At 47.7% G+C, this 1,153,433-nt stretch overlaps 5 protein-coding genes, 2 long non-coding RNA genes and 1 other non-coding gene across 30 annotated transcripts; 5 read left to right on the top strand and 3 right to left on the bottom strand.

Moving 5' to 3' along the window:
• Positions 1-20,114: 20,114 nt before the first annotated feature.
• Positions 20,115-22,987, bottom strand: LOC140386438 (bcl-2-related protein A1-like). Its single transcript, XM_072468789.1, has 2 exons — positions 22,562-22,987; positions 20,115-20,491 (listed from the first exon to the last, which is right to left on the bottom strand). The coding sequence occupies exons 1-2, from the start codon at positions 22,985-22,987 to the stop codon at positions 20,345-20,347; spliced, it is 573 nt and encodes a 190-aa protein (XP_072324890.1). The 3' UTR covers positions 20,115-20,344.
• A 190-nt stretch (positions 22,988-23,177) lies between these two features.
• Positions 23,178-74,157, top strand: LOC140386439 (uncharacterized). The gene is made up of 2 exons (XR_011933617.1): positions 23,178-23,334; positions 73,688-74,157. It is a non-coding gene; the product is annotated as an uncharacterized lncRNA (long non-coding RNA).
• Positions 67,552-113,570, bottom strand: LOC140386440 (uncharacterized). Of its 2 annotated transcripts, none has more exons than XR_011933618.1 (3): positions 113,521-113,570; positions 78,032-78,155; positions 67,552-69,027 (listed from the first exon to the last, which is right to left on the bottom strand). It is a non-coding gene; the product is annotated as an uncharacterized lncRNA (long non-coding RNA). The 2 variants fall into 2 exon arrangements; XR_011933619.1 differs by lacking the exon at positions 113,521-113,570 and adding an exon at positions 78,286-78,402.
• zfand6 (zinc finger, AN1-type domain 6) lies at positions 113,230-203,275 on the top strand. 12 transcript variants are annotated; one of them, XM_072468782.1, is made up of 9 exons: positions 113,230-113,376; positions 117,072-117,162; positions 133,380-133,542; positions 136,622-136,733; positions 144,669-144,764; positions 173,478-173,608; positions 174,812-175,039; positions 175,184-175,300; positions 199,372-203,275. In XM_072468782.1, exons 3-9 carry the CDS (start codon positions 133,395-133,397, stop codon positions 199,518-199,520), a joined length of 981 nt encoding a protein of 326 aa, XP_072324883.1. In that variant the 5' UTR covers positions 113,230-113,376; positions 117,072-117,162; positions 133,380-133,394; the 3' UTR covers positions 199,521-203,275. The 12 variants fall into 12 exon arrangements, with proteins under 12 accessions (XP_072324883.1, XP_072324880.1, XP_072324882.1 ...); XM_072468779.1 differs by having other exon boundaries at positions 117,072-117,284; XM_072468783.1 differs by lacking the exon at positions 113,230-113,376 and adding an exon at positions 113,848-114,135.
• A 10,623-nt stretch (positions 203,276-213,898) lies between these two features.
• fah (fumarylacetoacetate hydrolase (fumarylacetoacetase)) lies at positions 213,899-308,421 on the top strand. 4 transcript variants are annotated; one of them, XR_011933616.1, is made up of 15 exons: positions 213,899-214,058; positions 221,797-221,907; positions 236,293-236,414; positions 246,077-246,126; positions 250,447-250,537; positions 255,488-255,585; positions 260,134-260,186; positions 265,351-265,450; positions 267,989-268,119; positions 275,402-275,477; positions 288,214-288,260; positions 290,019-290,120; positions 295,148-295,265; positions 303,877-305,252; positions 305,689-308,421. XR_011933616.1 is itself a non-coding variant. In XM_072468772.1 (14 exons), exons 1-14 carry the CDS (start codon positions 213,978-213,980, stop codon positions 303,951-303,953), a joined length of 1,257 nt encoding a protein of 418 aa, XP_072324873.1. In that variant the 5' UTR covers positions 213,899-213,977; the 3' UTR covers positions 303,954-308,421. The 4 variants fall into 4 exon arrangements, 3 of the variants coding, with proteins under 3 accessions (XP_072324873.1, XP_072324875.1, XP_072324876.1); XM_072468772.1 differs by having other exon boundaries at positions 303,877-308,421; XM_072468775.1 differs by lacking the exon at positions 213,899-214,058 and adding an exon at positions 217,400-217,524 and having other exon boundaries at positions 303,877-308,421.
• Positions 308,422-357,625: 49,204 nt separating this feature from the next.
• Positions 357,626-468,351, bottom strand: LOC140387187 (cortexin domain-containing 1 protein). The gene is made up of 2 exons (XM_072470169.1): positions 467,894-468,351; positions 357,626-358,748 (listed from the first exon to the last, which is right to left on the bottom strand). Exon 2 carries the CDS (start codon positions 358,692-358,694, stop codon positions 358,515-358,517), a length of 180 nt encoding a protein of 59 aa, XP_072326270.1. The 5' UTR covers positions 358,695-358,748; positions 467,894-468,351; the 3' UTR covers positions 357,626-358,514.
• Positions 384,003-384,104, top strand: LOC140387578 (U6 spliceosomal RNA). Its single transcript, XR_011933913.1, has one exon. It is a non-coding gene; the product is annotated as a U6 spliceosomal RNA (small nuclear RNA).
• A 151,098-nt stretch (positions 468,352-619,449) lies between the features above and the next one.
• arnt2 (aryl-hydrocarbon receptor nuclear translocator 2) lies at positions 619,450-1,123,256 on the top strand. 8 transcript variants are annotated; one of them, XM_072468764.1, is made up of 20 exons: positions 619,450-619,604; positions 684,352-684,399; positions 687,096-687,137; positions 688,813-688,830; positions 689,834-690,047; positions 703,393-703,606; positions 832,765-832,867; positions 850,353-850,418; positions 850,576-850,661; positions 918,177-918,253; positions 941,052-941,186; positions 946,702-946,776; positions 974,088-974,239; positions 989,258-989,333; positions 989,552-989,675; positions 1,026,620-1,026,719; positions 1,028,241-1,028,382; positions 1,061,757-1,061,925; positions 1,109,948-1,110,093; positions 1,115,100-1,123,256. In XM_072468764.1, exons 1-20 carry the CDS (start codon positions 619,471-619,473, stop codon positions 1,115,196-1,115,198), a joined length of 2,220 nt encoding a protein of 739 aa, XP_072324865.1. In that variant the 5' UTR covers positions 619,450-619,470; the 3' UTR covers positions 1,115,199-1,123,256. The 8 variants fall into 8 exon arrangements, with proteins under 8 accessions (XP_072324865.1, XP_072324867.1, XP_072324866.1 ...); XM_072468770.1 differs by having other exon boundaries at positions 619,452-619,554; XM_072468766.1 differs by lacking the exon at positions 687,096-687,137.
• Positions 1,123,257-1,153,433: the final 30,177 nt, after the last annotated feature.

The raw sequence follows: 1,153,433 nt of genomic DNA, 5'->3' as shown, positions 1-1,153,433 counted from the left end.
CTCTTATTAGCCTTAGTTTTATTAGCTCTAATTCTGTCACCTTTGCTCACGAGTCGCCAGGTATCTTTCTGATACCGCCACGTGGTCCAAGCTCAAGTAATGATTAATAATACAGCACACTGCTTAGTAAACGTAAATCAACGATCATTTATTATATACAGCAATAAATACTTATACAATAATACTACCTCTAGACTATTACCTACCACTAAAGGTCAATACTTAACTTTGGTGATGGCCTACCAGGTCAGGGAAACGAATGGCTTATCGAATTGGGTCTGGCCTGCGGGATTCAAAAAGACTGGTACGAGTCGATAGTCTGGAACACCTATCTGGTAGCGATTGCTGGAGTAAGACTTACTTGTTCTTTCGTCGAAGGGACTCGAAGGTTGCGAGTAGGAGAAAAAGGGTTGATCTGAACTTGGCCCCTATCTTTATAGTTCCCAGGGGCTTCCCGCCTCTCGGGGCGGACCTTGACTCTGGTCCCAGGTGATTGGACTTGGTCCCAATCACTGGGTTCGATATGCTCCAATAATGGGGCGATTCCTTGATCGGGGGGTGGTCGTTCACCTTTCTTTGTCTCGGCCACTGCTGGCGCCGAGAGGTCTGGATCGGCTTTCAATTGTTAATTTGTAGCAATTGTTCCCGGGGATCGTCTATTAAACTGCAGATGGCTGGGTTGATGTGCTGTTAATGGTTGCAGGTATCGGTCTGGGCCGACTTCCCCAGAGCCGAATACACTGTTCTGTCTGCAGCTGTCCGTTTGTGTCCGGTTGGCTGATTTTCCCATCAGCCTTTTCAGTTCGCCATTTTACATCGGAGTTTGGCCAAATTAATCGTGAATCAGCCATTTTAAGTGGCTACATGACAACCAGAATTTAACACTATATTCCAAGTGTGGCTTAACTAAGGTTCTATACAGATGCAGCATGACTAACAATTTTTATACTCAATGCCGTATGCCTTCTTGACTACCTTCTCTACCTGTGTTGGATGTCCCACAGCTCACAGCTACAAAGTGAAAATGTTTTATTGATTGTTATGCAAAAGGACAAGGATGGGCCTGAAAATCAAAGTTCTAAACTGGGGGAAGGCCGATTTAGGGGCTGGTTTAGCATAGGTCTAAATAGTTGGCTTTTAAAGCAGACCAAGGCAGGCCAGCAGCATGGTTCAATTCCCGTACCAGCTTCCCCGAACAGGCACCGGAATGTGATTCGAGGCTTTTCACAGTAACTTCATTTGAAGCCTACTTTTGGCAATAAGCGATTTTCATTTCATTTCATTAATAAGGTCAGATTTGATATGGCCAGAGTGGACTTGGAGCAGACAGATTTAGGTAACTCTGTGACAAACAATGGGCCTCATTCAAGAAGGAAGTAGGGAGAATACAGGTCCAACATGTTCCAATCAAGAAAATGGGTGGGACCAATAAATCCAGTGAACCTTAGGTATGGAGGAGTATACAGCATTAGATCAGGGGTAAAAGGGAGGCTTATGGCAAATTCCAAGGGCTCAACACAGCAGAAGCCCTAGAGGTGTATCGAATGTGCAAAAGGGAACTTTAAAGGAAATTAGGAGAGCAAAAACGGTATATGAAAGAATACTGGCAGATAAAATCAAGGAAAATCCTAAGATTTCATAAATATATTAAGGATAAATAGGGAAAGAGTAGGGCCCATTAAGCACCAAGTGGTAATTTGTGTGTGGAACCAGAGGACGTAGGTAGGATTCTAAATTAATACTTTGTGTCTGTGTTCATTTGTGACAGTGTGGGTATAGAAATCGGAGAAGGACTATGATAAATTAAAGAGATTAACATAGACAGAGAGGGGGTTCTGGGTGGTCTGTCAGGCTTAAAAATCTCCAGGGACAGATTAAATGTATCCCAGACTGTTGAGTGAGTCAAGGGAGGAAATTACACTGGCAATAATTTTCAATTCCTCTCTGGCCACAGGAGAGGTGTTGGAGGACTGGAGGATATTTCAATGTGGTATCATTATTCAAGAAGGAAGGAAGGGATATACCACAAAACTACAGGCCAGTCAGCCTAACTTCAGTGGCGAGGAAAATATTGGAAGCAATTCTGAGAGACATGTATTTGGCGATGCAGGGATTAATCAAGAACAGTCAGCATGGTTTTGTTGAGGGGAGGTCATGTCTGACCAACTTGATAGAAGTTTTCAAAGAGGTGACCAGGAGTGTAGATGAAGGCAATGCATTTGACATAGTCTACTTGGACTTCAGCAAGACTTTGATAAGGTCCCACATGGGAGACTGATGATGAAGGTAAGAGCCCATAGGATTCAAGGAAATTTGGCAAATTGGATCCAGAATTGGCTGAGTGGCAGAAAGCAGAAGGTAATGGTCGAGGGAAATTTTTCTGACTGGAGCATGTCTCCAGTGGGGTCGCGCAGAGATCAGTGTTGGAGCCCTTGCTCTTTGTGGTTCATATAAATGATTTATACATGATTGTAGGAGGGTTGATCAGTAAGTTTGTGGATAATGCGAAAATTGGCGGGTTGGTAAATAGTGAGGATGGCCTTAGATTACAGGAAGATATAGACGAGCTGGTCAGGTGTGCTGATCAGTGGCACATGGAATTCAATCCGGATTAGTGTGAGGTGATGCACATGGAAAGGCTAACAAGGCAAGAGAATACATGAGAAACGGAAGGACCCTGGGAAGCACCGAGGATCAGAGGGACCTTGGATGTATATGTTCACTGATCCCTTAAGGTAGCAGAGCAGGTGGATACAGTAATTAAGAAGGCATATGGTATACTTGCCTTTATTAGCTGATATAGAGTTTAAGAGCAGGGAGGTTATGCTAGAACCGTATAAAACGTTGGTTAGGCCACAGCTAGAGTATTGTAAGCAATTCTGGAATCCACATTTTAGGAGGGATGTGTTAGCACTGAAAAGGGTGCAGATGAAATTTACCAGGATGTTGCCGAGGTGGAAATTATTTGCTATGAAGGGAGATTGGATACACTGGGCTTGTTTTCTTTGGAGCAGAGGAGACTGAGGGTGGACATGATTGAGATGTATAAAATAATGAGGAGTCTAGATAGGGTAGACAGGAATAAACGTTTCCCATTTGTGGAGGGATCAATGAACAGGCGGTCATAGATTTAAGGTAAGCAGCAGGAGGTTTAGAGGGGATGTGAGGAAAAGTATTTTCACACAGAGGGTGGTGGGTATCTGGAACTCACTGCCAGAAAGGGTGGTGGAGGCAGAGTAACATTTAAGATGTTATGCACTTGTGATCCTAAGGTATATAAGGTTATGGGCCTTGTGATGGAAAATGGGATTAGAATAGTTAGGTGGTTGTTTTTGACTAGTGCAGTTTTCGACTATCGCTTATGAGTCCATTTTTTTCCAAATGGGTGTTAATCCTGTCCCTGAGAATTCTCTCCAATAATTTATCGACTACCGATGTGAGGCTCACCGGCCTATAGTTTCCAGGATTATCCCTGCTACCTTTCTTAAACAGTGGTACCACTTTAGCTATTCTCCAGTCCTCTGGGATCTCACCTATCGCCAATGAGGATACAAAGATGTCAGTCAAGGCCCCAGCATTTTCCTCCCCTGCTTCCCTCCCTCAGTATTCTGGGGTAAATCCCATCCGGCCCTGGAGATTTATCTACCTTAATATCTTTTAAAAGACCCAATACCTCCTCCTTTCCGATGTTAACTTCATCCAGACTGTCCACACACCCTACCCAAGAATCATCTTCCACAAAGTCCCTTTCTTTGGTGAACACTGATGCAAAGTACTCATTTAGTCCCTCGCCCATTTCCTCTGGCTCAACATATAGATTCCCCCCACTGTCCTTAAGTGGTCCAATCCTTTCCCTGTTTGCTTTTTACCCTATTGCTTTTTACATATGAATAAAAAACTTTGGATTCACCTTAATCCTACTTGCCAAGGACTTTTCATGACCCCTCCTAATTTCCTGCTTAAGTACCTTCCTACTTTCTTTATACCCCTCAAGGGTTTCAACTGTCTCCATTCTTCTAGACCATACAAAAGCCTCCTTTTTCTTTTTGACAAGGTTCACAATATTGGATTGGATTGGAGTTGTTTATTGTCACGTGTATCGAGGTACAGTGAAAAGTATTTTTCTGCGAGCAGCTCAACAGATCATTAAGTACAGAGAAGAAAAGGGAATAAAAGAAAATACATAATAGGGCAACACAACATATACAATGTAACTACAAAAGCACTGGCATCGGATGAAGCATACAGGGTGTAGTGTTAATGAAATCAGCCCATAAGAGGGTCAATTAGGAGTCTGGTGACAGTGGGGAAGAAGCTGTTTTTGAGTCTGTTCGTGCGTGTTCTCAGACTTCTGTATCTCCTGCCCGATGGAAGCAGTTGGAAGAGTGAGTAAGCCGGGTGGGAGGGATCTTTGATTATACTGCCCGCTTTCTCTAGGCAGCGGGAGGTGTAGATGGAGTCAATGGATGGGAGGCAGGTTCGTGTGATGGACTGGGCGGTGTTCACGACTCTCTGAAGTTTCTTGCGGTCCTGGGCCAAGCAGTTGCCATACCAGGCTATGATGCAGCCCGATAGGATGCTTTCTATGGTGCATCTGTAAAAGTTGGTAAGAGTCAATGTGGACATGCCGAATTTCCTTAGTTTCCTGAGGAAGTATAGGCGCTGTTGTGCTTTCTTGGTGGTAGCGTCGACGTGGGTGGACCAGGACAGATTTTTGGAGATGTGCACCCCTAGGAATTTGAAACTGCTAACCATCTCCACCTCGGCCCCGTTGATGCTGACAGGGGTGTGTACAGTACTTTGCTTCCTGAAGTCAATTACCAGCTCTTTAGTTTTGCTGGCATTGAGGGAGAGATTGTTGTCGCTACACCACTCCACTAGGTTCTCTATCTCCCTCCTGTATTCGGACTCATCGTTATTCGAGATCCGGCCTACTATGGTCGTATCGTCAGCAAACTTGTAGATGGAGTTGGAACCATGTTTTGCCACGCAGTCGTGTGTGTACAGGGAGTAGAGTAGGGGGCTAATTTTTTTGGATTTCGGCGGCAGCGGTGCGCAGGTGCCTTCTTGGAGGTGAGTAGTGTATTTAAAAGCCTTACCTTTACAGGAGCAGCCCTTTGGATTTCGGCGGCAGCGGTGCGCAGGGGCCTTCTGGGAGGTGAGTAGTGTATTTAAAAGCCTTACCTTTACAGGAGCAGCCCTTTGGATTTCGGTGGCAGCGGTGCGCAGGGGCCTTCTTGGAGGTGAGTAGTGTATTTAAAAGCCTTACCTTTACAGGAGCAGCCCTTTGGATTTCGGCGGCAGCGGTGCGAAGGGGCCTTCTTGGAGGTGAGTAGTGAGTTTAAAAGCTCTTACCTTCACAGGAGCAGCCCTTTGGATTTCGGCGGCAGCGGTGCGCAGGGGTCTTCTGGGAGGTGAGTAGTGAGTTTAAAAGCTCTTACCTTTACAGGAGCAGCCCTTTGGATTTCGGCGGCAGCGGTGCGCAGGGGCCTTCTGGGAGGTGAGTAGTGAGTTTAAAAGCCTTACCTTTACAGGAGCAGCCCTTTGGATTTCGGCGGCAGCGGTGCGCAGGGGCCTTCTGGGAGGTGAGTAGTGTATTTAAAAGCCTTACCTGGTCCCGTGTCTGTTCTTCTTTTCTGTTTTATTTGTTTTTATATAAGGCGGGAACCGGAAGTTCGACCCGCGGACCTCTGGCAAGTCCCCCCCCCCCCCCCCCCCCCCAACCAATAAATTCTGGTGGAGTGGAAACCCGAGACACTACACGTGTAGTGTCTCCCACCCGCCCTCCTCCTCTAACCTAATAATAAGACCCATTGGTGTAAGGTAAGTGCCATATTATATTATTATTATATTATTAGCATTGTGCAGGTCAAGGTTCGGAGGTGGAGGAGCAGTCTCTGTCAGCGAGAGAACCTGAGAACATCTAAGACACTCAGAAGGTAAGAAGGTAAGTAAGTTATTTTTACTTTTATACCTTTTTTCAAATTGTGTGTGTCGGGGGGAAACTAAAGTGACATCACAGAAAAGCTGTGGCCAGAGTGGCTGGTTGGGATTCTAACCTAAATTTTAAAAAAATTTGAGTATTTGGGAACTAATTAAACATAATAACTTAATTATAATTTAGAGGATATCTAAGCCAGAGATCGGAGAGTATTATAGTTAGCTATCGCATTTCTATTAGAAATCTAGTGCTAGGAAACAGATAGTTGACAGTAACTTTGAAATTTTTTTAAAAAGTATTTAAAAAAAAAAAAGACAAATTTTAATTAATTGACGCAATGTCAGTTAGAGGGGTGCTGTGCTCTGACTGTGAGATGTGGCAGGTCCGGGAGGCTTCCAGCGTCCCGGATGGCTTCATCTGCAGAAAGTGCTCCGAACTGGAGCTCCTCACAGACCGCATGGTTCGGTTGGAGCAGCAATTGGATGCACTTAGGAGCATGCAGGTGGCGGAAGGCGTCATAGATCGCAGTTATGTAAATGTGGTCACACCCAAGGTGCAGGCAGAGAAATGGGTGACCACCAGAAAGGGCAGGCAATCAGTGCAGGAATCCCCTGTGGTTGTCCCCCTCTCGAACAGATATACCCCTTTGGATACTGTCGGGGGGGATAGCCTATCTGGGGAAAACAGCAGCAGCCAGAGCAGTGGCACCACGGCTGGCTCTGATGTTCAGAAGGGAGGGTCAAAGCGCAGAAGAGTAATAGTAATAGGGGACTCTATAGTCAGGGGCACAGATAGGCGCTTCTGTGGACGTGAAAGAGACTCCAGGATGGTATGTTGCCTCCCTGGTGCCAGGGTCCAGGATGTCTCCGAACGGGTAGAGGGAATCCTGAAGGGGGAGGGCAAACAGGCAGAGGTCGTTGTACATATTGGTACTAACGACATAAGCAGGAAGGGGCATGAGGTCCTGCAGCAGGAGTTCAGGGAGCTAGGCAGAAAGTTAAAAGACAGGACCTCGAGGGTTGTAATCTCGGGATTACTCCCTGTGCCACGTGCCAGTGAGGCTAGAAATAGGAAGATAGAGCAGATAAACATGTGGCTAAACAGCTGGTGTAGGAGGGAGGGTTTCCATTATCTGGACCACTGGGAGCTCTTCCGGGGCAGGTGTGACCTGTATAAGAAGGACGGGTTGCATCTAAACCGGAGAGGCATAAATATCCTGGCCGCGAGGTTTGCTAGTGTCACACGGGAGGGTTTAAACTAGTATGGCAGGGGGGTGGGCACGGGAGCAATAGGTCAGAAGGTGAGAGCATTGAGGGAGAACTAGGGAATAGGGACAGTGTGGCTCTGAGGCAGAGCAGACGGGGAGAAGTTGCTGAACACAGCGGGTCTGGTGGCCTGAAGTGCATATGTTTTAATGCAAGGAGCATTACGGGTAAGGCAGATGAACTTAGAGCTTGGATTACTACTTGGAACTATGATGTTGTTGCCATTACAGAGACCTGGTTGAGGGAAGGGCAGGATTGGCAGCTAAACGTTCCAGGATTTAGATGTTTCAGGCGGGATAGAGAGGGATGTAAAAGGGGAGGTGGAGTTGCGCTACTTGTTCGGGAGAATATCACAGCTATACTGCGAGAGGACACCTCAGAGGGCAGTGAGGCTATATGGGTAGAGATCAGGAATAAGAAAGGTGCAGTCACAATGTTGGGGGTATACTACAGGCCTCCCAACAGCCAGCGGGAGATAGAGGAGCAGATAGGTAGACAGATTTTGGAAAAGAGTAAAAACAACAGGGTTGTGGTGATGGGAGACTTCAACTTCCCCAATATTGACTGGGACTCACTTAGTGCCAGGGGCTTAGACGGGGCGGAGTTTGTAAGGAGCATCCAGGAGGGCTTCTTAAAACAATATGTAAACAGTCCAACTAGGGAAGGGGCGGTACTGGACCTGGTATTGGGGAATGAGCCCGGCCAGGTGGTAGATGTTTCAGTAGGGGAGCATTTCGGTAACAGTGACCACAATTCAGTAAGTTTTAAAGTACTGGTGGACAAGGATAAGAGTGGTCCGAGGATGAATGTGCTAAATTGGGGGAAGGCTAATTATAACAATATTAGGCGGGAACTGAAGAACATAGATTGGGGGCGGATGTTTGAGGGCAAATCAACATCTGACATGTGGGAGGCTTTCAAGTGTCAGTTGAAAGGAATACAGGACCGGCATGTTCCTGTGAGGAAGAAAGATAAATACGGCAATTTTCGGGAACCCTGGATGACGAGTGATATTGTAGGCCTCGTCAAAAAGAAAAAGGAGGCATTTGTCAGGGCTAAGAGGCTGGGAACAGACGAAGCCTGTGTGGCATATAAGGAAAGTAGGAAGGAACTTAAGCAAGGAGTCAGGAGGGCTAGAAGGGGTCACGAAAAGTCATTAGCAAATAGGGTTAAGGAAAATCCCAAGGCTTTTTACACGTACATAAAAAGCAAGAGGGTAGCCAGGGAAAGGGTTGGCCCACTGAAGGATAGGCAAGGGAATCTATGTGTGGAGCCAGAGGAAATGGGCGAGGTACTAAATGAATACTTTGCATCAGTATTCACCAAAGAGAAGGAATTGGTAGATGTTGAGTCTGGAGAAGGGGGTGTAGATAGCCTGGGTCACATTGTGATCCAAAAAGACGAGGTGTTGGGTGTCTTAAAAAATATTAAGGTAGATAAGTCCCCAGGGCCTGATGGGATCTACCCCAGAATACTGAAGGAGGCTGGAGAGGAAATTGCTGAGGCCTTGACAGAAATCTTTGGATCCTCGCTGTCTTCAGGGGATGTCCCGGAGGACTGGAGAATAGCCAATGTTGTTCCTCTGTTTAAGAAGGGTAGCAAGGATAATCCCGGGAACTACAGGCCGGTGAGCCTTACTTCAGTGGTAGGGAAATTACTGGAGAGAATTCTTAGAGACAGGATCTACTCCCATTTGGAAGCAAATGGACGTATTAGTGAGAGGCAGCACGGTTTTGTGAAGGGGAGGTCGTGTCTCACTAACTTGATAGAATTTTTCGAGGAGGTCACTAAGATGATTGATGCAGGTAGGGCAGTAGATGTTGTCTATATGGACTTCAGTAAGGCCTTTGACAAGGTCCCTCATGGTAGACTAGTACAAAAGGTGAAGTCACACGGGATCAGGGGTGAGCTGGCAAGGTGGATACAGAACTGGCTAGGCCATAGAAGGCAGAGGGTAGCAATGGAGGGATGCTTTTCTAATTGGAGGACTGTGACCAGTGGTGTTCCACAGGGATCAGTGCTGGGACCTTTGCTCTTTGTAGTATATATAAATGATTTGGAGGAAAATGTAACTGGTCTGATTAGTAAGTTTGCAGATGACACAAAGGTTGGTGGAATTGCGGATAGCGATGAGGACTGTCTGAGGATACAGCAGGATTTAGATTGTCTGGAGACTTGGGCGGAGAGATGGCAGATGGAGTTTAATCCGGACAAATGTGAGGTAATGCATTTTGGAAGGTCTAATGCAGAAAGGGAATATACAGTGAATGGTAGAACCCTCAAGAGTATTGAAAGTCAAAGAGATCTAGGAGTACAGGTCCACAGGTCATTGAAAGGGGCAACACAGGTGGAGAAGGTAGTCAAGAAGGCATACGGCATGCTTGCCTTCATTGGCCGGGGCATTGAGTATAAGAATTGGCAAGTCATGTTGCAGCTGTATAGAACCTTAGTTAGGCCACACTTGGAGTATAGTGTTCAATTCTGGTCGCCACACTACCAGAAGGATGTGGAGGCTTTAGAGAGGGTGCAGAAGAGATTTACCAGAATGTTGCCTGGTATGGAGGGCATAAGCTATGAGGAGCGATTGAATAAACTCGGTTTGTTCTCACTGGAACGAAGGAGGTTGAGGGGCGACCTGATAGAGGTATACAAAATTATGAGGGGCATAGACAGAGTGGATAGTCAGAGGCTTTTCCCCAGGGTAGAGGGGTCAATTACTAGGGGGCATAGGTTTAAGGTGAGAGGGGCAAGGTTTAGAGTAGATGTACGAGGCAAGTTTTTTACGCAGAGGGTAGTGGGTACCTGGAACTCGCTACCGGAGGAGGTAGTGGAAGCAGGGACGATAGGGACATTTAAGGGGCATCTTGACAAATATATGAAAAGGATGGGAAGAAGGATACGGACCCAGGAAGTGTAGAAGATTGTAGTTTAGTCGGGCAGTATGGTCGGCACGGGCTTGGAGGGCCGAAGGGCCTGTTCCTGTGCTGTACATTTCTTTGTTCTTTGTTCTTTGTAGGTACGCAGCCTTGCGGGGCGCCGGTGTTGAGGACTATTGTGGAGGAGGTGTTGTAGTTCATTCTTACTGATTGTGGTCTGTTGGTCAGAAAATCGAGGATCCAGTTGCAGAGTGGGGAGCCAAGTCCTAGGTTTTGGAGCTTTGATATGAGCTTGGCTGGGATTATGGTGTTGAAGGCAGAGCTGTAGTCAATAAATAGGAGTCTAATGTAGGAGTCCTTGTTTTCGAGATGCTCTAGGGATGAGTGCAGGGCCAGGGAAATGGTGTCTGATGTGGACCGGTTGCAGCGGTATGCGAATTGCAGTGAATCAAGGTGTTCTGGGAGTATGGAGGTGATCCGCTTCATGATCTCTCGAAGCACTTCATTACGACTGAAGTCAGTGCCACTGGTCGATAGTCATTGAGGCACGTTGCTTGGTTCTTCTTTGGTACCGGTATGATGGTGGTCTTCTTGAAGCAGGTGGGGACCTCGGAGTGGAGTAGGGACAGGTTAAAGATGTCCGTGAATACCTCTGCCAGCTGGTCCGCGCAGGCTCTGAGTGCACGACCAGGGATCCTGTCCGGGCCCGTCGCCTTCCGAGGGTTCACTTTCAGGAAGGCCAATCTGACTTCGGAAGCTGTGATGGTGGGTATGGGTGAATTATGGGCTGCTGGGGCACTCGCCAGCGGATTGTTGGTTACCTGCTCGAACCGAGCATAGAATGCATTGAGTTCATCGGGGAGGGGTGCGCTGCTGCCAGAGATACTGTTCGGCTTCACTTTGTAGCCCGTTATGTTGTTTATTCCTTGCCACAACTGCCAAGAGTCTGTCTGTGACTCTAGCTTGGTTTGATATTCTCTCTTGGCATTCCGGATGGCTTTGCGGAGGTCGTACCTGGATTTCTTGTATAGGTCAGGGTCGCCTGCCTTGAACGCCTCAGATCTCATGAGCATGGTATGCATTCTGGATGGGGGACTTTAATGTCAATACCAAGAGTGGTTCAGTAACACCACTCCTTACAGAGCTGACAAAGACCTAAAGCTGCTAGACTGGGCCTGCGGCATGTGGGGAGGGAATCAACAAGAAAGAATAATCTACTTGACCTCGTGCTCACTAATCTACCTGTCGCAGATGAATCTGTCCATGACAGTGTCAGACGGAGTAACCACTGCAGAGTCTTTGTGGAGACTAAGTCCAGCCTTCACGTTGAAGATACCCTCGATCGTGTTGTACGGCAGTACCACCGTGCTGGATGACATACACGTCGAACAGATCTAGCAACTCAAAATTGGGCATCCATGAGGTGCTGTGGGCCATCAGCAACAACAGAAGTTTACTCACAGTATGAAAACTGTGGGCGGCACGGTGGCACAGTGGTTAGCACTGCTGTCTTGCAGCACCAGGGACCCGGGTTCAATTCCGTTCTTGCGTGAGTGTCTGTGTGGAGTTTGGTGTTCTCCCCATGTCTGCGTGGGTTTCTTCCAGGTGCTCCAGTTTCCTCCCACAGTCCAAACGTGTAGGTCAGGTGGATTGGCCACGATACATTGTCCGATAGTGTTCAAAGATGTGCAGGTTACATGGAGTTACAGGGTTAGAGCGGAGAAGTGGGTCTAGGTGGGGTGCTGTTTCAGAGGGTCGATGCAGGCTCAATGGGCCGAAAGGCCTCCTTCTGCACTGCAGGGATTCTACAACATCTAATGGCCCAGCAAATCCTCCACTCTACCATTACCATCAAGCGACAGGATCAACCCTGGTTCAATGAGAGTGCAGGAGGACATGTCAGGAGCAGCACCAGGTATACCTGAAAGTGAGGGGTCAACCTGGTGAAACTACAACACAGGACTACATTAATGCCAAACGGCATAAACAGCAAGTAATTGACAGAGCTAAGCGATTCCACAACCAGAAGATGAAATCTAAACTCTGCAGTCCAGCCACATCCAGTTGTGAATGGTGGAAGACAATTAAACAGCTCACTGGATGAGGTGCCACAAATATCCCCACCCTCAATGATGGGGGAACCTAGTGTCGTGTTATGTACTCTGGGATAACACAGGCTGCAACTGGATGCAGCTTTAACCAAAAGGTACTCAGACCTTGAAGTTAGTTCAATCTGATTTATTGAACCAGTAGCACAGTTAGCGCAGTTCTCTATGAGTTCGACTCTCTGCTAACCTAAGTGAGGTTACTCTGTCTGACTGAACCAGACTAGCGCTTAGCCACGTGCTGGAGGTGTGATACTGTCCATACACCCTGACTCACTCTGTAGATGTTCATCAGTGGAAAGAGGCGGGGTGTGAGTGCCTCGTGCCTTTTATAGTGAGATATCAACCCTGAGTGTCCTGCCTGCTCATTGGTCATGTCCTGTTCTCTGTGTTCATTAGCTGCCTGTCTGTATATCATTATCTGCATATCTGCATATCAAGACATTTCCCCCCCTTTTTTTAAATGTTTTGTTGGCACATGGGAACATACTTACATGTGGTGGCATATATTAACATATTTACAAGCGGTGGCATATGTGAACGTATTTACATGTGAAGACAGCTGTCTAATGTGAGAAAACAGAACATAGCAAACAAAACAAATCTTCATAAGTCCAGTCTCTGGGGCTTGCATCTGATCCTTGTCGACCGCCGGAGAGGTGGTGGTGGGGACGACAGCACCTTGATGGGCGGGATTGAAGCCTGACTGGTGGCCTCGTAGTTCGAGGTATCAGGAGGTGGCAAAACAACAGGAGGAAACGGAGAAGAAAGCGGTTGCGGGCAGGCAACTTTGCGCAGTGCCCGTCTGTTTCGTCGCACAACAGAACTATCAGCCAGACGAGCGGGGAGTAGCCTGTCGAACAACGACAGCTGGAGCAGACCAGCCACCATCCGGTATCTTGATCCTGACTGTGTCTGCTGGGGATAACACGGGCAAATCGGTGGCATGAGTATCATAGCCCTGCTTTTGCTGGTTTTCGGAGCTGCTGCACCTTCTGCAGCACCGGGAGATGATCCAGGTTGGGCAGGTGTATGGCTGGAAGTGTTGTCCGCAGGTCCCTGTTCATCAGGAGTTGAGCCGGCGACATGCCAGTGGACAGTGGGGTTGCCCTGTACGCAAGTAGCGTGAGGTAGATGTCAGAAGCTGAATCCGTGGCCTTGCAGATGAGCTGTTTCACAATGTGCACCCCTTTTTCAACCTTCCCATTGGACTATGGATTGTGTGGGCTAGAAGTGACATGTTTAAAATGGTATGACTTGGCAAACATAGACCACTCGTGGCTGTTGAAGCACGGGCCATTGTCACTCATGATAGTGAGTGGGATACCATGCCTGGAGAACGTCTCCTTACAGCCTTGATGACGGTCCGAGATGTGAGGTCTGAGAGCTTCACGACTTTAGGGTAATTGGAGAAATAGTCAATAATCAACACGGAGTCACGACCATTCGCACGAAAGACGATGCCAACCTTGGACCACGGGGTCGTCTCGATTTCTGCTGCTGGCGCGTCTCCTTGCTGTGCGCTGGCTGTAAGTGTTGACAGGTCGCACAGTTGAGGACCATGTTCGAGATGTCCTGGCTAATCGGGCCAGTAGACAGCCTGCCTGGCTCTGCGTCTGTACTTCTCGACGCCCAGGTGTCCCTCATGGATTTGGCGGAGCACCAAGCTCTGGAGACTGAGTGGAATGACAATCCGGTCTAGCATGAGGAGGATACCATCAATCACCGTCAGGTCGTCCTTTACATTGTAAAATTGAGGGCACTGCCCTTTCTGCCAGCCATTGGCGAGGTGGTGCATGACACGCTGCAAGAGGGGGTCTTTGGCTGTCACCTCGTGGATACGAACCACCTTCTCATCAGACGCCGGGAGGATGCTAGCACACAGCTGCACCTGTGATTCAATCTGCCGGATGATTTCCAGCGGTTCACTGGGCAATGTGATGGAGCGGGACAATGCATCAGCGATGATGAGCTCCTTGCCAGGCATGTACACTAAGTCAAAGTCATACCTTCTGAGTTTGAGGAGGATGCGCTGCAACCGAGGCGTCATGTCGTTCAGATCCTTGTGGATAATGTGGACCAGAGGCCTATGATCCGTCTCGACAGTGAATGTCGACAGGCCGTAGACATAGTCGTGAAACATGAGAATACCAGTGAGAAGACCCAGGCATTCCTTCTCTATTTGCGCATACCTTGTTTCGGTGGGCATCATGGCCCTCGATGCATAGACTACCGGTGCCCAGGATGAAGTATCATCGCGTTGAAGCAGCACCGCACCGATGCCATCCTGGCTCGCATCTGTCGAGATCTTCGTCTCCCTGTCTGGGTCGAAAATGCCAAGACGGGTGCAGTGATGAGCTTGGCTTTCAGCTCCAACCACTCTGCCTGATGTGCTGCCTCCCACTCAAGGCAGTGGGCTTTTTTACCAGGTTTCGTAGGGCCATGGTGTGTGAGGCCAGGTTTGGGATGAACTTGCCCAGAAAATTGACCATGCCCAGGAAGCGAAACACCACCTTCTTGTCTTCAGGGGCCTTCATGGCTGCGATGGCCTTGACCTTGTCTGTGTCCGGGCGCACGCCCTGCTGAGAGATCTGGTCACCTAGGAACTTGAGTGTCGACATGCCAAAGCAACATTTGGATCTGTTCAGCTTCAGGCCATTGGCATGGACACGGCGGAATACCTGTTGGAGACGGGAAACATGCTCTTCAGGGGCGTGGACCATATGATGTTGTCGTCCACATGCACACAAACCCCTTCAATGCCCTCCATCATCTGCTCCATGATGCGATCAGGAAGATCTCTGATGCCGAGGCAATGCCAACGGCATGCGATTATAGCAGTATCTGACAAACGGTGTGTTGAAGGTGCAGAGCCTTCTGCTGAACTCATCCAGCTGGATTTGCCAAAATCCATGTGACGCATCTAACTTGGTGAAAAAACGTGCGTGTCATCTCACTGGTGAGTTCCTCCAGCTTCGGGATGGGGTAGTGTTCACGCATTATATTCTTATTGAGATCCTTGGGAAAAATGCAGATGCGCAGGTCTCCCGAAGGCTTTCTAACACATACCATCAAGCTGACCCAGTCAGCCGGTTTGGTTACCCTGGAAATGATGCCCTGTTGCTGAAGGCCCTTCTGTGCCTTCAAGCGCTCTCTCATCGGAGCTGGGACCCGGCGTGGTGCGTGGACCACTGGCTTGGCATCAGGTCGTAGCAGAATCTTGTATCGAAATGGCAACGTGCCCATCCCGTCGAACACATCTGGATACTGAGCGAGAATGGCGTTAATGCCGGCCTGAAGATCCACATTGGAGGATGTTGTTGTGTAAACCCGCTGCACGAGGTTCAGCTGCTTGCAGACCTGCGCGCCAAGTAGGGATGCCCTGTCTGGCTTGACAATTTCAAAACGTAACCGTGCATGGGTGCTCCAGTTGGATACGAGTAGATGGCAGGATCCCAGTGTCGTGATGGCATTTCCGTTGTAGTCCAGAAGCCTGCAAGCTGCTGGAAGGACCTGGGGGGGGGGGGCTTCTTGATGCGTTTGAAATCTGCCTGTGAGAGGAGGTGGGCAGAAGCACCTGTGTCCAGCTTAAACTGGATGGAGCAGTGGTTGACCTGCATCACCGCACGCCATTCGTCCGCAGAATCCACAGCGAGGATGGATTGAATTTGTGATGAGTTGGAGTGGCATATTCACATTTGGTAATGATGCCCACACAGTAGGCGGAGTCCAGGCATTCTTTCTCTGGATCCGTTGTGCTGCCAGGATCAGAATCCTGTAATCGTTGTTGCACACTCTGAACGCGCCGTTGTCAGAATTGGGAGCGCTGGCCCCTGACTGGGGGTGCAGACCTGCACAAGGCTGCATAGCGTCCAGGCTTCCCGCAGTTTAAACATCGCCTGCCTCTTGCAGGGCAGTGTTTCTTTAAGTGGGCGTTGCCGCAGTTCGAGCACGTCATGATGCTCCGCGCGTCGTCGCACATGCGCAGTGCGGGTGTCGGCCGCTTTGTTATCCCGTTCGCATCGCGCATGCGTGTGGCCCCGGGAAAAGCGTGCGAAATGGCCGCTTTCATCAATGCTGAGACGCTGCATCCGGGAGATGGCCTGCACACTCTCTGCCTCGTGGGAGGCAAGTTTCTCATTTTCAGCCGATTTGTACTGGACATAGCGATTTTTGGCGTGCTCATGCACTGTGCATGTTTCAATCGCGACTGGCAGGGTCATATGCTTGATTTTCAGTAGCTGCTCTCTGAGAGGATCAGAGTGAACTCCAAAAATGATTTGGTCTCTGATCATGGAGTCAGCAATATTACCAAAGTTGCAGGACAGCGTTAACAGGCGGAGGTTAGTTAAGGAGTTGAAAGATTCATCTTTACCTTGTAGACGCTGTTTGAATATATAGCGCTCGAAGATTTCATTGGTGTCCACTTCACAGTGACTGTCAAACTTGTCCAGGATGGTCTGAAACTTTGTCTTGTCCTGGCCTTCGGTGACGTGAAAAGAGTTGAAGAGTTCGATGGCTTGATCACCCGCTGTTGAGAGGAGAAGCGCGATCTTCCTTGCATCAGACGCACCCACGAGGTCTGAAGCTTCGATGTACAGCAGAAACTTTTGCTTGAATGTCCGCCAGTTGGCACTGCGATTGCCGGAGGTCCTGTGCTGGTGAGGAGCCTGAATCTTCTCCATGGTGCCGGGATACATTCGCTGGTCGTCACGGAACGGACTGAGGTAAACCACCTAGATTAAGCTGTCTCCTGGTAGCATGTCGTGTTATGTACTCTGGGATAACACAGGCTGCAACTGGATGCAGCTTTAACCAAAAGATACTCCAGACCATGAAGTTAGTTCAATCTGATTTATTGAACCAGTATCACAGTTCTCGGAGTTCGACTCTCTGCTAACCTAAGTGTGGTTACTCTGTCTGACGGAACCAGACTAGCTCTTAGCCACGTGTTGGAGGTGTGATAATGTGCATACACCCTGACTCACTCTGTAGATGCTCATCAGTGGAAAGAGGCGGAGTGTGAGTGCCTCGTGCCTTTTATAGTGAGATCATAGAATCATAGAATTTACAGTGCAGAAGGAGGCCATCGAGTCTGCACCGGCTCTTTGAAAGAGCACCCTGCCCAAGCCCACACCTCCACCCAATCACCATAACCCAGTAACCCCACCCAACACTAAGGGCAATTTTGGATACTAAGGGCAATTTAGCCTGGCCAATCCACCTAACCTGCACATCTTTGGACTGTGGGAGGAAACCGGAGCACCCGGAGGAAACCCACGCACACACAGGGAGAACGTGCAGACTCCGCACAGATAGTGACCCAAGTCGGGAATCGAACCTGGGACCCTGGAGCTGTGAAGCAATTGTGCTAACGACCATGCTGCCCTGCATGGTAACACCCGAGTGTCCTGCCTGCTCATTGGTCATGTCCTGTTCTCTGTGTTCATTAGCTGCCTGTCTGTGCCTGTCTGTATATCATTATCTGCATGTTTGCATATCATGACACCTAGCACAATGCAAAAGACATTTATAACCATCGTTCGCGAGAAGTGCCGAGTGGACGATGCATCTCGGCCTCCTCAGAGATCCTCAGCATCACAGATGTTAGCTTTCAGCCAATTCGATTCACTCCACTTCATATCAACAAACAGCTCACGTTGATGCAACAGTCCAGAAAGCCCAGCAACGTCTCAACTTCCTACGGAAGCTAAAGAAATTTGGCATGTCTGCATCGACACTCACAAACTTCTACAGATGTGCGATAGAGAGCATCCTATCTGGCCGCATCACGGCAACTGCTCGGTCCAAGATCGCAAGAAACTGCAGAGTGTGGTGAACTCAGCCCAATGTATCACACAAGGTTGCCACCCCCATATTGATTCTGTCTACACCTCCCGCTGCCTCAGGAAGGCAGACAGCATTGTCAGAGAACCCTCCCACCCAGGCATTGCCTTTTTCCAGACCCTTCCATCAGGCAGAAGGTACAGAAGTCTGAAGACCCACACATCCAGAGATAGGAACAGGGTCTTCCCCACAGGTACAAGACTCCTGAATGACTCCCCCTCGGACTGATCTGTTCCCTGTAAGAACACTATTCACGGTGCCCTGTGCTGCTCTTGCTCCTGTATTTCCTTTGTTTGGCCCCTTGTTCCGCACTGTAACCAATCACCGTTTGTCAATGTTCTCTGTTGATTATTCTTTTTGTCTTCTATGTACGTACTGTATATGTTTCCTCGGCCGCAGAAAAATACTTTTTTTTTTTTTAATTTAGATTACCCAATTATTTTTTCCAATTAAGGGGCAATTTAGTGTGGCCAATCCACCTACTCTGCACATTTTTGGGTTGTGGGGGCGAAACCCACGCAGACACGGGGAGAATGGGCAAACTCCACACGGACAGTGACCCAGAGCCGGGATCGAACTTGGGACCTCAGCGCCGTGAGGCAGTTGTGCTAACCACAAGGCCACCGTGCTGCCCAGAAAAATACTTTTTACTGTACTTCGGAACATGTGACAATAAATCAAATCATCAATCATGAAAATGGGTCCTGACAACATTCCAGCCATAATGTGCCTCAGACCAAGTCATACCCCTAGCCAAGCTGTTCCAGTACAGCTACAACACTGGCATCTACCCAGCAAAGTGGAACATTTCCCAGTTAGGTCTTGTCCACAAAAAGCAGGACAAATCCAACCAGGCCAATTACCACCTTACCAGTCTATTCTTGATTATCAACAAAGTGATGGGAGGGGTTGCCGTCAGTGCTAACAAGTGGCATTTATTTAGCAATAACCTGCTCACTGACACTCAGTTTTGGTTCCACCAAGGTCATTCAGTCCTTCGCTACAACCTTAGTCCAAGCAAAAGACAAAAGAGCTGAACTCAAGACTGCCCTTGATAATCAAGGCAGCAAATGTGGCATCAAGGAGCCTGATCAAAACTGGTCAATGGGAATCAGAGGGGAAACTGTAACCTCCACTGAGCAGAAATGAAGTGGACTCAGCATATAAATACTGTAGCTACAAGAGCAGGTCAGAGGCTAGGACTCCTGTGGTGAGTAACTCACCTCCTGACTGACCAAAGCCTGTCCACCATCTACAAAGCACAAGTCAGGAGTGTAATGGAATACTCTCCACTTGCTTGGATTGGTGTGACTCCAAAGATTCTCAAGAGGCTCGATACAAACCAGGACAAAGAAGCTCACCTGTTCAGCGTCTCATCCATCACCTCAAATATTCATTTTCCACCACTGACACACAGTAGCAGCAGTGTGTACCATCTGCAAGATGTACTGCAGAAACTTGCCAAGGCTCCTTTGACAGTGCCTTCCAAAACCAGGACCCCTACCACTTAGAAGGACATGAGCAGCAAGCATATGGGAACGGCACCAACTGCAAATTCCCCTCAAAGCCACACATCATCCTGACTTGGAAATATATCACCATTACTTTACAGCTACTGGATCAAAATCCAGTAACTCCTTACCCAGCAGCACCTTGGGTTTACCTGCACCAGGCGGACTGCCAAGTGTTCAAGGTGGCAATTCACCACCATCTTCTGAAGGGCAGTTCAGGATGGGCAACAAATGCTGGCATTGTTGCCAGTGATAGTAATATCCCATGGAAGATTTTTTTTAAACTTACTATTTCCTATCAGTGCTATTTGTCCCTCCCAGTGTCTCAGCTGAGAGTTTACTCTGAGGCCTTAGCTTCTCTCTCATGCAGATACAAATGATCACAAAGCTCTATTATGGCAAGGGTGTTCAAGCCAAGAATTATCCCTCAGCCAATATTACTAAAACAGTTTGTCTAGCTATTATCACATTGCTGTTTGTGAAACCTTCCTACATTAAAAACAGTGAATATACATCAGCAGTCAGCATTCAATGTAAAGTGTTTTCAGACATCCAGAAATTGGGAAAGATTGTGTATAAATTCAGATCTTTCTGACTGAAATATTTATTTAAATAAAGAATGTATACTCTATTCATTGTATAATTCAGAGTTTACTGTGTCTCAGCTTTTTGTATTTGCTGTGATTCAACCATCCACAGATGGTTAATTAGATAAAGTCCAGTAACGAGATTCTCGCTCCAAGGTTCAATGTTCATGTGCTAGTCTGGCTCCCTGTTCACTATTCACAGCTCACTATTTTCAGTGCTGGTACATAACAAAGGAAAATGCAGCAACAATCCCTGTGATAGCAGCTATCTTTGCGTAAGAAAATCGGGGGCTTTCCTGCTGGACGTAATCCACAAACCCGGGGCTGTTCGGCTGGAAGTATTCCACAAATCCTTTCTCCTGTTTAAAAAAAAGAGTAAAATTAATTCATGAATGATATTTCTTCCTGTTTTCTTCCAGGACGTTCTTGCATGTACACAGTAGGGTCAGTTTTATAATTGAGTGCTACTAGTCAGTTTGACATGACGGCCGTGGAGTGTTAAGAATTTGGGCATGGAGGCTAACACACAAATGTTTCGCTGGCCATGAATTTCCAGCCATTTATTTATTTGATGGAAAGTCATGTAGGCTGTGAACAAGTTGTGTGCGTGTGAGAGCAGCATGGCCACAATCCCCATATGTGCACCTGCTTCTTGTTGGAAGCACTAAATTAATTTTCAATTAAATTACATTTTTTCCCCACTCAATGTTTTTGATGTAATTGTGGATTTGCTTTTCTGTATGCAATGATCAATGTGAACATTGCACAGAGCTATGCAGACAAAAATAAATCACTTTTCGCATATGTTAGACTTAATTCCTCATAATTCCATTTTGAACTAATGGAATAGGAAAAGGGGCAATTATGAGTAAGTACCATCACTGAGAGGGACTCACAGACTCCCTGCCAGGCCTCAGCTTTCCGTCATTTCTGGTCTCTGCACAATGCCCTTTTAACGACTTGCATTGAGGGCAGTAAACTGTGAGTCGCAGCATCAGAGCAACTCGCCTTGAAGCGAAGGATCTGATATACTGGCCGAGTAATTGTATGTAAATTGCTGCATTTCTCTGCTGGAGGAGATGTTCAAGGAAAAGATAGTATCCCTGCATTAATTGTTACTCTTTTGTGACAATTGCAGGTGTTCAACCATCTGTTGAAGATACAATCACACTCATCTCTCATGTCAAATGGTCAGTTAGAGCACTGACACACTATCAAGGGTCACACAGCTGTTTGATGGAAGGTGCACAGTGTCTACAGAACTCTGTCGCAGTGGGAGGGTAAAGGAAGAAGCTGACAAGAATATTTTGCCTATTGCTTTGGGCAATGTGTACATGCATCCCTGCATGTATCAGCTCAATTTGTTGCTGCCACATCACTGCACAGATTCCCATTAGGAATAGAGTGAGGACTGTCAGTAAACTACACATTATTGCCTAGGCAACAAAAAGCAGTGTAACATGCTCTTGAAGCAAGAAAGAAATAGCAGAACCGGAGCAAATTTTAGAGCATGGTGAATTTTTGTTAATTGTCCAGTTGACTGACGGGCAAAAACCTATCACCGTGTCTAACAGCCCCTTGAGTAGAGCAACTGTTTGCCTGAATAGAGTGCCCTCACTTCCCACAGCAGTGTATTCCAATTATCCAATCCCAGAGAACCTATCTGAAGGAGAGTAAGATTTAAAACTCACTGGGTGGCCATCTTGTGTAGATGCATCACTGGAGTTCAATCAGCTAAACCTACTGATCTACATAGAGCATTAATAAGAATAGGAACTCAACAATGTTTCCAGTTACAATTTGCAGCTTCCCCTTGCATTGGTGGGAGCTGATGCTGGATGACCTCACAGTGCTGCTTTGATGTATTTCATTTGTTCATTTCACGAAGATTGCTAGTTATAATATGGATTTTAAATTCATTGAATTCCTACAGTGCAGGGGAGGCCATTCGGCCCATCAGGTCTTCACTGACCCTCCGAAAGAGGACCCTACCCAGACCCATTCGCCGTAATCGCCATCTAACCTTTGGACACTAGGGGGCAATTGATCATGGCCAATCCACCTAACCCGCACATCTTTGGACTGTGGGAGGAAACCAGAGCACCCGGAGGTAACCCACGTAGACACGGAGAGAATGTGCAAACTCCACAGTCACCCAAGGTTGGAATCGAACCCGGGCCACCGGGCCAGATATACTAACCATATACCATTTGAGTGAGTAACTCATCGAGGACTACCCATGACAAATTAAATTCCACAGTTAATCCTATATAATTATTTTGCAAATCTTTCCCAAATGTATGGAAACCTAAATGGGGATGAGTGATCTCCTTCAAGACCACATTGGTTCATCCGCAAACTTTCATGCAACCTGCACAGAATGGCAGTAAAAGTGGCCTGCTTTTGGTAAAAAGTTTAAATTGCCTTACCCAGCCACCGTTCTCCTTGATCCAGGCAGCTTTGTGGGTCCAAGTGTGCTGGGCTACACACTGAGCTATCCCCTCCACCAGCTCCTCCTCCGCAATGTCTTTGCTTCTCAGGTGCCTGGCTAACACTCCACAGAAAGCGTACACAGTCACCAGTCTGCCCCAGTTGTCAGTGCCGTCCGAGTACACCTCGCCGATGAGGACGGGCAGCGCTCGCCGCGCCTGCTCCACCGAAGCCACGTTGAGCTTCTCGATGCAGTGTTGCAATTCCTGCTTCCGGGATCCCTGGACCAGGGCGCACGCCTTGCGCAGCGTCTCGGCCACGCTGTTAGCGGCGGGCACCGAGCCCGACTCTCTCAGGGCGAACGTTAAATAATCCCGAATCAAAACGTAGACGAATCTCTTGGAGTGTGAATCTTCCTGGCCCATAGCGAGTCTTTCCTCTGGCTGCCTTCTCTCTGTCTCTCGGAACAGCTTTTGAAATGTCCCCACCAGCCGCTTGGGGTTTTATTAGAAACTCCATTACGCACCAAAACTGAAAGGAGGAAGTACTCCATTTGAATAAACTCGGATTTTCCATGCGATATTGTGGGCGGCCCGCTGACTTCCCCCAGTTGCGGTTGAAGGTGTTTATCCGGAAGAAGTCCAATTTCAGTCTCCTCTCCGGCTCAATGGAAAGTGGAAATTCACCTTGCCTGAACGACAGAGAAGAAATGAGAAGTTCACTTGATCACCTAAATGCTCTGCCTGCGGGTTGTCACTACTTTCCTCCCGATGTAGGTATTATCCATTACAAATTATGTACTGATAGAAGATCAAGCTTCACAGGAGGATATTTTGGGTGGGAAAAGGGTTGATTTGCCTTGGTGCTTTTCCCCAATGGCAGGACATTCCAAAAGGGTTAGAAATCCCCTTGAAATGCCGTCACTTTCCAATGCGGGAAAGGAGATTGTTAATTTGAGCACAGCAAGGTCCCACAAACAGCAAGGCCGAAGGGTTGTCATTGACGAGAACCCCCCCCCCCCCCAAATTTCATAGATTTCATAGAATTTACAGTGCAGAAGGAGGCCATTCGGCCCAGCGAGTCTGCACCGGCTCTTGGAAAGAGCACCCTACCCAAGGTCAACACCTCCACCCTATCCCCATAACCCAGTAACCCCACCCAACACTAAGGGCAATTTTGGACACTAAGGGCGATTTATCATGGCCAATCCACCTAACCTGCACATCTTTGGACTGTGGGAGGAAACCGGAGCACCCGGAAGAAACCCACGCACACACGGGGAGAACGTGCAGACTCCGCACAGACAATGACCCAACCGGGAATCGAACCTGGGACCCTGGAGCTGTGAAGCAATTGCGCCAACCACTATGCTACCGTGCTGCCCTAGCGGTCTCAGTTTAGCTTCCCTTCCAAAATCTAGGTCAACACCGAACCCACGCTGTCGCCCCTTTGTGTAGGGATTGTTGCTTAATCTACCAGTTCAGATGGAGCTTTTTGAAGAACAGTCGTCCTGGTGCTGGAAATAATATTTGGATATAATATTTCCCTCATCCAACATCACCAAAAACAGACTCTCTTATCTCAGTGCTGCTTGCTGTGTGTGCACCAATTGTATTTTCCAACAGTGATTACAATTGGTGGACATGCAGTGCTTTGATATACTATGAGGGTGCAGAAGGTACTATTTAAATGCAAAGCTTTCTCTTTTGAATGTCAACTGTGGTTAGCACTGCTGTCTCACAGCGCCAGGGACCCGGGTTCAATTCCGACCTTGAGTCACTGTGTTGAGTTTGCACGTTCTCCCCGTGTCTGTGCGGGTTTCCTCCAGTTTCCACCCACAGTTCAAAGAGGCGCAGGTTAGGTGAGGTTATGGGGATAGGACAAGGGAGTGTGCCTGGGTGGGGTGCTGTTTCGCAGTGTCTGCAGACCCGATGGGCAGAATGGACTCCTTCTACGCTGTAGGAATTCTATGAATGTCCGTTTCCAGTTTTTCATTGTCCATTATGTCGTAAGTGTTGAAAATTGGTTCAATTGTGCACTGGGTGGAAAACGTTAAAAAAAAGATTCTTTTTGTGATAAAAACAGGTTACTTATGTACAGGAATTTCATCATGGGTCAGATTTTAAATTACGGTAATCGAAAAGGTCAGAACTTAAACACTTCCGACGCGTTAGAACTACCCAGCCCACACACTCAATGCATTCTCATACAGAATAATTTTCGTAACCCATTTACTGTATGTGGAATTAAAATAGGCACAGAATAAATTTTAAAATAAACAAGCTGTGAAATGACTTGGTCTCTTTGTACCCTGGGAAAGCACGTTATTGCTTTTGAAAGATGAAGCTTAAAACTGTGCAGTAAATTGTAGAGTTACACCTGTACTCTGTACTGCCAAGGCGTCAGCAATAGATCTTTTGTAGGTCAGGAACGTGAACATGAGGAGTCCTTAACTCCAACATTTTTCCTAAAACATCAGAAAAATTTGTGGTGAGCATTTTCTGTCCCAATAAAAAGATTCCTAGTCTCCTTGGGGTACTTAAGTGCACAGAGCAGTGAGTCTGATGGACCTATCATGTGAGGGAGGTATTAGGAAATTGGCTCCAGAAATGAGATCTCAATGTAGCAGGCAATCCAGGGATTAAACAGACTGAGGGGGGAAAAACCTGCTCGTACAGAATCAGCGCGATTCAAGTAAATGGGAACAAAGCCCCATAACAAGCGTGTTTAGCCGCGTGTTTCCCAGCACTCACAGCGGCGAGAAACACGTGGCTATAAAACACCACTCACGCTAAATGAGGGGCCTCAGCGGGGAACGCACAGTCGAGGCTACACAATGCCCTGTTTTTTTACACCTTGGAGCTCCACTGGCCAGAACACCTCAGTGTAGCAAATGGCAACTCGATCTCCAAGGCCCCCAACATGACAGCTGACCCCCCCCCCCCCCCCCCAAGCCTATAGGAAGGTCTCCAGGCCCCCTCCCACGCATACCTCCCGGCCCAATCGTCAGCATACAAAAAATGCCAGATCGGCACCTTGACAGGGCCCTGCCAGCTGGCAGTGCCACCCAGGCACCTTAGCAGTGCCAGGCTGCCAGTGCCAAGATGCCCAGGTGGCACCAGCAGTGCCAGAATACCACCCTGCCCAAAGGGCATGCACCTGGGAGACCCCCACAAGTATCGTTCTGCCTGGTCCCAGCTTGTGGAGACCAATACTGAAAGGCGCTCACCTGAGGGCTCTGAGGCAAAGGAGATAGATCCCAATGCCTCTGGTGTCTCGAAAAACTGCACATTAAAGTGAGACTAGCTGTCTCACTCTAATATGCAGATTTACTAAAAAGTAATCCGCCTGCAACATCTCGTGGGATCTCGTGAGGCATTGCGAGCCGGGTAGATCCCGAGAGCGGGGTCTCCCGACTTTTACTAGCCATGATGCACCACTGCGAGCTGCTGTTCGGGCGCAGTGTGGCCGTTGAATCGCACCCGCTGTTTTGAACAGTTACCGGAGAAGGGTTTGGAAATCAGCCCAGAATGTCATGAATTTACCACCAAGGCAGGCTTTGCTAAGCGGGTTCAGAATGAAATCTGTACCAGAAGAAAATTGCTTCGCAAATGCAACTATTGCCTTTGTCTACCTGTGAAAGTGGCAGGAGAGCTGCTTGTTCAGTTACAGTGCTGTTTAATGGGAACTAGTGCGTTAAGGTTAAGAAACTACATATAATCTGTTAAGAGTTGAAGTTTAAAAGCTTAAATATTATTTTCTTTTCTTTTGCTTTCATAAAGTTTGTTTATTAAATAACTACGCCCTATTTCTTATATTATCTCTCCTGGAAAAAATCGATCTTTCTGCACCGTCTTTAAAAACTTAAAAAAGCTATGGTCCTGGTCTAGTCTCTTAGCCACTGTTGAGAGCTGACCAGGCATCCGTAACAGCACGGTAGCACAAGTGGATAGCACTGTGGCTTCACAGCGCCAGGGTCCCAGGTTTGATTCCCCGCTGGGTAACTGTCTGTGCGGAGTCTGCACGTTCTCCCCGTGTCTGCGTAGGTTTCCTCCGGGTGCTCCAGTTTCCTCCCACAGCCCAAAGATGTGCAGGTTAGGTGGATTGGCCATGATAAATTGCCCTTAGTGTCCAAAAAGGTTAGGAGAGATTATTGGATTACGGGGATAGGGTGGAAGTGAGGGCTTAAGTGGGTTGGTGCAGACTTGATGGGCCAAATGGCCTTCTTCTGCACTGTATGTTCTATGTTAACAGGTCACATCAAGAATGCTCCCCATAATTTGCACAGATTTGGGAACTGCTAACTTATCTTGGTGGTCAGGTATGGGATTTTCCCACCTAAGAGAGCACAGGACCAAGATAGGCTTTTCCAAATTATGAAATTCAATCAGGGAAAAGAAAGCAAATAAAACATCAAAGTACCAAAAATAATAAGCCAAAATATGTTATTAAAGTGCAAACAAACAGAACCTTTTGGCAAAGGAGAGGCATGGCATGAGTTATGAATCATCCCAAATTGTCCGAGTGGGGCAATCGGAGTGGGTGATGAGCAAGAGGCCTGAGTTCAAAATATACAGAGTTCTCAGAGAGAGAAGTAGCTTTTGAGAAGTTTAGAGAGATAGAGCCAATACCCTATGATTTAAACACAGGGAGGAGAATTTTAAATGAGAGTTGCCAATCTAAGCCAGTGAGCGTGGAGAGATGGGTGAGTGGAACCTGGAGCAGGAGTACACAGGCAGCAGAGCTTTGGATGAGCTGAGGTTTATGGAGGCTGGATGATGGGAACTGTGCAATGAAATAATCTAGTCTGGAGGTTTCAGCAAACAGACAGAGGCAGGGATAGAGACAAGTATTGTTACAGAGGGAAAGGTATATTTATTCTTTGTAATGGAGAAATTATGGGATTAGAAGTTCACTTCTGTTCTTTGCAGGAATAACATTTCCCTCTGTGTAAATGTATCATTTTTATGCATGACATCTTTTAGATTACATTTAATGGTTAGCTTATTTTTTAATTCTTTCATGGCACATGGGCATCGCAGGCTGCAACAACATTTATTGTCCATCCCTAATTGCCCTTGAGGGGGCAGTTAAGAGTCAACCACGATGGCTGGCCGGCTGGTTTGTGATAAAGAGCGATGCCAACAGCCTGGGTTCCATTCCTGTACTGGCTGAGGTTACCATGGAGGCCCCACCTTCTCAACCTTGTCCCTTGCCTGAGGTGTGGTGACCCTCACGTTAAATCACCACCAGTCGCTCTCAAAGAGGCAGCCAATGGTCCTCTGGGATGATGGTGACTTTCGTAATTCAGCATTCTACTTGTGTTGTTTTGGCCACTCCACAGTGCTTTGATGGGCTACATGACAAGAACTACCATAACATCCCTTTCCCTTCCCTATGATCTGTATCTATAACCGATTCATGATATTCTTGTTACATTTGTTCCCAATCCTGCCACTGTGAAATACCTTGTCATTGTGTACCTCATCCATCTCCAACAGCTCTTCCTTCTTTCGTATTACCTGTGACCTTGATCAGTTTGCTTTCATGACCACAGATCGAAAACAGAAGGGATTCCAGCACCATTTCTACAGCCACTTCCTTATCCAAATACCAGTTTTCCCCACAGCTTGCAGTTTCAGTAACAGACTGATAATCTTCACCAGTTACAACTTTCTCAAAGTCAAGTTCAGACTTAACGCTATGCTGACTGTTATTTATTTGAATGTCCTTGTGCGCAGAATCAGTAGGTGACACGCCTGGTTATTGATTCCACTATTTTACTAAGTATTGTTAAGTTGCATGGCTCCCTTAGTCATTTGGGGGCAGGTATTTGGTTGTTCTGAGCCCTCTAAGCCTAATTAGAACCATTGGGCGGTTGATGATGAGGTTTTTTAAGCCTGTATTGATTACTCTCATCTCAGGAGGATGTTGCCGGAGGTTTTGTAATGAATAGTCCAAGTACGCTTGCATTGTGTTGCAAGTATTCTCTTATCATTAGCTCCCGTTAAGGTTTTCACGCCTTCCCTGACCACCTTCTTAATGTTATTGTAGTGGAATAATTTCTTGCTGTTATGTTGTACCTTAAATTTGGGTAAACTAGCGTTATGGATAAAGTACACAAACTCTCAAATTCCCATCAGGCTACAGTCCCCCACCCTTTGATCCGTTGAGCGTTTGTGAATTAGTTCATAACTATACCTCCATAGCAGGTAAGGCAGGGATGTCCCAGGGATCCGGCATTTGGAGGGATGGAGCCCAGGAACTTGGTTGAGCCCCTCGTCAATGACATTGCTTGGGTCTGGACATCCCTGCAAAGCCAGAGTTACCAGAGTCAGGAAGGGATGACAGCATTCCCCCCTCAGTCTAATAGGCCGACTGGAGGTGTCCAATCACCTTCTGTCTGAGGAGATGGTGCCGTCACTCAAATGCATCGAGGCCAAAACTTCGAGGGTGGCATCCGCAGGTGGTGCACTTCATGGCAAGGGATGTCCTTTCCAAGGCTGAAGGCATGACCTCCATGTCTGACGGGTTCAACCGCATGGTGCAGGCACTGGTGGGAATCCACGAGTGTCAGTGGCAGAGGACAACAGGGCTTCTGGATCTCACTCCAGCTGTCCCTCTATCACATGCTTGTGTATAGCGGCCCCGGGCACCAGGTGGGAAGAGGATTGGCAGGAACGTGGCCCGGTGTACTCCACCCAGCCAAGTGCGAGGGTACCCCGCCAATCTGACACCCCTCTCGCTGTGAGCAACTCACTTTCAGTCCCGCACACCGAGGAGGGCAGCACTGCAACACCAGTGCTGCTCAAATGTATGCCCGGACCCTCGAGGTCCAGTGCCCTAGGGGACGGCCGCCAAAGTCATCTTAGGCAACAAGGCATGGAAGGCAACTGACACCTCAACCTCAGCTGTGGATCCTGGGTATACACCTAGATGTCGTGTGAGGGTGAGGAAGAGTAGGAAACTGTGGCACCCAGTAGGCATGGGTGATCACAGGCACTGGTTACTATGGGGCACCACTGTAATACAGCACCTGTACTGAATTTTATTTTGCTCACCACCAGATCCTCCACCCTGTCATTTCGTGAGGCCAAGATCCACAAACCCCAATGAACACTAGGTGGGTCATCCCTGTGCGGTGAGGGGGGCAGCGTTACGTCTCCCACCTCCCACACTGATGACTCATTGAAGACACACTGCCGCTGCACAACCCCCCCCCCTCACAAGCAACGCTCGGGCCTCTCATTGCAGCTATTCTTCTCCAGTGATGACGATGCCACTAGCTGACAAGGTGCTGAGAGGCTGATCACCCGGAGGTTAGTTGGAGGAACACACCAGGACCCCGAACATCGAAGGGGGCAGAAGCAGATGAGAGCATATGCTGTGAAGCTTATGATAAGCCCATTCCTTGGCAGGACACGATCAACTCTATGTCAGGCAGGAGTCAGACTATATCTCTGAGGGTGAGAGGAACCCTCTGTCCTCAATGCAGGTTATCATCAATCTCCTGCAGATCCTGGCCAATGGATTTAGTGCCCCGGCTCATGGAATCTTGCACCACATTAATGCTGAGATAGCAGTCCCCTCATATGGAGATTTCTTCACTCCCTAGTCCTGCTCATCCCCAACCTAGAGGCTATGTGGGCGTCCCTAGCCTGAGGTCCTTCCTCCTCCTCCTCCCCGGGTTTCCCTCACCATGTTCCTCAACCACCTCGTCATCTGAGAAAATGTGGTGCTCCTCCATCTCCTCCAGGTCCAGATGGTTTCTCCTCTGCAGCGGCAAGTTGAGGAGAGCACAGCAGACCACAACAATGTGGAACACCCCGTGCAGGCTGTACTGAAGGTCACCCCCCGACCGCTGCAAGCACCAGAACCGCATCTTCAACTGTCCAATTGCCTGCTCCAAAAGCATGTGCGTTGAAACATGAGCCTCATTGTAGCAACTCTCCACCTCAGTTTGTGGCCCCCACACTGGTGTCATCAGCCATCTGCTTATTTGGTACCCCTTGTCCCCGAGAGTCATCCCTCCAGACGTTACTCTCCCTTAAAGATGTCTCATCAAGTCAGGTGTGATGAGGTCATTAAATTGCGCTCTATATACATGTGGGCCCTTGCAGAGAGGGCATCTGTACCTCCCTAATGCATCTGTAAGTGGCTGACTGGGAGATGCCACACATATCACTGGTACTGCCCTGAAATAAGCCACTAGCTTAGATGTTCAGAGCGATGGTGACTTCAAGGGCCACTGATGTCCTCCCATCCCATTTGGTGCCAGCTCTTGCAGGACTTGGCAAAGGTGAACCACTGTACTGCGGGACAGGCACAGTCTTCTCTGGCACGTTAGCTCCAACATCTGTAGGTAGGCAGACCGGCATCAGAAGACTCTTGGCCAATACAGGCTCAAACGGAGCTGCTCCCTCTGGCTGCTCCCTGTACAGCTATAGGCCCAGGCTCCCTTTCCTCAGCAGGGCGCTGGTCCTGGCCACGTGCAGGGCATGTCGCTGTCACTGCTGCTGCTATATCGCTATAAATAGTAACGCCATCTCAACAGGCTCCATGATTCTCCAGAATCATGCACCGAAAAGAGAAGGAAACTAAGGTGAGTGGTGAGGATTCGAGAGAAAGCCCTGCCCCTCAGCCTTCTATTCCTCTGGGACCTCCACCATGTGTTTCCCCCTTAGTGAGTGCCTCTCCACTAAGCCTCACACCCTCCCCTCGCACACCGGCACATCCCCACACCTGTCCTTCTCAGGTCCACTATGTCATTTATAATATGGAAAGATGTGTCATTTGAAACATGGAAGTCTGGCAATATCTGGTCTGAGAGAAACATGAGAGGATACAAGTAAAGATCCCACAAAGGGTTAACATCAACTGCAAAGAGCAGGATTGTAAAATGCAGATAGCCTTGGTCGAGCAGGCTTAGCAAACAAGACAAACAGGATTTTGAATGAAGCCAAAAACAATGGCTCACACCTTCATGGAAAGTAACTATCTTAGTGAGCAGCTGGAAAGGAAAGGATGAGGTTCAGTTGAATTTGGTGACAATTCTAGGTGTGAAATGTTGCTAATACCAGGAAAATTAAAGAAAACTGGAGACTATCAGGCTACGAGAAACATAATTTAAAGCCAAAATCAAAGTCAAAATTATGAGCTGAGGACACAATTGGAAAATAAAACTATAGAAATGACAGGAATTAAAAGTAACACCTCTTAAAACAAAAGCATTTTTGAATATCACAAAGGAACTTTGAATATCACAAAGGACACAATGTAATCAGATCTATGAGGTGAGGTTATGTCAAAATGAATACTTAGTTGGATTAGAATGTTTAGATCAAAGATACTTTTTACAATCAAATTGATAAGAGTTACTTTACAATAAAGTCATAAAAACCTAATAACTGTTAGAAAGAGAATATAAACCTAGAGACCAGAACAGGAATTACCAGAACCAGAACTCAGAGAGAGAGAGAGAGAGAGAGAGAGAGGGGAGAAGCAGAGAAGGAACAAGCAGCTCAGAGTCAGATTACAGTCAGCTCGGCCATGGGAAAGGGACAGGACATCGCAGCCGAGCTAAAATAGCTATTACATCTAAGGAAGACTAGAATTTAAAGAGTAGGCAGAGTCAGCTCAGAGTCAGCTCAGAGACAGCCAGCAGAGTCAGCTCTCACAGCTCGATACATGGGAAAGATAGGACACAGCAACCAAGCTCATCAGCGAATACATTTAAAGAAGACCAGATTTTAAAAAGATTGATTGTCAAGTTGGGCCTGAAGGTCCCTTCAACCAACCAGAAGGATCCAGAAGCAAGATCTTTTTCCTTTCTGTAAAAAAAATAATTGCAGCTTTTAAAAGAAAAAATATAATAATAAAATAACTTAATTTAACCTGAAACAGTGGTTATTCCAAAGTCTACTTTACTTACTTAGCAATGCGGGACCCAGGATCGATGCTACTAAGTGGTAAGTAGATGAAATCTTCCGTGAAGGTATGGGTTATACCGGGGGATAACTTGAAAATATAGTTTGACCTGAATAGCACCCACTGAAGCCTGCATCGGAGTCAGGGAGTGAGAATCCCTGTTCACCATTTAGAATGTCGGCCCTTTTTGGTATAGGGGGACTTCTAAGAATAGTGGTGAGTTTTCAAAAACGAGGATAATCTCCCTGGCTCTTGTTCCTTGGCCATTCCCCAACCCCAAGCCAAAGCAGAAGGCCAAACCTCCCCCCACCTTGCACTGGGTGACAGGGCTATTGAGTGGATGCACGGGACCTTCATCCTCATGGGACACCTCAAAGAAGTCCCTGTCATGGCAGGTGATGGGGTGAGTGATTATAGACTGAACCATGTAGCCTTGCTTTGGGGTCACTTCAGTGTATCCTATGTGATTTAAACTCTTGATTGAGCATTGAGGTTCATCGGTTGGAACTGAACTATTTTGTGTGAAACCAATTAAACTAAACTGAGGGACAAAGTGAAAGGGGACAGCCCTTGAAAGGAATGCTGCCATGAACAAAAACAAATCACAAATGAAACTTAAAACATCAAACTAATATGTGATTAAAGGGGTCAATCAGGCATCCAGTCCCAATGGGCACGGAAGGCCTCACTGGTGCCAGTGGACACTGTGTGCTCCCTCTCCAGGGACACCCGTCCGTAAGTGTAGCCGCGGTAGAGTGGCAGGCCCAAGAGCAGGCTCACAAGAAGGTCCTCCTTCTTCCCGCCCCTCTCCGCACTGGGTGCCCATAGGTCAGGAAGGAGCGTGAAGCTGAAGTGCAAACAAAACTAACCAAGGGTTTTTAAAATAACTACAAGGGGTTGCCGTCTAAAGCAATGGTTGGGGCTGAAATCACTGGCATTTCTCTTCAGCTTTGCACATTTCATTGACACTGCTGAGTTGCCAATGAAGGGAGAAATTGCATTCCAATCAATTGAATGCCTGCTGTGACAGACGAGACACAGCTCATGAGAGTAATGAGTGATGCACGATCAATTACACAAAGACGAGAGTTGGATGCAATCGAGGCTTTATTACACTAAGATGTATGGCCTCCTACAGCAGCTGGTGAAATGGCTGCTGTATGGGGAGCACACATATTGATACTCTGCCTACTGGGTGGAGCCAGCAGGCAGGGAACTACCCCCGTACCTGTAGTACAGGGGCTTAGCACAAATCACCTAAAATTGAGTCCGGCGGGGTTGGTGGAGAACTATATACAAGTACATCTTTTAACTACAGAGAAAAATGGAGTCCCGATCAAGTTACAGGTTCAGTCGGTCCGAAGCCTTGATCTGCCGTTGGGAGCGCCGCAGTGGTGGCGGCGATTCCAGTGTCGGTCTGGTCCTCGGTGACTCTGGGAGCGTGCCGAAATCCTCGTCAGCCTCGGGCATGGGCAGGGGGAGGACGGATTGTCCTGGGGCGGGGCGGGGGCTGCGGTGGGGTGCGCCGGGGAAGGGGAGGGTGGCGCTTGGTCGGAGGGGCGTGTGTGTGTGGAACCAGCTGGTGCCAGGTCTCTGAGGGAGACAATATCTTGGCGGCCGTCAGGGTACGCTACGTAGGCGTACTGCGGGTTGGCGTGGAGTAGCTGTACCCTTTCAACCAACGGGGCCGCCTTGTGGAGTCGTACGTGCTTACGGAGGAGAACGGGTCCTGGAGCTGCAAGCCAAGTCGGGAGCGGCACCCCGGAGGTGGACTTCCTGGGGAAGGCAAAGAGACGTTCATGGAGTGTGTCATAGGAGCGACCAAATGGAGTGCAGTGCGTCGGGGAGGACCTCCTGCCAGCGGGAGGCCAGGAGATTTCTGGACCATAGGGCCAGCTGGATGGCCCTCCAGACCATCCCATTCTCCCTCTCCACCTGCCCGTTTCCCCAGGGGTTATAGCTGGTCGTTTTGCTCGAGGCGATACCTTTGTTGAGCAGGAACTGGCGCAGCTCATCGCTCATGAATGAGGATCCCCTGTCGCTGTGGACGTAGGCGGGGAAGCCGAACAGAGCGAAGATGGTGTTGAGGGCTTTGATGACGGTGGCAGACGTCATATCAGGGCATGGGATGGTGAAGGGGAATCTGGAGTACTCATCGACCACACTGAGGAAGTACGTGTTACGGTCGGTGAAGGGGAGGAGCCCTTTGAAGTCCACGCTGAGGCGTTCAAAGGGGCGGGAGGCCTTCACCAGGCGCGCATGGTCTGGCTGGTAGAAGTGCGGTTTGCACTCATCACAGACCTGGCAGTCTCTGGTGATTGCCCTGACTTCCTCGACGGAGTAGGGCAGATTGCGGGCCTTGATGAAGTGGTACAAACGTGTGACTCCTGGGTGACAAAGGTTGTCGTGCAGAGTCCGGAGTCGGCCCATCTGTGCGTTGGCACATGTACCTCGGGATAGGGAATCAGGAGGCTCGTTGAGCTTCCCGGGGCGATACAAAATCTCGTAGTTGTAGGTGGAGAGCTCGATCGTCCAACTCAAGATTTTATCGTTTTTGATCTTGCCCCGCTGTGTGTTGTTAAACATGAAAGCTACAGACCGTTGGTCAGTGAGGAGAGTGAATCTCCTGTCGGCCAGGTAATGCCTCCAATGCCGCACAGCTTCAACGATGGCTTGGGCCTCTTTTTCGACGGAGGAGTGCCGAATTTCGGAGGCATGAAAGGTGCGGGAAAAGAATGCCACGGGCCTGCCTGCCTGATTGAGGGTGGTGGCCAGAGCGCCGACTGATGCATCGCTCTCGACTTGGAAGGTGAGCGTCTCATCGACTGCGTGCATTGCGGCCTTGGCGATGTCGGCCTTACTACGGTTGAAGGCCTGGTGAGCCTCGGCCGTTAGGGGAAAAAGAGTGGATTGGATGAGTGGACTGGCCTTGTCCGCATAATTTGGGACTCACTGGGCGTAGTAAGAAAAGAACCCCAGGCAACCTTTGAGGGCCTTGGGGCAGTGAGGAAGGGGGAGTTCCATGAGGGGGCGCATGCGGTCGGGGTCGGGCCCCAGAACTCCGTTCTGGACCACATAGCCGAGAATGGCTAAGCCATTCGTGCTGAACACACACTTCTCCTTGTTGTAAATGAGGTTGAGGAGAGTGGCGGTGCGGAGAAATTTGGCAAGGTTGGCGTCATGGTCCTGCCGATCGTGGCTGCAGATGGTGACATTGTCAAGGTACGGGATAGTGGCCCGCAGCCCGTACTGGTCGGCCATTCGGTCCATTTCCCGTTGGAAAACTGAGACCCCGTTGGTGACGCCGAAAGGAACCCTGAGAAAGTGGTAAAGGCAGCCATCTGCCTCAAAGGCAGTGTATGGGCGGTCCGCCTTACGGATGGGGAGCTGGTGGTATGCGGATTTAAGGTCCACAGTTGAGAAGACCCGGTACTGTGCAATCTGATTGACCATATCAGATATGCGTGGGAGGGGGCACGCGTGGAGCTTTGTGTACCGATTGATGGTCTGGCTGTAGTCCATGACCATTGTGTGTTTCTCCCCAGTTTTCACCACTACCACTTGGGCTCTCCAGGGGCTGTTGCTGGCCTCAATGATGCCTTCCTGAAGCAGTCGCTGGACTTCGGACCTGATGAAGGTCCTGTCCTGGGCGCTGTACCGTCTGCTCCTGGTGGCGACGGGTTTGCAATCTGGGGTTAAGTTTGCAAATCGGGAAGGTGGGTCGACCTTTAGGGTCGCGAGGCCGCACACAGTAAGGGGTGGTATGGGCCCGCCGAATTTCAATGTTATGCTCTGGAGGTTGCACTGGAAGTCCAGGCCGAATAGTAAGGCAGCGCAGAGGTTCGGGAGGATGTAGAGGTGGAAGCCGGTAAACTCCATGCACTGGACAGTGAGAGTGGCTATGCAGTACCCCCGGATTGCCACGGAGTGGGACCCAGAGGCCAGGGAGATTCTCTGATTGGCGGGGTGTTTCCGAGGGAGCAGCGCCTTACCGTATCGGGATAAATGAAGCTCTCGGTGCTCCTGGAGTCCAGCAGGCAGGAGATCTCGTGCCCATCGGTTTTGTGGGCGAGACTGGTCAATCGTGACCGAGGCGAGATGCGGCTGATCGTCGATGGTGGCAGACAGTGGGGTGCCCGGGAGGCATGGTAAGATGGCGGCGGCCATGGGCCGCACGTGCCATGGGGGAGACAAGATGGCGGCGCTTGATGTTCCTGGAGAGGACAAAATGGTGGCACCCACGGGCCGCACGTGGTGGGGGTTGAACAAAGAGGTGGCTGCCCCTCTTTCTGCTGCTTATGCTGATACAGAGTTAGCCTTTTTAACCATCAGGCTTTGCTGGTGTCTTCACTTGCTGCTGCTTTTATGAATATCGATCAGGCTACAGCTATGTTAGCATCTGCTGCTTTATTTATTTCCAGTTCCCTTTGATGACTCTTTTGAAGTGCTTACAAAATTTTCGTCATCAACCAAGAGCCCGTTCCCCTACCAACTCCTTCCTGTCAGCTTTTAGCAATTTTTCTTCCTCATTTCACATCTGATTTTCTGAATGAGCCATCTGTGTCATGCTAATTTAATTTAGTTTAATTTCACCTACGTATATGTGATGCCCTTTTCTGTAGTTTTCTCTGTGGTTTCCCTATTGTCACTGACAGACTGGATCATGCGAGTTCATGCATTGCTAATTCTGACTCTAAACCACTTCCTAGTTTATACTCGGTTGATTGAAATGCCCCATTAATATCATCTTTTTGCTTTAACATACTCTCCTTCTCGTTCCAGAAAGTAGTCTGTCCTTCCTCGAATTGGGGAGCTGATGGTCAATAACAAACCCTAATTATTTTTGTCTCCTTGCATTCGAAACCGAAACCGGATTTTTATCTTTTCTCCAGGGTTTACTTCCTATACCACCTGGGAATGATAGAAAACTACATAATTCTCCACACCCCACTTCACCATCTATTCTATCCTTCCTGAGCAGTCCATACCCTTTCTTTCACCCCCATCCTTGCCACCATGTTGAGGTAGAAATTACCACTCAAGTCTGCAAGCTTCGAGTAAAAGAGGACTTCATTTACAATCATATGCTGCGAGGACATAGCCTGATTCGACAGGAAAGGATGCTTAACATATTTATATCTTTTAGAATCCATCGAATCCCTACAGTGCAGAAGGAGGCCGTTTGGCCCATCGAGTCTGCACTGACCCTCTGAAAGAGCAATCTAACTAGGCCAAGTCCCCTGCCCCAAACGGGCAACCCTGTGCATTGATCATGGCTAATCTACTTGACCTGCACATCTTTGCACTGTGGGAGGAAATCGGAGCACCTGGAGGAAACCCACACAGACACGGGGAAAACATGCAAACTCCACACAGGTGGTCACCCAAGGCCAGAATCAAACCCAGGTCCCTGGCATTGTGAGGCAGCAGTGCTAACCACTGTGCCACCATGCCACATTTCACTATACTGCCCAGAACAACCTCCAGTTACATAACGAAAGAGCAGAATAATTCAGGCTGCAGATGTCGTTTGTTATCTCACTATGAGACTGGGAAACCTCTCTGATCTAACCTCCCCCGCCCAGTCTGTACTCTTATCATCCAAACATTAGTATACCCATCCTGTGAAGGCCATTAAGTTTTATGATCTGTGATTGTTGGTTGGGTTCCCACAGTACTGGCTATATACCTTCATGCCTATGTTTTGCCAATATTTCCCATCATATAAAGATCTCTCTCATTGCATTTGTCTATTCTAAAGCTATTAATACACCTCCTATCAGTTGTCCCACTTCAGTCCCTCCTTTTGGACCTTGTTCAGGCTTCACCCGGCCCAGACGAGACACTCCCAAGACCCTCTGCCAATTAGTAGCTCTAGAGATCTTAGCAGAATCCAGTGGGCTTTGGTCTGCTCCCTTACTGTTCTCTTCCAGCTTTGCCGAAGTCCTAATGACCTAAGCTAGGCAGTGGCAGACCTACATTTTTGGGGCCCTGAAGCTTGAACTGTTATGGGGGCCCCTTCGCAACCAGCAACAAGGTCTGGGTAACCACTGTTATCTTCTTCAATGGGGTTATTGCACGACAGATCACCACAAATCTTTTAAAAATGTAACCACTACATCTCAGATTTTGATTAAAATTGCTGTACTGGATTATCTCACATGTCAAAGTCACTGGTATGAATAAAAATTTCCTATGCCTTAGAATTTTCGAGTTATGGGGGGATGAAAATTAGGGAAATGCATGCATGATGCATCATAGAATGATGAAATAAAACATAGAAAAGACCACAGTCAATATAATGTTTTATTTTAGACACCTTTGAGAATACATACTACATGAAGCACATTTCACAAAATACTCTTAATACAGCTTAAGCGCAGTAGTAATATTGGGGAACACTTCAATTAGGTGTTGCTCACAAATAAGCTGAAGAACCTCTGCGCATTGCATTTTAGATGGCGTGTTTTCTTCTGTGTTCTGGGATTTCCTACGGTGCAAATATTCTTTGAACTGATAACACTCGTTTACTAATTTGTCGTCAATATCATCTTTGTAATACGATATTATAAATTTAATACTGTCCTCATCAATTTCAGAATTGTAACAATTCTGAGAGGAACTTGAAACTTTTCGCAATCTGCTCATGTGGGTCAATCCTCTGGCGTAACTCGATTATCAAGCAGTCATAGAGTTGATATAGAACGTCTATCCTAAATTTGTCAGCTCCTCTCAAAGAAGCAATACCACTTGTTCCATCTGAAAATGTCCTTGTAACAATGCGTTTGGCAGCATCAGAATAACGTGAGGTGATATCTTCACACAAACCTTTTGCTTCTGATTCATAGTGTGCAATCCTATCGGCTGAATTTTCTCTGAGTTCTTTAACAAACGAAAGTAAAGATGATAGCAGAAGATAACCTTCAAATACATCAAAACCAGGGATTTGGAGTTTCTTACTTGTTTTCTTGAAACACTCCAGCATTTCTTCCCAAACGACTGTTAAAATAGCATACTCCAGCTTTACCAACTTGTGGTATAAATTCTTTGCATCTCGTTTACATTCAGGCTTCTCTTCTGAGTCTTCAAAAATATGTTTGAGAGTTTGTAAAAGACCCATATATCCATTTTTAATTGCCCAGACTGCTTCATAGTGTGCAGACCATCTAGTTACACTTAAGCTCTTTAGAGAAAAATGTAGATTGCCCTGTGTGTTTAAAATCCCCCATCTTCGTGGAGATCCAGAAAAGAAAACATACAGCTCCTGCAAAATGCCAAAATAGTCAACAACTTGAGGTACAGTAGACACTGCCTTTTCTCCAACAAGGTTAAGTGAATGGGCTGCACATGGTACATAGTCTACGTACCTGTTATGTTTTTAAAGAGTGCTTGCAGCCCTTTCTCCGAGCCCTTCATGTTAGATGCATTATCGTAGGACTGACCACGGATATTTTCAAGTGAAAGCTTATGTTCACCCAGGACTTGTTGTATTTTGTTGAACAAGGTCGTGGATGAATGGTTTTCTATCGGTAAAAATGTTAAAAATCTCTCACAGGGTTTTCCACTATAGCAGTATCGAACCACAATTATAATAAAGATTTATAATAAATAAGCTAAATAGGCTAAACTAGGCTATGTTCAAGCTAGCCTACGCTAGGCTAGACTAAATTAGGCAAGACTAGGCCACCAAAACCTTTAACACAAATTCACCCTTTTATTACTTTTTCATAAATACTCGTAATATAGTATTAGCCTAGGCTATGCGGTCGTAGCCTACCTTCCGTTCACCCCTTATAAAAATAATAGGCTTAGGCTAATCTAACACTATTTCACCTTTATTACTTACCTTACTTTTCTAAATATAACATTTATATTTGAGTAGGGGTAATGAAAATATTGTATCCTTATGAACACTTTATTGAAAAAGTTCTTGTCAAGATCGCTATCACGAGTGCTATCACGTTGAAAATTCACGTTAGCATTGTGATTGCCTTTTCAACGGCTCCCCTTTTTTGTTACGATACGTCATCTACTGTTTGTATTTCTGTCATAAATGTTAATAGTGTTTTAAATTATTTATAATTATTTTATATTAAATATATTTAGAATGAAACATCCTTAATTTGAACGTTTTTACGTTTACGGCTTGCCTACATGATACTTTAGTAACCTTTTAATTTTTATTTTAACTATTATTTTGTATTGAATGACACTATCTTATTAATATTATTATTTTTTAAAAGCCCCTTCTCATACAATAGACCCAAAAATTTTAAACGATGTGGACTTAAGTCGCTTCTGGGGCCCCTCTGGGATTAAGGGCCCTGAAGCTTAAGCTTCATTAGTTTCATAGTAGATCCACCCCTGAAGCTAGGCCCGGAACCATCATTTTCCAATTTTTGTATTCCCTGGGAGGACAGTTTCAGTTGCAGCGGATACCGGGCTGTATTCTTTATTAGGCAGCATTACCATCTAAAATGCTTGGGAAACCATCAGTCACTGATAACAGAATATACAGAGAAACTATTAAGACTATAATAGATGTAACTGGCTTTGCCATCCTCCCTACTTCCCTCCAGTTATACTGCATTCTTGCCATCTTGGCTCGATTACTCGGCAAATCCTCCAATTTCCTAGACTTTCCTGTAGCTAGGTTCACCTGCACCCTTTCCCATGCGATTGCTTGACAGATTTGTTCCATACACCTCCTGGTAGTGGTCAGGACCATCTGCACTGCTACCCAAGTCATCTGACCCAGGCTTCCATTGATATTTAACAGGCGGCAGTGTAGCACAGTGGTTAGCAGGTTCGATTCTTGGCTTGGGTCACTGTCTGTGCAGAGTCTGCACGTTCTCCCTGTGTCTGAGTGGGTTTTCTCCGGGTGCTCCGGTTTCCTCCCACAAGCCCCGAAAGATGTGCTATTAGGTAATTTGGACATTCTGAATTCTCCCTCTGTGTACCCAAACAGGCGCTGGAATGTGGCAACTGGGGGCTTTTCACAGTAACTTCATTGCAGTGTTAATGTAAGCCTACTTGTGACAATAAAGATTATTATTAATAAGGTGGCTCTGTACAATAAAGTAAATTAGCACGGGTAAGAAAAATGTGATGTATATATAGAACTATTTATAAATATGAGAAATGCCAATAAAAAGTTTTTTAAAAAATTATTAATAAGGTGGTTTTATTGATGTTGACGGTGGGTGCCTCCCCTGCTGCAGTTATTGTTCAGGGGGTGATTACTGCTGCTGTTGTCCTCCAGATTTCCCAAACTCTGAGGATTTGTCAGAAACAAAATAGAGCTGCTTTCCTGTTGACAGAGCCAGGCTGTGAGAAGGTTTCATCTGTGACCAATGCTCCCAAACGTACACATGTTTTATCATTATCCAGCAAGTTCCTTGCCACTGTGGGGTAAAACAACTAAGCTATAATTATGGTATACTATTGAAGATCTTCACATAAATGGTTGGATTCTTAAAGCTTCTGTAAATTTTGTTACATTTGCCGATACAAGTCTATTCTGCTGGAGATGGAATGGGTTAATTACGCAGCCTTTAGTGTCCAAAGGTTTGGTAGGGTTACAGTTATGAGGCAGGGGAGTGGACCTGGGTAGAGTGCTCTTTCAGAGGGTCAAACATAAGCAATAACGAAATGCCTTGAAATTCCATTAGACTAAAAACTCTGTTTGACATTTCATTTTCCCATCAAGCTCTATTCTAGCTCCAGACTAAAAACTCTGTTTGACATTCTATTGCTTGAGCCATATTCTCATTCCCCCCTTTATTATTTCATGATCACTTCTAATCTATAGCCAATCGTCTCAGTCTCTCCCATTCTATCTGTACTTCTATCATTTTCTTACGTTCCTCTGCATTTTCTTTCACATCCATTAACTCTTCAAGGCGCACTTCATGTTGCTGCATTAACTGTTGAGAAATTACTGCTGCACTGACACTTTTACACAAGCATTTCATTAGGAAGCTAAGCATAATTATTACAAGTATTACAGCTACCAGGATTATTAATCCATGCACCAGGTAAGACCCCCATGATCCGGCAAATAACCAATCTAACCACCCATCCCTTGATAGTTCATGCAGTTTCTTAACCTCTTTGCGGATATGATCCACGAGGTGGGTGATGTTCTCCGAACTATCGGGGATGTAGGTGCAACATTCCGAACCGATCACGGCACAAGTCCCACCTTTGTTTGCAAGGAGGTAATCGAGGGCCATTCTGTTTTGTAGGGCTACGGTTCTTATTGCCACCATTTCATTATTTATCTCAGTCAATGGTTCAGTGGTGTCGTTTGCTACCTCCTCCAGGATTTTTGCTATCTTCCTATTTCCTTCATTGCAAAAGCTACCCCGATAGGGGGAAGCAGGATCCTAAAGTATCGTTGCGTTTCGGTTATTGCTCTCTTTTGTCGCTTCATCATTTGGTAATGGTCGCCTAAATTGGCGAGATGGTGTATAAAGGGGACTACATACCCCAGATAACAGGATCCCGTCCAATTCTCTGGCAACCAGGGATATGCCTTGTGGCCACAAATAAAGTACGTCCCATTGTACGAAGTGAGTTTGTCCACATCAAACCCTTCAGCAATTAAGGAGTACTTGAAGGTACCTGTCCCATTTGCGTATGGGACGTCCAGTGTACACCCATAAAACTGAGGAGACGTATATACGGGATAGACCTCAGATTCCCGTACCAGCCTCCCCGAATAGGCGCCGGAATGTGGCGACTAGGGGCTTTTCACAGTAACTTCATTTGAAGCCTACTTGTGACAATAAGTGATTTTCATTTCATATGTTGGCCACCACAAATCTGTGCTCGCATTGACTCGCACCTACAAATATCCCTTTAATCACATTCCTTACTAAACATATTATTCCCAGTGGTCTTTCCATGTTGGTGGTATTAGTGAGGGTAAGAAACGGAGGCTGGTGAGATTTGTTATAACTTGGTTGGTACCCGATCTCAAAGGTGTTCATTGGATAGCCCCCCTCTTTCCAAGGTCTTGGGGATATGGGGAGAAACGATAAACTAGAAGCTGCCCCGCCGTCTGGGTGTCTTACCATAGATGCAATTCTTACAGTCCTGGGGGATTGACGAGTACCATTCTGGTAAATATACAGGTTAAGCGGAACAGGTCTGAGGGGGATCCCTCCCTTAGCATGGGTCGGGATATGTGTACATACCCAGCAACCAGAAGCATTCATGTCCTTTGTGTACACATATGACATATACAGATACGTGTTTACATGTAATTCCCTTTTTTTTCGCAGCCTTACCCTCCCTTGGTCAATGCATCCCAAGGGTAAAGTTTTTTGTTTCTGCAGCTATAGTCCCATTTACTGTTGACCTGATGACAGGGTAGGTTGCCCTTAGTCACTCCACTGATGAGTATGGTCCGATTGCATCGTACGTAGGCCGAACATCCGTCTGCAGGGGTCACGTTCCAAGGTCCTTCTCCTGAGCCTTGACTGGTGCATTGTAAGGTGTCTCCTCGACAGAGGTGATGAATCCGTCTTCCCTTGGGGCCACAGGTTCTTCGCTTGGCCTCTCCTCCCGTTTCCAAAAGTCTCAGCAGGGTTACGATAATAAGTGTGTCCTTCATCCTTGAAATGATGCTGAAGTTATTACCTAGGGCTCGAAACAGAGGGTTATTTTCTATTGCATTTTCACAACCTTACAATGGTGGAGGTGGATCCAGCCATTTCTGCCTTCCACTTTTACAGCAGTGGGAGTAGTGAGTAGGACCTGGTGTGGTCCTTCCCATCGGGGTTCTAATCCTTTCCTAACCCAATTACGAATCAGAACATACTCCCCCGGATTAATAGTGACAGAACTGGACAAGGGAGGTATCTCCTCATAAGCAGCTCGTACCCATGAATGGAGGCCTTTTAGTACTTTAGTCAAGGCTATCACATAGTTGGCCATTTCAGTGGTCATATGGTGAAACTGTACTTCCTTATGTTTCCCTAGATCCCAAGGAGTATGCAAGGGTCTTCCGTATAAAATTTCGACGGGACTCAGTCGTGTCTTTCCAGCTGGGGTTGCACATATTTGGAAGAGGGCAATAGGCAATAATTTGAGCCAAGTGGCTCCAGTCTCTGCCTGTAGTTTTGCCAGTTTTGTTTTTAATGTCTGATTAGCCCTTTCTACCATTCCCGCTGCTTGGGGTCGGTATGCGCAATGTAATTGTTGTTTTATTCCCAGCTGAGTACAAAATTCCTCATTGATCTGTCCCACAAAATTAGGTCCATTATCAGAGCTTAATCGATATGGAATCCCAAATCTAGGAACAATTTTTCGCATTAAAACTTTTGCTACCGTGGAAGTTTTGTTATCTACAGTGGGGTAAGCTTCTATCCATTTACTAAATACATCAACAATAACCAATACATGTTTATAACATTGGCATCTTTCCAACTCAATGTAATCCATCTGGAGTGTCTCAAAGGGACCTTCCGGTAGCGGGGTTTTACCCATTTCACAGGGTATTGCTTTTCCAGGATTATACTGCTGACGTACTAGGCAACGACTGCTAATGTTTTGTGCTATGTCCTGCAGTCTTGGATGCCACCAAGCCTTGAGCAATACATCACCCGTAGCTCGCGCACCACAATGAGTTGCAAAGTGAACACATTCGGTGACCCAGGCTGCTAATGCATCGGGCATACAAGTTTGCCCTGCCGGGGTGACCCACAATTTGTTTACAGAATCATAACAACATCCCAATTCTTCCCATAGTCTTTTTACACAACAGGAGCGTCCTCCTGTAACTGAATGACGTCAGTGATGGTCCGCATTGGTTTTTCAGAGGGAGACTGACCCTTAGAGCTTTTAGTCTGGCTCATCATTTTTGGTACCACCATGTCTTTTAAGCGAGAAGCCTCTTTGGCTTGGTGGTCCGCCTGCCGATTACCCGTGTCCACCAGGGTTTTGCCTGTCGTATGCGCAGCGCACTTTATTACGGCTATTTGTTTAGGGAGCATTAAAGCCTGTAGTAATTGTGAAACTAACTGCTTGTGGGATATCTGAGTGCCTGCAGATGTAAGAAATCCCCTGTTCTTCCATAATTGACCGAAGTCGTGTGTGACTCCAAATGCGTATCTGGAGTCTGTGTAAATGTTTATTTTCTTATTCTCTCCTAACATGCACGCTCGGATAAGTGCAAATAGCTCGGCTTGTTGGGCGGAGAACGGCGTTTCAAATGCTGCTGCTTCCAGGGTTTCGCCCTGCTGATTAACTACAGCGTACCCTGATAATGTATCCCCCCTTTCGCCGATGGAAGCACTGCCATCGGTGAAAACAGTCAAGTCTACACCGGGCAGGGGAGTATCAGTGAGATCATCGCGCACGGAGGCTTCCTCTCTGAGGAGCGTCAGGCAATCATGGCCCGGCTGTGAGCATTCCGAGGGTGGTTCGGAGAGAAAACTTGCTGGATTGATAGTGGTGCAGTGTCGAAATTGGAGCTTGGGATTATTCAGGAGATAAATCTCGTATTTGTTCTGCCGAGCCATGGTTAAATGTTGGGTTTGGAGCTGTCCGAGCAGTGCCGTGACAGAGTGGGAACTGTAAACCACAATGTCCTGCTGGAGGGTAAGGTTAGCTGCCGACTGGAGGCTGTTGTAAATAGAAGCAAGGATCTGAGTGCAGGCGGGATAGCCGAGTGCCACAGGGTCCAGCCTCGAGGAATAATAGGCGACGGGACGATGACGATCTCCGTGTTTCTGGGTGAGGACAGCCGTCGCACAGCCAGAAAGTACAGTACAGTAGAGCTGGAAGGGGCGATCGTACAAGGGCCGCCCCAGAGCCGGCGCCTGCATCAGGGCATGCTTGAGCCTTTTAAAAGACCCTAGAGCCTCTGGGCTTAGCTGAAAGGGTCCCGGGTGGTTAGTGAATGGAGTTAAAAGGCGGGTATCGAGAGGAATATTGGGGATCCACTGGCGACAATAATTGACCATGCCCAGCCATCGGCGAACGTCCTTAGCAGTAGAAGGGTCTGGAAAATGATAAATGGGCTGCACACGGCTAGGCGCCAGTGGTCGTGCATCTGCAGAAAGGAGGATGCCCAAGAATTTTACTTCTGATTGGGCAATCAATACTTCTGCAGGCGAAACTACGTACCCAAGGGCCGAGAGGTGGTTCAACAGTTGGGCAGAATCTTCTTTACAACTTTGTTCTGATGGACTAGCAACTAACAGGTCGTCAACGTACTGAACTAGCATGGAGCCGTTCCATAGTTCCAGCTGCCGGAGTTGTTGCTGGAGGCAGCGGGAGAAGAGGGTAGGTGAATGAACAAAGCCCTGTGGCAGAGGGGTCCATGTATATTGTTGGTGCTGATAGGTAAAGGCAAAGAGGTACTGGCTAGCAGGGTGAAGGGGGAGCGCGAAAAACGCATGTTGAAGATCTACAAGGGAGAAAAATATGGCATTAACCGGGACCTGGGCCAAGATGTGAGCTGGATTAGGGACCAGGGCATGAAGGGGCTGCACAATGGCATTAATAGATCGGAGGTCTTGAACAAGGCGGTACTGGTCAGGCTTGCCGGGTTTAGGAACGGCTAGAATCGGAGTGTTGCAGGGTGACTGACACGGAATTAGTATGTGCTGCTGGATAAGGTGTTTAATAAGGGCTTCCAAGGACGGCAAGGCTTGGGGTTTTAAGGGGTATGACAAATGGAGGGTAGTGTGACATTTGTTTTTAGCAGAACTTGAATGGGTTCAATGTTAACGGAACCAGCCTGATATTGATCTTCAACCCATAACCGAGTATCTACACAGTTTAGGGGCCTAGCATGGTGATGACGGAGTATAGTGGCGGCGTAACGAGCGTCCGAGTAGAATTGGAGCTGTAAGCGTCCTGGCAGAATTTGGATATCCGTAGAAGTTTGATGTGCAGAATCAAGGGCCATTTGCACCATGGGGCCTCGGTCTTTCGTGTGATATGGAAAATTGACTTTCTTAGTGACATGAGGAGTCGTATACCCAGTCTGTTGCCATAAATGTTCTGGGACTATGACGGCTTCGGCTTCCCCTTCAGGTCCTGTTACAAAAGCGACTAATTGAATGTCGAAACTGACTCCCAAAAGTGGTGCGTAAAAGTTTTCTAGATGCTTATCCTCGCCTGATCTATCGTAAGCCAGTGTAACGTGCATGAGTCGTTCGTAGTCCAAATGTAACGCCCACCATTGGGGATTAGAGGTGGTGTAGTATTGGGCCGGGATTATAGGCCATCGGACAACAATACCTTCATCTCCGCACTCTATCTGCAAGCCGAAGGCACATATCAAGTCCCGAGCCATAAGGTTGCAGTTAAGACCTGTAGTAATAATAAATTGATGTTGGATCTGTTCCCCATGGAAAGTTACCGCAACGGGTTCGGAGATGGGGTACTGGCAAACCTGGCCTTGAAAGCCGGAGAGTCTCTGTGTTTTCTCAGAGAGTGGGAGCGAGAGAGAAGATTGGACAGAGGACATAGTCGCCCCTGTGTCTACTAAAGAGGGGTGAGCGTGGCCATGAATGGTGAGGGAAAGGAGAGGCTCTTTTTCGGAGGCCGGCTCACGGCAGACCAAGATTCGGGGACAGTACTGAAAGGGATTATTCTGTGTAAAGTTGGTGTAACCTCTTCCTCTACCTCTTCCTCCCCTGCGACCGCGTTGTCCTCCTTGATCTCCCCTAGGGTTGTAGTAACAATCCCTTCTCCAGTGTCCCTGGCGTCCGCAAGTGTAACAGACATTGATGGATGGGGCGGGTGCCCCCCCCCCCACCCACCACCCCCTCCCTCTTGCGCGTATTCCAGTTGTTGTGGAGGCTGTGAACCGGGGAACGGGGCATAAGGGTAGGACGGAGTCATGGGTCCGTTAGGATGTGTCACGTATCCCTCACCACTAGCCGTAACCCACCCTGGTACACAAAACTGAGGTTCCATCTGATATCCCACCGGATCCGGTGGTGCCTCGTCATTTTTCTTTGTAACATATTCCGTTTTTATTTTGGATTGAGTTTTTGTGGGTTCGCAGCCTGATCCGTCTTGCCAGTAATATTTTACCGCGCGAGCCATCTGAGTAGGGGTATTATTGGACCAATCCATATTGTTAGTTTTGATAGCGTCCGAGACTTGAGTGGGCAAACAACTTAACAACATAGCGCAATATTGGGGAGAGTTACCGCCTTCCTGATAGTTAGTGTTTCCAGCTTGGTTTTTATATATTTCTTCGAATCGCTCTAAAAATTCTTCGGCCCCTTCGTTCTTTTTTGGTTTAGTCTCCATTACTTTAGAGATATCGACGGGTTTCTGCAGAGTAGTGGTGAGGGCGTTATATACGGCAATTTGTTGAGCCGTATCTTGGGCAACAATTGCCTGAAGGGCTGCTAAAGTGGGCGCATTCGCACCTGTTTGCCGGACCACGTTGTTGAGAAACCTATTGTGTTCCTCGGGTCGTAAGGCCTGACGGACTAGTGCCCAAAGGTCCCTTATTTCAGCACTATAAACTTGAACCATGGTGCGGAGGAAGTCTATAAAAGCCGCCGGCGATTGTTTTCGGTCCGGGACTCTGGTCAGGATTGCCATTATCTCGTTGGACTTCCAAGGCTGATATATACTGATTTGTGCCTGGTTGTTGGGCCCCGGGGGGTTGGCAGGGTTGTATGCTATATTGGGAACTTGCTGGACGGGGAACTGACACTGCGGTTGATAATCGTCTGGGTAATCAGGGAAATCCACCTCTAGTGCCCCCTCTTTTCCCAGGACTAACTCTTGATTCATCTGTGGGAATTGATTAGCATGGGTTTTAGAACGAGTGCGAGTCGCTGGACCTCCTTGCGATGGTGGAGGTGGTGGTAGTGGCGTTGGGAGCGGTGGATAAAGGGCTTGAATGTAAGGTGGAGGCGGTCGTAGTGCGGTGTAACGATCGGTTGTCCCCTATATTGCCAATTTTCAGGGTCATCCTCAGCATCTCTCTCGGTCAAGGCAAGGCCGGCCATTTGACCCTACGGTCCTGATTTTGAAATGGGGGGTTTTACAGACTTAGGTCTTTTTCTATGGTGGGCACATTCCTTTCTCAAAACCTCCGCAGTCTTAACAATTCCCCCTTCTGTTAATTCAATACCCAATTTTAAAGCGTTAGCCTGCCAACTAGCCAATAAAGATATATCTTTTAATTTTTTGGCAGTACTCCCGCCATAACTCAATCAATTTCTTAGCCGTGGAGCTACGGTTATGTTGCCAAATAATCTGCTGTGCCTCTATAACCGTAGGCAAATCTTTTGATCCTCCCAGGGGCCATTTCCCCTTTCCCAAATTCTTATGCAATTCCCCCGACAACTGCCGCAGCTGCTGAGAATGTTCCGGATACTGTTCACAAAGAGTCTGAAGCGCGCTTCCACTATCAGAGGTGCTATCCAGAGTATTACCCATTGTCTCCTATCCTCGGATGATCCTTGTGGTTACCTATTTAATTTTGGTAGCGATCCTAAATCGCCTATTCAATCAAGAATTTAAACGGGTTTATCCTGCCCCGTTACCCAATCAGGAGGCTGAGGCAATTGTTCAAAAGTAACTTTTAGAAGGTCAAAGTCTGGAAATGAAACATGAAAAGAGAGAGAGAGCTAATCTTTAGCTAAACTCAGACTCAAAGTCAAAAAACATTACATCACTACAAAGACAGACTGACTTAAACAGATTGACAGACTCAGGGAATCAAAGACAGAACAACAGAGACAGACTGACAGACTAACAGACAAACAGATTCAGAGAATTAAAGACAGAACTAACAGATTTAAGAAATTGTTCGAGTGTTCCGACAGGGTATGCAACGGTGAAACCCTGTTTATTGTGGAGTTTAAGGCGTCACCCGCACCTAATGAGAAGTACTATAATTTAGACAGAGTTATCCGTTCTACGCTGTAGCCAATAGTCAACCTATTGTCGAACAAGTCAAGACACTGGTTGAGACAATCACTTGTTTTAAGGGCAACCTTTTATCGCGAAGGTATCAAGCAACCAGAAGGATCATCAACAGCCAAGCACCTTTCTAATGCGAAGAGGACTCTAGCCTCTTACGGGCCTCTAATCCAGAATTCGAAGAGGACTCTAACCTCTTACGGGACTCCAACCCAGAATTCGAAGAGGGCTCTAACCTCTTACAGGACTCCAACCCAGAATTTGAAGAGGACTCTAACCTCTTACGGGACTCCACCCAGAATTTGAAGAGGACTCTAACCTCTTACGGGACTCCAACCCTTCCCGGGCCTCTAACCCGGACTGTAACGGGTTCGCCGGACTGACCTGATCTCGTAAGAGTCTCTCCAGAAACAGACGGTAGGACCAGGTCGCGCTCGGTACAGCGGAGGGGGAAACCAAAGTGGTAACAAGGGTACTCGCATTTGGGGGCCCGATCCCTCCTTCGCCTCCGGACACGATCTGTCAGTTACACCGTCTGCTCCTGGCAAGTCTCCGTGAGAACCATCCTCTGCGACCAAATGTGAATTTTCGTTTCCCTTCAGTCCGGATGAAATGATCAATCGAACACCAAGTTACTTCAACAAACGTACGTTTATTCATGGCCAGGACTTGAGCACTGTAGAACAGAGAGTCTACAGTTGCAAATCGAAGTTAATACAGCAGATAATTACTTATATAATTAAATGACAATGTTTCCTTCCTAAGGACAGCCCCTTTAGAGGAGGCCTGAGAATTACAGCATTCTGTGGCTCTCAGCTAAAATATAGTTATCTGTAGAATTAGAAACGATTCCCAAGGCCGTGTTTTGTTACTGCAAACTGTCTAGCGCAAAAACATAAGCGATAACAAAATGCCTTGAAATTCCATTAGACTAAAAACTCTGTTTGACATTTCATTTTCCCATCAAGCTCTATTCTAGCTCCAGACTAAAAACTCTGTTTGCCATTCTATAGCTTGAGCCATATTCTCAAGAGCAGACACGACAGGCCGAGTGACCTCCTTCTGTACTGTGGGTATTCTATTTTACTGGTTGAATATGGCAATGCAGTCTCCAGGTGAATCGGTCACTGACCTCTTGACCCGCCTAAGGCGTCCAGCTCTCCGAAATGTTGAGGGACAGGCTAGTGTGTAGCATAAACAATACAACCACTCAGAGGAAGCTGTTGATGGTGCCTTCCTTGGATTTTAAACAGGCCGGGAGCACGCGGGAGAAAGGAGTGCAGGAGCTGCAGGGGTCCATGGACTATGGCGTCCACAGTTTGGCCCACCCTCCATTTCGAACCCCCAATGCATCACAGGGCAATGCCAGTCTGGCCAGATCCCCTCCAAAAGGGCCGCCCCAGAGACAATTCCGCAGCTGGGTCAGGCTCCCAGGGGCTAATGCTGACCGGCGGGACACCTCCCTCCAGGATGAAGGGGGAGCCAGCCACATTGCCAAATATGTGAACGGAGAACCCTTGATGGTTAGAGTCGCAAATTTTGATGCAGAGCACGCCATCCATGGTAGTCGCCGAGATCACCGCGAACCAGAGCCTTGCACGTGGGCCCCCTGGATAAAGAGGACTGTTTGATGCACCTGAACTCTGTCACGACCCCGAAGGTAGCACCGATCATGGTCACGTTACAAGTCAGTGGTCACCCCGTGATGGTGAACAGGGTTCATGCTGCTGACATTACGTGATACCAAAGTGAGGTTGGTGACCTATACCAGCACGTCTTCAAACACTAAAGCACAGTGGTTAGCAATGTTGCTTCACAGCTCCTGGGTCCAAGGTTCGATTCCCGGCTTGGGTAACTGTCTATGTGGAGTCTGCACATTCTCCTTGTGTCTGCGTGGATTTCCTCCGGGTGCTCCGCTTTCCTCCCACAGTCCAAAGATATGCAGATTAGGTGGATTGGCCATGCTAAATTGCCCTTACTGCCCAATAAGGTTAGGTGGGGTTTATGGGTTACGGGGATAGGGTGGAGGTGTGGGCTTAAATGGGGCACTGTTTCCAAGGACCGGTGCAGACTCGATGGGTCAAATGGCCTCCTTCTGCATTGTAAATTCTACGATTCTATGAACCCCCCCATATCGCCTCCCCCGCCCCCACCCCAACACCCCCTACCTAGGAAAGATTGGAAAATTTTGCCAACTATCTTGACCCCACCCCCCACTCCCCTTAGTCACCTGGGATGCAAGTTATCTGGACCAGGGTGACTTAACCACCTGGGTATCGCTAGCCTTCCCAATACATCCTTCCTACCAATTTTCACCCGATCTATTACCTCAACCACCTCCACTCTACAGATATTTTGCCAGCTTCCTCTTTCTCAGTAAGCCTTGATGCAAATACTCATTAAATATTGTAGCCTGCACTTCCAGGCAAATAGCACCCTCTTTCACTCTAATGAGCGCTACCCAACAGTTTACTATTTACATGCCAGTGGAAGATTTTAATGTTCCCTTTTTATGTTAACTGCCATTATATTCTCTCTTTGCCGGTCTTATCTTCCCCTTCACTTCCTCTCAACTTACTGGAGAATTCTGCTGACCACTTGCTTTCTTTTGTTTTACCATACCCTCTAACTCCTTCGTCATCCAAGGAGCTCTGTCTTTGGTTTCCCTGTCTTTCTCTCTTGTTAGAATGTCACTATCCCTTAAAAATCACCCATTGCTCTATTATAGCTTTTCCTGTCAGTCTTTGGCTCCATTTTACCTTGGGTTAAATCCCTTTTCAATCCATTGCCATTCAGCCTATTCCAATTTGGAAGTTCTACTTCAGCTTGTTCTTGCCCATCTCCATGACTAATCAAAACTTTGTGATATGATTACATAGGATATAGGGCACAGAAACAGGCCATTGAGCCCAGGCTAACATTTATGCTTCACTTGAGTATCCACCCTTTCTCATTTTAATATGTCACCACATCCTCCTATTCCCTTCGCCCTCATATGCTTCTCTAGTTCCCCATTAAATGCACCCCTATTCGTCTCAACCAGTCCTTTGGGTCGCAAGTTCCATTCTCACCAATGTATATGCAAAGAAATTTCTTCTGAATTCACTATTGGAATGTTGTGTTATGTTGATCACCTCTAGTTAAGCTCTTTCCGCAAATGGTAACGCTCTGTCCACTCTATCAAAAGTTTTAATAATTGTAAAGACCTTGATACGAATGCTATGTCAATCCCCATATCAATAACAACAATCTCATCCTCCCACCAAACCCACAAGCAACATCCCGCATGTTAACACAAACAAATAACAAAAAGGAATCAGGAATCACCCAGAGTCACATAATCAGTCGCCCTCCCTCCAACCCCCCCACCCACCCTTAGCTTCCTTTTTCAATAGAACAGGGACCTGCCAGTTCTTTCCTGACGCATCAACCCACACATTTCCGGTATGATCCTCATAAAAAAACTCCCCAGTCGTGTATTCTCCAACCAAATAGAGTATGGAGTTAAGTTCTTGAGTTAATGATACAGGAGAATATTTGAGATGTTCTAAAATATGGGAATGTTTATTGAAGAACTGAATGTGCAATTCAAAGACTTGGTGGAAAGAGTAAACTGCGACATTCGATAGGTTTTAGAAAAAGAGATGGTTCAATCTTATTTCATGCAGAAAATCCAGTTTTAAATTTCAATTGTTAGATTAAAAATATTTGAAGTGCGATATCCATCAAATATTAAAGTAATGTAATGTTTACCTTAATCCCACAAGTGAGACTTGCCCAAACTGGTTCAGAAAATCTATCTTCCTGTTTGCTCCAGTGTAGTTCTGACATTGTCTTGGGCTGCATAATTAATTTCTTAGGTATAGGGGTGGTTTCTCAATTGTAATGAGGTTCCTCCTATTTATGCGCCAAATTTAGGTTAGATTATTCTTAATTCCCAGAAAGACAACCCAATTTAATTTAATTTTTTTTAGAAAATATTTTTTTAACATATTTTAACAATTTTAAACATGAAATTTCAACAAAAACAAAATCACAATAATATAACCAACAAACCCCCCCCCCCCCCCCCCCCCCACACCGGGCACAAACCCCAGCCAACATTTAAATCATAGAATTTACAGTGCAGAAGTAGGCCATTTGGCCCATCGAGTCTGCACTAACCTGCACATCTTTGGACTGTGGGAGGAAACCTGAGCACTCGGAGGAAACCCACGCACACACGGGGAGGATGTGCAGACTCCGCACAGACATGGCTTACACAAACAATGCAACCTTCCCCAACCACCCCTCCATTGGTTCTATCCTTACTCCCCTCTCCTACTCCTGTTCTCGACACCACCTTATCTTGTAGCCCCTGGGGCAGCAGGTACGGGAAGGACAAAACCTGCCTCCGCACAAAAGCCCTCACCTGCAGATACCGGAACCCATTCCCCGCTGGCAACTCAAACTCCTCCTCCAGTTCTTCCAGGCTCGGGAAACCCTAATCAATAGAGATCTCCAAATCTCTCGATCCCTGCCCGCAGCCACCTCCAAAACCCCCCGTCCAGACCCCGCCTCCTGGAGCAAACCAGTGGTTGTCACATATCGGTGCCCACACCGATGCCGCCATGTGCTGCCTCCACTGTCCCCACACCCTCAGGGCTGCCACTGCTACCGGACTTGTGGAATACCAAGCCAGTGAGAACGGCAGAGGTGCCGTTAACAATGCCCCCAAACTTGTGTCCTTAAATGAAGCAGCCTCCACTCATTCCCATACCTCCCCCTCCCCCACTACCCACTTCCTGACCATCGCAATGTTCGCCACCCAGTAGTAGTTAATAAAATTCAGATGGGCCAGCCCTACCCATGCCCCCGCTCCAACAGAATCTTTTTCACCCATGGGGTTTTACCCGCCCAAACAAATCCCGAGATCTCTGCATTGAACTTTTTGAAGAACGCCTTGGGAATAAAAATTGTGAGACTCTGGAAAACAAACAAAAACCTCTGGAGGACCGTCATTTTGAGTGTCTGTACCCGTCCCGCCAATGACAACGGGAGCGCATCCCGCCTCCGAAAGTCCCCCCTCATCTGTTCAACCGGCCGCAAATTCAGTTTATGCAGCTGCTGCCACTCCTGCGCCACCTGGATACCCAAATATTGAAAGCTCCCTCCCACCACTTTGAACGGCAACTCACCCAGTCTCTTCTCCTGCCCCTCGCCTGGATCGCAAAGACCTCACTCTTACCATATTCAATTTGTATTCTGAAAACCGGCCGAATTCCTCGAATATCCCCATAATCCCTCCAATTCCGCCCAGCGGGCCCGATATGTACAGCAGCAGATCGTCCGCGTAGAGCGAGACCCTGTGTTCCAACCCGCCCCCCCACCATTCTATCCCCTGCCAGACCCTCAACGCTCTCAATGCCAATGCCAACGGTTCTATAGCTAAGGGAAACAACTGGGGAAAGTGGACATGCCTTTAACAGCCCTTCTTGCATTCCAGACTGTCACAATCCTCTGGGTAAAAAGGTTTTATCTTAAATCCCTCCCAAACCTCCTGACCCTTACCTTGAGCGCGTAACGGACCCTTCAACTAAGGGGAACAGCTGCTCCCTATCCACCCTGTCCATGCCCCTCATAATCGTGTACACCTCGATCTGCTGTCTAACCATCCCGTCCCCGTGGAAGAGAACCGAATCCTGCCGAGGCATGATGAGAAACCAATAACCATCAATTAAAGCCAATCTCCATACCGTAAACGGGAATGATCCCCTATCTAATGGTCTCCCGTGATATAAGCCTCCCCATTAAGCTGTCTCGCGAATGCCGATTAGTATATCTTTTTTTAAAACGGTGGAATGGCTCCTGTGGGAATCCAAGGAGGTGAGTAGCAACCTTCGATCCCGAGCAGTGAGCCCGGGGGCACTGGGGTTGCTGCCTCAGTGCTCGGTAGGGGGGATGGGCCCCCGTGGGGGATGACCTCGGTCAGGAGGGGTGGGGGCTGCCATCGGTGAGGGGGCCCGCCCCTGGGCTGGGGGTGTCTCAGCGCCCGTGGGTCCACCATGGCACCCCTGAATCGTATGTACCCACAACGGGGGCAACTCCAGCCAGCTCTTGCCTGTCTGTCCCATCAATCACCCAAAACTCCCACTGACCGTGGCAGCCTCTGGGCACACGACTAAAGGCTATTGCTAATAGGGTAATCTTAGTAAAGTGACCACTTCACAGCTTCACCCGTGGGTAGGTGTGTCATGCTGGGGGTTATTGGCTAGCATCCCAGTAAGACCGTGCGGCCTGGACATTTTGCCTGAATACTTTGCCTGAACACCATGGCTATAGCAGTCGACATCTGAACACCCAGGGTCTGGGCCTCAGCACCGGGGACATTTCCGTGACCAGAGGGTGGGTGTGTGCACCGGTGAAGGAACTAGCGCCCTGTCCAGGTAACGTTACGAGCGGGTATCTGGGGTACAGGGTCTGGGGTCCGGTGTCCAGAGGCCTCCGCTGTGGCTGGAAGTGCGTGGGCAGGACGAGTTGGATGGCACGCTGAGGGATGGCAGGGTGTGAGGGGGCGGAGGTGGGGGAGGCATGGGGGACTGTAGGGTACCGGGGTGGAAGACACCATTGGTTGTCAGTCTCTCACCTTCTCCAATTTCTTACAAATATTGCACGAGATGGATGATATCTTGGACCCCGTGGAAGCTGCCCTTGCAATTCAGGTCCGGGGAGGTGGTGGGGACATTGCAGCTTCCTGGAGATGGCCTCCCGGTCGCAGAATGGGGGCCAGGATTCCAAGCAGGCTTAGTGGTCCTTCCTGCCTTTGTCCATCATCTCACCAATTCCCTCCTGCTTCCCCCCTCACCCACCCATCACCCTCCCCCCCCCCCCCCCCACCCATTCTCCCCTCCCAACCACCCTACATCACTCCAGGGTGATGGGCATGTGTCAGCGGGTGAGTGTTGAAGGCAGGGCAGTGATGATAACCGGCTGTGAGCTGAGCACTGGTGCTCCTCAATCTATTCCATAATCTGACTCCTGCCTGTCTGCTGAGTGCGGGCGCATACCCATCACCTGCATGTTGTATACCCTGAGGGGAGGGGTAAAATTCCGGACCACCATGCCCGGGGGTACTGGGGCAGGGGCTTGGAGGTCGGTCACATTGCAGAATAATGTGCCAGGTGTGTCATATTTGTCAGATGCAATGTGTTTTAATGCTGTACATTTGTGACCCCAACTGCTCCTAGCTCTCCCTTCCACTCCCTTTCCATATGACCATAAGACATAGGAGCAGAATTAGGCCACTTGGCCCATCGAGTCTGCTCCACCATTCAATCATGGCTGATATTTTCTCATCCCCATTATCCTGCCTTCTCCCCATAACCCCTGATCCCCTCCCTCCAACACCACTTACCCCTCCGTCCCCCTTCCTCACCAGTGCACTCTCAGTGATCTTCGACCTGCCTTACATGCTCTACCGCTGCATCTAGGTGTATCCCCAGGATGCACATTAGTGATGGAGGGAGCCTGCTGTTTACCGCATCCCGTGGCCTTTGGTGCCCCTGGCAGGCATCCTCTGGTTGCCCCGGGGCCGGAGGGCCCTGGCTCACTTGCTCACGGCACATGTCTCGCCGTGCCACCCAGTTTCAGAGGCTGATTCCGAGACACGCTGTTGTCAGGTGGGGGAGAGGTACTCGGAGGATTGTAGCCGGCATCAGAACCCTGTAGGGTGGTTCCGGGTTGGCATCCAGTGCCCCCTCCTCCCAGTCAGTGCCTGTAGGACCCTGGGGGTCACCTCAGGATGGAGGGGCAGCTGGATTGAGCTCTGCATTCCCGTGTCTGGCTCTACCAGACCTGTCGGCTCCCCAGTGTCTGCACTATGGTGTTAACGCCCTCGGTGATGCTCCTCAGTGACTGGAACATGCTCTGGAGAGCCCCGGCAAGGTCCACCTGAGACGAAAACACGTCTCCCAGTGACTGGGACATGCTCTGGTGTGCCCCAGCAATGTCCACCTGATCCTGGGTTATGCTCCGCAGAGCCTCGGAAAGGTTCACCTGGGACTGGGACTTGCCCCCCCCAGCGATTTGGACATGCTGTTGAGGCACTGACTGAGCCACACCCTCGACACCTCCACTCATGCTGCCAACGTCATGCACCAGGCTCTCCACTGCGGCCAGCAGTGTTGGCCTCGGTGCCACGCATTGTCGCCGCCATCTCCTGTGCCGTAGCCTTTGGACTCCTCCAATCAGCTATGGACCTGCTGGAGTGTCGCTGACATCTCCCTCTGAATATCACGGCCGCACCTTATCGACTGCAGCAGCTCTGGGTAAACCTGGTCCAGAGGCTCAGCATTGTTCATCGCGGGTGGGGGGAATTGGGAGGGGGGGCTCAGGCGTGGGCAGTACTGCTGGATATAGGTGGACTAGGGAACGGTGTGGTGCTGGGCGGTGCCAGGTGCATAGTCGTTAGGAGGGAGGAGGCGGGTGGCAGGCGGGGCGGTGCCCCTTGCGGTCCTGTGGAAGTAATAGATCTTCTTACGACACTGGGTGCCAGTCCTCCTGAGCTGAGGGCCGCTGCCACTTCCTCCCAGGCGGCACTGGCTGCCCTGTGGCTGACCCTCCTAGCCCCTCGGGGGAACAGGGCATCCTGTCTGGACTCGACCGCAACCAACATTCTGGTTAGGTTGGCACACCCGAATCGTGAGGCTGGTCTCCTCGGTGGTATGGCTGTGCGGGGTTTGCTCTGCGGGATCGGTTTAAGTGCTGCTCCCCTTGTAAGTGGGGAGCTGGTGTCGTGGTCTCGGCGAATCAGCCGGCAGGACCATCATTTGCAGCGTGAAGCCTGTAGGGCCTCGTTAAGTTGACTAATTAACATTTGATACCAGTGACGGTCATGCCGGCTCAAGCGTCAGGAAGCTCGCGGCAGTTCCTGCTCGCTACCACACTTCGAAACATTTCCATGAAATCGCGCCCGTAGCCTTTGGTTCTCAAGTTTGGGAATTACCGCCAATTTTTGTTTAAAACACTGGAATCAGCCCTTTCAAAATTACCAGTATCACAGAAATTAATCAGGAAAGTAGTAGGAAATAAAACACTGAAATACAAAAGAAAAGTCGAGAATTTCCCGGGTAAAGCGAGTTTAATTTCCGTAGCATTATTCAGATGTAAAAGAAACCATCGACAAGGAAGAGGCAATAATAATAATAATGATCATTATTAGTGTCACAAGTAGGCTTTCATTAACACTGCAATGAAGTTACTGTGAAAAGCCCCTAGTCGCCACAACCCGGCGCCTGTTCGGGTACACTGAGGGAGAATTCAGAATGTCCAATTCGCCGAACAGCGCTTCTTTTGGGACTTGTGAGAGGAAACCGGAGGAAATCCAAGCAGACACGAGGAAAACATGCAGACTCCGCACAGACAGTGACCCAAGCCAGGAATCGAACCTGGGACCCTGGCGCTGTGAAGCAACAGTGCTAACCACTGTGCTACCGTGTAGGTCATGATTTGCCTATCAGCAGTAGTTGGGGAGGCATTAGTGGATGATGAACAATAGAATTCAATAAATGTTAAGATTGAGGGAAAGTTGTTAGGTTTGAGCTTGTTACAGTAATGCAGTTAAGGTCATGGTTTAAAACAGAAGGATAAAAAATTTACATTTCAGATGCTCATCTAAGCCAGCGAGGATGAGATGATGATTGATGGAAGTGCAGCAGGATAAGACATGCACAGAAGAGTTTTGGATGAGCTGAAGATTATGGGGGCTGGAGGGATACGAACAAAGGATTGAAACAGACTAGTCTGGAGGTTTTAAAAGATAGACTGAGGCAGGGGTAGCCACAGGTAATTTTGTGGAGGTAAAAACAGACTTTCTATCTAGACAGGTTGTGGGTTGAAAGGTCAGTTTTGCTCCATGCAGGAGTACCTTTTTCCTCTTTGTGCAAGTATTCCATTTTCTACCATGATATCGCTTTGATTATATTCAATTTACCTTGCATTTGAATGCAGCATTCTATTTGTTGTTAATGGTTTCCCTATAAATGGGTTACAGGATCAAGCTACTTTAACAACCCAGTCCCTTTCTCCTTCACCATGAGTTATCTATCTATATCCATCCATGCATGTCCCATCTCATCTGTGGCATTCTTCTGCTATTTGTTTTCTCCTGTTCCCGCCCCCCCCCCCCCCCCCCCCATCCTATTGTGAAGTACCTTACATTTGCCTGGATTGAATTTAATCTGTTAGTGACTGTAGTGATCTCTGTTTGTGCATGTACATAAGGGGTTAATGTGTAATCAGTAGCACCACATGGTCACTAGAAGGCAGGACCAACAGGAATATAAAAGAAACCACCTTAGGTCTCTCTCTCTCTCTCTCTTTTGGGTGTACTGTGACCAGGGCAGTATCAGATTAGTTCAGATGGTTAGTGGAGTTACGTATAGTTACTGTAGTTAGATCTTGTTAACCTTATCACTGGTATCAATGTTAAAGTAAAGAAATCATGCAATTATTGTTATAGTTACTCAATAAACCTTTTGTTACTACTGGACGAGTTTGAGTCTTCTTCATCGAGCTTCAGAAGACCTCATCAGTAACCGAGGTTTGAGTAACACATATTACACTCCGTAGTATATCAAGATAATACGGGAGCGTAATAAAAGATAGTACCAGGCATGTTGGCTTTAAAAGAACTAGTTAGATTAGGTTAGACAAAAAGAGAAGAAAATTCAAACCGGATATTCGACTGTGGAAGACTTCGCAGCATATGGATCCTCGACGCCTAATTATTCTATGAAACTCGTTGGAGCTCCGTGGCAGCTGGAAACAACCGGTAATTTAAGTTCTAACTGGAAAATGTTTGAACAGATGTTCCAAATATCTATCGCAGCTAATGATTTGAGCACGGCCTCTGACGCAATGAAAATAGCACTGCTACTCTCAACAGAATGGCATGAAGCTAGAGAAAGCTACAATTGCTTTAATTACTTAGACAGTGAAGACAACACCAAATTAGAAGTAATACTCAAAAAAATTAATGAACATTGTAAAAGTCAGGTGAGATGCTGGAAATATTTAACTTTTGTCATAGATACCAGAGAAATGGAGAGCCCATCACTGATTTTATTACAGACCTCAAGTTAATAGCACAAGGCTGTAATTATGCTGATTTCAGAGACACTATGATAATGGATCAATTAATTTATGGACTATCTGATAAAAATTTGAGGGAAGAACTTTCACAAAATAAGTATCTAACTCGAGAAATCGCTATACAAAAATGACTTGCTTATGAACAAAAACAAAATCAATACTTTGAGTCTTTACACACAAACAATCAGTATCTTGAAAACGTAATCCGTACAAATGGCGCGAATACTCACTATGAGTCAGAGACAGGGTTGAAACAGAAGACGGAAGTTCTGAGCGGCAGCCAGCTTGCGCGTGTGCAGTCTGACCAGTCCGGACATGCGCACTACCCTAAAAGACACAAACCGGCAAAACAGTGGTTTGCGTATGTGCGAGAAGCCGCACATGCGCAGTTTCAAAAAGAACGTACAGTAAAAGACACTCGGGTTGCGCATGCGCAATCGAGTCCTACGCATGACATCACGAGCGTCATGACATCAGACGACCTGGACCACGCCCACTTAAAGAGGAAATGCCCGAAAATTGAAAAAAAGACTTTCAAAGCTACAGAACCCAATTTTATTACTTCAAAAGACAGAACAATGCCTGAACTTCTCCCAGCAGTTGAAAATAATCTCCACAGTACCCTGAAACAAGCAGTGTGCACCACCCAAAGTGAAGAGCACAATGACAAATCTGAAACCAAAGAAGATGATTTGTTCATTGAACATGAAGAGCAAATGGCAGGGTTCATTAAATTGGAGAGGGTGAAATTCGCCTTGAGAGGGTCGGTACAAGGGTTCTTTAGGCGGTGGCAACCGTTCTTAGACTTTCTGGCAGAACGCTAGACATTGGTCAATGGCAGCAGCAGCTCGGGGGGTTGGGGGGGGGTTTACTTTATTTTTGTTTATGTTATTTACACTGGAAGGGTCTGCGGGGGTGTATATACCTGTTGTCTTAAGTCGGGGTGTTAATGTTAATTTATTATTTAGGTACGGGGGGGAGGAGTTTGGGGGGTTGCTTTTTTAGATTGTGTTTTGTACTTAACCCTGTTGGGTTCTTTTTTCTTTCTCATTTTGTTATTGATATTTTATGAAAACCTTTAATAAAAAATTTTTTTTTTTTAAAAAGAACATGAAGAGCACAATAACAAATCCGAAACAAAAAGAGATGATTTGTATATTGAAGAATACTACTCAGACATGGCTGAGTTCTTCGGATATGATGATCATAGCATCAGCAACACAATTGAAAAGCTCAATACGAATCTACTCATGAAATGAATGAAATGAAATGAAATGAAATGAAAATCGCTTATTGTCACAAGTAGGCTTCAAATGAAGTTACTGTGAAAACCCCTAGTCGCCACATTCCGGCGCCTGTTCGGGGAGGCTGTTACGGGAATCAAAACTGTGCTGCTGGTCTGCCTTGGTCTGCTTTCAAAACCAGCGATTTAGCCCAGTACTAAACAGCCCCTGGTAGATGAATCCAATACCATGATGCAATGGCAGACCATTGAAACATTGGATGACAGCAACCTGTCAATCAGCCACGAAGAAAACAACGCCACACAGAGAGCACAGAACGGCTCTGTTGAGAGAGCACAGATCAACTCCAAAGAGAGAACACTACATGACTCCACACAGAGAGCAATGAAAGACTCCACAGAGAGAGCGACGCAAGCCTCCACAGAGAGCTCGTTGACAGACTCCAGAATGGAAGCAATTAAAGATTCCAGAGCGACAACCGTGCACGAAGAAGACTATGAAGGTCTATCCACCTTATCTGAGCAACCAGCAGCAGACTATGAAAGTCTACCCAGCTTATTTGAGCCACCAGAAGAAGACTATGAAAGTCTACCAAGCTCATTTAACCAACAAGAAGACACTGAATGTCTACCCACTGTATGTGAGAATAGTGACAATGTGATCACGTTCGACATACAAGATGTGCAAGATCACAGCGAGACTGATAGATCTCAGCTCGTATGTACAGAAGCACTCAACATTCAAAGTGAAACTACTCTTGAGTCCAGCGAGACCACGTCAATTAAAACCTCATCTACTCTAAACTACCCACAAGAAAATGAAATCTTGAAGATTTTGACTCCAGAAGAGGAGCACCAAGAAACCAAAGATGATTCAAATGAACCTGAAATGACTCCAAAAGAGGAGCACCAAGAAATCAATGATGATTCAAGTGAACCAGAAATGACTCCAGAAGAGGAGCACTAAGGAATCAAAGAGGAATCACATCAACCACAAAGGAGTGATGTCACCAAGATCAATGCAACATCAGATCATTCTCACAATCCTCAAGAAGAAACGCTCAATGAAACATCAGATACCACAAAGGACACTGACACAAATAACATTGAAAATGACTCGAATTATCCACGCGGAACAGTCATTGAGCGCAACAAGAACAACAAAAACCACAAGAAGCACAACAGAAACAAGAACAACAACAGCAACAACAAAAAGCACAACAAGAACAACAACAAAAACTACAAGTACAACAAAAACTACAAGCACAACAACAAAAACTACAAGCACACCAACAAAAACTACAAGAACAACAAAATCAACAACAAGAAGCATAACAAAGACAACAAGCACACAAAAACAACAAGAACAACAACGAAAGCAACAAAAACAGAAACAAGCACGACATAAACAACAACAAGAACAACAACGGAAACAACAAAGACAGAAACGACAAAAACAGCAACAATGAAACAACAACTTGTACGACATGGTACAAATCTGCACATGAAGGAAAATGTAACAACACAGCTCAAAACAATGGCAAGAGTACAAACATACCATGGCATGACAACGAATCTCACAAATTCACATTTGCTCCACGACAAACAAGCAAACCAGCTTTCAAGGCAGATGACATACAGAATCAATACCGCAAACACAGGAAAAAGTCCAGGTCAGACAACAAAGATGACATACAGAATCAATACCGCAAGCACAGGAAAAAGTCCAGGTCAGACAACAAAGATGTAACACAAAATCGCTACCACAAGCATAGAAAAAAAAGTCTAAATCAGACAACAAAGTGATTCGACCATTCGAACACCTCATGATGACTTGTTGGTTACTTAAACACAAGAACACTGACAACGTTCACAAAGAAATGACGCCATTAACATCACCACTTCAACAACAGAAGACGAAAGCAACACAACCGAACAAATTCATAAAGTTTGGACTCATAAATTGTTTTATTAAGATTGAACTCATAAATATTAATTGGCTTTGTATAATCATCAATATCATCACAACTTGTACATAACATCATTTATCTACCTGTTTCAAGCAAACGAGAAAAAAACCTAAGAGACTAAATGTATTAACATTTGACTGATTAACTCATTGATTTTATGTAATGCATTTGCAAACTGCATCCATTATGTCTGTTCAATTTTCTTTGCAACATACGGAAAAAATGTAACACAAGAAAAAAAAGGGGATGTAGTGATCTCTGTATGTGCATGTACATAAGGGGTTAATGTGTAATCAGTAGCACCACATGATCACTAGAGGGCCGGACCAACAGGGGTATAAAAGAAACCACATTGGGTCTCTCTCTCTCTCTTTTGGGTGTACTGTGACCAGGGCAGTATCAGATTAGTTCAGATGGTTAGTGGAGTTACGTATAGTTACTGTAGTTAGATCTTGTTAACCTTATCACTAGTATCAATGTTAAAGGAAATAATTCATGCATTTATTGTTATAGTTACTCAATAAACCTTTTGTTACTACTGGACGAGTTCGAGTCTTCTTCATCGAGCTTCAGAAGACCTCATCAGTAACCGAGGTTTGAGTAACACATATTACACTCTGTAGTATATCAAGATAATACAGGAGCGTAATAAAAGAGTGACATACCAAATTAAGCTTTTATCAAATTCCTGTTGTCAGTCTCTCTGTGCTTCATCCACCACTACAGCTCTCACTAGTTTAGTGTCATCTGTGGGCATGACCAGTTTGCATTGGTTTCATGAGACAGATCGAAAACAGAAGAGGTTTCATCCCCATTCCCTGGGACACTCCACTCGGTAGCATCACTCCAAGTTATCTTTTCTTCAGTCACTTCCTTATTCACGTACCAGTTTTCTCCCTGCTTTCAGTTCCAGTCACAGCATTATAAACTGCACCACTGACAACTTTCTCAAGAAAAACAAGTCAGTTAGACAGAATTTCCCGTTACATCTACGTTGACAGCACTCTAGCACAAGTGGCTAGCACTGTGGCTTCACAGCACAAGGGTCCCAGGTTCGATTCCCCGCTGGGCCACTGTCTGTGCCGAATCTGCACGTTCTCCCCGTGTCTGCATGGGTTTCCTCCGGGTGCTCCGGTTTCCTCCCACAGTCCAAAGATGTGCAGGTTAGGTGGATTTGCCATACGAAGTTGCCTTTAGTGACCAAAAAGGTTGGAGGGATTATTTGGGTTACGGGGATAGGGTGGAAGTGAGAGCTTAAGTGGGTCGGTGCAGACTCGATGGACCGAATGGCCTCCTTCTGCACTGTATGTTCTATGACTGCTATTTATTAGATTTCCGTCATGAAGACCTCAGTAGGTTCAGTCTGGGTTGTTATTTTCCAGAAAAACGGGTGGCAAAGGTTAGTATTGGAGCCTGTCTTTACTTTTATAAACATTTATTTACAGCAATACATACTACTCACATGGGCCTTCTCATCCAACAACCTTTTTATACATGGAGGAGTTGTGAACGGGCTTGGGGGTGGCGGTTCAGAGGGAGGCATCTGTGGTGTCAACTGATGAGTCCTGGGGAGGGACAAAGTAAGGGAATTGGTGCTAAGAAGAGGTGCTGAGGGTTAACGAGGCTGTGGGAGTCGATGGAGTTGGAGGTGAGGGTCCCGCGATGATGGGTTCTTGGAGGAGATACAGAAATAAAAGTGGATTCTGGAAGTAGGTATTCTGGTGCTGCAGCGGAGGTGGACAGAGCAGTAGGTCATCTCAACTTGACAACTGACGGGGAACCCCAGTGTGTAGTACTTACAGTGCTAGGGCATTGGAGCAGAGGAGTGTGTGAAGAGCAAAGTTTCAGCATGTGCGATAGACGTCTTGCACATGGCTCACAAGGGCCCCGGCTAATACTTTTGCTCCCTGCACATGCATGATTGTGGGTGACCCTTTGAAGATGATAGGGGAGGCATGGGTGCACGCACAGGGCTACGAATTGCAAATAAACCACATCAGACTTCATTGAAGTGCAAGTGTCTCTTCTCATAGGCAGTTCCTTGGAGTCGAGAATGTCACACTAAAAATAAGTTCTTAGGTCTGAAGAGTCCAATGCCCTGGAGACTTCCAGTCTTTGTCACAGGTGGGGCTGACGGTGGTTGGAGGAGCAGGTGATTGGGGTGCCCACGTTGCCATGCGCTCTTTCTGTTGTCGACGCTTAGCTTCAGCTTGCTCTTGGTGATGAAACTTGAAGTATTCAGCTATTTCATGGAGGTTTTTCCTCCACTTTGGATGGTCTTGGGCCAGGGATTCCCAGATGTCGGTGGGGATGTTGCATGTTTTCAAGGAGGCTTTCATGGTATCCTTGAAGTGTTTCCTCTGCCCTCCTGGGGCTCATTTGCCATGTTGAAGCTCCAAGAAGAGCGTTTATGTTGGGAGTCTTGTGTCAGGCAGGTGGATGATGAGGCCCACCCAGCAGAGCTGATTGAGCATGGTCTATGATTCGATGCTGGTGATGTTGGCCTGTGCAAGAACACTGACAATGGTGTACCTAATCTGCCAATCAGGATCTTGCGCAGGCAGCACTGATGGTATTTCTCCAGGGTTTTGAGGTGCCTTCTGTACAATGTCCACGTCGCTGAGCCATATAAGAGGGTGGGTATCACTACTGCTCTGTATATTGTTGCCCTTTTTAATAATGAGGCTCTATTTATAATATGATGTTAAGACCCAACAGCATCGCCAATACTGTGGGTATTTCTATTTATCTCGGTGAACCACAAGTCTTTCCCTTATATCGGTCAAGTGACCACACAACCAGTTAATCAGTTCAAAAGGTGATTTATTTATACACACAAGGATTACTTCGACATGCAAACACAATATCTACTACGAGTTAAACTACACCTATCAGCTACAATAACCTATACTTAACTTCAAGGTGACCGGCACTGTGCAGATGGATAAGGCCTTTATCTTGATCTCACATGGCTGGTTTGAAGAGGTGGCTCTGTCTCTGCTGGGCTCATCCATCAGGTACCGATCGTTGGTCTTGAACTTGGCTGTCTGGTCGTTATACTGCAGTTGGTGTGAGCACAGGCCGATCCCAAAAGAGGCTGGCAGAGGCTGGGTCCAAAAGAGTCAGAATACATGGCTGTACTCCCTTTTATCCCCCTGGGATTTCACGCTCTTTGGGGCGGTCCTTAACTTTGGAACTAATAGTTCGACAGGGCTCTGATCACTCCCTTTGATTTCGGCCAATAAAGGGGCAGGTGCCTTGGTAGCTGGGTGGGTCCTTCGTGGTCATTGACCTTGGAAGTTGGGCTCTCTGAGTAAAGGGAGTGGCGCCGTCCAGTCTGTGGCTGTATCGGTTTCTTGAGTGGAGTCCTATTGTTCCGGGGAAATGGGCCATTAGAATGCAAACAAGCGGGGATTTCGATCAGGTCTAGCTACCTGTGTTTCAAATACACACAAGCTCTGTATCTGTCTGAGTCCTGGGTTGGCCATAATTCCCATGGTCCTTTGCAGGTGGCCATCTCAGATGGCGACATCCCGTCCTCTTGATCCTGAATGCGAAACGTGGTGGATCACACTATTGATCCCTGTTCATCCTTGGTGGGCCGGTCACCCTTGGTCAAGGCAAGGTTCTACTCTACTCTGTCCTATGTTTTGGGGCATTTACCTAATTTTATTGACACATCATAAATTCATTAATCTCTAACGGGTCACTATTAAACATTTAACTTATCCATACAGTTGATTTTTAGCTAACACTATCTAAGCTACTCTCATGCTGCTGGCGAATATCAAAAAGAACTTATGTACAGTCCAAAATTTTTAAAACAGCAGCATTACATTCCTACTTAATTCTGGTAACATTACAGAGGTACATGATTTTAATTCTTAGCACCAGTTAATACATTTGTTCAGTTTTGTTGAATTCCAAAGAAGGGGGATCGGACTGTATATAATGGGGAGCAGGAGGCTTTGGCTCGCCATTTACAGATACGAAGTGTCTGAATGACACTGCAGAATATTGCAATTACTAGAAGGGCCTCTACTGTGTATGAAAGGGGGTTCCATTTGGCAATGTTTTCGCACCAAGTGGGGCTTTCGGTGTATGTCTTTATGTGTGGTGTGGTGTCTGGGCTAGGGGTGTCATGTTGTGTGGTAGTGTTCAGGCCTGGTGTGGGGTTTGTAACAAACGTGTGTTGCGCGTGCAGTTGCAGAAGTCCAGCGATGATCCAAACGCATGTCAGCAGTCCTTGCTTTATCCTGTATTTTCTGTTTTCCGTGTAATCCTGGGGGTGCAAGCATAGTATCTGTTATTATCTTTGGTTAATATCTTGTTTTATTAGTCTTTCTCTCCTTACTCCAATTACCCATTATGATTGTCACCATGTGTGTCTCCCTCATTTTTTCTTTTCGAAATACCATTTTGAGAGACAAGAAATGCAAATTTTTAAAGTACAGAAACTCTTGCAGCTTGTGGTCAATGCGGGGAGTGGTATGACAATTTCCTTGCCCAGTCTTTTCCTAAATCACAACCATGGGAAGTTGATGCTTATCTTAACCAGCTGAATTTCAGGGCGGCCAGTTTTATATATTTGTTAGCCGCAATCATATTTGGCCTGGGGTGTAACTAGCATATGGAGTCGGTGTAGTGTGACCGAAGAAGAGAGGAAGCAGGAGAGAAACAAAAATGAAGTTGCATTGCTGAGGTGTCCCTGCCATGAGAAGTGGCGGGAAAGCGCTCACAGTTTGCATGGGGTAGCTGGAACCTTATAGCTGCTGTGGGTGGTGTTCTCTTTCATATCTGGGGGCTAGTCCAGCTGGTGGTGGGGGTCTCCTGCAATCTTGGGCGAAGTGTCCTGACTGCCCACAATTGTAACATGACCCCCGGGGCACGTAAGGTGGAGCAGGCCCTCTGGTGTATTGCTCCCTTGGGTATGGTTCCCTGGGATATTGGACTTCTCCCCTACCCTTGTTTATCCATGTGGGTCCCTGACTAGTCCTAACTGGGTGCATGTTTGCTCCTATATCATCCTGATCTGTCTGCCAGTGTAGGGATTGTTCCCATGCTCTAGAGAGTTGTTTCAAAACCCAAACTTCATTGTGTGTGTGGTCCACGGGGTCGTACTTTACACAAGACTTTTGACCTGCTTCTGTGGCATGCGAGACAAAGGTGCGGGACCATTTAGTGGTGTTGTCCTCATTTAGGTATGCGCGGTTCAATTGTGCGTAGACTGCCATAAAATGAATCCAAAGGCGACCAGCAAATGCGGTCGGATGCTCTCCTTTCTTTTGCCTGCAGTGATTTAAACCCTCGACTGGATCTCCTCTCAGACCTCCTAAAGAAAGGAGCCCCCTGGGAATGGCTTCCGCAGCATACGGATGCTGTGGACTCTTTAAAACAGGCACTCATAGCAGCCCCCGCACTACAAGTTCCAGACCCGCTTTCCCCTTACGCTATGGAGGTAGCAACCACAGACCGCACCCTTTCGGCCATGCTCCTCCAGGAACGGCACGAACAGTTAACACCCGTAGTTTACGCCTCCAGAATTTTAGATGCTGTGGAGCAGGGATTTTCAGCCTGTGAGAGGCACCTGCTGGCAGTATTTAGGGCAGTTCAGTATTTTTCGTATATTGCCGGACTGAACCCCATCACAATTCTCACCGAATACACCCCCACCCAACTTTTACTGGACGACTCAAGGACTGTACAGTAAGCCAGATTAGAGCAGCTGGATGGACCCTTCTCTTGCAGGGACGGGACATCACTGTTAAACGGACAAAGACGCACACCTTTTTAGCCGACAACCTACAGTACCCCGGAACCTCCCATGAATGTGAAATTATCTCTCCACACCACAACACAGGCCCCTTTATTGCAAAAACACCCCCCAGAAAGATAGGTAGTTCAACCCAGAGCCCCAAGCACACAGACACTTGCGAACCCATTAGGATATATGTGGATGGATCTTCCACAATATTAGAAGGGACGCGCATAACAGGATGCGGCATTGATGTCAAGGCTGCGCAGGGACGCGCCCTAGAAGAAATCGCAATAAAGCTTCCAGGACACTTAGGCGCGCAGGCAGCAGAGCTTGCGGCCATCGCATATATAGTGGAACACCCAGATTCCTTTCTCAGCCCAGCAGACATATACTCGGACAGCCTCTATGTCTGCAACAGCCTTATGGAATTCCTGCCCCTGTGGAAAGCAAGAGGATTTGTTTCCACAGGCGGAAAACCCCTCCCCTCAGCCCCATTGCTCCATCACATCTTAGAGAGAGCACAGAACAGGACCTTTGGGATAGTCAAAGTTCGAAGTCACCATCGTTCCTCCCCCCCTGGAAATGTGAAAGCCGACGCACTGGCCAAAGCAGGTTCCAGACACGGATATTTTTGGACCCCCCCCCCCCAAAGTGCACCAGTGAATGCAGTTCAGGTCTCGCAGACAAAGATCGAGGATCTAGTGGAGGCCCAGAAGCAGGACAGCAATCTCAGGGAGATTGTAAAAGGAAACTATCCAGCACCCTATGAGAGGTTTAAAAATGCTCTGACCACACATGACGGTGTGGTGTTAAAAGACTCCCTTTATGTGGTTCCTGAACAGGACAGGTATCAATTGATTTGTTTATTCCATGACGGTCATAGACATCAGGGAATCGATCCCACTACAGCCCACCTCAAGCAGCTTTGTTGGTGGCCGAATTTAAAGGACAATGTAAATCACTATATCGAGAATTGTCTTATCTGTGCCCAGAACAACCCAGACAGATATGCCAAAATGGCTCAACTCAGCCACACCCGACCCGTTAATGGCCCCTGGACTAACCTCCAGATTGATTTTATAGGACCTTTGCCCCCTTGCAGGAATGGTTATAAATATGTATTCGTGGTGATAGACACGTTTACGAAATGGGTGGAAGCATTCCCAGCCAGAACAAACACTGCAAAAACCACAGCCAAGATTTTGACCCACCACATCTTTACAAGATGGGGACTCCCCCGCAGTATTGAATCTGACCAAGGTTCCCATTTTACGGGACGTGTCATGCAGAACGTCCTCACGATATTTGGCATCACCCAAAGATTCCACATAGCATACCACCCACAGTCGAGTGGTATCGTGGAGCGCATGAATCACACCCTAAAATCCACCCTCAGAAAAATGGTCCAGCAAAACAACACCACTTGGGACTCAGTCCTCCCTTTTGCGCTGATGTTTTTGCGTAATACAATTTTAACTTCCACAGGTTACACCCCACACACTCTCATGACCGGACGCCCCATGAAAGGCACAGAATTTTTATTAGGTTTAGACTTGTCCAGCCCCGAGGTGACGGCCCTCACACACGAGAAAGCAGTAGAGCAATTAGTGGAAAATGTTAAAACGGCTCAGTTAGCAGCCGCACTGAAATTGGGCACAAGGAAGAAACAGAGCAAGGTTTGTTTCGACAAGACAGTGCATGCGACTGAGTTCAGTATAGGACAGCAAGTCATGCTCTCCGCATACAACGCTAGCACATTCCTGTCACCAAAGTACTCGGGTCCGTACTCCACTGCGGACAAAGTAAGTCCTTCCGATTACAAGATAAAGTATCCCAACGGAAAGACTGCGTGGTTCCATATCAACCAGCTGAAGGCATATGGAACGCAGTCTAACCACTCACACCACGTCATGCTCGACGCAGCACACCACACCCCGCCCACAGCCAACGTAACCCTACCATCCCCCAATACGTCCAGCCCAGCCACGGACTCGACCTCGACGCCACCCCCAAAATATACACTCCGCCCCGGAACGCCCACAGACTGCAGCAGCAGAGACAGCGACTGTGACTCGGACGATAGCCACAGCACGCCTCCCTACTATCCTCATGCAACAGGACCCACACCCAGCGAATCTGACCACGATTCGAGTGATACCTTCATGATCACTTTCCTAAACAAACCCCACCACCAACCACCGACCTACCATGGCGACCCCGATTCCGTCCCCACACAACTAGACACCACCTATTGGCACAGAGACAACTCAGACAGACTCGTCCGAAACGACGAGAGTGACCCCAAATCACACCATGCAGCCCTATCAACCTTAATACATTCAAGAGTTTGGCATCTGGGAGAAGATGACGACCTTGAGTCTGACTCCCAAAACGAGAACCCCTTTGCGACCCTGTTCGCAACCGATAACTGAGGTGTCCAGATGATGTTTTAAAAGGAACCGCTTGGGAGAAAACGGTGTCCTTTCTGATGGAACCTGCAACATATTTTATGTTATTTGTAGTGTTTTGTTAAATGTTGTATGTCAGACCGGAAAAAAAAAAATTTCCACCGCCCCTTCGGCCGAAACCTCTGAGAACGTGTCCGCACACTCATCAGCAGAAACCTCTGAGAACTTGCCCACAGAGACTTGTTAAGGTCCCAAACACCAGTTCAGCGGAACTCGTCTGTCAACAGACACCCGTTCGTAACTGCCGTTCTGGTTCGAGGGATGAACCACTACGGCAGCCCCCCACGATGACTATATTTCTTGCCCGTTCTTGTCGGTTGCTCAGGCAGTGGAGAAACGGCTTCGGACCCGGGGTAGCCATCCTACCCGGGGACTCCATCCAACTCTTACTCGTCGTGACCCATACGCACCTCATTTTGGAAAGTTTTAGTTCAAAAAGTTTTGTTTTGTTTCAGGTAAACCCTTAGGTTGCCTACCATATGCTATTTACATCCTGAAACATTTGGATGCTAAACCGCACAGTCTGCGAAACGGCTCGCACTGGTTCATTATTTGAAAGTGTGTCTTGTCCTAAAATTCGGTTTTTGGAGAAAAAAAAATGAGGGAGTCACATTAGTGACCAATTATAAAGAGAGTAATTGGCACTAAAGGACAGACAGACTATCATACGAGATGTTAAACCAAGATAGTTACAGACACTATGCTTGTTTCCACAGAACTCCAGAAGCTCCAGGACCGGAGAAGAGAAGGGAAGAGAAGAGAAGAGAAGTAAAAGAAGACGCACCATGAGGACATCCTCCGGACTGTGCATCGTGATAATGGACATTTGGTTGCGCGTGAACGCGAACCCCATGACCTCAAGCCCCCCAGCCGTTAATGATTCACTTCCCCACAGTACCCAGAGCCCAGTCACCAGCGACACCACATCATCTTGGTGTGCCAGGTTTATAACCTGGTACTCCCTGTCCTACGTAATAGAATCCTTATTGGTATTGGCGATACTCTGCTGCATCGTGCAGACTATGTGTCTGAGAAAATGGAGAAGGAGAGCCTACCGCACTCGCACCCCGGTATATAGGATCAGATCCCCTATTTTCGGATATGACCAGACCCCCGACCCCCGCGATCTATAATAAAGAGCATTCATTTCCGTTTTTGTTGTAAATAAAGAAATGTTCATGAGCAATTGTACGATCCTGAGCTTGACTGCCAAGCCAAGAAAAATGTGTATAAACTGCTATGATTTTGTTTGTATGGTTGAGGAAGTTAGAGTGATGAAATGTTTAAGTAAGTGTAGTGTATTAAGAATAGGTAGAGGTTCCCATTTTCTTGTTTTGTAATGCATGTCCCTGTTTGACATGGCGCCCCTTAGAATTGTCAGTTAAAAATCTTTTGCATAGTTATGGTCAGTGTAGGCCATGAAAGAAGTGCTCACCGGGTCAGGGAATGAAAACAACGTAGTTCTGTGATCCTTTACGCTTCGCGTTAGGATCACAAGGAATGAATGTAGCCACCTAAATTGGCCAGCCCCCGATTTAAAATGGCGAACGGCAAAGGCTGATGGGAAAGTCAGCCAACAAGATAGAAACCGGCAGGTGCAGGTTTGCTGTGTAATAAAACTCTGCAAAAGGCCAGACAACATCGATACCAGCGACCATCACCATAACAATGTAGCAGCCATCTGCATACTGATGAGCAATCCCCGGGAACAATAAGTAACATTTGGGACACACAAAGCAAAGCCAGACTCCCCGGCGCCAGCAGGAGCCAACACAAAGGAGGTGAATGAGCACCTCAAGACCGCCCATCGATCAGGGAACCGCTCCAGTATTGGAGAAATCGAACCAAGCGATTGGGACAAAGTCCAATCACTTGGGACCAGGTACAGGGTCCGCCCTGACAGGCGGGAAGCCCCTGGGGACGAGAAGAGTTAAGCCCCAAGTTCAAATCGCTCTCTCTTCACCTCTTCGTCCTGCCCGGGTCACCCAGCAACACGAACCAACATTGACCGTGACCGGTGCAGTGACCACCGAACGAAGTAAGTCTTAATTCAACGCTCGCTATGAGATAGGCGCTCTAAGCTACCAATCTGTACCAACTTCGAATCCCGCAGACTCAGAACCCGAACGAAAGGCCATTTGTTCCCCTGACATGCTGGGCCAGTCCGAAGTTAAGTATAGGCCTGTTAGTTGTAGAAGTAGCTTAGACGTAGAATTTGTGCATGAGTAGCGATTACTGTGTATAATAAATGTGCTTTGATTTGAATCTTACTAATCGGTGTATTGGGTTATTGATCATTACTCGGACTTGAACCTCGTGGCGGTATCATAAAGATACCTGGTGACTCAAGAGCAAAGGTAATAAAACAGAGCAATTGAACCAAGGAGAAAGTTAGCAACACCAGTCCCCCTCACACCCTCCATTTGCCCGCAATGCAACATTCCCCCTCTCTTCACCCCCTCCCTTCATCCCCACCTCTCTTCACCCCTGAACCCTCCCTTCACACCCCTTCCCTTCACCCCCAAATTTCCTTCACACCACTACCCCCCAACCCCCACCACTGTGAATCACACATGTGGCTAATGATGCCCTCTCTCTGTCTCCGCAGGAGAAGCTGTCCCACAATCGCCGGGAGTGGGCCCAGTCTGGCGGAGGATTGCCAGACATAAGAATCCTGCCTTTGAGGAATGGGCCCTGGAGGTTAAGGGATTGCCGAGGACAGAGCTGTCACCAATGGGGAAGTCAGCGCACGCCGCAGAGGTGAGGATCCACCGGGTCCTACCCGGAGGACTTGTCAAATGTTAGTTGTTGATGCCATACAGACTGACTCATCCCTCCCACTGACCAAGTGTTCATTCTCCCGCAGGTCCTCCAGCCGATGGCGCCAGCCCATCCGTGGTGGCCCCTTCCCCTACCTCCCATGAGACCATCTCGGTGGAGAGCTTCGAGGATGCAAGCATTGATGCGTCACAGCTGTCATCCTTATCTTCCACCAGCGCAGGGACTCACACCTCGGTGGGCAACGTTAGTGGTCAGGCTTCTGGGGCGCAATCTGGTGAGCACCACACAGTCGCTGATGTACATCAGGTGGAGGCAGGAATGCCCAGGCGAGACAGCAGTCGGTGGGCTGCTGGTCCCAGGACCCAGCTGGGTCCCAGCCAGATGTTGAACCTATGGACCAGGTTATCCCGGAGCTGATGGAGACATTAGGATGCGGTCAGGACATTCAGAGAGGGATGTCAGCGACACTCCAGCAGGTCCATAGCCGATTGGAGGAATCCCAGAGGCTACGAGCGCAGGGGATGTCGCCGACAATGTGTGGCGCCAAGGCCAATACTGTTAGTGTGGAGGCCATAGTGGAGAGCTTGGTGCACGACGTCAGCAGCATTAGTGGAGGCGTCCAAGGCGAGGGTCAGTCGGTGACGGCCATGGCTGAGGGCCTTGGTAGACTGTTCGAATCACTGGGGACATGACCCAGTACCAAACTGACCTTGATGAGGTGCTGAGGGACATATCCTGGTCTCAGGTGGGAATTTCCGAGACACTGTGGGGCTTGTCCCAGTCGCAGGTGAGGGGTCTTTGTGGAGGGAGGAGGGGGAGGGAGGAGTGTACCAGGGCTGGGGGGAGTAGTGGGGGGTGGCCAGGAGGTGGGCTGTGGGGTTGGGGTGGACGGGCATGCAACACCATTACCGCAGCCGCCAAGGCAGCCATGCAGCAGCGCATGCCGCTGACAGCCCGCTGTAAACCTGGTGCCCTGGGTTGTATCGGTGACTCCCCGGGTGCCCTCTGGCCCCAGTTGACCCATCAGCTGTATGTGCACTCCAGCACAACCTGTCCCATCTTTTCGGCCCCTATCAGTGTGTGTGTGGGGGGTGTATTGTTTAAGCGCGGCTGCAGCTTGTCAGCCGTGTGGGTGTCCATCACGGACCCAGCGATTCCCCCACCGTTTTTCATGGGTTTCGAGGGTGCTCGACGCGGCGCCGGTGCTAGCTGCTCACCGGAAGCAGAATCGGTGCAGGTGTGGCCCCGATTTTTCTGACGTGCAAGTCCACGGATTCGCCGTTGGCGTCAACACCTAGACTCAGAAACAGAGAATCCGGCCCTTGGTTTCTCTGGAAATCAAAGGACAGGCAGGAAAGTGGATCATACTGAATGATGGGGTGAACAATTTACTCCTGTTCCTACTTCTTGTGTTTTTGTTCAAACTATGTCAGCTTGTTTTGATATTAATGGGACCTCCTCCAATTCAATGACTACCTCATGATGATTATGAGCTCTTCATAACTGTTATCACGTGCTTCCATTAATCCCCCGGGTTAGGTAGGGGGTTTGGTTATTTATCCTGGCTAGAACCTCCACGTGATCAATGATGAGATCTTTAAATCTTCACAGGAGGGAGTTGCCAAAATCTTTGGAATGATTTGTCCAAATAAACCTTCATCAAGTGTTACAAATATTTTTATCCTCATTTTCATTGACTTCCTTTAAGGTTTGTATCCTTTCTCTGACCACCTTCATTAATGCTATTGTATGGAGGACTCTTCCTGTTATGTTTAGTATCTGCAGCTTCATTCACTTCCAGTTCCCTTTAATTACTCTTTTGAAGTGCTTATGAAATTTCCGTCATCAATTAAGAGCCCGTTCCCCCACCTAAGGATTCTGCCACCAATTTTTCTTCCTCATTTCACTTCTGATTTTCTCAATGAACTATGTGTCATGCTATTTGAATATCTAATTTGAGCGATGTATGTGTGATGCATCTTCTTTGTCGTTTCTCGGTAACTTCCTTATTCTTGACACACTGGGTCATGAGTTTCCATGCATAACACGCATTCATTCTGACTTAAAACCACTTCCTGATTTATGGTTAGTTGATTGAAATGTCCCATTAATATCACCTTTTTTTTTTACATATTCACAGAAAATATTCTGTTCTTCCTCGAATTTGGCCCTGATGGTCAGTGATAAACCGAGTGTTATTTTAATGCTGTTGCATCAGCAATCTCCAGGCAGACCATTTCACTGAGCGTTTTTCATTCCTCAAGGTCTCATTTCTTTACCTTCAGTCCACTCTGAGGGAGTCCTGCACTGCCAGAACTGTCTTTCAGATGATTTGAGGCTCCAATGGGCTTTGCAGGCGAATGGAAAAGATCCCATGGCACAATTTCCAAAACCGGCACTATTCTGAAATTATGAAAGGCACTATATAAATACAAGTTTATATCTTCCATTTTCTCAAGTGCCTTTAACATTTACAACTCTATCACCCTCTTCTCTATTTGATCTCCCCTGAGCGGTCTGTCTTCTCTCTTACCCAGAATGTGTTGAACCAATCTCCACTTTGAAGGGTAAGCCAAGCCTTGGGCGGAACTTTCCGGTCAGAAAAGTGGAAGGTAGCCGGCCAGGGGCGTAGCTGGGTTTCCCCATCGTACATTTTAACACTTTGAAAAAAAAAGTGAAGAGGCGGGTCCCACGAAGTCACGCTGGTGGGACGGGCTCATTCTGTCAACACTTCAGCTCCAGATAGATCAAGGCACCCCGATCTAAAATGAGGCCAGTGAATAGCGAGGGAGGTCGAAAACAAGAACCGTGCCAGGTGCCAAACAGTTTGCGATGCAAGCAGCCTGCTCACCAAGACAAATTCAAGATCTTGCCATAGCGTGGCGAGAAACCAATTATCACCACCTGAGCCACTTTTTTGTCCGAGACACATTTTTGCCAACCGGCCAACCTTCGCGACCCACACCGGCCGAGCTTTGTGACCCATACTGGCTGAACTATGCGACCTATGCCAGTTGACCTTTGTGACCCATCATTTTCACTTCCCTTTAATGTGAAGATGAGCCTGCTCGGTCCTCATGATATCACTTGCTTTGTTATTCAATGTTACATTTCTGATAATCACTTCCACTGATGATTTAAGATCAGAGAGATTTGTCCTCGAACTCGTCATGTATAATCTTCAAATGTCTTGAAGTTTTGAGGGTTTTAAACTTTCATTTGCATCTCTGCATATAACACATATGAACTTTGAATCCTGATTTGCAGTGAAACAATTAATGACCCATAACTCAAGTAACCATTTTTAGGCTGCTTTCTTCCTGTTCTCAGCTTTTTATAATCATAGAATTTACAGTGCAGAAAGAGGCCATTCGGCCCATCGAGTCTGCACCGGCCCTTGGAAAGAGCACCCTACCCATCTTCTTCATGCATTGTTCACACCAGCACTGCCGGCAGCTGCAAAATGGAGGAATCTCTCTTGCGCCCAGAATAAGTGACGTCAGCATACGGGGCACATGACCTGCACTCTGCCGCTGTTTACTGTGGGAGGACTCCCTTGATTACTGAAAAAACTGGCCCTGGTCAGTGCACTGACATCAGGAGGAGATATTCCACCCACCCCCCTGGGCTCCCGGCCTGCGCACTGCTTGGTGCAGCAAGCATGCGCGGGATGGCCGGTAATCCCAAAAGTCCATCACTATCAGCATTTTTTAAAGCCGGTCGCAGCAGTTAGGCGTTCCACCCGCGATTGGGAACGCCACGACCCGTGGGTCGCGACCCTGAGTTTGAGAACCCCTGACCTAAGCCCTATTTCCATACAATTAACGGGAGCGACCTCATATCCAATCATAGCCTCCCATGATTCATCAGCCTCCCCAGCAAGTGGTCACGCCGGCGCCAATTAGTACTCCTTTTTAAGACTTCCGGTGACGGCGGGCGGGAGGCGGCCGCACAATGGAGGGCTCCCGTTCGGGAACGGCATTTTCGGGGCTTTAAGCCCGGTCCCAGGGTCCACGGAGGCGGCAGAAGAAGGGAGAAGGCACAGTGAAGACACAGGAGGAAAAAAAAAACAAAGAAAAATGTCGAGGGTGAGCAAAAAAACGGCCGGAAAAAAAACAGCTGAAGGTCTATCGGGGAGTGGAAAAGTCACTGCGGGGTCACCAAGGAAAATGGAGGCTGGAGCACCAGGGAAGGCCGCACTGCTCACGGCTGAAGAAATAACTAAGGTGATGGCTGCGGAATTTGAAAAGCAGTTGGCGCAGATTGCGAAATGCATGGAGACGGTGAGGAAGGAGATGAGGGAGGTTTTGAGTGCGCTGGTGGAGGAGGCGGTTTCCCCGGTGAGGATGGAGGTGGCGAGCGCAGTGGCGGAGGTGCGAGAGCAAGGGGAGGCGCTGAAGGAAGTGGAGGAGACGTTATTGCAGCACGGTGATCAACTTGCCTCGATGGGGAAAGAGATGCGGAAGGTGATGGACACTAACAAGGATCTGCGAGGAAAAATGGAAGACCTGGAAAACAGATCCAGGCGACAGAATTTGAGGATTGTGGGGCTGCCCAAAGGAGTTGAAGGACCGAAGCCGACTGAGTATTTTGCCGCGATGCTGGCAAAACTATTGAGGGAGGGGGAGGATCCCTCCTGATATGAACTGGATCGGGCTCATCGGTCGTGGAGGCCTGTACCAAAGGCGAGTGAGCCGCCAAGGGCAGTGACTCTGTGCTTCCGTAGGTACAGTGTGAAGGAGAAGGTCCTGAGCTGGGCCAAACAGAAGCGGGTGGTGCAGTGGGCTGGAGCTGGTATACGTGTATACCAGGACTTTACGGTGGAGCTGGCAAGGAGGCAGGCTGCCTTCAACCGGGTGAAGAGGGCACTGTACTTTAGCAAGGTGCAGTGCGGTATTGTATATCCAGCGAAGCTGAGGGTGACTTACAAGCTCAGGGACTTTTATTTTGGAACAGCGGAAGCAGCGGAGGAGTTTGCAAAAGCAGAAGGACTGTGGCAGAACTGACAAATTGAGGAATGGCCATGTGCCGATGTAACCTCATGACTGTATTTTCTTTTTTGTATCACTGCGTGCGGGTGTAGAGACTAAAGGAGCCAATGTGGTATATATTTGGACAAGGGAAGGGACGGGACTTTCACTCGAAATGAGGGTTCTTTGGGGTGTAGGTGGATATGCGGGGTTTGTGTGCTAAAAGGGGATCTTTGGGCTTTCCTAGGGCCAGGCAAGGGGGAAAGGGACCCGGGCGGGGGCCTCCACGCTGGCCGGTTTGTGCCGGCCAGTGAACGGGAGTGAGGTGGGTGGAGGGGCTGCGGCCATCGGAGCCTGGCAGAACAGGGTCCGAGTGGTCTAGCCGGGGTGGAAAGTTGGGGGGATGGAACCGAGGTTGGGAGGAGTTTTACAAGAGGCAGTGGACGGGAGGAGCTGGAGACCTGGGGGGGGGGGGGGGGGGGGGGCAGCTGTGTAAGATTAAGGGTGACTACGGGTAATCCCTGATTCCTTTTTGTTATTTGTTTATGTCAACATGCGGGTTGAGGTTTGGGGGTTGGTGGGTCGATTGGATCGTTGTTATTATGGGGACTGACATATCTTGCTGATTATTGTTTATTGTTGATGGATGTAAATGTGGGAGAAAATGTGAAAAAGGAGAATAAAAAAACTTTTTTTTAAAAAGTACTCCTTTTTAAAAAGGTGAACCTGGTGGTAGGGTGTCTGTGGGGAGCCGAGGAGGTGAGTAGCCATCTTTTCTCACAGGCAAACAGCCTGGGGGCACTGGGCTTTCCACCCCAGTGCTCATTGGGGGGTGAGGGACCCTCGGCTGAAGGGGGGAGCCCTCTGCAGGGGCAGGCAGCCATGGGAAGGTGGGGGGGGAGGTCAACCGCACTTGGCACCAGCATGCCAACCCCTGGATCGTGTGCATCCATTCGGGAGGCAACCCTTGTCCCTGCCCTTCTGCCCCATCGACCATCAACTGCAGAGGCCTCTGGCCGTATGGCTGAAGGCTATTGCTCCTAGGGAATTGCAATCGTGTTTAAGCGAGCACTTCACACATCCCAAGTGGATTCCTGTGGGTGGACGGGCCATGTAGCATGTGGGAGTCATTGCCTATCATCCCAATCAGACTGTGATGCCTGGACACTGTTGCTGAACACTGGGAGGCAACACCACACACGCAGCAGCTAACATCTGAATACCTAGGGTCTGTGTCACATCACTCCAGAATGCTGGGAATGTGTCGGTACTGTCTGCGGGTCACTATCAAGGGCAGGGGGGTGATGATAACCCACAGAGAGCTTAGCGCCAGTGCTCCTCAATCCATGTCATCGTCTGACCCCTGCCTGCTGAGTGCTCACCTGCATGAGGTGTCCCAGGGGCGAGGGTGAGATGACTGGATAGATGGACCAAGGGTTCGGAGGTCGGCCCACATTGCGGAGAAAGTGACAGAGGCATCATACTGGGTGTGCTCAAGTGTGTTTTACAATTCCCCACTCTCCTGATGGTGCCAACCCTCCTCCCCCTCACCCCCTACTTACGCCCCTCTCCCGGTGCCCTCAGTGATCCTCAATGTGCTTGGCCTTCCGAGCTCTATCACTACGTCTAGGTGTCTCCCTCCCAGGATGCACATCAGAGGTGGAGGCAGCCAACTGCCTACCTCGTGCTATGGCCTTTGTGGTGAATGTATAGGTCAAATAATTCACCAGTGCATTTGTATCATGTTTTGCTGTTGTGTTACGTTGTTAACCCTGTGGGCTCCACCTATGGGCCATTGTGTGGATTCACCCACAGGGGGATATGTTGGGAACTGTACGGGCTCTGTCCATGGCTCCTCCCCTTAATAGGAAGTATAAAGAGCAGCTGACCTGCAGGCAGTTCCCAGTATTGTACCAGTTGCAGGCTGGCACCGTTCTAAGCTGATTAAAACCACGGTTTACTTCTCCTCATGTCTTTGAGTGAATTGATGGTCGCATCAACTTAATCAGCTTAAATACAACTATGGAATCAGCCCTCAAACCTGACAGACTGGAACTCGATCTGCAGGCCGTGGATGCGAAATAAATTTTTTCGCACTGCCTTCGATGCTTCAAGGCCTACCTCGTTGCGTCGTCCACGCCATCCATCGCTGATGAACAGAAGCTTAGCCTCCTCCACGCACGGGTGAGCTGTCGCATTTCTGTCCAGTTCGACGAGGCCGGCTCCTATACAGATGCCCTTGCGCTGCTCGAACACCTCTACATACGGCCTCTAAACGAGATCTACGCGCGACACGTCTTCACCACTTGATGATAGCGCCCCGGGGAGTCGCTAGATGACTACCTACGCGACCTCAAAGCCCTCGCACGCAACTGTAATTACCAGGCCGTTACGGCCACTCAGCACATGGAGCTCGCCGTCCGAGACATCTACGTGGCGGGAGTCCGGTCGAACTATGTGAGACAGCGCCTGCTCGAAAAAGGGGCCCAGGACCTGGATGACATGGTAAAGTTAGCCACCTCTCCGGAGGTTGCTTTTCAGAGCCTTAATGGGTTCCCGGCCGACCACGCGACCCCCTCGTGAACCCCCAACCAGAGACTACCCCAGGCCTGTGCCGCGCGGCCGCCCGCACATCATGGGGGGCTACCCTGCTATTTTTGCAGCCAGTCTCAACACCCCCGGCAGCACTGCCACGGTCCGCAACGCGAACTGCAGCAGTTGCGGGTGAAAAGGACACTTCGCCAAGGTCTGCCTGGCCAGGTCTAAGAACTCTAACTCACAGACCCTATCCTCAGAGTCACAGGCCCGCAGACCCCGCAATGTGGCAGCGTGTCTGCCGACTCCGCCCCCTCACAACACGTGCAACTCACGGGGGCCGCCATTTTGGCCATCCTTCCCCACGCAGTAGGCCACGTGCGATCCATGGAGGTTGCCATCTTGGACGCCATCTTCCTCACCGCCCGCCACGCTCGACCAACGGGGGCCGCAACCTTGGCCGCCATCTGCTACGCCGCTCAACGCGTATGATCTACACGGACAGTCATCGCGGGGCCGCCCCAGCATCTCCGATCACGCCGTTGGCTACATGCAACTCAGTGCGGTCACCCTGGACCAGTCGCGACCCAAGCACCTCCGGAGCTCCATGATGGCCGTCCGGATTAACGGGCACGAGACGCCCTGCCTTTTTGACTCCGGGAGCACAGAGAGCTTCATTCACCCGGACATGGTAAGACGCTGCTCGCTCCCAATTTTCCCAACGCAACAAATCATCTCCCTCGCCTCTGGGTCGGTGCACTCGGTGCAAATCCAAGGGTGCACTACTGCAACCCTAGCGATACAGGGCACTGAGTACGCTAATTTTAAACTATATGTGCTCCCAGACCCCTGCACTCCTCTCCCATTGGGACTTGACTTCCAATGTAACCTCAGGAGCCTTACTCTTAAGTTCGGGGGGCCCTACCCCCACTCACCATATGCAGCCTCACGACCCTAAAAGTCGACCCTCCCCCTCTCTTCACAAACCTCACCGCCGACGGCAGGCCAGTCGCCACAGAAGCAGGCGGTATAGCATGCAGGACAGGAAGTTCATTAGGTCCGAGGTCCAGCGTCTCTTGCGGGAGGGAGTCATCGAGGCCAGCAATAGCCCCTGGAGAGCTCAGGTGGTGGTCGTAAAGACCGGGGAAAAGTTCCGGATGGTAATTGATTACAGCCAAACCATTAACCGGTATACGCAACTCGATGCGTACCCCCTTCCCCGGATTGCAGACGTGGTAAATCAGATCGCACACTACCGCGTGTTCTCCACGGTGGATCTGAAGTCTGCATACCACCAGCTCCCAATCCGCCCGGAGGACCGCCACTAGACGGCTTTTGAGGCAGACGGCCGCCTTTTCCATTTCCTCCGGGTCCCCTTTGACGTCACAAATGGGGTTTTGGTGTTCCAAAGAGCAATGGACCGAATGGTGGACCAGTACGGGCTGCGGGCCACATTTCCGTACTTGGACAATGTCACCATCTGCGGCCATGATCAGCAGGACCACGATGCCAACCTCCACCGATTTCTCCAAACCGCCCAAAAACTCAACCTCACCTACAACAAGGAGAAATGCGTTTTCCGCACAACCAGACTAGCCATCCTCGGCTAAGTCATGGAGAAAGGGGTCCTAGGGCCCGGCCCTGATCGTATGCGCCCCCTCCTGCAACTCCCTCTCCCTCACTGTCCCAAGGCCCTGAAGAGATGCCTTGGATTCTTCTCCGATTATGCCCAGTGGGTCCCCCAGTATGCGGATAAAGCCCGCCCACTAATTAAGGCCACCACTTTTCCACTGGCAACTGAGGCCCGCCAGGCCTTCAGCTGCATCAGGGTGGATATCGCCAAAGCCATGACGCGTGCGGTGGACGAGTCCGTCACCTTCCAGGTGGAAAGCGGCGCATCGGATGTCGCTCTCGCCGCCACCCTCAACCAAGCAGGCAGACCGGTAGTGTTCTTTTCACGCACCCTCACCACCTCTGAAATACGACACTCCTCGGTCGAAAAAGAAACCCAAGCCATTGTGGAAGCCGTGCGGCACTGGAGGCACTACCTCGCTGGTAGGAGGTTTACCCTCGTCACCGACCAACGATCGGTAGCCTTCATGTTCGACAATACGCAGTAGGGCAAAATCAAGAACGATAAGATCTTGAGGTGGAGGGTCGAACTCTCCACCTATAACTACGATATAGTATATCGCCCTGGGAAGCTCAACGAGCCCCCAGATGCCCTGTCCCGCGGCACATGCGCCAGCGCGCAAGATGACCGACTACAGGCTATCCACGATGACCTCTGCCACCCGGCTTGCCCATTATATCAAGGTCCGCAACCTGCCCTACTCCACTGAGGAGGGCAGAGCCATGACCAGGGACTGCCAGATCTGTGCGGAGTGTAAACCGCACTTCTATCGACCAGATAAGGCTCACCTGGTAAAGGCACCCCCGGCCCTTTGAACGCCTTAGTATCGATTTCAAAGTGCCCCTCCCCTCCAATAACTGCAATACATACTTTCTCAACATCATAGATGAGTTCTCCCGCTTCCCATTTGCCATCCCCTGCCCCGATATGACCACTCCCACTGTCATTAAAGCCCTACATAGTGTCTTCACCCTGTTTGCTTTCCCCAATTATGTCCACAGTGACCGGGGTTTGTCATTCATGAGCGGCGAACTGCGTCAGTACCTGCTCAGTAAGGGCATCGCCTCGAGCAGGACGACCAGTTATAACCCCTGGGGAAATGGGCAGGTGGAGAGGGAGAACGCAACGGTCTGGAAGACCGTCCTACTGACCCTGCGGTCCAGGAATCTCCCAGTTTCTCACTGGTAGGAGGTCCTCCCCGATGCGCTCCACTCTATCAGGTCCCTCCTTTGCACGGCCACAAACCAGACTCCTCATGACCGCTTGTTTGTTTTCCCTAGGGGAGCTACCTCAGGGGCCTCACTTCCGTCCTGGCTGAAGACACCGGAACCAGTTCTCCGAAAACACGTTTGGAGCCATAAGACCGACCCCTGGTAGAGAGCGTCCAGCTCCTACACTCCAACCCACAATATGCTGATGTTGAACACCCCGATGGCCGACAAGATACCGTCTCTCTCCGGGACCTGGCGCCCGCAGGCTCCACCACCACCACCACCACCACCGCAGCCCCCACACTATATCCCGTCCAACCTACCAGGTCCAGCACCCCCACCCCAAAAGGCTCCCGCGCTCCCTCCCACCCGCCACACCGGTCCACAGGAATGAAGCTCCAGAAAAGCTCCCGGAGTCCACGCCTGTGCCCGCACCGGACCCACTTCCACAGCCACCCGGACCGGCTGAAACACCAGTGCTTCGGCGATCGCTGCGCACGATCCGTGCGCCAGACCAGCTGAACCTATGAGCCCATCACCCCCGCCGGACTTCGTTTTTTAACAGGCTGTGAATGTGGTGAATGTATACTGCCAATAATTCACCAGTGCATTTGTATCATGTTCTGCTGTTGTGTTATGTTGTTAACCCTGTGGGCTCCACCTATGGGCCATTGTGTGGCTTCACCCACAGGGGGATATGTTGGGGCATGAAAGGGCTCTGCCCATGGCTCCTCCCCTTAAGAGGAAGTATAAAGAGCAGCTGACCTGCAGGCACTTCCCAGTATTGTACCAGTTGCAGGCAGGCACTGTTCTAAGCTGATTAAAACCACGGTTTACTTCTCCTCGTGTCTTTGAGTGAATTGATGGTCGCATCAGCCTTCGCTACCCCTGGCGGGAGTCCTCTGGGGGCTGTGGGTCCGGAGGGCCCTGGCACACTTGTCCATGGCACACACAGTTGTGCTGTCCTGTCCTGTGTGCTGACTGTGAAACACATCCTCCAGAAGGGTGGAACTCAGGAGAGCTGGTGGCCACTGTCGCCACTCCATGGGAGGGGTCCTGGGTTGGCACCCAAAGTCCTCTCCTCCCAGTCGGAGCCCATAGGGCCCTGGAGTTCATCTTGGGTCAGAGGGGTGGCTGTTTCGAGCCATGGCTGCCCCTGCATCATCTGCTCTGCCATCCTTTCTGGCTCCCCGATGCCTGCACCATTGTGCCGATGCTCTCAGCGGTGCTCCTCAGTGACTGGGACTTGCTTTGCAGCGCCTCGGCAATGCTCACCTGTGATCTGTGATGGAGACAAGCTCCGCAGCACCTCAGACATTCCTATCTGAGAGTGGGACATGTCCCACAGACCCTCATCAAGGTCAGCCTGGTACTGGGTAACATCCACCAGCGAGTTGGACATTCTGCTGAGACCCTCAGCCATGGCCGTCATGAACTGCGCGACCCCTTGTACACCTCCACTAATAGTGCCGACGTCATGCAACAGGCTCCCCACTGTGGTCGCCACCCTAGCAATGTTGGCCTCGATGCCACGCATTGCCAGCAACATCTCCTGTGCCTGTAGCCTCTGGGATTCCTCCATGAGGCTGTGGATCTGCTGACATCTCCCTCTGAATGCCCCGACCACGCCTTATCGTCTCCATCTTCCACGGGCTCAGCATCAAGCTGGAACCCAGCTGCGTCCTGGGATCCAGCAGCCTGCCGACTGATGTCTCACCGGAGGATTTCTGCCTCCACGAGATGTACACCAGCAGCTGTGTGGTGCTCACCAGATTGTGCTCCAGAAGCCTGACCACTAATGCTTCCCACCAAGGTGCGTGTATCTGCACTGGCGGAGGGGGGTGATTACAGTTATGACACCTTGATTGTGTCTTCCTTGGAGCTCTCCTTCGAGGTGGTCTCCTGGGAGATTGGAGAGGGGGCGATCCAGGATGGGCTGGCGCCGCCGGCTGGAGGACCTGCAGGAAAATGGACTTGTGGTTAGTGGGAGGGATGGGTCAACCAGTAAGGCAATAACGACTCATGTTTGACAGGTCCACCGGGTGGAGCCCAATGGTTCCTCACCTTTGCGCCTTCCGCCAACCTTCGTCTGGGTGACCGGTCTGTCCTTGGCCACCCCAGTCACCTCCAGGGCCCGCTCCTCGAAGGAGGTGAGGATTCTTATGTCTGGCATGCTTCTGCCTGTCTGGGCCCTCTCCCAACGGTTGTGGGAATGCTTTTCCTGAGGAGACACATAGAGGGCATCATTAGCCACACATGTGGTTCACAGTGGTGTGAGGGGGAGGGGTTGTGAAGGAAGGGTTGAAGGGGGGGGGGAGAGTGAAGGGAAGGTTGGGGACCGCATGGAGAGTTGGGGGTGGATGGGAGCGGAAATGTCTCGGGGGAGGGGGGGAGGCATTGGTGTCCATTCACTCATGCTGCCCGGTGTAGGTCATTGATCTTGTTCGACACTGGAGGCCAGTCCTCTTGGTCACACTTCCGGAGGAGCTTACAGCCACCGCCACCTCATCCCAGACAGCATTGGCTATCCTGAAGCTCACCCTCCAGGACCCTCAGGGGAACAGGACATCTCTCCTGGCCTCAACTGCATCTAGGAGCCCCTTCAGGTCCGCATCGCCATATCCTTGGCCGGTCGCCTCAGAGCCATTGTTGAGAGCTGACTGGGATTGACTGAGCAAGTGCTGCTTAAGTACTGCTCAACCTTGTTAGCGGGGGCTGGCAAGTGCGGTACTGGCAAATCGACTGGCGAGCCTTCATTTGCGGCAAGAAGCCCGCGGGGCCTCGTTAAGTGGACCAATTAACGTTGAATAGCTGGTCTTGCTGGGTCGAGCGCCGGGAAGCTCGCAGCGGTTCCTGCTCGCTACCACATTTCAAAAGCTTTTGGGAAAATCGCACCTTTCATACTTATGTGTACGCCATAATAAACCTGTCGTTCATTACTACCCTACCATGTGGCGTCTCTCCCATTTGAGTTCTGCACTGATGACAAGGGTGAAGTGGAGCTGTTGTGTGTTCTACCGCCGGCCCATTTCGTTCACGCCCACGGGGGCCACGACTCTGGATAGGGAGATGCCACACATCGGGAAACGTGACCAGTTTGACGCAGGTACCAATGACTAGACCCAATACATAGAACAGGTGCAATTTGTTTTTGGCCGAAAGGAATTGTTAGGGATGAAAGGCATACCGTTATCCTGCTGGCGGCATTCAGGGGACTTACTTGTCAAGAGCCTCGCACATCCGGACTCCAAGCCTTTCGCCACGTTGGTGGCCCTGGTCGATGCACACCTTAACCCACAGCCCCTGATACTGGTCCACTGGTTCCAGTTCCAAATGGCCTCCCAGGCCCAAGAAAAATCAAATGGCGACTTTTAGGCGCGCTTGAGGACGCTCGCCACTGCATGTGGGTTTGGGTCTGCACTGTCCGAATCCTTGCGGGCCTGTTTCGTCTGTAGGTTCCGGGGTGCCCATACCATTGACGACTCCTTGCAAAGACCGACTTAACCCTCCAGAGGGCGTTGATCATCGCCATGTCCCGAAGATTGAAAAAAGTAGGTTGAAAAACGTGCTGAATAATTCATTTTTTTATCAGAGTTGACTTCACATGAGGTGACAGGAATGCAGAGGTGAATCAGTCCTGTAGGTGATGGTACAAAGGTTCCAGTAGAAACAGTGTAGATGGGGCCAGGTATTGAATTTGGGACGAGCCCCTTTATTTGTAATGTTAAAATGGCAGACTAACATTTTTTCAGTAGATCAAGGCAGTATTACTGGTTATACAAGCAAGAGGATTCCCTATCATATGACTCCCATGTCTTCACAGTGGCTGGATTTTATGCTCCCGTTTTCATTGGTCAACTTTGGCGATGGGAGTAGAAAGTCTCGTCAGATGTCCAAATCACATTTCACATCGACATAAATGTGTGACATGATTGTCCCTCCAATGCCCTCCTCCCCTGCCAGTGATGAAATTTTGAACATCGGGAATATAATTTCTATATATTTGCCTCCACGCCTGAATCAATCCCCCCCCCCCCCCCTCACCACCATATGAAGGTCCATTCATCGGTGTGAGGGCAGACCGGGGTGAAATCCAGCTGGTCTCCCAATACGTGCACCTGGTGAGCAGACCTCCCAGAGGAGCTCAGGTGAATGCATCACATGGAGGAGAGAGGGTCATGCTTGGGCAAACCCAAGGGGGGGGGGGTTCCATGGGGTGGAGGTGTGTGTGGAGGGAGAGAGGGGATTTCCTGGTGAACTATTGTGCACTGGGACAGCCTTTAAAAAGTGTGCCCCCCCCAATCTTCAAAAACAAAGTTGCTAACGGGCTGGGCTCGAGCCCCGCGTGACATCATGGGGCCAGTGTCTTTTACAAAGGATGTGTATCCCCCATCTGGATTCTCAAGATGGCTGAATGTTCCAAACATTCAAACTTGAAAGGAAGGTTGTGTGGTCCTTTGTCCTAGCTGATGGATCGGTTCCGCTTGGCCAGGCCTGCCTTATGAAAAGAAGACGGCATTTGCATAATTCTCTTTTAATTTGGCCTCTTCAGCCCACCGTAGCCATTGGTGTCTCTTTAGAGTGGGAGGTGAAAATTTCTGAGATTATATTAGCTCCTATTGTTCGAGGGTCACAGATAGTATGGCTTCAGCTATGGATCCTTGTCCATATTTAAAATTTTAGAAATTAGCCATGGGACACATGGTGGCACAGCGGTTTAACCGCTGCCTCACAGCTCCCGGGGCCCAGGTTCTTTGCCTCAGGTGACTGTGTGTGTGGAGTTTGCACTTTCTCCCTGTGTCTATGTCGGTTTCCTCTGGGTGCTCCTGTTTTGTCCCACAGTCTGAAGATGTGCAGGTTAGGTGAATTGGCCATGCTAAATTGCCCATGGTGTCCAAAAGATTAGGTAGGGGTTACAGGGATAGGGTGAAGGCGTGGGCTTAAGTAGGGTGCTCTTACTATGGGCCGGATGGGATGAATGGCCTCCTCCTGCACTGTAAATTCTATGATTCTAAAATAGAAAATGTAAAATGTGAGGTCTTAGTTCCCTGACAGATTGTTTTAAATGCAGTCGGCAGCCCTGTCAAGTTGCCTCGCAGTTCTGCATTTCAGAACTCTACCTGTCCAATTCTGATTTATTGTCCTCCTAAAAGGTCTGGGAGCTTTTCAGAATGGTTAGCACTTTCGGGGTGAATGCTGGTCAAGCCGCTCTGGCCTATCCACAGGGGGATACTGAGCGTCTCACTCTGTGAATGCAAGGCCCTTGAATCATAGGGATGAGCTTTTCTTGTCCAGCTTATCTTCTCCCTGTCCACCTTGGTAACCTGTGGGTTTTGCAGTACAAACCAGCCACTGTGGTTAGGCTGATTGACAGAAATTGGAATGTTTTAATGGTATGGTTTTAATAGCACAGTGGCACAGTGGTTAGCACTGTTGCTTCACAGCTCCAGGGTCCCAGGTTCGATTTCTGGCTTGGGTCACTGTCTGTGTGGAGTCTGCACGTTCTCTCTGTGTCTGCGTGGGTTTCTTCTGGGTGCTGCGGTTGGACATTCTGAATTCTCCCTGTGTACCCGAACAGGCGCTGTAATGTGGCGATTAGGGGCTTTCCACAGTAACTTCATTGCAGTGTTAATGTAAGCCTACTTGTGACAATAAAGACTATTAAATTAATTAATTGAATTTGAATTTTGGCCTCTTTAGGATATTCCATTAGTGTTCAATTCAGGCACGAGCACAACTGGGGTGTTCCAGTGTCTGTTTTTTTTAAAAATTTATAAATATATTTTATTTAAGTTTTTCGATCAAACAAAAATTTCCCATTTGACAACTTTGTAATAATATATACATTGATCGTTTAAAAAAAAATAATAATATGCTAACTAACGGCAACTGCCAACAACAAAATAAGAAACAACAGAAATAGTAACTAAAATAGTAACTTCGTAACATCTAATATAAATAACTAATATAAAACCCCTGAGAACCCAAATGAGCCCCCCCCACCCTGGGTTGCTGCTGCTACCTTTCCTATTTTCCCTTATCGCTCTGCGAGATAGTCGAGGAACGGTTGCCACCGCCTGGTGAACCCTTGAGCCGAACCTCTTAGTGCGTACTTTATCCGCTCCAATTTTATGAACCCTGCCATGTCATTGATCCAGGCTTCCACACCCGGGGGCTTAGCTTCTTTCCACATAAGTAGAATCCTTCGCCGGGCTACTAGGGACGCAAAGGCCAAAACATCAGCCTCTCTCGCCTCCTGCACTCCCGGCTCATCTGCAACCCCAAGTATAGCCAACCCCCAGCCTGGTTCGACCCGGACCCCCACCACCTTTGAAATCACTTTTGCCACACCCACCCAGAACCCATGCAATACCGGACATGACCAAAACATGTGGGTGTGGTTTGCCGGGCTTTCCGCGCATCTCCCGCACCTATCCTCCACTCCAAAAAATCTACTCAGCCTTGCTCCAGTCATATGCGCCCTGTGTAGAACCTTGAATTGTATCAGGCTGAGCCTGGCACACGAGGACAAAGAGTTTAACCTACTTAGGGCATCTGCCCACAGCCCCTCCTCAATCTCTTCCCCCAGCTCCTCCTCCCATTTTCCCTTCAGCTCCTCTACCATCGTCTCCCCCTCGTCTCTCATTTCCCTATATATATCTGACACCCTACCATCACCCACCCATGCCCCCGAAATCACTCTGTCCTGGATCTCTTGCGCCGGGAGCTGCGGAAATTCCCTCACCTGTTGCCTCACAAATGCCCTCACTTGCATATAGCGAAATGCATTCCCAGGTGGCAACCCATATTTTTCAGTCAGTGCTCCCAGACTCGCGAACGTCCCGTCTAAGAACAAGTCCTTCAATTTCACAATTCCTACTCGCTGCCAAGATTTAAATCCCCCACCTATCCTTCCCGGGACGAACCTATGGTTGTTCCTTATCAGGGACCACACTGAGGCACCCGTCACTCCCTTATGTCGTCTCCACTGCCCCCAAATTTTCAGAGTTGCCACCACCACTGGGTTTGTGGTATATTTTTTCGGAGAGAACGGTAACGGCGCCGTCGCCAGTGCTTTCAGACTAGTTCCCCGACAGGACGCCATCTCCAATCTTTTCCACGCCGCTCCTTCCCCTTCCCTCATCCACTTACATATCATTGACACGTTGGCGGCCCAATAATAATCACTTAGACTCAGCGGTGCCAGTCCCCCTCTGTCCCTACTGCGCTGCAGGAACCCCCTTTTTACTCTTGGGGTCTTTCCAGCCCACACAAAGCTCATAATACTCTTGTCCACCTTCTTAAAAAAGGCCTTTGTAATCAGTACAGGGAGGCACTGGAACACAAAAAGAAACCTCGGAAGGACTACCATTTTAACCGCCTGCACCCTGCCTGCCAATGACAGGGGCGCCATGTTCCACCTCCTAAAGTCCTCTTCCATCTGCTCTACCAGTCGTGCCAAGTTAAGCTTATGCAAGGTTCCCCAGTTCCTGGCCACCTGGATCCCTAAATACCGGAAATCCCTTGTTACCCTCCTCAACGGTAAATCGTCTATTCCCCTGCCCTGTTCCCCAGGGTGCATCACAAACAGTTCACTCTTCCCCATATTCAATTTATATCCTGAAAATTCTCCAAACTCCCTGAGTGTCTGCATTATCTCAGGCATCCCCTCCACTGGGTCCGCGACATACAACAACAAATCATCCGCGTATAATGACACCCGATGCTCTTCTCCTCCTCTAAGTACCCCCCTCCACTTCCTAAAGCCCCTCAGCGCTATGGCCAGTGGCTCAATTGCCAACGCAAACAGTAACGGGGACAGGGGACATCCCTGTCTTGTACCCCTACATAGTCGGAAGTGGTCAGATCGTTGCCTATTTGTAATCACACTTGCTACCGGGGCCCTGTACAGGAGCTGAACCCATCTAATGAACCCCTCTCCAAATCCAAATCTCCTCAGTACTTCCCACAGGTAGTCCCACTCCACTCTATCAAATGCTTTCTCTGCATCCATCGCCACCACTATCTCCGCCTCCCCCTCCGATGGGGGCATCATCATCACCCCCAGCAGCCTCCGTATATTAGCATTCAATTAGCCTCCCTTTAACAAACCCCGTTTGATCATCATGCACCACCCCAGGGACACAGTCCTCTATCCTCGTCGCCATCACCTTGGCCAAAAGCTTGGCATCTACATTCAAGAGGGTAATAGGCCTGTATGACCCGCACTGCAGCGGGTCCTTGTCTCTTTTCAGGATCAGCGATATCGTCGCCTCCGACATCGTCGGGGGTAGTGTCCCCCTTTCTCTAGCCTCATTAAAGGTTCTCGTCAGAAGTGGGGCCAGCAGGTCCACGTATTTCCTATAGAACTCCACTGGGAACCCATCCGGTCCCGGGGCCTTCCCTGCCTGCAGGTTCCCAATTCCTTTTACCACCTCCTCCACCTCAATCTGCGCTCCCAGTCCTGTCATCTCCTGTTCCTCAACCTTCGGGAACTCCAGCTGGTCTAGGAAATGCATCATTCCCTCTTTCCCTTCCGGGGGTTGAGCCTTATATAGCCTCTCGTAAAATACCTTAAACACCCCGTTCACCCTCTCCGCTCCCCGTTCCATCTTTCCCTCCTCGTCTCTAACCCCTCCGATCTCTCTCGCTGCCCCCCTCTTCCTAAGTTGTTGGGCCAGCAGCCGGCTCGCCTTCTCTCCATATTCATACTGCACTCCCTGTGCCTTCCTCTGTTGTGCCTCCGCCTTACCCGTGGTCAACAAGTCAAAGTCCGTGTGCAATCTCCGTCTTTCCCCGTATAGCCCTTCATCTGGAGCCTCCGCATATTGCCTATCCACCCTCAAATTCTCCCCCAACAATCTCTCCCTTTCTTTACCCTCTTGTTTCCCCTTATGGGCCCTTATGGAGATCAGCTCCCCTCTAACCACCGCCTTCAGCGCCTCCCAGACCAATCCTACCTGGACCTCTCCGTCATCATTAATCTCTAGGTACCTTTCAATACATCCCCTCACCCTTACACATACCCCCTTGCCGCCAACAGTCCCATATCTAATCTCCAGAGTGGGCGCTGTTCCTTTTCCTCTCCTACTTCCAGATCTACCCAATGTGGGGCATGATCTGAAATGGCTATAGCCGAATACTCCGTTCTTGCCACCTTCGGGATCAGCGCCCTTCCCAGGACAAAGAAGTCTATCCGGGAGTACGCTTTGTGGACATGGGAGAAGAAGGAAAACTCTTTACTCCTTGGCCTAGTAAATCTCCAGGGATCCACTCCTCCCATCTGCTCCATAAAGCCCTTAAGCACCTTGGCCGCTGCCGGCCTCCTCCCGGTCCTAGATCTGGACCGGTCCAGCCCTGGGTCTAGCACCGTGTTGAAGTCCCCCCCCATTACCAACTTTCCCATCTCCAGGTCCGGGATGCGCCCCAACATACGCTTTATAAAGTTCACGTCATCCCAGTTCGGGGCATATACATTCACCAGCACCACCGCCTCACCTTGCAGTCTGCCACTCACCATCACGTATCTACCCCCACTGTCCGCCACTATGTTCTTCGCCTGAAACAATACCCGTTTCCCCACCAGTATTGCCACCCCTCTATTTTTCGCATCCAAGCCCGAATGGAATACCTGTCCCACCCATCCTTTTCTTAATCTGACCTGATCCGCCAGTTTCAGGTGCGTCTCCTGAAGCAGGACCACGTCTGCCTTTAGCTTCTTTAGGTGCGCAAATACCCTTGCCCTCTTAATCGGCCCAGCCAACCCTCTCACGTTCCACGTGATCAACCGGGTTGGGGGGCTCTTTACCCCCCCCCCCCCCCCTCGTCGACTAGCCATCCCCTTTTTTAGACCAGCTCCTCACCCGGTTCCCACGCACCCGCTTATCCCCCCGACGGCGCCCTCCCATCCCTCCCATCCCATCCCGTAACAGCTCCCCCTTCCCCTTAGCAGCAGCAACCCAGTTAACACACACCCCCCCCCCCCCCCCCCCCCCGCTAGATCCCTCTCTAGCTTAGTTGCTCCCCCCATATTGCTTCCGGAAGTCAGCAAACTCTGGCTGACCTCGGCTTCCCCCGTTTATCCTTAGCCTCCCATTATGTGAGGCCCCCTCCTTCCTGCGCCCCCTTTTCCCGCCACAATTTCCATAGCGCGGGAACAAAGCCCGCGCTTCCCTCTCGGCCCCGCCCCTGATGGCGCAGCTCCCTCTCTCCTTCCCCCTCCCCTTCCCCACCGGCGCCCACATTTCTTCGTGTCCCCCCCCCTTCGAGGGGAAAGAAAATTTTCCCCCATCTGATTCACAGTCCCTTACCACCACCTCACTACTTCATTTCAAACACTCTTTCTCCAATCTAGTCCAACTTCTCCTCTTCAATAAATGTCCACGCCTCTTCTGCCGTCTCGAAGTAGTGGTGTTTACCCTGGTATGTAACCCACAGTCTTGCCGGCTGCAACATTCCGAACTTCACTTTCCTCTTGTGGAGCACCGCCTTGGCCCGATTGAAACTCGCCCTCCTTCTCGCCACCTCCGCATTCCAATCCTGATACACGCGGATCACCGCGTTCACCCACCTGCTGTTCCGTGTCTTTTTCGCCCATCTCAGGACCATCTCCCTGTCCTTGTAGCGGTGGAACCTCATCACTATTGCTCGAGGTATTTCTCCTGCCTTTGGTCTTCTCACGAGAACTCGATACGCTCCCTCCACATCCAGGGGGCCCGTCGGGGCCTCAGCTCCCATTAAGGTATGAAGCATCGTGCTCACATACGCCCCAACGTCGGCTCCCTCTGTCCCTTCGGGAAGACCCAAGATTCTTAAGTTCTTCCTCCTCGAGCTATTTTCCAGGGCTTCCAGTCTCTCCATACACCTCTTATGCAGTGCCTCGTGCGTCTCCGTCTTCACCACCAAGCCCTGTATCTCGTCCTCATTCTCGGCAGCTTTTGCCTTCACTCCACGGAGCTCCATCTCTTGGGTCTTCTGCGCCTCCTTTAACCCCTCAATCGCCTGCAGCATCGGCGCCAGCACCTCCTTCTTGAGCTCCTCCACACATCGCCGGAGGAACTCCTGCTGTTCCAGGACCCATACCAACTGGCCTCCCTCCACCGCCATCTTGCTTCTCACTTCCCTTCTTTGCCGCTGCTTCAGAGGATCCTCCACAATCTGGCCACTATTATCTCTTCTGTCCATTCACATCTGGGGGGACTCCCTTCTATGTCGCCTCACAGTGGGTTTAGCCTTCGAAAATTGCCGTTGGGGCTCCGGATAAGAGCCCAAAAGTCCGTTAAAACGGGAGGTGCCGAAACGTGCGACTTAGCTAGTCATCGCCGCACCCGGAAGTCGCTCGTTCCAGTGTCTGTTGATAGGCGCTTTAGATTGGCACAGCAATGGACACGTTGTTATGGATTATTTTAAATGCAGTGGGCAGCTCTGTCAAGTTGCCTTGCGATTCTGCATTAAAGTAGGTAAGTATGGGATCCAATCTGGTCTGGATCCCCTGCTGTCAGCTGGGCAGTAGGCTCTTGTGTCACTTGGAATACCACTGTCCTTTGGTGGAATGTCAGCCCTTGTAACTCCTGCTGACTTTTTAAACTAAATGAGGCATCACCCTTCCTCTTTCTGGGCCAATTTGGGAACTGTCCTCGTCCCCATTCAAAATTGTCGTAAAGCTGTCAGCTAAACCAATCATTTGCTTCCCCACTGGAGTCTTTGGTTTTTCAGGGGGTGCTCTGCTAACTTGTTCTCTGTCTCCTAGAACACTGTTCTCCGGTGGGCGTGCAGATCCACCTACACTCCTCTCTGGCTTTTCAACTGGGTGAGGCATCTCACTCCCTATCTGAAACTTCTCTAGTTCCTGTTTAATTCTGGGATACCTGTGAGTCAATTTTAAATTCAATTGGCCCTGCCTGTTACTTGACTAGTCTGTGGGGAAGCTCTCCCAGTTTTGACATAAGCCATCAGATATTAGAAAGAACCTTGCAGGGTCGACAGGGCTGGTTGTAATTTCAGGTAACTAGGTAGTGCTGGTTGGTTCATCTGGTTTCATTCCTTTTAAACTTCATAGCAGTTTAATACAACGGAGAGGCTAGCGTGACCATTTCAAAGGGCTTTTAAGAGTCAAACCACATTGCTGTGGGTCTGGAGTCACATGTAGGCCAGATCAGGTGTGGGTGGCAGATTTATTTCTCTAAAGGGCATTAGTGAACCAGATGAAGCTTTACAACAATCCATGATAGTTTCATGGTCACCATGACTGACACTAGCTTTTAATAACAGATTTATAAATTGAATTTAAATTTAAATTCTACTCACCTGTGTCCCCACATTAGCTTGTGCCACCTCCTTCCCCAACAAGGGGAATTGACACAGAACAGACACTGCCAGAAAGCTGATGTGGTTATCAGGATAGTTGCAGAACATTTGATGCAAAAGAAAGATTTGCATTCCATCCACTAATGCAAGCCAAGAAATTACTTTTTGAAGTGTGGTCAATGTTGTAATCTTGGAAACAGGAAGCCAATATGCACACAGAACCATTCCACAGACAGCAATACGATAATAATAATACTCTTTATTATTGTCACAAGTAGGCTTACATTAAAACTGCAATGAAATTATTGCGAAAAGCCCCTATAGGCCACATTCCAGCGCATGTTCGGGGACACAGGGAGAAATCAGAAAGTCCAAATTACCCAACAGCACGTCTTTCGGGACTTGTGAGAGGAAACCGGAGCACCCGGAGAAAACCCACGCAGACTCGGGGAGAACGTGCAGATTCCGCACACAGTAACCCAAGCCGGGAACCGAACCTGAGACCCTGGCGCTGTGAAGCAACAGTGCTAACCACTGTGCTACCGTGATAATAACCAGATCACTTTAGTGTTGCAACTTGTGAAATAGAGAAATAGATATTGCCCAACAAGACACTGGGAAAACCAATCCCCCGCTCTACTCTGGCCTTCTTTAAAACAGTGGGAGGGGTCTGTCACTTCCAACTGAAAGGGCAGAGAAGGTCTTATCCAAAAGACTATAATGTAACAGTCCCTCAGTAGTGCACTGGAGTGGGAGCTGAGATTTTGGCGCCGAAGTGTAATACTTGAACCCAACACTTTTCTAGTTCAAAGTCATGAATGCTTCCCCGTGAAATGTGTAGAGTACTGGAACATCTGTGATTTTTGTTACCAAAAACATCTGTTACTGTGAATCACGATGTAGGCTAGTCTTCGGAAGTTGGATGCCCTGCCAGATGTATAAAGATTGTTTGGCAATTATACATTGATGTAATGGTGCAAGTAATATATTAAGCTTAACTGTCATCTGTAGTCACAAATGGAGTGAGGCCAGGTTAAGCTTTTGCCCTAACCCAGTGTTTTTCAAACTTTTTTCCGGGGACCCATTTTTACCAACCGGTCAACCTTCGGGACACAGTCCAGCCGACCTTCGCAACCCACGCCGGCCGAGCTTCACGACCCACACAGGTCGACCTTCGCGACCCACACCGGCCGAGCTTCACGACCCACGCAGGTCGACCTTCGCGACCCACACCGGCCGAGCTTCACGACCCACGCAGGTCGACCTTCGCGACCCACACCGGCCGACCTTTGCAGCCCACACCGGCCGACCTGCACGGCCCACCATTTTCTCTTACCTTGTTTGTTGCTGACAAAAATGGAGGAAATGGTTTTGGGTCCCTTTGGCCCCAATGGTCCCTTTGGCCCCCCGAACTTAAAAAAAAAAAGGCTGCGACCATATAAAAAAAACTCGATCGGGGGTGCCGCGACGGACGTCTCCATGACTCTCCCGACAGCCGCCTGCGACCCATCCATGGGTCGCGCCCCTGAGTTTGACAATGCCTGCCCTAACCCTTTAAGCAGACTATTTGCTGGGATACTGCTCAAGGCATGTTAGGACTATGATCATAGAATCCCTACAGTGCAGAATGAGGCCAATCGGCCCATCGACAGATCACCCTACCTGGGCCCAATCCCCCACCCATTCCCCGTAACCCCACCCAACCTTTTAACAGTAAGGGGAACTTTAGCATGCCCAGTCCACTTAACCTGCACATCTTTAGACTGTGGTAGGAATCCAGAGCACCCAGTCGAAATCAACACAGATATGGGGAGAACGTGCAAACTACACCCAGGTCAGAATAGAATCTGGGTCCCTGGCACTGTGAGGCAGAGGTGCTAACCACTGTGCCACCGTGCCACCCTAATAGGGGAATCTATATTCAGTAGCACGCAGACAGTGGCATCTTCAACAACTGCGTGCAAAACCAAAAGTAACACAATCTTGAGGCTTGTAAGAGCTTTTATATGTATATAAAAACGAGGAGATTATTTAAAGTGAAGCATTGGACTTTTAGAGGAAGAGACTGAAGAAATTTTCAATAGGGAATAAGGAAATGGCAGAGACGTTGAATTTTGTATCTATCTTCACAGCAGAAACAGCAGCAGTGATGACCTGCCCAAGGTCAGGTTCACTGCTTATTTCTCTACACCTCTTGGTCCTGCATTTTCCCCTTCTGCTGTTCATAACTGTCTCCTATTTTCAATTTCAATGGCTCAAGAAAAGAATACATGAGGTAGTTTCCCGATGCCTTCCCCATGTGTGCTGCTACGTAAAAACAAATCCTCTTTCTGAAGGATCCTCTACCTGTAAGCAGTCGTTGTCCCTCAAGGCTCCAGCTCTTCTATCATCATCACTGAAAATTTGCTGCCCTGCCCCATTGACCATGGCCCTTGTGGGCCAAAAACCTGGAATTCTCTTTCTAACACTATTGCAGGTGTACCGACACCACTGTACTGCAGAGATTCAAGAAGGCATCACAGTAGCACCGTCTTCAGGGCAATTCGGGATGGCAGCAAAAGTTGCCTTGCAAGTAGTGCCACGTTCTATGAATGAATTAAACAAAATAGTACAGCAAACAATTAGGAGAGCGGATAGCATATTGTATTTTATTACAAGGAATCTTGACTACAAGAACAAGAAATGTGGGAGTCTTTTAAGGAAAGGTTGATTAGAGTGCAGGACAGACATGTCCCTGTGAAAATGAGAGATAGAAATGGCAAGATTAGGGAACCATGGAATTGTGAGACTAGCTAAGATGAAAAAGGAAGCATACATAAGATCTAGGCGACTTAAAACTGATGAAACTTTGGAGTAATATCAGGAAAGTAGGACAAATCTCAAACGCGCAATAAAGAGGGCTAAAAGGGGTCATGAAATATCTTTGGCTAACAGGGTTAAGGAAAATCCCAAAGCCTTTTATTTGTATATAAGGAGCAAGAGGGTAACTAGAGAAAGGATTGGCCCACTCAAAGTCAAAAGAGGGAATTTATGCGTGGAGTCAGAGGGAATGGGTGAGATTCTTAATGAGTACTTTGCATCGGTATTCACCAAGGAGAGGGACATGACGGATGTTGAGGCTAGGGATGGATGTTTAAATACTCTAGGTCAGGTCGGCATAAGGAAGGGGGAAGTTTGGGGTATTCTAAAAGGCATTAAGGTGGACAAGTCCCCAGGTCCAGATGGGATCTATCCCAGGTTACTGAGGCAAGCGAGGGACGAAATAGCTGGGACCTTAACAGATATCTTTGCAGCATCCTTGAGCACAGGTGAGGTCCCGGAGGACTGGAGAATTGCTAATGCTGTCCCTTTGTTTAAGAAGGGTAGCAGGGATAATCCAGGGAATTATAGACCTGTGAGCTTGACGTCAGTGGTAGGCAAACTGTTGGAGAAGATACTGAAGGATAGGATCTATTCACATTTGGAAGTACATAGCCTTATCAGTGATAGGCAGCATGGTTTTGTGCAGGGAAGGTTATGTCTTACAAACCTAATAGAATTCTTTGAGGAAGTGACAAAGTTAATTGATGAGGGAAGAGCTGTAGGTGTCATATACATGGACTTCAGTAAGGTGTTTGATAAAGTTCCCCATGACAGGTTGATGGAAAAAGTGAAGTGGTATGGGGTTCAGGGTGTACTAGCTAGATGGATAAAAAACTGGCTGGGCAACAGGAGACAGAGAGTAGTGGTGGAAGGGAGTGTCTCAAAATGGAGTAAGGTGACTAGTCGTGTTCCACAGGGATCTGTGCTCGGACCACTGTTGTTTGTGATATACATAAATGACCTGGACAAAGGTACAGGTGGTCTAATTAGCAAGTTTGCAGATGATACTAAGATTGGTGGAGTTGCAGATAGCGAGGAGGACTGTCAGAGAATACAGCAAAATATAGATAGATTGGAGAGTTGGGCAGAGAAATGGCAGATGGAGTTCAATCCAGGCAAATGCGAAATGATGCATTTTGGAAGATCTAATTCAAGAGCGGACTATACGGTCAATGTAAAAGTCCTGGGGAAAATTGATGTACAGAGAGATCTGGGAGTTCAAGTCCATTGTACTCTGAAGGGGGCAACGCAGGTCGATAAGAGTGGTCAAGAAGGCATACAGCATGTTTGCCTTCATCGGACGGGGTACTGAGTACAAGATTCGGCAGGTCATGTTACAGTTGTATAGGACTTTGGTTAGGCCATATTTAGAATACTGCGTGCAGTTCTGGTTGCCACATTACCAGAAGGATGTGGATGCTTTGGAGAGGGTGCAGAGGAGGTTCATCAGGATGTTGCCTGGTATGGAGGGTACTAGCTATGAAGAAAGGTTGAGTAGATTAGGATTGTTTTCGATGGAAAGACGGAGGTTGAGGGGGGACCTGATTGAGGTCTACAAAATTATGAGAAGTATGGACAGGGTGGATAGCAACAAGGGTTTTCCATCAGTAATTTTCTTGATGTGGAGATGCCGGCGTTGGACTGGGGTGAGCACAGTAAGAAGTCTTACAACACCAGGTTAAAGTCCAACAGGTTTGTTTCGATGTCACTAGCTTTCACAACCCTGCCATGGCAATCTCTGCAAGACGTGCCAGATCATCGACATGGATACCACCATTACACGTGAGAACACCACCCACCAGGTACGTAATACATACTCGTGCGACTCGGCCAACGTTGTCTACCACATACGCTGCAGGAAAGGATGTCCCGAAGTGTGGTACATTGGCGAGACCATCCAGACGCTGCGACAACGAATGAACGGACATCGCGCGACAATCACCAGGCAGGAATGTTCCCTTCCAGTCGGGGAACACTTCAGCAGTTAAGGGCATTCAGCCTCTGATCTCCGGGTAAGCGTTCTCCAAGGCGGCCTTCAGGACGCGCGACAACGCAGAATCGCCGAGCAGAAGCTTATAGCCAAGTTCCGCACACATGAGTGCGGCCTCAACCAGGACCTGGGATTCATGTCGCATTACATTCACCCCCCACCATCTGGCCTGCGAAATCCTACCAACAGTCCTGGCTTTACACAAGTCACACCTCTTTAACCTGGGGTTACCCCATCTCTGGATCTATTAGATTTAATCACCTGCTAATGCTCGCATTCCAAGCATTGTCTGGCATATTTGAATCTGTCTATATATATGGTTCTGGAATATACCTCTCCATTCACCTGAGGAAGGAGCAGCGCTCCGAAAGCTAGTGACATCAAAACAAACCTGTTGGACTTTAACCTGGTGTTGTAAGACTTCTTACTGTAATTTTCTTTGTTCTTTGCTTCAATTGTACAGGGCTTTGGTGAGACTACACCTGGAGTAGTGTGCAAGTTTTGGTCTTCATATTCAAGGAAGGATATATTTGCCTTGGAGGTAATACAGTGAAGGCAACTAGAGGACAGGCTATTCCAGATCTTGTACTGTCATGAAAAGAGGCTAATTAATAATATTTTTGTAAAAGAACCTTGTTGACCACAATATGATAGAATTTGAAATAATGCTTGAAAGTGAAGTTCAATCTGAAGTCAGGGTGTTAAAGTTAATAAAGGAAATTATGAAGGTACGAGGGACAAATTGGTTGAGGTGGATTGGGAAAATACATTAAAAGGTCATCGGCAATGGATAGTCTTCAAAAACCATTAAATAGCTGACAGCACCTTTCCATTCCTTCAGGGTGCAAAACCCCCCAAAAGCCAGTCAACCAAGGCTGACAAAGGAAGTTAGGATTGTGTGAGATTAAAAGAAAAGGTTTATAAAGTTTCCAGATATAGTCGGCATCCTGAGGATTTGGAATACAGCAAAGACCAAGAAACTGATAAAAGAAGAATAGAATATAAATGCAATCTTGCAAAAAACATAAAAACGGAGTGTAAAAGCTTCTATAGGTTTGTAAAAGGAAATGTTTGGCAAAGACAAATGTGGGTCCTTTACAGGCAGAGTCAGAATTCATAATGGGGAAATGGCAGAGAAGCTAAATGATTACTTAGTGTCTGTTTTCACTGATGAAGATACAGGAAATCTCCCAGATGTAGAGTTCCGAGGGACAAGGACAATGAGGAGTTGGAAGGAATTAGTATAACTAAGAAAGTTGTATTGGGGAAATTAATGGGCCTGAAAGTTGATAAGTCCCTGGAACCTGATATTATGCATCCTGAGTCCCTGGGACCCTATATTAGAAAGAGGTTGCTGTAGAGATAGTGGATATATTCGTGATTACTCTATAGATTCTGGAATGGTTCCTAAAGAGGACCAAAGACTGCTGAAAACGAAGATGAAATACAGGGCCTGGTGGTGAAGGCAGAAACGCACGAGGCACAGCACAAAAGGTGTGTGGAGAGGTTGGAAGTACTGGAGAATAATTCGAGGAGGAAGAATTTAAGAATCCTGGGTCTTCCCGAAGGCGCAGAAGGGGCGGACGTCGGGACATATGTGAGCACGATGCTTCACTCGCTAATGGGATCGGAGGCCCCGACGGGCCCTTTGGAGGTGGAGGGAGCTTATCGAGTTCTGGCGGGAAGACCAAAGGCTGGAGAAATACCTCGAGCTATAGTGGTGAGGTTTCTCCGCTACAATGACAGAGAGACGGTCCTCAGATGGGCGAAGAAAACTCGGAGCTGTAGGTGGGAGAACGCGGTGATCCGCGTATACCAGGATTGGAGTGCGGAGGTGGCGAGAAGGAGGGCAAGTTTCAATCAGGCTAAGGCGGTGCTTCACAAAAAGGTCCAGTTTGAAATGTTGCAACCGGCGAGATTGTGGGTCACACACCAAGGGAAGCACCACTACTTTGAGACGGCAGAAGAGGCGTGGACATTCATTGTGGACGAAACTTTGGTAAGGCCACATTTGGAGTACTGTGTACAGTTCTGGTCGCCTCATTTTAGGAAGGATGTGGAAGCTCTGGAAAAGGTGCAAAGAAGATTTACCAGGATGTTGCCTGGAATGGAGAGTAGATCTTACGAGGAAAGGTTGAGGGTGCTAGGCCTTTTCTCATTAGAACGGAGAAGGATGAGGGGCGACTTGATAGAGGTTTATAAGATGATCAGGGGAATAGATAGAGTAGACAGTCAGAGACTTTTTCCCCAGGTGGAACACACCATTACAAGGGGACATAAATTTAAGGTGAAAGGTGGAAGATATAGGAGGGATATCAGAGGTAGGTTCTTTACCCAGAGAGTAGTGGGGGCATGGAATGCACTGCCTGTGGAAGTAGTTGAGTCGGAAACATTAGTGACCTTCAAGCAGCTGTTGGATAGGTACATGGATTACGGGAAAATGATATAGTGTAGATTTATTTGTTAAGGGCAGCACGGTAGCATTGTGGATAGCACAATTGCTTCACAGATCCATGGTCCCAGGTTCGATTTCGGCTTGGGTCATTGTCTGTGCGGAGTCTGCACGTCCTCCCCGTGTCTGCGTGGGTTTCCTCCGGGTGCTCCGGTTTCCTCCCACAGTCCAAAGATGTGCGGGTTAGGTGAATTGGCCAATGATAAATTGCCCTTAATGTCCAAATTGCCCTTGGTGTTGGGTGGAGGTGTTGAGTTTGGGTAGGGTGCTCTTTCCAAGAGCTGGTGCAGACTCAGGGGGCCGAATGGCCTCCTTCTGCACTGTAGATTCAATGGTAATCTATGATTAATCTAGGACAAAGGTTCGGCACAAAATCGTGGGCCGAAGGGCCTGTTCTGTGCTGTATTTTCTATGTTCTATGTTCTATGACGAGAAGCTGGAATAGTCTAGCGAGAGAAAGAGCTTTTGGGACAAAGTGGTAGGGTGATTATGTGGGGCGAGGAAGGAGAAGGGGAAGGGGGGGGATGATTTTTCAATTTGTTAATTTTGTGATCCTGTAACTTTTCTCTCTCCCCCATGTTGGGGGGGGGGGGGGGGGAGTATAAGGAACTGTGGGCGCCGGCCATTAGGTGCGGGGCCGAGTGGGAAACGCGGGCTTTGTTCCCGCGCTTTGGTAATTATGGCGGGAACGGGGACGCAGGAAGGAGGGGGCCTCGCACAGTGGGGGCCGAGGACAAGGGGGGAAGCCGAGGTCAGCCAGAGTTCGCTGACTTCTGGGAGCAACATGGGGGGTGCAACTACGCTAGAGGGGGATCTAGCGGAGGGGGGGGGTTAACTGGGTTGCTGCTGCTAAGGAGAAGGGGGAGCTGTTATGGGATGGGGTGGTCGAGGCGGGAGGGCACCGTCGGGGGGATATACGGGTACGTGGGAACCGGGTGAGGAGCTGGGTTAAAAAAGGGGATGGCTAGTCGACAAGGGAGGGGGGGGGGTAAAGAGCCCCCCAACCCGTCTGATCACGTGGAACGTGAGAGGGCTGAACGGGCCGATTAAAAGGTCACGGGTACTCGCACACCTAAAGAAATTAAAGGCAGATGTGGTTATGTTGCAGGAGACGCATCTGAAACTGATAGACCAGGTCAGAATACGTAAAGGATGGGTGGGGCAGGTGTTTCATTCGGGTTTAGATGCGAAGAATAGGGGGGTGGCTATCTTAGTGGGGAAACGGGTACTGTTTGAGGCAATGACCATAGTGGCGGATAGTGGGGGTAGATATGTGATGGTGAGTGGCAGATTGCAAGGGGAGGCGGTGGTTCTGGTGAACGTATACGCCCCGAACTGGGATGATGCAAATTTTATGAGGCGTATGTTGGGACGTTACCCGGACCTGGAGGCGGGAAAGTTGGTAATGGGGGGAGACTTCAATACGGTGCTTGATCCAGGGCTGGAACGGTCGAGGTCCAGGACCGGGAGGAGGCCGGCAGCGGCCAGGTTGCTCAAGGACTTCATGGAGCAGATGGGAGGGGTAGACCCCTGGAGATTTAGTAGGCCTAGGAGTAAGGAGTTCTCATTTTTCTCCCATGTTCACAAAGTATACTCACGGATAGACTTTTTTATCTTGGGAAGGGCACTGATTCCGAAGGTGACAGGGATGGAGTATACGGCCATAGCCATTTCGGACCACGCTCCACATTGGGTAGACCTGGAGGTAGGAGAGGAAAAAGAACAGCACTCACTCTGGAGAATGGATATGGGCTTATTGGCGGATGAAGGGGTATGTTTAAGGGTGAGGGGGTGTATCGAAAGGTACTTGGAGCTTAATGACAATGGAGAGGTTCAGGTGGGAGTGGTCTGGGAGGCGTTGAAGGCGGTGGTCAGAGGGGAACTGATATCCATAAGGGCACATAAAGGGAAGCAAGAGGGTAAAGAAAGGGAGCGACTGTTGAAAGAACTTTTGAGGGTGGACAGGCAATATGCGGGGGCACCGGAGGAGGGAATGTACAGGGAAAGACAAAGGCTACATGTGGAATTTGACTTGCTGACCACGGGTAAGGCAGAGGCACAGTGGAGGAGGGCACAGGGTGTACAGTATGAGTATGGAGAGAAGGCGAGTCGGCTACTGGCCCACCAATTGAGGAAGAGGGGAGCAGCGAGGGAGATAGGTGGGGTGAGAGATGAGGAGGGAGAGATGGAACGGGGAGCAGAGAGAGTGAACGGGGTGTTCAAGGCATTCTATGAGAGGTTATATAAGGCTCAGCCCCCGGAAGGGAAGGAGGGAATGATGTGTTTCTTGGATCAGCTGGAATTCCCGAAGGTGGAGGAGCAGGAGAGGGCGGGACTGGGAGCACAGATTGAGATGGAGGAGGTGGTAAAAGGGATTGGGAGCATGCAGGCGGAGAAGGCCCCGGGACTGGACGGATTCCCGGTGGAATTTTATAGGAAATATATGGACCTACTGGCCCCGCTTTTGACGAGAACCTTTAATGAGGCCAGGGAAAGGGGGCAGTTGCCCCCGACTATGTCGGAGGCGACGATATCGCTCCTTTTGAAGAAGGAAAAAGACCCGCTGCAGTGTGGGTCCTACAGGCCCATTTCCCTTTTAAATGTAGATGCTAAGCTCCTGGCCAAGGTGATGGCGACGAGGATGGAGGACTGTGTCCCGGGGGTGGTCCACGAGGGTCAAACTGGGTTCGTTAAGGGGAGACAGCTGAACACGAACATACGAAGGTTGCTAGGGGTGATGATGATGCACCCACCAGAGGGGGAGGCGGAGATAGTGGTGGCGATGGACGCCGAGAAGGCATTCGACAGAGTGGAGTGGGATTATCTGTGGGAGGTGCTGAGGAGATTTGGTTTTGGAGAAGGGTTTATTGGATGGGTACAGCTGCTGTATAGGGCCCCGGTGGCGAGTGTGGTCACGAACAGGCAGAGGTCTGACTACTTCCGTCTTCATAGAGGGACGAGGCAGGGGTGTCCCCTGTCTCCGTTACTGTTTGCATTGGCGATTGAGCCCCTGGCCATAGCACTGAGGGGCTCCAGGAAGTGGAGGGGAGTACTCAGGGGAGGAGAAGAACACCGGGTATCTTTGTATGCAGATGATTTATTGCTGTATGTTGCGGACCCAGTGGAGGGGATGCATGAGATAATGCAGACACTCAGGGAGTTTGGGGAATTTTCGGGGTACAAATTGAATATGGGGAAGAGTGAGTTGTTTGTGGTGCATCCGGGGGAGCAGAGCAGGGGAATAGATGATTTACCGCTGAGGAAGGTAACAAGAGATTTCAGGTACTTAGGGATTCAGATAGCCAGGAGTTGGGGGAACCTTACATAGGCTTAATTTAACAAGACTGGTGGAACAGATGGAGGAGGATTTTAAGAGATGGGACATGGTGCCCCTGTCATTGGTGGGTAGGGTGCAGGCGGTCAAAATGGTAGTCCTCCCGAGATTCCTTTTTGTGTTTCAGTGCCTTCCGGTGATGGTCACGAAGGCTTTTTTTAAGAAAATTGAGAAAAGTGTCATGAGTTTTGTGTGGGCCGCGAAGACCCCGAGAGTGAGGAGGGGGTTCTTGCAGCATAGCAGGGATAGGGGGGGGGCTGGCACTACCGAGCCTAAGTGAATACTATTGGGCCGCCAATATCTCAATGATGTGTAAGTGGATGGGAGAAGGGGAGGGAGTGGCGTGGAAGAGATTGTAGATGGCGTCCTGCAAAGGAACCAGCCTACAAGCACTGGTGACGGCGCCGTTGCCGTTCTCCCCAAAGAAATACACCACAAGTCCAGTGGTGGTGGCAACGCTAAAAATTTGGGGGCAGTGGAGACGACATAGGGGAAGGACGGGAGCCTCGGTGCGGTCCCCGATAAGAAATAATCATAGGTTTGTCCCGGGGAGAATAGATGGTGGATTTGGAGCATGGCAGAGAGCTGGGGTTGTGCAACTGAGAGATCTGTTCGTAGACGGGACGTTTGCGAGTCTGGGAGCACTGACGGAGAAATATGGGTTGCCCCAAGGGAATGCATTTCGGTACATGCAACTGAGGGCTTTTGCGAGGCAACAGGTGAGGGAATTCCCGCAGCTCCCGACGCAGGAGATTCAAGATAGAGTGATCTCAGGGACATGGGTGGGGGATGGTAGGGTGTCGGATATATACAGGGAAATGAGGGACGAGGGGGAGATCATGGTGGATGAGCTGAAGGGGAAATGGGAAGAAGAGCTGGGGGAAGAGATTGAGGAGGGGCTGTGGGCTGATGCCCTACGTAGGGTAAACTCGTCGTCCTCATGCGTCAGGCTACGCCTGATACAATTCAAGGTTTTGCACAGGGCGCATATGACCGGAGCAAGGCTCAGTAAATTTTTCGGGGTAGAGGATAGGTGTGGGAGATGCTCGAGAAGCCCAGCAAACCACACCCACATGTTTTGGTCATGCTCGTCACTGCAGGGGTTCTGGGTGGGGGTGGCAAAGGTGCTTTTGAAGGTGGTGGGGGTCCGGGTCGAGCCAGGCTGGGGGTTGGCTATATTCGGGGTTGCAGAAGAGCCGGGAGTGCAGGAGGCGAAAGAGGCCGATGTCTTGGCCTTTGCGTCCCTAGTAGCCCGACGAAGGATATTGCTTATGTGGAAGGAAGCCAAACCCCCGGGCGTGGAGACCTGGATAAATGACATGGCAGGGTTTATAAAACTAGAACGGATAAAGTTCGCACTAAGGGGTTCGGCTCAAGGGTTCGCCAGGCGGTGGCAACCGTTCATTGACTACCTCGCAGAACGATAAAGGAAATGGGAAGGTAACAGCAGCAACCCAGGGGGGAGGGGGGAGGGCTCGGGTGGGTCCTCGGGGGTGTTTTTGTATAGATATTTGGACTAGGTTATGTATATTGGATTGTTTGATTTTATTTTTGGAGAGTTATTATTTTTGTTATGGCAGTTGCCATTTAGTTAGTTTATATATTATTTATTTATTTGTTAAAACGGCCAGTTATTTATATTGTTTTATTGTTGTAAAAAGGAAAACCTTTGTATTGTTTTGTTTGGCCGAAAAATTTGAATAAAATATATATATTTTAAAAAAGATTGGCAAGTGGCAAATGAGAGAGAAAACAGGAAACTACAGACCTGTTAACCTTACATCAATGGTAAGGAAAATGCCGGAATCGAAAATAAAGGATGTGGTAAACAGACACTTGGATAATCAGGATCTGATTGGGCATAGTCAGCATGGATTTACAAATGGGAAATCATGTTTAATGAACTTGTTGGTGTTTTTGAGAATGTTACTAACAAAATTGACAAAGGAAAGCCGATGGATATAGTATATTTGGATTTTCAGAATGTTTTTGATAAAGTATCACACAGGAGGTTGATTAGCAAAATAAAAGCACTTGGAATAGAAGGCATTATGCTGGTATGCATTAAGGATTGGCTAACAGGCAGGAAAACAGAGAGTAGGAATAAATGGGTCATTCTCATGTTGGCAGGCTGTGGCTAGTGGGGTATTGCAAGGATCAGTACTTGGGCTGTTCACTATATCAATGATTTGGATGTAGGGAGCAAATGTAATATTTCCAAGTTCATAGATGATACAAAGCTATGCGGAAATGTGTGTTGTGAGGAAGATGTAAAGGGGCTACAGAAGGATTTGTGCAGACTCAGTAAGTGGGTAAGAAGGAACAGATGTGCAGAGTATTTCCAAAATGGTAAGAATTCGAAAGTGTAAATGTACAAAGGGACTTGGGTGTCCTTGCCCATAAATCACTGAATGCCAACATGCAGGTGCAGCATGCTATTAGGAAAGCTAATGGAATGTTAGCCTTCAGAGTCATAGAGTTTTACAGCACTGAAAGAGGTCCTTTAGCCCATCGTGTCTGTGCCGGCCATCAAACACCTTTCCATTCTAACTCCATTTTCCAGCACTTGGTCCATAGCCTTGTACGCAAGAGGATTTGAGTACGGTGTAGTGAAGACTTGTTTCAATATAGAAGCTTAGTTGGATTGCACCTGCAGTACTGTGTGCAGTTTTGGTCCCCTTACCTCAGAAAGAGTATCATTGCCATAGAGGCAGTTCGACGAAGTTCACCAGACTTGTTCCGAGGCATGTTACTACAGCAACTTGGACTCCCTGAGTGAACTGTACATTATCACCACACTTAAAATTGTTTCTTTAAATGTAAGAAACTTGGAGGGAAGGTCTTTTCATGGTCACATTTACAATTGATCTCACTGGACTGTATCGTCGGTCACTAAGGGCATTCATATATACGTACAGAATTCAGTTCAGAAACAGGCCATTCAGGCCAACTTGTCTATTTAAAATAAGTAGTCACCATAGTCCCAGATGACCGTAGGCTGCTTTCCCCTTCGAGGGGGAGAGCTGACTGGTGGTGATTTAACCTGAGGATCACCACACCTCAGGCGAGGAACAAGGTTGAGAAGGCGGGCATTGATGAATGGCCTCAACTGGTACGGGAATTGAACTCGTGCTGTTGGCTTCACTCTGCATCACGAAACAGCTGTCCAGTGAACTAAGCTAAACGTGTCTATTAATACTCCACATGAGTCCCCTCCATTCCATTGACCTCATCTCAGCCTTTCAACAATTGTTTATTGCTTTTGATCTCATATACTGATGTGGTTTCCTTTAGAAAACATCAAAGATGTTTGTTTCCACCATTTCCTGTGATAGGAAAATCTGAAACAGTCCCTTAGTTTCCTATTATATTATTAGTAAACATCTAGTATTTCTGGATGTAGTTTTGGATTGCCCCACAAGTAGCAAAAATGCTTATCGCTTCTGAACAAAGCAGAAAAATTCAATTTCATCACAATGCTGTATATTTTAATTGAGAGAATAGAATATTACATTCCTGTGAGCTCTGACCAGCCATAGAATATTTAGGGATGGCAACAATGATTAAAAGCATTCCTGGAGGTTTAATTATATGCCCCCATGTTCCAGCCACTGGTCGGCCAACACATCCATCCTTATGACACACTGCCTTCCTTCACCCTTGAGAAAGCAAAAAGACTCCTTCCTCAATTGAATGATGCTTCACTGACAGGTGTTTCTTCCCATTTACAATATTTTTATATTTTAATGTTAAAAAATAAAAACTATCTTTTTCTCCAGGATTGCACACCGCACTGTCCATGGAGATTGATCTTCAATTCCTGGAGACACCAGGCCAACCTGGAGGGTTGGGACAGACACACAAATCACAGAATTATTACAGGCAGAGGCCATTCAGCCCATCGTTTTTTCACTGGCTCTTCAAACAAGCATCTGGGCTCAGTGCCATTCCCTTGCCTTTTCCTTGTCCCAATGCAGATCGTTCCTATTCAAGTAATCATCTAATGCTCTCTTAAATGCCTCGATTGAACCTGCCTCCACACTTATCCTTTCATGTGTTTGCATGGCAGCCTTGCACTGACAGGGGTCAACACCCCCATCACACACACACACTTTGATTGACAGGGGCAAAGATTCCACGTGCCGGCGGTGACGTAGCGCCTGCCCCCGGCAGCCAATGAGAGGGACCGCTGCCGTGTGTGACGTCAGGGGTAGGCTGAGCGGGGCCGCTTTGTCCCGGTAAACAGGGCCGGGAGCGCGAGCGGGCCGGCGGACACAGGCCGCTCACTCTTCCCTCCCCATTTCTTTTTTTCCGTTATTTTAATTTCAGAGGTAGGTCACTGCCGCCGCGGGATTTAAGGCGGGTTCTTCCCACCCACCCCGAGTCTGTATAAGTAATGTGGAGGTGGAGCGGTGGTGGCTGGAGGGATTTGATTCTGCTTCCTCCTACCTGCTCGTTATGTTTATTTTAATTACCGTTCGGGGTCCCTGTCACTCAGGCCTCGCACCCTCCTCTTCACCCCAACTTGACAGGGCGTGCCAACATGGGAGGGCGGGGCCCACTCTGATCTGATTGACATCGTTACCGGCCAATAGGGAGCTTGCTAAGATCTGATTGACATCGCTGTCGGTCAATAACAGGCGGCTGCCTTCCGTTGGATGGCCGACGATAACAGCGTCACGGGAATGCTGTGACCAATCAACGTGGTGAGGTCAGGGGCATGGGGCGGGATTTCCAGTTGACAGGTCAGGGGCTGTGGGTGGGGAGGGTCCAGGCTCTAACGGAACAAAGCCCCGGGGGATTTATTTTTCCAGTCAGACGGAGCGGGGTTTACCCTCGGGGATATCCGGCCCATTCCGCCCATGATATGCGAGCCTTTGCAATGTGATCTGGGGAAACCCGCTTGGGGCGGGCGTTGCCATGGTGAGCGCGTGCGTGCGTCGGTGGGTGGGACTAAAGCCCCCGCCCCCCGGAAGCTGCGGCTGGAGATGATGTCATGCAGAACACCTAAAGTACAAGCGCTGAGCTTTGCCATTAGTACATTGTGACTAAAGATATTCGGATGTTTTTTTAAATAAAGGATAAAGCAGGTACAGTGGCTTTACTTTCAAAAATACTAAAGATAGTATATGACCCTAGCTGCATTTAAGCAATGACTTACTGTAAGAAGAACAAGTTGGCTTTGTACATACAATTTGACTCCTGTGTTATGTCGTTCAAGAGTCTAATTTCTGTAATCAGCTGATGTAGTTATTTTTTCTAAAATGACCCTAGATTTGCCATTAATTTGGTTCTCTGCATTAGTTTTAAATGTCTCTTCCTGTATGTTATGATTATTTAATTACCTTTCCTTACCGCCAAGCCATAAAAAGCTACTTTTTCACTTGCAAAGCATAATAGTGATGGAAAGACTGGAAGTGTGGTGTAGAGCCATTAAAGGGCAGTAATAATCAAACCAGATGGATTGCCTAAGGTTCAGACATGACACAGGCACGGGCGCGGCCTAGTCAACCCTACAAAGTTCTCATTATTAACATTTGGGAAAAGTTGTGCCAGAATTGGGAAAGTTGTTCCACAAACTGATCAAACCACAGCCCAGTGTAGTCATACTGAATCATACCTTGCAGCCTATGTCCCAGACTATCCTCTGCCATTCCTGGATATGTCCAGTAGCACAGTGGAATCCAGTCATGTGTGAGTGGTGTTGGGAGTCCTCAACATTGGCATTGGTCCCAAATGATATCTCAAGGTCAAATGTGGGCAAGGAAACCTAGAATATAAACAAACTGCTTAAGTCATATAGCATATGTGGATTTGGAAAAAAATGGTAATGTATCAAGCGGGTGATATTTTGTTAGAACTGGAAGAAATTAGAGGTGTAACAAGTTTTGAGAAGGAAAAGGGGATAGGAAGAGAAATCAATAGGAATACTTGTGTGGAAGGGAGGAATAATGAATAGCAAAATCATTACCAGCATTTGCTGTCTGAACTAAAGGGAACATTGGTACTGATGTGAAATTGTTGAACTTGATGTCAAGTTTCTAAAGTTGTTGTAAAGTGTCTAATAACCGAAAGATGCGGTACTGTTCCTTGCGCTTCATTACGGCAGAGTAGGAAGCCAGGGTCAAAGTAGGAGTTGAGCAGAGAATTAAAACGGTAAGCACTGAAACATAGAAAATAGGATCAGGATAAGGCCATTTGGTGCATAGAGCATGATGTGCCATTCAATATGATCACAGCTGATCCTCTATCTCCCCATACCCGAGCCTAGAAAACTTATCTATTTATTTCTTTAATATATTCAGTGACTTGGCAGTTTTCCACCCTTTGACTGAAGACCGATCTCCTCATCTCAGTCCTAAATGGCCTGCCCTGTATCCTGAGATTGTAAGCCCTTGTTCTAAACCCCCAGCCAAGGGGAACATCATCCCTGCATCAAGTCTGTCCAGCCCCGTCTGAAATGAGATCCCCTCTCATTCTTTTAAATTCCAGTGAATACAGGCTCAGTCGACCCAACCTGTCCTCGTGTGACAATCCTGCCATCCCAGGAATTAGTATGGTGAGCCTTCGCTGCACTCCCTCTATGGCAACTATATCAATCAATAGCTTAGTCAAGCTTGTGCTCTGATCGTAGATAATCAGCGAAGCAATCACTGAATCTACCTTCCCAGTGTAGAAAAGACTGCATGAAATCCCTGGAAGGAGTGTTTGAGGTTCTGGAGGATGAGCAGGAGATGGAAGGGGATCTGTGTTCACCTGAGTCGGAGCCATGAGAAGAAAAGTGGGTATTGGAGTGATGGAACAGTGAGCAGAGTACCACAGGCAGCAGTGCCTTCGGAATACTGAAAAGGGTGCGGAAATATGTGGCATTTTGCTGGAAGTGGCTGGCCCATTGAATGTGGTGACTGGTGACGTAGTGGTGATGTCACTGCACTTGTCCGTATCACTCGTAATCCAGAGGACCAGGCTAATGCTGTCAGTACATGGGTTCAAATCCCACTAAAGTGGCTGAGGAAAATCAAAACAAAATTCAATTAATAAAATCTGAAATTGAAAGCTAACCCCAGCAATGATTACCATGAAACTATTAGATTGTTGTAAAAACCCATCTGATTCACTTCTGTCCTTTAGAGATTTGCCATCCTTACCTGGTCTGGCCTACATAGAACTCCAGACCCACAGCAATGTGGTTGACTCTTAACTGTCCTCTGAAATGGCCTAGTAAGCTACTCCATTCATGAACAACAGATGTTGATCGTGTCAGTGATGCCCATATCCCATGAAAGGATAAAGAAAATAATGATAGGGGAGAAGGTGAGTGAGGGGAAAGGTAGAGAGCCAAAGTTTGGGGGAAAAGATCAGTTAAGGTCAAGGGCCATATGTACTCTGGAGGGGCATACTTATTGAGGAAAAAGGAAGACATTTCAAAAACACTGATGCGGTAGGTCAGAACAAACTTGGCGGAGAAACTGGAAGAATAGAGCATTGGGAAAGTGTTACGGATGTAGTCAGGCGAGACGAGATCAAGGAAGAAAAATTAGTCACGATAGGAAGAAATCAATTCTCTAGGTTTACCATGGCAGCAGAATAGAATGTAATTCCTGGAATGCATACACAATGGTTTTCTAGAACAATCTGCTGAGGAACCAACTAGAGAACAGGCTATTTTAGATACAGATCGTACAATGAGAAAGGACTAAGTAATAGGAATGCATACTTAATGGTTTTCCAGAACAATCTGCTGAGGAACCAACTCGAGAACAGGCTAATTTAGATATAGTATCAATGAGAAAGGACTAAGTAATAATCTCGTAAAGGAGCGTTTAGGGAAGAGTGACTATAATATGATAGAATTTTGCATGAAGTTTGAAAGTGATGTTCAATCTGAAACTAGGGCCTTTAAACAAAGGAAACAGTTAAGGTATGAAGGACACAATCGGGGAACCATAATTCAAGGTATGACAGTAAATAGGCAATCGCTAGCACTTAAAGAATTAATACATGGTTTCCAACAAATTCTTTTAAGGTACAAAACGCCAGTCGGAAAAGCGATCCAACCATGGCTAACAAGAGAAGTCAAGGATTCTATCAGATCAAAGGAAGAGCCATATAAAGTAGTAAGCAAGAAGATTGGCAACATTTTAAATTTCAACAAAAGAGAATTGCGAAAATAGGATATGACATTAAACTGGCGAGGAACATAAAGACTATAAAAGCTAGAAGTATGTAAAAAGAAAAAGTAAGTAAAGACAAACGTGGGCTCATTTCAGGCTGAGAATGGAGAATAAAGAATGGCAGGGAAACTCAACAACTACTTTGTTTACTCGGTCTTCACGGAGGAAGATACAAAAAAGTTCCTTGGAAATATTAGGGTGCCAAGGGACTAGTGAGATTGAGGATCTGAAAGAAATTAGTATTAAAAAAGAGTGCTGGAGAAATGAATGGGGCTGAAAATTGATAAATCCCTTGGACCTGATATTTTACATCCCAGGAGTTGGCTGTAGATGCATGGGTGGTCATCTTTCAAAATTCAATAGATTCTGGAATGGTGCTGGCGGATTGGAAGGTAGCAAATGTGTCTCCATTATTTTAGAAAGGTGGGAGAGAGAAAACGGGGAACTACAGACGTATTCGCCTGACATTGGTAGTAAAAATGCTAGAATCTATTCTAAAGGATATAAAGGAAATAACTGGGTATTTAGAAAATAAAGGTGAGATTGGGCATGAATTTGTGAAGGGGAAATCATGTTTGACAAGTCTGTTGTGTTTTTTGAGATTGTAACTAGCAGAATAAATAAGGGAGAGCCAGTGGGTGTGGTGTATTTGGATTTTCAGAAGGCTTTTGATAAGTTCCTACACAGGAGGTTAGTAAACAAAATTGGAGCGCATGGGGACTAAGTGAGTGGACTAGAACGTGGCAGATGGAATATATTGTGCTACTTAAAATGATGAGATATTGGGAAATGATGATGTCCAAAGAGACTTGGGTGTCCTTGTTCATAAGTCACTGAAAGCCCACATGCACATGCAACAAGCAATTAGATAGGCAAATGGTACATTCACCTTTATTGCAAGAGGATTCACGTGCAGGAATAAGGAAGTGTTGCTACGGTTGTACAGAGCCTTGGCGAGACCACACCTGGAATATTATGTGCAGTTTTGATCTTGCCTAAGAAAGGATATGCTGGGCATAAAGGGAATGCAACAAAGGCTCATCAACTAATCCTGGGGATGGTGGGATTGACCTGTGAGGAGAGAGATAGACGAGACTGAGCCTGTGTTCTGTAGAGTGTTGATGACACCGTGGAGGAGGTGTCATTGTTTATTCTTACTGATTGTGGTCTCTGGGTCAGAAATCAAAAAATGGCTGAGTGTACTAGATACAGCAAACCCCAACAACCCCGCAGCTGCCATGTTGTCTTGGGAGATACACAGCTCATTTTGTGCTTTTCAGTTCCTAGAACTAGAAAGTGACAATCTGGTCATCAGTGGGGTAGGAATATGTAACTGGTAATCCCCTGGCTGACTGTTCTGTTGTGTTGTAAAATAAAAATGTTGTAAATATTGTTGCAGTAGCAGTGACAAGCCTTTATCGCGTTCGTTTACATTGTAAAATGCCCCAAGGTACTTCACAGCAGCATTATCAAAGAAAATTTGACATTGAGCCATTTGAGAGGTTAGGACATGTGGCTGGTTTTAAAGAGTAATTTAGATCGTAGAGTGTTTTGGGAGGGAATTCCAGATAATCAGGCAGTTGAAAGCACTGCCACCAATGGTGACACAAATTAGCGATGTGTAAGAGACCAGAATTTGAACTGGTCTGATGTCTAGCACCCCTTCTGCCACCAGCCCCTCCAGCATCTTCGAGACGTACCTCGTGGCACTCACACCTTCCACTCCTTCAGGCAGGCCCACTATTCGCAGGTTCTGCCTTCTCGAGGTATTCTCCTGCTCCTCAACCTTTGCCCTCAGCGTTTTACAAAGGTCTCCTGGGAGCCCCACCTCTGCCTCCAGAGCCACCACACGATCGCTGTGATCCGAGATCACTCCTTCAATCTCCCGAATCTGTGACCCCTGCACCTCCAAACACCTCTCCATCCGCTCCAAAGTACTCTTCAGGGGTGCCACAGCTTCTGCAATGGCCTTTGCATGATCCTCATGCATTTCTTTCCTCTGTTTATGGAATTCCTCCTTGATAAAAGTCATCAGTTCCTGTATCTGGGGCCTTACAGCTTGCCCTCCCCCACCTGCATGCTGGAAGAGACTGTCTGTGAAGGACAAGACTGTTTCAACTTTCCAGCCAAACCTCTCACTGTTTTCTGCTGGGTCCGGTGATCAGAAGACATACCATTCCAGGGGTAAACTACTCCTCCAACATTCACCTATGCCTTTTCATCAAAATTCCACCCAGATCTGGGTAAAAAGAGCCCTTTTCTGTGACTTTGAACAGGAACAGCCCTTTATGTGACCAATCACTCCATGGTCACAAGCGGAAGTCCCAACCCGCCCATTCCTGGTATTTAGTAAAACTTCCATGAACCGCTAAGGCATTTACATCTTACCTTAAATAAAGAGACCAATACTGTACACACTGCTCCAAATGTGGTCTCACCAATTTCCTGTACAACAAGTATAACCTCCCTACTTTTGTAATTGATTTCCCCTCACAATAAACAATAACATATTTGATTTCCGAATTGCTTGATGTACCTGTATACTAGTCTTTTGTGATTCATGCACTTGGACGTTCAGATCCCTCTGCACCTCCGAGCTCTGCAATCTCCCACCATTTGGACAATGAGCTTTTTAATTCTTCCTGCCAAAGTGGACAAATTTCACATTTCCCCACATTATATGCTGCTTGCCACATTTGTGCCCACTCGACCTATCCATATCCCTCTGTAACCTCTTTGTGTCCACTTCCTCTTACTTTCCTACCTATCTTTGTGTCGTCAGTACATTTAGTAACCATACCTCCAGTCCCTTCAAGTCATTTATATATAAATTGTAAAACGTTGAAGCCCCAGTACTAATCCCTATGGCGCACCACTCGTCACATTCTGCAAACCAGAAAAAACATGTACTTCATTCTGAAATACATGGGCTGGCTGTGGTAGCAGCAATGGTATGAACCTCTCCTAGCCCTTGTGGGAAGCGCTGCCTGAGAAACTAGGCTATGCTGCAGATTAGTTGTTGGACAGCCGCACCACTGTCAGTAAATTGTTAATTCAAAGGATTTCATGGCATATATGGCACAAAAACACGTAATTCTGCCCAAGCATTTAATGTTGGTGTTTATCCTCCGCATACAATTATAGAACTTACAGCGCAGAAGGAGGCCTTTCGGACCATCGAGTCTGCACCGGCCCCACTCAAGCCCGCACCTCCACCTTATCCCCATAACCCAGTAACCCCACCTAAACCTTTTGGACACTAAGGGCAATTTAGCATGGCCAATCCACCTAACCTGCACATCTTTGGACTGTGTGAGGAAACCGGAGCACCCGGAGGAAACTTACACAGACACAGGGAGAATGTACAGACTCCACACAGACAGTGATCCAAGCCAGGAATCAAACCTGGGACCCTGGAGCTGTGAAGCAACAGTGCTAACCATTGTGCTACCGTGTCGCCCCCTCATCATTTCTCCTCTAAACCTGCCATTGTAATCCTCTATTTCTTTCCCTCGGATGCTTATCTAGCTTCTCTTTAAAAGCATCTGTACTATTTGTTTCAATCACTCCCTGTGGCAGCAAGTTACACATTCTTACCACTCTTTGTTAAAGAAGTTTCTTCTGAATTCTCTATTGCTGACTTTTATATTGATGGCCAAAGTTGTGCTCTTTCCCCAAAAGAGAAATCTATCTCTCTCTACCCACTCTATCTAAACCTTTCAGAATTTTAAAGGTCTCTCTGAGATTAGCCCTGCTTTTTTTCAAGAGGCCCAGCCTGTCAATTCTTAATCTTTCCTGCACTCTCTCCAGCAGCTCTAGCCACAAGAACTATGAGGCCTAACCAAGGTTCGATCCAGGTTTTTGCATAGCTTCCCTACATTTATTCCTTTATAAATAAAGCCCAGTATTAAGGGTTTGCTTTTTCTATAGCCTTGCTAACCTTTTAATGCAACTTTTAATAATTGCTGTATTTGTACTTCTTTAGGTAAAGAAACAAAGGAACCCTTTGTTCCTTTACCCCTCATAGACTATGACAAGGTCATAGAATAGAAGTCTTGAAGGGTCAGGTCAAGACCTTTGCTTATAACGTTTCATTTAATTTAAAAGCCTATCCATTTGACTCAATTCAAGTTTTTACTTGTAATCAAATTGCAATCTGATTTTAGTGCACAGGTTATGATGGCTAAACCTTGAAAATTCAGATAGGTGTGGTCTGAAACTGCTGTATGTGTTCTTCGAATATTCTGCTTAAGACACAATTAATCTTGTAATTTTCCTCTATTCAATTTGGCTTTCAGGTCCTCAGAAGCCATTTTAGTTCATTATTCATTATTCCATTGCTACCAGCCTAGTCATTGCAGGGCGGCACGATGGTACAGTGGTTAGCAATGCTGCCTCTCAGCGCCAGGGACCCGGGTTCAATTTCAACCTTGGGTGACTGTGTGGAGTTTGCACATTCTGTCTGTGTTTGCGTGGGTTTCCTCTGGGTGTTCCAGTTTCCTCCCACAGTCCAAAGAACAAAGAAATGTACAGCACAGGAACAGGCCCTTCGGCCCTCCAAGCCCGTGCCGACCATACTGCCCGACTAAACTACAATCTTCTACACTTCCTGGGTCCGTATCCTTCTATTCCCATCCTATTTATATATTTGTCAAGATGCCCCTTAAATGTCCCTATCGTCCCTGCTTCCACTACCTCCTCCGGTAGTGAGTTCCAGGCACCCACTACCCTCTGCGTAAAAAACCTGCAGGTTAGGTGGATTGGACATGCTAAATTCTCCCTCTGTGTACCCGAACAGGTGCCAGAATGTGGCGACTCAAAGCTTTTCACAGTAACTTCATTGCAGTGTTAATGTATGCCTACTTGTGACAATAAAGATTATTATTGAAAAATTGTCCAATGGTTAGGTGGGGTTACAGGGAAGTGGGTCGAGGTAGGGTGCTTTTTCAGGGGTCTGTGAAGACTCGAGGGGCCGATTGGCCTCCTCCTGCACTGTAGGGATTCTATGATTCTGATTCTATGAACAACCAGTTATACTCCTGAAAGTTTTTTAAAATAGTCATTTTAAAATTCCAATTCTGCCCATTTTGAAATGCCCCGTACGCAACTGTCCTCGGAGACATGATTGCCCCTTGAACACCACAATCTTTCTAATAAGCTAATTTCAGTAAGGTGAATATAAGGTGTATGTATAAATATTGCAGCAAGTCTCTGAAGGATAGTGTTGGACGTAATCTAAACCTTGATGTTAAGTTTAGGACGTGAGCGCAAAGTTGTAAATTGATAGTTTTGAGTCACTTTGAGATCAGAATTTCAGTTTACGCTCTTCGGTCCATCCCTGAAATGGATGCAGCCCTAACTTTATTCCTAGGTTGCTGCTTAGCATCCTCCTTTTTCTACTTTCACTCGCCTCCATCCACAACATGGTCGATAATGTGAATATTCATTTAGTACCATGAAAAATACAGAGAAGTATGTTCCTGTGAATTGAGCCCACTGGGGCTTAATTGTCCCATTTGTCACTTTCTTCTCCCAGTCTGTCTCTGGATGGTATGGTTAACAGTGTCAAGGGTTGTAGAGAGACTAATAAGCTCATATGCATTATGACCACAATCATTGAGGATGTAATTTGTGATTCAAAACAGTCCAAATCAATGAAGGGTGGAAACAAAGCTGTGGTAAAGATGGACATGGATCTGGTAGATGACAAGTTCAAGGAGTATGGAGAAGGAAGGGAATTTGGAGATGGGGCAGCAGTTTATAAGACTGGGTAAGGGGTGGTTGTTGAGAGTTCTAAGAAGGCAGATTTTGACGGTGGTGTTGAAAATGTGGGAGGCAGCACATTAAAAGAGGAAACTAATTGCAAAGTTAACAAGCATGTGGCCAGGAAGGGCGGGGGGGGGGCATTGGTCAGTAGATTAAGGAAATTGGGTCAAGTGCGCCTTGGGTCTCGTGGCCAAAACGAAAATGGTATAAGTGGGTGAAGCTAGAGAAAGGCATTGGTTCAGAGGGAAGTTGGGAGAGGGCAGGGGGAGATTTTGCTTTCGGGAAGGGAGGGAGCAAGACACCCAACTGAACAGGTGACCTTCTTCCTGCTGACAAACACATTGTCCTTCCATATTGGTAATGTTTATGGTTTGTGCTGACTTATTAAAGAGATGCTTGATAGTGCAGGGAAGAGATCGTGGATAGTCTTTCATCAGCAGATTGAACAGTGGAATGTGAGGCCTGATGTGGCGTGATAGATGGCGGAACCAATTATGCATGGGGTACACTCCAATCTATGCACCTTGAAATTGAGGGAGTGGAATTGGAGGTCATACTAGCATTGGCAGCTGAGATAGCAATATTAGTTTTCCTTAAGGCCAGGGTATCACCTGTAGAGGTAAGACGATGGGAGAGCATATTGTCAATTTTTGGTATTTTTTGTTATTTACAGCACAGAAGGAGCCATTCGGCCCATTGTGTCTGCACCGGCTCCCAAAAGAGCAACCAAGCTAGTCCCATTCCCCAGTCCTATCTCCGAGCCCTCTAAATTCATCTATTTCAAATATATATCCAGCTCTCTTTTGAAACCTCCTATGGAATCCACCTCCACCACTCTCCCAGGCAGCGCATTCCAAGCCCAGCAACTATCTAAGTAAAGAGGTTCCTCCTCATCTCACTCCCCGCTCTCTTGCTGGCCATCTTGAAATTGTTACCCCCTAGGAACTGACATATTAACTAATGGAAACAGAATATCCTTCTTTACCCTGTCAAAATTGTTCAGAATTTTGTACACCTCAATTTGGTCACCTTTTTAATCTTCTTTGCTCCAAGAACAAGCCCAATTTCTGCAATCTTTCCTTGTATGTAAAATTACTCATTCCTGGTATCATTCTTAAATCTCTCCAGGCTTTAACATCCTTCCTTAAATAAGGTGCCCAAAACTGAACGCAATACTCCAAATGTGGTCTGACCAATGATTTGTGGAGGTGTAACATCACTTCATTGCTTTTACACTCTATGCCTCTATTTATAACCCCAAGGATGCTATAAGCCAATCTTTTTTTTAATAAATCTTTTTATTGGTATTTCTCATTTATAAACAGTTGTATATATACACATCACATTTTTCTCGCCTGCGCTAACTTCCTTTATTATACAGAGGTTTAGTTTGTCCTTCGTTTAACTGACCCTACGTGCCTTTCATTGCCTTCTGGATCGGTCTATGGTTCCTCCCCTTCCCCTGTTCAACCCCCCCCCCCCCCCCAGGTGGAGAAATTCCGAGAGGTCAGCGACCCAGTCTGCGGCTGTGGGTGGTGCTACCGATCGCCAGCCGAGCAGGATTCTCCGGCGTGCGATTAGGGAAGCGAAAGCAAAGGCATTGGCCCCCATGTGTAACTCTGGCTGCTCCGATACCCCGAAGATTGCCACTATTGGGCATGGCTTCACCCTCACCCCCACAACTTTGGACATTGCCTCGGAGAAGGCTGTCCAGAACCCAGCAAGCTTGGGGCAAGCCCAAAACATGTGGGTGTGGTTGGCCGAGCCCCTCTGGCACCGCTCACATTTGTCCTCCACCTCCGGGAAGAACCTGCTCATTCGGGTTCTGGTCAGGTGCGCTCTGTGCACCACTTTGGGCTGCATTAGGCTTAGCCTTGCACAGGATGAGGTGAAGTTCACCCTGCTCAGTGCTTCGCTCCAGAGTCCCCATCCTACCTCTGTCCCCAGTTCGTCCTCCCATTTTTGTCTGATCTCGTCCAGTGGAGTCCGGGCTCTGTCCAGTAGCTGTCCGTATATTTTCCCACATAGCCCACCTTCTCGCTGCTTGTGCCCCTTCTCGCTGCTTGTGCCTATCAGGTCCTCTAGTAGTGAGCTTTCTGGGGCCCAGGGTACCCCACTGTCTCTTTGCGGAGGAAGTGTTTTATTTGGAGGTGTCTCATTTCCTGTCCTTTTGCTAGCCTCCACTTCCTCGTCAGTTGGTCTAGTGTCGCCAGTCTGTGCCCTACGTAGAAGTCCCCGACCGTCAATGTGCCCCCGTCCCATCTCCATCTTTTGAAGGTGGTAGCTATAAGCCAATCTTGACTGTTTCAACTTGCCTGGCCATCTTCAGAGAATTATGCACTTGAAGCCCAAGGTCCCTCTGCTCCTGTACCTTCCTCAAGTTGTACCGTTGAGCCTGTTTGTCTCCCCATGTTTCTTCTACCAAAATTCATTGTCACATTTTGCTTCATTGATGTTCATCTGCCATGTGTCAATGTCCCTCTGAAGTCGCTCAGCGTCATCCTCACAATTAACTATTCTCCCTAACTTAGTAAAATCTGCATGTTTGAAATGATATGAAATGAAAATCGCTTATTGTCACAAGTAGGCTTCAAATGAAGTTATTGTGAAAAGCCCCTAGTCGCCATATTCCGGCGCCTGTTCGGGGAGGCTGGTACGGGAATTGAACCATGCTGCCGGCCTGCCTTGGTCTGCTTTAAAAGCCAGCTCTTTAGCCCGGTGCTAAACCAGCCCCTTATTAGAGATTTTGCCCTCAACACCCCCTTCTAATCAGAAAAAGCAAGGTTCCTAACACTGAGCCCTGGGTCACCACTTCCAACTCGTCTCCGGTCTGAGAAATGTCCATTTATACCTACCCCCTGTTTCCTATCTCTGAGCCAACTTCTAATCCATGCTGCTAAGGACCCATCAATCCCAAACATTTTAAATTTGCTAACCAACCTGCCATGTGGCACTGTATCACTGTGGGAATATGGTGGATAGAGGACAAAGGCTTGTAGTTGGCAGCAGAGAAGTGCAGTTTTAAATAACTTTTTGTCCGGGACAGACTTTGAATGAAGTTTGATTGGAGAAATTAGGAGGATAAGGGTGGTAAGTAATACAAGGATGTGATTGGTCTTATTCATTATCAGATGGTCACATGAGATGACAGTGGTGAGGGGGTGGTTTTGCAAGGGTAGAATTCATGCTTTAAAAAAAATCTCATGCTTTAAGAAAAATTGTGTCTGTTTTATTCCCTGCATGGCATCCAAGGATAATGCATGCTGCAGTTAGGAAGTCTGACAGATGGATTTTATTTTATTTCTTTTTTACAGGTTTTGCTCTTGTATTTTTTCTTGTTTTTGACTATTCTGTCATTCGCACCTTCTCTAGGCACATCTTTTGTCCCCTTATTTGTCCAATTGTCGCTCACTTTGGACCTACACCACCAACGTTTATCATTTAATCCCTCCTACCTTTCTATTTCAGGCCTTCCCTTTTGGTTTTTTTCATCCTTCACTTGCACAAAACCTATTAAATTTCTAACTTTTCCCAGCTCTGATGAACGGTTATTGACCTGATGTGCCAATTCTGTTTTACTTCTGCTGCTGCATATTTCTAGCATTTTCTGTTTTTATTTCTGCTCTTTCTTCCATCTGCAATATTTTGCTTTTGAAGCAGCTGTGTGGCTGTAGTCAGTGACCCTCCAGATGAAGTAAATCAGCTTGTCGGAAATTATGTCCAAAGTAGTTAATTAGCTGTGTTTCTGGTACTTTCACTGTTTTTACCTACATTGGGTAAGGTGCTGTAGTGAGTGGGTGGGACTTGCTGTAATGACATCACATTGACTGACAGCTAATCTTGTGCTTACTAAACAATAAGTATTTTGGTAAACCTGGGGGAGGGGAAAACCTGCATCCAGTCAGAGATACAAATTATGCAAAAATCAAGAAATTGAGGTATATGCTGGGAATCGGGATTTTTGAACAACTTTTAATTAGCGGGTTGTTTGGTAGAAAATGTTCAGGTTTGTAATCCCAAGGATGATTTTCTAGTACATGAAATCCTGCTACAGTCTGCTCGAATTAATCCAGCGTACTTGAATCTTCAGTTAATTGAGTAATTTGTTTTCTTCTATTTCTTTGAGTGTATTCAACATTGTACTATTGTACAGTGATTTTAGTAGGTGACTCAAGATTCATCTCAAGCAATTTTCCTCAGATGTAGCAGTTGACTGAATTTTAAAGTATTGAATTACAACAATAAGTGCTATCCTTCAAAAGCAGTTCTTTTTATGTGAAGTGTTTTGGGATGTTTGTGGAGGTGTGACTGCCTAATCTAAACTCCAACCAGTAGGACTAAAATTCATATATTGGACCAAACAGGATTTATTTAATGGTTATATTTTCTATCAATTGATTGCCTCTATGTGAGATGTGTAATCATCCTTATGTTTTATTTGTACTTTATCACATTTAAATCTGTACTTGGGGGATTGCAGCTTGGTGACATTTGGATTCTGCTGAATTAGATGCCAACAGTGACCAAGATAGACACTTCTGCAAATGTTTTTTATACATATGTAGTTACAGAAATAGGCTTGCACTGGCCCCGACTAGACTGTTCAGAAGACCAAAGTGCACTTCATTGCTCTCTTAATTAAGAATTTTTTTTTTTTTTTTTAAAGTAACTTTCAATCTTCCAGGTTTCAATTTCTATAAGTTTGTTCTAACTGCAGAGCCGTACTTGGTGGAAACCTGTCTGTTTGAATGTAGGGTAAAATACATTTATTTCAATTTAAAATGCTTGTTTATCATTGAACCATAGAACTTACAGTGCAGAAGGAGGCTATTCAGCCCATCGAATCTGCACTGGCCCTTGGAAAGAGCACCCGACTTAATCCCACGCCTCCACCCTATCCTTGTAACTCAGCCTAACCTTTTGGACACTAAGGGCAATTTAACGCGGGCAATCCACTTAACCTGCACATCTGTGCTCTGTGGGAGAAAACCGGAGCACCCGGAGGAAACCCACGCAGACACTGGGAGAAAGTACAAACTCCACACAGTCACTCGAGGCCGCAATTGAACCCAGGTCCCTGGAGCTGAGCCCCCATGCGGTTGAATTTTGTTCAGAAAATAGTATGTGCATACATATGTTAGTTACCAGTGCCTGGTTTAGCTCAGTTGGCTGGACAGCTGGTTCATGATGCAGATCAAGGCCAGCAGCACAGGTTCAATTCCTGTCCCGGCTGAGGCCCTGCCTTCTCAATCTTGCCCTTGCCTTGGGTGTGGTGATCCTCAGGTTAAATCACCACCAATCAGCTCTCCCCCTCAAAAGGGGAAAGCAGCTAATGGTAATTTGACATATGGCAATTTTTACTTTATATCTTAGTTTTTTTTCTTTTTTAAAATAAATTTAGTGTACTAAATCATTTTTTCCAATTAAGGGGCAATTTAAAGTGACCAATCCACCTACCCTGCACACCTTTGGGTTGTGGGGGTGAATGTGCAAATTCCACTCGGACAGTGACCCAGAGCCGGGATCGAACCTGGGACCTCGGTGCCATGAGGCTGCAGGGCTAACCCACTGCACCACCGTGCTGCCCACTTTATATCTTAGTTGAATTGAGTTTAGAAAATGATTACGGCTGATGTAAAATAAAAAATGCAGATTTGCAAATAACATTGCTTGCTGTCTGTATATTTGTGGGAATGTATTATTGGATTTTAATTAGGAAATTGACCTGTCATGTTGCTGTGTCTGGCCACAATCTGGCTGACAGCACCAGGTGTAAGAGAGCTGTTCTTCCTGTAACCAGTGCTGGTTTGAGACTAAATATGTCAGATTGAGACACGGCTATGCAACTTCTAGCTACCACCTAGAAAGACCAGGGCAGCAGATGCATGGGGACACCACCACCTGCAAGTTCCCTTCCAAATCACTCACCATCCTGACTTGAAACTATATCTCTGTTCCTTCGCTGTTGCTGGTGCATGGTGGCACAGTGGTTAGCATGCTGCCTTTCAGATCCAGGGTCCCAAGTTCAATTCCAGCCTCGGGTGACTGTGTGGAGTTTACACTTTCTCCCCGTGTCTTTGTGGGTTTCCTCTGGGTGCTCCGGTTTCCTCCCAAGGTCCAAAGATGTGCAGGTTAGGTGGATTGGCCATGATAAATTGCTCTTTAGTGTCTTAAAAAAGAATAGGGGGTTACAGGGATAGGGTAGCAGCGTATTAGGGTGCTTTTTCCAAGGGCCGGTGCAGACTCGATGGGCTGAATGGCCTCCTGCACTGTAAGTTCTATGATATTTTATGAAAATCCTGGATTCCCTCCCTAACCCCGCTCCATTGTAGGAACATGTCAAATGTTATAGTAGCCTTAATGGTGTTATGCCCTGTATTTTACACTTTCTGTCAATACTTTTAAAAATTGTACATGCAGATACTGTTACTGTTGGCTGCTGCAAATGTGACTTGTGGCATTTAGACCACAGATGGTATCAAGTCCAGTCTGTAGCGCATACCAAATTAAACATGGACATGGGTGAGGATACTTCTATCATTTGTGGAATTCGTGCATCTTCTTGTTTAAGGCTGAGCCAACAGCTAAAGACCATGGAGTTTCCAGATGGTCGATCTCCATCTTTCATACTGGACAAAAGAAGATCAAAACTCAATGACCACCATCAACTTCCCATTGTATCATGATGGCCTCCCTCCATCCAAACCAAACTGGGTGGGCTTCAGAAGCATTAACCCAGTGGCCATGTGGTCAAAACTGATTTTGGGGACTGCACCCTCACTACCCAGAACCTAGCAGAACCAAAATAGTTCAAGGTTCACCTGAGAACCAAGCTCCTGGATATTTTATTACAAGAAATTTCAACCTACTCTCAACCTGTTCGCTTTACAAGGTCCTCACTTCAACTTTAAATCATCAAATTCATTTAAGCAACTTGGCCTGTCTCGTGGGAGATCAGAAATCATAAATCAGAGACTGAATTAACAGTTATCTCTAAAAGTCTAGAATCTTTATATGTATCCAGTTTTTGTGTATGCGCGTGAATAGGACTGAAGACGGGATTTTCTGCATGCAGTGGTGTGTTTTATGGTGACGGAGTCTGCGTGACATGTTTATTTGATAAGTGTGTGAGAATACATAATTTTCTATTTTAAACTCTCAATCTTGCTACTGAATTATTTAATTGGAATGCACACTCCAAAGGTAAGAAAAGACTCACCTGTCTCCATATAAAAATATACAGATTATGACCGTAAAAGAACACAATCCTGTCTGTGACAATGGAAAGTAAGTTTTTTTTCCCTAAAATTTCTGATTTCTTGGGAATGTCATATGTAATTCCATGCTGATTTCAAGAAAACCTTGGTAAGCACACAAACCATTTTAAACTAGCATTCTAGATGAATATAACTCCCAAAAGCTGGATATATGATCAATTATTTTAACAAGCTGTATGTGTGCTAAGTTAGTTTACTGTACTGAACTTTGACATGAATTTTCCTCAGCAAGTTCCAAATGCACGCTCCCCAGCCCCATTGGTCAGGATTCCTGATGAGTGCCTGGAAAATGTGGAAGACATCTGGTGCCTTGGAAGTTATCTTTCACAAAAGGCTGACATTGACGAAGAAATCCATCACCTGAAATCTACTGGTGCAGCCTTTGGCTACCTGAGGAAGTGTATTTTTGAAGATCACAACATCAAAACTGAAACCAAGCTCATAAGATGTACCATGCGGTAGTTATCCTTTCCTTACTGTATGGAGCTTAAACATGGACAACGTATAAGAAGTAACTTAAAAGTCGTGCCATTCATGTTGTCTTACAGGCAGGCACCACACATATTGAGGCTATGACCATCCGCCATCAGCTTCATTGGGTTAGTCATATAGTTCAATTGTCCGGATAATAAGCTCTCAAGCAGGTTGACTTCTCCCAGCTCAGTCAGGGCAGACACGCCAGAGGACCACCGACTAAGAGCTCCAAGCGTGTGCCGAAAGCCAACATGAAGAAATGTAACATTGACATCAGCTCCTGGGAGACCATTGCCTTTGATTGAACCAAATAGCGGCTGTATGTGGGAAGAGACCCAACAATGACAGTGAAGAGACACGAGCAGCAAAAAAAGCATGCATGACATGGACTGATAACACACACGACTGGATATCCCACTTGACACGATGCTCTATGTGCCATAAATAATAACTCTGCAGGTCCCAAATTGGCCTCATCAGCCATCTTTAGACTCCAGGAAGATGATCACCCTTGCTATCAAGGATTAGCCAATATTTTAAAAATCCACGGTGACCTGAGAAGAAGCAGACCTGTGAACGTCCTATTTAAATGAAAGATGTGAAGCTGCAATGATTAGAAAATGTGAAACCAGTCTTGGCTATTTAATTTCAAATCATATTTTGGTGATAATAGCAATCTGGCATTTGGTTCTGCAATACTTTGAAGCAAATTAGTTTGGTTAAACTTTTAACCAGGGACGCTGATGCAGACATGATGAGCCAAAGGGCCTTTTATGTGCTGTAGACCTCTATGATTTAAATCCAATTGTATTGGCTGATGCTTATTTTAATGTTTTCTATGGTTTTGTGATTGAACATTTCTGCAAGATTTTATGAGGAAAATCTTGCGCCTCTTTGGAAATTGAACTACTTTTGATGTCTTTTAATCTGCTCATATAGAATATACCTTTTTATGGCAGTGATTTAACAAATTCACTTTCCAACCTAAGTTTTAAATCTTTCCCTGTGTGGACTTATTTGTTTAACTTCCTCCTTAACTCACCTCTACACTTACATTCCCCTTATTATTTTGGTAATTTGATAAGTAACGGCGTTCCAATTGCATCATTTCATTTTTATTCCTCCTTTTTAAATCCCCATTTTAAAAAAATTTACAGTGATGCTTATTTCAGGGTTTTCTTGGAGCAATCAACAAATTGTCAGAGGCTGTAGTGTTTAGTTCTTAAAGCTTTAAAGTCTAGAAATGCAGACCAAACTAATAGATATGAGTAAGCTGTCTTAATATTGAAACTGAAAAGATGTCCAATTAATTCAGTTGTCAGTTTACATATTCTAGTTATACTGTTTACCGAATGATTGTACAACTGGTGTAATCACTTTGAATGTTTTTCTGTACTCATTGCAACCGTAAATGTCTCCAACCTCCCAACACTGGCAGTAGAAATGAAGCCTGAAGTGGCTAAAAAGCAGGGTGTTTTAAAAAATGTGGTTATTGAATTCTCCCTCTTGTCTGTTTTAGGTAGTTGAAGCATTATTAGTAAATTGGTAACTCACCATGACGGTAGCATGTAGCTTTTTTACTGTCTTGCTCTTTCCCTCTCCCACTTGCATACTCTTTTTCCTCTTTTTTTTTTTTCCCAGCCCCCCCCAAACCAAAACCAAATGTGCCTGTTGCTATGTCACTGTTCTCTTGACCTTTCATCTTTCTCAATTGTGTTGTTTGCAATAAGATTTATTTTCTAAATGCATATTTCCCCTCTCCCACTTGCATACTCTTTTTCCTCTTTTTTTTTCAGCCCCCCCCCAAAGCAAAACCAAATGTGCCTGTTGCTGTGTCACTGTTCTCTTGACCTTTCATCTTTCTCAATTGTGTTGTTTGCAATAAGATTTATTTTTTAAATGTATGTTTTATAGAAGCAATCATGAACTTTAGGCAATAATTTATGGTTCCTGAATTTTCAGCCCAATTGTTCAGCATAGCTAAACTATGCAGGCCAGAAAGGGCCAATGTTTGATTCCCTTCTGTGTGAGATTAGCTGAAATGTCCAGTAGAAATCACTGACTAGGCACAGCTTGGATATACGAATGCTGTTTTAACCACATACAGTAATTTTAGTAGAAAACATTTTGGATACATGCAATACAGCTCAATGTAACACACACACACACACACACACACACATATATATAATTATATATATATATATAACATCTACCCATGCGGTCACCACAGAAGTATAGTACTCTGATAAAAGCAATGACACACTTTCTTTTGTGTCTCCATTTTACCAACAAATACACAAAATCAAAACACGTGACAGAACACCATGCGATGAGTTTTGTGAGCACGTGCCCACAATCATGTCTGTTACTCAGTTGACTCACCAGAAATGCAATTAGCTATGTCTACAATATCAGTTTGCCACAAGTGACGAGTGCCCAGCAAAGAGTTAAGGCCTTGGGAAGGCGAAGGACATTGTAATTGTATAGTAGTATGTTCTGCAAACAGCTTTTTTTTCTAGTTTTCTTTTCATGTTGCAATTTGCACAGAGGTTAGTGCAAACTAACAACAGTGCATTTCTGACTTTATCTGTCGTATCTTGTGGCCATGACTCTTAACACTTTCTATCTTTATTTTGCAAGGTCTGTTGGAGGAACATGGCTCAAGAAACCAATCAGACTCAAGTGCCTATGCTGTGTACCACTGGCTGTGGATTTTATGGGAACCCGCGAACGAATGGCATGTGTTCTGTTTGCTATAAGGATTTTCTTCAAAGGCAAAACAATAATGGCAGAATCAGTCCTGGTAAATAAGTTCTTGCTAAACAAAAATCTAACCTTAAGTGCAGTTAATTTTTAAGCAGTCTACACTGAATTTGTTTAATTTCTGAAGTGTATAGCTTAGGTTAGAATCGTTTAAAGCCACACGAGGGCTGAAGGAGAGATTTCATTCCAAGTTTGAAAAACAGCCACTTTGTTGAATCCAGTATCCTCCCAAGGTGCTGGCTATTGATTTTCAGTCTCTTATGAATTGTGATATGCCCTGCTATGAAGTAGTCATGTTAATCTTTCTTCAGAGTCTCAATTTTATTTGATTGTTGCAAGTAATCCCTTTTTGGGGAGTGATTTACATCATTTAATAACACTGAATGTTTTCAAGGGATGGCATCGCCTGGCTCCGGTGATAAGCGGTCTGATTTAGCACAGACTGTAACTCGTTTCTTACTAATTAGTCTTGGCAAGGATCATATTATACCTTTGCCAGCAGGAAACAACAGCCCTAACCCCTCTATCCATGAAACTGGAATAATTTCAAGTTTTTAATCTCTCTTCAGGCAATGATTATAAATAAACTTTAGCTCCCCAGTTGATATTTGCATGAGTTGACTAGATTGTCTTACTGTTCAGGCTATTAAGTGAAGCATACTCAGTTGGTAGGTACTGAAGAGCTGTTGACGCCTATGGAATTCCCCTTTTCCATGGGTGATTTCCTTCATGAGAGAGTGTTAGGAAGTGGAGAGTTTTCTTGGGATGAAAGGTGGCATATTTTTGCCCGTTTCCTTGAACCCTTTGTCTCTCCATACCTTTGCTTAAGTTTATTTAAACAAGATGAATGTCCTTAAGTATCCTGTGTATCAAAACATAAAATTGTATTTGCGTCCTTTTATATAATCCATAATGAGAGTTGTCTGTTATTGACCTAGATAAATTTTCCATTTTCATAAATCCATGCTTTCTTTGCAGTACTTAAGTAGGACTTCTTGTATAAAAACAAGTGTGGATGCTGGAAATCGTAGAATTTACAGTGCATAAGGAGACCATTCAGCCCGTTGAATCTGCACCGGCCCTGGGAAAGAGCACCCCATTTAAGCCCCCACTTCCACCCTATCCCCGTAACCCCACCTAACCTTTTTTTAAGGACACTAAGGGCAATTTAGCATGGCCAATCCACCTAACCTGCACACCTTTTAGACTGTGGGAGGAAACCGGAGCACCCAGCGGAAACCCACGCAGACGTGGGGAGAATGTGCAGACCCCGCACGGACAGTGACCCAAGCCGGGAATTGAACCTGGGACACTGGAGCTGTAATGCAACTGTGCTAACCACTATGCTACCTGCTGCCTATTTTCTTAAATCTGAAATGAAAAGCTGAAAACACTGGTCTGGCAATATCTGTGATTTCTTGTATGTTCAGTTATTCATCATGTGGTGATACCGTAAAGGACATTGTTGTTATCGGGTTTCTTCCAGCCAGCATAGTTCAGGGCTTTCACTTGTGCCACATTAACTGTACGGCTCATTCTGTTAAGTAACACTTCAATGTTGTCATGACATCATATTCTGGGTCTGCCTTATAACTTCCGTGTTTCTGATGGCTTGGTGGTTCTGACCGGGTCAGACTTGATGCGGAGAAGGTAACAACAATCGGTCAGCTAGGGTGGTGGTGGTTGATTAGTCAGCTTGTGTATAGCTCCATTTCAGATTTTGTCCTGAGGCTTAAGTGTTCTGCAATTGAATCCATTGATACACCTGTTCATTACTTTGGTTGTGTTTAGTTAAGACTTCTTAATCTCTTTATGGAGGGGATGGGTTGCTTTGTACCGATGAGTGAGTCAATTTTGCATTTTTGGCTCTGTTGATGAGTTCCTAATGGTGAAACTGAATGTGAATGCAAGCAACTCATGGCTCTGATTGGTTATTGCAACAGGTCAGCAGGGCTTCATTGACAACTTGAGGGCTGGGCTTTTTTTTCTGCAGCCTCTTCACTATTTTGGACAATGTTTGGTTTTAGTTGTCTGTTATTTCAGCTTCTGGAGCTCAAGCCGAGTAGGCCTGCCTACTCTGTCTCTTTCTCTGTCTTAGCTTGTTAATCTGTGGTTGCTGATTGAGTTTCGCCTTGATACAAAGCTCAACTGGGTTGATGCCCCATGACTGATTCACCTGGATCAACTTTCAGACCCAATCTGGCTCCACATCAACTGCCTCTGCCAGCATTCAGAAACAATTGTTTAACTTTGAAATTAGATTTACTGACGGTATCTTGGGCTTCAGTTAAAGGGCTGAGCCTCTGGGTTGAAATAATTATTTTTAATTTGAGCTACATGTGCCACAGGAGTGCAAATGCTCAGAGACACCTTTAAAATGAGTCTTGAACATCCGAGTCAAAAAGTGCCATGCGCTGACTAGAAGTTGTGAAAAGAAGCAGAATGTGTGCCCACATATTTTCTACCCAGCCCCATCAAAATACATACATTTACACTATTTGAACTGGGAACGGAATAGTTCTATAGACTATATAAAATGTATTTGCTCACTAGTAAGAATCAACGTAGTACCCAATTATATTTCTTCCAATTTTAGGGGCAATTTCGTGTGGCCAATCCACCTAACCAGCACGTCTTTGGGTTGTGGGGGTGAAACCCACGCAGAAATGGGGAGAATGTGCAAACTCCACACGGACAGTGACCTAGGGCCGGGATTTGAACCCGGGTCCTCAGCGCCGCAGTCCCAGTGCTAACCACTGCGCCACATGCCACCCTCAGAATCAGCGTATATTTAAAGAAAAATAAATTAAATTTATAAATTACATTTTGCAAATTCAGGATGCCCCAAAGCTCTTCACAGAGATCAATATTAACCAGGATATTGGGAAAAATCCCGACTATTCTTGTAAAAGATCCCATGGCCCTATTCAATGTTCCTGAGAGGGAAGACAGCTTTCTGAATCGGAGGCGAGTGTGCGACAACTGGATCATGGCTGACATTGCAATTTGGCTGACCTTACTCATAATTAGTATGAAGAATAGAAGCTGTCGTAGCAGTACTAAATTAACTGCACGTTAGGTACTACATTTCATAATTTATTTATCTGTTCCTCGTGCAGCATCTCCCAATTTGAGCAGTTTAACGGAAATATATCCTGTTCAATGCACAGAAGAAAATCTCCCAGAAATACCATCATCTTTCTCCTCCTCCTCCACATCTGGCCAATCAAGGTAAGTAAACGACTTGGCTCCTGGTAAATTTGTGAAACTTAAAGCACCGTTTTAGTCACAATAAGGAATGTGAGGGACTGAGTTTTTCACCTAAATAAAAATGTAATAATGAAGCATTTAATTTATCACTAAGCAATAATACATTTTCATAATTAGCAAGTGTACCTGTTAATCTTGCTATGTCAGTTTGTTCTAAAATTTAGCAAAGATTTAATTTCCTGACTGTTAAAAAGGGAGATGTGCACAATTACTGGTTTCTATTGGTCCCATTCTGTTCTTGTACTGTTGAGTAGAGCCAGACATTGTAGTTGATTTTACATTTGGTCACGGACTACAATGGCTATGTGCCAGCCACCTTATCCAGAATGCAAAATAATCAGTACATGTTGTGCTATCACTAATATTACACCTACCCACTTTTCTCTTTTGCTTTCACTTTCTCCCTCTCCCTCTCTTCTCTCTCTTCTCTCTTTCTCTCATCTCTCTTTCTCTTCTTTCTTTCTTCTTTCTCTTTCTTTCTGTTTCTCTTCCGTGCTCGCTCTCACTCTCTCTCCCCCCTCACTCCTTTCTCCTCCCCCGCCCCCCCCCCCCCCAACACCAAATAATTTCTTCATTAAATCTTTTCACCTTGCTACTTCTCGCTGGCACTTAAGGAATTCCTCAACCATGACATGTCATTGTTCTTATTCTTCTATTTCTATTCAGTGTCTGCTCTATTATAAAAACACCTTCAGACAATTTTATTACATTAAGAGTACTATTTAAAATGAATGCTTCTGTCTGAAAACAATTTATGTGAATAAGATCTTTACTCTGGTTATCGGGGTTCAATCTCTTTCCAAAGAATTATGACTACTTTTGTTGACTAGTTTTGTGCTTTAACTTTTTACCATCCCAAAATATCTCCCAGAAAGATTTTAACTTAATCTTCAGGTGTCCTTCTGTGATGAATTCTGCTTTTGCTCAATTGAGTAAGCTTTAATTAAATATCATTGTTACGGAACCTAAAAGTAAGAAGTTTATAACAAAATTAACACACATACTGAGCACCTGTATTTCTGCTTGGTGATGCTGAATTTGGCTTTAAATGAGATGTTTCATAAGACCATAAGACACATGAGCAGAATTAGGCCATTGAGCCCATTGAGTCTGCTCCGCATTCCAATCATACTGATATTTTTCTCAACCCTATTCTCCTGCCTTCTCATAATCCCTGATCCCCTTATTAATCAAGAACCTATCAGTCTCTGTCTTAAAGACACTCCGTGATTTGGCCTCCACAACCCTCTGCGGTAAAGTGTTCCACAGATTCACCACCCTCTGGCTGAAGAAATTCCCCCTTAATTCAGTTTTAAAGGATCCTTCCCCCCCCCCCCCCCCCCCCCCCCCCCCCGCTCATCCTTCTAAACTCTAACGAGTACAGACCCAGGGTCCTCAACCGCTACTCATATATGGCAAGCTCTTCATTCCAGGGATCATTGATCTGATGCAGAGGCCCCAGGTCTGATCACTGTTCTGTACTGAATTAGATGATTTGAACCAGGGCAGAGGGAAGGTTGCTACAGCAGTCCTATATCCCAAGCTTGAGAGCTGGAAGGGGGAAAAATCAGCTCAGTTGCTATCCATTCACCCCTTCCTTGCACATGTTGATGGCCAAAGATGCGATCAGGTTGAGTCACCCACCAGACTCTCTATACCTTGCATGTTTTGTGCAGTGTGTGGAGCTGTAAGCTCTTATCTAGTATGTACACAACCAAATTTTCACTGCTCTATGATTTACAGATTATTCTTGCAAAATGTAGGGCCAAGATATTCAATTGACCGGTGTGACAGAAGGGTTTATGGCAGCCTTACAAATGATAAGTTATTGTGATAATACAGCCTGTTAAGTTCCAGACAGAATTCACGTGAATTGAAGCATTTTTGCACCTGAATTGAGTGTTTTTGAACAGGTGCCATTAGCTGGATTAGCGCCCTCTGTTTAGAAATCATATTTTAATAATGCAGATGTATAATAATGCATACGGTTTTAAATGCAATTTCAATCCGTGTAAAGATTATTACATGTCTGAATGATGGCACACATTTTTTCTGCGGATGTGCCTGAAATGATCTTGATCAAAAGTGGAAAGCCAAGCGAATATCTCTTCTGTTTTTATGCTATTGATGTCATCTTTTAAATTTCAGTGTTCAAGTTTAATATGAAAATCTTTTCAAATATGCCATCACTGAATGTTGTGCCACAGATTAGCAAGGCAATTTATTTTTAAAAAAGAAAACCAAGCACGAGGTTGTGTTTCTAGAGGGATGGGACTGAAAAGTAGGAAAGTTATGCCAAACCTGTATCAAGCCTTGTTAGACTAAGCATTTAGAGCAGTGCTGGCAGTTCTCATCACCATATTGTAAAAGGGACATAAAGATAGTACCAGAAATGCAAGGCTAGGGCAGCAAGATGGTGCAGTGGGTAGCACTGCTGCTTCACGGCGCCGAGGTCCCAGGTTCGATGCCAGCTCTGGGTCACTGTTCGTGTGGAGTTTGCACATTCTCCCCGTGTTTGCGTGGGTTTCGCCCCCACAACCCAAAGATGTGCAGGGTAGGTGGATTGGCCATGCTAAATTGCCCCTTAATTGGAAAAGGTGAATTGGGTACTTTGGTGTTGACTTGGGGGTTCTTTTAAGTCCAACTCCAACTCTAAAAAAATAATTAATAAATAAGAAAAAGAAATGCAAGGCTCGATATATTGGGAAAGGATGAACAGGCTTTGTCTCTGAAAAATGAAGACAGAGGGATAACTTAATAGAGGTGTTTAAAATTATAAAAGGTTTTGATAGAGTGGATACAGAGAGAATGTTTCCTCTTGTGGGGGAGAACATAACTAGAGGCCATCAATGCAAGATAGTCACCAAGGAATTCCAGAATAAACTTCTTTATCCAAAGAGTGGTAAGAATGTGGAACTCTGTCTACCATGGAGTGATTGAAGTGAATAGTATCGATGCATTTAAGGAAAAGCTGAATAAGCAAATAGAAGCTTATGAATGATTTAGATGAGGAAAAATAGGAAGAGGGTCGAATGAAGCATAAACACCGGCATGGACTGGGTGGGCTGAATGGCCTCTTTTTATCTTATGCACGTTATGTCATCCTATGGATTAATAACTGAGTGGTGCGACTGTCCAACCCAACTAATCTGTAACCAAGCCAAGTTAGCCAGGGCATATAAACTATGTAATCCTCGGTAATTGTTTTTTTTTTTACTGAACATTTTATTGAGGTATTTTTGGTATAGTAACAACAACAAAATAAATAATATACATGAAACCATAAACATAGTGCAAAAGCCATTTACCTCTCGTACAGGTCCCACCCTTATTAACCCCCTACTCTAATCTAAACTACTCTCTTTCCCCCCCCACGTCTGCTGACGATTAATTTCCCGCAAAGAAGTCGACGAACGGTTGCCACCTCCGGGTGAACCCTAACAGTGACCCTCAAGGCGAACTTGATATTTGATTTTCTCCAAACGGAGAAAGCTAGCCATGTCCGATAGCCAGGTCTCCGACTTCGGGGGCTTTGAGTCCCTCCATGCTAATAGTGTCCGTCTCCGGGCTACCAGGGAATCAAAGGCCAGAACGTCTGCCTCTTTCTCCTCTTGGATTCCCGGGTCTTTTGACCCCCCGGAAATCGCCACCTCTGGATTCAGCGCCACCCTTGTTTTTAACACCGTGGTCATGACGTCCGCAAACCCCTGCCAAAATCCCCTAAACTTTGAACATGTCCAAAACATGTGGACATGGTTCGCCGGTCCTCCCGCACATTTTGCGCACCTCTCCTCCACCCCAAAGAATCTGCTCATCCCGGCCACTGTCATGTGAGCCCGGTGAACAACCTTAAATTGTATCAGGCTGAGCCTGGCACATGTTGCGGACGTGTTGACTCTACTCAATACGTCTGCCCATAGACCATCCTCTATCTCACCTCCCAGCTCCTCCTCCCACTTGCGCTTCAGCTCCTCGGTCTGCATCTCCTCCGACCGCATAAGCTTCTTATAAATGTCCGAGACGCTCCCTTCTCCTACCCACCCTCTGGAAACTACTCTGTCCTGAATCCCCCTTAGCGGTAGGAGCGGGAAGGTTGACACCTGTTTACGAAGGAAGTCCTGCATCTGCAGATACCTGAATTTGTTTCCCCTCGCCAACCCAAACATTTCCTCCAACGCCTCCATACTCGGAAAGCTCTCCTCTATGAACATATCCCCCACCCTCTCAATCCCCGCTCTCTGCCATAACCGGAATCCCCCCCCCCCCCCCTGTCCATACTCCCCGGGGCAAACCGGTGAATATCACAGATTGGGGCCCAGACCGATGCTCCCACATGCCACCTCCACTGGCCCCAAACTCTCAGGACCGCCACCACCACTGGACTGGTGGAGTACCGTGCCGGTGGGAATGGCAGAGGTGCAGTTACCAACGCCCCCAATCTGGTGCCCTTACATGAAGCCATCTGCATACGCACCCATGCCGACCCCTCCCCCACCACCTACTTCCTGATCATGGCTATATTAGCCGCCCAGTAATAGTTGCTAAAATTTGGCAGCGCCAGCCCGCCCTCTCCCCAACTCCACTGAAGCATTACCTTCCTTACTCGCGGGGCCTTGCCCGCCCAGGCGAAGCCCGTGATCACTCTGTTGACCCGCTTAAAAAAGGACCGCGGAATAAAGATGGGGAATCCTCTGTAATTGTTACTAATGTGCCTAGCACCATTGGGTTAAAATCATAGCACCTTCTGGCCAACCAAAGAATTCAGAAAATTACAAAGGAAAGCAGCAAGACCACTCTTTTCACAAACTGCAATGGAAAATAAAGCTGAAGGCGTATAGTACCTTCATAGTAGTACCTTGGGGATAGATCAGATTATGTTAAAACAAGTGATATCTGGTCTGGAGCTGGGGCAATCTCTGAAGATCATATATTTGGGAAGTTCATTCTGTCCTTGTGTCCAGTAAGGAATGCTAACAATGTGCTTCTGACTTTTTTATGCAGTATGTCCTTGCATACATTGAACAGCCAGACACTCTTGCATATGTTATTTTCTTAGGTTTTACCTTTGGTTCAACACTGCCTCAAAAGTTTAGGAACAGGAGTAGCCATTCAACCAGTCATCCTGCTCCACTATTCAATGCAATTATGCTGATCGGACACTTCAGTGCTTTTTACGCGCATAACTCCATTAACAATGGAGGGATGTGTGTCCTCCACTGCTGTATATTGGTAAAATAGAAGATTATACAAATGCTCTTGAATTAAATCCTGAGAGATGTCATTTCTCAGCCATATCTGTTTGAGTGGGGCAGTTGATTGTTACTGGACTAGTAGTAATTCAGAAGCCTGGACTAGAAAACCATTGATTTCAAATACCTCCATTGCAGATTGTGATATTGAATATTTTTTTTATATCATCTCTCTGTTCACTATGTGCATCTGTTTGCTGTGTATTCCCCTCGTCCACCACCTGTATCTTGCGCTCAGTTTAAGTGGTCATGCAGCTGTCAGATTGTAAAGTTCCATCTGCTAACCAATGTCCTTTAAGGGAAGAAATCTGCCACACTTACACAGTCTGACCTAATGGTGACTCCAACCCATTGTGATTGACTCAGCTGCCTTTTGAACTGACCATTCAGCCGATATCAATCTACCACCAAAAAAAAGGGTATGCATAGAACTAGATCAACTACTCTGGCTTGGAGACAGAGATGGTACACCAGCCCAGTGGACCCTACAAAGTAATCCTCACTAATATTTGGAGACCAATGCCAAGGTCATGGAGCTGTCCCACAGACTCCTAAAGCAAAAGTCTGATATACTCTCAAAGTTCCAGATTCTGCCATCACTGTTCCTCGGTATGTTTTACTGTACCCGAGGATGGGTAATTAATGCTGTACTTCCTAGCGATGCCCAGAATTATGTTTTCTAAAATTGGTCCAAATCTTCTGAGCAGCAGCAATGGCCATCCGATTGCTGCTTCACTCGTAAATTCCTCCAAACTAACTGCTCTGCATTTCCGGAACCTTCCAGGCGCAGCATTCCCAGAAATGCACAGCGCAGCGCCCTTTGGGGAATTTTGTCACATTGGGGTCGGGGGGGGGGGAAAAGAGAGTCAGTTGTGTAGTTATCCATATATTAGGTTAGGTTTTAACCTGTTTAACATTTCCTGGATAACTACGCAGGTACGTGCTGCAGAACTGTCCCTGACCAACTCCCATTGAAAGTTGTAGCCTTCCCAGGCAATTCCCGCAGAGGTCTGCATGTCAGGGTTTCCACAGGGTCCCTTCGGTCATACTTCCAAATTTATTGAAATATGTTGTGTAACTGCTTATTGAGTGTCTGGAACAATCTCATTTTGTACACTTTTAAGTACCCAAGTATGACTTAATACCATTAAGATTGAAGGTAATGCTGTACAGTAATGAGAACAGAAAATACTCATCAGGTCTGCCAGTACCTGTGGAGAGAAAAACTTAGTTAATGTTTTGGATCAGAAATGAAAAGGCATCCATCTAAAGCATTAACTCTTTTTCAAATTTCCAGCATCCGCATTATTTTGTATTGAAGCGACAAAGTACTTGGGTTTAAATACATGGGGAGGAATGTTCAATGTTCAATTCAAAATGAATGTGTGGATTCACCAACTATGCTATGGGAAGAGTCGGCAAATAGAAACCAGTAATGCTTTTTTCCAGTTGAGTCCAGGTCTCAAATATAAAAAGGGGTTGGAACCTGTAACTGTGGTGCCCAAGGATAACTTGGAAAAAAACTTTCCCCAAGGAGCAATATGTGCTGTAAATAATCATAAACTTCTGAAGTTAACCATTGACTAAAATTAACAGTACCACTACAGTGATTTACTTTCATTTCTAGCCTCTGTCCTTGAAAGTCATGGTGCCTTTTACTTTGTTCCATCTTGCTGTTGAATTAGGATTTTAAAAAGCATACCCGTTGGCACTCTATTACAGAAAGTTGCTACTGGGTTAGAGCTTGATCTTTAATGATAGAATACAGTTTCTCATATCCAATCCTCCACTCGTTTAATGTCAGTTCTACCACAATTGCCCCTTATTCTGGATTTCCATTCCTGATCACCTTTGGTTGCAGGAAGTTCAAAAGTAAAATCTAATAAAATAACAGGTGCACAATTTTGCCTCTTTATGACATCGCTTCAGGAGCATAATGTATTCTGTTATCCAATATTTTTCACTAGTTAATAACTTGAGTTTCTGATTTTCCTTGGTTCTATGTGTCCTTATCTGTGGTTCTTATCAAGTTAAAAATCCTAAATTAGATCCCTGAAATCCTCGCATACAAATGTTTTAACATGCTGGTTGAAATTCTTTACTCTATATTTTGGTAGACTTGTTAGATCTGTTTAAATGTGTCATCACTTGTTTTTTAAAAAAAAAAAAATGCAGAGTAAAGCATTTCTCGTCAACATGTTCACAGGTTAGTGTCTCTGGGTGTCTCACTTTATGACCACTTGAATTGGTTGCAATTTCCCAGACTATTAATTAGAACCACGTGATGTGACTGGTCAATCTGACCACATGCCAGTTGCTAAAACACGAAGTTGGAAAATCTATAATTGACCACCACCACCTTGCACTCTCCCAAAAAAAACTTATCAAATACAATACATAGCAAGTAAAGAGAATTAAAGGGATCCTACTCGTGTGAAAATCCCAGTTCTAGGACATTATTTTAAACTCATTGTTTTAACTCATTTATAGATAAGAGCTATTATAACTTGTAATGTGGAGTACGGTAGTTGTAGTATTTTGCTGTTGCATTTTTATTAATCTGATTTTAAAATAAAGTTAATATAGTAAGGTAGTAAATGGATGGAGAAAGAATCTATGAACTGTTATATGTTTACTCAACCTTCAGTCCACAACCAATAATGGGAAGAGGGAAAAGGGGAAGAAAGCAAAGAGAGAAGAAGGGAAGATCTATTAAAAAAGAGGGAAGAAAGGGAAGGAAGAGGTAAGAAAAAAGGCTAGAAGGGAAAATAAACTAAAGGAGGATTAAGGAAAATGTAGACGAAAGTTAGAAACTGTTAAGATTTGGGCCTGTGATGAACTGGGTATTGTGTGCGCAGTGAAACCAGTTAGTAAACTTTGTTAGTGACTCGGCTTCTCACCATTAAGATGTATGCTGATCTTTTCCACAGTAAGAAGTCAACCCCTGTGATTATTTGTGAGGTTTTAACACCAGAACTGTAGTAATGATAAGGAATTTTTTATGAAGACAATTATGCTTGTCTTTGGCATTTTTGGGCCATTGTCCTGAATGGAGTATGCAATATCAGTTGCTTTTCTTTGGGAGAAAGAACCCTTCATTTGAAATGTGTAACTTCATTAAATCAATTTAAGTATAATCTTTAAACAGATGGTTGTTGACCTTTTAAGTTTTGAAATTTTGATTATAGTAATTAACCAATGTATGAAATAGCCTTGAGTAAGAATATTTCCACAAAGAAAATCTTTATTAAATGTATGCTTATACAAAACTGGTTAAAAAAAAAAAAAAAAAAAAAAAAATTAATTGGTGGTAAGATTTTAGCAGCTTGAGACTCCTGCTCACCTTTAGAGGGAAATATACAAGAAGAGTCAAGCGCTTGATACATAATAATTAATAATTTATAATAATTATCGCTTATTGTCACAAGTAGGCTTCAATGAAGTTACTGTGAAAAGCCCCTAGTCGCCACATTCCGGCGCCTGTTCGGGGAGGCCGGTACGGGAATTGAACCCGCGCTGCTGGCCTTGTTCTGCATTACAAGCCAGCTGTTCAGCCCACTGTGCTAAACCAGCCCCTAAATAATTGACCTAACTTTAAAGAAATTAGGAAAATCTGTTTGCAAGTTCAGAAATGTTTCTCATTTAGAATTGACATGCTTACATGAGCTCCTTGGTTAAGTTAGTTATCCAAAAGTAGAAGCTTTTTTTTTTTGTAACATCTCATTAGCGCATATAATAGAAGAAGTTGATGAAACAAAATTGCTGTCGGAAAATGTTTTAAATTTAGTTGTGGGAAGTAAGGTCTCGGTATGAATTATAGGAATCATGACCCATTTGGTTTCATTCTGTGGGCTGCAGATTGGAATTGACTTCTTTTGTCTTTTGGTTTGTCTAAATGTGTCAAAGCAGGGAAATGTTTTAAATTACGCGGATGGGGAAAGAAGCCAGGGAAATGGATTTTGTAAAGTTCAAAGTGGAGAACAATGGAAATTAAAATCAGCTGTTTTGACTACTTTGATGGCTTCTCACATCCCAATGGTTCAATCTCTCTACCAGAGACTACTGTCCACAGGAATCACAAAGCTGCATTTCTGACCAGCGCACTGCAGAATTCCCCGAGCTTCTCCAAACTCCAGTCTCCTGGCTGTACCAAGCTGCTAATGACTCTCTTGAGATTGAGCCCTAATTGCCTGGCAGGAAACCCGTGATCTTCCTTCACCTTCTCTACTCCCCAGGACTTCTCCTGAGCCCAAACTGCCTGCAGCCTGTCCACAGCAACACAGTTTTGGTATGGCCTCTTCCCCTGCTGCAGGACACTGCAATAAATTAAAACCAGCAAACTTTCTTAACTCCATCCTTTTCCATGATGATATCATCTTTCACAGTTCACGGCTTAAAACTAATTTAGCTCTAACTGCCAAAACAGAACAGCTCTTTGAGCTACTCTTCTTTGCAAGCAGTGTAGATGTCTCTCCAGTTAAGTAAGCCCACCTGTTTTATGACTCCCATCACTTTTACTCTGACACTGTTAAATATCAGGTATGGCCTTCTGACTTTCCATTTTCTTTTAGTTGTTCTGGCAATCTCTTAAGAGCTCAGCATTTTAGTTACCTTATCTTCACAACAACCATCTTCCTATAACTAAACATTACCTCTGAAATTAAAACCCGAAAATGCTGTAAAAATGCAGCAGGTCTGGCAGCATCTGTGGAGAGAAAATAAGAATTAACGTTTTGAGTCTGTATCACTTTTCGTCAGTAAGAATCTTAAAACACCAGGTTAAAGTCCAACAGGTTTGTTTCAAATTGCTAGCTTTCGGAGCACTGCTCCTTCCTCAGGTGAATGAAGAGGTAGGTTCCAGAAACATGTATATAGACAAAGTCAAAGATGCAAGACAATGCTATGAATGCAAGCATTTGCAGGTAATTCAGTCTTTACAGGTCTAGAGAGAGGGGTAACCCCAGGTTAAAAAGGTATGAATTGTCTCAAGCCAGGACAATTTGTAGGGGGTGAATGTAATGCGACATGAATCCAAGGTCCCGGTTGAGGCCGTACTCTTGTGTGCGGAACTTGGCTATAAGTTTCTGTTCAGCGATTCTGCGTTCTCGCGCGTCCTGAAGGCCGCCTTGGGGAACGCTTACCCGGAGATCAAAGGCTGAATGCCCTTGACTGCTGAAGTGTTCCCCGACTGGAAGGGAACATTCCTGCCTGGAGATTGTCGCGCGATGCCCGTTCATCCGTTGTCGCAGCGTCTGCATGGTCTCACCAATGTACCACGCTTCGGGACATTCTTTCCTGCAGCGTATGAGGCAGACAACGTTGGCCGAGTCGCACGAGTATGTACCGCATACCTGGTGGGTGGTGTTCTCACGTATAATGGTGGTACCCATAACGATGATCTGGCACGTCTTGCAGAGATTGCCATGGCAGGGTTGTGTGGTGTCGTGGTCACTGTTCTGAAGGCTGGGTAGCTTGCAGCAAACAATGGTTTGTTTGAGGTTGCGCGGTTGTTTGAAGGCAAGTAGTGGGGGTGTGGGGATGACGTTGGCAAGATGTTAGTCTTCATCAATGACGTGGTGAAGGCTGCGAAGAAGATGTCGTAGTTTCTCCGCTCCAGGGAAATACTGGACAACGAAGGGTACTCTGTCGGTTGTGACCCGTGTTTGTCTTCTGAGGAGGTCGGTGCGGTTTTTTGCTGTGGCGGTTGGAACTGTCGATCGATGAGTCGAGCGCCATATCCCGTTCGTGCGAGGGCATCTTTCAGCGTCTGTCGATGTCTGTTACGCTCTTCATTGTCTGAGCAGATCCTGTGTATACGGAGGGTTTGGCCATAGGGGATGGCTTCTTTAATGTGTTTAGGGTGGAAGCTGGAGAAGTGGAGCATCTCGTGGTTACCCGTGGGCTTACGGTAAAACAAAGTGATGGAGATGAGTGTGTCCAAGAATGCAACTGATTTTGGAGAGTAGTCCATGGTGAGTTTGATGGTGGGATGGAACTAATTGATGTCATCGTGTAGTCATTTCAGTGATTCTTCGGCATGGGTCCAAAGGAAAAAAATGTCATCGATGTATCTGGTGTATACCGGCGGTTGAAGGTCCTGTGCGGTGAGGAGGTCTTGTTCAAACTTGTGCATGAAGATGTTGGCATATTGAGGTGCAAATTTGGTCCCCATGGCTGTTCCGCGTGTATGGATGAAGAACTTGTTGTTGAAGGTGAAGACATTGTGATCCAGAATGAAGCGGATGAGTTGTAGAGTTGCGTCTGGAGATTGGCAGTTGTCTGTGTTGAGTACTGAGGCTATTGCAGCAATGCCGTCGTCATGGGGATGCAGGTGTAGAGTGCCGAGACGTCCATTGTGACGAGGAATGTTCCCGGTTCAACTGGTCCATGGGCGCTGAGTTTCTGTAAGAAGTCTGTCATGTTGCGACAGAAGCTGGGCGTACCTTGTACGATGAGTTTCAAGGTGCCCTTGATGTAGCCAGAGAGGTTATCACCCACGGTCCCATTTCCTGATATGAGAGGCCGGCCTGGTGTGTTGGCCTTAGTGTGATTTCCTACGTGGGATGAGAGCGCGTAGGGTGCTCTGAAGGTCTGGATCCACGGTCTTGATCAGTCTGTTGAGTTGTCGGGTGTGTTCCTTGGTCGGATCTGCAGGTAACTGTCTCTAGTGTTCCTGGTTGTTGAGCTGTCAGTGCACTTCTTTGCAGTAGTCCGTTCTGTTCAGTATGACGGTGGCCCCTCCTTTGCTACTTTTCTTCAGAGCATTGCAGAGGAGTCATGTGGGCATCAAACATTAATTCTATTTTCTCTCTCCTCAGATGCTCCCAGACCTGCTGAGTTTTTTTACAGCGTTTTCTGTTTTTGTTTCAAATTCCAGCATCCAAAGTATTTTGCTTTTCCTACCTCTAAAATGTTGGCATGAACTGTGAACTCGATATTCGTTACACAGTTAACAAAATGTCAACCCACTGTATTTATGTAGCCTTCCATCCCATTGTGGGGACTTTATGTTTTTACTTGAAGTTGGAGTCAACAAATTAATTGAAGATTTTTCATTTTATTTAAAAAATATTAACTGCCACTTACCTCTCACCTATTTTCTGTACAGCTGAATCCCTTTGGCAAAATGCTTGAGAATTTGGGATTACTGTTTTCTCCCCTTATTTAATTGAGTACTTTCCCCTATTTCCATCTGCCTTACCTTGCCTCTCAATTAGATTGTACCATTTTCTCACCTACCTGCTGCCTATGAACGGTTTGTGTCAGCTCCTAGTCTACAGTGGGCTGAGGATTCTGTGAACTGCTGTCCCGAATAGTAGAGAAACTGAAGCTCAGGGCTAAGGTGCTTGTTGTGACTCAATGAAATTGTTTCATCCTGACGTGATGAAGAGAAGTTATCCGGGGGAATACTTGGGGATGCTCCACACGCCACACTTGAGTTGTGTTTCAAATTATTTGTTCTTTACAGGGCAAGCACCCAAAGCTGAAGTAATTCAGTTGTCTGCGTCGCCATTCCAAAAAGAGATTAATTGGGTGGTGGAGCAGCATTTAAACACAAACCCAACTTCGCGTTTATGGAGGCAGGCAAGGCTAGCCAAACAAAAAAACTTTGCTTCCAGTGGTGAAGAAAAGATGGCACACACCAAATATTCAATTAAATGAGGAAAAAGAATGGGGAGTGAAGGATGAGGGAGAGAAGAGGAAAACAAAGGTATAAGAATTAAGAGTAGTAATAGAGGACAGGAACAGACAACAGAGGGAAAAGGGCTCAAATAGACGGGCACTAATTTAATGCATGTAGAGAATAAAATTGGATGATGAGAAGTTTCCATGTGGGATGGGGGTGGGCGGTGGGGGTTGGTTGGTGGAAAAACGTTTAAATATTTTTTTAACTCAATCTTTATTTCCTTCATTACCAGGCAACAATATAGAAATCAACGGCACAAAAAGGGATAGGTTGTAGCAATACTTGTTGTGAAAGAGTTTTCAGCATTCGAAAATAAATACATTTAACATGATGTCCATCTAAATTTTGAGACTTCACAGATTCTCAGTTTATTAGGAAGACTAAAGCAGACACTTGAGAGTAGAAATGCGACAATAACAATAGAGTATTTCAATCATCCTTGGGTGAAGGAACTTTTAAAAATAAATTTAAAGCACCCAACCCACTTTTTTTTTCCAAATTAAGGGCCAATTTAGCGTGGCCAATTCTCCTACCCTGCACATCTTTTTGGGTTGTGGGGGTGAGACCCACGCAGACACGGGACGAATGTGCAAACTCCACACAGACAGTGACCCAGGGCCAGGATCGAACCCGAATCCTTGGCGCAGTCAAGCAGCAGTGCTAACCACCGTGCCGCCGTGCTGCCCCCCTTGGGTGAAAGAACGGCTGAGGCAAAAAATGGGTGAAAAGGCATTTAAGACTGTTCTGTATCAGTACACGACCAGTCAAGAAGCAAACAGTATTTAGTTCTGAATGGAAAACTGGGGCAAGTCAGCATCAGGAAAGGTGTTGGGGGTGGGTGTTGTGTGGAAAACTGCTGTAGGGGAGGCAATTAGACAACTGATCACATATTTCATGAAGTTAAGAGGGCCCCTCCTTACTCCGGTAACTGGCTCAGTTACCACACCATAATGCCACTCATTGGGGCGGGTGTGGTTACATTGCCTGCCAAGTCCCTGCAGCTGCACATCACTTTTAGAGAGGCTGCCAGGCTCCCCTAGAATTCTCACCAGTGCACTTGTATGCTTGTAGACATCAATTGTGCGAGAACCAAAGGGTGCCTCCATGAAGATAAATCCAAATAGCAAATGGTCTGCTATTACAATATTGGCAGAGAACCAAAGGACAAACTTATACTCCAAATTTCTGTTGGCTGTCCAGAGTGGGTGTATCCCAGTAGCACTCAGATCCCAGCCCCAACAGGAAGCGCCATCCCAGATTGGAGGAGGATCAGAGTGGCAGAGTCCTGTCACAGAGCAAAGGTTAGACCACAAGACGTAGGAGCAGAATTAGGCCAATCAGGTCACAGAGTCGACTCTGCCATTCAATGAGATCATGACTCATCTGATGCGATGATCCTCAACTCCACTTTCCTGCCATATCACCATAACCCTTGATTCTCTTACTGACTGATTAAAAATCTGTCTAGCTCTGCCTTGAACATACTTAACAATCCCGCCTCTAAAGATCTGTGGTAAAGAATACCACAGATTCACTACCATTTAAGGGAAGAAATTCCTCCTTCTCTCTGCCTTAAATGGGCGACCCCTTAGTCTGTGATTATGTCCTCTTGTCCTAGACTCACCACAAATGGAAGCAACCACTTGGCACCTGCCCGGTCAAGTCTCCTGAGAATCTTGTGTGTCTCAGTAAGATCTTCTCTCATTCTTCTAAGCTCTAATGAATACAGGCCCAACCGACTTAACCTCTCACCAGCCCCATCCCGGGGGGGGGGGGGGGGGTCCTTTTCCTGGTGCATTGGCTGTTTGTACTCAAAATAATCGATTCATGAATAGAGCAGGTTATCTCTTGAAGGATGATTGATTTATTCAACCATGTGAATAGAGCTAATTGTCTCTTGATGGGTGGTTTATAGGGCAGGTCCAGACATGTCCTGGCACCTTGTCTGAGTTTGTGTATTCGAAGTTTGGACAAGTTTGAATTCTAATCAGCCTTTCGGGGGTTGACCGCAGTTTGATTTAAAATGTCCAATTCTTAATTTAAAGTGTCCAGTTCTTTCGGGCCTAAAATCCATGCGTGTCGGATTACTACAGTCCCTGCTCTTGATCCAGTGAGCGTCAGCGAACCGGATCACACAACATCAAGTCACCGGATGGGCAAATATCAGAATCTTGGGCTAATAATCCTACCCCTTAACCTAGCACACATTTTCCACAAAAGTCATAAATACAAAATTCGAAAATACTAAAAAAAATACACAAAAATAAATAAATCAAACTAGTCCTTAATAACATTGTTTTTCAGCGTCGAATTGCGGTTTCTATAGCCAGGCACTGCAAGTTCTTTCTTCCATCGGGCAAGCTTGATGGTTAGGTAGACAGCCATGAGCAGGATGCCTATTACAGCCAGGTGTGACAGGAGGAGGACCCATGGATGAATTTTGATGTTGGAGCCCCAATCCTAAATATTATCCCACCAAGTTATTTTGTTTGTTTGACTCCCATTCCCTAACCCCAAATGGAAGAATCCGACCATCTGTTGCAGCTTCATTGACACTGCCCAAATTTAACATTATCTTCCCACTTGTGGATCACCTCACTCATGAACACGTAACAGCCCTTATCCTTTTACAGAAAATAATTCATTTCTAAACTTTTTGTTTAAAATCCTTAAACTGTACGTTAAATACACAGAATTAAAACAACGGCTTTTACATGTTTTAAAAAAAAAATGTATTTTATTACAAACCTGCATCAAAATAGGTTACAACCCTGGGAAACATACTTTCCAGAAATCAACTATACGGCCTGTACCAAACATCTCCCAGCCCCCCGCGGCGAACAGCTCCTCAAACACGGTCACAAACATCCTCCACCTTTTCTCAAACCCCTCAGCACAGAACCCCTTGACTCATTTACATTTTACATGTTCATGTATTCATTACCTGAGTTAGTATTTACTCAGAACTCGTAACACAAAAACAAATATTATCTTTATAAATTATCTCAAATTCAAATGGTGACATCGTAAGATGCAAATGTTTAATTTCTTTTGAATATCGAAAGGGTTTTGAAACTCAAAAACCCATGCAGACTAACTCCTATTGTCCTTTATTTGTCAAAAATTAAAATTTATTTATTATCCTCTCGAGTTATTACTTTCACTTAATTGCTATTTAATCAATTGGATTTTGAGAGCAATTATATTCCAGCGTGGTTGTTTTAAGATAAGTCAAATCATCAGGCGTGCAATTAGTGTGGAAGTTAAGTTTAACTAATCACACACTTTACTTCAAAGGGCAACTGTGAAATCTGAATGAGTTAACCCTGTCCACAAAAGGAAAAGCCTTTAGGTGCCCACTTGGAATATTGTGAGCCATTTTGCGTCCTGTATCTAAGGAAGGATGTGCTGGCCTTGGAAAGGGTCCAGAGGGCATTCACAAGGATGATCTCTGGAATGAAGAGCTTGTCGAATGAGGAACGGTTGGGGACTCTGGGTCTGTACTCGTTGGAGTTTAGAAGAATGAGGGGGGATCTTATTGAAACTTGCAGGATACTGCGAGGCCTAGATAAAGTGGACGTGGAGAGGATGTTTCCACTTGTAGGAAAAACTAGAACCAGGGGACACAATCTCAGACTAAAGGGACGATCCTTTAAAACAGATGAGGAGGAATGTCTTCAGCCAGAGGGTGGTGAATCTGTGGAACTCTTTGCTGCAGAAGGCTGTGGAGGCCAAATCACTGAGTGTCTTTGAGACCGAGATAGATAGGTTCTTGATTAATAAGGGGATCGGGGAATATGGGGAGAAGGCAGGAGAATGGGGATGAGAAAAATATCAGCCATGATTGAATAGCGGAGCAGACTCAATGGGCCATGTGGCCTAATTCTGCTCCTATGTTTTATGGTCACTTGTGTTGTGACAGAGCAATCTTGGAAAAAAATTTTAAAAATAAATATAGAGTATCCAATTAATTTTTCCCAATTATGGGGCAATTTTGCATGGCCTCTCCACCTACCCGGCACATCTTTTGGGATGTGGGGGCGAGACCCACTCAAACACGGGGAGAATGTGCAAACTCTACACGGACAGTGACTCAGAGCCGGGATCGAACCTGGGACCTCAGCGCCCTGAGGCAGTTGTGCTAACCACTGCGCCGCCGTGCTGCCCTATTCCATTACATGCCTGATTTGTGCCTTGTCGATGATTGACAGTCTCTGGGGGGGTCAGGAGGTGAGTTGCTCACCATAGAATTCCTAGCCTTTGACCTGCCCTGGTACTCACAATATTAATGTGGCTAGTTCAGTTCGTGTCTGATCAATGGTAACCCCAGGATGTTGATTGTGGGGGATTCTGCGATGGTAATGCCATTGAATGTCAAGGGATAATGGTTAGATCCTCTCTTGTAGGAGATGGTCATTGCCTCACACTTGTGTGGCACGAATGTAACTTGTCAGCCCAAGCCTGGATATTGTCCTGCTCTTGCTGCATTTGGACACTGACTGCTTCATTATCTGAGGAGTCGCGAATGGTGCTGAACATTGTATAGTCATCTGCAAACATCCCCACTTCTGACCTTATGATGGAAGGCAGGTCATTGATGAAGCAGCTGAAGATGGTTAGGCCTCGGGCACTACCCTGAGGAACTCCTGCAGTGATGTCCTGAAGCTGTGATGATTGACCTCCAACCACCACAACTATCTCCCTTTGTGCCACGTATGACTCCAACCAGAGGAGAGTTTTCCCCTTGATTCCCATTGACTCCATAAACTAGGGCTCCTTGATGCCATTATCAGTCAAATGCTGCCTTGATGACAAGGACAGTCACTCTCGCCTCACCTCTGGCATTCTGTTCTTTAGTCCATGTTTGAACCAAGGCTGTAATGAGGTCAGGAGCTAAGTGAACCTGGCGGAACCCAAACTGAGCATCTGTGAGCAGGTTATTGCCGAGTAAGTGCCACTTGATAGCATTTGATGATTCCTTCCATCATTTTGCTGATGATGGAGAGTAGACTGATAGGACGATAATTGGCTGAATTGGATTTTTACTCTTTCTTGCGAACTGGACAACCCAGGGAAGGGTGGGAATCAGAACAGTAAGCCAGCAAGTGTAGAGACTAGGGATGCGCATGGTACCAGGGCCAGGCTGGCTAAGAGGAAGGGCAGGCTGGAGAGGTCGAACTCAGTGGGCCTGGAGGTCTAGAGTGTGTCTGCCTTCTATGCACAGAGTATAACGGGTAAGACAGATGAACTTCGAGCCTTGATTCATTAGTGGAATTAGGATGTGGTTGCTGTAACGGAGACTTGGTTGAAAAAAGGGACAGGGCTGGCAGCTAAATATTCCAGGATATAGGTGTTTTGGGCGAGACCGGGGGGAAGGTAGAAGAGGTGGGGGAGTTGCAATACTGGTTAGAGAACATATTACAGCTGTACAAAGGGAGGACACCTTGGAGGAATCAAGTAACGAGGCACTGTGGGTAGAGCTCAGAAACCGGAAGGGGCAGTCACTGTGATGGGGGTGTGCTACAGGCCTCTCACCAGCCCACAGGAAGTTGAAGAACAGATATGTAAGCAGATTCTGGATAGATGTAGCAATAATAGGGTTGTTGTAGTGGGAGACTTTAATTTTCTTCATATTGACTGGAAATCCTTTGGGGTGTGGATGGTGAGGAATTTGTTAAGTGTGTCCAGGAAGGTGTTTTTGGGACAATATATGGATATTCCGACTAGAGGGGGGGCTATACTGGACCTAGTACTAGGGAACGAGCCGGCCAGGTCATCAAAGTTGCAGTGGGGGAACATGTAGCGAACAGTGACCACAATTCCGCAAGCTTTCGGATACTTGTGGAAAAGGACGAGTGTTTTCCTAGGGTTGAGGTACTAAATTGGGGGAAGGCTAAATTGAAGGATTTGGAGGCTGTTGTTTGGGAGAGACTGTTGAGCGTAAATCCACATTTGGCACGCGGGAGTCTTTTAAGGAGCAGTTGACGGGAAGTGCAGTACAGGCATGTGCCGGTGAAAAGAAAAGACAGGAAAGGCAGGATTCGGGATCTGTGAAAATTGCGAGTCCAGTCAAAAAGTAAAGGGATGCATACGTGACATGGGGTCAGGGGTGAACTAGCTAGATGGATTCAGAACTGGCTTGACCATAGAAGACAGAGGGTAGCAGTGGAAGAATGTTTTCCGAATGGAGGTCTGTAACTAGTGGTGTTCCGCAAGGATCACTGCTGGGACCTCTGCTGTTTGTAATATATATAAATGACTTGGAAGAAATGTAGCTGGTCCGATTAGCAAGTTTGAGGATGATACTAAGATTGCATGAGTTGTGGATTGTGATGAAGATTGTCAGAGAATTGGGCAGCACGGTGGTGCAGTGGTTAGCAATGCTGCCTCATGGCGCCGAGGTCCCAGGTTCGATCCTGGCTCTGGGTCACTGTCCGTGTAGAATTTGCACATTCTCCCCGTGTTTGCGTGGGTTTCGCCTCCACAACCCAAAGATGTGCAGGGTAGGTGGATTGGCCACTCTAAATTGGCCCTTAAATGTAAGAAATTAATTGGGCACTCTAAATTTTTTTTTTAAAGATTGTCAGAGAATACAGCAGGATATAGATAGGCTGCAAAATTGGGTGGAAAAATGGCAGATGGAATTTAACCGGACAAATGCGAGGTGATGCATTTTGGTAGATCCAATTCTGCTGTGAACTATAAAATCAATGGCAGGAGCACAGGCACACGCAGATCTGGGCGTGCAGCTCCACAGATCCTTAAAAGTGAAGCACAGATGGAAATGATAAAGAAAACATATGGCATGCTTGCCTTCATAAGACGGGGTATCGAGTATAAAAGCACACAAATTATGTTAGTTATATAGAATGTTGGTTAGGCCACATTTGGAATACTGGGGACGATTCTCCGAGCCCCGCGCTGGGCCAGAGAATCGCCGCAACCCCCTGTTGCTCTTTTTAACCTTAGTCTATTTGCTCTGATTACGTCACCTTTGCTCATGAGTCGCCAGGTATCTTTATGATACCGCCACGTGGTTCAAGTTCAGGTTATGATTAATAATACAGCACACTGCTTAGTAAGGATTAAAACAACGGTCATTTATTATATACAACAAGCAATATTAATACCCTAATGCTACTTTTTTTTAAAAAAATATATTTTATTCAAATTTTTCGGCCAAACAAAACAATACCAAGGTTTTCCCTTTTTACAATAAAACAATATAAAACAGTGACCGTTTTAACAAGTAAATAAATAATATATAAACTAAATGGCAACTGCCATAACAAAAATAATATCTCTCCAGATAATAAAATCAAACAATCCAATATACATAACCAAGTACAAATATCTATACAAAAACCACCCCTGAGGACCCCCCCCGAGCTCTTTCCCCCCCCCTCCCCCCTGGGTTGCTGCTGTCACCTTCCCATTATCGTTCTGCGAGGTAGTCAATGAACGGTTGCCACCGCCTGGTGAACCCTTGAGCCGAACCCCTTAGCGCGAACTTTATCCGTTCTAGTTTTATAAACCCTGCCATGTCATTTATCCAGGTTTGGCTTCCTTCCACATAAGCAATATCCTTCGCCGGGCTACTAGGGACGCAAAGGCCAAAACATCAGCCTCTCTCGCCTCCTGCACTCCCGGCTCTTCTGCAACTCCAAATATAGCCAACCCCCAGCCTGGCTCGACCCGGACCCCCACCACCTTCGAAAGCACCTTTGCCACCCCCACCTAGAACCCCTGCAGTGCCGGGCATGACCAAAACATGTGGGTGTGGTTTGCTGGGCTTCTCGAGCATCTCCCACACCTATCCTCTACCCCGAAAAATTTACTGAGCCTTGCTCCGGTCATATGCGCCCTGTGCAAAACCTTGAATTGTATCAGGCTTAGCCTGGTGCACGAGGACGACGTGTTTACCCTATGTAGGGCATCAGCCCACAGCCCCTCCTCAATCTCTTCCCCCAGCTCTTCTTCCCATTTCCCCTTCAGCTCATCCACTATGATCTCCCCCTCGTCCCTCATTTCCCTGTATATATCCGACACCCTACCATCCCCCACCCATGTCCCTGAGATCACTCTATCTTGAATCTCCTGCGTCGGGAGCTGCGGGAATTCCCTCACCTGTTGCCTCGCAAAAGCCCTCAGTTGCATGTACCGAAATGCATTCCCTTGGGGCAACCCATATTTTTCCGTCAGTGCTCCCAGACTCTCAAACGTCCCGTCTACGAACAGATCTCTCAGTTGCACAACCCCAGCTCTCTGCCATGCTCCAAATCCCCCATCTATTCACCCCGGGACAAACCTATGATTATTTCTTATCGGGGACCGCACCGAGGCTCCCATCCTTCCCCTATGCCGTGTCCACTGCCCCCAAATTTTCAGTGTTGCCACCACCACTGGACTTGTGGTGTATTTCTTCGGGGAGAACGGCAACGGCGCCGTCGCCAGTGCTTGTAGGCTGGTTCCTTTGCAGGACGTCATCTCCAATCTCTTCCACGCCGCTCCCTCCCCTTCTCCCATCCACTTACACACCATTGAGATATTGGCGGCCCAGTAGTATTCACTTAGGCTCGGTAGTGCCAGCCCCCCCCCCCCCCCCATCCCTGCTACGCTGCAAGAACCCCCTCCTCACTCTCGGGGTCTTCCCGGCCCACACAAAACTCATGACACTTTTCTCGATTTTCTTGAAAAAAGCCTTCGTGATCATCACCGGAAGGCACTGAAACACAAAAAGGAATCTCGGGAGGACTACCATTTTGACCGCCTGCACCCTACCCACCAGTGACCGGGGCACCATGTCCCATCTCTTAAAATCCTCCTCCATCTGTTCCACCAATCGTGTTAAAGTAAGCCTATATAAGGTTCCCCAACTCCTGGCTATCTGAATCCCTAAGTACCGGAAATCTCTTGTTACCTTCCTCAGCGGTAAATCATCTATTCCCCTGCTCTGCTCCCCCGGATGCACCACAAACAACTCGCTCTTCCCCGTATTCAATTTGTACCCCGAGAATTCCCCAAACTCCCTGAGTGTCTGCATTATCTCAGGCATCCCCTCCACTGGGTCCGCAACATACAGCAATAAATCATCTGCATACAATGATACCCGGTGTTCTTCTCCTCCCCTGAGTACTCCCTCCACTTCCTGGAGCCCCTCAGTGCTATGGCCGGGGGCTCAATCGCCAATGCAAACAGTAGCGGAGACAGGGGACACCCCTGCCTCGTCCCTCTATAAAGACGGAAGTAGTCAGACCTCTGCCTGTTCGTGACCACACTCGCCACCGGGGCCCTATATAGCAGCTGTACCCATCCAATAAACCCCTCTCCAAAACCAAATCTCTTCAACACTTCCCATAGGTAGTCCCACTCCACTCTGTCGAATGCTTTCTCGGCGTCCATCGCCACCACTATCTCCGCCTCCCCCTCTGGTGGGAGCATCATCATCGTCCCTAGCAGCCTCCGTATGTTCGTGTTCAGCTGACTCCCCTTAACGAACCCAGTTTGATCCTCGTGGACCACCCCCGGGACGCAGTCCTTTATCCTCGTCGCCATCACCTTGGCCAGGAGCTTGGCATCTACGTTTAAAAGGGAAATGGGCCTGTAGGACCCACACTGCAGCGGGTCTTTTTCCTTCTTCAAAAGGAGCGATATCGTCGCCTCTAACATAGTCGGGGGCAACTTCCCCCTTTCCCTGGCCTCACTAAAGGTTCTCGTCAAAAGCGGGGCCAGTAGGTCCATATATTTCCTATAAAATTCCACCGGGAATCCATCCGGTCCCGGGGCCTTCCCCGCCTGCATGCTCCCAATCCCTTTTACCACCTCCTCCATCTCAATCTGTGCTCCCAGTCCCGCTCTCTCCTGCTCCTCCACCTTCGGGAATTCCAGCTGATCCAGGAAACACATCATTCCCTCCTTCCCTTTCGAGGGCTGAGCCTTATATAACCTCTCGTAGAATGCCTTGAACTCTCTCCGCTCTCCGTTCCATCTCTCCCTCCTCATCTCTCACCCCACCTATCTCCCTCGCTGCTCCCCTCTTCCTCAATTGGTGGGCCAATAGCCGACTCGCCTTCTCTCCATGCTCATACTGTACACCCTGTGCCCTCCACTGTGCCTCTGCCTTACCCGTGGTCAGCAGGTCAAATTCCACATGTAACCTTTGTCTTTCCCTGTACAGTCCCTCCTCCGATGCTTCTGCATATTGCCTGTCCACCCTCCGAAGTTCTTTCAACAATCGCTCCCTTTCTTTACCCTCTTGCTTCCCTTTGTGTGCCCTTATGGATATCAGTTCCCCTCTGACCACCGCCTTCAACGCCTCCCAGACCACTCCCACCTGAACCTCTCCGTTGTCATTAAGCTCCAAGTACCTTTCGATACACCCCCTCACCCTTAGACATACCCCTTCATCCGCCAATAAGCCCATATCCATTCTCCAGAGTGGGTGCTGTTCTTTTTCCTCTCCTACCTCCAGGTCTACCCAATGTGGAGCATGGTCCGAAATGGCTATGGCCGTATACTCCGTCCCTGTCACCTTCGGAATCAGTGCCCATCCCAAGACAAAAAAGTCTATCCGTGAGTATACTTTGTGAACATGGGAGAAAAATGAGAACTCTTTACTCCTAGGCCTACTAAATCTCCAGGGATCTACTCCTCCCATCTGCTCCATGAAGTCCTTGAGCACCCTGGCCGCTGCCGGCCTCCTCCCGGTCCTGGACCTCAACCGGTCCAGCCCTGGATCAAGCACTGTATTGAAGTCTCCCCCCATTACCAACTTTCCCGCCTCCAGGTCCGGGATACGTCCCAACATACGCCTCATAAAATTTGCATCATCCCAGTTCGGGGCGTAGATGTTCACCAGAACCACCGCCTCCCCTTGCAATCTGCCACTCACCATCACATATCTACCCCCACTATCCGCCACTATGGTCTTTGCCTCAAACAGTACCCGTTCCCCACTAAGATAGCCACCCCCCTATTCTTCGCATCTAAACCCGAATGAAACACCTGCCCCACCCATTCTTTACGTAGTCTGACCTGGTCTATCAGTTTCAGGTGCGTCTCCTGCAACATAACCACATCTGCCCTTAATTTCTTTAGGTGTGCGAGTACCCGTGCCCTTTTAATCGGCCCGTTCAGCCCTCTCATGTTCCATGTGATCAGCCGGGTTGGGGGGCTCTTTCCTCCCACCCCCCCCCCCCCCTTGTCGACTCGCCATCCCCTTTTTTAACCCAGCTCCTCACCCGGTTCCCACGTTCCCGTATATCCCACCGACGGTGCCCTCCCGCCTCGATCACCCCATCCCATAACAGCTCCCCCTTCTCCTTAGCAGCAGCAACCCAGTTAACCCCCCCCCCCTCTCCGCTAGATCCCCCTCTAGCGTAGTTGCACCCCCCCCATGTTGCTCCCAGAAGTCAGCGAACTCTGGCTGACCTCGGCTTCCCCTCTTGTTCTCGGCCCCCACTGTGCGAGGCCCCCTCCTTCCTGCGTCCCCGTTCCCGCCACAATTACCATAGCGCGGGAGCGTTTTCCACTCGGCCCCGCCCCTAATGGCGCATTTCCCTTCACCTTCCCCTTTCCGTCCCACCGGCGCCCACAGTTCCACATACTCCTCTCTCCCCCCCCCCCCCCCCCCCCCCCCCCCAAACATGGGGAAGAGAGAAAAGTTACAGGATCACAGAATTAACAAATTGAAAAATCCTCCCCCCCTTCCTCGCCCCACATAATCACCCAACCACTTTGTCCCAGAAGCTCTTTCTCTCGCCAGACTATTCCAGCTTCTCGTCCACAATGAATGTCCACGCCTCTTCTGCTGTCTCAAAGTAGTGGTGCGTCCCTTGGTGTGTGACCCACAGTCTCGCCGGTTGCAACATTCCAAATTGAACCTTCTTTTTGTGAAGCACCGCCTTAGCCCGATTGAAACTTGCCCTCCTTCTCGCCACCTCCGCACTCCAATCCTGGTATACGCGGATCACCGCGTTCTCCCACCTACAGCTCCGAGTTTTCTTCGCCCATCTGAGGACTGTTTCTCTGTCATTGTAGCGGAGAAACCTCACCACTATAGCTCGAGGTATTTCTCCAGCCTTTGGTCTTCGCGCCAGAACTCGATAGGCTCCCTCCACTTCCAAAGGGCCCGTCGGGGCCTCCGATCCCATTAGCGAGTGAAGCATCATGCTCACATATGCCCCGACGTCCGCCCCTTCCACGCCTTTGGGAAGACCCAGGATTCTTAAATTCTTCCTCCTCGAGGTATTCTCCAGTGCTTCCAACCTCTCCACACACCTTTTGTGCTGTGCCTCGTGCGTTTCTGCCTTCACCACCAGGCCCTGTATTTCATCCTCGTTTTCAGCAGTCTTTGCCTTCACGACCCGAAGCTCCAGCTCTTGGGTCCTCTGCTCCTTTAGCTCTTCAATCGCCTGTAATATCGGGGCCAACACTTCCTTCTTCAACTCCTTCTTCAGCTCTTCCACACCGCCGCAGGAACTCTTGTTGCTCCGGGCCCCATAACAAACGGCCACCTTCCGACACCATCTTGCTTTGAGCTTCCCTTCCTTGCCGCTGCTCCAGAGGATCCTCCGTAATCTGGCCGCTATCCTCTCCCTTTTCCATGCGTGTCCGGGGGGATTCCCTTCTGGTTTACCGCACTGTGTTTTTAGCCGTTTAAATTGCCGTTGGGGCTCCTATTAAGAGCCCAAAAGTCCGTTCCAACGGGAGATGCCGAAACGTGCGAGTCAGCTGGTCATTGCCGCACCCGGAAGTCCTAATACTACTTTCTATATAATAAACCTATCACTACTGGCCAATACTTAACTTAGGAAGAGCCCACCAGGTCAGGGAATCGGATGGCTTGTCCAATCAGATCTGGCCTGCGGGATTCAAAAGGCTGCTACAGGTCGGTGGCTAGGTGTCTCTACCGGATTGCGATCGCTGGATTCAAACTTACAGTTGCCGGTTGCTGTTCTTGCGAAGGTCTCGAGCAGGCGAAGAGGAGAGAGAGAGATCTGAACTTGGACCCTCACTTTTATAGGGCCCAGGGGCTTCCCGCCTCCCGGGGCGGCCCTTGACCCTGAGTCCCAAGTGATTGGATCTGTCCCCAATCTCTGGGGTCGATGTGTCCAATGGTGAGGCGATTCCTCGATCGGGGGGTGGTCGTTCACCTGTCTTTGTTTCGGCCACTGCAGGCGCCGACAGGTCTGGCCCGGTATTCAATTGCTAATATGTTGCAATTGTTCCCGCGGATAGCCGATTTAACTGTGGATGTCTGAGTAGATTAGGTGTTAACAGTCCTGAATGCAACTGCAAATACCTGGGTTGATGGGCTGTTGATAGCCCTGAGTATCGATCTGGGCTAACTTCCCAGAGCCGAATATGCAATACTGTCTGCAGCTGCCTGCTTGTGTCTTCTTAGCTGTTTTTCCCAGCAGTCTTTCGGGTTAGCCATTTTAAACTGGGTTTTGGCCAGATTAATCGGAACGCAGCCATTTTATGTGACTCCCCCCCGCCCCGGGCCTACTTTCCGGTGCGGCCGGCCCCTGAACACCGACCCCATGGTGCGCATAAGAAGTTCCCCGCACATGCGCAGGATGGCGCGGCCCAACTGCACATGCGCAGGATTGAGCTGGCCCAACTGCGCATGCACAGGTTGGCGCGGTGCCCATTTGGCGCTGCGAAAGGAGGCTGGAGCGGCATGACCCAGAATCGTACGTAACCGGGCCCGGTTCGCACCGTTGTGACACGCGACGGCGTTCACGACGGCGCGAACGCTTGGGCCCAATATTGGCGTATTGCCCCCACTGTGTCCAATTCTGGTCACCGCACTACCAGAAGGACGTGGAGGCTTTGGAGAGAGTAGAGAAAAGGTTTAACAGGATGTTGCCTGGTAATGAGGGTATCGGCTATGAAGAGAGATTGTATAAACTGGGATTGTTCTCCCTAGAGAGACGAGGCTTCTATCAGGGTGACCTGATAGAAGTTTATAAAATTATTAGGGGTATGGATGGGGTGTTTCTCTGGTTGGCAATCAGTAGCTAGTGGTGTCCCTCAGGGATCAGCGTTGGGGCCACAATTGTTCATAATTTACATAGATGATTTGGAGTTGGGAACCAAGGGCAATATGTCCAAGTTTGCAGAGACACTAAGATGAGTGGTAAAGCAAAAAGTGCAGAGGGTACTGGAAGTCTGCAGAGGGATTTGGATAGGTTAAGTGAATGGGCTAGGGTCTGGCAGATGGAATACAATGTTGACAAATGTGAGGTTATACATTTTGGTAGGAATAACAGCAAAAGGGATTATTATTTAAATAAAATATTAAAACATGCTGCTGTGCAGAGGGACCTGGGTGTCCTAGTGCATGAGTCGTAAAACGTTGGTTTACAGGTGCAACAGGTGATTAAGAAGGCAAATGGAATTTTGTCCTTCATTGCTAGAGGGATGGAGTTTAAGACGAGGGAGGTTATGCTGCAACTGAATAAGGTGTTAGTGAGGCCACACCTGGAGTATTATGTTCAGTTTTGGTCTCCTTACCTGAGAAAGGACGTACTGGTGCTGGAGGGCGTGCAGCGGAGATTCATTAGGTTAATCCCAGAGTTGAGGGGGTTGGATTATGAGGAGAGGTTGAGTAGACTGGGACTGTACTCGTTGGAAGGATGCGAGGGAATCTTATAGAAACATATAAAATTATGAAGGGAATAGCTAGGATAGATACGGGCAGGTTGTTTCCACTGGTGGGTGAAAGCAGAACTAGGGGGCATAACCTCAAAATAAGGGAAAGTAGATTTAGGACTGAGTTTAGGAGAACTTCTTCACCCAAAGGGTTGTGAATCTATGTAATTCATGCCCAGTGAAGCAGTTGCGGCTCCTTCATTAACATAGATTAACATAGAATTTACAGTGCAGAAGGAGGCCATTTGGCCCATCGAGACTGCACCGGCTCTTGGAAAGAGCACCCTACCCAAGGTCAACACCTCCACCCGATCCCCATAACCCAGTAACCCCACCCAACACTAAGGGCAATTTTGGACACTAAGGGCAATTTATCATGGCAATTGTGCTAACCACAATGCTACCATGCTGCCCATTAAATGTTTTCAAGATAAAGATATATCGTTTTTTGAACAATAAAGGAATAAAGAATTATGGTGTTGGGCGGGAAAGTGGAGCTGAGTCCACAAAACATTAGTCATGATCTCATTGAATGGCGGAGCAGGCTCGAGGGGCCAGATGGCCTACTCCTGCTCCTCGTTCTTATGTTCTTATTTATGTTTGTATGTTCTCCACGCTGGCCCCTTCTCCAGAACCCGTCCACCCAATGGAGCACATGATCCGATATCATGATCATTGAGTATTCCGCCGCCTTTACCCCAGCTAGCAGCGCCTTTCCTCCTACAAAAAAGACAATCCTCGAAGACACTTTGTGCACTGAGGAAAAAAAGAATACTCCCTGTGCTCTGGGTGCAAAACCTCCATGGGTCCACCCTTCCCATCTTTAAACCCCCCCCCCCCTATTTTATGACAAACTTGTATCAAAACAGGTTACGGCAAATAAACACCCCAGGAAACATACTTCCCAGCAATCAACTATACAGTCTGTACAGATTTTCCCCCTTTTTCGCCCTCGCCCTGCGACAAACAGCTCCTCAAACACAGTCACAAACATCCCCCACCTTTTCTCAAACGCCCTGCAGAGCTCCTTAACTCCTACTTTATCTTCTCCAACCGCAGGAAGTCGTGCAGGTCACCCAACCAAGCTGCTGCCCCTGATGGCGATACCGACCGCCTCTCCAGTAAAATTTACCGCCATGCAATCAGAGAGGTGAAGGTCACGACATCGACCTTCCTCCCCTCCTTGAGCTCCGGCATCTCTAAAACCCCATCGCCACCAAAGGGTCCGGCTCCATCTCCTCCTCCACTATCCTGGCTAAGACTGCGAACATTCTGCCCAGAATCTTCACAATTTTTCGCAACCCCAAAACATGTGCGTGTGATTCGCTTGCCCACGCCCACACCTCTCTCACTCATCTGCTACCCCCTGAAAGAACCCACTCATTCTCGCCCGAAGCATATGCACCCTGTGCACCACCTTAAACTGTATCCGGCTCATCCTTGCACAAGAGGAGGTCCCGTTTACCCTATGCAGTGCCTCACTCCTTTCTCCCTAATTGATCTCCCCTCCCAAATCCGCTTCTCATTTCTTCTTGATCTTCACCACCCATCCACGACCCTGCTCCCCCAGCCACTTTCATCTCTCCCTGATTCTTCCCTCTCCTTCTACATCCGGAAGCAGCAGTCGCTCCAGCAGGGTGTATCCCGGCAACCTAGGGAACCCCCTCCAGACCTTTCGCGCAAAGTCCCTAACCTGCAGATACCTGAATTCACTCTCCCTTGGCAGCTCTACTCTCTCTGTTAGCTCCTCCAGACTGGTGAACCCTTCCTCCAAATATAGATGCCTCACCTTGACCAGCCCCACTTCCCTCCACCTCCTGTATACACTATCCATATCCCCCCCCCCGCCCTCCCCCCACCACCCGGTTCACACCCACAGACATCACTTCCACCCTAAAATGCCTCCTCAACTGATTCCATATCTTCACACTGGACTGCACCACCGGGCTCCCTGAATACCTACTCAGAGCCATTGGCAACACTGCCAGCACCATAGCCCTCAAAGTAGACCCCTTACAAGTTTCCACCTCCATCCTAACCCACTCTACCCCTTCTACGTCCCACCATCGGCGCATATTGTCCACATTCACCGCCCAATAATAGTGAAGCAGGTTTGGCAACGCCAACCCCCCCTGCTGCCTCTGCCTCAGTAGCACTTTCCTCCGATCGTGTCCAATTTCCGAAAAAAGGCCTTTGGTTTAAACAAAAATAAACTAAACCTTGAACAAGTATCTCCACTCCACCTGATCAAATGCCTTCTCCACGTCCATGGACACCACCACCTCCGGTACCAAAGCCCCCGACGGATTCATCACTACATTCAACAGCCGTCTTGTACTACTTGCAAGCTGCCTGCCCTTCACGAAGCCTGTTTGATCTTCTGCAACCACCCCCGGGACACCATCATCCATCATCCCCGCCAACAACTTAGCCGATATTTTCACATCTGTGTTCAATAGTGATATGGCCCACATTCCACCGGGTCCTTCCCCTTTCTCGGGATTAGTGTGATTACTGCCTGCGTCATCATCTCCAGCAGCTCCCCCTTCTCCAGCGCTTCATTAAACGCCCCCAATCGGTGTGGTGCCAGGTGCGTCGCAAGTTCCTTATATAATTCCGCCAGGTACCCATCCGGCCCTGGGGCCTTCCATGACTTCATACCCCTGATACTATCCAGCACCTCCCTCGGCCCCAGTGGTTCCTCCAATGCCTGTCTCTTTGCTTCGTCCACCTGGGGAAATTCCAGCTCACCCAGAAAGCGCCCCATGATCCCCTCCTCTCCCTGATAGTACTCCCTAAACGCCTCTTTTATCTTGCCCGGCTCCGACACCACATCCCCAGCCACAGTCCGTATCTTAAGTATTTCCCTGGACGCGGCCTGCCTCCGCAGCTGGTGCACCAGCATGCGGCTCGCCTTCTCTCCAAACTTATATTGCACCCCTCTTGACAGACGCAGTTGCTCTACCACCTTCCCTGTTGTCAACCTGTCGAACTGCCCCTGCACCTCGCCAATTCCTCCACGGTGGGCACCCTTGAATACTTCCTGTCCACTTCCACTATCTCACTCACCAGATGGGCCTGTTCCTCCTTTCCCTATCCGCACAAGCCTTAAACAAAATAATTTCCCTCTGGACCACTGCCTTCAGTGCTTCCCCAAAAATGGCCGTTGACACCTCCCCATTCTGATTCAATTCCACATATTCCTTAATCGCTGCCCGCACCTTATTACAAAAACCTCCATCCGCCAACAACCCCGAATCAATCCTCCATCCCAGACTCTGCTCTCGTCCTGATCTAAATTGAATCTCCAGCCAGTGGGGCGCATGGTCTGAGATAACTATCCCCGCATACTCTGCCCCCTCCACCCGAACCAACATCTCCTGACTCATTACAAAGTAGTCAATCCTCGAATACACCTTAAAAACGTGTGGGGAAAAAAAGGAATACTGCCGGCACTATCAGTTACCCCCCCCCCCTCCCCTTGATGCACCACCACCGTCTCCATTTGGAATTCAACCGTTTACCCACCAGTGTAGTCAACTCCCGCGCCCTGCAATCAAAGCCAGAATGGAATACCTGGCTCACGCAGCCCTTCCTCAGCTTGATCTGGTCCTTTACCCTCGGGTAGGTCACCTGTAACAGCACCAAGTCCGCCTTCAAGCCCGTCAGATGTGAGAACACTCCCCCTCCCCCATTCTTCTTGCCCATCATGACCATCCTTCCAGGCCCTGCCCCACAAGCAGAGCCCTGCCCTAGCTCTAGTCACTGCCAGCCCCCCCGAAACCCCCCAGCAACCCATCCGTCGCTTCCTCTTAAAAACACCTCACCCAGCATTGACCCCATCCCCTACATTCACCTCCCAGGCCCATCAAAACCTGCCCTTACAGGTTCAGACAGCTGTGGCCCCTCTGCCACCCATGCAAGACAAAGAACCCAGCTTTGGAAAAAGAAAAAGGGGGAAACAAACACAACCTCAACCACCAAAATTCCAATTTCAGACTGTTCCAGGCCGCCTGTCTTCACAAGCACCCCCGCCGCCGTCTCAAAGTAATAATCTCTGCCATTGCACGTATCCCTCAGCTTCACTGGGGGTAGACCACACCAAACCGCACATTGCGTTTAGAAAATGCTGCCTCAGCCTATCCGAAGGCCGCTCACCTCCTTGCCAACTCCATCATCAAGTCCTGGTATTTCCAAATACCCTTTCATTCCCATTCCACCTCGCGCCTCTGCATTGCCCATCTCAACACTCCTTCACCTGGAAATTGTGGAAACAGACAATCACTGCCCTCGGTGGCTCATTCATCCTCTGTGTCGGCCGGAGCAACTGGTAGGCACTGTCCAACTTGTACTGGGAGGGCTGCTCCCTCCCCCATCGGCTTCACTATCAAACCAGTGAAATATTCTCTATGTCTCTGGTCCTCCTCCCCTTCAGACACACCCACAATCCTGTTCTTCAGGTCTTCAACCTTGGTTCTCAGCCCTCTGTTAATCTCCGCGATCCTCCGCAGCTCCTCATCCACTGAAATGAAATGGTCACCATGCCATGACGAGGCCTCCTCCATCTCTTTCATTTTCTTCCCCTGCTCCCGCACCGTCATTGAAGTTCTCACCAACTCCCATCTCACTGGGTCCAGGGTCTCTCCTACCCACGCTTTAAGTGAGGCCTTCATCCCCATTTTTGAAATGCTTCGAGAACAACCATTCGAACTCACCAGCCGTCGGCTCCATCATCTTCTCTACTATAATTGGCACTGCCCCACCTGATGGGCTCTCTTCCGCCATCTTTCCTCCTGTTGCGCCCCTCGGCAGTCGGTGCCGAACTTTCGCTTCTTCCCAATATTCTTCTTACTGGCTTTTGCCATTCTATAAGTGCCCTAAGACACCCCACAACTCCTCACAAACAAATCTTCACTGGAAACTGGGCAACAAAGACCATAAAAGACAGCTCTGGAAGGAGCTCCCAAACATGGAACCTCCACCTACATGCCGCAACCGGAAGTCCCATTTTGTCATGTAGTTGATAGTGAAGAGGATAGCTATTGTCTCCACAATATCAATGCTTTGGTTGAGTGAGTGGAAAAGTGGCGAATGGAATTCAATCCAGAAAAATGTGAGGTAATGCATTTGGGGAGGACAAACATAACATGGGAACATTTAATAATCAGCTGGAGATAATTAGCAAGAGAGAGACCTTGGAGAGCATGTCCCTGAATCATAAAATTTACAGTGCAGAAGGAGGCCATTCGAGCCATCGAGTCTGCACCGGCTCTTGGAAAGAACACCCTATTTAAGCCCACGCCTCCACCCTATCCCGTAACCCAGTATCCCCAACTAACCTAAGGGCAATTTAACATGGCCAATCCACCTAACCTGCACATCTTTGGACTGTGGGAGGAAACCGGAACACCCGTAGGAAACCCACGCAGACACGGGGAGAACGTGCAGACTCTGCACAGACAGTGACCCAAACCGGGAATCTAACCTGGAGCTGTGAAACAACTGAGCTACCGTGCTGCCTGGTGGCAGGACACGTGGATAAGATGGTAAAGAAAGCATGTGGAATGCTTTCCTTTATTGGGTGAGGTATTGAATATAAAGGCAAAGGGCAACACAATGGCATCGTGGTTAGCACTGCTGCCTCACAGCTATAGGGTCCCAGGTTCAATTCCCGCCTCGGGTGACTGTGTGGAGTTTGCACTTTTTCCCCATGTCTGCGCGAGTTTCCTCCCACAGTCCAAAGATCTACAGGTGAGGTGGATTGGCCACGCTAAATTGTCCCTTAGATAGGTCGGGTTACTGAGGTTATGGGGATAGGGTGGAAGCCTGGGCTTAAGTAGGGTGATCTTTCCAAGGGCCAGTGCAGACCTGATGGGCCGAATGGGTTCTGGTTGTCGGCGGGGACCGGCTGTCCAGACATGGCGGACAGCATGGCGACATGGCGGAGCCACACAGCGGGCCCGCGCGGAGTAAGGTAGGTCCCCACAGATCCGATAGCCCACCAGTCAGTGGCTCCCGATCAAGGGCCTGCCCACCATTGAGGCCCCCCCCCCCCCGGAGTCAGATACCCCCCCGCCCCCCACCAGGACCGCGGTCGCGGGTCTGAGCTCCCACCGGGTGGTACCAGATGTAATCCACGCCAGTGGGAGTTCGGCCGGTCGACCAGGGAGAATCGCCGCGGGGGCCTATTCCAACTGCCCCCGGCCAGTGCTGCGTTGACTGCGCGCACGACTGGGGGTCTGCGGAGAATCGCGGTCGCGCCGGATTTCCGGCATGCACGGCTATTCTCCCCCCCCCCCTTGATTCTGGATTCAAGTCGTACTCCAGAATCGATAGTAGTTATGTTCTTATGTGGCCAGACAGGTTGATTGTCAACCTGCAAATCCTTCCAACCCACCTATGGCAGGCATTAAGAGTGGGCGAAGCCCCTTGTCAGCCATGCTTGATGCAGAGTGGTGCTCCTTAGGCCCCTCGAGCCTTTGACTTTGGGCCACAGACGTAAACAAGAGCTTTGTCTGCCTCATGCATCTCCAGACACTGGAAGTCCTCCCAAGTTTAATAGATACTGTATGTTAGGAAATGAGTGTCTTGAGGAATAGTTTGGTATTTGTAGTATGGAGGTAGGTAAAAGGCAACTAATAGTTCAGTTAATAAAGAAATGAGGGCTGAGATCAGTGAAGTTCATGTCTCAAACACCATATAATAATCATAGGGTAATGAGGAAGTAGTGGAGACGTCATCCATGATCTTTCAGAATCTATTAGATGCACTGGAGGAGAACAAATTTTATTCGTAACGAGGTAAACCGAGCATTACTGACCGGCTGGCCTTGTTTTTCAGTAGTAACGGGAATAATTACAGATGAATAAATCCATACTTAACTGAGCTGATTAGGCATTTGTAAAGGGAGGTCGTGTTTGACTCGCCCGATACAATAGCAAAGTATGGACAGGGGGATGCAGTAGATTTAAAAGAGATAAGTAAGTGATTTGATAGAGAATTAGGGCCTGTAGCATGAAATGGAAGTTAGTAGCGCAGGTTGAGGTGGTTGAAAGGAATACAGGAAAGGGTTACCATGGGTGGGAGAGATACTGGATAGTAAGTAGCAAATGGAGTTTAATCAAAAGCATGTGGGAACAAGAACATAAATTATTCTTTGATTTCTGTGTGCAGATGCAGAAATTCCTAAATGGGGCTGAATAACATTATTTTAAGACTGGACAACTGGGAATTGGGAGTTTGGAGTGAGGATGTTTGCTGCGATTCCAAAACTACGGTTACGCCATTTGAAACCTGTGCAATTTAAGGCTCCTCATGAAAGAACTGTGACTGCCATCTACTCCATACAATGTCAATTTATCAGATGATTGAGGGGAAATTTGACAGATTTGATATTTCTTTTCATGTGTAAATAGAAGATGACTGTCTTTTTTAAAAAAAAATATTTTTATTAAGGTTTTTTAACAACACAATTTTTTCCCCTTACAAACAATAACCCCCCCCCCCCCCGTAACAAAATAACGCAAATTCTCCCTGAGCAAGATATATACAAGGCAAGATGGTATATTTACGTAGCTTTATACACTGGCTCTTGACCGCGCGTACCATTCCCCCCCCTCCATGCTATCTCCCGCTCGTCCATCCCCTCAGACAGTCTCTCGTCCCCCCCCCCCCAGGGTTGCTGCTGCTGCTGATCGACCTTCTTCTAACGCTCCGCGAGATAATCTAGGAACGGTTGCCACCGCCTGTAAAACCCCTGTGCAGACCCCCTCAAAGCAAACTTAATTCTCTCCAATTTCATGAACCCCGCCATGTCATTAATCCAGGCCTCCAGGCTAGGGGGCTTCGCCTCCTTCCACAATAGCAAGACCCTTCGCAGGGCTACTAGGGACGCAAAGGCCAGAATTCCGGCCTCTTTCACCTCCTGCACTCCCGGCTCATCCACGACTCCAAATATTGCTAGCCTCCAGCTTGGCTTGACCCGGACTTTCACCACCTGGGATATTACTCCCGCCACTCCTCTCCAGAACCCCTCCAATGCCGGGCATGACCAAAACATATGGACATGGTCCGCCAGGCTCCCTGAACATCTTTCACATCTATCCTCTACCCCAAAGAACCTGCTCAGCCTCGCCCTCATCAAATGCGCTCTGTGAACCACCTTAAATTGTATCAGACTGAGCCTGGCACACGAGGAAGAGGTATTAACCCTACCCAGGGCGTCGGCCCATAGCCCTTCCTCAATCTCCTCCCCCAGCTCCTCCTCCCATTTACCTTTCAGTTCTTCTACTAGCGCTTCCCCCTCTTCTTTCATCTCTTGGTATATTTCCGATACCTTGCCCTCCCCGACCCATAGAAGATGACTGTCTTGATGTGATCTCAGAATAAATGATTTCTCGTAATCTTCACCTTTAATAAAAACCAAGATAGATTTGTCTTTCAGGGGGCATCATAGAAAGGTTACTGTGCAGAAGGACGCCATTCAATCCATCGTGTCTGTGCCAGTCAAAAAAAACAGGAGAAGAAAAAAAGTAACGTCCCATTTTAATCCCACTTTCCAGCACCTGGTCCGTAGCCTTGCAGTTATCTGCTGTGCACTGCACGTGTCGGAGGACAGGAGCAGTTTGCCTCTCCAGTGGTTGCCTGATCAGGAATCTAAACTGGGTCGCCAGAATAACCTCTAATTCCATCCACTATCTCATTAAATGATAACATTGAGCTTGCATCTACTGTAGTGTGCTGGTGGTGCAATGGGGAAAGGTACCTGATCTACCTGCTCTCTCACTGCCATTTCCCTCTGAGCTGTGCCTGTGAGTTTTGCATTGCCCAGGGGGAATAATAGGGAAATTCTACTCTGTTCTCGAGCGGTGCCATGTGTGCTGATTAGTGCTAAACTCGTTACAGAATTCAAAGGGGTACTGGATAATACAAACCAGTGGGGGAGCAAATACTGTAAATTACAGCGAAAGCAGAAAATGGAGCTGTGTACAATTAGCCACTGGTGTATTCCGGGATGCTTAGAATGCCTTTGTCACTTGTGTGTTATAGAAGGCTAAACTCTACGTTTATATTTTTGAAACATGCTGAATTTTCTTCCTCTTTTTTTTACAGTTTTTGTACTTCCTTTTACAGATCAGTGTCCAATCAGTTGCTGCTACTGTCCCATGAATCAGTAACAAATCCCCAAAGTGATGGGGACCATACAGAAGATAACCAAGAAATGACTAGAAAAGAGTTGCAGGGTAATTCTCCTTTCAGATATCGTTTCTGTACCATATGATAAAAGCACAAAAAATAACAACATGCCCAATACTCATTAGATGGGAGCCATCCTAAACCCAATATTGTAGGAGACATGATGTGATTGAAGGCATTTTTAGAAGGGGAATAAATAGTGTAGTGTAGGGTGCCTAATGTGTCCGAGCAGTTCCTCCGTGTGTGGAGCATTTGTAATGTGATAACTTTTAATCGGGCAGAATTTCAATCTCCACCTCCAATTTAAAATCTGTTCCGGGCTGCTCAAATTCATGTAAGATCAATTATCTCTCCTTTTGGAGGGACGGTGGCACAGTGGTTAGCACTGCTGCTTCACGGCGCCAAGGACCTGGGTTTGACCCCGGTCCCGGGTCACTGCCCGTGTGGAGTTTGCACCTTCTCCCCGTGTCTGCTTAGGTCTCACTCCCACACCCCAAAGATGGGCAGGGTAGATGAATTGACCACTCTAAATTGCCCCTTAATTGGAAGAAAAAAAAATTAGGTACTCTAAATTTTTTTAAATCTCTCCTTTTTATCCCACCCTCTCTCTCTCTCTCTCTCTCTCTCTCTCTCTCTCTCTCTCTCTCTCTCTCTCTCTCTCTCTCTCTCTCTCTCTCTCTCTCTCTCTATCTCCTTTCCACTCACCTTTGCTTTCTGTTTCCCCTATTCATTCTCCTCACTTCTTCTCTCTTCTACCTCCCCTTGCCCTGATATGCATGTGGAACATAAATTATGTATCTGGTGCCCAACTCTTTATGTTGACTTTTGCAGGCACTCAGCTACCATAGTTGGCTAGTTGCACTGAGGAAAATCATCCAGAATTCCTGCCCCTGTGTAAAGTCAGTTTGCATCTATAGGATTGTATCCCTGTATGCATGTGAAGCGGACACTGGGTCAGTCAGGTTTGGCTGTGATGCCCTCTATGGCACAATAGCCTCCTGATAACCAGGCTCACACGAAGATTAGCCATTTGGGCAAGTTAAAGAGCTGGCATCTTAAGCAGGGGAATAAAATAAAGCAGAAATTCGTTTTTTGAACTTTTAGGTTAACTGCATGAGAATTACATTTGGCCAAAATTTAGTTTTCACACATGCTGATAATAGTAAAATCCCATTTATAAAAAAATTGGTAGTAGAATCCGAGAAATGAAAAAGTGCTTCAAATTTCAACTGGTCTGATTCTTGTGGCAGATTTGGGTGGGAATCAACAGTTAGAGAGAGCAACGCTGGACAGTTGTGACAGATCATTAGTGGGGAATAATGGCGAAGACTGTTCAGATTACTCCAGCTCGTCCAAGAACACAGACACAGGGTACAGCTATGATGCTAGCACAGAGAGTGAGGCAGAGGACTACATTCCGCTGGAGGAGGTTTCACGGAGGACTAAGAGAAAAATAGAGGAGGCATACAGAGACCTAGGTAAAACTTTCTTCTTGGGATGTATACTGTAAATACTGTGGCGGTTCTCCCTTCCCCTCTTCCACCTTTCCCCACAGGGATGCAGCATGTGGTCCATGTAAAGGTTTTTGATGTTTAATCAAGTTCATTATTATCTGTTTAAAGCTTCCACATCTGAAGAAATTGCACAGACTTCTTCTGATGGACAGGATAAGTCCCCTGACAAACCCAAGCAGAAGAAGAATCGTTGTTTCACCTGCCGGAAAAAAGTGGGACTTACAGGTCAGTATGGTCTGCTGGGCAGAAATTCAGGCCTAGACCATCTATGTATAGAGGCAGACACCCTGAGAGACCGACTGGGCAGGAATTCGGGTCTAGGCCATCTATGTATAGAGGCAGACACCCGGAGAGATCAACTGGGCAGGAATTAGGGTCTAGGCCATGTATGTATAGGGGCAGGCACCCGAGAGACCAGCTAGGAAGGAATTCAGATTTAAGGCATTTATGTTTGGAGGCAGGCACCCTGAGAGACCGACTGATTATATCTTTGTGCTGGAATACACAGGTGATGATGATTATTTTACTGATAACTTTAATTTTTCACCTGTCTAATTCACCTTATTAACTTCCTTTTGTACGTCTACTTAAATTGGGATAAAAATCACAAACCCCTTGCTTGTATTTTGACTAGACTTTTTAACTTTTGTCATGGGGTTTTCTTTTGAGCTACCTGTGCCCTGGCCAGTGGAACAAGAGAGTGATTTGTTGCCTTGTTAATGCTGCTATTAGCATTTGACAATGTTGTAGAGTAACCTGATGATCCCCCGCACCCCCACTGACACTAGTCTGAACCTTGCCCCAGGTTAAAAACTTGGGATTCACGCAGATGATGCATTTGCTCATCAATCCATGACCAACTTGTTGGTGTGGTAATGCTGCCTGATGCATTACAGCTTTTAGGTTACAGAACAATTTTATAAGCTGTGTATGTGGATATGTATGCTGCAAGTTTACATGAATATATTACTAACGTATAAAAAAATTATTTAATTCACTTCTCCCTGTTTGGCTTTTTTACCCAGCACATCTTTGGGTTGTGGGGGTGAGACCCACGCAGATACGAGGCGAATGTGCAAACTCCACATGGACAGTGACCTGGGGCCTGGATCGAACTTGGGTTCTCAGCACCGTGAGGCGGCAGTGCTAACCACTGCGCTACTGTGCCGCCTGTCCCTCAATTAACCCCACAAGAAAACCAACAATCTTATTTCCTGTTTGTGGAATCTTGCTCTGTACAAATTAGTTGTCACATTTTGTCATGTAAATCACTGCCCTTCAGAAGTCATTTACTGGATATGAGACCTGAACTTATTAAAGGGTATTTGACATTTAAGAAGGTCAGGAGAAAAGGAAAAATGAAGTGATACCTCTGCTAATAATGAGATCAGCACAATAGTGTGGAATGATCTTGATTCAGAAAATCAAGATATAGGATCAGTTTGGGTGGAGATAAATAACAGGAGAAAGGGCAGCATGGTGGTGCAGTCGTTAGCACTGCAGCCTCACAGCGCCGAGGTCCCAGGTTCAATCCCGGCCCTGGGTCACTGGAGTTTGCACATTCTCTCCATGTTTGCATGGGATTTGCCCCCACAATCTAATGATGTGTAGTGTAGGTGGATTGGCCAAGCTAAACTGCCCCTTGGAGACTCTAAATTTATATTTAAAAAAATAACAGAATAAAAAGAAGTCACTGGTGGGAGTAGTTTATAGGCCCTCTAACTGTAGTAATGCATAGAACATAACAGCGCAGTTCAGGCCCTTCGGCCCTCGATGTTGTGCCGACCTGTGAAACCAATCTAAAGCCCATCTACACTATTCCCTTATCATCCATATGTTTATCCAATGACCATTTAAATGCCCTTAATGTTGGCGAGTCCACTACTGTTGCAGGCAGGGTTTTCCACGCCCTTAATACTCTCTGAGTAAAGAACCTACCTCTGACATCTGTCCTATATCTATCTCCCCTCAATTTAAAGCTTTGTCCCCTCATGCTAGCCATCACCATCCGAGGAAAAAGGCTCTCACTGTCCACCCTATCTAATCCTCTGATCATCTTGTATGCCTCAATTAAATCACCTCTTAACCTTCTTCTCTCTAACGAAAACAGCCTTAAGTCCCTCAGCCTTTCCTCATAAGATCTTTCCTCCATACCAGACAACATCCTAGTAAATCTCCTCTGCACCCTTTCCAATGCTTCCACATCCTTCATATAATGCGGCGACCAGAACTGCACACACTACTCCAAATGCGGTAGGTTCTTTACGCAAAGAGTGGTGAGGCCGTGGAATGCCCTACCGGCAACAGTAGTGAACTCGCCAACATTGAGGGCATTTAAAAGTTTATTGGATAAGCATATGGATGATAATGGCATAGTGTAGGTTAGATGGCTTTTGTTTCGGTGCAACATCGTGGGCCGAAGGGCCTGTACTGCGCTGTATCGTTCTATGTTCAATGCGGTCACACCAGAGTTTTGTACAGCTGCAACATGACCTCATGGCTCCGAAACTCAATCCCTCTACCAATAAAAGCTAACACACTGTATGCCTTCTTAACAACCCTATCAACCTGGGTGGCAACTTTCAGGGATGCATGTACATGGATACCAAGATCTCACTGCTCATCCACACTATCAAGAATCTTACCATTAGCCCAGTACTCTGTATTCCTGTTATTCCTTCCAAAATGAATCCCCTCACTCTTCTGCATTAAACTCCATTTGCCACCTTTCAGCCCAGCTCTGCAGCTTATCTATGTCCCTCTGTAACCTGCACTGTCCACAACTCCACCGACTTTAGTGTCATCTGCAAATTTACTCGCCCATCCTTCTACGCCCTCCTCCAGGTCATTTATAAAAATGACGAACAGCAGTAGCCCCAAAACAGTTCCTTGTGGTACACCACTAGTAACTGAACTCCAGGCTGAACATTTCCCATCAACCACCACTCTGTCTTCTTACAGTAGCCAATTTCTGATCCAAACTGCTAAATCATCCTGAATCCCATGCCTCCGTATTTTCTGCAATAGCCTACCGTGGGGAACCTTATCAAACACTTTACTGAAATCTATATACACCACATCAACTGCTTTGCCCTCGTCCACCTGTTTGGTCACCTTCTCAAAGAACTCAATAAGGTTTGTGAGGCACGACCTACCCTTCACAAAACCGTGTTGACTATCCCTAATCAAATTATTCCTTTCTAGATGATTATAAATCCTGTCTCTTGTAAACCTTTCCAAGACTTTTGCCCACAACAGAAGTAAGGCTCTCTGGTCTGTAGTTACCGGGGTTGTCTCTACTACTGCAATAATCGTTTGTGACTTTAATCATCACATTGATTGGATAAATCAAACTGGCAAAGGTAGCCTGCAGCATGAGTTTATTGAATGTATTCCGGACAGTTTCTTAAAGCAACATGTTCTGCAACCTACCAAGGAGCAGACTATTTTGGACCTTGTGTTATGGGTCAGAGTTTAGAGAACCCCAGAGTGTAGCATGGAGTTCAACTGACCCACAACTTTTAGTAGATTGTGGTGTGGGGAGCACATGGCGCACTCTACAGGTGTGATACAGCAGAAATGAACAAGTGTTTTTTAAAACAAAACAATATTCTATCAACTCAAGTTAACCTTTTAAAACAACCATTGAATATCTTAACACCCATTAATGCAAAGATAACCCCCAAAGACTAAGTAATTGTTTCAGCTGTCCTTTTAACATCCAAAAGATTGAACCAACCTTCAAACAGGAGCACATTAGGTTACATTATAGTGATAAAGGGTTCAACCGTGCTGCTGCTTTTGGTTACTTCAGCTACACCCACTTTGTTTTCTTCATGCAGCTCACTGGAAACACACAGACACACCCAAGCTGCTCTCTCAAACTGAAACTCAAAAATCAGAAGTGAGCTCCGCTCCCCCCACCCTCTGACATCACTTCAGTAATATGATCAGCTCCATTTCTTAAAGGTACATTGCTTAAAGGTACTCTCACATGACATCTCCCCCCAAGAAAAAAATAAATAAACCATCAACTTCAAATGGTTTCATTTTTCACCTTTGCACCATCAATTAAGAAATGCACACAGTAAAAATACTTTATCAGTTCAAAATAAAACAATACATGCAAACAGGTATAATAATATAGTCCATTTTTTTCGGTCCTTCCTCCAACCAAAATCTTTCTGTTCATCACATTCGTGACAAAGCATCGGCTATCACGTCTTCCCGTCCTGCCACATGTACTATTTTTAAATGAAATGGCTGTAACAATAAGCTCCAGTGAAACAGCCTTGCATTGTTATTCCGGAACCGCTCCAAAAACATCAACGGATTATGATCAGTGTATATAATGGTGTCAGACGGATTGCTGGTCACATAAATGTGAAAATGTTGCAAAGCCAGCACCAAACTCAAAGTTTCCTTCTCAATTGTCGAATACCTTTTCTGGTGAGAATTCAATTTCTTTGAAAAATAACCAACAGGCCGCTCTAGCCCTTCATCATCGCCTTGTAGAAGCACCGCACCTACGCCCACATCGCTCGCATCAACAGCCACTTTGAAGGGTTTGGTATAATCTGGGATGACTAACACAGGAGCAGTGGTTAACACGGCCTTCAGGCTGTCAAATGCCTGTTGACACTCCGCTGTCCACTGGAATTTGTTACGCTTCTTGAGCAAGTCTGTCAGTGGAGCGACCACACTGCTAAAGTTTGGTACAAATTTCCGGTAAAATCCACTCATACCCAAGAAATCGCATTATTTCCCGTCGTGTCAAGGGTATCGGAAACTCCCCAATAACTTTCGGTTTCCCATCCCGTGGGACCATTCGACCCTGTCCGATTGTATGACCAAGGAAAGTGACTTGGGCTTTTCCAAATTCACTTTTGGTTAGGTTTATCGCCAAACCCGCCTCCTGAAGTCGATCGAACAACTCCATCAGATGTCTTCGATGTTCTTTCCATGTCTGGCTGAAAACTACCAGATCGTTGATGCATACCGCACAATTGGGTAATCCTGAAACAACTGTATTAGTTAACCGTTGAAATGTGGTTGGGGCATTTTTCATGCCAAATGGCATAACTTTGAACTGGTATATACCATCTGGAGTCACAAAAGCTGAAATCTCCTTCGCCCTTTCGGATAAAGGTATCTGCCAGTAACCTTTTAAGTAAATCCAATTTGGAAATAAAAGCGGATTGTCCCACTTTCTCAATGCAATCCTCCAAACGTGGGAAAGGATAAGAGTCCGTTCTTGTAACTGCATTCACCTTTCTGTAGGCCACACAAAACCGTTGGGTACCGTCTGGTTTAGGTACCATCACTATGGGTGAGCTCCATTGGCTGCAACCCACTTTAATTATGCCATTTTTAAGCATACTCTCAATCTCTTTGTTAACCTGTGCCAATTTTAACGGATTAGGTTGTTGCTAACTTTTGGTTGGTTCAATTGGCTCTGTTTTATAACCTTTGCTCTTGAGTCGCCAGGTATCTTTATGATACCGCCACGAGGTTCAAGTTCAAGTAATGATCAATAACTCAACACCAATTAGTAAGATTCAAATCAACACACATTTATTATACACAGTAAATCGCTACTCATGCATAAACTCTACTTTCTAGGCTATTTCTATCACTAACAGGCCTATAACTTAGCTTCGGACTGGCCCACCAGGTCAGGGGAACAAATGGCCTTTCGTTCAGGTCCTGAGGGTCTGCAGGATTCAAAAGCTGATATGGACTGGTAGCTAGGAGCGCCTATCTCGTAGCGAGCATTGACTTGAGACTTGTTTGGAGGCCGCTGGACAGTTCACTCTCCGGGGTTGCTTCGCGTTGCTGAGTGACCCTGTCAAGAAGGACGATTTGAACTTGGGGGCTTTGCTTTATAGTCCCCAGGGGCTTCCCGCCTTTCGGGGCGGACCCCGTACCTGGTTTCAAGTGATTGGACTTTGTTCCAAACACTTGGTTCGATTTCTCCAATGCTGGAGCAGTTCCCTGATTGTTGGGCGGTCTTTAAGTGTCCGTTAACCTCTTTTGTGTTGGCTCCTGCTGGCAGCGAGGAGTCTGGCTTGGCCTTATTTACCTTAAAATGTTTTGATTGTTCCCGGAGATCGCTCATTACTATGTAGATGGCTGCTACATTACTATGCAGATGGCTGCTCGTATCAATGCTGTCTGGGTTTCTGCAGAGTCTAATACAGTGTAAACTTTGCACCTGCTAGTTTTTGCCTGTGTTGGCTGAATTTCCCTTCCGCCTTTGCGGTTCTCCATTTTAAGTCGGGAAGTGGGCAACTCAGGTGGCTACACCGTGAAGGATCACATAACTGCGTTGTCTTCATTCCCTGACCTGGCGAGCACTCTTCTATGGCCTCTACACTGAACATAACTATGCAAGAAAAATTTTGACTAACATTCTAAGTGGCAAGCCAAGGTTGGACAGATCACGGCCGCGCTCGCTGGTCCCATCAGGGGGGGCGAAGTCGCTGGCTGGGCTAATGGTGGAAATGGGAGGTTCCTGCACCCAAGGGAACGGGAGTATTCGTTTTTCTCAGCGGTCCATAAGGTATACTCGCGGATCAACTTTTTTGTGGTGGGGAAGGCTTTGCTGGCTGGAGTCAAGGGGTCGGAATACTCTGCAATTGCAGTGTCAGATCACGCTCCACATTGGGTGGATATGGTGCTAGAGAAGGGGGCAGCGCAGAGACCGGGGTGGAAACTGGATGTGGGGCTTTTGGGGAACCAAGTTTTCTGTGAGAAAATTGAAACGGTAATTAAGGAATATGTAGGTTTCAATTGTATGGGTGAGGTGTCGAAGGCAGTCGTCTGGGAGGCTCTAAAGGCGGTGGTGAGAGGTGAGGTAATTTTGTTTAAGGCCAGGGTGGATAAGGAGGAGAGGTTGGAGTGGCAGAGGGTAATAGATGAGATGTTGGAGGTAGATAGGGGGTATGCAGAGGATGGGGACCCGGCGAAGCTGGAAAAGAGGAAGGAACTACAGGCAAGCTTCGACCGACTGTCCACCAGGAAGGCGGTGCGCCAACTGAGACGAGCAAGGGGTGCAGTTTATGAACATGGAGATAAGGTGGGGTGTATGTTAGCAGGTCAGCTCCGGAGGGAGGCAGCGGCAAGGGAAATGCTTCAGGTGAAGGATAGGGCAGGGAAGTTGGTGGTGGCTCCAGTGCTGATTAATAAGGTTTTTGAGGAGTTTTATGAGAGGTTGTACAAGTCAGAGCCACTCGGAGGAGACCGTGAGATGCAGGAATGTCTCGATGGGTTGGAGTACCCGAGGCTAGGGGAGGGGGACAGGGCTACATTAGAAGGAGCAATAGTGGAGCAGGAGATAAAGGATGCGATTGGGAGGATGCAGTCGGGGTAGGTGGCAGGGCCGGATGGGTTTCCGGTGGAATATTATAAAAAATTTAAGGATAGGTTGGCACCCCTGATGGTGGGGACGTTTGAGGAGGCGATAGGGACGGGGGTGTTGCCGCAAACATTGGGGCAGGCATCGATTTCCCTGTTAGTAAAAAAAGATAAGGATCCGACGGAGTGTGGGTCGTATCGGCCCATATCACTTCTGAATGTGGACGTAAAAGTGTTGGCGAAGGTACTGGCGGGTAGGCTGGAGGAGTGCCTCCCGAAGGTAATAGGGGAGGATCAGACGGGGTTCGTGAAAGGGAGGTAGCTGTTTTCGAACATTAGGAGGGTTTTGAACGTTATGGCACCGGCGGAAAGAAAGGAAACAGAGGTAGTTGTGGCATTGGACGCCGAGAAGGCGTTTGATCGGGTAGAATGGGGGTACCTGATGGCAGTGCTGGAGCGGTTTGGGATTGGACCAAGGTTTGTGAACTGGGTAAAACTATTATATAAGGAACCAAAGGCGAGTGTCTGCATAAATAATATCAGTTTGAGATATTTCTCTCTCCACCGTAGGACGCGACAGGGATGTCCTATGTCCCCCCTGCTGTTTGCACTTGCGATTGAGCCGTTGGCCATCGCATTGAGACGTTCGGGAGCATGGAAAGGAATAGTGCGGGGGGGGATAGAGCATAGGGTGTCCTTATATGCCACCGACTTGCTGCTGTATGTGTCGGAGCCGAGTGCGTCGATAGGAGGAATATTGGAGCTACTGCGGGTATTTGGGTCTTTCTCGGGGTACAAGTTGAACCTGGACAAGAGTGAGTACTTTGTGTTGTCTCGGCCGGTATCTGGGGGTGCAGGTTGCCCGGGAGTGGGGGAGGCTTCGCAGGTACAACATCACTAATTTGGTGGGGAGAGTGAAAGCCGATCTGGCAAGGTGGGACGGCCTTCCTCTGTCACTGGCAGGTCGGGTACAGGCGGTTAAAATGAATGTGTTGCCGCGATTCTGGTTTATTTTTCAATGCCTACCGACTTTCCTGCCAAAGTCTTTTTTCAGGGAGATTGAGGGAAGGATTACCTCATTCATATGGGGAGGGAAGGTGGCCAGAGTGAGAAAGGTGCTGCTACAGAGGGGAAGGCAGGCAGGGGGTTTGGGTCTCCCGAACTTGTTGTACTACTACTGGGCGGCGAATGTGGAGAAAGTGCGGAGATGGGTCAGAGGGGTGGATTCTCAGTGGGTCAGAATGGAGGAGAGTTTGTGCAGGGGGTCGGGGCTGAAGGCACTTGCAACGGCGCCGCTCCCGATAGCTCCGGGGAAATATTCAGGGAGTCCGGTAATAATAGCTTCATTGAAAATCTGGAGGCAGTTTCGCCAACACTTCGGGTTGGGTTTAGGGTCAAGGGAAATGCCGATTCAGGGGAACCACAGATTTGAGCCAGAGAGGTGGGATGGAAGTTTTCGGAAATGGGAAGAGAAGGGGATTAAGACGCTAAAAGATTTGTTTCTTCGGGGTCGGTTTGCAGGATTGAGGGAGCTGGAAGCGAAGTATGGGCTGGAGCATGGAGAAGGGCTTAGGTACATGCAGGTTCGGGATTTTGCCAGGAAGGAGATACAGAGCTTCCCAGAGGAACCGGCCTCCACATTGCTGGAGGAGGTGTTGACGACAAGGGGACTGGAGAAGGGGGCGGTGTCAGTGGTGTACGGAGCTATTCTGGAAGAGGATAAGGCACCACTGGAAGGGATCAAAGCAAAGTGGGAGGAAGAGTTGGGAGAGGTTATAGAGGACGGGGTCTGGTGTGAGGTACTCCGGAGAGTGAATGCCTCCACCTCATGTGTGAGGTTGGGGCTGATACAGCTGAAGGTGGTATATAGAGCGTACCTCACGAGGGCGAGGTTGAGCCGATTTTATGAAGGAGTAGAGGATGTGTGTGAGCGTTGCGGGGGGGGGGGGGGGGGGAGGAGAGGAGATATCATAGCCTTCGCCTCGTTGATCGCCCGAAGGCGGATCCTGCTGGGATGGAGAGCAGCCTCTCCACCCAGTGCCCTGGCGTGGCGGGGGGACCTGTTGGAATACTTGACCCTTGAGAAGGTTAAGTTCGAACTGAGGGGAAGCTCGGATGGGTTCTACAAGTCATGGGCACTATTTACTATGCACTTTCAAGAACTGGATAACATCGAACATTAGTTGGGGGAGTGGGGGGGGGGCTGTGTATATTAAGGGTGACTATGGGTAATCCCGGATTCCTTTTTGTCATTTGTTTATGTAAACATGTGGGCTGAGGTTTGGGGGTTGGTGGGTGGATGGGATCGTTGTTATTATGGGGATTGACATATCTTGCTGACTATTGTTTATTGTTGATGGGTGTAAATGTGGGAGAAAATGTGAAAAAGGAGGAGAATAAAATAAATTAAAATAAAATAAAACATTCTAAGTGGCGCTATGTCAAAACAGGGACATGCATTACAAAATAAGAAAAATGGTACCTCTAATTGTCTTCAATAAACTACACTCACTGAAACATTCAGTCATACTAACTTCCTTAATGACACAAACAAAATCATAGCAGCATTATTCGCATTTTTCCTGGCTTGGCAGTCAAGCTCAGGATTGTACAATCACTCATGTAACACATTTCTTTATTCACAAAAAGAACGCAAACGAATGTCCTTTATTATAGATCCTGGGGGTCGGGGGTCTGTTCATAACCGAAAATAAGGGATCTTATCCTATATACTGGGGTGTGAGCGTGGTAGGCTCTCCTTCGCCATTTCCTCAGGCGAATAGTCTGCAGAGCATCGCCAACACTAATAGGGATTCTATTAAGTAGGCCAGGGAGTACCAGGTTATAAACCTGTCACACCAAGATGGTGTGGTTTCGCTTGTGACTGGGCTCTGGGTGCTATGGGGAAGTGAATCATTAACGGCTGGGGGGGAGGTTGGGGTCAGGGGGTTCGCGCGCAACCAAATGTTCATTAGGGTGATGAGCAACACGGAGGATGTCCTCATGGTTCTTTTTTTTTTCTCTTCGCTGGAGCTTCTGGAGTTCTGTGGGATCAAGCATAGTGTCTGTTACTATCTTAGTTTAATATCTCGTCTGTTAGTATGTCTGTCCTTCAGTGCCAATTCTCCCTTTATGATTTGTCATCCATGTGTGACTCCCTCTTTTTTTTTTTTTAAATCGAATATTTAGGACAAGACACACTTAACAAATACTGAACCAGTGCGAGCCGTCTCGGAGGTTGTGCAATTTGCCATCCAAATGTTTGAGGATGTAAATAGTATAGGGTTGGCAACCTAAGGGCCGCCTAAAACAAAATAAAACTTTTTGAACCAAAAGTTGCCGAAATGAGGTGCGTATGGGCCGCGATGGGTAAGATTTGGATGGAATCACCGGGAAGGACGACGACCAATGCAGTGTGTGCTCTACCCGAGCATAGCTGACCAGAGTGGGGCTTCCCAGGCAGGGTGGGTCCCAATGCCGTTTCTCCACTGCCTGAGCAACCGACAAGAACGGGCAAGAAATGTAGTCATCGTGGGGGTTGCCGTAAAGGTTCTTCCTTGGAACCAGAAGGGCAGTTACAAACGGGGGTCTGGCAAGCTCTGAGGTTTCTGCTGATGAGCGTGCTGACAAGTTCTGAGAGGTTTCGGCCGAAAAATAAGGCGTGGGGCCGTGGAAAAAAATTTCCGTTCTTACAAACAACATTAAACAACATGCTGCAGGTTCCATCAGAAAGGACACCGTTTTCTCCCAAGCGGTTCCTTTTTAAAACATCATCTGGACACCTCAGTTATCGGTTGCGAAAAGGGGTTCTCGCTTTGGGAGTCAGACTCAAAGTCGTCATCTTCTCCCGGATGCCAAACTCTCGAGTGTATAAGGGTGGATAGGGCTGCATGGTGCAATTTCGGATCCATCTCGTCGTTCCGGACGAGCCTGAATGAGTTGTCGCGGTGCCAAAAGGTGGTGTCCAGGTCTGTGGGGACGGAATCAGGGTCGTAATCGTAGGGCGGTGGTCTTTGGTGGGGTTTATTGAGGAACGTGATGAGGAAGGGATCACTCGAATCGTGGTCAGATTCGCTGGGTGTGGGTCCTGTCGCATGGGGATAGCAGGGAGGCGTGCTGTGGCTATTGTCAGTGTCACAGTCGCTGTCGCTACTGCTGCAGTCTGTGGGCGTTCCGGGGCGGAGTGTATAGCTCGTGGGTGTGGTCGAGGTTGAGTCTGTGGCTGGGCTGGATGTGTTTGGGGAGGGTAGGGTTACGTTGGGTGTGGGGGGGCGTGGTCTGCTGCGTCGAGCATGACGTGGTGTGTGTGGTTAGACTGTGGTCCATATGCCTTCAGCTGGTTGATATGGAACCACGCAGTCTTTCCATTGGGGTACTTTATTTTGTAGACGGACGGGCTTACATTGTCCGCATTGGAGTACGGACCCGAGTACTTTGGTGACAGGAATGTGCTGGGGTTGTATATGGAGAGCATAACTTGCTATCCTACACTGAACTCAGTCGCATGTACTGTCTTATCGAAACAGGCCTTGCTCTGTTTCTTTTGTGTGCCTAATCGTACCGTGGCTGCTAGCTGAGCCGTTTTAACATTCTCTACCAGTTGTTCTACTGCTTTCTCGTGTGTGAGGGCCGTCACTTCGGGGCTGGTCAAATCTAATCCCAATAAAAATTCTGTGCCTTTCATGGGGCGTCCGGTCATGAGGGTGTGTGGGGTGTAACCTGTAGATGTTGAAACCGTATTTCTCAAAAACATCAGCGCAAAAGGGAGGACTGAATCCCAAGTGGTGTTGTTTTGCTGGACCATTTTTCAGAGGGCAGCTTTTAGGGTCCGATTCATGCGCTCCACGATACCACTCGACTGGGGGTGGTATGCAATGTGAAATCTTTGGGTAATGCCAAATATTGTGAGGACGTTCTTCATGACATGTCCCGTAAAATGGGAACCTTGGTCGGATTCAATGCTGCGGGGGAGTCCCCATCTCGTAAAGATGTGGGTTAAAATCTTGGCTGTGGTCTTTGCCGTGTTCGTTCTGGATGGGAATGCTTCTACCCATTTTGTATTCGTGTCTATCACAACAAGTACATACTTATAACCGTTCCTGCAAGGGGGCAATGGTCCTATAAAATCGATTTGAAGGTTAGTCCAGGGGCCATTAACGGGGCTAGGGTGTGGCTAAGTTGAGCTTTCTTGGCGTATCTGTCCGGATTGTTTTGGGCACAGATAAGGCAATTCCCAACGTAGTGCGTTACGTCTTCTTTTAAACTTGGCCACCAACAGAGCTGCCTGCGGTGGGCTGTAGTGGGATCAATTCCCTGATGTCCATGACTGTCATGGAACAAACAAATGAGCTGATTCCTGTCCTTTTCAGGAACCACATAAAGGGTGTCTTTTAACACCACACCGTCATGTGTGGTTAGTGCATTTCTAAACCTATCGTAAGGTGCCGTAAATTTTCCTTTCAAAATCTCCCTGAGATTGCTGTCCTGCTTCTGGGCCTACACTAAATCCTCGATATGAGTCTGCGAGACCTGAACTGCATTCGCTGGTGCGCTCGGGGGGTGTCCAAAAATATCCGTGCCTGGAACGCTGCTTTTGCCAGTGCGTCGGCTTTTACATTTCCAGGGGGGGAGGAACGATGGTGACTTCGAACTTTTAACTATTCCAAAAGTCCTGCCCTGTGCTTTTTCTAAAATGTGACGGAGCAATGGGGCTGAGGGGAGGGGTTTTCTGTCTGCGGAAACAAATCCTCTTGCTTTCCACAGGGGTAGGAACTCTGTAAGGCTGTTGCAGACATAGAGGCTGTCCGAGTATATGTCTGCTGGGCTGGGGAAGGAATCTGGGTGTTCTACAATGTACGCCACGGCTGCTAGTTCTGCCGCCTGCGCGCCTAAGTGTCCGGGAAGTTTTATTGCGATCTCTTCTAGGGCGCATCCCTGCCCTTGACATAAATGCCGTTTCCTCTTATGCGCTTCCCTTCTAATATTGTGGAAGGTCCATCCACCTATATTCTTATGGGTTTGCACGTGTCTGTGTGCTTGGGGCTCTGTGTTGGACTACCTATCTTTCTGGGGGGGGGGGGGGTTCGCAATAAAGGGGCCTGTGTTGTGGTGTGGTGAGATGATTTCACATTCATGGGGGGTGCCTGGGTACTGTAGGTTATCTGCTAAGAAAGTGTGGGTCTTGGTCCTTTTAACAGTGATGTCCCGTCCCTGCAAAAGAAGGGTCCATCTGGCTGCTCTTATTTGACTGACTGTACCGTCCTTAAGTCGTCCGTCCAGTAAAAGTTGGGTGGGGGTGTGTTCCCTCAGGATTGTGATGGGGTTCAGTCCGGTTATGTATGAAAAATATTGTACTGCCCAAAAAGCTGCGAGCAGGTGCCTTTCACAGGCTGAAAATCCCTGCTCCACAGCATCTAAGTCTCTGGAGGCGTAAGCCACGGGTCTTAATTGTTTGTGCCGTTCCTGGAGGAGCACGGCCGAAAGGGTCTGTGCTTGCTATCTCTATAGCGTAAGGGGAAAGTGGGTCTGGAACTTGTAGTGCGGGGGCTGCAATGAGGGCTCTTTTCAAAGCATCCACAGCTTCTGTAGGCTGCGGAAGCCATTCCCAAGGGACTCCTTTCTTTAGGAGTTCCGAGAGGGGTGCTGCCTTGCTGGCGAAACCGTCAATGTGGTTTCGGCAATAGCCAACCAGTCCTAAAAACGACCGGAGAGCTGAAACATTCTGGGGAAGGGGCAATTTGGCAATCGAGTCAATTCTTTTGTGCTCGATCTCGCGTTTACCATGTGTGATAATTGTACCCAAATATATCACCTTGTTTTCCAAAATCTGGGCCTTTTTGGGGTTTACTTTACAACCAATTTTCTGTAGGAGTTCCAGGAGTTCGGCCAGAAGCTCGATGTGCTCTGCCTTGGTGTCTGTCTGCAGTAATAGGTCATCCACATACTGGACCAGACATTCGGGGCGAGAAAATTTTGACAAACCATTTGCCAACTGTCGGTGGAAAATGGAGGGGGAGTTGTGGATTCCTTGTGTAAGGCATGTCCACGTGTACTGCTGATTTCTAAAAGTGAAGGCAAGTTTGTATTGGCACGTTTTTGCCAATGGAATGGACCAGAATCCATTACTGACGTCCAAAATCGTAAAGTATTGTGAGTTGAGTCCCTGTTTGAGCACGGTCTTGGGACTTGTGGCTACCGTGGGGGCCACTGCGGGGGTGACTTTGTTGAGTTCCCGGTAATCGATGGTCAGTCGCCATGATCCATCGGGCTTTCTCACTGGCCAAATCGGGCATTATTAGTAGAGGCTACTGATCTGAGTATGCCCTGCTCTAATAAGCTGTCGATAGCTTTTGCGATTTCTCCCTCTGCCTCTTGGGGAAATCCGTATTGCTTTTGGGGTCTAGGGTCAGGTCCTGTGATTTGAACGGAACCAGTCATCCGGTCACAGTCGTGTTTGTGGGTCGCAAATGTTGTCCTGTGCTTCTGCAGAACTGCCCTAACCTGTTTATCTGTGCTAATTGTGGTCGGGTCAAACCAAAATTCGACGACTGCGCTATCTTGTTTGCATATTCTCCTATTGTGAGCGTTGCGGGGGCTCTTGCGGATTTTGCCATTCTCCAAACACACTGGTTGACTGGATCGAAGGACAGATTGTGTGAATTCATAAAATCAATGCCTAAAATGTGTTCTGCTGTGTGGGGTAGATCGACTAAAACTATGGGGTGCTTGGTGGTGATGTTGCCGATTTGAATGGGTACAGGGGCTGTGATGTGTCCCTGCTGTGAGTGGCCTGTAAAGCCGCTGAGGGTGATAGTGGCTGTAGTGGGCCACGTGTCCTTTTGAAACATGGTGGAGGAATTGATTGTGGTGCGGGACCCTCCTGTGTCTCAGAGAAACTCGATGGGCTGTCCCCGTCTCTTTGCTGCAACTACTGGTCAGCCGGACCTATCCCAAAGGGTGTCGCAGACCCAACTGGGGGAGCCCGAACACAGTCTGTCCGTTCCGTTCAGGTCCGTCTGATCTGAACGGGTGCTAACGCTATGTATGGGCTCTGTCCTATTCTTATTCAGAGTGCCTGCCTGCTGGGCTCTCTGTGGCTTTCGTGGGGCATTGCATTCTCTTGCAAAGTGTCCTAACTGTCCACAGTTGTAACACTCCTGTGGCTGTTGTGGGGGGCTGTTCTTGCCTTCATTTACCCATGCGGGGTTCTGGTGTGCCTTAACTGTGTGTATGTCTGCTTCTGCCTGCTATTCTTCAGGATTTTTGTTCGTGGGTTTGTTTTGAACAGATTGTTCCCAGGTGTGGGACAATCTTTTTACAACCCATTTCTCATTATGAGCCTCCTCTGAGGGATCATAATTGGCACAAGCTTTTTGTCCTGTTTCTGTGGCATGGGAGATAAGGGTGCAGGTCCATTTGGCCATACTGTCTTGGGACAAATGGGCGCGGTCTAAGTCTCCGAAAACTGCTGCGAAATGGATCCACAAGCATTCAGCAAACGCTGTGGGGTGCTCGGTTTTCTTTTGCCTGCACTTATTGAGGCTATCTACGGGGTCACCCCTATTATACCCGATCGCGGTATGCATTTCTGCAAGGGTGCCTCCTCCTACATTCTGTGGGTCGGGAAGGGCTGCTACGACCGAAGGGTCTAAACTCAAAACTGTGAGCTTTACTTGCTCTCGTTCATCCAGGCCGTACATGGTAGCCTGCTGTTTTACTCTGGCAAAGAAGTGGTGGGAGTCTGAGGTGGGTAGGAACGGTTTGATTTTATCGCACGCATCCCGTAATTGGGTCACTGTTAAGGGGATGGTGTACAGAAATTCCGTGTTGTCCGATGTAGCTGTGCGGTGGGTGGTGACTGGGTTCATTGGAGCCTGAACTATCTGTTCGGTGGGGGGTTGGGGAGCTTTTCTCTTCTGGGGCTTTCGGTGCGCACATGTTCCCTGAACATATCTCTGCGCTGTCTCACTCAATTCTTCCCAATCAAGGCCGTCTTCCTCATCTAACTGTGATCCAAAGGTTTCCTGGAATCCTTTTTGAACTGAAAGCAGAGATTGCAGTTCTGCAATCTGCTTCTGGCACTTTGCATGGTCTAATGAGCTTTGTCTTTGCTCCGTGGTGGTAGTATGGAGAGCTCTTAACGCTGCCTTCAGGTCACTACACTGCCTCTGCAATGCCTCTACCTGCTTCTCTGTTTCCTCTCGTACCAGGACTGCAGGTTGCGTGTCCTGATAGGCCTTTTCGTACTGGGATTGGAAGCTGCTTGGGTGCGCCAGACAAGACTGGTGTGCCCACTTGGCATCATCCACCTCTCCGTCCTTTGCTGCTAACTTCCTCCTTAACTCTAGGTTCACTTTCTCTATCTCGCTCACATCGACCTTACTCATTCGATGTACTCCTATCTCTTTACGGAGTGTCCGAACGACCTCCTCTGTGCCTCGCAATTGTGCCAAACAGGACACGATTGCCATCAGCTTGCGAGCTTTTCCCAAGCTTTTCTTATGGACTTCGCTCAGGTTCTCCCACCAAGTATGTCCTATACTCCCGGGACCTGTTTCCTCATTTTCACAGAATTCGCTCCAAAGGGGCCATCCTTTCCCTTTGAGGTACTTTCTGATTTCCTCTTCCCAAACGGGACACTGTCCTACTCTACTGCTGGTCGCTGCGACCACAAATTCTTCGGGGTTCATGAGGCGTTGCATTGCCTGCATTGCCATCTTTCCTCTCTGAATACTTCTCTTAAAATTCAGAACAAGGTGTATTAAGGCGGTGCTGTAATTACGGGTACAGATTTCGTTATTTTCCGGAATACAAACTCCCGACAGTTTTGTCGCAACAAAAATCTATCAGTTTACCTTATAGCCCTGTTAGTTACGCATGCATTAACACACTTCCGAATTATGAGGATTGATCAGAACTGCTTGAACACTTGTGGTTTTCCTGTTCCCAATTGGATTTCGAATTCAAATATTTGGGTTCTCCCTGAGTGGTTAAGCCACTTCTAGATCGGGTCCCGTCAGGATGTCGCCAGTAATATGTTACTAACTTTTGGTTGGTTCAATTGGCTCTGTTTTATAACCTTTGCTCTAGAGTCGCCAGGTATCTTTATGATACCGCCACGAGGTTCAAGTTCAAGTAATGATCAATAACTCGACACACCAATTAGTAAGATTCAAATCAATACACATTTATTATACACAGTAAATCGCTACTCATGCATAAACTCTACTTTCTAGGCTATTTCTATCACTAACAGGCCTATACTTAGCTTCGGACTGGCCCACCAGGTCAGGGGAACAAATGGCCTTTCGTTCAGGCCCTGAGTCTGCAGGATTCAAAAGCTGATATGGACTGGTAGCTAGGAGAGCCTATCTCGTAGCGAGCGTTGACTTGAGACTTACTTGTTTGGAGGCCGCTGGACAGTTCACTCTCCGGGGTTGCTTCGCGTTGCTGAGTGACCCTGTCAAGAAGGACGATTTGAACTTGGGGGCTTTGCTTTATAGTCCCCAGGGGCTTCCCACCCTTCGGGGCAGACCCCGTACCTGGTTTCAAGTGATTGGACTTTGTTCCAATCACTTGGTTCGATTTCTCCAATGCTGGAGCGGTTCCCTGATCGTTGGGCGGTCTTTAAGTGTCCGTTAACCTCTTTTGTGTTGGCTCCTGCTGGTGCCGAGGAGTCTGGCTTGACCTTCTTTACCTTAAAATGTTTTGTTTGTTCCCGGGGATCGCTCATTACTATGTAGATGGCTGCTACATTACTATGCAGATGACTGCTCGTATCGATGCTGTCTGGGTTTCTGCAGCATCTAATACACAGTAAACTGTGCACCTGCTAGTTTTTGCCTGTGTTGGCTGAATTTCCCTTCAGCCTTTGCGGTTCTCCATTTTAAGCCGGGAGTGACCAACTCGGGTGGCTACAAAGTCTATATGGATGTTGTTTGATCGGAACAGCATTTCCCACATCTACATCATGTATAGCCATTTTAGTACTTCCCAATTTATCTCTACAAACTTGCCCATGTGATATCAATAACTCTTTCAGGTCAGTTTGTTTTTCCTCTGGAAGGTAACTTAACAATTTATCCCAATTTTTAAGAACATCCTAATTTTCCAATTTAATTTGAGGTATGTCAAATTCACAGTCATCTGGATTTGGTTCATCACTTTGAGTTAGAATCATTAAAACCTCCTTTTTCTCTCCTTCCCTTTCAAAGTACCTTTTAAGCATATTCACTTGACACACTTGGTGAGTCTTCCTTCTATCTGGTGTTTTTACCACATAATTCACCTCACTTAATTTCATTTCAATCTGATAAGGTCCACAAAACCTAGCTTTTAAAGGCTCACCTACCACTGGTAACCACTAAAACTTTATCTCCACTGGCAAAACTACGAACTTTGGATTTCTTATTCGCTACCCGTTTCATCACATTTTGTGCAACTTTCAAATGTTGTCTAGCCAATTCACCTACTCTTTAATTGTTCCCTAAAATTTGACACTTAATCCAATAATGTAATTTCCGATTTCTCACCCACCAATTTTTCCTTAATCAATTTAAGTGGTCCTCTTACCTCATGACCAAAAATTAGTTCAAAGGGACTAAATTTGGTTGACTCATTAGGTGCATCCCTTATTGCAAACAGTACGAATGGAATTCCTTTATCCCAATCCTCTGGATAATCTTGACAATCAGCCCTTAACATTGTCTTTAATGTCTGATGCCACCTTTCTAACGCTCCCTGCGATTCTGGATGGTACGCAGTTGATTTGAATTGTTTTATTCCTAAGCTATCCATAACTTCTTTGAATAACCTGGAGGTAAAATTTGATCCTTGATCCGATTGTATTTCTATGGTAATCCATATCTAGTAAAGAATTTAAGTAACTCCTCCACAATCTTTTTAGCTGTAATATTACATACTGGAACGTCCTCTGGAAACCTAGTAGACACATCCATTATAGTCAAAAGATATTGATTCCCACTTTTTGTTTTAGGAAGCGGTCCTACGCAATCAATTAGGACCCTTGTGAAAGGTTCCTCAAATGCTGGAATGGGTATTAAGGGTTCTGGTTTTATCACTGCTTGAGGTTTCCCTATCACTTGACATGTGTGACATGATTGACAAAATGTAACTACATCTTTCTGTAGTCCAGGCCAATAAAAATGTTTTTGGATTTTAGCTTGAGTTTTCCTTATTCCCAAATGACCTCCCACTGATACCTCATGTGCAACTTGCAACACCTCCTTTCTACACCCTACCGGCAATACTACTTAATGAACTTCTGCCCACTTTTCATCCGCCAGCATATATAAAGATCTCCATTTTATCATCAAGACATCATTTTTACGGTAATAACACTCTGGTATACACTCAGATTCCTCTTCTGTGTATGCTTTCTGATACATCCGTTTTATTTCTATATCTTTCTGTTGTAACTCCGCCAATCTTCCTGAACTAAAAATATCCGCCTCATCCTCCATCTGTTCTTGTTCTTTTTCAACCATCTGATCAAAAATCATTTCTGATAATTGTACTTCAACTTCATCTTCACTCTTTAATTTCTCCTCTTGTCTTAACCTGTGACTTTGCGACCTTGTTACTACACAATCCGGAAAAGTCCCAGGATATTCGTCCTTCAACACTTCAGTTGTCTGATTTTCTACTGGCTTATCAACCACAGCAGGCATCACTCCCACTTGCCATCCAGCTATATCATTACTCAAGATAAACTGTATTCCTGGACAAGATAGTTTATCTATTACTCCTACTACCACTTCACCACTCTTCACTGGACTTTCCAACCTTGCCTTATATAATGGAACGCTACTCCTCTCGCCCTGAATTCTACATATCACCACCTTTTCTGGCAACATTCTTCCTAAACTACATAATTCCTCATCTCTTACCATTAAAGATTGACAAGCTCCCATATCTCTTAAAATTGTGACTTCTTTACTTGCTCCTCCTGATACACATGAGTAAACTTTACCCACACAAGTAAATTCTTTAAAGAGATCTGATGCCTTATCAATCACCTCTTGATCAGGCTGTACAATCTTTTGCACCTCCTTTGCTTCCCTTGGGCTTTCCTTTACCACTTTAACAAAGCCCACGGTCCTATCCTGTTTTCCACATCAGCCTTCCCTGTGCTTTTCTTCAACCACCAACACTGTGACTTTACATGTCCTAGTTTATTACAGTGAAAACATTTGAAACTTTTCATTTCTCTTCCACGCTCCTGGATTTCTGTTTTAATCTGAGGTACACTCTCCTTATTATCTCCCATCAGATCACCTTTACCTTTACCACTTGAGTATTCCTCATGTCCCCAGTTTCTATCCCTCACAGGCTGAAACTGATGTTGGAAACCAAGCTTTGATTTATGAACTAATTCATAATCATCTGCCATTTCTGCTGCTAATCTCGCAGTTTTAACCCTCTGCTCTTCCACATGAGTTCTCACTACATCAGGAATTGAATTTTTAAACTCCTCCAAAAGTATAATTTCTCTGAGAGCTTCATATGTTTCGTCTATTTTCAAAGTCCTTATCCACCTCTCAAAATTACTCTGTTTGAGCCTTTCAAACTCCATGTATGTTTGACCAAATTCTTTCCTTAAATTTCTAAACCTTTGTCTGTAAGCTTCAGGCACTAGTTCATATGCACCGAAGATGGATTTTTTCACCTCTTCATACGTTTCAGATACCTCCTCCGGTAGTGATGCAAAACACTTCACTAGCTCTAACTACCAGCTTTGTTTGAATCAGTCATACCCACATGTCCTGTGGCCATTTCATTTGTTTAGCTACCTTCTCAAATGAAAAGAAAAAGGCTTCTACCTCCTTCTCGTCAAACCTTGGCAATGCTTGGACATATTTAAATAGATCCCCACCACGCCTTCGACTATGACGCTCTGTCTCACTATCCTCATCAATCTCATCCAACTGTACGTTTCCCTTTACGTCTGCCAATTTTAACTGACTGTCATGTTTCATGGCCATTTTCCGAAGTTCAAGCTCTCTTTCTTTATCATTTTCCCTGATCTGTATGTCCCTTTCTATTTCTTTTTGTTCTGCTAGGGCTATTCTTTCTTCTTTTTGTTCTGCCAGGGCTATTCTATCTTTTTTTTCTCATTGCATATTCAAGTTGCTTTAATTCTTTTTCATGTTCAAGTTGCTTAATCTGCAACTGGAGCTTTGTCATTTCTAATGAGTCAGAATGTATCTCGGGCAACTGTAAATGCGCAGCTACCGCGGTAAGTACCTCATCTTTTTGCATTTTGCCAGGCAATGTTAACTGAAATGTTTTTGCCAAATCTAACAGTCTGCTTTTAGTCTCTGTCCGTAAGGTACTGCGTGTTACCGTGTCTACCCCCAAAAATTTCTGAGCCTCTGAAATAGCCATTGTCCACAACACACTCCCCACGTAAACTAAAATACCACACCTGAAAAGCAACCACACTGTATGCTCACCCCTCACTGTCTTTAAGTTCACTAAGCCAATCCAATAGATAAGCTTTTATCCCCCTCGAGCCCCCAATTGTTATGGGTCAGAGTTTAGAGAACCCCAAAGTGTAGCATGGAGTTCAACTGACCCACAACTTTTAGGATATTGTGGTGTGGGGAGCACACGGCGCACTCTACAGGTGTGATACAGCAGAAATGGACAAGTGTTTTTTAAAACAAAACAACGTTTATTCTATCAACTCAAGTTAACCTTTTTAAAACAACCATTGAATATCTTAACACCCATTAATTCAAAGATAACCCCCAAAGACTAAGTAATCATTTCAGCTGTCCTTTTAACATCCAAAAGACTTAACCAACCTGCAAACATGAGCACATTAGGTTACATTCAATATATATAGTCAGAAAGGTTCAACTGTGTTGCTGCTTTTGGTTACTTCAGCTACAGCCCCTTTGTTTTCTTCATGCAACTCACTGGAAACACACAGACACACCCAAGCTGCTCTCTCAAACTGAAACTCAAAAAGCAGAAGTGAGCTCAGCTTCCCCCCCCCCCCCTCCACCCTCTGACATCACTTCAATAATATGATCAGCTCCATTTCTTAAAGGTACATTGCTTAAACATCCATTTCTTAAAGGTACTCTCACATGACACTTGTAATGTACAATGAGATTGAGGTTGTTAATTAATTCTTGGTAAAGGATTCTCTAGACAAGAGTGATCATAAACTGATGATGGAATTTCATATACAATTTGAGTGAGAAATGTGGGCCCATAACTAGTGCCTTAAACGTAAAGACAATTATAAAAGTATGAAGGCAGAGTTGGCTGAAGTGGACTAGTTAAATAGGTTAAAAGGAAAGACTGTAGAGAAGCATTTGAGGAGATATTTCATAACACTCAACAAAGATATCTTCTATTGAAGAAGAAAGATTCCTCCAGAAGAATGCACCACCCGTGGCTGCCTAGAAATTGAAGTATGCAAGAAATATAAAAGCACATCGTAAAAGCTTCTACCAGTATATGTAAAAAGGAAAGTAGCTGAAGTGTGCATTGGCCCCTTGGAGGAAGAGACTGTGGAAATAATGGGAAACTAGGAAGTGAGACTTAAACGTCCTGATAATCGGAGAAAATCAAGAGGCACAAGAGGGAGGAACTTAAAAACAATACCATCACCAGAGAAAATGTAATAGGAAAACTAGTGGACCTTGAGGCTGACAAGTCTGAACCTGATGGCCTGGATCCTAGGGTCTGGGGAAAAAATGGCAGCATGGAGTATAGATAGAATGGTTTGAATCTTGGGTAATTCCCTGGATTCTGGGAAAGTCTGGAAATGTAACAAAAGGAGGGAGGCAGCAAGAAACTAAATGTCAGTTAGCCTAACATTTGTTATTTTAAAATGTTGGGACCACTTTTTTTTTTTTTTTTAAAGGTGGCAGGATATCTAAAAAATAGTTTTGCAAAAAGGAGATGGTGTTTGACAAATTTATTTGAATATTATGTAGCAAGCAGTGTATATCAAGAGGAACCTGCTGGCGCAGTCTAGTTTAAATTTTCAAAAAACATTCCATTGACGGGACTGACTATCGTAGCCGAGCTTTCTACGAAATGAAGGGAGACAGCAAAGCAAGTTAGGAGGATGCAAAGAGTCTGGAAGAGGGACTGGACAGAAAATTGATAAATGAAGTATCATGTGGGAAAATGAGGTTGTCTACTTTGGCAGGAAGAATATTATTTAAATGGACTGCAGAATGCTTCAGTATAGAGGAGGCTTGTACATGAATCACAAAATAAATCATACGAGCAGGCACAGCATGTAATTAGGAAGGGGAATAAAGTTTGTTGCAAGGGAGGATGGAGTATAAAAATCATTTCAAAAAATTTGCTACACTTGTACAGGGAATTGCTAAGATCACACACAATATTTTGTACAGCTTTGGTCACCTTGCGTAAGGAGGGACATACTTTTATTGGAAGCAGGTCAGAGGAACCTCAATCGGCGATTCCTGTGATGAAGGGTTTGTTTTATGAGGAACAGTTGAACAGCTTGGGCCATGTACATGGAGGAATGGGAGGTGATTTTATTGACACGTGCATGAGATTCTGAGTAGGCATCACAGGGTAGATGCTGAGAGGTTGCTTCCTCTCATGGGGGAGTTTATACGTTCTCCCGTGTCTGCATGGGTTTCCTCCCACAGTCAAAAGATATGCAGGTTAGGTAGATTGGTTACACTAAATTGCTCCGCCAAAAGGTTAGGTGGGGTTACCAGGAAAGGGCAGGGGCCTCGGTGGGGTGCTCTTCTGTGGGGTCAGTGCAGACTCGATGGCTGAATGGCCTCCTTCTGCACTGTAGGGATTATATGAAAATAATCTTGTTGAAAGCAAGTAACAGTGAGTTATACGTGACAGTATTTGTCTTTCAACCCAAGTCTAAAGCTGTGGATTCATGTTCTAACTCTTTTTGTTTACAGGATTTGATTGCAGATGTGGAAACTTGTTCTGTGGATTACATCGTTATTCTGATAAGCACAGTTGTCCTTACGATTACAAAGCTGACGCTGCTGAAAAAATAAGGAAAGAAAATCCTGTTGTAGTTGGAGAGAAGATCCAGAAGATTTGAACTGCTACTTACATTAAATTTTTTCTTTTAAACCACGTGAACCTAATTAAACAGCGGAGAGGATAAGCTGAGCTTTGTAGTTTATTCTGGGAGTTTGGAGCATTGTACTTAGCTTGCATAGATCCTTAAATCATGCATGCCACGAACAATAGAATTTGAGAACAGACTGAAAGTTCTTTCACTTTTTTTTTTGAATGTTCTGTGATTGAGAAAGTACATCATATTTAGGCACAAGTCTATTTTGCAGCCATTTTAATCTTCGTTAAATGTTGGGCTGTTTTTTTTTTTAAAGTAGAAGCATTGGAGGACAGCATTTTTCCAATATTATGTGCATGTCTCAAATTTTGCATTTCTTCCTTTGTTTATGAGGCCTTTCTCTGCAGCCTGACATTCTAACAAGGCAGTGCCACATACAGGCCTCTCAATAACTCTACTCTGATCACTGCTTTGTTCCATTCATGACAAGGCCCAATGGCTTGTTTGCTTCATCTCCGTAATTATTTATGTACTTAAACAAGTGTATGTAGTTTGATTTTTATAGTATATATTCTGAGTGCGAAAGCCTATATGCACATCAATGCTGACTACAAGTTTAATCAGAAAATACAGTAATGCTTAATCCTGAGCATATGTGAAACAGAAGATAGTAATAGTGCTGTATTTATGTTAGTTTATTCACTGTCTTAATTTTGATTGAATAAAGTTATAAAGGAAAACTACTGATTGTTTAAAAAAAATTATAGTAGAGAACTCCTATCTGTGCCTTGAAATAAAATGGGACTGCCGCTTGGTGTAGTGCAGAGCTTGGATATTGCTGAAAAGTGACGTGTTGTTGAAACTTTTCCATCTAGTGCCCTTCAGGCCAAACACAAGGATGCCATTTTTCAAATAATCAACAACCATGTGGCCCATTTATGCTTGCCAGAAGATTTATGCTTGCCAGAAAGGTTCTTTGCAAAAAAAAAAGGAATATGTTCAAGGCTTCTGCATTTTTTGAATTGTCCATGGGGCACCTGGAGTCCTCCCTTGCTTTCTCCCCTCCATGGCAACGCTTTGGCCAATCAGTCAACTTGCCAACCAATCAGTAACTTTTCTCCTGTAATATAAATTGTTGTTATCATTTACAATTTTGTGTTCTTGAGTTTGTCCTGATGAGTGCAAGATGAGAATCTTCAGCAACATGTGTCTCTTTTCAGCAATATTCAAATATGGGACTCTTGTCCAAATATTCTCTCCTCACCCCTGCTGCCCTTAAGGTATTTCTAATTGCTTTTTTATGTGTGTACACTTCACTGGGTGCAAAAAATTGCTGCTTGTATACACTGTAGGCGCCATATATAGTTTTTCATCTCGTGACACTACATTTTGCAAACGTGATGCAGTAGGTAATGGCACAACTGAAATGCATTTCATGTGGATACATATTTAAAGATGATTGTATTTTTAAGTGATAGTTTCTCCGAAACAATATTCTTTGCCAAAATTTGTTCTTTGCTATATGGTATTCGCAGAGCAATTCAGTTTTAACTACAGTTTTCCCTCACTAATCCTTTGCAGTGCACTTTTTTTAATGACTTGTTACTGAATCTTCGAACAATTATGGGCAAAAGTGTAGCTTTTCTCCTGGTGTTCTTCTCAGAAATGTTGTCTTTATGCACTCGAGCTTTTGGCTGCTCAATATCTGTTTCCAGAGAACCAAAAGCAAAATGTGAAACAAACATGTGCAATGTTGGAAGGAAGTAATGACAGTCAAGTTTTTTTCCCCCAGGTGGTAATGTTGACTTGGAGCTGCAGCAATGATTCAAACAAACTTGAACAGCAAGTTGAAAGCAGAGGGAGCATTTCTACTCCCGCCCCGGTTGTGTTGATACTCATGTCTAAAGGTGTAGTCAGTAATAGTTACCTGGTGTCTTTGTCTCATAACCCTGGAGCAGTAGATGCGGTGAGCTTTTGAGTGCAGTAGCCATAACAGCTAAGTCAGTTCTTGCACTGCATCCACTTGTGCACTTTGTAGCTGAAACATAATGAGTGCCTAGGCCCGCACTTCTCCAAGCTTCAGACACTTATTCTAATTCTAGTATCGCTACAGATGACTATGGGATAGGGAAAATTGGCGATTGAACGTACGTCATCCTAAAGCAAAGAAAACCTTTTGAACCAAATATTTGCTTGTGACAGTTTGTACCATCAGGGTAACCTTTGGGACAGTGCAAGGCAGCACGGTGGTGCAGTGGTTAGCACTGCAGACTCATGGTGCCGAGGTCCCAGGTTCGATCCCTGCTCTGGGTCACTGTCCGTTTGGAGTTTGCACATTCTCCCTGCATTTGCATGGGTTTTGCCCCCATAACCCAAAGATGTGCAGGCCAGGTGAATTGGCCACGCTAAATTGCCTGTTAATTGGAAAAAATGAATTGGGTACTCTAAATTATAAAACAAAAACCTTTGGGATCGTGTATTGGTTTCTAGAAAATGTATCATGAAGTCATTCAAACATTTTGCTGCAGCATAGGAAATTGGGCCTCAGATCAGTACATGGTGAAATGTCGTCTCTGGCCATTTGTTCCTGCTGCCTGCTTATAAATCCAGCTCTGAAGGCAAGAAGAGCATCATTGTATATGCTCGCATCCTAGTCAGCAAATTTTTTAATGCACCAATAGAGTTCAGGTTCTCAAAGGTTCCTTGAAATTTGTTCTGTTTTGTTCAGTGTTCAGATCTGAGAACACCCCTTGTCCAAGCACATCATGTGCTTGATACAAACATTGAAACATAGGTCTGACTCAGTTAAGGTTGTGTCATGTGTCAAGTGATAATACAACTGCCATCCAGCAAGAAACAACTCATTTTTTTGTTTTATTAAATGTACTTTCTTGCATACCAAATGGTGCTTCCACAAATAAAGATAACTACATTTCATGGAAATTAACGTGTTTTGTTTCAGTTGGGATCTAATTCGATCTGAATATCAATAACTTGTATGAGTTTTGAAAGATCTTTATTGTCTAAACAGCTATCTTCCATAATTATTGAATGTGTCCGATTATTCTGCAGGCAGTTTCAACTGGAACGTGGGCATGAGCGTGAATTATGTATTTTGTAAACTTTCACTTTCTAAGAATGTGACTATCTGACTATTTCTGTATTATATTTTTATATGACTGTAGATAGGGTTAACTTATTTTAGAAATTACTGTTATAGTCACAGTCTTCCTATTAAAATTGGAGCTCAGCTACTTCCAGAATACAGAAACTTGGGTTTAGCAGCTAATGAAAATATTTCTCCTATTAAAGGACGATAGGTATCTGCCAATGTTTGGAATTAATGTTCCAATCTGAGGAATAGTTTCCATTGCTGGCAAATATATAAATTTACACTTTGTTCTCCAAATGGTTGTACCATTAAGGGAGCTTTGTTCTAAGAGAACGAAGAATATCAAAAGTAAATTGGACCATCTGATGGTTAGAGGTCTACTGTTCACATCTTATTTGCCTACAAGTTACAAATGGTCCATATCAGTTCATCAATGACGAATCAGTAAAGTCAAACATTGCCTCAACCAGAGGAGGTGATTCGTAAGCTTTGTGTGATTATCACTTTTCCCATTACTTCAGTTGAAAGCCTCTAAAACGAACTACAAGGGATTTGGACGTTGCAAGCATTTATGTATTGTGTAAGATAAGTATTGTACTAGTTTCTTGCGCTGTCTTTCTGCTTCTGTATGATACTTGTAAATAAATTTGATTTAGTTTTAGCCTTACTTTTGATCTGGCATTGTGGATTTACTGGCTTTCACAATAGACAATATTTTATGCTCTCCTACATGGTCTCTCTCCAACATACCAAAGCTTCAGGAGAGCCAGATAGTCAGTTCTGTGTCATGCTATCCCACTTGCAGCACAAGCTGCAGCTTTTGCTCCGCGGAGAGACTTGTGGAAATTGTTGTTTTACTGTGAGCAAATAAAATCCACTTTTTCCCTATGTGTAGAGATTTTGAAGAGCAGTGTACGCCTTTTCCTGTCCTGCCCTCAACCGGCTTCGCTGAGTAAAAAAACGTTCTCTGATTTAGATATTCTTAGGTTTACAAAGCAGATTTTGTGTGTGTGTGTGTCCTCATCCGTCTACATCATAACAGAAACCGCGTTTCCAAAGTACTTAATTGACTAAATGTGCATCTGCGCCTGACGTGGAAGAGATGCCTGACCGGATACAAGGAGAATTGTAAACCTGAGCTCATCAAAACTCTGCTACCTGTGTCTTAACTCGCAGTGCAAGTCCTGTTCCTTTGTCACACCTTGTTTTGTAATGTTCCTGTGAATTGCCTTGGGCTGTTTAATTGTTAAAGGTGCCAAATAAACTAAAGTTGTTTTTGTCACTGATTCCATTCTTGAGCATGAGGTGGATGTGACAAACAGGTGCATACCAGGATAAATACTTTGCTACCATCTACAATAATAGAGAAGCATAGTGGTAATGTTACTGGACTAGTAATCCAGAGGCCTGGGTCAATCCTCCAGAGCCACGAGCACGAGTAGAATTTAAGTTCAGTTACTTAAATCAGGAATCATATCTAATAATGATCATGAAGCTACTAGATTGTTGTATAAACCCATCTGGTTTGTTAATACCCTTCCGGGAAGGAATTTGCCAACCTTACAAAGGCCTACATGTGGCTTGAGATCCACAGAATGTAGTTGACTTTTAACGATCCTCTTCAATGACCTAGCAAGTGCCTCAGTTGTATCATACAAATACACTGCTGCATGCTGAAAATATGCAATATAAGATTGTGCATTATCTAGCTAAGATTATTAGTCCAAGAAAATTAATAAATCAAATTCCCAAACTTGCAATGTGCAACTTTGTGATTCTGCTAGTAAATTACAAGTGTACCAAGTAGAATTTCCAGCGTGAGTTTTTAAAGGCTCATTCTACCATGCCTATGTAAGGTCAGACTGAATATATGAGGCACTATCTCATTTAAAAGTCTATGAAAGTGGTCCATAGTAAATCAGTTAACACTGTAGGGGAGCTTACATCAGCTATAATATGCGACACAGTAGCACAGTGCTGAGCACTGTTGCTTCAAAGCTCCAGGGTCGCAGGTTTGATTCCCGGTTTGGGTCACTGTCAGTGCGGAGTGTGCAGGTTCTCCCTGTGTCTGCGTGGGATTCCTCCGGGTGCTCCGAGTTCCCTCCCACAAGTCCTGAAGGATGTGCTGTTAGGTCATTTGGACATTCTGAATTATCCCTCTGTGTACCCAATCTTGTGCTGGAATGTGGCGACTAGGGGCCTTTTCGCAGTAACTTCATTGCAGCGTTAATATAACCTCTACTCCACCTGCTGTACTGTAGCATGTGTGTGGTGCGTAGCAGTTTGTGCCCCAGGAGCCTCTTCACTAAAGTGCCCAACTGAGATGAATGTCTCTTGGATGGTGGAGGGTGTTGGAGACAGCTGTCTCTGAAAGTCAGAGACGTTCCTGGATTTGGTGCTCCAGGGTGTCTCGGGCTGTGGGTCGAGGGCTCCCATCGATGTCTGTTTCCTCTCCTCCTGGGGTTGTGGTGGTGGTTGGGGGCACAAGAGCCTGCCTCATCGCCAAGTGATCCTGCAAGACCGAAGACAAGATGCATGATTGGACCGTGGGTTGAGTTGGCGGAGGGAGCTTGTGGGGGTGTTGAGTGAGGGGGCAGTATGGGGGGAATATTGTGGGAGTGGTGGAGGAGTGGGGTTGAGGGTTGTGATAGATCCTATCCCTCAGTATCTTCTCCAACAGCTTGCCTCCCACTGACATCAAGTTCACAGGTCTATAATTCCCTGGATTATCCCTGCTACCCTTAAACAAAGGGACAACATTAGCAATTCTCCAGTCCTCCGGGACCTCACCCGTGCTCAAGGATGCTGCAAAGACATCTGTTAAGGCCCCAGCTATTTCGTCCCTCGCTTCCCTCAGTAACCTGGGATAGATCCCATCCGGACCTGGGGACTTGTCCACCTTAATGCCTTTTAGAATACCCAAAACATCCCCCTTCCTTATGCCGACTTGACCTAGATTATTTAAACATCCATCCCTAGCCTCAACATCCGTCATGTCCCTCTCCTTGGTGAATACCGATGCAAAGTACTCATTAAGAATCTCACCCATTTCCTCTGACTCCACGCATAAATTCCCTCTTTTGTCTTTGAGTGGGCCAATCCTTTCTCTAGTTACCCTCTTGCTCCTTATATACAAATAAAAGGCTTTGGGATTTTCCTTAGCCCTGTTAGCCAAAGATATTTCATGACCCCTTTTAGCCTTCTTTATTGTGCGTTTGAGATTTGTCCTACTTTCCGATATTCCTCCAAAGCTTCATCAGTTTTAAGTCATCTAAATCTTATGTATGCTTTCTTTTTCATCTTAGCTAGTCTCACAATTTCACCCGTCATCCATGGTTCCCTAATCTTGCCATTTCTATCCCTCATTTTCACAGGGACATGTCTGTCCTGCACTCTAATCAACCTTTCCTTAAAAGACTCCCACATTTCAAATGTGGATTTACCCTTAAACAGCTGCTCCCAATCCACATTCCCTCGCTCCTGCCGAATTTTGTTATACTTGGCCTGTCCCCAATTTAGCATTCTTCCTTTAGGACCACTCTCGTCTTTGTCCATGAGTATTCTAAAATGTACGGAATTGTGATCGCTATTCCCAAAGTAATCATCGACTGAAACTTCAACCAGCTACCCGGGATCATTCCCCAATACCAGGTCCAGTATGGCCCCTTCCCGAGTTGGACTATTTGCATACTGCTCTAAAAAACTCTCCTGGATGCTCCTTACAAATTCTGCTCCATCTACGCCTCCAACACTACATGAGTCCCATTCAACGTTGGGGAAGTTAAAATCTCCCATCACGACTACCCTATTGCTCCTACATTTTTCTATAATCTGTCTACATATTTGTACCTCTACTTCACGCTCGCTTTTGGGAGGCCTGTAGTAAAGTCCTAACAATGTTACTGCACCCTTCCTATTTCTTAGCTCTACCCATATTGCCTCAGTGCTCGAATACTCCATCGTGCCCTCCTTAATCACAGCTGTGATATCGTCTCTGACCCGTAATCCAACTCCTCCACCCCTTTTACCTCCCTCTCTATCCCTCCTGAAGCATCTATACCCTGGGCTATTTAGTTGCCAGTCTTGCCCTTCCCTCAACCAAGTCTCAGTAATACCAATAGCATCATATTCCCAGGTACTAATCCAAGCCCTAAATTCATCTGCCTTACCTGCCACACCTCTCACATTGAAACAAATGCACCTCAGACCACCTGTCTCTTTGCGTTCATCATCTCTTCCCTGTCTACTCTTCCCCTTAGTCACATTGAGTTTATTATCTAGTACCTTCCTGGCTTTAGTTGCTGCCTCTTTACTGACCTCTCACTTCCTAATCTGGTTCCCAAACCCCTGCCACATTAGTTTAAAATCTCCCCAACAGTGTTAGCAAAAGCACCCCCTAGAACATTGGTTCCAGTCCTGCCCAGGTGTAGACCATCCGATTTGTAATGGTCCCACCGCCCCCAGAGCCGGTTCCTATGTCCCATAAATCTGAGCCCCTCCCTCCTGCACCATCTCTCAAGCCACGTATTCATTCTGACTATTCTTGAATTTCTACTCTGACTGTCTCGTGGCACTGGTATCAATCCTGAGATTACTACCTTTGAGTCCTACTTTTTAACTTATCTCCTAACTCCCTAAATTCTGATTGTAGGACCTCATCCTGTTTTTTACCTATATCGTTGGTGCCTATATACACCACGACAACTGGCTGTTCACCCTCCCCCTTCAGTATGTCCTGCAGCCGATCTGAGACATCCCTGACCCGTGCACCCGGGAGGCAACAAAACATTCGGGAGTCTCGTTTTCGACCACAGAAACGCCTGTCTACTCCCCTTATGATTGAATCCCCTATGACTATAGCCCTGCCAGTCTTTTTCCCGCCCTTCTGTGCAGCAGAGCCAGCCACGGTGCCATGAGCCTGGCTACTACTGCCTTCCCCTGGTGAGTCATCTCCCCCAACAGTATCCAAAACGGTACACCTATTTTGGAGGGAGATGACCGCAGGGGACACCTGCACTGCCTTCCTGCTCTTTCTCTGCCTTTTGGTCACCCAATCCCTGTCTCCCTTACCAATCCTAATCTGCGGTGTGACCAACTCACTGAACGTGCTATCCACGACCTCCTCAGCATCGCGGATGCTCCAAAATGAGTCCATCCGCAGCGCCAGAGCAGTCATGCTGTCTAACAGGAGCACCAGCTGGACACACTTCCCGCACATGAAGGAGTCAGGGGCATTGGCCGCGTCCCTGAACTCCAACATTGAGCAAGAGGAGCATAACACGGGTCTGGGATCTCCTGCCATTTTTACACTCCCAACAGTAAGTTTAAAAAAGAAAATGTACTCCCCTTCTCAGCAAGCACTCACTCAGCAACCACTGCAACCAGTGTTGCTAACTTTCTCCTTGGTTCAATTGCTCTGTTTTATTACCTTTGCTCTCGAGTCGCCAGGTATCTTTATGATACCGCCACGAGGTTCAAGTCCGAGTAATGATCAATAACCCAGTACACCGATTAGTAAGATTCAAATCGAAGCACATTTATTATACACGGTAATCACTACTCATGCACAAATTCTACGTCTAAGCTACTTCTATAACTAACAGGCCGATACTTAACTTCGGACTGGTCCACCAGGTCAGGGGAACAAATGGCCTTTCGTTCGGGTTCTGAGTCTGCGGGATTCGAAGTTGGTACGGATTGGTAGCTTAGAGCGCCTATCTCGTAGCGAGCATTGAATTAAGTCTTACTTCTGTCGGGGGTCACTGCACCGGTCACGGTCAATGTTGGTTCGTGTTGCTGGGTGACCCGGGCAGGACGCAGAGGTGAAGAGAGCTGAAGAGAGCCCGATTTGAACTTGGGGCTTAACTCTTATAGTCCCCAGGGGCTTCTCGCCTTTCAGGGCGGACCCTGTACCTGATCCCAAGTAATTGGACTTTGTCCCAATCGCTTGGTTCGATTTCTCCAATACTGAAGCGGTTCCCTGATCGATGGGCGATCTTGAGGTGCTCGTTCACCTCCTTTATGTTGGCTCCTGCTGGCGCCGAGGAGTCTGGCTTTGCTTTGAGTGTCCAAAATGTTACTTATTGTTCCCGGGGATTGCTCTTCAGTATGCAGATGGCTGCTACTTTGTTATGCTGATGGTCGCTGGTATCGATGTTGTCTGGCCTTTGCAGAGGTAAATACACAGCAAACCTGCAGCTGCTGGTTTCTGTCTATGTTGGCTGACTTTCCCATCAGCCTTTGCTGTTCGCCATTTTAAATCGGGAGTTGGCCAATTTAGGTGGCTACACCAGTCACAGCCAATCACTTACCTGCAGGCTATGATGTCACAGTTCTACTTCTTTCTACTTCTACCTGCCCTCGAGTCTCCCTCTTGATCTTTACTCGGCTGGGATCCTTACAGTGATTGTCTTTTTTTTTTGGTTAGAGGAGGAGATAGGGAGGGAAACACTGAAGAAGTGTTTCAGGTTTAACTGTCACTTAAACAGCTCCTCCACAAATCACCTTTTGGAAGCAGTGACCGCAATGCATGGATGCAAATTTTCCCCGCAACAGCCAATCAGCATCTCTGCTCTACTGCCCTCTGCTGGACGGTCTGTGGTCTGCTTCTTCTCCTCTGCGTCTCGTGGGGTCTCCAGTTCTGTGTCTGTGAACCACCCTGCTGCCATCTTGTTGGCTGGGGTGTGTGGAGGGAGTAGGGTGCTTATATGCAGCTGCAGCTTGTCAGCTATCCGAGTGTTAAATCCGACCCCGGCGAATCAAACACCGTTTTTCATTGGAATCGGTAGTGCTCTATGTGGCGCCAGTGCTGGACCATTAACAGTTGATGAATTGTTCTGGGAACGGCCCCCATTTTCCTGTTGGGTAACACCACCAATTTAGTCGCAGCGTCAACACTTAGAGCGGGATTCTCCGTTAGCCAACGCCGAAATCGCATTCGCGATCGGGGGAGAATCCTTTTGGATGCCGAAATCAGGGCAGCGCATGTTTTCAGATGCTTCGCCCCCTCCAAAACGCTGTCATTGGTGAGACGCCACACGCCATTGGGGCGGCCTCAGGACGTCACCTGAAGGCCCACCCCCGATGCTCCGCCCCGATGGGCCGACTTCCCGATGGCGTGGATCACTTGTGGTCTGAGTTTTCGTCAACTTCTCGTGGCAGCTGCGGACTGTGTCCAGCGCTGCCACAGTCAGGAGGGGGGGGGGATTCCGCTGACCGGGGGGGGGGGCGGCTTCAGCGAGAGCTGGGGAGACTGGTTGGGGTTACGGGGGGCACACTCTACCATGCCCGGTCCGTGAGTGGACTGCGCCATGGTGGATGGCGTGACTGCTGCAGGTCGACGCCGTGCACAGCCATGGATCTGGCAATTCTTCGTCCGTTTCTGCCGGGAACGCCACGGGTTTTACGTGGTGCAGCTGCTAGCCCCCTACCAGGCGGCGCATCGGTGAGGGGGCGGTGCCGACTCTTTCACCGTAACACGAGACACATGCTCCGGACATAGCCTCAAGATCGGAGAATCCAGCTCTGAGTCTGTGAAATGGAGATTGCCGCCGCTGGAGTATGGCCCTCATTATAAACCCGGCTGATTGTAACTATACCTATCACCAACATGGAAGCCTTCATGCTTAAATCATCACAAGATTTAATTTCTCAAATCTCTACCTTGCCAGCCTCCTGTCCTCCATAAACCATAATTTGTTTAAAATCCATAATCTATTCCATACAGCGACAGATTCCACCCACCTATCACCCCCCATGTCATTGAATACTTTCATTCATCTTCAGATTCCCTCACACATTACTGCATTGCCTATCCTCTACCCGGAGGAAACCCATGCAAACATGAGGAGAATTGCAAACTCCACACAGCCACCCAAGGCCGTAATTGAGCCCGGGTCCCTGGCACTGTGAGGCACTGAGCCACTGTGCCACCCTATAGTGCTTCCTAATTTTCTGATCCAGTTCTGACTGTCACACATTTTCTACACGGTTTCAGGCGGCATGGCAGCACAGTGGTTAGCATTGTTGCTTCACAGCTCCAGGGTCCCAGGTTCGATTCTTGCTTGGGTCACTATCTGTGCAGAGTCTGCATGTTCTCCCCGTGTCTGCGTGGGTTTACTCCAGTTCGACCATATGACCATAAGACATAGAAGCAGAATTAGGCCACTCGGCCCATCGAGTTTGCTCCGCCATTCAATCATGGCTGATATTTTTCCTCATCCCCATTTTCCTGACTTCTCCTCATAACTCCTGATCCCCTTATTAATCAAGAACCTATCTATCTCTGTCTTAAAGACACGCAGTGATTTGGCCTCCACAGCCTTCTGCGGCAGAGTTCCACAGATTCACCACTCTCTGGCTGAAGAAATTCCTCCTCATCTCTGTTTTAACGGATCGTCGCTTTAGTCTGAGATTGTGTCCTCTGGTTCTAGTTTTTCCTGCAAGTGGAAACATCCTCTCCACGTCCACTCCAGGCCTGGCAGTATCCTGTAAGTTTCAATAAGATCCCCCTTCATCCTTCTCAACTCCAATGAGTACAGACCCAGAATCCTCAACCGTTTCTCATACAACAAGCTCTTCATTCCAAGGATCATTCTTGTGAAACTCCGCTGGACGCTTTCCAAGGTCAGCACATCTTTTCTTAGATACGGGACCCAAAACTGCTCACAATACTCCAAATGGGGTATTATACAGCTTTATAGAGCCTTATACAGCCTAAGGAGAACATCCCTGGTCTTGTATTCTAGCCCTCTTGACAGAAATGCTAACATTGCATTTGCCTTCCTAACTATCGACTGAACCTGCACGTTAACCTTAAGAGAATCGTGAACAAGGAATCCCAGGTCCCTTTATGCTTCTGATTTCCTAAGCATTTCCCCATTTAGAAAATAGTCTATGCCTACATTCCTCCTTCCAAAGTGCATAACCTCACACTTTTTCACAATGTATTTTATCTGCCACTTCATTGCCCACTCTCCTAGCCTGTCCAAATCCTTCTGCAGCCCCCTTGCTTCCTCAATACTACCTGTCCCTCTACGGATCTTTGTATCATCTGCAAACTTAGCAAGAGTGCCTTCAGTTCCTTCTTCCAGATCATTAATGTATATTGTGAAACGTTGTGGACTCAGCACAGATCCCTGAGGCACACCACTAGTCACCAGCAGCCATCCTGAAAAAGACCCCTTTATCCCCACTCTCTGCCTTCTGCCAGTCAGCCAATCCTCTACCCATGCCAGGATCTTGCCCTTAACACCATGGGCTCTTAACGTATTTAACAGTCTCCTTTGCAGCACCTTGTCAAAGGCCTTCTGGAAATCTAAATAAATTACGTCCACTGGTTCTCCTTTGTTTAACTTCCTTGTTACATCTTCAGGGCTGGTTTAGCACAGTGGGCCACATAGCTGGCTTGCAATGCAGAACAATGCCAGCAGCGCGGGTTCAATTCCTGTACCGGCCTCCCCGAACAGGCACGGAATGTGGCGACTAGGGGCTTTTCACAGTAACTTCATTGAAGCCTACTTGTGACAATGAGCGATTATTGGGGGGGGGCAGCACGGTAGCATTGTGGATAGCACAATTGCTTCACAGCTCCAGGGTCCCAGGTTCGATTCCGGCTTGGGTCACTGTCTGTGCGGAGTCTGCACATCCTCCCCGTGTGTGCGTGGGTTTCCTCCGGGTGCTCCGGTTTCCTCGCACAGTCCAAAGATGTGCAGGTTATGAAAATGAAAATGAAATGAAATGAAAATCGCTTATTGTCACAAGTACGCTTCAATGAAGTTACTGTGAAAAGCCCCTAGTCGCCACATTCCGGCACCTGTTCGGGGAGACTGGTACGGGAATTGAACCATGCTGCTGGCCTGCCTTGGTCTTCTTTCAAAGCCAGTGATTTAGCCCAGTGAGCTAAACCAGCCCCTGTAGGTTAGGTGGATTGGCCATGATAAATTGCCCTTAGTGTCCAAAATTGCCCTTAGTGTTGGGTGGGGTTACTGCGTTATGGGGATAGGGTGGAGGTGTTGACCTTGGGTGGGGTGCTCTTTCCAAGAGCTGGTGCAGACTCGATGGGCCAAATGGCCTCTTTCTGCACTGTAAATTCTATGATAATTCTATGATTAAGAACTCCAACAGATTTGTCAGACATGACCTCCCTTTGACAAAGCCAGCTCTCTCTGCTGGCAGTGCAGCTCGGCAGGAATGTTCCCTTCCAGTCGGGGAACACTTCAGCAGTCAAGGGCATTCAGCCTCTGATCTTCGGGTAAGCGTTCTCCAAGGTGGCCTTCATGACATACGACAACACACAATCGCCGAGCAGGAACTGATCGCCAAGTTCCGCACACATGAGTACGGTCTCAACCGGGACCTTGGATTCATGTCTCATTACATTCACTCCCCCTCAGCATCTGGCATGGGCTTGCAAAATCTTACCAACTGTCCTTGCTTGAGACAATTCACACCTCTTTAGCCTGTGCTTATCCCTCTCTCCAGTTGATCCGGTTGGACCTGTAGAGACTTAATTACCTGCAAAGACTTACATTCAAAGTATTGTCTTGTATCATTGACTTTGTCTATATGTGTGTTTCTGGAACCCACCTCTTCATTCACCTGATGAAGGAACTGCGCTCCAAAAACTAGTGATTCGAAACAAACCTGTTGACTTTAACCTGGTGTTGGAGGACTTCACCACCCCAGTCCAACGCTCGCATCTCCACATCATTAATATATGTAGTCACCCAATAAACCCAAATGTATGAGAAACTGAATTGTGAGATGCTGAGATTGTCCAGCATTTTCTGCTTTTGTTGCAAGAGAAACTTCTTCACCCAGAGAGTGATAATAACCCCGAGGAACTGCTGAAGTGACTGGCATGGGTGTGTTGACGGGGAAGCTAAATCAAACACATGCTTGGGAGGGGGGCAAAGTCCTGCCAATAGCCAGAGACGAGCACAGACACGGAGCAGATGGGCCGAGTGGCCTGATTCGGCGCTGTAACGCTGTTTTAACTATTGTAAAAGTTAAAGTACACTGCACATGTCACGCATGAAGACTGATGGAAGATGATTTTACGCCCAAAATGTTTGGATTCTCCCATTTATGTTTGAAGAATAACCTTGATTAAGAACATTAGTGTGCGGTTCAGAGCTCGGCGGGGGTGCCCTTCAACCTGGCCGCACTTTGTACTTTTTCGAGCTGAATAATATTAAATGCGGGTCAAACACATTGAGCAAAGCTGGAGAGAGAGTCTGGGCGGTCAGTCCTGGGGGGGTGGGGGGGGGGGAGTTTGGGGGCGTTTCTCACCAGACTGGTTCACTGTTGAAACTTTGTCAAAGGCAGAGAGGACAAGAGGCCATTCGCGTCGTTTCTCAGCTGCAAACATGTCCTTCGTGAAAGTAGCAGAGCACTCGGATTTCCCGCTCCAGAACCTGCCTTTCGGAGTTTTTTCCACCGGGGACAATGTAAGTGAAGGGAGTGTATTTCAGGCCAAGGGGGGGCGGGAGTTGGTGTTTCAGTCAGCGTGGCTGAAATGGACAAACTTTTAATTGGGCTTTTCAACAACTCAGCACCAGTGTGGCACTGGAGACAAGCCAGAAGATTTTATAACCTCCTCTCCATGTTACTGACACATGAATAACAATTCTCAGCTGATGTGGAAATGCAACAATTCACACCTCTTTAACCTGTGATTATCCCTCTCCCCAGTTGCTCCGTTTGGACCTGTAAAGATGTAATTACCTGCAAAGACTCACATTCAAAGTATTGCCTTGCATCTTTGACTTTGTCAATATATATGTTTCTGGAACCTCCCTCTTCATTCACCTGAGGAAGGAGCAGTGCTCCGAAAGCTAGTGATTCAAAACAAACCTGTTGGACTTTAACCTCGTGTTGTAAGACTTATTCCAATCCTCAGATGGGGTTTGAAAGCTCCTGGATGCTGATACACACTCCATGCAGTGTGATAAGTTTGTTTTGTTTAGTTTAGGTGGTGGGGGGGGGGGGACATGTTTTTTAAAAAGTGCCCAGTTCCTGTACAATGTCCGCCCACTATTGAACATTAGACCTTGAATTTATACAGCATTTTCACACCTTCAGGACATCCCAAAGGGAAGTATTTCACAGTTGTAATAATACAGGCCGCCCGCCTACTTAAGCAATCACAAGAGGTTCCCAGAAACAGCGATGAGACAAATGATTGTCCGTTTTGAGTGATAAATATTGGCCAGAACACCAGGAAGAATTTATCTGTCCTTCTCGCAACACTGGATGTCTGCCTGAGAGGGCATATGGAGCCTTGGTTTGACATTACATTGAATAGGAGGCCCCTCTAACAGTCTCCCTCAATATTGTGCAGGGGGTGTGAGACTAGGTGAGTGGCCACTATCAGCTCTACCTGGTCGAGAGCTTCTGTAGGATCTTCAGATTCCCTACCAGTGTCGCCATTCCAATGGCCTCACCACATGGGAGTGAGCGCAGAAGAGGTTTACAAGATTGGTTCCAAGGATGAGAAGCTTCAGTGATGGGGATAGACTGGAGAGGTCGGGACTGTTCTCATTGGAGAGAAGAAGGCTGAGAGGGGATTTGATAGAGATTTTCAAAATCATGAGGGGACAGGACAGAGTAGATATGGAGAAATTGGTCCTGCTCATAAAAGGATCGAGAACAAGAGGACACAGATTTAAAGTGATTTGCAAAAGAAGCAAATGGGATGTGAGGAAAAACTTTTTCACACAGCGGGTGGTTGGGGTCTGGAATGCAGGGTCTGGAAGTGTAATGGAGGCAGGTTTATATAATAATCTTTATTGTCACAAGTAGGCTTACATTAACACTGCAATGAAGCTACTGTGAAAATACCCTAGTCGCCACATTCCGGCACCTGTTCGGGTACACAGAGGTAGAATTCACAATGTCCAAATTACCTAATAGCACGTCTTTCGGGACTTGTGGGAGGAAACTGGAGCAACCGGAGGAAACCCATGCAGACATGGGGAGAATGTGTAGACTCCGCACAGACAGTGACCCACACCGGGAATCGAACCTGGGACCCTGGCTCTGTAAAGCCATAGTGCTAACCACTATGCTACCGTGCTGCCTGCATGGTTTATTCAAGGCATTCAAGAGGATATCAGATGATTATTTAAATAGAAACAATGTGCAGGGGTACAGGGAAGATGCAGGGGAATGGCACAAAGTCATGATGTTCATTTGGGGAGCTGGTGCAGACACGACGGGCCGAATGACCTCCTTCTGCACTGTAACGATTCTGTGAAGTTACACAGAGAGGGTTAAGCCAAGGTAAGGCTGGGTAGTGCAGCGGGGGAGAGCATGCACTCTGGTATAAAGACACATAGCATGCTGATTATCACTGTCCAGTTTAGAATGTCTTAGATGGAGCGACGAGACATTCGGGACATCTCTGGTGATTATTTTCGAGAAAGTGTGCGGTGTAGATCTAGCTGCAGGCGGTCAACTGTTCAAAATGCAACAGCAACACGAAAAATTTGAGATGTCACAAGATTTTGCGTACCCCCACAACCAGTATCAGAAACATGTTGCGAAAAAGCCTTTCGCAATGTGGTCGCGAGAGAGCATTGAAATAAATTTACATTTATTGTATCGATGAGTGGATCCATTTGCAGGCTAAGTACGGGGCTTCCACAGTCAAAGGGCATTGTGAAACTCGCAGTGTCACTGTCAACAGTGTGTTGATCCTCACGGATATTGGCCCAAGACTTGTGCCAATTGAATGATGATGTCCTTAGATTGCTATCAGGGACTGGACCCCATCAGTAATCATTGTCAGAACAGTCAACAGGATCTTAAAAATGATTGGGAATAAAGGTTATTGCAGAAAAGAGGTTAATGATTTACAACATGAAACACAGCTTAAACCAAGGCAGGCATGGCAGCTACACATTCTGGCTACATTGCTTTTAAAACATGATAGATATTTTAAAAAGGGGTGGGATGGGGGAGGAGGGTGCGTGGACGCAGTATTGGTTAAAGTTGCGGCTTTGAGGAGGGATAACAGACGAGAAGGAGCATGATTTCATATGGGTTGAACTGAGGAACAAAAGGGGAAGTCGCACTGCTGGGTTTGCAAAATTGATTTCCAAACAGTCAGAGGGAGATAGAAAAGCAAATATGTGTAAACTGCTGTGAAGCACCGATATAACCGGGCCGTAATAGTCGAGGATTTCAGCTAGCCAAATACTAACAGGGATAAATTGAGCACAAAAGGTATAGAGGGTAAAGATTTTTTAAAATTCATTCAGAATGTTTATTTTGCCAGAAGGTAGCACGCCCAACAAAAAAAGGGTCACTTCAGGGCTTATTTTCAGGAAATGAGAGAGGTATCAGTGAGAGAGCAAGCTAGTGATCACAATTTGGTTACATTTAGAGCGGTTAAGGGAAAGGCTGCAATAGACCAAGAGCAATTTTACTAAAGTGGATGTGATGTATGAAGAAGTGGTGGTGTAGTGATGTTGTCAGTGGACTAGTATCACATTAAAGGGAAGTGAAAATGATGGGTCATGAAGTACGGGCGGCGGCGATCACAAAGGTCAGCTGCCGTGGGTTGCGACGGTCAGCCAGCGTGGGTCGCGAAGGATGGCCGGTTGGTAAAAATGAGTCCCAGGCAAAAAAGTTTGCCAAACACTGGAGAAGTGTATTCTCTGCACCTTGGGATGTGAGTGTCACTGGGAAGGCCAGCATTTATTATCTATCCCTAAATTGCCTTGAGAACATGGTGGTTGATTCTTGATTCTTCTTGAACCCCTGCAGTCAATGTGGTGTAGGTACACCCCCAGTACTGTTAGGAAGAGTTCCAGGATTTTAACCCAGCCACAGTGAAGGAACGACGAAAGAGCTTCAAGTGTCTCCTAGGATGGTGTACCTATATACTTATTGCCCTGGACCTTCTACGTGGTAGGGAATTTGGAAGGTGCAGCTGAAGAACTCTTGGTCACTTGCTGCAGTGCATCTTGTATTTTTTAAAAATAAATTTAAAGTACCCAATTCCTTTTTTCCAATTAAGGGCAATTTAGCGTGACCAATCCACCTACCCTGCACATATTTGGGTTGTGGGTGTGAGACCCATCCAGACACGAATGTGCAAACTCCACACGGATAGTGACCCAGGGCTGGGATCGAACCCGGATGCTCCGCGGCGTGAGGCAACATTGCTAACCACTGCGCCACTGTGCCGCCCCGCAGTGCATCTTGTAGACAGCACACATGGCTGCGACTGTGTACTAGTGGTTGAAGGGGTGAATGTTTAAGGTAGAAGATGGGGGGTGGGGGGGGCACCAAAAAAATGGGCCACTTTGTCCTGGATGGTTTTGAGCCTCATGAGTGCATTCATCCAGGCAAGTGGAGAGCATTCCATTAAATTCCTGACTTGTGCCTTGTAGATGGTGGACAGGAATTAGGGAGTCAGGAGCTGAGTTACTCGCTGTAGAATTCCCAGCCACTGACTTGATTTTGCAACCACGTATTTATGCAGCTGGTCCAGCTAAGTTTCTGGTTAATGGCAATCCTCAGGATGTTGGTGCATGTGACTACGTCTATACCATTCCATTTTTCACACTCCACCTTCTTAATACAGCATCATTTCTATATTTTTCCTGAATCCAAATCTTTCACTTCTTGGTCTCTCATTGGCCATCTTCTTTCCCTAATTGACCTCTTGCTCATTCTGTGAATATAAAACATTTTTTGGTTTACCTGCCAATGATTCTTTGCTTTCTGAATTTTGTTTAAATTTCACCCTGTATTTTTATACTCCTCGAGGCTTCCCACTGTTCAGTCAGCTTTAGTAATTCAATCATGTGCTCTCCTTCAAACCCAGGTCCTGGATTGATTAATGATTGATTAATTTATTCATTAATTAGTATATCCTGGTTTAGATGTTTAATATTGCCTCAATAATATTGGTGAAATTGCATAACTTTACTCGGGGCCCCTTCAGAACACTTTACAATATCAGATCAATACAGACGAGAGGATCATTTCACCTCTCATGGTTCCACTATCTAGAAAGATCATATCATCCAAATGTTTGCAAGGTTTTATATTTCCAAGTGTAATTCCAAACTTGTATTAACAAAAATCACTCTGACAGAAGGACTTTTTGCCAGTTTGAACTTGTGCTCCCCATACATGCAGCCACACCCTTCCAGCTTTTATTTAATGGCTATTGGTAAATATGAGCTATTGGTAACAGTAACTAAGTAACGCTCATTGGTCATTCCCTGGGTGCTTTGGGCCTATTGAGACACCAGTGTAAAATCACACATAGACCAGTCCTCTTGGCTTGTCACTGCCTCACTGGTGCCACCTGCCAACTGATAACAAATATCTTAATTCCACAGGGTAAGGCAGTCCTACCACTTCTACTTTTCTCCAATGCCATATCACTCCTGTATGTCAGGACTGCACAGTGACTAGCAATGATGCTTCACAGCGCCAGGGTCCCAGGTTCGATTCCCGGCTTGGGTCACTGTGTGGAGTCTGCACGTTCTCCCTGTGGCTTTGTGGGCTTCCTCCGGGTGCTCTGGTTTCCTCCCACAAGTCCTGAAAGACGTGCTTGTTAGGTAATTTGGACATTCTGAATTCTCCCTCAGTGTACCTGAACAGGCGCCAGAATGTGACGACTAGGGGCTTTTCACAGTAACTTCATTGAAATTTTAATGTCAGTCTACTTTTGACAATAAAGATTATTATTATTATTTTAAAAATAAATTTAGAGTACCCAATTCATTTTTTCCAATTAAGGGGCAATTTAGTGTGGCCAATCCACCTACTCTGCACATCTTTGGTTTGTGGGGGCGAAACCCACGCAAACACGGGGACAATGTGCAAACTCTTTTTTTAAATATAAATTTAGAGTACCCAATTCATTTTTTCCAATTAAGGGGCAATTTAGCATGGCCAATCCACCTAGCTTGCACATTTTTGGGTTGTGGGGGCAAAACCCATGCAAACACAGGGAGAATGTGCAAACTCCACATGGAGAGTGACCCAGAGCCAGGATCGAACCTGGGCGCCGTGAGGCCGCAGTGCTAACCCACTGCGCCACCATGCTAGAATGTGCAAACTCAACACGGACAGTGACCCAGAGCCGGAAGCGAACTTGGGACCTCAGTGCCGTGAGGCAGCTGTGCTAATCACTGTGCCACAGTGCTGCCCAAGATTATTATTATTAACAGCCTTTAAGGTGCATTCAATCTCCCCAGATTTTTATTACTGTCACAATATGTGGATATTGTAGAGTACACAAAGGGTTCATGTAATGTTACTACTCGAGTCACTAGATGGTGATATAGAGCAACCATATCAATATCACACGCCTCCTTGACTTCTGGTAGAGAGTGAGAGAGAGCAGGACACAGCAAGAGAAGGAGAGACAGTGGGGGCGATTCTCCAATATTGGGCCCAAGAGTTCGCGCCATCGTGAATGCCGTTGCGTTTCACGACAGCACGAACCGGGCCCAGTTACATACGATTCTGGCCCTCACAGGGGGCCAGCACTGCGCTGGAGTGGTTCACGCCGCTCCAGCCTCCTTTCGCGGCGCCAAATGGGTGCCGTGCCAACCCACGCATGTGCAGTTGGGCCGCGCCATCCTGCGCATGCGCGGGGGACTTCTTTAGCGCGCTGGCCCCGACTCAAGATGGAGTCGGTGTTCAGGGGCCGGCCGCGCCAGAAAGTAGGCCCGGGGGGGAGAGGCCCGCCCGCCTGCCGATCGGTGGGCCCCGATCACGAGCCAGACCTCATCGGAGGCCCCCCCCCAGTTAAGGAGCCCCCCCACAGGCCGTCCCCTGACCGTTCCCGCAGTGTTCCCTCTGGCAGTGACCAGGGGTGAACGGCGCCGGCGTGACGCTGTTGCATCGGCGCGGCCGCTCGGCCCATCCGGACCGGAGAATCGGCGACCCCACCGATTCCAGCGGCCCGCGGACAGCGCCGCACCAAACGCGCCGGAGCAAATGGCAGCGACTCTCCCCACCTCGGAGAATCGCGCGCCTGCGTTGTGGTGCGGTTGCGGCCCGGAGCGGGGCTCAGAGAATCGGCCCCAGTAGGTGTGAGATAGATTAACTGATAGCATAGTTTAGTATTGTAGATGTGTAGCGTAATGTGTATTTAACTAATTCCTCAGTAATATGTTCGAATCTAATTCAGTGAAGTGTAATAAATTAGCTTTGTTTGTTAAACACTGCTTGCTGTTCTTTGTTGACACTACAACCTTCACCATCCTGAGAGAACAAAAACAAAGAACACAATTGCCTCTCCCCTGAAGTCCTCACTGATGTCGGTCATAGTCTCACTGCTGGTAGCGCCAATCTGCTACCTGATTTGTTTTTGTATCTAAACCCAGTTAATGAAAGTAGCGGGTTGCCATGACCACCTGGCACATTACAATCCAGCCCAGTTCAGTGAAGTCCTGCTTAGCTCAGTTCTGTTCTCTCCAGGCCAGGCCAGGCCAGGCCAGCAGAGAACTTGTCAAGCCTTGTGCTGCCCAGCTTGGTCTAGCCCTGTCAGCGGTTTGAGCCCAATCCCATGCTGCCCAGCCCAGTTTGACCCTCTCCAGTCCAGTCCAGTCTTGTCGAGCCTTTAAGCTTGTACTTTTGAGCAGGGTCAGTGGGTTGTGATCACATGTTCTGGGTCCCATTCTCTTTTTAATTTATTGTGGGGAACATTAGAAATATGTCTGCTTGTGACTAATTCAGCACAGGCTATGCATGGGCCTTCTTGTACTGAATGGCAGAGGGGTCTTCAAGTGAACATGTAAAATGTTCCACAGCAGAAACGTGTATAATAGAGAAAGTAAGTAAAGATAAATTGGCCATAGCCCCAGATGACGATAGGCTGCTTTCCCCTTTGAGGGGGAGAGCTGACTGTTGGTGATTTAACCTGAGGATCACCACACCTCAGGCGAGGGGCAAGGTTGAGAAGGCGGGGCCTTCATGAATAACCTCAGCTGGGAATTGAACTCATGCTGTTAGCCTCGTTGTACGTCACAAACCAGCCGTCCAGCCAACTGAGCTAAACCGGCTGAAGAACAGTGTGAATTATGATACAGAAAGTGGCAGGTACTGTACCTGTCCCAGGGTTAGCCCTCAAACAAGAATTCCCAAACCTCCCTGTCAGTTCTTATCGAGGTCCATTTTTCATTGACCTGTGCTTCATTTTTCTCCTTCCAGCCTACCCATAGAATTGGCGTTGCCATTGGAGATCAGATCTTAGACCTCAGCATTGTTAAACATCTCTTCACTGGATCGGCCCTCTCCAAACATCAGGATGTATTTGCCCAGGTAACCTGCACCAGTTTCTGGGATTAGTGGCTGTTTGTTTCTGACTGTGAAGCCGTTTCTAGACCCTCTGAACCCATTTAAAACCTTGGTAATTATGGAGCTACTCCTTTTTTTGTAAATTTAGAGTACCCAATTAATTTTTCCAATTAAGGGGTAATTTAGCGTGGCCAATCCACCTAGCCTGCACATCTTTTGGGTTGTGGGGGTGAAACCCACGCAAACGCAGGGAGAACGTGCAAACTCCACACTGACAGTGACCCAGAGCCGGGCTCGAACCTGGGACCTCGGCGCAGTGAGGCAGCAGGGCTAACCCACTGCGCCACCGTGCCGCCCAGATTACTGAGCTACTCCTAACTGAAAGAAAGTACTTGCATTCATATAGCTCCTTTCACAATCTCAGGATGCCTCGAAGTGTGGTCACAGTTGTAATATAAAACTGTACGGCAGCAGCAAGGGGCGATGAACACCCGACCTGCGTTAGTGACATTTATGAGAATAAATATTGGGCAGGGCCCTGGCGGAGAACAAAGAACAAAGAAAAATTACAGCACAGGAACAGGCCCTTCGGCCCTCCAAGCTTGTGCCGAAGTTTGAATCTTTTCAAGGTGTCGGATAGCTCCTCACTTTGAAGGTCTCAGCTGAAAGACACTCCATCAGTACCGGGATCGGCAAATTGGATTTTGTGTTCAAGCCTGGAGAAAGAGATAATTTCCACCAAGGTGAAAATGCCACTCATGTCATGGCCAACACCTTAGAAAGCATAAATATTATATATACTGATTTAGAGCATTACCGAGTATAATGTAACGCAGGCTAACAAATGGAGAGTTATCTTCAGGTAATTTATCATTTATTTCATTAACAAGTATCTAAGGTTGGAGAGAAAGACGCAAGGAGCTGATCTCAGTGTGATGGGGGTCAGTGTTTGAGGTCACACTATCTGGTGTGGGAGCCTCATCTTCCAGCCTGACACAGACGGTTGGTGAGTTGGTCAAAACCAGCATCTGTCCAAATGTTTTAAATGAATTCAGGCTATTCATGGCTGACAACACGACCTTCGTTGCTTGAATTACTTGCTGTCATATCATGCTGGGGCAAGTCGCCACATTTCACTCGGCCCTTCAGTGACCTATGATCTTCAGCTACACCCAGTTAGGAGACACTGATCAGACTCCCGGTCAAAGACTCAACATTGCTCAATGCTGGAGACCTGACGCGGTTAGACAATGCTGAATCAGTGCGTGTAGAGATTGCGGTTGAAGATGTATTTATGTTCCGGAGGTGGCATAGTGTTACAGTGGTTAGCACTGCTGCCTCACAGCGCCTGGGACCCGGGTTCAATTCCGGCCTTAGGTCACTGTCTGTGTCGAGTTTGTACATTCTCCCAGTGTCTGCATGGGTTTCCTCCGGGTGCTCCGGTTTCCTCCCACAGTCCAAAGATGTACGGGTTAGGTGGATTGGCCTTGATAAATTGCCCCAGGCATGTGCTGGTTAGGTTATGGGGATAGGGCTGGGTGGATGGGTGAGTGGACATGGGTAGCGTGCTCTTTCGAAGGGTTTTATGCTGACTCGAAGGGCCGAATGGCCTCCTTCTGCACTATAGGAATTCTGTGACAATTCCTTGGCACTATTCTGCACTGAGAGTGTTGGCACCAAAGGACTGTCAGCATCTACCACAATTGACTATTTCCGTAAGCCAAGGGCAAGTTAGGCCCAATGCCTCCCTGGAGAAAACTATCAGTCTAACTACAGCAGCATTATCCCGAGCTGCTTCTCGGGGGGATTTCTGAAGAGAATCGACAGTCACAGAAAAGGATAGGAGGACAAATGACCAAAATGTTGGTCAAAGCTGGGCATTGCAAGGGAGATTTTAAAGGAGGAGATAGCTATGGATGGATATGGTGTGAGACAGCCGAGTATGACAGCATCCCCAGTCTATAGGCCCAAAGCTTGCTCCATCTTGCCCGGCCCCCACTCCCCAAATATAATGTGGCCCATGAGGCGGAGTCCCTATCGCATAACCAGAGGGCAGACAATGGTCTGTTATGTAAAAGTCAGGAGTCAGACTTTGTCACACAATGGGGAGCACCAGAGCTCATCTCACAGCGAGTCATCATCATCTTCCATCCTGTGGACAAGACCTGTTGATACTGCCAACCCAGGGCCAACAACCTGCGGTGATGCTTGTGGTGTTCGGTGCTCTGGTGCACAGATGAGCCAACACAGTTGTATGTGGTACAACTCTATTTTATTTTAACTCTTATCTACAGTTCGTTCTGGATACTCTGCACGTGCTGTCTCCCTGAGTGTGTCGTGTAGCAGGTCTGTCCTGGTCCTCCTCTCCAGCTAATACTGACCACCAGGTGTCGTGTTTGTGCTTTTATATCTTTCTGTGATTGGTTGTGGTGGTGTGTGTTCTGATTTGTCTGTTGGTGTGTCTATCATGACATCCCCCCTTTTTACAAAGGTATGTGCCTACGTGGTTATAAATATAATTGTGTCGTGAGTGCATCGAAGAGTGTGTGCGTGTGTTGTGTACAGCGTGTGTATATGACGTAACTATTTACATGGGGCGATGTCGGGTGCGTCACACTAACAAGGTTGTACCATAACAAAACATGAATGCGAGAAAAAAAACAACTTGAACAGTGGTCCGGTCAGACGATATCTGGAACGATAAACAACAACAGGTTATAATACAGAAGTGTTTGACTTTTTGAACGTATGAACAGCGTTATAAGTCCAGTCTAATGGGTGACCGCCTCAAGAATAGGCTGGTCCTCAAGCCGGTTCAGCTGTGGAGATTTGGGTTCACACTGGTTCACCTTGGACTGTTGGAGGTGATGCTGTTGCCGAAGTCTCTACTTTTCCATTTGTTGTACTTCGTGCAGTGCTTGGTTTTTCATTCGTGCAAATATAACATTCAACATCTTTGTTAGTGTTGCCTTGGCTGTGGTTTGGTTCTGGTGGCGATGGAAGGGGCATGATCCGTGGCATCTCCACGAAGTCATCCTTGGGAACCAGTGGAGGATCCGGCGTGTGCGTACGGTTCAGTTGCGAGCGTGGAAGGCGGCGCAAAGCTCGCTGATTGCGCCTACGCACCAATCCATCCGCCCTGCATACCAGGAACAAGGTGGAGTCTTTTTTCTTTTTATGTTTGTGGTGGACGGCATCTTGTAGCCGATGGGTCGTTGCCATCGAAGTAGCACCATCACTAATATCATGCAAGGCGATGACTGTGCCAGATGTGGAAGTTGGCCGAGACCGTGCACGCTGGTTCCGGCCACCTGCTGTGCCGGAAGGGCGACTCCGCAGAGAAACGTCGAAGCATGTCGCCTTGGAGAGAGAATTGTTGCTCGCATCAACGTCTGGCGATGGCGCGAATTGGTGTGTCCGTCTTGGACCGCCGGTGCTGGTCGCCACTGCCGACCCAGTGGGACTGCCACGCGATCCATTCCCTGTCGCCGTGGCATCCGCCGTCACCCTGAGCGTGCCATCACCGAGGCCGCGACACCGCCCGTCCGGAGCAAGGTCTGGCGTGCGCGAATCAGAGTCGGCGCTTGGCTGCTCCCCATCTGGAGTCTGGTCTGCCTTCCGTCGATGCTCCCCGTCCGGAGTCCCAACAGGTTCACTGGAGGCAGCCGAGATTCCCTGAAGCTGCACTTCTGGAGTCGGAACATGCAGGAATGCACCAACCAGTGGAGAGGCTCGAGCCATCGAGGGTGGAAGCGGTGCGCCGCCACCGCAGTCGTCAGTGGTCCCACCGTGATCGTCGAGTGCCTCGGTACGCACTAGGCGAGGTCTGTCACCTTGCACCTTTTGCATGGGAAGTGGGATGCTGTCGTCACTCGTCTCACATTCCGTGGATAGATCCTCATTAGCAGCTTGCTGTTCACTAGGGTTGGGTAAATTGTCAGAGTTTTCATCTGGTGGTGCACACCATGTCGCTGGACTGTCATTGTCTTGCCGTTGTCCTTCATTTGGGCTTTTCTTCTTTGGAATTTTAAATCTTCCCCCAGACATTGCAGAACCTTGTTTATTACCCCCAAATTCTCCCATATGTATGGTCTCGAATATAGGATCCAATGTTTCTATTGACATTGTACTATTTTCCAAAGAACATTCCGTATCACTTTTCTTCTCAGGTACCTCATATGTATCTTTGTCTAATGTACATGCCTTCATGGTCTCTGGGTCTGATTTTGCTGGGACTGGCATGGTCACAGTCTCGCTTTTACTGTTCTCAATTGCCCACATTATACTCCCCATACATAACTGCTTAATCACTGGGGTTAGTGTGGTACAATGGATAATCGGGTCGACCTTATCTGCATCTTCACCATTAGTGGAAAGCACACTTGGTTCACTTGAAACTGCTGCAGGTTTTAAATTCGTTATCTGGCTACTCGATGTCGGTGTCCTCAGGATTCTTGCTCCAATGTTCTGCTCATTTATCAGTGGAGTGTGTATAGGTTCAATGCAATTAATGTTCCCCTCAAGGTTTGAAGAGTCATTACTGACTAACTGCTGGTCTCCGAAGTTGGGACTTTGTGGCGTTGTGTTGAAGGGAGACATTTGTCCCTGCTGTAGATATGATTCAGGTTGTGTTATTTCCATTACCTGAGGATCAATGTCTTGTCCATTTTTTCGATCCGTACTAAAACACTGGCAATTCTCAGTCTGCTCCTTGCAAGTTAAACATTCAATTAATTTTTTTAGCAAATCCTCAGCATCCTTCTGTGACCGTGCAGCATTATTAATCTCTGTTCGGCTATAATGATCCTGAAGGTCAGCGCATAAACCTTTTTTCTTCGGGCTTGGAAGAGGCGATTCCTTTGGCTTGTCTTCAGTTGGGCTTGAACAGTCTTCAGCGCTGTGCCCTTCATTGTAGCATGAGAGACCGTCATGGTCATGCTGCTGTGTAGTGGAGCATGGTAGGCTGTTACAGCCTTCTTGCTGTTCACGTGAGCATGGCAGACTTGCATCATCTGCCGCTGGTTGGTCAGGAGAGGTTGCTAGACCCTCATGGTCTTGTTCCTGCAAGGACCGCACATTGGAGTCTTGCGTTGCTTCTATCGTGGAGGCTGTCCACGAGCTCTCTGTGGAGGCTTGTGACACTGGAGTCACTTCTTGTTCGTGCAAGGACTGCGCTCTGGAGTCTTGCGTTGCTTCTATCGTGGAGGCTGTCCACGAGCTCCCTGTGGAGGCTTGTGACTCTGGAGTCACTTCTTGTTCATGCAAGGACTGCGCTCTGGAGTCTTGCGTTGCTTCTATCGTGGAGGCTGTCCACGAGCTCTCTGTGGAGGCTTGTGACACTGGAGTCACTTCTTGTTCGTGCAAGGACTGCGCTCTGGAGTCTTGCGTTTCTGCAATTGTGGAGTCTGTCCACGAGCTTGCTGTGGAGGCTTGTGACACTGGAGTCACTTCTGGTTCATGCGAGGACTGCGCTCTGGAGTCTTGCATGTCTTCTTTCATAGAGTCGGGAACGTTGAGCGGGACGTGGACCACGCTCTGTGTGGCAGCAGGGCGCTCTCCGTGTGCTTGCACCGCTCCCTGTCTGTTAATGTCAGGCTGCAGCATCATCCGGTACTGATAAGTTGGGACGTCATATCTGCTGGATTGAAGATCCTCAAATCCGAAAAATGAATCCGCATCTGCGTCGGATTCAATGTGGGGGCCGCCAATGTGCAACACGAAAGGTTCGTCCGAGTCATAGTCGTATAGGACCACGGAGCTATCATTGGGCTCGCGAGGTCCGGAAACACTGTAAAGATCGTCAGCGAAGTATTCGAGGTCGGAATCATTGACTTGTGCGTAGGTAACTGCTTGTCGGAGGGTTCTTCGGAGGTCAAATTCATCTCCTGGGTCAATTTGCGGCAATGTGCTGTCATTCCAGGTGAGGGAAGGTTGTTTTACAGCTTTAACAGATTTTTGTTTTTTTGATTTGGGACGTTTCCCTTTTAAATTGGATTTGGGACGTTTCCCCTTTAAATTGGTGCGGTCTGGGGCCTCTGACATCCTGACGCTCGGTATGTAGCACGTAGGAAGCGACTGCGCATGCTCAGATCGCTGTTCCTTTACCGATGGCCGTTTTCTTGACTGCGCATGCACAGCATCTCGCGCATGCGCAAACGAAACTTCCGGTTCTGCGCACTGCTCGCGCAACTGTGCTAGCGTGATACTTTTAGCAAGATGGCCGCCGACCTCGACCCAGCCCTCTCTCAGGCCCGGGATTTCGGCCTCTGGGAATTCGGGCTCCGGGATCCCAGCCACGAGGTGAGTACTGCCGCTTTTCTTACCTTTACTTGCCGATTGGATTGCGTTTTCTTCACAGTACTTGGAGAATTTGTCCAGGACTGCCTGGTAATCGTACCTTTGCTGCCTCCTGAAGAACCTGAACCTTGTGAATATTTCTCTTGCCCTTGCACCGGCGATGGTGAGGAGAAATTCAATTTTTTCGCTATCATCCAGGTCTTGGAGTTCAGCTGCCACCAGGAACAATTCGAACACTTGCCGGAATCGCCGCCAGTTTTCGCGGAGATCGCCGTAGCACTGGAGCGGCTGCGGAACCGGGAGCTCTATCATTTTGCCTGGGCACTGCTGGTTGTCTGTGTACACTGAGGTATGCCGGCAGGTATCGATCCACTCCTGTACCATGTGGTGTTGGGTGCTCTGGTGCACAGATGAGCCAACACAGTTGTATGTGGTACAACTCTATTTTATTTTAACTCTTATCTACAGTTCGTTCTGGATACTCTGCACGTGCTGTCTCCCTGAGTGTGTCGTGTAGCAGGTCTGTCCTGGTCCTCCTCTCCAGCTAATACTGACCACCAGGTGTCGTGTTTGTGCTTTTATATCTTTCTGTGATTGGTTGTGGTGGTGTGTGTTCTGATTTGTCTGTTGGTGTATCTATCATGATGTGTGTGTTTGAATATCATGACAATGCTGATGTGGCCCTCAGTGGGGGGAGGGGAACTGTGGTTGTGGGAAGGAGTTAAAGGCTAAGGGAAAAGTGGAGGGAGGCTATGTGACAGAAGGGACTGAGGGCAGAGGGGGCGGTGATGGGGCTGTCAGTCTTCTGACCTTTAAGTCAGCGATCAGGAGATAATCAGGTTCCCCTGGTTCTACGGCCTTGAAGGACTTGTTCCGTGGCCAGCTCCGGGTCCAGACCTGGCTCATCCTGGACACATCCTCATCAGATGAAGCCTGCAGTTCTGCCCCCTCCTCCAGCATGTCGCCCCATTGCAGCGCGATGTTATGCAGGATGCAGCAGGCCACTATGATTTGCCGAACTTGGATGGAACTTTATTAGATAGCCCCACCAGAGCAGTCCAGGCAGCGGAAATGCACCTTTGGGAGCCCGATGCACTGCTCGATAATGTTCCCGGTGGCTGTGTGAGCGTCGTAATAACACCCCTCCACCTGGGTCTGGGGCCTCTGCACAGGCGTTATCAGCCATAATCTAAGCGGGTAGGCCTTGTTGACCAATAGCCAAACCCTCACCCGAGGGTGCACCTCAAAGGTACTGGGAACCTCCGAGTGGGCCAGGATGTATGCGTCGTGCACATTGCCTGGATATCGGGTGTAGGTGTGCATCATGTGCAGCTGGTGATCGCACAGCAATTGCATGTTCAGGGAGTGCAAACCCTTCCTGTTAATGAAGGGCACTTGCTGTCCAGCTGATGCTCTGAGGTTGACATGGGTGCCATTAATAACCTCCTAGACCTGGGCATTCCAGCGATAACAGCAAATCCAGCAGCCCAGACATCCTGGTGGGCCTGGTCCAGATTAAAGTGGATGCAAGTAGCTGCCCGGGCGTAGGGCATCTGTGACATCTCGGATGTACCTGTGCATGGACGTTGGCAAAATCCTGCACTTGTCCCCTCTTGAGCTTTGGAAGGAGCCAGAGGCATTGATGTTGAGGGCAGTCGTCAACTTGACGGTCACCAGGAGGGGGCGTACTCTTCTTAGCCCTCGTGGTATCAGCTCCACCACTATCTGGTACAGGTGGTGCACGGTCTCCTTGGTAAGGCAGAGTCGATGGTGGCGTATGCGATCCGCCAGCTCCTCAAAGGGTGAGCACTGACGGGAGAAATATGGCCTGATGTGGCGCCTCCTTCGTACCTCCTCCTCGACCTGGTGGACGGCCATCACTTGAGCCTCACCAGCTGGCTCCTGCTGTTCTGGGGCAGGTTCTTGCCATGCAGGATCTTCCCTGGGCTGGCCCTGGCACTCTGCCAACATGCATCAGCGACGGCAGCAGCGGCCAGGTAGGCAGTTGGCGTAGCAAGCTGAGTCCCAAATTCTATTTCGGTGTGGGGGGAACAGGGAGTGACAGAGCCTTCACCAAGGTGAGGCTTCTCTTGATGCTGAATTTGACTGCTCAGCTATCATCACCATTCCCCCTGCCCAGCCCCTTCTACATCATGTACTTGACACTGCCGCCCTGTACCCATCAGTGACTTGCACTAACCCTTGATGTGGAAAGCCCGTATTCTCACCACTCTTCTCTGCCAAATGGGGTATCAGTGGCTGCCACAACAGGTGTTAGCGATGGGCTCTTGCCCTTGTCCTGGTCCTCCCAGTGGGGTCCACTGTGATGTCCTTATTCAGTGAGCCTTGTATCTTCCTGCCAGAACAGTGGCAGCTGGTTGTGTGGTGGAGATGTTCATACAGTGATAGCATGTGGCTCTATGCCAAGAGACTGGTGTGCGGGCACATCCTACAGATGGGGGGGGGGGGGGGGGGGGGGGGGGTCACTGCGGGGTGTGCACCTTGGCTGGGAGCTTGGCTGCAGTGTGATGTGGAGCCTGGGTTTAACACAGAGATTGTGACAGGGAGCTGGTCAGGTTTCTTGGGCGTGTCCGGGATGCTTGGGCGGTTGACCTGAAGGGCCCGGAGAAATCGCCTGATCCTTAGAAGTGGGTGAGCTGATAGTCTCACTAGTGAGGCTGTTACTCTGAGAGGGGCTGTGTGCCCGGGTGGGTTCCAGCAGCCATCGCTGCATGTGTCCTTTGTGTGGGGTTAGCTCTGTTAATCCCCTGCTTCCTCTGCTTTGGAGTTGTGCATCTGAGGAGAACAATGAGGAGTCCCAACACTGGGTGGCCCGCTGATTGTTCATGGTCGCGCCCATCCCATTGATTATGCTGCTGATTTTTTAAGAATGTATTTACGGGATGTGTGCATCGCTCATTAGGCAGCATTTATTGTCCATTCCTAGTTGCCCTTCAAAAGATGGTGGTGAGCTGCCTTCTTGAACCGCTGCAGTCCCTGAGGTGTAAGTACACCCACAGTGCTGTTAGGGAGCGAGTTCCAGGATTTTGACTGTGAAGGAACGGAGACATATTTTCAAGTCAGGATGGTGAGTGACTTGGAGGGGAACCTCGAGATGTTGGGGTTCCCAGGTATCTGCTGTTCTTGTCCTTCTAGATGGTAGTGGTCATGGGCTTGGAAGATGCTGCCTAAGGAACCTTGGCGAGTTACTGCAGTGCATTTTGTAGATGGTACACATGGCTGCCACTGTTCATCAATGGTGGAGGGTTTGAACGTTTGTGGAAGGGGGAGCAATCAAGCGGGCTGCTTTGTTCTGGATGGTGTCGAGCGTCTTAAGTGTTGTTGGAGCTGCACTCATCCAGGCAGGTGGAGAGTATTCCATTGCACTCCTGACTTGTGCCTTGTTGATGGCGGATAGGCTTTGGAAGGTCAAGTTACTCGACATAGGATACCTGGCCTTTGACCTGCCCTGGTAGCCACAGTATTAATGTGGCTAGTCCAGTTCAGTTTCTGATCATTGTTAACCCCGAGGATGTTGATTGTGGGGGATTCAGCGATGGTAATATCATGGAGCGATAGGTAGATCCTTCCATGTTGGAGATGGTCATTGCCTGGTACTTGTGTGAAGTGAATGTAACTTGCCACTTATCAGCCCAAGCCTGGATATTGTCCAGGTTTTGATGCATTTGGACATGAACTGCTTCATTAACTGAGGAGTCGCAAATGGTGCTAAACATCGTGCAGTCATCTGCGAACATCACCAGTCCTGGCCTTATGTTGGAAGGGACGTCATTGATGAAACAGCTGAAGATGGTCGGTCGTAGGATATTACCCTGAGGAACTCCTGCAGTGTTGTCCTGGAGCTGAGATGATTGACCTCCAACCATCACAACCATCTTCCTTTGTGCCAGGTATGACTCAAACCAGAAGAGAGATTTCCGTGATTCCCATTGACTCCAGTTTAGCTCGGGTTCCTCAATGCAGTGTTTTTCAAACTTCTTTTCCGGTGACCTATTTTTACCAACCGGCCAACCTTCGGGATCCAACCTGGCCGACCTTCGCGACCCATGCCAGCTGACCTGCGCGACCCATGCCAGCTGACCTGCGCGACCCACCATTTTCTCTTACCTTGTTTGTTGCTGACAAAAAAGGAGAAAATGGTTTTGGGTCCTTTTGGCCCCAATGGTCCCTTTGGCCCCCCCGAACTTGAAACAAAAAGGCTGCGACCATATTTTTAAAAATGCGGCCGCACTGCGCATGCGTTCCCGATCATCGGTGCGCATAGTTTTGCGCATGCGCACCGATGACCGGGCACTCATGCGCAGTGCGGCTGAATTTTTAAAATCTGTTCCTGGCCATTTTGAAGGCTGCTCGCAGCCGGCATTATTAAAAGCCGGCTGCTGTGGCTGTTGCGCGTGGATTTGCGCGACTGGAACGCCGCAACGGACGGCTCCGCGACCCTCCCGACAGCCGCCCGCGACCCACCTGCGGGTCACGCCCCCGTGTTTGACAATGCCTGCCTTAATGCCATACTTGGTCAAATGCTGCCTTGATGTCAAGGGCGGTCACTCTCACCTCACCTCTAGCATTAAGCTCTTTTGTCCATGTTTGAACCAAGGCTGCAAAAAGACCAGGAGCTGTGGCCTAATCAACGTTTTATACAGTTCCCGCATAACTTCCCTGCTCTTAAACTCTATGCCTCTGATAATAAAGGCAAGTATACTGTATGCCTGTATCCACCTGCCCTGCTACCTTAAAGGACCAGTGTACATGCACACCAAGGTCTCTCTGATCCTCGGTGCCTCCCAGGGTCCTGCCGTTTTGGTCCGTTGTGGGGGCAGGGAGCACCTCAAGTGATCTATCGGCCCTGCCCCTATTTATGCCTGAAGCCATCATGTGGCTGCCACATTGTTGACTGGGAATCCCAGTCAGCGCAACAATAAGATTTTAATAGACCCCCTAATTAACACTAGGTGGCTTCAATTGGCATCAGAACCATACATCGTACATGATGCTGATGTGATAACAATGTTGGATCACATGATTGAGAAGTAAGATCTGGGTGGAGGAGAGGCTTCAATCTCGTGAAGAGGCCCAAATGTGTAAATAAAGAGAAATAGGTTTTTTTAAAATGTTTTTATTGGGTTTTATACAAGGTACACACAGAGAAACTAAAAAGAAATTTAAAAAACCCTAAAAACTAAACACAAAATGAGATTTAAAAAAAAACAGAGCAAGTATTTATACAAAGAAGCAAGAAAAATGTCATTACACATGTGAGTAAGGGGGGGTGGGGCTTTCACCCGCTCATCTTTTCTTTTTTTTATCCAAAACAAGCAAAACAAAACCGGGTGGAAGGGGCACCTATGTTGCATGTATCTCTTGGTCGGTTTTCTTTTTCGTTTTTGTGCATTTGCCTCAGCTTCAGCCATCTGTCGTTCCTCCTTCCTGCTCTTCCTTTCTCTCTTTCCCCTTGCTGTGCTTGTTGTGGTCGTTGTCGTTTCCTGCGCTCTCTCCCCAGTTTGTGTTCCCTCCTCTTTCCTCCCTTCTGGCTCCCCTCTGTTATTCTCCTTTCCTTGACCTCCCTCCCTGCAACCCCGCCCCCATCCCACCCCTTCCCTACCCCCCTTCTCCACCCCTCCTCCCCTCCCCTCCCCTCCCTCCCCTCTCTTTTCTGCTACTACCTGATGCGACCATCAATTCACACGAGACAAGAGAGTTGAAGTGAACAGTGTCTTTAATCAACTAGAACAGTGCCTGTTTGCGACTGCTCTGCAAGTGAGGGCCGCCTACAGGGCAGCTGCTCTTTATACCTCCCCTCAAGGGGGGCGGAGCCAGGGGCGGAGCCCACAAGGGCACCGACATGATACAATCAGTGTAGTATAGTACAATGGTCCACAGGTGGAGATCACATGGGGAACAGCGTGATACAATGTAGTACAGTGGTGAATGGTTACCATAATACGTTCACCACACTCCCCTTTCTTTTCTGCTGTTTTTGGCTACTCCCACTTACTCCGCCCCTCCTCCCGGTCCTCCCCCCTTCCCTCTCTTCTATCATGTCTTGTCTACTTTCCCCTGGCTCTTGGCTACTTGTTTATTTGTTTGTTTGTTTGTTGGCCACAACTAGGCCCTGGAACAGCTGGGTGAATGGCTCCCACGTTCTGAGGAAGCCATTTTCCGACCCCCGGATGGCGAATTTGATTTTCTCCATTTGGAGAAATTCCGATAGGTCGGACAGCCTGTCTGCAGCTTTAAGTGGTGCTGCTGGCCGCCAGCCGAGCAGGATTCTACAGTGGGCGATCTGGGAGGCAAAGGCAAGGGCATCCGCCCTCTTCCCAATGAAGAGATCTGGCTGGTCTGATACCCTGAAGACCGCCACTTTCGGGCACGGCTCCACCCTCATCCCCACCACCTTGGACATTGCCTCGTAGAAGGCTGTCCAGTACCCCGCAAGTCCAGGGCAAGACCAGAACATGTGGGCATGGTTGGCGGGCCTCCTTGGCACCGTTCACATCTGCCCTCCAATCCGGGAAGAACGTACTCAATGGGGTTCTTGTTAAGTGGGCTCTTTGTTCCACCTTTAGTTGCGTTAGGTAAAGAGAAATAATTTGAGACAGACTCAAGTAGCATACTTTCGAGCAATACACGATCTGTGTCATCCACGGACTCGAGCTCCGGGATGTGCTGGGATTCGGGTTGATGGCTCGTGCCCGTGTCTGTATCATCCTACGGTCAGCACATGGGGTTCTAGCTGTAGCTGGGGTCGGGTGTGGGGGACACATCACCAGTAGCTCCTACAAAACACAAGACGCATGATTAGACCGTGAACCGGGGGGAGTGGGGGTGCTGGGGGTGGGTTGGGGAGGGGGGAGTAGGGGTGGTGGTGGTGGTGGAGCGGGTGTGTGGGGGCGGTGTGGGTGTGAGGGTGGCGTGGGGATGGTGGGTGTGAGGCTGGTGTGGGTGTATATTGGGGGGGGGATAGTGACACAGGTGTCATGGGGAACTGCAATTCAGCCGGTTCTCACTTCCTCGCCCGATTCCAACCTCCACTTTGGCGACTGCCCTTTCTTCGGGCCCGCCGACCACGTTCAGGGCCCTCTGCTCTGCTGCGGTGAGGGGCCGCAGGTCCGACAGTCCCCCTCCAGCCTTCTCCCGCTCTAGGCAGACGGATGCATGCAGGCCAGGGGGTGGCAGCTGGTGGCATCAGTAGTCAGTGGCCAGAGCACCTGGCCATGGCTGCTGGTGTAGGTGCCGGCATGTAGTGCAAGGTGGGGGTTCGATCGCCCTGCAGATTAGAGTGGGGTGTGGTGTTGGATGTGTGGGACGGGGGTTTGTGTCAGGGGCACAGTGCTGCTTACTCACCCTGGCCGCCCTGAGGAGGTCATGTAGTTTCTTCCTGTACTGCTGGTCCGGACGGAGTTGCTTACGGCGCTGACTACCTCTGCCGCCTGCATCCAGGCACGGCGACGGCTGGCAGCCTCCTTCCCGGGCCGGGGTACAGGGTCGCCCGCCTCTCCTCCATGGCATCTAGCAGGGTCGTGTGCTCGGCGTCCGTGAAACGGGGTGTCGCTCTCCTCGCTGCCATCTTGTTCGCTGGGATGGTGTGTGTGGTGAGTGAAGTGTGTAAATGCGGCTGCCGCTTGTCAGTCCTCCTGCGTGCCAATCGCAAATCCGGCGAATACCGCACCGTTTCCCATTGGAATTGATTGTGTTCCACGTGGCGCTTGCTAGCCCCTTAACGGTCATTGAATCGATCCAGGTGTGGCATCAGTTTTGCTGTCGTAGAAGTCCACGAATCCTGCCCTGGCGTCAACACTTAGTCTCAGAAACAGAGAATCCGGCCCCCTGTCTAGACCGCAATGAAACATCCAGCACACACGAGATCTGCCATTTGGTTCCCAAGGTTTGTAAAAATGGAAAGACTGCTTCTGTATAACTAGAAAAATGTAACTGAATGAGTTACTTGCAACGAAAATGTGAGTTAGAGTCAAAGACTGATGCATGCCAGATGTAGGCTATTCTGCCAATCTTGTGTATGCCATGTACTGCGAGTTACCGCACTTCTGTGAAACTAATGGTTTTCAAAATTTGCCACTGTGTGTCTTGCAGCCGACCCTTAACTCCTTCATGGCCCTTGGTCGCAAGGCCTGGAAGGAAGCTCGAGCCTTTCTCCAGCAATTCCTGTCAGCTGATGAATCAACGCTACGGGATAACAAAGAACTGAGGAAAAAGTAAGAACTTTTGCTCGGAAATGTTGAAATGAATATTTTTAATTTAGGGTTGAGTCAGCTGCATGAGTATTAATTGACAAGAATATGCACTTTGCTGAAGGGCATACTGATTGGTCGGTTACTCCAGGGCAATGTATCAATTCAGAAGAAAAGCACTCCCAACATCAATCCTTACAACAACAACTTGTCTTTAGATAGTGCCTTTAACGTAGCAAAATATCAAAGGAACATTGTCACACAAAAGTTTACACTATGGAGGGCATGAGGACAGTTGACCAAAACCTTGGTCAAAGCGGTAGGTTAGAATGGGCCTTCACAGAATTGTTACAGGTGCAGAAGGAGGCCATTTGGCCCAATGTGTCTGCACCAGCTCTCCACGCGAGCATCATGACTCAGTGCCATTCCCCTGTCTTCTCCCCGTACTTCTGCATATTGTTTCTGTTCAAGTAATTATCTAATTCCCTCTTGAATGCCTTGACTTAACCTGCCTCCACCACACTTCCCAAACAGATAGCCGCAAACGCAACTCCAGCATGGTATGTTGCCCCCCTGGTGCTCGGGTCAAAGATGTCTCGGAGCAGTTATAGGACATTGTGGAGGAGGAGGGTGAACAGCTAGTGGTCGTGGTGCACATTGGTACGAATGACAGAGTTAAAAAAGGATGAGGTCCTTAAAACAGAATATACGGAGTTGGGAAGTAAGTTGAATAGTAGGACCTCATGATAGTGTTTTCAGGATTACTACCAGTGCCAAGTGCTAGTCAGAGCAGAAATAGCAGCATATGTCAGGGCATGATTCTCTGTTTTGGAGACAATGGGCTGGATTCTCCGGTTTTGAGGCTATGTCCAGAGGAAATGTCTGGTTTTACGACAAAAAAGTTGGTGCCGCCCCCGCACCGATGCTCCGACCGATGAGGGGCGAGCAGCCGCGCCATGGCCTTGCCGATATAAATGGCAGGAGAATTGCCGGGTCCGTGGCTGCCGCACGGTGACGACCCGCAGCGGTCGCGCCGCACAACATGGCGCCGGCTGCGCGCGGACCCGTACCTGCCAGATAGTCCCTCCCCTGGACACCCCCTCCCCACCCCCGGGCCAACCCCCACCAGTCCCCCCAGCCCTCGCCAAAGCCCTCCCGGACCACCAGCACGGCTCCCCTCCGACTGTGGCGGCGCTGGACACAGTCCGCAGCCGCCACACCAGGTTTCACGAAAACTGAGAGCGCACATCCCTCGTGCTGTCGGGAACTCGGCCCATCGGGGGCGGAGTATCAGGAGAGGACCTCGGGTGATGTCCTGATGCCGTCCCAACGGCGGGCGGAGTACTCCCCAATGACACCGTTTTGGAGGGGGCGGAGCATCCAAAAACAGGCGATTCGGTCGTAAACAGAGATTCTCCGTCCGATTGCCGATTATGATATCGGCGTGGGGCAACGGAGATTCCTGCCCTAAGTATTCCCGCTGGAACTGAATAGCGTGTGATCGGGGGGCATTTTTCATTCCACAATTCAGGACATGCAAATGGGCCAGGACTCTGCCGGTGAGAATTGGAAGCAATTCCTGACCCAGCAGGCGGTGTAATCGCTGGGGCCGGAATTAGCGCGAAGGAGCCTGACAGTTGGAGCTGTTTTAAGTGTTCCACTTGCCGCATTCCCTCACTGCAACCACAAAGATGACTTAGAGAAGATCTGTCCCCCGATTTCAGGAGTCTGCAGTGGACTCGATGCCGATGAGGGAGACCCTTTTCCCCAGGTTGGCAACAGACTCAAGCCCACCCTCCTGAACACCTGCTGGGAGGTGGTGGGAGAGGCAGTCAGTGCTGCCAGTCTCACCAGGAAGAGACAGCTTATGATCCCGAGGGTTGGGGGCTACTGGTGAGGCCTCTGCCATGAGAGGGGCACTGTACCAGGGAGGGTTCCAAAGGCCATGGTGCAGATGCCCTTTGTTTGGGGTGAGCTCTGCTAATCCGCTGCTTCCTCTCTTAAGGGGCAGCGCTTCTGAGGGGTGCCAAAAACCTGGTGGCCTACTGATCGAGCTTGGCCACGCCCATCCCTTGATGATACAGCTGGGGCTTGAGGGTTTCCAGAGGGGCCTCCTGGGTGGGCTCCCGCATCACCAGAGGCTCTCTGAGCATTCACAGGATACAGTGAGCTCTCAGCAATGCGAACAGCCAGGAGCCTATAAGTATCACCAAAGGGGTGCGTTTAAAACACAGACTGCAGCAATGGTGGTCTGAGCCAGGCCAGCTCGATCCCGAAGGGGACAGCCTGAGTCCACGGACCTAGCACCAAGTCACTCCCCGCTACATCCTCCTGCCAAGGCAGCCACCCCCCACGAGCCTGACCATGATTGAGGGTATGTTTAGCCACTTTCTCCCCCTCAAGAGCTACGCCGCCCAGGCCACGTTTGGAAATACTTGCACCAATTCGGGTCTGTGCGACTTATGCCGAAGAGGAGTGGAACATGGCAGAGGGGTTAAGCATGAAGTGCCCAACTTGCTAATGAGATTTGAATCAAAGCAAATGACGGTTTCGCATGGTCCCGCTGGCGGGGGCGCAAACCTCAATAACGGCGCCAGTGGGGGGGGGGGGGGGGGGGGGGGCGTTGGAATCGGCACTGGACGATTTTTCCATTGCGCACCATTCTCAGCCCCATCGCACATTCTCGCTGCCGGAGGCGGGAACCGAGGAGTTCAGCCCAGATGAATACCTGGCTGAAGAGATGGTGTGAGGGGGAGGGTTTCTGATTCCTGGGGCATTGGGGCCAGTTCTGGGGGAGGTGGGACCAGTACAAACTGGACGGGTGACACATGGGCAGGACCGGGACTGATGTCCGAGGCGGAGTATTTGCTAAACTGGTTGAGGAGGGTTTGAACTAAAATGGTAGGGGATGGGAATCCATGCAAGGAGTCAGAGGAGAGGGAAACAGCGAAAAAACAAAAGACAGAAAGGGGAATAAGAGAAAGGGAATAGGCAGATAAATCAAGGGCCCAAATCAAACAAGGCTACAGTGAAAAATAATGGGAGCAGGTCAAAAAATGTTAAAAAGACAAGCCGTATTCCCCCCATGTCTGCGTGGGTTTCACCCCCACAACCCAAAGATGTGCTGGTTAGGTGGATTGGCCATGTTAAATTGCCCCTTAATTGGAAAAAGAAAAATAATTGGCTACTCTAAATTTATTTAAGAAAAGATAAGCCTCAAGGCTTTGTGCCCTAATCATTATCATAGAATTTACAGTGCAGAAGGAGGCCATTCGGCCCATCGAGTCTGCACCGGCTCTTGGAATGAGCACCCCACCCAAGGTCAACACCTCCACCCTATCCCTATAACCCAGTAACCCCACCCAACACTAAGGGCAATTTTGGACACTAAGGGCAATTTATCATGGCCAATCCACCTAACCTGCCCATCTTTGGACTGTGGGAGGAAACCGGAGGACCCGGAGGAAACCCACGCGCACACGGGGAGGATGTGCAGACTCCGCACAGACAGCGACCCAAGCCGGGAATCGAACCTGGGACCCTGGAGCTGTGAAACAATTGTGCTAACCTCAATGCTACCGTGCTGCCCAAATGTGTGGTGTATTTGCAATAAAGTGGATGAATTAATCATGCAAATAGATGTAAATGGGTAAGATATAGTCGGCATTGTGGAGACATGGCTGCAGGGTGACCATGGATGGGAACTGAACATCCAGGGGTATTCAGTGTTTAGGAAGGACAGACAAAAAGGAAAAGGCGGTGGAGTTGCTTTGCTGGTTAAAGAGAAAATTAACGCAATAGTGCGGACGGATATTGGGGGCGACTCTGCCAAAAAATGACAAAGTGTCATTTAGGGCGAGTTTGACAGGGTGTTTCCTGTTGGCTTTTTGGTGAGATCCAGACCTGGATTCACCCACACTTAAGTCGGTTTTTGGGTGCGTTCACCGGCACTTAGTGCCAATAATGTGCCCAGACAATATTCTCAACATTACTGGCTCCCTCGCTATCTGATTTGCCCAACATGCACCTCAGCTGTTTGCCGTTAACAAGAGGGTGCTGCTTTTAAAAACGTCCTCACCCCTCACTCCCAGTCGACACCCAAGCATGGCAGCGTGCAGACCTGCTCCTCGCTTTGGCAATGCCTACCTCACCAGGCTTCTCGACGCTGTGGATGAAAAGCGGGACATCCTGTTCCCCCGAGAAGGTTGGAGCGCCAACAGCAGGGTCAGCAGGCAGTGGCACCTGCTTTCAGTGCAGGCAGCAGGACCGGCCATCCAGGAGGACCGCCACCCAATGTCGGAAGAAGACGAATGACCTCCAACGAGCTGCAAGGGTAAGTTACCACCTCTCACCTGGCATCAGTTCCGGCTGCCACCCCTCAAATTCCCAACCACCCCCTCTCCTCATCAAACTGACTGGCACCTTGTACCCCCAACTTCACATCCATCTTCACGTTTGTACCTCAGAACCCCCTTGCCTCCACCATTAAAACCTCTTCATGTTCAGGTGTGGTGCCCACACATGCCACCTGCTATAGACTCCCTGACCCATCAAGTGTGCAGCTCACAATGTCCTCTCTCTGTCCCGGCAGGAGAAGATAGTCCATAATAAGCTGGAATGGGCAAAGACGGTGGGAGGTGTTCCAGAGAACTGAGTCCTCGCCCCCTATGAGGAATGGGCCCTGGAGATTGCAGGGCTGCCCGAGGGGAGAGCAGTGACCAACCCCTCCACGCCCGCTGACACAGGTGCAGATCAAGGGCAGCGGGAAGAATACGGTGGCTCTCAGGCTCCAGGCCCTCCAGAGGACGTCCGCCAAGGGCATCAAAAGACACAGGGCACGGAAAGCAGCAAGCTGCCATCACCTCTGATGTTCATCCTGGAGACACACCTAGACCTAGCACAAAAGATCAAGAAGATTGAAGAGCACTGACTGGGCACTGGGGAGGTCACTATCTGTAGCCAGGGGGAATGGAAGTCTGTCACAATCAATTGTTCACCATTAATCCATGTCACACCTGAAACATGGTGATGCTTCTGTCACGTTAATCTTCACAACGGGCCTGCCGGCACCCCCAACCCCTGCCTCCCACCACCCCTCCCGGATACCATGGCCCAAGATCAAACCCCCCCCCCCCCAAAGCAGACCCCGTCCAGAGGATGGGCGTGAGCGCGCTGTCAGCAGGAAGACAGGAGTCAGACTTCAGCAGAAACCGAGGAGAACCAGCGCTTACCTCACAGCGAGTCGTCATCACTGACAGGGTCAACACAGCCCATCATCCTGGGGTGATGTTACACAGACACCTAGCGGGTGGAACAGGGTGGTCAGGGAGGGGATGGTGTGATAGGGGAGGAGAATGTGATGGGGAGGGAAATTGGAGGGGAGGGAAATGATGGGAAGGGGTGAGGGGAATGGGGGGAGAATGGGAAATGGGAAGGGGGAGGGAAATTGTATGTGGGGGGCACAGCAGACCATCACAAAGCCGCAGGCCCTCTAAGATGATGTACTGCAGGGCACCGCCAGAACGGTCCAGTCACTGGAGCCACATCTTGAGTAGCCCGATGCACCGCTCAATGACTGTACGGGTGGAAACGTGGGCCTCATTATATCAGTTCTCCGCCTCGGTCTCAGGCTTCCGCACCATTGTCATCTGCCACGTCCTCAGTAGGTATCCCTTGTTCCCCATGAGCCAACCCATCATCCTGGGATGGTCCTCGAAGACACCGGGGATCTCTGAGTGCCCCTGGAGGGAGCTGTCATGCACGGTTCCAGGGTGATGGGCACACACGTACATGATTCTGAGGTGGTGGTCACACGCGATATAAACATTAAGGGAGTGGGACCCCTTCCTGTTAATGCAGGGCACTCCCTGATGCTTTGTGTGCATCGATCGCCCCCTGGATCTGGGGCATCCCAGCGATGGCAGCAAAACCTGCAGCCCGGGCATCTTGGTGGGCCTGGTCCAGCTTGAAAGTAAAATAGTCTGATGCCCGGGCATACAGAGCATCCGTCACCTGCCGGTTGAACCTGTGGGCTGATGACACAAGCGAGTTTGGCAAGATTGGATGGTATTTATTTTAATGCAAGGCGTCTGACGAACAAAGCAGATGAGTTGAGGGCACAAATTAAAACATGGGGGTATGATGTCATTGCTGTCACAGACATGGTTAAGAGGCACGTAGCACAGTGATTAGCACTGCTGTTTCCCAGCTCCAGGGTCTCAGGTTCGATTCCCGGCTTGGGTCACTGTCTGTGCGGAGTTTGCACGTTCTCCCCGTGTCTGCGTGGGTTTCTTCCAAGTGTTCTGGTTTCCTCCCACAGTCCAAAGATGTGCAGATTAGGTAGATTGGTCATGCTAAATTGCCCTTAGTGTCCAAAACGGTTGTGTGGGGTTGCGGGGATAGGGTGGAGGTGTGGGCTTAAGTAGGGTGCACTTTCCAGGGCTGGTGCAGACTCGATGGGCTGAAGGGCCTCCTTCTGCACTGCAAATTCTATGATGAGAGAGGGGCAGGATTGGCAGATCAATATTCCAGGATATGGGATCTTCAGGCGAGACAGAAAGGGAGGTTAAAAGAGGAGGGGGTGATGTGATTTTGATCAGGGAATTAATTGCAGCAGTAAGGAGGGACGACATCTCAGAAGGTTCTTCAAATGAAGCCTTATGGGTAAACAAAAAGAAGCAGTCACATTGCTGGGAATATTCTACAGGCCCCCTAACAGTCCGAGAGAAATAGAAGAGCAGATACGTAGGCACATTTAGAGAAGTGTAAACATAATAGAGTAGTGATAGTGGAGGATTTCAACTTCCCCAACATTAACTGGGGTAGTCATAGTGTGAAAGGTTTAGAGGGAGCAGAATTCTTAAAATTCACCATGAGAACTTTTGAAACCAGTACGTAGAAGGTCCTACAAGGGCGGGGGCAGTCCTGGATTTAATTGCAGCTAACAAAACCAGGTAAGTGGTTGAAGTATCAGTGGGGAGCATTTTACAGATAGTGATCATAACACCATTAGATTCAAGATTGTTATGGAAAAGGACAAGGATGGGCCTGATGTCCAAGTTCTAAACTGGGGGAAGGCCGATTTTAATAAGATCAGATATGTTTTAGCCAGGGGAGACTGGGAGCAGACACTTTTAGGTAAATCTGTGACAGAATAGTGGGACTCATTCAAGAAGGAAATGGAGAATGCAGGTCAACATGTTCCAATCAAGAAAAAGGGTGGGACCAACAAATCCAGTGAACCCTGGATTGTGCAATGAGAAAGGAAGCACTGGCTATCTAGCTGTGCGAGGCCCTTTGGGGATGAGCGACCAGAATATGTTAGAATTCTTCAGCGAGATGGAAAGTGACAAAATTCACTCTGAGGCTGGAGTCCTGAATCCAAATAAAGGAAACTATGATGATATTGAACCAGAGTTAGCTCTGATGGATTGGGGACTGTTGCTTAAAGGGATGACAGGGGATAGGCAAAGGCAAACATTCAAAGTGTGCATGGGTGAAGTGAAACAATTGTTCATTCCTATGTCGTGCAAAAGTGAAATGGGAAAAATTCAGGTAAGAGGCATACAAATTGGCCAGAGGAAAAAACCTGAGGATTGGGAGTAGTTTCGAATTCAGCAAAGGAGGTCAAAGGGTTTGATTAAGAAGGGGAGTCTGAGAATAAGCTCGTGGGGAACATAAAAGTTTCAATAGGTATGTGAAGAGAAAAAGATTGGCGGAGACAAATATCCCTTACAGGAAACAGAGGAATTTATAGTAGGGACCAAAAAAATGGCTGACCAACTAAACACATACTTTGTATCTGCCTTCACAAATGAGGACACAAATAACATGGCAGAAATGTTGGGGAACGCAGGGTTTAGTGAGAAGGAGGAACTGAAGGAAATCAATATTCGCAGGGAAATGGTGTTGGGGAGAATGTTGGGATTGAAGGCCAAAATATCCCCAGGGCCTGGTATTCTACATGCCAGAGTACTTAATGAAGTGGCCCTAGAAATAGTGGATGCATTGGTGGTCATCTTCCAAGATTCTGTAGACTCTGGAACAGTTCCTATAGATTGGGGGATAGCTAATGTAATCTCATTATTTAAAAAGGGAGGTAGAGAGAAAACAGGGAATTATTGACCAGTCAGCCTGATGTCAGTGGGGGAAATGTTAGAGTCCATTGTAAAGATTTTATAGCACAGCACTTGGAAAACAGTGGCAGGATCAGATAGAGTCAGCATGGATTTATAAAAGGGAAATCATGCTTGACAAATTACTGGAATTCTTCGAGGATGTAACTGGTAAAGTTGATGAAGAACAGCCAGTGGATGTGGTTTATTTGGACTTTCAGAAGGCTTTCGATAAGTTCCGACACAGGAGGTTAGTAAACAAAATTAGAACACCTGGGGCGGGATTCTCCCCTACCCGGCGGGGCGGGGGTTCCGGTGTAATGGAGTGGCGGGAACCACTCCGGCGTTGGGCCGCACCTTTAGGGGCCAAGTCTCCGCACCTTTAGGGGCCAAGCCCTCATCTTGAGGGGCTAGGCCCGCGCGTGAGTGGTTTGCGCTCCATCGGCTGGCGGGAAAGGCCTTTGGCGCCACGCCAGCCAGGGCCGAAGGGTCTTCGCTGGGCGACGCATGCGCAGGGGAGGGTGTCTCTTCTGCCTCTGCCATAGTGAAGACCATGGCGAAGGCGGAAGAAAAAGAGTGCCCCCACGGCACAGGCCCGCCCGCGGATCAGTGGGTCCCGATTGCGGGCCAGGCCACCGTGGGGCACCCCCCTGGGCCAGATCACCCAGGACCTCGGAGCGTGCCCGCGCCGCCTTGTCCCGCCGTTCAAAAGGTGGTTTAATCCACGCTGGCGGGACAGTCATTCCAGCAGCATGACTTTGGCCCATTGCGGGCCGGAGAATTGGCGGGGGTGGGCCCGCCGACTGGCGCGGCGCGATTCCCACCCCCGCCGACCGGCGCGGCGCAATTCCCACTCCCGCCGAATCTCTGGTGGCGGAGACTTCGGGACACGGCGGGGGCGGGATTCACGCCAGCCCCCGGCGTTTCTCCGACCCGGCGTGGAGTGGAGTCGGAGAATCCCGCCCCTGGGGTTGAAGGAAATATACTGGCATGGATTGAGTATTGGTTAACGGAGAGAAAACAAAGAGGAGGAATAAACGGATCATTCTCAGGTTGCCAGGCTATGACTACTGGAGCATTGCAAGCGTCGGTGCTTGTTCCCCAGCTAAGTGCCACATAAGAGATTAGTGTGTAAAATTAAAAAGCATGGGATTGAGGGTAGTATATTGAGATGGATAGAAAATTGTTTGGCAGACAGGAAACAAAGAGGAGGAAAGTGTCTTTTTCCAAGTGGCAGGTAGTGACTAGTGGGGTACCGCAGGGTTCAGTGCTGGGACCCCAACTATTCACAATGTATATTAATGATTTAGATGAGGGGACTAAATGTAATATCTCCAAATTTGCAAAATCTGAGAAGACAAGAGCTGTCAAGTGGATCCCAGGGAAGTATTTCTCGAGTCCTCCAGACTGAGAGAAGATGGCACCTCCAATCGTCATCATGTTATTTATACATGTCAGCTTTCACTTGAATGTAGGGCAGTATTTGTGAAACAAATGTACTGAGATTCTGACTCTGAGAGCAATGAAACTGGCCAAAATTGTACAATTCTATAAACTCTCTCTTTTTTGCAGAGCATTTGTGGCCCAGTCTTCAGCCAGCATGCATCTCCCTGCACATATTGGTATGTTGGATCTCTAACTACAATTCAATTGACAGTGAGGCAGCTCGTGAGGCTTGCAGAAGCCATCATTGACCTGATGGGCCAAATGGCCTATTTCTCTGTCCTAGATTCGATGTGATGCATCTACAAGATGAACTTACAAAATGCAGTTTAAAAAAATAGTTCATCAGGCCTGTCCCCTGCAGTTACCTGCCTGGATTTCCCTCCAACCGGTTCTGCTTTCTTCTGCAACTCAGCCAAAATGGAGATAACCATAAAAGATTGCGGAATTTTAATCACAAATTGCGCTCAGCTGCAACTTGAGCTTCTGATATCCGTTCCACTAGTTTCCAAAAACATCGGAAGAAGCTGGCCCGTCCACCAAACGGGTGTGCCCCTGAGTGAATTGTACTCGTTCTCAGGACTTCAAACAGTTTCCAAAAATGAAGCCATCTTTCGGGCACAGGAACCTGAGTAAGGTACATTTTAAAAAGGTTTCGAATGCAATTTTGGTTTTCGTTCACCAGGAAAACTGGAAATGCGTACATAGATTCGTAAAGTAATTTGACATCAGGTTCATTACAGGTGGTGCACTGATGCTATGCTTAAAAATGCTTATTTTTTTGTGTTGGACCCATTTTCACTTGAACTAATAAAGATTCCTCCAGTCACCACTATTAAGCCCTTATATTCAGACCCAGCTATAAAATTTGGCAATCGACTCTATGCCTCTCCCTGTCTGAGATTGAACGGGACTGTGCCACTGTTGACTTTGGGATGAGTGTTGGCCTACTGGCTGCTGTAAGCCTCCTGGTTTCATCCACCTCGCCCCTCCTCCACACATTTGTTTTCTGCTGTTTAACGATATCCGCCCCCCCCCCCCCCCCCCCGCCCCCGGCGAAATTCAGGGAATAAGCAATGTGTGAAAAAAACAGGAGTTCACTCTCCTGGTCGCTTAGTTACATTGTAATTCCCATGCATTTAGTGCCAACTTACTTCAGCAGCTAGAGACAAGTCTCAGCAATTGAGGAGGCTTCTTTTCTTAGCATCAAAGTGAGTTTTGATAAAGCAATCTTTCAATTAATCTAATCCGAGAAATGTTCAAATCCGTGGACTCAGCAATCCAGCCTTCTCATTGTGGAGCCTCAGTCAATAGACTAGAGACAGGCACAGCACAGTCCCTCTCCACAGTGCATTGACACATAGCACAATGTCGCTTGCTCCCCACAGGAACATATTGGCTCCTGCTGCCCTGTGCTAAGTATTTCTGAGGCTCACCAACCCCCATGCACCCCTGAAAATGAATACCATCCAACCACCATTCCTCAGTATTTAGCAGCACCATCGCTCCTCTCCTCCCCACCACTCAATCTCTGCTCCACCACTCCTCTCCAGCACCCTCCACTCTCCCCTCCCCTTCTCCCTGCCCCTCCTATTCACACCCACCCCTCCCCACCACCCACCCTTTCTCTCCCCTCCCTCTTCCCCAACCCTCCCTACTGCCCTCGCTCCCCATCCCTCCTCCATGGCCCCTCCCTTTCTCTCCCCTTCCCCAACCCTTCACTCCCTGCTTCACCCTCCCACTCTCCTCCCCTTTGCCCCCTCCCTCCCCTCCCCACCCCTCTTCCCTGCCACTCACTTTCCCTCCCTCTCCCCTCATCGCCACCACTTCTCTCCCCCCCCACTCCTCTCCTCCCCACCTCTCACTCGCCCTCCCTATCCCCTCATCTCCACCGCTTCTCTCCCCTCCCACTCCCCTCCTCCCCACCCCTTCCTCTCCACTCCTGATTCTCCCCGCTGCTCTCACTACTCCCTCTCCTCCTCCATGCCCCTTCCCTCCCTCTCCCATCTTTCTCTATATTCATTCATGGTATGTGGACCTCACTGGCTAGGCCAGGGTTTCTTACCTACATCATCCTGGTATTGAAGAAAATTCGAGCCATTCAGTCAATTCTGAGCAGGCAGATTCAGAACTTGACCATAAACCACGCTCTAGGTTAAAGTGTTAAATGTGACTAATGTCGTCACAGGCACAGTAAATGCTATACATTCATTTCTTACCTAGTTATTCAATTAATTTTTATTCACAGAACATAGAATCCCTACAGTACAGTCCATCGAGTCCGCACCAACCCTGTGCAAGAGCACTCTACTCAATCCCTCTTAACACTGTAACCCACCTAACTGCACATCCCTGGACACTAAGGGCAATTTTGTTTTATCTTGTCCGATTCATCTAACCTGCACATCTTTGGACTGTGGGAGGAAACCGGAGCAGCTGACGGAATCCCACGTGGACACGGGGAGAACACGCAGACTCCGCACCGACAGTCACCCAAGGCTGGAATTGAACCCAGGCCCCTGGCGCAGTGAGGCAGCAGTGCTAACCACTGTGCCATGCCCCCTCATTCATGAAATGTGGGATTCGTTGACCAAGCCAGTATTTGTTGCCCATCCTGAATTACCCTTGAGAAGTTGCTGGTGAGCTGCGTTTTTGAACCACTGCAGTCTCTGTGGCGTAGATACATGCACAGTGCTGATAGGGAGGGAGTTCCAGGATTGTGACCCAGCGATAGTGAAGAAATGGCCGATATAATTCCAAGTCAGGTAGGCGAGTGACTTGGAGGGGAACCTCCAGGTGGTGGTGTGCTGCTTTTCTTTCCTCATTCCCGCCCTTTCCGTCCCACCCTCCTTTCCCAATCCATCTCCCCTCAGTCATTGCTTCTCCTCTTTTCTCCTCTTCCCCTCCATCTTCCCCTCTCCTTCCTTCCTACCTCCCACTTTGCTCCATTCGCTTTTTTTTACTACCCCCTTACCCTTCCCTCTTCCATAACCGTGCTCCCCCTCCTCCACCCGATGATGGATGTGCCCCACTGCCCAATTGGGAGGGTAAATGTAGGGAATTAGTTCTTTACAACCCTCCTGCCCCCCCCCCCACCTACATTCCCACTTAGATGTGAGGTTTAGACAACCCACCCCACCCCCACACTCAGTACCCTTCGCATTGTGTCAACCCCATCACCTCAGATTGAGCTTCATTTTGATCTTTGCTCCCCACACCAGCAGCCCTGCCCTATTCCCCGCCCAGAGACCCTCGCCCACAGTGTGCACATCCTTGAGACGGACCAAGGCTCCACCTCTCATCCCACCCACACCCCCTGAAATCAACCTCCATGAGAAGAGGAAGTTCAGGGTTAAAAGACTATTCCGTTGCAATTAAACTTCTCACACACATGGGGCGCGATTCTCCGACCCCCCACTGGGTCGGAGAATCGCCGGGGGGCTGGCGTGAATCTCGCCCCTGCCGTGTCCCAAATTCTCCGCCACCAGAGATTTGGCAGGGGCGGGAATCGTGCCGGTCGGCGGGCCCACCCCCGGCGATTCGAAGTCCCGCCGCTGTCAACCCTCTTCCGCCGGCGTGGATTAAACCACCTTTTGAACAGCGGGACAAGGCGGCGGGAGCGGGCTCTGGGGTCCTAGGGGGGGCGCAGGGCAATCTGGCCCCGGGGGGTGCCCCCACGGTGGCCTGGCCCACGATCGGGGCCCACCGATCCGCGGGCGGGCCTGTGCCATGGGGGCACTCTTTTTCCTCCGCCTTCGCCATGGTCTTCACTATGGCGGAGGCGGAAGAGACCCCCTCCCCTGCGCATGTGCAAGGATGACGTCAGCAGCCGCTGACGCTCCCGCGCATGCGTTGCCCGGCGAAGTCCTTTCGCCGCCGGTTGGCATGGCGCCAAAGGCCTTTCCTGCCAGCCGGCGGAGCGGAAACCGCTCCGGCGCGGGCCTAGCCCCTCAAGGTGAGGGCTTGGCCCCTAAAGATGCGGAGACATCCGCACCTTTGGGGCGGCCCAACGCCGGAGTGGTTCCCGCCACTCCATTACACCGGAACCCCCAACCCCGCCGGGTATAGGAGAATCCCGCCCAAGGTGTTCCTTGTGCTTCCGTCAGGTGAACCTTAATAGCACTAAGTTTACAAGTAGTTCAAGTGTTTTCCTGTTGTTGGAACTTGCTGTATTGCCCAGGTTTTTGTCAGTGAAGCTTCCTCCTGCAGCGAGTGTGCCTTTGGAAGTTGCTTTGCTCATTTGTACAGTGAGGGGGCAACAGAGAGCAATGAGCAGGCTGTCTCTGCACAAGAATCTCGGTGATCCCAAAGTTGTGACAGGATTTGCTATGAAGTGTATTCTGGGCTAATCTGCTAACGTGGCAGCGTACAACTTGTGCTATCAGGGGAAATAAAGATTCATAGAGGCACCTTTTCTTATTATACGGTAACAGAGACTGGAAATGGTTCCAAATGTCGATAAAGTAAACGGTGCTGCATTTTATGTTTTTTACTTCCAGGGGATTACACGGATTTCTATTCGTCACGTCAGCATGCCACCAATGTTGGAATTATGTTTCGAGGAAAGGAGAATGCCCTCATGCCAAACTGGTCAGTGCTGACGCTATAATCCTGCCTAGAAATATTTCAGCTTTTTAAAAACTCATTTACAGGATGTGGGCATCGCTGGTGAGTCGAAACCTCCACCTGGCTTCAAATGGCTGCCCCTTCCTGGTTGGGTCGAGTGGTCACCCTCCCACAATTCTAGCTTGTGGCTGACGTGGGTTCAATCCTACTGGGTGATGCACGATCAATGACCACTAAAGCGAGGTTGTAGTCCAACTGAAGGCTTTGATAAGCTAGATGTTTCCCCCAGCAGCTCAGGTACAGAATGAAGGCTGCTGGGGTGGCACAGGCTCTTATACCCCGCCCAGCAGGCGGAGCTACCATACATCCTAAGCAATAGAAAGCATACAGTTTCCACCAATGGTGCTCCAGCCTATCAGGTACCGTAATACCTCTAATACCACATTCACAACCTGTTAAAAAAAAGGTCCGGCGGGGATGGTGGTCTGATACTACAAACATGGCAACGTGGTAGAATTAGTTATGGAGCTACCGTAATACCTCCGTACAGCGTTTTGTAACTATTTACAATTCTGATAGCTATTTACAATTTGTGATTTAAATTTATAGTTTACAGTTTAAAATGAAGCAATCAGTCGATCGGGGGCCCTGGTCGTCCTCTGTGATCGTCAGAGCTTCGGTGGTGACTCCGGTGGAGGCTCGGATGTCTGTGACTCCGGGAGCGTGGCTTCGATCTCCATGGCAGCTTCGGCACCCCTAGACGGTGCTGGTTGGGAAAACGGTTGACTTGGGGAGGGAGCGCTTGCGGGGGGCATCGTTGGGTGTGGGGGGCCTAGACAGGGCTGGCGGGAGGACCGATCCTCCTGTAAGGTGCCCTGGTGGAGGGGAGGGTGGGACTGGTGGCTGGGGTGTGCATGGGGCACTGGCGGGCGCCATGCCTCGTAGGGAGACCGTATCTTGTCGGCCGTCATGGTACGCCACGTAGGCGTACTGGGGGTTAGCATGGAGCAGATGGACCCTCTCGACCAACGGGTCCGACTTGTGCGCCCGCACGTGTTTTCAGAGCAGGATGGGTCCGGGTGCTGCCAGCCAGGTCGGGAGCAAGGTCCCAGAGGAGGACTTCCTGGGGAAGGCAAGGAGACGTTCGTGAGGTGTCTGGTTGGTTGTGGTACAAAGCAGTGACCGGATGGAGTGGAGGGCATCCGGGAGGACTTCCTGCCAGCGGGAGACTGGGAGGTTCCTGGACCGTAGGGCCAGTAGGATGGTCTTCCAGACCGTTCCGTTCTCCCTCTCTATCTGTCCGTTACCCTGGGGGTTGTAACTGGTCGTCCTGCTCAAGGCGATGCCCTTGCTGAGCAGGAATTGACGCAGTTCGTCGCTCATAAAGGAGGACCCCTATCACTGTGTATGTAAGCGGGGAACCCGAACAGTGCAAAGATGCTATGGAGGGCCTTGATGGCAGTGGTTGCGGTCATGTTGGGGCAGGGGATGGCGAATGGGAACCGGGAGTACTCATCAATCACGTTCAGGAAGTACGTTTTGCAGTCAGTGGAGGGGAGGGGGCCTTTGAAGTCCATGCTGAGGTGTTCAAAGGGACGGGAAGCCTTTATCAGGTGCGCTCTCTCTGGCCGGCAGGAGTACGGTTTGCACTCCGCGCAGATTTGGCAGTCCCTGGTGGCTGTCCTGACCTCCTCGATGGAATAGGGCAGGTTGCGGGTCTTGACAAAATGGAAAAAGCGAGTGACCCCCAGGTAGCAGAGGTCCTCGTGGAGGGCTCGGAGGCGGTCCACTTGTGCGGTGGCACATGTGCCGCAGGACAGGGCGTCAGGAGGCTCGTTTAGCTTCCCGGGACGATACAAGATCTCGTAGTTGTAGGTGGAGAGTTCGATCCTGCACCGCAAGATCTTGTCGTTTTTTATCTTGGCCCGCTGCGCATTATCGAACATGAAAGCAACCGACCGTTGGTCAGTGAGGAGATTGAATCTCCTGCCGGCCAGGTAATGCCTCCAATGTCGCACAGCTTCAGGAGCCTGGGCCTCCTTTTCGACTGAGGAGTGGCGGATTTCGGAAGCATGGAGGGTACGTGAGAAGAAGGCCACTGGTCTGCCCGCTTGGTTGAGGGTGGCCGCCAGAGCTACATCAGACGGATCGCTCTCGACCAGGAAGGGGAGGGACTCGTCGATGGCGTGCATCGTGGCCTTTGGCAATGTCTGCTTTGATGCGGCTGAAGGCCTGGCGGGCCTCTATCGACAGGGGAAAAGTTGTAGATTGGATCAGGGGACGTGCCTTGTCCGCATAGCTGGGGACCCACTGGGCGTAGTAACTGAAAAAACCTAGGCAGCGCTTCAGGGCCTTGGAGCAGTGAGGGAGGGGGAACTCCATAAGGGGGCGCATGCGTTCAGGGTCGGGGCCTATAACTCCATTTCGCACTACGTAGCCGAGGATGGCTAGGCGGCCGGTGCTAAACGCGCATTTATCCTTGTTGTATGTAAGGTTAAGGATTTTTGCGGTCTGGAGGAATTTTCGGAGGTTGGTGTCGAGCTCCTGCTGGTCGTGGCCGCAGATGGTGACATTATTGAGATACGGGAATGTTGCCCGTAAAACGTACCGGTCAACCATTCGGTCCATCTCGCGCTGGAAGACCGAGACCCCGTTGGTGACGCCGGAGGGAACCCTTAATAAGTGATTGAGCCGCCCATCTGCCTCGAAGGCAGTGTATTTGTGGTCACTAGTGCGGATGGGGAGCTGGTGGTAGGCGGACTTGAGATCCACCGTGGTGAAGACCTTATAATGCGCGATCCTGTTTACCAGGTCGGATATGCGGGGGAGAGGATACGCGTCCAGCTGCATAAACCTGTTGATGGTCTGACAGTAGTCGATGACCATCCTAAGCTTCTCCCCGGTCCTTACCACCACTACTTGAGCTCTCCAGGGGCTGTTACTGGCTTCAATGACCCCGTCCCTCAGTAGCCTTTGGACCTCTGACCTGATGAAGATCCTGTCCTGGGCACTGTACCGTCTGCTCCTGGTGGCGACGGGTTTGCAATCCGGGGTGAGGTTCGCAAACGGGGAAGGCGGGTTGACCTTAAGGGTCGCGAGGCCGCAAACAGTAAAGGGGGGTATAGGGCCGCCGAATTTGAAGGTTAGACTCTGGCGGTTACACTGGAAGTTTAAACCCAGGAGTGTAGCCACGCAGAGGTGGGAAAGGACGTAGAGGTGGAAATTTTTGAACTCCCTTCCCTGGACTGTGAGGTTTGCTACACAAAACCCCTTTATCTCCACTGAGTGTGACCCGGAAGCCAGTGAGATTTTTTGGTTAATGGGGTGGATGAGGAGAGAACAGCGCCTTACCGTGTCGGGGTGGATGAAGCTCTCCGTGCTCCCAGAATCGATTAGGCAGGACGTCTCGTGCCCGTTGAAGAATAATGTTGTTGTAGCAGTTGAGAGTGTTCGAGGCCGGGACTGATCCAGAGTCACCGACGCTAATCGCAGCAGTTGAGAGTTCTCTTCGGGCAGTGCATGGTCAGCCGAGCTGGGGTCCTGGGGGTTCATCCAAGATGGCGGCTCCCATTGGTCGCACATGGCTGGAGGTGCACAAAATGGCGGCGCCCATCCCTCCAACGTGGCGTCCGCGGAACAAGATTGCGGCACCCGGGGTCCGCACGTGGCCCTGGAATAAGAAGATGACGGCGACTGCTGGCCGCACAGGGACCATGGAAAGGTTTGTGGTTGCGGTCCGCATTCGCCGCCAGAGACCGCGGCAACCGCACGGGCCTGACATACCCCCACAAAATGGCCCTTTTTGCCGCATCCCTTGCAGGTGGATGCGCGGGCCGGGCAGCGCTGGCGGGGGTGCTTGACCTGCCCGCAAAAGTAGCAGCGGGGCCCCCCGGGGTTGCCAAGCTGCCTTGTAGCGCAGGCCTGTGGGGGGATGGGGGAAATCTCGGGGTCGGCCGCGGAGGGGTTCCACGCTACCCAGGGGGCTGCCGCACGGTCGGGAATGTAAGCGCGAGCGTTCCTGGAGGCCACGTCCAGGAGGCCTGCAAGGGCCCATGCCTCCTTGAGACCCAGAGTGTCTTTTTCTAACAGTTGCTGGCGGATTTGTGAGGAATAGCATACCTGCCACGAAAGCGTCCCGGAGCAAGAGTTCAGTGTGTTCGCTCGCCGAAACTTGCGGGCAGCTGCAGTTTCTCACCAACACCAGGAGTGCACGGTAGAATTCTTCCAGCGATTCCCCAGGGGTTTGTCGCCTTGTTGCAAGCAGGTGCCGGGCATAGACCTGGTTTACTGGGCGAATATAATGTTCTTTGAGCAGCTCTATTGCTGCATCAAAGTCTTCCGCTTCCTCGATTAGGGTGTAAATCTCCGCGCTCACCCTTGAGTGCAGGACTTGCAGTTTCTGCTCTCCCGTAGGTGTGTTTTCGGCCGTCCCAAAATACCCTTTAAAGCATGCCAGCCAGTGCTTGAAGATTGCCGCTGAGTTCGCCACGTGGCCCTAATTAATCTTATACCTGAGTTCGCCACCCAGGGCTGAGTGGCAGACACTCCGGCTTGATTCGGAGCTCCATCCTTTCTTCTTACAAAAACTAGGTTATTAAATTGATGCACGATCAATGACCACTAAAGCGAGGTTGTAGTCCAACTGAAGGCTTTAATAAGCTAGATGTTCCCCCCAGCAGCTCAGGTACAGAATGAAGGCTGCTGGGGCAGCACGGGCTCTAATACCCCGCCCAGCAGGGCAGAGCTACCATACATCCTAACCAATAGAAAGCATACAGTTTCAACCAATGGTGCTCCAGCCTATCAGGTACCGTAATACCTCTAATACCACACTGGGGAAATGCCCATGTCCGCGGTCAGTTCAGATGAATAGAGCACGGTCCAGCTCCTCTTGGTGTGTGTGACTGCAAAGTAAAGTTAGGCGATGCAGAGATAGCCCGGAGTTTAAACCATTTCTCTGTGTGCCACTCCCAGGTTGCACTTACCCGTTGCTTACAATGGCCGCGCGTCATCTGTCATCGTGTCAGGGACCCCCGTCAGAAGACCCATGGGACAGACCAGACCAGATGAGAGTAAGTATGAGGCTGCGGGGTTGCAATTTTGACTTCAGCGCTGAGCAACAAAAAATATTTTTGCACCCTGCAGGTTAGTCCAGAGAAATTGGGCGGGATTTTTGGCTGCGCCCACCCGGCGACCGTAAATTCCCAACCGAGGTTAACGGACCTGTTACATGTTCCCCGTCCTGCCCGTGGCGATCTTGCGCTGGGCACAGCTGAAAAATCCAGTCCATTGTTTATCTCGAAAACCTCTTAAAATCTACCGTGACATTTTGATTCCTCAATAATTCCTTAAAGTATTGACTCGCACAAGCTCAGCTTGAAATCTTGTATCTCTTGATGTCACAGTTCAGAGATCCGGGTGATATTGTCGTATTGATTTGGTGTTTGGAATGCCCTTCAGCAGCTAATGAGGTTATAGGATAGAGGCCTTACACCGCTTATAGAAATTTATTTTAATGATCCTGAACAGTTGATGAGGGAGGTTTTTACAAGGAGCAACAAAAGGAGTCCAAATCGACTGTAGGGAAAAACAAAACTTACTTTTATTTAACATGTCACCTGTTATATACAGCTCCAGTCGATCTCTACAGGACTCTATTTATACAAAAGTGCATGAGTTGTGTTAAAGGTACCCTGCCCCCTTATCGGGGGAGCTCGTATTCTGCAAGCTCCACGAGGTATGGATTATCCCTACCCCGTGAGACACGTGCGGGTTATAACAGGGGTAACATTCTTCAGCAGGGACCGTGTGTTAAATGGTGAAATCTTTCCTTTACTGCATAATAATAACAATCTTTATTATTGTCACAAGTTGGCTAACATCAACACTGCAATGAAGTTACTGTGAAAATCCCCTAGTTTAGAAAAAATAAATTTAGAGTACTGTTATGGACCAGGGTTTAGAGAACCCCAAAGTGTATCATGGAGTTCACCTCACCCACAACTTTTAATAGATTGTGGTATGGGGAGCACACGGCCCACTCTACAGGTGTGGTACAACAGAAATGGAAAAGTAATTTTTAAAGCAAAACAATGTTTATTCTATGAACTCAAGTTAACCTTTTTAAAACATACAGTGAACATCTTAGCAACCATCAATTCAAATACAACCCCCAAAGAATACAACACTAAGTAATCCTTAATAACTTCCCAAACAACATCCAGAAGACAAACACCTTTTAACAGAAGCACATTAGGTTTACATTCACTACGGAGAACATTTATAATTCTGAATTCACCAAATGATCAAGAGATAGTCTTTTCATGGCAGAAAGATCAACAGCACACCTGCTTTGGCTGGCTTCAGCTCCAACACGGAAAACACACCCTGCAGCAATCAGCCTAAAACAAAAGTAAAAAAGCTGACAAGACAGCCAAGCTCCACCCAAGCTCTGACATCACCACCCATTTCTTAAAGGTACATTTCTTAAACACCATTTCTTAAAGGTACTCTCACATGACAGTAACCAATTATTTATTTTACAATTAAGGGGCAATTTTTGCGTGGCCAATCTACCTAATCTGCATATCTTTGGGTTGTGGGGATGAAACCCACACAGACACTGGGAGAATGTGCAAACTCCACACAGACAGTGACCCAGGACTGGGATTGAACGTGCGTCCTCAGCGCCGTAGGCAGCAGTGCTAACCACTGCGCCACCATGTGTCACCCATCCCGAAAATCCCCTAGTTATAGCACTACGGCGCCTGTCCGGATACACTGAGGGAGAATTCAGAATGTCCAATTCACCCAACTTGCACGTAATTAGGGAGTTGTAGGAGGAAACCGGAGCACCCGGAGGAAACTCACGCAGACACAGGGTGAATGTGCAGACTCCATCCGCACAGACAGTGACCCAAGCCGGGAATTGAACCTGGGTCCCTGGCACTGTGAAGCAATAGTGCTAACCACTGTGCTACCGTGCCACCCATTTGGAGCATATAATAATAATAATCGCCTATTGACACAAGTAGGCTTCAATGAAGTTACTGTGAAAAACCCCTAGTCGCCACATTGCAGCGCCTGTTCGGGGAGGCCGGTACGGGAAATTAACCCGTGCTGCTGGCCTTGTTCTGCATTACAAGCCAGCTGTTTAGCTCACTGTGCTAAACCAGCCCCTTACAAAACAGAAATATACAAAAACAACTTGAAGCTAAATACCACCTCAAATGTAATAAAACATCCCGAAATATTCCACAGCAGCATTCTCAAACAGAATTGGCAGGGTCAAAGCAGAGTTTAAATCAGGTGACTAAAGGTAGATGAGTAAGGCGGGCTGAGAGAGCGAGCGAGTGTGAGAGTGAGATTTAGGGAGGAAATTCCAGAGCTTGGGTCCCTGGCAACTAAAAGCACAACCTGGAGAGATTAGAATCGGGGATGCTCAAGAGGACAGAATTGGAGGAGAGCACAAGGGTTGTAGGCCTGGAGGAGGGCACAGCGATAGAAAGGAGTGAAGGCGTGACAATTATGGGAATGCTAAAATTGAGGCGCTGCTGGACTGGGAGACACCGGAGCAATGGGTGATTGAAACCGTGTGTGTTGGGAAGCAGATAGCAAGAGATTTTGGATGGGCTCAGGTTTATAGAGGATAGAAGGCGGGGAAGCCAGCCACGATAACATTGGAATAATCAGGCTTACAGGTAACAGTTAGTTAAAGTTTCAGTATTAGATGAACTGAGACAGGAGCGGAGCTCGTGATGTTATTTTGGAAGAAGTAGGTACTCTTGGTGCTGGAACAGATATAGCATTGGAAGCTCACCTCGGGATTAAACAGAACAGCAAAGGTGGAATCTTGTGCCCTCTCACATAGTGAGTTTGATAGTGGGGAGCACATGTAATCAGCTGGGAGCATGGCACCTTCCCGCCTGCACCTTAATCACGTCCATGGTGCATGGGCGGCCTTCCTGCCCTGGCACCCAATTGGCACCCGTAGGTAGGCAATTAATGTCCACTTAAGGGCCTCATCCCACCACCGCTGGTATTAACCCATGGCAAGCGGGGTGCAGGGAATACGACAAGCATGTGTGGGTCAGCTTGCGGGCTCTTGCAGGGGCTTCCCTCATTCAAAGGCATTGAGTGCCTGATTGTGAGACCCTACATCGGGAAGAACGGGAGCCACTGCGAGAGACACTCCCCTGCAATTTGCTGACGATCCCTACCACCCTCGCAACCCCCACCTCGCAACCCACCCCCCCGTCTTCACTCACCTGTGGCCCGGAATGCAGCAACGTCCTTGGTGGTGTCGTATTGACAATGTTGCTGTTCAACAGAGCTGCTGGCCTCTGTTTCTTCCCCAGGGGCGCTAAGTGTCAAAGTGGCACCCAATTCAGCAGGTCCTCCCTAATAAGAGGCACCAGCCAGTGGGTGGGATCCCTCATTGCTTAAATTAAATCCAGCCTCAGGATTGTAAACAGTTTGGCTCAGCCACAGACAGTAACCTGGGGAAATGATCTTGTATCGTGCTAGGTAGTGTAACCGGAATAAGATATGGGAGGGGAAACTACAAGGGATTTTCCAGCTTTTTATTTTCAAATTGGTCTCTGGCAAACGCATTGCTGCTGTTTGCGCTGTCAACTCTGGAGCAGGATTATACAGAATGTGGAACTTTGCTCAGTGGGCGTTCCGAGGCTGCGTACACAGAGGGAGCCTGTACACAGCTATCTAATGCAGGTCGGCAGCCCATTTCACACCTCTTCCAAGTTGGATTTTATCTGAAGTTCATGCATACAAAAATAAGGAGATGTGTAAAATGGAGGAAGAATTCATTATTGCCCATTTTATATTCTCTCACAAAGTCACGTTGGACCAAATCCCTTCCCTTGCTGGTCACGTGTGGGGTTGTGTACAACTTTTCTGGATTTTGAGAGCTGTCAGTTTTGGTGAATGAAGCGTGCTTTTAATTTTGACGAGTTGCAGAACCCCATCCCCTCTATCTAACCCTAATAACGAGCCTTCACCTCAATCAAGCCTCAGTCAGAGCCTCAATCAAGCCAGGCTTCCAGTCCCGCTCTGCTTATTCTTATGCCTCGGAGGAAAAGACTCCTAATTTGTGGGGAGATATCTTATCTGTGAGTCACAGCCTCTCGGAGCTTGTGTACGACTGTACAATCTGATTATATGTTCGATTATTTGAGGGTCGGTGCTCGGAGGTTATTTCAATGCGGAGTTGCTGTCCATTTAGTTTTTATTTTCCACTCCATGCACTAGTACTGGATGGAAAATCAAGTGTGCTCTGAATCGCTGAAAAGCCATACTTGCTCTTCCCTCAGGCAAAGCTCTTTACTGATATGGTGATTTCATAAAGCATAGCCCAGATAGTCCTCACTGATGATTGTGTTGGCCCCATCATGTCCTGGCTGAATTGGATCACAGTGAAATATTTAAAGTATGAGGTTTGGTCTTTCGTGTTGTTTTGTAATTTTGCGACAGGAAGCACACTCAACGTGTCTGAGTATTTATTACACTTTAATATCAGAAAATTCAAAGCTACGATATGGAATATATTGCGTGTGGTTGCCATGGTAATGTTTAACCGGTGAATATAAATATTCTGATTACAGCAAAGCCGCCTGTATTTGGAGCCTGCAAACTTCTGGATATTGAATTGGAAATGGTATGTTTATTTTATTCAAACTTGCGAAATGGCACCACTAACAAGGGCAGCAGTCATTCATGTCTTTCGACACCAGTCTGTCAACCAATAAGTTAGAGGCAGAGTAGGTCTTACGTAAGGATTCACAACAGTCTATTTTGCAGAAAGCAAAAAATATTTACTCTAAGCAGCAAAGCAAACAATCTATTCAAACAGTGCACTGCTATAGTCTTAGGAGAGTATTTAAAAGGAGAATCTACAAACTACAACAAACAGACCTCATATAACTACCACCGATCCAGAAGCTACCACAGCTTATCCTAATAATAAAAGCAATGTGATTTCTGTAGCAAAATATAGCGAGTAGAGGATAGTCACACATTACCAATGATGTTCGAAAGTCGATCGCAATCACTTCCAGCAGTGTGGGTCCCAGGTATGATTGACTGGGGCATTTACCAACCATCACTATTCCCAGTCTGAATAGTGAGGCCACTATGTACAGCCATTATTTATTCCCCTTGAGAAGGTGGTGGTGAATTTTGAACTGCAGCAGCCCATGTGGTGTAGATACACCCACAGTGCTGTGAGGGAGGGAGTTCCAGTATTTTGACCCTGCGACAGTGAAGGAATGGCGATATACTTCCAAGTCAAGATGGTGAGTGACTTGAAGCAGATCCTGAGAGATGATTTTCCCGCATGCCTGCTGCACATTACAAAATGGCCAATATTTCTGGATCTGATGGTGGTCTGTCTGAGGCAGGAGGAATTCAAGTCAATGAGAGCAATGTACAACCAATGCCTTCCCAAAAGAACAGGGGCCTCCCGAGATACTCAAGGCCCACCCAATCTGATTGTGCTGCAGGCCTACATCCCCCAATGAAATGGAGGGATGAGGTGTACTATGCAAATCAGGGTCTGACAATAGGTGTAATTTTCAGGCACAAGTGGGTGATGTGTTCATCATGCACTCTGACCTTTTCTATCAGGCACTGAGGACCACGCACTCTGACCTTTTCTGTCAGGTACTGAGCACTATGCACTCTGACCTTTTCTGTCAGGTACTGAGCATTACGCACTCTGACCTTTTCTGTCAGGTACTGAGAACCACGCACTCTGACCTTTTCTGTCAGGTACTGAGCACCACGCACTCTGACCTTTTCTGTCAGGTACTGAGCACCACGCACTCTGACCTTTTCTATCAGGCACTGAGCACCACGCACTCTGACCTTTTCTGTCTGGCACTGAGCACCACGCACTCTGACCTTTAAGTCAGGTACTGAGCACTATGCACTCTGACCTTTTATGTCAGGCACTGAACACTACTGATACACCATCAATAACACATACCGAGTGATGAACGTAACTGAGGCTATAATACACTAAACAGCAAGCCTCCTGCCTCTGGACCCGAACTGGGTCGGGGGCGGAGACTTGCCACCTTTATACATAAGCCCGAGGGGAGGAGCCACAGGCGGAGCCAGCCTGGACAAGCCTAGGCATGCACAATACAATACAATGCAATACCATGGAATACCACATTCACCCCCTGTTTAAATAAAAGTTCAGCGGGGGTGAAGTGCTCATAAAGGTCAAGTCTGTCGGGGGCCTTGACCTTCCGCCGTGATCGCCACAGTCCCGGCTGTGGTGTTGGCGCCGGTGTCAAGACCTGCGTGTCCGGGAGCGTGTTTTCTTCTTCTTCACCCGGATGTTGAGTCGGCGAAGGAGGGGGCAGTGTATGGGCGGAGATGGTGGTGCTTGTCGCCAGTGGGCCTGCGGTGTTAGTTCGTGAGGGAGGTGGGCAGTGGTGGGGAAGTCGGTGTAGGGTCGGGGGTGATGGTGATGGTCGCTGGGGAACCTGCAGGTGCCAAATCCCGAAGGAGACCGTGTCCTGCCGCCCGTCCTGGTGTGCCACGTAAGCATATTGTGGATTGGCATGGAGGAGCAGGACCTTCTTGATGAGGGGGTCAGTTTTATGGCTCCTCGCATGCTTCCGGAGGAGGACGGGCCCTGGGACTGTCAAGCAGGACAGAAGCGGGACCCCGGAGGTGGATTTCCTGGGGAAGGCAAACATACGTTCATGAGGAGTCTCATTGGTGGCTGTACACAGGAGCGACCGGATGGAGTGGAGCGCGTCGGAGAGGACCTCCTGCCAGCGGGAGACTGGGAGACTTCTAGACCGTAGGGTCGCGGGTAGGATTGGGAGGGAACAGCGCCTTACCGTATCTGGGTGTATGAAGCTGTCTGTGCTCCCGGAGTCGAAAAGACAGGCAGTCTCGCCCCCGTTGCTCCGGACAGTCACCGTGGACTTTGTGAGATGATGCGGCCGGGACTGGTCGAGCGTGATGGAGGCGAGCTTCGGAAGGCGGTTGGTAGGCTGGTCGGAGGTAGCAGTGGCCAGCGCACTGTCGGGTGAGCTGGGCTCCCGGGAGTATGCGGAGAGGTCCCAAGGTGGCGGCTCCCATGAGTTGCGCGTGGCAGGTGGCATTGCCGATAGCGTCCAAGATGGCGGCCCCCATGGGTCACGCGTGGCGGGTGGCAGCAACGATGGTGTCCAAGATGGCGGCCCCCATGGGTCGCATGTGGCGGCCAAACTTTAATATGGCGGCGAAGATGGTGGCGCCCACGGGTTGCACATGGTGGGTGGTGCGGCAGCTGGGGGTGGAGCCGACAAGCAGCAGGCAACGCTGCTGGGCCTAGAAGTCTTAGGGGGAGATCGGGCCTGGCAGGCTTTTGCAAAGTGGCCCTTCCTCCCACACCCGTTACAAGTTGCGTTCCATGCCAGGCAGTGTTGTCTGGGATGATTACCCTGGCCGCAGAAGTAGCACCTCGGGCCTCCGGCATTGGCGGGCTGCTGCGCGGTGCAGGCTTGTGTCGCACCCGGGTCGGTTGATGGCTGCGCCCACAAGGGTGCCGCGCGGTTGGAGGTGTAGCCCCCATGTTCTGGGATGCCACCTCCAGCGAGTTGGAGAGTTGTACTGTCTCTGGGAGGCCAAGTGTCCCCCCTCCTAGTAGTCGCTGGCTGACATAGTTAGAGTTCATGCCCGCGACATAAGCATCCCTGATGAGCAGCTCCGCGTGCTGGGTAGCTGATATCGCCCGACAGTCACAGTTCCGGCAGAGTATGCACAAGGCACGCAGGAATTTTGCAAGTGAGTCCCCAGAGCGTTGCCGTCTCGTGGCGAGGAGGTGCCTCGCATACACCTCGTTATTGACTCCGCGTTAGAGGGGCGTCCCTGATGAGGGGAAAGGCTCTTGGGCTCACCCGTACGTGGAGGATCTGCTTCATCTGGAGGTCTGTGAAGTCTTCGGTGAAGGATGTGAGGTACGCTTCGAATCAGCTTAGCCAGTGTTCAAACGTTTCTGTAGCGTCGGCTGCCTGTGGGTCCAGCTCCAAGCGATCAGGCTTGAGTGATGAGTTCATCTTTAGGAGTTAGTGTATTAAACTGATACACCATCAATAACACACGACGAGTGATGAACGTAACTGAGGCTTTAATACGTTAAACTGCAAGCCTCCTGTCTCTGGACCCGAACTGGGTCGGAGGCGGAGACTTGCCACCTTTATACATAAGCCCGAGGGGAGGAGCCACAGGTGGAGCCAGCCTGGACAAGCCCAGGCATGCACAATACAATATAATGCAATCCCGTGGTTTACCACTACGCAGTCTGACCTATTCTGTCAAGCACTGAGCACCACGCACTATGACCTTTTCTGTCAGACAGGAAGTGGCCTAATCAAAGATTCTAAAATAGATTGCCACAAAATAGTCTGGAACATTTCCCAATACAGTTTGGAGATCGACCCTTTGCTGACCTCTGTCTCTTTAGTTTGAATTTTGAGCAGCCAGTTCTTCTATTTTGTAACACTCAGGTCAGGATGAAGGTCAGGGAAGGGTTGAAGTTCAGATTTGGTCCTCTTGACACCAGTCCCGCAAAACAGCAAAACGATTACAATTAGGAATCTGAGGGCAGCACGGTGGCACAGTGGTTAGCACTGCTGCCTCACGGCGCCGAGGTCCCAGGTTCTATTCCGGCTCTGGGTCACTGTCCGTGTGGAGTTTGCACATTCTCCCCGTGTTTGCGTGGGTTTCGCCCCCACAACCCAAAGATGTGCAGGCTAGGTGGATTGGCCACGCTAAATTGCCCCTTAATTGGAAAAAACTAATTGGGTGTTCTAAATCTTTAAAAAATTAGGAATCTAAACGTTTTTTTAATTTTTATTTTTAAAAATTTAGTGTATCCAATTATGTTTTTCCCAATTAGGAACAATTTAGCATGGCCAATTCAGCTACTAGGCACATCTTTGGTTTCTGGGCGTGAGATCCACACAGATATGGGGAGAATGTGCAAACTCCACCCGACAGTAAGCTGGGGCCAGGATCGAACCTGGGTCCTCAGCCCGTGAGGCAGCAGTGCTAAACCCCCCCACACACACCCCGCAATACATTCACCCCTCTTGCTCTTTAAAATGGCACTCTGATCTCAAAGGTGCGGGACCTGTCCGCTAGATTCGATCCCGCCCCTCTCAGTTGCAGCGTGGATCCCGGCGTCTTTTCCAAGTGCTGTGGACTGGCATGCCGGGGCGCTATTAGTGCTAGCATAGACCTGCTCTGATTCGCCGCTGGCGGGAATACTTAGCCTCCGGAATGGAGGAACCCAGCCCAGCTGTTGGAGAGTTAGTGAATCCTGTGGTATGCCAACCAATGTAATGATATGTATAACCTAAGGAGAGTAAAGGGTTAACAAGATGATGTTCATGTATCTCAACACTAGATGGCATCACTGAGTAGCCTAATAAAAGGCTGCATCTCTCAGCATTCTGGGAGAAGTTTATGGAGAAGGTTAGTGTTAGGTTGAGATAGAGTGTTGGTTGTAATAGAGAGACATAATAGATTACGGTAACATAGATTCAATACTGGTATTTTGTTAGCTATTACTCAGTAGAGTATGCGAACCGTTAAAGTAGTATGAAATAAACTAGCTTTGTTTTAAATACATAGCTTGATGTTCTTTGTAAACACCACAACTTTTAGCTATCTTGGAGAACTATACAAGGAACATCACAACCAATACTAGCTGTGCTTCCCATTCAGCATCTAGAGGAGCTGTACCACCTAGAAAGCTCTTGCGTTCTGAAAGAAAATGTACTCCAATTTTTACTGTACCTTTCCTCTTAAATTAGGCTTTCTTCATTGGACCAGGCACCAAGTTAGGAGAGACGATTGATATATCCCAGGCTCATGAACATATCTTTGGGATGGTTCTAATGAACGACTGGAGTGGTAAGACTGTGTGTTTGTGAATCATTTTTCCACTGGCCAAGTTTACTGCCACTGGAAGAAAGGTCCGTGTAGGATAGCACAGCGGGGGCGGCATGGTAGCACAGTGGTTAGCATAGTTGCTTCACAACGCCAGGGTCCCAGGTTCGATTCCCGGCTTGGGTCACTGTGTGTGCGGAGTCTGCACGTTCTCTCTGTGTCTGCGTGGGTTTCCTCCGGGTGCTCCTCCCACAGTCCAAAGATATGCAGGTTAGGTTCATTGGTCATGCTAAATTGCCCCATAGTGTCCCAAAAGGTTAGGTGGGGTTATGGGGATAGGGTGAAGGTGTGGGCTTAGTTAGGGTGCTCTTTCCAAGGGCCAGTGCAGACTGGATGGGCCTTCGGCACTGTAAATTCTATGATTCTATGATAAAGAATTATACTCAAACACTCCAACTGAATTTTCAATGGCAGGAGGAGATGAGCAAGGTATGGGGGGTTGTAATTTAAACGGGGCTTTCCTGGTGAAAACTGGGCTCTCAGCAAAGCCTCACATATGCTTGGCTGACAGTCCTGTGCATCCTATTAAAAACATTGTTTGATTAATGTTAAAGAATCCCTACAGCGCTGAAGGAGGCCATTTGTTTCATCGAGCCTGCACCAACTGTCCGAAAGAGCACCCTATCAAGTCCCACTCCTTTGCCTTATCACCACTTAACCTGCATATCTTTGGACACTAAGGGACAATTTATCATGGCCAATCCACCTAACATGCACATCTTTAGACTGTGGGAAGAAACTGGAGTACCTGGAGGAAACCCATGCAGACACACGGAGAAAATGCAAACTCCACACAGTCACTCAAGGCCAAAATTGAACCTGGTCGCTGGTACAGTGAGGCAGCAGTGCTAACCACCATGCCACCATACCCACCTGATTATATATTATAACCAATGTTCTTCTGTGTAGTATGTCAATTGATAGGTGGTGACATCATCAGAGACACTTGGGGGATTTTCCCTCTTTTTTACCCAGGATTGTTATCAAGAAACACCGCTGAAATAAAGTCTGACAACTGTAACGGTGTGGCAACCTGGTTATCTTTTGTCTCTACTGTCAAGTAAAAGCAAAACCCCTTAAAACATAACAATTGACAGCTCTGGCTCTCTGTCCTCTACAGTCAATTTCACAAAGTGTATTTACACAAGGTTAAATGGTTTCAAAGGTTTGTGGTTTTAGTTGTTGACACTTTGAAGGGCTGGGCGATTGATACTTTTATTGCCTTGTAGTGAAATTATGTTTTAACATAATGGAAAGTAACAAATAAATTAATGTCTTTATTTTTTTTGTATACATCCTACTGTCATCATAAGGTTAATTTGCTCTATACAATGTGAAGTTCCTTTAATGTGGAGTCCAATATTACACATTGTACTCTAACTGGGATCTTATTATCATTTGATAATGGGCTTAGTGGTGGCTCTTGGCTTTTATATTCTATACCTTGTGGGATAATCTGCAATTTCGTTTCACAGTCTTATCAGTCTGGGATCCTGTCTTTAAGATCTTCTGAACCTGTCTCTCCCACCTCCCCAAGCCCTCTGATTTCCCCCGAATACCAAACCTACCTCCATTCAGAGCGTCATTACTGTTTCCATTTCCCGAGTAAATCCATGACCGTACACTTCCTATAGCAGTGAGCTTTGTCTGCTTTTTGAATCAATTTCCTTAACTTATTAATATCCCTTTAAATCTTCCTTTGGGTCTTCTACGAAAGGTATTTTTCCTCCTATTTTGGTACAACCTGTAAACCACTCTCTCAAATCCTATTTTCAAATCACCGACATACAATGAGAGCAGAAGTGGTCTCTGAAGTGAATCCTGTGTGACACTGCTATCCTCTCCCAGTCACATTGAAAACCTAGCCTTAACTCTTTTCCCTTCTAACTTCATCCTCCCATTAATTCCGTATCCCTTAATCTCCTCTAGTGACCTCCTTTGTGATGTCTTGTCAAAGTGCATGGACAGGTACATCCACTGTATTTCCCCCATCTAGAATGTCTGTTAGCTCTTTAATGATTCTATAACCCTGTGAGATTTGTGTATCATGATTTTTCCCCTTTTGAAATAGATGCTGGCTTCTTCTAACTATTTTCTCATAATACTGGGGAAATCTCATCCTCTTCTGCGACAAGTGCTAAGGGTAATTGACCTAATAATTACCTGGGTTGACTCTGTCCCTTTCTATAAATGGGCACTACATAGGCCACTCTTCAGTCTCTGGCACACTCAATACACCTCTGGGCGACATTACCCCCTTATACAACTGGCCCAATACTTGCCCATTTTACCCATCAGTCTCCTTCCTCAACTGAGGAAGGCTCCAGTTTCAGAGTAACATATCTTGTTGTGAAAGGTTTCAATGTTCTAGCTAACATATCCAATAGAATAGAAGCCTGGTGTGGGATGGAGTGGTGTTTGTGATAAGCTCTGTCTGGATTTACCATTGAGGTAAGCATTGCCAAGCAGGCTTCACACTGACATCAGTTTGATGTTTTTCAGCTCGCGATATTCAGAAATGGGAATATGTTCCACTGGGACCGTTCCTAGGGAAGAGTTTTGGAACTACCATTTCACCCTGGGTTGTATCGATGGAAGCGTTACAGCCATTTATTGTGGCCAATCCTACACAGGTAAATTGGCAGGTGACAAGGTTACTTGGCATGTCTCATATGAATTTAAATTTCAAGATTAAATAATTGGACAGAATATAATGTGGAGATGGTGGTCCCACAAACCGTGGCTGGAAAATCAGGGGTGCCTGTGCCAACTCTGAATGCCATGACTATTTGACATTGCCTGAAGTTGTGGTGCTTGATCCTCTGAGTAAAGGGTCTCCTGCCTCCAAGAGCTGCTGGCCATTCAGAGTGCCGGTAACTCTTTGTTGTAGCCTAGCCTTGGCATCTGTGGGTCCAGAAGATTTGCTGGGATTGCAGCCGTTTCTGGAGGTGAAGCATCAATGGAGGCCAAAAAGGCAAATGGACAATGGACTTGTTGGGGCCAGTCAGGCAGGCCCTGGCAAGGGATTGAGGGGAAGATTGAGAAACCAAGGGGTTAGTGTGGGTGGGATCCTTTCAACAGGAATGACCCTTGGAGTGATGGGAAGGGACATTTAAGTGCTCATTAACTGCCCCTGAAGCTGAGGCTGACAGATCTGTTCATCTGAGGCATTTAGCACAAGGGTACAAATGAGGCTTCTCATACCTATAGATGAGAGAGAGAGAGAGAAAGAGAGAGAGGGAGACAGTGCCATAGATGCTTTGACTTGACAAAGAATGTGGTGGCTCACATCTGTTATGTTCTGCAGGAGGAACTAACACCACAGGGACTGTAAGGCCATCCATTGTTGCTGACTCTGAAACTGCTGCTCTGAACCTTTGTGCAAGTGGCTCATTCCAGGGCTCCACTAGGGATCTCTGTGGTATTTCCCCAGCATCTGCGAAGAGGTGCATCTGGGAGGATATGGACACCCTCTTTAGGAAGGTGCACAATTATGCCCAGTTCTCCCTAGATGAAACCAATCAGGCTGCCAGGGCAGTGGGATTTGCAGTGATCTCTGGATTCTCACAGGTGCAGAGTGCCATCGACTACACTCATGTGGCTTTATAAGCTCCCTGGGAACAGCCCCTACAATTTCTCAACAGCAAGTGGTTGCACTCAATGTGCAGCTGGTCTGAAACCACCAGAAGCAGATTATGCAGGTCTGTGCAAGATACCCTGGAAGCTCCCATGACTCCTACACTTCGGGTCACTCACAGATGGCACACATCCACGGGGCTCTCAGCGCAGCCAGCGCTGACTCCTCAGCGACCAGGGCTACCCACAAGAGATAACTCTGATGAGATACAACGCCGCTCATTCTGCAATACACTTATTGGTTGAGGAGACAATTGACATAATGAAGATACGTTTCGATCTCTGGACAGGTCAGGTGCCACTCTCCATGCTCTTCCCAGAGGGTCTCCCACATCATTGTGGCTCTTCACCATCTGGGACTTCAAAGTAGGGATGACTTATATATAATTTACAGTGCAGAAGGAGGCCATTCGGCCCGTCAAGTCTGCACTGGCTCTTGGAAAGAGCACCCTACCAAGCCCACACCTCCACCCTATCCTCATAACCCAGTAACCCCACCCGACACTAAGGGCAATTTTGGATACTAAGGGCAATTTAGCATGGCCAGTCCACCTAACCTGCACATCTTTTGATTGTGGAAGGAAACCAGAGCACCCGGAGGAAACCCACGCACACGCGGGGAGAACGTGCAGACTCTGCACAGACAGTGACCTAAGCCGGGAATCGAACCTGGGACCCTGGAGCTGTGAAGCAATTGTGCTAACCACTATGCTACCGTGCTGCCCGTGACTTGGCAGAATGAGATATGGAGGAGCTGCAGGTCTCCCCCAATGTGGAGGATGACGAGAGGGCTAAGCCCAGTGAGGCTGAGGAAGCGGAGGCTCCAGTGGAAGAGGCCATAGCATGTGCTGGACGAGGCTGGTGTGGACGTATGATGCTTTTAGCCACCAACTTCCATCAGGAATATGATGACGACACGCTCATGTGAGCCTTTTTTAGCAGTGCCCTCCATGCTGGGTCCACTGCAACACATTCATTACAATCCTCATCGTCTCAACACAGCACATCAACCTCTGAATGAGTAGTTGCACTCTTGATGTCCTCTTCTGTGGAACGTGAGGAACCTCTGGAGCATGTAGCCTTTCTGTTATGGGATAATTACTCCAGCAGCTCATTTGGTGAGCAGAGTTGATATGCTGCAGACTCTTCAAGCATCTCAGCCCCCAGAAAATAGAAATCTGTCAAGAAGCGCCCCCCCCAGAAATGTTGAACTTGTCAGGAAGCGCCCAAAAAAGAGAAAGCTGTCAGGAATGCCCCCAGAAGAGAGACCCCTGTCTGGAAGCTAGAGAGCAGTCCAGACGGAGGCAGCGAAAAGGATTACTGTTGTAACACTCACCTGGGTAATACACCTGCTCGTTCAAACAGAGGAAGCAGCACTTGTCAATTCCTGGAAAGAGAAAACCAGTGACCTGTGTTTAAACCCCTCAGATCCTTCAGCTGCAAGTCATTCATTAATTTCCCTTAGTGGACTGTGATTGACAGCTTGTACATGAACACAGCTGTCAGCCTTGCTTCATTCACATTCCTTCATGGTTGAGTAACTCTGAAGTGATCTAACCACAAAGTTTTTAAAGAGAGTTGCATGCATTCTAATCACCCCCTTCACACTTGAATGATTTTGAAGTGCTCACCTGGGAAATTGACAGCATAATGGGCCCTGGCTGGGCAGCTTTTCAAATCTATTGAGTGGCCTGAGGGATGATCTATTCCTACATAATGAAGATGGACAGAATGTGAGGCAGGATGGATGCCATAGCCAATGATATAGCCATCTGTGGGTGCTGCATGGACCTCTGTGAGGGGTGTGGACGTGAGCTGTTCAGGATGTGAGAAGTGATGAAGATGTTAAAGTATGTGCGAGAGAGTCCTTGATGGTGCCTCTTGTGCTGGTAGTGTGTGAGATTCCTGTGGACTGTAACCCTGCAAGTGCCTGATGGACTTGTGAGATTGTGAGTTGAGAGTAAGCAGAAGTTTGACTTACCCTGGTGGAGCAGGTGAGATCATTCATCCTGTTCCTGCACTGGATGGTGGTCCTCTTCTCAGGACCATTGGTGCTGATCACCTTGGTGACCTGCTGCCAAACCGGCATGGTGAGGATGGAGGACCTCCAGCTCCCACCACAGGGGAAAAGTATGTCCTGCCAATCCTCCACTGCCTGGAGGTGTACATCCCATTTGTTGTCACTAAACTTTGGAGTTGTGTGCCTGGTTCTCTTGAGGAGCTATTCTACTGGTTAGCATGACCAGCCATGGGCTGCAGAGAGTGATGTGCGCATGGATGCATTTTAAATATGGCGCCCATAAAGATGAGCCCATGAGGTAACGGTGGGGGCAGACCAATCTCAGCCCGCCTGCCACGAGATATAACGTGCGTCACATTCATGCATATTTAATGCAGTTGTATTTTTAGACCAGCATTTTTTGCCCATCCCTAGTTGCCTTTGAGAAGGTGGTGGTGAACTGCCTTCTTGAACCGCTATAGTCCATGTGGTGTTGTTACACCCACTCTGCTGTGAGGGAGGGAGGTCCAAGATTTTGACCCAGCGACAGTGAAGGAACGGCCGACACATTTCCAAGTCAGAATGATGAGCGACTTGGAAAAGAACCTCCAGGTGGCGGTGTTCCTACCATGAGACTATTCCATGAAGCCATCCTTATAACAAGGTTCCAAAATGGCGCTCCCTCTAAAAGCGCAGTACAGAGCTGGTGGGTGTTGTGTTATTCACCCTGGGGTAACACGGACTGCAACAGGATGCAGATGAACTGTAAAGCAGACACCAAACGTAGGCATTGGTTCAATACGATTTATTGAACTTCTGTAACAATGCACACAGCTGGATGTGGGTTGACACTCTACTACTCTAAGTGTACTAACTCTAACTTACTAGACCAGGCTAGCTCTGATCCACGTGTAGAAGGTGCTGACTGATATATACACCCTGACTGTCACTACAGTTGTCACCAGTGGAAAGAGGCGGAGTGCTGATGCCTCGTGTGTTTTATAGTTGGAAGCCCCCCTCTGGTGTTCTGTCTGATGATTGGTTGTGTTCTGTCCTTTATGTTGATTGGCTAATCTGGGTGTCTGTCACTGCGTGTTTTTACCTCATGATGTGCATGGGGGCATATTATGACATCCCCCCCCCTTTTTAAAAAAAGAATTGTCGGTTGCTTAGAGCATATACGACATATTTACAGATATAACTATTTACAGCAAATGTACATGTAAGGTGTCTAGCGTGCAGATACAGAACAATATGTACAAAGGAAATATTTATCTAATCTCTGGGGCTGGCATCGGATCCTTGTCCTTCATCGATGCTAAGGCGCCGCATTTGGGTGATGGCCTGTACACCCTCTGCCTCGTGGGAGGCAAGTTGGTCCTGTTCTGCCGATTTTGGGGCAGCACGGTAGCATTGTGGATAGCACAATTGCTTCACAGCTCCAGGGTCCCAGGTTCGATTCCGGCTTGGGTCACTGTCTGTGCGGAGTCTACACATCCTCCCCGTGTGTGCGTGGGTTTCCTCCGGGTGCTCCGGTTTCCTCCCATAGTCCAAAGATGTGCAGGTTAGGTGGATTGGCCATGATAAATTGCCCTTAGTGTCCAAAATTGTCCTTAGTGTTGGGTTGGGCTACAGGGTTGTGGGGATAGGGTGGAGGTGTTGACCTTGGGTAGGGTGCTCTTTCCAAGAGCCGGTGCAGACTCGATGGGCCGAATGGCCTCCTTCTGCACTGTAAATTCTATGTATGTCGACCGCCTGAGAGGTGGAGGTGGGGACGACGGGGATTTGACAGGTGGGATTGCAGCCAGATTGGTGGCCTCGTGGAGCGAGCTGTCCGGAAAAGGCATAACGGCAGCTGGGGGCATGAGATCCGGTGGTGGGCAGGCAAGTTTGCATAGTGCCCATTGCCTGACAATGGATCCATCAGCCATGCGAACCACGAACGATCTGGGAGCAGCCTGTCGAACAACAACAGCTGGAGCTGACCAGCCTCCACCAGGCAACTTGATGCGAACAGCATCTTCCGGAGAGAGCACAGGCAAATCAGTAGCATGAGCATCGTACGTCAGCTTTTGCCGGTTTCTGAGTTGCTGCACCTTTTGCAGCACTGGGAGGTGATCCAGGTCTGGTAAATGAATGGCCGGAACGGTCGTCCTCTGGATCCGTGGTGTTACCAGGTTCTGAATCCAGCAGCTCTTGCTGCACACTTCGAACGCGTTTGCATTGGAACTGGGATCGCTGGCCCACGATCAGAAGTGCAGACATGCAAAAGGCTGCATAATGGCCAGGCTTCCCACAATTTAAACATCGCCTGCCTCTTGCAGGGCATTGCCGCTTTAAGTGGGCGGTGCCGCAGTTCGGGCATGTCATGACGTTGACGTCGTAACGCTCCATGCGTCGTCGCACAGCGCAGTGTGGTCTTCGGCCGCTTCGTTCTCCCGTCCGTGGTGCGCATGCGTGGGACCCTGGGAAAAGCGAGCAAAATGGCCGCCTTCATCGATGCTCAGGCGCCGCATTCGGGCGATGGCCTGTACACTCTCTGCCTCGTGGGAGGCAAGTTGGTCCTGTTCTGCCGATTTAAGGCGACTTTTCGCCTGTTCATGCACTTTACACGTCTTGATGGCTACTGGCAGGGTCATGTTTTTTATTTTTAGGAGCTGCTCCTGCAGGGCGTCGGAGTGGATCCCAAACACGGTCTGATGAGGGAATCAGAGGTGTCACCGTATTTGCAGGATTGTGCTAATATGCGGAGATGAGTTAGAAAGGATTGGAAAGGTTTATCCTTACCCTGAAGGCGTTTCTGGAAGACATAGCGCTCAAAGCTCTCGTTCGTTTCGACTTCACAGTGACTGTTGAATTTGGTTAACACGGCTTGGAACTTGGTCTTGTCCTCGTCGTCGGCAAAAGTGAGCGAATTGAAGATTTGGATGGCCTGGTCCCCCGCAGTCGATAGGAGCAGCGCGATTTTTCTGGCATTGGACGCATCCTCAAGGCCCGAGGCCCCAATGTATGGACTGAATTTCTGCTTGAAGACCCGCCAGTTGGCGCCGAGATTTCTGGAGATCCGGAGCTGTGGAGGGGCCTGGATCTTCTCCATGCTGCTGGAAGGCACTTGCTGGTCGTCACTGAATTATTCAAAGTAAATTATTTAGATGAAGTAGACTCCTGGTATCATGTTGTGTTATTCACCCTGGGGTAACACGGACTGCAACACGATGGAGATGAATGGTAAAGCATACACCAAACGTAGGCATTGGTTCAATACGATTTATTGAACATCTGAAACAATGCACACAGCTGGCTGTGGGTTGACACTCTACTACTCTAAGTGTACTAACTCTAACTTACTAGACCAGGCTAGCTCTGATCCACGTGTAGAAGGTGTTGAATGATTTGTACACCCTGACTGTCACTACAGTTGTCACCAGTGGAAAGAGGCGGAGTGCTGATGCCTCGTGTGTTTTATAGTTGGAAGCCCCCCTCTGGTGTTCTGTCTGGTGATTGGTTGTATTCTGTCCTGTATGTTGATTGGCTAACCTGGGTGTCTGTCACTGCCTGTTTTTACCTCATGATGTGCATGGGTGCGTATTATGACAGTGGGAGGGATTGTTTGATCTGTTCGGGTGAGGTGCTGATGACTGCTGGCACTTGGTGGATACTCGGCTGCAGTCTCCTGCTCCTCGGCAGCTGCTGCCACTGTCTGACCCAGATAGCTCGGTGCCATTGTGACAGCTACTGGCTGAGAGAGTGGGAAGGGGCAGATGCGTTGATAGCTGCTGTTCCCCACATCTGCCCAAGTTAAAATCAGGGGCTATAGTTCCAGCATTGGGCATTTTGCCCAAGGTCTGATTGACCATGGCCAGCCAAACCAGACACCACAACTGTCTCCAGCATTCAGTTCATTTGATTACATTTCAATCTGCTCAAAGCATTGTTTTCTCAAAAATTGAACTAAGTTTCATTTTAATGCCATTGATTGAAAACTGATTCTGATCTGTTATCTACATTAAAATATCTTTATCTTTGTTTTTTTTTAAGAAGATGTGCTGAGATGGAGGGGGAGGGTAGTGCTCTTTACAATTCTGTGCCCTCCCAGCTCGACTGGGTTAGGTCATTTCCTAATTTGGGGGGAGATAGAGTTACACAAAATACATCTGGTTGGTCTGTGGGGCATATCAATGATTGTGGAAGAGTTAACGTTGAGTTTTGAATATGGATGGTAATGTGGATTGTCAAATGTCTCCAGTGACACTGTGTTCTGTGATCTTTTGATGGTGCAGGATCCCAAGCCTTTGCCCTATCTGTGCAGTGATGATCCGTACACTTTTGACATCAATCTTTTTGTTTCGATTAAAGGTGAGTTACCCACGGAGACTTGCAGCATGTTTAAGTCAAGAACAAACATTTTTAAAGGTGATTAACATGTATTTGTCATTTTTATATACACAAATATTCAGTGCCTTGTGTGACCGAGGTCCCTGATGAAATGGGTTTGTTTTCAATTCTCATTTTCACAATGGCTCTGAATTTCTCCGATTTCTTCTGCTCTATGGATGTGACTGACGCAAAATCGAAGTAACTCCGGTGAAGCTATCGAAACCCTCCTCTTTGTTCACTGGGCTAATGTTGGAAATCCATGTGCAGAGCTAGTTGCTGCACATTTGCATGTACTGTGTAGGTAATTTGCATTCTCCTCAGACAGAGTGCCTGAAGGTACCAGAGAGGAAGGCATTTGATTTGGGCGGTACATTAGCGCAGTGGTTAACACTGTTGCTTCACAGTGGCAGGGCCCCAGGTTCGATTCCCGGCTTGGGTCACTGTCTGTGCTGAATCGGCACATTCTCCCTGTGTCTATGTGGGTTTCTTTAACTTAGAACATACAGTGCAGAAGGAGGCCATTCGGCCCATCGAGTCTGCACCAACCCACTTAAGCCCTCACTTCCAACCTAGCCCCCTAACTCAATAACACCTCCTAACCTATTTTTTGGACACTAAGGGCAATTTAGCGTGGCCAATCCACCTAACCTGCACGTCTTTGGACTGTGGGAGAAAACTGGAGCACCCGGAGGAAACCCACGCAGACACGGGGAGAACGTGCAGACTCCTCACAGACAGTGACCCAGCGGGGAATCGAACCTGTACCCTGACACTGTGAAGCCACAGTGCTAATCACTATGCTAAAGTGCTGCCCGGGTGCTCCGGTTTTCTCCCACAAGTCCCGAAAGACATGGGCGGGATTCTCCACTCCCGCGCCGAAGTGCCCACGCCGTTGTGAACGCCGTTGAGGTTCACGACGGCGTGGAACGGCCCCTGTCCCGACCGATTCATGGCCCGATAATGGGCTAGAGCGGGGCCACGTCATTTACACGCGCCAGGCCTTGTCGCCGCGTAAAGGCGGCGGCGCATACATGATGCGGCCGGCGCCGCATAACTGGCGTCACCCGCGCATGCGTGGTTGCCGTCCTCTCTGAGTCCGCCCCGCAAGAAGATGGCAGACGGGTCTTGCGGGGCTGTGGAAGAAAGGAGGTCCTCCTTCAGAGAGGACGGCCCAACGATCGGTGGGCACCGATTGCGGGCCAGACCACATTTGAGGTACCCCCCGGTGCAGGATCGCCGCCCCCCCCAGCGTTCCCACGCTGTTCCCGACGGCAGCGACCAGGGGTGGACGGTGCCTGGGGGAACCCGCCGTTTTGGCCTGGCCGCTCGGCCCATCCGGGCCTGAGAATAGCAGGGGTGCCGGAGAATCGCCTTTTGGGTGTCTCAGGCGATTCTCCGGCCTGCACCACGCGGAACTCGACGGGGCCGTTCCCGCCGCTTGGGAGAATCGCGGGAGTGCGTCGGACCGGCGTGGCGGGAAAATTTGGCGGCCCAGGCGATTCTCCCAACCGGCGCGGGAGTGGAGAATTGCGCCCATGCTGTTAGGTGAATTGGACATTCTGAATTCTCCCTCCATGTACCCGAACAGGCGCCGGAATGTGGCGACTAGGGGATTTTCACAGTAACTGCATTGCAGTGTGTTTTTGAAAACTCACCACTATTCTTAGAAGTCCCCCTATACCAAAAAGGGCCGACATTCTAAATGGTGATCAGGGATTCTCACTCCCCGACTCAAATGCAAGCTTCAGTGGGTGCTATTCAGGTCAAACTATATTTTCAAGTTATCCCCCGGTATAACCCATACCTTCACCAAAGATTTCATCTACTTACCACTTAGTAGCATCGATCCTAGGTCCCGCATTGCTAAGTAAGTAAAGTAGACTTTGGAATAACCACAGTTTCAGGTTAAAACTTTTAAGTTATTCTATTATTATATTTTTTTTCTCTTTTTAAAAGATGCAATCACTGTCTTTACAGAAAGTAAAAAGATCTTGCTTCTGGATCCTTCTGGTTGGTTGAAGGGACCTTCAGGCCCAACTTGACAATCAATCTTCTTTAAAGTCTGGTCTTCTTTAGATGTATCAGCTATTTTAGCTCGGCTGCTCTGACCTGTCCATTTCCCATGGCCGAGCTGATTGTAATCTGAGTCTAGCTGCTTGTTCCTTATCTGCTTCTCTCTCTCTCCCTCTGAGCTCTGCTTCTCGTTCTGGTTCTGATAGTTCCTGCCCTGGTCTCGAGATTTATATTTGCTTTCTAACAATTACGTTTTTTGATGATTTTGTAAAGTAACTCTTATTTTCTTTGATTGTAAAAAGGAACTTTGATCTAAAACAGTCTAATCCAACGAAGTATTCATTTTGACATGACTTCATCTCATGGATCTGATTACATTGTGTCCTTTGTGGTGTTCAAAATGCTTTGACTTTAATAGAGGTGTTACTTTTAATTCCTGTCATTTCTATAGTTTTATTTTCCAATTGTGTCCTCAGCTCAATTTTGACTTTGATTTTGGCTTTGAATTATGTTTCTCGTAGACTGATAAACCTGGTATTATCAAATTTTCACACTTCGAATTATCACAAAATTCAACTGAACTCATCCATTCTTTTCCAGACGCTTACTAAGATAGTTACTTTCAATGAAGGTGTGAGCCATTGTTTTTGGCTTCATTCAAAATCTTGTTTGTCTTGTTTGCTCAGCCTGCTTGACCAAGGATATCTGCATTTTACAATCCTTCCCTGGCAGCTGCTGTTAACCCTTTGTGGGATCTTTCCCTACATTCTCTCATGTTTCTCTCAGACCAGATATTGCCAGACTTCCATGTTTCAAATGACACATTTGTCCATATTTTCAATAACAAGTGTTAATGTAAGCCTACCTGTGACAATAATAAAGATTATTATGATTATTATGCTCAGAAACTGAGAGGACTGGCTCTCCTTTTCCCCTCTGGATTTTAACCCCATCTCTCAGATGTTGGTGGAGTGGGCAATAAAGTGGCAGATGGAATTTAACACAGAAAAGTGTGAGGTCATGCATTTAGGGAGTTCACAAAGTTGTAGGTAGGCAGTACACAATAAATGGGAATATACTAAGAGGGGTAGATGAAGTGAAAGATCTTGGTGTACAAGTACACAGGTCCCGAAAGGCAGCAGTTCAAGTAGACAAGGTTGTAAAGAAAGCATATGGAATGCTCTCCTTAATTGGCCGAGGCATAGAATATAAAAGTAAGGATATAATGTTGGAACTGTATAAAACACTGGTGAGACCAAAACTGAAGTATTGTGTAAAATTCTGGTGACCACATTACAGGAAGGATGTCATTGGTCTGGAGAGAATGCAGAGGAGGTTCACAAGAATGTTGCCAGGGCTAGAAAAGTGTAGCTACGAGGATAGATTGGATAGGTTGGCGTAATTATCCTTGGAACAAAGAAGGCTGAGGGGTCCATAGCCCTGAGGGGTGACTTAATTTTCCCAGTAATTCTTTGCAGTGTTAATGTAAGCCTACTTGTGACATTAATAAAGCTTATTATTATTATTATTAATTGGGGTGTTCAAAATTATATGGGGAAGAGATAGAGTAGACAGGATAAAATTGTTTCCCTTGGTGAAGAATTCTAGAACCAGGGGACATAGATTCAAGATAAGTGGCAGAAGGTGTAGACGGGACATGAGGAAGAACTTTTTTACGCAGAGCATAGTGGGAGCCTGGAATTCACTGCCCGAGTTGATGGTGGAGGCAGAGACCCTGAACTCTTTTTAAAAATACCTGGATCTGCACCTTAAATGCTGTCAGCTACAGGGCTATGGACTGGGTGCAGGAAGGTGTGATTAGAAAGGCCAACTGGGTGTCCTCGGGCTGGCATGGACAAGATGGGCCGAATGGCGTCCTTCCATGCTGTAACTTTTCTATGGTTCTATGATTTTAAAAAAGTACTTTAGACTACCCAATTATTTTTTTCCAATTAAGGAGCAATTTAGCATGGCCAATCCACCTAACCTGCACATGTTTGGGTTGTGGGAGTGAAACCCACACAGACACGGGGAGAATGTGCAAACTCCACACAGACAGTGACCCGGGGACAGGATTGAACCCGGGTCTTTAGCGCCATAGGTAGCAGTGCTAACCATTGGGCCACCAAGCTGCCCTGGTTCTATGATTTCGAAAGGATATTATTGCCACAGAGGAAGTGCAATGAACGTTCTCCAGACTTGTTCTCAGATTGACGGGATTGTTCAATGAAGAGAGATTGGGGAAACTGGGCCTGTAATCTCTAGAGTTTCGAAGAGTGAGAGGTGATCTCATTGAAACCTACAAAATACTTAAATGAATAGACAGGGCAGATGCAGATATTTCTCTTGGTTGGGGAGTCTAGAACCAGGGAGCACAATTTCAAAATAAGGGGAAGCCACTTAGGACCGAGATGAGGAGAAACTTCTTTAGTCAGAAGGTTGTGAATTTTTGGAATTCTCTATCCCAGAGGGCTGTGGACACTCAGTCACTGAGTATGTTTACGGTAGAGATTGATAGATTTCTTTTTTTTGATAAACTTAGATACCCAATTATTTTTTTTTCCAATTAAGAGGCAATTTAGCTTGGCCAATCCACCTAACCTACACATCTTTTGGGTTGTGGGGGTGAAACCCACGCAGACATGGGGAGAATGTGCAAACTCCACACGGACAGTGACCCAGGGCTGGGATTCGAACCCGGGTCCTCAGCGCCGCAGTCCCAGTGCTAACCACTGCGCCACATGCCACCCGAGATTGATAGATTTCTGATGAACAATAACGGAAAGGACGATGGGGATAATGTGGATGAATTGGGGTGGCATGGTGGCACAGTAGTTAGCACTGCTGCCTCACATTGCCAGGGACCCGGGTTCAATTCCAGCCTAGGATGACTGTCCCAGGTGCTCTGGTTTCCTCCCACAGTCCAAAGATGTGTGTGTTAGGTGGATTGGCCATTCTAAATTGCCCCTTAGTGACCTGGGATAGGGTTATGGGGTTGCAAGGGATAGGTTGGGGGTCAGAGTAGGGTGCTCTATCACAGGGTCAGTGTAGACTCGATTGTCTGAATGGCCTCCTTCTGTATGGCAAGGATTCTATGATTTTTAAAGGCACTGAAGTGTCCTATTGGCCATGTTCGTATTGAATGGCAGAACAGGCTTGACGGGCTGAATGACCTACTCCTGTTCATATGTGTTGTGTTTGGTCCTTTGTACTTCACGAAGGACCTCACCAAACACTTCGACTTGCCCAAACCAGAATCTTTTATTGAGTCTCGTATAGTAAGATAACAATCTGATACAGAGCACGTTATCATGGAGTCTGCTAACTACTCCTCTGGAACTTGCACCTAGCACTGATCATTCACATGTACGTATCAATCGTCTTCTCAAGATGGCCAGATGTGTCTCCCTTTATATCGGAGTCCCAGGTCACATGACCTTAGTCTAGAGACCGCATGGTGTGTCTGTACCGCCACCTGCTGCTTTGCAGTGGCACACTTTCCAACTATGAAATAGCCGATAGGCATATCACCACACTATGTTGCTGTGTTAATGGTGGGAAATTACAGCTATTTTCTGGTGTACACCAGTTAGTTAGGCATATCACTATTTGTAAACAAAAGATCCTTTGAATACTTTACTGGGATTGTCACAGAGTGACTTAGTCTCAGGATTATCAGTAGATAAATTAAGGGAAATGTTAGAAGAAATGTTTTCATATACAGAGAGGCTCTGGAAATAGTGGACGCATTGGTGGTCATCTTCCGGGATTCTATAGACTCTGGAACAGTCCCTGCAGATTGGAGGGTAGCTCATGTCACTCCAATATTCAAAAAGGGAGGTAGAGAGAAAGCAGGGAATTATAGACCAGTAAGCCTAACATCATTAGTGTGGAAAATTATTGAATCCATTATCAAGGACATTTAGAAAGCAGTGGCAGGATCAGTCAGAGTCAGTATGGATTTATGAAGGGGAAATCATGCTTGACAAATCTGTTGGAATTCTTTGAGGATGTAACCAATATAATTGGCAAGGGGGAGCCAGTCGATGTGGTATATTTAGACTTTCAGAAGGCGTTTGACAAAGTCCCACATCAGAGATATTGTGCAAAATTAAAGCGCATGGGATTGGGGGAAGTGTATTGAGGTGGATAGAAAACTGGTTGGCAGAGAAGAAACAAAGAGTAGGAATTAATGGGTCCTTTTCAAATTGGCAGGCAGTGACTAGTGGGGTGCCACAGGGATCGGTGCTGGGACCCCAGCTATTCACAATATAGATTAATATATTTGGATTTGGATGAGGGAACAAAATGTAACATCTCAAAGTTTGCAGATGATACCAAGTTGGGTGGGAGGGTGAATTGTGACGAGGATACAGGGATCCTACAGCATGATCTGGACAGGTTGGGCGAGTGGGAAAATCAGTGGCAGATGCAGTATAATTTGGATAAGTGTGAGGTTATTCACTTTGGAAGTAAAAACAAGAAGGCAGATTACGACCTGAATGGTTGTAAGTTGGGAGAGGGGAGTGTGCAGCGGGACCTGGGTGTCCTTGTGCACTAGTGGCTGAAGGTAAGAATGCGGGTCCAGCAGGCGGTAAAGAAGGCTAATGGTATGTTGGCCTTCATTGCGAGAGGTTTGAGTACAGAAACAGGGATGTGTTGCTGCAATTATTCTGGGCCTTGATGTGGCCACCTAGAATATTGTATGCAGCTTTGGTCTCCTTTTCTGAGGAAGGATGTTCTTGCTCTCGAGGGAGTGCAGCGAAGGTTTACCAGACTGATTCCAGGGATGGCGGGACTGTCATATGAGGAGAGATTGACTAGGTTGGGTTTGTTCTCGCTGGAGTTCAGAAGAATGAGAGGGGATCTCAAAGAGACTTATAAAATTCTAACAGGACTAGACAGGGTAGATGCAGGGAAGATGTTCCCGATGGTGGGGGTGTCCAGAACCAGGGGCGAAATTCTCCTACCCGCCCCGCCACATTTCTGCCCCGACCGGCTGGCGGGAGTCTCCGTAACACCGGCCGGTCAATGGGGTTTCTCATTGTGGGGCAGCCCCACGCCGTCGGGAAACCCCCGGGCGCCGGCAAAACGGAGACTCCCGCCGGCGGAGAATGACGCCCCAGGGGTCAGTCTGAGGATTCAGGGTAAACCATTTCGGACAGAGATGAGGAGACATTTCTTCACCCAAAGAGTGGTGAGCCTGTGGAATTCATTACCACAGGAAATAGTTGATGCTAAAACGTTGAATATATTCAAGAGGCGGCTAGATATAGCACTTGGGACGAATGGGATCAAAGGCTATGGGGAGAAAGCAGGATTAGGCTATTGAGTTGGATGATCAGCCACGATCGTGATAAATGACCTCCTACTCTCCTATCTTCTATGTATCTATTTACTACATGGGGCTATAGAAACTTGGACATTAAGTATTTGAAAAAGAAGAAAGGACAGGGAAATGGGATTTGAGTAGATAGACTCAGTCCTTGCCCAAGATTAGAAAGACTAAAAAACAGCTGGAAATTAAAAAAAAAAAAAATTAAAAACTAATTAAATAAAATAGAGATGCAGGGTCAAGTGATTTGTTGTAGCTGGATGATGTGGGAGTTGGTGGATCTCATTGTGGTTCCCAGTGACCACGTTTGTATCAAGTGTTGGTTGCTTGAGGAACTTCGGTTCAGAGTTGATGAGCTGGAGGGTGAGCTTCGGACGCTGCGGCACATTTGGGAGGGGAAGAGTTACCTGGACACTGTGGGCGCGATTCTCCGAAATGGAGACAGAGTGTTCGCACGACGGCGCGAAACGGGCGCAGGGACTACCGATTCTGGCCCCTATAGGGGGCCAGCAGCCCACTGGAGCGGTTCACGCCGCTCCAGCCTCCTTTCCCGGCGCCAAATGGGCACCATGCCAACCTGCGCATGCGCAGTTGGGCCGCGCCAACCCGCACATGCGCGGGGGACATCTTCTGCGCGCCGGCCCCGACGCAACATGGCGTGGGGGTTCAGGGGTCGGCCGCGCAACAAAGTAGGCCCAGGGGGGGGGGGGGGTGGCCGGCCCGCCGATCGGTGGGCCCGCCAATCGGTGGGCCCCGATCGTGGGCCAGACAACATTGGAGGCCCCCCCAGGGACAGAGCCCCCTCCACCCCCCACAGGCCGCCCCCCGACCCTTCACGCAGAGTTCCCGCCGTCAGCGACCAGGTGTGGTCGGCACCGGCGGGACTCTGCTTTTTCCGCGCGGCCGCTCGGCCCATCCAGGCCAGAGAATCGGCAGCCCCGCCGAGTACAGCAGCCCGCGACCGGCGCCGCATCAAATGCGCTGGCGCAATTGGCGCCGATTCTCTGCACCTTGGAGAATCGCGCGCCTGCGTTGGGGCGGCGTGGCATGGTTGCGGCGATTCTCCGGCCCGGCGCGGGGCTCAGAGAATCGCGCCCCAAGTTTCAGGAGGAAGTCACACCCCTTCGATTAACTATCTTGAATTCAGACAGTGGTCAGGGACAGGAGGGTGTGGCTGCGAGTGAGGCAGATAAAGGGATCCAGGAGGTAGGGTTGCAGGAGCCTCAGCGGTTGTCCTTATCCAATAGGTTTGACATTCTTGCTCCCTGTGTGGATGAGAGCGGGCATCTGGGGAGGATGAGCAAACTGACCACAGCACCGTGGTACAGGGCGCCATTTAAGTGAGGGAGAGAAAAGAAAAGTAGTCGTAATTGGGGACAGTGTAGTTAGGGGCATTGACACTGTTCTGTGTGACCAGAATCAAGAATCCCGAAGGTTGTATTGCTGACCTGGTCCTCGGGTTCGGGATATCTCACGTGGGCTGCAGAGGAACTTTGAGTGGGAGGGGCAAGATCCAGTTGTCGTGGTCCACGTAGGTACCAATGACATAGGTAGAATCAGGATAAAGATTCTCATGAAAGAATATGAGCAGTTCAGGACTAAATTAAAAAGCAGAACCAAAAAGGTAATAATCTCTGGATTACTACCTGAGCCACAAGCTAATTGGCACCGGGTAAATAAGATTTAAAAGGTTAAATGTGTGGCTCAAGGTTTGGTGGGAGAAACGGGTTTAAATTCATGGGACATTGGCACCAGTACTGGGGAAGGTTGAGCTGGTCCGATGGGACGGTCTTCACCTGGATGAAGCTTGGACTAGAGTCCCGGCGAATCGCATAGATAGGGCTGTAGATTGGGCTTTGACCTAAATAGTTGGGGTGGGGAAGAGTGTTCGAAACAAAGCAAATTAGCTTGTAGCGCACATTGAAATTGGTGGGTACAATGTTGTGGGCATCACAAGGCTTCAAGGAGATCAGGGCTGGGATCTAAATATCTAAGTGTGGTGTTCTTTTTGGTTCAGATCCTAGGATGGTTGGCATAGCGTTCACAAAGACCACAACTAGCTTTTGTATTAAACAAAGCTAAAGATTTATTTACACTACTTAATTGAATTTGACTCTTACTTCTGTATAATAAACATTTTTTTAAAATTTAGAGTACCCAATTCTATTTTTTTCCAATTAAGGAGCAATTTAGTGTGGCCAATTCACCTACTCTCCACATCTTTGGGTTGTGGGGGTGAGATCCACGCAAACACGGAGAGAACGTGCAAACTCCACACGGTCAGTGACCCGGGACCGGGATCGAACCTGGGTCCTCAGTGCTGTGAGGCAGCAGTGCTAACCACTGCGCTGCCGTGCTGCCCTTATATAATAAACAATTGACAATAAATATACAATCTACACTCATCTACCACTAATCTCTACACGGATACAATAACTGTGATCTGCTCTCACTCACACTAGCTTTCCTACAGTCTTTCTTCTCGCCTTCTCCTCAACACTCTCCCAGAAGGCTTAGCATCGATGCTTTATGTAGTTTTGCATCTAGCTCCCTCTAGTAGTTGATTCGGGCATAACATTAACCCTTACAGGTCTGTACATTTCTCATAGTGTCACATCAAGGATATGAGACCTATTGAAAGAACAGGCAGATGGGCAGAGGAGTTGCCTTGTTTATAAGAAATGGAATTAAATCAATAGCAAGAAGTGATACAGGGTCAGAAGATGTAGAATATGTGTGGGAGGAGTTGAGGAACCACAAAGGAAAAATGACCCTGATGGGAGTTATGTACAGTCCCCCTAACAGTAGTCAGGATGTGGGCAGAAAATAAATCAGGAGTTGGAAAAAGTATCTAAGAAAGGTTATATGACAATAATCATGGGGGACTTCAAAGTGCAGGTAGACTGGGAAAATCAGGTTGGTAGTGGATCCCAAGGAAAGGAATTTATGGAATGTTCACGAGAAGGTTTTTTGGAGCAGTTTGTGATAGAGCCCACGAGAGAGCAGGCAATTCTGGATTTGGTGGAGGCATTGGTGGTGATCTTTCAGGAACCATCGGAGGCAGGGAGGCTCCCAGAGGCCTGGAAAGTGGCTAATGTAACACCACTGTTTAAGAAGGGAGGGAGGCAGAAGACGGGAAATTATAGGCGGGTTAGCCTGACTTCGGTCGTTGGTAAGATATTAGACTCTATTATTAAGGACGAGATTGCGGGGGCAGCACGGTGGCACAGTGGGTTCGTACTGCAGCCTCACGGTGCCGAGGACCCGGGTTCGAATCCCGGCCCTGGCTCACTGTCCGTGTGGAGTTTGCACATTCTCCCTGTGTCTGCGTGCGTCTCACCCCTACAACCCAAAGATGTGCAAGCTAGGTGGATTGGCCATGCTAAATTGCCCCTTAATTGGGAAAAAAATTAATTGGGTACACTAAATTTTTTAAAAACAAGGACGAGATTGCAGAATACTTGGAAGTGCATGGTAAAATAGGACTGAGTCAGCACGGCTTCATCAAGGGAGGTAACAAGGAAGTTAGACAAAGGATAACCAGTGGACAAGATCTATTTGGATTTCCAGAAGGCCTTTGACAAGGCCCCAGCAGTAGGCTGCTAAATAAGAAAAGAACCCATGGTGTTAGGGGCATGGTGCTGGCATGGATAGAGGATTGGCTGACTGGCAGAAGGCAGAGAGTGGGGATAAAGGGATCCTTTTCAGGATGGCAGCCGGCGACTAGTGGTGTTCTGCAGGGGTCTGTGCTGGGACGACAGCTATTCACGATATACATTAATGATCTGAAAGAAGGAACTGAGGGCATTGTTGCTAACTTTGCAGATGATACAAAGATATGTAGAGGGACAGGTCATGTTGAATTGGGAAGACTGCAGAATGACTTTGACAGGCTAGGAGAGCGGGCAAAGAAGTGGCAGATGGAATACAACATGGAAAAGTGTAAGGCTATGAACTTTGGTGGGAAGAATATAGGCACAGACTATTTTCTACATGGGGAAGGCTTCAGAAATGTAAAGCACAAGGGAACTAGTTCAGGATTCTCTTAAGGTTAACGTGCAGGTTCATTTGACCGTTAGGAAGGTAAATGCAATTTTAGCATTCATGTCGAGAGGGCTAGAATACAAGAGCAGGGATGTACTGCTGAGGCTCTGGTCAGATCCCATTTAGAGTATTGTGAGTACTTTGGACCCCCTTTCTAAGGAAGGATGTGCTGGCCTTGGAAAGGGTCCAGAGGAGGTTCACAAGAATGACCCCTGGAATGAAGAACTTGTCATGTGAGGAGCAGTTAAGGATTCTGGGTCTGTTCTCGATGAAGTTTAGAAGCATGGGGGGGGGGGGGGGGATCTCATTGAAACTTACAGAATACTGAGAAGCCTAGATAGAGTGGAAGTGGAGAGGATGTTTCCACTAGTAGGAAAAACTAGAACCTGAGGGCACAGCCTTAGACTGAAGGGACGATCCTTTAAGACTGAGATGAGAAGCAGCACGGTGGCGCAGTGGGTTAGCCCTGTTGCCTCACGGCGCCAAGGTCCCAGGTTCGATCCCGTCTCTGGGTCACTGTCCGTGTGGAATTTGCACATTCTCCCCGTGTTTGCGTGGGTTTCGCCCCCACAACCCAAAGATGTGCAGGGTAGGTGGATTGGCCACGCTAAATTGCCCCTTAATTGGAAAAAATGAATTGGGTACTCTAAATTTATTTTTAAAAACTGAGGTGAGGAGGAATCTCTTCAGCCAGAGGGTGGTGAATCTGTGGAACTCTTTGCTGCAGAAAGCTGTGGAGGCCAAATCACTGAGTGTCTTTAACAAGGGGACCAGAGGTTACGGGAAGAAGGCAGGAGAATGGGGACGAGAAGCAAAACTGCCATGATCGAATGGCGCAGCAGACTCAATGGACTGATTGGCTTAATTTTGCTCCTAGAGTTTATGATCTTATGGTCTAAGCTAAATGGCCTCCTGTGTTATAATTTGTATGATTCTTGAGAACCCATTTATGTTCACTTGATGTCCAGCAGCGCTTGGACCTCATTGGAGAGTGTTAACCTAGAAGTGGGTTCTTGTTTCGTTGTATGTTCTTGGTGAGATGGGAACAGAAGTATAACATCAATCAGATGTTTAATGGAACACTGTACTCCTTTAACAACAGCAAAACTGACTTGTTTAGTGAACTGGCAATTAATTCAGTTGAATTTGATGCTCAGCCCACTGGTATACTGAATTCTGTTCAAAATTAAACAAAACTAAGGGTGAATACAGTTGAACGAATGGTGGTTTTTATTTCATTGTATATTTTAACCTCATTTTGCAATTGCTTAAAATGTTGATCTTTCCCTGGTTTAAAAAGTTTCTCTGTGTGTTTGATGGCAGGTGAAGCAATGCCTGAAAAGGCCACTGTCTGTCGGTCTAACTTCAAGGTGAGCTCTGTAACCCGTGGCTACCATTTTGTCATATGAGTTACAATCATCGGATTTTACAGCACAAATGGAGACCCTTCAGTCGATCGTCTCTGCCACAGCTCTTTGCGAGAGCAACCCATTTATCCAACTTCCCTGTTCTTCCCACTGAGCCCCTTAAAAACTTTCACTGAACCCGAGTCCCTGGCGCTGTGAGGCAGCAGTGCTAACCACTGTGCCGCCCTCTTGTTAACCTTCTCTGCTCTAAGAAGAACAATCCCAGTTCCCCCAGGTAATTGAAGTCCTTCATCCCCAATACCATTGTCCTCTGCACCCTCTCTAAGGTCCTGCTGTATTACAGCTTGTGCCATTCATCTTACTTTAAGTACTTTAAATGTTGTGCAACAGCACAGGATTCTAGGGTGAAAGAAATGGTTTCTCAATCATCAGGTTAGAGAAATGAGCTCTAAGATTTTGCATGGCTGCTCCTGACCACACAATGTAGCTCCTGCCAGGAAGCTTGTAGATCTCCAAACAAACAGCAGAAACCAGGGGCCGGATTATCATCTTGGAGGCGAGAAACTAATCCTGCCGTTGTCGACCCACCTCCTTCCCCAGGAGCTTGATGGTTAACTGGCCTGGAGACAGGCCTCGTACTAAAAGTGGATTGATTCAGAAAGGACAGGGTAAAAAGCCCTCCTCCATTCACAAATCACATTGGCCAATAAATGGCAAAGTTGAGCCCCAGCTCCACAGCTGTCATCTCCTCCAGCTCGGCATTCCTCTGAGATATCTGTAGTTCTCCAATTCTGGTCTCTTCGGCATCCCCGAATTTCATCACAAAACTGGGTAGGCCTTAAACTCTGGAATTGCTTCCTTACCCCTCTCCAACTTCTCGCCTCTCCCCCCCCCCCTTAAGTTAAGCCTTAAAACCTACCCTCTTTTACCATCATTATATTTATTTCTTGGGCCAGTTTAGCTCAGTTGGCTGAGCAGCTGGTTCGTCATGCAGTACAAGGCCGATAGCGTGGGTTTAATTCCTGTAACAGCTGCCTCATAGCGCCACGGACCCAGGTTCAATTCCGGCCTTGAATGACTGTGTGGAGTTTGCACTTTCTCCCAGTGTCTGCGTAGGTTTCCTCCGGGTGCTCTGGTTTCCTCCCACAGTCCAAAGATATGCAGGTTAGGTGGATTGGCCATGCTAAATTGCCCCTTAGTGTCCAATGGTTAGGTGGGGTTACGGAGACAGGGCAGGAGTGTGGGCCTTAGTAGGGTGCTCTTTCAGAGGTTCGGTGCAGACTCGATGGGCCTGCACTATAGGAATATATCCATCTAATCCATACCAGCTGAGGTTGCACATGAAGGCCCCGCTTCCTCGACCTTGTCCCTCGCCTGAGGTGTGGTGATTCTCAGGTTAAATCACCTCCAGTCCGCTCTCCCCCTCAAAGGGGAAAACAGCTATGGTCACTGGGTCTATGGTGACTTTAACTTACCTTTATTTCTTTATATGACCTAAGGTGACATTTTCTGGCCCCTCCCACTGCAGGGTTTTCCGCTCCTGCCAAAGTGAATGGATTATTGAATGGCTCACTGCATTTTCTGCCCCCACCCCACCCCCATCCCCACCACCGTACGATTCCGCCCTTGGTGTGAAGTTCTGAAATTGTTATTACAAAGTGCCTAACCTCTGTCAAAGACAATTGACAAAAGCAAGTTGTGTTGGATGTGTTTTTACAACAAGCAAACCTTCATTCACTGTGCCTGTGGCCTTCCCTTCAGCACATGTACTGGACCCTGAGGCAGCAGCTGGCTCACCATACTGTTAATGGGTGCAACGTCAGACCTGGAGACTTGCTCGCCTCTGGAACTATCAGCGGCCCTGTGAGTAGCAGCGATCGTTTTCATTTAGTTGCTTGGTAGAGGTGAATTATATCAATCTTGGCATCTTTTAAATAACAATCATTTTACTTTTGAGATTAATTTATTTCTGTGTTTAAAATTTGAGTTTACATTCAAGTATGTTTGTTTAATACATATCTAATGTATCCTTGATAAACAGCACATGCTTAACCAATTTAATAGTTATGTGCTTGTCAGTGGCAATGTCAGACTAACATTATCTGACTCGTTAACGTCAATGGTATCCAGCCTAACATTATAGGCCGGATCTTTGTCCAAGAAAACTCCTGATCCCACACGACTGTCTCCGTTAAAAAGTCTCCATCACGCTATGCTTTAATTCCAGAGATGGAGTCGGATTACTCTTAACCCTTGGTTGGGAAATAGTTCAATAGTGGTAATGTCACTCGACCAGTATTCCAGAGGCCTGGGTGGGGACGTGAGTTCAAATCCCTCCCCTCCACATGGCAGTGCAACAATTAATTTTGAGGAAAAACTGCAATTGAAAGCTAGTCTGAGTAATGGTGACCGTGAAGCTACTGTGATACTGAAATAAATGCGAAATGCTGCAAATCTGAAATTAAGAACAGAAAATGCTGGATAAACTCAGCAAGTCTGGTCAGTCTATCTCCCTACTATCCATTAGGGAAGGAAATCTGTCACCCTTACCTGGTCTGGCCGACATGTGACTCCAGATCCACAGCGATGTGATTGACTCTTAACTGCCCCCTGAAATGGCCGAGCAAATCACTCAGTTCTAGGTAATTTGGGGATGGACAACAAATGCTGGCCCAGCCAGCAACTCTCATATCCCCAAAGAATAAAAACATTTGTAAAAATTGGGATAATTGAATTGTTTCAAAGCCCTGCACTGATGGTGCTTTCTCTGCACTCTTGGCCGTGGTAGGCTGATCGATGTATGTTCAAGAGTGAAGCAGCTGTCCCAGGGACCAGCACTCACGAGCGACTGTGTGACCAAGGCCTGCTCCCCTTTCTCTGGGTGACAGAGGGAGCAGGTGCAGAGGTAGCTCCAGGAATGAGGCTGGCAGGGTCGGTAGATATCTTGAACAGGCAAAATGGAGTTCCAGAGATAGGACCATAGTCATCTCTTACATAGGAACATAGAAAATAGGAGCAGGAGGAGGCCATTCGGCCCTTCGAGCCTGCTCCGCCATTCATTATGATTTTGGCTGATCATCCAACTCAATAGCCTAACCCTGCATTCCCCCCCTTCCCCCCCACAATATCCTTTGATCCCCTTCACCCAGAGTGCTCTCTCTAACTGCTTCTTGGAAACGTACATTTATGTAAATTTGTAGTAACCCTACTGGATTGGTGATATGGTCAATGTAGAATTACTTTAAAAATAAGATTTGAAGTGGAAGGCAAACATACACCCAAAGTCAAAAAAGGGACTGTGTTAAGAAAATGCTACGGTAGACTATGTACAAAGATAAATAAGATGCAGATAAGAATTTCCCATTTAAGATGGAGATAGAACATACAGTGCAGAAGGAGGCCATTCGGCCCACCGAGTCTGCACCGACCCACTTAAGCCCTCACTTCCACCCTATCCCCGTAACCCAATAACCCCTCCTAACCTTTTTTGGTCACTAAGGCCAATTTATCATGGCCAATCCACCTAACCTGCACGTCTTTGGACTGTGGGAGGAAACCGGAGCACCCGGAGGAAACCCATGCAGACGCGGGGACAACATGCAGACTCCGCACAGACAGGGAATCGAACCTGGGACCATGGCGCTGTGAAGCCACAGTGCTAATCACTTGTGCTACCGTGCTGCCCAAGATGAGGGGGAATTATTTTTAACTCTGAGGTTTGTTAGTGTTTAAAATTCCCCTCCCAAGAGAGCAGTGGAGGCTGTGTCACTGAATATATACAAAGCTGCAATAGGCAGATTCTTTTATGACAAAAGGGCAGCACAGCGGCACAATGGTTAGCACTGTTGCCTCACAGCGCCAGGGACTTGGGTTCGATTCCGACCTTGGGTGACTGTGTAGAGTTTGCACGTTCTTCCCATGTCTGCGTGGGTTTCGTCTGGGTGCTCCAGTTTCCTCCCACGGTCCAAAGATGTGCAGGTGGACTGGCCGTGCTGAATTGCCCCTCAGGGTCTAAAGTTTAAGTGGGATTCCAGGGATAGGGCAGGGGAGTGGGTCTAGGTAGGGTGCTCTTTAGGACGGTCGGTGCAAATCCGACGGGCTGAATAGCCTCCTTCTGCACTGTAGGGATTCCAAGAAAAAGGGTCAAGGGTTAAGCGGGGCGGGGGGGGGAAATTAAAAAAGAAAAGTGGAGTTAAGGCCATAATCAGATCTATCAAAGATTGTATTAAACCATCGAAATATGGTGAAGGACAATCACAAAGGATTCATTGGATAATGCTGAAAGTGTTAAATCAGTACTTTGTATCGGTCTTCAGTCTTGCCAATTAGACTGTGAAAGCAAATTGGCCGCGATCTGCCGAATGAGTTCCAAGTGCTGCCATCATGGGAAAATCGGTGCTGGGCCTGGCAGTGCGCTAATCAGGTGCTATACAAAGTCACTTGGAAATTATTTTGGAGAGGGGCGGGTTTTGCATTAGCCTTGAGAGGGGCAGGGCCTAAACACTCTGACAGGTCCCGCTCCTCAGGAGATCAGAGCTCCCTATCTCAGAATAATACTACAGCATCCACCTCCCCTCCCCATATCGCTGGCAAAGCCCACCACCCTCCCCAAGTGAGTGGAACCCAAATATGGGCTTGCCAAATGCTGCGCGCCTTCAGGCTGAGGTCAGAACAAAGAAACAGCCTCTTTTAAAAAACTGCAGTTTGCAACACCTGCTCAAAAGAGGAGGCACTTTAAATTTAATGGACTGTGAAGAACTAAAAATACAAAATTTATCCCTCCTATGGAACATCCTGGGCGGGATTCTCTCAGCCCGGGGCCGGCCGGGGAATCGCCACGACCGGCGCGAATCGCGCCACAACGTGATTCTCTGCAGAGCGGAGAATTGGCGCCGGCCGGGGGCCGCTCTATGGGGCCCCCCCCGGCGATTCTCCGCCCGGGATTGGCCGAACGGCCGTACCAAAAAACCCGAGTCCCGCCAGCGCCGTTCTAACCTGGTCTTCCCCGGCAGGACCTCGGCGTCGAAGGATCCGGGGACGGCCCCGTGGGGGGGGGTGGGGGGGGGGGGGGGGGTGGGGGGAGGGGGAAGGGGGGTCCGACCCCAGGGGGGGCCTCCGCTGTGGCCTGGCCCGCGATCGGGGCCCACCGATCGGCGGGCCAGCCTCTCGGGCTGGGGGCCTCCTTTCCTTCACGCAGGCCCCTGTAGCCCTGCGCCATGTTGCGTTGGGGCCGGCGCGAAGAAGAGATACACCGCGCATGCGCGGAAATCGCGCAGGTCCCACCGCACATGCGCGGACCGGTGGCGCTCATCTGGCGCCGGGATCGGCAGCTGGAGTGGCGTGGGTCGCTCCAGTGCCGTGCTGGCCCCCTGTAGGGGCCAGAATTGCTGATCGTGAGGCCATGTTGATGCCGTCGGGGAACGCGACGGTGTTTACGACGGTGTCAACACTTACCTCAGGATCAGAGAACCCGCCCCCTGGACCTGTCAATCAAAAGGCATGTAAAAGGTAATGGACCATGAAATTGGATGTAAACAATACTGTTCAAAGCTTTTAGGCTTCTCAGCATTCCCAGAAGCTTGAAAAAGTTAAAGAGAAATTAAATTGTGAGAAAATGAATAGGAATTAATTTGGATCAGGTTCTTGCTCTCTCTGAGTGGGAACCTGATCTCGTCAAGGAGAGTGAGCCGGGGTAATTTACCAGGGAATATAGATTTAAGGTGGTTGGTAGAAGAATTGGATGGCGCATGAAGAAAGAGCTTCACCAGAGGGTGCTGGACATCTGGAACTCACTGTCTAAGTTGGTGGTTGAGGCTGAAACACTCAACCAATTTAAAAGATACCTGGATCTAAAGTTCTGTAACCTGGGAGGCTGCAGACCAGTTGCTGGAAAGGGATTAAAAAGAGCAGCTGGTTTCTTTTTTTTCTCTTTTATGGCCAGCACAGACATGATGGGTTGAATGGCCTTTTTCTGTGCTGTAACTTTTTTATGGTTCTATGATTTTTAATTTGGAAAAGCACAGTGTTGTGAGGTTGAATGTTTAACGTACAGACATCCTTCAAGGAAAAGCATTGAAGAAGTTGGAAAAAGAAAGAAATCTGTTCCCAGATCTCTAAAGATTCGTGAGCAATGCTGTGACGTGCTATCGAGAGCAAATGGGGTGTAGAGGTGCTTTCAAAAGACAGCTGATTACAAGATGAGAGATCTGTACAAGACCCAGTTGGGCCCAGTTGGGCCCAGTTCCCAGTGGGAAGGGAACATTTCCTGGTTTGGCATGACCACTCGGGCGAAAGTATCTGCAAAGGTGATATTTTTGTTTGGTGGGGAGGGGGGGGGATTGGATGGGAACAGGAGTCAGCTCCCCCCCCACCCCACCCCCCTCCCCGGTCATCTCCGGAAAAATTTTTGAGGCAGTCACAGAGACTTTTAGCCTTTAATCCTCGTCCCATCTCCCCCCCCCCCCCCCCAATGTCGTACACCCCAATGCCAACCTATGCCCATCCAACCACCCTCCATGGTCTCTCACGGCCTCTATGCCAATATGCTGCCCAAGAAGGTGTACAAAACATGGCATTTTCAGAAGCTACATCAAAGAGAGTAAAACACCGGGATGTAACTTGTGCAGTTGCTCAGGGATCGTTGCTACGCGGATAGTTGGTACAAATGCATCAATAGAAGATTGATGAAAATGTAAATGTTCCTAAAATTCTACAGTAAGTGTTTAATTCAATTATCGATTATGAGAACTATTGTATAGAAAGTGTCATTGGCATATTTTCAGTGTTAATATTTTCTAATCTTTGATGATCATAGTTTTTTGCTGACTGATTTCTTGTGTAGGTTGGGGTGTACTGTGTAATGGAATAATTGTGGTTATTATGCTTTCCAGGCAGTGGAGAGTTTTGGCTCAATGTTGGAACTGTCATGGAAGGGAACGAAAGCCATTGACCTCGGCAATGGACAAACACGCAAATTCCTCCAAGATGGTGATGAAGTCACCTTGACTGGTGAGGCCACTTATAATTAAATCAAATCTTCGGAATCCCATTTCCCAGCCACAATGGTGCTGGCATAGAGACTGCTATTCGTAAATTGTACACTCTTCAATGAAAAGTTTGGATCTTCAGGCTTTAAAATTGGAAGAAGGATCTTGAGGATGGTAACTAAACGTCAGAACATACAACACTGGAAACATGGGCCAGGCAGTCTGTGTGGAGAGGAAGACTGGCAATATTTCAGCAGTCGACTCTTCATTAGATTGTTTCTTTGCTGCTCACCTGTAAGCACAGGAAGGGTAGAAATGGGAATAAAATAAACAACACTGGAAAATAGATAAAATGACGTGCACTGTGCTTGGAAATACTCAGTATGAGGTGATTAACTGGCAAGAGTGATATACTCTTCATCAGTATAAAAACAAAAAGTGCTGGAAGTACCCAGCAGGTCAGGCAGCATCTTTGGAGATAAACAGAGTTAACGTTTTGGGAATGTCACTTCCCACTTTCTGCCTGCAAGTGGGGGTGGGAGGGGGTGGTGGAGTGTGTCTGTTACCTTGGCCTACCACCAACCCATCTCCACCCCTGAAACTCACATCCCCATAGCCCCTCATACCCCCATTGCCAACCTGTGCCTCTCTACACATACTTTGCCCCTTTATAGCCCCTATGCTGACTTAATGGCAACTCATGTCTACCCTTTGCTCTTACACCCTTCATGCCAATTTACCCAGTATCCACCATGGGCATGATCTCAGGACACATGCTGAAAATAAATTAAGTTTTTAAGTGTCTATTGATGAATTCACTATTTACAAACAAAGCTCATTGTTTAAAAAAAATTACTATATTTAAGTTCCTTTACCCTCTTCTAAAAGCAAGCATTTATATTCATAGTCCTACTTCAAAGACTTGATAAGCACTTGGAGCCGGTTTAGCTCACTTGGCTAGACAGCTGGTTTGTGATACAGAGCAACGCCAACAGCACGGTTTCAATTCCTGTACCAGCTGAGATTGTTCATGAAGGCCCTGCGTTCTGAACCTTGCCCCTTGCCTGAATTGTGGTGATCCTCAGGTTAAATCACCAGCAGTCAGCTCTCCGCCTCAAAAGGGAAAACAGTCTAGGGTAATCTGGGACTATGGCAACTTCACTACAGTTGAGGCTTATCATAGAATTTACAGTGCAGAAGGAGGCCATTCGGCCCATCGAGTCTGCACCGGCTCTTGGAAAGAGCATCCTACCCAAGGTCAACACCTCCACCCTATCCCCATAACCCAGTAACCCCACCCAACACTAAGGGCAATTTTGGACACTAAGGGCAATTTATCATAGCCAATCCACCTAACCTGCACATCTTTGGCTTATTGTTACATCACCCTGGGCTAATGCACGGTCAATTCCAGCCCCACATGCCCTGGAGTCACACCACAAGTGAATTAACCAATAATTCTTACAAAAATTCCCGAAATCTTTGGCCTTTACAATGATTACATTTATCAGATTTGTAAGTAGAAACACAATTACTGTTTATTCACAGCAAGGATAATGATGAAATTTGCAGTAAATGTAACTGAATAACAACAAGCTAACTTACTACCCTCTTTAACTGTCCCACCGTCTACCCACACACAAACATAGAGGGTGGGGGAGGGGAAGGGGTGAAAATAATAAGGGTGAAGGTCAGAATAGTGGTTCTGTAGCAGGCTTTCCTCACAGCACGCTGGTTGATCAAAGCCTCTGGTTTACAGATGGTGATGGTCTCCTTTGCAGAGTCATTCATTCAGTATGGTACATGCAGGCAGCAGGCCTTCTGGAAAGTCCCTTTAGTTCTTATCAAAATCAAATTGGGCCTTCACCTTGAGGCTCACACTCAGGCCTATTTCTTTCTTGAGACATTATCTCACATCAAACCCTGATTGCCGTTTGTTGTTTTGGAGAGAGTTTAGCTGGCTCTTTTGGGACAGAATTAGTTGGAATCCTCCACCCTCATTGCAGAATCAAAGTGAAATGAAAAACTCAACTCTTAAAGCTCTGAAACATTTCAGAGGGATCAGATCCAATCACCACCTACAACTGGGCAGCTAACCGCCTTTTGAGTCAATTAATTGGCCATCAGCCACGTTAATCAAACCGAGTCATCACTGAGGCCAGTCAATCTCCAATCACCAGTCTAAAACAGCACAGCCTTCTGGATCCTGCAGTTTGACCAGATTTAAAGGGAAAATGGCCGACTCCAGCACCACTTTCTGAGGGAGGATGGGAGGGAACATATCGATGCAGCATCTTCAAGATTTGCATTTATGTAGCATCTTTCATGACCACACAATGTCGCAAAGTGCTTTGCAGTCAATGGCGTACTTTTGAAGACTAATCACTATTGTAGTCTAGCAAATATAGCAGCCAATCTGTGCACAGCAAGCTCCCACAAAGAGCAATGTCATAATTGTCATGATATTCAAACACACACATCATGATGGACACACTAACAGGCAAATCAGAGTACACAACACCACAACCAATCACAGACAAGAACACCAACCACATAAAAAGCACGAGCACGACACCTGGAGGTCAGTAGGTCTGGGGAGAAGGAAGCATGAAAGAGCTGTTGAAACACCACAAGCAGGGAGCCCCCCACGTGCAGAGTGCAAAGACCAAGTTGTAAATAGCAAGTTTAAATAAACAAGTGTTGTACCATATGCAACTGTGTTGGCTCTTCTGTGTGTTAGAACACCCAACACCACATGGTACAGGAGTGGATCGATACCTGCCTACTAACCTGCCATTCTGGACATGGACCACACCGGCAAACCGCAGCCGATGCAAGTCACGGGGAACCTAGGCACCAACTGGAAGCTCTACAGGCAGCGATTTGACCTGTACATCCGTGCCACCGAAAAACAGAATGTCTCGGATGATTCGAAGATTGCAATGCTCCTCTTCTACGCAGGCCCCCACCCAAATGATGTCTTTAATTCACTGGTGTTCGAGGAAGGCGAAAACCAGGCCAAATATGACACGGTCATCCTCAAAATGGACCAGCACTTTCAAACTGAAGTAAACGAAACTTTCGAAAGATACATCTTTCAGCAACGCCTGCAAGGTAAGGAGGAGCTTTTTCAACCCTTTTTGACGCACCTCCGGATTCTAGCGCAGTCCTGCGGTTACGGCACCACCACAGAGTCCATGATCAGGGACCAGATTGTTTTTGGCGTTGCCTCCAGTGGCCTACGCCAGCAGCTTCTTAAAATAAAGAGCCTCACCTTAGCGTCTGCTGTGGAAGCCTGTGTCCTCCATGAAAATGCGACCTGCCGTTTTGCCCGATTTCAGGCGTCCGAGTTGGCACGGAGGGGGTCCCCAGCCGTCGAATCGGCAAGCCAGGCCGCCCACGACGTTGAACGCATCCAGGCCGTCGATTTCTTCCCGCCCCACGGCCCGGACGACAGCGGCCGCTTCCCGCGCTTTTCGCGGTCTCCCGCGCAGGTGCGCGCCAAGAATAACGGCCACAACGAGGGACGCACTGCGCAGGCGCGCCCACCGCAAGATCGCACTGCGCATGCGCAGTGGCGCAACGAACGCCGTGACGTCATGACGTGCAGCAAGTGTGGAGGTCTACACTTAAAAGGGCAATGTCCTGCAAAATACCAACAGTGCAACAGATGTGCCATGATAGGCCACTACGCAGCCCGCTGTCGTGCGGCTCAACCCATGGATCCGGCGCATCCTCGACAACCTCGCACACGAGTCAGGACCGTCCAGCCCACGCATCAAGACTTCCAGTTAAGTGATGCAGATGACCAGGATGACTTCAGAGTTGCCGTCATTGATGTCAATAAGGTCAATGCCATCAATCCAGACGATGAGTGGTGTGCCACCCTGACGGTCAACCGATCGCGCGTCGCCTTCCGTCTGGACACCGGCGCATCCGCCAACCTGATTGCTTACTCTGCAGTCCAGGCCATGAAGGTCAAACCACTCATCACACCATCCCGGCTTAAGATGGTTGACTATAACGGGAACGTTATCCCGTCCGTAGGATCTTGCCAGCTACAGGTGACTCACAAGAGGTACACGGCCACACTCCCCTTCGAAGTTGTGGGCTCATCAAAGGACTCGTTACTGGGCGCACAAGCGTGTAAGGTCCTTCACCTGGTACAGCGCATCATGTCTCTCTCTCCAGATGAGATATCCGACTTCCCGGATGCTGAGTTCCACGCGAATCTCCATTCCCTCCTCGCTCACAACCAGGAGGTTTTTGAAGGCATGGGGACATTGCCACACACGTACAAGATTCGACTCAGACCGGACGCCATCCCTGTCGTTCACGCACCTCGCAGGGTTCCTGCGCCTCTCAAAGACCGCCTCAAGGCACAACTGCAGATTCTTCAGGACCAAGGGGTCCTATCCAAGGTCACGGAGCCCACGCCATGGGTCAGCTCCATGGTCTGTGTAAAGAAGCCCTCTGGCGAGCTCCGTATATGTATAGATCCAAAAGATCTGAACAACAACATCATGCGGGAACACTATCCCATCCCAAAACGAGAAGACCTCACCAGCGAGATGGCGCGAGCCAACATATTCACTAAATTGGATGCGTCCAAAGGATTCTGGCAGATCCAACTGGACCCGGCCAGCCGAAGACTATGCACATTCAACACCCCTTTTGGCAGATTCTGCTACAACCGGATGCCATTCGGCATCATTTCGGCATCTGAAGTATTCCACCGCATTATGGAGCAGATGATGGAAGGCATCGAAGGGGTACGTGTATATGTGGACGATATCATCATTTGGTCCACCACTCCGCAGGAACACATGCATCGTCTTCGACGTGTCTTCACCCGCATACGGCAAAATGGCCTGCGTCTCAACCGTGCGAAGTGTGCTTTCGGCCAGACGGAGCTGAAATTCCTCGGGGACCACATCTCAAGGTCCGGGGTCCGTCCCGATGCAGACAAGGTTAGCGCCATCACAGCCATGCCACGACCGGCTGACAAGAAGGCTGTCTTAAGATTCCTGGGCATGGTCAACTTCCTTGGGAAGTTCATTCCCAACCTGGCTTCTCATACAACAAACATGCGCCATCTCGTAAAAAAATCGACGGAATTCAACTGGCACCAGTCGCATCAGCAGGAATGGGAGGAGCTCAAGCACAAACTGGTCACGGCACCAGTGCTGGCCTTCTTTGACGCGACTCGCCCTACAAAGATCTCAACAGACGCCAGCCAATCTGGTATTGGAGCGGTACTCCTGCAAAAAGACAGCACGTCATCATGGGCCCCGGTTGCGTATGCCTCACGAGCCATGACCCCTACCGAACAGCGCTACGCGCAAATCGAAAAAGAATGCCTGGGCTTGTTAACTGGACTGGACAAGTTCCACGACTATGTGTATGGCCTGCCACGATTCACGGTCGAAACTGACCACCGCCCCCTGGTCAACATCATTAACAAAGACCTGAACGACATGACTCCTCGCCTCCAGCGCATCTTACTCAAACTCAGGAGGTACGATTTTGAACTGATCTACACTCCGGGGAAGGAACTCATAGTGGCGGACACTCTTTCCCGAGCAGTGAGCACACCACCAGATGCGGAGGGGTTCGTGCGTCAAATTGAGGCACACGTGACTCTGACAGCAGCAAATATGCCAGCTGATGATCCTTGTCTGGCCCACATACGCGCAGAGACGGCGACTGACCCTCTGCTGCAGCGAGTGATGCGCCACATGACGGAAGGGTGGCTAAAAGGGCAGTGCCCCCAGTTTTACAATGTGCGAGATGATCTCACCAATATAGACGGGGTCCTTATGAAATCGCATAGGATCGTCATTCCACACAGTGTGCGCCAGATGATTCTTCGTCAACTACACGAAGGCCACTTGGGTGTCGAAAAATGCAGACGAAGGGCCCGGGCGGCGGTATATTGGCCGGGTATTAATGAAGACATAGCCAACATGGTGCTCAACTGCACAACCTGTCAGAGGTTTCAGCCGGCGCAACCTCCGGAAACACTTCTACCACACGAGATGGTGACGTCCCCCTGGGCGAAGGTGGGTGTTGACCTATTTCACGCGCTCGGCAGAGATTACATTGTTATTATAGACTACTTCTCAAACTACCCGGAAGTCATGCCTCTCCATGATCTGACGTCGTCCGCAGTCATTGGGGCCTGCAAGGAAACGTTTGCTCGCCATGGCATTCCAAGGACTGTCATGTCAGACAATGGACCTTGTTTTGCCAGCCGTGAATGGTCGTCCTTTGCCGCAGCATATGGTTTCACTCATGTGACATCCAGCCCTCTGCATCCACAATCGAACGGGAAGGCTGAAAAGGGTGTCCACATCGCAAAGCGGCTCCTGTGCAAGGCGGCTGATGCCGGATCGGACTTTAACCTTGCCTTGCTGGCCTATCGATCGGCCCCGTTATCCACGGGCCTCTCGCCAGCGCAGCTACTAATGGGTCGCTCCCTCAGGACGACGGTACCTTCCGTCCTGGCACCGACAACAGACCATGAGGCGGTTCTTCGGGACATGCAACTGCAGCGTGATCGCCAGAAAGGTCGGTACGACACACGAGCGACGGACCTGCCCCCCCTGTCCTCCGGAGACAAAGTACGCGTCCATCAACCGTATGGTGGCTGGTCAGCACCGGCCGAAGTCCTCCGACAAGTGGCTCCCCGCTCGTTCCTGGTTCGCATGCCGGATGGTTCCGTGCGTCGCCGCAATCGGCGCGCCCTTCGCCGACTTCCACGTTCACAGCCACACAACACGCCAGATCCTCAACAGGCTTCCGAGGATGACTTTGTGGAGCTGCCGCACATCACGCCCTTTCCATCGCCACCCATGGCCATGCCTGCACAGCAGCCGGTGGTTCTTGATCCACCCTTAAGGCGGTCAACCCGAATTCGTCGCAAACCCATTAGAATGGACTTATAATACAGTTCATATGTTTAATAAGTTGGACAATTTTACATGATAACCTGTTGTTGTTTATCGTTCCAGATGTCGTCTAACTGGACAACTGTTCAAAATTTTTTTTCTTCTTCTCTCGTTCGCATTTCTGTTATGTTATGGTACAACTGGATTCATGTGACGCACTCGACATCGCCCCATGTACATAGTTCCGTCATAGACACATGCTGCACACGACACACACACACTCTTAGATGCACTCACGTCACGATCATATTTATTACCACGTAGGCACATATCTTTGTAAAAAGGGGGGATGTCATGATATTCAAACACACACATCATGATGGACACACTAACAGGCAAATCAGAGTACACAACACCACAACCAATCACAGACAAGAACACCAACCACATAAAAAGCACGAGCACGACACCTGGAGGTCAGTAGGTCTGGGGAGAAGGAAGCATGAAAGAGCTGTTGAAACACCACAAGCAGGGAGCCCCCCACGTGCAGAGTGCAAAGACCAAGTTGTAAATAGCAAGTTTAAATAAACAAGTGTTGTACCATATGCAACTGTGTTGGCTCTTCTGTGTGTTAGAACACCCAACACCACAATAATGACGAGATAGTCTCTCTCTTGTTGTTTATTAAGGGATAACTATTGGCCAGGACACTGGGGAGGCCTTTATTTTTTTAAATACTATCATAGGATCTCTTACATCCAAATGAAAAGGCAGACTCATTGGACGGGATTTTCTGGCTGTTTCCGGCAGCAGGATTGTCCGGTCCCACTGACAGAGAGCCCCTGCCTTGGGTTCCCTGACAGCGGAGGGTGCAAACAATACAAAACCCTGTTGAAAGCAGCAGGACTGGAAGACCCCACCTGCCGGCAAATGCCGCGGAGTGGGGGGAGAAGGGGGGGTGGAATCCTGACCATTATGTCTCATGGGAAAGTCGGCACCTCCGAGCGTGCAGCACTCCCTCGCAACCGTCAGCAATTCCCGAAGCAATTCTAACTCCCATGAAAATGCTGCTCATTTGTGTCAACTTCATTTACAAGTAGGTAACTGGCTTCTCTGTACCTGCGCTCTGTCCTTTTATCTTGGCTAACTGACAGAATCAGTTTCTGATGCTGAGATTTGGCAAGATGAAATATTAGAAATACTACGAGCAGGCAAAGTGTCTTGATCATGCAGAGTAGAAGTGGAGCCACCCTACTGAAGCTATGGAGCTGGACTCTCTGTCGGCGGGATCGTCCGTTTCGCCGACAGCGGGTTTTCCGACGGCTTGGGGGTGCCCACAATGGGAAATCCCATTGGCCGCTGCCAGGATGGAGAATCCCGCTGCCGGCGGGGGTGCGCGGCACCAGAAAATGGGTGGGCGGGACAGAGAATGCCGCCCATGGTGTTTTCACTATCAATAGGACGCTGCAGATGAGTTAGCTCAATTTTGCCCTCAATGGAGAGTGAGGGAATGAGTGATGCTCAGTAACTGGTGTCAGCTCTGTGTCCAAGGAGGAAGAACAGAGATGGGGAGGGTAAACTGGGCAGGGTGAGGGGGGTGGGGGGGGGGGACAATTGAATGGCAACAAGGCACACTTGTTATATGAGTGGGCTTTACCGCAAGCTATGATCTAAAGAATGTTTGATTTTTAACAGTATTTTACACCTAAAAACAATACTAATGTTATTTTATGTTTATTTTAGGTTATTGCCAGGGTAACGGCTATCGAATAGGCTTTGGGGAATGTACTGGAAAAGTACTCCCAGCAATTCAGATGTAACGCACTGAGCGTGTTCGCAATGGGGAATAAGGAATGCTATCCAGTTCCTTCTATAATAATTACTCAGTGGAACGGATTAGAATTAAATGTCCCCTTGGTCAGAATGTCCAATTATAAAGTGAACTGTAATGGCACAGTTCATCTCATTAATCACTGTGGCACCTTTTATTGCCTTTTTGAACATAACTCCGTCTTAATTGTCGTATTGTGGTAACGTTAATTTGCTTGCTGCTGGGCTCTCTGTAAAACATTCAAAGACCTCTTTCAGAATTGACTGCTATGCAAAACATAAAGTTTCGATAAGGGTTACCTTGAAAAGCTCAGTCACCTGCTCATGTGCTTGGAGTCCACATCAGGAGTGAATAATAATAACAAAAGAACTGCATTTCTATAGCACCTTGAAAGACCTCGAGCAATGCCAAAACATTATACAGTCTCCAAAATACTTTTGTAGATCAATCACTGGTGTAGGAACAGCATCATCCAAGTTATGCAGAGCAAGCTCCCATGAATATTAATGACCAGATACATTTTTAGTGAGATTGGTTATGGGCTGAATATTGGCCAAGACACTTGAGGAAGCTCCCCTACCCAGCCTCAGTTTAACGCCTCTTCCAAAATCTGTAAATAAGTCAAATTGTGCTGAAGTTCGTTAATCATGGAATCTGCACCCAGAATTTTCATATGTTTTTAAAATTATTTTCAAAGGATCTCTCTTTCACATGAAGGCATCTGTAACACAGCAACCTTTCCAAAAACATGCCAGCTAAAAGCGAGACCAAGAGTGCCAACTTGGCTTGGTTCAAAGTGGTCTTCCTGCTGAGGGGTGAGGTTGGGCTGATAAACCCCACTGCTGGAGTTGAACTTGTTCATCAAGGCTGGCACTAGGCAGATGTAATCCTGCTCTTCAGGAAGTGAAGACAGGAAACTGCAAACTAGTGGTCAGTTAGCCTGACGTCAGCAGTAGGGAAAATGCTAGAATTGATCAGTAGGGACCTGGTATCAGGACATTTGGGGAATTAGGATATGATTAGACAGAATCAACAAAGTTTTATGGAAGAAAAATAGTCTGTCATAAATCTATTCGATATTTTCAAGGGTATAATTAGTAGGGTTAGATAAAGTAAACCATTTGATGTAATATATTTGAATTCACACAAAGCATTCAATAAGGTGCCACACAGGAGATTGTTGCAAGATTAGAAATTATGGATTTGGGGTTAATATATTAGCATAGATTAAGGATTGGCTAACAGACGGAAAATAGGAATAAATGAGTCATCTTCAGGATGGCAGAATGTAAATAGTGCTTCATGGATCACTCCCTGGGCCTCAGCTATTTGCAATCTATATCAATGATAACTGAAGGGTGCGAGTGTAACATATCCAGTTTGCTGACGGTGTGAAGCTAGATGGGACAGTGAGCTGTGAGGAGGACACAAAAAGACTGAAAATGGTTAAATAAATAGCTTAAATGAATGTACTTGCACATTCTGGCTCAATGTGAGACCCATTTTTACATTCAGTCAAAGCATTTCATTCTTAAGTACTTTTTGAAGCATAATTGATATTGTAATGTAGGAAACACAGCAGTCAATTTGCACACAGCAAAGTGATCATGACTAGATAATCTGTTTTTTATGATTGGCCAGGGATAATTCCCCTGCTCTTCATCAAATAGATATGGGATCTTTTACATCCACCCAAACAGGCAAATGGTTTAGCATCTACTAAGGAAAGACCTCCAACAGTGCATCACTCCCTCAAAACTGCACTGAAGTGTCAGTGTAGCTTTTTCCACTCAAGCCCTGAAGTGGAACTTGAACCTGCAACTTTGCGAATTTGAGGCAAGTGTGCTACCAACTGAGCCATGGCTAACATTATAAAGCTGGCTATACTCGTCTCTGAGGGGGTTACAACCAAGGCTCACTAGATTGAGTCTCACCTCTATAATGGACTGTACCCAATTTTCCCAGCCCAAAGAGTCAAAGAACCCTCTTTATATTTCATAAAGAAAAAAATAGCTCCACATTAATATGATCGGTGCTCTTGAGAAAATTCATCTCCTCCGTGCACTCGCCTGTTACACTCTTCCAGCCTCATCCTCACCACATTGTTATCATCTCCTAATTGAACCAATTTTTAAATTGGAACATCAACCTTCTTCCTCTTAACCTCCCTCGTTCTTTCAATCTTCTTACAATTTACAGATTCTTAAAATTAAAATTTCATCTCAAGTAATCATTCTCATTTTCTTTCTCTTTCCCAACCTTTGATGGTGTCTGAACTGAGATTAATGCCCTTCACCTGGATTTCTCAATACAATAAAACAATCCAGGCTGCTTTGTCTTGGAGGCTGTCTAAACCATTTCATATCCCGAGGGAATGTTCTGTAAATGATGTTCTGTTCACCTCATGGTAAATCCATTAAAACCCCCAAGTGATTTTATCTTGCTAACTGACCTATGTTATTTATATTTACCAGCTGCAGACTGCATATTGCTTCCTGGTAGCATTGAGCCAAGTTTTTGCCTTGAGCTTTTGGGCACAAAACATTAGTAGGGCGAGAGGCGGGAGAAGTTGCGGTGGAGGTTCATTTGGGAAAGTCGAATATGAATGATTGTACCTCCAAAACACGGCACACCCAAGTTTATATCCATTAAAATAAATGAACAACACAATGGGGTTATGAAAAACCCCAGGCCTTTACTCAATGAAATTCAGAGGAATGCAAGGTGAATGGTGCTGGACAGGGTTGGTGCTGAGAGGATGTTTCCTCTTGTGAGGGAATCTAGAACAAGGGAGCACACTTTCAAAATGATGGGCGGGATTCTCCCAGCCCTGGGCCAGGCCGGAGGATCCCCGCGACCGGGCCACGCTGCTCTGACGTCGGCACGCGATTCCCTGCAGAGCGGAGAATCGGCGCCATTTGTGCCGGCGTGGTTGGCGCGGCAGCGGTCGGGGGCTGCGCTACGCAGCCGGCCTGCCGATTCTCCGGCCCGGGTCAGATGGGCCAGGTGGCCACAGTTACAACGCTAAGTCCCACCGGCGCTATCCACACTTGCTCGCAGCCGGCGGGAACTCTGCGTGCAAGGGTCGGTTGGCGGCCTTTTGGGGGACAGAGAGGTGCTCCGACCCCGGGGGGGGGCCTCCGATGCAGCCTGGCCCGCGATCGGGGCCCATCGATCGGCGGACCACCTCTCTGTCCCCCGGCCTGTTTTCCTACGCGCCGGCCCCTGTAGTCCTGCGCCATGTTGCGTCAGGGCAGGCGCGTTGAAGGAGGCCACTGCGCATGCACGCATTGAAGGAGGCCAGCAAGATCCCACAAAGAGCAGTGGAATAAATCACCAGGTGATCCATTTTATGTGATGGTTGAAGGATAAATGGTGGCTGGGACACTGACAGAACTCACTGTTATTTTCAAGTAGGGTTATGGAATCTTTCACCAAAAATAATAGACTGGGACTCTATTTAATGTTTCATCTGAAAGACACCATCTCTGACAATGCTGCACTCCCTTGGTACAATACTGCAATATCAGCCTTGACACATGCACAGGTCCCACATGACGATTTTAGACTACTACCTGCTGATTCAGAGTAAGAATGCTACCCACTGATCCAAAACTGATACAAGAGCAAATCCCCACAAACAAGTCAAGGGGAAAGGGTAATATTGCTGAATCACTCCCTGAGATGCAGATGCATCAGATTGTTTTCTGTATTGGAATACATTCATGGAATGTTATTGTAAAGTCTCAGGCAAGCAACCACTTAGAAGCGGCGACTGTAAAGAAGTTCCAATTTATTCTCCTCACTATTTACTTAAAAAAAATGTTTTTAAGTGCCATATTCTTTTGTTTCCTTATTAAGGGGCCATTTGACAGGGCCAGTTCACATATCAGGCACATCTTTGCGTTGTGGGGCGTGAGACCCACGCAGACACGGGATTAATGTGCAAACTCCACAGACAGTGACCCGGGGCCGGGATCGAACGCGGGTCCTCGGCCATGAGGCAGCAGTGCTAACCACTGCACCATCGTGCCGCCTCTCCTTACTATTTATACCTCCTACTCCCCAAAGGGTCTCTCGCATCTGGGCTGGGGTATTTGTGTTTGGATGGGTTGGAGAGCTGCTGGCCAATCGGATGGGGCCAATTGACTGCCAATCAACGCTCAATTGAGCATAAAAGGGCATCGGGCCTGTCAGAGTCGACAGGGTCGTGCTGACTTTCAGAGTGAAAATTCAGGCCTCTGTTTTAGTGCATGACCATGTTTCCATCCCTTAATTGTTTTTAGGCGCTCATGTGGATCTTGTAGTATTAATTACATGTTCAAATCAAATAATTGATTACTTGCTGGTAAAACGTATCTTGGTTAACATGATATTTAATGGAAGACGTGTCCCACACTGTGTAAACTCTAATGTAATTAAATTATTCTGATAAGGCAATAAAGATTAAAACATAATTTGTTTGACTTTCTGTAATTGAAGCAGTAAAATTAATAGTCCTTCCAGAGCAGATTTTACTTGACGCTCGCATTGAGAACACAACAGGATGTGGGATTCATTGCTGCTGATTTTTCTCCTGCATGGACGCACCGGAGATGTGACCCTGAAGGAAAACAGGCCAAGCCCAGCGAGAAATCAAAAATCCAAAGATTTTTCTTTTTCCAATTAAGGGGCAATTTAGCATGGCCAATCCACCTACACTGCACATCTTTGGGTTGTGGGGGCAAAACCCATGAAAGCACGGAGAGAATGTGCAAACTCCCCACGGACAGTGACTCAGAGCCAGGATCGAACCTGGGACCTCGGCGCCGTGAGGCATCATGGCTAACCCACTGCGCCACCGTGCTGCCCTAAAAATCCCAAGATGTAGTGAAAAGAATAATTGATGCCAAGGGCAGTCACTCTCACCACCTTTTCGGTCCATGTTTGAACCAAGGCTGTAATGAGGTCAGGAGCTGAGTGGTTTTGGTGGAACCTGTGGTGTTCTTTGTGGTGCTAAATTCAGGATGGTTGGCGTAGTGTTCACAAAGACCACAAAATAGCTTTAACTTGAATAAAGCAATATATTTATTAACACTAATTTGGATTCGACAGGTACTCCTAAAGAATACACAATTTATTATTGACATATAAACTACACTCATCTACATCTAATCTCTATACTGCTATAAACTATAGTAAGAAGTCTTACAACACCAGGTTAAAGTCCAACAGGGTTGTTTCAAATCACTAGCTTTCAGAGCACTGCTCCTTCTTCAGGTGAATGAAGAGGTATGTTCCAGAAAATTCCATAGAGGTATGCCTCACTTGTCCAGCTTCCACCCTAAACACATTAAAGAAGCCATCCCCTATGGACAAGTCCTCCGTATACACAGGATCTGCTCAGACGAGGAAGAGCATAACAGACAACTACAGATGCTGAAAGATGCCCTCGTACGAATGGGATATGGCGCTCGACTCATCAATCGACAGTTCCAACGCACCACAGCAAAAAACCCGCACCGACCTCCTCAGAAGACAAACACGGGACACAACCGACAGAATACCCTTCGTCGTCCAGTATTTCCCCGGAGCAGAGAAACTACGTCATCTTCTTCACAGCCTTCAACACGTCATCGATGAAGATGAACATCTTGCCAAGGTCATTCCCACACCCCCACTACTTGCCTTCAAACAACCGCGCAACCTCAAACAAACCATTGTTTGCAGCAAACTACCCAGTCTTCAGAACGGTGACCACAACACCACACAACCCTGCCATGGCAATCTCTGCGAGATGTGCCAGATCATCGACTGGGTACCACCATTACACGTGAGAACACCATCCACCAGGTATGCGTGCGACTCGGCCAACATTGTCTACCTCATATGCCGCAGGAAAGGATATTTCGAAGCGTGGTACATTGGAGAGACCATGCAGACGCTGCGACAATGGACGAATGGACATTGCGCAACAATCGCCAGGCAGGAATGTTCCCTTCCAGTCGGGGAACACTTCAGCAGTCAAGGGCATTCAGCCTCTGATCTCCGGGTAAGCGTTCTCCAAGGCGGCCTTCAGGACATGCGACAACGCAAAATCGCCGAGCAGAAACTTATAGCCAAGTTCTGCACACATGAGTATGGCCTCAACCGGGACCTTGGATTCATGTCACATTACATTCATCCCTCACCATCTGGCCTGGACTTGCGAAATCCTACCAAATGTCTTGGCTTGAGACAATTCACACCTCTTTAGCCTGGGGTTACCCCTATCTCTGGATCTGTAAAGACTTAATTACCTGCAAATGCTCGCATTCAAAGCATTGTCTTGCATCTTTGACTTTGTCTATATATATATTTCTGGAACATACATATTCATTCACCTGAGGAAGGAGCAGTGCTCTGAAAGCTAGTGATTTGAAACAAACCTGTTGGAATTTAACCTGGTGTTGTGAGACTTCTTACTGTGCTCACCCCAGCCCAATGCCAGCATCTCCACATCATGGCTATAAACTATGATCTGTTCTTATACTATCTTTATTTCTGTTTGTCTCTAGCTAAGGTCTGCACTGATCTCTCCCCACAAGGCTTGGCATCAATGCCTTATATACTTGTAACTGTAGCTCCCTCTAGTGGCTATTCTAGACATTTCATTAACCCTTGCCACTTACATTTATGCTAATACCACATCCCCCTTTCTTTGTAAAAGAAAATTATTATAAACTTTGGTTGTGATATTTTTCTTTGAACATTACATTTCATGTGCGAACCTTACTATTAGCTAGTATTGATCATAAACTTGTTATCAGTTTGTACATTAATTTGTAAATAACGGTTACATCACAGTTGATGAAATGATTAATTATACTGTCATCACAAATTAAGTCTTTCAGGCGGTCTTGTTCTTGTTGATCTTCTTAACGGTGTCTTCAAGATATTCAATTGCTCTGCCATATCATCTTGCTGTATTGGTGTCAAGTAAGGATTGAGAAGGTCAATGTCCTTGAAGATGTTATCTGGATCAATAACATTCTGAGGTTGAGACTTAACATGGTGTTTGATGCACAACAGTGCTCTTCTGTTTCATCTGAACAGATAACCTTGTTCAGTCTGAACTAAGCATGACCTTGGTGTGACTTGTCTTAGAACTTTTGCAAGGTGTTGCCATCCTCCATCAGGATTCTCAATACGTACAAAGTTACCTTCCTTTAATTCAGGTAGAAGTTTGGTTCGTTTATCATAGTCCTCTTTTGGCTTATCTTTTCTGGATCTGATACGGTTGTGTATCACTTGATGATCCACATCTGGAATAGTTATCTCAAGTAATGTGGTGCGAAGTCGTCTACCCATTAGCATCTGAGCAGGTGATAATCCAGTTGACAGTGGTGTTGCTGTGCTCATCAACAATGCCAACGATGCCTGTGCAATTTTCCACTTTGCCAGTTAGATGCCAGTGTTGTAACTGGATTGGAATAGTTTGGCTATGTTAGACGTTTTACTTGCTGTGAAATGAAGAGTCTAAAGTTCTTGTTCCTTTTCACCAAACACCATTTATTTCACTTCCACAGCCTCTGCACAAAACTCTTAACAACACACCACCTGACAGAGGCCACCTGAAGCCCCTTTACATATCATTGTCAATTAATGGATACTTAACATAAATGAGAAAACTAATTGCAATGTCTCTTAACCCATTACTTAACAGTCTCTCCTTCCTTGGAGAAAAAAAAATAATTAGGTGAAAACAAAATTTCAAGAAACTCAAAAACACACACATGATGCCCCCCCTCTTTTTTTTTGTTTGGACGAGAAAGAAGAAAAAAAAACAGTCACAGAAACAAGCACCCTTCATTAACAATATCCAAAAGTTTCTGTGAACTCGCCCCTCTTTTCGTAAAACAGTCTGACAGTTGATAGCTCCTGTCGACCCATTTCATTTTTGTTATTTCCCCTCTGTCCAACATCTGCTTCAAAATTGCGATGTCTACCCGTAACCTCTTTTCATTGACACTTTTTGTAGAGTGCACATTTTCCCACAGGGATTTATTGTCAATGTGACAATCAATAGGTATATGACCCAAATCCCCTAATCCCAAAATTTCTGTCAATATCATACTTATATAAAAAGCCATATCCACCGCCTCTACAAGGCTTAACGTCTCAGCAGCCAAAGTGCTTTTTACCACTCTCCTTATTTTCTTTGTTTCCCACACAAGTAGGCAACATTTACCATTGTTCCCTAAAAGGAAAATTATAAAACCTCCTGCGCTTGAAACCCCATCACATAAATTTGCGTAGGACACATCACTATAAACTATGAGTTTCAAGTGCTTAAGGTCACCTAAAACCAGGAACTTCAAAACACACTCCTGCATTTTTAGTTTGGCCAACGCTTTATTTGCTCTTATTATGTCTTCCACTTTGGGATTATTCATTTTTGTACTCAACTCTAAGACATAAAAACTCACGTCCGGTCTAGTCTGTCTACCTAACCAGTTCAGATGCCCAATTAAACTTCGCAGTTGCTCTTTTTCTATCTTTGAAACCATTGCGTCTTTTTGTGAAATTCAGCCACGACTAATTGCTATTGGGATGATGCTTTCCAAATAAGACAGAAATCTTTGGATCCTCGCTGTCTTCATTGACAGAAATCTTTGGATCCTCGCTGTCTTCAGGGGATGTCCCGGAGGACTGGAGAATAGCCAATGTTGTTCCTCTGTTTAAGAAGGGTAGCAAGGATAATCCCGGGAACTACAGGCCGGTGAGCCTTACTTCAGTGGTAGGGAAATTACTGGAGAGAATTCTTCGAGACAGGATCTACTCCCATTTGGAAGCAAATGGACGTATTAGTGAGAGGCAGCACGGTTTTGTGAAGGGGAGGTCGTGTCGCACTAACTTGATAGAGTTTTTCCCGGAGGACTGGAGAATAGCCAATGTTGTTCCTCTGTTTAAGAAGGGTAGCAAGGATAATCCCGGGAACTACAGGCCGGTGAGCCTTACTTCAGTGGTAGGGAAATTACTGGAGAGAATTCTTCGAGACAGGATCTACTCCCATTTGGAAGCAAATGGACGTATTAGTGAGAGGCAGCACGGTTTTGTGAAGGGGAGGTCGTGTCGCACTAACTTGATAGAGTTTTTCGAGGAGGTCACTAAGATGATTGATGCAGGTAGGGCAGTAGATGTTGTCTATATGGACTTCAGTAAGGCCTTTGACAAGGTCCCTCATGGTAGACTAGTACAAAAGGTGAAGTCACACGGGATCAGGGGTGAGCTGGCAAGGTGGATACAGAACTGGCTAGGCCATAGAAGGCAGAGAGTAGCAATGGAGGGATGCTTTTCTAATTGGAGGGCTGTGACCAGTGGTGTTCCACAGGGATCAGTGCTGGGACCTTAGCTGTTTGTAGTATATATAAATGATTTGGAGGAAAATGTAACTGGTCTGATTAGTAAGTTTGCAGATGACACAAAGGTTGGTGGAATTGCGGATAGCGATGAGGACTGTCGGAGGATACAGCAGGACTTAGATTGTCTGGAGACTTGGGCGGAGAGATGGCAGATGGAGTTTAATCCGGACAAATGTGAGGTAATGCATTTTGGAAGGTCTAATGCAGGTAGGGAATATACAGTGAATGGTAGAACCCTCAAGAGTATTGAAAGTCAAAGAGATCTAGGAGTACAGGTCCACAGGTCATTGAAAGGGGCAACACAGGTGGAGAAGGTAGTCAAGAAGGCATACGCCATGCTTGCCTTCATTGGCCGGGGCATTGAGTATAAGAATTGGCAAGTCATGTTGCAGCTCTATAGAACCTTAGTTAGGCCACACTTGGAGTATAGTGTTCAATTCTGGTCGCCACACTACCAGAAGGATGTGGAGGCTTTAGAGAGGGTGCAGAAGAGATTTACCAGAATGTTGCCTGGTATGGAGGGCATTAGCTATGAGGAGCGATTGAATAAACTCGGTTTGTTCTCACTGGAACGAAGGAGGTTGAGGGGAGACCTGATAGAGGTATACAAAATTATGAGGGGCATAGACAGAGTGGATAGTCAGAGGCTTTTCCCAGGGTAGAGGGGTCAATTACTAGGGGGCATAGGTTTAAGGTGAGAGGGGCAAGGTTTAGAGTAGATGTACGAGGCAAGTTTTTTACGCAGAGGGTAGTGGGTGCCTGGAACCCGCTACCGGAGGAGGTAGTGGAAGCAGGGACAATAGGGACATTTAAGGGGCATCTTGACAAATATATGAATAGGATGGGAATAGAAGGATACGGACCCAGGAAGTGTAGAAGATTGTAGTTTAGTCGGGCAGCATGGTCGGCACGGGCTTGGAGAGCCGAAGGGCCTGTTCCTGTGCTGTACATTTCTTTGTTCTTTGTTCTTTGTTCTAAGATTGCTGACGTAAAGTTGCCCCTAACTTAGTCTGTCCAATTTCCAGTCCAATATATTTAAATGCACTGGAAGCCTGACTTCCAACCCTGAATTCTTTCCTCAAACCAGGGATTACAATAGCTTCAAAATCACTAGTCCCACCCCACAAAAAATCATCGACATGCATCATAAAAATGCCAGAAAGATTTCCTTTATAGTGCCAGTAAAACATTGCAGGATCTACTTTCAACTGGCAACAGCCTAACTTTAACAAAACTGACCTTACCGAAAAATACCAGACTCTAGATGCATCATTTAATCCATATACACATTTGTTCAACTTCCAGAGTACCCCTTCTGTGTTAGCTGCTTCTTTAGGAGGACGGAGAAAAATGTCTCTCTGGAGCTGATGCCCCTGCAAAAAGGCAGCTTTTATATCTATAGATTTGCATTCCCATGTCTTTGTGGCTAATAGAGCCAAGAAGATCTTTAAAATAACCTTTCCTGCTGTAGGTGAATCTACCCTTAAATCCTGATCTTCTAAGTTTTCTTCAAATCCCCTTGCCACGAGCTTGGCCTTTGCCTTATAAATTCCATCCGGAAGAACCTTTTCCGTGCAAATCCATCTGTGGGGTAGAGCGCTTTGTCCCCTATCCGGTACTTCCGTGTATACCCCAAATTCACTCCAACTATGCAGTTCTTGCTGTTTAGCTTCTTTAATAACTTTTTCATCTAATTTATTTGAAGCCACCAAAATCTCATGTGCATGTGGGCTTCTACTCCTATTAGTATTCGTAGTCTTACTCATGTTCCGAGATCTTGACAAACTACGTCCCCTCTCCCGCCTGGTATCTCGTTCTGTACTGCTACTGCTTGACCTTTCCCTTCTGCTGTGGGATGTCCTTTCAATAGTTCTCAACCTTTTCCTGAGGACCCGTTCACTATCCGATGGTAGCCATCACAAAGGAGAAAGTGCTAGAGAAACTAAGAGGTCTAAAAATTGATAAATCTCCGGGCCCAGATGGGCTACATCCTAGAGTTCTAAAGGAGATAGCTGAAGAAATAGTGGAGGCGTTAGTTATGATCTTTCAAAAGTCACTGGAGTCAGGGAAAGTCCCAGAGGATTGGAAAATCACTGTTGTAACCCCCCTGTTCAAGAAGGGAACAAGGAAAAAGATGGAAAATTATACGCCAATTAGCCTAACCTCGGTTGTTGGCAAGATTCTAGAATCCATTGTTAAGGATGAGATTTGTAAATTCTTGGAAGTGCAGGGTCGGATTAGGACAAGTCAGCATGGATTTAGTAAGGGGAGGTCGTGCCTGACAACCCTGTTAGAGTTCTTTGAAGAGATAACAAATAGGTTAGACCAAGGAGAGCCAATGGACATTATCTATCTTGACTTCCAAAAGGCTTTTGATAAGGTGCTGAGTAAAATAAGCTGAGTAAAATAAGGACCCATGGATTGACGATTGGCTGTCAGGCAGAAGGCAGAGAGTTGGGATAAAAGGTTCTTTTTCGGAATGGCAACCGGTGACGAGTGGTGTCCCGCAGGGTTCAGTGTTGGGGCCACAGCTGTTCTCTTTATATATTAATGATCTAGCTGATGGGACTGGGGGCATTCTGGCTAAGTTTGCCGATGATACAAAGATAGGTGGAGGGGCAGGTAGTATGGAGGAGGTGGGGAGGCTGCAGAAAGATTTAGACAGTTTAGGAGAGTGGTCCAAAAAATGGCTGATGAAATTCAACGTGGGCAAGTGCGAGATCTTGCACTTTGGAAAAAAGAATAGAGGCATGGACTATTTTCTAAACGGTGACAAAATTCATAATGCTGAAGTGCAAAGGGACTTGGGAGTCCTTGTCCAGGATTCTCTAAAGGTAAACTTGCAGGTTGAGTCCGTAATTAAGAAAGCAAATGCAATGTTGTCATTTATCTCAAGAGGCTTGGAATATAAAAGCAGGGATGTACTTCTGAAGCTTTATAAAGCATTAGTTAGGCCCCATTTAGAATACTGTGCGCAATTTTGGGCCCCACACCTCAGGAAGGACATACTGGCACTGTAGCGGGTCCAGCGGAAAATCACACGGATGATCCGAGGAATGGTAGGCCTAACATACGATGAACGTCTGAGGATCCTGGGATTATATTCATTGAAGTTTAGGAGGCTATGGGGAGATCTAATAGAAACTTACAAGATAATGAATGGCTTAGATAGGGTGGACGTAGGGAAGTTGTTTCCATTAGCGGGGGAGACTAGGACCCGGGGGCACAGCCTTAGAATAAAAGGGAGTCACTTTAGAACGGAGATGAGGAGAAATTTCTTCAGCCAGAGAGTGGTGGGTCTGTGGAATTCATTGCCACAGAGGGCGGTGGAGGCCAGGACGTTGAGTGTCTTTAAGACAGAAGTTGATAAATTCTTGATTTCTCGAGGAATTAAGGGCTATGGAGAGAGAGCGGGTAAATGGAGTTGAAATCAGCCATGATTGAATGGTTGAGTGGACTCGATGGGCCGAATGGCCTTACTTCCGCTCCTATGTCTTATGGTCTTATGGTCTTATACTATCTGAACAGGCACTGCGTTTCTGTGCCCTCCATTTTTGAACTTCGTTTTCCCAATCCATTGTCTTGACTCCTTCCCATGAATGCTGTACATTCAACCAATGTTTATACTTTCCAGTGGCCTTTCCTGCTCTACTAATAACAGTTGCATCCTTCCATTGACTAGACCCTTCAGGCAAGTATGTCATTTTTGTACCAACTTTTGGCAGTTGCCCTTTCGGAAAAATGGCCTGTTTTAATTCACCAGAAGTGTTGTGTTCCTCCACAGAAACCCTGTCCAAATCAGTTAATTGGTCCTCATAGTTCTGTAACACATGCGTACCAGATGACTCTGGTTCCTCGTCATGTCTGTCTGCTCTCTCTAAATTTGAAAATTTGTAATCTGTACCCATTATCCTTGATGAATGGACCCTAACAGTTTGATTACCATGTTGCTAAATAATTGTTTTGCCATCTATGCCTATGATCTTCCCTGGGCCTTTCCATTCATTAGAATTGTCTCTCTTATAGTATACCATGTCTCCTTGCTGAAAAACGGCATCTGATGGCCGTACATTATGTCTTAAAGCTCTGCGAATTCTTTCAGAGACTTCTGCTTCCAAAAAAGCTTTTCTACTGCTACGTAATACATTTAAATGTTCAGCAAAACCAGAGCTAATTGTACTCCCCTCCCAAGCTGGAGGCTGGTCATCCAAAATGGTCGGAATTTTAGGATTTCTACCAAACACTAATTGATAAGGACTATAGCCCCCAACCATCTGCAATGAATTCTTTGCAAGTACTTCCCATGCTAAAGCTGAATTTAGCCTGCAATTTGGTCAATCTGCCAAAATTTTCCGAAGCATGTCATCAATGACAGCATGATTTCTTTCACAGACACCATTACAAAATGGGCTTTCTGCAGCCGTATTCATAACTCTGATATTCATGTTTTCACACATATCCCTAAACTCATCATTAGCAAATTCTCCCCCATTGTCCGTAAGGAATTTTGCCGGTGGACCCATTCCTGTCCCTATCCATTTTTCCACGATTTGATCCAGAATTACTCTCTTTACTTTACTTCGTACAATTGTTGATTGACTAAATCTGGTTGCTAAATCTACAAAATGCAAAATAAATATATTATTTGCTTTATCCCAGATCTTAAGGTCCATGGCCACAATGTTGTTAAAATCCCTGGCCAAAGGTAGGGTTACTATCGGTCATGCTGGTGTCCTTCTGTACTGCCTACAAACTTCACAGCGGTCACTAACCTGTTCTATCAGTTTAGTATAGTCGTTATCCCTTACCCCTGCATCCTTTAATAAATTTTTCAGCCTCCGAGGAGACGGATGTGCAAATTACCTATGCAGTTTTAATCCCACAAGCTTTTTATCAGCTAAAGTCCCATTTTCAACTGCCATTAACACATCCTTAACCACTCTACTTGAAAAATTATTTGTCAGTAATGGAATACAATAATGTCCCGACTGTGTAAATTGTAAGTCCATCCACTCGACACTTCTGGCTGGAAATGGCTGCAAATGCTCCAGTCTTGTCTATTGTACTCACAAACTGGAATTTCCCCCAACATTGAGGATGGGGATATTTGTGGATCTTCCTCCTCTGGTTAATTGTTTATTTATCCAGCACCTTCCATATGGCAGATCTATGGCAGAAATTTGATCTGACCAGTTGATTGTAGGATCACGTTGCCCCATCTATTGCAAGCTGATTACACTATTTAGCATTCATGTAGTCCTGTGTTGTCACTTCCCCGTGTTGGCACCTCATTTTTAAGTGGTGTGGGTGAGTGCGGGGTGTAGTGTAATGGGTGATTTCTAACTGTTTAATCATATATCTTATACATCATCACAGGAGGTGATGCAGCATCACGTGATTTGATCTCTCTTCTACAGCCTTGTGGAAGGTGCGAGCCTGCAGTGTGATCTGTTCTCATGGGAGCTTGTGCTTTACATAGCTCTGCAGACTTATATTCTGTAGTGGTCAAACAATCCCAGGAATATTAAAACTGGCAGGTTTGCTGCCTGCGAGGCACTTAATTTAGTCAGGCCTCCCCCCTTAATTTAGTCAGGCCACCCCCCCCCCCCTTAACCCCTCAACGGAAGTGATGCAGGGTTTTCCTTGGTTCTCCAACCATTGGGACAGGCCGCCATCGCCCACATTAATTCTCAGCTACAGTCTCCAAGCAGGTTGGTATATTGCTCTTGCTCTAACAAGCCACCAGCTTGACTTTATCAGATCTAAATTCGAGTTTTGAACTCGCAAAGAGCCAATCAAACATTCCCTGTCTCACCAAGAGTGGATTCTGCCTGTCAATTGTTTTTGAAAACTCACCACTATTCTTAGAAGGCCCCTATACCAAAAAGGGCCGCCATTCTAAATGGTGAAACAGGGATTTTCACTCCCCGACTCCGATGCAAGCTTCAGTGGGTGCTATTCAGGTCAAACTATGTTTTCAAGTTATCCCCCGATATAACCCATACCTTTACCGAAGATTTCATCTACTTACCACACTTAGTAGCATCGATCCTGGGTCCCGCATTGCTAAGTAAGTAAAGTAGACTTTGGAATAACCATTATTTCAGGTTAAATTAAGTTATTTTATTATTATATTTTTTCTTTTAAAAGCTGCAAATACTTTCTTTACAGAAAGGAAAAAGATCTTGCTTCTGGATCCTTCTGGTTGGTTGAAGGGACCTTCAGGCCCACCTTGACAATCAATCTTCTTTTTAAAGTCTGGTCTTCTTTAGATGTATTTGCTGGTTAGCTCGGTTGCTGTGTCCTATCTTTCCCATGTACAGAGCTGTGAGAGCTGACTCTGCTGGCTGTCTCTGAGCTGACTCTTTAAATTCTAGACTTCCTTAGATGTATTAGCTGTTTTAGCTCGGCTGCTCTGCCCTGTCCATTTCCCATGACCGAGCTGAGAGTAATCTGACTCTGAATTGCTTGTTCCTTCTCTGCTTCTCCCCTCTCTCCCTCTGAGTTCTGGTTCCAGTAGTTCCTGCTCTGGTCTCCAGGTTTACATATTTTTCTAACAGTTATCTAGTTTTTATGACTTTATTGAAAGTAACTTTTTTCACTTTGATTGTAAAAAGTATCTTTGATCTAAACATTCTAATCCAACTAAGTACGCCATTTTGACTTGACTTCATCTCATAGATCTGATTACATTGTGTCCTTTGTGATGTTCAAAATGCTTTGACTTCAAGAGGTGTTACTTTTAATTCCTGTCATTTCTATAGTTTTATTTTCCAATTGTGTCCTCAGCTCATAATTTTGACTTTGATTTTGGCTTTGAATTATGTTTCTTGTAGACTGATAGTCTCCAGTTTCCTTTAATTTACCTGGTATTAGCAAAATTTTCACACCTAGAATTCTCACCAAATTCAACTGAACCTCATCCATTCTTTTCCAGCTGCTCACTAAGATAGTTACTTTCAATGAAGGTGTGAGCCATTGTTTTTGGCTTCATTCAAAATCTTGTTTGCTCAGCCTGCTTGACCAAGGCTATCTGCATTTTACAATCCTGCTCTGGCAGCTGCTGTTAACCCTTTGTGGGATCTTTCCCTGTATCCTCTCATGTTTCTCTCAGACCAGATATTGCCAGGCTTCCATGTTTCAAATGACACATCTTTCCATATTTTCAATAACACACTGGATCTCTGCAAGAAGCTAATGGACAGACTTACAGAAATTAAAATTAACTCAGATTCGCATGATCACTTCTCAATGTTAGGAGTGAAACAGAATCCACTGCAGATGCAAACAGTTTAGTTAGTAGCACAGTTGCCAAGATTTCATGCATTACAGGTCCTAACTTTTTTAATCATTGGTTTGTCTTCAGCCGAAAAATCAGGCTGAGCACGGATTTCAAAGCCTGGGAGAGTGTGTGGAAGAAATTTGCAAGTATTGTACCAGGAACGAGGGACTTCAGTTATGCAGAGACCATAAGACCATAAGGTGGAGGAGCAAAAGTAGGCCATTCGGCCCATCAAGTCTGCTCGGCGTTCAATGAGGTCGCGACTGGTATGAGAAATTGGAGAAGCCGGCATTCTCCTCCTTGGAGCAGGGAATGTTACGAGGAGATTAGGCAGAGGTGTTCATGAATGATTTTCATCAGAGTAAATAAAGAGAAAACAATTTCCAGTGGCAAACATGTCGTCAACCAGAGGAAACAGATTTCAGATTATTGGCAAGAAGAACTAGCAGCGAGATGAGGAGAGATGGTTTAACACGATGGATTATTATAATCTGGAATGCACTTCCTGTGATAGTGGTGGAAGCAGTTACAGTCATAACTCTCAAAAATCAGAATTACAGAAAATACATGCAGAAGAGGCCCTTCAGTCCATTGAGTCTGCACCGATGCACGAAAAATCTGCCTACCTGATCCTATTCGCCTGCATTTGGTCCATAGCCTTGAATGCTACGACGTGCCAAGTACTCATCCAGATACTTTTTAAAGGATGTGAGGCAACCTGCCTCTCCCACCCTCTCAGGCAGTACATTCCAGACCGTCACAGCACTCTGGGTAAAAAAGTCTTTCCTCAAATTCTCCCTAAACCTCCCGCCCATCACCTTGAACTTGTATCCCTTCGTATCTGGTCCTTCAACTAAGGGGAACAGCTGCTCCCTATCCAACCTGCCCATGCTCCTCATAATCTTGTGCACCCCGATCAGGTTGCTCCCTCAGCCTTCTCTGCTCCAGCAAAAACCAACCAAGCCTATCCAACCTCTCTTCATAACTTAAATGTTCCATCCCAGGCAACATCCTGGTGAAAAGCCTCTGCACCTGCTCCAGTGCAATCACATCCTTCCTGTAATGTGGTGACCAGAAATGCACACAGTATTCCAGCTGTGGCCTCACCAAAGTTCTATACAACTCCAACATGACCTCCCCGCTTTTGTAATCTATGCCTTGATTGATAAAGGCAAGTGCCTTTTTCACCATCCTATTAACCTGCCCTTCTGCCTTCAGAGATCGATGGACAAACACACCAAGGTCTCTTCCCAGTGTCAGGCCATTCATTGAACACTTCCTTGTCACGTTACTCCTTCCAAAATGTATCAGCTCACACTTTTCAAAAGGGAATTGGTTAAATATTTGAAATGGAAAATCTTCATGGATATGTGGATAAGGAACGAGGGAGTGGGACTAACTGAATAGCACTTGCAGTAAACCAGCAGAAGTACAATGGGCTAATTGGCTTCCTTCTAGTCAATATGATTCTAAGATTCTATAGATTCCTTTTAAGCTGCTCCTTCAAAGACCTAGCCATGCATTTGAATGAAAGTTTACACCTACAGCAGTGACATTTATTCCAATTACTGACAAGCACCAGGGGATAGTTATGTGCTACTAGAGCTGGTGGAGAAGGGTACTGCACAAGGTTTCATTGCCCATTGGAAAGTGTGTGAATTGAGAGGGGATGATGTATACAACGTAACTTTCTAGAACAAGCTCTGAGCCACCCTGTTTTACGTTGTGACATTCTGGAGTTCTGTGTTGTGTTCGGATATACACACCCTCACTGCAACTTGGGGACAATCACAAAACATCTGTCTAGACACATTGCTAACCCTTCCCTGCAATGTTGATCTTCCTCCAGCAACATAACGGCCTCCTGTCAGCGTCAAAATCCATTTGGGCCAAATTGGAGATAAAGACCAGGAGAACGAATAACTGTGTCCAGCATCTGAGGTCCAAGCAGATGACAGACTTTGCTCATTCCTGATTATATATGCAACGTGTGTGGATCTAGCACACTGAATGACGTTACTACTTGAGACTGTGCTTAAAATGAACATATTCCCTGAACCACTGCCTCTTGCAGGTGGTTTCATTTTTCATCCAATATGCACCTGCAAAGTGTTGGATTTGTTTGGCTTTAATTTCTATTTGGTATCACGGTCTTCCATTTGTGAACTCATAGAGGTGAGGTTGGCGGGTAGGGTGGTGGGGAGCACGATGGCACGGTGGCACAGTGGTTAGTGCTGCTGCCTCACAGCGCCAGGGACCCGGCTTCTATTCCAACCTCAGGTGACTGTCTGTGTGGCGTTTGGACATATGTCTGTGTGGGTTTCCTTCGGGTGCTCCCGTTTCCTCCCACAGTACAAAGATGTGCAGGTCAGGTGGATGGGCCATGCTAACTTGCCCCAAAGGTTAGGTGGGGTCACAGGTATAAGACAGGAGGATTGGGCCTAGGTAGAGTGCTCTTTCGGAGGATTGTTGCAGACTCAATGGGCCGAATGGCCTCCTTCTGCACTGTAGGGATTCTATGGTACTCCATCTTTTTTTAAATATTTGTTAATGGGACATTGGCATCACTGGCTAGGCCAGCATTTATTGCCCACCACTGATTGCCCTTGATAATAATAATAATAGCTTATTGTCACAAGTAGGCTTCAATGAAGTTACTGTGAAAAGCCCCTAGTCGCCACATTCCGGCACCTGTTCGGGGAGGCCGGTACAGGAATTGAACCCGTGCTGCTGGCCTTGTTCTGCACTACACTGTACCCACTGTGCTAAACCAGCCCCTGCTAAAGGGTGAGAGGGTGGTGGTGAGCAGCCTTCATGAACCGCTGCAGTCCATGAGGTGTAGTAGGTACACCCACAGTGCTGTTAGGGAGGAAATTCCAGGATTTTGACCCAGCATCAGGATAGTGTGTGACGAGGTGGGGAACTTGCAGGTGACCACATTCCCATGGATAATTCGTGTCACTTACTCAACCTATCATTATCCCTTTGTGGACTCTTTGGGCGCAATTCTTCAGAAACATTTCCAAGTGTTGTAGCGAGCGGGAATTGCTGCGAGTTTCCCTCCGCTCGGCCCAGCGAGGCCGGCAACGCAAGTCAACATTAATTGGTCCACTTAATGAGGCCTCTTGGGCTTCTCACCGCACATAACGCCTCGCCAGCCGATTCGCCGGGACCGTGCTTGCCAGTTCCCCCACGCTAACAAGGTCGAGCAGCCTTTAAACTGCACTTGCTCAGCCAACCCCAGCCAGCTCGCAACAATGGCATCGAGGAGCCCAGCTCCAAGATTCGGGGACGCTGACCTGGGGAGGCTCCTGGACGCGGTGGAGGCCAGGAGGGGTGTCCTGTCCCCCCGGGGGTCCCAAAGGGTGAGCACAAGGCAGCCAGTGCTGCCTGGGATGAGGTGGCGGCAGCCGTTAGTTCCTGCAGTGTGACCAAGAGGGTTAGCCAGCTGTGCAGGAAGAAGGTCAACGACCTACACCGGGCAGCACAAGTGAGTAGACACCCCTCCCACCACCCCAAGGGAGGCATCTGACAAATTCCAAATGTCTTTACCCGTCAGTCTGGCCTCAATAAAAGTTGAGATGGATTTGCAGGTACAGCATTAGTTATTTTATTTGATTTGCAAGTCTTTCTCGGTTCACAGCAAGTACAAAGCACGTCTTGCTTCGTACACTTCTGGAATCAAGTGAGTCTGTAGGACAAAGAGATCTCTACTAATAACACAAATGGCATCAAGTTTCACATACACGATTCCCATAGGTCATCCGATACCCCTCCTGACCGAGCCATACACTCTAATTGGCTCACTTCCAATCCCTTCCTCTGGCCCCTATTACCCAGCATCCTTTTCCCCTCCGTAGCTGGACACACCTCTTCCTTGCTTTGCCATGTGGTCTGAAATCCTTTGTCTGTGAACTCACCAGAATGAGACTGGCCAATCTCTACATTACAGCAACTAATATCTCTAAAGTAACTATTTTATATCACATTTGTCATTCCCTCCTTTTATCATTCCATGATAACCGAACTATCCAATCCATAGCTACGGTCCCTCATCTAAAAGGATTCGTCACTGCATTTCCAATTCCTGGCATAGCCCCCCCTCATCTGCTGCACCCTCATGGATTTTGACAGCCAAGATTTTAGGGGCGTTGATCTGTTCCAGTGTACCCCGCATTCTACCCATCACACATTTAAGGATGGCTAGGCCCACAAAGATGCAGCCGAAAGCCACCACTAAATACATGGCCATATTTATCAACCAGTCCTTCCAACCTCCAAATCCCCAGTTACCCCAAGAGCCAGGAACCTGCATTCCGTCCAGGTGATCCCGTATGTGATCTATAAATTTAGTGATGTTAGCGGTCACGTCCTGAACTCCCATGATACACTTGCCCTGTACTATGGCGCATACCCCACCCTCACGGGCCAAAAGATAGTCAAGAGCATACCGGTTCTGCATTGCAAACAACCGCAGCTGAGACAATTCCTTGGTTATTGCCCCGAGGGCTCCCAAGGTTTCATTTCCCAAGATGGTAAGGCCACAAATAAAATAATTCCTATTGCTGACAGCCAAGGAACCCCCCACGCCTCCCAGTGTCAAGACGCTCAGAATCCCCCACCCGGCTGAGTGCCCACGGTTGGGTGCGAGAACCTGAGGTTTTTTCCAGTTCTCGCAAAATTCAGCTGAGACTGCCCGGCGTGCTAACTGATTATGCAGCATCCACGCCGAAGGGCAGGGGACTGTGGTAGGGACTAGAGTCCCAATAGCAATTTGGCGGGGAAATGGGGGTGACAAAACATTGGTCGCTGTGCCATTAAATAAAAAGTAGTATCCTTGCTCTGTGTGCAGGCTAGCATCACAATCAGTATATCGGTTGCGTAAGGATCCCCCAGTAGCCCAGTTTATCCAGCTTCGAAACGCCCATTCAGGCCGCCTAGCAATGCGGAAAGCCCTAGTCCCAACAGTGATATGAGAGACATTCGCCCAGCCACAAAGGAGCTGGAGGCCGGCGTTCAATGGAACGCAAGTGGTGTTGTAACAAACGCATTGGCCAGACGCCTGGGTGATATGGCACCTCCTGTCCGTACAGGTGGGGAACAGACATGTTATATTCGTTTCCACCTCTACCAGCAAACAGCCGTATCCTTCACTGCTGAAACAATTCTCGTATGACCAGGAATCCCTATTGGGAGTGAAGGGGCTAGGTATATACGCCCTCCACCGTTGCAGCCTATCATACTGTGAGTGGGAATTATCCCGAGGAAGGGGAAAGCAAATAGCCGGTGGTGCTGAACCCGGATCGTAAGGAAGAGTGACTTGCTCAGGTGGTGGCTCGGAACGCTGACAATGAACCACCGTTTGGGGAGTGCCCCAAAGCGGTGAAACAGAAAATAACCTAGACACCGCTGCGGGGTTCGGGTAGCAGACAACCCGTCCGTGGCCATACAAGCGGTGGTAAATCTGGTAGAAGAGATTCAGACTACCCGGGTTTTCCTCAGTTTGACCTTTAACTAAATTAAGTGTATCTCCTGATAACCTACATTCTAGCTGTACTTCCCTTCTCACACGCCCCGTCCTCTCTCTAGTCGCCCTCTCTCTCTCACAGCCTCTTCCTACGCTCTCCTGATGGCCTGACTGTGGTAGTATGCATTAGGGGTCATGTGGGACTGTGAAGCCGTGATGTCATTGGCTGACAGATCCCGGGTCCTGGTTGGCTGTTGATCTCTAGCTCCGCCCTGAAGGCGGAGTATAAGAACCAGGAGTTCTCCCCCGCAGGCCAGTCTGTTGCTGAACTGCGGGGAACAAGTCACGCTTAATAAAGCCTCATCGACTTCATCTCTATTCGTCTCTCGTGAGTCTTTGTGCGCTACAATTTATTAAGCGTGCTTAAAGGACTATGGAGCTCAGGATCATCCCGGAATGCCTGAGGATCAGCCCCCACGCAGTGAACTCAGCAGCAGTTTTTAAACACTGGCAGACTTCTTTCGAAGCATACCTCCGAACGGCCCCCGGCCGGGTCACAGAAGACCAGAAACTACAGGTCCTGCACTCGAGGGTAAGTCCGGAAATTTTCCCTCTCATAGAAGACGCAGAGGATTTCCAGACGGCGTTCACAGCACTAAAGAGCATCTATGTTCGCCCAGTGAACCAGATCTACGCACGCTACCAACTCGCGACGAGACGGCAAAGTCCCGGAGAATCGCTAGACGAATTCGACGCCGCGCTGCTAATTTTGGGACGGGCCTGCAGCTGCCCGCCGGTAAACGCGATTGAACACACGGACATGTTAATTCGCGATGCGTTCGTGGCTGGTATGAACTCTCCCCAAATCCGCCAAAGACTTTTAGAAAAAGAGTCGCTAGGACTCTCAGAGGCACGGGCCCTTGCAGCCTCACTAGATGTGGCCGCGCGAAACGCCCGCGCGTACGGCCCCGACCGCGCGGCAGCCCCTTGGGCTCCGTGGACCCCCGTCGCGACAAACCCCCCCCCACCCCACAGGCTTGCGCGGTTCAGACGCCAAGTCATCCCGGGGGAGCCCGCTGCTATTTCTGCGGCCAGGCGAAACACCCCCGGCAGCGATGCCCGTCCCGTGCAGCGATTTGCAAGAGCTGCGGGGAAAAGGGCCATTTCGCGGCTGTGTGCCGGTCCCGGGAGGTCGCCGCTGTCCCCGGAGAAGAAGGAGTCCTGCGCGTTTCTAACGCTCCCCAACCCCCCCAGCGCCCCATGTACGACCCGCAGGCGCAGACATTTTGGGTCCCGGTCGCCGCTGTCCCCGGAGAAGAAGGAGTCCTGCGCGTTTCAAACGCTCCCCAACCCCCCCAGCGCCCCATGTGCGACCCGCAGGCGCCGCCATTTTGGGTCCCGGCCACCATGAGGGGAGGAGGGGCGCCGCCATCTTGGGACTCCCCCAGCCCTGTGCGACGCATGGGGGTGGCCATTTTGTCCACCCCCGCCGCATCTTGTGACCCCCCCAGCCATGTGCGATGCATGGGGGCGGCCATTATGTTCACCCCCGCCGCCATCTTGGACGGCAACAATGGACCCCAGCATCGACGGCTCCACGGGGTTCGAGGAAGACGCTGAAGCACTACGACCACGTCTGGCCTCAATGATGCTGGACCAAGCACGGCCCCGGCCGCTCCAGACGACGACAACAACGGTGCTGATCAACGGGCATGAGACACCATGCCTGGTCGACTCCGGGAGCACAGAAAGCTTCATCCACCCCGACACGGTAAGACGCTGTTTTTTGACCATCCGTCCCAGTGCGCAAAAGATTTCCCTAGCTGCAGGATCCCACTCCGTACAGATCAAAGGCTTCTGCATAGTGACCCTAACGGTGCAAGGGAGGGAGTTTAAAAACTACAGGCTCTACGTCCTTCCCTAACTCTGCGCGCCCACATTACTGGGATTAGACTTCCAGTGCAATCTGCAGAGCCTAACCTTCCAATTCGGCGGCCCAATACCCCCACTCACTATCTGCGGCCTCGCAACCCTCAAGGTTGAGCCCCCATCCTTATTTGCAAACCTCACCCCGGATTGCAAACCCGTCGCCACTAGGAGCAGACGGTACAGCGCCCAGGACCGGACCTTCATTCGGTCCGAAGTCCAGCGGCTACTGAAGGAAGGCATAATCCAGGCCAGCAATAGTCCCTGGAGAGCACAGGTGGTAGTAGTAAAGACAGGGGAGAAGCAAAGGATGGTCATAGACTATAGCCAGACCATCAACAGGTACACACAGCTAGATGCGTACCCTCTCCCCCGCATATCCGACATGGTCAATCGGATTGCCCAATATAAGGTCTTCTCCACCGTGGACCTCAAGTCCGCCTACCATCAGCTCCCCATCCGCCCAAGTGACCGCAAGTACACAGCCTTCGAGGCAGACGGGCGATTATACCACTTCCTAAGGGTCCCATTTGGCGTCACAAACGGGGTCTCGGTCTTCCAACGAGAGATGGACCGAATGGTTTATCAACACGGGTTGCAGGCCACATTCCCGTATCTCAACAACGTAACTATCTGCGGCCACGATCAGCAGGACCACGACGCCAACCTCCAAAAATTCCTCCAGACCGCTAAAGCCTTGAACCTCACATACAACGAGGACAAGTGCGTTTTTAGCACAAACCGGCTAGCCATCTTGGGATATGTAGTGCGCAATGGGATAATAGGCCCCGACCCCGAACGTATGCGCGCCCTCATGGAATTTCCCCTCCCTCACTGCTCAAAAGCCCTAAAAAGCTGCCTGGGGTTCTTTTCATATTACGCCCAGTGGGTCCCCCAGTACGCAGACAAGGCCCGCCCCCTAATACAGACCACGACCTTCCCTCTGTCGACAGAGGCTTGCCAGGCCTTCAGCCGCATCAAAGCGGATATCGCAAAGGCCACGATGCGCGCCATCGACGAGTCCCTCCCCTTCCAGGTCGAGAGCGACGCCTCCGATGTAGCTCTAGCGGCCACCCTTAACCAAGCGGGCAGACCCGTGGCCTTTTTCTCCCGAACCCTCCACGCCTCAGAAATCCGCCACTCCTCAGTGGAAAAGGAAGCCCAAGCCAGAGTGGAAGCTGTGCGACATTGGAGGCATTACCTGGCCGGCAGGAGATTCACTCTCCTCACTGACCAACGGTCAGTAGCTTTCATGTTCGATAATGCAGAGCGGGGTAAAATTAAAAATGACAAGATCTTAAGGTGGAGGATCGAGCTCTCCACCTTCAACTATGAGATCTTGTACCGTCCCGGAAAGCTGAACGAGCCGTCCGATGCCCTATCCCGCGGCACATGTGCCAATGCACAAATTAACCGTCTCCAAACCCTCCACGAGGACCTCTGCCACCCGGGGGTCACTCGGTTCTACCATTTTATAAAGTCCCGCAACCTTCCCTACTCCGTGGAGGAGGTCCGTGCAGTCACAAGGAACTGCCACATCTGCGCAGAGTGCAAACCGCATTTTTTCAGGCCGGATAGTGCGCACCTGATCAAGGCCTCCCGTCCCTTTGAACGCCTCCGTCTGGATTTCAAAGGGCCCCTCCCCTCCACCGACCGCAATACATACTTCCTGAACGTGGTGAACGAGTACTCCCGTTTCCCCTTCGCCATCCCCTGCCCTGACATGACAGCGGCCACAGTCATTAAAGCCCTTAACACCATATTCACACTGTTCGGTTGCCCCGCATACGTCCATAGCGACAGGGGGTCCTCCTTCATGAGTGACGAGCTGCGCCAGTTCCTGCTCAGCAAGGGTATAGCCTCGAGCAGGACGACCAGCTACAACCCCCGGGGGAACGGGCAAGTAGAGAGGGAGAACGGCACGGTCTGGAAGACCGTCCTACTGGCCCTACGGTCCAGGGATCTCCCAGTTTCACGGTGGCAGGAGGTCCTCCCGGACGCCCTCCACTCCATCCGGTCGCTACTGTGTACCACCACTAACCAAACGCCTCATGAGCGCCTCCTTGTCTTCCCCAGGAAGTCCTCCTCTGGAACGTCGCTGCCGAACTGGCTGGCGGCCCCAGGACCCATCTTGCTCCGGAAACATGTGCGGGCGCACAAGTCGGACCCGTTGGTCGAGAGGGTTCACCTCCTCCACGCGAACCCGCAGTACGCCTACGTGGAGTACCCCGATGGCCGACAGGGCACGGTCTCCCTGCGAGATCTGGCGCCCGCCGGCAACACGCACACCCCCTCGACACCAATCATCCCCTCCCTGCCACCGCCGCACCCCGCGACAGCCCCCTTCCCGGGAGGATCGGTCCTCCTCCCAGGTCCGACCAGAAGTGAAGCTGAAGCAGAAACCGTAAAGCTCCCGGAGACGACAACACTGGAACAAGCACCACCACCACCGGGGCTGAGGCGATCGACAAGGACGACCAGACCGCCCGACCGACTTGTGGCATCGGTGTAACACTAGAATGTTGTGGACTTTAAAGAGAATTTTTTCCCTTTTTCCCTCTTACGAATACTGTAAATAGTTCAAAACAAAAAAACCCTGTACATAGCCCAGTGTAGGGCACTGTGATGACATGCAAAAGTTTTTTTCCTCCCAGGACCAGCCTTGTAAACCCCTACCACCATGCGAAGCACCACCCCGCCGGGTTCATTTTTAACAAGTAGGGAATGTGGTAGTATGCATTAGGGGTCATGTGGGACTGTGAAGCCGTGATGTCATTGGCTGACAGATCCCGGGTCCTGGTTGGCTGTTGATCTCTAGCCCCGCCCTGAAGGCGGAGTATAAGAACCAGGAGTTCTCCCCCGCAGGCCAGTCTGTTGCTGAACTGCGGGGAACAAGTCACACTTAATAAAGCCTCATCTACTTCATCTCTATTCGTCTCTCGTGAGTCTTTGTGCGCTACACTGACGTTACCTTTATCGCACCAATCTTAACACATCCAAAATCAAATTTACATGTACTCCAAAAACAAGGCAATGTCCATATAATGTTCCCTTCCCATCGCCGGGACCAGTGGAATTGCTTCATGAGTCCTGCATTCTCCTTAACTTTGACGACCTTCCATGAGTCGATACCATGTCCTCGTATATGGGGGCAGCGAAGAACATCACCTTTGCATAAATGAAATGTCCTTGTAGATTGGTTGGGGTTACAAATGTAGATAATATTCCCCTTTTCCATGTCCGTCGCCAATAACACTCCAAGCGAGGTGAGGCCGTAGATCACACAGGCGGTGCGTAGCCACCCCATCATATTCCACACCTGTAAAATGGCACTGGAGAAGGGAGGCAGGTTAGTAACCGACCTTTTACAGTAGTGGAGATGGACCCAATTTACAGTGATGGAGGTGGACCCAAGCACTTCGCCCCTCCACTTTAACTGCTGTGGGGGTGGTATAGAGAACTTGGAAGGGCCCGTCCCATTGCGGCTCCGACCCCTTCCTAGTCCAATTTTTGACCATGACATAACTGCCGGGCTGCACTGAAAGTGAGCTAGGCACTGGGGGTTATGGCTGGTGAGCCGCGCGGACCTGGCCATGGAGCTCCTTGAGCACCTGTGTGAGGGCTAGAACATAGGTGGTCATCTCTTCAGTCATATGGTGAAACTGAACCAGTCTGGGAACCTGCAGGCTCCAGGGAGTTCTAAGAGGCCTGCCATAAAGAATCTTGGCGGGAGAGAGCCGGGCCGGTCCCGCAGGTGTAACCCGCAGCTGGAAGAGGGCAACGGGGAGCAACTTAAGCCATGTCAGTCTCGTGTCTGCTCTTAATTTAGCCAATTTAGTTTTGAGGGTCTGATTGTGTCTTTCAACCAACCCGGCCGCCTGCGGTCTGTACACACAGTGTAACTGCAGGCATATGCCCAACTGGGAGCAAAACTGCTTGTTAATTTGTCCAATAAAATGAGGCCCATTATCAGAACTTAACTGAGCTGGTATACCGTACTGGGGAATGATTTCCCGCATCAAAACTTTAACCACAGTAGCAGCTTTATTATCGATAGTCGGATACGCCTCGACCCATCTGCTGAACACATCCACAATTACCAAAACATATTTATAACATTGACACCTTTCCAACTCAATGTAATCCATTTGGAGCGTCTCAAAGGGACCACTGGGCAACGGGGTTTGCCCCATCCCACAAGGGATACCTTTTCCGGTGTTATATTGCTGACAAATCAAACACCGATTACTGATACTCTGGGCTAACCCCTGCATTTTAGGGTGCCACCAAGTGTCCAGCAACAAATCACTAGTCCCCCGAGCTCCACAATGAGTTGCAAAATGTACACATTCGATGACCCATAAAGCCAGTACATCAGACATACAAGTCTGATGTGCTGGCGTGGTCCATAAAGAGGAAACAGAATCATATGTACAACCTAACCGTTTCCACATTTGTTTATCATTCTCAGGAGCGTCCTCCTGTAACCTTATGACGTCTTGGATGGTTGGCATTGACTTGTCAGAAGCAGACATATTTATAGTAGATCGTTTAGTCTGACTTAACATTTTAGGCACTATCACTTGCTGAATTTGCGCGGCTGTCCGCGCTGCACAATCTGCTTGTTCATTTCCAACGTCAACTGGGGTCTTACCATTTGTGTGGGCAGCGCATTTAATAACGGAAATCTGTGCGGGCATAAGAAGGGCCTGCAGTAGGTCATTAACTAAACCCCGGTGGGATATTTCCGTGCCTGCCGAGGTAAGGAATCCCCTATTCTTCCAGAGTTGTCCGAAGTCATGAACTACCCCGAAAGCGTATCGGGAGTCAGTGTAAATATTTACCCGACGATCTACCCCAAGTATACATGCACGGGTGAGGGCAAAAAGTTTGGCTTGTTGGGCTGAATAAGGGGTCTGGAAAGCTGCCGCTTCTAGGATCAGACCATCCTGATCTACGATTGCATAACCGGACAATCTCCGGCCAGTGGGGCTTATTAATGCACTGCCATCAACATACATAATCATGTTGGGTTGTTCTAACGGAATATCACTCAGATCGTCCCTTATTGTGGTAGTTTCCTGAATCAAGGCTAAACAGTCGTGACCAGGTGCGTCCTCATGGACAGGGGGACCGCTAAGAAAACAGGCTGGATTGATAGTGGTACAGTATTTAAATGTCAGACGTGGATTGTTCAAAAGGTATATCTCATACCTATTCTGACGAGCTGCGGTAAGATGTTGAGTTTGAAGTTGCCCCAATGCTGCGATTACCGAGTGGGAGCTATATACCGTAATATCCTGTTGGAGAGTGATGTTGGCAGCAGCTTGCAAACTATTGTATATCACTGCCAAGATCTGGGTGCAAACAGGGTGGCCCAACGCCACTGGGTCGAGTTTGGAAGAGTAATATGCTACGGGCCGGTGCTTGTCCCCATGTTGCTGGGTGAGTACCGCTGTTGAACATCCTTCCAGAACAGAACAGTATATCTGGAATGGTCGGTCGCACAAGGGCCTCCCGAGGGCCGGTGCTTGTAACAAGGCCTGCTTCAGGCAACGGAAGGCCTCGAGTGCCTCGGTGGTGAGAGTAAAGTTCCCCCCTTCACTAGTGTAAGGCGTCAGCAGCTTTGTATAGACAGCGATGTTTGGTATCCACTGCCGACAATAATTCACCATACCCAGCCAATGACGAACCTCCTTGGCTATTGTAGGGGCGGGGAATTGGCATATTGGTTCAATCCTACTGGGTTTGAGACTTCTTTCTGTGGCTGTAAGTAAAACTCCTAAGAACTTAACCTTTCTCTGAGCCACCAAGACCTAACCCAACATAACCCAACGAGGATAGGTGGTTTAATAATTGGATCACATCATCCCTATTACTGGGCTCGTCAGGACTTGCTACCAATATGTCATCTACATACTGCACTAGAGTGGAACCATGCTCCAATGTCAAGGCCTGGAGTTGGGTCTGCAGACATCTGGAGAAGAGTGTAGGTGAGTTGACGAACCCCTGTGGCAGTCGGGTCCAGGTATACTGCTGTCCATTGTAAGTGAAGGCAAACAAATATTGGCTTTCAGTTGCAAGTGGGAGGGCAAAGAAGGCGTGCTGAAGGTCAATTATGGCGAAGACCCGGGCTTGAGCTGGAATTTGAGCCAGTATGTGGGCAGGGTTAGGGACGAGAGCATGTAACGGCTGTGCGATGTCATTGATTGAACGTAAATCCTGTACTAATCGGTACTGGTCTGGTTTGGCTGGTTTAGGCACAGCAAGTATGGGGTGTTACATTCTGATTGGCAAGGGACCAAAATACCCTGTTTCAACAGCTCTCGGATTAATTTGTCTATAGACGGGGCAGCTTGGGATTTCAGGGGGTATTGCCGAATGGAAGGCAGCTTTACATGATCCTTAATCATTACCTTAATAGGTGTAACATTTGTCTTTCCCACTTGTGATGGGTATTCCGCCCAGACCTGTGGATTGACATATTCCAAAACATCACGTCCCCAGTGATGCTGCAGTCGAGTGTTAATCGTTTCAGGGACCTCAAAATATTTTATGGCAGTGCCGTCCGGCGTGACTTGAAGTGCGTACTCTGTTGGATCCAAATGATCCACTGCCCTCCTTACCATAGGCCCCAGATTCCTGGCATAGTACTGGTCGTGGACCTGACGTGTAACATGAGGGCTTACCGAAGCTGACTGTGGCCATAAATGTGGTGGTATTGTCACAAAATCGGCTGTACCTTCTTTTCCCGTGACTGTGGCTGTAACCTTGACTGGCCATTCGGTCCCAATTAATGGCCGGTATTTGTCCTCCAACTCCCTGTTTTGTCCGGTTCTGTCATAGGCCAGGGTAACGTGATGCAGTGAATGTTCAATGTCTAACGTCCACTACTGGGGGGTGATAGAAATATAGCACTGTTGTCTCATCCTCCATGATTTAACCATTACCCCCTCGTCTCCGCACTCTAGCTGTAGCTGGAAGATACACAGTAAATCTCGGGCCAACAAGTTACAGTCCAATCCAGTAGTCACTACAAACTGATGATCTGCAGACTTATTTTCGTAAGTGACTGTCACAGGTTCAGAAATAGGATACTCACACACCTGTCCTTGGAACCCCGACAATTGCTGCGTGTGGTCGGATAATGGTAGTCGAAGTTCTGATTGCACAGAAGACATGGCTGCTCCAGTGTCGATTACAAATGAGTGATGTTGATCTCCTATCTGCAGAGAAATAATAGGTTCCTTGTCCGATTGGAGAGTCCTTATGACTAAATTAGCTAGTCAATCCTGTGTTGGGAAAGGGTTTGCCTGGGAGAAGTCAGTGTATCTCGTCTGTCCTACCCTTGGTGGGTACCCCCTCCTTTGGGTCGGATAATCTCCTTCTGCTGCCTGTCTTTTAAAGGGGCATTCCTGTTGCCAGTGATCTGCACGGCCGCAATTAAAACATGCATTGCTCCCTCTATATCTGCCCCGTCCTCTTCTCCCAGTAGACCAATGGCCCAGAGGTCCCTAGAATCAGCGTGATAAATTGAGATGGTAGTTCTCAGGGAATCCACGAAAGCAGCAGGAGATTTGTTTCCATCTGGGATTGTAGCCATAATAGCCATCATCTCACTGGGTGTCCATGGGAAGTAAACGTCTATCGTGGGTTGGGCCCCGGCAGTCACCGCGTCAGGGTTTGGTATCTTCCTAATCAGCAACTGTCTCCGAGTCTCACCAGGGGGCACTCTAGCTATTTCCTCTGGTTCTTCCAAGACTTCGACGTCCCTCCCTGTCACTAGAGGGAGTTCTTTCTCTTCAGAATCATCCCTGGCATCTCCTTTTGTTCTCGAAATTTGCGGTTTCCCCTTGGTCTGAAGGGATTTAGGTGGTATGCTTAATTGTTTCTGGTTAGGATCAAGCCCTTCTCTCGCTGTCCGAGATCGGGTCCTAGAGCTAACTGGGCTTGTGGAACAGAGCTCCTCTTCCCCTACTGATCGTGAAGATGGTAAATCGGGACCCACGCTATCAACCAAAAGGGCTGGAGTTACTGGCATGATTGGAATCTGAGGAGCAGTGACTGGATATAAATTATTATACTCTGGTGGTTCTGGAATTAGTGCAGACAATGCTACAGGTGCAGTCAGAACTTTTGCTGACATTTTAAAATCATCGAATTGATCATTTTCTGTCAATTCAAGGCCAGCCATTGAACTACGTAGCCCATCTTTTGTTTGACCCGAGCCTTTCCTGTCTTTACTTGCGCGTTTTTTGAATGCACATTCCTTTTTAAAGACCTGTAATGTTTTTTGGTTACCCTGTTCACTAATTGGAATTCCCATTTTAAGGGCATTGTCCTGCCAACTTGATAACATGATCTTATCTCTTTCCTCTTGACAATATTGTCTCCATAATCCAATTAATTCTTTTGCTTTCATACTTTGACTCTTTTTCCAGATGGGTCCCTGAATTTTCTTAATAATCTCTAGGTCTTTGGTGCCCCCTAGTGGCCATTCATCACCCATTTTACTCCTTAAAGTTGCTGACATTTTCCTGAAATCTTTTGCTTTATCCGGATACATATCGCATAATATTTGCAATGGCATGCCTGGATTATTTGTGCTATCCAAGGAATTCCCCATAATCTCAACTAGTCCTCAGAACTGCGTTTTTCGCCACTACAGTCCAAGGGTACAATTTTAGCTTAATCAACTATAGATTTAAAACACTCACACATGGAATTGAATCATCTTCAGATTTAAAAACACTCATTGAACTGAACCTTCATCTGCTGAAGTCCCATCAGTCTTTAAAACACTTACTTAACTGAACCTTCATCTGCTGAAGTCACATCAGTCTTAAAAACACTTACTTAACTGAACCTTCATCTGCTGAAGTCACATTAGTCTTAAAAACACTTACTTAACTGAACCTTCATCTGCTGAAGTCACATCAGTCTTAAAAACACTTATACATGGAATTGAATCATCGTTTTAGATGTTACATCAACCCAAAACCTAACCCAAGCCGAATCAACAATATGAAATCCCATCAATTAAATTTCTAATCCCCAGACTGACCTTTGATTTCGTTGAGATGATCTTTCCGTACCAACCGCTAGTGACCAGACTAATCAGACGATAAGAAGAGGGGAAAAATCAATGCGCGGTCATTTTCCAGCTGTACATTGTGGGCCCTTTTTCCCCATCCTCCTGTTCAAAATCAGTCTAATTCTGATTTCGCAGTTGGTCAGAACCGTCTTGAGAAATCCCGGGTTTCCGGCACCAAATGACAAATTCCAAATTTCTTTACCCGTCAGTCTGGCCTCAATAAAAGTCGAGATGGATTTGCAGGTACAGCATTAGTTATTTTATTTGACTTGCAAGTCTTTCTCAATTCACAGCAAGTACAAAGCACATCTTGCTTCGTACACCTCTGGAATCAAGTGAGTCTGTAGGACAAAGAGATCTCGACTAATAACACAAATGGCATCAAGTTTTACATACACGATTCCCATAGGTCATCCGATACCCCTCCTGACCTAGCCATACACTCTAATTGGCTCACTTCCAATCCCTTCCTCTGGCCCCTATTACCCAGCAACCTTTTCCCCTCCGTAGCTGGACACACCTCTTCCTTGCTTTGCCATGCGGTCTGAAATCCTTTGTCTGTGAACTCACCAGGATGAGACTGGCCAATCTCTACATTACAGTAACTAATATCTCTAAAGTAACTATTTTATATCACATTCATCACATCCAGCCCCCATCTCTCCAAGTGACCCCCCAGCCCTCTCTCCCCCTTCCCCCCAACCCCACCTTCACACACCTTCTCTCACCACTGAACCACATATGTGGCTAACGATGTCTCCTCTGTGTCCCCTCAGGAAAAACTCTCCCACAATCAGCGGGAGAGGGCCCAGACTGGAGGTGGGGTACCGGACTTGAGAATCCTCACCTCCTTCGAGGAGTGGGCCCTGGAGGTAACTGGGATGATCGATGACAGGTCGGTCACCAGCACAGAAGCTAGCGGACACCACAGAAGTGAGGAACCACCAGGCTCCACCCAGAGGACCTGTCAAACATGAGTAGTGATGGCCTTACTGACTGACCCATCCCTCCCACTGACCACATGCCCATTCTCCCACAGGTTCTCCAGCCGATGGCGCCGGCCCACCCTGGGTGACTCCGAGGAGAACACCTGGGAGGAGAGTTCCGAGTATGCCACCGTGGTCGCAGCACATCTGTCTTGTCCACCCTCCACCAGCACAGATACACGTACCTCGTGGGAAATGTTAGTGGTCAGGCTCCAGGGGCACAATCTGGTGAGCACCACATTGCTGCTAATGGACATCAGGTTGGAGGCAGGAACTCCCCAGGCGAGACAGCAGAGGAGGGCTGCTGGATTCCAGGACTCAGCTAGGTCCCAGCCTGATGCTGATCCTCTGGAACAGGGTTACCCGGAGCTGATATAGACAATAGGGCGCTCCCGAGATGTTCAGAGGGAGATGCCAGCATCACTCCAGCAGACCCATAGCCGCGTGCAGAAGTCGGCACTATCGGGAATGGGGCATTGTACAACACATTAAACAACTTTTTGCACAACCATTATGATGCCTCTGTCATTTTCTTCCACAATGCAGGCTGACCCCCAGACCCATTGCCCATCTCCTCAGGCAACCCCCACCCCTCCGGGGCGCTCACCCAGCCTCCGGTCATGAACATGTCCCGTGACACATCCCCTGGGTGTTTTGGATATTGTCTGCTGCGAGTCTGGTGTTGCCTCTCGCAATGTTCAGGCACAGTGTCCAGGCATCGAGGTGCGATTGGAATGCTCGGCAATGACTCCCACATGCTACATGGCCCGCCCACCCACGGGAACCCACTTGGGGTGATCGTTGGGGCAGATGGGAAGCGACAAGGGTTGTCCCTGGAATGGGGTTGGGATCCAGGGGTGGGCTTGGTGGTTCTGCGAGCAATTGCCCCCCCGGTTGCCCCCATATAACAGCACAAAGGGAATCGCCTAACTATATTCACAAGGAAAATGAATTAATCAAGGGAGATTAGAAACCAATGGATCTCATAGACACAGATTCGCTGTGACCAGTAGCTTGGGGGAAAAAAGGCGTGGCAGTAAATATTTGCACCGTGGAACATCTTGTAAACATTTTAGCTGCCTTTTAATAGAAATTCCCAGAACCAGATGTGCAATGTGTCTTCGCTTGTTGGTCTTTAGCGAAACAAATGTGCCTGTCTTGTGATGAATGTTTGGTTAATTGCGAATGTGTGGAATAAATTTAATAATCACTTAAATATTCAGCTTTGCTGTGATTGATTCTCGAGGGTTTCCAGGAGTAATTTTGCAAAGCGACAGATTTCTGGCATTGGATTAATTCCCAATCCACTGGGACTCTGGTTTCAGCTACACTCGTTTTGGATTTTTCGCAGTGGAAGGTTTAGCAATGGGGGAATCTTAACAAGCAAGTATTGGTCATTACAATAGTTTATGGCTCCTTTACTAATTATTATTACTTTTTTTTTGGAGGCTCAATTGGATATAATGAATGAGGATTCACGCCGTGCTCATGTTGTCTGTCACAAACTAATATATATATATGGGAATCTGCTACGGGTTCCTGCTGGGTGGTGGGGTGAGTAAACACGCGTGATTGTGGACTGTTTAGCTCATTATTTATGCATATGCGAGGAACACAGCGAATGGTATGGATTGACGGGCAGGGTCGGGGAGGGCTCAGCTGCGACAGTAGACAAGCATGCTGCTGAACTGCTCTTCCACCCAATGGGACCACAATCCGTCTTTCTGCAGGACAAGAACAGCCATAGGCTGATTCCTCGGACGGCGGGACAGTCATATGAGGAGAGACTTAGGATCATAGGATCATATTCATTCAAGTTTAGAAGATTGAGAGGGAATCTCATAGGAACTGATAACATTCTAACAGGAGGTGACTTCCGGGTGCGGCGATGACCAGCTAAGTCGCATGTTTCGGCAGCTCCCGGTGGAACGGACTTTTGGGCTCTTAAAAGGAGCCCCAACGGCAATTTAAACGGCCAAAAACACTGTGCGGTAAACTAGAAGGGAATCCCCCCGGACACGCATGGATAAAGGAGAGGATAGCAGCCGGATTCCGGAGGATCCTCTGGAGCAGCGGCAAGGAAGGCAAGCTCAAAGCAAGATGGCGTCGGAAGGTGGCCGTTTGTTATGGGGCCCAGACCAACAAGAGTTCCTGCGGCGCTGTGTGGAAGAGCTGAAAAAGGAATTGAAGAAGGAGTTGTTGGCCCCGATATTACAGGCGATTGAAGGGCTAAAGGAGGAGCAGAAGACTCAAGAGCAGGAGCTTCGGGTCATGAAGGCAAAGGCTGCTGAAAACGAAGATGAAATACAGGGCCTGGTGGTGAAGACAGAGACGCACGGGGCAGCACAAAAGGTGTGTGGAAAGGCGGGAAGTACTGGAGAATAATTCGAGGAGGAAGAATTTAATGGTTCTGGGTCTTCCCGAAGGCGTAGAAGGGGCGGACGTCGGGACATATGTGAGCACAATGCTTCACTCGCTAATGGGATCGGAGGCCCCGACGGGCCCTTTGGAGGTGGAGGGAGCTTATCGAGTTATGGCGCGAAGACCAAGGGCAGGAGAAATACCTCGAGCCATAGTGGTGAGGTTTCACCGCTATAATGACAGAGAGATGGTCCTAAGATGGGCGAAGAAAACTCGGAGCTGCAGGTGGGAGAACGCGGTGATCCGCATATACCAGGATTGGAGTGCGGAGGTGGCGAGAAGGAGGGCAAGTTTTAATCGGGCTAAGGCGGTGCTTCACAAAAATAAGATCCAGTTTAGAATGTTACAACCGGCGAGATTGTGGGTCACACACCAAGGGAAGCACCACTACTTTGAGACGGCAGAAGAGGCGTGGACATTCATTGTGGACGAGGAGCTGGAATAGTCTGGCGAGAGAAAGAACTTTTGGGACAAAGTGGTGGTGTGATTATGTGGGGCGAGGAAAAAAAAAAGGGGGGGATGATTTTTCAGTTTGTTAATCTTGCGATCCTGTAACTTTTCTCTCTTCCCCATGATGGGGGGGGGGGAGTATGAGGAACTATGGGCGCCGGTCACTAGGGGCGGGGCCGAGAGGGAAACGCGGGCTTTGTTCCCGCGCTATGGTAATTATGGCGGGAACAGGGACGCAGGAAGGAGGGGGCCTCACACAGTGGGGACCGAGGACAAGGGGGGAAGCCGAGGTCAGCCAGAGTTCGCTGACTTCTGGGAGCAACATGGGGGGTGCAATTACGCTAGGAAGGGATCTAGCGGAGGGGGAGGGGGGGGATTAACTGGGTTGCTGCTGCTAAGGACAAGGGGGAGCTGTTATGGGATGGGGTGGCCGAGGCGGGAGGGCGCCGTCGGGGGGATACATGGGTACGTGGGAACCGGGTGAGGAGCTGGGTTAAAAAAGGGGATGGCTAGTCGACAAGGGGGGGGTAAAGAGCCCCCCAACCCGGTTGATCACGTGGAACGTGAGAGGGCTGAACGGGCCGATTAAAAGGGCACGGGTACTCGCACACCTAAAGAAATTAAAGGCAGATGTAGTTATGTTGCAGGAGACACATCTGAAACTGATAGACCAGGTCAGACTACGTAAAGGATGGGTGGGGCAGGTGTTTCATTCGGGTTTGGATGCGAAGAACAGGGGGGTGGCTATCTTGGTGGGGAAACGGGTACTGTTTGAGGCAAAGACCATAGGGGCGGATAGTGGGGGTAGATATGTGATGGTGAGTGGCAGATTGCAAGGGGAGGCGGTGGTTCTGGTGAACGTATATGCCCCGAACTGGGATGATGCAAATTTTATGAGGCGTATGTTGGGACGTATCCCGGACCTGGAGGCGGGAAAGCTGGTAATGGGGGGGAGATTTCAATACGGTGCTTGATCCAGGGCTGGAACGGTCGAGGTCCAGGACCGGGAGGAGGCCGGCAGCGGCCAGGGTGCTCAAGGACTTCATGGAGCAGATGGGAGAGGTAGACCCCTGGAGATTTAGTAGGCCTAGGAATAAGGAGTTCTCATTTTTCTCCCATGTCCACAAAGTATATTCACGGATAGACTTTTTTGTCTTGGGAAGGGCACTGATTCCGAAGGTGACAGGGACGGAATATACGGCCATAGCTATTTCGGACCATGCTCCACATTGGGTAGACCTGGAGGCAGGAGAGGAAAAAGAACAGCACCCACTCTGGAGAATGGATATGGGCTTATTGGCGGATGAGGGGGTATGTTTAAGGTTGAGGGGGTGCATCGAAAGGTACTTGGAGCTTAATGACAATGGAGAGGTTCAGGTGGGAGTGGTCTGGGAGGCGTTGAAGGCGGTGGTTAGAGGGGAACAGACATCCATAAGGGCACATAAAGGGAAACAAGAGGGTAAAGAAAGGGAGCGATTGCTGAAAGAACTTTTGAGGGTGGACAGGCAATATGCGGAGGCACCGGAGGAGGGACTGTACAGGGAAAGACAAAGGCTACATGTGGAGTTTGACCTGCTGACCACGGGTAAGGCAGAGGCACAGTGGAGGAGGGCACAGGGTGTACAGTATGAGTATGGAGAGAAGGCGAGTCGGCTACTGGCCCACCAATTGAGGAAGAGGGGAGCAGCAAGGGAGATACGTGGGGTGAGAGATGAGGAGGGAGAGATGGAACGGGGAGCGGAGAGAGTGAACGGGGTGTTCAAGGCATTTTATGAGAGGTTATATAAGGCTCAGCCCCCGGAAGGGAAGGAGGGAATGATGTGTTTCTTGGATCAGCTGGAATTCCCTAAGGTGGAGGAGCAGGAGAAGGCGGGACTGGGAGCACAGATTGAGATGGAGGAGGTGGTAAAAGGGATTGGGAGCATGCAGGCGGGGAAGGCCCCGGGACCGGATGGGTTCCCGGTGGAATTTTATAGGAAGTATATGGACTTACTGGCCCCGCTTCTGACGAGAACCTTTAATGAGGCTAGGGAAAGGGGGCAGCTGCCCCCGACTATGTCGGAGGCAACGATATCGCTCCTTTTGAAGAAGGAAAAAGACCCGCTGCAGTGTGGGTCCTACAGGCCCATTTCCCTTTTAAATGTAGATGCTAAGCTCTTGGCCAAGGTGATGGCGATGAGGATAGAGGACTGTGTCCCCGGGGTGGTCCACGAGGATCAAACTGGGTTCGTTAAGGGGAGACAGCTGAACACGAACATACGGAGGCTGCTAGGGGTAATGATGATGCCCCACCAGAGGGGGAGGCGGAGATAGTGGTGGCGATGGACGCCGAGAAAGCATTCGACAGAGTGGAGTGGGATTATCTGTGGGAGGTGCTGAGGAGATTTGGTTTTGGAGAAGGGTATATCGGATGGGTACAGCTGCTGTATAGGGCCCCGGTGGCGAGCGTGGTCACGAACAGACAGAGGTCTGATTACTTCCGTCTTCATAGAGGGACGAGGCAGGGGTGTCCCCTGTCTCCGTTACTGTTTGCATTGGCGATTGAGCCCCTGGCCATAGCACTGAGGGGCTCCAGGAAGTGGAGGGGAGTGCTCAGGGGAGGAGAAGCACACCGGGTATCCCTGTATGCAGATGATTTATTGCTGTATGTTGCGGACCCAGTGGAGGGGATGCCTGAGATAATGCAGACACTCAGGGAGTTTGGGGAATTTTCGGGGTACAAATTGAATATGGGTAAGAGTGAGCTGTTTGTGGTGCATCCGGGGGAGCAGAGTAGGGGAATAGATGATTTACCGCTGAGGAAGGTGACAAGAGATTTCCGGTACTTAGGGATTCAAATAGCCAGGAGTTGGGTAACCTTATACCGGCTTAATCTAACAAGATTGGTGGAAAAGATGGAGGAGGATTTTAAGAGATGGGACATGGTGCCCCTGTCATTGGTGGGTAGGGTTCAGGTGGTTAAAATGGTAGTCCTCCCGAGATTCCTCTTTGTGTTTCAGTGCCTCCCGGTGATGGTCACGAAGGCTTTTTTCAAGAAAATCGAGAAAAGTGTCATGAGTTTTGTGTGGGCCGGGAAGACCCCGAGAGTGAGGAGGGGGTTCTTGCAGCGTAGCAGGGATAGGGGGGGGCTGGCACTACCGAGCCTAAGTGAATACTACTGGGCCGCCAATATCTCAATGGTGTGTAAGTGGATGGGAGAAGGGGAGGGAGCGGCGTGGAAGAGATTGGAGATGGCGTCCTGCAAGGGAACCAGCCTACAAGCAATGGTGATGGCGCCGTTGCCGTTCTCCCCGAAGAAATACACCACAAGTCCAGTGGTGGTGGCAACATTAAAAATTTGGGGGCAGTGGAGATGACATAGGGGAAGGATGGGAGCCTCGGTGCGGTCCCCGATAAGAAATAACCATAGGTTTGTCCCGGGGAGAATGGATGGGGGATTTGGAGCATGGCAAAGAGCTGGGGTTGTGCAACTGAGAGATCTGTTCGTAGACGGGACGTTTGCGAGTCTGGGAGCGCTGACGGAAAAATATGGGTTGCCCCAAGGGAATGCATTTCGGTACATGCAACTGAGGGCTTTTGCGAGGCAACAGGTGAGGGAAATCCCGCAGCTCCCGACGCAGGAGGTCCAGGATAGAGTGATCTCGGGGACATGGGTGGGGGATGGTAGGGTGTCGGATATATACATGGAAATGAGGGACGAGGGGGAGATCATGGTGGATGAGTTGAAGGGGAAATGGGAAGAAGAGCTGGGGGAAGAGATTGAGGAGGGGCTGTGGGCTGATGCCCTACGTAGGGTAAACTCGTCGTCCTCGTGCGCCAGGCTAAGCCTGATACAATTCAAGGTTTTACACAGGGCGCATATGACCGGAGCACGGCTCAGTAAATTTTCCGGGGTAGAGGATAGGTGTGGGAGATGCTCGAGAAGCCCAGGAAACCACACCCACATGTTTTGGTCATGCCCGGCACTACAGGGGTTCTGGGTGGGGGTGGCAAAGGTGCTTTCGAAGGTGGTGGGGGTCCGGGTCGAGCCAGGCTGGGGCTCCCTAGCCCGGCGAAGGATATTGCTTATGTGGAAGGAAGCCAAACCCCCGGGCGTGGAGACCTGGATAAATGACATGGCAGGGTTTATAAAACTAGAACGGATAAAGTTTGCACTAAGGGGTTCGGCTCAAGGGTTCACCAGGCGGTGGCAACCGTTCATTGACTACCTCGCAGAACGATAAAGGAAATGGGAAGGTAACAGCAGCAACCCAGGGGGGAGGGGGGCGGGGGGAGGGCCCGGGTGGGTCCACAGGGGTGTTTTTGTATAAATATTTGTACTAGGCTATGTATATTGGACTGTTTGATTTTATTTTGGAGAGTTATTATTTTTGATAGGGCAGTTACCATTTAGTTTATATATTATTTATTTATTTGTTAAAAAAGGCCACTGTTATTTATACTGTTTTACTGTTGTAAAAAGGAAAACCTTTGTATTGTTTTGTTTGGCCAAAAAAATCTGAATAAAATATATTTAAAAAAAACCAAAAAAAACCATTCTAACAGGATCAGACTAGGCAGATTCAGAAAGAATGTTCCCAAAGGTGGGGAGTCCAGAGCACAGAGTCATACTTTGAGGATAAGGCTGAGGTGAGGAGAAATGTCTTCACCTGGAGAGTGGTGAATCTGTGGAATTCACTATCACGGAAAGTAGTTGAGGCCAAAATGTTGTGTAATTTCAAGAAGGAATTAGATATAGCTCTTGGGATGTAAGGGTCCTTCCTGTTTGTTCCTGTTTATTCCAGGGATTTTGCCTTTTGTCATGTGAGAGTACCTTTAAGAAATGGATGTTTAAGCAATGTACCTTTAAGAAATGCAGTGATGTCAGAGTGTGGGTGGAGCTTGGTTTTAGTTCAGCCATTTTGCAGTTTAGTTTCAGTTTGAAAAGAGCTTGGGGTGTGTCTGTGTTTGCAGTGAGCTGGATCTGCTGTGATCTCTGCCATGAAAGACTATCTCTGGATCATTTGGGTGATTTAAACTCATAATAGTAAAGCCTTTAACCTGATGTGTTTCTGTTTAAAGGTGTTAAGTCTCATGGATGTTGAAAGGAATAACTGAAGGATTATTTAGTGTTGTAATATTTTCAGGGTTATCTTTGAAGTAAGGGGTGTTAATAGATCCAATGTTTATTTAAGAGGTTAAGTTGAGTTCATGGAATAAACATTGTTTTGTGTTTAAAAAATCCACGTGTCCCTAATTGTAATCCCACACCTAGGGAACAAGCCGTGTGCTCGGAAAAGCAACAATAGCATTAAAGGGGGAGGTTGGTTGAACTCCATGATACATTTTGGGGTTCTGAAAACACCTCACCTATAAGAATTGTGGGCTCGAGGGGGATAAAAGTCTATCTATTGGATTGGCTTTTGTGAACTTAAAGATAGTGAAGGGGCTAGTGATAGTTGCTTTTCCGGTGTGGTATTTTAGTTTAAGTGGGGAGTGTGTTGTGGACAATGGCTCTTTCAGAGGCTCAGAAGCTTTTGGGGGTGGAGACTGTCACACGCAGCACCTTATGGACAGAGACTAAACGCAGATTGTTGGGTCTGGCAAACACATTGCAGTTAACATTACCTGACAAAATGCGAAAAGATGAGGTAATTATGGCAGTGGTTAAGCATTTAAAGTTGCCTGAGATACCGTTTGACTCATTGGAAATGGCAAAAATTCAGTTGCAAATTAAACAAATGGAACATGAGAAAGAATTAAAGTGGCTTGAATACGAGGGAGAGAGAGAGCGGAAAAAGAAAGAGAAAGAGAGAGAGGAAAAAGAAAAGGAGAGAGAAGAAAGGATAAAAGAAAGAATAGCTCTAGCAGAACAAAATGAAAAAGAAAGGGAGATACAGATCAGAGAAAAAGATAAAGAGAGGGAGTTTGAACTTCAGAAAATGGCCATGAAACATGAAAGTCAGTTAAAATTGGCAGACGTAAAGGGAAACCTACAGTTGGAGGATAGTGATGAGGATAGTGAGAATGAGCGTCATAGTTGAAGGCTTGGTGGGAATCTATTTAAATATGTACAATTATTGCCAAGGTTTGACGAGAAGGAAGTGGAAGCCTTTTTCATTTCATTCGAGAAGGTGGCTAAACAACTGAAATGGCCACAGGACATGTGGGTATTACTGATTCAAACAAAGCTGGTAGGTAGAGCTAGTGAAGTGTTTGCATCACTACCGGAGGAGGTATCTGGAACGTATGAGGAGGTGAAGAAATCCATCTTAAGTGCATATGAGCTAGTGCCTGAAGCTTACAGACAAAGGTTTAGAAATTTAAGGAAAGAGTTTGGTCAAACATACATGGAGTTTGAAAGGCTCAAACAGAGTAATTTTGATAGGTGGATAAGGGCTTTGAAAATAGACCAAACGTATGAAGCTCTCCGAGAAATTATACTTCTGGAGGAGTTTAAAAATTCAATTCCTGATGTAGTGCTAACTCATGTAGAAGAACAGAGGGTTAAAACTGCGAGATTAGCAGCAGAAATGGCAGATGATTATGAATTAGTTCATAAATCAAAGATTGGTTTCCGACATCAGTTTCAGCCAGTGAGGGATAGAAACTGGGGACATGAGAAATACTCAAGTGGTAAAGGCAAAGGTGATCTAATGGGAGACAATAAAGAGAATGTACCTCAGATTAAAAAATAAATTCAGGAGGGTCGAAAAGAAATGAAAAGTTTCAAATGTTTTCTCTGTAATAAACTAGGCCATGTAAAGTCACAGTGTTGGTGATTGAAGAAAAGCACGGGAAAGGCTGATGTGGTAAAACAGGATAAGACAGTGGGATTTGTTAGAGTGGTAAAGGAAAGGTCAAGGGAAGCAAAAGAGGTGCAAACGATTGTACAGCCTGTTCAAGAAGTAATTGTTAAGAAGGTGCCAGATGTCTTTAAAAAATTTACTTGTGTGGGTAAGGTTTACTCATGTGTATCAGGAGGAGCAGGTAAAGAAGTCACAATTTTAAGAGATACACGGGCTAGTCAATTTTAATGGTAAGAGGTGAGGAATTATGTAGTTTGGGAAGAATGTTGCCAGAAAAGGTGGACTTCAGGGTGAGAGGAGTAGCGTTCCATTATATTAGGTAAGGTTGGAAAGTCCAGTGAAGAGTGGTGAAGTGGTAGTAGGAGTAATAGATAAACTATCTTGTCCAGGAATACAGTTTATCTTGGGTAATGATATAGCTGGATCGCAGGTGGGAGTGATGCCTACTGTGGTTGATAAGCCAGTAGAAAATCAGTCAACTGAAGTGTTGAAGGACGAATATTCTGGGATTTTTCCGGATTGTGTAGTAACAAGGTCGCAAAGTCACAGGTTAAGACAAGAGGAGAAATCAAAGAGTGAAGATGAAGTTGAAGTGCAATTATCAGAAACGATTTTTGATCAGATTGTTGAAAAAGAACAAGAACAGGTGGAGGATGAGGTGGATATTTTTAGTTCAGGAAGATTGGCGGAGTTACAACAGAAAGATGTAGAAATAAAACGGATATATCAGAAAGCATATACGGAAGAGGAATCTGAGAGTATACCAGAGTGTTATTACCGTAAAAGTGATGTCTTGATGAGAAAATGGAGACCTGTACATATGCAGGCAGATGAAAAGTGGGCAGAAGTTCATCAAGTAGTATTGCCGGTAGGGTATAGAAAAGGAGGTGTTGCGAGTTGCACATGAGGTACCAGTGGGAGGTCATTTGGAAATAAGGAAAACTCAAGCTAAAATCCAGAAACATTTTTATTGGCCTGGACTACATAAAGATGTAGTTCAATTTTGTCAATCATGTCACGTGATAGGGAAACCTCAAGCACTGATAAAACCAGCGCCCTTAATACCCATTCCAGCATTTGAGGAACCTTGAGTGTGTCAAGTGAATATGCTTAAAAGGTACTTGGAAAGGGAAGGAGAGAAAAAGGAGGTTTTAATGATTCTAAGTCAAAGTGAAGAACCAAATCCAGATGACTGTGAATTTGACATACCTCAAATTAAATTGGAAAATGAGGATGTTCTTAAAAATTGGGATGAATTGTCAAGTTACCTTCCAGAGGAAAAACGAACTGACCTGAAAGAGTTATTGATATCACATGGGCAAGTTTGTAGAGATAAATTGGGAAGTGCTAAAATGGCTGTATCTGATGTAGATGTGGGAAATGCTGTTCCTACCAAACAACATCCATATAGACTTAATCCTTTAAAATTGGCACAGGTTAACAGAGAGATTGAGAGTATGCTTAAAAATGGCATAATTGATGTGGGTTGCAGCCAATGGAGCTCACCCATAGTGATGGCACCTGAACCAGACGGTACCCAATGGTTGTGTGTGGACTATCGAAAGGTGAATGCAGTTACAAGAACGGAGTCTTATCTTATCCCGCGTTTGAAGGATTGCATTGAGAAATTGGGACAATTGCTTTTATTTCCGACTTCCAGACATGGAAAGAACATTTTAAACACGTATGGAGTTCTTTGATCGACTTCAGGAGGAGGGTTTGCTGATAAACCTAGCAGAAAGTGAATTTGGAGAAGCCCGAATCACTTTCCTTGCGGAGTTTCCGATACCTTCAAGACAAACCAAAATAATGCAATCTCTTAGCATGAATGAATTTGATCGAACAGTTGTGCAAAAGATTTGTAGCGTAGTTGCTCCACTGATGGACTTGCTAATGAAACGTCAAAAATTTCAATGGACAGCGGACTTTCAACAAGCATTTGACTGCCTGAACTCTGTGGTAACCAATGTTCCTATATTGGAGAATTGCAAGGGACTCTGTGGTCAGATTGTACTAAATTATCTGATTCTGCAGAGAAATGCCGAGGAGTAGAGGAATGGATGGATCGTGCAGAGAGTTTGTTCAAAGAGACTGTCAATCGAGAAGGATTTCGGTTGGAGGAAGAAGAACAAAGAAAAATGGACTATATTATTAATCCTGTTTGCGTGTGTTGTTTTTTTGTGAAACAAAAAAGTATTTTTGCTGTGTGCATTTCTTAGTGGATGGTGCAAAAGTGAAAAATGAAACCATCTTGAAGTTGATGGTTTTTTTTTTTCTTGGGGGAAGGTGACATGTGAGAGTACCTTTAAGAAATGGATGTTTAAGAAATGTACCTTTAAGAAATGCAGTGATGTCAGAGTGTGGAGCTTGGTTTTAGTTCAGCCATTTTGCAGTTTAGTTTCAGTTTGAAAAGAGCTTGGGTATGTCTGTGTTTGCAGTGAGCTGGATCTGCTGTGATCTCTGCCATGAAAGACTATCTCTGGATCATTTGGGTGATTTAAACTCATAATAGTAAAGCTTTTAACCTGATGTGTTTCTGTTTAAAGGTGTTAAGTCTCATGGATGTTGAAAGGAATAACTGAAGGATTATTTAGTGTTGTAATATTTTCGGGGCTGACTTCCGGTTGCAGCGATGCACTGCTAAGCCGCACGTTTCGGCAGCTCCCGTTCTAACGGACTTTTGGGCTCTTTTCGGGAGCCCCAACGGAATATTTTTTTGGACCAAACCCAGTGTGGGGTGACGAAGGAAGGAGTCCCCCTGGGTGTGTATGGAAAGGATCGGAGGTAGTGGCCAGATTGCGAAGGATCCTTTGGAGCAGCGGCAGAGAAGAGAAGGAAGAAGCAAGATGGCGGCGGAGGGAGCCCAGACGACATGGGGCCCGGACCAGCAGGAATTCCTCCGACGGTGTGTGGAGGAATTAAAGAAGGAGGTGCTGGCGCCGATGTGATTGGCAATCGAAGGGCTAAAAGAAACGCAAAAGGCCCAGGCGATAGAGCTCCGTGGGGTGAAGGCGAAGGCATCCGAAAACGAGGATGAGATTCTGGGCCTAGTGGTAAAAATGGAGACGCACGAGGCGCTACATAAGAGGTGTATCGAAAGGCTCGAAGTCCTGGAGAACAGCTCGAGGAGAAAGAACCTCCGGATTCTGGGTCTCCCCGAGGGAGTGGAGGGAGCTGACGTTGGGGCTTATGTGAGCACGATGATCCATTCGCTAATGGGAGCTGAGGCCCCCTCGGGCCCCCTGGAAGTGGAAGGGGCTCACCGGGTCCTTGTGAGGAGACCAAAGGCTGGAGAACCACCAAGGGCGATAGTGGTGAGATTTCACCGCTTCACCGACAGAGCAGCCGTTTTGAGCTGGGCCAAGAAGGTACGGAGTAGCAGGTGGGAGAATGCGGTGATACAAGTGTATCAGGACTGGAGCGCGGAGGTGGCGAGAAGGAGGGCGAGCTTTAATCGGGCCAAGGCAGTGCTTCACAAGAAGAAAATAAAGTTTGGGATGCTGCAGCCGGCGCGATTGTGGGTCACGCACCAAGGCAAACATTACTACTTTGAAACGTCAGATGAGGCATGGACCTTCATCCAAGAAGAGAAACTGGACCAGAACTGAGGGACTGATGCTGTGGGAGAGACGACGGTGTCGATGTATAGAAATGTAAATTGGGGAATGGGAGGTTCACTGTATCGAGACGGTAGACAGGGTTTTTTCTCTTCTTGACGGGGGGACACAGAAATGTGGGTGCTGGTGGAAAAAGGGACTGAGTGGGGGGATGGGGAATGGGGGAGCTGCGCCTTGGGGGGCGGGGCCGATCCAGGAAAGCGGGGTTTTTTTCCCGCGCTAGGGAGATGATAGCGGGAAGATAGGCGCAAGAAGGATGAGAGGTCCACACACGGGGGGGGGGGGGGTCAAGGAGAGAGCGGGGGAAGCCGGGGTCAGTTGGAGTCAGCTGACTTTCGGAAGCATCATGGGGGGAGTAACCATGCTAGATGGGGATCTAGCGCGGGGTGGGGGGGGGCGTCAACTGGGTTGCTGCTGCTGGGAGCGAGAGGGAGCTGGCAAGGGAAGAGGTGGTCGGGACGGGAGGGCGCAGCATGGGGGACGGGTGGGTGCGCGGGACCTGGACGGGGGACTGGCCTAGAATAGGGGATGGCTAATCGGCGGGGGGGGGGGGGGCGGGCGGCCCCCCAATCCGGCTGATCACGTGGAATGTGAGAGGCCTAAATGGGCCGATTAAGAGGGCCCGAGTGTTCGCGCACTTAAAAGGACTGAAGGCAGACGTGGTCATGCTTCAGGAGACGCATCTGAAGGTGGCGGATCAGGTTAGGTTAAGGAAAGGATGGGTGGGACAGGTGTTCCACTCAGGGTTGGACGCGAAAAATAGAGGGGTGGCGATATTGGTGGGGAAACGGGTGTCGTTCGAGGCTAGGAATATAGTGGTGGACAACGGGGGTAGATATGTGATGGTGAGTGGTAGATTGCAGGGAAAGGAGGTTGTGCTGGTAAATGTATATGCCCCCGAACTGGGACGACGCGGGATTTATGAAGCGGATGCTGGGGGATTTCAATACTGTGCTGGATCCAGGGTTAGATCGGTCTAGATCCAGGACCGGAAGAAGGCCGGCAGCGGCCAAGGTGCTCAGGGGGTTCATGGAGCAAATGGGGGAAGTGGATCCGTGGAGATTTGCCAGGCCGTTGGCCAAAGAGTTCTCCTTTTTCTCCCATGTCCATAAGGTATACTCCCGTATAGATTTCTTTGTTTTGAGCAGGGCACTGATTTCGAAGGTGGCAGGAACGAAGTATTCGGCCATAGCCGTTTCAGACCATGCCCGGCACTGGGTGGATCTGGAACTGGGAGAGGAAAGGGAACAGCGCCCACTCTGGCGACTGGATGTGGGACTATTGGCGGATGAGGGGGCCTGTGGAAGGGTGCGGGGATGTATTGAGAGGTACCTGGAGGCCAATGATGACGGTGAGATCCAGGTGGGGGTAGTATGGGAAGCGCTGAAGGCGGTGGTTAGGGGAGAGTTGATCTCCATTAGGGCTTACAAGGAGAAAAAAGAGGGCAAAGAAAGAGAGTAGTGGGGGAGATTTTGAGTGTGGATAAAAGATATGCGGAGGCCCCGGACGAAGGACTATATAGAGAGAGGCGAAGACTTCAGACGGAGTTTGACCTGCTGACCACAGGGAAGGCAGAGGCACAGTGGAGGAAGGCACAGGGGATGAGATACGAATATGGGGAAAAGGCAAGCCAGCTGCTGGCCCACCAGCTTTGTAAGAGGATAGCGGCGAGGGAAATTGGGGGAGTCAGGGATGAAACGGGAACTACGGAGCGGAGAGCAGGGAAGGTAAATGAGGTGTTTAAGACCTTTTATGAGAGGCTATATAGGTCCCAACCTCCGGAGGGAAAAGTGGGGATGCAACAGTTTCTGGACCAACTAAGGTTCCCGAGGGTGGAGGAGCAGGAGGTGGCAGGTCTGGGGGTGCCAATTGAGGTGGATGAGGTGACTAAAGGGCTGGGGAACATGCAGGCAGGGAAGGACCAGACGGGTTCCCGGTGGAATTTTACAGGAAATAGGTGGACTTGTTGGCCCCGCTGCTGGCGAGAACCTTTAACGAGGCCAGAGAAGGGGGGGACTCTACCCCCGACAATGTCGGAGGCGACGATATCACTAATCTTGAAGCGGGATAAAGATCCGCTGCAATGCGAGTCATATAGGCCTATCTCGCTCCTGAATGTAGACGCCAAGTTGCTGGCAAAAGGGCTGGCGACGAGGATCGAGGATTGTGTCCCAGGGGTGGTGCATGAAGACCAGACAGGGTTTGTAAAGGGGAGACAACTGAATGTCAACGTGCGACGGCTGTTGGGGGTGATAATGATGCCCCCAGCGGAGGAGGAGGCAGAGATAGTGGTAGCGATGGATGCAGAGAAGGCATTCGATAGGGTAGAGTGGGAGTATCTATGGGAGGTGTTGAGGAGGTTTGGGTTCGAGGAGGGGTTTGTTAGTTGGGTCAAACTCCTATATGGGGCCCCAGTGGCAAGTGTCGTCACAAATCGGCAGAGATCGGAGTATTTTCGGTTACATAGGGAAACAAGGCAGGGGTGCCCCCTGTCCCCATTACTGTTCGCGCTGGCAATTGAACCACTGGCCATGGCGTTGAGAAACTCTAGGAAATGGAGGGGGGTGGTTAGAGGGGGAGAGGAACATCGAGTGTCACTCTACGCAGATGACCTACTGCTATATGTGGTGGATCCTGTAGAGGGGATGACTGGAGGTTATGCAGATATTGAGGGAGTTTGGAGATTTTTCGGGATACAGGCTAAATATGGGGAAGAGTGAGCTTTTCGTAGTACACCCCGGGGATCAGGGAAGAGGGATAGACGCCCTGCCGTTAAGGAGAGTGGAAAGGAGCTTCCGATATTTGGGGATTCAGGTAGCCAAGAGCTGGGGAACTCTACACAAACTCAATCTGACGCAGCTGGTGGAGCAGATGGAGGAGGATTTCAAGAGGTGGGATATGCTGCCGCTCTCACTGGCGGGCAAAATCAGGCGGTAAAAATGATGGTCCTCCCAAGGTTTCTTTTTGTGTTTCAATGTCTGCCCATTTTGATCACTAAGGCCTTTTTCAAGAAAATAGACAGGAGTGTTATGAGTTTCGTGTGGGCAGGAAAGACCCCGAGGGTAAGGAGGGGGTTCCTGCAGCGCAGCAGGGACAGAGGGGGACTGGCGTTGCCGAATCTGGACGACTACTACTGGGCCGCCAATGTGGCGATGGTTTGCAAGTGGATGAGGGAGGGAGAGGGGACGGCGTGGAAGAGGCTGGAGATGACGTCCTGTAAAGGAACGAGCCTAAAGGCGCTGGTGACGGCGCCGCTACCGCTTTCCCCGAAAAGGTATACCACAAACCCAGTGGTGGTGGCAACCTTAAGGATCTGGGGGCAATGGAGGCGACACAGGGGGGTGACGGGTGCCTCGGTGTGGTCCCCGATCAGGAATAACCATAGGTTTGTCCCAGGAAGGATGGACATGGGGTTCCAGACCTGGCTTCGGGCAGGAATTAGGAGATTGAGAGGCTTGTTTATTGATGGGGAGTTTGTGAGCCTGGGAGCGCTGGAGGAAAAGTATGAGTTGCCGCCGGGGAATATCTTTAGATATATGCAAGTGAGGGCGTTTACGAGGCAACAGGTGAGGGAATTTCCGCTGCTCCCGACACAGGGGATCCAGGATAGAGTGATTTCGGGGGTATGGGTCGGGGAGGGCAAAGTGTCCGAAATATATCAGATGAGAGGGGGAGGCGCAGGTAGAGGAGCTGAAAGGAAAATGGGACGAAGAGCTGGGGGAGGAGATTGAGGAGGGGCTGTGGGCTGATGCCCTAAGTAGGGTAAATTCCTCTTCCTCGTGTGTCAGGCTTAGCCTGATACAATTCAAGGTTCTACACAGAGCACACATGATGGGAGCAAGACTGAGCAGGTTCTTCGGAGTGGAGGACAGGTGCGGCAGGTGCTTGGGAAGCCCGGCGAACCACACACATATGTTCTGGTCATGTCCGGCACTGGATGAGTACTGGAGGGGAGTGGCAAGGGTGATTTCAAAGGTGGTGAAGGTCCGGGTCAAGCCAGGCTGGGGGTTAGCTATATTTGGGGTAGCGGAAGAGCCGGGAGTGCAGGAGGCGAAAGAGGCCGATATTCTGGCCTTTGCGTCCCTGGTAGCCCGGCGAAGGATCTTACTTATGTGGAAGGAAGCGAAACCCCCCGGCGTGGAGGCCTGGATAAACGATATGGCAGGGTTCATAAAACTGGAACGGATGAAGTTTGCGTTGAGAGGATCGGTTCAGGGGTTCTCCAGGCAGTGGCAACCGTTCCTTGACTATCTTGCGGAACGTTAAGGGAAAATAGATCGTCAGCAGCAGCAGCCCAGAGGGGGGGGGGGAGAGGGGGTGGGGAGGGCAGGGGGAGCACTATTTCTTGTTACGTTGCTAGTTCACTATTTTATTTAAATAATGTTACTTATTAATTATTGTGTTATTTTTTTATGTTGATTTGTAAAGTGGAAAAATTGTGTTTGAAAACTTTAATAAAATATATATATATATTTTCGGGGTTATCTTTGAAGTAAGGGGTGTTAAGAGATCCAATGTTTATTTAAAAGGTTAAGTTTTCATGGAATAAACATTGTTTTGTGTTTAAAAAACCCACGTGTCCATAATTGTAGTCCCACTCCTGGAGAACAAGCCGTGTGCTCGGAAAAGCAACAATAGCATTAAAGGGGGAGGTTGGTTGAACTCCAGGATACATTTTGGGGTTCTGAAAATGCCTCGCCCATAACACTTTCTTTTATTTTTTCCATTATGCTTTTTATCCATGGGTGTTTAATAGACCTGTGACTTTAAGGTAAATCAGCATGTAAACATCCTGTGCCTTTAATTCAAACAGAAGTTTCAGGAAGGCTGTGCTGTTTTAGGCTGGTGACAGAGGTTGGCCATCATCAGTGATGACTCGGTTTGATTGATTTGGCTGATGGCCAGTAAATTGGTCCAAAATGTTGTGCTCTTTCTGGTAACAGGTAGTGATTGGATCTGATCCCACTGAAATGGTTCAGAGACCTAAGGGGCGTTCAGTTTTGTTTTGGCAACACCGGCGTAAGGATTCCAGCTGAATCCTCTCCAGAAAGCTGCTGCTAACTCTCTCCAAAAAAAATATCTAACTAATCCTCTTCAGAAAAGCTGTGTGTTTGAACTGGCAGGGAATCTGGATGAATCTATGTATAGGTGAACCACCACAGGCTCTGCAAGCAGGGGGGAACTGATCAACTACCTATACAGAAAAGGCAGAGGCCTAGAAATTAACCATAAACTGAAAGCAGAGTTTGATATGAAGAAAAGGGGCCGCTCCAGGAAAAGCTGTAATACATTTCTAAACTACAGAGAAGGTCATTACAGGCTGAAAACAAAGGGCTTTAATCAGCCTGTAAGCGGAGAGCAAGTGTGCTACAAAACCACCATTGGAAATAAAAACTCTTTCACCTTAATCCTTATTATTTCCACCCCTTTCACCCCTCTGTGTTTGTTTGTCTTGTGTGTGAGGGTAGAGGGTGGGACAATTAAAGGGGGCAGTTAGGTAGCATGTCATTATTCAGTTGTATTTACTAGATAAGTTAACCAGCTGTCTTGACTGAATATTTCTTCATCTTTCATGTTTTAAAGAAACTGCAATTGTGTTTCAACTTCCAAACCTGGTGACTGTAATTATTCAGCAGCTGAGGGCCAAAGATTTTAGTTATTTTTTTAATAAGAATTACTGGTCAATTCATTTGTGTTTTGACTCCGGGGTATGTGGGGTTGGAATTGACCGCACACTTGCCCAGGATGGTGTAATGGGCCTAAAGGGGTCGAGGGATCTGGGGTAAAGAGGGATAAGGGGTATTGAAATTGATGATTAGCCATGATCAAAATGAATGGCGGAGCCGGCTTGAAGGACCGAATGGCCGCCTCCTGCTTTGATTTTCTATGTATGTTTCTACGTATAGCAAATGCGAGTGGATCACAACTGAGGTGAAATTTGCTTGTTCACCACCTGTGATGAGTAGACCACTGAGATAGCCGAGGAGGAGAGTGACCATGGAAGACAAGGTCGTTCCCCAGGAACTCAGTGAGGATGCAGCCAGTCTCCATCTTCAATAACAGGCCTTGACTTCAATAACAGACGGAGCAGGGGTTGATTAAAAGTAAATGATAAATGCAAGAACAAGCCCACTGAAATCACTGGATTCCCGGAAATAAATACAATCGGTATTCCCGGCCTGTTATCACAGAATAAATTAGCCATGGCGAGGTTTTTAAAAATGAAACTTTATTTTTAAGTCTGTCATATATAGATATGGCCATTAGCTCCTCTTCCTTAGTCTTACCATTAGCTATAAGCTGTTATGGGGGTCAGGAGACAGAAACCTTGCAGTTCCGACATTATGGCTGAGAATGCATAGCTGATTATTGTTTACACGCAACCGATGTTTAATTAGTTGTGTATTATCCTCCATTTATGTGGTTTGGTCCAGGGCGTGAATAAACGATGATCGTACCATCAACGATCAATTCAATTGGGCCAACCTTTAGAAAACATTGGGTGTGTCACTGTGGAATGGATCATTCAACCACTCATGTGACAAGATATTCACAGTGTAAACACAAAGCATTATTTTTTGAAAGTACATTACTGATTGAGGCCGTAATGAGAGATTGCAAGGTTACAGGTTAATGAAAGCACCAGCAATTGTAAACAATTTTCAAGAACAGACCAAGATTCCCGTCACACTCCTGTCGCAAGATAAGTACATCTCCTGCAATGCTTCCAGATGTCATTGCTATATATTGCCTATAGAAGAACTGGGAAATTTGTAACACAGGATTTAGCAGGCAGAGTCTAAGGCTTCGTTATATGTCTTTATTTTTATTAGCAGATAATTGATTCGTATTTATCCTACGTTACCCTAACACCACAATCGCTATGTGTAAGATATACAGTTCTATTGTTCCAGTGCATTGTACGATATAAACATGAAAGGTCTTTTAAGACAAACATAATCTTCGCTGAGGCACTTATACACATGCAATTTTCAGTAAACACTTTCACAGAGTTGTACTAATAGGTTCAGTATTTGTAATGAGTCCTATTTGTTCAAGCAGACCAGGCAGCTCAGTGTCTTTATGATGTCGCAGCTGGAGGAATCTCTCTACTTTCCTCTGCCCCGACATGGCGTTCAATCGTCGAGGTGCTGCTCCTCCCAGGTAGATGTAGGGATGGCACTGTAGGGGTCCATGATCACCTTGGCACAACGGATAATCATCAGAATCAGGAAGAGGCACAGAAGGACAAAGCAGGCTAACGTCAATCCTTTGTCCACATCAATGTACATTGGTTCAGGGGTGGCATTCTCCATTGCTTTGGACTTCCTTCATCAGCCTTTCCCATCACTGCTACCATCGTGAAATTCCTGCAAAAAATAGGTTGATTTATTCAGGATTATTAAAGGATACAAAGGTATATTTGTACAGCGACTTTCATGACCGTAAGATGTCCCAAAGTTGAAGCACTTTTTGTTTGAAGTGTAAGCACTGTTGCCATGTAAGACCAACGGAAGCCAACGTTAGCATAGAAAGGTTCCACAAGCAGCAAAATGATAATGAGCAGAGAATTTGTTTCAACATTTTTTTTTTAAAGAGTACCCAATTCATTTTGTCCAATTTGTAGGGGCAATTTAGCGTGGCCAATCCACCTACCCGGCACATCTTTGGGTTGTGGGGGCAGAACCCACGCAAACACGGGGAGAATGTGCGTACTCCACACGGACAGTGACCCAGAGCCGGGATCGAACCCCGGCGCCGTGAGGCAGCAATGCTAACCACTGTGCCACCGTGTTGCCCGAGAATCTGTTTTTGTAACATTGATTGAGGGTTAATCGTTTGTCAGAACAGCAGGGCAAACTCTCTTGCTTGTCTTTGAAACATTGCCCTATCAGGTGCGCTAAGGGGCCAGATGGGACCTCGGTCTAATTCAGTAATGGGCAACCTCGGCTAGTGAGTGTGGTGTTGGGTGCTCTGGTGCACAGATGAGCCAACACAGTTGTATGTGGTACAACTCTATTTTATTTTAACTCTTATAATACAGTTCGTTCTGGATACTCTGCACGTGCTGTCTCCCTGAGTGTGTTTGGTAGCAGATCTGTCCTGGTCCTCCTCTGCAGCTAATACTGACCACCGGGGGTCGTGTCTGTGCTTTTATATCTTTCTGTCATTGGTTGTGGTGTTGTGTGTTCTGATTTGTCTGTTGGTGTGTCTATCATGATGTATGTGTTTGAATATCATGACATCCCCCCTTTTTACAAAGATATGTGCCTACGTGGTGATAAATATAATTGTGTCGTGAGTGCATCTAAGAGTGTGTGTGTGTGTTGTGTACAGCGTGTGTATATGACGTAACTATTTACATGGGGCGATGTCGGGTGCGTCACACTAACAAGGTTGTACCATAACAAAACTTGGATGCGAGAGAAAAAAAAAAACTTGAACATTGGTCCGGTCAGACGATATCTGGAACAATAAACAACAACAGGTTATAATACAGAAGTGTTTGACTTTTTGAACGTATGAACAGCGTTATAAGTCCAGTCTAATGGGTGACCGCCTCAAGAATGGGCTGGTCCTCAAGCCGGTTCAGCTGTGGAGATTTGGGGTCACACTGGTTCACCTTGGACTGTTGGAGGTGATGCTGTTGCCGAAGTCTCTACTTTACCATTTGTTGTACTTCGTGCAGTGCTTGGTTTTTTCATTCGTGCAAATATAACATTCAACATCTTTGTTAGTGGTGCCTTGGCTGTGGTTTGGTTCTGGTGGCGATGGAAGGGGCATGATCCGTGGCATCTCCACGAAGTCATCCTTGGGAACCAGTGGAGGATCCGGCGTGTGCGTACGGTTCAGTTGCGAGCGTGGAAGGCGGCGCAAAGCTCGCTGATTGCGCCTACGCACCAATCCATCCGCCCTGCATGCCAGGAACAAGGTGGAGTCTTTTTTCTTTTTATGTTTGTGGTGGACGGCATCTTGTAGCCGATGGGTCGTTGCCATTGAAGTAGCACCATCACTAATATCATGCAAGGCGATGACTGTGCCAGATGTGGAAGTTGGCCGAGACCGTGCACGCTGGTTCCGGCCACCTGCTGTGCCGGAAGGGCGACTCCGCAGAGAAACATCGAAGCATGTCGCCTTGGAGAGAGAATTGTTGCTCGCATCAACGTCTGGCGATGGCGCGAATTGGTGTGTCCATCTTGGACCGCCGGTGCTGGTTGCCACTGCCGACCCAGTGGGACTGCCACGCGATCCATTCCCTGTCGCCGTGGCATCCGCCGTCACCCTGAGCGTGCCATCACCGAGGCCGCGACACCGCCCGTCCGGAGCAAGGTCTGGCGTGCGCAAATCAGAGTCGGCGCTTGGCTGCTCCCCATCTGGAGTCCGGTCTGCCTTCCGTCGATGCCCCCCGTCCGGAGTCCCAACAGGTTCACTGGAGGCAGCCGAGATTCCCTGAAGCTGCACTTCTGGAGTCGGAACATGCAGGAATGCACCAACCAGTGGAGAGGGTCGAGCCATCGAGGGTGGAAGCGGTGCGCCGCCACCGCAGTCGTCAGTGGTCCCACCGTGATCGTCGAGTGCCTCGGTACGCACTAGGCGAGGTCTGTCACCTTGCACCTTTTGCATGGGAAGTGGGATGCTGTCGTCACTCGTCTCACATCCCGTGGATAGATCCTCATTAGCAGCTTGCTGTTCACTAGGGTTGGGTAAATTGTCAGAGTTTTCATCTGGTGGTGCACACCATGTCGGTGGACTGTCATTGTCTTGCCGTTGTCCTTCATTTGGGCTTTTCTTCTTTGGAATTTTAAATCTTCCCCCAGACATTGCAGAACCTTGTTTATTACCCCCAAATTCTCCCATATGTATGGTCTCGAATATAGGATCCAATGTTTCTATCGACATTGTACTATTTTCCAAAGAACATTCCGTTTCACTTTTCTTCTCAGGTACCTCATATGTATCTTTGTCTAATGTACATGCCTTCATGGTCTCTGGGTCTGATTTTGCTGGGACTGGCATGGTCACAGTCTCTCTTTTACTGTTCTCAATTGCCCACATTATACTCCCCATACATAACTGCTTAATCACTGGGGTTAGTGTGGTACAATGGATAATCGGGTCGACCTTATCTGCATCTTCACCATTAGTGGAAAGCACACTTGGTTCACTTGAAACTGCTGCAGGTTTTAAATTCGTTATCTGGCTACTCGATGTCGGTGTCCTCAGGATTCTTGCTCCAATGTTCTGCTCATTTATCAGTGGAGTGTGTATAGGTTCAATGCAATTAATGTTCCCCTCAAGGTTTGAAGAGTCATTACTGACTAACTGCTGGTCTCCGAAGTTGGGATTTTGCGGCGTTGTGTTGAAGGGAGACATTTGTCCCTGCTGTAGATATGATTCAGGTTGTGTTATTTCCATTACCTGAGGATCACTGTCTTGTCCATTTTTTCGATCCGTACTAAAACACTGGCAATTCTCAGTCTGCTTCTTGCAAGTTAAACATTCAATTAATTTTGTTAGCAAATCCTCAGCATCCTTCTGTGGCCGTGCAGCATTGTTAATCTCTGTTCGGCTATAATGATCCTGAAGGTCAGCGCATAAACCTTTTTTCTTCGGGCTTGGATGAGGCGATTCCTGTGGCTTGTCTTCAGTTGGGCTTGAACAGTCTTCAGCGCTGTGCCCTTCATTGTAGCATGAGAGACCGTCATGGTCATGCTGCTGTGTAGTGGAGCATGGTAGGCTGTTATAGCCTTCTTGCTGTTCACGTGAGCATGGCAGACTTGCATCGTCTGCCGCTGGTTGGTCAGGAGAGGTTGCTAGACCCTCATGGTCTTGTTCCTGCAAGGACTGCACATTGGAGTCTTGCGTTGCTTCTATCGTGGAGGCTGTCCACGAGCTCTCTGTGGAGGCTTGTGACACTGGAGTCACTTCTTGTTCGTGCAAGGACTGCGCTCTGGAGTCTTGCGTTGCTTCTATCGTGGAGGCTGTCCACGAGCTCTCTGTGGAGGCTTGTGACACTGGAGTCACTTCTTGTTCGTGCAAGGACTGCGCTCTGGAGTCTTGCGTTGCTTCTATCGTGGAGGCTGTCCACGAGCTCTCTGTGGAGGCTTGTGACACTGGAGTCACTTCTTGTCCGTGCAAGGACTGCGCTCTGGAGTCTTGCATTTCTGCAATTGTGGAGTCTGTCCACGAGCTTGCTGTGGAAGCTTGTGACACTGGAGTCACTTCTGGTTCATGCGAGGACTGCGCTCTGGAGTCTTGCATGTCTTCTTTCATAGAGTCGGGAACGTTGAGCGGGACGTGGACCACGCTCTGTGTGGCAGCAGGGCGCTCTCCGTGTGCTTGCACCGCTCCCTGTCTGTTAATGTCAGGCTGCAGCATCATCCGGTACTGATAAGTTGGAACGTCATATCTGCTGGATTGAAGATCCTCAAATCCGAAAAATGAATCCGCATCTGCGTCGGATTCAATGTGGGGGCCGCCAATGTGCAATACGAAAGGTTCGTCCGAGTCATAGTCGTATAGGACCACGGAGCTATCATTGGGCTCGCGAGGTCCGAAAACACTGTAAAGATCGTCATCGAAGTATTCGAGGTCGGAATCATCGGCTTGTGCGTAGGTAACTGCTTGTCGGAGGGTTCTTCGGAGGTCAAATTCATCTCCTGGGTCAATTTGCGGCAATGTGCTGTCATTCCAGGTGAGGGAAGGTTGTTTTACAGCTTTAACAGATTTTTGTTTTTTTGATTTGGGACGTTTCCCTTTTAAATTGGATTTGGGACATTTCCCCTTTAAATTGGTGCAGTCTGGGGCCTCTGACATCCTGACGCTCGGTATGTAGCACGTAGGAAGCGACTGCGCATGCTCAGATCGCTGTTCCTTTACCGATGGCCGTTTTCTTGACTGCGCATGCGCAGCATCTCGCGCATGCGCAAACGAAACTTCCCGTTCTGCGCACTGCTCGCGCAACTGTGCTAGCGTGATACCTTTAGCAAGATGGCCGCCAACCTCGACCCAGCCCTCTCTCAGGCCCGGGATTTCGGCCTCTGGGAATTCGGGCTCCGGGATCCCGGCCACGAGGTGAGTACTGCAGCTTTTCTTACCTTTACTTGCCGATTGGATTGCGTTTTCTTCACAGTACTTGGAGAATTTGTCCAGGACTGCCTGGTAATCGTACCTTTGCTGCCTCCTGAAGAACCTGAACCTTGTGAATATTTCTCTTGCCCTTGCACCGGCGATGGTGAGGAGAAATTCAATTTTTTTGCTATCATCCAGGTCTTGGAGTTCAGCTGCCACCAGGAACAATTCGAACCATTGCCGGAATCGCCGCCAGTTTTCGCGGAGATCGCCGTAGCACTGGAGCGGCTGCGGAACCGGGAGCTCTATCATTTTGCCTGGGCACTGCTGGTTGTCGCTGTACACTGAGGTATGCCGGCAGGTATCGATCCACTCCTGTACCATGTGGTGTTGGGTGCTCTGGTGCACAGATGAGCCAACACAGTTGTATGTGGTACAACTCTATTTTATTTTAACTCTTATAATACAGTTCGTTCTGGATACTCTGCACGTGCTGTCTCCCTGAGTGTGTTTGGTAGCAGATCTGTCCTGGTCCTCCTCTGCAGCTAATACTGACCACCGGGGGTCGTGTCTGTGCTTTTATATCTTTCTGTCATTGGTTGTGGTGTGTGTTCTGATTTGTCTGTTGGTGTGTCTATCATGATGTATGTGTTTGAATATCATGACAGTGAGGTGGGCCGCAAGATTGAAACCAGGTTTGTTCACTCACCATGTAACCATGAATAAGATTAAATACATTTAGTACACGCTGAATATTATATAATGAGCTATGCAAATGTTTAATTATTTATATATTTCTGAAACTATCAACTTCAAATGGTAAAAACAAAATAAATATTTACACTTTGGACACAGAGGGAGCGCACGACTCTCGCAGTCAATGTTGTGAGCAATCAGCACACACCTCACTTCACTTTCCCTTGCTTTACGTGCAAATCACTTCAGTCATGCCGGTAGGAAAAAAACTACACGGACGGAAATCAGTGGAATGTGACACCCCTGCGCATGGGCAATGGTTACAAAGTGTCTCGCAGGCCCAGATGGGCCACATGGGGTCCCCGGCCGCAGGTTGCCCACTCCTGATCTAATGTGTGATCTGAGAGATGACACCTTCTGCAGTGGAACACCAAAGTGTTTGTTTAGATTAAAAGCTGAAGTCTTTGGCGTGGGTCTTAAACCCGCAACCATTAATTTCTTGGCCTTTTAGCTAAGATCACGTGCAGGATCAAGCACAAAATCAGGTGCAATGCCTGTTCTTGTCAGCTTGGATCTAGTATGTCTCTGTTCTGGGGACCATGAATTGGGTTAAATTTGAATTTGAATTGGTCTTTGGAGCCAGCAAGGAGATGGATTAAGGGCTTGCCCCGTCCACTCCGCGCATTGGCTTCGTAACTTTGAAAAAGGGATGAAATTTTAATAAAACCCATAACCTTCTGACCCAGGCAAGACTGAGATCTACTGAGCCATGGCTGCTAATGCTCTTCTCTTATTTCTCACGTGTCCTACAATCCTTTCCCAGTTGGGAAGAGAGATTAAACTGACAGCTGGAACTCCTAAACGTTTCCAGGATTTGGCTGCTCCGTGAAACAATTCCCTCTTACTGTGTCTCCACTCCCTCCCCAGTATGTTGAAAGGTGGCTTCCCGTTGTTGGAGAGACTTGGCAGCATGATAGCACAGTGGGTAGCACTGTTGCTTCACAGCTTCAGGGTCCCAGGTTCGATTCCCGTCTTGGGTCACTGTCTGTGTGGAGTCTGCACGTTCTCCCTGCGTCTGTGCCTGCGTGGGTTTCCTCCGGATGCTCCGATTTCCTCCCACAAGTCCCAGAAGATGTGCTGTTAGGTAATGTGGACATTCTGAATTCTCCCTCTGTGTACCCGAACAGGCTCCGGCATATGGTACTTGGGGCTTTTCACAGTAACTTCATTGCAGTGTTAATGTCAGCCGACTTGCGACAATAAAGATGATTAATTAATTAATTAGAACGAGGGGACGCCATTTAAAAATAAGGGGTCTGCCATTTAAGATGGAGATGCGGAGAATTTCTCTCTCTCAGAGGGTCGGGAGTCTGTGGAACTCTCCAGAGGATGGTAGAGGCAGAGTCAGGTGATGAAACCATTAGGAACACACCCAACTAGAGTTATTAAACCAACTTTAATGGTCGAAAACTGGAGGGAATGCGCCAGGAAGTGACTGATTGGCAAGCCGGTGGGCGCGGTCAGAGGTCCATGAAGGGATGGACGAGCCTGGGACCAGGGAGGCATACACAAATTACCTGTGGGCCCACAGAGGTACTCTTGCACCTGCAGTTGGCACAAAGGAACGTTTTAAACATATTTGGAAAGGCCTCTTCGGTTTGGCCGCATCTTGACAACTTAGATATTTGAAAATTTGAGAACAGAGTATTTCACACACCCCATTTTACCAGAAAATCTTGGATCTCCCTGCCTAACAGCACAGTGGGAGTACCTTCACTACACAGACTGCCGCAGGTCACCAATGTTTTCTCAGAGATGAATAATAAATGTCAGTGATTCCAATATTGGACGAATTAATGAAGTAAGTTAAAAAAGACTGCCTGCTCAACAGGATTCCTGAGGCTGGCACTCATGATCTCACACAATTCTTCTTGCTTCAGCTCTCCCTGACTCCACTGGCACGATTTAATAAAAGGTTTCTAAGTGTGGTGGCGAGCAGGAACTGCCCCGAGCTTCCCGACACTTGACCCGGCGAGACCATCACCGGTATCAAATGTTAATTAGTCCACTTAATGAGGCCTCACGGGCTTCACGCCGCAAATGATGGTCCCGCTGGCTCATTCGTCGGCTCCCCGCCAACGAGATGGGACCTTAATCGGTCCCACAGAGCAAACCCCACACAGCCCGCAGCCATGCCATCGAGGAAGCCAGCCCCACGATTCGGGGATGCCAACCTGGCCAGATTGTTGGACACGGTCGAGTCCAGACCGAACGCCCTGTTTCCCCAAGGTCTACCACAGGGCAGCCAATGTCGCCAGGGAGGACATGGCAGCGACCGTCAGCTCGGGGAACGTCACCAAGAGGACCGGCACCCAATGCTATAAGAAGAACATTGACCGCCACCGGGCCGCAAGGGTGGGTTGGCACCGGCCCACTGGCACCGGCCCTGCCAACCCTGCCCGCCCCCCCCGCCCCCCATAGAGGCTGACGTATGGCGCAGAGGTGAGGATCTTCCAGCAGCCACACAGATGACCTGTGACACGTGAGTTGTTACTACCATTCAGAATGATCCATCTGTTCCACTGACTACATGTCTATTAATAATGAAAATAATCTTTATTATTGCCACAAATAGGCTTACATCAACACTGCAAATGAAATTACTGTGAAAACTATTATCCTGCAGGATCTCCATTCGACGGTGCCGGCCCATTTGCGGTGGTCCCCCGTACTTCCCATGAGAACACCTCGGAGGGGAGCTCCGAGCAGACCACCATATTCGCGACATTGCTGTCATCCCCACCCTCCACCAGCGCAGAGTCAAACACCTCAGTGGGCAACAGTAGTGGTCAGGCTTCTGGTGAGTACCACACAGTTGCTGATGCACATCAAATGGAGGCAGGAACCCCCAGGTGAGACAGCAGTCAGAGGTCTGCTGGATCCCAGGACCCACCTGGGCCCAATCAGATGCTGAGACTCTGGACCAAGTTTACCAAAGCTGATACAATCGATAGGGTGCGTGATTTTCAGAGGGGGATGCAGCCATACCCCAGCAGGTCCATAGCCGATTGGAGGAGTCCCAGAGGCTACAGGCACAGGAGATAGCGCCGCAATATGTGGCACCGAGGCCAACACTGCTAGTCACCACTGTTGTATTATATTGTATATACTGCACTGCATACGAGGTATTATGGTAAGGCTCCCGTACTACAGGTACGGGGGTAGATCCCTGCCTGCTGGCTCCGCCCAGTAGGCAGAGTATAAATATGTGTGCCCTCTGAACTGCAGCGATTTCGGCGGCAGCTGTAGGAGGCCACACATCTCTGTGTAATAAAGCCTCGATTACTCTCTACTCTCGTCTCGTTGTAATTGATAGTGCATCAATTTATTACACAGAGATTTTACAAAGATGGTTCTCCGTATCAAGCCCGATCGCCTGCAGCTGCATCCTCAAGCAGACAACACCAAAAAAGGACTTCGCACATTGGCTAGCTTGCTTTGAAGCATACATCGGATCTGCAACAGACCCAATCCCAGAAGCACAGAAGCTCCAGATTCTGTACACGCGGCTGAGCTCCGATGTCTTTCCCCTCATCCAGGACGCGCCTACCTACGCAGAGGCCATGGCGCTACTGAAGGAGAACTACGCTCAGCAGACCAACAAGATCTACGCCAGGCACCTCCTGTCCACACAGCACCAAATTCCCGGTGAGTCTGTGGAAGGTTTCTGGCGTGCCCTGCTCACCCTGGTGAGAGACTGTGATTGCCAGGCCGTTTTGACCACTGAACATTCTACCTGCTAATGAGAGACACGTTCATTACGGGCATAGAGTCAGCCTACATCCGCCAGCGCCTCTTAGAAGGGGCTACGCTTGACCTCGCAGCGACCAAGAAACTAGCGCTCTCGCTCACAGTCGCCCCACGCAACGTACAGACGTATGTCCCCGACCCCACGGCCCACCCCTCCTGGGCATCATGGACCCTGCCAGCGCCCACCCCATCGTGGAACCCAGCAGCGACCGCCCCAGCCAACCCCACGCCTGCGCCGCGCGGCAGCCAACCAACCCCGGGGGACCCAAGTGCTACTTCTGCGGACAGACAAAACACCCTCAGCAGCGCTGCCCGGCGCGGAGCGCGCTTTGCAAGGCCTGCAGCAAGAAAGGACATTTTGCTGCAGTGTGCCAGGCCCGCTCAATCGCCGCTATTGTCCCTGCAACCCCCGCGTGCGGCCAGTGGGCACCGCCACCTTCCTCTCCTCAGACCACGTGCGGCCCGTGTGCGCCGCCATCTTGCCTGCCCCAGGACACGTGCGGGCCGAGGGTGCCGCCATCTTGCCTGCCTCAGGACACGTGCGGCCCATGGGCGCCGCCATCTTCCCTGCCTCAGGACCCTGCCCGTCGGGCCCTTCATCGGGCCGCTCATCGCCTGCAACCGCCGACGACCAGCCGCGTCTTGCCTCTGTCACGATTGACCACTCCCGAACTTCGCGACCGCGTCAACAAAGGTGAAGGTCGACGGGCATGAGATATCCTGCCTTCTGGACTCCGGGAGCACTGAGAGCTTCGTCCACCCTGATACGGTAAGGCGCTGCTCCCTCGCGGTACACCCCATTAACCAAAGAATCTCCCTGGCCTTCGGAACCCACTCCGTGGCGATCCGGGGGTACTGCATCGCCACCCTCACCATCCAGGTCGTAGAGTTCAGCGTCCTCCCAAACCTCTGCGCTGCCTTGCTAGTCGGCCTGGACTTCCAGTGCAACCTCCAGAGCCTAACCCTGAAATTTGGCGGGCCCCTACCACCCCTTACTGTATGCGGCCTCACAACCCTTAAGGTCGACCCGCCTTCTCTGTTTGCAAACCTCACCCCGGATTGCAAACCCGTTGCCACCAGGAGCAGACGGTACAGCGCCCAGGACAGGACCTTCATCAGGTCTGAGGTCCATCAGCTGCTGCGGGAAGGTATCATTGAGGCCAGCAACAGCCCCTGGAGAGCCCAAGTGGTAGTGGTGAAAACGGCGGAGAAAAACAGGATGGCCGTTGACTACAGTCAGACCATCAATCGGTACACGCAGCTCGACGCGTACCCCCTCCCACGCATATCTGATATGGTCAATCGCATTGCACAGTACCGGGTCTTCTCAACAGTGGACCTGAAATCTGCCTACCACCAGCTCCCCATTCGCAAGGCGACCGCCCGTACACCGCGGTTGAAGCGGACGGCCGCCTTTACCATTTCCTTAGGGTTCCCTTCGGCATCACTAACGGGGTCTCGGTCTTCCAACGGGAGATGGACCGAATGGTTGACCGGTACGGACTGCGGGCCACATTCCCGTACCTGGATAACGTCACCATCTGCGGCCACAACCAGCAGGACCACGACGCTAACCTTTCCAAATTTCTCCACACCGCCAAACTCCTCAACCTAACCTACAACAAGGAGAAGTGTGTGTTCAGCACGAACCGACTAGCCATTCTCGGCTATGTGGTTCAGAACGGAGTTCTAGGGCCCGGCCCCGATCGCATGCGCCCCCTCATGGATCTCCCCCTTCCCCACTTCCCCAAGGCCCTCAAACGATGCCTGGGGTTCTTTTCGTACTACGCCCAGTGGGTCCCTAACTATGTGGACAAGGCCCGCCCACTCATCCACTCCACCGGTTTCCCACTGACGGCCGAGGCTCACCAGGCCTTCAACCGTATCAAGGCCGACATCGCCAAGGCCGCGATGCACGTGGTCGACGAGACGCTCCCCTTCCAAGTCGAGAGCGATGCATCAGACGTCACTCTGGCTGCCACCCTCAACCAGGCAGGCAGACCCGTGGCATTCTTTTCCCGCACCCTCCATGCCTTCGAAATTCGGCACTCCTCGGTCGAAAAGGAGGCTGTGGTGGTATGTATTAGGGGTCATGTGGGACTGTGAAGCCGTGATGCTATTGGCTGACAGATCCCGGGTCCTGGTTGGCTGCTGACTCCTGGCTCCGCCCTGAAGGCGGAATATAAGAAGCCGAGCTTCTCCCCGCCGCTTCATTCTGTTGCTGAACTGCTGGGGACAAGTCTCGCTTAATAAAGCCTGAATCGACTTCATCACTTCTCGTCTCTCTCGTAAGTCATTGTGTGCTACAATTTATTAAGCGAGCTTAAAAGACTATGGAGCTCCGGATCGCCCCGGAATGCCTGCGGATCAGCCCCCACGCAGCGAACTCGGCAGCAGTATTTAAACACTGGCAAGCATGTTTTGAAGGCTACCTCCGAACGGCCCCCGGCCGGATCACAGAAGACCAGAAAATGCAGGTCCTGCATTCGAGGGTAAGCTCGGAAATTTACCCTCTCATAGAAGACGCAGAGGATTTCCCGACGGCGCTCGCATTACTGAAGGGCATCTACGTTCGGCCCGTTAACCAAGTCTACGCGCGCCACCAACTCGCAACGAGACGGCAAAGTCCCGGAGAATCGTCAGAGGAATTCTACGCCGCGCTGATAATTTTGGGACGGGGCTGCAGCTGCCCGCCGGTGAACGCGATCGAACACACGGACATGCTAATTCGCTATGCTTTTGTGGCAGGTATGAACCACAAAATCCCCAAATCCGCCAAAGACTTTTAGAAAGAGAGTCGTTAGGACTCTCAGAGGCACGGGCCCTTGCAGCTTCCCTAGATGTGGCCTCGCAAAACGCCCGCGCCTACGGCCCCGACCGCGCGGCAGCCCCTTGGGCTCCGTGGACCCCCGTCGCGACAAACCACCCCCCCCCCCTCGCAGGCTTGCGCGGATAAAGCGCCAGACCATCCCGGGGGGGCCCGCTGCTATTTCTGCGGGCAAGCGAAACACCCCCGGCAGCACTGCCCGGCCCGCGCAGCTATTTGTAAAAGCTGCGGCAAGAAGGGCCATTACGCGGCAGTGTGCCGGTCCCGGGGGGGTCGCCGCAATCCCCAGAGAAGAACGAGCCCAGCATATCCCAAACGCTCCCCAACCCCCCCAGTGCCCCATGTGCGACCCGCGGGTGCCGCCATTTTGGGTCCCGGGCACCACGAGGGGAGGATGGGCGCCGCCATCTTGTGACTCCCCAGCCACATGCGATTCATGGGGGCGGCCATTTTGTCCACCCCGGCCGCGTGCGATTCATGGACGCCACCATCTTGGTTGACAGCAAAGGACCCCAGCATCCACGGCTCCACGGGGTCCGAAGAAGACGCCGCGACAATACTACCACGACTGGCTTCGGTGACACTGGATCAATCACGGCCCCGGACGCTCCAGACGACGACAACAACGGTGCTGATCAACGGACACCAGCGCACCCCACCACAGCTCCCGCTCCAGGACAATCCGTCCTCCCATCGGTCCCACCCGGGGATGAAGAGGATGTTGACACGCCCCCGGAGTCACCGATGACCGAGCCAACGCCTGACTCGCCACCAGCACTGCGGAGCTCTCAACGACCGATCAAGGCGCCCAACCGTTTAAATTTATAACCTTCTCAAAATTTTAATGACAACCTGTGTGTAAATAGTTTTCCACCGCCCCCGCTGGACTCATTTTAACAGGGGGTAATGTGGTAGTCACCACTGTTGTATTATATTGTATATACTGCACTGCATACGAGGGTATTACAGTAAGGCCCCTGTACTACAGGTACGGGGGTAGATCCCTGCTGGCTGGCTCCGCCCAGTAGGCGGAGTATAAAGGTGTGTGCTCTCCGAACTGCAGCCATTTCGGCGGCAGCTGTAAGAGGCCACAGATCTCTGTGTAATAGAGCCTCGATTACTCTCTACTCTCGTCTCGTCGTAATTGATAGTACATCAGGAACCCCAGTGCACGGCGTTAGCAGCATGAGCGGAGGTGCCAAAGGCATGGCTCAGTCAGTGGCGGCCATGGCTGAGCACCTCAACATAATGTCAAACTCGCTTGGGAATGTGTCCCAATCCCAGGTGGACCTTTATGAAGCACTGCGGAGCATGTCCCAGCCTCAGGTGGGCCTTGACGAGGCACTCCAGAGCATACCCCTGTCGCAGGTGGGCATTCCCAGGGCGTTCCAGAGCATGTCCGAGTCACTGAGGAGCATCGCCGAGGGCGTCGACACCAGCTCCAACTGTAGCATTGGCCATTCGAAGGAAAGTGGCTTTAAGATACATTCTGTCGTGTGCAGAGTGCTGCAGCAGAACAACACGGTGCACTTTGTGGAGTCTGGAACCTGGCTGGCCTGCTTCGTTCAGCTCCACAGAGGACCACAAAGTGAATCCTTGTCTTCTCAGCTCAGGGAAGGACTTCAGCAGGGAGCTTTGCTCGAAATACTCCAAACACACAAAAAGTAACTGCACAGATACACTTGATTGTTTCCTTGGAAATTGCTTTGGCTCTATCTTATGACAAACATTCTTTTCAGTGTCAATTCCTCCCATCAGTTGGGAAGCAAGGCAGGGACCATTTTGATTTTCAAAACAGATTGTTCATAGACTGTTTTCTGAAAAAGAGAGACAGACAGGTGCAGGTATATTGGGCTGGATTCTCCGATTTTGAGGCTATGTCCCCACGCCGGCGTGGGAACGGTGACGTTTTACAACAGAACAAATGGCATAAAACGGCCACCGATCCTCCATTTGGCTCGGGGCTAGCTCAAAGGCAGCGTAGAGCACCTGGCTCTTGCTGCCCATACAGCCCGGAGAATTGCTGGTTCCGTGGCCACGCATGCGCACGGCAGCGGCCCGCAGCAGCTGCGCCATGCAACATGGCGCCGGCCACTGAACCACCACCGGACCAGCCCAGCCCTGAACTGTGCCCCAGCCCCTGGCATGGTCGCCCCTGCCTGTCGATCAGCCCTCCCCGACTACGGCGGCGCTGGACAGAGTGCGCAGCCACCACGCCGAATTCCCGACGGATAAGACCACACGCAAACGAAACTCGGTCGGTCGGGGGCGGAGCATCGGGGGGGGTGGGCCTCAGGCAATGTCCTGAGGCTGTCGATAGGGCACGTGGCATACTCTCCGAGTACAATGCTTTGGAGGGGGCATAGCATCGCGAAAGCGGCGCCGCCCTCCAATTCGGTTGTGAATGGGGATTCTCCGGCCGATCGCCGAACGGGAACAGAGAATCCCGCCCCTGATCTTCTAGTATTCCAAATGTAACCATTTATTGCAAATAGAGGGTTTGGTATTCCAACATTAATCCTGCATTAAGGAATGGCCCCATTTCAGGACTGTCAGCGAATTATTAATATAATAATAATAATCTTTGTTAGTGTCACAAGTAGCCTTACTGCAATGAAGTTACTGTGAAAATCCCCGTGTCACCACATTCCGCACCTGCTCAGGTACACGGAGGGAGAATTCAGAATATCCAATTCACCTAACAGGCACGTCTTTCAGGACTGTGGGAGGAAACCGGAACACCCGGAGGAAACCCACGCAGACACGGGGATAACGTGCAGGCTCCGCACAGTGACCCAAGCCGGGAATCGACCCCGGGTCCCTGGTGCTGTGAAGCAACAGTGTTTTTAAAAAATATATATTTTATTCAAGATTTTTGGCCAAACATAACAGTACGTAGTGTTTCTTTTACACAACGATAAAGCAATATAAATAACAGTGGCCAGTTTTAAACAAATAAATAAATAATATATAAACAAAAACAAGAACAAAACTGAATGGCAACTGCCTTGTCCAAAATAAATACTCTCCAAAAATACAATCCAGCAATCCAATATACAATTACCTATAACAACTACCTATACATATTATACATATAAAATAACATCTCTGAGAGTCCGTTCAATTCCTCCTCCCCCACCCCCCCCCTCCCCCCTGGGTTGCTGCTGTTGTCTATTTCTTTTCCATTCCCTCTATCTTTCTGTGAGGTAATCGACGAACGGTTGCCACCGCCTGGTGAACCCCTGAGCCGAACCCCTTAACACGAACTTAATCCGTTCTAACTTTATAAACCCTGCCATGTCGTTTATCCAGGTCTCCACACCCGGGGGTTTGGCTTCCTTCCACATTAACAATATCCTGCGCCGGGCTACTAGGGACGCAAAGGCCAGCACGTCAGCCTCTCTCGCCTCCTGCACTCCCGGCTCTTCTACAACCCCAAATATAGCCAACCCCCAGCTTGGTTCGACCCGGACCCCCACCACCTTCGAAAGCACCCTTGCCACCCCCACCCAGAACCCCTGTAGTGCCGGACATGACCAAAACATGTGGGTGTGATTCGCTGGGCCTCTCGAGCATCTCGCACACCTATCCTCTACCCAAAAAAATTTACTGAGCCGTGCTCCTGTCATATGCGCCCTGTGTAACACCTTAAATTGTATCAGGCTTAACCTGGCACACGAGGACGATGAGTTTACCCTACGTAGGGCATCAGCCCACAGCCCCTCCTCAATCTCCTCCCCCAGCTCCCCTTCCCACTTCCCTTTCAGCTCATCCACCATGATCTCCCCCTCGTCCCTCATTTCCCTGTATATGTCCGACACCCTACCATCCCCCACCCATGTCTCTGAGATCACTCTATCCTGCACCTCCTGCGTCGGGCGCTGCGGGAATTCCCTCACCTGTTGCCTCGCAAAAGCCCTCAATTGCATGTACCGAAATGCATTCCCTTGGGCCAACCCATATTTTTCCGTCAGCGCTCCCAGACTCGCAAACGTCCCATCTACAAACAGATCTCTCAGTTGTGCTACCCCAGCTCTTTGCCATGCTCCAAATCCCCCATCCATTCTCCCCCGGACGATCCTATGATTGTTTCTTATCGGGGACCGCACCGAAGCTCCCGTCCTTCCCCCATGCTGTTTCCACTGCCCCCAAATTTTCAATGTAGCCACCACCACCGGGCTTGTGGTGTATTTCTTTGGTGAGAATGGCAACGGTGCCGTCACCATTGCTTGTAGGCTAGTCCCCCTGCAGGCGCCCTCTCCAATCTCTTCCACGCCGCTCCCTCCCCTTCTCCCATCCACTTACACATCATTGAAACATTGGCGGCCCAGTAGTACTTACTTAGGCTCGGTAGTGCCAGCCCCCCCCCCCCCCCCCCCCCCCCCCCCGTCCCTACTACGCTGCAAGAATCCCCTCCTCACTCTCGGGGTCTTCCCAGCCCACACAAAACTCATAATACTCTTCTCGATTCTTTTGAAAAAAGCCTTCGTGATCACCACCAGGAGGCACTGAAACACAAAAGGGAATCTCGGGAGGACCACCATTTTAACCGCCTGCACCCTACCTGCCAATGACAGGGACACCGTGTCCCATCTCTTAAAGTCCTCCTCCATCTGTTCCACCAACCGTGTTAAATTAAGCCTGTGTAATGTACCCCAATTCTTGGCTATCTGGATCCCCAAGTACCGGAAGTCCCTTGTTACCTTCCTCAACGGTAAATCCTCTATCTCTCTGCTCTGCTCTCCTGGATGCACCACAAACACCTCACTTTTCCCCATGTTCAGTTTGTACCCTGAAAAATCCCCAAACTCCCCAAGTATCCGCATTATCTCTGGCATCCCCTCCGCCAGGTCCGCCACATATAGCAACAAATCATCCGCATACAGAGATACCCGGTGTTCTTCTCCCCCCTGAGTACTCCCCTCCACTTCCTGGAACCCCTCAGTGCCATGGCCAGGGGTTCAATCGCCAGTGCAAACAATAACGGGGACAGAGGACATCCCTGCCTCGTCCCTCTATGGAGCCGAAAATAGTCAGACCCCCGTCCATTCGTGACCACGCTCGCCATCGGGGCCCTATACAGCAACTGTACCCACCTGATATACCCATCCCCAAAACAAATCTCCTCAGCACCTCCCACAAATAATCCCACTTCACTCTATCAAATGCTTTCTCGGCATCCATCGCCACCACTATCTCCGCTTCCCCCTCTGGTGGCAGCATCATCATTACCCCTAGCAGCCTCCGTATATTTGTATTCAGCTGTCTCCCCTTCACAAACCCAGTTTGGTCCTCGTGAACCACCCCCGGGACACAATCCTCTATCCTCATTGCCATTACCTTGGCCAGAATCTTAGCATCCACATTCAGGAGGGAAATTGGCCGATATGACCCGCATTGTAGCGGGTCTTTTTCCTTCTTTAGGAGGAGCGATATCGTTGCCTCTGACATAGTTGGGGGCAGCTGCCCCCTTTCCCTCGCCTCATTAAAGGTTCTCATCAGTAGCGGGGCCAGCAAGTCCATATATTTCCTATAGAATTCAACTGGGAATCCGTCTGGTCCCGGGGCCTTCCCCGCCTGCATACTCCCAATCCCTTTCACCACTTCCTCCGTCTCAATCTGTGCTCCCAGTCCCACCCTCTCCTGCTCCTCCACCTTGGGAAATTCCAGCTGATCCAGAAAGCACATCATTCTCTCCTTCCCATCCGGGGGCTGAGCTTCATATAATCTTTCGTAAAATGCCTTGAACACTCCATTCACTCTCTCCGCTCCCCGCTCCATCTCTCCCTCCTCATCTCTCACCCCCCCTATCTCCCTCGCTGCTCCCCTTTTCCTCAGTTGGTGGGCCAGCAACCTGCTCGTCTTCTCCCCGTATTCGTACTGTACACCCTGTGCCTTCCTCCATTGTGCCTCTGCCTTACCCGTAGTCAACAAGTCAAATTCTACATGTAGCCTTTGCCTTTCCCTGTACAGTCCCTCCTCCGGTGCCTCCGCATATTGTCTGTCCACCCTCAGAAGTTCTTTCAACAACCGCTGCCTTTCCCTATCCTCCTGCTTTCCTTTATGTGCCCTAATAGATATCAGCTCCCCTCTAACCACTGCCTTCAGCGCCTCCCAGACCACTCCCACCTGTACCTCCCCATTATCATTGAGTTCCAAGTACCTTTCAATACACCCCCTCACCCTTAAGCACACCCCCTCATCTGCCAATAATCCCATGTCCATTCTCCAGGGTGGACGCTGTTGTTTTCCTTCCCCTATCTCCAGGTCCACCCAGTGTGGAGCATGATCCGAAATGGCTATAGCCGTGTACTCCGTCCCCGTCACCTTTAGGATCAGTGCCCTTCCCAGAACAAAAAAATCTATCCGTGAATAAACTTTGTGGACATAGGAGAGAAACGAAAACTCCTTACTCCTAGGTCTACCAAATCTCCAGGGGTCTACTCCTCCCATCTGCTCCATAAAGTCCTTAAGCACCCTAGCTGCAGCCGGCCTCCTTCCGGTCCTGGACCTCGATCTGTCCAGCCCTGGGTCCAGCACCGTATTAAAATCTCCACCCATTATCAACTTCCCCACTTCTAGGTCCGGGATTCGTCCTAACATACGCCTCATAAAGTTGGCATCATCCCATTCGGGGCATACACGTTCACTAATACCACCGCCTCCCCTTGCAATTTGCCAGTCACCATCACGTATCTGCCCCCACTATCCGCCACTATAGTCTTTGCCTCAAACCTTCCCCGCTTCCCCACTAGTATGGCCACCCCCCTGTTTTTTGCGTCTAGACTCGAATGAAACACCTGCCCCACCCATCCTTTGCGTAGTCTGACCTGGTCTATCAGCTTCAGATACGTCTCCTGAAGCATAACCACATCTGCCTTAAGTTTCTTTAGGTGTGCGAGTACCCGTGCCCTCTTAATCGGCCCATTCAGCCCTCACACATTCCACGTGATCAACCGGGTTGGGGGGCTCTTTACCCCCACCCCCTTGACGACTAGCCATCTCCTTTTCCAATCCAGCTCCTCACCCGGTTCCCACGTAGCCGTATCTCCCCCAAGCGGCGCACCCCCGCCCCGACCACCCCCCCCATACCAGCTCCCCCTTCTCCCCAGCAGCAGCAACCCAGTTAACCCCCCCCCCCGCTAGATCCCAAACTAGCGTAATTGCACCCCCCATGTTGCTCCCAGAAGTCAGCAAACTCTGGCCAATCTCGGCTTCCCCCCGTGACCTCGGCTCACACTGTGCAAGGCCCCCTCCTTCCTGCTTCCCTGTTCCCGCCGTGATTACCATAGCGCGGGAACAAAGCCCGCGCTTCCCTTTTGGCCCCGCCCCCAATGGCCGGCGCCCACAATTCCTCATCCTTCCCCCCCCCCTCCCCCACGACATGGGGAAGAGAGAAAAGTTACAGGGTCGCAGGATTAACAACTTGGGAAGTCATCTCTTCCCTCTTTTCCCCCCCTTCATCCCACATATTCACCCCCCCACTTTGTCCCAAACGTTCTTTTTATGGCCCGCTCACTCCAGTTTCTCCTCGACAATAAATGTCCACGCCTCATCTGCCGTTTCGAAGTAGTGGTGTTTCCCTTGATGTGTGACCCACAGTCTTGCCGGTTGCAGCATTCGAAATTTAATCTTCCGCTTGTGCAGCACCGCCTTGGCCCGATTAAAGCTTGCCCTCCTTCTCGCCACCTCCGCACTCCAATCTTGATATACGCGGATCACCGCGTTCTCCCACCTACTGCTCCGAGTTTTCTTTGCCCATCTGAGGACCATCTCTCTGTCCTTATATCGGAGAAATCTCACCACTATGGCTCGAGGAATTTCTCCAGCCCTCGTTCTTCGCGCCATAACTCGATAGGCTCCCTCCACCTCCAGCGAACCCGTCGGGGCCTCCGATCCCATTAACGAGTGCAGCATCGTGCTCACATATGCCCCGACGTCCGCCCCTTCTACACCTTCGGGAAGACCAAGAATCCTTAAATTCTTCCTCCTCGCATTATTCTCCAGCACCTCCAGCCTTTCCACACACCTTTTGTGTTGTGCCTCGTGCATCTCCGTTTTCACCACCAGGCCATGTATGTTGTCCTCATTCTCAGCAGCCTTTGCCTTCACGACCCGAAGCTCCTGTTCCTGGGTCTTTTGCTCCTCCTTTAGCCCCTCAATCGCTTGTAATATCGGGGCCAACATCTCCTTCTTCATCTCCTTTTTGAGTTCTTCCACGCAACGCCGCAGGAACTCTTGTTGGTCAGGGCCCCATAGTAAACTGCCTCCTTCCGACGCCATCTTGCTTTGTGCCTGCCTTCCTGGCCGCTGCTCTAGAGGATCCACCGCAATCCGGCCACCTTCCTCTCTTTTTTCCATCCGTGTCCAGGGGGGATTCCCTTCTGGATTACAGCACAGTGTTTTTTGCCGTTAAAATTGCCGTTGGGGCTCCTATTAAGAGCCCAAAAGTCCGTTCCACCGGGTGCTGCCGAAACGTGCAACTTAACTGGTCATCGCCGCACCCGGAACGTGAAGCAACAGTGTTAACCACTATTGAGCTTTTGCTGACTTGAACCCAAGATGCAGAAGTAAATTCTCAAGGTTTTTTTAAAAAATGTAGCTAGCGCTAACATTTTCCGTGGTGTATCCCTTTGTCCATCTGCAGAAGGCTGAGGTTTTTGTTCATTTGGGCAGCAGCTAAAACCAGTGCTTCAATAATCCTAACTACGCCAAATACTGTCACAGGTCACAAAGCTCAAAGAGGCTTATTCAAACGCTTTGGCCTGGAGGCAATGTCATAATTACATTTTTATGATACATTTGAATGTCCTTGGGAAAAGATTTTGGAACATTATTCCATAAAAACACATTCTATTGTGACCTCAAACCAATTCAATCATTGAGACCCATGTGCCTGGCGATAGTTCTGAGAAAATTATATTTTCCAAAGACTGCAGGCATCATTGCTTGAAGCAATGGATTGAAATTAACATCCAGTATTCAAGACCTTTGTCGAACTGATACAGGTCAACTTGGAGACTCCCTGATTTGATTTTATTCACAAAGTTAAAATACTTTCAACCCTAAAAGGAACTTCGCTCTGGTTTTCAATGGAAGGTGTATTTAACCAGCACAAATATATGAACATCATAACATTGTTATGGTGCTCTTTTATATCGGATTTGGAAAAATTCATCCAGAGGTCTTCTTGAACTGTGCTTGATTAAGACTCTGACCCCAGATACTTGTTCTCAGGTGGGGTGAGATGGGGGAATTTCAGCCTCTGTGAAGCCAACCTTTAAAAATGGCCCCCACAGTTTTGACTTTTATGTTGCAAGTCAGGCTTACTTCCCCCCATAATGAGAGCGGGATGGGTGTGAAGGCCTGCCTCTGTGCTCAGCATCCAATTAAATTTTTAAAATTATTACAATAAAAATAGCCCTACACCCCTCACCCAACACTCCCCATGCCCCTAACATGTCAACCTATACATCCCATACCCCTTACCCACACCTATGGCCCCTCATACCCCCATGTCAACCTTGTTCACTAGTGTCCTTTAGGGAATCAAATGTGCCATCCTTGCCCGGTCTGGCTTACATGTGACTTCAGACCCACAGCAACGTGATTGACTCTTATCTGTCCTCTGAAATGACGGGCAAGCCATTCAGTTTGAGGGCAATTAGGGATGGGAAACACATGCTGGTCTAGCCAGCAATGCCCACATCCCATGAAAGAATTTTTTAAAAGAACAAAACCCACTCTCATGAGCCCTCATACCCCCTGTGTCAACCATTGTCCCACTACACACCCCCATGGCCCTTTATAGCCCCCTGTCAACTTAGGGCCAACTCATGCTCCAACCCACCACTTTTGCCTTACCCCCTCCATGTCAACTCACCTAGTATCTGCTATGTGCAAATCTTAGGAACTGTGGTCACATAGTCATCGTCATAGAGGTTTACAGCATAGAAAAGGCCCTTTCTGCTCACCTAAATATTTAATCCCATTTTCCAGCCTTTGCCTTGTATGCCTTGACATAAAATAAATGTATGTGTCTATTCATAGGGTGGCATGGTAGCAGGGCAGCATGGTAGCGCAGTGGTTAGCACTGTTGTTTCACAGCGCCAGGATCCCAGGTTCAATTCCCGCTTGGGCCACTGTCTGTGGATTCTACATGTTCTCCCCCTGTCTGCGTGGGTTTCCTCCGGGTGCTCTGGTTTCCTCCCACAAGTCCCGATGGATGCGCTGTTAGGTAATTTGAACATTCTGAATTCTCCCTCTGTGTACCCAAACAGGCGCCGGTATGTGGCGACGAGGGGCTTTTCACAGTAACTTCATTGCAGTGTTAATGTAAGCCTACTTGTGACAATAAAGATTATTATTACGTCACTATTTAAAATTTTAAAACATGGCCATTGATAAAAAGCGTTCAGTACATAGAAATTCCTTCAATTCATCTCTTATGAAAACAAATATTTCTATTACAAACACTTGCAGCTGTCAATCAAATTGTTCACTTCACGGGCATCTCACTGCGATAATGTTAGTTTGTAAAATCAGTCTTTGCAGCACAAATCCCAGGGCCTGGTTGAGCACAGTGGGCTAAACAGCTGGCTTGTAATGCAGAACAGTGCCAGCAGCGCGGGTTCAATTCCCGTACCGGCCACCCCGAACAGGCGCCGGAATGTGGCGACTAGGGGCTTTTCACAGTAACTTCATTGAAGCCTACTTGTGACAATAAGCGATTATTATTATTGTTATTAATAATAACCTTCAGGCTTATATCAACAGAGAGAATGAAATATCAAGCGGTAATTTTGTTTTTAACTCCAGATTTTTATTAAAATTTAAAGGCCAGTAGAGTTAAATCCATTGACAGCTTTATCAGTTCCAATGAGTCTTGACAGTTATTTGGCAGCTTTGACAGTTCCTCGACTGTTTGACAGGTATTTGACAGTTCCAGTGAGTTTACGCAATTTTTACACACAATCGTGTTTACTTATAACAATCACAAAGTGTGCCTTACCTCACGTAAAGGATGCTTTACTGACCCTTAATGGTGTCTTACCTCTCCTCGCAAAGGTGCCCCAGGATCACAGCCAAAGGGGTACTTTTTCTTTCCAAAGGAGTACATAGCTATTCAAACAAAACCACCAAGTTCAGGCCAGCTCTTACCTGGTCTAATCTACACACTCTGGGTTTCACACTCCTGGCGGGGGCAGCTCATTATTTAAATGGCCAGTTGCCTCTGACAAACACATATACATGAATCCCAACCCATTTATAGTCCCGTTCCCACTATAATAGGAAATGACGTGACCAGGGGTGGGACTTATTTTCCACCACTATTTTCACCATTATGGAAAGCCGCTCCATTATCGCAAAATTTGAGCCTTGGTATCTGATTCAAATGATCAAAAGTGTATGTTCCACTCCAGACACGAATATATAGTGACACTTGAAGGAAAGCTGCAGTCTCAGAGATGCTGGGCTGAATTCTCCGCCGCCGGGATGCTTCATTTAGCCAGCGAAACGGAGAATCCCGGTGCGGTGGGACGGAGAAACCCACCCGCTGTCTTTTGAGTGAGACACTAAACCACTCAAGTGGATTTGAAAAAAAATTGGAGAATTTTCATGATGTCTTTATCTTTATTTATTCATCAACCACCATCAGTAACAGCTGGTTTCAGATTGATCATGTTTGGAAAATAAATGTCCAGGACACACAAGACTTCAAAAAGACAGACAGAAGGGAGACAGAGAAGTAGCCCTGATAATAAAGTATGACATGAGTGTGGTAGTGAGAAAGGATCTTGGCTCAGAACATTAGGAAGCACAATCAGTATAGGACAGAATCAGAGATTGGGGAGAGGAGGGAGGACGGTCAGTAAACACTTGTGGGAGCAATTTGTAGGCCTCCCTACAGTAGTTCATCATTGGACAGAGCGAGCATTAATTAAGAAATAATTGGAGCTTATATCAAAGGCATTGTCGAAGGTTATGTTGAAAGAGCTTTGGTGAAATGCTGAAGTGCCTCAGTGGTGGAAGGAATGAATATTTAAAGTGATGAATAGAGTGTCGATCAAGTGGGCTGCATTATCCTGAATGGCGTTGAGCTTCTTGAGTGTTGATAGAGCCATATTAACGCAGGCAAGTGGAGAGCATTCCATTATACTTCTGACTTGTGGAATGTAGATGGTGGACAGGTTTGGAAGTCAGGGAGGGCGTTACTCACTGCACAATTCCCAGACTCTGACCTATTGTTGTAGCTACAAATTTATATGGCTGGTACAGGTAAGATTCTGGTCATTCTTGTGCTCGCTTCGGCAGCACATATTGTAGCCACTTAAATTGGCCAACTCCCGATTTAAAATGGCGAACGGCAAAGGCTGATGGGAAAGTCAGCCAACAAGACAGAAACCAGCAGCTGCAGGTTTGCTGTGTATTTACCTCTGCAAAAACCAGACAACATCGATACCAGCGACCATCAGCATAACAAAGTAACAGCCATCTGCATACTGATGAGCAATCCCCGGGAACAATAAGTAACATTTTGACACACAAAGCCAAGCCAGACTCCTCGGCGCCAGCAGGAGCCAAAACAAAGGAGGTGAACGAGCACCTCAAGACCGCCCATCGATCAGGGAACCGCTCCAGTATTGGAGAAAATCGAACCAAGCGATTGGGACAAAGTCCAATCACTTGGGACCAGGAACAGGGTCCGCCCCGAAAGGCGGGAAGCCCCTGGGGACGATAAGAATTGAGCCCCAAGTTCAAATCGCTCTCTTCACTCTCTTCACCGTTCTCTTCTTCCTGCCCGGGTCACCCAGAAAAAGGGACCAACATTGACCATGACCGGCGCAGTGACTCCAGTGGTCATCGAAACTGTAAGTCTTAAATCAACGCTCGCTACGAGATAGGTGCTCCTAGCTACCAATCCGTACCAATTTCGAATCCCGCAGACTCAGAACCCGAACAAAAGGCCATTTGTTCCCCTGACCTGGTGGGCCAGTTCAAAGTTAAGTATAGGCCTGTTAGTTGTAGAAGTAGCTTACACGTAGAATTTGTGCATGAGTACCGATTACTGTGTATAATAAATGTGCTTTGATTTAAATCTTACTAATCGGTGTATTGGATTATTGATCATTACTTGGACTTGAACCTCGTGGCGGTATCATAAAGATACCTGGTGACTCGAGAGCAAAGGTTATAAAACAGAGCAATTGAACCAAGGAGAAAATTAGCAACAATATACTAACATTGGAACGATACGGAGAAGATAGCGTGGCCCCTGCGCAAGGATGAGACGCAAATTCGGGAAGCGTTCCATATTTTAAAAAAAACTTCTGATCATTCCCTTTACCTGGCAGAGAGGCAGCTGTTTTCAACTTGTGAGGCATGAATATTACTTGCCAATTATCAATTCAAGACTGGATATTGTCCAGGTCTTGCTGTAAGTGGGCCACTTCAGTATCTGAAGAGTCGCGAATGGTGCTGAACATTGTGCAAATCAGTGAACATCCCCACTTCTGACCTTATGATGGAAGGAAGGCCATGGATGAAGCAGCTGAAGACGGTTGGGCCTAGGACCCTACCGCAAGGAATTCCTGGAGATGAGGTGATTGACTCCAAACAGTCACAACCAATTTGCTTTGCACCAGGTATGACTCAGTCGAGTTTCCCCCCTGATTCCCATTAACTTCAATTTTGTTAATGTTGAAAATGTGAGACTTTATAAGACAGTTATGTTTTAAAAATGTTTTTAGCAATTTAAGGTAAAACAGAATGTTAGGGAGAGGGGGTGCTAATCATTTTGAACTCTGCCTGGAGACAGATCCATGTGTTTTAGTTGTCCTGTGGATAAAGACACGGGTCAAAACCCATAGAAACTCAAGTGTTAGTTTTCACACGTTGCCAAATCTGCGCTATGCAAGTTCCAGGCAATGACCAACCAACCAGGAGAGAATCTAACTATCTCCCCTTGACATTCAGTGGCATTGCCATTGCTGAATCTCCCACCATAACCATCCTGGGGATTACCATTGATCAGAAATTAAAGTGGACACAGAAGAGGAGCATCTGGTCTTATGGGACAGAAACTCAAATGGACAGAGAGAGCAAAAGATGAAATTCGAAAACAGGGAATGACTTTTTTGTGTTAATGCTGGTGGGAAGAGATTCCCCGTTTGAAGAGACAGAACTTGTAGCGATTTAAAGACCAAGTAGTGACCAGTAGTGATGGCCTTACTGCCACAAGTCAGTTCGATGATGCTCAGGAGATTGAGTGAAGAACTTTGCAGGAGGCGCTGGATACATGGCGAGGATAAGGGAACCTGCTGGAAATGCCAGCAGGGAATTGGACTTGAGTCTACAAGGTTTCGTATCTGCAGTGAGTGTGGCATACGTGACATCTGAATGTGGCGAAGGGCTTTCAGTTGTGTTAATTTGTTAATTTCTTGATTTGTGGAGTGAATCGAATTGGCTGAAGACTGGCATGTTGGGGAGGAAGCTAAGATGGATCTTGCACTCAGCACTTTAAGCTTTTCCCGGATGTGCTGGGCTCCCCCATCATTGAGGATGGGAATATTTGTGGAGCCTCTTCCTTCAGTTAGCTGTTTAACGGTTCACCACCATTCAGGACTGGATGAGGCAGGACTGGAGAGATTTGACCTAATCCTTTGATTGTGGGATTGCTTAGCTCTGTCTATTGCTTTCTGATTTCATTGCTTGGTACGCAAGTAGTCCTGTGTTGTAGCTTCACCAGGTTGGCAGCTCATCTTACGCTATACCTGGTGTTGCTCCTGGCATGCCCTCCCGCATTCCTCATTGAACCTTGTGATTCCTTGACTTATCTGACAATGGTAGAGTGTCGGATATGCCGGGCCATGAGGTTCCAGATTGTGGCACTCGCTGCCGATGGCCCACAACGCCTCATGGGTGACAGTTTTATTTCGACACTCTCTACTCCATGACGGCTCGAGACAAGCAACAAATACCAGGCTTGCCAGTGATGTCTGGGAACGAACATTATAAAAGTTGTGCGAAGATTGAATCGACATGAAGTGCCCATACCTACGGAAACAGTGTAATGTTGTGGTAGAAATAGTGCATTATCAATAATGAGATGCTTATTTATAAGAGATAATTATTTAAAACGTTGCACGCGAGCATTCCAAAGCCCCAATGTTACTGTACGAATTACCCACACCGGGAAGTGGGGTGGGAGGAGGAATCCTAAGTTTGCCCCTACACAGGAATTGCACTCAGACTAGTGGGTAAGGCTGCGTGCAACCCCCCCCCCCCCCACCCCCGCAGCACACGGCCATAAAAGGTGCCATCGTTTTCTGCCAACCGTCAGCGCCAACCAGCTTCAGAATGATCAATAATGTAACCTATCAAATTCTCCACCACACGACAGCAGGGCTTCACATCAAAAGGATGTCTCGTGCCAGGTTCCAGATTGTTGCGGCGTCATTATCTCAACTGCATTGGATCATTACTGGCAGAAATGCCAAGTATAACAGCGTAAATCAGAGCACTTTGATCTCTTGCTATAATATCCAGGTTTCTCTATGAAGCAAAGCAATTTTAATTAAATGTATTTTAGTACATTCAGAAGCTTTTATTGATTCATAATCAGTTTTTAAAACTCTCTGTTCCCATTGATGGCCACTGATATAAAGCAATAATCTTATACTGATTTGTTGTTCTTATTACTGCCAGCTTTAAGCTATTGTCACATTCTCCGGCTACCTTGTTCCCCGAACTCCCCCCCCCCCTCCCCCTCTATCCAGCCCACCTTATTTTGTAGGTTTTCCTGTTGATTATGTGAATGCTGTAGGCCATGTGTACTATATGAGAGGCACATTTACGGCAATGTTGAAGGCAAAAGTCAGACTGGAATGTCTGAATGACCATTATATGTGTGTGATCCTTTCTGCCCTGTTTCCTCTCTCTGTCTGTCCCAGGCGACAGCTGATATCCAGGTAGTAAAGGGGAGAACCCTCTCGGGTCTGCCTCCTCTCTGGCTACATGGCGGATGGCGAAATTAAGAAAAAGGTCAGTGTTAGTCACGCTCTTGCACCTCTCCCAAAATAGCATCAAATGAGGCGCAAATTCCCAGAAACATCAACTATCATCAAGATCCAATTAAAGCTCGATCCTCTTCAATGAGCAGATCCCATTGCTCCGCTACTGCGTCACCACACTCCCAGCACAAACAGGCGCAAAGGTCCGACTACATTGTCGTACTGAGGACACTCAGATCCTTCATGCCAACTGAACAGTCAGCAGGATGTGCTGAATGATGCTTAAATAATACTTCAGTTAGCCTGAAATCAGTGGACCTTTAAAATCAGCGAGCAGAATGGATTAAGTAAAGCAATCGCTCTTTTCAGAAGGGCAAAGAGCTCAATGCATTGTCTGAAGGCCCATTCACAATGTCGCGAGAGGCTCCTTTGTAATTACTTTCATTTGTGATGGCAAACCGCTATCAATAACCGATTAGTATAGGCACTGCAGCAGTGGATCCTATAACTGGTCAAACAATTCTACCTTAAAACAGTCAAAATCTTTTCTTCCTCTTTACATCATCAAATTTCCATAGCTCGCATCTATTTCTTGCTGCAAAAGACAATTCAAAATTATGAAAAAGTGCAAGCGTGCTGGGGAGCAGTTGTTGCAGAATTCCAAATTGTTGGCCCTGCAGGGAGGAGAATTTAGCAGCGGTAACATACGATATTAGTTTGAACCCATTGGCCGAACTTTTCTGGCCGTTCCCACCGGCAGGAATGTCCATTGACAGAGGTAGGCCCGAAAGATCCTGCTGGTGGCCACCTCTGCTGTCCCGAAAGGCACTGCGAAGGGTGTGGAAAGTCCCACCCATTGTCTAATAACAAGGATTTCTTAAGGGCTCTTCATTGTGATTGGTGACATTTGCCATTGCAACAGGCTTTGCGCCTGGTCCTATTGAACGGATGCGGAATCATTGCATCCCAAAGACTGACGAGCAATGCAACAACAACTAGCATTTACATAACACCGTTAATGTAAAACATCCCACAGTGCTTCACGGAGCTTTATTCCACAAAACTGACACTGAGCTACAACAGGGGATGGTTACAGCAGATGACCAAAAGCTTGGTAGAAGAGGTGGGCTTTGAGCAGCATCTTAAAAAAGGAGTGAAATGTTGAGGTGTGGAGAGGGATTTCCAGAACTTAGGACCTATACAAGAGGAGGCCAATGGTGGGTGAAGACAAACAGGAATTGACAGAAGGCCAGAACTGGAAGAGTACAGTTATCCCAGAGGATTGTAGGAGGGGAGAGGACATGAAAGGATTTGAGCACAAGGATGACAATTTTAAATTCAAGATACATGGGATTTGAGCTGATGAAAGGTCACAAATCTGAAACATATTTCCCTTTCTACAGATATAATCATAGAGTTTTGCAGCACAAAAAAGAGGCCATTCGGCCCATCGTGTTTGCGCCGGCCATCAAGCGCCTAACTATTCTAATCCCATTTTCTAAGTCTTTTCTCCTCGCTATTTATCACACCACCAATTTTTGTGTCATCTGTGAATTTACTGATCATACCTCCTACTTTCATGTCAAGATCATTAATGTACACTACAAATAGAAAGGGGTCCAGCACCACTGGGCACAGGCTTCCAGTCACAAAAACAATCTTCGACTATCGCTCTTCTCCCTCCTGCCACTAAGCCAGTTTTAGATCCAATTTGCCGAATTGCCCTGGATCCCATGAGTTCTTACCTTCTTGATCAGTTTCCCACACTGGTCTTGTCAAAAGCCTTACTGAAGTCCTATCTATGTCCCTCTATGTAGACTACATCAATCATACTGCCTTCATCTAGGCACCTAGTCACCTCCTCGAAAAATTCAATCAAATTTGTTTGACATGATCTTCCCCCTGACAAAGCCATGCTGACTATCCTTGAATAATCCCTGCCTCTCCAAGTGGAGATTAATTCTGTCCCTCAGAGTTAATCGGCTAACTAGCCATGATCACATTGCAGTAACTGAGCTAAACGGTTAACTCGCCATGATCACACTACAGTAACAGAGCTGTCACTGGCTACACAGCAAGAGCTTGCTGAAGTAAAACAGTTTCTCCAGAGTATAACGTTCAAGGAAAAACACAGAACACTTCTAAAAGAAGAAACAAAACAAATTCAACTCAGACGGTTCACAAGGTGAAAGGAAGCAAGATTAACAACAAAGAGAACACAGCACATGGTTCTGATGAGGAACTGAAATTGAACGTACAATCAGTGCAAGGTGAATCACATCAGTTCCGGGTAATTCTAAAACTGAATGGACAACCTGTAAAAATGGAGGTGGCTACTGCCATCTGCTTAATTCCTGAGACCATTAATGAACAGAAATGGAATCATCTACCACTGAAGCCAGTAGGTGCCAGCCTGAGAAGCTACACTGAGGAGATAGTGCCTTTAAGAGGACACATGATAGACAAAGTAGGCCATCCTTACTTTAATTGGGCAAACTGCGGAGCTGCCACTCCATGTGGTGCGAGTTTTTCCAGCTGCCTTTGGCCGCTCTTGACTGGATATGATTCTATTAAAATGGAGTGCAGCAAACTGCTTAGTTGATTCAAAAACTGATTTACAAACCATCCTAGAAAAATACAGCAGTGTATTAGAGTACACAATGGGGTCCATGAAAGGAGTACAAGTGTTGTTAAAGATCAAGCAAAATGGCCAGCCAAAGTGTCTCAAGGCTAGAGTAGTATCCAAGCTACATGTCCAAAGGTAGAATCTGAACTAATGGAACTTTTGGATACAAGCGTCTTAGAACCTGTCACTTACCAGTGACTGGGCAACTCCTATTGTTCCTGTAATGAAGCAAGATGGAACAATTTGCACCTGTGGAAATTATAAAACAACCATCAATCCACTTCTAAGCGTAGATCAATACCTGCTACCATTGATTGAGAATTTATTTGCCAGCCTAACAGGAGGACAGAAACTCAGCAAGATCGACCTATCACAGGCTTACCTGGAAATGAATGTTGCCGCTGAATCTCAACACCTGCTCACCATCATTACTCACAAATGCATGTTCCGCTACAGGAGATTGCAAGTGTGCATAAACACGCAACTGTTTAACTGGCCCATTCAACCCTCTCACGTTCCAAGTAACCAGCCTGGTTGTTGGGCTCCCTGCTCCCCTCCCCTGTCAATCAGCTACAACCCTCCTTTAGCCAGCTCCCCCAAGTCCACGTCTCACACTTTTCCAGGCCCGCCCCAAGATGTCCACCGCCATCACTCCTTAACAAACTGCGCCACACCAACCCCACCCATGTCAGCATCTCACCCCCACACCGCCACTCCCCCCTAACCAAACAAAAAAACAACCTATTTCCCAACCTTCCCCCCCCCCCCCCCCCCCCAGCCCTCCTCCTGGCAAGTCCCCATTTCACTCCTGTAAACTAGCCCAACCAGCTAGCATGGTGGCCCCTGCCTGGGGTCTCTGACTACCCCTCATCCCCCATCACTCCAACCCACAAATATAAATACAAGGAAAAACAAAGGCACACTCGCCCTCAATGCTCCCCCCGTCGTAAACTTCGCCAATCCACCCATCCTGTCTGCCTAAATTTCACACAAATCTCCATTCCAAAGTTCAATGTCCTCATACTCCTCCCAGTCCACAGTCCCTCGTGATGTCCATCGCCTCCTCCGGCGAGTCAAAATAAAACTCTTGCTTTTGGTGTGTAACTCACAAGTGAGCAGAGAAGAGAACCCCAAACTTCACCCCCGTCTTGATCCGGTTATACCCGGCCTTCTGCTTGGCCAACTCCACTCCGAGGTCCTGATATATTCCCAGCTCGCTTTCCCCCCCCCCCCCCCCCCCCCCCCCAAGTGCACTTCTTGGTCTGCCTGGCCCAACTCAAGATCTTCTCGTCAAGGGAATGATGCAGCCTCACCAACATCACCTTCGGCGGTTCCCCCGCCTGCGGCCTCCTCCTCAGTGCCCAGTGCGCTCGATGCACCTCAAGAGGATAGTCAAATAACCCCACCATCAGCCACTCCAGCACGCTCGCTACATACTTGGCAACCTTCAATGCCTTCAGTCATTCTCATGATCTGCAGGTTTTGCCTCCGGGAGCGGCTCACGAGATCCTCTAGCTTCTCCCTCAGCCTTTTCTGGCTGCTCGCCCCCATCCCCATCTCAGCCTCCAGTGAGGTCAACCGATCTTCATGCTCCCCCACTGACTCCTCCAGCTTTTGGATCGCCAGGCCCTGGGTCTCCAGCCCCTGTCCCATACGCTCGATTAGCACCCTAAGCAGTTCCACCAACTTAGACATGTCCTCTAAGGCCTCCTTCCTTTGCTGCTGGAACTTGTTGTTGAGGAATTTCACCAGCTTCTCCGTAGACCACTGGGCAGGCAGCACTGCCCCCCCCCCCTCCCCCCCCCGCCACTCTCCGCCAAATTCCCCTGCGTCGCACACAAATACTCTCTTGCTCAAGTTACTGTCTCTTTCTCGTTGCACTTCTCGTCCGATGAGCCATAAACTGGTCCCACCAGAGGAGTTTACATTCCCTCAGTACTCATGTACCTTCTGCCATCCATCACCACACAATTCGGATGGGGAAGGACAGAAAAAATCCACCCCTAAATCAGTGCTCCCTAGTTCTGGACTCACGCACAAGAGTAAATATATTTTCCACATCCCCCTAGTCAAGACCGTTCAGGATCACATATACTTCAATCAAACCATCCCTCACTCTTCTAAACTCCAGTGGAAACTTGCTCAGCCTGTCTGACCTTTCCTCAGGCGACAACCCATCATTCCAGATTTCAATCTAGTAAACTTTCTCTGAATCGCCTCCTACACATTTACATTGTTCCTTAAATATGAGACCAAAACTGCACCCAATAAAGTAATCTTTATTAGTGTCACGCGTAGGCTTACATTAGCACGGCAATGAAGTTAATGTGATACTCCCCCAGTCGCCACACTCTGGTGCCTGTTCGGGTACACTAAGGGAGAATTCAGAATGTCCAATTCACCTAACAGCATGTCTTTCGGGACTTTGTGGGAGGAAACCGGAGCACCCGGAGGAAACCCAGGCAAACACGGGGAGAACATGCAGACTCCGCACAGACAGTGACCCAAACCGGGAATCGAACCTGGGTAACAGTGCTGACCACTGTGCTACCATGCCGCCCATTATTCGAAATGTGGTCTCACCGATGTCGTGTACAACTGAAACATAACATCCTTACTTTAATGCTCAATTCCTCTCACAATAATGAATAACAGTCAATTAGCCTTCTTGATTACTTGCTGCACCTGTATAGTAACCTTTTATGACTCATACACTGGAGCACCTAAATCCCTCCATATCCCCGACCTCTGCAGTCATCCTCCGTTTAAATAATACTGATTTTTTATTCTCCCTGCCAAGGTGAACAACTTCGCATTTTCCCACATTATACTCCATCTGCGAGATTTTTGCCCACTCACTTAACCTATCTATATCCGTCTGCACTTCCTTATGTCTTCTTCACAACATACTATCGAACCTAGTAACCAGTCATTCTCTGCTATTCTTTTTATTCTGACCAGCCACTCACCTTTACACAGTTATAAACATTTTCCTTAGGTTTGATGTTTTCCTAACTCCGTTAGTTTGTTACAGTACCCAGACCAGACCCCAATTTATATGAGGAAAATGGACGATAAACCCTGACAATTTCTCTATTTGTAAACTGTGACGAAACGATACTTTGCTCCAGGAGTGATTCCAATGACAAATAGGAGATGTTATATTAAAACAAACTTTATTATTAACACAGGAGTAACCACATTAACATCACAGAAAATAGCTACTCACTTAACAGTTAAACAATTCATAAAATAAAAGAAACACTTCAAGGACTAACATATACCTTCTCTATCCCCAATTAAGCAAAGCCCATTATCGGTCAGAAGCCATTTATAAAAAAAATTTAAAAACACATGGGTTACTTGCCATACACTTGTATAGAGATTTCTTGGAAACGTTGCTTGGAGAGAGAGGTCTGTTCAGGAAACAGCTTGTTGATCCTTCTGTCTTTGACTACTGCTCAATGTTAAAGCATTTGGCAAAAATACTGTTCAACTTAAAAACTCCTAACAGACTGCCAAACGTATATCAAACTGCAAAACTACAGGCAGACCTGGCTCCTCCCATTAATTGCATCATCTTTAACTCAGTCGGGTCACATGGCCTGCTTACATAAGTTTAAACACACTCCCACACACACTCACACACTCTTACACACACTCCCACAATCACTCACACTCATGTAATCAAATGATATACATGAACTAAACTCATTGCAGATACTTAGGACGAGTAAACTCATTAATGCCTCGACTATCTTGTTCCCAGCGTCTAGACATAGAATCCCTACAGTGCGGAAAGAGGCCATTTGGTCCATTACGTCTGCACTAACCCTCTGAAAGCACACCCCACCTAGATCCAATTGCCCACCCTATCCCCGTAAACTCACCTAGGGGCAATTTAGCATAGCCAATTCACCTAACCTGCACATTGTTGGACTGTGGGAGGAAACCAGAACACCCAGAGGAAATCCACGCTGACACAGGAAGAATGTGAAAACAGACAGTCACCAAGGTCGGAATTGAACCCGGGTCCCTGGCACTGTGAGGCAGCAGTGCTAACAACTGTGCCACTGTGCTGCCCACTAGTGGTAGCAATAGATACAATCCAACTGGACCAATGGTTTTGTTCTCTCAAAGTTTGATTAGGAACCCCCAAGGGGATGGATAATCAGAGGGCAGCCTGACCAAGCATTTAGTTAGCTAGCTGTTGCATTTTGTTTTTAGCTGATAAGAGTCTTTGAATGCGTTATTACTTTAATGCGCTATTTAAATGCACCTGCTCTGAATTCCAATCTGCTCCTTTAGCTATGAGCTGTTCAACATCTGATTGGCTTTATTGATTGCTTCCCTGAATGGACATGTTTAGCATCAAATCTACTCTTTAACCTTTTTCAGCTTCCATCCTTAGCAACCGAAGAACTGCTGATCAAATTTATCTGCTGTCTGTTTTTCCTTTTGAGTGAAGGATTTTACAATTTTCTCCATTGAATTTCACAAGTCATAGTTCTGTCCACCTCGACTCCCCTTGGTAAAGTATTCTCTGCTCCAGTGAATCTCTCCATAAAAAAATACCTCTTTCATCCTTCTGTCATGTGAGAGTACCTTAAGAAATGGATGTTTAAGCAATGTACCTTTAAGAAATGGAGCTGATCATATTACTGAAGTGATGTCAGAGGGTGGGGGGAGCTGAGCTCACTTCTGCCTTTTTGAGTTTCAGTTTGAGAAAGCAGCTTGGGTGTGTCTGTGTGTTTCTAGTGAGCTGCATGAAGAAAACAAAGGGGGTGTAGCTGAAGTAACCAAAAGTAGCAGCACGGTTGAACCCTTTCTCACTATATATATTGAATGTAACCTAATGTGCTCCTGTTTTGAAGGTTGGTTAAGTCTTTTGGATGTTAAAAGGACAGCTGAAACGATTACTTAGTCTTTGGGGGTTATCTTTGAATTAATGGGTATTAAGATATTCAATGGTTGTTTTAAAAAGGTTAACTTGAGTTGATAGAATAAACATTGTTTTGTTTTGAAAAACACTTGTCCATTTATGCTGTCTCACACCTGTAACGTGCGCCTTGTGCTCTCCACAACACAATCTATTAAACGTTGCGGGTCAGTTGAACTCCATGCTACACTTTGGGGTTCTCTAAACTCTGACCCATAACATTTCTTAATGACAACTTTGAATTAACGACCACTTCCCTCCGCTTAACCACCCAGAGGAAATAGGCTGTTAACCTTATCAAAGATGCGGAGATGCCGACGTTGGACTGGGGTGAGCACAGTAAGCAGTCTAACAACACCAGGTTCAAGTCCAACACGTTTGTTTCGAATCACTAGCTTTCGGAGCACAGATCCTTCCTCAGGTGAATGAAGAGGTGGGTTCCAGAAACATATATATATAGACAAAGTCAATGATACAAGACGATATTTTGAATGCATGTCCTTATCAAATGCCTTTTAAAACCTCAATTAAATCCTCTCTTAGACATCTCTGCTCCAGCAAAGTCGATTGCCTTAGAAAGTCCAATCTGTTACATCTCTTGAGTGAATCGATGTTGAACATTGTATGGCTTTAACATCCTTTATATAATGGGCTGTCCAAAAGTAGCGCAGTCTGCCAACAGAAGACTTTCATTTCTTTCATCGATCCGGCTTTCCCTCACCATTGTACCCCCATCCCACCCCACTTGGGCCATCAGTTCCCTGTTCTAGGTTGCCCTTTGACAGACTGCTCACCTTTGTTCTGCCATTACCACATTCTGATCTCTTAATGTGTCACTATCAGCACCCTCCTTAGTCATTATTACGACCATTTACATTCCCTTTGTCCTTTAGTCCACGCCATCGTTGTCAATCTCCACCTATCGCTGGCCCACTATCCAGCCCCCCTGCTCCATCTCCCCCCCCCCCACAATGGTATAAATCTGACTGTATTTCCAGTTCTCTCCAGCTTGTACAAAGAGGCATCCAGACTCAAAACGTAGCTCCCTCTCTCGCCACAGATGCTGTCAGACCTGCTGAGATTGTCCAGCATTTTCTGTTTTTGTTCCAGCAGAATCCCCAGGGCGCATATGATGGGCTGAATGGTGGAACGAGACTGCCTCTGATTCTGAAATTGGGAACTGATTGAGGCATTTAGTGAAAAGCTGAGCAACAAGTGATTACTTTTGCAGAACCTTCACATTTAAAATTGACTGGCGTGCTGCACTGTGGCACCGTGGTTCGTACTGCTGCCACAAGGCGCCGAGGTCCCAGATTCGATCCCGGCTCTGGGTCATCGTCTCTTGGGTTTCGCCTCCACAACCCAAAGATGCGCAGTGTAGGTGGATTGGGCACGATAAATTGCCCCTTTATTGGAAAAAATGAATTGGCCACTCTAAAAATTTTTTTAAATTACTAGCGAATTCCAATTGGGTAATCGAAGATTTTATCTTCAGCTATCAGATGGAGACAGATAAAAGCAAATGACTGTGGATGCTGGAGTCTGAAACTAAAACAGAAAATGCTGGGCAATTTCAGCAGGTCGGACAGCATCTGTGGAGTGAGAGGGGAGCTAATGTTTCCAGTCTGAATGAATCTTTGTCAAAGCAAGGAGACAGAGTTGGGAGAGGGGACTTCAGAAGTAATCCCCAGTCAGCGCGTGACAGGGAATACAGCTTACAAAGTGACAGCTGGCAAAGGAACGTTGAATGGGAAATGTTGCCAGAACGATTATCAAAGTTGATTGATACACACAACCGAAAATCATGAGAAATTAATTTTTTGAGTCAGAAAGTATACTTCCTATCTGAGATTTATAGATCGTTTTAGCTAGTGGTCCACTTTCTGGGTGATGGAGGGATGCTAATCAAAACTTTCGGGTTTTAATTTCACTTAGTTAATACACTCACACAAAATTAATGCAGTTGTTGTCTATTTATTTAAAGGTAGCAGGCAAAAAGAATCTTACGCTAACATGCCATATCGCAACGTCATCCTTTCCCATCAGGAGTTGTGCCTTTTGGAGGAAGAAGATTATACGGGTATGCTTGTGAACTCATGCTGGCACTCGGAACAAATATTGAGTGCATCTCTGTATTTTATGCATGGGCAGTTCTGTAACAGGTTCCCTGTGTGCTAAATCCTTTTATTGCTCATTTGTGACAATGAATAATGGTTGGAAATGAAGGCTTTCAGGCCATTAAAGATACATTATAGCTTTTAAAGCTATTCTGAGTTGGCCATTACTTTATTTCATTGCACAATCGGGGTAGATTTTACCAGATTGTATTGTCGGTACAGAGTTTCACATGTGTAATCTCCTGCAGCTCCTCTCAAACTCATATCCTCCACCAACCAGGAGGACAAGGGCAATAGGTGCATGGTAACCCCACCTCCTGAATGTCACACACCGTCCAGAGTGAGACATATAATCACGGTTTCAAAGGATCGATAGAATCCCTTCAGTGCAAAAGGAGGCCATTCAGCCATCAAGTCTGCACCAACCCTTCAAATGAGCATTCTACCCATGGCCAATCCGCCCTATCCTCATAAACCCATAACCTAACCTGCACATCCCTGGACACTAAGGGACAATTTAGCATGACCAATCCACCTAATCTGCGCATCTTTGGACTGTGGGAGAAAATGGGAGCACCCGGAAGAAACGCACGCAGAAACAGGGAGAAAGTGCCAACTCCACACAGACAGTGACCCAAGGCCGGAATTGAACCCGGGGACCTGGTGCTGTGAGGTAGCAGTGCTAACCACTGTGCCACCGTGCTGTGGTGATCTTTGTGAGGTTGTCTTCAGGATGTTCACAAAGAGACTTGAAGCTACATCCATCAACAAAGGTAAATGTATTTACTCTACTTAAATCAAAGTTTGACACTTATTCCTATAGCAAACAAATATATTATATTAAACTACACTCACTAACACTATCTCTGTACTTAACTGTAACTATATTCTATCCTCTCTAGCTCTACTATGAACTTCACGCCAGGCTCCTCTCCTGTAGTCCATTCTCTCCAAGAAGCCTAAGAGTCAGGCCCTTTTATAGTACTGTCCCTAGCTCCAACTAGTGGCTAATTGTAACATTACATTAACTCTTCATATGCTGTACATTTCTATAATGTCACACGTGCCATCCCTGAGAATGACACTAAGCTAGCAATGTAAATAAACTCATATTTCTTCACAGGAAGATCATAGATCATAGAATTTACGGTGCAGAAGGAGGCCATTCAGCCCATCGAGTCTGCACCGGCTCTTGGAAAGAGCACCCTACCCAAGGTCAACACCTCCACCCTATCCCCATAACCCAGTAACCCCAACCAACACTAAGGGCAATTTATCATGGCCAATCCACCTAACCTGCACATCTTTGGACTGTGGGAGGAAACCGGAGAACCCGGAGGAAACCCACGCACACACGGGGAGGATGTGCAGACTCCGCACAGACAGTGACCCAAGCCGGAATCGAACCTGGGACCCTGGAGCTGTGAAGCAATTGTGCTATCCACAATGCTACCGTGCTGCCCTGCTCTGTGTAAAACAGAAGCTGCGAATGAGCATCCAAAATACAGACATGGATTTACAAATATCTATTTGAATGACCCAATTGTTTAGATTTGCCCAGTTCTGTCTTGCACACCAAACTGATGCTCCAGGGAACCACTCCTGAAAATGTTGCTCATATCAGCAGTTTGATAAGGCTCTGAGTAGATCAAACCCACAAGGTGTTCTCTCTCAAATTCTATCCTCCTCAAGTTTGTGATGTCCCTGGCTGTTAGTTTATAGCTGTGGGAATAATTGGAATGCTATTGTGGTCTCCTAGAGATTGTAGCCACGACAACATCATTAGCATTTTAATGGGAAATTTGACACACAGTGGCCATCATTAGGCAAAATGGTTCTGAAGGCTTGTGTCGCTGTGACATGTATATGCACAGACGTCATAATAATGTTTAAATGATAATTTGGAAAAGTCAAGGCTCGCTTATTTCTTAAAGATGCTAAATTAAATGGTCTAATAATATAAACTGCAATGACCTGTATTCTTACCTTGTTCAGTCTCTTGCTGATCTAAGGTTGAGGTTTATAGTCAGTCTACTTTCAGGATAGTAAGCCGGATTTTCCTGCCGCAGAACAATTGGAGAAGTTCACCAAAATCTTTGCTGATCCGACTTTTCAAAGCTTATAGTTGGCATTTACTTGCATTTCTAATTAAAATACACTGCAACAGAGAACTGGAAGTGACAGAACAATAACAGAGAGGTATCTCACCACATGTACTTTGGTGTCAAGACCAATATCTATTTGAGAGGAACTGCCCCAGAATTTGCTGAAGATAGTGCCTGTTAGAAATGTTTCCGCACTCTTCAGCAGACAATCTTTGGCTCACAAATTGCGAGTAGATAATAATGCATCATGGACAATGGGGCACCTTGGGCTGTTACTTTTTAAAATAAATTTATGGTATGTGGACGTCGCTGGTTTGACCAGCATTTATTGCCAATCCCCGTTTCCCTTCAGAAGTTGGTGGTGAGCTGCCCTCTTGAACCGCTGCAGTCTCTGAGGTGTAGGTACACCCACTGTGCCATTAGGGAGGAAGTTCCAGGATTTTGACCCAGCGACTGTGAAGGAATGGCGATATGTTTCCAACAATGGTGAGGGACTTGGAGGGGAACCTCCAAGTGGTGGGGCCCCCCAAGTATTTGTTGGCCTTGTCCTTCTAGATTGTAGAGGTCATGGGTTTGGAAGACGCAGCCGGAGAAACTCTGGTGAGTCCCCGCAGTGCATCTTGTAGATGATACACTGCCACTGTCGACGGTGGAGGGTTTGAATGTGTGTGGAAAGGGTGCCAATCAAGCGGCTGCTTTGTCCTGGATGGTGTTGAGCTCCTTGAGTGTTGTTGAAGCTACACTCATCCAGGCAAGTGGAGAGTATTCCGTTATACTCCTGACTTGTGCTTTGTAGATGGTGGACAGGGCTTTGGGGAGTCAGGAGGTGAGTTACTCACCGCAGGATTCCTAGCCTCTGACCTGCTCCTGCAGCCACTAGTCCAGTTCAATTTCTCGTCAATGGTTACTCCCAGGATGTTGATAGTGGGGGGGGGATTCATTGATGGTAATGCCATTAAATGTCAAGGAGCAAGGTTAGATTATCTCTTGTTGGAGATGGGCATTGCCGGGCACGTGTGGGGCACAAACGTAACTTACCACTTGTAAGCTCAAGGGACTAACAGTCCGTCTCTTTAATGAGATTTAAGAATTGAAAAAGAAATAGAGAATGACAGAGAAGGAAGATGGACCAGAGTTAAATCAGGTACAGCTTTGAGAATTAATTGAGAAAGAATTAAAAGAGTGAGTTAAAAGAGAAAAAAGATAAAGGGAAAGAAAGTAAAAATTCAATTTACGAAATCCTCCAGTAAGAATTTAGTACCTGCAAGAGTGAGACTCTGGTTTCAATAGGTTGCTTTCAGGTGATGTGATATTGCAACGTAACTCAGTTCATTAATAGGGTCTTTAAAAAGTGAAGTAGCAGCCTTTAAAATCTGCAGAGAGATGAATTCCGAATTATGGTGTAAGGCCAGCAATTTCTCGATGCCCTCAGGAAGGTTGATGCTGAGCTCCAGTTCGTGCGATGCCCAATCGGAAATCCTGCAGTTATTCATGGTGCTCTACACGTCGTAGGGGTATCACTAAAATAACGTTAAACACATCACTACTTTTCCAAAAATGTCTGTGCTCGTATTTCTCTGGACTTCTGATTGGCTTAGGATGCAGCAGCAAATAACTGCTAAAGATTTGTTCCCGCGGCGAATGTGGACCAGGATTACACATCAGACACACTTTGTGTCAAGGATCAGTCCCTGTTATAGAGAGGGAAGGTCGCCCATACCCAGTCACTGTGGGAGCCACAAAATGCTTCAATTACTTTGGGTTTGAAATGTCCCAGCACAGAAGAAAGCACAGCAATATAAAACACTCAGTGTTAAGGACAAGGAATTCTTTCTGCCAAAGGCCGGTTTAGCCATGTCGTGAGGCAATATTTTGCCAGATGGCAGAATCTGCCGGTTCCGCCGAAGGCGACCCCTCACAGCAGGCCCCCTGGTGGCAAAGCAGGTGAGCCACACAAAACACCATTGGCATTGACGAGACTAGAATATCCCACCAGCAGCCAATGAGCCGCCTAAAAGGCCAGAAAACACACGCAGGGTGAGGAGGGGGATCCCGTCAAATGTGTTTTCTTGGTAGGTGATCCAGGGTCAGTGGTCAGTGCAAAGCAGGAGTAAGCATGGACCCTGCAGGAAAAGAAACCACTTTGAGTTGTTGCTCTTATTAGCCTTAGTTTTATTAGCTCTAATTCTGTCACCTTTGCTCACGAGTCGCCAGGTATCTTTCTGATACCGCCACGTGGTTCAAGCTCAAGTAATGATTAATAATGCAGCACACCGCTTAGTAAGAGTAAAATCAACGGTCATTTATTATATACAGCAATAAATACTTATACAATAATCCTACTTTCTAGACTACTACCTACCACTACTGGCCAATACTTAACTTTTGGGAATGGCCCACCAGGTCAGGGAAATGAATGGCTTATCGAATTGGGTCTGGCCTGCGGGATTCAAAGGCTGATACAAGTCGATGGCTAGGAGTCTCTATCGGGTAGCGATCGCTGGAGTCAAACTTACGGTTGCTGGTCGATGGTTCTTGCGAAGGTTGCGAGCAGGAGAAGAAGGGAGAGAAGGGTTGATCTGAACTTGGCCCCTATCTTTTATAGTTTCCGGGGGCTTCCCGCCTCTCGGGGCGGACCTTGACCCTGGTCCCAAGTGATTGGACTTGTTCCCAATCACTGGGTTCGATATGCTCCAATAATGGGGCGATTCCTTGATTGGGGGGTGGTCGTTCACCTGTCTTTGTCTCGGCCACTGCTGGCGCCGAGAGGTCTGGATCGGCATTCAATTGCTAATATGTTGCAATTGTTCCCGGGGATCGCCGATTAAACTGCAGATGGCTGGGTTGATGTGCTGCTAATGGTCGCAGGTATCGATCTGGGCCGACTTCCCCAGAGCCGAATACGCTGTTCTGTCTGCAGCTGTCCGTTTGTGCCCTGTTGGCTGCTTTTCCCATCAGCCTTTTCGGTTAGCCATTTTACATCGGGTTTTGGCCAAATTAATCGGGACTCAGCCATTTTAGGTGGCTACAGTGTAACTTGGCCTGTTCATCTATTCCTGCCAGAATACCAGGTGCGTTCCATCCATTTTGGGGAGTGGGGGGGGGGAGTGGGATTGATTGGCAGGACTCCTCCAACCACATTGACACATTGATCATCTCTTTATCCCCAATGAAGAAAGAAAATCACCAAAACAGTGGACTAAGTCCCGTAGCAGGGGTGAGGACATGGATGGGGAGTGTCTTTGGTGTCCACAGTGTTGAACCAAAAGCAGAGAAATGTCTGCCAGGTCATCGGCTAGCCCTGCTCTGAGGTTCAGGGACATCACCCTTCTGGGCCACGTGGAAATGTGCTGCAAAAGTAAAATAAGTAACGTCGCCATAGTCCCAGTTGACCATAGGCTGCTTTCCTCTTTGAGGGAGAGAGCTGACTGGTGGTGATTTAATAATAAACTTTGTTATTGTCACGAGTAGGCTTACATTAACACTGAAGTTACTGTGAAAATCCCCTAGTCGCCACATTCCAGTGCCTGTTCGGATACACAGAGGGAGAATTCAGAATGTCCAATTCACCTAACAGCACGTCTTTCAGGACTTGTGGGAGGAAACCGGAGCACCCGGAGGAAACCCACGCAGACACGGGGAGAACGTGCAGACTCCACACAGACAGTGACCCAAGCCCAGAATCGAATGCTGTGATGCAACATTGCTAACCACTGTTACCGTGCCGCCCATTAATCGGAGGATAATCACACCTCAGGCGAGGGGCAGAGTTGAGAAGACGGGCCTTCATGAGAGGAGGAAAAGGCCTAGCAGGGAATCCAACACTGCATGGGCGCAGGTGGCCATCAGTCCTCATGAGGTTCACAAGAGGTTGGCAACACAGTGCTTGAAGAGGACGAAAGACTTTATTCACTCTGCCAGAGTAAGCCTGGCACATTATCCACAAGGACTCCAATATATCAGAGTCCAAGGCCCAGTGGCAACGGCATGTCCTGCCTAACAGTCCCACTGCACACCCACACTGCGATGGAGTGACCTCTGTACCTCCTCCACCCTTCAGCAAACATGGGTCACTGCATTGAGCGGGGTGGGTGTGTATGTAGGAGGGGGGTTGAATGGGGATTGCCGGGCGGAGGTGCAAGAGGAACCAGCAATCTCCGCCAATCACATACCAACCTGAGCCTTCCCCTCGCATGTGGATGTGCTCCAGCGCTGTGGAGGGAGCTGCTCCACAACCTTTCTGTCCAATTCAAACCAGAGATGACTTTCCACATAGAAGTCTTATGAGGGGAGGAATGGTGAATGAGCCAAATTTCAATGCTCCAATCGAAGTAACATATAATTCCTCTCAAATATCTTCTCTCTTTAAGCAGGAGACGGTCTGTCACAATCATGCCGGACATGAGAAGCTGGGGGGAGGGGTGGGTGCAGCCAGTCCCCTGAAGGCTCTGACTGAATTTGAGAAGAGGGCATCTGAGTTTGTGAGAGTGGAGCAGGACAGAGCCATTGATGGTGGGGAGCTAGGCCATAGCCATTCACCTAGTAAAGGCTCATCCATTCAAAGCAAACCCAAGGGTCAGATATGCCTCCATGCACTTTTGCACTCTCTTATCTCACTTACAGGTGCCTCCAGGAATAAACCTAGGCCCAAGGAGGAGGGGGAGGGGGAGGAGGATGAGGAGGAAGGGGAGGAGGGGAAGGAGGAGGAAGGGGAGGAAGAGGAGGAGATGGGGAAGAGGAAGAGGAGGAGGGTAGGGGAGGAGGAGGAGAGGGAGGAGGAAGATGAGGATGGGATAAGGAGGATGGGGAAGAAGATGAGGAGACGCCATTGTCATGTGAGAGTACCATTAAGAAATGGGTGTTTATTACTGCAGTGATGTCAGAGAGTGGGTGGAGCTGGGCTATCTGTCAGCTTTTTACTTTCGCTTTAGGCTTTTTGCTGCAGGGTGGGTTTGGTTTCATTTTAGTTTTGGAGAAGCTGCAATCACATCAGAATGTGTGTGAATCTCTACGAGCTTATGAATGTCCGTTAACTGATTTCAACATGGTAACTGTTCTCAGTAGTGAATTTAAACCTGAGGTGCTTCTGTTAAAGGTTTTGTTTTTAAGTCTTATGGATGTTAAAAGGAAAACTTAAAGGATTGATGCACGATCAATTACACTCAAGACAAAGTGATTTCATAACTGAAGGCTTTAATCGACTAGAACTTGTTCCCCAGCAGCTTCAGTACAGAAAGTGAAGGCTGCTGGGACGGCACTGGTTCTTATACTCAACATGTCAGGGCGGAGCTACGTATCACCAGCCAATGGTAAACTCCTATGTTTAACCAATGGTCATCAGCCTCTTAGGTACAGCAATACCTGATAATACCACATTCACCCCCTGTTAAAAAAGAGTCCGGCGGGGGTGGTGGCCGGTGGTAACAGTCGCCTTCAACATGGTATGATCAGATATGGAGGTATCGTGATACCTCCTTACACGGCTGTCGAGAATATTTACAAAGTGTTCATTCACGGTTAAAGTCACGGTGAAGCAATCAGTCGATCGGGTGGCCTGGTCGTCCTTCTGTATCGTCTGGGCTTCGGTGGTGATTTTGGTGGGGGTCCAGGTGGTTGCGACTCCGGGAGCGTGGTTTCGGCCTCCCTGGCAGCTTCGTCACCCCTAGGTGGCGCTGTTGGGGCAAACGGTTGACACGGGGGGGGGGGGGACGCCTGGAGGGGGCGTCGGTGGGTGGGCGGGCCTAGGCAGGAGTGGTGGGAGTGCTGACCCTCCAGTGAGGTGCTGTGGGGGGGGTGGGGGGGTGGGGGGGGGGGGGGTGGGGGGGTGGCGGTAATGGTTCAGGTGCGCGTGGGGTTCCGGCGGGCCAGGTCCCGAAGGGAGACTGTATCTTGCCGGCTGTCAGGGAACGCCACGTAGGCGTACTGGGGGTTAGCGTGCAGCAGGTGGACCCTCTTGACCAACGGGTCTGACTTGTGCGCCTGCACGTGCTTCCGAAGCAGGATGGGTCCGGGTGTCGCTAGCCAGGTTGGGAGCGAGGTCCCGGAGGAGGACTTCCTGGGGAAAACAAGGAGACATTCATGAGGTATCTGATTGGTAGTTGTACAGAGCAGCGACCGGATGGCGTGGAGGGCCACCGGTAGGGCATCTTGCCAATGGGAGACTGGGAGATTCCTGGACCGTAGGGCCAGTCGAACAGTCTTCCAGCCCGTTCCGTTCTCCCTCTCCACCTGTCCGTTTCCCCAGGGGTTGTAACTGGTCGTAGTGTAGCCACCTAAATTGGCCAACTCCCGATTCAAAATGGTGAAAGGCAAAGGCCGATGGGAAGGTCAGCCAACAAGACAAAAACCAGCAGCTGCAGGCTCGCTGTTTATTTACCTCTGCAAAAACCAGACAACATCGATACCAGCGACCATCAGCATAACAAAGTAGCAGCCATCTGCATACTGATGTGCAATCCCCGGGAACAATAAGTATCATTTTGGACACACAAAGCAAAGCCAGACTCCTCGGCGCCAGCAGGAGCCAACACAAAGGAGGTGAACGAGCACCTCAAGACCGCACAACGATCAGGGAACCGCTCCAATATTGGAGAAATCGAACCAAGTGATTGGGACAAAGTCCAATCACTTGGGACCAGGTACAGGGTCCACCCCGAAAGGCGGGAAGCCCCTGGGGACTTTAAGAGTTGAGCCCCATGTTCAAATCGCTATCTTCACTCCGCTCTTCACTCCGCTCTTCACTCTTCAGCAGCTCTCTCTTCACCTCTCTCTTCTTCCTGCCCGGGTCACCCAGCAACACGAACCAACATTGACCGTGACCGGTGCAGTGAAGACCGACAATCGTATGTCTTAATTCAACGCTCGCTATGAGATAGGCGCTCCTAGCTACCAATCCGTACCAACTTCGAATCCCGCAGGTTCAGAACCCGAACGAAAGGCCATTTGTTCCCCTGTCCTGGAGGGCCAGTCCAAAGTTAAGTATCGGCCTGTTAGTTGTAGAAGTAGCTTAGACGTAGAATTTGTGCATGCGTAGCGATTACTGTGTATAATAAATGTGCTTTGATTTAAATCTTACTAATCGGTGTATTGGGTTATTGATCATTACTCGGACTTGAACCTCGTGGCGGTATCATAAAGATACCTGGCGACTCGAGAGCAAAAGTAATAAAACAGAGCAATTGAACCAAGGAGAAAATCAGCAACATTATTTGGTGACATCCTGACGGGACCCGATCTAGAAGTGGAAAACCACTCCGGGAGAACCCAGAATTTGAATTAGAGATCCAATTGGAAACAGAAAACCACAAGGGTTCAAGCAGTTCTGATCAATACTCATAAATTCGGAAGTATGTGTATGCATGCGTAACTAACAGGGCTATAAGGTAAAACTGATAGATTTTTTGTTGCGACAAAACTGTCGGAAGTTTGTATATCGGAAAGTAGCGAAAGCCGTACCCGTATTTACAGCACCGCCTTAATACCCCTGTCCCAAATTTGAAGAGCAGCATTCGGATAGGAAAGATGGCAATGCAGGCAATGCAGCGCCTCATGAACCCAGAGGAATTTGCGGTCGCAGCGACCAGCAGCAGTAGAGTGGGACAATGTCCCATTTGGGAGGAAGAAATCAGGAAATATCTCAAAGGGAAAGGATGGCCCCTTTGGAATGAAATCTGTGACAACGAGGAATCAGGCCCCGGGAGTATAGGACATACTTGGTTAGAGAACCTGAGCGAGATCCACAAAAAGAGCTGAGGGAAAGCTCGCAAGCCGATGGCAATCGTGTCCTGCTTGGCACAATTGCGAGGCACAGAGGAGGTCGTTAGGACGCTCCGGAAAGAAGTTGAGGGCATACATCGAATGAGTAAGGTCGATGTAAGCGAGGTAGAAAAGGAGAATTTGGAATTGAGAAGGAAGCTGGCAGCAAAAGATGGAGAGGTGGAGGATGCCAAAAGGGCACACCAGTCTTGTCTGGCGCACTTAAGCAGCTTCCAGTCGCAATACGAAAAGGCCTATCAGGACACGCAACGTGCAGTCCTGGTACGTGAAGAAACAGAAAAGCAGGTAGAGGCATTACAGAGACAGTATAGTGACCTAAAGGCAGCATTAAGAGCACTCCATGCTGCCACCACAGAACAAACGCAAAGCACATTAGATCACGCAAAGTGCCGGAAGCAGATTGCAGAGCTGCAATCGCTGCTTTCTGTTCAGAAAGGTTTCCAGGAAAACTTTGGAGAAAAATTAGATCAGGAAGTCGGCCCTCATTGGGAAGAATTGAATGAAACAGCGCAGAGATATGTTCAGGGAACATGTGCGCAGAACACGCCACAAAAGAGGAAAGCACCCCAACCCCCCACACAGCAGACAGTTCAAGCTCCACTGAACCCAGTCATCACCCACCGCACAGCCACATCGGACGATGTGGAATTTCTATACTCCACCCCCTTAACAGTTACCCAATTACGGAACGCGTGCGAGAAGATCGCACCGTTCCTCCCCATCGCAGACCCCCACTATTTCTTTGCCACAGTTAAGCATCAGGCGACCATGTATGGCCTGGATGAGCGAGAGCATGTAAAGCTCACAGTTTTAAGTTTAGATCCTTCAGTAGCAGCAGCCCTTCCCGACCCACAGAATGTAGGAGGAGGCACCCTTGCAGAAATGGATACCGCGATCCTGGATGCGATTGGGTATAACCGGGGTGACCCCATAGGTGGCCTCAACAAATGTAGGCAAAAGAAAGCCGAGCACCCCACAGCGTTTGCTGGACGCCTGTGGATCCACTTTGCAGCAGTCTTTGGAGACGTAGACCGTGCCCATTTGTCTCCAGATAACATGGCCAAATGGACCCGCACCCTTATCTCCCATGCCACAGAAACAGGACAGAAAGCCTGCGCGAGTTATGATCCCTTAGAGGAGGCCCATAACGAGAAGTGGGTAGTGAAAGGATTGTCCCGCGCTTGGGAGCAATCTATACAAAGTAAACCCGCAGTCAAAAATCCCGAGGAAAAGGAGGCCGGCGCAGATATACAGGCAGTAAAAACACACAAGGACCCCGCATGGGTGAATGAGGAAAAGAACAGCCCCCCACCCAAGTCACAGGAGTGATACAACTGCGGACAGTTGGGACACTTCGCAAGAGAGTGCAATGCCCCTAAAAAGCCACAGAGAGCCCAGCAGACGGGCACTCTGAGTAAGAAAAAGACAGAGCCCATTCATAGCGTTAGCGCCCGTTCAGATCAGACGGACCTGACCGGAACGGACTGACGGTGTACGGGCTCCCGCAGTTGGGTCTGCGACACCCTTTGGGATAGGTCCGGACGACCGGTAGTTGCAGCAAAAGTTCGGGGACAGCCCATCGAATTTCTCTGGGACACAGGAGGGTCCCGCACCACAATAAATTCCTCCACCCTGTTTCAAAAAGACACGTGGCCCACTACAGCCACCATCACCCTCAGCGGCTTTACAGGCCACTCACAGCAGGGACACATCACAGCCCCTGTACCCATTCAAATCGGTACCATCACCAACAAGCACCCCGTAGTTTTAGTTGACCTGCCCCACACAGCAGAACACATTCTGGGAATCGATTTCATGAATTCCCATAATCTTTCATTTGATCGAGTCAACCAGTGTGTCTGGAAGATGGCAAAATCCGCAAGAGCCCCCGCAACGCTCCACATCGGAGAGTACACGGACAAAATTAGCGCAGTAGGCGAATTTTGGTTCAACCCGACCACGCTTAGTATGGACAAGCAGGTTAGGGCAGTTCTGCAAAAGAACACGGCAGCATTCGCGACCCACAAGCACGACTGTGGACGGATGACTGGCTCTGTACAGATACAGGACCTGACCCTAGACCCCAAAAACAGTATGGATTTCCCCAAGAGGCAGAGGGAGAAATCTCAAAGGTAATAGAAAGCTTATTAGAGCAGGGCGTACTTAGATTAGTAGCCTCCACTAATAATGCCCCGATTTGGCCAGTGAGAAAGCCCGATGGATCATGGCGACTGACCATCGATTACCGGGAACTCAACAAAGTCACCCCCGCAGCAACCCCCACAGTAGCAACTAGTCCCGAGACCATGCTCAAGCAGGGACTGAATTCCCGATTCTTTACGGTTCTGGACATCAGTAATGGATTCTGGTCCATTCCATTGGCAAAGGCGTGCCAGTACAAATTTGCCTTCACCTTTAAAGCACAGCAGTACACGTGGACATGCCTGCCACAAGGATTCCACAACTCCCCCTCCATTTTCCACCGACACCTGACAAATGGTTTAGCCAAATTCTCTCGCCCCGAATGTCTGGTCCAGTACGTAGACAACCTACTTACTACTGCAGACAGACACCAAGGAAGAGCACATTGAGCTGCTGTCCGAACTCCTGGAACTCTTACACTCAATTGGTTGTAAAGTCAACCCAAAAAGGCCCAGATTTTGGAAGATAAGGTGATGTATTTGGGAACAATTGTCACACAACGCGAGATCGAGGATAAAAGGATTGACTCGATTGCTAAATTGCCCCTTCCCCAGAACGTTTCAGCCCTCCGGTCATTTCTAGGACTGGTTGGCTACTGCCGAAACCACATTGACGGTTTTGCCAGCAAGGCAGCACCCCTCTCAGACCTCCTAAAGGGAGCCCCCTGGGAATGGCATCCATATGGATGCTGTGGATGCGTTGAAGCAAGCACTCATAGCTGGCCCCGCACTACAAGTTCCAGACCCGCTTTCGCCTTTCGCCATAGAGGTAGTGACCACAGACCGCACCCTTTCGGCCGTGCTCCTCCAGGAACGGCACGACCAGTTAAGGCCCGTAGCTTACGCCTCCAGAATTTTAGATGCTGTGGAGCAGGGATTTTCAGCCTGTGAGAGGCACCTGCTCGCAGTATTTTGGGCACTGCAGTATTTTTCATATATTACTGGACTGAACCCCATTACAATTCTCACCGAACACACCCCCACCCAACGTTTACTGGACGGACGACTCAAGGACGGTACAGTAAGCCAGATTAGAGCAGCTAGATGGACCCTTCTCTTGCAGGGACGGGACATCACTGTTGAAAGGACAAAGACGCACACCTATTTAGCCGACAACTTACAGAACCCTGGAACCCCCCATGAATGTGAAATTATCTCTCCACACCACAACACAGGCCCCTTTATTGCTAAAACACCCCCCCGAAAGATAGGTAGTTCAACCCAGAGCCCTCAGCACACGGACACATGTGAGCCCATAAAGATCTATGTGGATGGATCTTCCACAGTATTGGATGGGAAGCGTATAACAGGTTGCGGTATCTATGTCGAGGACGTGCAGGGACGCGCCCTCGAGGAAATATCGATAAAACTGCCAGGCCACTTAAGCGCGCAGGCAGCAGAGCTCGCAGCTATCGCACATACAGTGGAACACCCAGATTCCTTCCCCAGCCCAGCAGACATATACTCGGACAGCCTCTATGTCTGCAACAGCCTCACGGGATTTCTGCCCCTGTGGAAAGCAAGAGGATTTGTTTCTGCAGATGGAAAACCCCTCCCCTCAGCCCCATTGCTCCGTCATATTTTACAGAGAGCCCAGAACAGGGCTTTTGGGATAATCAAAGTCCGCAGTCACCATCGTTCCTCCCCCCCTGGAAATGTGAAAGCTGACGCACTGGCTAAGGCAGGTTCCAGGCATGGATATTTTTGGACACCCTCCTAAAGCGTACCAGTGAGTGCAGTTCAGGTCTCACAGACAAAGATCGAGGATCTAGTGGAGGCCCAGAAGCAGGACAGCAATCTTAGGGAGATTGTAAAAGGAAAATATCCAGCTCCCTATGAGAGGTTCAAAATGCACTGACCACACATGACGGTGTGGTGTTAAAAGACACCCTTTATAGACTTCCGGTTGCGGCGATGCGGAGCTAAGCCGTACATTTCGGCGGCTCCCGCTAGAATGGACTTTTCGGCTCTCTAGAGGAGCCCCAACGGAAATTTTTCGACCACTTCCCGTGTGGGAAGGCGAGAGCAAGGTCCCCCTTCCATAGTGTATGGAGGGGACCAGAAGTGGAGCGGGAAAAAAAGCGGCTTTGGAGCAGCGACAGAAACGAGGGAGAAAAAACAAGATGGCGGAGGGCGGAGATCGAGCAGCATGGGGGCCGGAGCAGCAGGAGTTTCTCAGGCGCTGCGTGGAGGAGCTTAAAAAAGGTGCTGGCGCCACTGCTGACGGCGATCGAGGGGCTAAAGGAGACCCAGGAAGAAGGGATCCGAGAGGTGAGGGAAAAAACCACCGAGAACGAGGACGAGATCTTGGGCCTGGCGGTGAAGATGGAGGTGCACGAGGCGCTGCACAAGAGGTGGGCCGAAAGATTAGAGGACCTGGAGAACAGGTCGAGGAGAAAGAATCTTCGGATTCTGGGTCTCCCTGAAGGGGTGGAGGGGGCCGATGCCGGGGCGTATGTGAGCACGATGCTCCATTCGCTGATGGGTGCGGAGGCCTCTCCGAGTCCCCTGGAGCTAGATGGGGCTCACCAGGTCCTGGCGAGGAGACGCAAGGCCAACGAACTGCCAAGGGCGATAATGGTGAGGTTTCATTGTTTCGTGGACAGAGAGTGTGTCCTGAGATAGGCCAAGAAAGAGCGGAGCAGCAGGTGGGAGAATGCGGTGATCCAAGTCTACCAGGACTGGAGCTTGGAGGTGGCAAAGAGGAGAGCTGGTTTTAATCGGGCCAATGCGGTGCTGCATAAGAAGAGGGTGAGATTCGGAATGCTGCAGCCAGCGCGATTGTGGGTCACATTTCAGGATCGACACCACTACTTTGAAACGCCTGAAGAGGCTTGGACCTTTATCCAAACGGAAAAATTGGACTCAAACTGAGGGTCTGTGGGTGTGGGGGGGGGGGGGGGGGGGGGGGGGGGTCGATTGTATACAGGGTTTTAACTATGCGTAAGGAATGTTCCACGGGTGGGGCGATGGATGGGGATAGGGGAAGAGATCTGATGGGGAGACTATGGGGAATGTGGGCGCCGGTGCTGGAGGGAGGGGAGGCCCGGGGATGGGGGAATTGCGATCAGGCCGCAACAGGAGCTGCGCCACTGGGGGCGGGGCTGGCTCAGGAAAGCGCGGGCTTTTTCTCGCGTTAGGGAAGGGCGGAAGGGGGGGATGGAGGAGCGCAAGTAGGAGGGGGGATTTCCACACGGGGGGGTCAACGGGAAGGCGGGGGAAGCCGGTTCAGCAGGTGTCAACTGACTTATGGAAGTGTTATGGGGGGAGCAAAAGAGCTAGATTTGGAGGGGGGGAGAGGGGGGGAAAATAGGGTTGCTGCTGCATTGGCCGAGGGGGAACTGAAAACGGAAGAGGTGGTCGGGGCGGGGTTTCCCCGTCTGGGGGACTGGAGGGTGTGGGAGGCACGGGCACGGGACTGGCCTAAAACAGGAGATGGCTAGTTGGCGGGGGGAGGGGGGGGGGGAGGGGGGAGCCCCCCAATCCGGCTGATAATGTGGAATGTGAGGGGCCTGAATGGGCCAGTTAAGAGGGCCCGAGTGTTCGCGCACTTAAAGGGACTGAAGGCAGACGTGGTCATGCTTCAGGAGACACATTTGAAGGTGGCAGACCAGGTCAGGTTAAGAAAGGGATGGGTAGGACAGGTATTCCATTCGGGGCTGGATGCGAAGAATAGAGGGGTGGCAATACTGGTGGGGAAGCGGGTGTCGTTTGAGGCCAAGAACATAGTAGTGGACAATGGAGGTCGGTACATGATAGTGAGCGGTAGGCTGCAGGGGCCGTGGGTGGTATTGGTAAATGTATACGCCCCGAACTGGGACGATGCTGGATTTATGAAGCGGATGTTGGGGCGCATTCCGGACCTGGAGGTAGGAAGCTTGATATTGGGGGGGATTTTAACACTGTGTTGGACCCAGCATTAGATCGTTCCAGATCTAGGACTGGAAGGAGGCCGGTTGCGGCCAAGGTGCTTAGGGGGTTTATGGACCAGATGGGGGGAGTGGATCCATGAGATTTGCCAGGCCTCTGGCCAGAGAATTTTCTTTTTTCTCCCACGTACACAAACCCTACTCCCGGATAGATTTTTTTGTTCTGAGCAGGGCGCTGATCCCGAAAGTGGAGGGAACGGAGTAGTCGGCCATAGCCATTTCAGACCACGCCCCGCACTGGGTGGAACTGGAGTTGGGAGAGGAGAGGGACCAGCGCCCATTGTAGCGTTTGGATGTGGGACTACTGGCAGATGAGGAGGTGTGCGGGAGGGTGCGGGGGTGCATTGATAGGTATTTGGAGGCCAACGACAACGGGGAGGTGCAGGTGGGGGTAGTATGGGAGGCGCTGAAGGCGGTGGTCAGGGGAGAGTTAATCTCCATTTGGGCTCACAGGGAGAAGAGAGAGGGCAGGGAAAGGGAGAGGTTAGTGGGGGAGATTTCAAAGGTGGACAGGAGATATGCAGAGGCCCCTGAAGAGGGACTACTCAGGGAGAGGCGATGCGACGTTTTTTTGACCAACTGAGGTTCCCGTGGGTGGAGGAGCAGGAGGTGGCTGGTTTGGCGCGCCAATTGGGCTGGAGGAGCTGATTAAAGGACTAGGGAGCATGCAGGCGGGGAAGGCCCCGGGACCGGATGGGTTCCTGGTTGAGTTCTGTAGGAAGTACGTAGACCTGTTAGCCCCGTTGCTGGTGAGGACTTTCAATGAGGCAAGGGAGGGAGGGACCCTGCCCACGACAATGTCTGAGGCGATGATCTCTTTGATCCTGAAGCGGGATAAGGACCCACTGCAATGTGGATCGTATCGGCCGATTTCGCTCCTTAACGTGGATGCTAAGTTGCTGGCAAAAGTGCTGGCTACGAGGATCGAGGACTGTGTCCCGGGGGTGATTCACGAGGACCAGACGGGATTTGTAAAGGGCAAGCAGCTAAACACCAATGTGCGAAGGCTCCTAAACGTGATAATGATGCCATCGGTGGAGGGAGAGGCGGAGATAGTGGCAGCTATGGACGCGGAGAAGGCCTTTGACCGAGTAGAGTGGGAGTATGTCTGGGAAGTGATGCGGAGGTTTAGGTTTGGAGAGGGGTTTATCAGTTGGGTTAAGCTCCTATATAGAGCCCCGGTGGCGAGTGTGGTTATGAATCGGCGGAGGTCGGCGTATTTTCGGCTGTATCGAGGGACGAGGCAGGGGTGCCCCCTGTTGTTTGCATTAGCAATTGAACCTTTGGCCATGGCATTAAGGGAGTCCAGGAAATGGAGGGGGGTGGTCCGAGGGGGAGAGGAGCATCGAGTGTCGCTGTATGCAGCCGACCTGTTGCTGTATGTGGCGGATCCAGTGGAGGGGATGGTGGAGGTCATGCAGATCCTAAGGGAGTTTGAGGACTTCTCGGGCTATGAACTCAATGTAGGGAAAAGTGAGCTCTTCGTGGTGCATCCAGGGGACCAGGGAAGAGGGATAGACGATCTACCGTTGAGGTGGGCGGAAAGGAGCTTTCGGTACTTGGGGATCCATGTAGCTAGGAGTTGGGGGGCCCTGCATAAACTTAATTTGACGCGGCTGGTGGAGCAGATGGAGGAGGACTTCAAACGATGGGACATGTTGCCACTCTCGCTAGCGGACAGAGTACAGTCGATTAAAATGATGGTCCTCCCGAGGTTTCTTTTTGTGTTCCAGTGCCTTCCAATTGTGATCACCAGGGCCTTTTTTATGGGTTTTGTGTGGGCGAGCAAGACCCCGAGGGTAAGGAGGGGGTTTCTGGAGCGTAGTAGAGATAGAGGAGGGCTGGCGTTGCCGAATCTGGGTGGCTACTACTGGGCAGCCAACGTGGCGATGATCCGTAAATGTGTGATGGAGGGAGAGGGGGCAGCATGGAAGAGGTTGGAGATGGCGTCTTGCAAAGGAATGAGCCTGGGGGCGCTGGTGACAGCACCGCTACCGCTCTCGCCGACAAGGTACACCACGAGTCCGGTGGTGGCGGCAACGCTAAAGATCTGGGGGCAGTGGAGATGACTCAGGGGTGCGATGGGAGCCTCAGTGTGGTCCCCGATCAGAGATAACCATTGGTTTGTCACAGGAAGGATGGACGGGGGGTTTCAGAGCTGGCATCGGGCAGGGATTAGAAGAATGGGGGACCTGTTCATCGATGGGACGTTTGCGAGCCTAGGGGCACTGGAGGAGACGTTTGGGCTACCCCCGGGAAACGCTTTCAGGTACATGCAAGTGAGGGCGTTTGTGAGGCGACACGTGACGGAATTCCCGTTGCTCCCGGCACAGGGGATTCAGGACAGGGTGATTTCGGGTGTATGGGTTGGAGAGGGCAAGGTGTCGGCGATAGACCAGGAGATGAAAGAAGAGGAGGAGGCTTTGGTAGAGGAGCTGAAGAGCAAATGGGAGGAGGAGTTGGGGGAGGAGGTTGAAGAGGGTCTGTGGGCTGAGGCCCTAAGTAGGGTTAATTCCTCTTCCTCGTGTGCCAGGCTTAGCCTGATACAGTTTAAGGTGATTCACAGAGCGCATATGACAGGGGCGAGGCTGAGTAGGTTCTTTGGGGTGGAGGACAGATGTGGGAGGTGCTCAGGAAGCCCAGCGAACCACGCCCATATGTTCTGGTCGTGCCCGGCACTGGATGGGTTCTGGAGGGGTGTTGCGAGAACTATATCTAAGGTGGTGAAAGTCCAGGTCAAGTCAAGTTGGGGGTTGGCACTATTTGGAGTGACGGACGAGCTGGGAGTGCAGGAGGCGAAAGAGACCGGTATCCTGGCCTTTGCGTCCCTGGTAGCCCGGCGGAGAATCTTGCTATTGTGGAAAGACGCAAAGCCCCCAGTGTGGAAGCCTGGATAAATGACATGGCAGGGTTCATCAAGCTGGAGAGGATAAAGTTTGCCTTGAGAGGGTCTGCGCAGGGGTTCTTCAGGCGGTGGCAACCGTTCCTAGACTATCTCGCGGAGCGTTAGATGGAGGTCGGTCAGCAGCAGCAGCAACCCGGCCGGGGGGGGACGGAGGGACGTTTCTTTCGGGGGGGGGGGGGGGGTAGAAGGGTGGGCGGGGAAGGTTTTTTTTCCTAGGGGCACTTGAGTAAGGAAATACATAAACATACGGGAAAGTCGATATGTGCGGGAGGAAGCCTTTGTGCAAAGTTCTGTATTATGTTGAATTGATATGTTTATGCCTTGCTATGCGACTTTTCTTTTCTTTTTTTTTGTTACGGGGGGGGGAGGGGTTCTGAATGAATGGTTGAACATTTTTGTTGAAAAATTCTGAATAAACATATTTTTTTTAAAAAAGACACCCTTTATGTGGCTCCTGAACAGGACAGGAATCAACTGATTTGTTTGTTGCATGACTGTCATGGACATCAGGGAATCGATCCCACTACAGCCCATCTCAAGCAGCTTTGTTGGTGGCTGAATTTAAAGGATGATGTAAATCACTACATCGAGAATTGTCTTTTCTGTGCCCAGAATAATCTGGACAGATATGCCAAAAAGGCTCAATTCAGCCACACCCGACCCGTTAATGGCCCCTGGACTAACCTCCAGATTGATTTTATAGGACCATTGCCCCCTTGCAGGAATGGCTATAAATATGTTCTTGTGGTGATTGACACATTTACAAAATGGGTGGAAGCATTTCCAGAACAAACACTGCAAAAACCGCAGCCAAGATTTTGACCCACCACATCTTCACAAGATGGGGACTCCCCCGCAGCACTGAATCAGACCAAGGTTCCCATTTTACGGGATGTGTCATGCAGAACGTCCTCACGATATTTGGCATCACCCAGAAATTCCACTTAGCATACCACCCACAGTCGAGTGGTATCGTGGAGCGCATGAATCGGACCCTAAAATCCACCCTCAGAAAAATGGTCCAGCAGAACAACACCACTTGGGACTCAGTCCTCCCTTTTACGCTGATGTTTTTGCGTAATACAATTTCTACTTCCACAGATTACACCCCACACACCCTCATGACCGGACGCCCCATGAAAGGCACAGAATTTTTATTAGGTTTAGACTTGACCAGCCCCGAAGTGACGGCCCTCACACACGAGAAAGCAGTAGAGCAATTAGTGGAAAATGTAAAAACGGCTCAGCTAGCAGCCGCAGTAAAATTGGGCACCAGAAAGAAACAGAGCAAGGCTTGTTTCGACAAGACAGTGCATGCGACTGAGTACAGTATAGGACAGCAAGTCATGCTCTCCGTATATAACCCCAGCACATTCCTGTCACCAAAATACTCGGGTCCGTACTCCATTGCAGACAAAGTAAGCCCCTCCGTATATAAAATAAAGTATCCCATCGGTAAGACTGCGTGGTTCCATATCAACCAGCTGAAGGCATATGGAACACAGTCTAACCACACACACCACGTCATGCTCGACGCAGCACACCACACCCCGCCCATAGCCAACGTAACCCTACCATCCCCCAACACGTCCAGCCCAGCCACGGACTCGACCTCGACTCCACCCCCGAAATATACACTCCGCCCCGGAACGCCCACAGACTGCAGCAGCAGAGACAGTGTCTGTGACTCGGACGATAGCCACAGCATGCCTCCCTACTATCCCCATGCAACAGGCCCCACACCCAGTGAATCCGACTACGATCTGAGTGATCCCTTCATGATCACTTTCCTGAACAAACCCCACCACCGACCACCGAACTACACTGACGACCCCGATTCCGTTCCCACACAGCTAGACACCCACTATTGGCACCGAGACAACTCGTTCCGACTCATCCGCAACGACGTGAGCGGCCCCACCTCACACCATGCAGCCCTTTCAGCCCTGATACACTTAAGAGTTTGGCACCCGGGAGAAGATCATAGAATTTATCATAGAATTTACAGTGCAGAAGGAGGCCATTCGGCCCATCAAGTCTGCACCGGCTCTTGGAAAGAGCATCTTACCCAAGGTCAGCACCTCCACCCCATCCCCATAACCTATCCTCCTAACCTGCACATCTTTGCACTGTGGGAGGAAACTGGAGCACCCGGAGGAAACCCACGCACACACGGGGAGGATGTGCAGACTCCGCAGTCAGTGACCCAAGCTGGAATCGAACCTGGGACCCTGGAGCTGTGAAGCAATTGTGCTATCCACAATGCTACCGTGCTGCCCCAAGATGGCGACCTTGGGTCTGACTCCCACACCGAGAAACCCTTTGCGACCCTGTTCGCAACCGAGGTGTCCAGTTGATGTTTTAAAAGGAACCGCTTGGGAGAAGTGGTGTCCTTTCTGATGGAACCTGCCGCATGTTTGATGTTGTTTGTAAGTTTGTTAAATGTTGTTTGTCAGACCGAAAAAAAATAATTCTCGGCCCCACGCCTTTTCAGCCAAAACCTCTGAGGTCTTGCCCACAGAGACTCACTATTGCCAGACATTTGTTCAGCGGAGCTAGTTTGTCTGCAGAGACTTGTAAAGGTCCCAGACGCCAGTTCAGTGGGACTCGTCTGTCGATGGAAACCAGACCCCGTTCATAACTGCCCTTCTGGTTCGAGGGAAGAACCACTACGGCAGCCCCCCCACGACGACTACATTTCTTGCCCGTTCTTGTCGGTTGCTCAGGCAGTGGAGAAACGGTTTGGGACCGGCCCTGCCTGGGAACACCCCTCTGGTCAGCTACGCTCGGGTAGGGGAGACACGGCATTGGTAGCCGTCGTACCTGGGGACTCCATCCAACTCTTACCCGTCGCGGCCCATACGCACCTCATTTTGGAAATTTTAGTTCAAAACGTTTTGTTTTGTTTCAGGTAACCCTTAGGTTGCCAACCACATGCTATTTACATCCTGAGACATTTGGATGGTAAATTGCACAGCCTGCGAGACGGCTCGCACTGGTTCATTATTGGGAAGTGTGTCTTCTCCTAAAATTCGGTTTTGGGAAAAACAAAATGAGGGAGTCACACATAGTGACCAATTATAAAGGGAGTAATTGGCACTAAAGGACAGACAGACTATCGTACGAGATGTTAAACCAAGATAGTTACAGACACTATGCTTGTTCCCACAGAACTCCAGAAGCTCCAGGACCGGAGAAGAAAAGAAAAGAAAAGAGAAGAGCCATGAGGACTTCCTTCACATGGGTCATCACCATAATAATGGACATTTGGTTGCGAGTGAACGCGAACCCCATGACCTCAAGCCACCCAGCCGTTAATGTTTCACTTCCCCGCAGTACCCAGAGCCCAGTCACCAGCGACACCACATCATCTTGGTGTGCCAGGTTTATAACCTGGTACTCTCTGTCATATGTGATAGAAACCTTACTGGTATTGGCGATACTCTGCTGCATCGTGCAGACTATGCGTCTAAGAAAATGGAGAAGGAGAGCCTCGAACCCCGGTACATAGGATCAGATCCCCTATTTTCGGATACGACCAGACTCCCGACCCCCGCGATCTATAATAAAGAGCATTCGTTTGAGGTTTATTGTAAATAAAGAAATGTAAAGAACTGTTCATGAGCAAATTGTACGATCCTGAGCTTGACTGCCAAGCCAGGAAAACTGTATATAAACTGCTATGATTTTGTTGTATGGTTGAGGAAGGTAGAATGATGAAATGTTTAAGTGTGTGTAGTGTATTTAGAATAGTTAGAGGTTCCCATTTTTATTGTTTTGTAATGCATGTCCCTGTTTGACATAGCCACCTTAGAACTGTCAGTTAAAATGTTTTTGCATAGTTATGGTCAGTGTAGAGGCCATGAAAGAAGTGCCCCCCAGGTCAGGGAATGTAAAGCAACATAGTTATGTGATCTTTCACGCTTCGCATTAGGATCACAAGGAGGATATGTAGCCACCTAAATTGGCCAACTCCCAATTCAAAATGGCGAACGGCAAAAGCTGATGGGAAAGTCAGCCAACAAGACAAAAACCAGCAGCTGCAGGTTCGCTGTGTATTTACCTCTGCAAAAACCAGACAACATCGATACCAGCGACCATCAGCATAACAAAGTAACAGCCATCTGCATACTGATGAGCAATCCCCGGGAACAATAAGTAACATTTTGGACACACTAAGCAAAGCCAGACTCCTCGGCGCCAGCAGGAGCCAACACAAAGGAGGTGAACGAGCACCTCAAGACCGCCCATCGATCAGGGAACCGCTCCAGTATTGGAGAAAATCGAACCAAGCGATTGGGACAAAGTCCAATCACTTGGGACCAGGTACAGGGTCCGCCCCGAAAGGCGGGAAGCCCCTGGGGACTATAAGAGTTGAGCCCCAAGTTCAAATCGCTCTCTTCACTCCGCTCTTCACTCCTCTCTTCACTTTTCAGCAGCTCTCTCTTTACCTCTCTCTTCTTCCTGCCCGGGTCACCCAGCAACACGAACCAACATTGACCGTGACCGGTGCAGTGAAGACCAACAATCGTAAGTCTTAATTCAACGCTCGCTACGAGACAGGCGCTCCTAGCTACCAATCCGTATCAACTTTGAATCCCGCAGGCTCAGAACCCGAACGAAAGGCCATTTGTTCCCCTGACCCGTTGGGCCAGTCCAAAGTTAAGTATCGGCCTGTTAGTTGTAGAAGTAGCTTAGACGTAGAATTTATGCATGAGTACCGATTACTGTGTATAATGAATGTGCTTTGATTTAAATCTTACTAATCGGTGTATTGGGTTATTGATCATTACTCGGACTTGAACCTCGTGGCGGTATCATAAAGATACCTGGCGACTCGAGAGCAAAGGAAATAAACAGAGCAATTGAACCAAGGAGAAAATCAGCAACAGTAGTAACTGAAAAACACTAGGCAGCGCTTCAGGGCCTAGGGGCTGTGAGGGAGCGGGAACTCCATAAGGGGGCGCATGCACTCAGGGTCGGGGCCTATAACTCCATTTCGCACTACGTAGCCTAGAATGGCTAGACGGTCGGTGCTAAATACGCATTTATCCTTATTGTACGTTAAGTTAAGGATTTTCGCGGTCTGGAGAAATTTGCAGAGGTTGGTGTCGTGGTCCTGCTGGTCATGGCCGTAGATGGTGACGTTATCCAGATACGGGAACGTTGCGCGTAAGCCGTACCGGTCAACCATTCGGTCCATCTCTCGCTGGAAGACCGAGACCCCATTAGTGACACCAAAGGGAACTCTTAAAAATTGATAGAGCCGCCCATCTGCTTCGAAGGCAGTGTACTTGCGGTCACTATTACGGAGGGGTAGCTGGTGGTAGGCGGACTTGAGATCCACCGTGGAGAAGACCTTGTATTGCGCGATCCTGTTTACCAGGTCGGATATACGGGGGAGAGGGTACGCGTCGAGCTGCATAAACCTGTTGATGGTCTGACTGTAGTCAATGACCATCCTATGTTTCTCCCCGGTCTTTACCACCACTCCTTGAGCCCTCCAGGGACTGTTGCTCGCTTTGATGACCCCTTCCCTCAGCAGCCTTTGGACCTCTGACCTGATGACGGTCCGGTCCTGGGCACTGTACCGTCTGCTCCTGGTGGCGATGGGTTTGCAATCCGGGGTGAGGTTCGCAAACAGGGAAGGCGGGTCGACCTTAAGGGTCGCGAGGCCGCAGACAGTAAGGGGGGGTATAGGGCCGCCAAATTTAAAGGTCAGGCTTTGCAAGGTACATTGGAAGTCCAACCCCGGGAGTGTAGCCGCGCAGAGGTGCGGCAGGACATACAGGCGGAAATTGTTGAATCTCCTGCCTTGGACAGTGAGGTTCGCTAGGCAGAACCCCTTTATCTCCACCGAGTGTGACCCGGAGGCCAGGGAGATCCTTTGGTTTACAGGGTGGGTTACAAGTGAACAGCGCCTTACCGTGTCGGGGTGAACAAAGCTTTCCGTGCTCCCAGAGTCAATCAGGCAAGACGTCTCGTGGCCGTTGATGAAGACTACCGTTGTTGCTGTTGCGAGTGTCCGAGATCGACTTTGGTCCAGTGTCACCGAGGCCAGATGAAGCAGATGCGCGTTCTGATTGGGCAGCATGTAGTTGGCCGTGTTGGGGGCCTGGGGCCCCATCCAAGATGGCATCTCCCATGGGTCGCACATGGTGGCCGGGGATGGACAAGATGGCGGCGGGGATGGACAAAACGGCGGCGCCCACCCGTCCAGCGTGGTGTCCGGGGGGCAAGATGGCCTCGCCCGTGGATCGCACGTGGCCGTAGGTTAGGGGGATGACGGTGAGCGCTGGCCGGTCGGGGCCTGAAGGGGGGGTAGCCGCGGCGGTCCGGGGTCGCGAGAGACCGCGGCCACGGTGCGGGCCTGGCAGATCCGCACAAAGTGGCCCTTCTTGCCGCACCCTTTGAAGGTGGCGTGCGGGCCGGGCAGCGCGGGTGGGGATGATTCACCTGCCCGCAGAAGAAACGGCGGGGCCCGGCGGCGTTAGCGTGCCATCTCACAGCGCAGGCCTGCGGGGTCAGGGTGAAGGTCTGTGGGGCTGTCGCTGCGGGGTGCCACACAGCCCAGGGGGCCGCCGTGCGATCGGGTGCAAAGGACTGCGCGTTTTGGGAGGCTACGTCCATGGACCCTGCCAGGGCCGTGCCTCTCTAAGTCCCATGGTGTCCTTTTCTAGGAGTCTTCGGCGGATCTCTGAGGAGTTCATACCTGCTACGAAGGCATCCCTAATTAAAAGTTCCGTGTGCTCCCTCCCCGAAACTTGCGGGCATCCACAGTTTCGGCCCAGCACCAGTAGCGCCTGGTAGAAATCCTCCAACAATACCCCGGGGCTTTGCCGTCTAGTTGCAAGCAGGTGACGTGCGTAGACCTGATTTACAGGGCAGATATATTGTCCTTTTAACAGTTCGATCGCGGCGTAATAGTCCTCCGCCTCCTCGATAAGGGTGTAGATCCCAGGGCTTTCCCTTGAGCGCAGGAGATGCATTTTCTGTTCTTCTGAGGGGGTGCCTCCGGCCGACTTGAGGTAGCAAAGAACAAAGAAATGTACAGCACAGGAACAGGCCCTTCGGCCCTCCAAGCCCGTGCCGACCATGCTGCCCGACTAAACTACAATCTTCTACACTTCCTGGGTCCGTATCCCTCTATTCCCATCCTATTCATGTATTTGTCAAGATGCCCCTTAAATGTCACTATCGTCCCTGCTTCCACCACCTCCTCCGGTAGCGAGTTCCAGGCACCCACTACCCTCTGCGTAAAAAACTTGCCTCGTACATCTACTCTAAACCTTGCCCCTCTCACCTTAAACCTATGCCCCCTAGTAATTGACCCCTCTACCCTGGGGAAAAGCCTCTGACTATCCACTCTGTCTATGCCCCTCATAATTTTGTATACCTCTATCAGGTCTCCCCTCAACCTCCTTCGTTCCAGTGAGAACAAACCGAGTTTATTCAACTGCTCCTCATAGCTAATGCCCTCCAGACCAGGCAACATTCTGGTAAATCTCTTCTGCACCCTCTCTAAAGCCTCCACATCCTTCTGGTAGTGTGGCGACCAGAATTGAACACTATACTCCAAGTGTGGCCTAACTAAGGTTCTATACAGCTGCAACATGACTTGCCAATTTTTATACTCAATGCCCCGGCCAATGAAGGCAAGCATGCCGTATGCCTTCTTGACTACCTTCTCCACCTGTGTTGCCCCTTTCAATGACCTGTGGACCTGTACTCCTAGATCTCTTTGACTTTCAATACTCTTGAGGGTTCTACCATTCACTGTATATTCCCTACCTGCATTAGACCTTCCAAAATGCATTACCACACATTTGTCCGGATTAAACTCCATCTGCCATCTCTCCGCCCAAGTCTCCAAACAATCTAAATCCTGCTGTATCCTCCGACAGTCCTCATCGCTATCCGCAATTCCACCAACCTTTGTGTCGTCTGCAAACTTACTAATCAGACCAGTTACATTTTCCTCCAAATCATTTATATATACTACAAAGAGCAAAGGTCCCAGCACTGATCCCTGTGGAACACCACTGGTCACAGCCCTCCAATTAGAAAAGCATCCTTCCATTGCTACTCTCTGCCTTCTATGGCCTAGCCAGTTCTGTATCCACCTTGCCAGCTCACCCCTGATCCTGTGTGACTTCACCTTTTGTACTAGTCTACCATGAGGGACCTTGTCAAAGGCCTTACTGAAGTCCATATAGACAACATCCACTGCCCTACCTGCATCAATCATCTTAGTGACCTCCTCGAAAAACTCTATCAAGTTAGTGAGGCACGACCTCCCCTTCACAAAACCGTGCTGCCTCTCACTAATACGTCCATTTGCTTCCAAATGGGAGTAGATCCTGTCTCGAAGAATTCTCTCCAGTAATTTCCCTACCACTGAAGTAAGGCTCACCGGCCTGTAGTTCCCGGGATTATCCTTGCTACCCTTCTTAAACAGAGGAACAACATTGGCTATTCTCCAGTCCTCCGGGACATCACCTGAAGACAGTGAGGATACAAAGATTTCTGTCAAGGCCTCAGCAATTTCCTCTCCAGCCTCCTTCAGTATTCTGGGGTAGATCCCATCAGGCCCTGGGGACTTATCTACCTTAATATTTTTTAAGACACCCAACACCTCGTCTTTTTGGATCTCAATGTGACCCAGGCTATCTACACACCCTTCTCCAGACTCACCATCTACCAATTTCTTCTCTTTGGTGAATACTGATGCAAAGTATTCATTTAGTACCTCGCCCATTTCCTCTGGCTCCACACATAGATTCCCTTGCCTATCCTTCAGTGGGCCAACCCTTTCCCTGGCTACCCTCTTGCTTTTTATGTACGTGTAAAAAGCCTTGGGATTTTCCTTAACCCTATTTGCCAATGACTTTTCGTGACCCCTTCTAGCCCTCCTGACTCCTTGCTTAAGTTCCTTCCTACTTTCCTTATATTCCACGCAGGCTTCGTCTGTTCCCAGCCTTTTAGCCCTGACAAATGCCTCCTTTTTCTTTTTGACGAGGCCTACAATATCTCTCGTCATCCAAGATTCCCGAAAATTGCCGTATTTATCCTTCTTCCTCACAGGAACATGCCGGTCCTGAATTCCTTTCAACTGCCACTTGAAAGCCTCCCACATGTCAGATGTTGATTTGCCCTCAAACATCCGCCCCCAATCTATGTTCTTCAGTTCCCACCTAATATTGTTATAATTAGCCTTCCCCTAATTTAGCACATTCATCCTCGGACCACTCTTATCCTTGTCCACCAGTACTTTAAAACTTACTGAATTGTGGTCACTGTTACCGAAATGCTCCCCTACTGAAACATCTACCACCTGGTCGGGCTCATTCCACAATACCAGGTCCAGTACCGCCCCTTCCCTAGTTGGACTGTCTACATATTGTTTTAAGAAGCCCTCCTGGATGCTCCTTACAAACTCCGCCCCGTCTAAGCCCCTGGCACTAAGTGAGTCCCAGTCAATATTGGGGAAGTTGAAGTCTCCCATCACCACAACCCTGTTGTTTTTACTCTTTTCCAAAATCTGTCTACCTATCTGCTCCTCTATCTCCCGCTGGCTGTTGGGAGGCCTGTAGTAAACCCCCAACATTGTGACTGCACCCTTCTTATTCCTGATCTCTACCCATATAGCCTCACTGCCCTCTGAGGTGTCCTCCCGCAGTACAGCTGTGATATTCTCCCGAACCAGTAGCGCAACTCCGCCTCTCCTTTTACATCCCCCTCTATCCCGCCTGAAACATCTAAATCCTGGAACGTTTAGCTGCCAATCCTGCCCTTCCCTCAACCAGGTCTCTGTAATGGCAACAACATCATAGTTCCAAGTACTAATCCAAGCTCTAAGTTCATCTGCCTTACCCGTAATACTTCTTGCATTAAAACATATGCACTTCAGGCAACCAGACCCGCTGTGTTCAGCAACTTCTCCCTGTCTGCTCTGCCTCAGAGCCACACTGTCCCTATTCCCTAGTTCTCCCTCAATGCTCTCACCTTCTGACCTATTGCTCCCGTGCCCACCCCCCTGCCATACTAGTTTAAATCCTCCCGTGTGACACTAGGAAACCTCGCGGCCAGGATATTTATGCCTCTCCGGTTTAGATGCAACCCGTCCTTCTTATACAGGTCACACCTGCCCCGGAAGAGCTCCCAGTGGTCCAGATAATGGAAACCCTCCCTCCTACACCAGCTGTTTAGCCACGTGTTTAGCTGCACTATCTTCCTATTTCTAGCCTCACTGGCACGTGGCACAGGGAGTAATCACGAGATTACAACCCTCGAGGTCCTGTCTTTTAACTTTCTGCCTAGCTCCCTGAACTCCTGCTGCAGGACCTCATGACCCTTCCTGCCTATGTCGTTAGTACCAATATGTACAACGACCTCTGCCTGTTTGCCCTCCCCCTTCAGGATGCCCTCTACCCGTTCGGAGACATCCTGGACCCTGGCACCAGGGAGGCAACATACCATCCTGGAGTCTCTTTCACGTCCACAGAAGCGCCTATCTGTGCCCCTGACTATAGAGTCCCCTATTACTATTACTCTTCTGCGCTTTGACCCTCCCTTCTGAACATCAGAGCCAGCCGTGGTGCCACTGCTCTGGCTGCTGCTGTTTTCCCCTGATAGGCTATCCCCCCCGACAGGATCCAAAGGGGTATACCTGTTCGAGAGGGGGACAACCACAGGGGATTCCTGCACTGACTGCCTGCCCTTTCTGGTGGTCACCCATTTCTCTGCCTGCACCTTGGGTGTGACCACATTTACATAACTGCGATCTATGACGCTTTCCGCCACCTGCATGCTCCTAAGTGCATCCAATTGCTGCTCCAACCGAACCATGCGGCCTGTGAGGAGCTCCAGTTGGGTGCACTTTCTGCAGATGAAGCCATCCGGGACGCTGGAAGCCTCCCGGACCTGCCACATCTCACAGTCAGAGCACTGCACCCCTCTAACTGACATTGCGTCAATTAATTAAAATTTAAATTAAATTTTTTTTAATTTTTTTTTAAATTTTAAAGTTACTGTTAACTATCTGTTTCCTAGCACTAGATTTCTAATAGAAATGCGAAAGCTAAATATAGTACTCTCCGATCTCTGGCTTAGATATCCCTCTAAATTATAATTAAGTAATTGTTTAATTAGTTACCGATGCTTAATTTTTTAAATTTAGTGTAGATTCCCAACCAGCCAGCGCTGTTTTCAAAGTCCTGGCTCACTCTCCTCTCGCGCTGTTTTCAGAGTCCCGGCTCCCTCAGCTCCCGCGCTGTTTTCAAAGTCCCGGCTCACTCTCCTCTCGCGCTGTTTTCACTGTCCCGGCTCACTCAGCTCCCGCGCTGTTTTCACTGTCCCGGCTCACTCAGCTCCCGCGCTATTTGCACTGTCCCGGCTCACTCTCCTCTCGCGCTGTTTTCAAAGTCCCGGCTCCCTCAGCTCCCGCGCTGTTTTCACTGTCCCGGCTCACTCACCTCCCGCACTGTTTTCAATGTCCCGGCTCACTCAGCTCTCGCGCTGTTTTCACTGTCCCGGCTCACTCTCCTCCCGCGCTGTTTTCAAAGTCCCGGCTCCCTCAGCTCCCGCGCTGTTTTCAAAGTCCCGGCTCACTCTCCTCTCGCGCTGTTTTCAAAGTCCCGGCTCCCTCAGCTCCCGCGCTGTTTTCACTGTCCCGGCTCACTCACCTCCCGCGCTGTTTTCAATGTCCCGGCTCACTCAGCTCTCGCGCTGTTTTCACTGTCCCGGCTCACTCTCCTCCCGCGCTGTTTTCAAAGTCCCGGCTCACTCAGCTCTCGCTCTGTTTTCACTGTCCCGGCTCCCTCAGCTCCCGCGCTGTTTTCAGAGTCCCGGCTCACTCTCCTCCCGCGCTGTTTTCACTGTCCCGGCTCACTCTCCTCTCGCGCTGTTTTCACTGTCCCGCCTCACTCAGCTCCCGCGCTGTTTTCAGAGTCCCGGCCCTCTCTCCTCCCGCGCTGTTTTCACTGTCCCGGCTCACTCAGCTCTCGCTCTGTTTTCACTGTCCCGCCTCACTCAGCTCCCGCGCTGTTTTCACTGTCCCGGCTCACTCTCCTCTCGCGCTGTTTTCACTGTCCCGGCTCCCTCAGCTCCCGCGCTGTTTTCAATGTCCCGGCTCACTCAGCTCTCGCGCTGTTTTCACTGTCCCGCCTCACTCTCCTCTCGCGCTGTTTTCAAAGTCCCGGCTCTCTCTCCTCCCGCGCTGTTTTCACTGTCCCGGCTCACTCAGCTCCCGCGCTGTTTTCACTGTCCCGGCTCACTCACCTCCCGCGCTGTTTTCAGAGTCCCGGCTCACTCACCTCCCGCGCTGTTTTCACTGTCCCGGCTCACTCACCTCCCGCGCTGTTTTCAGAGTCCCGGCTCACTCACCTCCCGCGCTGTTTTCACTGTCCCGGCTCACTCTCCTCTCGCGCTGTTTTCAATGTCCCGGCTCACTCAGCTCCCGCGCTGTTTTCACTGTCCCGGCTCACTCACCTCCTGCGCTGTTTTCAATGTCCCGGCTCACTCAGCTGCCGCGCTGTTTTCACTGTCCCGGCTCTCTCTCCTCTCGCGCTGTTTTCAATGTCCCGGCCCACTCAGCTCCCGCGCTGTTTTCACTGTCCCGGCTCACTCACCTCTCGCGCTGTTTTCACTGTCCTGGCTGTCTCTCCTCTCGCGCTGTTTTCACTATCCTGGCTGTCTCTCCTCTCGCGCTGTTTTCACTGTCCCGGCTCACTCACCTCTCGCGCTGTTTTCACTGTCCCGGCTCACTCACCTCTCGCGCAGTTTTCACTGTCCCGGCTCACTCAGCTCTCGCGCTGTTTTCACTGTCCCGGCGCACTCAGCTCCCGCGCTGTTTTCAGAGTCCCGGCTCACTCACCTCTCGCGCTATTTTCACTGTCCCGGCTCACTCAGCTCTCGCGCTGTTTTCACGGTCCCGGCTCACTCAGCTCCCGCGCTGTTTTCACTGTCCCGGCTCACTCAGCTCTCGCGCTATTTTCACTGTCCCGGCTCACTCAGCTCCCGCGCTGTTTTCAGAGTCCCGGCTCACTCAGCTCCCGCGCTGTTTTCACTGTCCCGGCTCACTCACCTCCCGCACTGTTTTCACTGTCCCGGCTCACTCAGCTCCCGCGCTGTTTTCACTGTCCCGGCTCACTCAGCTCTCGCGCTATTTTCACTGTCCCGGCTCACTTAGCTCCCGCGCATGTTTTCACTGTCCCGGCTCACTCACCTCTCGCGCTGTTTTCAATGTCCCGGCTCACTCAGCTCCCGCGCTGTTTTCACTGTCCCGGCTCACTCAGCTCTCGCGCTGTTTTCACTGTCCCGGCTCCCTCACCTCCCGCGCTGTTTTCACTGTCCCGGCTCACTCACCTCCCGCGCTGTTTTCAATGTCCCGGCTCACTCAGCTCCCGCGCTGTTTTCACTGTCCCGGCTCACTCAGCTCCCGCGCTGTTTTCACTGTCCCGGCTCACTCAGCTCTCGCTCTGTTTTCACTGTCCCGGCTCACTCAGCTCCCGCGCTGTTTTCACTGTCCCGGCTCACTCAGCTCTCGCGCTGTTTTCGCTGTCCCGGCTCTCTCTCCTCCTGCGCTGTTTTCACTGTCCCGGCTCACTCACCTCTCGCGCTATTTTCACTGTCCCGGCTCACTCAGCCCCCGCGCTGTTTTCACTTTCCCAGCTCACTCACCTCCCGCGCTGTTTTCACTGTCCCGGCTCACTCACCTCCCGCGCTGTTTTCACTGTCCCAGCTCTCTCTCCTCCCGCGCTGTTTTCACTGTCCCGGCTCACTCAGCTCCCGCGCTGTTTTCACTGTCCCGGCTCACTCACCTCCCGCTCTGTTTTCACTGTCCTGGCTCACTCAGCTCCCGCTCTGTTTTCACTGTCCTGGCTCACTCACCTCCCGCTCTGTTTTCACTGTCCCGCCTCACTCAGCTCCCGCGCTGTTTTCACTGTCCCGGCTCTCTCTCCTCCCGCGCTGTTTTCACTGTCCCGGCTCTCTCAGCTTCCGCACTGTTTTCACTGTTCCGGCTCCCTCAGCTCCTGCGCTGTTTTCACTGTCCCGGCTCACTCAGCTCCCGCGCTGTTTTCACTGTCCCGGCTCACTCAGCTCCCGCGCTGTTTTCACTGTCCCGGCTCACTCACCTCCCGCGCTGTTTTCAATGTCCCGGCTCACTCACCTCCCGCGCTGTTTTCAATGTCCCGGCTCACTCAGCCCCCGCGCTGTTTTCACTGTCCCGGCTCACTCAGCTCCCGCGCTGTTTTCACTGTCCCGCCTCACTCAGCTCCCGCGCTGTTTTCACTGTCCCGGCTCTCTCTCCTCCCGCGCTGTTTTCACTGTCCCGGCTCACTCAGCTCTCGCTCTGTTTTCACTGTCCCGGGTCACTCAGCTCTCACGTTGTTTTTGCTGTCCCGGCTCTCTCTCCTCCCGCGCTGTTTTCACTGTCCCGGCTCACTCACCTCTCGCGCTGTTTTCACTGTCCCAGCTCACTTACCTCTCGCGCTGTTTTCAATGTCCCGGCTCACTCAGCTCCCGCGCTGTTTTCACTGTCCCGGCTCACTCAGCTCTCGCGCTGTTTTCACTGTCCCGGCTCCCTCACCTCCCGCGCTGTTTTCACTGTCCCGGCTCACTCACCTCCCGCGCTGTTTTCAATGTCCCGGCTCACTCAGCTCCCGCGCTGTTTTCACTGTCCCGGCTCACTCAGCTCCCGCGCTGTTTTCACTGTCCCGGCTCACTCAGCTCCCGTGCTGTTTTCACTGTCCCGGCTCACTCAGCTCTCGCGCTGTTTTCGCTGTCCCGGCTCTCTCTCCTCCCGCGCTGTTTTCAAAGTCCCGGCTCACTCTCCTCTCGCGCTGTTTTCACTGTCCCGGCTCACTCAGCTCCCGCGCTGTTTTCACTGTCCCGTCTCACTCAGCTCCCGCGCTATTTGCACTGTCCCGGCTCACTCTCCTCTCGCGCTGTTTTCAAAGTCCCGGCTCCCTCAGCTCCCGCGCTGTTTTCACTGTCCCGGCTCACTCACCTCCCGCACTGTTTTCAATGTCCCGGCTCACTCAGCTCTCGCGCTGTTTTCACTGTCCCGGCTCACTCTCCTCCCGCGCTGTTTTCAAAGTCCCGGCTCCCTCAGCTCCCGCGCTGTTTTCAAAGTCCCGGCTCACTCTCCTCTCGCGCTGTTTTCACTGTCCCGGCTCACTCAGCTCCCGCGCTGTTTTCACTGTCCCGGCTCACTCACCTCCCGCGCTGTTTTCAATGTCCCGGCTCACTCAGCTCTCGCGCTGTTTTCACTGTCCCGGCTCACTCTCCTCCCGCGCTGTTTTCAAAGTCCCGGCTCACTCAGCTCTCGCTCTGTTTTCACTGTCCCGGCTCCCTCAGCTCCCGCGCTGTTTTCAGAGTCCCGGCTCACTCTCCTCCCGCGCTGTTTTCACTGTCCCGGCTCACTCTCCTCTCGCGCTGTTTTCACTGTCCCGCCTCACTCAGCTCCCGCGCTGTTTTCAGAGTCCCGGCCCTCTCTCCTCCCGCGCTGTTTTCACTGTCCCGGCTCACTCAGCTCTCGCTCTGTTTTCACTGTCCCGCCTCACTCAGCTCCCGCGCTGTTTTCACTGTCCCGGCTCACTCTCCTCTCGCGCTGTTTTCACTGTCCCGGCTCCCTCAGCTCCCGCGCTGTTTTCAATGTCCCGGCTCACTCAGCTCTCGCGCTGTTTTCACTGTCCCGCCTCACTCTCCTCTCGCGCTGTTTTCAAAGTCCCGGCTCTCTCTCCTCCCGCGCTGTTTTCACTGTCCCGGCTCACTCAGCTCCCGCGCTGTTTTCACTGTCCCGGCTCACTCACCTCCCGCGCTGTTTTCAGAGTCCCGGCTCACTCACCTCCCGCGCTGTTTTCACTGTCCCGGCTCACTCACCTCCCGCGCTGTTTTCAGAGTCCCGGCTCACTCACCTCCCGCGCTGTTTTCACTGTCCCGGCTCACTCTCCTCTCGCGCTGTTTTCAATGTCCCGGCTCACTCAGCTCCCGCGCTGTTTTCACTGTCCCGGCTCACTCACCTCCTGCGCTGTTTTCAATGTCCCGGCTCACTCAGCTCCCGCGCTGTTTTCACTGTCCCGGCTCTCTCTCCTCTCGCGCTGTTTTCAATGTCCCGGCCCACTCAGCTCCCGCGCTGTTTTCACTGTCCCGGCTCACTCACCTCTCGCGCTGTTTTCACTGTCCTGGCTGTCTCTCCTCTCGCGCTGTTTTCACTATCCTGGCTGTCTCTCCTCTCGCGCTGTTTTCACTGTCCCGGCTCACTCACCTCTCGCGCTGTTTTCACTGTCCCGGCTCACTCACCTCTCGCGCAGTTTTCACTGTCCCGGCTCACTCAGCTCTCGCGCTGTTTTCACTGTCCCGGCGCACTCAGCTCCCGCGCTGTTTTCAGAGTCCCGGCTCACTCACCTCTCGCGCTATTTTCACTGTCCCGGCTCACTCAGCTCTCGCGCTGTTTTCACGGTCCCGGCTCACTCAGCTCCCGCGCTGTTTTCACTGTCCCGGCTCACTCAGCTCTCGCGCTATTTTCACTGTCCCGGCTCCCTCAGCTCCCGCGCTGTTTTCAAAGTCCCGGCTCACTCTCCTCTCGCGCTGTTTTCACTGTCCCGGCTCACTCAGCTCCCGCGCTGTTTTCACTGTCCCGGCTCACTCAGCTCCCGCGCTATTTGCACTGTCCCGGCTCACTCTCCTCTCGCGCTGTTTTCAAAGTCCCGGCTCCCTCAGCTCCCGCGCTGTTTTCACTGTCCCGGCTCACTCACCTCCCGCACTGTTTTCAATGTCCCGGCTCACTCAGCTCTCGCGCTGTTTTCACTGTCCCGGCTCACTCTCCTCCCGCGCTGTTTTCAAAGTCCCGGCTCCCTCAGCTCCCGCGCTGTTTTCAAAGTCCCGGCTCACTCTCCTCTCGCGCTGTTTTCAAAGTCCCGGCTCCCTCAGCTCCCGCGCTGTTTTCACTGTCCCGGCTCACTCACCTCCCGCGCTGTTTTCAATGTCCCGGCTCACTCAGCTCTCGCGCTGTTTTCACTGTCCCGGCTCACTCTCCTCCCGCGCTGTTTTCAAAGTCCCGGCTCACTCAGCTCTCGCTCTGTTTTCACTGTCCCGGCTCCCTCAGCTCCCGCGCTGTTTTCAGAGTCCCGGCTCACTCTCCTCCCGCGCTGTTTTCACTGTCCCGGCTCACTCAGCTCCCGCGCTGTTTTCACTGTCCCGGCTCACTCAGCTCTCGCGCTATTTTCACTGTCCCGGCTCACTTAGCTCCCGCGCATGTTTTCACTGTCCCGGCTCACTCACCTCTCGCGCTGTTTTCAATGTCCCGGCTCACTCAGCTCCCGCGCTGTTTTCACTGTCCCGGCTCACTCAGCTCTCGCGCTGTTTTCACTGTCCCGGCTCCCTCACCTCCCGCGCTGTTTTCACTGTCCCGGCTCACTCACCTCCCGCGCTGTTTTCAATGTCCCGGCTCACTCAGCTCCCGCGCTGTTTTCACTGTCCCGGCTCACTCAGCTCCCGCGCTGTTTTCACTGTCCCGGCTCACTCAGCTCTCGCTCTGTTTTCACTGTCCCGGCTCACTCAGCTCCCGCGCTGTTTTCACTGTCCCGGCTCACTCAGCTCTCGCGCTGTTTTCGCTGTCCCGGCTCTCTCTCCTCCTGCGCTGTTTTCACTGTCCCGGCTCACTCACCTCTCGCGCTATTTTCACTGTCCCGGCTCACTCAGCCCCCGCGCTGTTTTCACTTTCCCAGCTCACTCACCTCCCGCGCTGTTTTCACTGTCCCGGCTCACTCACCTCCCGCGCTGTTTTCACTGTCCCAGCTCTCTCTCCTCCCGCGCTGTTTTCACTGTCCCGGCTCACTCAGCTCCCGCGCTGTTTTCACTGTCCCGGCTCACTCACCTCCCGCTCTGTTTTCACTGTCCTGGCTCACTCAGCTCCCGCTCTGTTTTCACTGTCCTGGCTCACTCACCTCCCGCTCTGTTTTCACTGTCCCGCCTCACTCAGCTCCCGCGCTGTTTTCACTGTCCCGGCTCTCTCTCCTCCCGCGCTGTTTTCACTGTCCCGGCTCTCTCAGCTTCCGCACTGTTTTCACTGTTCCGGCTCCCTCAGCTCCTGCGCTGTTTTCACTGTCCCGGCTCACTCAGCTCCCGCGCTGTTTTCACTGTCCCGGCTCACTCAGCTCCCGCGCTGTTTTCACTGTCCCGGCTCACTCACCTCCCGCGCTGTTTTCAATGTCCCGGCTCACTCACCTCCCGCGCTGTTTTCAATGTCCCGGCTCACTCAGCCCCCGCGCTGTTTTCACTGTCCCGGCTCACTCAGCTCCCGCGCTGTTTTCACTGTCCCGCCTCACTCAGCTCCCGCGCTGTTTTCACTGTCCCGGCTCTCTCTCCTCCCGCGCTGTTTTCACTGTCCCGGCTCACTCAGCTCTCGCTCTGTTTTCACTGTCCCGGGTCACTCAGCTCTCACGTTGTTTTTGCTGTCCCGGCTCTCTCTCCTCCCGCGCTGTTTTCACTGTCCCGGCTCACTCACCTCTCGCGCTGTTTTCACTGTCCCAGCTCACTTACCTCTCGCGCTGTTTTCAATGTCCCGGCTCACTCAGCTCCCGCGCTGTTTTCACTGTCCCGGCTCACTCAGCTCTCGCGCTGTTTTCACTGTCCCGGCTCCCTCACCTCCCGCGCTGTTTTCACTGTCCCGGCTCACTCACCTCCCGCGCTGTTTTCAATGTCCCGGCTCACTCAGCTCCCGCGCTGTTTTCACTGTCCCGGCTCACTCAGCTCCCGCGCTGTTTTCACTGTCCCGGCTCACTCAGCTCCCGTGCTGTTTTCACTGTCCCGGCTCACTCAGCTCTCGCGCTGTTTTCGCTGTCCCGGCTCTCTCTCCTCCCGCGCTGTTTTCAAAGTCCCGGCTCACTCTCCTCTCGCGCTGTTTTCACTGTCCCGGCTCACTCAGCTCCCGCGCTGTTTTCACTGTCCCGTCTCACTCAGCTCCCGCGCTATTTGCACTGTCCCGGCTCACTCTCCTCTCGCGCTGTTTTCAAAGTCCCGGCTCCCTCAGCTCCCGCGCTGTTTTCACTGTCCCGGCTCACTCACCTCCCGCACTGTTTTCAATGTCCCGGCTCACTCAGCTCTCGCGCTGTTTTCACTGTCCCGGCTCACTCTCCTCCCGCGCTGTTTTCAAAGTCCCGGCTCCCTCAGCTCCCGCGCTGTTTTCAAAGTCCCGGCTCACTCTCCTCTCGCGCTGTTTTCACTGTCCCGGCTCACTCAGCTCCCGCGCTGTTTTCACTGTCCCGGCTCACTCACCTCCCGCGCTGTTTTCAATGTCCCGGCTCACTCAGCTCTCGCGCTGTTTTCACTGTCCCGGCTCACTCTCCTCCCGCGCTGTTTTCAAAGTCCCGGCTCACTCAGCTCTCGCTCTGTTTTCACTGTCCCGGCTCCCTCAGCTCCCGCGCTGTTTTCAGAGTCCTGGCTCACTCTCCTCCCGCGCTGTTTTCACTGTCCCGGCTCACTCTCCTCTCGCGCTGTTTTCACTGTCCCGCCTCACTCAGCTCCCGCGCTGTTTTCAGAGTCCCGGCCCTCTCTCCTCCCGCGCTGTTTTCACTGTCCCGGCTCACTCAGCTCTCGCTCTGTTTTCACTGTCCCGCCTCACTCAGCTCCCGCGCTGTTTTCACTGTCCCGGCTCACTCTCCTCTCGCGCTGTTTTCACTGTCCCGGCTCCCTCAGCTCCCGCGCTGTTTTCAATGTCCCGGCTCACTCAGCTCTCGCGCTGTTTTCACTGTCCCGCCTCACTCTCCTCTCGCGCTGTTTTCAAAGTCCCGGCTCTCTCTCCTCCCGCGCTGTTTTCACTGTCCCGGCTCACTCAGCTCCCGCGCTGTTTTCACTGTCCCGGCTCACTCACCTCCCGCGCTGTTTTCAGAGTCCCGGCTCACTCACCTCCCGCGCTGTTTTCACTGTCCCGGCTCACTCACCTCCCGCGCTGTTTTCAGAGTCCCGGCTCACTCACCTCCCGCGCTGTTTTCACTGTCCCGGCTCACTCTCCTCTCGCGCTGTTTTCAATGTCCCGGCTCACTCAGCTCCCGCGCTGTTTTCACTGTCCCGGCTCACTCACCTCCTGCGCTGTTTTCAATGTCCCGGCTCACTCAGCTCCCGCGCTGTTTTCCCTGTCCCGGCTCTCTCTCCTCTCGCGCTGTTTTCAATGTCCCGGCCCACTCAGCTCCCGCGCTGTTTTCACTGTCCCGGCTCACTCACCTCTCGCGCTGTTTTCACTGTCCTGGCTGTCTCTCCTCTCGCGCTGTTTTCACTATCCTGGCTGTCTCTCCTCTCGCGCTGTTTTCACTGTCCCGGCTCACTCACCTCTCGCGCTGTTTTCACTGTCCCGGCTCACTCACCTCTCGCGCAGTTTTCACTGTCCCGGCTCACTCAGCTCTCGCGCTGTTTTCACTGTCCCGGCGCACTCAGCTCCCGCGCTGTTTTCAGAGTCCCGGCTCACTCACCTCTCGCGCTATTTTCACTGTCCCGGCTCACTCAGCTCTCGCGCTGTTTTCACGGTCCCGGCTCACTCAGCTCCCGCGCTGTTTTCACTGTCCCGGCTCACTCAGCTCTCGCGCTATTTTCACTGTCCCGGCTCCCTCAGCTCCCGCGCTGTTTTCAAAGTCCCGGCTCACTCTCCTCTCGCGCTGTTTTCACTGTCCCGGCTCACTCAGCTCCCGCGCTGTTTTCACTGTCCCGGCTCACTCAGCTCCCGCGCTATTTGCACTGTCCCGGCTCACTCTCCTCTCGCGCTGTTTTCAAAGTCCCGGCTCCCTCAGCTCCCGCGCTGTTTTCACTGTCCCGGCTCACTCACCTCCCGCACTGTTTTCAATGTCCCGGCTCACTCAGCTCTCGCGCTGTTTTCACTGTCCCGGCTCACTCTCCTCCCGCGCTGTTTTCAAAGTCCCGGCTCCCTCAGCTCCCGCGCTGTTTTCAAAGTCCCGGCTCACTCTCCTCTCGCGCTGTTTTCAAAGTCCCGGCTCCCTCAGCTCCCGCGCTGTTTTCACTGTCCCGGCTCACTCACCTCCCGCGCTGTTTTCAATGTCCCGGCTCACTCAGCTCTCGCGCTGTTTTCACTGTCCCGGCTCACTCTCCTCCCGCGCTGTTTTCAAAGTCCCGGCTCACTCAGCTCTCGCTCTGTTTTCACTGTCCCGGCTCCCTCAGCTCCCGCGCTGTTTTCAGAGTCCCGGCTCACTCTCCTCCCGCGCTGTTTTCACTGTCCCGGCTCACTCTCCTCTCGCGCTGTTTTCACTGTCCCGCCTCACTCAGCTCCCGCGCTGTTTTCAGAGTCCCGGCCCTCTCTCCTCCCGCGCTGTTTTCACTGTCCCGGCTCACTCAGCTCTCGCTCTGTTTTCACTGTCCCGCCTCACTCAGCTCCCGCGCTGTTTTCACTGTCCCGGCTCACTCTCCTCTCGCGCTGTTTTCACTGTCCCGGCTCCCTCAGCTCCCGCGCTGTTTTCAATGTCCCGGCTCACTCAGCTCTCGCGCTGTTTTCACTGTCCCGCCTCACTCTCCTCTCGCGCTGTTTTCAAAGTCCCGGCTCTCTCTCCTCCCGCGCTGTTTTCACTGTCCCGGCTCACTCAGCTCCCGCGCTGTTTTCACTGTCCCGGCTCACTCACCTCCCGCGCTGTTTTCAGAGTCCCGGCTCACTCACCTCCCGCGCTGTTTTCACTGTCCCGGCTCACTCACCTCCCGCGCTGTTTTCAGAGTCCCGGCTCACTCACCTCCCGCGCTGTTTTCACTGTCCCGGCTCACTCTCCTCTCGCGCTGTTTTCAATGTCCCGGCTCACTCAGCTCCCGCGCTGTTTTCACTGTCCCGGCTCACTCACCTCCTGCGCTGTTTTCAATGTCCCGGCTCACTCAGCTGCCGCGCTGTTTTCACTGTCCCGGCTCTCTCTCCTCTCGCGCTGTTTTCAATGTCCCGGCCCACTCAGCTCCCGCGCTGTTTTCACTGTCCCGGCTCACTCACCTCTCGCGCTGTTTTCACTGTCCTGGCTGTCTCTCCTCTCGCGCTGTTTTCACTATCCTGGCTGTCTCTCCTCTCGCGCTGTTTTCACTGTCCCGGCTCACTCACCTCTCGCGCTGTTTTCACTGTCCCGGCTCACTCACCTCTCGCGCAGTTTTCACTGTCCCGGCTCACTCAGCTCTCGCGCTGTTTTCACTGTCCCGGCGCACTCAGCTCCCGCGCTGTTTTCAGAGTCCCGGCTCACTCACCTCTCGCGCTATTTTCACTGTCCCGGCTCACTCAGCTCTCGCGCTGTTTTCACGGTCCCGGCTCACTCAGCTCCCGCGCTGTTTTCACTGTCCCGGCTCACTCAGCTCTCGCGCTATTTTCACTGTCCCGGCTCACTCAGCTCCCGCGCTGTTTTCAGAGTCCCGGCTCACTCAGCTCCCGCGCTGTTTTCACTGTCCCGGCTCACTCACCTCCCGCACTGTTTTCACTGTCCTGGCTCACTCAGCTCCCGCGCTGTTTTCACTGTCCCGGCTCACTCAGCTCTCGCGCTATTTTCACTGTCCCGGCTCACTTAGCTCCCGCGCATGTTTTCACTGTCCCGGCTCACTCACCTCTCGCGCTGTTTTCAATGTCCCGGCTCACTCAGCTCCCGCGCTGTTTTCACTGTCCCGGCTCACTCAGCTCTCGCGCTGTTTTCACTGTCCCGGCTCCCTCACCTCCCGCGCTGTTTTCACTGTCCCGGCTCACTCACCTCCCGCGCTGTTTTCAATGTCCCGGCTCACTCAGCTCCCGCGCTGTTTTCACTGTCCCGGCTCACTCAGCTCCCGCGCTGTTTTCACTGTCCCGGCTCACTCAGCTCTCGCTCTGTTTTCACTGTCCCGGCTCACTCAGCTCCCGCGCTGTTTTCACTGTCCCGGCTCACTCAGCTCTCGCGCTGTTTTCGCTGTCCCGGCTCTCTCTCCTCCTGCGCTGTTTTCACTGTCCCGGCTCACTCACCTCTCGCGCTATTTTCACTGTCCCGGCTCACTCAGCCCCCGCGCTGTTTTCACTTTCCCAGCTCACTCACCTCCCGCGCTGTTTTCACTGTCCCGGCTCACTCACCTCCCGCGCTGTTTTCACTGTCCCAGCTCTCTCTCCTCCCGCGCTGTTTTCACTGTCCCGGCTCACTCAGCTCCCGCGCTGTTTTCACTGTCCCGGCTCACTCACCTCCCGCTCTGTTTTCACTGTCCTGGCTCACTCAGCTCCCGCTCTGTTTTCACTGTCCTGGCTCACTCACCTCCCGCTCTGTTTTCACTGTCCCGCCTCACTCAGCTCCCGCGCTGTTTTCACTGTCCCGGCTCTCTCTCCTCCCGCGCTGTTTTCACTGTCCCGGCTCTCTCAGCTTCCGCACTGTTTTCACTGTTCCGGCTCCCTCAGCTCCTGCGCTGTTTTCACTGTCCCGGCTCACTCAGCTCCCGCGCTGTTTTCACTGTCCCGGCTCACTCAGCTCCCGCGCTGTTTTCACTGTCCCGGCTCACTCACCTCCCGCGCTGTTTTCAATGTCCCGGCTCACTCACCTCCCGCGCTGTTTTCAATGTCCCGGCTCACTCAGCCCCCGCGCTGTTTTCACTGTCCCGGCTCACTCAGCTCCCGCGCTGTTTTCACTGTCCCGCCTCACTCAGCTCCCGCGCTGTTTTCACTGTCCCGGCTCTCTCTCCTCCCGCGCTGTTTTCACTGTCCCGGCTCACTCAGCTCTCGCTCTGTTTTCACTGTCCCGGGTCACTCAGCTCTCACGTTGTTTTTGCTGTCCCGGCTCTCTCTCCTCCCGCGCTGTTTTCACTGTCCCGGCTCACTCACCTCTCGCGCTGTTTTCACTGTCCCAGCTCACTTACCTCTCGCGCTGTTTTCAATGTCCCGGCTCACTCAGCTCCCGCGCTGTTTTCACTGTCCCGGCTCACTCAGCTCTCGCGCTGTTTTCACTGTCCCGGCTCCCTCACCTCCCGCGCTGTTTTCACTGTCCCGGCTCACTCACCTCCCGCGCTGTTTTCAATGTCCCGGCTCACTCAGCTCCCGCGCTGTTTTCACTGTCCCGGCTCACTCAGCTCCCGCGCTGTTTTCACTGTCCCGGCTCACTCAGCTCTCGCTCTGTTTTCACTGTCCCGGCTCACTCAGCTCCCGTGCTGTTTTCACTGTCCCGGCTCACTCAGCTCTCGCGCTGTTTTCGCTGTCCCGGCTCTCTCTCCTCCCGCGCTGTTTTCAAAGTCCCGGCTCACTCTCCTCTCGCGCTGTTTTCACTGTCCCGGCTCACTCAGCTCCCGCGCTGTTTTCACTGTCCCGTCTCACTCAGCTCCCGCGCTATTTGCACTGTCCCGGCTCACTCTCCTCTCGCGCTGTTTTCAAAGTCCCGGCTCCCTCAGCTCCCGCGCTGTTTTCACTGTCCCGGCTCACTCACCTCCCGCACTGTTTTCAATGTCCCGGCTCACTCAGCTCTCGCGCTGTTTTCACTGTCCCGGCTCACTCTCCTCCCGCGCTGTTTTCAAAGTCCCGGCTCCCTCAGCTCCCGCGCTGTTTTCAAAGTCCCGGCTCACTCTCCTCTCGCGCTGTTTTCACTGTCCCGGCTCACTCAGCTCCCGCGCTGTTTTCACTGTCCCGGCTCACTCACCTCCCGCGCTGTTTTCAATGTCCCGGCTCACTCAGCTCTCGCGCTGTTTTCACTGTCCCGGCTCACTCTCCTCCCGCGCTGTTTTCAAAGTCCCGGCTCACTCAGCTCTCGCTCTGTTTTCACTGTCCCGGCTCCCTCAGCTCCCGCGCTGTTTTCAGAGTCCCGGCTCACTCTCCTCCCGCGCTGTTTTCACTGTCCCGGCTCACTCTCCTCTCGCGCTGTTTTCACTGTCCCGCCTCACTCAGCTCCCGCGCTGTTTTCAGAGTCCCGGCCCTCTCTCCTCCCGCGCTGTTTTCACTGTCCCGGCTTACTCAGCTCTCGCTCTGTTTTCACTGTCCCGCCTCACTCAGCTCCCGCGCTGTTTTCACTGTCCCGGCTCACTCTCCTCTCGCGCTGTTTTCACTGTCCCGGCTCCCTCAGCTCCCGCGCTGTTTTCAATGTCCCGGCTCACTCAGCTCTCGCGCTGTTTTCACTGTCCCGCCTCACTCTCCTCTCGCGCTGTTTTCAAAGTCCCGGCTCTCTCTCCTCCCGCGCTGTTTTCACTGTCCCGGCTCACTCAGCTCCCGCGCTGTTTTCACTGTCCCGGCTCACTCACCTCCCGCGCTGTTTTCAGAGTCCCGGCTCACTCACCTCCCGCGCTGTTTTCACTGTCCCGGCTCACTCACCTCCCGCGCTGTTTTCAGAGTCCCGGCTCACTCACCTCCCGCGCTGTTTTCACTGTCCCGGCTCACTCTCCTCTCGCGCTGTTTTCAATGTCCCGGCTCACTCAGCTCCCGCGCTGTTTTCACTGTCCCGGCTCACTCACCTCCTGCGCTGTTTTCAATGTCCCGGCTCACTCAGCTCCCGCGCTGTTTTCACTGTCCCGGCTCTCTCTCCTCTCGCGCTGTTTTCAATGTCCCGGCCCACTCAGCTCCCGCGCTGTTTTCACTGTCCCGGCTCACTCACCTCTCGCGCTGTTTTCACTGTCCTGGCTGTCTCTCCTCTCGCGCTGTTTTCACTATCCTGGCTGTCTCTCCTCTCGCGCTGTTTTCACTGTCCCGGCTCACTCACCTCTCGCGCTGTTTTCACTGTCCCGGCTCACTCACCTCTCGCGCAGTTTTCACTGTCCCGGCTCACTCAGCTCTCGCGCTGTTTTCACTGTCCCGGCGCACTCAGCTCCCGCGCTGTTTTCAGAGTCCCGGCTCACTCACCTCTCGCGCTATTTTCACTGTCCCGGCTCACTCAGCTCTCGCGCTGTTTTCACGGTCCCGGCTCACTCAGCTCCCGCGCTGTTTTCACTGTCCCGGCTCACTCAGCTCTCGCGCTATTTTCACTGTCCCGGCTCACTCAGCTCCCGCGCTGTTTTCAGAGTCCCGGCTCACTCAGCTCCCGCGCTGTTTTCACTGTCCCGGCTCACTCACCTCCCGCACTGTTTTCACTGTCCCGGCTCACTCAGCTCCCGCGCTGTTTTCACTGTCCCGGCTCACTCAGCTCTCGCGCTATTTTCACTGTCCCGGCTCACTTAGCTCCCGCGCATGTTTTCACTGTCCCGGCTCACTCACCTCTCGCGCTGTTTTCAATGTCCCGGCTCACTCAGCTCCCGCGCTGTTTTCACTGTCCCGGCTCACTCAGCTCTCGCGCTGTTTTCACTGTCCCGGCTCCCTCACCTCCCGCGCTGTTTTCACTGTCCCGGCTCACTCACCTCCCGCGCTGTTTTCAATGTCCCGGCTCACTCAGCTCCCGCGCTGTTTTCACTGTCCCGGCTCACTCAGCTCCCGCGCTGTTTTCACTGTCCCGGCTCACTCAGCTCTCGCTCTGTTTTCACTGTCCCGGCTCACTCAGCTCCCGCGCTGTTTTCACTGTCCCGGCTCACTCAGCTCTCGCGCTGTTTTCGCTGTCCCGGCTCTCTCTCCTCCTGCGCTGTTTTCACTGTCCCGGCTCACTCACCTCTCGCGCTATTTTCACTGTCCCGGCTCACTCAGCCCCCGCGCTGTTTTCACTTTCCCAGCTCACTCACCTCCCGCGCTGTTTTCACTGTCCCGGCTCACTCACCTCCCGCGCTGTTTTCACTGTCCCAGCTCTCTCTCCTCCCGCGCTGTTTTCACTGTCCCGGCTCACTCAGCTCCCGCGCTGTTTTCACTGTCCCGGCTCACTCACCTCCCGCTCTGTTTTCACTGTCCTGGCTCACTCAGCTCCCGCTCTGTTTTCACTGTCCTGGCTCACTCACCTCCCGCTCTGTTTTCACTGTCCCGCCTCACTCAGCTCCCGCGCTGTTTTCACTGTCCCGGCTCTCTCTCCTCCCGCGCTGTTTTCACTGTCCCGGCTCTCTCAGCTTCCGCACTGTTTTCACTGTTCCGGCTCCCTCAGCTCCTGCGCTGTTTTCACTGTCCCGGCTCACTCAGCTCCCGCGCTGTTTTCACTGTCCCGGCTCACTCAGCTCCCGCGCTGTTTTCACTGTCCCGGCTCACTCACCTCCCGCGCTGTTTTCAATGTCCCGGCTCACTCACCTCCCGCGCTGTTTTCAATGTCCCGGCTCACTCAGCCCCCGCGCTGTTTTCACTGTCCCGGCTCACTCAGCTCCCGCGCTGTTTTCACTGTCCCGCCTCACTCAGCTCCCGCGCTGTTTTCACTGTCCCGGCTCTCTCTCCTCCCGCGCTGTTTTCACTGTCCCGGCTCACTCAGCTCTCGCTCTGTTTTCACTGTCCCGGGTCACTCAGCTCTCACGTTGTTTTTGCTGTCCCGGCTCTCTCTCCTCCCGCGCTGTTTTCACTGTCCCGGCTCACTCACCTCTCGCGCTGTTTTCACTGTCCCAGCTCACTCACCTCTCGCGCTGTTTTCAATGTCCCGGCTCACTCAGCTCCCGCGCTGTTTTCACTGTCCCGGCTCACTCAGCTCTCGCGCTGTTTTCACTGTCCCGGCTCCCTCACCTCCCGCGCTGTTTTCACTGTCCCGGCTCACTCACCTCCCGCGCTGTTTTCAATGTCCCGGCTCACTCAGCTCCCGCGCTGTTTTCACTGTCCCGGCTCACTCAGCTCCCGCGCTGTTTTCACTGTCCCGGCTCACTCAGCTCTCGCTCTGTTTTCACTGTCCCGGCTCACTCAGCTCCCGTGCTGTTTTCACTGTCCCGGCTCACTCAGCTCTCGCGCTGTTTTCGCTGTCCCGGCTCTCTCTCCTCCCGCGCTGTTTTCACTGTCCCGGCTCACTCACCTCCCGCGCTGTTTTCACTGTCCCGGCTCACTCAGCTCCCGCGCTGTTTTCACTGTCCCGGCTCACTCAGCCCCCGCGCTGTTTTCACTGTCCCGGCTCACTCACCTCCCGCGCTGTTTTCACTGTCCCGGCTCACTCACCTCCCGCGCTGTTTTCACTGTCCCAGCTCTCTCTCCTCCCGCGCTGTTTTCACTGTCCCGGCTCACTCAGCCCCCGCGCTGTTTTCACTGTCCCGGCTCACTCACCTCCCGCGCTGTTTTCACTGTCCCGGCTCACTCACCTCCCGCGCATGTTTTCACTGTCCCAGCTCTCTCTCCTCCCGCGCTGTTTTCACTGTCCCGGCTCACTCAGCTCCCGCGCTGTTTTCACTGTCCCGGCTCACTCACCTCCCGCGCTGTTTTCACTGTCCCGGCTCACTCACCTCCCGCGCTGTTTTCAATGTCCCGGCTCACTCAGCCCCCGCGCTGTTTTCACTGTCCCGGCTCACTCAGCTCCCGCGCTGTTTTCACTGTCCCGCCTCACTCAGCTCCCGCGCTGTTTTCACTGTCCCGGCTCTCTCTCCTCCCGCGCTGTTTTCACTGTCCCGGCTCACTCAGCTCTTGCTCTGTTTTCACTGTCCCGGGTCACTCAGCTCTCGCGCTGTTTTCGCTGTCCCGGCTCTCTCTCCTCCCGCGCTGTTTTCACTGTCCCGGCTCACTCACCTCTCACGCTGTTTTCACTGTCCCGGCTCACCCACCTCCCGCGCTGTTTTCACTGTCCCAGCTCTCTCTCCTCCCGCGCTGTTTTCACTGTCCCGGCTCTCTCAGCTCCCGCGCTGTTTTCACTGTTCCGGCTCACTCACCTCTCGCGCTGTTTTCACTGTTCCGGCTCCCTCAGCTCCTGCGCTGTTTTCACTGTCCCGGCTCACTCACCTCCCGCGCTGTTTTCAATGTCCCGGCTCACTCACCTCCCGCGCTGTTTTCAATGTCCCGGCTCACTCAGCCCCCGCGCTGTTTTCACTGTGCCGGCTCACTCAGCTCCCGCGCTGTTTTCAATGTCCCGGCTCACTCAGCTCCCGCGCTGTTTTCACTGTCCCGGCTCACTCAGCCCCCGCGCTGTTTTCACTGTCCTGGCTCACTCTCCTCCCGCGCTGTTTTCACTGTCCCGGCTCACTCAGCTCCCGCGCTATTTTCACTGTCCTGGCTCACTCTCCTCCCGCGCTGTTTTCACTGTCCCGGCTCACTCAGCTCCCGCGCTGTTTTCACTGTCCCGGCTCACTCAGCTCCCGCGCTATTTTAACTGTCCCGGCTCACTCAGCTCCCGCGCTGTTTTCACTGTCCCGGCTCACTCAGCTCCCGCGCTGTTTTCACTGTCCCGGCTCACTCACCTCCCGCACTGTTTTCACAGCCTTTAAAGAACGCCAGCCAGTGTTTAAATATTGCAGCCGAGTTCTCCGCGTGGGGGCTGAGTTGTAGGCACTGCGGTTTGATTCGGAGATCCATCCTTCCAGCTTAAGTCTAGTCAATTAAATTGATGCACGATCAATTACACTCAAGACAAAGTGATTTCATAACTGAAAGCTTTAATCGACTAGAACTTGTTCCCCAGCAGCTTCGGTACAGAAAGTGAAGGCTGCTGGGACGGCACCGGTTCTTATACTCTGCCTGTCAGGGCGGAGCTACGTATCAACAGCCAATGGTAAACTCCTTGGTTTAACCAATGGTCATCAGCCTCTTAGGTACAGCAATACCTGATAATACCACAAGGATTACTTAGTGTTGTATTCTTTGGGGTTGTATTTGAATTAATGGTTGCTACGATGTTCACTGTATGTTTTAAAATGGTTAACTTGAGTTCATAGAATAAAAATTTTTTTGCTTTAAAAAATACTTTTCCATTTCTGCTGTATCACACCTGTAGAGTGGGCAGTGTGATCCCCATACCACAATCTATTAAAAGTTGTGGGTCAGGTGAACTCCATGATACACTTTGGGGTTCTCTAAACACTGGTCCATAACACCATGGTGACCCCGGTTTCTGCGGAGATGTGCACCGTCCTGCACGCCAACGCCATTGCCATGGGTGAGTTCATTAAGTGACAATGCGAGAGGGGGGCCGGTCATCACAACATCCCTCCAGGTGCCCCTTCCTCTCAAGGAATCAGGCTGGGGGCCCTTTGGGACCCAAAGGGAGGAACAGCAGCAGCTGGACAGCCTTGGATCATCCACTCAGGTCTCCCAGAGGTGGTCCGCTCCCTTCATATCCACTTGGCCTATGACCCCTTCAATCTCATCCTGTGTCAACACAGAGGGAGTAGTTGGCCCACAGGGGGGCAGTTAAAGTCTGCCGGGGCCCTCCAGGCCTCTGCTCTCCAGAGGTCAGCCGCCAAGGTCAGCACAGCAGCAGGGCCGACAACCCAACAGGCTGCTTCCTGCCTGCTGCGGGGGGCAGGGTAGCACCGAGAAGAAGCAGTCGACCATGTAAAGCCAAGAACGTATGACCACAAGTGGTTGCATTGATGGACACTGTCACTAAATAATATGCCTCACGTTGTCTTTCACCGTCATTGTGTAAGCTTTGCGAGACAATGATCGTCATCTGCTTTTTCGTGAGCGTCCCCCACATTTCCCCCCTCCCAGTCACCCATGTCCTTTTCCCCATCACTGTGGACTACCTGGCATCACCTGCCACCTCCCCATCATCAGCCTACAGCCAGAACCCTTCTCCTTCAGGAATGTCCAGGTGAAAGTGCACCATCCCCACCTGCCTGAAGACCCCATCCACACTGACCTCCCTGACCTCTCCCTTCCCACACCTCCCCATGTCAGTGTTTACCTCCATGTCCCCACCAATCACCCTCACCGCCCCTTCTACCCTATACCACTGCATTCTCACCCTCCCACCCTACCGGTTCCCTCTACCCCTTCTCACACTCATCTTTCCATCCTACCACACCCACCCTCGCTCCCCAGAAGGCTGTCATTGACTCCACAAATGCCTCCCTTGCACGGTCACCTGGGCATTCCATCCCCACTTACTCCTTCCTTCCCCTTATGTCTTCCCCCCCCCCCACCCCCGAACTTCCCCTTCCCCCGTTACATTTTTCTTTCTTCAATGCCCTCCCTTACCCCTTCCTCCGCCACGCTGCCACCCTGGCAACTGTTGCTCTTCCAAACCCCCTCCCCCACCCCCAGCTTCACCTCACTGACATCGTCATCATCTCCCCCATCAAACTTCACTCCACCCCCTGAAAATTGTCTTCTCCCAATTTCCTGTTGGGACATATTCTGGACTGGCGTGTTTTCCCGCTGGGATTGCTGCAAATTGGGGGAAAGATTTTGCTCAGGCCTTCAACTGCATTGTTGGAGTATTTTGTCCAGTTTTGGTCTCCATGTTCAAGGAAGGATGTGGTGGCAACGGAGGCAGTTTAGAGGAAGTTCACATATTGATTCGGGGATGAAGAGGTTTACGTATGAGGCGAGATTAAACAGTTTGGGCTTATATTTGCTGCAGTTTAAAAGGATGTGTTATATCACTGGGTTTAGTAATATGTATCGTTACTAGTTGCTGTATATCCAGAAGGTCTGATGGTGTGATTCTGAAGAAACTACGAGTCTGCAACTTTAAGCAAAGTAATTTATCAAGTAACAACTAATTATAATTGAGTTTGACACTCTACAGAACTATCACTAGTAATCAAGTAATTAAATATTAATGTATTCAAAACTATACATGCTAACTATGTTGTGATCTATCTTTCACACACTACTGCTGTCTAGTCACTCCTGGGTTGAAAGAGACCAAGATCCTCTGGGAACTGATACTTATAGTGCACTCGAGTGGTGCCCTCCATTGGTAGTGTTACAGCTAGGTGTTATAATTAACCCTTTAGTATCTATATGTATACATATCATTACAGGATGAGAGGGGAATTGATCGAGGTATTTAAAATACTAAAATGGATTGACAAAGTAAACGTAGACCAAATGTTACCCCTTGTGGGGCAATCTAGAATGAGAGGTCACATATATAAGTTGCGAGGCAGTAGATTTAGAACTTAGATGAGGAGAAACTACTTCTCGCAGAGGGTGGTGAATTTGTGGGATTCCATGCCCCATATTGCGGTGGTATTTGAATCATTAAATGGTTTCAAGGCGATATATTTCGGACAAAAAGAAGGGTTAAAGGGATATGGGGAACAGGTAGGGGGATGGTTTTGAGACCAGCAAGAGATCAGCCATGATCTGATTGAATGGCAGAGCAGACTCGAAGGACTGAATTGCCTACTTCTACCCTTAATTCCTATGTACCTATGCATCACATCAGAGGGAGGCAGATTGGCTTCACACCGGCTTCCAGTGTGATTCCCGATCCGCCAGAGCAGGCATCAGCGGAAGATCCAGCAGGACATTACTGTCGGCATGAAACCGATTTTTGGGCCTTCCACCAAATCCTCCTCTCCTCCCACCCGCTGTTGATCCCACTGGCTTCAGCATGGGAGAGATTCCACCCAGTGTTTTAAATAATACTTATGGTGCAGGGCTTCAGGCTCCATCGTTAACTCAGTATAATGGTCACTAACAAAGCAACTGCTCCTAGTCGAGGGACAGAAAGGATAGCAAAAGACTTGACAAGTCCCCATCTTCCTATTGCCATCTTTTCATTATTTGTCTCATTTAAGGCAGAGAAAAGTTCCACCTGTCTATTTTGGCCTGAGGTGAGGAACGGTGATGCGAAGTAAGGTGAGGTGAGGCAAGGTGAGGTGAGGTGGAGTAAGATGAGGCAAGGTGAGGTGAGGCAAGGTGAGGTGAGGCGAGGTGAGACAAGTGAGATGAAGCGAGGTGAGGTGGGTGGGGGAACGTACATTGAGTCGCCAATGGCTGCAGTTCAAACAGGGATTTCAGGGAAACTATGGCCTTCAGTGTTTTACTTCTCATCCATCCCCCAATCACTAGTTCTTCCCTAATCCTTTGCTCGACTTACCCAGCATTCCCACTGTTCATTTACCACCCTCACTCCTATTGTTATCCTTCAACTACCCTGTGAACTACGTGCTCAACTCCTTTGCTCCACTGTCACTTGCTTCACCCTTAACCCTGCAGTCAAGCTCCCCATTCACAACTTTCAATGGCAGGTGATGAGAGGCGAGAGGCCCATCACTTTCAATTCATTTTTCTCCTCTCTCCCTTAATCCCTTGAAGAAACGTTGTTTGCGTTCAAAATTCAATTTGCTTTATTGAAAAGAAGGAAATTAAATTTGTATGAGGAAAGAAACGGCCTGTGTTTTTATACCATACACTTCTGCCTCTCTCTGACTCATAGGAATTAGAAATGAGAATCTCAGACCTAGAAATTCAGTCGCATTCATTTAACCCCAGTGTGCTTCAAAACCCAATATATCTTGAAGCAACCGTTTCCAAGTTTACACTTTCATTAAACAGTTTCCTGTTCAATTTGGACTTGATTGATGTTACAGATTTTTGCCAAGTGAAGAGACTTTTCATGATTTCGGAAGGTTCTAAATCACTTCAATGAAACGTTCGAAGTGTATCTCCTCTTGTGATGTAGGGAAACATGGCTGTCAGCTTGCACAGAGCAAGATCCCACGAACAGCAATGAGGGACAAGTTCAGCCTTGCAAAGGCTGTGCCTCCTGCAGCACAGTGCACCCTCATAATAGTTTACCAGCTCAAAGCAGTTTGCAAGCATTTGTTTCTTTGGGTCAATGAAAGATTAAATTTCTCATTATTCTGTATTTCTGTCAATCTCCTGCAGGATGTTTGCGAACACACGAGTTACAATCAGGAAAATCCACCACAATTTATCATTCGATAGGGTCAAGATCAACAGCCTAGGGCCAATTATTTCTGTCTGAAATATTACATTAGTTTCCCCATTTCAGATGTGATTCTCCTTATTATACAGAGTTTGGGACAATAGCATTGAAGATAATTTATAAAATAATAGCCAAAGGAGGTCGTAACTGTCTGAATTACATATTGGGCAAAGTTAAACCTCTACTTTACAGAATTATAGAATCATAGATATTCTACAGTGCAAAAGGAGGCCATTTGGCCCATCTCGTCTGCACCGATCCTCTGAAAGAGAATCTACCCAGGCCCACTCTCCCGCCCTATCCTCGTAACTCCACCTAATCTGCACAGCTTTGGACACTTAAGGGACAATTTAGCACAGCATGGTCTGTGGCCATTTCATTGGCAAAATCACTTAGCTATTTGCTTAAATGATATCTAATTCTTGTCGTTGTTAGCCTTGGGCGTGAGGAATCAAAAAGGTCACTGTTTGCCAACTGCAGTTAAATTTACCACATAATGAAATTTTGGCAAGAGCTAGAAAAAGAATCAATGCCTAAAACATTTGCTCAAAAAACAGTGGAAGGGTTAGGCCCAGAGCTGGCAGGGGTGGGGGCAGCGGCCCCAGCACCGGGGATTTGTTCGGGAGGCAGGACCTCCCGCATGATTTTGCCACATGGAGATAGTCGGGAAGGGATGGCAGCCCCAATTAAGGGTGGTGGGTGGGGCTTCCACACTGCTGATCCAATCAGAGGGGTGGCAGCTCTGCAGCGCCACCAAGAGAGGTGGCCACCGCTGGTTGAGGCAGCAAGGGAAGCTGGAGGGCACCTCCATTTTGAGGCGTTCAGCTCAGGACTGGCAGGTAGGAGTCAAACAGGAAGGCCCTGGTGATCAGAGGGGAAATCACTCCAGCAGCGGTGGCATCAGTGCCTCAGGGGTGGGTTTTGCCGTTGTTGACCTTTTCTTTGGACCTGGGAATCTCTGGCTTTGATGGTGTCTCCCCCTCCCCGCCCTGGGAAAGAGCCTCCTCCTTACAGTCAATCAAACAGCTGGGGGCAGACCCACTGTTAGCAGATGGAGAAAATGGCCTTTAATTCGACCTTTCACTTTCTAAGTTGGCCACCTGCCTCCTGTTGAGAGTGTGGGGGCGGGGGGAGCTCCCCCTCGGCAAGGCTGTCCAGCATAAGACCATAAGATATAGGAGCGGAAGTAAGGCCATTCGGCCCATCGAGTCCACTCCACCATTCAATCATGGCTGATTTCAACTCCATTTACCCGCTCTCTCTCCATAGCCTTTAATTCCTCGAGAAATCAAGAATTTATCAACTTCTGTCTTAAAGACACTCAACGTCCCGGCCTCCACCGCCCTCTGTGGCAATGAATTCCACAGACCCACCACTCTCTGGCTGAAGAAATTTCTCCTCATCTCTGTTCTAAAGTGACTCCCTTTTATTCTAAGGCTGTGCCCTCGGGTCCTAGTCTCCCCTGCTAATGGAAACAACTTCCCTACATCCACCCTATCTAAGCCATTCATTTTCTTGTAAGTTTCTATTAGATCTCCCCTCAACCTCCTAAACTCCAATGAATATAATCCCAGGATCCTCAGACGTTCATCGTATTTAGGCCTACCATTCCTGGGATCATCCGTGTGAATCTCCGCTGGACCCGCTCCAGTGCCAGTATATCCTTCCTGAGGTGTGGGGCCCAAAATTGCTCACAGTTTACCCCATTTCCTATATGTAAAATGAGAAATAATGAATTGCAACTTCCCAGTCTCACAGCTTTGGCAGCAAACTCACCGGTAATAAAAACCTGGCCCACATCAGCCTTATCCTGGGCAGGAGATTGCTGGCTAGTATTTGTGATCTGTCTCTCCAAAATCCATTAGTCTTGCAAGTTTGTTTCTGTTCTCATTACCATCTACTTAATGTCATCCATACGTTAGGAAAATGTGATCAGAACTCAGAAGCTTCTAAAGCATTCTGAAAATGCTCATCTGAATTTCAAACACACTCTGCATTAATCAAACAGCATCTGGAAGTGCCGCCGATCAGCGTGGACTAAAAGGCTTTTGATTTACATTTTTACTTCTGGGTCAGATTAAAGTGTCCTCTGTTCTCAGCCTGTTAGAGCAACTTCAGACATGTACACTATCCAGGGCCTGGAAAAAAGCCTTGCATTTGGCTAGCACCTTTCCTGACCACTGGACGAGTGAAGCGGTACTTTATAGCAATGAAGTACTTTTGACGTGTCATCGAAGGTAATGTGGGCGGAGAGAAAAGAACTTAGAAGTCCAAAAGAAAGACAAGAAATAAATAGCACAAAGGGTGCTTTATGAAAACTTTCATACCCTTCCCGCATTGACTTTGGGAGCAAATTTAGACCAGATGTGCCCCGGTCCAATTCCTGTTAAGTTCATCTCACCCTGATTGAGCATGTTGTGGGGAGGCAAATGATTAGGCTTTACTAACAACAATCGATTAGGGAAATCAACAATTATTCCTAGGGGGTTTTGAATTTATTTTCTACTAAAGCAGTAGAGGATCATTTTACACGATGTCAACTAAAAGATGATGTGGCACCAACTACACTAATAAAAATTAGGGTCAAGCAACATGCTTCCAGTTTAACTGGCTCTCAGTGACCTTAACAACTTCTTCTTAAGCCATAATCTACAAGTAGTCAGGATGAAGGTTAACGACGGCTGAAAATCTCCGGCCATCAGAATTTTCTTTTCCCGCCAGTAGCGCACCCTCCGCCCACGCTTTTCCCGGCGGCGTGTGGTAGCTTCAATGTGAAATCCCATTGACAAATGGCGGGAGTAGAGAATCCCACCACCAGCGAATGGCACACCGCCGAGACACACACGGCTGGGGGACCAGAAAATCCTGCCCAACATGTTTTCCTAACTTGACCTAAGGACCAGACACATCTTTGGGCCTAACACCAAGAAAGGAGGTTGGGGAGGAATCCATAAGGTGAAGGGTCGATAACACTCACTCTGCCTGGGCGCACAATGCAACTTGTTTAACGTGAAGTTTGAACCTGATATTGCTCAAATGTGAACAATATCTATGCTTACGTCTCATGCGCTGTAGAAATGTTACCTGATTTCATGTATTGGGCAGAGTCAGTTCCAGGACCTCTTCTCGGAAGTTTCTTTTTTAATAAATTTAGAGTACCCAATTAATTTTTTCCAATTAAGGGGCAATTTAGCATGGCCAATCCACCTAGCCTGCACATCTTTTGGGTTGTGGGGGCGAAACCCACGCAGACATGGGGAGAATGTGCAAACTCCACACGGACAGTGACCCAGAGCCGGGATTGAACCTGGGACCTCGGCGTCGTGAGGCAGCAGGGCTAACCCACTGCGCCACCGTGCTGCCCTCTCTTCTCTGAAGTTACGCTCTCCCAACATATTGGCCAATAAACAATCGTTCTGTGCCTGAGGCTCCACCGATTATTTTGTAGAAAAGAGAAAAACTAAAACAAACAGAAGGAAAACCAACAAAACTAGCTTGCTCTCCACCAACCACAGTTGGAAAGGCCACATGTCTGGATGCCGGGTGAGGACAATTTATGCTGACTCCCATCTTTGAATAGGTTGTCCGTGTTGACACTTGAGTGAGGTAGCAGAGGCGTGTAGAGCCAGACCACAGCTGGAGTCAGTATCTTCAGGAAAGGCAGAAGACAAAAAAATAAAACTGCAACAAAACAATTCACCTGATCATAGATTTGTACTGCCTTACAGTGTAGAAGGAGGCCATTCGTCCCATCATGCCTCTACCAGCCCTTTGAACGAGCTATCCAATTAATTCAGCTTCTCTCCTGTTTCCTACCAGCCCTGAAAGCTGTCCATTTCATGCACAACACCCATTTCTTTTCGGAAGTTATCACTGAATCTGATCCACTGCCTCATTCCAGACAATATACCAGATCATAACAATTCAGAGTGAAAACAATTCTTCTTTCCCCTCCCTGTTCCTTTAAAGCTCAATTCTGCACCTTCTTTGTACATATCCTCCTCGTCGTCAGAACGATCTCCCCTTATTTTCTCTACCAAAGCAAAATGACATGAAGTTGCAGATTGGTAAAAGTTTCTGTGCTCAGCTATTGGGGTTAGATTAGATTTGAAGGTTGTGATATTTCCTTTATTAAAAGCCACGTCCTTTATCGGATAGAGAACACTGTGCTGAGTTAGAGATTTCCATACCATAGCATTACCTCCTGAAACATTGCGTCTGCTATGCCCTCAACCTGTCCGAACATTAATTGGAATTGTGACCATTTGTCTGCTCACAGATTTGCTTCATCGCATTAATAACAGCTGCTTATCTCTGACGTTGAGACTGGACCTGCTTTTCTTTCCCTAAGTTCCTTATTGGTCCATAGCCTCTGGGTAGACCTTGAAAAACTGCTGGAAATTGACTGCAGGATCCAGGTATGATGAGGGCTCGTAGTTGGTGGAATATTCTGCTGGCATTTTTGCGCATTTCCAGATGGGTTCAGATGTACATAAGTACACAAGGAGCATGAGTAGGACGTTCGACCCCTCGAACCTGGGCTCCACCATTTGATAAGATCATGACTGATCTGATTGAGGCCGCAACTCTACCTTCCTGCCCACCCCCAATAAGTTTTGACTGTAGGAGGCCCATTTACCAATTTCATCTCTTCCTTTCAGGCTATCAAACTTCATATTTACAAGTGACGTGGACAATTAAAGAGTAGGCAGCAAGGCTATGACTTAATGCCACCTTTGTTAATACAGGCCCCCCTCAGTACTGGAATGTTTCCCGTTCACCAGTTAGGTAAATAACAACTTCAATGGTTAATCACATATAACTACAATGCAGAGGCATTCAGCCTCATGGCTATGAGTCAGATTCCAGGACGAACTGAGAGAAACCCGCTCTCGCTAGTGTGATCCTCACCCTTATTCTTGATTAATTACCCAGGCCACGTGACCCTCTTGGCAGATCACCCCTTAAAGGAGACAACACCACATCCCTCCCCCTGTAAATTCTTTTATGGATCGATAATAGTTAAGTCACTTAGTTCCCAATAATTATAACATTAAACACATGCAATTAATTGATCATAAATTGAGTCTTTCAGGTGGTTTCCGATTTCTAGAGGAGTGGGGTAATTCCTCTGTCAGGGGTGTCCCGCTGGGGATCTTTCTGCAGAAACCACCATATCCGGAATCTCCTCGGGTACTGGTAACTCAGCTTCATCCGTCTCCATGGGGACGACAAACTCGCCTGTCACAGGCTGGCTCGGTATTTCACTGATTGGAAAGTCAACAACGTTTCCTGTTGGCAACGTGTTTTCAGGTAGCAGCACTGGCTGCTGAGTAATCTCTCGTCCTCGTAAATGGTCTACATGCTTCCGGATGATTCCCCCTTGTACATCCACTTCATAAGACAAAGGCCCTGTTTTTGCTACAACACGTCTTGGGACCCGACTCGAGCCGTTTCCAAGATTTCTGACACACACGGCTTCCTGCACTGAAAACGGCCTTGTTGATTTGCCTGAATCATGATTTTTCTTCTCACTGCACTGACTGGCCTCTATCCTCCCCGGCAAATTCGGAAACACCGGGCTTAATCTGGTCCAAAGACACCAGCCCATCAACAACTCTGCCGGCGACACTCCCACTGGGGAGTGCGGAGTGTTTCTATATCCCAGAAGGAGTTGTAAGATTCTGGTCTCCAGGGTGGGGGATCACAACGATTGCTTCTTAAGGCCCATCGACAAGGTTTAGACTGCTCTTTCAGCCAGTCTGTTGGATTCTGGGTGGTAAGGCCCAAACCTGCTGTGCTTGATACCAAGGAGGTGAAATTCTGAAATTCAGCAGCCATGAAGGCTGTTCCATTATCCATCACAATGACTTCAGGTATCTCGTGGGTCGAAAAACACTGACTTAATTTCTCAATTATGGAGTGCGACGCTGTGGTCTTAATCTCAAACTCTTCCATCCACTTTGAATGAGCATCAACAAGGAGCAAAAACATTGTGCCCGAGAACGCCCCCACATAATCAATATGAATACGTACCCATGACCAGCCCGGGTGCAGTGGGGCTGTATGTAGCAGGCAACGTTTGTTATATTGGTGGTGTTCACAGTGCTTCACCAGACACTCAATGTCGAGGTCAATGCCAGGCCACCATACATAATTCTTGGCTAGCATCTTCATCTTAGATATACCTGGATGGGCCCAGGGCAATTTGGCTAGGAGCAACTCTTTTTCTGGTACTACTCTGGCTCCCCAAAGTATGAAGCCATCTCCGCAACTTAATTCATCCTTTTGTAAAGAGTATAGTTTCATCTCTTCAGAAGCTGACTCACTGGTCCAACATTTTGGTAACCTGTGCCGCACTTTGGACAACAGTGGATCCCTGCTGGTCCGATACTTGACTTGCTGTGCCAAAACTGGAAATGAGTATAAGAAATTCAATGCCATAACAATTTCCTGCGGTACTGGGGGAGGTGCTGCACTCGCTGTTAAAGGCAGGAGACTAAGTGCATCCGCATTCGCGATATGTGTTCCAGGCTAATGCAGACAGAATTAATGCCCAATGCTGAATTCTTGCCAATGTGATTGATGGAATAGCCTTATCTCCTTTAAATAGATTCAAGAATGGTAAATTACCTCCCATATATATACTGGTGGAGCTCCTTTACCCCATATACTAGTAACAAGCCATTTTTTTCAATCTGTTAATAGCCTTTTTCAGCCTCTGTGAGGGGTGTCAAGACATACTCTATAGGTCTTTCAGATCTATCATTCACCTTATGGATCAACACTGCATCAATGCCATATGGAGAGGCATCACAGGTTATCACCAATTCCTTAGAAGGGTTGAAATCCACCAATAAACCTGATGAATGTAGCAATTGCTTTACTCTGTTAAAACCTTCTATCTGGTGCATCTTCCAAACGTTCTTTAGTAGCAGGGCAAAGGGGCCAATAATGTCAACAGGTTTGGTAGAAAACACCCACCATAATTTACCATTCCGCCGAATGACTTGAGCTCAGATGTGTTTCTGGGGGCCGGTACCTCCTTTATTGCTCTAACCCTGTCTTCCATGAGGGTGTAATCCTTGTGCATCTATGCGATACTCCAGATAGGCGATCTCAGTGGATTGAAAAGTACTCCAGCCTCGTGAAATTAATTTAGGACCTCCTCTAAGTTAACTAGGTGCTCAGCTTCTGATGATCCAGTCATTAAAATACATCCAGGTATACTACGACTCATGGAAGACCTTGCGATAGACTTTCCATTTTTCTCTGGAAAATAGCAAATGTTCATGACACACCAAAGGGTAGGCACATCTACTGAAATAAATCTTTGTGCTTGTTTATCATAACATAACCCTGGAAGCCTCATCAAACTCAAGTTGCTGATATGTGTGTCTCATATGTAGCTTTGTATTAGACTGAGAACATTTATTTTACCTAACTCGTCGCAAAAGACGTTCTCATTCTTCTTCATTCACTCGGGCAGCCCCTCTTCCTGTACTTGGAAGGCTTCCATCCAGTTTAACTTGATTACCTTGAGTCAATCACCTCCCAAATGACTTGGCCCTTGGCCTGGCACTATTAATATTGGCAGCTGAGGGAACTGCTGCTTAGAGATTCCAGGTCCTGTGGTAATTCCTTCTATCTTGACGGCTTCTCCTGTGTAAGTTGTTAGTTTTGCTGAGGTACCCCTCAAACTCAATGACTAGACTCCTCCTTGTAAATATTGAAAAGCATGTGCTCCTATCACCATGGCAGAGGCTCCTGTGTTAATTTTCATTTTGAAGGGCCTCCCATTTATCAAAAGCATCACAGTATGGCAGTATGGGGGCTACTCTGCAGGCTTCAGGGGAGTGATTACCCCCCCCCCCCCCCCCCCCAACGATAACACTACTTCAATCGTAGGCAATTGATTGGCTCTTTTAAATCTTCGTGTGGCTGCACTTGCTTCCCGTTTTAAAATCACATCTGCATTTTGGTGCTACTGTTGACTGTAGCTTCCCATCCTAACTGGCGGATGGTGCTATTTTGCGCACTCTCAAGTTGATGTGCGCCCTTCTCAGCACTCTCCATTGTCAACGCTATCTCCAGCGCCTTCTTAAAATTTATATCTGCCTCTGCTAAAAGCTTCCTTTGGATGGCCTCATTATTTACCCCGCAGACTAAACAGTCCCGCAGCATTTCAGTGAGAGTAGCTCCAAAGTCACTGTGCTCTGCTATCTGTCTGAACTTGGTAATATACATTGCAATAGTTTCCCCAGGAGCTTTCCCGGTTGAGTTAAACTTAAATCACTGCAATATTACCGATGGCTTCGAGTGGTAGTGTGATTTCACCAATTCAACTATCTCAGTGAATGACTTGGAGTCGGTCATGCTTGGGGATGTAAGGCTACAAATTAAATTGTAGACCTGGATCCCACACGCTCTCAGAAGGCTTGCCTTTCTCCTCTGTTTTGTTGGCTTGAAAAAAGTAGACCAAACGTTCAATGTATTGTGTCCAATCCTCCACAGAGGCGTCAAAAGGATCTGTCCATCCGAATAAGGGCATATCTACAAACACTCTGCTGTTTCTCAACTTGGACTGAACTGCAACGTGACATGATACGCACAACCTTGGGCCAATTTTTTAAGTATCCTCATCGCCAATGTAATGATTCACATTCACCAGTTAGGTAAATAACAACTGCAATGTTTATTAATACAGAGGCTTCCAGCCTCGTGGCTGCAAGTCAGCTTCCCGAATCAACCTGATACAGAAACCCACACTTGCCAAGGTGATCCCCCACCCTGGTCCCTGATTGGTTACCAGGAACACGTGACCCTCTCAGCAGAACGTCCCACAAAGGGGACAAACACCACAAGCATCTTATGCACTCAAAGACCAGAGTGGGCTTTGAACCTCTTGACTGAGCAGAAGAAACGAACCCTGTACAAGGTAAGGCCAATCTACTTGTTCTCTGGGTTTTTCTCAGCCAGTAGCGTACAAACATTAGTAACAGCCATCACACTGTTTCTATTTAAATCAGGAATGTCCTCAGACCTGAATGAGTACAATAAATATTAATTCCACTCGCCAGTCACAAAATTACATTTATCAACAGCTGACTGCACTTCAGTGGGTGTTGAAACTCCTGAAATATTTGCCACCTTCAGAAGAAGGAATGAAAATAGAATCACAGAGTACAGCACAAAAACAGACTCTGTGCCTCATGAGCCGTCTCCTGTATAATGTAACCCCAGTCTTTTAGACACTCCAAATAACTTTCAATGTCACACTTTTAAACAAAACATATTCCCTTCCAAAAGAAATTCTAATGGCCTCTGCCACAAGAATAGCTTATTTGGAAAGTTTAACATTCCAACCCTTTCATAATCTTGAAGATATTTAATTTTCAACTCTCGCAAAAAAAAGGTCCCATTTCTCAAATCCCCCTTCACAACTTTTACACTTTTAAGTATTGTCATCGGGTTAAAAAATCATTCAAGAAAAACATTCAGCAAAGCTCAAGCTGTGGCACATGGGCAGACCTCTCGCCTGTCAGACGTTTGTGGGTTCAAGCACCATTCCAAAGTTCTCAGTATTTAATCCAAATTGACGCCCAGTGTGGACTGAGGGAATGCTGCACCATTGGCGGTGCTGTCATTCTCACAAAGCATTCACCCTATCTGCCTACTAAAGTCAACATAAAATAGCTCAACGCACGATTAAAAACGAGCAGTACAATTGCCCTTGAGTACAAATATCCCTCAACCAACATCACTAATATGGGTTAACGTGTCATGCTTGTGAGATCTTGCTGCGCACACGTGACTGCTGTATTACCAACATTACCACAGTGAGAACACAGGAAGATACGCAGGCACATCTGGTGAAGGTGCAAGGCATTGTGTAAATGCAGCTTCTCTCTCGTAGAATAGTTGATTCCAACGTTTCACAATCAGCTCAAACTGAGTTCTCCTGAATCACATTTCTACCAACTTTAAAAAAAGTTCATTTACGGGATGTGGGCATTGCTGGCTACGCCAGCATTTATTGCCCATCCCTAATTTCCCTTGAGTAAGTGGTGGTGAATTGTCTTCTTGAATCGTAGCGGTCCATGTGGTGTAGATACACCAACATTGCTGTTGCGGAGGGAGTTCCAGGATTTTGACCCAGTGACAGTAAAGGAACAGTGAAATATTTCCAAGTAAGGATGCTGTGCGGCTTGGAGGGGAACTTCCAGATGGTGGTGTTCACATGTGCCTGCTGCCCTTGCCCTTCTAGGTGGTAATGGTCATGGGTTTGGAAGGTGCTGCCTAAGGAAACTTGCTGAGTTCCTGCAGCGCATCTTGAACATGGTACACACTATTGGCACTGTGTGTCAGTGGTAGAGGAAGCAAATGCTATTGGATGGGGTGCCAGTCAATTGGACTGCTTTGTCCTGAATGGTGTCGAGCTCCTTGAAAGTTGTTGGGGCTGCACTCATCCAGGCAAGTGGAGAGTATTCCATTACACTCCCGACTTGGGTCCTGTACATGGTGGACAGGCTTTAGGGAGTCAGGAGGTGGGTTGCTCGCCACGGGATTCCTAGCCTCTGACCTGCTCTTGTCGTCACAGTATTTATATGGCTAGTCCAGTTCAGTTTCTGGTCAATGGTAATCCCAAGATGTTGATAGTTGGGGATTCAATGATGGTAATCCATTCAATGTTAAGGTGCAATGGTTAAATTCTCTCTTCTTGGAGATGGTCATTGCCTGGCAGTTGTGTGGCGCAAATGTTACTTACCACTTGTCAGCCCAAATCTGGATATTATCCAGGGCTTGCTGCATTTGGACATGGACTGCTTCATTATCTGAGGAGTCGCAAATGCTGCTGAACATCATGCAGACATCTGCGAACATCCCCACTTCTGACCTTATGATGGAAGGAAGGGTGGTCATTGATGAAGCAGCTGAAAATGGTTGGGCCTAGGATACTATCCTGAGGAACTCCTGCTGTGAAGTCCTGAAAGTGAGATGATTGACCTCCAACAACCACAAACATCTTCCTTTGTGACTTCAACCAGCAGAAGGTCGCCCCCTCCCTGATTCCCATTGACTCCAGGTGCTAGGGCTCCTTGATGCCACACTTGGTCAAATGCTGCCTTGATGGCAAGGGTAGTCACTCTCACCTCACTTCGATGGGCCATTCGGCCCATCCAATCTGCACAGACCCTCTAAAAGCGCACCCTATCTAGGTCCACTGCTCTACCATATCCCTGTAACCACACCTAACCTGCACATCTTTGGACTGTGGGAGGAACAGGAGAACCTGGAGGAAAAGCAGACACGGGGAGACCGTCAAACTCCACGCAGTCACCCAAGGCCGGAATTGAACCCGGGTCTCTGGTTCTGTGAGGCTGAAGTGCTAACCACTGTACCACCGTACCGCCCACACTGAGTGTCAATGAACAGGTCACTGCTGACAAGTGCCACTTGATTGCATTGTATTTTTTTAAATTTTGAAATATTTATATTAAAGTTTTTACATTCTATACACTGTACACTCCTTCAAGAAAGGTGCGACGATTACAATTTACAAGTTGTTCTTTTTCGGTGTGTGTGTCCCCCACCTCTTCCCCATATGGGGTACGTTGTCGTCTCCTTGCGGAGAAAGTTTTGACCTGCAAATGTCAGAGTTCGTTCCCGTTTGGTAGTTCCAGTCTCTCCGTCGGCTCCTCTCAGGTCGCTAGTCTGTCTCCCATGTAAAAGTCCTGAACCAGTGCCCCCCGTCCTGTCTCCACCTCTTAAAGATGGCGTTGAGCATGGCCGGCCATGGTAGATACCTCGGTCAGACCAAAGTGCTGCCTCATTTGGTTCCAGGTTCTCAGGGTTGCTACCACCACTGGGCTTGTTGAGTTTTTTGTTGGCGGAGGTGGGAGTGCTGCCATGGTGAGGGACCATGAGGATTACCACACCTCAGGCGAGGGGCAAGGTTGAGAAGGTGGGGCCTTAATGAATAATCTCAGCCGGTATGGGAATTGAATCCACGTTGCTGGCCTTGCTCTGCATCACAAACCATTCCACGACACTCTCTGCTGGACAGCCTTCTGACCGCGGGCAAACTAGGGGACAATAACTGCACCAACATGTACGCACGACTACTGTAGGAAATAAGGTCACCACTGGATGAGACAAGGGAAAAATGGGGGGAAGAACTGGACGTAGAAATGGGGGATGATTCTGGATCGAGGCGCTGCACAGAGTAAGCCTCACCGCCTCATGCGCAGGGCTGAATGTAGTTTACAGGGAGCACTTGACCAGAACATGCATGTATGGGCTCTTCCCGGAGGTGGAGGACATATGCGAATGGTGCTAGGGAGGCCCGTCTAACCATGCCCATATGTTCTGGTCATGTCCCAGACTTGTCAGGTACTGGACCGCCTTTTCCGAATCCATATCCAAGGTGAGGATGGAGCCATGCCCAAATGTGGCGGTCTTCAGGGTCTCAGAACAGCCAGAGCTCTTCACAGGTAGAGTGGCAGATGCCCTAGCCTTTGCCTCCCTGATTGCCTGCCGCAGAATCTGGATTGGATTTTGATTTTGTTTATTTTCACTGTACCTCTGTACACGTGACAAGTATTTTTCTGTGAGCAGCTCAACAGATCATTAAGTACATGAAAAGAAAAGAAAATACATAATAGGGCAACACAAAGTACACAATGTAACTACATAACACCGGCATCGGGTGAAGCATACAGGGGTATAGTGTTAATCAGGTCAGTCCATAAGAGGGTCATTTAGGAGTCTGGTAACAGCGGGGAAGAAGCTATTTTTGAGTCTGTTTGTGCGTGTTCTCAGACTTTTGTGTCTCCTGCCCGATGGAAGGAGTTGGAAGACTGAGTAAGCCGGGTGGGAGGGGTCTTTGATTCTGCTGTCTGCTTTCCCCAGGCAGTGGGAGGTGTAGATGAAGTCAATGGATGGGAGGCAGGTTCATATGATGGACTGGGCTGTGTTCACAACTCTCTGAAGTTTCTTGTGGTCTTGGGCCGAGCAGTTGCCATACCAGGCTGTGATGCAGCCCGATAGGATGCTTTCTATGGTGCATCTGTAAAAGTTGGTAAGAGTTAATGTGGACATGCCGAATTTCCTTAGTTTCCTGAGGAAGTATAGGTGCTGTTGTGCTTTCTTGGTGGTAGCGTCGACGTGGGTGGATCAGGACAGATTTTTGGAGATGTGTACCCCAGGAATTTGAAGCTGCTAACCATCTCCACCTCGGCCCCGTTGATGCTGACAAGGGTGTGTACAGTACTTTGCTTCCTGAAGTCAATGACCAGCTCTTTAGTTTTGCTGGCATTGAGGGAGAGATTGTTGTCGCTGCACCACTCCACTAGATTCTCTATCTCCCTCCTGTATTCTGACTTCGTTATTCGAGATCCGGCCCACTATGGTTGTCTCATCAGCAAATTTGTAGATGAATCCTGCTCAGCTGGAGATCAGCAGGGTCACCTAAGACTCCGGACTGGCTTTCTGACCGAGTTGAATCCCTCAAATTGGAAAAATAAAATTCAGCATCAGGGGATTGGAAGAGGGCTTCCAAAATACCTGGAAGCAATTCACCGACCAGTTCAGTGACCTGTTCATAGCCAGCAACCAATAGAGGAAGAAGGGGAGACTGAAACAGACCAAGAAGGAAAAGTATAGAGAGGGGGGAGGGGGGGGGGGGGGGGAGTAGAGTGAGAGGAGGAACAGGGGGGAGCAAGTGGGGGGGGGGGGTAAACGTGGCGTGGGGGGGGGGGGGGGGGAGAGAAGAAAGTGGGAAGGGAGGAAAAAGAACCAGAGAAAGAGGACCGGAGGAAACAACTCAATACAGAGGGAAACAGGCTGGAGGACCAAAAGAGCATCGGAGAGAGGAGAAAAGCCCAGGAAAGATTTTCCAAAACAATAACTAGGAGCACACGTGGGTCACCACCAACAAGCCCCTGGAATGTTTTAATACCAGGGAGCCACACATAAACAGCCGAACAGGGCGATCGGGTGCTGGAACACCGGAGGCCTAAAGCAAAAAGGTCCCCCAAATATGTATTTTTGATCTCAATTCACATTTTACTCTGCATGGTACATTCTCAATGGACCCCTTGCATTTTGTACTTTATATTTCCTATTCTTGCTTCAGGTGTGGGTAAATACTGGTGTAACAAGCTTGTTACCAATAAAATGTAAATAACTAATAAAAAATATTGTTAATAAAAGTAGTGTGTACTAAAGTTGTCTTTTGATGTTATCAGCATTCAATAACAAAGCCTAAAATCCAACTTGTAGGGAGCGCAGACCACTCAGCGTTTCATGTGCCAAGTTCATGAGGAGCTGTATTGGAAGAGTGTAGGAAACCAAAGATTGAGATGTTAGAGTGGCATGGGAGATAAAATGGCGAGTGACAGGGCACTCAGTGTTGCAATTTGCTTAATAAATTTACAGTAGGCATATGGTCGTACAAAACCTGAGTGTTGCTGAAATAACGGACATATTTGTCAAAGTTTTTCATCTTGCACTCATCAGGACACTGGCGAGAATACCAGGTAAGGTAAATCAGTAAATTTTGATTGTTTGAGAAGAGAATGTTAATTGGTTGGCGAGTGGACTCTGATTGCTAGAGGCATTACCCTGGATAATGCACCAGTTGTTGATGATCGAATAGTTAACTGCCGAGCATTGTTTGAAATTTAAAACAGGTGGCTTGATTCTGATTGGTCAAGACATTATCCTGTGGAATAAGGAATGGCTATACTTATTTTGTTTAGCTGCAACAGGTGCAATGTGTGTACATGTTATTTCTGTCTGCCAGGACCAGGAACCTGTGTATTAATACATGTAGCTTCCAGCACATACAAATGCACCACACTGCAAGCCCGACTGTCAATCTTAAATTGGTCAACGGGGTATTTTTTTAGCACACTGAGGATTATTTAGCAAATGTTGTCCAATTGTGAAATCACATCTAATGTCTGACAGTGCATTTTGTGTTTTGGAGGCACGAGCTGGTGGTCTGTATTTGCCCATTGCGAACAGTGGAAGGGAAATTATGCTTGATGTGATCCGTCAGTTTTGGGGATGCATGGACTACATACCTAACATCACACAGGCTCACAATGTGGTGCAGATCCCTAACCCAACTGGGCTGATCAACAGAGTAAACAATCAACACAGTCAGAATGACCTTTTGTGTTGGACTTTCCTATGATTCTATAACAGAGACCAAAAGGAAGATTCATTTTTTAAATGTATTCATGGCACTGATAGCAAGCCCAGCATTTCTTGCCCACTTGAAATGGTCCTTGAGAAGATGCTGGCAAGTCACCAGGTGGAAGCATTGCAATCCAATGGTGTTATCCATATCGATTGGAATTGGAGAGGTACTGCTATAGGCTCACGGTATCCGACTCAGGAAATAGGCCAGGAGGCAGTGTACTAACTTAACACATTTGCCTGAGAATTGTACATGGAAGTAGGCACATCATGAGACAGTGAGAGAAATGAATTTGTGATAAATGCGATTTGACAGCCTTGTTAATATTTTGTCATACGTTTAGGATTAAATATTCCATAGGTCAATAAAATTGAGCACAGACTGTTTATGCAATCGTTAAGCCTGCAACATCTTCTCAAGTCTAACAAGGTTGGATTCACTGTTTGCAGAGGGGCCAATGATGGTGCACCAGTGAAGGTGGCCCGTTCTTTGTAACTCTGGCTTGGTAATAATTATGGAGAAGACAGACCTCAGGCTGGACAACATTTTCCACCATCAGAGTCAGGAATAACGAAGGGCTCTTCTGAAACCTTTACAAGTCACTTGGGGGAAAGGGCAGAAGGAATTTCTCAGTTTGGTGGGCAGCATCAATTCAGTATTGACATTTCAAAGACTCAGCTGGACCTTGAAGGTGGCTCTCCCCTTTTATCCAAATCCACTTGGATTTTCTAACTTGGGAATGAGGGATTACCGCCGTCCGGAACGATTTGCCAATCTGGATTTTTGGAGGTGAAAACTAGCCAACAGCTCGCAAAACTTAGGAGCACAAAGTATCCCATTAAAATAACTGACCAAGAATTCAGTTGTTTCCCAATTCTAGAGTTGGCCTCCCATCTCTTCAACTTTAAATAATGATGCTTCCGGTGACGGCGGGCGGGAGGCAGCCGCGCGTTGGAGGGCTCCCGTTCGGGAACGGCATTGTCGGGGAGTAACGCCCGGTCCTAGGGCCAGCGACGGCAGTAAAAGTCGGGAGACAGCGCACAGAGAAGAAGGATGTCAAAAATCAGCAAAAAAACGGCCGTGAAAAAAGCGGCTGAAAGTCCGTTGGGGAGTGGAAAGGTCACCGCGAGGTCAGCAAAGAAAATGGAGGCTGGAGCACCAGGGGAGGCCGCACTGCTTACGGCTGAAGAAATAACTAAGGTGATGGCTGCGGAATTCCAAAAGCCGTTGGCGCAGATTGCGAAATGCATAGAGACGGTGAGGAAGGAGATGAGGGAGGTTTTGAGTGCGCTGGTGGAGGAGGCGGTTTCCCCGGTGATGACGGCGGTGGCGAGCGCAGTGGCGGAGGTACGAGAGCAAGGGGAGGCGCTGAAGGAAGTGGAGGAGACGTTATTGCAGCACGGTGATCAACTTGCCTCGATGGGGAAGGAGATGCGGAAGGTGATGGACACTAAAAAGGATCTGCGAGGAAAAATTGAAGACCTGGAAAACAAATCCAGGCGACAGAATTTGAGGATTGTGGGGCTGCCCGAAGGATTTGAAGTACCGAAGCCGACTGAGAATTTTGCCGCGATGCTGGCAAAACTATTTGGGGAGGGGGAAGGATCCCTCCCGATATGAGCTGGATCGGGCTCATCGGTCGTGGAGACCTGTACCAAAGGCGAGTGAGCCGCCAAGGGCAGTGACTCTGTGCTTCCGTAGGTACAGTGTGAAGGAGAAGGTCCTGAGCTGGGCCAAGCAGAAGCGGGTGGTGCAGTGGGCTGGAGCTGGTATCCGTGTATACCAGGACTTTACGGTGGAGCTGGCGAGGAGGCGGGCTGCCTTCAACCGGGTGAAGAGGGCACTGTACGTTAGCAAGTTGCAGTGTGGCATTTTATTTTGGAACGGCGGAAGCAGCGGAGGAGTTTGCGAAGGCAGAAGGACTGTGGCAGAACTGACAAATTGAGGAATGGCCATGTGCCGATGTAACTTCATGACTGTATTTTCTTCTTTTTTGTTTCACTGCGCGCGGGTGTAGAGGCTAAAGGAGCCAATGTTGTATATATTTGGACAAGGGAAGGGACGGGACTTTCACTCAAAATGAGGGCTCTTTGGGGTGTAGGTGGATATGCGGGGTTTGTGTGCTAAAAGGGGATCTTTGGGCTTTCCTAGGGCCGGGCAAGGGGGAAAGGGACCCGGGCGGGGGCCTCCACGCAGGCCGGTTTAAGCCGGCCAGTAAACGGGAGTGAGGTGGGGGGAGGGGCTGCGGCCATCGGAGCCTGGCAGAACAGGGTCCGAGTGGTCTAGCCGGGGTGGAAAGTTGGGGGGAAGGAACTGAGGTTGGGAGGAGGAGTTTTGCAAGAGGCAGTGGACGGGAGGAGCTGGAGACTTGGGGAGGGGTACAAATCTGGGGTATCATGGACGGTACTCTCTCAGAGGCTGGGCGGCGTTGGTTGGGGGGGTGGGTGGGGGTGTGTGGGGGTGGGGAGCTGTGTAGATTAAGGGTGACTACGGGTAATCCCTGATTCCTTTTTGTCATTTGTTTATGTAAACAACCGGGTTGAGTTTTGGAGGTTGGTGGGCGGATGGGATCGTTGTATTATGGGGATTGACATATCTTGTTGATTATTGTTTATGGGTGTAAATGTGGGAGAAAATGTGAAAAAGGAGAATTTTTTAAAAAAAATTTAAAACAATTTTTTAAAAAATATTGATTACTCACCTCCCATTTGCCAATTGGAAATGAAAATATTCAATGCAGACTATGCTGGAAAACAAGATTCATTTTGGGGTTGTTTCTCACTTGATTCCTGAAGTTTATGTTTAAACCACTGGAGAACCAGTCTGAAATCATTCCTGCCTGGTCTGTTTCCCTTCTGAGTTCCATTATAAAACCCACAACATCTCCCATCCACCACTTAATAAATATGTTCTTATTACTTCTTTACAGGCCAATTATCCCGTTGCCCTCTAGCCCTCTGCTAAATAAAAATCGATGGTCAGATAATGAGGAGCACAGAAATGTCTGTTGGGTGTGGTGTGTCGTGTCGAAGGTCCATTCGGGTGCCATTGGTCTCTCTCTCTCTCCCGCTGTCTTGGAGAATGTCAGGAGAGACAGAAATCCTCCAACATGCTGGGGCTCTTCATCAAGCTTTGGGGAAGGTCAAACCTTTACCGCTCTCCTTTTGAATTCTTTGTTAAACGACGCATGTTGCGTGAGGACAAACACAGAGCCAGATTTCAAACGGATAGTGACGGCTTTCAATTCTTACCAATAACTTGCAGGAGAGAATGGGGGGAATTCAGAGCTCCACGCTTTACCGGGACAACTTTAAAACTCTGCAACATGACAAGTCAAGAAACTATCATCACTGCGGTAGATCGGGCAAAACAAAAACAGCGGAACAATCTAGGATGCACCCGAAATATTAATTATTCATAAATTCCGCCGCCTCAATTGGAAAATACGTCCCAATTGGAAAAAAAAACCCAGAAATTGGAATATAAAAGTTTATCTGTGACTGCAAATATGAGAATCAAATAATCAGTGCACCCTTAAATGATTCATCTTCAATGCACACACACACAGAGTAGACAGGGGCTGCTCATTCTCGGGGGGGGGGGGGGGCGGGGGAGGTGGTACTGACCAGGTTAAACCTTGACCACGGGAACTGGGTTAAACTTGCTCGTTATTTCCCATTGCCACTTACTGCATTGCCTCCTGTGTGCACTGCGCACCGACCCTCCTTTCCAGCGCCTCATGCTGCGTCCAAAGCGACGGTGTTCGCTCATTCATTCAGGCACCTGGCACCTCTCTTGCTGTCTGCTCGGCTGCAGTTCCACATCGACCTATCCATGTCTGTATCTGCTGGGGTAAGCACGGGGAGCGGGAGCGGCTTCCAACATTGTGTCAACGCTCACTGCCTACAGGTCAGAGAATACCCTCCTCATCGGCTCTTCCTGGAATAAGACAAGGAGCAGCATTCTGAGAGTGTCACTAAGAGCAGGACATTAACGTTGTTGCTGTCTTACCAGAAGTAAATAGTCCACACACACACACAATAAAACCCACAGTCAGTTCAAAAAGCTTGGACAGATTCTCATTTCCTGGATGTCTAAATGAATAAGGTGCATCCCACTGGCAGCTGGCCAAGCCATCAGCTCGACTTTTCCTTTGGCGCCAACCTTCCAGTGACTGGTGTCAGTTTGCGAGCACCGGGGAAAATGCTCCACTGATTTAAACTGCGGTTGGACGCCCGCGGCCTCGCTTCGCCGTGGCAAAGGGGCGAGTTCAGGAGTAGGAGGGCTCGTTTTCAAACACGAGGTGGAGTTTTGGTCACAACCGCGGAGGGAGGCAGAGTGGCACAGTGGCATTGTCACTGGACTGGTAACCCCCAGAGCAGCCTCTGGGTACCCGTGTGAACTGGCTGTGGAGGGTCCACTTGTGGGGCGGAATTCTCCCGAAACGGCGCGATGTCCGCCGACTGGCGCCCAAAACGGTGCCAATCAGACGGGCATCGCGCCGCCCCAAAGGTGCGGAATGCTCCGCATCTTTGGGGGCCGAGCCCCAACATTGAGGGGCTAGGCCGACGCCGGAGGAATTTCCGCCCCGCCAGCTGGCGGAAATGGCCTTTGTTGCCCCGCCAGCTGGCGCGGAAATAACATCTCGGGGCGGCGCATGCGCGGGAGCGTCAGCGGCCGCTGACAGTTTCCCACGCATGCGCAATGGAGGGAGTCTTTTCCGCCTCCGCCATGGTGGAGACTGTGGCGGAGGCGGAAGGGAAAGAGTGCCCCCACGGCACAGGCCCACCCGCGGATCGGTGGGCCCCGATCGCGGGCCAGGCCACCGTGGGGGCACCCCCCGGGGCCAGATTGCCCTGCGCCCCCCCAGGACCCTGGAGCCCGCCCACGCCGTCTTGTCCCGCCGTTCAAAAGGTGGTTTAATCCACGCCGGCGGGACAGGCAATTTATCGGCGGGGACTTCGGCCCATCCGGGCCGGAGAATCGCGGGGGGTGGCCCGCCAACCGGCGCGCCGCGATTCCCGCCCCCGCCGAATATCCGGTGCCGGTGTCTTCGGCAACCGGCGGGGGCGGGATTCACACCAGCCCCCGGCGATTCTCCGACCCGGCGGGGGGTCGGAGAATGACGCCCGTGGTTCCTGCCTGGGACGATGCAAACGCAGCAGCCAAGACTTTCCCAGTTTATGCCTGTTGTCAGTAGTCATGAACCTGGGAACAATCCTGCACACGTCTTCCATTCTCCACATGGAATAATGCAGCGTCAATATATATATATATTTGCAAAAGTTTACTTTATTCATAAAATACCCTTAAAGAACGTTGCAGACGTTTCAAAATGACCATCACATAGTGCAATAATATTCAAGTTGTCTAGAAAATCCTGTTGCACTCCGAGGAGCTTCAATAGAGTCAAAGAAACTTAACAGACATTTCAGAATGGTCATTACAAATGGTGCAAATATATTTAAGTAGGCTATGTAGATCATGCTGCACACTGAAGTGCTTCAATACAATTGTGATAGATGTAACATTCACTGTATACAGCCCAAAGGGGTTCTCTGTACAGTTCCAGTCCCCTCAGTGCCCCTTTCAGCCTTTGGCAGTGACCTTCCCCCATTGCGCCTCTGCGGTGACTGCCCGAAGCTTTAGTGCATCCCTCAGCACATAGTGCTGGATCTTGGAATGTAAAATATAACATCCCATGAGGAGAATGTGATGGGAAGTGTGAATGACGAGGGGCCTTAATCTCTGCAGTTAACCCCATTCACAGGATCCAAACATTGCCCCGGCTTAGAACTATCAAACCATAGAATTCCTCCAGTGCAGAAGGAGGCCATTCAGCCCATCGGGTCTGTCCAGACCTTCTGAAAGAGCACCATACCTAAGCCCACTTCGCTCCTTCCCCCCACCCCCCACCCCCACCCCCCCATCCCACCTTGTCCACATAACCCAACCTAACCTATACATCTTTGGACACTCAGGGCCAATTTAGAATGGTTAATCCATCAAACCTGCACATCTTTGGACGGTGGGAGGAAACCAGAGCACCCGGAGGAAACCCACGCAGACACGGGGAGGAAGTGCAAACTCCAAAGTCACCCGAGGCTGTAAATTGAACCTGGGTCCCTGATGCTTTGAGGCAGCAGTGCTAACCACTGCGCCAGCGCGCTGCTTATGCTGCTTAAACTTAGCCAACCTGATGTGCAGGGTTAGCATTGAAGGGTAACAAAAGTACTGATAACCTGGCCGGCCAAGTCTCACCTTCCTCCACTATTCCTGATGTAAAAGAGATACTTTGACTCACGTTCACTGGTTCTTCAATAATGTACAGAGATGCCAAGGAGCATTTTCTGATTTCAATGGTGGACAAAGATTTTTGCTTCAGGAAACACTGGAACCAGAATTTCCATGATGTAATTCTGCCTTTATGCAGGTCACCGCTGAGCCAGCACCTGGAGTTCTGAGCCCAGTTTTGGTGGATCTGATATAGTGACATTGGAAACTGAGAGAGCTAAAATAATGATTCTTATTTGCTCAGAAAGGCTTGAAGAACTTGATCCATGTAAACTTGGGCAGATAGACTGATTTATAACATTTAGAGATGAATAGTGTACCTATTGATTGAGTATTTCCATTTGACAGACTGGGGAGTAGTATAAGGTACCTGGCACATGAAGGGTTAATATGGGACTGACTGCGGCACTGCCCAGACTGTGATGTAAGAGACCAATTGACTTGTACCTAGGGGTCAGTGTGGTGTTGGACAGAACTGAGTGTCGAAGCAAGCATGGGGACAGCTGCTAGCTTTGACCTTTACTGTATCTATGTATATCGTATATATTAGTTAATAAATTCTTCTTGTTAAACAACCTAAGATAATAAATATCTTCAAAGAACTACTGAACTATGTGCAACATTTAACAGCATGATGCAGTGAATGGAATACTTCACTTCCGGTTGCGGCTACGCGGAGCTAAGTCGCACATTCGGCGGCTCCCGCAAAAAAGGACTTTTGGGCTCTTTTCAGGGCCCCCAACGGCACCTTTTCGACGTTTCCCGGTGTGGGAAGGAGTCTATAACAGCTTCCCGTCAGTATATGGCTTCAACTAGGAGCGGGGCGACAAAAAGGTGGTGGTGGACCCGAAGAAGATGCGAGGGAAGAAGGACAAAATGGCAGTGGACGGAGACCAGGCAGCGTGGATGCAGTGGGCGGAGGAGCAGCAGGATGATATCCAGTGCTGCTTCAGAGAGATTAAAACGGACTTGCTAGAGCCGATGAAGGTGTCTATTGATAAGCTGCTGGAGACACAGACGGCCCAGGGAGTGGTGATCCGCGAGGCTCGACAAAAGATCTCCGACAACGAGGACGAGATCTTAGGCCTGGCGGTGAAGGTGGAGGCGCACGAGGCGCTACACAAGAAATGGCAGGAGCGGTTCGAGGAGATGGAGAATCGGCCGAGGAGGAAGAATCAGCGGATTCTGGGCCTCCCGGAGGGGCTGGAGGGGCCGGACGTGGGGGCCTATGTGGTCACCATGTTGAACTCGCTGATGGGAGCGGGGTCCTTCCAGGGGCCCCTGGAGCTGGAAGGGGCCCATCGAGTGCTGGCGAGGAGGCCCAAGGCTAACGAGCCTCCGCGGGCGGTGCTGGTGAGGTTCCATCGGTTCGCTGATCGGGCGTGTGTGCTCAGGTGGGCCAAGAAGGAGAGGAGCAGCAGGTGGGAGAATGCGGAGGTTCGAATATACCAGGACTGGAGTGAGGAGGTGGCGAAGAGGAGGGCCGGGTACAATCGAGCGAAGACTGTGCTGCACAGGAATGGGGTGAAGTTTGGCATGTTGCAGCCAGCGCGACTGTGAGTTACCTACAAAGACCGGCACCATTATTTTGAGTCTCCGGAGGAGGCGTGGGCCTTTGTTCAGGCCGAGAAGTTGGACACAGATTGAGGATGGGCGATTGGGGACTGCGGTTTATATGTTATGTTAATTTTTTTTTTCTCGAGTTGGGGGGGGGGGGGGGGGGGCTTTGTATTGCTCCGGGTTTCTTTTTCTCTGTGTTTTTCTCTTTCGGGTTGGTGAGGGTGGCTGGGGCAGGTTGGACAATGTTTTGGTTGGGTTGGTCGCGGAGGCTCTCGGAGGGGGCTAGGTAAATGGAAAAGGGGGTGGTGGACGGCGGTGAGATGGGGCCCCACGGGGGAGGGGAGGCCCGAGTCGGGGGCGAGGGGACCGGGCCTGCAAAAGGAGCTGCGTCAGAGGTGGCGGGGCCTGGTTGGTGGAAAGCGCGGGCTTTTTCCCGCGCGGAAGACTGGAGGGGGCGGGGAAGCGATGGTTGTTTCCCGCGCTTAGAACGGAAGGGGGAGGGGGGAGAGCCTATGGATGGGGAATGGGAGAGGAGGGTGTGCCACACAATGGGAGGAGTCGAAGAAGAGGCGGGAGTGACCGGGGTCAGCAGGAGTCAGCTGACTTGCGGAAGTGCAATGGGGGTGTAAATCAGCTAGGATGAGTCCTAGCCCGGGGGGGGGGGGGGGGGGGGGGGATCGAGTTGCTGCTGCTATGGTCAAGGAGGAGCTGGAGCGAGTGGAGGGGGTCGAGACCGGGGTATGCCGCTGTGGGGAACGGGCCGGGTGTGGGGTGCGGGCGCGTGGCTGGCCGAGGAGGGGTCATGGCTAGTCGGCGGGGGGGGAGGGGGGGGGGGAGCGGGTAACCCCCTGATGCGGCTGATAACCTGGAATGTAAGGGGACTGAATGGGCTGGTTAAGCGGGCCCGCGTGTTCGCGCACCTGAAGGGGCTCAAGGCGGATGTGGTTATGCTCCAGGAGACACACCTGAAGGTGGCAGACCAGGTAAGATTGAGGAAAGGGTGCGTAGGTCAGATGTTTCACTCGGGGCTAGATGCCAAAAATCGAGGGGTGACGATCTTGGTGGGAAAGAAGGTGTCATTCAAGGCGTCGAGCATTGTGGCAGATAATGGCGGTAGGTACATAATGGTAAGTTGCAGGGAGAGAGGGTGGTACTGGTCAATGTGTATGCTCCGAACTGGGACGATGCGGGTTTTATGCGGCGTATGTTGGGTCGGATCCCAGACTTGGAAGTGGGGGGCCTGATAACGGGGGGAGACTTTAACACGGTGCTGGATCCGGCACTGGATCGCTCCAGGTCTAGGACGGGTAGGAAGCCGGCGGCGGCTAGACTGCTGAGGGGGTTTATGGACCAGATGGGAGGGGTGGACCCTTGGAGATTTGCAAGGCCGGGGGCTAGGGAATTTTCATTCTTCTCACATGTCCATAAGGCTTATTCCCGAATCGACTTTTTCATTTTGAGTAGGGCGCTGATAGTGAGAGTAGAGGATACTGAGTATTCAGCAATAGCCATTTTGGACCACGCCCTGCATTGGGTGGTCTTAGAGATGGGGAGGAGAGGGACCAGTGCCCGCTGTGGCGCTTGGAGGTGGGGCTATTGGCGGACGAGGAGGTGAGCGAGCGAGTCCGAGGAAGTATAGAGAGGCACTTGGAGTCCAACGACAACGGGGAGGTCCGAGTGGGGATGGTATGGGAGGCACTGAAGGCGGTGGTGAGGGGAGAGCTGACCTCCATTAGGCCCCACAAGGAGCGGAGGGAGCGGGGGGGAGAGGGAGAGGCTGGTGGGGGAGATGGTGAGGGTAGACAGGAGGTATGCGGAGGAGCCCGAGGAAGGATTGTTGAGGAAGAGGCGTAGCCTCCAGGTTGAATTCGACCTGGTGACCACCAGGAAGGCAGAGGTGCAGTGGAGGAAGGCCCAGGGGGCGATTTACGAGTATGGGGAAAAGGCAAGCCGGATGCTGGCGCATCAGCTTCGGAAGCGGGACGCAGCTAGGGAGATCGGGGGAGTTAAGGACAGGGGAGGGAGCGTGGTGCGGAGTGGGGTTAGCATCAATGGGGTCTTCAGGGACTTTTACGAGGAATTGTACTGATCCGAGCCCCCACGGGCGGAGGGAGGGATGGGCCGCTTCCTGGACCAATTCAGGTTTCCAAAGGTGGAAGAGGGACTGGTGGCGGGATTGGGGGCCCCGATTGGGCTGGAGGAGCTGATCAAAGGGATAGGAAGCATGCTGGCGGGGAAGGCACCGGGGCCGGACGGTTTCCCGGTCAAATTCTATAAAAAATATATGGACCTGTTGGGCCCACTGTTAGTCAGGACCTTTAATGAGGCAAGGGAGGGGGGGGGGCTTCGCCCCCGACGATGTCCCGGGCACTGATCTCCTTGATTCTGAAGCGGGACAAGGATCCCCTGCGATGTGGGTCTTACAGACCTATTTCCTTGCTAAATGTAGATGCCAAGGTGCTGGCGAAGGTCTTAGCCACGAGGATTGAGGATTGTGTGCCGCAGATCATCCATGAAGACCAGACGAGGTTTGTGACGGGGAGACAGTTGAATGCGAATGTGCGGAGGCTTTTGAACATTATCATGATGCCGGCGAGGGAGGGGGAGGCGGAGATAGTGGTGGCGATGGATGCTGAGAAAGCCTTCGATAGGGTGGAGTGGGAGTACCTGTGGGAGGTGCTGAAGAGGTTCGGGTTTGGGGAGGGGTTTGTCAGGTGGGTTAGGCTGTTGTATGAGGTCCCGATGGCGAGTGTGGCCACAAACAGGAGGAGGTCCGAGTACTTTCGGTTGCACCGAGGGACGAGACATGGGTGTCCCTTGTCCCCCCTGCTCTTCGCACTGGCGATTAAACCCCTGGCTATGGCACTGAGGGAGTGAAGGAACTGGAGGGGGTTGGTGCGGGGTGGGGAGGAGCATAGGGTGTCACTTTATGCGGACGACCTGCTGCTGTATGTGGCGGACCCGGTGGGAGGAATGCCGGAGGTACTGAGGATTCTTAGGGAATTCGGGGACTTTTCGGTGTACTAGCTCAACATGGGGAAGAGTGAGCTGTTCGTAGTTCATCCAGTGGACCAGGAGAGGGGGATTGGCGAGCTCCCACTAAAAAGGGCGGAGAGGAGCTTCAGGTATTTGGGGGTCCAGGTGGCCAGGAGCTGGGGGGCCCTGCATAGGCTTAATTTTACAAGGCTGGTGGAGCAAATGGAGGAGGAATTCAAGAGGTGGGACGCGTTGCTGCTGTCCTTGGCGGGTAGAGTGCAGTCAATCAAAATGATGATGCTCCTAAGGTTTGTGGTAATACCAGGTATTGCAATACCTGAGAGGTGGATGACCATTGGCTGGACCTAGGAATCTACCATTGGCTAACGTACATAGCTCCGCCCTGAGAGGCGGGGTATAAGAACCAATGCCGTCCCAGCAGCCTTCACTTTCTGCATCGAAGATGCTGGGTACAGTTCTAGCTGATTAAAGCCTATTAGTTATGACTCACCTTGTCTCGAGAGTAATTGATTGTGCATCAATTTAATCAGCTATTACTTCTGAAAGGATGGATCTCCGCATCAAGCCGGAGTGCCTTCAGCTCAGCCCCCACGCAGACAACTCCGCTGCTATTTTCAAGTATTGGCTGGCGTGTTTTAAGGGCTACCTCGACACGGCCGCCGACACCCCCACGGAAAGGCAGAAAATGCACCTTCTACGCTCGCGGGTCAGCCCTGCGATCTATCCTCTGATCGAAGAGGCGGCGAACTATGCTGCAGCTATGGAGCTGCTAGAAGGACATTACATCCGTCCGCTGAACCAGGTCTACGCCCATCACCTGCTGGCAACGAGAAGGCAGAGCCCAGAAGAAACACTGGAAGACTTCTATCGGGCACTGCTAGTGCTGGGCCGAAACTGTGGCTGCCCATCAGTTACGGGGAACGAGCACACGGAACTTTTAATTCGGGATGCTTTTGTGGCAGGTATGACTTCCCCCGACATCCGCAGAAGACTCCTTGAAATGGACACACAGGGCCTCACTGAGGCACGGGCCCTGGCAGGGTCCATGGACGTTGCGTACAAAAACGCACTGGCTTTTGCTCCCGGACGCACGGCGCCCCCCTGGGCTGCGTGGCACCCCATCGCGGCAGCCCCCCAGACTTTCCCGCTAACCCCGCAGGCCTGCGGGGCAAGACGGCCCATTTTCACCGCTGGCCAACGTTGCTTCGTCTGCGGCCAGACGAATCAACCCCGCGCGCGCTGCCCGGCTCGCACCGCCACCTGCAAAGGGTGCGGCAAGAAAGGCCACTTTGTGGCGGTCTGCCAGGCCCGCGCCGTGGCAGCGGTCTCCAGCGACCATCGGCAGCCTTTTTTTCAGGTCCCAGCCGTCCAAGGCCCACCGCTGCCCATCTATCCCCAGGCAACGTGCGACCCACGGCCGCGGCCATTTTGCCCCCCGGCCACCACGCTGGATGGGTGGGCGCCGCCATTTTGTCCCTCGCCGCCGCCATCTTCGGCATCCCCGGACTCCATGTGCGACCTGTGGCTGACGCCATCTTGGATGGGGCCTCAAGCCCCCAGCACAGCCGACTCCACGCTGCCCGACCAGGACTCCCCCTTGCTGCAGCTGGCCTCCGTTACGCTGGACCAGAATCAGCCCCAGACGCTAGCGAAAGCCACCACAATGATCGGCATCAACGGCCACGTGACGTCGTGCCTGATCGACTCCGGGAGCACGGAAAGCTTTTTCCACCCCGACACGGTAAGGCGCTGTTCTCTTGTCACCCATCCCGTAAACCAACGGATCTCCCTGGCCTCCAGGTCACACGCAGTGGAGATAAAGGGGTTCTGCCAAGCGAACCTCACTGTCCAAGGCAGGGAATTCCGGAATTTCCGCCTGTACGTTCTGCCGCACCTCTGCGCAGCCACCCTTCTTGGGCTGGATTTCCAGTGCCACCTACAAAGCCTGGCCTTTAAATTTGGCAGCCCGATCCCCCCCACCCCACCCCTTACTGTCTGCGACCTCGCGACCCTTAAGGTCGACCCGCCTTCCCTGTCTGCGAACCTCACCCCGGATTGCAAACCCGTCGCCACCAGGAGCAGACGGTACAGTGCCCAGGACCGGACCTTCATCAGGTCCGAGGTCCAAAGGCTGCTGAAGGATGGGGTCATCAAAGCAAGCAACAGCCCCTGGAGGGCTCAAGTAGTGGTGGTAAAGACCGGGGAGAAACATAGGATGGTCATCGACTATAGCCAGACCATCAACAGGTTTACGCAACTGGATGCGTACCCTCTCCCCCGTATAGCCGACCTGGTAAACAGGATTGCGCAGTACAAGGTTTTCTCCACGGTGGATCTCAAGTCTGCCTACCACCAGCTGCCCCTCCGTCATGGTGACCGCCAGTACACTGCCTTCGAAGCAGATGGGCAGCTCTATCACTTTTTAAGGGTTCTCTTCGGTGTCACGAACGAGGTCTCGGTCTTCCAACGTGAGATGGACCGAATGGTTGACCGGTACGGTTTACGCGCAACGTTCCCGTATCTGGATAACATCACCATCTGCGGCCATGACCAGCAGGACCATGACACCAACCTCCGAAAATTTCTCCAGACTGCGAATATCCTTAATCTGACCTACAATAAGGATAAATGTGTGTTTCGCACCGACCGTCTAGCCATCCTAGGCTACATAGTGCGAAGTGGAGTCATAGGCCCTGACCCTGAACGCATGCACCCCCTCATGGAGTTCCCCCTCCCTCACTGCCCCAAGGCCCTAAAGCGCTGCCTCGGCTTCTTTAGCTATTATGCACAATGGGTCCCTAATTACGCAGACAAGTCTCGACCCCTGATCCAGACCGCAACCTTCCCCCTGTCGACGGAGGCCCGCCAGGCCTTCTGCCGCATCAAAGCGGACATCGCAAAAGCCACGATGCGCGCCATCGACGAGTCCCTCCCCTTCCAGGTCGAGAGCGATGCGTCCGACGTAGCTCTGGCGGCCACCCTCAACCAAGCGGGCAGGCCTGTGGCTTTCTTCTCCCGTACTCGCCATGCTTCCGAAATTCGCCACTCCTCGGTCGAAAAGGAGGCCCAGGCCATAGTAGAAGCTGTGCGACACTGGAGGCATTACCTGGCCGGCAGGAGATTCACTCTCCTCACGTTCCAACGGTCGGTGGCCTTCATGTCCGATAATGCACAGCGGGGCAAGATTAAGAACAACAAGATCTTGCGGTGGAGAACAGAACTCTCCACCTACAATTACGAGATCTTGTACCATCCCAGGAAGCTGAACGAGCCTCCTGATGCCCTGTCCCGCGGCACTTGTGCCTCCGAGCCCTCCACGAGGACCTCTGCCACCCGGGGGTCACTCGTTTCTTTCATTTCATTAAGACCCGCAACCTGCCCTACTCCATCGAGGAGGTCAGGACAGTCACCAGGGACTGCCGAATCTGCGCGGAGTGCAAACCGTACTTCTACCGGCCAGAGAAAGCGCATCTGATAAAGGCTTCCCGTCCCTTTGAACGCCTCAGCATGGATTTCAAGGGCCCCCTCCCCTCCACCGACCGCAACACGTACTTCCTGAATGTGATTGACGAATACTCCCGGTTCCCATTCGCCATCCTCAGCCCAGACATGACCACGACCACCATCATCAAGGCCCTCCAGTGGCCTTTGCGTCCCTAGTAGCCCGGCGAAGGATCTTGTTAATGTGGAAAGGGGCGAAGCCCCCCAACGTGGAGGCCTGGATAAATGATATGGCTGGGTTTATCAAGTTGGAGAGGATTAAGTTTGCCTTGAGAGGGTCTGCGCAGGGGTTCTACAGGCGGTGGCAACCGTTCCTAGACTATCTCGCGGAGCGTTAGATGAAGGTCGGACAGCAGCAGCAACCCAGGGGGGGAGAAGGGGGGGGGGGTGGGAAGGGGGGATATCTTTCTTGTGGGGGGGGGGGGAGGGGGAAGGGGGGGTTTTCTGGGGGGCATTTGAGCAAGAAAATACATGAATGATCCGGAAAACTGAAATGTACAGGAGGAATCCAATGTACAAAGTTCTGTATCATATTGACTTGCCAAGTTCATGTCTTGCGACGCAAACTTTCTTTCTTTTGTGTTACGGGGGGGGGGGGGTGGGTTTGTTTGTAAGGTTGAAAATTTTGTTTAAAAATTCTTAATAAATATATATTTTTAAAAAGAAATCAAGGCCCTCCAGAGTATTTTTACACTGTTCGGTTTCCCCGCATACATTCACAGTGATAGGGGGTGCTCCTTCGGTCCAGGAATTTCACAGTCTCCCGATGGCAAGAAGTCCTCCCAGTGGCCCTTCATTCCATCCGGTCGCTGCTCTGTACTACCACAAATCAGACACCTCATGAACGTCTCCTTGTCTTCCCCAGGAAGTCCTCGCTCCCAACCTGGCTAGCAACACCCGGACCCGTCCTGCTGCGGAAACATGTGAGGGCGCACAAGTCGGACCCGTTGGTCGAGAGGGTCCACCTGCTGCATGCCAACCCCCAGTACGCCTACGTAGCGTTCCCCAACGGCCGCCAAGACACGGTCTCCCTTCGGGACCTGGCACCCGCCGGAGCCCGACATGCACCCGCACCATTGCCCCCACCCCCACCCTCCCCGCAGCACCTGACCGGAGGGTCAGTACTGCCGCCGCCCCTACCCAGCGCCAAACAGGCACCGACGCCCCCTACAGGCCTCCCTCCCCCTGCCCACTTTTCGCCCCAACAGTAGAGATAGGGGGGGACTGGCGCTGCCCAACCTCTGTGGGTACTACTGGGCCGCCAATGCGATGATGATGCGCAAGTGGGTGATGGAGGGGGAGGGGGCTGCAAGGAAGAGGCTGGAGATGGCGTCTTGTGTGGGTACGGGTCTGGGGGCGCTGGCAACGGCGCCGCTGCCGCTCCCTCCAAGGAGGTATACCACGAGCCCGGTGGTGGTGGCTGCCCTCAAACTTTGGGGGCAGTGGAGGCGGCACAGGGGGGAAGTTGGGGCCTCGGCGTGGACCCCATTACGGGGAAACCACCAGTTCGCCCCAGGAAGAGCAGGTGGAGGGTTTGCGGGGTGGCATAGGGCAGGAATACGAAAGTTGGGGGACCTGTTTGTGGACAGGAAGTTCGCAAGCCTGGGTGAGCTGGAGGAGAAGTACGGGCTCCCCCCCCGGGGAACACCTTCAGGTACTTACAGGTAATGGCGTTTGCCAGACGGCAGGTGGTGGAATTCCCGCGGCTATTGCCACACACAGTACAGGGTGCTCTCGGGGGGGTGGATGAGAGTGAGGAAGATCTCGGAAACGTACCTGGTGATGCAGGAGGAGGAGGAGGCCTCGGTGGTGGAGGTAAAAGGTAAGTGGGAGGAGGAGTTGGGAGAGGAAATTGAGGAAGGGACGTGGGCAGATGCCCTGGGGAGGGTGAACTTTTCCTCATCGTGCGCGAGGCTCAGCCTCCTACAGTTTAAGGTGCTGCACAGGGCACACATGACCGGGACAAGGATGAGCAGGTTCTTTGGGGGTGAGGACAGGTGTGTTAGGTGCTCAGGAAGCCCAGCAAATCACACCCATATGTTCTGGGCATGCCCAGCGCTGGAGGAATTTTGGAAGGGCGTAGCGAGGACGGTGTCAAGGGTGGTAGGATCCAGGGTCAAACCGGGCTGGGGGCTCGCAATATTTGGGGTGGCAGAGGAGCCGGGAGTGCAGGAGGTGAAAGAGGCCGGAATTCTGCCCTTTGCGTCCCTGGTAGCCCGGCGAAGGATTCTCCTTCAGTGGAAAGATGCGAGGGCCCCAAGTGTGGAATCCTGGATCAGTGATATGGCAGGGTTCATTAAATTAGAGAGGGTGAAATTTGCCTTGAGAGGGTCGGTACAAGTCTTCTTTAGGCGGTGGCAACCGTTCTTAGACTTCCTGGCAGAACGATAGACATTGGTCAATGGCAGCAGCAGCTCGGGGGGTGGGGTTACTTTATTTTTGTTTATGTTATTTACACTGAAGGGTCTGAGGGGGTGTATACACCTGTTGTGTTAAGTCGGGGTGTTAATGTTAATTTATTATTTATGTACGGGGCGGGGTGTATGGGGGGTTGCTTTTCTGGATTGTGTTTTGTACTTAACCCTGTTGGGTTCTTTTTTTCATTTTGTTATTGATATTTTATGAAAACCTTTAATAAAAATTATTTTTTTTAAAAGTGAATGGAATACTTCAAAATATCGCACAGAAAATTAAAATTCTGGAAAACTGAAGCAAAAAATTTCAAAGGAGTAGTCTGACCTGAAGAAAGGCTCAAGAAGTGAAGGGTTGTTGGAGGCCTCTTAAAGCTGAACCTTCAATTTAACAATTTTGACCATGGATCAGAAATCCACTCTTCCAGGTCAATTTGGACATAGCCAAAGCCCAGATCAATCACAAAATTAGGGACTTTGGAGAAAAGGATTCCTTAGATACATGACTGTTCCAGGGAGCTTGAGCGGTGCTTGGCTGAGGCAGGAATTGCTTCACATATGACTGGTTTCATCGCCTGAAAAGAGTCTGAGATGAATCTCCCAAGTACCTAGTCATGATGTTCTGGCCAGCATGAGTGCAGGGCAAGCTTGATGGTTCTTTTCCTACTCATCATTTTCGTCTGTTGCTATCTCTATTAACATTCATCAAAGACAGTAAGTTTGTAGATGACCCAAAGATTGGCTGGATGGTGAACAGTGAGGTCGAGTGTCTTGGGTTACAGGAAGATATGGACGGGATGGTCAAATGGACAGTAAAGTGTCAGATGGAATTTAACTCTGAAAAGTGCGAAGTGATACACTTTGGGGGGAGTCATTTAACATGGAAATATTCAATGGATGGCCTGACACTGAGAAGTTCTGAGGAACAAAATGGCCTTGGCGTGTTTGTCCATAGATCTAGAACGTAGAACATACAGTGCAGAAGGAGGCCATTCGGCCCATCGAGTCTGCATCGACCCACTTAAGCCCTCACTTCCACCCTATCCCCGTAACCCAATAACCTCTCCTAACCTTTATGGTCACTAAGGGCAATTTACTCCACCTAACCTGCACGTCTTTAGACTGTGGGAGGAAACCGGAGCACCCGGAAGAAACCCACGCAGACACGGGGAGAATGTGTAGACTCCGCACAGACAGTGACCCAGCAGGGAATCGAACCTGGGACCCTGGCGCTGTGAAGCCATAGTGCTATCCACTTGTGCTACCATGTGAAGGCAGAAGGGCAGGTTAATAGGGTGGTGAAAAAAGCATATGTAATACTTGCCTTTATTAATCAAAGCAAAGATTACAAAAGCAGGGAGGTCATGTTGGAGGTGTATAGAACTTTGGTGAGGCCACAGCTGGTGTACTGTGTGCAATTTTGTTTGCCACATTATAGGAAGGATGTAATTGCACTGGAGGGGGTGCAGAGACTATGTCGAGATTGATCCCACCCACCCTCTCCACAGTAACATCTAATTGGCTTTGTGAATGATTCTATGAATTTTGCCTCTGCTAAACTATCCGTACATTTACTTCACCTGCCAACCTCATCTTATATGAAGAATTTCCCGAACTAATCAATTTATTTCGTAGTTTGAACCTGTAGTTCCTAATTCAATTTCTGCAGTTTAAGTGAAAGTTAGATTCCTCTTTGCCTTTCTTCTTTTTTGATGTCTCTTCCAATTATAGGACTTTCCTCCATCCGCTTGAGTCTTCACTTGCTCAAAGACATAAAGGAGTTGGTCAGACAAGATTTTGAATCTGTGCCGACTGCTGTTACAGATACTCTTCCAGCAGCTGTCCTCTGTCCAACTCGAGGGCAAGAAATTACTGTTAAGGCAAATTTGGGGTCCGCCAACATGTAGACACCAGCAAGTCCAGTGAACATCTAAGTGTTGGTGGCATTAATGTTTGAACCAGATGCTGCAATGGGCACACATTCAAAAGTGTAGCTCAAAGAGTGGACCACCACCAAGGTTTTGGCAAGTGAAGTATGACGTTTTGATCTTATTAATTCACCCCATTGTTGTGTTTTGCGGCCAACAACAGGGGGAGGAGAGAATGAGGAATGTCAGTCTCCATCATCAGGCCACTCCAACGGATCACCGGGTCAACCCCACTTTATCTTCAATAGTGTATAATAGTCTTCACTTGTACCGCCTCTCTGGTTTGGAAATCGCGCATGTTTACCAAACTTTGGGTGAAGCAGTAAGCTCTTAACAGTGTGTCCTTCTTTTCTCATCTGAGTACAAATCCATATCCCATGGTTTGATGGATCGTCTCAATGCTGGATGACTCAATGGGCCAAATGGCCTCCTTCTGCATTGTGTGTTATTCAGTGACCCAGTATGTCAATACCCTAAGGAAGGTTTGGTGCAATTTATCTTCTGAATATCAAATTTAACTTCACATTGCTACTGAGAAAAAGTGCTGGACCTTTTCTACCATGTTTACAAAATAATCATTCTAGCTAAAGTTGTTCCTTCCAGACTGAAACCCTGACCTCATTAGGGACAAGAAGGTGCAAATCACTACTGAGGACATGATCAAATCAACAATGAAAAAAAAATTATTTAGCACCTTTCCTGACCTCAGGGATCCCTAACACAACAACCAATTGAATGTTTTTAAACGTACTGTGTAGGAAGCGTGAAAGCCAATGTGTGCACAGCAAGATCTCACAAACTGTGATGGGATAATGAGCAGAAAGTCTGTTTTTAAGTGTTGACTGTTGGATAAATAATTGACCAGAATACCAGAGAGAATTCCTCTGTTCTTTGACAAGTGCCGTAGGAACCTTTAATATCCAACGGAGAGGCTGAAGGTGACGCCTCCAATTTGTTATTTGCTATGAATGGTGCACATTGCATTTCATGAGTGTGGAAGGGAAGTTAATGAGTTACCAATTTAGAAGCATGCTGAGAATATTGACTATATTTTAACACTGCTTTTGAGCAAAAATAAGTAGGTCAAGTAATGTAAACTAAATACTGCTTAGTATTTTGTACTCTGCATTATTATGATAATAAGCTGTTCTTCCGAAGGACAACAAAAGGCGTACTCAAATTGTTCTTAAACCAAGGGCAAAACATTCATATTTCCTCTTGCGTATGTTCCCAAGCTTTATCTTTTCAAAGTTGTTTATTTCACACTATAAATATGATGGTTTTTGACTGCATAACTCAGAGTGCAGTGCCTTGGCTTTGCAGCTGAAACACTCTCTCTCCACAAGTATAATTGTGTAAATAAATTTCCTTAAATCGAACTTCGAGGAATTTGTCTTTATTATGATTTCCACGACAAATTGGCGTAGTCGTTGCAGTTTCACTAATTTAAGGGGAAGTGAACCCCAAAACGAATCTCTAAACAGGACTCTCAGCTGAAAGGGAGAGAGCCATAGCGCGACCCCAGCTGAAAGGGGGGTCTGCGGCTCAGCAGCCTTAATTACTGGCCAGTGATTCATGATAGGAGAGCTATCTTAATTAATAAATTAATGATAGCTGCATGGGAAGAAAAAGGTGCCTTAGAGACTAAAATTAAAAAAACAAGACTTTGAGGTTTGTGAAAGGATAAACACTGGTGTGCGCTCCCTGTAGAATTTGTAAATGATTTCCGCGGTCGTTGTTATTGTTATAGATATGTTCTAAAGTATTTTGCAGAAGGAACGATGAGCACTAAACTCGACGCCCCCTCACAGATCGTCCCGAAGTCTCGGCAAAGATATCCGGAGCGAGAAAGAAGGTGAACTCCTTAAAGAGGACAAATAAGGGAGTCAAAATGAGTAAGAAAATGAAAAGAAACAACCGTAAAGCAATGGAATGAGGTAGGAAAACCTATATGTCCCGCATAGGAATCTAATGAAGCTGACCCGCTCTCGGAAAAAAAAACAGGGGAGTAAAAGTAAATAGAAGATTAAGGTAAAAGCGTAACAGATGAGTTCCTGGAGAGAAAGGGAATTCAGATTTTCTGTAGCCGTGAGATAAGGCGAACGGTTAACTGTGATATTTGTGAGCTGTGAGAATCTGTGTGTTTTGTTTAACCAATTAATTTTAGTCATAACATGAAGTGGGTTGTATTTTTTATCGTCTGTCTTTGTGAGTCAGAGATTATAACTTAAGTGATTTTTGTTGAAATTTCTCTAATGAACCGAAACATTGGAAATTACGATCAGTTTAAAAGAAAGAAAGTGCCTTTACGAATAAAAGTAATTGAATATGAATAAGTTTTTAGATTACGTGAAAAAACATAAATGACATCATGCCAAGTTCTCCGCCCCTTAGATTCTGCAGGAAACATTCACCATTTCAGCAGACAGTTGATCTTTTCTGAATTGACAAAGAAAAAATATACGTCTCGAAGAATAGCTAATGCTTATCAAATCAATCATTGGAAATTTACTTAAATGTGCGCTATTCATAGCCCCCTCCCAGGGGATGCTTTGCTGCTTCTAAAATACTCTTATGGTGCATCTTTGCTTTGAAGGATGGGATCCCACCCGGCATAAATGAGGGCTGGGTTCCCAATAATGATAATCATTTGAATGAAGGAAATGAGTCCCTTGAACACTGATTAGCAAATAGAGGGAAAGAGGCTATCATGCAAGGGGCCAAGAAGCATTTAACCCCCAGGAAGGATGTACCGCAACTAGTGACACCTTCCCCTATTAGGCAGGCAGACACTGCAAATTAGGAGCGGTAATACATCGCATTGATAATGGAATGTTTATAGAACTGTCTCAAATACGAGCTCACCAGTTGCAAAATTTAATAACTTCTGAGCCTACGCCCGATTGCTCTGTGTCTGTGTCCTATACTGGTAGCTGAACGTTAACCCTTTCAGTACCACTGTTAAAAAAATAAAAAATTTTAACTGCAGGAAGTCTTAAAAAGATTAATGACCCTTGGGCACAGCTATTAAAACACCTGATAGAGTCCAGATAAGAGAATATAGTGACCCATTGCACTGCTTGGTATGCTCGTGAGGATGAGCACTCATACAATTTACAAGCGTAATGTCACTTAGGACAGCAGACATCATTGCATGTCACTCCTTTTTATTTTTCGGTGTTGTGGGATTAGGAATGTTAGTACAGTTGACCCATAGTCAGAGGGACCTTTTTAGGATGGGTTTAACTTCAGAACCCCATTTAACATTGGCTGTAAGACATCCCGCTAAGGCAAAGCAAATAGGAGAACATGATCAAAGAGGCCAGAGGAAAAAAGTAATACATGGGATTTATATTGAAAGGGACGGATAAAATTGCCCGATAGAATTTTATGGCAAACAGGAGGGCAAAGTGACCTGGAAAGAGGAGCAATGGCCCGCTACATTTGAAAGACAACAACCTCCCCGAGAGAGCCATCATTTACTCCCTTCAATCCTGGCCCAGGTACTGCCACATCTATGGGCCCAACATAAAAATCATGTTGGAAAAGTACATTCTGCCCCAGCGCATAGGGTGCAGTTACAGAAGAATGTGGTGTTGTAAGACTTCTTACTAAAACTATACAGGTTGGCACCGGAAGCAGAAAAAGTGATAGAGGGAGTGATCAATGCACTATTACAGCAAGGGGTGCTGAAGAGAACACAAAGCCCCTGTAACACCCCTATACTCCCCATTCCAAAGGTAGGAAGACCCAACGAGTGGTGGTTTGTGCAAGATCTTAGAGCTTTCCAATGTTTCCAAGATCTTAGAGCCATCAATAACATAGTTATTACAATTGCTCCATTGGTGCCAGACACAAATGTCATTTTGTCAACCACCAACAATGGACACTTTCTCAGCCTTTTTCTCCATACCATTGCACCCAGAAAGTCAATATCTATTTGTCTTTACATATTGGAATTAACAGCATTAAAAGAGACTTGGGCGAGTGCCAGTTGTCTGTAGGCTCAACATTCCCTCAATATGATGACAATTTATTGATAGCCTCAGAGGGAGGGCTAGTTTGTCAACAGAATACCCTTTTGTTATTGTCACATCTGGCAGAAAGAGGGCATAGGGTCGCAATGGACAAGCTGCAATTCTGTCAGGAGACAGTTCAGTATTTGGGATTTCAGCTGCAGCAAGGACAGCGGAGGCTTGAGTCTGAAAGAATACAGGCTGTAGCAAGGATTCCAACTCCACGCACGAAAAAGAAAACTTTTACCTTCCTCAGAATGGCGGGCTATTGCAGGCAGTGGATACCGGACTATAGAGAGATGGACGCAGTACTGCACAAGGCAACCCTACAGGATGCCCCTTCAGTTATTACCAGAGAGGGAGCAAGCATTTCGTAATTTGAAACACGCCATGATTAGCGCCCGTGCCTTGGGACTTCCTAATTCCAGCAAGCCCTTTACTTTTTATGTGAATGAAGCAGGGAGATTTGCAACAGGGGTCCTGGTGCAAGAGCATTGAGGAGGGAAAAGACCCCTTGCCTATTACCCGGTGTGGTAAACGGTACGCCAAATTGCTTAAGAGCAGTAGCAGCCACAGCGGCCATAGTAGAAAAAAAAATCATCAGTTTTGCTGCTGCTTAATTCATCCGCAATGCAACATTTTACTGCGGCTCGACACAATGGGTATGAAGTAATTCTCTCTAAAACCAACTTTACCTACAAGCGAGCGCCAGCTGTCAACCCTGCAACACACTTGCCCACGCCCTTGGAAGCAGAACATATGTATGATCATGACTGTTTACAACTGGTTGAAGCCACCACAACCCCTCGACCTGATTCACCCACGAGAAAATCCAGACATCATCTTTTTCACCAATGGGTCAGCAAACCGACCAAATGATATGACGCTCCTGGCCAGTGATGCAGTAGTAACTCCATTCAAGATAGTGGAAGCTTTTGCTCTGCCTTCGGGAACATTTGCTCAAGCGGCCGAATAGTTTGCCCTTACTAAAGCATGTATTCTAGCTAAAAATAAAACAGTCAATATTTATACTGATTCCCGATCCGCTTTTGGGGCAGTACATGATTTTGGCCAATTATGGAAAAACAGGGGATTCATAACTTCCTCCGGCCAACCTATAAACATGCTAAATTGGTTTTAAATTTACTAGATGCTGTTCAGCTGCCCAGTAAGATAGCCGTTTTAAAGTGTGAAGCGCATACTACCGCAGACGATGAAGTCTCATGCGGCAAAAGATTTGCTAACAAAATAGCAAAGGAATTGGCTCTCAAACAGCAGCCACAAATGCAAGCAGCTGCAGTTGAACATCCGTCCACCATAACAGAACCAAAGTTAAAACAGGCACAGGAGCATGCCTCTCTGCATGAGCATCGCTCTTGGCTAAAAGCAGGTTGCTATCAAGACAATTTTGATAGGTGGATTGTGGTGTTGGGTGTTCTGACACACAGATGAGCCAACACGGTTGTATATGGTACAACGCTATTTTATTTAAACTTACTATGTACAGTTTTGTCTTTGCACTCTGCACGTGGGGGTTCCCTGCTTGTGATGTTTTAACAGCTCTTTCTTGTTTCTTTGTCCCCAGACCTACTGACCACCAGGTGTCGTGCTCGTGCTTTTTATGTGGTTGGTGTTCTTGTCTGTGATTGGTTGTGGTGTTGTGTGCTCTGATTTGCCTGTTGGTGTGTCCATCATGATGTGTGTGTTTGAATATCATGACATCCCCCCTTTTTACAAAGATATGTGCCTACGTGGTAATAAATATGATCGTGTCGTGAGTGCATCTAAGAGTGTGTGTGTGTCGTGTGCAGCATGTGCATATGACGGAACTATGTACATGGGGCGATGTCGGGTGCGTCACATGAACCAAGTTGTACCATAACATAACATAAATGCGAGCGAGAGAAGAAGGAAAAAAAAACTTGAACAGTTGTCCAGTCAGACGACATCTGGAACGATAAACAACAACAGGTTATCATGTAAAATTGTGCAACTTGTTAAACATATGAACGGTATTATAAGTCCAGTCTAATGGGCTTGCGACGAGTTCGGGTTGATCGCCTCAAGGGTGGATCAAGAACCACCGGCTGCTGCGCAGGCATGGCCATGGGTGGCGATGGAAAGGGCGTGATGTGCGGCAGCTCCACAAAGTCATCCCCGGAAGCCTGCTGAGGATCTGGCGTGTGCGTACTGTGTGGCTGTGAGCGTGGAAGTCGGCGAAGGGCGCGCCGATTGCGGCGACGCACGGAACCATCCGGCATGCGAACCAGGAACGAGCGGGGAGCCACTTGTCGGAGGACTTCGGCCGGTGCTGACCAGCCACCATACGGTTGATGGACGCGTACTTTGTCTCCGGAGGACAGGGGGGGCAGGTCCGTCGCTCGTGTGTCGTACCGACTTTTCTGGCGATCACGCTGCAGTTGCATGTTCCGAAGAACCACCTCATGGTCTGTTGTTGGTGCCAGGATGGAAGGTACCGTCGTCCTGAGGGAGCGACCCATTAGTAGCTGCGCTGGCGAGAGACCCGTGGATAGCGGGGCCGATCGATAGGCCAGCAAGGCAAGGTTAAAGTCCGATCCGGCAGCAGCCGCCTTGCACAGGAGCCGCTTGGCGATGTGGACACCCTTTTCAGCCTTCCCGTTCGATTGTGGATGCAGAGGGCTGGATGTCACATGAGTGAAACCATATGCTGCGGCAAAGGACGACCATTCACGGCTGGCGAAACAGGGTCCATTGTCTGACATGACAGTCCTTGGAATGCCATAGCGAGCAAATGTTTCCTTGCAGGCCCCAATGACTGCGGACGACGTCAGATCATGGAGAGGCATGACTTCCGGGTAGTTTGAGAAGTAGTCTATAATAACGATGTAATCTCTGCCGAGCGCGTGAAATAGGTCAACACCCACCTTCGCCCAGGGGGACGTCACCATCTCGTGTGGTAGAAGTGTTTCCGGAGGTTGCGCCGGCTGAAACCTCTGACAGGTTGTGCAGTTGAGCACCATGTTGGCTATGTCTTCATTAATACCCGGCCAATATACCGCCTCCTTGGCCCTTCGTCTGCATTTTTCGACGCCCAAGTGGCCTTCGTGTAGTTGATGAAGAATCATCTGGCGCACGCTGTGCGGAATAACGATCCTGTGTGATTTCATAAGGACCCCGTCTATGTTGGTAAGATCATCTCGCACATTATAAAACTGGGGGCACTGCCCTTTGAGCCACCCTTCCGTCATGTGGCGCATCACTCGCTGCAGAAGGGGGTCAGTCGCCGTCTCTGCGCGTATGTGGGCCAGACTAGGATCATCAGCTGGCAGATTTGCTGCTGTCAGAGTTACGTGTGCCTCAATTTGACGCACGAACCCCTCCGCATCTGGTGGTGTGCTCACTGCTCGGGAAAGAGTGTCCGCCACGATGAGCTCCTTCCCCGGAGTGTAGATCAGTTCGAAATCGTACCTCCTGAGTTTAAGTAAGATGCGCTGGAGGCGAGGAGTCATGTCGTTCAGGTCTTTGTTAATGATGTTGACCAGGGGGCGGTGGTCAGTTTCGACCGTAAATCGTGGCAGGCCATACACATAGTCGTGGAACTTGTCCAGTCCAGTTAACAAGCCCAGGCATTCTTTTTCGATTTGCGCGTAGCGCTGTTCGGTAGGGGTCATGGCTCGTGAGGCATATGCAACCGGGGCCCATGACGACGTGCTGTCTTTTTGCAGGAGTACCGCTCCAATACCAGATTGGCTGGCGTCTGTTGAGATCTTTGTAGGGCGAGTCGTGTCAAAGAAGGCCAGCACTGGTGCCGTGACCAGTTTGTGCTTGAGCTCCTCCCATTCCAGCTGATACGATTGGTGCCAGTTGAATTCTGTCGATTTTTTTACGAGATGGCGCATATTTGTTGTATGAGAAGCCAGGTTGGGAATGAACTTCCCAAGGAAGTTGACCATGCCCAGGAATCTTAAGACAGCCTTCTTGTCAGCCGGCAGTGGCATGGTTGTGATGGCGCTAACCTTGTCTGCATCGGGACGGACCCCTGACCTTGAGATGTGGTCCCCGAGGAATTTCAGCTCCGTCTGGCCGAAGGCACACTTCGCACGGTTGAGACGCAGGCCATTTTGTCGTATGCGGGTGAAGACACGTCGTAGACGATGCATGTGTTCCTGCGGAGTGGTGGACCAAATGATGATATCGTCCACATATACACGTACTCCTTCGATGCCTTCCATCATCTGCTCCATAATGCGGTGGAAAACTTCAGATGCTGAAATGATGCCGAATGGCATCCGGTTGTAGCAGAATCTGCCAAAAGGGGTGTTGAATGTGCATAGTCTTCGGCTGGCCGGGTCCAGTTGGATCTGCCAGAATCCTTTGGACGCATCCAATTTGGTGAATATTTTGGCTCGCGCCATCTCGCTGGTGAGGTCCTCTCGTTTCGGGATGGGATAGTGTTCCCGCATGATGTTGTTATTCAGATCTTTAGGATCTATACATATACGGAGCTCGCCAGAGGGCTTCTTTACACAGACCATGGAGCTGACCCATGGCGTGGGCTCCGTGACCCTGGATAGGACCCCTTGGTCCTGAAGAATCTGCAGTTGTGCCTTGAGGCGGTCTTTGAGTGGCGCAGGAACCCTGCGAGGTGCGTGAACGACAGGGATGGCGTCCGGTGTGAGTCGAATCTTGTACGTGTATGGCAATGTCCCCATGCCTTCAAAAACCTCCTGGTTGTGAGCAAGGAGGGAATGGAGATTTGCGTGGAACTCAGCATCCGGGAAGTCGGATATCTCATCTGGAGAGAGAGACATAATGCGCTGTACCAGGTGAAGGACCTTACACGCTTGTGCGCCCAGTAACGAGTCCTTTGATGAGCCGACAACTTCGAAGGGGAGTGTGGCCGTGTACATCTTGTGGGTCACCTGTAGCTGGCAAGATCCTATGGACGGGATGACGTTCCCGTTATAGTCAACCATCTTGAGCCGGGATGGCGTGATGGGTGGTTTGACCTTCATGGCCTGGACTGCAGAATATGCAATCAGGTTGGCAGATGCGCCGGTGTCCAGACGGAAGGCGACGCGCGATCGGTTGACCGTCAGGGTTGCACACCACTCATCGGCTGGATTGATGGCATTGACCTTGTTGACATCGATGACGGAAACGCGGAAGGCATCCTGGTCATCTGCATCACTTAACTGGAAGTCTTGATGCGTGGGCTGGACGGTCCTGACTTGTCTGCGAGATTGTCGAGGATGCGCCGGATCCATGGGTTGAGCCGAACGACAGTGGGCTGCGTAGTGGCCCATCTTGCCACATCTGAGGCACTGTCGGTTTTTTGCAGGACATTGCCCTTTTAAATGTAGAGCTCCACAATTGCCGCACGTCATGACGTCACGGCGTTCGTTGCGCCACTGCGCATGCGCAGTGCGATCTTGCGGTGGGCGCGCCTGCGCAGTGCGTCTCTCGTTGTGGCCGTTATTTTTGGCGCGCACCTGCGCGGGAGACCGCGAAAAGCGCGGGAAGCGGCCGCTGTCGTCCGGGCCGTGGGTCGGGAAGTAATCGACGGCCTGGATGCGTTCGACGTCGTGGGCGGCCTGGCTTGCCGATTCGACGGCTGGGGACCCCCTCCGTGTCAACTCGGACGCCTGAAATTGGGTAAAACGGCAGGTAGCATTTTCGTGGAGGACACAGGCTTCCACAGCAGACGCTAAGGTGAGGCTTTTAATTTTAAGAAGCTGCTGGCGTAGGCCACTAGAGGCAACGCCAAAAACAATCTGGTCCCTGATCATGGACTCTGTGATGGTGCCGTAACCGCAGGACTGCGCTAGAATCCGGAGGTGCGTCAAGAAGGGTTGAAAAAGCTCCTCCTTACCTTGCAGGCGTTGCTGGAAGAGGTATCTTTCAAAACTTTCATTTACTTCAACTTGAAAGTGCTGGTCCAGCTTGAGGATGACCGTGTCATATTTGGATTGGTTTTCGCCTTCTTCGAACACCAGTGAGTTGAAGACGTTGGTGGCGTGCTGACCTGCGTAGAAGAGGAGCATTGCAATCTTCGTGTCATCCGAAGCACTCTGTTTTTCGGTGGCACGGATGTACAGGTCAAATCGCTGCCTGTAGAGCTTCCAATTGGTACCTAGGTTCCCCGCGACTTGCATCGGCTGCGGTCCGTCGGTGTGGTCCATGTCCAGAATGGCAGGTTAGTAGGCAGGTATCGATCCACTCCTGTACCATGTGGTGTTGGGTGTTCTGACACACAGATGAGCCAACACGGTTGTATATGGTACAACGCTATTTTATTTAAACTTACTATGTACAGTTTTGTCTTTGCACTCTGCACGTGGGGGTTCCCTGCTTGTGATGTTTTAACAGCTCTTTCTTGTTTCTTTGTCCCCAGACCTACTGACCACCAGGTGTCGTGCTCGTGCTTTTTATGTGGTTGGTGTTCTTGTCTGTGATTGGTTGTGGTGTTGTGTGCTCTGATTTGCCTGTTGGTGTGTCCATCATGATGTGTGTGTTTGAATATCATGACATGGATAAGGGCTTTGAAAATAAACCAAACGTATGAAGCTCTCAGAGAAATTATACTTTTGGAGGAGTTTAAAAAATCAATTCCTGATGTAGTGAGAACTCATGTGGAAGAACAGAGGGTTAAAACTGCAGAAATGGCAGATGATTATGAATTGGTTCATAAATCAAAGTTTGGTTTCCGACATCAGTTTCAGCCTGTGAGGGATAGAAACTGGGGACATGAGAAATACACAAATGGTAAAGGTAAAGGTGATCTGATGGGAGATAATAAGGAGAGTGTCAAAAGTTTCAAATGTTTTCACTGTAATAAACTAGGCCATGTAAAGTCACAGTGTTGGTGGTTGAAGAAAAATACTGGGAAGGCTGATGTGGGGTTTGTTAAAGTGGTAAAGGAAAACCCAGGTGAAGCGAAGGGGGTGCAAAAGATTGTACAGCCTGATCAAGGGGTGATTGATAAGAAGGTGCCAGATCTTTTTAAAGAATTTACTTGTGTGGGTAAAGTTTACTCATGTGTATCAGGTGGAGCAGGTAAAAAAGTCACAATTTTTAAGGGATACGGGAGCTAGTCAATCTTTGATGGTAGGAGATGAGGAGTTATGTCGTCCGGGAAGAATGTTGCCGGAAAAGGTGGTAATATTTGGAATTCAGGGTGAGAGGAGTAGTGTTCCATTATATAAGGTAAGGTTGGAAAGCCCAGTGAAGAGTGGTGAAGTGGTAGTAGGAGTTATAGAGAAACTATCTTGTCCAGGAATACAGTTTGTCTTGGGTAATGATATAGCTGGATCACAGGTGGGAGTGATGCCTACTGTGGTTGATAAGTCAGTGGCAAATCAGACAACTGAAGTGTTGAAGGACGAATATCCTGGGATTTTTCCGGATTGTGTAGTAACAAGGTCGCAAAGTCACAGGTTAAGACAAGAGGAGAAATCAAAGAGTGAAGATGAAGTTGAAGTGCATGTATGATTTGTCACAGGAATAATCAGTGATAGTGGACATGTTTTCACGGTGGGTGGAGGCTTTTCCAACCAAAAGCGATGATGCTAGAACAATGGTAAATATTCTGGTAGCAGAGAATGGTTAAAGGAAATAATACCTAGGTTTGGGATACCAATGGGTATTAACAGTGACAGGGGAACTCATTTCACTAGCAAATTGACCAAAGCCCTAACAAAAGCCATGGGATTTGATTGGAAATTGCATATACCATATCAGCAACAATCCTCAGGAATGGTGGAAAGGGTGGACGGAATAATTAAAACTGCAGTTACAAAAGTGTGTCAACAAAATGGGCTGCTATGGCCAGGTGCCATACCCATAGTAATGTGTGCACTGCAAAATCAGAGAAATCATAATACGGGTTTAACCCCGTATGAGATATTAATGGAACGTCCCATGACAACTGGAACTAAACCCCCAATGACTCCAGCGGCAGTAGCCTTAATATGGGCAGATGAGGCATCACTAAAATATGCCCAGGCCATGTGTGAAACCGCTGAAAAAAAACAAAGAAAAAAAAACATGAAAAGGTGCAACAGGCTCAGATGCATCCAAAAGAGGGAAATACACACCCATTAAACCTGGAGATCAAGTGTATGTGAAAGCACTAAACAAAGATTATATTTCTCCTAGGTGGAGTGGACCCTACCAAGTGCTGCTGACAACCCGAACAGCCGTTAAAGTAAAAGAAAAGCCAGATGGGATCCACGCAACTCGTGTAAACTACATCATACGGAACTTTGAGAGTACTAGTGAGGCGCTAACCTGAAGAGAATAACGGCGTTGGTGTTTTTATATTATCATATTAATCCAACATCATGTAGAGGGTAAACTGCATACTAACACCTTAATATACATGTCTCACTCATACGCGGAGAGGGTAAATAAATTCAGTTGTTGGGTTTGTACACAAATTCCCAGATGCTTGGAGGAGGGTTTCCCTGTGCGACCTATCCCATTCGCCAGTAAAGAGATAGCAGAATGGGCTCTAAGACAAAATAGTACAGGACGTGGTGAAGATACGCAGAATATGTTCGATTGGGAGATTAGCTGGATACGATATGAATAGGTTTGAGGAATGGTGGGGACCTAGGTTTAATGCAACACGTCAAACGCCCTGTTTGATCCTTCCCAATTACACTGGAGTCCCAAAGGGTAGCATATGCTTTAGGAAACATAAAACATATGGGACCTACCCAGTCAGCACAAGTCAGTGTGATCAGACCTTGAATTGGCAACCCCCTTTGTTCCACCTTACTGCTGAAGGACTATTCATCTTTGATTGGTCAGGAGTTGAAAATCAAACTAGTGGAGGCTCCTGGGAAGGAGATCGATTAGACTAATGATGACTGATAGTAAAGGAAACCTGACCACATATAACGGCACTATTTTATCTGTGGCCGCACCAGATAATTGAGAAGGCTCCTGCTATTTTGGATACGTAGTCCCTTATGTGCATCACATTCAGCAACTGCAGGACCATCCCCATCACAGGACGACACAAAGTGTTATGACATGGGCACAAATGCTGGGAATAATGATACCACCATTAGGAATAGCCACTAATGCATACAAACTACGCGAACTACGAGACATCCTTGGGCAGGTAGCTAATGACACTGCAGAAGCTGTTCACCAGATAGAAACTGAAATGGTCGCTATAAGAGCGGTTGCCCTGCAGAATAGAATGGCTCCTGATTTCTTGTAAGCTGGAAAGGGAGGTACTTGTGCCCTGATTGGAAGTGACTGTTGCACATACATCCCTGATAACTCAGAAAAATTGATAATCTGGTGGATCACATTCGTAGAGAGGTAACAAGATTACATGAAAATGAGGGATGGGACTTTCGCTTTGGATGGTAGGATCGTCAGAACAGAGGATTGTGTTCTGGATTATAATCGCCATTGTAATCTTGATTGTCGTATGGTTACTGTTTTAATATTGCGCAAGATATTTTTATTATTCTAACACGGGAGAACAGCCCTATCCACCTTGCCTCCTTGGTACCAGCTCATAACACGCAGGGAACTGTCATACATCCGTTCCCCTTACATTATAAACCACCCTTCTCTACGGAGAACATGATAATTTACTCAAAGGTGTTGATCAAAAGATCAACAAGGAGGGAATTGTGGAAGGGAAGTTAATGAGTTACCAATTTAGAAGCATGCTGGAAATATTGACTATATTTTAACACTGCTTTTGAGTGAAAATAAGTAGGTCAAGTAATGTAAACTAAATACTGCTTAGTATTTTGTACTCTGCATTATTATGATAATAAGATGTTCTTCCGAAGGACAACAACATGCGTACTCGAATTTTAAACCAAGGGCAAAACATTCATATTTCCTCTTGCGTATGTTCCCAAGCTTTATCTTTTCAAAGTTGTTTATTTCACACTATAAATATAATGGTTTTTGACTGTATAACTCAGAGTGCAGTGCCTTGGCTTTGCAGCTGAAACACTCTCTCTCCACAAGTATATTTGTGTAAATAAATTTCCTTAAATCGAACCTCGAGGAATTTGTCTTTATTATGATTTCTACGACAATGAGTGATATTTACAGTGACTGGTAGTTATCATTGGTTTAATATCACCTACAAACAATAATTTCATTTAACTGTGCAAGTCTCTGGAATGGGACTTGAACCCTAACCTTATGACACAGAAGCGAGAGTCCAACGACCCAAACAGGCACATGTCCGAAGACACAGCCACACAATCTGAATATATGGGCCAGCATTCTCCGGCAGTTCACTAGGGGCGGGATTATTGGTCACACTGGCAGTGCACCCCCACCCACCGGTTTCCTGGCGGCATGGGGTGGCTTGAATGGGAATTCCCATTGACAGTGGCAGGAGCAGAGAGTCCTGCTGCCAGCGAACGGCACGTCGGCTCCCGCCGCTGAGAAACACGCCCCTTAATTAACATCATTGACCATATGATCAGCAAATATATGCAAGGTTACCCAAAGGTTACAGATCAAGATGAACATTCCTAATATGTTATTAAAGGTGCACAGGTAATTATTTTTATATTCATTCTCAAGATTTGAGCATTGCTGACCTGACCAACATTTAGTGCCCATCCCTAATTACCCTTGAGAAGATGTTGGTGGGCTACCTCCTTAAATCTCTGCTAGATATATGGTGCCAGTGTTCGCGAAGTGCTGTTAAGTAGGAAGTTCTAAGATTTTAACACAGTGATGTTGAAGGAAAGGCCAGTATACGAGAAATCTGAAAAATGTATGACTTGGAGAGGAACTGAAGGTGATGGTATTCCCACCCACTGCGGCCCTTGTCCTTCTTATATGCTGATATGTAGTTAAGTTCAGGGCAAGTCCATTGCAAAGTAAAATCGGCATTGGAAGGATGATAGAAAATAAAGCTATAGTCACTATACTCAAGTTGCACTAAGGTTATCTGCACCTACAGATTACGGAAGAATGCAGTGAATACAGATTCCCCACAGTTCTTGAGCAGGATCATTTAGACTCTTGTTATGGGCCAGGGTTTAGAGAACCCCAGAGTGTATCATGGAGTTCACCTGACCCACAACTTTTAATAGATTGTGGTTATGGGGAGCACACGGGCCTACTTTACAGGTGTGATGCAACAGAGTTAAAGTACTTTTAAATTAAAACAATGTTTATTTATGAAACCATTTATAAACCCACAGTAAACATCTTAACAACTATCAACATCAATCATCCCCACAGATACAATATTCTATGAGTAACCCTTTTTCTTTCCTTGCAACATCCATGAGACAAAAGACCCTTTTTAAACACAGAGATCAGGTTTAAATTCTCTACTGAGAGCAGTTATCACTTTTAAATTAGCAAGTGATCTGAAGGCATTCTTTTCATACAGAGAGAGGTCAGAATCACACCTTGTCTTGCTGGATGCAGCTCCAAATCTGCAAAACAAAACTAAACACACCCTGTAGCTCCCTGCTAAAAGTGAAAGTGAAAGAAAGACAGCCCAGCTTCACCCACACTCTGACATCACTGCAGCTATTCGATAAACACCAATTTCTTAAAGGTACATCTACTATAGCTATTTGATAAACACCCAGTTCTTAAAGGTTCTCTCACATGACATTCTGTTTCTCTCTCCACAGATGCTGCTAGGCCTGTTGAGTTGATCCAGTAGTTTCTGTTTTTATTTTACATTCTCCACAGTCCTTCTAAAATGAGTTGGAGATTTTCCTGACAGAGGAGGACACTTTTGGTTATAGAGCTCAAATTGTGGGCTTCGAAGGTGTTCTGCTCGAAGACCTTAGGGAATGGAAGAATAATATTGGGATTTTTGTTGTCCATTTCATTTCCTCTTTTTTTTGTGATGTAACACGTGATTGCATGATTAGCGGATTGAACCCACGTGGCTGCAACATGTCTGGCTTGTTGGACCAGTCCAGATCCATTGTTATCTCGTGTGCTTGGATACCAATGATTTGCGGATTTGTTTTCTCAATGGCCTTATTCACTTGTTGCGGTTTTTACTGACCAGGTTTCTGCACACCAAGGTCCCTCCATTGTATTTTAAGTCTGGCCATCATCCTTTCACTATTCTTACTTCCAAACTATATTGCTTCCTATTCTACATTGAACTGCATTGGCCACCTGCTTGCCCATCCTGCCAGCTGATCGATGCCAATCTGCTGTCTTTCGCAATCGTTGCCAAAATTAGCATTCCCTCAATTTGTTGTCATCAGCACATCTCAGTAACATCGCCTCAATGCCAAAATCCAGATGATGTATATATGTAGCAAATGAGAGTGTGACCAATATGGGCTCCTGCAGAACAACACTCATTACATTCTTCCAGTCCAGGAATGTTCGATTTACTTTACTTTACTGTTCTTTGACCATCTCTCTATTACTCGTATTTCCATTTCTCTTAATTCCATCTGCCGCAATCTTTCTTGTGTGTGATTCTCTTACACGGTAACTTATTTCACCTTCAGGCAATCAGGTTTGAGCATGAAAGCTATACATCACAGGCTTGAGAAAAGCAAATATCTTATCCTACCCAGCAAATGGGCCATATCTCAAAATTCCGAACTTCAAATGCACAGATGCGAAATTGTGTGCCAATTCATGCTACATTTTTCCTGTGGGCTCACATCCATTAGCAGCTGGTATGAGAGAGCCCAAACTACATTTTACTTGGGAAAGTTCCAACGAGCAGAAGGAGGAGACTTTTGTCCTATGTATATCAGTTCAAAAAATAAGCTTCATCTACGAAAAAGAGTATTCTTCCCCACTGTGCTACCCTGTTCCTTGCCATCTGTTTTACTTCTAATAATAAATTACCTTGTACACATTGGTATTTTGCACCAGAACCCCTGGGATGAACAATTCGGATCAATAATTCGGTTCAGCTTCATTCCAGAGGTTATCCTGCGGACAATCTTTGCATTCTGAAACAGGGTCCATGCTGATCATCATCAATTACATGAACATTTAAATTGTGGGAGCTGCTTGTGACAATGATTGACTATTAGACTGTAACATGATGAGAGCAGCCCTTGTCCAGCTGGTGAAAAGACATTTGATTGATTAATTTCCTTTAACTAGCTCTGTGCCACGATTGTTGCTGACTCTATTTCAGCTCCAACCAGATGGCAAGAACGGGAGTTCAACAGCAGCGTCCTCTCCCAAGTCAACTTGCCCACCATCGAGGCCCATCACACACGATCAACTCCAGTGGGCAAGACAAGTTGTTTGTATACTTCATACCAGATGCCTGAAGCAATGGCTCTACCCAGAACTTAGTGGCGAAAGATGAACTGTGGAAATGCTTTAAGAGTGCAGGAGGCGAAAGAGGCCGGCATTCTGGCCTTTGCGTTCCTAGTAGCCCGGCGAAGGATCTTGCTAATGTGGAAGGAGGCGAAGCCCCCCAGCCTGGAGGCCTGGATAAATGATATGGCTGGGTTCATAAAGTTGGAGAGGATTAAGTTCGCCTTGAGAGGGTCTGCGCAGGGGTTCTACAGGCGATGGCAACCGTTCCTAGACTATCTCGCGGAGCGTTAGAGGAAGGTCGGTCAGCAGCAGCAGCAACCTTGGGGGGATGGGGGGGGTGGAGGGGACGTCCTGGGAGGGAGGGGGATGGGGGGGAAGGGGGGACTGCCTGGGAGGGTGGATGAGCAAGAGATAACATGAAGGGTTGGGGAAACTGGCACGTACGGGTGAGGGCCAGTGTACAAAGCTGTGTAAATATATCATTTTGCCATGTATATATCTTGCTCTGCGCGATTTCTCTTTTTTTTTTGTTACGGGGGGGGGGGGGTTATTGTTTGTAAGGGAGAAAAATTGTGTTAAAAAACTTTAATAAATATATTTTTTTTAAAAAGGAAATGCTTTAAGGATGGTCCTCAAAGCATTCCTGAAGGGGTCAACCATCTCCACAGACTCTGGGCTGTGACCAGCCTAAATGGAAAAAGGCTCATTCAGGAATGTTGCCCCTCCTGGGACAACTGACAGGTCACACAAACTACTTACATAAATATTCTTGAATCAAGTTTACTTTATTCGGATTAAATGCGTCACAATCGACTCTTATTTTTTAAAATTCATTCACAGATCCTTTAATAGGTGGGTACAAGCACTGGGAGTTGAAACTACGTATGATGCTCTGAGAGAGGTTATTCTCTTAGAAGAACTTTTTTTCATTATTAATTTATGGGATGTGGCTGCCGTTGGTCAGACCAGCATTTATTGTCCACCCTTAGTTGCCCTTCAGAAGATGGTGGTGAGTTGCCTTCTTGAACTGTTGCAGTCGCTGGGGTGTTTGTACACCCACTGTGCATTCCAGGGCATTCCAGGATTTTGACCCAGCGACAGTGAAGGAACGGCGATATTTTTCCAAGTCAGGGTGGTGAGTGACTTGGAGGGGAAACTCCAGAGGGTAGGCTTCCCAGGTATCTGTTGCTCTTGTCTTTCTAGATGGTAGTGGTGTTAGGTTTGGAAGGTGCTGCCTAAGGAACCTTGGTGAGTTACGCAGTGCACCTTGTAAATGGTACACATGGCTGCCACTGTTCGTCGGTGGTGGAAGGGATTGAATGTTTGTGGAAAGGGTAGCAATCAAGCGGGCTGCTTTGTCCTGGATGGTGTTGCGCTCCTTGAGTGTTGTTGGAGCTATACTCAGCCAGGCAAGTGGAGAGTATCCCAATACTCTCCTGACTTGTGCCCTGTAGATGATGGACAAACCTTGGGGGGTCAGGAGGTGAGTTACTCACCGTAGGATTCCTAGGCTTTGACCTGCTCTGGTAGCCACAGTATTAATATGGGATCAATGGTAACTACCTGGATGTTAATTGCGGGGGATTCAGCGATGATAATGCCATTGAATGTCAAAAGATGATGATTAGATCCATTCTTGTAGAGATGGTCATTGCCTGGCATTTGTGTGGCACAAATGTAACTTGCCACTTGTCAGCTCAAGACTGGATATTGTCCGGGTCTTGCTGCATTTGGACATGGGCTGCTTCATTACCTGAAAAGTCGTGACTGGTGCTGAACATTGTGCAGTCACCCTTGAATATCCCCACTTCTGACCTTATGATGGAAGGGAAGTCGGTGATGAAGCAGCTGAAGGTGGTTGGGCTGAGGACGTTACCCTGAGGAACTCTTGCAGTGATGTCCTGGAGTTGAGATGATTGACCTCCAACCACCACAACCATCTTCCTATGTGCTCGGTATGACTCCAACCAGCAGAGTGTTTCCCCCCTGATTCCCATTGACTCCAGTTTTGCTAGGGCTCCATAATGCCATACCCGGGTCAAATGCTGCCTTGATGTCAAGGGCAGTCACTCTCACCTCATCTCTGGCATTCAGCTCTCTTGTCCATGTTTGAACCAAGGCTGTAAAGAGATCAGGAGCTGAGTTACCCTGGTGGAATGCAAACTGAATGTCCCTCAGCATGTTATTGCTGAGTAAGTGCCGCTTGATAGCACTTTTGATGACTCCTTCCATCACTTTACTGATGATGGAGAGTAGACTGATAGGGTGGCAATTGGCTTGGTTGGATTTGCCCTGTTTCATTTGTAGAGGACATGCCTGGGAAATTTCCACATAGCTGGGTAGATGCCAGTGTTGTAGCTGTACTGGAACAGCTTGGCTATGGGTTTGGCAAGTTCGGGAGCACAAGTCTTCAGTCCTATTGCCAGAATATTGTCAGGGCCCATAGCCTTTGCAGCCTCCAGTGCTTTCAGCTGTTTCTTGATATCATATGGAGTGAATCGTATTGGGTGAAGTCTGACACCTGTGATGTTGGGAACCTCTGGTGGAGATCGAGATGGATCATCCACTCGGCACTTCTGGCTGAAGATTGTTCCGAATGTTTCAGCCTTCTCTTTTCCATAGATGTGCTGGACTCGTTCAAAATTGAGGATGGGGATATTTGTTGAGCCTCCTCATCCATTGAGTTGGTTAAGTGTCCACCACCATTCGCGGCTGGATGTGCAGGACTATAGAGCTTAGATCTGATGCATTTATTGTGCAATTGCTTCGCTCTGTCTATTACTTGCTGCTTATGCTATTTGGCACACAAGTCGTCCTGTGGTGCAGCTTCACCAGTTTGAAACCTCATTTTAGGTATGCCTGATGGTGCTCCTGGCATGCTCTCCTGCACTCGTCATTGAACCAGGGTTGATCCTCTGGCTTGGTGGTAATGGTAGAGTGGGGGATATGTGGTTAGCACTGCTGCCTCACAGCGCCAGGGACCCGCGGACAATTCCAACCTCAGGTAACTGTCTGTGTGGAGTCTGCACATTCTCTCCCCCTGTCTATGTGGGTTTCCTCCGGGTGCTCCGGTTTCTTTCCACAGTCCAAAGATGTGCAGGTTAGGCGGTTTGGCATGCTAAATTTCCCCTTAGGGTGGGGTTGCAGGAATAGGACGGGGGATTGGGCCAAGGTAGTGTGGTCGTTCAAAGGGTCTGTGCAGACTCGATGGGCCGAATAGCCTCCTTCTGCACTGTAGGGTTTCTATGGCAGCAGCAGGATCGGATGATCCTACTGCCATGCGATGGCAGGCAACCTCCGCTGCTGCAATACACGCTAGGGGGTTGTGTGGGAGGGGGTGGGGAGAGAATCCTGCTCTTGATGTCCAGCTTATTTAAGGTGCAACTCAAAGATCAACTTCAAAGCATAAGTTCTTCAGTTGTTATTCAGAAAACCCTGTGGCCGTCAAGAAGAGGCCAAATTCTGACCTTAAAACTATTGTCACGAAGCGCACTGATGTTATCTGCGACGGTGTCCCAACTTGGAACATCAGTTCATGGGAGTGTATAGTTTCATTTTGTTTTGGTGTGAGGAGACAGGTGAAACCCAAGCGAGAATAAACAGCCCTTATTAAAACAAAGAGAGGACAAATACGCACAAACAGACGACTCTGCTCATGCAATTAAGATGGATGAATATGAATTGTTAAACATTATCTACTGTAAGACTTCCCCTGTTTCCCTACAACATCCAAATTGAATAACTAGCTGTAGATACCACACATCACAGGGATGATGCTGAAATCTAGCACCCTCTTTTTCCTGGCGCAGCAGGAAAAATGTAAAACTACTGTTACGAAGGTTTTCCATACGGCCTTGGCTTTGAGACGTAGAAGCTTGTTTGCTGTAAACTTGGCCTTCAGGCATGGTGACTGGAAACTGGCCGGTCTGTTTTCTGCAACTGCTGGGTGGTAACTGCCTCTCCTGGCTTCTCAGCGTCTGGGCAATTATACCTTTGTTGTTCTTTGATTATGCCTTCTGTGTATTCAGCTGTCTGCCCCCATCAACTTCCTTGGCTATACATTAACATATGTATGTCTCAGGGACCATCCCAACCATCTATAATCACACACTATTCACACTTGCTTATATCTAAACCGTTGTTCTAAACTTGTTACCAGGAGATGAATACCAATTGAGACCCCTTTCAATACTGTCTACAGGAAGGTTTTGACACTATGGACTGATGTTGCTATTGTCTATTGTGCCAAAGCTCACAGACTCAAGCTGCTGAAATCACTCAATGCACGGCGGCACAGTGGTTAGCACTTCTGCCTCACAGCGCCAGGGACCCGGGTTCGATTCCAGCCTTAGATGACTGTCTGCGTGGAGTTTGCACATTCTCCCTGTGTCTGCGTGGGTTTCCTCCAAGTGCTGCGGTTTCCTCCCACCTCCAAAGGTGCACAGGTTAGGTAGATTGGCCATGATCAATTGCCCTAGAGTGAACAAAGAGGTGCAGGTTCGGTGGGGTTACGGGGATAGGGCGGGGAGTGGGCCTAGGTCGGGATGTTCTTTCAGAGGGTCAGTGCAGACTTGATGGGCCGAATGGCCTCCTTCTGCACTGTAGGGATTCTATGATAACAACATGCTCACCAGTTACTGGTGCCGTTTCAAGATAAGTGAGAAAAATACTGGTGAGCCTCTTGATATCATCATCCAGAAAAGAACTCTTTCTGTCAGTGGGCAGTGTGTTAGATTCGCAAATGCCTGACTCTCGGAGAAACTTGAGTAAACGTCAGAATCCTGGCATTCTGCCCATGGATAAGAGTTTTTATTAACTTGGTGAATGGGTGCAACCTGTTCAAATGATAGAAGCTGCTGGTTTTACAGGAATTAATAAAGTCCTCATGGCATCAGGCATGGCAGTGTAAACCAGGAAACAGAACAAATGCACAGTTTTACATGTAAATCTTAAGATACAGACATAAACTCTTATTAGCCAGCCACTTGCTCAAAGCTCTTGGGGTTGGACAGGAGTTGGTTTGATTTCTAGGACGCCTGCTTCATGACCAACTTAGTATCATCACCGAGGCTTTCAACTACAGCAACGTGAACAGCATCGGTGAAGGTCAGAGTTTATGCTTCAGCCAATCTGTTGCACTGTCACCCCTGTCTGGAATTTAAAGTGTATTTCAGCATCTGACAACCTAGGCTGACAGTCCAGTGCTGTGACATCAGAGTGCTGCATTGTCGTAGGTTCTGTTCTTCAGATAAGATCATAAACTGGAGAACGTCAGATGATCATTTTAAGAGGTTCTATTTGACTTTTCCACTACTTTCGTTGGAGGCTAAAGATTCCCTGATCTTGAATATCCTCGGTGCTGCTTCCATTCCGCGCACTGTAACACCTCCAAGTGATCTGCATGTGAGTGAGCTTTACGATGTACTGACAAAGGTATCTCAGAGTAGGATCAACTCTGAGGAAGTTCTGAGTTTAAATTGAAGAAGAGCAGTCACGTTCATTCTTTGACCAATACCATCAAAAGCTGACACTATACAGTTGTCATATTTGCTTCAGTGCTAGATTTGCCAATTTATAGCAAACTTTCTCTGTGGCCAAAATTCTCCCCCCGGCAGGCTCTGAGGTGGGGTGGGAGGCAGAGTGTAAAATGTCACGGACAGGATTCCCTCCAGGATCACGCCCACCCTGACCCAAATGCAATTTCACGGTGGGGCGGGTAGGGCCTCAGATGGGAAGCCCGCCATTGCCCCTATTAAGGCCCTTAAGTGGCAACTTAATGGCCATTTGAGGACCTTTTTCCACCCAGCCTCAATTTTAGGCTGACCAGCACTTGGAGCAGGGTTCCAAATAGAAAAAGTTATCAATCTCAATCTCGTGCGGGAAGGGGGAGGTTCTCAATCTGAAGCGTGGTGCCAGGGCTGAGCCTAGAGGGACGGGAGAGCTGTCCGCCAAACTGATGGGCTGAGCTCTCCAAGGCAAGACTTCCATCCAAGGGTGGATGGTAGCCCCACCATGATCTTATGGTAGTTGCCAATCAGCACTCAATTGAGCGTAAAATGGCATCGGTACTGTCAGAGTATGTGGGGATGCATTCAGGCTTATGCTTACTGCCACCGCAAAGGGTTGTTAGTCCAGTGGCTCTATCTTTATTTATGATCAGTACACAATATTCTTTCTATAATACTAAGTTTTTTAATGTTGACTGGTAATGGGTTTGCACAGCATGTTAAATGGCATAGCGTCATGCAAATAACACAGCCTGGGCCCCAGTCTCTAACTACCTTGAGGGCATGCTTTGACCCAAGAAAAGAACACGTCCTATTCCCAAGTTGTAGATCAATGAGCTCCAGGCACTCCATTTGAATGTGGGCTGCTAATCCTCCCAGGCATGCTCTGCTTTAAAGAGCAAATAGGTTCTTTTCTCCAACTCGAATAAAACCTTGGCCTCTGCCAATGGATTACAAAGTTTGCACTTTCCTGTACTTCTGGCTGAGGTCACATTGGAGGTGTTTCCCAACTTATGAACGTTTCAGCTTAGCCTGTGTTCTACCAGTATTGTTTAGAATACATAATGAGTAGGCCAATCTTTGTCGTAGAACATGGTATCTGGTGTCTTAGCAACTCGTCACTTATCAGGATATGAGCCATTTACTCAATCTAACTGTTTAAATTTTCGGTTCCTGCATTTCCAAACTGTTAGTTATTCACACATAGAGACAAGTTTAGGATATTCCTTTTGTTTCGCTATTCCTAGAAAACGATTATAAAACTATTATAATACGGTGTTATGGAACTATAACACTATTAAACTAAGCAAAAAGGATGCTGAGATAGGTTGACTATTTTAATCAGCTTAAGATATTCTAACACCTAGGTAACAGAGCCTTTTAATGTTTGTGAAGCACGATGAAACATTTAGATATGAAAGAAAAGATATAAATGCAAAGTGCTTCTTTCATTCTGCATTGATGTTATTTTGGGAACAGCAGCCTGCTCCATTGCTTTGTTGAGGTTGCACAGCTGCAGAGTAATCATTCAACAGAAAATACTTAATGGACCTGGACAGTTTCCTGTAGTTGTGCATCTGAATAGTAAACAGCATGGAGCTGACTGCCTGACTCTATCACTGGTTTAGGGAAGGAAGACTGTGTGTAACAGCGGGCTCCGTGATTAGAACGTGTGTGCACGAACACAAGTTCATCGCACAGATATCTATATAAAGACTTCCATTCCAGTTCTCATCCCGTTTCTATTAGGCAGACTTTTATCTGTTTCCTGATGCACTAAGCGTCAAGAACCACAAAGACATGTGAGACTTTAACTAAGGCTTTAATACACTACATAGGAAGCTTACCCGACACAGACGGCCCCAGACAAAATGGGTCCGGTCTCAGAAGTTGGGTCTTATACTTAACTCCCGGGGGAGTGGCTAAGGCGGAGCTCTCCGTGGCCAGGTCAGGTTACATACAGGTGACTGAACCTCTACAGAGCTACAGTACAATACACAGTACCATACACAGGATTACAGGGCCACGTTACACACAACTATTATATAACTATGTACAATGCTAGGGAAGTACAGTGGTGTATCACCACATTCACCCCTTGTTTAGAAGGAAGTCCGGGGTGAAAATATGGAGTAGCAAACACAGTGAACAAATAGGGAGTAACGAACAGAGTCCATCAGGAGGTTCCGTGTCATCAGAGGTCGAGACGAACAATGGGTTTGGTCGATCTCTTTGAACGTCGGAGCTGCGGCGCTGAGGTAGTGTCCGGTGGTATCCGTGCGGTCGGTGGTGCTGGGTCGCGAGGCGGCATGACGTCCCCCATCGCTTCGGCTGGCTCGAGGCGAAACTGCGGGATGACAGCGGTTGGCACGGAGTAGTAACAGGCCGAGGGATCGACGGGAGCAGAGAGGGAGTGGGGTGGAGGTTGCGGGGCGGGGGCGGCAGGGGCCCCAGAGGGGGCCAGGTCCTTGATGGAGACGGTCTCCTCACGCCCGTCGGGGTACGCTATGTACACGTACTGTGGGTTGGCGTGGAGGAGACGGACTCTCTCCACCAGGGGCTCCGCCTTAGAGGTCCACACGTGCTTGCGGAGCAGGAGCTCTCCCGGGGACAGGAGCCAGGACGGAAGCGATGTCACGGATGCCGATCTCGTGGAGAAGAGAAACATCCGCTCATGAGGGTAGCATTCGTTGCAGTACACAAAAGGGACCGGATGGAGTGGAGTGCGGCAGGGAGGGCCTCCTGCCAACGGGAGACAGGTAGGCCTTTGGACTTGAGGGCTAGCAGCACGGCCTTCCAAACTGTTGCGTTCTCCCTCTCCACCTGTCCGTTCCCCCGGGGGTTGTAACTGGTCGTCCTGCTCGAGGCAACGCCCCTGGCGAGCAGGTACCGATGCAGCTCCTCACTCATGAAGGAGGAGCCCCGGTCACTGTGAATGTAATTGGGATAACCGAACAGCATGAAGAGGTCGTGCAACGCTTTGATGACGGTGGCGGAGGTCGTGTCGGGGCAGGGAATGGCGAAGGGGAACCGCGAGTACTCGTCGATGACATTGAGGAAGTACGTGTTGCGGTTGTGGGTGGGGAGGGGCCCTTTGAAGTCAATGCTGAGGCGTTCAAAGGGGCGGGTAGCCTTGATTAGGTGCACCTTGTCTGGCGTGTAGAATTGCGGCTTGCACTCCGCACAGACTTGGCAGTCCCTAGTCATGGCCTTGACCTCCTCGACTGAGAAGGGCAGGTTGTGGCCCCTGATGTAGTGGTAGAGCCGCCTGACGCCCGGGTGACAGAGGTCATTATGTAGTGCCCGCAGTCGGTCATCCTGTGCGTTGGCACAAGTACTACAGGACAAGGCATCAGGAGGATCATTGAGCTTACCTGGCCGGTATAAGATAGTATAATTGTAGGTGAAGAGTTCGATCCTCCACCGTAATACCTTATCATTTTTGATTTTACCTCGTTGTTTGTTGTCGAACATGAACGCAACTGATCGTTGGTCAGTAACGAGAGTAAATGGTTTTCCTGCCAGGTAGTGCCTCCAGTGTCGGACGGCTTCTACTATGGCTTGTGCCTCCTTCTCAACAGAGGAGTGGCGGATCTCGGGGCCTTGGAGTGTGCGGGAAAAGAAGGCGATGGGCCTGCCCGCCTGGTTGAGGGTGGCACCCAGGGCAAAGTCGGAGGCATCTCTCTCGACTTGGAATGGTGCAGACTCGTCTACCGCATGCATGGCGGCTTTGGCGATAGCGGTTTTTAGGAGGTGGAAGGCCTGGCAGGCCTCGGGCGGGAGGGGGAATGAGGGGGAACGGAGGAGGGGTCAGGCCTTGTCAGCGTACTCGGGCACCCACTGGGCATAGTAGGCAAAGAACCCGAGGCATCGCCTCAGTTCTTTGGGGCAGGTGGGAATGGGGAGTTCGAGAAGGGGGCGCAGACGGTCGGTATCGGGGCCGAGGACACCGTTCTCCACCACATAGCCGAGTATGGCGAGGCCGGTGGTGCCGAAAACACATTTTGCCTCGTTGTACGTGAGATTGAGGCGTTTGGCAGTTTGGAGGAATTTATTGAGGTTGACCTCATGGTCCTGCTGGTTGTGGCCACAGATGGTGACGTTGTCCAGATACGGGAAGGTAGCCCGCAGTCTGTTCTGGTCCTCCATTCGGTCCATCTCCCGTTGGAAGACCGAGACTCCATTGGTGACGCCAAAGGGTACCCTAAGAAAGTGGTAGAGGCGGCCGTCCGCCTCGAAGGCCGTGAAGTTACGGTCCTCTGGGCGGATAGGGAGCTGGTGGTAGGCGGATTTCAAGTCTATGGTGGAGAACACCCGGTACTGTGCAATCTGGTTGACCATGTCAGATATGCGGGGCAGGGGATACGCATCAAGCAGCGTATACCGGTTGATGGTCTGACTGTAGTCAATGACCATGCAGTGTTTCTCGCTAGACTTGACTACTACCACTTGGGCTCGCCAGGGGCTGGTGCTGTGAGCAATGATCTTTTCCGAGAGAAGGCGCTTAATCTCCGCTCGAATGAATTGGCGGTCCCCGAAACTGTAACGCCGACTTTTAGTCGCCACGGGCTTGCAGTCGGGGGTGAGATTAGCAAACAGTGAAGGGGGGGGGGGGATCCTGAGCGTGGAGAGACTACAGGTGGGACCCGGGGGGGGATCAGGGAAGAACTGGGGGTTGGAGACCGTGAGGGGGGGGAGGGGGCCGTTAAAATGCAAGGTGAGGCTGCACAGGTGGCATTGGAAGTCCAGGCCGAGGATCGCGGCGGCGCAGAGGTGAGGGAGGACCATGAATTTGAAATCCTGGAACACCGCGCCGTTCACTGAGAGGGTGACGCGCAGTAGCCCGAAACCTCGGCCGACTGGGAGTTGGAGGCCATGGAAATATGCCTGCGCGTGGGTAGTACCTTGAGGGAGCAGCGGCGCACGGTGTCCGGGTGGAGGAAGCTCTCCGTGCTGCCGCTGTCGAATGGGCAGGTAACAGTGAAACGATTTACCTGAACCTCCATGGTGGATCTGGCGAGCTGATGCAGTCGGTCCTGGTCGAGGACAATGGATGCGATGGTGGAGCTGTTGGAGAAGGGTGCCGGATCCGGGGAGCGGCCTGCGGAAGAAAGTGGCGGCGCCCAGGCGTCGTAGGCTGCTGTTGGAGGCCAGGTTGCTGTCGGTGGCTGCATCTCAGTTGTTTGCAGCATTTTGGTCGAGTGCGCAGGACCGGAAGTGACGTAGGTCGGGGTTCCAGGCGGCGCCCATGCAGACCACGTGGAGGGGGGGCCAGAGGTCGAGTGCGCAGGACCGGAAGTGACGATCGGCGGCGGGGCGGACCCGGAAGCGACGATCGGCGGCGGACCGGAAGTGACGTGAAGCGGACCGGAAATGACATGCGGTGGACCGGAAGTGACGGGTGCCGGGCCGGGGATAATCAAAGATGGCGGCGCCCCTGCGTCGCACATGTTGAATAGCGAGCCGGGAACGGAGGATGGCGGCACCCCGGAGTAGCAGGCCGCGGTGTTGGACCCCGAGGCAGCAGTGGAGCGGCAGACGTTTGCAAAATGGCCTTTCTTGCCACAGGCTGAACAGGTAGCATCTCTAGCAGGGCAGCGTTTCCTGGGGTGTTTTGCCTGGCCACAAAAGTAGCACTGGGGCCCAGGCATTATTTTTACTGCTGGTGTGGCTGGGTGGGCCGTGACTTGCAGGGGTTGTTGCCGGGCGGGCGGCAGGGAGGTAGCGGCCACGTAGGGAACGTGGGCAGGCGTATAGGAAGTTTGTGCAGGCGTGTAGGACGCATTATTGTCATAGGCTGCCTGTTGGGCCTCTGCCATAGTGACTGCTGTGTCCAGATTCAGGGTAGTTTATGCCAGTAGGAGTTGGCGAATTGGGATGGAAGAGATGCCAGCTACAAAGGCATCGAGCGCCAGGGCCTCAGTGTTCTGCTCAGCGGAGACTGCTGGCGCATTGCAGGTGAGCGCGAGGGCACGGAGGTCCCGAACGAACACGGATAGGGGTTCACCCGGCTGCTGGTGCTGGGAGGCGAGGCGGTGGTGGGCGTAAATAGAATTAACAGTTTGTGCATACCGGCTTTTGAGCTTCACGATGGCGTCGGCGTAGGTCGTAGTTCCCGTGATGAGGTCGAAAATGCCGTAGTCGAGCCGTGAGCACAGGAGGTTGAGTCGGTCAGCGTCCGTTTTGGCGAAGGCGGAGGATGCTTCCAGGTAGGCCTCGAAACACCGGAGCCAGCAGGTGAAAAGGTGATCCACGCGTGGAGCGTGGGGGTCGAGCGAGAGCTTGTGGGGTTTCAGAGCAGCCTCCATTATAACTGTAGTGTATTAAATTGATGCACTAAGCGTCAAGAACCACAAAGACATGTGAGACTTTAACTAAGGCTTTAATACACTACATAGGAAGCTTACCCGACACAGGCGACCCCAGACAAAATGGGTCCGGTCTCAGAAGTTGGGTCTTATACTTAACTCCCGGGGGAGTGGCTAAGGCGGAGCTCTCCGTGGCCAGGTCAGGTTACATACAGGTGACCGAACCTCTACAGAGCTACAGTACAATACACAGTGCCATACACAGGATTACAGGGCCACGTTACACACAACTATTATATAACTATGTACAATGCTAGGGAAGTACAGTGGTGTATCACCACATTTCCATAGCTGGTAATTCCGGAACTGGTCGCTAGTCTATCGCCAGAGGTTTACAGCTTGACGGGCATCACTCCACACCAGGCACAGTTGTTCAGGGGTCTCTCCCTCGATTATTGCCAGCCATTGGCCTGTTGGAAGAATTTATAGGGTGACACACTTAACCTGTTTGGCCATTTATGTGAGGGCCATGAAGAATCCAGCACGAGTGTGCAGAGTCAAACAGAAAGTAACATTATTTACAAGAATATGTACACAGGGCCAATAGTTCACGACTGATTCCCTCTCTAGCCGGTACCACAATGACCAGCTCTATTGATACAGCTGCACTGCTAATGATTGTTCCCCCCCCTCCATGCCCTCATTATATTCCTCAAGGAACATGGGGTAACTAGCCTTCCGTGCTCGGTTGGACTGTTTTATCGACCCCAGTTTTCACATTTTGATTTAATGTTTTTAAGTTTCCGTTCCTTTTTGGGCTGTGCTCCGTTTGTCTTTTAGGAGTGGCCCCTTTTAATTTAGCCCTCAGTTAATTTCTGTTCTTCTATTTAGTTGATTGGGCCCTAAAATACAACATGGGTAACCAATAGGACCCAGGCAGGTTGTAACAGCTGCATTGGCATGGGTTGGCATGGAGGGTATGAGAGGCCATGGGAGTTGGTGGAGGGGCATAGCTTGGCATAGAAGGTATGAGGGTACCATGGGAATGGCTGGAAAAGCATAGCGTTGCATAGCGTAGAACATTGGGCCCAGTATGCTGAGCGCATGCACTAATTTGTTTGTGCCAATGGCATTGAAGTGGATGAGACAAAAGGTAATCCTCCTAACATCATGCAGGCCTCAGATGTTTAGTGGCTTAACCAATCCAGCAGCTAAAATGATTGACCTGTGGGAAACCGTTACAACTCAAAGCCATCCTTAATCCTCCAACCTAACCGTTTTAACACAGCTGGGAAGTCGCTGAAAGGAACCCATTTCGGAATTTGTGCTAGATTGCATAAATTGGTAGGGTACTGTGAATTTGGCCCGTCCCTGATTGAGATGCTACAAAGAACAACAAAGAACAAAGAAATGTACAACACAGGAACAGGCCCTTCGGCCCTCGAAGCCCGTGCCGACCATACTGCCCGACTAAACTACAATCTTCTACACTTCCTGGGTCCGTATCCTTCTATTCCCATCCTATTCATATATTTGTCAAGATGCCCCTTAAATGTCACTATCGTCCCTGCTTCCACCATCTCCTCCGGTAGCGAGTTCCAAGCACCCACTACCCTCTGTGTAAAAAACTTGCTACGTAACAGGCCAGTGTGTGGGATTAATAAGGTTACAACCCAGAAAAAGCTACTGGTGGAGCCCAAACTAGACCTCAAAATGGTTATAGAAATAGCTTTGTCCCTGGAGAATGCTGAGAAAGGGCGCAAGAACTTCAAGGGATGATGGATAGCCACATCCTTAGGTTGGGGCGGGAAAGTCTTCACGTAGAGAAACCAACGTATCCGGGAAGGCACCCACATGCCTCGCCCACCATCAAACCAACATTCTGGAAGGACATCCTGACGTTTTAGAAGATGGCCAGATGACCCCAGAGGTACCCAGGAAACCTCCCCGGAGGGTCACAATGTCAGCAATGTGGCTCAATGACTATCGTCCGGTGGCCTTGACATTGATCGCAAGGAGGTGTTTTGAGAGGCTGGTCATGAGGCACATCAACTCCATACTCCCAGAATGCCTAGATCCACTCCAGTTCGCATACTGCTTCAACCGGTCCACAACAGACGCCATCTCCCTGGCCCTACACTCACCCTGGAGCATCTTGACAACAAGGACTCCTACATGAGACTCCTATTTATTGACTACAGCTCCACCTTCAGCACCATAATCCCAGCCAAGCTCATATCAAAGCTCCAAAACCTAGGACTTGGCTCCTCACTCTGCAACTGGATCCTCGACTTTCTGACCCATAGACCACAATCAGTAAGAATAAACAACAATACCTCCTCCACGATAGTTCTCAACACCAGGGCCCCACAAGGCTGCGTATTTAGCCCTCTACTATGCACCTTCCTTGGCCATCAAGTCCTGGGATGGGACTCAAAACCGGAGCTTTTGGTTCAGAGGCAGGGATGCTACCCACTGCAGCACAAGACCTCCTACATAAAGACTTAAAGGGTTGGATTTTCATGAGTTGGGTAGACTTCATGAAGGTAAACTAAATGGCAGTCAGGACCTGAGTCCAGGATTCTGGACTCCATTCTCAGCACCCCCAATGTGGGTTAAGGGTGTGGACTGGTTCGGGTTGTGATCCTGCACCCTGCACTCTAGACCTGGCTGGCTCCAGAGCAGGGATAGTAATTTGAGAGTCCCCTGCAATTTTCATAGAACCGGGTTAGCTTTTAAAGGACTTGTGTCTCACTGCCCCGCAGAGTTCTGAATGATGAACTGCATGAGGGAACCTTTGGAAAGGTTCCCTTGCCACACTATGCCTCTCCAGCCATTCCCATGGTACTCTCATACCTTCTATGCCAAGCTATGCCCCTCCACCTATTCCCATGGCCTCTCATACCCTCCATGCCCCTCCATCCACCACCTCACAATCCCTTGTACCCTCTATGCCAATCTATGGCACTTCTATGTCCACTCTTCAACTATACATTCTGTACAGAACCAATTAATCCTGTAGTAACAATAGGATGTGTGAAAAAGCTTTAAAACAGTATCCATTTAGAACTCCTTTTTTGACAGTCATATAAAAGTGTTACTCACCCATGCCCTTTAAAGCAACAATGGCAGAAACTATAATTACTTGACACCTCCTTATCTTGTGTAAACAAACATTGTGCAATTTACAGAATGGATCTCAGAGCAAGAACAGGGAATGTTTCCTGGCGCAGCTGTTTCAATAGTCTAATGGATGTCTAGGCTCCCAGCCAAGCCTCACTATGCATTTTTGGAATCTGGATAGAAGGGCATAGCTTGGCACGGAGTGTTTGAGGGGTCATGTAATGGCATGATTTGGCATGAATGGGCATGGGGTGTGTTTGCAGGTGAGAAGTGATGGCTACAGGGCTGTTCTTTGTTTTGCTGTTGTTATTACATCTGGGACCATGTCCCAGAGCATCGAAACAGGCCTTTTAAGCAGTCTGCCTCGGCACCAGGCAGGGGGTCCAACTCCCAAATCCATCCAAACTGCTGAATCGAAAGTTCCACCTTTGCTGGCATTTTCCCCAGAGGTGGACCCATTGAACAAGGAAGTTTCCTAACCCCCACTATCCAACTCTGGGATGAAAATCCAGCCCAGAAAAGTGAGCATGACATCAAACTGAGGTCAGAGCTGAAATGTAGTGATGTTCCCGACAATTTAATCCAATTGTAAGAATTCTAATTCAATTAATTAAACCTGGAATGAAAGCAAACTTTGGGATTGTCATAAAAACCCACCTGCTTCAGTAATGCTCTTCAGGGAAGGAAATCTGCTGTCCTTATCAAATCTGGCCGATAAGTCACTCGAGACGTTCAGCAATGTGGCTGACTTTTAACTGCCCTCTGAAATCGCATAACAAGCCACTCAGTTATATCAACCTGTGACAGAAAAGTCAATTAAGAATAAAACTGAACAGACCATCTGAAATTGACCGAGGCACCAGAAATGGCAATGGCACAACTTTCCCAGTCAACCCTGCAAAGTTGTCTATCCACACTACTGTCTGGCATCCTGTGCCAGAACTTTAAGTTCCGTCTCAGAGACTAGTCAAGGAATAACCCGACAGAGTCATACTTACCAAATCGTACCTCACAACCAATGTCCCAGACTCCTCCACCACAATCCATGCACTATTGGCAAGACAGACCCAGCAGAGGTGGGGACACAGTGGTGTACATTCGGGAGAGATTTTCCCTGGGCGTCCTCAATATTGACTCTGGACGCCATGGAGTCTCATGGCATCAGGTCAAACATGGGCAAGGAAACCTCCTGCTGATTACCACCAGGTTATTGCTGGCTTCTTTAATGAATGCACACTTGTCCAAGCGACAGTTAATTTTGTTGCAGATTATTACTTAGCACCACGGTTAAACGGGCTGACCTGTAGTTGCTGGGTTTATCCTTACACCTTTTTTTGAAGAAGGGCAGAACATCTGCCATTCTCCACTTGCCGGCATCGTCCTTGTATCAAAGGAAGATTAAAAGATTATGGCCAATGCCTCTACAGTTTTCACCCTCACTTCCCTCAGCAGTCTCAGATGCATCCCCACTGATCCCAGTGACTTGTGAACTTCAAGTACAGCCAGCCTTTCTGAAACCTCCTCTTTATCAACATTAATCCATCCACTGTCTCATCTATGGGTGGCACGGTAACACAGTGGTTGGCACTGTTGCTTCACAGCGCCAGGGTCCCGGGTTCGATTCCCGGCTTGGGTCACTGTCTGTGCGGAGTCTGCACGTTCTCCCCGTGGCTGCGTGGGTATCTTCCAGGTGCTCCAGTTTCCTCCCACAAGTCCTGAAAGATGTGCTTGTTAGGTGAATTGGACATTCTGAATTCTCCCTCACTGTACCCAAACAGGTGCCGTAGTGTGGCGACTAGGGGCTTTTCACAGTAATTTCATTGCAGTGTTAATGTAAGCCTATTTGTGACACTAATAAAAATAACTATTATTGTTACATACCCTCTTTCACAATAACTGTGAAAATTTCCTCCCTTGATATAGACAGATGCAAAGTATTCATTTAGGACCTCAGTCATGTCCTCTGCCTTCATGGATCAATCCCCTTTTGGTGCTTAGTTGACCTCACCTCTCCTTTTCTCCCAGTGAGCCAGAGAAGACACAGCCAGAGTGAGACAGCAAAGAGTGAGTTTGGGAATTTTAAGCTAGGTGGGAATTCAAAGCTGGGTAGGGAGGGGGTGCTTTGTAACCTTGGTAAGTGACTGGTAAGTAGTTTTTGTTTTCATTGTCTAATTTATTTATTTATTTTTTCTTTCGTTTTTTGGAATTGTGGTTGTATAAGTTAACCTAAGGTTTAAGGCTGCTACATTATTATGCTGATGGTCGCTGGTATCGATGCTGCCTGGGCTTTTGCAGAGTTAAATACACAGCAAACCTGCACCTGCTGGTTTCTGCCTGTGATGGCTGAATTTCCCTTCAGCCTTTGCCGTTCGCCATTTTAAATCGGTACTTGGCCAACTCAGGTGGCTACACGCCTTCCTTGTGATCCTAACGCGAAGCGTGAAGGATCACATAACTGCGTTGCTTTCCATTCCCTGACCTGGCGAGCACTCTTCTATGGCCTCTACACTGACCATAACTATGCAAAAAATTTTGAACTAACAATTCTGAGGGGCGCTATGTCTAACAGGGACATGCATTAAAAACAAGAAAATGGGAACCTCTAACTATCCTTAATAAACTACACTCACTTAAACATTTCATCTCTCTAACTTCCTCAACCATACAAACAAAATCATAGCAGTTTTATACACATTTTCCTGGCTTGGCAGTCAAGCTCAGGACTGTACAATTGCTCATGAACATTTCTTTATTTACAACAAATCGCAAATGAATGCTCTTTATTATAGATCGTGGGGGTCGGGGGTCTGGTCATATCCAAAAATAGGGGATCTGATCCTATGTACCGGGGTGCGAGTGCGGTAGGCTCTCCTTCTCCATTTTCTCAGACGAATAGTCTGCACGATGCAGCAGAGTATCGCCAATACCAATAAGGATTCTATCACGTAGGACAGGGAATACCAGGTTATAAACCTGTCACACCAAGATGGTGTGGTGTCGCTTGTGACTGGGCTCTGGGTACAGTGGGGACGTGAATCATTAATGGCTGGGGGGGGGGGGGGGTTGAGGTCAGGGGGTTCGCGTTCACGCGCAACTAAATGTCCATTATAACGATGAGCCACGCGGAAGATGTCCTCATGGTTCTTCTTCTTTCACTTCTCTTCTCTTCTCCTCTTCTCTGGAGCTTCTGGAGTTCTGTGGGATCAAGCATAGTGTCTGTAACTATCTTGGTTTAACATCTCGTACGATAGCCTGTCTGTCCTTTAGTGCCAATTACTCCCTTTATAATTGGTCACGATGTGTGACTCCCTCATTTTTTTTTTCAAAAACCGAATTTCTGGACAAGACACACTTACAAATACTGAACCTGTGCGAGCCGTCTCGCAGACTGTGCGGTTTACCATCCAAATGTTTGAGGATGTAAATAGCAGAGGGTTGGCAACCTAAGGGTTGAACCTTCCTTGTGCCTGAAAAAAAAAAAAACTTTTTGAACCAAACTTTCTGAAATGAGGTGCATGTGGGCCGCGACGGGTAAGATTTGGATGGAGTCCCCGGGTAGGATGGCGACCAATGCCGTGTGTGCCCTACCCAAGCGTAGCTGACCAGAGGGGGGTTCCCAGGCAGGGCGGGTCCCAAGCCGTTTCTCCACTGCCCGAGCAACCGACAAGAACGGGCAAGAAATGTAGTCATCGCGGGGGGTTGCCGTATTGGTTCTACCTTCGAACCAGAAGGGCCGTTACAAACGGGCGTCTGTGTTTCTGTCAACAGACGAGTTCCGCTGAACTGGCGTCTGGGACATTTACAAGCCTCTGCGGACAAACTAGTTCCTCTGAACTAGCGTCTGGCCAAACCAGTTTCTCTGACTGCCAGTGTGCGTCAGAGGGGTGGTGTCGTGGGGCCGTGGAAAAAAAATGTTCCGGTCTGACATACAACATTTAACAAATACTACAAACAACATAAAACATGCTGCAGGCTCCATCAGAAAGGACACCATTTCTCCCAAGCAGTTCTTTTTAAAACATCATCTGGACACCTCAGTTATCGGTTGCGAACAGGCTCGCAAAGGGTTCTCGTTTTGGGAGTCAGACTCAAGGTCGTCATCTTCTCCCGGATGCCAAACTCTAGAGTGTATCAGGGCTGAAAGGGCTGCTTAGTATGATTTTGGATCGCTCTCGTCATTCCGGACGAGTCTGTATGAATTATCTCTGTGCCAGTAGGTGGTGTCTAGTTGAGTGGGGACGGAATCGGGGTCATCATTGTAGGACGGTGGTCGGTGGTGGGGTTTGTTTAGGAAAGTGATCGTGAAGGGATCACTCGAATCGTGGTCAGATTCGCTGGGTGTGGGTTCTGTTGCATGGGGATAGTAGGGAGGTGTGCTGTGGCTATTGTCTGAGTCACAGTCGCTGTCTCTGCTGCTGCAGTCTGTGGGCGTTCCGGGGCGGTGTGTATATTTTGGGGGTGGAGTCGAGGTTGAGTCCGTGGCTGGGCTGGACGTGTTGGGGGATGGTAGGGTTACGTTGACTGTGGGCGGGGTGTGGTGTGCTGCATCGAGCATGACGTGGTGTGCGTGGTTAGACTGTGTTCCATATGCCTTCAGCTGGTTGATATGGAACCACGCAGTCTTTCCATTGGGGTACTTTATTTTGTAGACGGAAGGACTTACTTTGTCCACAATGGAGTACGGACCCGAGTACTTTGGTGACAGGAGTGTGCTGGGGTTGTATACGGAGAGCATGACTTGCTGTCCTACACTGAACTCAGTCGGATGCACTGTCTTATCGAAACAGGCCTTGCTCTGTTTCTTCCTTGTGCCCAATTTCACTGCGGCTGCTAGCTGAGCCGTTTTTACATTTTCCACTAATTGTTTGGCTGCGTTCTCGGGTGTGAGGGCCGTCACTTCGGGGCTGGTCAAGTCTAAACCTAATAAAAATTCTGTGCCTTTCATGGGGCGTCCGGTCATGAGGGTGTGTGGGGTGTAACCTGTAGAAGCTGAAACTGTATTTCGCAGAAACATCAGCGCAAAAGGGAGGACTGAGTCTGTCAACAGACGAGTTCCGCTGAACCTCTGTTTTGCTGGACCATTTTTCTGAGGGTTGATTTTAGGGTCCGATTCATGCGCTCCACGATACCACTCGACTGGGGGTGGTATGCAATGTGGAATTTTTGGGTAATGCCAAATATTGTGAGGACGTTCTTCATGACACGTCCCGTAAAATGGGAACCTTGGTCGGATTCAATGCTGCAGGGTAGTCCCCATCTCGTAAAGATGTGGTGGGTTAAAATCTTGGCTGTGGTCTTTGCCGTGTTAGTTCTGGATGGGAATGCTTCCACCCATTTGGTAAACGTGTCTATCACCACGAGTACATATTTATAACCATTCCTACAAGGGTGCAATGGTCCTATAAAATCAATCTGGAGGTTAGTCCAGGGGCCATTAACGGGTTGGGTGTGACTGAGTTGGGCCTTTTTGGCATATCTGTCCGGATTATTCTGGGCACAGATAAGACAATTTTCGATGTAGTGAGTAACATCTTCTTTTAAACTCGGCCACCAGCAGAGCTGCCTAAGGTGGGCTGTAGTGGAATCGATTCCCTGATGTCCATGACTGTCATGGAATAAGCAAATCCGTTGATTCCTGTCCTGTTCAGGAACCACATAAAGGGTGTCTTTTAACACCACACCGTCATGTGTGGTCAGTGTATTCTTAAACATCTCGTAGGGTGCTGAATAGTTTCCTTTTAAAATCTCCTTAAGATTGCTGTCCTGCTTCTGGGCCTGCACTAAATCCTCGATATTAGTCTGCGAGACCTGAACTGCATTCACTGGTGCGCTTTCGGGGGGTGTCCACAAATATCCGTGCCTGGAACCTGCTTTAGCCAGTGCGTCGGCTTTTACACTATCCCAAAAGTCCTGTTCTGTGCTCTCTCTAAAATGTGACGGAGTAATGGAGCTGAGGGGAGGGGTTTTCCGTCTGCGGAAACAAATCCTCTTGCTTTCCACAGGGGCAGGAATCCCGTAAGGCTGTTGCAAACATAGAGGCTGTCCGAGTATATTTCTGATGTGCTGGGGAAGGAATCTGGGTGTTCCACTATGTATGCGATGGCCGCAAGCTCTGCTGCCTGCGCGCCTAAGTGTCCTGGAAGTTTTATCACTATTTCTTCTCGGGCGCGTCCTTGCGCGTCCTCGACATAAATACCGCAACCTGTTATGCGCTTCCCTTCCAATGTCGTGGAAGATTCATCCACATATATCTTTATGGGTTCACACGTGTCTGTGTGCTTGGGGCTCTGGGTTGAACTACCTATCTTTCTGGGGGGTGTTTTAGCAATAAAGGGGCCTGTGTTGTGGTGTGGAGAGATAATTTCACATTCATGGGGGGTTCCGGGGTACTGTTGGTTGTCGGCTAAAAAGGTGTGGGTCTTTGTCCTTTTAACAGTGATGTCCCGCCCATGCAAAAGAAGGGTCCATCTGGCTGCTCTAATCTGACTGACTGTACCGTCCTTGAGTCGTCCGTCCAGTAAAAGTTGGGTGGGGGTGTGTTCCGTGAGGATTGTGATGGGGTTCAGTCTGGTAATGTACGAAAAGTACTGTACTGCCCAGAATACTGCGAGCAGGGGCCTCTCACAGGCTGAAAATCCCTGCTCCACAGCATCTAAAACTCTGGAGGTGTAAGCCACGGGCCTTAACTGTTCGTGCCGTTCCTGAAGGAGCACGGCCGAAAGGGTGCGGTCTGTGCTTGCTACCTCTATAGCGTAAGGGGAAAGTGGGTCTGGAACTTGTAGTGCGGGGGCTGCTATGAGTGCTTGTTTCAAAGAGTCCACAGCATCCGTATGCTGCGGCAGCCATTCCCAGGGGGCTCCTTCCTTTAGGAGGTCTGAGAGGGGCGCTGCCTTGCAGGCGAAACTGTCAATGTGGTTTCGGCAGTAGCCAACCAGTCCTAAAAACGACCGGAGGGCTGAAACGTTCTGGGGAAGGGGCAATTTAGCAATCGAGTCAATCCTTTTATGCTCGATCTCGCGTTTACCATGTGTGATAATTGTTCCCAAATATATCACCTTATCTTCCAAAATCTGGGCTTTTTTGGGGTTAACTTTACACCCAATTGAATGTAAAAGTTCCAGGCGTTTGGACAGAAGCTCAATGTGCTCTTCCTTGGTGTCTGTCTGCAGTAGTAGGTCGTCTACGTGCTGGACCAGACATTTGGGGCGAGAGAATTTGGCTAAACCATTTGCCAGCTGTCGGTGGAAAATGGAGGAGGAGTTGTGGAAGCCTTGTGGCAGGCATGTCCACATGTACTGTTGGTTTTTAAAGGTGAAGGCAAATTTGTACTGGCGCACCTTTGCCAATGGAATGGATCAGAATCCATTACTGATGTCCAAAACTGTAAAGTATCGGGAATTGAGTCCCTGCTTGAGTATGGTCTCGGGACTTGTGGCTATGGTGGGGGCTGCTGTGGGGGTGATTTTGTTGAGTTCCCGGTAATCGATGGTTAGTCGCCATGATCCATCGGGCTTTCTCACTGGCCAAATTGGGGTATTATTAGTGGAGGCTACTGATCTAAGCACGCCCTGCTCTAATAAGCCGTCTATTACCTTTGAGATTTCTCCCTCTGCCTCTTGGGGAAATCCATACTGTTTTTGGGGTCTAGGGTCAGGTCCTGTTATCTGTACGGAGCCAGTCATCCGTCCACAGTCGTGCTTGTGGGTCGCGAATGCTGTCCTGTTCTTTTGCAGAACTGCCCTAACCTGCTTGTCCGTGCTAAGCGTGGTCGGGTTGAACCAAAATTCGCCTACTGCGCTAATTTTGTTCGCGTATTCACCTATGTTGAGCTATGCGGGGGCTCTTGCGGATTTTGCCATTTTCCAGACACACTGGTTGACTGGATCAAATGATAGGTTGTGGGAATTCATAAAATCGATTCCCAGAATGTGATCTGCTGTGTGGGGCAGATCGACTAAGACTACGGGGTGCTTGGTGGTGATGGTGCCGATTTGAATGGGTACAGGGGCTGTGCTGTGTCCCTGCTGTGAGTGGCCTGTAAAGCCGCTGAGGGTGATAGTGGCTGTAGTGGGCCACGTGTCCTTCTGGAACATGGTGGAGGAATTTATTGTGGTGCAGGACCCTCCTGTGTCCCAGAGAAGCTCGATGGGCTGTCCCCGAATTTCTGCTGCAACTACCGGTCGTCCGGACCTATCCCAAAGGGTGTCGCAGACCCAACTGGGGGAGCCCGTACACCGTCAGTCCGTTCCGGTCAGGTCCGTCTGATCTGAACGGGTGCTAACACTATGAATGGGCTTTGTCTTCTTCTTACTTAGAGTGCCCGTCTGCTGGGCTCTCTGTGGCTTTCGTGGGGCATTGCATTCCTTTGCAAAGTGTCCCAACTGTCCATAGTTGTAACACTCCTGTGACTTTTGTGGGGGGCTGTTTTTCCCTTCATTTACCCATGCGGGGTTCTGGTGTGTTTTAAAGGCTTGTATGTCTGCTTCTGCCTGCTTTTCTTCGGGATTTTTAACTGCGGGTTTACTTTGTATAGACTGCTTCCAAGCGCGGGCCAATCTTTTTACGACCCATTTCTCGTTATGAGCCTCCTCTGAGGGATCATAATTCGCATAAACGTTTTGTCCTGTTTCTATGGCATGGCAGATAAGGGTGCGGGTCCATTTGGCCATGTTGTCTGGGGACAAATGGGCGGGGTCTAAGTCTCCGAAAACTGCTGCAAAATGGATCCACAGGCGTCCAGCAAACGCTGTGGGGTGCTCGGTTTTCTTTTGCCTGCACTTATTGAGGCCATCTATGGGGTCACCCCGGTTATACCCGATCGCATCTAGGACCGCGGTATGCATTTCTGCAAGGGTGCCTCCTCCTACATTCTGTGCGTTGGGAAGGGCTGCTACGACCGAAGGGTCTAAACTCAAAACTGTGAGCTTTACATGCTCTCGCTCATCCAGGCCGTACATGGTCGCCTGCTGATTTACTCTGGCAAAGAAGTGGTGGGGGTCTGAGGTGGGGAGGAACGGTGTGATTTTATCGCACGCATCCCGTAATTGGGTCACTGTTAAGGGGGTGGTATACAAAAATTCTGTGTCGTCTGCTGTGGCTGTGCGGTGGGTGTTTACTGGGTTCATTGGAGCCGGAACTATCTGCTCTGTGGGGTTTGGGGCGCTTTCCTCTTTTGTGGCTTTCCCTGCGCACATGTTCCCTGAACATATCTCTGCGCTGTCTCGTTTAATTCTTCCCAATCAGGGCCGTCTTCCTCATCTAATTTTGCTCCAAAGGTTTCCTGGAATCCTTTCTGAACTGAAAGCAGGGATTGCAGTTCTGCAATCTGCTTCCAGCACTTTGCGTGGTCTAGTGAGCTTTGTCTTTGCTCCGTGGTGGCAGCATGGAGTGCTCTTAACGCTGCCTTCAGATCACTACACTGCCTCTGCAATGTCTCTACCTGCTTCTCGGTTTCTTCTCGTACCAGGACTGCACGTTGCGTGTACTGATAGGCCTTTTCATACTGGGACTGGAAGCTGCTTAAGTGCGCCAGACAAGACTGGTGAGCCCACTTGGCATCATCCACCTCTCCGTCTTTTGCTGCCAACTTCTTCCTTAACTCTACATTCTCTCTTTCTACCTCACTAACATCGACCTTAATCATTCGATGTATGCCTTCTATCTCTTTCCAGAGCGTCCTAATAACCTCCTCTGTGTCTCGCAACTGTGCCAAGCAGGACACGATTGCCATCGGCTTGCGAGCTTTCCCGAAGCTCCTCTTGTGAATCTCGCTCAGGTTCTCCCACCAAGTATGTCCTATACTCCCGGGATCTGTTTTCTCATTGTTACAGAATTCGCTCCAAAGGGGCCATCCTTTCCCTTTGAGTTACTTCCTGATTTCTTCCTCCCATACGGGACCGCAAATTCCTCTGGGTTCATGAGGCGCTGCATTGCCTGCATTGCCATCTTTCCTATCCGAATGCTTCTTTTAAATTTGGAACAGGAGGACTAAGGCGGTGCTGTAATTACGGGTACGGCTTTCGCTAATTTACGAAATACAAACTCCCGACAGTTTTGTCGCAACAAAAATCTATCAGTATTACCTTATAGCCCTGTTAGTTACGCATGCATACACACACTTCCGAATTATGAGGATTGATCAGAACTGCTTGAACACTTTTTTTTTTCTGTTCCCAATTGGATCTCTAATTCAAATTTTTGGGTTCTCCCGGAGTGGTGAAGCCACTTCTAGTTCGGGTTCCGTCAGATGTCACCAGTAATATGTTGCTAACTTTTGGTTGGTTCACTTGGCTCTGTTTTATAACCTTTGCTCTCGAGTCGCCAGGTAGCTTTATGATACCGCCACGAGGTTCAAGTTCAAGTAATGATCAATAACTCAACACACCAATTAGTAAGATTCAAATCAAAGCACATTTATTATACACAGTAATCGCTACTCATGCACAAATTCTACGTCTAAGCTACTTCTACAATTAACAGGCCTATACTTAGCTTCGGACTGGCCCACCAGGTCAGGGGAACAAATGGCCTTTCGTTCGGAATCTGAAACTGCGGGATTCAAAGCCAGTATGGACTGGTAGCTAGGAGCGCCTATCTCGTAGCGAGCGTCGACTTGAGACTTACTTCAGGGATACGGCAGCTTGGACCGTTCACTCTCAGGGGTTGCTTCGCGTTGCTGAGTGACCCGGTCAAGGAGAACGATTTGAACTTGGGGCTTAACTTTTATAGTCCCCAGGGGCTTCCCGCCTTTCGGGGCGGACCCTGTACCTGGTTCTCGGTGATTGGACTTCGTTCCAATCGCTTGGTTCGATTTCTCCAATACTGGAGCGGTTCCCTGATCAATGGGCGGTCTTGAGGTGCTCGTTCACCTCCTTTGTGTTGGCTCCTGCTGGCGCCGGGGAGTCTGGCTTAGTTTTGTGTGTCCCAAATGTTGCTATTGTTTCCGGGGATTGCTCATTAGTATGTAGATGGCTGCTACATTATTATGCTGATGGTCGCTGGTATCGATGCTGCCTGGGCTTTTGCAGAGTTAAATACACAGCAAACCTGCACCTGCTGGTTTCTGCCTGTGTTGGCTGAATTTCCCTTCAGCCTTTGTCGTTCGCAATTTTAAATCAGGACTTGGCCAACTCAGGTGGCTACAAGACACAGGGAGAACGTGCAGACTCTGCACAGACAGTGACCCAAGCCAGGAATTGAACCTGGAACCCTGGCGCTGTGAAGCAACAGTGCTAACCATGGTGCTACCGTGCCGCCTAACTAAGAGCTCAAATTATGACGCCAGTTAAGCGGCATTATCCCATGTCGACAGAACTCTCCGTGTCGGGTGTGACCCCCCTTCTGAGTACAAAGCCCAGCTACAGCATGGAGGCTGACTATCAGTGGCAGGACAAAAGGTCATCAGGTCCTCTTCAGAAACACCCAATGGTGGAGCCGCATCCACAATCATTCTTGTGGAGGGGCTTTTTCCTCCACACTGATGTCCCTGAAAACTCTGGGCCTTTTCATCAAACACATGGGGCGGGGTTCTTTCAGCCCGGGGCCGGGCCGGAGAATCCGCGCCACCAGCGCGAATCGTGCCACGCCGCCGGCACGCGATGCTCCATTCGCCGCAGAGCGGTCGGGGGCCGCTCTACACAGCCGGCCCGCCGATTCTCGGCCTGGGATGGGCCGAGCGCCCGTCGTAAAAACGCCGAGCCCGCCGGCGTCATCCACACCTGCTCTAAGCCGGCGGGAACCCGGCGTGGAAGGGTCGAGGGGCGGCTTGTGGGGGGGTCCGATCCCCGGGGGGGGGGGGGAGCCCTCCAATGTGGCCTGCCCCGCGATCAGGGCCCACCGATCGGCGGGCCGGCCTCTCTGTCTGGGGGCCTCGTTTCTTCTGCGCCGGCCCCTGTAGTCCTGCGCCATGTTGCGTCGGGGCCGGCGCGTTGAAGGAAGCCACTGCGCATGCGCGCGTTGGCGCCGGTGCCACTGCACATGTGCGGACCCCGCGGCACCCATTTGACGTTGGGATCAGCAGCTGGAGCGGCGTGAACCACTCCAGTGCCAAGCTGGCCCCCTGTAGGGGCCAGAATTGCTGATCCTGAGGCTATGTTGCCGCCGTCAGAAAACGCGACGGCGTTTCCGACGGCGTCAACACTCAGCCTCAGGATCACAGAATCCCGCCCATGTTTAGCAGACATCGGAGTTCACCTTCATTGTTAGGTGCATTCGCGCTCAACCATGTTCCTTGGCAGTGCCCACTTCTCCCGCTGGGGCTGCCAAACATGAAATTGGCTATTTGCAGACAGCCTCGCGTAAAGCTACTCCGACATGCGTGCTGAGGCCTTATGCATGTTTGACACCCTCATGTGGTCCCAATGTCAGGGTCCTAATGCCCATGGGAAAATGGAGCCCTTTTAGGTGTACGACATGACATATCACAAAGGTGCTGAAATCAATAAAGGATGACTGAGGTGATGGCTGTGGAGCTGGAGAAGCAGTTTGCGAGGCACATGGAGGCGTTGAGGAAGGAGATGGCGGTCGCACTGAGATCATTGGTGGCAGAGGCAATCGCCCCGGTGAGGGTGGATGTGGCAAAGGCATCAGCCGAGGTGAGAGAACAGGGTGAAACGACGAAGGAAGTGGAGGAGGCCATGTTGCAGCACAGCGACCAGCTCACCTCGATGGGAGACAAACTACAGAGAGTGGTGGGCGTCAATAGAGGACTCCGAGCAAAGCTTGAGGACTTGGAGAAACGCTCGTGGCGGCATGATCTGAGAATTGTGGGCTTGCCTGAAGGGGCAGAGAGCTCAAGCCCAACTGAGTACTTTGCTAAGAAACTGGTGAAGTTGATGGGGGAGGATGAAGACCCTTCCTGGTATGAACTGCACCGAGCTCATTGGTCGTTAAGGATGAAACCCAAAGTCAATGAGCCGCCGAGAGCAGTAATTATCTGCTTCCATAAATATCACATGAAGGAGAAGGTGTTAAATTGGGTGAAACAGAAGCAGGAGGTGCAGTGGGATGGTGCTGGTGTTCGGATTTTCCAGGACTTGACAGGAGAGTTGGCAAAGAGACGAGCGGCGTTCAACCAAGTGAAGGCGGCACTGTACAACAAGGGACTGCAGTTTGGTATGGTATACCCGACAAAGCTGAAGGTGACGTACAATGCCAAAGATTTTTAATTTGAAACAGTGGAGGCGGCTGAGGCGTTCATGAAGGCAGAAGGCTTGGGACAGAAGTGAGGAGAGTGTATTATTCCTTGTGTCTGAATAAAGCTCGTAGTCTTACAATTGAAGTAGATGCTTTATTGTTTGAGTTTGTTCTCTCTCCAATGCTTTTACTGTGCGTTTCATCTGAGCTGCCTGTCTGTGTCCTGTTCACCAGCTGCCGTTCCTGTGAAGAGAGCCCCTTGACTTCCTGTTTGTGTATTATATACATCTCTGGTGCTCCCTCTAGTGGTTACTTAGTTATGGTGTATTTACATTACCCCCTTGTGTATATACAGTGATGCATATCACTACATCCCCCCTTTTTTCTTTTTACATATTTTTGGTACTTTGAGAAAGAAAATTGTACAAAACATGTAGATAAATGATGATGTGTACGAGTTGTGATGAAATTGATGATTATACAAAGCCAATTAATATTTATGAGTCCAATCTTAATTAAAAAATGTATGAGTCCAACTTTATGAATTTATTCGGTTAAGTTTTTTTGTCTTCTTCTGTTGTTGACGTGGTGATGTTGATATTGTAATTTCTATGTGAATGTCGTCAGTGTTCTTGTGTTTAAATAACCAACAAGTCATCATGAGGTGTTCGAATGGTCGAACCATTGATGTTGACGGACGTGGACTTTTTTCTGTGCTTGCGGTATCGATTTGGTGTGTCATCTGCCTTGAAAGCTGGCGTGCTTGTTTGTTCTGGAGCAAATGTGAATTAGTCAGATTCGTTGTCATGCCATGGTATGTTTGTACTCTTGTCATTGTTTTGGAGTGTGCTGTTGCATTATCCTTCATGTGCAGAGTTGTACCATGTTGTACATTGTTGTTGTTTCTGTTGTTTCTGTCTTTGTTGTTTTCGTTGTTCTTGTTGTTTTTGGCATGCTTGTTGTTGCTGTTGTTGACTGTGTTATGCTTGTTGTTGTTGTGTTTGTTGTTGTTCTTGTAGTTTTGTTGTTGTGCTTGTAGATTTTGTTGTTGTTTTTGTGTTTCTTGTTGTTTTTATTGTTGTTCTTGTTTCTGTTGTGCTTCCTGTGGATTTTGTTGTTCTTGTTATGCTTAATGACTGTTCCGTGTGGATAATCTGAGTCATTCTCAAAGTTATTGGTGTTAGTGTCCTTTGTGGTATCTGATGTTTCATTGAGCGTTTCTTCTTGAGTATTGTGAGAATGATCTGATGTTGCATTGATCTTGTTGACATCAGTCATTTGTGGTGGATTTGACTCCTCTTTTGCTCCTTGGTGCTCCTCTTCTGGAGTCATTTTTGGTTGATCTGCTTCATCTGTGACCTCTTGGTACTCCTCTTCTGGAGTCAACGTCGTCAAGGTTTCAGTTTCTTGTAGGTGGTCAAGAGTAGATGAGATTTTAATTGATGCAGTCTCACTAGAATCATGAGTGGTTGTGCTTTGATTGTCAAGTTATTTTGTACAGATGAGCTGAGATCTGTCAGCTTCGCTGTGATCTTGTGTATCTTGTCTGGGAATTGTGATTTCTTCATCACTTGTCTCACAAACAGTGGGTGGACTTACATGGTCTTTTTGTTGTTCACTTGAGCTTGGTAGACAATCATAGTCTGCTTTTGGTTGAATAAGGTTGATAGACCTTCATGGTCTTGTTCATGCATGGATTTCACTCTGGAGTCTTTAGTTGCTTCCAGTTTGGAGTCTGTCAACGAGCTCTCTGTGGAGGCTTGCGTCGCTCTCTGTGTGGAGTCTTTCATCGCTCTCTGTGTGGAGTCGTGCAGTGTTCTCTCTGTGGAGTCGATCTGTGCTCTCTCAACGAGTCAGTCAGTACTTGCTGTGTGGCATTGTTTTCTTCTTGGGTATTTGATAGGTTGCTGTCATCCAATGTATCCACGATCTGCCATTGCAAAACGGTATTGGATTCATCTACCATGAGTAGAGTCGTGTTGAGCTTTTCAACAGTGTCGCTGATGCTTTTATGATCATCATATCCGAATAACTCAGCCATGTCCGAGTAGTATTTTTCGATAAACAAATCGTCTTTTTTTGTTTCGGATTTGTTATTGCGCTCTTCATGTTCAGTGAACAAATCTTCTTCTTTGGTTTCAGATTTGTCATTGTGCTCTTCACTTTGGGTGGTGCAAACTGATTGTTCCAGGGTGCTGCAGAAGTTATTTTCAACTGCTGGTAGAAGTTCAGGCATTTCTGTGCCTTTTGAGGTTGAAGTTTTTGTTTTTGTGCCTTTAAGAGTCTTTTTTGTGATTTTCGGGCATTTCCCCTTTAAGTGGACATGGTCTGAGTCTTCTGACGTCATGACGCTCGTGATGTAAAGCATAGGAATCAATTGCACATGCGCACATCGATTTTCCTTTACTGTGCAATTTTTAAAAACTGCGTGCACAAGCACAGATCCATCTTCGGATAATGTCCGATCTTCTTCTGATTGCACATGCGTGACTTGCGCATGCGCAGAACGATCTGAGTCCAAAACTGCTATTTTCAACTGTGCATGCGCGGCTGTGGTTACCTGCACATGTGCAGACCCAGATTTGTTTCTTTTGTTCCCCGGGCAGTTGAAAATGTGCTCAGATGCCATTTTAACTTCTTCAGATCCATGGAGAAGAACTTTATCGCCGTTTTTTTCTTGTTAAAAACTTTAAGTTATTTTTTTCTTGCGATCTGCACTTTTCAATTGCGATTTCCAGCGTTAAACCTTTCTGTTCTGATAATGATTGTTTGAGTTTCGCATCCCTCATTCCCTGTGCAATTTGGTCTCCGAGCATTGAATGTCTCAAAGCAGCATTGTTACTGGTGTTAAAGTGATCTTCAAATTTTTTCAGGTTTACTTCTAATTTGGTGTTAGAACAAGAACAAAGAACAAAGAAATGTACAGCACAGGAACAGGCCCTTCGGCCCTCCAAGCCCGTGCCGACCATGCTGCCCGACTAAACTACAATCTTCTACACTTCCTGGGTCCGTATCCCTCTAGTCCCATCCTATTCATGTATTTGTCAAGATGCCCCTTAAATGTCACTATCGTCCCTGCTTCCACCACCTCCTCCGGTAGCGAGTTCCAAGCACCCACTACCCTCTGTGTAAAAAACTTGCCTCGTACATCTACTCTAAACCTTGCCCCTCTCACCTTAAACCTATGCCCCCTAGTAATTGACCCCTCTACCCCGGGGAAAAGCCTCTGACTATCCACTCTGTCTATGCCCCTCATAATTTTGTAGACCTCTATCAGGTCGCCCCTCAACCTCCTTCGTTCCAGTGAGAACAAACCAAGTTTATTCAACCGCTCCTCATAGCTAATGCCCTCCATACCAGGCAACGTTCTGGTAAATCTCTTCTGCACCCTCTCTAAAGCCTCCACATCCTTCTGGTAGTGTGGCGACCAGAATTGAACACTATACTCCAAGTGTGGCCTAACTAAGGTTCTATATAGCTGCAACATGACTTGCCAATTCTTATACTCAATGCCCCGGCCAATGAAGGCAAGCATGCCGTATGCCTTCTTGACTACCTTCTCCACCTGTGTTGCCCCTTTCAGTGACCTGTGGACCTGTACTCCTAGATCTCTTTGACTTTCAATACTCTTGAGGGTTCTACCATTCACTGTATATTCCCTACCTGCATTAGACCTTCCAAAATGCATTACCTCACATTTGTATGGATTAAACTCCATCTGCCATCTCTCCGCCCAAGTCTCCAAACAATCTAAATCCTGCTGTATCCTCCGACAGTCCTCATCGCTATCCGCAATTCCACCAACCTTTGTGTCGTCTGCAAACTTACTAATCAGACCAGTTACATTTTCCTCCAAATCATTTATATATACTACAAAGAGCAAAGGTCCCAGCACTGATCCCTGTGGAACACCACTGGTCACAGCCCTCCAATTAGAAAAGCATCCTTCCATTGCTACTCTCTGCCTTCTATGGCCTAGCCAGTTCTGTATCCACCTTGCCAGCTCACCCCTGATCCCGTGTGACTTCACCTTTTGTACTAGTCTACCATGAGGGACCTTGTCAAAGGCCTTACTGAAGTCCATATAGACAACATCCACTGCCCTACCTGCATCAATCATCTTTGTGACCTCCTCGAAAAACTCTATCAAGTTAGTGAGACACGACCTCCCCTTCACAAAACCATGCTGCCTCTCACTAATACGTCCATTTGCTTCCAAATGGGAGTAGATCCTGACTCTAAGAATTCTCTCCAGTAATTTCCCTACCACTGAAGTAAGGCTCACCGGCCTGTAGTTCCCTGGATTATCCTTGCTACCCTTCTTAAACAGAGGAACAACATTGGCTATTCTCCAGTCCTCCGGGACATCACCTGAAGACAGTGAGGATCCAAAGATTTCTGTCAAGGCCTCAGCAATTTCCTCTCCAGCCTCCTTCAGTATTCTGGGGTAGATCCCATCAGGCCCTGGGGACTTATCTACCTTAATATTTTTTAAGACACCCAACACCTCGTCTTTTTGGATCTCAATGTGACCCAGGCTATCTACACACCCTTCCTCAGACTCAACATCTACCAATTTCTTCTCTTTGGTGAATACTGATGCAAAGTATTCATTTAGTACCTCACCCATTTCCTCTGGCTCCACACATAGATTCCCTTGCCTATCCTTCAGTGGGCCAACCCTTTCCCTGGCTACCCTCTTGCTTTTTATGTACGTGTAAAAAGCCTTGGGATTTTCCTTAACCCTATTTGCCAATGACTTTTCGTGACCCCCTTCTAGCCCTCCTGACTCCTTGCTTAAGTTCCTTCCTACTTTCCTTATATTCCACACAGGCTTCGTCTGTTCCCAGCCTTTTAGCCCTGACAAATGCCTCCTTTTTCTTTTTGACGAGGCCTACAATATCTCTCGTTATCCAAGGTTCCCGAAAATTGCCGTATTTATCCTTCTTCCTCACAGGAACATGCCGGTCCTGAATTCCTTTCAACTGACACTTGAAAGCCTCCCACCTGTCAGATGTTGATTTGCCCTCAAACATCCGCCCTCAATCTATGTTCTTCAGTTCCCGCCTAATATTGTTATAATTAGCCGTCCCCCAATTTAGCACATTCATCCTAGGACCACTCTTATCCTTGTCCACCAGCACTTTAAAACTTACTGAATTGTGGTCACTGTTCCCGAAATGCTCCCCTACTGAAACATCCACCACCTGGCCGGGCTCATTCCCCAATACCAGGTCCAGTACCGCCCCTTCCCTAGTTGGACTGTCTACATATTGTTTTAAGAAGCCCTCCTGGATGCTCCTTACAAACTCCGCCCCGTCTAAGGCCCTGGCACTAAGTGAGTCCCAGTCAATATTGGGGAAGTTGAAGTCTCCCATCACCACAACCCTGTTGATTTTACTCTTTTCCAAAATCTGTCTACCTATCTGCTCCTCTATCTCCTGCTGGCTGTTGGGAGGCCTGTAGTAATCCCCCAACATTGTGACTGCACCCTTCTTATTCCTGATCTCTACCCATATAGCCTCACTGCCCTCTGAGGTGTCCTCCCGCAGTACAGCTGTGATATTCTCCCTAACCAGTAGCGCAACTCCGCCACCCCTTTTACATCCCCCTCTATCCCGCCTGAAACATCTAAATCCTGGAACGTTTAGCTGCCAATCCTGCCCTTCCCTCAACCAGGTCTCTGTAATGGCAACAACATCATAGTTCCAAGTACTAATCCAAGCTCTAAGTTCATCTACCTTACCCGTAATACTTCTTGCATTAAAACATATGCACTTCAGGCCACCAGACCCGCTGTGTTCAGCAACTTCTCCCTGTCTGCTCTGCCTCAGAGCCCCACTGTCCCTATTCCCTAGTTCTCCCTCAATGCTCTCACCTTCTGACCTATTGCTCCCGTGCCCACCCCCCTGCCATACTAATTTAAACCCTCCCGTGTGTCACTAGCAAACCTCACGGCCAGGAAATTTTTGCCTCTCCAGTTTAGATGCAACCCGTCCTTCTTATATAGGTCACACCTGCCCCGGAAGAGCTCCCAGTTGTCCAGATAACGGAAACCCTCCCTCCTACACCAGCTGTTTGGCCACGTGTTTAGCTGCTCTATCTTCCTATTTCTAGCCTCACTGGCACGTGGCACAGGGAGTAATCCCGAGATTACAACCCTGGAGGTCCTGTCTTTTAACTTTCTGCCTAGCTCCCTGAACTCCTGCTGCAGGACTTCATGCCCCTTCCTGCCTATGTCGTTAGTACCAATATGTACAAAGACCTCTGCCTGTTTGCCCTCCCCCTTCAGGATGCCCTCTTCCCGTTCGGAGACATCCTGGACCCTGGCACCAGGGAGGCAACATACCATCCTGGAGTCTCTTTCACATCCACAGAAGCGCCTATCTGTGCCCCTGACTATAGAGTCCCCTATTACTATTGCTCTTCTGCGCTTTGACCCTCCCTTCTGAACATCAGAGCCAGCCGTGGTGCCACTGCTCTGGCTGCTGCTGTTTTCCCCTGATAGGCTATCCCCCTCGACAGTATCCAAAGGGGTATACCTGTTCGAGAGGGGGACAACCACAGGGGATTCCTGCACTGACTGCCTGCCCTTTCTGGTGGTCACCCATTTCTCTGCCTGCACCTTGGGTGTGACCACATTTATATAACTGCGATCTATGACGCTTTCCGCCACCTGCATGCTCCTAAGTGCATCCAATTGCTGCTCCAACCGATCCATGCGGTCTGTGAGGAGCTCCAGTTGGGTGCACGTTCCGCAGATGAAGCCATCCGGGACGCTGGAAGCCTCCCGGACCTGCCACATCTCACAGTCAGAGCACTGACATTGCGTCAATTAATTAAAATAAAAATAAAATATTTTTTATTTTTTTAAACTTACTGTTAACTATCTGTTTCCTGGCACTAGAATTCTAATATAAATGCGAAAGCTAAATATAGTACTCTCCGATCTATGGCTTAGATACCCCTCTAAATTATAATTAAGTAATTATGTTTAATTAGTTACCAATGCTTAATTTTTTTAATTTAGTGTAGATTCCCAACCAGCCACTCAGGCCACAGCTTTTCTGTGATGTCACTTCAGTTTCCCCCCGCCCCCGACACACACAATTTGAAAAAGGTATAAAAGTAAAAACGAGTAAAAATCACTTACTTACCTTCTTACCTTATGAGTGTCTTAGATGTTCTCAGGTTCTCTCCCTGACAAAGACTGCTCCCCCTCCACCTCCGAACGGCTCCCGAAACTAGGCCGCGATCTTTTTAAATCTCCGCTCTGACCCGCAGCTCCTGCCTTCACCTTTCAAGTAATTACAGCAGTTATAGATTTCTCTAGCTTCATGTCCTGCTAGGAGCAGTGCTATTTTCGTTTCTTCTGAGGCCATGCTCAAATCATTAGGTACGATATATAGTTCGAACGTTTGTTTAAGAATTTTTCATCTATGACTTAAATTACCGGTTGTTTTCAGCTGCGGTGGATTATAGGGAGGATGTGGAAGCATTGGAAAGGGTGCAGAGGAGATTTACCAGAATGTTGCCTGGTATGGAGGGAAGATCTTATGAGGAAAGGCTGATGGACTTGAGGCTGTTTTCGTTAGAGAGAAGAAGGTTAAGAGGTGACTTAATTGAGGCATACAAGATGATCAGAGGATTGGATAGGGTGGACAGTGAGAGCCTTTTTCCTCGGATGGTGATGTCTAGCACGAGGGGACATAGCTTTAAATTGGGGGGAGATAGATATAAGACAGATGTCAGAGGTAGGTTCTTTACTCAGAGAGTAGTAAGAGCGTGGAAATCCCTGACTGCAACAGTGGTGGACTCGCCAACACTAAGGGCATTCAACTGGTCATTGGATAGATATATGGACGACAAGGGAATAGTGTAGATGGGCTTTAGAGTGGTTTCACAGGTCGGCGCAACATCGAGGGCCGAAGGGCCTGTACTGTGCTGTAATGGTCTATGTTCTATGTTCTATGTTCTATGCTCTATGTTCTATGTTCTATGTTCTATGTTCTATGCTCTATGTTCTATCCACTCAGCGAAGTCTCCCCACGTATGAGTTTTCTTCTGTTTTCGAGCTTTCGTTGTCTGCATCTTGTGTAATCTTCCAGTAAGTGTTCTGAAGAGTCCTGCTACCATGTATTATTCCTTGTGTCTGAATAAAGCTTGTAGTCTTACAATTGAAGTAGATGCTTTATTGTGTGAGTTCGTTCTCTCTCCAGCGCTTATACTATACGTTACATCTGAGCTGCCTGTCTGTGTCCTGCTCACCAGTTGCCGTTCCTGTGAAGAGTGCCCCTTGATTTCCTGTTTGTGTATTATATACATCTCTGGTGCTCCTTCTAGTGGTTACTTAGTTGTGGTGTATTTACATGAACCCCTTGTGTATATACAGTGATGCATATCACTACAGAATGGAGCTGGAAGAGAGATTGTGGACTGTGATTGGGGAGCTGTAAAATGAACAAATGTGATCACTTTCTTTTCACTGATCTGTATGTAACTTACTTGACTTCACGTTGTTATAGAGTTTAAGTTTTTGTTTGGTTTGATTGGCATTTTTGCTCCTTTTTGTTTGTTGCAATGGTTATATGTTATTTCATTGAATTGCATGGGTTAGATTGTTTTTCCTTTTCTTCTGGGACTCGATGGGAGGGGATCACTGGGTGGTTTTGGGGGAGAGGGGGACCACCCGTGCTCGCTAACTAAAGTTGGCTAGTGAACGGTGGTGAGGAGAGAGGAGGGCTGCGAGCATTGGAGCGTGTGTGGCAGGTTTCGATGGGCCTACGAGTTGAGCAAGTTGGGCGGGGAGGATCGATACTGGGTGAGATTTTTTCGAGGGGAAGTGCAGGGGGGGGGATTCTCGGAGAGGGTTCGATGTTAATAATGGAAAGGGACGGATCAGGCTCATGGGGCAGGGCCGGTGGTATGATGATGATGGATAAGAAGGGGGGGGTGAGACCCCAGTTAGGATAGTCACGTGGAACGTGAGGGGGCTGGGAGGCCCAGTCAAAAGGTCAAGGGTGCTTGCGCATCTTAAACGTTTGAAGGCCGATGTAGAAATGCTGCAGGAGACTCACCTGAGGGTGAAGGACCAGGTGAGACTTAAAAAGGGCTGGGTTAGTCAGGTGTTTCATTCTGGATTTGACGGAAGGGCTCGAGGGGTAGCGGTAATGGTCAGCAAAAGGGTACGGTTCCAGATGGAGAATGGGGTTGCAGATCAGGGGGGTAGGTAGGTGATTGTGACAGGGGCGCTGGAGGGGAGGCTAGTGGCGCTGGTAAGTGTATATGGTCCAAACTGATAGTGGGGGGTCTGGAACTTCATGCAGGAACCAAAATTGGACAGGTCACGGCCGCGCTTGCTGGCCCCGTCAGGGGGGGCGAAGGCGCTGGCTGGGCTAATGGTGGAAATGGGGGGTGGTTCTTGGAGGTTTCTGCACCCGAGTGAGCAGGAGTACCCGTTTTTCTCAGCGGTCCATAAGGTGTATTCGCGGATTGACTTTTTCATGGCGGGGAAGGCGCTGCTGGCTGGGGTAAAAGGGTCGGAGTACTCGGCAATTGCAATATCAGATCATGCTCTGCATTGGGTGGATATGGTACTGGAGAAGGGAATGGTACTGAGACCAGGGTGGAAGTTAGATGTGGGACTGTTGGGGAACAGAGGGTTCTGTGACAAAATTGAAAAAGTAATCGAGGAATATGTAGGTTTTAACTGCACGGGTGACGTGTCAAAGGCGGTTGTCTGGGAGGCTTTAAATGTGGTGGTAAGGGGTGAGGTGATCTCATTCAAGGCTCGGCTAGACAAAGAGGAGAGGTTGGAATGTCAGAGGGTAATAGATGAGATGCTGGAGGTAGACAGGAGGTATGCAGAAGATAGGGACCCCAGCGCAGTTGGAAAAGAGGAAGGAATTCCAGGCGAGCTTTGACCGACTATCTACCAGGAAAGCGCTACGCCAATTGAGGCGAGCAAGGGGGACAGTTTACGAGCATGGAGAGAAGGTGGGCCGTATGTTTGCGGGTCAGCTCCGTAGGGAGGCTGCGGCAAAGGAAATTGTCTAGGTGCGGGACAGGGCAGGGAGGTTGGTGGTAGCTCCAGATCAGATTAACAATATCTTTAAGGAATTCTATGAGAGGTTGTACAGGTCAGAGCCACCTGGGGGAGGCCGGGTGATGCAGGAATTTCTAGATGGGCTGGAGTACCCTAGGTTAGGGGATGGGGGCAGGGCCGGATGGATTTCCAGTGGAATATTATTAAAAATTCAAAACTAAGCTGTTACTGCTGATGGTGGGGATGTTTGAGGAGGCAATAGGGAAGGGGGTGTTACCACAAACTTTGGGGCAGGCAACGATTTCGCTGTTACTTAAGAAAGATAAGGATCCGACGGAGTGTGGGTCGTATAGGCCCATATCACTTTTAAACGTGGCGCAAAGATATTGGCGAAGGTACTGGCAGGTCGGCTAGAGGAGTGCCTCCGAAGGTGATAGGTGAAGATCAGACGGCGTTTGTGAGAGGGAGGCAGCTCTTTTCGAACATTAGGAGGGTATTGAACGTGGTTATGGTACCGGAGGAGGGGAAAGAAACAGAGGTGGTTGTGGCATTGGACGCCGAGAAAGGGTTTGACCCGGTAGAATGGAAGTACTTGAAATGAAATGAAATGAAAATCGCTTATTATCACGAGTAGGCTTCAATGAAGTTACTGTGAAAAGCCCCTAGTCGCCACATTCCATGGCAGTTCTAGAGCGGTTTGGAATCGGACTCAGATTTGTGGACTGGGTAAAGCTATTATATAAGGAGCCGAGGGCCAGTGTCCGCACAAACAACATCAACTCAGAATACTTTCCTTTCCACCGTGGGACGAGATAGGGATGTCCTATGGCCCCCCTGCTGTTTGCACTCGCGATTGAGCCATTGGCCATCGCATTAAGAGGTTCGGGGGTATGGAAAGCGATAGTCGGGGGGGGGTATAGAGCATAGGGTGTCCTTATATGCCGATGGCTTGTTATTATACGTCTCGTTTGTCAATAGGGGGAATACTGGAGCTGCTTCTGGTGTTTGGCTCTTTCTCAGGGTACAAATTAAATCTAGACAAGAGTGAATATTTTGTGGTGTCTCGGCCAGGTTGGGGGGGGGGGGGGGGGTGCCGATCCACAAGGCACGGACTCACTTTAAATACCTGGAGGTGCAGGTTGCTCAAGATTGGGGGGGGGCTCCATAGGTACAACATTTCTAGTTTGGTGGGGAGGGTGAAAGCTGATCTGGCAAGGTGGGATGGACTCCCTCTGTCACTGGCGGGTCGGGTACCGGCGGTTAAAATGAACGTGCTGCCACAATTGCTGTTTATTTTTCAATGCCTGCCAATTTTCATGCCAAAGGTATTTTTTAGAGAGATTGAAGGGATGTTTACCTCGTTCATATGGGGAGGTTAGGTGGCCAGAATTAAAAAGGGGCTACTACAGAGAGGAAGGCAGACAGGGAGTTTGGGTCTTCCGAACCTGATGTATTATTACTGGGCGGCGAATGTGGAGAAGGTACGGAGCTGGGTCAGAGGGGTTGACTCCCAATGGGTCAGAATGGAGGAGAGTTTGGGTAGGGGGTCGGGATTGAAACGCTAGCAACAGCGCCGCTCCTGACGGCCCCGGGGAGATACTCGGGGAGTCCGGTAGTAATAGCTTTGTTGATAATTTGGAGGCAGTTTCGACAGCACTTTGAGCCAGGGAAGTGGGATGGAAATTTTTGGACATGGGAGGAGAAAGTAATTGTTTCTTGGGGGCCGTTTCGCAGGATTGAAGGAGCTGGGAGCGAAGTATGGGCTGGAGCAGGAGGAAATATTTAGATACATGCAGGTTCGGGACTTTGCCAGAAAGGAGATACAGAGCTTCCCAGTAGAGCCGGCTTTCACATTGCTGGAGGAGGTGCTGACGACAGGGGGACTGGAGAAGGGGGTAGTATCGGCGGTTTACGGGGCTATTTTGGAGGAGGAGAAGGCGCCGCTAGAAGAGATCAAGGCAAAGTGTGAGGAAGAGTTGGGAGAGGGTATGGAGGAGGGGTTCTGGTGTGAGGTGCTCCGGAGGGTGAACGCCTCCACCTCGTGTGCGAGGTTGGGGCTGATACAGCTGAAGGTGGTGTATGGAGCGCACCTTACAAGGGCGAGGATGAGCCGGCTCTTTGAGGGGGTAGAAGATGTGTGTTAACGTTGCGGGGGAGGCCCCGCAAACCATGTTCGTATGTTTTGGTCCTGTCCAAAACTGGAGGATTATTGGAAGGAGGAGTTTAGGGTAATCTCTAAAGTGGTGCACGAGAAACTGGACCAGAGCCCTCAGGAGTCCATATTCGGGGTGTCGGACCAGCCGGGGTTCTAAACGGGTACGGAGGCAGATGTTGTAGCCTTCGCCTCGTTGATCGCCCGAAGCCAGATCCTGTTAGGGTGGCGATCAACCTCTCCACCCTGTGCCCTGGCGTGGCGGGGGGACCAGCTGGAATTCTTGACGCTTGAAAAGGTCAAATTTGAACTGAGCGGAAGGATGGAGGGATTCTACAATTCCTGGACGTTATTCGTTATGCACTTTTGAGAATTGGATCACATCGAACATTAGGGGGGTTGGGGGCTGGGAGGGTTGGGGAAGGGAGACTGTCTGTGTTAATGGTGACTATGGGTGATTCCTGATTCCTCTTTGTCATTTGTTTATGTTAACAAGCGGGCTAATGTTTGGGGGTTTGGTGGGAGGATGGGATCGTTGTTATTGAAATGGGGATTGACATTACATTCGTTATTGATTATTGTTTATTGTTGGGGGTAAGTTTGGGAGAAAATGTGAAAAAGGAGAATAAAAAGATATTTTTAAAAAAGAAATTGCCTCGCAAGCCACTCAGCTCAAGGGCAATTAGGGATGAATAGTAGATCATGGCCTTGCTGTGAGGCTAATGTGCCATCAAAGAATTGTTAAAAATATTTTCAATTAACTGAATGCTATTAGCATTCCTACCTACTGCCTATTGTGTCTCCAAATCCTGGTCATTCTGCAACAACAAATTTGTGATTGTTGAAGTGAAGCTAATAAATGCACTGACACCAAAGAACATCTATCTCTTTCAAAAACTGGCTGGGCTGAATCCTGAAAAAATTAAATGCTTGGGCATGTTCCAGAAAGTTCCTTTGTTGAAAACGAAGCATGAATCTTTCAACAGCTCAAACCCATTACATAAAAAGGACTTCTTTGGACAAAGACTTGGATTCTTAGAGCACATCTAATGTGGTAAAACATCCCAAGATGCTTCTCGGGAATGTTATCAAACAAAATTCAGCACTGAACCATCTAAAGATCGTAGAGGCAGCTGACCAAAAGCTTGGTCAAAGAGGCAGATTTTTAAAGGAATGCCTTAAAGAAGGGCCAGATGGCATCTATCCCAGATTACTGAGGGAAACAAGAGATGAAATCGCTGGGCCTCTAATAGAAACCTTTATTTCCTCGTTGGCCATAGGTGAGATCCCAGAGGACTGGAGGATAGCCAATGTTGTCCCGTTATTTAAGAAGGGAAGCAAGGTTAACCCGGGAAATTATAGGCCAGTGATAGTGAAATTGTTGGAAAAGATTCTCAGAGATCGGGGGCTGGATTCTCTGCAGCTCTGCGCCAAAATTGCGTTTGGCGCAGGAGTGGAGAATCCATTTTCGTGCCAAGATCGGGCACGGCACCGATCAGGCAATTCTCCGGGGCCCGAGAATCAGTGGTTCCGCAAATTACTCCACCAGGCGATCCTCCGCTCCTGACCGGTCGATTTCCCATCGGCGTGGCATTGACATGGTATTGCCGGTCGGGGTGCTCGCGTGGTGGCTGCGGACTCAGTCCACGGCCGCCCTAGTGGGGGTCGGGGGGATCGGGCACCGGGGAGGGCCTTATAGGCGGCCAGGGGAGAGGTCGGGCCGGATGGATCCTCGGGCGCACGGCCGATTGGGGGGCCCACATCTTCCGGATGCCTCCGCGGTCCGAGTCGGCCAAGGCGCTCGGCTTGGCCGCTGGACGCCACCACCGTGCGAATGCGCGGATTCGAAATTGGAAGTGTGGGGGCCCGTATCCGCAGCCAAAGCTGCGTGAAGCACTCCGGGTCCCTGCTAGCCCCCTGAAGGTAAGTGAATCAGCTTGAATTTGTTTGAGGAAACTCGGGAGTGCAACGCCAGTGCTTTTACGCTGGCGTGGGGACATAGCCCCATATTGGGAGAAGCCAGCCCAGGATCTATGCACATTTGGAAGTGAATGGTCTTATTAGCGACAGACACATGGTTTTGTATGAGGGAGGTCAAGTCTCACAAATTTAATTGAGTTTTTTGAAAAGGTGACAAAAATGATTGACGAGGGAAGGGCTGTGGATGTTGTCTACATGGACTTTAGTAAAGCATTTGATAAGGTCCCTCATGGCAGGCTGGTGCAAAAGATCAAAACAAATGGGGTCTGGGGTGAATTAGCTAGATGGATGCAGAACTGGCTTTGCCATAGAAGACAGAGGGTAGTAGTGGAAGGGTGTTTTTCCGAATGGAGGTCTGTAACTAGTGGTGTTCTGCAGGGATCAGTACTGGGAACTCTGCTCTTTGTAATATATATAAATGACTTGGAAGAAAACGTAGCTGGTCTGATTAGCAGGTTTGCGGATGGTACTAAGATTGCAGGAGTTGCAGATAGTGATGAAGATTGTCAGAGAATATAGCAGGATATAGATAGGCTGCAAAATTGGGCGGAGAAATGACAGATGGAATTGAACCCGGACAACTGCGAGGTGATGCATTTTGATAGATCCAATTCAGGTGGGAGCTATAAAATAAATGGCAGAACCATCAGGAGCATAGAGACACAGAGAGATCTGGGCGTGCAGGTCCACAGACCCTTAAAAATGGCAGCACAGGTGGAAATGGTGGTAAAGAAAGCATACGGCATGCTTGCCTTCATCGGACGGGGTATCGAGTATAAAAACTAGCAAATTATGTTACAGACATATCGAACGTTGGTTAGGCCACATTTGGAATACTGTGTCCAATTCTGGTCACCACATTACCAGAAGAGGCTTTGGAGAGAGTACAGAAAAGGTTTACCAGGATGTTGCATGGTATGGAGGATATTAGCTATGAGGAGAGATTGAATAAACTGGGATTGTTCTCCCTGGAGAGACAAAGGCTGAGGGGTGACCTGATAGAAGTTTATAAAATTATTAGGGGTATAGATAGGGTGAACAGTTGGAGGCTTTTTCCCAGGGCAGAAATGACAATTACAAGGGGGCACAAGTTCAAGGTCAGGGGGGGACAAGTTCAGTGGAGATGTGCGGGAGAAGCTTTTTTACACAGAGGGTGTGGGGGCCTGGAAACCAGGATTGGATGAACGCAGAGCTCTTGGATGATTGTAGGGCTGAGGACTTTACAAAGGTGGGAAGGGCAAGACTATGGATGAATTTTTTAAATTGAATTGGTCCGGGCGCAGAAGCCAATATGGGCCAACAAACATAGGGGCGATGGACGAGTGTGAGTTTGGTGTGAGTTGGAATACAAGCAGCAGACCTTTGGATGAATACAAGGTTTCAAAGGGTGCAAGGTGAGAGGCTTGGTGAAAGGTGAAAATGATGGAGACGACAAGTAATAAAGGCTTGGGTGAGGGTTTCAGCAGCAGATCAGCAGAGACAGAGTTGGGCAATATTAAGGCAGAGAAAGTAGACAGACTTGTTCATGGAGAGAATACGCAGCTGGAAGCTCAGTTTCCGACCCAATAGGATTCTGAGTTTGCGAATACCTGGTTGATCCTCAGACAAGTTAAGAAATGATGTCTCAGCAATGGAGTTTGCACAGGGGCTGAAGACAGCATCGCAGAACTGTTACGATGCAGAGAATGGCTCCGATGTTGCAAATATTTAATTGGAAAAGGTTTCTGCCCATCCAACACAGGAAAGTAGCTTGATCATCACTAAATAAATACACTTCCAACCATGACTTTCAGAAACCATCAGCTCACCTTGAAATTTAGGTTCAAGCAACGGTGAGAAAAAGTAACATCTGAATGCTTCGGAAAGATTCCAGCCGGCTCTGCCAACCGATCTGACCCAAGTGGCTGCTAACTTTCAGCCTCTATGGTACATGTACCCACCATAAATAATCAGATGTTGCCCCTCCCCTTGGCCTACATGGTCCAGCTGCTTCAGCGGTGGCAGGTCCTGTGAGGATGCAACCCCACGGATATTCAGGGCTGGTCTTACCCACTGGGCTACCATTGACCCAGTTCCTTAGCTGCCAATCCGGAATGTTCCAGTTGGCAACCCAGATTCTCTGAGATTGAACAATTCATTCTCCTCACCCTCTTTAAAAATTGGTCTTTACATTGACAAGTGAAATATCAACACTATGGCCAAAGAAACTCTTCCCTCTGCACCGCCCCCAACACCAAGAGGAAGATGAATCACAAGCGAAGGTTCAGGGCTTGAAGACAACCATAGAATGAATCAATTTTATTGTCTTTTAATTACAGTTATTCTTGGCCACATAGTGATTCATTTATATCGTATTGGCACAGGACACAGAGAGCTTGGTTCAGTGAACAGGATACAGAGGGAGAAGGGATGAATAAACATTGAGGCTTACACACAGCCCAGGGGGTGTCTCTACTGAGAACTGGAAAGTCGCAGTGACTGATGGCGGTTATATTGATAATTGCTTGTTCCTGTTTGGCTGTGTTGCCGTCGGGTTGTGATTCTCACGGAAAGATGATGATTTAATAGCCACATATGCAAAATGTCTCAGCCGCTGATATTTTGACCTTTATCAATACAGTGGACACTGCAGTTCCAGGTTGCAATGAGTGTGCATTTCTATCCACCAAACTGAAGGATTAGGACGCTGTTAAGTGCCAAAAAATGGGAGTTGCAAAGCAAAATTTCTCGACAAATATAAGCAATTACATTTGTATATAAAATCAGATTATATCTATAGTTGCAGATGAAAGTAGAAGGGTAAAAGGGGAAGAAGACAGTCATGCCAGTTAAAGGAATAAAATATTTGAAACTGTAGCTTTGAACTAACTTTGTTTTGTTTACTATATTATATAGTTTTGTGCATTTTGGGGGTGTTCTGATTGGGCTCAATTGGGCCGGAATGTGTCCTGGCAAGTGACTACCCCTGGTCAAAGAAGAGCAGGTACCAGGAGTGGTACCAGGGGCTCATGGTTGTATTTAATAGCGCCAGCTTCATCAACATTCAGCTTGCCCACTCCCTGACCAAAATCCAGAAAGGCAGCATGGAGTTCCTGTCCAGTTGTTAAATCAAGCAACAGAGGGTGGCTATACAGAGCCCAGAACATGTCCCTGTTACAAAGTTAACAATCTGGTTAAAATAGCAGATTGAGCCTGGATGACATCAGGGGTGGCACAATAGCACAGTGGTTAGCACTGTTGCTTCACAGCTCCAGGGTCCCAGGTTCGATTCCCGTCATGGGTACCTGTCTGTGCAGTCTGCACGTTCTCTCTGTGTGTGCGTGGGTTTCCTCCGGGTGCATCGGTTTCCTCCGACAGTCCAAAGATGTGCAGGTTAGGTGGATTGGACATGCTAAATTGCCCTTAGTGTCCAAACAGGTTAGGTGGGGGTTACTGGGTTACGGGGATAGGGTGGAATTATGGGCTTAAGTAGAGTGCCCTTTCCAAGGGCCGGTGCAGACTCGATGGGCTGAATGGACTCCTTCTGCACGGTAAATTCTATGAGAGCTCGACTTGAACATTTAAAGAGGGTTCCACCAGCTTGGGGCAGGTATCCTTACCATATGAAATTTAAAATAGTTCTCAGACAGATTGGGGCATGAAAGTAGTGGTTAATTTATCCTGCTCTAGGGGGCGGCATGGTCAGCATCGCTGCCTCACGGCGTCGAGGTCCCGGGTTCAATCCCGGCCGCTGGTCACTGTCCATGTGGAGTTTGCACATTCTCCCCAAGTCTGCGTGAGTCTCACCCCCACAACCCAAAGATGTGCAGGGTAGGTACACTGTCCCTTAATTGAGAAAAAAAATTGGGTGCTTTAAATTTACCCTGTTCGATCTTGACTGCCCCCCACCCACCCCACACAACCACCATGTCTGATTGATTATTGCCAGTTAGGTCAGGAGATGAAATCAAGCTCATGAATGACAAGAGCTTAAGATTTCTTTGTTAAGTAGCAATCGGTTAAAAGCAGTAGCAACTTAATCACAAACAGCTTTCGAACCCACTCATGGGGAAACTGCTGATCTCCGCCAAAGCAATTTTTAGACTGTGCATGACCAGTATTGATCATCAAGTCAGTCATTCATGTCACAGAGTATTGGACTAGAACCTTTCTATATTCATTACGACCACAGTGACTCAAGCTAATTCCCTTGGTTAGAAATATCCCTGTGTTATGTTTGATGTTAATTAAAATCTGACAGCTGAAAATGGATGACCAGAACGATAAGGGCATTGAATTTAGAAAAAAAAGAAATAAAAATGAATAGAGCATTTCATCCAACCCTCCGGCTGTCTCGAAATGATTTATACCTCATGGATTTTTTGAGAAGAGTCACATACACAGATATAACAGCCAACTTGTCTGAAGCCAAACTCAACAGAAAGCAAATAAAATAAATGACCAATTAATCTATTTTGGTACAGACACACAGAGCAACCTGAACACAGGGAGGACTATGCAGATCTACTTTGTATAGAGCCAGGGGATATCATACTTCCATTTCCGTTTAAGGGCAGCACAGTAGCATTGTGGATAGCACAATTGCTTCACAGCTCCAGGGTCCCAGGTTCGATTCCCGGCTTGGGTCGCTGTCTGTGCGGAGTCTGCACATCCTCCCCGTGTGTGCGTGGGTTTCCTCCGGGTGCTCCGGTTTCCTCCCACAGTCCAAAGATGTGTAGGTTAGGTGGATTGGCCTGATAAATTTCCCTTAGTGTCCAAAATTGCCCTTAGTGTTGGGTGGGGTTACTGGGTTATGGGGATAGGGTGGAGTTGTGGACCTTGGGTAGGGTGCTCTTTCCAAGAGCTGGTGCAGACTCGATGGGCCGAATGGCTTCCTTCTGCACTGTAAAGTCTATGAAAATTGCACTTCCAACAATGCAGCATTCATTTAGTACTGCACATCAATGTCGCTCTGAATCATGTGCTCAGGCCTTGCATTAGAGTTTGAAGGTCTCTAGTCCCAATCTCTGACCCCCTCCACAAGATCATCCACGTGAATTGCTGACTCGGTTTCTCTCTCCACAGATGCTGCCAGGCCTGCTGAGTGTTTGCAGCACTTTCCGTTATTTACAACCACAAGCCTAGCACAGGTTGGATGACACTGGATCACAGCCGGGTACACCCCAGGGCCTAGATGTTCTACACCCCTGCTTTTGTTGTTGGTTGTGTTCAGTGTCTCCTTGTCTTTGAAGTTTGGCAAATTAACAAACAAGCGATCATTCAGGTTTTAACTACTGAATGCAACTTACAACAAAATAGAATCATAATGTGACATTTTGTTTTTACAGGGGTGTAATTCCACCATCGCCACTTGAGAGGTCAAAGGATGGACTGAATCATCTTGGGCTTTTACAATTAAAACATTTACGCCCTTCAAGTGAAAAGGTCATTAAACCAATTAACTTGAACTCAACTGAAAGAATGATGAATAAACAGTTTGAATATGTGATATCAATGTATCACATTATTAATAAGTGACAAATCACCTTATCATTACGCTGGTATGAAATCATTGGCCTAGATTTTCCATTTTGATTAATTGCGTTGAGTCCGTAGGCCCTCCGCTCTTTATTGCCCCCCCCCCCCCCCCCTCTCACTAGAATACAGATACCAGGAATACAACAGCATTCTCGAATTCCAACAATACAAAGACATTGAGGGTGGAAAATATATTGATTAATACATTCCCATCATGCCTACTCAGTGTTCTCCATCTTTTCTGGTGTATCCTGCCTGCTTCATGTATAAGGTCAGCAGTGACAGTCTTTATTGAACTGACTTAAAATGGAAGCTTTCAGGTAGCCTGCCTCACAGCAGAGTCACATGACTATGGCAAGCCAGTATTACACTGGTAGTGCACTTAGTAAGATTGCATTTCCAAAACCCAAACTACACCCTTTCCATATCAAAAGATACAAACATTCTCTTTTTGCGAGCGAGCAAAAGATATATTTGCATGCGCAATCCTGTGTGACTGTGTAACCCAAGTTTTTAAAAAATAAATTAGAGTACCCAATTCATTTTTTCCAATTAAGGGGCAATTTAGCGTGGCCAATCCACCTACCCTGCACATCTTTGGGTTGTGGGGGTGAAACCCATGCAGACACGGGGAGAATGTGCAAACTCCACATAGACAGTGACCCAGAGCCGGGATCGAACCCGGTTCCGAGGCGCCGTGAGGCAGCAGTGCTAACCACTGTGCCACCGTGCTGCCCTCCTGTCTAACCCAAGTTACCCACTATACATGCGCTGTTCTCAGACATTGCCAACTAGTTTGTCCCATAAGTCAGTTTCTGCACTTGCTCATATAATGTGCAGGTCTCCTGATGGAACGCATGTGCGTTGACATTGGCTGTCCGTTTGGACGAGGTTCCTTGCCCGGAGAATGCTGTTCCCGTGCCCGCTGATGCCTTAGTGACCGCTGTTGATCTATTAGGGTTGTTGGGGACATGTGGATCTGAGGGATTGAGGGTAGTTCTGTACTCAGTACAGCTAGAGGGATCCCTTCTCCCTAACCGGCCAATCACTGTGAATGAGTCGCTTTGCACTGTAAAAGGACAGTTTCACTAGCTGTTCTGATATGCCTGCAGTTGCGCCGGCACATTTGGTTATTCATTTCCATTGCGTACAATCAAGGTGACAATTTCTCTACACATTTGCCAAGTTTCCATATGGGCTGACTCCTGAGCATGTTGGAGGTTTGCATCATGATTGGCACTCCAATGCTCAGCTCTGATAATAGTTTGGCATTTTCGACAAACTGAAATTTGACTTTGTCGTTTCACCTTGATCTTTTCACTCTAGCCTGTTACTACTTCTGGTTTCAGCTTCCTTTTTATTATTGGAAGTGTAGCTTACGGTTGGCATGGCATTAGTCTCTGGACAGGATTGCTTCCCTGTCGAACTGCTTCATTCACCTTCAGCTTATACATTTCATTGCACAGACATGGTCAGCAAACATCTTGAGCTTTATTTGAATATTGTCTCCCTCGGAGGTCTTCTGACTCCCTTGCTCTGGAGACTTTTGTTACCATTTCTCTTTTGGCACATTCAGGGTTACCAGCCCAAGCTTTTGACTTGCCCCAGCTGAGATGAGTGGCCTTTGCATCCCATCTATGATCCGGAACTCAAAATCTTCCTTCCTGCCATTGCATTGAGATCTCAGACTAGTTTGTCTTCTCGGTGTGAATCTTGTGCTATCAAATTGCCTCAATTTTACTTTGAAGAGTTTTCATTTTTGGATCTGCATGTTGAACCACTTTGCACAAATCTGTGACGGTCATTATTTTGTATGACGCACCATTGTCTATCTGACATTTCTTATTCACTTGACATTCTCCCTCTGACATCACCATGTTAGCAGTCACAAACCATTTGTCTCCTGCCAACTTGTCAGAACTAACCTGTTGTATCGTGTATAGTATTACGATCCCAGACCAGATCCCAACAGTGGCTAGGAGACTGGGCAGAAACCCCAATATTTTATTTTAATTTTGTAAGACTGTGAGGAAAGGATACCTCACTCAAGAGTGATTTCATGCAAATTAGGGAAGTGGTATATTAAAACAAACTTTATTACCAATGCAGCATTAAAATCTTGAACACTACACCAGAAAATGACTTACAATTACCCCTTAAACAATACTACTCAATGCAGTGAACACAATACCCATAATTGCTATCTTTATTCCCACTTAAACACCAAGAAATTAAACCATCTCAGCTCTCAAACCACTTTAAATACCAATGGTACAGAGGAATACTTGCTTTACAGAGATAATATTTGAGAAAGACATCTTTTGACACTACTTTAAAGAAAGTATCTAACTCCAGTCAGACCCATGCAAAAATTCTGGCTGTACGGCTTTAAAAGCTTTAAGTTTGATAACAAAAGTTGCTTGTTCCGCCTTTTCAGCAGTTTTCCAAATGAGGACCAGGAGACGAATCTAACTTCATAACTGCATTGATGTTTCTGTAGTCCACACACAATTGTTGTGTTCCATTCGGTTTTTGTACCATCACAATAGGTGAGCTCCAATCGCTGCAACTTATTTAAATGACATCATTCCTAGGCATGCTGTCAAACCCCTTATGTAACTTTTCTAACTTTGATGGATTAAGCCTGTATGGATGTTGTTTAATTGGAATAGCATTTCCTACATATACATCATGCATAATTACTTTTGTACTTCCCAATTTAGTCCCACGTATAGCTCTATGTGACTGTAATGACTCTTTTGGGTCATTTTGATTTTCCTCCAGAAGGTAATTCAATAATTTAGCCCAACTTCATATTACTTCCTCATTGTCCAATCTAATTTGAGGAATGTCCAATTCAGAATCATCTGGATTTATCTCTTTTTCCTGAGTTACAATGACTAAGACCTCTTCCTTCTTTCCTTCTCTATCAAAATACCTTTTGGGCATATAAACATGATACACGCTGTGAGTTTTCCTTCTACCTGGCATTATTACCAAATAATTCACGTCATTCAATTTGATATGGCCAACTAAACCCTACTTTTAATGATTTACCTACCACTGGTAACAATATTAACACTTTCTCCCCACCAACAAAACTACAAATTTTTGATTTCTTATCCGTGTCTTTTTTCATCACATGTTGTGACAATTTTAAATATTTTCTAGACAACTTACCAGCCCCAGTAAACTCTCCCTAAAGTTTGACACATAATCCAACAGCATAGTCTCCGAACAGAGACCCACCAATTTCTCTTTGATCGGTTGAAGTGTCATCTTACCTCATGACCAAAAATCTCTTCAAATGAACTAAATTTAGTTGATTCATTAGGTGCATCCCAAATTGAATATTGTACAAATGGAATTCTGTTATCCCAATCCTCTGGATAATCCTGACTATCGGCTCTCAACATGGTCTTTAAAGTTTGATGCCACCTTTCGAACGCCCTTTGTGGTTCTGAATAATACGCAGTTGCATCTCTTCTTTGAACAACTTTGACATAAAATTGGATCCCTGATCTGATTAAATGTATTTCGGTCATACCTAGTAAAACAAAATGGTTAACTCCTCTTCAATCCTCTTGTTGTAATGTTTATTAATGGAAAGTCTAGTAGACATATCCATTAAGGTCAACAGATACTGATTCCACTTTTGGTTTTAGGAAGAGGTCCCATGCAATCAATTAGCATGCAAGTAAAACGTTCCTCAAATCTGAAATGGGTATTAAAGGTGCTGGTATGATTACTGCTTGAGGTTTCCCTATTACCTGACATGTGAAATGTATGACAAAATTCAACCACACCCCTATGTTGTCCAGGCCAATAAAAATGTTTTTGTATTTTTGCTTGAGTTTTCCTTGCTCCTAAATGACCCCCTACTGGCACCTCATGCGCCTACCCACAAAACCTATTTTCTATAACCCACCGGAATACCATTTGACGAAGTACTGCCCATTTTTCAATTGCTTAAATATATACAGATCTCCATTTTCTCATTAATACATGATTTCTAATGTAATAATACTCTGGTATACACTCAGATTCTATTTCCGTATATGCTTTCTGATACAGCTGCTTTATCTTTGAATCTTTCTGTTGTAACTCAACTAACTTCCTTGAACTAAAGATATCTGCTTCATCTGCCATTTGCTCTTGTTCTTTACCCACCATCTGATCAAACATGGTTTCCGACAACTGAACCTCTGAACTGAACTGGTACTTCTCAAATTCTCTTCCACCTTTCTCAACCTGTGGTCTTGTGATCTTGTCGCCGCACAATCAGGAAAGACCCCAAGATATGCTTTTTGCAGCACTCAGTTTTTTGACTTTCCACTGTTTTTTCAATCACAGTAGGCATCACTCCCACCTGTGATCCAGCTATATCATTACCTAGGATAAATTGCACACCTGATAAAGGTAATTTTTTCATTACTCCTACCACCACTTCACCACTTTTTGCCGGACTCTCTAACCTTCCCTTACATAGTGGCACACTCCTCCTCTCACCACTAATTCCACATCTTACCACCTTTTCTGGCAATATTCCTTTCAAACTATATATCTCCTTAAGTCTTACAAGGCTGGCTTGTGGCTGTATCCCTTAACATCTTAATCTCTTTACTTACTCCACTTTGTATGCATTAGCAAAACTTACCCACACAACAAAAATCCTTAAGATGTCCTGGCACCTGCTTATCCACCAATCTCTGAACAGTTTGTACACTCTGTTGCATCTCTTCCACTGGGACAATGTTTTTTTCCCACTTTAATAAACTCCACTGACTTATCTTGTTTTTCTGGGTCTGTCTTTCCAGTACTTTTCTCAAGCCATCAACACTGTGACTTTGTGTATCCAAACTTACTGCAATGAAAACACTTATGTTTTCTTATCTCTTTTCTACTATCATAAGTTTCCTTTTCAACCTGAGGCAAACTCTCCTTATTATCTCCATCCAGACCTCCTCTGCCTTAACTATTTATGACTTTCTCATTTTTCCAGTTTCTGTCCTTCACAGATTAAAACTGATGTCGAAAACCAAACTTTGCTTTGTGAACAAATTCAAAATCAGCTGCCATTTCTGCTGCCAGTCTGGCAGTTTTAACTTTTTGCTCTTCCACATGAGTTCTCACTACTGAGGGAAATTAATCTTTAAATTCTTCCAAAATAATCATTTTCCTATGAGCGTCTTGCGTTTTGTCTATTTTTAATGCTCTTATCCACCTGTAAAAATTATTTTGCTTCATTCTTTCAAATTCTATATATGCCTGACTTGGTTCTTTCCTTAGATTTCTAAACTTTTGTCTGTAGGCTTCTGGCACTAGTACATGTGCACTTAATATGGTTTTCTCACCTCATTATAATTCTGAGATACCTCCTCTGATAATGATGCAAACACTTCACTCGCTCTACCAACCAACTTTGTTTGAACCAACACTATCCACATGGTCCTTGACCAATTCAATTATTTAGCCACCTTCTCAAATGAGACGAAAAAGTGTCCACATCAAACCTTAAGCAGTGCTTGAATATATTTAAACATATCCCAACTAAGCTTTTGACTAGGAAGTATTTATCCTTCCTCTCGACCTTCCTCAGCTTCTGTCTTTAACTCCAACATTTTCCCTTGATGTTCTCTTCGCATTTCCAGTTTCCGAAGTTCAAATTCTCTCTCCTTTTCCTCTGGCTTTGTCACTGCCAAACACTTTCTTTCCTTATCCCTCTCTTCCTGTGCTAATCTTTCCATTTCTCCTTTCCAGTTCCTTTGAAAAGTCCTCTCTTTTTCCTTTTCTGCCCTCTTGCTTTCCACTTCCACTTCCAATTTTTCAGTTCTATTCCTTTCTATCTTTTTCCTGCATTTCTTTTTTTTTTGATGACTGAAGAGGTTATTTAATTTCAGCCAAAACATGAGCGATGATCACTTCATGAACCAGTGTCCAATTTTCAGAGGGCTCAGTAGGGATCCTGCTGTTCAAGCTTCAGCAAAAGTGGGTGATCCTCGTGTGGACAGATGTTTTTGTTTTTAAAATTTTTTTAAATCCTCCTCCTTTTTCACACTTTCTCCCAAATTTACACCCAACAATAAACAACAATCAGTTACGAATGCAATGTCAATCCCCATATCAATAACAACGATCCCATCCTCCCACCAAACTCCAGACATTGGCTCACATGTTAACATAAACAAATGACAAAAAGGAATCAGGAATCACCCATAGTCACCATTAACACACACAGTCCCCCTCCCCCCAACTCTCCCAGCCACCCCCCTCCCTAATGTTGGATGTGATCCAATTCTCGAAAGTGCATAATGAATAACGCCCATGAATTGTAGAACCCCTCCATCCTTCCCCTCAGTTCAAATTTGACCTTTTCAAGCGTTACGAATTCCAGGAGGTTCCCCGCCACGCCAGAGCACAGGGTGGAGAGGTTGATCTCCACCCTAACAGGATCCGCCTTCGGGCGATCAACGAGGCGAAGGCTACATCATCTGCCTCCGTGCACGTTTCCAACCCCGGCTGGTCCAACACCCCAAATATGGCCTCCCAAGGGGCCGGGTCCAGTTTCACATGCACCACTTTAGAGATTACTCTAAACACCTCTTTCCAGTAATCCTCCAGCTTTGAACAGGACGAAAACATATGAACGTGGTTTTCGGGGCTTCCCCCGCAACGTTCACATGCATCTTCTACCCCCTCAAAGAGCTGGCTCATCCTCGCCCTTGTAAGGTGCGCTCTGTACACCACCTTCAGCTGTATCAGCCCCAACCTCGCACACGAGGTGGTAGCGTTCACCCTCCGGAGCATCTCACACCAGAACCCCTCCTCCATATCCTCTCCCAACTCTTCCTCCCACTTTGCCTTGATCCCTTCTTGTGACGCCTTCTCCTCCTCCAAAATAGCCCTGTGAACAGCTGATACTACCCCCTCTCCAGTTCCCCTGTTGTCAGCACCTCCTCCAGCAATGTGGAAGCCGGCTCTACTGAGAAGCTCTGTATCTCCTTTCTGACAAAGTCTTGAACCTGCATGTATCTAAATATTTCTCCCTGCTCCAGCCCATACTTCGCTTCCAGCTCCTTCAAACCCGCAAAACGACCCCCAAGAAATAAATCTTTTAGTGTTCGAATTCCTTTCTCCTCCCATCTCCGAAAATCTCCATCCCGCTTCCCTGGCTCAAATTTATGATTCCCCCGAATCGGCTTTTCCCTTGACCCTGCCTCCAACCCGAAATGCTGTCGAAACCGCCTCCAAATTCTCAACAAAACCATTACGACTGGACTCCCTGAGTATCTCCCTGGGGTCATCGGGACCCCCTACACAAACTCTCCTCCATTCTGACCCATTGGGAGCCAACCCCTCTGACCCAGCTCCGTACCTTCTCCACATTCGCTGTCCAGTAATAATACATCAGGTTCGGAATTCCCAAACCCCCTGCCTGCCTTCCTCGCTGTAGTAGCACCTTTTTAATTCTGGCCACCTTCCATCCCCATATGAATGAGGTAATCATCCCTTCAATCTCTCTAAAAATGCCTTTGGTAGTAAAATCGGCAGGCATTGAAAAATAAACAGGAATCACGGCAGAACATTCATTTTAACCGCCTGTACCCGGCCCACCAATGACCATCCCACCTTGCCAGATCAGCTTTCACTCTCCCCACCAAACTAGAAATATTGTACCTACGGAGCCCCCCCTCAATCTCGGGCAACCTGCACCTCCAGGTATCTAAAGTGAGTCCCTGCCTTACGGAATGGCAGCCCCCCGACCCCTGCCCCCACCCCCTGCCGAGACACCACAAAATATTCACTCTTGTCTCGATTTAATTTGTACCCTGAGAAAGACCCAAACACCAGAAGCAGCTCCAGTATTCCCCCTATTGACATACTTGGTTCCGACACGTATAATAACAAGTCTTCGGCATATAAGGACACCCTATGCTCTATCCCCCGCCGCACTATCGCTTTCCATACCCCCAAACATCTTAATGCGATGGCCAATGGCTCAATCGCAAGTGCAAACAGCAGGGGGGACATCGGACATCCCTGCCTAGTCCCACGGTGGAGAGGAAAGTATTCTGAGCTGATGTTATTTGTGCCCTCGGCTCCTTATATAATAGCTTTACCCAGTCCACAAATCTGGGTCCAATTCCAAACCTCTCTAGAACTGCCATCAAGTACCCCCATTCTACCCGGTCAAACGCTGTCGCGACGGCCAATGCCACAACCACCTCTGTTTCCTTCCCCTCTGCTGGTGCCATAACCACGTTCAATACCCTTCTAATGTTCGAAAAGAGCTGCCTCCCTCTCACAAACCCTGTCTGATCTTCACCTATCACCTTCGGGAGGCACTCCTCCAGCCTACCCACCAGTACCTTCGCCAATATCTTTGCGTCCACATTTAAAAGTGATATGGGCCTATACGACCCACACTCCGTCGGATCCTTATCTTCCTTAAGTAACAGGGAAATCGATGCCTGCCCCAAGGTTTGTGGTAACACCCCCTTGTAGCCACGTAAAATGGCTGCTTCCCGATTAAATTGGCCAAAACCCGATTTAAAATGGCTAACCGGAAAGGCTGCTGGGAAAAGCAGGTAACAAGACAGAAACGGACAGCTGCAGACAGAATAGCATATTCGGCTCTGGGGAAGTTGGCCCAGATCGATACTCAGGGCTATTAACAGCCCATCCACCCAGACATCTGCAGTGTAATCAGCTATCCCCGGGAACAATTGCAACATATTAGCAATTGAATACCGGGCCAGACCTGTCGGCGCCTGCAGTGGCCGAAACAAAGGCAGGTGAACGACCACCCCCCGATCGGGGAATCGCCCCGCAATGGGACGTATCGACCCCAGTGATTGGGAACAGGTCCAATCACTTGGGACTCAGGGTCAAGGGCCGCCCCGGGAGGCGGGAAGCCCCTGGGCCCTATAAAGTGAGGGGCCAAGTTCAGATCGCTCTCTCTCCCTTCTTCGCCTGCTCGAGATCGCCGCAAGAACAGCAACCGGCAACCGTAAGTTTGAGTCCAGCGATCGCTATCTGATAAAGACTCCTAGCCATCGACCTGTAGCAGCCTTTTGAATCCCGCGGGCCAGATACGATTGGATAAGCCATTCGTTTCCCTGACCTGGTGGGCTCTTCCTAAAGTTAAGTATTGGCCAGTAGTGATAGGTTTATTATATAGATAGTAGGATTATTGTGTAAACATTACTTGTTGTATATAATAAATGACCGTTGATTTCAATCTTACTAAGCGGTGTGCTGACTTATTAATCATAACTTGTACAACCTCTCATAGAATTCCGTAAAGACCTTGTTTATCTGATCTGGAGCTATCACCAACTTCCCTGCCCTGTCCCGCACCTGGACGATTTCCCTTGCCGCAGCCTCTCTACGGAGCTGACCCGCAAACATACTCTTCTCTCCATGCTTGTAAACTGCACCCCTTGCTCACCTCAATTGGCGTACCGCTTTCCTGGTAGATAGTCGGTCAAAGCTCGCCTGGAGTTCCTTCCTCTTTTGCAACTGCGCTGGGTCCCTATCTTCTGCATATCTCCTGTCTACCTCCAGCATCTCATCTATTACCCTCTGACATCCCAACCTCTCCTCTTTGTCTAGCCTTGAACAAATCACCTCACCCGTCACCACCGCCTTTAAAGCCTCCCAGACAACCGCCTTTGACACCTCACCCATGTAGTTAAAACGTACATATTTCTCGATTGCTTTTTCAATTTTGTCACAAAACCCTCGGACCCCCAACAGTCCCGCATCTAACTTCCACCCTGATCTCTGTACCATCCCCTTCTCCAGTACCACATCCACCCAATGCGGAGCATGATCTGATATTGCAATTGCCGAGTACTCCGACCCTTTTACCCCAGCCAGCAGCGCCTTCCCCACCATGAAAAAGTTAATCCGCGAGTACACCTTACGGACCGCTGAGAAAAACAAGTACTCCTGCTCCCTCGGGTGCAGAAACCTCCAAGGGTGCACTCCTCCCATTTCCACCATTAGCCCAGCCAGCGCCTTCGCCCTCCCCCCCCCCGCCCCCCCCCCTGACAAGGCCAGTGAGCATGGCCGTGACCTGTCCAGTTTTGGCTCCTGCACCAAGTTCCAGTCCCTCCCCACTATCAATTTGTGTGTGCCTAAGACACGGATGGCCCCACACACCTTCTTCGCGAATCCCACATCGCCCCAATTGGGACCATATACCAGCCTCCCCTCCAGCGCCCCTGTCACAATCACCTACCTACCCCCCTGATCTGCAACCACTTTCTCCATCTGGAACTGTACCCTTTTGCTGACCATTACCGCTACCCCTCGAGCTCTTCCGTCAAATCCAGAATGAAACACCTGACTAACCCAGCCCTTTTTAAGTCTCACTTGGTCCTTCACCGTCAGGTGAGTCTCCTGCAGCATTTCTACATCGGCCTTCAAACGTTTAAGATGCGCCAGCACCCTTGACCTCTTGACTGGGCCTCCCAGCCCCCTCACGTTCCACGTGACTAATCTAACTGGGGGTCTCTCACCCCACCACTTCTTATCCGTCATCATCATACCACCGGGCCCTGCCCCATGAGCCTGACCCTGCCCTTTCCATTATTAACATCGAACCCCCTCCCCGAGTCGTCCCCTGCACTTCCCCTAGAGAAAATCTCCCCCAGTATCAATCCTCCCCCCCTCACCTGCTCGTGTCATAGGCCCATCAAAACCTGCTACCCAGGCTCCAATGTCCGCAGCCCTCCTCTCTCCTCACCTCCGTTCACTCGCCGACTTTAGTTAGCTAGCGCGGGTGGTCCCCCTCTCCCCCAAAAAGGAGTACTGTCCCCTCCCACCCAGTCCCAGAAGAAAAAGAAAAACAATCTAACCCCTACAATTCAATGAAATAACATATAACCATTGCAACAAAAAAAAAGGAGCAAAAATGCCAATCAAGCCAAACAAAATCTTAAACTCTATAACAATGTGAAGTCAATTAAGTTACAATACAGGTCAGAGAAAAGAAAGTTATCACATTTATACATTTTCTAGCTTCCCAATCACAGTCCATGATCTCTCTTCCAGCTCCACTCCTCACTTCTGTCCCAAGCCTTCTGCCTTCATGAATGCCTCAGCCGCCTCCACCATTTCAAAATAAAAATCTTTGGTGTTGTACGTCACCCTCAGCTTTGTCGGGTATACCATACCAAATCGCAGTCCTTTGTTGTACAGTGCCGCCTTCACTCGGCTGAACGCCGCTCGTCTCTTCGCCAACTCCACCGTCAAGTCCTGGTAAATCCGAACTCTAGCACCATCCCACTGCACCTCCCGCCTCTGCTTTGCCCAGTTTAACACCTTCTCCTTCATGTGGTATTTATGGGAGCAGATAATTACTGCTCTCGGCGGCTCGTTTACTTTGGGTTTCGGCCTTAACAACCGATGAGCTCGGTCCAGTTCATACCGGGAGGGGTCTTCACACTCCCCCATCAACTCCGCCAGCATCGCAGCAAAGTACTCTGTTGGCCTTGGGCCCTCTGCCCCTTCAGGTAAGCCCACAATTCTCAGATTTTGCCGCCTCGAGCGGTTCTCCAAGTCCTCGAGCTTTGCTCGGAGTCCTCTGTTGATCTCAACCACCCTCTGTAGTTCGTCTCCCATCAAGGTGAGCTGGTTGCTGTGCTGCGACATGGCCTCCTCCACTTCCTTCGTCGTTTCACCCTGTTCTCTCACCTCGGCTGATGCCTTTGCCACATCCACCCTCACCGGGGCGATTGCGTCTTCCACCAATGATCTCAGTGCAACCGCCATCTCCTTCCTCAGCACCTCCATGTGCCTCGCAAACTGCTTCTCCAGCTCCACAGCCATCACCTCGGTCACCCTTTCCACTGTAAGTAGTGCGGCCCCACCACGTGGTCCGGCATCTGCCATCTTGTCAGCTCTTTTACTGGTCTTCTCCGTTGGCGGCGAACCTGTGTTTCCTCCCTTCTTCACAGCTGCTTTTGGCATCTCTTAACCACTTAATATTTTTCTTCTTCTTTCTTCAACAGCGAGATAAATAATAAAATAATGTTTTTCTTTTCTTCTTTCTTCAATCTCGAGATAGATAATAAAATAAATAATTTTTTAAAAAAAAAATATTAATTGAAAAATTACATTAAAAAAACATTTTCACTTTTTTTAGAAAACAAAAACAAAAATTTAAATTATAAAAATCAAAGTTCAAAACTTCTCTTCTCCTGGGACCGGACTTCAAACTTCCCAAACATGCATTTTCAGCGGGGGGTCACCCAGTGTGCGCTGCTCCCTCTCTACATTTGTGCTGGAATCAGGCCTTGCCTCAGGCCACGCTCCTCCCCTGCTGCTTGCTTCGAGCTCGATGCCCCTGCTCCTCCGATCACGGGGGTCCCCACCGGCTCCAAACAGGCCCGACCGGGGGCCCGTCCCCCAGGCCCCAACGGCCGAAGAAATCCCCACCGGCAAAACCACGGGGAAACCCCCGGAAAACACCGAAATGCCGCCGACCGGCGGGAGCCTCTCTCCAGCGCGACGGCTCCGCTCGCACGCGCCACCGGAAGTCGTGTGGACAGGTGTTAATGTGCACATACAGGCTGCTCGGATTAGAGTTAATTGACCCTGGGGGAAAATGCAAATACATTTCACTGATTTCAACAAAAGTGGCAACGATTTCCACCTTTGTGTGCACTATCATCATTTGCTGTGTCTTTAGGTTAGTAACATGTAATGTATGCAAATAATTTTGCTACCATTTCTGCACACTGGGAGTCCATGCCCAACATTTCAACTCTAACGGTTCAAAACTGTGTTGGGAACAAACTTTCTTCCACAGAAAGCATGCATGCAGTTTCTTTTTGTGAACCGGTTGGGTTATTTATTGACCTAATTATACAATTCAGTGATTGTTTTATTCAGGTTCCTGCAGTATATGAGCCAGCAGGGCTCTGGCAGTAACTTCTTAAAATGCTTTCAGAAAACACAAAATATATTATTTCATAAAACAAGGAATTTTTGATTTCCTTATTTGTTGTTTACCCATTGATTGCAATATGAGAATTGATTTGAAATCAAGCTGGCCCGGGACAATTAACAATCATTGATCCACGTTTTCTTGCATTTCTTATCGTTTGATTTGTAATTGAATTCTAGTTAATTCTAATGATTCAGACTGTGTCTCTGGTAAATTTAAATGCTGAGCTATAGTTTTCTTTTAAAATATTTTATTGAAGGTATTTTTATATAAACAAGCAAAAGCAGAAGAAAAATCAGACAACATTATAAATGACCAGCACTCACACCCCGCCGCTCCCCCAATAGCACCCCCTTCTCCCATCCTGCCTTCCCCATTTTAACCCCCTTACCTCCCCTCCCCCACCCCTCCTTGCTGACTTCCCAGTCTTCCTCAAAGAAATCAATTCACCTCCGAGTGAACCCATCGATCAATCCCCTCAGGATGAACTTGACCTTCTCCAGCCTCAGGACGCTCACACTCATCCCCGCGCATCACCCACACGTGCCCTCTATCCCCTCAAAAAGCCTACTCATCCATGCTACCGTCATATGTGCCCTCTGAAGTATTTTAAAGTTAATAATGCTTAGCCTCGCAAACGATGAGGACGCATTCACCCTCCACAGGGCCTCAGCCCACATCCTGGCCTCATCCTCCCCACCCAGCTCATCCTTCCACTTTCGCTTTATATTCCCCACCGGGGCCCCCCTCCCAATCCATCAGCTCCTTATAGAACTCAGGCACCTTCCCCTCCCCTATCTCCTCCTTCGCAGCACCTTGTCTTGCAATCCCAAGGGCGATAACAAAGGAAAGGACGGAACTTCTCTCCTCACAAAATCTCAAACTTGCAGGTACCTGAAACCGCTCCCCCTGGAAAGCTCATACTCTTTCTCCAGGTCCTCCAATTTCACAAAACTGCCCCTACAAACAGGTCACCCAATCGCTCAATCCCTGCCTGCCACTACCCCTGAAACCTCGCATCGAATACCTCGCACTTTCCCATGTTCAACTTATACCCAGAGAACCAGCCAAAGTCCTACAAAATCCCCATAATGCTCCCAATGCCACCCAGTGAGTCTGAAATATATAACAACAGGTCGTGCGCATACAGTGAAACCCTGTGCTCGACGCCCCCTCCCCCTCTGCACAATCCCTTTCCACTCCCTCGACGCTCTAAGTGCCTTTGCCAGTGGTTCTGTAGCCAAGGCAAAGAGTAACGGGGAGAGCGGGCACGCCTCATCCTGCGATGCAGCCCGAAATATCCTGCGTTCACCTGGCTCATCCGCACACTTGTGACCAGTGCCTTGTACAGCAATCGGATCCAGTCCATAAAACCACTGCCTGAACCCGAACAGCCCCAGCACTTCCCACAAATATTCCTGCTCTACGCAGTCGAAAGCCTTCGCCACGTCCATCGCCACTGCCACCTCCACTTCCTGCCCTTCCAGGGCACCATAATCACTTTGAGCAGCCTTCTCACATTTGCCGACAATTGTCTCCCTTTCACAACCCACGTTTGGTCCAAGCCTATCACCCCGGGGATGCAGACCTCAATTTGCAAAGCCAACATCTTCGCCAGCAACTTACAAACCATTCATAAAACTCCGCTGTGAACTCATCCACGCCCGGTGCCCTCCCTGCCTGCATCACCCCCATACTCTCCATCGCTTCACTCAACTCGATTGGGCCCCCCCAATCCCTGCACCTTCGGGCATCCCAACAATCCTCAAATTTTGCCTTCATGAGCGGTTCTCCAGATCCTCCACCTTTTCCTTCAGCCTCTTCTGGGTTTCCTGTATCACCCCCACCTTGTGCTCCCCCACCATCTCCTCCACTTTCTGGATCGCCTGGTCCTGGGACTCCAGCCCCGGTTCCACTCTCTCGATTCCTGCTTTAATCGGCTCCACCACTTTGGCCAGGTCCTCTAGGGCTTCCTTCCTCTGCTGGCTGAACCTAGCGTTCAGGAATTCCACTAACTGCTCCGTTGACCACTAGGCGGGCAAAACAGCCCCTTTTCCCTCCGCCATCTTAACCTGTGGCACACCTCGAAGACTGGCCTCTTCCAACAGCTCCTTTCTTCGCGCCCCACTCCGAGTTCATGGATCCATCCACCGGCCGCACCAGAGGAGTTGTACCTTCTCCAGGCACTCCTACACCGTTGCAAAAACCTCGCCTTTCATACGGGGAAAATTACTGACTTAAATTGTTGAAATCCATGTTGAGTCCAGAAAGCTGTAATGTGTCTAATTTACCCATTTCTCCTTTGGCCAGATCTATCCCTGGTTTGATTCTGTCCCACCTCCTCCGTCCCTTTCCATCTAGAGAATTCATACATTCTTCCCTGGCTTCAGTTCTGTAGAAGGGTCATTTAGATCCAAAATATTAACCCTGTTTCGCTCCACAAATGCTGCCGATCCTGCTGAACTTACCCAGCATATTTTGTTGTTATTTCAGATTTCCAGCATCTGCAGAATTTTGCTTTAATTGGACTCTGAGGACTGAATGGTTGACCGGTACGGCTTATGCGCAACGTTCCCGTATCTTGATAACGTCACCATCTGCGGCCATGACCAGCTAGCTCACAACACCAACCTCCGAAAATGTCTCCAGACCGCGAATATTCTTAATCTGACCTACAAAAAGGAGAAATGCGTGTTTAGCACCGACCGTCTAGCCATCCTAGGCTACGTAGTGCGAAATGGAGTCATAGGCCCCGACCCTGAACGCATGCGCCCCCTCATGGAGTTCCCCCTCCCTCACTGCCCCAAGGCCCTAAAGCGCTGCCTCGGCTTCTTTAGCTATTATGCACAATGGGTCCCTAATTACGCAGACAAGGCTCGACCCCTGATCCAGACCGCAACCTTCCCCCTGTCGACGGAGGCCCGCCAGGCCTTCTGCCGCATCAAAGCGGACATCGCAAAAGCCACGATGCGCACAATCGACGAGTCCCTCCCCTTCCAGGTCGAGAGCGATGCGTCCGACGTAGCTCTGGCGGCCACCCTCAACCAAGCGGGCAGGCCTGTGGCTTTCTTCTCCCGTACTCGCCATGCTTCCGAAATTCGCCACTCCTCGGTCGAAAAGGAGGCCCAGGCCATAGTAGAAGCTGTGCGACACTGGAGGCATTACCTGGCTGGCAGGAGATTCACTCTCCTCACGTTCCAACGGTCGGTGGCCTTCATGTTCGACAATGCACAGCGGGGCAAGATTAAGAACAACAAGATCTTGCGGTGGAGAACAGAACTCTCCACCTACAATTACGAGATCTTGTACCATCCCAGGAAGCTGAACGAGCCTCCTGATGCCCTGTCCCGCGGCACTTGTGCCTCCAAGCCCTCCACGAGGACCTCTGCCACCCGGGGGTCACTCATTTCTTTCATTTCATTAAGACCCGCAACTTGCCCTACTCCATCGAGGAGGTCAGTACAGTCACCAGGGACTGCCGAATCTGTGCGGAGTGCAAACCGCACTTCTACCGGCCAGAGAGAGCGCATCTGATAAAGGCTTCCTGTCCCTTTGAACGCCTCAGCATGGATTTCAAGGGCCCCCTCGCCTCCACTGACCGCAACACGTACTTCCTGAACGTGATTGACGAATACTCCCGGTTCCCATTCGCAATCGACTGCCCGGACATGACCACAACCACCGTCATAAAGGCCCTCCAGGGTATTTTTACACTGTTCGGTTTCCCCGCATACATACACAGACAAACTGTGTCAATTCCTGCTCAGCAAAGGCATCGCCTCCAGCAGGACGACCAGTTACAACCCCCGGGGAAACGGGCAGGTAGAAAGGGAGAACGGAACGGTCTGGAAGACCGCCCTGCTGGCCCTTCGGTCCAGGAATCTCCCAGTCTCCCGCTGGCAAGAGGTCCTCCCAGTGGCCCTTCACTCCATCCGGTCCCTGCATTGTACTACCACAAACCAGACACCTAAGGAACGTCTCCTTGTTTTCCCCAGGAAGTCCTCCTCCGGGACCTCGCTCCCAACCTGGCTAGCGACACCCGGACCCGTCCTGCTGCGGAAACATGTGAGGGCGCACAAGTCGGACCCGTTGGTCCATAAGACCATAAGACATAGGAGCGGAAGTAAGGCCATTCGGCCCATCGAGTCCACTCCACCATTCAATCATGGCTGATTTCAACTCCATTTACCCGCTCTCTCTCCATAGCCCTTAATTCCTCGAGAAATCAAGAATTTATCAACTTCTGTCTTAAAGACACTCAACGTCCTGGCCTCCACTGCCCTCTGTGGCAATGAATTCCACAGACCCACCATTCTCTGGCTGAAGAAATTTCTCCTCATCTCTGTTCTAAAGTGACTCCCTTTTATTCTAAGGCTGTGCCCCCGGGTCCTAGTCTCCCCTGCTAATGGAAACAACTTCCCTACATCCACCTTATCTAAGCCATTCATTATCTTGTAAGTTTCTATTAGATCTCCCCTCTGTGGTAGTATGCATTAGGGGTCATGTGGGACTGTGAAGCCGTGATGTCATTGGCGGACAGATCCCGGGTCCTGGTTGGCTGTTGATCTCTAGCTCCGCCCTGAAGGCGGAGTATAAGAACCAGGAGTTCTCCCCCGCAGGCCAGTCTGTTACTGAACTGCGGGGAACAAGTCACACTTAATAAAGCCTCATCAACTTCATCTCTATTCGTCTCTCGTGAGTCTTTGTGCGCTACAATTTATTAAGCGTGCTTAAAGGACTATGGAGCTCAGGATCATCCCGGAATGCCTGAGGATCAGCCCCCACGCAGTGAACTCAGCAGCAGTTTTTAAACACTGGCAGACTTGTTTCGAGGCCTACCTCAGAACGGCCCCCGGCCGGATCACAGAAGACCAGAAACTACAGGTCCTGCACTCGAGGGTAAGCCCGGAAATGTTCCCTCTCATAGAAGACGCAGAGGATTTCCAGATGGCGTTCACAGCACTAAAGAGCATCTATGTTCGCCCAGTGAACCAGATCTACGCACGCTACCAACTCGCAACGAGACGGCAAAGTCCCGGAGAATCGCTAGAAGAATTCTACGCCGCGCTGCTAATTTTGGGACGGACCTGCAGCTGCCCGCCGGTAAACGCGATTGAACACACGGACATGTTAATTCGCGATGCGTTTGTGGCAGGTATGAACTCTCCCCAAATCCGCCAAAGACTTTTAGAAAAAGAGTCGCTAGGACTCTCAGAGGCACGGGCCCTTGCAGCCTCCCTGGATGTGGCCGCGCGAAACGCCCGCGCCTACGGCCCCAACCGCGCGGCAGCCCCTTGGGCTCCGTGGACCCCCGTCGTGACAAACCCCCCCCCCCACAGGCTTGCGCGGTTCAGACGCCAAGTCGTCCCGGGGGGGCCTGCTGCTATTTCTGCGACCAGACGAAACACCCCCGGCAGCGCTGCCCGGCCCGCGCAGCGATTTGCAAGAGCTGCGGGAAAAAGGGCCATTTCGCGGCTGTGTGCCGGTCCCGGGGGGTCGCCGCTTTCCCCGGAGAAGAAGGAGCCCTGTGCGTTTCAAACGCTCCCCAATCCCCCCAGCGCCCCATGTGCGACCCGCAGGCGCCGCCATTTTGGGTCCCGGCCACCGCTGTCCCCGGAGAAGAAGGAGTCCTGCGCGTTTTGAACGCTCCCCAACCCCCCCAGCGCCCCATGTGCGACCCGCAGGCGCAGCCATTTTGGGTCCCGGCCACCACGAGGGGAGGAGGGGCGCCGCCATCTTGGGACCCCCCAGCCATGTGCGATGCATGGGGGCGGCCATTTTGTTCACCCCCACCGACATCTTGGACGGCAACAATAGACCCCAGCATTGACGGCTCCACGGGGTTCGAGGAAGACGCTAAAGCACTACGATCACGTCTGGCCTTAATGACGCTGGACCAAGCACGGCCCCGGACGCTCCAGACGACGACAACAACGGTGCTGATCAACGGGCATGAGACACCATGCCTGGTCGACTCCGGGAGCACAGAAAGCTTCATCCACCCCGACACGGTAAGACGCTGTTTTTTGACCATCCGTCCCAGTGCGCAAAAGATTTCCCTAGCTGCAGGATCCCACTCCGTACAGATCAAAGGCTTCTGCATAGTGACCCTAACGGTGCAAGGGAGGGAGTTTAAAAACTACAAGCTCTACGTCCTTCCCCAACTCTGCGCGCCCACATTACTGGGATTAGACTTCCAGTGCAATCTGCAGAGCCTAACCTTCCAATTCGGCGGCCCCATACCCCCACTCACTATCTGCGGCCTCGCAACCCTCAAGGTTGAGCCCCCATCCTTGTTTGCAAACCTCACCCCGGATTGCAAACCCGTCGCCACTAGGAGCAGACGGTACAGCGCCCAGGACCGGACATTCATTTGGTCCGAAGTCCAGAGGCTACTGAAGGAAGGCATAATCCAGGCCAGCAATAGTCCCTGGAGAGCACAGGCGGTAGTAGTAAAGACAGGGGAGAAGCAAAGGATGGTCATAGACTATAGCCAGACCATCAATAGGTACACACAGCTAGATGCGTACCCTCTCCCCCGCATATCCGACATGGTCAATCGGATTGCCCAATATAAGGTCTTCTCCACCGTGGACCTCAAGTCCGCCTACCATCAGCTCCCCTTCCGCCCAAGTGACCGCAAGTACACAGCCTTCGAGGCAGACGGGCGATTATACCACTTCCTAAGGGTTCCATTCGGCGTCACAAACGGGGTCTCGGTCTTCCAACGAGAGATGGACCGAATGGTTGATCAACACGGGTTGCAGGCCACGTTCCCGTATCTCGACAACGTAACCATCTGCGGCCACGATCAGCAGGACCACGACGCCAACCTCCAAAAATTCCTCCAGACCGCTAAAGCCTTGAACCTCACATACAACGAGGACAAGTGCGTTTTTAGCACAAACCGGCTAGCCATCTTGGGATATGTAGTGCGCAATGGGATAATAGGCCCCGACCCCGAACGTATGCGCCCCCTCATGGAATTTCCCCTCCGTCTCTGCTCCAAAGCCCTAAAACGCTGCCTGGGGTTCTTTTCATATTACGCCCAGTGGGTCCCCCAGTACGCAGACAAGGCCCGCCCCCTAATACAGACCACGACCTTCCCTCTGTCGACAGAGGCTTGCCAGGCCTTCAGCCGCATCAAAGCGGATGTCGCAAAGGCCATGATGCATGCCATCGACGAGTCCCTCCCCTTCCAGGTCAAGAGCGACGCCTCCGATGTAGCTCTAGCAGCCACCCTTAACCAAGCGGGCAGACCCGTGGCCTTTTTCTCCCGAACCCTCCACGCCTCAGAAATCCGCCACTCCTCAGTGGAAAAGGAAGCCCAAGCCATAGTGGAAGCTGTGCGACATTGGAGGCATTACCTGGCCGGCAGGAGATTCACTCTCCTCACTGACCAACGGTCAGTAGCTTTCATGTTCGATAATGCACAGCGGGGCAAAATTAAAAATGACAAGATCTTAAGGTGGAGGATCGAGCTCTCCACCTTCAACTATGAGATCTTGTACCGTCCCGGAAAGCTGAATGAGCCGTCCGATGCCCTATCCCGCGGCACATGTGCCAACGCACAAATTAACCGCCTCCAAACCCTCCACGAGGACCTCTGCCACCCGGGGGTCACTCGGTTCTACCATTTTATAAAGTCCCGCAACATCCCCTACTCCGTGGAGGAGGTCCGTACAGTCACAAGGAACTGCCACATCTGCGCAGAGTGCAAACCGCATTTTTTCAGGCCGGATAGTGCGCACCTGATCAAGGCCTCCCGTCCCTTTGAACGCCTCAGTCTGGACTTCAAAGGGCCCCTCCCCTCCACCGACCGCAACACATACTTCCTGAACGTGGTGGACGAGTACTCCCGTTTCCCCTTCGCCATCCCCTGCCCTGACATGACAGCGGCCACAGTCATTAAAGCCCTTAGCACCATATTCACACTGTTCGGTTGCCCCGCATACGTCCATAGCGACAGGGGGTCCTCCTTCATGAGTGACGAGCTGCGCCAGTTCCTGCTCAGCAAGGGTATAGCCTCGAGCAGGACGACCAGCTACAACCCCCGGGGGAACTGGCAAGTAGAGAGGGAGAACGGCACGGTCTGGAAGACCGTCCTACTGGCCCTACGGTCCAGGGATCTCCCAGTTTCACGGTGGCAGGAGGTCCTCCCGGACGCCCTCCACTCCATCCGGTCGCTACTGTGTACCACCACAAACCAGACGTCTCATGAGCGCCTCCTTGTCTTCCCCAGGAAGTCCTCCTCTGGAACGTCGCTGCCGACCTGGCTGGCGGCCCCAGGACCCATCTTGCTCCGGAAACATGTGCGGGCGCACAAGTCGGACCCGCAGTACGCCTACGATGAGTACCCCGACGGCCAACAGGACACGGTCTCCCTGCGAGATCTGGCGCCCGCCGGCAACACGCACACCCCCTCGACACCAATCACCCCCTCCCTGCCACCGGCGCACCCCGCGACCGCCCCCTTCCCGGGAGGATCGGTCCTCCTCCCAGGTCCGACCAGAAGTGAAGCTGAAGCAGAAACCGTAAAGCTCCCGGAGACGACAACACTGGAACAAGCACCACCACCACCGGGGCTGAGGCGATCGACAAGGACGACCAGACCGCCCGACCGACTCGTGGCATCGGCGTAACACTAGAATGTTGTGGACTTTAACTAGAACTTTTTTTCCCTTTTCCCTCTTACGAATACTGTAAATAGTTCAAAACAAAAAAACCCTGTACATAGCCCAGTGTAGGGCACTGTGATGACATGCAAAAGTTTTTTTTCCTCCCAGGACCAGCCTTGTAAACCCCTACCACCATGCGAAGCACCACCCCGCCGGGTTCATTTTTAACAAGGGGTGAATGTGGTAGTATGCATTCGGGGTCATGTGGGACTGTGAAGCTGTGATGTCATTGGCGGACAGATCCCGGGTCCTGGTTGGCTGTTGATCTCTAGCTCCGCCCTGAAGGCGGAGTATAAGAACCAGGAGTTCTCCCCCGCAGGCCAGTCTGTTACTGAACTGCGGGGAACAAGTCACGCTTAATAAAGCCTCATCGACTTCATCTCTATTCGTCTCTCGTGAGTCTTTGTGCGCTACATTTAGTTCCTCAGCTATTTCCTTGTCTCCCATCACAAAATTACCAGCGTCATTTTGGAGCGGCCCAATGTCAACTTTTGCCTCCCGTTTGTTTTTAATGTATTTAAAGAAACTTTTACGGTCATTCCTAATGTTACTGGCTAGCCTACCTTCATATTTGATCCTCTCTTTCCTTATTTCTCTCTTTGTTATCCTCTGTTTTTGTAGCCTTCCCAATCTTCTGACTTCCCACTACTCTTTGCCACATTATAGGCTTTCTCTTTTGCTTTGATGCATTCCCTAACTTCCTTTGTCAGCCATGGCTGCCTAATCCCCCCTCTGATAACCTTTCTTTTCTTTGGGATGAACCTCTGTACTGTGTCCTCAATTACTCCCAGAAACTCCTGCCATTGCTGTTCTACTGTCTTTCCCACTAGGCTCTGCTCCCAGTCGATTTTCGTCAGTTCCTCCCTCATGCCCCTGTAGTTACCTTTATTTAACTGTAACACCTTTACATCTGATTCTACCTCCTTTCTTTCAAATTGGAGATTGAATTCTACCATATTATGATCACTGCCTCCTCAGTGCTCCCTTACTTTAAGATCTTTAATCAAGTCTGGCTCATTACATAACACTAAGTCCAGAATGGCCTGTTCCCTCGTGGGCTCCATCACAAGCTGTTCCAAAAAGCCCTCCTGTAAACATTCAATGAATTCCCTTTCCTTGGGTCCACTGGCAGCATTATTTACCCAGTCCACCTGCATATTGAAGTCCCCCATGATCACTGTGACCTTGCCTTTCTGACATGCACTTTCTATTTCGTGGTGCATTTTGTGGCCCCCGGTCCTGGCCACTGTTAGGAGGCCTGTATATAACTCCCATTATGGTTTTTCTGCCTTTGTGGTTCCTCAACTCTACCCACACAGACTCCACATCATCTGACCCTATGTCATTTAGTGCTATTGATTTAATTTCATTCCTAATTAACAAGGCAACCCTGCCCCCTCTGCCCACCTCCCTGTCTTTTCGATAGGTTGTGAATCCCTGGATGTTTAAATGCCAGTCCTGAACCCCCTGCAACCATGTCTCTGTGATGCCTACCACATCATACCTGCCAGTCACAATCTGGGCCACAAGCTCATCTACCTTGTTCCGTACACTGCGCGCATTTAAATATAGCACCTTTAATTCTCTATTGACCGTCCCTTTTTGTTTTCTTAGTGTGGTGGACCTTGGTTTACTGAGCCTTTCCATACACTGTGTCATATTTTGTGGGATGGGGACTATCGTAACCTCTCCTGAGTTTTGTCTTTTCGTGCTTTTTTGTATACCTAAGCAGCTACGCTTCCCACTGATTACTTCACCTCTTGGTTCCCTGACTTTCCCTTCCCCCCCAATCTTTAGTTTAAAGTCCTATTGACCACCCTATTTATTCTTTTCGCCAGAACACTGGTCCCAGCTCGGTTCAGGTGGAGACCATCCCAACGGTATAGGTCCCCCCTGTCCCAAAACTGATGCCAGTGTCCCATGAAAAGAAACCCCTCTTTCCCACACCACTCTTTCAGCCACGTGTTAACTTCCCTGATTCTTGCCTCCCTATGCCAATTTGCACGTGGCTCGGGCAGTAATCCGGAGATTATGACCCTTGAGCACCTGTTTTTTAATTTGAATCCTAGCTCTTTATAATCTCTAAACAGGTCCTCTTTCCTAGACTTGCCTATGTTGTTGGTACCGACATGGACCACAACAACTGGATCCTCCCCCTCCCTCTCCAGTATCCTTTCAAGCCGGTCAGAGATGTCCCGCACCCTAGCACCGGGCAGGCAACATACCATGCGGGACTCTTTATCCTGCTCACAAAGGATACTATCTATCCCCCTGATAATAGAATCCCCTACAACTACAACTTGCCTATTTATTCCCTCCCCTTGAATGGCCTGCTGAACCATGGTGCCTTGGTCAGCTGACTCATCCTTCCTGCAGCCCTGTTCGCCATCCACACAGGGAGCAAGTGCCTCATACCTGTTGGACAGAGTCAAGGGCTGAGGCTCCTGAGTTCCTGACTGCTGGTTCCCTTTACCTGCCTGACTTGCAGTCACACCCTGCTGTCCCTGGCCACTGGCAGGATTTAAACTACTTACTCTGACAGGTGTGACTGCCTCCTGAAACACAGTGTCCAGGTAAGTCTCCCCCTCCCGGATGTGCCATGTTTGAAGCTCAGACTCCAGCTCATCAACTCTGAGCCGGAGCTCTTCGAGCAGCCAACACTTACTGCAGATGTGGTCGCTGCAGCTCGCAATGGGATCTGCCAGCTCCCACATCAAGCAGCTCAAGCACATCACCTGACCAGCCATCACTAATTAATTAATTAGTTTAATTTAAGTTTATGAGTTTAGCTGTGTTTTTTTTTAAATTTGGGGCAGATTTGCTACCAACCACTCAGATCACAGCTTCCCTCTGACGTCACTTTTGGAAAAAAAAACAACTGGAAAACAGGAAGTTACCGTTAGGTTTTTATACTCATAGAGACTGCTCCTCCTCCTCCGAACGGCTCCCGAACTTAGGCCCGAAGAAAGAGAGAGAACAAAACAGTAGGGAAAAAGCACCTTTTCCCACTCTTCACCGAATTACCTCACTGCACCAAATTACCAAATTCTCACTCGGTCTGTATCTCTCTCACTCAGGCTGTGACTCCTTGACCTGCGCAATGCTTACTAATGTGCGCTTTCTGTCTGTCTTTTATACAGACTTTAGGATGACTCACACTAAAACTTCAAAGAGAAGAAAACAATGTGTACCTTTGTGCCCCTTATCAGGCCTCAGGTGATTGCCAGGTAACTGCCTCTCAGCAATTAGGGTGGGGGCAGCTTCAGCCAATCAGACACTAACCTACACTGCACTTTTAACTGAAAAACAGCAAAATTAGATTAACCACTTACCTTTCCTGGTTACCTCACTGCACCAAATTACCAAATTCTCACTCGGTCTGTATCTCTCTCACTCAGGCTGTGACTCCTTGACCTGCACAATGGTCGAGAGGGTCCACCTGCTGCATGCCAACCCTCAGTACGCCTACGTAGCGTTCCCTGACGGCCGCCAAGATGCGGTCTCCCTTCTGGACCTGGCGCCCGCCGGAGCGCCACGTGCACCCGCACCATTGCCCCCACCCCCACCCTCCCTGCAGCACCTGACCGGAGGGTCAGTACTGCCGCCGCCCCTACCCAGCGGCGAACAGGCACCGATGCCCCCTACAGGCGCCCCCCCGCCCACTTTTCGCCCCAACAGCGCCGCCTAGGGGTGACAAAGCTGCCTGGGAGGAAGACACCACGTTCCCGGAGCCACAACCGCCGGGGCCCCCACCAGGATCATTGCCGTAGCCCAGACGCTCCAGAAGGATGACCAGGCCACCTGATCGTCTGATTGCTGCACCATAAAACAAAAAAAACTTTCTCTGTTACCCTCGACATCACGGTACCTCCATACCTGGTCCTACCATGCAAAAGGCGACAGTAACGCTGGCCATCACCCCGCTGGGTTCTTTATTAACAGGGGGTGAATGTGGTAATACCAGGTATTGCAGTACCTGAGAGGTGGATGCCCATTGGCTAGACCTCGGCGTCTACCATTGGCTAACGTACATAGCTCCCCCCTGAGAGGCGGGGTATAAGAACCAATGCCATCCCAGCAGCCTTCACTTTCTGTATCGAAGCTGCTGGGTACAGTTCTAGCTGATTAAAGCCTATTAGTTATGACTCACCTTGTCTCGAGAGTAATTGATTGTGCATCACGAACATATAGGCGACTGACCGTTGGTCAGTGACGAGGGTAAACCTCCTACGGGCGAGGTAGTGTCTCCAGCGCCGCACAGCCTCCACAATGGCTTGTGCCTCCTTTTCGACTGCAGAGTGTCGAACCTCGGAGGCGGTGAGGGTTCGGGAGAAGAACGCTACTGGTCTGCCTGCCTGATTGAGGGTAACAGCCAGGGCGATGTCTGATGCATCGCTCTCTACCTGGAAAGAAATGATTTTGTCCACCGCGTGATGTCGGCCTTGATGCGGTTGAAGGCCAATTGAGCCTCAGCCGAGAGGGGAAAAATGGTGGTCTTTATGAGTGGGCGGGCTTTGTCCGCATACTTGGGGACCCACTGGGCGTAATAAGAGAAAAGCCCCAAGCACCGTTTGAGGGCCTTGAGGCTGCGGGGGAGAGGGAGTTCCTTAAGGGGGCGCATGCGGTCGGGGGTCGGGACCTAGGACCCCGTCTTCCATGACATAACCGAGGATGGCTAGCCGGGTGGTGTGGAAAACGCATTTTTCCTCGTTATAGGTCAGGTTAAGGGCTCGGGCGGCCTGGAGGAACTTTTCGAGGTTTGCGTCATGGTCCTGCTGGTCATGGCCGCAGATGGTGACATTGTCCAAGTACGGGTATGTAGCCCGCAAACCATACTGGTCCACCATTTGGTCCATCGCCCTTTGAAAGACGGTGACCCCATTTGTGACACCGAAGGGGACCCTGAGGAAGTGTAAGAGCCGGCCGGCTGCTTCGAAGGCAGTATAGGCGCGGTCTTTTGGTCGGATGGGGAGCTGGTGGTAGGCGGATTTGAGGTCGACCATGGAAAAGACTCGGTATTGGGCGATCTGGTTTACCATTTCCGCGATGCGAGGAAGGGGGTACGCATCAAGCTGCGTGAATCGGTTTATGGTCTGGCTATAATCCCCGGCTATCCGTTTCTTCTCCCTGGACCGGACTACCACCACTTGCGCTCTCCAAGGGCTGTTGTTCGCCTCGATGACCCCCTCTCCCAGTAAACGCTGGACCTCTGACTTGATAAAAGTCGTATCTTGGGCACTGTAGCGCCGACTCCTGGTGGCGACTGGCTTACAGTCGGGAGTGAAGTTTGCGAATAGCGAGGTGGGTGCGACTTTCAGTGTCGCAAGGCAGCATACCGTGAGGGGGGGCAAGGGTCCGCCGAACTTCAGTGTCAGACTTCGGTGGCTGCACTGGAAATCCAGTCCGAGCAGCAGGGGGGCACAGAGGTGAGGGAGGATATAAAATTTGAAACGGGCCTATTTGGCGCCCTGGATCGAGAGATCCGCAATACAGTACCCCTTGATTTGTACCGAGTGGGACCCGGATGCGAGGGCTATGGTTTGGGATGCGGGATGGGTGCGTAGGGAGCAGCGCCTTACCGTTTCAGGGTGGATAAAGCTCTCCGTGCTCCCGGAGTCGAAAAGCATGCAGTGTCGCGCCAGTTGACCTGGACCTGCATCATAGAGTTCTGCAGGTGTTTTGGCCGAGTTTGGTCGAGGGTGATCGCACCCACTCACGGGTAGTCCGAGTCCTCAGCCGAGTCGGACTCGTAAAATGGCCGCCGCCGTCGGTCGCACGTGTTGGGTTAGAAGATGGCCGCCAACAAGATGGGCGCTCCCATGATTCACACGAGGCTGATGACATGTCAGAAGGGGGCGTGTCGGGTCGGTGCGCAGCCGCATTGCGAGGCCTGCGGGCCTGAGAGCCTGATTTTCGAGCCGGATCTTCTTTGTTTTTCTGGCCCCTGGGTCTGGCCAGGCAGACCCTCGCAAAATGCCCCTTCTTCCCGCAGTCGCTGCAGATCACGGAGCGGGCTGGGCAGCGTGGGCGTGGATGCTGGCCCTGTCCGCAGAAGTAGCACGGTGTGCTCCCAAGGTGAGCGGGTCGCCGCGTGGCGCAGGCCTGAAATACGGCTGAGTCTGAGGAAGTCCGAGGGGGGCTTGCAGAGTCCGCGGGGTACGTACCCAAGTTATGTCGGGCCACCTCCAGCGAGGAGGCGAGCGTTAGCGTGTCCTGGAGGTCTTTTGCCCCGTTTTCGAGCAGCCGCTGCCGGATGTAGGTCGAGCGGATGCCGGACATGAAAGCGTCTCTGATGTGCAGGTTCATATGGACTTCCCCTGTCACATCCTGATGGTCACAGTCCCTAGCAAGCGCGGTGTTTTTCTCGACGAATTCGTCTAGCGATTGCCCCGAGCGCTGCCCGCAGGTAGAGAGCAGATGCCTTGTGTGTACCTCGTTGATGGGTTTGACAAACCGCTTGCGGAGTAACTCGACCGCCTCTTCATAAGTCGTCGCCTTTTCAAGTGTGGCGGAGATTCTGTGACTCACCCGGGCGTGGAGTAGGCTCAGCTTGCGAGGCCCCATGATGGGAATCTCTGAGGAGTCCAGGTAGGCCTCGAAGCACCGCAGCCAGCATTTAAAAATTTCCTTTGCCTCCGGTGTCCGTGCTTCCAGGTTGAGCTTCTCTGGTTTTAGGCCTGCGTCCATCCTGATCTAGTTTAGTCTATTAAATTGTGGTACCCTCAATAACGACGCTTAGAGTGTAAACGGTAAAGAAGGCTTTAATAGACTAAGAACTATGCTAGAGCCGAGACGTGTGCTAACTGCTGCACAGCCCACAAGGCAGCCCCTTATATATGGCTCACAGATGGGCGGAGCCAGAGGCAGAGTCCCCAGGGTTCCAAGCCCGGTCTTAAAGGGGACATCACCTTACATGATGACAAGGCAGTAACCGTTCATCACAGAACCGTAAAATGCAGTATGTGTGTGCTTTCTGTTGCATATGCATATGCATTTTGGGTGTTGACAAAATAAATGTTTGCTCTTTTTATTTAAACCTACAAGAAAATAAGTCTATAATAATAATCACTTATTGTTATGAGTAGTCTTCAATGAAGTTAATGTGAAAAGCCCTAGTCGCCACATTCCGGCGCCTGTTCGGGGAGGCCGGTACAAGAATTGAACCTATGCTGCTGGCCTTATTCTGCATTACAAGCCAGCTGTTTATCCCACTGTCCTAAACCAGCCCCATCACCTTGCAGTTATTTGAGAGGTGGGCAGAAGGGGAATTAGTCCACCATCTCTTCCCTGTCCAGAACAATCAAAATTCCTGGGCAGCTGGTTTGATAATACACTGTAACCTCTCCAGTCAGGAATGTTTGCAATCAAGTCATTTCTCAATTTGGGAATTTTCTTGATTATGGAATGCCGAACCAAAATTGTGTGAACCAGAAAACACCATAGATATAAATGTTTACCTGAAGCATAAAACAGTAATAAGCATTGGGCGGGATTCTCTCAGCCCAAGCCGGGCCGGAGAATCACCGGGACGAGCGCGAATCGCGCGACGCCGCCTCGATGCTGGTCGCCGCCAATGGCGCTGGTCGGGGGCCGCTCTGCGCCCCCCCACCGACGATTCTCGCCCCAAGATGGGCCGAGCGGCCGTACAAAAAAACCCGAGTCCAGCCGGCGCCGTTCTAACCTGGTCTTACCTGGCGGGACTTCGGCGTGAATGGATCCGGGGGCAGCCTGGTTGGGGGGGGGGGACCGACCCCGTGGGAGGCCTCCACTGTGGCCTGGCCCATGATCGAGGCCTACCAATCGGCGGGCAGCCCCTGTAGCCCTACGCCATGTCGCGTCGGGGCCGGCGCGAAGAAGGGAGCCACCGCGCATGCGCGGCAATCGCGCCGGTCCCACTGCCCATGCGTGCGTTGGCACCGGTCCCACTGCGCGTGCACAGACCCGCGCCGCCCATCTTACGCCGGCATCGGCAGCTGGAGCAGCGTGGGCCACTCCAGTGCCATGCTGGCCCCCTGTAAGCGTCAGAATCGCTGTTCCTGAGGCCATGTTGACGCCGTCGAGAAACGCAACGGTGTTTACGACAGCGTCAACACTTAGCCTCAGGATCAGAGAATCCCACCCAGCATCACAGGCAGTAATCACGGGCAGTAATAATACCCATCATTCTTTCACTTCCAAAGTAATGTTCTAAAATAATGCCTCCATTGTTGTTTGGGTTTGCTCCAAGGTTTTCCAGATAACTAGTATTTCTGAACAATAGATTTCCGACTGGAGTGGTTACAGCATATTTCTAATGGGTGAGAAAGTCTAACGGAATCGCAGCTGTCATAAAATAGATAAGTTAAAGATCCTATTGAAAATAACCAGCCAGGGAGAAGATGAATGTCTAAGGTCAATTAATGATATTTGGTAATGATCCAGAGAAGCGGTGTATTCAAATTGGTTCTAGTTTGAGGGAGAGAAAGAACAGAGGGATATTAGGATTCATATATACACATCTTTACAGGTTGATAAGGCATTTTATGAAACACCGATTAAGCCTCAACTGGAGTATTGTGTTCTGTTCTGGCACAGCATTAAGAAACATATTAACACCTGGAGTATTGTGTGCAGTTTTGGTGTGCTTATCTGAGGAAAGATGTTGTTGCTATGGAGGGAGTGCAGCAAAAGTTTGCCAGGCTGATTCCTGGGATGGAGGGACTGTCATATGAGGAGAGACTAAGTCGATTAGGATTATATTCATTGGAGCTTAGAAGAGTGAAAGGGAATCGCATAGAAACTTACAAAATCCTTACAGGATTAGACAGGTAAATTCAGAAAGAATGTTCCTGATGGTGGGGAGTCCAGAACTAGGGGTCATAGTTTGAGGATAAAGGGTAAACCTTGAAGGACTAAGTGAGGAGAAATGTCTTCACCCAGAGAGTGGTGAATCTGTGGAATTTGCGACCACAGAAAGTAGTTGAGGCCAAAATGTTGTGCAATTTCAAGAAGGAATTAGATATAGCTCTTGGGCCTAAAGGGATCAAGGGATATGGGGGGGGGGGGGGAGGGGGGGGGGCAGGGGGGAGGCAGGATCAGGGTATGGAACTTGATGATCAGCCATGATTACAATGAATGGGGGACCCCACAGCTGTCAATACAATTTCCTTCCAGCAGATTCGTCGAATTATTGAGGTGCCACCCCAGGAGACTGGCATTGGTTCCATGGAACACAAACATGCCTCAGGATGACAATCTTCCCTGTCCCACCACCCAGTACCATTGCTGTTGTCTGTCAAACAGCCAACGCAGACTGCTGCTGCACATCCCAAAATGGTGCCATCTGAAGCTGGGCACTCCAGGCTCAAAGCCGCTCAATTTTCTTTTTCAAAAATATACTTTATTCATAAAGTTTGTGAAGGCCCATTCCAAATATAGTTAAAATTTGATGCACAAAGTACAATATAGATTGATTTCGTTCAACACCATTTTTGGGAGTCTGAGATTTCTCCTCACATTTAGGGCAGAATTTTACCTTCCCCCATGAAGGGATGTAGGCTAAGGGTGAGTGGGTTCCTGCCCATCCTAACCTCTCTGTAAGTCTAAGCTGGGATGGGCAAGGCCTGCCTCCCCACACTTGCCCCAGTTGAGGACATTAAGTGGCCAATTATTGACGACAAGTGCCGTTTCCCACCAGCCTCAGCTTTCAGGCTGGCAGCAAGAGTTCAGTGGTCTGAGGTGCGGGGGAGGGCTGAAAATTATTCCTGTTCAGACCTGAGGCAGGAAAGAGGGGTGCCAGGGTCGGGCAGGGTGTGCGAGGGCTTCATCGGCAGTCTTTGTTTAACATTGGGCACAGCCCCCAAAATGTCTCCACTTTCCTGTCTGTGCCTCCCCATAACCTTTGAATCCCTTGTGTATCAAAAATCTAACTAACGCAGTCTGGCATAAATTTAATGACCCAGCTTTCATTGCTTGCTTTTTTCTATTCATTTCTGGGATATGAGCATCACTAGCTAGGCCAGCATTTATTGGCCATTCCTAAGTGCCCTTGAGAAGATGGGGGTTGTCATGTTCTTCTGCTGGGCCGGTGTGAATGATGCACAGAAGAACATCTAGTTCTTGAATAGTTAAAGTAATTTATTATAAAACAAATGCGTGGTAAAGATAACTTGAAGAAATATATGACAAACTACTAACACTAACAAATTAACCTCAAGCTACTGCAAGTATGACTGTCCAAACACGACTAACTCCCAACTCCCCAAGGCACAGAGCCACATGGTAGGTTTACACTGCCACCTGCTAGTTGGAGGCCATGTACATTGTTACATACAAAATTGCTTATGCATATCATCACATCCCCTTTTCTTTGGAAATGTAGTTATTTACATTAATGTCTCAATTTTTACAATGCAATATGGTATGCATAAATCTGTAGAACATTTAACTATTTACAGTCCATCACAAATTCAGTCTCTCAGATCTACGTCTTAGCCTTCCTGATCTTCTGAGTAGTGGTTGAATTTGTAACTTTGTTTCAATTTTCGAAAGATCGGTTTCCTCTCTTCGAGTAACTGACTCTTTTTGGCGTGTACAGGCTTTTACCATTGCTTTAATGTTGCGGCTGATGCCCAGCCAATAGACTGTGTCCTCTGCTCTTCTCTTGCACTTCCCTCTGTTTTGAAAGATCAACAGATCTTTCTTTTTCCTTTTTTTCTTAACTTTGGTGCCACCATCCTCGAACTTGGTACGGTCCACACTCACATCCACCTGTGCGTCTTTAGCAACATTCTCGCTGCTGGTCTCGGCCAAGGAATTAGCTGTTTGTCGCTGGAGTGAAGGGGTTTGGTTGATCCATGGTGCTTGCGTTCGAGAGCTGTACTATGTGTCCATGAACTGGTGAGGCATCTAATGTCAGCGGATGCTTGGACGCTTTTGAAGTTGAAGGCAAGTTTATGATTTCAGGAATGATCTGTAAACCCTCCGTGCTTCTGTAACTTGGACAGGTCAATGTCCTCCAAATGGCGATTATTCCTTCAATTTCCAACTAGTTGTTCTCAGCTGATTTCTCACTTAATTTGTCTTTTGCTGCAAGCTCACTTTCAGTCTCTGCACACCCCATCTTAGAGCTTTCTCCTGCACTTATTCATTTTTTAATGCAAACATTTTATGAAGGCATTTATGGTTTTATAACAACAAAAGATACAAATACAAATGTAAACATAATTCAGTGCGTAACACCCGCCTCCATCTCTCACTGTTCCCACCTAAGCTAAACAAAACGAACCAAACTCCCCCTGCCCCCCTTACTCCTAAACCCCCCCCCCCCCACACACACACACACACACCCCCTGCCTTATTGAATCTGCTAACAGTATGTGTTGGACAATGTCAGGGGCTAGGCTCCTCCATCACTCCAGGCTGGGTTCCCTTGATTCACAGTATTTGAGCTATTCCAGCTCCTAATTCGTATGTTGCACATCTAGCATGTTGGTACCAGCCCTTTGAAAGAGCTATCCAGTTAGTTCCACTCCTTTATTCTTTCCCCATTCCATGGTTATTTTTTCCCTTTCAGTATTGAATTTTACTATTGAATCTGTTCCCACTACCTAGTCAGGCAATGTGTTCTGGATCACAACAGCACGTTACATTAAATGATTCTCTTCCACCCTCCTCGTGTTCTTTAGCCAACTATTTTAAATCTGTGACCTCTGGTTATTGAGTCTCCCTTTAATTATTCTCATCAAAACCTTTCATCATTTTGAATTTCTCTGTTAAATCTCCCTTAACCTTCCATGCTCTAAAGAGAACAATCCAAACTTGTTTTTTCACTCACCCTGCTGTGAAATGCCTGACACAAAATTACACACAATATTCCACATGATAAAAGTCACCAATTGACTCCCCTTTGAGGGGGAGAGCTGATGGGTGGTGATTTGAACTGAGGATCACCACACATCAGGCAAGGAGAAAGTTTGAGCCTAAATGAATAACCCCAGCCAGTACAAGAATTGAACCCATGCCGTTAGCCTGCGTCTGCATCACAAACCAGCTAGCCAGTCAACTCAGCTAACCCATTCCATATGAGATGGAATTTTGTAATTCTCAATTTCATCACCTTGGTTAGTGTTCTGGCAGAAAGGATCACCTGTCTATTCTTGAACCTACCCAATTCTCATCTCAATGATCAATTACCCCCAATGCCACGCCAACCAGTCACATTTTTACTTTTAGGCTAATATGGCATTTGTAATGAACAGGTTTCAGTCGGTGAGAAATTTAGGGCGGGATTCTCCGGCCGCGTTCGCCCGGCAACCAGAGAATCCCGCCCGAGGTCAATGGATTTTTCCATTGTCTGTGTCTCACCCGTGGCGTTCTTACGGCGGACGGGGAAGAAGAATCCAGCCCTTAGAGTGAAGGATTATACCGAATCACTTTCTCCCCTTCATTTTTTCTCAACAAAGCACCATCATGTGCATCTCTTTCCTATTTCCTATTCCAGTGATTGCTTCAAATTAAATCCACACCTCCATTATACACCGACTTACATCTGGTTTTATACACAGAGATTGGGAGATTGTCATTCCCCACCTTCTGGGCTGAGAAATGGTGCACACCTTAGAGGATGTTGAAGGGAGGAAACTAGAAAGGTTAGATAATAAAAGGGTCCATACCATAAATGCCCTGCATTCGAATTTGCCTTTTATGTTCTTATCTTTGTCAAATTGAATTTGTTGGCTGTGTAATTTTAATGTCAAATGCAAATTAGATTTTTTTTCAGAAAAGAACATTTTGAAATACAATACATCAATAATTTAAGATAAGCCCAATGTTAATTTTAACATGCTTAGGAAAAGGAGACTTTGGACCTATGTGTTCTACTGCTGACAGTTTTCTTTGTTGCATGTCTGGGTCTCATTGATAAAGATTGATCATCGTGATTAGTCAACAATTCATTATTGTTGTATCATGTGACGAGCAGGATGGTAGAAGGTGAAGTGGAGGACTCTCTGTTTAATAGTTCCTTTGGTTACTATGTATGATTTTAAAAAGTCAGCAAATCTCCACGGGTTACATTTTCTACACTTGCCTGCGGTGGTATCTGAGGTGAACTCTGTTATGCATGGTCAGTATTTCAATAGATACCCATTAACCGTGACTGTGTTTTTGTTCTTAAATTAATAATCAGTAACGTGTTGCTTTGTTTCCTCGGATCTGATTCTTCGCAGCACGCTCAGTGACTAACCAAGCAAGGGCAGCTTGGAGGTCCAGACTCATCTAAATGTTAATTAATGTAAAGGATTGAACGAACTGCTCAATTTTCATCTTGCCCATGCTTGCTGGGAGAGTGCAATCCCCCTTGCACAATTAAGTAATAGCTATGACACTTTGCTCTGAGTCAGACGACTTTAATTGAAGTCCTGCTCCAGAGGCCTAACCACAAAATCTAGGCCTGGCACTCTAGTGTAGTGTTGAGAGAATACTGTGCTGTCAGAGGCAGCACCTTTCCAATGAGATGTTAAACTGAGGACCCTGTTTGCCACCTCAGGTTCCTCCTGGTGTCCTGCATAATATTTATTCTTTGACCTATGCTTAGATTCTCAGAGGAGAAATTCCTCCTCTTCTCTGACTTAAATGGGCAACCCCTTACTCTGAGATTATACGCTGTGGTCCTAGACTCTCCCACAAAGGGAAACAACTTTTCAACATCTACCCTGTCAATCTCCCTGAGAATCCTATATGCCTCAATAAGTTTGCTAAACTCCAGTGAGTACAGGCTCAACTTCTCCTCACAAGAAAATCCCTCCATTCTGAAGTTCAACCTTCTCTGGACAGCCTCCAATGCCAGTCGATCTTTCCTTAGGTAAAGGGACCAAAACTCTCCACCGTATTCCAGGTGTGGTCCAACTAGTGCATTGTATCGTTCTAGCAACACTTCTCTATTTTTATACTCTATTCCCTTTGAAATAAAGGCCAACATTCTTTTTGCCTTCCTTATTATCTGCTGAACTTACATGCTAGCTTTTTGTGATTTATGCATAAGGACCCCTAAATCCCTCTCTGCTGCACTTTTCTGCTGTCTTTCTCCATTTAAATAATAATCAGCTCCTTTATTATTCCTACCAATGTGCATAACTTCACATTTTTTTACATTAAATTCCATCTGCCAATTTTTTGCCCACTCACTTAACCTGCCTATATCCTCTGCAGACCATTTGTGTCATCCTCACCATTATCCTTCCCACCGATTTTTGTGTGATCTGCAAACTTGCCAATACTGCATTCACTCCCCTTGTCCAAGTCATGAATATATATTGTAAATAATTGTGGCCCAAGCACTGATTCCTGTGGCACTCCATTAGTTCATAGAATCATAGAATTTACAGTGCAGAAAGAGGCCATTTGGCCCATCAAGTATACACCGGCCCCTAAAAGAGCGCCATATCTAAGTCCACACCTCCACCCTATCCCCGTAACCAGTGACCCCCCCTAGCTTTTGGACACCACGGGGCAATTTAGCGTGACCAATCCACCTAACCCGCACATCTTTGGACTGTGGGAGGAAACCGGAGCACCCGGAGGAAACCCACGCAGACACGGCGAGAACGTGCAGACTCCGCTCAGACAGTGATCCAAGCATGGAATCAAACCCGTGTCCCTGGCGCTGTGAAGCAACAGTGCTAACCACTGTGCTATCATGCCGCCCTTAAAATGACAATTGCAGATTTTTATTTTCATTCAAGTTTCACCATCTGCCAGGGCGGGATTTGAACCTGGGTCTCTGGTTTACTAGTCCAGTGAAAATACCACTAAGCCACTGCCTCCCCCAATTACAGGTTTCCATCCTGAAAATTCCCCTCTTATCCCAACTCTCTGTTTTCTATCAGTTAGTCAATCCTCACTCCATGCTAATGTAATACCACAACACCTTAGGCTCTTTACCCTATTAAGTAGTCTTTTGTATCGTACTTAATCCAAGTATATTACATCTACTGGTTCCCCTTCATCTATCCTGCTCCTCACTAACTCAAAGACTTCTAATAAATTTGTCAGGGATAATTTCACCTTCACGAAAACATGTTGACTCTGCTTGATTATATTTTGTATTTCTAAATACTCTCCTATTACATCCTTTATAATGGACTCTAACATTTTGGGGGGTATGGTGGGACAGTGGTTAGAACAGCTGCCTCACAGTGCCAGGGACCAGAATTCAATTCTGACCTTGGGTGACTGTCTGTGTAGAGTTTGCACATTCTCCCTGTGTCTGTGTGGGGTTCCTTCGAGTGCTCAGGTTTCGTTCCATAATCCAATAATGTGCAGGTTTTGTGATTGCCCATGCTAACATGCCCATTAGTGTCCAAAGGTTAGGTGGGGTTATAGGGTTAAGGGAATGGGGCAGGTGAGTTGGCCTAGGTAGGGTGCTCTTTCAGAGGGTCGATGCAGATTCGAAGGGCTGAATGGCCTCCTTCTGCACTGTAGGGGTTTTATGATTTTCCCAATGACTGATGTCAATCTGACTGGTCTACAATTACCTTTCTTTTGTCTCCCTTCCTTTTTGAATGGTGTTACATTGGCACTTTTCTCCTCTGGGATTTTCCAGAATTTAAGGATTCTTGGAAGATTACAACCAGTGCATTCACTATCTCTGTAGCTACTTCCTTTAATATCCTGGCATGCAACCCACCTGGTCCAGGGGACTTATTGGCCTTTAGCCCCATTTGTTTCCCCAGTATTTTTTCTATTTTTAATTAAATTAATTTTTTTAAATTTAAGGGGCGCAAATCTCCGAGACCGCGCCAGTTGGGAGAATTGCCGGCCGTGCCAATTTATCGCGCAATGCCGGTCCAACGCTGTCCCACCATTCTCCCAACCGGCGAGAACGGCCCCGTCGAGTTCTGCGCCGCACCAACCAGAGAATCGCACGAGACACTCACAACGGCGATTCTCTGGTACCCCCGCTATTCTCTGGACCGGATGGGCCGAGCGGTCGCTCCGACACGACAGGTTCCCGCCGGCGCCACCTGGTCGCTGCCGGTGGGAACTGTGTGGGAACGCTGCGGGGGCGGCCTGTTGGGGGGGGGGTTTCCTTCACCGGGGGCGGCCTCCGATGGGGTCTGGCCCATGATCGGGGCCCACCGATCGGCGGGCCGACCTCTCTAAAGGAGGACCTCCTTTCCTCCGCCGCCCCGCAGGAACCATCCGCCATCTTCTTGTGGGGCGGCCTCGGGGAGGACGGCAACCGCGCATGCGCGGGTGACTTCATTTACGTGACGCCGGCCGCATCATTTACGCGGTGCCAAGGCCCAGCACGCGTAAAATACGCGACCCCGTTCCTAGCCCCCCGGGGGCGGGAGAAGAGGGGGCTGGGAGCGGGCTCCGACGCCAGAGTGAAACAATCCGGTTTTCACTCCAACGTCAGGACTTTGTCTCCCTTTGGGAGGATCGCGCCCCAGATACTCAATTCTTTTTTTCTTCCCATAAAGGGGCAATTTAGCGTGGCCAATCCACCTACCCTGCACATCTTTTGGGTAGTGGCGGTGAGACTCATGCAGACACAGGGAAAATGTGCAAACTCTACACAGACAGTGACCTGGCACCAGGATCGAACCCGAGCCCCGGTGCCGTGAGGCAGCAGTGCTAACAATTGCGCCATCATGCCGCACAGCCAAGTATTTTTTTTTCTTGAGTAATAGCTTTTGCATTTATTTCCTCCCCCACCCTTTTTCCCCTGGATTATTTAGTACGTTTGAAATGCTACTAGTGTCTTATACCATGAAGACTGATGTAAAGTATTTATTTAACTCCTCTGTCATTTCCTGGTTCCCCGGTACTATTTGTCCAGTCTCATTCTCTAAGGAACCTATGTTCACTTTTGCCTCGCTCTTCGTTTTTATACATTTAAAGAAACTCTTGCTGTCCATTTTTATATTACTTGCTAATTTACCCTTATAGTTTATCTTCTCCCTCCTTTTTGTTTGGTCATAGTTTGTTGGTTTTAAAATTTTCCCAATCCTTTGGCTTACCACTATTCTTTGCCATATTGAATGTCTTTTCTTTTTGTTTCATACTATCCTTAACTTTACTATCCTTAACTACCTTGGTTAACCATAGTTGACTTAACTCCTTCAGAGAATCCTCCTTCCTCACGGGGATATATCTTTGTTTTGTGTCATGAACTATTTTCATAAAACTCTGCCATTGTTAATCAACTGTCTTTTCTGCTAAACTCCTTTCCTAATCCATTCCAGCCAACCCTGCCCTCAGTCCTTTGTATTCACACTTATTTAAATTTAGCACAGTTGTTTCTGAACATGGGGCGGGGGATCAGAGAATCGCCGGGGGGGGGGGGGGGGGGGCGTGTATCCTGCCCCCGCCGGCCGCCGAATTCTCCAGCAGCGAAAATTCGGCGGGGGCGGGAATCGCGCCGTGCCGGTCGGCGGGCCCCCTCCGGCGATTCTCCGGCCCGCGATGGGCCAAAGTCCTGCTGCTGTCATGCCAATCCCGCTGGCGTGAATCAAACCACCTATCTTACCAGCGGTACTGGCGGCGCGGGCGGGCTCCGGGGTCCTAGGGGGGGGGGCCCGGGGGATCTGGCCCTGGGGGGGTGTCTGTAGAAGCCAGGTATTTCGAATACAACTAGTATAGGTAAAAGATAGCGGTTTAAGCATAAATGTTGAGCCCCAGTTTTAAATACCCATTTAAATACCCATCATGATATCAATTTTCAATCAGTATATCAATATTAAGATCTGTAAAATGTTAACCGTAGTATTACAAAATCGAATGACACTTGACTATGTGCTAGCTGAAAAAGCTGGCACCTGCGCCCTGATTGGTGCAGAGTGTTGCACTTTCATTCCTGATAACTCTAAAGAAGTTAAAGATTTGGCATTACATATCCAAAAATAAATCAAAAAACTTGATCCACCCCAATTTATCTCTCTCTGGGATAAAATTTGTGGGTGGTTTGGACACACTGGAATGTCCACAATAAAAATAATCTTATTCTCCTGTGTAGCTGCATTCATCATTTACATAACATACCAATGTGATGAAATTTGATTAATTTATTAATTATAAGAACTATTTTGAAATGCCTGTTGCAATGTTAAGTGTCCATTTTATTGTTTAAAAATGCAATGATTCTTTGCGCTTTTACCTATCCTATCGCATTAATGATGTATTTTAATCTTTTCTGATATATCTCACTTAATTTTTCGATTTATCAAAGGGCTGACTGTAGAAGCCAGGTATTTCGAATACAATTAGTATAGGTAAAAGATAGCTGTTTAAGCATAAATGTTGAGCCCCAGTTTTAAATACCCATTTATACAGCATAATTCACTTTTACTGAGGTCCATTGTTCTGGCAAATGCATATTTTCAGAGTCAGTGTGACATTAAAACAGCACAGTTGCAAGATAATTTGACACTGCTTGTGCTAATTGTCAAGGACAGGGACTGAATACACAGCAACATGAAGGCACCATTGTTCACAATGCAGATAACAGCTGGGTCAGAAAAGCTAATGTTGCACATTGAAGATGGACGGCTTGCCATCAAATCAAATGTGTTTGAGTCTAATCCAAACCAATTAGGATTATATTGGGGTGTGATTAGATGACTTAAAACAGATATGAAAGTGTATAATTGAAAAGTTTCCGCCCGCCATTTTAGTGTTGTCTGTGGTATATTGTCTTTGGGTGTGTGTGTTGTTGTGCTGTCTTTGGGGTGTTGTGCTGTATTGTCTTTGGGTGACTTTGAGTTTGAGTTTAGCTGAAGATTAGCTTTCTCTCTCTCTTCATGTTTCATTGCCAGACTTTGACCTTTTAAAAGTTACTTTCGAGCTGTCTGCCTAAGCAAAGAAAGATAATGTCTGTAATTCTCTGAAAGCTTCGAATTGTCTACGAATTGCCTTTTAAATGACTTTCAAATTGTAATCAAGCGACTACAAATAAAACAATTCTTTTTGGCACCTGAGAAGTTTATACTGCAAATTTCTGCTGAGTTCCAGTATTCGCAAAGTGCTACTGATAACCGAATAGCAGAGATGATATAAATTCCTTCAACTATACACAGTCGAATAATACAAGGAATCGAACAACTTGGCATTGTCCAGAAATAGTACAAATCTTACAACTTGTCGTATTGCGCCAGGACTTGATTCATCAACTAAGCTTCCCCCAAACTTGGCGTAGTTCGACAGGTTTAAGATCCCCATAAATTAAAGATTCCTTTCGTGTCCCCGCGGTGGCCTGGCCCACGATTGGGGCCCACCGATCCGTGGGCGGGCCTGTGCCGTGGGGACACTCTTTTCCTTCCACATCGGCCATAGCCTCCGCGATGGCCGATGCGGAAGTGACCCCCCCCCCCGCGCCTGCGCGGGGTTAATGTCAGCAGCCGCTGGCGCTCCCGCACATGCGCGGCGCCAAAGGCCTTTCCTGCCGGCCGGTGGCACACCAACCACTCCGGAGCGGGCCTAGCCCCTCAAGGTGAGGGCTTGGCCCCGAAAGGTGAGGAGAAATCCGCACCTTTGGGGCGGCCCGACGCCGGAGTGGTTCCCGCCACTCCATTCCGCAGGGACCCCCACCCCCCACCCCATTGGGTAGGGAAGAATCCCGGCCCAGGTTTCTCACTCTAAAACCTAATGCTAAATTTTACCATGTTATGGTCACTGTTTCCTAGGGGGATCTTTTACTCTGAGATTGGCATTAAACTTGCCTCATTACACATTAGCAGATCCAAAGTAGCCGCCCTGGTTTGGTTCATAACATATGAGAATCATAGAATTCCTGCAGTGCAGAAGGAGGCCGTTCAGCCCTTTGAATCTGCACCAACCCCCCTAAAGAGCAACCCACCTAACCTGCACATGTTTGGATTGTGTGAGGAACCCAGATCACCCAGAGAACATGGGATAAAGTGCAAACTCCACATAGTCACTCAAGGCTGGTATTAAACCTGGGACCTTGGGGCAGCAGCGCTAACCACTGTGCCACCGTGCTACTTTATTCTTCTCGAAAACTGTTCCAAATACACTCTATGAATTTTTCCTCATGGCTACCTCTGCCAATTTAATTTTCCCAATCCGCAAGAATTGTGGATCCAGACTCAATATTAGCTCTCCTCTCTCCACTGATGTTGTCAGACTTGCTGAGATTGTCCAGCAGTTTTTGTTTTTGTTTCAGATACTGGCATCCGCAGTAATTTGCTTTAATACTGGTCAGTTACCACCCCATTTGTTTACTCCCAATCATCAGTAAAGTGATAGAAGGGGTCAGAAACAATCAATGGGCATCTGGGGGGAAATTCCCTGCTGGTTGGGGTCCTGCCTGGCACAAAGTATGATGGTTATGGTTGTTGGAGGCCAGTCATCTCCTTCCAGGACATTACTGCAGGATTTCCTCAGGCTAGTGTCCTAGGCACAATTATCTTCAGTTGCTTCATCAATGACCTCCCTTCATCACAAGGGCAGAAGTGGGGATGTTCGCTAATCACTGCACAAGTTCAGCACCATTCTCGACTCTTCAGATAATGAAGCATCCAAATGCAGCCAGATCTGGACAACATCCAGGCTTTGGCTGGCAAGTGGCAAGTAACATTCATGCTACATAAATGCCAGGCAATGGCCATCTCCAACAAACGAATATCTAGTCATCGCCCCTTGATATTCAATGGCATCGCCATTGCTGAATACCCCACCATCAACATCCTGGAGTTACCACTGACCAGAAACTGAACTGGATTAGTCTACAAGGGCAGGGCAGAGGCTGCTTCCTGTCTCCCCAAAAGCCTGTCCACCATATAAGGACTGGATAGAGTTGTATGTCACATGGATGATGTCCTGATCCATGGATCCACTCTGACAGAATACGATACTAGAGTGTGAGCTGTGGTACAGAAAGCAGGACTTGCACTCAACAACAAATGAAAATCAACATCCATAGAGTCCCTACAGCACAGAAAGAGGCCATTTAGCCTGCACTCCGAAAGAGCACTCTACCAAGGCCTACTCCCTCGCCCTATCTCCCTAACCCTGCACATTGATTATGGTCAATTCACCTAACCTGCAAATCTCTTGGACTGCTCGCAGCCGGCTGTCAAGGTCCTTGGCAATATTGTGGATGCATCCAGTGCTGGAGTTAACCATCAGTAGGCAAGAGAAATCATGGAGTTTTCAGCTTCTGGGAACGTGACCGAGCAGCAGAGATTGATGGGAATGGTAAACCAAGTCATAAAGTTCACGCCGAACCTAGCTGTCCTCAATGAGCCATTATGTCAGCTGTTATGACGAGACAAGGTGCTGTGAGGAAGCTCAACAGGCACCTTATGAGAAAGTCAGAGATCCTGACATCACTTGATATATTAGCTCTCTGTTGTTAGTGAGCCACATGGTTTGTGACATTAAAACTAAGACATTGCAGTTTTCTTTGCTGGGGAGAGTTTATTTTTTATTTAGTTATTTCCCAGATAGCATTACTCTAGCCCCTCCCCACCCACCCAATGTCCCAGCTATCCCCAATTATGAATACCCATCATCTGTTTACCGATGTAATTGCCTTTATACTGCAACAATGTATTTAATAAGACATTGACAGATTTCCCTCTTCTTCTTTTAAATTGAACAATCTTTCAAACTAATCAAAAAGAAACAAAATTATATGTAATTTTCCACCTTCTGTGCCTCACATAACCATATAAAATCTCACATTCTCCCTTCTTTAAACAAAAGCAATTCCGTCTTTACCATGCATAAATAATTACAAATATTGGTTTTCCATATCTTCATTAGAAAAGTAGGCATTTCTCTTCCAGTGCATCTAATACTTTCCTGGAGCAAATACCACTTTTCAGAAAACAGTGCGATAATTAGTCACTTGCATCCACTCATTTTATTTTGGAATTCTCTCGCCTTTCCAATGTTTTAGTCATGTGAGCAAGGTCAATCCTCAACCTTTTCTCGGTGACATACTTTTCATAGAATTTACAGTGCAGAAGGAGGCCATTCGGCCCATCGAGTCTGCACCGGCTCCCGGAAAGAGCACCCTACCCAAGGTCAACACCTCCACCCTATCCCCATCACCCAGTAACCCCACCCAACACTAAGGGCAATTTTGGACACTAAGGGCAATTTATCATGGCCAATCCACCTAACCTGCACATCTTTGGACTGTGGGAGGAAACCGGAGCACCCGGAGGAAACCCACGCACACACGGGGAGGATGTGTAGACTCCGCACAGACAGTGACCCAAGCCAGAATCGAACCTGGGACCCTGGAGCTGGTAAGCAATTGTGCTATCCACAATGCTACTGTGCTGCCCCCCAAGCCTTTGTCAAATGAACATTGCTCCAAAAGGAACCAACAAGAGGGAAAAACATGCTTGACCTCCTCCTTACCAACCTACCTGCCATAGATGCATCTGTCCATGACAGTATTGATAGGAGTGACCAATGCACAGTCCTTGTGGAGACAATGTCATGTCTTCACATTTAGGGTACACTCCTTCATGTTGTGTGGCACTACCACCGTGCCAAATGGGATAGACTGTGAACAGATCTAGCAACTCAAGACTGGGTATCCATGTGCCATCAGAAGCAGCAGAATTAAACTCAACCACAATTTGTAACATCATGGCCTGGCATATCGTTCACACTACCATAAGCACCAAGACCGGCATTAACTCTGGTTAAATGAAAAGTGCAGGAGAGCATGCCAGGAGCAACACCAGGCATACTCCTTGAACCACTGCAGTCCATGTGGTGTAGTTACACCCACAGCACTGTTAAGCAGTGATTGCCAGGATTTTGGCCCAGGGACAAAGAAGAAATGGCAATATATTTCCAAGTCAGGGTAATGAATGGCTTGGAGGGAACTTCCAAGTGGTGCTGTTACCATGTATCTGTGTCCTTGTCCTTCAATCCAGATGGTAGTGGTCGTGGGTTTGGAAGGTGCTGTCTAAGGACCCTTGGTGAGTTTCTGAAGTGCATCTTGTAGATGGTACACTCTGCTGCCACTCTGCGTTGGTGGTGGAGGAAGCGAATGTTTGTGGATGTAGTGCCAATCAAGCTGCTGCTTTATCCTGGATAGTATTGAGTTTCTTGAGTGTTGTTGGAGCTACACTCATCCAGGAAAGTGGAGAGTATTCCATCGCACTCCTGACTTGTGCCTTGCAGATTATGGACAGGTTTGGGAATCAGGAGGTACGTTACCCATCACAGGATTCTTAACCTCCGGCCTGCTTTTATAACTACAGTATTTATATGGCTAGTCCAGTTATGTTTCTGGTCAATGGTAACCCCTAGGACGTTGATAGTGGGGTTTTCAGCAATGGTATGCCATTGAATGTCGGTGGACAATGGTTGGGTTGTCTGGCACTTGTGTGCATGAATATTACGTGCCACTTGTCAGCCCAAGCCTGGATAATGTCCAGGTCTTGCTATTTTTGTACATGGACTGCTTCAGTATCTGAGGAGTCGCAAATGGTGATGAACTTTGTGTGTCCATCGGTGGACATCTCCACTTCTGATCTTCTGATGGGGGGGAGGTTATTAATGAAGCAGCTGAAGATAGTTGGGCCTAGGACACTACCCTGAGGAACTCCTGCAGTAATGTTCGGGAACTGAGATCACTTACCTCCAACAACCACTGTTGTGTTATCCACCCTGGGGTAACATGGACTGCAACTGGATGCAGTTGTACTTGAAAGTAGACTCCAAACTGTGATGTTAGTTCAATGCGCTTTATTGAACTTGCTGACCAGTGTACATAGTTCGCTGTGGGTTCGACACTCTACTAATCTAAGCGTGCTTGCTATAATAACTAGACCAGACTAGCTCTGAGCCACATGTAGAAGGTGCTAACTGATATATACACCCTGACTGTCACTACAGTTGTCACCAGTGGAAAAAGGCAGAGTGTTGATGACTCGTGTGTTTTATAGTGGGAGACCACCTTCTAGTGTTCTGCCTGGTGATTGGTTGTGTTCTGTCCTGTGTGTTGATTGGCTGTACTGGGTGTCTGTCACTGCCTGTCTGTATCTCATTATGTGCATGAGTGCATATCATGACATCTCCCCTTTAAAAAAAAAATGTTGGTTGCTTGGAGCATATGTGAGTGTATTTACATGTAGAACTATATACATTAAATGCGAGTGGATGAATATGTACATAAGAGGTGTCTAGCGTGCAGATACAGGACAAAATTTACAAGATAAATGTCTATAAGTCCAATCTTTGGGGCTTGCATCGGATCTTTATCGACCACCTGAGAGGTGGAGGTGGGGACGTCAGCGCCTTGACAGGCGGGATTGCTGCCAGATTGGTGGTGCAGACCTGCACAAGGCTGCATAATGACCAGGCTTCCTGTAATTTAACCATCACCTTCCTTTTTGCAGGGCATTGACGCTTTACGTGGGCGGTGCCGCAGTTCGGGCACGTCATGACGTTGACGTCGTTACGCTCCGTGCATCGTCGCACATGCGCAGTGCGGTCAGCCGACGTTCGCACCTGAGCAGTTTGGTTTTCGGCCGCTTCGTTCTCCCGTTCGTGTTGCGCATGCGTGGTGCCCCGGGAAAATGCGTGGAATGGCCGCTTTCATCGATACTGAGGTGCTGCATCCAGGTGATGGCCTGTACACTCCCTGCCTCGTGGGAGGCAAGTTTTTCGTATTCTGCCGATTTGAGACGGGAGTACCGATTTCTCGCATGTTCATGCGCTATACACGACTCGATTGCGACTGGCGGGGTCATGTGCTTAATTTTGAGGTTTGCTCCCGCAAGAAATCGGCGTGTACCCCAAACACGATCTGATCCCTGATGATGGAATCAGCGGTGTCACCATAATTGCAGGACTGCGCTAATATATGGAGATGAGTTAGAAAGGATTGGAAAGGTTAATCCTTACCCTGAAGGCGTTGCTGGAAGATATAGCGCTCAAAGCTCTCGTTTGTTTTGACTTCACAGAGACTGTCGAACTGGCCGTCGGTAAAATTAAACGAGTTGAAAATCTGGATGGCTTGGTCCCCCGCAATTGATAGGAGCAGCACGATATTTCTGGCATCGGACGCATCCTCGAGGCCTGAGGCCTCAATGTAGAGAAGGAACCTTTGCTTGAAGACCCGCCAGTTGCCGACGGGATTGCTGGAGATCCATAGCTGTGGGGGGGCCTGGATCTTCTCCATGCCACTGGAAGGCACTTGCTGGTCATCACGGAATCACTCGAGGTAACCCACTTGGAGATAGTAGACTACTGGTACCATGTCGTGTTATTCACCCTGGGGTAACACGGACTGCAACTGGATGCAGTTGTACTTGGAAGTAGACTCCAAACTGTGATGTTAGTTCAATGCGCTTTATTGAACTTGCTGAGCAGTGTACATAGTTCACTGTGGGTTCGACACTCTACTAATCTAAGCGTGCTTGCTATAATAACTAGACCAGACTAGCTCTGAGCCATGTGTAGAAGGTGCTAACTGATATATACACCCTGACTGTCACTACAGTTGTCACCAGTGGAAAAAGGCAGAGTGTTGATGACTCGTGTGTTTTATAGTGGGAGACCACCTTCTAGTGTTCTGCCTGGTGATTGGTTGTGTTCTGTCCTGTGTGTTGATTGGCTGTACTGGGTGTCTGTCACTGCCTGTCTGCATCTCATTATGTGCATGAGTGCATATCATGACATCTCCCCTTTAAAAAAAAAAATGTTGGTTGCTTGGAGCATATGTGAGTGTATTTACATGTAGAACTATTTACATTAAATGCGAGTGGATGAATATGTACATAAGAGGTGTCTAGCGTGCAGATACAGGACAAAATTTACAAGATAAATGTCTATAAGTCCAATCTTTGGGGCTTGCATCGGATCTTTATTGACCACCTGAGAGGTGGAGGTGGGGACGTCGGCGCCTTGACAGGCGGGATTGCTGCCAGATTGGTGGTGCAGACCTGCACAAGGCTGCATAATGACCAGGCTTCCTGTAATTTAACCATCACCTTCCTTTTTGCAGGGCATTGCCGCTTTACGTGGGCGGTGCCGCAGTTCGGGCACGTCATGACGTTGACGTCGTTACGCTCCGTGTGTCGTCGCACATGCGCAGTGCGGTCAGCCGACGTTCGCACCTGCGCAGTTTGGTTTTTGGCCGCTTCGTTCTCCCATTCGTGTTGTGCATGCGTGGTGCCCCGGGAAAATGCGTGGAATGGCCGCTTTCATCGATACTGAGGTGCTGCATCCAGGTGATGGCCTGTACACTCTCTGCCTCGTGGGAGGCAAGTTTTTCGTATTCTGCAGATTTGAAACGGGAGTACCGGTTTCTCGCATGTTCATGCACTATACACGACTCGATTGCAACTGGCGGGGTCATGTGCTTAATTTTGAGGATTGCCCCCGCAAGAAATCGGCGTGTACCCCAAACACGATCTGATCCCTGATGATGGAATCAGCGGTGTCACCATAATTGCAGGACTGCGCTAATATATGGAGATGAGTTAGAAAGGATTGGAAAGGTTAATCCTTACCCTGAAGGCGTTGCTGGAATATATAGCGCTCAAAGCTCTCGTTTGTTTTGACTTCACAGAGACTGTCGAACTGGCCGTCGGTAAAATTAAACGAGTTGAAAATCTGGATGGCTTGGTCCCCCGCAATTGATAGGAGCAGCACGATATTTCTGGCATCGGACGCATCCTCGAGGCCTGAGGCCTCAATGTAGAGAAGGAACCTTTGCTTGAAGACCCGCCAGTTGCCGCCGAGATTGCTGGAGATCCGTAGCTGTGGAGGGGCCTGGATCTTCTCCATGCCACTGGAAGGCACTTGCTGGTCATCACGGAATCACTCGAGGTAACCCACTTGGAGATAGTAGGCTACTGGTACCATGTCGTGTTATTCACCCTGGGGTAACACGGACTGTAACTGGATGCAGTTGTACTTGGAAGTAGACTCCAAACTGTGATGTTAGTTCAATACGCTTTATTGAACTTATTAAGCAGTGCATATAGTTCGCTGTCGGTTTGACACTCTACTAGTCTAAGCGTGCTTGCTGTAACTAACTAGACCAGACTAGCTCTGGGTCACGTGTAGAAGGTGCTAACTGATATATACACCCTGACTGACACTACAGTTGTCACCAGTGGGAAAAGGCAGAGTGTTGATGCCTTGTGTGTTTTATAATGGGAGACCACCTTCTAGTGTTCTGCCTGGTGATTAGTTGTGTTCTGTCCTGTGTGCTGGTTGGCTGTACTGGGTGTCTGTCACTGCCTGTCTGTATGTCATTATGTGCATGAGTGCATATCATGACAACCACCACTATCTTCCTTTGTGCCAGGTTTGACTCCAATCAGCGGAGACTTTTCCCCTCATTGATTCCAGGTTTTTTGGGGTGTCTTGATGCCACTCTCAGCCAAGTGCTGCTTTCCTGTCAAAGGCAGTCACTCTCCTCTCACCTCTGGAGTTCAGTTCTTTTGGCCATGTTTGAACCAAGGCTTTAATGATGTCAGGAGCTGAGTGACTCTGGTGGAAACCAAACTGAGTGTCAGTCAGCAGTTATTGCAGAGCAAGTGCCACTTGATAGGGTAGTTAATGACCCCTTCCATCATTTTCCTGTTGTTCAAGAGTAGACAAATGGGGTGGTAATTTGCCGGGTTGAATTTTTCCTGCTTTTTGTGGAGTGGACATACTGGGCAATTTTCCACCTTCCTGCATAGATGCCAGTGTTGTAGCTGTACTGAAACAGCTTGGTTAGGAACGCAGCTAGTTCTGGACCACAAGTCAGTACTATTGTCAGAACTATGCCCAGACCTAGAGGAAAAGACCAGAAAAGATCGGACCAATGCCTTGACTAAAAACCCTACGTGCTCTCATCCCACGTACTCCCTGCATTGGAGATCTCTACTGCCTTCCGAAAATACATAAGGCCAACACACCAGGTCGCCCTATCGTTTCAGGCAATGGGACCCTGTGTGAGAACCTCTCTGGCTACATCGAGGGCATCTTGAAACCCATCGTACAAGGTACGCCCAGCTTCTGTCGTGACACGAAGGACTTCCTACAGAAACTCAGTACCCATGGACCAGTTGAACCAGGAACATTCCTCGTCACAATGGACGTCTTGGCACTCTACACCAGCATCCCCCATGACGACGACATTGCTGCAACAGCCTCAGTACTCAACACCGACAACTGCCAATCTCCAGGCGCAATTCTGCAACTCATCCGCTTCATTCTGAATCACAACGTCTTCGCCTTCGACAACAAGTTCTTCATCCAGATGCACGGAACAGCCATGGGGACCAAATTCGCACCCCAATACGCCAACATCTTCATGCACAAGTTTGAACAAGACCTACTCACCTCACAGGACCTTCAACCGCCGTTATACACCAGATACATCAATGACATTTTCTTCCTTTGGACCCACGGCGACGAATCACTGAAACGACTACACGATGACATCAATAAGTTCCATCCAACCATCAGAATCACCATGGACTACTCTCCAAAATCAGTTGCATTCTTGGACACAATCGTCTCCATCAAGAAAGGTCACCTCAGCACTTCGCTTTATCGCAAACCCACGGATAACCTCACAATGCTCCATTTCTCCAGCTTCCACCCGAAACACATTAAAGAAGCCATCCCCTATGGACAAGCTCTCCGTATACACGGATCTGCTCAGACGAGGAGGAGCATAACAGACATCTACAGACATTGAAAGATGCCCTCGTACGAATGGGATATGGCGCTCGACTCATCGATCGACAGTTCCAACGCGCCACAGCGAAAAACCGCACCGACCTCCTCAGAAGACAAACATGGGACACAACCGACAGAATACCCTTCGGTGTCCATTACTTCCCCGGAGCGGAGAAACTACGACATCTTCTTCACAGCCTTCAACACATCTTGCCCAGGTCATCCCCACACCCCCACTACTTGCCTTCAAACAACCGCGCAACCTCAAACAAACCATTGTTTGCAGCAAACTACCCAGTCTTCAGAACAGTGACCACGACACCACACAACCCTGCCATGGCAATCTCTGCAAGACGTGCCAGATCATCGACATGGATACCACCATTACACATGAGAACACCACCCACCAGGTACGCGGTACATACTCGTGCGACTCGGCCAACGTTGTCTACCTCATATGCTGTAGGAAAGGATGTCCCGAAGCGTGGTACATTGGCGAGACCATGCAGACGCTGCGACAACGAATGAACGGACATCACGCGACAATCACCAGGCAGGAATGTTCCCTTCCAGTCGGGGAACACTTCAGCAGTCAAGGGCATTCAGCCTCTGATCTCCGGGTAAGCGTTCTCCAAGGCGGCCTTCAGGACGCGCGACAACGCAGAATCGCCGAGCAGAAACTTATAGCCAAGTTCCGCACACAAGAGTAAGGCCTCAACCGGGACCTTGGATTCATGTCGCATTACATTCATCCCCCACCATCTGGTCTGCGAAATCCTACCAACTGACCTGGCTTGACACAATTCACACCTCTTTAACCTGGGATTACCCCATCTCTGGATCTGTCAAGATTTAATCACCGGCTGATGCTCGTATTCCAAGCATTGTCTGGCATCTTTGAATCTGTCTATATATATGTTTCTGGAACCTACCTCTTCTTTCACCTGAGGAAGGAGCAGCGCTCCGAAAGCGAAACAAACCTGTTGGACTTTAACCTGGTGTTGTAAGACTTCTCACTTGACTAAAAACAGTACAGTTGTTTAACTTTATTACATCATTCCCCTGTTAACTTAACACTCCAGCTTCTTTGCCTTTATAATACATTACATAGAAACATAGAAAATAGGAGTATGGGGTAGTCATTCGGACATTTGAGCCTGCTCCGCCATTCATTATGATCATGGTTGATTATCCAACTCAATAGCTTAATCCTACCTTCCCCTCCTCCCCATTTCCTTGGATCCACTTCAGCCCAAGTGCTATATCTAATTGCTTCTTGAAAATATACAATCTTTTGGCCCCAACCTCTTCCTGTGGTAATGAATTACATAGGCTCACCACTTTCTAGGTGAAGAAGTTTCTCCTCACCGCTGTCCTAAATCGTCTGCACCATATCCTCAGACTGTAGCCCCTAGATCTGGACACTCTCACCATCGAGAACAAGCTTCTTGCATCTACGCTGTCTAGTTCTGTTAGAATTTTATCGGCTTCTCTGAGGTACCCCCTCATTCGTCTGAACTCCAGCGAATACAATCCTTTTTAAAAATAAATTTAGAGCCCCAACTCATTTTTTCAATTAAGGGACAATTAAGCGTAGCCAATCCACCTACCCTGCTTTGGGTTGTGGGGGCGAAACCCACACAAACACAGGGAGAATGTGTAAACTCCACACGGACAGTGATCCAGAGCCAGGATCGAACCTGGAACCTTGGCGCCGTGAGGGAGCAGTGCTAACCACTGCGCCATCGTGCTGCCCGAGCGAATACAATTCTAATGCCTCAATCTCTCCTCATACATCAGTCCCGCCATCCCAGAAATCAGCCTGGTAAACCTTTGCTGCTCTCCCGCTATAGCAAGAATATCTTTCCTCAGATAAGGAGACCAAAACTGCACACAATATTCCAGATGTGGCTTCACCAAGGCCCTGTATAATTGCAGCAAGACATCCCTGCACCTGTACTTGAATCCTCTCACAATGAAGGTCAGCATACCATTTGCCTTCTTTACCACCTGCTGTACCTGTATGCTTACTTTCAGTGACTGATGTACAAAGACACCCTAGTCTCGTTAAACATTCCCCTCTCTGGATTTATGGCCATTCAAATAATAGTCTGGCTTCTTGTTTTTACAGCCAAAGTGGATAACCTCGCATCTATCCAAATTATACTGCACCTGCCCACTCACTCAGCTTTTCCAAATCACACTGAAGGATCTCTGCATGTTCCTCACAACTCAGTCTCCCACCTAACTTGGTGTCATCTACAAATTTGGAGATATTGGGCGAAATTCTCCGTAATCGGCGCGATGTCCGCCGACCGGTGCCAAAAACGGCGCAAATCAGTCTGGCATCGCGCCGCCCCAAAGGTGCGGAATCCTCCACATCTTGAGGGGCCAAGCCCTAACCTTGAGGGGCTAGGCCTGCGCCGGACTGATTTCCGTCCCGCCAGCTGGTGGGAAAGGCCTTTGGTGCCCCGCCAGCTGGCGTGGAAATGACATTGCCGGGCGGCACATGCGCGGGAGCGTCAGCGGCCGCTCACGGCATCCCCGCGCATGCGCAGTGGAGGGGGTCTCTTCCGCCTCCGCCACGGTGGAGACCGCGGCAAAGGCGGAAGGGAAAGAGTGCCCCCACGGCACAGGCCCGCCTGCGGATCGGTGGGCCCCGATTGCAGGCCAGGCCACCGTGGGGCACCCCCCGGGGCCAGATCACCCTGCGCCCCCCCCCAGGACCCCGGAGCCCGCCTGCGCTGCCTTGTCCCACCGCTAAGAGAGGTAGTTTAATCCATGGCAGCGGGACAGGCATTCTAGCAGCGGGACTTCGGCCCATCCGGGCCGGAGAATCGCCGCGGGGGGGGGGGGGGGGCCGCCAACCAACGCACCGTAATTCCCTTCCCCGCCGAATCTCCGGTGCCGGAGAATTCGGCAACCGGCAGGGGCGGGATTTACGCCAGCCCCCGGCGATTCTCCGACCCGACGGGGGGTCGGAGAATCTCGCCCATTGTATTTTGTTCCCTCATCTAAATCATTACCATATATTGTGAATAGCTATAAAAAAGATTTATAGTACCCAATTCTTTTTTCCAATTAAGGAGCATTTTAGCGTGGCCAATTCACCTACTCTGCACATTGTTTTGGATTGTGGGGGTGAGACCCACGCAAACACTGGGAGAATGTGCAAACTCCACACAGACAGTGACCCAGGACTGGGATTGAACCTGGGTCCTTGGCACCGTGAGGCAGCAGTGCTAAACACTGCACCACCGTGCTACCCCATATATTATGAATAGCTGTGGTCCAAGCACCACTCCCTGTTAATTCCTCCTTCTTGTTTCCCGTCTGCCAACCAGTTTTCCATCCATCTCAATACACTACCCCCAATCCCATGCATTTTAATATTACATGCTAATCTCTTCTGTGGGACTTTGTCAAAAGCCTTCTAAAAGTCCAAATAAACCACATTCACTGGCTCTCCTCATCAACTCTACTAGTTACATCATCGAAGAATTCCAGTAGATTTGTCAAAAATGATTTCCACTTTATAAATCCAAGCTGACTCGGTCCTATCCTGCCATTGTTTTCTAAGTGCTCTGCTATACAACATTTGACAATGGATTATAAAATGTTTCCCACTACCAACGTCAAGCTTACTGATCTATAACTCCCTGTTTTATCTCTACCTCCCTTTTTAAATAGTGGAGATAGCTACATTAGCTACCCTCCAATCTGCAGGAAGTGATCCAAAGTTTATGGAATCCTGGAAGATGACCACCAATGCAGCTACTAGTTCGCAAGCCACTTCCTTAAGTACTCTGGGAATAGAAATGGTGTAGAAGAGATGAAATGCATGGTAGCAAGTAGTTAGCACTGTTGTTTCACAGCCCCAGGGTCCCAGGTTCGATTCCCAGCTTGGGTCACTGTCTGTGTGGCGTTGGCACATTCTCCCTGTGTCTGCGGGGGTTTCCTCGGGTACTCCGGTTTTCTCCCACAAGTCCCGAAAAATGTGCTGTTAGGTAATTTGGACATTCTGAATTCTCCCTCTGTGTACCCAAACAGGCGCCGGAATGTGGCGACTAGGGGCTTTTCATTGCAGCGTTAATGTCAGCCTACTTGTGACAATAAAGATTATTATAATGAAATCAGGTTCATGGAGGGAGTAGTTGACAGTCTGATGAATGGAAGAATTTCAGATATATTGGGCTGGTTTCTCTGTTTCAGCGGCTAAGTGCCGTCTGAAACGGAGAATTCACGAGCGTTTTATGACGCCAAAATCAGCGCCGAACCCTCACCGATTCCAGGACCATTGAGGCACTTGCAGTGGCGCTGAGTGAAACGCTGAAAACAGTTGGAGAATGGCCGGGTCCCTGGCTGCGATGGGCACAGCAATGACCTGCAGCGGTCGCGCCATTCAACATGACGGCGGCCGTGGGTGGAACCGATCCACCACCCACGACCCAACAAGCCAACCCCTGGCCTGCCCCATACCAGCCCCCGCGGAAGCCCCCCGCCGACCAATGGCACGGATCCCGGTTGAGTGTGGTGGCGCTGGACACCGCCGGATTCCTGACCGCTTAGACCACACGCCAACCGCGCGATCGGGAACTCGGCCCATCGGGGTGAACCATCACGGGAAGGCCTGCCGTTGACGCACCAATGCCGTTGCAATGGCGTGTGACGCGCGACGCGATTACGCCACTTCTGAGGGGGCGGAGCATGGCTCACCGGCGTCAAACCAGCACGAGCCTCGATTTGGACGTCGGAATGGATTCTCCGCCCGATTGCTGATTACAATATTGGCGTTGAGCAACGGAGAATCCCGTCCATTGTGCTGTAGGTATTTGGTACAGTAAGTGTTGAAAGCCTCAGTTATTGTGTGTATGAATGCTGCAAGTACTGTTTTGAGAGAATCCTGGTTTGAAAGGTTTTTGGGGCCAGATATGCAATTAAAGCTTCGTAAAAGCTTGGGCTAATGGATTTTTGATTGGATTAAGAGTTACCTGTAGAGTAGTTAATTAGATACATTGTGCTTCAGCTTGGTAAGATGGTGTAACTAAGGGGAGGAGCTAGAGTAGGGTTTTTCAAAGTGCGGGTTGCGACCGTGGGTGGGTTACAGGCGGGTGTCGGGAGGGTCACAGTTGCACCGCTCGCGCCATGGTCCTGATCGTGGGAGAAGAGCCTAATGGCCCCTGCCGCCTTTTCAATTAAAAGAAATGAGGCTGTGTGCAGTCTTCCGGCATGAAGCAGCAGCAGTGAGAAGGTCACATGCCATGCACATACACTTGATGACAAGCGCCCTGTATGTGCTTTTGGCACTGTAACATGGAGGAGAGCTGCTTCCATTTTCTAGCTGCTGGCATGCAGGACAACAGGACTATGAAGATGGATTGTTTTCTTACAAGTTAAAGATGGCCAGAGACACAAATGGGCAGCGTACCTACCAACAGGTTCTCACATTTGAAGCTGCTGAAGACAGCTGATCAGGAGAGTCCAGGGCAGGACAGAGCAATGCTACTGTTAGCTCTGTACAAAGTACCAGGGCCTCTGGCCTTGGCAATAATCCAGAGGAGGTTCACAAGAATGATCCCTGGAATGGAGAGCTTGTCATTTGAGGAGCGGTTGAGGACTCTAGGTCTGTATTCGTTGGAGTTTAGAAGGATGAGTGGGGGATCCTATTGAAACTTACACGATACTGAGAGGCCTAGTTTGAGTGGATGTGGAGAGGATGTTTCTACTAGGAGGAAAAACTAGAACCCGAGGCCACAGCCACTGAAGGGATGATCCTTTAAAACTGAGATGTGGAAGAATTTCTTCAGCCAGAGGGTGGTGAATCGGTGGAACACATTGCTACAGAAGGCGGTGGAGGCCAAATCACTAAGTGTCTTTAAGACAGAGATAGATAGGTTCTTGATTAATAAGGAGATCAGGGGTTATGGGGTGAAGGCAGGAGAATAGGAATGAGAAACATATCAGCCATGATTGAATGGTGGACCAGACTCGATGGGCTGAGTGGCCTAATTCAGCTCCTAGATCTTATGGTCTTATGGTTAACAGCATACAAAGAAGAAACTTAACTCGGGGACAAAGCGGTATAAAGGTGATTTCTTCAGGTATGGTTTTGTCAATTGTGTCAATGCAAATAAGGATGCAATAAGGATGCCCATGTGTGTTATATACAGGTAAGTACGGGCAAATGAGAGGAGTTTCAGATTTTGACAGAGAAGTGGTTGGTGAATAATTCCTTTTGAGATTGAGACGCCAGAGTCGGTTATTAACTTGCAGCTGACTCAAATTAAAAGACGACGCTCCTGCGCCTGACCTGTGACAGCACATTAAAAAGTCACCAAAAGTTCATAAGGCTGTCAGCATTCTGGAGTAGCATTTCCCAGGAGTTTCCAGTGCTGTTGAAAACAAACAGTTTGTTGCTATTGTCCTTCACGATGACTTACATGTGTGAGGTTGCATTTTCACAAGGATGAAGATGGCACAAAGGAACTAGCTGAACTCTGTACCTGATATGCACATTGCCCTCTTCTCCTTTGAACCTGATTCAAGTGAGATTGTGTGAGAACTAAGCAGGCTCCTCTTTTGCATTAAAGGTAAGTGAATGTGGCATGTGTTGTGAAGGTCAGCCAGTGTGGGTCATGAAATCCGGCTCGTGTGGGTCGCGAATGTCGGCCTACATAGGTCCGGAAAGTCGGATGTTTGGGAAAAGTGGGTCCTGCGAAAAAAGGTTTGAAAAACACTGATAGAGTATCATGCATTTTAGCAGAGAAGCAGAGATTGTTCAGTTTTTCTGAAAGCTAAATCATGACGACATTTTCTTAAGACTTCAGCTAGAGATCCAGCATTGCTCTGCCAAGTTTCAGGTCTATTTTTTAAACAGTCTCAAAAAACATTTCTGAACCAAATATGCCTGGGTCTGATAACTGTATGTGAAAGTGGATTGCCAGCTGAGATGTTTTTGTCGTTTGAGTGGGAATAAAGATAGCAGTTAAGGGTATTGTGTCACTGTATTGATTAGCATTGTCCAAGTGGTAATTATCAGCTATTGTTCTTGTGTGATGTTAAGGATATTTTAATACTGTGTTAGTAATAAAGTTTGTTTTAATGTATCATATCTTTTTTTTCATGAAATCACTCCTGGAGCAAGGTATCCTTTCCTCACGGTCTTAAAAAAATTAAAATTAAATATTGGGGTTTTTGTCCAGGATCCTCTCCACTGTTGGGGTCTGGTCTGGCATCGTAATAACAGGATGTGGCCATTCTCTTGTTAATGCAAAGGTCATACACTGAAACACAACAGATGGGTTGACTGAGATCAATTCACAAATCCATGCAGTGATACATGATACTGAACAGAATGTCATTGGCTAAAGTTTGTACACCTGTGACCACCATTTCCACTGGGAATTTCTGTTGTGATTTCTGACCAGTGAATATCAAGTGGAATTTCTTTTCCATCCTTGCAAACTGCTAGATCCTGATACCATGGTAACGGTTAAGTATTAATGGACCTCAAAGCAGTTTTAATCCCAAGAGTTGGAGAAAGGCTCAGCCCTCTGATTGGTGAAGCAATCATAATATAATGTTTGGTCTGCAGTGGAATCAAGAAATAAATAGTATTGAAACAGCTGAGTCATCTACGTGCTGGCACCTTAAGTAGAAATTAGTATTCTGTCAATAAATCTCATTAAGTCTTTAAGCAAAATGCTAATTTTACTGTAAGAGGAACACAAAAGAAGTGGCTGGTCTGCATGCAAATGTAGTTTATTCTCAATTGCTTGTGAAATTCATTAATCCAGAGATTTATCTCAGTTTTTAAGCACTTTCTTTTGAAATATTAATTTATTTAGCAAACAAGGAATATGGAAATTAAGAATTCACGGGCTTACACTTTCTCGATCGCAAAAATCAATGTTGAGATCAGTTACTGACCTCATAGTTATCTCAGCCAGTTACCATAGGGCAGCAACAATTTCCCACCACCATTGGTGTCAGTTACAAAGATGTCGACAGTTTAAGACAGTTCAATATATTCCTACCCCCACTTACCATTTCAAACTACTTCACCTAGAGAGTGGTGAGAATGTGGAACTCACTGCCACACCAATTGGTTGAGATGAATAGTAAAGAAGAATTTCAGGGAAAGCTCGATGAACACACGATGGCGATAGGAATAGAAGGCTAGTCTGACAGAGTTAGCAGTAGGGTGTGAGGGAGCTCACCAAAAGCATAAACCTGTTTGGCCAAATTATCTGCATTTCTGTGCTGTGAACTGTCTGTAATGAAGACTGCAGCAAATTACATAACCAGCAGAATGGGCATGTAAATGACCAATAGATTTCAATGTGGATAAGTATGAGGTGATACATTTTGGTGGGGGAAAATAATGGCACGACTGCACCTTGTAAACTGAATCTTGGTGGATAGAGGCACAGATTTGTAAATCATTAAATTTTGCAATGTAAGTAGAATTCTTTGACTACAAAAATAGAACAAGTGGCAGAACCATATGTAAACTGTATTGAGTGCAACATAACCAATGTATGTAGTGATGGCGGCCAGTTTAGCTCAGTTGGCTAAACAGCTGGTTCGTGATGCAGAATAAGTCCAACAACATGGGTTAAATTCCCGTACCGGCTGAGGTTATTCATGAATGCCCCACCTTCTCAATCTTGCTCCACCCCTGAGGTGCGGTGACCCTCAGGTTAAATCACCACCAGCCAGCCCTCCCCTTCAAAGGGGAAAGCAGCCCGATGGTTCTCGGGGACAGTAACAACTTTACTTTATATAGTTTGTGATGTGTTGGGTGTTCTAGATCCGTGGAACACATACAGGCCACCAACACTTAAAATAGTGCAACACTATTTTATTAAGTTAGAAACTGTTGAACATACTTTCACGATGTTAGATTAAACTAAAGACCTATGCCTGTCCGAACCAGTCTATGCAGTCAGCACATGGTGAAGATCTGTGTTGTAAGCTGTAAGCTCTGTCCTTGTAGGAGGCTGCATCCCGAATGAGCGGGAACTCTGATGCCCCCTGTCTTTATAGTGAGTGTGCTCTAACTGGTGATTGGCTGCGGTGTTGTGTGTGTTGATTGGTCTTGCTGTGTGTCCATCAGTGTGTGTGTATCTGCACCATGATATACTGGTGTATATTATGACATCCCCCCTTTTATAAAAGAATGTATGTGTGTGGCAATAAATAATGTATGGTGAGAATGTTCCTAACTACGTGTGGGGTGTAAAGACATATTTACAGGACTACGTACATGAGAACTAAGCTATTTACATGGGAAGGTGCCTGGTGCAGAGAAGCAGTATGCAACAAGAATAACTAAATCAACACTATATACAAACCAGGGAAACGATCAAACAAAGCAACAAAACAATTCAGAGAGTCTATAAGTCCGCAAAGTTCATAAATTAAGTCTCTGAGGTGGGCGGCGAATTCTGGTTGACCGCCTCAAGGGTGGGTCGAGAGTCGCCCGTTAAGGAACGGGCTGGACTGCGTCAGAGTCAGGGGGAGGCAGAGTGACAGGGAGTTCTGCATAGTCCGTGGCAGGGTCAGCAGGAGGGCGAGGTGACAGTGGAGGATCACGTGGCAAGCGTGAAACGAGACGAAGGACGCGCGATTGTGGCGCAGAATAAAGCCATCCGGTAGACGAACCAGGAATGAGCGGGGGGCCACCTACCGAAGGACAACAGCGATCGCAGACCAGCCCCCATCCGGAAGATGGACGCAGATGTTGTCATCTGGAGCCAGAGCAGGGAGATCAGCTGCACGGGAGTCATGAGCCGCCTTGTGCTGTGCACGAGACAGCTGCATCCGGCGAAGGACCGGAACGTGGTCGATGTCTGGGACATGGATCGACGGCACCGTTGTCCTCAGGGTACAACCCATGAGTAACTGGGCTGGCGACAGGCCAGTGGACAGTGGGGCGGAGCGATAGGCCAGCAAGGCAAGGTGGAAATCAGACCCAGCATCGGCAGCCTTGCATAGGAGCAATTTGACTATATGTACTCCCTTCTCCGCTTTGCCGTTGGATTGGGGGTACAGGGGACTGGATGGCACATGGGCAAAATCGTACTGCCTGGCAAAGTTGGACTATTCCTGGCTGGCGAAGCAGGGGCCATTGTCCGACATAACCGTGAGCGGGATGCCGTGTCGTGCAAATGTTTCTTTACATGCACGAATGACGGCAGACAAGGTGATGTCGTGCAACTGTATCACCTCCGGGTAATTCGAAAGGTAGTCCACGATCAGGACAGAGTCTCTACCCAGCGCGTGGAACAGGTTAATGCCCACCTTGGTCCATGGTGACGTGACCAACTCATGGGGCTGCAGAGTCTCGCGTGGTTGGGCCAGCTGGAAGCGCTGACAAGCGGGGCAGTTGAGCACTGTGTTGGCTATGTCCTCATTAATGCCGGGCCAGTACACTGCCTCTCGGGCCCGTCGGTGGCACGTTTCCACGCCAAGGTGGCTCTCGTGTAGTTGTTCCAGGACAAGTTGGTGCATGCTATGCGGGATGACAATGCTGTCCAGTTTTAGAAGAACCCCGTCTACTACCGCCAGATCATCGCTGATATTATAGAACTGAGGGCATTGGCTCTTGAGCCACCCATCCGTTAGGTGGCGCATGACACGCTGTAGCAATGGGTCAGCTGCCATCTCGCGGCGAATTTGGACGAGGCGTTCATCCGAGGCAGGTAGATTGGAGGCCGCGAATGCCACATGGGCGTCAACCTGGCAGACAAATCCCGCTGGGTCACATGGAGTGTTGACTGCCCTGGAGAGAGCGTCAGCAATGATGAGGTCTTTGCCTGGGGTGTATACCAGCTGGAAGTCATATCACCAGAGCTTGAGAAGAATACGCTGGAGGCAAGGCGTCATATCATTCATATCTTTCTGCATTATATTGACCAGCGGGCGATGGTCGGTCTCGATGGTGAATTGAGGAAGTCCGTAGACATAATCGTGAAACTTAACAACACCGGTCAGAAGGCCCAGGTACTCCTTTTCCATCTGCGCATAGTGCTGCTCCGTGGGGGGTCATTGCACGTGACGCATATGCAACGGGGGCCCATGATGAGGCCTCATCACGTTGAAGGAGCACTGCCCCAATGCCGGATTGACTGGCATTGGTCGAAATTTTGGTCTCCTTTGCTGGATCAAAGAACGCTAAGACTGGGGCCGTGGTCAGTTTTGCTTTGAGTTCTCTCCATTCGCGCTCGTGGGCAGGGAGCCATTGGAGGTTTGTCGTCTTCCTGACCAGGGGCGAGATTCTCCGACCTCCCGCCGGGTCGGAGAATCACCGGGGGCTGGCGTGAATCCCGCCCCCGCCGGTTGCCGATTTCTCCGGCACCGGATATTCGGCGTGGGCGGGAAGCGCGTCGGTCCGGTTGGCGGCCGCCCGTGATTCTCTGGCCTGGATGGGCCGAAGTCCCGCCGCTAAAATGACTGTTCCGCTGGCATAGATTAAACCACCTACCTTACCGGTGGGACAAGGCGGCGCGGGCGGGCTCTGGGGTCCTGGCACCGGGGGGTGCCCCCACGGTGGCCTGGCCCGCGATCGGGGCCCACCGATCCGCGGGCGGGCCTGTGCCGTGGGGGCACTCTTTCCCTTCCGCCTTCGCCACGGTCTCCACCATGGCGGAGGCGGAAGAGACTCCCTCCACTGCGCATGCGCGGGAATGCCGTCAGCGGCCGCTATCGCTCCCGCGCATGCGCCGCCCGGAGATGTCATTTCCGCGCCAGCTGGTGGGACACCAAAGGCCTTTTCCGCCAGCTGGCGGGGCGGAAATTCGTCCGGCGCGGGCCTAGCCCCTTAAGGTTGGGGCTCGGCCCCCCCAAGATGCGGAGCATTCCGCACCTTTGGGGCGGCGCGATGCCCAACTGATTTGTGCCATTTTGGGCGCCAGTCGGCGGACATCGCGCCGATACCGGAGAATTTCGCCCCAGGTTCCTGAGAACCGTGGTATGAGAGGCGAGGTTAGGGATAAATTTCCCTAAAAAATTGACCATGCCTAGAAATCGGAGGACCGCCTTTTTGTCCTCTGGTGTTTTCATAGCTGTGATGGCAGCTACCTTGTCCGCATCCGGCTGCATACCCAATTGGGAGATGTGGTTCCCGAGGAACTTGAGTTCCGTCTGACCAAAAGAGCATTTGGCCCTGTTGAGACAGAGCCCATGCTCATGTACACGTCTGAATACATGCTGGAGGCGACTAACATGCTCCTGCGGGGTGGTGGACCAAATGATTATGTCATTGACATAGACGCAAACGCCTTCAATGCCTTCCATCATTTGTTCCATACTCCTATGGAACACTTCTGATGCAGATATGATCCCGAACGGCATCCTGTTGTAACAATATCTGCCAAAGGGGGTATTAAATGTGCAAAGTTTCCTGCTGGATTTATCGAGCTGGATTTGCCAGAATCCTATTGAGGCGTCGAGTTTGGTGAAGAGCTTGGCGCGAGCCATCTCACATGTGAGCTCTTCACGCTTGGGAATTGGATAATGCTCCCTCATGATATTGCGATTTACATCCTTGGGATCAATGCAAATTCTCAATTCGCCGGAAGGCTTTTTTATACATACCATGGAACTGACCCAGTCGGTCGGTTCCGTGACTTTGGAAATCACTCCTTGGTTCTGGAGGTCCTGCAGCTGCTGCTAGAGGCAGTCCTTAAGGGGTGCTGGTATCCTGCGAGGTGCGTGCACCACAGGCGTGGCATTCGGTTTTAATAAAATTTTGTAGGTGTACGGGAGCATGCCCATGCCCTCAAAGACTTTGTGGTACTGGTTGATAATGGCGTCGAGCTGCGCCCTGAAGTCGGTGTCCTGAAAGGCAGACGCGTCAGCAGGAGAGAGAGAGTGAATTCTCTGAACTAGGTTCAACAGCTTGCACGCCTGCGCACCAAGCAGGGAGGCTTTTAAGGAGCCCACGATTTCAAAGGGAAGGATGGCTTTGCGTGACTTGTGCGTCACTTCGAGCTGACACGAGCCGCTGGCAGCAATGGCATTGCCATTATAATGTAATAGCTGGCAGGCTGATGGGAGGATGGCTGGTTTGATACAAAGGCTCTGGAGGTCAGACCGCGCAATGAGATTGGCGGAGGCACCAGTGTCCAGGCGGAATCGTATTTGGGACCGGTTGACCGTAAGGGTGGCACACCACTCATCGTCTGGATCGATGCTGTATACCGATAGAGGCTGGATTATTTGCTTTGGGGACACCCTGTTTTTTGTAACGATACCGATTCGAAAAGGTGCCTTCGGGTCCTCGGTGTCAATATCGGGCAGTAGGTCCGCATCGGACTCGGTGACCGTGGGTTGAATGGCCCGGACATTCCTGCGAGTCTGGCTGGAGCGATACGAATTGGCAGGCCGAGCTGATCTGCATAAAGCAGCATAGTGTCCAAGTTTGCCACATCTCAGGCATTGTCGGGATTTGGTAGGGCATTGCCGCTTTAAGTGGGCGGAGCCACAGTTGCCGCACATTGTAGCGTCAGTACGTTCTCTGCGCAACCGCGCATGCGCGGTGCAGCTGTACGTGGTGCGCGCCTGCGCAGTACGTTCGTCGACGTCGACGTCCCCTCGTTCAGTGCGCACAAGCGCGGGAGTCCGCGAAAAGCGGCCGAAATGGCCTCCCTCATCCAGGCTGAGGCCCTGGAGTTGCTCGATTGCTTGGACCCGTTCTGCCTTGTGGGGACCCTGCCGCGCTGTTTCAGCCACTTGGATGTGGGAATACCGACGAGTGTTGTGTTCGTGTAGCACGCTGGTCTCGATGGCAGTCGCTAGGGTGAGCTGCTTTACTTTGAGGAGCTGCTGGCGTAGGGGGTCCGACTGAACACTGAAAACGATCTGGGCGCGTATCATGGAGTCGGAGGTGTGCCCGTAATTACAGGACTGTGCAAGGATGCGGAGCTGGGTGGGAAAGGACTGGAAAGGTTCATCCTTACCCTGTAAACGCTGTTGGAATACATAGTGCTCAAAACTTTCATTCACCTCTATGTTGCAGTGAGTGTCAAACTTGAGGAGGACCGTCTTGAATTTTGATTTATCTTCATCATCAGCAAAGGTGAGAGAATTGAAAATGTGGATGGCATGTTCCCCGGCCGTGGATAGGAAGAGACCGATCTTCTTGGTGTCCGAGGCAAATTCCTGGTCTGTGGCTTCCAGGTAGAGCTGGAAGCGTTGTTTGAATATCTTCCAGTTGGCCCCCAGGTTACCGGTGATGCGGAGCGGTGGCGGGCGGACGCTGTCCATTTTGCAGGATGACTGTATGCTGGTGGAAGGCAGATCACTTGCAGGTAGGTCTAAGAAGTTCTAATATCCCTCAACTCCTGGTATCATGATGTGTTGGGTGTTCTGGATCCGTGGAACACATACAGGTTACCAACACTTAAAATAGTGTAACACTATTTTATTAAGTTAGAAACTGTTGAACATACTTTCACTGTGGGTTAACACGACGTTAGATTAAACTAAAGACCTATGCCTGTCCGAACCAGTCTATGCACTCAGCACATGGTGAGGACCTGTGCTGTAAGCTGTAAGCTCTGTCCTTGTAAGAGGCTGCATCCCGAATGAGTGTCCATCAGTGTGTGTGTATCTGCACCATATACTGGTGTATATCATGACAGTTTGCACATAATTCTATTCTCTGTAATAAAAATATTGAAATGTTTGTAGTGTTGTCATTACTGAATTAATACACTTCAGAGTGCATTTAAATGTCAGGAGGAAATGTGAACATCTTTGCACTTTCTTGTTTGATAATTTGAAATGTTTTGTAATGTCTCTTCCAGATACTTTATGAATAAAGTATATTTTTGCAAAACAGAAACCGTGGTACGGGATCCTGGAGTTGTGGAAAAATGGCAGTCAAACTGCTTCTGGCTTGGTTCACATGCCTGTAATGCCTGGAAGGGTGCCCTGCGATGACTTAGGTGTGCCAGAAGTATGCAGAGTGGGCAGGTCATGACATCACTCAGTGTCTAACTCCAATTTTTCACCAGACATGCCAATTTGGACTTCACAAGTCCGGTTTGTTCCCTTTCTTAAACAAACAATCTGAGCTGAATTAATACTGAATGAAAGGAGCTGCATGGGACTTCAGGTGAAGTGCTTTCGTCTTTCTTTTACTGCTGCAGAGTTAGTATGCAGGAGACTGTAAAGTTATCCATCACAAGGGAGTTCTGTTGGATTTTTCCAAGGAGTTCTGTGAAGGTTGAAGGCTCGTCAGCAGAAAGTCTGCTTTCACTCATGAGGGATAACGTTACAGTCCTGCTTGGGCTACAAAATGACAGGGAGAGGGAACAAAGACAGTCAGGAGGGAGGGAACTGTGAATGGAGGGAGGAAGGGTGTCTCTCAATAGCAGTCCAACCCATCTAGAGTCTTCAGGGTGCACCGCATGGGGGTGTCCTGCAAAATGTGGTTGAAAAGGCAATGATCCCGGAGCCAAAATGTTTGAACAACTGGTTGAATGCACATCAGCTAGGCTGCCTTAAGTTGGGCCACAGCATACCCTACAGCCTCAGACGGCATGGATCTCTCCTGCTGCATATACCTGGATTTGGATTGGAAGGTATGGTTGTGGTTTCCAGAAGTTTGAAATAAGTACACTTTTAGACTCAAAAGCTGGAGCTTTGTTGAATGTATTTTTCAGATCACAATCTGGACTGCAGACTGATGCATTGCTGGCTTGAGGCTGTAGTGCCGTAGTGTGCGATATGGCACTCTCGATACTTATATATACAATGAATATATAGTTTGTTTGTAAATCATATTGGAATAATATAACAATATAGCAACCTCCTTTCTTTAAAAAAATTTATAATGCCTTCATATGTCAACAGGACTGTTCCAATCATTAACTTTCTTTATCTAAAGAAGGTTAACATTGTCTTTTATAATTAAACTGAACACTTTAAGAGTCTTTATAGCTTCTTTACTTTTCTTAAAAACCCCCACATTATTTACAGCATCGCTCAGATGTTGAGATGTTGGGCAGCATGGTGGGGCAGTGGTTAACGCTGCTGCCTCACAGCGCCAAGGACCCGGGTTCATTCCAGCCTTGGGTGATTGTGGAGTTTATACATTCTCCCCGTGTCTACGTGAGTTTCCTCCAGGTGCTCCAGTTTCTTCCCACAGTCCACAAATGTGCAGGTTAGGTGGGGATAGGGTGTGTGCGGGGTGCTCTTTCAGAGGGTCACTGCAGACTTGATGGGCTGAATGGCCTCCTTCTGCACTGTAGGGATTCTATTGATTCCATGTTGCACATCCATCTTGTGGATTTGGTAATCGTTGCTCTCAGTAATGAGGTGACATGCCACACAGGTGATATGTATGTTGCTTGTGGTGTTTTAGAAGACATTTTTGATGTTGCTGATGATGTGTGGAGTTTGTACATTCTCCCCGTGTCTGCGTGGATTTCCTAAAGGTGCTCTGGTTTCTTCCCATAGTACATGTTATGTACAGGTGGACTGTCCATTCTAAATTGCCCCTTAGTGTCCAAAGATTAGGTAGCGTTACGGAGATAAGGCGGGGAATTAGGCCTCGGTAGAGTGCTCTTTCGGAGGGTCAGTGCAGATTCAGTGATTCTATGTGTCAGTTGCTGGCGACATTGTCGATGTCACATCAGTTGTTGCTGATGTTGTTGATGGTGTCTCACTTGTTAGTCACGTTGCTGATATTGTATATGACTTTTTCTGTTTTTCCAGTCAGGTGTAGGCCGAATATGGACACTGTTCCATCACATTTACCTGTCTCATGACAATGCTTTGATCTTCCTTTGTCTCTCTGCATTTCTGAAGTGTTCGCTTGACCCTCTGGATGTGGTCTTTCTATAGAACCGTGTCTCTTTGGGTAATGTAGTGATGGTGTTGAATCCAGACTGTTGAGCAAATCCCTTGAGGTCAATTGGGTTCCATGAGCACTTCCAGGAATCCCTCGCTCAGCAAACAGAACTTGTACTGCTGAGATGATTGCTGTAGCTCTCAATTCTTTCACATTTCAGATAAAAGGGGACTTTGAGTAATAGCATGCTACTATGAGATGCCATTCTTGTCACCCAGATAAACTGCGCAAGATCTTTTCCATTCTGTAGAAGAATTAGAAGACTTTCTCCTGCCTGGGTGCAAGATATTATTCAATATAATTATTTAATTGGATTCTATTTGATCAGTGATCCCACAAGGCAAAATCAAGTGAAATTTGCCCGTCATAGGAGTGTCCCTTTAAGAAAGGTTTTTGTCTTATCACATGGCTTCAGTGATGTCATTTTGTGGGTGGATATGGCAGTGGCTGTGAGCTGATTTTGACTTTTGCTTTCAGATTTGACTGCTGTGGACTATAGACAGGAGAAAATAAGTGTTTCATTCCTGTCTCTCTATTTTCATTTTAAATATATGTTCCAATAAAAGCTCCATTGATTATAGCTGCCGGCTTTGGTAACTTAAAAGATATAGTTTGCTTTCCAGAAGGGTTTAAACCTGCTGGTGAGACAGGGTCAGAATCTCAGGAAAAGCCAGTCTTATTCACGTGAGAATGCAGAGTGCTGGGCCACGTCCTTGAAAAGGGGTTTTTGGTTTATGGGATTTTGTTTTTGAATTGAAACAGTTAAGGGGTAATTCATTAAGTGTTATACATAGATTACTGTAGCTGTAGTCTTTATGTTTGTAATTGATAAAAATTCTTGCTGTGTTTATATAAATGTTAACTAAGTTTTTAGAATAAAGCTTCTTTTGATTACAGTGTGCAGGAAGACTGATGAATCACATCTGAAGGGAAGGCTCTTGTGCTCATCCGAGCCAAATTCAACATAAAGATTGTAGGTCAGGTTGACTTTAGAATGTACTTTGAAGTTTTTGAACCCTGGCCCATAACACCCCTGTCAATGCTAGTGTAATTATTTCCAGTATTGAAATAAGGTAGTGATTGTGCTTTATGTGGAGGATGAATCATTGGTTTATCCTCTGGATCAATAATGATGTGATGCTCAAAATCTTCAAAGCATCAAATTGTTTCATCAAAATACTCCAGGTACAAATGGACCAAGACCAGATCCTTATTCCTTCTGATCGGAGGGCACTTTTCAATGGGTGTACTGTAGGACCATAAGACGCAGGAGCAGATTTAGGACATTTGCCCATCGAGTCTGCTCTGTCATTCAATCATGGCTGATATGTTTCTCATCCCCATTCTCCTGCCTTCGCCACATAACCCCTGATGCCCTTATTAATCAAGAACCTATCTATCTCTGTCTTAAAGACACTCAGTGATTTGGCCTGCGGCAAAGACTTCCACAGATTCACCACCCTCAGGCTCAAGAAATTCCTCCTCATCTCAGTTTTAAAGGATTGTCCCTTCAGTCTGAGGCTGTGGCCTCGGGTTCCAGTTCTTCCTACTAGTGGAAACATCCTCTCCATGTCCACTCTATCTAGGCCTCTCAGTAGCTTGTAAGTTTCAATAAGATCCCCCCTCATCCTATTAAACTTCAATGAGTACAGATCCAGAGTCCTCAACCGCTCTTCATATGACAAGCTCTTCATTCCAGGGATCATTCTTGCCAACCTCCTCTGGACCCTCTCCAAGGCAAGCACATCCTTCCTTAGATATGGAGCCCAAAACTGCTCACAATACTCCAAATGGGACCAGAGCCATATACAACCTCAGAAGTACATCCCTATTCTAGCCCTCGTGACATAAATGTTAACATTGCATTTGCCTTCCTAACTGCCGACTGAACTTGCATGTTAACCTTACTAACTTCAACCCTCAGTGACATCTCCTTCGTCTCATGGTTCAATGAAATCAGCTGCAGCTCTTCACAACTGTCCAGCTCAAGATCCACCTGTTTCAGTGACATAGAACATGCAGTAAACATATTTGTCCATTCCTCTGGTTTGGGTTGTTGTTCCTCTATATGACATCCACATGATGTTGCTCTGTTTCAGAGAATCTGTATTTGGGTGCCCATTTTCTATCAAATTTTAAGGAAACGTTGGTGTTGATATTTCCCTATCTAATTCAGGATTTATCTTGTTTATAATGCCAGGGTCTTACTTACGGACACTGTTATGTTTTGTGGCTCCCAGCAGTGTGGAATGAATGCAGTTTTAGAGACAAATGTTAGAGCTGACATCAAGTCTATTTGAACCATTCCACCATGTGTGCGGAAGGATATGTTGCTGTTTTGGTACACAGGCTATAGTGAGTGATGTGGCATTCTAGATACTTATGTGTACATACTTAAGAACATAACGTTCCACATGAACATACGGATTAGGAGCAGGAGTAGGCCACTTGGACCCTCGAGTCTGCTCCGCCATTCAATAAGGACTGGAGGACAGCAAATGTGGTCCCTTTGTTCAAAAAGGGGAGCAGAGACAACCCCGGCAACTATAGACCGGTGAGCCTCACGTCTGTAGTGGGTAAAGTCTTGGAGGGGATTATAAGAGACAAGATTTATAATCATCTAGATAGGAATAATATGATCAGGGATAGTCAACATGGCTTTGTGAAGGGTAGGACATGCCTCACAAACCTTATTGAGTTCTTTGAGAAGGTGACTGAACAGGTAGATGAGGGTAGAGTAGTTGATGTGGTGTATATAGATTTCAGCAAAGCATTTGATAAGGTTCCCCACGGTAGGCTATTGCAGAAAATACGGAGGCTGGGGATTGAGGGTGATTTAGAGATGTGGATCAGAAATTGGCGAGCTGAAAGAAGACAGAGGGTGGTGGTTGATGGGAAATGTTCAGAATGGAGTACAGTCACAAGTGGAGTACCACAAGGATCTGTTCTGGGGCCGTTGCTGTTTGTCATTTTTATCAATGACCTAGAGGAAGGCGCAGAAGGGTGGATGAGTAAATTTGCAGACGATACTAAAGTCGGTGGTGTTGTCGATAGTGTGGAAGGATGTAGCAGGTTACAGAGGGATATAGGTAAGCTGCAGAGCTGGGCTGAGAGGTGGCAAGTGGAGTTTAATGTAGAGAAGTGTGAGGTTTCATAGATTATCATAGAATTTACAGTGCAGAAGGAGGCCATTCGGCCCATCGAGTCTGCACCGGCTCTTGGAAAGAGCACCCTACCCAAGGTCAACACCGCCACCTTATTCCCATAACCCAGTAACCCCACCCAACACTAAGGGCAATTTTGGACACTAAGGGCAATTTATCATGGCCAATCCACCTAACCTGCACATCTTTGGACTGTGGGAGGAAACCGGAGCACCCGGAGGAAACCCACGCAGACACGGGGAGGACGTGCAGACTCCGCACAGACAGTGACCCAAGCCGGAATCGAACCTGGGACCCTGGAGCTGTGAAGCAATTGTGCTATCCACAAGGCTACCGTGCTGCCCCAAATTGGGACTGGCTGATGGACTTGAGGTTGTTTTCGTTGGAGAGAAGAAGGTTAAGAGGAGACTTAATAGAGGCATACAAAATGATCAGGGGGTTGGATAGGGTGGACAGTGAGAGCCTTCTCCCGCGGATGGAAATGGCTGGCACGAGGGGACATAACTTTAAACTGAGGGGTGATAGATATAGGACAGAGGTCAGAGGTAGGTTCTTTACGCAAAGAGTAGTGAGGCCGTGGAATGCCCTACCTGCTACAGTAGTGAACTCGCCAACATTGAGGGCATTTAAAAGTTTATTGGATAAACATATGGATGATAATGGCATAGTGTAGGTTAGATGGCTTTTGTTTTGGTGCAACAAAAAGGGCCTGTACTGCGCTGTATCGTTCCATGTTCTATGTAAGGTCATGGTTGAAGTGATCAACTCCACATTCCTGCCTCTCCCTTCCCCTGCCCTCCTTTAGCTCAGTGACCTGGACAGCTGGTTTGTGATGCTGAACAAGGCCAACAGCGCGGGTTCAATTCCCTACTCGAACAGGCGCCGGAATGCGACTAGGGGCTTTTCACAGAAACTTCATACTTGTGAAAGATTATTCTATTATTGTTCCTAAATCATATTGGAATACTATACACTAATATAAATGTCAGTCAGTTTTTTCTCTACAATTTTATTATTACAAGCAAACTGTTGAAATAAAATGATGTTTGTATGCAATACCCTCTTGCTGGAGACTCCCGGGCAGTGTGGGAGAGTTGGTAGCCCCCCCCCCCCCGGCCCGGGCGACAGGGGCGCTACGGAGGCCCCGCCCACTGCGATCCGGGTCCGCGGGGCGGTGGGGGCGCATGCGCAGTACGCGCAGTTCATTGTGCCCATGGCCGCCGAGATGAGCTCCGAGGTTTCTGAACCGGTGGCTCTGACAGCACCGAGCAACCCGGTGACACCCGGACCCGGGCAGGTGAGAGTGATAGGAGCGGTGCCAGCCCGCGGAGGGAAGCGGCGCTCCGGGTAAGAGTTTTACAATCACCCGAGACTTCTTCCCCAACTCCTTTTACACCCCGGGACCGGCGAGAGCGGTAGCCATTGAGGAGGTGGGGCCAGAGTAACCGGGGGAGGGGCTAGGGTAACTGGGGGAGGGACCAGAGTAACTGGGGGCAGGCCAGAGTAACTGGGGGCTGGACCAGAGTAACGGGGGAGGGACCAGAGTAACTGGGGGAGGGGCAAGAGCAACTGGGGGGAGGGGCCAGCAAAACAGTGGAGGGGCTACGGTAACTGGGGGAAGGGGCTGGGGTAATGGGGGAGGGGCTAGGGTAACTGGGTGGGGGAGGGGCTAGGATAACTGGGTGGGGGAGGGGCTAGGATAACGGGGGAGGGGCTAGGATAACGGGGGAGGGTCTAGGATAACTGGGGGGAGGGGCTAGGGTGACTGGTGGGAGGGGCTAAGGTAACTTGGGGGAGGGCTAATGTAATGGGGAGGGACTGGGGCAACTGGGGGAGGGGCTAGGGTAATGGGGAGATGCTGGGGTGACTGGGGAGGGGCTAGGGTAACGGGGAGGGGTTAGGGTAACTGGGGGGAGGGGCTAGTGTAGTGGGGAGGGCTAGGATAACTGGGGGAGGGGCTAGGCTAATGGCAGGAGGGGCTGGTAACCAGAAGGGAGGGGCCCAGAGGAAGTGGTGGGAGCGGCCAGAGGAGGCAGGAAGGTCCAGAAGAACTGGGGGAGGGGTCAGAGTAAGTGTGGGAGGGGCAGGGCATCCTGAGGGGAGGGGCAGGGCATCCTGAGGGGAGGGGCAGGGCATCCTGAGGGGAGGGGCAGGGCAACCTGAGGGGAGGAACAGGGCAACCTGAGGGGAGGGGCAGGGCAACGAGGGTTGGGGGCCACAGCAACAGGAGGGCGGGGCCAGCCAGGGCAATGGTGGGGTTGTGGTTTGTGTGCAGCCTAGCTGGAGAATGGACAACGTTTCTGGTGGGATAAGGAAGGCACAGTGCAGTGATAACCTAGACAAGGTGACCAGGGTGAAGGACTGTGGGGGAATGGTACCTGACTGTTGGAGCCTAGTTAAAGGAGGCTGGCCCCGGCAATGGGACTGCCCTGGGGAAGAGGCCAGGATATCAGCAGGAAGGGCCACACTAACCAGTTGGAGGGGCCGGATAACCAATGGGAAGGGCCCAATTCTTGCTTTTATTCTTGAAATCAAAACTTTTTCTGACTTTCAGGTGTGCTCAGTCTGCTCCATTTCAAGTAATTTTGATATTCCATAATTTATCTTGAATCCATGTCCTTTCTGACTCTCTGCCAACTTTGTGCTGGTCCATTAATTGGGAAAAATATAGCCACAATTTGCTCTCCACTTTGTACAAGGAAACTGCATTTCATACATCTCAAATCCACTAGCTTTTCATGTTTCAAATTTCAAAGTGCCTGGACCCAGGGGTTAACAGTTATCTTAAATGTGGTACTGCTATGTGGAGCAGGGTTGAATAGCCTACTCCTACTAAGTCCCATGTTCGTTTATTTTTGACAGACAACAGTTAATTACACTTATTTTCAAAATTCTATCAACATCCTGAGGGTTACCATTGAACAGAAACTGAACTGGACTAGCCATTTAAATACTGTGGCTACAAGAGTGGTTCAGAGGCTGGGAATACAGCGGCACGTAACTCATAGAATCATAGAATTTACAGTGCAGAAGGAGGCCATTTGGCCCATCGAGTCTATAGTGGCCCCTGAAAGAGCACCCTACCTAAGCCCACACCTCCACCTTGTCCCCGGAGCCCAGTAACCCCAACTAACCTTTGGACATTTTAGGGTGGCCTATCCACCTAACCCGCACATCTTTGAATCCATCTTCTGACTCCCCAAACCCTGTCACTATTTACAAGGCACAAGTCAGGAATGTGATGGAATACTCTTCAGTTGTCTGGACGAGTGCAGCTCCAACAACACTCCAGAAGCACAATCCATCCAGGGCAAAGCAGCCCGCTTGATTGGCACCTCTTCCACAAGCATTCACTCCCTCCACTACTGATGTAGAGTAGCAGCTGTGGGTACCAGCTACAAGATGCACTGCAGGAATTTATCAAGGCTCCTTAGGCAGCACCTTGGAAACCCATGACCACTACCATCTAAAAGGACTAGGGCAGCAAACACATGGGATACCACCACCTAGAAGTTCCAAGCCACTCACCATCCTGACTTGGAAATATATTGCTGTTCCTTCACTGTCACTGGGTCAAAATCCTGAAACTCCCTCCCTAACTGCACTGTGGGTGTATCTACGCCACAGGGACTGCAGTGGTTCAAGAAGGCAGCTCACAAACACCTTCTCAAGGGAAATTAGGGGTGGGTGATAAATGCTGTTCCAGCCAGTGCCGCTCACATCCCATGAATGAATTTAAAAAATCAAGAATTTTAAAAGATTGCGAGGTAATAAAGTACATGACAATGATTTGTGATCTGTCCCATTGAAACTTTTGGCAGCTCTGTTCCAGCACATAAAGGAAATCTTGGAATCAAACAGTATCTCTCGCACTGTCGCAGACAATGATAGAAAAGAGTTGTCACTTGGTAATAACATTCTCTCAAACTGAACCTCTTGGATTGGAAATTGATTTCAAGTAAGCTCATGTGTATTTTAGTTATCCAGGGCCCTGATGAAACCATATCTCAAATACTGTGTGCAGTTTTGGACTCCTTATTTAAGGAAGGATGTAAATACATTGGAGGCAGTTCAGAGGAGGTTTTCTGGATTGACACTTGGAATGAACTAGCTGCCTTATGGGGACATGTTGGACAGGCTGGGCTTGTTTCCACTGGAGTTTAGAAGAGTCAGGAGTGACCTGATTGATGTATACAAGACCTGAATGGTCTTGACAAGGTATACAATGAATGGATGTTTCCTCTCGTGGGTGAGTCCAGAACTGGGGACACTGTTTTAAAATTAGGAATTGCACTTTTAGGACAGAGATGAGGGGAATTTTCTTCTCTGAGGGGTGTCCGACTTTGGAACACTCTGCCTCAGAAGATGGTGGATGTGGGGGTCACTGAATATTTTAAGGCAGAGATAGACGGACAGACGCTCCCACTGCATATGTTCGTTCGTGTGTCCCGCAAGGGGCCATACTTTCTGAGTGAACGGTGCTTAGTTTGTCTGCTTGAATGCAGTGGATGTACCATTTATGTTGGAGTTGATATTTATATTGTTCCCCAGAGCTCAGAGTTGCAGTGGTGTGTTCACATTGTGACGTGTCATCAGCATGAGGGCTGGGATAATTGGGTTACTTACAACAAAGTCAGCTTTTTGCATAAGTTTTTTTGTTCAGCGTTCTTTTTCATTCACAGCATGTGAGTGACAAAGCCAACATTTATTGTCCATTCCTAATTGTCCTTGAGAAGGTGAGCTGCCTTCTTGACCAGCTGTAATCCATTGATACATTCAGTGCTGTGAGGGAGGGAGTTCCAAGATTTTAATGCAGCAATATGACAAGTCAGGCTGCTGTGTGACTTGGAGGGGAACCTGCAGGGTGGTGTTCTCATGATACTGCTACTTTTGTTCTAGGTGGTAGAGGTTGTGGGTTTGGGAGAGGTTGGCGAAAGAACCTTTGCGATTTGCTGCTGTCCATCTTGTAGATGGTACACAATGCTTCCACTGTGCAGGGATTGAATGCTCATTGGTGTAGATGGGATAAGAACAGAAGAACTAGGAGCAGGAGTAGGCCATCTGCCTCCTCGAGCCTGCTCCGCCATTCAGTAAGATCATGGCTGATCTTTTGTGGACTCAGCTCCACTTTCCCGCCCGAACACCATAACCCTTTATTCTATTATTCTTCAAAAAACTATCTATCTTTATCTTGAAAACATTTAATGAAGGAGCCTCAACTGCTTCACTGGGCATGGAATTCCATAGATTCACAACCCTTTGGGTGAAGACGTTCCTTCTAAGCTCAGTCCTAAATATACTTCCCCTTATTTTGAGGCTATGTCCCCGAGTTCTGCTGTCACCCACCAGTGGAAACAACCTGCCCGCATCTATCCTATCTATTCCCTTCATAATTTTATATGTTTCTATAAGATCCCTCCGCATCCTTCTAAATTCCAATGAGTACAGTCCCAGTCTACTCAACCTCCCTCGTAATCCAACCCCCTCAACTCTAGGATTAACCTAGTGAATTTCCTCTGCACACCCTCCAGCGCCAGTGCATCCTTTCTCAGGTAAGGAGACCAAAACTGAACACAATACTCCAGGTGTGGCCTCACTAACACCTTATACAGTTGCAGCATAACCTCCCTAGTCTTAAACTCCATTCCTCTAGCAATGAAGGACAAAACTCCATTCACCTTGGTACCTGGGACTTCGATGTTGTGGCCATTTCGGAGACATGGATAGAGCAGGGACAGGAATGGTTGTTGCAGGTGCCGGGGTTTAGATATTTCAGTAAGCTTAGGGAAGGTGGTAAAAGAGGGTGAGGGGTGGCATTGTTAGTCAAGGACAGTATTACTGTGGCAGAAAGGACGTTTGATGAGGACTCGTCTACTGAGGTAGTATGGGCTGAGGTTAGAAACAGGAAAGGAGAGGTCACCCTGTTAGGGGTTTTCTATAGGCCTCCGAAAAGTTCCAGAGATGTAGAGGAAAGGATTGTAAAGATTTTTCTGGATAGGAGTGAAAGCAACAGGGCAGTTGTTATGGGGGACTTTAACTTTCCAAATATTGACTGGAAACGCTATAGTTCGAGTACTTTAGATGGGTCCGTTTTTGTCCAATGTGTGCAGGAGGGTTTCCTGACACAGTATGTAGATAGGCCAACGAGAGGCGAGGCCATATTGGATTTGGTACTGGGTAATGAACCAGGACAGGTGTTAGATTTGGAGGTAGGTGAGCACTTTGGTGATAGTGACCACAATTCGATTACGCTTACTTTAGTGATGGAAAGGGATAGGTATATACCGCAGGGCAAGAGTTATATCTGGGGGAAAGGCAATTATGATGCGATGAGGCAAGACTTAGGATGCATCGGATGGAGAGGAAAACTGCAGGGGATGGGCACAATGGAAATGTGGAGCTTGTTCAAGGAACAGCTACTGCGTGTCCTTGATAAGTATGTACCTGTCAGGCAGGGAGGAAGTGGTCAAGCAAGGGAACCGTGGTTTACTAAAGCAGTCAAAACACTTGTCAAGAGGAAGAAGGAGGCTTATGTAAAGATGAGACATGAAGGTTCAGTTAGGGCGCTCGAGAGTTACAAGTTAGCTAGGAAGGACCTAAGGAGAGAGCTAAGAAGAGCCAGGAGGGGACATGAGAAGTCTTTGGCAGGTAGGATCAAGGATAACCCTAAAGCTTTCTATAGATATGTCAGGAATAAACGAATGACTAGGGTAAGAGTAGGGCCAGTCAAGGACAGTAGTGGGAAGTTGTGCTTGGAGTCTGAGGAGATAGGAGAGGTGCTAAATGAATAATTTTCATCAGTATTCACACAGGAAAAAGACAATGTTGTCGAGAATACTGAGATTCAGGCTACCAGACTAGAACGGCTTGAGGTTCATAAGGAGGAGGTGTTAGTAATTCTGGAAAGTGTGAAAATAGATAGGTCCCCTGGGCCGGATGGGATTTATCCTAGGATTCTCTGGGAAGCAAGGGAGGAGATTGCTGAGCCTTTGGCGTTGATCTTTAAGTCATCTTTGTCTACAGGAATAGTGCCAGAAGACTGGAGGATAGCAAATGTTGTCCCCTTGTTCAAGAAGGGGGATAGAGACAACCCAGGTAACTATAGACCAGTGAGCCTGCCTTCTGTTGTGGGCAAAATCTTGGAAAGGTTTATAAGAGATAATCATCTGGAAAGGAATAATTTGATTAGAGATAGTCAACACGGTTTTGTGAAGGGTAGGTCGTGCGTCACAAACCTTATTGAGTTCTTTGAGAAGGTGACCAAACAGGTGGATGAGGGTAAAGCAGTTGATGTGGTGTATATGGATTTCAGTAAAGCGTTTGATAAGGTTCCCCACGGTAGACTACTGCAGAAAATATGGAGGCATGGGATTCAGGGTGATTTAGCAGTTTGGATCAGAAATTGTCGAGCTGGAAGAAGACAAAGGGTGGTGGTTGATGGGAAATGTTCAGACTGGAGTCCAGTTACTAGTGGTGTACCACAAGGGTCTGTTTTGGGGCCACTGCTGTTTGTCATTTTTATAAATGACCTGGAGGAGGGCGTAGAAGGATGGGTGAGTAAATTTGCGGATGACACTAAAGTCGATGCAGTTGTGGACAGTGCGGAAGGATGTTACAAGTTACAGAGGGACATAGATAAGCTGCAGCGCTGGGCTGAGAGGTGGCAAATGGAGTTTAATGCAGAAAAGTGTGAGGTAATTCATTTTGGAAGGAATAACAGGAAGACAGAGTACTGGGCTAATGGTAAGATTCTTGGCAGTGTGAATGAGCAGAGAGATCTCGGTGTCCATGTACATAGATCCCTGAAAGTTGCCATCCAGGTTGAGAGGGTTGTTAAGAAGGCGTACGGTGTGTTAACTTTTATTGGTAGAGGGATTGAGTTTCGGAGCCATGAGGTCATGTTGCAGCTGTACAAAACTCTGGTGCGGCTGCATTTGGAGTATTGCGTGCAATTCTGGTCGCCGCATTATAGGAAGAATGTGGAAGCATTGGAAAGGGTGCAGAGGAGATTTACCAGAATGTTGCCTGGTATGGAGGGAAGATCTTATGAGGAAAGGCTGAGGGACTTGTGGCTGTTTTCGTTAGAGAGAAGAAGGTTAAGAGGTGACTTAATTGAGGCATACAAGATGATCAGAGGATTGGATAGGGTGGACAGTGAGAGCCTTTTTCCTCGGATGGTGATGTCTAGCACGAGGGGACATAGCTTTAAATTGAGGGGAGATAGATATAAGACAGATGTCAGAGGTAGGTTCTTTACTCAGAGAGTAGTAAGGGCGTGGAATGCCTTGACTGCAACAGTAGTAGCCAACACTACGGGCATTCAAATGGTCATTGGCTAGACATATGGACGATAAGGGAATAGTGTAGGTGGGCTTTAGAGTGGTTTCACAGGTTGGTGCAACATCGAGGGCCGAAGGGCCTGTACTGAGCTGTAATGTTCTATGTTCTAATCATCTGTTGCACCTGTAAACCAACTTTTTGCGATGCTGATCAAATAGGTTGCTGTGTCCTGGATGGCGTTGATCTTTTTGTGTGTTATTAGAGCTGCACTCATCCAGCCGAATGGAGAATTTTCCATCGCACTTGTGCTTTGTGCCTTGTAGATGGTGGACAGGCTTCCAGGAGTCGGGCATGATTACTCACCGCAGAATTCCAACCTCTGCTCTACTCTTGTAGCCAAAATATTTATATTACTGGCCCAGTTAGGTTTCTGGTCAGTGGTGACCCATAGGATGTTGATGGGAGGGCTTGAGCAATGGTAATACCGATGCATGCCAAGGACAGATGGTTAGACTCTCTCTTCTTTACAATGGTCTTTACCTGGCATTTAGGTGACATGAATGTTACTTGCCACTTCAGCTTGAATGTTGTCCAGAACTTGTTGCATTGGTGACACAGCTGAAGATGGTAGAACCTTAGGCACTGCTCTTGGGAACTCCTGGAGCATTTTCTTGGGGGCTAGATAATTGGTTTGTAACAGCCAGAACAATCTTCTTTTGTGCTAGGTATGACTCCAACCAGGGGAGCGTTTCCTCCAATTCCCATTGACCTGGATTTTACTAAGGCTGCTTAATGCCATATTTGATCAAATGCTAACTTGAAGCCACTCTAACCTCAGCTCCTGAATTCAACTCTTGTCCTTGTTTGGTCCAAGGCTGTAATGAGGCCTGGAGCCAAGTTGCCCTGATGGAACCCAAGCTGAACATTGGTGAGCAGGTTACTGCTGTAAAAGTGCTGCTTGATAGCGCTATCAATGACACCTTCACTTTATTACTGATTGGAAGTGGACTGTTGAGGTGGTAATGGGCTACATTGCATTTGTCCTGTTTGTCCGGGCAGTACATACCGTGGCAATTTTCCACTTTATCTGGCAGATATTAGTGATGTCTTGGAACAGCTTGGATAGATGTCTGAGTCTCATTAGATTTCCATTGGTCTGTTATTGTTGAAATAAGCCAACTTTATAGCAATTGGTTTATCTGAATGAGGATGTGGTTATTCATGCTTCTTGCTACCTTTAATTGTTCATTCTTACGATAAACTATTGTAATCAAATTAAGACTAAAACAGGATCAGGAAGTAACCATTTTTAGAAGACTACACCATCTGAGGTGTCCATTGCACCTTATGGATTTTGAAATTTAATGCCTCAAATGTGAAGTGATACATATTTGCAGGAAGAAGAGGAAAGGCAATATCAAATACAGCTTGCATTTCTAAAGCAGGTGCAAGAACAGAGAGACCTGAGGGTAAATAATAATAATATAATCGCTTATTGTCACAAGTAAGCTTCAATGGAGTTACTGTGAAAATACCCTAGTCACCACATTCCAGCGCCTGTTCGGGGAGGCTGGTACGGGAATTGAACCCACGCTGCTGGCATTGTTCTGCATGACAAGCCAGCTGTTTAGCCCACTGTGCTAAACCAGTCCCTGGTGTGCACAAATTGTTGACAGTACTAGGTAGGCAGGTTGAGAAAGTGGTTAAAAAGCTACATGGGCTGTGGGCTTTATAAATAGAGGGATTGAGTCATTAAAAGTGATGGACTCTTTGTGTTGTTCAGGTATGTCCAAGCTGTGATTGATTTCATTGTCTTCTGACTGAAATGTCCACTGCACCATTGCATGTACCTCCACAGAACCGGCAGTTCATGTTGACATTGTACTTGCAGCTGTGCCACCTCTGGCCTTCCTCTGGGACCTGCTGATTTTGGCCTACATGGTCCTTAGAAAATGCTGAACCGACTTCCGGGTGCGGCTATGCAGAGCTAGGTCGCATGTTCGGTAGCTCCCACTTGGAACGGACTTTTGGGCTCTTTACAGGGCCCCCACGGCAATTGTTTGACATTTCCCGGTGTGGGAAGAAGACTGCAACATTCCCCCAACAGTGTCCCCCAGGAATGATATGTCTCTTGGTTACCAGACCCGGCAGAAACAGTAAAAGATTTGGCTGTAACTGCAGGATAAACAGAGCCTCTTCCAGCATGCAGGCGGGGGAAGGGCAAGCTTAAAGCTGCAAGCTGACTTGAGGGCCTTTATTAAAGGTGAATTCTAACAGCAGAGGGAACAACCGTGAAAAGATCTCCCAAGGCCACTGAAGAAGCGGGGACGAGGCTTCCGGTGGCGGCCATGGAGGAGTAGGTCGCGCATTCGGCAGCTCCCGTCTGGAACGGACTCTCAGACCTTTTTCAGGAATTTCCGCAGACTTTTTGGGGCAGATTGGTGAGGCGAACACTGCCAAAAGGATTCGCACTCGAGACTTCGGGTTGCGGCTATGCGGAGCAAAGTCGCACAGTCGGCGGCTCCCGCAAAAGCAGACTTTTGGGCTCTTTTCAGGGCCCCCAAGGGCACTTTTTCGACGTTTCCCGGTGTGGGAAGGAGTTAATAATAGCTCCCTGTCAGTATATGGCTTTAACTAGGGGCGGGGCGACAAAAAAGGTGGTGGTGGACCAGAAGAAGGGAGGGAAGAAGGACAAAATGGCAGCGGGCGGAGATCAGGCAGCGTGGAGGCAGTGGGCGGCGGAGCAACAGGAGGGTATCCAGCGCTGCCTCAGAGAGATTAAAACGGACCTGCTAGAGCCGATGAAGGCTTCTATTGATAAGCTGCTGGAGACACAGACGGCCGAGGGGGTGGCGATCCGAGAGGCTCGACAAAAGATCTCTGACAATGAGGACGAGATCTTAGGCCTGGCGGTAAAGTTGGAGCTGCACGAGGCGCTCCACAAGAAATGGCAGGAGCGGTTTGAGGAGATGGAGAATCGGCCGAGGCGGAAGAATCTGCGGATTCTAGGCCTCCCGGAGGGGCTGGAAGGGCTGGACGTGGGGGCCTCTGTGGTCACCATGTTGAACTCGCTGATGGGAGTGGGGTCCTTCCAGAGGCCCCTGGAGCTGGAAGGGGCCCATAGAGTGTTGGCGAGGAGGCCCAAGGCTAACGTGCCTACCCGGGCGGTGCTGGTGCAGTTCCATCGGTTCGTCGATCGGGAGTGTGTGCTCAGGTGGGAAAAGAAGGAGTGGAGCAGCAGGTGGGAGAACGCGGAGGTTCGGATATATCAGGACTGGAGTGCGGAGGTGGCGAAGAGGAGGGCCGGGTACAATCGAGCGAAGGCTGTGCTGCACAGGAATGGGGTGAAGTTTGGCATTTTGCAGCCGGCGCGACTGTGGGTTACCTACAAGGACCGGCACCATTATTTTGAGTCTCCGGAGGAGGCGTGGGCCTTTGTTCAGGCCGAGAAGCTGGACACAGACTGAGGGTCGGGATGGGCGATTGGGAACTGCAGTGGATATGTTATGCCTATTTTTGGTTTGGTGGGGGGGGGAGGGGGCCCTTGCATTGTTTTGGGTTTCTTTTTCTCTGTGTTTTTCTCTTTCGGGTTGGGGAGGGTGGATGGGGCGGGTTGGGCACTGGTTTGGTTGGTGGCGGGGCCTGGTAGGTGGAGAGCGCGGGCTTTTTCCCCGCGCCGAAGAGTGGGGGACCGGGGCGGGGAAGCGAGGATTGTTTCCTGTGCTTAGAATGGAGGGGGGAGGGGGAGAGCCTGTGGATGGGGAGCGGGAGAGGAGGGTGTGCCACACAATGGGAGGAGTTGAAGGGGAGGCGGGAGTGGCCGGGGTCAGCAGGAGTCAGCTGACTTGCGGAAGTGCAATGGGGGGAGTAAACCAGCTAGGATGAGTCCTAGCCCGGGGGGTGGGGGGGAATCGAGTTGCTGCTGCTAAGGTCAAGGAGGAGCTGGAGCGAGTGGGGGGGGTTCGAGACGGGGGTCTGCCGCTGTGGGGGACGGGCCGGGTGTGGGGTGCGGGCGCGTGGCTGGCCAAGGAGGGGTCATGGCTAGTCGGCGGGGGAGGGGGGCGGGTGGCCCCCTGATCCGGCTGATAACCTAGAATATAAGGGGACTGAATCGGCCGGTTAAGCGGGCCCGCGTGTTCGCGCACCTGAAGGGGCTCAAGGCGGATGTGGTTATGCTCCAGGAGACACACCTGAAGGTGGCAAACCAGGTAACACTGAGGAAAGGGTGGGTAGGTCAGGTGTTTAATTCGGGGCTAGATGCCAAAAATCGAGGGGAGGCGATCTTGGTGGGAAAGAAGGTGTCATTCGAGGCGTCGAGCATTGTGGCATATAATGGCGGTAGGTACATAATGGTAAGTGGTAAGTTGCAGGGAGAGAGGGTGGTACTGGTCAATGTGTATGCTCCGAACTGGGACGATGTGGGTTTTATGCGGCGTATGTTGGGTCGGATCCCAGACTTGGAAGTGGGGGGCCTGATAATGGGGGGAGACTTTAACACGGTGTTGGATCTGGCACTGGATCGCTCCAGGTCTAGGACGGGTAGGAAGCCGGCGGCGGATAGACTGCTGAGGGGGTTTATGGACCAGATGGGAAGGGTAGACCCTTGGAGATTTGCAAGGCCGGGGGCTAGGGAATTTTCATTCTTCTCACATGTCCATAAGGCTTATTCCCGAATCGACTTTTTCATTTTGAGTAGGGTGCTGATAGCGAGAATAGAGGATACCGAGTATTCGGTAATAGCCATTTCGGACCACGCCCCGCATTGGGTGGACTTGGAGATGGGGGAGGAGAGGGACCAGCGTCCGCTGTGGCGCTTGGAGGTGGGGCTGTTTGCGGACGAGGAGGTGAGCGAGCGGGTCCGAGGAAGTATAGAGAGGTACTTGGAGACCAACGACAACGGGGAGGTCCGAGTGGGGATGGTATGGGAGGCACTGAAGGCGGTGGTGAGGGCAGAGCTGATCTCCATTAGGGCCCACAAGGAGCGGAGGGAGCTGGGGGCGAGGGAGAGGCTGGTGGGGGAGATGGTGAGGGTAGACAGGAGGTATGCGGAAGAGCCTGAGGAAGGATTGTTGAGGAAGAGGCGCAGCCTCCAGGGCAAATTCGACCTGGTGACCACCAGGAAGGCGGAGGTGCAGTGGAGGAAGGCCCAGGGGGCGGTCTACGAGTATGGGGAAAAGGCAAGCTGGATGCTGGCGCATCAGCTTCGGAAGCGGGATGCAGCTAGGGAGATCGGGGGAGTTAAGGACAGGGGAGGGAGCGTGGTGAGGAGTGGGGTTGGCATCAATGGGGTCTTCAGGGACTTCTACGAGGAATTGTACCGATCCGAGTCCCCGCGGGAGGAGGGAGGGATGGGCCGTTTCCTAGACTAATTGAGGTTTCCAAAGGTGGAAGAGGGACTGGTGGCGGGACTGGGGGCCCCGATTGGGCTGGAGGAGCTGATCAAAGGGATAGAAAGCATGCAGGCGGGGAAGGCACCGGGGCCAGACGGTTTCCCGGTCGAGTTCTATAAAACATATATGGACCTGTTGGGTCCGCTGTTAGTTAGGACCTTTAATGAGGCAAGGGAGGGGGGAGGGCTTTACCCCCGACGATGTCCCGGGCACTGATCTCCTTGATCCTGAAGCGGGACAAGAATCCCCTGCAATGTGGGTCTTACAGACCGATTTTCTTGCTAAATGTAGATGCCATGGTGCTGGCGAAGGTCTTAGCCACGAGGATTGAGGATTGTGTGCCACAGATCATCCATGAAGACCAGACGGGGTTTGTGAAGGGGAGACAGTTGAATGCGAATGTGCGGAGGCTTTTGAACGTTATCATGATGCCGGCGAGGGAGGGGGAGACGGAGATAGTGGTGGCGATGGACGCTGAGAAAGCCTTCGATAGGGTAGAGTGGGGGTACCTATGGGAGGTGCTGAAGAGGTTCGGGTTCGGGGAGGGGTTTGTCAGGTGGGTTAGGCTGTTGTATGAGGTCCCGATGGCGAGTGTGGCCACAAATAGGAGGAGGTCCGAGTACTTTCGGTTGCACCGAGGGACGAGACAGGGGTGTCCCCTGTCCCCCCTGCTCTTCGCACTGGCTATTGAACCCCTGGCTATGGCACTGAGAGAGTCAAGGAACTGGATGGGGTTGGTGCAGGGTGGGGAGGAGCATAGGGTGTCGCTTTATGCAGACGACCTGCTGCTGTATGTGGCGGACTCGGTGGGAGGAATGCCAGAGGTAATGAAAATCCTTAGGGAATTCGGGGACTTTTCGGCGTACAAGCTCAATATGGGGAAGAGCGAGCTGTTCGTAGTTCAGCTAGGGGACCAGGAGAGGAGGATTGGCGAGCTCCCACTAAAAAGAGCGGAGAGGAGCTTTAGATATTTGGGGGTCCAGGTGGCCAGGAGCTGGCCAGGGCCCCTGCATAGACTTAACTTTACAAGGCTGGTGGAGCAAATGGAGGAGGAGTTCAAGAGGTGGGATGCATTGCCCCTGTCCTTGGCGGATAGGGTGCAGTCATTCAAAAAGACGGTGCTCCCAATGTTTTGTTCCTGTTCCAGTGCCTCCCTGTGTTTATCCCGAAGGCTTTTTTCAGGCGGGTTAACAGGAGTATAATGGGGTTTGTGTGGGTGCGAGGGACTCCGAGGGTGAGAAGGGTGTTCCTGGAGCGGAGTAGAGATAGGGGGGGGGCTGGCGCTGGCACTGTCCAACCTCTGTGGGTACTACTGGGCCGCCAATGCGACAATGGTGCGCAAGTGGGTGATGGAGGGGGAGGGGGCTGCATGGAAGAGTCTGGAGACGGCGTCCTGTGTGGGTACGAGTCTGGGGGCGCTGGCAACGGCGCCGCTGTCGCTCCCTCCAAGGAGGTATACCACGAGCCCGGTGGTGGTGGCGGCCCTCAAAATTTGGGGGCAGTGGAGGCGGCATAGGGGGGAAGTTGGGGCCTCGGCGTGGACCCCATTACGGGGGAACCACCGGTTCGCCCTAGGAAGAACAGGTGGAAGGTTTTCGGGGTGGCACAGGGCAGGGATACGAACGTTGGGGGACCTGTTTGTGGACTGGAAGTTCGCGAGCTTGGGTGAGCTGGAGGAGAAGTACGGGCTCCCCCCAGGGAACACCTTCAGGTACTTACAGGTAAGGGCGTTTGCCAGACGGCAGGTGGTGGAATTCCCGTGGCTACTGCCACACACAGTACAGGACAGGGTGCTCTCGGGGTGGGGGGGGGGGTGGAGATCTCGGAAACTTACCAGGTGATGCAGGAGGAGGAGGAGGACTCTGTGGTGGAGTTGAAAGGTAAGTGGGAGGAGGAGTTGGGAGAGGAAATTGAGGAAGGGACGAGGGCAGATGCCCTAGGGAGGGTGAATTCTTCCTCTTCATGCGCGAGGCTCAGCCTCATACAGTTTAAGGTGCAGCACAGGGCACACATGACCGGGACAAGGATGAGGCGGTTCTTTGGGGGTGAGGGCAGGTGTGTTAGGTGCTCAGGAAGCCCAGCAAATCACACCCATATGTTCTGGGCATGCCCAGCGCTGGAGGAATTTTGGAAGGGCGTAGCGAGGAGGGTGTCGAGGGTGGTAGGATCCAGGGTCAAACCGGGCTGGGGGCTCGCAATATTTGGGGTGGCAGAGGAGCCGGGAGTGCAGGAGGGGAAAGAGGCCGGAATTTTGGCCTTTGCGTCCCTGGTAGACCGGCGATGGATTCTCCTTCAGTGGAAAGATGCGAGGCCCCCAAGCGTGGAATCCTGGATCAGCGATATGGCAGGGTTCATTAAATTGGAGAAGGTGAAATTCGCCTTGAGAGGGTCGGTACAAGGGTTCTTTAGGCGGTGGCAACCGTTCTTAGACTTTCTGGCAGAACGATAGACATTGGTCAATGGCAGCAGCAGCTCGGGGGGTGGGGTTACTTTATTTTTGTTTATGTTATTTACGCTGGGGGGTCTGAGGGGATGTATACACCTTTTGTGTTAAGTCGGGGTGTTAATGTTTATTTATTTATGTACAGGGGGGGGAGGAGTTTGGGGGGTTGCTTTTTTTAGATTGTGGTTTGTATTTAACCCTGTTGGGTTCTTTTTTCTTTCTCATTTTGTTCTTGATATTTTATGAAAACCTTGAACAAAAATTATTAAAAAAAGAAAAAGAAAACGCTGAACCAAGTTTAATTGCGTGGCGCTACATTGGTCAGTGGGTGCAGTATTTCCCCGAGAGATGTGGGGCTGGATTCTCCGCAGCCCCGTGCCAAAATCGCATTTGGCGCGGGGGCGGAGAATCAAAGTTTCCGACCGGATCGGGCCCGGCGATTCTCCGGCCCCTGGTGAATCCCCCGCCTGCGAATCACGGCGCGCGGCTGGGGGGCCATTGCCAGAGGCCCTCCCAGCGATACTCCGATTCCGACCGGCTGAGTTCCGGACGACGTGGAACTAATGTGGTATGGCCGGTCCGGACTCTCGCACGGCGGACTCAGTCGGCGGCCGTCCTGATGGAGGGGCGGGGGGAATCAAGCACCGGGGGGGGGGCTTTATGGATGCCGGGGCAGCGATCGGTCCGGTCCAATGCAGGGATGCAGGGCTGATCAGGGGGACCTTGTTTCTTCGTGTAGGTCCGCTGGAAGCCGCTGCCATGTGCATGCGCGGACTCGGAACCGGAAGTGCGGGGGTCCGTATCCGCAGCCAAAGCTGCGTGAAGCTCCCCGGGTCCCTGTTAGACCCCTGCTGGTAAGTGAATCCCTCTTTTTTTTTTTTGCAGGAAACTGGGGAGTGAAACACCAGCGTTTTTAAGCCGACGGGGTGCCATAGCCCCATTTTTTGGAGAAATCAGCCCGTGTTCTGTAATAGTTTGTACGGCTCTTTTTTAAAGATGTCCTTGTATTGTTTGCGGAGCACAAAAGCCAGGAGCTTATGCTGTACCTTTGGAATATACTAACTCTGCCTCGAGTACTCTGCCCAATTCTGGACACTACACTTTAGGAAGAATGTGAAGGCTTTACAGAGGGTACAGGAAAGATATACAATGGTGGTTCCAAGATTGAGGAACTTCACTTACCAGGATAGATTGGAAAAGCTGGGCTTGTTCACCTTAGAGAAGAGAATGTTGAGAGGAGATTTGATAGAGGTGTTCAAAATCCTGAGGGATCTGGACAAAGTAGATATTTAAAAAAAATTTTTAAGTACCCAACCCTTTTTTTCCCATTAAAAGGAAATTTAGCGTGGCCAATCCACCTACCCTGCACATCTTTGGGTTGTGGGGATGAGATCCATGCAGACACTGGGTGAATGTGCAAACTCCACTTGGACAGTGTCCCGGGGCCGGGATCGAACCCGGCTCCTCAGTGTCGTGAGGCAACACTGCTAACCACTGCGCCACCGTGCCGCCAATGGACAAAGTAGATGGTCAGGAACTGTTCTCATTGGCAGACGGGCTGAGCACCAGAGGACACTGATTCAAGATGATTGGCGAAAGAAGCAATGGTGACGTGAGGCAATCCTTTCCAACGCAGCGGTGTCGAGGGTCTCGAATGCATTACCTGAGAGTGGTGGAGGCAGATTCAGTGTGGCCTTCAAAAAGGAATTGGATAAGCACCCAAAGAGAAATACACTGCAGGGTTAGGGGGGAATGGGATCAGCTGATTTGCTCTTGCAAAGAACTGATGTTGACATGACAAGCCGCGAGGCACCTTTCTGTGCTGTAACCATGCTATGATCCTACAAATAAACCATGCTTTTCTGCGTGTAAATCGTTTTGTAAAAGGGAAGCAGGTGAATTTTAAAGACATTTTAAAATAAAACTGAAAGATGTTATGTAAATTTAGGACAATCCAGAGTTATTTTCATTCCTAACTGTCAAAAGTGAATGTTTGTTCGTCGTGCCTTTGGCTTTCACTATAATGCTGCAGCTGGAATGGATCTTGCAGTTCTTCCTGCACTGTTGTTGTGGAACGAGTCCTGAATTTTGAAAGGATAGCAATGTGCTCATGCATTGATGAGGGTGTGCGGCAAGAATCAGATTGCTTGCTTCTACAAAGCAAAAATCAATTATACAAGAGACAATCTGAACTAGATGCAAACAAAGTGTGCTTAGTATTCATTGAGAGTTCCAGCTGTAGGTATGCTAAACATACATTATATATTTTCATTCCTTATCCAGAACCCAACTTGGTAAGTTACAAGCCAGATCTGTTGCTTGTAAATATGGTACCCTCTTCCAATCACTGTCTGGTATAGACATAGATTATACAAACTTAAAAATATGTTTAAAAAAAGCGTTGTAGTTTGGTTTGATTTACTGTGTAGCATCTCATAAAATTACACTTTGGAACCTTACTCTTTTGAGTCTCTGCAAATATTGTAATGGAATTCTGGCCTTTGTATCTTGAGAATAGACTGCACTGGGTAGGAGTCATACTTCAGCTATATATAGAACATAGAACTGTACAGCACAGTACAGGCCCTTCGGCCCACGATGTTGTGCTGAACTAGTCTGAAACTAAGATCAAATCAACTTACTCCCAATCATTCTAGTGCACTCCATATGCGTTTCCAATAACTGCTTGAAAGTTCCTAAAGTGTCTGACTTCACTACCATAGCTGGGAGTGCGTTCCACGCCCCAACCACTCTCTGAGTAAAGAACCTACCTCTGACATCCCTCATATCTTCCCATGAACCTTATAGTTATGGCCCCTTGTAACAGTGATGAAATTGGGTTCTTTCTGTCCACAGTCTGGTCTCAATCAAAAGGCTGAGTTCGGATTATCGATATTTTATTTTAGTTCACCCAGCTTGCAAGCTCCACTCACTCTGATAAAAAGGCAGGAGACAACATGTCCCTTGAAACTTCCAGAGCGAGTGAGACAAAGGGAGGCAAAACATGTGTTCTCATATACATTCATGCAGTATCAAGTTCCACATACACGAATACAAGATTTTTATAGGCCCTTTTCCCACATTCCTTGACCTGGCCATATAATCTAACCTTCACTGCCACTGGCCCTGATAGGCCCATTACACATTCCTTCCCTGGGGCCTCTTTTCTCCCAGCATCCTTTGCAGTATCTTTTGTGCAAAGAACTGGTCCTAATAGCTACCCATCCCCCTCTCACCATGCTTTGCCCATCTCTTTGTTCACTCCCTGCAACCCGCATTAATGTCTATAATGCCCTATCCTCTTTCTCTGCTTACCTATATTAGGGTATACTTCTACACTATCCTAACTGGTCATCCCAGTCTAATGCTTTTCCTTTAGTTCAATTCCTCAACAGCTACATCCACCCGAGGAAATAGTCGCTGAACGTCCACTCTATCTATCTCTCTCATCATCTTATACACTTCAATTAAGCCACCTCCCATCCTCCTTCGCTCCAATGAGAAAAGCCCTAGCTCCCTCAACCTTTCCTCATCAGACCAACCCTCCAATCCAGGCAGCATCCTGGTAAATCTCCTTTGCACCATTTCCAATGCATCCACACCCTTCGTATAATGAGGTGACCAGAACTGCACACACTACTCCAAATGTGGTCTAACCAAGGTCTTGTACAGTTGCAGCATAACCTCACGGCTCTTAAACTCAGTCCCCCTGTTAATAAATGCTAACACACTATAGGCTTTCTTCACGGCTCTATCCACTTGGGTGGCAATGTTCAGAGATCTATGGACATGAATTCCGAGATCTCTCTGCTCCTGGCCCTGGTTCGACCACATCTGGAATATTATGAGCAGTACTGGGCAGCACACCTTAGGAATAGTATATTGGTTTTGAAGGGAGTGCAGCATAGATTTACTAGAAAGATACCTGGATAGGGCGGCACAGCGGTTAGCAGTTCTTCCTAACAGCGCCAGGGACCCGGGTTCAATTCCGGCTTTGCGTGTCTATGTGGAGTTTGCACTTTCTCCCTGTGTCTGCGTGGGTTTCTTCCAGGTGCTCCAGTTTCCTCCCACAATCCAAAGATGTACAGGTTAGGTGGATTGGCCGTGCTAAATTTCCCTTTTGTGTCCAGGGATGTACAGGTTAGATTACAGGGATAAGGTGGGGGAGTGGGCCTAGGTAGGGTGCTCTTTCAGAGGGTCGGTGCAGATTCGATGGGCCAAATGGCCTCCTGCGCAGTAGGGATTCTATGGTTCCTCTATTGTACAAGGGTTCAATTATAGGGAGAGACTACACAAACCAGGATTGTATTTCCTGGAATTTAGATGGTCAAAGGGTGATTGATCAAAGTTTTCAAAATACAAAAAATACAAAAAGCTATTTCTACTACTTGTGAAATTAAGAAACACTTACGAAGGGCAGTAAAAGTTTGGAACTCTCATCCACAAACAGCAATTGATGCCAGATCAGTTGTAAATGTTAAATTTGAGATTGATAGATTTTTGTTATCTAAAGGTATTAAGGGATGTAGTGCGCAGATTAGCTCTTATTGAATGATGGAACAAACTTGAGGGACTAAATGGCCTCATGCTATTCCTATATATTCTGTTTTTGCTAAGAAACAAAATTGCTGATGTGTTTTCCAGTGTACTCATCTGAAATTCTGTAAGAATTCAGAGGATGTTATTTGTCTGGTTGCGAGCTATTTCTACACTTCTGGTTCTCTATCGGACGGAACAATTCCTTGGCACGGAACAATTCTTTGGCTATCTACTTTTTTCTCTATAAATTACTTCTTAACAATTTAATCTGTTGTGAAAAGTGTCTGGGGTAGATTATATTCATCGAGGTGATGTATAATTTCCATTATGTATTATTTCATGTACACAAAATGGGAACATTTAAGTTCCTGATCATGAATAGTGTTGGCTTACCCATGGGAACTGCTTTTTGCACTGGAAATGAAACTATTCAGAGCAAGTCTGTAGTGTAACAATTTATATAGACATTTCCTATCTTTAATAGAAACACTTAATCGCCAAGTGTTTACAGTTAATATAGAAAGTAGCAGTAGGTAATTTGGCTCATCAAACCTGCTCCACCATTCAATATGATCCTGGCTGATCCTCCATCTCAATGCCATACATCCATTCTCTCCCCATATCCCTTGATGCCTTTAGATTTGAGAAATCTATCTGTTTCCTTCTTAAATATATTCCGTGATTTGGCCTCCATAGCCTTCTGTGATAGAGAATTCCACAGGTTCACCAGCCTCTGAGTGAAGATATTTCTCCTCACCTCAGTCCTAATGGCCTACCTACCCCATATTATCCTTGTTCAAGAACCCCCGCCCCCCGCCAGAGGAAATATTATCCATGGATCCAGTCCATCCAGCTCTGATAGAATTTTTAAAATGTTTAATGTGATCCTCTTTCAATCTTCTAAATTCCAGTGAATACAGGACTGGTTGACCCAATCTCTCCTCATAAGACAATCCTGCCATCCCAGGAACAGTCTGGTGAAACTTCGCTGTACTTCCTCTATGGCAAGTATAACCTTTCTCAGGTAAGGAGGGCAAAACAGCACACAATAGTCCAGCTGTGGTCTCACCAAAGCTCTGTACAGCTGCAGTAAGACATATTTGCTCTTGTACTCAAGTCCTCTTGCAATGAAAGCCAACATACATTTGCCTTCCTAACTGCTTGCTGCATCTGCATGCTCGCTTTCAGTGATTGATGTACAAGGACACCTAGGTCTCCTTGTACATCAACATTTCCCAATCTATCACCATTTAAATAATACTCTGCCATTCTGTTTTTTCTACTGAAGTGGATAACCTGTTGCTTATACTGCACCTGCCATGTATTTGCCAACACGCTCAACTTGTCTTAATCGCCTTGAAGCCTCTTAATATCCTTCTCACCACTCATATTCCCACCAAGTGTGTTCTTAGCAAACTTAGAAATATTACATTTGGTTCCCTGATCCAAATCATTAATATATATTGTGAAAATCTGAGACCCAAGCACTGATCCCTCCAGTACCCCACTAGTCACTGCCTGCCACCCCTAAAAAGACCCATTTATTCCTACTCTCTGTTTCCTGTATGCTGACCAATTCTCAATCCATGCCAATATATTATCCCCAATCTCATGTGCTTTAATTTTGCACACTTAGTTGTTCTCTGGGACTTTATTAAAAGCTTTCTGAAAATCCACAGCCACTTGTTCTCCCATTTCTATTCTGCTAGTTATCATAGAATCCCTACAGTGCAGAAGGAGGCCATTCGGCCCATCGAGTGCACTGACCCTTCAAATGAGGACTCTACCCATGTCCACCCTGCCCTACCCCCCCCTGCCCTATCCCTGTAACCCCACAATCTGATCTGCACATCCCTGGACACTAAAGGGCTCTTTATCATGGCCAATCCACCTACCCCAAACATCTTAGACTGTGGGAGGAAACCGGAGCACCTGGAGGAAACCCATGCTACCATGGGGAGAACATACCGACAGTGACCCAAAGCCAGAATTGAACCTGGGTCCCTGGCGCTGTGAGGCAGCGATGCTAACCATTGTGCCACCATGTCGCTCTGTCTCCAAATTTGTTTTTAAATAATGGGGTTACATTTACCACCCTCCAATCTGCCGTGACTATTCCAGAGTCTACAGAATTTTGGAAGATGACAACCAACAGATTTCCAAAATCACCTCCTTCAGCACCCTGGGATATTGATTATTAGGCCCTGGGGATTTATAGGCTGTCAGCCCAGTTAATTTCTCCAGTACTTTTTTTTTTAGTAATACTAATTTCTCTTTCCTAATAAACCCTTGGTTCCCAGCATTTCTGGGAAGTTATTTCTTCTTTCCTCCTTGAAGACAGAAGTAAATTAGTTGCTTAATTGCTCTACCATTTCCTTGTTCTCTATTACAAATGTTCCCATTTTGGACAGTAAGGGATCTACATTTATCTTTGCTAGTCTTTTTCTTTTTACGTACTTATAGAAGCTTTTGCAGTTCGCTTTTATGCTACTTGCAAGTTTACTCTCATACTCTACCCTTCCCCTCGTAATCAATCTCTTGGACCTTATTTGCTGAATTCTAAACTGCTCCCGATCCTCATTGTTTCTTTTTCCAGCAACCTTATTATAACTCTTTGGATCTAATACTAACCTTAATTTCTTTTGTTAGCCATGGTTGGGCCACTTTTCCTGTTGTGTCTTTGCGCTAGAAAGGAATGTATAACTGCTGCAATGCACACATTTGTTTCTTAAATATTATCCATTGCCGATCCATCTTCACGCCTTTTCATGAAGTTCCCCAATCTATCTTAGCCAACTCACGCCTCACACCTTCGTAGTTTCCTTTGTTTAGATTTAGGACCCTAGTTTTGGATTGGACGACTCCACTTTCCATCCTGATGAAGAATTCTATCATGTTATGGTCACTGTTCCCTGAAGCATCCCACACAACAAGACTGTTAAATAATTCCTTCTCATTTCATAATACCAAATCGAGGGTAACATGTTCCTAATTGGTTCCTCAATTTATCTGTCTAAGTAACCATGCCGTATATATTCCAAGAATTCAGCTGCCACAGTATATTATTGCTAATTTGGTTTGCCCAATCTATATGTAGATTAACGTTACCCTTGTTACATGCATCTCTAATTTCCTGTTCTATGCCAAATCCTACCTTATCGCAAATGTTTGGAGGCCTATGGGCACCTCCCACTAATGTTTTCCACCTTTGTTGTTGCTCCTTATCTCCATCCAGACTGGTTCTACATCTAGATTTTCTAAGCCAATATCCTTTCTGATGATTCCACTGACTTCATCCTGAACTAACAATGCCATTCCACTTCATTTTTGCCTGCTCTTCCTAAATATCAAAACCCCTTGGATATTCAGTTCCCAGCCTTTGTCACCCTGAAGTTATGGCTCTGTAATTGCAATCCTATCGTACCCGTTTACATCTATTTGTGCTGATAAGTGGTCTACCTTACTGTGAATGCTCCATGCATTTAGATACAGTGTCTTTAGACTTGTTTTTTTACACAAAGATCTTTGTACTATGACCTTAATTACTGCAAGCACTTTGTTTCCTCTACTTTCCACTTTTGCTTTCTACTTTTCCGTTTTTCTTTTCTATCTTTGTTTCTCTATTTTATGTCTCCTTACGCAGGTTCCAATCCCCCTCCCATTCCAGGTTAAACCTTCTTCCACAGTACTAGTGATTACCCATGTGAGGATATTGGTCTCGGTCACATAACTGGTTGGCAGTTAAGTGTCAGTCACCTTAATCTACTTTGATCTAAAAACAGGTGGGGGGGGGAGAGTCAACTCAGGCCAATTTAAAAGAGCAACTTGCAACTCACCCCCAGTGAGTTCTCCCAGTGAGCCAGAGAAGACACAGCCAGAGTGAGACAGCAAAGAGTGAGTTTGGGAATTTGAAGCTAGGTGGGAATTCGAAGCTGGGTGGGGAGGAGGTGCTTTCTAACCGTGGTAAGTGACTGGTAAGTAGTTTTTCCTTTCATTGTCTACCGTTTTCTTTTTTTTTCTTTTATTTTTTGGAATTGTAGTTGTACAAGTTAACCTAAGGTTTAAGACCATGGCAGGAGATCCCAGACCCATGTCATGCTCCTCGTGTGTGATGTGGCAGCTCAGGGACACGTCCACTGTCCCTGGCTCCTTCATGTGCAAAATGTGTGCCCAGTTGCAGCTCCTGTTAGACCGCTTGACGGCTCTGGAGCTGTGGATGGATTCACTTTGAAGCATCCACGATGCTGAGGTCGTCGTGGATAGCACGTTTAGCGAGTTGGTCACCCTCGAAGGTGAAAGTTACTGAGGGAGATAGAAAATGAGTGACCAAAAGACAGAGCAAGAGTAGGAAGGCAGTGCAGGTATCCCCTGCGGTCATCTCCCTGCAAAACAGATATACCGCTTTGGATACTGTTGAGGGAGATGGCTCACCAGGGGAAGGCAGCAGCAGCCAGGTTCATGGCACCGTGGCTGGCTCTGCTGCACAGCAGGGCAGGAAGAAGAATGGCAGGGCTATATTGATAGGGGACTCAATTGTAAGGGGAATAGACAGGCGGTTCTGCGGACGCAATCGAGACTCCTGGATGGTATGTGCCTCCCTGGTGCAAGGGTCAAGGATGTCTCAGAACGGCTGCAGGACATTCTGGGGGGGGGGGGGGAGGGTGAACAGCCAGCTGTCGTGGTGCACATAGGCACCAACGATATAGGTAAAAAACGGGACGAGGTCCTACAAGCTGAATTCAGGGAGTTAGGAGTTAAACTAAAAAGTAGGACCTCAAAGGTAGTAATGTCAGGATTGCTACCAGTGTCACAAGCTAGTCAGAGTAGGAATGTCAGGATAGATAGGATGAATGCGTGGCTCGAGAGATGGTGCAAGAGGGAGGGATTCAAATTCCTGGGGCATTGGAACCGGTTCTGGGGGAGGTGGGACCAGTACAAACCAGACGGTCTGCACCTGGGCAGGACTGGAACCGATGTCCTAGTGGGGGTGTTTGCTAGAGCTGTTGGGGAGGGTTTATACTAACGTGGCAGGTGGATGGGAACCGATGCATGGGAACCGATGCAGTAAGTCAGAAGGTAGTAAAACAGGGACAGAAACAAAAGGCAGTAAGGGGGAAAGTGTAAGGCAGAGAAGCCAGAGTCAAAAATCAAAAAGGGCGACAGTACAAGGTACAGTGACTGAGGGGAGCTCAGTGAAAAGGCACAGTAATACTAAAAGGAATAAAACAGGAAGTAAAAACATAAATGGTAAGCAACGCGGCAGGTTGTTACATGAAGATATGGGTTCAACGACAAGGAAAATTAGGAGAAATGTTAAGAGGAAATATAACTTAGGAGAGGTTACTGATCGAGGTGCTAAGATTCAAAACAGGGGCATAAAAGCCAGCATAAGTGTACTTTACCTGAATGCTTGTAGTATTCGGAATAAGGTAAATGAGTTGATGGCGCAAATCATCGTGAAAGACTATGATTTAGTGGCCATTACTGAAACATGGTTAAAGGATGATCACGACTGGGAGTTAAATATCTGAGGGTATCAAACTATTCGGAAGGACAGAATAGATGGTAAGGGAGGTGGTGTAGCTCTGTTATTTAAGGATGACATCCGGGCAATAGTAAGGGATGACATCGGTGCTATGGAGGATAAGGTTGAATCCATTTGGGTGGAAATCAGGAATAGTAAGGCGAAAAAGTCACTGATAGTAGTAGTCTATAGGCCACCAAATAGTAACATTATGATGGGGCAGGCAATAACAAAGAAATAACGGATGCATGTAGAAATGGTACAGCAGTTATGGGGGATTTTAATTTACATGTCGATTGGTTTAACCAGGTCGGTCAAGGCAGCCTTGAGGAGCAGTTTATAGAATGTATCCGCGATAGTTTCCTAGAACAGTATGTAATGGAACCTACGAGGGAACAAGCGGTCCTAGATCTGGTCCTGTGTAATGAGACTGGGAAACGTTCACTCTTGCCTCAGTTCAATTTATGCCCAGAGAGTGAGCCCAAGGTGTTAAGCACTTTATTATGCATTCAATGGAGGGGGTTGGATCTGTAATATAAAGGAGTAGATCGTCCGTGTAAAGAGACACCTGATGTGACATCCCACCCCAACTAATACCCCTCCACTTACTTACTGGAGGACCTCAATGAGCAACTCTATTGCCAGAGCAAGTAGGAGTGGGGAATGTGGGCAGCCCAGCCTAGTGCCCCTATTCAAAGGAAAATAATCAGATTTAAAAGCGTTCATACGATCACTGGCAGTAGGGGACTTATATAACAGATCCAGGAAACTAATTGATAGCCAAAGCCAAACCTCCTAAGCGCCTTGAATAAATACTACCATTCCATTATATCAAATACTTTTTCAGCATCCAGAGATACTGTCACCTCAGGTTTAGGCACTGGGGAAGGGGAAAGGGAAACATTTAGCAGGCGACGTATAATGGCCGAGAACTGTCAGCCCTACATGAAGCCTGTTTGATCCTCTGAGATTATACTTGGGTGGCAAGGCTCCAACAGAAGTGCCAACACCTTAGCGAATAGCTTGACGTCTGTGCTTGACGAATGTGATATAAAATAGTTAGTTCAAATATTAGTTACAGTAATGTAGATGTGGGCCAGTTTAATTCTAGTGAGTTCACAAAGGAATTCAGAAAGCATGGCAAGGAAGATGGGGAAAAGGATGCTGGGTAACAAGAGGCGCAGGGTTAAGGAATGTGAAGTGAGCCAATCAGGATGTATGGCCAGGTCAGGAGGGGTATAGGATGACCTATGGGAATTGTGTATGTGGAACTTGATGCCATTTGAATGTATTTGCAGAGATCTCTTTGTCTCCGACCTCATTCGTTTTCGAGGGGTCCAGGAGACATCTTCTGTGTTCTGAGCCTCTATGAAGCGAGTCAGCTTTGCAAGTTGGTTAAAATATATAATACTATATCTACAAATCCATCTCGAGTTTTATTGAGGCCAGACTGACGGGTAAAGAATTTAATATTGTCATTTGGTGCCGAAACCCGGGATTTCTCCAGACGGTCACCGACCAGCTGCGAAATCAGAATTAGACTGATGTTGGACAAGAAAAGTGGAAATGAGTCCACAATGTGTGTAGCTGGAAAATGACCACATTGATTTTCCCCTCTTCTCATGGTCTGTTTGGTCTGGTCACTCGCGGTTGGTACGGAAAGATCGTCTCGACGAAATCAAAGGTCAGTCTGGGGATTAGAAAATTAAACTGATGGGATATCATAAATATTGATAGTTCAGTTTTGGGTTAATTTTGGAATTGATGGGACATCGGATTATCATAGAATTTACAGTGCAGAAGGAAGCCATTCGGCCCATCGAGTCTGCACCGGCTCTTGGAAAGAGCACCCTACCAAAGGTCAACACCTCCACCCTACCCCCAGTAACCCAAAACTCAGGGCAATTTTGGACACTAAGGGCAATTTATCATGGCCAATCCACCTAACCTGCACATCTTTGGACTGTGGGAGGAAACCGGAGCACCCGGAGGAAACCCACGCACACACAGGGAGGATGTGCAGACTCCGCACAGACAGTGACCCAAGCCGGAATCGAACCTGGGACCCTGGAGCTGTGAAGCAATTGTGCTAACCACTATGCTACCGTGCTGCCCCGTATGGATGATGGTTTAATTCCATGTGTGTGTGTTTTGGAATTGATGGGACATCGGATGATGGTTTAATTCCACGTGTGTGTTTTGGAATTGATTTAATTCCACGTGTGAGTGTTTTGGAAACTATAGTTGATTAAGCTAAAATTGTATCCTTGGACTTTAGTGGTGAGCAACGCAGTCTTGCGGATTAGTTCGAGATTATGGGGAATTGCTTGGATAACACGAGTGATCCAGGCAGTCCATTGCAAATATTATGTGATATTTATCTAGATAAAGCGTGAGATTTTAGGAAAATGTCAGCAACTTTAAGGAAGAAATTGGGTGACGAATGGCCACTAGGGGGCACTAAAGACCTGGACATCATTAAGAAAATTCAGGGTGAAATTCGGAAAAAGGGCCAAAGTATGAAAGCAAAAGAATTTATTCAATTATGGAGACAATATTGTCAAGAGGAGAGGGATAAGATCATGATATCAAGTTGGCAAGAAAATGTCCTTAAGATGGGGATTCCAATTAGTGAAGGGGGGAACCAGAAAACTCTGGAGATCTTGAAAAAGGAGTGTGCATTCAAAAAACGCGCAAGTAAAGAGAGGGTGGACTCAAGTTTAAAAAATGGGCTACATAGTTCAATGGCTGGCCTTGCATTGACAGACGCAGATGATGACCGAGAGAATTGGACCATGTCGGCTAGAGTCCCGACTGCACCAGTAGCATTGTCTGCACTAATTCCAGAACCACCAGGGTATCATAATTTATATCCAGTCACTGCTCCCCAGATTCAAATCATGCCAGCCTCTCCAGCCCCTTCGGTTGATAGTTTGGGTCCTATTTCAGCACCTTCACTGTCTGTTGGAGAAGGGGAGCTCTGTTCCACAAGCCCAGTTAGCTCTAGGACCCGATCTCGGACAATGAGAGAGGGGCCTGATCCTATCCAGAAACAATTACGCATATCACCTAGATCCCTTAAGACCGATATGGTAGAACAGAAAAGTATGAGAACAACGAAAGAGGACGGGAATGGTTCTGAGGAGCCGGAGCTCCCCCTATCGGAAGGGAAGGACGTTGAAGTCTTTGAAGAGCCATAGGAATCCGCTAAAGCGCCCCCTAGTGAGACTCTGAGACAGTTGCCGATTAGGAAAATACCCAACCCTGATGCTGCAACAGCAGCAGCCCAGCCCACGATAGACGTTTATTTCCCATGGAGACCCAGTGAGATGATGGCTATTCTGGCTGCAAACCCAGACAGGAAGAAATCTCCTGCTGCTTTCGTGGACTATCTGAGAACTACCATCTCAGTTTATCAAGCTGATTCAAGGGACCTCTGGGCCCTAGTCCAGCAGGTTTTAACCCCAGCAGAGTACCGCAGTCATCTCAATGACTTGAATTATGCTAGCCACGCCGTACTTGAGCAAGTCCATGCTTTGGACGATGATAGACGGGCACAAATCCTGAATGCGTTGAATGTCACATTTCAAAAGCCCATAAACATTTCTGCTATCTTAGACCTCAAACCTAAAAAGACTGAAGAGCCAGAGGAATTTCTGGAACGTTTTAATGAAATCTACCGTGGGCAGTCAGGGGACTTGCTGTACCAAAATGGTCAGAATTCCCCTCAATATTGTGCTATGTTAATGCATTGCCTACCACCTTTCGTGGCTACTGCCGTGAAATGTAATAACATGAATTGGTTAGAGAACGACCCTTCTCAGATAGCCAGGGCAGCCAGATTTTATTGGAAGGAGGGTGTAGGCCAGGAAGGAGGCTCAATTACAAAGATTAAGACTTGAGTATGTAATGAAAAAGGATGATCTGAGACCCCAACCAGCGGCAGATACAGTGGCTTACCAGCTGGAACCCCAATATTGTGACCTTGGGTGGGTGATCAACACGGGGGAGGATATCAAACCCACCCAAATGGACCCTCAGCTCATCTTTATGGCCCACCGTATGCACCAACAGCTTTACAACTGCCGCCCCCTCTGAGGGGCCATTGGTCTACTGGGAAAAGAGGACGGGGCAGAGGGAACAATACATGTTTTATTCGTGGCCTTACCATCCTGGGAAACAAAACCTTGGGAGCCCTCGGGGCAATAACCAAGGAATTGTCTCAGCTGTGGTTGTTTGCAATGCAGAACCGGTATGCTCTTGACTATCTTCTGGCCCGTGAGGGTGGGGTATGCGCCATAGTGCAGGGCAAGTGTATCATGGGAGTTCAAGACCTAACCGCTAACATCACTGAATTTATGGATCACATACGGGATCACCTGGACAGTATGCAGGACCCTGGCACTTGGGGTAACTGGGGACTCGGAGGTTGGAAGGACTGGTTGATAAATATGGCCATGTATTTAGCAGTGGCACTCGGCTGCACCTTTGTGGGCCTGGCCATCCTTAAATGCGTGATGGGTAGAATGCAGGGTGCACTGAAACAGATAGACGCCCCTAGAATCTTGGCTGTTAGGATCCACGAGGGTGCAGCGGATGATGGGGTACTGCAACAGGAATTGGAAATGCAGCGACGAATCTTCTCAGATGAGGGGCCGTAGCTACGGATTGAATAGATAGATTATCATGAAATGATAAAAGGAGGGAACTCCCCATTACGCCCTGACAAAATTAAAAAGATATTGGGTTGATGCAGTCTGGCAAGGGCCCTGGTCCGGATGGCTTTCCGATTGAATTTTACATGAGGTTTTCGGAGCAGTTTGTACCTTTATTATTGGGTAAGGTCAATGATTCCCTTACCTCGTGGTTGTTGCGACGAATGTGATATAAAATAGTTAGTTCGAATATTAGTTACAGTAATGTAGATGTGGGCCAGTTTAATTCTAGTGAGTTCACAAAGGACAAAGGAATTCAGAAAGCATGGCAAGGAAGATGGGGAAAAGGATGCTGGGTAATAAGAGGCCCAGGGTTAAGGAATGCGAAGTGAGCCAATTAGGATGTATGGTCATGTCAGGAGGGGTAAAGGGTGACCTATGGGAATCGTGTATGTGAAACTTGATGCCGTTTGAATGTATTTGCAGACATCTCTTTGTCTCTGACCTCATTCGTTTTTGAGGGGTCCAGGAGACAGCTTCTGTGTTCTGAGTCTCTGTGAAGCGAGTCAGCCTTGCAAGTTGGTTAAAATAAATAATACTATACCTACAAATCCATCTCGAGTTTTATTGAGGCCAGACTGACTGGTAAAGAATTTTATATTGTCATGCTCAGAAGCGAGATAGGGCGATACGTGCCACACTCTGTCGGGTCTTTGCCCCTTTTAAGAAGCAGATAAATAGAGGCTTTGGTGAGGGGCGGAGGCAACAACCACGAGGTAAGGGAATCATTGACCTTACCCAATAATAAAGGTACAAACTGCTCCGAAAACCTCATGTAAAATTCAATCGGAAAGCCATCCGGACCAGGGCCCTTGCCAGACTGCATCAACCCAATATCTTTTTAATTTTGTCAGGGCGTAATGGGGAGTCCAACTCACTGCTCCTTTCCCCCTCAACCATTGGGATGGATGGACTGTCCAGAAAATCGGACATGGCCGATTTACCTGCAGGAGGCTCCGACCTGCAAATATTGTGGTAAAAAGATTTTTAAAACGCAGTAATCTGAGGAGAATAATTGGGTATCCCGAATTGGATATCTGTGATCTCCTGGGAGGCCACCTGCCATTTGAGATGGTGAGCCAGAAGGCGGCTGGCTTTCTCCCCATACTCATAAAGAGTGCCCCTGGAGCCTTTTAGCTGACCATCGCCCTGTTAGTAGAACTGGGTCTGTAATTCTTTCCCATTTACCAATAGCACCGGAGTAGTATCAAGCAAGTACTGGTGATTCACCTCTAAAATGGAATGTACCAGCCTCTGCTGCTCCAACCTCGTTGTCTTCAACATATCCACCCAATAAGAAATAATTTCCCCCCCAGTGGACAGCCTTCAGAGCCTCTACAAAGTGAAAGGTGAGATTGAATTGGATTTGTTAGATTTTATATAGTCGTCTATGGAAGTGGACACATGCTCACAAAATATTTTATCCGCTAACAGTGTAGTGTCTAATCTTCAGGGTGGGTGTTGGATAGGGACAGACTCGAGCAACAAATCAATAAAGTGTGGGACATGGTCCGAACTAACGATTGCTGAGTACTCAGCCACCACCACTGAAGGGAGTAGAACCCTATCCAAACAAAACAATCAATACGCGAATATGCATGGTAGACATGTGAAAAAAACAAAATGTCTCTATCATTTTGGTGCAAAAACCACCACGGACCAACCCTCCCCAACCCCGTCTGAGTCATAATAGATGACAAAGCCTTAGCCATCCCCAATGGAACTAGAGATTTAGACTTGGAACAATCCAATCTAGGGTCCAAAACGCAAACACACCTAAATTAAGCTGATGTGAGTCTGGGTTGGGGAGGCAGGCCAGCAGGGAGTTAATAAAATTTGTATCATCTCAGTTGGGGGGGGGTAAATGTTGATCTTGACAAACTGGGGTGTTCACCAGTGAGCCACAGACAATAACACTGACCATTGGGTTGGCTATAATCTTAGAGGAGGTAAACTCAACTATTTTGTTAGTTAGAATTACCGTATCCCTGACCCATCCATCAAAACCAGAGTAAAAATCCTGCACAACCCACCCCTTGCGCAGCCTCGTCTGATCCCTGACAGACAAATGGGTCTCTTGCAAAAAAATTACATCGGAGTTTAAGCTCTTGAGGTGAGCAAATGCCCTCGACCTTTTCACTGGACCATTCAAACCCGTAATGTTCCAGGTGACCAAACGGATTGGAGGTCTCCCACCCCCGTTTAATCTGGAGTCAGCTGTTTCCACCTAGAGAGATTAAGCTGGGGCTGGTTTAGCACAGGGCTAAAGAGCTGGCTTTGAAAGCAGACCAAGGCAGGCCAGCAGCACGGTTCAATTCCCGTATCAGCCTCCCCGAACAGGCGCCGGAATGTGGCGACTGAGGGCTTTTCACAGTAACTTCATTGAAGCCTACTTGTGACAATAAGCAATTTTTGTTTTGTTTCATAACCAAGGTATACGAAAGGGTAAAGCAAAAAGAGCCATCCAGATGGCCACCAAGCCAAGTCAAAGACTGGACAAAGGAAAAATAACAAATACCGTCAGCAAACTACCCCTATCCCCTTCCCGTCCCAACAACACCATCGCCATTAAATGACCACGCCCAAATGTAAGTAAGAGTGAGGCAAACAAATCCTACCCTAATACTAAAACCTACAAAGAGCAAACAACAATACAGACAGGAACAGGCCCTTCGTTTAACAAAACCAAAAACTTTCAGCTCATTATCTAAAAAAAACACTGCAATGAGTTGCAGTGAACCCTCCAAAACTAACTCCTACATTAGCAGGGAGAAAGGAAAAAATAGATGAATATAACAAAATACCAAATCCCCTTTTAGCTTGCGCGCCCCAGCAGCGATTAAATGTCATGCCGACAACAATGTTGAAAAAAGAAAGGAAGTCATATATTAATATAACGAACACAACTCCACATAGTATAGAACCCCAATTCTAAACGAAGATGATAAGAACTTAACCCCAACAAGAACAAGAAAAAAACATGAAATACAAACAATACAGCATTCCCACAACCCCACAATCAGGATATTCTGCTTCCTGGATCTGTTTTCCTGGTCATCCACCTTGTCGTTCAGCGATTTATTAATTTCAGCCACCGAAGTTCGACTGGACTCCAGTGCGCCAATCCAATTGCTGTGGTCCACAAAGACACCTCCTTACTCTTGATCGTAACTCCCTTGGCTTCGATGGTCTCATTGGTTTTCTCCAGAGCCACTCGAATAGGGGCCAAGATGTCATCGATTGATCATTTAAGATCCTCCAACACTATTTGTACTTCTCAAATTCTTTCGCCGAGTTATTAAATAGAACCTCAGCCGTCAATGGAGTGGAAGGAGAGAAAAAGACTAACTCTGCCATCTTACTTGCCATCGAGCTCCGAGAGGCTTCTGACTTTGTCGATGAGCTTCTGCTCAAAGCTTTCCTATCCTTGTTTTTTTTTGGAGTATTTAAACAAAGAGAACTCTATCCCGATAACTATTATGGATTTACAAGTAATAAACAACCAAGAAAAAGGGCAAAAAGTACAGTTCTCCAGCGGGACCCACCTCGTGCTCGTCTTCCTCCTACATTATGCCGCTGGAGGTCCTCCAACTCCACTTTCCTGCCGCTCCCCGTATTCCTTAGTTCCGAAGAGACCAAAAATTTGTCCATCCCAGCCTTCAATGTGTTCAACGATAGGGCATCCATAACCCTCAGGGGTAGAGGCTTCCAAAGATTTACAACCCTTTCAGTGAAATAATTTCTCCTCATCTCAGTCTGAAATGATGGGCCCCTAATTTGGAAATTGTGTCCCTGTGTTTTAGACGTCCAAACCAGTGGAAACAATTTCTGTGTTCACCCTATCAGGTCCCCTCAGAATTTTGCAGATTTCAATGATATCGCCTGTCATTCTTCTCAACTCCAGAGAAAATAAGCCCAATTTACTCACCCTCTCATCATAAGACAATCCTCTCATCCCATGGACCAATTTAGTGAACCTTTACTGTACCGCTTCCAATGCAAATTTATCCTTCATTAAATGTGGAGATCAAAACTGCACACTGTTCCAGATGTGGTCTCATCAAAATCCTGTAGAAAAACCCTGTACAATTGTAGCAACACTCTTTTTAAAAAAAATAAAATATTTTATTAAAGTTTTTCGATCAAACAAAAACAAAAATTTCCCATTTTACAACTTTGTAGTAATATATACATTGATCGTTTTTTAAATAAATAATATACTAACTAACGGCAACTGCCAACAACAAAATAAAAACAACAGAAATAGTAACTTCGTAAAATCTAATATAAAAAACTAATATATAAACACACATATAAAACCCCTGAGGACCCAAATGAGTCCTCCCCCCGCCCCCCCCTGGGTTGCTGCTGCTACCTTTCCTATTTTCCCTTATCGCTCTGCGAGATGGTCGAGGAACGGTTGCCACCGTCTGGTGAACCCTTGAGCCGAACCCCTTGGTGCGTACTTTATCCGCTCCAATTTTATGAATCCTGCCATGTCGTTTATCCAGGCCTCCACGCCCGGGGGTTTAGCTTCTTTCCACATAAGTAGAATCCTTTGCCGGGCTACTAGGGACGCAAAGGCCAAAACATCGGCCTCTCTCGCCTCCTGCACTCCCGGCTCATCTGCAACCCCAAATATAGCCAACCCCCAGCCTGGTTCGACCCGGACCCCCACCACCTTTGAAATCACTTTTGCCACACCCACCCAGAACCCATGCAATACCGGACATGACCAGAACATGTGGGTGTGGTTTGCCGGGCTTCCCGCGCATCTCCCGCACCTGTCCTCCACTCCAAAAAATCTACTCAGCCTTGCTCCAGTCATATGTGCCCTGTGTAGAACCTTGAATTGTATCAGGCTGAGCCTGGCACACGAGGACGAAGAGTTTACCCTACTTAGGGCATCTGCCCACAGCCCCTCCTCAATCTCTTCCCCCAGCTCCTCCTCCCATTTTCCCTTCCCCCATGTCTCTCATTTCCCTATATATATCTGACACCCTGCCATCACCCACCCATGCCCCCGAAATCACTCTGTCCTGGATCTCTTGCACCGGGAGCTGCGGAAATTCCCTCACCTGTTGCCTCACAAATGCTCTCACTTGCATATAGCGAAATGCATTCCCAGGTCGCAGCCCATATTTTTCTGTCAGTGCTCCCAGACTTGTGAACGTCCCGTCTAAGAACAAGTCCTTCAATTTCGCAATTCCTGCTCGCTGCCAAGATTTAAATCCCCCATCTATCCTTCCCGGGACGAACCTATGGTTGTTCCTTATCGGGGACCACACTGAGGCACCCGTCACTCCCTTATGTCGTCTCCACTTCCCCCAAATTTTCAGAGTTGCCACCACCACTGGGTTTGTCGTGTATTTTTTCAGGGAAAACGGCAACGGCGCCGTCGCCAGTGCTTTTAGGCTAGTTCCCCTACAGGACACCATCTCCAGTCTTTTCCACGCCGCTCCTTCCCCTTCCCTCATCCACTTACATATCATTGACATGTTGGCGGCCCAATAATAATCACTTAGACTCGGCAGTGCCAGTCCCCCTCTGTCCCTACTGCGCTGCAGGAACCCCCTCTTTACTCTTGGGGTCTTTCCAGCCCACACAAAGCTCATAATACTCTTGTCCACTTTCTTAAAAAAGGCCTTTGTAATCAGTACAGGGAGGCACTGGAACACAAAAAGAAACCTTGGAAGGACCACCATTTTAACCGCCTGCACCCTGCCCGCCAATGACAGGGGCGCCATGTCCCACCTCCTAAAGTCCTCTTCCATCTGCTCTGCCAGTCGTGCCAAGTTAAGCTTATGCAAGGGAACCCAGTTCCTGGCCACCTGGATCCCTAAATACCGGAAATCCCTTGTTACCCTCCTCAATGGTAAATCGTCTATTCCCCTGCCTTGTTCCCCGGGGTGCATCACAAACAGCTCACTCTTCCCCGTATTCAATTTATATCCTGAGAATTCTCCAAACTCCCTGAGTGTCTGCATTATCTCGGGCATCCCCTCCACCGGGTCCGCGACATACAACAACAAATCATCCGCGTATAATGACACCCGATGCTCTTCTCCTCCTCTAAGTACCCCCCTCCACTTCCTAGAGGCCCTCAGCGCAATGGCCAATGGCTCAATTGCCAACGCAAACAGTAACGGGGACAGGGGACATCCCTGTCTTGTACCCCTATATAGTCGGAAGTGGTCAGATCGTTGCCTATTTGTAATCACACTTGCCACCGGGGCCCTGTACAGGAGCTGAACCCATCTAATGAACCCCTCTCCAAATCCAAATCTCCTCAGTACTTCCCACAGGTAGTCCCACTCCACTCTATCAAATGCTTTCTCTGCATCCATCGCCACCACTATCTCCGCCTCCCCCTCCGGTGGGGGCATCATCATCACCCCCAGCAGCCTCCGTATATGAGCATTCAATTGCCTCCCTTTAACAAACCCCGTTTGATCATCATGCACCACCCCAGGGACACAGTCCTCCATCCTCGTCGCCATCACCTTGGCCAAAAGCTTGGCATCTACGTTCAAGCGGGAAATAGGCCTGTATGACCCGCACTGCAGCGGGTCTTTGTCTCTTTTCAGGATCAGCGATATCGTCGCCTCCGACATCGTCGGGGGTAGTGTCCCCCTTTCCCTAGTCTCATTAAAGGTTCTCATCAGAAGTGGGGCCAGCAGGTCCACGTATTTCCTATAGAACTCCACCGGGAACCCATCCGGTCCCGGGGCCTTCCCTGCCTGCATGTTCCCTATTCCTTTTACCACCTCCTCCACCTCAATCTGCGCTCCCAGTCCTGTCATCTCCTGTTTCTCAACCTTCGGGAACTCCAGCTGGTCTAGGAAACGCATCATTCCCTCTTTCCCTTCCGGGGGTTGAGCCTTATATAGCCTCTCGTAAAATACCTTGAACACCCCGTTCACCCTCTCCGCTCCCCGTTCCATCTTTCCCTCCTCGGTCTCTAACCCCCCCGATCTCGCCTTCTCTCCATATTCATACTGCACTCCCTGTGCCTTCCTCCATTGTGCCTCCGCCTTACCCGTGGTCAACAAGTCAAAGTCCGTGTGCAATCTCCGTCTTTCCCTGTATAGCCCTTCATCTGGAGCCTCCGCTTATTGCCTATCCACCCTCAAAATCTCCCTCAACAATCTCTCCCTTTCTTTACCCTCTTGTTTCCCCTCATGGACCCTTATGGAGATCAGCTCCCCTCTAACCACCGCCTTCAGCGCCTCCCAGACCACTCCCACCTGGACCTCTCCGTCATCATTAATCTCCAGGTACCTTTCAATAAATCCCCTCACCCTTACACATACCCCCTCGTCCGCCAACAGTCCCATATCTAATCTCCAGAGTGGGCGCTGTTCCTTTTCCTCTCCTACTTCCAGATCTACCCAATGTGGGGCATGATCTGAAATGGCTATAGCCGAATACTCCGTTCCTGCCACCTTCGGGATCAGCGCCCTTCCCAGGACAAAGAAGTCTATCCGGGAATACACTTCGTGGACATGGGAGAAGAAGGAAAACTCTTTACTCCTTGGCCTAGAAAATCTCCAGGGATCCACTCCTCCCATCATAAAGCCCTTAAGCACCTTGGCCGCTGCTGGCCTCCTCCGGTCCTAGATCTGGACCGGTCCAGCCCTGGGTCCAGCACTGTGTTGAAGTCCCCCCCTCCATTACCAACTTTCCCATCTCCAGGTCCGGGATGCGCCCCAACACACGCTTCATAAAGTTCGCGTCATCCCAGTTCGGGACATGTACATTCACCAGCACCACCAACCCCCCCCCCCCCGCTAGATCCCTCTCTAGCTTAGTTGCTCCCCCCATATTGCTTCCGGAAGTCAGCAAACTCTGGCTGACCTCGGCTTCCCCCGTTTATCCTTAGCCTCCCATCATGTGAGGCCCCCTCCTTCCTGCGCCCCCTTTTCCCGCCACAATTTCCGTAGCGCGGGGACAAAGCCCGCGCTTCCCTCTCGGCCCCGCCCCTGATGGCGCAGCTCCCTCTCTCCTTCCCCCTCCCCTTCCCCACCGGCGCCCACATTTCTTCGTGTCCCCCCTTCGAGGGGAAAGAAAATTTTCCCCCATCTGATTCACAGTCCCTTGCCACCACCTCATTACTTCATTTCAAACACTCTTTCTCCAATCTAGTCCAACTTCTCCTCTTCAATAAATGTCCACGCCTCTTCTGCCGTCTCGAAGTAGTGGTGTTTACCCTGGTGTGTAACCCACAGTCTTGCCGGCTGCAACATTCCAAACTTCACTTTCCTCTTGTGGAGCACCGCCTTGGCCCGATTGAAACTCGCCCACCTTCTCGCCACCGCCGCACTCCAATCCTGATACACGCGGATCACCGCGTTCTCCCACCTGCTGCTCCGTGTCTTTTTCCCCCATCTCAGGACCATCTCCCTGTCCTTGTGGCGGTGGAACCTCACCACTATTGCTCGAGGTATTTCTCCTGCCTTTGGTCTTCTCACGAGAACTCGATACGCCCCCTCCACTTCCAGGGGGCCCGTCGGGGCCTCAGCTCCCATTAAGGTATGGAGCATCGTGCTCACATACGCCCCAACGTCCGCTCCCTCTGCCCCTTCGGGAAGACCCAAGATTCTTAAGTTCTTCCTCCTCGAGCTATTTTCCAGGGCTTCCAGTCTCTCCATACACCTCTTATGCCGTGCCTCATGCGTCTCCGTCTTCACCACCAAGCCCTGTATCTCGTCCTCATTTTCGGCAGCTTTTGCCTTCACTCCACGGAGCTCCATCTCTTGGGTCTTCTGCGCCTCCTTTAACCCCTCAATCGCCTGCAGCATCGGCGCCAGCACCTCCTTCTTGAGCTCCTCCACACATCGCAGGAGGAACTCCTGCTGTTCCAGGCCCCATACCAAATGGCCTCACTCCACCGCCATCTTGCTTCTCACTTCCCTTCTTTGCCACTGCTCCAGAGGATCCTCCGCAATCTGGCCACTATTATCTCTTCTGTCCATTCACATCCGCGGGGACTCCCTTCTATGTCGCCTCACAGTGGGTTTAGCCTTCGAAAATTGCCGTTGGGGCTCCGGATAAGAGCCCAAAAGTCCGTTAAAACGGGAGGTGCCGAAACGTGCGACTTAGCTGGTCATCGCCGCACCCGGAAGTCTGTAGCAACACTCTTTATTCTTGTACTCCAATTCCCTTGCATTGGCATTAAAGGCCAACATGCAATTTGCCTGCCTAATTGCATGCTGTACTTGCATGCTCACTCTGTTTTCCTTATTTTAACACACGCAAATCTCTTTGAACATCAACACAAAATATTCTGCTTTTCTATTCTTATGACCAAAATAAATAACTTCACACTTTCCTATATTATACTCACTCAGCCATTTTATTGCCCACTTGTTTAACCTGCCTTTAGCTCTCTGCAGCCTCTCTGTGTCCTCCCCACATCTTACCTTCCCACCTAGTTTGGTGTAATTAGGAACATTTGATGTATTATTCTCTGTCTCTTGTTGATGTAGATTGTAAATAACTGAGGCTCGAGTGCTGATCCTTGTGGCACTCTTCCATTCTCTGCTTGAAAGATTGAAAAAGCCCCATTTATGCTCACTTGCTGCTTTCCATCTGTTGCCCAATCTTCTTTCCATATTACCCCAACTCCATGAGCCTTTATTTTCCCAATAGGCAGGTGCTCCAGAACTAACCATATCCCTAGCCAAGCTGTTTCTGGAGAGTTATAACACTGACATCGACCCGGCAATGTGGAACGTTGTCCTGGAATGTCCTGTCCACAAAAAGCCAATTCCCATCTCATCGATCTACTCTCGACCATCAGCAAAGTGATGGAAGGTGTTGTTGACAGTGCTGTCAAAAACAGAGTGCTAGGTTGGAGTTTGGAGCTCCAGAGGTAATATTTTGATACAAAAGTGACATGGGGCAAGTGGGAGCAGCTGATTGGGTGAGGACACTGGAGCACCCGTGAGGCGGAGAGTATTGTGGATAGCAAGTATAGATAGGTGGTCACACCGCAGGCTAAGGCTCCACAGGCAAGAAGGTAATGGCTGACCACCAGGCAGAGCAAGAGGTCTAGGCAGGCAGGGCTGTGCAAATACAATGGTTTTAGGGGATTCAATTGTAAGGGGAATAGATAGGCATTTCTGTGGCTGCAAATTAGACTTCAGGATGGTTTGTTGTCTCCCTGGTGCTAGGGTCAAGTATGTCTCAGAGTGGTTACAGGCCATTCTGGAGAGAGAGGTGAATAGCCCGTGGTCGTGGTACACATCGGTGCAAACAACACAGGTTTAAAAAAAGGATGTGGTCCTAAAAGAAAGGGAGTTAGGAAGCAAGTTGAGAAATAGGACCTCAAAGGTAGTGATCTCAGGATTAGTACCAGTGCCACCTGCTAGTCAGAGCAGAAATAACAGGATGTTTCAGGTGAATACATGATTGAAGAGATTGTGTGAGGGAAAGGGTTTCAGAATCCTGGAACATTGGAACCGGTTCTGGGGGAGGTGGGTCCAGTACAAACTGGATGGGTTACATTTGGGCAGGACTGGCACGGGTGTCTGAATGGGAGTATTTGCTAGAGTGGTTGGGGAGGGTTTAAATTCAAATGATAAGTGGATGGGAATCTATGCAAGGAGCCAGAGGAGGGGCCACACAGATTAGAACAAAATACAGAAAGTGGAGTAAGAAAGTGATAGGCAGAGAAATCAAAGGCCAGAATCAACCAGGGCCACAGTGAAAAATAAGGGGGATGGGACAAGGAATGTTAAAAAGACATGTGTTTAAGGCTTTGTGCCTTAATGTGCAAAGCATTCGCAATAAGGTAGATGAATTTTAATCACTGAAGTAGATGTAAATGAGTATGAACTTGTCGGGATTATGGAAACATGGTTGCAGGGTGACCAGTGGTGAGAATTGAACATCCAGGGGTATTCGGTATTTAGGAAGGACAGAGAAAAAGGAAAATGCACTGGAGTTGTATTGCTGTTTAAAGAGGAAATTAACGCAATAATGAAGAAGGATATTAGTTCCGACGATGTGGAATCTGTATGGGTAGAGCTGCCAAAGGGCAAAAATCATTATTGGGAGTTGTATATACTCCCAAACTGTAGTGGCCATGTTGGGGATGGCATTGAACAGGAAATTTAGACGCATGCAACAAAGGAACATCTGCAATTATGGGTGACTTTAATCTGCATATAGATTAGGCAAATTAAATTAGTAACAATACGTAGAGGAGGAATTCCTGGAATGTAAAACGGACTGGTTTTCTGGACCAATATGTTGAGGAACCAACGAGAGAACAGGCCAACCTAGACTTGGTATTTTGTAACAAGAAAGGAATAATTAGCAATCTAGTTGTGCGAGATCCCTTGAGGATATTGTAGAATTCTTCATCAAAGATGGAGAGTGACAGAGTTGATTCTGAGACGAGGGACCTGAATTTAAATAAAGAAAACTACAAGGGTTTGAGGTTTGAGTTGGCTATGGTGGATTTGGGAATGTTACTTTAAGGCAGTCATTTCAAACCCAGGGTCACGGCCTGCGGGTGGGTCGTAGGTGAGTGTAGGAGGGTCAGGGGGCCATTCGTAGTGGCGTTCCTGATCGTGGGACTATGCATCGGCATTCTCGATCTTGGGAAGAAGTGCCCAATGGTGTGACTGGCTTTTAAAAATGTCGGCCTGCCCGACTCTCAGGAATGTTGGCCATTCTGTGCATGTGTGCCCCCTCAGCAATGCGCAGGCCCGGAGCCCAGCGAGGCAGAACGCCTCCTCCTGACATCAGCACGCTGACCCAGGAGCAGATTTTTAAAAAATCGCTGGAGACTTCCTGCCTGGAGCGGCGGCAGTGAGCAGGTCATGCGTCCGAACACTGACGTCACGTGTTCTGGGCACGAGAGAGGTTCCTCCATTTTGCAGCTGCCAGCAGTGCTAGTGTGAACTCCAAGGTCTCTGGTGAACAACCCATGAAGAAGAAGCTGAAAACAGGAACAAAGCAGCATAAAGATGATTACTTGAGGTATGAGTTATTAATTGTGCTACTACAAATCAGGGTGTGTTATATGCAGGGAAGGGCTGGCAAATGAAAGTTTAAAACCCTCAGAACTTCAAAGACATTAAAAAAAAAATAATAATTTTTATTAAAGGTTTTCATAAAATATCAATAACAAAATGAGAAAGAAAAAAGAACCCAACAGGGGTAAGTACAAAACACAATCTAAAAAATCAACCCCCCAAACCCCTCCCCCCCCCCCCCGTACCTAAATAATAAATTAACATTAACACCCCGACTTAAGACAACAGGTGTATACACCCCCTCAGACCCTTCCAGTGTAAATAACATAAACAAAAATAAAGTAACCCCCCCCCCCCCCTGCCACCCCCTGAGCTGCTGCTGCCATTGACCAATGTCTACCGTTCTGCCAGAAAGTCTAAGAACGGTTGCCACCGCCTAAAGAACCCTTGTACCGACCCTCTCAAGGCGAATTTCACCCTCTCCAATTTAATGAACCCTGCCATATCGCTGATCCAGGATTCCACACTTGGGGGCCTCGTATCTTTCCACTGAAGGAGAATCCTCCGCCTGGCTACCAGGGACGCAAAGGCCAAAATTCCGGTCTCTTTCGCCTCCTGCACTCCCGGCTCCTCTGCCACCCCAAATATTGTGAGCCGCCAGCCCGGTTTGACCCTGGATCCTACCTTTCAACTTACCTTTCAACTCCACCACAGAGGCCTCCTCCTCCTCCTGCATCACCTGGTAAGTTTCCGAGATCTTCCCCAATCCCACCCACCCCCCCGAGAGCACCCTGTCCTGTACTGTGTGTGGCAGTAGCCGTGGGAATTCCACCACCTGCCGTCTGGCAAACGCCCTTACCTGTAAGTACCTGAAGGTGTTCCCCGGGGGGAGCCCGTACTTCTCCTCCAGCTCACCCAAGCTCGCGAACTTCCAGTCCACAAACAGGTCCCCTAACTTTCGTATGCCTGCCCTGTGCCACCCTGAAAACCCTCCACCTGTTCTTCCTGGGGCGAACCGGTGGTTCCCCCGTAATGAGGTCCACGCCGAGGCTCTAACGTCCCCCCCTATGCCGCCTCCACTGCCCCCAAATTTTGAGGTCCGCCACCACCACCGGGCTCGTGGTATACCTCCTTGGAGGGAGCGGCAGCGGCGCCGTTGCCAGCGTCCCCAGACTCGTACCCACACAGGACGCCGTCTCCAGCCTCTTCCATGCAGCCCCCTCCCCCTCCATCACCCATTGTCGCATTGGCGGCCCAGTAGTACCTACAGAGGTTGGGCAGCGCCAGCCCCCCCTATCTCTACTCCGCTCCAGGAACACCCTTCTCACCCTTGGAGTCCCTCGCACCCACACAAACCCCATTATACTCCTGTTAACCCGCCTGAAAAAAGCCTTCGGGATAAACACGGGGAGGCACTGGAACAGGAACAAAAACCTTGGGAGCACCGTCATTTTGATTGACTGCACCCTACCCGCCAGGGACAGCGGCAACGCGTCCCACCTCTTGAACTCCTCCTCCATTTGCTCCACCAGCCTTGTAAAGTGAAGCCTATGCAGGGCCCCCCAGCTCCTGGCCACCTGGACCGCCAAATATTTGAAACTCCTCTCCGCCCTTTTTAGTGGGAGCTCGCCAATCCCCCTCTCCTGGTCCCCTAGCTGAACTACGAACAGCTCGCTCTTCCCCATATTGAGCTCGTACCCCGAAAAGTCCCCAAATTCCCTAAGCATCCTCATTACCTCTGGCATGCCTCCCACCGGGTCCGCCACATACAGCAGCAGGTCGTCCGCATAAAGCGACACCCTGTGCTTCTCCCCACCCCGCACCAACCCCCTCCAGTTCCTCGACTCAGTGCCATAGCCGGGGGTTCAATCGCCAGTGCGAAGAGCAGGGGGGGCAGGGGACACCCCTGCCTCATCCCTCGATGCAACCAAAATTACTCGGACCTCCTCCTATTTGTGGCCACACTCGCCAGCGGGACCTCGTACAACAGCCTAACCCACCTGACAAACCCCTCCCCAAACCCAAACCTCTTCAGCACCTCCCACAGGTCCCCCCACTCTACCCTGTCGAAGGCTTTCTCAGCGTCCATCGCCACCACTATCTCCGCCTCCCCCTCCCTCGCCGGCATCATGATAACGTTCAAAAGCCTCTGCACATTCGCGTTCAACTGTCTCCCCTTCACTAACCCCGTCTGATCTTCATGGATGATCTGCGGCACACAATCCTCAATCCTCGTGGCTAAGACCTTCGCCAGCACCTTGGGGCTCGGATCGGTACAGTTCCTCGTAAAAGTCCCTGAAGACCCCATTGATGCCAACCCCACTCCGCACCACGCTCCCTCCCCTGTCCTTAACTCCCCCGATCTCCCTAGCTGCGTCCCGCTTCCGAAGCTGATGCGCCAGCATCCGGCGTGCCTTTTCCCCATACTCGTAGACTGCCCCCTGGGCCTTCCTCCACTGCACCTCCGCCTTCCTGGTGGTCACCAGGTCGAATTCGGCCTGGAGGCTGCGCCTCTTCCTCAACAATCCTTCCTCAGGTTCATCCGCATACCTCCTGTCTACCCTCACCATCTCCCCCACCAGCCTCTCCATCTCCCCCTGCTCCCTCCGCTCCTTGTGGGTCCTGATGGAGATCAGCTCTCCCCTCACCACCGCCTTCAGTGCCTCCCATACCATCCCCACTCGAACCTCCCCGTTGTCGTTGGTCTCCAAGTACCTCTCTATACTTCCTCGGACCCGCTCGCACACCTCCTCGTCCGCCAACAGCCCCACCTCCAAGCGCCACAGCGGGCGCTGGTCCCTCTCCTCTCCCATCTCCAAGTCCACCCAATGCGGGGCGTGGTCCGAAATGGCTATTGCTGAATACTCGGTATCCTCAAAATGCCCTACTCAAAATGAAAAAGTCGATTCGAGAATAAGCCTTATGGACATGTGAGAAGAATGAAAATTCCCTAGCCCACGACCTTGCAAATCTCCAAGGGTCCACCCCTCCCATTTGGTCCATAAATCCCCTCAACACTCTAGCCGCCGCTGGCTTCCTACCCGTCCTAGACCTGGAGCGATCCAGTGCAGGATCCAACACCGTGTTAAAGTCTCCCCCCATTATCAGGCCCCCCACTTCCAAGTCTGGGATCCGACCCAACAGACGCCGCATAAAACCCGCATCGTCCCAGTTCGGAGCATACACATTGACCAGTACCACCCTCTCTCCCTGCAACTTACCACTTACCATTATGTACCTACCGCCATTATCTGCCACAATGCTCGACGCCTCGAATAACACCTTCTTTCCCACCAAGATCGCCTCCCCTCGATTTTTGGCATCGAGCCCCGAGTGAAACACCTGACCTACCCACCCTTTCCTCAGTCTTACCTGGTCTGCCACCTTCAGGTGTGTCTCCTGGAGCATAACCACATCCGCCTTGAGCCCCTTCAGGTGCGCGAACACGCGGGCCCGCTTAACCGGCCCATTCAGTCCCCTTACATTCCAGGTTATCAGCCGGATTAGGGGGCTACCCGCCCCCCTCCCCCGCCGACTAGCCATGACCCCTCCTCGGCCAGCCACGCGCCTGCACCCCACACCCGGCCCGTTCCCCACAGCGGCATACCCCCGTCTTGACCCACCCCACTCGCTCCAGCTCCTCCTTGATCTTAGCAGCAGCAACTCGATCCCCCCCCCCCCCCCCCCAAGCTAGGACCCATCCTAGCTGGTTTACTCCCCCCATTGCACTTCCGCAAGTCAGCTGACTCCTGCTGACCCCGGCCACTCCCGCCTCCCCTTCGACTCCTCCCATTGTATGGCACACCCTCCTCTCCCGCTCCCCATTCACAGGCTCTCCCTCTCCGTTCTAAGCGCGGGAAACAATCCTCGCTTCCCCGCCCCGGTCCCGTCCCCCCCAGTCTTCGGCACGGGGAAAACAAAACGCGCTCTCTACCTACCAGGCCATGCCACCAACCAAAACAGTGCCCAACCCGCCCCATCCACCCTCCCCAACCCGAAAGAGAAAAACACAGAGAAAAAGAAACCCAAAACAATGCAAAGGCCCCCCCCCCCCGAACCAAAAATAAGCATAACATATCCACCGCAGTCCCCAATCGCCCATCCCGACCCTCCGTCTGTGTCCAGCTTCTCGGCCTGAACAAAGGCCCACGCCTCCTCCGGAGACTCAAAATAATGGTGCCGGTCCTTGTAGGTAACCCATAATCGCGCCAGCTGCAACATGCCAAACTTCACCCCCTTCCTGTGCAGCACCGCCTTCGCTCGATTGTACCCGGCCCTCCTCTTCGCCACCTCCGCACTCCAGTCCTGATATATCCGAACCTCCGCGTTCTCCCACCTGCTGCTCCTCTCCTTCTTGGCCCACCTGAGCACACACTCCCGATCGACAAACCGATGGAACCGCACCAGCACCGCCCGCGGAGGCTCGTTAGCCTTGGGCCTCCTCGCCAACACTCTATGGGCCCATTCCAGCTCCAGGAGCCCCTGGAAGGACCCCGCTCCCATCAGTGAGTTTAACATGGTGACCACATAGGCCCCCACATCCGGCCCCTCCAGCCCCTCCTGGAGGCCCAGAATCCGCAGATTCTTCCGCCTCGACCGATTCTCCATCTCCTCGAACCGCTCCTGCCATTTCTTGTGGAGCGCCTCGTGCGCCTCCACCTTTACCGCCAGGACTAAGATCTCGTCCTCATTGACAGAGATCTTTTGTTGAGCCTCCCGGATCGCCACCCCCTCGGCTGTCTGTGTCTCCAGCAGCTTATCAATAGAAGCCTTCATCGGCTCTAGCAGGTCCTTTTTAATTTCTCTGAGGCAGCGCTGGATACCCTCCTGTTGCTCCTCCGCCCACTGCCTCCACGCTGCCTGGTCTCCGCCTGCCGCCATTTTGTCCTTCTTCCCTCCATTGTTCTGGTCCACCACCACCTTTTTTGTCACCCCGCTCCTAGTTAAAGCCATATACTGACGGGGAACTATTATTAACTCCTTCCCACACCGGGAAACGTCGGAAAAGTGCCCTTGGGGGCCCTTAAAAGAGCCCAAAAGTCTTGAGAGGGAATCCTTTTGGCAGTGTTTGCTTCACCAATCTACCCCAAAATGTCCGTGGAAACTCCTGAAAAAGGTCTAAGTGTCCATTCCAGACGGGAGCTGCCGAATGCGTGACCTACTCGTCCATGGCCGCCACCGTACGCCTCGTCCCCGCTTCTTCAGTGGCCCTGGTGAGATCTTTTCACAGTTGTTCCCTCTGCTGTTAGAATTCACTTTTGATAAAGGTCCTCAGAACTGTTTGCAGCTTTAAGCTTGCCCTTCCCCCGCTTGCATGCTGCAAATGCTGTTTATCCTGTTGCAGCCAAATCTTCCACTGCTTCTGCCGGGCCTGGCAGCCAAAAGACACAACACTCCTGGGGGACACCGTCAGGGGAGTGTTGCAGTCCTCTTGCCACACCGGGAAATGTCAAACAAATGCCGTGGGGGCCCTGCAAAAGAGCCCAAAAGTCCGTTCCAAGCGGGAGCTACCGAATATGCGACCTAGCTCTGCATAGCCGCACCCGGAAGTCAACTTCAAAGACATTTGAAGACTAAGCATGGCGAGTTCGAGGACAAACCTTTTAATTTTTTTGAACGGATGCATCATCAGCTGAAGTCATTATCAGAATGTAACAAAGCAAGTGAGATCGTGAGGACTAAGCAGGCTCACCTGCAAATTAAAGCAAAGTGAAATTGGTGGGTTGCGAAGGTTGGCTGATGTGGATCACGAAGTTTGACCGGTGTGTCTGCGAAGGTCGGCCGGTGTGGGTCTCGAAGAATTGTAAAATTGTTGGTAAAAATGGGTCCTGGGCAAAAAACGTTTGAAAAACACTGCTTTAAGGGATAGGCAATAGCAAACTTTTAAAGAGCGCATAGGTGAACTACAACAATTGTTCATTCCTGTCCCGCGCAAAAATAAAACAGGGAAGGTGACCAAACCATTGCTTACAAGGGAAATTAGAGATAGTATTAGATAGGATTAGAATAGTTAGGTGGTTGTTTTAGTCCGGCAAAGACGCAATTGGCCGAAGGGCCTTTTCTGTGCTGCATTACTCTATGACTATCCAAGGAAGAGGCAAACAAATTGGACAGAAAAAACAGCAGACCTGAGGATTGGGAACAGTTTAGAATTTAGCAAAGGATGATGAAAAGGTTGATTGAGAAGGGGAAAGTAGAGCATGAGAGTAAGTTTGCAGGGAACATAAATCTACATGTGAAAGCTTCTAAAAGTATGTGAAGAGAAAAGGATTGGTGAAGGCAAATATAGGTCCCTTACACCAACAGGGGAATTTATAATGGGGAACAAGTAGTGGCTGACCAACTAAATACATATTTGGTTCTGTCTTCAAAAAATTGTACATATATGATGTACCAGAAATGTTGGGGAACACAGGTTTAGCGAGAGAGAGAAACTGAAGGAAATCAGTATTAGTAGGGAAATGGTGTTGGGGAATTGATGGGATTGATGCTGTTAAATTCCCAGGGACAGGTATTCTACATCCCAGAGTACTTAAGGAAGTAGCCCTAGAAATAGTGGATGAATTGGTGGTCATCTTCCAAGATTCTATAGACTCAGGAACAGGTCCTACAAATTGATCCCACTATTTAAAAAGGGAGGTAGAAAGAAAGCAGGGAATTATAAACAAGTCAGCTTGACGTCGGTAGTGGGGAAAACGCGAGAATCCATTATAAAAATGTTAATAGCGGAGCACTTGGAAAACAGTGGCAGGATCGGAAAGAGTCAGCAGGGATTTATGAACGGGAATGTTGTTTATTTGGGCTTTCAGAAGACTTCAGAAAAGATGCCACATAAGAGAAAGTAGTGTGTAAAATTAAATTGCATGGGATTGGGGGTATAATAATAATCTATAATAATCTTTATTGTCACAAGTAGGCTTACATTAATACTGCAATGAAGGTACTGTGAAAATCCCTGAGTCGCCACACTCAGGCCACTGTTCGGGTACACTGAGGGAGAATTCAGAATGTCCAATTCACCTAACAGCACTTCTTTCAGGACCTGTGGAAGAAACCAGAGCACCGGAAGAAACCCACGCAGACACGGGGAGAACGTGCAGACTCTGCACAGACAGTGACCCAAGCCGGGAATCGAACCTGGGACCCTGGAGCTGTGAAGCAACGGTGCTATCCACTGTGCTACTGTGCCGCCCTGGGATGGTGGGACTGACTCATCCCCTGGGGGCTCCGACCTATACAATTTCTTAAAGAAGTCTTCAAATTCCCTCACCTGCTCTGGCGCCGACATCAACCCCCCACTCCATCCCGAACCTGAACAATCTCCCGGGAGGCCGCCTACCGTCTCACCTGTCCTGCCAACAAATGACTGGCATTGTCCCCATGCTCATACACCGCCCCATTTGCCTGCCTCATCCGGCGTACCGCTTTCCCCATGGACAAAGCATCAAACTTCATCTGCAGCTCCTTCCTGCTAACCAACAATTCAGGCATGGGATCCTCACCACTTCCAAATTCACGTTCACCAATCGCTGACGTTCCTCCCTAGCCATCCTGTCAACCCATGCCTTATATATGAAATAACTTGCACTACCACTTTCGATGTCTTCCATAGCACCGACGGTGAGACCTCTCTGTTATTAAATCCAACATAATCGTCTATGTCCCCTGCCATCCTCCCACAGAAACCTAAATCTGCCAACAACTCCACCTCCACTCGCCACATCAGTCTCTGTACCGGCCCCCACTCCAAGATCACTGTTGACTTCTTTATTTCTATGTGAACCACAATCTGTTTCTTATATTGACCGAATGACCACACAACGAATATATTAGTTCAAAGACAGTTTATTAATAAACACAAGAGACATATTTCTTTATGCAATGATACACGCGGCTACGCACTAAACTAGACCTAATAACAAAGATGACCTTTACTTAACTTCGGGGTGACCGGCTCTGTGCGGGAGATAAGGCCTTTATCTGTGTCCACGTGGGTCGGTTGGAAGTCGTCAGGTTCGTCTCTGCTGGGCTGGTCCTTCAGGTAGCGATAGCGGATCCTTGAATTTGGCTGGTTGATATGCTACAGTTGGCCGCACAGAGGCCGGTCCAAAGGAGGCTGATCTCTCGGTTTGCAGTTCTTCTTATCCCTCTGGGTTTTTGCGCCCTTTGGGGCGGTCCTCGCTCCAGATCCAATGGATCAATAGGGTTTCGATCACCTTCATTGATCCTGGTCAATTAGGGGGTTGATACCTCGATGGCTGGGTGGGTACTAGCTGTCATTGTCCCAGGCACGTAGGCCTTTCCAAATAAGGGGAAGTGGCACCGGTTAGTCTGCTACTGTTTTCGTTCCATGATTCGAGTTCTATTATCCTGGGGTAAATGGTGATTGACCTTTAATAGGTGAAAGTTTCTGTCAGGTCTGGCTTCTTTGCACAATACACAGAGGCTGTGTGCTTGTCTGTGTCCCAAATGGACCACAATTCCCATGGTCCTTTGCAGGTGGCCATTTTAGATGGCTACACCACATCCACTGCAGTGCATGATCTGAAATAACAATAGCCGAGTATTCAGCTTTCCTCATCCCGGCAGCAACGACCTCCCCATGACAAAAGAAATCGATCCTCGAATATTCATTATGCCCGGAGGGAAAACAAAAGTACTCCTTATCCCCCCGGGTGCAGAAACCACCGTGGGTCCACTCCCCCATCTCTTCCATGAACGCGGCCAACACCTCATATCTAAGGAAGGATGTGCTGGCCTTGGAAAAGGTGCAGAGGAGGTTCACAAGAATGATCCCTGGAATGAAGAGCTTGTCCTGTGAGGAACAGTTGAGGACTCTGGGTCTGTACTTGTTGGAGTTTAGAAGGATTAAGGGGATCTTATTGAAACTTACAGGATACTGCGAGGCCTGGGTAGAGTGGACGTGGAGAGGATGTTTCCACTTGTAGGAAAATCTAGAAGCAGAGGACACAATCTCAGACTAAAGGGACTATCCTTTAAAACAGAGATGAGGAGGAATTTCTTCAGCCAGAGGGTGGTGAACCCTTTGCCACAGAAGGCTGTGGAGGACAAATCACTGAGTGCCTTTAAGACAGAGATAGATAGGTTCTTGATTAATAAGGGGATCAGGGGTTATGGGGAGAAGACAGGAGAATGGGGATGAGAAAAATATCTGCCATGATTGAATGGTGGAGCAAACATGATGGGCCGAGTGGCCTAATTCTGCTCCTATGTCTTATGGTCTTATGGAACCCCTTCTTCACCCATTCCCTTTACCTTAAACACCGAAACTCCTCCACCCTGCTCCTTCCCACACAGTGATACACAAATCAAGTAAAGAGCAAGAACAAACAAACATGTTAAAAGCAGTCAAAAGAAAAACACACGGGCAAATTACAACACAATACCCCAACATCCCTAAACCAACCCAACCATAACTTTAAGACAACTTCATTCAAACTCAGTTCATTCCAGTCCTTCAGCCTTCACAAACGCCTCCGCTTCCTCTGCCGTATCAAAGAAATGGCCTTGGACTTGTATGTGACCCTCAGCCTCGCCGTACACCACTCTTGTAGAGCACTGCCTTCGCCTTGTTAAAGGCCGTGCGATTCTTGCCAGCTCCATCGTGATGTCCTGGTATATATGAATACCATTGCCTTCCAACTTCGCCTCCCGATTCTGCTTGGCCCATCTCAAGCCCTTCTCCTTCACCTGATAGCTGCTAAAGCAGACTCTCACCTTGGTGGCTCAGTCGTCCTTGGCTTCGGCCGAAGCGACCGAAGAGTCCTATCCAGCTCGAAGGGGGTGGAATCCTCATCCTCTCCAAAAGCCTCGTGAAAACTCTTGCAAAGTATTCAGTTGGTCTCTGGCCCTCCAGTCCTTCTGGCAGCCCCTAAGATTGTGTTGTCACTTGGTCCTCCACCTTTACCTTCAGGCCTTTATTGCTATTCCCCACCCTCGACAGCCCCATTTCCAGCAAGGCGAACTGGTCAATGCTTCCTTCACTCTGTTCAGAACCTCACCATGCTCCTGCACCGTCTCTGTCGTTTTTCCAAGAGCCTACTTTACTGAGGCAAGCGCATCCTCCACTGACTGTTCATGCCCTCAGAGTGCTTGGCAAATTGATTCCGCCGCCATCACCTCTGCCAATGTATGCACCGTAATAGGCTGAGCCACAACTGACAAACTTGCACCCGCAACCTTTCCTCTCTCAGAACTCCGGCCCTTGCTCGAAACCACTGGCTGAGTAACGCTTGTTCCCTTACTTCCCATTTTTTTTCATTGGGAATTCGCCATTCTCTGTTACTCACAGCCTTATTGGGAACAGATTTTCACCTAGGTTCCCTCAAAAAAACGGGTGACAACGGCTAAAAATGAGAACTCTTAACGGGAGCCACCCAACGTGCGACTTTCACCTACATGTCGCCACCGGAAGTCCCCATCAGCAATAGAGAATACAACCATCTGCCAATTTACGACGGCGTGAATGGGCCACTCCCACGACTAATTCTGGCCCCTCCAGGGGGCCAGCACGGCGCTGGAGCGGTTTGTGCCACTCCAGCTGCAGATCCCGGCGTGAACTGTGCGCCGCGGGATCCGCGCATGCGCAGTTGCACCGGCAGCAACGAGGACATGCGCAGTGGCACTGGCGCCAACGCGCGCATGCGCAGTGGCCTTCAGCGCGCCGGCCCCGACGCAACATGGCGCAGGACTACAGGCGCGTAGGAAAGGAGGCCCCCAGCCACAGAGCCACCCGCTGATCGGTGGGCCCCGATCGTGGGCCAGGCCACATCGGAGGCCCCCCCAGGGTCGAACCCCCCCCTCCCACCCCAAAGGCCGCCACCCGACCTTTGCATGCCGAGGTCCCGCTGGCCCAGAGCAGGTTAGAACGACGCCGGCTCGACTTGGCTCTTCTCTGACGACCCCTCGGCCCATGCGGGCCGGAGAATCGGTGGGCCGGCCGCGTAGAGCGGCCCGCGACCGGCGCCGCGCCAACCATGCCAGCGCCAATGGCGCCGATTCTCCGCTCTGCGGAGAATCGCGTGCCGGCATCGGGGCGTCGTGGCACGATTCGCGCGGCCCGCCGGCGACTCTTCGATCCGGCGCGGGGTCAGAGAATCCCGCCCCAGAACACCCTTCATAACAGTATTGGGGGTATACCAGCACCAGATGGACTGCAGGGGTTCAAGAAGGCAGCTCACCACCACCTTCCCAAGGGCAATTGGGCAGGGGCAATAAATGCTGGCTTGGCCAGCAACGCCCATAGCCCATGAATGAATATAGCAAAAACCTTTTCTGTGACACCTTGTAAAATGCTTTTTGGAGATCCAATTAGACTACAGGTGATATCTTCTGGCTGTTCACGCTGGCGAGATCCTACATGCTTGCCGACAGCGCACCCCTGCCGCGCACGGGTTTCCCGGCAGTATGGGGTGAATTCAACGGGAAATCACATTGACAGCAGCGGGCCAGACGATCCCGCTGTCCGTCAACGGCGGGGCAAAACTGAGAAACGCATTGTGTGGAGGCCCGGGAATGTCACTGGTTCTCCTTTAACTACCTTGCTTGTTGCATCCATGAAAAACTCTTAATTAATTTGTCAAACAGGATTTCTCTTTGGTGACACCATGTTGTCTTGTTCTAATCATACTCTGCTTTTCTGAGTGCATTGTTAAAACCACTTAATAGTTTCCAAGATTTTCCCATCAACTGATGTTGGCCTAACTAGCCTGTAGTTCACTGTTTTCTCTCTCCTTTGAAAAGCGGTATAACATTTGCCAACTTCCAACCTAATGGGACTACTACTGAACCTAGGGAATTTTGAAAAATCCTAGTTAGCAACATTTATTATATCTGCAGCTACCTCTTTAGGGTGTAGGCTATCAAGTCCTGGGGAATTATTGGATTTTAGCCACTTAAGTTTCTCCAATACATTTTCTTTGCTGATATTAATTTCCTCACTTGTCCTAGGTTATCATCTGTTTCTCCTATCGGAACTTGTGTCTTCCGCTGTGAAGACAGAAAAAAAATGTGTTCAACACATCTGCCATTTCCTCATTCCCCATGATTTCTCCTGTCTCTGCTTCGAAGGGAACCAATGTTATTTTAGCTACTAAAGGCTCTGACAATCTGTTTTTATATTTCTGACTAAATTACTCACATTCTTTTTTTTCCATTTTCATCCACTTTTTGGTGGCTCTTCACTGATTTCTAAAACACTCCCAGTACTCAGACTTGCCACTGTGTTTTTTGCAACATTGTCAGCCTCTTATTTTACTCTAACACTATCCTTACCTTCCTGTGGGATCCACAGATGTGTCTTTCTTGCTGAGTTTTTGTTTTACAATAGATTGTACTTTTGTTGAAGTTTTTGAATTGTTTCTTTGTTTGAACGTTTCCAACTGTTCATTTTCCTCCATACCTTTTAGACTATTTACCCAATTAACAGTAGTCAGTTATCCCCTCTTACCTATGTCATTGGCTTTGTTTAAGTTTTAAAATTCTTGTTTGCAGTTGGAGTATGTCACTAATAATAATTCCAGGGGGCGCAGGCTAAAAGGCAAAGCAGGTTTATTCTCCAACACAAATGAAACCGCAGCCAGGGAGTGCAAAACAGATATCCCAGCCGGAACTATTGGGAACTGCCGGTCTGAGGGTCCATGTTTCAGGCCCCACTGGTGAGCCCCTATTGGGCAGGTCTCCACCCACTCAACGCGGGAACGAAGTTGGGGAAAAATTCCCTCACACAAAGACTACATTGTTACAGGGAATGGTTGAGCTAGAGATCATTGATGCATTTAAAGCAGAGAGGTATTTACATGCCAAGGGCGAGTGGGGAGCACTGGGATTAGTTGCCTTGTTCTAGCAAAGAGCCACATGGGAGGAGGGTAGGTGGAGATGTGCCTGATAACTTTTACTGTGCTATAAACTATTATAATTTTAATTTCTGTCTATCAAGTTATGGTTTCCATGGAAAATGGTCAAAATTTCAGAATGTCATTTCCAAAATCAGTTAAAGTTTATTTTAATATGAACAGAGCTGGACTTATTTTGTGTAAATCAGTGGTTATGATGCATGATCCCATTATTGTTAGTCATTTCCTCTTCAGATCCTCTGAGGTGCTGATGTGTAGCCTGGAGCACTGCCACGATATTTAGCTACTACGGTTGAGCTCCGTTCAATTTAGCTGCTCCTCTTGCGGCTGCTGCTGAATTATTCCAGTGGGCATATGGCGAAAAATCCAAATCCAGATATATGCAGCAGTTTGTAAATGACTGAGGGCAATTTTAATTGTGTGTAGGTTTTGGTTTCTGGATTAATAGATTGCTTCTTGAAGTTTTATTTTAAGTGATTTACATCTATAACAAGCGTCACTTGGAATGTGAGAGGTGGGTTGGTGTATATGTATCCCCACCTGTATTTCTTGTTTCTTATCCAGTAACCTCATCCTGGAGCATCGCTCAAGGTGCAGAGCACTGGTGGGGTGCCAATTCAGAGCATGTGGAAAACTAACTGTTACCTTGCACCCTCTGGTGGTTGGACAAGTACTGACATTGATGGACCTTAGGATCCACGACAAGCTAAATTTATCAGCTTGAGGGGGTATTGAAGTAAATCAGTTTTTTCAAAAAGTTCTCAAACGTAAAGAAAAAAATCCTTTTCCAAATAATTATTTTGAACCTTAGTTCACATTTTAGTTTGTAGTTTATTCATTATATAGTTAAGTGACATTTCTTCACATTTATGAGCCTATTAAATAATAGCCAGCTGATGTTGAAAAAGATTAATCCTTTTTCAGTGTAGAACAAATTTCTGACCTTTACGTCTTGCCTTTTTACTGTATTTCTGACATTAGGAGTGATAGGTCTGCTAAAGTCAGCTATTGTGTTTGCCCATTGATCTTTGCAATAAATGGTTTTCTCTCCAATTTATCAAAGCCTTGGCAGCCAGCGCTTGCTCATGTTGCTGTTGCTTAACTAAAGTCACCTTCTGAGTTTGTTTCATATTTGCTGACGGTGCACTATCTCAAAATTGAATATTATCAATGTTGAAAAATGTTTTGAGAGCTTTACTGAGGTTATCTGCAATATCAGATAACCATTTTCAGGATTAGGGTCTTTGGTTTGGTTGGGATCAAAAACTGAATTATACAGGTCAGTCAGTACCCATAAGGAGAAAAAAAACAGACTGAGTTCTTTGGTGTGTACTCACCGACCCTTTTACAGGTTTTGAATGCCAGAGACCAGGATCATGGAATAAAGATCAGGTTATAGATCTTTGCCAGGAGTGAACAAAATCCATATTTTGCGAGTAAATCTACTTTGATGTCTATAATTAACATGCAGTTTTAATGGGCCCGACAGCATCTTGTAATGTTGAAGAATTATACTCCAGATCTAGCTGCGTCCTTAGCCATGTTATTCCAGTAAAGCGACAACACTGCCATCTACCTGACAATGTGGGAATTTGCCCAGGTATGAACTCCATAACAGGCAGGACAATTTCAATCCAGCCAATGACTGCCCAATCAATATGTTAGGAAAGAGATAAGTTCTCCAGCATTTGAGTTATAATTGATGTCTTAATTGCTTTATTGTTTAATAGATCTCACGTAATATTTAAATAGACCGCACTATATAAATTAAGGGGATATAGGTGGCACTGGGTGAGTTGATGGAGAAATGAACACTGCTCAGAATAAACCAGGAATTGAAGAAGTCAATATTTGCTTTCTATTCTTATTGGCAAAGTTACTGTTGGAACTTAATACAACATACTCTCAAATCATCAGTAAAGTGGTGGCATGTATCATCGACAGTGATATTGAATGGCACTTCCTTATCAATGACCTGCTGCCTTAAATTTTAGTTTGGGTTCCACCAGGACTACTGGGTTTGCTACTTCATTGTAGCCATAATTCGAATATGGACAAAAGAGCTGAATTCCAGAGGTGAGGTGGATGACTTCCCTTATTAGCAAGACAACATTTGACCTGAATGTGGCACCATGGAGGCCAAGTAAAATTGGAGTCAGTGGGTATTAGGTGGAAAACTCTCCACCAGGGCGGCACTGTGATGCAGTGGTTAGCACTGCTGCCTCATGGCACTGTGGACCCAGGTTAGATCCCCGTCCTGGGTCACTGTCTGTGTGGAGTTTGCACATTCTCCCTGTGTTTGCGTGGATCTCACCCCCCAACCCAAAGATGTGCAGGGTAGGTGGACTGGCCATGCTAAATTGCCCCTTAATCGGGAAAAAAAAGAATTCGATACTCTAAATTTATTTTAAAAAACTCTCCACCAGTTGGAATGATACCTAGCAAAGCGGAAGACGGTTGTGATTGTTTGAGACCAGTCACCTCAGCCCGAGGGTTTCACTGTTGGAGAATTTGGCATGTTGTGTTAGGCTGAACCAACTTAGCTGCCTTCATTAATGATCTTCACTTCATATGTTTAGAAATGAGGATATACACTGATTACACAAGTGTTCAGTTCCATTCATAATTTCTCAGATAATGAAGCAATCCATGTCCACATGTTGTCAGACATGGACAATATTCGGGGTTGGACTGATTTTTTAGTGGCAAGTTACATTTGTGCCTTACAAGTGCCAGGTAATGCTCATCCTAAACACGAGAGTTTGGCCTGTTGACATTCAATGGCATTACCATCACTGAATACCCCATCATCAATATTGTGGAGTCTACCATTGACCAGAAACTTAAGAGCCACATATATACCGCCACTGCGAGAGAGGACAAAGGCTGGGTATTCTGCAGTGAGTGACTCACCTCCTGGCTTCCCCAAAGCCTTTACACCATCAATAACCCCCAGTAATTTTGGAAGTCTAAATTTCAGTGTATTATGGATGGTTGCTTTTACTGTATTGAACCCAATCTCTGTAATCCTATGTTTTTGAAAATAATAGCATTATGGCCATATTTCGGTGGAAAATACAACATCTCAATTTAATGCTTGAATTAAACTATTAAATTGTGCAAAAAAGTTGGGTTTCAGAAACTGAAGAGAAATTAAATTAAACACTTGTTTAAAATATGTTAAAGCTATGTGTGTGTATCTCTCTTTCTCTGTGTAGTGGTCTCATTTGGTCAATACTAACCATGTGGCATTGGTCTCGTGTTTTGTGGGAATTTGTCATGTTCATTTTCTCAGTAAACTCTGAAAATTCAAGTTGAGCCAGCAATCCCTTCAAATGTCAGTGTGACCACAAACATTAAAATATTCACAAGACAAATATTTAAAATAATTGTACATAAATGTATTTTTGAAGATGACATTATCTAGCTTGGGTAAAAAGCAGGGTGTTGCTGTAATGGGATCATGTTCAGTGTTTGTGTTCATTATGTTGGAAGTTTAAGAACTGTTTATAACTTATACTTAAACTGTTTAATTGAAATGCTCAATGAGTTTTCATTGCCCTGTAAATAATTGATTTAAAATTTCTAATGAATCATACAGATATGGGTTAATTTACTTACACTTGTTTAAGCCTGACCTTTTCTTAAATGCTGAAGATTGCAAAGAGCAAGCTGATGAACATAAATTGTAATCAATTGCTCAATCAGAAGCAGCAGTACGCTATCTAAAACCAACTGTGATGGTTAGGTCAAACTCACTGCACTTACAGGGAAAGATCTGGAGTTTGCTCTGCCAATCTTGGAGCATAGGAACAGGAGTAGGCCATTCAGCCCCTCGGGCCTGCTCCGCCATGCAATGAGATCATGGATGATCTGTGGCCATATCCCTTAATATTTTTGCTCAACAAAGATATATCTATCTCCGATTTAAAATTAACAAGTGATCTAGCATCAATTGCCATTTGTGGAAGAGAGTTCCAAACCTTTTTGTGTCGAGGTGCTTCCTAATATCCCTCCTGAATGGTCTGGCCCTAACTTTTAGACTGAGGCCCCTAGTTCTAGAATCTCCAACCAGTGGAAACTGTTTATCTTTACCTACCCTGTCTTTTCCTGTTAATCTCTTGAAGAATTTTGATCAGATCACCCTAAACCTTTTAAATTCTAGAGAAAACAGGCCACAATTTGTATAATCTCTTCTACTTTAAACCCTGAAGTCCAGGTATCATTCTTGTAAACCAATGTTGCACTCCCTCGTGGCCAAAATGTCCTTCCTACGGTATGGTGCTCAGATCTGCTCACAGTACTCTAAGTGGGGGTCTAACCAGAGTTTTGTAAGGTTTAGCATAACTTCTGTGTCCTTGTACTCCAGTCCGCTAGATATAAAGGCTAGCATTCCATTAGCCATGGTGTCTTGAGTACTCTTCTCCATGTATTACTGTCCGTGCCCACTTGAGCATTGAAATCACCAAGATTAATGGGCAGGATTCTCCGGTCCGCAGCCGGGTGTTCCTTGGCAGTCTGCCCTCGCCAGCAGCTGGATTCTCCCTTCTACCACCTGCCAATGGCATTTCCAATTGTGGCCACCCCATGGCATCGGGAAACCCGCAGGCCTGGATGCGCCACCGGCAGAACAGAGAATCCCACCCAATGAGTTTGTCCTGGTGAGGCTCACCTCTAGCTATTTTGCTGAGGTCATCACAAAATGCTTCCTTAACCTCATTGTTGGAGAATAGGCCCGAATGAATATTGCGTGCTGGTTACTGGTGAGACTTAAACGAAGAACCATGAGACAATCACTGATCCCTGTAGGAGGTCAGTCAAGCTTGCGTATCAGATCGAATGGAATGTAGAGACTGGTCCTTGGACATGCCAATCCAGTTACATGTGTAGTCTGCACCAACCGTCAAGTTGAGACTTCTCAGCGAGCCTAGTTTTGCTGAGGGCAGCTAAATGTTTCATCAGCCTAAGGGCTGTTCTGTGCTCTGGTCTCATATTGTCGTCTAGAAGAGTTTTGACATTCCATGAATCGAGCTTCACATGATAACTGGTAGTCTTCTTTACATTTTGTCTGTGGTAAATGACTAACCAGACAGGAGTGGTAACTTGACAGGTGTAGGGAGTGAAGGTTGTGTTAAGGGTTTTGTTTCCTTCCCCATCCCTTTATAGGCAGCTAATACTACATTTGTGCAATGTGTGCCAAAACAGAACAGCTGAAAGGTTGCAAATTTCATTTTGGAGCTGTCCCTCCAGATGAGCTGCTAAGCAGGCTGAACAGTCACATCTATCCTTGACACAACCGTCCAGTCCACTGGCACTATTTGTGATCTTCCACTCTGTCAGCCAGCTAGTTAACCCACAGCTGTGAGCTTTCAAATCAGAGTTGTCTTCTCCTAGGTAGACTGTCAATTTAGTCTGACAAGCTCTACCAACTTAAGAGTTGTTTGGTTTAGAGAAACCAAACTCTCGCTTCACATCTCTTCCAAACCAGGCAGAAGGGGTTTGATTAGCAGAGGCTATTTGAAACGCTGACCATATGGGAACTTTTTGTGGAGGAAGAGCACCTCAACTGTCTTCAGCATCCTGGCATTTCCAAACCACTTCCATAGCACCACACCCTGGAAGAGCTTGCTTTCAATCCTTAAGACTTGTGCAAGGTTACTAACAGCTGCTTGTTGATCCTGTGCTTTTGCCTCAGAACACTTTGGGCCGACAATAAGTCTGAAGAAGACAGAAATCTTATATCAACCTGTCCCTGGCAACTTATTCCAAGATCCAACAGACACTATCAACACACCCTTCTGTTCAGTACAGATTTGCAATCATAGGAGTATTCTCTGCAATAACACAAAACTGGATGATAAAATCAACCATTGCTTGGTTAAGCAAAAGCAATCTCAGCATTTGGTCGAAGGGCCTCTTCTGCACTGTATTATTTGTGCTTGCAGACCTTGGAATGAGCGTCTGGAGTATTACCCAGAACAAAAATCAAATCTAGTATGCAGCAATTTTTGCATCACTTTTTTTATGGGTGCGAGACTTGGACAGCCAGTTGGCATCACAGAAAGCTATTAGAGGCATTCCATCTCCGCTGTCAGAGATCTATTTGCAGCAAAGTCCCCAACACTCAGGTTCTTACAAAGTGCTACATACCCAGAATCGAGAACTTGCTTCCTGGAGCTAAGCATCGTTGAGTCAATCATGTGGTTCTCATGGAGGATTCCTGCAAACAGAGGCAAAGAGGACATTCCAAATTTAAGTATAAAGACTGCCTGAAAGTCAGCCTCAGGACTTGCAAGCTGGATCTCAATATGGGGGGGGGGAACAGAATTGGATAGACCCAAATGGGTCAACACTATTCAGGATAATATATTTTTCTCGGCACCCTATCTACCATATTAAATATTCATTCCCTCCGCCAGTGACACATGATGGCAGCAATGTTTGTCATCTACAAAAAGCATGTCTTCAACAGCACCTTCCTGTCCCAAGACCTGTACTACATAGAAGAACAAGGGCAACAGGCACTAGGGGTGCCACCGCATGTAACTTCCATTCCAAGCCACACAGCATCCTGACTTGGAACTATATTCTCGTTCCCACACTGTTGTTCCCTGGAACACTGGACAGCTCTCTGGGTGTACCTACCCCTCATGGACTGCTGTGGTTTAAGAGGGTTGCTCAGCAATACAAATTCCAAGAGGTAACTTGGGATTAACAAAAAATGCCAGCTTTGCCAGTGGTGCTTACATTACATTATCAAATTTAAAAAAAATCTGTCACAAATGTCATGGGTGATGCACGATCAATTAAACTCAAAGACGAGGTTGAATCATAACTGAAGGCTTTAATAGACTAGATCTGTTCCCCAGCAGCTTCGGTACAGAATGAGGGCTGCTGGGACGGCACCTGTTCTTATACCCCGCCTGTCAGGGCGGAGCCACATACCAAACAGCCAATGGTAAGCTGCTAGGCTTACCCAATGGTCTACAGCCTCTCGGTACTGCAATACCTGATACTACCACATTCACCCCCTGTGAAAAAAGAGTCCGGCGGGGGTGGTGGCCAGTGGTTACAATTGCATTTAACATGGTATGATCAGATATGGAGGTACCGTGAGTATTTACAAGTGTGGAAGATATATACAGTCAGTGTTCATTTACAGTTACAGTGTAGCAATCAGTCAGTCGGGTGGCCTGGTCGTCCTCCTGGATCGACTGAGCCTCTGTGGTGATTCTGGTGGGGGTCCGGGCGTCTGCGACTCCGGGAGCGTGGCTTTGTCGTCCATGGCAGCTTCGTCACCCCTAGTTTGCTGGTGGGGCAAACGGTTGACACGAGAAGGGGGCGCCTGTAGGGGGCGTCGGTGGGTGGGATGGCCTAGATAGGAGCGGCGGGAGGACCGACCCCCCAGTGAGGTGCTGTGGGGTGGAGGGGGGGGGGGGGGGAATGGTTCGGGTGCGCGTGGGGTTCCGGCGGGCGCCAGGTCCCGGAGGGAGACTGTATTTTGCCGGCCGTCAGGGAACGCCACGTAGGCGTACTGGGGGTTAGCGTGCAGCAGGTGGACCCTCTCAATCAACGGGTCCGACTTGTGCTCCCGCACGTGCTTCCGAAGCAGGATGGGTCCGGGTGTCGCTAGCCGGGTTGGGAGCGAGGTCCCGGAGGAGGACCTCCTGGGGGAGACAAGGAGACATTCATGAGTTGTCTGATTGGTAGTTGTACAGAGCAGTGACTGAATGACGTGGAGGGCCTCCGGGAGGACTTTCCCCCAGGAATGGTATGTCTCTTGGTTACCAGACCCAGCAGAAACAGTAAAAGATTTGGCTGGAGCTGCAGTAAAGACAAAAGCCTCTTCCAGTATGCAAGCGGGGAAAGGGCAAGCTTAAAGGCTTCAAGCTGACGTGATGGCCTTTATTAAAGGTGAATTCTAGCAGCAGAGGGAACAACTGTGAAAAGATCTCACCAAAGCCATTGAAGAAGCGGGGACGAGGCTTCCGGTGGCGGCCATGGAGGAGTAGGTCGCGCATTCGGCAGCTCCCGTCTGGAACGGACTCTCAGACCTTTTTCAGGAGTTTCCACAGACTTTTTGGGGCAGATTGGTGAAGCGAACACTGCCAAAAGGATTCCCTCTCTGTGGGACTTCTGGTGATGGCGGGCGGGAGGCAGCTGTGCGTTGGAGGGCTCCAGTTCGGGAACGACATTGTCGGGGGTTAACGCCCTGTCTTAGGGCCAGCGAAGGCAGTGAAAGTCGGGAGACAGCACAAAGAAGGGAAATGTCGAAGACCGGCAAAAAAACGGCCGTGAAAAAAGAAGCTGAAAGTCCGTCGGGGAGTGAAAAGGTCACCGCGGGTTCAGTAAAGAAAATGGCGGCTGGAGCGCTGGGGGAGGCCGCATTGCTTACGGCTGAAGAAATAACTAAGGTGATGGTCGTGGAATTCGAAAGGCAGTTTACGAAACATATGGAGGCAATGAGGAAGGAGATGGGGGCGATTTTGAAAGTGCTGGTGGAGGAGGCGATTACCCCGGTGAGGACGGCGGTGGCGAGCGCAGTGGCGGAGGTGCGAGAGCAAGGGGAGGCGCTGAAGGAAGTGGAGGAGACATTATTGCAGCACAGTGGTCAACTTACCTCGATGGGGAAGGAGATGCGGAAGGTGATGGAGATTAACAAGGATCTGCGAGGCAAAATGGAAGAATTGGAAAACAGATCCAGGCGACAGAATTTGAGGATTGTGGAGCTGCCCGAAGGAGTTGAAGGACCGAGGCCGACTGAGTATTTTGCCGTGATGTTGGCAAAATTATTGGGGGAGGGGGAGGATCCCTCCCGATATGAGCTGGATCAGGCACATCGGTCGTGGAGGCCTGTACCAAAGGCGAGTGAACCGCCAAACGTAGTGACTCTGTGCTTCCGTAGGTACAGTGTAAAGGAGAAGGTCCTGTGCTGGGCTAAGCAGAAGCGGGTGGTGTAGTGGGCTGGAGCTGGTATACGCGTATACCAGGACTTTACGGTGGAGCTGGCGAGGAGGCAGGCTGCCTTCAACCGGGTGAAGAGGGCACTGTACGTTAGCAGGGTGCAGTGCAGCATTGTATATCCAGCGAAGCTGAGGGTGACTTACAAGTTCAAGGACTTTTATTTCGGGACGGCAGAAGCAGCGGAGGAGTTTGCGAAGGCAGAAGGATTGTGGCAGAATTGAGAAATGGTCATGTACCAATGTAGCTCATGACTGTATTTTTTTCTTTTTTGTTTCACTGCGTGCTGGTGTATGGGCTATAGGAGCCAACGTTGTGTATATTTAGACAAGGGAAGAAATGGGACTTTCAGTTGGAATGAGGGCTCTTTGGGGTATCGGTGGATATGCGGGGTTTGTGTGCTAAAAGGGACTTCTGGGTTTTTCCTGGGGCCGGGCAAGGGGGAAAGGGACCCGGGCGGGGGCCTCCATGCTGGCCGGTATAAGCTGGCCAGTGAACGGGAGTGAGGTGGTGGGAGGGACTGGGGCCATCGGAGCCTGGCAGACCAGGGTCCGAGGGGTCTAGCCGGGGTGGAAGTTGGGGGGAAGGAACAGAGGTTGGGGGGAGGAGTTTTACACGAGGAAGTGAAGGGGGAGGAGTTGGGGAGGGGGGGGGTTTACAACTCTTGGGTGTCATTTACGGTACTCTTTTGGAGGTTGGATGGTATTGAGTATTGTCGTGGGGGTGGTGGTGGGGGGGGGGGGGGGGGGGGGTGGTTGCGGCGACTCTATCGGTTAATGGTGGCCATGGGCAATTCCGGACTCCTTTTTCTTTTTCGCTTTTTTTTTCTCCCACCGTGGGAGGGTTTGTTTTATTTGAGGCATATATTGACAGTTGGGTGGGGTGGTGGGAGGATGGGATCGTTGTTGATGTTAAGGGTATTGACTTTGTATTTGTTATCATTTGTTGCCTGTTGGTGGGGTGTAAATTTTGAAGGAAAATGTGAAAATGGAGAATAAAAACATTTTTTAAAAACTGTCATGCTCACAAAAGTGTGTTTTTCAAATTGAGAGCATTTATTGATTGATTTGATTGATTGATTGATTTATTGAGACATATAATGATGTACAGTGAAAAGGATTTTTCTGGGGCCAAAGGGACGTACGCAGTACGTACACAATAGACAAAAAGAGTAATCAACAAAGTACATCGACAAATAAGTAATTGTTCTCAAGTCTCAAGGCATTTAGCCTTGGCATGACTGAAATTGTGTGGTGCAAAATGGTATAAAAAGGCATTTCTATTCATCTAGCCAATACCTGGTAATTATGTTACAAGTCTTTGTTCAATTTTCTATTTCGATAGATTGAAAGTTTTGATTGCAATATATTTTTTCTTTAGACTGGAATTTGATGATGAAGATGGAGAAGGGCCTAGCAAATTTTCAAGGTAAGTGGATTGGAGTAAATGGATCGGGAATATTGAAGAGTTTGCCATGGAATGCCTAATCTGGAATTGCCCTGTACATTGTGGGCAGGTTTACTGGTATTTCACCTGAAATGACAAGCTCTGTTTAATATAAAATAGCCTTTTTACCGTGGTCACTAAATGGTCTGCATGTAGTGATAGTTAATAAACAATGAGTAGACAAACAATTGACAGCATTTGGGTGGTAGAAAAAGCATTTCTTTTGAATTGGTGAACAGCAGCAAATTGCATTTATAGAGCACTTTTAACATAGTAAAAGGACCCAAGGTTCAGGAGTGACATCAAACAGAATTTGATACTGAGACACTTGAGGAAAATATGAGGCCAACTGGTCAAGAAGATGGGTTTCAAGGAGTGTCTTAAAAATCGGAGAGAGAAGTAGAGATGATTAGGGAGGTATCTGAAAGCATGTCTGCCAATGGAGGAGTGATGAAAACCGATCATGCACAAAATTGGAAGAGTGTGGAAGCAGAGAAAGTTTTAGGTCTGGAGGATTACAGAGGGGGCGAGGCCATGAGGGGTTTGGTAAACAGACATGTGGTTTTTAAAATACTGGGAGCCAGTGAGGGTCAGTGAGCATTGGGATAATGGGTGAACGTGACTTGAGAAGATGGGCTAGGAAAACATTAGACTAGCCGAGTTTAGGGATACAAAGGCATGGCTAAGAGTGTCAGTGGCAGATGAGTAGAGGAAGAGGCAGAGATGGGCGATGTTTTTAAGTGGAAACAAGTGATGTTGGTGATTTGAGGGGATATGGGGCTGGGATATGGGGCTGGAAGTCTAACTCCGAGGCCAAATAGAACACCAGTGTTCCAAACGTCTAGATAGTGGCCAAGTGTTGGTGGCTCGGGAGTGAGGTGAACGAACATATAGAACATTACAGCGCAGTACAGGCCCTTCGGCCCTCAATGTTGCGCTGACCTGTGAAACCAATTTAAAGCCCATCTACACTATCCCCTTATCATCCATATGTTTATCCAATTACCATTTAAATGCCCTTAATGTTGGTGAGTCCACTACTGTTGCAGGCAGGGCATTCCACGCCCTTACTACTCTCTGAGTAAAGAACCTACCTCTGACATCTGTCCTATATCTATCTCCCCTCAATTTAAAGCTATGTCCCCTCGTGCTAGCCATCACCATCCGAGGAAAAAGGCTCTCACTGTCCACCCTATCTAATCCTCTGATCATCTTGTATGCTTCAATTAAGTTACCTCTTAACTTTCTCTCTAATGAAAACAGCGGTAAGTCTCTCAGCCTTTCCTCATAAGATCTTCCCTCCATACCAGGCAACATCCTGGTAAATCTCCTCTGCACCCTTTCCAATGCTTCTACATCCTTCTTCTGTCCTCCCAATATTTAATTGCAGTAAATTTCAGCTCATTCAATACTGCGTGTCAGGAAAGCAGTGTGACCGAGGTAGTGGAGTGTGGGTGCAGTTGAAATACGCATAGAACTGATGTGTTTTGAGACGTCATCTCTGAAAAGCAACATATAGATGAGGAAACAGGAGGGGACTAAGGATAGTACCTTGGAAGCTCCGGAGGTAATGGTGTAGAAGCAGGCTAAGGTTATGTTTCTTCATAGCCACGGAATCACCTGCAATAGTTTCCTTTCCAACTCCCACAATGTTACCTCCGGTGCCCTTTATTTCTCAGTTATATACTTTCCTCAGCAACATTATCTGAAAGTGTATGAAATCCATCCCTTGACGTGCCAATTGTCTGAGGCTGTGCCAGACTGTTTGCAACTGGGTGTCATATTTGTCCCCGTGATGAGCTTCCATCATCAAGACTGTCTATTTCCATTTGCTATGTTGCCTGGCTACATACCTGTCTTAGTTCATCTGCTGAAACCCTTATCCATGCATTTGTTCCTCAAGACTTGACTATTCCAATGAAATACTGGCCAGCCTTCTACATTCTATTGTCTAAGTTTGAGGTTACCAAAACTCTGCTGCCCATATCCTTACTTCCACCAAGTCTATCACTCCTGTGCTCACTGACCTACATTGGCTCCCAGTTAAGCAAAGCCCCAACTTGAATATTCTCATCCTTGTTTCCAATTTGTTCTGTGGATTCACTCATCCCTCACTCTGTAATCTCCTCCAGCTCCACAAATCCCAGAGATAGATGAACTTATCCTTAAGTGGAACAATGCTATATTTTTATTCAAATTTAAAAGTGTTAACTGTTCCACATATCCAGGGTATTTTTAAAAAAAGCATATTTTTGAATCTGGGAAATTGTTGTGAGGTGTAATGCTCTGATGGCTTCTCCACAATATCATGGACTGGTTTCTGGATAGGCAAGAATTTTCTCCCAGCTCTTTGCATACCTTGCTTAATATTGACCATAAGGAGGTGCATCAGGTCAACGGACACAGAAGCACCCCCTGATTATATCTTTAAGATTTTTGCATGCATTTGTTAAGCACATTACTTTTATTGTTCTATGGTCATTGTAACCAAAGTGCATGTGTAAAATGTTTGTACAACCCTCCGTGACATTGTTCAGATGGTGGTTTCTAATTCTAAGTACTATATCATTGAGATTATAGTTTTGTACTGACATGCAATGATTGTTATTTTTGTTAATACACAATGTACATAGATTTGTTTTTAATTCCTGTTGAGTTCACTGCCTTTTTTTTTGTAGGTATGCAGATCAGATCGTTGATGATAAAGAAAAAGGTACAAGGTAGGAGTAACCCTACTGGGTTTAGCAATGAGCCAGGGCAAGTCGTTTCATCCTCTTCCCACAAAGCCAATCTACTCTTTGTAGCATAGAGAGTTGATTTTGCTTCCAGGTTAGTTGATGATAACATTGCTGATGATGAGAAAAGCTGGGCAGGTAGGAAAAATACAAAAGGCAACCAAAACAATTTAAATATCTGTTCTTAAATCTTGTTCAAGTCAGCAAATTTTATAGATGAGAAACATACAGCCATTATTTTCGTAAGGAAAACTTCTGTCTATTGCAAGTGCAGTAACCACCATAGAATATTGTGAAAGCTCCAATCATATGATGTTGCTTGTTGTCAATAACTATTGCAAGATATAAATGTGATTATATACATTGAATTACCTAATAGAACCTGATTAAGTTTCCATTAAAGGAGTAAAGATAAACAATACCATCAGTGTTTCCGTGAGCATATAATGAGAGTAATCTTGATTCCCAAGTTGATTTCTTGGTTGAGTTCAATGTTGAATCAGATCTTTTGGAATATCACATAATGCTATTTTTCACAATGTATAAAGGTATTTATCGTTGTAATATTACTTGTTGCATAGCATACAAGCTTTGGTGGATTGCGTTTGGTTATCTGTCAAAGGGATTTTATGAATTCATTAGAATAACTTCCTGATCTCTGGTGACTATCTTGAACTGAATAACCTCAAATATTTTGGTATTTTTACTGTAGATTCGAACAGCCACATTTGATTCATCAGCTTGACTCAGTCACTAGCACGGGTGCCTCTGGTTCTAAAAGCTGAGAGTTCAAGACTCAGTTGCAGGCAATGAATACATAGTCTGGGCTGCCTTTTTCGTTAGAGTGCTGATGGAATTCTGCATTGTCAGAAGCCTTTTGAATCTTGTGTTAAACTGAGGTTTTGTCTGCCTTTCCCTGTGGTGGCACCATTTGGAAAAGGACCAGAGAGTTTTTCTGATATGCAAAAACCCTCCCTTAAACAGTTCCATCAAAACTGGTTAATTTTTCATTTATTTTGTTCCTTTTTAAAAAAAATATAGATTTTGCTCTGTATAGTGTTTTTTGCCTACACAACAGTCATACATTCATAGCCATTCATTATATGGGTAGCTGTTTGAGAGTTGTGATGTGACGCTATATAAATGCGGGCTTTGTTTATCTGCTTACCATGAACTGCTCTCCAAGCAAAAGTTTGCCTTTTATAACTTCTCCATTTGGTTTAATTCTTGAGGTGGTTTACAATACTGTTCTAAAAATGAAATAGATTAATCATGTGCACAGAAGATGCAGTGTATGATCTGATGGGATACAAAGTGTAACTGAGTTATAGGCTCTGTTACCGTCAATGACAGCCATCACAGTCCAGTACTCATTCGATTTACCTGAACACAATTTTGTTTGTCACACAGAGTAATGTTCTGATATAAAAATCAAGATATTTATTTTTAAAAGTTCTGAGAATTTGTTTTGGTGGAAAGCCAATATAATGTAAAAGTAAACTAGTTCAGTCATTTATTGAAATAAATGGAAGAGTATGTAGTGTGTGAGGAGAAAGTGCATTTGCCAGTATTTTTGTAAAATTGTAAAGTTGCTTGTGCAAAATTATGAAAGTCAATAATTGTTTTTAAATTATGTTGTTTACATGCTTCATTTATATAGGGAATTAGGCATTCTGAAGTAAGTACTATACAAATAAGAAATATGCAAATACTTTTATTTAGAATAAGTTGATGACTTAAATTTCAGTTACACAATTTTGTGAAGTGCTTTTCATGTTTAAATAGAAATCAGCTTGATGTCTGTTACAAATTGTAGAGCTGCCATAGACATTCTCACAAGCTCATTGGCACAAGTCACTTCCATAAATGGATCTCATGCTGTTTATGTTCTGGAGTTAACTTGCACTACCAAATACCCCTCTCTGTAATTGTTTCATCCTCCTGGTTTACACTAGTCATACAAACTGGGCAGCATGTGCTTGCATTTATTTAACCTTTCAGTAAGTGGAACTGATGAACTCTCTGGTAAGACAAAATAGATGGTAAATCAAGAAGCTGGTTTATCCTGCAGATGATGAGTGACTGAGTAAATGTAGAAATTCTAGACGTTCTTATTTACCAACACAAAACAGCAAAACCAAATACTGTAGCATCTGGAATAGCAAATTAAATATTCACTTTTTGTTTTATTTCCCTGGGGGTGCGCTTCTAGCTGGGAAAACTAAATTCCTAGGTCAAGCGAAGAACTTTCTATCATCGTTCAGTAGCCCTAACTGACCCTGAATGTGTATTTTTTTTCTACTATTGCTCTTAATGTAGCAGATGACCTTGACAACTACCTTGCTGAGCTCAAACGAATCGAGTCATCTCAACTAGGATAGGAGTGAATGATGACTGAAATGTCAGAACTTACTTTCATTACCTGGAGCATGCTGGTTGAGACATTTTGTCTGGGTTCTATATAGTCAAGCCCCACTGTCCTCTTAATTTAACCTTTTGAGAAGTTTCTTTAATTCCAGCATTATTAACATTATAATGCTGTGGCTCTTTCATGTCAGTGTAGTTGCAAACAAGGCAGTGTCACAGGAAATAATTTACTGCCAGGCTGGATTGTTTTCCATTTTCTAATTTTCCTTAATAGTTTATCAATATTCTAACTGATACAATGTTATAATCTGCAGAGAGAATCACAGTGAAATTGAGAGACGACGTCGAAATAAGATGACTGCCTACATCACAGAGTTGTCTGACATGGTGCCAACGTGCAGTGCTTTAGCACGTAAACCTGATAAACTGACCATTCTACGCATGGCTGTCTCACATATGAAGTCTTTAAGGGGAACAGGCAACACTTCCACTGATGGTGCTTATAAGCCTTCATTCCTAACAGAAAAGGTTAGTGTTTGAATTAAAAGTCTAATAAAAGTTAAGGTGGTGAATCCTGAAATTGTTTAGAAAACAGTCAGCATTTACATTTCTCACATTTAAATCTTGTGGTATGCACTTGTTTAGCTATGTACAATGTAGACTGAAAGCAGTATGTTTTTCAAGCTGAAATTAAATTTACTACTCATTTATCTAACGAAAACAGTTGACAACAAAGAAAGTCCCCAATTCTATTCCTGGTCAGTAATGAGTTGCTAGTCTTATCCAGGGCCCCAAAGAGTGAGGAATGGGTGTGCGAATTTTGAACAACTGTATAAAATACTGCAGAAAGGTTGGCACGAGCAAGCAGAGATGTCTCAATCTTACCTATAAAGTGTGACATTGGCCAAAACTGCCATAGTCCTGTGAAAACAGCAGAAACTGGGATGAAAGGGATTTGAACAATGTCTTTGGAAGAGTTGGGTGTGTAGCTGGGAGGCAATGGCACATTCAGTCGGGTCCTCCATACACTAGAGTGGACTGACAAAGGGTCACTATACCAGGAAAACAATTGCATAAAAAAGCAGGTTTGTATTTTCTTGTTACGAAGTTTGACTTGATGTCATGATCCTGGGTCCAGTGTGACCAGTCTCAAACACTAAGGGCCTTTGTTGCTCTTATGTGTTTTCCCATAGATACTTATTTGTATTCCATCTCGAAAATTTATTTTAGTTTCAAAATATTTGATATTATTTGACATCACCTCAAACTAGATGTGTAAGAAAAAAAACACCTGTTATTTGTCTCTTGGAAAGATATTTAGAAGGATAATCCTTGCACGCTGTAAAATTATGAGTACAGATAAACATTCTTGAGCACATATTTCCAATCAAAACTCTGCTGCCACTCTTGAATAGAGGCTGACCAAGAAACAGGTCAACACATTGATTGATGTGCCACTGAGCTCATTTAGATGGCTTAACAACCCTTGAGGGAACTCTGATGTCAGAAAAGGGACATGACTTCTGTGACCAACTAGACAACAAAGAAACACCTATTCTTTGTGAAACGGATGGAAATCGAGCAATTATCATTTCTATTGTGCATCTGCCCCGTTGATATGACACCTCACACAAGGGTCCAAGTGATTTGAGTGGATAATTTTTCATTTTATTGGTCATGTCATCGTGGAATTACCTTTAGGATAGCTAACATATGTTAAAGTCATTCCTCAGAAGTTTGCACGTGGCTCGCGAAAAGTTAGTGCAAGGTTTAAAGGCAGCTGCAATGAGATTCTATAGTATCTTCAAATACTGAATAAGAGCTGTGATTAAATATGTAGCCTTTTGCAACCTTCCAAAGAGAATTGGATGCTTAGAAATGGTTTGGCTTATTGTTTAATTAAACAAAAATTAAAATATTGTCAAGTGCATCAATGCTTAGTCACTAAACACAGAGAAAAGCACGGTTAAAACACATACAAAATAATAAGCTTGGGAACGAGACAACAACGAAGGAAGGAAGCCACTGAATGACGCAAGTGTCCCCGCTGGTGAAGACCCCTGAGGTTGGCAGAACAGCCCATTGTCACAGCAGTCAATCACCTATGAAAGACAAGGTTAGGGGACAACTATGATACGGCCCACACATCATATTTGTTGAATAAAATTAACTTTGATAAATCATATTGTAATCTTGGACCTTGTACTGAAAATCTAGCTAAATACAACATATTGTGATGCACTTAATTAGTCTTGAACCTATGATTTAGATTCTATTGATTGATATTAAATATCAATGCCTTTACTTAACTTTGTGGTGCTCCAAATCGTGATAAAAATTTCTAAAATAAAATGGTGATAATTAATACATCTGTGTCCTATTTGATCTTTGGTCACTTTGAACAAACCATTAATTCACCCTTCACTCACAGCCATAATGTGGGGCCAAATCTTCTGTTGTCCAGATCGTCAGAGACCAGATGCATGGCAGCACCCTGTAGAAGTCCTGATTGCCTGGGAAGTTTAAACTTGTAATGAGAAATTCCTCAGGACCCTCCACAAATTTCTCCAACTGAGGTAGAGTTGGAGGCTTGGGAGAGATACATGGGACTTGAAAGAGTCACCCAGGAAGTGTTAGACAGATTTAAAACCTGGTCTAACACCTGGGCAACTCCACAATCACCCCCCCCCCCTCCCTCCCCACGCCCCGACCACTCAACTACCCGACTACCCCCAGACTTCATCTGACCAATCCCAACCACCTTCCAACTACCTTCCACCTCCCTGACTCTCTGACCACCCAGCTACCCTTGAACTGATTAACCACTCACCCATTCACCAACATTCATGAAAGATTGGACCGTTAAACTTATCATACCAGCTAGTGTCATCAAAAGGAGACGTGTCCTGTCTACATCCAACTTCGCTCTGACGGAGTTCCTTGGATGATGCAGTGCATTTCTTTGACACCTGCGTGAAGAGATGTGCAACAGCACTGGGCCAGGAGAATTATCAAGGCAGCTGCTCAGACGATTCACGCCATGGTCTTGCTGGATTTAATTTGACGAGTCCAGTTAAGTCTCTGGTCGATGATAATTTGGAGGATGTTGATGGTGGGGGATTCAATGATGATGATGTTATTGAATGTCAAAGGGAGATGGAGGTAGAGATGGAGATGGAGATTGATAGCAGCTAAAAAATGGAAGAAGCTCCCCTCTGATTTGGTGCCAAAAGTATAGGGGTCATTTCACATCAAGTGTCTGTGCAGGGAGCGTGACCTGCTCACTGCTGCCACTTCTGGCTGGAAGACATCATACAGCCTCATTTTCTCATTTCAAAGGCAGCAGCCACCATTCTCAATACAAATGCCAGTCACGGACGTAGCGTGCTTCTCCCGCGATCGGGACCACCACGGGAACGCTCCATGATCCTCCCGACGCTAACCTGCACGTCGTGACCTGCACTTTGAAAAATCCTGGTTTCATTAGTGCCTTGTATAGTTTTAGTAAGACATCCCTATTTTTATACTCCATTCCCTTTGAAATAAAGGCCAACATTGCATTTGCCTTCCCTGTTATCCGCTGAATCTTCATGCTAGCTTTTTGTGATTTACGCATGAAGACCCCTAAACCGTGCACCTTTTTGCAGTCTTTTTCCATTTAAATAATATTCAGCTCCTTTATATTTCCTTCTAAAGTGCATAACTTCAGATTTTCCTAAATTATTTTCCATTTGCCATATTTTAACCCACTCACTTCACCTGTCTATAATCTTTCTGTAAGGTAAGGTAAAGTTGGCATAGTCCCAGATGACCAAAGCCTGCTTTATCCTTTGAGAAGGAGAGTTGACTGGTGGTGATCATAGAATATATAGAATATAATTTACATAGAACATAGAACATTACAGCGCGGTACAGGCCCTTCGGCCCTCGATGTTGCGCCGACCTGTGAAACCACTCTAAAGCCCACCTTCACTATTCCCTTATCGTCCATATGTCTATCCAATGACCATTTGAATGCCCTTAGTGTTGGCGAGTCCACTACTGTTGCAGGCAGGGCATTCCACGCCCTTACTACTCTCTGAGTAAAGAACCTACCTCTGACATCTGTTCTATATCTATCTCCCCTCAATTTAAAGCTATGTCCCCTCGTGCAAGACATCACCATCCGAGGAAAAAGGCTCTCACTGTCCACCCTATCCAATCCTCTGATCATCTTGTATGCCTCAAGTAAGTCACCTCTTAATCTTCTCTCGAATGAAAACAGCCTCAAGTCCCTCAGCCTTTCCTCATAAAACCTTCCCTCCATGCCAGGCAACATTCTGGTAAATCTCCTCTGCACCCTTTCCAATGCTTCCACATCCTTCCTATAATGCGGCGACCAGAATTGCACGCAATACACCAAATGCGGCCGCACCAGAGTTTTGTACAGCTGCAACATGACCTCATGGCTCCGAAACTCAATCCCTCTACCAATAAAAGCGAACACACCATACACCTTCTTAACAACCCTCTCAACCTGGGTGCCAGTTTTCAGGGATCTTTGTACATGGACACCGAGATCTCTCTGCTCATCCACACTGCCAAGAATCTTTCCATTAGCCCAGTACTCTGTCTTCTTGTTATTCCTTCCAAAATGAATCACCTCACACTTTTCTGCATTAAACTCCATTTGCCACCTCTCAGCCCAGCGCTGCAGCTTATCTATGTATGATGTATTTCTAAATATTCTGGTATTACATTCTTTATGATGGTCTCTAACATTTTCCCAGTGACGGATGTCAATCTAACTGGCCTGTAGTTACTTGATTTTTATCACCCTTTTTGAATAAGGGTGTTACATTGGCAGTTTTCCAATCCTCTGGGACAGTTACGCCATGTAAGTATTCTTGAAAGATTTCTACCAGTGGGTCCACTATCTCTGCAGCTACTTCCTTTAATATCCTAGGATCCAAACCATAGGCTCCCAGGGAGCCATCCGTCTTCAGCTGCATTAGTTTCCATGATATCTTTTCTCTAGTGATACTTATTGTTTTTATTTCCCTTCCCTCAAATCCTTCTTCCTCACTCTGATACATGTTAGTTGTCATGAACAATTTTCATAAATGTCTGCCATTGCTGATCAACTGTCTTTTCTCCTTCCCCAGTCCACGCCAACCAACTCTGCACTCATTCCTTTGCCACTACCCTTATTTAATTTTAGCATAATTATTTCTGGCTCAAGTTTCTCACTTTCATTTAAGTTTAGAAACATTGTGGGGATTTCCCGCTCACGCTTTTGGGGCTGAGTCCAGCGGCAAGACCGGATCAATGTCGGGATCCCCATTATAATACATCTAAATGTAATTATTAGGCCTTTATGCCTGATAATCTCCCCCCCTTAGATTTTTCATGCATGCTGGCGTGAATCTTGACAAGTCTCCCATGGTGTGCACCTGGCGGGCAGGACCCAATGGAGAAGTTCAGGTGAGTACTTGGCTTCCTGGCACTGCATGGGAGCTGGTTTCCTGAATGTGGGTCATCCCTCTCTATTGTGCTAATAGTATCAATACGAACAGATCACTCCTCCACCTTTCCCCTGCTTCCTGTCCTTTCTTGATGACCTGTATCCTTTAATATCCAGATCCCAATCCATGTCCTTTTGCAACCATGTGTTTGGAAAAGCAATTAAATCGTTCTTATTTATTTGTATGTGCACTCTCAGTTCACCTATTTTGTTTTGAATGCTTTGTTCATTTCGATACAAAGACTTTTATTTTTTAAAAGGATGAAATTATTTATAGTCTCATCTGTTATGGTCTGTTTTTCATTTCCTGTAATAATACCTTTCTCTTTTGCCTTGTTTCTAATCTTTGATTTGCCATATCTTCCCATATTTGATCCCTGTCCCCCAGTTTTTAGTTGAAAACCTTCTCTAATGCCTTAGTTGTGCGGCTCACAAGAACACTGGTCTCAGCATTGTTCAGGTATATGTGACATTGTGTCATGTCTGGCACATTAAGACTTAATGTGATACTTTAATCTACCACCAGATGGAGCTGGGGAGCAGACCTATAAAAGAGAATGCCTCTCGGACCTCTGGGAGAGTGTAATGGAGAGCAGATATTGAACAGAGAGTCCAGAGATAGTTAGAGAGATAGTGTGTTAGAGACAGTAGTTAGTTATAGTGTAAATAGTAATTGTATTATACAGCGTTGCTAGCTTTAGGAATAGTGTTCGAACTGTATTGAGAGTAGTGTAATAAAATTAGCTTTATTAATTCAACGTAGCTTTGTGGTTCTTTGTGCACACTTCAACCTTTATCCATCCTGAGTTTTACAAACACAAAGAACACCACAGTATAGATCTTAACAACAGTGCAGATCCCTCTTTCCCTGATATTGGTGCCAGTGTCCATGAACCGGGCCCCACTTCTCCCACACCAGTCTTGAACCACACCTTCATCTCCCTAATTTTATTTGTCCTATGTCAATTTGTACGTGGCTTAGATAATAATCCAGAGGTTATGATCTTTGAGATTCTGCTTCTTTATTTGGTGCCAAGCTCCTTAGACTGACTATGCAGAACCATCTCAGTGGGCAGCACGGTAGCATTGTGTATAGCACAATTGCTTCACAGCTCCAGGGTCCCAGGTTCGATTCCGGCTTGGGTCACTGTCTGTGCGGAGTCTGCACATCCTCCCCGTGTGTGCGTGGATTTCCTCCGGGTGCTCCGGTTTCCTCCCACAGTCCAAAGATGTGCAGGTTAGGTGGATTGGCTATGCTAAATTGCTCTTAGTGTCCAGAATTGCCCATAGTGTTGGGTGGGGTTGCTGGGTTATGGGGATAGGGTGGAGGTGTGGACCTTGGGTAGGTTGCTCTTTCCAAGAGCCGGTGCAGACTCCGAATGGCCTCTTTCTGCACTGTATGTTCTATGAAACTATGAAATCTCCTTTGTCCTGCATATGTCATTGGTACCTGTATGGGCCAATACGACTAGGTCATCTCCCTCTCAATGCAAGTTCCTCTGCAGCCCCGAGCAGATGTCCTGAACCTTGGCACCATGCAGGCAACGCAGTTACCTGGACCCATGCTTTTTTCTGCAGAGAATGGTGTCAATCCCTCTGACTATACTGTCCCCTCTTACCACTACATTCCTTGCAACTCCCCCCCCCCCCCCCCCCCCCCCCCTCACCCTCTTGAATAGCTTCCTGTACCATGGTGCCATGCATGTTAGCTCTTCCATCCTGCAATCCCCATTCTCATCCAAACAAGCTGGAAATACCTCAAAGCTGTTGGACAATTGCAAGGGCTGAGGTCCTGTACTCCTTCCCGCTGGAACCCTTAATTGCCTCACTTCCATTCACACTTTCCTGTCCCTGACCACTGACCAAATCAGAAGACCAAGGGTTGGATTCTCCGCCGGTGGGATGCTCTGTTTTGCTGGCGGCCTGGGGGTTTCCCGACGTCGTGGGGCTGCCCACAATGGGAAACCCCATTGACTAGCTGGCGTAACGGAGCATCCCGCCGGCGGGCTAAAACAGGAATGTGGCGCGGCGGGGCAGAGAATCCAGCCCTTTATCTTCTGAAATAGGGTGTCCAGCAAACCATCCCACTTCTTAATGAGCCGCACGGTCTGTAGCACGGCGTCCAGCTCAATAACTCGGAGTCGAAGACTATTTTATATCACATTCGTCTCATCCACAAACACTTACTTGCAGATGTGTTTGGCCTGGACCACACCAGTATCCAGAAGCTGCCACACCCTATAATCGCAGCACATCACCTGCAATCTCCAATATGTGTTAATTAATTAATAATTACTAATTAACTTATAAATAATAAAACCTACACCTTCTGATAGGTTTTGACACTGTCAGTTATTTTTACAAAACTGATAAAACAATACAGTACTTACAATACTGATAAAACTTACAGTTTCTAATAACTCCAGTTACTGATTTACCTGCTCCTTCTGCACCAACGTGGAAATCAAATACTGGAGGTTGAAAAGAAATAAAGCAAAAAGCACCTCATCCTTGCCGTTCACTGAACTCCCTACTCAACACCGAACTCCCTACTCAACATCGAACTCCCCACTCAACACCGAACTCCCCACTCAGCACACTTTACTTTTACAGTAAACCTTCCCGAAAGCATCTCTTTTCCCCATTCACCAAATTCCCAAATGCAGTCACTTTGTCTCTGCCTCGCCCAGGCCGAAGTCTCCTTTTGCTGACTGCGCGCCTCTTACACCATTAGCCGTTGCTCACTGTTACTGAGCCAATTCTGTGTCCACACTCCGACTGTCCCTTTTATTCCATGAGCCATAACTTTTCTGAAATGTCTGTGCTGTTGCACTGAATCAAATGCTTTTTGACAGTCCATGTCAAACAGCATCATCAACAGCATCACTCTCACCAACTCTTTCTGTTACCTATTCAAAAACTCCACCAAGTTAGTTAAACACTATTTTCCTCAAATCAACCCACATTTTTCCATGTGATTATTGATTTTATCTCAGATAATTGTTTCCAGAAGTTTCCAACACCGACGTTAAATTGATTGGTCTGTAATTGCTGGGCTTACCCGTATAACCTTCTTCGAACAAGGGTGTAATGTTTCCAATTCTCCAGTCCTGTGGCACTTCCCTGAATCTCGGGAGGACTGAAATATTATGGCTAGTACACCTACAATTTCCATTCTCACTTCCTTCTATATCGTTGGATGCATCTCATTTAGTCCCGGTGTCTTACCAGCTTTAAATACCGATTGTTCATCCAATGCCTCCTCCTTGTCAATCTTAAACCATTTTAGTGACAGTTTCCTCTTCTGTCATCATGGCCTGCATAGAATCTGCTTCCTTGCTAATGGCAGAAAATCTTGAGCTCATTTCTCTTGAGGCACTAGTTTTAAATTTCCTTTCTAACTCCCTAAAATATGCTTTCAGGACCTCAGCCCTCTTCCTACCTACGCGATGATACCAATGTGGACCACAACCTCTGGATGTTCATCCTCCCCTAGAATGTCGTCCTGCAGCCGCTCCATGATAACCATGGATAACGGATTAGCAATAAAGGTAGATTCAGGGTACTCGTACACTACCTGCCTGAATCTCTTAGATTGCCTGGCAGCCACCCATTCGCTCTCTGCCTGCATGCTCTTAACCTGCAGTGTGACCACTTCCCTCAATTTGCTATCCATGTGGTTCTCTGCCTAATGGATGAGAACGATGATGCCAACAGCCGCTTAAATTCCGAAACCTGGAGGTCAAGCTTCTGCACTCCCTTCAGTTGTGTCTATCTGGAACACATGGTACATCCTTCACTCCCCATACCCCGCATGATGCATGTTCCACTCTGCCAACCTGACCTCCCATACCAAAACTTTTAAAACTATTTATTAAAATTAGAACAAATAGAATAATTTACCAGTTTCTCACCAGTCAGCTTCTTCCCCTGTAGCAAAGTAAGAGCGAGTTACTGGAAGCTGAAAAAAGGTAGAAAATGAACAGGTCACCTCCGTCCTTCACTGGACTCACTCATTCACCAAACTCCAACTTAAGCATTCCACTGCAACCCACATACTCCAAAGTAGACAAATACTCTAGCTCCTGCAGTCTAACCACATTATTATAATCTTTATGCCCAAAACCATCTCAGTAAATCATTTCTGAACTCACTCCAAGTCTTTCCGCTCCTTGTGTGTGGTGCACAGAATTGGACACAATACCCCTGCTGAGGCTGAACTAACAATTTAGTGTTTCTTTAGATAAAAGGTCTTTGATTTGAAAAGTTAAGTGTATTTCTCTCTCTCCAGATGCTGCTAGATTTACTGAGTATTTCCAGCATTTTCTGTTTTTATTTCAGATTTCCAGCATTTGTAGAATTTTTATTTTATTTGTCTGAATATGCTGATCCTGGAGAATTTATTTCAGGAAATTGAAAGAATGAACTTGCAAGATGCGTTTCGTAACCAATGAATTACTTTTGAAGGATGGTCATTGTTGTGAATGCAAGTGCTTCACTGATTTTATTCATAGTAATTGAGTTGAGTGACAATCTTTATTCTGGTGCTTTCTCTGGGTTTCTGAGTTTGAGCAGTTGGAGTCGCTGCAGAATATGCGGGGGGCTGAGAATTTCCTGGAATGCATGTTCCGAGAAGTGGTCACCAAGGTTTTTTTAATTCTTCCATAAAGTGGGTGTCGCTGTCATAGCCAGCATTTGTTCCCCATTCCTAATTGCTATTGAGCAAGTGCTGATAAGTTGAAAATCTGGTCCAGTTAGATTGAAAGCAAAGCAGTAATTGAATGCTGTGCCACCTTTAAAGTCTTCATGCACAAGTTTGAACAAGACCTCCTCACCGCACAGGACCTTCAACTGACATTATACACCAGATACATCGATGACATTTTTTTCCTTTGGACCCACGGCGAAGAATCACTGAAATGACGACACAATTACATCAATAAGTTCCATCCCATCATCAGACTCACCATGGACTACTCTCCAAAATCGGTTGCATTCTTGGATACACTCATCTCCATCAAGGATGGTCACCTCAGCACTTTGCTTTACCACAAGCCCACGGATAATCTCACGATGCTCCACTTCTCCAGCTTCCACCTTAAACACATTAAAGAAGCCATCCCCTATGGACAAGCCTTCCATATACACAGGATCTGCTCAGACAAGGAGGAGAGTAACAGGCATCTACAGACGCTGAAAGATGCCCTCGTACGAAAGGGATATGGCGCTCGACTCATCGATCGACAGTTGCAACACACCACAGCAAAAAATCACACCAAACTCCTCAGAAGACAAACATGGGACACAACCGACAGAGTACCCTTCGTCGTCCAGTACTTCCCCGGAGCGGAGAAACTACGACATCTTCTTTGCAGCCTTCAACACGTCATCGATGAAGACTAACATCTTGCCAAGGTCATCCCCACACCCCCACTATTGCATTCAAACAACCGCGCAACCTCAAACAAACCATTGTTTGCAGCAAACTACCCAGCCTTCAGAACAGTGACCACAAGACCACACAACCCTGCCATGGCAATCTCTGCAAGACGTGCCAGATCATCGACATGGATACCACCATTACACGTGAGAACACCAGCCACCAGGTACGCGGTACATACTCGTGCGACTCGGCCAACGTTGTCTATCTCATACGCTGCAGGAAAGGATGTTCTGAAGCTTGGTACATTGGCGAGACATGCAGACGCTGCGACAATGGATGAAGGGACATCGCGCTACAATCGCCAGGCAGAAATGTTCCCTTCCAATCAGGGAACACTTCAGCAGTCGAGGGCATTCAGCCTCTGATCTTCGGGTAAGCGTTCTCCAAGGCGGCCTTCAGGATGCGCGACAACGCAGAATCGCAGAGCAGAAACTTATAGCCAAGTTCCGCACATGAGTACAGCCTCAACCGGAATCTTGGATTCATGTCGCATTACATTCAACCCCCCATCATCTGGCCTGGGCTTGCGAAATCCTACCAACTGTCCTGGCTTGAGACAATTCACACCTCTTTAACCTGGGGTTACGCCTCTCTCCGCCTCTTTAAAGACTTCATTACCTGCTAATTCTCACATCCAAAGTATCGTCTTGCATCTTTGACTTTGTCTATATAAATGTTTCTGGAACCTACCTCTCCATTCACCTGAGGACGGAGCAGTGATCCGAAAGCTAGTGATTCAAAACAAACCTGTTGGACTTTAACCTGGTGTTGTAAGACTTCTGACTGTGCTCACCCCAGTCTAACGCCGGCATCTCCACATCATGACCTTTAAAGATGCGATAGTTTAGGTCTAGGATAGATGTTTTCATGACAGAAAAGGGAAGAGCATTCAAAACCATATGGAGATTCAATGAGACAGAAAAAGGAAACTTATGACAAATGTGATGTTTACAAACATGCAAACAAACATACAGCTTAGGAGCAGGAGTAGGCCATTCGATCCCTCGCGCCTGCTCCGCCATCCAATGAGACCATAGCTGATCTGATTAGAACCTCAACCCCAAATTCTTGCTGACCTCCAATAATCTTTCACCCCGTTGTTAATCAAGAATCTATCTAACTCTGCCTTAAAAATATTCACTGCCATTTGAAGAAGAGAGTTCCAGAGACTCATGACCTTCAGAGAAAAAAAAATCTCATCGCCACCTTAAATGAGCGACACCTGACTTAAACAGTGACCCCTAGTTCTAGATTCTCTGACAAGAGGAAATGGTCTCTCCACATCCACCCTGTTAATACCCCTCAGGATCTTAAAGATTTCAATCAAGTCACCTCTTACTCTAGTGGATACAATCTGGGACAGATTTAATTGGCATTTGAAAGCCAGTACTGATTCTTAAAGACAAATAAAATTTGACTTACTCGATCAAGTTGTGTATATGGACAAAATAGGCATTTAACAAAGTATTACATGATAGACTTGTTGGCAAAATTAAAGTATGATTAATGAGACAGCTGCATTCTGTTTCCTTCCTTATCTCTGATTTTACAAAGACTTCTCATTAATTCATTTAGAGAAAATTCTAATATATTGACATAACAAATTGTTTGAAAAGAAAGAATATCTCTTTGTAACTCAATGTTTTCTAGAACATTGTGACCTGGGCCTGAATTTTCAGGGTGGCGAGCGCTCGACGCCCGTTATCCTGATAGTCAGTGGGGATTGCACTCAACTGAGCTCTGGCAGTAGGCAGGAGCTCTGTCTGCATTTGGAAGGAAGCCCCACCTTGACAGCTTTCCAACCCTTCCAGGAATAATGCTGTAGTGGCCGGAAGAGGCTCTACAGTGCAGTGCCACCCCCGCAGACCAGTTTCCGATCCTCAATCATCGGCTGCCCACCAATCTAAAAATTGAGGCTGGGTGGAAAAATGCCTTTCAGTAGTCACTTAAGGGCCTTAATATGGGCAATGGTGGGCTTCTTTCCAAGGACCTGTCTGCCCCACTGTACGATCATGGCTGCATCGGGGCAGGTCGATGGTATTTTACACTCTCCCACTCCTCCACGTCTGAGAACCCGCCGGAGGATGTAACATTCTGGCCCTGGTGATTCCCATTAAGATACTGTGTAGAGGAAGCTCCTTAGAGCTGTGCTTCCTAAACTTTTTCCTGTCTGACCCCGTATTAATGCCCCAGATTTTTCCTGACCATAGAGAGAAAATTTGGAGCGTGTGGTTACAAGAAGTTGAGCAGGGGAGGCCTTCAGCTGAGCAGGGGGTGGGGACTTATGAGGTTGAGCATGGTAGGATGTGTTTAAATTGCAGGAATTTCAGACCCTCAATTCTTTTGAAAGACTACTGGATATGTACCTGAAGTACTGTACCTCCAGAGCAACAGACCAAGTGCTGGATGGCTCATTTTTCTGCTCGCACAGTCACAATAAACAGAGTGGTCTTTTTGTGTGACGCAAATGTTTCTACATTTTCTAAATATCTGAAAGGGAGGATTGTACAGGGATAAGAAAAAAGGGCAGTGGAATTATAGTCAGTGAATTGCTTTTTAGGAGAGCCAACACGGACATGATGTGCTGGTGGCCGTCTTCTGTGCTGTAACAATTCTATGGTTATCTCTGAACTCTCCAGACGGGAAACACTCACTCAACATCTATCCTGCAAGCGCTCAACCAAATGTACACATTTGAAAGAGATAACCTCTCATTTCTCTAAACTCTGGAGAATACAGGTCGATTCTACTCTATCTTTACTCATAGGGCAACCCCTCATTCCAGGAATCAATTTAATCTTCAGATGAGGGGAATGTTTTTTTTGGTGGATCATAACAGAAATGTCTGCGTTATGCAATCAATGAGGAATCGTGAAATGTTCTGCGTTCCTGCATTTTGACCGTTGTATTTTCCGTTATCTCCCAAGGAGTTGAAGCACCTGATTTTGGAGGCAGCAGATGGATTCCTTTTTGTAGCTGGAGCTGAAACTGGAAGAATCATCTATGTTTCGGATTCTGTTACACCTGTTTTAAACCATCCACAGGCTGAATGGTTTGGAAGTACCTTGTATGAGCAGGTTCATCCAGATGATGTGGAGAAACTGAGAGAGCAGCTTTCCACATCAGAAAGTTCCATGACTGGTAAGCGTTTTGTCTCATAATGAAAAATTGGCATGCCAGAGATCATAAAAACTGCTTGAAAGTTAGTAGATAAGTATTAGAACTGCATTGCCTTCAGACAACTGCCATACCAGTTCTGTGTTTAGCTGACATGCGATGTGTGACTATAAATCCATAGCACTAAATGTTTGGAAATGGATGAAATAAAAAAGTGAATCTAATAAATGGAATGACTGAGAATGGTTGACATTTGAACTTTGTCTACAATGGCGTGCTTCCGTCCAAGGACCTGTCTGCCCCACTGTACGATCATGTCTGCATCAGGGCAGACCCATGCTATTTTACACTCACCCACTTCTCCACTCCTGAGAACCCTTGGAGGAGTGTAATATCCTGGCCCTGGTGTTTCCCATTAAGATACTGTGTGGAGGAAGCTCATCAGAGCAGTTCCTCCTAAATGTTTCCCTGTCTGACCCTGTATTAATGCCCCAGATTTTTCCTGACCATGGAAAGAAAATTTGGAGCGTGTGGGTGCAAGAGTTGTTGATCAGGGGAGGCCTTCAGCTGAACATTCATTCATAAAGGTCTTTCACAAGGAAGAGAACAGCACTCAGTCTGGTTGGATCATATTAACAGAAAGATCTCCTGTACAAAAAGGGGGCATTGAGCTTGTTGTATCTGTGCCGGCCAAAGAAGATCTATTCAAGATCTATTCCATCTTCCAGCTGTTGTTCCATAGCTCTGCCGGTTACAGCACATCAACTGCAGACCCAAGTTTGTTTTTAAATGTAATGGGGGTTCCTGCTTCTACCTCCTTTTTTAGGTAGTGAGATCCATATCCCCCCTCTGGGAAAATAAAATGCTTCTTAACTCTCCTCTAATAATTCTGCCAATTGCTTCAAATCTCTGCCCCCTTGCTATTGAAATAAGTACTTTCTATCCACACTATCCAAGCCCCTCATGATCTTATACATCTCAGATAAGTCTTCCTGGTCACTATCAACCATGTGACCATTTTCATAACATCTGAAAACTTCTTCATCATGCCCACTACATGTAATCAATGATCTATACCATAAACAGCAAGGGATCGAGTGTTAAGTCCTGCAGGACCTCACTGGAAAGAACTTTCTGGTCACATAAACACCGTAACCCTTTGGTTCCAACATGCCACTTTTTCTTGGAACTCATGAACTTTTAATTTTCTGACTATGAGGGTTCTTGCCAAATTTCTTGTTAAAATCCAGGTAGTCTACATAAAACGTGTTTATTACCGTCTCAGAATAATTCAGTCAAGTTAGCCATCTTCCCTTGACAAATTAATGCTGACTGTCCATGATTAATCCATGACCCTCTAAATAATGATTTATACTGTCTCAGAATTTTTTCGAACAATTTGTCCACCACATAGATTAGGCTGTATTTGGTCAGGCTAGCCATTCCTCTTTCTTTAAATGGTGGTGAAATGTTAGCAGTACTCCAGCATCCCTTCTCCAGCCAGAGAGCCTCGGAAAGCGGTGGTCAGAGAATGGTTACAACAATCAGGCAGGCCATTTGCCCATTATGTCAGTGCCGGCTTTCTGCAAGAGCAATTTAGCTCGCCCCCTTTCCCTGAAGTGCTGCAAACTATCTCTCTTTGCGTTTGTCCAATTCCCTTTTGAAAGTCACAGTTGACACTGGCTCCATCACACTCTCAAGTAGTGCTTTCCAGATCCTAACCACAGACTTTTCCTCATGTCCCCATTGGTTGTTTTGCCAATATCTTCAATTCGCGTCCGCTGGTTTCAACAATAGGAACATTTTCTCTCTACCTACTGCTTGACCCCTCATGACTTTGAACACTTCTATCAAGTCTCCTCTCAACTTCTCCCCTCGAAGGCGATCGACCTTAGATTCTCCATCTCTCCATGTAGCTGAAGCTTTTTACTCCTGGATCCTTTCTTGTAAATATTCTCTGTGCCATCACGAAAGCTTTCACATCCTTCTTAAAGTGTGGTGTCCAGAATTGGACAGAGCACTTCTGTTGGGCACAATGCTGGCATTGAGGTTGAACAAGTATTTTGTAAAGTTTCATCATAACTTCCTTGCTTTTGTACTCCATGTCTCTATTTATAAAATCCAGGACTCCTGTACGCCTTTTTAACCACGTTCTCAACATGACCTGTGTCTGGTCCCCAGACAGAGTTCCCCAAATTTGTTACCTTGGATGAGATCCATAATTTGTTAAATTCGCGGTGGGAAACCCCCAAATAGTTATGTCCCCGGGTGAGGTGGGATGAAATGACTCCATTTCTTTATTCAACTCTCTCGGTTAGTCACAACAAGATTAATCTAAAAAGGATCCTTTTCCTTGTGGACACCATTTCCCAGTCCCAATATTTTGTGTTTTAAAAGGAGCCAATTTAACCAGGCTCTCTTGAGTTAAAGAAAGAGTGAAATCATTAGTTATTAAACACGAAAAAAATAATGAAGCACGTGCATGTACATTCACATAGATTAGAAATAAAAATTGAGTCCAGAAGTAAGTTACTAAAAAAAATATACGAATCATCACTGTGGATTGTAAATCGATGATTTGTTACTATTATTATGTCATTATTTGTGTTGCTTAAATCGATACGTTCTTAGCAGAAGGTTTTAACCTGACTCACTTTGAAATAATCTCAGGATTATCTGTAATAGAAACAAGTTCAGTTCTGTGAGTCTTCAGCTGCAGAATTATCGTGGAATCATCTTCAAATGAACAGTGGCTTTATAAAGAGGAGACGCTCAAAGTTAAAGACCCGATTATTTACTTTTATATAACATGTTTCATGAGTTCAAGGCATTCCAAAGCACTTTACAAGCAGTGAAGTATTTTTGAAGTGAGGCCACATTTGTGTAGGATAGTTATCCACAGTATTGAGTAAGTGGCAGGGAGAGGGATAAACCCAGTAACTGAAGAATCCAGTCAGCGAACACAACCGTTGGGGTAGATTTTAAAGACCGTAACGGGGAACAAAATTAATTGACTTTTGGCAAATTATGGACTAATTAATGGAAGTCAATATAGATTGTGAAGGTAAATTCTGTTTGACTGATTTACTTGAGTTCTTTGAATAAATAACGGAGAGGGTTGCTGAGGGTCGTGCAGGTTAATGTGCTTATGGACTTTCAAAAGCTGTTTAACACAGAACCACATAATTAACTTGTCAGCAAAATTGACTTCCGGTTACGGCGATGCGGAGCTAAGCTGCACATTTTGGCGGCTCCCGCTAGAACGGACTTTTGGGCTCTCCAGAGGAGCCCCAACGGAAATACTTTGACGACTTCCCGTGTGGGAAGGTGAGAGCAAGGTCCTCCTTCCATAGTATATGGAGTGGACCAGAAGTGGAGCGGTCAAAAAAGCGGTTTTGGAGCAGCGAAAGAAGCGAGGGAGAAAAAACAAGATGGCGGAGGGCGGAGATCGAGCAGCATGGGGGCCGGAGCAGCAGGAGTTTCTCAGGCGCTGCGTGGAGGAGCTTAAAAAAGAGGTGCTGGCGCCACTGCTGATGGCGATCTAGGGGCTAAAGGAGACCCAGAAGGCCCAAGGGGTAGAGATCCGGGAGGTGCGGGAAAAAGCCGCCGAGAACGAGGATGTGATCTTGGGCCTGGTGGTGAAGATGGAGGTGCACGAGGCGCTGCACAAGAGGTGGGCCGAAAGATTCGAGGACCTGGAGAACAGGTCGAGGAGGAAGAATCTTCGGATTCTGGGTCTCCCTGAAGGGGTGGAGGGGGCCGATGCCGGGGCATATGTGAGCACGATGCTCCATTCGCTGATGGGTGCGGAGGCCTCTCCAAGTCCCCTGGAGCTAGATGGGGCTCATCGGGTCCTGACCCAAGGCCAACGAGCCGCCAAGGGCGGTAGTAGTGAGGTTTTATCGTTTCGTGGACAGAGAGTGTGTCCTGAGATGGACCAAGAAAGAGCGGAGCAGCAGGTGGGAGAATGCGGTGATCCGAATCTATCAGGACTTGAGTACGGAGGTGGCAAAGAAGAGAGCTGGTTTTAATCGGGCCAAGGCGGTGCTGCATAGGAAGGGGGTTAGATTCGGAATGCTGCAGCCAGCCCGATTGTGGGTCACATTTCAGGATCGACACCACTACTTTGAAACGCCTGAAGAGGCTTGGACCTTTATACAAACTGAAAAGTTGGACTCAAACTAAGGGTCTGTGGTTGTGGGGGGGATGTCGGTTGTATACAGGGTTTTAACTATGCGTAAGGAATGTTCCACGGGTTGGGCGATGGATGGGGATGGGGCAAGAGATCTGATGGGGAGACTGTGAGGGAATGTGGGCGCCGGTGCTGTAGGGAGGGGAGGCCCGGGGATGGGGGAATTGGGATAAGTCCGCAACAGGAGCTGCGCCAGAGGGGGCGGGGCTGGCTCAGGAAAGCGCGGGCTTTTTCCCGCGTCAGGGATGGACGGAGGGGGGGGGATGGAGGAGCGCACACCGATTGCTGGGGAGAAGGAGGAGGGGGGATTTCCAAACGGGGGGTGGGGGGGGGGGGGGGTCAACGGGAAGGCGGGGGAATCCGGGGTCAGCAGGTGTCAGCTGACTTACGTGAGTGTTATGGGGGGAGCAAAAGAGCTAGATATGGATCTAGCGGGGGGGGAGGGGGAAGGAGGGGGAGAGGGGAGGGGGAAATAGGGTTGCTGCTGCATTGGCCGAGGGGGAACTGAAAACAGAAGAGGTGGTCGGGGCGGGGGTCCCCCATCTGGGGGACTGGAGGGTGCGGGACTGGCCTAGAAAATGAGATGGCTAGTCGGCGGGGGGGGAAGCCCCCCAATCCGGCTGATAACGTGGAATGTGAGGGGCCTGAATGGGCCGGTTAAGAGGGCCCGAGTGTTCGCGCACTTAAAGGGACTGAAGGCAGACGTGGTCGTGCTTCAGGAGACACATTTGAAGGTGGCAGACCAGGTCAGGTTAAGAAAGGGATGGGTAGGACAGGTATTCCATTCTGGGCTGGATGCGAAGAATAGAGGGGTGGAAATACTGGTGGGGAAGCGGGTGTCGTTTGAGGCCAAGAATATAGTAGTGGACAATGGAGGTCGGTACATGATAGTGAGCGGTAGGCTGCAGGGGCCGTGGGTGGTATTGGTAAACGTATACGCCCCGAACTGGGACGATGCTGGATTTATGAAGCGTATGTTGGGGCGCATTCCGGACCTGGGGGTAGGAAGCTTGATAATGGGGGGGGGGATTTCAACATGGTGTTGGACCCAGCATTAGATCGTTCCAGATCTAGGACGGGGAAGAGGCCGGCTACGGCCAAGGTGCTTAGGGGGTTTATGGACCAGATGGGGGGAGTGGATCCGTGGAGATTTGCGAGGCCCCTGGCCAGGGAATTTTATTTTTTTTCCCACGTACACAAAGCCTACTCCCGGATAGATTTTTTTGTTCTGAGCAGGGCTCTGATCCCGAAAGTGGAGGGAACGGAGAATTCGGCCATAGCCATCTCAGACCACGCCCCGCACTGGCTGGAACTGGAGTTGGGAGAGGAGAGGGACCAACGCCCGCTGAGGCGTTTGGATGTGGGATTACTGGCAGATGAGGAGGTGTGCGGGAGGGTAAGGGGGTGCATTGAAAGGTATTTGGAGGCCAACGACAACGGGGAGGTGCATGTGGGGATAGTATGGGAGGCGCTGAAGGCGGTGGTCAGGGGAGAGTTAATCTCCATCAGGGCTCACAGGGAGAAGAGAGAGGGCAAGGAAAGGGAGAGGTTGGTGGGGGAGATCTTAAGGGTGGACAGGAGATATGCAGAGGCCCCTGAAGAGGGACTACTTAGGGAGAGGCGAAGTCTCCAGACGGAATTCGACCTGTTGACCACAGGGAAGGCAGAGGCACAGTGGAGGAAAGCACAGGGGGTGATGTACGAGTATGGGGAGAAGGCGAGCCGGATGCTGGCACATCAGCTCCGTCAGAGGATGGTAGCGAGGGAGATAGGTGAGTCAAGGATGGCAGGGGAACTACGGTGCGGAGTGCGGTTAAAGTAAATGAGGCCTTTTATGAGGAGCTGTACAGATCTCAGCCCCCAGCGGGGGAAGAGGGGATGCGACGATTTCTGGATCAACTGAGGTTCCCGAGGGTGGAGGAGCAGGAGGTGGCTGGTTTGGGGGCGCCAATTGGGTTGGAGGAGCTGATTAAAGGACTGAGGAGCATGCAGGCGGGGAAGGCCCGGGGACCAGATGGGTTCCCAGTTGAGTTTTACAGGAAGTATGCGGACCTGTTAGCCCCGTTGCTGGTGAGGACTTTCAATGAGGCAAGGGAGGGGGGACCCTGCCCCCGACAATGTCCGGGGCGATGATTTCTTTGATCCTGAAGCGGGACAAGGACCCACTGCAATGTGGGTCATATAGGCCGATTTCGCTCCTTAATGTGGACGCTAAGTTGCTGGCAAAAGTGCGGGCTACGAGGATTGCGGACTGGGTCCCGGGGGTGATTCACGAGGACCAGACGGGATTTGTAAAGGGCAGGCAGCTAAACACCAATGTGCGGAGGCTCCTAAATGTGATTATGATGCCATCGGTAGAGGGAGAGGTGGAGATAGTGGCAGCTATGGACGCGGAGAAGGCCTTTGACCGAGTGGAGTGGGAGTATCTCTGGGAAGTGTTGCGGAGGTTTGGGTTTGGGGAGGGGTTTATCAGTTGGGTTAAGCTCCTATATAGAACCCCGGTGGCGATGTGGTTACGAATCGGCAGAGGTTGGAATATTTTCAGCTGTATCGAGGGACGAGGCAGGGGTGCCCCCTGTTGTTTGCATTAGCAATTGAGCCTTTGGCCATGGCATTAAGGGAGTCCAGGAAATGGAGGGGGGTGGACCGAGGGGGAGAGGAGCATCGGGTGTCGCTGTATGCGGACGACCTGTTGCTGTATGTGGCAGATCCAGTGGAGGGGATGGTGGAGGTCATGCAGATCCTAAGGGAGTTTGGGGACTTCTCGGGCTATAAGCTCAATGTCGGGAAAAGTGAGCTCTTCGTGGTGCATCCAGGGGACCAGGGAAGAGGGATAGAAGACCTACCGTTGAGGAGGGCGGAAAGGAGCTTTTGGTACTTGGGGATCCAGGTAGCTAGGAGTTGGGGGGCCCTGCACAAACTTAATTTGATGCGGCTGGTGGAGCAGATGGAGGAGGACTTCAAACGATGGGATATGTTGCCACTCTCGCTAGCGGGCAGGGTACAGTCGATTAAAATGATGGTCCTCCCGAGGTTTCTTTTTGTGTTCCAGTGCCTTCCTATTATGATCACCAAGGCCTTTTTTAAGAGGGTAGGCAGGAGCATCATGGACTTTGTGTGGGCAAACAAGACCCCGAGGGTAAGGAGGGGGCTTCTGGAGCGTAGTAGGGACAGAGGAGGGCTGGCGTTGCCGAATCTGGGTGGTTACTATTGGGCAGCCAACGTGGCGATGATCCGTAAGTGGGTGATGGAGGGAGAGGGGCCGGCATGGAAGAGGTTGGAGATGGCATCCTGCAAAGGAACGAGCCTGAGGGCGCTGGTGACGGCACCGCTGTCGCTCTCGCCGACAAGGTACACCACGTGTCCGGTGGTGGCGGCAACGCTAAAGATCTGGGGGCAGTGGAGACGACACAGGAGCGCGATGGGAGCCTCGGTGTGGTCCCCGATCAGAGATAACCATCGGTTTGTCCCAGGAAGGATGGACGGGGGGTTTCAGAACTGGCATCGGGCAGGGATCAGGAGGATGGGGGACCTGTTTATAGATGGGACGTTTGCGAGCCTAGGGGCGCTGGAGGAGAAGTTTGGGATACCCCTGGGAAATGCGTTCAGGTACATGCAGGTGAGGGCGTTTGTGAGGCGGCAGGTGAGGGAATTCCCGTTGCTCCCGGCACAGGGGATTCAGGACAGGGTGATTTAGGGTGTATGGGTCGGAGAGGGCAAGGTTTTGGCGATATATCAGGAGATGAAAGAAGAGGAGGAGGCTTTGGTAGAGGAGCTGAAGGGCAAATGGGAGGAGGAGTAGGGGGAGGAGGTTGAAGAGGGTCTGTGGGCTGATGCCCTGAGTAGGGTTAATTCCTCTTCCTCGTGTGCCAGGCTTAGCCTGATACAGTTTAAGGTTATTCACCGAGCGCATATGACAGGGGCGAGGCTGAGTAGGTTCTTTGGGGTGGAGGACAGATGTGGGAGGCGCTTAGGAAGCCCGGCGAATCACGCCCATATGTTCTGGTCGTGCCCGGCACTGGATGGGTTTTGGAGGGGTGTCGCGAGGACTATATCTAAGGTGGTGAAAGTCCAGGTCAAGCCAAGTTGGGGGCTGGCACTATTTGAGGTGGCAGACGAGCCGGGAGTGCAGGAGGCGAAAGAGGCCGGTATCCTGGCCTTTGCATCCCTGGTAGCCCGGCGGAGGATCTTGCTATTATGGAAAGACGCGAAGCCCCCCCCAGTGTGGAAGCCTGGATAAATGACATGGCAGGGTTCATCAAGCTGGAGAGGATAAAGTTTGCATTGAGAGGGTCTACGCAGGGGTTCTTCAGGCAGTGGCAACCGTTCCTAGACTATCTCGCGGAGCGTTAGATGGAGGTCGGTCAGCAGCAGCAGCAACCCAGGGAGGGAGGGGGGGGGGGTCTCTTTCGGGGGTGGGGGGGGGGTATATGGGTGGGCGGGGAAGGGGGTTTTCCTAGGGGCACTTGAAAAAGGAAAAACATAAACATATGAGAAAGTCAATATGAGCGGGAGTTACCCACTGTACAAGTTCTGTATTATGTTGGATTGATATGTTTATGTTTTCTGTTACTTATCTTTTCTTTTTTGTTACCGGGGGGGGGGGGGGGGGGGTTTAAATGGCTGAAAATTTTTGTTGAAAATTTTTGAATAAACATATTTTATTTTTAAAAACTTGTCAGCAAAATTGAAGCTCATGGGATTAAAGGGCCATGGCAGCATGGAAACAAAATTGGTTAAGGGATGAAAAAAGCAAAGTAGAAATGAATGACGTTTTAGACTTGAGGAAAATGTGAGTGGTGTTCCTCAGGGCTCCGTATTGGGATCGCTACTCTTCTTCATGTATGACCTGGACTTGCCTCGGTAGACATAATTTGCAGATGATATAGTAAACATTGAGGAGACTTCAAGAAGGCATAGGTGTGTGAAATGGGCAAACACATGGCAAAAAAGTTTAATTCAGAGAAATGTGAAGTGCTAAATTTTCATACGAAGAACGAGGAGAAGCATTATGATTAAATGATATAATTTTGAAGGAACATCGCAACCTGGGAGTGCATGAACTGAAATCTTTGAAGGTGGCAGGGGCACAATGACGAGAAAAACAATCCTTGGTTTTATTAATATAAGTTGTTATGGGGGTGATTTTGAGCCTGCACTCGCCGTCTGTGGGATTGGCAGCATGGGCTGAAAATTCCATGAGATTCGGGAAATGCGATTCTCACTGGAGAGATCGAGTTTCCCCGATTTGCCCTGCTTTTTTCTGGCGATTTCACTCATTTGTATACTTTTCCATCAATTTATATCTCCGTGATGGGGTTTGGGGATCCTTTGGCTGCAGTCTGATCGGGGTGCCTTTTAATCTCTGTGGAGCTGCTTGCAGACTCTGAGGCCACGCCCTACCAGAGTGAAAGTGTAAACCATACCTACTCATTTTTCTCTCCCTAAGGGCTCAGTATTTGGATGGGAAACTAGTCTGTGTAGCTGGAGAGGTACGCAACAGTTTTCAGTCTGAGCCTGAAACTTTGGCAAATTTATCGTGGCACATCTTTGGATTGTGGGGGTGAGACCCATGCAGACACGGGAGAAAGTGTAAACTCCACACGGACAGTGACCCAGGGCCTAGATCGAACCCGGGTCCTCGGTGCCGTGAGGCTGCAGCCACTGCACCATCGTGCCGCCCAGCAACTTATACTTTAAACTATAGATATTAGTGGTTCCTTGCATATCATACATCGCGTTCTCCACAGAATTATGGTTCTTATTGCAAGCAGTTCACAGTTACACCCAGCTTCCAATGGGTTGCTTCATTTTTACTTTCCCAATTGGGTAACCTGAGAGCTATCTCTCGGTATGAGGATTACACTGGAGATTTCTCCTCTCGATTCAAGCAAGACAAATCTTACAGCCACCTTTAATGGCTCATGAGCCTGATTTTCAGTCTGGGTGCGAGCTCCCACTCGCTATCTGTGTGGTGAGCAACAGCATCATTTTCTCTGCTTAAGTTACAGGCCAGGTTGATTCTTTCTCTCAGTCTGTACTTCTCAGTTGGCAAGTCCAAGTTGCTGTGTGCCTGTGATATTCTTGGGTTTATAGGTAAGCCTGTAACCTGATCTCAAAATTACTTCCTCTTGCACGTGGAAATGGGAAACATTAGCTTTGTATCCAAGTAGAAATCCCAATCAGTTATCTGATCCCAATTCCATTTCATCTTGGAAGTAAAGGGATAGTTTACAGCACAACTGCTTGCAACCTGATGTCTGCAATACCTTTCTGGGACTTTGGGATACTCAGGGTCTACTTAGTTTAGACTTAGGAATTGTCTCTAAGTGTAAATACCTTGCACCTCCATCTGGATAAAGCAATCTGAGTCTCTTTGATCTCAACCACCCAGACATGCTGTTAGGCAGATTCCACCACAGATCATTTGACCCCCCCCCCACACACACACACAAACATACCCTACCTTTAAGGTGTTGTCCCAAAACATCAAAATCTTTTAAACCTCACTGTTGTAACGGCCAGGTTATTTTTTACTTTTGTACATAGTGTGGAGAAGCTGGAGTTTAGAGCAGAGAAGGTTAAGAAGAGATTTGATAGATCTTTAAATTTCTGAATAGTTTTAATAGAGTGAATAAGGAGAAACTGTTTCTAGTGGCAGAAGAATCAGCCTGAAGAGGACATGGTTTAAGGTGCATGGCAAACGAAATCCAGGATCACGAATTATTGCCTGATTGAACTCTCAAAATTTACTCAGCTGGCAGTAACGGTAATGAGAACGATCGCAGGACATTAAGGACTACAGTGGAGCTGGTCTCAAGATGTAATAATGTGTTCCGGGAACAATAAAGGAGCTTACCCAGAACGCTGCAGATACTGAAATCTGAAATAAAAACAGAAAACGCTGGAAAGGCTCAGCAGGCCAGTTGCCTATGTTTCAAGTTGATGAGCGTCATCATGAGGGCTTAAAACCGCATCAAAAAAAGCTACCATTTCAGTGGTTGAAATTAAGAAGAGAATTATTGAGCTGGAGTTTGAAAAATTGGTATCGAACTAGCTGAAGGTAATTGAGAATCATGTTTAGGAGCTCAGTAAAACATGAGTGTTACTTCCATTTTAGCCCCTTTGTTGCAAGCACTTGAATCAAAATAACATGGTGCAGATTGTGTGCAGGGTCCTTGTAGGGAAATGGATATCTCACTTTTTTTTTGGGCGGCGAGCAATACTGGAGAGGAGTGTGATAATGCAGGCCCGGTGTTGAAACATCTTGAAGGAAAAGCACCCTGTCAGAGTAAGCTGGATGAACCCATAATTTTTTGTTGTTGTTCCTATAATATGTGCCATTAAGATTCTCTCCCAGTTCTCTGAAAGGTCTTTAAATGACAGCAGAGTTAATTTATAATTGAACCAGCAGATGGCACTGGCCAGTCACATATTTCTTTTGCATTCATTCTCAGTAGAGCCAAGGTTTTTATTTATCACCATCCCTAGGATGAATCAAATATATCTTTTACAAAACAAGTTTCATCATATCTGGGCAGAATTTATCATTTCATAAATAGCTTGTGTTGGAAAATCAATGGGTCAGGCAATAATTTCAGTTTGAAACTGCAGAAATTTATTCACTGAAAATGTTTGGAGTTGCAGAAATAAATGTGTTGGCGCTTTCAAATGTAGGTTGAATTAATTGATGCTTTGTGAACACAAAAGTCAATCTGTGGATAAAGCTAAACAATGTACCTTTCAAGCTTTTCATGATAAATTAGTAAGTCATATATTCTAATTTAACAGTGAGAGCTTCTATTGTGTGTCACCATTAATCTTATAAAGGCTTCTCTAATGTAGGAATCAAATGGCGTGCAAGATAAATAGCGTCAAGATTGGTTGTTTCCTTGATAAAAGCTGAGCTTTCAATTATTAGTTATTAATTGCCCAGAGAGGAATGATACTTTACAGGTGCAGCAAGTGTTTATCAATTTGTTCTATCCCATTGGTTTAAATCCTGCAGTGTGAGCCATGGATGAGTTTGTAAAAGTACATTTTTAATTCAAATTTTCATTATTTTAACGTTTTTACAAAGAACAAACAGAAATCCAACACAAACCCCAGCCATTGCACCTCCCTCCCCAAACCCCTTGACAGCAACCAGATCCCCAAAGTCCAAGATAAACAAACCTTGTCTCTTGTGGAATCCCTCATCTGCCCCTCTCACAGCAGATTTCACCATCTCCAGGTTTAGGAACTCCATTAGATTCCCCAGCCTCACCGAGGGAAAGGGGAGAGAAGCTGACTTCCACCCCAACAGGACTCGCCAGTGAGTGATCAACGAGGTGAAGGCTAAGACCTGTTCCCCTGCACCCATCTGCAACTCCGACACCCCGAATATGGCCTCCAGGTGGCTAGGCTCCAAATCTACGTGTAGGACCTCTTGACATGATGCAAAAAAAATGACTCCCAAAATTTTTCCAACTTCGGGCAGGGCCAGAACATATGAACATGATTAGCTGGGCCCCTCCCGCACCGTTCGCAGCTATCCTCCACTCCCTCAAACAGCCAACTCATCCTCGCTTTCGTTAAGTGCGCTCTGTGCATTACTTTTAATTTAATCAACCCCAGCCTTGTGCCTGAGGTTGAGGCATTAACCTTCCACAGCACCTTGCACCATAATACCTCCCCCAACACCATCCCCAGCTCCTCCTCCCACTTAGCCTTAATCCCTTCCATGGATATCTTATCCTCCTCCAAGATCCTACTGTAAATCTCCAAAACAACCCACCCTCCTTCCCTAGCATCTCCTCCAGCAACAATGAGGATGGTGCCACCGGAACGTTCTGGAAGACCTTTCTCACGAAGTTCCATACCTGCATGTATCTGAAACCCTCCTCACGCTGGAACCCAAACTTCTCCCCCAACTCCTCCATGCTTGTGAACCGCCCCACCAATAACAAATCCTTCATCTCCTTCTCTCTCCTCCCATCCCTGGAACCTCGCATTCATCCCCCCCCCCCACTCAAACACGTGGTCCCTTTTATTGGCATCACCCTCGAGCCTACCTTCAAACTTAAAGTGCTGCCTTCAAACCTTCAGTGTGGCTACCACCACAGGACATCCCAAATACTTGCCTGGGGCGAACAGTAGCGGGGCCGTTGCCAGCGCCCTTACAGGAACACTCCTCCATCCGCACCCACTAGGCCTCCATCTCCCTACTCCAGGGCCACATTATCGCCACCCAGTAATCATATAGCAAGTTCTGAAAGGCCAACCTCACAGCTTTCCTTATCCTAGCTCCTTCCCATCTCACACAAATGGGACCAGCCTGTCCACCCCCTTAAAATGATTTCGGTAAAAAGACCGGCAGACACTGAAATAGGAACAAAAAACATGGCAGACTGTTCACCTTCACTGCCTGGACCCGGCCTGCCAACGACAAGGGGAGACTATCCCCCCGCAACAACTCCTCCTTCACCCTCTCAACCAAGCTCATGAAATTAAGCTTACAAATCTGTGCCCAATGCCGCGCCGCATGCGCCCCCAGATACCTAAAATTAGTTGTTGCCACCTGGAATGAACGTCCCCCCCCCCCCACCACCACCACCACCACCACCACTCCCATCCCTGCGCCTGGCGAAGACACCACAAAATACTCACTTTTCCCTAAATTCAGTTTGTACCACGAGAACACCCCGAATCCCATTAGCAACCCCATTATCCCCCTCACCAAAGAGCTCTGGTCTGAGATGTACAATAGCAGATCGTCGGCGTATAGAGACACCCTATGCTCCATCACCCCCCTCACTATCACTTTCTATAAATCTGAATCCATCAGCGCAATGGACATGGGCTCTGTCGCCAGCACGAACAGAAGGGGGTACATGGGGCATTCCTGCCTCATTCCTGAAATAATGGATGTACCCCAAAATTTAAATCATTCGTTTGTACACACTCTGTCGGATCCTTGTACAGCAATTGCACCCATGCCACATACTTAGGCTCAATCCCACATTTTTCCCTTAATTCAGTTTATACCCCGAAAACACCCCGAAGCTCCTTCGCCACCCCATTTTACCCCTCCCCAAAGAGCTCTAGTCTGAGATGTACAATAGCAATCAAACTTCACCTGTAACTCCTTTCTCCTCACCAAAAGTCCCAGTTCCAAACCCTCCACATACCTCCACCTACCTCCAAAATCTCCTCTATCAGCTACTGCCGCTCCTCCCGTGCCTCCCTATCCACCTTCGCCTTGAATGAAATGACCTTGCCCCTCACTACCACCTTCAATGCCTCACAGACTACCGACGGCGAAACCTCCCCATTCCGTTTAACCCCCACATACTCCTCAATCACCTGCCCCATTTTAGTTCAACAATTCGAGTCTGCCATTAAATCCACATCTAGCCTCCATGCCGGCCTCTGGGCTGGCTCCTTCTTCAAAACCATATCCACCCAGTGCTGAGCTTGCTCAGATATCACGATCACCGAGTGAAGGGCTCTCCCCCGCCATTTTTCTTCCACTGAACTCCTCACCACGTTTGACGGTGGACTTCTGCTCATTCCCTTTTCCCTCGGTTCTTTTTTCCGTTTTTTGGCATCCTTGAAATGCCTCAGACCTTCCCACAACTTCTCACATAATATTTTTGTCCACAAAACAGGGTGTAAAGAGCCTAAAAAAGACGACTCTGGCAGGAGTCACCAAACATATGACCTCCACCTACATGCAGCAACCAGAGGTCACCCAGTCATGGCTTAGTTTGTGGCACTCTTGTCTCTGAGCCTGACGATTTGAGGTTTAAGCCTCACTTCAGGACTCGAGCACTAAAATCAGGCGGGCGTAAAAGATCCATGGCATGGGATCTTTCAAAGAAAAGCACCCCAGTGTCCTCATCAATATCCATCCTTCAATCAACACAAAAGCAGATTATGTGGTCATTATCACATTGCTGTTTGCGGGAGCTTACTGTGCACAAAATGGTTGCCGTGTTTCCTGCAGTGACCGCATTCCAAATGTACTTCATTGGCTGTAAAATGCTTTGCAATGTTTGGTGATCATGAAAAAATGCTATATAAATGCGAGTCTTTTCCCAGTGACTTTTGAATTTTATTTTAATTTTTATTGTATTTTCAAGAGGCTGCAATCACAATATTGAAGGGCTTTCATCTTTTGATAGCATGGAGATCGCAGGATGTACATTGGAAATTATGTTTTTTTTTCATGTTTGTACAGTTTGTTCTTGATACCCAGGGTTCAGTCGGGTGAGAGGATAGGAGGGTCTTTGTCTTTTCTTAGTTCTCTTGGGTAGGATTGCTGTGGTCCAATTCTCCTCCCTGAAGAGGGGTCGGATCCTTTTTTTGGGGAGGAGGACTATGATATTTGATCAGTGAGCCTCTGAGTCTGAAGGTTTGGGTGCTTTATTCATAGTGTAAATGCTGAACTTACATAAGACACCACTGGAGTAGCTGGTGTCTGGGGGCTGTACATTTGGAAGGAAGGGAAGGGATTGGAGAGAGTGCACAAAAGATTGGGAGGCATGGTGGCACAGTGGTTAGCACAGCTACCTCTCAGTGCTAGGGACCGGGGTCAACACTGACCTTGGGTGACTGTGGAGTTTATACGTTCTCCTTGTATCTGCGTGGGTTTCCTCCGGGTGCTCCGGTTTCCTCCCACAGTCCAAAGATGTGCAGGTTAGGTGAATTGACCATGCTAAATTATCCCTTTCGGTGGGGTTGTGGGGAAAGGGTGGGGGCATGTGCCTGGGGGGTGCGGGGGGGTGCTCCTTTGGAGGGTTGGTGCAGACTTGATTGGCCGAATAGCCTCCTTCTGCACTGTAGGGATTCTATGATTCAGGAGAATGTTTCCAGGGACAAGGGGAGGTTAGGACTGTTCTCCTTGGGTAAGAGGAGTCTAGATAGACAAGATCGGGGGAAACTGTTCCCACCCGTGAAATGATCGAGGAAAAAAGGGCACAGATTTAAAGTAATAAGCAAAAGAAGGAAAAGTGACATGAGGAATACACCTTTTAATGCAGCGAGTGGTTAGGGTTTGGAATTTCCTGCCTGAGAGTGGTGGCCGAGGCAAATACAATCGAGGCATTTAAAAGGGAATTAAATTGTTATTTGAAAAGGAACTATGTGCAGGGTTACAGGAAAAGGTTGGGAGATTGGCACTAAGTGAATTGCTCACTTGGAGAGCCGGTGCAGATATGACAGGCTAAATGTTATCCTTCTGCACTGTTGCAATTCTGTGATTCTGAGAGTGGAGCCCAGTTGTGTGGTTTTCCTCCATTTGCAGGCAGAGACAAATATCAGTTCTGATTGAAATGTGCCCCATAGTTCAGCTGCTAATGGAGGGCAGTACTTCAGCTACAATGTGGAGAGGTGAGGGAAATTACATATTACATTGAAAACTGCACCAAATTATGTACTGCTTTGGGTTCTTTGTGTTTCATGAAATAGAAGCCATGAACATTGGGCTGGTTGTATCTAGAGGGGAATAAAAGCACATTTATTTTTCCGGAGGCTGGTTGGGTGATACGTGAGGATAAGGGGGATCCGATTTGGTTCTGGGAGAAAGCAGAAGGGGTGAGAGCAGAGGCGAGGGAGATGGGTCAAACACGGTTGAGAGCCCTGTCAACCACAGTGGGTGGGAAACCGTGATTAAGGAGGAAGGAAGACATATCAGCAGCACCATTTTAGAAAGTGGCATCATTGCAACATGTCAGCAGCACCATTTTGGAAAGTGGCATCATTGGAACAGGTGTGACGGAGGTAAAGTAATTGGGAGAATGGAATGGAGTCCCTATAGGATGTGGGTGTGAAGAGCTGTCGTTGAGGTAGCTGTGGGAGTCAGTGGGGTTATAACGGATACTCGTGGACAGTCTATCCCCAGAAATGGAGATGGATCAAGGAATGGAAGGGAAGCATCGGAGATGCACCATGGGGGTGAAAATTGGAAGCAAAATTAATACATTTTTCCAGGTCCAGATGGGATACTAAACAGTTGTCGATGTACCGGTAAAAGAATTGTGGGAGGAGGCCGGAGTAGGACAGGAACAAGGAAGGTTCCACATACCTCATAAGAAGACAGGCAAAACTGGGACCTATATGGGTGCCCATCGGCACATCTGTTATTTGGAGGAAGTGAGACAAGTTAAAGTACATGTAGGAAGAAGTAGAACTGGGGGGCACAATCTCAGACTAAAGGGACAATCCTTTAAAACAGAGATGAGGAGGAATTTCTTCAGCCAGAGAGTGGTGAATCTGTGGAACCCTTTGCCTCAAAGGGCTGTGGAGGCCAAATCACTGAGTGTCTTTAAGACAGAGATAGATACGTTCTTGACTAATAAGGAGTAATGGGGAAAAGGCAGGAGCATGGGGATGAGAAAAATATCAGCCATGATTGAATGGCGGAGCAGACTCGATGGGCCTAATTCTGCTCCTATGTGCTATGGTTTTATGGTCTAACCCTGTTTGTGGATTTTGGGGACGAGGTAGAAGTCGGATGTCCAAGTTTGGGAGACTGAGGTTGGAAGCTGTGGAGGGAAGATCTTCAGAGGAGATGAGGTAATTGACAGTCCTGGAAAGAATGGCTGATGCTCGGTGGTGGGGCCATGGTCCGGGGGAAGTAGGAGGAAGTGTCTGAGATTTGGTGCTCAGCCTCTGCGATGTAAAGGTCAGTATGCAAGACGACAACAGCCCCACCCTTGTCAGCAGGTTTAATGACAAAGCCAAGGTTGGACCTGAGAGCGCAGAAAGCTCAGAAGGAGACAGGTTAGAGTGGGTGAAAGGAGCAGAGGCGGCCAATGTCATGTCGATAGATCTCAATGAAAAGATCAAGAGCAGGTAAGCGGCTGGAAGGAGGAGGCCAGCTGAAGGGAGAATACTGGACTGGATGAAAGGGGGCGCGATTCTCCGCTCCCGCGACTAAGTGCCCACGCCGTCGTGAACGCCCTCGAGTTTCATGACGGCGCGAAACGGCTCCGATCGCGATCGATTCAAGGCCCGAAAATGGGCTAGGGGCGGGGCCGCGAGGAACTCGGGGGGGGGCGTGGCGTGAAAGCAGCGTTGTAAGCGCACGACGCCCGAATGACGCGGCGCTGTGCCATAAATGGTGCGATCCGAGCACGGAAGGACCCCGGAGGAGGAGAGATGGCTGAGCCCCGACGAGCCGCACCGAGGTTCCTGGACACCCTCCTTGATGAGGTAGAAAACCGAAGGGCCACCCTCTGCCCAAGACGTGGGCATCGCCAGCCATCTAGCACGGTGAGGCGTGGTTGGCGTGAGGTTGGCACTGCTGCGAGTGCTATGGGGCACACTCCTCGGTCCGGGGAGCAGTGTCGGAAGAAGCTGCATGACCTCACTCGGGCTGCCAGGGTAAGTGCCATGAGAGTGCCCCCGGGTCACAAACAACCCCCCCCCCCCCCGGCACGAGGGGGGGAAGTGGGGTGGGTGGGTGGGGGGGTTCAGGGTGCACAACGTTGTACTCGACCCACATGAGCACCGGGACCCCCCTTGGAGAGATGCCATGGCTTGGCTCCAACTGTCTCCTCACCCAGCATTAATATAGCCTATATCTGCACGCCCTGATGATACCCGCCTAATTGTAATGCTTTATCCAACCCCCCCGGAAAAGACAGCTCACAACGATCGTGAGAGTATGAGAACCGAAGGGGGTTCTCCTGTGCTGCACCCCCTAAATGTTCACGAGCGGAGGGCCCTGGACCTCGCTGGGGGATCCGCCACCGGTAGGTCGCGACATGCCAGGTCGGAGGTGCAGAGGCAAGTGAGACAACCCTGCATGCCCCCCCCCCCCCCCCCCCCCAGCCCGTCATCGCACCCCTCACACTCTGGCCACTGCACTCTCGATCCCCTCCCCCCTCACACTCTGGCCACTGCACCCTCGATCCCCTCACACACTGGCCACTGCACCCCCGATCCCCTCCCCCCCCCCCCCTCACACTTTACGCACCCTCGATCCCCTCCCCCTCACACTCTGGCCACTGCACCCTCGATCCCCTCCCCCCTCACACTCAGGCCACTGCACCCTTGATCCCCTCCCCCCTCACACTCCGGCCACTGCACCCTCGATCCCCCCCCCCTCACACTCTAGCCACTGCACCCCGATCCCCCCCCCCCCCCCACCCACTGCCCCCATCACCACCATACACCCGGCTCAGCGTGTCTAACGAACCCCGTATCGTTGTGTTCCCCAGGGTGCTGTGGTTAATGAGTGGTTCAACGTCGGTGCCGGATGTGCTGTCCCTATCCCCCCTGCCTCCCAAAATCGGACAGCGTAGTCCTCGGCACTCAGACGCCAGCCACCCCACACGGGCACGTGATGAAATGCCCGTTACAAAGGCTGTGACCACCGGAGTGCATGGTTCAGCTATAGCCATGAGTCAGACCTTGGCTGGCGAATCTGAGCTCACAGCACATCGCAGAGCGGGCTGTCATCATTTAACATGGCACTGATCACACCCGCTTACACAATCATCAATGTTGTGCAATCCCGTAGTGCCGCAGTGGTAAGTTGATGTGAATTGGTGCCGTGAACGCGGTGCGGGGGGAGGGGGGGGTGGTGGTGGGGTGCAGGGTGGTGCCCGTGTGCAGGACTGGCGGTGCAAGCGGCAAGTTCAGCGAATCCCTCCCCCACGGTGCGTGAACCGTGCGGCCACCAACGCGTCGCGTGCTCGCTGTCCTCGACGGTGCCGTCGTGCAGCCTCCTGGACGTGACCAGCACCCGGGCACTTTCTGTGTCCTGCGCCTCTCCCCCCACCCTGATGCACGCCATCCTCCTCCTTCTCTTCCTCCTCCCCTTTGTTTGCGTTAGCTCCGGTGCCGTCGGATCCTCCCTCCGACTCCTCCACCGGGGTATCTCCCCTCTGCATGGCAATGTTGTGCAGCGCACAGCAGACCACAACTATGCGACCGACGCTGTTGGGCCGGTACTGCAGGGCCCCTCCGGAGCGGTCCAGGCATCTGAATCGCATCTTCAGCAGTCCCGCTCCACCACATCCCTGGTTGCTGTATGGGCCTTGTTGTATAGGCTCCCAACGTTGGGCTGAGGCCTTCGTATTGGCGTCATCAGCCTTGACCTCAACGGATAGCCCCTGTCGCCTAGCAACCAGCCCCTCAGCCGGGGGGGGGGGGCATTCATCGAACATTGCGGGGATGAACGACTGTGCCAGAATGTAGGCGCCGTGCACACTCCCGGGGAGCCTTGCACACACGTGCATGATCTTCATGTGGGGGTCGCACACCACCTGAATGTTCATGGAGTATGCGCCCTTCCTGTTAATGAACACTTCCCTGTTGTCTGCAGGTGGGCGCATGGGGACGTGCACACCATCGATGATACCCTGGACCATCGGTATCCCGGCCACCTTGGCGAATCCACGTGCCCGTGCTTCCTGCTGTGCTCGGTCCTCGGGTAATTTAATGTACCTGCCCGCGATGGCGTACAAGGCGTCGGTCACGGCCCTGATGCACCTGTGGACCGATGCCTGTGAGATCCCGGATAGGTCCCCGTTCGGCGCCTGGAAGGAACCGGTTGCATACAAGTTTAGGGCCACCTTGACGGAGACTGGTATAGCGTGTGTCCCCCCCCCCCCCCCCCCCCCCCCCCCCCGGCATCCCCCTGGACATTCCGGGCTTGAGCGCCTGCGGCCTGCGCGGCGACGATGGGCCACTCCGGCGGCCATCCCCTCTGCTGCAGCAGCAGCAGCTGCTGCATCTGCAGCCACTGTGGGCCGTCGCAGTCTACGCTGCCGGATGGCCACCTGCAGTGCTGCAGCTCCAACCATGGCAGTGAACATCGCTGTCTGGTTGGCATACATGGTGACCTGCAGGCGGGCGGTGGGGGGGGCAGAGAAATAACATGTTACATGGAGGGTCCTCCACACCTCGACAGCCGGGTTGCATGGCATCCCTGTGTGCCCCGGTGGCCTGGTCACGCTGCAGATACGCAGCCAGCCTGACACCTGGTCACTGTCTGCATCCAACGGTCAGTTCACACCGTCCTCCTCACCAGTGTGTCAGTCACCTGTGCCCATCAGCCACGTGACAACCTGCGGCCGTGTCCTCGTCACCGTCCTGCCATATCAGGGCGGTTGACATGTGGCATCCGCGGATGGACGATATCCTCCACACTCTCCCTCACCCCTCCCACCTCCAAGACCTCCCTCTCCACCTCCACTCCCTCTCTCCCCCCCCCGCCACCTCCACACCCCCCCTCCCCCCCCCCCCCCCCCCACCTCCACACTCTCCCTCACCCCCCCTCCCACCCCCCCGTTGGCCGCAGTGTTCTCGGGGAAGTCGACCCGGGCTGCAGGAGCTGCGGAACAGTCCGCTCACCTCCTCACTGCTCACTGACGACTTTATTTACCAGGTGTGAACGGCGACGGTGTGAACTGGCGTAATCCGGGCCAGAGAATAGCGGGGATAGCGGAGTATCGCCATTTTGGGTGTCTCAGGCGACTCTCCGGCCTGCGCCGCGCAGAACACGACGGGACCGTTCTCGCCGCTTGGGTGAATCGCGGGAGGGCGTCGGACCGGCGTCACGTGGAAAATTGGCGCGCCAGGCGATTCTCCCAACCGGCACGGGAGTGGAGAATCGCGTCCAGGATCTGTTGAACGGGGAGTGGACTCTGCCTGAAGAAGTGAGAACGGAGACGAAGGTGGCGGAAGAAAAGTTCAGCATCATGTCAAGCCCGAAATACATGGAGCTGGGAGCGTAACATGAGGCCTGTTTACAAATTAGGATTGGTGAATATCAAAGGTGAATAATTGTGCAAGATTAAGACTAAAGGGAAGAAAGCAGAGGGACTATGCAAGAGGAACAATGATGTAATGGAGAGAAAGATTGCATGTAATGTTTCAAGGGTTTGTACTCAGCCCCATTCCTGGTAAACATAAATAACCTGCATTAACCACCTTGTTACAATATAGTTACAGTTGTAACGAAGACAAAGGAGGCAGGCAACGTCTTGCAAAAGAAACTTGTTACTGTTTGTACTTGGATTGTCGAATAGCAGGCAATGATAAATAAGACAATACACTATATAATATTTCGACCTCTGTGACATTGTCCTGTCTCATTTCATATGCTGCTGACATTCATCCACGCTGTTGTTACCTAGACCTCCAATGTACTGCTGGTCTGACACCCTGACACCCTTACACCCTCCATAAATTTAAACTGATCCAAAATTCTGTTGCCTGTATCCAACCATGGCCCAAATCCCATTGCCCATCTTTCCTGTTCTTGATGACCTCATTGGCTCCCAGGTAAGCAACATCTCGATTTTAAAGTTCTCGCCTTGTTCTCAAATCCCTCTTTAACATATCTCTGTGACCTCCTACAGACCTCCTAAGATATTTGTGGCCCTTGAATTGTGTCCTCTTGCTGATCCTCAGTTAAAATTGGCCCATCACTGATGGTCATGCCTTTAGCTGCTGTGGACCCAAGCTGTGGAATTCCAATCTTAAACCTCTGCTTTTGCAGGTTAGGTGGATTGGCCATACTAAATTGCCCCATAATTGGAAAAAAACCAATTGGGTACTCTAAATTAATAAAAAAGAAAAAAAGGGAAACTTCTCTACCTTTGTTTCCTGCTTTATTATGATTCCCAAAATCTGTGTCTTCACTGTGCATTTGGTTATTTGCCCCGATGTCTCCTTATGTGGCTTGGTGTCAAATGTGAAATGCCTTCAAATGTTTTGCTATGTTAAATATGCCATGTAAATACGAGTTGCTGTTGTGTGCTCCTTTGAGCCCTCCTTGGTAGAGGAGAAAAAGGGTAAAATGTTGGTTCTTGACCTATAAGCAAAATATTTGTGCAGTGAACAAGGAGAAATTCATGTGGACCAACATGTTTGTTAGGAAACAGAGACTTCCATTTATATAGACCCTTTCACAAGATTGGATGTCTCAGCATGTTTTACAGCCTATGAAGAACAGGATTTTTGTGCTATGAGATCTTTATCGTCCACCTGAGAGGGCTTAAACAGGCCTCGATATATCACTGCATCAAATAGACAATACTGCAGCTAACAGTATTTCACTCATTCAGAATCTCGCTCCGTCAGCATCTCGCTCCGTCAGCATCTCGCTCCGTCAGCATCTCGCTCCGTCAGCATCTCGCTCCGTCAGCATCTCGCTTCGTCAGCATCTCGCTCCCTCAGCATCTCGTCCGTCAGCATCTCGCTCCCTCAGCATCTCGCTCCCTCAGCATCTCGCTCCCTCAGCGTCTCGCTCCGTCAGCATCTCGCTCCCTCAGCATCTCGCTCCGTCAGCATCTCGCTCCGTCAGCATCTCGCTCCGTCGGCGTCTCGCTCCCTCAGCATCTCGCTCCCTCAGCATCTCGCTCCGTCAGCATCTCGCTCCGTCAGCATCTCGCTCCCTCAGCATCTCGCTCCCTCAGCATCTCGCTCCGTCAGCGTCTCGCTCCGTCGGCGTCTCGCTCCCTCAGCATCTCGCTCCCTCAGCATCTCGCTCCCTCAGCATCTCGCTCCCTCAGCATCTCGCTCCCTCAGCATCTCGCTCCGTCAGCATCTCGCTCCCTCAGCATCTCGCTCCCTCAGCATCTCGCTCCCTCAGCATCTCGCTCCCTCAGCATCTCGCTCCGTCAGCATCTCGCTCCCTCAGCATCTCGCTCCGTCAGCATCTCGCTGCCTCAGCATCTCGCTCCCTCAGCATCTCGCTCCCTCAGCATCTCGCTCCCTCAGCATCTCGCTCCCTCAGCATCTCGCTCCCTCAGCATCTCGCTCCCTCAGCATCTCGCTCCGTCAGCATCTCGCTCCGTCAGCATCTCGCTCCCTCAGCATCTCGCTCCCTCAGCATCTCGCTCCGTCACCATCTCGCTCCGTCAGCATCTCGCTCCGTCAGCATCTCGCTCCCTCAGCATCTCGCTCCGTCGGCGTCTCGCTCCATCAGCGTCTCGCTCCGTCAGCATCTCGCTCCATCACCATCTCGCTCCGTCAGCATCTCGCTCCCTCAGCATCTCGCTCCCTCAGCATCTCGCTCCCTCAGCATCTCGCTCCGTCGGCGTCTCGCTCCATCAGCATCTCGCTCCGTCAGCATCTCGCTCCATCACCATCTCGCTCCGTCAGCATCTCGCTCCCTCAGATTCTCGCTCCCTCAGCATCTCGCTCCCTCAGCATCTCGCTCCCTCAGCATCTCGCTCCGTCAGCGTCTCGCTCCGTCAGCGTCTCGCTCCGTCACCATCTCGCTCCGTCAGCATCTCACTCCATCAGCATCTCGCTCCCTCAGCATCTCGCTCCATCACCATCTTGCTCCGTCACCATCTCGCTCCGTCAGCATCTCGCTCCGTCAGCATCTCGCTCCCTCAGCATCTCGCTCCCTCAGCATCTCGCTCCCTCAGCATCTCGCGCCCTCAGCATCTCGCTCCCTCAGCATCTCGCTCCGTCAGCATCTCGCTCCGTCAGCGTCTCGCTCCGTCAGCATCTCGCTCCGTCAGCGTCTCGCTCCGTCAGCGTCTCGCTCCGTCAGCATCTCGCTCCGTCAGCATCTCGCTCCCTCAGCAGCCCGCTCCCTCATCATCTCGCTCCCTCAGCATCTCGCTCCGTCACCATCTCGCTCCGTCAGCATCTCGCTCCGTCAGCATCTCGCTCCGTCGGCATCTCGCTCCGTCGGCATCTCGCTCCGTCGGCGTCTCGCTCAGTCAGCATCTCGCTCCGTCACCATCTCGCTCCGTCACCATCTCGCTCCGTCAGCATCTCGCTCCATAAGCATCTCGCTCCGTCAGCATCTCGCTCCGTCACCATCTCGCTCCCTCAGCATCTCGCTCCGTCAGCATCTCGCTCCCTCAGCATCTCGCTCCGTCACCATCTCGCTCCCTCAGCATCTCGCTCCGTCAGCATCTCGCTCCGTCAGCTTCTCGCTCCGTCAGCATCTCGCTCCGTCAGCATCTCGCTCCGTCACCATCTCGCTCCGTCACCATCTCGCTCCGTCAGCAGCTCGCTCCGTCAGCATCTCGCTCCATAAGCATCTCGCTCCGTCAGCATCTCGCTCCCTCAGCATCTCGCTCCCTCAGCATCTCGCTCCCTCAGCACCTCGCTCCGTCAGCATCTCGCTCCGTCAGCATCTCGCTCCGTCACCATCTCGCTCCCTCAGCATCTCGCTCACTCAGCATCTCGCTCCCTCAGCATCTCGCTCCCTCAGCATCTCGCTCCGTCACCATCTCGCTCCCTCAGCATCTCGCTCCGTCACCATCTCGCTCCCTCAGCATCTCGCTCCGTCACCGTCTCGCTCCGTCAGCATCTCGCTCCCTCAGCATCTCGCTCCGTCAGCATCTCGCTCCCTCAGCATCTCGCTCCGTCAGCATCTCGCTCCGTCAGCGTCTCGCTCCGTCACCATCTCGCTCCCTCAGCATCTCGCTCCCTCAGCATCTCGCTCCCTCAGCATCTCGCTCCCTCAGCATCTCGCTCCCTCAGCATCTCGCTCCGTCAGCATCTCGCTCCGTCAGCATCTCGCTCCATCAGCGTCTCGCTCCGTCAGCGTCTCGCTCCGTCACCATCTCGCTCCGTCAGCATCTCGCTCCGTCAGCAGCTCGCTCCGTCACCATCTCGCTCCGTCAGCCTCTCGCTCCGTCAGCGTCTCGCTCCGTCAGCCTCTTGCTCCGTCAGCGTCTCGCACCGTCAGCGTCTCGCACCGTCAGCGTCTCGCTCCGTCAGCGTCTCGCACCGTCAGCGTCTCGCTCCGTCAGCGTCCCGCTCCGTCACCGTCTCGCTCCATCGGCGTCTCGCTCCGTCGGCGTCTCGCTCCCTCAGCATCTCGCTCCCTCAGCGTCTCGCTCCCTCAGCGTCTCGCTCCCTCAGCGTCTCGCTCCGTCAGCGTCTCGCTCCGTCAGCATCTCGCTCCCTCAGCATCTCGCTCCCTCAGCATCTCGCTCCCTCAGCATCTCGCTCCCTCAGCATCTCGCTCCCTCAGCATCTCGCTCCCTCAGCATCTCGCTCCATCAGCATCTCGCTCCGTCAGCATCTCGCTCCATCAGCGTCTCGCTCCGTCAGCGTCTCGCTCCGTCACCATCTCGCTCCCTCAGCATCTCGCTCCCTCAGCATCTCGCTCCATAAGCATCTCGCTCCCTCAGCATCTCGCTCCGTCACCATCTCGCTCCCTCAGCATCTCGCTCCCTCAGCATCTCGCTCCGTCACCATCTCGCTCCGTCACCATCTCGCTCCGTCAGCATCTCGCTCCCTCAGCATCTCGCTCCCTCAGCATCTCGCTCCGTCAGCATCTCGCTCCCTCAGCATCTCGCTCCCTCAGCATCTCGCTCCCTCAGCATCTCGCTCCCTCAGCATCTCGCTCCCTCAGCATCTCGCTCCCTCAGCATCTCGTCCGTCACCATCTCGCTCCGTCAGCATCTCGCTCCGTCAGCATCTCGCTCCCTCAGCATCTCGCTCCCTCAGCATCTCGCTCCCTCAGCGTCTCGCTCCCTCAGCGTCTCGCTCCGTCAGCATCTCGCTCCGACACCATCTCGCTCCCTCAGCATCTCGCTCCCTCAGCATCTCGCTCCCTCAGCATCTCGCTCCGTCAGCATCTCGCTCCGTCAGCAGCTCGCTCCCTCAGCATCTCGTCCGTCAGCACCTCGCTCCATCACCATCTCGCTCCGTCAGCAGCTCGCTCCCTCAGCATCTCGCTCCCTCAGCATCTCGCTCCGTCAGCATCTCGCTCCATCAGCATCTCGCTCCATCAGCATCTCGCTCCGTCAGCATCTCGCTCCGTCAGCATCTCGCTCCGTCAGCATCTCGCTCCGTCAGCATCTCGCTCCGTCAGCGTCTCGCTCCGTCAGCGTCTCGCTCCGTCAGCATCTCGCTCCCTCAGCATCTCGCTCCCTCAGCATCTCGCTCCCTCAGCATCTCGCTCCGTCACCATCTCGCTCCCTCAGCATCTCGCTCCCTCAGCATCTCGCTCCGTCAGCATCTCGCTCCCTCAGCATCTCGCTCCGTCACCATCTCGCTCCCTCAGCATCTCGCTCCCTCAGCATCTCGCTCCCTCAGCATCTCGCTCCCTCAGCATCTCGCTCCGTCACCATCTCGCTCCGTCAGCATCTCGCTCCCTCAGCATCTCGCTCCGTCAGCATCTCGCTCCCTCAGCATCTCGTCCGTCAGTATCTCGCTCCGTCACCATCTCGCTCCGTCAGCATCTCGCTCCGTCAGCATCTCGCTCCCTCAGCATCTCGCTCCCTCAGCATCTCGCTCCCTCAGCATCTCGCTCCCTCAGCATCTCGCTCCCTCAGCATCTCGCTCCCTCAGCATCTCGCTCCGTCACCATCTCGCTCCCTCAGCATCTCGCTCCCTCAGAATCTCGCTCCGTCAGCATCTCGCTCCGTCAGCATCTCGCTCCCTCAGCATCTCGCTCCCTCAGCATCTCGCTCCCTCAGCATCTCGCTCCCTCAGCATCTCGCTCCCTCAGCATCTCGCTCACTCAGCATCTCGCTCCCTCAGCATCTCGCTCCCTCAGCGTCTCGCTCCGTCAGCATCTCGCTCCGACACCATCTCGCTCCCTCAGCATCTCGCTCCCTCAGCATCTCGCTCCCTCAGCATCTCGCTCCGTCAGCATCTCGCTCCCTCAGCATCTTGCTCCGTCAGCAGCTCGCTCCCTCAGCATCTCGTCCGTCAGCATCTCGCTCCGTCACCATCTCGCTCCGTCAGCATCTCGCTCCGTCGGCGTCTCGCTCCGTCAGCGTCTCGCTCCGTCAGCGTCTCGCTCCGTCAGCATCTCGCTCCGTCACCATCTCGCTCCGTCAGCATCTCGCTCCGTCAGCAGCTCGCTCCCTCAGCGTCTCGCTCCGTCAGCGTCTCGCTCCGTCAGCGTCTCGCTCCGTCAGCATCTCGCTCCGTCAGCATCTCGCTCCGTCAGCATCTCGCTCCGTCAGCAACTCGCTCCGTCAGCATCTCGCTCCCTCAGCATATCGCTCCGTCAGCATCTCGCTCCGTCAGCGTCTCGCTCCGTCAGCGTCTCGCTCCGTCAGCATCTCGCTCCCTCAGCATCTCGCTCCGTCAGCATCTCGCTCCCTCAGCATCTCGCTCCCTCAGCAGCTCGCTCCATCAGCATCTCGCTCCCTCAGCATCTCGCTCCCTCAGCATCTCGCTCCGTCAGCATCTCGCTCCCTCAGCATCTCGCTCCCTCAGCGTCTCGCTCCGTCAGCGTCTCGCTCCGTCAGCGTCTCGCTCCCTCAGCATCTCGCTCCGTCAGCATCTCGCTCCGTCAGCATCTCGCTCCGTCAGCGTCTCGCTCCCTCAGCATCTCACTCAATCAGCATCTCGCTCCGTCACCGTCTCGCTCCGTCAGCGTCTCGCTCCGTCAGCGTCTCGCTCCCTCAGCATCTCGCTCCATCAGCATCTCGCTCCGTCAGCATCTCGCTCCGTCACCATCTCGCTCCCTCGGCATCTCGCTCCGTCAGCGTCTCGCTCCGTCAGCGTCTCGCTCCGTCGGCATCTCGCTCCGTCGGCGTCTCGCTCCCTCAGCATCTCGCTCCCTCAGCATCTCGCTCCGTCAGCATCTCGCTCCATCAGCATCTCGCTCCATCAGCATCTCGCTCCGTCAGCATCTCGCTCCGTCAGCATCTCGCTCCCTCAGCATCTCGCTCCGTCGGCGTCTCGCTCCCTCAGCATCTCGCTCCCTCAGCGTCTCGCTCCATCAGCATCTCGCTCCCTCAGCGTCTCGCTCCGTCGGCGTCTCGCTCAGTCACCGTCTCGCTCAGTCAGCAGCTCGCTCCATCACCATCTTGCTCCCTCAGCATCTCGCTCCCTCAGCATCTCGCTCCCTCAGCATCTCGCTCCCTCAGCATCTCGCTCCGTCACCATCTCGCTCCCTCAGCATCTCGCTCCCTCAGCATCTCGCTCCGTCACCATCTCGCTCCCTCAGCATCTCGCTCCGTCAGCGTCTCGCTCCGTCAGCGTCTCGCTCCGTCAGCGTCTCGCTCCGTCAGCGTCTCGCTCCGTCAGCGTCTCGCTCCGTCAGCATCTCGCTCCCTCAGCATCTCGCTCCGTCAGCGTCTCGCTCCGTCAGCGTCTCGCTCCGTCAGCGTCTCGCTCCGTCAGCGTCTCGCTCCGTCAGCATCTCGCTCCGTCAGCATCTCGCTCCCTCAGCATCTCGCTCCCTCAGCGTCTCGCTCCGTCAGCATCTCGCTCCGTCAGCATCTCGCTCCCTCAGCATCTCGCTCCGTCACCATCTCGCTCCCTCAGCATCTCGCTCCCTCAGCATCTCGCTCCCTCACCATCTCGCTCCCTCACCGTCTCGCTCCGTCAGCGTCTCGCTCCGTCAGCATCTCGCTCCCTCAGCATCTCGCTCCGTCAGCATCTCGCTCCGTCAGAATCTCGCTCCGTCAGAATCTCGCTCCGTCACCATCTCGCTCCCTCAGCATCTCGCTCCGTCAGCATCTCGCTCCGTCAGCGTCTCGCTCCGTCAGCGTCTCGCTCCGTCAGCGTCTCGCTCCGTCAGCGTCTCGCTCCGTCACCATCTCGCTCCCGCAGCATCTCGCTCCCTCAGCATCTCGCTCCGTCAGCATCTCGCTCCCTCACCATCTCGCTCCCTCAGCGTCTCGCTCCCTCAGCGTCTCGCTCCGTCAGCGTCTCGCTCCGTCAGCGTCTCGCTCCGTCAGCGTCTCGCTCCGTCAGCATCTCGCTCCGTCAGCATCTCGCTCCCTCAGCATCTCGCTCCGTCAGCGTCTCGCTCCGTCAGCGTCTCGCTCCGTCAGCGTCTCGCTCCGTCAGCATCTCGCTCCGTCAGCATCTCGCTCCCTCAGCATCTCGCTCCGTCAGCATCTCGCTCCGTCAGCGTCTCGCTCCGTCAGCGTCTCGCTCCGTCAGCATCTCGCTCCCTCAGCATCTCGCTCCGTCAGCATCTCGCTCCCTCAGCAGCTCGCTCCCTCAGCAGCTCGCTCCATCAGCATCTCGCTCCCTCAGCATCTCGCTCCCTCAGCATCTCGCTCCGTCACCATCTCGCTCCCTCAGCATCTCGCTCCCTCAGCATCTCGCTCCGTCAGCATCTCGCTCCCTCAGCATCTCGCTCCGTCAGCATCTCGCTCCGTCAGCATCTCGCTCCCTCAGCATCTCGCTCCGTCGGCGTCTCGCTCCCTCAGCATCTCGCTCCCTCAGCGTCTCGCTCCCTCAGCGTCTCGCTCCGTCAGCGTCTCGCTCCGTCAGCGTCTCGCTCCGTCAGCATCTCGCTCCGTCAGCATCTCGCTCCGTCAGCATCTCGCTCCCTCAGCATCTCGCTCCGTCAGCATCTCGCTCCGTCAGCATCTCGCTCCCTCAGCATCTCGCTCCCTCAGCGTCTCGCTCCGTCAGCGTCTCGCTCCGTCAGCGTCTCGCTCCGTCAGCGTCTCGCTCCCTCAGCGTCTCGCTCCGTCGGCATCTCGCTCCCTCAGCATCTCGCTCCGTCAGCATCTCGCTCCGTCAGCATCTCGCTCCCTCAGCATCTCGCTCCCTCAGCATCTCGCTCCCTCAGCATCTCGCTCCCTCAGCATCTCGCTCCGTCACCATCTCGCTCCCTCAGCATCTCGCTCCGTCAGCATCTCGCTCCGTCAGCATCTCGCTCCGTCAGCATCTCGCTCCGTCAGCATCTCGCTCCGTCAGCATCTCGCTCCGTCACCATCTCGCTCCGTCACCATATCGCTCCCTCAGCATCTCGCTCCCTCAGCATCTCGCTCCCTCAGCATCTCGCTCCCTCAGCATCTCGCTCCCTCAGCATCTCGCTCCCTCAGCATCTCGCTCCCTCAGCATCTCGCTCCCTCAGCATCTCGCTCCCTCAGCATCTCGCTCCCTCAGCATCTCGCTCCCTCAGCATCTCGCTCCTCCAGCATCTCGCTCCTTCAAGTATCTTTGCTCTTTCAGTATCTCATTCCTTCAAGATCTCCTATCCTTCAGTATCTCCTCTCCTTCAGTATCTCCTCTCCTTCAGTATCTCCTCTCCTTCAGTATTTTGTTCCTTTGGTATCTCGCTCCTTCAGTATCTCCTATCCTTCAGTATTTCGCTCCTTTAGTATCTCGCTCCTTCAATATCTCGCTCCTTCAGTTCCTCACTCCTTCATGTATCCCACTCCTAATTATCTCACTACTTCAGGTATCTCACAGCTTCAAGTGTCACACTCCTTCAAGTATCTCACTCCTTCAAGTATCTCACTCTTTCAAGTGTCTTGTTCCTTCGGTATCACGCTGCAGTATCAGCCTTGGTGCTCAAATTCTCAGAATTGGGCTTGAACCCAAAATGTGCTGTCTCAGAGATTGCTGCAACTGAGCTATGGTTATTATTAATTGGGTTCCTATCAGTGCAAGAGTATCTGTGTTGATGTCAGTGTCTCCTAGCTCAGAGGTTTTTCTTTGTGACAGTGTGGAGACAACATTTCCTACGGACCCCGGAAGTGGAGAAGATTTTAGTTTAGACGGGCAGCATGGTCGGCGCAGGCTTGGAGGGCCGCAGGGCCTGTTCCTCTGCTATATTTTTTCTTTGTTCTTTGTACATCCTAACCTAGTGCTTCTTCTAGATGCTCCCCTTGTGGAAGAAGACAGTGAGTTTGTCTGCTGATTTTCCGTGGTGTGGTGGGGATTCTACACCTTCTGCAGCACCATGAGATTTCCCTTTAAGAAGAGAAAACAAAGTTAACGTTTTGAGCCTATTATTAAGGAAGTAGCAATGGGACATTTGGAAAGTTAAAATGCAATCCATCAAGAGTCAGCATGGTTTTATGAAGGGTAAATCGTGTTTGATTAATTTGCTGGAGTTCTTCAAACATATAACGAGCAAAGTGAGTAATGGGGGTCCTGTAGGTGTTGTGTATCTGGACTGCCAGAAGGTGCCAGATAAAGTGTTGCACAAACGGTTAATACACAAGGTAAGATTCCATGGGACTGGGAGTAATATATTAGCTTGGATCGAGGATTGGCTAACCAACATGGAAGCAGAGAGTGGGATAATTTCTGGTTGGCAAGCTGTAACTAGTGGGGTGCCACAGGGTTCAGTCCTCAGGCCCCAACTATTTACAATCTACATTAATGACTTGGATGTAGGGATAGAAGGTACTAGAGCTAAATTTTCAGATGACACTAAGATGAGAATGCGAGTTGCAATGAGGAAATAAGAAATTTACAAATGAATATGGATAGCTCAGGTGAGTGGGCCAAAATTTGACAGATGAAATTTAAAGTGGATAAGTTTGAGGTTATCCATTTTGGTCAGAAGAATAAAAAGATAACTTATTATCTAAATGGAGAGAAACTTTAAAATGCTTCGGTGAGAGGGATCTAGGTATCCTAGTGCACAAGTCGCAGAAAGTTAGTATACAGATGCAGCAGGTAATAAGGAAGGCAAGTAGAATTTTGGCATTCATTGCTAATGGAATAGAGTATAAAAGTAGGGAAGTGCCGTTGCGACTGTAAAGGGCATTGAAGAGACCGCATCTGGAGCACTGCACTCAGTTTTGCTCCCCTTGAGGAAGGATGTAAATGTATTAGCGGTGGTTCAGAGAAGGTTCACTAGGTTGATTCCAGGGATGAAGGACTTGTTTTCTGAAGAGAGATTGAGCAGTTTAGGCCTATACTTGCTGGAATTTAGAAGAATGAGAAATCATTTAATTGAGGTATATCAGATGCTAAAGAGGATGACAGGGTAGACGTGGAGTGGATGTTCCCTCCTGTTGGATATTCTAGAATGAGAGGCCATAGTTTTAGGCTAAGGGGTGGCAGATTTAAAACCGAAATGAGGAGGAATCACTTTACCCAAAGGGTTGTGAATCTGAAATTCTCCACCCAAGAGTGCAGTGGACGCCAGAACACTAAACAAATGTGAGGAGGTATATAGGTTTTTAATTAGTAGCGAGATGAAGGGTTATGGGGAGCGGGCAGGAAGGTGGAGATGAGGCTGAGGTGAGATCAGCCACGATTGAATTGAATGGCACAGCAGGATCGAGGGGCTGAATTGCTGACTCCTGCTCCCAGTTTTGATGTTCTTTAGTTCTGATGAAGAGTCAAAAGAACATAAGAGGGAAAATGTGTTGGACATTAATGTTTGTTTAATATAAACTTCAGAGATGGCTTAAATTACTTATGTCATCTTCTAAATATGTGACTGAAAAATAAGCTGTAACTTATAACGTTCCCAAAGACCGATTTATAGCAGCTTAATGTGTCAAAACGTCGAACAGTGTTCATCAAGTAATCATGTACAGTATACTGAAATAAATTGAGATTCAGCATTTGTTTATTTTAATTGGGATTCAGTGCTTGGTACAAAGTTTTGTTATAACATGAGTATTTTTAATGTTTAAATATCAAATACAATTTGTTGTATTTGCACATCCCATATTTTTGGCTTCTTTCAATTTGTTTTGCATGGTGAGTCATAAGCATGTGTCCATTATTGTGGCCTAACAGTTTCTAAATTCTTTACAGATATCCTTTGCAAATCAGTCATTGTCTTCACAATTGATGCAAGTGTTTGTTTCTAAACTATCTGCTTCAAGTTTCATTGTTGGCAGTTCTTTTCCGATGAAAGAGTGCCATTTTAAATTTAAAATATTTCTAGCGTTTTTCAACTTTCCCTGGAATACGTACTATTAGTCATCTGTTCGTTATTGTCTCTCTTTTATTCTTTACAATGGTCGCTTAAAATTAATCTTTTTTTTAATAAAATATTTTATTGAAAATTTTTGGTCAACCAACACAGTACATTGTGCATCCTTTACACAATATTATAACAACACAAATAACAATGACCTATTTTATAAACAGAAAATGAATAAATAATAAATAACAAAAAGGAAAACTAACCCTAATTGGCAACTGCCTTATCACAAGTAACACTCTCCAAAAATATAATTTAACAGTCCAATATATAATTATCTGTAGCAACGACCTATACATATTATACAGTATATATTAACAACCCTGAGAGTCCTTCTGGTTCTCCCCCCCCCCCCCCCCCCCCCCCGCCCCCGCCCCCCCATCCTGGGCTGCTGCTGCTGCCTTCTTTTTTCCATTCCATCTATCTTTCTGCGAGGTATTCGACGAACGGTTGCCACCGCCTGGTGAACCCTTGAGCCGACCCCCTTAGAGCGAACTTAATCCGCTCTAGCTTTATAAACCCTGCCATGTCATTTATCCAGGTCTCCACCCCCGGGGGCTTGGCTTCTTTCCACATTAGCAATATCCTGCGCCGGGCTACTAGGGACGCAAAGGCCAAAACATCGGCCTCTCTCGCCTCCTGCACTCCCGGCTCTTGTGCAACCCCAAATATAGCCAACCCCCAGCTTGGTTCGACCCGGACCCCCACTACTTTTGAAAGCACCTTTGTCACCCCCATCCAAAACCCCTGTAGTGCCGGGCATGACCAAAACATATGGGTATGATTCACTGGGCTTCTCGAGCACCTCGCACACCTATCCTCCACCCCAAAAAATTTACTGAGCCGTGCTCCAGTCATATGCGCCCTGTGTAATACCTTAAACTGAATCAGGCTTAGCCTGGCACACGAGGACGACGAGTTTACCCTGCTTAGGGCATCTGCCCACAGCCCCTCCTCGATCTCCTCCCCCAGCTCTTCTTCCCATTTCCCTTTTAGTTCATCTACCATAGTCTCCCCTTCGTCCCTCATTTCCCTATATATATCTGACACCTTACCATCCCCCACCCATGTCTTTGAGATCACTCTGTCCTGCACCTCTTGTGTTGGGAGCTGCGGGAATTCCCTCACCTGTTGCCTCGCAAAAGCCCTCAGTTGCATATACCTGAATGCATTCCCTTGGGGCAACCCATATTTCTTGGTCAGCGCTCCCAGACTCGCGAACTTCCCATCCACAAACAGATCTTTCAGTTGCGTTATTCCTGCTCTTTGCCACATTCCATATCCCCCATCCATTCCCCCCGGGGCAAACCTATGGTTGTTTCTTATCGGGGACCCCCCCCAAGGCTCCAGTCTTTCCCCTATGCAGTCTCCACTGTCCCCAAATATTCAGTGTAGCCACCACCACCGGGCTTGTGGTGTAGTTCCTCGGTGAGAACGGCAATGGGGCTGTCACCATAGCCTGTAGGCTAGTCCCCCTACAGGACGCCCTCTCTAATCTCTTCCACACCGCTCCCTCCTCCTCTCCCATCCACTTACTCACCATTGAAATATTAGCGGCCCAATAATACTCACTTAGGCTCGGTAGTGCCAGCCCCCCCCATCCCTGCTACGCTGTAAGAATCCCTTCCTCACTCTCGGGGTCTTCCCGGCCCACACAAAACCCATGATGCTCTTTTCAATCCTTTTAAAAAAAGCCTTCGTGATCACCACCGGGAGGCACTGAAACACAAAGAGGAATCTCGGGAGGACCACCATCTTAACCGCCTGCACCCTCCCTGCCAGTGACAGGGATACCATATCCCATCTCTTGAAATCCTCCTCCATTTGTTCCACCAACCGCGTTAAATTTAACCTATGCAATGTGCCCCAATTCTTGGCTATCTGGATCCCCAGGTAACGAAAGTCCCTTGTTACCTTCTTCAACGGTAGGTCCTCTATTTCTCTACTCTGCTCCCCTGGATGCACCACAAACAACTCACTTTTCTCCATGTTCAATTTATACCCTGAAAAATCCCCAAACTCCCCAAGTATCCGCATTATTTCTGGCACCCCTCCGCCGGGTCTGCCACATATAGTAACAAATCGTCCGCATACAAAGATACCCGGTGTTCTTCTCCTCCTCTAAGTACTCCCCTCCACTTCTTGGAACCCCTCAACGCTATCGCCAGGGGCTCAATCGCCAGTGCAAACAATAATGGGGACAGAGGGCATCCCTGCCTTGTCCCTCTATGGAGCCGAAAATATGCAGATCCCCGTCCATTCGTGACCACGCTCGCCATCGGGGCCCTATACAACAGCTGCACCCACCTAACATACCCCTCTCCAAAACCAAATCTCCTCAACACCTCCCACAAATAATCCCACTCCACTCTATCAAATGCTTTCTCGGCATCCATCGCCACTACTATCTCCGTTTCCCCCTCTGGTGGGGGCATCATCATTACCCCTAACAGCCTCCGTATATTCGTGTTCAGCTGTCTCCCCTTCACAAACCCAGTTTGGTCCTCGTGGACCATCCCCGGGACACATTCCTCTATTCTCATTGCCATTACCGTGGCCAGGATCTTGGCATCTACATTTAGGAGGGAAATAGGTCTATAGGACCCGCATTGTAGCGGGTCCTTTTCCTTCTTTAAGAGAAGCGATATCGTTGCTTCAGACATAGTCAGGGGCAGTTGTCCCCTTTCCTTTGCCTCATTAAAGGTCCTCGTCAGTACCGGGGCGAGCAAGTCCACATATTTTCTATAGAATTCGACTGGGAATCCATCCGGTCCCGGGGCCTTTCCCGCCTGCATGCTCCTAATTCCTTTCACCACTTCTTCTACCTCGATCTGTGCTCCCAGTCCCACCCTTTCCTGCTCTTCCACCTTGGGAAATTCCAGCCGATCCAAAAAGCCCATCATTCTCTCCCTCCCATCCGGGGGGTTGAGCTTCATATAATTTTTTATAAAATGTCTTGAACACTCCATTCATTCTCTCCGCTCCCCGCTCCATCTCTCCTTCCTCATCCCTCACTCCCCCTATTTCCCTCGCTGCTCCCCTTTTCCTCAACTGGTGTGCCAGCAACCTGCTCGCCTTCTCCCCATATTCGTACTGTACACCCTGTGCCTTCCTCCATTGTGCCTCTGCAGTGCCCGTAGTCAGCAAGTCAAATTCTACATGTAGCCTTTGCCTTTCCCTGTACAGTCCCTCCTCCGGTGCTTCCGCATATTGTCTGTCCACCCTCAAAAGTTCTTGCAGCAACCGCTCCCGTTCCTTACTCTCCTGCTTCCCTTTATGTGCCCTTATTGATATCAGCTCCCCTCTAACCACCGCCTTCAGCGCCTCCCAGACCACTCCCACCTGGACCTCCCCATTATCATTGAGTTCCAAGTACTTTTCAATGCACCCCCTCACCCTTAGACACACCCCCTCATCTGCCATTAGTCCCATGTCCATTCTCCAGGGTGGGCGCCCTCCTGTTTCCTCCCCTATCTCCAAGTCTACCCAGTGTGGAGCGTGATCCGAAATGGCTATAGCCGTATACTCCGTTCCCCTCACCTTTGGGATCAACGCCCTTCCCAGCACAAAAAAGTCTATTCGCGAGTAGACTTTATGGACATAGGAGAAAAACGAGAACTCCTTACTCCTAGGTCTGCTAAATCTCCACGGGTCTACACCTCCCATCTGCTCCATAAAATCTTTAAGTACCTTGGCTGCTGCCGGCCTCCTTCCAGTCCTGGACTTCGACCTATCCAGCCCTGGTTCCAACACCGTATTAAAATCTCCCCCCATTATCAGCTTTCCCATCTCTAGGTCCGGAATGCGTCCTAGCATCCGCCTCATAAAATTGGCATCATCCCAGTTCGGGGCATATACGTTTACCAAAACCACCGTCTCCCCCTGTAGTTTGCCACTCACCATCACGTATCTGCCCCCGTTATCCGCCACTATAGTCTTTGCCTCGAGCATTACCCGCTTCCCGACTAATATAGCCACCCCCCTGTTTTTCGCATCTAGCCCCGAATGGAACACGTGCCCCTCCGATCCTTTGCGTAGCCTAACCTGGTCTATCAGTTTCAGGTGCGTTTCCTGTAATATAACCACATCCGCCTTAAGTTTCCTAAGGTGTGCGAGTACCCGTGCCCTCTTTATCGGCCCGTTCAGCCCTCTCACGTTCCACGTGATCAGCCGGGTTGGGGGGCTTCCTACCCCCCCCCCTTGTCGATTAGCCATCCCCTTTTTCCAGCTCCTCACACGGTTCCCACGCAGCTGTATCTCCCCCAGGCGGTGCCCCCCCGCCCATCCCCTCCCATACCAGCTCCCCCCTCTCCCCAGCAGCAGCAACCCAGTAATTCCCCCCTCCCACCCACCCCCCCCCCCCCCCGCTAGCGTAATTACTCCCCCCATGTTTCTCCCAGAAGTCAGCAAACTCTGGCCGACCTCGGCTTCCCCCCGTGACCTCGGCTCGCACCGTGCAACGCCCCCTCCTTCCTGCTTCTCTATTCCCGCCATGATTATCATAGCGCGGGAACCAAGCCTGCGCTTCTCCCTTGGCCCCGCCCCCAATGGCCAACGCCCCATCTCCTCCACCTCCCCTCCTACCCCCATCACCACCTGTGGAAGAGAGAAAAGTTACCACATCGCAGGATTAGTACATAAAACTCCTCTTTCCCCCCTTTTTAACCCCCCTCTTCGCCCCCCACATTCGCCCCACCACTTTGTTCAAACGTTCTTTTTAATAACCCGCTCATTCCAGTTTTTCTTCCACAATAAAAGTCCACGCTTCATCCGCCGTCCCAAAGTAGTGGTGCCTCCCTTGATATGTGACCCACAGTCTTGCCGGTTGCAGCATTCCAAATTTTATCTTCTTTTTATGAAGCACCGCCTTGGTCCGATTAAAGCTCGTCCTTCTTCTCGCCACCTCCGCACTCCAGTCTTGATAAACGCGGATCACCGCCTTCTCCCATTTACTGCTCCGAGTTTTCTTTGCCCATCTAAGGACCATTTCTCTATCCTTAAAACGGAGGAATCTCACCACTATGGCTCTGGGAATTTCTCCTGCTCTCGGTCCTCGCGCCATCACTCGGTATGCTCCCTCCACCTCCAACGGACCCGCCGGGGCCTCCGCTCCCATTAACGAGTGCAGCATCGTGCTCACATATGCCCCGACGTCCGCTCCCTCCGCACCTTCAGGAAGACCAAGAATCCTCAAGTTGTTCCTCCTTGCGTTGTTCTCCAGTGCCTCCAACCCTTCCACATATCGTTTCTGATGTGCCTCATGCATCTCCATCTTCACCACCAGGCCCTGTATGTCGTCCTCATTCTCGGCTGCCTTTGCCTTCACGACCCGAAGCTCCCGCTCCTGGGTCTTTTGTTCCTCCTTTAGCCCTTCGATCGCCTGTAGTATCGGGGCCAACAGCTCTTTCTTCATTTCCTTTTTGAGCTCTTCCACACAGCATTTCAAGAACTCTTGTTGTTCAGGGCCCCATGTTAAACTGCCACCTTCCGACGCCATCTTGGTTTTTGCTTGCCTTCCTTGCCGCTGTTCTAAAGGATCCACTGCAATCCGGCCACTCTCTCCTCCTTTTTCCATCCGTATCCAGGGGGGATTCCCTTCTGGTTTACCGCACAGTGTTTTTAGCCGTCAAAATTGCCGTTGGGGCTCCTATCAAGAGCCCAAAAGTCCGTTTCACCGGGAGCTGCCGAAACGTGCGACTCAGCTGATCATCGCCGCACCCGGCAGTCGCTTAAAATTAATCTTAATATCCATTCAATACCATGTAGTAGGAAATATTTCAGTGGGCAATGCCCTGGTATTTCTGCTTTTGAAATCCAACTTTGCATTAATCTACAGCTGATGGACCTCTCACTGGAATAAACCAGCAATGGTTCAACTGAATTTCCTCGGTTGACTATTATACTTGTATTTTGAAGGTCAAAGAATGTGTGTTGTCAACAACTTATCCTTTGCAACCTATTAATTCTTTAAAAAGCCTTTAACCTTGAACAGTGTTTTCAGAACCAGGCTCCACGACCACCAGTCAGAAATTACAGAGAAATGGGAGCAGCCTCTCATCAAAGGCTTTGTTTATTCAGTTTTTTCTAAATGGAGCTTGCGAAATTTCTGTTTACCAGCAAAATTAAAGGTTATCACTCCAAATGCAGACAGAGAACCAAATGATCCACAGGATTGCTTATTTTTTGCTGCTTTAACTAAATGTGTGCTTGTAAAAAACAAAAACAGCTCAATGGTTTTTAATAATCCAGTTTGTAGTATTGGAACGAGATCTTGCAGTTTTGCTTGAGTTACAAATCTCCCACAGAAATGTCCATGACTTTGCAGTTTGCAAGGCTCATCAACAAGGCAGGGTTGGGGGTGGTGGGGGTCTTCTGTTTGTCAGTTTTCATGTATCTCGTCTAAAAAGGCAGATTTTTTAAAAGAAGGAATGTTGTACCTGAGTGCAGCCAGCTTGCTGCAGATGCTCTCTGCCTGTTGACCGAGACATACTGACCTGGCAGTTGTCCCTAGATCATAATTGCTAATCTGTCATCGTGCAGGAAATACTTTAGTTACAACTGGAAACTATATGCAGTATGGTACCTGGGTAATGAATTCAATCTGTTATGTGGTTTGATTCAGTTTCTTTAATTTAAATGTGGCTGGGCTATGTCATTGTATGTTATTGATAATGATTGCAGTGGAATTGCTGTGATTGTGAGTTTTAACTTTTTTTTTTGCTAAGTGACACTTTTTAATGCATTTTTCAAATAGCAAGTGGATTATGATCCTGAATGTTCGAGTAATCATTATTCTGAATTTGTGGGGGCTGAGGAGACTGCATCTTTATGTCCACTTGACTCTTCTTTTTTTTTGTCAGGCAATAACAAGACAGACTAGGCACACTACGGTGCTCACTTACTTTTGGTTTCGGGTTACAGTCATGCATTGCTGGAGCCTTGTTTCTTCAAACTGCAGTGGTCTAGGATGGCAGGGTATACAGTTCCAATTGGGTATTACAAGGTGGTGCAATTCTTGGCTCAATTCTACCTCTGCATGCTGCCTTGAATTGTCCCTACTCTGCCAGATCTTGTGCCTAATAGTTTAACTGGGATGTATTCTTTCTCTGAACATCCACTTTTAGCTTTACCAATTCAAGCTGTTGCCATTGTCTGTGTGGACTTACCCCATTGGAACGCTGATGTCCTTCACATCAAGCATCTAAAATTTCATCAGCTGCTGAAAGTATTAAGCAGCTATCAATTGGCACTTCATTTTATATATTCTTTCAGGGGTTGGCTAAGCCAGCATTTATTGTCCAGCCCTAATTACCCTTGAGAAGGTGGCGGTGAGCTGCCACGTTGAACCCCTGCAGGCCGCATGGTGTGGGTAGTGTGTCGGGAGAAAGCTCCAGATTTGTATATTAAGGATAAACAACACTTCTGAGGTTTACTTCTGAGTGACCTATCTCTAGTTTTAAGATTATGTCCTTTGCCCTGACAGTCTGACTGAGCAGTGATTAAATAACTCCACAGTAGGGGAAAGCTGATGGAGGGGAATGGTCATGTAGACTGAATTAAAGTCTGTAATGAGCACGAGGAGGCTATAAAGGGGTTCATTCACCTTGGGAAACATCAGAACATGTTATACATGATTGTAGTGTTGGAAGAGGAATGGAAACCTATTGGGTATGATTCAAATGAGGAGCTCTGGGACAGGCAGTCAAGGATCTGGTAAGCACCAGTGCATTCAAAGACACTGGAGACAACATGCGGTTTGGAGAAGAGGAAGGACAAAGGTGTCGATGGTGGATTTCTTGCTCGGGCAGATAATTGTGGTTTTCAAAAGAAATGGACTGATGCCTGAGGAAAGGGAACCAAATATCAGCCATCAAAGAGGCTGGGGAAAGCTGTTGGATGTAGGTTTATTGGGAATGAGGTTGAGGAGCTGGCCATGAATTTTATAGACAAGTTAGACTGTGAGGGCATGATTAGAGAGAAATTATATCTCTAATTTATTGTCCATCCCTAATTGCCCTCAAGAAGCTGGTGGTAAGCTGCATTCTTGAACCACTGCAGTCCATGTGGTGTAGACACACCAACAGTGCTGACCAACAGAGTTAAAGAGGAAAAGACGTTTTAAATATTATTGGATGGTGTCACACATGATTTGCAAAGAATGAAGCTTTATATCCACATATGAGTGTAGCGACATTGAACTCAGTTCCCTTGGAACCTTCATGACCCACTTAATCAACATACTTTTGGTTCTCCCAATAATGTGATCAGCTAACAAGCCAGCAAACCTCAATGCAACACTCGGGCAAAAGGTGAAGCCTTGCTTCCTGGCTGAACTTTCAACCACATGCCTCCAACCAAATCGCTGTGGCGACATTCTGTCCCTCTGCTATCAGTTCTCTCTTCAAATCCATTCTCCCCAAGCCCCAACCTGAGATATCCCCTCCCTTAGACTGCACACTTAGATATCCCTCATCATCAATGGCTTCAATCTCCATCTCAGCTTCCTTTTTCCTTTCTTCTCTTCTCTCTACGTTTCAACTTTTGCATCTAGTAATCTCATAAGGCCTTGATCACTCACAAGGTAATACCCATGCCTTGCATCCTACACCATTCACATCCTCCATTCCTTTCCAATTATATCTTTCTGCATCCTCCCCTGGGAAAAACCTTTCCCCAAATCATTTATAACTACATGTTCAATCTCTTATCTGCCTTGCTTTTGAGTCATCCATTCAACGTAATAAGAGGTATTGATTTGCTCAACTACACGCTCACTGCCCCCTTTGACAACCATCAGAGATTTGGTTGGATCACATCAAACTCTGCTCGGCCACCTTCACCCCCAAAAATAGTGATGTGCTCCTCAATTTCATTTAGAAAGAAACACAGCGTCCAGCCACCTCTGCTGCAGTGCTTGCCCCCACCAAGACAATCATCCACAGAGAACCCTCTACTCTAGTCCTGAATAAATGCTGGCCTAGCCAGCAATGCCCACGTCCCATGGACGATTATAAAAAAAAGAGTAAACAAAATAATTGCACATTTGCCTGCCTACATCTGCACTTGGGCTATAAATATGTTAGGTTATAACCTTCCCACCCTCCCTCATCCAAGAGTTTCAGAGCTGGACTTATATCTGCCTTGGAAATTTCAGCACGGTGGATGGGTTTGGCTAACAGCAGGGAGCAGGTTATTGGGCACCAGTCATTCGCATTGTTCAGATTCCAGACAGAGTGCTGAATCTGATTTTTTTGTAAACAAGTCTAAATTATACAAGAGTGACACAAACCCCAACTGCACTGAACACAGAATTTGTTTATATTGTTAGTTGATGTGGGTGCCAAAAATACTGCCCCACCCAGCAAGAATGGGACATTTGACTTTGACAATCCTGTCAGTTTTATATTAAAGCAGCAACACACTTTAAGGGTGTGAAATACACTGGTATGATTTATTTGGGGTGACTCCTTATGTGGCAAAACCTCACCCACTGGCAGCAAGTATCAGAAAATCATGAGCTGCAAAAGTGTGTTATTTCATTCCAGGCTGGCAGCTGTCAAACCTCCCCACGCTGTTGTGTATCTTGCTTTAAAATAACTGGTCAGGTCAGAGAATGGCGACACAAGCCTATGCTTGCCCTAATGGTGTTCAGATGTTTTAAATGCTTGAGTTGTCAGTTGGGAATGATCTGGGTAATTGCTGAAAGTATGATAAGGCTATGTCAGGGTCAAAACTGATTGTTTTTGTTTCTATTCATGAAATAATGAACCAGTATTTTTATTCAAACCAGATTATAGACAAACATGAACAAATGGAGTGGGATTTACCGGCTGTTCACATCGGAAAATCCCAGTCCCATGCCGGCTCATGAGTTTCCCGGCGGCGAAGGGTGCTGTCAACTGGGAATCCCATTGACAACAGAGGGACTGGTAGATCCCGCTTGCGGGCCGCCTCTCCCGCCGAAAATCATGCAGCGGGGAGTCGGTAAATCCCGCCCATTATCTTTAAAACAATAACACAATTCCCAGATTTTGACAATTTTTTCTCTTTTTTTTCCCCTCTTAACCCTCCCCGGCAACAAACAAGTCCTCAAACTGACAGGAGCAACCTCCATATCACCAAGATGCCTCCCTCCGACCCCCTGAGGGCGAACTTAATCCTTTCCAATTTAAGGAATTCAGCCTCCACTCCAGTAGAATTTGCCACCGGGCACTCAGAATGGCGAAGGCCACCACATCGGCCCTCTTCCCCTCCAACAGCTCCGGCAGTTCCGACATCCCAAAGATTGCCATCAGAGGTCCCGGCTTCATTTCCATCTGAGCCCATGTCATATGAGCCCTGTCCACCACTTTGAACTGTGCCAAGCTCATCCTAGCACAATATTCCTCGTGCATAATCTCACTCCAAACCCCCCATCCCAATTCTATGCCCAGCTCCTTCTCGTCCCCCTCCCCATCGGCAACTGGTGTGTCTCCTGTAACTCGCCCACGCTTGCAAACCGTCCTTCCACGAACAAATCCCTCACCCGTTCCACCCCTTCCCTATATCGCCGTCTATATGTTGCATCCATCCCTGTCAGGGCAAACCGGTGATTTCCACAAATAGGGGACAGCACCCTCACATAAAAATGCCGCCGTAACTGGTTCCAGACCTGAAGGACAAAGCCACCACTGGACTCACCGTATATCTCCCCGGGGCAAACAGCAGTCACGGCTCTTAAACGTACCCCCACACACGACGCCTCCTCTATCTGCACACACTTCACCCCCTCTCCCCCCTCCACCACTGCCAGACCGTCTCCACGTTTGCCGCCCAGTATTAATGCACTAAAAAAAAATCTGGAATTAAAAGTCTAATGATGACCATAAAACCATTGTTGATTGTCGTAAAAACCCACCTGGCTCTCTGATGTCCTTTAGGGAAGGAAATCTGCCATCCTTACCTGGTCTGGCCTACATGTAACTCCAGACCCACAGCGATGTGGTTGACGCTTAACTGTCCCCCCAAGGGCAATTAGGGATTGGCAATAAATGCTAGCCCATCTAGCGATGCCTACGTCCCATGAACGAATATTTAAAAAAAAACAAATTCGGTAACCTGAATTCCCAAGTACCTGAACCTGCTCCTGGCTAGCTTAAATGGTCGGGCATTCAAATTGGCCCGTCTCCCCAGGCTGTTCACTGGAAACGCTTCTTTTTTTTGCCATTTGTAGCTTGAAAAAATGGCAAACGTCTCCAATATGCCCTTTATTGTTTCCATGCAGTCCAATTGATTGGAAGTGTACAGCAACAAGTCATCTACGCACAGCGACACTCAATGCTCCCTGCCTCCCCTTACAATGCCCAACCACTCCCCCGATGCCTGCAGCACAATAGCCAAGGGTTCGATAGCTAGCTCAAACAGAAATGGGGATAATGGCCATTCTTGCCTCGTACCTCTGTGTAACTGGAAATATCCATCCTATCACTGACTTTCATTTTTGTTCATTTTTCCCATCCTCACCTCTTTCACTTGTTCAAAACATATTACATTTCAAACCTGTCAGTTCCCATGAAACGTAACAGACATTAAACATTAATTTGGTTTCTCTCTCCATAGATGCTACAGGCTTGCTGAATGTTTGCAAAATTTTCTTTTTCTATTTTGTAATGTTAGCTTTTTTTGGAAGGAGAGATCATGTTGAAGTTAAGGGACATTTATATTGGGCATTTTACCTTTCAGGAACCCAATATCAGCAAGGAGGTTTCAGGTCAAGTACAACCTGGTGAGCTGTTGAGTGAAGTTCTCCTCTCCTTGACCGTAACAATGCCCCTTAAGCAGACAGTAAGAGGAGTGCACATGTTGCAAAGGTGCTGTTTGCTTCTCTCTATTTTTCACTGACATTCCACACCCCACTGAATGGACCTCGCTTATTTAGAGGTCTACTTTGTGTTGTTGAACCAAGTTCACTCAGGGTTGGGTTGTGAATATTCAAACTCAGTTCACAAAGAACCTCATAGTAACCAGAGAAGACTTCCCTTCTTTCAGTCTGGGCAGAGCAGTATCTTGGCTTACCTTGCAAGGCACTTCTCTGATATAAAATAGCACTGAATGCTGTTGAGAGTGTCTTTAATTTCATAAAATAATAACGCAGATTATCCCTGCCTGTGGCATCTGATTTTATTTAATTCTCCCAATAATAATAATCTTTATTATTGTCTTACATTAGGCTTACATTACGTAGGCTTACATTAACACTGCAATAAAGTTACTGTGGAAATCCCCTAGTCGTCACACTCCGGCACCTGTTTTGAGTACACAGAGGGAGAATTCAGAATGTCCAATTCACCCAACAAACACTCCTTTCGGGAATGTGGGAGGAAACTGGAGCTCCCAGAGGAAACCCACACAGCCACAGGGAGAACATGGAGACTCCGCACAAACAATGACCCAAGTGGGAATCGAACCTGGGACCCTGGTGCTGTGAAGCAACAGTGCTAACCACTGTGCTACCGTGCTGCCCATGATACAGTTGAGTAGCATAACTAGCAATCCAGTTATGTTTAATCATCTTTTGCTGAAGTTACAAAAGTTATTTTATCGTAAGTAAATAAATTGTGTCACTGTTTTTTTAAAAAATGAAATCAGTTTGGGCACAATTAGCTTTGCAATATTACTTCTTCGGTGTAACAAACTTGGTAATCTGATAGACTTTAAATCTGACTTTAAATCTGAAGCAATAGTTTGAGTAATTATGCAGTCCACCTCAACGACTCTCGCTTGGACTGATCTGTTCCCTGTAAGAACACTCTTCACTATGCCCTATGCTGCTCTTGTTTGGCCCTTGTTCCGCACTGTAACCAATCTCCATTTGTTAAAGTACCATTGTCAATGTACTCTGTCGATTATTCTTTTGTCTACTACATACTTATTGTGTATGTTCCCTTGGCTGCAGAAAAATACTTTTCACCGTACTTCGGTACATGTGACACTAAATATCAATCGAAGGCAATCGATGAGGATCTACTTTATTAACCATTTGATTTGTTGAAATATCTGTTATATTTACCATAACCACTCGAGAACAAATTGTGGCGATCAAATTGTTCCACTGATTTATTTAAACTTTGGGCTGCTATTTTGCTTTCTCAATTAGACCAATATTTTCAGTTAAGTATAGCAGTTCTGGAAACAAAATCACTTGGATTACTGAAAGAACTATTCTTGTAATTTTAGAAATGTTAGCGAGGTGTTTCCTCCACAGAGACATGTCTGTCCTCTCTTTTGAAGCTTTGAGTTTGTATCAGTCCCAGAGCTTCAATCTGGGTTTGCAGGGAATTTCAGCCCTCTTTGAATGTCAGTGAGTGTATGTATGAGAAATACATCATTGAAGCAGTACTTTTTGCAGGTTCCTGTGGAATTCAATCGCCCAGAAACAGTTATTTCACTATTTGTTGAAATTCATTTATGGGATGTGGTCCGGCGTTTAGTCCAGCGTTTAATGCCCCATCCCTAGTTGCCCTTCAGAAGGTGGTGGTTAGCTGCCTTCTTGAACTGCTGCAGTCCCTGAGGTGTATGTGCACCCACTGTGCTGTTAGGGAGGGGGTTCCAGGATTTTGATCCAGCAACAGTGAAGGAACGGCAATATATTTCCAAGTCAGGGTGGTGAGTGACTTGCAGGGGAACCTCCAGGTGGTAGTGTTCCGATGTATTGGCTGCTCTTGTGCATCTAGATGGTAATGGTCGTGGGAAGGTGCTTCTAAGGAACCTTGGTCAGTTCCTGCAGTGCACCTTGTAGATGGTACATGCGACTGCTACAGTTCATCGGTGGTGGAGGGATTGAATGTTTGTGGATGGGGTTGCAATCAATCAGGCTGCTTTGTCCTGGATGGTGTCAAACTTCTCTAGTGTTGTTGGAGCTGCACTCATCCAGGCAAGTGGAGAGTATTCCATCACACCTGACTTGTGCCTTGTTGATGGTGGACAGGCTTTGGGGAGTCAGGCCATGAGTTAATCACTGCAGGATTTCTAGTCTTTGACCTATGCAAGCAGCCACAATAGTTATATGGTTAGTCCAGTTCAGTTTCTGGTCAATTGGATCTCACAGGATGTTGATAGTGGGAGATTCAGAGGTGGTAATGCCATTGAATGTTGAGGGGTGGCGGTTAGATTCTCTCTTGTCATAGATGGTCATTACCTGGCACTTGTGTGATGGGAATGTTATTTGCTGATGCACGATCAGTGACCACTAAAGCGAGGTTGTAGTCCAACGGAAGGCTTTAATAAGCTAGATGTTTCCCCCAGCAGCTCAGGTACAGAATGAAGGCTGCTGGGGCGGCACAGGCTCTTATACCCCGCCTTGCACGGCTGAGCTACCATACAGCTTGACCAATAGGAAACATACAATATCTACCAATGGTGTTCCAGCATTACCAGGTACCGTAATACCTCTACACAGACTACCGCACTTGCCACTTGTCAGCCCAAACCTGGATATTGTCCAGGTCCTGCTGCATTTGGAAATGGATTGCTTCAGTATCTGAGGTGACGAATGATCCTGAAAAGTGTGCAGTGAACAGCGAACATCCCCACTTCTGACCTTATGATGGAAGGGAGGTCATTGATGTAGCAACTGAAAATGGTTGGGCCTAGCACACTACCCTGAGGAACTCTTGCAGTGATGTCCTAGAGCTGAGATGACCAACCTTCAATCACCACAACCAACTTTCTTTGTGCCAGGTATGACTCCAACCAGTGGAGAGTTTTACCCCTGATTTCCATTGACTCCAGTTTTAATAGGGCTCCTTGATGCCATACTTGGTCATTTGCTGCCTTGATGTCAAGGGCAGTCACTTTCACCTCACCTCTGGCATTCTGCTCTTTTGTTCATTTTTGAACCAAGGCTGTAATGTGGTCAGGAGCCGAATTACCCTGGCACAATCCAAACTAAGCATCTGTGAGCAGGTTATTGCTGAGTAAGTGCTGCTTGATAGCACAGTTGAAGACCCCTTCCATCACTTTGCTGATGATGGAGAGTAGACTGATGGGGCAGTAATTGGCCGGGTTGGATTTATCCTGTTTCTTGTTTACAGGACATCCTTGGGCAATTTTTCACATTGCCGGGTAGATGCTTGTGTTGTAGCTGAACTGGAACAGCTTGGCTAGCGCCACGGCAAGTTCTGGAGCATTAGTCTTCAGTACTATTGCTGGAATATTGTCAGGACTCTTAGCTGTTGCGGTATTTGTGATGTTGTATACTCTCTCTCTCCCCCCCGCCGGTTTAATTCGCCATTTTAGATTTTATGTCATCTGTTTTTTGACCCGACCATCCCTGAGTTGAACTCTGGGCCGATCACTTCCATGTTCTGATGCCAGAGGCATTGACATAGTCACCAAAGAATGGGAATAGGGAGAGAGAGAGAGAGAGAGAACGGGAATGGGGAGCGAGAGAGAGAGCAAGTACGAGTAAAGAGAGCGTGGGAATGGGTAGCGAGAGAGAGCGGGTACGGGGAGAGAGAGCGGTTACTGGGAGAGAGCGCGGCTACGGGGAGAGAGAGAGCGGTTACTGGGAGAGAGCCGGTACGGGGAGAGAAAGAGAGTGGGTACGGGGAGAGAGACAGAGTGCGAGTGCAGGGGGGTGAGAGCGAGCGCGGGTACGGGAGAGAGAGCGAATGCGGTAAAGAGGAGAAATAGAGAGAGCGGTAACATGGAGAGAGTGCGGGTACGGGGGGAGAGAGAGAGAGCGGGAACGGGGGGCGAGAGTGAGAGAGGGAATAGGGAGAGAGAGAAAGAGCAGAAACTGGGAGGGGGAGAGCTGGAACGGGGGGAGAGAGTGTGGAAATGGGGGAGAGGGAGGGTGACTGGAAAAGCGAGTGAGCGGGAACGGGAGGGAGAGAGCGATAGAGCAGGAATGGGAGGGAGAGAGCGATAGAGTGGGAATGGGAGGGAGAGAGCGATAGAGTGGGAATGGGAGCGAGAGAGAGATTTGAGTGGGAACAGGAGGCATTGACATAGTCACAAAAGGCCCAGGCGTGGGGCAAGCCGAAGGCCCAAATGCTCGGAGCAGGAACACGGGGTAAGGACAGGCACCTGGTGGCTGCCAAAGTGTGATTTAACCCGGGATGAGCGCTCAGTGTGCCGAGGTGAGAGTTGGGGAGGGTTACAGGTTGAGGTGGAGGGAGCCACCCCTCCCACGGGTTCCTTCCGTGGTTCCCTCCTTGTCTCCTTCTGTCGTTCCTCCCAGCTTCTTCCAGAGACTCCGGCACAGGAGTTCAGCTCCTAGAAACTGTCAGGAAGGATTCAAGACTATGGGGACAGAATAACAATGGGAAATGACAGTGTGGGAAAGGAGGGACAGAGAGAGTGCAAAACAATGGGAAAAGAGAGAGAGCGGCAATGGGAGAGGGAGGGAGCAGGAACAGGGAGAGAGAAAGCGAGCAGGAAGGGAGAGAATGCGCAAGCGGGAAGGGAGGGAGTGCGCAAGCGGGAAGGGAGAGAGAGCTCGAGCGGGAACAGAGAGAGAGAGTGTAAGTGGAAACAGAGAGAGAGAGAGCATGAGCGGGAACAGAGAGAGATTGAGAGCAGGAACAGAGGGAGAGAGAACGAGCGGGAATGGGGAGGGAGAGCGGGACCAGGGAGTGAGGGTGGGAACAGGGAGAGAGGGAGCAGGAACAGGGAGAGAGGGAGCGGGAACTGGGAGAGAGAGCACGGGAACAGGGAGAGAGGGTAGAAACGGGGAGAGAGCGAGCGGGAACGTGGAGTGAAAGAGATGGTACGGGGAGAGAGAGTGGGAATGGGGAGTGAGAGAGAGAGAGTGGGAACAGGGAGAGAGAGCAGGAGTGGGGGTAGAGAGATGGTTCACCTATAGCGGGAATGGGGAGAGAAAGAAAGAGCAGAAATGGGCCGGGGAGAGCGGGAATGAGAGAGAGTGGGAACGGGGAGAGGGAGGGTAAGTGGTAAAGCAAATGAGTGGGAACGGGGGAAGAGCGAGTGAGCGGGAACGGGGGAAGAGAGCGAGTGAGCGGGAACTGGAGGGAGAGAGCGATTGAGCGGGAATGGAAGTGAGAGCGATTGAGCGGGAACGGGAGGGAGAAAGCGAGTGAGCAGTAAAGGAGGAAGAGAGCGAGTGAGCGGGAACAGGATGGAGAGAGCGAGTGAGCGGAACGGGAGGGAGAGAACGAGTGAGCAGGAACGGGAGGGAGAGAGCGAGTGAGGGGGAACGGGGACAGAATGGGGAAGAAGGGAGAACGGGGAGGGAGTGAGTGGGAACGGTGAGGAAAGGAGAGAGCAAGTGAGTGGGAATGGGGAGGGAGAGAGCAGGGAGGGGGAGAGAGAGAGAGGAAGTGTGGAAAATGAGAATGAGAGAGTGGGAAAGGAGTGAGAGAGAGACCGAGATAGTGCGAAAGGAGAGAGAGAGCAGGAAAATGGGAAAGGAGAATGAGAGAGCAGCAGGAGATTGGGAATGGAGCGAAGGATAAAATCGTAGGCAAGTTTTGTAAATTGCTAATTTATTCATGACCCTGTACCTTTCCGTATCTATATGGTATGTAATGTTTTTCTCCCGGTCACGGTACAATGCTGGGACAATCTGCTGAATTTTGGTCGGTGAGCGGCCATGGTTCACCTATAGCCAGATTGTGGTATACACACGTCCAGCTCCTGAATCATTTGGGAGTAACGCCAAGAGATGTCTTCCAATGTTGCAGGAGGATAATCCTGGGAAACTAATCAATCCCTCGAAGCGTCCAGAGTTATGCAAAAGTGACTTAAACTGTTCCAACCATTTTCTTGAGTTAAAAATTCTTATCATGCTTGAGACTTGAAAGTTATTGAACTGGCAGTAATACAATAAAAGAAGGTTGATCAAGTGATGTGTGCAGGTTGAGTAAGTGGTGAATTATATCTAATAAAGCCCATAATATTTTACTTCCTTTCATAAGTCAAATGCAAACGAAAGCTTGGATTCTCTAAATTACCATATGTGTAATGCTATCACTTGGCTGTGGGTCAGTAGCGTGGGCCCTACATCAGTGCCTGCTGTGAAAATAATGTCCACACAGAACAAATGTTTTGTCACTATTCCTGTGGGATATTGGTTTGACTTGTAAGTTGCTAGGCATTGGAGGGCACAGATCGTAGAATCATAGAACCACTGCAGTGCAGAAGGAGGCCATTCAGCCCATTGGGTCTGCACCGGCCCTCTGAAAGAACACCCGGCCTTAGCCCAATCCCCTGTCCTACCCTCGTAACCCTACCTAACCTGCACAGCTTTGGACACTAAGGGGCAACTTTAGCAGATCTTTGGACTGTGGGAGGAATTCGAAGCACCCGGAGGAAACCCACGGGGAGAACGTGCAAGCTTCACAAATACAGTCACCCAAGGTTGGAGTCGAACTCGGGTCCTTGGCGCTGAGAGGCAGCAGTGCTAACTATTTGGATTGGTGTCATACAAAACATAGGGATAGAGAATTGACACGGGGTCATAAAGGACATAGCTGTTAGACTGGGACTGTGGCAGGTGGCACGAGAACCAACAAGAGAAAAACATACGCGATCTCATCCTCACCAACCTGTCTGTCGCAGATGCATCTGTCCATGACGGTAACGGTATGAGTGACCACTGTACAGTCCTTGTGAAGACAAATGGCCTCTTTGCGCTTAAAAGAGAGCGCGACAAGGCCATTAGATCACGGGAGAGGCGACAAACGTGAACAGTGCCGGGCGCCGATCAGTTTGCGCTCTGACTGGCCCGCTCCCGTAGGTGAAACCAGGAACCCGCCGTAGTGTGATGAGTAACCAATAATCACAAGGCCAATCTCCATATAAATTAACGGGAATGACCGCCGGGGCCCGGTCTCCTGGTCACGATCAGGATAGCCCGCCAATTGGGTGGGGGGGGGGAGGGGGTGGAGTTGTCTCAGCCCGTTGTCTCAGCCCTTGCAGACCCTCCATACCACCTCCTGGATCTTGTGTTCCCATTGTGGGGGCAACTCCAGTCCCAGCCTCTCTGCCCCACTGATCAACCATAACTCCAATTAACCGTGCAGGGCTCTGGCCTGCCTGGCTGAAGGCTATTCCAAATAGGAATTTGGCAATTGTAGTTAAGTGAGCACTTCACATCTCTCAAGTGGATCCCTATGGATAGGCGGGGCATGTAGCATGTGGCCGTTATTGCCTAGCATCCCAATCAAACCGTGATACCTGAACACTGCAGAAGGCAACACCATGGACGCAGTGGCCGACATCCGAACACCCAGGGGTTGGGCCCCAGCACCGGGGACGTTTTGGTGACCGGGGTGGAGACCAGCACCTGGTCCAGTAACGTAACGTGTGGGTGTCTAGGGTACAGGTTGTGTGGTTTGGTGAGCAGGGCCCCCCGCTCCGCCTAGGGGTGCATGGTCAGGTCGTATCGGATGGCAGGGGTTGGGGGGTGGGGGGGAGCAAGGAGGGACTGGAAGGTCCTGCGGTGACAGTCTCACACCCTCTCTAATTGCTTAAAGATATTACACTGGATGGGTGATGTCTTGGACCGAATGGAAGCTGCCCTCGTGGTGCTGCTGGCAGTCTAGGTGACCAGACGGCGGAGAAGGCGGCGGCAGAAGCATCGACAGAGGCTTGAGGTGGCAGCCCGTGTGCAGGGCCCTGTCTCACATCCAGAGGACCTGGTCATCAGGCCAGGGATGGACCCAGAGGGGGAGGCTGGCGATGGCCCAAGGTGTACATGTGTCGCTGGACTTTTGAACAGATGACGAACAGCATGTGCTGCAGGACGCTCTGCATCAACAAGCAGACAGTGTGGTACCTGTGCCATGTCCTCGCAGACTTGGCGCCACATGGAGGAGGAGGATACCCGTTCCCAGTGGCTGTCAAGGTCACCACAACCTTGAACATCTACTCCTCGGGTTCATTTCAGGACTCAAGCAGGGACTTGTGTGGCACTTCACAAACTATAGCCCACAAGTGCATCCATGAGTCACGGATGTCCTGTTTGTCCAGGCAGTGAGCTATATAAACTTTGACATGGACCAAGCTCAACAAGATGCCCGGGTGGCATGATTCTCCACCATCACTGGGATGCCCCAGATACGGGGTAATAGATGGCCCGCATGTCGCCTTGCGGTCACCGAGCCGTCAGAAAGTGCCCTACATCAACAGGAAAGGGTTCCCTGCACGTCAACCCGTGTGCGACCCCCACACGATGATCATGCACGTGTTTACATGCTTCCCAGGGAGTGTGCATGACAGCTACATCCTGGGGCACTTAGACATCCCCGGCATCTTCGAGGACCACCCCAGGATGGCGGGTTGGCTCTTGGGGAATAAGGGGCCGCGCTGAGGATCTGGTTAATGACGCCAGCACAGAGGCTGGTGATCGATGCAGAGTCCTGATGCAACGAGGCCCATGCAGCCACCAGGGCTGTCACTGAGCGGTGCATCGGACTTCTCAAAATGCGGTTCCGATGACGACTTCCGGTGGTGGCTATGAGGGAGCCACATTTGGTGGCTCCCGTTTCAGTTGGACTTTTGGACCTTTTCCCCCAACCTTTTTGCGCTTTTGAGCGCGGAACTGGAAAGCAATAGTACTCAGGCACAGGACCCATACAGAATTGTATGGACCTAAGAAGCCGGAGGGACCGTAAACAGCAGAAGAAGTGGTCGAGTAAGGGCACAGTGGAGGCTGTGAGAGAGACCAGCATGGCTGGTGTTCAGAGCAAGGCGCCGACAGCCCAGCCCACAGCGGAACAGCTGCTGCAGACTATGCAGGAGGGCTTTTTGGCTCTGAAGCGTGACAACTTGGAGCCGCTATAGAAGTCGATTGACCGGATGGGAAAAAGGCTGGATGATCAGGCTGAGAAGCTCCAGCAGTTGGAGAAGTCAGTGGAGGAGCAGGCTGACTTTCAAACAGTGACGGATGTGGAGATTCGGAGGCTGAGGGGCCAGCAAAAAGTGCTTCTGGAAAGGCTGGAGGACCTGGACAACAGATCCCGCCAGCAGAACGTGGCTGGAGGGGCAGAGGGGCTAGACGCTGCTGCATATGTGGAGGGTATGTTTCAGAAGTTGCTGGGGAACGAGTTGTTCCCGCGCCCGCCGGTGGTGGACAGGGCACACAGAGTACAGGTGAGGCAGCCGCGATGAGGGGGTCCCCCTCGAGCGATGGTGGTACGCTTTCACAGGTACCTGGACAAGGAACGGGTGCTGCAATGGGCAAAGAGCACACAAAGCTGTACTTGGGACAATACCACCCTGCGTATTTACCAAGATTTGAGCACTGAGGTGGCCAGGAGAAGGGGAGGCTACAGGCAGGTGAAGGAGATATTGTATAAAAACAATGTGAAATTCGGGCTGCTTTTTCCGGCGCGACTGGGTTACGTATGAGGGTCAGCACCATTATTTCGAGGAACCCGAAGAAGCGATGGACTTCGTTAAGAAGCAAGGGCTGGCCCTGAGCTGAGGACGTTTGGACTCGCATTAGAACTTTTAAGTATATATGGTGTCTCTCCCATTTTGAAAATTGCCTGCATGTTTGGGTCCGTTTTTGTCGTTTCTTTTTTTGACCATTTTAGGGTGTTGGAAGGTGGTAGGGATGTGTTTTTCTTTTGCGTGCTTTTTGTGTGGTTTACCTAAATGTTTCCTGTTTGGGCTCTTTGATTAGTTGGAGTTTGGCTGGGGGGAAAATAATAAAGAAAACAGTTAAAAGGGTTGGGTTAAAATGGATGCTTCAGGGGAACTTTGTGCAATCTTCTTCTGTGTCTGTATGGGAAGGACTGAGAGTGCCTGTTATTTCTTATCTCTTTTTTTCTTCTTGTTTTACATGAATTGTGCTATTGTGGGAGTTGTTTATGACTTGTATAGAGTGTTTGCTTAGTAGGGCTGATCTGGGGAAGTGGATTGGATGGGTCGGTGAGGGGTGACTGGGAACAATGGGTGGGAGACGCACTGGCACCGAGGCTGGGAGCCCCAGGCTAGCTGAGTGGGGCTAGTCAACTGAAGCGGAGGTGGGGGGGTGTGCATATAGTAGTTAGATTAGAGCAGGGGTTAGGTGATAGGATGGTGTTGCTAGGGGGAGGGGGGTGGGGTGGGGTGGAGAGTCGTTCTGCTGACGGGGAAGGAAACCGGGCATGGCAACAGTGAGGAGGTCATGGGTGGAGCCGGTCAGGAGGTGGGCCAGATGAAGCGCGACACATGGCTGGGGGGCTGGCCAAGGAAAGGGGATGGCTGATCGGCAAAGGGGAGGGGGCGGCAAAGTGCGCCCCAACCTGGCTGATCACCTGGAATGTTAGAGGGTTAAACGGGCCAGTGAAGAGGGCGCGTGTGTTTGCGCATCTGCGGGTTCTGAAGGCGGATATAGTCTTGCTGCAGGAGACGCACCTGAAAGTGGCAGACCAGGTTAGGTTAAGGAAGGGCTGGGTCAGTTGGGTCTTTCATTCGGGGCTTGATTCTAAGACGAGGGGGGTTGTGATCCAGATTAATAAAAAGGTACCATTTGAGGCGGAGGGCACAGTCGTGGATGGGGGTGGCAGGTTCGTTATGGTGATGGGTAAGCTCGAAGGGGTGAGAGTAGTCCTGGTCAGTGTGTACGCCCCTAATTGGGACGATGTGGATTTTATTAGGAGGATGCTAGGGAAGATCCCCGACTTGGACTCGCGTAAGTTGATCATGGGCGGGGACTTTAATACAGTCCTGGACCGGTCATGTTCAAGAACGGCCAGGTTGCCAACGATGGCAAAGGTACTGAGCGGGTTCATGGAGCAAATGGGGAGAGCAGATCCATGGAGATTTAGCCGGCCGACGACGAGGGACTTCTAGTACTACTCCCACGTCCACAAGGTGTATTCCCGAATTGACTACTTTGTTGTGAGTAGGGACCTGCTGGCTGGAATGGTGGGGGCAGAATATTCGGCAATTGCCATATCGGACCATGCTCCGGACTGGGTAGACGTGCAGTTTTGTAAGGACAGCTTTCAGCGCCCACCATGGAGGCTGGAAGTTGGATTGCTTGCGGACGAGGCGGTGTGTGAGAGGCTGAGGAAATGCATGCAGAATTACCTGCAGGTGAACGATACTGGAGAAGTCTCGGCAACGGCGCTCTGGGAGGCACTGAAGGCAGTGGTGAGAGGGGAGCTGATTTCAATCCGGGCGTACAGGGACAGGACAGATAGGGCAGAGACAGATCGACTGATTAAGGAAATTCTACGGACGGACAGGAGTTACGCGGAATCCCCGAGGCTAGAGTTACTCAGGAAACGACAGACTGCAGGCCGAATTTGGGGTGCTGACTACAGGCAAGGCTGTAGAACAGCTTAGAAAAGTTAAAGGCGCGATTTATGAGCATGGGGCGAAGGCCAGTAGAATGCTTGCGCAACAGCTAAGGAAGAAGGAAGCGGCTAGGGAAATAGGGAGGGTAGTGGATGGGGAAGGTAATCTAGTGGGTGACCCGGCAGGGAGGAATGAGGCGATTCCTGGACGGACTGACCTTCCCAAGAGTGGGGAGGGGGTTGGTGGACGGACTGGGGGCCCTGGTCAGGATCGAAGAGGTATTGGGGGATCCTGAAGGTCATGCAGTCGGGTGAAGCCCCGGGGCCGGACGGGTATCCGGTGGAGTTTTACAAAGAATTTGCCGGGATAGTGGGGCCAGTGCTGGTCAGGGTCTTTAACGAGGCAAGAGACAGAGGGAGTTTACCCCCGACGATGTCGCAGGCTACCATCTCGCTCATTCTGAAACGGGATAAGGACCCGGAGGCCTGTGGGTCATATAGGCTGATCTCTTTGATCAACGTAGATGCCAAGTTACTGGCCAAGATCTTATATAGAATTTACAGAATTTACAGTGCAGAACGAGGCCATACGGCCCATCGAGTCTGCACCGGCTCTTGGAAAGAGCACCCTACCCAAGCCCACACCGACAGGACAGGGTAGTTTCTAGGGGAGAGGTGGGAGAGGGTAGAGTCTCAGACGTCTACAAGGAACTAATGGGAGCTGAGGATATGCAGACCGAGGACCTGAAGCTAAAGTGCGAAGAGGAGCTCGGGGGAGAGATGGAGGACGGTGTCTGGGCAGAAGCCCTGAGCAGAGTAAACACGACCGCAACATGCGCCAGGCTCAGCCTGATCCAGTTTAAGGTCGTGCACCGGGCCCACATGACGATGGCCCGGATGAGCAAATTCCTCTGGCTGGAGGACAAGTGTGCTAGATGCGCCGGAGGGCCGGCTAACCATATACACATGTTCTGGTCGTGCCCTAAACTCAGGGGGTATTGGCAGGGATTCGCAGATGTCATGTCCCGGGTATTGAAAACTGGGGTGGTAATGAGCCCTGAGGTGGCAATCTTTGGGGTTTCGGAGGACCCGGGAGTCCATGAAGAGAGAGAGGCCGACGTTCTGGCCTTTGCTTCGCTGGAAGCCTGGCGACAAATACTGTTAGCATGGAGGGACTCAAAGCCCCCGAGGGCTCAGGTATGGCTATCGGACATGGCGAGTTTTCTTGGCCCAGAGAAAGTCAAGTTCGCCTTGAGAGGTTCGCTACTAATGTTCGCCCGAGTGTGGCAGCCGTTTATTGACTTCTCCGCAGAGGAGTAAGCGTCAGGAGGGGGCGGTGGGGGGGGGGGGCGGGGGGGGGCGGGGAGGAGAGGGGTTGGGCCAGAGTAGAGTGGTGTAGGGGGATATTGAGGCGGGTCCTTGCGTGAACAGAGCCGTGGTTTGCACTATGTTTAATTTGTGTCTTGACTTTTTGTTTTGCATTGTACAATGTCACTTTTTCTATATGCCTAAAATACCTCAAAATTGTTTGTTTAAAAAGAAATGCGGTTCCGATGCCTCGATTGCACTGGTGGTACTACAGTACACCCCCCTAAGGGTCACCGGCATGGTCTGCTGTGCACTCCACAACATGGCACAGCAGTGAGCAACATGCTGGAGGTGAAGGGAGAGGAGCATGTGGCCACCTCCGAGGAGGATGAGGAAACTTTGGAGGATGAGCCCAGGGCAGATCCACAGGACCAGACGGAGGGTGGAGGACAGGAGGCAGCTGCGAGGGTCAGGGAGACCCTCATCCTCGCCCGCTTCACATAGGACCTGGCCTCGTACATCATCTCTCCCCGTTCCTCTCCCATCACTCCCTCACCCCTCTCCCATCCCTCCCCAATCCCTTGTATAAAATTCTAAGAGGCTTGACAGGTTAGGTGCTAAGGAGCTGCTTCCCTGGTTAAATCTAGGGGCATATTCACAGGATAAGGGGTTGGCCATTTTAGACTGAAATGAGGAAACATGCGACCTACTGCTCCCCAGACCTGGAATACGTGATCGTGAAGTGCTGCCCATACTACCTTCCCCATGAGTTCACTTCAGCCATTATCACAGCGGTCTACATCCCATCCCAGGCAGAAGTGAGGAAGGCGCTGGACGAACTGTACACAGTTATAAACAACAATGAAACAGAACACCCAGAGGTCTTGTTCATCATGGCCCTGGACTTCAATATGGCCAACCTCAATAGTGTACTGCCAAAATTCCACCAGCACATCTCCTGTCCCACCAGAGGCAACAACACTCTTGACCACTGCTGCACAAAAATCAGGGCGCCTACCGTTCCATCCCCCGACCGCACTTTGGAAAATCAGACCATAAGACGCTGCTCCTTCGCTCGGCATACAAGCAGAAACTTTAGCAGGAGAATCCGGCTAAGAAGGAAACAGTGGGCTGGTCCATATTTAAGAACTCAGGGACCAAGTTAAATGAATATGCCTCCACCGTCACAGACTTCAGTGGGGGAGGTGAGGTTGGGGGAGGGGGGGGTGGCTATGCGGCACCATCGGGAGAGTGGGGAATTGTAAAACACAATACACATCCTTGAGCACAAGCAGTGTGATGCCTCTGTCACTTTCTTCTGCAATGTGGCCCAACCTCCAAACACTTGGCCCATCTCTCCAGGCATCTCACCCTCCCCGCAGCACTCACCCACGTGGACATGTCCCTGGAACTGTGTCCTATCCCCTGGGTGTTCGGATGTTGGCTGTTGCATGTGTGGTGTTGCCTCTCACAGTGTTCACGCACAGTGTCAATGCTTCAAGGTGTGATTGGGATGCTAGGCAATGTCTCCCACATGGAACATGGCCCGCCTACCCACGGGAATCCACTTGGGCTGTGTGAAGTGCTCATTTTATTTTCCAATTACAGGGCACTTTAGCGTGGCCAATTCACCTACTCTACACATCTTTTTGGGTTGTGGGGGTGAGACCCATGCAGACATGGGGAGAATGTGCAAACTCCACACGGACAGTGACCCGGGGCCGGGGTCGAACCCAGGTCCTCAGCACTGTGAGGCAGCAGTGCTAACCACTGCACCACAGTACTGCCCTGTGAAGTGCTCACTTAACCACGATTGCCAATTTCCTATTAGTAATAGCCTTCAGCCACAGGCTTCGGCAGTCAGTGGGGGTTATGGGTGGTCGGTGGGGCAGACGGGCAGGGGCGAGGGTTGACCCAGGAACGGGTACACACGATCCAGAGTTTGGCATGCTGCTGCCAAGCGTGGTCCCCCCCCCCCCCCACCTCCTCCCACCCCCCTCCCACCACCGTCACATGGTGGCCCATCCCCAGTCAGGGTCCCCCACTCCCGCCGAGCACTGGGGTGGCACGCCCAGCAACCCCGGGCTCTTTGCTTTGAGCAAAGATAGCTACTCACCTCCTTGGATACCCACAGAAGCACTTTCTGCCAGGTTCATGTTTTTCCAAAGGAATACTAATCAGCGCCAGCGTGACCACTTGCTGGGGAGGCCGATGAATGACGGAAGGCCATTGAGTAAGGGGTGGCTCCATTTAATTGGATGAAAATAGGGCGTACGTGGTGAGAATTGGTTTCTCGCCACGTTACAGCGAGATCCTGATTTCGCCTATGGGAGAGGGCTGGTTGCATCGCAAATTGTTTGGCGCCTGACGCGGTTCTCGTTTTCGGCCTCTCTCGCTATTCACTGGCCTTGTTTTGCTCCAGCTAGAGTGCAACGAGGCCGGAGAATCACAACCATTGAGTATATTCAAGGCTATGATTACTAGATATTTGGACTGTAGGGGGATCAGAAGATATGGAACAAATCAGAAAATGCTGGTCCAGGCATCATCTGCGAAGAGAGAAACGAGAGGCTGGAATTTAATGCTTCATGGCCACTTAAGGGCCTTTTCCCACCCAGCCTCAATTTTTAGGCTGGTGGATGCCAGTTGGATCAGAGTGCTGAACTGAAATAGTTTTCATCCTCGGTCTTGGGCAGGAAGTCCTAAAGTGTGGCCCCCTAGGGCTTAGGCTCAGGCGCGGCGCTGCAATATCTCTTCTGGCCACTTCAGCGTTGTGCCTGGGGGTACGGGACGGGGGACTTCCATCCAAGGGCGGACTGAAGTCCGCCTGCTGCCAATTAACGCTTGTTGCTCTTTTTAGCCTTAGTTTTATAACCTCTGATTATGTCACCTTTGCTCACAGTCGCCAGGTATCTTTCTGATACCGCCACGTGGTTCAAGCTCGAGTTATGATTAATAAGTCAGCACACCGCTTAGTAAGATTGAAATCAACGGTCATTTATTATATACAACAATTAATGCTTACACAATAATCCTACTATCTATATAGAAACCTACCACTACTGGCCAATACTTAACTTTAGGAAGGGCCCACCAGGTCAGGGAAACGAATGGCTTATCGAATCGGATCTGGCCCGCGGGATTCAAAAAGGCTGATACGGGTCGATGGCTAGGAGTCTTTATCGGGTAGCGATCGCTGGAGTTAGACTTACTGTTTCTGGTCGATTTTCTTGCGAAGGTCTCGAGCAGGTGAAGAAGGGAGAGAGAGAGAGAGATCTGAACTTGGCCCCTCACTTTATAGGGCCCAGGGGCTTCCCGCCTCTCGGGGCGGCACTTGACCCCGAGTCCCAAGTGATTGGACTTGTTCCCAATCACTGGGTTTGATAAGTCAAATAACGGGGCGATTCCTCGATCGGGGGGTGGTCGTTCACCTGTCTTTGTTTCGGCCACTGCAGGCGCCGACAGGTCTAGTCCGGCATTCAATTGCTAACATGTTGCAATTGTTCCCGGGGATAGCCGATTAAACTGCAGATGTCTGGGTTGATGTGCTGCTAATAGTCTTGAGTATCGATCTGGGCCGACTTCCCCAGAGCCGAATGCGCTATTCTGTCTGCAGCTGTCCGTTTGTGTCCTGTTGGCTGCTTTTCCCATCAGCCTTTTCGGTTAGCCATTTTAAATCGGGTTTTGGCCAAATTAATAGGGAATCAGCCATTTTAGGTGGCTACACGCTCAATTGAGTGTCAAATGGCAGTGGGCCTGTCCCAGCCAGTGGGACTGCATTCCCCTGCTGATTCTCAACATGGCGGGTGCTGAACGCTCACCCTCCCGAAAACTCAGGCCAGAGTTTTCTGTGAGTTGCACAACTGGCACGAAGGAGTTTTATTCATTATCAGGTGGTAGTAGGGATTGGGCAGGCAAGTGGAGTTTATGTAGAAAATCGGCATTTATTATATTGAATGGTGTAACAGGCTTGAGGGGCTGTGTGACCTACTGCTATGTCTACTTCTTGTGTTCAGGAAAGAAATCATTGCAATCAGGAAACTTCATGCTTGGTGGCTGCCAGATACCAATTAATTACGATGACTGTTGAAGTCAGCTGAATAGTTGGTGTTGTAATTATTTGTACATTATGTTTGCAATAAACGTCAATCCCAATGTGCATATCAAAATTATTAGATGTACTTTGATAAATTATAAAATTGCAGCTGGATGAAGCGGATGGAAACATTTCACTGCTGGAAGGAAAACAATCCTAGCTTATGTGGTCTCTTTGCAAGTAACTCATCCTTGGTACAATTCCAGTAAATTTCCTCTGCACCCACTCTTGAGGCATTTGCTGGCTCCAAGTCTGGATCGAGCAGTTGGCTATCGTCAGAACCTTTAGAACATTCTCGAGGCTCATTTTTGCTGCACATGCTGCCAAATTCTACAGCATAAGAATGTAGATTCTAGAGCAAAATTGGCCAACTTTTTCAATGTAGGAAAGATTTATAAATGTATTGAAAATGTATATTTAAAAATAGATAGAATTCAATGCCATGTGTAAAAAAAATTTAAACATTTTTTTTTTTTTTTTTTTTTAGAACATTTGGGCATCTTAAACAATATAAAATCTATTTATTATTCTCAACCATCAATAGCCAGCTTTTAAAATCTTGCTGTCCTTTTCTGCAGCCAGATGGGATATCATATTGCTAAGTAATAGCAAGAAAAACAGTTAAAACTGTACCATTCTCTAACCAGCCTTCAGAAGATGTTGAAGAGAATAAAGAAGAATAAAATCTTTGAGTTCAAGTTGCAATTCAAGCTAACATGCAAAGCGAGCAGCACGGTAGCAGAGTGGTTAGCACTATGGCTTCACAGCGCCAGGGTCCCAGGTTCGATTCCCCGCTGGGTCACTGTCTTTGCGGAGTTTGTACTTTCTCCCTGTGTCTGCATGGGTTTCCTCCGGGTGCTCCGGTTTCCTCCAATAGTCCAAAGACATGCAGGTTAGGTGGATTGGACATGCTAAATTGCCCTCAGTGTCCAAAATGGTTAGGAGGGGGTATTGGGTTACGGGGATAGGATGGAAGTGAGGGCTTAAGCGGGTTGGTGCAGACTCGATGGGCCGAATGGCCTCCTTCTGCACTCTATGTTCTCTGAGAGCAGGGGGGCACAAAGAGCTGGAGTTCCAAGATATGGGTGTGCGATTCCTGTGTTCTAACAGAATCACTGACCACACTGATCTCTGCTTCAAACATTCTGTGGCAGAACATTCTATTCATTGCTAACTCTTAAAAAAATTCTTTTTTCCACATTCTTGATAATTTTTAGTTGAAAGCCCTCATCCTGCGTGGGTTTCGGGTTTCCTCCGAGTACTCCTGTTTCCTCCCACAAGTCCCGAAAGACGTGCTTGTCAGGTGAATTGGACATTCTAAATTCTCCCTCAGTGTACTGGAAACAGGCACCGGACCGGTGTGGCGACTAGAGGATTGTCAAGAGTAACTTCATTGCAGAGTAATGTGAGCCTACTTGTGACAATAATAAAGAGTATTATTATTATCCCTGACTCCTGAACCAGAGGAAATGTTCTGTCCCAAAACTTCCTCTTAACCTTAGAATCCCTACAGTGTAGAAGGAGGCCATTCGGCCTATTGAGCCTGCAGTGACCTACCGAAAGAGCATCTTACCACCCCCATCCTTGTAACCCCACCTAACTTGCACATCTTTGAATGTATCTGTATCTTAATTCTCTCCTCACAATTATATCTTCCATCCAAGCACCATTCTGCCAAGTCTATTAGATATGTCCTTGAAAGGGTAGCACGGCGGCGCAGTGGTTAGCAGTGCTGTTTCACGGCGCTGAGGTCCCAGGTTCGATCCCGGCTCTGGGTCACTGTCTGTGTGGAGTTTGCACATTCTCACCGTGTTTGCGTGGGTATCGTCCCCACAACCCAGCGATGTGCAGGGTATGTGGATTGGCGACGCTAAATTGCCCCTTTATTGGAAAAAATGAATTGGGTACTCTAAATTTATTTTAAAATATATATAGATTACATAGATTACATAGAACATACAGTGCAGAAGGAGGCCATTCGGCCCATCGAGTCTGCACCGACCCACATTAATCCCTCACTTCCACCTTATCCCCGCAACCCAATAACCCCTCCCAACCCTTATGGACACTACGGGTAATTTAGCATGGCCAATCCACCTAACCTGCACGTCTTTGGACTGTGGGAGGAAACCGGAGCACCCGGAGGAAACCCACGCACACACGGGGAGAACGTGCAAACTCCTATATATATCCTTGAACAGCTTTAATGGTTCAAAAATCGTTGGAAAAATAAAGATGAGTTCATGGTGCCCACCATTATTAGTGTGTTTTAAAAAAAAAAAGCAATATGTGGCAAAGAAGCTATACCGTGAGTTGCGAATCACCACAAATTGCTGGATGATTTTCATCATTTGCCATTACTTTGCAAAAATTGAAGCTGAATGTAAATCTTCCCACTGTCGGATTTCGAACAATGACGAGACAAGAGTACAGGAATGAGATAGAGAATTTGGTGAACTGGTGCACCAACAATAATCTCTCCCTCAATGTCAACAAAACGAAGGAGATTGTCATCGACTTCAGAAAGCGTAGATGAGAACATGCCCCTGTCTACGTCAATGGGAACGAAGTAGAAAGGGTCGAGAGCTTCAAGTTTTTAGGTGTCCAGATTACCAACAACCTGTCCTGGTCTCCCCATGCCGACAATATAGTTAAGAAAGCCCACCAAAAACTCTACTTTGTCAGAAGACTAAGGAAATTTGGCATGTCAGCTACGACTCTCACCAACTTTTACAGATGCACCATTGAAAGCTTTTTCTTTCTGGTTGTATCACAGCTTGGTATGGTTCCTGCTCTGCCCAAGACCGTAGGAAACTACAAAAGGTCGTGAATGTAGCCCAGTCCATCACGCAAACTAGCCTCCCATCCATTGACTCTATCTATAATTCCCGCTGCCTTCGAAAGGCAACCAGCATAATTAAGGACCCCATGCACCCTGGACAATACTCTCTTCCACCTTCTTCCGTCAGGAAAAAGATACAAAAGTTTGAAGTCACATCCCAACCGACTCAGGAACAGCTTCTTCCCTGCTGCCGTCAGACTTTTGAATGGACCTGCCTCATATTAAGTTGATCTTTTCTCTACATCCCAGTTATGACTGTAACATTACATACTGTAGTCTCTCCTTCCTTCCCTATGTACAGTATGCGTTGTCTGTATAGCATGCAAGAAACAACACTTTTCACTGTACACTAATACATGTGACAATAATAAATCAAATCAAATGTGTGAGTTTCCCCCACGTGCTCTCTGGTTTCCTCCCACAGTCCAAAGATGTGCAGGTTAGGTGGATTGGCCATGCTAAATTCCCCCTTAGTGTCCAAAATGTTAAGTGTGGTTACATGGTGGGCGTGTGGGCCGAGGTAGGGTGGTCTTTTGGAGGATTGCTGGATTTACTCCACAAATATGAATGAATCTTGAGGCCAATTTTTCAGGCTAGTATTTTGTACACAAGAAACTTGTTAATTAATGGCCTCCTTCTGTACTGTAAACTCTATGATTCTATCTATCGGGACATGAAAATTAAACTTAAAATCCTGGAATGGGAACACGTGAGACTGGAGTTTCACCGTACATGTAGTAAATCATTCCGAGAGTTTTCAAAAGTTTTTTTAAAATAACTTCTTCCACCCTTTTTTTGTCTCTTTTTCTCTCCCTCAATCCACTTTTCTTCATAGAACCTAGAACATACAGTGCAGAAGGAGGCCATTCGGCCCATCGAGTCTGTACCGACCCACTTAAGCCCTCACTTCCACCCTATCCCCTCATAGCCAATCCACCTAACCTGCACGTCTTTGGATGCGGGAGGAAACCGGAGCACCCGGAGGAAACCCAAGCAGACACGGAGAGAACGTGCAGACTCCGCACAGACAGTGACCCAGCGGGGAATCGAACCTGGGAACCTGCCGCTGTGAAGCCACAGTGTTATCCACTTGTGCTACCCCGAAAGGAAGGCTGGACACTTGCTCTTTCTATTCAAACGTCTCTCATCAAGGATGCAAAGAATTTATTGGTGCTCGCCCTATTTCTATGTGGCACTAACCATAAAGATTTCTTAAAGTTTACTGATTACTTTTTCTGACAACCTTTGTCGAATCAGGTGCATGTTGGGAGAAGAGAGAAATGACTAAATTGTGTTATTTTAAATCAAACACTAAATTTTTCACAATTATTTTCAAAATTGTTTTCCAATGTATATAGTCATTAGATGTAATTTGTGTATTAATTCCTCATGGTTCCATGTCTTGTCTGTTATACTCATTTTATAATCAATGGGAGAGAGGGTGATTTGTCACCCAGTCAGTGTGGAAGCTCCTATTCCAGATCCCACCTTTCTTTATTCCTCTTCCTTTATCTAATTGGACTACAAATCACCCAATTTCTTTCCATGAATAGACGTGCTTTATGCCATCATTATTTATAATGATGTTTAATCCATCGGTTGGAAACCTGAATTGAACTTCTAAATACAGACCTTTTAAAAACACAGAGCTGAAATGATTTGAACTCATAACTCAAGATGGCTAACTCCAAATTGCATTACTATATGTTCCACATTCCAATTCATTGGAGTGGAGTCAGTCTGTCTGCAAAACACATCAAAGACAATGACTTCAGGGAGCTGTGGACTCACATTTCCTGTCGCATTAGCAAGGCATCCTGGGCAATCACCTGAGGTATTCAACAGTTGGAGACAGGCCATTAAGATTAAGCTCTTGGATAGTGGGAACCAGACTAGGTTAGCTTCCAGAAATGAGCTAATCAAGTCACCTTTGGAATACATGGACAATGTCTTTTTTTTGTATCCTCTTGGCAGTTGGAGAAGGTCACATGACAATCCAGCCCTCCTGATGTTTTAAGCACCTGTTTTCTCAGCGGAACTGAGGACAAGCAGATTTAGGGAGAAGACCTACGTGGTGCCTCTCCTGCCCCTCTTTTTTTTTCTCCAACCCACCCGCTTATTTTGAAGCCCTGTTTTCTGACAGTGGTCATCCAGGGACACTGTAATAAATCCACGGAGGCAGAAGTCCCGTCACCAGAATTCCTTTTATTTACAAACCCAACAGCTGAACAACCATGACCATTTTGTCTGCTGTCTACACCGGGAGTGCAGAGGATCTGACACTCCCTGTTATATACACAGAAAGGGGTTCCCTGATTGGGCCACTAATCAGGGAACTCGTATTCTAATTGGCCAATCTCAAATCCCGGCCTAAGTCATTACAGACGCCCTGCTGCAGACAGAGATTTCTTAAAAGAACCTAACCCAACACTATTGCCTTCTGAAGAACAACCAACTCGATTGTCCACATCTTTAAATTGGAAACAGCAAGACCATTAAATACAGCCGGAAACCAGCCGGGTTACCAAACTGCAGGTTGTATATGCTTACTTTTTTTATGAACTATGATTTTGCCAACCTTTCCTTCCCCACTCCGTAATCTGCATTTGTGTGTACGTGTACATTTCTACTGTGTGTGTGTGTGTGTGTGTGTGTGTGTGCATGCAAATTTGGTGCGTATTTTTAAAGCTAACCTCTTCCTTTGTTAAACTCAATAAAATCTGTCCTAATGGTTCCCTTATGATCACAGCAGATGAACAGTTAAGTATTCACTGAATTGGAAAGTGTATCTTTTCAAATAAAAAACACCATGGTAGCACAGCGGTTAGCACTGTTGCTTCACAGTGCAAGGGTGCGGGTTCGATTCTCGCTTGGGTCACTGTCTGTGAGGAACCTGCACGTTCTCCCCATATCTGCGTGGGTTTCCCCCCGAGTGCTCCGTTTTTCTCCCACAAGTCCTGAAAGACGTGCTTGTTAGGTGAATTAGACATTCTGAATTCTCCCTCTGTGTACCCGAACAGGCGCCGGAGTGTGGCAACTAGGGGAATTTCACAGTAACTTCATTGCAGTGTTAATGTAAGCCTACTTGTGACAATAATGAAGATTATTATTCTTACTTTTTGCAATTTGAAATGCTCTGGCTCTTTGGAGGAGCAATCCAGATAGTTCCACTCCCCTATTTTTTCCTAATTTCTTTGCAATTATTTCCAAATATTTATTCAATTCCCTTTTGAAGGTTGCCAATGAATCTGTATCATCAACTGTATCATCAGGCAATATATTCCAAATCTTAACCACTTGTTGCATAATATGCTTCAGTTGGTGCTAGTAAGGGCACGGAGCGAGTTTGGATGATCTCAGCTTTAAGCCAGAATTATGTTGAAATAATCAAGTCAAGAGGTAACAAAAGCATGAATGGGGGTTTCAGCAACAGACAAGGTGAGGCAGGGGTAAAGTTGGCGATGTTACAGATGTGGAAATAGGTGGACTTTGCGATGTATATATGGTTGGAAACTCCAAAGATGTACAGGCTAGGTGGATTGGCCATGATAAAATTGCACGTAGTATCCACAATTGCCCTTAGTGTTGGGTGGGGTTACTGGGCTATGGGTTATGGGGATAGGGTGAAGGTGTTGACCTTGGGTGGGGTGCTCTTTCCAAGAGCCGGTGCAGACTCGATGGGCCGAATGGCCTCCTTCTGCACTGTAAATTCTATGATTAAAACTCATTGCAGGACAAATATGACACCAAGGTTGCAGGTAGTCTATTCTAGGCTCAGACAGTTATTGTGAAAAGGGATGGCGTTGTAGCTAGCAGATGGGAGTTTGGAGTGGGGCCAAAGACAATGGGATGAGGTCTCCACCTCCCCAGTCGCATTCTCCCTTCCAGCGGCTGGCCAATGGGATGTTCCATTGTAGCCACCCCACACTGCCGTGAAACCCATGGGCTGGGGTGCGCTGCCGATGGAACGGAGAATCCCGCCGGCGGAGAATTCACCCCAATCTCCCCTATTGGAGGAAATTTATGCTTATTCAAGCAGTCTGAGAATTTAGCAACAGTGGGTGGTTTGAGAGCAGTAGTAGTGAGTTGGAGCTGGGTATTGTGAGCATATATGTAAAAGATATCGCCAGTTGGACAACAGTGGAGGAAGCTGGTGTGGTCAACTCTGTCAAAGGCTGCAGACAAGTCGAGAAGGATAAGAATGATCATTATATTTGTTAGTCAGATAGGATGCCATTTGTGACTTTGACAAGAACTGTTTCAATACATGTGGTGGGGTGGAAATCTAATGAGGGAGGGATTCAGACATGGAGTTCTAGGAAAGAAGGGCATGAATTTTGGAGGTGACAACATGTTCAAGGACTTGGAGAGGAAAGAGGTTGAAGATGGTAGTTTTTTGGGCTAGTAACGCTACGAGTTGGGTTTTTGAGAGGAGTAATGAATGGCAGACATAAAGGGGCAATGTTTGACAAGAGAAAACTGTCAACAATATTGATTAACATGGGACTGGGAGGGGAGGTTGGGTGGTCAGCAGTTTAGTGGGAACAAAGTCGAGGGAGCAGGAGGTGGGTCTGGTGGATTAGGTAAGCTTGGAAAGGGCATGAGGAAGATAGCAGAGAAGCTCAAGAAAGGTGCAAGTTCAGTGCGTGGGATAAGGGGGATCATTAAAGGAAATTTGGCCCAGTGGGCTTATGGAAGGGAGGAAAGTGGCAGAGACAGCTGATTAAACGCTTTGAACTTAGTACCAAAAACGTCCATGAGCTCCAAACATATATAGTTGGAGGTGAGTATTGAGGAGAGGGTTTTAAGAAAACACTTTGCAGTCAATAAAATTAACCAGGAGACAAGGTGATTAAAGGGTGGAGTTGAGAGTGCATTTGAGCAAATCAGTAGCTGTGGAAATGCTGTGACATTTGGAGGCTAGACAGTTGGAATGTTGAATCTGTAGTTGTGAGTGAATTGGGGATATGTTTTCCAGGAATGGATACAGATAGAGGTTTTGGTTGAAGCGAGGAAAGTAGATATAGATGGGCAGTGATATAGATCAGAGATTACCTTATCGGTGATTGATATGTTGGGAATAACAAGATAACGTGAGATAACAAGGTCAAGAGAAAGGAACGGCCATGAATATGGTCTGGGCTGTTTACATGGAGGGGAGATTTTGGAAGGGCAAGAGGGCAGTGACCTCAGAAAAGAAAGGGCATGGTGAGTTGAGATGAAGATTGAAATCACCGAGGATGATAAACTGTTCACCGCTAAGGCTCAGAGAGGAAAGCAGGGAAGTCATCTCGGTGAGAAAACTTTTATCATACTTGTATAGGCAGAGGAGAATGATAATTTTGAATGAGAATGACAGATGTGGAACACGGTGAAATGTTCAAAGGAGATGAAAGTATCAGAGAAGTTGGGGAGACGGCCAAGGGATGATTTGGTGATAATCTTCACTGCATTGTTCTTGAGCGATGGTAAGTACAGCCAGGTGGAGGGGGGATTTATTAAATGGAAGGTAACATCCAGGTTTCCGTTGATGCAGTTATTCTCAATATGTTCCTGGATAGCAATTGAGGGCCTTGCAATCACTTCAAGTTTTGAGTGTCGTTGAGAAACTCACTTCTTTTCCCTCACTATTCTCCATGGTACCTCATGAATGCTGTCACAGGATAGCAATTCTAACTGCTTCATTGCCTATTTCTGAACCTGATCCTGCTGAACTAATTCCCCATGGATTTATCTCTCTAACCCCTTCCCATGACCACTCCTTAAGACTTGCAGGAGAACCATTAACCATTCTGTACCATGTACAAGGGCATTCATGGCCTTAAACAATGCTTTCACTATCCATGCATACATCATGGCTAGACATGTGATAGCCTGATCCTGCCAAAAACATGGTACATCAGTGATAATAGTTTCCTGTGTACCATTCATCACCAATGCCATTTACTTTCACTTCCACAACATTACCAGTCTCTGCTCCTACCTTTTCCACTGAACTTGTATCCGTCTTTGATGCCTTTATATTCTATTTTATTTGAATAAACTGGGCAGCACGGTAGCATTGTGGATAGCACAATTGCTTCAAAGCTCCAGGGTCCCAGGTTCGATTCCGGCTTGGGTCACTGTCTGTGCGGAGTCTGCACATCCTCCCCGTGTCTGCGTGGGTTTCCTCCGGTTGCTCCGTTCCTCCCACAGTCCAAAGATGTGCAGGTTAGGTGGATTGGCCATGCTAAATTGCCCTTAGTGTCCAAAATTGCCCTTAGTGTTGGGTGGGGTTACTGGGTTATGGGAATAGGGCGGAGGTATTGACCTTGGGTAGGGTGCTCTTTCAAAGAGCCGGGGCAGACTTGATGGGACGAATGGCCTCCTTCTGCACTGTAAATTCTATGATAATCTATGAAAAAATAAAACTGTTTTTATTGGTCTCCTTAACTTCACAAATTACGCATTTTCTGAAACCCTACCACCTGCATATTAACCTATTCGAAACTCCACTCACTAGTCAGCCCAATCCCCACCCCCCAAATGATCAAGTTTAAAATCCATGTCTGCAAATCCGTCCCTACCACTCTTACAACCTCTTTCAAATTCACCTTCTGTTCCTTCAATTCGTCTGATTCTGGCATGCTGTACATCACTGTATCGACCACTCCACTCTGCTTTCAGAACTCCTGCCCAAACCTCACTTTTATCTCTACCTCAATCTCCAACGAAACAAACCTTTTCGAAGCACATCTCCTCAAGCAACATCACAAAAACAGAGTACCTGGTCATTATCTCATTTTTGTGGGAGTTTATTATGTGCATATTGGCTGCTGTGTTTATTAGATTACAATTCAAAAGTATTTCATTGGTATACAGTGCTCATGAAAGGTGCAATGTAAATGGAAGTCTTCTTTCTCTCTGCAACTGGGGAGGCGGTGGCACAGTGGTATTGTCACTGGATTAGTAATCCAGAGACCCAATGCAATGCTCAGGGACATCATGCTCTAGGCTTTCCACTGCGGTCGCCACCCTAGCAGTTTTGTCCTTGGTGCCACGCATTGCCGGGGCCATCTCCTGAACTCATAGCCTTTGGGATTCTTCAAGTCGGCCATGCACTCGCCGAAGTGTCACTCCTGAATTTCACGGCCGTGTCCTCGCGTCTGCATCAGCTCCGGAGGGTAACCTTTTCCTGAGGTTCGGCACACCGGGACCCAGCTGAGTCCTGGGATCCAGATGACCTCCGACTGCTGACTCCCTCGGATATTCCTGCCTCCACCTGATGTGCATCAGCAACTGTGTGGTGCTCACCAGATTGTGCCCCAGAGATTTGCCCACTAATGTCGCCCACTGAGTTGTATGTCTGTGCTGGTGGCGAGTGGAGACGACAGCTGTGACGCATCGATGGTGGCATCCTTGGAGCTCTCCTCCGAGATGTTCTCTTGGCTGGTCCGCCCCCATCAGACACAGATCCTGTGAGAGAATGGACATGTGGTCAGTGAGAGCAAAGGATAATTTTGTCTGGCATGGACAACGCACATTTGTATACACAGTAAATACAAACCAAAACAAGAACAAGAACAAACAGGAGCATCATAATAAATGAATAGCTAGCTAACCAACCCCCTGACATTCCCCCCCCCACCCCCATGACACCTCAATTCTTCTTGAAGAAGTTGATGAACGGCATCCCACCTCCAGGCAAACCGTCACCCGACCCTCTTAAGAGCAACTTAATTTTCTCCCAACCTTAGCAACTCCGCAAGGTCGCTCCCTCACACCCCCAGTTTTGGTGGCTCCAGGTCCTTCCGCTCTAACAAAATCCCTCTCCGGGCTACCAGGGAGGCAAAGGCCAGGACAGCAGCCTCCCTCGCCCACTGGACTCCCGGGTCTTCCGACACTCCCTCAAAAAACCTATGATCTACCTTAAACTGGCTAAGGCTGAGCCTCACACACTATGAGGACGCATTCACCCTCCTCAGGTCCTCCTCCCACAACCTGGCCTCCAATAGCCCCCCTCGTTCCTCCACCATTTCCGTTTCACTTCCCTTATCGGACGTCCCTCCCAGTCCATTAGCTCCTTATAAATTTCGGACATAGAGATAGCACCTTATCCTGCAATCCCGACGACAGCAAACCGGGAAAGGACGGCACCCGCTTCCTCACAAAGTCTCGAACCTGTAAGTATCTTACCGACTGGGCAGCTCATATTCTTCCTCCAAGTCCTCTAAACTCGCAAAGCTGCCCCCAGAAACTGGTCCCCAAACCACTCAATCCCTGCCAGTCGCCAACCTCCAAACCTCACGTCCAAAACCCCGTTGCGAACCTGTGATTGTTGCAAATTGGTGCCCACACCAAGGCACCTTCCAACCTCACATGCTGCCGGTACTGCCCCCGTACCCGCAGGGCCGGCACCACCACTGCACTTTGGAGTACTTGGCTGGAGTACTTGTATTTGGGCGGGGAATATCCCCCCCCCCCCGTTCCAACAACACGTGGGGGATTCCCCGAGATACAAGCATTGACTTTCAATCTGAAGCTCGCCTCCACCATCTTGAACGACAGCACTCCCAACCTCCTCTCCTGTCCTCTGGTCTCATTCGGAAACACCTCACTCTTCCATGTTTAGCTTATATCCGGAAAACCGGCCAAACTCCTCCAGAATACGCATGATTCCCCCAATACGTCCCAGTGGGTCTGAAATATACCGCATCAGTTCGTCCACGTACAACAAAACCCTGTGCTCAAGCCCCCCACCCGTGCAATCCCTCTCCAACTCTCCGACGCTCTAAGCGCCATTGCCAATGACTCTATTGCCAAGACAAAAGGCAGCAGGAAGAGTGGGCACTCCTGCCTTGTCCCACGGTGTAGCCCGAAGTACCTGAGCTTACCCGATTCATCCGCACGCTCACTACGAGCGCACTATACAACAATCGGACTCAGTTCACAAACCCCTGCCCCGAACCCAAACCGTCCTAACACTTCCCACAGACACTCCCGCTCCACCCAATCAAAAGCCTTCTCTGCATCCATTGCCACTGCCACCTCTATATCCTTATCACGTTTCGTAATCTCCTAACAATTGCCTCCCCGTCTGATTTTCCCCTATCACCTCACACAGTCCTCGGTATGCGAGGCTAGGATCTTTGCCAGCAACCTAGCGTCCACATTTAATAGCGATATCGGGCGGCATCGCTCCGTACCTTTATCCTTCTTCAGTATTAGGGATATGGACGCCTGCGATAATGTAGGGGGGGAGAGTTCCCCTTTTCTCTCACCTCATTATATGCCCTCACCAGCATAGGCCCCAGGTCCCCCCCCAAACTTCTTATAAAATTCAACAGGGAGCCCATCCAGGGCCTTCCCTCCTGCATCGCCCTCATACCTGCCATCACCTCCAGGCCAATAGGGGCCCCCATCACCTCCACCAGTTCCTCCTCCACCTTGGGGAATTCCAACCCATCCAGGAACCACCACATTCCGTCACCCCAATTCATAAAGCCTCCTGTAGAACTCCTCAAATACCCCATTCACCAGTACCACTCTTCCCCTCACGTTCTTCACCCTTCCAATCTCTCTCACCACCTCCTGTTTCCTGAGTTGGTGGGCCAGCATCCTACTAGTCTTATCGCCGTGCTCATACACTGCCCCTCCGGCCCTCCACAACTGCCCTACTGCCTACCCCGTGGACACCAGCCCGAATTCCATCTGGAGCTTCTGCCTCTCCTTCAACAATCCTGCCTCCGAATACCTCCTGTCCACCAGCCTTGCCATCTCTGCTCGCTCCTCTTTCTCCCTATGTGCCTTGGATTGATATGAACTCTCCCCTAACTACTGCCTTGAGCGCCTCCCACAACATGGCAGCCGAGACCTCACCTGTATCGTTCAGTTTCATATACCCTGGATGACAGTCCTCACCCGCTCACACACCTCCTCATCCGCTAATAACCCTACTTCCAACCTCCACTGTGGGCGCTGGCCCCCCTGTCTCCCGGTCCACCTGCAAGCCCACCAAGCGCGGCGCATGGTCTGAAACCATGATCAAAGCCCACCCCCCCCCATGAACTCCATGAACCCCTTCAGTTCCTTCGCCACCGCCGACACCCTCCCCAACCTTGAGCTCGACCGGTCCAAACCTGTTTCAATGACCGTGTTAAAAGTCCCCCCTCCATAATCAACCAATGCGAGTCCAGGTCCGGGATCTTCCCCAGCACCCACCTCATAAACTCCACATCGTCCCAGTTTGGGGTATAAACATTAAGCAAAACTACCGGCATCCCCTCCAGCTTCCGAATCACCATGACAAACTTCCGTCAGAGGGGCGACAGGTGAGACCGAAAGCCAGAGAGCCAGTGTCAACTTACCCATGCGGCCTATTGGAGGTGGTTGGTCATCTTCCTGCATTGCACTGAAGTCCTCCTGGTCACGCTGCCCAAATTGACTGCCACTGCCTCCAAGGCAGCATTGATGGCCCTGTGGCTGATCCTCCAACCCGTTAGAGGGAACAGGGTGTCCAATCTTGCCTCTACGGCATCCAGAAGCGTGGCTGGGTCAGCATTGCCGAAGCATGGAGCAGGTCTCCGTGGTGGTACGGCTGTGTGCTGACTGGACTGTGTTCGGAGGGAGCGGTTTATGAGCTGCTCCCCCTTGTCGGCGGAGAGCAGTCGGGCGTAGTCCAGGTGAATCAGCTGGCGGTACAGCCATTTCCGTCACGAAGTCCATGGGGGAATAATTTCCAGCACTAATTGCCAATCTTGCCGGGTCAGCCCGGAAGTCATGCCCGCTACATCATTTAGTGCTTCTTCTGTTAGACCACGCCCTTGATGATTGGCCCTTCCTTGTGAAGTGACGCTTGTTTTTTTTTTACTGTTAAAATTATCATATAAAAGCAAATTGTTATTTGTGGAAAGATACTTCTAACTGTTCATTCTGTTCCTTACCAGCCTCCCCGAACAGGTGCCGGAATGTGGCGACTAGGGGCTTTTCACAGTAACTTCATTTGAAGCCTACTTGTGACAATAAGCGATTTTCATTTTTCTTTTCATATTCTTTAATATGAGTGGCGTAAGAAAGAACTTGTATTTGTGTAACTTGTTATCATGTCTGCAGCATGTCCCAAAGTGCTTGTTATGTAGAAAACTACTGCAACTAATTTGTACACAGCACTTCAAGACAGCCATGAACGTTCAAATAATCTGTCATTTGGTGTCGGTTGAGGGGGCTGTGTTAGTCAGGATACCTTCTCTTTGAATAATGCCAGCAGAAACCTTACGCTCATTTGAACAGACAGGGTTGCAGTTTGACATACCAGTTGAGAGTTGGCACCTCTGAAAACACCGTGATCCCTCAGTTCTGCACTGCAGTGTCAACTTATATCAAATGCTAAATTCCACATTGAACTTGTACTTTGCGGGCCTCTGGCTGGGTAGCAAAAATGCCATCAGCTGCCTGAAGCTAACACTTTTTATTGCCCTATTGATCTCCTTGTGAGTATTTCTACAGAAGGCTGTCGTTTTCTAGAGAGATGGTAATTGACTAGAAAGATGAGAAGCAATCCTGGTGAGTGGAATGAAATGTGAAATGTTTTTTAAAATGAGCAAACATTAATGAGTGGATAAAGTGCTAACAGAATTAGCTTTTTTCCAATATATTGGAAAGATTGATCCCTATGATCGCAAGTCGTATTCGGTGATATTTTCTTAAGTACTGAAGGCTCTTTGAATTCTGTCTTCGCCACTAATCCTTGTCACTGTAATTGAACTGCTAAAATGATTTCTAGTGGAAATGACACGTAAGGAAATAGAAAACAGGGTGCTCATGAAATGATCTGCGTGTGAAATGGCTCAAGTTCCTGTGTACATTAAGCAACAAATTTAAAATGAATTATTCTTTGAAGACCTGTTCTTCATTCCACATCTTCCTTCGAGTGTAGCCCAACCTGATAGTTTCTGGAAAATTATTTGCTAAGCAAAATGTTGTCATGATGCCACAGCTAATTGTCTAAATAAGTAATTTTGAAGTGCCATCACTCATGTAGTGTAGGGAAACATGGCAGCTAATTTGGGCACAGCACAGTCCCACAAACAGCAATGACTAGTCCCGGATGTGACCAGATAATCTAATTTTTAAAGAAGAAAATGTTACCAGAGGATTTTTTTGTGAAGTTGGCTAAAGGAAAAAATAATGGGCAAGACACCCAAGAGACACACCCTTGCTCTTCCTCATATAATGCCCTGGCATCTTTTCCGTCCATTTCAGAGTATACATTGCGTCTTGGTTTAATGTCTTGTCTTAAAAATATCCCTCCAATGGTGCAGCACCTCATCAGTTGTTGATGCGTCAGGCAGGATGACTTGCTCAAGTTGCTAGAATGAGGCTTGAACCCATGAACTTCTCGAGTTGGCTGATTAATTATTAGCAAGTGCATCAAGGCCAGGGTGGCCTGCCCCCAGTTTTTTTGGCAGGATTTATTCAACAATAAGTCAAATATGAAAGTTTTCCATTTTTTTTAACAAGGGAAGTACACTTTGTCAGTATTAGAACCAGATATATTTCGAGCAGAAGGAAACCATTATTTGATTATGGTCTCTAGAGCAGTTTTGCCAGAACAAACCGATTTCTTTATAGAGTTTCTTGAAGCTCACTTGGCTTCGTCAGTTCTTCAAGAAGTCTTCCCGTTGTTTTTTTGGATGCCATGTAAATCCATGTTGGAATGTTGTCTCATGTGAATTCTTGTAGGACAATAGGTTATTGGGATCGATATTGTTCATCTATTACTGACTTGGAGCAGTATGTATGCAGCCCACAGAAGTGCAACCAAATTGCATGGCTCCCATGCTGGCTATCATGGAGAGCATGGAGAGCATGGACCTCGGGTATTACTGGCAACTCTCTATCAGATATAATGAAGCACAAGGTTAAAAGAGCAAGGGAAATGGATGTCTGCTGAGAGACTCAGAAGATTTTAAAAGTTTTTTTAGTGCTAGCCTTAGAACTTATTTTGTGCTAGAAGCTCTGGTTTACTTCAATATATTTCCAGAAATAAATATTTTGGATTTGGGTATTGCTGGCAAAGTTTAAATTTTTTGTCCATCCCTAATTGCCCTTGAGTGGGTAATGATGGGCCATCTTCTTGGAATTGTCCATGTGATGTTACTTTCAAAATGCTGTTAGATAAGGAATTCAAGGATGTTGATCCCAGGGATGATGAAGGAATGGCAGTACATTTCCATGTAAGGTGGCATGTGACTTGAAGGCAATAGTTTTCCCGTGCACTCTGCTTCCTTTGTCCTTCTAAGTAGTTGCTTTTGTGGGTTTGATTGGCTGGTGAAGAAGCCTTGGGAACCTGCTGATAGGCCACAATTCAGCCACATTTCAACCGTGATGTCCCAACGTTGGAGGGAATGGTTGGCGATAAAGTAGACTGCTTAGCCTGGATGATGTTGAACTTCTTGAGTGTTGTTGAGTTGCATTCCTCTTGACAAGTGGACACTAATCTATTGTACTGACTTGCGCCATAAAGGTGTGGAAAGATTTGCTGAGTTAGGAGGTGAGTCAACCTTTGACCTGCTCTAATGGTCAAGGCATTTATATGGCTGTCCAACGTTTCTGGTCATTGGTGATCCTAATATATTGATGGTGGAGGATTTGTTGAGGTAACGTACGAATGTCAAGAGGAAGTGATTCAAAACTCTCTTGATGGAAATGGTTATTGTTTTGGACTTCTGTGGCACAAATGTTACATGCCACTTATCAGCACAAGTTCAGTTCCTGGTGCATGTGGGCATGAGATGCTTTATTTGAGAAATTGCAAATGGAGCTTAGTGCAAATGATCAGTGACCAGCCCCAACTCCAGTCCCATCACGAAGGATAGTCATTAATGAAACAGCTGAAGATAATTAGGCCTAGAACACTGCCCCCGAGGAACTCTTGGAGTGATATCCTTGGGCTGAAATGATTGGTCTCTAACAACCACAACCATTTTCCTTTGCGCCAGGTCTGACTCCAGACACTGGAGAGTTTTCCGCCTGTTACTAGGGCTTCTTGGTGCCGCACTCGGTCAAATGCTGCCTTGATGCCAAATGACACTGGCTGTACCTAAAATGAACATTGATGAGAAAGTTATTGGTGAGTAATTTTACAATTGATGGCGTTACTGATGACACTTCCATCACTTTGTTCAGGATTAGGAATAAGGTGATAGTGCACAAACTGGCAAAACCTTGACGTTTTCATTACTGTGCCCTCTTCAGGCGTGGCTCGGCGCTGATATGAGAAACGCCATGGAGGAGGTTTGGGGGCAGCACGATTCAGAAGTAGCATTTGAGAAAAGATTAATTATTTTTTCTTTGCGATGCACCTATTATGGTTGCTGTTTTGAATTGGGGTAGAGGCAAATTGACCTTATGTTTTGTGCACAGAGCGATGTATGAGCTATTAATAGTTTACTTGCCTATGGTGAAGGTCCCAAGGCAAACAGATGGCATGACAGAGAGGCAGATTGCCAAATGATGTTTGAGTGCATTACAAACTACTACTATTTTGCGGGAAAGAAGCCCAGTAGCAGGGTTAAGACTCATCCACCTATTCCAAGATGCTTCCCCGAACCATCTAATCAAGTTCCAATTCATAGCATGTACAAAGGTGACATGCGGTGCAGTTTTCTCTCATTTACTAAACATTACTGCCTAAATGTATTTGCAACATGCAACAATACCTTTGGCACACTAATCCTAACAGATGATATCGTGGCTTGTATATAGAGGCATTCTATCTCTAAAGATTGTACAACTTTTAATATGCTCCTATGTTGCCTAGAATGAAGAAAAATAAATCATCTTTTTAATTCAGATGGAGTTTTATGAGACAGGAGTAGACGATCGTGATGGTATTGGCAAACTGCAACATCACAATCATATTTTCATTTGCAAGCTCATCACTTGGCTATCCTAGACAGTAACACGTTGGCTGAACTTATGTGGTGAGTGGAGGATGCGTAGTATTCAAATAAAGAAGTTTCTAGCAGATAGGTAATCCCTTTACTAGTCATCCTTTAAATTAACAGTTGATCTTTTGTGGCATCGTCCTTGCTACATTTGACTTTTTACAATTAGCACATTGCCAGAAGACACTCGGGGCCCAGCAATATTGTGAGCACGATGTCGTTGTGCATGATATTTTCCCTCGCTGTGAAAAGGGGCACACTGCTGAGGGGCATTGTAAGTATGCAAGCCTTATTACCCACCCAGTGCTCATCTCCCCAGCAAAGATCCACGTTAGTAGCAAAGCCTCAAAAAATCAGGGCCATCCTGATTCAAAACAGTTGTGAATATTTATCTTCTGATTTGTGGATCTACATAGATTCAACGTCTCTTCATTGCCCTGCCCTGCTTTGTCTCTTGTTACGACCTGCTGGGCTTTTGCACGGTCAATTGCAGCCCCAGTTGACCCGGAGTCGCAACACAAATTAATAAATAATATTTAGAAAACATGCAAAGTCTTTAGCACTTGGCTACCCAATAACTACAGTCACCAGGTTTGTAAATTTAAACACAATTGATTTTATTAATAACAATAACTATGATTAAATATGCAGCAAATATAATAGGTCAACTATTATCTAATACTTAGGGCAACACGTTGGCACAGTGGTTAGCACTGCTGCCTCATGGCGCCGAGGTCCCAGGTTCGATCCCAGCTCTGGGTCACTGTCCGTGTGGAGTTTGCACATTCTCCCTGTGTTTGCGTGGGTTTTGCCCCACAACCCAAAGGTGTATAGAGTAGGTGGATTGGCCACGCTAAATTGCCCCTTAATTGGAAAAACTGAATTGGGTACTCTAAATTTATAAATAAAAACCCCCAAAAAACTATTAACCATCACCCAACTTAAACCCGGCCATCCTTTACACACATATATGACAGACAAACACAAAGGGGAAAAGAGGGGTGTAAAATAATGCTAAAAGTAAAAAGGATAAGAGCTTTTGTTTCAGATAGTTGTCTTCCAGCAAACCTTCCTTCAATATAAGCTGTCAGTTTGAGATTTCTGCTTTCAGTATGTAATGATTTTCACTGTACATTCATTCAGGTCTATGTACAGCTATACCGCTTTTCAGGAGAAAGAAAGAGAGAGAGAGAAAAGGGAGCAGGTCCTTACCTATCAGCAGCCAGGACTCAACCGTTCTTCCATGGTTCTCTGAAAACAATCATCCCACCAGGGCAGGATTCAATCATCGCCTGTTACGGGGCAGAATAAGACCTTTTGACCAATTCATTGCCCATTAACCAACCAATAGAGTCCCACCGACCTCTCAGGTGTTGAAAAGTCGAAGTTCTGCTGTCCGCAGGTCTAACTTTCTAATTCATCAATTCCCCTGCTCGACTTAAAGGTATATGTTAATTAAACATCCATGCATCAAAATGAAAACAGCAAAACTAAAGAAAGGGGGAAAAAAGGGAATCAATAGGAATGGCCCTTACACTCTGTAACCACCTCTAACCATACAGCGTCTTCTCACCAACACCTGCATTCTCCATTCTTTGACTCAGTGCACTGTGGGATGATTTTTTTACATTAAGGACACGATAAATAAAAGTTAATACTTTTGTTCATGGGATGTGGGTGTCACAGGCTGAGCCAGCATTTATTGCTCATCTCGGAGGACATTTGAGAATCAATCACATTACTGTGGGTCTGGAGTCACATGTATGCCAGACCAGATAAGGATGACAGATTTCCTTCCCTAAAGGACATTAGTGAACCAAATTCATTTTTACGCCATCGACAATAGTTTCATGGTCCTGATTAAACTTTTAATTCCAGATTTTTATTGAATTCAAATGTTACCATCTGCCATGGTGGGATTTGAACACGGGTCCCCAGAGCATGACTCTGGGTCTCTGGATTACTAGTCTCGCGACAATACCACTACACACTGCCTCCCATATTTTAAATAAGGAAACACTGTTTTCCAAGGACAGGGAAATTATGCGATGTAAAACACAAATATTGTGCTGCAAAAGGGTGTGTTGCTTGATGTCCACTTGTGTACTGAGGGTAACATTCTGAGGCCTACTGCGGACTGTGGGAGCAATCTGATTCCTATATGCCACTTGGGCATTTCCAGTTCCTTGGTAATGTTCTCTGGTTCACTTTCTCCCTTTTTCATGTGTGGCTTCTGGAGTGTGACTAGTAAATCTCCCAAGGTAATGTTCCAAAGTGAGCTCCGAGCATGTAATCTTTTGTGTCAGCGTATGTCCTCAACGAGCATGTTGTGCATCTTTGCTGTTGTGCGATCTGAGTCTATTTGCTGCAGATGGCCATGCTCATTCATTATATTTTCTTATCTCTGATAAATGTTTGTCCCTGTATCATCTCTATTTCTTTGTTGTGATAAATTTTCAGGGTATTTGTGTGCGTGTTTATGTATCTGTGTATGATGTCTTGTGCTTATTTGTGTGTAATTTTATGGTAATTGATTTGTTGTAGTGTCTGAATATGTTTATGATTTGTTGTAGTGTCTGAGTATGCTGTATTTATCTTAAGTCTATAGTTTTTGTGTTAATTTATGTTGGTATGTTATGGTGATTTTTTCCAATTAAGGGGCAGTTTAGCGTGGCCAATCCACTTTCGCTGCACATCTTTGAGTTGTGAGAGTGAGACCCACATAGACACAGGGAGAATGTGCAAACTCTACACGGACAGTGAACCGGGGCCAGGATCGAGCCTGGCTCCTCGGTGCCGTGAGACAGCAGTGTCAACAAATGCGCCTCCGTGCTGCCTGTGGTGATTATTATTCTGTAGGTAAATGAGGTGGTTCTTTAGATCCCCAAATTATATATGGAAGTACATTTTCAGTGGTAATTGGGGATGGGCAATCAATAATGAACTGCCATCAGCATTCACGTCCATTGAATGAATAAACAAAATGTCCTGAGGTAATTTGAGGTTAATTCCTTTCTTCTCATTTTCGTTTTTTCTCACGTTACATGGGATCATTGCAATTCTGATTGATCGCCTTCATTATCAGTCATTATAAAAGCAAAATACTGCAGATGCTAAAAATCTGAAACAAAAAGAGAAAACGCTGGAAATATTCAGCAGGTGTGGCAACATCATGGAGATAGAAACAGAGTTAACTTTTCAGGTCAGTGGCCTTTTGTGAAACCTGACAACATCCTGTTTTTATTTCAGACTAATTCCCTTGGATTTCTGGGGTCAATGAAGCATTTCCAATTGTTAGATAACATTTTCCACACATCAAGTTACATTGAGTCTTCAGCACAGTAACAAGCCATGCAATCCAGTTAAATGCCAGTGTTTATACTTCTCTGAAAACAAAACTAACCACACCGTGTAGCAAACAGCCTAAAGTGAAAGTAAAAAGCAGAGCCAGAGCTCAGCTCCACCCACACTCTGACATCACTGCAGCCACTTGAGCAGACAAACACTTCTTAAAGTGACATTCCCATGACACCTCCCCCAAGAAAAAAGAAATAAACCATCAATTTCAAGATGGTTTCATTTTTCATCTTTTCACTATCCTTTAAGGATAACACACAGTAAATATACTTTTTTGTTTCAAAAAACAACACACACAAACATTTAATAATAACATAGTCCATGTTTGTTCTCCATCCTCCAACTGGAATCCTTCTCGATTGACAGCCTCTTTAGACAAGAAGGTCTTTACACGATCCATCCATTTCTCTATGCCTCAGCATTTCTCCTTAAAGTCAGATACTTTAGTTCAATTTGATCACAGAGTCCCTTGTAATTCTCCAATACAGGAGCATTGGTCATCACAGCTTTCAGGCCTTCAAATGCCTGTTGAAACTCTGCTGTCCACTGAAATTTTTGACGTTTCATCAGCAAGTCCATCAGTGAAGCAACCAAGCTGCAAAGATTTGGCACAAATGTTCGATCAAATCTACTCATCCCAGGAAATCGCATCATTTCCCTTTGTGTCGAGGGTATTGGAAACTCCTCAACAGCTTTTGTTTTCACATCCCGTGTGACCATTCGACCCGATCCGATTGCATTGCCAAGGAAAGTGACTTGGGCTTTTCCAATTCACTTGACGAGGTTTATCACCAAACCCATCTCCTGAAGTCGATTGAATAAATCCATCAGATGCTTCAAATGTTCTGTCTATGTCTGGCTAAAAATTACCAGATCGTCGAAGTATACAGCACAATTGGGTAATCCTGAAACAACTTTGTTAGTTCACCGTTGAAATGTGGTTGGGACGTTTTTCATGCCAAATGACATAACTTTGAATTGGTATATACCATCTGGAGTCACAAAAGCTGAGATCTCCTTCGCCCTTTCGGATAAAGGTACCTGCCAGTAACCTATATGTAAATCCAGTTTGGAAATAAAAGCTGATTGTCCCACTTTCTCAATGCAATCCTCCAAACGTGGGATAGGATAAGAGTCTGTTATTATAATTGCATTAACCTTTCTATAGTCCACACAACCGTTGGGTACCGTCTGGTTTAGGTACCATCACTATGGGTGAGCTCCATTGGCTGCAACCCACTTCAATTATGCCATTTTTAAGCATACTCTCAATTTCTTTGTTAACCTGTGCCAATTTTAAAGGGATGATGTGGAGATGCCGGCGTTGGACTGGGGTGAGCACAGTATGAAGTCTTACAACACCATGTTAAAGTTCAACAGGTTTGTTTCGATGTCACTAGCTTTCGGAGCGCTGCTCCTTCCTCCGGTGAATGAAGAGGTCTGTTCCAGAAACACATATATAGACAAATTCAAAGATGCCAAACAATGCTAGGAATGCGACCATTAGTAGGTGATTAAATCCTTACAGATCCAGAGATGGGGTAACCCCAGGTTAAAGAGGTGTGAATTGTATCAAGCCAGGACAGTTGGTAGGATTTTGCAGGCCAGATGGTGGGGGATGAATGTAATGCGACATGAATCCCAGGTCCCGGTTGAGGCCGCACTCGTGTGCGGAACTTGGCTATAAGTTTCTGCTCGGCGATTCTGCGTTGTCGCGGGTCCTGAAGGCCGCCTTGGAGAACGCTTACCCGGAGATCAGAGGCTGAATGCCCTTGACTGCTGAAGTGTTCCCCGACTGGAAGGGAACATTCCTGCCTGGTGATTGTTGCGCGATGTCTGTTCATTCGTTGTCGCAGCGTCTGCATGGTCTTGCCAATGTACCACGCTTCGGGACATCCTTTCCTGCAGCGTATGAGATAGACAACGTTGGCCGAGTCGCACGAGCATGTACCGCGTGCCTGGTGGGTGGTGTTCTCACGTGTAATAGTGGTATCCATGTCGATGATCTGGCACGTCTTGCAGAGATTGCCATGACAGGGTTCTGTGGTGTCGTGGTCACTGTTCTGAAGACTGGGTAGTTTGCTGCAAACAATGATTCGTTTGAGGTTGCGTGGTTGTTTGAAGGCAAGTAGTGGGGGTGTGGGGATGACCTTGGCAAGATGTTCATCGTCATCAATGACGTGTTGAAGGCTGTGAAGCAGATGACGTAGTTTCTCCGCTCCGGGGAAGTACTGGACGATGAAGGGTATTCTGTCGGTTGTGTCCCATGTTCGTCTTCTGAGGAGGTCGGTCCGGTTTTTCGCTGTGGCGCGTTGGAACTGTCGATCGATGAGTCGAGTGCCATATCCCGTTCGTACGAGGGCATCTTTCAACGTCTGTAGATGTCTGTTACGCTCCTCCTCGTCTGAGCAGATCCTGTGTATACGGAGCGCTTGTCCATAGGGGATGGCTTCTTTAATGTGTTTAGGGTGGAAGCTGGAGAAGTGGAGCATCATGAGGTTATCCGTGGGTTTGCGGTAAAGCGAAGTGTTGAGGTGACCGTCCTTGATGGAGACGAGCGTGTCCAAGAATGCAACTGATTTTGGAGAGTAGTCCATGGTGAGTCTGATGGTTGGATGGAACTTATTAATGTCATCGTGTAGTCGTTTCAGTGATTCTTCGCCGTGGGTCCAAAGGAAAAAAATGTCATCGATGTATCTGGTGTATAACATCGGTTGAAGGTCCTGTGCGGTGAGTAGGTCCTGTTCAAACTTGTGCATGAAGATGTTGGCGTATTGGGGTGCGAATTTGGTCCCCATGGCTGTTCCGTGCGTCTGGATGAAGAACTTGTTGTCGAAGGTGAAGACGTTGTGATCCAGAATGAAGCGGATGAGTTGCAGAATTGCGTCTGGAGATTGGCAGTTGTCGGTGTTGAGTACTGAGGCTGTTGCAGCAATGCCGTCGTCATGGGGGATGCTGGTGTAGAGTGCCGAGACGTCCATTGTGACGAGGAATGTTCCTGGTTCAACTGGTCCATGGGTGCTGAGTTTCTGTAGGAAGTCCGTCGTGTCGCGACAGAAGCTGGGTGTACCTTGTACGATGAGTTTCAAGATGCCCTTGATGTAGCCAGAGAGGTTCTTTTTTCAATTTTAAAGGGTTAAGTCGAGATGGATGTTGTTTGATTGGAACAGCATTTCCCATATCTACATCATGTATAGCCATTTTAGTGCTTCCCAACTTATCTCCACAAACTTGCCCATGTGATATCAATAACTCTTTCAGGTCAGTTTGTTTTTCCTCTGGAAGGTAACTCAACAATTTATCCCAATTGTTAAGAATATGCTGATTTTCCAATTTAATTTGAGGTATGTCAAATTCCAAGTCATCTGGATTTGGTTCGTCACTTTGAGTTAGAATCATTAAAACTCCTCCTTTTGCTCTCCTTCCCTTTCAAAGTACCTTTTAAGCATATTCCCGTACCAGCCTCCCCGAACAGGCGCCGGAATGTGGCGACTAGGGGCTTTTCACAGTAATTTCATTTGAAGCCTACTTGTGACAAAAAGCGATTTTCATTTTAAGGGGCTGGTTTAGCACACTGGGCTAAATCGCTGGCTTTTAAAGCAGACCGAGGCAGGCCAGCAGCACGGTTCAATTCCTGTACCAGCCTCCCCGAACAGGCGCCGGAATGTGGCGATTAGGGTTTTTTCACAGTAACTTCATTTGAAGCCTACTTGTGACAATAAGCGATTTTCATTTTTCATTTTCATTTCCTTCTATCCGGCGTTCTTACCACATAATTCACCTCGCTTAATTTCCTTTCAATTTGATAAGGTCCACAAAATCTTGCTTTTAAAGGTTCACCTACCACTGGTAACAATACTAAAACTTTATCTCCACTGGCAAAACTACGAACTTTGGATTTCTTGTCCGCTACTTGTTTCATCATTTTGTGCAATTTTTAAATGCAGTCTAGCCAATTCACATGCTCCATTTAATCGTTCCCCAAAATTTGACACGTAATCCAATAATGTAAGTTCTGATTTCTCACTCCCCAATTTTTCCTTCATCAATTTAAGTGGTCCTCTTACCTCATGACCAAAAATTAGTTCAAAAGGACTGAATTTGGTTGATTCATTAGGTGCATCCCTATTGTAAACAGTACGAATGGAATTCCTTTATCCCAATCCTCTGGATAATCTTGACAATAAGCCCTCAACATTGTCTTTAATGTCTGATGCCACCTTTCTAACGCTCCCTGCGATTCTGAAGGTACGCAGTTGATTTAAATTGTTTTATTCCTAAGCTATCCATAACTTCTTTGAATAACCTTGAGGTAAAATTTGATCCTTGATCTGATTAGATTTCTGTGGGTAGTCCATATCTAGTAAAGAATTTAAGTATCTCCTCCACAATCTTTTTAGCTGCAATATTGCGTACTGGAATGGCCTCTGGAAACCTAGTAGAGACATCCATTATAGTCAAAAGATATTCATTCCCACTTTTCGTTTTATGAAGCGGTCCTACGCAATCAATTAAGACCCTTGTAAAAGGTTCCTCAAATGCTGGAATGGGTATTAAGGGTGCTAGTTTTATCACTGCTTGAGGTTTCCCTATCACTTGACATGTGTGACATGATTGACAAAATTTAACTACATCTTTATGTAGTCCAGGCCAATAAAAATGTTTTTGGTTTTAGTTTTAGTTTTCCTTTTCCCAAATGACCTCCCACTGGTATCTCATGTGCTACTCACAACACCTCCTTTCTATACCCTACCGGCAATACCACTTGATGAACTTCTGCCCACTTTTCATCCGCCTACATATGTAAAGGTCTCCATTTCCTCATCAAGACATAATTTTTACGGTAATAACACTCCGGTATACACTCAGATTCCTCTTCTGTGTATGCTTTCTGATACATCCGTTCATTTCTATATCTTTCGGTTGTAACTCCGCCAATTTTCCTGAACTAAAAATACCCGCCTCATCCTCCACCTGTTCTTGTTCTTTTTCAGCCATCTGATCAAAAATCGTTTCTGATAATTGAACTTCAACTTCATCTTCACTCTTTGATTTCTCCTCTTGTCTTAACCTGTGACTTTGCGACCTTGTTACTACACAGTCCGGAAAAATTCCAGGATACTCGTCCTTCAACACTTCAGTTGTCTGATTTTCCACTGGCTTATCAACCACAGTAGGCATCACTCCCACCTGCGATCCAGCTATATCATTCCCCAAGATAAACTATTCCTGCACAAGATAGTTTCTCTATTACTCCTACTACTACTTCACCACTCTTCACCTGATTTCCAACCTTACCTGATATAATGGAACACTACTCTTCTCACCCTGAATTCCACATATTGCCACCTTTTCTGGCAACATTCTTTCCAAACTACATCACTCCTCATCTCTTACCATTAAAGATTGACTAGCTCCCGTATCTCTTAAAATTGTGACTTCTTTACCTGCTCTTTCGGATACACATGAGTAAACTTTACCCACACAAGTAATTTCTTCAAAGACATCTGGCACCTTATAAATCACCTCTTGATCAGGCTGTACAATCTTTTGCACCTCCTTCGCTTCACTTGGGCTTTCCTTTACCACTTTAACAAACCTCACTGTCTTATCCTGTTTTACCACATCAGCCTTCCCAGTGCCTTTCTTCAACCACCAACACTGACTTTACATGGCATAGTTTATTACAGTGAAAACATTTGAAACTTTTCATTTCTTTTCCACCCTCTTGGATTTCTTTTTTAATCTGAGGTACACTCTCCTTATTATCCCCCATCAGATCTCCTTTACCTCTACCACTTGAGTATTTCTCATGTCCCCAGTTTCTATCCCTCACAGGCTGAAACTGATGTTGGAAATGAAGCTTTGATTTATGAACTAATTCATAATCATCTGCCATTTCTGCTGCTAACCTCACAGTTTTAACCCTCTGCTCTTCCACATGAGTTCTCACTACATCAGGAATTGAATTTTTAAACTCCTCCAAAAGTTTAATTTCTCTGAGAGCTTCATACGTTTGGTCTATTTTCAAAGCCCTTATCCACCTATCAAAATTACTCTGTTTGATCCTTTCAAATTCCACGCATGTTTGACCAAATTCTTTCATTAAATTTCTAAACCTTTGTCTGTAGGCTTCAGGCACTAGTTCATAGGCACCCAAGATGGATTTTTTCACCTCCTCATACGTTCCAGGTACCTCCTCCGGTAGTGATGCAAAACTTCACTAGCTCTACCTACCAGCTTTGTTTGAATCAGTAATACCCACATGTCTGGTGGCCATATCATTTGTTTAGCCACCTTCTCAAATGAAATGAAAAAGGCTTCTACCTCCTCATCAAACCTTGGCAATGCTTGGACATATTTAAATAGATTCCCACCAAGCCTTTGACTATGACGCTCTTTGTCACTATCCTCATCACCATCATCCAACTGTACGTTTCCCTTTACACCTGCCACTTTTAACTGACTGCCATGTTTCATGGCCATTTTCTGAAGTTCAAACTCTCTTTCTTTTTCCCTTTCCTCTCTCTCTTTTTCTTTTTCCCTGATCTGTATCTCCCTTTCTCCTTCTTTATGTTCTGCTAGGGCTATTCTTTCTTTTTTCCTTTCTTCTCTCTTTCCTCTCTATCTCTCTTTTTCCTCTCTATCTCTTTTGTATTCAAGCTACTTTAATTCTTTCTCATGTTCCATTTGTTCAATTTGGACCTGAATTATTGCCATTTCCAATGAGTCAGACTGTATCTCAGGCAATTTTAAATGCTTAGCCACCGCCATAATTACCTCATCTTTTCGCATTTTGGCAGGTAATGTTAACTGCAATGTTTTTGCCAAATCTAAAAGCCTGTTTTTAGTCTCTGTCCATAGGATACTGCGTGTGACCGTCTCCACCCCCAAAAACCTCAGAGCCTCTGAAAGAGCCATTGTCCACAAAACACTCCTTACTTAAACTGAAATACCACACCTGAAAAGCAACCACAATATGCTCACCCCTCACTGTCTTTAAGTTCACTGAGCCAATCCAATAGATAGACTCGTATCCCCCTCGAGCCCCCAATTTGTTATGGGCCAGGGTTTAGAGAACCCCTAAGTGTATAATGGAGTTCAGCTGACCCACAACTTTTAATAGATTGTGGTTATGGGGAGCACACGGGCTTACCTTACAGATGTGATGCACCAGAGATCCATAGTATTTTTAAATTAAAACAATGTTTATTTATGAAACCAGTTAACACTTTATAAACCCACAGTAAACATCTTAACAACTATCAACACCAGTAACTCCCTAAAGAATACAGTAAATTTCCAAACAACATCCGGAAGACAAAAGACCCTTTTTAACACCAAGATCAGGTTTAAATTCTCTACTGAGAGCAGTTATCACTTTGAAATCATCCAAATGAACACTCTTTAGCTTGTAGAGAGATCCATGCACATCTGCTGGCTTTCACTGCAGCTCTTCTCTCTGAAAATGAAACTAACCACACCCTGTAACAAACAGCCTAAAGCGAAAGTAAAGAGAGGGTTAATGAGGGTAGTGCAGTTGATATTCTTTATATGGAATTTCAAGGTTGGTTGACAAAATACTGCATTATGGACTTACTTGCAACATTGAAGTCCATATGATTAACGGACAGTGGCAGTGTGGATACAACATTTGCGAAGGGATAGAAAACAGAGTAGTAATATTTTTTTCAAACTGGAGGGAGGTACATAATGGTGGTTTCCAGAGGTCATTATTAGGACCCAGATCTTTTTGATAAGATGCCACATCAAAGGTTATTTTGGAAAATGAAAGCTTGTGGTGTGGGGGTAACATTAGCATGGACAAAAGATTAGCGGGCTGGCAGAAAACAGAGAGTATGCACAAATGAGTCTTTTTCTGATTGCAGGATGTGTTGAAAAATTACTGCTCTCAAAAAAATACAGCTGTATCACTTACCTGGAGGCTCCACGTGTCCATTCCTTGAAGGAGAACAGCTGTGACCTGTGTTTCAACCCCTCAGATCCATTAGCTGCAAACCATTCCTTTCCAGTAGTGGGCTATGATTAACAGCTTCCACAAACCAGCTGCAGCCTTGATTCATTTGTCTCCCTTCATGGATGAGTGACTCTAAGTGCTGAAATACCTATGTTTACAAACATCCACATCAAAGAGCGGTAAGTGCATTGCAATCAAACACTCCTTTGAGGCCATGCCCCTTGGCAGTGTCCCTTGGCACCCAGGTGAATGCCAACTTGGCACTGCCAGGATACCAGGCGGCAGTGCCCTGCCCTGTCCCCGACCACCTAGGGACTCCAATGGCCTCCGAGCCCCCCCCCCCCCCCGGCATGGCCATCATGTCTTTTTTTTCTTTGAAACCAGAAATGATTCCCGCTGTCCTCATGCTATTCCTGTCAGGGCGGTGAATCACGGAAGCCGGGAGACTCCTGCACGAACGAGCCGAGCATAGTTAAATGAGTTTAAAGACATTTAAATATGCCAGTGGTTCATGCCCAGTGAACCAGATTGTATCAGGTGCTGTGGACTAGGAGCATCGCGCTCCTTTTGATGTTCGTTGCGAACCCTGTATAGGGGCTCTCCCACTATTCTCCGGGAATAGAGTACCGGGCGCAACACTGGGGCGGGCCCGGGGTGGGGGTGCTGTAGAACTGCACCCCACATCTCGAATATTTTGTGAAGTTTTGGTCCCCTGATTTTAAGAAAGCATGTAAATGCATTGGAGGCAGTTCGGCGGAGATTTACAAAGGAGGTTTATTCTTGGGAAATGTGTGTTAGTAACAAAGCAAACATTTAGGTCTGTATAGTGGCATGACCCAGTCCAGGGCATAATTCCCCATTATTCTCAACTGGAGACTGCATTGTTGTAAGTAGGGATTTATTCTATGCACAATTTATATTATGTGATTATTGTCCACTCCATTTTGCTAGCGAAATTATTTTCTCCTTGTGTGTTGTTGCCATAGATTTGCTGACATAGCCTCAATTATCATTGAATCCCTACAGTGCAAAGGGAGACCATTTTGCCCATCGGGTCTGCACTGATCTTGCAAAAGAACACCCTAACTTAGGCCCACTCTCCGCCCTATCCCTGGAACCCCACCTAACCGTTGGACACTATGGGGAAATTTAGCATGGCCAATCCAGCTAACATTGGCCATGCTAAAGTGCCTCTTAGTATCCAAAGGTTAGGTGGGGTTCCGGGGATAGGGCGGAGGAGTGGTTCTAGGGCCTAGGTACGGTGCTCTTTCAGAGGGCGGTATGGACTGTATAGGCAGAACGGTCTCCTTCCCTTTGTAGGAATTCTATGATTCCATGAACCTGCGGATCTTTGGACTGTGGGAGGAAACCGGAGCACCCAGAGGAAACCGCGCAGTGGTGGGAAGAAAGTGCAAACTCCACACAGTCACCCAAGGTCAGAATTGAACCCGGGTCCCTGGCACTGTAAGGCAGCAGTGCCCTACTTTCATCAGGATAAGTTGAGTTTCATTCATGAAATCTGTTTGTTGCAGTTTGTGGAGACTCTTTTCACATTAGCTCTGTTTTCCAGTTTGCTGAGTAAGTAGACTTTGTTAGCTGCATAAATACCACACCACCTCCAACACATTGGCTTAAAGTAGTGTTGATAAACGGACTTCTGGTGGCGGCATGTTAGGTGGACGACACGTTGGGTCGCTCCAGCTCGAGGCTCCGGTATTTGAAATTTAAAGCCCGGTTCCTGGGGCAGTTTCTGAATAGACTGGTGCAGGAAAGAAGGTGGGGAATGTCTATGGCCCAGAAAAATGCCACTGGGAAGAAGGGGGCGAGCGAAAGTTTGCCGTCGAGTGAAGTTGGGTCAGCCCGGCAGCAGGAAAGATGGCGGATGTTGGTTCGTTGCGTGGTGTCACGCCCTTCAAAGTGGAGCCCTGACCCAGGTGATGGCTGGAGAATTTGAAAGGCAGTTCGCCAAGCACATGGAGATGATGCGAAAGGAGATGATGGTTGAGATGAAGGAGTGGATGTAGGAAGCGATGGGAGTTTTTGATGAAGGTGGTGGAGTTTTTGTTTAAAATTTAGAGTACCCAATTCATTTTTTCCAATTGAGTGGCAATTTAGTGTGACCAATCCGCTTGCCCTGCACATCTTTGGGTTGTGGAGGTTAAATGCACGCAAACACGGGGAGAATGTGTAAACTCTACATGGATAGTGACCTAGAGCCGCGATCGAACCTGGGACCTCGGTGCTGTGGGACAGCAGTGCCAACCACTGAGCCACCGTGCTGCCCCCTAAGGTGGCAGAGTTGAAGACATTATCCTAGATATGGGAGCAAGGAGAAAGGTTGAAAGGGGTGGAGAAAGGTCTGTCGCAGCATAGTGACCAGTTCACCTCGATGGGTGAGGAGCTTCGGAGGGTGGTGGAAGCCAACAAAAGACTCAGAACCAAGGTGGAGGATCTGGAGAATCGATTGAGACAGCAGAATTTATGAATTGTGGGCTTGCCTGAGGGTGTGGAGGGTCTGAGGATGACTGAGTACTTTGCAAAGATGTTGACGGAGTTGTTGGGGAGGGGGGCAAGAAGCTTCCCGGTACGAGCTGGATAGGGCTCATTGGTCGCTCAGGCCCAAGCTGAAGGCAGAATGAGCCGCCGGGGCGATTGTAATTTGTATCCACAAGTTCCATGTTAAGGAGAAGGTGCTGAGTCGGGCGAAGCAAAGGCGTGAGGTGAAGTGGGAAGGAGTTGGTATGCGGATATACCAGGACTTATCTCTGGAGCTGGTGAGAAGGCGGATGGCCTTTGGTTGGGTGAAGGCGGCAGTCTGCACCAACGGTGTGAGGTTCAGAGTGGTCTACCCTGCGAAGCTGAGGGTGCCTATAACTTGAGAGACATCTACTTTGAGATGGTGGAAGTGGCGGAGGCATTTGTGAAGGCCGGAGGACTGGGGTTGAAATGAGAGTTGGCACTGGTTTGGCTTCGGACTGAGGGGAAGGGGGTTAAATGTTGTGTACAGTCTTTATTTCTTGTTTCAGGTTGTTTATTTGTTTTGTATTTGTGAGAGAAAGAGTCGGGCACTGGTCTCAGAGAAGGCGTTTGATCGGGTAGAGTGGGGTTTTTTGATGGCGGTATTGGAAAGATTTGGAATTGGGCCGAGGTTCGCGGCGTGGGTATGGCTGTTGTACAAGGAGCCGATGGCGTGCATTAACACTAATAATATGAATTTGGGGTACTTTGCTCTGCATCGGGGTACGAGGCAGGGGTGCCCTATGTCCCCCCCCCCGTTGTTTTCGCTGGCTATAAGCCCCTTGGCCATCGCGCTAAGGAGCTTGGGGTTGTGGAAGGGGATAGTGAGGGGAGAGGTGGAGCATTGGATATCCTTATATGCGAATGATCTTGTTTTTTTTACATCTCCGAACCGAGCATGTTGGTGGGGAGTATAATGGAGTTGCTTCAAAGATTCGGGACGTTCACGGGGTTAATCATTGAACCTCGACAAGAGCGGATATTTCATGGTCTCCCAGCTGTGAGTAGGGGCGTGATGGGAGGGCTGCTATTCTGTATAGTGGCAACCCACTTTAGATACTTGGTGCAGGTAGCTCGGGACTGGGGGGGGGGGGGGGGGGGGGGCTCCGAAGATATAATTTTGCTAGTCTGATGGGGAAGATGAAGGGCAATTTGTCAAGGTGGGACAACCTCCCTCTGTAATTGGCGGGCCGGGTGCAGGCAGTTAAAATTAATGTGTTACCGATTATGTGTTAATCTGTTCCAATTCCAATGCCTGCCGGTCTTTTTACCAAAATTCTACTTCAGGGGGGTGGACAAATTGATCTCCTTGTTTATCTGGGGGCGGGTGGGGGAGGTGGCCAGGATTATGAGAGTGGCCTTGCAGAGAGGGTGGCGGGGGGTGTTAGGTTTACTACTATTGGGCGGCAAATGTGGAGAAGGTGCGGGGCTGGACCAAGGAGGGAGAGGCCCCATGGGTTAAGATGGAGGAGGGCTCGTGTAGCGGGTTGGGGTTGCGAGCACTGACAACCACTCCGTTCCCTGTGGCTCCAGGAAAGTATTCGGTGAGTCCGGTGGTGGTGGCCATTTTGAAGATCCGGAGGCAGCTAACGCAACATTTTAAGCTGGAGGCTGGGTCAGGGGGGATGCCGATTAGGGGGAATCATGGGTTCGAGCCGGGGAAGTTGGATGTGAAGCCTCCAAGATGGGCCGAGAGGGGGGGATCAAGGAAATGAAGGAATTGTTTCTTGGGGACGACTCACGAGTCTGGAGGAGCTGGGGGAGAAGTATGTGTTGGCGCAGGCGGAAGGGTTTAGGTACCTGCAGGTTTGAGATTTTGAAGGAAGGTTTTCCCAACTTCCCCGTTAGCGCTGGCCTCCACGTTGCTGGAGGCGATGCTGAGGGCAGGAGAGGGGGTTTGTTTTGACGATTATGGGAGGATCCTGGAGGAGGCCAGGGTGTCTATGGAGGAGATTAAGGCGAAGTGGGAGAAGGAGCTGGGAGGGGGGCAATGGAAGAGAGACTGTGGTGTGAGGTGCTGCGGAGGGTAAATGCCTCGTGTGCGAGGCTGGGATTGATACAGTTGAAAGACGTGCATAGCGCGCACCTCACAAAATCGAGGATGAGCCGGCTGATTGAGGGGGCGGGAGGATGTCTGTGAGCGATGTGGGAGCGGCCCTGCCAATCATGTCCCTATGTTTTGGTCCTGCCTGAAGCTGGAAAGGTTTTGGAGGACGGTATTTAGCACAATCTCGGGGGTCTTGCATACGGATGTGGAACCTGGTTCCCTGGAAGCCATTTTTGGGGTGTTGGACTGGCCCAATTTGCAGGCGAGTGCGGGGGCAGTCGTTTTAGCCTTTGCCTTGCTGATCACTCGTAGATGGGTCCTGTTGGGGTGGAGGTCAGCCTCTCCACCCTGTGCCTCAGAGTGGTGGGAAAACCTGCTGAAAGATTTGACCCTGGAGAAGGTGAAAGTTTAACTTAAGGGGGCGAAGGATTAGTTCTGCAATTCTTGGGGTTTGTTTATTATGCACTTTCGGGAGTTGGCTGCCATTGAATGTTGAGGGGTTTGTGGGGGGACTGTTTTATTTTTTATATTGTTGGAATTTTGTTTCTGTTTCCCTTTTGTATGGTGAAAATGATGAAAATATAGCAAATAAAAATATTTAAAAAAAATGTTGATAAACACTCTGAATTTTTGCAATCAGAGTAGCTTTTGAGAAGATGGTGATGAGCTACTCTCTTGAATCCTGTAGTCCATATAGTGAAGGTGCACCTACAGTGCTGTTAGTTCCGGAGTTCCTGGACTTTGACCCAGTGATAATAAGGAATAGTGATATATATTCCAATCAAGATTTGGAGAGGCGCTTGGTGGTCCCATTCATCTGTTTTCTTTTATTGGTTCTGACGAAAGATCATCAACCTGAAATGTGAACTCTGTTTTTCATAGAATCCCTACTATGGAGAAAGAGGCCATTTGGCCCATCGGGTCTGCACTGACCCTCTGAAAGAACACTCCACCCAGATCCACTGCCCGTCCATCCCAACCCACCCTATCCCCTTAATCCCGTAACCTAATCTGCACATCCCTGGACACTAAGGGTCAATTTAGCATAGCCAATCCACCTAACCTGCACATTTTTGGACTGGGAGAGGAAGCCGGAGCACCCAGAGGAAACCCACACAGACAAGTCATTCAAGGCTGGAATTGTACCCGGGTCCCTAGCGCTGTGAGGCAGCAGTGCTTACCGCTGCGCCACCATATCACCATGATGCTGCCTGACATGCTGAGTCCAGCATTCTTTATTTTAATTTTTTATAAATTTAGAGTACCCAATTATTTTTGTTTCCAATTAAGGAGCAATTTAGCGTGGCCAATCTACCTACCTGGCACATCTTTTTTGGGTTGTGGGGGTGAGACCCACACAGACACGGGGAAAACGTGCAAACTCCACACAGACAGTAACCTGGGTCCTCACCGCTGTGAGGCAGCAGTGCTAATCACTGTTCACCGTGCTGCCCTAGCATTCTTTATTTTTTATTTAAGTATGAGCTTGCTTGTCTTACCAAAGCAGCTTTCCATCTCTTCCAACAGCCTTGTTCTGAATTCTCCCTTTAACACCATGCCACATTTGGAAAACTGCCAGCAACATTGGAAAAATATGCATGTGCAGTTTGTCTGAGGTCACATTTATTATTACTCTGGCAATGTGCCAGTGCCATAGGAAATTCATGGAGCAAATAGTGAAACTTATGTTACTGGACTCTGTGCCTAAGTAAGAAGTTGCAGAATAAACCACTATGTACTCTAGCCAGCGGCCATTTTTACATGCTGTCATTGTTTTGCTCAAGAGACGGAGAACTAATCTGTCTTGGTGTCCTTTGTTGACATTTACAGAGCTGGCTTTGCAGGCGGCCAGTTGTCGGGTATAATATGTCTCAGTTGTGAGATAGTTTGAAAAATTCCACTATGATTAAGTAATTGAGACAAGCAGCAGCACATCTTGAAGCCTGGACCATTTTTTGACTTTGGTGTTTGTGATCCATTACTTATAATTAAAAAAATATTTGTAGTCTCATTTTCAATTTACATCATTCAGCATTTATTCTTTTGTCATAATTTACTCCTTCTACTCCACACGCCATCTACAGTTAATAATTGGGTGGTTTGACCAGTATCCAACATTTCGCTGTTTTGACTTTACCATCCAGAACACAATGTAAGCTCCCTACCCCTAAGGAAGCAGGAACTCAAGGTGCTGTGAGAAGGATAATAGGTGTCTGGCTATGCTCCGCTATCCCACAGTACACTCCTTACCTTATTTTTTAAAGGTCTTCACCTTTTAAAAAAAATGCTACATAGGACCGCAGAAGGACATACTTAAAGTAATCGACCTGAAATGTTAGCTCTTTCTCTCTTCACACATACTGCCTGACCCGCTGAGTATTTTCAACATTTTCTGTTTCTACTTCAGATTTCTGGCAGCTGCTGTATTTTGCTTTTGATATACTTATGATATCTATGCTATTGTGTAAAATTTTACTTAAATTATGATGCCTCGTGCATTTCACAACTTATTGAAATGAGCCTCACCATGTTCTGTATCAGCTGCAGATATAGAAGTTTCATAGAATGTACAGTGCAGAAGGAGGCCATTTGGCCCATCGAATCTGCACCGGCCCTTGGAAAGAGCACCCTACTCAAGCCCACACCCCCACCCTCCCCATAACCCAGTAACCCCACCGAACCTTTTTGAACACTAAAGGCAATTTTGCATGGCCAATCCACCTGACTTGCACGTCTTTGGACTGTGGGAGGAAACCGGAGCACCTAGAGGAAACCCACGCCGACACGGGGAGAACGTGCAGACTCCGCACGGACTGTGACCTAAGCCGGGAATCGAACCTGGGACCCTGGAGCTGTGAAGCAACTGTGCTAACTACTATGCTGCCCACAGATATTCTTTGTGAATTTCTGTTTCATTAGTCCTTTGTACAATGCACTTCCATAAAGTTTACCTTTTAAAAATATTTTTAACTGGTTACAAACTGTATTTACAGATAATGATTACTGGTTACAAACTATATTCACAGATAATGATTTCTTAAATTCCTATTATGCATGAAGTCAGATCTATGTGGGGCTAAATTGTGTCCAGAACTAAGAAATTTGATAATTTATAAAATTTAAGTAAAGTTAACCTCCAATGGTATTGCTTGTGGATTAAAAAGCAAATACTTTAGCAGTGTTGGATGAAACAATGGTGATTTGGGGGAGTGCTTGGGTGGGGTGTGGGTGGAGGCAGAAAGTCGGGTTTCTGTGGAGCACTTGGAGAAAGCACTTGGGACCTGGGAATGTTCGATTGTTAAAAGGTAATTGGGAGTTGAGTTTTGAACCTGAGTGAGCTCTCATGGGGAATGCCTGGAAGTCTGAGTTTGGAGGGTCGGTGCAAGGGATCTGGCTCCTCAGAGACTGAAAAAGAAAAGAAAGCCTAGGAAATGGGAGAACTGTGAGAGGCATTTTGGGTCAAATGAAATCTTGAGGTTAGGCGTGTGGTCTCAGGGCGTGGGATGGGGGCTGTAGGTGGTGGTGGGGGGGGGGGGGGATCAGCTGGTGTTTAGTATGTGAGAACACTTGGATGCAGGGAGCAGGGACAGTATAGTAAACACAGAAGAGAAATGAAAGACCGAAGCGGGTGCAGAGAAAGCAACATCAAAGAATTTCTCTCTTTCTTTCTCTCTCAGAAGCAGCCATTTCCAACCATTGTAAGAAACTAATGTCTGTTTCTTCTTTTTGAATTAATTTTAGTCCAGTTTGTATCCCGCGACCTGTTTAAGTCTATACTCTTTAATTTTTTCCAATAGCCTCCAGTGTGACACGTTATCAAAAGCTTCCTCAAAGTCCACATACTCTACATTCTCTGCATTTCATCCATCCACCCGATCTGTCATCACCTCATAGAACTATCGGGGTAGTCAAGGACATTAAAAACATTTTTTAAATCAGCTGTTCCCAATAATTTTCTCTTTTAAGAAACACTAGCTGCAGTAATTGGCGAGTATAGGGCTTTTCTGAATCGCTAATTAAGAAGGACTGAATTGTGTTCCTTATTTGTGAGTATGTTTTAAATGTAACATGTATTTTATCCTGTGGTGGTATTCATAGTAAGATATAAGGTACATTAGCCTGGAATTTGCTGATGGTAATAGTGTAAGTAATGGTGAAGTTAATGCAACTCATCATTAATGTATAATTCATCCAGCACCTTATGGTTGGGAACAGATACCCTCTTTATTGCGAATCGCCATAGGTTTCCTGATGATTTGCAGAGCTCCGCTGTGAACCTCCTGGAAGTAGCAACTCACTCTCAACCTCGCTGTTATTTTTACAAATTACCTGGATTTGCATGTTACATGTGAATTAAACTCACTGCAGAAAGTTAAGCCTGAACAGCAGAATTACCATTTAACATATGAAAAATGTTTCATCCTCGCCCTTTTAAGAAAATGAATTACTTAAACTATTGTTACATTCCCAGTTGATGGTGTGACTGGATGGGAACTTTAACTTTGTTTTATAAATCATAGAGGAGCAGAGTCACAGTACCACTAATTAGGTTTAACAACGAGAAAAAAAGCATTTATTAAACATGAAAAGTTGGATTACTGTACAATACTCCTTAACCCCCCCCCCGCTTAACAATTACACGCTGATTTTAAGAATTAACATGGATTACAAAGTACATCTTAAGACACAATGGCCTCGTTAACGCAAAAATCCCCTCTTAAGTACACAGTATGACTGTGGTCAAATGCACGTACTCCGCTCTGAACCCAAGTTAATGTCTGTGGATTTCTCCTCAGAATCCCCCCAGATGATGATCACATGAAAGTTTCCAAACTGCACTTCAAAAGCTTGCTTTAAAATCTTCTCATAATAATGCTTTCCCTTAGCGGTTTGCATTCTGAAATCTAGACCATCTTTTCCAAAAAGACACTTTTAAACAAAGCTTCCACTCCACTTTTAACAGTGAATCCAGTGCAGGATTTCACACCAACCCCTTTAGGATTTATTTGTCTTGACTGCTGGAAAATTGATTCCCCGACTGTGTTGACTGTCATCAGACGGTTCATCTACCTCTGAGGTCTGCTGTCCCAATTTAAATCTAGTTACTCTCCCTAGCTCAAAGCACTTTGTTTACTCTCCTTGAATTCGTCTGAACAATACCTTGGTCTCTGTTCTCTTAACTTCAGACTTCTACTCTTTCTGTCCGAATTCCCTGGTTAACTGGACTGTAACCTGCACTTTAGGAAGCGTGCCTCTTTGCATCTCCCATTCTGTCCAGTCTTTCTTCTGGCACATTTGAGAGATGTTCACTCCCTGAGTTCTTGTCTTCAGCTGTCCACAAATACAACTAAAATTAAAACAAAGAAGCTTCTATACTTTAGAAGGCCCCAGTTGCTAAGCAACACTGCATACATCTGCTGGCCTGTTTATTTACTCTTCTCAATGTAGCCCTCTCTAAGCACAATAGGAACTTAACCAATCTCCACACATACACAAATCTTTGTCCTGCATGAATCTAACTGTTGGTTTACCATACTAGGCACAGAGACATTAAATTAAACATATTTAAAACCATACATTTTTCCAATGTTTACCAATACAATGAAAAATCCCTTAAAACTACCTCTGTTTTCCTAACTCTGTTGAGTGTCATTCCTGAAGGTTGTAAATTCTTCTTAAATCTTTTCTTAATTCTCATTTTTCCTTTTTGCCTCTTTTCATCTTTTTCTCCCTGGATCTATTTTTTCTTTCCCTTTCTTCTGTTCTCATTCGGTACCTGATTTCTTTCTAATCTCTCCGTTTTAATTTTTAAAAACCTTTCATGGGATGTGAGTGTCACTGGCTGGTCCAGCATTTGTTGCCCATCCCTAATTGCCCTTGAACCGGGTGGCTTGCTAGGCCATCTCAGAGGGCAGTTAAGAGCCAACCACATTGCTGTGGGTCTGGAGTCACATGTAGGCCAGACTGAGTAAGGATGGCAGATATCCTTTCCTAAAGGACCAGATGGGATTGTATAACAATTGACGATAGTGTCATGGACTTCTATTAATTGAATATAAAGTCCACCAGCTGTCATGGTGGAATTTGAAACCATGTCCCCAGCGCTTTAGCCTAGGCCTCTGGTTCACTAATCCAGGGTGACATTACTACTATGCCACCGTCTCGCCTATTATATCTGTCTTTCTCTCTTAATTTCTATTTCTCCTTGGTTAAGGAGATAGACTATTGGTCCCATCGTTAACTAGGGTCTCAGATGGACCTTATCTCAATATGTTGAGATCAGTTCATATATCTAGAAACTTTCAGGATAAAAATTGTTTGAGCCGAAGGTTGCAGGAAGAAGCCTAACTAATGGGGCACACTGTGAGATTCCCTGCTTGAGCAGTTCTGACTTGTTGTTTTACAAAGAGAATTATATGCGGACTTGTTTTTATGACACCTGCCAATAAATTGGAATAGTAGCCCAGTGGCCGGAAGAAATTTCATTTTTTTCCAGAATAAATGTTTATATCAGCCAATAAACTGCATGAAGTTAGTCTATTCCAATGATGCCACGAAGATCTGATGCTCAAACGTAGGAACTGTGTGCAAGCATGCTGGTTTTCTAACAGGAGGGAGGGTCTTGGGGTTGGCAGCACAGGAAGGAGAATGGCCAGGAAGCAGTTCATATTCATTTAACAGTGAAAAATATTTGCTCAAGATTGCTTTCATACCCTTACCTATTGCAGCTGGATAAATAAAGAGCTAAAAATAAAAGGAAAGAAACTGAATGTTGGAAAGCTGATTTAAAATCAGAAAACGCCGGAACCACACTGATGATTGCACGATTAAACGCTTCTGCAAAACAATGAGTTGTTGATCGCTGTCATATTTCTGAGGTGTAGCCTCTTTGAGACTTTACCAATAAAATTTTTTAAAACTTCACCCTGTACTTTTTCAAGTCATTAGAACAACTGCGGATAATGAGAAATCCTGTCACACCACGTGGAAGGAGGACATGCATTGAGAGAAGTTTAAGTATCTTTTACTGAATTATTGCTTTTGAATGCAATGATAATAGCAAAGGTGGTTTTAAACACATGAAATGAAAATTAAAATCGCTTATTGTCACAAGTAGGCTTTGAAATGAAGTTACTGTGAAAAGCCCTAGTCGCCACATTCCGGCGCCTCTTCGGGGAGGCTGGTACGGGAATTGAACCGTGTTGCTGGCCTGCCTTGGTCTGCTTTAAAAGCCAGCTATTTAGCCCTGTGCTGAACCAGCCCCTGTGCCTTTCTCTCAGACATTCACTCTGTTGACACTTTAATATCTTTAAAATTTCAAATGGCTTTTGAAACTCTTTGTCCATCTGATTTCAAATCAGTTGGAAAAATAGATTATCTTCTATCATTTGCAATGTCGCGGTAGTAACAGGAATAATTAGGGTTCAGCACTGAGAGGATCATCTGACGGGTGTTGGGATGCCTTCTCACTCTAGAATCTTGCTTTTTATTTTATTCGTTCATGGGACGTGGGCATCGCAGGCTGTGCCAGCATTTATTGGCCATCCCTAATTGCCCTCGGGGAACAGTTAAGAGTCAACCACATTGCTCTGGGTCTGGAGTCACATGTAGGCCGACCAGGTAAGGATGGCAGATTTCCTTCCCTAAAGGACATTAGTGAACCAGATGGTTTTTTATGACAATTGACAATGGTTTCATCGTCATCACCAGATTTTTATTGAATTCAAATTTCACTATCTGCAGTGGCGGGATTTGAACCCAGGACCTCAGAGCAGTACACTGGATCTCTGGATTATTAGTCCAGTGACAATACTACGACACCACCACAGGTGTAACATGTGAACTGTTTTGAGTATTCAGACTTGAATAGAATAAATAATAGCAGGTGTATAGGATTACAAAATTCTTGATCTAACTTCATTGAACTATACCTCAAAATTGCAAGGATATGAATAGCACACTAGCTGTTGAACAAGCGAATGACATCATGCAAGACCTTCAATGAAAAGCAAAACTTACAAAAATGACCCCTTTCACATGTGTCCTCATTTTATAAATACCCTACAAAAGTTGGATCCTCTCAATTCACAGGACAATTGTGGATTGTCTTACTTTAAACCATGAGATCATCCAGTTGTCTGAATGGTATCCACAATGCTCTATCTTCCTCACAGTCTCCAACATTGCCCTTCAATCCTTTTTCTTTGACCCACAGTAAGCAATTGGTCTCTCTCACTCAGGTATTCTGTTTTTAAGAAGAATGTTACAAGATTTCAACCCAGCAACAGTAAAGAAATGGCAATATATTTTCAAGTCAGGATGGTGAGTGACTTGGGAACACCACCACCTGTAAGTTGTCTGCTGCCCTTGTTCTCCTAAATGGTAGCAGTCATGGGTTTGGAAAATTCTGTCTACAAAGCCTTGGTGAGTTCCAGCAGTGCATCTTATAGATCAGGGTTTTCTGGGTCGTGACCTGTTGGTGGGTCGTGTGTCCGGTGGGTCACAGAGCAATCGGGACCACCGCAGGAAGGCAGGACTGATTGCTCTCGGACCTGCCCAACACCCAACCGTGACCCACCTACAGGTCTTGATCCTGCCTTTGAAAATCCAGGGAAAGCACCAAACAGCCGGTACCAGCTTTTACATCGAGAACTGCGGCCACTGCAGCCTTTCAAATGGAGATACATTAGGCTGTTTGGAGTCTTCCGGCCAGAAGCAGCAGCAGAGAGCAGGTCACACACCCTGCACGTAGAATTGAGTGAAGCGCCGTGCAGGTGGTGTCAAAGCAGGGAGTGTAATTGTTTCGATTTTGCAGCTGCTGACAAGCAAGACAAGTTAAAAGTAAGAGATGGCCAGAGACTCAAAGAGGCAGTTTACCTATTGGATAGGATCTCACAACAGAATCTGCTGGAGAGAGCTGCCCAGGAGAGTCCAGGGCAGTGGTAGTGTTAGAGCTCCAGGGCCTCTGGTTAACAGCCCTGCAAAAAGAAATTTAACTTGGAAGAAAGAAGTATAAAGATGATTTCTTGAGGTATGGTTTTGTCAATTGTGCCAATGCAAGTAAGGAGGAGAAGCCCATGTGTGTAATACGCTGGCAAATGAGAGCCGTTTCAGAATTTGAAAGAGAAATGGTACGTGAAAAATCTTATTTTCAGGTTGAGACCGCCGAGTACAAATGACTCCAAATGAAAAGACTACGCTGCTGCAGCTTACCTGTGATACCACATTAAAAACATGCCCATAGCTCACAAGGCTGTCAGCATTCTGGTGTAGCATTTCGCAGGAGTATCCCATGCTGAGTAAAACAGGCATTTTGTTGCTATGGCCCATCGCTATGACCTACATGTGCGAGGTTGGATTTTGAAGATGAAGGCGGCACAAAGGAACTGGCAAATGTCTGCGCCTGATATGTGCATTGCCTTCTCCTGTGAACCTGATTGGAATGAAATTGTGAGGACCAAGCAGGATCCTCTTTTGCATTAAAGGTAAGCGAACCTAGCATGTGTCGCAAAGGTTGGCCGTCATGGGTCACGAAAGCCGGTCGGCGTGCTTTGCAAAGGTTGGCCAGTATGGGTCCTGAAGGTTGGCTGGTTGCCAAAAATTGCCAAAACACTGTTATAGATGGTACACACTGGAAGCAGTGTGTACCATCTATATGTCAGTGATGGAGGAAATGAATGTTGACGGTAGTGGATTGGGTGCCAATCCAAAGGGCTGCTTTTTCCCACATGGTGTCAGATTTAGGGTGGAATTCTCCCCCCACGCCGGGTGGGAGAATCGCCAGGGCGTCTCGCGTGTCCCGCCACGCTGCCCCGATGCCCGCACACGATTCTCTCACGCGCCCCCCAAACCGGCACGGCGAGTATCACGCGGCCGCTGGGTGAATCGCCGCTCGATGTTTGCAACGGGTGAGCGGCGATTCTCCGGCCCGAATGGGCCGAGCGGCCGCCCACACCTGGTTGCTGCCGGCGGGAACAGCGCGGGAACACTGGGGGGGGGGGGGGGGGGGGCGGCCTGTGGAGGCGGGAGGGGGGTTCCTGCACCGGGGGGGGGGGGCCTCAAATGGGGTCTGGCCTGCGATCGGTGCCCACTGATCGGTGGGCCGGCCTCTCTGAAGGAGGACCGCCTTTCCTCCGCCGCCCTGCAAGATCCATCCGACATCTTGCGGGGCGGCCTCAGGGAGGACGGCAACCGCGCATGCGCGGGTTGGCGCCGGCCGCATCATTTACGCGGCGCTGGCCGCGTCATTTACACGGCGCTGGCCGCATCGCCGCGTCATTTACACGGCGCCGCTTTTATGCGGCGCCAAGGCCCAGCGCGCGTAAATGACGCGACGCCGCTCCTAGTCCCCCGGGGGCTGGAGAATAGGGGGCTGGGAGCGGGCTCCGATGCCGGAGTGAAACACTCCGCTTTTCACTTCGGCGTCGGCACTTAGACTCCTGATGGGAGAATTGTGCCCTTAGTGTTGTTAGAGCTGCACTCATCCAGGCAAGCGGAGAGTATTCCATCACACTCCTGATTTGTGCCTTATAGATGGTAGGCGGGCTTTGAAGAGTCAGGAGGTGAGTTACTCTCAGCAGAATTCTCAGCCTCTGACCTGCACTTGTAGTCACGGTATTTATATGGCTTATCAGCTTAAGCCTAAATTTTGTCTAGGTCCTGCTGCATATTCACATGGACTGCTGCAGTATCTGAGAAGTAACAAATGGTGCTGAACATTGTGCAATTATCTGCGAACATCCCCACCTGACCTGATGATGGAGGGAAGGTCATTGATGAAGCAGCTAAAGATGGTTGGGTCTAGGACACTACCCTGAGGAATTCCTTCAGCGATGTACTAGGACTAAGAGACCGAGACATCCAACTACACAGCGAGGAACAAAGAAAGGTACACCTTTCTTATGCTCCTCTGTACATGTCTTGAGAACCTATGGCGATTATTCCCTATATGGTCAGCTCTGAGTGTTTAATCATGATGTCACCCCTCATGAACAGAGTCCCGATGAACCGTTCCAAAATTGCCCTCTTTGACAGTTGCAGAACCTCCAATGAGACCTAACATTCCACATGTTAGATAAACGGCAACAAGGTGTCTTTCTTCACAGTGTTTCAAGGTTCCTCACTCCCCTGACCGTAATGATGAACATGGGACCAGAAGAAGTTACAAGATTCTCTTAATGATGTACCATTGTACCATTGGGATGTTTACAATAAGTACAAATCTCTTACCTGATTTATAATTACTAGCTTTTGTTTATTTTATTGCCTATACCCAGTCTTAGGAATACAGGACACAGGACATGTCTGTTCAGTGCTTGCACAGGTGAATTGACCAGTAATTCTTTTTACTCGCCCACAAAGATTACGCTAGTAAATTCAACAGTGGCCAATTCAACTTAATATATCGCACCTTGTATACATTCTCATAGCATAATGGGCATAACTGCAATTGTGGTATGCAGTGGAAAATTGACCAGTTAAGTCATCATTTCAGCCCATATTTAGACTAGCAAAAATTAATTGCAATTCCCTTAAATGTGAAAGTTACTGATAAAAGACACAGTCACTAACATGGAAAAATGCTGCCAGTCGTTTGACAGAGGTGAAGTTAGAAAAAGATGGAAGCCTAGTCAAAGAAAGAGAACATTCAGAGTGGTGACCAAAATGCTGGTGAGCCAGGTGGGTTTTAAAAGAAAATTGTCATGGTGAGGAAGGTGCAGGTTGGTGGGTTGAAGAGCTACAGGTGTTTGGAGTGAGTTAAAGCATGAATGAGAATTGGAAACATTGAGGTAACGGTAACCAATCTTACCAAGAAGGACAGGAGCGATGGGTCAGTGGCAGCTGGTGTGCGATAGGATGCTGAGAGCAGAATTTTGGATCAGTTGAATTTATGGAGGACTGAAGGGTGACTGGGAAGGGGGTTGCCAAGTCTGGAAGTGAAATGGGCATGGCGGTGGCATAGTGGTATTGTCACTGGACTAATAATCTGTGCACCCAGGACAATGCTCTGGGGACCCGAGTTCGAATCCCACCATGGCAGATGGTGAAATTTGAATTCAATAAAAATATGGAATTAAAATGCTAATGATGATCATGAAACTATTATAGATTCTCGTAAAAACCTACCTGGTCTGGCCTTCATGTGACTCCAGATCCACAGCAATGTGATTGATTCTTAAAAGGTGCCCTCTGAAATGGCAAAGCAAGCCACTCAGTTGAAGGGCAGTTAGGATAGGCAAATAAATTCTGGGGCAGCCAGCGACGTCCACATCTGATGAGTGAATAAAATAAAAGAAAGTTTCAACTGCAATGGGGCTGAAGGTGGGTGGTGCCTGGAGGTGGGAATAGGTTTTTCCGATTGAGAGGATATGGGATCAGGACTTCACTTGGTTGAATGCAATTTAACAGTCTGATTCAACCTAAGACGAAGCTGGGAGGGGGATAGACTGGCTGTGATGTTGTGGACGGGGCTGAAATCAAAGATTCCAGCGTCGTCCGTGTTGTTAACTGGAAACAAGCTTAGAGCTGGGCAGTAGTCTGACAATACAATGGCAGTGAAGGGGCAAGGGAAGTAGTGGAGAGGGAGAGTCAGCTATTATTAGTGTACGTGTGGAATCTGACGCCCATTTATAGACAGATGAGGGACAGAAGGCGGGGGTGGGTGGGGGTGGAGGACAAGGATAGATTGTTGAGAGACTCTGGAAATAACAGGGCTTAAGTGGGTCGGTGCAGACTCGATGGGCCGAATGGCCTCCTTCTACACTGTATGTTCTATGTTCTAACAGTGTGATAGTGAGAAGAGAAGCCATTGTTGATGATGCTGTAACCGCATGTGGAGTGGAAACAAATGGGCAGGTCCCATTGAGCTGGACAGTGGGAGAAGTGATGTTGAAAGAGGATGCTGCGGTCGACAGTTTCAAAGGCTGCAAAGATGTGAAAAGGACAAGAAGAGTAATGCATCTTGGCTACAGTCCCAGAGGTTGGCATTGACGACTTTGCAACATTGCATCCAATTCTCGGCAAGAGGAAGGAACCTGAAAAAAAAGGTACAGTGGTATGACCAAAGTTAGAACAAATCAGCTATCCTCAAGATTCACCACAGGAACAGGCTCAGAAGGCTGCATGGCCTATTCCTGTTCTTCCTTTATTACATGACCGTCTTCTTTTCATTTTTTGTTTTCTTCACCCCTCTTTGTATCTTGTTCGTATTCTCTAAGTAAGTAAGTAAAGTCATCATAGTCCCAGTGACCGTAGGCTGCTTTCCCCTTTGACTGTGGTGATTTAACCTGAGAATCACCACACCTCAGGCGAGGGGCAAGGTTGACAATAACCTCAGATGGTACAGGAATTGAACCCACGCTGTTGTTCCGCATCACGAACCAACTGAGCTAAACCGGCCCATTCTATCAAATGACTCGCTCACTTCCTATTTTTATTTTCCTTGCATACTGGTTAAAAATTTACACCAACTATAGCTGACGTTCTCAACAGCTGATCTTCATGACTAGTTTGATTTATGTTCCGTTTTATTATTATCTGGGGCATTGTATCAGAAGGGAAAAAGCTGATGATCATTTCCTTTTAAATCAAGGAAGAGTGATTTGTTGACTAGGCTATGATGGTGTTAGCCTGTAAATCATCGCTTGGTTTCTGGTCCTTCCCTTGTCTGTCTTCAGGACGGTTCAATTGTTCTATCTCAAGAAGCAACAGCAATCTTTGATAAAGATGATGTTGCAGAACTGAGCCTAATTTGTATAAGCTGTTTCCATTCTTCCAATTTTAAAAATGTTTTGAGCCACCCTGTTGAGTTAGAAACCTTGAGATTTCTGAGCTGGCCTCAGGCTTAACCTTATTAATCCAGAACTGCTTGTGGACATTATGAAAAATGATGCAACATGGGTATTGGATATTTAATAGCTGCCTTGATATGGTGTGAAAAGTTACTGCACTATAAATGTACATAAACTGCTTTAAATACGATCTTTAAAAATAGTTCGAGATTTTTTTTAAAAAGGCATGCTTTTTGCAGCGGCAGTCAGGAAATGTGAAAAGGCCCACAATAACTATCAGATTTGCTTGTTTAGCTCTTTCAAGTGGTAATTTAGTAATAACACCACTCCAGGTATTTTCATAACGTTAAGGTACTTATCACAAATCTAATTTAGAGAAGGCAACAGTATGCCCAATACTGTAGGGATATTTTGAGGCTAATTTCTTTCATTCTGTTGATTGTTCCACCAGTTGAATTGCTTGATTGCAAGATTGTCTCTAGCAAATATTAAGTGAAGTAAGCCACGAGGTACCATTTTGTTGTACAAAGTAGTTAGTATTAATCATAATTTTTGATATGAAGCTTGAAATAATTGTCAAATTCATCTTTGGTCTTACTGTGTTTTAGCAGAGTAGCATTGGCTCCTGACAAACCCGTACCAGATTAAATATGGAATGCATGGACTTGTCTGGGGAATAGAAATATGTTTTTAAATTTGACTGGCAGCTAGAATTGAGACTTCTTAAACCTTGAGTAACCTGAAGAATTGTTAACTTTCAGAATAAATTAATTCAATAACTCTAAAGATTATGCTACAATTAACAAAACAACTTTTATTGCATGTAAAATGTTCTTAATGAATGCTTGTAATACTGGGCTTATATAACTACTGGTAACCTGACCAGGGACAGCCTGCTGAATATATATATTGCCAGGACAGGATGGATTTTTTATCGAAAGCAATAAGTCTTTCGATTAGTTCTGTTTGAGCCTTTGCACCCAGATGGTTGAGGAGTTGAGCAGAATTGAACTTCTTTTGAAACTTAAAAAAATTTTTTTTTAGAGTATCCAATTCATTTTTTCCAATTAAGGAGCAATTTATCGTGGCCAATCCACCTAGCCTGCACACATTTGGGTTGTGGGGGCGAAACCCACGCAAACATGGGGAGAATGTGCAAACTCCACACGGACAGTGACCAGAGCCAGGATCGAACCTGGGTCTTCTGCGCCGTGAGGCAGCAATGCTAACCCACTGCGCCACCATGCTGCCCCTTCTGTTGAAACTTTAATAAAGACACCTGGCTCACATTACCATGGTCACATTCTTGAGTCCGAGTGGTGAACAACAGTCTCTTGGTGGTTGCAGATAATATAAGTTTTACTGGTTATGGATCTAAAGCTGAATGGAGTGGGGCCGGTGTGGAAGCAGGCTATTGTAAAATCAGAAAATGTAGATGTAATTATGACAAGTAATCTGGTGCAGTATTCTTGAGATCTCACTTGTCCAATTTCAAGGTTTTGTGCAGCTCTTAATCTTATTGCTTCATTTAGACATTACGGGCGATATTTACCCGCCGTGTCCCACTGGAATTGGGAAGGGACGCCGATGATAGACCCCACGAGAGGCCTCTTCCAGGATTCCGGTAGGCCGTTACACCCCACGAGATCTAACGATATCTCGCGAAACACCGCGATCTGGATCTACCCACAATGGGCGGAATCCAGACTTGCATAGTTAAGTGAGCCTAACTGCTCACTTAACTATGCCTACGTCAGATCTACCGGCCTCGCCAAGGAGACCCCAGCCGGGCACCATTTAGCGCTAGTCCCCAGAAACGGGGACCGATTGGAACAGCACTTGGGGAGGGAGGGGGTATCCCAGGCAATCGGAGGCCCCCGGGTGGTTGAAGTCTGAGCAGGGTGGAACTTTGGCACTGCTGATGCCATCTGGGCACTGGCGCTGGCAACATGGCAGGGGCCTGCTAGAGTGCCAGACTGGCAGTGCCAATTTGCCTGCGCCAGGGATCAGGCTCAGGGGCGGGGGGGGGGAAACCCCCCTGTCCATATGGCGTGTAAGGGAGCTCAAGGCCCCCCAACAGGTGAAGTAGGGTGTTGAGAGGGGTCTGGGGTCACGTCGGATGGTTGAGCTGAACTGCTCAGTGCAGGAAATGTGACTGAGTGTGGCCTTGGCGGGGCCGACAAAATAGCAGAGTCGTTCGATAGCGTGTTCATTCTCACTGCTACGTGCATTGGGGTAGATTTATCATTGAACAGGAGAGGGTTTTCCGAGGTTAGTGCCAATTGCTCACAGTGACCATGTTTTTTAGTTACCTCGTTCTTTGCTTTGCAAGTGCTTTGTTGCCTTAGTGTTACTCTGCTGTTATTTACTCCCATTAGAGCAGTGGAGGCTGGGTCATTAAATATATTCAAGCCTGAGTTGCACACACTTCCGATCAAGAACAACAACTTAATTTCCATAGCACCTTTAATGTGATGAAGCATTCCAAGATACTTTAAGAGCATTACGAAACATTAATGACACCCAGCCATATCAGGAAATATTGGGTTAAAGTCCAACAGGTTTGTTTCGATGTCACTAGCTTTCGGAGCGCAGCCCCTGCCTCAGGTGAATGAAGAGGTCTGTTCCAGAAACACATATATAGACAAATTCAAAGATGCCAAACAATGCTAGGAATGCGAGCATTAGCAGGTGATTAAATCTTTACAGATCCAGAGATGGGGTAACCCCAGGTTAAAGAGGTGTGAATTGTCTCAAGCCAGGACAGTTGGTAGGATTTCGCAGGCCAGATGGTGGGGGATGAATGTAATGTGACATGAATCCCAGGTCCCGGTTGAGGCCGCACTCATGTGTGCGGAACTTGGCTATAAGTTTCTGCTCGGCGATTCTGCGTTGTCGTGGGTCCTGATGGCCGCCTTGGAGTACACTTACCCGGAGATCAGAGGCTGAATGCCCTTGACTGCTGAAGTGTTCCCCGACTGGAAGGGAACATTCCTGCCTGGTGATTGTTGCGCGATGTCCGTTCATTCGTTGTCGCAGCGTCTGCATGGTCTCGCCAATGTACCACGCTTCGGGACATCCTTTCCTGCAGCGTATGAGGTAGACAACGTTGGCCGAGTCGCACGAGTATGTACCGCGTACCTGGTGGGTGGTGTTCTCACGTGTAATAGTGGTATCCATGTCGATGATCTGGCACGTCTTGCAGAGATTGCCATGACAGGGTTGTGTGGTGTCGTGGTCACTGTTCTGAAGACTGGGTAATTTGCTGCACACAATGGTTTGTTTGAGGTTGCGCGGTTGTTTGAAGGCAAGTAGTGGGAGTGTGGGGATGACCTTGGCAAGGTGTTCATCGTCATCAATGACGTGTTGAAGGTTGTGAAGAAGATGACGTAGTTTCTCCGCTCCGGGGAAGTACTGGACGACGAAGGGTATTCTGTCAGTTGTGTCCCATGTTTGTCTTCTGAGGAGGTCGGTCCGGTTTTTCGCTGTGGCGCGTTGGAACTGTCGATCGATGAGTCGAGTGCCATATCCCGTTCGTACGAGGGCATCTTTCAACGTCTGTAGATGTCTGTTACGCTCCTCCTCGTCTGAGCAGATCCTGTGTATACGGAGCGCTTGTCCATAGGGGATGGCTTCTTTAATGTGTTTAGGGTGGAAGCTGGAGAAGTGGAGCATCATGAGGTTATCCGTGGGTTTGCGGTAAAGCGAAGTGCTGAGGTGACCGTCCTTGATGGAGACGAGTGTGTCCAAGAATGCAACTGATTTTGGATACCACTATTACACGTGAGAACACCACCCACCAGGTACACGGTACATACTCGTGCGACTTGGCCAACGTTGTCTACCTCATACGCTGCAGGAAAGGATGTCCCGAAGCGTGGTACATTGGCGAGACCATGCAGACGCTGCGACAACGAATGAACGGACATCGCGCAACAATCACCAGGCAGGAATGTTCCCTTCCAGTCGGGGAACACTTCAGCAGTCAAGGGCATTCAGCCTCTGATCTCCGGGTAAGTGTTCTCCAAGGCGGCCATCAGGACCCGCGACAACGCAGAATCGCCGAGCAGAAACTTATAGCCAAGTTCCGCACACATGAGTGCGGCCTCAACCGGGACCTGGGATTCATGTCACATTACATTCATCCCCCACCATCTGGCCTGCGAAATCCTACCAACTGTCCTGGCTTGAGACAATTCACACCTCTTTAACCTGGGGTTACCCCATCTCTGGATCTGTAAAGATTTAATCACCTGCTAATGCTCGCATTCCTAGCATTGTTTGGCATCTTTGAATTTGTCTATATATGTGTTTCTGGAACAGACCTCTTCATTCACCTGAGGAAGGAGCAGCGCTCCGAAAGCTAGTGACATCGAAACAAACCTGTTGGACTTTAACCTGGTGTTGTAAGACTTCGTACTGTGCTCACCCCAGTCCAACGCCGGCATCTCCACAGCAGGAAATATTGGGTCAGATGACCAAACGCTTGGTCAAAAAGGTAGGTTAAAGGACTGTCGAAAGAAGAAAAGAGAGTTATAGAGGCAGAGAGGTGCAAGGATGGAGTTCCAGAGGTTGGGGTCGAGGTAACTGAAGGCACAGCCACCAGTGGTAGAACAACTGTGATTGGGAATGCACAAGAGGCCGGAATTGGTGGAGCACAGATACTTCAAAAGATTGTGGAGTCGAATTAACTTGCACGGATCGGGCGGGTCTGAGGCCATGGAGGGATTTGAAAGCGATAGTGAGATTTTAAAATCAAAACATTTTTCGGCCTGGAGTCAGTGTAGATCACCGAGCACATAAAGGAACAGGACTTGCGAGTTAAGACAAGGGCAGCAGAGTTTTGGATCATTTCAAGTTTACGGCAGAAACAACCAGTTGGAATTGTTGAGAATACAAAGAAGTCAAGAGTTATGGGGGTCAGGCAGGAAAATGCAGTTGAGGCCATAGATAAGATCACAGATATGATCTTACTTAACGGCGGAGCAGGGTCAAAGGGCCAAATTCTTATGTTCCCTTTTTAAAATTAATTTATATGATGTGGCCATAGCTGGCTAGGCCAGCATTTATTGCCCATCCCTACGACACAAGGAAAAGCTACTTTACTCAGCACGGAGTTACGATCTGGAATGTACTACCTTAGAATATGATAAAGGCAGGTGCGCTCATGGCTTCCAAAGAGGAATAATGCATATCCGAACAGTAAAACAATTGCAGGGTATGCAAAAAGGGTTGAGGAGTGTGACTGGCTGGATTGGTCTTCCAAAGAGCCAACGGACTTGGCAGGCTGAACGGTCTCCTGTGTTGTTGTAATATCCTGCACGGGGCCTACGGGGTGGAAATGCTTATTTTCCCCATGTTCCTTGCGGTGTACGAGTTCCCCCCCGCTAGGGGCAGGGTCGCCTCATTACCCAGAGTTTATAAGGTCAGCCAGGAAGAAACTGACCAGAGAGGAACCTTGGAGGGGTCTACCGGGAAGTATATAATATATATATTATATCAAATATATATATATCAAATATATATATATATATATATATATATATATAAATAAAATATATATCATTTGTAAATAAACCTTTGTTCCTATTTTTACTCGGTGTGGACGCCCCATGTCCTTATTAAAGTTGTAACAGTTTATGATCTTATTTGGAGGAGTTAAGGTGAATACAATAGAAGCATTTAAGGGGAAGCTAGAAAGATGTATTTGGAAGAGAGGGACAGGAGGATGTGCTGAAAACATTAGATGAATGAGCATGGGAAGAGTTGTGTGCGCAGCATAAATGCAGACTTGGGCCACTTAGCTGAATGAGTTGTTTCTGTGCTGTAAATTGTTTTGATGTATTTCTGTACAGTTCCAGATAATTCCAAGACTGGTCTAAAGGGCAAGCTCAGCACAAATGACACCAGTGATCTCATTCCAAAACTCAAATCACCAGAGTGATGAAGGTGTATGAAATGGCAAACATTGTGGAGTTTCAGGAGCAGTAACTAATCTTTTATAATGTTTTCCCAACCATGTATCTGGGAAGGCACTTGGAGACCTCTTAAACAAAAACTAGGAAATTTCTGAGTGATGTAAAGTAGTATTATTTATCTGTGTATGTTTTGTTTGAATTCAAACCTGAAAAAACTCCACTTAGCTGAATTTATTTTGGATATTACTCAAGAAGAAACGATTGAACCAAGTCTTCTAATGTTTCATTTCATTGGTAACCAGTTACTGTCATGTACAAACAGCGCATTAAAATGTCAGTGACCCTTATTCAGTTGCGCATATGAGCTGTTTGTCTGCTTTCAACTTAGAATAAGTAGACTTTAAAATGAGCTTAATTCTTCGACTGTAGTATCCTTTTTGGAAAGGAGTAGCAGGCCACTATTGGTTGGCCTCCCTCTTGATATTCCATGTGATGTGTTGGTGTTAAATTTCTTATGTTATTCCATCTCTTCTGGATCAACATCAAATGCTTCAATTTAGTATTTCCCGAAGGCATTATAACTGGTTTTTGGTTTAAAAGATTTTGCTGACGTTTACTTTAGAAGCTGAAAATGAATTATTTTGGTTTTGATTTCATGGTACTGCAGTGATATTCTGTGGTTTTGGTGGGTGACTCTTCACAAAGAGTTCCTACATTTTGCTTCAATTTGTTTTGTGAAAAAACAAAGGTACAAGGGAAAAGTTCTATTTGGTTAAATGTGTATGTTTAAGATATGCTTGTAATGTATGGCAGAACAGAAATACCGCAATTTACACAGAACCAGGGGTTGAGAAGATTGTAGGCTCTGTCTCTAAAACTAGATACTGACTAAATTATCAATTAATACAAGTCGATTAACACCAGTTACTGTATTTAGATACTGATCGCACATCTGTACATATCGGGCGCAATTTAATGGCCAGGCTGTGCTTAAGCGAGAGCATGAAAAAGCTGTTAAATCGCAGGAGAGGCCAGAATCGAGAACTGCGCAGGGCTCCGATCTGTTTGCAATCGAATCGGTCCGCTCCCATTGGTGAAATCAGGATCCCGCCGTAGCGCGCAGAGAAACCAATTAAGCCCTATCCATATAATTAACGGGAGTGACCCCCTATCTAACGGCCTCCCATGATCTAATGGCCTCCCCAACAAGTGGACACACGAGCGCACCTTTTAAAAATATGAAGCTGGCAGAAGGGATGCTGCAGGGACCCTTCGATGCCCCTGACTGGCATTATCTGGGATCGGAGTGCCCCAGTTCACTGGCCGACGGCACATGCCCTGCCCTGCCACACTGTATTGGGTGTTGACTGCATGACGTGCCATTGTCAGGGGGTGGAACTCGGGGGAACTGGTGGGCGACCTTACCACTCGGTAGGATGGCTCCAGGTTGGCCCCCTCCTCCGGTTGGTATTACATAGGGCCCTGGGGTTCATCTCGGGACAGAGGGGCAGCTGAATCAAGGCCCGACTGGCCTTGCGCCATCTGGCTCTGCCAGCCCTTTACACTCCCTAATGTTTGCAGAATTGTGTTGACGCCCTTGGCGATGCTCCTCTGTAACTGGAACATGCTGTGGAGCACCCTGACAATGCCCATCTGCAACTGGGAAATGTCCCCCAGCGACCTGGACATGCTCTGCAATGCCTCAGCTATGCCCACCTGAGACTGGGACGTGTCCCGCAGTGCTTCATCACGGTCCACCTGGTACTAGGTCATGTCCCCCAGTGACTGGTCATGCTGTCGAGGCACTCAGCCATGGCCATCACTGACTGAGCCACGCCTTGGACACCTCTACTCATGCTGCTGATGTCATGCACCTAGCAGTGTTGGCCTCGGTGCCATGCATTGCCGGCACCATCTCCTGAGCCTGTAGCCTCTGGGACTCCTCCAATCGGCTATGGATCTGCTATGGAATGTTGCTAACATCCGCCTCTGAATCTCATGGCCGCACCCTGTCGTCTGCATCAGCTCCGGGTAAACCTGTTCCAGAAGCTCAGCGTCTGACTGGGACCCAGTTGGCTCCTGGGATCCAGCAGACCTCCCACTGCTGTCTCACCGGGGGGTTCCTGTCTCCACCTGATATGCAGCAGTAATTGTGTGGTGTTCACCAGAATCTGCCCCAGAAGCCTGACCACTAATGTCACCCACCGAGATGTGTGTCTCTGCGCTGGTGGAGTTTGCGGATGACAGTTGTGCTATGATAATGGTGGCATCCTTGGAGCTGTCCTCTGAGATGTTCAGTTGGGGGACTGAGGGGCACACCTGATGGGTCAGCGCCATCGGCTGCATGTCCTGCGGGAGAATGGACATGTGGTCAGTTGGAGGGATGCATCAGTCTGTATGGTATTAACAACTCACGTTTGACAGATCATCCGGGTGGGGGCCGGTGGATCCTCACCTCCACCCCATGAGCCAACCTCTTTGGTGGTCTTTACTCAGTCCTTGCCCCCCCCCCCCCACCCCCCCCCCCCCCCCCCCCCCCCCCACTACCTCCAGGGACTGTATCAAAGGGGGTGAGGACTTTGATGTCCGGCACCAAGCCGCCCATCTGGGCCCTCCTGTCGGTTATGGGCCAACTTCTGCAGGGACACAGAGGGGGCATCGTTAGCCCCAGGCATGGTTACTCAAGGTGGGGTGAGGGGAATGGTGCTCAGGGGTTGCACCACATCGGGGGGGGAATGTGGAGTATGGGTGGGGTGTGGAGGGATGGGGAGTGTAAGGTGTGAGAGTGTGTGGGAAGAGGAGAGAGTATGTTGGGGGGAGGGGTGTCAGGGATCCGGTGCAAACTCACCCGAGTCGCCCGGTGGCGGTCGTTCACTTTCTTATGGCACTGGGTGCCGGTCCTCCTGATCACGCTCCCCGAGCTGACTGCCGCTACCACTTCCTCCCAGGCAGCAATGGTTGCCCTGTGTCTGACCCTCCGTGATCCTCGGGGGGACAGGGTATTCTGTCTGGCCTCTACTGCTTCCAGTAGTCTGCCCAGGTCGGATCACCGAATCGTGGGGCTGGTCGTCTTGGCGGCATGGCTGCAAGCTGAGTGGGGTTGGCTGTGCAGGAGCGGTTTAAGTGCTGCTCTCCCTTGTTAGCAGGGGGCTGGTGAGCGCAGTCCCAGCGAATCAGCCGGCAACACCACGATTTGCAGTGAGAAGCCCGTGGGTCCTTGTTAAATGGACCAATTAACGCTTTATAGCAGTGACGGCCTTACCAGGCCGAGCGGCGGGAAGTTTGCGGCAGTTCCAGCTTGCTACGACACTTCGAAACGTTTTGCCTATAGTGTTCGGTCAGTGTTGTAAAAGAACAGAATGCAGATAGTTTGCATTCAAAACAGTTCAGCACTGGACTTCAGCCTTGATTCTTATGCTCAAGTGTGGGGCTGGGAATTTCCATTCTGGACCCAAGTCCCATGGTGGGGGCAGCAGGAAATCTCACCGAACCGCGCAACACTGCCATGGGTTAATGCAGCCATGGGTTTCCCGACCTTGTCAGCGGCAGGATGAGCAGGAAGTCACGAGCCCCCCATCCTATCCGGGTGCTATACTTAAAAGACGCCCAGACAGCTGAAGCTTTATCCCACTCTGAACTGTGGTCCAGGAAATGTCTCGGAGCCTCCAGCTAACACCGGCACCAAGATTTGGTGATACATACCTGAAAGTACTGTTGAGTGAAGTGGACGATAGGAGGGATGTCCTCCATCTCAGCAATGGAAGGACGAGGCCCACCCAATTCATCAGCACTGCATGGGAGGCAGTTGGCAGGTTGGCGAGTTTGAACAGAACACACCAGAGGACAGACCTGTCGTGCAGAAAATGGACAAATGACCTTATCTGCACTATCAGGTAAGTGAACACTCCACTACTCAAACTCCCCTCACAGAGTGTGAACTGGGACATGGGCCTTAGTGACCAGACCAACATCTGTGCTGCCCTTGCATAAAGGACTTCTCAACTTGATGTGTTGGTGCCTCACAGCCATACTGTGTTCCATGTAGTCTGCAGGTAGAGAGGCAATGGCAGGTCCTTTACCATGCCACACAGAAAGCAGATGAAATACAATGTGGAAAAGTGTGAGGTTATGCACATTGGAAGGAGGAATTTAGGCATAGACAACTTTCTAAATGGGAAATGCTTAGGAACTCAGAGGCACAAAGGGGCTTGGCAGTCCTTGTTCACGATTCTCTTAAGGTTAACGTGCAGGTTCAGTCGGCAGTTAGGAAGACAAATGCAATGTTAGTATTCCTGTCGAGAGGGCTAGAATACAAGATCAGGGATATACTTCTGAGGCTGTAAAAGGCTCTGGTCAGACCCCATTTGGAGTATTGTGAGCAGTTTTGGGCCCCGTATCTCAGGAAAGATATGCTGGCCTTGGAAAGGGTCCAGAGGAGCTTCACAAGAATGATCCCTGGAATGAAAAGCTTGTCGTATGAGGAACGGTTGAGGATTCTGGGTCTGTACTCATTGGAGTTCAGAAGGATGAGGGGGGGATCTTATTGAAACTTACAGGATACTGAGGCCTGGATAGAGTGGACGTGGAGAGGATGTTTCCACTTGTAAGAAAAACCAGAAGCAGAAGACTCAATCTCAGGCTAAAGGGACGATCCTTTAAAACAGAGATGAGGAGGAATTTCTTCCGCCAGAGAAGGGTGAATCTGTAGAACTCTTTGCCGCAGAAGGCTCTGGAGGCCAAATCACTGAGTGTCCTTAAGACAGAGATCGATAGTTTTTTGATCAATAAGAGGATCAGGGGTTATGGGGAGGAGGCAGGAGAATGGGATGAGAAAAATATCTGAATGGCGGAGCAAACTCGATGAGCTGAATGGCCTAATTCTGCTTCTATGCCTTATGGTCTTATGGTCTCATTGTGAAAAGAGAGAGGGGGGGTGGAGAGACATCTGTCATAGAGGACACCAGCAAGATCAGTTGATACCATAACTCCTCATGCTTTATCCTTCTATCTGCATGAGCTCATTGTCCTAGAGGGTACTGCCAAAGAACCCGAGTGGATTAGCTGCAATGCATCTTCATATATCACACAATGAGTTTTGCTCTCGACTGGCCGCTTGTGTACTCCACCTACAACCGAAATGCTCCCAAACCATCTTCTTTCCTTGTACAGGACAAGTTGGTGCACAACATGTGTGAGAGAGAGGACGGGAGGGGGCACTGCTCTACTCGGGCAGCTCACACCACACAAAGATAGAGTTGCTGAGCTGGCAGGGAAGGATCGGGGACTGGGCATGTGGAGATGGTGAGTTAGGCTTCTAGCCTCCATCCAGTAAGGAACAATGCTTAATATCTCTACCGAGAAACCTAAGCCTCGTGCGTGGTGCCATGTTGGAGACAACCTGTGCAGTCACCCTTTCTCTCCTCCAGTATTTGCAGATGCCAGTAAAGAGGGTGAGGCTAGACCCTGATCCCAAATCCATCATCAGCTCCAGCCCACAGTGGAGTGAGGATTACAAGATTGCACCTGTAGAGCTACCACAGCAGTCACCTGTACCAGAGAAACACACTTTGGTGGGTACGAGAACTAATTCAAGTTGGGTTTCACATTCTGGTGGTCACAACACGGACATGTTTCCACAGCCAAGAACAATCAAACTACCTGGCACTCAAGAGCATTGCTGGGAAGAGGAACCTCCAAAGTCCGAGTCAGATGACCAGCCTCTAGGACCGATCTTAGACAAGATGCTTGGGATGGCGGAACGTCAGGCAGAGACATCAGAGGCCCTCAACAGTGGCATGTGACCTGGAGGAGTCAAATGTAGTGGTGCTTTCATGCACGCTCTGAGCTATATGTAGAGAGGATGGCAGATGCCACGCAGAATCGTGTTTAACAGAGCCCCCAGTACCGACGGAGGTGCACGCAGACCTGCACTCTATCGCAGTTCCCATGGACGTGGTTTCTTTGAGTGTATGCGAGAAAGGGACAGAGCACCACCTTGACCTCCACCAAGGTGCTCCTTCTCAAAGTGTCAGGGAGGTTCCCTAAGGTACCCTAAGGGAAAAGGAGTGTTAGGCAGATACACCTGGGACCTCCACTCGGGTCTCTTGGAGCATGTGCGACCCTTTATGTTCCCCTCTATCTATGACCCCATCAGCTTTGGCCTCCGTGACCACAAGGGTGCAGCTGTACTAGAGCAAGAGACCCAAAGTAAGTCAGGGCCCTCCAGGCTTAACATCTGCTTTTTTTTCCTCAAGCAATGGTATATTTAATCACTTGAGCTTTTCTTCAGAGCTTGGTTTGAAGGGCGGCACGGTAGCACAGAGGTTTGCACTGTTGCTTTACAATACCGGGGACCCGGGTTTGAATCCCAGCTTGGGTCACTGTCTGTGCGGAGTCTGCACGTTCTCCCTGTGTCTGCGTGGGTTTCCTCCGGGTGCTCCGGTTTCCTCCCACAAGTCCCAAAAGATGTGCTTGTTAGGTAATTCGGACATTCTGAATTATGGACATTCTGAATTATCCCTCTGTGTACCCGAACAGGTGGCGGAATGTGGCGACTAGGGGCTTTTCACAGTAACTTCATTGCAGTGTTCATGTAAGCCTACTTGTGACAATAAAGATTATTATTTTATTAAAAGCCTGGAATTATCTAATGGTAAGAATTTCTACTTGCAGTAATAGATACATTTTGAAGTATTGTAACCCTAAAATATGAAAGATTTTTCACATGCCAAAAGGAGAGGATCAGAATTGTTATTGAATTAAGAGCTGCCAGTAGGACTTAATTCAATGACGAACAAAAATAATGGCATAATTTTTGTATCTTTGTTCTCCGAATGTAGATGAGGCTGACAAAGCCCTTCATCCCAAGCTAGCCCACTTCAGAGGTTGAGTGAGGGCCTGTGGACATACAGACCAGATGGATTGCAGTCTGCCTTCCCTGAAGTGCATTCGTGATCCATTTGGGTTTTTATGATGTATTTGATTTTCATGGTTATTTTTCTGATGCTATTTCACAAATCACCAGATTTATGCAGTTGAATTTCACATCTTGCTACGGTGGGATTGCTGATAGAAAGTAACTACTGGGCTACTGTACCCTATTTTGGCGACACATCAATAGATTCTGAGTGAATTATTTGGCTTAACGAAAGCAGCATAGATTTATAATGTGACAGAACTGAAAAGAACGTCAAAGTTATGTGAGGAAAATGGAACCATTTAGGTAATAAGACATAAAAAAAGACCTAGTTAGAAACCTGAGATATAACCTGCAATTGAAAAGCCAAGGAGAGGAAATTGTGTGCACGGTATGGAGCCTGGACTTTGGGCAATCATCAAGAAATTGTACAAGAAATTATGCATAATATATAGAAAAAAGCAAAATTATGCACAAGCTATGAAAAACTCATTGAAGAATTGTAGAAAGTTTAAATGCGTCAAACGAGAGTGAGAATTGGTACCTCACACCGATGATAAATAAAAATCATGCCAGTTAAATTGGATAGATATGCACAAGTGAATGTCAGCTCTGAACAAGGTTAAAAGAAATGATAGTTCAGACCTATGTTGCAGGAGGCAAAAAAGATTAGATACCACTACCATGTAAGAACATAAGAACTAGAAGCAGGAGTAGGCCATCTGGCCCCTCGAGCCTGCTCCACCATTCAATGAGATCATGGCTGACCTTTTGTGGACTGAGCTCCACTTTCCGGCCCGAACACCATAACCCTTAATCACTTTATTCTTCAAAAAACTATCTATCTTTATCTTAAAAACATTTAATGAAGGAGCTTCTACTGCTTCACTGGGCAAGAAATACCATAGATTCACAACCCTTTGGGTGAAGAAGTTCCTCCTAAACTCAGTCCTAAATCTACTTCCCCTTATTTTGAGGCTATGCTCCCTAGTTCTGCTTTCACCCGCCAGTGGAAATAACCTGCCCGCATCTATCCTATCTATTCCCTTCATAATCTTATATGTTTCTATAAGATCCCCCCTCATCCTTCTAAATTCCAACGAGTACAGTCCCAGTCTACTCAACCTCTCCTCGTAATCCAACCCCTTCAGCTCTGGGATTAACCTAGTGAATCTCCTCTGCACAACCTCCAGTGCCAGTACGTCATTTCTCAAGTAAGGAGACCAAAACTGAACACAATACTCCAGGTGTGGCCTCACTAACACCTTATACAATTGCAGCATAACCTCCCTAGTCTTAAACTACATCCCTCTAGCAATGAAGGACAAAATTCCATTTGCCTTTTTAAAAAAATATATATTTATTAAAGTTTCTCAACACAATTTTTCTCCCCTTACAAACAATAACCCCTCCCCTCGTAACAAAAAAAACCCGAGAAATCTCGCAGAGCAAGATATATACATGGCAAAATGATATATTTACACAGCTTTGTACACTGGCTCTCACCCGTACGTGCCAGTTTCCCCAACCCTCCATGTTATCTCTTGCTCATTCTCCCTCCCAGGCAGTCCCCCCTTCCCCCCCCCCCCCTCCCCCCCCCCCCTCCCAGGACGTCCCCTCCACCCCCCCCAAGGTCGCTGCTGCTGCTGACCGACCTTCCTCTAACGATGCGCGAGATAGTCTAGGAACGGTTGCCACCACCTGTTGAACCCCTGCGCAGACCCTCTCAAGGCGAACTTAATCCCCTCCAACTTTATGAACCCAGCCATATCATTTATCCAGGCCTCCAGGCTGGGGGGCTTCGCCTCCTTCCACATTAGCAAGATCCTTCGCCGGGCTACTAGGGAAGCAAAGGCCAGAATGCCGGCCTCTTTCGCCCCCTGCACTCCCGGTTCGTCCACTACTCCAAATATTGCTAGCCCCCAGCCTGGCTTGACCCGGACTTTCACCACCTGAGATATTGCTCCCGCCACTCCTCTCCAGAACCCCTCCAGTGCCGGGCATGACCAAAACATATGGACATGGTTCGCCGGGCTCCCTGAGCACCTTCCACATCTGTCCTCTACCCCAAATAACCTACTCAACCTCGCCCTCGTCAAGTGCGCTCTGTGGACCACCTTAAATTGTATCAGGCTGAGCCTGGCACACGAGGAGAAGGAATTAACCCTACCTAGGGCATCAGCCCACAGACCTTCCTCGATCTCCTCCCCCAGCTCCTCCTCCCATTTACCTTTCAACTCTTCTACCAGCGCTTCCCCCTCTTCTTTCAACTCCTGGTGTATTTCCAACACCTTGCCCTCCCCGACCCATACACCCGAGATCACCCTATCTTGAACTTCTTGTGCCGGGAGCAACGGGAATTCCCTCACCTGTCGCCTCACAAAAGCCCTCACCTGCATATATCTAAAGGCATTTCCCGGGGGTAACTCGAACTTCTCTTCCAGTGCCCCAATCCATTTGCCTTCTTAATCACCTGTTGCACCTATAAAACAACTTTTTGCGACTCATGCACTAGCACACCCAGGTCTCTCTGCACAGCAGCATGTTTTAATATTTTATCATTTAAATAATAATCCCTTTTGCTGTTATTCCTACCAAAATGGATAACCTCACATTTGTCAACATTGTATTCCATCTGCCAGACCCTAGCCCATTCACTTAGCCTATCCAAATCTCTCTGCAGACTTCAAGTATCTACTGCACTTTTTGCTTTACCACTTATCTTAGTGTCGTCTGCAAACTTGGACACATTGCCCTTGGTCCCCAACTCCAAATCATCTATGTAAATTGTGAACAGTTGTGGATCCAACACTGATCCCTGAGGGACACCACTAGCTACTGATTGCCAACCAGAGAAACACCCATTAATCCCCACTCTTTGCTTTCTATTAATTAACCAATCCTCTATCCATGCTACTACTTTCCCCTTAATGCCATGCATCTTTATCTTATGCAGCAACCTTTTGTGTGGCACCTTGTCAAAGGCTTTCTGGAAATCCAGATATATCACATCCATTGGCTCCCCGTTATCTACCGCACTGGTAATGTCCTCAAAAAATTCCACTAAATTAGTTAGGCACGACCTGCCCTTTATGAACCCATGCTGTGTCTGCCCAGTGGGACAATTTCCATCCAGACGCCTCGCTATTTCTTCCTTGATGATGGATTCCAGCATCTTCCCTACTACTGAAGTTAAGCTCACTGGCCTATAATTACCCGCTTTCTGCCTACCTCCTTTTTTAAACAGTGGTGTCACGTTTGCTAATTTCCAATCTGCCGGGACCACCCCAGAGTCTAGTGAATTTTGGTAAATTATCACTAGTGCATTTGCAATTTCCCTAGCCATCTCTTTTAGCACTCTGGGATGCATTCCATCAGGGCCAGGAGACTTGTCTACCTTTAGCCCCATTAGCTTGCCCATCACTACCTCCTTGGTGATAACAATCCTCTCAAGGTCCTCACCTGTCATAGCCTCATTTCCATCAGTCACTGGCATGTTATTTGTGTCTTCCACTGTGAAGACCGACCCAAAAAACCTGTTCAGTTCCTCAGCCATTTCCTCATCTCCCATTATTAAATCTCCCTTCTCATCCTCTAAAGGACCAATATTTACCTTAGCCACTCTTTTTTGTTTTATGTATTTGTAGAAATTTTTACTATCTGTTTTTATATTCTGAGCAAGTTTACTCTCATAATCTATCTTACTCTTCTTTATAGCTTTTTTAGTAGCTTTCTGTTGCCCCCTAAAGATTTCCCAGTCCTCTAGTCTCCCACTAATCTTTGCTACTTTGTATGCTTTTTCCTTCAATTTGATGCTCTCCCTTATTTCCTTAGATATCCACAGTCGATTTTCCCTCTTTCTACCGTCCTTTTTGTTGGTATAAACCTTTGCTGAGCACTGTGAAAAATTGCTTGGAAGGTTCTCCACTGTTCCTCAACTGTTTCACCATAAAGTCTTTGCTCCCAGTCTACCTTAGCTAGTTTTTCTCTCATCCCATTGTAATCGCCTTTGTTTAAGCACAAAACACTAGTGCTTGATTTTACCTTCTCACCCTCCATCTGTATTTTAAATTCCACCATATTGTGATCGTTCCTTCCGAGAGGATCCCTAACTATGAGATCCTGAATCAATCCTGCCTCATTACACAGGACCAGATCTAGGAACGCTTGTTCCCTCGTAGGTTCCATTACATACTGTTCTAGGAAACTATCGCGGATACATTCTATAAACTCCTCCTCAAGGCTGCCTTGACCGACCTGGTTAAACCAATCAACATGTAGATTAAAATCCCCCATGATAACTGCTGTACCATTTCTACATGCATCAGTTATTTCTTTGTTTATTGCCTGCCCCACCATAATATTACTATTTGGTGGCCTATAGACTACTCCTATCAGTGACTTTTTTGCCTTACAATTCCTGATTTCCACCCAAATGGATTCAGCCTTATCCTCCATAGCACCGATGTCATCCCTTACTGTTGCCCGGATGTCATCCTTAAGGATACTGGAAGGATACTCCTATTTAACATTTATATTGGTGCCAATTGGGCGCTCATGAAAACCTCAGTCAAATACAGAGTATGCTCCGAGTAAAGACTTAATGTGATTTGGGCCCTGACATATGCAGGGATGCAAGTACCTATTCAATGATTGTATTGTTTGTCAGTGAAACGACAAATTGGGACTGGCGAATAACTTAGACCAGTCACCCACCCACATGGGGAAGTACTGTTTATGCTACTGGAAAAAATAAAAGCTGAATTTGGTACATTGGAGTACATAGAAGTCATAAATAAATTTGTCAAGTACCTGTGGCATTGCACATGGAATCAAGACCATGAGTGTTATTCATGTGCAGCAGGTTAAAGGGTCAGGGATCAGAAAAGTAATGTGCTCACAGCTGAGATATTTAGTAAGGTTTAGACACTTGGGTGAATTCATTGGTGACAAAACAATTTATGTAAATTGAAAATGTTATGAGTCAAGGCTTTAAAGGAGAACAGTCCAACATTCCATTTCATAAGAAAATTGCATACAAGTTATATATTAGCAATGCAAATTATTTTAGCAAGTAAGATGTGTCTTTAAGATTCTAACACTGAAACTGGACTGACCAATTTGTGACTGGTACAAAAGCAAAATAAACACATCACAGACCTGAAATGTAAGCTCTGTTTTTTTTCTCCAGTGACCTCCTGAGAGTTTCCAGTGTTTTCTGTTTTTATTCTATGACTAATTTATGTGTTACGTATGTTCAGTTCTCTGCGTCAGACTTGGGAATTGTTACAGCTTCTCTTATACTAATGAGCCAATCACAAAAGGTGAAAGTATATCGTAATATCATTCAATGCCACATGGTTATGCCACATTGAGGATGATCTAATCGTGTGGAATTTAAGGAAGTTAAACCAAATTAACCTTTCTTGCTATTAGAAGTGCTTTTTTTCTTGAAAAGACATGTTTGTTTGCAGTTGAAGTATTCTAACAGGTACTCTATGAAGTATGTGCATCAGGAAGATTGTGGTGCAAATGTAGTAATTGTGCCAGTGAATGGCTGTACATAAAGGGAGTGTGGGTCTCCTGGCTGGCTCTGTAAACGTGAGCCTTTTCAAATCTCTGCACAGATCCTAACTCCCGCCAAGTCCCGATTGTCCATCGCCCTGTGCTCATTGACCTTGCAATACCTTGATTTTAAAATTGTCATCATTGTTTTCAAATTTCTTCAAGTTCTTGCTCCTCTTATCTATAACTTCCTCCAGCTGTACACACCACTGAGATCTCTTATCTCTTGAACATCCCTGATTTAGTTTGCACCATTGGTGTGCCTCAACTCTGGTTTCCCCCTGAACCTTTTAACCTTTCTTTCCTTTAAAATGCTCTTAAAAATACGCATCTTAGAATACACCTTTGGCCAGTGAGGGGCCACCTAGGCTAGTGACTGGGCTGCTTGAGTGGCCCACTCAATTAACTGTAGTATTTACACTTTGGATGCAGAGGGAGTGCAGGGCTCTCACTGTCGATGTTGTGTTTAATTGGCATGTACCTTACTTCACTTGCCATTGCTTTACGTATCATACTGGTAGAAAGAAGTACACGGATGGAAATCAACGGAATGTGGCGGCCCTCTGTGTGGACAATGGCCAACAAAATGTCTCATGGGCCGCACTCAGAACCTGGATGATCCGTAGGATGAGCCTAACTACTTTTGGCCATCAGTCCTAACATCTCCTTACATGGGTCAAATTCTGTTTGCTAAGTCACAAGTGAATCATTTTGGGCGGTTTTATTACACTGCTATAAATGCAAGTTGTTGGGAATCTACACTATGATTTTGAAGGCCTATCTCCAACCCCCACTCCCTATGGGTGATGCTCTGCTGCAACCATGTGATTAATTCATATCCCACATCAATCTCAATCTGGAGACATTGTGTGCTGATATTCATTTAAGATTTATTTTTGTTTCCCCTTAAAACATAGGCCGTATTCTGGATCTCAAGACTGGAACAGTTAAAAAGGAAGGGCAGCAGTCTTCAATGAGAATGTGCATGGGATCCAGGCGTTCTTTTATTTGTCGAATGAGGTAAGGATATAGGCTAATATATGAAGTGAGTTTTTCCCACTAGCTGTTTACATAATAGAATGATAAACCTTGTTGCCAAAGCATCTTTTTTTTAAGAGCATGAAAAGCTCAGTTGCAGGTATTTATGAATATTTGTAGCATGGATTCAAAGTATTGATTCTGTCTAAATGATGTATTCATGTTTACCTTTGTTTATATCTGTGTATAGACCCAAACTATAAAGGATTTTCTCCATTAATGATGTAGTTTTGGTCTTTGAAAGCTTCCATGAAATAAGCTGATAGAACAATATGCATACAAATAGGGATTTAAATTGCCTCAAAACACACTCACTCTTGCACCACCCAAATTAATTCTTAGGTTTATTTTTCAAGTGGTTTGAAAAGCAGTTTTTCAGGTGAATTTCTGTACATTATCAATTATTAATTTCTTTTAGTCCTGACAGCCAAACAGACTTTTATAATTTTATTATACACAGTGAGTTTCGAAAGCTTCTCATTTAACTGCAGCTTTGGTAACCATCATCGATAATTCATTGATAGTTGTAAAATATTTAAAAACTAGCTAATCGGAGATGTAGTAACTAAATATCTCGGCTTAGTGCATTAGAAAGCTTTTTTGAGCAATATACTTCTTCCCTCTAGTGCCAACTGTACTCCTCCCACCCATTGCCCAGTTCCAAGTATTCACTTTCCAGATGACTCCTGCCCACTTTCCACAGTGATTAAACACCCCTCTGTTACTGTTCCAATACTCACGAACCCCCTGCACCATATTATTTTTCTTTCCCTCTGTATTCTTTTGCCCTAGACTCCAATCTGCAGTCTCTCAGAACAGGTTCTTATCCCATTCTGTCCAGTGCAGTTCATTGACTGTGCACCCACTCTTTCTGGCTTTAAAGCTGTTTTTACATTGACAGCTTCAGGGTTATTGCCTGCCTCATCCTCTGCTGCAGCCCTGAAGTTTTCCTCCAGGATAGTTCTCTTTGAATGGTGAGGATGTCCTGCAGAAACTTCCTGATTTCCACCCAGCTGCCCAGTCACCCGAGATGCGGTCGCCAGGCCACAATAATCTTCTCTTCTCGGCTTAGTTGATGCAGGGTCATCATTTTATCTCCATTCACTGTCTGACTATGGGTCTTGCCAGGTACAATTAACCAAAGGCTACAGGCGTCTTTGTTCTTCGGACACATCTTTCAAGACTGCCTTTTTGAAATAATTCAGATCCATGAGCTGTCACAAAACAAAATTGTCTGGCTGGCATAGGGACATGAACTTGCTTTAAGCCCGTGCAGATGGCCATTGCCAACCTAGAGTGAAAGCCTTGGTGATGCCTGGAACTTAGGGGAATCACATAGTGTCACATAGAACATACAGTGTAGAAGGGGGCCATTCGGCCCATCGAGTCCGCACCGACGCATTTAAGCCCTCACTTCCACCCTATCCCCGTAACCCAATAACCCCTCCTAACCTTTTTGGATACTAAGGGCAATTTAGCATGGCCAATCCACCTAACCTGCATGTCTTTGGACTGTGGGAGGAAACCGGAGCACCCGGAGAAAACCCATGCAGACATGGGGAGAACGTGCAGACTCCGCACAGACAGTGACCCAGCTGGGAATTGAACCTGGGACCCTGGCGCTGTGAAGCCACAGTGCTATCCACTTGTGCAACCGTGCTGCCCAAATCCTACGATGTGGAAGAATTACACTGATTTATTCTGCCATGTTCCATTCAAGATTTGTCGTGGTGAATAAACACCAGTGACCTACTTGATATATTTGCATTGTTGGTTGGCTGGTGTTGCAGATGTCCCATAAGACTGGATATAAGATGGAGCAGATCTAGGGCAGAGAGCAAGGGGAAACTGTTTTTAACAGAGTTGTGAGGCTATGGAATGCACTGATTGAAGCATGTCAGCACGTGTGTGAACAGAGTATCTAATGTTTAGGCTAATCTTTCCAACAGTCTTCTGTTAAATTTAAATTGGATTGAAATGAGAGGTGTAAATAGAAGGAGGGCACATTAGTAAGGTCTCTGCAAAGAACAGGGAAACCTTTAGGGGCTTGTGAGATTGAACAGCGCGAGAGGAGAGAGAAACAGCGCGAGAGGAGAGACAGCCGGGAGAGTGACAAGCGGGCGAGGAGAGACAATCGGGTCATTGAAAAGTGGGAGAGGAGCCGGAGATTTAAAAGCGGGAGAGGAGCCGGAGATTTAAAAGCGGAGAGGAGCCGAAGATTTAAAAGCGGGAGAGGAGCCGGAGATTTAAAAGCGGGAGAGGAGCCGGAGATTTAAAAGCGCGGGAGAGGAGCCGGAGATTTAAAAGCGGGAGAGGAGCCGGAGATTTAAAAGCGGGAGAGGAGCCGGAGATTTAAAAGCGCGGGATAGGAGCCACCTCCTCCAACCTAAGGGGTTGAGTGAATATCAGGTAAGCTCTTGTTTCTTTCTTTTTCTTGTTTTATCCGCAAGTTATCTAAAGGGGATGGCAGGGAAGGCAGTGCAATGTTCCTCCTGCAGATTGTTTGAGGTGAGGGACACTGTCACTGTCCCTGCTGATTTCACCTGTGGGAGGTGCATCCGTCTCCAGCTCCTCGAAAACCGCGTTAGGAAACTGGAGCTGGAGCTGGATGAACTTCGGATCATTCGGGACGCACAGGTGTTCATAGAGAGAAGCTTCAGGGATGTAGTTACTCCGAAGAATGATGATAGATGGGTGACGGTGAGAGGGGCTGGGAGGAAGCACTCAGTACAGGGATCCCCTGTGGCCGTTCCCCTTAGTAAAAAGTATACCGCTTTGGATACTGGTGGTGGTGGGGGGGGGGGGGGGGGGGAGGTGGGAGAGACGTACCAGGAGTAAGCCATGGGGTACAAGTCTCTGGCACAGAGTATGTCCCTGTTGCTCAGAAGGGAAGGGGGGGAGAGGAGCAGAGCATTAGTCACTGGGGACTCCATAGTTAGGGGGACAGAGAGGAGATTCTGTGGGAATGAGAGAGACTCGTGGTTGGGGTGTTGCCTTCCAGGTGCCAGGGTCCGTGATGTCTCGGATCGTGTTTTCGGGAACCTTAAGGGGGAGGGGTAGCAGCCCCAAGTCATGGTCCACATAGGCACCAACGACATAGGTAGGAAAAGGGATGGGGATGTAAGGCAGGTATTCAGCGAGCTAAGATGGAATCTTAGAGCTGGAACAGAGTTATTATCTCTGGATTGTTACCCGTGCCTCGTGCTAGCGAGACGAGGAATAGGGAGAGAGAACAGTTGAATACGTGACTACAGGGATGGTGCAGGAAGGAGGGATTCAGATACCTGGATAATTGGGGCTCATTCTGAGGTAGGTGGGACCTCTACAAACGGGATGGTCTACACCTCAACCAGAGGGGTACCAATATCCTGGGGGGGGGGAAATTTGCGAATGCTCTTCGGGAGGGTTTAAACTAATTCAGCAGGGGGATGGGAACCTGAATTGTTGCTCCAGTGTACAGGTGGTTGAGAGTAGTGAGGTCATGAGTAAGGTTTCAAGGTCGCAGGAATGTACCGGCAGGCAGGAAGGTGGTTTGAAGTGTGTCTACTTCAACGCCAGGAGCATCCGGAAAAGGTGGGTGGACCTGCAGCATGGGTTGGTACCTGGGACTTCGATGTTGTGGCCATTTCGGAGACATGGATAGAGCAGGGACAGGAATGGTTGTTGCAGGTTCCGGGGTTTAGATGTTTCAGTAAGCTCAGGGAAGGTGGTAAAAGAGGGGGAGGTGTGGCATTGTTAGTCAAGGACAGTATTACAGTGGTAGAAAGGACGTTTGATGAGGGCTCGTCTGCTGAGGTAGTATGGGCTGAGGTTAGAAACAGGAAAGGTCACCCTGTTGGGAGTTTTCTATCGGCCTCCGAAAAGTTCCAGAGATGTAGAGGAAAGGATTGCAAAGATGATTCTGGATAGGAGCGAAAGCAACAAGGTAGTTGTTATGGGTGACTTTAACTTTCCAAATATTGACTGGAAACGCTATGGTTTGAGTACTTTAGATGGGTCCGTTTTTGTTCAATGTGTGCAGGAGGGTTTCCTGACACAGTATGTAGATAGGCCAACAGGAGGCGAGGCCACATTGGATTTGGTTCTGGGTAATGAACCAGGCCAGGTGTTAGATTTGGAGGTAGGTGAGCACTTTGGTGATAGTGACCACAATTCGGTTATGTTTACTTTAGCGATGGAAAGGGATGGGTATATACCGCAGGGCAAGAGGGGGAAAGCTGGGGGAAAGGCAATTATGATGCGATTAGGCAAGACTTAGGATGCATAGGATGGGGAAGGAAACTGCAGGGGATAGGCACAATTGAAATGTGGAGCTTATTCAAGGAACAGCTATTGCGTGTCCTTGATAAGTATGTACCTGTCAGGCAGGGAGGAAGTGGTCGAGCGAGGGAACCGTGGTTTACTAAAGTAGTTGAATCACTTGTCAAGAGGAAGAAGGAGGCTTATGTAAAGATGAGACGTGAAGGTTCAGTTAGGGCGCTTGAGAGTTACAAGTTAGCCAGGAAGGACCTAAAGAGGGAGCTAAGAAGAGCCAGGAGGGGACATGAGAAGTTCTTCACAGGTAGGATCAAGGAAAACCCTAAAGCTTTCTATAGGTATGTCAGAAATAAAAGAATGACTAGGGTAAGAGTTGGGCCAGTCAAGGATAGTAGTGGGAAGTTGTGCGTCGAGTCTGAGGAGATAGGAGAGGCATTAAATGAATATTTTTCATCAGTATTCACACAGGAAAAAGACAATGTTGTCGAGGAGAATACAGGCTACTAGACTAGACGGGATTGAGGTTCATGAGGAGGTATTGGCAATTCTGGAAAGTGTGAAAATAGATGAGTCTCCTGGGCCGTATGGGATTTATCCTAGGATTCTCTGGGAAGCTAGGGAGGAGATTGCAGAGCCTTTGGCTTTGATCTTTATGTCGTCATTGTCTACAGGAATAGTGCCAGAAGACTGGAGGGTAGCAAATGTGAGTACATTTGCGGATGACAGTAAAGGTGGTGGAGTTGTGGACAGTGCGGAAGGATGTTACAAGTTACAGAGGGACATAGATAAGCTGCAGCGCTGGGCTGAGAGGTGGCAAATGGAATTTAATGCAGAAAAGTGTGAGGTGATTCATTTTGGAATGAATAACAGGAAGACAGAGTACTGGGCTAATGGTAAGATTCTTGGTAGTGTGGATGAGCAGAGAGATTTCGGTGTCCATGTACATAGATCCCTGAAAGTTGCCACCCAGGTTGAGAGGGTTGTTAAGAAGGCGTACGGTGTGTTAGTTTTTATTGGTAGAGGGATTGAGTTTCGGAGCCATGAGGTCATGTTGCAGCTGTACAAAACTCTGGTGCGGCCGCATTTGGAGTATTGCGTGCAGTTCTGGTCGCCGCATTATAGGAAGGATGTGGAAGCATTGGAAAGGGTGCAGAGGAGATTTACCAGAATGTTGTCTGGTATGGAGGGAAGATCTGATGAGGAAAGACTGAGGGACTTGAGCCTGTTTCCGTCAGAGAGAAGGTTAAGAGGTGACTTAATAGAGGATACAAGATGATCAGAGGATTAGATAGGGTGGACAGTGAGAGCCTTTTTCCTCGGATGGTGTGTCTAGCATGAGGGGACAAAGCTTTAAATTGAGGGGAGATAGATATAGGACAGATGCCAGAGGTAGGTTCTTTACTCAGGAAGTAGTATGGGCGTGGAATGCCCTGCCTGCAACAGTAGTGGACTCGCCAACATTAAGGGCATTTAAATGGTCATTGGATAAACATATGGATGATAATGGAATAGTGTAGATGGGCTTTAGATTGGTTTCACAGGTCAGCGCAACATCGAGGGCCGAAGGGCCTGTACTGTGCTGTAATGTTCTATTCTGTTGTGCAGAACTTGGACAAAGTCGATGATTGAATGAAAGGCCATGTGAATTGGCTGGATAGATTGTTTTTAGCACCTTCTGCACTGAAATATTTTTAAAAGATGCAAGGCATCAATGCATCGCACAGCAAATGAAGTACTTTTCTGACATCTAGTTACTGTTATTCTTAAACAGTCAAGTTCCCTCAAACACTAATGAGTGCTATTGGTTGAAAGGTGAATGTTGGACAGGACACAGGAAGAACACTTCTCTTAGATTAATATTTTTCTTCTGTCCTACCTAAACAGACAGCTTAATGTCTCATCTGAAAAATGGCACACCCATCAGTGGAACACTCCCTCAGTACTGCGGAGTGTCAGCCTAGATTGTATTCTCAAATCATGTAGTGGGACCTGAACCCAAAGCCTTCTGACCGAGAATGTTAGCGATAGCAGTGTCACTGAGCTTCATCGCTCAATAAAACTGTAAATAAAATGCGAAATGTGAGACAAAATGCGTAATTTTTGTTTAGCTCAAGTGTTTTTAAATCCCTGTAGCTGAGGAATGTGGAAACAAAAACAAGTTAACCACATTCCAGACTTCCTTTAGCCAATGCATCATTTTAACTTGTGCATTTTGCTTGGCTCCCACCAAGTGCGGGTTAAAAGACGTCTGTTATTTATCCTAATAAAACTGCATTGCTCATCCCTAATTTTGGTTTGTGACTCAATCTGTCAAATCACAAGCTGTTCCATTCTTCCTTCTAAACCCACATTTACTTTAACCCTGAAGCTGCAAACACCAGGATTGATTAGAAGCCCTCGCTATATTATAGCCGACAAAATGCACAAAGAAACTCCTAACAGCATTCTAACTCAAAAAGTGTTCACTTATTTTGAACGAAAAGTAAAATGAACTGAGACTTGTGTGGTTTCATCACTGATCTCCACTCTGGCCTTCCTTCAAATGGTCTTAAAAAAATGATAGGTCCACACTTTTTTAACTCACACTGATGAAAGGTTGTTTGGGGCTGGGCCATAAGTCTCTTAAAGTGATTAGCATAGCTCAATTTTTTTTTTAAACAGCTTTTTAGATAAAACTAAGTACTGCAGTTGTATGTTTTCATGAGAGCTGTAATATAGCTCTAGAAAAATTGGATTAGTTATAACCTCCATGGATATTTCATTATAATGGAATGTTACGTATCCAATATTTATCAAAATGTAACTTCGTTGCAGTGAGTGATTTCAAAAAATTGGATATTTCACAACATACATTTTGTTAACAAGCTAAAGACATGTGATTCACCACTGAGATGTGCAACACAAGAAAAGATGGCAAACATCGCACAGCGCATTCTGACTGTGTGTTAAATTACATATTTTTAAACCAGAGAATCATAGAGTGAAAAGCTAATGAAAGAGGACATTTGGCTCTAATGCCTATGCTGGCAAGAGCTATCTAATTAGCTCCACCCTCCTGCTCTTTCCCTATAGTTTAGTATTTTTTTCCCCTTCCAAATTATTATAATATTCACAAGACCCACGGGGACACGTTGATCAATCTCCCCATGGGACTCGTAGAATAAGAGCTACCCCGCTAGTGGGCGGAGGCCCGCCCAGCTGGGGCTTGTAAACTCACTCTTTAGAAGCTGGCCCGTACTGTGACCAACACTTCCAGTAGTCCCGACTGGGACCTTTGAATTGCAAGCTGTGTTGTCGCGTTAACTAAATAAATGTTATTCAACTTATCTTTTTGGGCCTCCTGAGCTTTTATGCTGGCGACAAGGAAAGAAACAGCAGCTGTGAAGTATCCACAGCAGTGCTGCATTTGTGGTTGCAGGACCTGCGGCAGTTGAGACGACCAGAATTGACAGAGAATGTATCACCCTGGACAGATGACACAGCCGCCCTGAGCCAGTACCTTGCATATTGCCCCACCCGAGTAGGAAGACCTGATGCAACTGAATTGCATCAGAGTAGGACCTCCAGAGTAGCCGCAATTAGGATAAAGCTTCAAGTCAATGCTCATCCCTTGGACATGGAAATCAGCATGGGGCTGCTGTCTCTATTATTGGACAACAAACCTTCCATAGGCTGTGTCTGGGATTTCTGTCCCTGGGCTTGATTGATACCAAGGCTCGGCTGGCAACATATACTGGGGAGCTGTTGACCATCATAGGTACGATTGAGACCCTGGTCAACCACGGACAACAGACAGTTAGGCGGTGATGCAAGAACCAATGCAGACTCGATGGGCCGAATGGCCTCAATCTGCACTGTAAATTCTATGATTAAAACTCAGTCTTTTAGGCTGCGACTGCTTACAAAGACTCCACCTGGACCGGCAGCAAACCTTCCGAATGGGCACTGGCGGTCTGTATGAGGTCATAGAATCGTAAAATTCTACAGTGCAGAAGGAGGCTATTCGGCCCATCGAGTCTGCTCTGATCCCCCGAAGGAGCACCCCAGCCGGGCCCACAATCCCGGCCCTATCCCTGAAATGCCACCTAAAGCGTTGGACACTAGCATGGCCAATCCACCTAACCTGTACACCTTTGGAATGTGGGAGGAAACCGGAGCACCCGGGAGAACGTGCAAACTCCACAGTCATCTGAGGTCGGAATTGAACCTGGGTCCCTGGCGCTGTGATGCAGCAATGCTAACCACTGTGCCACCATGCTGTCCTAGTCCTCTCAGAGTATCTGCAGGTTTTCTAGGAGGGCCTGGGGAAAACTAAAGGGGGCCAGGGCAAAGGTTTATGTCAATCCGGACACCCAATCTAAATAATTAAGGGCCCGACCGGTCCTGTGCGCCTGCTTACAAAAGTAGACAATGAATTGAGACAGCTAGAAAACTTGGGCTTTAAATGCCGGTCCGGTTCGCAGCAGCAATGGACCCAGTGTTGAAACCAGACAAGCCAGCCTGCCTGCGCGGTTATTCGAAAATGAACAGGCCCATCGCCGGGACAGATACACCATGCCGCACATAGAAGACCTATATGCAGTGTTAGCCGAGGGCCACTCATTCATAAAGATCAACATGAGCCCTGAGTACCTCCAGTTGAAGTTATACACGGTTTCAAGGCAGTATGTCACCATTACCACCCACAGAGGGTCGTACGAGTACACCCGGCCTTCCTTCAGGTTTCATCAGCATGCGCGATTTTTCATCCTCCAAGAGCTTCCCATGGTAGCTGGCTACCTGAGCGATGTGCTCATTTTAGGAGCCACCAAGAAGGAGCACCAGGGCAACTTGGAAGATGTCCTCCGGTGGTGTCCCGACGAGGGTGTGTGCCTGAGGAGGGGTAAGTGTGTGTTTCAGGTGAAAGCAGTCATGTATCTTGGGGACAGTGTTGATGAGGACAGGTTGGCCCAGTGGAGGAAAAGGTCCAAGCTATCAGGGGAGCCCCGACACCTGAAAACATGACGGAGCTGAAATCGTTTTTGTGATCGTAAATTATTATGGGAAGTTCATCCCAAACCTGGCTACCTTATTGGCACCCCTGCACGAGCTATTGAAGAAAAAACAAAAATTGGCATGAAAAATGGCGCAGGAGGAAGCATTTGCGAGAGTGGAACAGCAGTAACCGTCATCTAAGCTATTGACGCACTACAATCCGTCGAGACACTCGTCCTCATGTGTGATGCCTCCCTGTATGGCATTGAAGTAGTGTTGTCCCACCGGTAGGACAATGAGACGGAACGTCTGACAGCATATGCGTCCAGAGCCCTAATCATACAGAGCGCCGCTATGTACTGATGGAAAAAGGACTGGCAGTGATACACGGGATAAAAAAATGTCACCAGTATCGTTATGGGTGTCATTTCATGGTAATTACAGACCATAAGCCCTTACTTGACCTCTTTAAAGAGGACCGAATGATTTCATTGATAGCCTCGGCCCAAATCCAACGCTGGGCACTGCTGTTGGTGACTTATGAATGTAAATTTGAACATTGTCCAGGAGCACAGATCGCACATGCAGGTGTCCTCAGACAGTTAGGCGGTGATGCCTAAATTTAAATTTTTCAGGCAACATTTTTTTCGACGCTCTTTAACAAAACCTAGAAGGGACTGGAATGTGGGTTTTTCGATGATGTTTGCCATTAAACGTGGAGAAGTTGTTTCCACTTGTCGGAGAGACTAAAACCCGAGGACACAGCCTCAGACCGAAGGGACAATCTTTTAAAACTGAGGCCTGGATGGAGTGGACGCGGAGGAATGTTTTCACTAGTAGGAAAACCTGGAACCCGAAGGCACAGCCTCAGACTGAAGAGACAATCCTTTAAAACTGAGAGGCGGAGGAATTCCTTCAGCCAGAGGGCAGTGAATCTGTGGAACTCTGTGTCGCAGAAGAAGGCTGTGGAGGGCAAATCACTGAGTGTGTTTAAGACAGAGATAGATAGGTTCTTGATTAATAAGGTGATCAGGGATTATGGGGAGAAGGCAGGCGAATGGATGAGAAACATATCAGCCATGATTGAATGGTGGAGCAGTCTCGGTGGGCCGAATGGGCTAATTCTGCTCCATATCTTATGGTCTTATGAACTCACGCTGCCTGTAAGCCCCCTATCCTTGCCAGCAACGGACAAAGTTGTATTAACGTTGAACTTCGTAGGCATCTCACCTGTGATGGCCGCACAAACCCACACGTGGAACCAAAGGGACCCTGCACTGGCAAAATTGCGCCACGGCAGGTTAAGAGGAAATCCCCCAGAGGAGCTGTGGGCCTAATTTATGAAGCAACAGAAGCTCAGTGTGGAGGATAGTATCCTCCTGTGGGGAGCTCGCGTGGTCATCCTGTGGCCAGGTCGGCGCACGATCGTACAAGATTTGCATAGCGGACACTGGGTATTTATTTCAAAGTTGAAAATGCTCGCGAGGAGCTACGCGTGGTGGCCAGGACTCGACGGCAACGTCGGGCAAATGGTACAGCAGTATGCAGCTTGCCTGGAACACCAGAAGCTCCCTCTGTTGGCCTTGCTCTACCCTTGGGAATGGCCAGGATGCTCCTGGATGCGCTTGCCGTGCCATTTATGCGATCAATGTTTTTGATCCTTATTGATTCCCATTCATAATGGCTGGACATGCACCGAATATCTTCTACCACCTCGTGAATCACCGTGGAAAAATTGTGCCAATCATTCAGTAGAATTACAGAGGTGCTTGTCATGGACCATGGAACCCCTTTTCCCAACGCAGATTTCCAGGCATTTGTCGGTGCCAGCGGGGTGAACTGCGTCCGATCCGCTCTGTACCATCCATCCTCAAATGGTTTATCTGAACGGGCATGCAAAATGTTTACGGGTAGAAGGAAATATAACATGGGTTCCCTTGTAATGAATCTGGCACAGTTTTTATTCAACTATCAAATGAAGCCGTACGTCACAACCAGGATAGTGTCAGTAGAATTATAAATGGGCTGACGCCTGCACCTGAGTTTAACGTTTCCATCTGTCTTGGCGGGAAGGGAGAAACAAAGCAAGGCCTCCAGAAAAGGTACCACGATCACCGAGCCACGACAGAGGTTTTAAACAGTGGGTGTTGTAAATGCGTGAAACTGTAGACACAGCGCCCAATGGATCCCAGGAACGGTAGTGGAGAAAACGGAGCCAGTTTCTTACACGGTCAGGATTAGGGAAATTGTCTTGCAAAGGTGGTGAGGCCCCTTCTTGTACTATTGCAGTCCATATCATTGAATCCCTACAGTGCAGTAGGAGGCCATTTGGCCCATCATGTCTGCGCAATCGAGCACCCTGCCTAGGTCCACACCCCTGCCTTATTCCCATAACCTGTAACCCCACCTAACTTCTTGGACAGTAAGGACAGCATGGCCAATTCATCGAACCTGCTCACTTTTACACATATGGTGTAGGTAAGGTCCACTGTGCTGTTAGGTAGTTCTAGGTTTTTGACTCACAACAGTGAAGGAACGATGATATAGTTCCAAGTCAGGATGGTGTCTTGAGTTGGATGGGAACTTGTAGGTGTTCCTGTGCGCCTGCTGTCCTTGTGCTTCTAGGTGGCAGAGTTTGCCAGTTTGAATGGTGCTATTGAAGGAGGCTAGGTGAGTTGCTGCACTGTGAAATTCCTAGCAACATTCTCTTTCAAAAATGGATTCACTTGCTTTTAAACTATAAATAAAATGCACTGAGACTTGTGAGTCATCACTGACCTCTTCTAGCCTTCCTTCCAATGGTATAAAAAAGGATAATTCCACACAGTCTTATAATGGCACACCTATGAAAAGTTATTGCTGGCCGCAATGTGTAAATGCTTAGGCCAGCAATAACCTTTCATAGGTGTGCCATTATAAGACACTACTGCCAATGTGCAGGTAGGTAGTTAATGTTTAAACTGGTGGATGGTGTACTGATCAAGTGGGCTGCTTTGTCCTGGATAATGTTGAGCTGTTGTTGGAGCTGTGCTCATTCATAGATTATCATAGAATTTACAGTGCAGATGGAGGCCATTCGGCCCATCGAGTCTGCACCGGCTCTTGGAAAGAGCACCCTACCCAACGTCAACACCTCCACCCTATCCCCATAACCCAGTAACCCCACCCAACACTAAGGGCAATTTTGGACACTAAGGGCAATTTATCATGGCCAATCCACCTAACCTGCACATCTTTGGACTGTGGGAGGAAACCGGAGCACCCGGAGGAAACCCACGCACACACTGGGAGGATGTGCAGACTCCGCACAGACAGTGACCCAGTGGGGAATCGAACCTGGGACCCTGGAGCTGTGAAGCAATTGTGCTATCCACAGTGCTACCGTGCTGCCCATTGTGGTGAGTATTTTCATCACACTCCTGACCTGTGCCTTGTTGATGTTGACAATGCTTTGGGGAGATGGGGGATGAGTTACCTGCTGCTAAATTCCCAACCTCTGACTTGTTCTTATAGCCAGGTATCTATATGGCTGGTCTGGTCAACTTTCTGGTCAATGGTAATCCCCATTGAGGTTCAATGATTGTTATGCTATTGAACATCAAGGAGAGATATTGGGGTTCTCTTGGTGGAGATGGTCTTTACCTGGCATTTGTATGGCTTGAATGTAACTTGCCACTTATCAGCCAAAGTGTGAATGTTGTCCAGGTTATGCTGCATGTGGACACAGAATGCGTTAGTATCTGAGGGGTTGAAAACAGCGGGCATCCCTGTTTCTGATCTTATGATGGAGGGAAGGTTATTGATGAAGCAGCTGAAGATGGTTGGACCCAGAGGTCAGCATATTTCTTTTCTTGAAGGCTCTTTTTGAAAGAAAAACTGCCTGGTATAATTTTGTCAGGAGCTTCTTTTTCGTTTTCGGGGTCTCCTTTTCCATTGTGGGATCTGGGGATTGGGGGATAATCGTGATTTCAGAAAGAAAGAGAGACGATGATGGAGAAGAACCAACTATTGCCAATGTCAGCAAGTAAATAGATTAAAAATATTAACACTGAAAGGTGGCAAATCTCAGCTAGACTACCATCTCTTGACTCTGTTCACAGTGGGCACCTTGGAGAGCTTGGAAAATTTATCAAGATGACAGAAAATCATGAGTGCAGAGATCAGGCACATTGGAAAGGAGGTTGAACAATCTAGGTTTATCTTGGAGTATATTTATTCCACAAACTCAACGATGGTGCAAAATGGTTCACCAGCAATGCTGAAATTGTCACCACCTCTGAACTATGGTTGCCTGCCATCTGAGAAGTCACCTAAATACAATTACCAATTTACAATACAAAACTTAGTTTACCTCCTCACGTACCACCACAAGATTACAGGGAAACTTAAATGGCACATACCGTCTCTCTGCTGGCTGCTGCCCTGAAGCCATTCTCGGCATAGACAGCTGCCCCCCGGCTTACTCCCGGACTCGTTTCTGAATTTCTGGCTGCCTCCTCCCTTGTTATCTTTTTCTACATTTTCTCCTCTGTCCTCAGCCTCCCATACTAGAGGATGTCGAATAGGTTTCACTCCTTGAATAACTGCTCCTTGACTATAGATCATATATTCTGTCTCTGAAGGAGCAGCAAGAGGAGGGAGGAGGGAACCTGTGATTGAAGGAACTGGAGCAGCAAGTATGGGAGAGATAGCTCCTCGCTGATTCTGTGTCTCAGACTTTCCGCTCCCAAATTTGCTGCATCTCCAATCAAGCTCTGCATTGTTTTCCCGCTGTCAATGAGATGCGTGCAATTGTTCAGCCATGATGTAAGCTGATATGTAGGGGGGCAACCTTTCTTGAATATTTCACCCTGTCTTTGATTTGTTTTTGTTGCTTATGTTTGAGGTTTGGAGGGATAGTTCACCCTCTGCCCCTGTGTATTTTTAACCTTGATTGGGCCAAGCACACTACCCCGAGAAACTCCGACTGCTATCACCAGGGCTGAGATGTTTAGCCTCCAGCAACTGCAAGCATCTTCATTTGTGCCAGATATGACTCGAGCCAGTGGAGGCCTTTCCCCAGATTCCAATAGACTTCAATTTTGCTCGGACGTATTGATACTACGCTTGGTCAAACGCTGCGTGTTCAGCTTTTTATTTCCCATGTTTGGACCAAGACCAAGCCCCTAACCCAAATTGAGCATCGGTGAGCATGTTATTACTATGCAACTGCTGCTTTGTAGGCTATTCAGGGCAATTTTCCACATTTTCAGGTAGATGCCAGTGTTGTTACTGTACTGAAGCAGCTACGCTAGGGGCTGGCTGGAACTAGCCTAGCCAGCGATGCCATTATCTCATGAAGTTATAAAAAAAAGCATCCGCTAAACATTCACTGGTTTGAAGCAAAGAGTCCAACCTATCTAGCTTATCCACGTAACTGAAGCCACGAGCCCAGATAGCATTCTAGTAAATACCCTCTGCACAGTCTCTAAGACCTTGACATTTTTCCAAAAGTGTGATCCCCAGTACTCCAGCTGGGGCCTGACCTGTGATTTATAAAAGTTTGCAGTATTCTATGCGTCTGTTTATAATGCCAAGACTTCTCTAATGTCCAATTGTCTTGATAGAGTTCTGTAAACCTGTCTTTCAAATTGAACCATTTTAATTTATATTACCCCTATAATAGAATTCCCACAGTGTAGAAAGTGGCCATTCGACCCTCTGAAAGAACACCCTACCTCGACCCACACCCCCGCCCTATCCCCACAGCCCCTAACATGCACATCTTTGGATACTAAGGGACAGTTTAATATGGACAATTCACCTAACCAGCGCACCGTTGGACTGTGGGAGGAAACCAGAGCACCCGGAATAAACCCACGCAGACACTGGGAGAACGTACAAACTCCACAGGGACACCCAAGGCCGGAATCAAAGCCGGGTTCTTGGCGTTGTGAGGCAGCAGTGCTAGTTACCGTGTCGCCTCTTCAATTTTCTTACCAAAATGCATTATTTCACACTTCTCTGCATCAAATTGTATCTGCCATGTGTCTCCTCCTTTCATCAGTACATCAGCACCTTCATGAGGTTTGCTACTATCCTCATTATTGCTTACTTCCTTTCCAAATGTCTGCAAACTTAGAAATTTTGCCCTGTATACCCAAATCCAGGTGATCCGAAAACTGACCGCTGGGTGTACACCAATGTATACTTCCCTCTAGTCTGAAAAACAACCATTCATCACTGTATTGCTTTTTGTCTCTTAGACAATTTTGTATCTATGCTGCCACTTCTGCCTTTTTCATCCCATCGGTTTAGTGAAGGGGCCATTGTACCTTCATGGTGTGCTGGCAATGCTGAAGCAGCCCTAAACAAATCCCACTGCCCTAATCTCTCCCCATTGGCCTATATCTTTCCCCTATAATAATCTTCCCTCAAAGGCGCAATCAGAGTTTTAATGTGTTCTCATTCAAAGCTTCCATGGCAGCAACGAATGATTGTGGTTGAGAATCCCAGGCTCCGGTTCATATGAATTGCTATTTTCGCTTAGAGAATGGAATGTTTGAAATTCAAGTGGTCTTTTTACTCAAGACCACGGGCTGAGAATACAGCTAGATTATCGCGCTATTGTTTCATCTAGTAATTTAGCAACTGAGCATACTGTGTATGATAAAATACCATTTTCATTTAGCAAGGCATATATTGTTTTTGTTCTAAAATTACATTAACAGTTCTATGGCCAGAAACTGATTGAATCTGAGACTGTGTGTGTCAAGATTTTGTTCTGCAGCTCACTTTGAGAAGCTTCCTCCCTAGTATTGCATACCCAAGTCATTGGGATGTGGCTCCATGGACTCCATCACCACACTTAACTCGTAAGAGTTCTGGAAAACCAGTAAATTATGACAGAGTGGCCTGAGTATCTGTTCTGGCTCTTTGTTCAAGCAATCAAAAATGAATCCACTGCATCACTCTTTCCTCTTACCCTGTATGTTCTTCTTTTTCAATATTTTTCCCTTAAAAAATGCAACCGGTGCCTTTGGCAGAGTACGCCATTGCTACAGTTTGAATCCACACCAAAATAATGACCTTCATTGTTTACCCCCAAGTAGTCTCTGCGACAAGCCATTCCATTTCCCTCTATTTTATTTGTTAAGTATGCTCTCCTAACCTCTCTTCCCAATCGCTTTGTAACTATTTTAACTTGATGCATTCTGTATCATGTCTGCCAATTACGGCATTGATGAAAGTTGTGTACTATGTTGGTATATATTAACATATTTTTGCGAATGTATGATTTAACTTGCTACAGTAAACTTGATTAATAGGCTAGTAACTGTAACTATGTGGTCTTATTGTTGGTTTTTTACATTGATTCATCCTCATTACATTGACTGTCTTCTCCCATGCACACACCCTCGCCTCCACGACTTCACCACCCAGCACGGAAACCTTAATTTGTCTTTTATCCACATTTGGTAATTCAAACTTTCTCCTTGCTCGCTTTCCAACTGCCACGCTTAATAATCTCCAATTTCTCGGAATTTCTGCTGCTTGTATTCTGTCCTATCTTATCTCTTGCTCACCCAATCACCCTATTATTGATTTACCTTTACTCCAAATTGTGCCCTCCCCACTACCACCCACAGTACAATCAATTTGAAACATTTGGCTTTGTAAACCCCCCCCCCCCCTATGACATTGCCCTACTTTCTGACTGCCACGTTCTCCAGCCTTCTGCTGTCTCTTGTATGCTAGTTTGCTCTGCTTCTGGCCTTTTGCACACTCCCTTTGTAGGTAGAACCTTTAGCTGCACGTTTGATGTTTTGGAGCTCCATCTGGTTGATCTCTGCCACCTTTGAAAAGTCTCCTTTTATCTTTGACAGAACAGTGAGTCATTACTAATCTGTTTTTCTGGCTTGACATTTGTATTTCATATGCCTATTTATGAGACCCTTCCTGTTAAAGGTTCTATGTAGATGCCAGTTTTAGTTGACTGAGAGCATGCTGGACTATTTTTGGTGAACACTGTGTCGCACACAATCTCACATATTTCACATATTCGGTCATATTTTATCGAAAGCACCAGCTTACTGATGCAAGTTGACCTTTTCTGTTGAGCATAAGTAAAAGTACAGGAAAGAAGTCTGACCTTGTGGTTAAATCAGCAGTGATTATACAGTTGGTCAGACAGCCTAACGTACAAAAGCATTACCAATATTTAACATGGCTTAACTGTAATGAACTTTTAATGCAGGTATGGAACAGCTCCCTTGGAACACATCTCGTTGAGTAGGCTGACTGTTCTGCGGAAGAGATACAGGTGATAATCTAATTCATTTTGTGTATTAAATATTATCTATCTTTTAGCTGCATGAAGATTTCTTGCATATATATTTTGTTGTGTTATAATAATTTCCATGTTTTTTTGTGATTACTGATGTCAAATTAACAATTATATGGCATTGATGTTTTCTTAGAAATGGTTTGGGACCTGTCAAGGAAGGGGAATCACAGTATTCAGTAGTGCACTGCACTGGATACATCAAAGCTTGGCCACCAGCAGGTAAATTAATGCCATTAGAGTGGTAATTTAATTTCCCACCCATCAACGGCTCATTTACTTTTCTGCAGGTAGCCTCACCAAAAGGTTATTTTACCTTCTGGTGCCCAACTAACCATGGATGTTGGTTCTATAAAATATTCAGAAAAGAAAATCTGCGACCCTGTTCACCCTTCCTTCGCTTATCTTTCTTGCTCTTTTCTCCACGTTTCTCTGTGATTTGATAGAGATATTCAAAATCATGAGGGGGCTGGACAGAGTAGAATTGGGAAAAACTGTTCCCACTCATAAAAGGATCAAGAACGAGAGGGGGTCCTCGTTCATGAGTCACAGAAAACTAGCATGCAGATACAGCAGATAATAAAGAAAGCAAATGGAATGTTGGCATTTATAGCTAAAGGGATAGAGTATGAAAGGAAGTGTTGTTGCAACTATACAAGGCATTGGTGCGAACACACCAGGAGTATTGTGCACAGTTTTGGTTCCCTTATTTGAGTGAAGATGTAGTGGCATTGGAGGCAGTTCAGAAGAAGTTCACTAGATTGATTCCAGAGATGAGGTGTTTGCCATATGAAGAGTGATTGAACAGTTAGACCTATACTCTCTAGAGTTTAGAAGAATGAGGGGAGATCAAATTGAAGATGATAAAATGTATGGATAAATTAGACATGTAGCGGATGCTTCCCTCTTCTGGAGCATTCTTGAACGAGAGGTCAAAGCCTTAGGATAAGAGATAGCAAATTTAAAATGGAGGTGAGGAGAAACTACTTCTCCCAAAGGGTTGTGAATCATGGCATTCGCTACCCCAGAGTGGGTTGGATGCTGGGACAGTGAATAAATTTAAGGAGGAATTAGACAGATTACTAATTAGTGGAGGCAGGTTCAATCGAGGCATTCAAGAGGGCATTAGATGATTATTTAAATAGAAACAATGTGCAGGGGTATGGGGAAAAGGCAGGGGAATGGCACTGAGTCATGATGCTCGTTTGGAGAGCTGATGCAGACACAATGGGCCGAATGGCCTCCTTCTGCGCTGTAACAATTCTGTGATTCTTACCTTGCAACATTTACTTAATCTCTTGGTAACTCTTTCTTTCCTTCTTGCAACTTTTCTGCTATCTTGTGGGAAGAGCGCAATTGGGTGACGGAGTTGAGTAGAAGGTGGCAGCAGATCATTAATTATACCCGCCCAATACCCTACCTGAGCAGACACTGTATCCCACAATTTAATAATCATTCCTGTGCTATGTTATTGAAAGTTGACGTGTTCATATTTCATTATTAAATTTATGTATATTTATATATTAAATGCAAGAAAATGAAATAGCGTTGCCACTTTGTACCGAGCAATCATGTTCAGAATTTCCAGGTAACCTGACATTTCCTATGATTGACCTGATGTTGCAATTTAACCTGCGGTTCCGGAGAGCACAACCCACTTCTCCAGCAAAGGCTTTTTTCCCCCCTCATATCTGAATTCTGTCCAAATCTGGAATAATATTACTCCACCTTACCCAGTGAGTGGTGACGGTCCGGAATGCACTGCCTGGGAGGGTGGTAGAGGCGGGATGCCTCACATCCTCTAAAAAGTACCGGATGGGTACTTGGCACATCATAACATTCAAAACTATGGATCAAGTGCTAGCAAGTGGGATTAGGTGGGCAGGTCAGTGCCTTTCATGTGTCCGTACAGACTCGATGGGCCTTTCATGTGTCCGTACAGACCCGAAGGACCTTTTCTGCACTGTAGTATTCTGTGATTCTGTCAAACGTAACCCAAAGTGTAAACTGTAGCATGATTTATTCTGTACTGAGCAACACTGCACTTTGAAGCAGTGTGGAATGCTATTTGATAGACTATTGGAATTAATTTCTTACTAGTGTGCACACAGACTGCACACAAATTTCATATGCATCACAGAATGAATTCTAGGATCAAAATGGTAAGATTTTCTGAGGTAGCGTCAAGGCCACGGCAAGGGTCATTATACCCAATTTCAGTAATTCTGAGCTTATGCAGAAGTAAAATGGGCTTTTTACTTCTGAATTGTTATTCACTCTTATCAATTGGGAACTTTGTGGCTTCCATGCTCTAACCTTGAGAACTTGGATTCTTAAAGATGTAATTGATGGTTTGGAATAGTTTTGAAAATTTTGATCTGGTCTTAGCACAGCACTGCGGGAGTGCGACTCTGTTGATGTGTCTTTAGGATGGGATGTTAATCCAAAAAGTCTGTCCTTCCAAGGAAAAGATCCCACAACCTTATTTAAAGAGGAATAGGGAGTTCTCCTGATGTCCTGGACAGCATTCATCCCCTCATTAACTTCTCTGCAATAGACTGTCTGCACATTATCTCTTGGCTTTTTGTGGGATCTTGCTGTGGAACAAATTGGTTGCATTTCTCCCGACATTGTTACAGTGCCTGCAATTCAGAAAGACTTCATAGGCTGTGGGGTGTTTTGGAATAGATCTTAGGTGCTGAAATGTAAGTTCTTTGTTCTCCATACTGCAATTTGCAAATGATCTCAATTGCATTAGTTTCTGTTATAATTTGTTGCTTTTTGGCTCCTCCTGCAGCAACTTTGCTTCTGTAGCACAGCAATTGTTTCAGCAGTAATGGCCATACTACTCCATTGAACCTGTCGATGACTTATGAATTTTTATGGCGCAGAAAAGTCAAGTACATTTGTGTAGTAGTTAAGGTGCTCGATTATTAGTCAAGAAATTGTAAGTGCAAAACCCATCATGTCAGGTTGTGAATGTAAGAAGAAGAACACAAACCATAGGAACAGGAGCTGGAATAGGCGTTATGGCCCTTTAAGCCTGCTATGTCAAATTGAGTTCAATTAATCATATGAATAATCAAGCTGTATAGAAATTTGGCATATTAATGTGCCGTACCACTTTACTGTTTTATGTATTTGCACTGCGATCCCTTTGCTCCTCTACCTCATTTAGGTTATTATTTTTCAAGTAATATGCGACCTTCTCACCTTAGCAAATGGTGATACCTCATGCTTACAAAGAACAATACGGCACAGGAACAGGCCCTTCGGCCCTCCAAGCCTTTAGCGGTTATGATACCAATCTTTGCCAAAACCCTCAACACTTGTGCCGTATCCCTCTATACCCATCCTATCCATGTGTTTGTCAAGATGCCTTTGTAACGATGTTAATGTATCTGCTTCCACAACCTCCCGTGGCAACACGTTCCAGACACTCACCATTGTCTGCGTGAAAAACCTGCCTCGCACATCTCCTCTAAACCTTGCCTCACGGACCTTAAACCTATGCCCCCTGGTGACTGCCCCCTCCATCATGGGAAAGAGTGCCTGCCCATCCGCTCTATCCATGCCCCTCATAATCTTATAGACCTCTATCAGGTCACCCCTCAACCTCCATCTTTCTTTTTAAAAAAAATATATTTTATTAAAATTTTTCAAACAACAAAAATGTTTCCGTTTTTACAACTCAACAAGGGATTATACATTAACTGGTAAATAACATTATTTAAATAATATAGTGAACTAACAACAACAACTAAAAAAGAAAACAAAAGAAGAAAAACAAAACACAAATAGCAAAAACACAAAATAGTGCTCTCCCCCCCTCCCCCCTTCTCCCCCCCTACCCCCTGGGTTGCTGCTGCTGTCATTTCTATCTTTTCATTATCGTTCCGCGAGATAGTCAAGGAACGGTTGCCACCGCCTGGTGAACCCCTGAGCCGATCCTCTCAACGCAAATTTTATTTGTTCCAGTCCTATGAACTCTGCCATGTCGTTAATCCAGGCCTCCACGCCTGGGGGTTTCGCTTCCTTCCACATGAGTAGAATCCTACGCCGGGCTACTAGGGACGCAAAGGCCAAAATATCGGCCTCTTTCGCCTCCTGCACTCCTGGCTCTTCCGCAACCCCAAATATAGCTAACCCCCAGCCTGGCTTGACCCGGACCTTCACCACCTTTGAAATTACCCTTGCCACGCCCCCCCAGAACTCATGCAGTGCCGGACACGACCAGAACATGTGTGTGTGGTTCGCCGAGCTTCCCGAGCACCTCCCACACCTGTCCTCCACCCCGAAAAACCTGCTCAGTCTTGCTCCCGTCATATGTGCTCTAACCTTAAATTGAATCAGGCTAAGCCTGGCACACGAGGACGAGGAATTTACCCTACTTAGGGCATCAGCCCATAGCCCCTCCTCAATCTCTTCCCCCAGCTCTTCTTCCCATTTTCCCTTCAGCTCCTTTATCATCGCCTCCCCCTCGTCCCTCATCTCCCGGTATATTTTGGACACTTTGCCCTCTCCGACCCATACCCCAAAAACCACTCTATCTTGGATCCCCTGCGTCGGGAGCTGCGGAAATTCCCTCACCTGTTGCCTCGCAAATGCCCTCACTTGCATATACCGGAAGGCGTTCCCCGGGGGCAACTTATATTTTTCTTCTAGCGCTCCCAGACTTGCAAACGTCCCGTCTATAGACAGGTCCCTCAGCTTCCTAATTCCTGCTCGTTGCCAACACTGGAACCCCCCATCCATCCTCCCTGGGACAAATCTGTGGTTATTCCTCATCGGGGACCACACCGAGGCACCCGTCACTCACCTGTGTCGCCTCCACTGCCCCCAGATCCTCAAGGTTGCCACCACCACTGGGTTTGTAGTGTACCATTTCGGGGAGAACGGCAGCGGCGCCGTCACCAGCGCATTTAGGCTCGTTCCCTTACAGGACGCCATCTCCAGCTTCTTCCACGCTGCTCCCTCTTCCTCCCTCATCCACTTACAGACCATCGACACATTGGCGGCCCAGTAGTAGTCGCTCAAACTCGGCAGCGCCAGTCCCCCTCTGTCCCTACTGCGCTGCAGGAACCCCCTCCTTACTCTCGGGGTCTTTCCTGCCCACACAAAGCTCGTAATGCTCCTGTCTATTTTTTAAAAAAAGACCTTTGTGATCAGAATGGGGAGGCACTGAAACACGAAAAGAAACCTCGAGAGGACCACCATTTTAACTGCCTGCACTCTGCCCACCAGCGATAGCGGCACCATATCCCACCTCTTAAAGTCCTCCTCCAGCTGCTCCACCAGTCGCGTCAGGTTAAGTCTATGCAGGGTTCCCCAGTTCCTGGCCACCTGGATCCCCAGGTATCGGAAGTTCCTTTCCACTCTCCTCAGCGGCAGAGCATCTATCCCCCTTCCCTGTTCCCCGGGGTGCATTACAAAAAGCTTGCTCTTCCCCATATTTAGTTTGTATCCCGAGAACTCTCCAAACTCCCTAAGTATCTGCATTACCTCTGGCATCCCCTCTACCGGGTCCACAACGTATAGCAGTAGATCATCTGCGTAGAGCGACACTCGGTGCTCCTCTCCCCCTCTAAGCACCCCCCTCCACTTCTTAGAATCCCTCAGCGCTATGGCCAGTGGTTCAATTGCCAACGCGAACAGTAACGGGGACAGTGGACACCCTTGTCTTGTACATCTATGTAGCCGAAAATACCCCAATATTTGCCGGTTTGTGACTACGCTTGCCACCGGGGCCCCATATAAGAGTCTGCCCCATCTAATAAACCCCTCACCGAACCCAAACCTCTTCACCTCCCACAGATAGTCCCACTCCACCCTATCGAATGCCTTCTCTGCATCCATCGCCGCCACTATCTCTGCCTCCCCCTCCGGTGGGGGCGCCATCATCACCCCCAGCAACCTTCGTACATTAACATTCAGTTGTCTCCCCTTTACAAACCCTGTCTGATCGTCATGCACCACCCCTGCGACGCAATCCTCTATCCTTGTCGCCATCACTTTTGCCAGCAGTTTGGCATCTACATTTAGGAGTGAGATAGGCCTGTATGACCCGCATTGCAGCGGGTCTTTATCTTGTTTCAGGATTATCGATATCGTCGCCTCCGACATTGTAGGGGGTAGCATCCCCCTTTCCTTAGCCTCATTAAAGGTTCTCGCCAAGAGCGGGGTCAACAGATCCACATGATTCCTGTAGAATTCCACCGGAAACCCGTCTGGTCCCGGGGCCTTCCCTGCCTGCATGTTCCCCAGTCCTTTAATCACTTCATCCACCTCGATTGGCGCCCCCAGACCTGCCACCTCCTGCCCCTTCACCTTCGGGAACCTTAGCTGGTCCAGAAAGTGTAACATTCCTTCTTTTCCCCCCGGGGGTTGGGACTTATATAGCCTCTCATAAAAGGTCTTGAACATCTTGTTCACTTTCCCTGCTCTCTGCTCCATATTTCCCGTTTCGTCCCTCCTCCATCTTTCTAATTAAAACAGTCCAAGTATATTCAGCCTCTCCACATAGCTAACACTCTCCAGACCTCCTCTGCATCCTCTCCAAAGCCTCCACATCCTTCTGGTAGTGTGGTGACCAGAATTGTGCGCAATATTCCAAGTGTGGCCTTATCAAGGATCTATACAACTGTAGCATGACTTGCCAGTTTTTATAATCGATGTCCCATCCATTGAAAGCAAGCATTCCCTATGCTTTCTTGACTACCTTGTCCACTTGTGTTGCACCTTCAAAGATCGTGGATCTGCACGCCCAGATCTTTCTGACTTTCTATATTCCTAAGAGTTTTACCATTTACGGCATATTTCCCCTCTATGTTAGACCTACCAAAATGCATTACTTCATATTTGTCCAGATTAAACTCCATTTGCCATTTCTCTGCCCAAGTCTCCAACCTATCTATGTCCTGCTGGATCTTCTGACGATCCTGAACATTATCTGCCACTCCACCAACCTTGGTGTCATCCACAAACGTACTAATCAGACCGGCTACATTTTCCTCCAAATCGTTTATGTACACCACAAACAACAGAGGCCCCAGCACCGATCCCTGTGGAACAACATTAGTCACAACCTTCCATTCAGAAAAACACCCTTCTACTCCTACCCTTTGTCTACCGTGAACGAGCCAGTTCTGTATCAATCTTACCACCTCACCTCTGATCCCATGTGACTTCACCTTTTGTACCAGTCTGCCATGAGGCACCTTGTCAAAAGCTTTACTGGAGTCCATGTAAACAGCATCCACCGCCCTCCCCTCATCAATCATCTTTGTCACCTCCTCAAAAAAATTGATCAAGTTAGTGAGGCACGACCTCCCCTTCACAAAACCTTGCTGTCTATCACTTGTGAGTCCATTTGTTTCCAAATGGGTATAAATCCTGCCCTTGAGAATTCTCTCCAATAATTTACCTATTACCGAGGTGAGGCTCACCGGCCTATACTTTCCAGGATTACTCCTGCTACCTTTTTTGAACAACGGTACCACATTAGCTATTCTCCAGTCCTCTGGGATCTCACCTGTAGCCAATGAGGATACAAAGATGTCAGTCAAGGCCCCAACAATTTCCTCCCTTGCTTCCCTCAGTATTCTGTGATAAATCCCATCTGGCCCAGGAGACTTATCTACCTTAATATCTTTTAAAAGACCCAATACCACCTCCTTTTCGATGTTAACATGATCCAGACTGTCTCTTTCTTTAGTGAACACTGATGCAAAGTATTCATTTAGTACCTCGCCCATTTCCTCTGGCTCAACACATAGATTCCCCCCATTGTCCAATCTTTTCCCTGGCCACCCTCTTACTTTTTACATATGAATAAAAAGCTTTGGGATTCACCTTAATCCTACTTGCCAAGGACTTTTCTTGACCCCCTCCTAGCCCTCCTAATTTCCCGCTTCAGAACCTTCCTCTTTCTTTATACTCCTCAAGGGTTTTGACTGTTCCCACCCTTCTAGACCGTGTAAAAGTCTCCTTTTTCTTTTTGACGAGGTTCACAATATCCCTCGTTATCCAAGGCTCCCTAAACTTCCCATACTTATCCTTCATTCTCTCAGGAACGTGACTTTCCTGAATCCTAATCAGCTGCCACTTTAACAACTCCCACATCTCCAATGTTGATTTATTATCCAACAGCCGCACCCAATCCAAATTCTTCAATTCCTGTCTAATGATATCGTAATTTGCCTTTCCCAAGTTTAGCACCTAAAGGCAAGGGTTACCCTCATCCCTGTCCAAAATTACCCTAAAACGTACGGAATTGTGGTCACTACTCCCCAAATGTTCCCCTGCTGAAACATCAACTACCTGTCCAGGCTCATTCCCCAATACCAGATGCAGTACAGCCTCTTTCCTAGTTGGACTATCTACATATTGCATCAAGAAGGCTTTCTGGAGAAACCTTGCAAAATCTGCCCCATCGAAACCCCTAGCACTAAGTGAGTCCCAGTCAAAAAAGGGGAAATTAAAATCCGCTACTGCAACAACCCTGTTACTTTTGCACCTATCCAAAATCTATCTACCTATCCACTCCACTATGGCATTTGGGGGGCCTGTAATCAACGCCCAACATTGTGATTGCCCCCTTCCTGTTCCTAAGCTCTACCCAGTTGGCTCATTGTATGAGCCTTCCAAGGTGTCCTCCTGCAGTACGACTATAATATTCTCCTTAACCAGTAATGCTACTCCCCCACCCCTTTTACATCCCCCTCTACCTCTCCTGAAGCATCTATATCCTCCAACATTCAGCTGCCAATCCTGCCCTTCCTTTAACCATGTTTCTGTGATAACCACAACATCGGAATTCCAAGTACTAATAAGTGCTCGTAAGTTCACCTGCCTTGGGTTATGGGGATGGGGTGGAAGTGAGGGCTTAAGTGGGTTGGTGCAGACTCGATGGGCCGAATGGCCTCGTTCTGCATTGTATGTTATATGTACTCGCTATACTTCTGGCGTTGAAACAAATGCACTTCAAACCACTGTGTTTGAGCAGACAGGGTGATGTTGATCTCTTATTTTTGTGCTCTATTTCCCCTTCAGTTTTTACACCTTCTAAGCTCCGTTCTGGTTCTCACCCCCCGTCATACTAGTTTAAATCCTACCCGTGCCAAATTAATTTGCCCCTTATGTGCCCATTCAGCAAAATGTAAAGAAGTTTTATCAGAATGATACTCGGGATGAGAGACTTATATGAAGAGATAATTGAAGCAACAATTGTTCTCCACAGACCAGACGCGATAAAGGGGTGATTTAGTCGAAGTGTTTTCAATTCTGAGCAGTTTTGACAGAGTAGATAAAAATAAAACTGTTTCTGTGGGCAGGAGGGTTTGTAACCAAAGGACACAGATTTAAGGTAACTGGTTGTAGAGCTAGAGAGAAGATTAGATGTTTTAAAGCAGTTTATTATGATGATCTGTAATGCATCACTTAAAAAGGTGGCAGAAGCCAATTCGGTAATACGTTTTGAAAGGGGATTCAATAATTATTGAAAGGGAAAAATGTTAGAAGTTACAGGGAAATATCAGAGGAATGGAACAAATTGGATAACTTTAAAAGAGCGGGAACAGGTACAAGGGGCAGATTATATTCCTCTACAATATGATTCTATGATGCCACTATCGATTTTCCATTATTTTGCCTTCCCATTGTCATCACCTAACTTCTAAAAGCAATGACTTAGCTGCAATACTTTTTTAGAAAGGAGAGAAATCCTTTTAATGCCTTATCGAACTGGCTATTCATTCTACAAGACACATTAGCTTATGATCCGAGGACTATTGGACACATATTTAAGGTTTTGAGCAACGGATGCAGGGAGGATATGAGGAAGAACGCATTACGTGGCGAGTGGTGACCATGATCAACACTTTCTAAAGGAAATTGGATGTGCATTTGAAGGAAATAAATGTGCAGGGAAATGGTAATAGTGCAGGGGAATGGGACTGACTAGATTGCTCCATGGAGAGCCGGCATGGATTTTTAATGGACCGAATGGCCTCTTTCTGTGCCACAAGTGACTCTATGAAGCTAATTATTTCAATGTGGTGTCCCAGCAGGGATTACTGAATGGTAATCAACAGTTGGATTATTTTTCCTTCCCCAGCCCAAAGGTGGCAGTGAATCCAGTACTCTCACTGCTAAACTATTTAACCAACCCAGAATATCTCTGTATAGGCCAGGCATTGAAGATCAGAGCTTCCTGATTTCTATAGTCCAGTGCAGAACCATACATTACATTTACCCATTGAACCATGGAGGATAGGAGATTCTCCTCCATCTTCCCTTTTTGCCACTGTGATTGTCACTGGACTGTTTTAGCCCCTGAGACAATGTACAGCTCTTTCTAAATTTAATATTTGCTATTTTTAATGAATTTCTGCTCGGCATTTTGTTTTCGGAGAATGTGATGACAGTTCGTTCAAATACAGTGCGACTTCGTAACTGGCCCTGGTATGTTGTGAATATTTCTGGGGATTAAAATGCATGCCACATTTCATAACACTGCTGCAGTGTTCCATCTTCAGGAATATGAAAACCTAGTTTCGATATTTTAAAATATTTTCTTATTGGATTCAAACATCGCTTCTCCTCTTACCCTTATCTACCCATGGCAAACTTTTGATTTTTACTATCTGATGGTTGCTAGCTTAGCCATACATAATTGATACACCAATGGGAGCACATATTTGAATTAGAGAAAGAAAACACAAACATTAGTTAAGGATTCTGCTTCAGATTACTATCCAGAGACTCTGGCTGGAGGAGTGAAGAACAAGGATTTGTTGTGTATGATGTATGTCTGCGTGTGTTGTGTGTACTTGTGCCTCTGCTTATGTTTGTGATGTGCCTCTGCGTGTGTTGTGTGTACTTGTGCCTCTGCGTGTGTTGAACCTCTGCGTATGTTGTGTGTACTTGTGCCTCTGCTTATGTTTGTGATGTGCCTCTGCGTGTGTTGTGTGTACTTGTGCCTCTGCGTGTGTTGAACCTCTGCGTGTGTTGTGTGTACTTGTGCCTCTGCTTATGTTTGTGATGTGCCTCTGCGTGTGCTGTGTGTACTTGTGCCTCTGCGTGTGTTGAACCTCTGCGTATGTTGTGTGTACTTGTGCCTCTGCTTATGTTTGTGATGTGCCTCTGCGTGTGTTGTGTGTACTTGTGCCTCTGCGTGTGTTGTGCTTGTTTTATGTGTACTTATGCCTCTGCGTGTGTTGTGCATCTGCGTGTGTTATGTGTACTTAAGCCTCTGCGTGTGTTGTGCGTGATGTACCTCTGCGTGTGTTGTGTGTACTTGTGCCTCTGCGTGTGTTGAACCTCTGCGTGTGTTGAGCCTTTGCATGTGTTGTGTGTGATGTGCCTCTGCATGAGTCGTGAGAACTCAGTCTAGTCGTGTGGATTTCTGCTTCTGTTACATCTTGTGCCTTGGGCATGAGCAGGCATCTTTCATTTGGTGTCAGGTGACATTAACTCTTCAGGGTCACTTTTAGTTTTTAGTCTTTTCTTTGAGGAACTTTGGTTTGAAAATTCCACAGATGCTTTTGCTGTCCCTGAATTGTCCATTACTGGGATGGATGCATCGGTAGTTTTAATTGTATCAGTTTGTTGTTTAGGGGGAGGCAGTGGCTTAGTGGTAATGTCACCGGGCTAGTAAGCCTCAGGCCCAGACTAATGCTCTGGGGACATGGGTTCAAATACCACCTGGTGGAATTTAAATTGAGTTAATAAACGTAGAATCAAAATCTAGTAACAGTGACCATGAAACCATTGTCAATTTTCATAAAAACCCATCTGGTTCATTAACGTCCTTCAGTGAAGAAAATTTGCCATTCTTACCTGGTCTGGCCGACATCTGGCTCCAAATTCACAGAAGTGTGGTTGGCTCTGAAATGGGCCAGCAAACCGCTACAAGCCTACAAAAAGGAATTAAACCGGGCGGATCTCCTGGCATCAACTTAGGCACCGGAAATGACGACAGCAAACCTAACCCTGTCAACCCTTCAAACACTTCCATCTGGGGAACCAACAAGAGGGGAAAGCGTACTTGACCTCGTCATCACCAATCTACCTTCAGGTTCAACATAATTGGCATGAGTGACCACCGCACAGTCCTTGTGGAGATGAAGTCCCATCTTCACATTGAAGCTACACGCCATTGTGTTGTGTGGCACTACCACCGTGCTAAATGGGATAGATGTGAGCAGATCTAGCAACTCAAGACTGGGCAGCCGTGAGGTCATCACCGTCAACAGAATTGTACTCAACCACAATCTGTAACCTCATGGCTTGGCATATCCCCCTCTCCCATTAACCAACAAGCCAGGGGATCAAACCTTGTTCAATGACGAGTGCAGGAGGGTATGTGTTGTACCCTCAATAACGACGCTAGAGAGTAAAACGGTAAAGAAGGCTTTAATAAGCTAAGAACTAGCCTGGTGCGGAGACGGGTGCTTAGCGGCCCCTTATATACAGCTCCCAGGTGGGTGGAGCCAGAGGCAGAGTCCCCCAGGGTTCCAAGCCCGGTCTTAAAGGGGACATCACCTTACATGATGATAAGGATACAGTGATACAATATCTGTTGATCACATTCACCCCCTGTTTAAAAAGAATGAAGTCCGGCGGGGGTGAAGTGGAATCATAAGTCCATTTGTTTCGGCGGCCTGATCGTCCTCATCGACCTCCTCAGCTCGGGCAGTCGTGCGGCGGACACGGACGTCTTAGTTGAGGGTACATCCAGGAGCACGGTGGTCAGAGCCTTGGTCCAGGTCGGGGTAGGGGATCGGGGTGCAGGGGCAATAGCTGGGGCTGGGGGTAGTGGTGCCGTCGCCGTCGGGGGGTGTAGAGGGGGGGTGGGTGGGCTAGGGGACGTGCGCGGTCGGTGTCCACCGACGGGGAGTGGGACCGGTCGGGGATGTGTGGGGGATAGTGGGTGCTGGATCCCGCAGGGGAGCCATGAGGGAGGGGGCGTCTGTAGTGGGGGAACCAGCGGGTGCCAGATCCCGAAGGTAAACCGTATCTTGCCTGCCATCGGGGTACTCGACGTAGGAATATTGGGGGTTCGCGTGTAATAATCGGACCCTCTCAACCAGGGGGTCCATTTTATGGCTCCTTGTGTGCCTCCGGAGAAGAACAGGTCCCGGAGCCGTCGGCCAAGGTGGAAGCGAGACCCCGGAGGTGGACTTCCTGGGGAAGACAAACAAGCGGTTGTGAGGGGCTGTGCAGAGGAGCAACCTAATGGAGTGTAGGGCGTCAGGTAGGACCTCCTGCCAGTGGGTGGTTGGGAGACTTCTTGACCGTAGGGCCAGAAGGACAGCCTTCCAAACTGTCGCGTTCTCCCTCTCCACCTGTCCGTTTCCCTGCAGGTTATAACTGGTCGTTCTGCTCGAGGCGATGCCTTTGCTGAGTAGATACTGACGCAGTTCATCACTCATGAATGATGTACCCTGGTCGCTGTGGATATAAGCGGGGAAACCAAACAGGGTGAAGATGCTGTGCAGTGCCTTTAGCACGGTGGCCGAGGTCATGTCGGGACAGGGGACGGCGAATGGGAAGCTGGAGAACTCGTCGATGACGGTGAGGAAGTAGGCATTGCGGTTGGTGTACGGGACGGGGCTCTTGAAGCCCACACTTAGTCGCTTAAAGGGCCCCAAGGCCTTCACGAGACGAGCATTGTCTGGCCGGTAGAAATGCGGTTTGCACTCTGCGCAGATCTGGCAAGCCCTGGTCATGGCCTTGGACCTCCTCGGTTGAGTAAGGTAGGTTGCGGTTCTTGATAAAGTGGACGAGCCGGGTAACCCCAGGGTGACAGAGGTCATTGTGGATGGCTTGCAGGCGGTCTGCCTGCGCGTTGGCACATGTGCCGTGGGACAGGGCATCTGGGGGCTCGTTGAGCTTCCCTGGACGATACTTGATATCGTACGTGTCGGTGGAGAGTTCGATCCTCCACCTCAAAATTTTATTGTATTTTATTTTGCCCCATTGTGAGTTATCAAACATGAAGGCTATCGACCGTTTGTCGGTGACGAGGGTGAACCTCCTACCGGCTAGGTAGTGCCTCCAGCGCCGTACTGCCTCCACAATGGCTTGTGCCTCCTTCTCAACTGTAGAGTGCCGAACCTCGGAGGCGGTGAGGGTCCAGGAGAAGAACGCTACTGGTCTGCCTGCCTGGTTGAGGGTAGCATCCAGGGCGATGTCTGACGCATCGCTCTCTACCTGGAAAGGGATAGTTTTGTCCACCGCGTGCATTGTGGCCTTGATGATGTCGGCCTTGATGCGGCTGAAGGCCGATCGGGCCTCAGCGGACAGGGGAAATATCGTGGTCTTTATGAGTGAGCGGGCTTTGTCCGCATATTTGGGGACCCACTTGGTGTAATAGGAGAAAAGCCCCAAGCACCGTTTGTGGGCCTTAAGGCTGCGGGGGAGGGGAAGTTCCTTAAGGGGGCGCATGCAGTCGGGGCCAGGACCTAGGACCCCGTTTTCCACGACAGAGCCGAGGATGGCTAGCCGGGTTGTGTGGAAAACACATTTTTCCTTGCTAAAGGTCAGGTTGAGGGCTCGGGCGGTCTGGAGGAACTTTTCGAGGTTCGCATCATGGTCCTGCTGGTCATGGCCGCAGATGGTGACATTATCCAAGTACGGGTATGTAGCCCGCAAGCCGTACTGGTCCACCATTTGGTCCATTGCTCTCTGGAAGACGGAGACCCCATTTGTGACACCGAAGGGTACCCTGAGGAAGTGGAAGAGTCGGCCGGCTGCTTCGAAGGCAGTATAGGGGCGGTCTTTCGGTCGGATAGGGAGCTGGTGGTAGGCGGATTTGAGATCGACCGTGGAAAATACCCGGTATTGGGCGATCCGATTTACCATTTCTGCTATGCAAGGAAGGGGGTACGCATCGAGCTGCGTGAAGCGGTTTATGGTCTGGCTATAATCCACGATCATCCGTTTCTTTTCCCGGGACTGGACTACCACCACTTGTGCTCTCCAGGGGTGCCTCGATGACCCCCCTCTCCCAGTAATCGTGGACGACTGACTTGATAAAAGTCATGTCTTGGGCACTGTGCCGCCGACTCCTGGTGGCGACGGGTTTACAGTTGGGAGTGAGGTTTGTGAATAGAGAGTGGGGTGCGACTTTCAGTGTCGCAAGGCTGCATACCTTGAGGGTAGGGGGGCAAGGGTCCGCCGAATTTCAGTGTCAGGCTTCGGTGGCTGCACTGGAAATCCAGTCCGAGCAGCAGGGGGGCACAGAGGTGAGGGAGGATATACAGTTTGAAACGGGTGTATTCAGCGCCCTGGATCGAGAGATCCGCAATACAATACCCTTTGATTTGGACCGAGTGGGACCCGGATGCGAGGGCTATGGTTTGGGACAAGGGATGGGTGCGCAAGGAGCATCGCCTCACCGTTTCTGGATGAATAAAGCTCTCCGTGCTCCCGGAGTCGAAAAGGCATGGAGTGCCGCGCCCGTTGACCTGGACCTGCATCATAGAGTTCTGCAGGTGTTTTGGCCGCGTTTGGTCGAGGGTGATCGCTCCCAGTTGCGGGTAGTCTGATTCGTAAAATGGCCGCCGCCGTCGGTCGCACGTGTCGGGTCGAGAAGATGGCCGCCGCCAAGGTGGCTGCCCCCATAATTCGCACGAGGCAGATGACGCGTCAGAAGGGGGCGTGTCGGGTCGATGCGCAGCCGTGTTGCGAGGCCTGCGGGCCTGTGAGCCTGATTTTCGGGCCTGCTGTTCTTTGTGTTTCTGGCCCTTGGGCCTGGACAGGCAGACCCTCGCAAAATGCCCCTTCTTCCCGCAGTCGCTGCAGATGGCAGAGCGGGCTGGGCAGCGTGGGCGTGGGTGCTACCCTGCCCACAGACGTAGCACGGTGTGCCCCCGGTCTGGGCGGGTCGCCGCATGGCGCAGGCCCGTAACGTGGCCGAGTCTGGGGATGTCCGAGGGGAGCTCGCAGGGTCCGCGGGGTACATGCCTAAATTATGTCGGGCCACTTCCAGCAAGGATGCGAGCGTTAGCGTGTCCTGGAGGTCTTTTGCCCCATTTTCGAGTAGCCGCTGCAGGATGTAGGTCGAGTGGATGCCGGACACGAAAGCGTCTCTGATGTGCAGGTCCATATGGGTTTCCCCCGTCACATCCTGATGATCACAGTCCCTGGTGAGCGCAGTGAGTTTTTCTACGAATTCGTCTAGCGTTTCCCACTAGCGCTGCCGGCAGGTAGAGAGCAGATGCCGGGCATGTACCTCGTTGATAGCTTTGACAAACCGCTTGCGTAGTATCTTGACCGCCTCTTCGTAGGTAGTCGCCTTTACGAGCGTGGCAGAGAGTCTGTGACTCACCCGGGCGTGGAGTACGCGCAGCTTGCGTGGCCCCAGGATGGGAGTCTCTGAGGAGTCCAGGTAGGCCTCAAAGCATCGGAGCCAGTATTTTAAAATTTTCTTTGCCTCCGGTGTCCGTGCTTCCAGATTGAGCTTCCCTGGTTTTAGGCCTGCGTCCGTCCTGATGTAGTTTAGCTTGTTAAATTGTTGTACCCTCAATAACGATGCTAGAGAGTAAAACGGTAAAGAAGCTTTAATAAGCTAAGAACTAGCCTGGTGCCGAGACGGGTGCCTCCTGGGTGCTGCCTGCAAGGCGACCGACCCCTTATATACGACTCCCAGGTGGGCGGAGCCGGAGGCGGAGTTCCCCCAGGGTTTCAAGCCCGGTCTTAAAGGGGACATCACCTTACATGATGATAAGGGTACAGTAATACAATTGCCGTTCATCACAGTATGCCTGGAGCAACACCAGACATACCTAAAAACGAGGTACCAACCTGATGAAGCTGCAACACTGGACCACTTCATGCCAAGAGCAAAGGAAATGTGCAATAGTCAAGAGATTTGCACAACCAACGATCAGATCTAAGCTCTGCAGTCCTGCCACATTCAGTCATGATGTGGTGCACAATTAAACAACTAGAGGAGGAGACTCCACAAATATTCCATCCTCAATGACCAGTGCAAAAGGCAAGGGTGAAGTATTTGCAAAAATCTTCAGCCAGATGTTGCAAATGGATGATCCATAATAACCTCTGGCGGTCCCCAGAATCACAGATGTTGGACTTCACCCAATTAATTTCACCCCATGTGGTATCAAGAGACAGCTGAAGGTACTAGATACTGCAAAGGCTATGGGCTCGGACAACATTTCAGCAATAGTACTGAAGTCTTGTGTTTCAGAACTAGCTGCGCCCTTCGCCAGCCCTTCCAAAATAGCTGCAACACTGGCATCAACCCAACAATGTGGAAAACTGCCCAGGTATGTCCTGTTCCCAGAAGGCAGGACAAATGACTCTGTGTACACCTCCCATCACCTTCGGAAAGTGGGCAGCATAATCAAAGACCCCACCCACCTCAGTTATTCACTCTTCCAACCTCTTCCATCGGGCAGGAGATACAAAGGTCTGAGAACACGCACTAATAGGTTCAAAAACTGCTTATTCCCCCTGTTACCCGACTCCTGGATGACCCTCTTATGGACTGAACTGATATCTCCACACATCTTCTCTACTGAGTAGTACTACACTCCGTATGCTTCACCCAGTGTCTGTGTCTATGTATTTAAATTGTGTATTAATCATATCTCCTATGTTTTTTCATGTATGGAACAATCTGTCTGGATTGTACGCAGAACAATACTTTTCACTGTACCTGAGAAGATCATGGCAATCATAGATCTTCCAGTTTTGAAACCGCAGTGCGTAGATACTTGCAACCAGGATCTGCAGTATGACCAGGGTAAGATAAACAAATACATTTACCACAATTCTAAGCAGGAAGATAACTCAATAGTTATTGCAGTCACTAAAGTCACCGCTGTTCTTGTATAAGGTCACAATCTTTGCAACATGCATATCCTGGGGCACTGCCTCCTCCTTCCAGCAGAGACAGCGATACCTGTGCAGAACTTGTAATCAGTAGTCACTGACATCTGACTCGCAGTCTCTTGGACTTTACATCGAACAGCTCGTAGTACATTCAGAGTCTTCTTGATTGACTATCTCTTGTATTAAGAGTTGGCTTCAATGACAGATTCCATCAGTGATGTTAGCCTTGAACCAATCATCATTGTTTTGCTCGAGCTTAGCATATGTTCATATGTTGAGTGTGCAAGTTATTAAACTGATGGAAAGCTATTATTAAGCCATGCTCATCTGAGATCCAAGACAAAGTTGTGCCGAGTACTCACCAGAGAATTGCTTATGCTGATGTTAGAATTTCATACCATGGAACGTTTTCAGCCCAATTGGCATACTCTCTCATGCCTGTAAAGTGTTTGGTGTGATCATCGGCATCACGAAGGTAAACACCATGGTACAAAATGCTGCCAGACTGCCATCTATCAGGATTGATAATGTGATGCTGGAGTTCGTTGATAGTTTCACATATTTGGGCTCCACAATCACCAACAATCTGTCACTTGATGCTGAAATCAACACACACATTGTAAAAGCGGCAACTGCCGAAGCTGAGAAAGAAAAAATCCTTCCCTGTTGAGAGATCGTTTGGTGTGTGGCATAAACAATATGCGACTCAAAGGAAGCTGTTAGCATAACTGGCCTTGGATTGGAAAAGGGCCTAAGAACTGTCGTTCTCCCACGAGAACAGGGAACTGGGGTTCCAGAAGCTCCAGGGTTCCATGGATTAAGGTGAAAGAGGTCATATACCTGGAACATCGCGTCGATAAAGATGACTTATACCCGGTGGAGGAAAATGGCCGGGCTATCAAGGGAACCCCAACACCTGAGAACGCGACAGAGTTGAGGTCATTTCTAGGGTTTATCAATTATCACGGAAAGATGAATCAGAAATGGGTGTGGAAAGCCCTGCAAGTGGATCATTCACCAGTGAAGAAGCAACTATCATTTTCCAAACTGTTGACACACTACAATCCGTCAAAGCCACTTGTCCTCACATGTGATGTCTCTCCATATGTCATTGGGGCAGTGTTGTCCCTTCAGTGGAACGATGGGATGGAGCAGCCGATAGCTACGCGCCCAGAACTCTTCCGATGCAGAGCGTGACTATGCTCAGATTGAAAAGGAAGGACTGGCCGTGATCTTTGCAGTTAAGAAATTCCATCAGTACGTCTTTGGGCCATTTTACAGTGATCACAGGCCATAAGCCCTTACTTTGCCCTTTTTAACGAAGATAAAATTCTATTACCAACACGTTTGGCCAGAATCCAACAGTGGGCATTGCTGTTGGCAGCGTATAAATACACTTTTGAATATCGTGCAGGCGCACAGATTGTACAGGCGGACATCCTCAGCCGCCTCTCACTGACTGTCGGCCCACCGTCCCCACCTGCAGAGGACAAAATGGTTTTAGCATTAAACTTCATGGATACATTACTCATCACGGCTGCACAAATCTGCCCTTGGAGCTAAAAGGACCCTACATTAGCAAAACTGTGCCATGTTTTCCTACCCTTTTTGGCACCAAAGAAGAGAGATCATAGATTATCATAGAATTTACAGTGCAGAAGGAGGCCATTCGGCCCATCAAGTCTGCACCAGCTCTTGGAAAGAGCACCCTACCCAAGGTCAACACCTTCACCCTATCCCCATAACCCAGTAACCCCACCCAACACTAAGGGCAATTTATCATGGCCAATCCACCTAACCTGCACATCTTTGGACTGTGGGAGGAAACCGGAGCACCCGGAGGAAACCCATGCACACACTGGGAGGATGTGCAGACTCCGCACAGACAGTGACCCAAGCCGGAATTGAACCTAGGACCCTGGAGCTGTGAAGCAATGGTGCTATCCACGATGCTACCGCGCTGCCGTACGTGGATGGGGTGAGACTTGGTTTGATTGATTGACTGGTGGCCAAATAATTGGCCAGCAGACCGTATTCTGCTCAGTAACAGGAGGGGATTGTATTGTATCCCAGTGGGATCGTTCTTAGAGACCTGAGGGAGCAGTTGAGTCCTAGACACATAAAGAGAAGTAAATGCTTTCCTTCCCTATTCAGAAAGGCTGTGAGTGCTGTATTTCTGATGCTGCAGAGAACCTGAATGAATTCCCTCACAGCAAACCATTACAGGCTGCAAACAAAGACAAGGACCTATTCTCTCTCCTCTGTAATCTCTCCAGAAAGGCTGTGAGCGCTCTTTTATGAAACTACAGGGACCTAAAGGGATCCATAGTAAAATACTTGAACTTAAAACAATGTTTGAAGAGGAATAAGGTGCTAAAAACCCACCATCTAAAACAAAGACTCTTTCACTTACGATTTTTACCCCTTTCCTCCCCTCTGTGTTTATCTGTCTTGTGTGTGTAGAGGTTGGGAGGCATGTTAAAGTGCGGAATTCGGAGTCAGATAATAGTTAACTGCTGCATATTTCATTATAGTTCTTATTAATAATAAGCAGTAATTGTGTTTACATTTACAAACCTGGATACTGTAATTATTGGGCAGTCAAGGGCCAAAGACTTCAGGTTTTTTTCGAAGAATTATCGGTTAATTCACTTGTGTTGTGGCTCCCGGTCAAGTGGGGCTGGAAATGACCTCGCACTCGCCAATGTGTTGTAACACTACAGTGCTTGAGATTTGCTGAAAGAAGATATACTGTCTAAATTTTTTGTCATGTATTCATGCCAAATTTCAAAATGAGAAACAATCAACAACATAGGGTATGATTCAAATAATTGGGAACAAACTCCCATAGCGAGCGTGTTTGGTCGCGTGTTTCCTGGGGCTTACAGCACCGAGAAACACCTGGCTCTACAACACCACTCGCATTGTATGATGGGTATCAGTGGGGAACGTGTGGCCAAGGCCAAACATAGCCACATTTTGTACACTGGAGAGCTCTGCTCGCTGGAACTCCCCACTGTAGCGAGAGGCCTCCCCACCCCCAAAACACTCATGCAAGACAACCCCTGGCCCGATTGTGCACATGCAAAAAAAATGCCAGCTTGGCACTGCCAACCTAGCAGTACTTATGCCAGCTGGCAGTGCCACCTGGACACCATGGCAGTTCCAGGCTGGAACTCAGATGGCACTGTCAGGGCCCTCGAAGTGACCAATGCCAGCTGGCAGTGTCACCTGGGCACCCTGGCAGTGCCAGGCTGGCACCCAAGTGGCACTGCCGGACACTCAGGTGGGACCAGCAATGCCAAGGCACCACCTTGCCCAAAGGGTATGCATCGTGGGGCCTCCAATCTCCTGGGAGACACCCACGAGTGCCGTTCCATCTGGCCCCTGTTTGTGGGGACCAGTGCTGAACGGCGCTCGACCAAGGCGAGGGGGATGAATCCCAAAGCCTCAGGTACCTCGGGAATCTGCACATTAGAGTGAGACTAGCTGTCTCGCAGATATGCAGATTTGCCAAAAAGTGATTTCCCCCACAATGGGTGGGATTTACATTGCAACGTGTCGCGCGATCACGCTGGATCTCGCGAGGCGTTGCTATCCAGGTAGATCCCAGGACCTGGGTCTCACGGCTTCTATCGGCCATGCTGCATCATGGCAAACTGCTTTTCTAGCGCAATGTTGCCATTGGATTGCGGACATAGTTTGTGCTTATTCCCATAGTGTTCATTTCCAAACGTATTGGTAATGACCAGGCACCTCTGCAGGCAAAAGAAACATGTCCAGGCACTGCTCCTTTTTTGAATTGAACAGAAGCATTGGGGACAGTAGTTTCCTGATACATTCTCCAAGACAACGCCTTGAAAAATCAATCGCAGTCGACTTTTAAACCAATCAACACGCTTTTCACATGCTACCTTTGCAATTTGGCATTCTTGCAAAGCGGAAAGCTTCGACAGCATGTCTCTTTTTTAGAAATAATGAACAAACGTGGCAAAGCCTATTGCTTGAACATGGCTTGGTGTGTGATGGACAGAAATATGCTCAAATGTATTTGTGGATGGATACTCGATGTCCAGTGGCATTTTGCAGATTTAATTAGAGGAAATATTGTTTTATAATGGGATTGGGTTATGCTAGGGAACATAAGGATTTGTTATGACTGAATAAATAAATAACCCTTGCATCATATTCTGGTGTTTTTGCCATTGTTTTGAGGATATAATTCTGGGATTTTGTAGTTTCCACAGGCGCTATTTTGGAGGTTCCAAGACCTGGAGGCACCGGAGGGGTGACCTCTTTAGAACTGGTAGCACTGATGTGGAATCCGGATGCTTGATATTAGTATGTGGATCCCAGAGTTTCAAAACTGGAGGACCAGGCGATCCAATGTGTGAGGCTGTCCCATGAACTAACAGCATCCAAGACATTGGTTCCAGGATCTGACAGTGTGTTTAGCTTTACTAATCTAGTGGGTCTAGTAATCTAGACCTGAGTTGGGAATATTGAATTTATTTGACATTGATAGTTTATTTGGAAAGCTTGGTCTGCCTGCTTGTTGTAACTGTATAATAGCTAGTACAGCTGCATGGTTAATTATTTTTCAAAACAAATGATATTTTGGAATTCTTACTAAAACCATTCACAAAAATACCTTAATCTGTTTCTCTGTTGTGGCCTTGCCTTCTGAAGTATTGAAAAGAAAAATACACAGTTCATAATTTTTTACTCTGGAATTTCTCTTTAAACAACTTTGAAATTCATCTTCCAACATGTTAATTATTTGGAAAAGCAAACTGATATAATACTAACTGTGAAAATATCTTCCCGTTTGGTGTCCAAAGTATGTATTTTCAGTCGACACTGATTACTTCACTTAAATATTAAAAAAACAGCTGTACAATATCCCTCTCATGTACTTGCATGCACTGTGTGAAGTGGAAAAAAATATTAGCTCTAACCTTTTGCCTGAAAGAGTTGGCTGTCATCACCTCCAGCTGCTGCTGTAGTTTCAGGAGCGAGAAAAAAGTGATCATGGTCACAGGTTGGGGTTTACATTAGATGTCCGTCCATTCATTCGCAATGGGTTGAGAACTTGGCCTTTTTTTTAAAGCTTTGATTAATATTACATGAGTTTAAAGCGTTCATACTTGGTATGTTTGCAACTGATCTTTAGTAATCCAAAGCTGCAAATGTATCACCTGCCTAAGATTGACATTTTAAATATTTTTTTAAAATATTCATGAACTTTAAATACTCAACTGAACAATTATGTGGGACAATAAGCTCAGTAAGATAAAATAATTATTACGGGTCTCAATATTTAGGCTTTCCTTTTCTTTTATCCCAATCATTGGGATCTGCTCTGTCCCAATGTCAAGCATCAAATTTGGATTTCTGAATGGATTTTGATGGGATTGTTCAAGAGTGAAGCCTACCTAAGATACAGATGTGTGGATTGGAAACAACTTCATGGTATGGATATTTACCTAGAATGTAGGTCAATGTGACAGGGCTCAGTGTTCCAAATTAGGGTTTCTCAGCGATAACGTGCTGGATTCTCCGGTCCCCGATGTGCCGTTCACTGGCGGCGGGATTCTCTACTCCCACCACTTGACAGTGGAATTTCCCATAGAAGCCACGCCATGCCACCGTGAAAACTGCGGGTGGAGATGCGCTGCCAGTGCGAACAGAAAATCACAACGGCCAAAGAATTCCAGCCAACTTTTTTCATTCATTTGTCAGCAGTTGTCCCCATAAATTGTCTGAAAGCTCAATATCTATTTGCTCACTGGTGTAGCTGAGGGACATAACAGTAATACCCCATTGTTACCACATGCAGTTCTTCAGCCTGTTTGAAGATGGACTGCTTAATTAATGGGTGAGATGAAGCCAAATACAAATTACTAATCTGCATTATTTCATAGTAAAATGAACATATAGCTCAAATATTAAGATCAAACTCCCTTTATAAAATAATGATAATCAATATAATAATCTTCATTATTGTCACAAGTAGGCTTACATTAACACTGCAATGAAGTTACTGTGAAAATCCCCTAGCCGTCACGTTCAGGTACACAGGGAGAATTCAGAATGTCCAATTCACCTAAAAAGCACGTCTTTTGGGACTTGTAGGAGGAAACTGGAGCACCCAGAGGAAACCCACGCAGACACGGGGAGAATGTGCAGACTCTGCACAGACTGTGTCCCAAGCGGGAATCGAACCCGGGACCCTGGCGCTGTGAAGCAATAGTGCTAACCACTGTGCTACTGTGCCGCCCAGATACACAGCTTATCCATGTTTAATAATACAAAATAAAGAATTTGATATGGGCCATTTTACTTGATTTAAACAAGATGGCTTTGAATGAGTCGCCAGTGTTTCTGAGCTCTTCATGTGAAAACCTTCACAGCATTCCGCTCAACAAGCCTGACTGTCCTTTATGGCTTTCCTGTTCCAAAAAGCTAGCCCATTTTCTTTCTTTCTCACAATATGTTCCTCTGTCCATGAACAGACCATGTTCAGTTGATTTCCAAATTAATCAATGTGGTGTTGGAGTTACCCAGTCAACCTGATAAGTGTCTAATTTCTGGGAAAAACAACTACCATTTTAATACAAAAGCAAAATGCTGCACATGCTGGAAATCTGAAATGAAAAACAAAAAGTACTGGAACATTTCAGCAGGTCAGGCAGCATCTGTGGAGAGAAATAGAATTAATGTTTCAGGTTAAGTGACTGTTCATCTATTTCCCTCCACAGATGGGTGGCACGGTAGTACAGTGGGTAGCACTGTTACTTCACAGCTCCAGCGTCCCAAGTTCGATTCCTGGCTGTGTCACTGTCTGTATGGAGTCTGCACATTCTCCCTGTGTCTGCGTGGGTTTCCTCCGGAAACTCTGGTTTCCTCCCACAGTCCAAAGATGTGCAGGTTAAGTGGATTGGCCATGCTAAATTTCCTTTGGTGTCTAAAAATGTTGGGTGGGGTTACGGGGTAGGGTGGAGGTGTGGGTAGAGTGCTCTTTCCAAGCGCCAGTGCAGACTAGATGGGCCGAATGGCCTCCTTCTGCACTGTAAATTCTATGAAATCTATGATGCTGGTTGACCTGCTGTGTTTCTTTGTATCCCATTTTGTTATAACCGTCCATTGTCAAAATGTTTCCTTTTTCCAGAAGAAAATAAATTCCAATATTAAAAGTAAATGTTTTCAAATCGTTGATGTGGATAAATAATTTTAAATCCTGAAATATGATACACTTATGACATGCAGGGCCCTAGGAATAGAGAGGATAGCATCCAAACTTGCAGATAATACTTAGCTACAAGGGCTTGGACTAAATGTGGACAGAATAAAGGCAGATGATTAGTTGGTCTGTGCATTTTATAACTTACTGTTGGCCATGCAAATAGCTGATTGTGCTTCATGTATGTTTATCTTGGCCTTTTCCAAAATCCAGTTTTGAATGAGCTGAACTTTCCTCTAGTTAGCCTTGGGAAGACTGAAGTGTTACGACACCCTGGGCAAGTGGCGCAGCCAATTTCATCCCCACTTGACCTGGAGTCACAACACCAGTGAAATTAGATTTATTTAAATACCCAAGGTCTTTGGTTGAGTCCAATTAACTACAGTTAACAGGTTTGTAGCTTTCAAACACAACTCACCTTTCATTATGAACAGTATCTTCAAACAGACAGAAAATGTAACTGGCTATCTACTACCCATTTCCCAATCCCCAACCAACCCCCCTTTTCTACTTTGCTCCACTGCACAGTTTGTACATTGAAAGTGTAGCCACTTAAAATGGCTAACTCCCGATTTAAAATGGCGAACGGCAAAGGCTGATGGGAAAGTCAGCCAACAGGACACAAACGAGCAGCTGCAGGTTGACTGTGTATTTACCTCTGGAAAGGCCAGATAAGATCGATACCAGCAACCATCAGCATAACAAAACACCAGCCATCTGCATACTAGTGAGCAATCCCTGGGAACAATGAGCAACATTTAGACTCATAAAGCAAAACCAGACTCTTCGGCGCCAGCAGAAGCCTACACAAAAGGAGGTGAACGACCACCTCAGGACCGCCCATCGATCAGGGAACCGCTCCAGCATTGGAGAAAATCGAACCAAGTGATAGGGACAAAGTCCAATACTTGGAACCAGGTACAGGGTCCGTCCCGAAAAGCGGGAAGCCCCTGGGGACTATAAGAATTAAGCCCAAGTTCAAATCATTCTTCTTGACCGGGTCACTCAGCAACGCGAACCAACCCTTGACAGTGACCGGTTCAGCCACCGCCGATATCCACTAAGTCTCACTTCAACGCTCGCTATGAGATAGGTGCTCCTAGCTACCAATCTGTACCAACTTCGAATCCCGCAGGTTCAGAACCTGAACGAAAGGCCATTCGTTTCCCTGACCTGGTGGACCAGTTCCAAGTTAAGTATTGGCCTGTTAGCTGTAGAAGTAGCTTAGACGTTGAATTTGTACATGAGTAGTGATTACTGTGTATAATAAATGTGCTTTGATTTAAATCTTACTAAGCGGTGTATTGGATTATTGATCATCACTCGGACTTGAACCATGTGGCGGTATCATAAAGATACCTGGCAACTCAAGAGCAAAGGTGATAAAACAGGGCAATTAAACTAAGGCAAAAGTTAGCAACATTATTTGACGACACAGATGGGACCTGATCTAGAAGTGGAAAACCACTCCGGGAGAACCCAGAATTTGAATTAGAGATCCAATTGGAAACAAAAAACCACAAGTGTTCAAGCAGTTCTGATCAATACTCATAATTCGGAAGTGTGTGTATGCATGCGTAACTAACAGGGTGATAAGGTAAAACTGATAGATTTTTTGTTGTGACAAAACTGTCGGAGGTTTGTATATCGGAAAGTAGCGAAAGCCGTACCCGTATTTACAGCACCGCCTTAATACCCCGTCCCAAATTTGAAGAGCAGCATTCGGATTAATACCCCTGTCCCAAAATTTGAAGAGCAGCATTCGGATAGGAAAGATGGCAATGCAGGCAATGCAGCGCCTAATGAACCCAGAGGAATTTGCGGTCACAGCGACCAGCTGCAGTAGAGTGGGACAATGTCCCATTTGGGAGGAAGAGATCAGGAAATATCTCAAAGGGAAAGGATGGCCCCTTTGGAATGAATTCTGTGACAACGAGGAATCAGGCCCCGGGAGTATAGGACATACTTGGTGGGAGAACCTGAGCAAGATCCACAAAAAGAGCTTAGGGAAAGCTCGCAAGCCGATGGCAATCGCTTGGCACAATTGCGAGGCACAGAGGAGGTCGTTAGGACGCTCCGGAAAGAAGTAGAGGGCAGACATCGGATGAGTAAGGTCGATGTAAGCGAGGCAGAAAAGGAGAATTTAGACTTGAGAAGGAAATTGGCAGCAAAAGTTGGAGAGGTGGATGACGCCAAAAGGGCACACCAGTCTTGTCTGGCGCACTTAAGCAGTTTCCAGTCTCAATACAAAAAGGCCCATCAGGACACGCAACGTGCAGTCCTGGTACAAGAAGAAACGGAAAAACAGGTAGAGGCATTACAAAAACAGTGTAGTGACCTCAAGGCAGGATTAAGAGCACTCCAGGCTGCCACCACAGAACAAAGACAAAGCACGTTAGACCACGCAAAGTGCCAGAAGCAGATTGCAGAGCTGCAATCACTGCTTTCTGTCCAAAAAGGTTTTCAGGAAACCTTTGGAGAAAGATTAGATCAGGAAGACGGCCCTGATTGGGAAGAATTGAACGAAACAGCGAGAGATATGTTCAGGGAACATGTGCGCAGGGAAAGCCACAAAAGAGAAAAGCGCCCCAACCCCCCACACAGCAGATAGTTCACGCTCCAATGAACCCTGTAACCACCCACCGCACAGCCACATCGGACGATGCGGAATTTCTATATTCCACCCCCTTAACAGTGACCCAATTACGGGACGCGTGCGAAGATCGCACCGTTCCTCCCCACCTCAGACCCCCACCATTTCTTTGCGACAGTTCAGCATCAGGCGACCATGTACGGCCTGGATGAGCGAGAGCATGTAAAGCTCACCGTTTTAAGTTTAGACCCTTCAGTAGCAGCAGCCCTTCCCGACCCACAGAATAGGAGGAGGCACCCTTGCAGAAATGCATACCGCGATCCTGGATGCGATCAGGTATAACCGGGGTGACCCCATAGATGGCCTTAACAAATGTAGGCAAAAGAAATCTGAGCACCCCACAGCGTTTGCTGGACGCCTGTGGATCCACTTTGCAGCAGTCTTTGGAGACTTAGACCGTGCCCATTTGTCCCCAGACAACATGGCCAAATGGACCCGCACCCTTATCTCACATGCCACAGAAACCGGACAGAAAGCTTGCACGAGTTATGATCCCTCAGAGGAGGCCCATAACGAGAAGTGGGTAGTGAAAAGATTGTCCCGCGCTTGGGAGCAATCTGTTCAAAGTAAACCCGTAGTTAAGAATACCGAGGAAAAGCAGGCCGCCGCAGATATGCAGGCAGTAAAGACAACACACCAGAACCCCGCATGGGTGAATGAGGGAAAGAACAGCCCCCCACCCAAGTCACAGGAGTGTTACAACTGCGGACAGTTGGGACACTTTGCAAGGGAATGCAATGCCCCTAAACAGCCACAGAGAGCCCAGCAGACGGGCACTCGGAGTAAGAAGAAGACAGAGCCCATTCATAGCGTTGGCACCCGTTCAGATCAGACGGTCTTGACCGGAACGGACTGACGGTGTACGGGCTCCCCCAGTTGGGTCTGCGACACCCTTTGGGATAGGTCTGGACGACCGGTAGTTGCAGCAAAAATGCGGGGACAGCCCATCGAATTTCTCTGGGACTTAGGAGGGTCCCGCACCACAATAAATTCCTCCACCCTGTTTCAAAAAGACACGTGGCCCACTACAGCCACTATCACCCTCAGCGGCTTTACAGGCCACTCACAGCAGGGACACATCACAGCCCCTGTACGCATTCAAATTGGTACCATCAGCACCAAGCACCCCGTAGTTTTAGTTGACATGCCCCACACAGCAGAACACATTCTGGGAATCGATTTCATGAATTCCCACAATCTTTCATTTGATCCAGTCAACCAGTGTGTCTGGAAGATGGCAAAATCCGCGAGAGCCCCCGCAACGCTTAACATAGGAGAGTACATGAACAAAATTAGCGCAGTAGGCGAATTTTGGTTCAACCCGACCACGCTTAGTACGGACAAGCAGGTTAGGGCAGTTCTGCAATAGAACAGGGCAGCATTCGCGACCCACAAGCACGACTGTGGATGGATGACTGGCTCCGTACAAGTAACAGGACCTGACTCTAGACCCCCAAAACAGTACGGATTTCCCCAAGAAGCAGAGGGAGAAATCTCAAAGGTCATAGAAAGCTTATTAGAGCAGCGCGTACTTAGATCAGTAGCCTCCACTAATAATGCCCCGATTTGGCCAGTGAGAAAGCCCGATGGATCATGGCGACTGACCATCGATTACCGGGAACTCAACAAAGTCACCCCCGCAGCAGCCCCCACAGTAGCAATAAGTCCTGAGACCATGCTCAAGCAGGGACTCAATTCCCGATTCTTTACGGTTTTGGATGTCAGTAATGGATTCTGGTCCATTCCATTGGCAAAGGCGTGCCAGTACAAATTTGCCTTCACCTTTAAAACACAGCAGTACACGTGGACATGCCTGCCACAAGGATTCCACAACTCCCCCTCCATTTTCCACCGACAGCTGGCAAATGGTTCAGCCAAATTCTCTCGCCTCGAATGTCTGGTACAGTACGTAGACGACCTACTACTGCAGACAGACACCAAGGAAGAGCACATTGAGCTTCTGTCCGAACTCCTGGAACTATTGCACTCAATCGGTTGTAAAGTTAACCCCAAGAAGGCCCAGATTTTGGAAGAAAAGGTGATATATTTGGGAACAATTATCACACATGGTAAACGCGAGATCGAGCATAAAAGGATTGACTCGATTGCTAAATTGCCCCTTCCCCAGAACGTTTCAGCCCTCCGGTCGTTTTTAGAACTGGTTGGCTACTGCCAAAACCATATTGACGGTTTTGCCAGCAAGGCAGCGCCCCTCTCAGACCTCCTAAAGAAAGGAGCCCCCTGGGAATGGCTTCCGCAGCATACGGATGCTGTGGACTCTTTAAAACAGGCACTCATAGCAGCCCCCACACTACAAGTTCCAGACCCACTTTCCCCTTACGCCATAGAGTTAGCGACCACAGACCGCACCCTTTCGGCCGTGCTCCTCCAGGAACGGCACGACCAGTTAAGGCCCGTAGCTTACGCCTCCAGAATTTTAGATGCTGTGGAGCAGGGATTTTCAGCCTGTGAGAGGCACCTGCTCGCAGTATTTTGGGCAGTGCAGTATTTTTCATATATTACCGGACTGAACCCCATTACAATTCTCACCGAACACACCCCCACACAACTTTTACTGGACCGACGACTCAAGGACGGCACAGGCAGCCAGATTAGAGCAGCGAGATGGACCCTTCTCTTGCAGGGACGGGACATCACTTAAAAGGACAAGGACGCACACCTTTTTAGCCGACAACTTACAGTACCCCGGACCCCCCCCCCATGAATGCGACATTATCTCTCCACACCACAACACTGGTCCCATTATCGCTAAGACACCCCCCCAGAAAGATAGGTAGTTCAACCCAGAGCCCCCAGCACACGGACACGTGTGAGCCCATAAAGATCTATGTGGATGGATCTTCCACAATCTTGGATGGGAAGCGCATAACAGGTTGCGGTATATATTTCGAGGACGCACAGGGACGTGCCCTTGAGGAAATATCAATAAAACTTCCAGGCCACTTAGGCAGCAGAGCTCACGGCCATCGCGTATATAGTGGAACACCCAGATTCCTTCCCCAGCCCAGCAGACATATACTCGGACAGCCTCTATGTCTGCAACAGCCTCACAGAATTTCTGCCCCTGTGGAAAGCAAGAGGATTTGTTTCCGCAGATGGAAAAACCCTCCCCTCAGCCCCATTGCTCCGTCATATTTTAGAGAGAGCCCAGAACAGGACTTTTGGGATAATCAAAGTCCGCAGTCACCATCGTTCCTCCCCCCCTGGAAATGTGAAATCCGACGCACTGGCTAAAGCAGGTTCCAGGCATGGATACCTTTGGACACCCCCCGAAAGCGCACCAGTGAGTGCAGTTCAGGTCTCACAGACAAAGATCGAGGATCTAGTGGAGGCCCAGAAGCAGGACAGCAATCTCAAGGAGATTGTAAAAGGAAAATATCCAGCACCCTATGAGAGGTTTAAAAATGCACTGACCACACATGACGGTGTGGTGTTAAAAGACACCCTTTATGTGGTTCCTGAACAGGACAGGAATCAAATGATTTGCTTGTTCCATGATGGTCATGGACATCAGGGAATCGATCCCAATACAGCCCATCTCAAGCAGCTTTATTGGTGGCCGAATTTAAAGGACGATGTAAACCATTACATTGAGAATTGTCTTATCTGTGCCCAGAATAATCCGGACAGATATGCCAAAAAGGCTCAACTCAGCCACACCCGCTAATGGCCCCTGGACTAACCTCCAGCTCAATTTTATAGAACCATTGCCCCCTTGCTGGAATGGCTATAAATATGTACTTGTGGGGTAATTGACACATTTACAAAATGGGTGGAAGCATTGCCAGCCTGCATAAACACTGCAAAAACCACAGCCAAGATTTTGACCCACCACATCTTTACAAGATGGGGACTCCCCCGCAGCATTGAATCCGACCAAGGTTCCCATTTTACGGGTCGTATCATGCAGAACGTCCTCACGATATTTGGCATCACCCAAAAATTCCACATAGCATACCACCCACAGTCGAGTGGTATCGTGGAGCGCATGAATCAGACCCTAAAATCCACCCTCAGAAAAATGGTCCAGCAGAACAACACCACTTGGGACTCAGTCCTCCCTTTTGCGCTGATGTTTATACGTAACACAATTTCTACTTCCACAGGTTACACCCCACACACTCTCATGACCGGACGCCCCATGAAAGGCACAGAATAATTGTTAGGTTTAGACTTGACCAGCCCCGCAGTGACGGCCCTCACACACGAGAAAGCAGTACAGCAATTAGTGGAAAATGTTAAAACGGCTCAGTTAGCAGCCGCAGTAAAATTGGGCACCAGAAAGAAACAGAGCAAGGCTTGTTTCAACAAGACAGTGCATGCGACTGAGTACAGTATAGGACAGCAAGTTATGCTCTCTGTGTATAACCCCAGCACATTCCTGTCACCAAAATACTCGGGTCCGTACTCCATTGCGGATAAAGTAAGCCCTTCCGTGTATAAAAAAAGTACCCCAATGGTAAGACTGCGTGGTTCCATATAAACCAGCTGAAGGCATATGGAACACAGTCGAACCACGCACACCACGTCATGCTCGATGCAGCACACCATACCCCGCCCACAGCCAACGTAACCCTACCATCCCCCAACACGCCCAGCCACTGACTCGACCTCGACTCCACCCCCTAAATATACACTCCGCCCCGGCACGCCCACAGACTGCAGCAGCAGAGACAGCGACTGTGACTCGGACGATAGCCACAGCACAACTCCCTACTATCCCCATCACGATCCGAGTGATCCCTTCATGATCACTTTCCTTAGCAAACCCCACCACCGACCACCGAACCACACTGACGACCCCGATTTTGTCCCCGCACAGCTGGACACCAATTATTGGCACCGAGATAACTCGTTCCGACTCGTCCGCAACGACGAGAGCAACCCCACCTCACACCATGCAGCCCTTTCAGCCCTAATACACTCAAGAGTGTGGCACCCGGGAGAAGAGGACGACCTTGGGTCTGACTCCCACACCGAGAACCCCTTTGCGACCCTGTTCGCAACCGAGAACTGAGGTTTCCAGATGGTGTTTTAAAAGGAACCGCTTGGGAGAAGTGTTGTCCTTTCTGATGGAACCTGCAGAATGTTTTATGTTGTGTGTACGTTTGTTAAATGTTGCATGTCCAACAGGAGAATTTTTCTCACTGCCCCACGCCTATTCGGCCGAAACCTCAGAGGACTTGTCTGCAGATACTGGTTAAGGAACCAGGCGCCCGTTCGTAACTGCCCTTCTGGTTCGAAGGAAGAACCACTACGGCAGCCCCACCACGATGACTACATTTCTTGCCCGTTCTTATCGGTTGCTCAGGCAGTGGAGAAATGGCTTGGGACCCACCCTGCCTGGGAACCCCCCCTCTGGTCAACTACGCTCGGGTAGGAGAGACATGGCATTGGTAGCCGTCCTACCCGGGGACTCCATCCAACTCTTACCCGTCGCGGCCCATACGCACCTCATTTTGGCACTTTTAGTTCAAAAAATGTTGTTTTGTTAGGTAACCTTTAGGTTGCCAACCATATGCTATTTACATCCTGAGACATTTGGATGGTAAATTGCGCAGTCTGCGAGACGGCTCGCACTGGTTCATTATTGGGAAGTGTGTCTTGTCCTAAAATTCGATTTTTGAAAAAAAATGAACGAGTCACACATAGTGACCAATTATAAAGAGAGTAATTGGCACTACAGGACAGACACACTATCGTACGAGATATTACACAAAGATAGTTACAGACACTATGCTTGTTTCCACAGAACTCCAGAAGCTCCAGGACCGGAGAAGAGAAGAAAGAAAAGGAAAGAGAAGAGCCATGAGGACTTCCTTCACATGAATCAACATCATATTTATGAACATTTGGTTGCACGTGAACGCGAACCCCATGACTTCAAGCCCCCCAGCCATTAATGTTTCACTTCCCCGCAGTACCCAGAGCCCAGTCACCAGCGACACCACATCATCTTGGTGTGCCAGGTTTATAACCTCTCTGTCCTATGTAATAGAAACATTACTGGTATTAGCGATACTCTGCTTCATCGTGCAGACTATGCGTCTACGGAAATGGAGAAGGAAAGCCTACCGCGCTCGAACCTCGGTATATAGGAACAGATCCCCCATGTTCGGATACGACCAGACCCCCGACCCCCCCGATCTATAGTAAACTGCTTTCACTTGCGTTTATTGTAAATAAAGAACTGTTCATGAGCAAATTGTACGATCCTGAGCTTGACTGCCAAGCCAGGAAGACTGATGTATAAAATGCTTTGATTTTGTTTGTATGGTTGAGGAAGTTAGGATGATGAAATGTTTAAGTGAGTGTAGTGTATTAAGAATAGTTAGAGGTTCCCAGTTTATTGTTTTGTAATGCATGTCCCTGTTTGACATAGCGCTCTTAGAATTGTTAGTTAAAAAAATTTTGCATAGCTATGGTCAGTGCAGAGGCCATGAAGGAAGTGTCCCCCCACCCCCAGATCAGGGAATGGAAAGCAACATAGTCATGTGATCCTTCACGCTTCGCGTTAGGATCACAAGGAGGGAATGTAGTCACTTAAAATGGCTAACTCCCGATTTAAAATGGCGAACGGCAAAGGCTGATGGGAAAGTCAGCCAACAGGACACAAACGAGCAGCTGCAGGTTGACTGTGTATTTACCTCTGGAAAGGCCAGACAAGATCGATATCAGCATAACAAAACACCAGCCATCTGCATACTAATGAGCAATCCCCGGGAACAATGAGCAACATTTAGACACATAAAGCAAAACCAGACTCTTCGGCGCCAGCAGAAGCCTACACAAAAGGAGGTGAACGACCACCTCAAGACCGCCGAGCGATCAGGGAACCGCTCCAGCATTGGAGAAAATCGAACCAAGTGATAGGGACAAAGTCCAATCACTTGGAACCAGGTACAGGGTCCGTCCCGAAAAGCGGGAAGCCCCTGGGGACTATATGAATTAAGCCCAAGTTCAAATCGTTCTTCTTGACCGGGTCACTCAGCAACGCGAACCAACCCTTGACAGTGACCGGTTCAGCCGCCGCCGATATCCAGTAAGTCTTACTTCAACGCTCGCTACGAGATAGGCGCTCCTAGCTACCAATCTGTACCAACTTTGAATCCCGCAGGCTCAGAACCCAAACGAAAGGCCATTCGTTTCCCTGACCTGGTGGGCCAGTTCCAAGTTAAGTATTGGCCTGTTAGCTGTAGAAGTAGCTTAGACGTAGAATTTGTACATGAGTAGTGATTACTGTGTATAATAAATGTGCTTTGATTTAAATCTTACTAAGCGGTGTATTGGATTATTGATCATTACTAGGACTTGAACCACGTGGCAGTATCATAAAGATACCTGGCGCCTCGAGAGCAAAGGTGATAAAACAGAGCAATTAAACTAAGGCAAAAGTTAGCAACAAAAGGATGCAACAATAAACTACAATGGAACAATCATGCGTTACGAGTTTTAAATTTTTCCACAAACGCATGCAGATTATGGTCAGTATAGATTAACATTTCAACCTCCAGCCTTGAAAAAGCTGAAATTTCCACCAGTTAGCCTTGGGAAGACTGAAGCCATTGTCTTTTATCCCTACCTGCTGATGCCATTATCAGACTGTGAGCTGACCACATGTCTGCACAAAGACTGCCTACTTCTGTAACCTCCAGAAATCCGAGCTTAGTCCGAGGTCTGCTGCTCGTATCCTAGTCTGTGCTAAATCCCGTTCACCCGTTATCACCAACCAACATTAAGTCCGCCAATGCCAAAATAATTACATTTTTGCCATTGTATTCAAACCGCTGGCTTTGAAAGCAGACCAAGGCAGGCCAGCAGCACAGTTCGATTCCCGTAACAGCCTCCCCGAACAGGCGCCAGAATGTGGCGACTAGGGGCTTTTCACAGTAACTTCAATTGAAGCCTACTTGTGACAATAAGCGATTTTCATTTCATTTCATTTCATTTCCCTCCAAGGCCGCACCTTTTCTTATCTCTATAACTTCCTCCAGCCCCTCAACCATCCAAAAACTTTGCGTTGCACCAATTTTGGCTTCTTGCACAACCCCATTTGCTTTGCCCCATTATCGACAGCTTTGGAATTCCCTCCCTAAACTCCTCCACCTAGCTGCTACTCTCACCTGCTTTAAGATGCTTCTTAAAACCTATATTTTTGTCACTTGTCCTGATGTCTCCTTTAGCTTTATATCAATTTTTGAATGAATACACCCCTGAAGAGCACATGGAGTGTCCTACCAGTTAAATCGCAAAGCAATTATGAATTGTTGTGAGTAATTGATCTATATCTTATGGTCTTATGGCTTATTCACTGCATAGTTGTTCCTGTGCTCCCCACGTCAGCAGTGCCATGCCTTTCATAACTAACAAGAACTGCAGAGAGGTTTTGAAGCTTGATAGCAGGAGACCCAGAGTCCGAAATGAGTGGATTATGTATGGATCTAAATTACCTTCAGTCCTGAAGGCTGAATCTCTGGACAGGTTATGTTCACAGATACGTGCACAATTCAACAATAATTTAGAACTTATTCAGCTAACTCCTGAAAAGGCATTGCAGGGACTTCCGGGTGCGGCGATGACCAGCTGAGTCGCACGTTTCGGCAGCTCCCGGTGAAACGGACTTTTGGGCTCTTGATAGGAGCCCCAACGGCAATTTTGACGGCTAAAAACACTGTGCGGTAAACCAGAAGGGAATCCCCCCTGGATACGGATGAAAAAGGAGGAGAAAGTGGCCGGATTGCAGTGGATCCTTTAGAACAGCGGCAAGGAAGGCAAGCAAAAACCAAGATGGTGTCGGAAGGTGGCAGTTTAACATGGGGCCCTGAACAACAAGAGTTCTTGAAATGCTGTGTGGAAGAGCTCAAAAAGGAAATGAAGAAAGAGCTGTTGGCCCTGATACTACAGGCGATCAAAGGGCTAAAGGAGGAACAAAAGACCCAGGAGCGGGAGCTTCAGGTCGTGAAGGCAAAGGCAGCCGAGAATGAGGACGACATACAGGGCCTGGTGGTGAAGACGGAGACGCATGAGGCACATCAGAAACGATGTGTGGATAGGTTGGAGGCACTGGAGAACAACGCAAGGAGGAACAACCTGGGGATTCTTGGTCTTCCTGAAGGTGCGGAGGGAGCGGACGTCGGGGCATATGTGAGCACGATGCTGCACTCGTTAATGGGAGCGGAGGCCCCGGCGGGTCCGTTGGAGGTGGAGGGAGCATACCGAGTGATGGCGCGAGGACCGAGAGCAGGAGAAATTCCCAGAGCCATAGTGGTGAGATTCCTCCGTTTTAAGGATAGAGAAATGGTCCTTAGATGGGCAAAGAAACCTCGGAGCAGTAAATGGGAGAACGCGGTGATCCGCGTTTATCAAGACTGGAGTGCGGAGGTGGCGAGAAGGAGGGCGAGCTTTAATCGGGCCAAGGCGGTGCTTCATAAAAAGAAGATAAAATTTGGAATGCTGCAACCGGCAAGACTGTGGGTCACATATCGAGGGAGGCACCACTACTTTGAGACGGCGGATGAAGCGTGGACTTTTATTGTGGAAGAAAAACTGGAATGAGCGGGTTATTAAAAAGAACGTTTGAACAAAGTGGTGGGGCGAATGTGGGGGGCGAAGAGGGGGGTTATAAAGGGGGGAAAGAGGAGTTTTATGTACTAATCCTGCGATGTGGTAACTTTTCTCTCTTCCACAGGTGGTGATGGGGGGAGGAGGGGAGATGGGGCGTTGGCCATTGAGGGCGGGGCCAAGGGAGAAGCGCGGGCTTGGTTCCCGCGCTATGATAATCATGGCGGGAATAGAGAAGCAGGAAGGAGGGGGCGTCGCACGGTGCGAGCCGAGGTCACGGGGGGAAGCCGAGGTCGGCCAGAGTTTGCTGACTTCTGGGAGCAACATGGGGGGAGTAATTACGCTAGCGGGGGGGGTGGGAGGGGGGAATTACTGGGTTGCTGCTGCTGGGGAGAGGGGGGAGCTGGTATGGGAGGGGATGGGCGGGGGGGGCACCGCCTGGGGGAGATACAGCTGCGTGGAAACCGGGTGAGGAGCTGGAAAAAGGGGATGGCTAATCGACAAGGGGGGGGGGGGGTAGGAAGCCCCCCAACCCGGCTGATCACGTGGAACGTGAGAGGGCTGAACGGGCCGATAAAGAGGGCACGGGTACTCGCACACCTTAAGAAACTTAAGGCAGATGTGGTTATGTTACAGGAAACGCACCTGAAACTGATAGATCAGGTTAGGCTACGCAAAGGATGGGTGGGGCAGGTGTTCCATTCGGGGCTAGATGCGAAAAACAGGGGGGTGGCTATATTAGTCGGGAAGCGGGTAATGTTCGAGGCAAAGACTATAGTGGCGGATAACGGGGGCAGATACGTGATGGTGAGTGGCAAACTACAGGGGGAGACGGTGGTTTTGGTAAACGTATATGCCCCGAACTGGGATGATGCCAATTTTATGAGGCGGATGCTAGGACGCATTCCAGACCTAGAGATGGGAAAGCTGATCATGGGGGGAGATTTTAATACGGTGTTGGAACCAGGGCTGGATAGGTCGAAGTCCAGGACTGGAAGGAGGCCGGCAGCAGCCAAGGTACTTAAAGATTTTATGGAGCAGATGGGAGGTGTAGACCCGTGGAGATTTAGCAGACCTAGGAGTAAGGAGTTCTCGTTTTTCTCCTATGTCCATAAAGTCTACTTGCGAATAGACTTTTTTGTGCTGGGAAGGGCGTTGATCCCGAAGGTGAGGGGAACGGAGTATACGGCTATAGCCATTTCGGATCACCCTCCACACTGGGTAGACTTGGAGATAGGGGAGGAAACAGGAGGGCGCCCACCCTGGAGAATGGACATGGGACTAATGGCAGATGAGGGTGTGTGTCTAAGGGTGAGGGGGTGCATTGAAAAGTACTTGGAACTCAATGATAATGGGGTGGTCCAGGTGGGAGTGGTCTGGGAGGCGTTGAAGGCGGTGGTTAGAGGGGAACTGATATCAATAAGGGCACATAAAGGGAAGCAGGAGAGTAAGGAACGGGAGCGGTTGCTGCAAGAACTTTTGAGGGTGGACAGACAATATGCGGAAGCACCGGAGGAGGGACTGTGCAGGGAAAGGCAAAGGCTACATGTAGAATTTGACTTGCTGACTACGGGCACTGCAGAGGCATAATGGAGGAAGGCACAGGGTGTACAGTACGAATATGGGGAGAAGGCGAGCAGGTTGCTGGCACACCAATTGAGGAAAAGGGGAGCAGCGAGGAAATAGGGGGAGTGAGGGATGAGGAAGGAGAGATGGAGCGGGGAGCGGAGAGAGTGAATGGAGTGTTCAAGACATTTTATAAAAAATTATATGAAGCTCAACCCCCGGATGGGAGGGAGAGAATGATGGGCTTCTTGGATCGGCTGGAATTTCCCAAGGTGGAAGAGCAGGAAAGGGTGGGACTGGGAGCACAGATCGAGGTAGAAGAAGTGGTGAAAGGAATTAGGAGCATGCAGACGGGAAAGGCCCCGGGACCGGATGGATTCCCAGTCGAATTCTATAAAAAATATGTGGACTTGCTCGCCCCGGTATTGACGAGGACCTTTAATGAGGCAAAGGAAAGGGGACAACTGCCCCCGACTATGTCTGAAGCAACGATATCGCTTCTCTTAAAGAAGGAAAAGGACCCGCTACAATGCGGGTCCTATAGACCTATTTCCCTCCTAAATGTAGATGCCAAGATCCTGGCCAAGGTAATGGCAATGAGAATAGAGGAATGTGTCCCGGGGGTGGTCCACGAGGACCAAACTGGGTTTGTGAAGGGGAGACAGCTGAACACGAATATACGGAGGCTGTTAGGGGTAATGATGATGGCCCCACCAGAGGGGGAAACGGAGATAGTAGTGGCGATGGATGCCGAGAAAGCATTTGACAGAGTGGAGTGGGATTATTTGTGGGAGGTGTTGAGGAGATTTGATTTTGGAGAGGGGTATGTTAGATGGGTGCAGCTGTTGTATAGGGCCCCGATGGCGAGCGTGGTCACGAATGGACGGGGATCTGCATATTTTCGGCTCCATAGAGGGACAAGGCAGGGATGCCCTCTGTCCCCATTATTGTTTGCACTGGCGATTGAGCCCCTGGCGATAGCGTTGAGGGGTTCCAAGAAGTGGAGGGGAGTACTTAGAGGAGGAGAAGAGCACCGGGTATCTTTGTATGCGGACGATTTGCTACTATATGTGGCAGACCCGGCGGAGGGGATGCCAGAAATAATGCGGATACTTGGGGAGTTTGGGGATTTTTCAGGGTATAAATTGAACATGGGGAAAAGTGAGTTGTTTGTGGTGCATCCAGGGGAGCAGAGTAGAGAAATAGAGGACCTACCGTTGAGGAAGGTAACAAGGGACTTTCGTTACCTGGGGATCTAGATAGCCAAGAATTGGGGCACATTGCGTCGGTTAAATTTAACGCGGTTGGTGGAACAAATGGAGGAGGATTTCAAGAGATGGGATATGGTATCCCTGTCACTGGCAGGGAGGGTGCAGGCGGTTAAGATGGTGGTCCTCCCGAGATTCCTCTTTGTGTTTCAGTGCCTCCCGGTGGTGATCACGAAGGCTTTTTTAAAAAGGATTGAAAAGAGCATCATGGGTTTTGTGTGGGCCGGGAAGACCCCGAGAGTGAGGAAGGGATTCTTACAGCGTAGCAGGGATAGGGGGGGGGCTGGCACTACCGAGCCTAAGTGAGTATTATTGGGCCGCTATTATCTCAATGGTGAGTAAGTGGATGGGAGAAGAGGAGGGAGCGGCGTGGAAGAGATTAGAGAGGGCGTCCTGTAGGGGGACTAGCCTACAGGCTATGGTGACAGCCCCATTGCCGTTCTCACCGAGGAACTACACCACAAGCCCGGTGGTGGTGGCTACACTGAAGATTTGGGGACAGTGGAGACGGCATAGGGGAAAGACTGGAGCCTTGGGGGGGGTCCCCGATAAGAAACAACCATAGGTTTGCCCCGGGGGGAATGGATGGGGATATGGAATGTGGCAAAGAGCAGGAATACCGCAACTGAAAGATCTGTTCGTGGATGGGAAGTTTGCGGGTCTGGGAGCGCTGACCGAGAAATATGGGTTGCCCCAAGGGAATGCATTCAGGTATATGCAACTGAGGGCTTTTGCGAGGCAACAGGTGAGGGAATTCCCGCAGCTCCCGACACAAGAGGTGCAGGACAGAGTGATCTCAAAGACATGGGTGGGGGATGGTAAGGTGTCAGATATATATAGGGAAATGAGGGACGAAGGGGAGACTATGGTAGATGAACTAAAAGGGAAATGGGAAGAAGAGCTGGGGGAGGAGATCGAGGAGGGGCTGTGGGCAGATGCCCTAAGCAGGGTAAACTCGTCGTCCTCGTGTGCCAGGCTAAGCCTGATTCAGTTTAAGGTATTACACAGGGCACATATGACTGGAGCACGGCTCAGTAAATTTTTTGGGGTGGAGGATAGGTGTGCGAGGTGCTCGAGAAGCCCAGCGAATCATACCCATATGTTTTGGTCATGCCCGGCACTACAGGGGTTTTGGATGGGGGTGACAAAGGTGCTTTCAAAAGTAGTGGGGGTCCGGGTCGAACCAAGCTGGGGGTTGGCTATATTTGGGGTTGCACAAGAGCCGGGAGTGCAGGAGGCGAGACAGGCCGATGTTTTGGCCTTTGCGTCCCTAGTAGCCCGGCGCAGGATATTGTTAATGTGGAAAGAAGCCAAGCCCCCAGGGGTGGAGACCTGGATAAATGACATGGCAGGGTTTATAAAGCTAGAGCGGATTAAGTTCGTTCTAAGGGGGTCGGCTCAAGGGTTCACCAGGCGGTGGCAACCGTTCTTCGAATACCTTGCAGAAAGATAGATGGAATGGAAAAAAGAAGGCAGCAGCAGCAGCCCAGGATTGGGGGGGGGGGGGGGGGGGGGGGGCGGGGGAGAGGAGGAACCAGAAGGACTCTCAGGGTTGTTAATATATACTGTATAATATGTATAGGTCGTTGCGACAGATAATTATATATTGGACTGTTAAATTATATTTTTGGAGAGTGTTACTTGTGATAAGGCAGTTGCCAATTAGGGTTAGTTTTCATTTTTGTTATTTATTATTTATTCATTTTTTGTTTATAAAATAGGTCATTGTTATTTGTGTTGTTATAATATTGTGTAAAGGATGCACAATGTACTGTGTTGGTTGACCAAAAATTTTCAATAAAATATTTATTAAAAAAAAGAAAAGGCATTGCAATCTAAACAATGGTAAATAAGTAGAAATGAGGCACATGGTGTGATTCCAGAAATGAAGGAACATCAGACAGCAAACCGAATACTTTGAATTTTAAACAATAAGTATTTATTTTCTATAGTTTGATCTTCACTTCCTATTCAGCGACAGAATTCAATTTCAGCACCAAAAGCTGGAACAATAACAGTGGACCCATGGACATTTTGGGGCACATTTTTAATCCGTTTAAATAGTTAAGCAGTTGTCAGAATTCCAAGATGAGGATTGGAATGTATTCCTTTACATCGTAGAAATATAGAAGTGCTTGCCAACTTTTTCTGTGATGATCAGAAAGTATTTTGTTTTGGAACAAAACTGTTCATTATAAGCAATCATTTCCTCAGAAGTTTAATATAAGTGCAATGTGATTGATTAAGTGTTGTGATTATGATGTCAAATTGGAATGCGTTAATGCACCCCCAGTATATCAGGATGGTATGCATTTGGGGAGATTACTTTTGGATGTTTGTCAAGATCTTGACACCCTTTGCAAGGTCTTGCTTCCTTTGTTTAGTTTCTGTTGAATAGTGGATGAGATTGTCTAAATTTAATGATGGTACTAAAGATACACATTGTCATAAAAACCAGCTGAACTCTATAATAGACCATCTGGCGTTGAGAAATGGTTGCAGGCAATTATTATATAATGGTGCAACAGATGTCTGCCACACATGCTGTCCTTTGTAGGAATGATTTGCACAGTTACAGGTCAGTCAGTCCATGGGTGATACATCAGCCAGTTGTATTGTGTCCATAGTAATACACATTGTTTTAACAACTCAAACTTGTAATAATAGGGCATCAAAGTTATTTTGAAATGAATCATGATGAATCTCTCAATTTCAATCTTTATTTTAATCACGTTTAGTGATGCACATGATGCAAAACTATATGCATCTTCAGGTTTGTTTAAATGTATTATTAATGCGTAGAATTATATAGAAAATCTTAAACTGAACCTTTCATTGTAAAGAGTAGCTTCTGTGAAGCTAGAACTCAGTTTGTAACTGAATATAATTGACCATTTTGCTGTGAATCACCAGAAAGTCTAAGTAAAATTCCCATTTCACAAATATCTTCTATTGGTTCGATACATAATGGGCAGGATTTTGCGCACCCCCCCCCCCCCCCCCCCCCCCCCCCTCCCCAACAAGTGGATTTTACAGCAGCAGAGGTGGCCTGCCATTGGCCTGGCGGTGGAATCTTCTCATCTCGTCGTTGCCAATGGAGTTTTCCGTTGTTTGCACCCATACGCCATCGGAGCCGTGGTGGGGGATAGCCATTGGTGGGCTGGAAGATCCCGTTGGCGGGAACGGCTGGAAAATCCTGCCCAATGTTTTAACTTAATTTGACCGTATACTTCTATTGACTGCTTTCTATTGGATATTAATCTATGCTCGCCACAATTTTTTACTTCTTAATTCAATCCTTTCACATCATGCGCCAGGCTTGTGGTATGTCTTTAATTACTTCCGGAGCCTGTATGTTTCTCATGTGCTTTGTTGACTTTGTACCCCGTTAATACAATACTAAGAACCGATTTACAGGAACACGACATTTCAGTATTCTAATACTGTAGTTTTACTAATCGTTGCTCGCTCATGACTGGACATTACACTCCGCTAGGTGTCCCCTCTCACAGGGGAATCTAGTACTCGGGGGACACATTTTAAAATGGGGGTCTCCCATTCAAGCCAAAGATCGGGAAGCATTTATTCTCGCGGCTGAATGTTGGCCTTTGGGATTCGCTCCCACAGCGAGCAGTGGAGACTGTATCATTGAATATATTCAAGACTGATTTTTGATTGACAAAAGAGTCAAGGGTTATGGGGACAGGCAGAAAAGTGGAGTTAAGGTCACAATCAACCCAACCAATATCTTATTGATTGGCGGAGCAGGCTCAATGGGTGAAATGCTCCTGACGATCTTGGAATATTACAATCTTATGATTTATTCTATCTGAACTCCACATAACTTTGAACATGTTTATTAAATCTCCCTTTAACCTTTTCTGTAAGAAGAACAAGCCAAACTTCTCTTGTCTCCACATAAGAGAATCTCTACATCATTGATATCTTTACAGTAAATCTCCCATGCACTCTTCCCAAGGCCTTGACGTCCTTCTTAAAGCATGGCCAGAATTGGATACAATACTCCAGCTGTGGCCTAACTAGCTTAGCATATGAAAGTATAGTTTAACTTATTTGCTATTGTATTCTATGGTTCTATTCATAAAGCCAAGGATTCTGTTTAACAGTCCTGATACTTTCAAAGAATTGTAAATGCAGCCCCCAGGTCTCTCTGTGGCAGCACGGTAGCACAGTGGTTAGCACTGTTGCTTCACAGCGCCAGGGACCCAGGTTCAATTCCCGCTTGGATCACTGTCTGTGTGGAGTATGCACGTTCTCCCCGTGTCTGCATGGGTTTCCTCCGGGTGCTCCGGTTTCCTCCCACAGTCCTGAAGACATGCTTGTTGGATGAATTGGACATTCTCTCTGTGTACCCGAACAGGCGCCGTAGTCTGGCCATTAGGGGATTTTCACAGTAACTCATTGCAGTGTTAATGTAAGTCTACTTGTGGCAATAATAAAGATTATTATTATTATCCACTTCAAAGTTTTACATTTAGTTTATATTGCCTTTCCTCGATCTCCTTCCTGAAATGCATCATTTCACAATTCCACTAATAAAATTTCATCTGCCATCTGCCCGCCTGTTTCACCAGTGTTATGTATGCTGTTGAAGTCTGTGTTTATCATCCCTACTGATTAACTACAAACTTTGAAATTGTGCCTCTATGGTGTCGATGAATTTGACCACAGAAGGAGCCTGGCCACTGATCTTTGGGGCAGTGTGCTCCATGCTTTCCATCTCTTAGCCAACTTCATTCCACTAACAAACGCCTATTGGTTTTGTTCCTGCTGTCAATTGCTAATCCGTCTATAAGTTTTAGTTGAAGCAGACTTTCACACAATACTTTGTCAGTTGCTTCTGAAAGTACTCCATGCCTAGAAGGCTTTTCTCGGTCTAATTGGGTGATATTTCTTCAGTAAAAATAAAGGAGACTTATTTTTTCCATTCTGAAGTCATGTGTAGCTGCTTTATGCTGTGTTTATTTTTTTTAATCACATACAGATTGGTTCCCCATGATTCTATTGTGTTAATTTATGTAATACACAGGGGCCTATAGTCCACTTGACTTTGTCTTTCAACTTTTCTATTTTCTTAAATACCTGACGTGTCAGAAGTGACACTGGATATAGATTAGAGCAGGAACATGATGTATTCATCCCTAATAGGGGTGGTAAAATCAATCAGAACGGGGCCTCAAAATGAGTTAATTTCCTGGTGCTGCCTTTAGTGGGTTGCTGCACAGACTGCTATAACCACAAGACGTAGGGGCAAAAGAAGGCCACTCGGCTCATTGAGTCTTCTCCGCCAATCAGTCTTCTCAGCCATTCAATGAGTCATCGCTGATATATAATCCTCAACTCCACTTTCCCACATTGTCCCCATATCCCTTGATTCCCTTAATGATTAGCAATCTGTCTATATCAGCCTTGAACACACTTAATGACCCAGTGTTATAATCTGCCTGCTTACCACTGGCTGGGGACTAATGACAATCCCACAATCCTGTGGGAATATGAACTTCCCCAATGACGGGGGTGGAGAAATCATCAGCAGACTCCTTGTAGAAGTAAAGCTGGCCAGTTTGGAACCAGCAGGAAAGAGTGAGCAGCAAGCGAAGTTGCTGCTGTTGTATATATATGTTATTGTAAATAAATGTTATTTCTTTGTATCCTTAAAACTCGTGCTGGATTCTTCGTGGCCCTCACAAAACTGGCGACGAGGGTTAAAGTGAATAGCTGTCTGCACTGGTGAAGCCACCTCCCTGGATTTTTGTTGGATACAGGTTGGAAGTTGTTTTCTATTACACCATGCCTCTGTAGGGACGTTTAGATGTTTTTGACGCTGCGCTGGAAAGCTGGAACCAGTACGCACAATGGATGCGTTACTATTTCAGGGCAAACAACATCACCGAAAACGAGCGCCAGGTGGTCATATTGCTCACCGCCTGCGGCCCGCATACGTTTGGGGTGATTAGGAGCCTTACGTACCCAGCTGCGCCGGACACCAAAACGTTTGATGAACTTGTGAATTTAGTGGGGCAACATTTTAACCCAACCCCGTCCACGATAGTCCAACGTTACCGGTTTAATACCGCTGAGAGGACCCCAGGAGAATCCCTTGCCGATTTTCTATCCAGGCTACGCAGGATTGCGGAGTACTGTGACTATGGTGAGACCTTGTCAGAAATGTTACGTGACCGTTTGGTTTGCGGTATTAACAATGCGGCAACCCAGAGAAAGTTGTTAGCTGAGCCAACATTGACTTTTCAACAGACCATTCAAATAGTATTGTCCCGAGAGAGCGCAGAACGAGGAGTGCAGGAGCTACAGGGAATGGAGGTGCACGCCTTGGGGCGCAACCCCTTCCGTCCGAAAACATCCCCCCCGCACTCCAGCGGTACCTTGGGTGAGGCGACGTCCGGAACGCCGCCAGTGGCCGTCGGACATTCCTCCCCGAAGGGAGCCTTCTCCAGACCCAATGGATGAGGAGCCATGTCCGTGTCAGACTTGTGGGCGCCGACCCCGTCGCGGACGCCGGTCCTGGGGGCGCCAGAGGCGCCGTAGTTCCTACCGAAACTGGAACCAGCCCAGGGACCGTAACTTCCATGTGGATGAACCTGCGGCGACTACTCCTGAGGACGTGGAGACGGAGGACGACTGCCTGCAGCTGCATTGTGTGGCAGCTCCCCGTGTGGCCCCCATTAAGGTGACAGTACGGGTCAATGGTCACCCGCTTGAGATGGAGTTGGATACTGGCGCAGCGGTCTCCGTTATCGCCCAGAAGACATTCGACCGCATCAAGCAGGGTATACAGACCCTTACATTAACCGACACACAGGCCAGGTTGGCCACCTACACGGGGGAACCATTGGAAATAGCAGGAACTACGATAACCCCTGTTGTTTATGGACGCCAGGAGGGGCGTTTCCCACTTATCGTGGTGCGCGGCCATGGGCCCAGCCTGTTGGGTCGGGACTGGTTGCGCCATTTGTGGTTGCAGTGGCAGCACATCGTCCAAACAGTTTCTGGAGGGTTGACTGAGGTGCTAGAACGATACCCAGATGTATTCCAGCCCGGTTTGGGGAAAATAAAAGGGGCCATAGCCCGTATCCAAGTTGAACCAGGAGCCATGCCGGCTATTTCCGGGCGCGCCCGGTGCCTTACGCCTTGCTCGAGAAGGTAGAAGGGGAGCTCACTCGTTTGGAGACTTTGGGTATCATCAGGCTCGTCCGTTTTGCTGACTGGGCAGCACCAATTGTACCTGTAATGAAGCCAGATGCCACTGTTCGCTTGTGCGGCGACTATAAACTTACAGTGAATACGGCTTCCCGACTCGACTGATATCCAATGCCTCGCATAGAGGATCTCTACGCGAAGCTTGCAGGCGGACTCTCATTCACAAAATTAGATATGAGTCACGCCTACCTACAGTTGGAGCTGGACCCTGCCTCCCGACCATATATAACGATTAATACACACCGGGGCCTGTATGAATATACACGTTTGCCCTTTGGAGTATCCTCTGCCTGCGCTATTTTTCAACGCGTTATGGAGGGCATTTTGAGAGGATTACCGTGTGTCACTGTCTACTTATATGGCGTTTTGATCACAGGGACGTCGGAGCAGGAACATTTGGAAAATCTGGAGGCTGTCCTTAGACGCTTTTCGGAGGCTGGAGTCCGTTTACATCTCACAAAGTGTGTCTTTCAGGCGAAGGAAGTAGTCTACATAGGTTATCGGGTGGACCGCGAAGGTTTGCACCCCCCCCCGCAGAGAAGATGCACGCGATTCAACAGGCCCCCGCCCCGACTGACACTTCGCATCTTCGTTCTTTTCTCGGCCTCGTAAACTATTACGGGAAGTTCCTCCCCAATCTGGCAACTACGCTGGTCCTGTCGCACCTTCTGCTAAAGAAAAATCACACCTGGGTTTGGGGTCAGCCGCAAGAAACCGCTTTCCGGCAGATAAAACAACAATTGTCGTCGTCTGGGTTACTAACCCACTATGATCCTGGAAAGCCTTTGCTCGTCACATGTGATGTATCCCCGTATGGTATTGGGGACGTCCTGTCCCACAAGATGGAGAACGGGGCTGAGCGGCCGATAGCTTTCGTCTCCCGCACATTGACTGCAGCGGAAAAAAAGTACGCGCAGATCGAGAAGGAGGGCCTGGCAGTGGTGTTTGCGGTGAAACGTTTCCACCAGTACGTGTATGGCCGCCATTTCACTATCGTGACTGTTCATAAGCCTCTGCTGGGACTTTTTAGAGAGGATAAGCCAATACCGCCCATTACTTCCACACGGATCCAGCGCTGGGCTTTGTTGCTCGCGGCCTACGAGTATTCTCTCGAGCACAAACCAGGAACGCAGATAGCGAATGCCGCGCACTGAGCCGATTGCCAATATCGACCGGCTCCATGTCGACCCCCACGACTGGTGAGGTGGTTGCAACCCTAAATTTTATGGACACCTTGCCTGTCACGGCATCACAGATCCGTTAGTGGACCCAGACGGAGCCAGTCCTGTCAAAGGTTCGGCATATAATCCTGTATGGTGGGGTGCATAGTCAGCTCCCAGGCGAGTTGCGGGCATTTTCCTCCAAGCTGTCAGAATTCAGCGTGGAAGACGGCATCCTCTTGTGGGGGACGCGTGTGATTGTCCCGGAAAAAGGACAGGAGCTGATACTAAGAGACTTGCACAATGGGCATCCAGGTGTGACCAAAATGAAAATGTTGGCCCGGAGTTATGTCTGGTGGCCAGGCCTCGACACTGACATTGAGAAAGTGGCCCAAAACTGCTCCATTTGCCAGGAGCATCAGAAGCTTCCGCCGGCCGCGCCCCTACATCACTGGGAATGGCCAGGGCGGCCTTGGGCGCGATTGCATGCAGATTTCACTGGCCCTTTTCAAGGATCCATGTTCCTTCTATTAATCGACGCCCAGTCTAAATGGCTAGAGGTGCATAAGATGCTAGGCACAACGTCCTCCGCAACAATTAAGAAGATACGTTTGTCTTTTAGTACGCATGGCCTCCCCGAGGTGCTGGTCACGGATAACGGCACTCCATTCACGAGTGAGGAGTTTGCGAGGTTCATGAAGATGAACGGCATACGCCATATCCGCACTGCCCTTTACCACCCGGCTTCAAATGGGTTGGCGGAGCGCGCAGTGCAGACATTCAAACAAAGCCTAAAGAAGCAGTCTTCCAGGTCAATGGACACGAGACTGGCTCGCTTGTTGTTTTCGTATAGGACCACCCCCCATGCGGTGACTGGCGTAGCTCCTGCAGAACTCCTAATGTGCTGGAGACTTCGCAACCGCCTTAGCATGGTTTTCCCGGACATTGGCGCAAAAGTACGCCGCACACAAGAACGGCAGGGACCTGGTTTTTCTCGGCATCGGCCGATTCGGCAGTTTGTGCCCGGTGACCCAGTGTTCGTTCGTAATTTTGCTGGGGGTGCCCAGTGGTTCCCTGGCGTAATCTTTTGCCAAACGGGCCCTATATCTTACCAGGTGCAAGCCCAGGGTCGTTCCAGCACAAACATGTAGACCACGTTCGGTCCAGAAGACTATCCCTTCCAAAAATTCCCCGCCCCCGGAGCTCATTGCTATAGCCACAGAGACCAGAGACAATGGAAAGTAGTCCTCACAATCTTCCTCTGGTGCCTCACTCAAAGCCTGCGCAGGTCATTACAGAACCGCGTGGAGATAGAGACGCCGAGATGACGGAGGCAGCAGACTCTGACTCCGAGATGGAGACACAGGACGCATCAGAGGGGGAATCCGCGGGCCCACGGGCCGTGGATGTACAACCGTTACGCCGTTCATCACGGAAGCGCCGGTCTCCGTCTCGTTACACGCCGCCCGAGCCAGTGCCTCGTGCAAATGGTGTCCGGCCTGCGGCAAAACAAGTCCGATGCCCTCCTTCGCCAGGGTCTTCGGTGGATTCCTTGGACTTTGGGGGGGAGGGATGTAATAACCTGCCTGCTTACCATTGGCTGGGGACTAATGACAATCCCACAATCCTGTGGGAGTATGAGCTTCCCCAATGACGGGGGCGGAGAAATCATTAACAGACTCCCTGTATAAGTAAAGCTGGCCAGTTTGGAACCAGCAGGGAGGAGTGAGCAGCAAGCTAAGTTGCTGCTGCTGTTGTATGTTATTGTAAATAAATGTTATTTCTTTGTGGCATTAAAACTCGTGTTGGATTCTTCATGGCCCTCACAAAACCCAGCCACTATAGCCCTCTGGTAAAGAATTTCACAGACTCACTGCCCTCTGAGAAGGAATTACTCTTCATCTCTGTCTTAAATGGGGGGACCCCTTACTCTGAGATTATGCCCTCTGGTTCTGGACTCTCCCATAAGGGGAAGCAACCTCTCAGCATTTACCCCATCAAGCCCCTGGAATCCTACGTGTCTCAAAAAGATCATCTCTCATTCTTCTAAACTCCAATGGGTCCAGGCCCAATCCACTCAACCTCTCCTCATAAGAAAATCCCTCCATACTTGGGATCAACCTATTGAATATTTGCTGGACTACATCCAATGCCAGTAGATCTATCTTGGATAACGGGACAAAAATTGTTCACAGTATTCCAGGTGTGGTCTAACTAGTGCCTTGTATAGTTTTAGCAAGACTTCCTTACTTTTATACACCATTCTCTTTGACATATCAACCTGCTGTTGCTTCATACTGTTGGAATTTTGTTATTTGCCTTTTTCACACAATTATGAAGTGAACTGTATTCTGCCACCATTTTTTTTAGTAGTTGAAAATTGCATTGACACAGTGTAAAAAGGCCGAAGGCCAACATTTAATTTTGCGGTAACAAACCAACAAAAATCAACACTATTCAAACATGAATTAATGAGCAAATGGTATTTGAAATAAAAAGATAAATTTCACTTTAAATAATCAATACAACAAAGGTACGCCTCATGTAGTTACAAGCACTCGCATTTCTTCCTGCACAAATGCAGTATCAAGTATAACCTCTCAGTCTTTCCAACTTGGTCTCCAGTATGTAGGAGCTCTCATTTTCCCCACCCAATGCCTTGTTCAAAAGAGTTAATGTTCCCTAGTGTGTTTGAATTGGGGTTTTAATTGTTTAATCGATTGCATTCATTGTTTAATAGTCTGCACCAATGTATATATAAAGGGGGTATGGATAGCACTGTTTTGTTGTTGGCGACGTGGGGCGAAATTCTCCCCAAACGGCGCGATGTCCGCCGACTGGCACCCAAAACGGCGCCAATCAGACGGGCATCGCGCCGCCCCAAAGGTGCGGAATGCTCCGCATCTTTGGGGGCCCAGCCCCAACATTGAGGGGCTAGGCCGGCGCCGGAGGGATTTCTGCCCCGCCAGCTGGCGGAAACGGCCTTTGTTGCCCCGCCAGCTGGCGCAGAAATGACATGTCGGGGCGGCGCATGCGCGGGAGCGTCAGCGGCCACTGACAGTTTCCCGCGCATGCGCAGTGGGGAGAGTCTCTTCCGCCTCCGCCATGGTGGAGACCGTGGCGGAGGCGGAAGGGAAAGAGTGCCCCCACGGCACAGGCCCGCCCGCGGATCGGTAGGCCCCGATCGCGGGCCAGGCCACCGTGGGGGCACCCCCCGGGGCCATATCGCCCCGCGACCCCCCCCCAGGACCCCGGATCCCGCCCACGCCGCCTTGTCCCGCCGGTAAATAGGTATTCTAATTTACGCCGGCGGGACAGGCAATTTATCGACGGGACTTCGGCCCATCCAGGCCGGAGAATCCAGCGGGGGGGCCCGCCAACCGGCGCGGCCCAATTCCCGCCCCCGCCGAATATTCGGTACCGGAGACTTCGGCAACCGGCGGGGGCGGGATTCACGGCAGCCAACGGCCATTCTCCGACCCGCTGGGGGATCGGAGAATGACGCCCGTGATTACTGAACACAATGAAAACTTGGAGTCGAAGAAGTCAAAACTTGCTTCCTCGATCGTATTATAGAGTTACCATCAGAGCTTAACAGCTGTGTGCTTTCCTGTTGGATACTAGTTTAAATAAAATTATTAAATTTTATCCTTTTTAGAATAAAATATAGAATTAGGACCCTAAATTGCTGAGCATCAGTTGTCAGAATCAAACTCTCAAATATTCTTGGGCTGTACCTTTGTCGCATTAAAATCTTGTTTGTTTTCAATTTCTGTTTTCATCTGTTGAGATTATTGATTGACGAATAATCAGTGTGCTGAACTAGCCCTTGACATGCATTAAACTACATGTAGCAAACCACAAAACTAGATTTAATTTCTAATTCTCTCCACATATGATCTCTCTTGGCCAACCACAAGTATTCTACTTCTCATCATTGAAAAAAATACTTCAACAAGCCCATATTTTTTAAATATCCTCTTACTCTTGAAAGGAATTTATTTATTTTGGCTATTGGAGCTAAGTCAGCAAAGAAGGTTGGCTAATTAAACTCAGCCAAGAGATGTTTAGTTCGGTGGTCTGTTTGAGCAACATGGCCAGAATGAAAAAATAATCTGTACATCATAGTTTATTTTAAGTTCCTAATGCTCATGGATTTCTGATTTGAATCCATAAGATGTAATAAATAATCCTCATCCTATCATAAAAGTATTTAGATTTCCCTAAATGGACTTCTAGCTCATAGTGCAGAAGGAGACCCTTGGAAAGAGCACCCTACCCAAGCCCACACCTCCACCCTAATACCGTAACCCAGTAACCCCATCCAACCTTCCTGGACACTAAGGGCAATTTAGCATGGCCAATCAACCTAATCTGCACATCTTTGGACTGTGGGAGGAAACCAGAGCACCCGGAGGAAACCCTCGCAGACACGGGGAGAAAGTGCAAACTCCTCACAGACAGTGACCCAAGCCTGGAATCGAACCTGGGACCCTGGAGCTGTGAAGCAACTGTGCCAACCACTGTGCTACCGTGCCCCCCCTTGGACTTGACCAGGGTTCGAATCCCATCACGGCAGAATCTAGATTGGGGCTGATGTTTGAGGGTAAATCAACATCTGATATGTAGGAGGCTTTCAGTGTCAGTTGATAGGAAATCAGGACCGGCATTTCCTGTGAAGCTGAAGGATAAGTTTCGGGAACTTTGGATAAAGAGTGATATTCTGAGCCTCGTCAAAAAGAAAAACAAAGCTATAGAAGGCTGGGAACAGAAAAAGCCCGTGAGGAATATAAGGAAAGTAGGAAGGAATTTAAGCAAGGAGTCAGGAGGGCTAAAAAGGGTCACGGAAAGTCATTGGCAAATAGGATTAAGGAAAATTCCAATGTTTTTTATACGTATATAAAAAGCAAGAGGGTAGCCAGGGAAAGGGTTGGCCCACTGAAGAACAGGGGAAGGAATCTATGCATGGAACCAGAAGAAATGGGCGAGGTAATAAATGAGTAGTTTGCATCTGTATTCACCAAAGAGAATGACTTGGTGGATGTTGAGTCCGGGGAAGGGAATGTAGATAGTCTGGGTCACATTGATATCAAAAAAGAAGAGGTGTTGGGCGTCTTGAAAACCATTAAGGTAGATAAGTCCCGAGGGCCTGATGGGATCTACCCCAGAATACTGAGGGAGGCAAGAGAGTAAATTGCTGGGGCCTTGACAGAAATCTTTTTGACCTCACTGGCTACAGGTGAGGTCCTAGAGGACTGGAGAATAGCCAATGTTGTTCCTTTGTTTAAGAAAGGTAGCAAGGATAATCCAGGAAATTACAGGCCGGTGAGTCTTACATCAGTGGTAGGGAAATTATTGGGAGAGAATTCTTTGAGATAGGATTTACTCCCATTTGGAAGAAAGTGGGCGTATTTGCGAGAGGCAGCATGGTTTTGTGAAGGGGAGATCAGCATGGTTTAGTGAAGGGGAGGTTGTGTCTAACAAACTTGATTGAGTTTTTCAAGGAAGTGACGAAAATCATTGATAAAGATAGGGCAGTGGATGTTGTCTGCATGGCATTCAGTAAGGCCTTTGACAATGTCCCTCATGGCAGACTGGTACAAAAGGTGAAGTCACACGGGATCAGAAGTGAATTGGCAAATGGATTCAAACAGGCTCGGTCATAGAAGACAGAAGGTAGCAGTGGAAGGGTGCTTTTTTGAATGGAGGGCTGTGACTAGTGGTGTTCCGCAGGGATCGGTGCTGTTTGTAGTGTATATATAAATGATTTGGAAGAAAATGTAACTGGTCTGATTAGTTAAGTTTGTATATGACACAAAGGTTGGTGGAATTGCTGATAGCGATGAGGACTGTCAAAGGATACAGCAGGGTATCGATCAGTTGGAGACTTGGGCTGAGAGATGGCAGATGGAGTTTAATCCGGATAAATGTGAGGTTGTGCATTTTGGAAGGTCTAATACAGGTGGGAAATATACAGTGAATGGTAGAACCCTCAAGAGTATTGATAGGCAGTGGGATCTGGGTGTACAGGTCCGCAGGTCACTGAAAGTGGCAACACAGGTGGAGAAGGTAGTCAAGAACGCATATGGCATGCTTGTCTTCACCGGCCAGGGCATTGAACATAAAAATTGGCAAGTCATGCTGCAGCTGTATAGAACTTTAGTTAGGCCACACTTGGAATATAGTGTTCAATTCTTGTCGCCACACTACCAGAAGGATGGGATGCTTTGGAAGGGGTGCAGAAAAGGTTTACCAGGATGTTGCCTGGTATGGAAGGCATTAGCTATGAGGAGAGGTTGGATAAACTTAGTTTGTTCTCACTGGAGCGACGAAAGTTGAGGGGCGGCCTGATAGAAGCCTACGAAATTATGGGGGGCATGGACAGAGTGGATAGTCAGAAGCTTTTTCCCAGGGTGGAGGGGTCAATTACCAAGGGACAAAGGTTTAAGGTGCAAAGTTTAGAGGAGATGTGTGAGGTACGTTTTTTACACAGAGGGTAGTAGGTGCATGGAACACGCTGCCAGAAGAGGTTGTGAAAGCAGGTACTATAATGATGTTTAAGGGACATCTTGACAAATACATGAATAGGATCGACCCCGGAAGTGTAGAAGATTTTAGTTTAGACAGGCAGCATGTTGGCTTGGAGGGCTGAAGGGCTTGTTCCTGTGCTGTACTTTTCTTTGTTCTTGTTCTCAGGGTCGTGTCCTAGGCCCAACCATCTTCAACTGCTTCATCAATGACCTCCCTTCCATCATAAAGTCAGAAGAGGGGATGTTTCGGATGACTGCACAATCTTCAGCACCATTTGAGACTCCTCAGATAATGAAGCAGTCCATGTCCAAATGCAACAAGACCTGGACAATATCCAGGCTTGGGCTGACCAGTGAGAAGTTACATTCGTGCCACACAAGTGCCAAGCAATGACCATCTCCGACAAGAGAGGATCTAACCACCGCCCCTTGACATTCAATGGCATTACCATCACTGAATCCCCCACAATCAACATCCTGGGGGTCACCATTGATCAGAAACTGAACTGAACTATTAATACTGTGGCTATTAGGGTAGGCCAAAGGCTAGGAATCCCACGGCGAGTAACTCACCTCCTGACCCCCCCCCCCGCCCCCTCCAAAAGCTTGTCCATCATCTACATGGCACAAGTCAGGAGTGTACAAGTCAGGAGTATAATGGAATATTCACCACTTGCCCGGATAAGTGCAGCTCCAACAACACTCAAGAAGCTCCACATCATCCCAGACAAAGCAGCTCGCTTGATTACTTCCCCTTCCACAAACATTCAAACCCTCCATCACCGACAAACAGTGGCAACCATGTGTACCATCTACAAGATGCATTGCAGTAACTCACCAAGGTTCCTCAGATAGCACCTTCCAAACCCACAACCACTGCCATCTAGAAGGACACGAGCAGCAGATAACTGGGAACCCCACCCCTGGAGGTTCAGATCCAAGTAACCCACCACCCTGACTTGGAAATATATCGCCGTTCCTTCACAGCCGTTGGGGCAACATCCTGGAATTCCCTCCCTAACAGTACCCTGAGTGTACCTACACCTCAAGGACTGCAGTGGTTCAAGAAGAAAACTCATCACCACCTTCTGAAGGGCAACTAGGGATGGGCCATAAATGCTGGCCTAACCAGCGACACCCACATCCTGTAAATGGATTTTTAAAAATAAATTAAATAATTATCGCAGGCCAAATTTTGAAAGGGTTTTGGAGGTGAGCAGAGATATGGGAGGGCAATTTCCTGCTGACAGTTGGCATCTTTCCAGCTTCCGGCCTGTTTTTGAACAGCTACTTACCACTTGTCCACAAATTGTGGCTAGCCAATTGGGCAGCCAAAACAAGGTCCTATTGAGGCCACTGTACCACGGCCGACTGGAATTTTCCAGTGAGCGAGTCCCCTGCTGAGCCTGAATCCTTGGATGGAGGTGGCCTTCCGATGACAGACTGAGGGACCACTATTCTATCCCACAATTTAACTTCCAACATCTGTGATTGTCAGAGGGCCTGTGGCTGTCCTGTGAAATTGCTTCCAGGGTCCCACTGCTAGCAGTTCCAGGTTCTTGACCCGTAATTGAGACTGGGATTAATTTGGGATCGGGACCAAGGAATGAAAATCCAGCCCTAGAATTTATTGTTCAAACGCCTATTTTTAATCATCTGACATAACGTGGAATTTTAAAAAAATATTGTACTTCTACTTGGTTCATTTGTAAGGAATTGAGAAACTTTTGAATTATTAGACTTGAGGTTGGAGTATCTTTGAATGAGAGGATCAGCTTCAGTGTTTGTCAAACAATATCTGTTAAAAAGATGGAACAAGATAGATTGCACTTCTCAGGAACTTCATTGGAATGTAATCAGGCAAAAATTTCACAAAGAGCCAAAGAAAACATTCAGACAGGTGAATTAAAAACTTGATCAATGAGGTAGTTTTAAGGACTATCTTAAAGGAGAAGAGGGAGTGCAAGAGACAGAGAGACAGGAAATTCCATAGCTTAAAGTCTGGATCGTTGAAGTTAAGGCTACCAGTGATGAAACAAAGAAAGTGGAGATGCACATGAGACCAAATGGAGGAATGGTTGGTTGTAGAATTGTGGGATTGCAAGAGCTCTGTCGGGTCTAAACACTGCGGCCCTGGCAGAGAAGCTTTTTCACTCATTTTAGCAATGAATAGTTCATGCATCATGTTATAACCTGCCTGCTTACCACTGGCTGGAGACTAATGGCAATCCCATAATCCTTTGGGAGTATGAGCTTCCTCAACGAGGGGGGGGGGCGGAGAAATCATTAGCAGATTCCCTGCATAAATAAAGCTGGCCAGTTTGGAACCAGCTCGAGAGGAGTGAGCAGCGAGGGAGTTGCTGTTGTATATATATGTTATTGTAAATAAATGTTATTTCTTTCTATCCTTCAACTCGTGCTGGATTCTTCGTGGCCCTCACAAAACTGGCGACGAGGATTAAAGTGGATAGCTGTCTATGCTGCTGAAGCCACCTCCCTGGATTTTTGTTGGATACAGGTTGGAAGTTGTTCTTCTGATACACCATGCCTCTGCATGGACGTTTGGATGTTTTTGATGCTGCGCTGGAAAGTTGGAACCAGTACGCACAACGGATGCGTTACTATTTCCAGGAAAACAATATCACCGAAAACGAGCGCCAAGTGGTCATTTTGCTCACCGCCTGCGGCCCGCATACGTTTGGGATGATTAGGAGCCTTACGTACCCAGCTGCGCCGGACACCAAGGCGTTTGATGAACTTGTGAACTTAGTGGGGCAACATTTTAACCCAACCCCGTTCACGATAGTCCAGCATTACCTGTTTAATACCGCTGAGAGGACCCTAGGAGAATACCTTGCAGAGTTTCTATCCAGGCTACGCAGGATTGTGGAGTACTATGACTATGGTGAAACCTTGTCAGAAATGTTACGCGACCGTTTGGTCTGCGGTATTAACAATGCGGCCACCCAGAGAAAGTTGTTAGCTGAGCCAACATTGACTTTTCAACAGGCCATTCAAATAGTATTGTCCCGAGAGAGCGCAGAATGGGGAGTGCAGGAGCTACAGGGAATGGAGGTGCACGCCTTGGGGTGCAACCCCTTCCGTCCAAAAGCGTGTCCCCGCACCCCTGTGGTACCTTGGGCAAGGCGACACCCGGATCGACGGCAGTGGCCGTCGGACATTCCTCCCCGAAGGGAGCCTTCTCCAAAACCGATAGACGAGGAGCCATGTCCATGTCGGACTTGTGGGCGCCGACCCCATCGCGGGCGTCAGAGGCGCCGTCGGTCCGACAGAAACTGGGGCCAGCCCAGGGGCCGTACCTTCCATTTGGACGATACCCAGATTTATTCCAGCCCAGTGTGGGGAAAAAAAAGGGGCCGTAGCCCGTATCCAAGTTGAACCAGGAGCCACGCCGCGCTATTTCCTGGTGCGCCCGGTGCCTTACGCCTTGCTTGAGTAGGTAGAAGGGGAGCTCACTCGTTTGGAGACCTTGGGTATTATCAGGCCCGTCCGTTTCGCTGATTGGGCAGCACCAATTGTACCTGTAATAAAGCCAGATGCCACAGTTCGCTTGTGCGGCGACTATAAACCTACAGTGAATACGGCTTCCCGGCTCGACCAATATCCATAGAGGATCTCTACGCGAAGATTGCAGGCGGACTCTCGTTCATGAAATTAGATATGAGTCACGCCTACCTACATTGGAGCTAGACCTTGCCTCCCGGCCATATGTAACTATTAATACACACTGGGACCTGTATGAATATACACGGTTTCCCTTTGGGGTATCCTCTGCCTGCGCTATTTTTCAACGCGTCATGGAAGGCATCCTGAGAGGTTTACCGCGTGTCACTGTCTACTTAGGCGACGTTTTGATTACAGGGACGTCGGAGCAGGAACATTTGGAAACTTTGGAGGCTGTCCTTAGACGCTTTTCAGAGGCTGGAACCCATTTACGTTGCACAAAGAGTGTTTTTGAGGCGAAAGAAGTAGTCTACCTGGGCTATCGGGTGGACCGCGAAGGTTTGCACCCCGTCGCAGAGAAGGTGCCGCAATTCAACAGGCTCCCGCCCCGACTGACACTTCGCACCTTCGTTCTTTTCTCGGCCTCGTAAACTATTACGCAAAGTTCCTCCCCAATCTGGCAACTGCACAGGTTGCACCTTCTGCTAAAGAAGAGTCACACCTGGGTCTGGGGTCAGCTGCAAGAAACAGCATTCCGGCGGGTAAAACAACAATTGTCGTCGTCTGGGTTACTAACCCACTATGATCCTGGAAAGCCTTTGCTCACCACGTGTGATGCAACCCCGTATGGTATTGGGGCCGTCCTGTCCTACAAGATGGAGAACGGGGCCGAGCGGCCGATAGCTTTCGCCTCCTGCACATTGACTGCAGCGGAAAAGAAGTACGCACAGATCGAGAAGGAAGGCCTGGCAGTGGTCTTTGCGGTGAAACGCTTCCACCAGTACGTGTACGGCCGCCACTTCACTATCATGACTGATCATAAGCCTCTGCTGGGACTTTTCCGAGAGGATAAGCCAATACCACCCATTGCTTCCGCACGAATCCAGCGCTGGACTTTGTTGCTCGCTGCCTACGAGTATTCTCTGGATCACAAACCAGGAACCCAGATAGCGAATGCCGACGCACTGACCTGATTGTCTTTATCGACTGGCCCCATGTCGACCCCCACGACCGGTGAGGTGGTTGCAACCCTAACTTTTATGGACTCCGTGCCTGTCACGACATCACAGATCTGTGAGTGGACCCAGACGGAACCAGTCCTGTCAAAGGTTCGGCACATAGTCCTGTATGTTGGGCAGCATAGACAGCTGCCAGGCGAGTTGCGGGCATTTTCCTCCAAGCTGTCAGAATTTAGCATGGAAGACGGTATCCTCTTGTGGGGGACGCGTGTAATTGTCTCGGAAAATGGACAGGAGCTGATACTAAAGGACTTGCACAATGGGTATCCGAGTGTGATCAAAATGAAAATGTTAGCCCGGAGTTATGCCTTGTGGCCAGGCCTCGACACTGACAGAGAGAAGGTAGCCCAAAACTGCTCCATTTGCCAGGAGCATCAGAAGTTTCCGCCGGCCGCGCCCCTACATCACTGGGAATGGCCAGGGCGGCCTTGGCCCCGCTTGCATGCAGATTTCGCCGGCCCTTTTCAAGAATCCATGTTCCTTCTATTAATCGATGCCCAGTCTAAATGGTTAGACTGCACTTAGTTGACTAAACTAGGTGCATAAGATGGTAGGCAGAACATCCTGCGCAACAATCACGAAGATGCATTTGTCTTTCAGTACGCATGACCTCCCCGAGGTGCTGGTCACGGATAACGGCACTCCATTCATCAGTGAGGAGTTTGCAAGGTTCATGAAGATGAACGGCACACGCCATATCCGCACTGCTCCATACCACCCGGCTTCCAATGTGTTGACGGAACGTGCAGTGCAGACATTCAAATGAGGCCTAAAGAAGCAGTCTTCCGGGTCTATGGACACGAGACTGGCTTGTTTTTTATTTTCATATTGGACCACTCCACATGCGATGACTGGGGTTGCTCCCACGGAACTCCTAATGGGCCGGAGACTTCGCAACCCCTTTAGCACGGTTTTCCCGGACATTGGCGCAAAAGTACGCCACACTCAAGAACGGCAGGGACATGGTTTTTGTCGGCACGGCCGATTCGGCAGTTTGCGCCCGGTGACCCAGTGTTTGTTCGAAATTTTGCTGGTGGTGCCCAGTGCGTCCCTGGCGTTATCTTTCGCCGAACGGGCCCAATCTCTTAGCAGGTGCAAGCCCAGGGTCGTCTCCAGCGCAAGCATATAGACCACGTTCGGTCCAGAAGACCATCTCTTGCGAAGATTCCCCGTACCCGAAGCTCATTTCTCCAGCTACAGAGACCAGACACAGTGGAGAGTATTCCTCTCAATCTTCCTCTGGTGCCGCCCTCAAAGCCTGCGCAGGTCGTTGCAGAACCGCGTGGAGATAGAGACGCCGAGATGACGGAGGCAGCGGACTCCGACTCCGTGATGGAGACACTGAGACACCTCAGAGGGGGAGTCCTCAGGCCCACGGGCCGTGGATGTACAACCGTTACGCCATTCTCTGTCTCGTTACACGCCGCCTGATCCAGCGCCTCGTGCAAATGGTGTCTGGCCTGCGGCAAAACGAGTCCGATGCTCTCCTTCGCCAGGGTCTTCGTTGGATGTCTTGGACTTTGGGGGGGAGGGATATTATAACCTGCCTGTTTACCACTGGCTGGGGAGTAATGGCAATCCCACAATCCTTTGGGAGTATGAGCTTCCCCAATGAGGGGGGCGGTGAAATCATTAGCAGATTCCCTGCATAAGTAAAGCTGGCCAGTTTGGAACCAGTTAGAGAGAAGTGAGTAGCAAGGGAGTTGCTGCTACTGTTGTGTATATATATGTTGTAAATAAATGTTATTTATTGCTATCCTTCAACTCGTGCTGGATTTTTCGTGGCCCTCACAAAACATCACTTGTTATTTAACATACGCTTTGAACTTTGCATCTGCAATCTGTCATGATATTCAAACACACACATCATGATAGACACACCAACAGACAAATCAGAACACACAACACCACAACCAATGACAGAAAGATATAAAAGCACAGACACGACCCCCGGTGGTCAGTATTAGCTGCAGAGGAGGACCAGGACACATCTGCCACCAAACACACTCAGGGAGACAGCACGTGCAGAGTATCCAGAACGAACTGTATTATAAGAGTTAAAATAAAATAGAGTTGTACCACATACAACTGTGTTGGCTCATCTGTGCACCAGAGCACCCAACACCACATGGTACAGGAGTGGATCGATACCTGCCGGCATACCTCAGTGTTCAGAGACAACCAGCAGTGCCCAGGCAAAATGATAGAGCTCCCGGTTCCGCAGCCGCTCCAGTGCCACGGCGACCTCCGCGAAAACTGGCGGCGATTCCGGCAATGGTTCGAATTGTTCCTGGTGGCAGCTGAACACCAAGACCTGGATGATAGCGAAAAAATTGAATTTCTCCTCACCATCGCCGGTGCAAGGGCAAGAGAAATATTCACAAGGTTCAGGTTCTTCAGGAGGCAGCAAAGGTACGATTACCAGGCAGTCCTGGACAAATTCTCCAAGTACTGTGAAGAAAACGCAATCCAATCGGCAAATAAAGGTAAGAAAAGCTGCAGTACTCACCTCGTGGCTGGGATCCCGGAGCCCGAATTCCCAGAGGCCGAAATCCCGGGCCTGAGAGAGGGCTGGGTCGAGGTCGGCGGCCATCTTGCTAAAGGTATCACGCTAGCACAGTTGCGCGAGCAGTGCGCAGAACCGGACGTATCGTTTGCGCATGCGCGAGATGCTGCGCATGCGCAGTCAAGAAAACGGCCATCGGTAAAGGAACAGCGATCTGAGCATGCGCAGTCGCTTCCTACGTGCTACATACCGAGCGTCAGGATGTTAGAGGCCCCAGACTGCACCAATTTAAAGGGGAAACGTCCCAAATCCAATTTAAAAGGGAAACGTCCCAAATCAAAAAAACAAAAATCTGTTAAAGCTGTAAAACAACCTTCCCTCACCTGGAATGACAGCACAGTGCCGCAAATTGACCCAGGGGATGAATTTGACCTCCGAAGAACCCTCCGACAAGCAGTTACCTACGCACAAGCCGATGATTCCGACCTCGAATACTTCGATGACGATCTTTACAGTGTTTCCGGACCTCGCGAGCCCAATGATAGCTCCGTGGTCCTATACGACTATGACTCGGACGAACCTTTCGTGTTGCACATTGGCGGCCCCCACATTGAATCCGACGCAGATGCGGATTCATTTTTCGGATTTGAGGATCTTCAATCCAGCAGATATGACGTTCCAACTTATCAGTACCGGATGATGCTGCAGCCTGACATTAACAGACAGGGAGCGGTGCAAGCACACGGAGAGCGCCCTGCTGCCACACAGAGCGTGGTCCACGTCCCGCTCAACGTTCCCGACTCTATGAAAGAAGACATGCAAGACTCCAGAGCGCAGTCCTCGCATGAACCAGAAGTGACTCCAGTGTCACAAGCCTCCACAGCAAGCTCGTGGACAGACTCCACAATTGCAGAAATGCAAGACTCCAGAGCGCAGTCCTTGCACGGACAAGAAGTGACTCCAGTGTCACAAGCCTCCACAGAGAGCTCGTGGACAGCCTCCACGATAGAAGCAACGCAAGACTCCAGAGCGCAGTCCTTGCACGAACAAGAAGTGACTCCAGTGTCACAAGCCTCCACAGAGAGCTCGTGGACAGCCTCCACGATAGAAGCAACGCAAGACTCCAGAGCGCAGTCCTTGCACGAACAAGAAGTGACTCCAGTGTCACAAGCCTCCACAGAGAGCTCGTGGACAGCCTCCACGATAGAAGCAACGCAAGACTCCAATGTGCAGTCCTTGCAGGAACAAGACCATGAGGGTCTTGCAACCTCTCCTGACCAACCAGCGGTAGATGATGCAAGTCTGCCATGCTCACGTGAACAGCAAGAAGGCTATAACAGCCTACCATGCTCCACTACACAGCAGCATGACCATGAAGGTCTCTCATGCTACAATGAAGGGCACAGCGCTGATGACTGTTCAAGCCCAACTGAAGACAAGCCAAAGGAATCGCCTCGTCCAAGCCCGAAGAAAAAAGGTTTATGCGCTGACCTTCAGGATCATTATAGCCGAACAGAGATTAATAATGCTGCATGGCCACAGAAGGATGCTGAGGATTTGCTAAAGAAATTTATTGAATGTTTAACTTGCAAGGAGCAGACTGAGAATTGCCAGTGTTTTAGTACGGATCGAAAAAATGGACAAGACATTGATCCTCAGGTAATGGAAATAACACAACCTGAATCATATCTACAGCAGGGACAAATGTCTCCCTTCAACACAACGCCGCAAAATCCCAACTTCGGAGACCAGCAGTTAGTCAGTAATGACTCTTCAAACCTTGAGGGGAACATTAATTGCATTGAACCTATACACACTCCACTGATAAATGAGCAGAACATTGGAGCAAGAATCCTGAGGACACCGACATCGAGTAGCCAGATAACGAATTTAAAACCCACAGCAGTTTCAAGTGAACCAAGTGTGCTTTCCACTAATGGTGAAGATGCAGATAAGGTCGACCCGATTATCCATTGTACCACACTAACCCCAGTGATTAAGCAGTTATGTATGGGGAGTATAATGTGGGCAATTGAGAACAGTAAAAGAGAGACTGTGACCATGCCAGTCCCAGCAAAATCAGACCCAGAGACCATGAAGGCATGTACATTAGACAAAGATACATATGAGGTACCTGAGAAGAAAAGTGAAACGGAATGTTCTTTGGAAAATAGTACAATGTCGATAGAAACATTGGATCCTATATTCGAGACCATACATATGGGAGAATTTGGGGGTAATAAACAAGGTTCTGCAATGTCTGGGGGAAGATTTAAAATTCCAAAGAAGAAAAGCCCAAATGAAGGACAACGGCAAGACAATGACAGTCCACCGACATGGTGTGCACCACCAGATGAAAACTCTGACAATTTATCCAACCCTAGTGAACAGCAAGCTGCTAATGAGGATCTATCCACGGGATGTGAGACGAGTGACGACAGCATCCCACTTCCCATGCAAAAGGTGCAAGGTGACAGACCTCGCCTAGTGCGTACCGAGGCACTCGACGATCACGGTGGGACCACTGACGACTGCGGTGGCGGCGCACCGCTTCCACCCTCGATGGCTCGAGCCTCTCCACTGGTTGGTGCATTCCTGCATGTTCCGACTCCAGAAGTGCAGCTTCAGGGAATCTCGGCTGCCTCCAGTGAACCTGTTGGGACTCCGGACGGGGGGCATCGACGGAAGGCAGACCGGACTCCAGATGGGGAGCAGCCAAGCGCCGACTCTGATTTGCGCACGCCAGACCTTGCTCCGGACGGGCGGTGTCGCGGCCTCGGTGATGGCACGCTCAGGGTGACGGCGGATGCCACGGCGACAGGGAATGGATCGCGTGGCAGTCCCACTGGGTCGGCAGTGGCAACCAGCACCGGCGGTCCAAGATGGACACACCAATTCGCGCCATCGCCAGACGTTGATGCGAGCAACAATTCTCTCTCCAAGGCGACATGCTTCGATGTTTCTCTGCGGAGTCGCCCTTCCGGCACAGCAGGTGGCCGGAACCAGCGTGCACGGTCTCGGCCAACTTCCACATCTGGCACAGTCATCGCCTTGCATGATATTAGTGATGGTGCTACTTCGATGGCAACGACCCATCGGCTACAAGATGCCGTCCACCACAAACATAAAAAGAAAAAAGACTCCACCTTGTTCCTGGCATGCAGGGCGGATGGATTGGTGCATAGGCGCAATCAGCGAGCTTTGCGCCGCCTTCCACGCTCGCAACTGAACCGTACGCACACGCCGGATCCTCCACTGGTTCCCAAGGATGACTTCGTGGAGATGCCACGGATCATGCCCCTTCCATCGCCACCAGAACCAAACCACAGCCAAGGCACCACTAACAAAGATGTTGAATGTTATATTTGCACGAATGAAAAAACCAAGCACTGCACGAAGTACAACAAATGGTAAAGTAGAGACTTCGGCAACAGCATCACCTCCCAACAGTCCAAGGTGAACCAGTGTGACCACAAATCTCCACAGCTGAACCGGCTTGAGGACCAGCCCATTCTTGAGGCGGTCACCCATTAGACTGGACTTATAACGCTGTTCATACGTTCAAAAAGTCAAACACTTCTGTATTATAACCTGTTGTTGTTTATTGTTCCAGATATCGTCTGACCAGACCAATGTTCACGTTTTTTTTTTCTCTCGTATCAAGTTTTGTTATGGTACAACCTTGTTAGTGTGACGCACCCGACATCGCCCCATGTAAATAGTTACGTCATATACACACGCTGTACACAACACACACACACACTCTTAGATGCACTCACGACACAATTATATTTATAACCACGTAGGCACATATCTTTGTAAAAAGGGGGGATGTCATGATATTCAAACACACACATCATGATAGACACACCAACAGACAAATCAGAACACACAACACCACAACCAATGACAGAAAGATATAAAAGCACAGACACGACTCCCGGTGGTCAGTATTAGCTGCAGAGGAGGACCAGGACACATCTGCCACCAAACACACTCAGGGAGACAGCACGTGCAGAGTATCCAGAACGAACTGTATTATAAGAGTTAAAATAAAATAGAGTTGTACCACATACAACTGTGTTGGCTCATCTGTGCACCAGAGCACCCAACACCACACAATCCAGTAAAATAACGTTTAAATATAGTGTGAAATTGTTTCCATTTTGACAAAATAATTGTGCTCGATTTTAAAAAAATATATATATATCTCCTTGCTTAAAAAAGTCCAGCTGAATATTTTTGCAAATGTTATACCGTAATTTCTTGGTAATTGAATGCTGCTGGAAAGTAGCCTGTTAAGATAATGTAATGGGTATTCACTTAAGCATTGGCTCCTAAATTGAGGGTACCTGGCCCACTGATATAAAAGCATATGGTTCATTATTTCTGATTGGTTTTAGGTCTAATTCTATTAGAATTCTAATGTTTTATTGTTTAAATGCACTATACAATGATGTGCAGAAGCAGCTTGCTGTCTTCTTTGATCCATTCTCTGAAACCACTGTTCATTCCTCCTTCATTGTGCTTGTGTGTAAATGAATTCAGCCACTTCAAGCTGATAAAGCTTCTGGCCTGGAGGATTAAAAAGAAGACTGGTTTCCTGATTGATGGATTTTTACTAGTCAGGGATCAGTTTTTGCCATCCTTCTAGACATGTAGTTTTTAACCTCTTGTGCTCCCCATTGCATGATCAGTTCAGCCAGCCATTATGTCTTCTACCTTTTCTTCAGAGGAAAATCCTTAGACACTATGTCAGTACTAATTGAATCTTTCTAAAAACACCTCAAAATTCTGACTCTTGTGTTTAAATTCAAACAGGGCCCTGTCACCTCCAAACCCACCAACCCCTCTCCCCTGCCATTCTTATCAGCTGCTTCAACTGCACAAACTCTTCTCCAACTCTTCAATACACTGGTTTTGAGCCACTGTGCATTCCTCCTCACTTTGTGGCTGCTTCTTCAGCTGCATAGGCTCCACACACAGTAGTTCCCTCTATAAATCCCGCTGTGCCTCTCTCCTCTTTGAAATATCCTTAATACTCTACTCTTGCATATATCTCTGATGCAGTAGATGATAACTGTCACATCATTGCCTTTTATGAACCATGTGATTTCTTGATGCTGCACTGCACACCAGAACTCCATGTCTACTTGTACACAGCAGGAGATTGGCTGTAGGGGCACTTGGCTGCCATTAATCTGATCCATTAATCACATTTTGCAGTTTTATTTGACAAACATAATATGATCATGAAAGCTGGAAAGTTGTTCTGTTGCGTAAGCTATTTGGAGACTTGATTGAATAAGGGTCAACTTGTTTGTTACTGTGTACAAAACTGACATCAGAAAGTTCAGAGTAAAGTGATAGCATGAGTGATGACATTTCTTATTAATAACAGCGTTGATATATTCTTTTTTGGCAGGAATGACCATTCCAGAGGAGGATTCAGATGGTGGACAAAGCAGTAAATTTTGCCTTGTTGCAATTGGACGCCTTCAGGTACTTTAATATTCAGTTGACAAAAGTCATATGTTTGTACTTTTCCCCAACAGAAGACGCAGACATCTTCTCAATTCTGCTTCATTTCAGACCACTACAAAAGAATGCAAATAGAATTGTGTGATTTATATGTAACTTCATACAAATTGAACATTACTTTTGTAAAGTAAACCTGATGTGTAAAAACCTCTTGGAGGCGTCCTCAGCCACAGCAATTAGAGTTTTTGAGGATGTAATTAATAGGGTAAATAAGGGCCAACCAGTGTATTGTGTATTTGGATTTCTAAAATGCATTTGGTAAGGTGCTACATAGCAGGTTATTGCATAATGTTCATGGGGTTGGTGTGATGTATTAGCATGGATAAAGAATTGATTAAAGGATAAGAAACAGGATGTAGGGTTGAACAGGGCATTTTCAAGTTGACAGTCTGTAACTAATGGGGTGCTACAAGGATCAGTGCTGGGGCATCAGCTATTTGCAACCTATATTAATGAAGTTATCGAGAGTAATGCAAACAAGCTTTCTGGTGATACAAAGCTTGGTGGGATAGTAACCTCTGAGGAGGATACAGAGCATGCAAAGCTAGTTTAAATGAATAGTCAATAAGGTGGCTGGTTTAGCATTTCTGAGAAATTTGAAGTTATTAATTTAAAAATGTTGATCTTAAATATTTGGGATTCCTTGTGTAAGAAACACAAAGTCTGCATGTAGGTACACCAAGCAGTTTGATGGAAAAATAGAATATTGACCTTTCGGTCTGAGGCCTGGAAAACAAGAGTAAGGAAGTTTTGCTACAGTTGTTGAGGGCTTTGGCCAGACCACACTTAGAATGCTGTCCGACTCCTAAACAACCCTTTTATGGACTTACCTGATTAACATTACACCCCTTTATGCTTCACCGATGCCGGTGTTCATGTAGTTACATTGTGTACCTTGTGTTGCCCTATTATGTATTTTATTTTTATTTTATTTTAATGTACTTAATGATCCGTTGAGCTGCTCGCAGAAAAATACTTTTCACTGTACCTCGGTACACGTGACAATAAACCAATCCAATCCAATTTTGGTGGTCTTATCCAAGAAAGGTATACATGCCTTAGAGGTGGCAGAGAGAAGGTTCATTAGATTAGTTCCTGGAATGAGAGGGTTAGCCTATGATGAGAGATAGAGTAGATTGGACCTATACCCTCTGGAATTTCGAAGAATGAGAAATAAGCACATTTACGATTCTCAATTGTTTGCTGAGAGGTTGTTTCACCTCACTGGAGAGTCTAGAACTAGATCTCAGATAGAGAACAAATCATTTAAAACTGAGATGCAGAGACATTTCTACACTTTGAGTTATGAATCATTGGAATTCTCTAACCTAGAGAGCTCTGGATGTTTTGTCGATGTGTATATTCAAAGTTGAGATCGATCTTTGGACTCCAGGAGAATCCAGGATGTGGGGATTGGACAGGAAAGTGGAATGGTGAAGTCCAAGATCATCGATGGTCTTTGTGAATAGTGGAGCAGACTCAAAGGACCTGTATAGCCTACTCATGCTCTTATTTCTTCTCTTAATCAAATAGAGGCAAGAGTTAAAATGAATGTACCAATGTATTGCACTTTTTTAAATGATATAGAACTGCAACAAATCAAACTCACCAGCCCAGTGACAGTGATATTGAATATTTGTTTTCCCTCTCCTGGTTGAGTAGAAAATTCCGATACTGGAAGGGGGGGAGCAACATGGGAAAAGACTGATACTTACCAAATTCAATACCATGTTTCATAGGTAAACATGTTAAATGGGGTGGGACCACAACTTGGACGGAATAGATTCATATGATTTTTGACAATACTATACAGAAGAAGCAAATATGTGCTTCCCTACTCCCCATTCAACTCAGGCCATGGTTAGCAATAACTGGGCTGTTGTCAGTGATTGCTAGGGGACAGGATGAGAAACTTTTCCATTTCAAATAACAGAAAGGAGTGGAGAAATGGTTAGCACTGTTGTTTCACAGCACCAGGGTCCCAGGTTCGATTCCCAACTTAGGTCACTGTCTGTGCGGAGTCTGCACGTTCTCCCGTGTCTGCGTGAATGTCCTCCGGGTGCTCCGGTTTCCTCCCACAAGTCCTGAAAGATGTTAGGTGAATTGGACATTCTGAATTCTCCCTCCGTGTACCCGAACAGGTGCCTGAATGTGACAACTAGGGGCTTTTCACAGTAACTTCATTGCAGTGTTAATGTAAGCCTACTTGTGACAATAAAAATTATTATTATTATTGAATGTTTTCTGAGAGGCACTGGGCCTTCACATCGAAAGGAAAACGATTAATATCAAATAACAAAAGTAAATTTTGGTCACGTGAAACAAATGGGAAATCTTTTGTTTTGTAAATGTCTGTGTGCTGTACCCTTAATATATCACAAGACAGTGCTGTCTAAATGGTTTTGTTTTAATGCTGTTTTCACAGTTGCAGATTGTCTTTACTGATATTTTTCAAGGTTTGTTGTTTTCAAAATGTTGAGGTTCTCAGATGTGGTTAGTTCTAAATTAGAAACAGAATCTGAAATTCAATACCAGGCAACTTTCCAAAACTCCAAGAATTGTTTTATTCTGCAACTCATTAACATGAGTGAGTAACTCCAATGGTTTCAGCATTACATTTTAATCTGTAATGTTTTCAGCTTCGTACTATTAGAAGTAGCAAATTTCTAATCTAGAATTATGCAGCACAAATACACCCAGCCCATCATACCTTTGTTAGCTCTTTGAAGGATCTATCCAATGAGTCCCACTCCTGTTCTCTTTCCCCAGAGCCCAGCAAATTTCTCCTTCTCAATAGTCAGCATGGCTTTGTGAGGGGCAGGTCTTGCCTCACAAGCCTCATTGAATTCTTTGAGGATGTGACGAGACACATTGATGAAGGTCGGGCAGTGGATGTGGTGTATATGGATTTCAATAAGGCATTTGATAAGATTCCCCATGGTAGGCTCATTCAGAAAGTTAGGGGACATGGTTTACAGGGAAATTTGACTGTCTGGATACAGAATTGGCTGGCCGAAAGAAGACAGTGAGTGGTAGTGGATGGAAAGTATTCCGCCTGGAGGTCGGTGACCAGTGGTGTCCGGCAAGGATCTGTTCTGGGACCTCTGCTCTTTGTGGTTTTAATAAATGACTTGGATGAGCAAGTGGAAGGGTGGGTTGGTAAGTTTGCCGGTGACACAAAGGTTGGTGGAGTTGCAGATAGTGTTGAGGGTTGTTTCAGGTTACAACAGGACATTGACAGGATGCAGAGCTAGGCTGAGAAGTGGCAGAGTTCAACTTGATAAATGTGAAGTGATTCATTTTGGAAGGTCGAATTTGAATGCTGAATACAGGGTTAAAGGCAGGATTCTTGGAAGTGTGGAGGAACAGAGGGATCTTGGGGTCCACGTACATAGATCCCTCAAAGTTGCCACCCAGGTTGATAGGGTTGTTTAGAAGGCGTGTGGTGTGTTGGCTTTCATTAACATGGGGATTGCGTTTAAGAGCGGTGAGGTTTTGCTGCAGCTTTATAAAACTCTAGTTAGACCACACTTGGAATATTGTGTCCAGTTCTGGTCACCTCATTATAGGAAGGATGTGGATGCTTTGGAGAGGGTACAGAGTACAGAGGAGATTTTCCAGGACGCTGCCTGGACTGGAGGGCATGTCTTATGAATAAAGGTTGAGGGAGCTAGGGCTTTTCTCACTGGAGCGAAGAAGGCAGAGGGGTGACTTGATAGAAGTGTACAAGGTGATGAGAGGCATGGATAGAGTGGATGGCCAGAGACTTTTTCCCAGGTTGGAAATGGCTGTCACGAGGGGACATAATTTTAAGGTGATTGGAGGAAGGTATGGGGGAGATGTCAGAGGTAGGTTCTTTACACAGAGAGTGGTGGGTGTGTGGAATGCACTGCCAGCAGAGGTGGTGGAGTCAGAGTCATTAGGGACATTTAAGCGACTCTTAGACAGGCACATGGACAGCAGTAAATTGAAGGGATGTAGGTTAGGTTGATGTTAGATTAGGATAAATGGTCGGCACAACATCGTGGGCTGTAGGGCCTGTACTGTACTGTACTGTACTGTTCTATGTTCTAATTAGGGGTGGGATTCTCTGGTCCCCCAGCCACATATTTCTCGGTGGCGCGCCATTCGCTGGATGCTGTCTTCCCGCCGCCTGTCAGTGGGATTTCCCATGAATGACACTCCGCGCTGCCAGGAAACCCGCGAATGGGGGTGCGCTGCCAGCGGGAAAAGAAAAACCGATGACCGGAGAATTCTGGCCCAGATGTTCACTTCCATTTATAACATTACCATTGGATCTGTTTCCACTCGCTTCTTGGGAATTGCATTCCTGATCATAATTCATTGAGTAAGAAAGATTTCTCCTCATTCTCTTCAAAGAGGTTGATCAATTTTTCCTGGACCTGTTTTTGTGAACTCCCAGGTTTTCCCATTCCAGCACAACTGTTAATAATTCATACAGTCTCTCCTTCTTTCCCCTTCTAAAATGTGTCACTTAATATTTATCCCCATTAAATTTAATCTGTCTGCCTATGTCCTCCTGAAGTGTGAGACTTCCTCACAGTTTCCTCCATTTCAAAGCTTTGTGACATCTACAAATTTTAAAATTATGGGCGCAATTTACCAGCCTCATCGGTATCGACCTGGTGATGCGACAAGGCCATTGAATTTCACGAGAGGCGTCTCGCGGAAGTGCGACGCTCGAGATATCTCGCGATATTCATCCGAACCTCATGAAACGTCATGATCTGATTCTCGACCTCGCTCGGTGAGATCCAGATCAGCATATTCAAATGATCCTAATGGCACATTTAAATATGTCTGCACCAGATTCTCCTGTCGCCTGGGAACTAACAGTGAGGGCTGGACCAGGGGCTGTTTAGAATTAGTCCACGCAAACGTGGACCAGGCGTAACTACACCTGGATAGTTTCCCAGGCCATTGGAGACCCTTTGGTGGTCGGGGGCAGGGCAGGGTAGCCCCCCTGGCACTCCCTCTGGCATCAGATCACCTTGGCACTGCCAGCCAGCACTGACATGGTGCCCGGGTGACACTGCCAAGGTGCCCGGGTGGCAGTGCTGGGATGCGCCCCCAAGCCACAACTCAATGAGGGGGGTCAGCGGGCCCCACCACACCCCTTCAGCAGCCGTGCAAGGCACCCCTGGCCCGATTGATGCTGGATGGAAATTGCCAGCTTGGCACCTTGAAAGTGCCAACCTGTTCCAGCTAGCAGTGCCACCTGGGCACCTTGGCAGTCCAAGACTGGAACCCAGGTGATACTGCCAAGGTGCCTGGGTGGCATCAGCAGTGCCAGGGAGCCACACTGCCCAAAGGGCGAGCACCTGGGGGTCTCCAATCCCCTGGTTGACCCCCCGAGTCCTGTTCCTTCTTGCCCCCGTTTGTGGAGACCAGTGCTGAACTGGGCTCGCCCAAGGTCTCCAAGTCGAAGGAGATAGATCCCAAAACCTCAGGAAACTGCATATTAGAGTGAGACTTGCCAAAGTGATCCTGCCCACAATGGCAGGATTCAAATTGCAACGTCTTGCGAGATCACGTTAGATCTTGCGAGGTGTTGCGCCGCAACAAGCTGCTTTTCGGGCGCAGTGTGGCCATTATGGCCATTCAATTGCGCCCCCCAATTGTGGGCTTGACCAGGGAGAAACTCCCCGAGGCCCAAAAAAACTACTAAGTGTGGTTGAACAGGGGTGTGGATCTCACCCAAAGATGCCGGCGAGAAACTCCCCGCAACTCGCCCAACTGAGCGAAACTGAGAAATGTTTTAGTTGAATTGCGCCCTATATATTTGCACTTAGACCCGGGTCATTAATATATATATTAAAAAGGGTAGTGATCCTATTACCAACCCTTGGAGGACATCACTGTATACTTCTTTCAGTCTAAAATACAGCCATTTAGCACTCTGTCTCCTAAGCTATTTTGGATCGATGCTCAAACTGCCTTTCCAACCTTCCATTTTACTGACGAGCTTATTATGTGGAACTTTATCAATTACCTTCTGAAACTTTGGGGAGGTAACAAGGAAGTTAGATAAAGGAGAACCAGTGGATGTGATTTATTTAGATTTCCAGAAGGTCTTTGCCAAAGTGCTGCATAAGAGACTGTTAAATACGTTAAGAGCCCATGTGTTAAGGGTAAGATCCTGGCATGGATAGAGGATTGGCTGACTGGCAGAAGGCAGAGAGTGGGGACAAGGGGTCTTTTTCATGATGGCAGCCGGTGACTAGTGGTGTGCCTCAGGGGTCTGTGCTGGGACCACAACTTTTCACAATATACATTAATGATCTGGAAGAAGGAACTGAAGGCACTGTTGCTAAGTTTGCCGATGATACAATTGCGCCCCCCAAGTGTGGGCTTAACTAGGAAGAAACTCCCCGAGGCTCCAAAAAACTACTAAGTGTGGTTGAACAGGGGTGTGGATCTCACCCAAAAAAGTCCCTCTGTAGAGGGACAGGTAGTATTGCGGAAGCAGGGATGGCTGTAGAAGGTTTTGGACAGGCTAGGAGAGTGGGCAATGAAGTGGCAGACAAAATACAACGTGAAAAAGTGTGAGGTTATGCACTTTGGAAGGAGGAATGGTGGCATAGACTATTTTCCAAATGGGGAAATGCTTAAGAAATCAGAAGCACAAAGGGACTTGGGAGTCCTTGTTCACGATTCTCTTCAGGTTAACGTGCAGGTTCAGTCAGCAATTAGGAAGGCAAATGCATTCATGTTGAGAGGGCTAGAATACAAGACCAGGGATGTACTTCTGAGGCTGTATAAGGCTGTGGTCAGACCCCATATGGAGTATTGTGAGCAGTTTTGAACCCGTATCAAAGGAAGGATGTGCTGGCCTTGGATAAGGGTCCAGAGAAGATTCACAAGAATGATTCCTGGAATGAAGAGCTTGTCGTATGAGGAACGGTTGAGGACTCTGGGTCTGTACTCATTGGAGTTTAGAAGGATGAGGGGGGATCTTATTGAAACTTACAGGATACTGCGAGGCCTGGGTAGAGTGGACGTGGAGAGGATGTTTCCACTTGTCAGAAAAACTAAAACCAGAGGACACAATCTCAGACTAAAGGGACGATCTTTAAAACAGAGATGAGGAGGAATTTCTTCAGCCAGAGGGTGGTGAATCTGTGGAACACTTTGCCGTAGAAGGCTCTGGAGACCAAATCACTGAGTGTCTTTAAGATAGAGATAGATGGGTTCTTGATTAATAAGGGGATTAGGGGTTATGGGGAGGAGGCAGGAGAATGGGGATGAGAGAAATATCAGCCATGGTTGAATGGTGGAGCAGACGCGATGGGCCGAGGGTCCTAATTCTGCTCCTATGTCTTATGGTCTAACTCCATAATTGGCTATCCCACATCAAAGAATATACAAAGAAACTGGTAAAAGCAAACACGGCCACTAAGAGAGAGGCGATTCCAAAACTGCCAAATATAAGCTTAATGATGTTAGCGCAGGTATTTATGCTGGAAGTGCAGTGGAGGGTGCTTTCAATTGCCTGAATCTATTTCGACTTTTGTATGTCCAACAGTCGACTTTATTTAATCCTTAAAAAAGGAAGAAAAATGATATCTGAGTTTCCAATAGACAAACCAGATCCTAACTTCCCAAGAACTATTTAACAGTCACTCTTCCCAATTCAGTGGGACCTGACCCAGTTTTCAAAACACTCTACTCCTTCCAGCTTCCCAACTCTATTGCAAACATTTCTGTCACTACAAATCCCTAAGTTCTTTACTCCACAACTATGACAATTCTGCCTCTCATCACCAGCTCTCTATTAGCTAAGTTGCCTGGATGGCTGGTTCGTAATGAGGAGTGATACCAACAGCATGGGTTCAATTCGTGTACCGGCTGAGGTTATCCATGAAGACCTGCCTTCTCAACCTTGCCCCTCGCCTGAGACGTGGTGACTCTCAGGTTAAATTGCCACCAGTCAGCTATCTCTCAAAGGGGAGAGCAGCCTACGATCCTCTGGGACTTTGGTGACTTTCATTTTTCTTTCATGTCACTAGCTCTCTTCAATTCAACCTAAATGACCTTCTCATCACCTCCACAGTTCAAGATGGCACAATTTCTTCCTTGCCTGGTTAATGCCATGACTCTCCTCTTGCCCTTCCCTTCGTTTTCAAGTGCTGTGTTGGGATTCTCCCGTCCCCATGAAGTGCTACTCCCCACCACTTAACGTTTTCTGCTGGGGTGGAAAGTTTTCTGCTGTAGTAGAAAGTAATTTGTGCTGCGGCACAGGACAGGAATTTTTATCTTGCAAGAATTCCTGCTATTAGTACCCAATAGCAGGCGACCACTGAAAACTGCAGCAAATGGGAGTTTGGAAGATTGCTTATTAAAGATGGGGAAGAACCTGAGGAACAGTCCCCCAAAGTGCAGGTTCTCCACTTCTAATACACATAGTAAACTTGAATGAAATTGTCCTTTTAATGTCTTAACCTATTAGGGTCTGCACTTCGTTAAATTTTCAATTGCATTAGACCACGGTTGTGGTAGGCAAACGCATGCTGTGCATAATCAGGTATTAATTGTTGCCTTTTTTAATATACTTTTGTAATTTGTATTAAGTATTGGTGAAAAAAGAGATACACCATTGAAGCTTTTCATCTTGCACTCAGCACGACAGATGTCCGAATACCAAGTGGATGGAATTGGCATGGCATCCCCTCTAAGTCCACCTCTCGTTAACAGTTTTGTCTGTTTCCATGGAAACCCTTTTCAATTGAATGACGACTAGCCTCCTATCCCTTGCTTATTTCTGATACATCGACGATATAGTTTCTATATTTGAATCTCCAGCTGCATTAAGAATTTCTTTACACACCTTATGGGCTCCGTCCTGCGCTCAAGTTCACCTTTGAAATGGAGTAGTCAATAAACTCACTTTTCTTGATGTGATAGCTGAGAAACCCCCTCATGAATGAGTTCTCTGTTTATGGCAAACCTATCATTATTGGTCACTGTATGTTTTGGGATTCCTACAGCTCCACCCAACCTCTTATGTAAGGGCTGAGCATTTGCTGGCTATGTAAGCTTGATGCCAATATAGGGCTTGTCAAAACTTTCCTGCACGATAATGACTCCCCCCACTTTGGTTGGTGCTCATTGTATATCACGCAAACCCATGAATGGGTCTAACGCCCACCTTTGATTGTGAAAAGTGGCCAGTCTACCTCAAATTATTCTGGGATAAGGTTCTCAAAATTTGAGCAGCGGGTAAAGCTAGCCATTTCACACTGCTACTGTGCAGTAACCACACGAGTGGTAGCCTCCATCAAAGGGATGTTGCTTTCAAGCCAAACAAAGTTCTGTTTACCACACAAATGAGTAATGTGGTATAATGAGTAATGTAGTATATGGGTTTTAGTGCCAGTGTGATGCCAGGTATGTATCAATGACAATGGATTGTATCCAACAACTAGTCCCTTGACTTCTTGCAATAAACAGAATATTAACTAGCTGATGCGTGCAAAACTCAGAACATTGTGTCCAGCACTAAATTTTGCACTTGGGCAACACCTGTGAACAATCCAAATAAGGCAATTCCCCTTATATACCTTGATCAATCCGAGTCAACCTGTACTTTTTGAATTTAAACAAATGCTTTTGGGGTCACTGTTCCTTGGTGCATACAGGGGCTGTTTAGCACAGGGCTAAATCGCTGGCTTTGAAAGCAGACCAAGGCAGGCCAGCAGCACGGTTCAATTCCCGTAACAACCTCCCCGAACAGGCGCCGGATTGTGGCGACTAGGGGCTTTTCACAGTAACTTCATTTGAAGCCAACTTGTGACAATAAGCGATTTTCATTTCATTTCATTCTCGATGACAGCACCTGTCCAATCAGAGTCCACTTGCCAACAAACCAGTGCCCTGTTTCTTTGAAACCTGGTCGTTTTGCATGGCCTGATGAGTACAGGATGAAAAGCTTTGAGAGCATGTCTGTTTTCATCTGTGGGAAGTGCACCCATCTCCAGCTCCTCAGAAACCGCATTAGGGAACTGGAGCTGGACCTGGGTGAACTTCGGATCATTCGGGAGGCAGAGGTGGTCATAGATAGAAACTTCAGGGATGTAGTTACTCCGAAGAATAAAGATAGATGGGTGACGGTAAGAGGGGCTGGGAGGAAGCAGTCAGTACAGGGATCCCCTGTGGTCGTTCCCCTGAGTAGCAAGTATACTGCTTTGGATACTGTTGCGGGCGGGGGGGGGGGGGGGGGGGGGGTACGACTTACCAGGGGTAAGCCATTGGGTACAGGTCTCTGGCACAGAGTCTGTCCCTGTTGCTCAGAAGGGAAGGGGGTAGAGGATTGAGCATTAGTCATTGGAGACTCCATAGTTAGGGGGATAGATAGGAGATTCTGTGGGAACGAGAGAGACTCGCGGTTGGTGTGTTGCCTCCCAGGTGTCAGGGTCCGTGATGTCTCGAATCGTGTTTTCGGGATCCTTAAGGGGGAGGGGGAGCAGCCCCAAATCGTGGTCCACAAAGGTACCAACGACATTGGTAGGAAAAGGGATAGGGATGTAAGGCAGGAAGTCAGGAGCTAGGGTGGAAACTTAGATCTAGGACAAACCGAGTTATCATCTCTGGGTTGTTACCCGTGCCACGTGCTAGCAAGACGAGGAATAGGGAGAGAGAGAAGTTGAACACATGGCTACAGGGATGGTGCAGGAGGGAGGGTTTCAGATTTCTGGATAATTGGGGCTCATTCTGGGGTCGGTGGGTCCTCTACAAACGGGATGGTCTACACCTGGACCAGAGGGGTACAATATCCTGGGGAGGAAATTTGCTGATGCTCTTCGGGTTTAAACTAGTTTAGCAGGGGATTGGGAACCTGAATTGTAGCTCCAGAATACAGGAGGTTGAGAGTAGTGAGGTCATGAGTAAGGTTTCAAAGTTGCAGGAGTGTACCAGCAGGCAGGAAGGTAGTTTAAAGTGTGTCTTCTTCAATGCCAGGAGCATCCGGAATAAAGTGGGTGAACTTGCGGCATGGGTTGGTACCTGGGACTTCGATGTTGTGGCCATTTTGGAGACATGGATAGAGCAGGGACAGGAATGGTTGTTGCAGGTGCCGGGGTTTAGATATTTCAGTAAGATCAGGGAAGGTGGTAAAAGAGGGGGAGGGGTGGCATTGTTAGTCGAGGACAGTATTACGGTGGCACAAAGGACGTTTGATGAGGACCCGTCTACTGAGGTAGTATGTGCTGAGGTTAGAAACAGGAAAGGAGAGGTAACCCTGTTAGGGGTTTTCTATAGGCCTCCGAAAAGTTCCAGAGATGTAGAGGAAAGGATTGCAAAGATGATTCTGCATAGGAGCAAAAGCAACAGGGTAGTTGTTATGGGGGACTTTAACTTTCCAAATAATTTTTTTAAAATATGTTTTTATTAAGAATTTTTCAATAACAATATTTTCCACCTTACAAACAACCCCCCCCCCCCCCCCCCCCGTAACAAAAAAAAGAAAAAGAACTTGCGTGGCAAGACATGAACATGGCAAGTCAATAAGATACAAAACTTTGTACATTGGATTCTTCCCGTACATGTCAGTTTCCGGATCCTTCATGGATTTTCTTGCTCAAATGCCCCCCAGAGAAACCCACCTATCCCCCCACGAACGATGTCCCCCCCTCTCCCCCACCCCCCCCCCTGGGTTGCTGCTGCTGTCCGACCTTCATCTAACGCTCTGCGAGATGGTCTAGGAACGGTTGCCACCGCCTGTAGAACCCCTCAGCAGACCCTCTCAAGGCAAACTTTATCCTTTCCAACGTGATAAACCCTGCCATATCATTTATCCAGGCCTCCACGCTGGGGGGCTTCGCCTCCTTCGCCGGGCTACGAGGGACGCAAAGGCCAGAATGCCGGCCTCTTTCGCCTCCTGCACTCCCGGCTCGTCCACTACTCCAAATAGTGCTAGCCCCCAGCTTGGCTTGACCTGGACTTTCACCACCTTAGATACTGTTCCCGCCACTCCCCTCCAGAACCCCTCCAGTGCCGGGCATGACCAAAACATATGGACATGGTTCGCCGGACATCCTGAGCACCTCCCACATCTGTCCTCCACCCCAAAGAACCTGCTCAGCCTCGCCCCCGTCATATGCGCTCTATCAACCACCTTAAATTGTATCAGGCTAAGCCTGGCACACGAGGAAGAGGAATTAACCCTACTTAGGGCGTCAGCCCATAGCCCCTCCTCAATCTCCTCCCCCTACTCTTCCTCCCATTTACCCTTCAGCTCCTCTACCAAAGCCTCCCCTTCTTCTTTCATCTCCTGGTATATCGCCGACACCTTGCCCTCCCCGATCCATACGCCCAAAATCACCCTATCTTGAATCCCCTGTGCCGGGAGTAGCGGAAATTCCCTCACCTGCCGCCTCACAAACGCCCTCACTTGCATGTACCTGACAGCGTTTCCCGGGGGTAGCCCAAACCTCTCCTCCAGCGCCCCTAAGCTCGCAAACGTCCCGTCAATGAACAGGTCCCCCATTCTTCGAATCCCTATCCGATGCCAGCTCTGAAATCCCCCGTCCATCCTTCCTGGGACAAACCGATGGTTGTCTCTGATCGGGGACCCCACCGAGGCTTCCGCCGCACCCCTGTGCCATCTCCACTGCCCCCAGATCTTTAGTGTTGCCGCCACCACCGGGCTTGTGGTATACCTTGTCGGCGAGATCGGCAGCGGTGCCGTCACCACGCCCCCAGGCTCATTCCTTTGCAGGACGCCATCTCCAACCTCTTCCACGCCGCCCCCTCTCCCTCCATCACTCACTTACGGATCATTGCCACGTTGGCTGCCCAATAATAACCACCCAAATTCGGCAATGCCAACCCTCCTCTATCTCTGCTACGCTCCAAGAACCCCCTCCTTACCCGCGGGGTCTTGCTCGCCCACACAAATCCCGTAATGCTCCTGCTTACCCTCTTAAAAAAGGCCTTAGTGATCACAATTGGGAGGCATTGAAATACAAAAAGAAATCTCGGGAGGACCACTATTTTAACCGATTGTACCCTACCCGCCAGCGAGAGTGGCAACATGTCCCACCTTTTAAAATCCTCCTCCATCTGTTCCACCAACCGCGACAAATTAAGTTTGTGCAGTGCCCCCCAGCTCCTAGCTACCTGAATCCACAAGTATCGAAAGCTCCTTTCCGCCCTCCTCAACGGTAGGTCGTCTATCCCTCTTCCCTTGTCCCCCGGATGGATCACAAAGAGCTCACTCTTTCCCACATTGAGCTTATAGCCCGAATAGTCTCCAAACTCCCGTAGGATCTGCATTACCTCAACCATCCCCTCCACTGGATCCGTCACATACAGCAACAGGTCATCTGTGTACAGCGACACTCGATGTTCCTCTCCCCCTCGAACCACCCCATTCCATTTCCCCGACCCCCTTAACGCCATGGCCAAAGGTTCAATTGCTAATGCGAACAGCAGAGGGGACAGGGGGCACCCCTGCCTCGTCCCTCGATACAGCCAGAAATACTCTGACCTCCGCCGGTTCATGACCACACTCGCCACCGGGGCTTTATACAGGAGCTTAACCCAACTGATAAACCCTCCCCCGAACCCAAACCTCCTCAACACTTCCCAGAGATACTCCCACTCTACCCGATCGAAGGCCTTCTACGCGTCCATGGCTGTCACTATCTCCGCTTCTCCCTCCACCGATGGCATCATTGTGACATTTAGGAGCCTTCGCACATTAGTATTTAACTGCCTACCCTTTACGAATCCCGTCTGGTCCTCGTGAATCACCCCCGGGACACAGTCCTCAATCCTCATGGCCAACATTTTTGCCAGCAACTTAGCATCTACATTAAGGAGCGAGATCGGTCTATACGACCCACATTGCAGTGGGTCCTTATCCCGCTTCAAGATCAAGGAGATCGTCGCCTCCGACATTGTCGGGGGCAGGGTCCCCCCCTCCCTTGATTCATTGAAGGTCCTTACCAGCAACGGGGCTAACAGGTCTACATACTTCCTGTAGAACTCCACCGGGAACCCATCCGGCTCCGGGGCCTTCCCTGCTTGCATGCTCCCCAGTCCTTTAACCAGCTCCTCGACCACAATTGGCGCCCCCAAATCAGCCACCTCCTGCACCTCCACCCTTGGGAACCTCAACTGATCCAAGAATCGCCGCATCCCCTCTTTTCCCCCTGGGAGCTGGGACCTATACAGTTCCTCGTAAAAGGCCTTAAAAGCCTCATTCACTTTCCCTGCATTCTGCACCGTAGTTCCCCTGCCATCTTTGACTCCACCTATTTCCCTCGCTGCCATCCTCTTACGGAGCTGGTGTGCCAGCATCCGGCTCGCCTTCTCCCCATATTCAGATATCGCCCCCTGTGCCTTCCTCCGCTGTGCCTCTGCCTTCCCTGTGGTCAACAGGTCGAACTCCGTCTGGAGACTTTGTCTCTCCCTGAGTAGTCCCTCATCAGGAGCCTCTGCATAGCTCCTGTCCACCCTTACAATCTCCCCCACTAACCTCTCCCTTTCCCTGCCCTCTCTCTTCACCCTGTGAGCCCTGATGGAGATGAACTCTCCCCTGACCACCGCCTTCGGCGCCTCCCATACTACTCCCACCTGCACCTCCCCATTGTCGTTAGCCTCCAGACACCTTTCAATACACTCCCGCACACTTCCTCGTCTGCCAGCAGTCCCACATCCAACCTCCACAACAGGCGTTGGTCCCTCTCCTCCCCCAGCTCCAGCTCCACCCAGTGCGGGGCATGGTCTGAAATGGCTATGGCCGAATACTCCGTTCCCTCCACTTGCGGGATCAATGCCCTGCCCAGAACAAAAAAATCTATCCGGAAGTAGGCCTTATGCACGTGGGAGAAAAAAGAAAATTCTCTGGCCAAAGGCCTGGCAAATCTCCACGGATCTACTCCCCCATCTGATCCATAAACCCCCTAAGCACCTTGGCCGCAACCGGCCTCTTCCCCGTCCTAGATCTGGAACGATCTAATGCTGGATCCAGCACCGTGTTAAAATCCCCACCCATTATCAAGCTCCCTACCTCCAGGTCCGGAATACGCCCCAACATCCGTTTCATGAATCCAGTTGTCCAAGTTTGGGGCATATACATTCACCAGTACCACCTCCGTCCCCTGCAACCTACCACTCACCATCACGTATCGGCCTCCCTTGTCCGCTACTATGTTCTTGGCCTCAAACAACACCCCCTTTCCCACCAGTACTAACTTTCCAAATATTGACTGGAAACGTTATAGTTCGAGTACTTTAGATGGGTCCGTTTTTGTCCAATGTGTGCAGGAGGGTTTCCTGACACAGTACGTCGATAGGCCAACGAGAGGCGAGGCCATATTGGATTTTGTACTGGGCAATGAACCAGGACAGGTGTTTGATTTGGAGATAGGTGAGCACTTTGGTGATAGTGACCACAATTCGATTACGTTTACTTTAATGATGGAAAGGGATAGGTATATACCGCAGGGCAAGAGTTATATCTGGGGGAAAGGCAATTATGATGCGATGAGGCAAGACTTAGGATGCGTCGGATGGAGAGGAAAACTGCAGGGGATGGGCACAATGGAAATGTGGAGCTTGATCAAGGAACAGCTACTGCGTGTCCTTGATAAGTATGTACCTGTCAGGCAGGGAGGAAGTGGTCGAGCGAAGGAACCGTGGTTTACTAAAGCAGTCGAAACACTTGTCAAGAGGAAGAAGGAGGCTTATGTAAAGATGAGACATGAAGGTTCAGATAGGGCGCTCGAGAGTTACAAGTTAGCTAGGAAGGACCTAAAGAGAGAGCTAAGAAGAGCCAGGAGGGGACATGAGAAGTCTTTGGCAGGTAGGACCAAGGATAACCCTAAAGCTTTCTATAGATATGTCAGGAATAAAAGAATGACTAGGGTAAGAGTAGGGCCAGTCAAGGACAGTAGCGGGAAGTTGTGCGTGGAGTCCGAGGAGATAGGAGAGGTGCTAAATCAATATTTTTCGTCAGTATTCACACAGGAAAAAGACAATGTTGTCGAGGAGAATACTGAGATTCAGGCTACTAGACTAGAGGGCTTGAGGTTCATAAGGAGGAGGTGTTAGCAATTCTGGAAAGTATGAAAATATATAAGTCCCCTGGGCCGGATGGGATTTATCCTAGGATTCTCTGGGAAGCTAGGGAGGAGATTGCTGAGCCTTTGGCTTTGATCTTTAAGTCATCTTTGTCTACAGGAATAGTGCCAGAAGACTGGAGGAAAGCAAATGTTGTCCCCTTGTTCAAGAAGGGGAGTAGAGACAACCCCAGTAACTATAGACCAGTGAGCCTTACTTCTGTTGTGGACAAAGTCTTGGAAAGGTTTATAAGAGATAGGATGTATAATCATCTGGAAAGGAATAATTTGATTAGAGAAAGTCAACACGGTTTTGTGAAGGGTAGGTTGTGCCTCCCAAACCTTATTGAGTTCTTTGAGAAGGTGACCAAACAGGTGGATGAGGGTAAAGCAGTTGATGTGGTGTATATGGACTTCAGTCAAGCGTTTGATAAGGTTCCCCACGGTAGGCTACTGCAGAAAATACGGAGGCATGGGATTCAGGGTGATTTAGCAGTTTGGATCAGAAATTGGCTAGCTGGAAGAAGACAAAGGGTGTTGGTTGATGGGAAATGTTCAGACTGGAGTCCAGTTACTAGTGGTGTACCACAAGGATCTGTTTTGGGGCCACTGCTGTTTGTCATTTTTATAAATGACCTGGAGGAGGGCGTAGAAGGATGGGTGCGTAAATTTGCAGATGACACTAAAGTCGGTGGAGTTGTGGACAGTGCGGAAGGATGTTACAAGTTACAGAGGGACATAGATAAGCTGCAGCACTGGGCTGAGAGGTGGCAAATGGAGTTTAATGCAGAAAAGTGTGAGATGATTCATTTTGGAAGGAATAACAGGAAGACAGTGTACTGGGCTAATGGTAAGATTCTTGGTAGTGTGGATGAGCAGAGAGATCTCGGTGTCCATGTACATAGATCCCTGAAAGTTGCCACCCAGGTTGAGAGGGTTGTTAAGAAGGCGTACGGTGTGTTAGCTTTTATTGGTAGAGGGATTGAGTTTCGGAGCCATGAGGTCATTTTGCAGCTGTACAAAATTCTGGTGCGGCCGCATTTGAGAGTATTGCGTGCAATTCTGGTCGCCGCATTTTCGGAAGCATGTGGAAGCATTGGAAAGGGTGCAGAGGCGATTTACCAGAATGTTGACTGGTATGGAGGGAAGATCTTATAAGGGAAGGCTGAGGGTCTTGAGGCTGTTTTCGTTAGAGAGAAGAAGGTTAAGAGGTGACTTAATTGAGGCATACAAGATGATCAGAGGATTATATAGGGTGGACAGTGAGACCCTTTTTCCTCGGATGGTAGTGGCTAGAACGAAGGAACATAACTTTAAATTGAGGGGAGAGAGATATAGAACAGATGTCAGAGGTAGGTTCTTTACTCAGAGAGTAGTAAAGGCGTGGAATGCCCTGCCTGCAACAGTAGTGGACTCGCCAACACTAAGGGCATTCAAATGGTCATTGGATAGACATATGGACGACAAAGGAATAGTGTAGATGGGCTTTAGAGTGGTTTCACAGGTTGGCGCAACATCGAGGGCCGAAGGGCCTGTACTGCGCAGTAATGTTCTATGTTTTTTCAGCAAGTTCTGTACTATCAAGTTCCGTTACGAATCTCATGTAACATTGAGTTTATTTATGTTGACATTGTTGCTCCCAGTCTCTGCAGTTTGTACATGTTATCCTGTTTGTTATAAAACATTGTGCTTTGATAATGTTTTGCGCTCTCTATTTTAATTAGACCTCCAGTGGTACAGGTTGCTGCTAGTGATGTATTTATATAAAACCCCTAAGCTCCAAAGTTTGCTCAATTATTTTCAGGTATGAAATGCAGCCATGCCATGTGCCTTTAATCTCCTTTTTTAAAAGCCTTTTTGACCTGTAACGCAGCTGCCAGTTGAGATTTTTAGTAACTTATTGTGGGTCTATAATAGCACTTAACTTGAAAAGGAATCCGGGAAACACAAAATCAGATGTATTAATTAACTTTTGGATGGCCCGAAATACATAGCTATCCTATCTGAATGTCCTGTACATGAAGTGCCTATGAAATTGCTTGTTGAACAAGGAATAACCATTTTTGTTGAAAGCAACCTTTTCTTTCTCCAATCAATTTTAATTTACTTTTGTCCTTCCAATTCTGCTCTGATGTTACATATCAATCCTAGCTCAAGACTCTCACCAAGGTCTCTGCTGATGCTTTCCTAGAGCTAGTCTCTCGGAGGTATAATAAAGCAGCCTGAGGTGGACCTGGTGAACAATTTAATCTCTTAAATAATATTTTCCGAGTTTATTTCCCTTCTCTTCTGGAGAGTAGTCCTATAGGTGCCAGAGTCTTGCCTGAGTTCCTTTTTCTAGTATGTAAGCCCAGACAGCAAGTATTGATAGCCAAACCCAATCCTCGCATTAACAACAACTGTATGAGCATATTTTTCCAACAGCATCACTGGATAGCACCAGGAAACTTGGTTGGTTTATTTCAAAGAATCATAGAATCCACAGTGCAAAAGGAGGCCGTTCAGCCCATTGAGTCTGCACCGGCCCTTGGAAAGAGCACCCTACTTAAGCCCATGTCTCCATCCTATCCCCGTAATCCAGTAACCCCACCTACCCTTTTGGACACTGAGGGGCAATGTAGCATGGCCAATCCACCTAACCTGCACATCTTTGGATTGGGAAGGAAACTGGAGCACCCGGAGGAAACCCACGCAGACACGAGGAACAAGTGCAAACTCCACACGGACAGTCGCCCGAGGCCGGAATTGTATCCGGGTCCGGAATTGTATCCGGGTCCCTGGAGCTGTGAGGCAGCAGTGCTAACCACTGTGCCAGCCATATCTTCCATAGTCCTGGAATAGAACCTGTCATGATCCTTGCCCATATCTCAGGACATGGAGGGAGCTCTGGTTAGGGACCAGTAACGTTTTGTTTAAAGTAGATAAAGGTTGAGATTTACAACACCTGCTTTTGGAATAAAGCCACAGCATCCCATGGGTTTTGAACAAACAAAATAAACTTTACTATACAAGTTCAGAACGATAAAACAATTTACAACCCTTACACTTTGAACATTCAGAGAAAATATGAGTTATATGCAAATTAACAGACAAACTATCACACAACACTACCAAATAAATGACGGGTGCAACCAGGACTGGAATTTCTCAAGACCTTACCCAGATGTCAGTAAACTCCAAGTCAAACAATCTCGTTGAAACTCTGTCTCAAGGGGGATTCTCAGTTTCATCTTCAAAGATCACTCCTTGGAATTCTCTTCATGTTTCTCCCACTAAGGTGGCTTTAACAATGGCCCAACTCACATGGTTTAAGTCTTGCCTTCCGAGATTCCTTCTCTGTGGATTCCCGAGTACACTCAAACACTATTTTACAGGCTCAATTTCAGATTTATGGCCAGGCCACGCAAGAACACCACTGCTCCAAAGGGTTGCCTATCGAGTCCGTCTGCTGACTGCAGCTCTTTCTTCAATTTGGAGCCTATTTGTTTGCTTCCTTCTTGTAACATATTTGATGGGACCTATTCCTGTCCTTGTCCCTGCGACACTTGTTGACTCCAGACTGTCTCAGAATGACTGAGTCTAGAAGAGCTGTTCACTGAGCCTTGAACAGGTCTGATGACCTATCAAAACACTCCCAGAGGATCCCACCCTTGTTACTAATGTAACAAGCTTGGAACATCCTGTACCTTAAATGTTACAATCTCCACTGACTGCCAACTTAACACCAAGGGATATGAAGATTAAAGTATTTCATGGCAAAACCTGAGGCCATCCTAGTCTGTATGGTTCATATGTCATTGAAATTGTAATTTCTTTATAGAAAGTGGATAGTCCGCCCCATCCTTGTTGCATGGGTCATTAGTATATTGATGTACTTCACGAATAATGGGCAGTTTTACATAGAAATAACATAGCATTTACAGTGCAGAAGGTGGCCATTCGGCCCATCGAGACATCACCGGCTCTTGGAAAGAGCACCCGGCCCAAGGTCAACACCTCCACTGTATCCCCATAACCCAGTAACCCCACCCAACACGAAGGGCAATTTTGGACACTAAGGGCAATTTATCATGGCCAATCCACCTAACCTGCACATCTTTGGACTGTGGGAGGAAACCGGAGCACCCGGAGGGAACCCACGCACACACGGGGAGGATGTGCAGACTCCGCACAGACAGTGACCCAAGCCGGAATCGAACCTGGGACCCTGGAGCTGTGAAGCAATTGTGCTATCCACAATGCTACCGTGCTGCCCCACATGGTGGAGTGGGTCTGCTATTATGTTCACTCATCCATGTTGAATAGAATCTTCACTAATTTTGGCATTTTTAGAAATAGGTTTAGAAAGTAGCCTTGTGTAGAGGTTGAAGTAGATTGAAGGAAACCCCAATAAGATACAAATCCATTCAGTGAGCTAACAATTTATTCACTACACTTACATAGAGAATTAAAGCATTTTGCATCTGTAGGAAGACAATATTTTTGCAATACTTTCTTGTTCATAAGAATACCATTGGTTGAATCTAGTTGTTCCATTATGTTTGACAACATCCAGACTTGAAACATTAGCTCCCTTTTCTCTCCACAGATACTGTCAGACCTGCTGAGATTGTCCAGTATTTTCTGTTTTTGTTTCAGATTCCAGCATCCGCAGTAATTTGCTTTTATGTTCCATTATGTTAACTTACAACTGTAGAATGCTCTGTGTTGATACCAGTTGTCTGAGAATTGTCATGAAGGTAAACTGTATTTCTGTGTGCAAGTTACATTTGACATTTCTTTCTTTTTTTAATATAAATCAAGGTTATTGATTTGATATTTCTAAAATCAGTTTAAATAAAAAAAAAAAAATTTCATCCAATTAATTACCTGCAGGTTAAGGCAAATAATGTATGGGAAACTAGTCATTTTGTAGCCAGTGCCTATTTCAAGCCTGCGCGCATACCATTTGTAGCACAGCTTAGGTCCACATTCTCACAACCTCAGAATGGGATGCTTATCTTGACATTTCCAATTCCATCTCGTCTGTGGCTTATCTGAGTGAGTTTGCAAAATAGTGCAGACAATTTCATGATTTATTGCCCACTAGTACTGCCCACACTAATTTCAAATTGGACTTAAATCATCAGAAAGAGATGACCAGGCTGGATTTGAAACTCTACATCAGCCAATTAATTATCACTACAAGAATGGTTAGAAGGTAAAGTACCTCTCTTTTCCCAACCCTTAACTTTTCCTGAATGGGCTTCCTGGACTGGGCTTCCTGGACAAGTGACTGTTTCAGGAGCTCAGGATGCTAACCTGCACGTAATGTTCTGCCAAATCTGACAGGCACAATTTTCCAACAGCCCAGAAGTGCTTGCCGTTCTGTTTTCCAGGACACAGGCGCATTTAGATTGTGTTTATTTTTGACAGTTGTTTACCAGAGCATCCATGAGGCAACACAAAAAACAACATTTCAGTAAAATTCTCTATATGGCATTTGGTTTCTCAGTATCCTCCAAAAAAAAACACAGTGGGAATTAAAGTGTCTCTTGTGTTCATAGATGCCTGTTTTTTAAGAATTTGGAGATCTCGGAGAATAGTCTCCCTGGAACAGATTGTTTCTTGCCCACAAGGAATTAGACTCATGCAGCCAAAAGTGTCTCTTGCATTCATCATAAGATGTTCATTGCAACATTGTAGGCTGGAGTCTAACGCATACCCCAGATGTGAAATCATAGTGCACTGCTCACCCCACTAATCAGTAAAGAGATTAAGTTGATTTTCTTTTGTTTTATTTGTTTCAAACACATGGGTACTTTATCCTGCTACCCTAATGTTTCTATTTTGGTTCTCTCTTTCTGCTCATTTTAGGGGCTTAGGGGTCCCTTAGGGGCTGGTTTAGCACACTGGGCTAAATAGCTGGCTGTTAAAGCAGACCAAGGCAGGCCAGCAGCATGATTCAATTCCCGTACCAGCCTCCCTGAACAGGCGCTGGAATGTGGCAACTAGGGGCTTTTCACAGTAACTTCATTTGAAGCCTACTTGTGACAATAAGCGATTTTCATTTTCATTTCATTTTCATCTTTATTTGGTGAGGGCATTCAGGGTTACAGAACCAAGCTGAGTTGATGGAGGTAAGGTACGGATCAGCCACGATGGAATTGAATTATGGAACATGATTGAATGGCGTCCTCATGTTTCTGGACTCCTCTCCAAGCAGCCAGTTGTCCCTAATTGGGAGGATAGGAAAGCATGCAACAAATTAGACAAGGAAAACCGATTGGTTTCTAATACTGCTCCTTCGCATTGGCCAGCACGGAAAGGAGGAGGAAAGTATTTATTTTGAAAAGTAATTTTGAGGTCAGCCACCTCAAGTCTAATGTTAAAAACTTACATTAATTCCTCTACCTAGCAGGACAAATTGTGAAATTATTTTTTTGGTGTTCATCGGTCGTCTTTGCAACTCCCTTTTCTGAAAGCTGATGACAGTCATTGCATTATCAGTGACTGTATTGTGCTTTGGACAGGGGAACCTATTCACCCCTTGGTACCAAACAGGAGATGTCCTGTTATATGATTAAAGTAGGCTAAATACACAGTGGTACTTTGCATGAAAGACAATAAACACATTTTGCCTTTTAATGTAGAATTCTTCCTGTGTCACATTTAATTCCGATATATTTTCTAAGGTAACCAGCTCACCAGTGTGTATGGATATGAATGGACTCGCCATCCCCACAGAATTTCTGTCCAGACACAATTCGGATGGACTTTTTACGTTTGTGGATCATAGATGCATCACCGTCATTGGTTATCAACCACAGGTTAGTTCCGGTGCTCATATGTTTGCAGTCTTGTTTAAGGCTCGCCTCTCCTTATTGATAGAAGGACTTTTCTCTGTGTTAGTGTAACACCTGAAATTTAGCCTGATTTCAGTTAAATTCTACGCTACATTATGAAAACGACATGGAGTTTTCATGAGGGCAATAGCCAGATCCAGTGGAAAGTCAGTGCCCCTGGAGAAACTGCATGCTGAAATTTCAGTAAACAACAAGTATACAAAATGAGCTGTGTGCCTTTAGGATTTGTTGAGAGTAGTAAATCATATACTGCTTTGAGCTGTAATCAACTCGTGTCAAATTGAGGGAGTTAGTACAAACAAATATCAACGTGCCAAATGCAGGCAAGAGCCAACAAAACACCAGCTCTGGTTAACTTTAGTCAAACAACCCAAAAAAACTGAACAATTGGTTGCATTTTTTCACTTCAGGGAAGTTTCACAAATGTAGAATTTCCTAAGTCAGTTATAACTTAGTGATCGCCCTTGATCTTCAAAGTCACAATATACGTATATAATATCGGAGCAGTCATCTGTTCCTGAGCAGTTCTTTTGAACTGCTTACTACTGTTAGCTTAAGCAAGGTTAAAGCCAAAAATAATTGTGGCTAATATCACATGTTAGAAAATCTCGACTATCTTATTTTTAGGGAAAATTAACATCTCTAAAATAAAGCCAGCACTTAACAGACTTAGTTTAACCCTATTTCTGCAGCAATTTTTTCTTTACATTATTCAAAAGTACTTGAGATATTTGTGAGCCCTGAACAACAAGCAACAACTTGTATTTTGAGCACCTTTAACATAATGAGACATTCCAAGGGGCTACTGAGTAGAGCGAGTTTTGCTGTACGCAAAGTGGACAATCATATCAGCACTTTACAGAAATCAAGAAGTCCAAATCAAAACCAAAAAGTGTTGGTGAGTCACACCCGGGAAGATTTTTTTTGTCAATTGCTGTAATTGAGAGAGCAAAAACAGACTGGCACTTTGTTCGCCCTAACACCTACTTGGATAGGGCTGAGGAAGGGCCTAAAGATGCAGCACAGTCTAGAGGGGCACTTGCAGCTGTTGTATATGTAAATACTGTATTTACTTCAAATTTCTTCCGTGCCAATTTTAGGACCATCTTCCCTCCTGGGGTGATCTGGTGCAGATGATTATGGCGAGCGTCCCAGTCCAACTCTATAAAACGGATCGCGATTATGAGTTCAGACTGGCCTAGGCGCGGCATGAGAACCAATAATGCTGGAAAGCTATGCCATGGGCTAAGAGTGGGCAGAGCACAATTCCATCAGTTGTTTTGAGCTAGTGGTATTATTCTTCCCCTTGTACAGAATCTCATAGAACTATGCAACACAGAATGAGGTTATTCAATGCATTGTGTCTCTATGGATCTTTTGAAAGAGATGTCCAATTAGTTCCACTCCCCTTTTCTGCCCCCTTATTTTGTAAGATGCCAGCTTCATTCAAAAGATAGCCTGTCATATTCATAACTGAACCAATGACAAGATATGTATAGATTTCTCCTAACACAGGTAGATGCTGACAGAATGTGTCCCCTTGTGGGGGATTCTAGAACTAGGCGGCACAGTTTAAAAATAAGGTGTCTCCCATTGACTATGGATGAGAGGAGGAATTTCTTCGCTCCAAAAAATGGTTCGTGTTTGGTATTGTCTTCACAGAGAACAGTGGAAGCTGGGTCATTGAATATATACAAGGCTGAGTTAAACAGATCTTTGATCTACAAGAAGGTCAAGGATTATGTCAGGCAGGCAGAAGGTGGAGTTAATGTCATGATCAGATTAGCCATCATCTCATTGAAAGGCAGAGCAGGCTCGAGGGGCGAATAGACTTTTCATGCTCCCATTCCTTATGATCTTGCTACACTTACTGATTGTGTTCTGAATATACTGTAAATGTTCCTGTACTGCACATGTAAGGCTTACACATTCATTTTAACTTGTGGAAAAACAATTTGTAATGGCATTAGAGTACAACTTGTGTAAATCACTGGATCTTTTCAAGTCAATTACTGATAGATCTTTCTGATGCATCAATCTGGACTGCGAAAGCTCTGTAATGAGAAATGAATGTGTGTTAATAGCTGGCCAACCTGACACATGCTGATACTAATTTCTTGGTCATGAGATATTTTAATAAATGTGTGGCTGTACTCCTTGAGAAGGCGTCAGTTCCTGTTAGCTACTTAGTTAATGGAAATCTCCACCAAACCTTGTGAATTTGTTCTGCTGAACTAATAAGAATGGTGATGGACTCTGGGATTGGCTCTGCTACTCCCAGGTCCAGCATCTTGCTTGCCTGTTCGTTGTGGCACTTGGCGTATGCACTTGCTTATGTTGATCTTCCAGTCCCGCTGATGGCGCACCCCTGCCCCGGGTTTCCCGCGTCATGGGGTGGACCAGAAGATCCCGCTGTCGGCGGCAGGCTGCCTCCCGCTGCTGAGAAACATGCCGCACGCAGGGAGGCCAAATAATCTCGCCCCTTGTGTAGGCCGCAAGTGGGGAGGCCAAAGAATCTTGCCCCTTGTGTAAAAAGTGTTCAAACCTGCACGTGTTTCAAATTCTGTTTTTTAAATTCAGCCAATCTAGTTAGGATTTCCCTTAATTTAAGGGATTTTGCAATCCTCATCAATGGTCTTCAGTGACCAAACCTGTTTTAATTAATGTTAATGGAACGTGAACCTAGTGTTTGATGTTAACATCAAAAAAGAAAAAGTGGGAAATAGAAGAAGGTGCAGTAACATATTGAAACAGCAAGGTCACAGATGTTGGAACTCAATCAGGCAGCGAATAATGGAACTGAGGCTTGTTTTGGACAATTACAGGCTTTTATTTACAAAGAGACACTTTGGACCAGATCTTCAGAGTCATGAAGACTCCGCTAACCTTTAAAAATGACAGGTGGGGCCCACCACCATTTTCGACAGATCAGTTTTTGACAGCAGGGTGAAGGGCATGAATTGCACAGGCAGGAAACCCAAACTCCGCAAAGCCATTTAAACTAGGTGCTAAGTTTAAACTGGCCACATTTTGGCGGTTGCAAGGGCCTTAACCTGCAGTGTGAGAAGCACAAATTGATTGAGTTGACGTAAACAATCTAGACAGATGGATAAGGTCTGTCTGTGCTGTGATCTGAATTGTTTTCCAAATCCCTTGCTCCTTAGACTTGAGGAAAGAAAAAGCTTCAGGTGTAAGTGAGAGTTAAAGAGACTACTCTCTCTACTGCTTTGATTTACAGGCCATATGTATAGGTTAGAAAAAAATGACCATCTGTTCCACAGTTTCAATAGAAATCTTTGTTGACATTTCCCAAGGGCTAGTGTTTTGTCATTTTGAATGCTTCGCTGAGTTTCAAAATCTACAATTATCTCCGGGGTTTTAAGTTCACAGTTTGATTAGCAGTTTAAATAAGCTATTAAAAGATTAGTTGTCCTTGTTGTGGCTAATAATGATAATCTTTTATTGTCACAAGTAGGCTTCAATGAAGTTACTGTGAAAAGCCCCTAGTCGCCGCATTCCGGCTTCTGTTCGGGTACACAGAGGGAGAATTCGGACTTCTCACAGCCAGTACGGGAATTGAACCCGTGCTGCTGACCTTGTTCTGCATGACAAGCCAGCTGTCTAGCCCACTGAGCTAAACTAGACCTGTATAGATGTGTGTTTGTTATTTATAACAGCCTAACTACTAGAGATTTAAAGGCTTAATGGGTTTCATTAATTTTTTTTCATTTTTAAATGTGTTTGAGTGAGAGTTGTATTAAGTTGTTAGAAGTTTTTTTTTTTAACCTCCACATGATTCCTGAGGTCTGCTGATGGTGGAATAGATGGGTGGTGATCCAGTGGTTAGCACTGATTCCTCATAGCGCCAGGGACCTGGGTTCAATTTCGGCCTTGGGTCACTGTCTATGTGGAGTTTGCATGTTCTCACCATGTCTGCATGGGTTTCCTCTTTGTACTCCGGTTTCCTCCCAGTCCAAAGATGTGTGGGTTGGAAGGATTGGCCTTGCTAAATTGCCCCTTAGTGTCCAGGGATATGCAAGTTAGGTTACGCGCTGGATGGGGGTGAGGTTTATGGGGTGGATGGAGGAGTGGACACGATAGAGTGCTCTTTCAAAGGGTCGGTGCAAACCCGATGGGCCTCCTTCAAAGAGTCGGTGCAGACCCGATGGGCCTCCTTCAAAGGGTCGGTGCAGACCCGATGGGCCTCCTTCAAAGGGTCGGTGCAGACCCGATGGGCCTCCTTCAAAGGGTCGGTGCAGACCCGATGGGCCTCCTTCAAAGGGTCGGTGCAGACTTGATGGGCCTCCTTCAAAGGGTCGGTGCAGACCCGATGGGCCTCCTTCAAAGGGTCGGTGCAGACCCGATGGGCCTCCTTCAAAGGGTCGGTGCAGACCCGATGGGCCTCCTTCAAAGGGTCGGTGCAGACTTGATGGGCCTCCTTCAAAGGGTCGGTGCAGATGCGATGGGCCTCCTTCAAAGGGTCGGTGCAGACCCGATGGGCCTCCTTCAAAGGGTCGGTGCAGACCCGATGGGCCTCCTTCAAAGGGTCGGTGCAGACCCGATGGGCCTCCTTCAAAGGGTCGGTGCAGACCCGATGGGCCTCCTTCAAAGGGTCGGTGCAGACCCGATGCCTCCCTCCGCACTGTAGGGATTCTAAGAGTACCATGGAGGTGGCATGGGATGTATGAAGGAGCAGGGAGTGTTGGTGGCAGAGATGAGTTTGCATGGACGTGGAGTGGTATAGATGAGGGACATGGGAGGTCAGTAAGATTGTGAGAAGTGAGGGCTCGAGGGACTGACAACTTGGTATTTCCCTACCTCCGTGGCTCCCTGTGATCTCTTTCTGGGGTTGACAGGCCCAACTCTATCCTGCCCCTACCTCCTGGAATGAAAATTGGATCTAACAGAGCCCTTTGAACCAAGACAGGAAATTCCCCGACTCAAGCTGACCACCTCAGTATTGAAAATCTGGTCCATTAAATATCATGCGCCTCAGAATTTACTTTCCAGTCCTGCATAGCTTCCTTTTGATAATCTAACCTCTGCATTTGATGGTGGAAAATACAATGCTTCAGTGATATCAGATGGTATTGTAGCTTCAGGAAAGTAGTTATCTGGGTTTAAATCCAAAATCAGCAACCAACTCCAGTCTGTTCTGACATATGGGCGCACAGGTGAATCCCAGGTTAATTCCCACCGTCTGAATGCAATTAAACATACAATTAAAATAAAATTAACAAGAGACCAGTGCACAGAAGAGGGAAATATTTTCTTTTAAATTGTCAGCAATACCATGGGATTTCGATGACTGTAACTATATATGCTAATTCCGTCTGTCTGTGAGCAGCCATGCTTGAAGGGAGCCAGTCAGAATAGGGCTCCAACACTAACCCCAGTACACGGCAAGATTGACTCGCCACTGGGAATGATAATCTAATTCCCTTTACTTAAATACTTTTGATTCTTTTTTTCTTGTCAGGAGCTACTGGGAAAGGATATTGTGGAGTTTTGCCATCCCGAAGATCAAAGCCACGTGCGGGACAGTTTTCAGCAGGTATTTACAATGACAAAGCAATGGATTAATAACTTTCATGTGTTGGAATATCATGGCCGGGATTCTCCAAAATCTCGGCTAAGTGTTGACGTCGGCATAAAGACCGGAGTGTTTCACGCTGGCGTCAACGGGCCTCTTGGCCCAGCGATTCGGTGGCTCACAGGGGGCCAGCATGGCGTCGGAGTGCTGCACGCAGCTCCGGCGCCGATACGTGGCCCTGCACTGCCAGTGCAAGTCCGCGCATGCGCGTGACGGCTGTTTCCGCGATGGCGCCGCGCAACATAACGGAGCCACACAGCGGGCCCGCGCGGAAGGAGGTAGGCCCCCTCGCGCCCGCCCGTCGATCGGTAGCCCCCCCCCTGGAGTCTGATCCCCCGCCCCCCACAAGGACGGCCACCGCGGCCGCGGGTCCGAGCTCCCTGGGTGGTACCAGGTTGGAACCACGCTGGCGGAACTCGGCGGGTACCCAGCCGGTCGACCGCGGAGAATCAACGGACCCCGCGCCGCCGATTCTCCGGTCGCCGGAGAATCGCGTCCCGGCGATGGAGCAGCGTGGCGGGAATTTCCAGCGTGACCACCGATTCTCCGACCCGGCGCCGGCTCGGAGAATCCCGGCCCATGTTTTTCGTTAACTTTCCATGCTCACCTTAATTCTTCAAACATAAATGGTCTCTGACTTGGTGATGTGAAATGCTAAGATGTTTATTATTTCTCCATTTAAAGGATGTATCTACAAGTACAAATATTCTAGTTTATCTAGTAGACTTAAAACCCAAGTGCATATTTTGTGCAAAGCATTTTGTAAAAATTAGAACATAGAACATTACAGCGCAGTACAGGCCTTCGGCCCTCGATGTTGCGCCGACCTGTGAAACCACTCTAAAGCCCATCTACACTATTCCCTTATCGTCCATATGTCTATCCAATGACCATTTAAATGCCCTTAGTGTTGGCGAGTCCACTACTGTTGCAGGCAGGGCATTCCACGCCCTTCTACTCTCTGAGTAAAGAACCTACCTCTGACATCTGTCCGATATCTGTCTCCCCTCAATTTAAAGCTATGTCCCCTCGTGCTAGACATCACCATCCGAGGAAAAAGGCTCTCAGTGTCCACCCTATCTAATCCTCTGATGATCTTGTATGCCTCAATTAAGTCACCTCTTAACCTTCTTCTCTCTAACGAAAACAGCCTCAAGTCCCTCAGCCTTCCCTCATAAGATTGTCCCTCCATACCAGGCAACATTCTGGTAAATCTCCTCTGCACCCTTTCCAATGCTTCTACGTCCTCCCTATACTGCGGCGACCAGAATTGCACGCAATACTCCAAATGCGGCCGCACCAGAGTTTTGTACAGCTGCAACATGACCTCGTGGCTCCGAAACTCAATCCCTCTACCAATAAAAGCTAACACACCGTACGCCTTCTTAACAACCCTCTCAAACTGGGTGGCAACTTTAAGGGATCTATGTACATGGACACCTAGATCTCTCTGCTCATCCACACTACCAAGAATCTTACCATTACCCCAGTATTCTTGTCTTCCTGGTATTCCTTCCAAAATGAATCACCTCACACTTTTCTGCATTAAACTCCATTTGCCACCTCTCAGCCCAGGCTGCAGCTTATCTATGTCCCTCTGTAACTTGGAACATCCTTCTGCACTGTCCACAACTCCCGACTTTAGTGTCATCTGCAAATTTACTCACCCATCCTTCTACGCCCTCCTCCAGGTCATTTATAAAAATGACAAACAGCAGTGGCCCCAAAACAGATCCTTGTGGTACACCACCAGTAACTGGACTCCAGTCTGAACATTTCCCATCAACCACCACCCTTTGTCTTCTTCCAGCTAGCCAATTTCTGATCCAAACTGCTAAATCACCCTGAATCCCATGCCTCCATATTTTCTGCAGTAGCCTACGGTGGAGAACCTTACAAACGCTTGACTGAAATCCATATACACTACATCAACTGCTTTACCCTCATCCACCTGTTTGGTCCCCTTCTCAAAGAACTCAATAGGGTTTGTGAGGGACGACCTACCCATCACAAAACCGTGTTGACTATCTGTAATCAAATTATTCCTTTCCAAATGATTATACATCCTATCTCTTATAAACCTTTCCAAGACTTTGAAGTAAGGCTCACAGGTCTATAGTTACCAGGGTTGTCTCTACTCCCCTTCTTGAACAAGGGGACAACATTTGCTATCCTCCAGTCTTCTGGCACTATTCCCGTAGAAAAAGATGACTTAAAGATCAAAGCCAAAGGCTCAGCAATCTCCTCCCTAGCTTCCCAGAGAATCCTAGGCTATATCCCATCCGGCCCAGGGGACTTATCTATTTTCACACTTTCCAGAATTGCTAACACCTCCTCCTTATGAACCTCAAGCCCTTCTAGTCTAGTAGCCTGAATCTCAGTATTCTCCTCGACAACATTGTCTTTTTCCTGTGTGAATACTGACGAAAAATATTGATTTAGCACCTCTCCTATCTCCTCGAACTCCACGCACAACTTCCCACAACTGGCCTTGCCTAGCCCTACTCTTACCCTAGTCATTCTTTTATTCCAGACATATCTATAGAAAGCTTTAGGGTTATCCTTGATTCTACCTGCCAAAGACTTCTCATGTCCCCTCCTGGCTCTTCTTAGCTCTCTCTTTAAGTCCTTCCAAGCTAACATGTAACTCTCGAGCGCCCTAACCGAACCTTCATGTCTCATCTTTACATAAGCCTCCTTCTTCCACTTGACAAGTTCTCCGACTGCTTTAGTAAACCACGGTTCCCTCGCTCGACCACTTCCTCCCTGCCTGACAGGTACATACTTATCAAGAACACGCAGTAGCTGTTCCTTGAACAAGCTCCATATTTCCATTGTACCCATCCCCTGCAGTTTTCCTCTCCATCCGATGCATCCTAAGTCTTGCCTCATCGCATCATAATTGCCTTTCCCCCAGATATAACTCTTGCCCTGCGGTATATACCTATCCCTTTCCATCACTAAAGTAAACGTAATCGAATTGTGGTCACTATTGCCAAAGTGCTCACCTACCTCCAAATCGAACACCTGTCCTGGTTCATTACCCAGTACCAAATCCAATACGGCACCACCTCTCGTTGGCCTATCTACATACTGTGTCAGGAAACCCTCCTGCACACATTGGACATAAACGGACCCATCTAAAGTACTCGAACTATAGCGTTTCCAGTCAATATTTGGAAAGTTAAAGTTCCCCATAACAACTACACTGTTGCTTTCGCTCCTATCCAGAATCATCTTTGCAATCCTTTCCTCTACATCTCTGGAACTTTTCGGAGGCCTATAGAAAATCCCTAACAGTGTGACCTCTCCTTTCCTATTTCTAACCTCAGCCCATACTACCTCAGTAGACGAGTCCTCATCAAACGTCCTTTCTGCCACCGTAATACTGTCCTTGACTAACAATGCCATCCCTCCCCCTCTTTTACCACCTTCCCTGAGCTTACTGAAATATCTAAACCCCGGCACCTGCAACAACCATTCCTGTCCCTGCTCTATCCATGTCTCCGAAATGGCCACAACAAGGAAGTCCCAGGGACCAACCCATGCCGCAAGTTCACCGACCTTTTTCCGGATGCTCCTGGCATTGAAGAAGACACACTTTAAACCACCTTCCTGCCTGCCGGTACACTCCTGCAACTTTGAAACCTTACTCACGACCTCACTACTCTCAACCTCCTATATACTGGAGCTACAATTCAAGTTCCCAATCCCCTGCTGAACTAGTTTAAACCCTTCTGAAGAGCATTAGCAAATTTCCCCTCCAAGATATTGGTACCCCTCTGGTCCAGGTGTAGACCATCCTGTTTGTAGAGGTCCCACCGATCCCAGAATGAGCCCCAATTATCCAAAGATCTGAAACCCTCCCTCCTGCACTATCCCTGTAGCCACGTGTTCAACTGCTCTTTCTCCCTATTCCTCGTCTTGCTAGCACGTGGCACGGATAACAACCCAGAGATAATAACTCTGTTTGTCCTAGATCTAAGTTTCCACCCTAGCTCCCTGAATTCCTGCCTTACATCCCTATCCCTTTTCCTACCAATGTCGTTGGTACCTTTGTGGACCACGACTTGGGACTGCTCCCCCTCCCCATTAAGGATCCCGAAAATATGATCCGAGACATCACGGACCCTGACACCTGGGAGGCAACACACCAACCACGAGTGTCTCTCGTTCTCACAGAATCTCCTATCTATCCCCCTAACTATGGACTCTCCAATGACTAATGCTCTACTCCTCTCCCCCTTCCCTTCTGAGCAACAGGGACAGACTCTATGCCAGAGACCTGTACCCCATGGCTTACCCCTGGTAAGTCGTACCCCCCAAAAGTATCCAAAGCGGTATACTTGTTACTAAGGGGAACGACCACGGGATCCCTGTACTGACTGTTTCCTCCCAGCCTCTCTCACCGTCACCCATCTATCTTTATTCTTTGGAGTAACTACATCCTTGAAGCTTCTATCTATAACCACCTCCCGAATGATCCGAAGTTCATCCAGCTCTAGCTCCAGTTCCCTAACGCGGTTTCTGAGGAGCTGGAGATGGGTGCACTTCCCACAGGTGAAATCAGCAGGACACTGATGGCGTCCCTTACCTCAAACATTCTGTAGGAGGAACATTGCACTACCTTCCCTGCCATCCCCTCTAGATAAAAAAAAAAGAAAGAGCTTACCTGTTATTCACTCTACCCCTTAGGTGGGGGACACTACAAGTGTAGTGTCTAGGGTTTAGAAACTGCCCAACTTAAATACAAGTAAAAAATAAAACACTTAACCAGCAGCCACTGCACCCCACACGAAAACTGCAATCAGCTGTTATGGGCCTGCGCAAACAATTTAAATCTTTACTACTTACCCAGCAGTCACTCTGTCCTCACTCCGACTGGATTTAGCTGGAAACTCCCTACAGTAAGGTTTTTAAAAATTTACTCCCCTTCTCAGCAAGCACTCACTCAGCAACCACTGCGCCCCGCACGATAACACCTCAGGGAAAAGAAAAACTACTTACCAGTCATCAGCCAATCACTTACCTGCAGGCTGTGACGTCACGGTTCAACTTCTTTCTATTTCTACCTGCCCTCGAGCCTTCCTCTCGGCTGGGATCCTTACAGTGGTTGTTTTTTTTTGGTTAGAGGAGGGGGTAAGGAGGAAAACACTGAAGAAGTGTTTCGGGTTTAAGTATCACTTGACAACAGCTCCTCCACAAACCACCTTCAAGTTACAGTGACCACAATGCACGTATGCAAATTTACCCTGCAACAACCAATCAGAAGCTCTGCTCTACTGCCCTCTGCTGGACATTGAAGTAACCTTATGTTTTGATTATGTATAGTCAATCATGCTAATGAATAGCATGAATGTTTTGACCGTACAAAGATCCACCACTTGCATCTCAAATTAAGTTGGAGCATGTAAACCAACCAACCATTAATGTCCAAATCAATTATTTATATCCACGATCAAGCTGATAACAGTGTTCGTACAAATAGGTCTTGAGGGAAAGTAGTACTTCTCCATTGTTTCAGGATATGAGATTTCACAATATGGAGTGCAATTTATTGCCTTTATATATCTTATTGCTACTAATTTACTAATTGTGTTGATGTAGCTGAGCCATATGAGAAAGGAAGCTTTCCTGAACACCTTGTGTGGAGAAAATGCTGGGGAATTTAAAAAGAAAACTCAAAGTCACGATTTGTAACTCCTCAGATAAACCTGTTCTTAGGGGAACTTCAAGCTCGATTACTTCTGCTCACTAACATTGCAACTGACAAGTGTTGTTGGGCTATTCAGCTATGGGGGGGCCTCATTATGGCCAAGCCTGATCTTGTCGTCATCATACTGATGTACATAATACATCTGCTGCAGGAGTCCTTGGACAGTGGCCAGAAGCTGGTCCACTGGCCTATTGCCTCTTCGCAGTAATGGCAAGGATAACTGCCTCAACCAGCTCAGCACAGTTTGAACTCCCCTGCTCTGTGTGATTGTCATTTGAAAAATGCTTACCCTGCTTTACACACCAGGATGCCAACAGAATGGAATAAGAATCTTTACCATTTTCATCTGTTTGCTAATCTTCGATACTTCATAAAAGACCAATTGACAGTACAAAGTATCCTCAAGTACAAGTCATCCACTGTTTTTCCAAATTTCACTCCATTGGACAAGGATGACATCTCCAGAATTGAACGGGCAGAAATTTTTCAATCCTGCATAGCTTCCTTTGGATAATCTAACCTCTGAATGTGATGGTAGCAAAGCAAGTCTTCAAAGATAAGAGATAGCGCTGTAGCTTCAGGGAAGTGGCTATCTGGGTTAAATTCTAGTCAGTGGAAAATATTTAACTTTTAGTGTGAACTTCCCACAAACAACACAAAAAGCGATGCACTTAGCTTTCTAATCCATTAAAAGGTTTTGTGTATGGTGCATACTTCCTGTATATTAATGCCTTTGGAAAATCTTATGCCAACAATTGACTTCTACATTTCCCTGATGAAATATAGTGAAATTGTTCTTATTTGAAAATAATGAGAAGGTTTTCACAATAAATTTAAATACAATGAGAGGTTACTTTGGGCAGCACGGTAGCACAAGTGGTTAGCACTGTGGCTTCACAGCACTAGGGTCCCAGGTTCTATTCCCTGCTGGGTCACTATCTGTGTGGAGTCTGCACGTTCTCCCCGTGTCTGCGTGAGTTTCCTCCGGGTGCCCCGGTTTCCTCCCACAGTCCAAAGACGTGCAGGTTAGGTGGATTGGCCATGCTAAATTGCCACTAGTGTCCAAAAAGGTTAGGAGGGGTTATTGGGTTACGGGGATAAGGTGGAAATGAGGGCTTAAGTGGGTCGGTGCAGACTCGATGGGCCGAATGGCCTCCTGCACTGTATGTTCTATGTACTTCAGGACAAAAAAGTGAAAGGAAGATTCTAGGCAAGGACCAGAGCAGCACGGCACCTTCCCGCCTGCTGGCTGTCTGACATTGTACATGTGCTGCTCTGAGGTTCAAGCAAGGTAACATTTAATATTCCTACCCTGCTGCCTCAGTGCTGCTGGACAGTCAAAGGACATTTCTGGCTGTTGGCTACAACAGCACATCACTCTAACAACTTCCCATACTGTCTGCAAGCATTCAGGTCACTGATATTGTTTAAAATCAAATTGGTATTGGCACTGCTAGCAAGAGGAGATTGTGACCATGTTTCCAGGTGGAAAACTCTTTCACATTTTGTCAGGTTGAAGGTGGCAGAACGTCAGCTTTAATGTATTTACTTTGTTAAATTTGAAGTGGCAGTAAGTAGAAAAACTGACCAGGGAGATTTATACAGCAGGGTGAAAATCCGAGATTTGTCACAGAATGTTATGCCGTGATCAATCAGTTGTTTAACTATAAGAATACATTCAGCATTTCACATCACAATTTTCCGCATTTCACATTACACTTCTCTGCATTTCACATTACAATTCTCTGATCATTAAAAAAGTGACTGCTGATATGCCAAGGTAGTGACCCGTGTATATAAAAAGATAAACACTTGGTCATTCCGTCTTTTATCAGTTCTTTTTGCTAAGTCTGATGTCAAGTACCCAACTTCTGCAGAAAGCATTCATTGGAAGATTATCAAGAAAAATGGCCTAAACTCCCTGCTTTGAAAATTGAAACAGTTAACATTTCAGGTCGATGATCTTTCCCGGTTTTGCTGAAAGGTCAGAGATGTAATAGGTTTTAAGCAAGTGAAAGGTGGGGGCGGTCAGAGAATGAAGAAAGGGAAGGTCTGTGATAGGGTGGAAAGCTAGAAAGATTAAATGACAAATGTGTTCATGGTGCAAGGGCAAAGGTAGTGGTAATGGGGCAAGTAGAGAAAAAAAAGATACGTCTGGAGGAAGCGTGAATGGCAGAAGTGTGAACACTTCGCCATTTGAAAGCAACAATAAAATTTAGAAGAAAAGGGAACAATCAAAAAGCTACAAATTTGCAGGCAGAGATTAATGTCTGAAATGGTTGTACTCCGCAGTTTCAGTCTGGAAGACCAAAAAGTACCATCAAAAGGTGAAATGTTATCATATTTACTTCGAATTTAGTTGTAACATTACAGGATGCTGAGGACTGAGAGTTTGGATTGGGAATGGGGTGGACAATGAAATTGAAGGGTCCTGAAAACCCACGGTCATGCTTGCAGATAGAATGGAGACTGAACAAAAAATGTTTCGCAAATCAGTCTAGGTCAAATCATTCTGAATTTGTCCTTCTCAGTGTAGAGCAGACAACATCCTGAGCAGTGAATACAATATTCAAAATTAAAAGCAGGATTAGTAAATTGCTGTTTCACCCAGAAAGGGTTTTTGGTGCTTCTGATGGTGACAAGGGTGGGGATAAAAGGGCAGGTGTTGCATCTCCAGCACTTGGATGGAAAGGTGCTGGGAAGGGGAAGTGGTGTCAGGCGTGACTGAGGATTGGACCACTTTGTTGCGGAGGGGAAGATGTGTTTTGCCATGGCATCATGCTGCAGGTGGCAGACATTGCGGATGATTAGAATGTGAAGACTGGTGGGTTTGGAGATGAGGACAAAGGGGACCCTGCCATGGTTCTGGGAGGGAGGAAAAGGAGTAAGAACAATAGTGTAGGAAATGAAACGCACAACATCTGGGGCCCTTTCAAGCATGGTGAGGGGACTCGTCTATTCAGGACAAAGGGACAAGTGTGGAAAGTTAACATTGGAACATGAAATAGGAAAATTGGGAGATGGAATAGTGCCCTAATGGGAAGGTAGCGGTGACAGCCATTGGACTTGTAATGAATATTGGTTGATACCCTGAGACAGACAGGTAACGAGATAGGAGGCAGAAATGGACCATGTGAAGACAGGTTGGAAATTGAAAGCTAAGTTGATGAGATTTTACAGTTCAAGGCGAGAGCAAGAAACAGCCCTGATGACCATTTTCCTGGCCCAATGGCGATTGTGAGGGAGAGGACCTCAGTAGTACTAGATCAAAGAATGTTCTACATATTTCACAAAAAGCAGGCATAGCTTGGACCCATGTGGTTTCCCACAGGGACACCTTTTTATTTGGAGGAAATGAGATGTGCTAAAGAAGAAGTTGTTCAATGTGAGAACCTGTTTAACCTGGCAGAGGAGGGTGGTGGTGACTGGTTGGGCCTTTATTCAGTGGGGAAGTGGGGAACTGGCATAGTATCCTGGTGGAGGATAGAGATATCGAAAAATGGGCATCTATGGTTAAAAGCAGACGGTTATGGTACTGAACCCTGCAATCATCAGCAAATATCTTCACTTCTAACCTTAGATTTAGAGAAGGTCGTTGATGAAGCAGCTGAAGATGGTTGACCCAGGACACCACTCTGAGGAACAACTCAATTATGTTCTGGAGCTGGGATGATTGTCCCTCAACAACCGCAACCATCTTTTGTTCTAGATTTGACTCCAACCAGAGGAGCGTTTTCCCTCCAAAATCCTATTGAATTTAATTTTGCTAAGGCTCCTTGATGCCGCACTTGGTCAAATTGTGCCTTGCTATCAAGAGGAGTGACCGTCACCTCACTTTGAATTCAACAGTATTGTACAACTTTGGGCCAAGGTTGTAACGAGGTCTGGAGCTGAGCGGCCTCAGGAACATAGGAATTAGGAGCAGGAATAGACAATTCAGCCCCTCGAGCCTGCTCCATCATTCAATCAGACCATGACTGATCTCTTCCTGGTCTCAAATCCACCTCCCTACTTGTTTCCCATATCCCTTTAACCAGTATTTTATCAGAAAGGTGGACCCAAACTGAGCATCAAGTTATCAGGTTGTTGCTGTGTAAGTGCCGCTTGATAGCACTGTTGACAACACCTTCCATCACTACTGATGGGGTGATAATTGGCAGAATTGGATTTGGCTTGCTTTTTGTGTACAGGGCATAGCTGGCTAATTTTCCACATTGCCGGTAAGATGCTAGCGCACAAGTCTTCAGTACTACTGTCGGGATGTTGTCAGGATCCATTGGCTTTGTTATATCCAGTGCTTTCAGACATTTCTTGAGATTACATAATGAAGAGAATTGGCTGAAGACTGGAATCTGTGTTGGTGGGGACCTTGGGATTATCCATTCGACACTTCTGCAGAAGATTGTTGCAAATGCATCCATCTTGTCTTGCACTGGCGAACTAGGCTGGGTTTATTTGTGGCTGGGGATATTTGTGGAGCCACCTCCACCAGTTAGTTGCTTAATTGTCCATTACCTTTCACGAGTCAGTGTGACAAGACAGCAGAGCTTTGGTCTTATCTGTTGGTTCTGTGGCTGTCTATTACATGCTGCTTTCACTGCTTGGCATGTGTTAACTTCACCAGCTTTGCACACTCCTTTTGAGTATGTTTTGTGCTGCTCCTGGCATGTCTCCTACATACCTCATTGACCTACGGTTGGTCACTTTGGACAATAATGATGCTTGAGTAAGGGATATGCAGGACATGAGGTTACGGATTGAGGTTGAATACAATTCTCCTGCTGCTGATGGCCGATAGAACCTCATGGGTGCCCAGTTTTGAATTGCTAGATCTGTTCTCAATCTATCCCATTTCACTTGTTCTTCACAATGGCTTCAACCAATGTTTCATGCACAGTTGGAACTGCAACAGGTAGAGAATGGTGGAGACATTATCAAGCTGTTTCCCCTCATACCGACCACAGACTTGGACTGCCAGGTATGTCCTTCAGGACGAAATAGTGGTGCTACTGTGTCAAACGTGGTGTTGGACATTGAAATCTCCTACCTAGAATACTTTGTGTTCCCTTGCTACTCTGAGTGCTTTTTCCAAGTGGTGTTCAAAATTGAGGAGCACTGTTTCATCTGTTGTGGGAAGACGGACAGTGGTAAGCAGCAGGAGGTTTCCTTTCTGGATTGGATTGGATTTGGTATTGTCATGTGTATCGAGGCACAATGAAAAATATTGTTGTGTGTGCAATCCAGACAGATCGTTCCATACATGAAAACAAAACATGGAACATACGTAAATACGCAATGTAAATACATAGACACAGGCATCGGGTGAAGCATACAGGAGTGCAGTACTACTCAGTAAAGCTGTGTGAAGAGTCAGATCAGTCCATAAGAGGGCCATTCAGGAGTCTGTTAACAGTGGGGAAGGAGCAGTTTTTGAAACTGTTAGTGCATGCTCTCAGACTTTTGAATCTCCTGCCCGATGGAAGAAGTTCAAAGAATGAATAAGCCAGATGGGAGGTGCCTTTAATTATGCTGCCCGCTTTCCCAAGACAGCGGGAGCTGTAGACAGAGTCTATGGATGGGAGGCAGGTTCACGTGATGGACTGGGCTATGTTCATGACTCTCTGTAGTTTCTTACGGTCTTGGGCCGAGCAGTTGCCATACCAGGCTGTGATGCAGCTAGATAGGATGCTTTTTACGGTGCATCTGTAAAAGTTGGTAAGAGTAAATGTGGACATGCCGAATATCCTTAGTCCCTGAGAAAGTATAGGCACTGTAATGCTTTCTTGGTCGTAGCGTCGACATGGGTGGACCAGGGCAGATTGTTGGTGATGTGTACGTCTAGAAATTTGAAGCTGTCAACCATCTCCATCTCGGCACCGTTGATGCAGGCAGGGGCGTGTACGATACTTTGCTTCCTGGAGTCAATGACCAGCTCTTTAGTTTTGCTGACATTGAGGAAGAGATTGTTGCCGTTACACCACTCCACTAGGTTCTCTAACTCCCTCCTGTACTCTGACTCATCGTTGTTCGAGATCCGACCCACGACAGTCGTGTCATCTGCAAACTTGTAGATGGAGTTGGAGCCAAATTTTGCCACACAGTCGTGTGTGTGTAGACATTGTGTGTCTTAGATATTGGCTGTAGATTATGATTTGCTGAGTATGACTATAAGTATGGGAGTGTGACTAGGCTGTGGGACTGTTCTCCTATGTTTGGCACAAGTCCCCAAATGTTAATCAGAAGGTCAATGCAGGGTTGGCTGAGCTGATTGTGCTTTTGTTTTTCCTGGTGCATAGGTTGTTGGTGCTGGATGGTTCATCTTGTTTATTCTTATACGACTTTTGTTATAGTTTGGTGCAATTGAGTGAGGGTGGCCTAGTGGTTAGCACTGCTGCCTCACGGCGCTGATGACCCAGGTTCGATCCCAGCCCCGGATCACTGTCCGGGTGGAGTTTGCACATTCTCCCCGTGTCTGCGTGGGTCTCACCCCCACAACCCACTGATGTGCAGGTTAGGTGGATTGACCATGCTAAATTGCCCTTAATTGGAAAAAAATAATTAGGTACCCTAAATTTAAAAAAAACAATTGAGTGGCTTGTTAGGCCATTTGAGAGAGTGTTTAAAAGTCAACCATGTTGCTGAGTGTCTGGGATCACATGTGCGCCCAACCGAATAAGGACAGCACATTTTCATCTTAAAGGACATTAGTGAACCAGATGAGCTTTTTCTACAATCTGGTAGTTTCATGGCCATCATTTCTGAGACCAGCGTTTTATTACAGATTTCTTAATTAATTGAATTTTAGTTTCCCCACTGCCATGGTGGAATTTCAATTGCACAGCATTAGTCACTGGTCTTTGGATAACTCGTTCACTAACGTTACCACTATGCTACTGTTCCCCTATTTTTGTACTTGCTACACATGATGCCGCATCCTGGGCACTGGGCAGATTTAATGCAGATAGGGCGACCGATTTTCACAACATTTCCTTTCAGTCCACAAGGGTAGGGTAGCCCAAAGCTGTTCTTATAATTCTCCATCTTGTTCTCATGCTAACCCCTCTGTCTTTGACCTTCTGTTGTGTTTCATTGAAGCTCAGTGATAGCTCAAGCAATGCACCTCATCCTTTGCTTAGGCAGCTCTACAGCATTCTGGGTTTAACATTGAGTTCACTAATTTCAGATCATAAACTCTGCTCCATTTTGTTTCTTTTTGCTTTATTCAGTTTTGTTTTTTCTCGTTTTTTTTTTAGGATGACAGCTGTTCATGATGCTGACTTTTGCACCTCCTCTCGACGCATCTTTTGTTTCTTTTCTTGTCCCATTACCACTTTCTTTGAGCCTGCACCATCACAGCTTTGTCATTTAATCTCTCCTGTCTTGTACCATATCACAACTTGGCTTTTTCTTTTTTCTACCCTCCTCTCCTTTCACTTACTTGAAACCCAATGCCTCTTTAATATTTCCCAATTCAGATGTAAGGTCTTTGACTTCAAACATAACTCCGGACTCTCCACTCATGCTGCCAGTCCTGCTGTGGCAGCTTACTTTGCTTTTATTTCTGATTGCAGTATTTTGGTTTAGTGCTCTGAAAAAGGGATTGAAAAATTGAGGGCAAAATCTAACGGCCGCGTCACGCCACAGCCAGCGTGCGATGTGGCCAATATATCCCACAAGGATGGGGGGATGTTCACCACTGGGGCACGGAAACGAAGCAGAGTGTTGTTTGATAGCAGCGCTGGGAACGACCTGCTAATCCCACCCAGAGCGGACTTTTAAAAAAAATTAAATCGTGCCCAAAATATTTGGTGAGTTTATGTAGCTACATTTTGGAAGTGAACATCAGTTATTATTTATCTGCCGTACAAGATATATTTTGATCTGTTCTGGTGAATTTTGTGTTCACCAAAGTACATAGAACATCGAACCGTACAGCACAGAACAGGCCCTTCGGCCCTCGATGTTGTGCCGAGCATTGTCCGAAACCAAGATCAAGCTATCCCACTCCCTGTCATTCTGGTGTGCTCCGTGTGCCTATCCAATAACCGCTTGAAAGTTCCTAAAGTGTCCGACTCCACTATCACAGCAGGCAGTCCATTCCACACACTAACCAATCTCTGAGTAAATAACCTACCTCGGACATCCCTCCTATATCTCCCACCCTGAATCTTATAGTTATGCCCCCTTATAACAGCTACGTCCACCCAAGGAAATGGTCTCTGAATGTCTCTATCTATCCCCCTCATTATCTTAAACCTCTATTCAGTCGCCTCTCATCCACCTCTGCTCCAAAGAGAAAAGCCCTAGCTCCCTCAACCTTTCCTTATAAGACCTAACCTGCAAACCAGGCAGTATCCTGATAAATCTCCTTTGCACCCTTTCCAATGCTTCCACATCCTTCCCTATAATGAGGTGACCAGAACTGCACACAATACTCCAAATGTGGTCTCACCAGGGTCATGTATAGTTGCAGCATAACCCCGCGGCTCTTATACTCAAGCCCCCTGTTAATAAACGCTAACACACTATAAACCTTCTTCACGGCTCTATCTACTTGAGTGGCAACCTTCAGAGATCTGTGGACATGAACCCCAAGATCTCTCTGTTCCTCCACATTCCTCAGAACCCTGCCGTTGACCCTGTAATCTGCATTCAAATTTTTTCTACCAAAATGAATCACCTCGCACTTATCAGGGTTAAACTCCATCTGCCATTTTTCGGCCCAGCTCTGCATCTAATCAATGTCTCTTTGCAGCCTACAACAGTCCTCCACCTCATCCACTACTCCACCAATCTTGGTGTCATCAGCAAATTTGCTGACCCACCCTTCTTCAGTCCCCTCCTCCAAGTCATTGATAAAAATCACAAATAGCAGAGGACCCAGCACTGATCCCTGTGGTACACCGCTGGTAACTGGTCTCCAGTCTGAAAATTTTCCATCCACTATCACCCTCTGTCTTCTATGTGATAGCCAGTTACTTATCCAATTGGCCAAATTTCCCTCTATCCCCCACCTCCTTACTTTCTTCATGAGCCGACCATGGGGAACCTTATCAAACGCCTTGCTAAAATCCATGTATACGACATCAACTGCTCTACCTTCATCGACACACTTAGTTACCTCCTCAAAGAATTCAATCAAATTTGTGAGGCAAGACCTACCCTTCACAAATCCGTGTTGACTATCCCGGATTAAGCTGCATCTTTCCAAATGGTCATAAATCCTATCCTTCAGGACCTTTTCCATTATCTTACCAACCACCGAAGTAAGACTAACTGGCCTATAATTACCAGGGTCATTCCTATTCCCTTTCTTGAACAGAGGAACAACATTCGCCATTCTCCAGTGCTCTGGCACTATCCCCGTGGACAGCGAGGACTCAAAGATCAAAGCCAAAGGCTCTGCAATCTCATCCCTTGCCTCCCAAAGAATCCTTGGATATATCCCATCTGGCCCAGGGGACTTGTCGACCCTCAGGTTTTTCAAAATTGCTAATACATCCTTCCTCAGAACATCTACCTCCTCCAGCCTACCCGCCTAAATCACACTCTCATCCTCAAACACATGGCCCCTCTCCTTTGTGAACACTGAAGAAAAGTATTCATTCAACGCCTCTCCTATTTCTTCTGACTCCATGCACAAGTTCCCACTACTGTCCTTGACCGGCCCTACCCTCACCCTGGTCATTCTTTTATTTCCTTGGGGTTTTCCTTGATCCGACCCACCAAGGACTTCTCATGCACCCTTTTAGCTCTCCTAAGCCCTTTTTTCAACTCATTCCTTGCTACCTTGTAACCCTCAAGCGACCCTACTGAACCTTGTTTTCTCATCCTTACATACTCTTCCTTTTTCCTCTTGACAAGACGTTCTACCTCTTTTGTGAACCATGGTTCCCTCACACGGCCATTTCCTCCCTGCTTGACAGGGACATGCCTATCAAGGACACACAGTATTTGTTCCTTGAACAAGCTCCACTTTTCATTTGTGCCTTTCCCTGACAGTTTCTGTTCCCATTTTATGCTCCCTAATCCTTGCCTAATCGCATCATAATTACCCCTCCCCCAATTATAAACCTTGCCCTGCCATATGGCCCTATCCCTCTCCATTGCAATAGTGAAAGACATTGAATTGTGGTCACTATCTCAAAAGTGCTCTCCCACAAACAAATCTAACACTTAGCCCGGTTCATTATCCAGTACCAAATCCAATGTGGCCACCTCTCTTGTCAGCCTATCCACATATTGTGTCAGGAAACCCTCCTGTACACTCTGTACAAAAACTGCCCCATCCAAACTGTTCGACCTACAGAGGTTCCAATCAATATTTGGAAAGTTAAAGTCACCCATGACAACTACCCTGAGACCTCCACACCTATCCATAATCTGTTTTTCAATTTCTTCCTCCACATCTCTATTACTATTTGGGGGCCAATAGAAAACTCCTAACAATGTGACCACTCCTTTCCTATTTCTAACTTCGGCCCATATTACCTCAGTAGGCAGATCCCCTTCAAACTGCCTTTCTGCAGCCGTTAAACTATCCTTGATTAACAATGCTACTCCTCCATCTCTTTTACCACCTTCCCTACTCTTACTGAAACATTTATACCCCGGAACTTCCAACAACTATTCCTGTCCCTGTTCTACCCATGTCTCCGTAATGGCCACAACATCGTAGTCCCAAGTACCAATCCACGCTCCAAGTTCACCTACCTTATTCTGGATGCTCCTTGCATTGAAGTAGACACACTTCAACCCACCTTTCTGTCTGCCGGTACACTCCTGCGACCTTGATACTCTCCTCAGTACCTCACTACTCTCAAGACTGGCTTCTGGACTACAGCTCCTTTTCCCAGCCTCCTGACAAATTAGTTTAAACCCCCCCCCCGAAGAGCCGTAGCAAATTTCCCTCCCAGGATATTGGTGCCCCTCTGGTTCAGGGGCAAACTGTCCTGTCTGTACAGGTCCCACCTTCCCCAGAATGTGCTCCAATTATCCACGTACCTGAAACCCTCCCTCCTACACCATCCCTGCAGCCACGTGTTTATCTGCACTCTCTCCCTGTTCCTCACCTCACTAGCACGTGGCACCGGCAACAAACCAGAGATGACAACATGGTTTGTCCTGGCTCTCAGCTTCCACCCTAGCTCCCTAAATTCCTGTTTTAAATCCCCGTCCCTTCTCTTACCTATGTCGTTAGTACCGATGTGTACCACGACCTGTGACTGCTCCCCCTTCCCTTTAAGGATTCTGAAAACACAGTCCGAGACGTTACGGACCCTGGCACCCGGGAGGCAACATACCATCCGTGAGTCTCTTTCGCTGCCACAGAACCGTCTATCTGTCCCTTAAACTATTGAGTCCCCAATAACTATTGCTCTCCTCTCCCTCCTTCCCTTCTGAGCCACAGGGACGGACTCAGTGCTGGAGATCCGTTCACCGTGGTTTACCCCTGGTAGGTCGTCCCCCTCAACAGTATCCAAAACGGTATACTTGTTACTGAGGGGAACGGCCACAGAGGATCCCTGCACTGACTGCTTCCTCCCAGCCCCTCTCACCGTCACCCATCTATCTTGATTCTTCGGAGTAACTACATCCCTCAAGCTACTATCTATGACCACCTCTGCCTCCCGAATGATCCGAAGTTCATCCAGCTTCAGCTCCAGTTCCCTAACACGGTTTCTGAGGAGCTGGAGAAGGGTGCACTTCCCACAGGTGAAATCAGCAGGGACACTGACGGTGTCCCTCACCTCAAACATTCTGCAGGAGGAACATTGCACTGCCTTCCCTGCCATCCCCTCTAGATAAAACAAGAAAAAGAAAGAAAGAGCTTACCTGTTACTCACTCTACCCCTTTGGTTAAAGGAGGTGGAAGGGTGGGGGACACTATGAGTGTAGTGTCTAGGGTTTAGAAACTGCCCAACTTAAATACAGGTAAAAATACAACACTTAACCAGCAACCACTGCACCCCACATGAGAACAGCAATCAGCTGTTATGGGCCTGCGCAAACAATTTAAATCTTTACTAAGAAAAGAAAAACCATTTACCAGTCACCAGCCAATCACTTACCTGCAGGCTGTGACATCATGGTTCAACTTCTTTCTACTTCTACCTGCCCTCGAGTCTCCCTCTTGATCTTTACTCGGCTAGGATCCTTATAGTGATTGTCTTTTCTTTTGGTTAGAGGAGGAGGTAGGGAGGGAAACACTGAAGAAGTGTTTGGGGTTTACTGTCACTTGACAACAGCTCCTCCACAAACCAATTTTCTTGATGCAGTGACTGCAATGCACTGATGCAAATCAGCAGCTCCGCTCTACTACCCTCTGCTGGATGCTTGCCTTCACTTGAACACCGAGGGTGTCTTGCTCAGGTACACTTTCTGGATGCAGTGACGACAATGCCCTGATGCAAATTTTCCCCGCAACAGCCAATCAGCAGCTCCGCACTACTGCCCTCTACTGGATGAGGTACTAGGTATCAATGACACTCTGGTGGAATCATTGTTCCTTCCCCCCCAATCTCAATAATGCAAACATTGCCCTCATTTCAAACAACTCTTTTTCCTAATAAATCCTCATTAAATGTTTACACTGCATAAATTGCTGAGAAAATTCCTTACTTTAGAATGTTGTATTCCTTGACTTGCTGTTACTTGCAAATGTTTCTCTCAGCTGCTGAGTTTTTCCTACCCGTCTGTGAAATTAAATGATTATTGATTGTGACAAAGGCAAAAGGTATCAGTAGAACTGTTTCTTGGCTGTTTTGAAATGGTCTGAACTGATTGTTTTCCTCCTGCAAAAAAGCCAAAAAGCTCGGATAACAACAGATAGTGATTATTCCAGTGAGTTGTGATTTTAAGAGAGTATTCTCCCTGAAAATGTGTAAATGCTGCTGATACACGCGCGATAGAAGAATTTAAATTATATAGGGAGATATTATCTGTCTTATCCAAGCGGAACAAGGATCTTGTCTCTGATGATGTCTGCGGCTAGTGGTGTGTTACATGGCGACATTGTGTGATGCACTGAATCTTAATTTGTTATTTAAAATGACATCCAGATTTTCCTCCCCCCAAAAAATGATTTTCTTTTAAATTTGCATCTTGTCAGGGAATTTTTTGCTCAAACTTCAACAAATTGCTTTTTCCGGTTTTATCTTTTAAGATAACACGGTTTTCCCGGAGTACTGTATCAGCTAGTGCGGCTGTAGCTACTGGTGACAGTACAGTGCGTCTGACGGTCCTTGCACTCCCATTTCGACTTCTGATGTATTGAAATACACCATTAAAGAAATATATTTGTTGATGGATGAAAACATTCTCAGTATGCTAGCTTTCTGCATGTTTCGACCACATATATCTCACCTTTTGTGGTTTTACCATAACTGTCCACTGACACATGATATATTTCATGTGGTAAACCACCCGTCTTACCTGCATTGTGCTCTTATGTAGCTATATTTAAGACCATTTTTATGTCAATACAAAGATGTACATTTGGCCAACTTGTTCCAGTTAGCAAAATGTTCGGTTGAACTCTATTAGCTGGTTGGACTCTATTAACAACAAGAGTATGCAGCTCAATATTAGAAGGAACCATGCTGGCTGTAAACAGTGAATGCACTCTGGTTCATTCTGTCCTTATTGAAAGTTATGGAAAATGCTTGAATTTCTTTAAGTAAACCAGTAGATTTTATATATATTTTTTGACCACGTACATTTTCCATCCATCTCATGAGCAGGTAATACTTGGGTAGAGGAATAATGTCTTTTTGTCAACCTATTTCACAACTGGGAACTTAACCTACGGGGGGGGGGAGAGATGAAGTAACACGAGGGAAGCAGAAGTATTTTATTTTAGGTTAGACAGACAGTTTCCATTTGACTGAGATGGGCATTCTTCTTTTCCTATTGTAGGTGCATGTGATTTATTCTTGCATTTCATTTCAGTGAAAGTGAACCGTTCATTATGTAACATGTGCGGACAGTGTGAGCAGCACAATGGCACAGTGGTTAGCATTGCTGCCTGACAGCTCCAGGGACCCGGGCTCAATTCCGGCCTTGGGTGACTGTGAAGTTTACACTTTCTCCCCGTGTCTGCGTGAGTTTCCTCCGGGTGATCTGGTTCCCTCCCAGTCCAAAGATGTGCAGGTTAGGTGGATTGGCCATGATAAATTGTCCCTTAGTGTCCAAAGGTTAGGTGGAGTTCCTGGGTTGCTGCGATAGGGTGAAGGTATGGGCTTAAGTAGGGTGCCCTTTCAGGGGCCGGTGTAGACTCGATGGGCCATATGGCCTCCTTCTGCACTGTAAATTCTGTGATGCATCCAGAGGTTTTTCTGCATTTTATTATTGTGAGCGTGCATCTTAAAATTTTCCTGAGCACCCCCTCCCATTAATTACAGTACATCATGCTTAGCTCAGAGAGCCACATTGTAGATCGATGTTTGTTTTTGCTGGGATCACAATGTCAAAAGAGTAACACAATGTTTATGAATGTGATTTTAGCCTGTTATTTTATAGAGAGAATATACTCTTTTGTCCCAAGCCAATAAAATTGTTTTTGCTCTCCCAACTGCTGCTGGTTATTATGATTTGATAATGTATCATTAAAGTTAGGCTATTGAAACTTTTGCAAATCTGCTTTTGAACCTGTAGAGGTTTCCATACCAGGAGGGATAATGACATGAGCTGAGTGGGAAACTTAGACCTTTTGTATTGTTTATTCGGGCCAAGAATAATATGGGAACTGTATCATCAGTTCCAGGGCTTGTTTTATCTGCCGTGTAATCGGAAGCTCTAGATCTGGTTACTTGGAAGAGTTTGGTTTCCTTTGTGGCTCTGCGATAGGGTGTGGCACAGGTTGCTGTTGATAGAAGGGTGTTGGTTATTGACCTGAAAAATAAAGCTTTTTCAAGGGTTTAATCACAAATGTCAAAAGCACAGCCCAACTTAGTTGTGTAATCCATCTGGGAATAGTAAGTATTTGAGTCAGATGGATAAGACAGTTGGATGTGAAATCTACTTATATGGATCTGGTTTGGGTGAGTACTTTTTATGTATAAACATCATTTTCAAATTCCCCTGCGCCTGCTCCAGTCTTCATGAGCTCTATGTCCCAACCTGCACCATCACTGATCTACTGAGTTTCCCTGCTCCCCTGTGCCATTACAGAGAGCCTTGACTCTCGCTCTGTGATTGCTTGACATTCATTAGCTCCCAATCTGGCACGGTTTTGATTTTAAAATTTACTTCTTTGTAAATTTTCAAATCCCTTCCTGCTTTTGCCTCTCATCCTCTCTGTAACCTCCTTCAGTCCTGCCACACCTGCCAAAATCTCAGCACTCATCTAATTCCACCCTTTTACACATTGTCAGCTTTCATTGCTCCACTGTTGGTGGCCGTGCCTTCAACTGCTTAGGCCCTAAACTCTGGAATTTCCTCCTTAAACCCCTCCATCTCTCTACCCCTCACTCTTCTCCGAAGATAAACCTTAAAGCTAACCTCTTTGTCAAAGCCTTTGTGTATTGGTCCTAATCCCTTATGTGGCCAGAATTTTATTTGGTAATCCTCTGGTGAAGCATCTTGAGACATTTCATATATTGATATTTTTAATTGAATAAATTCAGATCAAGTATATACAGGTGGAGGACATTGATTGGATAATTGCTTGAGCGCATATGAAGAGACAGTTTTGGACACTGATGTGGGAGTTGAGATTGGATTAGTTTCTGGCTGCCTACTTCACCAACTGACAATCAGGTTTTTAACATTGTAGCAAGGAATTATTGCCTAAAGTGAAGGTTGGAAATGAAGAAAAAAATTCAGACAGAAGATCTGAGTAGCTTTTGTGAAGAATGGCTGAAGTGTAAATTGTCAGGGTATGATTACCCATCCCGATGTTTTCAAAGTCCTGAGATCAGTGGAACAATGAGTGAATGTGTGGCCATGGGTTACATCCCCACCAAAGATATGGGACCAGAATCTACACCTTTGGAACATGCATGTCACAGAGGAAGAAAGACTGTAGTTAAATAAATTAAGCATGTTTAGCAGGTTGGCATATGGCATGTATTCTGTGTATATTTCATGCTTTTTCTAACCAACCTTCTACTTCACTTCTCACACTATGGTTATCTAGCTGTAAAGGAACCCTCGAGTCTATCTTTCTGAAAGCACTGCCTTTGGTGGAGGATGGTTTGAAAGATTCTACAAGGCTCCAGTGAGAGTCCCTGGTGGACAATTAGATCAGTGGCTGGATTTTCACAAACAGGCTGGAACGGAGATGGGTAAGCTGAAAAGCTGTCACCACTCCTGTGGCCAGGAACCCACCTCCGTTTCCAGTCAATTTTGTCAAGGGTAGGGGGTTGCATGGGTCTGAAAAGGTAAGTCAAGGACTTGTTAAAAGTTCAACTCTTTTGGAATCTTCCCTGGACTGCTGGCGTTCAGCAGTTGCAGGCAGACAAGGACCATGTTGGGGGTGAGTCAGGAGGTGATAAAAGTTCAAAAGGTAAGTGTTCATGTTTTTAATAGGTTAAAGAGCTAAACTCTTTGAAGTAAAAGTTACAGCAGCCCAGCACGGGTCAGGAGAGAAACCAGCATTAAGAACCCAGCCAGTTCAGGGGGTTGTCACCCTCCTGGCAACACATGGATGTTAGGGCAATGGAAAAGGCTGTTTGCACTTCATCTGAGCATCAGAAAAACTACAGCTGCAATGTCAGACATCAAAGACATTGGAGATGAGGAACAGCGGGCTCCAGTGAAGGGCAGATCACCAGGCATCAGGAAAGAGATGGGACATGCAGGAGACAGCAACGTGAACACAGGATCTAAGGATACCTTGACCTTGAGCACATTGAGGCCCTGGAATGGCACAGCTTATCAGGGGAGAAACTGGGTAAGAGAGAGAGGAGGAAGAATTGGAGTCAGGGAGATGATACTGAGCAGAGTGGCTGCTGCTTCATGGCGAAGTGACCTTCTGCCACCCTCTGGGAAAAGGACCTCCTGGACACACAGGCTTTGGCTCAAATCTCTCCTTCAGGAGAGCTAGAAACCTCAATGATGGCTGCCTGAATCTCTGAAACCCCCCCTTCATTCCTGCGACCATTAGCTTTAATTGAATAGGAAACCTGTCTCCGTATTAATGAAGGGCTTTGCCTGTGAAAATCTGGAATGACTCAGTTTCCCACCAGAGGTGGGTTTCTGACACAAAAATAGACTTGGCTCCTGTTTCCCACCTCCGTGCAAAAATCAGACACCTGATGCCTTTAACGGTTATCATGGGTGATTATTTGCTTCTCGTGGAACTCCGAAAGATAGGATTTCCTGTCATTAAAAATAAACTTCTGGCCTAAGTTTCAACATGGCTCTTTTACCGATATTTGAATCGGTTCATACACCAATTGCAATATTTATGTTAAGTCGTAGAAGGTTCTCTCAAGGTTGTCTGCAACATTGATTGTTATTGTCTAACTGAATCCATATGTATATGGAGCAATGCTCCGGTTTTCATAGTTCCTGAGTCACAAAGTTTGCTAACGTAGTTATTCTGCCAGATGGCATTCCTTCCATAGTGGAATGTGATTAAATCATTTGTTGCTCGTGTACATAATTGAGTAATTTTTAAGATCATCTTTCCAACTATTCATTTGAGCTAGTTGCATGATGCTGTAATATTGCAACACTCATTTTGAAGGCAGGCACAGTGAATTCCTTAACTATTTTTTCAGGCCTTAGGTTTAGGATGTGTGTACTATCTTTCTAGTACATCCTGAATTAATGAGGTGCTACTCCTTGTTCGCTGAACTGATAATCCATTAATGTATGAAACTTCCTTTATTCTTTGTGTTGGTAACTGGTCTAATTTTGATAGATGCATCTTGGGATTCTCTGTATTCCAGTTGGTTTTTGCTCATCTGTGGCATGACAGCTTGTGTATGTTGACAGGGTATTATTTCAGAGATAAAATTATTACATGTGTTGCTACTGAAGAAAAGTTAATGTCATAAATTATAGAAGCAATCTGTGAAGTTTTCCAAGTACTCTGTGATCGGCCTGCTTGTCTGATATCCATTCCTGGATGAGCCATTAACATTGGGAAGGCAGAAGCGATTGTCTTTGTCCCACTTCACAAACTCTGTTTCCTCAGCAATGATTTTATTTTCCTCCTCCGTCACTCTTCCTAACTATTTGCAATCTTGGTTTCCTATTTGACCTGGAGTTTGGCATCCAACCCATTCCTTTTCCATTACAAAGACTTTCCACCTCCATTGTTTGCCTTGGCCTCTGCCCACATGACGCTGAAACCCTTGGTTTCATTTCTTTGTTTATTACACTAAAACACCATTGGATTCTTTTTGCATTAAAGGTGCTATGTAAATGCAAGTTATTGTTGTTAGCTATGTATTATATTAATTTAGGAGTGGTAAATAGCGCAACAAAGGGAAGTCAAGTTCTTCCTGATGTCTCAACAAAATTGGCCCATGAGAGATGGACCATATAAAGGAGTTCATCATTCAGTTCTTATTCTGGTCGGGTCTGCCTTGTCCTTCCCGCCGTGGGACCGGAAATTCCACCAGAAGTCGAAGGACAAAGTCAAGAAAAGGTGGAGGGGTGGCTCTGTTAATTAAAGATGATATTAACATAACAGGGACAACCAAAGTTCAGGAAACCACGATGTAGAAGCGGTTTAGGTAGAGATGAGGAACGATAAGAGCATGAAATCGCTTTTGGGAGTGGTGTACAGGTCACCTAAAGGTAATCATATGGTAGGCTGGGGTATCAAAGAAGAAGTAGTGTGAGCTTGTCAGAAAGGTATGGCAATTATCATGGGAGATTTTTATTAAAATATAGACTGGAACAACCCAACAGGCAAAGATAGCATAGATGACAAATTCATAGAATGTTTTTTGGGTAATTTCTTAGATCAGCACATTCTGGAGCTAAGCAGGGAACGGGAACTTAACCAGGACAAATGCATTTTGGTAGATCCAATTCAGTTGGGAGCTATAAAATAAATGGCAGAACCATCAGAAGCATAGACACACACATAGATCTGGGCATGTAGGTCCAAAGATCCTTAAAAATGGCAGCACCAATGGAAATGGTGGTAATGAAAGCAGATGGCATGCTCGCCTTCATCGGACGGGGCACCGAGTATAAAAGTTTGCAAATCATGTTACAGTTATATAGAACGTTCGTTAGACCACATTTTGGAATACTGTGTCCAATTCTGGTCACCACACTACCAGAAGGATGTAGAGGCTTTGGAGAGAGTACAGAAAAGGTTTACCAGAATGTTGCCTGGTTATGGAGGGTATTAGTTATGAGGAGAGATTGAATAAACTGGGATTGTTTTCCCCAGAGAGATGGAAGCTGAGGGGTGACCTGATAAAACTTTAGAAAATTATGAGGGGTATAGGTAGGGAGAACAGTTGGAGGCTTTTTCCCAGGGTGGAAATGACAACTACTAGGGAGCACAAGTTCAAGGTGAGGGGGGAAAGATTCAGTGGAGATGTGCGGGGCAAGTTTTTTTACAGAGGTGGCCAAAGGGCCTGTTCCTGTGCTGTACTGCTCTTTGTTCTTTGTTTGTTTGAATACAGGAAACTGATACAGCAAAAGACGGAAGATTCGGTGGTGGCCAAGGTTTGAGATGGACAAAACATTAACTGCAGATTCCAATACAAAGATAGGGTTACTGATTAGCATTCAGAAGATGGTCATACTTTTAGATGATTAGTGGACCTGAGATGGCGACTGTAGATGTTCAAACCCAAGAAATGCATAAGGAATGGTTAATCGGTGTTATTGGTATGGTTCCAAGTATTATGCAATGCATTGCCTTAAGTGAAAGAATTAAGTTTTTAAAATAATGCATGAAGCAGAGAATCCTGAGACTGAAAATGATGATGGGGACTGCCATGAAGGAATTGTGGTGTTTACTGAGAGTTTGAATCCAGTGAGTATTTTGATGGCTGATTCATCCAACTGTGCCGTTTTAGATAGTGGTTGCACTTCCACAGTATGTGGGGTGAACTGACTTAACTGCTACCTGGAGTCTCTTGATGAGAAGTTCAAGGGGTATGAAAGCTCTATGTGCTTCAGGTTTGGCCTGAGAGACAGCTTCACATGTTCCTTTGTACTTGCCTGCATTTTTGATGAGAGAATATATTTTTCCCTCGTGCGAGTTGGTTAGTTAGTCAACTCGCCAGTGATAAACTGTCTTGTAAGCCTGTTTCCTGGTAAGTTACTTTGTTGAAGATTAATGTCTTCCCACAATGAAGATTGCTCCCTCTCGCAAGAGGTTATCTTTGAAGATGAGGTTAGCCACTGACTCACTTGCTATGATTTCCATTACATAACATTGCATTTTTCTTCGAACCATATCAGGATTACCCCCAGCTCGTGCTGTAACGTGATGAGGAAGCTCATTTCTTGCTTCCTAAGGGGTTCATCAGTGATTTTATGGCTTAACTTATTTCAGCCAGGAGTCTTGCTATTGCTGATCAGAAAGCCCCAGTGAACCATAATTGAATGACAGATAATGGACTGATATCACCAGTTTCTCCAAAGCTGTACGCTTGAAAAAAAATATTGGAACTGGAAACGATATCAATAACACCATTGTTTCAGATCAGAGTCACAAATAGTGAGAGAGACTCTAGTCTATCCAGCTGGTCGCACACAATAGTTACAAAACCAGATTTTAAAACCCAGGGGAACATTTGGAAATTTTCCAAATGTACTTAGAACTCCACTAGTTGATTAAAATTATTCCAGCCCTAATAATTCCCTGAAATGTCTAATTATTTTATCACACCCCAGGCAGAAACGGGTCCAACTCTCACTTTCCATGAGTTGTGATGTGGACTGGGGTGGACACAGTAAGAAGTCTTACAACACCAGGTTAAAGTCCAACAGGTTTGTTTCGAATCACTAGCTTTCGGAGGGCAGCTTCTTCATCAGGCAACTCAACTGATGAAGGAGTTGCGCTCCGGAAGCAGGTGATTTGAAAAAACCTGTTGGACTTTAAGCTGATGTTGTAAGACTTCGTACTGTTTGCATGAGTTGGCAACCTGTTCCTTAGGTCTGCTATCCTCCAGAAGAAGAATCATTCCCTGATATCTTTTCCGAGATTGGACTTGTGCACTTATAAGTGTAACCCCCGCTTAACCCTAACCTATTTAATCGGAACAAGCTGCCAACTGGAACACTAATCCTTTCAACATCTTATAAACCTCATTCAGATCACCTCCAAGTCCACATTTACCTGAATTGTAGTGATCTGGTTCTGTGAGCCTGTCTTGATAACTAAAGTGTTTTGTTCTGGGTATTAGTGTCCACTCCATTGCCTCTTTTCCAAAGCCTCAAAATCACCCACCATTGGCGAGGACCAAAACAAGACACAGTATTTCAACTGAAGCCTAAACAAGGTTGTTTGTGTATGAGGAAAGTCCAGTTCATCAAGTCACAAATTCATATGATAAATCCTCCAATAGTTTCATGTTCGTTAATCTTAGAATAAACTGAATGTATCTAATAATCGTTTTCATTTCTCAAGGTTGTGAAATTGAAAGGGCAGGTTCTGTCAGTGATGTACCGTTTCCGAACAAAAAGCAGGGAGTGGTTATGGATAAGGACCAGCAGTTTTACTTTCCAGAATCCCTACTCAGATGAAATTGAATATATTATCTGCACGAATACCAATGTAAAGTAAGTGTCTGTATTAAATAGTATGTTCACCTATCATGATGCCAAGTTGGTAGCATAAAGTGAATTAAAATGTATAGAATACACTTAAAATTCATTGAAATATACGGTGAACCAACAGTGGACGCCGCTTGTAAGGCTTTCCCTTACCTATTTGATTTTCAAGAACATTTGTGTGGAGTGTTGCTGTATGTTAAAGACACACATGGTGCAAGACTCTCCCCGGGCAATCTAGAACAGGGCAAGTAATTGTGTATCTCATTAATCAATCAGATTGAAAGATTGAATTCAATGTCCAATCAAATAAATAAAATAGAGAAGAGAAAGAAAGATAGGAGAGAGTTTGAGAGTCGAAGAAAAAGTAAAAATGTATGCAGTTTATTTTTGTTAAATTTCCAGCAATTTCATCTGAAAGAATGCAATTCCACATTTCTGTCCACACAAGGGAGCCCAGGGTGGCACCCCCTGCGGGGAAGGGCCATGGCAGCACAGCTCATTTGAAGGGGGCCATTGTGGCACACCTTTGTGATCGGTACAAACAAGTGGTTTATTTTGTCTGCTCCATTGTGCACTAAAATGTCAGGCTACTTCAAGAGAATTTTGAAAGTGCGTTCTCAGCTGCAAAGGTTCAAAGTGCTCAGTGAAATGCCAAAATATCCCCACACTTTGTATGTTTTAAGTAGTGCCTTTGTAATTGATTTCTGCTATTTCTGTAAGAGACAGTTACCGTCGTAAGCTAAATTGTGGGGACTATGAAATATCCCATCTCAAGCTGGAATGTACTGTATTTCACACTGTTTTTAACAAGCCTGTTCCTGTCAGCGTTCTTTGGAAACTTAAATGCATACTTACTACATTATATCATAGATTAATAAAAGATGAATGATCATGGGAATGATTAAATAGTACCCATGAAATAGCCAATGGCTCAGGCTTCAACCGTGACAGTAACCATGATTGCCTGCCTATACTGCTTTCCAAGTGCTGCTCATTCATTTTTCCCAGGTCATTGTTTGATCATCATCGTATGTGCACCTTGGTCAAGTACAGTGTACCATTGTCATTATGCAATCATGCTCCCCCTTGTAGCCACCTGGGTTGGCCACTTCCCGACTTAAAATGGAGAACCGCAAAGACTAAAGGGAAATTCAGCCAGCACAGGCAAAAACGAGCAAGTGCAGAAATCCTGTGTATTGGAACTTGCAAAAACCAGACAGCACTGAAACCAGCAGCCATCTGCATAGTAATGAGCGATTCCCAGGCACAATTGATATACTTCAGGTGAATAAGGCCAAGCCAGACTCCTCGGCCAAGACAAAGGAAGGCCAACGGACATTTAGGGACCGCCCAGCGATCAGGGAACAACTCCAGTATTGGAGAAATCGATCCAAGTGATCGGAACGCAGTCCAATCATTTGGAACCAGGTACGGGGTCCGCCTCGAAGGGCGGGAAGCCCCTGGGGACTATAAAGTAGAGCCCCCAAGTTCAAATCGGTCTTCTTGGCAGGGTCACTCAGCAGCGAATCAACCCTTGAGAGTGAACTGCCCAGCTGCCGCACCAACCAAGTAAGTCTCCAGTCAACGCTCGCTACGAGATAGGCGCTCCCAGCTACAAGTCCACACCAGCTTTTGAATCCTGCAGACTCAGGACCTGAACGAAAGGCCATTTGTTCCCCTGACCTGGTGGGCCAATTCCGAAGCTAATTATAGGCCTTTTAGTGATAGAAATAGTCTAGAAAGTAGAGTTATATGCATAAGTAGTGACTTACTGTATATAATAAATGTGTTTTGATTTGAATCTTACTAATTGGTGTGTTGAGTTATTGATCAGTACTTGAACTTGAACCTCGTGACGGTATCATAAAGATACCTGGCAACTCTAGAGCAAAGGTTAAACAAACAGAGCAAATTACGAATTAAGAGCCAATCAAAAGTTAGCAACACCCTCCCTGCCACTCACCCATACTTGCAGAAGGACAGAGCAAATAATATGGTCTTTCCATTGGGGTGCCCCTGATTTATATAATTACTTTCCAAATATATACTTTATTCATAACATTTATAAAAGTACATTACATAATAGTTCAAGTTTGACATTGCATAAAGCGCAATGCCGATCAGTTTCTTTCAATACATTACATGAGGTACCTCCTTACACTTGCCATTACAGGTTGTACAATGAGCTTTCATGACGTACGTTCTCTGGTACATAGAGTCCGAAGGGTTTTACAGTTTCCACCCTCTTGTATTCTGTGGCAACAGGGCAGTAGCTTTCCCCATTGAGCCTTTCCAGTAGCTGCCACAAACCTCAGCACATAGTCCTGGACCTCGGACTGTGCCAGTCTGCCACATTCAGCCATCGATAGCTCATTACTCGGAAAGAGCAGCATGTTTCAGGCAGACCAGATGTGTGTTTTTTCACAAAGTTGATGGCTCTCCTGCAGCAGTTGATGGTTATTTTGGTGTGCATAGAACACAGACTCCAGCATTACAGAGCACTCAGGATGAACCTTGACAAAAACCAGTGCATCTCTTTCCAGTCCTGCTTCGCAAAGGCACATCCTGGATGGAGGTAGGTGCTGGTCTCTTCCCCAACACTGGAGCAGCAGAGGCAGTCGGCTATGGAGCAAGGCTCCAGGGTAGAGACAGTTGCACTCTGTTGGCTGCTCTGCATTTGCACTTTTTCTCCAGCTTTCTATTGTAGTGTAGGCAAATGGTTGTTATAGCAAATTTTGATAAAGTTTCCATTGGCAAAATTAGCACAGAAATTAAAATACATTTTGGTATGTTGTTGCTCAAGTGCAATCCAGGAAATTATGGACCATAGAGAATGAAATAATCTGAATTTAGTTTTACTCGTCACCAAGGCTTCTTGCAGTTTGCTTAAGTCTGAGGTGAGGGTAGTGGTGGAATGGGATCGGTGAGAAGGGTGCAGCGGTGTGGGAAAGGTGCAGTGATTTTTGATAACGTACCGATGACCTGGGGTGAGGTAGAGCTGGTGTACTTACCATATATGTGTAAGCTGAACCTCTGCGAAAATATGATTGAGTGGTAGCATGCCGTTGAGGAGCTGGTGGGGACCAAGTAAGATCCTTTGGGCACACAAAAGTGTTGGGGCAAGAATGCCAGCATAGTCTCCATTGTCCTGCCCATCTACCTTTTGTCAATGAAAGTTTGGAGGAAAGCTCAGTTTAACATTTTTTGCCTCTACCAAATTAGGGGCTGATTCCATTGGTTTGAACTTTCACTCTCTACTGAGACACTTTAACACAGTAAGCTCATGCTGTCCATGCTTCTCCTTATGGTCCTCCATTTTACGCAACTCCTTTCTCGCCTCCAGTGCCCATGTATGCAATTCATTCTTATTTATGCTTCTCCTTTCACTTTGACATTGGCTCTCATTTCCATTTCATTCTGCATCTATATGCACGGTATTACATTTTTAATCATTGCAGACTAATGAAATGCTAACTGGCCTATCTGGTTTGCGAATGACATTTCTCTTTTTTTTCTATCCGTTGGGATGTGGGCATCGTTGGCTGGGAAACCATATATTGCCCACTCCGAGTTGCCCTTGAACTGACTGGCTGCTGGGCCATTTCAGAGGGCAGTTATGAGTCAACCACATTGTTGTGGATCTGGAGTCACATGTAGGGAGCAGATAAGGCTGGAAGATTTTCTTCTCTAATGAGCAATAGTGAACCATATGGATTTTTACGACAATTGACAATGGTTCCCTGAGATTTAATTCCAGATTTTTATTTATTGAATTCAAATTTCACAATGTGCTCTCATGGAAATTCAAAGCTGTTTCCCTGGAGCATTACCCTGGATTACTAGTTCAGTGATGATATCACAGCGCCATCCCCTCTCCCACAAATAAATACAGATATGCATTGTTTTTATATTAAACAAGCTGATAATAGTTCCAAAAGGGGGCAATATTCCTTATGAGTTGAAATCGCCATTATTTTCCTTTTATCGTACAGAATGCATGATCTGGAGATTAACAAGTATTCAATCATAAATTATGTACTGCAAGTTATATCTTCTGTCTATTTGCGTAAGTCATGATTTGAAAAGATTAAAAAAAGATTAGGGAAATAATTCTCCACAGTCGGTAGCGTAGTTCCCTATACGGGGCGAAATTTGTGTTAGGAAAGAAACAACATCTAGGGTATAGTGCTTTCACTTCCTCCTTTTGCTCAGCAGGAAGCACTCAATTGCTTCTGTTGTGGTCAGGAGCTGTCAATCATAACTAGATGTTTTTAAACATTGCTGTTGGATTCACATCAAACTACTTCAGATGCATCCAAGCATGAAGGGAAATTTTAAAAAATCAATCTGGATACATGGCTATTTGAAAGCTGTCAATTACAGCCAACTCATAGCGTTATTCTTTGAAAGTGAATAAAAGTCTTGCAGATCAACGTGCCTGAGGGGGCTGAAAGCCTTGCGATGTGGTTTTGGCTTTCTATGAAGAACCGGCTGCTGCTTTCTAGGCATCTGTCTGAGCAGCAGATGTAAGGGACAGGTGAGTGAAAAACAGTTAATTATTTCACTGTTTCTGCCTGGGATTGCTGTTTAACTTCCAGGCAGGGTCGATTGATGGAGGTGGATGGGGGGGGGGGGGGGCGGCTGTACAGGTGGTGAGTGACCAAGCAATTCCCATTTAGGAGGGGAGGGGGCCAGCTACCGGATCTTGCTATCGTGCCGCCTAATCAAAATGGTGGGATTCGGAACAAAATCCCTTGCGCTCCCTGCCATGCAATAAATTTGCATGGATGGTGAGAGTGAATCGCTTCTGGGCGCCGTTCCTAACGCCACACAAACAAGAAGCCATTCAACTCTGACGGGTGAACATAGCCTCCCAACTCGAGAATCAAGCCCCCGCGGGGTTTGTTGATGCGAACTGTGCTTGTCTTCTACATTAATTCACTATATTTTATGACTTAGAGTTCATCAGTATTCATGTCAGCCCAGTTCCGAAAGTTAGAATGATCTCTTAGGGGGAAAAGAACAAGTCTTGATATCTGATCACAGTTAATGATCCAGGCTTGAGCTGTATCTCAAGGATTGATGGCACAGCCACTGAAACAAAATACAACATTTATGAACATATATGTCTCGATGTTCTGTTGTACAATATTGTCATAACATGTCCTCACGTGCTACTTTGTTGCTGTGATGTTTTGTGGTCAAGTTACAACAAAATACTTTCCTTATGGTGTAATCACCCACTATGTGTCCTCGAATTGTTTTGTGAAAAAGTGATCTTTGTGACCATGACCTTTCAAAATTTATTTGAAATATGGCAGTAGTTTGTGTAAGAATGCGAACAGCTCATAAACAACACACTGTTATGGTTTTTCGTTTTTGTAGTCCCTTTGACCTTAATTTGTTTAATTTTATATGGAGAAAAATATTAATGGTTTTTACAAGTTATCCTTGGGATATCTTGTTGGATACCACCATGGTAAGATCAATAATGACAACTCATTCCATCCTTGACAACAAAACTCCCTGGTACACATGGCTTGGTCATAAATTTAATTTATTCCTTCTAAACCTTTGGGAATTATGTTTTGTTTTTAATGTTTAATCAGAACATTACATAATTATTTATTTTAAATGCTGTTAGAGCAGTCAATATTTTTTTGGCTCCTGCACCAGGTGACTAATAGCACTAAATCAGGTCATCACTGCATGTCTTTTGCAACATTTTGACAGAATGGAACTTCAAAATGCATCATTGGAATGTTACCATTCAGTACATGTGGTTTAGTGTTTTCAAGGTCACTATGATGGGATTATTTTAATTGATCAATTAAATTTGTGACTCAAAGTGGATCAACATTTTAGCTTGAGTCAGTATTTGGGGTTCTTTCAAATTGTGTCAGCAATGAAATGGAAAATGTCTGTATTTCAACATCAATTTTTTTTTACAAGAAAATTAATAGGCGTTTCATGCCTTTTGCTTCTGGCTACTTTGAGATGTGGAGTGTGGCACTCAGCCTCTTTACTTCTTGTCAAAGCCTCAAAGGTGTCTCTCAAGGCTTCTGCTTCTCAGTCAGGGCTGAACTGGAGGCCTGCAGGGATAGACCTCAGACCTGTAAGTCTAAGATTGGGCTAGTTCCATGGTGCTGTATTGAGAGCATTTTGTTGTTTCTAGATGGTGAACATTGTGGGCCAGAGGAAACTTGTCTTTGCTGCCCATACCCGGAGTGCACCAAGTCCTGTTCACCCATCACCACTTGTGTTCTTTGATCTACATTTTAAAACATTTCTTCATGGCGTTGCTTCTTCCTATTACTGTAATAAAGAGAGAGAATCGTAGAATCACCACAGACAGAAGCAGGCCATTTAGCCCATCGAGTCCGCACTAACCATCTGAAAGAGCATTCTATTGCAGGTCCACTCCCGTGTAATGTCCTGCAACCCTACAACTTTTCATGAACTCTGCATTCCTCCGATTCTAGCCACTTGTGCATCCTTGATTTGCTTCACCTCTCTGCTGAAGGCCATGTCTTCAGTTATCAGGCCCCAAACTATAGAATTCCCTCCCAACCTCTCTCCACTTCTTTACCTTGCTTTCCTTCTCTTGGGTGCTTCTTCTACCTGTGTCTTTCACCTGTGCTACTATCTCTTTGTGTGATTTGGTGTGAAAATGTCTGATAACATTCCTGAAAGCACTTTGAGCTGTTTTACAATATTAAAAACGCTGCATAAAGGTACGTTTGTGTGCCCAATCTCTCTTTACTTTTCTCTGATATAATTTTCTTTTATTACTCTGCAATTTTTTTCTCTCTTTATCATTCTTTTGTATTCCTGCTACACTCGCCAAGTCTCTGTTTTTATATCTTTAAGACTTTCACTGCTTTTGGTCATTGTTATTCCAGCAGTTTCTGCCTACTGTGTCGACTTCCTTCAATTCAATTTCCTGCAATAATCTTTATCAATGGGGTCAGAGCCAAAGCAGCTGGGAGGAAGAAAGCGGGTAAGCCAAACCAGGACAAAATGCTGTGGAAGGCAGAAAGTGTCAGGACAGGGAGGAACTGAATTATAAGCATGCATAGTGCCTTACGTTCTATACATAGAATCTACAGCGCAGAAGCAGGCTATTCAACCTAACCGGTCCATGCTTCATTTATGATCCATTTGAGCCTCCTCACATCTTTCCTCATCTAACTCTATCAGCATAATCTTCTAATCTCTTTCTCCGCCCATATGCTCATCTATTCATCACTAAGTGCATCTATACCATTGACCTCTACTCCCTGGTAAAGAAATTTCTTCTGAATTCCCTACTTGATTTCTTGCTGGCTATCCACCAGTAGCTTTGTTTTCTTTCTGCCCCCCTTCTCATCCCCCGCCCCCTCTCCAAGTGGAAATAGATTCTTGATGTCAACCCTTATGAAACCCTTTCAGAGATCTATAGGAGGTCACCCCTCAGATTTCTCTTTTAAAGAGAAAAGAAACACTGACTTTCATCTGTTCATCCATTCCTAATATATAGAACCTCATATTTCTATATCCTTGTAAATCTTTTTGTACTTTAATGCCCCAATACCCCTTTTATGATACGGCATCCAGGAATGTGCACAGTACTGCAAGTGTAGTCCAACGAAGATTTGATACAAGTCCAGCATAAATTTGCTACTTTTATGTAGTTCTTCGTATCTCTTTTGCAATGTTATTAAGCAATAAGAAGGGAACAGTAAGGAAAATTTAGAGATGGGAAGAAAAATATTCAAACATAACATAAATATTTGCATCTGAAAAGTATGATGCCAGATTCCTGCCCGTTTGAGATCACATGAAAGGGACAATGCTGGTTCTCTGCCACTCTGAGTTTCGGATCTTTCAACCAATTTGAAACCATACCCTGTACCCTGGACTGTGTGATTATCGAATCATATAAGCCCTGACTTTGCAGTAATGATGATGGCAAAATTGTCAGTGTTCAGCATCATTGCTCCTCCTCTGAAACTGACGGCAACTTCTAGAGTCCATTCGATGCAGAAATCCAGAAGTTGCACTCAGTGGGTAGAATCTTCCTGGAGACCGCCAATTAAGAGGTTACCTCTCGGTTCACTTTCCAATCAAAGTTGGTGGGCAGGATTCTGAAGTTGCAGATCCAACTATGAGAGCAGCACCTTCTTCAGGCACCCTGTGAAGAGGTATTCAATTTAATAAAATAATCAGCTGTAACGCCACAGGACGTCCCTGCATAAGATGGCCTGCTGATAGCTGATAGCCTGGATGGGCTGCGTGTGTAGGTGGCCTTGCCCATGCCAGCCACTGTCACATGCCTCCAGGCACCTGCCATGCTTAATCCTCATTGGTGGGCCTACAAGCTGCCAAGAAGACCCCTGCTGCATTCCCAGTCGGCCTACAAATGGGCTGTTAATTATACGGTTTGGCTACCTGCTGCTGATGATGCACCTCAGGAAGATGACCTACAGGTGGGAATGTATCGACCCACTGACACCAAGTTTTGTGATTTTCCACTAGGTCGCACCTTTAAAATCTACCCACAGTAGATTTCACTCAGTAAATCTGTACTTCTCCAGAGGGTGCACTGCTCAGACTGCAGTTAGTTGGAAATCACTGAACTGGTGACAAATTCCACTCCTACACTCATTTTACTGTAAAAACCCATTTAAAAAGTTTCACCTTATTGAAGGAGGTATAACTGGATTTTTAATGGTGAACAAGTTCATTGTTACTGCTAAACACTCTGGTCCAATAATTTCATGTTTCATTTTCTCAACTGTATTTAAAAAAATCCATATTTTTAAAATATTGTTTTCTTGAGACTTCCAGTGATGGGGATGTGTTGAGGATGCAGGAAAGGTGGCTCTCCTCCTGGAAATGTTGCACTTTTAGCCCCGAAATAGACCACTACACCTGCCAACACCCCCTCCCCCAACCTCCTCCAAGATCGCTACAGCTACCAAGGCATGCCCGCAAATCATTCTCAGAGCCAAAGAGATGGCAGGATCAGCAAGAGTCTGGAAAGGATGAACGAGACGATGTCGAGCACGCAAAGTGAGATGGAGCCAGTCACAGCCAAACAGGTCAGGTTGCCGACGCACATGCCGGACTATCTGCCGATAAGCCAGTAGATGGAGCTCCAGTGTGCACAGAGACATCATCGAACTTGAGACGATGGCAACGGTGAAAGCAGCAGTCCCGGACGCCCTGGCCCCCTTCAAGGTGGCGCTGGAAAAGACGGAGAAATGGCTGGAGGCGCAGAAAGCGACAATCAGGGAGCTAGAGAAAGCAGCGACCGGATCACCTCATTGAAGATGGAAATGGCAAGGTTGGTCGTGGCCCAAAATACACTTAAAGGGAAGGTCGAGGATTGTGGGCCTACCAGAGGATATTGAGGGCAGGAATCCCACCGGGTACGTGGCCCAGATGCTGGGTTAGCTGGTCAGGGGCGGAGAACTTCCCCAAACCCTAGAGATAAACAGAGCCCACGCGTCATTCTGGCTGAGGCCCAAACAGGAGAGCAGCTATGGGCCATCATTGCAAAGCTGCAACGATACCAGAACAGGGAAAAGATCCTGAGTTGGGCAAGACACACAGTCCTGTAGTGGGAGGGACACTTGGACAGTTATCCGTGTGTACCAAGACAATGGGCAAACCTGACCAAGCGCCGGACTGAATTCAACACAGCCATGGCAGCCCTATATAAAAACAAGGTGCAATTTGGGGGCTGTACCCGGCTAAGCTCTGGGTACCTTTCCAGGGAAAGGATTATTACTTCACCGCACTGGCTAAAGTGGACAAATTTGTGCGCAGGCACAGACTGGGAAGGCAGCAGCAGCAGTGAATACAAACTTTTTAAAAAGATCAATCGTGCGGGAGAGAACTGTCTCGTTTTCAGTGTCAGGAGCCCCAGGAGGGAGGAGGGGGGGGTGAGAGCGGTAAGGTGCAGAAATGGAGGAGGAGGGGAAGGGAGGAACACAACGGATAGGGGAAAGTGAAGGTTATTCCTGGTGCGGTGGGGGAAGAAGGGGGGAAAGACTGGGGTGTGAGTGATGGAGGCATACAGGGGTGCAGGGAGGTGGGAGACATGGAGAGGAATTGGGGAAGAGGTGAGTAGAATACTGGCTACGACAGGTTGTACATGGCAACAGCAGAAACAAGAGGACCAAGAACAGCCATCTTGGATGGCCCCTGGACAAAGGGGAACCCTGGACTGCAGGGACACAGCTGCAAGATAAGTATGGTTTGCCCCACAGGAGGGAGGGAACCAGAACCCTCCCACCCCGCCAGGTGGCAGAATCGCCGGGGTGCCGCGCAAATCGCGCCATGCTGCCCCAACCCCCGCACGCGATTCTCCCCCCCCCCCCCCCCGAAACCAGCGGCGTGCGAATTGCGACGGGCCGCTCGGAGAATCGCCGCAAACGCGAGCAGCGATTCTGCGGCCAGGATGGGCCGAACGGCCGCGCGTAAACTGCCAAGTCCCGCCGGCGCCGTCCACACCTGGTCGCTGCCGGCGGGTACTCGTCGCGAAGGCTTGGGGGGGGGGGGGGGCTCCGTTCCCGGGGGGGCCTCCGATGGAGTCTGGCCCGCGATCGGGGCTCACCGATCGGCGGGCCGCCCCCCCCAATCCGGGCCTACTTCCTTGTGCGACCTGCCCCAGAACCCCAGCGCCAAGTTGGTGAGGGGCCGGAGCACTCCGCGAGGTTACCGCGCATGCGTCAGTTGGCATGGGCGCCACTGCGCATGTCATCGTTGGGGCCGGCGCAACTTTGCATGCGCAGATCCCGTGGTGCCCAGTTCGCGCCGGGATCTGCGGCTGGAGTGTCGCAAACCACTCCAGCGCCGTGCTGGCCCCCTGTAGGGACCAGAATTCGACGTGGGAGCGGCCTGTTCACGCCGTCGTAAAACGCGACGGTGTGGACACTCTGCCGCATAATCGGAGAATCCCACCCCAGAGTCTTCACCCACCTGAAAAGTCTGAGGGTTGATGTTATCTTCCTCCAAGAGACGCACCTGAGGGAAAAGAACCAATTAAGGGCAAGAAAGAGCTGGGTGGGGCAGACTGCCAATCATGCCATGGGACGAGGGCTAGGAGTGTGGCCATACTGTTCAACAAGAGGACAGCTTTCATGGTGATGAAGCCGGTTACGGATCCAGGTATGTCATGGTTAGTGGTATCCTGAAAGGGGCACCAGTGGTACTCGTAAACGTGTACACTCCCAACTGGGACGGCGCGGAATTCATAAAGAAAACCATTGCAGAAATCCCCAACATCAACTCCCACCGACTCATTATGGGGGGGGAGGGGTCTTTAACTGTGTTCAGGAGCCACGGGTGGACAAATTCAGCCCCAAATCGGGAAAACATGGCGAGGAGAGTTGAACACCTTCATGGAACAGATCGCAGCAGTGGACTCCTGGAGGTTCACGCACCCAAGGGAGAAGAAGTTCTCCTTCTCCCAGGTCCACAGGGTCTACACTAGGATCCACTTCTTCATGGTGGAGAAAGCGGTGCTTCCAGCGATAGTAATCTCCGGCCACGTTCCACACAATGAGGATGTTAGGTTGCAGATGGGCTGGGCACTGCCCTCCTCGACAATAAGGCATCCTCTGAACTGATATCACAAGCCATCATAGAATCCCTACAGAGAAAGTAGGCCATTTGGCCCAACGAGTCTGCACCGACCTCTGAAAGCACCCTATCTAGGTCCACGCCCCACCCTATCCCCTGAACCCAGTGACACCACCCAACCGTTTGGACACTAAGGGATAATTCAGCATGGCCAATCCGCGTAGCCTGCATATCTTTAGACTGTGGAAACTGGAACACCCAGAGGGAACCCACGCAGACATGGGGAGAAAGTGCAAACTCCACGCAGACTGTCACCCAAGACTGCAATTGAACCGTGGTCCCTGGCACAGTGAAGCAGCAGTGCTAAGCACCAATCAATGGGTACGTTGCCAGCAACCAAAATGGGAAGGTCTCACCTTCCACATTCTGGGAGGCATGAAGGCGGTGATAAGGGGGGAAATTATTGCATACAAGGCACGCAAAGATAGGAAGGAGAGAGAGGATAGGCAACAGCTGGTTGACTGCATTTTGGATCGGCAGTACTCCTCAACCCCAACCATGGAACTACTGGCGAAGAGGAAAAAGCTGCAAATGGAGTTTGGCCAGCTCTCCACTGGGAAAGCAGTGAACCAACTCCACCAGACATGGGGGGCCTTCTATGAGCATGGAGACAAGGTCAGCTGCCTGCTGGCCCATCCAGCTGGAAAGCAGGCAGCCACGAGGGAAATAGCCCAAGTACGGGACAGGAGTGCAAGCCAGTCACAGTGCCAGAACAGCAACCTTCTACTGAGAACTGTACACCTCCGAGTCCCCAGAGGGAGACTCCAAGATGAAGCAGTTCTTCGATGGACTGGACATGCCAGTTGTGGGGGAAGATAGGAAACAGGGCCTGGAAGCACCATTAGAACTTGAGTGATGTCATGGAGAGCATTAACTCCATGCAGGCAAAGAAGGGACTGGGGCCAGATGGATTCCTGGTAGACTTTTATAAAACATTTCCATCACACTAGCCCTGCACCTGCGGGAGATGTTCACAGACTCGCTAGCAAGAGGAACCCTGCCACCAATGCTGGCTTAGGCCTCAATATAGCTGATCCCCAAAAAAGACACACAAAGTCCGATGGAGTACTGATCATACAGACCCATCTCACTCCTTAACACTGACGCAAAGAACCTGGCGAAGGTTCTGGCAAGGCGATTGGAGAACTGCATACCAGAGATAGTCCCGGAAGATCAGACGAGCCAGCTAACAGCGAACATCAGGCGCCTACTGAACGTGATCATGGCCCCATCCAGGGAGAGAACATGTGAAGTGGCTTTCGACAGGGTAGAATGGAGGTACCTCATAGAGGCACTGGAACAGTTTGGGTTTGGGCCAGGGTTCACCTCATGGGTGAAACTACTGTACAGCCCTCCCATGGCGAGCGCACGGACAAACACCATCAGATCTGAATACTTTCCTAACTAAGAGCAAAATCTTCCCTGTGAACCCGCATCGGAGAGGAGCAGAGCTATGGTTCAAACTGGCCCAAACCAAATTCCGCTACCTAGGGATCCAAATAGCCCACGACTGGGCACAAATCCACAGTGGAATCTGACAAGTCTGGTGAAGGAAGTTAAAAAGGATCTGCGGAGGTGGGGCTCACACTCACTTTCCCTTGCAGGTTCCTCTTCCTGTTCAGATCCCTCCCGATCCACATCCCCAAGTACTTTTTCAACATAGTGGATAAGTTAATCATGGCGTTTGGTGAGGGAGAGGGGAGAGCCCGAGGATTAGGAAGAAGGTCCGGCAAAGGAGGAGAAATGTGGCAGGCCTGGCCCTCATGAACTTCCTATTCTACCACTGGGCGGCTACTGCAGAAAGAGTACGAGGCTGGGTGAAGGAACAGGGAGTAGAGTGGGTGAGAACGAAGGAGAGTTCTTGTGCAGGGATACCCTCTGAGCACTAGCCACAGCCGCACTTCCATCCCCCTTGGCCAAATACTCAAAACGTCCAGTGGTAGTGGCCATGCTCTGAACGTGGAATCAAATGAGACAGCACTTCAGACTAACCAAAATGTCCACCTTGGTCCCCATCTGCAATAATCACAGGTTCACTCCTGCAATAGGATGCCTCAAAAGGTGGAGACAGGATGAGGGTACACTGATGATTAGGGACATGTACACGGACGGTAGAGTAGCAACCCTGGGGGAACTCACAGAGAAGTTCCAGCTCCCGAGGGGTAATGACCTAAGTCACATAGAGATCAAAATCTTCCACCGCAAGGAACCAACAACGTACCCCCAGATTCCAGGACAGCCACTGCTTGAAAGACTACTGAACACGGGAAAGCTAATGTAAGGGAACGTGTGGACATGTATGGACAACTGATAGAAGAGGTACACTCTGCCCTGGATGAGACAAAGAAAAAGTGGGAGGAAGAACTTGGCAGGGAGTAAGGGGAGGATTCTGGATCGAAGCACTGCACAGGGCAAACTTTACCTTCAGGTGCGCAGGGTTGAGCCGAACGTAACTAAAGGTGGTGCACAGGCCAACGGCCATTCAATGAGAAGAGCATGTCAGGAGCAGCACCAGGAAGGTCTGAAATTGAGATGCCATCCTGTCAAAACTACAGTTTAGGGCTACATGCATAAAAAGTTATTCAGTGGCATTACCATAGTCGAATCGCCTACCATTCCCTGGCATTGACCAGAAACTTAACAGGGCCAGATACATAATTACTGGGGCTACAAGAGCATGTCAAAGGTTGGGTATGCTGCGGCAAATATTTCACCTGCTGATTCAGAACACCTTTCTACCACCTAAGAGACATGGGTGTGATGCAATACTTTGCAATTAGTTGAATGAGTACAGCTCCAACAGCATTCAAGAAGCTCAATGTCATCCAGGACAAAACCGCCTACTTGATCAGCATGCCATTCACCGCTTTAAACATTCACTTGCTCCACCACAGGGGCACAGTGGCAGCAGTGTGTGTCATCTGCATGATGCACTGTTGTAACTCCATAAGACTATAAAACATCGGAGCAGAATTAGGCTATTTGGCTGAAATGTTCTCTCCTGTCTTCTTCCCATAACCCCTGATCCCCTTATTAATCATCAAGCTTCCTTTAACACCCCCTTCCAAACCTGGGACCTTCACAATCTGGAACAAGGGAACTGCATATTCTCTCACCTCTCCTGTGATAAATTTTCACAAAACTGTTGTGGAATTCAAATTTGAGGCTAGAAATAAAAGCAGAAAGTAATAATTTAATTGTGGGCTGGTTTGTTATTATTGTTGCAGCTGTTTGGGGGGGGGGGGGGGGGGGGGAAATCAGTAAGTGGAAGTGATGGTGTTTCCTGCTGTGTGAACGGGGGCAGAGCCAGTTCTGCTTTCTGTAGTACAAGTAATTTAAATGAATGCTGTCATGGTTTGTTTTTTCCCCATTGTGCTATGTTCTGTGTTGCAGGCAACTCCAGCAGCAACAACAAGCTGAGCTTGAAGTTGGTCCAAGAGAAGGTCTACCTTCCTATGACCCTTCTCAGGTAATGCATACAAAGAAATTATATTTTCACAAGCAATACTTCAAAGCTGGCCTAGCCCATGGAATCACATTGTATATTTACCTACAGGATATGCGGTTATACAATTCAAAATGTTAAATACACAAGTAGAAAACATGTCTGCTAGTTAGATCAAAGCCTGCACTCTCCAGAAACAATTGATGGTTATAATATGTTTCATGTCACTGTTTATTTAAAAGGTCTCTGTTCCAACTGTATCTGCTGGTGTCCAAGATCATGGGAAGCCAATTGACAAAACTGACCCGCTGTTCTCACAAGACAGAGACCCCAGGTTCACAGATATCTACACGGGTATTTCACCTGGTAAGTAGCATTCTGAACTTGTGTCAGTGACAGCCACAAATGTTTAACAGCCCCAAACCTGCAACCTCAGAACAGGACTGATTGGAACTTCATTTTTATTTTAACCCCCTCTCCCAACTTGTTTTTACTTTTCTAAAGGAATACTCTTCAAAATGAGCTGCTTAAAAAGCAGACAAAAGATCGTTTTCAACGTTTCAAACTTAAAATTATTAAACTCTGTGTTTAAAACTTTGGTATTTGTAAAACAATAATTGTTGGAGATTGCATTGTTCAAGTTCGTTTTTCAGACGTATGCTTAGTATGACTTAAATTAGATCAATGAATTTCAGTTGTGTCTTCAAATAAAGCCAAGATAATAACAATTAAGGAGGACTTAATTAAAGTCTGTTAAATTCATTGAGGAACAAAAAAAAATCAGTTTTTCAAACTAAACTGCTGCTGTTGCAGGTTAAGTGTAACCCTGAATATAGCTTAGCCCTGTATTTGTGTTTATTTGCTCATGAATCAGGAAGACTTGTCCCCTAGTAGTAGCTGAAAAATCACTGACAGCGATTCTGCAGCTGGTTTTGACAATTCTTGGAAAAGCAGCTCTAGTCTCTCCAGTCTTGTGTTTATGTTTTTGTCTGTTGCTGGCAGTAATTTTAATGGCTGTCGCTAAAAGAACAGAAGATGTGTAAATCACAGTCTCACAATACCGCCATTTTCATATCGGCGTAAAGCAGTTGCATAAGTGTTAATATAACTTGGAGGGCTGGTTGCCAAAGATAGCCAGAGGTATGAAGGGAAGTCAAAACAAAACATAAGACATAGGAGCAGAATTAGGCCACTCGGCCCATCGGGTCTGCTCCGCCATTCAATCATGGCTGATATTTTCTCATCCCCATTCTCCTGCCTTCTCCCCATAACCCCTGATCCCCTTATTAATCAAGAATCTATCTATCTCTGTCTTAAAGACACTCAGTGATTTGGCCTCCACAACTTTCTGTGGCAAAGAGTTCCACAGATTCACCACCCTCTGGCTGAAGAAATTCCTCCTCATCTGTTTTAAATTATTGTCCCTTTAGTCTGAGATTGTGTCCTCTGCTAGTTTTGCCTACAAGTGGAAACATCTTCTCCATGTCCACTCTATCCAGTACTCACAGTATCCTGTAAGTTTCAATAAGATCCCCCCTCATCCTTCTAAACTCCAACGAGTACAGACCCAGAGTCCTCAACCGTTCCTCATACGACAAGTTCTTCATTCCAGGGATCATTCTTGTGAACCTCCTCTGGACCCTTTCCAAGGCCAGCTCATCCTTCCTTAGATACGGGCCCAAAACTGCTCCCAATACTCCAAATGGGGTCTGACCAGAGCCTTCGGCAGCCTCAGAAGTACATCCCTGATCTTGTATTCTAGCCCTCTTGACATGAATGCTAACATTTCATTTGCCTTCCTAACTGCCGACTGAACCTGCACGTTAACCTTAAGAGAATCGTGAACAAGGACTCCCAAGTCCCTTTTTGCTTCTGATTTCCTAAGCATTTTCCCATTTAGAAAATAATTTATGCCTAAATTCCTCCTTCCAAAGTGCATAACCTCACACTTTTCCACATTGTATTTCATTTGCCACTTCACTGCCCACTCTCCTATCTTGTCCAAATCCTTCTGCAGCCCCCTTGCGTCCTCAATACTACCTGTCCCTCTACAGACCTTTGTATCATCTGCAAACTTAGCAACACTGCCTTCAGTTCCTTCTTCCAGATCATTAATGTATATTGTGAAAAGTTGTGGACCCAGCACAGACCCCTGAGGCACCCCACTAGTCACCGGCTGCCATCCTGAAAAAGATCCCTTTATCCCCACTCTCTGCCTTCTTCCAGTCAGCCAATCCTCTATCCATGCCAGGATCTTACCCTTAACACCATGGGCTCTTAACTTATTTTAACAGTCTCCTATGCGGCACCTTGTCAAAGACTTTCTGGAAATCTAAATAAATCACGTCCACTGTTTCTCCTTTGTCTAACTTCCTTGTTACCTCCTCAAAGAACTCAACCAGATTTGTCAGACATGACCTCCCTTTGTCAAAGACATGCTGATTCAGTCCTATTTTACCATGCACTTCCAAGTACTTCGCGATCTCATCTTTAATAATACTCTAAAATCTTACCAATAATCGAAGTCAGGCTAACCGGCCTATAATTTCCCGTCTTCTGCCTCCCTCCCTTCTGAAACAGTGGTATTACATTAGCCACTTTCCAGTCCTCTGGGACCCTTCCTGCCTCCAGTGATTCCTGAAAGATCACCACCAATGCCTCCACAATTTCCTCAGCTTTCTCTTTTAGGACCCTGGGGTGTAGTCCATCCGGTCCAGGTGACTTATCCACCTTCAGACATTTCAGTTTCACCAGAACCTTCTCCTTAGTGATGGCCACTGCACTCACCTCTGTCCCCTGATTCTCCTGGAGCTCTGGCATCCCACTGGTGTTTTCCACCGTGAAGACTGATGCAAAGTAACTATTCAGTTTGTCTGCCATTTCTTTGTTTCCTATTATTACTTCTCCAGCCATGTTTTCCGGTGGTCCAATGTCTATTTTTGCTCAGACCATAAGACATAGGAGCGGAAGTAAGGCCATTCGGCCCATCGAGTCCACTCCACCATTCAATCATGGCTGATTTCAACTCCATTTACCCGCTCTCTCTCCATAGCCCTTAATTCTTCGAGAAATCAAGAATTTATCAACTTCTGTCTTAAAGACACTCAACATCCTGGCCTCCACCGCCCTCTGTGGCAATGAATTCCGCAGACCCACCACTCTGGCTGAAGAAATTTCCCCTCATCTTTGTTCTAAAGTGACTCTTTTATTCTAAGGCTGTGCCCCCGGGTCCTAGTCTCCCCTACTAATGGAAACAACTTCCCTACATCCACCCTATCTAAGCCATTCATTATCTTGTAAGTTTCTATTAGATCTCCCCTCAACCTCCTAAACTCCAATGAATATAATCCCAGGATCCTCAGACGTTCGTCGTATGTTAGGCCTACCATTTCTGGGATCATCCGTGTGAATCTCCGCTGGACCCGCTCCAGTGCCAGTATGTCCTTCCTGAGGTGTGGGGCCCAAAATTGCTCACAGTATTCTAAATGGGGCCTAACTAATGCTTTATAAAGCTTCAGAAGTACATCCCTACTTTTATATTCCAAGCCTCTTGAGATAAATGACAACATTGCATTTGCTTTCTTAATTACGGACTCAACCTGCAAGTTTACCTTTAGAGAATCCTGGACTAGGACTCCCAAGTCCCTTTGCACTTCAGCATTATGAATTTGGTCACCGTTTAGAAAATAGTCCATGCCTCTATTCTTTTTTCCAAGTGCAAGACCTCACACTTGCCCACGTTTAATTTCATCAGCCATTTCTTGGACCACTCTCCTAAACTGTCTAAATCTTTCTGTAGCCTCCCCACCTCCTCCATACTACCTGCCCCTCCACCTATCTTTGTATCATCGGTAAACTTAGCCAGAATGCCCCCAGTCCCGTCATCTAGATCGTTAATATATAAAGAGAACAGCTGTGGCCCCAACACTGAACCCTGCGGGACACCACTCGTCACCGGTTGCCATTCCTAAAAAGAATCTTTTATCCCAACTCTCTGCCTTCTGCCTGATAGCCAATCGTCAATCCATGTTAGTACCTTGCCTCGAATACCCTGGGCCCTTATTTTACTCAGCAGTCTCCCGTGAGGCACCTTATCAAAGGCCTTTTGGAAGTCAAGATAGATAACATCCATTGGCTCTCCTTGGTCTAACCTATTTGTTATCTCTTCAAAGAACTCTAACAGGTTTGTCAGGCACGACCTCCCCTTACTAAATCCATGCTGACTTGTCCTAATCCGACCCTGCACTTCTAAGAATTTAGAAATCTCATCCTTAACAATGGATTCTAGAATCTTGCCAACAACCAAGGTTAGGCTAATTGGCCTATAATTTTCCATCTTTTTCCTTGTTCCCTTCTTGGACAGGGGGGTTACAACAGCGATTTTACAATCCTCTGGGACTTTCCCTGACTCCAGTGACTTTTGAAAGATCATAACTAACGCCTCCGCTATTTCTTCAGCTATCTCCTATAGAACTCTAGGATGTAGCCCATCTGGGCCCAGGGATTTATCAATTTTTAGACCTCATAGTTTCTCTAGCACTTTCTCCTTTGTGGTGGCTACCATATTCAACTGTGCCCCCTGACTCTCCTGAATTGTTGGGATATTACTCATGTCTTCTACTGTGAAGACTGACACAAAGTACTTATTTAGTTCCTCAGCTATTTCCTTGTCTCCCATCACTAGATTACCAGCATCATTTTGGAGCGGCCCAATGTCTACTTTTGCCTCCCGTTTGTTTTTAATGTATTTAAAGAAACTTTTACTATCATTCCTAATGTTACTGGCTAGCCTACCTTCATATTTGATCCTCTCTTTCCTTATTTCTCTCTTTGTTATCCTCTGTTTGTTTTTGTAGCCTTCTCAATCTTCTGACTTCCCACTACACTTTGCCACATTATAGGCTTTGATGCATTCCCTAACTTCCTTTGTCAGCCGTGGCTGCCTAATCCCCCCTCTGATAACCTTTCTTTTCTTTGGGATGAACCTCTGTACTGTGTCCTCAATTACTCCCAGAAACTCCTGCCATTGCTGTTCTATTGTCTTTCCCACTAGGCTCTGCTCCCAGTCGCTTTTCGTCAGTTCCTCCCTCATGCCCCTGTAGTTACCTTTATTTAACTGTAACACCTTTACATCTGATTCTACCTTCTTTCTTTCAAATTGCAGATTGAATTCTACCATATTATGATCACTGCCTCCTAAGTGTTCCCTTACTTAAGATATTTAATCAAGTCCGGCTCATTACATAACACTAAGTCCAGAATGGCCTGTTCCCTCGTGGGCTCCATCACAAGCTGTTCCAAAAAGCCCTCCTGTAAACATTCAATGAATTCCCTTTCCTTGGGTCCACTGGCAGCATTATTTACCCAGTCCACCTGCATATTGAAATCCCCCATGATCACTGTGACCTTGCCTTTCTGACATGCACTTTCTATTTCGTGGTGCATTTTGTGACCCTGGTCCTGACCACTGTTAGGAGGCCTATACATAACTCCCATTATGGTTTTTTTGCCTTTGTGGTTCCTCAACTCTACCCACACAGACTCCACATCATCTGACCCTATGTCGTTTAGTGCTATTGATTTAATTTCATTCCTAATTAACAAGGCAACCCCGCCTGCTCTGCCCACCTCTCTGTCTTTTCGATAGGTTGTGAATCCCTGGATGTTTAAATGCCAGCCCTGAACCCCATGCAACCACGTCTCTGTGATGCCTACCACATCATCCCTGCCAGTCACAATCTGGGCCACAAGCTCATCTACCTTGTTCCGTACACTGCGCGCATTTAAATATAGCACCTTTAATTTTCTATTGACCGTCCCTTTTTGTTTTCTTAGTGTGGTGGACCTTGGTTTACTGAGCCTTTCCATACACTGTGTCATATTTTGTGAGATGGGGTCTATCGTAACCTCTCCTGAGTTCTGTATTTTCGTGCTTTTTTGTATTCCTAAGCAGCTACGCTTCCCACTGATTACTTCACCTCTTGGTTCCCTGACTTTCCCTTCCCCCCCAATCTCTAGTTTAAAGTCCTATTGACCACCCTTTTTACTCTTTTCGCCAGAACACTGGTCCCAGCTCGGTTCAGGTGGAGACCATCCCAACAGTATAGATCCCCCCTGTCCCAAAACTGATGCCAGTGTCCCATGAAAAGGAACCCCTCTTTTCCACACCACTCTTTCAGCCACGTGTTAACTTCCCTTATTCTTGCCTCCCTATGCCAATTTGCACATGGCTCGGGCAGTAATCCAGAGATTATGACCCTTGAGGGCCTGTTTTTTAATTTGAATCCTAGCTCTTTATAATCTCTAAACAGGTCCTCTTTTCTAGACTTGCCTATGTTGTTGGTACCGACATGGAGCACAACAACTGGATCCTCCCCCTCCCTCTCCAGTATCCTTTCAAGCCGGTCAGAGATGTCCCGCACCCTAGCACCGGGCAGGCAACATACCATGCGGCACTCTTTATCCTGCTCACAAAGGATACTATCTATCCCCCTGATAATAGAATCCCCTACAACTACAACTTGCCTATTTACTCCCTCCCCTTGAATGGCCTGCTGAACCATGGTGCCTTGGTCAGCTGACACATCCTTCCTGCAGCCCTGTTCGCCATCCACACAGGGAGCAAGTGCCTCATACCTGTTGGACAGGGTCATGGGCTGAGGCTCCTGAGTTCCTGGCTGCTGGTTCCCTTTACCTGCCTGACTTGCAGTCACACCCTGCTGACCCTGGCCACTGGCAGGATTTAAACTACTTACTCTTGACAGGTGTGACTGCCTCCTGAAACACAGTGTCCAGGTAAGTCTCCCCCTCCCGGATGTGCCTCAGTGTTTGAAGTTCAGACTCCAGCTCATCAACTCTGACGGAGCTCTTTGAGCAGCCAACACTTACTGCAGCTCCCACATCAAGCAGCTCAAGCACATCACCTGACCAGCCATCTCTAATTAATTAATTAGTTTAGTTTAAGTTTACAAGTCTAGCTGTGTTTTTAAAAAAATTTGGGGCAGATTTGCTATCAACCAATCAGATCACTGCTTCTCTTACCTTTTATATGTTGAAAGAAACTCTTCCCATCTTCTTTAATATTACTAGCTAATTTGCACTCCTATTTCATCTTCTCTCCCCTTATTGCTTTTTTTTTAATAAACATTTTATTGAGGTATTTTTTGGCATTGTAACAGCAGCAATATAAACAATGTACATGAAAATATAAACATAGTGCAAATTCCACCTCCCTCCCCAACAGGTCCCACCATTAATTAACCCCCGAATCTACGCTAACCTAACCCACCCCCTCTGTTGACGATTAATTATCTGCGAAGAAGTCGATGAATGGTTGCTACCTCCGGGCAAACCCTAACAGTGACCCTCTCAAGGCGAACTTAATTTTCTCCAGACAGAGAAAGCTAGCCATGTCCGATGACTTCGGGGGCTTTAAGCTATGCTAGTAATATCCGCCTCGGGCTACCAGGGAAGCAAAGGCCAGAGCGTCTGTCTCTTTCTCCTCCTGGATTCCCGGATCCTGCGACACCCCGAAAATCGCTACCTCTAGACTCAATGCCACCCTTATTTTTAATACCTTGGACATGACGTCAGCAAACCCCTGCCAAAATCCCCTCAGCTTTGGACATGCCCAAAACATGTGGACATGGTTCGCTGGTCCTCTCGCATATTTTGCGCACCTATCTTCCACCCAAAGAATCTGCTCATCCAGGCCACTGATATGTGAGCCCGGTGAACGACCTTGAATTGAATCAGGCTGAGTCTGGCACAAGTTGCGGTCGCGTTGACTCTACTCAACGCGTCCACCCAAAGGCCCTCCTCTATCTCTCCCCTAGCTCCTCCTCCCACTTTCACTTCAGCTCCTCAGTCTGCGTCTCCTCTGATCCCATAAGTTCCTTATAAATGTAAGAAACGCTCCCCTCCCCTATCCATCCTCTGGAGACTACCCTGTCCTGAATCCCCCTTAGCGGCAGGAGTGGGAAGGTTGGTACCTGTCTACGCAGAAAGTCCCGCACCTGCAGATATCGAAATTTGTTTCCTCCTGCCAATACAAACTTCTCCTCCAGCACCCTCATATTCGGAAAACTCCCCTCTATAAACGTCCCCCATCCTCTCAATCCCTGCTCTCCGCCATACTCGGAACCTCCCCGTCCATCCTCCCCGGGGCAATCCGGTGATTATCGCAGATTGGGGACCAGACCCCAATGCTCCCGCATGTCTCCTCCATTGCTGCCAGACTCTCAAGGCCGCCACCACCACGAGGCTGGTGGAGTACTGCGCCGGCGGAAACGGCAGAGGCGCAGTTACCAGCACCCCCAAACTTATGCCCTTGCAAGAAGCCCCTCCATACGCACCCATGCTGTCCATGACATGTTTCCTCCTCCTTTCTGCTGTGCCTTCCGAATCACCCCCAAATATTCCTGCCATTGCTGTTCCACTGTCTTCCCTGCTGGTCTCCCTTTCCAATCAACTCTGGCCAGCTCCTCCCTCATTGTCTTTGTAGTTACCCTTATTTAATTGTAATACTGTTACATCTGACTCCAGCTTCTCCCTCTCAAACTGCAGGGTAAATTCTATCATATTGTGGTCACTGCTCCCTAAGAGTTCCTTCACCTTCAGTTCCCTAACCAGGTCTGCCTCATTGCACATCACCAAGTCCACAATTGCCTGTTCCCTAGTGGGCTCTACCACAAGCTGCTCCAAAAATCCATCTCTTAAACGTTCCACATGCTGGATACACTTAGCAGGTCTGGCAGCATCTGTGGAGAGAGAAACAGAGTTAATGTTTCAAGTCCATATGACCCTTCTACAGAACTGGTTCTGGTGACACGGTCATGCAGACGCTGCTGGGTCTATCCAGCATTTCCTGTTTTTGTTTCAGATTTGCAGCATCTGCAGTATTTTGCTTTTATTGGTGTGAAGAGAAGGACTGCTATCACTCTAATGCCTGCTCGGGATGTCCCAAAACATTTCAGAACCCACAACTTTGTTTCGAATTGCAGTCGCACAGAGTAAGATCCCAGAAATAATCTATGGGATAAATATTCAGTTGATCTATGTTTATTTTCCTGATGCTATTGACTGAGGGAGGAATGTTGTAGGACTGAGAAATCCCTACTCTGCTACAAATATTCTTTATCCACTTGAGCAGGCATAAAGTGGCTTGATTTTTTTTTTAAATCAGAAAATGGTATATCCAGCAATTGGCCACTCCCTCTGAATTGCAGTAACTCTCAGCCAGATTATGTGTTCAAGATTTAGAATGGGCTTGAACTCCTGACCACCTGTTTGAAGAAATTGCAATATTTAAATAACACCAACACCTACAGTAGGTAATCTTACATTCATTCCTCTTTGTACTGAATGCAGTTAGGCTGCAGCTAATGTCCACAGTAAACATTCTCTATTAATATCCCTGGTCCTGTTATCATTCCCTAGATACAGGGCTGAATTCTCCGTTTATGTTCCCGCCGGGACTGAAGCATGTGATTCACGTTTCTGTTAGAACATAGAACATACAGTGCAGAAGGAGGCCATTCGGCCCATCGAGTCTGCACCGACCCACTTAAGCCCTAACTTCCACCCTATCCCCGTAACCCAATAACCCCTCCTAACCTTTTTGGTCACTAAGGGCAATTTATCATGGCCAATCCACCTAACCTGCACGTCTTTGGACTGTGGGAGGAAACCGGAGCACCCGGAGGAAACCCACGCAGACACGGGGAGAACGTGCAGACTCCGCACAGACAGTGACCCAGCGGGGAATTGAACCTGGGACCCTGGCGCTGTGAAGCCACAGTGCTATCCCCTTGTGCTGCCCCAAAAACCGTTGGGGACGCTATTCGGTAAGCGAGCCAGGATATGCACATCGACCAGGGCTCTGCTGGTACAAATTGAAAGCAATTCCCGGCCCAGTGGGCGTTGTAATTGCTGTGGCTGGAATTAGCGCTAAAGAGCCTGACGACTGGAGCTGTTTTTAAAAAATTATTTTAATTCCGAAAAGATTTTCATTATAATATAATAACAACAATGCAGCAAACCCCAATACAAACTCCATCCACCCGACTGAACCCCCGTCTACTCCCCTCCCCTCAGCTGTCCATAAAGAAAGCAAAACCTTAACAAAAAGATAAGCCCCCACCCCGACAACTGACGGTAACAATTGTCTGCTATGGAAAAAAGGGTTGCTAAGTGCAGTTATGGAGAAAGATAGCCAAGCACAGACATTGGAAAGAAAGATCTTATAGTCCTGTCCTGGCAACAGTAGAAGGAGAAATCAAGGGTAAAAACAGAAGAGGCAGAAAAATAAAATCAGATGAGTGGATAACATTGAGATGTGAGGCTTAAAGAAATGCAGAGGAGAAGCAAGACTTTGCCAGAAATCTCAGTAAGGCTTTGGTGACGAGCAAATGAAAGGAGACATGTGATCTGTTGCCGAAGCCTACCTGACAGCAAGTCTGTGTGGTTCGAATATTGGAGATTGATGGGAGCCCATTTTGTTTAGCTGTGAAGAAGGTACAAGGTGTTTGTAATTGGAGGCAATGACAACGCACCTTGTGTGAACAGTGGATAGACAGTGAGTCTCAAGTCCCAGAAAAATGTTGCAACTGTGGGTTGTAAACAGCTGTGCTTTAATTTTCCCAGTTCGTTCCAAGGTGAAAGAATTGTGCTCTCAAGGATAGCTAATTATCTCTACCAGGATACAAAGCCCATGTGATAGGAACGTTAATTAGGAGCAGGAGCAGGCCATTCGGCCCTTCAATAAGATCGTGACCAATCTGGTTGTGGTATTAACTCCACCTGTTTTCTCCCTATAACCTTTGACTGCTCCGTTGTTAAAAATGTATCTAACTGAGCCTTGAATAAATTCAATGACCTGATCTCCACTGCTTTCTGGGAAAGACAATTCCACAGACTAACGATCCTCTTGAGAGAAAAATCTCTATTTTAAAAGGACACCTCATTCTTAAACTGTGCCCTTTAGTTCTAGTCTCCTGCACAAGAGGAAACATTTTCCTGGTATCCATCTTATCCAGTGCCCGTAGGATTTTCTATATTTCAATACAATTACCTATCATTCTTCTAAGCTCCAATGGGTAAAAGCCCAAACTGTCAACCTTTCTTCATAAAATAAGCCCTTATCCCAGGAATTAATCAAGTAATCCTCTCTAAACTGTTTTCTGATGGAATTATATCCTTCTTCAAATAAGAAGACCAAAACTTTGCACATTACACAAGTATGGTCTCGCCAAAGCTCTGTACAAGTGCAGTAAAACTTCCCAGCTTTTATATTCCACTTCTCTTGCAGTAACAGCTAACATTTCTAGTCACTTACTGTAATGCACATTGCCATGGTGATGGGCTTTGAGATGAAAAGGGTACAGAGGAAGTCATTACGATATCAGGTTATAGGCTTTCTAAAATATTACTGAAAATAACAGGCGGTCTGCCAGGACCAAGGAGAGGGAGAGTAGCTCGATGCTGAAAGTCGCTATCATTTACTACACCGGATTGCGGATGGAACTCACACTTGGATTGAAAAGATCAAATTCGTGAGGAGTAAAAGTGAAGCTGCAAGTTTCACCCAGCTTGTTCTAGATGGAGGATCTACAGTAATACGCCACCATGAAGGACAGTTTTGGGGTTAGAGGTTAGCACACTGCGACAGGAAAAAATTCAAATAAATCCTCGGAGGCTAAGGGTCGTTTTGGATTAATACCGGGAGAATTGAATTCTACTAAAAGGACAGTGTAAAGTATACCTTTGAATTGTGTTTTTTTTTTGTTATGCTAAAAATAAGAAGGGGTGGTATTAAAGTGGAGGTTGCCAAGAAAAGTAGTGTTTAGATAATAGTGATTTTAGTTTGTTTGTTATGGTAAATGTCTTAAAGTGTGAAATCCTGTTCTTTCATCTATTAACTGGAAGTTTAAATTTCTTTCAAGTCATCAGTTTCTACTGTGATTGTCATAACATCTTATTATGGGAGTAGCCAACAGTGCTAAATTCAATGAAACTCCAAATGAGACAAACATTTCATATAATAATCTTTATTGTCACAAGTAGGCTTACATTAACACTGCAGTGAAGTTACTGTGAAAAGCCCTGAGTCGCCACATTCCGCCTCCTGTTCGGGTACACAGAGGGAGAATTCAGAATGTCCAATTACCTAACAGCACGTCTTTGGAGACTTGTGGGAGGAAATCGGAGCACCCGGCGGAAACTCATGTAGACACGGGGAAAACATGCGGACTCTGCACAGACAGTGACCCTAGCCGGGATTCGAACCTGAGACCCTGGCGCTGTGAAGCCACAGTGCTAACCACTATGCTCCATGCTGCCCATATGTACAGATGTATTTTCAATGGTCTTGAATTAAAATCTATCGATCTATAATATATCAAAAAATCTCTATGCATTTCCTGTCCAGAAAACCTTGCTCCCTGTAGCAATGTTTCTGCAATAATTTTGTGGTCAACGAAGAATTTTTTTTTAAAAATAATTTTTATTGAAGTTTTCACAAAATATCAACAACAAAATGAAAAAGGAACCCAATAGAATTAAATACAAAACAAAATAAAACAACCCCGTACCCCCCTCCCCCTCTACATAAATAATAAATTAACACCCCGAATTAACACAGAGCAAACGTAGCAAATATATACACCCCCTCAGATCGCCCAGTGTAGACAAACAAAAATAAAATAGAAGCCTCCCCCCCCCCCCCAAATAAAATAGAATCCTCCCCCCCCCCCCCCCCCCCCCCCCCCCGGGTTGCTGCTGCTACTGACCATTGTCTACCGTTCTGCCAGGAAGTCCAAGAACGGTTGCCTCCGCCTGAAAAACCCTTGCACCGATCCCCTTAAGGCAAATTTCACCCTCTCCAATTTAATAAACCCCACCATATCGTTGATCCAGGATTCCACGCTTGGGGCCTCGCATCCTTCCACTGAAGAAGAATCCTTCGCCGGGCTACCAGGGACGCAAAGGCCAGAATACCGGCCTCTTTAGCCGCCTGCACCCCCGGCTCCCCTGCAACCCCAAATATTGCGAGCCCCCAGCCCGGTTTGACCCTGGATCCTACCACCCTCGACACCATCCTTGCTACGCCCTTCCAAAACTCCTCCATTGCTGGGCATGCCCAGAACATATGGGTGTGGTTTGCTGGGCTCCCTGAGCACCTAACACACCTGTCCTCACCCCCAAAAAACCGGCTCATCCTTGTCCCAGTCATGTGTGCCCTGTGCAGCACCTTAAACTGTATGAGGCTGAGCCTCGCGCATGAGGAGGAAGAATTCACCCTCTCAAGGGCATCTGCCCACGTCCCCTCCTCGATCTCCTCCCCCAACTCCTTCTCCCACTTACCTTTCAACTCCACCACCAAGGCCTCCTCCTCCTCCTGCATCACCTGGTAAGTTGCCGAGATCTTCCCCTCTCCAACCCACCTCCCCGAGAGCACCCTGTCCTGTACTGTGCGTGCCCGCAGCAGCGGCAATTCCACCACTTGTCGCCTGGCAAATGCCCTTACCTGTAGATACCTAAAGGTGTTCCACGGGGGAAGCCCATACTTCTCCTCCAGCTCACCCAGACTCGCGTACTTCCCATCCACAAACAGGTCCCCCAACCTTCTTATCCCTGCCCTGTGCCACCCCGAAAACCCTCCATCTATTCTCCCTGGGACAAACCGGTGGTTCCCCTGTATTGGGGCTCCCCCCTGTGCCGCTTCCACTGCCCCCAGATTTTGAGGGTAGCTGCCACCACCGGGCTCGTGGTATACCTCAGTGGAGGGAGCGGCAGCGGCGCCGTTGCCAGCGCCTCCAAACTCGTACCCTCACAAGACGCCGTCTCCAGCCTCTTCCATGCAGCCCGCTCCCCCTCCATCACCCACTTGCGCACCATCGCCACATTGGCGGCCCAGTAGTACCCACAGAGGTTGGGCAGTGACAGCCCCCCCATCCCTACTCCGCTCCAGGAACACCCTTCTCACCCTCGGAGTCCCTCAAGCCCACACAAACCCCGTTATGCTCCTGTTGACCCGCCTAAAGAAGGCATTCAGGATAAGAATGGGGAGGCACTGGAACAGGAACAAAAACCTTGGGAGCACTGTCATCTTAACTGACTGGACCCTACCCGCCAGGGACAACGGCAACGTGTCCCACCTCTTAAACTCCATCTCCATTTGCTCCACTAGCCTCGTGAAATTAAGTCTATGCAGGGCCCCCCAGCTCCTGGCCACCTGGACCCCCAAATACCTGAAGCTCCTCTCCGCCCTTTTTAGTGGGAGCTCGCCAATCCCCCACTCCTGGTCCCCTGGGTGAACCACGAACAACTCGCTCTTCCCCATGTTGAGCTTGTACCCTGAGAAATCCCCAAACTCCCTGAGGATCCTCATTACCTCCGGCATTCCCCCCACCGGGTCCGCCACATATAGCAGCAAGTCGTCCGCATAGAGCGATACCCTATGCCCCCCCCCCCGCACCAACCCCCTCCAGTTCTTCGACTCCCTCAGTGCCATAGCGAGGGATTCAATCCCCAGTGCGAAGATCAGGGGGAACAGGGGACACCCCTGCCTCATCTCTCGATGCAACCGAAAGTACTCAGACCTCCTCTTGTTCATGGCCACACTTGCCATCGGGACCTCGTACAACAGCCTCACCCACCTGACGAACCCCTCCCCAAACCCGAACCTCTTCAGCACCTCCCACAAATACCCGCACTCTACCCTATCGAAGGCCTTCTCAGCGTCCATCGCCACCACGATCTCCGCCTCCCCCGCCGGCATCATAATAACGTTCAGGAGCCTCCGCACATTCGCATTCAAATGCCTCCCCTTCACGAACCCTGTCTGGTCTTCGTGGATCATCTGCGGCACCCAGTCCTCAATTCTCATGGCTAAGACCTTCGCCAGCACCTTGGCATCTACATTTAACAACGAAAACGGCCTGTAAGACCCACACTGCAGGAGATCCTTGTCCCGCTTCAGGATCAAGGAGATCAGTGCCCGGGACATCGATGGGACAAAGCCCCCCCCTCCCTTGCCTCATTGAAGGTCCTAACCAGCAACGGGCCCAACAGGTCCACATATTTCTTTTAGATTTCGACCGGGAAACCGTCCGACCCCGGTGCCTTCCCCGCTTGCATGCTCCCTATCCCTTAGGCCAGCTCCTCCAGCCCAATCGGTCCCTCCTCCATCTTCGGGAACCTCAATTGGTCCAGAAAACGGCCCATCCCTCCCTCCTCCAGTGGGGGCTCGGACCGATACGGTTCCTCATAAAAGTCCCTGAAGACCCCATTGATGCCAACCCCACTCCGCACCACACTCCCTCCCCTATCCTTAACTCCCCCGATCTCCCTAGCTCCGTCCCGCTTCCAAAGCTGAAGCGCCAGCATCCGGTTTGCCTTTTCCCCATATTCATAAACCGTCCCCTGGGCCTTCCTCCACTGCGCCTCCGCCGTCCTGGTGGTCAACAGGTCGAATTCGGCCTGGAGGCTAGGCCTCTCCCTCAGCAGTCCCTCCTCCGCGTACCTCCTGTCTACCCTCACCATCTCCCCCATCAGCCTCTCCCTCTGCTCTGTCCTCTCCTTGTGGGCCCTAATGGAGATTAGCTCTCCCCTAACCACCGACTTCAGCGCCTCCCAGACCATCTCCACTCGGACATCCCCGTTATCGTTGGCCTCCAGGTATCTCTCTATGCTTCCTCAGATCCGCTCACTCACCTCCTCGTCCGCCAACAGCCCCACCTCCAAGCGCCACAACGGGCGCTGGACCCTCTCCTCCCCCAGCTCGTAATAAGTCTACCCAATGCGGGGCGTGATCCGAAAAGGCTATCGCCGAGTACTCGCTTTCCTCTATTCTTGCTATCAGTGCCCTGCTCATAACAAAAAAGTCGATCCGGGAATAGGCCTTATGAACGTGCGAGAAGAATGAAAATTCCCTAGTCCCCGGCCTTGCAAATCTCCAAGGGTCCACCCCTCCCATCTGGTCCATAAACCCCCTCAGCACTTTAGCTGCCGTCGGCTTCCTTCCCGTCCTACACTGTGTTAAAGACCCCCTCTCCCCCCACTTCCAAGTCCGGGATCCGACCCAACATGTGCCGCATAAAACCCTCATCGTCCCACTTCGGGGCGTACGTTGACCAGCACCACCCTCTCCCCTTACAGCTTACCACTTACCATTATGTACCTGCCGCCATTGTCTGTCACAATGCTCAACGCCTCGAACGGCATCCTCTTTCCCACCAAGATCGCCATCCCCCCGGTTTTTGGCATCCAGCCCCGAATGAAACACCTGACCTACCCACCCCTTCCTCAATCTTACCTAGTCTGCCACCTTCAGGTGTGTCTCCTGGAGCAGGACCACATCCGCCTTCAGCCCCTTCAGGTGCGCGAACACCCAGGCCTGCTTGACCGGCCCGTTCAGTCCCCTTACGTTCCAGGTATTCAGCCAGATCAGGGGGCTACCCTCCCCACTCCCTCGCCGACTAGCCATAACCCCTACTTGGCCAGCTATGCGCCCGCACCCCACGCCCGGCCCGTTCCCCGCGGCAGCAGACCCCCGTCCCAACCCCTTCTACTCGCTCCAGCTCCCCCTTTACCATACCAGCAGCAACCCGGTCCCCCCACGCCCCCCACCAGCTAGGACCCCTCCTAGCTGCTTTGCTCCCCCCATTGCACTCCCGCAAGTCAGCTGACTCCTGCTGACCCCGGCCACTCCCGCCTCTCCTTCTACTCCTCCCATTGTGGGACATCCCCTCCTCCTCCATTACCCATCAGTAGGCTCTCCGCCTCCCCCTTCGATCCCAAGCGCGGGAAACAACCCTCCCTTCCCCGGCCCCGCGCCCTCCAGCCTTCAGCGCGGGAAAAAGCCCACGCTTTCCACCTGCCTGGCCCCGCCACCTCTGACGCAGCTCCTTTTACAGGCCCAGTCCCCTCACCCCCGACTCGGGCCTCCCCCTCCCCCGCGGGGCCCCATCCCCCCTTACCGGCCATCCACCACTACTCCATTTACTTGCCCCCCTCCAAGAGCCCACCCGACAGACCCAACCAAAACAGTGCCCAACCCACCCTAACCACCCACACCAAATCAAAAATAAACAAGAGCAAAGAACCCCCCCTCAAAATATAACACACCAACAGCAATCCCCGACCACCCATCCCGACCCTCAGTTTGTGTCCAGCTTCTCGGCCTGAACAAAGGCCCACACCTCCGGGGACTCAAAATAGTGGTGCCAGTCCTTGTAGGTAACCCACAGTCGTGCCGGCTGCAGCATGCCAAACTTCACCTCCTTCCTGTGCAGCACCGCCTTCGCCCGGTTGTACCCGGCCCTCTTCTTCGCCACCTCCGCGCTCCAGTCCTGATATATTCGAACCTCCGCGTTCTCCCACCTGCTGCTCCTCTCTTTCTTGGCCCACCTGAGCACGCACTCCCGATCAGCGAACCGATGAAACCGCACCAGCACCGCCCGCGTCGGCTCGTTAGCCTTGGGCCTCCTCGCCAGCACTCTATGGGCCCCTTCCAGCTCCAGGGGCCCCTGGAAGGACCCCGTTCCCATCAGCGAGTTTAACATGGTGACCACATAGGCCCCCACATCCAACCCCTCCAGCCCCTCCGGGAGGCCCAGAATCCGCAGATTCTTCCGCTCGACTGATTCTCCATTTCCTCGAACTGTTCCTGCCATTTCTTATGGAGCGCCTCGTGTGCCTCCACCTTTACCGCTAAGCCCAATGTCTCGTCCTCGTTATCGGAGCTCTTTTGTCGGACCTCGCAGATCGCCACCCCCTGGGCCGTCTGGGTCTCCAGCAGCTTATCAATAGAAGCCTTCATTGGCTCCAGCAGGTCCGCTTTGAGCTCACTGAAGCAGCGCTGGATAACCTCCTGCAGCTCCTGCACCCACTGCATCCACGCTGCCTGGTCCCCGCCCGCTGCCATCTTGCACTTCTTCCCTCGCACTTTCTTTGGGTTCACCACCACTTTTTTTAGTCGCCCTGTTCCTGGTCCAACCCATACACTGTCGGGGGAATGTTGCAGTCTTCTTCCCACACCTGGAAATGTCGAAAAAATGCCGTTGGGGGCCCTGAAACGAGCCCAAAAGTCCGTTCCAAGCGGGAGCCGCCGAACGTGCCACTTAGCTCTGCATAGCCGCAACTGGAAGTCGCCGTCAACGAAGAAGTTAACTCAAAATTATCACATCTAGGTAAAAATGAAATAATTTACATTTATGGAGCATCTTGCAGTCACTGAAGTACTTTCGATGTGTAGTTACTGTTGTAATGTTGGAAATCGCAGAAGCCAGTTGACAAGATTCCAGAAAAAGCAATAATGTATGTGACCATTTGAACTGTTTTTGATAAAATTACATTAGACTGAAGTGTCAGCCTAGATTTTGTGCTCTCTGGAGTGGGTCTTGAGCTCAAGCCACTGAGCCAGGACTGGCACCCAATTCCTATGCCAATATTTATCATGGAAGCTACCTGTGTAAGCCTGTAGGAATGCAATTTATATCCTCTACCACAAGTAGCTCTATAATACCTCAGCTTTATCTCTGTTATGTGTCTCCCAACTCCTCAGTCTAAACTGCAGGAAACCGTCCTACTTTATCACCTCTACATCTTGGCTTCCTAAAGTGCTGTAAGCGTTAATGGAGGACAGAAAGGTATGACTTCAAACTGACACCTGTGCACCCATGTTTAGGAACTTGGGAGCTGTAGAAGACTATTTGGCCTTTGCAGCCTGCTCCACCATTTGACCTGGATTTGGTCCCATCTCCGCCTTCCTGTCTGCTCCCTATACCCTTGACTTCCTTGTCTAATTATCCCACATCCTCTAACACTGCTTCACTATGCCTCAGACCTTGATTTCCCATGGCATTTCACACAACATAGAACGTTTTGCATCTCACATCCAATTCCAGTTTTGTCACATTTTTGCTATACGCCAACTAACAAGTGTGTGAAAGTCAAGCTGCAATAAATTCGATGTAGTGTGTCACATTTTTGCTATGAGCCAACTGACAAATGTGTGAAAGTCTAGCTGCAATAAATTCGATCCAAAGAAGTAGCAAATATACAAAAATGAGAAAAGCGATTAGAAAAAGACGATTCATAAATAAATCAGTCAGCAGAACTTGGTCAGTAATGAAATAACATTTAAAATAGAAAATGACACTTGCACCAGTCATTTCATTCATTTATAGTAAAAACAGAAAATGCTGGAACTACTCAGCAAGTCTAGTCTGGCTGCATCAGTGAAAAGAGCAACAGATAATGTTCCAGGTCCATTGATCACAATATGCATTCTGTCATTCATTTGGTGTATTTAAGTTGAAGCTAGAAAAGTGCATAAGGGAGGGAAGAATAGAGGGACAATGTGATAGGGTGAGATTGGGTAAGGTAGGAGGAGGTTTGTGTGCTGCATCATTGCAGGCATACATGAATTGTCATTTGTAACTTTTAATGTCTTCACAGTAGTTTTAGTACCAGAACTACACACCTGACAATATTGAGCTTTGACTTTTCTTTCTTTAAAAGGAGTTGCATCTGTAGATTGTAAATGCGAACAAGTTTCTGAATTTCTCATCATGCATCATGAGTTGATGCATGAATATGTACCCATTAACCAATGTGGATTTGAGATTTTTGAGATGTCCCTCGAAACACATTGTAGATTGCATTCCCAAATTATCATTGCAATAAGTTGCACTATTAAGATATTGACAGTTGCTCTTTATTTTGCTCAGTTTTTATCGCTGGCTGTTAGTTGGAGCCTGTGATCAATACAAGTTAGGGTTGCTTTTGACATTTAGAAAGCAAAACAAATATTGTTAATTTGAGAATGGACTTCTTATTCTCACTTCACTGGAAAAGCTGAAGAGTTTCAGTTTGTTTATTCAAGTGCTAAATTTCACAAGATGAATTTGAATGCTTGATGTTCTTACTTATTTACTGTTGTTCCATGTTAATTATGGAAAGCTCCTCCTCTCATCAAGATGACTCCAGTTTTAGTTGCAAAACATCGTCCCTTGTGAATTAAAAGACATAGAAGCATTTCTGTACTCTAATATCTGAAAACTATCCAACTGATCAACTGGAGAATTCAATCAGATTTTTCCGAAGACAAATTCCCTAATTGTACAATTTCAGCTTTAGTCTCATCGCAGAATTGTCAGTGTTATTTGACCTAACATGTGTCTGCACCGACTCTCCATATGAACAATTTACAGTACAATACCCGACCTTCTCTGCATAACACCACATGTACTTCTCTACAAATAATGTTTCTCTGATCTTCACAAGCTGCAGTCACCCAGATCACTCCAGTTAAGTGACCTCAAACTGCTGGATCATCCCCAATGATCCATGATCCTGGGATCTTCTGTCTGATTTCTCTCAGATTCTTGGGATCTGCTCTAATGTGCTCATATTCTCTACAGTGTTTCCAATACCCAGAACTACTTCACCCTAAACCTCATCCTACATGCTAGATTTGATGCGCAATTGCAGTACTGCCACCAGTGTGCATAAACTGAGCATCACTGGTAATACTTTTCATAATACCCATGTTCTTGGTGCTTTCACATTATATTGAACAGTGGCTTGGAGCTTAGCTCGTGGATTTAAAACGTTTGAAGGTGGTGAGTGGTGGCGAATAATCGAGTTGGATTGAAAGTGCTTTCTACCAGACTCCCTGAGTTAAATTACAAGGAGTGTATCCCCCAAAACATTGAAGGTGAAGGGATCATTTGATCAAGCTATTCAGGACATTAATGGGAACAGATAGGCTGATAGAGAGAAGCAGTTAGTATTGTGTGGGAGGCAAGAACCTCGGAGTATTGTCTAAAAAATTGGCACAGACCTTTTCAGAGTAAAATTAAGAAACGCTTCTTCACAAAAATGTTGGTGGTAGTTTGGAACTCCAGTTGCAAATGGCAATTGATATGAGATCAATTGTTAATTTTAAATCTGAGATTGAAACATTTTTGTTAACCAAAGGTAATAAAGGATATGGGGCAAAGATGAGAATGTGTAGTTAGATAACACATCACACAGAATGAGATAGGCCATTTGGCCCATCATGCCTCTGCCAGTTCACTGTAAGAACTATCCAATTAGTCCCACTCTCTTGCTCTGCTTACAAGGTTCACATCTCAGGTATCATTATCAAGTCTCTCACGGAAGAGAATAGCCTAGCTTTTAGATCCTAGGGGAGTGGTGATTGGTTATTAGTTGAGACCCATTGGGACATAATTGCAAAGGTTCAAGATGCTATGGACAAGGTCTTCCTTAAAGAGAGTGCTTTATGCTTACGCTATTTAAATATTTCAGTCAATAGTGTACACAAATCTGGTGCCTTTTGGAGCTGGTGGTCTTAAATATCTTCAATTGCTTGTTGAATTCTCTTTGGAAAACCACAGTTGAACCTGCCTCCACCACATTCTCTCAGGCAGTGCACTCCACATCATAACTATACTTATTATTATGTCTTTCTGTCAGTGTTTTCATCCTTGAAATTAAATCTGTAAATATAATGGGATTTTGAAGTTCTGTCGCTGTAGTTACAGTTTCTGACCACTGGGTAATCATGTGCACTGATTTTCTTCTCTTTTAATGATTTTGCCATCTTGTTTTTCTTACTCTGCAGGTCATTCTTTTTGTCTATCATTTACAATTAATTTTTAGTTGTATTTAACTATTTCGATTATTATTCCATTACATTTCCACATGCTGCAATTCCCTTTATTTCTTGGTTCTGCTCCCTCGCCATGCTGTGTCGTCTCCAATATGTGATTCCACTGTTCTTTCCTCCCTTCCCTGCTCTTCCCATTGTTATGCTGCTAGCTGCATTTGCACAAATGTCTTCGCCATGTTAAATGGTACATTTTTATCATTGTCCGTTTAAATCAACTGGTGCCACCACTTTGTAAGGTACATGATGTTCCCGGGTATCTCTATCACTGAGTTCAAGTTAAGGCCTAGTTTCATTTGATTGTATATTGTCGCAATCCAGGCTGTTTGTGATTATTAACTTTAGTGCCTCGTTTCATGCATGCATTCAGACCGGTCTCTCCTGGCTCTAAATTCAGAACTTAACAAGCAAACTATTGTTTAAACTTCTTTAAAGAAGTTTTTCATTTACTTGGAAGAAAGATATAAAGTTATGATTGGTGTCTGCTCACAGTTACTTATGTACAATGGTAAAATAACCTGAAGTAACTCAGCAGAAGTTGGGTGGATTCCCCTAGGTCAAGACATATTCCAGTGGTTCAGCTAAACTTCATTTCTCTGAGACTTTCTTGACCCCTCATTAGGTTTCTGCTGACGGTGCCTTTAAGTCAGATATGTGGAGTATTGCTCGCACAATTTTTAATTTGGCTCATGCACAAAGCAGTATTTCTGGCATGAGTGTTTGGCGGAAGGAGCTGAACTTCCATAAGGACTTCAGTCTTCCTCTGATAGTGAGCCGAGAAACAGGAGACCAAGCTGATCTGCTTTCTGCTATTCAGCACTGCTGAATGTTGACGCCAGAGTTAATGTTTCTCGGTCAAGTGGAAAAAGCTCCTAAGCTCTAAAATTTAGAGGATGTACCAATGAGGGTAAAGCTCCCACTTGCGCTCTGTTTTAATCATCATCATTTTTTTGCAGTTTTTGATCTACTTTGATGTTTTTGTTGTTTAGTTTTTGTTTGACTGGGGTGGACTAGGAAAAGTAACAATCCTCATATCCATATAGATGCAAACATTAAAACGTTTCTGACTGCTGCTTGAGGCACTAGTTTTATTCTCAAATAAAAGCTGAGTGTGAGGAGCAAAAATAGGGCAAGAAACAATTCGACGTCAAATTGAAAGAAACCTGGGGAATTATAAAACAAACAGTAACCCCCACCTGCTTTGATCACAGCCCCCCAGCCTGCAGCTGATATTTAGTTCCGAGTGCAGGTTGACTTCCCACAGGTCACTGACTGCCATGCAGGGAAGGCAACAACAAACTAATGAGGCCTTATCATTAAAATTGTTGATTGTGTGTTTACTGCACCTTCTTCCCCTGTTTCTAGTGAACATCATGGCCAAGTTTACAGCGGTTACAGAAATTACAGAGGATTGATACCTGGAATGAGCAGGTTGTCTTATGAGAAAAGGTTAGACAGACTGGGCTTGTTTACACTGGAGTTTTAGAAGATTGACAGGTGATTTTATTGAAGTATATAAGATCCTGAACAATATTGACAAGGTGAATGTGGAAAGGATGTTTCCTCTTCACAGTGAGTCCAGAGCTATAGGGCACTGTTTTAAAATTAGAGGTTGCCTTTTTAGGACAGAGGTGAGGAGAATTTTTTTTTTGAGGGTTGTGAGATTTTGGAACTCTCTGCCTCAGAAGGGGTGGATACAGGGTCACTGAATTTTTTTAAGGTGGAGGTAGTGTTATGATCCCAGTTGATGTTATAACTGGATGAGAGGATTCCAGAATGGAACCCTGGCTCAAAAGACCATAACATTTGCGTTTTGTTATCACATGTGGAAGAACAGAGTCACAGGACGGCAAATTAATTTTAATAACAAAAAATATTTATCAAACATTGAAAGATTGGAATATAATACAATCCTCCATTACTGCCTCCTTAGTTTAACAAATACACACAAGTTTTAAGATTAACACAGACGACAAAGTACATTTGAGACTAAAATGGTCTCATTGACACACACAGTCCCCTTTTAAACACACATGTTGACTGTGGTCCAATGCACTCTCCACTCTGAATCCCCAAGAGAATGTCTGTGGGTGTCTCCTCGGAATCCCCTAGATGTTTGTTATATGAGAGTATAATGATCCAGGAAACCCAGAAAAGAAGGTTCACCTAAGTTTATTATACAATTGCAGGTTAAGGCGCCAACGCGGCATACAACAATAAGAGTCCCAGTTGGGGACTAGCGAGAGTGTTGTTTCATGTTTGGGCCGATATTTAAAGGGCTAACAGCCCCAACTGGTCAAATCTCTGCCCACTAGTGGGGAGGCCCATATTCTAAATCAAACGGGGAGCTCTATCAGTGTATCCCCGTAGACTTCGTGAGGGTTAGAGTCATAGAGTTTTATAGCACAGAAAGAGGCCCTTTGGTCCATTGTGTCTGCACCTATCTTCAAGCACCTATCTATTCTCACCCCATTTTCCAGCACTTGGTCTGTAGCCTTGTATGTTACGGCATTTCAAGTGCTTATTTAAATGTTTAAATGTCGTGAGGTTTCTCGCTTCAACCACCCTTTCAGGCAGTGAGTTCCAGATTCCCACCACCCTCTGGGTGAAAACATTTTTCCTCACATCCCCTCTCAATCTCCAGCGCCTTGCATCAATCCCTGATTGTAGACCCTTCTACTCAAGGAAACATTTCCTGCCTATCTATCCTATATATGTCCCTTATAATTTTGTACACTTCGATAAGGTCCCCCCTCAGCCTTCTCTGCTCTAAAGAAACACCCCAGCTTAGAACATAGAACGATACAGTGCAGTACAGGCCCTTCGGCCCACGATGTTGCACCGACATGGGAAGTCAAAAAACAAAAGCCATCTAACCTACACTATGCCATTATCATCCATATGCTTATCCAATAAACTTTTAAATGCCCTCAATGTTGGCGAGTTCACTGCTGTTGCAGGTAGGGATTTCCACGGCCTCACCACTCTTTGCGTAAAGAACCTACCTCTGACCTCTGTCCTATATCTATTACCCCTCAGTTTAAGGCTATGTCCCCTCGTGCTAGCCATTTCCATCCGCGGGAGAAGGCTCTCACTGTCCACCCTATCTAACCCCCTGATCATTTTATATGCCTCTATTAAGTCTCCTCTTAACCTTCTTCTCTCTAACGAAAACAACCTCAAGTCCATCAGCCTTTCCTCATAAGATTTTCCCTCCATACCAGGCAACATCCTGGTAAATCTCCTCTGCACCCGTTCCAAAGCTTCCACGTCCTTCCTATAATGAGGTGACCCAGAACTGTACGCAATACTCCAAATGCAGCCGTACCAGAGTTTTGTACAGCTGCAACATGACCTCCTGACTCCGGAACTCACTCCCTCTACCAATAAAGGCCAATACTCAATAGGCCTTCTTCACAACCCTATCAACCTGGGTGGCAACTTTCAGGGATCTATGGCAACTTTCAGGGATCAGCTTAACCAGCATCTCTTCATAACTAAAATTCTCCAGCCCAGCCAACATCCTGGTGAATCTCCCTTTCTAGTGCAATCACATACTTCCTATAGTGTGGCTACCAGAACTGTACACAGTACCCTAGCTGTGGCCTAACGAGCATTTTATACAGCTCCATTATAACCTCCCTGCTCTTCTATTCTGTGCCTCAGCTAATAAAGTCAAGTACCCCATTTGTCGCCTTAACCACCTTATCTACCTGTGCTGCTACCTTGAGGGATCTTTGGACCTGCACCCCAAGGCCCCTCTGGCCCTCTGTACTTCCTAGCGTCTTACCGTTCATTGCTTATTCCTTTGCCATGTTAGTCCTCCCACAATGAATCACCTCACATCTTTCAGGTTAAATTCCATTTCCTATCTGACCAGCCCAGAATCATACTGTAATCTCGAGGCTTTCTTCCTCACTATTTACCATAATGATTTAAATTAACGTGTGTCAAACAGTAGTAAGATACCACAAACCTTAGAACCACCTACAGATATCTTTCGAACTTCTTACTAACCAACTACTTTACAGTTCTGTGGCTTGAAATGAACAGTATCCTGTTCTTTTCCCAGTTCTTCTTTTTTCCTTTAACTTCAGGCTCCCTGGAAACTCCTCTTCATTTCGCTAGTTCCCTTATGTAGCTGTCCTTTAGATTTATGGCACTGGCTTTCTTAACTATTACTCCATTGCATGGCTTTACCTCTAACAAAGCTGAGAAAGATGTTCCCTCTCTAACTGCCTGTCATCAACTGCTGTGGCGTCCAGCTAAAACTAAAGAACAAAGCAAAGTTTTTTTTTCTTACAAGGGCCTCTAGTTGCGAAGCAACTATATATATTCTTCACGCCATAGCTCTCTCTTGGTTGAAACTTAATCAACCCCCATACATACACATTCTCCAGCATGAATCTAACTACAGGTCCCTTCCAGCCATAGAAATATTAAATTAAACACCTAAAACTATACCTTATTTCTAATGTTTTCCAATACAAATATAAATCCCTTAAAACTACCTTTGTTTTCCTAACAATCGATAGATTCTTGTTGGACAAGTGAATCAAAGGTTATCAGGGCTAGATGGGAATATAGAACTTGAAACATAAACAGATCAGCCAAGATCTTATTAAATGGCGGAGCAGGCTCGAATGGCCTACTTCTGCTCCTATTTCATATGTTCATATGAGTTTTAATGCTGATCTTCTTTCTTACAGATCCGAGAATTAAATGGCAATAATGAAAATTAAGTGTTAAAATAAGCAATACACATTCACCTTTCTTTTTAAGAAAAATCCTTTACATTTTCCTATTTGCAAACAATGAATTGGTAGATATGTATTTCAAATCAGCCAATTTTGCACAGTCTGTTTTTTAGTAAACAAAAAGACAGGTCAGGTTTGCCTGCAATACAGATCCTTTTGCATTTTGTCAGACAGTTAACAATCCCCTTGAAGCAACGTAAGTGTCACAGCGCATTAATCTTGCAGTGGAGCATTCACTCTCTTGCAAAAATCCACTGAACAAAATACTTGAAACTCCCAATTTACCCACAAACACATTACCAGGAACAATCTAATCCTAATTCCCACAAACCTGAAGCAGAGCAATTCTTAATTATCCAAAATGTAGCAAATTTAGAACTATAAGCCTGTAATATGTTTGGCTTTCCAAATATGTTGGAATTTACAACAAGCCACCATTTAAGAAACAGCTCTCATTCTCCTCCTTTGTGAAAATGAGTGATTTTGCTAATTGCGCTAGGATGCTACATGATTACTGTTTTGGATTTTCTTATTATTAAACCCCGTTGTTTAATTAAGTTCATTATTGTGAAAACTTATTTTCAATTTTAATATATCTTGTCAGGGTGTATTGCCATTGTTTGTATTGAGGGTTAGCAAGAATCATAACATTCAGAACAAATTCAACACTACTGCACATCTTCCAATTATCACATTACTACTAAAAATATTTCGTGGTTTATGGATGATGTGGGAATTCTGCTAACCTTCACATCACTGTAGCAGTAAGATTGAGAGTTGACACAAAGATAAGTAGGAAAGTAAATTGTTAGGAAGACAAAGTTTACAAAGGGATTTAAATAGGTTAATTGAATGGGCACAAAATTGGCAGATGAAGAATAATAAAAGAACAAAGAAAATTACAGCACAGGAACAGGCCCTTCGGCCCTCCCAACCTGCGCCGATCCAGATCCTTTATCGAAACCTGTCTTCTATTTTCCAAGGATCTACTTCCCTCTGTTCCCCGCCCGTTCATATATCTGTCTAGGTGCATCTTAAATGATGCTATTGTGCCCGCCTCTACCACCTCCGCTGGCAAAGCGTTCCAGGCACCCACCACCCTCTGCGTAAAAAACTTTCCACGCACATCTCCCTTAAACTTTCCCCCTCTCACCTTGAAATCGTGACCCCTTGTAATTGACACCCCCACTCTTGGAAAAAGCTTGTTGCTATCCACCCTGTCCATACCTCTCATAATTTTGTAGACCTCAATCAGGACCCCCCTCAACCTCCGTCTTTCCAACAAAAACAATCCTAATCTACGCAACCTTTCTTCATAGCGAGCACCCTTCATACCAGGCAACATCCTGGTGAACCTCCTCTACACCCTCTCTAAAGCATCTACATCCTTCTGGTAATGTGGCAACCAGAACTGCACGCAGTATTCCAAATGTGGCCTAACCAAAGTCCTATACAACTGTAACATGACCTGCTGGCTCTTGTACTCAATACCCCGTCTGATGAAGGCAAGCATGCTGTATGCCTTCTTGACCGCTCTATTGACCTGCGTTGCCACCTTCAGGGTACAATGGACCTGAACTCCCAGATCTCTCTATACATCAAAGTTCCTCAGGACTCTTCCATTGACCGTATAGTCCGCTCTTGAATTAGATCTTCCAAAATGCATCACCTCGCATTTGCCTGGATTGAACTCCATCTGCCATTTCTCTGCCCAACTCTCCAATCTATCTATATTTTGCTGTATTCTCTGACAGTCCTCCTTGCTACCTGCAACTCCACCAATCTTAGTATCATCTGCAAATTTGCTAATCTGACCACCTATACCTTCGTCCAGATCACTTATGTATATCACAAACAACAGTGGTCCGAGCACGGATCCCTGTGGAACACCATTAGTCACCTTTCTCCATTTTGAGACACTCCCTTCCACCACTACTCTCTGTCTCCTGTTGCCCAGCCAGTTCTTTATCCACCTAGCTAGCACACCCTGAACCCATACGACTTCACTTTTTCCATCAACCTGACATGGGAAACTTTATCAAACGCCTTACTGAAGTCCATGAATATGACATCTACAGCCCTTCCCTCATCAATTAACTTTGTCACTTCCTCAAAGAATTCTATTAGGTTTGTAAGACATGACCTTCCCTGCACAAACCATGCTGCCTATCACTGATAAGTCTGTTTTCTTCCAAATGTGAATAGATCCTATCCCTCAGTATCTTCTCCAACAGTTTGCCTACCTCTGACGTCAAGCTCACAGGTCTATAATTCCCTGGATTATCCCTGCTACCCTTCTTAAACAAAGGGACAACATTAGCAATTCTCCAGACCTCACCTATGCTCAAGGATGCTGCAAAGATATCTGTTAAGGCCCCAGCTATTTCTTCCCTCGCTTCCCTCAGTAACCTGGGATAGATCCCATCCGGACCTGGGGACTTGTCCACCTTAATGCCTTTTAGAATACCCCAAACTTCCCCCTTCCTTATGCCGACTTGACCTAGAGTATTTAAACATCCATCACTAGCCTCAACATCCGTCATGTCCCTCTCCTTGGTGAATACCGATGCAAAGTACTTATTAAGAATCTCACCCATTTCCTCTGACTCCAGGCATAAATTCCCTCTTTTGTCTTTGAGTGGGCCAATCCTTTCTCTAGCTACCCTCTTGCTCCTTATATACGAATAAAAGGCTTTGGGATTTTCCTTAACCCTGTTCGCCAAAGATATTTCATGACCCCTTTTAGCCCTCTTTATTGCGCGTTTGAGATTTGTCCTACTTTCCCGATATTCCTCCAAAGCTTCATCAGTTTTAAATCGCCTAGATCTTAATGTGGGAAATGTTACACTTTCCCTTTGGTAGGAAGACTAGAAAAACAGCATATTATTCAATTGGAGAGAGATTGCAGAACTCAGTGGTACAGAGGGATCTGGATGTCCTGAACATTAATCATAACAATTAACATGCAGGTACAGCAAGCAATTAGGAAGGCAAATGAAATGTTGACAATTTATTGCAAGGAGAATGGAATATAAAAGGCGGGAAGTTCTGTTAAAATTGTATAGGGTGTTGGTGAGGCCACATCTGGAGCGCTAGGTACAGTTTTGGCCTCCTTATGTGAGAAAGGATATGATAGCATTAGAAGCAGTTCTAAGGTTTACGTGCCTAATTCCTGGGAAAAAGATCTTATGTGGATTGAGGACATTTCTCCTTGTGGGAGAGACTAGAACTAAGGGGTCTGCTATTTAAGAGTGAGATTAGGAGAATCTTTTTCTCAGAGGGTGATTAGTCTGTGGAATTTTCTTCCTCTGAGTCGTGGAGGCAGGATCATTAAATATCTTTGAGGTTGAGTAAGATTCTTGATTGACAAGGGAATCAAAGAGTATCGGGGTAGACAGGAAAGTAGAGTTGAGGCCACAATCGGTTCGGCCAATAAAATGGCAGAGTAGGCTCAACGGCCAGAAAGGCTCCTAGTTTGTATGTAGTACAGAGGCGCTTCCAACTAATGTACATCAATTACCACTCCTGAATGTGTGTTTCTCAGCCTGAAGTTTCTTAATATACTTTGCTAATTAGTTTAGCTATTTATCCGATTTGCTTTTTATATTCTGTTAATTGTCTATTTGCTCCCTGTCTCTTCATTTCTTCCATCTTTTCATTGCTCCCTAATAAGCACATTCTGACTATCAGTGGCGCAAAATCTCATATGGCAGAAAGTTTAATTCATACTTAGTTTGCTGTCGCTTCACTGTGACCCAGTATTTCTTATGTCAAAATTTTAAGAAATTATACACACAGCTGCACCCAACAGGCCAAGTGTGGCATCTAATCAGTTCTGCTTGATTGACCATAATGTTACTCAATTATTTCCATGTCTTCTACAGTGGGGTTTGACTTCCTCGATATAAAAAAAAATCCTGTTGTTAAAATCTCAAACAAAAGGGACATAACTAAAGTCAAAGACAGAGAAATATATAGTGGAACATTACATTGGATCAAAATGGTTGAGTCAAAGAAAATGATTTACAAAGGTATGAGATTTTCCATAGTTTTGGTCTCTGGCAGTTCCTTGGGATCAAGGATGACTTGCTTGCACTCTAGTTCAGTGGTTTCTGAGTTGACGGATAAGTCAATGTACAATTGCAGATTCTGCCACATGCAGGGCAGGTGGTGCTTGAAGGATCTGATAGATGATCTGGTTTATGCAGTCTCTCTGACACCTCAACTTCACCTCTGCATGTTCCTGATAAAATCTCTCATGGTGTTTTGTGCCTTCCCAAATTAACCTTCCCCACTTTGTTGGTCACAAACCAGGACTCCCAGGAGTTGGCAGCTATTTTGACTCTTTGAGGATACTTGGAAGACATTGCTAAAAGGGTTCCGTTCTCCTAAAGTGAGTGTGTCCTAACCATGTTCTGAGTAGAGAGCACAGTGTCAGGAATGTGAACAACATGCCTCAGCCAACAGAGCTGAGTGAGTGATTAGCCCCTTGATGCAAGGCAAGTTTTCTGGGCAAGGGCGCAGCTGTTGGTCCACCTTTTTGCTATTAGATTTGAAGGATCTTGTAAAGGCTGGCAATATCTCTCTGAGGTGCATGATATAGATTGACTAAGTCTCCAAGTACATAGGAGCTTGGCAAACACTACTGTCCACTAAATATTTACCTTTGTCTCACGTTTGAGATCCTGGTCCTCAAATACTGTTTTTCTCTGTTGGCCAATTTTGGAGGTGGTGATGAATTTATTCATTCAGGTCTGCCATAATTGAAAGGGGGCTTCCAAAATATGGAAAATGGTCCATGTTTTCCAAGATTTTGTCATTGATCTTAGTTGTGGGGTGGGAGTCGGAGGGAAATGGTATGCTCTGGGAGCTGTTTGGACGGAGGACCTTCATTTTCTGGATGTTTTGTGAAAAGCTCATTTTCCCAGATGCTTCAGAGAAGGAGACATCCATGACCTGGAACTCAGTTTCTGACTGAACATGAACACCAGCATCATCAGCCTAATGAAGCTCAATGACTGAAGTTGTCCTGTAGATCATCTCCACACTTGCTGGAAGTGAGGTGCATTACAACACCGAGGAAGTAGGAGAAGAGAATTGGTGCAGTGACACTGCCTCATTTGATCTCAGTCTCCACTGAGATAAGCTTTATGGTGGCTCCATTGGTGAGGATAACAGTTTGCATGTCATCATGGATTAGGTAGAGGATGATGACAAATTTGAGTGCAGCCAAATTTGGGGAGGATACTCTATAAAACTTCATGGTTGACTGAAATGGGTCAGGGTTTAGAGAATCCCAAAGTGTATCATGGAGTTCACCTGACCCACAACTTTTAATAGATTGTGGTATGGGGAGCACACGGCTCACTCTACAGGTATGGTACAGCAGAAATGGACCAGTATTTTTTAAAACAAAACAATGTTTATTCTATGAACTCAGGTTAACCTTTTTAAAACAAACAGTGAATATCTTAGCAACCATTAATTCAAAGATAACCCCCAAAGAATAAAACACTAAGTAACCTGTATGCTGTCCTTTTACACCCAAAAGACTTAACAAACCTTTAAACAGAAGCACATCAGGATTTACATGCAATACTGAAAACATTTATAATTCTGAATTTGCCAAATGATTAAGAAATAGTCCCTCATGGCAGAGAGCTCAGCAGTACAGCTACTTTTTTTGACTTCAGCTGCAACACGCTGAAAAACGAAACCAAAAAGACAGACACACCCAAGCTTTTCTCAAAGTGAAACTAAAAAGGCAGAACCAGAGCTCAGCTCCACCCACACTCTGACATCACTGCAGTAACATGAGCAGCCAAACATTTCTTAAAGCGACATTCTCATGACAGACAGAAACAAAGGCTTTTATGAGTTCAAAAAAGGTCATGTACAGCGGTTGGAACAGCTCCTTGTATTTCTCTTCAATTTGCAGGCAAGATCATGCCTGTGGACGGAAATCTCACTGCAACCCTGCAAGTATCACTTCAGCCAGTGTGACAAGGTGATTGAAGAGGATCCCTTGCAATGATCCTCCCTGTGGCCTCCTCAGTAGCTGCCACAATTGGCTCTTTCTCCCTTTTTGAATAACCACAGTGTCCCTGAGAGCCCCCAGCATTACTCCTTTTCCTTGATGAGGTTACACAGCTAAGCTAGGATTGCATTTCTGTTACGTCTCAAAATTTCAGCAGGAATTCCACCTGCTTAAGAAGCTTTGTTGCTTTTTCAACTTTGCTCAGGACCAGGGTGGCACCGAGAATAAGCTGGATGGAGTTGAGGAATGTAGCTGAAGGTGTTCAAGTCAAAGTTAGAGGCTTGGTTGAGGAGTTATTCAAAATGTTCTCTCCAGTGAGCACTGACTGGCTCCCTGTTCTTGATTAATTCCTCTCCATTTCTGGCTCTCAGTGGGGCCACAGATAACTCCAATGGAGTATTCCTGTTGACAAAATGTTTAAAATATGACCTCGCAACTCCAACACCCTGTTCCATCAATGAGACATGCACAAGACCTCATGGCAACATACACAGTCCAAACACTGGCACCTGTTTGACTATATCATTGTTTGAGGAAGGGTGGAAATGTCCATATCATCCACACCATAACCGGTACCAATGACTGGACTGATTGTCGCTTTATTTAATTTCTCATCGCCATCAGCCTGGCTCCAAAACTGCCGAGGCAACAGATGCAATACTGTAACAACATTAACACTGAAGGCCTCAAAAGTCCCAACACTGCAACCATTTTCACTCAACCAACCTATAAACCTCCACCCACCATGGGCAACAGTATGCAGGTAGTGCCTGGTCAACCCTAAAATTACTATAACAAGCACCTGCGAAAAGATCCTTGGCCTCTATACCAGAAAACATAACCTATATCTAAGGAATGATATGCTGGCCTTGGAAAGGATCTAGAGGAGGTTCATTAGAATGATCCCTGGAATGACGAACTTGTCATATGAGGAGCGGTTGAGGACTCTGGGCCTATACTCATTGGAGTTTAGAAGGATGAGGGGCCATCTTATTGAAACTTACAGGATACTGAGAGGCCAAGATAGAGTAGACATGCAGAGGATGTTTCCACCAGTTGGAGAAACTAAAACCCGAGGGCACAGCCTCAGACTGAAGGGACCATCCTTTATAACTGAGATGAGGAGGAATATCTTCAGCCAGAGAAGGCTGTAGAGGTCAAATCACCGAGTGTCTTTAAGACAGAGATCGATAGGTTCTTGATTAACAAGGGAATCAAAGGTTATGGGGAGAAGGCAGGAGAATGGGGATGAGAAACATATCAGCCGTGATTGAATGGCGGAGCAGACTCGATAGACAGAATGGTCTAATTCTGCTCCGATGTCTTATGATCTTGTGGTCTAACCCGTTTGATGGAAAACAACTATGATACCATACCAATCAAGCGGAAGCACAAATCTTTCACAGACTCGAAACTTCACACAAAAGAGGAAAGCACCCATCCTACAGGCATTTGAAAGCAACTGTATACCATAAAACCCATGACATGCTGAATACATGGTAAATAGAAAGAGTACGGAAGATCAACGACATGCCCAGCTTCTTTAACAATGTCAAGACAATATTCCATGCAATTATGAAGGTAAATACTGAATGCTAGTAAGCAGTGATAAATGCAAAATGATGTGCACTTGTCAAAAATTCTGCAATATAACTAAACAATTAATAAAAGTGAACTATCGTGGAGCCTAAAAGTGATAGTTAACTTACAATATATGGACTTGTAATAAAGGAAACCGCAGAACATTAGGTTATGTAGTCGGGGCATTTAAACACCAGTAAAAACACGCTGGGAGTGTTGATTTCTGGCGTGCATTATGTGAGCGTCACTACGAACACATCGTTTATAAATGTTTTGTGAGATTTGCTGCATGCTGTACAATGAAATTCCTCATTAGGGCGCGATTTACCATCCATGTTACATCCCCGTTCGGTGGCTAGTAGATGCCGGGAGAGATTTCTTCCAGGATCTACCGGTCTCGCCACACCTCGCGGGATCTAACGGGATCACGCGAGGTGTCGCGATCTGGATCCCGCCCAGTGTTTGGCAAATCTGCATATTAGATTCAGTAGCTAGCCTCACTCTCTAATCAGCTCGCCTGATCTACCCGAGGCTATGGGATCTAACCCCTTCGTGTCGGAGACCATTGGCATGCCAAGAGTGGGGAGCAGATGGAACGGCACTTGGGGGGGATGGGGGGTGGGGTCTCCCAGGGGATCTGAGGCCTCCAGGTTGTTGACCTCTGGAAAGGGTGGCACCCTAAACTGCTGTTGTCACGTGGACACCTTGGCACTGCCAGTCTGGCACCCTGGCAGCACCACCTGCCTGCCTGACACTGCCAGGCTGGAGGGGGCACTGTCAAGCTGGCAGTGCCAGGAATCAGGCCCGGGGGTGCCCCGCCCATGTGGGGCGGGGGGTGGTGGGGGGGTGGGTGGTGGGGGGGGGGGGGGTGAGGACCGACTAATAGGTGAGTTGGGGCTTTGGGGGGTCTGAGGGTCACGTCGAGGGAGGGATAGAGCGATCCAAGCGCCATTTAAAAATGAAGTCCCGATCTCCTGCACTGGGGAATTCTGGCAAGTGGAGTTGCTCAGTGCAGGAAATGGGACTAAGTGCGGCCTCGGCAGGTCATTCCCCGCTGAGGCCCTGGATTGCAACAAAGTCCCGTTTGATAGCGTGATCTTTCTCGGCGCTGCAAGCACTGGGAAACACCCGGCTAAATGCTTGACACGAGACTCTGTTGCAATTTTGTTAAATTACGCCCAGACTGTTCAATTCTAGCCATCAAACCATCAAAAACTAGAGCATTGAAGCAAAATGTTAATGACAAGTGTAATGGCAGGGGGCTATGAGGAATGTGTAGAGAAGCTTTAACTCAGCAATCTTTAAAAAAAAATGCAGCTGCACACAAAATATCAGGGCTCAGCATTTTACTTCACATGAAATAATATCAGCAAAGGTAGTTGAGGCTGAGAGTGGGAAGAATTTATTTGCTGAAAGCAGGTAGATATCGTACCAGGTGGGCAAGTAGCATTTGAAATATTTAAAATAAAACTGGATCTTATGAAGACTAAATGGCCTTTACACTCATCCTTACATTCTTGGTCATTTCTGACAACCTTCTCTCCTGACACAAGACAGGATTGTCAACATGGCAAATTGTATGTGTTGGATTTTACCCTACTTTGCCAGCGAGTTTGAAGGCAGGGACTTGTACAATCCAGCACGTGGCCTTCCTGTCACTGACCTGCCCCAAATTCTATGAGGGATGGTGGAGGCGCGGGCAGCCGCCCCACCCTAAGGCTTGTTGAGGTTTCTAAGTGGACAATTGATTGCTACTTAAGGGCTCCGTCCCTGCCACTATTTACCCGACTCAGGGGAGGCCCAGGCTGTGTGGAAAGCTCGGCTGCATTAGCTGTATGGGCTGGTGTTTGGGCGCGAGAATGGTGGGGTGGGGAAACCTCATTTGGGAACTTGCATTCGGGTTCCTCTTCATCAAGACTGCTTGTCTGCCACCGCTTGCACCTGATTTGCTGGAACTACACAGCTGCAGGCCATCCGATTGGCCAGCAGCTCTTTACATTGGGATCTCTTCCTAAGAAAAGGTCACAAGTTCACTTTAAAGTTCACTTTCAGAGGGAGTGTGCAACTAGAGAGCAACTGAACCCTGTAAAATCCAGCTCTACGAGATTTTCTAACTTAACTTAATTTTAATTTTATCACCTCATGCCAGAATCCTGTTCTTCACTGCACAGCCGGTGTGATCTGCACACCTCCAATCTGAAAATGCAAGTGACTGATGATGCTGTCTGAAAACAAAAGGATAGATTTTCCTTTTACCCCATTCTGACCATTAAATAGTTGCTAGTTCAAGATCTTTCCATCTGCCAAACTCAGTGATGTCACTTCCTGAATTCCCCCCCCAAGGTAATTTTGCATGAGTGTCGGCATTGTGGCGGCACAATAGCACAGTGGCTAGCACTGTCACTTCACAGCTCCGGGGTACCGCGTTCGATTCCCCTTGGGCCACTGTCTGTGCAGAGTCTGCACATTCTCCCCGTATCTGTGTGGGTTTCCTCCGGGTGCTCCGGTTTCCTCCCACAAGTCCCAAAAGACGTGTTTGTTAGGTGTATTGGACATTCTGAATTCTCGCTCTGTGTTCCCAAACAGGCGCCGGAGTGTGGCGACTGGGGGCTTTTCCACAGTACCTTCATTGCAGTGTTAATGTAAGCCGACTTTTGATACTAATAAAGATTATTATTGGTGGACTTTAACAATACATACACATGTTCTTACAAACCTATGGAGAAACATGAATATTTCTGCTGTCATGGTATGTCTCACTCATTTGTTGTGCGTCATCCTCACAGATACACTGCAACTCATCTGCAACCGCTCTGACATCCGTCTCCAGCTGTACCTAGGTTGACCCATGGTTAGAACTGTTGGTTAATGTTACGTTAATTTTTTTAAACTGCCCACATTGTCAGTGAAGGAGGATAACCTGAAACATCCGTGATTGTTTCATGGAGTGCGCCATCAGCTGGTTCCACGGGCTTGAAATTTACAAATGACTGAAAAATGACTACATTTTTTTTTCAGTCAAAATTAATCGTCTCCTATGCACCTAAAAATCATTCATGCAGGTGTTGCTTTTCTTTTGGAGCTTTACACAATGTGCTTGCTTTACAAAGAAGTTTGTACTCAGAAGATCGATTGTAATGTTGCTTTGACTGCTGTATGACAAAAAAAGTATCTCAAATGATGCTCAAACTTGCATCAGCTTAATTCCAAGAGCAGCGTGATCAACTAAGAGATTGTCCTCATTGTTTTAACACAGGTGAAAAGAAAACAATGTCTACAACATCGGCTGCTGGAAACCAACAGATCTATTCACAAGGAGGTTCGTTCCAACCTGGGCGAGCAGGACAAACATTCAGGTAAATTTCAGAGTACCTTCAATTCAACACACGCTGTTTCGCAATTATACTCATCAGCTGCAGCCAGTAAAACCATTCTTCCTTATTTGTTGAAAAAAACAGCACTGGAGCAATATTGTTTTGGGGCCCTTTTTCTTTAAAAAACTTAGATCATGAGTGATCTAGTGACATTTCCCCTTTCAATTATGTGCTTTTGTTCCATTAAATATGCATATATAATTAGTGCCTATTATGATGCAAACATTTTGTTTGAATATTACTGCAATCAATTTAGCTTTTGTATCGTGTTTCACTTTCTGCGTGCCAACTTCTATATTGATCTACCTTGGCTATATTTCTCCCAATTGTACCCACCTCAACTTTTAAACCTGGCTGATTTTTCCTATATAAAATAAAATAATGTTTGAGCTAGTAATTTGAAAGCAGCACTGTTGGTATGTGCAGCCAATCTGAGCATTGAACTCGATGAAATGGGCTCAGCATTACCTGTACAAGTTAGACGTATTCATGTTAACCACATAGAAAACGTTTCACAGAACCTCTCCCACATTGTCCACTGTCTCTGTGAAATTAACTTTGGGCTGGCAACCCATCCAGGGTCTGTTAATAAACAGCTACGTTTCAGTCCTTGGTTTTTACTCCTGTGATGTCATACATATCTGCCATTGGTGTTGCATGGATGGTCTAATTCCATCAGCAGCATCAGGAATGCAGATTGAAATGGCGCGTATCTTTGGTGAAGGTGGGAACCAGTTAATCAATTAATTCCCCCACACAGTCCGGTTTGGCGCATGTGCCTTTAAATGTGGATTAAATGTGAGTTGCCATCCAAGTTGCTCTGCTCCTTCAGGAGTTTCACTATCCCAGTATCTCCCTGCAAGCCACTTAATTGAAATAAGTGGAACGACGTGAACTTGTGGTACTTACATGATTACCCATGATGGATGAACTTGACAGAAAAAGTTGAAACTCATTCTCAAATGTAGTTTTAAATATATTTTCAACTGCAAAAAGAATCCTTACATGTACTGCTAAACTACCTCTTTGCGGCAAAAATTATTTTGTTCTAATAAGTGTGACATCTCATTCCTTCAGATTTTTATTATTGTTGGAGATTTAGAAAAAAATATTTTTTTTATATGGTCTCTTTTATCTCTCTCAATTTCATTTTTCTTTTTTAATTTCATCTTTCTATCCCTTTCTTTATTTCACTTTCTGCACCCGATTTGACATTGAATTAAATATTTTATCTTCCTCTTTTTTAGATTCTGTACTTCCTAGTGGTAATTGTTCAGTCTGTTCATTCTTTCCCTATCAACACAAGTCCCAGATCCCCTCTTGAGGGTGCTGTGCCAAAATGTCTCCATAGTCCTAATGCAGCATGATGTCAGATGTTGTCTAATATTCCTGTGCATATCCCATTGGATATTGTTTTGCATTAAATACACTATTGCAATTGCAAGTTGTTGTTGAGATTGTGGTTGGCTATTTAGTAACAGATTTGTAATATTGTTTTTTCAGCACTTCAATGGTACCTGGTGGAAATATCATTCAGCAAACATCCTCAGCAGGTCAGATTTTAGCTCAGATATCTCGCCAGTCCAATGCTAATCAGGTATCTGCGACATCCTGGACTGGAACTCGACCACCTTTCCCCGGGCAGGTACTGCATCACATTTTAAGTGGATAGACTACTGAAATCATCTTGAATAGTTGGATTCTGAACAGCGAACTAAAATATAATTACATCTGTGGTTCATGAACTGAAACTTGACCATGTAGATTTTGGTTTATTATTATAAAATTTGTAGATTGCTTTTAAATTGTGAATTATGGGTTTATTTTCTAAATAGTGTAGTCTAATCCAACATTGATAGTAGTCATACTGTTAATGAAACTATATGTATGGTTATCCTTATTTTACGCCAGATGTCACAGGTAAACTGTATGCAATGTTCCAAATCCTGTAGCACTTGAATCCAAATGCATTAAACAAAAAAACATATTTCCCATGATTTAAAATTTGATATTCAAGAAGTAATTTCTTCACATATTTGTCAACCTGCTGATTCATATGACTGGAGATGGATGCTTCATTAGCAATGGTAATTTTGAATTTTGTTCCCAGGATGTAAGCAATGCAGGCAAGACTGTGTTTTATTACCATCTCTAAGAGTCAAATACTCTGTCCGAGTAGTCATGTGTGGACCAGATTGAGTTCAGGGGAACAGGTTATCTTCCCTCTCGCTGACGCTCAGTTTGGGCTCACCAAGGCCGACTCAGCTCCTGACCTCAAAGAACAAATAAACTTACAGCACAGGAACAGGCCCTTCGGCCCTCCAAGCCTGCACCGATCATGCTGCCTCATTACAGCCTTGATCCAAACATGCACATAAGAGCTGAATCTGAGGTGAGAGTGACTGCCCTTGACCTCAATGCAACATTTTACTCTTGAGTGTGTCATGAAGGAGGACGAGTAGAACTGGAGTCGATGGGAATCAGGAGGAAAGAAACTCTGCTGGTTGGAGTCATATCTGGCACAAAGGGTTATGGTTATTGGAGGTCAATCATCTCAGTCCCAGGATATCACTGCAAGAGTTCCTCAGGGTAATGCCCTAAGCCCAACGACCTTCAGCTGCTTCATCAGTGACTTTCCTTCCAAAAGATCTGAAGCGGGGTTATTCATTGATGATTGCTTTCGCGATGACTCAGATACTGAACCAGTATGTGTCCATATGCAGCAAGACCTGGACAAAATTCAGGCTAGGCTGAGAAGTGGCAAGTTATATTTGTGTCACGCAAGTGCCAGGCAATGACCATCTCTAACAAGAGAGAATCTAACTATTACCCTTTAAACATTCAATGGCATTATCATCACTGAATCCCCCACTATCAAGATCCTGGGTTTATCGTTCACCAGAAACTGAACTGGACTAGCCATATAGATAATGTAGCCAGAGAGACAAGAGCAGGTCAGAGGTTGGGAATTCTGCTCCAAGTAACTCACCTCCTGGCTCCATCGAGCCTGTCTACCGTCTACAAGACACAAGTCGGGAGTGCAATGCAATACACCTGCCTGGTTGAGTGCCATTTCAGCAACACTCAGGAAGCTCAACACCATCCAGGACAAAGCACCTTACTTGATTGGCATGCCATCCATCAGCTTCAACATCACTCCCTCCACCACCGATGCACAGTAGCAGCAGTGTGTATAATCTACAAAATGCACTGTGTCAACTCACCAAAGCTCCTTCGCCAGCACCTTCCAAACCTGCGACCACATCACCAAGAAGGACAAGGGCAGCAGATGCATGCAAATACCATCACCTGCAAGATCCCCTTCAAGCTCCACGTCATCCTGACTTTATCCTGAAATATATCGCCGTTCCTTCAATTTCACTAGGTCAAAATCCTGGAACTCTCTCCCTAACAGCACTGTGGGTATACCTACGCCACACTGACTGCAGCAGTTGGCTCACCACCACTTTGACAAGGGACATTAGGTAATAATTGCAGTCCGAGCCAGCGACGCCAACATTCATGAAATAATTATTAAAAACATTAGTGGACCAACTGTGGGATCTGCTTATTAGCGACTCCAATCCCAATCAATCTGATACATTATCTAGCACAGATTTGAGGATGTTACCCTGCAATCCATGGTCATATGGTAAATATATCCCCTTGCCGTTTGTACTATAGCATGAGTTGCAGTGGTCACCTGTTAAGCCCCATTGCTGGACATCAGATCAGTACAGGGAGCTCTATGAAAATGAGCCTGTTGATGTGTTCTTATATCACTGACATGCACAGCCCCATATGTAAAAGTTGAAATTTTGATGCGAATAAATTGACTACTTTGATAGCTAACCATCTCTTTCCCCCAAATATACCATAGTAGCATCACACAGCCCCAAATTGTCTTATGTGTCTTCATGACCCTGGGGCAAGGTCAGTGGGACCTTCTCCAAGAAGGGTGTGGGTCCTGACTAGTGGATATGTGACTGAACAAAAGAAAATGAAAATAAAAGGCCAACTATTATCATCACGGTCATGGGATTTGAGAATAAAGATAGCACTAATGATCTTACAATACTTGAGTATAAATGGAAATGTATTCAGTCACAACAAGTAATTGTCTAATGTGCATAATATATTGTACTTTACATGGGATACAGCAGTATCTTTGAGTAACACCAAGTTATGTGTTTCTGAGCCAAATCTGAAATTGACAGCTGTATTCAAAGCATAGCTCACAAACCCAACAACAATTAAATTCTGAATGAGGTCAGGCTGTAACACTATGTTAATAAAGGGACAAACATTATCACAAATTCATTGCTGGGGGGGAAACCACGTGATGTGGACCTGGGAGTGGTGGCTTTTCCGCAGGCTCTGGCATGACGTGCTGTCATAACGGAATCGAGTGGCACCATTGTCAAAGGGAGTGTGATGGATACAGTCTTCATGGGTGGGCTCAAGGTGCAGGAGGGGTATTTTGTTCCCATTCCCTTGTTGACTTTCGTCTTCGCCTTCTGTATCCTGTTGGTGGTGACAATACGGCTGCGGAGTTGGTCCTGCAGGTCCTCGCTTTGGCTGAGGAACGCCCCTTCAGAACTATTGTGGTCGCGATCCGTTGTCTTTTATTTGTAAAAAATTGAAAAGTTTAATAAAATTATCATTTAAAAAAACTTCATATATCTGTGTATTAGGTGATAAAGTTTTCTGGCCTTTATTAAAGCATTGACAATAATAGAAAACTTGAATGTTGCTGAAAACAGAGACATGTTGCTGAAACTTTTCACCTTGCATTCATCAGGATAAATCCAAGAATAACAAATTTCAAATGATCAGAACAGTTTATACTGCATTCTTCAGCAACATGTCTCTCCTCAGCAAAATCATAGTAAAGGAAACTTAGCTATTCAAATCATTCCAGATATCTAATTCTGCCAATATCCCCCTCATCGAGAGGACAAACACAAAATAAAGATTCCATAACAACATTTAAAACTTGCACCTTTCACGAGAATATGACTAAACTTATTTTCAAATCTGCTTTTATATCTTTGAGACCCTCACATTTAAAAAAAAATCAAGTCTCTTGATATGCCAGAATTTGAAGTTGCTACTTTTTCCAGTACTATCGCTTGATCAGCAGAAAGGTTCTTGGCTAAATCTGTGCCTGTTCCTGATTATCATAGATTATCATAGAATTTACAGTGCAGAAGGAGGCCATTCGGCCCATCGAGTCTGCACCGGCTCTTGGAAAGAGCACCCTACCCAAGGTCAATACCTCCTCACCCTATCCCCATAACCCAGTAACTCCACCCAACACTAAGGGCAATTTTGGACACTAAGGTCAATTTATCATGGCCAATCCACCTAACCTGCACATCTTTGGACTGTGGGAGGAAACCCACGCTCACACGGGGAGGATGTGCAGACTCCGCACAGACAGTGACCCAAGCCGGAATCGAACCTGGGACCCTGGCGCTGTGAAGCAATTGTGCTATCCACAATGCTACCGTGCTGCCCATAAAATTCCCCAGTGTGATTCTGTGTATGTGGGCTTTCTTCTGTTGTTTGAATTTTTTGAAATAATTTAAAACCAAGTATTAGAAAGAATTTTGAAGGGTATATTTTGGGTAAAATGTAAATGCATCAATTTTTTTAAATTTGAGACTGAAAGTCTGACCCAACAAGATAGGCATCTGGGAAGATTAATTACAAGACCAGTGCTATATTTTGTTTGTACTTAGAACCTTAAAGTGTATATTTTTTTTAAAGTGTTTATTTTCCTCGTTTCAAATGCTAAAGAATGCCTTTCCCCATTGAGTTACATTGTTTCTTTCTTTTGCCAACCAATTTGTAAACAAGCTGTATCTCAGAAGCCTTTTTTTCTTTTACATAAGAGAGTCTGGCTCAGAGAGACAGACAAGCGCGGAAGAACTTGCACTTGTATCACCTGTGCTTTATTTTGTTTCTGTTTGGACTTTTTGCGCAATTATTGTTTAAGAAAGAAAGGTAATTATACAAATGTGCCAGCTACACCCAGTGTGTACCGTCACCCAGTCACACAATTAACAGGAAAAAAAATAACCATTTTCAGCTTTTTACATACCAAGATGGGGAGACTTTGACGTAGAGGTGATCTCACTTGGATTAGAAATTCAGAGGGAGGCCCAGGCTAATGCTCTGGGGATACGGGTACAAATCCGACCACTGCAACTGAAACTTCAATTCAATTAATAAAATCTGGAGCTGAAAGCTTCGTCTCAGAAATGAAGACCATGAAACCATCATCGATCCCTATAGGAAAGGAATCTGCTATCCTTTTCCCGTCTGGAAATCTGCCGTCCTTACCCAGTCTGGCTTGCTTTGAATCCAGATCCACAACAATGTGTTTGATGGGGTGGCGCAGTGGTTAGCGCTGCAACCTTGCGGCACCGAGGTCCTGGGTTCACTCCCGGCCCCGGGTCACTGTTCGTGTGGAACTTCTCCCTGTGTCTGCGTGGGTTTCACCACCACAACACAAAGATGTGCAGAATAGGTGGATTGGCCATGCTAAATTGCCCCTTAGAAAAAATTAAGAAAAATATTTTTTTTAAAAAGCAATGTTTTTGACTCTTAACTGCCCTCTGAAATGGCCAATATATTTTTCAGTTCATTTGAAGCTACTTATTGAAGCACAGAAATGTTATGGGGCAGAAGGATCCCATTTGACCCATCATGTCTGTACCAGTTCTCTAAAATGAGCATTGTGACTTAGTGCCATTCCCCTGCCATTTCCCTGTATCCCTGTACATTGCTTCTATTCCATTAATCATCTAATGCCCTCTTGAATGCCTTGTTTGAATCTGCCTCCACCACACTTCCAGACAGTGGATTCTCCAACAACCCACATCGCCAGAACATATGACAGTGGATTCCAGGCCCCAACCACTCGCTGTATGAATAAGGTTTTTCTCGCATCGCATTTTGTTTCTTTTGCAAATCACTTTAAATCTGTGCCCTCTTGTTCTCGATCCTTTTATAAGTGCGAACAGTTTCTCCCTATCTACTTTTGCGTCCACCTTTGTATGGATATTATCTGCCTGAGGATCCGCATGGGCACGATGGTACAGTGATTAGCACTGCTGCCTCACAGCGTCAGGGACTTGGGTTCAAATTCCGGAGTTTGGTGACTGTCTATGTGGAGTTTGCACGTACCCCTCGTGTCTGCGTGGGTTTCCTCCCATAGTCCAAAGATGTTCAGGCTATGTGGATTGGCCATGATCAATGCGCTGGGTTACAGGTATAGGGCAGGGGAGTTAAACCTAGGTAGAGTTCTCTTTCGGAGGGTCGGTGCAGACTCGATGGTCCGAATGGATAGACAAGAATCAAGCGGAAGTGGAAGGAGGTGTTGAGGAGGGAGATAGGATGGGGACTTAAGTGTGAGGTAATACGGCGATTGAACTCAACCTCCTCCTGAGCAAGAATGAGTTTGATACAATTTACGGTGGTGCATAGGGTCCATATAACTCGGGCTTGGATGAGTGGGTTTTTTCCAGGGGTAGCAGACAAGTGTGAGAAGTGTGGGAGGGAGCCGGCGAATCATGCTCATATTTTCTTGCGGTGTGGGTTGTTGGCGACTTTTTGAGATGCTGTGTTTGGGACCATGAAGGATTGTAGGGGTTGAGGTGAAACCGGACCCTACGGTGCTGATCTTTGGGGTGTCGGAGGTGGCTGAGCTGCTGGAGGGGAAAGGGGGGCCAATGTCTTGGTCTTCGCCTCTCTGCCCGGTGGTGGCTACTTTTGAATTGGGGGTCAGCGACGCCACCGGGAGTTGAGGCATGGCTGGGGGATTTGTACAAATTTCTCAGTTTGGAAAAAAAATCAAATTTGCCTTAAAGGGGTCAGAGGAGGGCGGTACGGTGGTGCAGTGGTTAGCACTGCTGCCTCACGGCACCGAGGACCCAGGTTCGATCCTGACCCCGGTTTATTGTCCATGTGCCGTTTGCATGTTCTCCCGGTGTCTGCGTGGGTCTCACCCCCACACCCCAAAGATGTGCAGGGTAGGTGGATTGGCCACGCTAAATTGCCCCTCAATTGGAAAATAAAAGAATTGGGTACTCTAAATTTATTGTTTTTAAAAAAGGGGATCAGAGGAGGGTTTTTAGGTACAGTGGAGGAAGTTCATGGCTACATTTGAGGAGCTGTTTGTCGCAGGGGGAGGGGGGATTAAAAGGAGAAAAATTTACAAACTGTATTCTTTGATTGGATGTTAAGCTTGTGTTATTTTTTTGAGTGTGTTTGGAATAAAATAACCTTTCAAAAAAAGGATTGCTCACCATAAACATTGCTTATACTGTGCAAACGTTATTGATAGGAATTCTGGGTAATTTAAAAATGTTTCTTCCCTCTATTAATAACTGGGATATTTCAAACATTTCATAATATTTTTGCTTCATTAGAAGGAAAGAAAATGTGCTCGTAGAGCAGTTCTTCCAATGCAGTCTCATTTTGCCTCCAGCTCTTGCGCTAAGGATAAAGGCCATGGCTTAGAGCCATTTTAATGAAAGGTGAAGTAACTGATCGCTGCCGGAATGCCATTTATTTGTACCGATATTCTAATCAATCGGATGATGTTATAAGTGCGTCAAGCAGGGAATTTTATGAAGAAATATCTTCTCTCATGCCAGGACTTCCTCTCACACCAGTCGAAGTGCATCTTTTCTACGTTAGAGTCACGATATAAATGCAAGTTACTGTTGATGATGTGTCAACTTTGGAACCATTTTCGAAAACTATTTGCTTGCAAAATATTTTCCTTTAGAAGGGCCATTCTTTCAGTGCAGTCTGATTTTCTCCACACATCACTTTTTTCAGCCCCATAATAATGAAATCCATTGTAACTTTGTAATGTAGTGAAGAGGTGTCTACAAGATCATTGGAAGTCTACCAAATGGCTCGTAATCTGAACTGAAGAGAAACTTGGTTCCAGAAATCTCCTGGCATGAGGTCAGTTCAATGAGTTTTTGTATGGCTGCTGGTGGCAACACATGTTTCAGCAGACATTTGAACCGAGTGCACTTCAAAGTTTAAAATGCACGGAAACTGCCTCCACGATAACATAGAAAAGATGTTTCCATTTCCTGATGTTGATGGGGTTTGAGGCCAAGCCAAGAGGAGCAACACACATGCTCCTTTTCAAGCAGTTCAGAATGTGTCATTCCTTCAGCTCGATTTTTTTAATGTAGGAGTCGATAACATTTTAGTTGATGTAAAAAGAATGTTATAGTTTCAAATGGTTGGCTTTGTCAAATTTGAGAACGGAGAGTACTTAATGGAACTAGGTATGGTAGCTTCTTGGTCACGTCATTGGACAAGTAATTCACAGACAGGTACTAATGGTTCAGAAGCATACGTTCGTGAGCTGGCGGAATTTGAATTCAGTCATATAAATCTGGAATAAAAAGCTAGTAATTGTAATTGTGACTGGGAAATCACCAGCTTATTGTAAAATCCCACCTCATTCACCCATCTCCCTTGGGGAAGGAAATCTGGCCGACGTGACTTCAGATCTGTGGTTGACTGGCATTGTGCTTGACTCTTAACTCACCTCTGAAATGGCCTGACAAACCACTCAGTTAAACCAAACTACGAAATAAGGCATAAGAATTGAAACCAGGCAGATCACTGCTTTGACCGAGGTATCGATACCTGGGCCAATCTTCCCTGCAAAGTCTCCCTCACTAACATTTGGGGACTTGTGTCAAAATTGGGAGAGCTGCCGCACAGACTGGTCAAGAGTCAGCTTGACATAGTCATACTCACAAACTTAGACTTTTCAACCAATGTCCCAGGCTTCTCCACCATCCCCTCGGTATATCCAATCCTATCAGAAACATAGACCTGTAAGAGGTAGGACAGTTTGGGACAGGACAGCCCTGGGATTCCTCAAAATTGAACAGAACTCATGGCATCAAGTCAAATGTTGCAAGAAAACCTCCTACTAGTTGCCCTCTACCACCCTCTCTAGCTGTTGAAGCACTGAGCATACCAAGAGCACAGAATGTATTCTGGATGGGGAGGCTTCAATGTCCATCACCAAGAGTGGCTCAGCAGCACCATTATTGACCGAGTTGAGCGAGTCCTGAGGGAGATAGCTACTCGCCGAGATGTGCAGTTGGTAATGAGAGAATCAACACGAGAGAACCTACTTTACCTGATCCTTACCAATCTACCTGTCACAGATGCATCTATCCATGACAGTGCTGATAGTTAATGACACACATTCCTTGTGAAGACAAAGTCCCACCTTCATGCCCTGGGCTTGTGGTTCAGCATATTCTTCCCTCTACCATTACTAACAAGCCAAACAATTAACAGTGGTTCAATGAGTAATTTCGAAGAGCGTGTCAGGAGCAGCACCAGATGTACCTAAAAATGAAGTGACAACCCGAAAAAGCTACAGCACAGAACTATATGAATGTTAAACAGCAGAAGCTAAGTTGTCACAACTAATGAATCAGATCTAAGCTCTGCTGTCTTGTCATATCCAGTCATAAATGGTGAAGGTTAATTCAACAAATAACAGCAGGAGGAGGAAACTGCACAAACATCCCCATCCTTAATGATGGTGGAGCCCAGCATGTCAGTGCAAATAATTAGGCGGAAGCATTACAGCCATCCTCAGCCAGAAGCACTGAGTGGTGAATCTGTCTCAGCCTCCTCCTGAGATCCCCTGCATCACAGATGTCAAGATTCTCCCAATTCTCTTCACTCTTAAGCTCAAGGCACTGGATACTGCAAAAACTTTTGGGCCCTTACAGCATCCCAGCAGTTGTACTGTAGACTTGCGCTCCACAACCAGCTGCACCCCTCGACAAGCTATTCCAGTTCTGCTATAACACGGACATCTACCTGACTGTGAAAAATTGCGCATAGGTGTCCTATCCACAAAAAGCAGGACAAATCCAATTTGGTCAATTACTGCCTCATCAATCTGCTCTTGACAATTAACAAACTGATGGAAGGTGTAATTGATAATGCTGTCAAGCAGCACTTATTCAGCAATGCTTACTGATGGTCAGCTTGGGTTCTATCAGGGTCACTTTCTCCTAACCTCATACAGCCTTGGACCAAACATGGACAAAAGAGCTGAATTCAGATGTGTGAAAGTGACTGCCCTCGATATCAAGGCAGCATTTGACTGAGTGTGGCGCCAAGGAACACAAGCAAATTTGAAGTCAGAAGGAATTGTGGAAAATTCGCCACAAGGTGGAGTCACACCTGGTACAATGGAAGATGGTTGATTAGCACCCCATCCAGCACCTTGGACATTTGCTCTCTCCACTATCAACACAGTGGCAGCAGAGCACACCATATACTAGATGCGCTGCAGCAACTCCCTAAGTACCGTTCGATACACCTTCCAAACCGTGATCTCCACCACTTAGAAAGCAAGGACAGAAGTTGTAGGGGTTGTAGAATTCCCCTTCAAGCTGCACACCTTCCTGACATGGAACTACGTCGCCATTCCTTCATTGATGTTGGATCAAAATTCTGGAACTCTCCCTAAGGTGACTCTTCTCAGGGCACTTGGGCAACAAATGTTGACCTTGCCAGAAAAGCTCACACTCCGAAGAAAAAATATCAGTAACCTCATTAATGTTTAGAATATGGATATATTGCACCATTTTCAGTGGCCAGACTGTTCAGCGCTGTACATCCCTTAACTTACAGGCTATCTGTACTACTGTGCAAGCTTTCAACCCAATCTAGCCTCTCATTCCTGGAAAAATGCAGATGCTGTATTTTTACAGCTGTAGAGTGGATATAGTTGTGATGCTCACTCCAAACAATGGGAGGACATGTGGTTATCTCTGTGCTGAGGAAAGATACCTTTTAATCAGCCTGTTGCATTACCACTATAGATCAAGACTAGTGCACACAAAGATATGTTATAGCTTAAAACAAACCCCAATGTCTCATTGATAAGGCTGTACTGAGTCACATAAGCAGGAAGGTCATAACTTTAATGTCCATGCTATAATGGGTGATTTAATTTCAGTCAAGTTGTCTAAATGCTACATTTGACTTCAGTACCACTGGGTTGAATGAGGAAAACAAATATCCTGAGGTTCTTGTGTCTGCTTGCAATAGTGACTCTGGCTAGGAAAGGACATCATGTCAGGATCAGACTAAGGTTAGCTTTGATGGTCCTTGCAATGGACTAACCTGCCTTAGCGTGTACTGCCTAGATTTACATTGCGAGAAAGGCCACTTGATGAGGTAGTGGAGGGGACTTGGTTCCCATGGAATGGCATTAGTTCACATCTTCAGGCAAAGGGAAAAGGTGGCAGGAGAAATGAATGTTATCTTTGCCAGCATCTGTGAAGAGAGATACAGTTAACCATTTAAGTTGATAACCTTTCATTGTAATAATGACGCAAAGTCTCAACCTGAAATGTTAACTCTATTTCTCTCCACAGATACTACCTGACCTACTGAGCGTCTCCAGCATTTTCTGTTTTCACTTCAGATTTTTGACATAGACCATAAGACGTAGGATTAGAATAGGCCATTCGGCCTATTGAGTCTGCACTGCCATTCAATGAGATCATTAATGATCTGACATGATGATCCTCAACTCCACTTTCCCGCCTTATTCCCATAACTCTTGATTCCCTTACTGATTATGCACTTTGCTTTTAAATTATCTTTGTGTACAAGCCTGACTGTGATGGGAATAATTTTATGGTAGTTAGTACAACATGTGTGTCCTCCAATGCTTCTCCACTGTCTTCTGTCTGGCCGGGACAGCTCTCCCCTCGTCCCATTCTTATCTATCCAATCATAGCCAGAGAATCACTACAATTACATTTCTTCCCGCTCACAAAGTTACCTCTGGTGTCCCCCAAGGATCTATCCTTCATGCCTTTTTATTTCTCATCTACATGCTGCCTACATCAACACCATTTTCCCACACTATCACCATATCCTTGATGTTTTTATTATCAAGAAATCTCTCTATTTCAGTCTTAAATGTACTCATTAACTGAGCCTCCCTATCCCTCTGGGGTAGGGAATTCCAAAGACTTACCATCCTCTCAGTGAAGAAATTCCTCCTAGTCTCAGTCCTAAATGGCCTACCCCTTATTCTGGGACTGGCTCCACTGGTTCTAGACGCCCTTGCCAAAGGTAACATTCTTCCTGCATCTACCTTATCGAACCCTGGACAAAATTTGAATGTTTCAACGAGATTGCACCTCATTCTTCTAAACTCCAGAAAATACAGGCCCAGTCTCCTCAATATCTCTCTAATCGAACAATCCCTCTATTCCAGGAATCATTCTGGTGAATCTTCGCTGCTCTCCCTTTCTGACAAATATATTCTTCGTTGGGTAAGGAGAAGTTACTCTCGATGCTGTCTCACCAAAGCTCTATATGATTGCAGTATGACATCTTTATTTCTGTACTCAAATCCTCTTGCAATAAATGACAACAAACCATTTGCCATCAGAATTGCTTACTGCACCTGCAGTCAACTTTCACTAACCTGTGAACAAGGACATCAACACTTCCCATTCTTCGCTATTTAAAAAATACTCAACATTTCTGTTCTTCCTACCAAAGTGTATTACTTCACTTTTTTTCACATATTCCATGTGCCACTTTCTTGCTGACACTCAGCTTGTCAAAATACTCTTGAAGTCTCTTTGCATCCTCCTCACAACTCACTTTCCTACCTATTTTGTGTCGTCAGCAAACTTAGAAATAATGGGCGGAATTTGCCTGCTGTTCATTCCGGCGGGATATTCCCGTCCCATCGATGGTGCACCCCCGCCTCGGGTTTCCCGGCAGCGAGGGACGTATTCAACGGGAAATTCCGTTGACAACGGCGGAAACAGAAGATCCTGCTGGCGGACCACCTCTGCTGCCGAAAACCACGCAGCGAGTTGCTCGGTAAATCCCGCCCATTACCTTTGGTCCCTACATCTAAATCATTAATATAGATTGTGAATAGCTGGGGCCCAAGCAATGACCCTTGCGGGTTCCTTCTATTCATTGATGACTGCACAATGTTCAGATCCATTCATGACGACTCTGATAGTGAAGCAGTCCATGTCCAAATGCACCAAGGCTTGGACAGTATCCAGACTGGATCTGACAAGTGGCAAGTGATATTCACACCATTCAAGTGTCAGGCAATGACCATCTCCAACAAGAGAGAATCTAACTATCGCCCCTTGACATTCAATGACATTACCATCGCTGAATCCCCCACTATCAACATCCTGGGTATTAACATTGACCAGAAACTGAACTAGACTAGCTGTATAAATATGGTGGCTACAAGATCAGTTTAGAGGCTATGAATCCTGTGGTGAGTAACTCACCTCCTAACTCCCTGAAATCTGTCCCATCTACAAGGCACAAATCAGGAGTGTGATGGAATTCTCTGTCTGGATGATTGCAGCTCCAACAACATGCAAGAAGCTCAACATCCAGGACAAAGCAGCACCCTTGATTGGTACTCCTTCCACAAACATTCAATTTATCCACCACTGACAACAGTGGCAGCTGTGTGTACCATCTACAAGATGCACTGCATGAACTCACCAAGGCTCCTTGGGCGTCATCTTCAAAACTGATGATTGCTACCATCTTGAAGGACAAGGGCAGCTGATACCTGGGATAACCACGACCTGGAAGTTCCCCTCCAAGTTATTCACCATCCTGACTTGGAAATATATTGCTGTTCCTTCACTGTCACTGGGTCAAAATCCTGGAACTCCCTCTCTAACAGCACTGTGGGTGTACCTAAACCTCAGGGGCAGCAGCAGTTCAAGAAGGCAGCTCACCCACCATCTCAAGAGCAACTACAGATGGGCAATAAATGCTGCCTTAGCCAGCGACGCCACCATCCAGTAAAATAAATTTTGAAATAAGTCACAAGTGGCAACCTGAGAGCAACCTGTTTATTCATGCTGTCTGTTTTCTGTCCATTAACCAATTCTCAATCCATGCCAGAATATTACTTCCAATCCCGTAAGCTCTAATTTTGTTTACCAACCTTGTGGTGGACCTCAACAAAAACCTTCTGAAAATCCAAATATTCCACATCCACTGGTTTCCCCCTTATCTATACTGCTAGTTACATTCTCAGAAAACTCTCAACGGGTTTGTCAAACATGATTTCCCTTTTATAAATCCATGTTGACTCTGCACAATCCTCCCATTATTTTTTAAATGCGTGGTTATCACATCTTTTAGAATAGATTCTCCCATTTTCCCTACTCCTGATGACAGGGTAACAGGTCTATTGTTTTCAGTTTGCTCTCTCCCTCCATTCTTAAATAGTGGGCTCACATTTATTACCTTCCAGTCTGCAGGAACCATTCCAGGAGACATTACTGAAGGCAACAAGACAGGGAGATTTCCTGACTCCAGCATACAGGGGGGGAGGAGGCCAGAGGAATGTTCATATGTGAAATTCTCTTCCCCAGAGAGCAGTGAATGCTAAGTCATTGAATTTAGGCAAGGCAGAGTTAGATCTTAGGCAGATTTTAGAATGCATAGAATCCCTACCGTGCAGAAGGACGGCCACTAGTGATAATTAGTGATGGACAACAAATGCCTAAATCCCATGAAAAAGTCATTTTTTAAAAAGTAATGGATGGGTGGAAATTAAATATTGAGAAGACCGAAACAATGGCTTCAGTCCCTGTCACAAATTCCACTTTCTCACGGCTGATTCCATCCCTCTCCCTGGCAATTGCCTGAGGCTGAACCAGATCCGTCACAATCTTGACTCCAAGATAAACTTTCAATCACATAGCCACCATCTCTAAGACTGCCTAAAATAAAAGATAAAATTGCCGAACTCGGACCGTCTTCTGCTGAACCCTCATTCATGCCTTTGTTACCTTTTGAACTGACTATTGCAACACTTGGCCAGTCTCCCATCTTCTATCCTTCGTAAAGGCCATCCAAAACTCTGCCCATGTCCACACACACCAAATTCCATTCACTCATCTTCCTTGTGCTTGCTTGCTGACCGATATTAGCACCAGTCTAAACAATGTCTTGTCCTTGTTCTTTTTCCCTCCCTGACTGGATGGTCATCCCCAGTTACCACCCCCAAAATATCTGCACTCTTCCAATTCTGGCCCCTGGGTATCTCTACATTGATGGCCAGGCCTAAAAATCCTCGGGCCTAAGTTCTGGAATTCCCTCCTTGAAACTCTCCGACTCTTCACATCACTTTTCGCTTTTAAGGCAGTCCTCAAGTCTTACTCCTTCAACCAAGATTTTGGTAATCTGCCATGGCATCTCTTTCTGTGGCTTAGTATCATATTTTCAGAGAATTTACAGTGCAGAAGGAGGCCATTCGGTCCATCAGGTCTGCACCGGTCCTTGGTAAAAACACCCTACTTAAGCCCTTAATGCCTCCACCCTAGCCCGTAACATAGTAACCCCACCTAACCTTTTAAAAACTAAGTAATTTAGCACAGCCATGCAAAAAATAAATGAATCTATCCTGAAAAATGGTAGGAATGTTCACCCCTATGTAACCCTTTGGGTCACATCCTAACTTTAAAAACTGCTCTGTTATGTTTAAATTCCCAGTTGAGACCTTCTTGTAGCCGTTGGCCTGATTGATTGACTGTGAATAATTTTTATTTTCCTCTCCCAGGAACCAGAATTTCACCAGGTGACCACAGCTGGCATCATAATTGATCTCCAATGAATTGGCCCATCGCAGCCTGAATAGGGCTGAGTGATCATTGAAAGGTCGGAAATAAACCATAGCACAATGGTTCAGAAACCTTCTCTGAATCTTATGGGGTTAGAGTCACACCGCAGGAGGGTTGGGAGATTGATTGAGAGCTGAGATGAACGATGTAGTAGAGTTTTCAATACATATTAAACCGTAGGTTCCTCTGTGACATTGCAGCCAAAGATTTCCTTAAACTGACGCCTTGTTCTACAGACAGGACTGCAGCCATTTTAGTGTCTTTCGGCACTCTGAGTGCCCATCAGCTGTGCTAATTGGTTACACCCCAGCCAGGCCACCAAATTACACACACCAATTGTTGAATGAATGCAGTCATTGCTAACCGCATGCAGTATGGTCAGCAACATAGAAATATCCTTCCTTCCCATTGAAATGAAATTATTCATGCCACAAGGAAAGAGGTTTAAGAGTTAAACATAATTACAATCCTACCCGGTGTTGAGGTTTTTACAGTCTATAAACTGTTTTGAGCAAATAGAATGGATGTAAATAGCCCACCGCATTACAATTTCTGTTTCTGTCAGCAAAGAGTTATTAAAGACTGGAACTACGTCAATTTGCAATGGGAAAACCTGTTGTTATACTTGCTACATATGTTGACATTTAGCACTGTGTATTTATGTTTGGTTGATTTCTATACAAGGAAAATGCGGTTAAAACGTATTTACCAAGGCATTAGAGAAAAATTTCACAATTGCTTTCCAAGCTTCTACTTTTCTAGCTTATACTTGCCATATGTTTTGCATTTTCTAATCTTGAAAGTCTGTCATTACATAGGAGAAAAAAATCTGTATCAGTATAAACATGTACAGGTATTTTGTGGGTTCTACTCCAGCCTCTGAACAAGGATCCAGTGGGTTGAAGCTATGTTTAAGGATACATGCCAGCATGATTTAGAGAGAACAAAATGTCCGATGAAGTACGGTGTCAGTGTCATTCCTCAATAAACATTTAAGATCAATAAGTGTGGTACCAGCTTGATTCAAAGAGAAGGTATGTTGGCTTGGTGTGAAATTCAGCATGTTATGATGTCCACTTGTGGGTCAGTGCCACTAGCAGTCTAGCTTTGTCCCTTATCCTGATACTCAGGAAAGGTGGGCGAGCTGGATGTGGCAGAATGCCTGGCGAAGGGATTTAACAAGTAAACTCAACTTCAAACATTCCAACCTCAGTGAATGTTTTGTCAAGATTGCCCTTAATACAATGGATATAGCCTTGCCATGAGTTTGATATGCATATTAGAGCAGGGACAACTAATGTTTGGGCATTGTGCATTAACCTCTGCCATGCCACAATTATTACAACCAATTTTAACAAATATGTTTTCTGAGGAATGCATAATCCGAGTCCATTGTAAGTAAAAAAAAACATCTGCGGGATTCTCCGTCAGCGGGATCCTCCGCTTCGCCAACAGCACACCCACGCCCACGGGTTTCCCGGTGGCGTGGGACGGCCACATTAGGAAACCCCATTAACCAGCTGCCGGGACGGAAGATCCCGCTGCCGGCAGGGGCGCATCGTGCCGGAGAAAGGGTCTGGCGGGGCGGGGAATCCTGCTCCATATATTTCATAAAAGTATCACAATCTTTTTACATACAAAATTGGCTTTCGGATTACTGATTTTTCAGCCGTGCATGGCGAGAACTAACTGTTACAACACCCTGGGCTAGTGTGCGGTCAATTCCCGTTGTGGATTGACAAAACCGTCGGGTTTTCCCCATTTGTTTCACATTAATATTTTTCCTTATTGTAGTAACAAAAATAATCACATTTCTTGAGGCCTTTATGCCCCAATCACCTGAGAGATTGGTACCTCTGGTATAAGCAGATATAATTATTATGCTCGCTGTCAGAATTCTAACCAGTCAGTTCTCTTTCTTCCTCTTTCACAAGTAAGGAAAATATCAGGTCAGTACCAGCCCGTTCAGTGTGGGCTGTGCACTGTGGTGAACTTTAGGATGGGCTAATATTGTAGCTATGCTTGTTCAGAACTTTGCAAAACTGAAAGAAAGATCAAGTTCTCTACAAATGTTAAGTTCCTTTTGAAAATCTGCACATTTAATTCTGTTAGTATTTTAGTTACTTTTATCAACCAGTGATTATCAACCAGTGCAGAACTGAGTTGTGCCATCTATCTATCACCCTGTTCTGTACTAATTTAGATGCTGTGACCAAGACTGGCACTTGGGGTTGCTACGATCATACAGAGTATAAATCAAAAAATAATAGCAGCCTGTAAGAAAGGAATTGCAATCATCGTGGATGATTTTAAGCTTCATATACATGCAGCAAATCAAATTAGCAACGGAAACATTTAGGCCAAGTTCATAGAATGCATTAATGATAATTTCTTGGAATATTTCGTAGAACCAACCAGAAAAGAGGCTATTTTAGACCTGGTAAGGTGTAATGAGACAGGATTAATTAATTATCTAATTGTAACGTATTCTCTGGAGAAGAGTGATTATAACATGACAGGCGAGGAACTTGGGTCCAAAACAAGTGTCTTAAACATAAATAAAAGTAACTACTGAACTGTGAAGACAGTTGGCTAAAGTTATTTAGGTAAAATGGATAAAAGGTAAGTTGGTAGAGAAGCCGTGGCAGACATTTAAAGTGATAGTTCATCGTTCTCAACAAAGATATATTCCATTCAGAAGGAAAGACTACGCGAAGGATGAACCAGGGAAGTTAAGGATTGTATCAATTTAAAGAAAATACATATAATTCTCCAGAGAGGGCGCAGGCTTGAAGGGCCAAAGAGCTGCTTTGTACTCTTATGATTCTAGATGGAGAAATTAGAAAATAAAAATGAATAAAGTAACAAGAAATATAAAATATAGTGAGAGCTTCTGCAAGTGTATAAAAGGAAGAGAATAGGTAAAATAAACATGGATCCCTGATCAATTCAATCATTCGGACATGACCTCACAAAACCATGCTGACTGTTCTTGATTAATCGCTGCCTCTCCAAATGCAAATTGATTCTGTCTCTCAGAATTGCCTCCAATAGTTTCCCCATCGCTGAGGTTAGGTTGACTGGTCTGTAGTTTCCTGGTTTATCCCTTCCTCCCTTCTTGAATAAGGTACCACATTTGTAGTCTCCTGTAGTCAGAGAAGAATTGAAAATTATTGCCAGCACCCCTGCTATCTCCTCCCTTGCCTCACTCAACAGCCGGAGATATATTTCATCTGGAAAATGGTTGAAGTATCAATGGGGGAGCATTTTATAGACAGTGATCATAACTCCTTTAGATTCAAGATTGTTATGGAAAAGGACAAGGATCGGCCTGAGGTCCAAGTTCTAAACTGGGGGATGGCCGGTTTTAATAAGATCAGATATTATTTGACCAGAGTGGACTGGGAGCAGACACCTTTAGGTAAATCTGTGACAGAGCAGTGGGATGCTTTCAAGAAGGAAGTAGGGAGAGTACAGGGCCAACTTGTTCCAATCAAGAAACAGGGTGGGACCAACATATCCAGTGAGCCCTGGATATTGAGGGACATACAGCATTGGACCAGGAGAAAAAGGAGGCTTACAGCAGTTATCAAGGGCTCAAAACAGCAGAACCCCGAGAGACGTATAGAATGTGCAACAAGAGGGAACTTTCAAAAGGAAATTAGGAGAGCAAAAAAAGAACATGAAAGGACACTGGCAGGTAAAATAAAGGAAAACCCTAAGTTTTCAAATAAATTAAAGGTAAATGAGTAACTAGGGAAAGAGTAGGGTCCATTGAGGACCACAGTGGTAATTTGTGTGTGGAGCTGGAGGAAGTAGGTAGGGTTCTAATCAATACTTTGTGCCGGTGTTCACTCGGTGTTCACCTGGCCCTGGAGATTTGTCTACTTTAAAGCCTGCCATACCACTCATAACGTCCTCTCTGTCAATGAATGTTAATGGAAAGAGCAGGGACAGGAATGGTTGTTGCAGGTTCCGGGGTTTAGATGTTTCAGTAAGCTCAGGGAAGGTGGTAAAAGAAGGGGAGGTGTGGCATTATTAGTCAAGGACTGTATTACGGTGGCAGAAAGGACGTTTGATGAGGACTTGTCGACTGAGGTAGTATGTGCTGAGGTTAGAAACAGGAAAGGGAAGGTCACCCTGTTGGTAGTTTTCTATAGGCTTCCGAAAATTTCCAGAGATGTAGAGGAAAGGATTGCAAAGATGATTCTGGGTAGGAGCGAAAGTAACAGGGTAGTTGTTATGGGGGACTTTAACTTTCCAAATATTGACTGGAAACACTATAGTTTGAGTACTTCAGATGGGTCAGTTTTTTTGTCCAACGTGTGCAGGAAGGTTTCCTGATGCAGTATGTAGATAGGCCAACAAGAGGCGAAGCCACATTGGATTTGGTACTGGGTATTAACCAAGCCAGGTGTTAGATTTGGAGGGAGGTGAGCACTTTGGTGATAGTGACCACAATTCGGTTACATTTACTTTAGCGATGGAAAGGGATAGTTATATACCGCAGGGCAAGAGTTATAGCTGGGGGAAAGGCAATTATGATGCGATTAGGCAAGACTTAGGATGCATAGGATGGGGAAGGAAACTGCAGCGAATGGGCACAATTGAAATGTGGAGCTTGTTCAAGGAACGGCTACTGCATGTCCTTGATAAGTATGTACCTGTCAGCAGGGAGGAAGTAGTCGAGCGAGGGAACCGTGGTTTACTAAAGTAGTTAAATCACTTGTCAAGAGGAAGAAGGAGGCTTATGCAAAGATGAGGCGTGAAGGTTCAGTTAGGGCGCTTGAGAGTTGCAAGTTAGCCAGGAAGGACCTAAAGAGAGAGCTAAGAAGAGCCAGGAGGGGACATGAGAAGTCCTTGGCAGGCAGGATCAAGGAAAACTCTAAAGCTTTCTATAGGTATGGCAGGAATAAAAGAATGACTGGGGTAAGAGTAGGGCCAGTCAAGGACAGTAGTGGGAAGTTGTGCATGAAGTCTGAGGAGATAGGAGAGGCACTAAATTAATATTTTTCGTCAGTATTCACACAGGAAAAAGACAATGTTGTCGAGCAGAATACTGAGATACAGGCTACTAGACTGGACGGGATTGAGGTTCATAAGGAGGAGGTGTTAGCAATTCTGGAAAGTGTGCAAATAGATAAGTCCCCTGCGCCGGATGGGATTTATCCTAGGATTTTCTGGGAAGCTAGGGAGGAGATTGCAGAGCCTTTGGCTTTGATCTTTATGTCATCATTGTCTACAGGAATAGTGCCAGAAGACTGGAGGATAGCAAATGTTGTCCCCATGTTCAAGAGCGGGAGTAGAGACAACCCCGGTAACTATAGACCAGTCAGCCTTACTTCTGTTGTGGGCAAAGTCTTGGAGAGGATTATAAGAGATAGGATTTATAATCATCTAGAAAAGAATAATTTGATTAGGGACAGTCAACACGGTTTTGTGCAGGGTAGGTCGTGCCTCACAAACATTATTGAGTTCTTTGGGAAGGTGACCAAACAGGTGGATGAGGGTAAAGCAGTTGATGTGGTGTATATGGATTTCAGTAAAGCGTTTGTGGACTCGCCAACACTAAGGGTATTCAAATGCTCATTGGATAGACATATGGACGATAAGGGAATAGTGTAGATGGGCTTTAGAGTGGTTTCACAGGTCGGCGCAACAACGAGGGCCGAAGGGCCTGTACTGCGCTGTAATGTTCTATGTTCTATGTGTGCTCTTCCTCAGAGCCATAGTGGCCCTATTTCCCAGTTCTCCCCCAATGTTTTCACCTTCTGACCTATTGCTCCAGTAAAGCAGTTGATGTGGTGTATAGGGATTTCAGTAAAGCATTTGATAAGGTTCCCCACTGTAGGCTATTTCAGAAAATACAGAGGCATGGGATTGAGGGTGATTTAGCGGTTTGGATCAGAAAGTGGCTAGCTGAGGACTTCCGGGTGCGGCGATGACCAGCTGAGTCGCACGTTTCGGCAGCTCCCGGTGAAACGGACTTTTGGGCTCTTGATAGGAGCCTCAACGGCAATTTTTACGGCTAAAAACACTGTGCGGTAAACCAGAAGGGAATCCCCCCTGGATACGGATGAAAAAAGGAGGAGAATGTGGCCGGATTGCAGTGGATCCTTTAGAACAGCGGCAAGGAAGGCAAGCAAAAACCAAGATGGCGTCGGAAGGTGGCAGTTTAACATGGGGCCCTGAACAACAAGAGTTCTTGAAATGCTGTGTGGAAGAGCTCAAAAAGGAAATGAAGAAAGAGCTGTTGGCCCCGATACTACAGGCGATCGAAGGGCTAAAGGAGGAACAAAAGACCCAGAAGCGGGAGCTTCGGGTCGTGAAGGCAAAGGCAACCGAGAATGAGGACGACATACAGGGCCTGGTGGTGAAGACGGAGATGCATGAGGCACATCAGAAACGATGTGTGGAAAGGTTGGAGGCACTGGAGAACAACGCAAGGAGGAACAACCTGAGGATTCTTGGTCTTCCTGAAGGTGCGGAGGGAGCGGACGTCGGGGCATATGTGAGCACGATGCTGCACTCGTTAATGGGAGCGGAGGCCCTGGCGGGTCCGTTGGAGGTGGAGGGAGCATACCGAGTGATGGCGCAAGACCGAGAGCAGGAGAAATTCCCAGAGCCATAGTGGTGAGATTCCTCCGTTTTAAGGATAGAGAAATGGTCCTTAGATGGGCAAAGAAAACTCGGAGCAGTAAATGGGAGAACGCGGTGATCCGCGTTTATCAAGACTGGAGTGCGGAGGTGGCGAGAAGGAGGGCGAGCTTTAATCGGGCCAAGGCGGTGCTTCATAAAAAGAAGATAAAATTTGGAATGCTGCAACCGGCAAGACTGTGGGTCACATATCGAGGGAGGCACCACTACTTTGAGACGGCGGATGAAGCGTGGACTTTTATTGTGGAAGAAAAACTGGAATGAGCGGGTTATTAAAAAGAACGTTTGAACAAAGTGGTGGGGCGAATGTGGGGGGCGAAGAGGGGGGTTAAAAAGGGGGGAAAGAGGAGTTTTATGTACTAATCCTGCGATGTGGTAACTTTTCTCTCTTCCACAGGTGGTGATGGGGGGAGGAGGGGAGGTGGAGGAGATGGGGCGTTGGCCATTGGGGGCGGGGCCAAGGGAGAAGCGCGGGCTTGGTTCCCGCGCTATGATAATCATGGCGGGAATAGAGAAGCAGGAAGGAGGGGGCGTCGCACGGTGCGAGCCGAGGTCACGGGGGGAAGCCGAGGTCGGCCAGAGTTTGCTGACTTCTGGGAGCAACATGGGGGGAGTAATTACGCTAGCGGGGGATCTAGTGGGGGGGGGTGGGAGGGGGGAATTACTGGGTTGCTGCTGCTGGGGAGGGGGGGGGAGCTGGTATGGGAGGGGATGGGCTGGGGGGCACCGCCTGGGGGAGATACAGCTGCGTGGGAACCGGGTGAGGAGCTGGAAAAAGGGGATGGCTAATCGACAAGGGGGGGGGGTAGGAAGCCCCCCAACCCGGCTGATCACGTGGAACGTGAAAGTGCTGAACGGGCCGATAAAGAGGGCACGGGTACTCGCACACCTTAAGAAACTTAAGGCAGATGTGGTTATGTTACAGGAAACGCACCTGAAACTGATAGACCAGGTTAGGCTACGCAAAGGATGGGTGGGGCAGGTGGTCCATTCGGAGCTAGATGCGAAAAACAGGGGGGTGGCTATATTAGTGGGGAAGCGGGTAATGTTCGAGGCAAAGACTATAGTGGCGGATAACAGGGGCAGATACGTGATGGTGAGTGGCAAACTACAGGGGGAGACGGTGGTTTTGGTAAACATATATGCCCCGAACTGGGATGATGCCAATTTTATGAGGCGGATGCTAGGACGCATTCCGGACCTACAGATGGGAAAGCTGATAATGGGGGGAGATTTTAATACGGTGTTGGAACCAGGGCCGGATAGGTCGAAGTCCAGGACTGGAAGGAGGCCGGCAGCAGCCAAGGTACTTAAAGATTTTATGGAGCAGATGGGAGGTGTCGACCCGTGGAGATTTAGCAGACCTAGGAGTAAGGAGTTCTCGTTTTTCTCCTATGTCCATAAAGTCTACTCGCGAATAGACTTTTTTGTGCTGGGAAGGGCGTTGATCCCGAAGGTGAGGGGAACGGAGTATACGGCTATAGCCATTTCGGATCACGCTCCACACTGGGTAGACTTGGAGATAGGGGAGGAAACAGGAGGACGCCCACCCTGGAGAATGGACATGGGACTAATGGCAGATGAGGGGGTGTGTCTAAGGGTGAGGGGGTGCATTGAAAAGTACTTGGAACTCAATGATAATGGGGAGGTCCAGGTGGGAGTGGTCTGGGAGGCGCTGAAGGCGGTGGTTAGAGGGGAGCTGATATCAATAAGGGCACATAAAGGGAAGCAGGAGAGTAAGGAACGGGAGCGGTTGCTGCAAGAACCTTTGAGGGTGGACAGACAATATGCGGAAGCACCGGAGGAGGGACTGTACAGGGAAAGGCAAAGGCTACATGTAGAATTTGACTTGCTGACGACGGGCACTGCAGAGGCACAATGGAGGAAGGCACAGGGTGTACAGTACGAATATGGGGAGAAGGCGAGCAGGTTGCTGGCACACCAATTGAGGAAAAGGGGAGCAGCGAGGGAAACAGGGGGAGTGAGGGATGAGGAAGGAGAGATGGAGCGGGGAGCGGAGAGAGTGAATGGAGTGTTCAAGACATTTTATAAAAAATTATATGAAGCTCAACCCCCGGATGGGAGGGAGAGAATGATGGGCTTTTTGGATCGGCTGGAATTTCCCAAGGTGGAAGAGCAGGAAAGGGTGGGACTGGGAGCACAGATCGAGGTAGAAGAAGTGGTGAAAGGAATTAGGAGCATGCAGGCGGGAAAGGCCCCGGGACCGGATGGATTCCCAGTCGAATTCTATACAAAATATGTGGACTTGCTCGCCCCGGTATTGACGAGGACCTTTAATGAGGCAAAGAAAAGGGGACAACTGCCCCCGACTATGTCTGAAGCAACGATATCGCTTCTCTTAAAGAAGGAAAAGGACCCGCTACAATGCGGGTCCTATAGACCTATTTCCCTCCTAAATGTAGATGCCAAGATCCTGGCCAAGGTAATGGCAATGAGAATAGAGGAATGTGTCCCGGGGGTGGTCCACAAGGACCAAACTGGGTTTGTGAAGGGGAGACAGCTGAACACGAATATACGGAGGCTGTTCGGGGTAATGATGATGCCCCCACCAGAGGGGGAACGGAGATAGTAGTGGCGATGGATGCCGAGAAAGCATTTGATAGAGTGGAGTGGGATTATTTGTGGGAGGTGTTGAGGAGATTTGGTTTTGGAGAGGGGTATGTTAGATGGGTGCAGCTGTTGTATAGGGCCCCGATGGCGAGCGTGGTCACAAATGGACGGGGATCTGCATATTTTCGGCTCCATAGAGGGACAAGGCAGGGATGCCCTCTGTCCCCATTATTGTTTGCACTGGCGATTGAGCCCCTGGCGATAGCGTTGAGGGGTTCCAAGAAGTGGAGGGGAGTACTTAGGGGAGGAGAAGAGCACCGGGTAACCTTTGTATGCGGACGATTTGCTACTATACGTGGCAGACCCGGCGGAGGGGATGCCAGAAATAATGCGGATACTTGGGGAGTTTGGGGATTTTTCAGGGTATAAATTGAACATGGGGAAAAGTGAGTTGTTTCTGGTGCATCCAGGGGAGCAGAGTAGAGAAATAGAGGACCTACCGTTGAGGAAGGTAACAAGGGACTTTCGTTACCTGGGGATCCAGATAGCCAAGAATTGGGGCACATTGCATAGGTTAAATTTAACGCGGTTGGTGGAACAAATGGAGGAGGATTTCAAGAGATGGGATATGGTATCCCTGTCACTGGCAGGGAGGGTGCAGGCGGTTAAGATGGTGGTCCTCCCAAGATTCCTCTTTGTGTTTCAGTGCCTCCCGGTGGTGATCACGAAGGCTTTTTTTAAAAGGATTGAAAAGAGCATCATGGGTTTTGTGTGGGCCGGGAAGACCCCGAGAGTGAGGAAGGGATTCTTACAGCGTAGCAGGGATAGGGGGGGGCTGGCACTACCGAGCCTAAGTGAGTATTATTGGGCCGCTAATATTTCAATGGTGAGTAAGTGGATGGGAGAGGAGGAGGGAGCGGCGTGGAAGAGATTAGAGAGGGCGTCCTGTAGGGGGACTAGCCTACAGGCTATGGTGACAGCCCCATTGCCGTTCTCACCGAGGAACTACACCACAAGCCCAGTGGTGGTGGCTACACTGAAGATTTGGGGACAGTGGAGACGGCATAGGGGAAAGACTGGAGCCTTGGGGGGGGGTCCCCGATAAGAAACAACCATAGGTTTGCCCCGGGGGGAATGGATGGGGGATATGGAATGTGGCAAAGAGCAGGAATAACGCAACTGAAAGATCTGTTTGTGGATGGGAAGTTCGCGAGTCTGGGAGCGCTGACCGAGAAATATGGGTTGCCCCAAGGGAATGCATTCAGGTATTTGCAACTGAGGGCTTTTGCGAGGCAACAGGTGAGGGAATTCCCGCAGCTCCCGACACAAGAGGTGCAGGACAGAGTGATCTCAAAGACATGGGTGGGGGATGGTAAGGTGTCAGATATATATAGGGAAATGAGGGACGAAGGGGAGACTATGGTAGATGAACTAAAAGGGAAATGGGAAGAAGAGCTGGGGGAGGAGATCGAGGAGGGGCTGTGGGCAGATGCCCTAAGCAGGGTAAACTCGTCGTCCTCGTGTGCCAGGCTAAGCCTGATTCAGTTTAAGGTATTACACAGGGCGCATATGACTGGAGCACGGCTCAGTAAATATTTGGGGGTGGAGGATAGGTGTGCGAGGTGCTCAAGAAGCCCAGCGAATCATACCCATATGTTTTGGTCATGCCCGGCACTACAGGGGTTTTGGAGGGGGGTGACAAAGGTGCTTTCAAAAGTAGTGGGGATCCGGGTCGAACCAAGCTGGGGGTTGGCTATATTTGGGGTTGCACAAGAGCCGGGAGTGCAGGAGGCGAGAGAGGCCGATGTTTTGGCCTTTGCGTCCCTAGTAGCCCGGCGCAGGATATTGCTAATGTGGAAAGAAGCCAAGCCCCCTGGGGTGGAGACCTGGATAAATGACATGGCAGGGTTTATAAAGCTAGAGCGGATTAAGTTTGTTCTAAGGGGGTCGGCTCAAGGGTTCACCAGGCGGTGGCAACCGTTCGCCGAATACCTCGCAGAAAGATAGATGGAATGGAAAAAGAAGGCAGCAGCAGCAGCCCAGGATCGGGGGGGGGGGGGGGGGGTGGAGGAGGAACCAGAAGGACTCTCAGGGTTGTTAATATATACTGTACAATATGTATAGGTCGTTGCTACAGATAATTATATATTGGACTGTTAAATTATATTTTTGGAGAGTGTTACTTGTGATAAGGCAGTTGCCAATTAGGGTTAGTTTTCATTTTTGTTATTTATTATTTATTCATTTTCTGTTTATAAAATAGGTCATTGTTATTTGTGTTGTTATAATATTGTGTAAAGGATGCACAATGTACTGTGTTGGTTGACCAAAAATTTTCAATAAAATATTTTTTTATTAAAAAAAAAGAAAGTGGCTAGCTGGAAGAAGACAGAGTGGTGGTTGATGGGAAATGTCCAGACTGGAGTCCAGTTACTAGTGGTGTACCACAAGGATCTGTTTTGGGGCCACTGCTGTTTATTATTTTTATAAATGACCTGGAGGAGGGCGTAGAAGGATGGGTGAGTAAATTTGCGGATGACACTAAAGTCGGTGGAGTTGTGGACAGTGCGGAAGGATGTTACAAGTTACAGAGGGACATAGATAAGCTGCAGAGCTGGGCTGAGAAGTGGTAAATGGAGTTTAATGCAGAAAAGTGTGAGGTGATTCATTTTGGAAGGAGTAACAGGAATACAGAGTACTGGGCTATTGGTAAGATTCTTGGTAGTGTGGATGAGCAGAGAGATCTCGGTGTCCATGTAGATAGATCCCTGAAAGTTGCCACCAGGTTGATAGGGTTGTTAAGAAGGCGTACGGTGTTGTTAGCTTTTATTGATAGAGGGATTGAGTTTCGGAGCCATTGTTGATTCCCAAATTTCTTTCTCCGTCAGTCTGGCCTCAATAAAAGTCGAGATGGATTTGCAAGTAAAGAGAAGTTCAACGCATTCAAGATCTGTGTCCTTCTATCGTCGTCTAACGCATAGGCCTGCTGGAGTGCGGCATGACTAGCATAATTCAGGTGGTTAAGATAATTGCGGTACTCTGCTGGGGTTAAAATCTGCTGGACTAGGGCCCAGAGGTCCCTTGAATCAGCTTGATAAATTGAGATGGTAGTTCTCAAGGAATCCATGAAGGCAGCAGGAGATTTTTTCTATCTGGGATTGTAGACATAATAGCCATCATCTCACTGGGTGTCCATGGGAAGTAAACGTCTATCGTGGGGTTCGCTCCCGCAGTCACTGGGTCGGGGTTTCGCATCTTCCTAATCGGTAACTGTCTCCGAATGTCACCAGGGGGCACTCTAGCTATTTCCCCTGGTTGTTCCAAGACTTCAACGTCTCTCCCTGTCACTAGGGGGAGTTCTTTCTCTTCAAAAGAAGTTGTTTCAGCTTCCTTTGTTCCCGAATCTTGTGGTTTCTGCTTAGTTTGGAGAGACTTAGGTGATATGCTTACTTTTCCAAATTATTGAATTTTTCTTTTTCTGTCAATTCAAGGCCAGCCATTGAACTACGTAGCTCATCTCTTGTTTGACCCGCGCCTTTCCTCTACTTGCGCATTTTGTTTAAACTTAAAAATGTTTGAAAGTTCAAATTGAATTACTGCAACTTGCAAGCTTAGCTCTGATCTCAACTCAGAATTAAATTTACAATTTGCTTAACACAAACTTGTATAACATTTACAACTTAATTATTTCTTTATCTTAACAATTTTTCTTTTAACAAGTTTTTTTTCTTTTACATACACATAAGTATTAGCAAAATCAACTATCATCTCCAGATTGACACTTTTTAAAATGGTGTCCATGATCTTCTTTAAGTTTCTATTAATCTCCAGATAAAATGAGATAAACCTTATTTCAAGTAAGTAAAACTTAAGATTCTGGCAATTTCAATCAATTGCTTTCGAAAATAATAACTTTTATCAAAGAGGTGGAGAAACCCACTGGTTTCCTTTAATTAATTCAAAACGTAACTTTGCTGGTGTTCACTGACTCAAAGGAAAGGTATCCGATTACACTAGCGACTGGTGCTGTTATCTCAAGGCCTGAGTGAGAAGCACTGTCTGTCTTTAACTTTGCCTGCTGCTGTTAACCCTTTGAGAGACTTCTGCTTCAACCAATATGCAGCATTCCCCACAATCTCAACTAGCCCTCGGAACTGCGTTTTTCGCCAATACAGTCCAAGGAGACAATTTTAGCTTAATCAACTATATATTTAAAACACTCACACATAGAGTTGAACCATCTTCAGATTTAAAAACAGTTATACTGGACTGAACCTTCAGTACTGAAGTCCCATCAGCCCCTGAACCCATATAATAGACTGAACCTTCATTACTGAAGTCCCATCAGCCTCTGAACCCATATAATAGACTGAACCTTCATTACTGAAGTCCCATCAGCCTCTGAACCCTTATACTTGGAATTGAATTATCATTTGAGATGTCACATCAACCCAAAACCCTAACCCAAGCCGAAACAACAATATGAAATCCCATCAATTAAATTGCTAATCCCCAGACTGACCTGTGATTTCGTCGAGGCGGTCTTTCTGTGCCAACCGCGAGTGACCAGACTAATCAGACGATAAGAAGAGGGGAACAATCCATGCGCGGTCGTTTTCCAGTTCTACATTGAGGGCCCTTTGTTCCCCATCCTCCTGTTCATAATCAGTCTAATTCTGATTTCGCAGTTGGATCAGGATCGCCCTGAGAAATCCCGGTTTTCGGCACCAAATGTTGATTCCCAAATTTCTTTCAGTCTGGCCTCAATAAAAGTCGAGATGGATTTGCAAGTAAAAAGAAGTTATTTTATTCAGCTTGCAAGCTACCTAGTCCACAGTGATACAGACAACATGTTGCTGTCTGCAGTCCCGGGAACTAAGTGAAGGTCCCAGACAAAGAGATCAGTACTCATACATTCAAATGGCATCAAGTTTCACATACTCGACACCCATAGGTCATCCTATGTCCCTCCTGACTTGTTTGATCTATTCTGATTGGCTCACTTCCAATCCCTTTCTCCGGCCCCTATCAATGCAGCATCACTCTCATAGACACACCTCTTCCTGCTTTTTCCATGCGGTCTCAAATCCCTTTGTCTCTACCTGCCAGAATCAAAGTGGCTTATTTCTACATTACATTAACTAATATCTCTAAAATAACTATTTTATATCACATTCGTCACCATGAGGTCATGTTGCAGCTGTACAAAACTCTGGTGCGGCAGCATTTGGAGTATTGCATGCAGTTCTGGTCGCTGCATTATAGGAAGGATGTGGAAGCATTGGAAAGGGTGAAGAGGAGATTTACCAGTATGTTGCCTGGTATGGAGGCAAGATCTTATCAGGAAAGGCTGAGGGACTTGAGGCTGTTTTCATTTGAGAGAAGAAGGTGACTTAATAGAGGCATACAAGATGATCAGAGGATTAGATAGGGTGGACAGTGAGAGCCTTTTTCCTTGAATGGTGATGGCTAGCACGAGGGGCCATAGCTTTAAATTGAATAGAGATAGATATAGGACAGATGTCAGAGGTAGGTTCTTTACTCAGAGAGTAGTAGGGGCATGGAATGACCTGCCTGCAACAGTAGTGGACTCGCCAATATTAAGGGCATTTAAATGGTCATTGGATAAAGATATGGATGATAATGGAATCGTGTAGATGGGCTTTAGATTGGTTTCACAGATCAGCGCAACATCGTGGGCCGAAGGGCCTGTATTGCGCTGTAATGTTCTATTCTATTGTTCTAATTGTATTACAGTCCTTCTCCCTGATTTCTATCCACACTCTCACTCTCACAAGTGTTAGTTGGATTTTGAACTGCACGGGAACTGAGGGTGATGGGTGGCAGACAGGAAAATGGAATTTGGATCACGATCAGATCAGCCGTGATCCTATTGGGTGGGGGAGCAAACTCAAGAGGCTCAATGGCATACTCCAGAGAGAGAAAATATAGGACAAAAGGTGAGATCTGAACAGGTGTATAGTCAAAAGGAACTAGAAAATTGCTGTTCCCCTATGATTTATTTATAAATAGGAGTGAGGCCAAGAAAATATGGGACACAAAGATGATTCTGAGTGTACTTAATATCTAAAGGAATGCAGAGCTGAAACGATGACACTCAGTGATTCTCTATTAGTAAAGTAACAGCATGTAAAGTAACTGAATACCTAAAATGGTTTGTGCAACAAAAATTATGCTATGTTAATGAAAAGTGTCGATGGTGGCCATGATGTGGAGATGTCGGCGTTGGACTGGGGTGAGCACAGTACGAAGTCTTGCAACACCAGGTTAAAGTCCAACAGGTTTGTTTCGATGTCACTAGCTTTCGGAGCGCTGCTCGTTCTTCAGGTGAATGAAGATCTCCGCATTGGACATCTCTACTGCCTCCCAAAAATACATAAGGCCAACACACCAGGCCGCCCTATCGTTTCAGGCAATGGGACCTTGTGTGAGAACCTCTCTGGCTACATTGAGGGCATCTTGAAACCCATCGTACAAGGTACGCCCAGCTTCTGTCGCAACACGACGGAGTTCCTGCAGAAACTCAGCAACCATGGACCAGTTGAACCAGGAACATTCCTCGTCACAATGGACGTCTCGGCACTCTATACCAGCATCCCCCATGACGACGGCATTGCTGCAACAGCCTCAGTACTCAACGCCAACAACTGCCAATCTCCAGACGCAATTCTGCAACTCATCCGCATCATTCTGGATCACAAATTCTTTCACCTTCGACAACAAGTTCTTCATCCAGACGCACGGAACAGCCATGGGGACCAAATTCGCACCCCAATACGCCAACATCTTCATGCACAAGTTTGAACAGGACCTACTCACCGCACAGGACCTTCAACCAACGTTATACACCAGATACATAGATGACATTTTTTTCCTTTGGACCCACGGCGAAGAATCACTGAAACGACTACACGATGACATTAATAAGTTCCATCCAACCATCAGACTCACGATGGACTACTCTCCAAAATCAGTTGCATTCTTGGACACACTCGTCTCCATCAAGGACGGTCACCTCAGCACTTCGCTTTACCGCAAACCCACGGATAACCTCACGATGCTCCACTTCTCCAGCTTCCACCCTAAACACATTAAAGAAGCCATCCCCTATGGACAAGCTCTCCGTATACACAGGATCTGCTCAGACGAGGAGGAGCGTAACAGACATCTACAGACGTTGAAAGATGCCCTCGTACGAACGGGATATGGCACTCGACTCATCGATCGACAGTTCTAACGCGCCACAGCGAAAAACCGCACCGACCTCCTCAGAAGACAAACATGGGACACAACCGACAGAATACCCTTCGTCGTCCAGTACTTCCCCGGAGCGGAGAAACTACGTCATCTTCTTCACAGCCTTCAACACGTCATTGATGACGATGAACATCTTGCCAAGGTCATCCCCACACCCCCACTACTTGGCTTCAAACAACCGCGCAACCTCAAACAAACCATTGTTTGCAGCAAACTACCCAGTCTTCAGAACAGTGACCACGACACTACACAACCCTGCCATGGCAATCTCTGCAAGACGTGCCAGATCATCGATATGGATACCACTATTACACGTGAGAACACCACCCACCAGGCACGCGGTACATACTCGTGCGACTCGGCCAACGTTGTCTACCTCATACGCTGCAGGAAAGGATGTCCCGAAGCGTGGTACATTGGCGAGACCATGCAGACGCTGCGACAACGAATGAACGGACATCGCGCAACAATCACCAGGCAGGAATGTTCCCTTCCAGTCGGGGAACGCTTCAGTAGTCAAGGACATTCAGCCTCTGATCTCCGGGTAAGCGTTCTCCAAGGCGGCCTTCAGGACGCGCGACAACGCAGAATCGCCGAGCAGAAACTTATAGCCAAGTTCCGCACACATGAGTGCGGCCTCAACCGGGACCTGGGATTCATGACGCATTACATTCATCCCCCACCATCTGGCCTGTGAAATCCTACCAACTGTCCTGGCTTGACACAATTCACACCTCTTTAACCTGGGGTTACCCCATCTATGGATCTGTAAACATTTAATCACCTGCTAATGGTCGCATTCCAAGCATTGTTTGGCATCTTTGAATTTGTCTATATATATGTTACTGGAACATACCTCTTCATTCACCTGAGGAAGGAGCAGCGCTCCAAAAGCTAGTGACATCGAAACAAACCTGTTGGACTTTAACCTAGTGTTGTAAGACTTCGTACAATGAAAAGTGTGACCTGTTACAAAATGTGATTGAAATTCTTTTGTACTTGTCTTAGCAGCCTTATTTAGGTTTAATTCAAATGTTGAAAATTTTTATTTTAAAAGTAGAACATGGAAATTCAGTTAGAATGTGGGGTTTCAATGCATATATATTTCATGTAATAGAACTATAGAATTCCTACATTCGGCCCATCAAGCCTGCGTCAACTCTCTGAAGGATCACCCTACCGAGGCCCACCCTACCGAGGCCCACCCTCCTGCTCTGTCCCTGTAACCCCATCTAATCTGCACATCTTTGGACTGTGGGTGGAAACCGGAGCACCTGGAGGAAACCCACGCAGACATGGGGAGAAAGTGCAAACTCCACACGACTGTCACCCGAGGTCGTAATCAAAACCAGGTCCCTGGCACTGTGAGGCAGCAGTGCGAACCACGGTGTCACCGTGATAATGATTTCATGGCCATCAGTAGACCTTTAATTCCAGATTTTTTTATTGAATTCCAATTTCACCATCTGCCATGGCAGGATCCCAGATCTTGCCCTGGCTCTCTGAATTACTAGTCTAGTGACAATCCCACTGCGCCACTGCTACTCCTGTTTTTTTAGATCTTAATGAACTTCACTCCTAATATGTTTAGTTAGCATTGTTTCATCCTGTTGGTATTACATTTGCAGCTTTAGTATGCTTACTAAGCATCATTCTACTAAAATTTAGTATATTTGCATATTGAGGGCTTTATTTAAATTAATCAATGTAATTGTATAAAGGACTTTACTTTTATTTGAACTTAAGGTAATTGTACATTAAAATATACCATTGTCTCTTTCAGCAAGTTGCATCTCAATCCGGTAAGGCTCAGTCGCCACCTTTCGCCATGGGGTCCAGCCACACCTTCCCAGCGGACCCATCTACTTTCAGTCCCCTCTCCAGTCCTGTGTCTACATCTTCACCAGGAGGACCTTCTTACACCAGTCTGGCAAATCGATCCACTGGTTTTGGTAAGTAGGAACCTAAATTAACTATGACCAGAGTAAAGTTTCAGTCAACGTCTTTCCCAGACCACAGATGGGCCATAAATTGGGATAGAAACTAAGGAAATCGTCAACTTGTGATGTGATGCCATTGCCTGCATGGTTAGCAAGCCCAAAACATTGTTTTGCCTGCCCCACACCCCTCACCCCACCAAGGGACACAGCTTGGCTTCACAATATCTTTTTGCAAATTTTTAGATTCATTATTTTTACACTAAAATAATCTACTTCTTGATCACTGTCATTAGTGCCGAGAGATTCTACCATTTCAACACCAACTGAAATATCTTATGTTGTAGTGGGTGGTGTAGCTGCCTCTGAGCTAGATGCTCTAGGTTCGAACATGTCTACATAAGAACATATGGATTAGGACCGGGAATCGGCCACTGAGCCCCACAAGCCTGATCCGCGATTCAACAAAATCATGGTTGATCTGATTATGGTCTCTCTGCCACTGTCCTGCCTACCCCCACTGCCTGTGACTCCCTTCTGAGTCAAGAAATCTATTCATCTCTGCCATTCAATTATTCAATGACCCTGCCGCCATCACTCTTTGGTGCAGAGAATTCCACAGACTCATGACCCTCTGACAAAAAATTCTCTCATCTCTGTTTTAAATGGGAGAACCTTTATTTTCAAACTGTGTTTAAGGGGAAACATGCTTTCAGCAAACACTCTAACAGGCCTTATCTGGATATAGGGCGGCACAGTAATAATAATAATCGCATATTGTCACAAGTAGGCTTCAATGACGTTACTGTGAAAAGCCCCTAGTCGCCACATTCCGGCGCCTGTTCGGGGAGGCTGGAATGGGAATTGAACCTGTGCTGCTGATCTTGTTCTACATTACAAGCCAGCTGTCTTTGCCCACTGTGCTAAACCAGCCCCTAGTAGCACAGTAGCCCTGATGCTTCACAGCTCCAGGGACTGGGTTCGATTTCTGGCTTGGGTCACTGTCTGTGCGGAGTCTGCACGTTCGTCCCGTGTCTGCGTGGATTCCCTCCGGGTGCTCCGGTTTCCTCCCACAAGTCCCGAAAGACATGCTTGTTAGGTGATTTGGACAGTTTGAATTCTCCCTCAGTGTGCCTGAACAGGCAGCGGAGTATGGCGGCTAGGGGATTTTCACAGTAACTTCATTGCAGTGTTAATGTAAGCCTACTTGTGACACTAATAAATTATTATTATATGCTTCAATAAGATCCCCTCATTGTTTATTATTATAATCAAGTCCCACTCCAGGACTTGATGGCCAAGGAAGGAGCATTGGCAACACAACCAAAGCTACAATTCCTTCCTGTATGCAAGTTGCATGCAGTAAGCAAGGGAGAGTTTCCTGAGCAACCATGCTTGATGTGGAGTAGCATCCCTCGAGCAATAGCCTCTGGCTTCAGGCCAACGACCTGTTCCAGGGAAAAACAAGCTAGGAAATGGACATAAATGCGTGCTCCATCTACCTGACAAAGAGTCATCCAGACACGAAACATTCGGTCTTGATCTCTCTCCACAGAGGCTGTCAGACCTGCTGAGATTTTCCAGGATTTTCCGTTTCTGTTTCAGATTCCAGCATCCGCAGTAATTTACTTTTATCCTTATGCTTTCCGATTCTGTAGAACATCTTTACTATTCTCTCATATCAATAAATCTGGCTGAAGTCCCAGCCTATATAACTTAGAGCTGACTCCATTGTTTAGGGAAAGCATTGGCTGAAAGGGTGGTGAAAGTACATCCAATTGTAACTTGCAAAAGGAAATTACATTTACTTGAAAAGGAAAACAAAAATTGTAGAGCTGAGGTGGACAGCAGGCGAGTGGATCTGATTGAGAACTTAATTTCACAGCACAGACACAATGGGCTAAATGGCATCCTTCTGCGTGGTCAGATTCTATGAAGGTCTCCCAATACGAAATTAAAAAGCCATTATAGTGAAAAATGCCTCTTCACAATGACACCAATCCGCAGACTCCGTAATGCAGCTAGAAGAACTCCCCCATTACATTGCATTAGTCTCTTTTGGTACCAGCCAGTATTGTGTTGCAGATGGTGAGCCAGCCACTTTCTAAAGAGGCCCCTCATTCTTCCATAATTGTTCATTTTGCTATGTCTTCATTAGTATGTGGAGAACATATCAAATAAAGAAGGAAAAAGTTGTTAGTTGTTCTGTACTCTTGAAATCTAGGTTCCTTCACTACACCAGTAGTTGTTGGGACCACTTGGAGCTCAGTAGTGCGACCACCTTCATTTTCTTTCTCAGGGATTGATTCAACACTTTAGTGGTTCTCTGTCGGCCGGATCTGTTACCTCCACCTGTGAAAGTGGGCGGAGGTAATAATTTTTGCCCCCGTTAGTTTGTTTGTCTGTAAACAATACATGCCAAATTCTAATCGGCTTATTTCAACAAAACGTGGTACACAGATAAGGTATGGTCCAAGGAAGATCTCCTTGGCGAAAATACAGATCCGGATCTGGATCCTCTAATTTTTTTAAGGATCTGTTAATTTGAGAAATTGGGCAAATTGACTTTTCTTTTGAATATTGTGGATTGTTTTATTTAGAATGTTGTGGATTATCACAGCTGGGAAAATGTGAGCAGAGTTTCAGAGCAGGTTGTTCGATGTGGATTAACTGAAACCATCTCAATAAGGTGGAAGCGCTTAATAAAAAGATTTATTTTTTCAGCTTTCTAGTTACAGAGCAATAGAGAGAAGCCTCAAGCAAGAGCTGCATAATTGTAATAATGTTGAGTTTACAATGTGGCAGAGATTTGTGCTTTATAAAGTGGCCTGTTCATTTGCCTTTATATAGGGTTTGGGGACAATGGACAATTCTTAAGTCATCAATGTAAAGAACATCATAAAAGGACATTGTTGCTAATTTTCATTTTTTTTAAACTTTGGATGATATGATTATGAAAGATAATAAAGGCGTGGATTCACCGGCGCTGGCAGCGGCGCTCCCAATGCAGCGGAGAATCCCACGCTGAGCAAAAAATAGGATCGGTACCAGTTACCGATCCCTTTCCGATGTTCCTGTCCCTGCCGGCAGCGGCCGTGAGCTACATACCCCGCGCCAGCAGCAAAGGGGTAATTTGAACCCAGTTTCATCCGATTAACAGGATGGACGTGGTATTCTCCACGCCCCCGTGATACTCCGGCCCTCTTGGCCGGGATTCATGCAGAAGCAGATTAGTGCAAGAAGTTTTCAGCGTGTCGGCGTGGTGCGCCTCGCGGTGGGTCAAAAGGGGTAAGTATTTAATGCTGCGTGCGATTTGAGGTGGTATATCTGGCGAGGTTGCAGGTCACCATTGACTCGAAAGATTACTTTTCCGATACGTCGTCTGCAGGCCTGGTTGGGCGGGGGGGGGGAATGCGCGGAAAGGGATCTATGTAGGGGTGGGGAGTGCTAACAGTGTCCAGGGCTTTCTGTTTGTCTCACCTTATGGATAGGGCTGGTGGCCATCTTAGGTGGGCCTGGGATCCGGGAATTTGGATAGGAACATTAAGTCACGATGTCGATGACTGACTTGAGGAGGAAGGGAGGAGAGGCTTTCTACAAGGTTGATCACCTGGAACATGTGGGACTTGGGCGGGGCTTATGAAGAGGGCAAGGTTTTTTTTTACCATTTGAAAGGTTTGGGTGCTGATGTGATGTTGCTGCGGGATATACAAATTCGGGTACAGGACCAGATCAGGTTTCGGAAGGCTTCGGTGAGCCAGTTTTTCATTCAGGGTTCAATAGAGGGCAAGGAGGGTGGTGATTTTGGTTGGCAAGAGGGTTCGTTTTCATGAGGGATGGTGGTGGCTGATCAGGGTGGTCGTTACGTGTTGTTTACAGGCACACTGGAAGGCAAGATTAGCGAACATTTACGCCCTGAATTTGGATGACATTTAAGTTCTTTGAACGGTGTTGGCTGTCATTCCGGAGTCGGATATCAGCCACTTGATTATAGGGGAGAATTTTAACTGTTTTGGACCCAAAATTAGTTTGCTCCAGGCCAAGGTTGCTGTCTCGCTCGGGGATGGCGAAGGTGTTGGGGCATTCATGGAGGAGACAGGAGGGATGAATCCGTAGCGGTTTGTGAACCTGGCGGGTAGGGAGTTTTTGTTTCTTTCACCGGTGGACAAGGTATACTCAAGGATTGACTTCTTTGTTATGGATAAGACTTTGCTCCCTGGGATAGAAAGTGCAGAGTATTCAGCGGTGGTCATTTCGGACCATACGTCGCATTGGGCGGATTTAAAGTTGGAGGCGGGTTGGGCACATCACGGAGGTGGAGGTTGGATTTGGGACTGTTGGCTGACCTCATGTTTTGTGTTAAGATTTACAGGGCCATCAGGGATTATGTGGCATGGAATGAGAACAGGACAGTGTCCCCTTCTATGTTATGGGAGGCATTAAAGGTGGTGATCAGGGGAGAGGTAATTTCGTACAATGCTCATCTGGATAGGGAGGCTAGGTAAGAGTGTCAGGAGCTGGTGGATGAGATTCTAGTTGTGGATAGGGAGTATGTGAGTGATCCCATGTCAGAGCTCTTGACAGGCAGGAAGAAGCTGGAAATTCAGTTTGACCTGTTGTCCACTGGCTGGGTGGTGCGTCAGCTGCAGGGTTAAAGGAGGCAGTGTACGAGTATGGGGGGAAGGCTAGCCACCTTTTTACCCATAGGTTAAGGTGGCAAGAAGCTGCAGGAAAGATTTTGCAGGTGTGGGAGACAGAGGGGGGCATTGGTGTCTACCCCAGAAGAGGTGTTTCGGTCCTTCTATGAGGGACTTTCTAAGTCGGTGCCGCCGGAGGCTGAGCAGGGGATGTTCGAGATTGTAGAGGGGTTTGAGTTGTCTGAGGTAGAGGAGGAGTTGCAGAAGGATTTGGAGATGCCGTTGGGGTTGGAGAATATGCACACGGATTTGGGAATATGGGGGCCGGGGCAAGCTGGGTTCTCTATGGAATTCCATATGAAGTTTGTGGATCAGTTTGACCCATTGGTGTTGATATGCTTAATGAACCTCATTGGCAAGATGTTCCCTTCCGGAGACGTTGGGCGGGCTTCCATTTCCCTCCTTCTAAAGAAGGACAAGGATCCCACAGAGTGTGGGCCGTACCTGCCGATCTCTCTGCTTAATGGACATTCAAAACTTCTAGCCAAGGTGTTAGCATTAAGGTTGGATCTGTGCCTCCCTGGGGGTTGTGGGGGAGAATCAACAGGCTCTGTGAAGGGTAGGAAGTTGTTGTCCAACATGAGCTGGTTACTAAGTGTGGTTCTTGCAATGGCAGTGAGGCCAGAGCCAGAGATAACTGTGTCTTTGGACGCAGAAAAGGCCTTTGACAGGGTTGAGTAGAGATACTTGGTTACAGTTCTGGAGAAGTTTGGGTTTGGTCCTGGGAGATCGGGACACCTTATGTCGGGGAGGTGGCTGTTGTATGGGGCACCGCCGGCTGGTGTGCGAACTAACACCATGAGTTCAGTGTCCTTCAGGTTGTATAGGGAGACAAGGCAGGATTGTCCTCTGTCTCCGTTGTTGTTTGCATTGCCGATTGAGCCATTGGCAATTGCCTTGAGGGCCTCAAACAAGTAGAGAGGTATTGTGAGGAGGGGAGAATAGCACAAGGTGTCATTGCACGCCGATGATCTTTTGTTGTATGTATGGGACCCGAGACAGTGATGGGTGATATGATCGGGATATTGGAGTGGTTCAGCTCTTTTTCGGGATATAAGTTGAATGATGGGAAAATGAGTATTTTGTGGTTGGTCCCTCGGGATGGGGTGGGGAGGGCTGAGTTGAGAGGGCTGCCTTATTGTTGTGCTGGGACTAGCTTCCGCTATCTGGGGGCCCAGGTGACGCGGGATTGGATACGGCTTCACAAGCTGAATGTTACTAGTTTGGCGAGTAGGGTGAGGGTGGATTTGCAGACATGGAATTTGCAGACAGAGGGTAAAGGACCTATTTTTGGAGGATCGGTTTGCCGACTGGGAGGAGCTAAGGGAGAAAGCAGGCTTTTGTGGGGTGGATATTTTTAGGTATTTTCAAGAGCGTGACTGGGTCCGGTGAGTTTTTTCAACATTCCCCAAGGTGCCACCATCCACCTTACTGGAACGGATTCTCACCCTGGGGTGATGGCAGAGGCTCTGACCTTTGCCTCATTGTTAGCTCACCGGTGGATTCTGCTAAATTGCAGGCAAACGACACCTCCCAGTGCCGCCGTGTGGATGGGTGATTTGATGGAGTTCTTTCACCTTGAGACGGTCAAGGTAAGAGTGAGAGCAGCGATTGTGGGCTCTATCGTGGATGGTGACCATTCTTATTGCATTTCAAGGATCTGGTTACTGTTAGCTGTTGGGGGTGTGATATATTGCAGGGGTTCTAATTGTTGGCAGGATTTTGTTTTAATATTTTTGTTGAGGTTGTTGATACATGTGTTATTGTTTGATTGTTGTTTATGTATAAAATGTTACCAAGTTAATAAACACATTTTTTTTTTAAAGGTATTTAACGCTGGTGCCCCCAAAGTCCATTAGAGGGCCCCTGCCTCCCCACAATGCAAATACTGCCCACCCTTCAGCAGATTCCCCCCCCCCGCATCAGACGCCTCATCAGGCCCCCGCACATCAGTAGCCCCCACTCATCAGAGACTCCCACCCATCAGTGGCCCCGACTCATCAGAGACCCCCACCCATCAGAGACATCACAATTAGAGACCCCTACCCATCAGAGACCTCCACCCGTCAGTCACCCCCACCCATCAGACACACCCACCCGGGCAGCACAGTGGCGAAGTGGGTTAGCCCTGCAGCCTCACGGCGCCGAGGTCCCAGGTTTGATCCCGGCTCCGGGTCACTCTCCATGTGTTGTTTGCACATTCTCCCCGTGTTTGCGTGGGTTTCGCTCCCACAATCCAAAAATATGCAGGCTAGGTGGATTGGCCATGTTATATTGCCCCTTAATTGGAAAAAATGAATTGGGTACACTTTTTTTTTAAAAGAGATACCCACCCATCAGAGACCCCCAGCCATCAGATACCCCCACCTATCAGAGAAAATGAGTATTCATAGTGTGTTTAATGTTTCCTCACAAACAGCCTTTTAGCTGAACAGGGGCACTTTAAGAAAATTATTGCGTTGATGTCACCGGCCATTTAGGCAGGAAAATAGGCAGTCTCACGTCACAGCCAGTATTAACATCTTCTAACTAAAGCTCTACATTTTGGTTGAACCTCCCAAGACCTGCAGACTCCATCTTGAATCCTCCACAATCTCCCACAAGAGAGAATTTAACCATCTGCCCTTGACATTCAATGGTACTACCATTGCTCAACTCCGCACCTTCAACATCTTGAGGATTACCATTTAACAGAAACTGATCTGGACCAGAAAGTCAGAGGTTGGGAATTCTATTGTGAGTGACTCACCTCCAGAATCCCAATGCCTGTCCGCCATCTACAAAGCACCAGTCAGGAGTATGATGAAATACTCTCCGCTTGCCTGGATAAGTGCAGTTCCAACAACACTCAAGAAGCTCAACACCATCCAGGACAAAGCAAACTCCCTTGATTGGCACTCCTTCCACCACAATAAGCATTCACCCCCTCACCACCGACGCATAACAGCAGCAATGTGTACCATCTACTAGATGCACTGCAGCAAATCACCAAGACTTCTTTGACAGCACTTTCCAAACCATCGACCGCTACCAGCTAGAAGGACAGGGGAGCAGATGCACTAGCTGTAAGTTGCCTTCCAAGCCACACACCAACCTGACTTGTAACTCTAGCAGTTCCTTCACTGTCACTGGGTCAAGCACCGCCCCACCACCACCACCACCACCACCACCTAACAGCACTGTGGGTGTACCTGATCCACATGGATGGCAACGGTTCAAGAAGCTGGCTATCTACCACCCTCTCAAGGCCAACTACGGATGGTCATTAAATTCCAGCTGAGCCAACGATGCCCACATCCCACGAACGAATAAAAAAGTATTATCCCATAATGCCAGTTACCCATTACTTCTACCTGCACAGACTTACCTGCTGAGTTAGGCTTAAGGGGTTTTCTCTGACAGCTATTGATGAATTTAGGTTTTATTTATATTAAAAGCAATGCAGAATATCTTTCTAAACAAAAGGGCAGGCACAAGCCACCAGTACAAATATTTTCTTTTCTTTTGAGCTGCGAGCAGGAGTCCCTGAGAGATTGATCCTTGATTTCAGACAGTTCCAAACTTGTCCAGGAAAATTACCATCCTATCAGAATTCTAGCTCACTGACGAGGCCACATTTAAAATATTGTATATGTCTATAACAAATGCACCATGACCTCCGGATGTCCTGAAGTATTTTACAGCTAATTACATAACGTAGGAAACAAGGCAGCCAATTTGCACGCAGCAAGCTGCAACAAGATTAATGTGATGATAATCAGATGATCTGCTTTAATAATGGCTGAGAGAAAAATATTTTTTCAATTTTCTCTCAGTACTGAACTGAAATATTGTCCGAGATTATGTGCTCAAATCTTGAGAAGGAGGACTGAACTCACAATTTGTGACTCAGAGGTAAGAATCTGATTCTTCGACAGAAAAAGGTCTCAACATAACTTCACAAAGGTCCAGCAAGAACCTCAACACTGAACCAAAGAAGGAGATATTGATCATAGAATTCCTGCAGTGCAGAAGGGGGGCATTCGGCTCATTTTCTCCGACCCTTCAAAAGAGTACCCCGCTCTATCCCTGCAACCTGGTAACCCCATCTAACCTTTGGACACTTAAGGGGAAATTAGGCATGGCTAATCCACCTAACCTGCACATCTTCGGGCTGTGGGAGGAAACCGGAGCACCCAGAGGAAGCCCACACAGACACGGGGAGAACGTGCAAACTCCACGCAAAAGTCCAAAGCCAGAATCAAAGCCGGGTCCCTGGCACTGTGAGGCAGCAGTGCTGACCACTGTGCCACCGTGCCGCAGAAGGAGAAATTTGGGGAGTGAATTCCAAAACGCCTGAAATGATTAGCTAACGTTGACAGTCACCAGTCAGTGGATAGAAGGAAAGATGAATTCAGAAAAGAGAGTATATTGTGAATTGTAGTGCTCGAGGAAATTATAGATCTCGGGAGAGCTGAGGCCCATGATAGGATAGGTTGATAACTCGGTTTGTAAAAGAAGCAAACTTGGGGGCCAAATGATTTTTCTCATGATCTGATCTTCTCATGTCTTTTAACAGGTCAAAAAAATGTTTTGTTGTTTGTAAGAGTGATTCATTGGGTACTTTAAAGAGAGGGTGCACCATCAGTCTTTCTTTCTCCTTCAACTGGTGTTTGTGCACAGAATATCATCACTTTACAGTGGTGCGCGAGTTAAACATCAGATTGACTGGGTAAAATTGATTAACTTCACGAAAGGTCTTGAAACACAAGTGATGAGCCCTTGATTCACTTTCAGTGGATGGATTCAAAAAGCTATAAATTCCAAAGTGCAAGCTGTCAGCTCAAGAATGTAAAAGCCCAATGTTTAAGACAGAAAGCTACTAAAAAAGCTATAAAGAAGAGTAAGATAGATTATGAGAGAAAACTTGCTCAGAATATAAAAACAGATAGTAAAAGTTTCTACAAATATATAAAACAAAAAAGAGTGGCTAAGGTAAATATTGGTCCTTTAGAGGATGAGAAGGGAGATATAATAATGGGAGATGAGGAAATGGCTGAGGAACTGAACAGGTTTTCTGGGTCGGTCTTCACAGTGGAAGACACAAATAACATGCCAGTGACTGATGGAAATGAGGCTATGACAGGTGAGGACCTTGAGAGGATTGTTATCACTAAGGAGGTAGTGATGGGCAAGCTAATGGGGCTAAAGGGAGACAAGTCTCCTGGCCCTGATGGAATGCATCCCAGAGTGCTGAAAGAGATGGCATGGGAAATTGCAAATGCACTCGTGATAATTTACCAAAATTCACTAGACTCTGGGGTGGTCCCGGCGGATTGGAAATTATCAAACGTGACACCACTGTTTAAAAAAGGAGGTAGGAAGAAAGCAGGTAATTATCGGCCAGTGAGCTTAACTTCAGTAGTAGGGAAGATGCTGGAATCGATCATCAAGGAAGAAATAGCGAGGCATCTGGATGGAAATTGTCCCATTGAGCAGACGCAGCATGGGTTCATAAAAGGGCAGGTCGTGCCTAACTAATTTAGTGGAATTTTTTGAGGACATTACCAGTGCGGTAGATAACGGGGAGCCAATGGATGTGGTATATCTGGATTTCCAGAAAGCCTTTGACAAGGTGCCACACAAAAGGTTGCTGCATAAGATAAAGATGCATGGCATTAAGGGGAAAGTAGTAGCATGGATAGAAAATTGGTTAATTAATAGAAAGCAAAGAGTGGGGATTAATGGGTGTTTCTCTGGTTGGCAATCAGTAGCTAGTGGTGTCCCTCAGGGATCAGTGTTGGGCCCACAATTGGTCACAATCTACAGAGATGATTTGGAGTTGGGGACCAAGGGCAATGTGTCCAAGTTTGCAGACAACACTAAGATGAGTGGTAAAGCAAAAAGTGCAGAGGATACTGGAAGTCTGCAGAGGGATTTGGATAGGCTAAGTGAATGGGCTAAGGTCTGGCAGATGGAATACAATGTTGACAAATGTGAGGTTATCCATTTTGGTAGGAATAACAGCAAAAGGGATTATTATTTAAATGATAAAATATTAAAACATGCTGTGCAAAGAGACCTGGGTGTGCTAGTGCTTGAGTCGCAAAAAGTTGGTTTACAGGTGCAACAGGTGATTAAGAAGGCAAATGGAATTTTGTCCTTCATTGCTAGAGGGATGGAGTTTAAGACTAGGGAGGTTATGCTGCAGTTGTATAAGGTGTTAGTGAGGCCACACCTGGAGTATTGTGTTCAGTTTTGGTCTCCTTACTTGAGAAAGTACGTACTGGCACTGGAGGGTGTGCAGAGGAGATTCACTAGGTTAATCCCAGAGCTGAAGGGGTTGGATTACGAGGAGAGGTTGAGTAGACTGGGACTGTACACGTTGGAATTTAGAAGGATGAGGGGGGATCTTATAGAAACATATAAAATTATGAAGGGAATAGATAGGATAGATGCGGGCAGGTTGTTTCCACTGGCGGGTGAAAGCAGAACTAGGGGGCATAGCCTCAAAATAAGGGGAAGTAGATTTAGGACTGAGTTTAGGAGGAACTTCTTCACCCAAAGGGTTGTGAATCTATGGAATTCCTTGTCCTGTGAAGCAGTAGAGGCTCCTTCATTAAATGTTTTTAAGATAAAGATAGATAGTTGTTTGAAGAATAAAGGGATTAAGGGTTAAGGTGTTCGGGCCGGAAAGTGGAGCTGAGTCCACAAAAGATAAGCCATGATCTCATTGAATGGTGGAGCAGGCCTCGAGGGGCCAGACGGCCTACTCCTGCAAGTAGTTCTTATGTTCCTATGTTAATAGAAAGATGGAACAATGCTGATATATCAGCAATAAGTTGCAAAATTGGCATTCCCCACTTCGAATTGATAGATCTGGCCAATTTTTCCATGTTGTTTTAATCAATTCTCTACCAGATGTTAGACAACAAAAGTTTATAACGATGTCTCGTCTTCAAAGCACAACCCCACAGCTCTTCTAATATTCTGTACCTCCTTTATCGGCACTATAAAAGGTATCGAGGTGCAAGAGAAACACGTTTCAATCAGTTGTGCACTTGCGTGGTTTGTCATGGCCTTTTGAACTCCAGCAATTTGACCCCAGTTGTTCATCTAGTCCAATCTTACCAATTTGCCAAACTTGTCTCCCTGCTGGGTTAGAGTTGCTATTTCAGTAGCTGCCCAACTCTCTCACACTGAGTGAAATACAAGGGTCGGAAAAATATAAATACACTGCAGATACATTATACAGGAGCATTTTAATCAGTGTTTAATATGACTACAATGCATGAAAAACATACCAGCTGTCAGTTCAACCAGGGAACCACTGACAGCAAACTAATGATTTCGACATGCTAAAGGTTTATTCCAAGTATTTTTGACCAGCAGCCAGACGAACCTCTGTCAGTTTTATAGCTCACTAAACGTTCTACAAAAACAAGTTGTCAAATTGTGTTTTATTTTCTCATTTACTTGAAGCTTACTCATGCAGTGTTGTGGATTGGATTTTTCAAACCTACTGCATGATGAGAAAATGATGTCTTGCCGTTAAAACCTCACATTTCTCAAGGATAAGCGCTGATTACTTCAGGTCAGCCACGGATATTTCTGTTCCCCTCCATCCCAGAGGATCCAGTAAATATTGTTGGGAGTATGTCCAAAGCACACTCCCTGTGAGTGAGACTTCCCAGGCCCAATTGCAGACTCATCACTGGCATCTTTTCAGACTTTTTGGTATTTACATTTTGGTGCGGTAAGGGAGTGCTATGAGAAGAAGGTAGTTACAAACCCTCAAGAATTCTGAACACTTCATAATGGGCCCAGTGTTTGGCTACAGGATCATAATTTGTACTATGGATATACTATTATTGCACTCTACTTCACCCAATAATTCATTGTGAATGTGTACATTTTTCCCATTGTGTCTGTGCCAGCTCTTTGAAAGAAACCAAAAGAAAATGCTGAAAAATCTCAGCAGGTCCGGCAGCATCCATAGGGAGAGAAAAGAGACAATGTTTTGAGTCCAGATGACCCTTTGACAAAGCTTTGACAATGCAGAGATTTTGCAGCATTTTCGTTTTGGTCTTTGAAAGAAATATCCAATTAGATCCACTCTGCTTTGAGCTCCAAAGTTTTCATTTTCAAGTATATATCTAATTCCTGTTAGTGGATATTGTTAACGATTCTCTCTTAAGATGCTGCCCTCTCCTCTTCTAAATCTGTCGTCATTAGTCCTCTCCTCAGGATAAAACCAACCCTTGACCCCCCACTCTGCACTTGCAAACTATTGTCCATCTCCAAACTCCCTTACCTCACCAAGGCCCTTGAACATGGTGCAGCCTCCAAATCTCTGCCCATCTTTCCCAGAACTGCATGCATTTTGAAAATCATTTCGCAGGATGTGGACGTCACTGGCTAGGCCAGCATTTATTGCCCATCCCTAACTGCCCTTGGGAAGATGGTGGTGAGCCTCTGCCTTGAACCACTGCAGTCCGTGTGATGTAGGTACACCCACTGTGCCATTACGAAGGAAATTGCTCCAGAATTGAATTCCTCCAATCAGGTTTCTGCTTCTGCCACAGTACCAAAACTGCTCTTATCAATGTTGCACATAACATCTTGTGTGACTGACGATAAACTATCCCTCCTCAACCTTTTTCAGCTTTTTACACAACTGACCATACACCATCCTCCTCCAACTTCTCTCTGCTGTCACCCACCTGAATGGGACTGTAGTTGCCTGTTCCATTCTTATCTATCTAATAATAGAGAATCATCTGCAATGGTATATCTATCTATTTCCACACCATTACCACTTGTGCCCCCAAAGATCCATCTTTGCACACCCCATTTCTCATCTGCATAAGCCACTTGGTGACATATGAAAATATGGTGTCAGTTTCCACGTTTACACTGAAGATATCCTGCTCTGCCTCACACTACCTCTCTTGACTGCTCCACTGTCCCTAAATTCGCAGGATGCTTGTCTAACATCGAGTACAGGATGCGCAGAAGTTTCCTCCAACTAGATATTGGAAAAACTGATCCATTGCCTTTGGTCTCCACCACAAACTCCCTTCCCAGCATTCAGCCGAAGGCTGAACCAGACTATTGCAACCTTGGCTTTTCATATTTGCTCCTGTGATGTTTTTCCAACCACCCTTCTGTGCCATCACTAAACCCACCTATTTCCATTCGGTAACATTGTCCACTGTCACCCATCCCTCGTTTGCTGCTTTAAAAACCCTCATGCATGCGTTTGCTACCTCTAGATATGACTATCCCAATGCACGCCTGACCAGCCTCACGTATTATAGAGTCTGTGAACTTGAGATCATCCAAAACTGCTGCCCATGTCTTCACTCTCACTCCATTCGCCCATCACTCCTCCACTCACTGACATACATTGGTTTAAAGCAGCATCTTGATTTTAAAATTCTCATCCTTGTTTTCAAATCCCTCCATGGCCTGGTCCCTGTAATCTGTAATATGGCTGTAATCCCACAAACCCCAAAGATATCTGCACTCTTCTAACTCTGGCTTCTTAGGCATCTCCGATTTTAATTTTCAACCATTGCTGGGCGACCTTCAGCTACCTTGGATCTAAGCTCTGGCATTTTCTCTCTAAAACTGTATGTGTGTCTCTCTACTTCTCCTCCCTCCTTTAAGACTCTCCTTGAAAATCTGCCCTTTGACCCAATGTAATGCTCCATCAAATTGTGCTTTGTAATGCTCCAAGGAAACCCCTTGGGGAAATTCATTGTATTAAAGGTGCCAAAGAAATCCTGATGTTTTTGTTATTGTTCCCTTTTGAAAATTACAGAAGTTTAAGTTTCCAAGCACAAACATCATAAAAGATAGTGGGCAGATATAGTTTAAAAAATAATTAAAACCTTAATGGAATGTTTGTCTTGATCTTAACCCAGCTTCGGTACATTCTGTGTTGTCACAACACCACAACTGTGTGTGAAAATTATGTTCCAGCTGTACAGAGCTTTGGTTCAACTGCATCACGAGTTAGAATCCCTATAGTGCAGAAGGGGGCCCTTCGGCCTACCGTGTCTGCACGACCCTCTGAAAGAGTACCCCACCTAGGCCCACTCCTCCACCCTATCCCCATAAGCCAGCCTAACCTTTAGTTACTAATGCGCAATTTAGCATGGCCAATCCACCTAACCTGTACATCTAATTGAATTATTCCTGCATACTTCAACAACTCTCCCAGCCTCCTTCGACAACACGGTGGCACAGTGGTTAGCACTGCTGCCTGACAGCACCAGGGACCCAGGTTCAATTCCGGTCTTGGGTGACTGTGTGGAGTTTGCACATTCTCCCCGTGTCTGTGTGGGCTTCCTCTGGGTGATCCGGTTTCCTCCCACAGTCCAAAGATGTTCAGGTTAGGTGGATTGGCCATGTTAAATTGCCCCTTAGTGTCCAGATGTGTAGGTGAGGTCAAGGGGTTATTTAGATAATTTGGGGGACTAAGCTTGGGTGGATTTTCCTTTCAGAGAGTTGGTGCAAACGTGATGGGCCAAATGCCCACCTGCACTGTAGGGATTCTATGATCCTATGAACACATCCCAAACCGGCAACCTCTCCCACCTAGATGGACACAGGCAGTAGTCAGCTTTTGGTCTTGACTCTGAAGATTGAACCATGGAAGTGCATACAGGGGAGTCGGTGGTGTTGTGGTATTGTCACTGGACTAGTAAACCAGAGACCCAGAGTAATGCACTGGGATCCAGGTTCAAATCCCATCACTGCAGATGGTGAAATTTAAATTGAATAAAAATCTGGAATTAAAAGTGTAATGATGACCATGAAACCACTATCAATTGTCATAAAAACTCATCTGGTTCACTGATGTCCGGACCTGGTCTGGCCTACATGTGACTCCAGACCCACAGCAATGTGGTTGACACTTAACTCCCCCTCAAGGGTAATTAGGGATGGGCAATAAATGCTGGCACAGCCTGCGACGCTCACGTCCCATGAATGAATAAAGCAAAATACAGAAAGTGAGTTATGTGGATAGATTGATCAATCTATCTACTTCCCTTTGCCTCCTGCCTGGTTAAAACTGCTTTTAATCTGCATCAGTACAATTTTCTTTTTTATTGTGTTGTCCCTGGAGGGATCTCCTCAATCATGCAGTTAGATTGGTTCAATACTTATCAGTAGCTGAATACCGAGTAAGCCTCCTTTGCAGCTATGTTAGTTACTGCTGTAGGGCAATTAGTCATGGCTGTATTTCAAGGTTAGTTATTCACTTTCTAGCCAAAGCACTGGTCATCCTTCAAATCAAAATACTGTGTGTCCCAGACTTGTTGAATCCGTCATTGAGCCTTCTCAGTGATATATACATTTAGCCGTTAACTTCAATTTATGTAAATAGTTTATCTGGAAATAGTGATTGATGCCCATTCTGCACACCAAAAAGGCATATTCTTGTGTTGAAGAAATAATTCTTCATATTTTCCTGTGTGGAAATCTGTCAGCTTAACCTTACACAGATTCCCCCTCTGGAAATAGAGACGCTCTGAGAGACAAGGGAATGAAAGGTTCATGCTGAAATGTCGAGATACCCATCTGACTTTCCCATTAGGAAGGCGAGTATTAGCAATCGATCCTTTCTAACATAAACAGAAAATATTGGAGATGCGCAACAGATTGAGTGGCATCTGTTAAGAGCAAAACAGAGTTAGCCAGAGTTAAAAGCCAAATTTTTGAGATCCAATGGAGATGGGACCCAATCAGGCCCCCAAGATTGCTGCCTCATCAACACGGTTCCTGGAGCCGTTTTGAAAAAGGCTGGACCGGGGCGGAACAGCAATGCTGCGCCCAGGTAACCAATATTAGTAAAGGAGCTTGCTATGGTTCCCCCCCACGCTGACTGGTATTTTCCAGTTAACAAGCAGGCCGCCCTGCAGTGGCTGTGACACAACTAGCGAAAAGAGACAGCTCCCGACAGCAGAGTTGGGGGCCCAGTGGTTAGTGCTCCAGTGGCCTCTAGACCCATCTTTTGTTTCTTTACTTGTCCCATTCCTTCTCCCTTTGGCTTGTGCCATCAGTCCTTCAATTATTTAAATCTTAACCTTGCCTGACTTCCACCATGTCACAGACTTAACCCACCAGCTCACCTCGTCCACTCTCTCCGTGCTTGTTTAAAACCTGTCGCACCACCAACCTTTTCCAATCTGATGTAAAGTCATCGGCCTGGAATGTTAACTCTGCTCACATATGCTGCCAGGCCTGCTGAGTACTCCCAGCATTTTATTTATTTTTATTTCAAATTTCCAGCACCTGCAGTATCTGGCTTCTGCCCACCTACTCTAGTGTCTGCACAGCAATGGTGATGCTCAGGAGCAGAACACAAGCATAGCTAGTTAAGCCCCGTGTGTTTTGGAGCATTCATATCAGCTTCCAGACACATCAGTCAAGCACCATTGTTTTGAAGAGAATATTGAATATCACTTTGGAATTCCTTGCCAGGCAACTTAACTTGATTTCTTGACATGATGATACTTAATTTCCTTTCGGTAAATAGGATTTCACAAGTTCACAGATTATTTACTCATCAGAATTTTTTGGATGGATTTTTCTGAAGCCTCGATTTGTGACAACTTGCCCAGAAAATTAATGTGTTGAAGCCTGTCGTGCATCGGCATAGTAAATAAATTGTGTTGAAACAAAACAATAATTATCAGATCATGCAGCTCAATGAATAGATTCTCAGGTAATGCCTGAAGAATGTCTCTATCAAGAAATAAATAAAGCCTTTGAGACTTTAGCTCATTTAAGGTTGGTAGCATTCTATGCAAATAAATAATTGTGAAACAAGTAAATCTATGCACCAATGATTTCAATATTTAACAATCTTACTTCATCACTCTGGTTCCACAAAAAATGTAAAGGATTAGCTTGCCTCCATTATTGGGGTACCGAACCTTCCTTTGGACTAAATAAACTGTCTTGTGGTATGTTCGAATAGAACAAATTAAACTATTATGAATGTTATTGACAGACTGTTCAATACTTGATAGTCTCCTTCAGTGTGTTCAATACCAAGATTCCAGTGATCAGGGAGAAACTTTGTGTTCGCAGAACTCATAAAATGATACAGCACAGAAGGCAGGTATTTGGGCTGTTACGTCTGATCAGCTCAATAAAAGGCTTTCCCAGGTTTAACCAACCGGCAGTCCATGGGCCAGCTGCAACCCGCAGAGCCCCTCAATGTGACCCCCAGGGCCAGTTTTCAAAATTATGGTCAAACTGGAAAGTTGGTGTGAAAGTTTCTGCAAGCAGCTGCTCCACGAATCACAGGCCAGTCCTCTCCCAAGGTTGATGCTGGGCCGGCGTGAGTGCCGGGGCCCCGGCGGTGGGCAGGCACAAGGGCCGGGGCCCTAGGCAGGGGACGCTGGCTGCAGAGACCCAGATCATCAGAAGGGGAGTGCTGGTGAATGGGGAAGAGGCTGCCTGATGTGTGTGAGGGATTGAGTGAGTGAAGGCGTGCGGTGCAAGGGGGAGAGTGAGTGGGTGAAATTTTCCCCCCAAAATGACACAATGTCAGCCTCTGATTGAAAACCGGTGTATTCCTCTCCAGTAACAGAGCGTAGTTTTCAGACCAGATTTTCTGGCACTTAGTGCACAGAAAATCTGGGAGCGTGGTTTACACCATCGCTTTGGTGGGGCGGGCCTGATCGAGTAGGCAAGACCGGTTCCACCGAGAGCAGGCCACCATGTTTAAAAAGCAACCTGATCTGCATTTAAAATAAGTTCCCCCAACCCCACAATGGACATGGAGGACCACAGCCACAAGCTTCGGGGCGACCCCCACCACATGAGTATCGCAGACCTCTCTCCCCCATCCTTTCCCATGGCATCATCAGGGGTCTCCCCTTCCCTCCATCCCCTACAACTGAGCCCTCTTGCAGTGCCAACCTGGCAGATCCAGGGTTCCAGGGGCAGTGCCAGGACACTGCTCCGCTTATGTCTCTCAACCCTTTGGAGGGGGGGGAGGTTATACACACCCTCCATGCCCCCAGCATATTCATCACGAATGGTTCTTGTTTTTGAAAACCATAGAACATAGAACATTACAAAAATAATAAACAGCAGTGCCCCCCAAAACAGATCCTTGTGGTACACCACTAGTAACTGGACTCCAGTCTGAACATTTCCTATCAACCACCACCCTTTGTCTTCTTCCAGCTAGCCAATTTCTGATCCAAACTGCTAAATCACCCTGAATCCCATGCCTCCGTATTTTCTGCAGTAGCCTACCGTGGGGACCCTTATCAAACGCTTTACTGAAATCCATATACACCACATCAACTGCTTTACCCTCATCCACCTGTTTGGTCACCTTCTCAAAGAACTCAATATGGTTTGTGAGGCACGACCTACGCTTCACAAAACCGTGTTGACTATCTCTAATCAAATTATTCCTTTCCAGATGATTATACATCCTATTTTTTATAAACCTTTCCAAGATTTTGCCCACAACAGAAGTAAGGCTCACTGGTCTATAGTTACCGGGGTTGTCTCTACTTCCCTTCTTGAACAAGGGGACAACATTTGCTATCCTCCAGTCTTCTGGCACTATTCCTGTAGACAAAGATGACTTAAAGATCAAAGCCAAAGGCTCAGCAATCTCCCCCCTAGCTTCCCAGAGAATCCTAGGATAAATCCCATCCGGCCCAGGGGGCTTATCTATTTTCACACTTTCCAGAATTGCTAACACCACCTCCTTATGAACCTCAAGCCCTTTTGTCTAGTAGCCTGAATCTCAGTATTCTCCTCGACAACATTATCTTTTTCCTGTGTGAATACTGACGAAAAATATTCATTTAGCAGCTCTCCTATCTCCTCGGACTCCACGCACAACTTCCCGCTACTGTCCTTGACTGGCCCTACTCTTACCCTAGTCATTCTTTTATTCCTGACATATCTATAGAAAGCTTCAGGGTTATCCTTGGTCCTACCTGCCAAAGACTTCTCATGTCCCCTCCTGGCTCTTCTTAGCTCTCTCTTTAGGTCCTTCCTAGCTAACTTGTAACTCTCGAGCGCCCTAACTGAACCTTCATGTCTCATCTTTACATAAGCCTCCTTCTTCCTCTTGACAAGTGTTTCGACTGCTTTAGTAAACCATGGTTCCTTTGCTCGACCACTTCCTCCCTGCCTGACAGGTACATACTTATCAAGGACGCGCAGTAGCTGTTCCTTGAACAAGCTCCACGTTTCCATTGTGCCCATCCCCTGCAGTTTTCCTCTCCATCCGATGCATCCTAAGTCTTGCCTCATCACATCATAATTGCCTTTCCCCCAGATATAACTCTTGCCCTGCGGTATATACCTATCCCTTTCATTCACTAAAGTAAACGTAATCGAATTGTGGCCACTATCACCAAAGTGCTCACCTACCTCCAAATCTAATACCTGTCCTGGTTCATTACCCAGTACCAAATCCAATACGGCACCACCTCTCGTTGGCCTATCTACATACTGTGTCAGGAAACCCTCCTGCACACATTGGACAAAAACGGACCCATCTAAAGCACTCGAATTATAGCTTTTCCAGTCAATATTTGGAAAGTTAAAGTCCCCATAACAACTAACCTGTTGCTTTCGCTCCTATCCAGAAGCATCTTTGCAATCCTTTCCTCTGCATCTCTGGAACTTTTCAGAGGCCTATAGAAAACCCCTAACAGGGTGACCTCTCCTTTCCTGTTTCTAACCTCAGCCCATACTACGTCAGTAGACGAGTCCTCATCAAACGTCCTTTCTGCCACCGTAATACTGTCCTTGACTAACAATGCCATCCCTCCCCCTCTTTTACCACCTTCCCTGAGCTTACTGAAATATCTAAACCCCGGCACCTGCAACAACCATTCTTGTCCCTGCTCTATCCATGTCTCCGAAATGGCCACAACATCGAAGTCCCATGTACCAACTCATGCCGCAAGTTCACCCACCTTATTCCGGATGCTGCTGGCATTGAAGAAGACACACTTTAAACCACCTTCCTGCCTGCCGGTACACTCCTGCAACTTTGAAACCTTACTCATGACTTCATTACTCTCAACCTCCTGTATACTGGAGCTACAATTCAGGTTCCCAAGCCCTTGCTGAACTAGTTTAAACCCTCCTGAAGAGCATCAGGAAATCTCCCCCCCAGGATATTGGTACCCCTCTGGTCCAGGTGTGGACCATCCCGTTTGTAGAGGTCCCACCGACCCCAGAATGAGCCCCAATTATCCAGAAATCTGAAACCCTCCCTCCTGCACCATCCTTGTAGCCACGTGTTCAACTCCTCTCTCTCCCTATTCCTCGTCTCGCTAGCACGTGGCATGGGTAACAACCCAGAGATAATAACTCTGTTTGTCCTTGATCTAAGTTTCCACCCTAGCTCCCTGAATTCCTGCCTTACATCCCTATCCCTTTTCCTACCTATGTCATTGGTACCTATGTGGACCACGACTTGGGACTGCTCCCCCTCCCCCTTAAGGATCGCGAAAACACGATCCGGGACATCACGGACCCTAGCACCTGGGAGGCAACACACCAACAGCGAGTCTCTCTCGTTCCCCAGAATCTCCTATCTATCCCCCTAACTATGGAGTCTCCAATGACTAATGCTCTGCTCCTCTCCCCCCTGCCCTTCTGAGCAACAGGGACAGACTCTGTGCCAGAGACCTGTACCCCATGGCTTACCCCCTGGTAAGTCCCCTCCCCCCCCCAACAGTATTCAAAGCGGTATATTTGTTACTAAGGGGAACGACCACAGGGGATCCCTGTACTGACTGCTTCCTCCCAGCCCCTCTCACCATCACCCATCTATCTTTATTCTTCAGAGTAACTACATCAAGCTTCTATCTATGACCACCTCTGCCTCCCGAATGATCCGAAGTTAATCCAGCTTCAGCTCCAGTTCCCTAATACGGTTTCTGAGGAGCTGGAGATGGGTGCACTTCCCACAGATGAAATCAGCAGGGACACTGACGGCGTCCCTCACCTCAAACATTCTGCAGGAGGAACATTGCACTACCTTCCCTGCCATCTCCTCTAGATAAAAAAAGAAAAAGAAAGAAAGATCTTACCTGTTATTCACTCCCCTTCTCAGCAAGCACTCACTCAGCAACCTCTGCGCCCCGCACGATAACACCTGAGGGAAAATAAAAGAAAAACTACTTACCAGTCACCAGCCAATCCCTTACCTGCAGGCTGTGACATCACGGTTCAACTTGTTTCTACTTCTACCTGCCCTCGAGCCTTCCTCTTGATCTTTACAGCGGTTGGGTTTTTTTGCTTAGAGGAGGGGGTAGGGTGGGAAACACTGAAGACGTTTTTTGGGTTTAAGTGTCACTTGACAACAGCTCCTCCACAAACCACCTTCAAGTTAGAGTGACCGCACCGGACATATGCAAATTTTCCCCGCAACAGCCAATCAGCAGCTCCGCTCTACTGCCCTCTGCTGGATGCTTGCCTAACCAGTAGTGATTAACGTCAGCATGATGTCACGCGGACTGGGTGGGCGGATAAGATATGGGCAGGCTTTATGGCATCAGGCCAAGTAAGACGATGTTAAAATATTATAATGTATGAAAATCAGGTTTACGCTACAGTTGGGGGGGATGGGGATGATCTCAAATCGAGATCTCGCTGGCGCAAATAGAGTTATGGCCTTGTCGTAAAATTTAGCAGCCAGAACAGGATTTGCCCGCGGCGAACATGCCCTCCAGATTCCGCCCAGTCCCTGTGGGAGAATGTGAGTTTGTGTGCACAGGAGAGAGTGAGCGGGAGTGCACACACATGGGTGAGAATGAGCGAGCGGGCGTGCACGGGAGACAGCGAGCAGGCAAGCGCGTGGGAGAGAGTGAGCAAGCGGGAGTGCATGTGAGCGACTGTGAGTGCACGCGCACAGGGGAAAGTGAGTGGTAGTGCATGCGCATGGGAGAGTGAGCGGGAGTGCGCACATGGGAGAGTGAGTGGGAGTGCGCACAGGGGAAAGTGAATGGGAGTGCACACATGGGAGAGTGAGTGGGAGTGCGCACGGGAAAGTGAGTGGGAGTGCATGCGCGTGGGAGAGTGAGTGGGAGTGCGCACGGGAAAGTGAGTGGGAGTGCATGCGCATGGGAGAGTGAGTGCGATGGCGAGTGTTGGAGTGCCGCGCGGGAGAGAGTACGTGTAGGAGAGTGAACGAATGTGCGCCTGCGTGGGAGAGAGTGAGCGAATGTGTGGAAGATTGTGTGTGTGCGTGTCTCTTTTACTCCCAGTCTCAGGTTTCTCAATCACTAACCATCACACATCAGCATTAACTCATACCCACTCACTGGGTGTGGAGACAGCTGTGACAAGAAATCAGTGTCATCCTCAGACTCGAGGCCTGGGGTATCCTGAGATACCCCAGGGCTGGTGTCTAAGCTGCTCTCGTTGTCTGTGGCCAGTTCACGGGGAGGCTCCGGCTGTGGCACTGGCTGGGGAGGGGGACAACGATGTACCGGCCCCAACTCCTACAAGACAAGACGCATGTTAGACCAGTGGGGAGTAGTGATCGTGGGGGTGAGGGTGGTGTTTGAGGGGTGCGGTGTTGACACATTTGCCACGGGAAGCCGCAACTCAGCGGGGTCTCACTTCCTCGCCCGTGGCTGAACTCCACCCCGGTGACCTCCCTAACTGAGGTCTGGTTAGGGAGGCGATCAGAGCGTCCCGTGCATGTTGGCCCTGGCGCACAAATTGTGCGGTCTGCCTGGGCCCAATGTCCTGCCCATCCTCCTCCTCCAGCACGTGGCCTCTCTGCCGTACGATGTTGTGGAGGACGCAGCAGGCCACCACGATGCAGGCGACCCAATCAGCATCATAAGTGGTCCAGGCACCTGAACTGCATCTTCAGGAAGCCGAAGCACCGCTTGACAGCGCTCCTGGACGCTGCATGGACATCGTTGTAGATGTTCTCCGCATCGGTTGGTGGCCTCCGGATAGGCGTCATCAGCCACGACTGCAGCGGATAACCCTTGTCACCCTGGAGCCAACCCCACCCCCCCCCCCATCCCCTCTCCAGCTGGGGGGGGGGAGGGGGGGTGCGTCTTAAACATGTCAGGATTCGTCGAGTGTGTGGATGAAGGCATCGTGCACACTGCCTGGGTACCAGGCACAGACATGTATAATGCGCAGTTGATAGTCACATAGCAGCTGCACGTTCATCTTGTGGAACCCCTTTCGGTTTATGTAGAGCGGCATGTCATCTGCAGGTTCTCCTAAGGAGACATGTATTCCGCCGATCACCCGCTGGACCCGGGCATGTCGGCGATGGTGGCGAACCCTGCTGCCCGGGCAACCTAGTTGGCTCGGCCCACATTGAAATGAATGTAGTGAGGCTCCTGGGCATATAGGTCGTCTGTGACGGCGCGAATGCACCTGTGCACCGAGGTCTGTGAGATTCCCGACAGGTCCCCACTCGGCACCTGGAAGGACCCCGTGGTGTAAATGTTCAGGGCGAGCGTCACGTTGACAGCCACCGGGAGTGCGTCCTCTCCCATACTCCTGCGATGCCAAGTGTGCCATGGTTTTGCAGATATGTCGCACTGTCTCCCTGCTCGGCCGGAGTCTTCAACGGCATGTCCCCATGCCCAATCAGGTCCACCGTGCCAAATGGTGGCCCTGGTTGGCACTGCGGACTCTGCCCCCGCATGTCACCTCCCTCCCATCTCCACACTCCTGGCCCGGTCGGTGCCCAGCACCGTAGCTATGCCGGTCCGTGACTTGACACCGCCCCAGTCACCGGGGGGGGGGGGTGGGGGGGGGGGTCCACTCTGGCCACTCGGCCTATTCCCCCATCACCCCCCCTCCCCTCCGGCCTGGCAGGGCCACACCCGCCCCGGCCAGTGTCCGGCCCGACAACGCACAGCCGCTCCTCTCTGTGTCCTACCTCCTCTCCCTCATCAACCACGACAAAGGTTTCACGCTTTTTAAAAGCATAAGTGAATCGCACCGTCGGGTACTCGGCCCATTGGAGGAGGAGAATCGGGGAGGCTCCGGAGAATATCGGGTCAGACCCATGAATGATATGCAAACAATGTTTACTCTACGTGCGCTCTGGACCGCATTGACGCTGTGTCGAGGTGACGGAGAATTGCGATTTGGCATCAAGTCGCTGCCCGCCGCAATTTGGGTGTCGGAACCTATTCTCCGCCCAATCGCGATTCCTGGTTTCGGCGGCAGCCAACAATCAATCCCTCCCATTATCTTTCCAAAATTGCCCATCCGCTCCTTGAATGAGAAAAAAAATGGAAATGTGCTCCCCCAACCCAAGTGAAAAAGTGGAGACGGCTGAGCTTCCATTAGTCCCACTCCCCTAGCCTATGGCAACAGTCCTGCGTGCATTTTTCTGTCAAGCATTTAGTTAATTTCCTTTTGAAAGTTACTGCTGAATCAGTTTCCATCACCCTTTCGAAGAGTGCATTCCAGATCACGATAATTCACTCCACTAAAGAAAACTCCCCAGCTTACCTGTTTCTTTTGCTGATCACCTTAAGTCTGTGTTCTCTGATTAACATCTCCTCCTGCCGTTGGAACTAGTTTCTTCCTTTGTACTCTTATTGAAACCCATTATAATTTTGAACTAGGCCTACATTGTTCAGCAGAGAACAATGCCAGCTTCTCTCATTCCCCCACATAACCAGTGTCCCTAATTCCTGATGCCATAAATTTCCCCTGTGCCCTCTCCAAGACCTTGATGTGCTTCCTGAACTGAGATGTCTAGAGTTGAACACATTCCAGCTGTGGCTTAACTAATGATTTTATTAAGATTTAGCCGGTGCGCATTTGTACTCCATTTGTAAAGCCAAGGATTCCATATGTTCTTTTCAGCGGCCTTATCAAATTATCCTGACACCTTCAAAGATTTGTGTATGTTAACCTTCTGTTGCTGTTGCTGGCTTCTATTGCTGCACACCTTTTACATTTTTACAAGAGTTACATGAACACTGCCTGAACTTGTGATGTGCAAACGTTACCAGTTTTCTGACTTGATAAGTCATTCCTTAAAGCACTGCAAACAAATAGGAAATTCTGTCACCAGATACAAAATGCAATCATAGGTTTGCTATCCCTTTTCAATAATATAAACTGGGGATTATCATTTAGGTGAGATGACATTTCCATGTTCTGTTGTAAATTCATTACACTGAATCTCCACTTCATGCCTACAATTATCTGTTGTCAGTAAACACAAGACATTTTTGTTTCCATCAAGCATTGCTTTCTCCCCACTGTAAACCCATTTAGTGTTTAAACTGTTTTAAAATTGTAAAACAGCTTACGACCTTTTTCATTCTTCGATGCGCTTTTTAAAAGTCTGCTTACCAATGCTCAGTTTGGGTTCTGCCATGGCCACTCGGATCCAGACCTATCACAGACTAAGTTCAGACTTGAGCAGTAGCGAGGTGAGAATGACTGCCCTTGACATCAAGTCAGCATTCAGCTGAATGTGGCATCAAGGAACCCGAGCAAAACTGAAGTCAATGAATATCACGGACGAAATCTCACCACTGGCTGGAGTCAGACCTGACACAAAGGAAGATGTTGTGACTGTTGGAGGCCAATCAGGTCAGCCCTGGACCTTGCCATAGGTGGTCCTCAGCTCAGTGTGCTAGGCCCAACATCTTTATCTACTTCATCAATTACCTTTCCTCCAATAAAAGATCAGAAGTGGGGATGTTTGCTGATGATGGCACGGTTTCAGTTGCATTCTCAATTGCTTAAATAATGAAGCAGTCTGTAGTACCCATTTGAAAGAAAGATTTGTATTTATAGAGCAATTTTCTCAACCACTGGAGACCTCAAAAGGACTTTACAGCATCAAAGTACTTTTGAAGTGTAGTCACTGTTGTTTTTCTTATTCATTCATGGGATGTGGGTGTCATTGGCTACGCCAGCAATTATTGACCATACGTAATTACCCTTGAGAAGGTGGTGGTGAGCTCCCTTCTTTAAATGCTGCAGTCCATGAGGTGTAGGTACACCCACAGTGCTGTTAAAGAAGGAGCTCCAGGATTCTAATCCAGTGACAGTGAAGGAACAGTGATATACTTCCAAGTCAGAATGATGAGTGACTTGGAGGGGAACATGCAGGTGATGGTGTTTCCATGTGCTTTGATCCTTCCAGATGATAGCAGTCATGGTTTTGGCTACTTGTGACTTGTCAGTCCAAGCCTAAATATTGTCCAGCTCCTGCTGCATTTGGACATGGCCTACTTCAGTATCTGAGGAGTTGCGACCACCTGCCCTTCTCATCTTGTGATGGAAGAAAGGTAATTGATGCAGCAGTCGAAAATGATTGGGCCTAAGACTCTACCCCAAGGAACTCCTGCAGTGATGCCGTCAAATTGAGATTTTTGATCTCTCACAACCATAGCCACCCTCCTTTGTGCTAACCAGCGAAGAGTTATCTCCCTGATTCCCAAGGACTCTTTGATGCCATACTCGGTCAAATGCTGCCACTCTCGTCTCACCTCAGCCTGTTTTGTCCATGTTTGAACCAAGGCTGTAATGAGGTCAAGAGCTAAGTGACCCTAATAGAACCCAACCTGAATGTCGGTGAGTAGGTTATTTCTGAACAGGTGTCGCCGAAAGCGCAGTTGATGACCCCCACCTTCACTTTATTGATGATCGAGTGTAAACTGATGGATGTTAATTGGACTGGCTGGATTTGTTCAGGACATAGAACTCAAGACGTTCGACTACATGAAAGACAAAACAGTCCTGCTTGTTCAGTACACTATGTACCATATCACTCACTTTACCACATTGCTATGTCGATGCCAGTTTTGTAGCTGTGCTGGAACAGGTTGGATAGGGGTGTGACAAGTGACGAGGGGTGGCACAATGGCACAGTGGTTAGCACTGCTGCCATAGCTCCAGGGTCACAAGTTCAATTCTGGCCTCGGGTGACTGTCTGTGGAGTTTGCACTTTCTCCCCGTATCTGCGTGGGTTTCCTCCGGGTGCTCCCGTTTCCTCCCACAGTTCCAAAGATGTGCAGGTTAGGTGGATTGGCCATGCTAAATTGACCCTTCCTGTCCAAAAGGTTAGGTAGGGTTACTGGGTTACAGGGATAGGGTGGAGACGTGGGCTTAAGCAGGGTGCTGTTTCGAAGGGCCAATGCAGACTTGATGTGCTGAATGGCCTCCTGCACTGTAAATTCTATGATTCTGTGAAGCACAGGTTCTTAAGTGCTATTAGTACTATTTCCAGAATATTGTCAGGACCCATAGCCTTTGCAGTATCCAGTGTCTTCAGCCATTTCTTGATATCACATGGAATGAATCGCCTTGGGTAAAGACTGATACATGTGATGTTGTGGACCTCTGGTGGAGACCGAGATGGATCATTCACTTGGGATTTCATTTTGTTTTTAATGTACTTTATTACAACATGCGTAAAACAGCAACAAATAAAATACAGACTCCATAAAAATCATAGCCCACAGTTTGGACAATTTTTCCCCTTTTATCCCCCCCCCCCCCCCACATAAACCACAATCAGTAAGGATAAACAACAACACCTCCTCCACGATAGTCCTCAATACCGCAGCCCCGCAACGCTGCATACTTAGCCCCCTACTATACTCCCTATACACACACACACGTGATTGTGTGGCAAAATTTGACTCCAACTCCATCTACAAGTTTGCTGATGACACTACCGGCGAGGGTCGGATCTCGAACAACGATGAGTCACAATGCAGGAGGGAGATAGAGAGGTGGAGTGGTATAACGACAACAATCTCTCCCTCAATGTCAGCAAAACTATGGAACTGGTCATTGACTTCAGGAAGCTAAGTATCGTACACACCTCTGTCTGCATCAATGGTGCTGAGGTGGAGTGGTTGACAGCTTCAAATTCCTCGTTGTGCACATCACTAACACTCTGTCCTGGTCCACCCACGTCGACTTACAACCAAGTAAGCACAACAGCGCCTATACTTTCTCAGGAAACGAAGAAACTTCGGCATGTCCATATTGACTCTTACCAACTTTTACAGATGCACCGTAGAAAGCATCCTATCTGGCTGCATCACAGCCTGGTATGGCAACTGCTCGGCCCAAGATGTAAGAAACTTCAGACAGTTGTGAACTCAGTCCAGTCCATCACGTGACCCCCACCTCCCATCCATTGACTCTGTCTACACCTCCAGCTGCCTTGGGAAACAGTAACTTCATAGAAGCCTGCTTGTGACAATAAGTGATGATTATTATTATTAAAACTGGCAGCATAATCAAAGACCCCTCCCACCTGGCTTATTCACTCTTCCAACTTCCATCGGGCAGGTGATACAAAAGTCTGAGAACACGCACTAACATATTCAAAAACAGCTTCTTCCCCGCTGTTACCAGACTCCTAAACAGCCCTCTTATGGACTGACCTCTCTTCACACATTTTCTACGGGCAGCACGGTTGCACAGTTGATAGCATGGTTGCTTCACAGTGCCAGGGTCCTAGGTTCAATTCCTGGCGGAGTCTGCATGTTCTCCCCGTGTCTGCGTGGGTTTCCTCTGGGTGTTCCCGTTTCCTCCCACAGTCCAAAGACGTGCAGGTTAGGTGGATTGGCCATGCTAAACTGCTCTTAGTGTCCAAAACGTTTAGGTGGGGTTACGAGGATAGGGTGGAGGTGGGGCTTAACTGGGGTGCTCTTTCGAAGGGCCAAAGCAGACTCGATGGGCCAAATGGCCTCCTGAACTGTAAGTTCTATGTCCTATGTTCTCTACTGAGTAGTACTGCACTCCCGTATGCTTCACCCAATGCCTTTTTCTATGTATTTACATTATGTATGAATGTTTGCCCTATGTTTTTTATTCATGTATGGAATGATCTGTCTGGATGTACGTAGAACAATACTTTTCACTGTACCTCGATACAATAAAACAAATCCAATCCAATCCAATGAATTCACCCACCTCCAGAAGCTCCGGCACTTCCGATATCCCAGAAATCACCACCATTGGGTCCTGCTTGACCTCCACCCCCACTATCTTCGACAACGTCCTAAACACCGTCTCTCCAGTGTCTCCGCCCACGCTTCCCGCACCCATCGGCCACCCCCTGGAAGAATCCACTCATCCTTGCCCGAGAATTATGTATCCTATGCCCCACCTTGAACTGAATCAAGCTCACCCTCACGCAGGAGGAGGTTGAATTCACCCTCCGCATCGCCTCACACACAGTCCCCAGCCTATTACCCCCCCAACTCCTCCCATTTATTCTTAATCCTCACCACTTGTGCCCCACCCTGCTCCCCCAACCACCCGTATATATCTCCAATCCTACCCTCCCCCCAACTCATCCGGGAGTATCAGTTGCTCAAATAAGGTGTACTTCGGCAACTTGAGAAACGCCCTCCACTGTTTCTGTGCAAAGTCCCACACGTGCATAAATCTAAACTCACTACCCCTCGGCAACTCAAACCTCTCAAAGAACAAAGAAAAGTACAGCACAGGAACAGACCCTTCGGCCCTCCAAGCCTGCGCTGACCATGCTGCCCGTCCAAACTAAAATCTTCTACACTTCCGGGGTCCATATCCCTCTATTCCCATCATATTCATGTATTTGTCAAGATGCCCCTTAAACGACACTATCGTCCCTGCTTCCACCACCTGCTCCAGCAGCGAGTTCCAGGCACCCACTACCCCCTGTGTAAAAACCTTGCCTCATACATCTCTAAAACTTGCCCCTTGCACCTTAAACCTATGCCCCCTAGTAATTGACCCCTCTACTCTGGGAAAAAGTCTCTGACTATCCACTCTGTCTATGCCCCTCATAATTTTGTAGTCCTCTCTCAGGTCGCCCCTCAACCTTCTTCGTTCCAGTGAGAACAAACCAAGTTTAGTCAACCTCTCATAGCTAATACCCTCCATATCCTAATGCCCTCCATACCAGGCAACATCCTGGTAAATCTCTTCTGCACCCTCTCTAAAGCCTCCACACCCTTCTGGTAGTGTGGCGACCAGTATTGAACACTATACTCCACGTGTGGCCTAACTAAGGTTCTGTACAGCTGCAACATGACTTGCCAATTTTTATGCTCAATGCTCCGGCCAATGAAGGCAAGCATGCCGTATGCCTTCTTGACTACCTTCTCCACCTGTGTTGCCCCTTTCAATGACCTGTGGACCTGTACACCAAGATCTCTTTGACTGTCAATACTCTTGAGGGTTCTACCATTCACTGTATATTCCCTACCTGTATTAGACCTTCCAAAATTCATTACCTCACATTTGTCTGGATTAAACTCCATCTGCCATCTCGCCGCCCAAGTCTCCAAACGATCTAAATCCTGCAAATCCTATGACAGACCTTATCGCTATCCGCAATTCCACCAACCTTTGTGTCGTCCGCAAACTTACTAATCAGACCAGTTACATTTTCCTCCAAATCATTGATATATACTATGAACAGCAAAGGTCCAGCACTGATCCCTGCAGAACACCATTAGTCATAGCCCTCCAATCAGAAAAGCACCCTTCCATTGCTACTCTCTGCCTTCTATGATCTAGCCAGTTCTGTATCCATCTTGCCAGCTCACCTCTGATCTCGTGTGACTTCACCTTTTGTACCAGTCTGCCGTGAGGGACCTTGTCAAAGGCCTTACTGAAGTCCATATAGACAACATCCACTGCCTCAGCCATCTTTGTGACCTCCTCGAAAAACTCTATCAAGTTAGTGAGACACAACTTCCCCTTCACAAAGCCGTGCTGTCTCTTGCTAATACGACCCCTTGCTTCCAAATGGTGGTAGATCCTGTCTCGAATAATTCTCTCCAGTAATTTCCCTACCACTGACGTAAGGCTCACCAGCCTGTAGTTCCCTGTATTATCCTTACTACCCTTCTTCAACAAAGGAACAACATTGGCTATTCTCCAGTCCTCCGGGACATTACCTGAAGACAGTGAGGATCCAAATATTTCTGTCAAGGCCTCAGCAATTTCCTCTCTTGCTCCTTCAGTATTCTGGGGGTACACCCCATCAGGCCCTGGGGACTTATCCACCTTAATATTTTTCAAGACGCCCAATACCTCGTCTTTTTAGATCTCAATGTGACCCAGGCTATCTACACCCCCTTCTCCAGACTCAACATCCACCAATTCCTTCTCTTTGGTGAAAACTGATGCAAAGTATTCATTTATTACCTCGCCCATTTCCTCTGGCTCCACACATAGATTCCCTTGCCTATCCGTCAGTGGGCCAACCCTTTCCCTGGCTACCCTCTTGCTTTTTATGTATGTGTAAAAAGCCTTGGGATTTTCCTTAACCCTATTTGCCAATGACTTTTCGTGCCCTCTTCTAGCCCTCCTGACTCCTTGCTTCAGTTCCTTCCTACTTACCTTATATTCCACACAGGCTTCGTCTGCTCCCAGCCTTCTAGCCCTGACAACTGCCTCCTTTTTCTTTTTGATGAGGCCTACAATATCCCTCGTTATCCAAGGATCGCGAAATTTGCCATATTTATCCTTCTTCCTCACGGGAACATGCTGGTCCTGAATTCCTTTCAACTGACATTTGAAAGCCTCCCACATGTCAGATGTTGACTTGCCCTCAAACATCCACCCCCAATCTATGTTCTTCAGTTCCCGCCTAATATTGTTATAATTAGCCTTCCCCCAATTTAGCACATTCACCCTAGGCCACTCTTATCCTTGTCCACCAGCTCATTAAAACTTACTGAATTGTGGTCACTGTTTCCAAAATGCACCCCACTGAAACTTCTACCACCTGGCCGGGCTCATTCCCCAATACCAGGTCCAGTACAGCCCCTTCCCTAGTTGGACTATCTACATATTGTTTTAAGAAGCCCTCCTGGATGCTCCTTACAAACTCTGCCCTGTCCAAGCCCCGAGCACGAAGTGAGTCCCAGTCAATATTGGGGAAGTTAAAGTCTCCCATCACAACAACCCTGTTGCTTTTACTCCTTTCCAAAATCTGCCTCCCTATCTGCTCCCCTATCTCCCGCTGGCTGTTGGGAGGCCTGTAGTAAACCCCCAACATTGTGACTGCACCCCTCGTATTCCTGATCTCTACCCATATAGTCTTGCTGCCCTCTGAGGTGTCCTCCTGCAGTACAGCTGTGATATTCTCCCTAACCAGTAGCGCAACTCCTCCACCCCTTTTACCTCCCCCTCTATCCCCCCTGAAACATCTAAATCCTGGAATGTTTAGCTGCCAATCCTGTCCTTCCCTCAATCAGGTCTCTGTGATGGCAACAACATCATAGTTCCAAGTACTAATCCAAGCTCTAAGTTCATCTGCCTTACCTGTTATACTTCTTGCATTAAAACATATGCACTTCAGGCCACCAGTCCCGCTGTTTTTAGCAACATCTCCCTGTGTGCTCTTCCTCAGAGCCATAGTGGCCCTATTTCCTAGTTCTCCCTCAATGTTTTCACCTTCTGACCTATTGCTCCGGTACCCACCCCCCTGCCATACTAGTTTAAACCCTCCCGTGTGACACTAGCAAATTTCACGGCCAGGATATTTATGCCTCTCCAGTTTAGATGCAACCTGTCCTTCTTATACAGGTCACACCTGCCCCGGAAGAGCTCCCAGTGGTCTAGATAAGTGAAACCCTCCCTCCTACACCAGCTGTTTAGCTGCTCTATCTTCCCATTTCTAGCCTCACTGGCACGTGGCACAGGGAGTAATCCCAAGATTACAACCCTTGAGGACCTGTCTTTTAACTTTCTGCCTAGCTCCCTGAACTCCTGCTGCAGGACTTCATGCCCCTTCCTGCCTATGTCGTTGGTACCAATATGTACCACAACCTCTGCCTGTTTGCCCTCCCCCTTCAGGATGCCTGCTATCCATTCTGAGACATCCTGGCACCAGGGTGGCAACATACCATCCTGGAGTCTCTTTCATGTCCACAGAAGTACCTATCTGTGCCCCTGACTAGAGTCCCCTATCACTAAATCTCTTCTGTGCTTTGACCCTCTCTGCTGAACATCAGAGCCAGCCGTGGTGCCACTGCTCTGGCTGCTGCTGTTTCCCCCCCGACAGTATTCAAAGGGGTATACCTGTTCGAGAGGGGGACAACCACAGGGGATTCCTGCACTGACAGCCTGCCCCTTCTGGTGATCACCCATTTCTCTGCCTGCACCTTGGGTGTGACCACATTTATATAACTGCTATCTATGACGCTTTCCGCCACCTGCATGCTCCTAAGTGCATCCAACTGCTGCTCCAACCGAACCATGTGGTCTGTGACGAGCTCCAGTTGGGTGCACTTTCTGCAGATGTAGCCATCCGGGATGCTGGAATTCTCCCGGACCTGCCACATCTCACAGTCAGAGCACTGTACCCCTGTAATTGACATTGCGTTAATTAATTAGTAAATTAAATTTTAAAATAAATAAAAGTTACTGTTAACCATATGTCTCCTAGCACTAGATTTCTACTATAAATGTAAATGCTAAATACAGTACTCTCCGATCTCTGGCTTCGATACCCCTCTAAATTATGATTAAGTAATTAATTATGTTTAATTAGTTTAACAATGTTTAATTTTTAAATTTAGTGCAGATTCCCTATCAGCCAATCAGGTCACAGCTTTTCTGTGACATTACTTTTCAGTTCCCCCCCCTCCCAGTCGGATCACTGAGAATAGCAGAATATCTATCACTTGCCTATTCTCAAGCTGCTCCCCGGCTTTCTCTCTCTCTCTTGCTCCCGAAAATGAAGGCTGCTGGAACATGCGGGTAAGATTTTATATCACCTACCTTCCCAGGGTGCTCCCTGGTTTTCTCCCTGCTTCCCAGAGTGCACTCTTGATCTCTCCCTGCAGATTACCAGTTACAAAGCCAAACGAAGGAAACAGAACAAAATGGGAAACAGCACCTCCTCCCACTCCGCGCCGAATTACCACATTGCCCAAATTACCAAGTTCCAATTCCCACTCTGACTGTGTCTCACTCACTCGGGCTGTGTCTCCTTCACCTGCGTAAAGCTTACTGAGTGATTTTTCTGTCTGTCTTTTATACAAAACTCAGCTGTCCACCTTGACTATCTCATGCAGCAAATGTCCATGCTCCTTCTCCTATCCCTGTGCGCCTTGAACAAGATAATCTCTCCTCAAATTACCGCCTTCAATGTCTCCCAGAACGTGGCCGCCGACACCTCCCCTTCCCAATCCAATCCATTCACCCACCTCCAGAATCTCCGGCACTTCCGATACCCCATAAATCGGAGGAGTTGGGGGGTAACAGGCTGGGGACTGTGGTGCGAGCCGATGCGTAGGGTGAACTCAACCTCCTCCTGCGTGAGGATGAGCTTGATTCAGTTCAAGGTGGGGCATAGGATACATAGTTCTCGGGCAAGGATGAGTGGATTCTTCCAGGGGGTGGCCAAGGGGTGCGAAAAGTGTCGGCGGGACACCGGAGATCCACGTAATCCCCAATCGGCAGCCTCACCTTTTCGCAAAATCCCTTACATGCCAAAGGGCAGCACGGTGGCACAGGGGTTACCACTGCTGCTTCATGCCGCCGTGGTCCCCGGTTCGATCCCAGCTGTGGGTCACTGTCCGTGTGGAGTTTGCACGTTCTCCCCATGTTTGCGTGGTTTTCACCCCTACAATCCAAAGATGTGCAGGGTAGGTGGATTGGCCACGCTAAATTGCCCCATAATTGGACAAAATGAATTGGCTACTCTAAATTTATTTTAAAAGAAGACCCAAACCTGGCCTCCATCCCAGCCTCCAAACCTGCCCGAGCTAGCCTCACCTCCAGTCAATCTGGCACAAGATCCAAAATCACAATTCCCGCATCCTCAATTGATAATCAGTTCTAGAGTACACTGTATACACATGCGAGAAGAAAGAAATGCCACCCCCCCCCCCCGAGTTTCTGAACTCCACAGATCAACCATTCCCATTCGGTCCATAAACCCCCCCAACTCCTTCGCCATCCTCATCCTTGCAATTGACTTGGTATTCGACCTTCCACTTCGGCTCCATCACACAATTAAAATCTCCACCCATAATCAGTTGGTGCGTATGCAAGTCCGGCATCGCTCCCACTAACCCCTTTACGAACCCCGCGTCGTACCAATTGGGCGTATATACATTGAATAGCACCACCGGCGAGCCCTCCAATACCCCACTCACTATCACATATCTTCCCTCCCAGATCCTGCATTTCCCTGGCCCCCACAAACCCCGTCCTTTTGTTCAACAAAATGGCCACCCCTCTACGTCTTTGAATCAAACCCCAAACCAAATACTTGTCCCACCCATCCCTTCTTCAGCCTAAACTGATCCTTCAGCCGGAGGTGAGTCTCCTGCAGAAAAATTACCTCCGCTTTCAAACTCCTCAAGTGCATAAAAACCCGGACATTTCATGACACGATTCTGACCGGAGGCTTACACCTCCATTCCGAACTACCATCCACCATCATCCCCCACTGGTTCACCTCACTCGATACCGCCCTGAACCGGGCCCATCCAAGATGGCCTCCTCTCCGCCCATGACCATGCTCAGCCTCCAACTCTGCCACGTCGCAATCATAGAACATAGAACAATACAGCGCAGTACAGGCCCTTCGGCCCACGATATTGCACCGAAACAAAAGCCATCTAAACTACACTATGCCATTATCATCCATATGTTTATCCAATAAACTTTTAAATGCCCTCAATGTTGGCGAGTTCACTACTGTTGCAGGTAGGGATTTCCACGGCCTCACTACTCTTTGCGTAAAGAACCTACCTCTGACCTCTGTCCTATATCTATTACCCCTCAGTTTAAAGCTATGTCCCCTCATGCCAGCCATATCCATCCGCGGGAGAAGGCTCTCACTGTCCACCCTATCCAACCCCTTGATCATTTTGTATGCCTCTATTAAGTCTCCTCTTAACCTTCTTCTCTCCAACGAAAACAACCTCAAGTCCATCAGCCTTTCCTCATAAGATTTTCCCTCCATACCAGGCAACATCCTGGTAAATCTCCTCTGCACCCGCTCCAAAGCCTCCACGTCCTTCCTATAATGCGGTGACCAGAACTGTACGCAATACTCCAAATGCGGCCGTACCAGAGTTCTGTACAGCTGCAACATGACCTCCCGACTCCGGAACTCAATCCCTCTACCAATAAAGGCCAGCACTCCATAGGCCTTCTTCACAACCCTATCAACCTGGGTGGCAACTTTCAGGGATCTATGTACATGGACACCTAGATCCCTCTGCTCATCCACACTTTCAAAAACTTTACCATTAGCCAAATATTCCGCATTCCTGTTATTCCTTCCAAAGTGAATCACCTCACACTTCTCGACATTAAACTCTATTTGCCACCTCTCAGCCCAGCTCTGCAGCTTATCTATATCCCTCTGTAACCTGCTACATCCTTCCACACTATCGACAACACCACCGACTTTAGTATCGTCTGCAAATTTACTCACCCACCCTTCTGCGCCTTCCTCTAGGTCATTGATAAAAATGACAAACAGCAACGGCCCCAGAACAGATCCTTGTGGTACTCCACTTGTGACTGTACTCCATTCTGAACATTTCCCATCAACCACCACCCTCTGTCTTCTTTCAGCTAGCCAATTTCTGATCCACATCTCTAAATCACCCTCAATCCCTAGCCTCCGTATTTTTTGCAATAGCCTACCGTGGGCAACCTTATCAAACGCTTTGCTGAAATCCATATACACCACATCAACTGCTCTACCCTCGTCTACCTGTTCAGTCACCTTCTCAAAGAACTCAATAAGGTTTGTGAGGCATGACCTACCCTTCACAAAGCCATGCTGACTATCCCTGATCATATTATTCCTATCTAGATGATTATAAATCTTGTCTCTTATAATCCCCTCCAAGACTTTACCCACTACAGACGTGAGGCTCACCGGTCTATAGTTGCCGGGGTTGTCTCTGCTCCCCTTTTTGAACAAAGGGACCACATTTGCTGTCCTCCAGTCCTCTGGCACTATTCCTGTAGCCAATGATGACGTAAAAATCAAAGCCAAAGGTCCAGCAATCTCTTCCCTGGCCTCCCAGAGAATCCTAGGATAAATCCCATCAGGTCCCGGGGACTTATCTATTTTCAGCCTGTCCAGAATTGCCAACACCTCTTCCCTACGTACCTCAATGCCATCTATTCTATTAGCCTGGGGCTCAGCATTCTCCTCCACAACATTATCTTTTTCCTGAGTGAATACTGACGAAAAATATTCATTTAGTATCTCGCCTATCTCTTCAGACTCCACACACAATTTCCCATCCCTGTCCTTGACTGGTCCTACTCTTTCCCTAGTCATTCGCTTATTCCTGACATACCTATAGAAAGCTTTTGGGTTTTCCTTGATCCTTCCTGCCAAATACTTCTCATGTCCCCTCCTTGCTCGTCTTAGCTCTCTCTTTAGATCCTTCCTCGCTACCTTGTAACTATCCATCGCCCCAACCAAAACTTCACACTTCATCTTCACATAGGCCTCCTTCTTCCTCTTAACAAGAGATTTCACTTCCTTGGTAAACCACGGTTCCCTCGCTCGACGCCTTCCTCCCTGTCTGACCGGTACATACTTATCAAGAACACGCAGTAGCTGATCCTTGAACAAGCCCCACTTATCCAGTGTGCCCAACACTTGCAGCCTACTTCTCCACCTTATCCCCCCCAAGTCACGTCTAATGGCATCATAATTGCCCTTCCCCCAGCTATAACTCTTGCCCTGCGGTGTATACTTATCCCTTTCCATCATTAACGTAAACGTCACCGAATTGTGGTCACTGTCCCCAAAGTGCTCTCCTACCTCCAAATCCAACACCTGGCCTGGTTCATTACCCAAAACCAAATCCAACGTGGCCTCGCCTCTTGTTGGCCTGTCAACATATTGTTTCAGGAAACCCTCCTGCACACACTGTACAAAAAACGACCCATCTATTGTACTCGAACTATATCTTTTCCAGTCAATATTTGGAAAGTTAAAGTCTCCCATAATAACTACCCTGTTACTTTCGCTCATATCCAGAATCATCTTCGCCATCCTTTCCTCTACATCCCTAGAACTATTAGAAGGCCTATAAAAAACTCCCAACAGGGTGACCTCTCCTTTCCTGTTTCTAACTTCAGCCCATACTACCTCGGAAGAAGAGTCCCCATCTAGCATCCTCTCCGCCACCGTAATACTGCTCTTGACTAGCAGCGCCACACCTCCCCCTCTTTTGCCTCCTTCTCTGAGCTTACTAAAACACCTAAACCCCGGAACCTGCAACATCCATTCCTGTCCCTGCTCTATCCATGTCTCCGAAATGGCCACAACATCGAAGTCCCAGGTACCAACCCATGCTGCCAGTTCCCCTACCTTGTTTCGTATACTCCTGGCATTGAAGTAGACACACTTCAAACCACCTACCTGAACACTGGCCCCTTCCTGCGATGTCAAATCTGTGCTCCTGACCTCTATACTCTCATTCTCCCTTACCCTAAAACTACAATCCAGGTTCCCATGCCCCTGCTGCATTAGTTTAAACCCCCCCAAAGAGCACTAACAAATCTCCCCCCCAGAATATTTGTGTCCCTCAGGTTCAGATGTAGACCATCCTGTCTGTAGAGGTCCCACCTTCCCCAGAAAGAGCCCCAGTTATCCAAAAATCTGAATCCCTCCCGCCTGCACCATCCCTGTAGCCACGTGTTTAAATGCTCTCTCTCCCTATTCCTCATCTCACTATCACGTGGCATGGGCAACAACCCAGAGATAACAACTCTGTTTGTTCTAGTTCTGAGCTTCCATCCTAGCTCCCTGAAAGCCTGCCTGACATCCTTGTCCCCTTTCCTACCTATGTCGTTAGTGCCAATGTGGACCACGACTTGGGGCTGCTCCCCCTCCCCCTAAGGACCCGGAAAACACGATCCGAGACATCACGTACCCTTGCACCTGGGAGGCAACATACCAAACGCGAGTCTCTCACGCTCCCACAAAATCTCCTATCTGTGCCCCTGACTATAGAGTCCCCAATTACTAATGCTCTGCTCCTCTCCCCCCTTCCCTTCTGAGAAACAGGGACAGACTCCGTGCCAGAGGCCCGTACCCCATGGCTTACCCCTGGTAAGTTGTCCCCCCCACAAGTATCCAAAGCGGTATACTTGTTTCTCAGGGGAACGACCGCAGGGGATCCCTGCACTGACTGCTTTTTCCCAGTCCCTCTTACAGTTACCCACCTATCTCCAATCTTTGGTGTAACTAATTCCCTGAAGCTGCTATCTATGACCCCTTCTGCCTCCCGAATGATCCGAAGTTCTTCCAACTCCAGCTCCAGTTCCCTAACTCGGTCTTGGAGGAGCTGGAGATGGCAGCACTTCCTGCAGGTAAAATCAGCAGGGACACTAACTGCATCCCTCACCTCAAACATCCTGCAGGAGGAACATTGCACTCCCTTCCCTGCCATTCCTCTAACTTTCTACCAAGATCTGGCTAACAACTAAATTAATTTTTTATAAAAAATAATAATAATATAATAAAATATGGTACTTACCTCAGACCAATGGGTTTTATTATTAGGTTAGAGGAGGAGGGTGGGTGGGAGACACTACACGTGTAGTGTCTCGGGTTTCCTCTCCACCAGAATTTATTGGTGAGGGTCTTCCCAGACGTCCGCGGGTCGACTTCCTGTTCCCGCCTAAAAAACTAATTTAAAAAAAAAAGAAAAATTCTCAGCTCCTGCTGAAATTGACTAACCAGCCAGCTCCACTCCCGCCGAAATCGACTGGCCTGCCCCTGCAAAGACAAGTGCTTTTAAAGGTTGACTTACCTCCCAGCAACCTCCTTCCGCAATGCTCCCGCTGAAACTGACTCACCAGCTGTTCTCACGCCGAAATCGACTGGCCTGCCCCTGCAAAGACAAGTGCTTTTAAAGGTTGACTTACCTCCCAGCAACCTCCTTCCGCAATGCTCCCGCTGAAACTGACTTACCAGCTGTTCTCACGCCGAAATCATCCCCCTCCCCTCCCAAACCTGGCCACCTTTTGCGACCTCCTCCCCCACCTCACCTCTGTTCACCAGCATTACTTGCTAGCGTGGCAACTCCTGCTCGAAGGCCCTCCCTAGTGCCTCAAAGTATTACTCCGGCCGCCAGACGTAACCCAAAGTTTTGCCGGGTACAACACACCAAACTGAATCTTCCTTTGATACAGCACAGCCTTGACACTGTTGAATCCCGCATGCCCCTTTGCCAGCTCCATTCTAATGTCCTGGTATATTTGGACATGAATCCCCTTCCATTCACAGTCTCGATTCTCCTTGGCCCACCTCAGAATCTTCTCCTCCACAAACGTGTGCAACCGTACAATCACCACCCGTGGCAGCTCCCCGCTCCTTAAACTCCATCTGCCACATTTTGGCCCACTCTCCTAACCTATCTAAGTCCATTTGTAAGGTTATTATTTCCTCATTGCAACTTACTGTCCCATCTATTTTTGTATCATCTGTGAATTTGGCTGTAGAACCTTCTATCCCTGTATCCAAGTCGTTAATATAGATTGTAAATAGCTGGGGCCCAAGGACCAAACCCTGTGGCACCCCACTAGTTACATCTTGCCATCCAGAAAAAGACCCATTTGTCCCAACCTGTCTGTCAGCCAGTTTTCTATTCAAGCTAATGAGTTACCCCTAATCCCATGTGATCTCACCTTGTGAATTAACCTTCTGAGCGGCACCTTATCAAATGCCTTCCGGAAGTCCAGATATACGACATCTACTGGATCCCCATTATCCATTTTGCTTGTTACATCTTCACAGAACTCAAGCAAATTAGTCAAACATGATTTGCCCTTCATCAAACCATGCTGATTCTGATGGATAGCGCTTTGACTTTCCAAATGTCCTGATATTACATCCTTGATAATTGATTCTCACAATTTTCCAACAACAGATGTTAAACTAACTGGTCTGTAATTTCCCACATTCTGCCTCCCTCCTGTTTTGAATAAGAGCGTTACATTAGCATTTTTCCAATCCACTGGAACCTTTCCCGTGTCCTTGGAAATTTGGAATATCATAACCAATCTATCCACTATCTCTGCTGCCACTTCCTTTAACACACTAGGATGTAGGCCATCAGGCCCTGGGGACTTGTCTGCCTACAATCCCAAGAGTTTGTTAAATACCGTTTCCCTATTGATGCTGATTGTTTCAAGTTCCACCCTTTCTATTACCTCTGAATTGCCCGTTCCTATAGAAATGGTACTAGTGTCCTCCAGCGTGAAAACTGAGGCAATGTATTGATTTAGCGTCTTTGCCATTTCTGTGTTCCCCAATATTAACTCCCCGGTTTCATCTCCCAAGGGGCCAACATTCACCTTAGCGACTCTCTTCCCTTTTATGTAGAAGCTTTTGCTACCCTTTTTGATATTGTGTGTTAGGTTTTTTCTGTAATTTACCTTAGCTCTTTTTATTAATTTTTTAGCATCCCTTTGTTTATGTTTGAAAGTGTCCTAGTTTCCCAGCCTACCGCTGGCCTTTGCAATATGATATAACTTAGTTTTTGTCTTTATAATGTCCGACCACCTTATTTAACCATGGATGTTTTTTACACCCCCTCCCATCTTTCTTCCTCACTGAGATATATTTTAATTGTGAGGAATTGAGTATCTCCTTAAAAAACTGCCACTGCTCATCAGCTGTCCGACCTTTTAGCCTTCCTGCCCATTCTATACGGGCCAAATCTGTCCTCCAGCCTATGTAATTTCCTTTGTTTAATTCCAGAACACTCGTGTGGGAGTCCACTTTCTCACCCCCAAACTGAATCTTGAATTCTACCATACTATGGTCACTACTCCCTAGTGGATCATTAACTATGAGGTCATTAATTAATCCCTCCTCATTACAGAATATCGAGAGTAGCCTCCTCCCTGATTGATTCCCCAACATACTGTTCTAGGAAACAATCTCTAATGCATTCAATGAACTCTGCCTCCAGGCTACCCTTGCCAATTTGATTCTTCTAGTCTATGTGTATAGACTGCATGTCTTTTGGGACTTCTGGGAGGAAACCGGAGCACCCCGAGTAAACCCACGCAGACATGGGGAGAACGTGTAGACTCCACACAGACAGTGACCCAAGGCCGGAATCGAATCTGGGACCCTGGAGCTTCCGAGTGGTTGCTTGCCTGAGACTTTACACCAAGCTAACACCTTGATCAGAATATCTCCTTAAGTCTCCCGGTTGATTTTAATCTTAAGTACCTCTGTACCTCACTATGTTAAAGACGCTATATAAATACACACTGCTGTTGTAGTATGTGTGTTAAGGATTGAAGAAGCTATAAAGTAGGAGTACTTACCTTGCAGCTCTCGAAACTCTTCCAATGTATTCAGCTTCCATGTTATGAAGCATTCTTACTCCTTCCCCACTCTGTTCTTACTAATTTGGCAGAGTTTTCTTTCTAATTGAGGAGGGAACGCAGAACAAGGCTGCATTTCCATTGTCAAAGAAGGGAAATCATGGGAAAGGAACACAAAAGAGCACAGCACCTTCTGATTTTCTTCATTTGGATGATTGCCTAATTCATTGGCGGAGAATATCTAACATTGAAACAACAAAGAGCACCGAGCATAGCTTCAAAGATTGGTTCTCCCTTTCTTCCCAGGCATAAAAAATATGGTTTAATTAAGTCTTTAATATGTGTTTTTTTTTGTGAAAAAGGATTTTATTACAATATCTTAGAAAATGGGAACTTGTTCAACACAAAGTTGTCAATAGCCTTGGAACAACTACTCCATCAAAATGTAGCAAGTACAAAATCTGATCCCTGCAACATCTTTTTGATATAATGCTGCTGTCTAATGGACTTTGCTGAATTCAGGGGCTTTGAGTAATCTTTGATTTGTTCTTATTGATCAAACTGAGCTGGGCTGAGGAATTTATTTGTGTTGAACTGAGTGAGTGAGCCTAACCTCTCATCTAAATTAATTGTTTGTCAAGTTAGGTCATGTTGGAATCATGAAGAAAGAAGCATTTTTATCATATGTCATCAAAACACTTAACTCAATTCAATATTTTTACGTTACAATGCCAATGGAGCAACAATGGTTACTGATTTATTATTGCGAGAATTGAAAAATAAAATTGGCATAATTAGATGTGCTTGTAAACAAGAGGGCTTCTTGTCACAAATCATGCTGATGTTATCTGCGAGGGTATTCTAGCTTGCAAGACCGGGTGTTTGTGGGGTGTATGTTTAGTTTTGTGTTTGGAATGGAGTCAAGTGATCCCCAGTGAGAATAACCAGTACAGTTGTCATGTAACAATTATTAAAGACTATTTATTAAATTAAAAGACAAATACACACGAATAAGACGATACTACTCTTAAGACAATTAAGTATATGAACTCGCACACAATTTATATAGAATGTACCCCTTGTTCCAAAATATATCTACAATCCTTGGACTCCTTAAGACTTCCCTGTTTCCCCAAACAACATTCAAATTAAATAACCATATAAGTTAAATCCAGTTTACCACACAATACAAGGCTGATGATCAAGTCTGGGAAAACGTCTTTTCCTGGTCCAGTGAAGATATTTAAACTCCCTTTCCGAAGGTTTCTGCGCTGCCTTGGCTCTGAGACTTAGAGGCTGGTAGATGTAAAACTGGGCCTCCAGGCTGGTAGATGGAAACTGGCTTCTCTTACTTCTGAAGGTCCTGACAATTATATCTGTGTTTGACTGTCTACCCCCCTCAAATTTCTTGACTCTAGAAATTAGCATGTATATGTCTCACTGATCTCCCAATCGTCCAGATAAGCTTGTTTCTCCTAATAGGGGATTTATACCTGATTCTAATTGCTAATCTCGTGACAGAGCAAGACGCATCACACCCTGCATTTTATAGGCTGGATACTGCTGTTGCTAGGCAGATTTCTACCTATTGCTGGGCATACTGCATCATATTATGTCTTGTTAAATTTGTGTTACTGCTGTTACTAGACAAATCCATAACATTCTGAATCACTGAGTTCCATGTTAGCATGGTCGAATGTTCACAAACTTGTATCTTGAAATATGTACACCATAGCACTACTGTTCTACCAAACATAATATTTCAATTTTTTGCAGTTTGAGCATCTCCTTTGAGCACATGTTCACCATTAAGTCTAAAACAAATGAACCTCAAAAATTCCTGTTTATATTGGTGATGTAACTAGAGATGGTAATTCATGCTAGCTAGAATGGGATTACTAAATAAAATCCAGAGATTTTAGGAAGAGTTGTATTCTGTTGCTATCTTTAGAACAGGGCCTAGTAGTTCAGTTTATAGATAGAGGGAACCTACATGCATGCTACACATCTACAATCCAAAGATGTGCAGGTTAAATGGATTGGCAATATTGAAATTGCCCCTCAGTGTCCAAAGATGTATAGGTTAGGTGGGGTTACGAGGATAGGGCGGGGGACTTGGCTGGGGCAAGGTGCTCTTTCAAAGGGTCGGTGCAGACCCGAAAGTCCTCTTTCTGCACTGTAGAGATTCTATGATCAAGGCTGACTCTAAATCCTTCCCGGTGGATGCCCCGAAACACTTCTGTTCCTGTACTCCAGTCTTTAATGGAACAGTTAGTGACCAGGGAAGACACATCCCTCTTCCAAAGAAACTGATTGCATTAGGATAGTGTCATTCTTGCCCTCACGAAGTTCCAAACCCATATAAAATACATTTAAAGTTTGTTTGCTGTTGTTACATGGACAGACACTGCAGCTAATGAATGCATAGGAATAAGGAATAGGACCCTTGAGTCATTCTGTCATTCACTGAGATCATGGCTGATCTGCATACAAAATGATCAGGCAGTTGGATAGGGTGGACAGTGAGAGCCTTCTCCCGCGGATGGAAATGGCTGGCACGAGGGGACATAACTTTAAACTGAGGGGTAATAGATATGGGACAGAGGTCAGAGGTAGGTTCTTTACGCAAAGAGTAGTGAGGCCGTGGAATGCCCTACCTGCTACAGTAGTGAACTCGCCAACATTGAGGGCATTTAAAAGTTTATTGGATAAACATATGGATGATAATGGCATAGTGTAGGTTAGATGGCTTTTGTTTCGGTGCAACATCGTGGGCCGAAGGGCCTGTACTGCGCTGTATTGTTCTATGTATGAACAGAGCTGCACTCTGCTGAAATGTCGACCTTGGTTATGTGGTGAAATACTCAAGTTTACGGCCTTCTGACTGGTAAAATGCTATTTACAGAGCCAAATTCTCACTTGCCAGCTTTCCTATTAAGGCAGTTTACCAAACTACAATTTTCTTTTGCCATCATCTGGTTTCATATTTCTCCTCCTCAAATACTATTCCAGTTCATTTTAAAATATTTTTATAATCATCGCCTCAATAGCCACCTCTGATAAAACATTCCATCTTTTACGAATTATGTGCAAGAATATTTCCCATACCCTTAGTTATTTTAATCTGTTGCCCCTTAAAGTTGCACACAAAACAAAAATATATGACATTTTTGTGTGGCCCAAGTATCATATCCATAACGCAGCAGTAAAGCACACCTGGATAGGTAGCAACTTGACAGTGATCAAGTAGCAAATATTTACAAAGTCTACAGGTCAGGAATCAGCTACCAGTAAACAACCTGCATTTATATAGCAAAACCTTGTAAAACCTCCCACGGTGCTCTGGCTTAACAGAAATGTTAGCAAAAAACATTGCCACTAAGCCACATGGGGAGATGATAGGACAAGTGACCAAAGAAGTAGGTTTTTAAGAGATGGCTTACAGGAGGGAAGAGAGAGAGGCGGAGCGGTTCCGGAAGAGAATTCCAGAGAGTACATTCTCAGGGCTGAAGATACTGCCAGCAGTGGTGGAACAATTAGAATTGGGGATGTATGGGTTACAATGATAGGGGGACACATGAAGAATTTTAAATAGGAATGAGAGAAACCAATAAATCATTCAAAATATATTTTGAAAGTCCTTTCAGACATTGTGTTTTTAGCCGATTTTACACAGACGAACCAGATTTTTAAAATAAATTTAAATTCCTAAAAGTTAAATTTAGCTCATTGGTTTAATGTTAAGTTGGCAAAACTGAAGCCTGGCTGATAGGCATGGTAATTTAAAGTTACCCAGAGAGGAAGTCACAGCTGAGATATGCTAGATTGATATACCAGTCAGTATGGCTCACAGCCTAGGATGCTTATGAAAAGGATTGCATTTAGTTGTTGTTACTCGTCACTTATTCTGAGTTATTTAAACAAGGAGTGATGTCTTGTTTGCCTACTGTTCATAAAGTGAAGGCCAATCTAGAGCCCTTGGTGATCAGTAGCTCAGCAAGTAACCACGTGGACTTAATATAACATCCATGCTTTCCCTTTTTTCCCTCTCTCTCCCTCTCTCTTTCATTCTTTCTCCGTCCCTTTCTGTCCGTCACGCATGGAATGAGCTAATAAGCCCTGGCATCCTGATTAGAGAGTGAGATAATGTTCATGTGTCAGTAAAATTTTGTGCCTTATTATTTTTCCATTTTTCCAAGGAGCACCGGAAATGATCTGACCACATAGTGAATGTTGTACTCTGTCCGTTTGTGTATTTTATGTAAAATATATCGGCTGTGGTTAGCAGTCACGCCTTTCCTTGATGGAGTGCTTTCAAACATCCTTTCTATAAAGGAAGTAGAATATGCATATGTGGTATTGCATTAACTGCAGCAACATACTTTGTAATGGTCCTTCTGTCATTTGACCATTTAACGACATATTGGGCAGCAAAGTTTGTTTTCCAGATTGTAAGGAACATGAGGCTACAGGACACCAAACTTGAAGGAATGTCTTACCGCAAAAATTGAAACAACATAAATATATAAAAGGTTTAAGAAAAATTGGGAAGAAAATTTGAACTCACTCGTAAACTTCTATTTATTAGGATTGTTTTTATTGTGGTTATGCCTGAAGCCCAACTCTTTTTTCGGGTTCTGGATTGGGTTTTCATTAAGTTTCCAGTCATCAGGTCTGTAATCTCTAACCTCTTTAATGTGGCGGCTGCTTTTCTCCCTGGCAAACCCTTTGATGTTATTGATGCCTGTCAGTGGCGTCCACGACCTGCACCCATTCTCCCCACCATCCCTCCTCCCCTCCCGACCATGCTGTGAACAGTGTCATAGTAGATTCATTTGTTTCTTTAAATTTCAATAAAGAAATTCACGTTTCATTTATTCAGTGCGAGTTCTTGTTTTGTTCATATAGTATTCCTCTTTTGGAATTTGTAACCTGTTGCACATTAATCAACATCAGTGGCTTCTCTGACTGTCACTGTATACTTCCATAAATTAGCTAATGTTTTTGGATATACATTGAAATCTCTCCCACAGCCGAGAGCGGACAGAGCAGCGGGCAGTTCCAGGGCCGATCATCTGAAGGCTCGGCTGTATGGTCTCAGTGGCAAGGCCAGCATCACAATCAACAGGCAAATGAGCAGCATGCGCACCAACAGCCAGGACAACCTGAGGTCTTCCAGGTGAGGATCTGCTCAAATATTAATCTGTTTCTGAAATCTCAATGACCGCACGGCTCCTCAGAAGAACTGCTTTCAGCCAGAACGTTACGCATGTTTGGAATTCAATCAGTGACCACATTAAAATCTGCACCAACATCACATAATTACTCCCAGCAGCACCACGCGACACAGCTACAATCAGTTTTCATATCATTTCCACATGTTTCCTATTTTAGCATAAATTGTTAATTTTCTGACATATATGAATTGGAAATGGTAAACTCATTCTTAAATCCAGGTGAGTGGTTGAATTTAAGAAATATCTTACTGCTCATTTGATAACCATGCTTTCCCTTTTTCTCGCTCTCTCTCCCTCTCTCTTTCATTCTTTCTCCGTCCCTTTCTGTCCGTCACGCATGGAATGAGCTAATAAGCCGTGGCATCCTGATTAGAGAGTGAGATAATGTTCATGTGTCAGTAAAATTTTGTGCCTTATTATTTTTCCAAGGAGCACCGGAAATGATCTGACCACATAGTGAAAGTTGTACTCTGTCCGTTTGTGTATTTTATGTAAAATATATCGGCTGTGGTTAGCAGTCACTCCTTTCCTTGGATATTAGGAATACAATTTGCGAAGTAGGTCCTGAGGGAGCACTGTACCAGTTCAAAACCCAGAGAATTTGAATACAGTTCTTTCAATCTGGATCTAAAAAAAGCTGTAAAAATCGTAAAAGTGACTATGTAGCTGAGGAATTGTTATAAAAACCCAAATACTTGTCCTTTAGGAAAGAAAACCTGTTGTCCTTATCCAATCTGCACTTTAGTCCCACAACAGTTGGCCGACCTTCTGAAGTTTACGAGGAAGCCACTCAATTGCATCTAGCCACAAGCAATTAGGGATGGGCAATAAATACCAGCCTTCTCAGTGGTGCTCACATCCATAACTGAATTTAGGAACTCTCTAGGTTATGTAGTAAGTCACCCTGCGTTCCCTGAGCAGCCAAGTAACAATCAAATAAAGCAGGCTTAAACAACAACACTATTAGGATCCAAGAGACTTGGGCACAGATTGGACGGCTATGTTCCTTGTGTAATGTTTCCCAGTGGTCCTGTGGTGACTTGCGCCTGTTGCTATTTACCTCTGAAATATATGGCATGTATCAAAAAGAATCTTAAGTTCCTCAACGGCCGAGCAAATAAGTCTTCACAGCACATTCCAAAATCTGTAAGATCTGCATAAAATACAATAGCCCATTCCCAATCACTGATGTTCACTCTCATTGTACGCAATTCTTGTTGCTGTAATGTGGCCCTTGGATTTGAGAAATTTACCTTCGGTTCTTGTAAGAAATGGCTGGAGTGTGTTTCTCACCTTGATCATAGCAAGACCAAGAAATCTGAGATTGCTGAAAACTAAATGACACAAGTTGGTGCAGAGGAATTAGTTCTTGAAGGACTCTTCGACCTCAGTCGACTGCTTTGTCCACATTGACCCAAGATTCAATAGTGAGTGAAGTACATTCTGTTTGATAGATCCGTGCAATTTGTTTTGTATACTGACAAGAAAACCATTCAGACTCAGCCTGAGCTTTTCTTACAGATCATTTCATAGGTTTGTTTGGGATAATTTATACAATTGTTTTATCATCTTCCGGAACACAGGTAGAGAAGTGTGTCTGCAGCTTAAGTTGCTTACAGAACTTTCTCTGTCAGTCTTGACAGTTCTTATAGCACAAGGACCACGGGCAAAGCAATGTTAAAGCAGGGGATTGTTGAATGGTAGCTGGCAACACCTTATGCTGCTAGTTGCCTCTTCGAGCCATTTTCATTCTGCATCTTCCACACACTGCAGCGCTGGAGCACAAGAGTACGTTGAACACTGCTTATATCCAGAGTCATAGAGGTGGATTTTGAACTCTCCCCTGCCAGTTGTTTTGAAAAAGGGGGCTGGTTTGGAAAATCCAGTGGGTGGCCTGCCCACCACCTCCCTGTACATCTCCTGACTTGGCTAAAAGCTTAGATGGAGCAGTTCAGATATCAGGCAGTCTGCCATTCTTAGGCCGGTTGCGGTCCTTAAGCAGCCAATTAATGGCTACTTAAGTGCCACATCCCACTCTGGCTGCTGCCTCACCCATGGCAAGTGGAGGCCTATGTTATGTGGTAAATCAAGCAGCTTGAGCTGCAGGGCTGGTGTCATGGCAAGGTGTGCAGGGGAACTTCCTTTGCGGGTAGATCCCCTGTGCCCACCAGAAGTACACTTGCTACCACTCCTCCAACCCAAGGTCATACTTCCCCTTTATCTTCCTGTGCACCAGTCTCTCAAATCCAGCTCCTCACTCCCCCAGGCAGGGTCCAGCTAGCCTGTCCCTAGTGATACCTCAGATTTACCTTGAGTCCGTTCCTGCCTTGTGCTTGAGTGTTGCATATGGGGCTCGAGAGATCGGGATGCCATTTAAAAATAGACCATACTCATTGGAATTTAGAAGACTGAGGGGGAATCTTATTGAAACATATAAAATTATGACAGGACTAGATAACCATAGAAGCAGGGAGGTTCTTTCCACTGGCGGGTGAAACTAGAGCTGGGGCATAGCCTCAAAATAAGGGGGAGCAGATTTAGGACTGAGTTAAGGAGAAACTTCTTCACCCAAAGGGTTGTGAATCTGGAATTCTCTGCCCAGTGAAGCAGTTGAGTGTACCTTGTTAAATATTTTTAAGGCAAAGGTAGATAGTAAAGGAGTTAAGGATTATGGTGAGCGGGCGGGTAAGTGGAACTGAGTCCACAAAAAGATCAACCATGATCTTGTTGAATGGCAGAGCAGGCTCAAGGGGCCAGATGTCCTACTCCTGCTCCTAGTTCTTATGTGCAGATCTCTTGCTGCACAGAGAGTTCCGGTGAGTGGAGCTCCTCAGTGCAGAAAATGGGCCTAAGTTTGGCCTTGTTGGGGTGTTCCGTGCTGAGGCTCCGTATCTAACCGGAGTCACATTAGATATTGTTGTGTTTCTCAGCGCTGCGAGACATGTGGCTAAATGTGCTCGCTATGGGACATGGTTCCCATTTGGTTAGATCACGCCCAATATGTGAGCTCAGCCCATAGTATCCCTGAATCCTTCCTAGTGTTTGGAAGATGCAAATCATTTTAAAAATAAGGATGATCCTCCTGCAAGATAGAGTCAACTCAGATCCTCTAAGGGATGTTTAATGTCCTCCTCTGAGGTGCGCTTCGATGTAGTGGAGCATTTAATCAGGTGAGAGTGTGACAGTTGGAGACCCTACTGCCTCTGATCTGATTAAGTCCAGGGCAGGAAGACTCATGGATGGCCTCCCTGCCCACCTCTAATTGAAGCCCATCAAGTGGGCAAATAGTGCCCACTTAACAGAATCATCACTGGAATTTAGAGTTGTCCTGGGAGTTCTCAATATCAACTCTGGACCTCATGATGTTTAATGGCATCAGGGCAAGGAGACTTCTTGCAGATTATCACATACTCTTCTCTCCTTCCCCCCCCCCCCCCCCCCCCCCCTCCCCCCCACCCAACCCACCTTCCACCACCCTCTACTTGAGCTGATGAACCAGTTCTCCTCCAGATTGAACACCCGGGAGGAAACGCTGACAGTGGCAAGAGTTCAAAATATACTTTTGATGGAGGTTTTCAATGTCCATCATTAAGAGTAGCTCAGTAACACCACCACAGACTGAGCTGGCCGAGCTCTAAAAGACATATCTGCTAGACTGGGTCTGCTTTACGTGGTGAGGGAACCAACAAGAGGGGAAAAAGTACTTGACCTCATCCTTACCAACCTGCCTACCGCAGATGCCATCAGCAGCAGCAGAACTGCACTCATCCACAATCTGTAACCTCAAGGCCCAGCATATTCCCACTCTACCATTACCACTGAGCCAGGGGATCAACCCTGGTTCAATGGAGAGTGCAGGAGAAACACCTGGCATACCTAAAAATGATGTTTCACTGGAGAAGCAGGAGGCTCCACAAATATCTTCAGTAATGGAAGAGCCCAGCACAAAGACAACGCTGAATCATCCAGCCAGATGCTGGGACGGGATTATTCTGACCCACCTCCCGTGCGGGATAATCCCGATCCCCACCATCGCCTACCCCCCAAAGGATAACCCTGACCCTGTTCCCCCCCATGGGGGATAATCCTGACCCCCTCTGAGGGGGTCATATATCCGGGCAGAGTTTCCATTTTAGGCACAATTGGTTATTCTGTCACACGTTGCACCCATTTTGAAAAATGTTTTGTTTTTTCCGCTTAAAACGGGCACAGGGACGACCGATTCTGTCCCCCACAGGGGGCCAACACGGCGCTGGAGCGGTTCACGCTGCTGGAGCGGGCTGCGCCAACCCGCACATGCGCGGGGGACTTCTTCAACGCTCCAGCCCCGACGCAACATGGCGCGGGGGTTCTGGGGCCAGAAGCAGAAGAAAGTAGGCCCGGGGGGGAGACGCCGGGCCGCCGATCGGTGAGCCCCGATCACGGGCCAGACCCCATCGGAGCCCGCCCCCCCCCCCCCCCCCCCCCCGGTGAAGGAGCGTTTTCCCCGCCCCACAGGCCGCCCCCCGACCCTTCGCGCAGAGGGCAATGAGGGGATACCCCAGGGGTGATGAATTCATTGTGGGGCGTGACCAGTTTGGTGAGCGGGACTTGCTTCTCACCCAATGTTTCAAACCTGGCACAAATGGTAACAGAAAATGAGAGTTGCCCCAAATGCAATTTGTGCTCAAGCATCCATGATCTTTTATACCAGTTATGTCAACTTTGGGCAAATGCGGCAAGAAAAATGAGTGCAATCGTTCAGGAACTCCAGAGGGGTTGTTTTGTCTTTCATAAGTCTGCAAATGTTTTTAATCCTCATCAATTGCGTTTTCATGTATGTTAACTCATTTTTAGCTGCATGTGTAAGTTACATGCTTTCATTCTGGGTGCCTTTTGTGGTTACATTTTCATGTGGTTTAATATTTCTACACGAGGATCTAACTCTTTCAAAACCTTTTGCTTGCAGGATATGTTGTCCATGCTTGGTGATCCAACACAGGGAACTGGCAATTACAACAATGAGGACTTTGCTGATCTAAGCATGTTCCCATCATTTTCTGAATAAATGGCTAATAAACCAGTGGTTGCTCAGTGATAGGTGAGCATATAATTTCAGCAAAGATTTTGGCTGAAGAAACTCTTTTGAACAAACTTGAGCCATTTAAATAAAACCAAATGGATTCAATTCAGTAACATTAGCAGAACGATGTCATACATTCCAGGCAGGCAGGTGGTGGACCAATATGTGCAGATAATGAATACCAGAGTGTAACCAAACTTTGTACGATCATTCCTCCTTACCCTGTGAGGAAGAGGATTATCTTTCCCCAGCTGTTAGCAGTTAGAACAAAACACGTTTGTCTTGAAATGTAACCGCTCTAATAGCAATTACACTCCTGTAGAAACGGACAATGCAGTGTAAAAAATGCTGAGCCACGTGAGACAACAATAGGATAATTATAATCTGACTTTTTTCAGTCTTGTTGGATAAGCAAATACTTGAAAATTAAATTGAAAATAAAATATTTTGTTGCTCATGGACAGGTGACAGCTATGATCTGTAGAAATATTCAGCGAACAATTAATATTTTGACTTTACAACTGTAGCTGTTTGATGCGAGTGACCATTTCCATTCTTCCTGCATCTGATATGACTGCTCAAATGCACAGCGTTCATTGCTTTCATCACTGGATTATATATAGATAATCCCTCCAGCAAGTTTCAGCACAGTCCAGACCTTTTGAAAACTGAAACCAGTCAAATATCAACATTGGAATTTTTTTTATCATTTTGAAAGAGGGAAGTGACTATCATACTGATTCCAGATAGGAAGGGAGGAACCAACAAAACCCTTCCCTTCCTCTCACCCCTACCAGGCAGATCAGTGTGAGAATGCCATTCTCTAACATCCCATGCCTCACCAGGGAGGTGCATCTCACTTAGAAATAGCAAAATACTGTGGAAGCTGGAATCTGAAACAAAAATAGGGAATGCTGGAAAAACGCAGGACTGGCAGCATCCGTAGGGAGAGAAAACGGAGTTAACATTTCAAATCCACATGGCCCTCTTCAGAACTAAAGGGAGGGATAAATATGTTGGATTATATATAAGAGAGCGTGAAACAGTGATTAGTGGGAATTGGGAGAGATTGCAAATAAGATGCAGCAAAATTTAAGAACAAGTGACAGATGACCCAATGGGAGAAGGGGAGGGAGTTTTTTTTTCATCGGAACAAAATAAATGTTTGGTATATTTTTTTTAGAAAAGGTAAAGGTGGAGGAGGACGATCACAATTTAAAGTTGTTGAGCTCAGTGTTTAGTCCTGAAGGCTGTAATGTGCCTAATCGGAAGGTGAGATGTTGCTTCTCCAGTTTGAGTTGGATTTCACTGGAGTCTTGCAGCAGGCCAAGGACAGATATGTGGGCATCAAATCAAGATGCCTAGATTGTATTAGACTATTTATCATTTACATTTTTCAAGTGCTCACTTTTATATTCATCATTAAAATTGTAAATGTTGCCATTTGATGTTTTGATTCATGCCTTAACGTCAAGTGTCTTGCAGACACAATTGCATGTGGTATGTATTACATGTGGCTGTAGTCTGGCCAAGTCCTTAGTGGTGTTTTTCAGACATATGTCGGAAGGGCTATTCGTGTGTTAGATTCATCAGTGTCAATAGAACTAAGAAAACGAGCATTACATTCAAGAATGAATAAAGTTAGGTCAGGCATTGGATCCTGCAGTGCCATAGTTTTGACAAAAATGGCATATGGCGGTGGTCCCTCTTAACTCATACTATTTACTCTCCAGATTATTGCAATGCATTTCGGTCAAAGTGTAACTTAAAAACTGGTTCGTAACCCAAATATGTAAAACTGCTTAAGAGATTCTTTGAAAAGAACTCTAAATCCATTCATATTTAAAATCACTCCATTCCCTGAAAAGTACTTTATTATTGTTTGTGCAGTATAAAAGCCTCGTCACATTTACAGGTCCAATGTGAAGCTAATGAAAATTAAGAATACATTCGATTTCCAACCACTTTGCATTCTCTAAACGTTCAGGCATTCGAAAAGGTTATTTCTAAACAAAAATGAAAATTTTAATGACTGCTTTTAAAACCTTTTTCCAATTTTGTTCAGATAGCACTGAAGATGTAAAACATACCACAATTTGACTAGGGTTTTCAAAATTATAGAGGGAATGAATTATAGAAGATAAATACGTCTCTTCACTCAAGATTGGCATCAAATAACCATAATTTCATCCCAGTACTTTTCCTTCCCTCGTTTAATTTAGAGCAGCATATTGCGGATGAGGATTCAGTCTTGGCCAAACAAGTCAATACATTTAAAATCTGCTGACCAAGGGGAGAGCCCTTAGCAATTAAAGGAAAAAAACTTTAACTTTCCAGTTTCCTGAAGTTTTACCTAAGGAAATAATTCACAAACCCTAACAGAATACCGCTCTGTTGTTGGCAGTTAGCTGGTGAATACATTGTGCTCTAAATGAAGGAATAGGTATAGCAAGAGATCTGAAAAAGAAACAGTGAGATTGAGAGATGTCAGATCAGATGATTCATGTTTCTTGCAAGCCTGAGTTTATGTGTTGACCAGTTTGGAGGATCTAACCCTGCTAATGAACTGTTTTGCTAATTAGTAATCATATACAAGGGGGTGATGGTGTTCCATGAATTCCCTCTGAATAATTTATTTGTATCTAATAGAATAAGAGGCAAATAAAGCCAGAATAATTTTAAGTTCTCGCACTTCTGATGCGGGTTCCTCCCAAAATCAATGAAGTAAAATCTTGAAACGTATTTCCTTTTGCTATCCAGCATCAAAGAAAACTAACAATTGTAATCATGCACATTGAAACAACTCGAAAAATACATTTTGGCAGATAGTGCAGAATTTGTCCCAAATCTATTTTTTGTCTTCTTTATGGGACGTGGGTGTCGCTGGCTGGGCCTACATTTAGTGCCCATGCCTAATTTCCCTCGAGGGCGCATTTAAGAGTCAACCACATTGTTGTGGATCAGGTAGACCAGACCAGGTAAGGACGGCAGATTTCCTTCCCTAACGAGACATTAGTGAACCAGATGGGTTTTTATGACTTTTAATTCCAGAGTTTTATTGAATTCAGGGCCGGGATTCTCCCCTACCCGGCGGGGCGGGGGGTCCCGGCGGGATGGAGTGGCGGGAACCACTCCAGCGTCGGGCCGTCCCAAAGGTGCGGATTTCTCCGCACCTTTGGGGGTCAAGCCCTCATCTTGAGGGGCTCAGCCCGCGCCGGAGTGGTTAGCGGCCACCGGCCGGGGGGAAAGGCCTTTGGTGCCACGCCAGCCGGCGGGAAAAGCCTTTGGCGCCACGACAGCCGGGGCCGAAGGGACTTCGCCGGCTGGCGGAAGTCCACGCATGTGCGGGAGCATCAGCGGCTGCTGACGTCATCCCCGCGCATGCACGGGGGGGGGGGGTCACTTCTGCATCGGCCATCGCGGAGGCAATGGCCGAGGCGGAAGGAAAACAGTGCCCCCACGGCACAGGCCCGCCCGCGGATCGGTGGGCCCCGATCGCAGGCCAGGCTACCGTGGGGGCACCCCTCCGGGCCAGCTCGGCCCACCCCAGGACCCCGGAACCCGCCCGCGACGCCAGTCCTGCCAGTAAGGTAGGTGGCTTGATTCACGCCGGCGGGACTGGCATGACAGCAGCGCGACTTCGGCCCATCACAGGCCGGAGAATCGCCGGGGGTGGGGCCCACCGACCGGCGCGCCGCGATTCCCGCCCCCGCCAAATTTTTGGTGCTGGAGAATTCGGCGGGGGGTCGGAGAATCCCGCCCCAGATGTCACCATGGTGGGATTTGAACCTGGGTCCCCAGAGAATTATGCTGGGTCTCTGGATTAGTATTCTAGTGACGATACCACTGAGTAAGTTGCCACTGGTGCAGTAATTAAAATCACGGATGTGTAATATAACATAATTGACAGAGAACTCAGAGCTTTAAAGGCCAGAGGAGGTTATAGAGATAGGAAGGGGATGAGGCCATGAAAGGATTTGAGGTGTTGCAGGAACAGGAACCAATACAGGTTGGTGAAGCAAAAGATTCAATGGGAGAGATGGTGGAGTATTAGTATTGTTGTAGGACTAGTGATCTAGAGGCCTGATCTCAGTGGCAGACTTGAACTTTGTGGGGTCTCACGTTCACCTTCATTCGTGTACACCCCTGCATGAGGTTTGCATTTCAAATGTTAAAAGGATATTGGTCTTTAGCCAATGTTCCCCTGTCAAGAATTACTGGATGCTGTCTACTCAGATCAGTATTTTACACTTCCATTAAAATTGCTAAACGTGACAATGTAAACATTTATAAGTAGTTTGAAAAGCCTCCTAAAAATTAACTTGTGTTGGTAGACGCTCACTTATGTGTCTAAATTCAAGCCAGGCTACAATAAAGATGCAGAGAAAAAAAAATCAGCTTTTTGAAAATAGTTTGTAAAAAATCCATTTTGTGTTAAAAAGTGAAATCTTTAAAATCAAATTCTGTTTTTTCCCATTTTAAAGATTTTTTAAAATAAATTTAGAGTACCCAGTTAATTTTTTCTAATTAAGGGACAACTTAGCATGGCCAATCCACCTACCCTGCACAACTTTGGGTTGTGGGGGTGAACCCCACGCAAACACGGGAGAATGGTCAAACTCCACAGAGACAGTAACCCGGGGCCGGGATCGAACCTGGGACCTCGGCGGCGTGAGGCAGCAATGCTAACCACCGCACCACTGTGCTGCCCGAATTTCCCATTTTAAAGATAATTATTTAAGTATTCTTTCCCAAAGCAAAAGTAGTATGAACCTTCATTTTTAGGAGAAGTTGTTTAGAGATGCGAGTCCAATTGTGCAAAGACATATTATTTGGAATGATTGGGTCACTAGATCCACACAGTGTTAAAACAGAGGCCGGTGTTTAGATATTAATAGCGTTTTCCTGTAGAGAGCACAAGGTGAGGAAAACTGAGAATAAAGTTGATGTTGAATTTGAATCAGGTTTAACCAGGTGGAATGAAGAGAGACCCACGGCCCCTGCCCTCTCTGACTGGGATCCTGCTCACCCCTTCCTTCATAAACCAGCGTTGGTTGATAGTAGCACCCCTCCCCCACCCCGGGAAGGGGAATGAACCTTGTCCAGTCACCCTGTCTGTCCACCCTAAACAAAGCCAAAGAGTGAAAGAGCTGCTCCATCTCGTCACAGAGCCAAGACTTCATGGTAAACTGTTGGAGCAGAAAGAGGCTGCTTGCCCGCCCCTTAACAGCTCATCGAATAGAGAATCAGGCTGGGCTGAAGCTGGACACTCATGGCCCTCCTGGCTCAGTGACTTAAGGGGACAGGGCAGCACAGAAAGGACTGCAGCAGGCTGGACAGGAACATGGAAACCAGAGTCAGAATTGGCAATAGATGGTCCACAACATTTTGCCACCTGGGTTGCTGGAATTTCCCTTCTGAAATCTCGCTGGGAGTTTCCACCACCTATACCTTCCCATCTTCCATGGAATCCCTACATTGCAGAAAAAAGCCATTCGGCCCATTGAGCCGACACCAACCCTCCGAAAATGTACCCTACCTAGGCCCACTCAGCCCTATCCCTGTAACATCACCTAACCATCACATCTTTGGACACTAAGGGGAAATTTAGCATGGCCAATCCACCCAACCCTCACATTTTTGGACTTTGGGAGGAAACCAGAGCACCCGGAGGAAACCCACGAGAACTTTCAAACTTCACGCAGTCACCCAAGGTGGGAAATGAACCACGTCCCTGGTGCTGTGAGCCAGCAGTGCTAACCACCGTGCCACCCCATCTGTTGTCAGTGCGCATAGTGATCCAAGCCAAGGGGTTTTAATTGGGGATTGAGTAAGATGCGACTCTTAAGGGGACGTGACCAATCGAGTCCAGCTCTAAGAGGACTCGACCAATCAGAAAATGCAGAACTATCAGGCTCTGATTGATGGCCACAATGGTCGGGCCCTGTGCCCGGGCAAGGTGTGTTTCATTGCAAGTCCACCTCCGTCTGAGCTAATGCTCTGTGGGAATGGGTTCAAAACCCACCACAGCTGCTGGAATTTAAATTCAATTAATTAAAATTCTAGAATTGAAAGCTAGTATCTGTAACGATTAAAATATCATTGATTGTCATAAATACCCATCGGGTTCACTGATGTCCTTTAGGGAAGGAAACCTGCCGTCCTTACTTGGTCTGGCCTACATGTGACTGCAGACCCACAGCAATGTGGTTGATTGTTAATTAGGGATGAACAACAAATGTTGGTTTTAACAGTGAAACCAATAATGGGGCCTCATTGTAAATGCAAGATAATGGGAAGCCTTTTGTGAGATATTATGGTTTGGTTTTGTTTTTGCGGCTGCTCGGTACAGAGGAGTCGTTCTGAGTGATAACTAGTTTAACCGTAGCTGTTTCTTATTCTGCCCCAAATGGAGGTGAAGGATCATGAAGAAATCTCTAATTCTAAAATGCAATATGCAAATGCAGCTTTTCCTCAGTTAATCACAAAACTTAAGCAGTGCAAATACCACTTTGATCTAGTTAAGAGAACCAATGCCCAGAGAAGGATCTTCACCTTAAAAGTGTTAATGTAGAATAATTGTTGTTTAAACAGCTTTCAGTATTACGCTAAAGATTCTTCTTGGAGTTAATTGAAGCACCAATGTCAAGTTGATGTTTTCTTTGAGAAATCCATAAAGCCTAGCAAATGTTGAGTGTAACATGTCAAAGCTGTCTAGTGTTCACGCTTCTGCAGGTTACTTTAGAAAAAAGGCTCTAAGTGCTGAGGTAAATAGTAGAAGTGTAAATGTAAATAGTTGTATTAGAAGTGTCAGTGAACTCGCTGTTTTAGGAAATATTCTGTATTTTCAGCATTTTGTAAGTATTTTTGATGTAATTTCAAGTAATGTAGCATTCTAATTTCTGCTAAAGTGCTGTTATTTTTGTATACTGCAGTACCAATTACCTAAATACTTTTAATTTGGGGAAGAAATTTAGCTCCACTTAGGAAAGTGTTTATCGAGTCAGTATAGTTGTAAATGTAATTTGTGCAGAAAAGTTTTAGTATAGGAACAATTCGAATAGCTTTCTTTAAAGAAAGTGTAGAGCTGTGTTAATTACACAATTTGTGCTGGATTAAGCATTAATATTGGGGTAAAATCCAACTTCAATGAGTATGAACTGACTATTGCCTGTTCTGTATGATCTTTTCCATCGATTTCATTGAGAAGAAACATTGGGTGGGGACGAATACTAGGCGTGGGTGAGATATATAAAAGATAATTTGCTGCAGCTTCATTGAATTTGAGTTTTACCCCTGTTGTGTTTTTGTTATTTCTAACCATTAAAAATTAAACCTTTGTACAAACTATTTGTTGACCGAAGAAGGCAATTCTTCTTCATACTACACAGGCTGTTTCGATAATGTATCATGCCAAATGTACAAACCCCCCTGGCAAAATATAATTACTGTAATCTTTCTCACAATTTTCTAGTGTAAATGGATTCATAATCCAAATGCATATTATATCTGATATTATAATCTAGCTATTTTTAACAGTATTTATGTATATAGATTTTAACCTGCATTCTTTAATTTTTAATGCAACTATAATTTGTCTATTAAAATGGCACAAATGCATAGTTCCTAGATATTCATATATCATATAGAATATGCGAAGACTCAACACAAAGCCTTCCTTACTTCATTTCAGATGTTTACTAATGAATTTCCCTTTGTTTCTGTAGCCACTGGTTTTAAAATAGAACTCATTTGAGGATCATGAGCCCTGTGTTTCAAGGCAACACTAAAGGGGTTATCGAATGTTTTGATGTGTGTGTGTCTCTGTAAAAGTTAAATTTGCAGTATTGTGGCAGGGCGATTTGTATTTCATCTGATATTACAAACACAATGCACTTAACAAATCTTTAATCTTTTTCTGTTGTGCGTATCTTCTGTCATTTTTGACTATTGACATTGCACGTTAAAACAGAGAGCAGAAGGTACAAATGTCATTTTTGTGGTGTATATGTAATGCGACTAATAAAGCCAAACCAATAGCAATTGTCTCTGTTTACTTTGGTGCACGGATGTTTGGTCATGTTAGTGCTGTGTTCAGCACTATCGCATGGCTCCATACAAGACCTTGAAAGGTTCACTGTTACTCTTTAAGCAGTTGCTAAGGAATAAGTTAAGGTAGCAATTAAGTACTTGGAATGTAGCTCTTGTCAAAACTTGCAATGGTTTGTGTTTAGCATTTGCTTCCAGCAGAGTGAGGTTTTGTTGAAGCTGATTTCTCCGTTATCTAAGAGGTCATGGGGTTGCATACATGGAAGTGGTTCAGTTTATTGAGTTGTTAACTGCTGGGGTTTATATCCTAGACTTAGAGTCAGGTTCTTTTCTCCACTAAATGTTCCTTTGCTGAGTTTGCATAAAGGACCTCCTTTTCAAGTCATGCTGCTCAGAAGATTCACTCTTATTTACTTAATAGTGTAAATATTGCCCTAAATGTTTGCTCAATTTCTCTGTACTTTTTAAAACTGTATGGGTGGCTAAACTGGACTGTGGAACACAGTTGCAATGTGTTTATCGTGTCCTATCCCTACTGGTTAAGTAGCCTCCAGAATGGGTGCAGTGCAGAATCACCAAATGATCCTGGGGTAAAAGGGGTTAAATTTTCCTGACGGGCTCCATAGAAGAAGCTTCTAATGCCTCAAGTACAGAATATTAAGGAGTGATCTAATTGTGGTATCTCAGATGATCTGATACGGTAGATAGTGAGAAGTTATTTCTTCTGATGGGGGGACCAGAACAAGGGGGCATAACCTTAAAATTAGAGCTGGGTCATTCAGGAGAAGCCAATATGTTTCCTCCAATTCCAGGAGCTCTCATTTTTGTTCACAAATGCCTTTTGGAAGTTCATATAAATAATATCCATGGATACGCCTTCACTTACCACATTAATTACCTCCTCAAAATATTCAATTAATTTCTTTAAACATGACTTGCCCTTTACAAGTCCATGCAAGATCTCTCCCTGATTGGTTCATGTTCATCCAAATGCTCAATTACTGTTCCTAATTACAGATTCTGGTAACCTTCCCACAATAGACACCAGACAATGAGTCTATAGTTTCTTAGTTTATCACTCTTACTCTTAAATAATGGAGTGTCATTGGCAATTTTCCAATCCAAGGAAACAATTTCTCAATCAAGGGAGTCTCCATCGGCAAGATCTATCTTGACTTTTAAATACATTGTCATTGCTTCATTGATGATAGGTCAATATCATGGAACACTGTACCTAATAGCACCATCGGGTTACTTTCACAATAAGGACTGCAAGTGGGTCAAAAAGCTGGTTCCTCACTAATTCCTCATGCGCAACAAGGGATGGGTGTTAAAAACCAGTTTTGCTAGTAATGCTCATATCCTGATTGTGAACATCTACATTTGCTTTTGAATTTCAGGTGATAGTAATTCTTTAAATACAAGAAATGAAAGACATATTCTGCTTTGTAAATTCATATAATTATCCACATTGTACTACAGCATGCTCATTATAAACATTTATGGAAATTCAATTTAAAGACCAGAAGAGGCTTAAATTTATTATGAAACTATAAATATAATTTCACAATAAGGTATTTGCGATGAGAATTTTTACGGTAGTTTTATTTAATTAAAACTATCAATTTCGCTGATTAATTTGGAAAAATTGTTATTCTAGCCATGGGGGGTGTGATTATTTTGCATTATTTCCATAATCTGACATCAAGAAAATGTAAACCTTCAGCAGTAGTGACTAGTGTGTATAGTGGGTAGAACTCTGCCCTTTCACCTCACATACCTACTACTTGTCAGATGGGATGAAATTTTCCCCTCTAGGGCAGCACGGTAGCACAAGTAGATAGCACTGTGGCTTCACAGCGCCAGGGTCCCAGGTTCGATTCCCCGCTGGGTCACTGTGCGGAGTCTGCACATTCTCCCCGTGTGTGCGTGGGTTTCCGCCGGGTGCTCCGGTTTCCTCCCACAGTCCAAAGACGTGCAAGCTAGGTGGATTGGCTAAATTGCCCTTAGTGTCCAAAAAAGGTTAGGAGGGATTATTGGGTTACGGGGATAGGGTGGAAGTGAGGGCTCAAGTGGGTCGGTGCAGACTCGATAGGCCGAATGGCCTCCTTCTGCACTGTATGTTCTAGTCTAGCCCATGCAAACTCACTCCAGGATACCAATGACTATTTAATGTGCCGAAGTAAACTGAGCACAGAACCTCTGGAGTGCCAGCAGGAATTTTACAGTTATGTGTTGGCTTTGGTTAGGATGTTGGATATAACCTCTAGCATTGGGGAGCTGGGAGAGAGGAAACCCTATCCATCTGAATAAGCCCGAATACTTGGTGTTGGCTGCCTCGCAGTTTGTTCATGGTTGCTGATTGCAGCTTTTAACCAAAGAAATTGAATTATCCTGGGCAGCCTTGAAATGCTTCCTGTCCATTTTCCTGTGTTCTCTCATAAATCTTGGTGTGTTCTAAAAACTTGCAAACACTGACGTTTTCCCTCTGACCTTGTCTCACTTGTATTATCTGATCATCTCTTCCTTCCCCTGCGCGCGCACACACTCTCAATGATGGCTAGTTCCGTATAATCCGTCGGTAGCTAACGTCACGAGAGCTTAAAAGGTACAAGTGTGTGATCAGTTGAAGAATCAAACAGCGTAAGAAGGGGTAAAATTACAAGATCAAGCTGATAATCTTTCTCTCAGGAGGCAGTATCTCAAGTTGATGAGACAGAAAGGTTAATGAATACAGAGGCTACAATAAGCAGGTGGATTAGTGACTCCAGAATGTGAAGGAAACCCCTTCATGTTCTATGTGCTGCATAAAGTTGAGTGCTCTAATCAGACTACTGCTTCCACCATAATCTCCAACTGTGCCACTGCCTATTAATTGTCTTCCATTCTGCCTATGCTCAATATCACTATTTCTGCCTCTAATTTAAACAGCAAACATTAGTCATTGTGTCATACAGAAAAAGCCCTTCGGTCCATCGCGTCTGCGGCGGTAAAAACAACCACCCCACTATTCTAATCCCATTTTCAAGCACTTGGCCCATAGCCTTGTATACCTTGGCATCACAAGTGCACATCTAAATACTTCTTAAATGTTATGAGGGTCTCTGCCTCCACCACCCTTTCAGGTAGTATGTTCCAGACTCCCACCACCCTCTGGGTGAAAAGGTTTTTCTTCACATCGCTCTAAACCTCCTGCCCCTTATCTTGAATCTGTGCCCCCTGATCATTGATCTCGCCACCAAGGGGAAATGTTTCTTCCTGTCCGTTCTATCTATGCTCCTCATAATTTTATACATCTCAATCATGTCCCCTCGCAGTTTCCTCTGCTCCAAGGAAAACAACACCAGTCTATCCAATCTCTCTTCATAACTAAAGCTCTCCAGCCCAGGAAACATCCTGGTAAATCTCCTCTGCACACTTTCCAGTTCTATCACATACCTCCTATAATGTGCATTCCAGAACTGCACACAATACTCTTGCTGTGGCCTAACCAACATTTTATACATAGAATTTACAGTGCGGAAGGAGGCTATTCGGCCCATCGGGTCTGCACCCGCCCTTGGAAAGAGCACCCCACTTAAGCCCACATCTCCACTCTATCCCCACAACCCAGTAACTGCACCTAGCTTTTTTGGACACTAAGGGCGATTTAGCATGGGAAACCAGAGCACCCAGAAGAAACCCACGCAGACACGAGGAGAACGTGCAGACTCCGCACAGACAGTCATCCAAGCCGAGAATTGACCCTGGAGCTGTTAAGCAACAGTGCTAACCACTGTGCTACCATGCCACCCAAAGTTCTTGCTCTTAAACTCTACGCCTCGGCGAATAAAGGCAAGTATACCATATGTCTTCTCAACCACTGTAACTACCTGCCCTGTTACTTTAAGGGACCAGTGTACATGCACACCAAGATACCGTGATCGTCAGTGCTTCTTGGGTTCCTGCTGTTTATCAAGTATTCCCTTGCCTTGTTTGTCCTGCCCAAGTGTGTCACCTCACACTTGTCCGGATTGAATTCAATTTGCCACTGATCAGCCCGACTATATCCTCCTGCGATCTAAGGCTTCTCACTATTTACCGTCCGTGAACTTACCGGTCAACCTTTCTACATTCATGTCTAAATCATTTGTATAAACCGCAAACAACAATGTTGATCCCTGCGGGACTCCACTGGACACAGGCTTCCAGTCATAAAAACACCCCTCGAACATAGAATCTACAGTGCAGAAGGAGGCCATTCGGCCCATCGAGTCTGCACCGACCCTTGGAAAGAGAACCCTACCTAAACCGACACCTCCATCCTATCCCCATAGCCCCACCCCTTTTTTGGACACTAAGGGCAATTTTAGCGTGGCCAATCCACCCAACCTGCATATTTTTGGACTGGGAGGAAACTCGGAGCACCCGGAGGAAACCCACGCAGACACGTGGAGAACGTGCCAACTCCGCACAGGCAGTGGCCCAAGGCAGGAATCGAACCTGAGACCCTGGAGCTGTGAACCAACTGTGCTAACCACTATGGTACCGTGCCGACCATTACCTTTGGCTTCCTACCACTCAGCCAATTCTGGATCCAATTTGCCAAATTGCCTTGGATCCCATGGGCTTTTACTTTCACTATCAGTCTCCCATGTGGGACCTTATCAAAAGCCTTGCTGAAGTCCAAATAAGCTACGCCCTCATTTACACACCTGGTCACCTCTTTGAAAAATTCAATCAAGTTGGTCAGAGATGACCTCCCCTTAAGAAGACCACGCTGACTGTTTCTTGATTAATCCCTGCCTCTACAAATACAGATTAATTCTGCCCCTCAGAATTGCTTCCAATTGTTTCCCCAGCACTGAGGTTAGTCTGACTGGCCTGTAGTATCCTGGTTTATCCCTTCTTGAATAACGATACCACATTGGCTATCTTCCAGTCCTCTGGCACCTCTCGTGTGGCTAGAGAAGATTTGAAAATTATTGCCAGCACCCCTGCTATTTCCTCCCTTGCCTCATTGAACAACCTGGGATACATTTCCTCTGGCCCTGGATATTTGTCTACCTTTAAGCCTGCCAGACCATGCAGAACCTCCTCTCTGTCTATGTTAATTTCTTCAATTTTATCACAGTCCTTCTCCCTGATTTCTATATCCACATTGTCCCCCTCACTAGTGAACATCGACACAAAGTATTCATTTAGAACCCCACCTACATCCTCTGTCTCCACACACAAATTACCACTATGGTCCTCAATGGGCCCTACTCTTCTTTTAGTTTTTCCTTTATTTGATCTGGCAGTCTCCTTTCGTGTCCCTTTTTGCTCTCCTAATTTCCTTTTTTTTTAAATATATTTTATTCAAGATTTTTTTGGCCAAACATAACAGCACATAGCGTTTCCTTTACACAGCAATAAAACAATATAAATAACAATGGCCAGTTTTAAACAAGTAAACAAATAATATATGAACAAAATCAAAAATAAAACTAAATGGCAACTGCCTTATCCAAGATAAATACTCTCCAAAAATACAATCCAACAATCCAACATACAATTACATATACCAAATACCTATACATGTACAATAACATCCCTGAGAGTCCTTCTGATTCCTCCCCCCCCCCCCCCCCCCCCCCCCCCCCCCCCCCCGGGTTGCTGCTGCTGTCTTCTTCTTTTCCATTCCCTCTATCTTTCTGTGAGGTATTCGACGAATGGTTGCCACCGCCTGGTGAACCCTTGAGCCGACCCCCTTAGAACGAACTTAATCCGTTCCAACTTTATAAACCCTGCCATGTCATTTATCCAGGTCTCCACACCCGGGGGCTTGGCTTCCTTCCACATTAACAATATCCTGCGCCGGGCTACTAGGGACGCAAAGGCCACAACATCAGCCTCTCTCGCCTCCTGCACTCCCGGCTCTTCTGCAACCCGAATATAGCCAACCCCCAGCTTGGTTCGACCTGGACCCCCACCACCTTCGAAAGCACCTTTGCCACCCCCACCCAAAACCCCTGTAGTGCCGGGCATGACCAGAACATGTGGGTATTATTCGCTGGGCTTCTCGAGCATCTCGCACACCTATCCTCTACTCCAAAAAATTTACTGAGCCGTGCTCCAGTCATATGCGCCCTGTGTAACACCTTAAATTGTATCAGGCTTAGCCTGGCACACGAGGACGATGAGTTTACCCTACTTAGGGCATCAGCCCACAGCCCCTCCTCAATCTCCTCCCCCAGCTCTTCTTCCCATTTCCCTTTCAGCTCATCTACCATGATCTCCCCCTCGTCCCTCATTTCCCTATATATGTCTGACACCTTACCGTCCCCCACCCATGTCTCTGAGATCACTCTGTCCTGCGTCGGGAGCTGCGGGAATTCCCTCACCTGTTGCCTCGCAAAAGCCCTCAGTTGCATATACCGAAATGCATTCCCTTGGGGCAACCCATATTTTTCCGTCAGCGCTCCCAGACTCGCAAACGTCCCATCTACGAACAGATCTCTCAATTGTGTTACCCCTGCTCTTTGCCATGCTCCAAATCCCCCATCCATTCTCCCCGGAACAAACCTATGGTTATTTCTTATCGGGGACCGCACCGAGGCTCCCGTCTTTCCCCTGTGCCGTCTCCACTGCCCCCAGATTTTCAGTGTGGCCACCAGCACCGGGCTTGTGGTGTATTTCTTCGGTGAGAACGGCAACGGCGCCGTCACCATAGCTTGTAGGCTAGTCCCCCTGCAGGACGCTCTCTCCAATCTCTTCCACGCCGCTCCCTCCTCTTCTCCCATCCACTTACACACCGTTGAGATATTGGCGGCCCAGTAGTACTCACTTAGGCTCGGTAGTGCCAGCCCCCCCCTGTCCCTACTACGCTGCAAAAATCCCCTCCTCACTCTCGGGGTCTTCCCGGCCCACACAAAACTCATAATACTCTTCTCAATTCTTTTGAAAAAAGCCTTCGTGACCACCACCGGGAGGCACTGAAACACAAAAAGGAATCTCGGGAGGACCACCATTTTAACCGCCTGCACCCTACCTGCCCATGACAGGGACACCGTGTCCCATCTCTTAAAGTCCTCCTCCATCTGTTCCACCAACCGCGTTAAATTAAGCCCGTGTAATGTACCCCAATTCTTGGCTATCTGGATCCCCAAGTACCGGAAGTCCCTTGTTACCTTTCTCAACGGTAAATCCTCTATCTCTCTGCTCTGCTCCCCTGGATGCACCACAAACAACTCACTTTTCCCCATGTTCAATTTATACCCTGAGAAATCTCCAAACTCCCCAAGTATCCGCATTATCTCTGGCATCCCCTCCGTCGGGTCTGCCACATATAACAACAAATTATCCGCATACAGAGATACCTGGTGTTCTTCTCCTCCCCTGAGTATTCCCCTCCACTTCCTGGACCTAATTTCCTTTTTAAGTTCCCTCTTGCACATTCCATATGCCTCTAGGGCTCCTGCTGTTTTTAGCCCTCGATATGTGCCATAAACCTCATTTTTTCTTTTTATCCAATGCTGTGTATCCCTCAATTTCCAGGGTTCACTGCATTTGTTGGTCCCACCCTTTTTCTTGATTGGAACATGTTGGCCCTGTACTCTCCCTATTTCCTTCTTGAATGCATCCCACTGCTCTGTCACAGATTTACTTAAAAGTGTCTGCTTCCAGTCCACTCTGGCCAAATCATATATGATTGATTGATTGATATTTATTGTCACATGTACCAAAGTACAGTGAAAAGTATTTTTCTGCGGCCAAGGGAATGTACACAGTACGTACTACATAGTAGACAAAAGTATAATTGACAAGAGTACATCGACAAATAGCGATTGGAGAGCAGCATAGAATGTTGTGAATAGTGTTCCTACAGGGAACAGATCAGGCCGAGGGAGAGTCGTTGAGGAGTCTTGTAGCTGTGGGGAAGAAGCTGTTCCTATGTCTAGATGTGTGGGTCTTCAGACTTCTGTATCTTTTGCCTGATGGAAGGGTCTGGAAGAGGTCAAAGCCTGTGTGTGAGGGGTCTCTGACAATGCTGTCTGCCTTCCTTAGGCAGCGGTAAGTGTAGACAGAATCAATGGGAGGGTGGCAAGCTTTGTGTGATGTGTTGGGCCGAGTTCACCACACTCTGCGGTTTCTTGCGATCTTGGGCCGAGTAGTTGCCGTACCAAGCTGTGCTGCAGCCAGATAGGATGCTCTCTATGGCACATCTGTAGAGGTTTGTGAGAGTCGATGCAGACATGCCAAATTTCTTTAGCTTCCTTAGGAAGTAGAGACATTGTTGGGCTTTCTTGATTGATATTATTAAAATCAGCCTTCCCCCCAGTTTAGAACTTTGATTTCAGGCCCATCCTTGTCCTTTTCCATAACAATCTGAATCCAATGAGTTATGATCGCTAACATCAAAATGCTCCCCCACTGATACTTCAACCGCTTACCCAGCTTTGTTACCTCACCTTAAGTCCAGGACCTCTCTTGTAGGACCTTCTATGTACTGGCTTAAAAAGTTCCCCTGCATTTTAAATGTATTCATGGAATCTCACTCTGCTCCTCACTCTTAACCTCATGGAACAAAATCATTTTTTTCCCCCCCCCCAGATTCCTGTTCTTTATCCTTTGACGAGTAAGTCTTCCTGGGACTGCCTTCTGTCCCAACCATGGTTTGAGTACCTTTTTGTGTTCTTTAGCTTGAGACCTGCTCCCTGCAGTCTCCCTTCATATATTTCTTCCAGCAGTTTCTATGAAGATCTCCTTAATTCTTGATTATATTCTTTCAACTGAACTCAAACAGCGTTTGCTGCCTCTGTGGGGGCCCTGGCTGCTAGGCAACAGTTTTTCAATATCCTATGTTTGTTTTTGAGTCATAAAAACCTTATTAAAATGCAGGCATCGTTTAAAAGTGAAAATAAAGCTGAAATGTTCTTATTAGAAAACTGCATAAGTATAAATTAAACTTAAAGCTGTAGGTTATGCCCAACACTTACATAAATACAAACATAAGTTACCTAAATTATATCAGTTTTATAACAAGTACCACAGGGATTAGTGCTGGAGCCTGAACTATCTACAATTTACACCAATGTTTTGGATAAAGGGACCAACTGTATGGTAGCTAGATTTGCCAATAACACCAGATAGATTATGAAATGAATTGTGGAGGGAAGGTGGACAATCTGCAAAGGGATATAGATAAGCTCAGCGAGTGGGCAAAGAATTGGCAGATGCAGTATAATGTGGGAAAATGTGAACTAGTCTACTTTGGCAGGAAGAATAGAAGGTAGCAAATTTATTATTTAATTAGAGAGAGATTGCAGAATGAGGGATCTGGGTATCCTGGTGCAAAAATCACAATTATGCAGATACAGCACGTAATTAGGAAGGCAGATAGAATGTCGCTCTTTATTGCATGGAGAAAGGGATATAAAAGTAGGGTAGCTCTACACCAGTTGTACAGGGTGTTGATGAGATCACATCGGGAATAGTTTTGGATGTCTCTTTGTTGTATCTGTCCAATTCCTCAAATACTTCGGCCAGTATTTTAATCAAAGTTTTACCTGGGTGACTTTTAATAGCGAGGAGAACAAAGGACAAACACAGGTGTAACAACAATATTTATCAAACACACAATTAACCCAGAAATTAACCCCAAATATATAATACCAGAAACCATCAAGATTTGGTTGTACTACCCGCAAAGATGGCTTGGTTGAACTGTGGGTCCGATTCTTGAGTCCCTTTGGTCCGTCGTCACGAAGGTGAGTCTCGCTGGCAGCTTCTTCCTTCTCAGAGGTCTCAATTGCCTCTGCCTGGAGTCTTCACTGCAGATGTGCCTTGGGTGCCTGTTTTATCCCCCCTCCCTTCACACCCTTTTGCCATTTCCTCTTGCTTTCTGCCAATGATGGGGGTCTCAGCACCCAATGGTCCAGTTGATGACTGTCTGGTAGGAGACTTGAGCCTGCCCCAGATGTCCCATCTCTGGTGGTGTAGTCTGCACAAAACCTGTCCCCATATAAGGTAACAGTAGAAACTCTGGGTGCCCGAGGGTCTGGCTTGATCTATGCTACTGACAATAGGCCGGTGCATCCCAATAGGGTGCAATGATCTCCTGATGGGTGGTTGACGGGGCAGGACCGGACATGTTTCTGGTAGTTGGTTTGTGGGTTGTGTATTTGACTTTGGTTAAGTCTGAAATCCCAACAGCCAGCCTGAGGTTTGACTGCCCAATTTAAAGAGCCCACTTCTTTAAATTAAAATATCCAATTTAATCAGGCTCAAAACTAGGCTCTGTCAGGGTACCACACTATGTTTGAAAGAGGATATAATTGTGTTGGAAACAATACAGAGAAGGCTCACTTGACTCATTCATGGGATGAAGAGCTTATCCAATGAGGAAAGGTTGTAGAGCTCATATCCACAGCAATTTAGAAGAATGAGATATAATCTTATTGAAGCATATAAGAACCTGAGCTTGATAGAATGGATACCCAGAGGATTGTTCCACTTGTTGGGGGACTTGAACCAAGGGACACGGTTTGAGAATAAAAGGTCTACTGTTTATGATAGAGATTTTTTTTTCTCTCCGAGTGTCGTTAGTATATAGAGTACTCTTCCCCAGAAAGAAATGGAGGCTGGGTTATTGAACTTATTCAGGCAGAGTTAGCTTTTTGATGGGCAAGGGTTTTGAGGGCGAGACAGGAAAGTGCAGCTCCGACCTTACTGAATGGTGGAGCAGGCTCAGTGAGCTGAATGGCCACTCCTGCTCCTAAGTCCAGTGTTCCTTTGTTGGGATATTTTACTTAGTGAAAGGTGTTGCTGCAGACGGCAATAAATGAGAGGGAGTGGCTTTGATAGAGTAGTTTCAGAGAAGATGTTTTCACTTGAGGGGGAGACCAAAACCAGGAGCCATAAATTTACGGTTGTGACTAATAATTCAAATTCCCGGGAAACCGCTTTACCCAGAAAGTGGTGAGAATGCAGATTCTATGACCACTGGGACAATTTGAGGCAGGTTAAGTAAATGAAGGAGAAAGAGACAGCAGGTCATGTTCAAAAGCTAGGAAGAGGTTGGTGTGGAGCGTAAAACTCAGCATAGAATTGTTGGGCCGAATGGCCTATTTCTGTACTACAAATACTTCCAATAGTAGGTCAACAATAATGTTTTTCTTTAAGTAATTTTAATTTAATATTGATCGAACCGTACAATAAAGTTTAAGTGTAATTAGAAGGTTCCATTTGGATCGAAATAATTTTTGTGATTGAATTTGTGCCGCGTGTTAATTCCCTTTGTTTAGTGACTCCACACCTGGAATAAATGCTGAATCTTGCCAAATAACACAATAGCTTTGGCAAGTGAGACTTCAGTGAGATGTACAGCTATCACAATCACTTGGTTATATTAGGGCCTCTCCATCTCCTGAAGGTTCATCCATTTCCTGTCATAGTGCGTTCAGGATCTGCTTGGATGACTTAAAAGGAAGAAGAGGGTGGATAAACCTCACCGGGAGATCAGGTTTCTCAGCAAATTACAACAGGGCAGACAATGAGAAAGTACACCATTGATGTCAACTGAATTAACAATTGTCAACATAACCAGTTCCTGTGGGACTCGGATATATCCTGCACTGCAGTGAGTTCAGACTGACAAAAGGAATTGATTTATTTTTCAAATTGCAGTCAGGAAAGAATGTATTTAATGAATAAATGACATTGTAAGCATCTTCCTACTCTCAATTGTAATTATCCAATCTAGTTCCGAAATCGTACCTACGATCATACAGATTAGGAGAAGGAGTGGGCCACTCGGCCCCTCGAGCCTGTTCCACCATTCAATGTGATCATGGAGGATCTGATTGTAGCTTCAACCCCACATTCCTGCCAATCCCCCAAAACCTTTCACCCCCTTTTTAACCAAGATTCTATCAAGCTCTACCTTGAAAATATTGATTCCGCTGCCTTTTAAGGAAGAGAGTTCCAGAGACTCACGACCCTTGGAGAAAAAATTCTCCTCATCATTAAATAAGCGGCCCTTTATTTTAAAATAGTGACCCATAGTTCTAGATTCTCCGACAAGAGGAAACAATCTCTCCATGCCCACCCTGTCAATACCCCTCAGGATTTTAAAGGTTTCAATCAAACCGCCTCTTACTCTTTTTAAACTCGAGTGGATACAAAGCTAACCTCTCCAACATTTCCTCAGAAGACAACCCACCCATTCCTGGTGTAGTCTAGAAAACCTTCTTTGAATTTATTTTTTTTATAAATGTTTTTATTCTCCATTTTCACATTTTCCTTGACAATTTACACCCCACCCACAAACAGTAAACGGTAACAAATACAAAATCAATCCCCTTAACAATACCAACGATCCCATCCTCCCACCACCCCAAACAACGGCCCACCTGTCAATATATGCACCCAATAAAACAAACCCTCCCACGGTGGAAACAAAAAACAAAGGAAAAAAAGAAAAACCGCCCATGGTCACCATTAACCTATAGAGTACACCCCCCCCCCCCCTACACTCAACGCATCCAACCTCTGAAAGAGTACCGTACATGATACTCAAGAGTTGTAAACACACAACCCCCCCCCCCCCCTCAGTCTCCAACTCCTCCCCTCCACTGACTCTTGTAAAACTCCTCCCCCCAACCTCGGTTCCTTCCCCCCAACTTTCCACCCCGGCTAGACCACTCAGACCCTGTTCTGCCAGGCTCTGATGGCCGCAGCCCCTCCCCCCACCTCACTCCCATTCACTGGCCGGCTTAAACCGGCCAGCGTGGAGGCCCCCGCCCGGGTCCCTTTCCCCCTTGTCCGGACCTAGGAAAGCCCAGAAATCCCCTTTTAGCACACAAACCCCGCATATCCACCTACACCCCAAAGAGCCCTCATTTCGAGTGAAAGTCCCATCACTTCCCTTGTCTAAATATATGCAACATTGGCTCCTTTAGCTCATACACCCGCACGCAGTGAAACAAAAAAGAAGAAAATACAGTCATGAGGTTACATCGGCACATGGCCATTTCTCAGTTCTGCCACAGTCCTTCTGCCTTCGCAAACTCTTCTGCTGCTTCCGCCGTTCCAAAATAAAAGTCTTTGAGCTTGTAAGTCACCCTCAGCTTCGCTGGATATACAATGCCGCATTGCACCTTGCTAATGTACAGTGCCCTCTTCACCTGGTTGAAGGCAGCCCGCCTCCTCGCCAGCTCCACCATAAAGTCCTGGTATACACGTTTACCAGCTCCAGCCCACTGCACCACCCGCTTCTGCTTGGCCCAGCTCAGGACCTTCTCCTTCACACTGTGTAGCGCACAAAGACTCCGTGAGACGAATAGAGTGAAGTCGATGAGGCTTTATTAAGCGTGTCTGTTCCCCCGCAGCTCGATAGTAAACTGGCCTGCGGGGGAAGACTCCGGCTTCTTATACTCCGCCTTCAGGGCGGAGCTAGAGGTCAACGGCCAACCAGGACCCGGGATCTGTCAGCCAATGACATTAGGGCTTCCAGTCCCACATGACCCCCAATACATACTACTACATTCACCCCTTGTCAAAAATGAACCTGGCGGGGTGATGCTTCGTATGGTGGTAAGGGTTTACAGGGCTGGTCCTGGGAGGAAAAAAAACATTCACATGGCAATACAGTATTGTACAATTTTGTCCTGTTGCAACTATTTACAGAGGGTATAGGAAGAAAGCAAAATGCTCTTGTGAAAGTCCATATTTAGTTTTAGATTGACGCCACGAGTCGGTCGGGTGGTCTGGTCGTCCGTGTCGATCGCCTCGGCCCCGGTGGTGGTGGTGCTTGTACCAGTGTTGTCGCCTCCAGGAGCCTTACGGTTTCAGCTTGGGCTTTATTCTTGGTCGGTGCTGAGGGGAGGGGAACCGATCCTCCTGGGAAGGGGGCGGTCGCGGGGTGCGGCGGTGGCAGGAAGGGGGGGTTGGGTTGATGGTGTTGGGGGGGTGTGCGTGTTGCCGGCGGGCGCCAGATCCCGCAGGGAGACTGTGTCCTGTCGGCCGTCGGGGTACTCCACGTAGGCGTACTGGGGGTTCGCGTGGAGGAGGTGGACCCTTTCGACCAACGGGTCCGCCTTATGTGCCCGCACATGCTTTCGGAGCAGGATGGGTCCTGGGGCCGCCAGCCAGGTTGGCAGCGACGTTCCAGAGGAGGACCTCCTAGGGAAAACAAGGAGACGCTCATGGGGCGTTTGATTAGTGCTCGTACATAATAACGACCAGATGGAGTGGAGAGCGTCCGGGAGGACCTCCTGCCACCGTGAAACTGGGAGGTCCCTGGACCGTAGGGCCAGTAGGACGGCCTTCCAGACCGTGCCGTTCTCCCTCTCTACTTGCCCGTTCCCCCGGGGGTTGTAGCTGGTCATCCTGCTTGAGGCTATGCCCTTGCTGAGCAGGAACTGGCGCAGCTCGTCACTCATGAAAGAGGACTCCCTGTCGCTGTGGACGTATGCGGGGTAACCGAACAGTGTGAAGAAGCTGTTCAGGGCTTTAATGACTCTGGCCGCGGTCATGTCAGAACAGGGAATGGCAAAAGGGAAGCGGGAGTATTCGTCCACCACATTAAGAAAATATGCGTGGCGGTCGGTGGAGGGGAGGGGCCCTTTGAAATCGAGACTGAGGCGTTCAAAGGGGCGGGAAGCCTTAATCAAGTGCGCTCCATCCGGCCTGAAAAAATGCGGCTTGCATTCCGCGCAGATGTGGCAGTCCCTTGTGACTGTACGGACCTCCTCTAAAGAGTATGGGAGATTGCGGGACTTGATAAAGTGGTAAAACCGAGTGACCCCCGGGTGGCAGAGGTCCTCGTGGAGGGTTTGGAGGCGGTTAATTTGTGCGTTGGCACATGTGCCGCGGGATAGGGCATCGGACGGCTCGTTCAGCTTTCCGGGACGATACATAATCTCATAGTTGAAGGTGGAGAGCTCGATCCTCCACCTTACGATCTTGTCGTTTTTGATTTTGCCCCGCTGTGCATTATCAAACATGAAGGCTACCGAGCGTTGGTCAGTGAGGAGAGTGAATCTCCTGCCGGCCAGGTAATGCCTCCAATGTCGCACAGCTTCCACTATGGCTTGGGCTTCCTTTTCTACTGAAGAGTGGCGGATTTCTGAGGCGTGGAGAGTCCGGGAGAAAAAGGCCACAGGTCTGCCCGCTTGGTTAAGGGTGGCCGCTAGAGCTACGTCGGAGGCGTCGCTCTCGACCTGGAAGGGGAGGGACTCGTCAATGGCGCGCATCGTGGCCTTTGCGATATCCACTTTGATGCGGCTGAAGGCCTGGCAAGCCTCTGTCGACAGAGGGAAGGTCGTGGTCTGTATTAGGGGGCGGGCCTTGTCTGCGTACTGGGGGACCCACTGGGCGTAGTATGAAAAGAACCCCAGGCAGCGTTTCAGGGCTTTTGGGCAGTGCGGGAGGGGAAATTCCATGAGTGCGTGCATACGTTCGGGGTCGGGGCCTATTATCCCATTGCGCACTACGTAGCCCAGAATGGCTAGCCGATCGGTGCTAAAAACGCACTTGTCCTCGTACGTGAGGTTCAAGGCTTTGGCGGTCTGGAGGAATTTTTGGAGGTTGGCGTCGTGGTCCTGCTGATCGTGGCCGCAGATGGTTACATTGTCGAGATATGGGAACGTGGCCCGCAACCCATGTTGATCAACCATTCGGTCCATCTCCCGTTGGAAGACCGAGACCCCGTTTGTGACGCCAAAAGGGACCCGTAGGAAATGGTATAATCGCCCGTCTGCCTCGAAGGCTGTGTACTTGCGGTCACTTGGGCGGATGGGGAGCTGATGGTAGGCGGACTTGAGGTCCACGGTGGACAAGACTTTATATTGGGCAATCCGATTGACCATGTCGGATATGCGGGGGAGAGGGTACGCGTCTAGTTGTGTGTACCTGTTGATGGTCTGGCTATAGTCTATGGCCATCCTTTTGCTTCTCCCCTGTTTTTACTACTACCACCTGTGCTTTCCAGGGACTATTGCTGGCCTGGATTATGCCTTCCTTTAGTAGCCGCTGGACTTCGGACCGAATGAAGGTCCGGTCCTGGGCGCTGTACCGTCTGCTCCTAGTGGCGACGGGTTTGCAATCCGGGGTGAGGTTCGCAAACAAGGACGGGGGTTGCACCTTGAGGGTTGCGAGGCCGCAGATAGTGAGTGGGGGTATTGGGCCGCCGAATTTGAACGCAAGGCTCTGTAGATTGCATTGGAAATCTAATCCCAGCAAGGTGGGGGCACAGAGTTGGGGAAGGACGTTTAGTTTGTAGTTTTTGAACTCCCTCCCCTGCACCGTTAGGGTAACTATGCAGAATCCCTGGATCTGTACGGAGTGGGATCCTGCAGCTAGGGAAATCTTTTGTGCGCTGGGATAGGTGGTCAAGGAACAGCGTCTTACCGTGTCGGGGTGTATAAAGCTCTCCGTGCTCCCGGAGTCGACTAGGCATGGCGTCTCGTGGCCGTTTATTAGCACCGTTGTCGTCGCCTGGAGTGTCCGGGGCCGAGCTTGATCGAGTGTAATTGAAGCGAGACGTGGTTGTAGTAGTGGAGTGGGGTCCGTTGTTGCCGTCCAAGATGGCGTCGGGGATGGACAAAATGGCCGCCCCGATACATCGCACGTGGCTGGGGGTCACAAGATGGCGGCGGGGGTGGACAAAATGGCCGCCCCCACGCGTCGTACAGGTCTGGGGCGGTCCAAGATGGCGGCGCCACTCCTCCCCTCGTGGTGGCCGGGTCCCAAAATGGCGGCGTCTGTGGGTCGCACATGGTGCGCTGGGGGGGCTGGGGAGCGCTAGGACCGCGAGCGCTATGACCGCGAGCGCTAGGACCGCGCGGAGCTCCCTCACCGGGGACAGCGGTGGTCGGGGCCCAAGTAGGTGGCGCCGGCGGGTCAGGCGTGGGGCGCGGGGTGGGGGTTAGGGGGGCGTTAGGGACGCGCAAAACTCCCTCCTCTCCGTGGAGAGTGTTGGCCGGGACCCAAAGCGGTAGCGCCGGCGGCGGGTCATACATGGGCTGCGGGGAGGGGGGTTGGGGAGCGTAAGCGGTGTGCAGGGCTCCCTGTTCTCCCGGGACCGCGGTGGTCGGGACCCAGAGCGGCTGCGCCTGCGGGTCGTACATGGTGTGCTGGGGGGGGTTGGGGCGCGTAAATGGCTTGCAGGGCTCCCTGTTCTCCCGGGACAGCGGCGGCCTCACGGGACCGGCACACAACCGCATAATGGCCCTTTTTCCCACAGCTTTTGCAGATAGCTGCGCGGGCCGGGCAGCACTGTCGGGAGTGTTTCGCCTGGCCGCAGAAATAACAGCGGGCGCCCCCGGTGCGACTCGGCGTTTGGACCGCGCAAGCCTGTGGGGTGTCCGGGGGGGGGGGGGGTGGGTTTGTCGCGACGGGTACGTACGGGGCCCAATGGGCTGCCGCGCGGTCGGGGCCGTAGGCGCGGGTATTGCGCGCGGCCATGTCTAGGGAGGCTGCTAGGGCCCGTGCCTCTGAGAGTCCTAGCGACTCTTTTTCGAGAAGTCTTTGGCGGATTTGGGAGGATTGCATACCTGCCACAAAAGCATCGCGCATTAACATGTCCGTGTGTTCGTTTGCGTTCACCGACAGGCAGCTGCAGGCTCGTCCCAAAATCAGCAGTGCGGCGTAGAATTCGTCCATCGATTCTCCGGGAGCTTGCCGTCTCGTCGCGAGCTGGTAGCGAGCGTAGATTTGGTTAACTGGGCGGACATAGAGACTTTTCAGTGCTGCAAACGCCGTCTGGAAATCCTCCGCGTCTTCGATGAGGGAGAAAATCTCCGTGCTCACCCTCGAGTGCAGGACCTGCAGTTTTTGGTCTTCTGTGACCCGGCCGGTGGTCGTTCTGAGGTAGGCCTCGAAGCAAGTCTGCCAGTGCTTGAAGGCTGCTGCCGCGTTCACTGCGTGGGGGCTGATCCTCAGGCATTCCGGAATGATCCTGAGCTCCATAGTCCTTTTTAGGCACGCTTAATAAATTGTAGCGCACAAAGACTCCGTGAGACGAATAGAGTGAAGTCAATGAGGCTTTATTGAGCGTGTCTGTTCCCCCGCAGCTCGATAGTAAACTGGCCTGCGGGGGAAGACTCCGGCTTCTTATACTCCGCCTTCAGGGCGGAGCTAGAGGTCAACGGCCAACCAGGACCCGGGATCTGTCAGCCAATGACATTAGGGCTTCCAGTCCCACATGACCCCCAATACATACTACCACACACTGTACCTCCGGAAGCACAGAGTCACTACTCTTGGTGGCTCACTCGCCTTTGGTATAGGCCTCCATGACCGATGAGCCCGATCCAGTTCATATCGGGAGGGATAGACCTCCCCTCCCCCAATAGTTTCACCAGCATCGCGGCAAAATACTCAGTCGGCCTCGGTCCTTCAACTCCTTCGGGCAGCCCCACAGTCCTCAAATTCTGTCGCCTGGATCTGTTTTCCAGGTCTTCCATTTTTCCTCGCAGTTCCTTGTTAATCTCCATCACCTTCCGCATCTCCTTCCCCATCGAGGCAAGTTGATCACCGTGCTGCAATAACTTCTCCTCCACTTCCTTCAGCGCCTCCCCTTGCTCTCGCACCTCCGCCACTGCGCTCGCCACCGCCGTCGTCACCTGGGAAATCACCTCCTCCACCAGCACACACAAAACCTCTCTCATCTCCTTCCTCATTGTCTCCATGCATTTTGCAAACTGCCTTTCAAATTCCGCAGCCATCGCCTTAGTTATTTCTTCAGCCGTAAGCAATGCGGCCTCCCTTGGTGCTCCAGCCTCCATTTTCCTTGGTGACCCCGCGGTGACCTTTCCACTCCCCGACGCACCTTCAGCTGTTTTCATTACGGACGTTCTTTTGCTCACCCTCGACAGTTTTCTTCACCGTGCCTTCACTCTGCCGCCTCTGTGCCTTCTCCCTGCTTCTGCCGCCTCCGTGGACCCTGGGACCGGGCTTAAAGCCCCGAAAATGCCGTTCCCGAACGAGAGCCCTCCATTGTGCGGCCGCCTCCCGCCCGCCGTCACCGGAAGTCCTTCTTTGAATTGTTTCTAACGCATTTACATCTTTCCTTAAATAAGGAGATCAATATTGTACACAATACTCCAGATGTGGTCTCACCAATGCCCCTTACTGAAGCACAACCTCCCTACTTTTGTAATCAATTCCCCTCACAATAAACAATAACATTATATTAGCTTTCCTAATTTCTTGTTGTACCTGCATACTAGCCTTTTGGGATTCATATTTACAGGGGAACCACTACAGGCGATGCAGGCAAAGACCAGAATCTGCTAACTCTCTCCAGAAAGCTGTTGCAAAATTCTCTCCAGAGGGCCTGCTGTGAGGGCTGTAGCTCTCTCCAGAAAGATCCAGCTAACTCGCTCTCCAATACGTTTGTGGGTGTTTAATTCCTGAAACAACAGAGGCCTGAAGACAGGCCACAAACTGAAAGCAAAGTTTGATGAAACAGGGACTCTGCCCCTCCAGGAAAGTTGAGTGCAGTGTATTGAAACTGAAGGAAAGACCAGTACAGGCTGCAAAACAAAGACTGTAATCTACAAGCTCACTATGAAGAAAACATGCAAAGAACAATCATCTGAGGCAAAAACTCTTTTCTCTTACATTCTTTAAATCCCTTCCCACCCCTCTGTGTTTGTCTTTTGTGTGTGTGTGTGTAGAGGGTGGGGAGCAAGTAGGAGTTAGGTTAGTTAATAGTAAACCAACTATCTGCTGCGTATTTCATTACATTTCTTGTTAGAAATACAGAGTCCCGTTTCAGGGACTATGTCCCCACGCCGTCATGAAAACTGTGGCCTTTTACCCACCAATAGAAACTGGCATCAAAGGGCCACATATTCACAGCCCTGCAGGGAGCCGTCGTGAAGCTTGCAGCTCCAGCTGCAGCTCCGGCACCCCACACGTCTGGGTAAGAGGCCGCGCATGCGCATGGAGGCGGCCTCCTGCGGCTGTGCCGTGTTCCATGGCGGACTCAGACCGCGGAGCTGGACCGCAGGAATAGCGCCCCCAATCGGAATGTGTGCACCAGACCTGGACGTCCGCTCAAAAATGTTTATTATTGGGGAATGCCTGAACAAATTAATCCATGTCCAAATGCAACAGGATCTGGCCAAATCCAGGCATGTGCTGACAAGTGCCAAGTAATATTCATGCCACACAAGGGCCAGCCAATGACCATCATCAACAAGAGAGAATCTAACCATTGTCCCTTGTCATTCAATGACCTCACCATAGCCAGATCCCCCACTATTAACATCCTAGGGGTTACTATTAGGCAGAAACTGAACTGGATTAATCATGTAAATGCTGTGGCTACCAGAGCAGGTCGGATACTCGGAATTCTGCGGTGAGTAACTCAACTCCTGACTCCCAAAAACCTGTCCACCATCTACAAGGCACAAGTCAGGAGTGTGATGGAATACTCTCCACTTGCCTGGACGAGTGCAGCTCCAACAACACTCAAGAATCTCAACGCCATCCAGGACAAAGCAGCCCGCTTGATTGGCACCCCATCCACAAACATTCACACCCTCCATCACTAAAACACAGTGGCAGCCGTGTGTACCATCTACAAGATGCACTGCAGGAAGTCGCTACATTACACTTTAGACAGCACCAAACCCATGATCACTACCATCTGGAAGGCAAGTGCAGCAGGCACATTGGAACACCACCACCTGGGCATTCCCCTCCAAGTCATCCACCATCCTGAATTGGAAATATATCTCCATTCCTTCACTGTCATCGGGTCAAATTCCTGGAATGCCCTCCCTAACCACACTGTGGGTTTACCTACACCACATGGACTGCAGCGGTTCAAGTTGGCAGCTCACCATCACCGTCTCAATTGCATGAGCGATGGGCAACAAATGCTGGCCTAGCCAGCAATGCTTTCATGCCACAAATGGATTTTAAAAAAGTAATTCGACCAAGACCTAATAAACCACCAGGTTCCAAGCGGCATTTTCAATTTTCAGGGCCTTGTTTGGATTGAAGTCTATGTCAGCCCCAAATATGGTTCCCCACTTTAAGAGCAGGATGTGGACTGTTAGACCTGGGCTGGATTTTCCCCTCATGCTGAGCAAACCCATCAGGAGGACCAAATGGGAAGAACATGGGGCTGCAAATTTAACATTTCCAGACATTTCTGCCACCTGTCATTTTTCCAGGTTACACTTTTAAGTGACGTTGAGTTTTCAATTAAAATGTCTGCTCCAAATAGTTTTGTCTTCGGTTGCTATTTTCTTCAAAGCTGCTGGGTTCCTGAAGGCTGTGGAAAATGCATCAGATAAGTCATTTTGTAAACAATGAGGAACGCTTGCCCTGGAGTCTGGAATCTTTTAATAGGTAAGTTTAAAAGCTCGTGCCAACATCAACTGCCAAAGTTAGATGCTGTTTGAAAAGTTAAAAATGTGATTAATGCAGTGATTGATCATTAAGTCCCTCAAATGTACGTGACCATTATATTGACCAGTACTGTGCAAGAATTTAGTTGTGTCAGAATACTTTATCCATGTGGATAAAGTTCTCTTCTGCATTCGACGGTATGGCGAATCAGATATTAATGTTTATAGGGAATCATGTGGTTTGATTTAATCTCCTGATATTTACTGAGCTTTTCAATATCCACGAAGTACAGAACCAATGAGCCATATAATAATACAGGCAAGTCTTTGAAATACTCATTTAATTGAAAAGAAACACTCAGCCATTCAAAATCCCATGAAAGAAATTACATTGCTCCTCTTGCAAGCTCATAAAACTGTCAGTCAAACACAGCCAACCATACTCCCGTTGGACAATGCTTTAATCCACTTAACATCTCTGAATCTTGTCCAGATAAATTAAAAGGCATTGAAGATCCACTTCAAAGAAAGATAAATGTATTGCACGCTCAGAAAGCTGTCAATTGATCAAAGTTAGCAGTTCCTTTTGGAACGTGTAAATAATCCCCCCAGGACTAAATCTGTTGCTGAGTTTTAGGGTTCACCTAATCATTGATAAGATAGCCAGACATCTGTTTTGTCAGATGGCTTCAGTTTGAATACCTGGGGACAGACAAACACAGATCCACAACAGCAGTACACCTGGCCCAGCAGAAGGTCCGAAGGTGATCGACAGGTTGAGAATTGTGCCATTTGTTTAGAACCCATGTGATACGCGAAGGAACATGCCCAGCGAAGACTCCCCTTACAGTGCCAGATAGTGAGTCACCATAAATCCCAAGGCACAAAATGCTGCCTTCTAATCTGCCCTCACTCCTAGACCTCAACAACCTACAGATCGCTCATGCTGTTCCATGTATAAACATTCAGCTGCAACTTCAAAGTGACATTTACCAAGGGTTTGGCTCATCAGACTCTTGGAACAAATAGAATATTTACTGACACCAGAAGTGGGCTTCAAGTTGAGTTAGTGGCAGCCACCCTGCATTTTAGGAATATCATTGGGCAGCTGCTTTAGTCAGGTCAGCGGGAAAGGAGATAAGAACATTGGCTCCTCGTCGAATGTTGACGACCTGTCAGGTGAAGAAAAGAAAAATATTGGAAAGAGCGTTTGAGGAGAGAACAGAAGGGTCAACATTTTGGGTGTCGATAACAGTAACATACCTCTGAAAATGTACTGTAACATTGAACAAATAAAACTCCTGAAACTGCAGCATCCTCCTTCAAACTGTTCCGCGAAACACAATAGAGACAATGCAGCAGTATCAGTGTCACGGGAGCACAACCTCAGTTCCATTGTTTCAAATCAATGTTGTGTATTTTGTTGAAAGGCCAAAGCAAGAGGCTAGGAGAAGCCTGTCTGTGCTCTGATCTTAATGATGAACCTCAAAACATATCCAGTGGAGGGATTGTCACATTAGCAATTATTGGGGGATAAGGTGACTTAACCGAAGGTTGTTGGTGAGAAAGGAGTGTTTGGTTGTGTTGCCAATGGTACTCAATACAGAAAGGACCCGACCACCTCATTCCCAATACCAAACTGCGGTTGAAGAGCATCGTGAGTTGCTTAGGTTACACTCCTAGTCGACACTGTGACATTATGTATAATGTCCAGCACATCAAGCGTTAATGTAATACTCTAACGACCACTAGATGGAGCTGGGGAGCAGACCTATAGAAAGGAATGCCTTGCAGGATTCTGGGAGAGTGTGTAAGGGAGTTAGAGAGCTAGAGAGAATAGGAGCAGAGAATAATTTAAGCTAGAGTGCATGATATAGGTGTTAGTATAGTGTAGATTGTAGTTTAGTTATAATATTGCTTGTTTTAAGAATAGTGACCAAACTATAATAAGTAGTGTAATAAATTTAGCTTTGTTTATTAGACTTAACTTTTGTGATCTTTGTGTACATTACGAAATCCATCCTGAGTAATAGCAGCACAAAGAACACCACATGGTACCAGGTGTAGTTCTTAAAAGCATAGTAAATAGTTTAGTAGGTGAGATTAGTTTATAAGACAAGAAGACCATCGCACTACTAACGCGAAATTCTCCGGTATCGGCGCGATGTCCGCCGACCGGCGCCAAAAACGGCGCAAATCAGTCGGGAATCGCGCCGCCCCAAAGGTTCGGAATCCTCCGCATCTTGGGGGGCCGAGCCCCAACCTTGAGGGGCTAGGCCCGCGCCGGACTAATTTCCGCCCCGCCAGCTGGCGGAAAAGGCCTTTGGTGCCCCGCCATCTGGTGCGGAAATGACATCTCCGGGCGGCGCATGCGCGGGAGCGTCAGCGGCCGCTCACAGCATCCCCGCGCATGCGCTGTGGAGGGAGTCTCTTCCGCCTCCGCCTTGGTGGAGACCGTGGCGAAGGCGGAAGGAAATGAGTGCCCCCACGGCACAGGCCCGCCCGCGGATCGGTGGGCCCTGATCGCGGGCCAGGCCACCGTGGGAGCATCCCCGGGGCCAGATCGCCCCGTGCCCCCCATCAGGACCCAGAGCCCACCCGCTGGTAAGGTAGGTGGTTTAATCCACGCCGGCGGGACAGGCATCCTAGCAGCGGGACGCTGCTTGTGTCACAATCAAAATGGCCACATGCAGCGGCGCACTGACCTCTAAACTACGTCACTGAGTTAATGGCATCAGCCACGTTTTCCGTTTTCACGCCCTTTTCCCAAGCCTTAAACTCTGCCTATTGATTAGTAGCTTGTTCTCTAGCCTTACAGAGATATATTGCTTCATCTAAAGACAGAATTGCATGATGAAGTAAACGTTCCCGCAACCACTCATCATTAACGCCAAAAACAATTTGATCACGGATCATTGAATTGCACTTTTGAGATCGGAGTCTGAGACTGGTAATAAATGAATCAATCGATTGTAGCTGCATCCTTTTCTTAAACATGGAGCGCTCATAAATTTCATTTACTTCTGCTTTACAATGGACGTCAAATGTTTTCATTACCAGCACAAATTTGTTTTTATCATCACTGTCTTCAAATTGTAGAGAATTATACAACTCGGTTGCTTGCGGTCCAGCTAAAGTTAGGAGAAGCGCAATTTTACATTGATCTGGAGCTGATTCTAGCGCAGAGGCAGATAAATATAATTCAAACAGTCGTATGAAGATATGCCATTTTAGGTCAAGTTTAGCAGTCGTCTTGAGTCCTGGGCTTTTGTAGACCTTCCATCTTGCAGACTGGAGTTCGGTGCGGACTTTGAGATCTGGTTAGTAGTGCGCTGGTCTTCTTGTCTTATAAACTAATCTCACCTACTAATCTATTTGCTATGCTTTTAAGAACTACACCTGGTACCATGTGGTGTTCTTTGTGCTGCTATTACTCAGGATGGATTTCGTAATGTACACAAAGAACACAAAAGCTAAGTCTAATAAACAAAGCTAAATTTATTACACTACTTATTATAGTTTGGACACTATTCTTAAAACAAGCAATATTATAACTAAACTACAATCTACACTATACTAACACCTATATCATGCACTCTAGCTTAAATTGTTCTCTGCTCCTATTCTCTCTAGCTCTCTAACTCCCTTACACACTCTCCCAGAATCCTGCAAGGCATTCCTTTCTATAGGTCTGCTCCCCAGCTCCATCTAGTGGTCGGTTAGAGTATTACATTAACGCTTGATGTGCTGGACATTATACATAATGTCACAGTGTCGACTAGGAGTGTAACCTAAGCAACTCACGATGCTCTTCAACCGCAGTTTGGTATTGGGAATGAGGTGGTCGGGTCCTTTCTGTATTGAGTACCATTGGCAACACAACCAAACACTCCTTTCTCACCAACAACCTTCGGTTAAGTCACCTTATCCCCCAATAATTGCTAATGTGACAATCCCTCCACTGGATATGTTTTGAGGTTCATCATTAAGATCAGAGCACAGACAGGCTTCTCCTAGCCTCTTGCTTTGGCCTTTCAACAAAATACACAACATTGATTTGAAACAATGGAACTGAGGTTGTGCTCCCGTGACACTGATACTGCTGCATTGTCTCTATTGTGTTTCGCGGAACAGTTTGAAGGAGGATGCTGCAGTTTCAGGAGTTTTATTTGTTCAATGTTACAGTACATTTTCAGAGGTATGTTACTGTTATCGACACCCAAAATGTTGACCCTTCTGTTCTCTCCTCAAACGCTCTTTCCAATATTTTTCTTTTCTTCACCTGACAGGTCGTCAACGTTCGACGAGGAGCCAATGTTCTTATCTCCTTTCCCGCTGACCTGACTAAAGCAGCTGCCCAATGATATTCCTAAAATGCAGGGTGGCTGCCACTAACTCAACTTGAAGCCCACTTCTGGTGTCAGTAAATATTCTGTTTGTTCCAAGAGTCTGATGAGCCAAACCCTTGGTAAATGTCACTTTGAAGTTGCAGCTGAATGTTTATACATGGAACAGCATGAGCGATCTGTAGGTTGCTGAGGTCTAGGAGTGAGGGCAGATTAGAAGGCAGCATTTTGTGCCTTGGGATTTATGGTGACTCACTATCTGGCACTGTAAGGGGAGTCTTCGCTGGGCATGTTCCTTCGCGTATCACATGGGTTCTAAACAAATGGTACAACTCTCAACCTGTCGATCGCCTTCGGACCTTCTGCTGGGCCAGGTGTACTGCTGTTGTGGATCTGTGTTTGTCTGTCCCCAGGTATTCAAACTGAAGCCATCTGACAAAACAGATGTCTGGCTATCTTATTATCAATGATTAGGTGAACCCTAAAACTCAGCAACAGATTTAGTCCTGGGGGGATTATTTACACGTTCCAAAAGGAACTGCTAACTTTGATCAATTGACAGCTTTATGAGTGTGCAATACATTTATCTTTCTTTGAAGTGAATCTTGAATGCCTTTTAATTTATCTTGACAAGATTCAAAGATGTTAAGTGGATTAAAGCATTGTCCAACGGGAGTATGGTTGGCTGTGTTTGACAGTAACTCTCAGAGATTCGACTGCCATGAAATCCATATTCACACGTCATGGCATACCCTTAAAGGCCCTTAAATGACGGATAATGGTCCCTGTTTTAGTTGTTGGGAGTGTTCTGTGTTTGCCAACTGCTGTCACTTCCAGCACATCAAGTCCATTGTACTCGCAGTCAAATGGAAAAGCTGAAAAAGGTGTCGGAATAGTCAATTACCTATTTAAAAAAGCATATGATGACCAACAGCACTTCTCTTTGGCACTGTTGAGTTACAGAACTACACCTGTGGCGTCAGGTTTGTCGCCAGCCCAGCTGTTGATGGGTAGAAAGCTACGGCCGTCTCTGCCAGGGATAACAGTTCCGAATCTGGATGAACAGATAGTACACGAAAAGGTCCATCGACAGAAGAACAAACAAAGTTAATTCTACAATCGTAATCCAAAAGAATTACCTCTACTTAGATCAGGAGAAATTGTTCGTATACGGAATCCTGATGGTGGATGGTCGGAAACTGCAAAGGTTATGAATGCAGTTGCACCACATTCATACGTTGTCCAAACAAAAGCAGGAATGATGTATAGAAGAAATCGATGAGCTTTACTCAAAATCAAGCATGCAATTCATACTCCAGACCTACCTCCAACACAACCGGACTCACTGTGTTGTAATGTTAAATTTCCTACAACATTCATGCCTACATCGCTACATGAACAGTTAAAAGACAGTTCTAATACCGCACAGGTGTGCATTAAGAATGTCAACAAGGATGAGAAAGAAGCCAAATCATTTGAATTTGTAAAAAGGTCCTACTCTGTATTTGTTATATCATAATCATTGACATGACATTGTATTTACTGTATGCATATTCCCATACATGTATGTATGAAATGTTTGAAAATGGTTCAAACATATTCAAAGAAAGGGGGATGTGACATTATGTATATTGGCTAGCAATAACTGACCACTAGATAGAGCTGGTGAGCAGACCTATAAAAAGGAATGCTTCTCAGGATTCTGGGAGTGTGTAAGAAGAGTTAGGGAGCAAGAGAGACTAGGAGCAGAGCAGAGAACAATTTAAGATAGAGTGCATGATACAGGTATTAGTATGGTGTAGATTGGAGTTCAGTGATAATATTGCTTGTTTTAAGAATAGTGATCAAACTGTATAATCAGTAGTGTAATAAATTTAGCTTTGTTCATTTGTGGTCTTTGTGTACACTACGAAATCCATCCTGAGTAATAGCAGCACAAAGAGCACCACAGACACCTTGTCCACATTGCTTCCTGATGGAATCTCGTGGGTTTACAGAATCATCTCCACATCTATTCCCAGGCCATGTGGTGCTCTTAATACCTTGCATTACAGCCTATAATGAATCTTCAGAAGGAATGAAGGTGTAAATTAGATAGTGTGCCAGCCACCTTGTGAATGCTGATTTCCCAGAACTGGAACATTATGGTCAGAAAATGCCTTTGAAATGAAATGAAAATGAAATGAAATGAAAATCGCTTATTGTCACAAGTAGGCTTCAAATGAAGTTACTGTGAAAAGCCCCTAGTCGCCACATTCCGGCGCCTGTTCAGGGAGGCTGTTACGGGAATTGAACCGTGCTGCTGGCCTGCCTTGGTCTGCTTTCAAAGCCAGTCAAAACAATTAATAGGATCCCTACAGTGCAGAAGGAGGCCATTCGGCCCAGTAAGTCTGCATCAACCCTATAAAAAAGCACCTTACCTAGGCCCACTCCCCCACCCTATCCCCATAACCCCACCCAACCTTTGGACACCAAGGGGCAATTTAGAAAAAAACAGAGCACCCGGAGGAAACATGCAGACACGGGGAGAGTGTGCAAACTCCACACAGACAGTCACCCAAGACCGGAATTGAACCCGGGTCCCTGACGCTGTGAGGCAGCAGTGCTAACCACTGTGCTGCCCTAGAGTAACACATTTGGTTACTAACAAACAACTTGGTAAAACATCAGAGCCAGGGTATCAGTCTCTCGTCTGTTCAAGCCACACTCCAGAGATTTGATCAGATAATCTAAACTAACACACCAGTGCAGTACTGAGGGAGTGATGCACTGTCAGAGTTGCAGATATTAACATGCTCTCTCAGACAAAGATTCCCTGGCACGGTAGCGCAGTGGTTAGCTCTGCTGCCTCGTGGTACCGAGGACCCAGGTTCGATCCCGGCCCCGGGTCACTGTGTGGAGTTTGCACATATCCGCGTGGGTCTCACCCTCACAACCAAGCATTGTGCAGGGTAGGTGGGTTGGCCACGATAATTTGTCCTTTAATTGGAAACATTAAAAAAAAAAGATTCCCTGGTACTGTGAGGAGAAGGGTGGAATCCTCTGACCAATATTTACCCCTCCACAAATACCTGAAAACAGATTCTGTTCATGATTACATTGCTGTTTGATCTTGCTGTGCACAAAATGGCTGCCATTACATGGCAGAGTGTCAGTAAAATTGAGGTCACTAAATATGCTGTACAGATATAAGTTCCCACCTTTAAGGTGACACAAGCCAAGAGACAGGAGATGAAATGTTAAAACAAGTTCTGTTATTCAGCTCAATGAAAGACCGAACTTTTGAAGTTGTAAGGTTGGAAAAAGGGCAACCAATTTACTCACAGCAACACCAATAAATAGCAGTGTAATCGTGACCAGAGCATCAGCTTTTTGATGATGTTGATTGAGGGATTTGGCCAAAACACCAGGGATAATTCCCTTCTTTTCCAAAGAGATGTAGAGGTATCTTCTGAATCCACTGGAAAGGACGGACTCTCAGTTTAGCACCTGGTCCCAAAGGCAGCACCTCCAACAGTTCAGTATTCCTTCAGCGTTGCCCTGAAGTGTCAGCCAACACTTAAGTCCTGAAGTGGATCACGATCTTCTGACTCAGAGGCAAGAGCATTGGCGACTGAGAGACAGCTGGTATTCGACCAAATGGGTTGTTCATTCTCCCAACTCTTTGCTGACTCTCCCCGTGTCTGATGCAAAGTGAATGAAGTGTCATTGGCAGATTTATATTATCCACAAACTGGAGAATATTAAGACTCATTGGGGATTTTCACATTTTTTTCAATTTCTTTTTAATTATGAGATTTGTTTGCCTGATTAAAGTTTCAGACTCTTGTCGTTTTAATGCATTTGATGTCTCGAGCACAGAAATGCTTGTTAAAGATGTAGCTGGTGTCTGGGGAGTAATTATTCAATTGAAATTCCTAATGAATCATATCCTTATCCAGGAATTGCAATCACAGAAACTCCCACTGGGTGTGAAACTGCACTGATTAAATAAACCTCCAAAAGAATCAGACCAGATATAACTGCCAGGCAAAATCAAACTCCTGGAAATCTGAAACAAAGCGAGTGAAAATGCTGGAAAGAGCAGCACAGAGCAACATAGCCGAGAGAGCACAGGCATCAATGTTTTGTGTGCATAAAAAAGAAAAGGATTAAAATACTCAGCAGGTCTGGCAGCATCTGTGGGGAGAGAAACAGAGTTAACGTTATGGCGGCTGGGGGTCCGGAGAATCCCACCCGTGAACTCTGTTTCTCGCTACGTCAATGCTGCCAGACCTGCTGAGTATACCCAGTATTTCAGATTTCCAACAATTTTGCTTTTTTTGTAGGTGCAGTGTCTTTGACATTACTGATGAACAGCACTTAAAAGAGAAACAGGATGAGGGGATGGGAAATGGGGAAAGTATAGCTGTACACACGTTGTGATGGAATTCCATGGGTTTTGGAAATACCACAAGGGTGAAAAGGTGAGCATGTGTAGCTGCGACTGGCAG

The sequence above is a fragment of the Scyliorhinus torazame genome, chromosome 12, assembly GCF_047496885.1.
Source record: "Scyliorhinus torazame isolate Kashiwa2021f chromosome 12, sScyTor2.1, whole genome shotgun sequence".
Lineage (NCBI taxonomy): Eukaryota > Metazoa > Chordata > Chondrichthyes > Carcharhiniformes > Scyliorhinidae > Scyliorhinus > Scyliorhinus torazame.
Note: the sequence above shows the minus strand (reverse complement) of the source record. Positions and strands in the feature narration are given on the sequence as shown.

What these genes read in the sequence shown, in the direction of transcription:
- LOC140386438 (XM_072468789.1), bottom strand. Translation starts at nt 22,987, where the DNA reads ATGGGCCAGGAAGATTCACACTCCAAGAGATTCGTCTACGTTTTGATT. An exon ending in TCAAGGAGAACGGTGGCTGG is followed by an intron (nt 20,492 to 22,561) that starts GTAAGGCAATTT and finishes TTTTTTAAACAG; the next exon opens with GAGAAAGGATTTGTGGAATA.
- zfand6 (XM_072468776.1), top strand. An exon ending in GGAAGAAAGGGAAGGAAGAG is followed by an intron (nt 144,765 to 173,477) that starts GTAAGAAAAAAG and finishes TTTTTTTTACAG; the next exon opens with TTTTTGTACTTCCTTTTACA. An exon ending in GAAAAAAGTGGGACTTACAG is followed by an intron (nt 175,301 to 199,371) that starts GTCAGTATGGTC and finishes TTTTGTTTACAG; the next exon opens with GATTTGATTGCAGATGTGGA.
- fah (XM_072468772.1), top strand. Translation starts at nt 213,978, where the DNA reads ATGTCCTTCGTGAAAGTAGCAGAGCACTCGGATTTCCCGCTCCAGAAC. An exon ending in TCTTTTTGTTTCGATTAAAG is followed by an intron (nt 275,478 to 288,213) that starts GTGAGTTACCCA and finishes GTTTGATGGCAG; the next exon opens with GTGAAGCAATGCCTGAAAAG. An exon ending in CTGGAACTATCAGCGGCCCT is followed by an intron (nt 290,121 to 295,147) that starts GTGAGTAGCAGC and finishes TATGCTTTCCAG; the next exon opens with GCAGTGGAGAGTTTTGGCTC.
- LOC140387187 (XM_072470169.1), bottom strand. Translation starts at nt 358,694, where the DNA reads ATGGAGAATGCCACCCCTGAACCAATGTACATTGATGTGGACAAAGGA.
- arnt2 (XM_072468764.1), top strand. Translation starts at nt 619,471, where the DNA reads ATGGCCGCCGAGATGAGCTCCGAGGTTTCTGAACCGGTGGCTCTGACA. An exon ending in GTTCTGCGGAAGAGATACAG is followed by an intron (nt 850,419 to 850,575) that starts GTGATAATCTAA and finishes ATGTTTTCTTAG; the next exon opens with AAATGGTTTGGGACCTGTCA. An exon ending in TCATTGGTTATCAACCACAG is followed by an intron (nt 941,187 to 946,701) that starts GTTAGTTCCGGT and finishes TTTTCTTGTCAG; the next exon opens with GAGCTACTGGGAAAGGATAT.